The sequence below is a fragment of the Phyllostomus hastatus genome, unplaced genomic scaffold (genome assembly GCF_019186645.2).
Source record: "Phyllostomus hastatus isolate PE091 unplaced genomic scaffold, TTU_PhHast_1.1 phas_scaffold_39, whole genome shotgun sequence".
In the NCBI taxonomy this organism is placed as follows: Eukaryota; Metazoa; Chordata; class Mammalia; order Chiroptera; family Phyllostomidae; genus Phyllostomus; species Phyllostomus hastatus.
The window spans coordinates 30,038,917-31,155,178 of NW_025334028.1; the positions used below are offsets into that span (position 1 = coordinate 30,038,917).

The following is a 1,116,262-nucleotide window of genomic DNA, read 5'->3' on the forward strand; positions in this document are numbered from 1 at the left end:
TGAAAAGGTGGTGAGTTAGGGAGGACAATACTCCTTCAAAATTAATGAATCCTTAGCTCCAAGAACAGACAAGGTACCTTTACTGTGGTAGCATTCTTAGAGTGGCACCAGCTTCTTAGATGAATTAAAGAAGAGACGTGAGAGCTGATAGGGCAGTAAGTTGTACAGAGTAAATTATGGACAGTAAGTTTAAAACAGAAAATAGAGTAAAATATGTGACTAAAATAATTTCAGAATACATTATCTTGTCAAACACCTTTACACAATTTTTCCAATATCACTCGCTTTTATTTATGGTTGTTTTGATTTTCTGAAGATAGAATAGCCTAGGAAACCCCACAGTTATTCAATATCTAAATGGCAAGACATTTGATATTTTGTTCATTTATCAAACATGTTAGCCATAGGTGAAGTCAACATCTATTTTTCTAAAGTCTTACCATTTCAGTATTCCTAGCTTCTTGCTCAGTGACTTGATATATTGATTCAACATAAACATGGCTCACCTCTTTCCTTGTTCTCGTATTCCAGCCACCCCTTTAATTTGCAAGTCAACTCCTAATTTTGTAAGAAAAGTTTATTTCTAGTTGGCTGCCTGTTATGCACTGTGCTGAAAAACATTTCCCAAATGGGACTTTATTACTCATTACTCTTGGATCTTGTCATTGCCTTTGAATGATGGATTTGGGTCAGTACTAAAGTCAGGCTCCAATTCAAACTAAGAGGAGAACGTTTGGTGGAGACATGAGAGGGGATGAGGGGAGTAATGGAGACGGAAGGGGGGAGTGGGAAGGAGTGCCACACAGGGAGGTGTTACCAGTGAAGACAGCTCTGAATAGTCACTACTTGGAATGGCTCCTAAAAGAAGAATGTCAACTGAGCAAGAAACACACTGACTGCCGCATGCCTGAGCATGGGAGCTAAAGGCAGAGTGTGTAAGAGGGTGGCAGTGGGCAGCTGCAGCTGTGCTGCTGGTGAGAGTGAGGGAGATGAGGACTGAGAAGTGTGTGCTTTCAGTAAGGACTTGTAAATAACTGGTGACTTGACTGGAGGCATTTGACCTTCATTACTCAATATATTTAAGTGATTACTTTCTAATTGAACAATAATAACTGATTTGATGTGGTGGAAATAAAAGTTAATGGAGTGTAAGGAGGTTTAATTTGTCCAGATGGAGAATTCTGGCAGAAAGGTGAGTTTGGAGGGGAAGTTCAGTCTGGAGGCATTACTGTTTGATAAACAGAGAGTGCAAGTACAAATTTTTTAAAACAAAATCATCATGGCTAGGTATGTGCATTAAGTTGAATGGGGGTATTGCAGTATTGTAGAAGTGTAAAATAAAATTATTTATGGGCTGTGTTTAAATCAGAGAAAACAGGCCAAGGTATTCATGAATATCAATAAAGCTTTATAACAATACAATTCATAACCATTGTTTGGATTAATGTTGTAATAATTACACACTTTTTACATTATGAAAATAAGTCATAAATAGTGTAAAAATAATTCTGAAGATCAACTTCTCACAAACTAAGAACCCTGTAAACAAGTTATAAAAGCAAATAAAGACAAATTAGAAACTGAACACAATGCAATTATCTTCAAACTGCAAATTGAAAATCACATGCATTGGTTGATTCAGCAATGTCAGCTGGAGAAATTAAAATAAAATTGAAACAAGAAATCAAACAGGGAGAATTCATCTCTCAATTATTTACACTACAGAGAAAAACAGGTTTGTGCCATATTTACACTGATAAGACACAACACATCTTAGAATAATCAATTGTATGAGACTGGCCCACAAAATATTAAGAAAAATATGCAGTGTATTGTGTGCCAAAATATTTTGTTTGCATTTTCCTCTTATTTTGCATTTATGTGATTTTTTGGCAATATAAAAATAGCTGCATGTAGAGATGAACTTTAAAATGTAAAAAATACAAATAAAAATATAATATTTTCTAAAGAAAAATCAGATACATACATCTTTTAAAAATGTAATTCAGTTGCATGAAACATTTACAACAGTATAAAGAATGTTCACATAAATGTCAATAATATGTAAGACACTTTTTGTGAATCCAATTAATATTTCTGGGATATGTGAAAATATCAACTGCATTGTAAGAGATGATAATACTTTATTAAGTTTTCAATAAATCATAACAGGTCAGGTTTAAAAAGTCTCCCTATTCCCAAAAGGACCGTTCTGTCAATAAACAGCACAGGGAATCTTATGCATCTAAGCACATTAAAAAAATCAGACATGCCATTAAAATGTTTCAGCATTGGATTAACAAATACTAAATCCATAAAAAATTTAAATTGGAAGGGTATCTTTGCTATGGCATATAGTAAATCTAGCCAATATGAAGATATTTCAATGTAAGTGGAAAAGGTAGGGACTGAAGGTCAGCAAATCGTAATTGGTCAATCATGTTAATTCCACTAGGAGAGAATAATTTTAAGAGCCAGAATCAAATGTATGATATTGTTCTGAATTGTTATTTATGAGAATATAAGAATATGTTGCTATGGTCTTGACTTTCTAGAGATAGCAGGGATTTTGTTTTTTTGTTTTGGTATGAGCTGAAACAGTTCATGTTTTTGGTAATGTTAACCATTAATATAACTTGATTATCAGGAAACAGAGGAAATACCAATATTGGCATATTCTTATAATTACTTATTAGAAGGTATGAAAACACCACTCACCAAGCAAAGCATAACTGACTCCTGAGCAAGATAATAGATAGAGGCAAAAAAAAAAAAGGGATGAAAAGTGGTGTTAACATTTTATGCTATGATAGTAACAGCCAAAAAAAAAAAACAAAACAAATAAAGATCTTGGAAAATTAAGCACATTTCTTAAGTAATGAAAATATAAGATACCAACAATTTTTCCACTGATACTGACATGCTGACCTGACTGTTTCCCAAACTAGCAAAGGACATGTGGAATGAACTGCTAGTGGTGTAAGTTCTTCCTGTGCCTTTAGAACACCACACAGGGGAAATAAATTCAAGAAGACTTTTTTGGAGATAGAAATTCAAGACAGTCTCATGTTTTCTATAAAATCAAATAAAACGGAAAAATTCTTGAAGACTGCTTTTCATAATGGAAATAAAAACTACAGGAAAAATTTAGGCCTACTTGTGTATCAGGCATGCTATGAATGTAGGCAGGTTTGTCTAATTCTGGTTTTGTCACACAATCCATTCTGTAAGCTAAAAGATGAGAATGAAAGTTGATAAAGGCATACATAGAACGTGAGAAGAACATGTGATATGAGGATCATGATCCAGGTAAGGACACATCATCTATGGGTTCATTGTTCCGTTTGTTTTATGTTAACAAAGACTGGTCATTGATTGAACTGTGATTACAGCAAATTCATGAACTTTAAAAATAAAATCACACACTAACAGTTTAGGAATGCTATTAAACAGAGAAAGAAATTATCCATAGTAGAGTTGCACTGTCCATAAAGAAAAATAAAAGAAATAACATCAGCACCAACACGAATGAAAGACAATTTTAAAGCTAAAACACCAACCAATTTGGTATCCTTAAAAGATGCTTATCAGCAATAGAACATGATCTTGATTTACTTCCAATGTGTCTTTCACGTAGTTTTCCTCAATCCTCTATCCGATTATATAAATTAAAAGAAAGAAATCTTTAAAATATATGTATCTGCCAACACATATGTCAGCAGACATAATTTATTAGTTCACTTGGCAGTTACTTAAGGATTCTCTATATTGATGACAAAATGGATGGTTGAAAATATTTTAGTAACCAAAAGTTTATGATTATCCATAGTGGTTAAGACCCAGTAATTCCACTGAACAAAGAGGAGTACTGTGATCCCTTTGTTTTTCCCAAGGAAGTACATGTAATACGAGTTAATAATTTTATTCCTTTAATCATGGAATAAAGGCCAATGTTACCAAGTGAAAGCAAAAACCCAATATACACATAGGACAGAACAATAATCTTAAAGGGCTGCCTTTTTAAAAATTTTGTACATAAAATGATTATCTTTTGAGGTATTATTCTCTTTAGAAGCTGTGCAAGTTTTAAATAGTGACCCATCTTAGTACCTGTTTCTACTAGAGGAGTAGAAAGAAAGATAGATAGGATGAACTATAACCACCAGATTTTTCTCAAGATACTGCTCTTTGTTTTCCTGAGGAGACTATAGTTTGACCTGCTTCAGTTTATTTTTCCAATCCATTTAAGACACATTTTTTCAGACATTGAACAACAATACTTTATCCTAACCATGTTGTACAAGAGATGGTTAGGAAAATGCCCTCTGTTGTTTTAAAGATGTCACATTGGCTTCAGAGTGTGGAATGTTACTAGAATTGCGACCAATCAGATTGATCCAATTGTTTGAACATCTTTCCAATATTGAAAACTTAATGGGAATAAAAAGAAGGCATTTTGTGTAATTGAGCATTTGGTTATAAAATATGAAAGAGCTCTTAAGGACCGTGTAGGATCCTCATCTTATGACCATACCTTGACTATTGTCAGCATAAGTCAATGATGAGCTAATTTTCCCTTTGGTGGTGAAAATCTATGCGTGAAACTCGAAATTTCCCCACCAAATGGCATCAAGTTGGGAGAAAAATTATATTGTCCCATGAGCTAAATGCGACAACTCCTCATTGATGAAGTTTTCCCTAATGGAACTCTCCCGTGTAGAACAAGCCATTTCGGAACACTGGACCAACACTTCACTGTGCAAAGAAATGCTCAGTCTAATCCAGTCAGGTAACTTCTGAGCAAAAAGGTGAAAAAATACTCTCTCTATGGCAACTATATTTCACAGCTTTCTGAGATCTCAGATTTGGTCTATGCATATGACAAACATTTAGAAATGTAAAAAAAAAAGATAAAGAAATCTAAATAGAAACAAATCTTAAATCTAAATAGAGCTACAAAAAATAGAAACGAGTTAATACTATCAAATGTGACCAAATCTTGACTTTATCTTTACTGATAATCACTATGTATGTTATATTAATCATATGAAAGAAGTAAAAAAGTACTGAAAAAATTGCTTAACTTTGATACTTTGCTATGACTGAAGTGGAAGTGGAGCTTCTTTCACATCCTCTTCCATTATTTAGAACCAGAGAGAAAGAAATTAGTAAAAGGCCATTTTGACTGTTGGTTCCAAGTTATTAGGATTTAAAGACTTTTTGTTAAAAAAATGTTCAAACGAATATGACAAAAGTATTTCAGCTTAGTGTTCCGTGCACTAAAAAAAAAGAAAAAAAAAGACTTTAAAAGAATTGGAAGTCCTCTGTTTCTAGAACCTTGTTGAAAATGTTTGCAGTGGGTTCCATCTTGGAGAGAAGAAAAGCTCGCACATCAGCTTCGGTAGAGACTGTGGAGTAAGCCCCCTTTAGGACGTGTGAATTTGTCAGCAACCTGAGCTTTGGTGGGATGTACACACCCTTCCTCCTCAGAAACAGAGGCTGCCATTCCAAGAATCTTCTACCCGAAAGAAGTCCTGTTATGTCGCTGTCATTTTCCCAAAGCACCCATCCTAACATCTGCTGAAATTCAGTTTATTAAAAAGAAGGTCTGCTGTTCTGGGTGCCTGCACTCGTAAACCTCTCTCCTACTTGGTCACACGGAGAGACAGCGCAGGAGGCTGAACCGGTCCTCTTTCCTGGTCTTCACTGCCGAGGGCAGCCCAAGGAAAACCGGCGGCACAAGCAGCTCAACCCCTCGATATTTCAACCAAGGTGTTCACTTGAGCCTGCAATACTGGAAGCTGTAGATCCGCAGCTGGGACCGCAGCTCCCTCAAAATACAAGACCATTTGTGTGTGTGCTCTCCACCACCTTATCTCTTTTTGGCAATAAGCCACGGTGTAACCCCCTTGAGATGACAAAAGAAATAAAAGCTCAGATGTGATCAGAGGACTCATGGAGAGGCATGCTAGTATCTGGAGTCGCACGGCAACGAGCGGGTTTGGCACAGTCATGCTTTTTTAGTCGGTTTCCGTGGGTGGGGTGAACTCAATGCTGAGAGTGAAGGTGAGTAGGGACGTGACGATAAACTCTAGTATCAGTCAGTATAGTACACTTTCATGGGCTTGAGTCCATATTTGGTCACAATTTTATGTAAACTATTTCATGGCACCTTTTGTCCATGCAATGAACAAACCCAAAGTAAGAAAATAGCAAGAACAATCATTCTCTATCACTGCTATGTCCATATAAATACATATCTTTACATAAGATAGAGATACTGATCTATATTTTTTTGCATGCTTCTCACTAGTTTCACAGGTTGCCCCGTTTTAGATGTAAGTGAAGAAAAGATGGACATGTGCACTACTGCAAACAGGAGGAAGCAGCTACACGTAAACATATCTCAGACTTGTGAAATCTGCAATTCGATTTTCAACTATAAATATAAAAAGTGGACCATTATGTACACAACTTCATGCTTGGGAGGTTAGATTCATCACTGCAGAAAAACAAATAACAAAAAAAGGCAAATATACAGAATTAGTGGTCTAGGATAAAAATTCCAAATTAACATTTATTTTAAGAACAGTGGTAGAACCCTGAATAGAGTTGTATTTTTTTAAAAAAATCAATGACCCAATCAATATATGTCGTACACATTACTTTTCTGAAACTCCACTGTCATCAAAATTTCCACCCTTGGTTCCACACACATTTTCCTTTTACTGTGAAGGAGCTTCTAGTAATTGTTTTTTTCAGTAACTATTCTGAGAAAGCAGAAAATTAGAATTTTTAGCATATACATGCCATAATTAAAATATATATATATCCTATTTATAACTTACAAACCTTCCCCAAACATTAAAACACTCTGTGTAAAAGGCTGAGGATTCTGAACTCAATGGCACTACATACCTCAGAGACACCTGACTACAATACTCTACTTCTTGTATCCTCTTTCCTTTCGCTAGCCCTGCCCTGCTGGGGCAGATGTGCTAGGTAAACCTGCCCGCTGTGAGGCCTTTAAGCTGTATCACCGGCTCCACTGTGATCTAAGATCCCATCAATCTCTGGCTCCTCATTTTGAACAGCCATACTTATTAAGGTTTTCCTAGAACTAACGTTAAGTCTGAGGGAACTGAGAGACACTTGTCTCTGAAGTAAAAACTTACAGAGCAGACCTTGCAGATGTTGACTTTCACTCAAAAATAAAAAGCAGTGAGCCCTGGCTGGCATAGCTCAGTGGACTGAGTGTGGGCTGTGAACCAAAGCATCGCAGGTTCAATTCCCAGTCAGGGCACATGCCTGGGTTGCAGGCCACGGCCCCCAGCAACCGCACATTGATGTTTCTCTCTCTCTCTCTTTCTCCCTCCCTTCCCTCTCTAAAAATAAATAAATAAAATCTTAAAAAAAAAGAATAAAAAGCAATGAGAAAAGTGAACTGTCCAATTCATTAATTAGAAACATTTGTTATCTCTCTCCAAGATATGTAAACACTACATTCGATGTGTTTAGGAGGCTGGGAACTGTGTAATCTTTTAGAGATGTGGTTCACTCCTTGTTTATGTGTGTTGTGTCCATGCCAGAGAATGTGTCTACAGGAAGTATTTCTCCAAACTCTCACTTATCTCAAATTTCAAACAGATGCATGTTTTTGAGTACCAGTGCTTTGTAAATAATCTATAGAATTTAAAAAATTTCCTCCTACCCTCTAGATTTTAAATCTTAGTTAAAAAATATGTCACCTTGTTTTAGGTAGGTTCTGCTAAAAACCTGTCAGCTTTTCCTGGAAAAATAAGGTTTAGTGAAACATTAAAAAATACAAAGGCTCAAGGTATTTTTCCTATTAAGTAGTTTTAAGCTCTAGATGAGGATGGATGACAACTTTAGTAGCCTGTAAGCATTTTCTTAACCATAACTTCCACCATTTACTCGCCATGTGAATTACACTGGGAACTGATACATCATTATTATTCAAAATGTAGACAACTGAACTGTATCTAAAAAGAAAAGAAATTTAAACAAAGACCAAATCATTTTCCATGAAAAAGTTATTATTGAAAGTAGCCTGACCAAGGGGACTTGCTTGCCAATCACGATTGACACAGCCACTGCAATCTGAATTTTCCATCATATATTTACCACCATGTTCCAGAGGTTAATAAATAATAATGTTCAAAAGGGGATCCACATAACACAGGATAAACTACAAGGAATCTACTGGTATTCTTTTAAAAATATTTTTAAAAATAATTTGATTTAGCCCTGGCTGGCGTAGCTCAGTGGATTGAGCGCGGGCTGGGAACCAAAGTGTCCCAGGTTAGATTCCCAGCCAGGGTACATGCCTGGGTTGCAGGCCATAACCCCCAGCAACCGCACATTGATATTTCTCTCTCTCTCTCTCTCTATCTCCCTCCTTTCCCTCTCTAAAAATAAGTAAATAAAATATTTAAAAAAAAAGAAAAATAAATAAGTGGTATGAATTAAAAAAATAATTTGATTTAACTAACAGTGTATATGAGGTAGCTATATTGAGCATATAAGAGATTTTAGAACATGCCATTTTTCTAGTTGTTTCTTTCTTCTGGGGGAAGGCGGTTTTGGGAGAGGCTGATCACAATAATCTGCATATGTGTATATTGGGAGTGTGGTACACAATACTGAGGTTTTATCACTGAGTTATTATTCCTTATGTAAGAAGATGCTAGATTTAAGAAATCCTTGATCTTATGTAGACTTTGGTATCTATTCTTTGAAAAATGAGTACTTACCAGGGACATTTCTGATTTTCTGATGCTACTTATATTACTACTAGGTTTGGCCTATTCATGAACCCAAAGGATGACGAGGGCTTTGCTTATTGTCATTTTTATGCCCTCACAAAAGGGAAGTGATTTAGAAGTCAATGAAAATGAGGTGAACCCAAGTTCTGAGTGGTGTTAGAAGGCCACTAAAGGCAGCCTTTTGTACATCTCCCTCTGTGTAAGGTGTGCTAGTGGTTGTATTAAAAATCATTATAGTGTTAGATTACAGGTCAAGGGTTAAGGAGTAAGTGGTAATTCCAGTTCAGAATGGTATTAAAAATTCTGAGAACAGGCATTTCTCAGGTGAAGAAGAATCCGATGATAGGGCCATCTTCCTGAGAACCACTTGACTTCAGATGTGATTGAGATAATTATCTGACAGGCTGAAAGTGGAGTTTGGGAAGCTACTAAATAAATGACGCTGCTGAGAAAGAAGGAAGGTGTTTCTTTCCCTGGTCAAGCAGGGTAAGCGTGGTTTAAGCAAGAGAGTGAGTCACATAGGATCTCACCAATGTAGTTGATGAGCTAAGATGAAACCAGGAGAGTCAAGTTTCCCTTCATCTTTCTGCAGTCCTACATAGTTTTGAATAATTTTGCTGATGAAACATGTCTGTAAAGAGTTACTGAATAAGCCACAAGGTTTTAGAGAATAAATTTCAAAATGATCAAAGGAGCATGCACACTTCCCCTAGCTCAGTTTTACACCAGTGGAGTTCCTTTGCTCTTTAGTAGCATGCCCGCACAGCCCTGCACAGGTCCACAGCGTGGTTGTGTAGGGGTTCGGAACCCCCTCAGCACAGCACAGACCCAGCTCTTCCCTGCTGCAAATTCTGTCGTTGCTTTCCCCCGTCCAGTGCTAGCTCTGTTGCTTATTAGCTCTGGGCCTTGGGCATTTTTTAACTGCTCTGAATTTCAGCTTCTTCATCAGAATCATGGAGGATGACACTCCATGGAGTTATTGTGAGGATTAACTAAAATGACACCCCATATATGAAAGGGCTATGTGATCACATAGAAGTTTCTCTGTTAAGGAAAAGTTCCCTTCCTACACAGTGGCCATGGGTAGCCATATAAAGAGGCTAGAATATCAGGATATTGTTGAAGAAAAATATCATGCTTACATTTTCTGCTTTCTCAGCTTTGTGACTAATATGACAGGGTTCTACCATGTATTTGCATGTTTGCCTAAGTAATTGAGTATAAACAGAAAAAATCATAATTAAGAATAGTTTTCACTAGTAGGAGGATAAGGAGCTCATTGAGAGACAAGTAAACCATTATGAACATGCACTGCCTGCCCCTTTCCATCCAAAGAAAAGATTAGACAGGGAAGGTTCCAAATCACAATGCTTACTAAGAACTGTTTTCACTGATCAGTTTAGGAAGAAATCAGTAGTAAACATAATAATCAAAAGTATTCTGGAGATGGAATCTTTTGCTTTTTAATATCCAACAAACTTTTAGCAATGTCAAATTCAAAAGCTCTGCTCTAAATGGAAAAGGCTAGGCCAGGTGAAGAGAAAGAGAGCGTGCTTCTTTTAGAAAAATTCCATAAAGCCTACCTTCTGCCAACAGCCAGGCATGGGTAATCCATCTGGCCCCTGTTTTAAAGAGAAGGATAACAATTCCTCAGGCTCCACAAAAGTGATCATACTTCATAATTCACATGCTCAGAAGCTTAAAAATGGATTTCTACTCATTAGGTAGCTTTAGTCATAGGAATCTTTTTCTAATTATAACATCTTCCAATAGAATACCCAACATGAGTAAAACTGAAGAAATTCATGTTTTTCTGGAGAGTATACATTTCGAAAACCCATAAAGCATAGAAAAAAATAAGCCTAATTTGGAAAAAGTAATTTACAAAGCATGGTGGTCTACTCAGTTCTATCTTTAGATAAACATTCTGTATTATTTCTCTTAATTATTAAAACACATTTCACAATTCTTTTTATTAAATAAACAGAAATAACTTCACTTCCTGGTCACTATGGTCTATGGTTGAATGCACGATAATGATGAATAATCAATGATGAACCATTTCTATCTGAAGTTTATAGCTTTTCACACATTATTTTTCACTTTTCTATATTGAAAATAGATGTAGTAGAATATATTTAATCAATTGAATTAAAACATAGGCAGCCTATCTATATCTTTACAGTAAAATGTTATCCATGGCATTCAATTTTTCTATTAAAAATTCTCAGAAGCCAGTTAACAAATTCTGAATAAACAAGGGATTCCTAAATGTTGCAAATTTTGTCGCAAATTTATTTTTATTTAAAGCATAAATACTCTTCAGATACAAATGATACGAAAAAGGAGGAAGAGTTGGTATATGATGAGGCATGCTTATAGTTTCTTCCCACAAAGTGATTGTAAAATATTATTACCAAGCAAACAAAATAAAAGACTGTGCACTTCATATTGATATTTTCTAATTGCAATTATGAGCTGAAATTTTTTTTCTATAAATATAATCTCTTACAGGACATGAGATACATAAAGTTATCTTTATAGAATCATGCTTAGCACTAAAAAATAATATAAGAACATGCAGACCAAGTATAACCATCAACACAACCATAAAATGTTTTCTGTTATACCTCAGAATATATTAACATACTTTTTAAAAAATATAAAAAAGCTCACTTTGAAATAGCTTTATAAGACACTTGGGAAAAATTCGGTAATGCCAGATTGGTACAAGGAGAAGGATCACCCAGTAGAATTTTAGATTTTAGTATAAGGAGGATTTTGAGTTCATGCCGATGGAGATAAGGGAGTTCTGTCTATTTTTAGGAAAGTGAGTTTCAAAAGGAGAGACCATTAAATCGAGGAGGTTATGTGACAAAGAAGAGGGTTTGGGCTGTAGACTACTGTCATCTTTAGAAGCTCAAAGAAGCTTGGCTTACTTCCCCATGGTCTCCTAACGGCACCCTAGAAATGGCTAAGTCTCGACCGCAGAAGCTTAACTCTGTAGGCTTGGCCTTATTTTCAACCTGACAGAAATTTAGTGGAAGAGGCAAAAATGCCTTTACTTCCTTTATAGGAAAAGAAAAAAAAGTTCAATGTAGGAGTAACACCCATAGTTATGGTTTAGCTGTGCCTTTACACAGAAGCTTTTCATATACTTTAATGTAACCTTTAAATATTTATTGAGTAAATTAATATCCCCAGAAGGCAGACATGGTAGTCACGCCAGTTGTGAGAACAAGGTTAGGAGATTAATTTGCAGCCACTGATAGAAATGCATGCTTGCTCTCTTCACTCGGCAGAGTTGCTGAAGGAGCTGTTCATGCACATGCATGTAGTGTGTTTATCATGTAAAGCTTGGTCCAGAAGCACCACTTTACACCAATAGAGATGAATATGTAATAAGCAAAGGAACTGCATGCAGGGAGGTAGGAAAGAGAAATACTGTACCAATTGGCAAGGGGCATCCAGCCCATCCAGGCCAGGCTGGCCTGGCTCCCCTTTTTCCCCCTTAATGCCACGGAATCCCTGTTTGTAAAGATTAACTCATAATGTTACTAACAAGAAATCATTTACATACAAATTCTGCTAAAGAAATAAACACAATAAGAAAAGGCTGGGAGAGGAGCAACTCTGAAGAGAAAGGTCACATGCAGTGAGGTTGGCCAGAGCTTCACCAACGAGGAGGGCTTGTCTGGGAGCCACGCCCTGTTTCTGAGAAGCACGGAATCAGGTCAGTTCCTCTTCAGATCATAGACATTCACACTGGATCAATACTTGAGTGTTAAGAAACCAGGCAGAGCTGGTGGCCAGAGACAAGGTGTGGACCCTATCAGGATAACCCAGATGGACACTCCTGGTACTTTGAAATGTATGTGAAATGACCCCATCCAGAACCCCTGCTGTTACAGGTCCCTCCAGCTTGCTCCTCTCCCAGCTTATCCCTCCACACAAGACATCTGGAGACAGAGTTCCATGAGTCAGACATACCAACGGGCAAGGTGCATCTAATCCAGGAGCACCCTGTTCTCCTTTCTCCCCTTTAGGCCCCTTTTTGCCTTTCTTTCCCTTTTCCCCCTGTGGATACAAGGGTTTAAATAAAAGACAGGCTTTATTGGGGGAGCGGATAATGGTGATTCAAAACATGATTTAGCCAATAAAATCTGGAAGGGCATTTACCACCGGTTTAGGTAAGGCATGATATTATAAAAATGACAGAGTGACCGGATTCTGGGCAGCAACACGTGGCATTGTATTTACGATTCTCAGGGAGATGACAGGAGACCTAAGAGGCCAACCCATAGGAAAGGAGCATCAGTGCTAACACAGAACCCAGTGCAGCCGTCCTTTTGCGAGAGGTGTTTCTGCCATGGATCTGGGGAGTGTGGGGTGTGTGACAGATGCCAGCTGTGCTGAAGCCAGCCAGCGGCAGGTGAAGTTCAGAGGACTAATGGATACTTTGCCCAATTTTCAATACCTGTCAACTTGTTTCTTTTCCTAATCCTATAATGGATGAAAACTTCATGGAGCCAGAGGAAAAGAACATTAACAGCTTCGACCTTTTTGAAATATAGTGACTATTTTTTTTGTAACTCTCATTAAAAATTATTCAATGTATTTAAATACGCTTTTATTTCTTTTAACATTTTTTTCAGGGAACTGAAGAGCAAATATTTTCCTTATTAAGTCAGGTAAATAAATTTTAAAAGTGCTAATACTTCTCAGTAATACCAATTGGAGAAACAGACTTATTTGTAAACCCAGGGATCTTCTTTAATTCACTCTTATCGATCTCATGCCAGGTGTTCACAATGGTAAATGGGTTTCCAGCTTACTTACAAATACTAAAAAAAAAAAATTGTGGTCAGGAGAGAAAAAGCAGTTTGGACTCAGTTGAGCTAACACTAAAAATGAGGTAGGCGGGATAATTACATAGTGGGAATGTAGCCATGGAAATTAGTATTAGGAATCAAGGTAAAGGTTGTGGAAATCTGCATGGATCAGAGGGATGGAGGAATTTAGGAAAGGAGGCAAAAGGAGAAGGAAGGAATGCACCTCAGCTGTTTTACATTAACATAAATATCTGCATATTTATAGACAAGAAGTTGGTGAGTACAGAATACAAAATACAATACATATTTAAATCAGCATAGTCATTTTGCAATCAGGATGGCAGTTACGATAAAACTGAATAATTTCAGAAGCAAAACAACATGAATAGTCAAAGTGAAAAGACATACACATAACAGAAGTATATGAGATGTGCATTCAAATGAATGTATTCATTCTGACTGTGTGAGCAAAAACTCCTCATTTATCTCCTGTGTGCCAAAAAGATTGCATCAGAAGGCTCAGAATCAGAAACACTTGGGCTTCTTTCATACTGGGAAAAGAGAAATTCTGTGTTTTGTTGATCACGATTAAAGACAAAGACCTGAGAAGCCAGGTCTTTGCGGAATGGCGGCAAGTGCGGTGGGAGGGGAGATGGGAGACACATTCAGAAGCAAATTGCTCACTCATGCAAGATGAATAAACATCCTTCTTCAGCAAATAAGTTCAGGGCCATGACATAAAACTGATTTAACCTTGTTTGTTTGAGCTCTTTTCTCTCAGGACGAAGTGGACTCTTCTTCATGTGGGCGTGACTGACACCAGGTGTGTTAGATGTTATTAATTTAGAATTCACTTCATTGGTAAATCAACTCATTAATAATTCAGCAAAAGAGTGTTGTCATACGAATGTTGAGCGAACAGGCTATAGGAATAATTTTTCAGTAATATAATTTGGTAAACTTTACGGAAAACAGTATTATATACAAGGAATAATATATCAGTGTTATTGCTAATCAGCATAGTTTTGTAACAGGGATGCCCTACATAACACAAAACCATCTGTCCTTGTGGGAGTGAGCGCATGAGGGCTCCTCTGTATTTATCTCCCGTGACAGAGTGATGTACAAACTCAAAGTGTTCACATCTAGAATGTAATTTTCCTGAACACAAAACTTCTACATATGGAATCTGAAACATGGAAATGTTTTGTATGGGTGACTAACATTACTCTGAGGGTTAAATTTGCAGCTTAATGTTTTTATAAGTTACAATCCTGGTAATTTCTTCTGTGTTTAAAAGAGCATTAAAAATTAATATCCTCATAATAGTGACATATTTTTGAGTAAGGTTTTAGACTCACATAACCCATTAGGTAAATATAAAGTCTATAATCTTTACAGCACAATTGCCTTGAGCTAAACTACATGATTTCCCTCTAAATATTTATATTTTATAGTAAGAATTTATTATTCAGAATAAAAAAAGATTTTTGCCTCAGTTTCCTTGTCTGTGAAATGGGCACAAAATAGCACCAACCTTAGGGGGTTGTTATCAGGATTAAAAGATTCATCCTATGTAAAGCTTTTGGGAAAACACTAAGTACTCAATAAATGTAATGATATTGATGACGGTGGTGGTGGTGGTGCTCTTACGTAAGCGTGGACAGGAGCTCTCTTACCAGTGGAAGGTAAGTGAGGTTGAAGGCCGTGGAGCACACGGCCCTTTCTTTGACAACTCTCATTCAGCCTTGGTTTTCAACAGCTGTGAACTTCACTGTTAGTGAAAATTTACAACGAAGTTCTGAAAATTGCACTGTTGAAGAAAACAATGTGCTGTCAAGTAGATCAGGATGCGACTGAATCTGAGAACTATAATTGGTGTAAATTTGAACTGTGAAAGTATCATTTCAGCCATTTTATGATTTTCGCTATTCCATTGAGGTGCTCAGTTTTTGTTTGCTTCTTTTGCAGTGTAAAAAAAATGATTCTTCAAAGATCTAAGCAAAGGGGAGAGGAAAGAAAATAGTGATTTAAAAAATCCATAATCTAACTTTTGCTTTCAGACATGAAACCATTTTGCTTGATTTTGGCTCCTGTGTGCCCTGGAGCTGACGGTCCTGAGACAGAACCTAAACATGACCTCATAAAATACACCAGCACCTTCATCAGAAACATCTGCAGCAGCTGACAGCGGCAAGCCCTGGACCCTGCCTCGCGGGCTCGCTGGGGTTTATCAGTCACACTGCTTCTATTTTCCAATAAAAAAAATCCAGATACAGAGCCTATCTTCTGTTTCTTCACTGGAAACATTGTGAGGGTAATTGAGGTGTGGGCTTTACCGTGTTAGGTGAACTCTGCCAGAAAACCACTACAGATTTGTGCTATTTCAGTTCCTGTTAATGTGTAATAAATGCTTTTTTTTTTCATTTTCAAGAGTCCCTGAACATTACATCTTTCAACACATTGGTGTCAGGTAGTTGAAAAATTGTAGCCTGGCTATCTGGGGATTATAATGTTTTTCTTCTATACTCTTATGTTCAGTGCTCTTATCAGTGCTCTCATGTTCAGTGGTACAGCCTTCTTCATTCTGCTGTGAAGACCTGATGTCTTAGATCAAGCATTGGTGTGTTTTTGGAGCACAGGATGGAGAGAGATTTAATGTAGGAAAGGATCACACGGGTTGAACAGCAAAGCAGACAGCATGAGAAAAACCAAGCAGGCACGTGCTGGGACGGAGGGGTCACCTTTTCTCCCTTTTCTCCTAGGTCACCCTTCTCGCCACGTGAACCAGGGAAGCCCTGTAGGGTAAAAAGCAAACCAAGGAAATCTGCTGATGTAACTGTGGCAACACCGAATTCAAAAAAAATAAATGTAAAATTTCACGTTTTTCAATGTAGATATAAAGAAAAATGGCAAGCCCAACAATCTCAAAACTTAGGTAAAGCAGAACTTAGAAATAATAGTTTACTAACATGTCAATTATCTACATACTATAGGATTCTTTCCAGGAAATGTCCAGTGGAGAGAATATCAGGGTCCTAGTTTGGATCCTGGCAAGTTCACCGCTCTGTGTGGCCTTGTGCAAATCACTTACCTCAGCATGTTAGTTCCATGTCCGCAAAATGGGATTGATGATATTTACTGCACAACTGTTGGTGTGAGTATTGAATGCAATGATATAAAGTACTAGAATTATGTCTGCACATACCAGGTGCTCAATAAACAGTAACTACTATTATTTTTGCTATTGCTATTATTCACACAATACGGGACAAGCAGTGCTCATTTCAAGAGGCATTTACTTTTGAGATTCTCTGTATTTATAAGATATAGAGGGGCTTTATGCTAAAGGAAAAAATATTGCATTAGAGCTTTGACAATAGATATAATACACCATTACCTAAGGGTGGTGTGTGAAAGGTACTTCAATTTTATGCATATTTTAAAGTAAGTGGTTCAACTGCAAATGTTGAGAGTGTCCCTAGTTTGGGAAAGTATTTTGAACTGGCAGTATCAACTATCTGTTATTAATTTTGTACTAGACAATTGTTATTTTTCTTTTATGTTTAATTTATGCAAATACTTCCAGTGTATTTTATGTTGCTGTTTATATGCACAGCAATGGATATTTTATACATAACTATGTGCACAGAAATAATAAGAAGTATTCTTGTTGTTATCGATGATGGAGACCATCAGAATCTACTATAATAGGAAGATGTTCATTGCATGTATTACTTACATCAAGACCAGGCTCTCCATCTTTCCCCTGCCAAAGAACCACAGTAGCTACATTAGTGTTCCTAGGTTTCATGAACAGGTTATTGTTCTATTGAAGGCTGCCTGGACATGCAACACTAGTGTTAGAGCTACTTCAAAAAGGTGAAAAAGATTCTCTACTGATTAGTAATATACATTTCTTTCACTAAATCAAGTGAAGTGACCGTTAATGTTGCTGTTACGAGTCATGACAAGTTTTTCTTATATATCGGGTTAAATAATTTGTTATTTTGCTGAAGTTGAATGCTTGGTATCTAAGTCATCAATCCAGGAGAAAGATGAAAATAGTTTAGTTGATTTAAAAACACACCAGCACTTATAAAGTATGCAAGTCATTGCTGCTTTAATTTGATAACTTAGTAGTTAGCTTGTAAATGAGTTAAAAAGGTGGCAACTTTACTGTTAAAGTTTGAATTTGGCTAGATGTGTACCTTGTCTGCAAATATTGAGGGTGTAAGGATCACAACTCAGACACTGTTTTTAAGCAAGCTTTGCGAACACACGATCCCCAGATGTGAAAGGAGTCATAGACTGTTGTTGCAGGGCGGCACATGCGTTCCCAGGGCATGGATCGCTGGGCGGTGACCCCGTCACGTCAACACCGGGTTCACCCAAAGTTACCGAGAGGGTGCTTTAATTTTGTCAGCTGAACTCTATTTCAAAATCAGCCTTCACTTGAAATCTATTTTAAAATCAGCCTCTCTTTTAGCACTGAAGTAATTATGGTTTATTCTATCACTTCACAAAAACTGAAAATACAAGGTATGTGGAAGGTACACAGCATAAACCTTAATACAGTTCTTCATATGGTTCTACTGTAGTCCTTCCCTACCCTATGGAGTCATTTATGAGTATAAGAAAGATAATGTTCTGAAGCAGACCTGAGGCCTCAATTAGAAGTCTGTGTAATTGAGAATTTTTAGAAGACAGAACATTCTCCACATTTTATGTTCCGAAGATCTATTGTCATCACAGTGACTTAAAGGGACCAGAGATATCAAAGGCATCATAAGCATCAATTTGAGAAATAACTTTTCTTATAAGAGTAGTCTTAGTGAGTATCCTATGAGAACAGGCCAAGTCTGCAGGAAATTTCTTAATTAAAGCTTCTACAAGCCACTTTTGGTAGAGTGACCTCCCAAAGAAGTGCCAGTTAGGGGCGAGCACTCAGATGGCCCAGGGACGTGTCATCAGACAGTGGGCCTCCTGCCTTTGGGTCAGAACTGTTGGTCTCGTGGACAAGCTCCGATCTTCTCAGTCTTGTGAAGGGCAGGGGTGTGCGTCTGCACATGAGTGGGAGAATGCGATATGAATATGACCCATCTCTGGGGGCAGGGTGACATTGGGGTTGTAGAGAATTAGGGGACTTCTCGTTGCCCCTGTAAGGTGATTAGTTGGCTCTGTGAGGGGAGGAGGGTTAACCGTGCCAGTGACAGGCCATCTGTGCAGTAAAGGGGAAGCGCACAAAGACGGAGAACTCACAGGCAGACCATAGGGTCCTCTGGGTCCCGGCTCCCCTACAGCTCCTTTTTCACCCTAAAATGAAAGGCAGAAAGTTCACATCATACCCAAACACCAATATTCACACATGCGCCCTAAAGGCCTGTGTACAAAGCCTCTATCTGAAGAGTCAGTCTATCAAAATTCCAAAGATTCAGGCTCTTTCAGAGTCACTGCCAATGAAACAGTAAAAATCATCTACATTAGACTACTTTACTAAATCACTTTGGCAAGAGGGGCTGGCTGTGCAAAGGGACCAGCATATCTAGCATGCTGTACTTGGGTTATTTTGGCACTAGTGTGAAACATTTATTTGTTATTAATTACTTTTAGCTACTACTTTTTTAAAACTATAAGAATAAAATGTCCTTTTTTTTTCTTTCTGTCAAACGTCTCTTCCTCAGCAAGGCCTCCCCTGACCACCCAGGCCTTCTTGAGCTCACATGGCACATGCAGGGAGACATATGCAGGTTATAACCTGAGTATTCTTCACCGAGCTCATCACTGGGATATTCACACTCGGGGGCCAGGGCCTCTGGCTTGTTCCCTGAGGCGCCCCCATGGCCTACAGATATCAGTAAATATCTGTTAATTAATAAATCAAATCACATTAATATAACCATGTATCTATTCAGCTTCTTTTCTGAAAAAGAGGGTTTAAAAACTTTTATGTCTTCTACTAAGTACCTGGTAACCTTCATGGCTGTCTCTCCATGTGCCTAGTTAAGTAGGATAGCATGCCTTGGCTTAAATGTCAATCTTGAATGCTTCTAAAGAATAAATGCAACTGGAGGTGGTCCCATGAATATGAAATATAGCTGTGATGACAGAGAAAGAGGTGTTCTGCATTTCGAGCAGAGTTCCCCTCTGCCACCATCTCCAGCATTAATGTGTTTGTCAGGACTTAGCGTGAACACCTCAGGACCCACGTGCTGTTTACATGAGTGGCCAGACAGAAAATGTTACCTTCTTTTATCACACCCCTGAAGAAGTTTAAAGGCTAGCAATTTTTTTTCATGGGTAAAATGCCAAGTTCAGTTAATAACTGTGCGTGAAGGTCCAAGTACGTTGTTGTGTTTCCCTGTGCTCCAGATTCCCTTCGGACCTCATTTCAAGTCTCCACTACCATTCTTTACTCAAACTTTAGGGATTGGTGGATCTAGCTGGCACTGCCACCTAGAAGCATATAAGGAATAGGGAGCCTACTGAAAATAAACATGATAAATGCTTTTAAACTTTATGTTTATTACTGAAGGAGCAGCAATTGTCTTCAGGAAAGTCCAGGCTTTGGGGACAATGCTTAAATCTGATTTACAGCTCTGCCACTCACTGGCTGCATGACCTTAGGTAACTTTCTTAACTTTTCTGTGCCTGAATTTCAATGGCTGTAAAAAGAATTTTTTGGAAGACAAATGTGATGATAAAATATGAAATTTATCGTTGCCAAGTAATATGTCCCATACATAGTAGCTATCATCATCATTATTATACAATTTAGAGGTCTTATGTTTGATTAAAATGGGCTTGGCAACTCAAAGGTCACTTAATTCAAAATAAATTCATTTTGCCTTGAACTGGCAGTGTTCTTTATGGTCTTTACAAGGTGGTCGTGGATGTGTGTGTGGGAGTGGTGGGAGGTGGGGGTTTTGAAGGAGGGTTCTGATAACCTGGAGGAGATCTGATTTAAAAAACTTGACAGATTAGACTAGATTTAATTTGAAAAAATCTCCACATATTATATTTGTATACCTATTCCCTGCTTTGATTGAGTACACTGGCTTTATTTTGTTTTAAAAATGAACATACCATGGCTTATTTGAATTAAGTGACAAATGTCACTAAAATATTTGTCTGTGGAACTTCTCTGATAGAAACGCCCACCCCAAACAATGACTTTCATCTAACAATGACCATCCCATTTCCTTCGCCAGTGGGGACTTCAGAAGCGGATACAAGGTGTGGGAGGCGTCGGCTGGGGAGCCATGGGGAGGGCTCCTCGCTCCAGGCCAGGAGGAGGAGGGCTCTGGGTGCTCTCTGCACTGCCCTCCGGGAGTGGGAGCGGGGGTTTACAGCCACCGCCACCAACCCACCAGCGGTCCGAAGACAAAGGCAGCATGCGGAAAGAGCACAGAAGCAAAGCTGAGAGTCCCTCCTTTGAACATTTTGTTACACGTAACAATAAATGTCTTTATCGTTTAAGGCATTTTTGCTGCGGTTCTGTCACTTAGAGCTAAAGGCATCCTAATGGCCCCAGCTTGAAAACTTTCAGGGGTGAAATATTGACACGGGGATTGGAATGTGCAACTTCTTTTCCTGGATTAAATAATTCCAAAGCTTTTTGAACCTCAAATTTAACATCCTCTACACAGTTCCTAGGCAGTTAGTTACAAGGCTAGATGAGGAAACCAACTGGAGGCAAGAACCACCAGGTGCTTGAAGACTGAACACTAAAGGTGTCCATCATGTGTTTGACCATTTCTGGATAAAATGGCCTATCAAGTGCCTGGTTTCCTTTAGCTGGTCTAATTATATTCAGGCTCTTTAATTTGCATGTCTACACCAAGGGATTGTTCTAGAATGGCCCCCTTTCCTGATTCCTCCCGCTTTAAAATGGGAAACTTTTCAAGAAAGTCCGGGTGGTGCCTCAATCAATTACCACTGAGAATCACACTGGGTCCAGCACTTGGGGTGAGGGGCACTTAGAGAGCACTGATACATGATCCAGCTGAGATAGTTAACGTGCTGAGTAAATACAAGTGTAACACTTCACACTGCACACCATTTGACTTAAACTATGCCATCAAAAATTCTTAGAGATTTCATTTGCTCTCCTGGTTAATTCTGCCCCAGGGCCGAGACCTGATACTCTTGTGACACTGCAGAGCTATCGGAAGTAGCAGCTGATTTACCAAATGGTAAACTCTCCTGAGCCTCAGGGCATTCTGCCAAAAGATTACTTGAGATTTGCTGCTCCATTTTTAGTACATGTACTGAATTTCTTGATACAGTGCTTGAATGGTTCAGCACTGGAGACTCTTCGCTTTTAAATATTTTTAATTACAACGATCTTCATAAGTCATTGGCTCGATCTTAGAAATAAGATCAAATAAGGATCAGATTATATATTCCTTTAAGACTCACCTCCTTCTAGAGGCACTCTCAGACGAAGCCAGCCTTCCTCATTGCTGTGTGGTCTACCTGTACCTATTTGTGTTCACTTTGGCCTCATTATCTGTTTTGTTTTGTTTTTTTGCATAATTTTTTTCCTGTGCAGTTAGGTTGTAAACTCTTCTAGATCAGGGCAAACAGCTGTTTCCTTTATAGCATTGAATAAATATATATAGTGTAGTAGTAAACGATTATAGGATGAAGAATTAACTATAATGCTATTCAATTCACTGGAGCAAAATAGACTTTACATAAAAGGGAGGAGAGTGTTTCTCTTTCCCACTAGAAGTTTTGTACATTGTAACATGTGATAAATATTTACCAAATGAGTGAATTCAATTTATAGAACATGGACTTCGGGTGTATGCCAAAGAAATCACTAGGTAAGCCCTCTATTTTAAAGCAAATTATCACACATCGATGAAACTCCATCTAGCTTTGAAAGACCAGAAACTTGAACAATGAATTATTCCAACATTTTGAAGCCCTCACTATTAGGATACTTTCTTTACATCCCATCATGGGATGGTGAGGAAACTGGTAACACAGTTCTACTCAGACACACAAATACTTCTAAGTCTTGCAATGTGAGGAAAAGAAAAAGTGGGAGAAGACAAAGAAAGAGGGAGAGAAGTTCCAGACAGACAACCAGCTGCTGAGGCGGCAGCACATTTTTTTGTATTGGATATTTATCTTCTGCTCTGTCTTTTTTTTTTTCCCAAGGATATGGAAACATGGCCTAGCAATAGAGAGGTTAGTGAAAGGTTTTTGTTTTATAATGCACTGAAATTATTTCCGTATGGCTAAAGAAAGACAGGCTATTCTTTCTTTCTTTCTTCTTCTCCCCCCCCTTTTTTTTTCTGCAAACAGGAGCATGTGTAACTGTGTGGAGGAGAATACTTAGGTTTTGTCATTTTCTTTAAAAAATTTCTTTAAAAATTTTTCTTTAAAAAATGTTATGCCTTACTCTCAATGAATACAGTAGTTTTATATAAAAGATTATCAACCAGAATATGTAGTCCTGGACATTTTAGCCCCATTGACTTCTATTTACTGGATTAAGGCCAAATAAAAATATCTTCCTTATGGGTTTAGAAGGAATGGTCTGAGCTATTTATTTAGCTATGTAAATGTATGCATTGTTTTCTATAAGGCCGCCATATTCCACATTGATACTCTGCTGTTCTCTCAGTGTGATGGCTCTGAATAGAACTTAAGATGATATCTATTTTCACTGAATATTAGATGGCTCTTTGTTTCTCCTGGGAAATGAACAGTTCAGTTCAAGTAAAATGAAAAGGCGACACATAGGTCACAGCTTAGAAACTTCAGGAGCAACTTACTCTCTCTCCTTTGGGACCTGCAGGGCCATGGGGTCCCATAGGGCCATCTGTACCCTAAAAGAAAGATAAAAATAAGATAATATGAGACATATCCCAAGGGCTATCAGAAAGGCAGCTGTCATTTATCCTGGACCTTTCCTGAGTGAATGGCGCCTGAGAATGTCAGAAAGACAACTCATCTTGCCAAGAGCTTTGTACTCGATTCTTTCAGCCAGTAGTTTTCAGGAAACTCATGCAAAAAGGGATGAATTATATAACTGTAGATGTCAATGAAGGGCACACACAAAAAGCTGTATATCATACTTCATTATATATTTCCTCCCTGACTAATGGAACCTCTTCGCTTTGCCCCCATAATCTTAAAAAAAATAGTTTTTCCTTCCTATCACCTCTAGTTTCTCATTCATTCTCCACCCCAACGTCACCCCCACTTCTTTGGCCACCGATGCTCTGAAGCCTTGTATTTGGCCATTTAAGAGGCTTGAACAGTTACACAAGTGGAAAAGAATTAAACAAATGAGAACAGTGTTCAAACCAAACTTTCTTCAGCTCTGTTGGGAGCAGCGGGGGGCTTAGAGGGAAGGAATTATTCTCACAGGTTCTTTTGTGGTGGCCAAAGTCACCAGGCTTACGAGGCATAAACCAGGCAGCTGATGCTTTAACAGCATAATTGCCTTCTGGCCTCCTGTTTAGGATTAGGATTTCTGCGGCAGATGAGAGGACATCTGAGCGAACACAGGAACACCGAGGTCCAGGAAAAACAATGACTGCCTGAAGCTGAAAGCCTGAAGAAGGGTTTTAGAATGGAAGAGCTGAAGTCTCTCTTTGATTCTTAAAACTGTAGCAAGGACTTCAATATATTTGCTCATGTTCTGGAAGACTGTACTTAGATTGGCAAAGAATTTATTACAGAATTTGAAAATGAAACTATTCAGAACAAGTTTTGTAGTGTTCTTTATTTCTCTTCTGTTCTTGTTTATTCTGATAGAGCCTTGTGATCTGGAATAATTCAGGGTTTTATATTCAGTCTAATGTAGGTGAATTCTCATCATCTTAAACTGATCTTTTACTATCTGAACTCAGTGTTCACCTTCAGAAGACTTGCAAATACTGAGTATCTGTGCCTGAAATTTAAGAGATGGAGCTGTTAAGAGCCAAAGAAAAGAGACAAAATGACAAGACAGACAAGTCATTTTGATGAACAAAGATCTGAAAGTTAGTTCCAATGAAGAGGTTACGTTTCTAAATAAACATAAACATAAAAGGAAAAGCAAGTTAAAATTAATTCACATGATTTGAATCCCTTCAGAGGGCCTCTGTCATGGAATTACAGGAAATGTCCATTGGTTATGGAAAAATCTGTCAGGATCTAAGACAGTGATGGCAGTTAGAGTGGACGTTCTTGTCCCCCAGCAAGCAGTCCAAACCTGAATTCCGTGCTCTGTAGGCAAGGCTGTGCGACTAACAGAGCTGCAGCCCAGGCCCTGTTCACCTTCCCTTTCCTGCCTCTATCCTTGTCCACCTTCGAGTTTCACCCCAGTCCTAGGCACCCTGCACCCTCATCTTTTAATGAGAGCACGTGAGTGAAAAGGGTCTGTCCTGAAGCACAGAATTCATAGCCACGAACGCGCTGGAGCAAGACGAGGCACTGACTCACCCGGGCTCCTGGCTTTCCGTCTAAGCCAGATGCTCCCTGTGTGATTTGGTTGGTAGCAGGGTTGGTGGGTGTAACACGAATGACAAGAACAGAGATTAGTATGAGGTACCAATGAACAAGTGTAAAACTTCAAACAACATAATACCCAGTCACAGGGCTCTGGGATGAATATCACATTGCTACAAATTGTTAGTTAAAAAAAAAACAAAACACAGGACAATAAACACCCCCACAGACAATGGCATTTTAATGACAATTCCATTTGACAAATTCTTATTTAGAAATCAAGTTAATGAGATTTATAGAGTGGACTTTAAAGTAGGTAATCAGTAACTGTCACAGGCTGCTGACATACATATGAAATTCATTTTCTAAAGACTGTACTATTCACAATATTTTTTTTAAGTTCTGAAGGAAAAATAATGGCCAATCTCCTAAGAAAGGGATCATTATAATAATCAATCAAGGTTATCATTTCAGAGGAGAGGAAAAGAGCTCTAGTTTTGCTTGTTAAAATAGCATTTATGAATAACAAATGCAGAACTTGAACCTGCCAAATGAGCCTGGATTTTACATGAACAATGGTCAATGTTTTCTGGTTTGTCCTTAACTGTGTTCACATTAGCCACCACTAGAGGGACTTCCAGGAACAAGAAAAAAGCCAGAAATAGTTCATGAGTCCAAATAAAAAATAACTACTTCAAACAAAACTGTTCCTCAGTTCACTTCAAATAAACATTGCATCGAAGTGTGAAGGGAAGCGCTTTAAACACCAATGCTGTGCTCAGTAATGCACGCTTCTCCGCGCCCCGGGCTGGAGGCTGTGCCCAGGGCGTGATTGAAAGGTGACATTGTCCATGCTTATTTCAAGAATAAGCACAATTACTCCTTGTACCTCAAATATTAAGTTACACTGAAACTCAATGTAACAATGAGTTGCATATTGAAACTCAAATATTTACTTATAGTCATTTAAAAATATCGATTATCTAGTAATCAAGGAGTATTTAGGAAAGATAATGCACTTGCCCTATAAATTCTCTTGGCAAGGTTGCAGAACTATTTTCCCACTTTGTGCTTGAGATGTACTCAATAATACAAAATGAAGGGAAAGCATCTATTCCAGCTGGAAACTCTACCAATGATGCTGCACCACATATATTTTGAGTAATTTTCGATCCCATTTTATAATTCCTTCTTTATAACTCTGAGTCAGACTATAACTGCAAAATACATCTTTAGTTAGCAATGATTAAAATTTTTTTAACAGTGTGTTGCTGTTTGTTTAATGCTAGCACATGTAGAGTTCTCTGCTAAATGTTGTATGAAACTTATTACATCCCTAAATTTGAAATTAGGGCAAACTTTTAAAAAATCAGATTAAGGGCTTAAATGAAAAAGGCCAAATTTTCTTTTGCCTTTTGGTACTTTTTTTTTAGAGTCATCACTATTACAACATTTAAAAACCAGTAAGGAGATGGCAAAATTTTTGTACCGATAATATATTTACCTGGAATGTGATTTAATAACTTACATATGTTATAGAGCTTTGATGCCTGATGTCCATTGATCTAATTGGTGTGATTGGACCTGTGCTCTAACACAAGGCTTATATCACTTATTCCATAAATGAATATCTATTGAGCATCTTTCACATGCCTGGTTTATATAAGGCACTGGTTATCAACTAGAATGCTCAAGATACAGTATCTTAATAAAATAAGCGGCCATCAATTTTTTATATGTAAAATGTGTGTAAACTATTTCCTGCTACCAATTTTATGTCATATTTTAATAATGTGATCTATAATGTTTTTATTGGCTTTTACCAGCATTTACTGAATAAACATCGTAGTAAAAGCTTGAAACAAAAACCTCGTATTCGATACACATTTTTAAAAAAATCTCTTTTTAGTTGTCGTGGAAAGAAGACCGGCACTTTTGTCCTCCCCACGAGTGCTGCAATAATCTCATAGGAGAGCATGTCCAAAACAAACAACACACAACATTCAGACCACAAGCGTGACTGATTAATGTGAGGAGCTGCAGCACCGACCTCAGGCCATCGACAAGGGCCAACTGCGTACCTGCCACCAACAAAGGACTACATTTTGCATATTGAAGGAGAAAAAGAGAATTGAAGAATAATTTAAAACGCACTAAATTATGAAAATGTTTGGGGAAATTATCAGCACAATGTATTTTTAAAGAGGAGACTGATGCGAGAAGAACTGCCAGCTTTCCCAGAGGAAGGCTGGCATGTGTGCAACTGAAGGACAGAACACTTACGGCTTTGTGTGCTATGGGGTCTTCCTCTGACAGGGAGCAGGCGTCAGAAGGCAAACCTGGGCTGAGCTCTGCACTAGCTCAAGGCGTTCTCCAGTTACAGAAATCTCAACTATAAGGTAGTTGCTGAGTAAACCAGAGTTGTTACTTAAGGTAGGAAGGAAAGTCTGAGATGTGCACTGAAATGGAAAATTGTCTTTACTTACTGGAAGACCAAGGGGTCCTCTGTCACCCTTTTGACCTGGTTCACCCTTCAATCCTTTAACACCATTTAACCCTGGTTCACCCTAAATGCAAAAGCAAATGCCAATTTTGGTTGCTATCACGGGCGTTTCAACTGTGAGAGAAGAGAGCCAGTCTCTGAAATGGTTGCAGATTCCAGTTTTAGGAAACAGCTGAGTCAGGCTAGATTTGTCTTGTATCAGTTCAGTGTTAATTTTTAAAACACTAAAAAGTTAACAAGCTGAAATTGACAAATAATATTCTAGGAAACCAAACTGCCTAGTAAGTGTGCTTTTTACTATCAAAATATATATGCGTATAACTGAGGTCCTGAATTTTTCAGTTGTGTACTAAGGAAATGGGGGCTACGACAGATTGTTCTGACCAAGCAAATCAAAGACAATCACAGGGGAGGATGCTGAAGGGGATTCAGCAATAAAAAACCTACTCTGCTGCAATGGAAAACTGGAATATGCAGGACAGTGTTATATACAGACATTTTAAGCCTTTAAGCATTTTGCCCAGGGGAATGAGCTAAAAATATAGCTGCTGATGTTTGAAGTAATGCCATTAGTGAGTCCTCATTCACCGACATTGCCAAGTCAGGTCCCTACATGGATTAATCAATAGAGGAGACAGCAAATAGCCAATCCCAGAAGAGAATAGGAAGATCACAGAACTTACATGTAGTGATTTCGTCTGCCCAATGTTAGAATAAAGAAGGTTTGCATTCAGCTTAGGGTGACAGGACGAAAGCCAGGGGAAGTGATAAATTTTGTTGACTCTTTTCTTTAAAAAAAATCTAAAAATACAGTGCACCTATTTTCTATCAGCAGCAGCATGTGAGAACTAGAGTTCTGATTGCTTCACATTTCAACTTTTAAGCACAGACATTAAATTTATCAAGAAAATGTTGAGAGACTTGAAAGAAAGATGACTTAGGTCTCAAAGCCCTATAGAGTCTTTCTGGGTCAGGTGGGAGTGGGGAGAGATTGGGTCTACCTGGCCGGAGGCTGGTATTTCCCCATCTGTCTGATGATGGAATCTGTGGGGTGCTGGGTAAACATGGAGTCCAAGGCCCTACCTGGACCCTAGTAGCACAGGAAATGTGGATTTACAATAAGCTTCCTGGTGATTCTTCTGATCAGGAAATTCTGGGAAACAGCTGGTCCTTAGAACCATGGTATACATTTGAACTTCTAGAGGGGTCACAAAGTAATGGGCACATGTGGGCACAACCTAGTTGAATTTTGGGTTCTAAAGATAGGATGGTCACAGTGCTTGCCGCTGTGGGAAATCCAAAAGTGCTCGGGTTGGTAAAGCTCGATCCTGGGGATGTCACAGAGCTAGAGTTAATGCGAGGTCAAGGCCAAGGCTCAATAGTCAACTTCAGTTAACTGGTCTAAACTTGAGATGCATGGCTTTTGTACGTGTGTGGTCTCTCAGCAAGTGGTCGTGAGATGATGGATAGGCAGGAAAGCCTTGGAAGGCTGTGAAATTCTTTGGTGAGGAATCACGCATTGATAGGAATAGTCATTAATTGAGAAGCTGAATGTATAAACAATCTAATTCAGTGGCAAAAAGACCAAATTTCAATGTGGGACCTAAATTCCTGTCCTATATCTGTCATTTAATTAGCAGTGTAATTTAGGATAAATAACCTAAATTTCCTGGGCCTATAGTTCATCATCTGTACAATCAAGGAACCAGCATAGATAGCCTATGGGGTCTTTGAAACTTTATAAAAATTCTCTGATGTCTATGATTTAAGTACAATTAAAGTTAAGTGCAGGCAAAAAAAAATCATTGCATTTTAGATATCAAAAAAATCTTGGGAATTTATTAATTTAATGTTAATGGGATACTGAATCACTCATGGAATTAAAAACATGGTCTTGATGGCTTTAGCCTGAGTTTTTATGACTGGGCTGCTCTTTGGGGTGCCTTAACATCCAAGGAGAAGCCAAGAGTGGGAAAAGAGGCCCAGAGGGGTTAGATGGCTACTGAGACCACAAAGCCGACAGGTAGATAGGCTCTCTCTTCTGGTCCACAGAAAAATGCTCTTACCCCAAAGTGTAACCCATGATTCTGAGACACTGTTACTCACTGGCCTTACCAGAGGGTGAGGTATTCTACAAAGAATAAAGAGGCATGGACTCCTCCCACACTTGGGTGAGTCACCTGTCTGACCAAGGGAAAACTTGGATTTCTGGAGTCAGACCCATAACTCTGCGTCCCTAGAGCTGAGTGAGCCCGAGGGAGCCTCCAGAGGAGAGGGTGGGCTGCCCTTCTGATACCTAGGACCAACACTGCATGTATGTACTCTCTCACCCCTCACCATTGAAATGTACCAACTCACTACTGAGGAGCTTTCAAGAGAACTTGAACCTTCTCTCAAACAACCTTGTGGACTAGCTAAATTTTTCTGTTCGGAACAAAGCATCAAATCACAAGAAAACAAAACAACTGACATTTATCGGGTGCTTATCAACAACTGCACCAGATATTTTGCTGCTAAATTATCACAACCCTATGTGGTAAGTTACCTAGTTGAGTAAAAAGGATCAGACAGGGTACTTAACCTGCCCAAGGTGACACAGCCTGTCAGGGACAAAACTGAGATGAGGTATCATCACACATGTTCCCTGGAAGAAGGAGACTGTCTTCCAGGGCTCACTTTAATCCTCCAAGATGTCCTCCTGGTTCACATGAAGACAGAGAACAGGTGAGACCACCTTCACAATACAAGCTGTGCTAATGCTAAAGAGGAGGGGCTACTCTCCATTGCTCTCTTGTTAATCCAGAGTGTATGTGTATGTCTCAAAGCATGAGATGTGATCTCCTCAGTATAGCGCACCTGATTCTCCTTGCTCCCTTCTAGGCCAGTAACCTCCAGGAAGGTACAGAATTAGGGTGCTGGACAGTCAAAGCATTTTGATGAGGTACTGCTACTATATGATAAGCAAGAAGTATCAGTAACATCTAAATGTGTAATGGATAAGAAAGCATCCAGACTGGTCTGAGAATCTCATCAGATTTACTTCTAAATGGTTAGTTTTGAGTGTATTATGATTAGTGATTTAAGAAATTCACGCAGTGACAAGGAAAAAAAGGCAAAATGAGGAATAATTCCTCTCCAGGTGATATCGCTTAAATTTGTTCTAAGTCATTCTGTGTTGTGAGAGCTAAACATCTGGATACTTAAAGGCTTAAAGATCATCAACATTCTTGACAAGTAAATAAGACAGGACAGACATGCTTCCGTCATGCTGCTCCATGATTAACAAGGAAACAGAAATCCAGCAACCAAGGGATTTGTTGGATTACCTTTGGTCCAGGAAGTCCGTGGGGTCCCTGAAAATGAAAAACACAGCTTTTAATTAAGAACTGATTCACTGTTTTCCAGCAGAAGTGATTACACAAAGTAACAAAAGAGCTGTAAAATCAGAGTCCTTTTGTTTGAGCTGTAGTTAGAGGCAGGCCAGTGGATGTTAACACCTAGTAGAAGTTCTTTCCAGTTTCTGGATTGCTCTGTCATAGGGAGTTTATTAACAGCAATGCTTTCTGATAAATATCTGTGAGAGGGAGGGAGGAGTCTGAAGGGGCTATATGAAAGGAAAAAAATAGAAAAAAAAAGTATTGTACTTAAATCCACACTGCTCCTATTTCTCAAATCCCCATTAAAAAATCTAGGTGGAAAATGTGAGATACGTTATGAATTTATATGGAATACAGATAGGACTTACAAGACAGAAATTTGCCAAAGAAAAGCCCCAGACTTTAAACACCAGTGAAGAGGGGAACTTTTCCATTACTGACTGTTCTAGACCCAGACGCTGAGGACGCGGAGGTAGAACAAAATGCAGAGATGGTAGTCAAGCCCGGAACCCCACCTCCTCACTCATTTCGCACTGAGAAGAGGATTCTAATGCAGTAGTGGTAAGCATTAGTATTTAGAGCGTATTTATTTTTACGAAGATGAGTTCTTCAAGGTTGTTGTAGCAAATGTTTACCAGTGGAAGGAAGTCATGATGCATGCATGAATCAGAGCTTTCCCCCCTGAATTTTATGGAAAATCTAAATGTAGAGACTGATTAGCCAACCTAAATTAACTAAAATTTACTGTGAATTGCTTTAAACTTTTCAAGTAATTTAAATAAATATTGGAGAGAGGAGTATTTAAATACCCATCAGTGAAATCATACAAGAGTAAGAAAATTTTTTAACTAGCAAATATCTAGAAATTTGTTACATATGTCTACATTGGAATAATATTTTCTTTTTAGATAAGCTGTAGATAAAAATTTTTAGGAAATGTCTGATATTTATTAAGTATTTTTATCTCATTTCAGTCATAATTTAAAATTCTTTTAAGTGAATTAACTTTATGATATGAACAGGATACAGTGTTTTTAAATTGAATCTTTTCACTTAAAATGGAGGGAGTATAAAAAATCCAAAACTATGCCATTTGTTTAATTCTTAATAAATTCTTTAGCTGTTAAGAAAATAAGGTTAACTATAATTGATCCGTGGGTGAAATAGTAACAACAGTAAGAAACTGATGGCAGGGTCTGGGGCTCTACTCTGGGGCTTGGAGCATTCCGATGATGGTCTTCCTTAGAGCACAGCAGGGGAAGGTGAGGCCCACTGCTCATTTAATCGGTAGGATTGAAGACATGGTTTACTGAGGCACTGTAGACAAGAATGGGACCTCAGAGGCTGCTGGACTTGTTTCCATCCTGCCCCAGTCAAAAGCACTGGAAGCTCTCTGCCTCCCACTTCTATTCTTTACACAATGGTCATTAGACATTTGGAGAATTACACTGGTTTAATGGCTGCCTCCCTCACTGGACATAAGTTCTACGAGGACACGGTCATTGTCTACATTGGTGGCCGAGGGACACCTGTAGTACATACCGTGTCTATCAAGGTACCACAAAAGTACAAAGGAAAAGACCCAGCAACGTATGGGGAGCTTCATGGAAGTGAGCTTCAATTTTTATCATATTATTTTATAAGTGTTCTTACTGGACATTTCATTAAAGGATGTTAGTCTTCAAAGTTGGTTGGAAGCATTCATTAATGGCTACAATTATTAATTTTGTTTTGCTGCTAATGGCCTAGAGCAGTGTTTAGAATGATTTTCTGATGTTCACGCTGTCAGGTCAGGGTAGAGCTTGCCAGATCTGTCTGTCTCCAACTTCCCTATCACAAAAGCTGCTCTATCTCTCCCCAACAGACATGTTTGGGGGAGTGAAAGACAACACCGTAAAGTCAGTATATCTCAGAGCACCTCGTATTTCCCATCCACTCCACAGAGAGTAGTACGAAATACAAACAGGCTGTTCTGAGGAATGCACTCATGTTTTCTCTGGTAGCATGCTCATAAATAAGTGATTGCGTTCTGGAGAGAAGGGAGACTTACCATGGGGCCGGGTGGGCCGTGGGGACCTGGAGGGCCTGGTGGGCCTATGATCTGTGTGTTCAAACAATAAACATGGGTTTGGTTACTTCATTTAGATAAGGCAGTTTGGCTTGAATCTTTTGCTGGGTTTCTGTTAAGACCATTAATAGCTAGCTGCAGAGCAAGAAGGATACTGGGAAGAAATGATGTGTTTGATTCTCTAGGCAGAGAAATTCCTTTATGGGAACAACAAAAACTTTAAAAAAATACAGTTGTTTTACAAAAGCCAGAATAAATCAAAAGTACATTAAAAGAAAAGGAAGCAACTGATTACCAAGAAATGCTGTAATGCCACAATCACTATTAAATTCTCCAATATTTCACTAAGCAACAACAGGGCTCTGGAGAAAAAGAAAAGAACGCATGTTCTGTATTCACAAAGCTCTACCCACAAGTGTCGTGGGAAAACCATTGATTTTTCTTCCCCAGGATTAGGCAGTGCTCTGAAAAATTGCTTCTAACTGAGACCTCTGAAACATTTTGTCTCTTATTGTATACAAGGCTGACAGGTATTTATTCCACCGTTTGACAAACCAAGAGGTTCATGGTCTTTCCACTGTTGATAAGCCATCTGGCATAGAGTGAACTAAATGAATAATAGGCCCATTGCAGAGTTTTACAGGAGCCATGGAAGTCTGGCCCCACAGACTTACGGAAGGGCCCTGAGGACCTGGCAATCCGGAGTCTCCTTTCTCTCCTTTCATTCCATTGGCACCCTACAAATAATCAGTAAGAGAGTTGAGCTGGTCAAGTTATTTCCAAAGTGTAAGGAACAGCTGAATTTTCTCCCAAAATCCATCATCCTCTTGAAATTTTTACACTGTACACATGATATGTAAAAGAAGGATTTATTCCCCTGCATTTAGCCTGAAACAGCAAGCTTCCCCAAACCCCTAGACTGTGGGTGATATGTGAAATAAAATAGAAAGTAAATGCAATATAAACTAAGTTAGGCTCAATGGGTTAAACTTATACATTGCTGAATATATCATATTAAATGTTATATTTTTTATGGTGGTGCTCACTTTGAAAGGGAAAGGTCAGTCTTTTAACTCTGTTATCATTAATGTTTATTTATACACTTCCCTGTTTTAAAAATTGAGGGCAGTAAAGTTTTCTGCATTTTCCCCTACATTTTCCTACCATTTCCCCTCCCATTTCTCTGTAAAAATCATAGGGAAAACCATAAAAACACCATCCCATAGTATCATACACATAAAGAGAACAATTTCCAGAGTAATTTGTTTTTTTAATTGTTTTACATTTTTGATTAGTTTACTTTTAAATTATGGCTTATTTAAAAATGAAGTTATCATTGTCTTATGTATATTAAATTAAAGTGATGAACTTCATTTATTTTACCATCTTCTAGTGAAAATAATTCAGGAAACATAAAGATTTATTGTATATTTCATTTATTTAGATGCTTTAAAATTTGTTGTAGAGCCCCAGTTGCAGGAATTAAACAACAGTACCTCAAATATTTAAAAATAATAACATTATATGAACTATTAAAGGAGACCAGGACTAATAATGCAATTCTTTCCTGATTATATTTACCTTGACATGAACACAAACATACCGGTAGTCCAGGAAGTCCGATTCCTCCTTTTTCACCTGGTGCACCCGAGTCGCCCACGTCGCCCTTCGAGCCCTTGAGTCCCTACAAATGATACAGTTTGCACGTAAGAATCATACTGACCCTTAATAGTTATCTCCTAGAAAAAACAGAATTCCAATCGGTTTTGTCACTAGGTGGGTCCTTATGTGGGGGTGATTCTGATTTTCATTTTTAGGCAGAGGTATTTCTAGCAGCGGCCTTCTGCATTCAATCAACATGGGTTCCCTGCGTAATAAAAGGGATTATAGTCTATCGTTCAGGCCATGTAAGTATGAAAAACATGGACTTAGGTGTTGACATCATTTCCCCTGGTTCCATATCTTCACCTGGAAGCTAATTCTGTATCACCAGTCCTGAAAACAATTGCATAGATTTAATTCTCAACAGTGTAATACACATTTGAACCAGAAGCTAGTGTTTTAACAACAAAGGTCCAAATAAATTTCTCCCATCTCCCACTAGATGCCCGGTGGCCCCTTTAAATGCAGGGAGAAGTTCCAACCACCATCCTTTTCCAATGGCCCAGTCATTCACTGCACACTGATGCTCAATAATGTTCAGAAATACTTCAACTTTTCCACAGTGTTCCTATTTTGTTCTCATCACATCTCTGTGAGGTGATCCAGGATGTTGTTTTTATTATACTTTTATTACAAGAAAATTGATAGATGGATATTCTGAATGCTAACAACTATGAATTAGTGATACTAATACTGAAATTAATTTATGTTAAGCATTTTCATTGAGGAAAAATGTATAATTTCCTCATTCCTCAAAACTGCATTCCTCAGTGCAATATGACCAGATGGCCCATCCTTCAGCAGAGATAATCATAACCATTACAGTAAGGGGCTCTGAAGGCTGCACAACCTACTCATCTTTTCTATACCAAGACCAGAAATGGACAGAAATGTTTCTTTCCTTGTTACTTATACCTATTTTATAGCACCTGCTTCAGAATTACCCATTAGGTGAGTGGGTAGGTGCCTGAATGACTAAGTAAATGTTACTGGCTAATCAGATCCTGGTTGTTTTTAGGATTCTAGTGATATTAGCAGAATAGCTAGCCCTCTGGACAGAGTAGCAGAAGAAAACCTTATAAAGCCTATAGGAAAAACTCCAGCTATTTTACATGTAGAGATCATGAAGTATGTTTTTATGTATGTCAAGTTATTTGTAATGAGCAACAGTGGCAAAGGAAATACATATAGCCAGATTTTAAAATTCTCTCATGATCTCTCACTGATATAGCAAATCATCTAAAGTCTCTTTTTAACTACCACACTTATTTACTGTGACATCAAGTACTTTCAACATGTAACTCTGATAATATAACAAGTCTTCTCTTAAACTTAATTTATGTATTTAATATTATCACCTGAGGAGTGTATTCACTGTCCCCAAATCCCCTTGACTTCTTCTGATCTACTTGATTTTAGCCATTTCTTTGGTAAATTATGGAAGCTGAGAAAAGTGCAAAAAGCCTGAAACTAACCCTATGATATAAGTCTGAAATTTGAATACTCTCTACAATCTCCTGGCCAGGTTCTTTTTGGCTTATGGGCCAAATCCAGCCCAGTGCTTGTTTTTGTACAGGCTGAATGTTTTAAAAAATTTTAAAGGGTGTTAAAAAAAAAAGGATATGCAACAGAAACTGTATGTGGCCTGCAAAGCCTGAAACATTTACTCCCCAGTCCTTTATAGAGAAACTTTGCCAACCTCTGTGTTGGCGGAAACCCTCAGAGAAACTGCCATCCCTGCAAAGCTACAGCAACCCTACTTGTTTCTGTCTTTTCCAACGGTCTAGAAAATTAAGTGCAATCATTACTTGGGAAAAGAAAATACATATATCTAATTTTGTGGAAACTATGTCACTGATTTTCATCTTGAATCGTTTATATTCACTGGCACAAAGTAGGCTATTTTTACTAAATACACAATAAATTGTATAAGTCTATTAAAAATTCACAAAAGTATCACCAGTAGATTGATAAAAAGTTTAAAGACAAAACTAAAGCATAATATAGCTTGTATGTTTCTGTGAAGAAAACTGTCTAATTTAAAACCAATTGCTTTTTAGAGTTAATATAGTCTCCAGAAAAGATGGTTAAAAAAAAAGGCTATCGTATATCAACACACATGCCTTTCTTGGCTTCAAACATATAATAGAAGTAGTAACCAATAACAATGCTTTAAATGACAGTATGTATCTTTAAAATTACCTGCTCTCCATCAACTCCTGGGATTCCTGGAGATCCTGGCTCTCCCTGTTAAGATAAAAATTGATGACTTCCTTCCGTTTATCATTGGTGGCATATTAAACTATACAAAAATGTTTCTAGTTGGAAACAGTACAATTTGGCTTTCAGCAAATGTATCATAACCCAGGAATACACTATTATATCATAACACATATCTAAACTAAGTGAAAGAGCATTTTCTTGAGTATTATGTATAACAATACTTATATGTCATTAAGATCTAATTCTTTACATTTTTTTTCCTCAGGTGAGATGCAAGCTGAAAAAATGGTGAAAGGCAACTGAATGAAAAAATCCTTGGATGGCTGACCATGTGCTCCAGTAACCTGTATGCCTCCGTTAATTTTTTCTCCTTAAAAAATCTGTATGATTTCTCTTATTTTTCAACTTGAGAAAAAAAGCTAAAATATGACAGTTATCTTAAGAAAGAATAAAATGCAAAGTCCCTTAAATTCACAATATTTTAGCTGGCACTGTTTGAGCTATAGACACAAACTTATGACTGTGAATGGTACTTTCAGAGTAGCTCCACTGAGGGCTACAATAAATCAAATAATATCTTAATCCACACAAAATTACTTTTGGATCGATTCAATTTCTTATACTATGCTAAGAATGCACCAAATTTCCTATTTATATTGTGATTTATTAAAACTCTTGACAAACTCAAAATATATAGATTTATTTTTTGTTAACTGAAGATGTTCCATTAAAAACAAATTTAAACAATGTGCTAGAGATTTTTTTCAAACAACAAGTGTCAGTCATCTTTCAGCTGGAAAGATATGAAACAACTTCTTTGAAAGGCAAGATATTGTTTTATATCAGTGAATCATGTATTTGGACACCATTATCAGTATCCTTTGTTTCCACAGTGTAGACACTTTGTAAAAACAGCTCCTTCGAGGGCTGAGTGGCCCACCTCACAGACAGAATTCCAAGGGAGCTGACTCAAGGCTGTATTTTTCTAGAAAGGTTTGTTTGGTGATGTTATAAACCACAACCTTGAAATGGCTAGAGCTCTTTTTCCTGGTAAAAACTCTAACAGCTATTGGCTGCAGCATGAAATTTGAGCTTTCCAATGTTTTAGAAGGCATGACAAAGAAATGAAAAAAAAAGAAACAAAAGAAAGGGCTTTTCTTTTCCAGATTTCCTGCTCTTTGTGGTAGCAGCTAAGTTTATTTTGCCACAAATAAGTCCGCTGAGGTTGGATGCAACTGGCTAAGCCCTAGTTTCATTCTGTCTGAATACCTGTCAGTGCTCGGGGCCCAATAATGACTGCTTTGCTAAACTTTTACCTTCAAAATGTGATCCACGACTGTTTCAAAGAAAAACCTAATTTGTGAGTTATTCACTTATCCTTCATCCATCAAATGTAACTTGTGAAGAGTTATTTCATGTATAAGAATTCACGCAATCCTTATTTGATTAAGGAAGGAGCAATGCTAATTGGAAAGGTCCCTGTTCAGTCTGAGGCTGTGAGTCCTGAGTTGGAATGGGGTTTACATTTGGCTCAGGCTGCGTCGTGGAGTCGTGGTCACAGGCACATCTCACCCCAGTTATCCCAGCCTCCTCCAGGAGAGCTCATGGAACACATAAAGGCCCCCATCCACTGACCCAAGTTTTCAATGATCAGGGCCGTGTGAGGTATGAGGGGTGGGGCAGAGGGACCGCACACTGGGAAGGATGGCTGGGTAAGAGAGTATGACTTGGTGCCGCCCCCCATCCCACTTGTCTAGACATTCGTTTGGCCAATTTCCCTGTCTTTCAGTTTCAGCTCAAAGTCATCCTTGATTCCCAAGGCTGCGACAACCTTCTTCATTCACATCTTGATCAGAGCACTTACACTTATTTATAAATAATTGTGTCTTTGCTTATCTATCTCCCTCCTCAGGCTGTAATTCCCTGGATGAAACCCCTCACTATACCATAGTATCATTACTAGATGTTAGTGCTTATCACAGAATAGAGGCTCAAAAATTACTTATTGGATAATTGAATTAATAAATGAACAGCAATTGGATTATAAAACAGAGGTGTGTAGGTTTTAATGATACAGCCTTCTTGACCAGGTGGCCCTTTTTGTCCCTGTGGGTCAAGGGATGGGTACCTTTCTGGTTTCTGTAGGTGTTTGGGCTATATAGAGAAGTCCTAGAGGTTGTGGAGCTCATAGGAAATGAGGTGCATATTTAGCACTGGGGACAATTTTTTTCTGGAGACTCAGGCAAGTGAGGAGGTGAAACAAGGAACTCAGACCTGGCTGACTCTACATAGAGGAAAAATAACCTGCAGGTTTCCCTCTAGGTTGTCTAGTCAGCTCACCAAGATATTAAAGAATGAGAATCCAGGCTGACTTGTTCACCAGGAACAGAGATTACGTGTGACCAGAATGTGGTAGAGAAATAGAAAATTAAAAGTCCTAAACCTTATCTTACACTGTTATACAGGAAGTCTGTTTGAAGTTAAGGTCTATGTTCAAATATGATTTCACATAGCCAACAACCTCAGTAATGTTTTACTTTATATTTCTTTTTATAATAGAAAAATAACTGTCTCTATGTTCTAGCTCTCTGTTCTTAAGTATCTTGAAAGCGATGAGTACAAAAGCTGATGCATGTGTGTCTGTACGTGTATAATAGACTTAGCAAATAAACTACCTTGAGAAGCACAAATGAAAGACGGATTTCTAAACTATCTGAATAACCCACAAAAATCCAATGATGAAAGTCATATTTCAACACACATAGCTTAGTTCTGAAAAGCCAGAGTAACTGGCCATGTGTTAACTGATTACATGACTCAGCTTTAGTGTGGAGGGATAAAGTTAACGCCAGCAACAAATTTAGATATAATCAAGTAATTTTAAGTTTCTACTGTTCATAGTTGTTCATATGCTTCATTAGATAAGATTTAAATGACAGAATGTCTGAATACATGTAATAATAGTATGTGTTATACAAAATGACTCAAAAGTGATTCCTTAAAATTGTCATTGTACATGCAACATACTAAAGTTCTCCTTATTCTTTTTATCACAAAAGGATTGGAAGGAAGGATCTTTTTTAGTGTCTGCATAAATTTTCCTTCAACCCTCCCCTATTTAAATATTTTCCTCCCTTCAGATACCACATTTAGTGTTTATTTGTGTTTATAATTTCTGTAAGTTGCTTTCCTCTTGTTTAATATTCTCTGTCTTTCTCCATTTCCTCCTCCTAAATTTAAACTGCCTTTCCTATTTCTCTTCATTCCTTCCTAGGTTTCCTTTTTTCCTGATTCCTCTTTCTTTAGCCCAAACCTCAATTTCTATTCTTACCTCCTTGAGCAATACTGCTGATCTCAGCTTCTCCAGCATTTTGTAAGATTGATTTTCAAAGATAGAAATACTTAATATAGAATTCTCTGTACCATATGTAGTCAATGGAAACTAGTAAAATAAAAAATAACCTTTGGCCCTTGTAGTCCTTGAGGTCCAGGTGGTCCAGGGGGACCCTAAATCCAGAAAAGACAAAGTTATAAAAAGTAGCCAAGTCTATGTCTTAAATTTTATGCTTTAAATAATAACTACACTATACACATTCCTAATTTCTATCACAATCAAATATCCCCCAATATTGATTGCAATGAGGAAAAATGTCACTGGTTATAGGATCTGAAAAACTCCCTGAACTATCTATATATGCATACATGTCAACAAATATTTAGGCCACAATAATAACTGAAGATGCTTTTGGGTTGATCTGTAAGACAATGTAAAATTGCTGCCATGTTTCACAGTCAGTGTCTTGGGTTGAGTTAGTTTATTAATATTCCCTGCGATTCTACACACATTTCTCCTCTCCCCTCTAGAGGCTTTGATTTCCTGAACACAAGAAAAAAGCTACATAATTAAGATAAGGCCAAAGACTTTTAAGAAAAACAACTTTTTTGACCTTTTTTTTACTAAGCAGACAAAGTGATTCCACTGGGGCAAAAGTGTAAAAGGTTATTAATTTAAGAAAAACAAAAATCTCAGATGAAAACAATGGCTACATTAGTACCATTAGGAACAGCATGCTTCAGCATCAAGTACGAAGCCCCAAACCACAGAAACCATGCAATGGGAGTTACCGTGACGGTCAAGGTGGTGATCCTCTGTTGAGAAAGTGAATCAACAAAGACAAAGTTACCTATTTCGTGTGCCAAAGTGCAGTAATACATTCTGAAATAATCAACTTTTTGAATATGTTTTGGCGAGACTGATATCTCATAAGGGATTGGCGAGAGTCTGAGAGCATATTATCTATCTTCCAATAAATACAATATATTATAAAGATTCTTTTAAACATTACTTTTAGGACTTTATTTTTTAAGGAAATCTATGGATTAAAAAAGAAGATGTGAAAATTTTAATTCACCTGATTAAAAAAAATTATGTATGAAATATTATACACTAGAGGTTTGTCAGTGTAACTGTGGCCTGAGAAACTCCATCATTCATAAGAGCTCTAGTCTAGACTCCTTTGATTAGAGAAAACCAAGCTATCTAATTGTAAGTGGCATGTTTTCTTCCGTTAGTCTGTACCTCATGGCGTGTACGTGCATGCCACATCTAAAGAGAGAAGCTGACATGGGATTTATCTAGTTTCTTAATGTAAAGTGCTAGAGTACTATAACAAAATATATTCTCGGAAAATATAAATCTCCCAAACACTTGATCCATGAATCATTTCTGTATCAATATTTTCTTTTCTTTTTTTTTAAGATTTTATTTATTTTTTTAGAGAGGGAAGGGAGGGAGATAGAGAGAAAGAGAGAGAAACATCAATGTGCGGTTGCTGGGGGTTATGGCCTGCAACCCAGGCATGTGCCCTGACTGGGAATCGAACCTGCAACACTTTGGTTCGCAGCCTGAGCTCAATCCACTGAGCTACACCAGCCAGGAATATTTTCTAGTTTAAGCCTTGTGCTAAATGTTCTAAAGGACCTATAACCAATTTATGCAATCGTAGAGGGGAAAACGATCTCCATCAGGGACTTCAGGCCCAACAGAGAAGTGCTGACCAACTGCACGTAAACTTGTGAACATCGCTTTAACGCAATCCCTTCGTTTTCCACGACTCTGTTCAATTTCTGATTCAGGTTGTTGTTGCAGGTTTGTTTTTTTATTGTTGTGGTCAAAAATAATCTTAACATTATCTATTGTACTTCATACACTTGAGTTTCCAGTGACATGGTGTCATTATTTCTTAGAAAACAATACATTTATGCATGTGCATAAATGGTTAGAGTTTGTGCTCTATGATAAAATCAATTCTGGTCATTACAGCTACAGAGAAATCATAGTAGGAGAAAATCAAGCAGTACTTCTAAGATCAAGGCAAAATTACCACAAACTTGGGCAGGTTTATGAAACAAACCAAGGCCCAGATTTTCATGCCATCATACCTGTATAAATTAAGATACCACTTACTTTATGCTTATGGGATCCACCTAAAGCTAGAGTCAAATTTATGGTTATAAGAAAGCTATATCTTCACTGCTATAGGTAGATGAGTCATTAAAAAAAAGTTGTTAGAAAATTATAGAGTAGAAATAATTTCTTTATCATTGTCTTCCAATTACATATTGCAATCTTCACTAGAAAGTAGAATCATAAGACCTTAGAAAGGGAAAAGGGAGTTTAAAATTTGAACTCTCAGAGGTTTTCCAACATGTGCCATGCATAATTAATTTATTTTTCACCTAAACACAAAACTAGTTTGTCTTTTTTTTTTTAATTTAAGGACAATAGTCTGTTTTATAATGAGGTGCTTAGTAAAAAATAGTATTAATGGTAAGTGAATTATCTGACAGATTGAGTTTAAGTGATTTTGTTAAATTACTGTATTTATGAGATCTAAAAGTTATACAGGGCAGGTTCTGTCCAGTTAACAGAAGAACAACTGACAGTAAACTAAGCTAATTTCTCAAAACCAAGTCTTTACTGCCATCCTGAAGCACCAGCGCGCAGACCACAGAGACATCGGAAAGATGTCTGCTCACGTTGGACTTCTTGTATTTGGCTATTTATTTATTTATTTTTAACTTTTTTTCTTTTATTGATTGTAGAAAGAGGGAAAAGGAGGGATGGAAGGAAAGAAATATCAATGTGAGAGAGATACCTCAACTGGTTGACTCTTGCATGCACCCTGACTGGGGACAGAACATGCAACCCAGGCTGGGAATTGAATCTGAGACCTCTTGGTCTACAGGACGACACCCAGACATGAGGCACACCTGCCAGGGCTCTGGTTCTTCTAATTAAAGTTACATAAACTCAGCAGGATTCTCTCTTGAAGTTCAGGAATGATTTGAAAACCAGGATGTTGGCTGTGATGAAGAAAGACACGCCATTCTCTAGTGAGGCATGGTGCGAGATGGGAGGCTGGCATGACTGTAAACTGGTGGGAGGCTGGCAGGGTCTTTGTAATTTATTCCCTGAGATGCTTAGGTGAATTGCTTTAGAATTAAAGGTTATTATGTTTCATTTCTGACAAAGATGCAAGCTTAAAATCACCAATGATTTATACTACAGAACAGGTTGAGTTTTAATGGTGTTGAGGAATTTTAAAAGCTTGAGTAGGAAATGGAGAGATTTTATTGCTAATTGTGGAAATGTAATCACCTTAAATAAAAATAAAAATAAATGGTTTATGGCAAATGTTCATGTAAATAATAACTTTCAATAGAGACAACAGTAAAATTTTATATTTGTAATGTGATATTTTTATAACTGCAATATATTCCTATTTATCTAATTATCCTAGGTTTTTTTGCAGATTTTTATTTTAGAGAATGCAATAGAGAAGTGAAATTTGGCAAAACTGTGAAAATTCATCACTGGTTAGAGAATTAGAAGAATGCATGTCTACAGCTTCCTCTCAATCTAATCATTAGTTTAGTTCACTTTATTAGGGACTCTTAATCCACTACAGTACATAATGAGAAAAGCAAATAAATAGTTCTGAAGTGAAAAAGAAACTATAAACTATTTACAAGCACAACATATTGTTGCCCTAACAAGTCCCCAAGAATAATACATCTTCTCAGGTTGAGATGTAAGTGTGAACTAGTTGACGATGAATTGTGACTTGTGTATGGCCGTACAGAACTCCGGGTCAGAGGAAGAACCTGAGTGCAACATCCCCTTCATGTCAAGATGCAGGCGTCGCAATTTTAATAAAGTGCAATGTGCTTAGGCACACCAGCAAAAAGTGTTCAGGAGCTCTTGAAAATAATCCTAAGCATAATGCTAGATTTTACAGACTTTTAGAATATAACTTATTCTCCCAAATCCTCGTTTTACAGATACAATCAATGAAGTATAGATACACTGATTTCTTCTAAATGACTTAGCTAGTTAGCAATGGAGGGGAGACTGAAGCAGAGATTTCGGTTTTAGGCCCAGTGGTTCCCTTTCTTAACTAACTAGTGTCTGTTAATGATACCATAAGTCATTGAATTTCTTGAAATAGAAATGGCTCCATGCCAAGCCCTGTTCATGCACAGAATGCTTTAAAAGTACTCTGTCACAAGGTTTCAGAAAATGGCCAATAATACTGGAGCATTTCTTGGAAGGCAAGAGAATCTTAAAGATGGTAGTAAGAATTATGGCACCACTGGAAGCAGCTTAAGGGAAATTTACAACACTGTTAATAAATTAAGTTTAAAAAGTGTCCCTATACTTTATAAGTAAGAACTTTGAAAACATAGCAGATATGCCTAAGCTTCTTGTTCTGTTTCTCTCTTTCTTCACACATGCCAATGAAAAGAACAGAAAAGCAGGCTGAGCTGAACACAGATTCTGTAAAAGCTATTTAATGCTTTACTAGCTAAAAATGGTAGTTGTAGCAAAGGACCCACAGAAATGTATGCCTACCAAAATTAAAGAATGGTAGTGAATCAAAAGCATAGGAAAAAAAACCCAAACAAGTACAAAATAGCAAATATTTAAAACAACTGATTTGCCTTTCAAGCAGAAAAAAAATGTACTGTACGTATGAGCTAAGTATACCCACTCATTCAACCAATAAGTTTATTTACTAATTATGCCAGACCAGGGTCAGGCACTTTGCGGGATACAGAGTAAGCACAAGACATGTTTCCTGTCACTGAGCAACTCCCAGTGAGGTAAGCAGCAATGCTGAAACAATCTACATGATTTAAGAATAATTAAATGTTGAAGTACTGGGCCCTGACTGCTGACGTTTAAAGGACTAAGAGGAGGAACCCATCTGGGTGGTGGCAGGGGATTTTTGGAAATGATTTAGATGGATGTAAAAAGGAAAGAAGAATGGCATAGACCAGGCAAAAAGAGGGGGACTTTTATGGATGTGATCAATATGACTGATTTGGGGGGAAATGTGTTGTAGAGAAATAGAAAATTCTGTACAGGAAAGGCAGGATTACAGAGGCTTAGAAGCCCAATGGAGAAGTTTGAGCCTCATAGAGAAGGTGAGAGGGTCCATTTAGGTTTCTGAGCACACTGAAGCCATTAAAATAGTAAAAATCAGGAAAGTGAGCCTTGGAGTGGTAACAGGATGGATCAGAAGAGCAAGAGTCATTAGGGCAGAGGAACTGGCTGAGGGCTTGTTGTGGTGTTAGACCTGAAGTGGAGTGTGGACCCAGTTTGGAATGGATAGAATGGGGCAGCCTCATCAGATACTTTGAAAAAGGAAGCAGCAGCATCTGGTGATATATAATGGGTGAAGGGCTAAGAATAGTTTAAAAATAACTGTAAGGTTTCTATCTCAAGAAATTAAAAGACTTATTGTCTAATTGAAAGAAACTGGTTAGCTAAAAAAGGGAATCACTTGGTAGGTGGAAAAGGTAACCAGTTTAATTATGTGTCTTGGTGGAAGTTTTTCCTAGACAGAGGAGATTTTCCTAGACAGCTGGAAGTACATGCCAGGTCTGACCTAGCAATGAAAGATTTGGAAGCAGCCACACTACAGAAGAACAGGAAGTGATTGCACCAAGAAAGGACCAGAGATGATGCCAAAAATTAGGGAATGGACAGAGAACCTGGAGTTACAAAAAGTGAGTGGATCCATAAAAAAAGAAAACTGGAAGAAATGAGAGTAGAGATCAGAGAAACCAGAAAGAAAAGTTTCAAAAGGAAGTTGGTTTAGTGTAAATGTCAAAAGAAGTCAAGGATATTAAGTACAATGTGCTTGACCTAGAGGTTATTAGTGACCTTTATAGGAGAAGGTCCAACAGAATGATGATACAGGCTAGAGTGCAGGAGTCTAAACATGGAAAGGATGACTAGGGTGCAAAGTGATGGAGACGTGCCACACAATCTATAGTTTTTACTTAGCAGAAGACAAAGAATTGAATGGTAGCAGTAATAAGAAACACCCACAGAGGACTTTGTGCCAGGTACTCAGCCCCTTAACTCCCATTCAGCACACAACAACCCGATGAGGTAGATACTATGACTGTCCTCATTTTAGAGAAAACTGAGGCATGGAGAAGTAAATTAGCTTGATGCATTTAGTAAGCAAAAGAGCTGAGATTTGAACCCAGGCAACTTTAACTGCAGAACCACAGGGCTCTTCATTGCTTTGTTAGGTTTGCTTTTCAATCAAGGAGGCAAAAATTGGCAAAACTAACACAATATCTAAAACAGGTAGGACTTAAGCATATCTGAAGGTAGAAGGGAAAAGAAAGATTGAAAAGCGTTAGGAAATAAAGAGAATAAACTGGGGCAGAAAGAAGGGGATGGGTCAGGACAGGGAGAGGGGGCACTTTGAGAAGTGGACCTCTGGGATCCCTGGGGTGTGGAAACTGATGTTCACACTCATTACACAGTGTACCTCAGCATCACTGTCTGGGTCAGGGCGGGGAGCAGTCACTTGCCTGCAAGGCTTCGTGGAGGTTGCCATTATAGTCGATGATCTCGGTGGCTCCTTGATCCCCCTTTTGGCCAGGTGGACCCTATAAAAAAACCAACCAACAGAAAACCATGTGGTTAGGCTAGGGATATAGAGAGGACTATGGTGAAAACAGAAGTAGCAACTTACAGCTTTCTTAGGCCATTAATTCCCTGTGAAGGCACAAATGCATACATAAATCATGTTTGAATTTTGTCTTTATTTCAAAGGAGGCAAACTATTTCTAACTTCCTTGTCTGTGGTATGTTAAAGATATGAAATCTGAATAAAAACAATGTGATTCAATATCTGAACTGTTTTCTGAAAATTACAAAAGGTAGGCTAATCTGATTTGATTTGCAAATATTTATTGGCTTTATTCATATTTATTAAAGCAACTCAAACCTTTCTAGTCACCTACAACTCAAAGATTGCTTTCTCATTCTTTAAGAAGATAGAACACTGTTCTTAGGAAATTCCTGGTTTTCCCAACAGGAATAGAATTCTATTAAAATAAAACCAAACAGGGACCACAAAAGAGAATACATATATTTTTAAGACTTCTATCCTGCTCATTATCTCTGCCACTGAATTTCCATTAGTCATGTCCTCATTTCTTGCCTGTGTTTAAAAGACTTTGAAAATACATGTTATTGCTTTCTATATAATTGGGCTAATTAAAAAAATAGAAAACTCTACTAGCTGGACAACCATGGGTTTGCTATCATTTGTTTGTCAGAAGGAGATTGAGAGGGTTCTTTAGATCTTCTTCTTTTGAACTTGTTTTATGAGTTACAATCTATATACTCATTGCCACCAGTGACTGAAATAAAAAAATAATAAGAAAGGGGGTGATCAGGAATAACTACAGTAGTCTACCTCCAGTGCTATTATTGTATGCTATTAGTTCAAGTGCCTTGTGAAAGGATTCACAGACACATACTTTAAATCTGAGCTTATAATGGTGGAGAGGAGGGGCAAAAATTTAGATGAGAGACACACCCACCCTTGGTCCTAATGTTCCAGAGTCTCCTTTGTCACCACGGTCACCCTTCACCAGTGAAAAGAGAAAAAAACTAATTAGTAGTTAGGCCAACAGTCTAAAAATATCTCAGCTATAAGGATGTATTTAATACCATACAGTGGTAGCCTTAATACAGACTTCTGGAGTTGAAAATCACAACTAGAAGAACCATAACCACCAACATGGCAAATGCTTCTTTAAGATAAGAGAGACTCCTGGAACAACAATACATATGTTGCTCTCTTGCTCGGGATCCTCAAAAGCGAAGCAAGTGGTTTCCATGATACCCAAAGTACACTGTTACCTCTCAGACTGAACCATGTTCTTGCCTTTATATGAAAAGGTCTGGGGCAGAGGAAATAAGAGCCAACCACTTTGACTTTCCTCTGAGAAGTAATGTGTAAATGATTGAGACAGGGAAGGAGTGGAGAGCTCATTTTAGGGTGAATCAGAAGGGATAGGTCACCAGTAGGCCTTCCTCTGATGATGGGTATTGAAGGAAATTTTCCTGTAGGTACAGGCATTTCAATACTTGGAAGGTGCTGCCGTGGACCATGGATAGCTGGGATTGGTGGGCAGGGCTGAAAGTCAAGGAAAGGTTAAAGCCAGCTCTCCCTCTTTTTAAATGCAACATGAAAAGTCTCTGAAGTTCCATTTATGGTGTTACCACCCACCCCAGGAAGTCACCAGGAAGAGTCGAAATCTCAAACTACACCCTGAGAACACTCAACATTCTCACAGGTCTAAACAGAAGTGTCAGAGAACAGATTTGAACCTGAATATTTGGAGTTTCTTTTAAACGGCATTAAACTTATTCAGATCTTTTTCCACATAGAATCAAAAGCATTTTGACATGCCTTTCTATATATTACTATAAAGTGGGTAAGGACCAATGAAGACAAGCAGGAAAAGCAGGAAAAGTTTTTATCCATCCATACCAATCCATAATAATTAAATTTTCTATGGATGGAGAATAATTCCTGCTGTTTTCTTCATGTTTCCACTAATTTTTCCATGTTATATATTAGCTAACAGCATCTTAAATAACATGATTCTGCTAACGGTGCATAGATAATTGCAAACATTATAAAGAACATGGTAAAGGAAAGAATTTAATGGGTGGTTAAATTTTAATGCAATGAAGGGAGCCAACTAACTTAAAAGCAAAGTATAATTTGAACATTTATCACAAAGATTGCCAGAAAATGAAAATAAGATTATTCCATACATAAGTTAAATAAAGTACAGAACTTATTTTTTTTGCAAAGAAACTATTCCGATGAAACAGAAAATACAACTTTCCTTAAAGAATAATCTGAAGCATAGGAACATGCAAAAACAAACAAGATGAAAGAAACCAATTGTTCTGGGATATCATCATAGGGATAAATTATTACAATCCCATGGAGGAGTTTAATTGAAAACATGATTCTCTGTGGAAGAGTCAAAAAAAAAGCACAGCTCTTGAAGGCCTCATGTTACATTAACATGATTGCCTGGTTACTGACCTTTGACCCCTTTGGGCCTCTAGCTCCTGATTCACCTTGTTTCCCCTATGATAGGAGAATATGAAGATGAAAAAGAGAAAAAAAGACAGAGGAGATAAGAACAGGAAAAAGAAATTATCGGTGACTCATAAAGATGGAAACACTTTATTTTAACTACCATTATATATGGCTTTATGTAATGGTGGCTATTAAAACACCAAACACAAGTATCCTCATGGTTTCATTGGTTCCTTTGCTGGTCTGCCCATCAACCTTCATCCCACAGTAATTGCTAACTGCCCTCCCACCCATGGACAGCAGGAGCACTGTGATTCATTCTCTTTAGTCTCAACAGTATCTGCATAAATTTCCTTCTCATCATTTTCTGTGTCTCTAAGATGGGTTATTAAAATAAAGTGTCACCATATTAGTTTTCAGAAAGTTTAGAGAAATAAAGATTGAACAATCAAGTAAATCCTTAGTGCTAATATTTTCCAGGTGTTACCATCAAGTTACCATCAAAACTAACACAGCACATATCAACATGTCCTCAGCAAGTTTTAATACCCAGTGAGTGATAATGTCAGCAACAGCCCCTCCCCCTTTACATTCAGATGTGTCATTAAATTTGTTAATTGAAAAGAAGAGAGAAAACTAGGAAAAGTTGAATTGTAACATTCTTTTGGAAAAGAACCAATTGGTGTGCCTTTCAATAAATTATTCTTACATTTTAATAAACTATTAATGCCTGTTGAGAACTTTCTGATTTTAGTTTTATATTTTCCAAACCGAAGAATGTCATTTTCCAACATAAGAATAACTGACCTTTGGTCCAGGGGTTCCAGGCTCTCCTCGTTCGCCTCTTCCAGGAGGCCCCGCCTCCCCTCGTTCGCCCTGTCAAATATCACAAAACCAGAAAATGGCAACCTCCCTCTCCATCCCCCACCCCCAGCTGGTCCCTGTAGATTAATAAATAAGTTGAATAAGATTAAAGGAAGCAGAGAGTTGCCACTTATTTATCATGTACCCAGCACTATATTAATCTCAGCATGATTTTTCTCCTTTAATAAAATGATGGTTCAATCAACTGTATTATCATTTCCATTTGATAGGTAAGGAAGTAGATTGGTAAATGCCTGTCACAAACCTATGCTGGTACATGCAAGGCCTTTAAAAGGACTTGATAAGGGCCATGATGATACCTCAGAACAGAGACAGACATAGTTTTCCTTCTGCAGCCCCTTTCTAAGCCCTGCTGGGATGAAGCGTGGCAAAGTGGTCAAGGCCTTGTGATGGTTATAACTTGTCACTCTACAATGGCCAGGCTACTTGTAATCCCACATCCTGGGTCTTAACCCCAGCTCTGTTATTTATCAGTTCTGTGTTTTGGGGCAAAGTAGTTAAGTTCCCAAAGCCTCAATTTCCTCTGTAAAATATAAAAAATTATAGTACTGATCTCATAACTTATAAATGTAAAGTGCTCAGCATGGTACAAGACACAGAGGTGTTACAGCTTTTAATCACAGCTCTGTGAAGTATGAACAAGGTCACTGGCCCCAAGGAGCTAGTGATCTGGTTAGACAGACGAGATCTACATAACAAAACAGTTAAGAATTGAGGAGTAACATAAGGACACAGGTGAGAAGGGGAAGCCCAAGGGGTCTTCAGTCATCCAGCCTGGCTCCTGAAGGTGAGGCTCCAGCCACATTCTGAAGGATGAGCAGGTTGCATTTTATCATTACGCTGTTTATGACTGTGTTATTAGTGAGTACAGGAACTTCACAAAACACTTTACACACATTACTCTAATTCTCAGGGTAGATGAGAAAAGTGTTAGTATTTACAGTCTACAAATGAGGTGACTGAAGTTCAGAGAAGCTAAGTAACTTTCTCAAAGTCACAAAGCTTTTAAAAGAAAAAGCTGTAATTTAGAACTGTTTGTGCTTCATCTTCAACTTCTGTATAAATATTTTTGTATGGAACCCTTTGGACATTTCTGGTCATTTGCTTTGGGTAAATTTGTAGTTGAGGAATTGCTGTGTCAAAAAGTATGAACATTTTAGACATTGGCCAAATCACCCTCTGGCAAGACAGACAGCAGACTGTCTAGCTTCCTGCATGGTGGGCAGAATTTTAATAATCAAACAGGTTTTCAGTTCAGTTTGGTGTTGGCATGTTCACAGAAGGAATGGATTCATCTTGGAAAAGAGAAGAAAATGGATTGGATCTGTATGGATGATGTAGGGCTTTCAATTTTGAGATGTTTATGTGTGTCATTCCTACTCTGGGAAGCCTTTATGGTTCTGCAGGGGAGGTGGGACAGAGCAGGGCAAGGATGAAAGAAGTCTCAGCAGGTTTCTCAGCACGAACCCAGGAGAGTGGGAAAATGAAGAAGGAGAGTGGGAAAATGAAGAAGGAGAGTGGGAAAATGAAGAAGGAGAGTGGGAAAATGAAGGAGAGTGGGAAAATGAAGCAAGTGGGAGAAAAGCAAGGATCTGACTGGGTGCAGGGGTGAAAAAGACGCTCCAGAGGGCTTTTCCAGGGATTCAAGATGCAACGGATGCACGTTGGGTGATATATGACATTTTTACTTAAAAAAATACCATACTTAGTGTTTTTCTTAATATTTTATAGAAGAATTCTAAAATAATAACTAGAAGGTAATATTTTAGGGAAGAACAAAAACCTTAGAAAATCATTTATACGTATAAGCCATAGGAGTAGAATCAATATATATTTACCTAGAATCACTTTTTAAAAAAAATCATAGTGCCCTTAATTAGTTGCTTATCACTTTCTGGATCACATTGTTTCTTTACTTCCCTCCTGTCCTGCCCTCCCTCACACATACTGGAATGCAAGCGGCAGAAGAGTAGAGAATGTTTTTGCTCCATTTACTCTTTGTTCTCAAACACTAGAAAAAATATTGAATTAATGAATAAACAGTAGTACTCAAAATATTCTAAGTTATTGGGAACAACACCCCATCTCTTTAGGCTGTTGTGTCTCTGTCCCAGGACTAAGGTAGACACTGAGGATATAACAATGCATAAATACATTTTTAAATGGCATTATCTATACTCTGGTTTCTCTTCAGATCCTATAAATCTCTTGCCTTTTTAAATGGCATTATCCATCTTCCATCATTATGATTTCTCTTCACTGTGTTGGGGGTAAAATGCAGGGCTAATTTATTTTTTTCAACCTGAATTGAGTGGTACAAATCTAGACTATCTACAAAATTGGGGAAAAAACTAGTGTTTGGCTGCAAGAGACTTTTACATAATCATGACTTTTCTGTTACAGTACCAAATTCATGAAAGAGACAATTTAGCTGAAAAATAGGCTTCATGATATTGTTAATAAAATGAATTTCCTATCTACATCCCTTCTTGTGGAAACAGATACCTCACATTCTGTACTTTCATTGGGAGTTCAGAGTAGTATCTGTTATAAAAGTATCTGGTCTGTAAAATCAGGCTGGGTCCTTCATGAACAGTAATTAATGTTGACTTGAGGGCTCTACACCTGGATTTTTTTAAACTGTGGAATAGTTTAAAATCAATAAACTAAAGAAGAGATATTTGGGATAAACTCCACTCTGTACTGTCCCCAGACATTTGGAGATTAGTGAGCACATGCTTGCTTCTCTGCAGCACTGACCGGGTTTCCCCTGTTTGTGCCCGAACCGAGACTGCCCTCCTTCCTGGAGGCTGCAAGCCCAGTGAGTACAGTTCTCACACGGACACAGAATGCTCATTATTCTCTCGCTCTCCCTTTATTCCAGAAAGTGTGTTTCTTGTGTGAATCTGTTCAGGCTAAAACAGGCATTTCTCGTATTTTGTTAATAAGTTTGACAGCTCATTATGTGAAAAAGAAATTGCTTGGAAAAAAAGCAATTTTGCATAAATTCGACCAAGTTTCAGCCTCCCTTGGGCCACACACAGTTTCCATTTACTAGGATTAGAGTTATTTTCTCCCGACCAGAGGGAATGAGGACCCTTCTGTCAGAACAGACCATGAACACATTTCTCCAGCTCCTGGAAGTCGTCCTGGTTTATTTCTGACGGATGCAATACATACTGAGGCAAAGACTGCTATAGTTAAAAAAAAAAGTTTGATCTAATTTTGCCCCTCCTTTGATTCATGAGTCTGTCACGAGGAAGGTTCCATCCTCAGACCTGTACCTTTTTATGTCTTACTGGGTAGATAAAAAGAAAACCATAGACCTTACTGTATCCATAGCAACATAATTTTTTATTTGCCGGCATATAGATTGTGCTTTTAGGGCCCTCTCTAGGGTTGCCAAGTGGAAGATTATGAGATGGTTTTCATTACAGAATCTTTCTGCAAATGTTTTTCAGGATGGATCTTGCTGGGATGAGGCACTTAGGAATCTATATGACATCAGTATTCCTTGAAATCTAGGGAGTGATGTGGGAATAATAATAATGTTGATTTACAAGTATGTCCTAAAATCAGTGATAGGGGGCAGGAGTTAATGAGTTCTATTTCTCCTCCTCAGAATTCCTCCACTTTTCCATATGGCCAGGAAGCTAATAGCATCACAGCAATTTAGGAGCAATTTCGGGGACAACTGGAACAACTAATACATAACTAATACATTCTATTTTCCTGTTGTCCTACCTAAGGCTAAAATTAACTTCCTGTTACTCCATTTAAGATGGTATCCCCATTAGAAGTGTTAGAATGGGTGATAGGCTGCTTTAGTTCTCTATTAGGCTAATATATATGTTCACCTAAATAATAAAGTTACCCCACATATCTTTCAACCTAACGAACTAAAAATATATGACAGAAAAATTCAGAAAGAAAGGAAAGAAAAAAAAGACTCCACTCACCTTTGTTCCTGGTAACCCTGGTAAGCCTGGCTCTCCTTGAGGACCAATGAAACCTGGTTCACCCTTTAAAAAGATGGGCACATGAGGTCGTTAACACTTGACAGCAAGTACATAAAGTTAAACTATTTCCTTCTACTGGGATTTTACTCCTTTGATTGCATACAACCTTCTTGCTGAGATCTAGCTGGTGACTATAAAATTAATCGGAAGAGGTTTTGGTCAATGAGAATACTTTGAAAAAAGCTTTGGAGAAGCTTTAGAAATGTCTTTATAATTTCCTTTCTCACCTGTTGTCCAGTGGTTCTTACCATTTACCAAATCCAATTATGTTTGGGCGACTACGGTAGGAAGCCTCTAGGGTAGGTATAAATGATCCCACCTTCTGGTATCATGTCTTTGTGTAATACCCTCTGCTTGAGTACAGATAGTACTTAATGACTTATATCTAATGAACAGAATTTGGCAGAAATAATGGGGTATCATTCCTGAGACTGTTATTAAAAGACTGTGGCTTCCACTTTGGGGGCCCTGTTTTGTTCTCTGTCACTTGGATCACTTGCCCTGGGGAAAGCAAGCTGCCATCCTGTGAACAGCCCTATGGAGAGGTCCACATGCTGAAGTCCGAGATAGGCCAGCAACCATTCGTGAGCTTGGGACTGGATGCTCCACTCAGGTGAGACCACATCCCTGCCTGACAGCTTGACTGCATCCTCATAGGAGACACTGATCAGAGGCGCCCAGCTGAGCTGTGCACAAATTCCTGTTTCTCCAAAATTGTGCAATAATTATTTTTTGTTTTAAGTCACTCTAGTTTAAGGGGCTAAAAATGATATGCAGCCATAGATACCTGAACAGCAAATGTGGCTAGGGAAAAGATTCAGGAATGTTTGGCATGAAAGAAAAAATCTCTCTCCTTGCGCCACATGCATAACCTCTTCTCCACTACCTGGAGGAAACCCAGTTGTGGTATAATAAAAAATATATTTGGTCTTGTTTCTGGTTCCTTGCACAGAGCTCCTTAAACCCTCTGAATTTCCTGAGTCATAAGAGTAATAAGAGCACCTTTTTTTATTCTTAACAAGCCTCTTTCAAACCTACCTGAGTTTGTAAGGTGACTCTTGCTGAGCCCCTAGATAGCTTCAGGATGGGGGCTGGGACAAGAAGGTGGACACTTTCAGCCCTTCCCCTCCTCTCACCATCTCCAGAGAGGGAAGAAAGGCTGGAGGCTGAGTTCAGTCACCAATGGTTGATAATTTAACCCATCATGCCTACTGGGGACCCTCCATCAACACCCCTAAACAAAGGGGATTGGAGAACTTCCAAGCTGGTGAGCACACCCATGTGCTGGTGGGATCATGCACCCCGACTCCATGGGGACAGAGGCTCCTGACCTCATCCTGTGTACCTCTTTATTTGGCTGTTCATTTTCATCTTTTATAAAAATCCATAATATTAAGTATGGTCTTTTCTTAAGTTTTTTGAGTAGTTCTAGCAAATTATCAAACTTGAGTTGGGTTAGGAGTGGTGGTTATGAGTACCCTCAAATTTGTAGTTAAGTCAGAAGTGCAGGTGGTAACCAGGGGACCCAGGGCCTGTGACTCATGTCTGAAAGAAGGTCAGTCTTGAGAGGCTGAGCACTTAAACCTATGGAGTCTGATGCTAACTCTGAATGGTTAGTGTCACAATAGGATTGAATTGTAAGACACACAGTTGGTGTCAGAGAATCAGAGATGGATAATCAGTGTTGGAAAAGGCACCACATATTTGGTGTCAGGAAACCTGAGACCGGTGTTCATATTTTCTTGAATACCCATAAAGTTTTGGTTTCTTTTTAAACACTTGAGCTCAAATGTAAGAGGGTCCAATTTCTTAAAACCTATAATAAAGTTTTTAAGCAAAAAAAAAACCCCGGAATATATTTCCTTTTCCTTCTTTCTCCTTTCTCTCTCTCTCCCTCCCTCCCTCCCTCCCTTCCTTTCTCTTTCCTTTTTTCTTCTCTCTCTCTTTCCTCATTAGATTATTTCTATAATAGCTGCTAATGTTGATAGAGTTGATTTCTCATAGTGACATTTCTTTTTTTAATTTTTTTAAATGATAATTTTCATTATCTTTTTTTAAGATTTATTTATTATTTTTTTTAGAGAGGGAAGGGAGGGAGAAATAGAGAGAGAGAGAGAGAGAGAGAAACATCAATGTGTGGTTGCTGGGGGTCATGGCCTGCAACCCAGGTATGTACCCTGATTGGGAATCGAACCTGTGACACTTTGGTTCGCAGCCCACGCTCAATCCACTGAGCTATGCCAGCCAGGGCCAGGTAGTGACATTTCAACATTAGTTTTTGATACTGGGAGTTAAGTTTAAAAAAAAAAACTATATAAAATTTGGGTATTGGGTGAGCAACAAACTGATATCACCACCACAAAATGCATCACATTGATAAAGAACTCAAATGGATTTATCTCTGGCACTGATGTTCATGGATTCTGGTTTAAGAAAGAAACAAGGAGGAGAAGAACTAGTATTTTAGGTTTATTTTTTGTGAAATTTCTGTATCTCTATTCTACCTGTCCCTGTACCCTTACACATATTGGAAAGGAGCATCTGCACAAGTAATTTTGGGTGGGTCTCTTAGTGCTCTAAAATGAAAACCAACTATATTCTGAGAAATCATGATGACTATTTTACTTCTTGTAAAACAGTTTAACTTGTTATTTTAAACAAAAAAGTCATAAGGAATAGATTTATTTATAAGTAAGATATTTCTCTCAATAAAATTATATATATAAACATATAAATATTCCCTCTCCACCCTCAAGAAAACAAGCTGTATTAAGTCAATGTGTACCATTAATAATGACTTACTGTCATGGAAATACAAGGCAAGTTAATCAGTTGAAAGTTTACATGTAGATAAGACTCTTGCACATCTTCAAGTAAGAACAAAATGATCTCACTCTTTAGCAAAGCAAGTAGAAGCACTATTAAAGCACACTAATAAAAGACAAGAAAAAAAGCAAATGTTGCAAAAATGTATTTCTTATTCATGTTAGTGCTTAGTTTATAAAAAGATGAAGCATGCAGTTTCATAGTTCACAAATAAATAAAGCTTTGTGATCTCAGTGGCTAGAGAGAAGTGTTTTTTTTTTCCTTCATTTTTAGAAAAGAGAACATATATTAAATTCTTCTGAGTAAATGTATAAAAAGTTACTTTAAACAGAGTGGTCACAGGAAAAAATTTAAGGAAGCATCTACCATATCCACACACTTATTTATATCAATTTATTCAAAGGCAAAATAGCATACTTAACTTTAGGATCACAGACTTTTGTTTATTTAATTCCAGAGCTCTCAGTGACTTTAGAGACATTAGCTCCACCCACTCTATGGGGAGGAAATAATCATTGGTCTCTTCTTTGTCTCAAGCTTGAAAGACTGTTATTGAAGAAAATGAGGCATAAATATGCCTACTCATGGTCCTGACTGAGCTGGTTGGGCTGTTTCTCACCATCCTAAGGTTACAGCTTATTAGTGTACAGAGTAGGAAAAGTTCATTGTTGTGGTTTCAGATTCCACATGTCACCCAACCCTTAAAAAATCGAGCACTTGTGGAGTTTGGGTAGTATCAAAAAAGAATACTCCTAATTTTATGAAAAGGCTTTATTAAAATAATCTTCCCTTGTCCAATTACATATCTGTATGACTGGCTTTCCTTTATATATACATATATTTTATTGATTATGCTATTATAGTTGTCCCATTTTCCCCCCTTTATTCTCCTCTGTCCTATACACCCCCTCCCACCTGCATTTTCCCCCTGGGTCATATATATGTTCTTTGGCTTCTACATTTCCTATACTGTTCTAAACCGCCCCCTGTCTATCTTCTACCTACTACTTATGCTACTTATTCTCTGTACCTTTTCCCCCTCTCTCCCAACCCACTCCCCTGCTGATAACCCTCCAAGTGATCTCCATTTCTGTGATCTGTTTCTGTTCTACTTGTTTGCTTAGTTTGTTTTTGTTTAAGATCCAGTTGTTAATAACTGTGAGTTTGTTGTCATTTTACTGTTCATATTTTTTATCTTCTTTTTCTTAGATAAGTCCCTTTAACATTTCATGTAATGAGGGCTGGGTGATGATGAACTCCTTTAACTTGACCTTATCTGAGAAGCACTTTATCTGCCCTTCCATTCTAAATGATAGCTTTGCTGGATTGAGTAATCTTGGATGTAGGTCCTTGCTATTTATGACTTGGAATACTTCTTTCCAGCCCCTTCTTGCCTGCAAGCTTTCTTTTGAGAAATCAGCTGACAGTCTTATGGGCATTCCTTTGTAGGTAACTGTCTCCTTTTCTCTTGCTGCTTTTAAGATTCTCTCCTTATCTTTAATCTTGGGTAATGTAATTATGATGTGCCTTGGTGTGTTCCTCCTTGGGTCCAACTTCTTTGGGACTCTCTGAGCTTCCTGGACTTCCTGAAAGTCTATTTCCTTTGCCAGATTGGGGAAGTTCTCCTTCATTATTTGTTCAATTAAGTTTTCAATTTCTTGTTCTTCCTCTTCTCCTTCTGGCACCCCTATGATTTGGATGTTGGAACATTTAAAGATGTCCTGGAGGTTCCTAACCCTCTCCTCATTTTTTTTTCTTGAGTTTTTGTTTCTTCATTCTGTTCTAAATGAATGTTTCTTTCTTCCTTCTGTTCCAAATAGTTGATTTGAGTCCCAGTTCCCTTCCTGTCACTGTTGATTCCCTGTACACTTTCCTTTATTTCACTTAGCATAGCCTTCATTTTTTCATCTAATTTGCAACTATATTCAACCATTTCTTTGATCTTTTCTTTCATTTGGGCCATTTTTTTTTGTCTTGGCTCACCTGTTGGATAGTAAGGGGTGGAGCCTTAGGTGTTCACAAGGGTGGGCAAGCCATGTCACTGAGTTGTGATGCTGTTTGGGGGGGAGGGGTCCAAGAGGGAATGATGTCAGTTGCTCAGCTCTCTGCCAGTTTTCAGTCACTTCCCCTGATTCCCATAAGCAAATTAGGCCCTTCTAGTGCTGATTCCTGGGTGGGTGGGCTTGTGTACATTCTAGGACCCTGTGGGTCTCTCCAAGGAACTCTCCTGTGAGGCTGGGAGTTTCTTCCATTGCCACCTCAACTTGCACAGGTGTTTTCAATCAGAGGTTTGAGGCTTTATTTCCCCCATCCTGGAGCCCTGGGTTGCGTGGTCTGTCTTGCTCCTGGTTTATCTGCACACGAATGTGGGACTGCCCAGTCCACAATCTGCTGCCTAGCCAGGTCCACCAGCCACAGCCTTGCCTGCCCCAGCCCTCCAGCTGCCGCCTTTCCAAAAGTCCTCTCTCCCTGGCTGCCCATCTCCACCCCTCCTGCTGGTGTGGATGAACCTTTCTTCTTTAACTCCTTGGTTGCTGGACTTCCATACAGTTCAATTTTCTGTCAGTTCTGGTTGTTTTTTGTTTTTAAATTTGTTGTCCTTCTTTTGGTTGTGCAAGGAGGCACAGTGTGTCTACCTATACCTCCATCTTGGCCAGAAGTCTCCCTTTATATATTTTAACCAAAACAACAAATCACAACAGATAGAATGCAGAAACAGATATGAAAATCCAGCTATTTTCTATTAAATCAGACATTACAGAGATTTGCATAGAATAAAAAATAACAATGGCTCTTTTCTTGCTTTTTTGAAGATTGTTATAGTTCATAAAACATGTTATTAACACATAACCTGTTTTTTAATTTCTGAGTTTTAATTTCTAATATAGAAATATAAATAGATATAGCCTACATAAACAAAATTTCAATCCTAATTTGTAAGTGTGTAAAGGGGTTTTGAGACCAAAATGGGAACTGTTGGTACAAAGTTACAGAAGTGAGTTAAAGCCTGACTTTGTAGGTTGGAATCTTGACCTGCCAAATAACAGAAGATTCTGGCATCATTAGGGGTGGCTTAGTTAAGACTTATCATAAGATAATGCAAGCAAAACACTTAGCACTGTCTCTAGAATAAAGTAAGTGAACAATAAATGTTTGTTATTATTGTTGCCCTTATCTAATGGCTCAAAAATTTTAGCTATCATTATTACTACTAGTAATAGTAATAGAGGTATTATATCTCCCCAACTCACTGGTGATATACAAGGTGAATGCTTGTTTCTTTACACCATGGATGGGGCTATACTCACTGCCTCTTCAACTTCTTTCAAGAAGCAACTCTCAATTTTCTCATGTGACCTTATCATTTTATGATACAATATCCATCTGCCAGAGCATGTAGGATTGCAAAACCAAAAGTGTGTAAGGTAAAGAAGTGACAGGTTTACTATGAATGAGTTTTCATCCTATAAGGAGGAGAAAGAAGAAAATGGTCATACCTATTGAATCTCCCTATATAAAATGTAATCCTATAAAAAATTGCCTTTTTGACAAGAGCTAATGTAGGGTTTAAAGGTTCTAGATTTTTCCTAAAATGTCTAGCAGAAAGACTAAAACAACCTAAGTTCTATAAATACTTTAATATGATAAAAATGAAAAGCAAGTGGTTATTCTACTGTAGTCACAATTCCAGTTAACCAGGATAGAGGAAGGACACCAGTAGGGGAAGGCAGTGGAAAGCAGCTGAAATATGATTCAAACACAAAACATTTTGATGAAATTATCTTTGGAATAAAGTAGACTATACAAAAATGACATTATGTCATTTTTTTCAGAGCAATATACAGGAGAAGTAACTATTTATATTGGACTATAAAATGATGCTCAGACCTTTTTTTTTACATATCTAATCTCATTTTGTCAATGGGAAATAAGAGATCGCTAAACTGAAAATCACTCACATGTATTTGTCGAAGCAGACAGAGTGAGATGTGACAGAGGAAATTGGCACTACAAGAAATGAAGCTCTTACACTACTTTTAATGAAGAAACAACTAAATCTAGAGGCTTTTTTCTTTTGCTTTTTTCCAGGCAATTACCTGAATTAGAAAATTCAAATTATAATGTCAATGAGTCATTATAGGAACAAGATGGGAGACATAAGGCAGAGGCACTTTGACAAGAGCAGGTGGCGGCCCCTGTGATCAGGGAAACACGGCTTTACACAGGTAAACAGGAAGCAAAATAGCTTTACAATTAGAGTGAAAACAATTAAATATGGCATTTTCTGAAAAAATATTAATCGTTTCAGTTTACAATATATTAGAGCTTCTTTTTGAATGACAACAATAAAATGTCTAAGAAAAGTGGGGGGAAGGCAAAGCCTTTAAACATTGGTTTGTCATAACACCAGGGTGCCAACGAATAGCCTAAGTTAAGGAGAATACTAATTATTTCAGAGTTGCTTTAGTCTGATTTTCTCTCAAGTTTCACATATACTTTTTCTCTTGTTTCATATATTCTAATTTTTCCTCCATCTCTGTATTTATTCACTATCTCAAGTGAGGTAGCATTTTAGGTTTTTACTTTTTTGTTGCAGAGAACAAAGTCAATTGGGATTCTATTCATATGGGTGCTGCTGATTGTGTGTGGAAAGGAATTAAAAGAGTGAAGGCAACCAACTGACAGATCTTAAAATGTAATTGCATGCAAAGTACCTCATGGGGGGAGAGAAAAGTAATAAGAAGGAAGAAAGGAAGTGAAGAGGAAGAAGAAAGGAAGGAGTGGAAGGAGGGAGCAGAAGTAAGAGGGAGGAAGGCAAAGGGGTGAGGAAGAATGGGGAGGAACAAGCATCTCAAAATTTTTATTCCCCTCCCATGGCTAGAATAAACTGAATCCAGGTTTAATCTGCTGTGTTCCCCACCCCCACCCCACTAGAAACTAGGTCTACCCTTGGTGTCAAACAGAAAAAAAACCATATATTTAACTCTTAAAATAAATACAAGGTATGATTTAACCAAAGCCTGGAGATAAAATATATATACTATTTATCAAAACCCTTAATAACAATCTAAAATGTTAATCACTAAAACACAATTAATATCTGGCACCATATTTTGCTACCCAAGCCACATGCTAATCAATGGTTAAATGGTTGCCAGAGAAATAGAAATCTCAGCTTTGCTAGTGGTATTATAACATGGCATTAATGCAACATCAAATTCTAAAATAAAAACTTTGGTCTTATCCTGGATATTGCATCTGATTTCTTCATGAGTTGTTTCATGATTTTTGTCCTTTGTTCACCCTTAACATTAATTAGCTCAGAGTTAATAACCCAGGTTTCAATACCAAGACTGTAATAAGACTGTAAAGACTGTGTTGAGCTGGTAGGAAAGATGTGGTTTTGGCAACTAAACTGGGATTCAGGTTGGCAGCAGATATGCTATGAATTCAGAATGAAGCACAATATAGTCAGCCTAGCAGTGAACTGCTGGAAGTGGCAGCAGCAGCAAGCAGACTCCTCTGAAAAATCTCACACATATTGCTAATCTGATGAAAGCTCTAAATAGGGCACAAAAAGGTGCAGAAAGAACTCTGGATTGCAGCAATAGCTGAAATCAAGGGTGGATCTTTACCTGACCAATTTTGGCGGACCTAATCATTTCACATTGATCTTTCCAATGATAGCTAACCATTTCGGTAGCCACAACTTTGATCTTGTACTATGAAGCTCAATGAAAATAAGCCACAGTAACTAATATGTACTATATTTGAACAATTATCCTGTTTTTTCACCAAAAACAGGTGGTAATTCTGGCTGGTAAAAAAACAACCCCAAAACAAAATAAAAACCTCAGAACCATGCAAACCCTTACCATCTTTACAAATCCAGAGGGCAACAAAACCTGGCCTTCTATATTACAAAAAAGGCCAGTGGAGGCCAGGAGATGCTTTAAGAATTTGACCTTTATGAACTCTAACAATGACCATCAAAGGTCTCATTAAATCTTAGAATTCCATAATAAAATCTGGACCAATTTTTCTTCAAACCCATATTTATTAATAGCAAGAAAGTATTTCAGATGACCTTACTTTATCTTTTAAATGGCTTCTTGGGGACAGTTCACCTAACACTCTTTTTGTCAAACACATAAAGGATGTCCTTCATATAGATGAGAAGAGTCAACAAATATGGAAATGGGATTATTAGTCAAGGTAAAAAAAGGAGACAGCTTCACTCATACAGAAATGGCTCACCAGGTGTTTCCCTATAAACTTCCAGAATTTAACATCTGTTAAATAGAAGATCGGCCAGAAAGTCCTAACTGATTAGCTCTTGCCCACAGAAAAATCTCTGGTTTTTCATTTATTACCATTTGTTTTATTTTTATAAGTCATTATCAATTAAAGAAGTAAAAGATATCATTTTTAACCTGTCTTAAAAAAACCCTTTAATATACCAGCTTAAACTAAGTTATGTTTTTCCATGATATTTATTACCCACGAGCAGATTGAATTTTAATTGCTCGCCCCCCCCCCAAAGCAGTACCACAGGACTCAAAAAATATGTGCTGGTTTGCCTGGGTGCAAAAAGAATCACCAATAATTTTGATTAATGTGACTTGACACTGAATGCATTAGCCACACAATATTCTTCTTGCTTAAAGGCTAATTAGAATTCAAGTCAGCATGATGCCTACTTTTGAGGATTACAGCAAGAACATTTGTTGTAATAAGAAACTCCAGGCAGCCAATTTTGGTAATGATTGATTTGTAAAATTATTGAGGGGAAGAAAATGAAAAAGTAGAGCCTATCCTCAAAACACTTAATTTTCCTTAAGGATCAAATTTGAGTATAAATTAAAACATCTTGGTGGCTATGATGAAAATGAACTACCATAGCCGGTTTATTTAAAACCCAGAAAACATACCTTTCTGACTTTTCTTCTTAATAAGATTACATCATGAAAGTACATTTGGTATATTTATTGGAGGTTTTATTCTGGCTTCTAAAAATCTCTGATTTCTGGTTGTACGAGTTTCCTAATTGGGCTTTTAAATTATTCAACAACTCACACACTTTGTGTGAGCAGCAAATAATTATAAGAAACAATAATACAATGTTATCCTTTTAACCAGTATTTCTTCCTGTTTTTTTCTTTTAGGAATTCATTTCATATCCTATGTTACTTCCCAAAACTTTCCTCTGCTATTTTTAAAATGTGATTTGATGTTTCTGAAGAAGGAACCTCGTCTCCAGCAGATTTAGAAACATTTAGTTTCTGTTAGATTACTGAGCACTACATTTAATCCTAAGGATGCCAAAGTAAATGTTCCCACCACCTGTAAAAGTTAGACTTTATATGATTTAGTGTCAAAGATGATTTCATGTAATGTGTAATAAAGAGTTAGTTACTGTCTCATAATATCTCAGTCCTCAAGTTCTTGATCTAAAGGTAAAATTTTCATTAATGGGGAAGCCAGAGCAAAAATATCAAGCTTTGAGGGAAAACACTACAAAAACTTCTTTGTCATTTAAGTAATTTGATGTAATTTTTACTGCAGTATGTATATGTACTGTATTAATTTTACTGTATTATATAATTTTTTCAACTTATCTTCTGAAAATGAGATAAACTGGTAGTCTATGTTAAAAGGAGAAAAACAAGCATTAAAAATTAAAATTTGTAAAAAATGTCTTGGGCTAGACAATACCATGACCAAGGCCTAGAGAATTTCTTCACTGAATTGTCAAGTTTTCATTTTGCTTTTCATGTGAACAGCATTGGGAAGAACTTAGTGCCATGTCTTACGCCCAGAACATTATGTCCCCATCTTTTGTTTCTAGAACAGATTTCAGTGACAGGAAAAGGGGAATAGTGTGAGGTCATGTTCTGAGAGAACTTCGTTATCTGACTGCTCTTATAGATAACATTCACCTATTGCTGAACAGGAGTTTGCAGAATTTACATCCATTAACTTGGCTTTATGTTCTTTAGGCTAAAATTACTCACATGAGGAAAGACAAGATGTAGAATAGGTATGTAACCAATGTTTCTAATATTCTGAGCTGGTCTAAAAGGAAGAAATAACAATAGCTAAAATGTATACAGCATTTAATATATGGCAATATTTTAGGAGCTACACACATATTAATTCATTTTTCCCTCACAACAACCCTCTGAGTTCTGTCTAATGATGATTCTCATTTCATAAGAAAACATGGTGACACAGATTCACGAACTGGTGGGGAGGGGGGTGGCAGGACCAGGATCTGCAGACTGGTGACCTGGCTCTGCAGTCGGGGCTCTGGTTGCCTGCCCTGTACTCCTTCATTACCAGGGACACACAATCATAATAACAGGGCTAAGTAATGTATTTACATTTTCCAAAATAACTGTGGAGAGAAAAAAATTTTTTAAAACTGGAACTTTGAATCTTACCCTTTTATGTGATACCAGAAAAGCTAGCTATAAGTTTTGCCCTTGAAAAATATATTTGCAGTCTTGTTTATAAAAATAATTTTCTGAGCTCAAATCTTATTCCAGAAGATCAATGTCTGCATGGTACATTGTGCATAATTTAATTTTCCCAGTTGAACATCTCCACACTCAATGAACCATGAATGCATGAAACGGGAATTCCAAATGTCTTCCACATGGTGAGAGGACTTTCCAGTATTTGTGCAGGAAGCTTAAGAGTAATTTGAAATTAAGTTATGCCTGTTCTTAGTGACTTTTATTATGTATGCCTAAGGTATTAGCACTTTTCTCTGAGTGGGACTCTGAGGTGATAGATGAGTCTGCTGTCTGTATTTAGGCACTTTGCTCATTTCCTGAGAGCTGCATGGAAGGCATCTGGGTGCTCATTAAGTTTCCAACCATTCCCCGAGTACAACAGGTGGCAAATCAAAGCTTCCCTGGCATGTCACGGCTGATTTCCTCAACGTCTTGGAAATAACGGATGGCATTTGCATGCCCTCTCTTGTACCAGCAGATAAGAAAGAGATGAATAGCAACAGAAGTATTTCCAAAGCATAAACAAATGCATGAGTTCAGGGGGGCTCTTTCTATCATACTTGGTTTCACCTTTTAAATATTGGTATTCTTTCAAACTATGAAATCATGATTAAGTCTCCTATGGTTAGCTACCTAATAAAAACAGGTATATTAAAGAAATAAAAACATCCCAACTTAATGAAGCTATATCATAAAATGACAAACTTTCAACTCTACATTTATAAATATTAAGTGAGTACTAATGACTATGATGTGTTCTTAAATTGTCTCTTTTACAAATTTGCTTACGTATACTGAAAACCTGTTATATTATAAGAAAAGCTTTATCATTTACATCCTGAGCAGAGAAAACAAAGCTTATTTGTCCAAAAATAGAATCTGTAATTTAAATAAAATATTAGATAGTTACCCAGCAGTACTTGGTAATTATATAGAAAAGGTTTTTGTCATTATCATCTTGTCATTGTAATCAATATCAAGGTTAGAAAAATGAAGATATCAGTTCTATGATCTCAATGACATTTGTCTGGCAATTGCTTCTGACCTTAGGGATAAAAGCATTTGCTGGAGGGGACAAATCACCAACCTCTTTCCCAATCTGAAAAAGTTTGAGACATTCAGATTAATCCACAGATGAAACTATTTTCATGGTGGAGGACGTGAACTAACTAAAGGGTAATGATAACAAAATAGTGGTAATTGAAATTGTTTGCTTGTTTTAGAAAGAAAAACTCTCAATACCTTCACCCTATATACCCTCTCTCAACAAGAAAGCGCCCTGCTCTCTGGAGAAGGGGCAACTATATTGCCACACAGCACTGACTGTGGTTCCTGCTGTGAACTCCTGCTCGTGGGCAGCCCAGCCCTGCCCACCTGCAGTCACATGCTACAGCAAAGCCAGCTCGGATCCTCCCCAAACGCCCCTCCCTTTAAATGCCTTCCTCTATTCATAATGCTACAAGGTCCTTTATAATTAATGGTGAATATGACTTTTTTAATTCATTGTAAAATTCTACGATCTTCCCATCATTTTTTAAAAGCTTCTTTTTAAAAATGTGTGGGAATTAATAAGAAACTTCCACACAGTACTCTATAATATGAAATCACATATTAACTTATGAAGTCATTTTCTGCTAATTAACAAATGATAAGGAAATAACTTTGGCTTTTTTAGTAAACTATTGTCATAGACTGTATTCTTTCACTGAGGAAGCCAAGGTCTAATCATATTGTAAAAACACGCATCCGTACTTCTGCCAACCAATCTGAAACCATCAAACAAAAAGCAGGACCAAAATTTCTGAGTGCAACCTGGAAGACATAGCTTTCATGTCTGTTAATTACATTAATTGTATAAAACACGCTCATAAAATATTATATATATATGATACCATATGTCTGGGAACTCAATAATTTGACCCTAGATTTTAGAATAATTTATTCTAAAGTCAAATCATTTTCTGTAATGCACTTTAAATACAACCTTCCTAAAACAGCGTACACGGCCCTCACACTGACATGAGGAATACTGACTGTAGGACCATCTAATGTATACTGGAGATAAATTCAAACCTCTATGAGGTGAGAACGATGTAAGGAAAAATCTACTTGCCTTATATTACCCTATCAAACAGTTCTGGAATTTAGAACAGAACTATAAAACAAGAAGCTGATTTTAAAGGAGTAACTATAGCTAAGGCAGTAGAACTTCTAAGTCTTCTCAGTTGACATGTGAAAAATTTTACACAATTAAAAAATATTTCTTAACATTTTTAGATGGTTTAAATATATGTAAAACAACGTTCGAAACTAAGCCTTAAGCAATTGTTTCAAAAGATACATAAAAAGTTTATAGGAATAGTATATGGCTCAAAACAGTTTTGTAAAATGATTTACACTTTCCAGTGAGAATTATTGACAGAAAGTAGAAGCGCAAAACATTTTAGGGGGATTATTGTAAGGGGTGAATCATAAAAACAGCTGCCTAAATGTTATATTTATGGGGATGTGAAGACTCTGATTCTAGTAAAAATCTGATAAGATCTTAAGACTAAAACTAAATGTTAAGGTAGACATTCCAGACTTTAAAGAATTCCTATAACTTCAAATGAAGTAGTTTTTATATTTACTTAATTAAGGGGCATATTAGGTTACATAGCATAATATATAGTCCAGATAGTAATGGAAAGCTTTGAAAAATACCTGTGGTATTTAATCCAAAAATTTAATTGGTTGAGATGGCTGGTGAGTATTTAAGGAAGAGAGCTATATTTTTAGTTTTCATTTTCCCCCTTGTCTTCCTGTGGTTTTTGTGACTCTCACAATTATAGTTCTGTGAAGCCAAGACTGTCAGTGCAGTATTTACCTTTATCCCCGGAAGTCCAGGAAGCCCAGGAAGCCCTGGTTCACCCTACACAGGAAAATCACACAACATTATAGAATAATATTCACTCAGGCACAGTCTCTGGAGAAAGCATGGCAAATGCTCCTAGCTGAAAAGTTGCCATCTATATATATACTGTCTTGTTTTAAGAAGTTTGGTGAGATGATGCAGTTCAGTCAACTCTTGATTCAGAAATTGGTTGACCATTTTGCAGATTTTTGAGGACTTTCCCCTTTCCTGCCAGTTCACTGCTCATTGGCATTTCTACCAGAAGGCAAGAAAGAGAAGTAAAAGGAGAATGAATCCCCATATTTTATTACTTCTTGGTAAATGATTTGCTAGGGAGGCTGAAGCTCTTTGTTAAAATGAGGATTATGTGTGAATCTCAGTAATGCCTCCTAATCCAGTGGTCTCTTACCTTAGATAATCAAGAGTTGGCTGTATGAACAGATGGTTACATCAAAACAATATACATTAAAAGTCGTGCTCACTTAAAAGTATGGTAAGATTTCTTTTCCATTCCTGAATGATGAGAAGATAAATGCATGGTTAATATTATACTTAACTCCAGCCCATATTTCTGACAATCGTTGAATCTGGGTAAACCTGCCTAGCAATTTAGGGCTAATGGTCCCATGCAGCTGTTCCTGAATCCAGGTTTGAGATTAAGTGGGACATTCTGGGTGAGCACACTGGAGTCATGATAAACCTTCTCATTTTCACAGAACAGTCTACATTATTTTAAGTACAAAGTATAGTGACAAGAGGTTATATTACTTAGAAAATCTCCTGAATTCCACTAAAGAAGCATAATGGAATCGCTGGAGAAAATGAAAGTCCATCCTGTGTCGGACTGAGGTGACTATTTGCGGAAGTAACATTGGAAGGTAAAAGGGTTACACATTCTCTCGACGGTCAGTCAGCAGGATGACAGCTCTACTGGACGAGATAGGAGCATCAAACTAACCACAAAAGTGGTGGATGGCAGCATCTCTTCTCATCTAAATGCTCTAATAACCTTCATTTCAAAGAAAATCAACTGCAGACAACCAGACATTTCATTATTTAACATTATTTCTTCTAAATTATAAAGAGTCATATCTTGCTCTAGTATTAATTATCCCTAAGTGGCTTCATATGCTGTTCACTAAGCCATATGGTTAGACACAGAAAGGACAATGACTTTCCTGATGGTTTGGGTCAAAGGTGCTTCAGGAATGCAAAAGAAAAGTGATCCTGTCTGGAACTATCAGTGAAAGCTGGCACTGTGAACAGTAACGCTGAGATGAGATTAAACCAGAGAAGAAAGGATGATCACTAAGAATTTGATATTTCTTTGAAATACTATTTGTCCCAGTAAACTAAACTTCATACAGATACAACATTATACCTTTGATTTTCTTTTTTTCTTCCCACTTTTCCCTTCAATCAATCAATTTAGGGAGATCTAGTCAAAAGGGTTTGCATTTATATTTTACTGAGGACTCTCTTTTACTTTCAAAAAAGTATGAGGCTCTGGAAAATACTAAATTGTAGTAGATATACAACCATAAAAGAGTAAATGTAGAGGTGTCAAATCTATAGTTTTGTGTTGTTTTTAAAAAGTCCCCTAACACTCAGAACACCCTACCTGAAACATAAGCCGTAACCCTTCCCCAACAGGAGTTCTCACCACACCCTCCCATCTGACCAAATTAGAAAGATCACATGACTGATTGAAGCAAGACAGGCACAAGCATACACAGACACACACCCAGGTTTTCCAACAGTGAGAAAGATGTATGAGATGGAACCCTTTGTGAAGTAAAGTGAATACTTAGAGACTTTGATCATTTATAATAGTTGTTCCCTGTGCTATACTATGCATGTGTGTACATATGTATGTATAGAGGTTACAATAAGTATACTTATTAATGAACAAGTGTTTCAGGAATTAATATTTCAGACTCATATTTTTATAAATTTGACATTTCCAAATTTATGTTTACTTGAAAGGTGATATAATAAAACCTTACAAAATATTTCATGTTATCCTTTGTGGAACATCTATCTCTTGAGATTTTTAAGAAGATATTTCTTCCCATGTAAAATTTCTATCTTTATACCATGAAGGCTTATCTTCCAATTAATCGTAAGTCAGTTAATTCCTCCATTCTTGCCTACTCCTTGGTTGAGGAGCTTCTCTGAGTTGAGTTTTCGGTCATACAGAGTCCATGGTCAGATCTGGGTCATAATTAAGTACTTTGCTATTCTATTTGAAGGAGACTTATCCAAGTGCATTAAACTTCACACAGATACATGATACTTCCACTTTCCTTTCCCTTTCACTCTCTACCCTCCATGAGGGGACACTTTGCTGCCAAAGCTGGAACTCTGCTGTCCTTCTATGTCCCTGTGATGGTGCACTGTCCTTCTAGGTGTAGTTCAACTGTGAGGGCCCCTTGCAATGGGGACCGAGTGGTTTATTTATTTAATTAAATAAATTAAATTATTTAATTTAAAATTTAAAATTAAAATTTAAATTAAATTATTTAAATTTTAATTTAAAAAAATTAAAATTTTTTTAATTATAAAAAATTTATAATTAAATTTTTTTAAAAAATTTAAACTATTTTAAAAGATGATGGAGAAGTTAGGAAGGGAAGAATTTTGTGGTGAAAAACAGTATCTTTTATACATCTACAAACTTTACAAACATATACACACACTCTAACTCATGTATTAGTCATACACTCTACTGTTCAGTTTGTAGAAGCAAAAAACCTATAATGAAATCAAGTCTACATTACGAATGGTACTCTAAAGAACAAACCTTCATACTACAGAGTACCAGGCAGTGGAAACTGAGCAATAGGGTTTTCATCCTCTACTTTTCTGGGAATGTCCCTAACGCAAGAGCTTAAGTGCCAGTGAATCCACAACACAGTTTTGCAATGGTGAGAAAACAGCCATGAAAGATCTGTTGAGTTGACTTTGCAGTCACTTCCGTTTGTCATTTTCTAATCTGAGTGAGCAAGCAAGCCTGGACATGCTCTACATTTAAATCAACGTTGGGTAAGTATTGCCAAACCCAGATATCAGACAAAGGAAGTCATAAATATTGTGGGAAAGTGAGACTGCTTCAGAGGGTAGAATCTGCCCTAAATATTCATGGAAAAGATGCCGCTCATTTCAGGGTGCATGTTTATTCAGATTGATTGTAAGTCTTTCTCAGTATAATTTAAAACAGGTGTTTAATGAAATATGAAAGAAATTCAAGGTTTCCATGTGTAAACCCACAAACTTTCAGAAATGAATCTAAAGTATATTTCTAAATAATCATGATAAGGCAAAGTTTTATTAAGCAATTGAAAACCAATTTAGACCCTCCACTTTAAAAACAGTGGAGCTGTGTGAGATCAGAGCAGATCTGTTTTGTTTTGTTTTTAAAGACACAACAGTGTTGCAGACATTTCTTTTAGAGTATTCCAGAATTAAACACTCAGCTTAAATTCAGCCTTTAAGTTTTACTAAGGGACCTGAAATTAGATCATCTGAGATTAGTTGTTTTTTCAAACCAAAGCACACCATGGATTTCTGGTAGGATGATATCACTAATTTCAAGTTTTCAAGTAAAGAATCAGTAGGAAATCTTAGGAATTAAACAGCAAAATTTCCACCATTCTGCTGTACTCATTGGAAAAGTCTTGACTTTGCCTGAAACTGGTCCTGATGAATTGTTATTCTTATATTCTTAGTTTCAAGTAGAAAATCTATTTTTAAACTAGAGAAATATTTAAAGAATGTGAAAGACCTCAAAATTACTTTAGTCCTAAGTGTTCAAAACAAAGCAATGATCTTTGCAGTGACTTCGAGAATGTGGGAACTATATTTTGTCATGTTTTATGGTTCCAAACTATGACAAAGGAATAGATTCTCTCTTTCCCTGTACACTAGTGAGGTAAAGTCTATGTTTCTATTCATTTTCCCCCCTAAAACATCAGCTACTGCTGGACGAAGGCAGGGTCATGATCTTCAGAGATTTAACCTAGTGTGGAATTCACATGGATCTGTTAGCTACAATACATCTGTTATTTCAAATCCGACTGCACTGGGCATTGATATCCAGATGCTCCAGTGAGAACAGTTGTCTCCTGCCTCAGACTCAAAGAACACAAATCCAAACATATGCACTGCATGTCCTCCAATTTATCATTGAAGTGAAATACAAATGGTAAAAATAAGTTTATATATGTACCTATAGATCAGTTAAAGTGGTTTGGTTAGTATCTATAATTAAATTTCACTTTGCGAACAAACCCCTTTGTATGACTAAACATTCATTGCACATATAGATATTATTTGCAGAAAAATTATCAGCAGGGAAGTATTTTAAGTGAAAGAAAAAGGAATATAATTGTAAAAGAACTGCCCATCCTTCCTACTGAGACCATTTAGTGAGTATTCATTTCTTCTCATGAAAGACAGAAGCATGCAGAGTATCTTTAAACATGCAAGATAAGTTATTGCATTCCAAGCCAACTGGGCTTTGTTAGTCTCAAACAGCTTGGTATATGCAGATTTTAGTTCGTAGCATCCTTTTATGTGCACAGAGTGTGTTTTCACTTTTGTTATGGTCAGCATCATCCCTTTTAAAACACAAAACAATCAACAACACTCAGCATGCAAAGCAGGAAAACGACATCATTTTCCAATAATTGCTTTCATATGACACAGGTGATATGAGACAGTGCAAAGACACACTAAAATAAAGATGTTACCTTTTGCCCTGGACGACCAGATTCTCCAGGTTCTCCCTGGCCAAAGAAACCAAAGATGAAAAGGATAGTCTTACAAGAATTTTCCAAAACCCTTAGGCCTCTGCACACTCGCACAGAGATGGCCCAGCCTCCTCGATTGCATATATTTTATTTACTTTATTCTGTTACTCTACATCGCATTAGACACAGCAAAACAAATTTTTGTGGTGGATATACCTAAAGCTCACATAATCATTCACATTTCCATAAAAACCAATCAGAAAGGGAAGAGTAGGCAAGACCTTATTTAAGCCTCTATCAGATTTCCAACCGCTCCTTCCTATTGTGTTTGGAAGCTGATTATTGCAAGAGAACAGGAACAGAGTCATAACCCTCCAAGTTGGTAAAAGGGAAGAGAAAGCAGAGGCTTATGAAAAACAAAACTGTATCTTCTGTGGTACAAACTCTTTCAAGGCCAGAGTTACCTTAATTCCAGCAGCAGATGATCCAGGGTCCCCCTAAAATGAAACCCATGAGAGATTATTCCACAAATTATGGAAATAGGAAACACACAATCACACAGACAGTCATTATTGACAGGGGCACTCAAGGGAACCCCATGACTAATGGGCTTAACTAGGCTCCCTAAGACTGTGTATCAATCTGTCAGCTGTTAAGATACAAACAATTTCCAAGATAAACAATGTACTTTCTAAAAACATGGGTTTACTTTGAGTGCAAAATATGTAAGGACTATTATAGTCTCTGAAATAAATACAAATATATAAATACAGACCTTTCCCTTCACACACTGCTAAAATTGTGTTCTAAAGCAGTAAGCTATAATTTGGGGATCTGGAATTGTGGTTTTCTCTATTTCTGGAATTTATTAAAGTCAGTGGCTATCATTTAGTGGGAGTTCCCTGACCCTTCATTCTTCAGAAAGTCAGGGTTCAACAGATGAAGTCAAGGGTTAATGACGCTGAGCTGGAAAAAGCCACGCAGCGGGCCAGCTTGTCTTCCTCGTGAAGTGCTGTCCCAGCCAGGGCTGGCGCGTTGTCTCGAGCTTCACACTTATTTCATTGTAAGACAGTCACCGGAAAGTTACAGGATGATGAATGACTTGCGGGTGATGGAGATACAAGTGAGGTCTGAGAGAAAATCTCGAGATAGAATCTGGTTTTCTAAGAGGCACTGTATTCCATCTGCATTTCATAGAGGCCGGCTACATTTCGAGAGCAAATGTGTTCTATGTGAGTAGAGAGGGCCAAGTGGAAAAGAGTGTGGGATAGTTGAGAATGCTGCTTTTTTTCCCTAAAATCAGTCCAGCAAAAGGCCAGCATTTGCAAGCTCCTTACAGGTCTCCATCCCATGAACATAAAGGGAGAACACTGAGTTTTCTGAGACTGTCAAGAAAACAGAAATAGCCACAAGGAGCAAGCATCTCCTATTGGGATCTCCTTGGCTGTCACATCTGTGCAAGTGCTCCAGCAGCTCCTGGGGTCTGTTTCCTTGTTCCGGATTTAGGAAGCTGCTCATCAGTCTCATTTAGAGAGAGATAAGGCCTCAGGCTTCCATACATGGAGTCCCTGTCCCTGTACTAGTCCCTTGAGTCTTTCCCCCTGTCACCTCTTCTTATGGCTGGCACCTCCTCTTTCTTCAGATCTTGGCTGAGTGGCTTTGCCTCAAATAACCCTCCACCAACCAACCAACCTAGACACATGACCCTCACACTCACATTGCACTGCGTAGCATAGCTTACTATGTAATTATGCGTTTATTTATGTTTTCTTCCTATTCTTTGTATGCCCATATTTTTTTGTTTATGGATGGTGAGCACTGAATTGTTTTATTAAAGACTTTATTTATTTATTTTTAGAGAGAAGGGAAAGGATGAAGAAAGAGAGGAAGAGAAACATCAATGTGCAAGATACATTGATCAGTTGCCTCTCGCATACCCCCAACTGGGCACCTGGCTTGCTACCCAGGCATATGCCCTGACTGGGAATCAAACCAGTGATGTTGCAGTTCACAGGCTGGCACTCAGTCCACTGAACCACACCAGCCAGGGCTCAGTGTCTATTTTTATTCAGTGACTGGCCCATAGTATATACTTGATACATACATATATGGTGAATGAACAAATCTCAAAAAGAATGTTTTAAGCAAGTTAGAAGTCAAGGATCAAAATTTAAAAACAAAACTTTACTAAGAAAATAAAAAGCTTAGGAAAGATAAGGAAATAGTAAATTAGCTTATGAAGAAACTGACATATATGTGAGGTTCTTTGACATCTGTAATTATTATTATCCAAGGGAAAATTAAAACATGATGAGACATAAAGAGGAGGACCCAAAATATGGTAGAATGACACTTATCTCTCTTCCCACGCATTCACAATCTAGTTCCACATGAGAAGTAAAATAAATATGACTAACAAGATAGTACTTCTGTTTCTACTGAATCAAGTCTGAAAGCCACAGACACCAATGAATCAAGTTTGCAAGATTCTGCACAACAAGACCTTTATATTCATAGAAGCAATTTCAACTCGGCCAAGTCCCTTCTTTCATCTCATTTATACCTCACAAACCTCCCAGGACTTAGGGCAGATATTACTGTTTTCATCTAATAGATGAGGGAATCGAAGCAACTAGAGGTTAAGTGAATTCTGGACTCCCTAGACTCTTTCATCATAAGAAAAGAATTATTGGTTTATTTCATTTTGACAACAGGACATAAAGATTGTAGTAAAATTATAAATAGAGGCAGTTGCTTGTATGAACTGTGGTTTAAAAATGTTTTTTTCAGTGATTTAACAGACAGTGGCTAGATAACCCACTAATGAGAATGAAGACTAGATTCAGTTCTCATAGAAAGTGGGTGGGAAAAAAAGACAATTTCCTGAAAGGCTGATTTGTGCAAATTGAAGCCATTTGATGGACAACTATGAGTGATATTTTAATTCTCTTTTTAAAAAATTAGAACTGTGAAATCTCAAAGAATTTTTATAACTTTTAAGTGGAAAAGCAACTGCTGGAAGGCATTCATAAGTTAAACATATTAAAGGATAATGCTGCAAGAAGTGGAAATAAAAGTCAGTGTTTATAATTCCCATTCCACAAACAGTGAAAATGAATACAGGATTAAAGTAGGAAAAAAAGCCACAGTGTCTTAAGTATACTCTTGGCTGCATAAATCAGCTGGTTTGGAAATAAAAGTTTTTACAGGGTAAATTATAAATGGGAAAAAATACTTTGAGAAGATACTTGAAGTAAATGAATTTGACATTACTATTTATCATTCAAGCACGGAAAGTTCCCTTTTTAGCTGTGATCATTTTCAAACACAAAACTTGGAATATAATTATATTGTGAGGTCTGTCCGAAAAAAGTCTAGCCATTGTTAACATAATGAGAATGGTTTGCATGCCATCAGTATAACCTGGTAGCCCAGGAGAGTGGACTGGAATGTACATGTGTGAACAATGATGACTTCACTGTACTAGTCAGTGGGAGGGGTAGACGCTGTTGAATAAGCATGTGTACTATGTGGCCATGGCACTCAAAATGACTGAGTGAGTAGAGCAATGAATCTGCATCAAATTTTGTGTGAAGCTTTAAAATACATTTCTCTGTGGAAACTATTCAGATGATTCAGAAGGCCATACCTATGGGCAACTGGTGATTGGCAGCTTTACCACAACAATGTGCCCGCACATGTATCCCTTCTCCTACAGAGTTTTTGGTGAAACATCAAATTACCTAGGTGACTCAGAACTCCTACAGCCTAGATCTGGCTCCCTGAAACTTCTGGCTTTTCCCAAAACTAAATCACCATTAAAAGGGAAAAGATTTCAGACCATTGACGAGATTCAGGAAACACGATGGGGCAGCTGATGGCAATTAGGAGAATTGTGTGAGGCCCCAAGGTGCCTACTTTGCAGGAGACTAGGGCACCATTGTCCTGTGTACAGTGTTTCTTGTATCTTCTTCAATAAATGTCTCTATTTTTCATATTACATAGCCAGATATTTTCTGGACAGTCCTCGTATGTATGTGTTAATGAAGTCTATGTGGCTATATAAAGTGAATATGGCCATATTTCTATCATTCACTAATTTGTTCAATAAGTATTTACTGAGTACCAGCCAGATTCTGAATGCAGGGGTGCTAGGGGTTGGAAGACAACCGTCAACAATGTAGCTGTAATCCCCGCCCTTGTCCTGTGAGTATGATAATCATTTACTTATACAAGTATACAAAAGTATCACTGACTGAAAGCATGAAAGATACTTTCTTTTCATTAAGAAAAACCTGGGACAGGAAGAGGTTCTCATGTTTTGAAAATTCTGTGTCATTGTATATACACAGAAGACACGCTCAGCACGTGCATGGTAAATGAAGAAGTTAAACTGTTCGGTGAAAATAAGAAACAGTTGAAAGTAGAAAGAAAAAAAATGTAATGATTTTTCATTTAATAAATATTTGTTGTCTTCCAGGAACTTGGACTGGTGTTAGAAATAGGGTAGTTTGATATCATACAGTGTTTTGTTTTTTTCTTTTTCGGTGAACTGGATGTCCAATTAAACAAAGAATTACAATAAATCGTAATACAGGTTATGAAAGGGCTCATGAGGAGGGCTGTGGGAAAATATAGCAGGTAACGTAACCAACTCTGCAGACTGAAAGGCTGTTCCAGGGAAATGTCATAAAATCAGGTTTCAGTTCACTACAGAACAGGGTTAGAAGGTGGAGGTGGGTGGAGCAAGAGTGTTCTAAGCTAAAGGAATCATATGTGTAAGTTAGAGAGGACTCTGCACTGACTGGGGTGAAAGCACCCACTGAGAGCCCTTCTCATGTGATTTTAAGAGGATAATTTGCTTGGTGGTCCCATGTATGGGTGTGGCTTCTGCAGAGGCTCAGAGGATGTAAATCAAAGATGATCTATAGCCATAAACTAAGGATGCAGTGTATTCTTAGGAATGAAGATGGGGGAACAAGGGAAATGAAGGCACAGACAAGTAATACCAAGACAGTGAGAGTGAAGCTTCTGAATCAACAGATAAAATTATAAACAAAAAAGTGGCCTGTCCAAACCACCAAGTGCCCTGCACAAACATCTACTTTCAAGTGCAAGAAACAGGTAAGAAACCCATTTCTATACTCGCGGGTGGGACCAATAGTCCGAAGAGCAGAACTAACCCTTCCACAGTGACTCCATACATGACTGAAAGCAGTTTCTGGAAGGTCATTCTGAACCCTCGAGTGCGCTGTTCTCACTGGCCAGTGGTTTTTACGGTTGCACAGCATTTCCAGATGACCAGTCTGGAAAGGCTTAGATTGCTTTACCATTCAAAGGCACCGAGTTGCATCAAAAGGAAAAAAAACGCTATTAAATTGGATCAGTCAATGATGTAATTTTTACTACATCAATGACAGAGAAGAAGCATTTTTTGATTTTACATCTCCAACTTGGTAAATGATGAATTAGTTTCACATACTAAACCCAAAGGCCATGAAAAGAGCATTTCCAACATGCTGGAAACAAATTATGTGACAGAAGCAGGAAATGTTTTAAAAAACACATCAAAAATTATATTCCAATTATAGCATTCCCGGGGATGAATGCTGTGGGTCAGATTACATATTATACGCTGCAGATTCCTATTTACAATTCCCTGCTTAGGCCCATTGAAAGTTTATAGAAATGATTTCCGTTTTAACTGAAGCATTTCTTGTACTTAATTTCAGTTGACTAATAAAACTTTTTGATAAAAAAGGAAAACAAAGAATCCAGTTGATTTCAATTTCCATGTGGTAAGAAAGCTAACATTTATTGAGGGTTTACTATGTGTGAGTCAGTATGGTAAATGATTTGCATTAATATAAAAAATAAGAGCAGTATCCCTCTGAGATGAACTTGGTCTTGTAAAAGAAAAAAATTGCTTTACTTTTGGAAAATTAAATTTTTAAAATGTGTGATTAAAGAAACAATTATTGGCTTACATTCCAAAAATGAAGCTTTAAAAATACAGCTTCTGAAGCATAAAATTCTCTACATAAGTTCACAGAGGCATAATTCAGACTTCATATATATATATATACACACATATATACATATACATACGTGTGTACGTGTGTGTGTGTGTGTGTATAACTTAAAGAAACTGCTCTCAGTGTAGAAGAGTTCCTTTCTTTAAGCAGAGGTTGGCAACTATGGCCCACTGGCTGAATCAGCTACATGCAGTTTCTGTGTCACCCGTGAATGGGCAGCACAAAATCTAAGAATGGCTTTTATATTTTACATGGTTAAAAAAGATCAACAGTAATATTTCGTGACACATGAACATTACACAAAATTAACATTTCAGCACCCGAGATAAAGTTTTGCAGCACACAGCCACACTCGTTTGTGTGTGTATCATTTATGGGCGCTGTCACGCTGCAACGACAGAGTTGCATAGTTGTGACAGAGGCTGTATGGTCCACACAGCCTAAAATACTTATTTTCTGGTCCTTTACAAGGAAAGTTTGTTAACTTCTGCTTCTAAGAAAAATAGAAAAGTTAAATATCCAGGTTTATATATCTGGGGTCTGACATTTTGACTTTGACAGTGATCGAGGTATATTGTTCTCATTAGTATTAAACACATTCATGCCATATTTGAATTCACCATGGTACTTAAATTTGGTAGGTAAATAGAATGGGTCTACAGCAGCGGTTCTCAACTGGGGGTGATTTTGTTACTCAGGGGACATTTGACAATATCTTGAGAAAGGTTTGGTTGTCACAACTCAAGGGTGCCACTGGCATGCAGAGGGCAGAGGCCAGGAGCGATGCTCAATGACCACCAGCCCCCACAGCGGTGACCCAGTCCTACACATCAGCGGTGCTGCGCTGGGACCCTGGTCCGCAGGAGACTGACAGCCCACCTGAACTGCCCACTGCTCCTGGGATACAAACACCACTGCTACTTGGCAACATTAATTCGTTCCTACCATCATGCCATATTTATATTAATATTTATAAGAATGAGAAAGATAAAATTTCTCTTTATTTTATGTCTATGTTTTTTATGACTAGCCATTATCCATCTGTACTGTAATAACTTTCAAAGTAGAAGATCCTTATTTGAACTATAAGCCTACATCGAAAAAATTCCATTTTTTTTACTACTCAATTACTTAGGTTGACTTAAATTATGACTGACTATTCTATTCTCAGTTTCTTAAAAGACCTTTTAAGGATAGATCTGGGGAAAGAGAGGAGGCGGGAAGATGAGCCACAAGACCACTGGCATATAAATAACGGGTTAAAAGATCAAACATAATGACAGAACAAGGGCTGACAAAACATTTGGACTTAGTAGACTTCAAATAGAGGCACATCTTCTAGAGTGTATCTGATAATCCAATCAAGTGACATTTACTTTTAAACTTTTAAATCCCACCCCAATCCTCTGATGTGTTCTCTCCTGACAGTGGGACACATAGAATCACTTTAGAAATTCCATTTATGTGTCTCTGCATATAAAGGGAGTGGGTCATTTATACAGAAATGTTTTTACTCCTTGGAAGGCATATTACTAGAAACCTACTTACACATTTTCTAAAATTTGTAACATGCCATTTTGTGTTTAAAATAATTAAATTTGTCACTAGGAGCTTGTGGGATAATCACCTTTTATAAATTAAATATTTAAATGTTTTCTCAACTTGCAGAATTATCTTTTCTAGTCAAACAAAGCTACTACCATTCATTCACCTCTCTCAAAATCTCCCATTTTCATATACACAGAACACTATTTCTTGCTCATACACATACCCTTTCATACTTTATACCACTGTACCTTTTCGCCTGCATCACCTTTGGGGCCACTCTCGCCAGTATCACCCTAAGAGAGGAAAAAAGACATATGTATAAACCATATTGTGTTGGGAACTGCCCTGCCTGGTTTCAGGAGCTGTAACCCCCCATGGCTAAGGCTGAGTGAGTGACCTTTGAACCCTAAGCCACTAAGGAGACAAAGCTTATTTCCCTGGCAGAGGTGTTGCCTCTCCTCCTTTTACTTCACCCTGCCTGGCCCCCAATGCTTGATCAGTTGGCTAATGATGGGTAAGATTCCTTAAGGGAGGGACGATCTAAGACAGGCATGATCATGGGGGCCCCCAAAGAAGGACTTGAGGGCTACAGAAAAGGGGTAATGGACCCTTGCCCCTTAGCTTTGACACAGCCTGAGTTCTCATTCTGTCTGCAAGAAGTCTCCTAATTTCTTCCCCTGCCTGACTTAAGCCTGAAACAATGCTGGTGGTAGGTGCTGCCCTGTGCTGGAAAGGGCAGGTTCCCTAGGGAGATCAGACCTAAGAAAGAATATGTAAAATCCCGTGAAACCTGCTTTGTTTAGGACGCTCTCAATTAAATGATAAGGGTCCAAACAGGAAGTGAGTTTGTTCCCCAAAGTTTTGACCATTTATCTGACCCTGACTCAAAATAGGCCCTCAGAGTTCTCTGTATGTTATCTATTGTTTGATCCTTACTGCCTGATAATGATTAATGAGCTTTATGTATACACCCTGTATTCCTATGCAAACTGAATCCAATAAAAGCCTCTCAAGGCAACGACCAGGGCGCTCTCCTCTTGAGAGGGTGGCCAAGGCACTCTGAGGCTTGCTCTCCCCTTGAGAGAAAAGTCTCACCATCTCTTTTCCTCCACAGGACTCGGTAGTCCACGTGAATTTATTTCATCTCATCTATAATGCTGTGGTCACTGTGGGCCAGTGTCTCTGTCAATATTGTGCAAAGAGTTTTAAGTTTTCTTTCATAAGCACTATATGTCAAAATCTGTTGCAAATGTTGTACAAAGCTAATGTTCTCTTACTTGACCAGCTGCCTGATATCACAGGTCCAAATACATTTTATTACAATGAACATGGCTGAACAGGTTTAAACTACTCCATGATATTAACGGAAAGCAGCAGTTTCTCTGATACCTAATAGCTTATCCTGGCATCTACAGCCTCCTTAACCCTATATCTCTTTTCTCCTCTGCTCAGAACTCCACGATAATGAAAACTTTCTCCTGACCATTCCCTCAATATGCCACATACCTTGACACCTCTGGATCCATTTCTGCCACCTGGACCCCTGCTTTCTCCTTTCCCTTTGATCTGTATAAACCCTACTTGGGTCTTCAGGCCCATCTCAAATCTCCAGGGCCTCAGAGTACATGATCCAGCCCTCCAAGCCTGTGCCCTGAGTATTTATCTGTACCTGCACGTTTTGCATTTGTGAAATGAATGTTTTATATTTTATTAGAAAACTGCTTTTTAAAAATCATACATTGGGGAATTTATGTTTCCTTGGTTATTTTCAATATTTCCTATGCTTATTCCCTTAATAACATCTCCTTTCTCTCACAAAGCAATGCATTAGAAAAATTACCCATGTTTATTACCCATGTTTTGCTTCCTTAAATTCTGAATTCTTTAAGGCTCATAGCATGTTATGGTGGAAACATCACTGATTTGGAGCCAGAGAAACCAAGCCTAGCTCCAGCACCTACTGGGCAAATGAAATTTTCTTTGCATCCTATTTTTCATGTGTAAAATAAGGGCAAGAATGCTTTATGGGATCGTAAGAAGTAAACAATATATTGAGTAGAAAGCAACAGAGACAGTAATGTCTGTCACGTTCACTGGAAATGAGAGCTGTTAGCAACAACAGCGCATTATTGTTCTTCTATTCCCTGAGCTGCAACGCCTTTCTGTCTCCTTCATAAGAGGTCACTTCTCACTCACTTAACAATTTCCTTAAGATAAGAGGAGGAACTATTGATAACTGTTTCCCTGAAAGAAGGAGGGTGAGGGAGGAAGACATTCTCTTCTTTCTCTCTATTTCCTTCTCTTGTTTCATAAGCATGAAGCCACCCTGAGGCCGCTGTCTCTGTGAGGGACGCCCAGCAGCAGCCCAGGAGCCCGAGCCACTTTGCCGAGCAGTCCTGACGGGGCTGGCACTGCCCCTTTTTCCTCCTTAGTGTCCACACTAAAGAGTCATCTGGTGACTAATTAATTTCAAGTTAATTACCATGAGCTGGTTGGGTGCCAAGTAAAAGCACAGATAATCTGTTATGAGGGACCTTTGATAGGAACTTGGCAGCACACTTTTTTCTTAATTGCTTATAAATTCATTTATTAAAAAACAAAGTACTAACTTTCTGGTATTCTACTTTATGCCAGTTGTCTACAGTGATTATATAGTGGATCAGGAATAATATTTTTCTGTGGAGAGCTATCAGGTTATTAATAAGCAACTACTTGCTGATGAATAAAACATAATAATAAAGCTTAAAAAAAAAACAAAGGAAACAAACTTTCTCATTAGGAAAACTGCTCAGAGCAGTCAGGAAACAAAGGGTCTGACCGCCCCTCTGGTTTGCTCTCCTTCCATGTAAGTAACGGCCTTTTTCCTTTTTGTTTCACAATGCCCCAAATTACAGTTACATTCAATATGTTTGCGAGATATTTAGACATACTTCTCTTGGGATTAGAGGTGATAATACTGTTTTGTCAGAAAGATCAGATCACTTAAGAAGAGCACTATGTGGTATCTTGGAAGTTGCCTATGCAGACAGCACATTTCTTAGACACTATTAAGTAGCATGAGAACCAGGAAAGTTAGCACTAAAGAATGCACTGGAAGTCTAAAAGTAATCAGGACATGCCCAAAGGTAGTAAGGAAGGCTGGCTAAGAGAAATTTAACATATGGCTCTCTTCTTTTTTTTGATTCTCTTTTTGGTTTTTATGTGAATTCTTTGTGGGCAACTCTCAGTATATTCACTGCAGTAAACATCTGTATCCCTTTAACTCAGTGACCTAAGAAGCAGCAGCGGAGAGACGTGGATGCTTAGAAAAGCGCTGGAGTGGCATTAGCAGGCAGGGAGAGCAGAAATTCTGCAGGCCTGGCGAGTTCTGAAAGCCATTTAAAATCCAGACACAGAATGTTTAAACTTGCTCCTTTTCTCTCCATTTCTTTAAACTTTTAAAAGAACTTCTATCCATACAGAAGAATCACACTATTTTCTCCTTCCACTAATTAAGTTGAAAAGAAAAACAACAGTGGTCATTATATCTATATTTAATATATATCTATACCTAAATCCATCTATCCATACTTATATATAGATCTTTGGGGGAAAAGAGACAAATGTAGGCAGAATAATCTCACCTTTTCTCCTCGTTCTCCAGGTTCTCCCTGGTCAAAAGAACCAAGATTGGGTGACATATTAAATTATAATGCACCTAATTAAGCAATGCCAAACAAAATTAGATGTGAAACATAGTAGATAAATCATATGACCTTTTTTGGGGGGGCAATATACAGTTGCTATATAAAAACAAATGGTGAGTTTCCTGTAGAATTGGATATGGATATCAATATCAAATATAATCATAATTCTTTGCTTTAAGAAGACTAGAGAAAGATATTTGAAACTATCATCCTGAAACTGGCTTTTGGACTCTAAGGAGAACAATGTGGTAGCAATTCAATGTGTAGTCTTGGACAGTTTCTTAGTCTAGGACTTTGTATTTTGCCCGAATTCAGAATCGTTAAGATGGGCCAGCACATCCTCCCATGAGATCTTTATTCCAAGCAGCCCCTGGTACATGGGTTGTTTCAGGGGTTCAGAGTCTCCATGTTGTTCCCCAATCTGTCTTCCCCTAACATGACCATAGACACAGTCCTGAACTTGGTGCCCTTCACAATGCCATGGACTCTCTTTAACCTACTGGTAACCAGCATGCTCCAAATTAGGTGTATTTTGGGAGGCACTGGTACCTTCAGCAAAAACACTAGAATGGCAGAATCAGAGTAAGTTTAGGAGAATGTCTTTACTCAAAATGATGACCCAGTCTGCATAAAGACTAAAATGAAACATTGTGCTCAGAAGTGAATCTCACTTTCACTTCACCCAGGAATGGAAAGGGATAGAGTGGGAGGGTTCTAAAGCAAATTATACATATTATGATAATATTCCCTTTCTAAAAAGCACAAATAAGTGTTGTCACGAGGTAAACTGCCTAAAAAATGTTATAAGGCGATCATTGTGTTTAAAAATTATAACCCACTCTAGAAGTCAGTTCAGAGGCAAGACTCCTCATTCACTGGAAGGCAGCCTGACCCTGGGCTTTCTGAATTTCTGGCTACCTTTCAGTGCTCAACATCCATCCTGAGGGTCGCTAGGCAACAGAAGAATAGCACTGAGAACAGGCATTAAGCATGAACTCCTATCAGCTGGCCTTTCAGCACAGAGCAGGAGAGGGAAAAGACAGGAGAATGGCTGTAGTAGCAGAAGCAGTATTTTCTTTCTTCTCCTACAGGACAAAGGGCAGGTCTACAAATTTTAGGTCCATCCTAGGCGCCTGTCAATAGCAGTGTGATCTGGAAAATCAGCTGACAGGCATCTGTGGGTATGGATAAATGCCAGCACAGCTGACAGGATTAGACGTTAGTTTTGTACTTCAAGGGATGTTCACTCATCAAAGGATTTGGGATTTGTCTGCCTGTTTGGTTTAAACTAAACTGTCACCAATCTTTTTATATTTAACAGATTCATTTGTCCTTCAAGAAACAAAGAAAACTTGGAATCCAAAAAAAATAATCTTCATTACATATTTTTCTGTTCAGTAATTGACTACATCCATTTTTACACGTTAAACATGCCAAATCTTTATTCCGCTCTCTCTCTCTGATTAACTGGTTGTGCTGTGTAAGTGCTAGAGGCAGCGGCCGCATCTTGAGGAAAAGCTGTAGTGAGTGGCACTGTGAACATCATCTTTAGTAGGCTATGTGGATATTATGCAAATTTTAGACCACATGGACATGGCCTATGTTTTAATATGCTCATATTAAGTGGCAAGTGACAACAGTCACATTTGAAATATGGGCTTTCTCATGTTGTTTAAATATCCCAGAATGTAGGTTTTAGATGGTCATATCCTGCATTTGTGATGCTAACAAGAAACACAAACATAATTTATTCATTTGTCACAAAGTTCTGTACTGAAGCATATTATACTATTATAAGAAATTCTATGCAGGTAAAATCAGTGGGATGTTTAAAAAAACATGTAATAGCTACAATTCCATGAAAACTCCTATATCAAATGCTGCTGCCTGGTTTCATTTGTACTGACCTTTGGCCCTGGTATTCCATGCTGCCCCACTGCTCCAGGTACCCCGGGCTCACCCTCAAAATTAAAAATAGATATGGCTGAGTAAAATAGACAAAATCAGTACATTCCATAGATCATTAGAAGATATGGCCATCAATAAGGCTCTAAAAGTAGATGAAAAGTAAGTGTCTACCACTGTAAATACAAGTTAGCGTGTTTGGTTCAAATTTCCATGTGCTAGGCACCAAGGATAAAGCAGGGCTAGTCCCTTTGTTCTGTTTTTTTCTCCATTAAGAAAGCCGAAGCAACTTATCAATATGAAATGAACACTTACTATGGTACATGGTAGGCAACAAATATTTGTTGCATGAGTAAAAGGCATCTGAAAACATAAGACTCTCTTGGCAGAGACCTTTTAAGAGGTTTATCTATTTAGGAAAATATAGACTAAATCATTATATTATTAAACTTAATCAAATGAGCATTTCCAAATCTGAATCTTGACGAACACACACATCTACTTAATTCATTTGACACTAAAGTAAAAATGGCTTTGTTTCCTCTTTCCAATTTCACTGTAAAAATCATTAGAATAAACCATTCAGACTTGTGGCTCTTGGTATCATATTGAGTGATAGGCATGTGGGAGAAAGCTGATGGCTCTTCAGTTAGAAAGTGTTCCATTTCTGTAAGAATATAAAGCATACTCGTCTTTCTGGACTCTGAACCAGCACTTGTTTCCCATGGAGGGGAAGTACTCTGAAGGGCCCGGAAGTGAAGGAGAAATACTCTGGCTTTCAGTGCTTCAGCTTACAGCACCTAGAATTTCATGTTCATCTAAAAATGTTCTCAGAGTCCTTTACTATGTGCTCCAGCTATTGGACAACTTTCTTCTTCCACCAATGGTAGTAAAGTTGCTTCTTAGTTGATTTGAGAAAACAGATTTTATTATTAGATTAGTTTTAGATTCATAGCAAACTTAGTTGATATTTAAGTATGGGTTGTAAGTCACTTGGAAGGCAGGGATTGTGCCATTTTAATATTTGTGCTCTTGGCAAAAATATACATAAACATGTACATGTATAAAAATGCGCATTAATAATAATAACATTTTAAGTGCCAGGAACTTCACACTCATTAACTCAATTATCACAAATTTCTATGAGGTAAGTGCTACCTTTAGCTCTACTTAACAGATGAAGCAATTAAGGCACAGAAAGGCTAAATAATTTTTTTCAGATTTCCACAACTTTAGCCAAGATGTGAACTCTCATGATGTGGCATAAGAGGCTGTGTTCTTAACAATATAATGCATTGCTGAATGAACAGATGCGTTAATACCTACAAATTGGGAGAGAGTAGGTGATAAGTATTTCTATCTTCATTAGCAATTGGTTCATACTCCTCACTTACAAAGAATGTACAGAAACTTGAATTAAATGTTACTTATCAAGATGATTTATGTACACCCATCAGATAAACAAAGCAATGTGAAGCTCATGGTGTCTTACTGCAATGGAAGAGAAAAACTATCTTACTGTATACTGGATTATTATAATTGTGAACAGCTTAACTTTCTGGAAGAAATTCTGCTTCTTATATCAACTTCCACTATAATCGTAACTCTTGCACCTTGCTTAGTAAAATGGCAAAACTGTTGACTTAGAATAATGATGGCCATCATAGGAAAATTTTGATAGGCCATCTATAATCACAAAGAGTAGAAACTTGGAAATAAAGTCCACCCCAAAAGAGGACCACCATTTTACTGTCCAGTCTGCTGTCTCCTAAGATGCTATGACAGGATGCACCGATGTCATAACTCATGGCAGAACTCGAACAAGAGATGCTGCCATGGAACAATACAAATTCTGTTTAGATTTTCAAAGAATAACCATGGTAGCCAGAATAACAATAATAAAAATGGTTAGGCCTCTGGAACCAGACAAAACACATGCCAAGATTTTTGAAGCAAGGAAGAGAAACATTGCTTAGGCATCTGCATAAAATCTTCCTTAATATATGAACATTGAGGGACTAAAACTTGATCTCTTTTCTTTGATTTTATGCACTGTTAAAATAATCTTTTAACATAAAAGGAAACAAAAAATATTGCACCCATAATCCCATCACCCTATCACAACTGTTTCCATTTTTTCTGTTTCCTTCTAGTTTTTTAAATGTATGCTCGTATGTTTTTAGGCAATTGTAAGCTGATTACAAAGTTTGACACTCTGATTTTTTATTTTATATCACACATTTGTTTTCACACAGTATTCATGATTGTCTTATGAATAGTTTACCTAATTATCACCTACCAAAGTCAGGTTTGATCATTTGTTTAATCTGTTCCAAACTGTTGAATACTTAGATCATTTCTAATCTTTGCTATTTAACTAAAACTAACACCACTGAAATACTTCTTATTTGCTTTCCAAAAAGGTTCTGAGTTTTATCTGCTTGTATAGGTGCCCTCTCATCAGCACTAAAGATCACAATCTTAATCATTTTCGTGGCTATTTTAATACGCCCAAAAGAAAGCTTCATGTTGCTCAATTTTACATTTATCACTTGTAGGTTAAATATTTTTCATGTGTTTGTAATTTAAATGTGTGTCTCACATAATGTTAAAGCTAAAAAGCAAATGAACTGTTTCCTGAATGAATCGACGGAGGATAGAAGCAAGAAGGAAAAATGACTCAGAATTTTACCTTTCTATTAAAATATATCATGAAAAATATATTTAAACTTAGTTTAGAAGGTTATGGAGCATTCTGTTATTATTCAAGGTTAGTTCCCCAGGTTGTGAGAAAGAAATGTTGAAGCTAAAATGTCATGTAACTCTGAGCACCAAGGTGGGGTCCTGGTGGCATGAGTTCATTCAACTAACACTGAATTGAGTGAAAATCTACTGTACATTCTACTCTGGACTATTTCATGGGATAGAAGCATGAAATAGGCATGACAGATGTCTGTGCCTAAACAGCTTATTTTTCTTATTTTTGAGGGAGAAAAAAGATATACCCAAAAAGAACTTGAGGGCATCTAACTGAAGTTATAAAACTATTTTTTAAACAAAGTTTTCTTATACCTCATGAAAAGGCATAGTGAACAGAAATCAAAGGCATGTCTTAATGAGGAATGAACCATATGTCATATATAATATTCATATTTTCTGATATATAAGGACAAAATGTAATTATCATGAGGTTTCTCCAAATAAAGTCATAATATTATATTGCTACATAATGTAAAAACATACATATGTAGAAAATATATCAAAAAAGAACAGACAAAAAATGGGAGTTAGGTTTTGTGTGTGTGGAGAGCTAGTTTTGTTTGTTGGGTCATCTATCCATTTATTTCTGCATGCATTTCACATTCGCAAGTTCTGAAGGACAATCCAAAGACAGAATAAAGAGAAACAGCAGCTAACATCTTAACTGCAGGTAGGTTGATGGGGTTTCCTCTTCTGTACCTAAAATTCTATGACTACTCCTGGTGTATTATCCCCAAGTGATGATTTGTATATTCAAGCTAAAATTACATTGGGCTGGCTTTCAAGAAGGATGGCTTGCTGCTTTCTTTCTTTCTTTTTTTTCCTTTTCTTTCTTCCTCCCTTCACTCCTTCCATACACTCTTTAGAATTCTAATGTAAAACATCACTCACGGCTTTTACAATGATTTCAGGTACTGCTATGCAGGAGCAACCTGAAAGAGTTCTTAAATGTAGAAAGGAATACAGCTTTCTTATGCAACTGAGTGCTGATGGGAGTAGGTCATGTTGCAGTAACACAGCTGGCCAACGCCCGATCACAACTGTTTTTCATTCTGCCAATGAAAATGAGTCGCAGCTTAAATTTTTTAGCGTAATGTAATTTTACATTCACTTGTCAAAAAACAGCAGTGGATGGAGTGCGATATTGGGCTTAAGGTGCCATCATTCTTACGATGGTTCTCCCATCCCCGGAGTTGGTGAGGTTGGTGCACATGCGCAATGAAGACTAAAAAATGCGCAGTGAGGTCACTGATACCTCTCTAAAACAGTGGGTGCTCAGAGCTGTTCTTCCTGATAGTGACTGACAATGAAGGGCTTCAGTGGCTGGAGTGGTGAGCAGGACTGAGTGTAGTCATTCCTTTCCTGCAGACAGTCATGGTGGAGAGTCGCTGTCCCTCCACGGGGCCTCAGGGCCTCACGGGCTTTGGCAGCAATTGGCTAAACAACACTTGGTAGAGGAAGATTCTCTGGAAGTGAGGCAGCCAACAGGGACTTCAGATGTTGCTTTCTGGGGAAGACTTAGGAAAATGGGGTTTCTACTTTCCCCCTAATTTTCATTGCAGTTTTTCATTCTAGTCTCCTAATGGCAAGTGAGCATGAACATGAAATTGGGGGAAGGTGAAAGGTACAAAATAACCAACATTCTTTACCTGAAAATTTATAGAAATGTAGCATTTCATTACAATAATATAAAATAAGAGTTCTCGGCCAAACCTTCAAGTGTAATCAATGTTCTAGAAGAATCCTCGGTCCTTTTGTACTTCTGCACACATCTCTGAACTCTCAGGGGTGCTCACTCCCAGCTTAGGGAGTTAGACTTAAGGGAGATCTCGTGGGCACCAATTACAGGTCAGCTCCGATATCTTTTTAACAAGTTTGTGTGGGTTGGCCTGCTGAACTGTTTATTCTTATAAACAGTTTCTTATATATATGTTATCTATACATGTTTTAAATCTAAAATACAGCCCACATGTACATCGGAGGTCTACAAATGTCCCCTTAGTACATTCCCGGGGTCGTGGTGGCCCCGGAATCACCACCACGACCTGCATTCCCTGCACCTACTGCCTTACTTTAGTTTTTTAGTGCACCAATTAGCAAATAGGCCATTTTTTGTTTATTTTTTGTTTCCCTCACTATGACTGCCAGATTTGGGACATAAAAATACAAAACACTCAGTTCAATTTGAATTTCAGGTAAACAACAAATAATTTTTTATTTAAGTACCATATATCCCAAACACTAAATGGGACATAGTCATATTAAAAATTATGGGTTGTTTATCAGAAATTCAAATTTAATTGGACATTATATATTTTATTTGGCAACTCTTTCCCATCCCCATCCCCTCACCAGCACTAGAACAGAACTTTGCCTATTTTGCTCACTTTCTTTCCACAGTGCTTAAAAACTATTCCTGACACATAATAATTGTTCAGGACACGTATGTTGGAGGGAAGGGTAAATACAGGAGATGCCAATGCATTAAACCCACATGGGGACATGAAACACTCATAACTGTTTCAATGCTGGGAAACTAGAAAAGACTTATAGTCATGCTGGCAAGAGATGGCTCTTTGTCTCAGCTGTAGCAGGACTCAGGGGAAAAATGGTACAACTGCTAACCCAGTGGTGACACCTCCAATCACGCAGGCCCATCCGCAATATTAGGACTGAAAAACAGAGGAAGAGCACGCAGTAAGAGTGAAGGGTGGGAGGAGTCCCAGTAAGGACAGGCTGCTAGCGAGAGCTTCCCAGCAAAGCCCCTGAGGCCCTCCGGATTCTGGCAGGGCAAGCGTGGCTGCCCAGAGGGACGAAAGGCTCCAACAATTCTGCCTGTGGGTACAGGGACTGGCCACTATAACATGTCCATATGTTTGGTTATCTCCCTCCTTCCCTCACCCATGTGCCTCTGGTGAAGGGTGAGCTCTAGCCGGGGCAGTGTTGATTATATAAATTATCTTGTTATGTAAAGTTCCCAAAAGACCCTTTTAGAATTTATCCAAGAGTCATCACCTTCTGGGCTCATGCTAACATCTCCTTTTCCCTAAGCAGAAGCACTTGCAAAATAGTGAACTATTTTAGTTGAACAAAGCCAGTCATTTGCAGCAGGTGAAGAAACATTCAGGGAGGGGAAGTAACTTCTCCAGAGGCAAACAGGTGCAAAGAGGAAAATGTGAGGCTAGAACCTAGGTCTTCCAATTCCCATCTTATGTTTCTTCTATTTGAGCAACTTATATATATAAAAAAACTCATCAGTTTTACATTTCTCTTCTCTTTCATTTTAGCATAAAATAGGAAAGTGGCTTCAGGAAGCCTCCTGTCTAGTCCCATGTTTTTCACTTCTGGTCCTGGGACACAGCCAACGCCTTGAGCTTTTGTGGAGCTCAGCTTTTCTTCTATGCAGTGTGTGTATGTGTGTGGGGGGGCAGTGTAAATTAAGTGTTTTCTTTCTTCCAGCTTTAAATGATTAAGATTTAGTTTTATTATTATTATTATTATTATTTGTTCTTGTTGGGCTAAAGATGTCACCAGTGGCTTCTTATTTTCCAGACATCCGATTAAACCTGGCTCAAGTCCCAGTTTCACAGGGACCCGCTTTCCAGGCCCCCTCGCCTCGAGTCCTGCATCCGTACATGCCACATCTGCTTTGCCCAGACCAATTTAGATGCATCAGTCAGTCAGTTGCCTTGAGAACCCCGCTCTCCCTGGGCCTTTGGTGAGCTCAGGATGGAGCCCCTGGTGTTCTCGGGAAGGTGTCACATCACAGAGCATGCAGTATCCCTTCATCTTGCTGCCTTCCTTCATCTTGCTGTCTTCTCCTTTCTCCCCCTCCCACCTCAACTTTTTCCCTCTTCCTACCTTCCTAGACCATCGTGGGAATTCAGCTTCACTCTCTCTTATGTGAAGCAATTCAGTAGTTGTGGGAAAGCTTCTACTTGCTAATTCTTTTCCTCTGCTTCCAGGAAAGAATCCCTAATTGTTTTTTCTATTTCTTTCCCAGAGGCAGAGGAGGCTTTGTAACATGGCGGAAGGAAAACCAGAGCACCCTTGGCCTGGGCGTTGGGTTTGGTTCTGTGCAGAGCTCTGCCATCCCTTTAGAGGACTTTGTTTTGTTTCTCTAATCAGCAAACTCCAGCCCTAAAATTAGAATCTCTTTGTCCGCATTGGTAATAGGAATACTAATGAGTATAAAAGTAGGCAGGTCTATCAGTGAGAATTTAATAAAAATATTCTATTTCAGATAATATACTGAAATAGATCTTCAACTGATTCAAGTGATAACTGAACTAAATCTCATAATCAAGCCTTCATTATGCTTTTTAAAAAGATGTACAAATGTCTAAAAATAGGAAAATGTGATAGCTATATCAATGATATTACAGTATGGACTATTTCAAAAATAAGTCTGCTGGTTGGCTCTTTTTATTTTAGTTTTCTGTACTGTTCCTGAAGTTGGAAATGTACAGGATATAATTTGAACAAAGTTGAAATGCAAAGAGACGGTAAGTATTTAGGGGCACAGAAAGTAGCTAAGTTGAGTTTATTTGGGCAAAATTTATACAAGTGAGAAGAATGATCTGCCTTGAGCACATCCTTAAAATTTAAAGGCCTGGACAGGAGTATGAAGATGATGCCCTTCCCACCCCACAATGCTAATGTCCTCCCTTCTCCTCCCAGCCCCAGCTCTCTAGTTCCCCAGGAAGAGCCCTGGGGCTTGTGTGTGAACACCACAGCCTGAGAGCTCTGCCAGCAGATTCCTACTGGTAGCTGCTCCAAGGCCACCCACAGGCGTAGGAGTGCACGCCCAGCTGTGCGGTTCATCCTTGGGAACACAGGCCTGGCCATGAGGCCAGTATAGGTCCTGGAAGCAGACTCAGGACAGTTGCAGGAGTAATTCCTGCATCCGGAGTACCTGGAATATGACCTAGAAGTAGGGAGGCTGGGCTGTGAGTAGGCATATTTCCTTGGCCTTAGGGACTCATTCCATGGGAAGGGTCCCACAACCAAAGTGACAGTAGAGGCTGGACAAGGAGCCCCACATGCCAGGGTCTAAGGGAAACACTAGTAGCTCCTTTTTAAGTAACTTAAGAAGGGTGCAAAATTGGGCAAAAACCAGCCAGAGAGGATGATGCCACAGAGGGCACTCTTTTCTGTACACACAAAAACGTTGTTCTCTGTGTATACGCTTATGGAAAATGAAAGGTGAAGACTAAAGACATGTTTTAGAAAGACAAAATGTCAAAGGGATGAAGGTGGATAGGTGAAGTGGGAGAGTTTGCTAGGCGTGGGCTAAACCACACACAACACTGGTTTAGCCCTTTGTGCTCCATGGATCTCTTTTAAATCAGACAGTTTGTGTTTATTGCAACTTTGCATGGGACTGGGGCTGCTAGAAAAGAAATTGCAGCGGCAGTAGCTAATCACTGACCTTCCTCTAGCAAGGGCTGAGGGAGAGGCCATGGTCTGTGTGTATCCAGTTACAAAGGGACTCAAACGTTTTGTTGGCTCCCTGGGGAAAAGATACTCATCCACTCTCTGGAGGCTGATGGGAAAGAATGGAGCCCCAGAGTGAATGGCAGCCACCCAGCAAGCACGAGAGAAGGAACTGGGCTGAAGGCAGCTACGTGGAGACAGGGTGAGGAGCACAAGCACCTGTGTTCTTTGTGATGCGGGTTGGTTGCCCGAGCAAAGTGAAGCTGCCGCCTGCACTGGTGCTGAACTTTCAAGTTAGATACCCAGGAAACACTTCTGTTTGAAAAATTCGTTTTTTTAAGTATTCTATGTGCCCTTTACAACATGTCCATTTTTAAGTTTAAAAACTCAGCGTATTTTTTTCTCTTTTAAGGTATAGTTCTTAATTATAAATCTATGTCTATTTTGCATGATCAACTATTCTTTTTTTCCTGAGAAGGAAGTGTGCCTAATTATTAATGGAACTGTTAAATGTTATGTCCAACTGGAAAAATTCTAGAGATCAGTGAAGTAGAAAGAGATAACAGTTCTTACTAACATTCACTTACACACCCAGGAGGTTTCTGAATTCATGGTTATTAATTTCTCCAGTTCACAGAGAAAAATAGCTTGTTCTTATGTAATAATATATCTGAATAAAGTTATTACTTCCTTCATTTTTTCTGATTAGACTTTGTGGTAAATGTTACATTCCTTATTTGACAAATAGAGAAACTAAGGCTCAGAGAAAGTGAGTAACTTGCCCAAGGTTATATAAATACTGATGAGTAGAGATGAGATATTCTGAATTTAAAATCCTCACTATAAGTCTGGGGGCAGATTTCCAGGCTTTGAAGCTCAGTTCTACCACAAACACCTGGGTAGCCCTGGGCAAAGTGTTTGTTCTTCCTGTGCCTCAGTTTCCTCAATATAAAATAGAGATAATACCATACTTACCTTATGGGACTGCTGTGAAGGGTAAGTGAACTAATGTGCATGCAACATTTAGGACAGTGCCTGAATAAATGTTAGTAATTATTACACACGGCACTCTTTTATTTTCCGCACTGGGCAGAGAAGACAGAGAAAAGAATCCTGAAAGAAATTCAATTCCTCATAAATTCAGCCCACAATTGGGTAATGGTCACTGTCCCCTTGGCAAGGTGGCCTGGTAGCAAATGGATGGAACTGGGTAGATGTTAACCCATGAAGTGTCAGAAGTTACTTCATCACAGCCTGCTTTTTAATACAAATTTCACAGTCAAGAGGATCATTTAGAGGTCAGATCTAATGACATAAAAACAGACTTTGTGGCTTATATTGATTTAATATTTTAAGGGTCAGAAAGTTGGATAAAAGGTAGTCTATGATGAACATAAAAATCCTATACGGGTTACTAATTCAGTGTTTTAGAAACAGAATTCTAAGACCAAGCTTGTCTGTAATTAATTTGTAAATACTGCAACAGAGTGGTAGTTTCTCTTCCCCTTACCAAATGCTGTCCACCTTGTAAGTTTTCCCTAAAATCACCTCTTCAGGGAAGCAATCCTTGACCCTTTGCTCCAGGCCAGGCTGCCCTGTGCTTCTGCACCATGGGACTTAACAGCACAGTAATCTAACAGATTTTACTATGAATGTTCATCTAACGTCCATATCCCCAGTTAGGGTGGAAATTCCATGAGGGCAGAGACAGCTTTAACGTCAGTGCCTGTACTTAGTAATTAGGGCTGATGAGATGATTAGAGGCATCAGTAAGTGCGTCAATGGACACATTTAAGGGAACTTAAAAAAAAAGTTTGAAAATTATGTATTCAATTTAATCAGATCTACTAAATCAGTATTTGTGTGATCCCTTCTTTAATATATAGTGTCTTTTCAATTAAAGTGGAAAAACAAATGGACTTGATAATGTCACAATACATTCAGACACACTTGCTTTGCTGTTTCCTTGTTTTGCAACAGCCTGTGAGCAGCCTCCCTTCCTCTCATGCCCCTCACCCCGCCTGTTCCATTCCCTCCAGTCTCTCTTCTCCCCTCCCTGTATGTCCGCTTAGTAGAATGATAAGTGGTATCAAATTTTATAGAGACATGCCTAAATAAAGTCAGGGAAGAGTGCCTTTTTTAAAAAAAACCTTCCTCTCATTGTCTTATTTCAAGCCAGCACGAAATTACCTCTTTCAACTAACTTTTTATTCCTTCTCTAGAGGAACTAAGTTAATTATGTAAAGAATGAGTAAAATTGAGTAAAAAGTCTCTTTAAGAGTAATTTGCATTATAAAAATGCCTCAGAATGAGTGAATCACAGTCAGGGATGAAGTGATTTGACAATACGAAATGTCCTGTAATAGATCAAAATGATGTTTCTTAAGAATAAAGAATGCACATCAACAAAATGAACAAGCAAGCAAGATATAACCAGAGACATTGAAATTGAGAACAGGCTGACAGTGACCAGAGGGGAGCGGGGAGGGGATAATGGGGGGAAAGGGTGGAGGGTTTGCAGGAACAAGTGTAAGGAACACATAACAAGGACAATAACAAGGGGGGGGGGGTGGAAACAGGGGAAGGAGTAGGGGAGGGATGGGGTGGTGGGAGGGGTGGGGGAAAGGCAGATAACTATACTTGAACAGCAGTAAAAAATAAATTAAAAAATAATAAAAAATAAAAGAATAAATAAATAAATGAGAAGAAAATGCATTCTACTATTATGTATAGTTAGCAGAGGGAAAAAAACATGTATACTTAGACTTCTAATGTATACAACTGCCAATTTTAAAAGATAGGAAAATTAATAAAAATAATTTAATTCTCAACTTCAAACTACAAAAGAACTAAGTTGCTGTAAGATACTTTCCCTGAACTATTTAATTAATCTAGAATCAGAAATCCATCACTTTATTTAACTATAAATATTTTTACTTAGAGTCTAAAACTGGAAAGTCATAAATAGATTGGGTGGTAGATCACTGGGTAAAGTATGTTACAGGAACATTTTAAGCTAACCAGAACACAAACCAAACTATGACATATTCAGATCCTTCAGGAATTTAATTTGGAGTGTTTAATGATAGAGTCAAGGTAGCCAAGGAAAAGAGTGTATTTAGTGGTTACAGTAAGTAATTCAAGAATAAAAAATATTGAGTTCACTGCATAGCCCACTGTACAGACATGAATAAACAACTTGACCTTTGGAAGTCTGAGAGCTTCAATTTATCTGCTTGCTAAATATACTTACAATAAAAATGCCATTAGAAGTGTGCTGTGAAGATGAATGTCAGTGAAGAACTGTGAGACCCATGGATAAGAGATGAAAAGGAACTGTAAATACCATAAACTAATGAAAATTTAATGTGACTAAAAATCTCATTGCTATCTGGGATAAATTCATAGGTGATACATGAATAGCAATATTTAACATATTTTATTTTGAAGTCTTAAAAATAACAAATTCTAGGAAACACTTGAAAAATACATGAAACAAGTTCACCTGATATTTCTCTTTGCTTTGGAAACAATCCCTGTAATTCAGAGAACTCAAAAAAATTCTAGCTTGCTTAGACAAAAATAATTTGTTTTTAATTTTGAAAATGTTTAATATTTTCATTGCAACAAAGAAACGATGGTGTAAACTAACAGATGTGGAAATCAGACTTGTACAGAACCCTCCCTCCTCCCTAGACCTCCTCTCTATGACATCTGCACAGCCCTGGGCACTGATTGCTATTCAGATAAATTGTCATTATGATGATTTATTCTTATGGGTGCCAATTAATGTGAAAATGTGGAAAGAGTAGAAAAATATAGGGTTCTAATTACACCTATTAAGGGGTGAAATGTTAGAAGTTCTGACATGTATTACCAATTTTTTTTTGTCAAAGGACGCTTCAGTTTTAAAAAGGCCTACCATAAAATCATTTTTAAAAGCCCGCATACTTCCCCAGTGTATCTGAGAAGTAGGGTTTAATTGACACATATTCAGATGTCTGTGTGTGAGAGAGAGACAGAGAGAGAGTGAAGGAATCATGGAGTACAAATAAAATGTCAATTATACCTGTGCCAACAAGATCTATTCATGAGAATTACAAAAATTTTTGTGTCCAATATAATACAGAAGAAGAGGACAACACTTCAAATTTTTAGGTAAGACAGCATTAAATCTTCTCTAATTGCTTCAGCTGTTTGTTAGAAACAAATCGAAATTACGGAAACAACTTTCAAAACTGGGAATGGAGATGCTAGAAGCTGGTTGAATTGGGAATGAGACATGTGTGACCTTTTGTAGATACACAGTATCACTTAGGCCCATAGAGATAAATTAGTACAGCCCCCACCTCTCCTTTACAAATGAAGCCACTTGACCCAGAGAGGAAAAGGGCCTTTCACAGGCTGCCTGTGAAGTGAAAGACCACAGAGTAAGTATCCTGACTCCAGGACTGTGCTCCTGCATTGCTGCCCCATGCTGGTGCCTGAGCTCGCAGGTAATAGGAGATGTGTCCTTCTCTTTCCCGTATTAGTACCTACATCCTAACTACCTAGTATGGGGCATGTGTGTATGGCAGGGATAGGGGGAAGCCAGACAGAGAAACATTTAATATTTATATTTAGATATCATATATTTATATATTAAACTTATGTATACTTTTATATTTTCATTTTCTCCTCATCATGAAGTCAACTGGTTTCTGCTCCCTACTTGAGAGGGCTCGTTTGCTGAAACTCTTGAAGTATGATACTGTTACAGATATTTGATCACATTTATTGAGCACCTATTATATTATGTTCACTTTAGAGATGTCATCTAGTTAATACTGCACAGTCTGTATTTGTATTTTACACACAAGCCTTAGTTAGAAACATTCGCTGCCTTGCCTGGTGGGGGACAGGGACTTGCAGCTTTCTGTCCCCCTGCCTGCAGAGTCCAGGCCCCTGCCTCCGCCCCACAGGGCCTCCCACTGCTCACAGGGTGGGCCGAGGGGCCGTTTGGAGACGGTGATACCAGAAAGAGCTAGAGTGGAATTCACTGCCATATTACTCCTCATGTAAGTCTTCTTCCCTAATGCAATCTGAAGAATGGGGGAGACCATTACAAAAATAAGCAATGCTCAGCTTAGCAATCAGGATGACCAAAATTTAAAGGAAAGTAGTAAAAAAGAAATGTGAAGTAAAAAAAAAATGTCACCACCAAACTGATTAGTCAAAGCCAATCACCGATTCTGTTCATCTGAATGAATGGAAAATGTTCTAGTAGAAAACATACAAAACATTTTCTTAAAGTAGTTTACTTTTCTTTTTTTATATAGGAGAAAAATTGTTTATTTTCTACATATCTGCCATACTTCTTTTTTATGCTGAAGATTTCTTTACTTTTTATTACTTTATTTTTGTTAAAAAATTTTTAATATATAATCTTTATTATATATTTTCCTCATTATCATTTAGTCCCCTTATAGCCCCTCCCCTAGCAATCACCACACTGATGGCTTAGAAATTATATCCTTCCTTAACCACTGTCTAAACACTATTTTCTAAGCATTAAAAGTATATAGTTGGAAAAAGTAAAATTGTAATGTGGAAAAGATGTTTTCTCAAGACAGTTTAAAGACATTGAGGTGCATTTTTAAAAAATTTATGTTATTGTAAGCTGTGTTTTAGAGAAGCAAATTCTAGAGATCCAAGACATATTTCATATGCTTTAAGTATAGAACTATTACTCAATTTCCAACTTTGTTTTTACTATCTAAATGACCTGCTGTTTCAGTGAAGGAGACTCATTTCGTGCACTTTATTTTCCTAAAGATGACATACCGAATATTACAAACATTAGATAATGACTGGGATCAACAGAAACCCCACACCCAAAGTTTTAAGTTCCACAGACTAGGAAAAACAATTTTAAATTACATTTCACTGATACCTTCATGTAAGTGTGAAATCATTTAGCTTCCCCAGGTTTTACAAAACACTTTAAAATGCCACAAAGATGTATAACAAGACAGGAAACCACAAATATTAACTATGTCCTTGAAATATAATTTAAACTTGGTGACTAGGACAAGGACATGTCACATTCCTTTCTCTTGCTAAGGAAATTGCGTATTTCCTTTGCAAAAACTAAAGAATATGCAGTCTTCCTAAGCATATATGTGACAGTTTTAAAGTTGTTTTGTTTCAGGTGAAAGGTTTCTATAAATTTTCATGATTGTCTCAAAGTTGAAAAAGAAACAAAGAAGGAGAACACTAACCTTAAGTATAAGTTTTGCTTTTCACCAATGTTAGAAACAATGTTTATTCTATATCCATGTTTTGTCCTTTTAAAATATTATTCTGAGTTATGTAATTTTCAAATCCATCTTCAAATGAACACACTTCTGAATTTTTGCTTATGTTTCCCTTCTTGATCTGCAGTGTTCTAAATGGAAAGTCAATCTTCTCTCTTTACCAGGACTTGCAAAACAAATGGACATGCCTTTTACTCAACAGAAAGCAGAGCTGTGGCGTGGGGAGGCAGTCCACCACTGCTGAGGGTGCAGCGTTTGGTTGGTGGACTACGAGATACCATAAGTCCTGGTGGAGAACATTGATTTCACTTGGTAACTGCGTAATTCTGGAAATAGCCTCTTTTCAACCACAGGTCAATTCAATTTCCAGAATTTCACTCAAATGCAATGAAGGAGAAGTTTAATAGTTGGATTACTGCCATAAGGGCTTTGTCTGTTCACTCATTTAGTCCTCACTCTGATCCTATTAAGTAGGTTTTGCTATTCTCTTTTATTTTTTGCAGATGAGGAAACTGAGGCCAGAGAATTCAAAGACTTGGCCAAAATTCACATGGTCTCTTTAGTAGATTTTATTATTTATTTATTTTATTTTTTAAAAGATTTTATTTATTTCTAGAGAGAGAGGAAGGGAAGGAGAAGGAGAGGGAGAGAAACATCGATGCGTGGTTGCCTCTCGTGTGCCCCCTACTGGGGACCTAGCCCGCAACCCAGGAATGTGCCTTGACTGGGTATTGAACCAGCAACCCTTTGGTTAGAAGGCTGGCTCTCAATCCACTGAGCTACACCAGCCAGGGCTCATTAGTAGATTTTAAATTGTGATTGTTTACATATTATTAGAGAAGAAAAGATGAGTTAAAGAAGGTCATGAAGAGATTTATTCTGTCTGTAAGTGTTGGGTTCCTTACAATTTCAGAATTTAATCCAGAGTGCATGGATTTACAATCTTCTGGGAAGACAAGCTGATGGATCACAGGACTTCACAGAGCCAGTCCAAAACCTCTAAGGGAGACAGGAATGTCCCCAGCTCAGCTCCCTAGCTCCCAGCACACTGGCTCAGCTAGTGGCTTTAATAGCTGCAGCCACGGCTTCCCTGGTCTCTGTAGAGGTTCCAGATTGAAGAGCCAGTCAGGACTGCTGGGGGACACAGGATACCAGACCTGGCTGTAGGGTAAAGCTAGGTGTTTTTCCTGCTAGTAAGTACATTGTAGGGATAAAAGCATATGTGTACACAGATATGTCTATGGAGAGTTGTGCGTGTGTGTGTTTCAGTTTATTCCCCCTCATTATTAACAGTACAATAAAAGTGTATGACCAGAGCTTGACAAGTCTATTTAACTCCCAATTTTGCTTACCAGTAAAAAGAGCTTGTTTCTGACTTCAGATTTCAATAGATTTCTAGTAAGAATAACTTGTTAATGAAAAATAATGCATGTTGCTTTTGTAATGACAAGAATAACTAGAGTGCATTTTATTCATCACAATTTATGTTAAACATAGCATTTTCCCTATATCATATGTATTTATGAAAAAGATACAGTTATATATTTTATATAAATTATCAAAATAAAATGAAAAATTTTCTAAGTTTCTATTTAATACATCTTTAAAAATTAACTAATTCAACCATTGTTATGATAATTTTCTTGTTTCCAAAGTATTTATAGAGTGTTTATGAGCACTCTATAAATAAAACTTAGTAATTAGTAAAACTTACTTATTAGTAATAAAACTTATTACTAATTACAGTCTAGAATAATTTTGTGATTTTAGTCATCTCAAAATGATCAAAAATACTGTGATCTATAGTACTCACCTTTTGCCCATTCATCCCTGGAATTCCATGTGCTCCAACAGAACCCTAAGGAGACACATAATTAGATTAAACTGCTATCACAATTACAAAATATTTCTATTCTAAATTTGTATTGTATTAGTTATGTCAACCATAACTTTACCTTGCTAAAACATATCTGGGAGGCTATGTTTTTCAGTCCTTATCCACTGTGTTCAAACATATGATAATGTTCGCAGAAACTATGGAGTTAAATTTAACCATATATCTAAATATCCCTGTAACTGTAGTAAGATTTTCAAGAAAGTGACATTGTATTATCGAGATCTATGGTTATCACAAGGTCACATGGTTCTAAATTTGGGTGCTTTTAGGAAATAATAGGCTTAGTTCTATCTGGAAAAAGCTTAGCAGTAGCAGCAACTCTTGAATTTCATGAGTTTAAATACCATGAAACAAAAGGTAATTAAAATAACTACCACTTGTTTCACAATTAGTCAAATAAGTGACCCATGCTGTAAACTCAAATTTGTTGTTATCGGCATCACTTCCCCCCAGACCTTCAGGGAGTACATGTAAGCCACGCTAGTATGAATACGTCTTGCAAAGCAGACTAGAAAAGATGTTACAAATGTTAAACACTGATGAGGAACAACACAACTTCTTTACATAAAAGTATTAAGTGTGAGTTCATGTGCACACGTGCTCGGACCTGTGTGCACACGTACACTGCAGTGAGTACCAGTGGCCAGACACATGTGGAGTGAACTGGGAATAAGCGAGCTAACTATTACCTGAGGAAAATCTCTGACAGTGAGCTGGATATAGTGACATTAACAAATGTTTTCAAACAGTGATGTCATTTCCCTTCATACACTTCCTGTGTAGGCTCTGGAGAGCCCATTTTGAGAGAAAATGTGCTTATTCTTTCCCCACCACTAGAAAACAGGTTTTTCTTAGTAGATATATGATACTAAATTTCTTAATAATAGTGGAAAAATTTAAAATATAGTAATTATAAACTGGCTGCCCTAAAAATAAGTTGATTAAAAATATAGTCATTATATGCAAAACAAATTGAGATGGCAAGTTCCTTAGTGCTTTCAGGGTGAGTGAGATTGAGTGGGCCATTAAAGCACTTCCCAGAGCCCAAGGCAGTAATTTTATCCTGGTTGCATGTGGATCAGGGGGCTTTACAATTTCACACCGAGCTTAATAGAGACATTATTGCGAAGGACAAAGTGTTCCTCCTATACACAAGCCATGTCACAACTCACTGGCTTTTACTTGGTTTGGATTAAGTTTCAACAGATGCCACATGCCCAGTGCTTAGGGATAAAAAGTCTCTATCTTTGATGGATTCCAAAGATAAAGATAATCACTTTTCCACCTGTTGTAATACAATTGTTTTCTTTCGTTTTCTGCAGGTTAAATATCCTCTTTTCCCCCTTGTGGGGTGGGGAGTGTAATGGGGAATGGGGACTTAGTGATACTTTGTTGGCAAAGGGCCACCTACTTGCTATTGATATAGTTATTACCGAAGTATTGATGTAATTTTAGAAATAGTAGTTCCCCTCCATCAGAATATAATGCCCAATTCTGATGACTACATATAACATATATCATAACAATGATAATCAGGAAGTTATTTTCCAGGTTACCTCAGCAAAGGAAGACACTCTTGGGCTGCCTGAATACAGTCACCAAGCAACAAGTGTGTCCTTGGTTCTGGTCAGTTCTATGGTCATATGAGTCAGATATTTGAGCAATGCCACGTGTTTAATTTGCAGTGTTGTACGAACCTTCACATTCTAAGTTTTGTCACACTTTATCAGTATTTAAATTAAAAAATTCAATAACTTACAAGTTTGGCAGACAGCCTAAAAAGAGTCTGGATTTATTGGATTTTCTATAATGAAACTGATTAGAAATCTAATGGCTCACATAATATGACTTGTATTTTTATAAAGCAGACTGCATACACCAGGCCACTTTGTCATGGCTCACAGTAGCTGATCCCATTCACCCCTCATGCTTTGTCATTTGGCAACGGGAGCATAATTATTGATACTTTCGCAGCACGGTTTATACTCTACCTTTTGTCCTGGAGGCCCCATAGGACCCTAAAAAGAAAAATCAATTCAATTAACATAAGCATTTAAAACTTAAATGACCAATTAAAACTGTGCTATTCTATAAGGTTCTTCTTGCTGTGTTGAAATATTCTTATGTTTTGTACATCAAGAAAAATGAAAATTTTCAGTTGGAAGTACGTAAGAGATCTTTTCTGCTCTCTTATTCTCATTTGAAGAACATTAAGCACATGCAGTAAGATTCTGATTTTTTTCCTTAAAAAAGAATCTTTGTTATCCCAGCACCTCTGTTCCTTCAAATACCTTCATATCTATCACATCAGTCTCATTTAGGAAGCTCAAGGGGTTGCTGTCAGAAGCATTTAAACTGCAGTGAGAGTCCTTTTTCCTTTTTCTTTTTCTTTTTGGCTTAATCCCTCCACTCCCACCCCTCCCTTGGACATGGACAACAGTGTGGTGATTGCTGGGAGGATGGGGATATAAGGGGACTAAATGGTAATGGAAAAAAAATACAGTAAAGATTAAATAAGGAAAAAAAATACAACATAATTCCCCAGTAACTGGTCACATTAAATGATTTCTGCATCTTCAAAACCTCAGTAAGCAGATTTGCAAAGAAAATAATTGAACAGTATTATAAATAAGCATGTTATTCTAGTCTTCTTCTTATGAAATGTGGGCAATTGACCTGTACAACCACTTGTTTACAAACTAGGGGACGGCAAGGTCCACTGTGGCACCTAGAGTGTTTCATAAAAGGAACAAAATGCCATCAGCTGCTGCATGGACTGTGACACTATGGAGAAAGGCAGGGGAGGGATGAAGAAATACAATGTTTAGGAAGATGAATGGCAATATTTACACACAAAATGGAAATGCAGCCCTTCTGAGACATAGCGGTTTTTCAACCACAAAGTCAGGTTGGGATCCTGGTGGCTTTATTTAGAACCGTGGAAATGAGCGCAAAGAGGTACAGCTATAACCTGACCATTGGTGTCTATTTTAACATTAAAATATTCAGCATTTTTCTTCCATTTGTTCAAAAAAATACCTTCAATTGTAGTATATTATAATGAAGTTATACTCTATAATTTCATACAAAAAGCTCTTTGTTGAACTACATATAACTAATACTAGCTTATTTTCAATACGTTACTTTTCAGTTAATCGGCATCTTACATTCATGTCAGAGACATTAAATGAGTGGTAGAGTGGTCATTAGAGGAAGAACTGGTCATACACAATTTCTTTAATTAAAAATATACAATGTTTAGGGACACTGAAAAAATCTGTTCTCATAAATTATTTCATAATCCTCACAGGAAGACTAACAATTTCCTCATACAACCAGCTTTAGGTAATTGAACGCACATGCACGACATCACCTTTATATATTCCTTTTAGATTTATTCAACCAACCAACTTCTTAATGAGCCGGTTGTCTGATGTATCTGTGTGGTCAGACAACCTCCCCCCAACTCACTCCTTCTATTTAAAACTCTCCCTGGCTAGATGTTATGGAGAAAACAGAGGCTATCAGGTATAAATTCCTGAACATCATGTCTCTCACCAACTCAAACCCATTGGAGCACTTGCTCTGTCAGAGGAAGACGAGACCCTCCTCCTGTGCAGGGCGAATGCATCTGTCCGTGCTGCATCTTCGCCTCTCTGCCCGTGGGGATTTGAGCAAATCAATTATCCCTGCATCCATATCGGAGCCGCCTGCTCTCCACTGCTTCCTTCCCCTTAGCACATAAACATATTTGATCATTTCCTCACTCGGGTAAATTGTTCGGGAAATGAATGTTAATGCTGAGTAAAGTCAGAGTCTGAAAGTTGTAGTTACAGATCTGAGAGTAAAAGAAAGATTTGGATTTTATCACTGTCTATGATTCCATTTTCCCAAGTGTCCCCAGAGTATTTTACTTCTTAAAATGTTGATGTTAGAAAGAAAATCATATAACAAAAAGCACATTAATTCAATGTTTAGACTGAGAATGTATATGTTCCATTCAAAAAGGTTTGTTTCCCATTATAAACCTAACTTTGCCACTTGAAAAAATATTGTTCACCAAAATTGAATATTTCATTACATTGATGTATAACCCTGGAAGGGATACTTCATATAAAAATAAGAGCAATTTTTAAATCAAGTATTTTATCTAGAAACTAGCATATCTGATATTTTCTAATTTGGTCTCTGTTGCATGATCACATTAGATCAGACATTTAGAAAGATTCCTCATAACTCTGAAATCCATAAAATTACATTAATTGTATATTTTAGCACAATGTTTAATGAAAGTCAAAGGATTGCTATTAAGAAAGTAAATATGTTATTCTTCACTCTTAGGAAACTACTCTATTTTTGTTAAACTCTAAAAATGCAAGCAGTTTTTAACTATATCATTAATTTTGAATTGTGAGTACATGTCTTGTGAATTATTCATAACTATGTTGCCAAGGATATATTCTCAACTACCAAAAATGTGCATATTCTCCTTTCATTTCGTTGGCAGGAAAAATGGTAGCAAGCCAAGGGCAGTGTCAGCCCTTCCTGAAAGGAGACTGGGTGTAGAGCAGAGTTGAATATAGGACACCTACATCAAAGTATAAACACACACACACACACACACACACGCCAGTAATGATTTTACCGATTAAGATGTTGCTTTTATGTATATGCTTTGAGTATCCTTAGATTAACAATCCCATTATATATCTGTGATATTGTTGTCATGAAATTTAAGCTTATAAATGAAGGCTTCACTGCTCAAAAATTGATTTTGAAGTTACAGTATGTTGCTACCAGCTAATTAAGATGTCTACATTTGATTATTTTGTGGTTTCTAGTACAAACATAAATATATAAAATAATGGGCAAATGTCATAGAACCACTCACTAACTTATCTAATCTTTCTTCCTATTTATATTTTCATCTTGCTTCATTATGAATAATGACTTGGAGGAAAATGTCTTAAGTTCATTATTTACTGGTCAAACTAATGCTTCTTATTATTCCTAAAATTAAAGTCAATTTTCTAGTGTTCTAAGATTTCTAAAATAATTACATTACTGTTATCCCCATGACAATAAGTTTGGATCAAATAGTTTTTCAAGCCAAAGAGTCAGTCTTTTTAGTCTATTTTTATTAATCAATGAATTGTTTCTTTCTTAGACATTTTTTTGGTGGCCACCTTTATGCTTGGATATACTTTGTATCCAACTGATGAAAATGAGAATAATCTGGCCTCTTTTATTTTTCAAAAGAATTTATTTGCATATGTCTCAATATTAAAAACTGTGTAACATTCAGAATCTCAATGTATTAAGCTATATTTCTTTAACTCCAGAAGTGTTGAAATACAATTTGAACCTGAAAATATACTCATTTCAATATAGGTTCTAGATGTTGTAAAATGTATAAACTTTTTTTCATTTAAAGATACTCCATAATGAACATATCTTTATTCAAAAGATAAAAACAAATGAGCCACTGAAAAATTCACTTGTCTGCAGACAGACTTTTACACAAAGGTTTTCATGATCTTTCAGAAAAGACCATGGAGAGTACGCAAAGTTAAGTTAAAACTCAAACAAGTAATAAATTTACATACTACCCTTGATTTTCTTTCCTGTTTACCTGCACCCCTGCTAGATTCCATTTCTAAAGATTATGTAAAATATTAGGTAGAATATGGTGAGCAAGTAAGTTAAAGAAATATGTTCGTCCCCATTTAGGGATTATCTTTACCAAATGTGTGTTATTCAGGCATGAAGGCAATCCTTTCCTCCTTGTGCTCCAAGTGGAGAATGCATCTTCAGGGGCACTGCTATGTTCTTGTTCAAACCCTCTGCTCTGTCACCCAGCTAGTGTGGCATCCACCCGAAGGCCACTCTGCTTTTAGTCTCTTTCAATGCTTTCTGCACAGTGCTGCCTGAGTGAGCTTTTTAAAAGGTTAATGGGTTCATACCTTTCCTCTGCTGAAAAAAATCCTTCAGTTTGTCCATCCATAGCTTTTGAGAAAGTCCAAGCTTTTGTAAGAGTTGCAGTTCACCACATAAGCCATGCTTTCCTATCTCTGCACCTCTGGCTGGTGGTTTCTACAATGGCCTTTTTGTGTCTCTGGTCTTCTCTCTTCCACCCATTCAGTAATTCAGAGCTCAGTGTCTCCACCCTTGGGGTGAGGCTCCCTCCTTTTTGTCTTCACAGTACCCCATGCCAGTACTTCTTTTATAGAATTTACCAACAGTATTGGGTTTGGGTGGTTACTTCTTTCTTTACTTTAAATGTCTTTTATTATGCACAGTAGCCAGGATATAGTAATTGCTCAGTGAATCCTTTTGAGTTCATTCATTAAATTATCTACATAATAGTTTTTGAATGCCCACTGAGTATCAGGCAATGTTGTAAGCATGGGAAATACAGCAGTGAACAAGCTAAACAAAAATGCATGGCCTCCTGGACTTCATATTCTAGTAAATACAGTCAACAATAAAAAACTGAAATGCAAAGTTGTGTGGGGCAGTAAGTGCTGAAGCAATAGGAGACTCAGAACCGGGAGAGTGAGAGGTAGAAGGATTTGAGCTGGGGAGTCAGGGAAGGCCCCGGTGTTAACATGACTCCTGGGTGGAGCACTGAAAGAGGTCCAGCAGAAAGCCATCCATATAGAAGGTGGAGAATCTCCCACCTTCAAAGGCCAAGAGATGGGCACCCGCTAAGTGTGTTCAAAAAACACCAAGGAGGCTACAGGTGGAAGGAGAACATGGGGGAAGGGATAGAGAAGGGAGATCATATTTGCATGGCCTTGTAGGTGCTTATAAGCACAATGATATTTCCTTTGAATGTCATAAAACTTATAAAGTGAATACATAAAGTAAACCAAGTTTTTTTCCTTATACCTTAGACAATAGTGTCTCAAGATAGGAATGACAAGATTTCTCACCCTTGTGTTCCCCAGAGTCATTCTAACATGCTGGGCCACCCTAATGGCCTCTAGATTACCTCTAAGTGCAAGAGTGAGTGGAGGAGTTCAGTTCACGGCCTCTATACTAAAACAGCAAGGAAAAATCATCCTAGTTACATGACCATGTCAACACTCAGAGTGCTGTGGACGGGGATGTAAGTCTAAGGTCTCCCATGCACTTCAGAAAGCCATCATGCAAACAGTAAGTAGAATTATCAACCCAAGTTCATCTTCAAAGCTGGCAGTTAAGAAATGCATGTTTCTGTAACCATTACAATTTTGCTGCACTTTCTGGTTCACAAAAATGGGGAAAAATTAATTTAAAAAACCTTTTGCTTGATAGATCATGAAATGGGAAAAATTAATGAATTTTTCTGACAAAAGCAAAGTTAGCACAAATTTGATTGAGGTATTAATTACTTAAACAGGATGTGGAGTTTCTAAATGATGTGCTTTAGGATGCCTCTCGGGAGGTGTTTGAAGGCAAGTTTGGGTTGCTTGCTATTAGGAAATGATGTTCCATGTGAGCAGGGGGCAGACACAGTTCCTGTTCTGTCCCTGATGGCTAACAGTAAAACCTGAAGCTCTGAAAGCTGCTGGTCATTTCTAGATACAAGAATATACAACCAGCTTCTGTAATAAAAAACGCAGAGAACAAAAAGACATGCATCTGTCTGAGAAGGGGAGGATAAAAGCCCCAAACTTTAAGCCATTTAAAATTATTTCTTTTTTGAGTTAGGAATTTTTCCATGATTTAATAAAATGAAGAAAAATCTTTTAAAAGTCTGATTCCATAGGGAAGAATGATAACACACATAATTTAGCTTACGGAGTCATAAAATACTAGCATCAGACTTTCTCAAGGGTTTGGTGCAACACACTTCAATTATAACTTTTTGCAAGATATTAACCAGGTCAAATGCATCACAAGATCAGAGAATCTATAAACTTAGTTTATAAAGAGTAGGAGGACATTTGAAATAAATAATGGAAATTTGTCTTAAGAAGGATTCACTTAAGATGTACTTATGTAAAATTCCACATTCTACTTGAATGATTGATGAGGGAAGGTCGAGAAACATAAACTCTAGCCACTTTTATATGTATGTCTGGAGTACAATTCAAGCAATGTTTTACAAGATTCAGATTTCATAGCTTAAGTGTGTGGAAGTGCCAAATCAGAAACTACTGGGAAATGTTTAGAATATGAGAGAGTGTGCTGAAATGTTTTCGGTTGTGAAAGTCAGTGATTTAGTTGAACTGGGTAGGAAGAAACCTAGCATAAACAATAAAGAGCAGGACAGTGCTGGGATGGGAGAGCCTCATCTCTTGTTTTGAGTCTTTCATGGACTGTCTTCCGTCACACTTAATCATTTGTATTTTCTCAAGCAGTCGCCTATTAGTCTTCACGTGGAGTTTTTAATCATTCTAGGCTCAGCAGTTGTAACTCACTTCCTTTGTGAGCCTTCCCCAATGCCCGCAGACAGAGCTTGTCTTTGTCCTGGGTTTCTGTAGCACATTTTTACTGGCGGAATTTTAATGTATTTGCATATTTATAAAATGTACTTGACTAGCTAGCAAATTCTTCAGGCCATATATTTTATATCCTCAGCACCTAGGTCAGTTCCTAGCAAATAAATAATTATTAACTAAACTGAAACCATGAATTAATGAATAGAAAAATTATTAAATTTCACTTACCAGATTGCCTCCATATTTTACTGCTCAAACTATCATGCTTATATCACTGGAAAGAGTTCCAGTTTTGAGGCAGTTGTTTCTGTTTTAGTACCTGGGAGTTTTGTTGGGAGGATATCACTCTATAATTCCTATTACTTGAAGAAATTCCTCTAACACAGGTCTCAAGTACATCCCATCAGTAAGACGGCAAGTCATCACTCTAATTCACAAATATTTGATGACAAAAGTTTTAAATGGAGTAATTATTTTTTAAAATAAATGATTTCCGACTTCTCTAGTGCTGACTTTTGGGGGGAAATATTAAAGTGGGATAACTCATTTATTGGTGTTTTTCAAAATCATGAAGCTCTGACCTCTGTAAGAGAGGTCTCTTAAAGCTCAGGAAATTAAAGAAATAACACACTTTTCTCAACACTCGACAAAACCAGGACCCAAGACTAAATACTTAGCAGCAGATTAACTACCACCAGCAGATTGAAGACAGATCTAGGTATTTAAAAATCTATGTTCTACATAACACTGAGGAAAGAAATCAAGGAAGACACAAACAAATGGAAACATATACCATGTTCATGGATTGGAAGAATTAATATCATCAAAATGTCCATACTACCAAAAGCAATTTACACATTCAATGCAATACCTATTAAAGTACCAATGGCTTACTTCACAGACATAGAACAAACACTTCAAAAATTTATATGGAACCATAAACGACTCCGAATAGCTGCTGCAATTTTGAGAAAGAAGAGTAAAGTAGGAGAGATCACAATACCTGACACTAAACTATACTACAAGGCCACTGTAATCAAAACAGCCTGGTACTGGCATAAAAACAGGCACATGGACCAATGGAACAGAACAGAGAGCCCAGAAATAAACCCAAGACTCTACGGTCAATTAATATTTGACAAAGGAAGCAGCAACATAAAATGGAATAAAAATAGCCTCCTCAACAAATGGTATTGGGAGAACTGGACAGCTACGTGCAAAAAAAGGAAACTCGAGCACCAACTTACACCTTATACAAAAATAAATTCAAGGTGGATAAAAGACTTAAATAGAAACCGTGACACCATTAAAGTCCTAGAAGAGAACATAGGTAGGAAAATCTCAGATATTTCACGCAGAAACTTTTTTACTGACATGTCTCCTAGAGCAAGGGACATAAAGGAAGGAATAAACAAATGGGACCTCATCAAAATAAAAAGCTTTTGCACAGCTAAAGAAAACAGTATCAAAATAAAAAGAGAACCAACTGTATGGGAAAACATATTGCCAATGATACCTCAGACGAGGGTTTAATCTCCAAAATATATAAAGAACTTACACGACTCCACTCTAAGAAGACAAGTACCCAATTACAAAATGGGCAAAGGACTTGAACAGGCACTTCTCCAAGGAGGACATACAGAAGATCCGAAGACACGTGAAACAATGTTCAATATCGCTAGCTATCAGAGAGATGCAAATGATAACCACAACGAGATACCACTTCACACCAGTCAGAATGGCCATCATAAACAAAGCAACAAACAACAAGTGTTGGAGAGGTTGTGGAGAAAAGGGGACCCTAGTGCACTGTTGGTGGGACTGCAGACTGGTACAACCACTATGGAAAGCAGTATGGAACTTCCTCAGAAAACTAAAAATGGATCTGCCTTTTGACCCTGCAATTCCACTGCTGGGACTCTATCCTAAGAACACTAAAACACCAATACAAAAGAACCTTTGCACCCCGATGTTCATAGCAGCACAATTTACAATAGCTAGGTGCTGGAAGCAACCTAGATGCCCATCAGTAAATGAATGGATCAAAAAACTATGGCACATTTACACAATGGAATTCTATGCAGCAGAAAGAAAGAAGGAGCTCCTACCCTTTGCAACAGGATGGATGGAGCTGGAAAGCATTATGCTAAGTGAAACAAGCCAGGCAGTGAAAGACAAATACTATATGATCTCACCTTTAACAGGAACCTAAACAACAAAACAAAGAAACAAGCAAAATATAAACAAAGACACTGAAATAGGGGACAGACTGACAGTGACCACAGGGGAGAGAAGAGGGAATTTCAGGGGAGAATGGGAAGGGTTTATAGGAACAAATTTAAAGGACACATGGTCAAAAGGTAGTGGGAGGGTGGTAATGGGAGGGAAGTGGGGAGGGTTGGGTGGGTGGGCTGGATTGGGAGTAAAAGGGAGAAAACTGTACTTGAACAATGATTAAAATAAAATAAAAAATCTATGTTCTAATTAGGTCCCAGAACAGAGACTATATCACCTCTCACTGGATGTTCTGGGCTGAAAATAGCTTACTCCATCCTTTCTAAATATTCAATAAATTGTTTCTTGTTGCTAAACCCAAAATGGAAATGACCCAGAAAGAGAGAAAAATTAGCAGGCTTCCTCTGCCCTCTGTGACTAAGCGTGCTTCCCTAGTGCACCATAAAGGACACGAATTTATGGTTCACACAGGCCTATCACCCTGCAATACACTCAGTAAAAAATGTTTCTATTCAGTTATATGGAAGTGCTTTCCTATTTTAAGTCAACAATACTGAGAAACATGAGCTACTAAAATTTAAATATCCCATGATCAGCAGAAGAAGAATTTAAAGTCAACAGTATAATATACACACAGGCCTGTTTTCTACCTAGACCAGCACTGTATAGCAGAACTTTCTGGAATCATGAAAATGGTCTATCTTGCTCTATCCAAATGGTAACCACTAACCACATGTGACTACTGAACATTTGAAATGCGGCTAGTGCAATTGTTAGGAAGTGGATTTTAAATTTTATTTAATTTGAATCAATTTAAATACAATTTAGCTACATGTGGCTAGTGGCTACTGTGTTGGAAAGTGTAGACCTAGCAGATCTGGAGTGTAAAACACACAAGTCTGCAGCCGGGTGGCCTGGATTCTGCCTCATCCTGCCACTGACTGCGTTGTGACCTTGGTCAAGACATGTATTCACTGTGATGCTGTTTCTTCACCTGTAAAGTGATAAACTAGATCATTCCTAAGATTTCTTCTATGTCTTTCACATTCTACTTTAAAAATAGCTACACTGTGTGACTGGAAATTGACTCAAATATCACTGTCGTCATGCCAATCTGTCTTTTTGTTACACTGTGCATACTCGTGAACATACATGCACCCCAAATAACCTGTAACACGTGAGTGAATAAGATGATGCAGAGAAATAGCAGTTTTGTAGTAATTCTGTTGGATTTATCCTGTTTAATATTACTCTTGATGTGCAATGACATTGGTTGTAAGAAAAATATAAATTTGATTCCTTTGTATCAGTACCTGATTTATCAATTCATGGATTCATATCATTCAGTCATTCAGTTTACTGAATACGCAAAGTACCAAGCACAATTATATGATGTGATAAATGCTGTGGAGGAGAAGAGAAGACAACTTCTAACTTAGTTTGGGGATCGTGACTGTGTGTGAGTAAGTGAGTGTTTCTGAAGTTTTCTCAAAGGAGGTAACTAAAGCAGAAGGCTATTTTTTTTTTTACTCCATTCAGACACATAGTCTCTGTACTTTCCTTAGCCCTGGGCAAAAGGACTCTTGCTTTGGGGCCCATACTTTAGAGATCTCTTTTCTGGCTTACTCCTCCTCATGTGGTAGCTGACCTCCTGACCTTAGACTATGCTTTGGGTGCTAAGAACCCTGGAGTTCTCCACCCCAGAGCTGGGAGTTCACTTTAGAGACTGTGAGTTGCCTCTTTCTTAGGTCTGTTTTTCTGGAGGTGAATCACACTGCTGGTGTGCACAATAATAAACTGGAGGAAGGGGCAAAGAGGGTGTGGCTGGAGTTTGCTCCTGTGTGCACCTCAGAATGTCCACATATGAGAGCTTGAGTCTCATCAAGTTAAGGGATCGAGGGAGGTGTGGGAGAGAAAGGCAGCAGGCAGGGCAGGAGCTGGGGCTGAGTTCTAGCTCTCCTTGTTCAGAAACCCGTCCCATCCTGGCTTGGATCTCCAAGGAGGTCAACAACTCTGCATTCTAACCTCCTGAGTCATTTTGAGGATGTATTGTGAAGGTCAGAGGATAGAACATATTTAATAGTTTATTGGTTTGGTTTATATCTGTTTGATATTTACATATACCGTAGAAAAGTTTCTATTTACATGCTTACCCGAAAATTTGTACATTTGCCTTTAATCTACAGATGTAAGGCACAGGCCTTACATGAACCACTCTTTATTTTGAAGTTTCTTCTTAATCTAATGATAAGATATGAAAATTTGGTAAAACAGATTAGTCATAATTTTATTAACACACTCATACAAGTGTGACATATTTTGCATCAGTTTAGCTAAGTAGGTTGAATTCTAAAGTTAAAATAAATGATAACTGAAGAAGTTGATTATAGATTTGAAGGAGACAATTTTTAAGGCTTTCTTCCACTAAAATTTAATACATGAGTGTTGTTCACTGCGTCCAGGCATTTCAGAGTCCTGGAGGTGAGCACATACAACACGGGTGAATGGCTATGCAATGGCTATGTGCCTGTGCCTGTGTTCTAACGAGAAAACATAGTAGGAGGGCAGGACTTTGGAGCTGGAAGTGGATTCAGATACAATTTAGTCTCACCACTTTTAGATGGTGAGGAATCTAAGGCCTAGATATCTTAGTTATCTTAAACTACCACTAAAAATATTCCCCCCAAGGTTGACAATTGTTTCTAGGAGACCAAACCATCTTTAAAGCCAAGTCAGACGTTCCCATCTCGTACCATGCTAAGGTGACCTTTGGACACCTTTCCAGCAGACCAGGCACACAGAAACCCACACGGAGTGAGTCCCCTTAAGCTGGGCAACTGGATGGGGCAGTGGGATAGAACCAGAAAGAGAAGACATTATTTGTCTATCGTTTCTCCGCCCGTTTGGAAAACGGAGCATTACAGGCTTCGACAAAGGCACCAGGGAGGTGGGAAGGGGTCTGTTGGTGTGGCATTTGCATGTACCTCATGGACGAGCAGATGAAGTGAGGACAATAAAGCATTAGAACAGTTGCTAAGTCATCCCAGCAGGCAGTGCGCACAACCGAAGCACACACAGTTTTACCAAACGAGATTTCATTGTGAACATGTAGTCTAATTATGAATATGCTGAGAGGATTTTGGTCACTTTTGCAATTTGTGATTTGAAAGTTTGAGGTTTTGCTTCCTTTGCCAGATTAACAGGAAGAGAAGCCTGCAGCTGCCTCGAGGCCTGCCATCCTGCTGATAAAGGCAGCTGGCAGAGCAAACACAACAAAGTGAGATGACACGTCTTATCAGATCTATGGGACAGCAAAGCATTATAACGGAATATATTTAGAATAAATCTTCACATATTGGTTATTTCAATTTATTTTCAATGAAGTAGAAGCAATTATTTATGCTTATATTATTAACTAACTAAAAAGCATTATTTATATTCACTTGACCCAAATGTATTAAATGTGATTGCAGGAAAAATTGAAATAAACTGAAAATATGTGTAAACTCCTTGACACAGTCCAAATTTCACTTTAAGGAATAATAACAGCAAAATTTTTCTGGGTTTTGAATTCTCAGATACCATCAGGGCCCAACGAATCACATTTCAAGTACTCTAATAATTCAGAAAGAGATGAATGGATATACTATGGAATTTGTATATATTTGGGGTAAGAGAGAAAAATGAAGAAAGAGCTTCAGAGAAAATAAAGTAGCTTGATCAGTGAAACTTTGGATATAGACACACTGGATCAAAAAATAATTTCCAGGAAAATGGGACTGGTTGGTGTGTGTGTGTGTGTACACCATCTACCTTTTATGCTTTTGAGAACCTCCACTACAATTTGTAAAAAAAAGTGAAAATATCAAAAAGAAGATACCTTCAAAAATACTATTTTAACAAGCATTTAAATTTCTAAAGACCTAAGAATAAAGCTCGCTCATGCCAGGGTCCAGAACTTTAGCATCTCCAGTTGTGGTCAGTCCTGGCTTTGAGGCTGGAGCCATTCCCTCTTTATTTAGATGGAGTCCAATTTATTTGGCAGCTCAAGGGTCTGTCTTTTAAAATCTCATCCTGAACTCCCTGGAAAACCTGAAGGTCATGTTTACAGAATAGATGCACAGCAGGATTAAACACACATGGAGCTGCCTGAGCAGCAGGTCTCCTTTATCGTATCAGAGAAGCTGTTAACCTTCAGATGATTATTTTTGTAATATAAAATATATATCCTGGATTAGGAAAACAAACTCCACACCTGACACACTCATAAACGGTTTTGTAAGATCTAATTTTAGATTGTTCCTAGCTTTTTCATTTCATCATCAGGGACGTTTTAAATTTTTAAGAATTCTCCAGTGCTTCTCAAGACTCGCATTTAAGCAAATGCTCCTGCACAACACAAACCAAGAGATGTCGTGGCTCTTGTGGAAAACATGAGAACAGTGGTACTTATTACCTTCTCTTAGTTTAGCAAATGGATGAACAGGGGAGCATCATGAGAAGCTGATGATGTAAAATGATGACACGTAGGAGAAGGCCAGACATATGGTGACAACACACCAGGACAAAAGGAGTAAGCTGCTCCGTCATCGCAGGATCTGTGACTTCAGCGATGTCTATAACCACCCTGTTCCCACCCTCGCGTTTCTTAGAGCTGGTCTGTATGCTGAGCTGTACCACTGGACTTCTGTTTCAACCTCCAATACTTCTCCTTTATGGAACTCTTTGTAGTTCATAAAGTGTTTCCTATTGTTATTATTTTACTTCCTTCTCACCATAACCCAGTGAGATGAGTAAATTTGAGATGGGAATTTGTCCACGTGTTACATGTTATAGGCCAGTAAAAAGGATCTCAGATTCTAGTCATATACTCCTAAGTACTTTTGAGGCCAGAACTATGAGTGCAATGTACTTTTCTGCCTACCAGACTTTGAGTCAATACACACACACACACACACATACACAGCTGATTTAAAAGAAAAGCTTTCTAAGGAAATTTTTCTCCTTATGAAAACTGCTATTATATTTCTAGTATCCCTCTTCTCTCTTTGCAATTGGTTAATATATACAGATGCTATTTAACTTAACAAACATAAATAGTGGTTTTTAAAAAATGATACAATTTTTTATATCATAGAAATATTTCAACTTAAGCAACTTTAAGATAAAAAAATTTCAGCTTGCTTGGAAGAATTAAGATTATATTGCTTTACAAGACTCTGAATAGGATTGCTTTAAATAGCAAAATTCCTCAGCACATTTAAGATATGTTGGTTTATGAAAACATGACTCACACAGAACTTTGCAAGAATGCATCTGTTATATAGATCCATGCTCACCTGTAGTTTACTCTAGAGGAAACAACTGAGTGATAATAATAGTAACATACTCATGTACTTCTTCATTACATTTTAAAGTGCTTTCTCCTAATTTATTACATTTGTCCTGGGCAACCTTAAAAGGGAGGTGGAGACCATATTATTATCCTTTCTTCACGGATGAGAAATTGAGAGGTTAAGTGACTTGCCCAAGGTCAGACAGACAGACCATTTATTCATTTACTGCTCTTTGAGTGATGTAGCTTTAACAGGGTATTCAAGGAAGTAAGGTTCTTCCTCCTATTTTTCTTGACCAGCTGTGAAGGCTATTAAAACAGAAGTGGATGATCTCACAAATACAATGTTGAACGAAAGAAGCCAGGCACAAAAGTGTACTGTTGATTCTATTAATGTAAAATTCCAATGCAGGTGAAATTAATCTATGGTGATAGAAGTTAGAATAGTAGTGAACTTGGGTGGAAAGAGGGTGGTGACTGGAGGGTAAAGGGGGGTTTTCTGGGTATGGTAATATTCTATTCTTCAACTCAAAAAAATTTCCTGAGATATAGACTTAAGATTTGTCTACTTTCCCTTATACATAATATAGAAGTTTTCTTATAAAAAGTATTTTACATCTTGAATATCAGTACAGTGTACTTTGGAAGAGCATTACATTGCATATAGCCTTTGAACATTTGTGATTTAATTAAGTTTCTTAGCTGCATTTTTAAAAATGAGAATATAAACTAAATCTTAAAAGCTTAAAGTCAAGGAAAAGTTTTTAGAAAATACACAGGATTATCTTCATCTCAAAAGCTGCTGTAAGAAATGGGAAAGTGGAGCACACTAAAATAATAACAGCTGAGGTCAGGTACATTTATGTTTAATGATAGTGAGCTAGGAATTGTAGGGAAATGGGGTTAAATTGCTATTCACATAGTACATTCTAGAGAGAATATATGAATTTAAGGAAGATAAGGTTGTAATTTAAAAATCCACTTTTAGTTCAGAACTTTGTGTATGAGGACACTGAACAGCATGGTGGGGTCGAAAGCCACGACAATCTCGGTAGGACGTGCACACCTGGGAACAAACGAGGGCTCCAAAGAGTCCCAGCAGCCGTCAGTGTAAGAATGCCTGGGAGGGATTCTGACCATTAGCCAGGATAGAAATCACAGGTGCATTCAGTTGCCTAAAGCACTTTCAAAATTTATATTGTAGTTTTCCAAGAATCCTTCACCTCTCGTGATCCTATAGCCCTGACAGCTAATGCTGCTCTTGCCTGCAAAGTTACCATGGACGGCAAATATTTTGTTTCATTGTTATATGTGGTCTTTTCTTGTTGTTTCATTTTGATCTTTTTAGAAAGAATCCAACATAACATCTCCCCCTCCCACCAAATTATCTGCATCAAGTACCTATCTTGGTATTATAAGCGAGGAACCGAGAATTTCCAGGCAAAAGGTCAGATTCGGCCCCAGCATGCTCCCCTTTCCCCAGTGATGTTTCAAAGTCAGCTACGCTACAGCTCTGCCTACTGTTTGCTGAGTTCTTCCCAGGAGGGCTATTGCAGGTGTCCTTTGCAGGGATAAGACTTTGACCTTTAAGCCAATTACACATTTATTTTCAGTATCGACCAACCATCCCATTTCTGTGCATCAGTTTCATTAGAACTTAGCTAATTATTTTTTTCAAATAAATTTTATACCCTGAACATACACCTGCAGGCTGCGTGTCACACATTCTGTAGAACAGGCCTGGTAAAGCTTATTGTGATCACTGCCTCCAGGACAACGAGGTGAGACACTGCCATCCCGTGGTAGTTGGGCTATTAGATGGTCACCCGCTGTTCCCCAATACTGTTTATATCATAAAATATGTCAGAAAAAAGGCTCCAGTGGCCACAAGAGAGACAGGGAGAGGTGGGTTGAAGGGCTTCCACTCTTCAGGGATCAGCAAGCTGTCCCAACTCCTCTCACCGGCCAAGATCAACAGTTGTGAGGAACTGAGTGTGCGTGTCTGAGGGTGAGTCCATGCGGAACCTTCTCATGATCTTTTTTAATGACGGAGATCAAGAAGGCACAACTGCTTCTCTCTGGGTGAAGCCCTTCAACCGAAAACTCCTTGAATTACTATGGAAGGTTTACTATACTAATTCACAGTTAGTTACATCAATCTTTTCAAAACTCATTTTATTTATGCTATTAAGTGTGCCCCTGAATCTCTCCTTTGCCCTTCCTGTGTCTCTGTCACTCCTCCCACCCAGAATCTCCCTCTCTTTTTCTCCTGTCGGTCCCACAGATGTGTCTTGTGACCTTCACCATATAACAGGCCATATTACCTTTAAACTTTTACTAATTTTCACTCTTTTTGCCATGGGTCACATGACAGATATATTTGTTACACAGAATCTTGACAACAGTGTTAAGTAACTTAGACTTCCATTATTTATCATATCAATTTTATGACAATTTATAGAATTCAAAGTAAAGGGTAAATTGAGATACTTGCCATTGAGCCTTGCTTTCCTGGGTTCCCTGGCTCACCCTTAAAAAAGAATAGTGATCATTTTATTAATGCTATAAACATTAAAAAACAATTTCAATATTGTTTTTCTTGTTCACAATACTCATTGGGGTGCGTAAACATCAAATACACTTTTCAAGCTAAATAGAGAAATGCAAACACAGTGCAATAAAAAAAGGCCAATATCCTTTCTTCAAATGCATTTTATAAACATTTTAGGATTTAATAAAATGAGCCTCGATTATAGTAGAGATTTAAGATTATACCAAGTAATATATTCTAAATAAAATTATATTATGTCATGAAATGGTCCTATAAAAATATTTAATTGTAATTACAGTAATATCTCACTTAATATTATGTCTTGTTCATGAAGACAAAAGATAATGACACAGACCTCTTTCTGTGAATTCAGGACTCCTATATATATATATATATATGTATATGGGTATATACATATACATATGTATATACAAGAGATAGGCAATTACTCTTAGTGCAGGAACTAAATAAGAAAAGGAGCGAAGATTGATTTTGAATTTTAATTATCCTGGATTAACAATGGCTGAAGTAACATGATTAATTAAAATGGACAGCATATATTAAGATAAAATTTTCTGTCATATTATACCACGATCATAACTTTCAAATACTCAGATTCATACAGAATTCCTTATCATGTTTTAGTATATTATTATAACAGCAGTCATTGGTTACAGTTATTTTTTTAAACATGCTTATAATGCCTAGATATAGATATGGATATAGTTGGACTTTAAAAATAAATACTTCTCAGTTTATAAAAGATTTTTATAAAATCTTTTTTTCAGTGGTTATGATAGTATATAAAATTAACTCTGAGACTTTAAATCTAGTTCAAATTATATCTGAACTAGGATGGCCTAGTGTTCGGATGATTTACAATTTGCTGTGCTCTCGGTTTATCTTGTTTTTTGAAAGTAACTTACACTTCAAATTCCCTGTAGAGTAGCAACACCCAAAGCCCTGACTGACTCTGCACCATCCACATGGCTTTAACTGCCCCTCTTCCCAGAGAGACACTCACTGCACCTTTGTTAGAGAACAGCAATCAGTCGGAGAGCTTTAAATATCCCTAAAACCGCAGCTTCTCCTATCTTTTGAGATACCCACCCAAGAAAAAAGGGGAACATTTGACAATTTTGGATGAAACCACTCTCTCTGATGATTCAGTTAAAGCAGTCCTGTATCATATGTTGCAAATTAATTCCTCATTTCATATGACAAATTAACAACAGCTTTCAGAAAGGGAAATGGGACTTATAGAAGTTTGTCTATGAGAAGTTTTAAAGCACCTTATATTCTTGCGAACAGAATCATTCTTTGAAAAAATACATAATAGATAAAATATACCAAAACAATGACTATGCTGATTTTTATTTTTTGTTTTTGGTTGTCTTTATTTAAAATTTTCTTACATTGTGGATAAATAGTCTCTATAGTAGTTTGATGTTTTAACCATTAATTTTACTGCTTTATCAGCAATCCTTTTTGGTCAAGTTATTAACAAGGGATAAAATATTTGAAAGATTTAAATTCTTTACCCTTCATAAATTGTATGGGACTTTATCATCTCTGCTATTGATCTTTTAGAAAATGTGATTAATCCTCCACCTGGGTTTTCATGCTGGTCTTCCATTTAAACTGCAGGCACTGATGAACTCTATGTTATCAGGACTCAAATGACATCAGCCTTGTCCAATCAGACTTCTGGAGGCTTACCTGAAAACCAGCTTAGTTGCAGTCCCCAGGTCTTGTGGTTCCCTTGGGGTCCCCGTGGACTGAGTGGTAAAGCAGAATCCTGCTGGCAGGGTCCTCTCTGCTTGGGGACTTTCCTACCATCCTTCTTCCGTCAACCCACTCCACGTTCTAGACCCCCTTAACGGCCCCTCCCAACCCCACTCCCTCCCAATTCTCAGCCCTCCAGACAAAACCAAACCTGTCAGAACAAGTGATCTGAAAAGCAACTCACGGGATCTCCTGGCATTCCACGGGGGCCATCTTTGCCTGTGTCCCCAGGAGGCCCTCTTGGGCCTGGAGGGCCTGGCGGGCCTGGGGGCCCAGCTTGTCCTTGGTCACCCTACAATGGAGATGGGGACAGACCAACCATGAGCACAGAAGATAAAGACTCAGGTCTTCTTTTCCACACTTTAAATTTGCATTATCTAATTCACATTTACACTTTGAAAGAACCAGAGCAACCAGAAACATGAAGCATGTAGGCAATTTGCTTGCCAGCAGGGATCAAATAAATATTCATGCTGGGTGAGCTAAGTGCAGCTATTAAAATCACAGCAGCTCAGGAACCAGCACTGCTCTCAGCTCTTGGGAACGGTGTGTCTGTTTCCACTCTATTCCACGCTGGTATAAAACCTTTGCATAACTTTATCCATGACAGTGCTGCATCAGTGATATCACTTTGTTTAACAAAAGGGCTGCATTTGAAGTTGGGCAATGTGTTTTCTTTTTCATAGCCTATAAAATTAAGCATACAAGGCTATTGTCATGCTATATCATAATTTATATATTACCCAAGCTAGAGACCTTAGAAACTGAGTCTACTACTGGTTATAACTTAAGCTGTCTTTTACTTAATTAAGAAAAAAATAGGCACTGTATGCCTTTTATTTTGGTACTTTCACATACATTTCAAACAAATGCAGCTCACTAAACATAAGTTTGTTTTAAGATATTTCTAAATAAATATCCCCCCACTCCACACCAACCCATGAGAGGTGAATGGCAAAGCAACAGTATATAGAGTAACAACTGAATGCAAAGGAGAAATTAGACTTGAGCAAGAATAAGCACTACCTTAATCAGGCGGCGTTTAATGAGCTGCTGATCAGCAGAGAGAAACCCATGATTGATTTTAGGAAACACCATCTGATCAGTCAGGTGAGGTCAAAGGTTGAAGTTCAGAGGTGAGAGAGTTGAAGAATAGACATCAGAAGGCCCCAAGAAAGAAATAAAGATATACACATTAGACTTATAATGACCAGCAAATAAAGCAGAACTGGCACTTGTGTCTTATAACAGACCCTATGGCTTTTTGTGAAAGAAATATAACCCTGAAACAGGATGGTGAGACCAGATTTTTAGTTAGAAATGGATTTTTTGTTTGTATCCCATCATTATGCCCAGGTGTTGGGTCTTTCTCACGTAGGGTTCTACAGGGTCAGGTAAGCTGGAGTCACCTGCACTTTGCACTCCAAGCAGAAAGCCCACAGACAAAGTGCCAGTTCAGTTTCCGTCAGACTTGCCAACCAGCATAATGTGGCATGAACGTGACGGCCATTTTATCGATGCCAAAGTCCAGAGTACTTAGGATTGTTTACTTGACTGAAAAATATCATGGGGCCTTGCCATGCATGCACACTCAAGCATCGAGGTGCAGCCCAGTTCTAGAGAGTTGTGCCTGCCTCTCCTCACTGTCCTTGCTCGATTCCAACATCCTACTGACCTAAATACTCAAGATTCCCCTTTTCCGTATCTGCTTGACCTCACCGATGTAGGTGAGGCCCCAGGAGCCCAATGCCTGCTATGTCAGATGAAAGGGAGCACGGCAGGACTCGGCTGGCCAATTTAGCAGTTCTTGCTCACTCTTATGCTGATTGCAGGCTCTGACGGAGTGCATGGGTGCCAACCACAAACCTTGACGGTGAGGATCTGATTGCTGTGCAGGGCAGCAACTGTGGGGAAGCCTGGCAGACCCTACGGACAGGGCACAGCACCAAAACACGACACAAAACGTCACACAGACATTTCACTGGTGGACAAACAAAACAAGCATGTACCTAACAGCACCCCATCCCAGCTCCAATTCTTGCCTCATTTGACAAACCATAAACAAAATCAGACACACGGGGCTCCCAGGTGACACATTCCTTAAAGGGCCAGAATGGGAACTCCTTGTAACTGCTCCTTGCAGCAGGTACAATAGATCTGAGTATACACTCTTTCCATGTCTGGAATCTTATGTACAAAATGTTAGTATGAAATGCAGATAACTACAGACACTGTTATAAGAACAACACTTGAATTTCCTTCTATCGATATTCTGTTCACTCTACCATTCAGAACATACAATGCGTGTATTAATTCCATTTTGGATGATTGTGAACAGAATTTTGCACTCCAATCACCAGTATTCCTCAGAATAAATGTAGTATGCCTCACAAAATATAGCCTTACCCCCCACATATAAAAATTTCTCCCTCCAATCATCTGGTGATTCTCAGGTCTCTCCAGTTGAAGGAATTCCTGCAGAGGTGGTGGATGGAAATCTGTCTCTTATAACATGCGTACTTCATGTCAGGGGGCGTTATGGTCACACTCTGTAGTGATTACTTCTGTCACATAACTTTTGCAAAAGAACTTGACAGTTCACACAACCCCTTGAAGCCAAGAAGTGGTTTTGAATTCCTTAAACAGGGAGCACGGGGAGAGGCGATGTAGAGCCCTGTGCTTCACTCACTGCACTAACTCGTCCCTGCAGGCGTTGTCAACTGGGTAGGTCTGAAACAGAAATTTTGCCTTTGTTCTATTTTTTTTTTCTCAATGACATGCAATTTTGGAGCCTTTCATTCGATTTTTTCACACGGACCGCGTTCAGCATACAAATAAGATAAACAACCACCAGGGCAATACACGCTGCCTTCCTGCGTGTCGCCCCTTCACTGTCCTCCTCCTCTTCCCACCCAAATCTATTTTGACAATACTTTTAGGAAAGGCCAGAAAATTTTTAGTTTCTAAATTTTACTAGTTTGGGTACATTTTCTCTTTTATTTTCTTCTCACTAGAAATAGAGTTTTCTTTTCAACAAAACCACTGAAACGATGTTTGTAGTATGAGACTTTCTCTTCAGCTTTAATGCCTTTGATTCCCATTCTTTGGAGCTGGGGCTTCTCAGGAAGCCAAGCAGAAGATATCGCATCCCTTTGGCCAGTCCTTTCTGATCAGGCTAAACCGTGGCTGGGTAGCTGCAGGGTGACCCGCTCTCTCCCCTTTTTCTTCTCCTTAAGTAAAATGTCCTTTAAGCACAGACTCCACACAAATTCAGAAATGCTACAAGTTGGAAAACAGATGTGTACAATTTGCTTTTGTTTTACTATGGAATATGAGTTTAAAATGTTATTAGATGGTAATGTGCCAGCGCCCTTCCATCTGTGACTCATTAGCCCTATATTACACAGTCAGAATTTTATATATAAACCTCATATTTATGTAACAAAGAACAAAAACAGATACAAACAAGAAGTCTATGAGGAATCAGAATCTTGATTAGTGGCAATAAATCATAATGTCACTCTAAGCGGGATTATCTAACAAAAATTAAAAATCTTTTAACAGCACACATGGTAGGCCTTAGAAATGTTTTGAAGTCTGAATGTATAAATAAGTCACTTCTTGTACAGATACCTGAGCATGACCAGCTTGCTGTTTGATCATATTTTCTAAATGCTCAAAAAAAAGCGTTAAGTTTTAGCACTTCTTAGTTCGCTTTCCAGTGTTAACCAGATTTAAAAAGGAAGTGGGTAGGTAATTCTCACTTTGGACAGACCCTTCTCCTCAAACAAAATGTCTGTGTCAGGAAGCTGATTTTATGTCCCTCTGTCATCCTAAATGTGCACATGCTACCAATTAGGTGCTTAGAGCTGCATTCTAACAATTTCACTAGAACTAAGCAGAAGGACTTCAAGAGTTTACATGTACTGAATAGCAAAGTAGAAAGGGGACATGTGGAAGAATTCTCTTAAATTCTAAGAAAAATCCCATGGCCTGGGCTGCAATATCCTGGGATCTTGTGCTTCTCAAAGTGTGGACATGCTTGAAGGGTGCATGCCAGTGTCTGGGGAGTTCAAAGGCAGTAATAAACACAGTGCATCTTCCTTAAGAGCCCATTTAATTAACGGTAAATAATTCTATTTTAAATTTTTATTTACTTATTTTTATGGAATTTATTGGGGTGATATTGGCAAATAAAATTATGAGGGGGACAAATTTATTTATAAAAAATTTTGTGTTTATCCTTACCCATTTAAAGTTCAGTCACCTTCAAAGTACTCTCCACCTGATGCAGTACATCTGCCAAGACACTTTTTACCATCGCTCAAAGTGGTTTGGAACTCATCGATTCTGATGGCTTTTAGTGCTTCCACCATTTTTTTGTTTTACCTGTCTCACATCAGCAAAATATTTCCCTTTGAGGACTTTTTTCATCCAGGAAAACAAAAGAAAAGTCATTTGGGGTGAGATCAGGTGAATTGGGAGGGTAGGGAATGGGGTCATGCCATTTTTGGTCAAAAACTGCTCAACACTCAGTGTGGTGTGGGCAGGTGTGGTTGTAAGTCACCAGTCATGAAACGGGCAAACACACTGAAAGGGTCTTCAAGAAAAATTCGCTGATACTGAACGCAGCCTCTCAAAACAACACCAGCTGTTGCACTGAGACAGATGGGTTCCTAGGACACTCACCTAGCGGGGGGAAGTTTTATTATAAGGGGCCCACCCTCCAGAAGATAATTCTGGGTTTTTTTTTGGTCCTCCCTCAAAAATACATTTTAAATGTACAATTCTACAATACATCATCTGTATATTGTATTGTGTGTTCACCACCCCAAGTTAAACATCCTTCCACCACCATTTATCTTCCCTTTACCCTCTTCTACCTCCCTTCACTGTCCCTTCCCCTCTGGTAATCACCATGCTGTTGTCTCTGTATAGGAGGTTGTTTGTTTGTTTGTTTGTTTGTTTTACTTAATCCCTTGGCCTTTTTCACCCAGCCCTCTACTCTCCTCCCATCTGTCAACTGTCAGTCTGTTCTCTGTATCCATAAGTTTGTTTCTATTTTTTTAGTTTATTTTGTAAATTCCACAAATAAGTAAAATCATATGGTATTTGTCTTTTTCTGACTGGCTTAGTTCACTTAGCATAATACTCTACAGGTCTATCGGTGCCGTGGCAAAAGGTAAGATTTCCTGCTTTTTCACAGTCAAAGTAGTATTCCACTGTGTAAATGCACCACTGCCTTTTCATCCACTCATGTACTGATGGACCCTTGAGCTGCTTCCAAATCTTTGCTATTGTAAATAATGCTGCAGTGAACATAGGGTGGATATATTATTTCAAATCAATGTTTTGGGTTTCTTTGGATATATTTCCAGAAGTGGAATTGCTGGATCATAAGGCAGTTCCATTTTTAATTTGTTGGGGTATCTCCATACTGCTTTCCACAGTGGCTGCACCAGTCTGCATTCCCACCAACAGTGCATGAGGACTCCATTTTTCCACATCCTCTCCAACACTCATTTGCTGATTTATTGATGATAGCTGTTCTGACAGGTGTGAGGTGAAATTTCATTGTGGTTTTAATTTGCATTTATCTGATGATTAGTGAGACTGAACATTTTTTCATATGTCTATGGGCCATCTGTATGTTTTCTTTGGAGAAGTTTCTATGCAGGTCCTTTGTTCATTTTTCAATTGTATTGTCTGTTTTTTTGGTGCTGTAGTTCTTCTTTATAAATTTTGGATATTAAGTAGAATTTTAAACTTTTTTTTGTAAAGCAAACATTGACCTAATTTGGGGCAGAATGTAAAATTTGCACACATTTAAAAAACGTTTTAGGATGATGAAGAATCTCCTCTCGTTGGGGGCCACCTCCAGATTCACGCACAGATGCTGATCTGACTGTGCTTCCCGCAGGCGCACTGGCGCTGAATGCTTCTCTGTGGATCATGGCTTCGCGTGGTGCCGTGAGGCTTTCCTAGCTGTTCACACAGCAAGCATACTTTTTCATTAACTATGCCAAATTTTTTCATAGTATTATTAGTCATAGATCTTTCTAAATAAATGAAATGGACATACTTTACTTGGTTTTACATCTTGGAAAACTTGCCTGGTACACAGATGGTTCAAGTGGGTGTGGGGGGTGGGGGGAATGTGTCTCCAGAAAAACATGGAGAATGAGTCCAGGAATGAGCTCAAATCCTGAAATAATTTGTGCAAATTTTGTTCCCAAATATTTAGAATTCTTCAGAAACTAGATAAGGTGTAAAACTATATTATAGAAGCTATTTTCCCCTGAGAGCATAAAGACTCAGACTACGTCATGAACCTTCCCCACATGCTATGAAGCAGGCAACCACCTCGGGACCAGGGTTTTGATACCACTATAGGAGGAGCTCTCTCTCCCTCCACTACCTTCGAAGAGGAAAGATGCAAGCCTATCCCAAAGGGATGTTGAACAAATAAATAATTCATAAGAAACACTTCTAGCTACTTAGGGGCCATAAATTCAAGATGCCATAGTCAGTTTTATGGGATGCTCGATAACGATGAGTGCTATATGAGTGCGCTGCAGAGAGAAAACATTGTGTGTTGTCAGAAGTATTCAGTGAGACAAAGACAGAGCCAGAAACTCAATCCAGGACTTATAATTCCAGACTTTGTCATCATGCTATTTATGTGTTGATAATTTCTTTCTACTTTATTTATAGTTTAAATGTAAGAAAACTTGACTAACATTGCACAACACTTAAGTATTTATTGAGTGCCTTCTGTGCAGCATTCACTGTGGCAGACCTTGGGGACTGAATGGTGCGCAAGACCCCAAGCTCACAGGGGTGAACATCTGGTGGGGAAATGGGGAAAAGTAAGCAGGCAATAATCACACAGAGTGACAACTGTTTTGATGGAGAAGTAGAAGGACTACAAAGGAACTAACACATGTGCCTAACGTCAGGTGTGAGGAGCCGCAGAAGACTTCCATAGCCAGGTGAATGAGGGCATGGCCGTTGGCACAGAAAGAGGGAAACCAAACACAGACAGACTGCTTAGAAAACTGTTACAATGGTCTAGTTGAGGGACTGTGCCCTAGAACCAGGGAGAGACATATTGATAGTTTTGAGTGATAATAAAGAGGTAGAATTTGCAGGACTTGTAGACTGGCTGAGAACACAGGGAAAAAGAGCAGAGTGGTCCTTGGTCTACAGCTTAAGGAGTAGGGGATGTTAGAGGGAACACTAGAAGAGACTGGATTTTCTCTTCTAGTAGGGAGGTAGGTGGTTACAGATGATGAATTCAGCTAGGGACCTGCTGAATTTGAGGTTTCTATAGACAGCCAAGGAGCAAAGGTTGGACATGCACATGAAATGGGAGACAAGTGGGAATTATGAGTCACAGGGCTGTGTCAAGTCACATAGAGAGGCTGTAGACAGAACAGGCTAGGAAAGAACACTTGGAGAGACTTCAGTTTAAGGGATGAGCAGCGAAAGAGGCAACTGCAAAAAGGATGAATAAAAGTGGCTGTAGAAGCAGGAGGAATGGCAACTCCCTCCTATACCGGCAAATTGCTCAAAATTACAGATACACATACTTGACTTCACTGTTTATTGCAACATTAATTGTGTTCTACAAATATACAGAAATGACCCATAGTAAGAACAAGCTAACAATGTCCAACGTCACTGACAGTTAGTAGTGTTTACTGATAAGCACAGAGAGTATATATACCTGAGGTTGTAGAGGTATGGAGGAAAAACAAACAATTATTTTCATTGTAAAGGTCAGTAAGGGCTCCAATACAAATCATATTGGAAGAAAAATGTGTGTTGTGCTGAGAAATGAGAATCCCTAAGTTTTCCTATAATGTAAATAGGACCATGATTCTGTTTGCCCAAAATATGTCATGCATTACAACACAAACACTACAGAGGGTATGTGTGCAGCATAAATGAAGATAAATATTCCTAGAAGTTGATAAAATGATTTCTAGCTAAGAGAGACCAGATGGGGCAATACTATAATAGAATGCAAAAGTATTTAGGTAAAAAAAACTTTAACAGCAAGAAATGTTAGAAGGCTAAATAAGGAAAGAAATTAAGAGAAAGAAGCCTGCTGCTAAATCATTCGACATTGTGGTGGATGGTATAATCTGTCTGAATAGAAAAATCAACTATATGAAGCTCGAAATAGCTAAAGGAATCCTTTGAAAAATCATAATATAAGCATTTGGGCCTATGAAAATCAGAATTCATAACTGACTGAGCAAGCCTGTCTGTGGAAGTACTAATTATGAAAACAACTACAGTAGCCTCCTATAGATGAATATAACATTGGCTCCCAAAGTTAATCTTTCATTAACTTTCATTCTCTTTTCCAAAGAGATTGCATAGACACTCAAAGTTCCACTTTGTTGTGTTCTATTATAAATATTAACCCTAGTCACTCCAGGAATTACCTTTTTATATGTAAATGACAAGTGTGAGTCTACAATTTTTTTAGAGGAGAGAGAACAATGCAATCTCTACACTAACAAATGTCATTAAATATTGTAACTACTTAAATGCTATGCAAAGACAACTGCAAAGGATCTGTGAACATGCAGAAAGATGGCAGATAAACTGCAATACTGGCAAGTGTAAAGTATAAGAAAATCTGCCTAAACCACAGATGCTGAGAAAGGCTCTGGCTGTTACCTACAATCTAATTAGGGATCCCAGGAGGAGAGGGGCTCACTGCAGTGCTTCCTAATGACAAAGGGCTAAGAAAGGCCAACAGAAGATGAGAAGAAGTCAGATTCCTGGAGCAGCACGGTCCTGCCAGAACCAGAGTGCACACAACACAGGACAGAAATATAGAGCAGTCTGGCAGTCCGGGAGATCATGAAAAAATAAAATCCTATCAATTTGACTTATATAAGCTTTGCTATAATTGGATCAGAGCTGTTCTCTCTGCTAGAACATGAAGAGAACAGTCCTGTCTGAGGATTTCTTAGTAATAATAAAGATAATAAATAATGAGGGCACTGGTAATAATGGTGATCAACATTCATATGATACAACTATGTGCCAGGCATTAGTCTAAGGGTATTATAAACATTAACTTTTTAAATTCTCACAACAACTGTCCTGGCTGGTATGGCTCAGTGGACTGAGCGCAGGCCTGTGAACCAAAGGGTCTCAAGTTCAATTCCCAGTCAGGGCATATGCCTGGGTTGTGGGCCAGGTCCCCAGTGGGGGGCATGTGGGAGACAATGACACATTGATGTTTCTCTCCCTCTCTTCCCCTCTCTAAAAATAAATAAAGAGAATCAAAAAAATTCTTACAATGACCATCTGACAGATGAGGAATTTGAGGCATGCAGAGGTTAAGGATTTGGCCCACCTAACTGAGAACAGGAAACCCAAGGTTCACACCCTGGCCATCTTCTCTCAAGTCTACCCTCTCAGCCACTATACTTTCCACAGATCTAGTCTCTGACGTTCATTCCCATTTATTCATTCATTAATTCAAGAAGAATCTAACAGGATCCTATCACAAACAGCACAATACTTGGACTTTGAAATTAGAAAGCTTTATGCCAGGCTTCATGGAGTTCAGAATCTAACCAAGAAAGGAAGGTATTAAACAAGCAATTACAATGTGGCTGAGATTTCTTTTAATATATTTATCTATGCTTTTTCTCTTATATTTTTCCATTTCCTTTGCCCTTCATCAACCTTTCAGTTGGCCATCTGATATTGCCTTAGAAGATGTATGAGAAGGCAGGGTAGGAAACAAAACCTGTCCACCAGCAGTTCTAGAAACAAGGATATCTAGGAAGAGACTCCCTCAAACTGGAAGACAGGAAGGAGATCTGTGGCCCCCAGAAGCACAGGGGGCCTTAGCCCAGCTTCCCAGCAGCAGTTCCAGGAATGCAGCAATACCTTTCTGGAAGAAAGTGCTGAGTGATATGTCCAGAGGCACAAGAACATAGGAAGTCTTGCGAAAGATCCCCGTCTGAAGTGTGGCACAGACGTAGCAGAAAGTTTCCTATGCCCCAAGATGCAGCAATGACACTGCATCCAAAGGGCCATGCAGGTCATCAAGTCATGCAGCCTTCTCAGCAGCAAATTGTGAGGTTGACAGCTGAAGGCCAGGTGCCTCTATTCTTACCCCAAGATCTTCTGATACTGTAGGGCCCCCAGGAGTATGAAGCAGGCCTAGAGGTGGAGGAAAGTGTAGACATCCCAAGAAGACTGATGTTTATTTTATTTTTCTGTTAGCGCAGAAGAATGGAGGCTGAGATTCAGAAATAAAATTTTTATAGCAAATTAAGTCCTATTTCTTACTAACCTGAGTTTTTGGATTGAGACTCATACCCCAAAAGTGAGTATGATGACTATTAACAACACAAAAGCTATGAGAGTGCACAGAATGGAGACCTACACCATGCCCGTGGGCCAGGGGGGACTTACCCCAGGAGGCTTTCTTTAGGTTGAGACCTGCAGAACGAAGGAGCCCTGCAGACCCTCAGCGCCTGGCTGCTCTCAAAGGGGGGGGGGGGGCGGTGACACCTTGGCTTCTTGGTAGTATCATCAGGATGAATACTAGAACCAAAGATGAAATATAGTTTCCTTTTCCAAAGCAACACTAAATCTACACTTGGAATGCAGAGATTGTTGTGTTCTGGGTGCTTCCTGGAGATCTCCATCCAGTTCTCCCTTTGGAGACCTTTAGGGTAAGGGCAACAGTGAGGACCACAGGGTATAAGTTCCTTGTGGGTGATCAGATTGATTAGATTAAGAGAGACATTAACTAATGCATTCATTCCTTCATGTAACCAACATCTTGTAATTACATGCTTATATTACACCAAGTACAGTGGAAAAAGCTGTATGGGTTTAAATCTAGTTGGGTGGGGAAATTAGCACATGACTATCAATTCAAATGGAAACTACACTAAATCAGTGCTGTAATTAGAGGGCAGGCAGTATTCAATGTAAGCACATTCCGACTAGGGAATGGGTAAGGCTCCTATGAAGGTGGAATTGGAGACAGGAGAAGAACGAATAGGATGATAGAATGTGACATGACTTGTGGACTTGGGCAAGGTACTTTGCTTTGAAGTGCAGTGGGCAAAGATGTGGAAGGTACCTTCTGGGGATGCTGGTAAATTGAGTTTGGTTGGGGTGAAGCACATACCTTTTAGAGAGGAGCCTGGAAAAGTGAATAGGATATAACTTTTGAAAGGTCTTTAAAGGAGCTTTAAAGGGGCACGTAGTGGGAAGCCAAAAAGATCTTTACACGATGAAGGCGCCATGACAGAAGTGGGTCTGAGGAAGACTGCCCTGGCAAAATTATGAAGAATAGATTCAAAGTAAACATATAATCCTTGATTCCTTTTCTGTAATTCCAAAATCTAAAGTCCCCCAAATAGGCTGTTTTCATAAGTTTAAACTAAAGGTTGTCTAAGTTTGTGGCGAACTCACTTGGTTTCAGAGACTGATTCGAACAGACGTGAGGCCACTCACAGTCACTAACAGTCCCTCTCAGTGTGAACGTGCACACGTCTCACCGCAGAAACTGCTGGTCTGAGCCTTCGGTTCCCTGAGGGTGCCAGACGAGAAGCTGTGTGTGAACTGTGTTCACTTTCTTATGCCTAAAATCTTTAAATTCTGAAACACAGTTGACTCTGAAGTTTTCAAGAAAGGATTGTGAGCTCGTTTCAAAGTTGAAATCAAAGATCCTTGAACAAAACCAAAGATTATAGAAAGAGTACTAAGTTCTGAAGTTAAGGCATTTAATTTATTTTCAATCAATAAAACTTGTTAATATAGGCCAGTCTAGCAAATGCCCTGTCTAGATGGCAATCTGAATTTACATTATAATTTATATCAGTTTATGGTAATGAAAAATAAATTTACATTTATAATTTCAATTTAATTTTAATCAGAACTATCCCGATGAATTATCTAGTATATATCTATATACTAGATATAGATATATAGATATATATATCTTTTCATTAACTGCTTTAATGAATAAATAAGCACATTATAATTAGCATAGATATTTTGCAAGTAAATGCAAAAACAGAAATGTGAAAATGTTGTTCTTTTATAAATTAAAAAAAGAACCTTCACAAGTCTTGTTTAGAAGTCCAATTTGATTACCAAATACTGCATAATAATTTGCTTCACAACCCCTTTTTTAAAAAAAATAATGCAAAAGCAAACTTTAATTCTATTCCATTTAAATTTTATGCAATTTGCATTTGCAATACAAATTATGAGTTATGGTGTCAAACTAATAGTCTTTTAATTCTCAAGGACTCTTCCTTCTGAGGTGGGACAGTGCCGTGGCAGCGCACACTCCGGTGACACTGTGCATCTACTGTTCCACACAACCGAGGCTGCTGTTTAGTGGAGCCTGCCAGGTCAAGGGCTCGCCTCACCTTCAATATACCCTATCCATTCTCTGAAAGGAAAGAGTTTCCCTCTGGGAGAGGAGACACAGCGGGATTAGGAAAGGACAGTGCCAAGAAAACAGGGGATTTGTTAGCTGACAGGGCATTTTATATTGAAGGGAAAACAGGCATTTGTCCAGTAGCCTGTGAGAAAAATTCTACTTTTTTTGCATTCCTCATTCTGGGGGAGAAAGCAAAGGCATCCTGTTGTTCCCAGAAACTCTATTCTGTGTCTGGCTTCATGGGTATTTGGTAAACTTCCTTTGTGTGATGTTAGATTGGTTGACTCTAAAATTCCTCGGGCACGCTCCTGGCTGGCAGCCTCTTTTCTTCTTCCAACAGAAGAGGTAAATGGCCGGAAGCCAGTCGGTAAAAGAGCTGGTGAGAGTCCCACAGGGCTCAGATGGGGCTCAGATGGGGCTCAGATGGGGCTCAGCTGTAACGGGTGCAGTTATCCTTGTATTTCCTCTGCCGCCTCCCAAGTTCTCCCTCCTCCATACATCAATGTGAGACCACAGCCAATGCCTGATAGCCCTCTGAAATAGTGGAGCTCTTCAAAAATGACCTTAGCAATGCAGAGAAAATGGAGTACTTGTGAGGATTCACTGGAGAGTAATGTTACTTGGAGTAGAACTACTCTAGATACCGTCCTCCACTACCTCACTGATCTCATTCACTAACACTGCATTCCCCTTTGGTCTATACCCTACTTTTTTCTCAGGGTCAATTCAATCACACAAAACTAAAATAGTCTGTGGCTTGAAGATGTCCCTGAAATGTGCATGTTTCCACAGGGGACTGAAATTTTGATTGCAATTTAGGGCTGTTGGAATGCTCTCTAATTATTTTTATATTTGATGTCACTTGTGCATGTGGGGTAAATTTAAAGGACCAGGCAGATGGTCAATATATGGAAGCAACCTAGGTGCCCATCAATAGAGAAATGGTTGTAGATATGGTATACATAAACAATGGAATATTACTCAGCAATAAAAAAGAACAAAATATTTCCATTTGTGACAACATGAATGGACCTAGAGGGTATTATGCTAAGTAAAATAAGTCAGACAGGAAAAAGACAAATGCTGTATGACTTTACTTATATGTGGAATCTTAAAAAATCAAAACAAATGCACAAACAAAATTAAAAAAAACTCACAAGAAGAACAAACTGATGGTTGCCAGAGTCTGAGAGGGGTGGAGGGATGGGTGAAAAAGAGACATAGACTTTTGGCTGTAAATAAGTAAGTCAGGAGGATGGAATGTACAGCACAGTGGGTGTGGTCAATGACATTGTAATAAGTGTGGATGGTGACAGATGGCCAATAGACTGACCACAGTGGTGACACCGTAAGGTATATAAACATAGGATCACTATGTTGTCCACCTGAAACTAATATGACATTGCATGGCAACTATGCTTTTATTTAAAAGCACAATGAGGGAGAAGGCTTAACACAGAAATGCATGGGGAGATAGGGCTGAACGGGAGCCAAGCCAAGGCTGACAGAAATGAGGATACACCTGGTTTGGCTGCAGGGCTGCCTGCAGCAGGGCTGCCTCCAAGCTGGGCTGGAGCTGCCACAGCTTCACGCACTTCACAGGAAGCCAGAAATCCAAGGGTTTCCTTTTAATAAATGCTTCAGATTTTAGATGTTTGCTACCAATTCAAATTTACTTTAAAACATTTGATAGTCCAAACAAAAATACATTTGATAGGAGGATATGGCCCACAGACCACCGGCACCATCTCTGACCTAGTGCTTTTGCATGTTGATTAGAAACAAGACAAGTGTGGAAGGCTCTGCTTCAGAAGGGAAATGATTAACCATCGAAGGAGCTTTATTCTGTTGTACTGGCTTTTGAAGAAAGGGTTACAAGTTCTCCTTGCATCGATCGCAGGCTTTAACACAGTGTTCTGTAACACTGGTGTTTAAATCATAAAAACGTCCAGATACGATTGTTATACAGGACCTCTAGGAGGAAGAACAGAACAGGGCGTGTCCTCTTAGAAAAGGCAGCACTGCATCCTGTACTGATGGGCCTGTTCGGGCGGAGTCCCCTGACTGGAGCCCCTAATGAAAAGCCTGTTCCCTATGTGAGAGTCATGGTTTCCTTAGGAATCTCAGGACAGAATTTCCTGACTTCTGTGAAATTAAGTCTAAACCTCTTAATGATATGGATACCATAGATTGTAATATAAACTTTCTAACTTGGAGTTCTAATTTTGTGGCTGTGGTTGATTATGATATTATTTAATGAAATGCAGTACATCTTTAATATTAAATTTAACATATCACGTTTATTATATTTATTTAAGTGGTATTTATTTGCACATATAATTTACTTGTAATAACTACATTGATAATATTCAAATTCTTTTTTACCTCCAATTTCCTTTTATATCTCTTAATTTCAAATAATTAGATGATAATAAGCCATTCAAAAATGTGAAGAGTAAAGATTAACTAGTCTGGGAAAGTTACTGAAAATAAGGGCTCAAAATAAGCCAAAGCTGCAATTTATGATAAGTCAATTCCCTATTTAAATGTACTTAATATTCTATTTATCAAAGGAACTTGCCACATATATCAGGAGCAATATTTTTCCCTACGATTACAAGAATTAATTTAAAATGTAACATGGTCTTTTAATTTAGTAAACATTAAATAAAATGCTTGCCTTATGTACCAGTAAAGAGAAAAGAAACCACAAAGTAACTGTTTTTTGCATTTGAGCACATGAAACAATGTATGTGAGGCCTGTCTGGGAGGTATCCAGCCATGTAACATGAAAAATAGAGACATTTATTGAAGAAGACATTGCACACAGGGCAATGACACCTCAGTCCCCTTCAAAGTAGGCACCTTGGGACTTCATGCAGTTCTCTCAGCTGCCATTAGCTACCCCATCGAATTTTGCTGAATCTCATCAATGGTCTGAAATCTTTTCCCTTTCTTAGGTGATTTTATTTAGGGAAAAGCCAGAAGTCGAAGAGTGCTAAATCTCGGTTCTACAGGGGCTAAGTCGCCTGAGTGATTTTTTTGTTTCTCCAAAAACTTTGCACAAGACGTGATGCAGGAGCGGGCATGTTGTCATGATGAAGTTGTTAATCACCAGTTTCCCACAGCTATGGCTTTCTGAATCATCCAAATAGTTTCTATGGAGGAATGTTCAAGCTTAATGCAAAATCTGATGCACATTCATTGCTCTACTTGCTCACTCATTTTGAATGAGAAGCACACATGCTCATCCAACAGCCTCTACCACCCCCACTGACTAGTACAATGAAGTCATCATTGTGCATTCCAGTTCACTCTCCTTGGCTGCCAGATTATATCAATATCGTGTAAACTGTTCTCATTATGTTAACAATGGCTGGACTTTTCCTGGACAGGCCCCATACATATATGTATAAAGACCAAGAAAAAATATTTCTCTGATGTCTTAAAAGGGTTAAAAGTAATAGCTCAGTTTCAAAAATACAAATGTACTTCATAGGTCTTATCTTTTTTCTCCAGTGGGTCTTCAATTTCATCACCCATAAAGAACAAAGTTTATGTTTTAAAAACCAGGTGGCATCTGGTATACTCAGATAAATAACCATTTTTACCACCTCATCAACTACAACTTTTATGATTCCCACATGTGACTAAAAAGTTACAAGATGTACACCTATCATGTCATCATTGAAACTGCATTACTGACACACAAGGCAATCTTTCTCCTCGTGTGACATGGGACATGAGCAATTATGGAACTCAAAAGTGAGGGAGAATACCTGGTCATTTTCTAGCACTGGGATGAACTTCATAACATCACACAGAGTTGAGATGAAGCTTCACAAATGTGGATAGAACAATTATCCATGTTTCTTGGCTTGTGAAATGTTTGGGGGAAATTATTAAATGTTGGGAAAATGGCATGAAGCAAATATGACTGAAAAAATTATTTTTAAAGGAACTGCCAGGATCCGCTTTTGTATAAGTCAAAACATTATCCAGTTTGTGAATTTTTAGGCCCTTAATTTCCCTTCCCCTCTTTCATCATTTGTAGAACGTCCTTTGCTATGGCTGCCATAAGTAGATGTAGGGAAGGCAAAGAAAAGGAAGCAAAGTCACGCTAAGGCTCACTACGCTAAGATGGCATGGGGAGGTGAGATCCGCATCAGGAGCACCAGGGCCCCTGGGCTTGGGGAAAATGCTACAGGAAACAGCAGCATTTTCAATTAGAAGGATAGAAGAACAGGCCTGAGGTCAACTGAGAGTTAAATGTTAATTGATAGAAGAAATCAATAGTAGCCAGGTCCTATTTAGCTTCTAATTCTGTCAAACAGAAAAATATAAATATTTGATTTAAATATTGGTAAAAATATTGGTAGTATAAAATGCCAAGAAAAATAAAGAAACTATAAGTAAAAATTTTGAGAATCTAAACTAGTCTTAAGAAATAACTTTCAAAATACTGAACATGTGCAAAAAAATTATCAAATCATTCAGATCACTTTCCAGACACTGTAGAAAGTAAAAGAAGTAGTAGAAGAAAACATAAGGAACAAGATAAATCCTACTAAATATAGACAGATTAGTAAGATTTTATTGACAGAAGTCAAGATGAGAATTATTTAAAAGATTATTGGTGAACATTTGAAAAAAGTGAAGTTTAAAATACAATTTTTATTTCCTTTGTAAAAGGGTTATGAGAAGGTGGATGTATCTATATAACTGGATTACAACAAGAGGTAAGTTAAGTTTTCTTATATTATCCTTAGATACAAAATTAAAGAACCTGAATTGAAAACCAATAAAAATAATGGATTTATAACTGGTTGAACAGTTTAACTAGGTAATACTGCTTAACTGGTCACACAGTTCATGTTCTTAGTCTTACTCCATTCAACATTTGTATCCTGAATTAGATTAGTCTTCTCAGACTCTGGGTCTGGGAATGATTTCTGTATCTATAGCTCAGATGTCCAGAATATGAGACAGAGGGGATGCCATATTTGTTGGATGGCAGAATTACACTCCAGAGAGGACAGAGTATACTAATTATATGGGAATAAAAGTAAGAAACATTGTTTGGGTCCAATAAACAAGCTATATGAATACATGGTTGGGGAGCTAAGGGTTAGTAATAGTAAAAAAAAACTTTAGAATTTAAGTTGACATTACTCTTATACATCAATATATGATATGACTACCAATGTTGTTTAAGGGTAAGCTAATTTCAGTCTATATTAATAAACAGAACCATAAGCAGGAAATACTTGTCACCATATTTCACTTGGGCCAGGCTGAACCTGAATTAATGTGTTTAATCTCTAGGTATTACCCTTTAAAGAGGACATAGGCATAACCTGGAGAGTAAGAAGACACAAAACTGTCACTTGCGGAATGGATGAAGGAGCTGGGGTTGGAGCAGAGAAGATGAGATGGGATAGAAAAGCAATTTTAAATAAGCCCAGAATTGCACCTGGAGCATCTCCACCACCTTCCAGGGTGTGTTCAGCTCAGGCTGGGCTGGTACTAGCTGAGGGGTGTAGTGAATGAGGGCTTGGACTGGAAGGGCTATAGGTGTTCATTCGAATCTTGAGCTTCATTTAATGTTTCCTGAAAATCACTTAAGGGTTGTCATGTATGAGAGGAACTAGTTCAGAAGGCAGGACTAAAAGTAAACACGTAGGAAGTAGAGAATAGCAGACACTGATTCAAAAGAAGAAACAATAAACATTTGTTGAATGGATGATGAAATGCTTTGTAACATACAGCACTGTCTATAATTAGAATAGTCTGCTTTGGAAGAGAGTGGCCCCCTTGCCGCCAGAGGCGTCTGAACACAAGTTCAGAACCGTGAGCTTGGGCTGCCCTGTGTAAGTTTTGGGCAATTGGCTGGCTGTGAAGTGAGTTTACTTTGCAGTTTTAAGAGGAAATCAGAATTTCACAGGAAAAGTGAGTTTGCCTCATCCATATTATCTTCCCTTCACCATCTTTTAAAAATAGGCCCATGAAGATTACCTAGAAACCTTTTCTGGCATTGCCATAAAGATTAATAATTCTAATTTTAAAAGGCAATTTTTAGTTCCTATATTACAGAAGAGTTAAAAACACTGTAATAAAAAATGTTTTAAAAGCATACATCTCTTTTCCAGAAAAGGTAATACAATCTACCTAGTAGAATCCTTTTTTTCATGCCATCTTTTTTTAATCCTTTGGACCTCACCCTCAAATTCTGCATTTATTTTACTTAGGCAAATCGGGTTTCAATGTATTTTTATCAAGGAGGACACAGAAAAAAAAGGATCAAATAATACTAAACCTGAATTACTTCTTTTTCTTAAGATCTGTCAGCATCTTCCAATATTCCAAGAAAAATGAAAAGATAAGATTTTATCTGAAATTGCCAGTATGAAAATGTTAGCAACTAGTTTGTGAAAGCCAAACAAAATGTACTTACTATCTGGTTGTGGTCCACTGGCTACCACTTTGTAGCCTCTAATCGGGCTCACGGGAATGATTAATTCAGAACACAGAGGGAAGATGGCATAAAACAGTGTACACATTTCAAAAATAAGGAAAAATGAAGACAATGAATTTCCTTCTCCTGCTTCAACCAAGGCTGTTGCTCTCCACACTGAAAAGAAATCCCATATCAGATGCAACAATTTCTCATACTACAACCCTGTTGGCACATGCCATTTCATTTGACACATTCTAAAAACTTGAGTTATTATAACAGTTACTATATAAAATTGTGGGTAGATATCATGATTCAAACTCTGCATTCTTCTCTGACACATTTTATTACAACTACATGGCTTCGAAGTGGAAGTAATACCACAGACCAGTATAGAGTTACAGCTTTCACATTCAACATTGTACTGGTGACATAGAAAGCTTTCTCCATTTCGATTTTGTTTGACTTTTCTGCCTAAAATGAAGGGTGAAGTCGTAAAGCTCTACATTAATTTTATGAACAAATCCAAAATGTCTAATAGATCTCCAGATATTCTCTCCTTCCTGAAACTCCTCAAAATTCATTTCCTTTCACACTATTAGCAAGTAATTGCTCATGGCTGCCAAACAAAAGGGTGTAAGACTGAAAGGTGATTTTGTACTGAGCGAAAAAGGCAACAAAAACAGAATGGCTTTGTAATGCTGTATTCTAGAATATCTTAACACAGAAGGTCCTATAGGAACTTTAATTTATCAAAGCAGAAATATTATATATTATTTTATGTCAGAAAATGAAAGTGATGTGTGTAGAGGTGAAGTTCTTAATTTAAACATAGTAGTTAACTATTTGGCAGAGAAAGGATAACATATTAATAAAAGATAAAATATTCCTTATTATTTTCATTATCAAAATCATATTGATTGTCATATAGCTTATAAATTTTTTTAAACATCAGATACATAAAATCAAAGAAATGTAAAAAAAATCAGTGGAAATGGTTAAATTTTAGCTAGCAGCTTTTGCCATGTGGTGGATATCAACTATTCTAATGAAGACAGAATAATTTCCAATTTCCAAAACATGTGATAAAACTCTGCTAATGATTCACAGTCTCTCCAAAGTTAACCTTCTCAAAGAACTGTTCCATAGGATAGAAGTAAATTGAGAGAAAAGAGGAATCGGGACTGAAAAAACAAGGTGCTGCCATAACTTATGTTAATGTTAACAATTCAGGAACTATGTTCGAGTCCATTCCACATCAAAAAGTTTGTATTCCTAAAAGAAAATTCTGGTGCTGACATTCTAGGAACTTCTGACTTCCTTGAGCGCTAAGAAATATAAAGGAATAAGATGGTTAAGAAATAGCAACTGAATTCTGGACTAAGTCTTAAACTTTTCTCTGATATTCCAATCAAGGCAAGTATTTGTGCCTTAAGGATTATTGCAAAAAAAGCCCAGTCAGTGGACCCTCCTGGAAGGCCAGAGCCCGTGTTCAGTGCAATAGTCAGGAACTGTCACTGAGATCGTTTCCATCAAACTTTGCAAAAGAATGTAAAAATGATGTTCTTTGCATACTAAGCATGAAAGAATGAAAATTAAGCCTTAAATTATTAAAAGTTCATTTATGTTCTCTAAGCAATTCTGAAAAGCCATATTGAATAGAATTTGAAAAAATAGTTAAGGAAAATATATCAGTTTAATCCCCCAAAACTTTCTAGGTTGCTTTGAATATTTGCCTATCTTTTCTCAGTAGGAATTGGAGTATAATAAAAATAGGCTAACATTTGTATGTGTTTAGGTCTTGTGTACATGAATACTAATCTATATTCATGGAGAATTCTGTTTCATGAAGATAGTATAGGCAACTGCAATTTTTCATAAATATCCATGCACATGTATATATGTATATAAAATATCTCTCTATATAGAATAATACCTGTTAATCACTGGTATATACACAAACATACCAACTATATATATATATATATATATAATTGATATATGTATAGATGTACCAACTATAGTATGTTCAAATTTTGTCCATTTCACATACAGATCATGATATATTTATCTGAAGGCTTACTTTCTCTTCCTTATATAATACTGAAAGTCATCTACCCAAAATCTATCTTTCCCTCCACATTTTATTATATGCTTGATTTGCAGGCATTAATACAGAATAATATACAGTATAATAGTTTAAATGTTTGGTTGTGAGAAAAGGCAAGAGTTTCATAATTCCTAATAGGAAAAACAACTTGTAAACCTTGGAAAAACAAAACACGACAGCAACTTAGCGCTGGGTATGTTTTAGCAGATTTTCTTGTGTGTCCTGGGTTTGGGCATTGCTCCCTCAGTCACGTCCTTCATTCCATACTTCCTACTTTGCCAGCGGAAGGATTTCCCTTTTCCAGTCTCAGGAATCTCACACATAACGACCTCCTCTAAGTCATAATGGAGTCAAGACTTGGGGGAGATATTTCAAGGGTGGGCCAAAATTTTAATAGTTTAGATAAACAGATTAACTCAGCTTCTAAAAATAAGCCTCACAAAAAGGCCAAGGTGTGTGTGAAGATAGATAGATAGTTTTAAAAAACAGCTAAATGTTTTCTTAATTAAAACTTTGATGGCAACTGAATAGCATAATCAATAAAATATATGAACACATTTTTTTGATAGTGTCTCCTTTATCTTTTTCTCACCTGCCAGTAAACTCAGAATGTTCAGGCTGATGTGCTCTTTTGTAGACAAGGTAAATGAGGCAGCAATTGCCACCCATTGTTCCCTTGAACTTCCTACAGTTATAGTCGGTTCCCGCTATTTCACATCGCATCACTCAGGCTTCAAGCCACAGCAACACTGACACTGCCAGGCCAACTTCTCTCTCCTTTTGCTTACTCACTATCATTTTTCTATTTAATTCTAATGAATTCCTTCAGTCTTGTAGCTAACTGAAGTTCCTGGCCTGGAAAGAATGTCCTGTGTTACTAGTTCCTTGATGTTCTGAATGCCACACTTGGGTTTTGTTATCATCTTTTCCAGCACTAGGGCTCCTTGATCATCAGACTCATGTTAGACTCACAAGTTAATAGCATGATAAGCATGCTCAGAAGTTTTCTTGACATGTGGAACTCTGAAAACAATAATGGTACATCATCATCATCATCATTATTATCACTATAACTATTAACTTGTGTGTGTGTTAAATGATTCAAAAGTTTATTTGTGCAAATAAAAAATTGGGGTAAGTGAGGGTTTCTCTTAACACCAACATTTTTCAAATAAAATTTAAGTGACTTCTAAGAGATGAGAATCAAGGCTTCCTGACTTGCTCCACAGTCGCTATAGAATTGCATTTGAAGTGAGATCTCACCACTGACATCCTTTTCCTACAAAGCCAGTCCTGTTTGCCACTTGTGATTTACAGGCTGTGTCTGCTATGAGGAGCTGCTGGACACATTAGTGTGGGTATGCTATGAAAGGACACTGCTGTCTGGCACTAAATGACTTTCCAGAGACCATCTCATTCAGAACTCCAGGAACTGTTCTTCCTAAACATGATCTGTCAATGCATAAGCTACTATTTCACCCATTCTGAAGGGAAGAATCAAAAATATAGTCTTGCATTCTAGTCCCTTCTACAAATCCTGATGCACCGTTAAAAATCCGCTGTTCCATATATTCTTGATTTCTATTTGGTTAATTCGTTTCATGAACATTTTTGTTGCAATGATAATTCTGCTTTTGAGAGTGATGGAAAAAGAATGATGGTAATTATGTTGGATTTTGTTAGTGTGAATTACTTATAAATTGCTCTATTTTCTATTTGAAATATGCTCATTATTCATAGAAATTACCAGCTATAGTATGTTCAAATTTTTTCCATTTCATATACAGATTTTGATATTTTTACCTGAAGGCCTACTTTCTCTTCCTTATATAATATTGAAAGTCATCTACCCAAAATCTATCTTTCCCTCCACATTTTATTATATGCTTCATTTGCAGGCATTAATGCAAAACATAGCTCCACATTGTATGGGTTAACAAATATAAGAATCATGTTTTAATTCAAGAGAGAATTAACTTGCTTAAATATGACATAAAAAGAATGAAATCTTTTTTATAGTTTTGTGCTTGAGGGGTTATTAATAAATCAAACTATTCTTTAAGTTATTTAGAAGATATTTTACAGAGTGCAGCATTTGTAAAAATTCAAACAAAAGAAATACAAATGAATGTTAAATATATATACATTTATTCTCTTTCATGTAAAATCTTTCCCTCCACTCATTTTTCAAGAAAAATGTGAAATGGCACACATGAGCCTGAAAAGATTGTAAGGTGTATGTGTGTATATATATGTGTATATGTGTGTATATGTATATATGTGTATATGCATATGCACATACACACACATAAATACATATATGTGTGTATATGCATGTACACATATACATATATAAATGTAAAAAAGTAAAAAGGAGAATATTGCAGTTGATATAAGCAAAAGTGTGGATGAATAAAATCTCTCTTTTACTTTCTAAAATGGAATGAATAGTTATTTTATTATAAAGAACACTGCATTAAAAACACTGAGAGAAAATTCAATGGCTGTTTTAACTGGTTGGTGTCATTCTCCAGAATTCCTTCCCAAAGGATGTGCTTAGGATCAGATTTTGGTTTTGCTTTAATGCATCTGCAGTCATTAACAGAATTTTCTGTTAAGGGCTCAAATGTCAGGCTTTCCACTATTTTATTGTGGAAAGGCTTACAAGTTGTTGTTTTAAGAAAAATATTCACTTTTACTTCCAAATATTTCATATAAAAGTTTACCACACTGTATTAATATAGGTTTACTCACATAATCCTTTACATTAAACAAAAATGTACAAGCTTTAAAACCACGTAAAATAGGTAAAATTATTCTTCCTGAACCTTTCCAAAATTCTCCTTTTCTTTTTCTTACTTGATGAACTAAGGTATACAACTAACGACTGGGATATAATTTACAACACTGAATTCCAAGGGAAATATTGTCTACACATCAACAATTATTTGCAAAGGTAATTTATTTTTTTAAACTGACCCACATTAGGACAGATTTATAAATGTTCCTGGGCCCAGTTCAATATACCAGCTCTTAGTGGTTTGAAGTATGACAGAGAACACTCAGAAGAGAACTCTGATTATAAAATATAACAAGAACGTTTGCAAATTTTAACAAGCTTGCTGTTTCCATGCCAACTTCTGAATCTGGAAAGCATTAAAATAATTTTCTCACAATTTATTTCTTTTTATTGTGTTATATCAATTCCCTTTTCACAGGCAATACATTCAGTACCAAATGAGTAGGGTATTCATTAGGGCTAGAGAGAGGCAAGGGTTAAGTAAATAAGAACATCAAATTAATATCCAGGCCTAAATGCTTTAGCAGAGCCAAAGAATCTGTTTAATCATTCAAGTCAACAAAGGTTAAGATAATAAAATAAACTTCTGAATGCTTTCCTTTTTGGAACTTAATCCGTCTTGCTGAAGATGTTTTTAAGATGCTATCAGTTTTGCGTAGTCCCAGCTGTTATGAAAATTTACTTGAATACACTGGGAAGAGAAAAGAATTTTATGAAAATAGTTAAGCCGAGCTCCTGGGTGGCTTATTGAAACTGTGAGATCCCAGGACTCATTTAAAAACAGCTGTTGGATGATGATGTTGAGACCAATAACTAATAAATCTTTTCTTTATCGGGCCTGTGTGTTATTTGGCAAGGTGATGGGAGCCAACTGATTAGAAGCTTAATATATGATCAAAAGATAATTTTGTGATGTTTGTTCATTTTATTGCCTAAGTTTGATTAATAAATTTGGTACAATTTCAGAACATAATAGCTTAATTTAAAAAGACAGTGTCAAACATTAAGAGAGCTTTGCTTATTGTTAAGCCTATGTTGTGTTGTTTAAAATACAGAAAAGAAATATTAGCCATTAATATCAAAGCCCTGGGTACCATTGTGCCTCCCGGGGCTGTGGCTCATGATGAGGGCAGAGGTCCTTATGAACTGAACAAGCCACGAGTCCTCTTTAATAATGAAGGGAAATGTGGTAGTGGCAGGGGATGCAGACAGTGGGGAAATCCTTAAAAGTCTTGAATCACTTACACTTGATGTTCAAGGTGCTGTTACTGATCAAGAGATGTAATTCAACCTTTCAAAAAGAGAGGCTCAACTAAAAGAATCAACAAAATACGTGGCAAAACATGTAAACACAGCACTATGAATGGCTGAAAACAGACTTCATTCATCTGGTGATCTTAAAGAATAATATCGCTAATAGCAAATATAACAGAATCTTGATTTGTATCATTTTCAACTTGGTGCCCTCGAGCTGAGAAGCACAATTGTAGTATAACAAGGCAAATGCATATTCTGACCTCCCTCAGCATTGCCCTTCCAGCCTAGGCTCCATTTGGACAAGTTCTAGAGTATGACTTTGTAGCAACTATTCATTCGGTTTTTTTGGAGGGTTGACAGTGGATGCGTTGTAAAGACTGAGATTATCATGATTGAACAACAGTCCCCCCCCACCCCCCTGCCAAAAAAGCTGTACCTATTTGCATTTGTGTTCCTCAGCTTTTCGATCTGATTCACAGAGGCACAGAATCTTAAAGTTGAAAAGATTCTAGCTGTCTATGGAGGCAGCTTGGCATTGTGGAGAGAGCAGATCTTGAAATCCGGGTTTGAGTTTCAGCATTGTCTTTCAGTAGATGTGTGTGAAAGAGAGCAGAAAAGTCACTTAACTTGTTTGAGTGCAATCCTCATCATGAAAGAAAAAAGGTCATGTTAACATGTGTGCTACTAACTCAGAGTTACTTTTGAAGGTAAATGAGAGACTATATAAAAATATAATCTGTGCCATTGACTGGCACTGTTATCTTGAAAAACTGTTCAAACTTTGTAAATCTTGGTTTCCTCATCTATTAAATGAAAATAATAAAATTTTAAGTATTTCATAGCACTATTGAAATAAGCCTTCATAGAGCATTTGGCATATTTTAAGAACTTGGTAAAGTTATTTATCATTTTTACTGTTATTATTGGATCCATAGATATTTCTGTGCTGTTTCACACGGAGGCAGATGACTTTAAGGACTACCTTTCTCATAGGAAAGCAGCCTGATCTGCTGGGCACAGCACAAGGTCAAGGCTGAGAGAGCTGAGCTTGAACCCCACTTCTACCACTTACAAATTATGTGAACTTGGGCGAGTTACTTTATCCGAGATTTCTCCTGTGAAATATGGGGAGAACAATCAGCTACGGCCCGCTGGGAACTTACTACAGATTTTTTCACATGTTATTTTATTTAATCTTTGTCATAACCATACTGATAGACAGTGACAGAGTTAGAATTTGAACCCTGTCCAACCTGACCCAGGCCCCTGTGGATATAGTCATTTCACTGTACACTGTACTGTTTTCACTTTCCCATTTTTTCTTCCCTGATAACCTACCTTGCTGAAGTGAATAAGGCTTAGAGATAATGTGGACAACTTATCTAGAAAGGTGTTCAGCAAGTTGTAAGGCTCTAAGTAATTAGCAGTTATAATTAATATGTGAGGCATTATTCCCTAGTCCAACATTCATTCACTCTAGGGATGCCCCTGTAACTCCCTCTCTGCTTGCACACAGAGTAAAGTCACAGCCTGGAAACTGTAATACAAAACTTAGGAGGGTGACATTTTAAAAAACGAGCATGGGCATGGTGACTGACAGCACAGAAAAAGCTCCAACTGACCAGATAGTCCAAAGGCATAACTGCTGAGGCACAATGTTTGACTGCAAAAATGAACTAAAGAGTAATGGCAAATCCATAATGACATCTCACCAAGAAGCAACGAGGGAAGTACAGTTCTAATGTCAGGAAGCATTCATGTGTAGAAATCTAACATTCGGTGTCTTGTAGAATAAAACAAAATGATATCTGTGGTTGTTATTCATACATAAAATTGTGAGCTCAAAATTGGTTCAGTGAATACTGACAGAAAGCTTATGTCAAAAAAAGTCAGCCCACCGATTTCTGCATTAAATCACATGCCATCAACAATATTCAGATAGTCAACTTCCTACCATTTACTTTTAACTTCTTACAATATCTTGCTTTCACTACTTAACAAAATGCACTCCCTTAACATCCCCATCACTCCAGAATACCAAATCCAAAAGCTTTTTATAGATCTCATCCCCATGGATTTCTTTCTATTAGGAGAATTTCCCCCATCCCCCTTTTCTGTAGTTCTTCCTTCAGGGCTCCAACATGGCAGAGTCCCAGTTTCTCCCTGAATGCTCACCTTCTTTTGCTGACATCCTTCCTCGTCCCACCTCCTAAACATATGCATATTTCTAAAGTGGTTCTTGCTTTACTCTTTTACCCATTTTTTACTCCTACGGTTTCAGTGCTCACTGTGTGACAGTTCAGCTATGTAACCTTTACGTTCAGCTATGACACCACCTTAGATTTCTAATCTCCTGTTTCCAACTGTTTGCTACATTAGTCAAGTAAAATAATCTAGAAAGCTTACAGGTTCAACATAACTATAATTCAACTTATTTATCCTCTTGACTTTCTTCTGACCAAGTTTATCATGCTGAGCCAGAAACTTTAGACCTGTATTTTATTGTGTTTTTCAACTTCAGCCCTAAATCTAATTAGCTCCAAGACATGTACTGAATTTTCACCTCAGTATCCTGAAGTTTTTCTTCCAGACTTCTTTTCCTTAAAAAAAGAACAACAACAACAACAACAACAACAACAACGACAAACCTTAAACTGGCCAAAATTCCACCCAGGGCCACAGATATTGGATATAAACACTGATCAAATCGATCTTCCACCTTCTGCTTAAAGACTCTCTTTTACCAGTTTCTCCTGTCCTGGTGCCATCTTTGATTTTACCCCTCTTTGTCTGTCCAGGTTATTGTTTGGTAGTTATGATAACCCCTATTGTCATAAGTTTTCTTTTTTTCAAGTATATTTTATTGATTATGCTGTTACAGTTGTCCCTATTTTTTCCCTTTGCCCCCCTCTGCCCTATACACCCCTTCCTTCCAGCAATCCCCTCCCCTTAGTTCATGTCCATGGGTCATGCAAGTAAGTTCTTTAGCTTCTTCTTTTCCTACACTATTCTTAACCTCCCCCTGTCTATTTTGTACCTACCAATTATGCTTCTTGATTCCTCCACCATTTCCCCCATCCTTCTCCTTCCCCTCCCAGCTGATAACCCTCCAAATGATCCCCATACCTATGATTCTGTTCCTGTTTTGATTGTTTGATTAGTTTGTTTTTGCTTTTATTTTTTAGGTTCAGTTGTTGATAGTTGTGAGCTTGTTGTCATTTTAATGTTTATAGTTTTGGTGTTCTTCTTTTTCTTAAATAAGTCCCTTCAACATTTCATGTAATACTTGCTTGGTGATGATGAACTCCTTCAGCTTCTCCTTGTCTGAGAAGCTCTTTATCTGCCCTCCCATTCTAAATGATAGCTTTGCTGGATAGAGTAATCTTGGTACTAGGTCCATGTTTTTCATTACTTTGAATACTTCTTGCCAGCTACCTCTTGCCTGCAAAGTTTCTTTTGAGAAATAAACAGTCTTATGGGAACTCCTTGGTAGGTAACTTGCTGCTTATAAGGTTAACCCTTGGCATTTTAATTGTGATGTGCCTTGGTGTGGTCCTCTTCGGGTCCAATTTGATTGGGACTCTCTGTGCTTCCTGGACTTGCATGTCTATTTCCTTCACCAAATTAGGAAAGTTTTCTTTCATTATTTTTTCAAATAGATTTCTAATTTCTTGCTTGCATAGTTGCATAGTTGTCTTTCTCTTCACCTTTTGGCACCCCTATGATGCGAATGTTGGACTTCCTAAAGTTGTTCCAGAAGTTTCTTATGCTATCCTCAATTTATTGGATTCTTTTTCTTCTTCTTGTTCTAATTGGTTGTTTTTTGCTTCCTTACATTCCAAATTGTTCATTTGATTATTGGTTTTATCCACTGTACTGTTGTTTCCCTGTAAATTACTCTTTATTTCAATTAGTGTATTCTTCATTTCTGACTGGATTTTTTTTTTTAATGCTGCTGAGGTCCTTACTAAATTCTTTGAGTATCCTTATAATCAGTGTTATGAACTTTGCATCTGAGAGATTGCTTATCTCCATTTTGTTAAGCTCTTTTTCTAGAGTTTTGATCTGTTCTTTCATTTGGGCCAGGTTTCTTTGTTTCCTTGTTTTCACAGTCTTCCTGGGTTTGTTTCTATGTATTAGGTAGAACAGCTTTGACTCCATGTCTTGGTAGTGTGCCCTAATGTAGTAGGTTCTTGTGGGATCCAATGGTAGAGCCTCCCCTATCACCCAAGCTGTGTACTCAAGGTGTGCCCTTCATGTGTGCTGAGTACCCTCCTCTTGTAGTTGAACTTTGGTTGTTGTTGGCAGATCAATGGTAGGAATTTACCCAGGCCACTCAGCTGCAAGGATTGGCTGGAACCACTTACTGCCAACCTCTGCCCTCCATGGAGGATAAGCTGTGCAGGAACAGGATGGTGGTACTCCAAAGTAGTCTGTAGCTATCCCCTGGGTGCACTGTCCTTGGGATTTCCTGTGTGGTGCAGGCTAAGGGCAGCCCCTACCTGTGTTTTGCTTGGGGCTGCCCTTGATGAGCTTTAAAGTAATCTGAGAAGGCTCTACTTGGGCTGGGTTTAGAGATTCCCAGGTAAAGCCAAGCTGTGGAACTAATCTGACTGCTACTAGTGCCTGGCCTGGAGTTTATTGAGGCCAGCTGTTGCTTATTTGATAGGATTTAGAAAGTTGTGAAGCAGGAGCCAAGACCAGCCATTCAAATGGAAAAACAGCTTTGATGCACCTGTAAGTTGGGTTGGGCAGAGTCTCTGGGGATCTCCAAGGTAGGTCAAATAGAGTTAGCCAAGTTGATGGAATCTCAAATATGGCACTAGCCTGTCAGCTCCAAGGCTCTGTGAGAGGAGGGCTCAGAAAAGGGACAATGGCCTCTGCTCACCTTGATGCCTGACACTTCAGCCTCTTCCAGTATGCCACTGGTGCCCTTCAAGCTGACACCCTGGTACTGGAGCTCAGAGCAAGTGAGTCTGAGTAGGTGAGTCCATGTGTAGGTGAAGAGGAACAGCTTGGGGTTCCAGAAATTTCTTCCACCAACTCAATGCCTGCTGGTTTTTGCAGCCAGAAGTTGTGGGGACTTATCTTCTGGCACTGGAACCCTGGGCTGGGGTCCTGGTGGGGGGCTGGGTCCCCTTGCTCCCAAGATATCTCTCCCAAATTTTTATCCACCACACATGGCTGAGAGACCAGCCTGTTCCGCTTCTACACACCTCCTACCAGTCTAGATGGATGTGGTTTGTTTAATTCCATAGTTGTCAGATTTCCATTCAACTTAATTTCTGATGGTTCTGAGTGATGGTTGTTTTTTATTTTAGCTGTAATTTTGATGTGGTTGTGTGAAGAGGTGGACCATGTCTGTCTACACTGCCATCTTTACTGGAAACCTCAGAATTTTCCTTTTTAACCCTATTCTCTTTGGATCACTTCCAGCTTTGACCTAACTATATGACATGGTCTGGCCAATGAGACATGAGCAGAAGTGTACTATAAAACTCATGGAAAAAAATTTATTTTCTTGATATAGACTCTTTTCCCTTTCTCTTCCCTGATGAGATAGCTATAGATGTGATGGCTGGACTTAAAGTGGCCTTCTTGCAATCATGACTTAGAGGCCAACAGATTCAGAGAGACTTCATACAGTACCATCAGTACCACAGTACATAAATAACACCATCGACTGCCTTTTCTGAATCTCCCACTATGTGAGAAAAATAAAATCATCCTAATTTCCATAGAAAACATTGTGCTTTATGCAATATTTGAGTGATTCCTTTGGAATTTCTTCTTTGGCACCAGCTTAGCCCCCTCCCCACTGCAGAGTTTCTGACACTATACTTTCTGCTCAGCATAGCCCCTTACATCCAATGGCTCCTGATGTTCCAGACTGAGCCAGCCCCGCCCCCCCTTTTTTTTTTTTTTTTGCTCATTTCTCCACTGAGGACTGGACATTATCCTTATAGCTCAGATTCTTATGACCTTGTCCTGATGACTGACATAGTTTCCTGGTCTACTTGCTCTCCCTGCTTTCAGTCTATTCCAGTTCCTTTTTGTACTGGACGCTATCAACATGTGGGAAAAAAAAAGGATTCTATAATAAACCTGCCAAGTCCACTGACCAAAAGTAATTTCACAGGGTGATCTGATCATAAATTCCTAACTGGACAGGGCATGGTGGATAGTCACACCTCAGGCCTATAAAAGGTTTTTCTTTGCTTTAAGCAAGCACTGTCCGTTGTTCTTGTGTAGCTAGGTGAACAAACCTTTGAAATGCCAAAGTAATCTTCTTTTTTAGACCCCTTGGAGGTGTAGCCACACTCAAGGGAGCACATAAATCTTGTTAACTGTCCTGTAATCCAACCATACAGATTTCCCTGTCCTTGCTTTCTCCTGCCTCCATATAATCTTCCTAACGTTCCCTCCTTCATTCCAAATGAATGCATAAAAGCTGTTATTCTGTGGATCATTTGAGATCTTGCTTCTGGTCATGTCAGTTTGACTTAAATAAACTCTTACAAAAATTTTCTACAGGTTTGCGCATTCCTTATATTGACAAGCAAAAAGATTTTCATAAAGAACATTTGGTAATAACACCCAGTAGTCTGCTGGTAATATATATCAAATGACGTAATTAAAAAAATCTTCAGTGGCCCTCTACTGCCCACCACACTAGACAGTCAAAACGCTTCATAATATAACTTTAATAAAAAATTTAGCCTTATATAATTTTTAATATTTAACCTATTTCCTTGGCAAATGGAATATTATTGTTTCTTAAGTTAATCCTATCATTTCCTACATGATTAATATTGTTTTTCTTCCTCTGGGAATGTGCAATGTCTAGCTCTTAATCTTATCTTTTAAAGATTACCCACTTATGAAGTCCTAGCTCAAATGATAATTCTTCCACAGTCTCCAGTTATTTAAAATGGAAGATGCTCACTTTGTAGCATCTCTTGGCACAGCTATTTAAGGCATATACTATAAAACCACATAGTGTTCTTATTCAGGCGCCCATGAGATTATCAGATCTTGGGAGTAGTAATGATGTAATAATATTTCATTCTAACATTCAATAAATATTTATTAAGTCCTTACTGTTTTAGGTGATGGTGGTAGAACAAGACAGACCAGGTACTTGGAGTTTATGTTTCCAGGAAGAACATGTTTTACAGATAACAAGCAAATAGATAAATAAGCAAATAGGATAACCTCAGATTTAGATTGGATAGTTAGGGAAGTTCTCCCTGGGGAGGCATTTGAAATGAAATCTCAATGATAAGAAAAATCCTATCACAAGAAGGCCAGAAGAGAGCAAATGGAAACACATCATCAAGTTAGGAGTTAGTGTGGTGTGTTTGAAGAGCACATGGAGGACAGTGTGGCTGGAGCACAGTGTGTGGAGCAGAAGACTAGTAGTATAGGATGAGGTTACATAGGTAGGCAAAGACTAAACCTTGAAGGTCTGTGATTTTACAAGTGGTTTAGATTTCATTCTAAGGTTTAAAACAAGGAGTAGTATTATCTAATTTATAATGTAACGTGATATCTCTGGCTGCTGTATAGAAAATGGATTATACAGGCTTAAGATTGGAAGCAAGATTAATTGGACTCTTGCTTACCATAGCAATCAAGAACAGGAAAGTAGGGTGAATGTCGTGGTAGCAGGAGAGAGAGAAGTTGACATATTTATCGTGTCTGTAGTATTCACATGGTACCTTGAACTTAGTAGGTGTTCAATATACATTGCTAAGTATATGTCCAAGAATTCAAGATACTTTCACCTTCTTAATTTCTATGTTACCTTTTTCCTGCTTTTATTCACATGTTATACTTTAATATATTCCTGTGTGACACTTGGGGAGCCAAAGAGAAAGTGAATGAACTCCATATTCAAGGGAACAGTATAGGTCCCATAATGGAATGTCAGCCAGCAAAGAACTGAAATGATGGAGGACCATATTGTTAAGCTAATTACAGAAAGAAATAAATTACTTGAAACAAATGGTGAAAAGTAGAATTCAAATCTTTGATAGCATAAAAAGGGTCAGGGTATTCAAATACAAGAATTTACATTTTAGAAAGAGAGTCTGTCTGCATCAGCTGGAACAGTGTGCCTATAGAAGATGTGGGTAAAATTAATTTTAATTAAATTGAAGACTTTTCCAGTTCTAACTTACTTTCATTTATCTGGAAATATAAAACATTCATTTATTATCTTGATATGATAAATGTCCTAATAAGTAGCTAACACTACCTTACCAGAAAGGACTATTTATAAAATCTAAGCACTGAACGTGACCTGCCTGATCTCTAAGTTAAGAATCTGAGAAGAGAGAGGCAGTTCAGTAGGTTTTCATTCTCTCTCTCATATATGTTCCAGGACACTTAGATCTTTACCCATAAAGATTTATTCTGCATTGTTAGTTCAATCTAAATTCCTTTAATACAAAGAAAACTACAGGGGAAAATGGGATCATTTTTTTGCCACTTTGCACCTGAAATGTTGAATGGCCCCTGAATCGTGTGAAACTTGGCCTGAGTCAGTGTGAAAACTGGCTGAAATCTGTAGGAAAGGCAGTCTGGGTTCGTCAAAGTAGTTCATGAACTTTGGCCAAACTTCCAAGAAACCTGGTCCAAGTCTAAGTTTGTACTGCAACATGAAACCAGGTGAATTTCACATGGTTTCAGGTTTCATCCTGAAAATTTGGCCTAGCTTTATAATCAATCATCACTTTTTGGAACGATGAAAGCCAACACACCTTTTTGAAAATTAGGGCTGCATGCATACTGATGACAGCTAAGCTGTGGCCCACCCCTCCACTTCCTTCGCCAAAAGAAGATTTCTCAGAATGGAAACAGTCTCCCTCTTACCTGGAAAGGGCAAGTTGAGTGATTTTGATATTGCGTGTAGAAAGAAATGATACTCAATACATGGAGACATGCCATGTGAAATAATCACCACATACAGAGCAAGTGGCTATACGCTAATCATTTAAGGTTATGAGAATTTTATTCCATTCACATCCATGACATATATCATAATGTCTAATTTCCTTGACCATAAAGTGAGCTTTTACCTTGAAGCTAGTCATCAACTAGAATAACTGCCATGAGAAACAAAATGCTCCAAGGCATAATCATTTCTCTATGCAGAATGGCTGAAGAATAGCAAGGGAAGTAAATCATAGCATAACTTTTACCTAGTTTAATAAGCATGAGCAGGTAAGACTACAGACTTTTCAAATTTGCATTGACTACATCTTTTGCAATAAACCCTCTACTGTGGTATACATGAATTCAATAATTATGCACAATGATAAAAAAATCCTACATAATTGTGTTTTCAACCTGTAAGTTTTAAATGTACTTTTCCACTGTAAAAAATGACTCTCTTCAACCAAATGCTCGCTTTTGTGCTTAGTGACATGAGAAAATTGAGAGGTATGTCTGAACGGAGCCACTACATCATTGGAACAGTATGTCTGAACATTTGGGTAATAAGGCACAGATGTGGAGCAGAGGACTTGGCACTACCAAGGTAACAACAACGCATTCACCATTGTGTTTAATGGTTAAAAGAGCCACATTTGAGAAGAATAAAAAGATGACCCTCCTCCCTGGAATGCTAAATTATATTACACCTTTTATCTGCTTCAAAATCTATTAAAAATAAGATATTCAAATAAGCATTATTCAAACATGATGAAGAATAAAAATATCAAATGCATTAATATTTTCATCTATAACATATCCTATTTATGCAATAGCACATAAAGTTTAACTGCAGAAAAAAAGTCAAATTCAACAGGAATGCACATAGCTTTTATGTTGCTAAACACTGCATGCAATAATAAAGGACCCAACAGCCTCTGGAAAGGTGGTGGTGTTCACTTTTAGTAGCAATTCTGGCCCTTAATCAGTAAGACAAATTCCTGTAGAGTGTACTATTTATAGTTATCGAGTAAAGATGATGCAACAGTATATACACATTAGTTATTCTCAAGGCTATTTCACTTACAAGTGGTACAGTATTCGTGCTGGCCATCACTAAACTAAGTGATACAAAGGCAGTTACAAAGCCAGGGCTACTTTCATTCAGTAAGTTTGGAGCTGAAAACTAATTTTCTGCTCAGGACTGGAAGAGTACAACTTACCCGAGGTCCCTGATCACCTTGTTCTCCCTGTGGAGTAGAAAAATGAGATGATAGGTAGTTTAAGCACTAAGTCAGTATGTGATGCTCATTAAAAAGATCATAGTTTAGGTCATACCAATATAGATTTCCACTAACTTAATTTGTTTCTGCTATTCATTTCCTTACCTTATCACCTTTTGGACCAGGAGGACCCTGAAGAAAAGAAAGAGAAAAAGAAAGAGTTTAAAAATAAAATCTTAAAAATTATAGCTTGAAAGATGAGCTAAGGGTTAGTTACAAGATTTGTGTAATGTGAAGAAAGATAGAGCTGTCATTGAGGTTTTTCAATGAATGCTGGGCTCTAAACTATAATTATGGTTAAAATATGAACATTGTATATATGGTATGATGGTATATATATACACAGAAAAGCACATGTCATATGTGTATTATACACTAAATAAATTTTCACAAACTGAACATGCCTGTGCAAGTCGAATCAGCTAAAGAAACCCAGAGGCACCTATTGCGACACTTCCTTATTACTACTCTCCACCAACAGTAACTGCTAGTGCTGACATCAGACAGAATAGGTTAGTGTACGTACTTCATATAAGTGGAATCATACACTATGTGTTTGGCCTCTTTTGTTCAACATGTGTGAAATTCATTCATAACTTTGTTTGTGGTTGTAGATCATTTTTCTTCCTGTTTTACAATGTCCCATCATGTGAACAAACCATAATTTGTCTAGTCATCCTACAGTTGATGCCCATTAGTTTCCAGGAGTTTCTAGGTCCTGATTATTACAAATAGTGTTGTAATAAATATCACTGTATGTGTCTTTTGGTTAAAAATTGTATGCATTTTTTCATGTGTGTGTGTAGTAACTTTTTAGCAAGTGATATTCTTATGCATTTCTTTTGGGTATACGAAGGTCTGTCCAGAAAGTATCCAGCCATGTAATATGAAAAATAGAGACATTTATTGAAGAAGAAACAAAATACAAGAAACATTGTACACAGGATAATGATGACTCAGTCACTTTCAAAGTAGGCACCTTGTGACCTCTCACAGTTCTCCCAGTCACCATCAGTTGCCCTGTCATATTTTCCTAAATCTCATCAACAGTCTGAAATCTCTTCCCTTTCAAAGGTAATTTTAGTTTTGAGAAAAGCCAGAAGTTACAGGACACCAAATCTGGGCTCTAGGGGGCTGAGTCACCTGAGTGATTTGATGTTTCACCAGAAAAAATCTACAGGGGATGTGATGCATGATTGGGTACATTGTAGTGATGAAGCTGCCAATCACCAGTTGCCCATAGCTGTGGCTGTTTTCATCGTATTGCCTCTCTCAACCAATGAAGAACATTAAGATAGTACTCCTTATTAATTATTTGTCCTTGAGGGACTAAACGCCTTGATGAACAACACTTTCCCAATCAAGAAACACAGTTGGCAGTCTTGATCTTGTTGCAACTTTGCCCAGTGCCTTCTTTAGACATGGAGAACCAGTCGACTTCCACTGGGATGAGCAGGCTTTCATTTCTCGATCATAGCAGTTGACTCACCATTCATCTCTGGTTATGACCTTCCTGAGGAAATGTGGTTCATTGTTAGCAACCTGAATCAAGTCTTTAACAACTGCAGCATGATGTTCTTTCTGCTATGGTAGCAGAAGCTGTAGAACAAATTTTTCCTCACATTTTATGCCAAGATCCTGCAAAATCTTGGACACCGTAGTTTTATTTTATTTTTTAAACATTTTTTATTGTTGTTCAAGTACAGTTTTCTGCCTTTTCCCCCTACCCCTCCCCACCACTTCAGCTCACCCCATCTCCCTGCCCTGTTTCCACCCACCCTTGTAGTCGTCCATGTGTCCTTTATCATTGTTCCTGCAAATCCTTCACCCTTTTCCCCTATAACCCCCTCCCCTCTGTCACTGTCAGCCTGTTCTCAATTTCAGTGTCTTGGGTTATATTTTGCTTGCTTGTTTGTTTTTTTGATTAGGTTCCTGTTAAAGGTGAGATCATATGGTATTTGTCTTTTACCACCTGGCTTATTTCGCTTAGCATAATGCTTTCCAGCTCCATCCATGCTGTTGCAAAGGGTAGGAGCTCCTTCTTTCTTTCTGCTGCATAGAATTCCATTGTGTAAATAAACCATAGTTTTTTGATCCATTCATTTACTGATGGGCACTTAGGTTGCTTCCAGCACTTGGCTATTGTAAATTGTGCTGCTATGAACATTGGGATGCATAGGTTCTTTTGGATTGGTGATTCACGGTTCTTAGGATATAATCCTAGCAGTGGAATTGCCGAGTCAAAAGGCAATTCCATTTTTAGTTTTTTGAGGAAATTCCATAGTGTTTTCCATAGTGGTTGCACCAGTCTGCGATCCCACCAACAGTGCACTAGGGTTCTCTTTTCTCCACAGTCTCTCCAAAACTTGTTGTTTATTGCTTTGTTTATGATGACCATTCTCAATGGTGTGAGGCAGTATCTCACTGTGCTTTTAATTTGTATCTCTCTGATAACTAGTGATATTGAGCATCTCTTCATGTGTCTCTGGATGCTCTGTATGTCCTCCTTGGAGAAGTGTCTGTTCAAGTCCTTTGCCCATTTTTTAATTGGGTTGCTTGTCTTAGAGTGGAGTCGTGTGAGTTCTTTATATATTTTGGAGATCAAACCCTTGTCTGAGGTGTCATTGGCACATATGTTTTCCAATACAGTTGGTTCCCTGTTCATTTTAATGGCATTTTCTTTAGCTGTGCTGAAGCTTTTTATTGTGATGAGATCCCATTTGTTTATTCTTTCCTCTATGTCCCTTGTTCTAGGGGACACATCAGTGAAAATATTGCTGCGTGAAATATCTGAGATTTTCCTGCCTATCTTCTCCTCTAGTACTTTAGTGGTGTCACGACTTATATTTAAATCTTTTATCCACCTTGAATTTATTTTTGGGTATGGTATATGTTGGTGCTTGAATTTCATATTTTTGCATGTAGCTGTTGGACACAGTAGTTTTGGGAAGCCCCCAATCAGCTTCTAGTTCTTGCATAGTCTTTGTTGATTTCAGCCCATAGACATTCAATATTCTCAGGTGTTCTGCTTGTTGCAGAACAGAATGTGGATCACTTTCAACAGATTCTTGACCATTTTTGAAGTGTTTGTGCCATACCTTTATTCATGCTGCACTCATTGCATTGTCCCTGAAAACCTTCTGTATCGTCCAAATAGTTTCCATGGAGGAATATTTAAGCTTAATGAAAAATTTTACACAGATTCGTTGTTCTATTCAGTCAGTCATTTTGAATGTGATGGACACACAGTACACATGCTCACTTAACAGTGTCTACAGACCCTACTGACTAGTTCAGTGAAGTCGCCATTGCTCACACATGTGCATTCTAATCCACTCTCCTTGACTGCCAGGTCACATGGATGACAACATTGATGGTGGATAAAAGATTTAAATATAAGTTGTAACACCATTAAAGTACTAGAGGAGAAGATAGGCAGGAAAATCTCAGATATTCCACACAGCAATATTTCCACTGATGTCCTCTTGCTCTAGGGGACATAAAGGAAATAATAAATAAATGGGATCTCATCAAAATAAAAATTGTGATGGCAAATTGTTCTCATTATAGCAACAATGGCTGGACTTTTTCCAGGAAGACCTTGTATATCTAGGAATGGAACTGTTAGGTTATAGAAAATACATATGTTTGGTTTTAGTAGATAATGCCAAATAGTTTTCCAATGTGGTTCTAACATTTTACACTTCCATCAGCAATGTATGAGAACTTCAGTTCCCCTATATTAGCAGCCATACTTGGTACTTTACACCTGTTTCACTTTAGACATTCTGGTGGAAGGTATAGTAGTTTTCCACTGCATTTTAATCTGTTTCTCCAGTGATTAATGAAGTTGAACTTCTCTTAATGTCAGTATTGACCATTTTACATTCTGTTTCAGAAAGTGTTCACATCTTTTGCCTTTTTTTCAATTGTTTGCCTATTTGTTAGAGTTCTTTATATATTATACTACATACTCTATATTATATATATATATATAGAGATGGGGCAAGGTAGAGAGCAAGAACACAAATATATTCTCCCATTCTGTACACTGTGTTTCTATTCACTTATAGGTGTTTTTTTTTTATGAACAGAAGTTCTTAATATTAATAAAACTCAATTTAATACTTTTTATATTTATAGTTATCTCTTTTTGTGTTCCATGTAAGAAATTGTTGCCTACTCCAAGATCATGAGGAGGTTATTCTATGTTTATACTAAAAGTTAAAAGTTGTATTATTTTATATTTCATATTTTGATCTGAATTCACAGAGAATTGATTTTTTGCATGATGTGAGGTTAAAGTCAAGATGTTTTCTTTTCCCATGTGAATATCAGATTAACCCAACACCACTGATTGAAAATGCATCTTTTCCCCATTGTAGTGCAATGTTACTTTTGGCATAAATTAGATGACCACATATATGTGGACCTTTCAGGAATTTCTCCTTTGTTGGACAGCTGTCTATTCTTGATACACACTGAGGTTTTCTCTACCTTTGAACAAAATTACTAGCAGGAAATACTCATTCTAGATGCACCAATACTTCCCCCCACTCTAGCTCTTAAAAATAAAGTCACATTTCAGGGCTCAGCTTACTGAGGAACTGGAGCATTTCAGAGTTATCCTCACCTTCACCTTCAGTAGGGCTGGGAGATAAGAAATCTAGATGGAAAGAAGAGCCAAGGTCCTAGCAAAGTACCCTCCTTAGGTTCCAGTGGAGATTACTGTCATTTCAGGTGGGCAGGTGGGAATGCTCAGCCTACTAAAACATTTCCTGCTAAGCATTAGTGACAGAGGAACTGTACCACATTCTCATTCTCAGTTGTGACACTTCTGGTGATAGTTGTAAGGTTATCATGAAATTAATAGTAACAATAACATCATGTCTTATATTTTGGGTATTTAACCATCAACAGAGAAACTGCTTCAGCATTTAAACTTCTCCCAATCCAAAGAGGAAACTATTATATTGATACTTTTATAGATGCCTAAAATTTAAAAAAATATCCAATGTAGGTCTCTTGTAAGTGAGTTTAAGCTAGTCTGTGGGACTTCACATGCATTGCTTTGGGACACTAAGTGTCAGGATATAACTCTAGCATTAAGTTCTCAGAAAGAATGATGATCATGTGCCTGCCTTCAACAGGTGCTTTCTGAAATGCCTCTCACTGCATTTCCCACAGAGTCAGGGACACTGACCCCAAGATCTCAAGTTCAAAATGAGAGAAAGAGGAATTATAGAGTATTAGGGAGGGGAAAAAGACAAAATCCTCTTATCTCTTTCCCAGAAAATAATTTTGCCATCAAAAAAGGGAGTCTAGAAAAATTATTTTTTAATGTTTTCAGTGAATTTTTAATGTTTTAATTAATGTTTTCATTGAATCAAGCAATGACTAATTAATACAGTCTTATGTGCTTACCTCTGTAAAATTAAGTTTAAGGAATTTACTTGGTCACATTAAACACACACAAAATGTTCACTCATACTCCACAAATAGAATTTTATTTTTGGTCGGCCCAAAGAAAAGAATGAGAGGCTATCTGACATCAAGTTTAAGAACTACAATGGAGATTCTAGTCTTGATTTAAGTAGAATGTTATTTAACTTTATGTTGATCTTCATATACAGTTGTTAAATACCTTTAGAGAGTTTGGCAGTGTTCTAAGTAGTGATGGAGAAAATGGTGGGAGCAACCAATTAAAAAAGCTAAATAGTTTGCTCTGGAAGACCTAAACAGTCCAGTGTTAGCATTAGATATTAACATTAAGAAAAACCACCCCTAAAAGTCCAGCTACTGCAAGGTCACTTACAATTACTGTGCATCCCTCCCCAGCTTTCACCATTTCCTTTCCAAAAGCTTCTCCTCTTGAAAGTTCCATTTGCTTTTACTGGTGAAATTTCAGAGGCCAAGCTTCTCACTGTACTAGTCCTCTAAAATCACTTTGTTAAGTTATAGGGAGGTTTGAGGTCAAAGCTTTTCTGAAATAATTTGACAGTGGGAAATGGAGATGAGTCTTTCTCTCAAAATGTAATTACTAATTACTGATTACCAAAGTGACATGTATCAACTAGAGCCCTTTACACAGCTTCAAAATTTGCACTCATGATTTGCATTCACGTGCTGCAAAAGGGGTGTTTCTGAGCAGACAGAATGGCGTCCGGGCACCTGCCAGCTCAAGACAGAACCAAAGCAGAGGTCAACCTCCATTCACAGCTGTGCTGGCTGCTTCGGACACTCCAGACCCCACTTGTGCTCTTGGGATTAATGGCAGGTGTTTTTCTTCTGCTCTGGCAGAAATCCCACTCTTCTTTCTGAATTGGACCTTCTTCACTGCAAATATGGGTTGAATTTTAAGAAAAAATGTGGGCTACTTTAGTAAACGCAAATAGTATTTCAAAATTTGGGAGCCACAGCTCTTCTCTAAGTCAAAACATTACAAATAAAAGAACACTTTATTTGATTATTAACTTTTAAAATTAAAGCTGGGTCATTGTTTAAGTTATTTTTGTCTTTAAAATACCATACGATTTCATCTTTAACTGGAACCTAAACAACAAAATGAACAAACAAGTAAAATATAACCAAAGACATTGAAATTGAGAACAGGCTGACAGTGACCAGAGGGAGAGAGGAGGGGATAATGGGGAAAAGGGTGAAGGATTTACAGGAACAATTATAAAGGACATATGAAAATAGGGGAAGGAGGTGGGGAGGGCTGGAGTGTTAGGGAGGGGTGGGGGGAAAAGGCTGAAAACTGTACTTGAACAACAATTTTAAAAAAAGCATTGTATTGTAGGCTACTTGGAAACTTTAGGTTTAATAATAGCCCTACCATTAAATACAAAAGCATTATTTTCAAATGTATTAAAACTGCACCTTTCAAAATTGCAAAAAAAAGTTATTTTTGTCTTTAGAGTAAAAGGAAAAATCACGGTATTAACTAAAAGACTGGAAGCAATACAAATCAATGAATTATTTGAATTATCGAGTACTTTTCAATGGCATTTTGTTGCTTCCAATATAGTTGTTGTTCAGAAACAGAATCAGTGATGGTTAGTAAATATTTTAAGATAAAACTTTGTTGGTAAAACATGGTTGAGTTCAATAGAAAGTAAATACAGTAAAATTACTGATCATGAAAGAGTAAATAGTGAGTCACAGTTTTACATATGACTTCTTTTGGGATTCCTGTTTCCATCTTGTCTGGTCTAGCATGTTCGACCAGATCTTTATAATGTCCACTTAAATAAATAAAAATATTTGAAATAATCTTTTTAGTTAGTTTGATGTAATTAGCTCTATTCAATAAATTTTAAAGGTGTTAACATAGTTTTTATTATTAGTGTAGTTACTCAGTAGTTGGAACATGTCTTTCAGAGTGCTGTTACAGTATTATTATTTTACTACCAAAGAATTTAAAAATTTCAGTGGCAAACTTCAAATTAGCCCTTGTTCAAATGATTTTATGGTAATAACTTTTTTATTTGTACTGAGCCTTTAATTTGTCTCCCAAAATTTATTTCTATCCAAATAACTAAGTTTTCCATGCTCTGTTATCTATTTCAATTAAGTGATAAAACCAAACTAAAAGTACAGTGAGTAAGAGGCAGAACAAATGAGATTTGGGAATATGTTGCATTTCAATCTACATAAAAGTAGTTGAAATATAGCTGGAAAAGACAGATATATTCATCGGGGTTGGATGTCCCAATAAAAGCCTTTCATTCACTGCAACTGTAAATTTTGCCTACTTTGAACAGGCAAAAGCTGAAGAGGGAATACTTTTTAAAAGATGGCAATAATAAAAACAAAATTAAATTCTGCTGAAGGTAGAAAAAAAAATAGAAAAAGAGCAAACCCTGGGAATTCTTGGCAGCCAGAGCTGCTGGAATAAGAATGGGGTTATGATTTCTATCCCATAAATTGTAGGCCATTTTTACTTTTGAAAAATAACAACCCATTTCTGATTAATCTTTTCACTATGATAGAATTATGAGAACAAGCAAGTTTCATCTTCTAAGCATTTATGGCCAAACGTTAGCAGGCAGTATGGCCTGAGTCTGGAGGAGTGACACGTAAGTACAGTTGGTTCCATGGTTGAATGAGCACTGTGTTGCGGGAACACAGGGAGGAAAGAAGATAGGTGTTCTGCAGTTAAAAAGACGATATTGGAATTGCCTCTTGAAAGTTGGCCAGAGATAAAGGGGACCGGGAGGAGGTGAAGCAGTTTGGGCAGAGGAGAAGAACATGCTTAAATGTGAAAGGACATCATATTACCAGAGAAAGGTGAGGAGTTCAGAGTGGTAAGAACATAAGTGGTGTGGTAGTACAGATGGGGGAATACTAAGAAAGAGAGACTTGGAAAGGCTAGTTAACAATACCCAGGTCCCTGGGTCAGATACTGTTACCAATTTAACAAGAGAGCAACAAGATCACGTGTGATGGAGTGCTATTCTTAGGAAGCTGTTACCTTGGTACAGGAGAGAGATGGCGAACATCTGAATTAAGATCATGACAATGGGAACACAGGAATGGTTGTAGATCCAGAAATATATCTCAAGTAGAACCAACGAGACCAGTTAACTGATTGCTCATGGGAGCCATGGGCAGATCATCAACATAGTTTAAGTCCTACTCATTTGAAATTTCACAATTTAGTGCCATTGCAGAAAAGCATTGCCCCAAGCAGTTCAATACAGCAGCTCCAGAGCCAAGAGAACCATACAGAGTTTTAAATCTGCTTTTGGGGGTGTATGTCAAATCCAAACAGATTGTTGGCAGCTTTGGCTGACCTAATCAGGAATAGCTGTGAGAGAGGAGAGAGAGAAGAGAGACAAACAGAGAGAAAGGAAGAAATCCTCATCATTCCTTTTGGGAAAAAGGAGCATGGATGATAATGATACATGGCAGCCACACTGTGCGGCCATCAGGCAGAGGCCATCCTTCTTCGGTGCTAACTTAAGAATAAAGTAAAGCTTTATTACATTTCCCTTCCTTTACTCTTTAGATTGCAAACTGAGAAGGGCTTACTATATTTTAAAAGCCATCATTGCCCTAGTCTTTTAATAATCAAGAAGACAGAGTCTGCCACTTGGCCATTCCCTAGAGCGGAGCACAACCGCCGTGGTCACTGTTTGGTGTGTGTGCTCCACCCCCACAAACATTACTCTATTGACGTTCAGTCTCCCAGGAAGAAAGGAAATGGGGAATATCCAGTCTTCCCTTGTTCAAGTAGAATAGAAGCTTCAGTTCCACTGATTGTGAGATATCTGCCTGCTCCCTGTGTCTTCGACTTGATCATTGCACCAGTAAGATAGACACTCTCATACCACACATTCATGAAGAAACTGAATTTGGTACCACGGTGTTTATCTGAAACTGCACAAAACCATACTGCAAACAGTAGTAACAATGGAAGCATCGAGTGTTGACTTGAAAAATAGAGACCTTAGTTATTTAATGTGAATTCATCTACCTCACTTTTGCATACAGTGTTTTATGCAGTTAGCATAGCTTTTCCTCCAACTGAAATGTGAACATGTGTTCCTCCAAGTATATACTTCAACCTTGAATTCATATATACAGTTTTCTGCTTTACTAGCATATAATTTTTAGGGTCATTTCTTTCTCAAAGCACCATTTCTGTTTGTTTGTTTGTTTGTTTGTTTCCCAGACTTTCAACTTCACAAATAACTTCCGTGATTAGCATGTAAATTCTAAACTTTTTATGAAAAACCTGATGTGAAAATGTAGAAGTTCCTGCATATAAGTATAGATCAATGTGTGCATGCACACGTGTGTATGGTTGTATACGATTTTTTTAAAATGCCTTGAAAAAAGTAAAAAATAGAAAGTAAAAGTATAATTTGGGGAGACTTGTAAGTCAAGTATACGTAAAATAAAGTATCTTGGTGGTTAAGCACTCAAGCTTCGGAGTCACACAGATCCAGACTGAAATCCCGGCTGTGACAGCCTCTGTGAGCCCGTTTCTTCGTCCGTGGAAGGGGAAGACAGCGCCTGTCATTGGCTGCAGTGAAACACTGTCACGGAGCGATCTGCAGAATGCCTGCTCTCCCAGTGACAGTACTCTATTAAGTACACACTCAATATTTTTAATAATGTTAATATTTTAAGCACAGTAAACATAAAATTTCTTTTTCAGATACTTGATCTGAGGGTGAAGAAAATAAATATATTGGTTTCTTAAAATCAAAAGGCAATGTGGTATGAAATGTGTTAGGTGGGTGGTTGAAAATGTTGGAGAATATGCACATTTAATAGAATTTACCTCTGTGTTCAGGGACTTTTACCAAACAACACAATATGAAACAAAAACATTTTATTGTAGTTCTAACCACATTACTTCAATGACTAAACAAGACTGAACTTTAGGCCCTATAACTACCTAGTAACTCCTAGAATATAGTACGTCCTCAATCAATTTTTGCCAGATTAAAACACCAAAATTAAAAGAATGCAATAAACTCTCAGTGCTCAAAACAGCAACACATTAAGAATTATACAAGAGCCAGATCCAATGTTGCTGCAAAAGAACCACATTTATTAAAGTCTCAAATTTTGCTAAGGCAGGGAAGGGAATTGCAGCTATGAACAGATTTATGGCTTTAGATTTTACACCTTTCACTCTGCACTGACGATTAAAAGAGACCAAGAAGGAAAAGAGGTAGGTACAAACAGAAATTTAAAATACCCCAAACAGCTCCACTTACTGCAAAACAAGTTTTTACAGCTATTATTTTCTAGGTATTTTGTGTGGTGAGATTGTAAGTGCAGGTTCTTTCGTGGTGTCAGTTTGAGTCCTAAACAAGGACTATAAGTGCCCATGACCAGTCTCAATCCGTAAGCAGCTGCCGCAAGGAAACAATTAGTGGGGTCTAACACTAAAAGAATATTTCAAAAGCCAAACATTGGAAAAGGACTCTCAAAAGTAAGACTGATGTAGCTCAATGGAGTTAAGGGCTTATAAAACAGCAGGAATCGGGGAGGCTCACTCTGGCTTTCTTTTCTAACACAATACAAATTAAATACAGCCCAATTGCCACTCCTGCCAATCAAAACAAAGGGGGCCCTTCTCCCCAGCATCACTCCTTGTCTCTGATGTTTTTAGGGGTTGCTAAAACTTTTTTGTTTAACTTTGCATTTTTAACTTATTTCCAAGAGGTCAAATAAAATGAACTCCATGGTGAAAGATATGGAATCCTAAACATTCCTGTTGTCGAAAGAAAGTATCAACTTGCTCTATAAATGCCCACAGTAGCCCCTGTGATTTCACAGTGAATGGTGTAAACTATCCTACAATACTCCCAGTGTCCTCAATATAATTAAAATGTATTCAGAGGTGCATGTGTCTTTAAACTTGGGTTTAATTTATAATCATCTATTTCAGGCATATTCCTAAATACAGTCCCCACATCATTTTGCCCACTTTGGCCCTATAACCACCTAAGAAAGCCTGATTGGAAGGTCAGTTTGATTCTTTGCTTCATTTGCCATTTCTTATGGAGCAATACTGGTTTTGAGAACTGAGCTCAACACAGGGTGAAGGCCGATGTCCAGGAGTCTAAGAAGCCATGCAGAAGGAATGAAAAAACAGTCAGATGAAGCTAGGAGGGCCTGAATCCCAGGGTCTATCTATGACTCTCAAGCTTCCAGTGGAAATCAGAAGCCCAGTCTCCCTCATTGTCCTCTGATGGCTGAAAAAATCAGAAGTTTTTAATGTAAGCTTCCACAACTATTAGGCTCTCTGACTCCAGATTTTTGTGTGTCTTCACCTTCCTCTCTTCACGGAGCGAAGACCATACTATACCTGTCTGTCTCTTGCCTCCTCTCCTGCTGTTCACCGTTTCTCTCACTCATCTCTTCCACCATTACGGGCCCCTCAGATTCCTCCCTTGGTCTCTACCCATGGTCATTCACCCTCTCCTAATGTCAGGGGTAAGAAATGTTGCCTTTGCTCTCTACTCCCTCCTTGTAATAAGTCCTAACCTTAGTCTTACTATTTTCACAAAACTCCCCTAAATTATAGATTGGTCACAGAAAGACAGGAAACTGGATTTGAGAAAAGAGGAGGTAGCTGAGTAGATGTCCTATTTTTTAAAGTCTGGTTTTGGCAAAAATAAAGTAACACAGCTGAAATACACAGTGGTGTTGGGGTGTTTCTGTCCTTTAGGAAGAAGAAAGCTAAGCTATGGGAAAAGAAAGTGCAGAGCCGGCCCTTGGGGTGGGAAAGTAGTTGCCCTGTGCTACACTAAAACTGAGCAAACGAGAGCTTTGGGGAGGTGGGGTTGACAAAGTTCATAAATGTCAAGATTGCCCAAATTTGTGTCTAAACCTTTTGTCTTTTTACTTTACTTCCTTCATCAGCTCTCAAAGACACCCTCAAGGCTTTAACTATTACCTGACTTATGTCCTAAATTCCTTTCCAGGCTGCAGTCCTGCATTCCCAACTGCTCACCAGATGTCTCGGCCAGATATGCCATCATCAGCTCAACTCAACATTCTCAAACCACGCTTCTCGATTTCTGCTTCAAGCCGGTCATGACTCCTGACTTCCCTGTTTTTGTTAGACGCACCACTACACCTCCAAGCCTAAATGCTCGGTGTTATATATGAGGCAGTAATGGACTCTGCTGTCAAGTCCTATAGATTTAATAATCCACAAAATCCCTTGAATCTACTTTTTCATGTTTGTTGCTGGCACCTTGTTCCTGGAAAACAGGATTGGTCTAAAAGCCTCTCCTGGGCTTCCCTTACTCTACTCGGTCCTACACACTTTTGTCAAATTATGTTTTCCAAAGCACATTTCTGAACATATTCCCCAGCTCAGAAAAAGCCCACAGCTCATTTTCAACACACAATGAAAAAGCTGTTAAAGGAAATGATCCTCCATGGATGCAAAAGCTGTGAGGTGACAGATTGTAGGGAACCCGGCCTATTTCACTTGACCTGCTGATCGATCAAAAACACTATGTACCTCTTGATGTAGTGAACTAGGAAGTATAACACACCTTTACGAGTCTTCCTAAAAGCTGAACTAGAGTCTAATCAAACTTTTACATGAACTCTTGGTTTACAAGAAATACTGAAGAAAGGGGAACAAGTTAAGCATCACCACGAGGAAGTAATTAGACCAGAATGTGGGGCATTTGATTTACAGGACAAATGTCCTGGAAAAATTGATAACATGAACTAAATAAAAAGATGACAAGTATGGAGTAAAAGAGATCAAAGAGCTATAGCAATTAAATGCCAATTGTGAGCTTTGTGTTTTGATTCAAGTGGGGCATCTATAAAGAGACATATTTGAGATAATTAGGAAAATTTGAATATGACTGAGTATAAAGATAATGAAGAATTATTGTTAGTTTTATCAAGGTTGATATAAAATAAAATAATGGTTTTGTTTTAGAAAGGCCCTACCAGTAAGAGATTCATCCTTCACTACTTACAGATGAAATGACATGATATCTAGGTTTCATTTTTAAATATGATAGCAAAACAAAACAAAATAAAGAAAGGAAAGTGAGTCACAAAATAAGATTAGACATTGATAATTCTTGAAGTTGCGTGATGGGTCTAGGACACTTTCTGATAATATTTTCTCTACTTTTTGAGAACATTTAAAAATTCTCCAAAGAAGTAGTGATGTCACTTAAAATTTTATTTTAGATGACCCTTTGGATTCCTACCAAATAATGCGTTAACTTCTGTCTACATGCAAAGTCCACTCAATCTGCTCCTAACTTTCTTTTGTTTGCCACATGCCCCCTCCTACGGCTGCCCCAGATCCCCATAAGGATCCTCTCCTCCAGTAAGCCGTGAACACCAGGTGTCTCAGGATGCCTCTCATTCTTGTCACTCTCTGTATCTTTGCTTATCCCATTCTTTCTGCTGAATAAACATCAATTATCATTTTGCTTGGAATAATTTATAGCACACCTCTCTTGAAACCTCTTACCTAGAAACATGAGCTCTGGAGCTACTTGGGGAAAAACATGAACGGAGTAGAAATTTGAGTTTCTGAAAGGAATGTCAGTCCTTGCATTTAAAAATCCCATCTCTTGACCTCTCTTCTCAACCTCATCTGACTCCCTATTGAATCATTTTCCTTATTTTTTAAAATATTTTATTTATTTATTTTTAGACAGAGGGCAAGGGAAGGTGAAAGAAAGGGAGAGAAAATTCAACATGTGGTTGCCTCTCACATACTCCTAACTAGGGCCCTGGCCCACAACCCAGGCATGTGCCCTGACTGGGAATTGAACCAGTGACCCTTTGGTTCACAGGCCAGTACTCAATCCACTAAGCCACACAAGCCAGGGCCCCTATTTTTTTAACTCCTCAGCACCTGTGACTTTTTTGTAAAACTTAGCTCACTCAGCTGGGTATGAGATTTATGCTTCATACTAAACTATCAAGGGCAGAAAGAGAAGTATATGGGAAAATGTAACAAACATGACTTTGGAGCTTTTAATATGTACTAGCACATGACCTTGGGAAGATGAGTTAATCTCTCTGAGCCTCAGTTTCTACATCTGTAAGATGGAACATACAATAATCATCTCATATGGGATTTATAGGAAGTAATTAAAAGAACTTATGGTCTTCCATAAATATTATTTCCCTCCCTCTCTTTTCTAATTCAAGTGTCTAGCCTTGTACCTTATATATGGTGACTATCCAATAAATATGTTAACAGATTTTATGTAACAGAGGTCTCTAACAAGACATCAGAGCCAAAATTAGTATTCCCTGAATAGCTTGTTGACAATCAAGAATTCACAGACATCTATCTGTACATCCAACCTGCTTCCAGTTAATGCTTATGAGGACATATTTGATTTCAGCTAGAAACTGTGCCTTAGAAGTCACTGCGATTTCTCATTGTTAACTCATACTCTAGTTCACAAGAGTTAAGACTAACAGCAAAAGGAATAAAACAGCCTCACACAGTCTCTTAAAGATAAAGTGAGCTCTATCCAACAAAAGATTTTCTTTCTCACATCTCAAACATGGACAGATATTTTTGACTCCTATCTCCCTTCTGCCTGTGACTGCCAATTTTTAAAAAGAGTATCATTCTATTTCGCTCTCCACACATTTTCAATACCGAGTTACTCCTAGAACCATGGCAGTACTGCTTTGAAAACCAGCAGCCTACTAAAGTTGTTGAAGTTACTGACTGCAAACCCATTGACAACAGTTCATGTGGCTGGCCACCCTCCTTAAGCTACTCTGGCAGTGCCTTTTTCTGGGACTTTTACTATCTGATGGGCTTTTTCCCCCTCTTCCTCTTCTGTACTTCATAATGAACCCTTTCTCCACCCATGACTTCTCTTTTCTTCTACATAATCCACACACTTCCCTGGGCATCTCACTCATTGCTATAGTTTCAGCTACTATTTACCTATGTCATATCCATTTCTCCAGGATGGTGCTTCCGCCCACTCTACATTTCATCCTGGATGTCTTGTTCCATCCTAGATCATGATACCCAGCACTTAGATCCTGGTTAGTTTTCTTTGTAGTAAATTGTATGCATTCAGGGTCCTGATGGCCCAAATTGAGACTGTGTGAATTAGAAGAGTATGTTTTCCTCTAGACAGAGGTAGCCCTGTGCCAGGGCTCAGAGTTTGGCAAGTGAAGCAGTAGCGGGATCTCAGGCTTTGCCTCCCATTCGGCTGAGCAGCCTTGTGCAGTATACAGCCTGCAGTAATGTAAATATGACCCTGAATTTACTGCAAGGAGCAACATTTCTTTCAGAAACTCAAAGTTCTGCTATGTTTATTTTTTTTCCAAATAACTCTATAGCTCACATTGCCAGGCAAGAGGTTGTAAGGAAGGAGTGCCACAACTATTCTAAGCAAAATAATAATTGATGATACTTATTCAACTATATCAACTGAAGATGCATCACCTTTGGCTTGTCTTCAGCTGCATGCATTTTTATAAAGAACAGACATTTAATTTATTTATTCATTTGTTCATTTATTCATTCTACCCATCCACTCACTCCCTTCCCCTTTGGCACCCATCAAGTTGTTCTTTGTATCTGTGACTGTTTCTGCTGGGGTTTGTTTGTTTTGTTTTGTTTTTTAGACTACACATATAAGTGAAATCAAATGGTATTTGTCTTTATCTATATGACTTACTTAACTTAGCATAATTCCCTCTAGGTCCATCCATGCTGTCTCAAATGGAAAGATTTAATTCTTTTTTATTGCTGAGTCACATTCCATGGTGTATGTATGTGTGTGTGTGTGTGTGTGTATATATATATACATATATATATATGTATATATATATCACATCTTCTTTATTCATTCATCTATTGATGGATACCTAGGTTGATTCTATATCTTGGCTATTGCAAATAATGCTGCAATGGACACAGGATTGTAAATCATTTTGAATTAGTGTTTTGGATTTGTTTAGATAAATAAATATCCAGAAGTAGTATTGCTGGGTTGTATAGAAGCTCTCTTTTTAATTTTTTGAGGCATCTCCATTCTGTTTTCCACAGTGGCTGCACACATTTGCAATCCCACCAAGATTGTGCAAGGGTTCTCTTTTCTCCACATCCTCACCAACACTTCTTATTTATTGATTTTTTTTATGATAGCCACTTTGACAGGTATGAGGGTATACACAGATTATATATCTATTAAGGGGTTAATATCAAACTACATAAGGAATTCATACAAATCAACACCAAAAAGACCCCTCATAATCCAATTTTTAAAAAATGGGCTGGGCACCTGAATAAACATTTCTCCAAAGAGGACATGCAGATGGTCAACAGATATATGAAAAGATGGTTAACAGACATATGAAAAGATGCTCAACATCACTAATCATTAGGAAAATGCAAATCAACTCTATGTATTTTTTATAAAGAGAATATTTACCAAATGTGAATTACTGTGATAGATTCTGCCTGATCTAAGATCTTAAAAATAATCAACACTTGATATACTGAATATTTGAAAAAATAAATCTGAAGTATAAAGGCTCACTTCAGGTTTCTTAGCTTAGGGATGTAAAAGAGTCTCCTACAGTCATTTAGTTTTTAATATGGCCTATCCAAAAGAAAGAAGATAGAACAAGATGTTTCTGGAGCTATCGTTTTACCTTATAGCATTTACCTTATTTTATCTTATAGCATTCCTCCATTTTAATCTCTATACAATCCAAGAAATGTTTTCTATATTAAAAATGTGGTATCAATTGAATATGACTAGAGATATTTCATGAGAAAGTAAATTGAGCCTATTAAGAATTTTGGTTATAATATCAAAATTTTTAAACATATGTGTGAAATTATGTATATACTATATACTTGAGAAAATTTATAAATAAAAATATAAAGTTTAAAATATTTCAAACTAAACTTACTTCACTGAAAAATATTTCTAACTATAACTCTTTGCTATCTTTAGAAAGAATTGGACATATTTAGAAATGTGCACTTAATATCTTTTAATAGAGAATTCTATACAATAGCCATATTTAACAGTAATAATCACTTTTCATGAATTTCTTGATTTTAAGATAGAACTACCTATCCTAAACCTCTATATGTAACCAAACCATGGGTTAACTAACCCAGAGATGAAGTACCCCTGTAAAGGTAACACGTCTTTATGGCTCTGTCCCAGTGTGAGGGCTTATGTGCAAAGCTATGCACATAAGAAGGCCTCTAATAACACTCGTGTGTGACATACACTGTTCTAAGTGCTTCATTAAGTCACGTGTTACACTGAACCAATCATCCTTATTTTACAACTAAACACCAAAGGAGAAAAAAGATAATTTGCCTATAGTTATACAGTTTGTAAGTGGTGGACCAGGATTTAGATCCCTATCCACCCATGGAGCCACCCCTTAACCTTAGTCAATGTATTCCATTTGCTACTTTTAAAAATAGCCTGCCAAAAGCTGATATTTTCAATTGCTCCAGTCATTTCAATATTGAACGAATATAAAATCTTTAAATTTGAATTAAATATATGCAATTAGTCAACAAAAATTTAATGTGCATTTTCTATATATCAACACTATATAAAGCAACTGAGATGGAAAAATGAACAAGTTTAGGAAATAATAACAACTTCAACATATACAAATCAAAATTGGATTAACTTAATTATTCATGGAAAGCTATGTGTTATCCACTTTTATTCAGGCAGAATTAAAAGGAATACATATGGTAGAAAACAAGGCATAAAATTGGCAATAAATGTTTGGTTAATGTCAGTGGAAAATAATTAAAAGCTTTGAGAATGATATTATACCATTTCAATATACAAATGACCAATGTAAAAATAAAGAAATATGGATTCTAATAAAATAAATGAGCTATTATGCCACATATATCCTTAGAGATATAAGCTGTTTGTAGTACAATGGAGTCTTTCATATCATATTAACCACTTAATAAAATATCTTTAAAAATCTAAGATGCTAAGACTTTAATAACCATTCTCTTTGTCATCTAACCACTACACAAAATATAGATAAAGGGAAATGATAATACATTATCAAAGCTAGCATGACTGATTAATGATTACTAGTTTAATATGATAGCTCTATCTATATGATAATGAGCAAAATAAAGACCTTACACACACACACACACACACACACACACACACGAGCACATGGGCTCATGCTTTCAAACTGGATAGTGTAGATGTCTTCTCCCTGCCCCATGGCAGGCTATATGGGCCAGAAGGAAGGCAAAAATGAAATATGGGAACTGCTAGTGTTAGGTCAGAAGGAGCTTAGTATATAATTAAAAACATATGAATAGAAAATTAAATACTGCCCCAAAATAGCACTACTGATTCCTTACAGGGCACACAGCTTGATTTTTGTAAATTTTAGTAAAATGTTGTAAAATGGTAATGACAATGTCAGAACAAGGAAAAGCAAAAAGGGATTTGGGGGAAAAAAGCACAATGACTGACATCTTCCACATCTTTTCAAGGACATCTAAAAAAACACAAATGAAAGCCACAGGCCTCTGTGTGCAGTTGTCTGATGCTTGCTTGTGGTTTTTCTCTTACATTTTTTTCTCACTGAGTAATACAGAATTACAACATGCATGCCACTTTAGTACTTCGGATTCCTAACGGAATTGAATCTCCTTTATGTTCCCATGCAACTCCAAAGGGGAGTTATGAGGAGGGCTTTTAAAGTCTAAACATTTTATGCCAAAGAAATGTCTTGGTAGTGAAGAGGTAACTTTCGTTTAATAAAATGCTTCCACTATTTCACTATCCTCTATTGAATATACTGATGGAGTAATTTTGTCTGAAAAAAATGTTGGAGTATTTTTCTGAAGTGTATGAGATGACATCCTAAGGTTTAAAAAAAAAACTTGTTTCTATAATTTGTGTTAAATTATTTATTAGTGAGAGAATATTATTGTTTAAGCAATGTGGCATTATGCACAAACACTATGAACTGCCTTCTTTTGTTGTCTTGATTATTAAAAATCAAAGCCAAGCCTTGAATCTTACAAATAAATTGTTCCAAAATAAAACAATGCATCATAAGTATGATCCTGGCTTAATGCTATCTGTGTATTTTCACCAAAATTAAATACCAATACAAATAAACTGTGACGTGAAAGGAAACAAAGGTACCCACACTCTCCAAACCTTGTGGAAGCAAGATATTAAAATTAATAAAAATTCAGTAAAATCTCAGAGCTTAGAAACCATAGAGACCTGCTTTAAAGGGTACTACTCACTGGGGTGTTTAGAACCATGAAAAGCTTCTCTCTTTCTTGGCTTTCTTTTCTTCAAGGTCTTGGATCTACCACTCACAACTCAATAGCATTTGTTGGAATTCTATGTAAAAGGAACTATGTCAAGTCTTGCAGAGGATACTAATGATGAAAGAAAACATAGATTCCACTCTTGAAGATCATACAAGCTAGTAGTAGAGAAAAGATGTTTATAAATAACTGTGATACAACAGAAAGAGGAAAGGGGAAGAAGGGAATTATTACTTACTGAGAGCATGTCTTGTAGTAGGCACCAAGTTAGAAGTTATACATCTATTATCTTAGTTTAACCCTCAAACTATCTGTTGAGATATTAATATCTCTGCTTTGCAGAGAGGAAAATGAGACTCAGTGACTGAGTGACCTGCCCAAGATCACAGAGCTTATCAGTGGAAGAGCTAGGATTTGAATTATGATCTGTCTGCCTTTGCTGTCTATGACCTCCTAGTTTTAAGGGTAAAGTAATATAAAAAGCTGTGCAGATAAGGTGCTGTGGTGTTCAGCAAAAGGGAGAAACTACATTCAGCCAGGGGAGCATGAAGACATCGTGATGGAAGAAGTAAACATGAAAGGCGACTGTATTTGGATGTGTGGAAACTGAGTGTATCTGGGGGCTAAGAAAGAAGCAGTTCTAGAGAAAAGACTATATTCTAAGAAAAGGAAAATGAATAAAAACAGATTTAAAGGAAAAAAGTAAATGGTTTGATTTGGCTTCGATGAAGCACCATGTCCAGGGAGAGTATTAATGAAAAATTAGCAGGAGATTGGGCTGAAAACACAGGCCAAAACATAAGATTTGAATGACAGGCAAGAAACTAGACTTTATTTCACTCTAAATGGTAATTACAGTGAGACTTAAAGTTTTGGGGTAAGAAGAATGATATAATCAGAACCACAATAGAAAACCTCTATCTGGCAGTCATATATAGGGTGACATTGGTTGATGCTACACTTAACTTAATCCCAGTTCTCATTCTCATCATAGAGACAGGAAAATGTTAAATTTCATGACTCATTTTCCTTGCATCAATGACTGGCAAAAAAGGCATGTCTTCACAGTGTGCAGAATGGCAATAGGGAAGTCATGGTAAAAAAAATGGAAACATAAAATCTTGTTATGTGGGCAGTAAACTAGAGGGATGTAATTGCTCCGTCGGCCATTAGCAGGGTTGCATAGAGCATTAGCACCAAGGCTCTTAACACCTGGGAGCAGAGAAAAGGAAAAGGAGGACGTGAGATGAAGAGAGTAACACAGAAAGGGCATGCAGGAGTGGGGAGCTAAGAAAGGATTCAGTTACCGGAACAGGGGTGCCCGGATACTGACAGAAACCATGATGAGAAATAAAGCATGGCACCAGGACCACACTTAGTGCACAACATTGATCCTCAGACACCTGCATGTTGGAAAAAGGCTCTTTTAGTGCCTCATGTTTAGTGTCCGGATTGAACCTGGGGACTTCCCAGATGTGGAGATGCAGGGCAGGAGCTAGGGGTGCAGCTAAAGGCACCCTCAGATGGTGGGTCTATGAGAATTGACAGGACTTCATACTCTGACTATTCATGTTAAAAGAACTATCAAAAGAACAGAGCTGAGTCTGTCTTGGGCACCATGATTTCACAGCATTGTCATTGTGCCTGGTACACAGGAGGAGCTATATAAATACTTGAGTAATTGAATTAAATTATAATAACATGAATTAGTGAAGAAATGCCAGTGTGACTGTTACTGATTTTGCCCCACCTCCAAATAATTATTACCTCTAGTTTGAAATATAAATGCTTGTCTGTCTTTGTTCTAAATTCTCTTCCTTCTTTCTTCCCTTACATTCAGTTGTCAATTTTTCTGTTAACCCAACCATTTTTTCAAATCTCATTTTTTCAAATCTGTGATATTATTTACTCTGTCCCATCCCTTTTTCTAAGAATTTGATTTCCTTTGTTTCAGTGGATTCACAACAACATCCTCTCCACTCATGTCCCTGCCTCTTTTCCCATCTCAACCACAGCTACTACAATTGCCTTTTTCTTTCTAACACCCTTTCACCATCTCCTTTCTCTTGTCAAGAACCATTTTCTCATGCATTTAGGTAAATGAAAAGACTCACTTCCCTTCCCCAAGGCCTTTTTTTGTATTCAATTTCATTCTATCATTGCAACAGGGTTCACTGCCATTTAGTTCTGCAGTCTCCACAATTGTTGAAAAATCTAATTCAAATTGATCTAAGCTGTCTTTAACTTTAGGAAAATGAGAACTCCCTTCTTTTGATGTAATAGACATTTTTCCTTTTTACTATTGGTCTACAAAATAAAACCTTATTAATCCAGAAGTCCTTACTAAAGAAATGAAAAGAAGTGAAATGAATGAAAAGAACTGAAAAGAAATGAAAGAAGGAAAGTTGAGTGTTACACTCTCTAAGGAAGAGTTTTGCACTGTATAAGAAATAATACTGTGAATAAATGATGTGGGAATATTCACCCTATCCAAGAAAACTCTCACAGACATAAACAAGTTGCCAACTATAATTCTGCCCAAATTTTTTATAAACTTGAAAGGATATACAATTTCTCTACTCAAGCATTTACAAGATTTTTGTAAGTTGGTTGTTTGAAAATCTGATTGTATCTCCTCAGAGGAATCATAACATAGATGTAGTTTATTTTCCCAGCCCATTCCACAAAAGCCTATTCCTAATATACCTTTAAAAATTCTTATTATATAATAGACACCATATTGGTACTACTCTTGATGGCAAAATCCACTGAGTTGGAATTTGAGATATTAGAATTGTATCTCTCACAATAGTAACAAGTCATAGGCAGTGTGGATTTTCAGTGAAGCATGTAGTATAGCTAAGGGTCATCCCTTGGTGACATGGTTGTGACTGGGGGACGGGGGTTTGAGGACTAGTTAAGTGAACTTATTTGGAGAAAGCTTGTTTAGAGGGCAAAAGGAGAGAGGATAAGAAGTTAAAGAGAAAGTTTTGCAGTGTTTGTGCCCTCCCTTTCCCCACAGTGAACAATGTGTGCTAAGAAGACGCAGTGATGAGAAAGGAACAGGATCAGCAGGGAAGAAATGTAGGTAGATTTGTTATATTGACTCATATATACACACATAACAGAAAATAAATTGTGAAGAGTTTTAGCTCAGAAGTCTCATAAAGTCAGGGAAACTGAAAAAGTTGACATTTTAAGAAACAAGTAGATATCTTTTTAAGTCACCAAAAAGATGTTGAAAAAAAAGAAGACATACCTCAAATTATAAGTTTCTTTTGTTATATACACAGTATGTGAACAAAATCACTTTTAGTGATCCAAATAACAAAACATGGACACTTTAAGAGAAATTTGATCAAATAAAAGAAAACTTTGAATCATTTAAGAACCCATTATAATTGCCTAATTTACATTTTAAATGTATATTGATTGCTTTTTCACTATATGTAACTTATAAACCTATATAAAACAAACTTAATGTATAGTTTATATAAATTTACTCAAGGAAAAAGTGGATTTATGGTAAGGTGTTATTATAAAATATATCTGTATGGAATACTATAATTCTGATGTATATATTGATAATCATATCTACTACATAGGTCATTTCTAAGTATTTATATTTTTAGTTAGATGAAAATTTTTCTTGGAGTTAAAAACCTATTTAAGGTCCATATTTTGTTTTAAAAAATGCCAAGAGTAGATTAGGGGCTGGGGAAATAATATATTATTATAGGTAAACAGGAAAAATAAAAATATAGTTGGAAAGGACCCATATATATAAATTGATGGATAATTTATAAAAAGCTCAGAGCAAAGTTAATAATCAAGTACTAAATGAATAACTTCATCAATAATTCTTTAATTTAAATCCAAAAATGGAAGTTTCTTTTGAAAACTATGATAATGATGTAGACATAGAAGTAGGTCAGAGAGACATAGCAACAAAACTCTATTTTCATGCCTTAGACAATACGAGGATAATTCTCAGCTTTGCATTTCCCCTCTTCCCTCTCCTTCCCAATTCCACTGCTCTCTGCTGGCTATAACGTGAGGAAGGCATTCTGAACTGAAGGATCGTGTGATTTGAGTGCCCACTGAGGCAGACTGGTGGCCAAAATGAAGGAAAACCAGAGAAGGTCACCATTTAAAAATGCCATTACTAATCCACTCAAAAGTTTCCAAATTTCTCAAGTATAAGCCATTATGTAGACTTTATTTTTCTGAAGAGCCACAGTAACTATAAGATGTGATGTAAAAGTATTCTGAAATGTCATGATATACTTTTAAATCTCAGCTACACTGATCCAGAATGTTCCCAGTTCTGTCCATCTTTGGCTTTCTGTGCTGGTTCACCATCTTTCTTCTGCTCATTAACTGTAGCTGTACACTCAAGATTTATTATGACCTTGTTCTTTGTATAGTAATTCTTTTTAACATCTCATTAACTAGTAGGCTTTTAATGGTATATTTTTATCCCATCTCCAAATGTTTACATGCATACCTGAACTTCCCACTCTTTGGTTTGCTGCTGGGACACTTGTCCTTAGATGTTGTGGCGGGTGTAGGTGTCAACCCACACCACTGATGCCTTCAAGACAGTGCGAGAATACAGCTCCCATCTGTCCCTACAGCTTTCGGCATTCCTCCAGCAGCTGGGTCGTGCTGGACCTTCTGGGGACAGGTCACAAGTCCCAGGGAGTTAACACCCTGGCACAACTCTCAACAGTGAAGGAAGGTAAATTAGTAGATAAATACATCAATTTCCCTGCTCTTCAGTGGGGCGACCCTAAGGCAAGCTCTACACAGTCTCTCATATGTTCTTCAGCAGAACTGAACCCCTATTGTCCACAGCAATAACCTGTTCATTAATGCATCTGTTTTCTGGTTTTCTTGCTCTCCTTGTTATTTTCCCATGTCCTCACAATGCTTCCTAGGATCATCTCCCAGATAAATTATTTATGCTCAAATCCTTACCTTAAGAACTGCTTTAGGGTAGGGGGAGGTGATACAGGCAGGCTAAGACACAAGTCCCTTTAAAACTTAATATGTTAAAGAGTATAATCCTGTCTCAAAACTAACACTCTAACTTTTTTTTATCATCTGTTATCTCATCTCTTTTCTGGAGGGATACAGGGGTATGAGGGGTTTAGAGACAAACTTGACCTCTGCTCCCAGTTTTATGGTGTCACCCCAGGTGAATCATTTATCTCTTCTAATTTTATATATACAATATTTTCCAGACCAGACCATTCATTTCCAGTATGTGTGAAATGAAATGAAATGAAATGAAATGAAATGAAACAAAACACAAAGAGCACCTTTTCCTTTGTCTTCATCCCAGTATAATGTGGCAGTTTCAAAAACAGGAAAGAAGCTACAACTTTCTTTGATGAGTTTTTTTCCCTCTAATAATTACCTTCAACCAACTAAAAATATAAGAGTAAAAATCACAAATATTGAGAGATTCTTTGATATGAATATAAATTAATCATGTCAAAGTTTTTCTCATGAGTGTAGTATGAAAGGAACTTCTCATTAAAGTACATAGAGTTTTTGTTTGTTAGACATCCTTAATATACAGAGCTCATAAAAACCATAAATAATATTATTTTGATCTAATATGAAATTAGTACATAAAAGACAATTTATGATACTAACAAAGGTATCATGAAAATTATTTATTGATCAAACAATCTAGGATAGAAATAGCATTTTGTATGTTGAAAGAGAAGTAAGGGAAACTTAAGAAATAGTTGTGTTAGTTACAGGTATTATGGTGTTAAGGGTGAAACATTAATAATGTTATTTCCTTTTCTATAGCTTCTTACAGACTATAATAAGTATTAATATTAAATTTCTTGTTTTTTTCCTGACTCTTTAATTCTGACAACTCCCTTTTTGTACTTTCATCTTTATACACATTCCTCCCCTTCCTAAAATTTCCTCATTTTCTTCAATATGATTTAGGACTAAAAGATTTTCTGTTGACTGCATTCCCATTTAATTATAAATCATGTCTTCAGCAGTTGGTTTATATTGAAAATGAAGAACGAGTTCAATATCTGTCTATAATGAATCAAAAGTAGCTGGTAGGATCACAGTCTGCATAATCAGAGTGTGTGTGGATTTACAACAACATTATTAGTACATGATTAATCAGTACCTAATGTGAACCAGCTCATACCCGACATCTACTAAGTCATTGTGTCTTACATTAAAGTCCTGTGGCTCTGTTTCAGATCAGTTGGGAGTTTTGCTTTATATGACAGTACATTGTTAAACTTGCCATCTGGTCCAACAGCTGACACGGCTCACACGGCCCTGAAGAGGCCCCGAAGCTTTACTCCTGGGACATATTTGGTCTACTGTGTGGGGTCATGATTGCTGGCTCACGGCTTTTTTATATCCTTTAAACAGAATTACAAAAACCTCCACACTTGAAAAATCTCAAATTGGAATTGATTTGTTAGAAAAGAGTTCACTTACCTGAGGACCAGGCTGACCCTGAAATTGAAAAAAAAAGAAAAAGAGAAACAGTTACAAATATTTTTCCATAAATATTTTCACTACTAAAACCTAAACTAGCTCTGAAAATCATTTCAAAATATTTCTGAAGATAACAATACCCAACTACTGATAAACTTTACTTTGTGTTTTAAAATCGTATTGTATTTAATATTTTTACTCTATGCTATATTGCCTAAAATCTTGCTGTTATGGTTTATCACAACTCCGAAATGACTCAGGGGTTTCAGTATCTCTAGAATTCAGTTGCAGAGAGACGGCAAAGGAGAAGTACACCTCATGTGGTCATAGTGCATGGGTTGGCTAAAGGGAGCATCTGCTAACACAGGCTGTTTCTATGAGCTCCCATCATGGCTCAAAGATGGCATAGGGTTAAGAAAAAAAGAAGCAGACATCTTAGTTTTATAACTCACCATGTCTTTGAACTTCTCATTGTTTCAATAACATTTTAAGTCAATTAAAAAAATAAACATCTACTTCATATTCTGCATAATCTAACCCAAGTGCATTTTGAAAGGACAGAAGAGGTTTGGGCTCAATTATGTACAACATAACTTCTCACACAGTCAATACATTATGTAACCTCTGGCCAACCTAATTCATTTAAAATGTTGCTTTCTTGTGGTTTAAGCTGATAAAAATGTCCAAGCAGCATAAGAGTAAATAAAGGATTCTCACTAAGAGAAAATCAACTGTAAATGAAACTCTTTATTACATATCACCTCCATAAAATCTCCAGTTGGGTTTTGTGTAAGATGAGATGAAAGAAAAAGTTCACCCTGAGTTAATGAATCTTAAAAAATAAATTAATAATGTACAATCTCATTGCATCAGATATACATCACTGGGTATTATTCAGGAAAGCATGGAGCTAATATAGTTCCCACAGAAGTCTATCTCTTTTAGTCTCTCCCTAAGCTTAGAATTATTTTAGGTACTTGTTGTCTGACTGGGGATAGAACAGATGATTTTCAAAAGCTTTGTCTGAAAGTGTGGTTGGCCAGGTTTTGTCTATTCAAACCAAGCTGTCATGGAGGTAACTCACTCCATTCCTAAACTCTTTAGTGGTAGAGTGGGAGAAAGGGAATTATATTTATTAATTCCTTACTGAGTACCAGGCACTTGGGATTCGTTACTCCATTTATCACGTATAACTGCTCTGCATTTTACAAATGAAGAAACTGAGGTTCCCAGAAATAAGTGGAAAATCACACAGTTTTAGGTGGAGATCTAAAATTTAAACCAAATCTGATTCTGAAGTTCATGCATTTTCTACCAGGTCATTCTGTCTTTCAGTCTGAAATTTTAAGAAAAAAGACATGGAGTTGCTCAGATCAACAATGATACCCCAGCACTCCTCAGGTGAGTGGTCACAACACCTCCGACCAGTCCCCACTACAGTGTGAGCCTCCGCTTCCAGATGTCAACCTCAGACGAACAGGTGCCAGACTCTTAACCAATACTTGTACAGAAGCCAGGTCAGCAAAGATTCTTGCAGGGAACAGAAAGGTTCTTGAGAGAAACGAACGGCTCTAGTGTGAGCTCTAAACATGGAAAACCTACAAAAGCAGGCTCCCCACTTACACATAAATATGGATCTTCCCAGATCCATGTAATAGGTGAAATTGCAACACATGCTTACTCTTGCCTGCACTTTAGATGTTTTAAGCTTCTAGATGTTTTAAGCTTCTGATCTTTCTGAAATTTATAACCACTGCAAACTCAGAAATGTGAACATTTATAGAACCTTGGAACATATTACATTTCTTATACGTTTGTGTGTGAGCTCAAATGTAGGATTCTCTAAATTCAGAGAGAATTTCTTCAAAAGAACACATTGCAGCATTGTTCCTGAGATTGTTTTGATTCCTGTGGTTGTCCTACAAATGAGACTTTTCCTGTTTATTTTAAATGTGGCGCTTGTGTCATCACCCTGATCAAATGATTTTAGCATGATGTGTGGATATATTCATGTTATATACAAATACACATTGTGTAGATTTTATGTTAGTGCTAGTGTAAAAGAATAGCAAATGATGGTAAAACAAAAAAGTTGACTTTTTAAATCATTTTGAATTAATGTTAGAATACAACTGTCTCCATTTTCCTACCTGAGCATTGGGAAGTATACAGCACCAGGAAACTCAGATTACCCTAACATGTGATATGAGTTTCAGGTGTGTATGATGTGCACGTGTGTGTGCACACATGTGTTTGTGTGTTTGTGTAGGGTGAGGAATATGAAAAAGAGGGATGGGAGTGGGGTGGAAGAGAGGCTTCAAAGAATGATACATACAACATGACAAATTTGGTAACTGTCCCTAAAACATGGGTTTCAGAATGCAAGCTGTATAAATCTTACCCAAAATCCTATGACTGTCTACACTCAATGTGATACAACAAACTCTGCATTAACAGATACCTAGAATGGTGTCAGAAAACAGTCTAGCAGCTGGAATCTTGTAGTCATCCAAAAAGAGCCCTCTAAACAAAGGAGGGAACTGATCAGAGGGGCGGTGTCTGTGGGCGGGGCAGTGAGAGCTTCCCCAAGGGGTGGGGGTATGTGCAGAGCGTGCTGGAGAGTCACTAGAGCCCAAAGAGAAGAGCATCTCAGAAACTCCCTGGGAGTGAAGGCCCTGGATGATAAAGCCTTCTCCACAAATAACCAGAAGAAATGTCTCAGAATTTTTCAAGTTGCTTCTGAGTAATTCATTGAGAAATACAGGTATTTTCATTCATTAGTGGATATTTTTTCTAGTCTACAGTAATTTATAGGTAGTGAACATTACTAATAATCAACTGTGAAAGTTACTTTCTTTCAGTCTAAAATACTCTTCAAATGGGTAGTTATAAATTATGATGAAGGCTCACAAAATACAATTTAGTTGAATTTTTTAAAATGAAATTTGTAAAAAGGATTTTTTTCCCAAACAAATCACCAAACTGTTACTATAAATAAAAAACCTGAATATAGTATAATCAAGAGCCATGCCAAGGGAAATAGTTAAATCACAGAAATGCTGACATTTGGAACAAACATAGATGTAAAGATGGAGAATGCCAAGTGGCTGATTTACTGAATGTCAGCAGCTCCATGCAATGCCCTCAAGGCAGCTAAGGCACCAGCATGAAGTAAAAGAAACAGCAGGAGGAGTTGGTTTTAAAAAGTGGTAATCAGAACAGTATGGCAAGCAAACAATCAGCCAGTAGCTGAGCCTGACAGAAAAGGGTTCAAAGCAAGTTGAAAGATTTGTGAGGCAAGTAAACCACAATGCAACATGAGAAATGAGATGACATGTTACTGGAGTATGTATTGTTATGTTAGGTAATTAAAGAGCAATATTAACCATTCTTTGTTAGGCTGTTATCACAATTATTGTTATAGAAAGTGCTGCCAGAAAGTGCTAACACTTTTCTGTAAATCTACAAAGTCATTTAGATTTTGACTGAAGCAGTGAGTTTCACTACATGATACTTTCTTATGGATGGCAAACCTGTGTCATTCCTTTTCAGATGGGACAAATTGTTTTTTCATTAACACATGTACAGATAGGCACACAATATTTGTACTTTTAAAAGTACAATCTTATTTTAAAATACTGACTAGGATAACAGATCCATATAAATTCATTGTGATAAATTGTCAATAAAAACACTTTCATTTACAAAAACTTGAGGGAATATTAGTACTGTTCATGCAATTCTAAAGGTGCTACCTCTGCTTCAAGGTCATTCAAAAGAAATTATTTTAATAACCTAGCAACTCTTCATTAGGAAACCCAAGTTTGACAACTATTTTTAGTAGCCTCAATTCAGATTTATTTCATTCTCTTGAACTGTAAAAAAATAGTTAAAAACAATTATTTCTATATTTTGCATTTTGGAACCCATACTGCCTAAAAAGATCATTTGAAGGTGATCACTATAACTTCATTACCTCTTGAAAATTCTCAAATCCACACATTTGGATATCAAGCCTATTTTTCCCTCAGGTGAAAACAGCATCTGAACTAGGTGTTCAGGTAAAGCTTTAGAATGATGTCATAGGAACTCTAAGTGGTACAGGATTGTCCTGGTGTCAGGAGATTATGGGGACCTATAGGACTCCTATCATAGGATCCTGTCAGTGAGACTCCTTAACCTTACAAACATCTCAGTCTAATGTTGAGTCCATGCAAGTGGAGCAGACGCACTCTGCATGCACAGCACCCGGAAGCAGGAATCCTGCCTGGCCTCACGGAACTGGGAATTTGTTCACATTTAACTCTAATATCTTAGGGCCCAAGTTATAGGTGCTTCTGCAAAAATTGTTGAATTGCTGAAAGGTGAAAATATTTTGACTGGCCCAAAGATAGTTTACAGTATTTTTATAGAACCATTAGAAAGTTTATTATTCTTACAGTACAGGGTTATATTTTTGAAATCTAGTTTCCTAATCCCATATTCCAGAAAGGGTTCTCTTGGCTTCTGTTCACTGCAGAATAAAAACATCCATGTCAGCGTCTCCTCAGTCAGTGGGATCTTGTTCAGATAACAGAGCGGGGACTGAGGCAGGCAGAGACTGCAGCGGCTTCACAGGACGGTTCAGGTCCTCCACACATGACACAGGACAAAGATCAAGAGAGGTCTGTCCTGAAGAAAAACCTCTTCCTTCTTTGATTAAGCTTCGATATCTAATTAATGTGAGGTTGTTACATCATATTACTCTGGTATTTATTAAATGCCATAAGATTTAGCATGGCAATCTAAAGTACATTATATATCCAATACCAACAATTAGTTCAACTAACACAGATTTAGATAAAAAGTCTGTCAGTTTAAAAACAAATTAATATGCAACTGGTATACTATAGAGAAAAGCAATTGCAGAAGTAAAGCACTAAGGATTATGTGCATTAATCTTAAAATGCTTTGCAAAGACTGCATAATCTCACAATGTCTCTAAGCTGCTCAGGCTTCCCAGGACTCTTACGAGCTTGACTAAAATAAATATTATTCATAATTTATATTGCCTAATGTGTTATCCTAGAGGATAGATATTAATAATTCTGACTTTAGCCATAGTCACATAATATTACTTAGATAAGAGCATTTCAATTTAAGAATTAAAAAAAACATTAATCCTCAATGGTTTCAGTTCTGGGAAGAAGAAATCATATTCTATACTAGAGGAAAATAAAGAGCTATAGTCTCAAGCATGGTAAATATTTCTTTTCTAAAATTTGAGAGAAAAAGAGAGCAAGAGCAAACATGGATGTGTTTTTGTTTGGTTCATGAAAACAAAAATTGCTTCAAAACTTAGAAGTTTTCTTCCATATTTGCTTTTCATAAATAAATAACTATATTTAAAGATTTAGTCTTATATTTAAACTGGTTAACAAGTTCTTCCCACAATAATTAAAAAACTATTATATTTCCTAATACAATACCATGTTTATTTTTCTTTTTCAGTCATAAATGTCATACATGTATCATACGATATATCATATATCATATATATCATATTTAAGTCATGTATATATCACAGGTTCTAAAAATTAAATTTATTGCAGTCACATCATTTAATCAAATTATATAGGTTTCAAGTGTACAATTCTGTAATACATTATCTGTATGTTGCATTATATGTTTATCACCCAAAGTCAAATTTTTTTCTGTCACCATATATTTGACCCCCTTTACTCTTATTATTCTACTCACTCCCTTTTCCCTCTGGTAACTAACATACTGTTGTCTGTGTCTATGAGTTTTTATTTGTTTGTCTTGTTTGTTCATTTGTTGCTTTTAATTGTATATCCCACATATGAGTGAAATCACATGGTTCTTGACATTTTCTGTCTGGCTTATTTCACTTAGCATGATATTCCCAAGATCCATCCATGTTGTCCCAAATGGCAATATTTCATCTTTTCTTATAGCTGAATAGTATTGCATTGCATACATGCACCACATCTTCTTTATCCTATCAAAGGACACTTTGGTTGCTCCCATGTCACCTGAATAATGCTGCAATGCACATGGGAGTGCATCTGTCTTTGCAAATAAACATTTATAGTTTTTTGTTAGATATCTAGAAGTGGGATTGCTGAGTCATATGGTAACTCTATTCTTAATTTTTTGAGAAACCTCCATACTATTTTCCACAGTGGCTGTGCCAGTTTACATTCCTGCCCACACTACACTGCTATTTGTCACCATATATAAAAATTATATATATCAAAATGGATCAAAGACCTAAATATAAGGCCTAAAAGAATAAATTACACAGAAAAGAACTCAGGTACTAAACTTACAGGCCTTGGTCTTAGAGAAGATTTTATGAATTTGACCTCAAAGTCTAGGAAAGTAAAAGCAAAAGTAAATGAATGGGACTATATCAAACTAGAAAGCTTCTGCAGAGCAAAAGAAACCACCAACAAAACAAAAAGGCAACCAACCAAATAGAAGATATTTACAAACAACACTTCCAACATGGCCTAATTTCCAAAGTATATTATCTAAAGAACTTGTATTACTGAATAACAAAAACCAAAAAAATCCAATTTAAAACATGGGCAGAGGACCTGAATAGAAATTTCCATCAAGGAAACATGTAAAAGGTTAACAGATGTGTGAAAACATGGTCAACTTCATTAGCTAATAGGAAAATGCAACTCAAAACCACAATGAGATACTATCTCACACCTATCAGAATGGCTATCATCAAGACAAGTGACAAGTATTGGAGAGGCTGAGAAAAAGGAATCCTTTTCTTTCATGTAATTAAATGTTCATAATGGAAACAAGTAAAGAATTTTATATGTGCATTTTTGTCATAAAAAATTACACATACAGAACATAAGAAAAAGACTCTTATTTATGCATTAATTTACAACATTAAAATTTTTTGAATATAACTTTCCACTGAGGTTGTCTCAGATTTGCTATTATAAATAATACTTATATATTTCTTTATAAATATTTGACTATATCCTTGATTATTTCTTTATGATATAAAACTGAAAATGCAGTGTTATAAAAATTTTGAAATTTATGTATTTATTTCTTTATATTTTAGTATATAAAATACAGATTATATATTGTCTAGGATATAATTTACATGTAAATACACATGTATTTATTGTGACACATTTGTAAGTCTTTCTATATGAAGAGAAGAAAAGAAGAGGAAAGAAGGGGGAAAAGAGAGAAGAAGGAGGGAGGTGAAGGGGAGAAAGGGAGGAAAAGTATACAAACTAGTGGTTATTTCTGGGTGTTGGAATTATGGGTAATTATTACTATATTTAGATTTTTTTACACTTCTCAAAATTTTACTAGTTCCAAGTCTTGATTATAAAAATATTTATCACATGATATCTAATTCGCTGCAGAAAACTTTTAAACAAACCTAAACTAAGTTGTTAATGTTTTCCATACTGGGATCATTCACTCAAAGATCTAGGTCAGTAATTTTAAATTCCATTGTCCAATTTTTTCCCAGTTCAGGGTGTTTTAAATTACTTGGGATTTTGTTGCAAAGTTCATAAAACCATTCTTCAAAATTCAGTAAGTGAGGTTTTAAATTCACTTTCTGTGTGTGCCACACACCACTTTTAGGAGGAGATTAGAAGAAGGGGACAGAAGATTCCAGAATCAAGCATCGATGATAGGAAGACACGACTCCACTCAGACTGTAAATCCCTGCTAGGCAGTTTGTTGGAAACTTGGCTGTTTTGCAAACTAAAATATTTGGGTTTTAAGATTTATCTATATTATTTCATGGAGTCATTTAAAGAACATAATGGTTTTGGCTATAAATGTGTATCAGACTCCTAAAACATAACAGAGTAGTCCCCTTTGAGTCACAGAGGAAACCTTTGGAGACCCTCCTGAAACCACAGAAAGTGAAGAACCCTATATACACTGTGGTATTTCCTATACCTACATATCCAGGTTTATTTTATAAATAGGCACAGAAAGAGATTAACAACAACTCACAATAAAAGAGAACAATTATAACACTATACTACAATAAAAATTATGCGAATGTGGTCTCTTTCTTTCTCTCAAAATATCTTACTCTACTGTCCTCAACCTTCCTCCTGTGAGATGCCATCTGATGAGATGAAGTGAGGTGGAGATGCTGAAGAAGGGGATGATTTTTGCTGCAGGCAGGAGGGAGTGGGATGGAGTGAGATTTTAACATGCTCCTTAGAATGGTGGGCAATTTAAAACTTAGAAATTGTTTATTTCTGGAATGTTCTATTTAGTATTTTTGGACCAAAATTGACCAGTGGTAACTGGATCTGTGGAAAGCAAAACCACAGATAAAGGGAGGTTATTGTACATATCCAACTGTTTTCACCAATGGGCATGGAACCAGGGAAGACTACTAAGGTATAAATAAACAACCAATTTTTTTAACATGTTTAATATGATAAAAGGAACATATGGAATAAATGTGAGAAGCACCTGCTCAGCTTCCATGGTTTAAAAAACACATGCCTTTTAAAGAATGCGAAGGAAATTTTTACTGCCCTGCCAATTTTTATTACACAATAAATAATACATAATTTGGTTTCTGCCATGTTTATTAACATCTTTTTTAAATGTGCTATTTTTATTACTCCAAATACTGGAAGCCGATTTTAAACATCTATTGTTAAGTTTATAATAAGAACCCGATTTCAATCCTATTTTCTAAATACTGTGCAAAAAAAGATCTGACTTCTCTCTGCAGCTGTCTGTCCTACATATTTTGCATTAATAAATGTGAGCTCTAGCAAAGTAAATAAATTATAATGCATGAGTCACAAAATGCTTATTGCTGTAGTGACACAGAACCCCCAAAATGAAAACCTATATTGACATTGGGGAGGAGTGGTTCTTCAAGATGACAAGCTGCTGTGCTATAGTGAACAAGATGCTGGGGGCTGCACTGGGTGGTAGGCAGGCAATGCAATGCACAGATGATGTATCACAGAACTGTACTTTTGAAACCTATATAATTCTATTAACCAATGTCACCCCAATAAATTTAATTAAAAATAACAAAAAAGAAAAATAAATAATAATAGAAACTACCACTTACTGACTACAACAAGTCACCAAGAGCTTTACAAATGGCATCTCTATCACTCTAAATCTGTAAATTAGGGGTCATTTCCACTATTTTTCAGTTGAATGAACCAAGTTTCAAAGAGGTAAGGTAATATTCTCAGAGATAGACAAATTCTAAAGGGAAAGCCAGAATATTAACATAGATTTGTCTGACTTGAACCCTCTTGTGCTCTCATTTGCATCATGCTGGTGGCTGGAGCCTTGGGCCTAGGAGAAATTGCCCAGGGAAAGCAAGTCAGAGTGATTCCTAACACTCTTTTCCATTAAATAGAGGCTAGAACTGCTCTACTTAGAAACATCCACACATGAATCACTTAAAATTTTGTGTGCACACACACACACCCCATGAAGTCTGTCCATAGATTCTCTAGCAAATCATTCACTTCAGGTTAAGATCTCCTGGGTAGAGAAATATAAATAAGAGAGGAAGAGTGTCCCAAAAAGGTAATTGAGGCAAGAAAGCATTAAAAACAACAACGACAAGCTTGAGTTAAAGAAGCCAAGATTTGAGAGAATTTCAAAAAGAGAAATTCAAATGAGGACTGCAAAGAGTCATAAGAGGAAAGTTTATAGCTACATAAGCCTACTTGAAAGAATCAAGAAATACCCCTAGTAATTTAACTCCACAACTAAAGAAAATAAAAAAAGAATAAACAAAGCCCAAAGTAAACAGAAGGAAGTAAATAGTTAAGATCAGAGAAGTAAACAAAAACAGAAATTTAAAAATAGAAAAGAAAAATAAAAATTCAAAATGGATTAAAGACTTAAATATTAGACCCCAAACCATAAAAATCCTAGAAGAAAATATAGGCAGTAAATTCTTGGACATTACTCATAGTAATATTTTATCTGATATATCTCCCCAGGCAAGGGAAACAAACAAAATATAAACAAATGGGACTATATCAAACTAAAAAGTTCTTGCACAGCAAAGGAAACCATCAGCAAAATAAAAAGACAGTTCATAAAATGGGAGAACATATTCACAACACATCTGATAAGAGGTTAAGATCCAAAATTTATAAAGAACTTACAAAATGCAACACCAAAAAAACAAACAATCCAATCATAAAATGAGTAAAAGATCTGAATAGACACTTCTCCAAGGAGACATATAGATGGTCCAATAGACATATGAAAAGATGCTCAACAACACTAATTATCAGAGAAATGCAAATTGAAACCACAATGAGCTATCACCTTACACCTGTCAGATTGGCTATCATCAATAAATCAACAAGAAGTGCTGGAGAGGATGTGGAGAAAAAAGAACCCTTTTGCACTGTTGGTGGAAATGCAGATTGGTACAATCACTGTAGAAAGCAGTATGGAGATACCTCAAAAAATTAAAAATGGATCTGTCTTTTGACCCACTGATCCCACTTCTGGGAATATATCCACAGGAACCCAAAACACTAATTTGAAAGAACATAAGCACCACTATGTTCACTGCAGCATTATTTACAATCACCAAGAAATGAAAGCAGCCCAAGTGTCCATCAGTAGATGAGTGGATAAAACAACTACGGGACACTTACACAATGGAATGCTACTCAGCCATAAAAAAGTAGAAAATTTTACCCTTTATGACAGCATGGATGGACCTGGAGAACATTATGCTAAGTGAAATAAACCAGTCAGAGGAAGACAAATACCATATGACTTCACTCATATGTGAAATCTAATGAACAAACTGAACTAATGAGCAAAATAGAGACAGACTTGTAGATAGAGAGTAGGATGACAATTGTAGAGGGGTGGTTGGGGTGGAGGGATCCAGCAAAAATAGAAAAGGACTTGTGGACGTGGACAACAGTGTGGTGATTGCAGGGGGAAGGAGTGTTAAGTGGTAATGGGAAAAAATGAAAAATTTTAAAAAAAGAAAAGATCAATAAAACTAAGAGCTGGTTCTTTGAAAAGATAAATAAAATACACAAACCTTTAGCCAAACTCATTAAGGAAAAAAAAAGAGATCCCAAGGAAATAGTTATAAATGAAAGAGAAGTTACAACCAACACCACAGAAATACAAAAAATCATTAAAGAATACTATGAACAATTACATGCCAACAAGTTTGACAATCTGAAAGGAGATAAATTTCTAGAAGTATAAAACCTTCCAAAACAGAACCAGAGAGAAATAAAAAAATCTAAACAGATCAATTACCAGGAATGAAATTGAAGCAGTAATAAAAAAACTTCCAACAAATGAAAGTCCAGGACCATTTGGTTTCACAGGTGAATTTTACCAACCATTCAAGGAAGAATTAATACCTATCTTTCTTAAACTATTTCAAAAAAAATTGTAGAGGAAGGAATGTTTCCAAATTCATTTTATGAAGCTAGCATTACCTTGATACAAAAATCAAAAAATCAGATAAGGACATTACAAAAAAATTACAGGCCAATATCCTTTATGAACATAGATGCAAAAATACTCAATAGTAGCAAACTGATTCAACAATACATTAAAAAAATTATACACTGTCACCAAGTGGGGTTTATCCCAAGGATGCAAGAATGGTTCAACATCTGTAAATCAATCAATGTTATACACCACATTAACAAAATAAAGGATGAAACCATGTCATCATCTCAATAAATGCAGAAAAAGCATTCAACAAAATTTGATATCCTTATACAATAAAAACTCTCAACAAGGTGGGAAAAGAAGAAACATATCCCAAAATAATAAAAACCAATGTGACAAACCCACAGCTAATATAATCAATGGTGAAAAGTTAAAAGCCTTTGCTCTAAGATTAGGAACAAGCAAGGTTGCCCATTCTCACCACTACTATTCAACATAGTATTGAAAGAAATAAAAGGCATAGAAATTGGAAAGCCAGAAGTAAAACTTTTACTTGCAGATGACATGATAGTGTGTGTGTGTGTGCATGTATATATATATGTGTATATATAATCTCCTAAATATATATACATATATACCCTAAAGAATCCACAAAAAACTATTAGAACTAATAAATGACTTCCATAAAGTTGCAGAATACAGTCTCAATATACAAAAAAAAATCTGTTGTGTTTCTAATTAACAATCAGAAAAATAAATTAAGAAAACAATCCCATTTACAATTTCATCAAAAAGTACAAACTACCTTGGAATAAATTTAACCAAAGAGGTGAAAGACTTGTACTCTGAAAACTATAAAACAATGAAGAAAGACATTGAACAAGATAAAAATAAATGGAAGAATATACTTTGCTCATAGATTACAAGGATTAATATTGTTAAAATGACCTTACTACCTAAAGTTTTATACAGACTTAACACAATGCCTATCAAAATATTAATGGCATTCTTTCAAAGAATTAGAACTAATCCTAAAATTTGCATGGAACCACAAAAGACCCTGACTAGCCAAAGAACTTTTGAGAAGAAACAAAGTGGGAGGTATCATGTTCCTCAATATCAAATAACATGACAAAGCTACAATAATCAAAACAGTATAGGACCAGTATAAAATATATCTATAGATCAATGGAATAGAGTAGAGAGCCCAGAAATAAATTCTAGCATATACAGTCAAATAATCTATGATAAAGGAGGCAAGGATACACAACAGGGTAAAGACAGTGTCTTCAGTAAATGGTGTTGGGAAATTGAACAGATACATGCAAAAAATAAAATTGAACCACTTCTTTTTACCATATACAAAAGTCAACTAAAAGTGGACTAAGGACTTAAATATTAGACCCAAAACCATAAAATTCCTAGAAGAAAAAATTGGCAGTAAACTCTTTGACATTGCTTTTAGTAATATCTTTTTGGACATATCTTCTTCAGCAAGGGAAACAAAAAAATAAACAAATGGGAATACACCAAAGTAAAAAGTTTCTACACAGTGGACAAAACCATCAACAAAACAAAAAGACAACATACTGGATGGGAGAAAATATTTGTAAATGATACATCTGATAAAGGATTAATATCCAAAATACATAAAGAACTCACATAACTAAACACCTCCCCCCCAAACAATCCAATTAGAAAATAGGCACATGGCCTGAATAGATATTTCTCCCAAAAGGGCATACAGATGGCCAACAGAAACTCAGCATCACTAATCATCAGGGAAATACAAATTAAAATCACAATGAGATATCACCCCACACCTGTCAGAATGGCTATCATTAGTAAGTCAACAAATAACAAGTGCTAGAGAAGATGTGAGTAAATGGAAACCCTAGTGCACTGTTGGTGGGACTATATATAAATTAGCTTAGCCATGATGGAAAGCAATATGGGGATTTCTCAGTCAATTAAAAATAGACTTGCTATATGATTCAGCAATTCCATTACTGGGTATTTACCCAAATAAAACAAAAACACTAATTTGAAAAGATATACCCACTCTTATGTTCACTGGAGCATTATTAGTAATTGCCAAAATATGGAAATAACTTAGATTTCCAACAATAGATGTATTAATAAAGATGAACCTAGAGGGTATTATGCTGAGTGAACTAAATCAGAAAAAGACAAATATCATATGATCTCATTTTTATGTGAAATCTAAAAAATAATAAATGAATGAATAAACAAAACAGAAACAGACCTATACAAACATACAGATATACAAAACAAGCTAATGGCTGCCAAAGGGGAAGGGGAGGAGTGATGGGAGCTTTAAAAAAGCATTCTCGAATACCGTAACATACCAACCCAGCATTAAAAAAATTTCCCTCAAGTTGAATAAGCCAAGATTTCAGAGAACTTCAAAAAAATTAAATTTAAGTAAGGACTACAAAGAATCTCCTGCATTTGATTAATAGGGAGTCAAATCTTTATTGTAACTGATTGAGCAATGAAGTAAGTTAAGTCAAAAATAAGCACTATTTAAAAAAATAAGCACCACAGACAGCAAGCAGGTGTCATCTGAAGTGCCAACTGATTTATTGGTGATGGCTGCCTGGAATAATATGTTAAAAGAAGATTCTGAGGCTGGGTTATAGACTTTGGGAAAGGACACTGGGTTTAATCAGAAATGTCTACTAAAGGCAAACAGTGGAAAATATGTGTACCAATTTGCCACTTTCAATAGACAATTCTGTGAGGAAAAGAAAAGAAATAGGATAGTAACTAAAAGGGATATTAGGTTTGAAGAAAAGGTTTTTGTTTGTTTTTTCGGTAAGGTAAGAAGGCTTTGAAAATGTTTACAAGCTGACAGAAAACTGTTAGCTGACAGAGAAGAAATGGCTTGCAGAGCAAAATCAATGTGTAAGAAAACACAAAAGGAAGGAGTGTAAGAGAATAGCATTAGGACACGGGGCACCATTTTGTCTGAGGAGAGGAGAAAAGGAGGATTCAGACATATCTGGATGTACAGAGGCAGAAAACAGACGTATTCCATGCCCTAAATCTCTGGGGACTCTGAGGTAGAGGTTTGCTGAGTGTGGGAACAGTAAAGTTTATTATTCATATGCTAATGTTTGTTAAGCAGCTCCAGGGTAATAGGCTATCTTCCGAAACTAAGAATATGGTAAATAAGACATAGTTCTTGCTATCACTCTTGTTAAAGGAGACAGACTTTAAGAGATTATTTATGAATAAAGTGGCAGATGATTATAACAAATAAGATGAAATATATACAGGGATAAGGAGGCTGGAGAACCATTCAGTGGGAGGGTGTTCATGGAAGAACATTTTACAGGATGGTCATGGAAGAACTCTCTGAACATAGGAAAAAGGAACAGCAGGTAGAATGCCCTATCATGCAGAGATAGGGTGTTCAAATGACAGATAGCATGTCCAGATTGGAGAGAGAAATGGGAAAGGGGTAAGGAGGGAAGCCACAGAGGTGGAGGGGCAGATCATGCAGAACTTCATAAGTCATAATAAGAACCTGGCCTTTAATGGGGGAGAGATACAGAGCCACAGGGAGGAGGTTTTGTAAAGAGAAGTGACACAATCTGAATTACATTTTTTAAAAATTATGTTCATTGAATAAAAAAGACTGTAGGAGGGCAAGGGTGTGGGCATAGAGAGAAGTTAGGAGGCTTTTGTCACAATCCAAGTAAAAGATAAATGATGGGATGGACCAGGATTGTAGTGGGGAAGGTAAAAAGTGGTTAGATGCTCCGTTTTGCTTGTAAGTTCAGTTTGTTCATTAGATTCCACATATGAGTGAAATCACGTGGTGTTTGTCTCTCACTGACTGGCTTACAGATAGAGAGCAGGGTGACCTCTGTGGGGGCATTAGAGGGAGGAGGGATAGAGCAAAAAGGAAAAAGCACTCATGGAATGGACAAGGACCACAGGGTGGTGATTATGGGAAGAAGCGGGCATGAGAGGGCTAAATGATAATGGATAAATCTAATAAAAAATTTTAAAAATAATAAAGGGGTTAGATTCTACATATATGGTGAACAAAGAGGTGCCAGATTTGCAGATTGAATGAGGGATGTTAGAAAAAAGAGGAATCAGAATGCATCCAAGGTTTGCCTGGGCCAACTACAGGCACAAATATGTCACTTACTGATGCACAGAAAACTGAGATTGAACGAGGACCTGCTTGGAGAGCAGACATGTAAGAGTTTGGTTCCAGACATGCTGAGTTTGAGAGACCTCTGAAATGGCCATGTGGAGATGTTGAGTAGATAGGTACATCACACAAGTCTAGAGTTCATAGCCAGGTCCTGGCCTGAAATACAGATCTGGAGCCTTTGACATAGACATAATATTTAAAACCACGAGATTATATGAGATCACTTTGCAAGTGAATGTAAATAAGGACGACAAAAGGTCGTCCGAGGATTGAGCCCAAGCACTCCAACATTTAGAGACCATGAAGAAGAAAAGGAACAAGCCAGGCTGAGAAGGAGGGGCCAGTGCGGTAGAGGAGTGCCACGACATCAAGCAAGGAGATAAGCAAGAAGTGTTTCAAGAAGAAGAGAGCAATAAACTGTGTTGAAAATAGTCCAGTCAAATTTGAACTGAACCCCGATCACTAAATTTGTCATGGTGAGGGTAACCAGGGACCGGACAAGAATGTTTCCAGCAGCCTGACAGAGATTCAAGAGAGAATGAAAAAACAGTGTTTGGTGATTGTGGACAATTCTTTCTAGGAGTTTTGCTGTGAAGGGCAGTGGGAATGAACAAATGCAACATTGTCTGGGGAAAAGATGGGATCAACAAAGTTCTGTTTTTATTTTTTAGGAAGGAAGATATTATGGCTTCATTTTATGCTAATAGAATTATCCAATAGAGAAAAACTGGTGATTGCAAGATCAACGACCTTGAGCAAGGCAGAGGGGACTGGCTCAAATGCAAGTGAAAGAACAGTTCATCCCTTTAACAGAAGGGAAGGAGGGTACAGATCTGAGTAAATGATCAGATTTGGTGGTGGGACTGCATAGAAGTTATACTGTGATTGCTTCGATTTTCTCAGGAGAGTAAAAAACAAAGTTATTAACAAAGTTAAGTGGGGAGAAGATGCTGGAGGATTCAGGAGCAAGGAAGGGTTTGAAATAGCTAAGAAACCATGAACATGGATTAGGGGCATGGGCAGCTCTACAGATATGAAGAGGTTCAGAACACTGGCTGTGAATTTAAATCAAAACCAGCTGAAAGGGTTGTTTTTCTTCACCCATATTGAGCGATGTGGGTGCAGGTACAGTGTAGAGACTGACTTGTATTTAACGAGGCTTGGTGTTTCCCAGGCCAGGACCAAGGGAGAGAGTGAGGCAGGTGTATGCAAGAGCATGACTACAATGGTGGACCACGGCATCTAATCTGTGAAGGGGAGAAGTGACGCTATGGGAGGTGTGTGGTGGAACAGTGTTTTCCATTTCTTTGTCAGATATATTTGTTATTTGCTTCACATTATTTTTGTAATATACCCATCCAGGTTTATTAAAAAAGTTCAATTCTATCAATGCTTGTATCATTAGGAAAATGTCTGATGTATTGTTTTTACCATTACTATTTTAACAAGTTTTAAAAACATGCTTTTAATTTATTTTCACTATTTTATGTTTCTATTTCTTTAGGCTTAATTGAATAAATGTAGTCTCAATAACTGAGTATGACAATAATAAATATAATGTTATCTATGTTTATTCAATAAAGACTCAAAAATCACTGGAAGTAGGGACTAATTTTTAAAAATATGTTGCCCAAAATTACTCTGAATTTTCCTACAAATCTTACTGTCTTAAGACATCATACATGATGAGCCACCACAGATTTTACATGAAGCACCCATTCCTACATTTTCTGTAACAAGGCCGTATGCACTTCACTAACCAATTCTCTCTCTCTCTCTCTCTCTCTCTCTCTCTCTCATACACACACACACACACACACACAGTTACAGTGGCCATGTAACAAAGAGCTGCTAAAATGTCAGAGGAGGAAATAGGGCCTTCAGCTCCGGCAGGATGGACAGACCAATGAGAAAGTTCACTTTTACTCTATCAAATGTAATAGCACCTCATTTTAACCAGGTCAAGGCTCAGTTACATTTGGCAGTCAAAACCCCTGGCGCAGTCTCTGGAGAGACCCTTAGCCCTTTTGACTTCCCTCCAATTGCTTCAGGCTCCTGACTCCTAGCATATGCTTGTCCCTGCTAAGGTGCATATTTCACCTGTCAAAAATCCCTTCCAAGATCTAGGACTTTTCACTTCTTCCACAAAGATTTGCCCGTTTTCCTACAGCAGATGGGAACTTGATTTTTTCTGAATATCCAGCAATTGTTTTAATTCCTTTATGACATTCCATTCTGCCTAAAATTATACCTTTTAATATCATATCTTTCCCACTAAACGGTATGTTCCTTGAACAGCTAACATGCTGTTACAATATGCCAGGCCCTGTGCTACTTGTTTTGTGGACATTATAGGTACCTTTATTAGCCTGTTTACAGTTGCAGAAACTGAGACAGAGGTGACTTGCCCGAGATCATACAACTGGTAAGTAGAAATGCGAAGATATAAATGCATGTCTGTCAGGTTCCAGAACCTGCACTTTTAAGCTAGAGGGTCCAGCAGAAGTAACACCTGCTTAAGAGTGGGTGATAGGGTATGTGTATGTCTCATACAAGATGAACAGCAACTTGAACATTTTTTCTAAAATGTCATATGGTGTGCTTGAGTGTGGTATTGTTATGTTACAGAATTGCAAGCTTATAATTTTGTAATAAATAAGGGCATTATTTGTGCTGGACCCTATATTTTGCTATACTGCACCTTGAATGGTAGAAGACATACAATAAATATTAGATTTTTAAAAATTCAACCTTATACGAATTTTATTTCAAGTAACCTACTAAATTCCATGCACTGTGGTGGTGGTGGAGGCACAAGGAAAAATAAGGCATGGACCTTTCAACAGTGGAACTTGTGGTCACAAGCAACACTGAGAAGTTATTACATTCTCTGGTTCCCACACTGGATGGGGCTTGTTCTTCCCAAGCAACGGGAACACGTCTGACTAAGGCCCAAACTGTGAAAGCTAGTTATAGCTCTCTCTTCTCATTGCAATACAATCGATTGTATTGAAATACTAAAATGTCAAATAAACTACCTTTATTTTAAGAGATAACATTATCCAGTTAATAATCTGGGACTACATTAGATACTGTAATGCAGTCTTCAAGAGGGTACTGAATACATTTCACTTCTTCTATAATATGTGTTTTCACTTGAGACGGGAGAGATAACAGCATTTTAGAGATACTGACTAAATTACCTCTATTGATGAGGTTCAGCAGGTTCTTTCAGAATGATTTGAAATAATTGCTGAGGGATAAAAGATAGTGTTCTATGGGCTGTAGCCACAGCAAGCTCGGAGCCTACTGGGGAGAGAATAAAGCACAAGCTCCCATTCATGAATGGTTCTATGTCCTGCCTGGAGCATGGTTGACTGACCATCCCTGAAATTGTATAAAAGAAAGGAAGTAGGCCAAGGTACACGTTTGTATTAGTAATTGGTGTGCATGAAGTGAATTAGACTATCCCACCAGGTCCTTCCTAAAGGGGTGGAAAGGCAATACAAACATCCAGGAATAAAGTCTGCTAAAGCCATCTTTTCAAAGCTTTTGACAAACTGCAAACCTCAGTCATTTATTTTTTTTCTCATTGAAAGGGGAGTTCAGGGAGAAGTTTCAGTTCAGTTCACACACATGCACACTCACACATGCACACCGAATGTATAGGTGTATGAAGCATGAACTAGGGCATGAGAGTTACATAGTACTGTCCTTATTCACAAAGGAAGTCAAGGGACCTGGTTCTGCCATTAAGCAGAGGCAGGATTTTTCACTGATGTCAAAGGGCAGGTGTAGTACAGTTCCAGGTTCCTTTAGCTCCTGTGTATATTCCCACAAGAACAATCTGTATGTAGTACCGTGGAAGCTGGTCCCCCTATTTGGACAGCCGTGTTGCGATTGTTGGCAAGAACTGCAGAAGGCAGTCCCAATCAGAAGAGAGGTCAATTCAACCAAACCATGAATCAGATTTTAAAGTTTTGAAGAAAACAAAATGGAAACCTCTTTGCTTTGTGATCCTAGAGAATAGAATTTAACTTCCTTTTTTTTTCCTGCTGTAGAAATTTCCCAGGTTTCTAAATTCTTTTTTTAATGTTTCCCTTTCATAAAGAGCCCACAGTAGGCTAAGAATGAGAATTATTCAACCCATTTAACAATACTATAGAATCAGTTTTATTCTAGCCTTTATATAAAAAAACATAATTTGTTTTTGCAGCAGTACCCTTTTCAATAAACACGGATATTACTCAATCATATATAATTTCCAAAAGAGCATTAAAATCAAAGTTTATAAATAATGCTAAATTATTTAAATATTTTAATTCAATTCAAAAGTAAATAAGCCTGCAAAGTCATTCTTAACTCTACTTACACTTAAAGTAAAAATAAGCAATTAAAGATTAACAAAGTTTTGAGGTTTAACTCAAGTAATTAAAGGATAACAGTACTTAAAAATAGGAAATGGATTTCCTTTATGGTGCTATTCTATTTCTTAATCACAGAAGTATTTAAAAAACAAAAATGTAAAACTTTATGGCAGATTGAAATGTGAGAGACATCTTTACCTAAAAGTTCTCATTTCTCTTAAGAAACAAACTCCATGTGCAGAAACAGAACGCACATGGCCAAGGCATCTCGAGCATCACTCAAGAAATACACTTGATGTGGTTTCTGCCATGATGATGAGAACACAATAAACTGTGAAAAATGTCATTTCTGAAAAATTTGTTGGCTATAGTTCAGCAAGAGACAAATCTTTATAACAGATGTGACATGTCGACTTTGATGAATTGAACATTTCAAAATATGAAGCATTTACAAAATATTCCCTTAGAAATAAATTAATTTAGATAAAACATACCCCATACCATTATTCATATGTCCATTTTCATCATTATAGAATAGTTCTATGTCAGTGTGACAATGTCTTCTTCAAATTCCTGTTTGGGCTTCACTTCTGGTTCATTAATTTAAAAAACAAAAAGAAAACCTGGACTCAATCTCTGATGTTCCCAAGCAACTATAATTCTATACTTTTTGAATTTCATGTACTTTGAAGCTTTCTATGATCTGAAGATAAAATCTCAGGAAAAGATCCAAAAAATAATTTTGTTTTCTACCTAGAAGAAAAGTTTGAGCTACAAGACATTCTGACTGGAGAGTCAATATCTTGGTCAACTGCTGCAGATGCATCAGTTCTAAATTTGTGAGAAATTACAAGCCTTCAAATGCCAATATTAAAACTTAGTGCACAACTATGGGGCTTTTAGTACCACATAACATACATAAGGTCTGTCCAGAAAAAGTGTAGCCATTGTTGATATAATGAGAATGGTTCATCCAACATCAAGGTAACCTGCCAACCAAGGAGCGGGGACTGGAATGTGCAGGCATGAACAGTGACGGCTTCACTATATTAGTTGCTGGGGATGGTAGGTGCCACTGAGTGAGCATGTGTACTGTGTGGCCACCTCATTCAAAATGGTGAGTAAGTACAGCAATTAATCTGCATCAGATTTTGCATTAAGTTTGAACATTCTTCCATGGAAACTATTCAGATGATTCAGAAGGCCGCAGCTATGGACAACTGGTGATTGGCAGGTTCATCATGACAACACACCCACTCATGCATCACATCTCGTACAGAGTTTTTTGTCAAAATATCAAATCACCCATGCAACTCAGCCCCCCTGCAGCCCAGATTTGGCACCCTGCAACTTCTGGCTTTTCCTAAAATTAAAATCACCTTTGAAAGGGAAGAGATTTCAGACCATTGATGAGATTCTGGAAAATATAACAGGGCAGCTGATGACAATTGGGAGAACTGTGTGAGGTCCCAAGGTGCCTACTTTGAAGGGGACTGAGGCATCATTATCCTAGGTACAATGTTTCTTGTATCTTGTATCTTCTTCAATAAATGTCTCTTTTTCGTAATACATGGTTGGATACTTTCTGGAAAGATCTGGTATATTTGGGTGTTAGACAAGGTGCTAGTTTTATATAAGTACATATATTTATGTTACTGGGCTTCATATGATGCCTTTAATGGATAAGACCAAATAATGTTTACCTAAATTTGGTTATAGTTTAAAAGTAAGAATTTTGAAGATTATAATTTAAGAACACTATTTAGATACCATTCTTCTTATGCTAATGTATTTAAAAGGCTAGCCCACACAGAATGAGACAAAGTAAGAAAAATATGTAACAAGAGATGTCTATTTGTAAGAGATACATCATATTGATTTTAATAGTAACCCACCTGCTGAGCTACTGTCACGGAGCAAAAGTAAGATATAGCAAGGAAACATTTCACACCTGAAGTGAGGCTGATTTCCAGTCCCCAGACTAAAAATATTCTAATATAAACCATCCCTTTCTATCAAAACTCTCCCAAAAGGAATGTTTATTGTCTATGGAGTCTCCTTTACTGACATTATTATAAGGATTTTATAAATCACCAAAAGAAGTTTACATCTTTGTAATCACTGTATTTTAAGGCAAGAGATTTAGTTCCTACTACCACAGAGAGAGAAGACAGATTGATTTTCAGTAATAATTTCATGAGTGAAAACTTGCTATTTAATTTATTTTTAATAGAACACAAGCCTAGAAAATGATTGAGGTGCTTTAGTTATTAGAGTTACTGGAAAGTTCCAGGAATGAATAGGAACAAAAGAAACTGCCTACTCTTCAATGATACTTTTAATGACAAAATAAAAGCTTCCCTTGCTAACTATAAGGTCTAAGAGGAGGTTTCCCAACCCAGACTCATTTGCCTTGTGGTTTTGATTATTTATATGCACATTATACATATGCACATAGGAAACTTCCTATTATATGGAATATACAATTTCTATAGTGAGTTTCATACAAATTATGGTATTTGATACAAGGTCAAGCAACTTTTCATTTTCAAAATGTTCCAACAATCTGAAATTGCCATCAATTTGTTTATGCTCTACAGTCTCTCCTCCTAAACTCTGCTAACATCACCAAACTAAAGATAAAATAGGAAATTTTTTGTCCCTCTAAACAGGGTAATTAATGCCTATGGGAAAATAACACTCTTAACAACTATAACCCAGGGGATCTAGTCAGGCAAAGGAGTAAATCCTCATCTTTGAAACTGGCAAACAATACAAGAATTCAAAAATAGTTTCTTTTCAACTCATGCCATATAACGTACAAAATAAGTTTGTATGTAATTGCAATGCCGGATCAACTTCCCAGATGGACACGAAGAATCAGTGATTAGAGGCTTAACTTTAATATGCAAAGTAGAGAGTTGGGTGGACATGGAGAGGGGCACTGGCATAAATAACCCCTACAAGTGGAAGTGGAATTTCAGGTCATTTCCTGTCTGGGGATATTTTGGGCATATTGGATAATGGTCCGAGTACCTGAAAGGAAACCACAGGCTGATTAGTTCCACTCCACGGGATGGATTTTAAAAACCTGTTCTTATTCTTCACCATTGATTAGAAATCTAAATGGAAGGCTACATATGGTGAAAGATATATACATTCAGCCATTATAACTGAAGGGCGATAAATTATCCAGGGTGCCTGCAGAGAGCTCTCTAATCCACTCTTTCAGCTTTCACTCTCACCTGTGAAGCAGCCTGAAACTGTATGCCAATTGGTTGTTAATGATGTGCTTGGGAAGGGAACAAGTTGAAATTGTTCCCCAAACTGCAAATCAAGAGACAAAGTATGTGTGTCTACTACTGTTGAATGAAATTATATATCAGAACAAAAGCCTGTGTCTGTAGCACAGAATGAAGTGTGCCTTCACATGTCCTGCACAGTCTATGGCTGTGCACAGCACAGCACTTGTGAGCGCTTGTATTTTTATTCCCAGAAGAATTTCCTAACATAGACGTAGGGAAGGCAAGCCTCTGAAAGGAAGTTTGTGATATAAAATGCAAAATAATTGTTTTTAAATTTGTAGTTTCCAGATTGGGTTTCTACTGTGCCTGCCAAACATTCTCCTTCTTTTTCTGTGGTTTAGCTACACAAATATGGATTTCATTTTTTTATTAACAGAAGGAAGTGGTGATTCAGCCACTTTGTATAGATGCCCTAGTTTTCCTATTGCTACTCTCCCTCCACAAAACACTGTAAGATGTGACAGTTCAAAACTAGGAGCACAGGAGAGTGTGGGAGGTCTGTGATTAGGAAGAGCAAGCCCCTCGCCCCTCTGGTTCTGTCTGCAGCCCAGCCCTTGGGCCTCCCAACTCCAGCTCACCTCGGTCCTGGCCAGCCCCTGCTGCTCCATTTTTGCCCTTTCCCTAAATGTGGATGTGGAACTCTGGGCAGCAGAAATGCTGTTACTAAATGCTTTCTTTTACATAGGTTCCAAATTTTCCCTCAAGTGTGTTTCATCTCAACTGTGGCAAGTAAGAGAGACTCTCTTGCAGCCTTTCTCTAAAAAGTCTGCAGGTCTGTGTTTATTTGCTATGGAAAGATCAAATGTAAGCATTCCAGAACTCAGCGATGCCCACATGCACTTAGGAGACATGCACGCCTCATGTGTTACTCCCCTTCTCTGGGCCCCATTCACAGCCAGTGAATAAAATAGAGCCCTACCATCAGCCCTACATACTTCACAGGGTTGCAGCATCAAATGATCTGGATAAAAGGGCTTTGATCTCTAACTTCCAATTAAATGTACTGCATAATTAATAGCAAATAATGCTATTTATTCAAGTGAAAAATGTATATTTACACATCACAGCCAATGTCATATCACTAAGCACATGGAATATGGAAGCTCAATCAAGAAACAGGTTGAAGAAGGAAGGAGGGAAGATTTCCAGAGGAAGGAAAAGACAGCAACAAAGGATAAGCATTGAGCATGCACCTGTGCCTGGTCAACAGGGATCTAGGAAAGTACAGCTCAGACAGGTGCTCGTTTGAAAATATCATCATGATGGTCTTGTGCCAATGTGGATAATCTATGATTCCCGGTTGTTTGGTCAAACATAGGCCTAGGTGTTTCTGTGAAGATATTTTATAAATGTGATTGATATTTACAATCAGTTGACTTTAAGTAAAGTGACTCTAAGAGTTTAGTAATTTTTTCACAAAAGTATTAGTAAAAATTAAGCTTTCACTTGAAACCATTTGGGCATATGAAACAGGACAGATAACCAGAATTATTTCAGGTTGAAAGGTCACCCAGAACCCAATACAGGGTAATGGAATCATTCAGTGGCAAGAAAGAAAATGAGAAGTAAGACAAGGCCATTGCAGTGTCTGATGATGCTTTAGATTATGGAAGTGCTTAAAGACAAATGCCTTCATTATTAATGAGGTTAAGTGACCAGGGGGCCTAAGGCTCCTAGCCTGGCATTAATACCCAATTCTTCTTACAAACCACCGCCAAATTTTATGCTGCTTTTTAAAAAAGAAATCTCTTCCTTTTTATTTCTTTTTCTGTTCGAAGTTTCTAATGATAATAACTTTGACAAAGTTGTTCTTCTCTAAATGTTACAATAAGACAGAAGTCACATTATTACCCAAGTGACATACCTATGTACATCTCTCTGGGGATTTCTGGGCCTATTTCTTCAGGAATTATTTCCAGACAGGGCAGCAGATTTTGGCTGGGGTCCAACTTTTTTTACTTTTCTTCTGAGCTACATTTCTTTACTTTCTTTCCATGCTATTAGGTGTGAAAATGTGACTTGACTGTTGCCATAGAAATGTGGTCAGAAGTGATATAAACCATAAAATTTTGTACTTCTTCTGATCCTGCATTCTCTTTCCTTATTTATGCTATCTGGTGGCTGTATGTCTGCGCCCAGAGTAACCTTATAACACACATGTGAAAGATGGCAAAGACTCTATGAGTCTGAATCCCTGCAAGAAGCATTGCCCCTCACCATAGGTCAGAAATAAATTCCTATCATGGCAAGCCAACATGTCAGAGGATGTCTGTTGGAGCAGCAAACATTATTCTAAAACAGAAGGTATCTAGAAATAGACCACAAGAAAAAAATGTTGCAAAGAAAAATGTTATCAATATTTTTATGCATCTTCCTTTTTTTTTTTAACTTAACACTCCTATTTCATTTGTAGGGTCTTCACCCATTCTCTTTGCCCCTTGAAGAATTCTAAAGTTCTGCTCAATCTGGCCTTGAATCTACATCAACAACATCAGAGGAAGCATTGAAACAAATTGCCATGGAACACAGTTCCTTCTTCAAACATGGTAGCTTAAACCACTCAAAACAGAAGACATGAAAAGACACTAGAAAATCTATTCTGTGTAAGAATTATAGTTATATTCTCTTTTCCTACCATTTGTTCCAGGAGACAAACTGGTGTGCAAGGTCCCAAAATGAATTACCCATCCAACAGCCTAAGGTCATTCTACTATAACTCTGTCTCCAAACAGCCTTTATAACAAATTAATTCTCCAGATTTGTTTTGTTTATTTCTTTTGTTTGCTATGTTGACTATGTCTGACTTTTTGTAGCTACACTGGTATTTTATAGCAATACTGCCTACTACAAGATAAACAACACCACCTTATTGTTATAGAAAAAATAATTTAAGGGGAGAAAAAATTGGGACAACTTTAATAGCATAATGAATAAAATATACTTCAAAAGTACATGCTTTGAGTACAAATAAAAACATTTTAATAATTAAGCAGGAATATAATAATTAAAGCAATTAAAGAAAATTTGCTGAAAAACATGATAATTTTATATTCTGTTTTCTTTTTAAAAAAAGATTTCATTTATTTATTTTTAGAGAAGAGGAACAGAGGGAGAGAAACATCAATGTGTGGTTGCTTTTTGCATGCCCCCTACTGGGGAGCTGGCCCACAACCCAGTCATGTGCCCTTACTGGGAATTGAACCAGTGACCCTTTGGTTTGCAGGTCAGTACTCAATCCACTGAGCCATACCAGTCAGGGCTATATTCTATTTTCTTGATTCAAGAGCCAAAGATTATACCTCCACACAATTTACTTCTGGTAGATGAGAATTGGATGATTAAAAGTTTGTCTTGAATAACTGGCAGCGTGAAAAAGCACTTATAAAATGCAAGTTCTATAGACAACTAAGAAAAGGTTAAAATGAACCATAGATAGTAGATGGTAGAATAAAATGCAATAAAAAAGATAGCTATAAAGAGAACAGTAACACAATTAAAGTTTATGTACCTGAAAAAAATCTTGTTTAAATCTAGGGGCAAATGAGCTTTGAAGAGAGATAGGCCTGGGTTCAAACTCTGGTTCTGCCTCCTACTAAATGTGAATCCATAGAAAACTACTTAACTTACCTTGAGACTTCCGGCCAAGATGGAGGCATAGGTGGACGCACCATGCCTCCTCGCACAACCAAGATAGAGACAACAACAATTTAGAAATAGAATAACAGCCAGAACTGACAGAAAATTGATCTGAATTGAAGTCAGACAAGCAAGAAGTTGAAATAGACGCATTCATCCAGCCCAGTAGGAGGGGCGGAGTTGGGCAGCCAGGCGCCGGTCGTAGCACAGAGAGCAGAGAGCATTGGGACCAGGCACGTAAGGCATCCGGGGCATGCAGGACCACAGCGGGTGGACACTGAGTGCTCAAGCAGCAGCTGGTAGACCCCGGCAGAGGGGTGGCAACTGGCAGACCCAGTGAGGCAGCAATTGTAAAGCAAGGCAGTGCGAACAACCCAGGATCCCAGTGCTGGGAAATAGAGCCTCAGGACACTGATTGAGGACACCTGTGGGAGTTGGGACACACGGGGAGACACCCAGCCTCACAAGAGAGGTCCTTGGAGGGCCCCACAATGTGCACAAGCCCACCCACATGGGAATTGGCAGCAGAGGGGCCCAGTTTGCTCAGGGGAAGTGCAGAAGGGACTGAGGTCCCAGGAGGATGGAGCAAGTGCCATTGTTCCCTCTCGACCCCAACCCCACATACAACGTCACAACCCAGTGACTGGGGTGCCACACCCTGGTGAACACCTAAGACTCTTCCCCTCACCATAACAAGTGCAACTAGACCAAAAAAAATAAAAAGAGATGGCTCAAACAGAAGACCAAAAGAAAGCCCCAGAACCCATCCTTTTAAGCGACCGAGAGATAGCCAACCTATCAGATGCACAGTTCAAAACACTGGTGATCAGGAAGCTCACAGAATTGCTTGATTTTGGTAGCAAATTAGATGAAAAAATGAAGGCTACAATAAGTGAAATGAAAAAAAAAACCATAGGGACCAATAGTGATGGAAAGGAAGCTGGGTCTCATATCAATGGAGTGGGCCAGAAGGAAAAAAGAAACAACCACACAGAAAAGAATGAACAAATAAGAATTCAAAAAAATGAGGAGAGGCTTAGGAACCTCCGGGACATCTTTAAACATTCCAACATCTGAATTATAGGGATACCAGATGGGGAAGAGGAAAAGCATCAAGTGAAAAAGTTATTTGAACAAATAATAAAGGAGAACTTCCCTATTCTAGCAAAGGAAATAGACTTTCAGGAAGTCCAGGAAGCTCAGAGAGTCCCAAACAAGTTGGACCCAAGAAGGAATACACCAAGGCACATCATAATTACATTAGCCAAGGTAAAAATGAAAGAGAGAATCCTAGAAGCAGCAAGAGATAAGGGGACAGTAACCTACAAAGGAGTTCCCATCAGACTGTCAGCTGATTTCTCAAAAGAGACCTTTCAGGCAAGAAGGGTCTGGAAAGTATTCCAAGTCATGAAAGGCAAGGACCTACATCCCAGATTGCTCTATCCAGCAAAGCTTTTATTCAGAATGGAAGGGCAGATAAAGTGCTTCTTAGATAAGGTCAAGTTAAAGGAGTTCATCCTCACCAAGCCCTTATTGTATGAAATGTTAAAGGGACTTATCTAAGAAAAAGAACATTAAAAAAAAACATATATAGTAAAATGACAGCAAACTCACAATTATTAACAACCACACCTAAAACAAAACCAAAAGAAACGAAGCAAACAACTAGAACAGGAAGAGAACCACAGAAATGAAGATCACATGGAGGGTTAGCAACAGGAGGGTGGGAGGAGGAGAGAGGGGGAAAAGGTGCAGAGAATAAGTAGCATAGATGGTAGGTAGAAAATAGAGGGGGGGGGAATAGTATGGGAAATGTAGATGACACATGGACATGAACTAAAGGGGGGAATGTGGGTGGGAGAGGGTGTGCAGGGTGGAGGGAGTGAAGAGGGAAAATGGAACAACTGTAATAGCATAATCAATAAAATAATTTTAAAAAAGAAAAAGATAAAAAGAAAACTACTTAACTTACCTCAGTTTCCTTCTGTGTAAAATAGGTACAACGAATCTCTAGTTCCCAGAGCTGGTGGGAGAACTAGTATGTAAAGTGATGTGGTAGGTAGTTACTATAAATTGTAGTTATTAGGATATCTGGAAAAGATTTCTCATTGACTTAAAAGTCACATTGTTTTTTTCAATATGAAGTAAAGATAACAGAGTTTCTCATTTAAGAGTTCTGCAAAGATTCCTTTTCCTAATTCATCTACCACATTGGCAGCAGTAGCATTGTAGGTTTAACTTGGCTAAGTCTGCTTCACTCATCCATCTATAAGATTCTGGGCTTCATATCCAGCTGACAATTGTTGAAGCTGGATGAAACAGAGCAGGCTGCACCACAGCATCGCATTCACACCACTAAGGGTTTATGCTACCAACAGTAATATACCTCTGTCAGTCAAGCACAATTATAAGGCTTGATAGACTGATATGAATAAAAAAGCCATTTAAAATCAGTCTTCTGACTCTTTTCTGGCTACAGTTATAGGACTTGTTTGATTCTGTTACCTGTGAATATTGGAACAGCTCTTTATTTTTGGACAAAAGGATGGAAACACAACATCCCCCACTGACCCTAAAAGGGGTCAAAGTTCATGCAAAATTTGCTATATTTGAAAACCCTGCTGTCATTTTGTAAATTTGATCATGTTTTTTGCTTCTTATTGAAACATGACGCCCTGGCTGGTATAGCTCAGTGGACTGAGCACTGGCCTGCAAACCAAAGGGTCACCAGTTTAATTCCAGTAAGGCACCTCCCTGGGTTGTGGGTCAGGCCCCCGGTGGGGAGGCACGCAAGAGGCAGCCACACATTGATGTTTCTCTCCCTCTCTTTCTCTATACCTTCCCCTCTGTCTAAAAATAAATAAATGAAATCTTAAAAAAAACCATGAATCTATTTTATACAAAATAAAAGGTACCATTTCATGCCATTTGGAGTCAGATAGCATAATGGTCGGACAAATCATTTCAGCAAATGCATTTTTGCTATCCAAGCTGGCTGCTCAAAGCACTTGAACAGACTCCTTTAGCACATTGATTTTCAACCTTTGTCATCTCATGGCACACAAAAACTGACTAGTAAAATTCTGCAGCACACCAAAAAATATATTTTTTTCCAAGTTGACAAAAGAAATAGGTGTAATTTTGATTCATTCACACTGGACAGCTACTATTGTATTAGCTATTGTCATTTTTCTAATTTGGCAGTCTAGAGAAAAGAGGTCAAGTAGCCTGACTAAATAAATGATCAGGCACTGCATGTTTTAAACATTCTTGGGGCACACCAGAGTGCTACTGCATGCTGGTTGAAAATCACTCTTTTAAATCAATGTTTTAATACATGTTACCTTTATGAGTAAAAAATAGAAAAAAGCACCTGATATTAACATAAAATAAATTACATACATTATCATAAAAGTGCTCCTTTGCAACTTTTTATAGCAGAGAAACTTGTGGTAGTACTCTTTTTGTCAAAATGGTAAGGCTAAATAATAAGATGAACAGCTTTCTAAAGAGCAAATTGATTTACAGGATCTACATGAAGTTTTATTTCAACTTTTAAATTATAAATGATACCAATATGCAAGACATACAAACTGACAAAAGAAATGCTTTAGCTATACATAATTCTAGTTATACCAAATTTCAACAATTTGAAACAATTTCAAACAATTTGTTCCAAATTATACCATTGAAGATGTAAAAGTAAGGTCCCTAAATTATATTTTATCATTAAGTTTTTTTTTAATCTTACTTGAAAGTATTACTTCAAGAGGGCAATGAAAAATTGTGACTCTCAAACACAAAGAAATCTGTCACTGTCCCTCAGGCCAACCAATGTACCATTTGTTTGTTTGTTTATCAGCCAACATCAGAGTGCCCTGATGCCATCTCTTGCACTATTGAGCACTATTGAGAACGAATGACAAGAAAATAGTCATCAGGACCACCAAGTTGTACTTCAGTACAAGTCATAGGACCACAGAAGCTCAGGCTAGAAGGAAATTGGGGGAGTTTACTTGATAGAGGTTCTGTGCCAACAATTGCTCATCAGAAGCAAGACAAGCAAGACTAATTAATTTCTCAAAGTACCTTCATGCTTTACGTTTAAGCCATTAAAATGGTAGCATAAGCCTTGATATTCTATCCAATTTTATTTGTAGGGATAAAATAAATAATTTTTTTAAAAACAAAACTAGGAAAATAAAATTTTCTAAAAATCAAAGTTCAGTTTATGAAAAAGAAGCAGAAAGAAAAATACACATAAAATTAAATGATGCTAAAAATAGGAAGCTGCAAGTTACAGTTGTCAATAATTGGATAGTGCATCTAAATAAACAAAATTGATCAGTCTATTTAATCATAATAAATGGCACTGTTTATTAATTTTTGTTCAGATGCAAGAAACATACTGGACACATTTTATAAAGCCACTTAGTCTAAAGCAAAATTTGATGAAAAGCAAGTAGTTCTTGAAAATCATATATGGGGGGGGCGGTTAGGAATTGGAAGCTAAAGAGGATTTCATTACAAAGTATTTTGCCCACAAAGGCCCCCGTGATATGGGGACCCAAATACTATATGTACCCGGACGGGGAATCGAACCTGTGACACTTTGGCTCGCAGCCCGCGCTCAATCCATTGAGCTACGCCAGCCAGGGCTAGTTTTATACATTTCTTGGTCATGCTTTTATTCATATAATTATTTATATCAAGGAAATCATTTGACCCATGGCCTGCCAAACCTGTGTACCAACCAATGATTCATGTTAAAACACATTTATAATTCATAAGGAGTTGGGATAATGTGGTAAACAGAAAACATTTCAAATCAGACATATCTGAGTGAATTTCAGTTTTGCAAACCCTTTCTGGCTGTGCAATTTTGAGTCTCAGTTTCCTCCCTAAACAATGAGATTGGTAACATCAGAGGGTGGCTGTGAGACAAACTGAAAGCATTAAGTGGCCTGAAGTAGAACATGGCCTGCCTATTTGAAGCTAGAGACTTCAAACGTGTTAGTCCTCTTTATATATATATATATAATAACAGAAGGAAGAAAAATTGAGATATTTAGATAAAGAACCTGGATCAATAGATATCCCCAAGAAAGCGAGAGTGATATGGTTGCTAAATTTGTGAAGGGCCAAAGAGGAAATACTAGAATCCCGAAAGTCTCCCTAAGGCAGAAATGAGATTTAACTACCTCTTGGCCTGCCTAATACTAACATCCCCAAAAGAAGCCTTGAACACTCTATTCTGGCTGTAATCTCCACAGTTTCCTCTGTGTAGTAGTGGTTTGTTTCTAGTTTTAAAGACGGAGGCTTAAGTAAGAAGCCAAAGCATCAGGCTCCAAGGGCTGGAGTATGCCATCTGCCTAGCATTAAGCAAGAACTGGAAGTCAGTTACAGAAGCACAATCACTTCCAACATGATTTATGCTCCATCCTTGAATGTGGCAGGAAGACTGCAAAAGATATTTGGAAGCCAATGCTTCCTCTGAATGAAGTAAATGAGTATAAGCTAAGCCCCTCTCCCTGGACCATGCTTGCCCGTCAGATAAGTTGCCAATGTGGAGTCTGTGAAACCTGGAGCAAAGTGGCTACTGGAGATGAGAAAATAGCTCAAGGCCAATGATCATCGCTACCATAAACATACAGCACACAGTACAAACACTGAGGTCAGACAGCAGATATCCAGGATATTACTCAAAAACACATCTAACTCAAAGCTGACAAGATAATCTGTTCCTGTGGGTGCAAAGCAGACTGGAATGCTGCTGCTATGACCTACTCGAGGAAAGAAAAAAGAAAGTGCAACTCCCCAAGGGCTCCGTCTAGTGCTCTCCATGCAGGCAAAACTCCAGCAGACATCAAAGGGAGTGACGCCTAAGGGGGAGTGCCGGACCAAGCCCACGGGGGGTATCATTTCCATGATCATGTTGCCATCTACCTTTGGTGGACTGGCAAATGCAAATACTTCAGATACAAGTTTAAACAGATGAAGAAAGAGGTGCGAAAGAGCTTGGAGATTTGCTTGCAAAAAAACCCCCTCAGAATTCCAGGAAAAGCATTTAATATTAGGAACTTTATAAGTTATTTCAACAGTCCCAAGAGAGTAATTGGTTTGTGATGACATTAATAAAAGCTTTTTTTAGTTGACACATATTACACTCCAACATATCACATGACCACAAAAGTATGTACTTTAAAAATAATTTCCCAAAGTGAAGTACTCTTGAAAGGTCAGTAACATTTTTCTAATTGAAATATAGACTGAGGTTTTAATCAAGTTTCAACATACATGATCCTGATTAATGCAGAAGAGCGAAAATGGAGCAAAGATACTTACAGGAGGACCTAGATGGTGAGGGGTGGGTGGAGGAGGTAAGAAAAAGGGAGAGACGAATTAGTGAATATGCAGAACATTAAATTAAATAAAATATTAAATCATCATCACAATCATCAGCATAATACAAGGGACATAGAAGTCAGTGATTCTTAATCTTTTTTTTTTAGAACATGAACACTTTGACACCATATCAGAAAAATACATTTACGTCTATGTGCATACAAAACTTATTAAATTTTAGGGAATGTTCAGATTCCCTGAGGCCTGTTTATGAATTACTGAGATGTTCATATATTTTAAGCAAAGACTCTAATTTTTATACCTAAAATTTAGATAAAATATGAATCAGGAGGATCTTTGGTCATTAATGATAAACTAATTATAGAGAACTGATTTGTAAACTTTCTAAATTGGAAATAAGCTCATTATTCATTCTAAGAATGTTTTTCATTCAATCTTATGAGCAATACATAGAAGAATAAGCCCTGATGTTTACATAAATGTCTTTAAAACTATGTATTCTCATCAAAACACCAGCAAATTCTAAGAAAATTTCAACAGTTCACACACCATATGTTCAATTAAAACATTAGTTCTATGTAGCCAGAAAGTTGGGAATTAATTTTTATACTTTCTATAAAACACTGTATAAGCACAGAATTTTCACTTTTTTCCTCTTCAATTCTCTTTCTTTTAACACAAAGATCGATTCAGTGGTTGGTTACTTGATTCCATCAATGTTTTGTCATTTCTTTCTCCTTAAAACAAATTTCTAAAGCATCCTCCTTCATGAAACTGCATTTTGTGAAGGGAATACCTACACGAGTTTCCAATTATTTAGATTCAGTGAGGTTTAAGGATAACTTTTGAGAATACTCTTAAAGTAATTAAGCAGGCACACTACCCAAATTCTTGAATTTTCATAAACCCTTTCTACATCTTTTTTGACATCTTTTTTTCAAAAGGAAGAGAAAATGAGACAAAATAAAATCAATCTGCTCTTTGCTCTTTTTGGTAGATAAGTATTTCTACTATTTCAACCCTTAGTAATTGATTGTTTTTAATACTGAGAAATACTTATTGAAAATAACATTTATCACATACCAGAATCAAATCTTAAATTATCTTTCTCTTACTTGCAAGTAAGAAACAATGGCCTCACATAGTCATTTACAGTTTTGGAATCTTAGACTTTTATAAACAAGTAAAACACTGAAAGTCAATGAACTCACTGACTTGCATATCTTGGTTTCAAAACAATAGTTTGTATCTGGCTCCACTGTTTCACTTTGCATATAGGGATTTGGCCTGAAAGCAAAAACTCACTGAGATGGGCGTTAGGACGAGGGTGTGTTTTAGGTCCTTGTCACAAAAACCGCCTGGCCTGGCCGAATCACCTGACTGACCTCGCCTCCATGTCCTTCCATACAAAATGAAAATGCTGGATTGATTTCTAAGGCTCCTGTCATCACTAGACTTCTATTGTTATACAAGAGGAATAAAAACTCTCAAACGGTGAAATGAATGAGAGTAAAGCATGACAAAATTGTACCAGTTGGATAAAATAATGATAAAGCTTTCCTAGACGTGTGCCCTGGTGTCCTAAGGCAGATGTTTTCACAGAGAAGCTGCATTTGTGGACTGACCACCTATGAAGATGGAGGCATGGGTGATGTCACCCCACTGTGTGCAACTAAGAAACCCTCACTATACACTGAAAGGATGGACTTGACGCAATAAAGTAGCCAAAAATGAATTACTAATAATATTTTCCTAGCTTCTCCTTTGATGAAAATAAGAAAATAGAAAAATATGCTGGGTCTAGCAGAGACTTAAACACATACACACAGGCAGGCTTACACACGTATGCACAACCTCCACCAGGACAACACGATCATTAATTAGGAGGAGCAGATGCAGTAACCTAAGCACAACATGAATGACACAGAGCAGCTGAGAGGGAGACTTACCTGATTCTCCTCTTCGGCCTCTCTTACCTCGTTTCCCTGGAGGGCCTGAAATACAAAGATTGATTTTTTAAAAAATTTTGGTTCCAAAATGGCTACTAAATAATTTCTACATATTTTATTATTGTTTCTAGCTAAGAACACTCCCCACCCAAGAGGAACGAGATGTGTGTAAAGGGCAGCACTATCTTTGGTATGTCAACATGACTCTTCTGCTTCCTTTCGCTGTAAAAGTTGTGCTAGATTGCTCACCACCCTGTGTGACATAGGGACACTAAAGACTCAGAATTTGTGTTCATCCTGCCCGAATACCATCAATAAAGAACGACTTTGCTCAGCAAGCTGGTAGGGTTGAGTTTCATGATTCTTAGGAAAATTTCTGTTCTGAAGGTTTTGGTATAATTAATGATTAAAAGTAGTAAGTACAAATGATTGGTTTCTCTTCAGTAAATTCCATCATGACTCCCCTGAAAATATTTTGTTGGTAGTTAGTTAAATGTATATGTTAGTAATGAAAATAACCTGACAAATATTTCTATTTTATTACATGTGAATTTTGATATATTAGAATTTCTCTAATTGAGAACCAGCTGAGTTAAAATCACAACCCTTTAATTAGAAAGTGTCTAGGTAGTAACTATAGGTCTCATTTTACTAACCGGCTAGCTCATAATTCTATTCAATAAATATTTAGTCTTTATAATGATTCCATTTTAAAAGTAGGAAAAACCTTTTTTTCCCCGTGAGCTGCCCATGAAGACCACCAAGCTAGTATGTAGCAGACTTAGCACAAGAGTCTAGACATTCATGGTTCTCAAGCCATTTTTCTCAATTATATAATTTCTCCTCTCATTTCCTTGTGCAGGACCAGTTCCCATTGAATTACGGTTCCAGCAAATAGAAGGGGATAATTAGCCCACAACAAGAACTGAGGTCTTGTAATATTTGCTGGAAGAAAGAGGCCAAGGAAAATACAGGACTCCCTGGTTTTAAAGAACGAGCTGCTAAGTTGGACTGATGACTTCTAAGTCCTATAAAGTTCAAGACACATGCAGCACAGGCCTTAGCACCCAGCAGACCCTGAATGGGATCCCAAACTATGAACTTCCACATGGAAACACTATCATGAGAAATGAAAACATCAGCAGGCCAGTTAGTTTCCTCTCAAGCCTGTACACAGAATAAGTCCGGCCAACCGTATTTTGTAAGAGGTTAAAAACAATCAAGCAATAAAATCAATCGAAAATATTAGGAGATGCAGCTTTGTAGGAGAGTCCGAAATTGTCTGTATTCTGAAATACAAAAAGGTTTTAATCCTATTTGGGACATTCCTGGCCAGATTGGAAGCAGAAGGACTATCATGTAAACAAGTAAATAAACCTAATGGGATCCTAATGAGTATGAAAAATATACACCTATACACACACTCAAACACACATACACACAGATATATATGGGGGGCAAAAGGAGGGTTATAGTTGTTCATACAGAAAAAGACATGCAGGTTATGATTTATTACAATAGCTTCATTAACTGTGTTTTGTGTCCTCACAACTGTAAACTTACATTTGCAAACCCCTTTATTGACATATTCTGATATGTAAAATGTCTGTAAGATTAAAGATCAGATTTTTTCTATTACAAAATCAAATAAACTACGAAATTTTTAGCAACTACGATATACTGATGATGTCTGTGATCTGCAAAGTAGGAGTTACAGGTGAGGAGTAAGATGTATATCTGCCCTGTAGAAGCAAACGAGTTGAAAAGATTAAAATATATACATGAAAAATTCATTAGCAGCATGTTGTGAAGATGGTGCAATGAATTTATGCTCTGATTTATTCCTTCTACTCTAAACACAAGGTCAATTATAAAAAGAAAAAAAAAACATTTTAAAAAGTACTTGTATATAAGAAATAGACCAGAAATACAAAATTGAGAACAGAGATAAAACCATGGGCCTGCTGGGTTCTAGAAGTAGGCATAGTGGCCATGACTTCTCCTGAAGAATAAATGCTCCAAAATTCTCTAACCAGAGCCAGACTCTGTCTGTCTGTCTGTCTATCTACCTACCTATCTATCTATTTATCTATTATTTTTAATCCTCACTGGAGGCACGTTCATCGAGTTTTAGAAAGAAAGGAAGGAAGGGGGAAGGAGGGAGGGAGGGAGAGAGAGAGAGAGAAATATCAGTGTGAGAGAGAGACATCACTTGGCCGCCTGCCATACACGCTCTGACCGGGGATTAAACCCGTAGCCTTTTGGTGCACGGAATGACACTCAACTAACTGAGCCACCTCCCCATGGCCAGACTCACCTCCTAAAGCCAGCACCATGGAAATGCTAAAGAGATGGTGCAAAAAAATTTATGTGTATGGCTTAAAGGTTGAGGAATAAAGACATTATCTCTCAACCAAAAAATGAAGTAAGCATCTGCTGATTTGATGCCTAATTCTATGATATCCCCAACATAAATCTGGTACAAGAGCCCTAAAATGTCATTTTACATTAAGTCTGGTCTAGAAGGCTGGGCAATCAGGTAAAGACAAATATAAAATGGTTAAATAAGAAAGGGTGAACACAGAGGAAAGACAGGCAGACACACAGAGAAAACTATACCAAAATAAAAACCTCTCTTCTATTCATAATTAATATATAAACCAAAATTCCAAAAACAAAGAAGACATGACTTGGAGTAGTGAACACATAATACAATATATAGATGATATATTATAGAATTATATACCTATATCATTTTATTAACTAGTGTCACCCTAATAAATTTAATAAAAAGTAAAAACTTCAAAAACATATAATGAAATCTAATTCTAAGAAAGACAGTACTCAATAATATCATAAATTCTTTCCAAGTAAAATTAATTAATTTTAAGAAAGCATCAGATAAAGGCTAATATGTTAATTAAGCTTTAAGAGCTAAGTGAAGAATTAGCATCCTTTAAAGGGCAGGATTTTAAATGAAAACCAGGAGAGAAAAAGAACAAGTGGATTTGAAAGAGAACCCTTTAGAAATCTGAAAATGAAAAATATAGTCATCAAAATTTTTTAAAAAGATAAACCAGTTAAGTGCTAGCCTGGATATGGCTGAAAAAAGAATTCATGTGGAAGATGCAGAATGCAGCTCAGAGAGATGGAGCCAATATATCTATCTATGTATCTATCATCTATCTATATATCATCATCTATCTACTATAGTCTGAATATTTGTGTGTCCACAAAGTTCACATGTTAAAATTCTAACCCCCAGAGATGATGGTATTAGGAGGTGGAGTTTTCAGAGGTGCTTAAGTCATGAGGTTAGAGCTCTCATGAATAGAATTTGTGTCTTGGTTTTTTAAAATATATTTTATTGATTATGCTATTACAGTTGTCTCAATTCTTCTGCTCTGCTCCCTCCACCCATTACCCCATTCCCTCTAGCAATCCCTCCCTTAGTTCATGTTCATGGGTCGTGCATATAAGTTCTCTGCTTACTCCATTACCTATACGGTCCTTAACATCCCCTATTTTGTACCTACAAATTTGTACTTCTTAATTCCTGCACTTTTCCCCCTATTTTCCTCCTTCCCCTCCCAACCGATAACCCTCCAAATGATCTCTATGTCTATGATTCTGTTTCTGTTCTGGCTGTGTGCTTAGTTTGTTATTTGGATTCAATTGTTGTTAATTGGGAATTTGTTGTCATTTTACCATTCATCATGTTGATCATCTTTTCTTCTACAATTCCCTTTAGCATTTAATATAATAATGGCTTGGTGGTGATGAACTCCTTTTACCTTTACCTTGTCTGAGAATCACTTTATCTGCCCTCCCATTCTAAATGAGAGCTTTGCTGGACGGAGTAATCTTGGATGAGTCCTTGCTTTTCATCACTTTGAATACTTCTTGTCAGTCCCTTCTAGCCTACAAAATTTCTTTTGAGAAACCCATCAGCTGACAGTCTTATGGGAACTCCTTTGTATGTAATTTATTTTGACTTGCCAGCTAAAGCATAAATTCAATCTCAGGAATCCTACATTCAATTCTGGAAAATTCTGATCTATTATATCTTTAAAAAGTTTTTCTGCCATTTCTTTTGGATTCTTTTATTGATACAAGTAAAATTTCATTCCTTTCTTTTAAAATTTTTTATTGTTGTTCAGTTATAGTTGTGCTCATTTTTCTCCCATTGCTGTGGAATGGATAGATACATGGATAGTATCTCAGTTCGTTTGGGCTGCTGTAACAAAATACTGGCTAGTTATGAACCAGAAAGAGGGTCCCCAGCAGAAGGCAACCATCATGGCTCCTTGATCTCAGACTTCCCAGCCTCCAGACAGAAAGAAACAAATTTCTGTTGTTTATAAGCCACCCAGTATTTTGTTATAGCAGCCCAAACAGAATAAGATATTACTCATGTATCTATGCATTTTAAGAAACAAAATTTTACTTATATCAATAAAAGAATCCAAAATAAATGATGGGAGAGCCTTTTCAAAGATATAATCATTGAGAATTTTCCAGAATTGAATATAGGATTCCTGAAATTGAATTTATACTTTAAGTGGTGAATCAAAATAACTCATATTTAAGTGCATGGAAGGAGAAACTTAGGAATATTGAAGGATAAAGATAAAATGTTGCAAACTACCAGAGGCAAACTTACCATGGGAAGTACTTTTTATGCTCACCCATAACAAGGTGCCAAGGAGCCCTTGATTTTTATGACAAGTCTTAGAGCCTATAATTATATTTGTTTATTAGAATTAGTTCATCACATTCCCCTAAAGAACATTCCTTTTTTTTTAAACTATTTTTAAAGATTTATTTATTTATTTATTTATTTATTTATTTATAGAGAGAGAAGGGAGGGAGAGAGAGAAACATCAATGTGTGGTTGCTGGGGGTTATGGCCTGCAACTCAGGAATGTACCCTGGCTGGGAATCGAACTTGCGACACTTCAGTTCGCAGCCCACGCTCAATCCACTGAGCTACGCCAGCCAGGGCCCAAGAACATTCCTTTTTAATGGTAAAATGTATTAGGTAAAAATACTAAACTGCATTAATACCTTAAAGATAGTTTGAAATAAACTTTTAGAAATGATATTTAAAGGAAATCAGTGTACAAAAAGGATCAATAAAACAATGATTTTTTTTAAAAAATCAGGAAACAAAGATAAAACATGTCTGCCTAAATATTGAATTAGAAAACTTAGAGAAATGAATCAAATGCTGTGGGAAATATGCTTATTATATTTAAAATTGAGAAAAATAGAATCTAAGGAAAGTAAAAAGATATTTGGCAAGACAGATATTTATTAAATATGACAAGGTTTTACTAATAATATTTGAGAGAAAATGAAGCTAGGCTAAAGAGAACATGGGAATCTAAACTCTACTTGATTTATGAAGAAAATACTAGATTTCGGAAGAAAGTGTTATAATTACTATAAGAAAGAGAGGACTGGAGTGAGCATTATACTGAGCTTAGGGAACTAATAGATTATATAAAATACTCAGTAAGGCATAAATAAAGATCTTGCTTGTAAAAAGAATAAATAGAAGTTAGGAAGAAGTCTACTGTGCAAATGACACAATTTTATAATTGCTTCTGAATTTAAGGGTAAGAATAATTAAATGCTATGGATGGAATAAATTTGACAATGGATAACTAGCAGATTACCAGAGTGAGAAGATGAAAAATCAGGAAAGACAAATGACTGCCATTTCCCGGACAAAACTGCTGTTAGCAATAGTTGAAAAAGACAGTGGCCATTTCCATTCCAAGCTGAGTGATGAAGTATGAGCCAGGCATGAGCTGTAAGAACAAATATGGAAGCTGGAACTTGACTCTTATTTACTGAATTTGGCCAGATCCTTGGCAGCAGAAATCATCAGTGAATTCTATCCACAGAAAGACATGACTCTGCGAAAGAAATTGGTTCAAGAACATGAACAGAGAGAGAAAAAGCAGGAGCTATCAGCAACAGAGGAAGTAAAGACTCACAAGCAGAGATTTCATGAAGTGAAGAATGAATTATAGAATGTAGAGGAAGGCTATAAAACCAGAGTGCTCTTCATGATAAGAAATTTCATGATAACCGATACTGTTCATGCTTCAGAGTTTTTACTTGAAAGATGATGCAAACTGTCAGCCTGAGATAAAAATTAGTAAAAATTAGTGTAATGGTAATTCTTTAAAGATGTGTCCAAAAACCCACTGCAGACAGATCAAGGTCATTAAATCACATCACAGCAAGGTATCTTAAGCCAAATCAGTTCCTTCAGCCAACAACAAATATTGCTGGAGCACTCCACTCCTCCCTACTGAGTACTTTATCTACCCTTAATAAGGCTCTTCTCTAAGGTTAGATAAGTGCCTAGCAGTAAACATACATCTACATAGGGGCCTTTCCATGGTCTTAGAGTGTGGGTAGTTATTGAAGGTATCTGGAATACCCTTATCTGGTATATCATATAAATTACTTGTCAATTCTAGTCCTATTACTTGGATCTGTTCACTCTTCTCCAATCCTATTAGTATTTCAAGTTGAGCTTAGACATAACCTTTCTGGGTACTATGAGAAGAGTTTTTTTTTTTTAATTGGGATGTTATTTGTATTTGAAAATATTTTTACATCTTATAAACATTTACAATTGAATGCACAGGAAGTGTTTGAGAAAAGTTTCAGAATTCATAATTGGCAGGGGTTTTTTTTTATCTCTTGCTTTCTATTTCAACACACATTTCAGGCTGTGTCTGCTGCTTTTTGGAGAGAAGAAATAATGTGGACAGAAACAAGGGGAAGATATCACCTTAAAATGTTTTAAAGACTTAAACATAAGAACTGAAACTATAAAACTCCTTGAGAAAAATATAGGAACAAAGTTCCTTGACATTGGCCTTAGCAATGATTTTTTAGATATGACACCAAAAACACAGACAACAAAAGCACAATGAACAAGTGGGATCACAGCAAACTTCTATACATCAAAGGAAACTATCAATAAAATAAAAACTCAACCTGCAGAACATGAGAATATATTTGCAAATAATACATCCTCTAAGGTGTTAATATCCAAAATACATAAGGAGCTCCTACAAATCAACAGCAAAAAAATAATAAAAAAATAAACCCAGCTTAAAAATGGGCTGAGAACCTGGATAGACACTTCTCCAAAGAAGACATACAAACACCCAACAGGTATGTGAAAAGGTGCTCAACATCAATAATCATCACACAAATGAAAGTCAAAACCACAATGAGCTATCACCTCACAACTGTCAGGATGGTTATTATTTGAAAGAAAAAAAAGGAATAGATGCTAGAGAGGTTGTGGAGAAAAAAAGAATCCTGTTGGTGGGAATATAAATTGGTACAGCCACTATAGGAAATAGTATGAAATTACTATTTTAGAAACAGAACTATTATATGACCCAGCAATTGCATCTTTTAGCCAAAGGAACTAAAATAATGACCTCAAAGAGATACTTGCACTCCCAGGCTTACTGGAGCATTTCCCACATAGGTAAGATATAGAAACACAGTCTATTGAGAGATGAATGATTAAGAAAAATGTTAGGTATGTATACATACAGTGGAATATTATTCAGCCTTTGAAAAGAAAGAGATTCTCTCATTTGCAACCACATGGATGGAAGTGGAGGACATTGTGCTAAGTGAAATAAGCCAGATACAGAAAGAGGAACACTGTAATGATCTCATCAACATGTGGAATCAAAAACAGCCAAACTCATAGAAGCGTAGAGTAGAATGGTCATGCCAGGAGCTGAGGGCGGAGGGAGGAGAAAGGAAGAGGCGATGATCAAAGAGTACAAAGTTTCAGTTATATAAGATAGTAAGTTCTGGAGATCAACCATATAGTGTAGTACCTATAGTTAATGATACTGTACTATACACTTAAAATTTTTGAGGAGGGTAGATATTATGTTAAGCATTCTTACCACAAAATAATAATAATAATAATAATAATAATAATGACATTAATAACATTATTATTATTAATTAACAACATTAATGTTATTAATGTCATTAATATTATTATTATAAGAACAGGAAGAACATTTGAGGGATGGTGGATATGTCTGTGGCCTTGATGGTGGCGATAGTTTCACAGATGTATACTTATCCCAAACTCATCTAGTTGAAAACATTAAACATATGCAGCTTTTTACAATTCAACCGTATCTCAGTAAAGTGGTTTTAAATAAAAGAAACAAAGGAAAGGCTCCAACCTGGGTGATTGTGCTTAGGTATGTTGTCATAAAAACCTGAGAACAGGGAGGAATGTAGCCATTCACTACACCATGGCCTCCTGGCCACTGCTGACACACACCATTAGGGAGTTAACTCCTGACCAAGTCTCTGTTAAAGGAGGCAATGAACACACACAAGAGTGCAGACTAGGAGTGCAATAAATATCAGCCCCTTTTTTGCTTTATTTGTATCTTTTGTATGTAGTCATTAAGTGATCATAACATATTTCAATGTTCAGGAAGAAATGCTGCATATGTATGTGAATAAAAGTGTGACAGATTAACATTACCATTAATTGTAATATTTGAAGAGGCAATTTAGTATAATGGAAAGAACATGGCAGAAAGAGGTAAAAGGTTTTTGCTAATGTGGAAATTGAGCTAACTTCCAATTAGCCTCTTTGATTTTAGTATGCTAAAATAAATCTGGTAAATAGCACTAACTCTACCACATTTATATGATTATTGTGAAGATGAAAACTGTAAAATGCCATACACATATGTTAGTAGAATGTTTCCTTTATTTTTATTAACTACTGTGAAGCTGATTCACTATATCCATGCTGTATTACTTTGTCAATAAAATAGTAAGACTTCTGAACAATTTGACACATCCTAATGAAAAAACTAAAACTTCTTACAAGTTTCATCTCCAGAGAAACAGAGATTCCTTAAGGACATCAGAGAAAATGTCACAAAATACTTCAAACACAGTATATACTCCAAAAAGCAAGTATTCTTATCTAGAGTTCTGAAGGCAAAGGACCAAGCAGGAGGCTGGGCTTGTGGTCAGGGAGAGGAAGAGTGAGTGAGAAGCGGCAAGCAGAGAAGCCCCAAGCAAGGGCAGACACAGGCTGAGGCAGGGAGGCCTGCAGGAGAAATTCATGCACATCCAGCATGATCTCTCTACCCCAGTGGATCCCAGGAATAGGTCTCCAACAGCTGCAGAAGGCTCTAGGGAGGGAGGGACCTGTCTGGGCACATAGGAGACAGGGATCATCCTTTCTGAACCATACTCCCCATCCTCCAGCTACTTTCAGAAGACTAAACCAGATTTACCTTCAGATCTTTTGGATTAACCTTACAAATAGGCACAGATTAATTTCAGAGCCTTCCCCAAAGTCCCCGCACCTGCTTGCTTGCTGAATGCCTGAAATTCTTTCAATATACACCAGAGCCTTTCACTCCACAATTAGAAGCAAAAGCTATATAGCCAATAACTGGTAGAAGTAAAATATTAGCCAAAATTTATTTTCTCTGTACTCACGAAATGTCTGTACTACAACGTACCCGGGAGGTGATAACAGGCCAAAGTTTTTCACACTGTGCTTCACACTGAACCATCCGAGCAGCTCCAATTTGTCATACTGAATTACAACCACTTGCAGCAAAAGTTCACAGCTAACAAGTTTATAAATCAATGATTCATATTTCTGCAAATGTAAAATTGAAGTGAAAACAACCCGCTGAAGGTCCCACACAGCAAAGGCTAGCTACCTGATTCCACGCTCAGTGCTCTGACTTCCCACACTGCATCTGCTTTCTGCGCTCGCACTCCGTGGACTGAGACTGGACCCAATCGGCACACACTTTCTGAGCAGCTTCATTTTATCCAGAGCCTGCCTCGTATTTGTCTGGCACACCTGCTTAGGCAGATGTATTATTATTGACTGTTATTGCCTCCCACTAGACTGGGAGCCTTTGAGGGTAGGAATTCTCTTGTTCATCCCTGTAGCTCTAGCGAGTGGCAGAGGGTTTATCACTTGATGAACATTTAAAGCACAGGTGGCAAACACAAGGCCCTCCACCTTGTCTTATCTTGCCTGACACTTTGTTTCTACCTGTGGCAGCACCAAGCTCCTTGCCCCTAGTTAAGGAGTAGTTACATTTACACAGTCCTAAAATTACATTCGGCCCTTTGATGGCAACTGCAAGGCTGATGTGGCCCCCGGTGAAAATGAGTTTGACACCCCTGCACACTGTCTCTGGGCTGTTTGAAGCCTACCAACATCATTACATACCATGTAAATTTTTTAAAGAAATAACTTTTTTTTAACTCAAGAGATTTATTTCACAAGATATTTTAAATCAACATGTAGTTCACCATATATAACATAACACAGGCTCACTTTTTAAAAATATCTTTTATGTGTATGTTTTTGTTTTAAATCTCTTTGTTTCTAATCTCCATAGAATGTCAATTTATAAAGGAAATTTTATCATAATATATGTTAGGCATTAATTTTACAATAGCCATGCTCCAAAACTCTCACTACAGAGTATTATCAGATATATGGTATTTATTTAAAGGCAATGAGTTCAATTGAAAAGTTGTGAAAATATTTTTCCCTTTTTTTAACAAGAGGCATACTAATGTTTCAGGTATTCCATTGTTACATGTTATTTGGATAACAAAAAATACATAAATAGTTTGTTAGAAAAATAATTCATTACTATTTCAGTTATAAACAACAAAAATGAAGTTGCTGAATTTTTTTTTCATGCTCTAACTAGGCCATAATCATAACCTTAATAAGGTTATAAATATATGGTACTGACTCCCTAATATTAGTAATTAGAGTTGTGTCAAATTTCTAAAAAGGATTAAAGTAAAACATATCTTTAAATTAATTTTATGAACTTATTTTCATAAATATACTTATTTTCTAGCTTTTATACCAGAACTTTTTGACAATTTTGAATAAAACTTATGAAACATAAAGTATATGCAGAAATTGTGCTCAATAAATGGGAACAAAACACTGTGACTCCTGGAAGGTATTTTTAAAACCTCCCTCCAGTAGCTAATAAATGAGTGTGTTAACGGTGTGCACACTAGGCCACCTGAGCCAGTGGGAAGCACGTGAGTGTGCACTGGTTTCAATGCAAATGCAGTGCCTCCTCGGGGTAGTAGCCAAAACGGTTTGAAAGTCACTGGTTTAGAAGGAACTGGACCAGTCATTTCAAAACACACTTCTCGTTAGGAGAGTACTAAGGTGGCAAGGCATGACCCTCTGGAAAAGTATGTTTCCATCTGTCCTATAAAATACACTATTCTCATAAAATACTGTTTCATCCACTTATATACTTTTCCAGTTTTAACAATTTCTATGAAATTTTTAAAATAAATAGGCACAAGTTAACTTATACCAGAATTGTGGTTAATTCATTCCTCATTATTTGGTCATTAGAGTTATTTTTAACTGGATCAGTTTCTAGTCCTTGTAGCAAAGACCAAAGGGCAAACACTGCCTTGTGACCCTTCTTCCCAGTTCTCTCAGGGCAAGGTCAGTTCCAGCTGGTGCTCAGTTTAAAGGAGGCATTTCAAGTTTACCCAAGTGTTAACTGATATTTGTACACTTTTATAACTAGGGGAAAATGACCATATTTACAAGACAATTGGACGCTCTCACAAGAACATACTGGAAAACTACTGCACTTCAACAATAAAAGAAAGGGGTTTCCAAACCAAGTGCAAAGAAACATTTCCAGTCTTTACGCAGATGGTCTGTTTCCAAAAATGGAATTCCAGCAAATGAGGAATTGTCTTTGTTGCTGTTTTCAATATTTAGATAATAAATATAGCAGAATATTCAACAGCAACTGTTTACGCTACACAGAGCTCAGTGTTGCAGCATGCTGGCTTTAACAAGACCTGATGTGGCACGGGTGTTATTCCTGCCGTTCTTCTCCCACATGTGAAGTGTTTCATTACTACAGCACCACAGTGCTTTACCCATGATCCTACAGGAGATTTGTCATGACAGCTTTTTTTATTTGTTTGCAGGGGAGGGGGCTGCAAAATGTCAGAGAGCAGGGTTGAGAAATAGGAAAGATGTGGTTTTTTGTGAGTTTATATGCTGTAACAACAGTGCTTATTATACATACAATGAAATACATTAACCTCTGAAAAATATTTAGTTCCCAAGCCTGCAGAAAAATTTTAATGAGTGCTCTAGATTCCACATTTCCAATAGAATGTAGAGTGGTAAAAAGATCTTCTAAGGATGAACAGGATTTTTAGGGAAAAAAACAGAAATAACAATAACAGGAAAAACAGATAATGGTTGAATATAGTTTGTTGTATGCTCAATATATTAAATAATATTAATTCTTAACTTATCACAGATTGAAATGATCTCTCTTATGGGAAATCAACAAAAGTAGGCTAGTGGAAACTGGGATTTGTTTTCATTAACAGCTTTGCAATGTCGTGAGCTTTTGCCAAACTGCTCATGGATAAATTGTTCACAGTAGCAGCACATGTACCATTTACACACATGTAAATGACCCACATATCTTTAAGCTAGTGTTAAATGAATTTCTGAAAATGTCTATTGCCTAAAGTAGTCACCAATAGGAAAAACAATCACAACAGAAGTGGTTTAACACTGGAAATCGGTGATGGAGAATGAGTCAACAAAGCATCTAAATGAACACCAGAATAGGAGTAGAAATGCTTAAGAGGGAAAGGACAACAGGGATGTCCAAACGTGATGAACAAGTGTGAGATGGCATGAGTGTACTAATGCAATCAGAGCAGCAATGGTCAAATAATGCTCTCTGTGGAGGCCAGTGAACCTGATGACCACGTAGTGTCAGGGGCAAAAAAAAAATTCTTGGATATAACAAAAGGGATAATGATGAGAGTTAATATTTATGGGTGTTCACCACCCCTCTGGCATTTGATAAGTACAGTCCATGCATTGTTTCACTATTTATACCAGTTGTGGGATCCCAAAATAATTTTGGAAGGTGATGACACAGAGAGGTGAAGGGACTTGCTCACCATCACACATCTAGAAAGTAATGAGGTGCGGACTTACACCAGCAGCCCGACTCCTGAATTATAAACTATACAGCTAAAGACTTGCTATCTACTGAGCACACTGTGGATCACTGTATTTTCTGATGCAAACAGACAGTGCTGCCGTTAAGGAAAATAGGAGTTTTAAATAAACTTAGAAATAGGTTCTTGAGCATTTGTGAAGGCCTCTGTTTACAATGTAGTTCATAGGCTTATTTTTAGCTTTTCATTTTAAATGTAAAATAATCATGAGAAATTGCTGACCAGAAGTTAATAAACTTATTTTACAAAGCTAAAAATGAACTAATCTCTCTCCACCCACTGAAAACACTCAGGGTTAACCCAGGGGGATGTGATTCACACATATTTATGTACCTGCTTAGTTAATGTACTCTTATGCCATGAGGCCTGCTTTTAAATTTAAGTGTTAGTAAGGGCATTTGACATGAGATCTGTTCTCTCAACAAAATTTTAGGTGTGCAATACAGTAATATTAACTACAGCATGCACACACACCAGTTTTAACAAGTCTGTTTCATATGTTTAGAATGAGACAAATAAAAATATTCATCTTTTAGAAATAAAGAATAGTGTCTGTCTTATTTACTATTCTGTTCTCAGTGCCTGACATGTAATTACATGTTAGTTAAACGAATGACCTTTTTTAAACAGCTGAAACAATAACACTTGTAGTATTTCTTCTGATTAGAAAATAAAAAGACAGCAGAGTACAACTTTTGAAATTAGCCATAAGTACATATGCTCGAACTCGATTCTTCAGTATACTAGCTGTGGGGCTTTGGGCAGCTTAGTCTTGTAGAACCTGTTTCTACATCTACAAAATGTAGATAATATCTACCCCGCATAGTTTAGGTATTTTCTCTTCAGCTCTAAATTCTTACTGCTCTCTCTCAAATTCACCTGCATACAACTGCTAGGGTAATCATCTTAATATATTTTCATCGTGCAATTCCCATGATCAATAAGCCTCCATTAAATATGGGAAGAAGTACTTACAAGACAAGGTTTTCCCACTAGGAAATCCTGGCCCCAGTATTTCCCAACTCCAGGTCTCCATGCCAGGTAAGTCTCTTACCTAATTCCTGGCTTTTCATCATTCTTGTCCTCTCCCTACTTAAATTTAATTTTTAAAAGATACAATATAGAAATGATAATCCTTTCTCCCTCACCATGTATTTGGTCCATTTTTCTCCTCCGAACTTTTTTCCAATATATCCATGAATTGACATAGATTCTGCATTCTTGCAACATCACTACCAGTTTAATAAACATTTTAATAGAGTTGTTAAAGTAAAAACACACATTTTTTACTAGTATTCTTTGCTTTCCGAATAGCAGTATCATTTAGTACTTCAAACTACTGTTTAAGGAGGAACTGCTGTTTGCCCATATACAGAACTAATTTGTTCAGTGCTATGATGTATTTGAAATGTCCATGTACATAAAAAGTGCACTACAAAATGTCAAATTATCTTGTTAAACTAACTAGAACAAACTACAGTTCAGGTCAGGGTAACTGTTGGCCTCCCATAGAAATGCTAACATGGGTGATCTTTACCAGAAAATCAAGTCCCATTTGGCCATTTAAAGAGATACTTGAAATCTCCTAACCACCCCACTGAGTTTCAGTGCCTCCTTCAAAATACACATGGTTGTTTCCTTATGGTTAAATCTCAGATTCATCCTGACAGGAAAATTCCCTAGGATACAAAACATTTTGAGTAGATTTCTATGAATAAAATGCTTCCCCATATGATTTCATAATAACTCTGGCACTTCACTGCTGCTATACACATCACACAACAAGCAAACATTTTCCAATCAAACTGCAGAAGGAGCAATCCAAGACACACAATTTTAATTTGGGGGTTGAATTAATTTTAACTATTAGTTCCTTTGTTGTATAGGAACTAATGAAATGTAAAAAAAAAAAAAGAAAATAAATAGAAAGGCTTTTATTTTGGTAGACATACATTCTTAGGGCCTTAAATAATAAAGGAAACATAAACCAAAACCTTGGCTCTCTATCAGGCATCCTTTGTTCTAACCAAGATGGGAACCTCACAGCATGCCAAGGTCCGGATGTGTGTCAGGGGGCAACAAGTAATACATCTAAGGCCTAATGATAAATGCCAATCATCCTGAAAGGCCTTAGGAAAGACCCCTGATAAAGCAGATCAGGAACTCTGGAACTAATGATCAGGGGTGAAAGTTCAAGAGTTATACAACTTTAGGTTTTGATGCAGAGAGGGTAATTTCAAAGTAAGATTTGAATTCTTTCGTTTTGCAACTTGTTCTCATAAGAGTTTTTTTAAAATAGAAGAGTTTAAAATATGGCATTTTATTATGATGCCAGGTAATATTAGAAGGAAAATATAAACTGTAGTAAATATAGAAGGAACTTTGATGCTCAGAAATGGAGGTGGTTCTATGGAATCTCTTTTATATTGCTCACTTAATAAAATGACTCACATTTCTAATGTGCCCATAAATGTTCTCATCGGGTGTCTTTTGAAACTCAGAAGAAGGTATCTTGAATAAGACAATTTTACAATATAAGTAAACTATATTTCTTACTCAAAGAGTGTTGTATAAAATGTTCAATAGAATAAATTTTCATTTATAGTGAATCTCCATATCTGTATATGACTGTGAACAAAAACAAGGAAATCAGGATCTTAGTTCATTTTGATGCTACTTATTCCATCATATTGATGTACCTATATGACTTATTTGGGTCATGCAGTATTCACCATCCTCCAAAATTAGCCTCCTCATTCCATACACATTAAGAAATTTTCAAATTGTACTGGTAGCTTTGAAGTTAGTCATTAATACTCAGTTTAAAAAATCATTTCTATAAAGAAAATAAATTCCCTAGATACTTGATTGAACTTGATCATTCTCTGAATACCTGAATATATTGAGATAAAGATGGGCATATCTGAATGAGCTGTTGAATTTGAAAATACTTTAATTTAAGGAATAAACAAGAATGCCTTGTTATCAACATTGTGTATGTATGGTTTCTTCCTGGAAAGATCTCACAATCTTGTCAGAGATAACAAGCCCTAAAACAAAAACAATTAAAGAACAATGTTAGCCAGTATATAATACAGTGTTATACTGTATTATATGGTATACAGTGTTATACAGTTTTTGTTATACCACAGAAGCTCAGAGAAGAGAATTGGGAGAAGCTTCAGAGAGGTGAAACTGTAGGTTGACTTTAAGGAGTAGATATAAAGAGGATAAGGCAAGCTGTGGAGTGGGTCAGGAAGAGCACAGCTAGCCAGGTGCACTGCAGCTAACCACGACACACCTTCACTGGAATTTGAACTTCTGTTTGAAAAGGCTGGATGAGTAAAGTGGGTCTAGATTATAGAAGGCCTTAAAATAGGAGAAGTCAGGAAATTCTCCAGTAAGTATTAGGAAGCTATCGCAGGTTGAGTAATAATATGACATGAAGAAGTGGTATCTGGGGAGGACAAACCTGGCAGGAGTTACCAAAGTTGGTATGAGACTCTTACCAAAGCTGAGGTATAAAGTGATAAAAAGTATAGTGACAATGAGGACAAAAATTAGATAGTAAAAGTAATTTTGATTTAAAAAGAACCAAGCTGGGATATTTAACTAGATGTAGGGAAGGAATAGGAGAGGTTTAAAGCCAAAGGTGGCTCCAAGGAGTAGAGCCTTATAGAATAAAAGATTGGTGGTACTATTTCTGCATGTTGAGGAGATAAAACAAAATGTCCCTCTATCATTAGCACAATAGTCAGATGTCAACCTTGGGCCTTGAAAACAGCATCAGAATATTTTCATATTATTGTGAATTAAATTCATCACAGAGTCTTTATTTTATTTTACAAAATCTGATCCATAGCCCTTTACACTTGAAGGTGTAAGCCCCAAAACTTGGAAAACATTGGTCTTGTACTTGAACATCTATAGCATCAGGGCAGTTTCACAGACATTATTATAATGACTTGCCCAGGTGAAATGGATAATAATGTGATGATAATATTACACAGTCTCTGACAACAAAACACAAAACTGAGGCTAAACCTATTAGGGTTATTTGTATCTTTCTACTGATTCCCTTTAAAGCCTGTGAAATTCTTTCCAATATTTCCACTCACATATAATGAGTTAATTCTGGATTTTCATCAATGGAATATTGATGTGAATTATCCCTGAAATAAGGAGACAGCATGACTGATTAATGGGTTAAGAACCAGAAACCCCCTACGCCTCATTGTCATTGTTTTTGCAGAATCTTAGACTTATCTGTAACATGAAAAGACTGTACTAGAGCTCCTTCCAACAAAATGCTTTAATGAGAAACAAAAGAAAATAATTCATTTCCTAACTAATGGCCACACTGATCTACCTATAAAAGTAGCACACTAGGTCCCCCAAAGTAAATGCAAGAATGCCAATTTAGTCCAAGGATTTCACATCAAACATGCAGATATAGCATTACGTGGGTATAATGATAGTAGTCACTACTGTATTTTTTAGTAGTATCAAGTGTGGAGGTCCTGCCTTGAGAAGGTAGAAGGTAGAGGCAGAGGGAAGCTGTATCAAATGCAGTGGTAGGAGAGTCAGCCAGAGCCAAGAATTCATTGACTTTTCAGAACTGTGGCAAGAACTAGGCAGCAGTAATGAATGAGAGCAATGTGGTCTGCTTCTTTCAGGCACATCTAACCCCTAGGACTGATGGCTGCAGCTGAGAAATTCCATGGGGATTGAGGAGGGGAAGTGCCCAGGGCATGATGCAGGCAAACAAATCCCTCTGGAGTCCTAACCACTCTGCCTGAGTACACACAACCATGAAGCACAGTTGTTTGATCTTGCTACACACCCTGCCTCCCTCGTGAAGAAATGTTCGGAAGTAGGATCACTTCCATTCAATTGCATCACAAGCTATAATAAATCAGCAGCCAGTCTTTGTTCACCTTTGTCAAAAATAATCTAACCAGATAAAGCTCTACATTCCAGAAGAATGTAAAAAGCTGTGTTCTTTAGGTGCCTGACAGAAACATTTTGTTGAATTTTTGTACTATAAAATATTGATGCAGTAACCCAAATAACGCCAAAGGTTTAAAAATACTTTTTTGTTTGTGCTTAATGGATATATGTATGTGTGTGTTTCAAGAATAAGTTTGTTCTCAGTTTTATTGCTTAACTTCTATTCTGTTGGATGAAATAAACAAAAATATTCAATATTAATTTAGAGGAAATAATATAATGATAACTACTAAATAACTTCTATTTTTATTTTTCTCCAATTTGGTCATTAAGTCTAGATTTTCTAAGCTAAGTTTGGCAAGGCCTTCTTTATGGTGATAGATTAAAGTATTCACTATATGGCAAGGTTTTTCATTTCACTGCAGCAACCAATGATGAAATGCAATATGCTCAGATTAAAGGTAGTACATAACTACCCTTTTGTAACAGTAATATCTTTGGTGAACCCACACATGCTACCAGTCATTTAAATCCAAAACCCCAAGCTCAGCAGAGTCCCATCAAAGTCTTCACATGTCCCACCTGCCCGAGGGTGATACATATATCATTTGAAGCAAAGCTTAGTGACAGCTGCAGAAATATACTCAATGAATTTAAAACAGGCAGCAATCTAGAATAATAGCAGAGGAAATATCTGAGCATTTTTAAATAAATGGTAACACTCCAAGTGCAGAGCTGATTTGCAGCTGGTATACATCAGTACTACCACATCGGTTGTTAGTAGCCAGTATTGTAGTCTCCCCCATCAACCACCACCAAGTACTTCTCTTAATACCCTGACCATCCAGGCTCCTACCTTGAATCCTCCTGAATCCTCATGCTAAAGAGGAAAGACCGGGCCCAGCAGGTGATATTTCAGACTCTATTCCAGCATGAAGGCTGGTATCTCTTCTGATTTTTTTGGAGCCTGTACCGTACTGCTTGATCAATATTTTTAATACCACCTTACCCACCTCCATCATCATTATAGCACTTAATATCCTGTACTGTAATTTTTCTATACAAGTCAACTTCCATTTACTATTCTTAAGCACCTGAGAACAGAGGATAAGTCTGATTTATCTTTGAGCCCTAGTGTCTTGGAGAATGATATAATGTTAATAGGTGTTTGGTGAATCTATGAATGAATGAGCTATAAAAGTCAAACTTCATTATGTCACTTTGAGAATATAACATACAAAGGTAAAAATATAATTATTCTCATTCTCATATAGCATTTGTGATAACTTACAAGGATTTTCCTGTAGACACATGTAACCTTTAAATTTTCTTTGGCTTTCATATAGGTAGTAATGATGAACCAAAAATCCCAAGAGATAACTCTTTTGAGTTACTTGTGCTTTATATCCTACTCCTGCAACTTTCCAAGAAGTGTAATTGGGTTTATGAGACCATCCTATGAGTATAGAAGTATAATACATTTTAAATCCTCTTTCATCTGACTTAGCATAGAAATCATCTTTAGAACTTGTGTTCTTCAAGTATCTGTACTTTCCGAATGTGTACAATTCCTGAGAGACCCCACAGAAACCCAGACCCACCTCCCCCACTTTAATGGGCAGCCTCATCATGTAAACACACTGCAACTCTTTGACTCTTAGGAAAATAAACACTGAAAATGTTTTTTAATCTTTATAGCATTTTAAATGCTTTGGTGCCAAATGGTAACCTAAATTTTGTTTCATAACACTGGGGACCATTTCGGATATCAGGAAGCGCAGTGGAAAAATCTCCTTGCAGAAGAATATATTCTTCATCTCCTGGTGAATAATTTTTGTTTTCTTTTCCAAAGAGTAGTTTATGTACTATGTTTAGGCCACGCATGAAAGTAATATTTCCCTCATGAGACAGCCTTTGGCTTATGCTGATTTTTTGAGGCCAAGATTATGGTAATGATTTAAGGAGGGAAAGAAGCAAAATGGAATAAAGGGAAAAGTTGGAAGAAAAGGGATTAGAGAGGTGAAATTTTTCCCAATCTAATTTAATTCAAAGTATAATAGAGAGGAGAGTCAGATCTCAAATAAAACCAAAGACACTGGGATAGTGTCTTCATCAGGTAAACAATGTTTTACCCGATGCACCAAAAGAATGTTAAAGGGTCCAACAGTAATCTGAAACTGAAAACTTGTCTTCTAAGTTAGGTCCTATTCTACGAGATACCCAGAAGTCTACTGGGGCACGTGCTGCTGCTCTGAGCAGCTCCTCGAGGCCAGCTGTGCATATCTTCAGTAGCTTGGAAGCTGGCCAGTGTAGTAAGCCCCATGCTGGACTTGGAAAACTAATCCTCTCTATTATTGCTTTTTCACAGGTGGGACACCTGCCCTTTTCTTTTATCAAGGTCTTCTTAATGACATGTTACAGGGCCCCCAAACGCAACACAATGTTTAGATCATTCTATTTGAATGAAAAAAATAAAAGCAATGAAGAAACACTAGTAATGGGTAAGTCAGATATTTAGTCTAAGGGCCTGGTGCACATGCAACAGATTTATCATTTTTGACAGAGTAAAAGGGAAGGGGGAGAAGAGAGGAAGAAATGGAGGGAGGGGGGATGGACAATGGCACTTTGTGTAAAACAAAAGAGTCACACTCTCTGGGCTCATTGTAAATGAAATACTCACATCTACCTATGGCTCTGTTTTCTTGGGGGGAAAAAAGAGAACTGAGATTGCCTAGAAGACATGGAAGCTGCTGACTTTTAAACATTTGAAAACTCATTTTACTTATTTATTGTAAACTAGTCATACTGCTACTTACTGTAGATTGCTAAGTTTTAAAAGATACAACTTTAAGAAATAGAAGCAGGGTAACTATAAACATGAAATTTACAAAATTAAGAAAAGCATTTTCTTCTTCTGGTCAAGATGGCAGCATAGGTAAACATGGGTCACCTCCTTGCACAACCACATCAAAATTACAACTAAATTACAGAACAATCATCACTCAGAACAATCAGAAATCAAGTTGAATGGAAGTCTGACAACTATAGAATATAGAATAAAAGAAACCACATCCATCCAGACTGGTAGCAGGGGCAGGACACAGAATGAGCTGGTACCACATCCATGTGTGGTTGATAAAAATTCAGAAGGGGTATCTTAGGAGTGAGGAGTCACAGCCCCAAACCAGGCCCATACCAGGCCCCCCAGCCCAGGCTTCCAGTGCCAGGAAGATAAGTCCCCAAAATTTCTGGCTGCCAAAATCAATACGGATTGAATAGGTGGAAGAAACTTCTGGAGCCCCAAGAAGTTATTCTTAGAGAATCCACACACAGACTTACTCAGACTCACACCCTCTGAGCTCCAGCACCAGGGTAGCAGCTTGAAAGGCACCAGTGGCATAGAGGTAGAAACTGAAGTGTCTGGCATCAAGGCATGAGCTGGGGGATAGTTTTCTACCAAACAGAAGGGTGGGCAGAGGCCATTGTCCCTTTTCTAAACCCTTCTTCACAGACCCACAGAGCTAGCAGGCTGGTTCCATATCTGAGCATTCATCGACCTGGCTAACACTGTTTGCCCCTCTCTGGAGATCCCTTGAGACTCTATCCCACTGAACTTATGGCTCACCAAAGCTGTTAACCGTGGCTTTTCCATATGAATGGCTGGTGTTGGCTCATGTTTCACAACTTCCCTAATCCTCTCAAGCAAGCAACAGAGGCCCAGTGAGCCCTCAACCTTCATACCTCTTGCCTAAGTACCCAGCACTAGCAGTAACCAGCCTAGATTCACAGTATGGCCTCATATGGGAATCTCCAAGCCCAGCACAAGTAGCAGCCATCTCAGATTACCTTATAGCTCAGGCAGAATGGCCCTGGATAAAACATAGGTGGGGGCTAACCTCAGCTTGTACCACCTAGGACAACCCAGCATACCCAGTGGAAAGCTACACACCAGATCAGAGAACCACCAACCTGTCCCTGCACAGCTGATCCTCCACAGAGGTCAGAGATTGGTGGTCAGTGGTCACAGCAAGTCCTGCTAGGACTTGCTGCTAGGCTGGTTCTAGCAGCTAGGCTGACTGGGTTCTAGGTCAGCTGCTAGGCTGACTGACTTAGATACATCCCTCCCATTGACCTACCAACAGCAATCAAGCCTCAACTACAAGGGGAAGGTGTACTCAGCTCACACAAAGGGCGCACCTCAAGTACCAACTTGGGTGATAGGAGAGGCTGTGTCACTGAACACTATTAGGCCACACTACAGAGACAGGAAGTCATAGCAGCTCTACCTAATACATAGAAACAAACACAGGAAGGCTGTCAAAATGAGAAGACAAAGAAATATAGTTCAAAGAAAAGAACAGATCAAACTTCAGAAAAAAGATTAAAGAAAATGGAGATAAATAATCTATCAGATGCAGAGTTCCAAACACTCATTGTAAGGATGCTCAAGTAGCTTAGTGAGGACCTCAGCAGCATAAAAACGATTCAGTCACAAATGAAGGATACACTAATTGAAATAAAGAACAATTTACAGGGAAACAGCAGTAGAGTGGATGGAGCTGAGAATCAAATCAATGACTTGGAACATGAAGCAAAAAACAACCAATCAGAATAACAAGAAGAAAAAAGAATTAAAAAAAAAAAAGCTGAGGCTAGCCGAAGTAGCCTATGGGACAACTTCAAGCATTCCAACATTTGCATCATGGGGTACCCGAAGGAGAACACAAAGAGCAAGAAATTGGAAATCTATTTGAAAAAAATTATTAAAGATTTCTTCCCTTGGTGAAGGAAATAGACATGCAAGTCCAGGAACCACACAGTCCCAACCAAGATGGATGCAAAGGGACCCACTCTAAGACACATCATAATTAAAATGCCGAAGGTTAAAGACAGAGACTCTTAAAAGCAGCAAGAGAAAAGAAGTTCTGATCTACAGGGGTGTTCCCATAAAACTTTCAGATGACTCCTCAGAAGAAATTTTGCAAGCTGGAAAAGACTGGTAAGAAATATTCAAAGTCATGAAGAACAGGGACCTACAGCTAAGATTGCTCTACTCAGAAAAGCTATCATTTAGAATTCAAGGGTAGATAAAGAGCTTCCCAGACAAGAAAAAAACTAAAGGAGTTCATCACCACCAAACCATTATTATATGAAATAGTAAAGAGACTTATTTAAGAAAAAGAACATCAGTACTATGAACAATAAAATAAACACATATGTATCAATAATTGAATCTAAAAAAACAAACTAAGCAAGCCAGAAGAACAGAGACAGAATCATGGATATGGCAAGTGTTATAATGGTTACCAAATGGGTGAGGGTATGGGGGAATGGGTGCAGAGGTGAGGGGATTAAGAAGTACACATAGGTAGTTACAGAGTAGCCATGGGGATGTAAAGTACAGTATAGAAAATGGAGTAGCCAAAGAACTTATTTAGAGGACCCACGGGCATGAACAATGGTGGGGGGATTGCCTGAGGGAGTTGGGGGTGCTGGATGGAGGGGGGGAAAAATTGAAACAATTGTAATAGCATAATCAATAAAATATAATTTAACAAGAGAAGAAAAGCAATAAAAAAATCCTCACTTCTTTAACACTGCTACTGTTTCACTTTGGTATATTTGATATGATTATTTTATGCATACAATATTTTTAAATCTTTTTTTCTTAATATTATATCATAAACATTTTCCATATGCATTGCTCTTCATAATCATTATCTTTAATCATATTTAGTTATGAAGAGTTTCATTTTAAAGTAAATGGAATAATCCTTGATGCTATTGATCATTCTGGTTTTCCACACATTTTGACTACTATTTGCTCTATTGCGATGAGCATCTTTGTGCATATGGGTTGCCATGGTCCGAATGTTTGTATCTCTCCCTAAAATGCACATGTTGAAATCCTCACTGGCCAGGTGATCATATTAGGTGGAGATTTTTGGAGGCGATTAGTCATGAGGTAGGAGTCTTCATAAATGAGATCACTACCCTCCTAAAGGAGACTCCACAGAGATCTCTTGCCCCTTCTACCACATAAGGCCACCGGGAGTGAGAAGTCAGCAGCCTGTGAACTGGACGAGGGCCTTCATCAGAACCAGCCCATGTCAGTGCCATGATTTCGGACTTCCTGTCTCCAGAACTGTGAACAATAAACTCCTGTTGTATGTAAGCTACCCTATCTATGGTATGTTGTTATAGTGTCCTGAATAGACAAAAACAGATGTTTTTGCTTTTGTTTCCTTAATAGGGATTATTTCCTTGTAATGGAGTTTCAGAAATAAGACTCTTGAGCTAAGGGAAGCAAAGATCTTTTGTGGAAATTGACTAGAAATATATGATAGTTCCAGTCTCCATTTCTAGGCCAGTACTGCATAAGCTCATTAATTTTGAAATTTCTAAGTTAATAAATGAAAGATATCACCTCAACTTAACTCACATTTCTTTCTTGACTAATTAGGGTGACCATTTTGTATTTACTAGTTACATTTCTTCTTTTATAAGCTCAGTTTATATCTTTTGTAAGAATGAGTTTTGAGAATGAAATAATGAGAGTTCATTTTGTTATTTTAAAAATTGTTATTCAGCCCTGGCTGGTGTAGCTCAGTGGATTGAGCTCGGGCTGTGAACCAAAGTGTCGCAGGTTCGATTCCCAGTCAGAGTACATACCTCGGTTACAGGCCATGACCCCCAGCAACCGCACATTGATGTTTCTCTCTCTCTCTATCTCCCTCCCTTCCCTTTCTAAAAAATAAATAAATAAATTTTTTTTAAAATTGTTATTCTAGGTTATTAGGACTGAAGTCCTATTAACCAGTTTAAGGCATACCCCAGTCACATTACAAGGGCCCTGGATTTTGGAACTTTGCTCCTCCTACAATTACAGGATCAATAAGGGTCTCTGAAATCTGGAGTTTCATAGTGATTTCACAATTTCTGTCATAATATAGACCCACCCACATTCTCAGCTTGCAAAACCCTCTGCAAGTTTTCTGCCTTCTCTCTGAAACCTTTTGATTACTCTGAAATGACAGGCACCATGACCACTGCAGATCTCCAACCTCACCAAGACGTCTTATTTCTCAATAACAAATGTTGCAATCAGCACTGTAGCTGCCAAACTATTCCTTGCCCAGATGTGCTAAATCAGTTACATAACTCTATAGGGGGCCCACATAAAACTTTATACTGCTCAGCACCACCCCATTCCAACCACCAACACGAGCTGTCCTGACTCTGCAGCCTAGTGTAGGATTTAATGGCTTCTTCCATTCCTCCTCTGTGTCCTGGGCTGGTATCTGCAATTCAGTTTAATGGGGATGAAACTTTTCTCTGAGGACAGATTTACCATTATTCACTACATGTTCAGATGGTATCACTGCATTGCTACACACAACCTGGACCCTCGCAGAGAAGGAGTATGTGTGTTGTAGGAAGGAGAGAAAGTAAGACCTGAGCCTCCTACCTCAGAACAAACAAAACACCTTAACCATCTCTGAACTCCTGAACTTCATTTCTGCTGCTAGTCTTCTATTAAAGTCCCTTCAGGGTTTGGAACTGACTCTAGAGAAGACCTCGCTATGTGCATCGTGAGAATACTGAGAGCTAATGGACCAGAGATCCCAAAAAGACAACACTCATTTTCACCCTTCGAGCTGCTTTTCTGGCCATGTGTATTTATTCAGAAAGAATAACACAGTTACAGCAGATCTGCTTTTATAAGTGTCCCCTGGAATTCTGGTTTCGTAATACAGCATTTCACTGTTGATTGCTAGATATCTAAGGTTTAGCTGTGAACCACAACACAATGTATCCTTTGGCATATTACAGCTTTATCTGCTTTTGTGGTCCGCTGATAATCAGTGTTTTTCTACTCATTCTATTGTAATGGTAACTTACACATTTTAATATACTATCATATCTTTCCCTGTTGCTTTCCACCAAGGCTAGAAACACTCATTTCTTTAATATCCTCTCATAGATCATATCTTCAAGCCTCTACCACTTTGCTATTCACTCTTGGATTCTAATTTTTCAGTGTCATTTCCATGACACAGTAGCCACAACCAAAAATAGAAGTTTAACATATAAAAAATAAGGAAAAAAAACACAAAAATGTCATGTTGCCCAGACCCTAATCGTTCAATGCACAAAAAATTAACATGTAGATATCTAGTCAGGGTCAACAGTCAATACTTAGGTGGCTGTTTGAAGTAGTTGAAAAAGGAGTCAAAGTGGCTTCATAGGATGTGGCCAGTTCTGGCCCCTCGCCCAATACACCCACGGTGTCACTGACTCTTTGCTTTGAAGACAAGATAAGCAACTCTTCTTAAAAATTCCTACTGCTGCCATAGAAAACAAAGCATACCACACAAATGTGTCAAATGATACAAAATACTAAACAGTTTAACTAATGTAAAAATTCAGTGTTCTCCCAAGCTAAACTGAATCCAAATTTAATTTATAGACAGATGAATTCCTGATGATGTGACTTAGTTTCAGCAATGAAATTAACATTAGGTCCAAAGGGAGTTCTGTGGATTGTTCTCATTAATTATGAGAATATGATTAAACGATTTACACTACAATAGTGCCATCGCTTAGGCATTCAATTAAACCTTATAGTCAAGGAAATCACAGATGTTTCATTTAAGAACACTAAGCTTGTTTCAGCCTATTTTTACAAAGTTACTTATCATGCCATTGATACTAACTCAGGCCCTAGAAAATAAAGCACAGAGATGCTTTCCTAACAAGGCTGAAAGGACTGTGCACATGCTTTAAAGCTTTGGTGAACCCCTACTTACCCATTCCTATCCAAAATAGTTTCCCTAAAACAAAATGCTAAAGTAGGAGACCTTTTTCTTATCAACAGTCCTAAGAAAAATGCAAATAGATAAAGAGATGTAATTTCACCGAAACGGGTGATTGAGTCCCTCAGTAACGGGCATAGATAGGCCCACTGAAGGCTGGAAACATTCCCCAGATGGAACTTCACCTCATGTTTTTATTGTGGGAACAGGACAGTCAAACGTCAATTCAAAACCCAGAAAATACCAACATTTCCTGAGTTGCTAGTATCTATGATGGCAGTTTCAATAACCAGACGGAATATCATTATTAGTTTCAGTATTTCTTTCCAGTTTAATTTTCAAGTGATTTATAGGCACTTTCTACCTTATTGTAATAAATACTTAACTGCTAGATTAGTTGTCTACATGTACTTTAAAAGAGGTAAATACTCATAAATAAAGAAGAGATTTTAAGTGATTCTATAAATTTGGGACTAAAGTCAAGACATGACCAGAATCGCATTTGAAAGGGATTGAAACGAATTGGATACAAGAATTGGTATTATGTGTTTTGAAAAAGATAGAATGAGGAAATAGACAAAAGGGAAAAGCACATAACCTGGTTGGACAGCTCGGTTAGAGCGGCATCCCCATGTGCCAAGGCTGCCGGTTCTGTCTGCCACCCCCCCCCACCCCGCACTACTCGTGAGAGCACATAATCAATCAACCAATGAATAAATAAGTGAAACAACAGAAATGATCTTTCTCTCCCCCTTCTTCCTATCTAAAATCAATAAAAAAATTTTAAAGATGGAAGTATATTAAAACTTAATTTTTCATGCATTAGATCTTCTCATAAAATTGTAGAACACACATTTTTATTATATTTTCCCTTAGACCTCCATTAACATTGAAAAAATATAACCGCAAAGGTAAAATAGTTAATTAGGAATTAACTATTAGGAATTTTAAGGTGTGTTTTGTTTTCTGTGTATATTTTTTGCTCCACATAACCCATTCAGACTTAGTCAAATCAACAATCTTCATAATCTTACATGTTCACTTTGAAAGCCCATATAAATACCAAAACATCACATCTTTCCTGGGAGTTCTGACTGACAATGAAAATTTAAATGCTTAAATGGTCACAATAAATATATATTCTAAGCATTTAGCAGAATTCCCTATGTGGAAGGGACATGTAGGTATGCTTTTCAGGTGTTTTAAACCAGGTAAGTAATAACTGCTTTATAATTTGCAGTAAAATTATAACAAGTAAAACTTGCTCCCTTGCCTCCCTGTCAACTTTTACTAACCCCAGTAACTTATTCATTTACTAAGCAAGTTAGCATTACTTGAGTGTGTATTACATGCCTCACCTTGGTGTTCTGTGGAATCCTAACTGAGAAAATGACAAAATTCTGCAAGTCATTCCTAATAAGAATACTGGTTATGATAACAAGCAGCACAGAGGGTCCTGCCCTGGTCACTATTACTATGTTTAAAGCACTTCAGCAGGTAAACTCATTGGTACACTTCTGCACACTAAGTGAACAGTTTGATAAGTGAAATGGAAAACCAAATGAGGTAGCATTAAATAAAGTTATATAAAGAAAAAGTTTTTAAACAATACTTTTTAGAACATAAAGCTGGTAGAGAATAAGAGACTGTGCAATTGATTCGGCAACACTGAAGCCTAAGGCCAAGTCGTTCCAGGGAACACGGGGTAAATTTGTGGAATTGATTTCCAGACCTGGATTTCCGTAATTCCATTATAAACAAAACTTGCTTCCGACCTCTTGCCTCTTCCCCTACCTCCCACCAAGGAGCAAAAGTGGCAGCAGTATCTTTAAACAGTTGAAGCTGACCACAGACAGCCACTATTGTGTCTAGCAGGCTAGGCAGCCTGAGGATTTTCAATAGCCATAGGCTCACATTGGGCCACAGAGCACCAGCCTCAAGCACTTAGGCCCCAGAACAATGGGCAGCCATTGACACATGATGTCAACTGTCTGCAGGGTAAGAATGAAACCATTTAAAAACGGAAACAGACAAAAGGCAAACTCCCTCAAGCATTTTCAAACTATATCATAATCAATGGTGTTGAAAGCTCTACAAAGATCAAGTGCTGAAGGATAAGAGTAGAGGAGAAAGCAAAATCTGCAATGTAAGGAAGTCATTTATAACGCTGACAAGGTCGTCTACCCACTCACTGTGTTTTGGGTGACTGAAATTTTCACATACATCTCACTATGCATTTAACTCTCTGGCCATCGCCCACAGAGGATGGTTCTGGGAGGCAGAGAGGATGGATGAGGTCTCCTCTTAGCATAATGCTGGTGGGATGGTGTCTTGTTTTTTCTTCTTGGCTGATCCCGGAGGATCACCACACAGGGTCTATCATGAGAGCCTCTTAATTTGCCTGTCTCTTAAGAAGCTTTTTGCAATGTTTGAGTTTCTCTATTAAACTAATTTTCTACAAATTTTCATATAACTTCCAAAACAGAAAAAAAATCAGAATAATATCACCCATAACTCATTTCCTAGAATGATATGGAAGTTTTTGTTTTACTTGGCTTTTTAAACAAGAATTAGGGATCTTGGTACCATTTATAAGTAGCCTCTGATGTTTACGACGCTCCTTTAGAGCATTTATCTCAGTACAATTCAATCCATCAGGCTGGTTTGGGGAATTTTAGCATTCATTTATTTATCACATATAGCCAGACACTCTAAAATCTGCATTTTTTAACTGAACAAAAAATACGGAATAGCTATTTGCATTATCAGAACTGTCAAGCAAGTTCCCCCCCCCCCCGCCAAAATAAAGCACATTTTTAAAAAGTATTTATTGTAAAGCTTTCTAGCATCAGATTAAACATTCACACTTATTGAACAGGGTGGATGAAGATTCAAGTGGATTGCTGGTAGAAAGACCATTTGCCACAAACCCATTCAAATGTGTAAGGAGGGCTAATATCACATAGGACAGTTATTTCTAGGTGGTGTTCAGACCCTTGGGGGCCAACACTTGAAGAGTCACAAGGCAGGAGTGTGGTGTGGACTATGTCGTGATGGAAGTGGTAACAGTGCTGAGGGCCCACAACACTGTTGGGTACTGCACCTCAGCCCCTCCCCCGCAACCCCCACCCCCAGTCATGCTGTGCCAGAGCCCTGAGCTGAAATCCTGGGGGATTCTTCCAGCCTGCCCTTGTCATAAATCCTAGTGGCTTCCTTGGCATGGTCAGCAGCTGCGGCACACCGGCTCCTTGGGACAGAATGTTGGGGGAAGAGCAGCCAACAGAGCTTTTGGACTGATTTGTTTCCGCTGACTACATGGCACCTCAGACACAAAGGCAAGAAGAACAACATGCATGTTTTCATTGGCAAGCTTACAGGGCCTCGTGGTCAGAGGAATCTTACCATTTCTGCTGACACTCCAGGAAACAGGCTGATGATCTAGGTTACTGTGAGCTTTTTTTTGTTTGTTTTTATTGCTTTTTTTTTTCAGGAGGTGAATGAAAGAATGGTATTAAATAAGACATATCATTCTGAAATATAGTTTCATAATAATTCAAAATTCAGATTGAACTAAAGCAAAGCCTCACAATCGTTTAGGTAGAATTTCTTCTACCTAAGATTTTCATGTGTTTTCATTTGTTCTTAGTGTCCAGACAGTTTCCCCTGCTAGTTGAATGCTATCCATATTATATTGAACAATATTCGCCATTATTATTTAGAATTAACCTACTTTAGCTGGGTAAGATAGTTTATTGCAACCGGAAACTTTATAATTATTTGGACAATCTTTTTGGACTAATTCATACATTCATTCATTCAATAACAAAAAAATGCTGGCACAGTGCTTTGCTAAGCACTGGGGATAAAAAGCAGAAAAATAACGCATTGCCCTTATCGGCAGGAGGATTCCAGAATGCAGAGGGAGGCATACAAACAACTAAGATGACAATGATAACAGCCATAAGAAGGTCAGAGAGCTAAAAAGTGTGTACAGTAAAAGGAGTTAATTCTGTCTTACAAGCAGTGTCTGGGAAAAGTGTATGTCTTTTCATTGCGAAAAGAAGACAAATTTTTTATTTATTTAGAACAGAGTTTTCTGTATTTTGGAGTTGACACATTAATTTTTGTATCCCATACTTTCAATCTTCCTGGAAAAAAAAGTTTTATTTTATATTTTGAAGAGTTGAAGTGAGTTAAAGCTGGCAGTTTTGAGAACTTGATCACATTCATCAAAATGACGAGGAACAACAGAGCAGTGTAGAACAGGAACCAATGATACGGAATTCAAAGTCAGATCACAAGCAGTCCTTGATAAAAACAGGAAGGGAGTCAAATGGCTTTCTTTCCAGGCAGTAGAGAGCTGTTTTCGCTCAGTGTCGGTGACTGCCTGCTTTATTCAAAAGCAGTGGACTGTGCCAGCTTCTGTTAGCATGTCATCACCACCAAACGGTGTTATTGCTATCACCGCCTCACCCCCACGTTAGCCACAACTCACATGGGTGGCGCAGCAAAGCCACTGTGCTAGGCACTCACTGTTCTATTACAAACATTAGCTCGTTTTATGCTCACCTCAACTGGATGGGTTAGGCACTACAGTTATCCCCATTTTACTAGTAAGAAAAGTGAGGCACAGGGGAGTTGGGTAACTTCTTAACTACTTAGCAAGGAGTAGAGCTGGGGATGAAGCCAGGCAGTCCCGCCCCAGAGTCTTAGGCCTTAACCACTACACTAAACTGTTTCTCTACAGATTTTTAAAATGCAATAAAGATTAATACAGTAATATAATACTTACTTAAGAGACTTCATCCTAATAGAAAAGCTAATGTGAAGTTTATACACAGGAATTAAGGGATGAATCACCTCTAGGACTCCATAACTCTGTGATAGCCTTATACAAGTATGTCCCACTGCAAACAGTTGGCTGGTTGTTTTTCAAAAACTCTTCTATTTTTCTCACCTAAATAAACCCAACTTCTACAACTTTTACATATACACTCCATTAAGCTTGTCCTAAGGTTTGTAAAGAACAGCTATACTTTTCATGCAACCAGTATCCAATCAGTAACATGAGGGATTCCCACATGTTTTATGTTCTTCAGGCATCTCAGATTCAAACTGCTTCCTATTTATTTCTATTCTTTCACACATGTATACCTATTAGATTTTATCTCTTAAACTTTATGAATATTTCCTAAATATGTACCTTCCTTCCCATCTTCAATGAAAATGTTCTACTTTCAGCTGTCACCTCTCACTTGAATTATTGCAATCAACTCCCTTAAATTACTGAGCTCCTACCATATGTCATGCATTGTGCTAGAGGCATGATACGTTTCTCTCAGTTCATCCTTGTAAATGTTGTGAGCAGAGTGGTAGTATCCACATTGAACAAGCATGGAAAACTTTTAGAGGTTATGTAATTTGCCCAAGGTCACACTGCCGGAGAACTTAAAGCCACGTCACGAATGTTCCATATCCTTCCTAACATACCATCTTAATTTCCTGCATATCTTCCTTGTATCTCATGTATGAATTCATTAATGCATGTTTGGTGTTGAAGAGTAAAAATGAAAAAGTCTTTCCAATGGAAACTAAACCTATGGCTTAGTTTTGAATAATCTATTACCCACCAGAATTTTATTGCATCATATCAAGTAAATATGTTCTGGATCATCTATTCAGTAAAAAAGGAGGGAAATATATAAAAATTGGAGTAAACGACTTTGGGTATAAAAGGCTGATAGAAAATAAATTCCATTTGTTTTCATTTCTTCCTGTGAGAATATTCTGTAAGCATTAGTAATGAATTCAAACTGACCTAATTGTACCCTGTTTCAGGATTAATATTTTCAACAAAATAATGTTTTTTCTTAAAGAAAAAAAATTCCTCATGGAACATTATTGGGCAAGAAATACAATACAATTGATGAAAGAGGAAAATTTATGAAAACTGCAGTAAATCAAACAAGTCTAATACAGCCATTTCTAAAATAAAACTTTCTAAAGGAAACAAACGGCTTTAAAACTCTGGTGTTGTCATGAAAATTTAATAGGACTTCTAAACAAAGAAGCATTCATCTATTTCAGGATCTTTTGAGAAAAAAAATCAAGTATTTGCCTAAGGAGTCTAGTCTAAGAATTTTTCATATTGCTAACTCTGTAATAGTCACATATTTGATTTACTGATATAAATTAGCTCCTTTAGTTACAGTTTCTAAAAGTCAAAAAAATGTTATTATGTCAAGCCAAAAAAGAAAGTCTAAAATTTGAAAACAACTTCTAAAAAATATAACAATTTATATTATTCTATACATCTAGACTGGTTCATTTCTTCTTTATATATTTAGTATAACCAAAATACAGCAACACCAATAATTCTCTTACTAAAATAAAGCATTTCCATTGGGAGTAGGCAGATTTCTGTGATAATCTTCCACAGGGAAAAAAAAACATAAAACATGGGGACAAAAAATATTAGCTCTCATCTCCCCAGTTATTCATGTATGTTTCTCTTCTATGTTTTTCTCTTCTCTCTGTTGTCTATTATGTTCAGTTCAGCAATGGAAAAACTATTTAAAATAAAGGGAAAAAATACATGCAAGTATTTTAAAGAGAGAATAATCCACCAATCCATATTTTCAGACTGATCTTAAGTGTCGCCAGCTTTCCAAGCTTCTTCCTGATGACCCTGCCCTCAAGTAGAACGTAGAGTTCCCTTGTTTATGTCCTCTGGAAATCCTGTACACTTGTCTTCGAGGTTGTGACAAATGACTGCATTCATTTGTTTTAGCCATCTCCACTATGGGTCTGGAAGTTCAAGGGCAAGGGGTATGTCTTACTCACCTTTGATTCCTCAGAGCCTGGTACAGAGTTTGGAATAGACTTCATTAACTAATGTTTGTTGAAAAAAAGAAATGAAATTAAAAATGAATGAAATGTGTGTATGCCTTTCCTTGATTAAGGCCACATATTAACATTATTCTTGCAAAGCTGAAATTTAAAAACCAAAACTGTAATAAAGGCAACTGCTTATAAACTACTTCTCAAAAAGAAAAAAAAATATGAAGTAGCAAAAACACAATATTTCCACTGCAAATATATGATATTTCCAAGATATGATCATTCCTGGTGACCCAGATGGTTGAAGCATGTTTATTTTCACATCACACACTTAATCTCCCTAATGCTACAGGGGAGCCTAGACCACTTCTTATGTTAAACTGAATTCTTTGAGAATTTGTTCTGGAATGTTATTATACAAGCAATGCTGTACCAGGAACCACATACCAGGTTTTTATGCCCAATATCCAAGCCCACGTTCCACTATGTTCTATGGGCCCATCGTGATTCGCTTATAAAGCAATACCAATCTCTCATTTGGTATAAATCAATAGTTTACACATCTGAGTGCTACTTGGTTGGTTTTCACATTGCTTTATTTCATCTGACTTTGTTATTTCCTTTCTGGGACATGCTGTTTGGTGCTCCTCTGTTTTCTCAAATAGCTATCACAAGAATATTTTTATATATGCCTATTCTTTCCTGAGTTTTTATTTTTATCCCTACAATTCTAAAAGAGCTCTTTCAAAATTCACTAACAACATTCCAAATTCAAATTTTCTGTTTTCAGTCCCTAACCTTGGACTTCACAGCAGCATGTGGTATTTCTCCCCCTTTTTGCTTCTGTGACTCCATATTGTCCTGCTTTTCATTCCACTCCCCTCTGGCCACTGCTTCTCAGTCCTCTTTGATATCAGTGTGCCTTGTCCACGTCTTTGTCCTTGTCACATTGTCACCTCTGTCTACCCTCTTATCTGCTTGACCTAGCCCTGCAGTGACGTGCCAGTCCCAGGTCCCATGCAAGATACAAGCCTGCCTTTCTAGTCATCCTGTGTGTCCAATTTGATAACCTGTGAACTCCTCAAATGCAAATTTTTGAAACAAAACTTATCTTCCCCTCAGATGTATGCCTTGTACCTAATTTATTTAAAAAAAACTTTCTCTGTTCACTTTTATTTTTTATTGTATTTTTTCCATTACCATTTAGTCTCCTTATACCTCCCTCCCCCGACAATCACCACACTGTTGTCAACGTCAATGAGTCAGACCCCATTTTTGTTGGTAGCTGTACTATACTACTGTCCCTCAGGTTCCAGTCTTCTCAACTGACCACTCTTTCTCCCTGTCTATTCTGCAATATCCTGCACCTATTCGTTCTTCTCATTTGACTTACTCCACCTCAATTTAGGTCTTCAATTTCGTTCACCTGGAAAACTAAGATTCCAAGTGGATGCTTAGCTTCCAGTCTTTTCCCTCTCCAAAAAAACCCAAACATATTGCTCTTAAAATAACCTTCCTTAAGGGCATCTCTGAATATATATTTCCACTGAGCAAATAGCTATCAAGGGATTGAATGCAAAAACTAGTCTAGTATTCACAGTCCTCTGCCACATCTACCACTTTCCAACCTTATCTCTCGGCTCCCTTTCGGTATCCGGCCCTTCAGCAAAACGGACTTACAAAGTCTTCTTTGAGAATATGTTCATCTGTGCACTACTGGCACTAAGAACATTGCCTACCATGTGAAAGTGTCCCATAAATATCTGTGAACAAAATCAATGATAGCACATAAGAGCCCTTTAGCCTGAAAACATATCCAGTATATTTTGCAAGGATAAGGTAGAAGACACTGTAAACTTTACTAAATGCAGAGTAAGCCAAGGAGTAATGAGAGTCGAAGCTACTAAGGAAGCCCCAGGAGGACCCTCTCCCTAAAAATATGATTAGCTCTGCTGGAAAGCACATGAGCTTTCTAGACATAAGTAAAAGGGCACGTGGTAACTTGCCAAAGAATCTCCCAGCACTTACACAATTTTTAGAGGAAATTCACTTCCTGCTGTTCCTTGTTTACTTACAAATGGGTGTGACCTATCAGAGTCATTTGTCAAGGACTGAACAGTTGCAGCATAACAAATTTAAACCTTTCCCTATGAAAAATGCATAATTAACACACTAGTCCAAGGATACTGAGTGTTCAACTCAAAAACATTCTGGTACCAAAAGAAAAAAGGAATCTTACTTCACAAAACAAAACATATGTTGCATGTTTGGCTTCAACACCCATAAAACTGAAGAAATAGATGCCAGTTTGTCTAATAATAATGATAAAGTGGGAAGAAGAGTGGGAAAAACAAGCCCTGAAATGACTCTATTACAGATAATCTCACTCTCATCTTTGCTTTGAGATATGTTTTATGGTGAGATCTTTATGGCAGAATTTGAACCATGAAACATTTAAATGCACAGACCTTAATTTTTCTCACATACATCAGGCAGACAGCATTTCGACCTCCCCTGTCATGTCCATCTAAACTTCAGGGATGTGGATAACAAGCTAGTGTAATAAAAATGAAAAAAAAAATTAAAAATACATAGAGAAGCTGTGTGGGCTGTTCCCTAACTGGTTCTCAAGGCTTCTAAATTAGGAATCAATGTATACCTACCTTATGCTTGATTCTTAACAAGTATTCACCACTGTGCCTGGCTGTTCAAATAGGACTCTTTTTAACTCTTCTTGGAAGAGCCCCTCCGTGCTCTTAGGAGCTGAGGAGAGCCCCTTCTTTCAGTGCATTTGGCTCCCTTTACACTTCATTATAGGAGTTAGTTGACTGTCTCTTGAAAGTACCCAGAGCATTATCAAAATATAAAAAATATGGAGAATCCAGACAAGCAACACTTCACTCAGGTGACTAAGGTCCACCTCAACAGTCATGTCATCTAGATACTAAGTTCCTTTGATATCCATAACCCCAGTCTAACTCTGAAAAAAACATCAGAGAATTCCCAATTAAAGCACATTCTACAAAATATTGGGCTGGTAGGTAATCCTCAAAACAGTGAAATGATCAAAAACAAGGAAATTCTAAGAAGCTGTCACAGCAAAAGGAGACTAAAGAGGCCTGATGACTGACTATAATGTAGCGCCATGGGCGGGGTCCTAGAACAGGAAAAGGGCACTAGATTAGAAACAAGGAAATGTGAGTGAATTTACTTTAGTTAATACTATAGTATAAATATTATTTCATTAATTATAACAAGCATACAATACTATTAATAAAAGATGTTACAATAGGAAAACATGGAGAGTGTGGGTGAAGTTAATGGAAATTCTCTATACTATATATAGTTCAATTGTTCTGAAAATGTAACACTGTTCTAAACAATAAAGCACATTAATTAAATTAAAATATCATGAATAAGTTCCCTGATAGGACCTCTGACACAGGGTGCTGTATTATTCGGTTTAGCAGAATGGGGTGGGGGAGGTGGAGGGGGATAAGAAAACGGTCTAACGGTGAGTAACGAGACACCTGCTATCACCTGGTCTGGGTGGAATCCCACCCAGCGAGTAGTATTAGGGCTGAATATGACCTGCCTATCGACCACCTAGTGTGTGGGCAAAATGTTGCAAGAATCTAGTGGAGAAACAACATTCAGGTCATTCAAGTGCCATGGCTGAATGCCAGTTCTCAGTATTGCTACTGTCATATTCATGCTGTAGCATTATTTTCATTTTAGTAAAAATAGACAGGAAACAAAAAAAAACCTCAAAAACTATCATTGAGCGAAACAGCATATATATGATGGTATACATCAGCATCAGGTCAACAGCAGCAGTAACAAATCATGTGGATAGTAAATACCTTAGAATCCTTAGGATTACTTAAAGCTTTTGGACTGGACAGAACACAAAGGTATTCTGCATCTGTAACACAGAAACATGACCACACTACAGATCCCCACCCCCTCCCTCCTGACTGCCCCCACCAGCACCCTGAACAGCACCAGGAATAGAAACGCCACCACCTAACCCATGCCTTGAAGTCTAATGGGCTTCTCTGACGTGATCCATGTGCCACCCTTACCAGGAAGATAGACGTGGCCTCTAACTTATGCGCACACCTTGAGGAAATAGACTCATCACCCATCTATAATGTGCAAGATCCTTGTTTCACATTCTGTGGCCCTCTGCTCCTTTTGACCACTTCAGGTTTATTAAGACCCTTTTATAAATTACTAATGGAGCTGCCTACTATAACCCTAAGGGACATATTACTTTTATTTTGCCTTCTTTATTTTAATAAGCTCTGTTATTAAATACAGACATTCAAGTATATACATTAGGATATGTACTACTTACAAATGTATTGCTCTCTGCATACTACGTCTCACCTGTACTTTTTTTTTGAATAATTCAAATTCCCATAATAGTTAAATATTGAGTCAAGTGGCTGCAGTGGGCTGAGATGCACACTGTTCTCTGATTATTGTTTAAGCCTTATTCTATATACTATTCATATCATTATATTTTAAAAACAACACACAACTCAACTAGAATCCAGAAAGTAAGTACAGGAGTTATTTAATACTCTGGCTTCTTGGGGTAATGAATAGACTCTAAGTTTCTTTTTTTAATTGAAAATAGATTTTTACAAAAAGCTTATTTTAAAACTTAAAAAAATATTTTAAAAATAATTGACACATAAGAAAAGGCATATTTTATGCTGCTCATCTTATGTATTGGATAAGTGCTTCATAAGTTTTATTAATCTTATCTGACACTTGAGAATGTTAATTAACATGGTTGAGGGGCTGTCTCAGTTGAGTTTAATTTCTAAAAAGCATCTTACATGTACAGTAACTGCCCAGGTGTTCACCAAAACACTGTTCTGCAGATACAAAGAAAAGAGGATTTATAAACTAGAAAATGTACCTTTAAAATGAAACCTTTTGTCTTAGATACTAACTCATTAAAACACCTATTATAATGTATTTGAGGCAATGATATACATCACTGAATTTGGCAGGAGTGTCAGCAATATTTTATGTAATCCATAATTATCAAAGTTAGTGGTAGTATCTGTGAGGTTTTTTTTTCATAGATTTTAAAACTTCATCATTCTAAAAGTTTCAAAAATAGGCAATAGACATGCATTGTTAATTTTTTCCCCTAATCTGCCTAGGTATAAATTCAATCTGAAGGTCTCAAATGAGAATTAAATGTAAACAATAGTAAACTAAAAACATCTTTTATTTTCTCAACTTCATAAATCTTCCTTTCTACTATCATTAGATATCAAAAATAATTCTGAATTCATTAAAAATTGAATAGCTTCCAAGGAGAGTCAGCCATGGGGGAAAAAGTTTAGGTTCTGGTTGTGAGCTCTTAACCACATACAACTTTCAAGACAAGGTCAAAATTGAAAAATCCATATGAAACCACAAATTCTAAAAACTTTCTAGTAGAAAGAAGGCTGGATTGTTTTCAATACACATATTTAAGACAATTCCCAGCCTGCTAATAAAGATTTCACCTTGACTACATTCATAATGAATATATGGTACTATAATTCCTAACAGTCCCGTACTTTAAACGCAGAAATCATTAAACAAGACCAAATTTTACTTTTCCAATCTTAATGACCCAAAAATATAGCCTTCAATCTGCATAAGTGAGAAAACTTTACATTGTCAGATTCTATGGGGAGGATCAAAATGAAAGGCTTACATGATTAAGAATTTGGCCATTTCATGAAAACACTACTACTTTCAGTATGTTTCATAATAGCTCATACTTATTGTTTACAATGTTCCAGGCAGTGTGCTAAGTTTCATATTCATTATCTACAGAAGTCACAAAATCTGTGCCAATTCATTTTCCCCTACCCTCTAAAAACAAAAACGATAGTGAATCTAATGATAAGGAAGCACTAAGGTACATTTTAAGGGTACGGCATTTTTTAAATACTTCATTTTAACTTTGACATAATCTCACATATTAAGACAGACCAAGTAACTTATCCCCATGCTAAATATGAATAAATGCTTCCAGATATATTAATTTATCACTTTAGAAATTGGGGGAATATCCAGGACTAGAATCTAGTTTGTTTCCTCTCTCTCTCTCTCTCTCTCTCTCTCTCTCTCTCTCTATCTCTATCTCTATCTCTATCTCTCTCTCTACCTCTATCTATCTCTCTATCTCTATCTCTATCTCTATCTATCTATATCTATCTCTCAGTTTAAAACAATATACATGCCCTGGCCAGGATGCTCAGTTGGTTAGAGTATCCTCCCGATATGCCAATGTTAAGGTTCAATCCCCAGTCAGGGCAAATACAAAAATCAACTAATGAATGCATAAATACATAGACCAATAAATCTCTCTCTCTCACTCTCTCCCTCTTCCCCCATCCCACCCTCCCTTTCTCTCTCTCTCAAGTCAATTTTTAGAAACCACATTTATTATTTCATGGTCAGGAGTTCAAAACAGCTTCACTGGGTCCTCTGCACAGGGTCTGGGAATCTGACAAAGTGCCCACTAGGAATATGGTCCCATCTGAGGTTCTCTTCAAAGCTCATTTGGATGTTGGCAGAATTTACTTCCTTGAATTTACAGAGCTTCTCATGACTTGCACACCTGCAGGAGAGAGAAAGGCTCTAGCTTCTTCCATCTCTGTTCTCTAGATCCTTGGTCATAGGGCTCACAGGTTAGATAAGAGCCAGACAGCAAAACTGCCTTCTGATACACTTAGAGTCAACTGATTAGAGATCTTAATTGTGTCTGAGAAATTTCTTCACATTTGTCATATAATGTAATATCATCAAAGGAGTGATATTCTATCAGCTTTGCTATATCTTATTGGTAAAAAAAAAGTTGAAAGTTTTGCCCACAGTAAAAGATTATACAAGACATGGGTAATTAGAGGCAATCTTAAATTGTGCCTACCACAGGAAGCAATAAATAATAATTATTTATATTTGCATAGTGCATTGAAAATGTCAACAGACCCATTGATGCAGCTACACACATTATATCACTGAACAAATTGGCACGGAATGATCAACATGGGTATTCCCAAAGCACTCAACACTCCCCTCTATCATGACCTTACGAATATGATCATTGTTTGCAATAGTTCTCAGCGTCTTCGAGTATTTACATTTGTCTTTAATTAATTATTATTTCCTGCCTAATAATATTCCTGGTTTATAATAAGGTTTTAATAATAAATTAATAGGTATATAATACTCAAAATATGTAAAATATTAGACTGTTCTCTTTTAGCTAAATTGCACTGAAAATGTGAACATAAAGTCTACTATAAAAACAATAGTGATTATCAATAGGTCTTTTAAAAAAACTTCTCTGGATATTCAAGAAATAGACTTGAGGTGTTTGTTCTTTCAGTAAACTCAATGGATACTTCTACTACCACAAGAATTATACTGTTCTAAAATGGTTGATTTATCTCTCTGCCTTCCCCATAAATCTGTAAACTTCTGGAAAGCAGGGATCTTGTCCCATTCAACTTGGCCTTGTGAAACTTAACAACTCATTATTAATAAAATACTCCAAGGAGGACTGAAAAGGAAGGACTGTGCGTGGCTGGCACCTGAAGAAGAGGGCTAGACAAACACAGTGGGGAACTTGGAAGTAGTAGTTCAAGGAAATCTTTAAAAAACTATCTCAATTGAAAAGGTCATTACTTCCCAGAAAAAACTGATACAGAACAATCAAATTAGAGCCTTAACCTTAAAAAGTTACAGAAAAAGAATCATTTAACCATCCTAGCAGGAAAATTAGGTCATTTCTAAGAGAATAAAATATCAAGTGATCTCCCCATTCTCCATGGCAAAATTCAATAGTAAAAGTTAACATAAATCATGCTTATAAAAAAAACAGGAAAGAAAGGTTCCAATGCAATGACTTCAGTCCATTTTGGGCAGGTCAGTTCTGTTTCTGACCTTGGATTTCTTCATTAGAACGCCTATCACACAGGTGTGGGGAAGTTTCACGGCGCCAGCTCTTTTTAATAAACATTAGTTGCTCTTCCTTTCTACAAAGTGGAGAATTCAAAAAGTGCTTGGAAATGTTTTATACACATTTGTACAGATTTTATTTACTCTGTTCTTTCACTGAAAAATACAAAAGTAAATTACATTTTAGTTCTTTTTTGAATGATTATTTATAATGAGGTCAGATCTACTTGAGACAATTACATCCCCCATGTGACTTACTTGAATATACTTTAGAACTGTAACTGCTGAATAACCAAATTTTTTTCAGACATTCAAGTTAAGTGACATAACATTGAAATACTATATTCTGCACAAAATTCAAGCTTACAAATTTATTATATATAAATGTAAAGAATTTCTATTTCATATACAGTATATATAAAAATTAAATGTATCTATTTCAGAATAAATTAGTTATTTTTAAAGCAAATTGCTTTGTCTTTAAGGTTTAAGTTCAAATTAGTACATTTGAACTATAAAAAGCATACAGAGCTGATAATTTTACATAATTCCTTTATAACAAACCTTTGATAATTTTTATCCATGAAAGTTTAATCTGAGTCTTCATCTTCTATTATTTCCTTGTTAACAGGTTTTCTTTATTTTGTTCCACATTCTATCTTCACATAGTAATTTTCTCTTTTGGTAAATGACTTTGCATCTCAATTAAACATGGAGGAAGTTATCTGTCACCAATCATTTCATCACCTTTATCAAAAATTCAAGAGCTGTTAGAAAACTCTTAAAGTCTTCAGAAATTAAATTTAAAATATACAGTTACAGAACTTACAGCAACCAGAACAAAACAAATTGCTTGCAAGTGCTGAAATGCAGTTTCACTATGTCTAAATGTCTTATTAGAGATAAAATTCTTATAAGTAAGTTCTATTTAAAAAAAAACAGACAAGCCTTCTTTACTCTTTAGGTTTCATACACTTACTCTTGGTCAGATTGCCAAGTAGAATACATCAGTTTTAAATTCCACTTGAAAGTTTATTTTCTGAATTAACATCATTGAGAACTATAGTGAGTCCATACAATATGTAACAACGAAGCCAACTGTCTTTTGGACCCAACTTAGTGACTGACATCTTCACAGGATGAATGCACATCATCAAAGTTTAAACCAAGGTTGTTAATATTTGTGGTCTGGATCAAACAAAGAGACCTTTTTTTAAAAAAATTAAACAGTCTCAGAAAGGTCCTCTCTTCAGCAAAGCTTATATATTATATGTACAGAAATAGAATCTAAATCTTCTGGGTTCCTTCTTTTTTCCCTCCACATTGTGAAGGACAAAATACAAATTTGGCAACACCCACTGGAAGACAAAGAATCACAGAAATATTTGAATAGGAAGTTGGTGGAAACATTTTTTGAAATGTTTTAGGATAAAGTTTAATCCTTAGCCTGGCATCGAAGGGCTTCTATCAGATAGCCTTAATTTCTACTTTGTTTGCTTTAATTCGCTCTCCTGTAATCCCTTAACTAACGTTAGACACATTTTCCTTTCACATTTTCCCCTCCATGCTTTTGTTCATGAATACCTCTCTTTCTTTGTCCCTCCAAATCCCATCGCTCTGTAAGATGCCACTCAAACTCACTTCACTAAGGAAGTCTTCCTCAGTGCCAAGTACTCCCTGTCCTCAAAACCCTAAAGCAATTGTCTGTGCAGTTTAATTCCCAGTCATCACACATTTCTTTGTGAGATGTCCCGTACTGTTGCTGAAAAAGTTATTTTAATCCAGGTTGTTTTTGCATGGGTATGTGTGTCTATCCTATGCTTTCATACATATCCATAACACTTAACACAGAATTCGCAATAGAGTGCTCAAGAGCATCTATCATTTCCTGAAAGCTTTTTTTAGAAGTCAGCCAAAGTATTTCCAGGGCAATTCTTCCCTTTCCTGCATAGTGGCTCATATGTTTGACTAATAACTCTTTAGGTGAAAAGAGCCCTGTGCAATACTGTTGTCCTTAACACTAGACTCAGAGGGAATCCATTTTAATCTGAAATAGACCAGAACATATCACCACTTATTTTGAAGAGTCTGGCTGCTCTGCCTGCACACACAAGTGCAGAAGCAAGTTTTCCAAGATTCATTGAGATGTGAGCCCATGCTGTGTACCTCAGATTAGAACCAAGCCCAGAGCTAAAAGATCTGCAGACTCTTAAAACATTTATGACATGTTGGTCAGGGGCAATGGATAACAGCCCAAGGAAACAGTAATGTGATACTGAGCTTTTCACCTTGAGGTGACTAGTTAAAACTCAGCTTGGGATCACGAAAAATTTATAGTCCTCTAATGCAATACAGAAAGCTATTTGTGACCCAGGGAAAGGGACCATAAGACAAGGGCCACCACCAATGGCCCACAGTAAGATCTGAGACAAAAGTTAAGACACACACACGTACACATGCATGTACATGCATACCACACCACCACACATATACACACATACACATTGGAATAAATATTGCTTTCAGAAAAGAATAGAGAGCAGGCTGACTGATCTGGAGGTGCTGGGGGTGGAGGGATTGACCAAAAGAGAAAAAGGAGAAAGAATCCATGGATACGGACAACAGTATGGTGATTGCCGTGGGAAGGGGGTGGGTGGAAGTGGAAGAGGGTATGGGGATATAAATGGTGTTGGAAAAAATTCTATTAACTTAAAAGAAATCACAATTCCTGGGAAATAAATAAATAAATAAATAAATAAATAAATAAATAAATAAATCAGAATAGACTTCCTTTGGGGCAATCCTCAAGATTGCCCTTACCCTCTTACTCTTTCAGAAGCTGCCTTAAATTTTAAGATACTTGTACTAAATGATGGATGAAACAAAGCTGCTAAAACCTGTTTCTCTTACTGTTAATCAAAAGCAAAGGTGTGAATAACTGCATAGGTAAACAATAACATTCATAAGATGACTCTAGTGCCTTCCATATGCATAGCACTTTTTATTTATGCCCAAGATTTCTTGGAGTGCCTACACTGTAGTTAAAACGAGCATACACAACTTGGCAGGAGACACTCTAGCCTGAGTCTCAGCCCAGCTGAGGTGGCATGGCCTTGAGCAGCTCCCTCAATCTGCATGAGCTCTAGATTCTGGTCTGTAGAATAGAGATGATAGTAAGTTATGTTCACTGGAGGTTCAGAGGGTTGGAGGTTAAATAAAGCATTGTTAAAAAAATTTTAACTCTGACAACCACTTTACAAATCAATAAAATTACAGTCAATTTTGTATCCTCACTGGGGAAAGTTACAATGAACACTGGTAAAATTTCCTACTCTGGACCTGAGCAAAACAACTCTAAGAAAGCTTAGAGTTATGTGATCTTTCAAATACATGTAGAGCTTGAATGATAAGATAAAAAGAAACCATGAGACATGACTTAAATAATACTGCAAAAAAGACAAACTAAAATTAAAAATCACATCCCAATGCCCCCATTAGTCTAAAATGTGGTATCCAACCTTTTTGTGGGTTACAACCAAAAATCCTTTGACATCTCAACTACTTTAATACTTTTTCTTAAAAAATATCCTTGGCCAAAAGGTAGGTTTAAAAATAAAATGCTAAGTTCTAAGGACTGTATTCTAAGAAAAAATTGCAGAACTAACGACAATCCTATAAAATAATCTGAGGCAAAGCATACTGGGACCAAAAATTTTAATAGCATGCTTTTGCATTGTTAACATAATCTAAATGATAACATTTGGGTTACTTCAAAATTTTCATCAAGACTTTAGCTTTTTCTAAACCCATAGCAACTCCTACTGATTTCTTTCTTAAGTAGTTAAAAACAGTTTTTAATAAAACTGCTTAGGAAATTTTGGTTGTAAAATACCCACAACAAATCAAAGAAGCTATAAATTTAAAGGCCCTATATTTTATAGTATGCATCCAGGTAAATACAGAACAGTGTCTGGAAGTGCTTGAATAAATGAAACAATTAATAAAAGATATAATGACTGAGTGAATGAATAATGACTAAAGCTTGTCTTCAGGGTTCTGTAACCCTTTCCATATCTGTAAAGTATCCTTCCAGTGGGGGACAGTGAGATCTTCCTTTCTCCATTCACAGTTGCATAAAAATACAAAGGAAATCCATCCAAACCACAGGCACATGTTGGATGAGAGATAATATTTAGGGCTGACTAGTCGAACAAGTACTCATTCAGATTCTGCCAAAAGCACTGAGGTTTCACAAGGCAAACTCTTGAATTTAATTCTCCTCATTTCCATTACATTTCCTTGGCACAGACACGAAACTCCTTCAGAAGAGAACTATTAAATACATCACCGTAAGCCTCCTAAACATTAAGTTCACTTTGTAACAAATTATTTTTCTTTCCTTCCTTTTTAAAAAGTTTTAAGAATTATTCCTCAGAAATAATGTGTGTCTTTACATTAACTAACTTAGGAATCTTCTACTCCTTTACTCATCACGACTTTCTTTTAGATTTAGATGATGGATATTCATACCTAGTATTTAACATTGGGTTCTTATGTTTGGTAGCTAACTGCCAACTCCATCAAATCATTTACATCACACGGCATTAAGATAATACATTTTGGCAATACACTTCATGCCACATGTCTGAAAACTAGGATTTCAGACATTTATCAGTGGAAATGTGTATTGTTGATTAGTTTCCAAACCCTCCCTTGAAAGTCAAAGTAAGCCTTCTTAAAGTCATCTGATGAGTTACAAACACTAGCTCTGAAAACTGGCTTTTCAAAAACTACAGAAGGTAAAATGACCTTTCTGAAAATTAGACCAGAATAAATGGGTTTAAATATATACTAGTCATGCATTTGAGTAATCAGCTCACTTTTAAAAAATATTTTATTTAATCTTTATTGTATTTTTCCATTACCCTTTAGACCCCTTCTAACTCCCACCCCCAGCGATCGCCACACTGTTATCCATGTCCATGAGTCCTCTTTCCTTTTTAATCAATCCCTCCACCCCCTAACCTGCCCCACCAAGCTTTCACCTATAAATCTATCCCCATTTTCTCTGTAAGTTCAGTTTGTTCATTAGATTCCACATATAAGTGAAATCATATGGTATTTATCTTTCTCTGATTGGCTTATTGCACTTAGCATTATATTCTCCAGGTCCATTAATACTGCCACAAAGGGTAAATTTTCTTCTTTCTTATGGCCGAGTACTATTGCATTCTATGCATGTTCCATAGCTGTTTTATTCACTCATCTACTGATGGATAGTTGGGTGGCTTCCATATCTTGGAGACTGTAAATAACACTGCAGTGAACATAGAGGTGCTTATGTTTTTTTGAATTAGTGTTTTGGGTTCCTTCAGATATATTCCCAAAAGTGGCATCATTGGTAAAGGCCGATCCATTTTTAATTTTTTTGAGGTATCTCCATACTGCTTTCCACAGTGGTTATACCAATCTGCATCCCCACCATCAGTGCAAAGGATTCCTGTTCTCCACATCCTCACCAGCACTTGTTTGTTGATTTATTGATGATAGCTATTCTGACAGGTGTGAGATGGTATCTCATTGTGGTTTTAATTTGCATTCCTCTGATGATTAGTGATGGACATCTTTCCATATGTCTATTGGCCATCTGTATGTCCTCTCTGGAGAAGTGTCTACTCAGGTCCTTTGCCCATTTTTAATTGGGTTGTTTGCGGGGGGGTTTGGTGTTCAGTTTTGTAAGTACTTTGTAAATTTTGGCTATTGACCCCTTATCAGATGTATCAGCAAATATGTTCTCCTGTCCTGTGGGTTGTCTTTTTATTTTGTTGATTTCCTTTGCTGTGCAAAAAGTTTTTGGTTTGATGTAGTCCCATTTGTTTTTTATTTTGTCTCTCTTATCTAGGAAGATATATCTGATAAAAAATGTTAAAAGCAATGTCTGAGATTTTGCTATGTTTTCTTCAAGAATGTTTATGGTTCAGGCCTAACATTTAAATCTGATCCATTTTGAATTTATTCTTGTGCATCGTGTAAGAACATGCTCTAGTTTCATTTTCTGCACATAATTGTCCAATTTTCCCAACACCATTTATTCAATAAGCTATCTTTAGCCCATCTTATGTGCTTGCTTCCTCTGTTGAATATTATTTGACTATAAAGGTGTGGGCTTATTTCTGGGCTCTCTATTCTGTTCCACTGAACCATGTGTCTGTTTTTATGTCAATACCATATTGTTTTAATTACTATGACCTTATAGTATAGTTTTATATTAGGTAGCATGATTCCTCCAACTTTGTTTTTCTTTCTCAGGATTGCTGTTATTATATGGGGCCTTTTGTGGTTCCATACAAATTATTAAAAAAATTTTTCTAGTTCTGTGACATGTGTCATTAGAATCTTGTATTGAATCTAAAGTTTGCTTTGGGTAGTATGACCATATTAATGATGTTTATTCTTCCTTTCCATGAACATGGTATGTGCTTTCACTTACTTCTGTCTTCTTCATTTTCTTTCTTTAGCGTCTTATAATTTTCTGAGTACAGGTCTTTACATCCTTGATTAGGTTTATTCCTAGGTATTTTATTGTTTTTTTGAAACAATTGTGAATGGGACTGTTTTGTTAATATCCCTTTATGTTAGTTCATTATTTACATATAAAATGCAAATGATTCCTGGATATTAATTTTGTATCCTGCTACTTTGCTGAATTCATTTATCCATTCTAGTAGTTTCTTGGTGGAATCTTTGGGGTTCTCTATGTAGAGTGTCATGTCACCTGCAAATAAAAGCAGTTTTACTACTTGCTTTCCAATTCAGATCCTTTTATTTCTTCTTCTTGTCTGAGTACTGTGGCTAGGAATTCCAGTACTTTGTTGAATAAGAGAGGTGAAAATGGACATCGTAGTCTTCTTTCTGAACTTAAGGGGAATTCTTGTACTTATTGCTTGTTGAGTATATGCTGGCAGTAGGTTTGTCATATATGGCCTTTATTATATTTAGTTATGTTCCCTCTAGTCCCACTTTGCTGAGAGTTTTTATCACAAATGAGTGCTGGATTTTATCAAATGCTTTTTCTGTATCTATTGATATGATCATGTGGTTTTTATCCTTCATTTGTTTGATGAATCACATTTATTGATTTGTGAATGTTGTACCAACCTTGTATTCTCAGAATAAATCCCACTTGTTCATGGTATATGAGCCTTTTGATGCACTGCTGTATTCAGTTTGCTGAGGATTTTAGCATCTATGTTCATCAGGGATACTGTATAACTTTCTTTGTAGTGTCTTTGTCTGGTTTTGGAATAAGGATAATGCTGGCCTTGTAAAAAGAGTTTGGGAGTCTTCCATCTTCTTGAATTTTATGAAATACTTTGAGAAGGAGAGGGGTTAAATCTTAGTATGTTTGGTAAAATTCACCTGTGATGCCATCTGGTCCAGGCTTCTCTTTTTGGGGAGTTTTTTTTTATTTCCACTTCAATTTCACTATGTGTAATCTGTCTATTCAGATTCTCTGATTCTTCCTGATTTAGTTTTGGAAGATTGGGTGTTTTTAGAAATTTATCCATTTTGTACTTGGAAGATTGGGTGTTTCTATAAATTTATCCATTTTGTCCAAGCTGTCCAGTTTGTTGGCATATAGTTGGTCATAATATTTTCTTATAATCCTTTGTATTTCTTGGTGTCAGTTGTTATTTCTACTCTTTCATTTCTGATTTTATTTATTTGTTCCCTCTCTTTTTTTCTTGATGAGTCTAGTTAAAGGTTTGTCAATCTTGTTTATTTTCTCAAAGAACCAGCTCTTGGATTCATTGATCTTTTATGCTTTTTTTATTCTATTTTACTTATTTCTGCTGTGATCTTTATTATTTATTTCTTTCTACTCACTTTGGGCTTTGTTTGTTGTTCTTTTCAAGTTCATTTATTTTGAGTTTTTTCTTATTTTTTGAGATAGGCCTGTAATGCTATGAGTTTCCCTCTTAGGATTGTTTTTCCAATGTTCCACAGATTTTAAATTGTTGTGTCCTCATTTTCACTTGTTTCAAGGTATCTTTTGATTTCTTCCTTGATCTCATTGTTGACCCATTCTTTGTTTAATAACATGTTATTTAGTTTCCATATCTTTGATGTTTTTCAGTGATCTTGTGATTGATTTCTAATTTCATAGCATTGTGGTCAGAGAAGATGCTTGATATTTCAATCTTAAATTTATTGAGACATCTTTCGTGTCCTAACATGTGGTCTATCCTAGAAAATGTTCCAGGTGCACTTGAAAAGTATGTACATTCTCCTACTTTGGGGTGAAATGTTTTGAAGATATCAATTAAATCTATTTGATCTAGTGTATCATTTAAGGCAATTGTCTCATTGTTGATTTTCTGCCTGGAATATCTATTTACTGAAGTCAATGAGGTGTTAAAATCCCTGACTACAACTGTATTTCTTTCACTCTCTCCTGTTATGTCCATCATGATTTGTTTTATATGTTTTGGTGCTCCTATGTTGGGCACATAAATGTTTACTAGGGTTATAGCCTCTTATTGGATTGTTCCCTTTATCATTATGTAGTATCTTTCTTTGTTTCTTACTATTGCATTGGTTTTAAAATGTATGTTGTCAGATATAAGTACTGTTACCCCAGCTTTTTTTTCTTTTCCATTTGCATGAAATACCTTTTTCCATTCCTTTACTTTTTATCTGTGTATATCTTTTGACCTGAGATGTGTGTCTTGGAGGCAGCATATATATGGGTCTTGTTTTCTTATCCATTCAGCTGCCCTGTGTCTCTTGCTTGGAGCATTTAAGCCATTGACATTCAAGGTGATTATAGATAGGTACATTATGTAGTGCCATTTTATTGTTAGACTATTTTCCTCTGTTGTTTCTCCTCCTCCTCTTTCCTCCTCCCCTCCCCTCCCCCTCCCCCCTCTTCCTCCTCCTCCTCTTCTTCTTCCCCTTCTCCTTCTTCTCCTTCTTCTTTTCCTCCTCCTCCTCCTCCTTCTTCTTCCCCTTCTTCTTCTTCCCCTTCTTCTTCTTCCCCTCCTCCTCCTCCTCCTCCTCCTCCTCCTCCTCCTCCTCCTCCTCCTCCTCCTTCTTCATCCCCTTCTTCTTCTTCTTCATGTAAGCTCTTTAATTATTTGTTGCAGTACTGGTTTGGTGTTAACAAACTCCTTCAGCATTTTCTTTTCTGGCAAGCTCCTTATTTCCCCTTTGATTTTAAATGATAACCTTGCTGGGTAAAGCAGCCTTCATTGTAGGTCCTTGGTTTTCATCACTTTGAATATTTTATACCACTCCCTCTGGCCTGAAATGTTTCTGTTGAGTGATCAGATGACAGTCTAATTCATGATCCCTTCTATGTAACTACCTGCTTTTTTCTTGCAGCTTTTAGGATTGTCTACTTGTCTTTAATTATAATGTGTCTAGGTTTGGCCTCTTTGGGTCCAACTTACTTGGCACCATCTGAGCTTCCTGGAAGCTTAAACTTTTGTGTGTCTTTTTCCTTCATCAGATTAGGAATTTTTCAGTCATTATTTCTTCAAATAGGCTCTCAATCCCTTGCTTACTCTCTTATCCTTATGCTATTCCCACAATGTGGATATTGTTAAGCTTCATGTTGTCCACAATGTTTCTTAAGCTCTCCTCATTTTTTGAAATTGTTTTTTCTTTTTGCTTCTCTGCCTTGGTGTTTTTTTCCTACCTTTTCTTCCAAATCACTGATGCAGTCCTCAGCTTCATCTAACCTACAGCTTATTCCTTCCCTTGTATTATTTACTTCATCTATTGCATTCTTTATTTCTGACTGGTTCTTTTTTATGTTTTCTATGCTTTTTTTCATCCTTTTGAGTATCCTTATAATAATTACTCTAAACTCTCTGTCTGATAAATTGCTTGTCTCCATTTCATCTAGTTCTTCTGGAGAATTCTCTCATTCTTTCATTTGGAGTCTGTTTCTTTGTCTCACATTTTGGCTGTTTCTTTGTATTTCCCCCCTTAGCTGTTAAACTAATCAGCCATTAAACTGTCTGGTATTAAACTAATCAAGTTGTAATTAGCAGCCTGGCTTAAGCACCACATAGTGGGGCAGAGTAATTCCTGTGGGCAGGGCTCTTGCTTCCCTTCAGGCTGATGCCACTTGGAAAAGAGTGCTCTGCCAGAGAAAGATGACTTCTGCAGTAAGGGGAGTAACCTAGCACAGGGGTCTTAGTGGCTGTTCCTTCACTTCTCTCCCCAGTACCATCAACCTCAGACTCTCCTGAAGTATCTCTAGTCTACTCTGCCCTCCCTCTGCTGGAGCCTAGGGTAGGTGGCTACAAACAAAACTTTATGCTTTGGGCCTTTAAGAGATTCTCTGCATCTCCAGTCATCTCTCCCTGGCAGATAGAAACCCTGCTGCTTTACACAGCTAAATGTTATCTGAGTTCCTATCAGGCTCTAGTGCTATAGGCTGGGTAGCCCAGCTTGTGGTTTAGACCCCACATTTATCAAGGGAGACCCCCAGCTGCTGAAATATCTGTCCAGATCTTCAGCCGCCCACCAAGGGAGCCCAGCGAGACCCCTCACACCTACTCTGCACTCCCTACCAGTCTCATTGTGGTGAAGTGGTTTCTTCTGTCTGACTGTGGTTATAAGGCTTCTCTGCAGCTAGTGTTCAGTTGGTTATTCAAGATGATTTCTCTACAATTTATTGTAATTCCAGATTGGTTCTAGGAGGAGGTTAGTGTAGCTTCCACTTACTCTTTTGCCTTCTTGGATCTCTCACCATTTTTCCTTGTTTATTTTTTTCAGGTTTTCAAAAGACTACCATTCACTTTATTCTACTTTGATATAATCAACCACCATTTATAGTTAATATGGCAAAACATTATCTCAAATAAGACTTTTTAGCTTGAATATTGTTGCGATACACTAGCAATTTCAAGCACATGTAACAAAATAAGTTACTCAAATATTCAGTGATAAATTAAAATTTCCAGTATTCCTCAAATCTTAATTTTTAAATGACAGTGAAAAGACATGTTATCATTATATTGATACTAACTAATAAAGGATTATAATTCTAGTATGCACAGAGAATCCATTCAATTTTACATCTGTCAGAACACCAAAGAGACATAGGACTCAGCTTCCCTTAGAACAAAGTAATAATATATTTATTTCTTTTCTAAAAATATGCTGCTGGTTTTTTTAACCTAGGAATAATGCAGATATAGTGCTCAGACATGCTCTGGAGAACAAAGGAAACTCCCTTATTATCCTTCATTGGAAGAGGGCATAAAGATGCAAAACCAAAGTGGTAGAAAAAGGATAGAGACTAGGGGTGCTTTCTGACTTACCTTCTCCGGTGCACATTACTGCATGTGGCACATGTGAGGCCAATATGCCTGGGCTCCAAGGCTTCACACCACAAGACCATACAGAGACAATGCATGAGCAGCTCATGCTTCTCTTGGAAAAGCTTGGAAGATCCTAAACCAAACCTTTCCAGACTAAAAATCAGCTGTTTTCTGAGAAGCCTCTGAAAGTGTTATTCTGGATAATACAACAGTAAAATGAATGATGATGAGGTGGAAGACCAGGATATGTGCAAAACAAGGCCTAGCTAGACTTCCTAAAGTGACCTTCTTACTTACTACAGGATATTGTCAAGAAAATAAGAGATCGAACTGTCTCATTACCCTTTGTAACCTTTGATGGGCATGCCCACATTCACAGAATAAATCATATAAAGGTAGCAACAGAAATTGTTTACCAAAAGTAGAAATTTGGTCTTTACAAATACAAAGACTAAGATTTATGTAGAGTTTGAAGATGAATTCATGAACTAAATGGAGGTTTAAGAAAGTGAAATGGAGTAAAAGTGTTTGGAATTAGATTCATGGATAGTTAGCGATAGAAAACAATGGGTCAATGACATTTAATGAGTATTTTCTTCATGCGTAGCAAAATAGTATGTTGCCTGTTAATGAACTTTGCTCTATCATCATCAATTTCTCAGCAAAGAATAAAACTTATTCTTCTACAATTTTCTACTAAGAGTCTTGCTTTATTATAATTTATTGTTGTGTTGTTATTGTTAAAAGTTCTACAGATGTAAAATTCCACGTGGCAACTAGTTAACCAAATAGAAACTTTTTACAAGTTCACCCTCTTGGCACTTAGCTGTAAAACTCCTAACAAACAGCAATTTCTCCTGCCATGTGATGGGAGAGTTGCTGACAGGTGAACCATGGTAATTGAAATTATGTTCTCTTAGGTAAACAACAAATTTCACTTTTTAAGATATAAACAATCATTTGAAGTAATGGGGACATTGACTGGGGACAGATGATATGTCATTTTGCGAAGGCTGCTGTTTCAGTAAACTATTTCTATCACTATATAAATACATGTATATATATATATATATATGAAGGCCTCTAGACAACACTTTTGTGATCCTTCATCAGTATACTTCCTAAATTTTTTTTTTATTTTTAGCGTGCTATTTTTCCTTAAGCAGACACAGAAGTGTTAAATTGTGTAAGCTGGCACCCAGTTTCAACACCCACGCTATGTTGCACTTAAGCATCTGTGAGCCAGAGGAGCCCTGGCTAACCTGATGCAGGATATGGTGTTTAAGCAGAGATGCTCCAAAATACAGGGAGGCCAGGGACTGAGAATCCACACCTCTGGACAAGCAGATGCTTGTACTGGTGATACCAGCACTTGCTGTAAGTAAGCAGCCCCCATAATCCATACAGATCTAAGGTTTTGGATAAGATAATAAAGGTACTTGTCCTATTAAGTATTAATTAATAGTTCCGTGTGGCAGATGCAATTCATTTTAAGTATAATTGAAATATCTTTGATATTGTGGATCATTTTCATTCTCTAAGTGATAATTAAACGTTTTTATTCTCAGGAAAAAACACCAAAACTTCCATCTTACATCATTAAAGTCTCACCAGTCTTCTTTATTTAGACTAGTTTTCTTTACTAATTTAAACAACTTTACTGTCCAGCTCAGATAATTCCACCCAATAGTAAGAAATATAACGTATCAAGAAGATAAAGAACATGACCTTGGCCTCTCAACCTATCTCAGGCACAGATTTATATTATCACTAGTAACTGCAAAAATTGAGACATTAGAAAATCAAGTGAAATAATGTAGAGGACATATTAAGTAGTGATTAAAAGTATAAATTTTGAAATCTGACTGTCTTCATTCAAAGTCATTCTCCTTCCTTATCTGTAAATGCTTACAACATAAACTACTTTAAAGGAGGCAGTGATGCAAAAGTGAAGGAAGGAGGAAATTTTATTAAATGAAACTAAGGCCAATTACAAAACTACATTTAATATGGGCCAATTTTTGAAAGAAAAGAAAACCTGGATACACAGGCTCACAAGTTAATATCTGCCCTTTTTGGGCAACTGAAGTAAAGGAAATAGTTATTTCTTATTTGTCAACTTTGTTCATATTATCAAATTTTTTGCCATAAAAAGAAAGTGTAAATATACATATTCTCCCATGGCATCTCTAAACCTAAAGAATAAAAATAGTTGTAAAAAAAATCTAACATCTTTAATACCAAACTTATCTTCTCAAAGAATGTTACCCTCTAATAGTTATTACTAAATATTTCCAAATAACCCTGGAAAGATGTTTTTTTTTAATAGGGGCAGAGTTTGGGACAGAATCCTGGAGAAGAATATCATATTCCATGCAGTCCCAGAAACGGGGAGTAACTTCCGATTCCAATGGCCTCATATTCAGACTTCAGAACTGAGGGTACAAGACCACATCGTGACAACTCTGAGAACGTTATGTCATGCTCAGGTTGAGATCACACATAATGTCGCAACACTGCCCCCAGATCACTTGAAAACATTTCAAAATAAGATTGGAAGGGAGAGTTAGGAAAAACCATAGATATTCAGCATCATTTGTCAAACACTATGTGATTTAGCCATGATTGTGATTGGAAAGGTAGAGGCTGAGGAGGAATGAACAGGTAAAGCTGCACTCTGAGTGATTAGAGGTGAGAGAAAGGTTAGGTTAGTGAGTAAGAGTTGCAGTCAGTAGCAGGGAGTTGTCTAAATACAGTAAACTGCAGTAAATCGTCCTTGATGCACCAAGTCCAAATGTATATGGCCTCGTGTAAAATAAAGTTGAAAAGAAATTGTTTGTAAAGGAACAGTGTGATTTGGGGAGGATATTTCTTAGAATAGAAGTTTAAAAATATGTAAAATGTAATAGTAAATTAAAATAGTAAAAATGTAACAAGTGTACAAAAGAAAAATACCCATACAGGCTACGACAAACCTCCTGTTTTCCATAGTAGTCATCCATTACCTTTCTCCAGAAACAAGTCGAGGTGTCTCATCTGTTCTCTCCTCTGATTGCCTTTCCTGGTAATTTATTCCATATGTTTATTATCCTTTTCAAGACATTCCCTACTCAGCATGGAGAGCAGGAAAAGGTTACCTTTCCGGCTGACATCCGGCTGTCTCTTTCACAAAGCTGAGACCTTTTCAGTGCTTCTCTGAGGTTTCCCCTATATACACCCTGATCTGATTGAGCTACTGCTGAAATGTTCTTCCTCATCCCCCTAAGAAAACTCACAACCAAGAAGACTTCAGTGAACTTCATTCTATAAATAAATTACCCATTATCCAGGCCATTATCTTTGCAAAAAGCTTAAAAAGTAACATGAAATGCATTATATTTTTGTAATATTGTATTCCCATTGGGAACTAAATTCCACAGTAGGAGCAGTTCCCATCACACTCAGCCACAGCATCATTATGTTGTTTGCCCTATAGAAGTGAGTCAGTTACATTCAACTATTCTAATTCATTTCAAATAAACTCAAACATGTATGAAACTCTCAACTTTAAATGCATGTATATGTATATTTATTTGTAAAATATGTTATATAAAATTATAACTGTGTACTCATTGATAGATTATAATCTATACAGTGTACACATTGAATTCTTTAATTAAAATTGTAGAATGTATACAATTTTCCCCTTATAGTTCAATCAATTTTTGCTTCATATACTTAGAAGTTGTTACTAGTTGCACAGACTTTCAGGATTGTTACATTCATTTGATGAATTGACCCCTCGTCATTATGAAATATCCCTCTGTATCCCTAGTAATCTTCCTTATTTGAAAATCTACTTTGCCTAATATTAATATAGCCACTTCAGCTTTCTTTATACTTATAGTGAATGTCTAAACATACATATGGTTGAATCTCACTCTTTATCCAGTGTGATAATATCTGCCTTTTAAAAAGGGTTGTTTAGACTATGAACATTTAATATAATTATTATGTTTGGGTTTAAATCTATTAATTTTGCTATGTATTTAAGTAAACACTCATAAATCATGTAAATACTGAACTCATCTCATTGATTTGGTAACAGAACTACCATTCACAACTCCTCAAAACAATGAACTTTAATTAAGGGCCATAGAAATACACTGAGCACATAGAAATACATAGAAACACCCCAGAGGGTGCTACAAAGAGATCTAATCCCAAGAACTTCAGTTGAATTCATACTTTACTATGAAAAACAAATAAGAGACCATGATTAAATATTTGTTTTCATAGAAAGTTCATTCTTTTTCTTAGCATACAATTATACTTTTTAAATTATGGTTTCACGAAGGGCTCAGGAGCCACTTTGGATGTAAGACAAGGCAGTTTAAGCAGTGATATGGGTAATACTATAAAGTATTATCCACACTATAAAGTGTCAACACATTAAATTTATGTGAAAAAGGAATGCTAAAATTTAAAAATTCACTTTTTTGCAACACCTCATGAGTTAATGGTTCCAGTCAATGTTCATCAACTCAGATAATAAGAGAAATACAAAGCAAAAGTCAGACATTATTTATCTAACCAGAAGCCCAAAATTCCATTATGATATAGTCTTGCCATACATGAACTTAATTCTGATCAAGCCTCTAGCTCTAACTACTAATTTGAAGAAAATATAGGCAGCAGAGGGACACATTAAAAGACACCTTTGGAAATGCAGTAGCAAAATCCAAACTGGGAAAGTACAGGACAGATTATCTAATTTCTTCGACAGGAACAACAACAAAGAGATGGGGAAGCAACCTATAAATTAAAAGAAAATCTAAGGGACACATCAACCAATTGTAACAAGTTTGAACCTTTATTCAAACAAAAGAAATGCTAAAAATTTGTAATACTGTGTGGATATTTGGTATTATTAATAAATTATTGCTACTTATTGGGTATGATACTTGTATTATGATTATGGTAGAAGAAAGAGTCCTAGACTTTTAGAGATAAATACTGAAATATCTGCATATGAAATAATATTTTATATTAAATTTTCTTCAAAATAATCTTGGCATTGGGGGGCACTGGGGGAAATGGGTAGGAATAGAGGCCATAGGTTATTCACTATTCAGGTTGGTTAAAGATAAATTAATTTCATTAAGCTATTCTAAATATATTTGCTTTTGTTTGTAATTTTATATGATAAAAATTCTTTTAAAAATTCTATTCTTCACTTTAGTTAAACTAAATGGTAAAAAAATGGAAGAACCTCATTATACAATTTTATTTGTAATAACTTTATAACATGCAACAAAGAGAAAAATGGAGAGCTATGGAAAGGTAAAATGAGGAGCTCTGAAAATGTCTCCACTACTTGGAAAGATGCCATTTTCCTCATTTTGAAGAGTGTAAAATTACCCTAGAAAGAGCTCCTGTCCTCAAGGCTGGTTCTCTCAAGGAAACAGAAGGTAAAGATATTAAATAAAGCCCCAAATCTTCTTCAGCAAGCTGAAATGTACGAAGCATCAGCCTTTTATTTTAAATACACTTCAGCTTCCTCCATAAAACCTAACAATTTCATTTCCACTTATAAATGTGCTTACTTCTAGAAGCTGTAAAATTTTCTGTCAAACTATTTTCCTCTATAACAATCCTAATTACCAATTTTACACAAATATATTATTACTAAGGATGTCAGACATGATCTGCTATTACACTTAATGAACGAACTACTTACACCCGTATTTTTAGTATGAGGGGTTTCACTCATACAATTGGGATGAGAACATAGAAGAAGGAACATTCTTAATCTCCATATAAAAACAGATTTTTTAAAGTAGCAATGAAATATACAATATTATCTTTCATCTCTGTCTCCCCAGTCCACCCCAGAATTTCTTATTAAGATTATTGTAACAGTGATATATGACATATATTTTTGAAATTGAGAAAGATGAGCAGTGATATTCTACTTCAATTTCTCTTCATTCCTCAATTTTGCACAAACCACACCTCCACAAAATGAACAAATTGACAGTTACATTAACTTTGAGAGTGCAAAGAGTGTTTACCTGAAAGTTTGTCCCAATAAATAAAAAGAAATCTAGGAAATTCTTAAACTGTATATTTTATGAGAGACTAACTGTAAAGGCTAATTTGCTTTTCCCTCACAGTTACTTTACAGTATTGAGCATGACATGAACACCTTGAAGTGGTATTCATCTATATCAGAAGTCACAGAGAATCAATAGATAAGAAATTCTATATTGGAAAAGTATGGCTAAAAGCACTTGTCCCTATTCATTAACAGTACAGAGAATATATTAGATATAAAAGTAGGAATGAAAAGTTCTCATCAAAATGAAGACAATTACTTTGGGATTACATGCATGTATAATTCCCAATATCCATTTAAAATTTGATAAGTGTTCCCTTCAACAAAAGTTTTTTTTTAACTTATTTTAGTACCCACCATAATTTCTAGTGAAATTTATTTTATGTCATAATTCCCAATGAAAAAATGTTAGACAGAAAGTGATATTAAAGTAAATAAAGCAATTATTAGGGAGAGGAAGCTAACAGGGAAAGAAGGGGATAGGTCAAGTCAAGGAACATGTATAGAGGACCCATGGACAAAGGCAATGAGGGAGGAGATTGAATGTGGGAGGTGGGGGTGGGGAGGGGTCAGGAGGGTAGGGCAGAGTAATGAGGGAAAATGCAGACAACTGTAATTGAACAACAATAAAAAAAACTTCTCCCATGCCTCCATGAAATTCCCAAGAGAAATATTTTTTCTAGATTTCTAAATGTACCTCAGAAGGTACATTTTCAAGACTTATTTTCCACAAAGTCTGTATTTACAGATTTCCCCATTTCATCCTCAAAGATGGCTAGATATTAAAGTTTAGACCTCAATGTAACACTTCAGAAGTAATATGTGTTATAGTTACCTTCAACAAATATAAAATTTGTCACCTACTTATAATGAGAAAACTAATAATTTGTCATTTAGTGAACCAATAAAAGTAATTTTTATTCACTGTTGGCAAGTGAAAAATGAAAATGTGTGTGCAGAAAAGATCAGAGGAAAACAAGAGATGAGAGTCATGTGTTCCTCCTCTTGCATCACTTGACTTCACCTAAAGTGAACGGAGATGACGGAGGGATACCAGCCCCACTTAGGGAATAATACTGATGACTCCGAAGTCATACCAACAAATAACAGAAACTGACAGATTTCACACAAAAGAGAAACATCAACATGACTACTAATTACATTTTTTAAAGACACACTTAAAAATAAATCTAAGCTCTTTATTTTTCTCACTGTGAGTGTCTCATGGATACACAGGTTGATTGAGTAGAGGACAGGATCAAGATAGAACATACTTTCTTAAAGTCCATTTAATTTTCAATTCATGTGATCAACTCTTCCTATTCTTTTGTTTTTATAATAAAATCTGAACTGTATCAGCATAAATATTCTACATACCTTAAAAACCTATTTATATAAGTGGCCAGCTTTCTTAAAATCTATATCTTACATGAAAATAGATCATTATTTATAGCATATGGTGAGAAGCCCCTTTTAAATTAATTAATTAAAGCCTGTGGACAGAGAAATAAGATACTGTGTTTAGGTCATATTTATTGCTATGCACAATCTAATCCACAAAACATACATATACATAAATTATAGAAACACAAATATATACATATAAGTATTAAATATTTCAAATAATTATTTCTGATATAGACACACCTTGAATTGTATAAGAAGATATAGAGACATTGAGTGTGTGCTATAGATTCAGAGGACACATAACTGCTGGGAAGAACTTTTAAAGTTTTACATGTATCTATCATCATTTGGGTGGAAGACAATAGCAGTGGTCGACCATCACAAGTGTCAGAGATCAGCATTATATCCCTCTCTTCTGTATTTCCTGTCCTTCCAGCCACACTACATGGCTTCCTTTGAGGTACAAATAAGAGGAAATCCTTTGCTCTACCATTCCGTGATGAGCACGTGCTATTGAGCGTGTTCAGTACCCCCATCACAAAGGACAGGGCACTGCAGGCCATGCTACAGGAGCACACAAACTGATGGTCACAGAGTAGTCACAGGGATGTAAAGTACAGCACCAGAAATACAGCCAGTGATATCATAATACCTATGTATGGTGCCAGGTGGATACATGGAACATTGGGAGCAACACTTTGTAAAGTATGTGATTGTCTAACCACTATTGCTGTATACCTGAAACTAATACAAAGTAATATTGACTGTGAACTGTAATTGAAATTCTTAAAATAACAACAGTAAAATTTTTAAAAGGGAGAGAGATTCGAGGGTATCCAGGGCATATTTCCCCTTCTCTGTTCTTGTCAACCTATGGTAGCTATTTGACCAAGAACTGTTAGCACCATTCAACTTTGGACATTTCTGTTACATCTCTCCTTTCCTCCTCATTAAGATAGTTTTTAAGATGGTTAAGAAATATTAAAATAGAACTTGTTGTTTTCTCTTCATATTAAATAGTGCCCGTGCTTTCTAACACTCTTGAATCACAAGGCTAGAGATAACCAGGTATCCCTGAAAAGGCACTGAAGTCATCATCGTGGCCTCTCCCCCAGGGTTGATATTCAGCTAGCGCTCACCCAGTAAACCTCATTTACTCTCTGTCGTGCTCACCTTTTGTGGTCTCATTGAAATGTCTCTACTCTTGGTGTCTATAATCTTGTTCTATTATCTACAGACTCCACTTTTTCTCAAAGTTCACATTCTTTACACTCTTCTCTGATAACTGTTTTTCTTGCAGACCTTTACCTGCCTCTGTGACTCAACCTAAATATCCACACTTCCCAAATCTGTAGCTTTAATTCACATTCCATTCCTGATGTCCAGGTCAGGATTACCAATTTCACACAGGCAAATTCTCCAAATGTCTCAAACGCAATCTGCATGAAACTGAGTTTTTCAGATTATTCCTTCACTCCTCCCAATTCCCTGACTCTAACTCATACTCCCTCAATGTATTCTGCTCCTATTCATCCTCTCATGTTAATCAAGAGTAGTGGCACCACTGTCTACTGATAACTTCGAGATTTATCCCTGACCTTCTGTGTCACCTCATCCATCTAATAGGTCTCCCAAACCTTTAGAGTCTAGACAATATATATTTCCCTTCTCCCTTTCCATGTTACTACTACTGTCTTCGTTCAGTCCTTTATCTGCTAATATCCACGCTATTGCAGTAGCATCCTACCTTGTCTCATGACTCCAATCTCCTCGCCCTGAAATTTACCTCTAACCCAGCTCCAGAGTGAGCTTTCCAAAATTCAAAGCTGACAACATTTATCCTCCAAGGACTCCTCATTTAAAGAATCAGGTAAAAATTCCATGTGGCATGCTAAAAACCCTTCAAAATCTTTCCCTGACCACTGTTCCATAATTGTTTCTGACTTTTCCTTGTTGCACCTACATGCAGTCTTTCTTCGGTCATAAATTGTGTTTCCTCAATGTACTATGCTCTTCTTTTTGCAACTACTGTTCATTCTGTGTGGACTGTCTCCCCTTCCACTCCCCTGCATCCAGCAGGAATTGACGGCTTTATGACAAGTGGGAGAGTCAGAATGCAGTCCAGGAAAATGTTTCCTAGACTGACTCTGTTCCACAGTCACTCTTTAGTTGCTCTTAGCCTGCCCTAAACTTGAAGTGCCCACACACCCTCCTAGCTTCCTTTTTATATTTAGTCCCCTACCCCAGGTTGGTTCTATGCTTTACAAATTCCTCAGCACACACCCACCACCTTCTCCTCCTATGTGCCAGCATGTTCATGTTATTCTTGGCCGAGTGCAAATAAACCAGTAATGTGCCCTCTCTGTCTTGACTTTAGAACCCTTCCTCTGGAACTCTCCAGCCCAGATTTGGTCCCAGTCAGTTGGGTAATGTCCACGTCTACTGGAAAAATTATTCCCATCCTTTAAGTTTCAACTCAAATATTACACTCCTTAGTGAAGCTTCCCCTGAACTTTGTGTCATTAACTTTTAGGCTTTTAATAAATTTCATTGTACAGCTTTTATATTGTTATAATTAAGTGTTCATTTTCTCCCCATTAGGCAATACGCTCTTTAAAGAAAGAATGCATCATTTATTTTATATCAACAATACCAGATAATGTCAAGAATAGAGTAGATGCTTAATGCTTAATCACATAACAATTGAAAAAATCTCTTTCAGTGTCATTCTTCTATGGTGGATATTCCCTTAAGACTGAAGAAATTCGTGTTACAGTACTTTGGAAGAATTTCATATTTAATCTTTGAGACTAAGACTCTGGTTCCCCCAGGTTCTGGTTATTCTCTCCAGTTTCTGTTTACCTGTTTTCCTCTCAGTCCCTGTTGCTTTATCTTCTTGTTTTTATTCACACTAAATAAATATTTATTGAGTGAATTAAAGAAACAGTAAATGAATGACTAAATTGATTTAGTAGTACTACTTAAATTATCTCATGTATTTCCATTTTCTTATGAATAAATGGCTAATAAACCCACTGGTTATGGAAAACCTCAGGATGTTTACATGAGGCCTGAGCTCCTCCCCATGCCCCCACCCCACTCTGTAGTGATTTACTCCTTCGCAAGAGAAGTATATGGGATTCAAGATGATGATTGTGGCCTATTTTTCTTAACATACATCAAGGCACATGTGTCCTTTCCAAGCTACAGCTTATATGTTTATGATAAATATGGTGAATTACAGAGTGAAATATTTTTTATCCCAAATTCCTCTTTGTTTGAAAATTATGTTGTTTGCTTTTTGGAATATATAATTTTATAAAAGATTAAAGAAAACCGCATTAGAACCTAACATCAAACTTCATGGCAAAGTGGCTAAGAGCATGAGCTAAGAAGAAACAGACTTCCCTGGGTTTGAATTTTAGGCCACAACTCATTAGCTGTACGTGGCAGACAGAACTCACTACCTCCCAACAGGCATACCCTCCTACCCCATTTTATTCATTTAAAAAATCATATTTTGTTCACTTTCCTCTGAGGGTCTATTTCTAGGAGAGGCTATGCTTGTCTCCTACTGGGAGTGAATCTTCATCAGATTCAGCGGATCTGGTGGTGGTTTTCTCTTTTTGGTGATTGATTTGCCTGAGCATATGATGCAATTTGGCCAATAAGACATCAGTAGAAAACTGTCTGCAGAGTTTCTGGAAGGATTCCTCTTTCTTGAAATAGAGCTGAGAAAAGCATTTTCCCTTTTTTTCCCTCTGTATAGAGATAAAGTTTTCCACCTATGATACCAGAATATATGGAAACATTCTTAGAGAATAGCTGGTCTAGAAGGACAAAACAATTTGTGAAAAACAGCAAAGTAAAAAGATGGGAAAAAATATGTCTTTGATGATATGAAATTAATCAACCCTAGAGTAACTCTACATCTAGATTTCTCATATTAGGTAAGACAGCAATTATCCTTATTGTTTTATTTTACTTGTTATCAAAAGCATAGTAAGTGAAATTCTATGTGACCTTAGGAAAGTTTCTTAACTTGTCTGTGTTTTGTTTCCTTCCTTTGTAAAAGGTAAATAATAAATTAATCAACCTTCATAAGATTCTTGTGATTATTAAATAAACTAATATATGTAAAATGCTAAAAACAGTTCCTTTTATAAATATTAAATGCTCAATAATATTAATTATTTTGTCAGTTATCATTACTGAATTTAAGTATGAAACTTTAAGAATTATTTTCCTCCATAATGCTTTCAAAACACAGTAGATATGTTTTGAAGTAAATAGATGAGAAATAGATGAGTAAATAATAAAAGCCATTATTTCTATTTTCTATGTTGCTTATAAAAAGTGATTTTTATTTTTTATCCCTTGAGTGTCCCCTCACTGTGTACATTAAAATTTTAAAGTAAAACTAATACATAAGTATTTCTACATTAAGAAAAATTGTCCACAATAAAAGGAAAGAAAAATGAGAGTCATCCCAAGAAAAATAAATTTTATGTTTAATATGATCTGAAAAATTCATATCATTACAGAGCAGGGGAAAAATGAGTAGGTACTACTTCATCACATTTCCACAAAGGTTTTTCTCTTCTTGAGGTAGTGTTCTTTCTATTCTTATCCCAGATCTTTTAGAGCTGGAATCTTGCCAAGAATGTAGAGTCTGTTGAACTCTGTAGCAGTTTTACAAAGTTGGCAAATGTCCACAAAGACTTGAAGAAGGACCACCAAATTCATCTGAGCTTTGAACTAAAGACCGTCAAGTTAAAATCTGATCAATGTGGGAAATCAAAGAACGGACTCAGCGGTGGTGGCAGTACAGAGGAGCAGTTCTTCAGCGCTTTTGACAAGAGAATCAGAAAGGCTTCTACACCAGTGAGAGAAAAAACAAACAACTGTTTTAGTAGCACTGGGGCGAATGTGAATAATCTCCTCTTCTGATGTATTTCCCTGATCTCTTAGGGGGGATAAAAAAACCTCCTCTCTCAACAGCACAGGAAGAAACTGCTTCTTTAACCCCCTGATGACAGAAACAAATTGTTTTGCAGCTCTAGGAAGAGATTTGTCACAAATGTGCAAACCAGACCCTGTATCCTGGACACTGTGCAGAGCTCCAACATCCCATTCTTAGGGAATTCCAAAGTGATCCTTGAATAACACAAGATTATTTTTAACACAAAACTGTGCCTTGATGGTTTAGATGTATGAATTGTGTATGTGTGTGATATGAAATGTAATTTTGTTTTTAGTTTAAGCATTATTATTAATTAGCTGTAATTCTCAAAGTAACCAGGAAACTTTATTTGTATACAGTATAGTTTTTGTTTATGATATATAATACATTGTTGTCATTTAACTGATATGTTTAAAGCCAAACATATTTAAAAATAAATAGCTATTCATGGTAAACTGGGCAATAAAGAAGAGTAGGTAACTGAGTTGTAATGCTATTTCCATAAAAAAAGTTCCTACAATAACCTTTCATAAGCACTTATTGTGCACCTAAACAAACTTAATATATGCAACACAAACATATGAGCTGTATATAGTAGATAGACCTAGAATTCAAATGCTGGCTCTGCCACCTTAGCAAGCATGAAGTTGAGCAAATTACTTAACATCTCTTAGTGTCTAGTTCCTTCATTATATAATGAAGATAATAAAAACTAATCTTAAAGGATCATCATAAGCATTAAATGAGAAGACATACCAAGAAACTAGCAGAAGGTTTGGCATATGATCGGTGATCAATAATCATCAATGTCCAACCCTCACACACACACAAAAATACTAAAAACAATGACAAGAGTTCTGGAATAAGATGAAAATGTATTAAGAAGTAAAAAAGCCCTTTCTAGAAGATTCATGAGTAACTCAGTATAACAGTGAGCTCTGCATTGAGGCCCAACAGAAAAACCAGAATGAATGCTCAAATAAGAATCTACAAGCAAGGCTGCCGTCAGTTCATTAGACATTGTTGGACATCCACTACATACTGTTGATATAGCGATAAATGGCTCAGTTCCTATGATCAACAGGCTCATAATTTAGGACAAAGATTTATAAAACTGTATACTTACAGAGGCAACAATTACATGTAAGTATGAATGTAGGATAGACGGTCGATCCAGACTTGAAGGAGAGGGCAGAATCAAAAAAGGCGTCCCAAAGGATATGACATCTGAGCTGAGTGTTAAAAGATAAGGAGTTATGCAGGTGTAGAAGGTGATGGAAAGTAGGGTAGAGAGGTGCAATGTGATACCTAGGCTAAGGGAGCAGTGTGTGAAAGTCATGAAGACATAAGAAAGCAGTCCGTACCCTGGGAATTCAAAATACTTCAGTGAGTATCGGACTCAAACACATTTACCAGGAATGTCAGTATGACACAGGGAATTCACTTTTGGCAGGCATTAAAGTATGAGGTTGCCAGTGCTAGATAATAGGGTCTTTTCTTTATGCAAGGCATGTGCAATACTGGTAAAAAATAAAAGTGGCACACTGGATGCTAAAATTACCCTTGAATTTAAATTATGGTAGTACTACATCATCAGGACCACCCAATTTTTTGGTCTTCTGAAAGAGTGGCTATAGATTTTAAGGCATAGGAAAACTGACAGCACAGCAAAGAATAGCTGCAATACAGTATTTGTTCAGGCAAAATCAAGCTGCAGGCAAATTAAACAGCTAGACCACTAATTGCTAGAACAGTAGGAAGCAGGATATTATTAAAAATTTGGTATAGGCATCCAATAAAATATTTGTAAGATAGAAATAAAATGCATTGAAATGCTTTTGGTACAAAATCGAATTCACCTGTTTAAATAAGAGTCAAAATAGGTTATAACATTCTTGTAATTACTTAGAATCATAAAATTATTCACATCAGAAATAATTCTTATAAATCATCTCATCCAGTAGATTTTTAAACAGCAACTGAAAAAATACTCCTGCTCCACTTCTAGGATATTTGCTTGAATAAAAAGAAAACAGATCTCCTTATTATTCTTCTTTCCATTCCCAGAGATTATTGTACATGACACCTTAACTCAGACTCTGAGGTGGCATAAACTTCAGAAAAGTATAATTTTCAAGCCCATGCCAAGAGAGCCAGAGAGCAGCCATGAAGTGGCAGTTAATCATAAGCCTATTATTTTTAACAGAACATGCTAATGGACCCATTCCTTATGCAACATTGGCCTCTGAGCATGAAATGGATGTAAGAGGATTGTGGGCATGAAAATCTACAAGTTCAGTCATAGACCTACAGGTTCATTTGTTTACTGTGGATCTTTACTGCTCTTCAATTAAAATCAGCTTTATATTTGGGGAGGGCATCTGTGTGTGTGAATATGTATGGGTGCACGCGTGCAAGTGATCCAACAGTTGTCCACTTGACTGTCATGAAGAACAGAGGAGCAGAGAAACACCCCACACCAGGAGGAAGGCCTGAAAAAGATCCAGAATTGAGGTAGAAACCCACTCAGACACCTGCTGGAGGTTCGCCACTATGTTCCCTCTCCCATGTTAATCTGAACTACTTCAGATTGTGGAAACTGCTACAAGATTCAGGCATTTCAAAGACTTCCTGTGTAGAAAGGAGGATTAATTCTAAAAGGAACAAACTCTATTGGGCAGGACAGGGTGGAGGCAGCTAGAGAGTCAAAATGTAGGCTTTTGAAGAGTTCTGTCAAAAGTCAGAGGGCCAAAAATCAAAGCTAGGAAATGAAGTAGGTAGGGCTTAAATTTTTTAGCTCTTTTCATTTGAACTAGAGAGACAGTCACAACATTTATTTCTACCTATTTTCTTCTATGTTCTAACTTCCATCAATCACCCCCATTCCTTGGATAAAGTTATTGAAAACTATAGAACTTGTGTGGAGATGGGGGTGGAGTGGGTCCAGCAGCAAGAAGGTTAAGGAATTAGACAAGTTCTTTAAAATGTGGCTTTTGTTACACAATCATTCACCAAAGCCAGGGTATGGATAATTGCATCAAGGAGTTAATAGTTTGAGAACTCTAGCTTCTATATCAGTGTGAAAAGCAACTCCAGCAGCACTTAGATCTGCAAAAGGAGCATGAGATAACGGGGAAGCAAAAATGACACCTCAACAGTGTAGATGAAATACCCCCTCTATTTACCAGGCATCTTAAAGAAAGTGACCTTTGGGTTACATATAAAACAGATAAGGGATAATTGACCTGATTAAAGTTGGGACAAATTCCAGTCACATAATTCAATTGTAGATTCAGTGTCCATACCTGCAACAATGGAGGTGTCACACTTTAAGATAGATGAAGAAAAAAATGGAATTTCAACAGTACAAAGGGATCATAGAAAACTTTATGAAGGTGTATACACATATTCAGTTATTCATTAAAAAGCATTTATTGAGAATCAAGTATGTGGGAATCATTGTGATGGTTAATATGGTTTATAAAAAGATGGATTTGACTATAACCTGTGCTTTCAAGAAACATAAATAACTTCCAGTTTCCAGTCCAGCAGATAAGGAGCTTACCACTCTGTCCTAACAACAGGTAAGAAATTGAACCAGTTGAAAAATCAACAACTCTTTTAAATATTTCAGAGAAGTGAGATCACAGGGCAAATGACTGCTCCAATATGGGAGAAATAGGCAGGTGAACATGGAGAATCACAGCTTTCACAATCTATTGGAGCAGAAACTACCATCAGAATTAGTGGTGGGCTAGGGAAGTCTAAACTACAATTGATGAATCGCTGAAGGCTCGGTGTGAGCAAGTCCTGCAGTAGCAGATTGGACAGGTGGAGGGACTGAGCAAAAAAAAAAAAGAGAAAGAACTCACAGACATGAACAACAGTGTGGTGATCTTGAGGGGGTGGAGAAAGGGTGGAGGCCACGAGGGATGGGGGATAACTGGTAATGGGAAAAAATACAATGAAAAAATGGACTGTTAAAAATAAACAAACAAACAAATAAAATAGTTAAGATGCCAAAAAAACAAACCCTACAGGACAACTCAGTCACACGGGGGCCCCACACTTCTCTGAGTATTACCTCCAGGTAGTCACAGTGAATACTTCGAGCAGGAGAAGAGAGGAAGGAACCATACTGAAATATTCCAGAATTTTCTGTTCTTCTTAACAAGGCCTTCCCTTAGAAGAAACAATTTTACCAAAGTAAAACCTGCTGGGGTTATATCAGAGCCTAACTGACCTGGGGGAAGGGAAATACTCAGCTTCAGGCCCCACAAACTATCCTGTCCCATCTACAAGGGGGAAAGAACTGGGAAGCACTGTTCCAGGGCATTTGCTCACAGAAAGACTGGGACCTAATAATACAACTATAGAATGCTTCCCCTTTCCCCACACCTTACTACTACATTATTAAAGGCCTATTTCTCACACTTCCTTTTCCCCAGTACATCACGTCCATCTTTAAACAAAATTTACAAAGCACAGACTGAGGTAGCATCAGAGCCACAGTCAAACATGGCAGAAATGTTAGAATTATGCTTAATATGCTAAGGACATTAATTTAAAAAATGTATAATGATGCAAAAGCAGATAGCTAATGTAAGCAGAGATAGAGAAATTCTTTAAAAAATTAAATAAAAAGAAATGGTAGAGATCAAAAACACTGTACCAGAAATGAAGAATTTTTTCATGGGCTCATTAGAGTGGACATGACTGAGGGAAAAAAACTCTGACCTTGAGAATATGATAACAGAAATTTCCAAAACTGAAAAAGCTAAGCTAAAAAAATTTTTTAAAAAGAACCAGAACAGAATATCTAAGAACTATGAGAAATTACAAAAGGTGTAACATGTGTCTAATGGGAATACTAGGAGAAGAGGAAAAGGAAAAGAGGCAATATTTAAAGTAATAAACTAATGGAGAAAGTTGAGAATTTCCTCAAATTAATGTCAGACACCAAACCACAGATCCTGGAAGCTCAAAGACCACCGAACAGATAAATGAAAAAAAAATAAACAAACAAACCCACAACAACAACAATAAAACTATGCTGAGGCATATCATATTCAAACTTAAAAATAATTAAATATAAAGAAAGACCTTGAAAAAGAGAAGGGAGTGGTGAGAGTGAGGGAAGCACCTTACTTACAGAGGAGCAAAGATAAGGATTACATCCAACGTCTCCTCAGAAACCATGCAAGTAAGAAGGAAGTGGAGTAAAATATTTAAACTATTGAGAAATCTGTATGCTGAAATTACCCTTCAAAACTAAATTCAACAAAAAAGAATTTTATACCCTATAGTGACAGATAAATAAAGACTCTCTCAGACAAGCAAAAATTGAGAGCATTTATTGCCAGTAGACCTGCCTCTCAAAAAAATGGTAAAAGTTTTTACAGAGAACATGAAAATTAAATAGTTCAGAAACTTGGATCTACATAAAGAAAGGAAGAACATGAAAGAAAGAATAAGGGAAGGTGAATTTACTACTTTTATTTTTCTTAATCTTAACTGATCTAACAGCAATTTCTTCAAAGTAATAACAATGTATTCAATTATCTATGATTATGTATAAGTGAAATGAATGACAGTAAAGATATAAGGGATGGGGAAAGGAATTAAAATTATTTTACTGCTATTATTCACAAGTACTCTTGCAGTATAGTGTTATTGAAAGGGCACTTATGTTAGTTAAGAATGTATTGTGAACTCTAGAAGAACAACTAAAAAAAGGTTTTAAAAAATAAAATTGATATAAGAAAGGAGAGAAAATGGAATGATAAAATGCTCAAAAAAGCAGAAAAAGTATGAAGGAAAAATAAGAACAAAAAACAAGAGGAACAAATATTGTAGATATTAATCCAACTATAGCAATGGCCACTTTAAATTCAAGGGTACAAACACACCAATGAAAAGACAGATTGGATTGAAGACAGAGTGGATTATAAAACAAGACTCAGCCATAAGTTGTCTATAAGAAATCATTTTTAATAAAAAGGCACAGATTAAAAGTAAATGGGTGGAATAAGATATGCCTTGCTACCACTAATCAAAAGAATAAATATTAATTTTAGCCAGAGTACACTTCAAAGCAAGAATTATCATCAGGAACAAAGAGGGGCATTACACAATGGTTAAGGGGGTAAATGGTCCTGTTATAATGGTTCATCAGTTATAACAACTGTACCACTCTGGCAGGGACATTGATAATGGGAGAGACTGTGCATGGGTGGCAACAGGGGGTATATGGAAAACACTGTACCTTCCCCTCAATGTTGTGGAACTCAAAACTTCTCTAAAAAAGTCCTAACTTTTAAAAAATGCTTCTTAATAACACATTGGTCAAAGATAAAATTGCAAGAAAAATTAAGAAATAGCTGAAATAAATAAAAATAAAAATATAACATTAAAATCTGTAGGATAGAGCAAAAGCAGTGCTTAGAGGGAAATTTATAGCATTAAATGTATATGATAAAAAAGAAGAAAGATTTAAAATAAAAAATCTAAGCTTCCACCTTAAAAAACTAAAAAAAGAGGAGCAAATTTCATCCAAAGTAATCTGAAGAAAAAAATTAGAATAGAAATCAATAAAACTGGAAATAAGAAGTCAATAGAGAAAAATCAATGAAACCAAAAGTTGGCACTTTAAAAAGATCAATAAAATTGATAAGCCTCTAACCAGGCTAAGAAAAAAAAGAAGACACAAATTAATATGAGAAATGAGATGGGGGGTCATTACAGATCCCATGGACATTAAAAGTTTAATAAAGAAGCCCTGGCTGGGTAGTTCAGGTGGTTAGAGCATTGTCTCAATATGCCAAGGTTGCAGGTTCAATCCCTGGTCAGGGCATGTAATAAGCAATTATAACAAAGTTGGAGACAAAAGGTTAATATATATAAAAGTCAATCACTTTATTATGTTAATAAATGAACAAATTATTGTATATGAACTTATACACAGGATGAGCTAAGCATAGGTTTACAGTTGTTCATATGGAAAATAATATAATAGTTAACAAATAATAATACAATAATAAACTATTTTGCATATTCACAACTGTAAACCTGTTTTTTTATACTCTGTATAAGCAACGAACAAATGGATTTTGAAATTAAAAACACATTACTATTTAGATTTGCACCTAAAAAATTGAAATACTTAGGCATAAATTTAACAAAATATATACAAGCCTATGTAAGGAAAACTACAAAAACTGATGAAAGATATCAAAGAAGAACTAAGTAAATGGAGAGATAACCCATATTCATGCATAAATAGACTTACTATTGTTAAGATATCAGTTTCTCTCAACTTGATCTACACATTCAAAACAATCCCAGTCAAGACCCCAACAATATTTCGTGGACATCAAAAAACTGCTTCTAATGTTTCTGTGGAGAGTCAAAAGACCCAGAATAACCAATTCAGTATTAAAGAACAGGAGATTTCCTAAGTTATAGCAAGTATTAAAGTTGACACTAACTAACTTGAATACTTACTATAAAGCTACAGTAGTCAAGATAGTATTGGTGAAAGAATAGACGAATAGATCAAAGGAACCGAATTGAGAGCCCAGAAACAGACCCACATAGTTATAGTCAACTGATCTTTGACAAAGGGTCAAAGGCAATACAATGGAGCAAAGACAGTCTTTTCAACAAATGGTGCTAGAAGACTGGACATCTACACACACACACAAAAAGCCTTACACTCTTCACAAAAATTAAATACATCAAAATAGATCATACATTTAAATGTAAAGTGCAAAACTAGAGAAGCTTTTGCACTTCACACCCCTAGATGATAACACAGGAGAAAACCTATATGACCTTGGATATGGTGATGACTTTTTGGATGCAATACCAAAGGCACAAGCCATGAAAGAAATAACTGATAAGCAGGACTTCATTAAAATAAAAAACTCCTGTGCTGCAAAAGGCAAAGCCAAGAAAATGAGAAAACAAGCCACAGATTGGGAGAACATATCTGTAAAAGACAAATCTGATAAAGGACTATTATCCAAAATATAAAAAGATCTCTTAAAATCAACCTTAAGAAAATAAAAAAATCCAATTAAAAAATAAGCCAAAGACCTGAATGTATTATCACCAAAAATGCACAAATGGAAAATAAGCATATGAAATCATATGTCAATAGGCAGCTGCAAATTAAAACTACAACGAGAGACTACTAAACTACCTAGTAGAATGGCCAAATCTAAAACATTAACAACACTAATGCTAGGGAGGAGGTAGACAGGAACTCTCAATCCCTGCCGATGGGAATGCAAATGGTACAACCACTTTGGAAGGAAGTTTGGAAGTTTCTTATAAAACTAAACTTATTCTTGCTATATGATCCAGCAGTCATGCTCCTTGGCATTTACCCAGATGAATTGAATGTGTCTTTGTAGCCACACAAAAACCTGTGCACAGATGTTGATAGTCACTTTATTCGAAACTGTCAAAATTTAAAATATCCAAGATGTTCTTCACTAGGTAAGTGGATGAAGTGTAGTACAACCAAGTGGAATTTTATTCAGGGCCAAAAAGAAATGTTATTGAGTCATGAATACACACAGAGAAAACTTAAATGCATACTACTAAGTATAAGAAGCCAATCTGAAAAGACCACATGTTGTGTGGTTCCCACCACATGACATTTGGGATAAGGCAAAACTATCGACAAAGTGAAAAGATTAGTGGTTGCTATGGATTAAGAGGGAGGGGAGAATGAATAGGAAGAGCACAGAGGGTTTTTAGGGCAATGAAAGTATCCTGTATGATATTACAATGGTGAATATATGTCATGATACATGTGTCAAAACCCATAGAATCACAACTATGGACTTTGGGTGAGGATGTGTCAACTTAGGCTCATCAGTTGCAACAAATGTACCACTCTGGTGCAGGATGTCCAGAGTGGGGGGAGTGTGTGCATTGCGGGTTAAGGGGTAGAAAGGAGGTATATGGGAAACCTCTGAATTCCCCACTCAATTTTGCTGTGAACCTAAAACTTCTCTAGATTGGCAGGGGTAGTTTTGAGGGTAGAGGAGTTGAGCAAAAAGGAGAAAGGACTCATAGACATGGACACCAGCGTGGTATTTGCTGGGGGGAGGGGTCCTTAAGGGAACTAAGTGGTAATGCAAAAAATACAATAACTTAAAAATTAAAAAAATAAAGAGAAATAAACCAGAAACAAAAGTACACAGAATATGAAATGTGCTCAAGTGCCCACAAAGAAAATGTTATGGGAATTAGGAAAGGAAGACATTATTTAATATAACTTATAGTACAACTTACAGTAACTTTGATTATGGGTCTGTGAAGTGAAGAAAGAACTGCCAATGAAATTTCGAAGAAAAATTATTCATAATTCTAATTGAGAGCTATTTTGTGCTATGAGAGCATCAAGGAAAAGAAAATACATATGTATGATTTTTACATATACCAAAAAGTATACTTGATACTAAATCTACTGAGCAATGACTTTCCTGGAAAAATATGTAAGCCATGAACAAGGAGAAATATACTTGAGTTATTCACATACTTTGACAGTCCTCAAAAACAAGACAATTCCCAGGAAAGAGGGCAGAGTAGAAAAGCGTAAAACCAGCAAAGGCTTCTGAAAGATTTCACAGGTCTGTTCATCATGACTCAGGCACATCGCACTCAGGTGATGTAGTCAGTTATCTGCAATGGCTTATTTAATAAAAGAAACTCAAATTTAACCATTGCAGACCCTTTAAGGCTATGCAAGAGGAATCAGGATTCTTATAATTAAACCCCCTATTTAAGGGCTGTGAAACTTGTTCCCACAGATCCCAATGATATATACAGCATTGGACAAAAGGAGGTCTACAGTTGTTCATATGAAAAGTAATACAGCAATCAATAAATTACAATACAAGCACAAACTGTGTTTCACATACTCACAACTATAAACCTACTTTTGCTTCAACCCGTATTTGCTATCTTCTAAGTGTAGAACAGAGTATAATGACTGATGTATAGGGTATTTAAACAACTGTGCTCTGTTAATGAAAACATTAATAAGGATGTCTTACATCATAAAAAATAAAAAACAAGAGCAGCTGAAAAGATAAGAACCCAATGTTAGTGATTCCTTATTTACTGCCCCAAATCACAGACTTTTTCTTTTAACTCTACAGATCTTTGCTTAATAGAGCAAAATCATATCATTCTATTAGCTATGTGCTTCTAAATGAAAACTTATTCTTCATTACTTTCACAGTGTGATCTATATTAAATCAAGAAATAAGTTCCTAGCCCATATTAACAATGTTTGTTAAATGGATAAATAAATGGTTGAGTTGCTATGACTCAAGGCAAAAATAGGGCTTAGGTACATCAGTAAGTATATGGAAACACAAACAAAGTATATGGAATTTCTCCCTCACAAAATATATGTAGTGATATATTTAATTTTGGGCAAAGATTAAGAAATGACATTTCACAATAACAAAGAAAAATATTCTATTGATATTGGAATTAAAAAAATGAAACTACTTCCACACTTGTGTAAAGAACCATGATATGTTTATAATTATTGCAGGTTATTTGACAAGGCCAGCCACTGTCTGGCCCTGAAGCCACGTGACTTACTGCCATTGCCGTTGCTCTAGGGTTCCTCCCCCATCTGGAAACGCCCATATCTCCTCACCTTTGCTCACTGCCTCGGGCACACAATGCAAGGGAACAGCAAGGTGAGTTTACACAAGTTGAGGTACAGACATATAAAACCTACATGCCACTTCAACCCATTCTCCCAGGTCCAGATTTTACACTGATGACTTTACATTAAAAGTTCCAAGTACGTTAGATTCATGAAGAAAAAGAAACTCACAAAAGGCAAAAACTAGAAGTGCAAGAGAGAAAACACTGCTTTCTGTGGTTGTTTTTGTAGAGCTGTTTCAGGCACTGACATTGAGTATAAAACATATCAAACCAGCATTTTATTTTGTGCAGGATCGTATTTTTTGACAATCTCTGTTCTCTGTGTAATCAATGTTTAATTCTACAAAGCAAGATAGTTATTCAGCTTTCACCCCTCCTCCATGTATTTCTCAGCATTTTATACTGACTTATATTGAAGGTTTTAATTAATGTTCTAAAATGTAAGCTAAATTATACCATGCAATTATGTGGGCAAAGCACTCAGTGGAAGCTAGACATTATTAGCTATATAATCATCCTCTAAAATAAAAATCTAAATTATATGATTTTGTGAAGTTTTCCATTCTAGCTACAACTGTCCTTAATGATATACACATTTTTTATTTTTTCTGTTCTAAAAAAAAATTCTAAAGAGAATATCAGTAGAAAACATGAACTCACAAAGCAAGATGAAAAATTTGAAATGTTTCTTTTATTTTCCTTCCACATTCTAATCTCCTATTGCTGTAGAGGATGAGTAATTACCATACCCTATAAAAACAAGGTATGTTAATTGTTGAAAAGTAATAAAGTTTCCCTTCCACAGCAGATGCTGAACAATAAATGCAAAATGATTCATCACAACTTGAATTGTCCTATTCCTACAGAGATTTCTACCTTAAATTGAAGAATCAAAACACAGACTTATATAGCCAAATAATTCAGTTCTACTAATTTGTTACCTTCTTTGGATAGAAAAACACAGCAAATGATAAAAAAATACAATTTTTATTCCCTGTTCTACTATATCACTGGGAATTTATCAATAAATACATTTAACTGTGCTTGATACTTGGGTGAGTGTCCTGAAAGCTTGAAGTAGCCTATTTATTATCATGTTTGCTTAATACTTAGAGAATTTTTAAAGACAAAGAAAACCTCAACTTTTCCCCTAGAATAATAACAACAACAACAAATTCAGCAGAAGTATTCTGAGGTGTAACTCCACCTAACAAAACACTACTTTCCAACAGAATCTGTGCCCACAGATGGGAAACTGCCTTCCTAAGTGCTGTCAAAGGGATGTATAAAGTTACCTTCATTCCTGCAACGCATGTGTGGAGGGAAGGCAGAGAGAAGACTGCTACCCTTTTAGGGAGCAAACCATGCTGATATTACATCACTATTGATGACAGAGATTTTTTTTAAAGTTAGTTCTATAATCTAGGTAGTGTATTCAATATACAGATTTATCTCCAGTGAAAGGGAAAATAGCTTTCTCAGGAAGCAATACCTCTAAATTACAGAAAGTTTGTGCTAAGTACAGCTGGCAGGGTGCTGAACACAATTTCTTTTAACGGATGTATTTTCATGTTCAGTCTAAAACTCCCCTAAATGAATCCTCAAAAGCTGAGAATAAAATACACAATTTCAATACAGTTTCTTAAATAAAGTATTTCTGGAGTATATAACTTCATTTCTCTATGAAATTATTAATCTAAAGGTTTTTGTGCCAATGATCATTGGCTGAGAAGGCTAGAGTTGTTGGAAAAGGTGTTTTGACAGCATTATTACTGAAACCAGCATCTATTTTCTGTACTTGGAATCAGTTATCTACCTCCATTAAAGAGGGAGCTGGAGACAGAATAACTCTGGTAGGAAGTACATGGCAGTTGTGCCACTTTTGAAACCCCAGAGGGCTGGTAAGGTGAAAACTGCAATTGATAGTAGATATAAACACAGAAAGAATGAGTAACTGAACACAATTTCTGCATCAAACTAAAAACAATGATGCCATTTTTCTGGTAAGATTAAGTAAGAAATACTTTGTGACTTTAAAAATACTACCTATTAATAGGTCCTCCTTTGAAGGAAACAAAAAGGATACACATAAAAACTTCATATTCCAACACAAATTTTGTTCTCATTCACCAAGCTCTCTAATTATTTCCTGTGTGCTTCATTGTGCTGTAGTACTTATTCTCTTTTAGGAAGAAAATATGTGGGAAAATTTCATTGTTTTGCTAATTGAAATGAAAAGAGATTTTTAAAAATACAAAATTTTTTCACAAGTCTGTGATAAACAAAAAAAACACAAATGAGGACATATTTTCTTAATAAATGTTGACATTTTTTCTAAAACAAGAAAAATTGAGTCATTAAAAGCCAATTTCTTCATTTTATAGATACTTCTTATAAGTCAAGAAGTTCAAGGAATCAGAATACATTTGCAAACAATGAGCTCCATATTTTAAATTCATCTCTGGAAACAAGAAGGTAAAACAAAGCTTCCTAACCTGGTCTGCTTTCATTTGAGGAAAAAAAATTCCAAAAGATTTCATTACCATATCACCAAGTCCTCTACTAACAGTTAAAAACAAAACAGAATACCTGGCTAGTGTAGCTCAGTGGATTGAGTGCTGGCCTGCAAACCAAAGGGTCATGAATTTGTTTCCCAGTCAGGGCACATGCCTGGGTTGTAGGCCAGGTTCCCAGTAGTGGGTGCTCAAGAGGCAACCATACATTGATGTTTCTCTCTCTCTCTCATTTTCTTTCCCTTCCCCTCTCTCTAAAAATAAATAAATAAAATCTTTTAAAAAAGAAAAAACAGAATAATGAGGTCAGAACAATACAAACTCAAACCAGTGCACTATTTTAAAACATTCCAAAGTACAGCGTATCTTCATGTTTTAAGGACAAAAATTAAATTGTACCACATATCTTCTAAAGTCTAACACAATGTCTACTACACTTACCCCAAATATAAAGGATGACCTGAAAACTTTCCTCTTAAAATGTATGGGATGCTACCTCATAGCATACTTCTCTTTTCACTTCCTTTTACATCCTCATTTCCCAATTCACTTTTTCATTCATTAAAGAATTAGATGAAAGCAAAAACAGAAATGAAGAAAAAAAAGAGCTCAAAATACTAAATAAGAATTACTCATGATCAGGCAGAATATTATACTGGCACTGCATAGTATTTCCTAGCCATAACATATTCTAAAGTGCTTCGATACATTTGAGTTAGAATGACCCCTTCATTCCTTATGTATGTGCTGTTCAAATTAAGCATTTATAAGGCATAATGAAACTTCATTTCTTGGTCATAATTTGGTCCATTATCCTTTCCAATATTCAAAGAAAGCACTAGTTACTGATGCATAAGTAAATTATAGTTGAAACAGTATGCTAAACTAGAAAAATCACTGATTTTGGATTCAGACCTGTGGCACATAAACACAGCTCCACCATTTATTTGTGGGGTGACCTCAGATAAGTTACTTTTTGAACCTTAGATTCTACATTGGTAAAAGGAAAAAAAAAGACTTGGAAAAGGAAAAAAATCAGCCTTGGTAGGGGGGTAGCCAGTAGGAAGGCTAAGTAGTCTAAAAATCACTTAGAACTTAAAGAACTGTAAATATTAGTTCCATTTATTTGCAATAGTGTACCTTTATGGTAAGAATCTATGTACAATGCAGGTCTAACTAGTAAAGAAATATTACTGGATGTGATGGTGGTGTGGTAGCCATCAGCAGAATTTGAGCAAGGAACAGCATACAATGTTGATCCCATGCACACCACAAACTTAAACACAACTTCTAGACCTCTGTGTAAGCAAAAGGGTAGCTATGGCAATGCTCAGGCTTCAAGTGTTAATCAGTTTGAGTAATTTTAAATCTTGCATTAAAGAAACAAACGGAATTGAAATTGTTAAAAAATGATGAAAAATGACAAAATTATTCCCTGATGTGTGTTCTCTGTTATCCAAAGATAGACTATATTCTATTACACCAACTGAGTCCCCACCTCTGGAGGGAATATCTCTGCTGTAAGTCATGGTGGGGACCTACCTTGTGGTCAGCTCTCTCCTAAATGGTGTTTGGCTTCTCTGTACCCCAAAGTACTTGAATACTATAGTTCAGTACTTAGCCATGGCTGAGGAACATCCACCCTAGCTCGAGGTACAGTCCTAGGAGCTGACCCTGACTAGGCTGTCGCCTTGCTGTGCATCCTGAAGTAGGTTGTGTAAAACTAGAACAAGTGCCCATGGTAAACTGGAAGAAACCTTCCTTACGATGGTGATTTCACGGGATTGTCTGCTATCTAATCGCTAAAATTTCCTTTGGAGAGGAGAGAATCAGAGAAGCTAGCATCCAAGGTCCCTTTGGGCTTGTCTGCTCTGCCCCAGACCAGGATGACTTTCAGAACAGGTAAGCCTTGTTAAGAAGCATGTTGGCTCTAAAAGTGCGTGGAACTGGGAGCAGGGAGAGCAGGGGGTTTCCAAACTGGAGAGATTCTAGAAACAGATTCCAATCAGACTAGAGAGTCTGATTCAATAGTTTGAGGGGAACCTGGGAATATTCATTTTATAAAAGTTCTTTGGGTGATTCTGCATAAAACCAAGTTTGGGAATTAGTAAAATAAAGTCTATTTTATAATTAGCTATATCTTATTTTGTCAAATAATTTCTAAAATTTTTCACTCAAATCCTAATTGCTGTGCTCAAATCTAACATAAAATAATTTCTCATTCTCTTGTTCAAACTAAATAAAAATTACATGTTATAAAAAGATATCACAGAAATGTTCAGAGAGGACAATTTATGATTAACATAAGCAAAATATGAGCTAACTGGTGACTCCATGAGGAGATTACACAAAGCCAGACTTTGATTTGTGCTATGTCCCATTCCCCTGGCAGATGTCAAATATTATGTTTTCAGATATATAATGCAGCAGCATTTCTGCAAATAAACCACAGCATATTTTGTACTAAAATTACAGGTTATGGGAGATTATACAGAGTTGGACAAGTTTATTAAGCCATTCAAGCAAAGTCCCTAAGCTGTGCCCCTCTCTTGCAAAGCTAAAGTCATTTAAGAAGAAAAGATTTTTGGAATTCTGAGATGAAGTAACAGAAAATTCCTTGGCTTCACAAAGCAATTATTTATTAAACCTTTCTACAGAATGTACACAAATTAATCAATAAACTCCCTCAAAAAAAGAGAGACTAAGATAGAACATATTGGTGAGGATGATAAAAGTATTAAAAACAAAAACAACAAAAAAGGAGTGTTTAAATCTTAACTCTGTTTAATCTAGGACTTATTTACATAATATTATGTTGCTATATACACTGTAATAAATACTAAAAGGTCATACAAAGACATACAAATTCTTGCTTTTAAAATGCTTAAAGTTGAGTTGAAAAAACAGATTATACACTTAAAAAAGACAAATAATAAAGGTAGTCTATAAATAGATGTCAAAATAAATGACAGAAAAAATAATATAAGAATTCAGACTACAAAGATAAAAATATAAGGTGGAGTAATCATTCAGAGATGATTTCCAAGAGTTGAAAATTGTACTGAATCCTGAAAGATATTTTTATAACTGAAAAGATGGACAGAAGCAAACAAGAAAATAAGCTTGAGCAAAATCACACATATAACAAGTGAATTTGTTGGGTTCAAACAAACAAGTTAAGGAGAAGCTTGTTTTTGTTGTTGACCTTCAGTTAGAGGATCCTTGGGGTAAGGCATTGATAGCTCCAATGGGGTCTATATGTGGGCAAGGAAGAAGGACTTTAAAAACTAACCCTGAAATATTTGGACTTTATCCTGGTAGCCAGTGGTCATCAAACATTTTTGTTCATGTACCCCTTTCAATTTGGAACCTATACTCATAATATATTTACTTATAAATTATATGTTATTGAACCATTAGTTTATAATTTACACACATATAACTAGAGATTTTAAAATGATGACATAAAAAATAAAAAGTAATTTAAAATACCTTTCTAATCATAATGATCTTGCACCATAATTCACATGTCAAGGTACAGTATCTATCAGATATGAGTTTCAGCATAATTGTAGTGAATGAAAGTTTATATTTCTAACAATCTTTTGGCTCATTTGAGATTATATCACAATAAAATCCACTTATACAATAATGTGCAACTTTATGAGAAAATAAAGAAGGGGTGGCTCTGCCATTTTTGAGGACTTAGTAAGTAATGCTCTTGTCAATTATTGAAAAGAATATTTTGGATACATTGGATTAAATAAAATATATTTTAAAAGTAATTTCAGCCAGTCAGAGAAAGACAAATACTATATGATCTCACTTATATATGAAATATAATGAACAAAATAAACTGATGAACAAAATAGAAACAGAGGCATGGGTACAGGATAGACTGGTGGCTGTCAGAGGGGAGAAGTGAGGGGATTGGTGAAAGGAAGGGAAGGGAGTAGCCAGCGAACATACATGCACAACCCACAGACAACAGTGCGGTGATGGCTAGAGGGAAGGGGGTGGAGGCTGGGTAGAGGAGGGCAAAGAGGGGAGAAATGAAGACATCTGTAATAATGTCAATTAAAAAAAGAAAAGAAAAAAGAATATCTTCATGACTTCAAAAAATTAATTTCATCTGTTCCTATTTACTTTCCTAAGTGTAGCTATTAGAAACTTAAATTGCATATGTGGTTTGCATTGTATTTCCATTGGCCAGTGCTGCTGTAGATACAGAAAAAGGCTGAAATGTAAAATATGATTGAGAGCAAGATTATTTCAAAGAAAGTTTTGAGCATAATGCTGTATTGCTGTCTGACTTAATCAGATTATCTTTGGTAGGGTATAAATTTTGTTATTTTAAGAGCACATATTTTACAGATATTTAATGGGAATATACAAAGGAAAAAAAAGGAGTGTGGGTCATGAGCATGGTACAGGGAGATGAAAGATACATAATCACGACATTGTTAACCAGAGCAGTGAGCCTCTCTTACACACCATTCTCCAGGGCAAACACGAAGGGCACCATCCTTTGATAGAGATACAGGTAGCTGGTGAAGTTCATCACAACTGGATTTGGAGACTTTTAATGCTGAAAAGTGCCACTAAGCTTTTAAAAGCTTAAAAATCTTATATTTGAATGAGGGTAGAGGATGGCTAGTCACAAATTCATCAACAAATAGTGTCACACAAAGGAAGAGGGGTTGGTGCTCATTAAGCACCAATATCTCAGGGAGGGAAAGTCATTAGACTTTAAATAATCTTGCTTTTGAATTCTCAAGAAAGTTTCCAAAGAGTCTAATTCCAGCATCCTTTGTAGAACTTACTTTTCTTGAAAACCTATAATGTCAGATCCACTATGATTGGTAGATATAAGGGTCTTATATCAGATTCACCTTTTCCCACTTTTATTCTTGCCAATATATAAGAGAATTTTAATTTTAAAAAATCTCACAATGTTATCTAGTAATTTAATCTAATAACCACATTTAAATAAATTAGATCACATTAATTTAATAGAATCTTTCAAACTATTAGTAAAATTTCCATTAGCTATTAATAAAATCTATTGAACTAAGAGAGGGCTTTTGATATACTAGAATGCACTTTCTGATGTTATGCATTATTCTCTGGAGACAAGGAATTAAAGATACAGATTGTTTCATTTTTCAGAAAGATGAAAATGCAAGGATAACTTCCAAAGCCTCTTCTAATAATATAATTCTTCAAACCTTCCAGGGTCAGACTTTACTTTGTAGAAATATTGTGTTCTGATTTTTCCACTGCACATAATGAATAATAGTAGTTTGAACTGTGGGGATTAACTTATGGTGATATATCATGGCACAAAAATAGTATTAGTTTTACATATCTACATTTTTCTTGTTTAATATCTGATTTGTGGACCTGGTTTTTCCCCCTGAAAATACAATATTCATTATTATTTAGAAATACAACTTTTAATATAGACTCCATTTATACATTCATTAGAACAGCATTTACTACTGTTAGACCAGAGCTATGGACCTATCAGCAGATCTATACTACACTCCTACTTTCAAAAATAAGACATAATTTCTCCCTTTCTTGACATATTTAGTGTGAAATACCTGTAAGGAAACTAATTGTATAATTTTGATCTGTACAAGTGTTGGAGAAATAATATATTTTGTAGTTACATGATACTAAAGGAAAGTACTATTGTGACTCAAGTAATTGAAAGAAAAATTTTAACTGAAACAGTAGATCCTATTTTAATATTACTTTTTAATATTGTCCAGTACTGTATAGTACTTACTATTATGAGTTATTGTTTTTTATAACTCTACCTAATAAGTACCTGCCCATGAGAAAATGTTGAAGAAAAAAATACCCATAGCACAAATTTTAAAAATCATTAGCAGAGTCTTGGCTGGTGTGGCTCAGTGGATTGAGTGCCAGCCTATGAACCAAAGAGACTCCAGTTTGATTCCCAGTCAGGGCACATGCCTGTGTTGCATGCCAGGTCCTCAGTAGGGGATGCTCAAGAGGCAACCACACATTGATGTTTCTCTCCCTCTCTTTCTACTTACCTTCCCCCCTCTAAAAATAAATAAATATAACCTTTTAAAAAAAGTCACCTTAAAAAATAATAATTAGCAGAGATTCAGTTATTCACCAAGAAAGGGCACAAATTGTTCAATGTTTATCAGGAAAGTCTCTTCTCCCTATCAAAATATACATGTAAATTCCAATGGTTATTACACAAATACGTATTAGCAAAGTGATGTAAGACCAATGGGGACAGAAATCTATTACCTTTTATAAAAACTACTATAGCACTTGTGTGCAAAACAATGGTTAGCATAAAGTAGATAAACAATAGTATTTTTAAGTGAAAAAATGGATACACAGTTTAAATCTATTAATTCACATTTTCCTTCAACAAACATTTATAAACATAGAGAGATAGTATATAGACACTTGAGATAAAGATGAATAAGACATGATCCTTACCTCAAAAAGCTCTTGGTCAATGGACAGAAAGTAAAAAACAGATAATAATAGTGAACTATGGCAAGTGCAATGACTTACATTTTCACAGAATTTCATGTGTACAAAGGGAACATATCTTGAAAGGATTGTGGAGGGAAGGATGAGAGTCAGGAAATGTTTCCTGAAAGTAATGAGTATTAAATGATAAACAACTCTCAGCCAAACAAAAAACAAAGTAAAGAACATGTCAAACAGGAAAGTGCGAAGATGAGAAAAAGGACAGGGTGCTCAAAATGTCAAGTTCCATGTGGTTGTGGATCCAATGAAAGGCTGGAAATGGAGACAGAGGCCAGATCATAGAATTCATTTATGTTTTCTTATGCATAATGGGAGTCCTTTAAAGGTCTTAAGTAGGAAAGGATAGGCTTTTTATTAGACAATTGCTCTGTCAACTGTGTAAAAGATAGGTGATAGTAAAGGTGCGATGGTGTTCCAATCATCGAGTAGAGAATCCATAAAGGCTTGAACTAACATGGTTGCATCTGCAAGGAAGAGAGTGCCTGATCCCCCAGTGCTTCCAACAGTGATTCTCAGTCTCTGGAGTCTATTAGAACTATGTAGAAGCCTGCCTCAAACAACCTCTACTTCCTCTAAGGATTTCCCCTAAGGGCTGCACCCCAGCCTCCAATGAGACTCACGGACATTGTGACCGAATGTTAATGATGCCTATGAATGTATCATAGCCCTCAGATGTTTGGAAGAGAAAAAGGTTGAGAACATAAAAATTACTTGGATTTGGTAATTAGATAATCACATAGAGGACTGGGTGATGGAAAAGAAGGAATCTAGAAACAATGTGTGAACTAGATGGATGGTAGTGCGATCAGAAAAGATGGGGAAGAAGGTGCAGAGAAGCAAGTTCAGAGTCTGAGGTGCTTGCAGAACACCTAGGTAGAAAGTCAGCAGAGAATGGAAATAAAAGTCTGAGACCTGGAAAAGCTAAACTGGAGATATGACATCATCAGAATACAGATGACAGATAACACACAAGGAACAAAATTCCTTATAAACAAAAAAAAATGGAGGGTCAAAATAGAACCTGTGGACAGACATCCTTAGGGAACAGGAAAAGAGGAGCTCAAAAAGACAGCTGAAAAGAAAACAAAAAAAATGGTGAAGGAGGAGCAAAGAGGAGGGAAATCACCACCAGGAGAGTGGTACCCTGAAACCCCCAACTGAAAGAGTTCAAAAAGAGGTGATGCTCAGAAGTGAAGTACAGGACAAAAATTCAATTAGCTATGCACCTGGAGGCCCTGCTTTTGGCAGTGAGCTGGTACAGGCAAGCTTTGCTAGAAGAAATTCCATGAAGACATGGAGATAAGTTATATCCGAGAAGTGAGCAGGAATCGATTAAATGACTAAACTGAAAAGAGACTACTCTTTGAAGAAGTCAAAATATATAAATTCTTTCTTGCTGTGCTGCTTCATTATTGTTTATTCACTAAAACGCATTTGTTATTCTCGTTTTTAATAAAAATATACATAACACATAAAGTTGCCCCAATTGTGAAGCCAGGAAATACAAACTATCTACATTTTCAATGTAAAAATTTTAATGCCACCAAGGACTCCATCTAGATTGAAAGCAAATATACCATACTCAAACTAAGTTCTTTTTGTTCTTCTTAATGTAATCACTGCCAACTTTCAAAGCAAGTAAGGACAGTTTACATCAAAACTAGCCTTGGCTTCTACAAAAAAAAAATTAAGCTTTTCTTAAACGGTGCATTTTTTCTTAATCTTATTCTCTAAACTCCAAATTCAAACTGCAAGACAGGTCTACATAAAATGAGAGAAGATATAAAATGAGAGAAGTTATAAAATGAGAGAAGAAAATATTTCAAAGCAACAGGCTTGAGACCTCATTCAATAAAATGTATTCAGAGGAAGTACATGCGGTGGCTCTCTGACAGGTCCATCCATACATAGGAGAACATAAACTTATTGATCACTTTGAACATATCTTATGCATCTTACTATTCATTTAGCCATCATTCAACAAATGATAATAGGTATCTGGTATTGTGCCATCCAGAAGCCCTAGGGTTAGAGTACAGCTTATACTGGGTAGGAAAGGCACACAATATAAAAAGCAATAATCTTAAAGTCTGATACAACCTAAAACTGAAGAAGCAACAAGAGTTCTTGTTCTAACTAAGGAATTGAGAGAGAATAGTCAGAAAATGGTTTCCCAAAGAAATGATATTTAGCTGAAATCTATAGGGCACATGTGAGTTAGCCAAGTGAAGAGATGTTCTTGAGGCAAGAGTGCATTGGGGCATTTCAAGAACTGAAATAAGTTTGATTTGTCTGGAATTTAGTGTGAATGGAAACCTAGCAAGGCATGAAACTGGAGATCCAGATGATGTAAGCTATATGTGGTGGGCAACCTCTGAGAGAAACACAGAGACCCCCAACTGGTATAGCCTACAGCCTTCGAGTGGGGGCTGGATTATTGCTTCACTTCTGACAAATAGTAAACACCAAAATGACAGGCTGTAACATCCAAGATTCATTATAGAACAACTATGGCTTCTGTTTTGGGTGCTCCTTCTCCCTGTGGACTACTCATCGATCTCTCACTCTGGGGGAAGCTGTGTGCCATAACATGAGGCCATCTTTCCGAGAGGTCCACATGTCTTTTGCAGCTCACATGCATGAGCTCAAAAGCAGATCCTCCCCAAGTTGCACCGTAACATGACACAGCCCTAGTTGACACGTTTTGCAGCTCTTTAAGAGACTGAATCAGCCTCCCCCACACCTGGACACCTGACCCACAGAATCTGTGAGATGATAAAGTAGTGTTGTTTCCAGCCACTAAATTTGGGGGTAATTTGCTAACACAGCAAGAAATAGTTAATATACAATATTAAGGAACTAGATTTAGTATTAACCTAAATGAATAAGAATTAATTACAGGATTTTTAAGCAGGAAAGAACATTAATTATGTCCCCATTTGCAATTATAGACATTCAGTAAAATTGTCACAGTAAGTTTAAAAGAATAATCTGGAACTATTGATGAAAATAAACATTGAAGCAAATAATTTCTACTACACTATCCTACATAAAACATCCACCTTGCTCCTCAAATTAATCAGTCAGCAACCAACCTGATTAATTTCTTAAAAACTGTAGAATCTCCCCCCGTTCCTGTTCAGACTCATTGGCTCAGTGCCTTAATTTAGGTCTCAATCATCCCTAGCCTAGGCCATTGGCAACATCCTCCTAATCATTTCCTCACCTAGAGTCTGGTGTCCTTGCAATTCATTCCCAAACTACCACCAAAAAACAAAAGGTGGCATGGAGGGCGGAGGCAGGCTAAAGGGATCATAAAAGAGAAGGTTACTCACATTATGTCTCACCATGTCATAGGAAACAATTCAAGCTGCTATGCAAGTCATACATACACTTCAGTGATGACTCTTGCCTCTTCTCCATCATCTCCCAAATCCCAACTTGGTACAACACTCCAAATTTGCTAGGCACTCAAAAAAATCTGGGAGTGCTTAGTATAATTTTTCAATAATTTCAAAGAGCTGAACTCATCATTCAGTGAGTACGTGCATTGTCCCACATGCAGCACAGAAAGGAGCCACAATGCTGAAGCACTTTTGATGGTTATCACTATCAAAAACACACTCTGATTTAGACAAGTGAAAATGCTAAGGGGAAAAGAAGGAATTTCATTCTTTTTGGTCAGTGAGGCCAAACACATTTTGGAAAAAACTGTAGACTTACATCTCATCAGAAAACTATTCCATTTGCCAGCTGGACACCTCTGTGTAGCACTTCACAACACAGATTAAGTCCATGGTCGTTCAGGGGAGACACCATTTTGTAAGTGTTCAGAAACAAGACAAGATTAGTACCTCAGGAGCCATTAGCATTTCCAAAGGCATTATATGAATTATTCCTTTGTGAGACATTTAAATGTAAAAAGGAAACTGGTAATTAATTCACAGTCATTTCAACTGCACTATTGTTTCAAGTAATGTAGGTGTCATAAAACCCGTTAGCCAAGGAACAAACCGTTAAATGAATATGGAAAGTTCCAATACTCAAGAAAGGAAAAAGCTCTTCCCTCTAAAATCCAACACCCTATCTATGCAGAAGTTTTCAGCTAAAAATCTTTGCTTTTATTTATCTAAATGATGTAGCCATATTCTGTGAAGTTTAAAAATTACCAATGATCACTTCCCTTATTAATTGCCTTTCATTGAGAAAAATTCTAGTTCTCTACTTCATTCCTGTCATAACTCTGACAAGGTCAATACTGAGTTCAATGGTGACATCAACATAGAAAGTAAAAAAGTATTTCCTTTTTAAGTATTTCCTATGATATCTCTCCAAATGATACAGTAATATTAATTACTCTGGAAGGTAATTCTGCAAGTTGAAACCCATTTTTTTCCAATTTAAATGTGTAAATCAAAATTAATGTCAAAAACATCTTCTCCAACTTACTAAGTTTAAACAATCAAATAAATTCTTCATTAACATTATGAAATTTCAGGAAAAGGAAATGTTCACCTTGATGTAAATTCAGTTTAGAATGACTTTTTAAAAAAATCTTTTGAGTTTTTTTAGTTGTGATTATGATAACCATGATGAAGAAGGTAAGACAACTGTTAAGTAAACATACTTTTTTAAATTTTAAGAAACTCATTAAATAATAATACCCCTATAAATACTACTTAGCAAGAAAAATCCATTTATGTCTTATTTGCAATTTACACTTCACTTAGACAGTTCAGAATCATAAAAGCATCCACCGAGAGAGATTTAAAAATCATTATTCAACAATATTTGTATAATAGAAAGTGATGGCTTAAATGTTACAATATGTTTCTTGAATAGCTTCACATTAAATAGTAATTGAACAAAAAAGCCCCCTGGTTCTGCTCAAGGGCAAGTCCCACAAAGCTCCTCATTATTGGAATTTCCAACTTGGAAGCCAAACTAAATAACAAGGAGTAATTTGCCAATTAGAACTTCCTGCTCTTTTTTCTTTATTCCTTAAACACCATTCAGGGGCTGAACTGGTCAAACACTTTTAGCTTCAAAACAGCAACTGAAAGGATTTAATTTGTGTCTCTCCAAGGTGAACCTGTCAAGAGGCAGCAGTGATGTAGTCCATGTCCGCTGAGCAATTTCCCTTAAAGACGGTGAAGTGGATTTCCACTCTTGCAGAATATGAGGTTTCCTTTTCTCATTTCCCATTATTTCACTTCAATTAATGACCTCCAAATTTTATATTGCATAACTACTGGGCTTAAGAATGTTGAGTCAATGTGTCTCTGGAATCTGCCAATGTCTTCAGACCAAACCTGTATACGTAATGGAAGGAAATCAATACCTCACAGGGGCCTGACACACAGGTTGGAACAAGAACCACACAAACTGTGTAAAATGCTAAACTGTGACGACCTAAGGAGAATCTCAGTGTGTTATTAGCACCAGCCACTGCAAAAAAAGAGGTCAAATGAGCCTTGATGACAGTGGCATTTCTCACCTGCATTTCCCTCCTTATAGTCTGAGCTTGCATCTCAGTTTGTTTTTCAATTTAAAAGGCCCAGTGATGCACAGAATTTAGATGCAGACTTCTGAATTGCAAACATATTCACAGATTAACACTAAATAGGTGAAATCCCATATCATTTCCAACCTAAGGAGACTTGACATGAGGTTTTGGGCTTCCCCAATGAAGACCCACGAGCATGAGAAAGAGAGACTTCACTTTGCTCATTGTGAGCCTGGGCGTGACCCCAAGGGAACTGCTCACTCCTCTGAACCCTGGAGCAGGAAAATTGGTTAAGGAGAAACTACTTCTCAAATGTTTACTGGCAGGAAATATTTGTAATCAGGATTCTTAGAAAATTATTTTGGGGTCTGATTGAAAATACAGTGCAGTATACATATCTACTTATATATTTAAATACCAACCTTTAAAGAAGAATGTGTTACCTCTCTCAATGGATTACTTGGAAGGTTACCCGATTGAAAGAAGAAATTGTTTACCATAGTAGACAGACAGTAGTGGGTCAGGATCTCTGCGCTAAGAGGTGAGAAAGATTCTCTCTATGACCTAACCTTAGACAGGCTCTTCAGAGCTCTTTTTCAACCTGGCCTCTGCTTTTGGGCTTCTGTGTTCATCTCTGCATTGTCCAATTTCAGCAAGATTCCTGCCAAGTTGGTTTAGTGACAAGTGCCCATCCTCAGTACCTGATCACCCTCAATATCTGATCAGATTCTTCATGTCCCAGATGATAGCTGAGCACTCTGGTCTGCCTTCTGCAAGAATCCTTTTAGGTCAGTTTGGCCAGAATGTCCCTTACACCTGAGGTTTCCTCTAAGTAACATACCATCCACTGACCACCCCCCTGCTCTTGGCTATAAGTCCCTACTTTTCCTTACTGTATTTGCAGAGTGAAAAATACAATAGAGAGGGCAATCTCTCTCCCACACTGCAAAACCCTATTACACTGCTCCCTACACCCCTAGAGAGAATCTCCCTGAATAAAGTTTGCCTTATTGTTCTTTAATAGTGTCATGAATAATTTCTTTAATAGAGGTCAGGAGTGACTAATCCTTCCAAAACTCATTGTCAGGACAAGCTTCCTCACTTCCTCAGGGGTTTTAAAAGGACCCAGGGAGTATATAACAAACTAAAAATAAATACTCTATGTGCAAAATACCAGTAAGCATAAAGAGCTTAAACATTATTACTAGTGTCTTACTATTACTGTTCTACTTTGGAAATGTTTGACTTCAAACAAACCAAATCAACAAAAATTTGTTGTAACAGAATTTAGAACTTCAGTAAACCTTAATGATGATTTTTTTTAATTTTTCAATCATACTTTACACTCAATATTATTTTGTATTAGTTTTAGGTGTACAGCATAGTGACTAGACAATCATACTTTAAAAAGTTTTCCCCCTGATATTTCCAGGATCCACCTGGTATCATACATAGTTGTTACAATATTACTAATTATATTCCCTATGCCAAGGGTGTCAAACTCATTTTTACTGGGGGCCACATCAGCTTCATGGTTGCCTTCAAAGGCCCGAATGTAATTTCAACTCCTTAACAGTTAAGGAGTAGTTACATGTATACAGTCCTAAAATTATTTCAGCCCTTTAAAGGCAATCACGAGGCTGATGTGGTCCCCAGTGAAAATGAGCTTGACACCCCTGCCCTACGCTATAATTTATGGCACATCCCCATGACTACTCCATAACTACCAATTTGTACTTCTTAATCCCTTTACCTATTTCACCCAGTCCCCCACACCCCTCCCCTCTGGCAGCCATCAGCCTCTTCTCTGTCTATGAGTCTGTTTTAATTTTGTTCATTAATTTTTGTACTCTAGATTCCACATATAGGTGAAATCATATGGTTTTCACCTTTCTATGACTTATTTCACTTTGCATGAGACCCTCTAAGTCTGTCCCATGCTGTCACAAACGGTAAGGCTTCATTCTTTTTTATGGCCAAGTAATATTCCATTGTATATATGTACCGCAACTTTTTTATCCATCATCTTTTTTGTTTAATTCTTAACCCAAGCCACACAATTTTCCAGATAACAAATTGAACTTACATAAATGAGATTTAATAACAATATTTTGAAACCATAATAGAAGTCGATGTTCTTATACATATTTTGCATTAATTCCAAATATTACTTAACGTGAAAAGAATTGCTTGTTCTGACCTTTTCAAAAGAATTTCAGAATCAATTTACCCAAAACAAATATCCATTCTACCATTGCACCACATGCCCAAATTAGGAAAAAGTGAAACTCTCTTGGATGCCTGTTCATCCGTGACCATTCACAGAATATCTCAAGTGAGTCACCGGTTCTCCATTACACAGCCTGGGCTTTTTCCTGAGATCCTCACCTGCCTCCCCGCCACTAGTCTTGCACAGTTCCAATACATTCTCCACACTGCTGCAATAATTATTTCTCATGACAGTTTTGATACTGTCACTCCCTTGCTTTCCAAGTTCTGGTGGCTTCTTCTCATCACCCTTCAGCATTATATTCAATGACTTTTCACACTCCGGATTTAACCTCTAACCAGTTTCCTCTGCTGCTCCTCCTCCATCCACACTTTAGAGTGTAGCTGCACCAGCCTTCTCACCATTTCACAAATGTTCATGCCTCCATGTCTTGGCTTGTGTTTCTCACTCTTTTTGGAATCAACTGATGGCTCCTCCAACATGGTTTATTATCACAGCACATTTTATCTGTATGGTCATATCTGCCTCTCTCAAATATCATCAACCTCAACTTCCACATAAGCCCCCAATTTTTGAGCTGCTTGTTTATTTTTGTAGCCCTACTTTATAACAAAGAGCTTATATTCAGTAAATATTCTCTAAATGTTTATACAGTAGAATCACTTTGGCAATGAATCAATGAATTGCCAATAGATAATGATAAAGAGCCATATAAGAAATGATTTCCTATTGGATCATTTACTGTCATTAAAGAAAAGTTGAACAATACTGAATACAATTTAATATATATTAAATTTCAGCAATGAAATATTAAAATATATGAAAACTACACTATTCTTAAATGTTCCTCCATGAATATCGATTGAGCCTACTAAAGTGCATGACACTGCTGTTCACTGAGGTGATTTTTTACATAACATTAATAATATATAACCTCTCCTGTGTGAATTTATAATCTAAAAATTATGACATTGGTGATATACACAGTTATGATTGAAAGTCATAAGGACAATATATGTTTCATTGAGGTTAGGAATTGGTAAATATAAATGAGTCTGAAAAAAACAGAAATCAGACAACTATACAGATATTGAATTGAGATTATTGTGAAACAATTAGTTCAGTGTTCCCTGCATTTTATTTTATTTGCAGCTTCTTCCCTAAATAATTAGGATTTTCTAAGTACATGTGTATATGTATGAGATGTAAAGCATGTAACAGCTGGCTGTTCTGTAGGATTAGATGGATACTTATAAATGGTCAAGAGGCCATTTCTGATTTTCACACTTAATGAAAATGTCTGGATTAATACTCTGCTAGAAATAATTTTATATGAATGTAGATGAACATAATATGAACACACACATACAGAGTCTCTAAGTTATATAAGCTACTGCAAACAAATTGGTTGCTATTATTTTGAGATACAGAAAGTAAAGCCACACATAGGACATTTCAATACTGTGAATGACCACATTCTGATCTGCTTCTCTGTGATTTTTCTAAAAGCTGTCTAGCCTCATTGTGATCCTTAGAAAGAGAACCTACAAGGCTTATTAAGTTTCTAAGGTCTTTGGCAATTCTCTCTTGTCTAGTTAATCAAGTAATACCTCCTGCAGTACTTATAAGATGAGTAGAAACTGTGGTCGTAATTTCTATATTGTTGAGAAATGGAATTTATACTTTGGATAAGCCCCAGGGATATTACACAGAAGGAAGTTCTATTTTAGTCTGAGAAGATAAAGGAGAAATATAGAAATGTGGTGAAAAGTTTCTTGCAGCTATCTAATATATTTTAACTGCATGTTTCAAAAGTAATTATTAGTATATCAACAGTTATGTAAGAGGAAAACTGCAACTAGACTTAAAGAGGGAAAAACAACTGTTTTGTGAGAATTAAACTTGACACTGGAACTTATGTCTCATGACAAATTTGAATACTAAAATATATTTTACATGCAATTACATTTGTTACCATTCTGCCACCCGAATGACCAAAGTTAGATCTCAAGATTATCTACACACCAAATTGTCATTGGATTTCCTATGAAAGAAACTATTTACTCTTGAGATTATATTCATTGGTTGAAGCTTTAAAAGGTTTATTTTGTGCTCTATTAATTTAATATTTCCAATCACATTAGCTCTGCAAATGCAAAGGGAAACGATTTGTAGATATCAATCTCTGTTTTCCTGACTTCTATTTTGGTTGGCTGCAAATTAATTAGATATGACCTGTAAAAAAAGAGAAATTTGAAATCTTTTTGAAAGGTCTTTTGTTTGGCAAAAGTAGTTTCTAAGAATGCCATAGACATTAATATTATTTAGCACCTAGTAAAAAAATAAGGTATAATTTTCATTATATGGTGAATGTATAAAATGCCACTAAGCTATATGGTTTAAAATAGTTGTGTTGATCTCATGTGAATCTCACCTTAATTTAAAAATGTATAAATGTTACTAGAGGTCATTTCTATCCTGCTCAAATTTACCTACATATTATCAAATGTCCCAATGGATAATTTCTTATCTATAAAATCCTTCTAGAATTGATGATCATTTAAAGATTTTATTTTTATTTATTTTTAGACAGAGGGGAAGGGAGGGAGAAAGAGAGAAACATTGATGTGTGAGAGTGACATCTATCAGTTGCCTCTGGCATGCACCCTAACCAGGGACCAGACCCGCAACCCAGGCATGTGCCCTGGAATCAAATCAGCAACCTTTTGCTTCTTGGTACAGTGCCCAACGCCACATGGGTCAGGATGAGAACTGATGACCATTTAGTGTCTCTTCTAAAACATACTAGACTTGGCTGGTATTCTCTTCATCAATTCTCCCATGATAATATAATGAACATTAACTAAAGAATAATCACAGTGCTTTATGTCTACTAGAGTTTCAGCATTATGGTTTTATTAAAATTCTTTGGTGTAGAAATAATTTATGTAAGATATTTATTTATTTATTTATTTCCAGTCATCTAATTTTTTTAAATTTTTTATTTTCCTAAAAAGCAAAATATGGCCCATCATCAACCCCAAAAATTCTTTAGTTACTACTACCTGGCTCCACAGAGCCCCCCAGGCTATCCCTAAGAATCCTAGAAATATTTGAAATAAAATCTCATGTTATTGGATTACACAAACCACCATTTTCTGACTTTCTTTGAATTACTCCAAAGCTATGTAATCTCTCAATGATTCTTTAAAATGAAATCTTTATGTTTTTAAAGATGCTCTGGATATATGACTAAGCTTATCTGATCTCATTATATCAGGCAATATTAATGAATACTAAAGAAATGGTTACTAGCCAGTGACTAAAGCTAACCCAGCCTTCTTTATAAAAAGGCATTCATTGCAATAAATTGTCAGTGCTAAAAATCCTAAGAATTCTAGGCTATTTGCTAAACTGCTACTTAATCGATGCTTGACTAGATCTATTCTAGTATCCTTCATGATGTTCCTAGATGATATATAGATTAGAAGAGCTGCAATTTCATGTCTATCAGTTCTCTACATGGACAGACAATTTTTAAGAGAAAGCATGACTTCTTGATCAAAAGGAACTGGAATTTGCCCCACACTAAAAAAAGAGAGAAAGAACTCTTAATTCCAAGTATATTGATATAAAACATAAAACTTTTCAATAATAAATCCAAGAGAAGATTAATAATCCTTAATATTTATTCCAATAAAATTCCAAGGTACCAAATTTTATCTTGGTAAAACAAATTAGTAGAATTAAAAAATATACTTGCATTCTGATGGGCTTGCATTACACAGACCCATCAGCATATATTTAATTACAGCTGGTCAGGGGAACTTCAGTTACAGCAACTATGAACAACAAACTACCCTGCACTTCAGAGTATTTAGGATTACTCAGCATATTCTTCATCAAATTTTTTTCTCCCCTATTAACATTTAGTGTAAAAGTGCCAGTGCTTCCATGACACTGGTATTATACATTTAATGGTCATATTGTGAAGTAAAAATGGTGCCTAATCATGCAATTAAAAAGCAAAATGAATACCAGCATTATTTAAAATAGCCAAAAATAGAAACAATCTAAGTGTCCAATGGATGAATGAATGAACAAAGTGTGGTATATCTATTCAACGGAATATTATTCAGCCTCAAAAAGGCAGGAAAGTCTAATACATACTACAACATGGATTAACCTTGAAGCCATGCTAGGTGTAATAAGCCAGGTGCAAAAGGACAAACACTATATGATTCCACTTATATGAAATACCTAGAGTAGTAAAATTCCTAGAGACAGAAAGTAGAATGGTGGTTGTTGGGGGCCAGAGTACCAGTTGTGGAAGGTGAGAAAGTTCTGGAAGTGGATGATGGGGTGCTGGTTGAACAACAAAGTGAATAAACATAATGCTATAGAACTATACACCAAAAATGAATAAATGATAAATTTTATGTTATGTACATTTTGCTACAATAAAAATACTCTATACAAGTTTTTTTTTTAGACAAAAAAGGGAAGAAGAAAAAAAATAAGAGTAAAAGCACTTGGGTAGCTGGGTTCTGAGCCAAAGGGAAACATTTCACAAACAATAGTTAGCTCTGCTCCTTTTTTACTACAGAATGCTATGCCTCCAAAAAATAACCACATATTTTACTACTCGTCTTAACAAAACTTAGTAGTCACCAACAACATACTCCTTGTGTGATTTTTACAAAGACATAAGATATTTGAAAGTACTAGAAAAAGGAGTTCAGTATTAGTTCAGTAGAATTTGTACATATTTATGTTTTATCACCAATAATTATTCAGTATTTCCATTGACTTTTATATCCTCATCAAGGTTGTAGGCTCTATATAACTTATAAAAAAGTTAAGAGCAAGCAATAGTTAATTCTTTATTAAGTGCCCTATGGTGGGCCAAATACCATGCCTTAATGTTTACTACCACTCTGTGAGGTCAGTGTTGGTATGCCTCTTTTTGATGACGAAGCTGAAACCCAGGAAGTCAGCATTTTGCTGAGAAGTACATACAGTGTTTGAGGGAGGCCTGGCTGAACCCACACTGGCAACACATGGCCCTGTCCGTAGGCAAGTAGAAACTAATGGGCTTGAACAGTGAAAATTTGGAGCAGTTTAAGAAAATGTTTTAAATAATCTATTTACAAACTAGGAATATTGCAGGGATTTTGCCAATCATCATGATAGTCAAACCTAGGTTAAATATATTTAATGTGTGGGTGGCAATGAAAGGCTGTCAGAGAGATGGCGAAATTTCTACATATAGGAATCTTTAAGAATACAGCACAGGCAGAAACAACCATCTGTCTTACACAGTTTATGTACAGTATTATCTAAGATCAGTTCTTGAGGTCCTTCACCACTCAAGAATTGTCTCTAAATTTCTGTTAACCATGTATGCACTTTCAGTGCAATCACAGCCCTAACCAAACTGCTGTGGTTTATCCCATTTGTTTCTTAAAATCTCAATCTCTCCTTCTCTCTCCTTCTCTCCCCTTCTCTCTCTGCCCTCTCACTCCCTCTCTGTCTTTATGTCTCTGACTCCAATTACCGCATCCCCCCCCCACACACACACATGCACAAATACATGATCTAGTTCCTCCCAAAGCCCAGGAAGAGAAGGTACTGCTGAAGACAGTGGGTCTAAACAGGTGAAGGACTACAGAGGTGTAACAGTGGGGTCATTACTGCAGAGCACGAGTGGACCTCATGGAAACGTTGGCAGGACCGCTGTTCATTTCTATACCTGAGGTGGTTCCTTCATCAGCAACACTTGTGAACATAAGTGGGAAAGAAAACATTCAGGATCATCATCAATAAGCAGATGCAAATAAGCAATGGGAAATTGGAATCACCAGCAGGAAATAAAAACCATCTTCCCTGAGGCATTAAACACCCAAGGTGTCTCTACTGAAGCAAAGTATATAGAAAGTTTCTCTTCTTTTAATTTAGCTGTCCTACTCTTGAGATTTCAAACAGGAGAAATCCTTTCTAACATATAAATACCCTGTCTTCTTTCTTTAATGGACAATGGGAAGGGCCTGGCAAATGTATCTTTAGCAATAGGGGGAAAGATTATCCTGTTATACTCTCTCTTACTCTCTGTTTTTCCCCCATATGCTAGATCTTTCAGAGCACAAAGTCAGCTCTGCTATCACTCACAGTATTTCAAAGCAAGGAAGGGTTTTATGGTATTAAGTATATTCATAATGTTAAATTTTCCCTTTTTAAGCAACTCTGGTCAAGGGAGCATAATGCTAATCAAACTTTACGGTACTTAATGATAAGTCACTCGGCACTCGCTTCCACTGTTCAGAAACAATCCTGCTCCTTCTGCAAGAACACTACGGAGCCCAAGAAAGAGAAGCAGACTTATGTTGTCTGACCACTCCTGTTATCCCTCAGGCTGTTGGGAAAAAGAAACACATCCTTTGGTCTCTAATTTATCACTCTTATTTTCACAGTCATAAATTACTTTTCAGGCTTGAAAACAATTGGATTCTAAAAGGACACTGTAAGGTACTTAAATTTCAGTAACTGATCTCAGATGTATGAGGCAATTTAAACTCTTTGTAAAATCTTCCCACTTCAAAGTTATCCAGAGGAATTCTAAAAAAAAAAATCTGTGTTCCAAAATGCTATAGAAACAGGGTTGAAATTAAACCATTAAACATATATTCTTTAAAAGTCTTGGTACATGATAGATAATTAATGAATTGAGAAATCTTTTGAAGGAGTCTTTAGCTCCCATCCTATGACTGTTAACTAATTTTGGTTGTGGTAAGTAATATTCTGTATAACTTATCACCACCTAATCTCCCACATATTATCTTCATTAACAGACCGATAGAACGATGCAGGTGTCCGAAATTCAATTTTGTTCACTCAAGCAGGAGAGAATTTCCTAAGAGGTTAATAAAAGTTAAGCCAAGCACCATTATGTAAGCGTGCTACATATGATGATACATGAACATGAAAGTCAGCAAATGCTTTTGCACAAGCTGAATCATGGCAACAAAAGGCAAAGCAAAGAGAACAAAGCAGAAATAAGAGGGAAAACCATGGTTTTGGCACTGCTCCAGAAGAAAAACAAAAAATGTCTATTAGGTGCACAGTCAGAGTGGGACCATTTGTCAAAAGTCTGTAGGAACAAACTCTAAGTGGCCGTCTTACATGTCTCAAGAGGCAGAACTGAGCTGGTGCTGTCAACTACCAAGGCTGTAGCTCCAATCGCAGGAGCTCTAATTTGACCCTCCTGAGAAAGAATCCCAATTAGAAACCCATAAAGGAAGCCAGTTAGACATGGTGCTTTGGGACAAGTCTGACCTGTGTGTCAATGTCAACTGAAACAAAAAACTAAAGGAACTTTCTCAAGCACGTTGTCTGTTCTAGATAAAAGCCAAGGACCTTTGAGACCCAGTTTTTGAAGTAGGCCTCTCCGAACTAGAATGAGGACAACTAAAATATTGAAAGCTCGCTTGTTTTTTTACATGCCTGCTGGTGTGCTTTGTGAAAACCGAGGAGTACCATAGAAAGCTATATGTCATATTCTAGCAAAGTGAGCTAGTTAAAAATGTTTAATTCATAGTGGTCAAACAGCAAGCAATGAAGAGTATTCATCTGTAAGTAATTTTAAATCTGGCTTCCTATCTAAATTTGTCATCACTGACAATTCCTTTTGGAATTTCCCCAAATATATACTATGTTGGTATTACATCAACTACAAAGCAAAGTGATCTGTTGAGATACAAAAACTAGAGCCTGGTTGGGGATTTAAGAGGGTAAGGGTATGGGGAAAAAAGACAATGTAGGATTTCAACTGTAAACCACAGAAAAACAAGAAAATAGAATGAAACAAAACAAAAATTCACTCACTTCATCCAGTTCTTGTTGCCAGTGAACTACAGATCAAAGGTCCTTCCTTGCACTCCAGTGGGTCTTTTAGCCTTCTAAAATTACACGTAAAAAGTTTTGCCTATGGCCCTGGCTGGTGTGGCTCAGTGGACTGAGTGCCAGCCTGCAAACCGGCTCTGTGATTAAGGTCACTGGTTTGATTCCCAATCAGGACACATGCCTGGGTTGCAGGCCAGGCCCCCAGTTGGGCAGTATGCGAGAGGCAACTGATTGATGTATCTCTTGCACATCGATGTTTCTCTCCCTCTCTTTCTTCCTCTCTTCCCATCTCTCTAAAAATAAATAAATAAAATCTTTTTTTGAAGTTTTGCACATGTACTTTGTTCTGTGTAGAGACATCATAGCTTTCACTAGATTCTCAAAAGAGTCCATGACTTAACAAAAGTTAAGTCATTGCTCTAATTTTATGTGAATTTGCATGTGAATTCGAGCTACCTGTGATAACACCTGGAGCCCCTCTTTCATTTTCAACTTAAGTTTGACAAAAACATAAGCACACACATCATAGCAAACAATTTCACAAGACCTAGGGCAAGATCAAGCACCTTGGTTTCAGCTGATAGTCAAGTGCTTTACACAGAGCTTCTGAATCTGAATAACTTAAAAGGCATTCCCAGGAAGCACTGAGTGACCAGAACAGTGGAGCTGTGTGACAAAAATGCACAAAATGCATAAAATTTGTTCCTTCAGTTTGTTCAATGATTCTGACTCAACAAAAATTACTGGGATTTTTTTAAAAATCTCGTATCTTCAAAATGCAGTCTCAATTTAGAAACATGAGTTAAGACAACTAAAATCCAAAGAGATACTCCAGTAAAACCAGAACAATTTTCAATTAACTCAGCATAGGAAACCATCCTTGGCAGATGACCTCCAGAGTACAGTGGAGAGAGTCAAGCTGTTCCATAATTTAGTCGACAAAGTAAGTTCTGCTGCTTCCTGTGGGGGTTCCCCAGTACATTCACCTGAGCTATTTCACAACCTCTCAGGGGAACCTTGAAGACAATATGTACAATGTGTTTTAACTTCCCTAAAGAAAGATGGCAATAAATTCAAAAGCATTTTAATACTCTTGCCACTTGTGATGTATATTCTTACTTATAATCAGCTGAAGCAAAATAAAACCACTACTGTAATTTGATTTCATATTTATTTTTAAATCACAAATCCTGTCTTATAGGAATTTTGAAGTCTATTGGTAACAAAACAGTCATCTAGTATATTAAAAAATGCATCTTTCACAAGTGCAGCTGCCTGTGCTTGCACAGGAGGAGCAGTGGCCCACAGGGGACACCGGCCTGTTGGCACTCAGCACACGGCCCCGCCGCACTGCTGCCGAGCTCAGTGTGCAGAGCCGTGCCCGACACCCAAACACACACAATCAAAGACATGCACATAGCTGGCATGCCATCATCTGCCGCACTGAAGTCTCTGAATACTTCTATATAAAATTACATGGATGTTGACAAACCACCTGTTAGACTCGAGAAAAAAAATAAATTAAACAGTGCACCACTTTTCCCTGTTTGCTCCTATAAAATTTGTTCCTTCAGTTTGTTCAATGCATATATTCTCTTTTAAATGCTTTGCAGTATCCAGCCTATGGACAGTCAAAACTATTTAAATTAAGCAAAAAAAAAAACAACAAGAAAAATAGCTTGACGTTTTAGCTTATGGTTGAAATGCTTTAAAGTTGGTTTCAGGGGAGGGAGAAGAAAGGCAGAGGGAACTATCCCTGTTACTCACCAATCTGTGTGTTTTCCTGAAAGGCGAGGTCTTAAAGCTAATTAAAAAAAACACATAAAGCATTTTCTCAATGGCACCTCCAATTCAACCCACTAAGAGTTTCTGGGAAATACTATCAAAAAGTTGCACTCTGCTCTGGTGTATAGTCTTTTATTCAGAATATACTGACTATACAGCATGACGATAACAAGGCCAGGTAGAAATAACCATAAAAGACTAACCAAGAAATAACCAAACAAGAAGTTCATTCACTCATTAAACAAATAGCTACTTAAATATTTACAGTATTCTAGAAGTAAATCTGAGTTCCAGAGATAAAATGTAGAATGAGTAACAAACCTTCCTTCAAAACTCCCTATAAAGGAGACAGAGAGGTAGGCAATCATTGGAATTAGCTGTAATCACTGGATGAATAGAGGTGCGTGCATGGTGTTGTGCTTCAGTGATGCATGCAAGGCTTTATAGGGAGTCGGTTTCAGAACTCTGAAGAGACTACTCTTAAGTTCTGAAGTTTTAACACTATTTTTTAATAGGTAATATAGTCACCTGGTTTAAAATTTAAAAGAAATAAATGTCCATATGCTGAAAACTTTCCTTGTCATACGAGTCCCTAGTGAGGTGGTCACTTTCCCTATAAACATCCAATATTAATTAACACAGGAGTTTCTTATAACACCCAAATATTGCTTATCATTGATTAACAAAATTTCACCTATCAGTGACACTTGCATGAGTCTACTATATTTTTTATTATGTGATTAAAAGCAACTCTTAGTTGGTTATATTAATGAACTAAATAGGAAAAATTCTTTCACAATGTATACATATATCAAATCATCATGGTGTACACTTTAAATACCTTACAATTGTATTTGTCAGTTATTACTCAATAAAGCTGAAAGAAAAAAGGCAGCTCTGTGGTAAGTGGAACAATCCATAAAAACAGGCTTCCAATGTTAGTAAATATCAAGTAAAAATATCTCTCAATTAGTTCATGATAAAATGTCTCATTGTAGTCCAAAACACAGAAGATCACGAGTAGGAACAAAATAAAAGGAAATATTGGGTTAGCCAAAAAAGACACATTTCTTTTATTTTCACCAATAACTTTATTGGTTAGGATATCTTGAGTATATTGGCTATCTACTACATGGTATAACATTGATTGTTCTCAGTTAATGTCTCAATTTGATCTCCATCCCCTTCAACTGGTCTACCCGACTGTGGAGCATCGTCTACTGAGAATTCTCCAGCACAAAACTTCTCAGATCACTTTTGACACATCCGATCAGTTGCAGCACCTTCTCCATACACTGCACAAATCTTTTTTTGTGTTTTGGTTGCATTTTTACCTTTCTTGAAATAATAAAGCACCACATGCCAAGAACATTGTTTATTTTTTTCCATCTTTAATATTAAAATGGCTACACAAGAATTCACCAATTTTGATGTTTTTTACTACATGCTGATATGACAGATGTCACAATACAATCTAACAAAATTGGTTTGAATGAAGTTGAAGACGACTAAACACTACTAGAGCCATCTTACAGAAAAAAACAACTGAAGGTTTGGGCCAACCCGATATAAGATACATCATGGATGAAAAAAGGCAATGGCAAAAATGTCATAAAAAGTATTCTCCAGTGCATAAGGCTTTTTTTTAAGATTTTATTTATTTATTTTTAGAGAGAGGGAAGGGAGGGAGGAAGTGAGGGAGAGAAACATCAATGTGTGGTTGCCTCTTGCATGCCCCCCACTGGGGACCAGGCCCGCAACTCAGGCATGTACCCTGACTGGGAATCCAACCTGCAACCCTTTGGTTTAAAGGCCAGTGCTCAATCCACTGAGCCACACCAACCAAGGCCATAAAGTTTTAATTAAATCTAAAGTTACTTCACAGGTTCAGTTGAATATTTTACGTAAGTGGCTCTCACTTCCATCTAACCAAATGTTCCCAGTGCTAACAGTGGTGATTCTTGTGACATTTTTTAAGGAAATAAAAAGTACATTATACGAGTCAGTTCTCACTCTTTGTAACAGATGCCCGCAGGAGGACACAAGATGGACAGACTCCTCTTGCCCTCAGCAGCATCCTAACCTCCTTTGCTAGGTCTGTGCCTCCACTGCACTGGTGCTTCCTCTCAGGCTTTCTCCCAAATAACTACATTAGCTAGCAGATAAGTAACTGGATAGTATGAAGCAGGACATGCAGTACAGAATAGATTCAAAGAGAAAAAACTATGGAAAGCACTAATTGTGAAGACAACAATCAGCAAAAGGCCCCACTCTTAAGTATTCTAACCTCACAAGACAAGCTTCTGGACTTGGGATGAGAACAACAGGAGGTTTGGTATATGATCAACACTGCATATGGTTCCTACCACTTTGGAAATGGAGGAGTGGAATGGAGGAGTTTTCTCAGGCACAGAAGAAATACTCGTGATCTAATTAAAAGGGTCAAAAACATGTAAGTGATGCCCTGGCCAGTGTGGCTCCGTTGGTTGCAGGTTGCAGGTTCGATTCCTGGGCAGAGCACATATCTAGGTTGCAGGTTCGATCCCTAGTCTGACTGCCAGTCCCCTGTCTAGACACATAAGAGAGGCATCCAATCGATGCTTCTCTCTCACATCAATATTTCTCTCTCCCTTCCTCTCTCCCTTGCTCTCTCTCTATAAGCAATGAAAGAAATGTCCTCAGCTAAGGTTTTATACATATACATATATATGTATATATATGCAAGTAAAAAGGCTTATAGGCATCTGAAACAAACAGAATAATCTCATAGAATAACAAGGCAATCAGAACAAAGAGACTGATAGCAAGGTAGGAAATAAAATTGATTACCAAAATATAAACCAAAAAAAAGTGTAAAATTATGCATTTTCAAAGAGGTTAAAGTATAAAGTAAGAAAAATTCAACTTAATTACCAAATATTGTTACTTTATATATTTCAAGAGAAACTGGTTATAAAAATGTAACCAATTTCTCTTAGAATCTGTAAATAGAAAAAATATAAAAGGCATCATGCTTAACTAGGAATAAAATCATGACTACGGTTTAAACACAAGTATCAAAATTCATGTTGCTTTTTTTTAACTTATGTTCTATTATATAAATTGATATTTCTTTGGCTTTACTTATAGTCAAGTATCCATTAATAGTAAAAGTCTAAGAAAAATATAATGCCACTGCTCATATCAGAGCTCCTGAAAAATTGAGCATATATTAAAGTTGAAGAGAAGAAAAATCTCTTTGGTTCAATTTTAGTAATGTTTGAATTAGTAAAATGAAGTCAAACAAAAATTTTAAGATATGTTTATATACAGAGAAAACTGTTAAGAAAAGTAAAATTGTCTTCAAAATTGGCCATAATTAACCCAAAATAATAAATATTATGACAACTTTATGTCATTCAGTTTTAAGATATAGAGACCAAACTCTCTTCAAATTGAAGATAAAGAAAAGCAGAGGAGACTTTTCATAATATTTTTACATCTAAGGTTGCCCTTATCACAGATAAGCCACTACCACCTAAAAGCTCTCTTGTGACCTGCTTCCATCCATCTGCACAATTTAGCACATTTGCTCTAATTACTAGAAGAGTGGTTTATTGTTGGTCCAACAGAGAATCATTGAGCTGGAGGTCAGCAGGAAGAGCTGTGTGACCCAACTACTGACCCCAACGGACAACCAGTGACTTGTTGACCTGAACTGTAAGTGAAGGAAGAACTAAAAATTCTCCTTAAGATTCACTCACTGTCTTTCAAACTCAAAAAATAAAGTGTTAAATAAGCATACCCCCCAAATCCCTCCACCATCTTACATATTCTATAATTGCCATTTACCTTTCATTAAAATATCTTTTCCTCTTATAAATTTAAATATTGCTAGATTCTGGAAATTTTATACAACAAGAAATATCTATAATATTTTACATATTTCAACTTCTTTACATAAACTTCAACTTGATCATGTTCTAGTTCAGTGGTTCTCAACCAGGGGCAATCTTGACGCCATGTACATTTGAAAATCTCTAGAAATAGTGATTCTCATGACTAGAGAGTTCTACTGGCATCTGGTGGGTGAAGGCCAAGGACTCTGCTAAACATCCTGCCATCACAGGACAGCCCTCCAAAACAAAGAATTCCCGACAGTGCCAATATTGTTCTAGTTGACAGAGCAAATTAGTTCTTGTAATTGATTTGCCTTATAATATAGTAAACCAATTATTTTTTACCCCTAAATATCTACATCAAGTAGTATTATATTATACCTATTATAGAATTACTGGCATTGATTGTTTAAATAATAGCTTACTGAACTCTTGACACTAAATCTCAATTTTGAGGCAAGAGATGAGGGATTTACATTTCTATCCAGGCATAATACTTTTCCTACACTCTAAATTTGGAAAACCAAAAATTTTCTTTATTTATATAATAAAGTATTTCTTTTCCACACTTAAATTTTAGAAGTTATGGTTTATTTCTTTAAACAACTCTGAAAAACAAAATCAAATACAATATTTTAGTTACTATTAATACATTAATATTTTAGTATACTGAATCTGGAAAAGATTTGGAGTTCATTTATAGAACTCTCATTTACATTTTTGTATTTGTTTGTTAGTTTACTTGTTCCTTAGATTCCACATATGAGTAAAATCATGTGGTATTTGTCTTTCTCTGACTGGCTTATTTTACTTAGCATAATACTCTCCAGGTCCGTCTATGCTATCACAAAAGGTTAAGATTTCACCTTCTTTACAGATAAGTAGTATTCCATTGTGTATATGTATCTTTTTTTAATCCATTCAACTACTGATGGGCATTTGTGCTTCTTCCAAATCTTGGCTATTGCAAAATAACACTGCAATGAACGTAGGGGTGCACATATTCTTTCAAATTAGTGTTTCAAGTTTCTTCTGATATATTCTCAGAAGTGGAATCACTGAGTCATAAGGCAGAGGAGCATTTATAATTTTTAAAAATTCTTGCTTATTGATTTTAGATGGAGAGAGAAGAAGGGAGGAAGAAAGAGAAAGGAAGGGAGGAAGGGGGAAGGGAGGGAGGGGAGAGAGAGACACTTTGACTTGTTGTTCCACTTATTGATACATTCATTCATTGGTTGATACTTGTATGTGCCCTAACCAGGGATCTAACCTGCAACCTTGGCATATCAGAACAATTCTCTGACCAACTGAGCTACCAAGCCAGGGAACATTTTTTTTATTTTTTTAGGTAACACCATACCACTTTCCACAGTGATTGTACCAATCTGCATTCCCATCAAGAGTACAAGAGGGTTCCCTTTTCTCCATATCCCCATCAATACCTGTTTGTTGATTTATTCATGATGACCATTCTGACAGGTGTGAGATGGTATCTCATTGTGGTTTTAATTTGCATTTCTCTGTTGATTAGTAATGATGAGCATCTTCTCATATGTCTATAGGCCATCTGTATGTCCTCTTTGGAGAAGTGTCTATTCAGGTTCTTAGCCCATTTTTTAATTAAAATTTTTTTGGTGTTGCGTTTTATAAGTTCTTTACAAATTTTAGATTTCAACCCCTTATAAGATGTATTATTAGTGAACACAAGGGGAACCAAAAATGGAATTTACTAAAAATGTGTATTTATTCTTACATCTTTAAACTTCAATCACCTTCAAAGTACTCTCCATTTGATGTAATACACATATCAAGATGTTTTTTCCACTACTCAAAACAGTTTTTGAACTTGTCAATTTTGAAAACTTTTAGTGCTTCTGCCATTTTTTGTTTTGTTTTGTTTCCCTTCTTCCACATTGACAAAATATTACCCTTTGAAGACTTTTTCATCCAGGGAAACAAAAAAAGTCGTTCAGTGCAATATCAGGTAAATGGAAGAGTGGGGTACACGGGTCATGCTGTTTTTTATCAAAAACTGCTGAACACTCAGCACAGAGTAGGCAGGTGCACTTGAAAATCACACATGATGAAATGGGCAAACGTATTGAAAGAGTCTTCAAAAACAAATTTACTGAAGCCTAACACAGCCTCTCACAACAATGCCAGCTGGTACACTGATACAGATTGGTTCCTAGAACACTCACCTAGTGGGGAAAGCCTGTACTACAAGGCGTCCACCCTCCAGAAGATAATTCCAGTTTTCTTTGGGTCCCCTTCATATGTTCTCCCATTCAGGGCATTGTCTTGTCATTTTGTTGATGGTTCTCTTTCGCTGTGCAAAAGCTTTTTAGTTTGATGTCATTTCATTTGTTCATTTTTTCTTTTGTTTCCCTTGCCAAAGGAGATATATTAGAAAACCTATTGCCATGAGAAATGTCTGAGATTTAACTGCATATGCTTTATTCTAAATTTTTATGGTTTCAAGTCTAACATTTAAGTCTTTAATCCATTTTGAGTCTCTTCTTTGTATGGTTTAAGAAGGTCATCTAGTTTCTCTCTTTTTTTTGTATATATCTGTCCAATTTACCCAAAACCATGTTTTTGGCTCTTTGTCAAATATTAATTGAACACAAAGGCATGAGTTTATTTCTGGGCACTCTGTTCTATTTCATTGATCTATACCAGTAATTTTCAACCTTTTTCATCTAATACCGAACATAAATTAATTACTAAAATTCTGTGGCACACAAAAAATATATTATTTGCTGATCTGACAAAAAATGGTTATCATTTTGATTGACTCACACTGGACAGCTATTGCTATAGTGGTTGTTGTCATTTTTTTTAAATTTGACAATCTAAGAGAAAAGAGGTCAGTGCACGTGAATAAATGGTCAGGTATAGATTGCATGTTTTAAAAATTCTGTGGCATACCAGTTGAAAATCACTGAACTACATGTCTCTTATTTGGCCAGCTGTTTTGATTACTATGGCCTTGTAGTGTAGTTTGATATCAGGTAGTGTGATTCCTCTGACATTGTTCTTCTTTCTAAAGATGGCTGTGGCTATTTGGGATCTTTTGTGGTTCCATATAAATTTTTGGAATATTCGTTCTAGTTCTGTAAAATATGCCATTTGTATCTTGATAAGAATTGTGTTGAATGTATAGATTGCTTTGGGTGATGTTAATTCTTTCAATCCATGAACACAGTATATGTTTCCACTTATTTGTATCTTCTTCCATTGCTTCCTTCAGTGTTTTATAATTATGTGAGTACAGGTTTTTTACATCCTTGGTTAAATTTATACCTAGGTATTTTATTCTTTTTGAAGCAATTGTGAATAGCACTGTTTTCTTAGTTTCCCTTCTGATTGTTCATTATTAGTATATAGAAATGCAGCTGATTTCTGGATATTTATTTTGTATCCTGCTAACTTCTGAATTCATTCACCAGTTGTAGCAGTGTTTGGTGGAATCTTTAGGATTCTCTATACACGGTATCATGTCATCTGCAAATAATGACAGTTTTACTTCTTCCTTTCCAATTTGGATGCCTTTTATTTCTTCTTGTCTGAATCTGTGGCTAGGACTTCCAGTGCTATGTCAAATAAGAGAGGTGAAAGAGGTAACCCTGTCTTATTCCCAATCTTAAGGGAAACACATAGTTTTTTCCCATTAAGTGCCAAGCTGTATGGATTCTTGGAACATCTGCAATTACTATACATTTCTCTGGTTTGTTTCCAACATGGAACTATTGTTCCCTGAAATTATCATTATTTGTTTGCTTGACTTTTGTTTGTCTCTCTAAACAAAATGTAAATACTTAGATGCACTAAGTATTTGGACTACAGTGAGGAATGACTCCAGACATGTCATTCATTACTGCAGTCCAAATTGAAGGAGACCACTTTAAAATGAGTTGGACTAGTATAGAAATCAGAATGGGTATGGCTAAAAGGAATTAGAGGGAAAGAATCAAAGTCACTGGACTCAGTTTATGTGCCCTTCCTCCACCCCTATTCAAACATCGCTTTCTGGCAGAGCAGCCTCAGCAGCAGCAGTTCCTGAGGTCTTGGAGCCAGACCACTACTATGGCAGCCAATGCCCTACGAGGAGACTGTCTGAGACACTGGCTGGACTAGACTGTGGGGAGCTGGAAGCCTGGCAGCTGCTTGGAGATGCAGGTGACACAAACTGTAAGGGCAAAGGAGTTAATTCCCTCCTCTCTGGAGTAAGAGGGAGGTGAATTTTGACTCACAGGAATTTTAACTAATTTTAACAGGAGTGAGACAGTCGGTAAATTCTTCTCTTTTCCCCTCCCTGAGAGACTATTCTGACATGAAGTAGTTCATATGCCATCTCTGATGATGTCCTATGAAACTGAGCAACCTTTGGGGACCGTGTTAGAAATCTGTATCCATGTTGGAAGTGGACCACCTGGTATTTATACCAGGTGGTCCACTTCCTATCTCATACCTATTTTCCATTCTCCCTGCCTTGCTCCTTTTTAAAAAATACATTTTATTGATTTTACTATTACAGTTTTGTCCCATTTCCCCCATTTTATTCCCCTCCCACCCACATTCCCTCCCTTTAGTTCATGTCCATGGGTCATATATATAAGTTCTTTGGCTTCTACATTTCCTATACTACTCTTACCCTCCCCCTGTCTATTTTCTACCTACCATTTATGCTACTTATTCTCTGTACCTTTTCCCCCCTATCTACCCCACCCACTCATTGACTGATAACCCTCCATGTGATCCCCATTTCTGTGATTCTGTTCCTGTTCTAGTTGTTTGCTGTTTTTGTTTTTGTTTTAGGTTTGGTTGTTAATAGCTGTGAGTTTGTTGTCATTTTACTGTTCATATTTTTTATCTTCTTTTTCTTAGATACGTCCCTTTAACATTTCATATAATAAGGGCTGGGTGATGATGAACTCCTTTAACTTGACCTTATCTGAGAAGCACTTTATCTGCCCTTCCATTCTAAATGAAAGCTTGGCTGGATAGAGTAATCTTGGATGTAGGTCCTTGCCTTTCATGACTTAGAATACTTCTTTCCAGCCCCTTCTTGCCTGTAAGATTTCTTTTGAGAAATCAGCTAATAGTATAGTGGGAACTCCTTTGTAGGCAACTCTCTCCTTTTCTCTTCTGTTTTTAAGATTCTTTCCTGATCTTTCATCTTGGGTAATGTAATTATGATGTGCCTTGGTGTGTGCTTTCCTGGGTCCAACTTGTTTGGGACTCTCTGAGCTTCCTGGACTTCCTGAAAGTCTATTTCCTTTGCCAGACTGGGGAAGTTGCCCTTCGTTATGTTTTCAGATAAGTTTTCAATTTCTTGCTCTTCCTCTTCTCCTTCTGGCACTCCTATGATTTGGATGCTGGAACTTCCTAAATCTCTCCTCATTTTTTGAATTCTTGTTTCTTCATTCTGTTCTAATTGAATGATTCTTTCTTCCTTCTGCTCCAAACCATTGATTTGAGTCCTGGTTTCCTTCCCATTACTGTTGGTTCCCTAGTAGATTTTTCTTTATTTCACATAATTTGACCTTCATTGCTGCCTGGGTCTTTTTTATGCTGTTGAAGTATCCAGTGAGGTCCTGGAGCATCCTGGTTACCAGTGTTTTGAACTGTGCATCAGATAGGTTGGCTATCTCTTTGTCACTTAGTTGTATTTTTTCTGGAGTTTTGAACTGTTCTTTCATTTGGGCTATTTTTTTTTGTCTCTGTGAGCCTATTTGGTAGTAAGGGGGAGAGCCTTAGGTGTGTACCAGGGCAGGGCAACTCACTTAGCTACATTGTGATGCTGTATGTGGGGGAGGGGTCCAAGAGGGAACAATGGCACTTGCTCCACTCTCTGCCGGTTTTCAGTCACTTCTCCCACTACGCACAATCAAATGGGGCCCTTCTGGTGCTGATTCCCAGGTGGGTGGGCTTGTGTACATTCTAGGACCCTGTGGGTCTCTCCAACAAACTCCCTTGTGAGGCTGGGAGTTTCTCCTGCCACCTCAATCCCCACAGGTGTTTTCAGTCAGAGGTTTGAAGTTTTATCCTCCCTCCCCCCACCATCCCAGGAACCTGGGCTGCTGGGTCTGTCTCATTCCCCAGGTGTTCCTCTCAGTTTATCTGCATGTGGATGTGCGACCACCTGGTCCCCAAGCCGCCTTGCCAGGTCCACCAGCCGCTGCCTTGCTGCAAGTGCTCTATGCCTGGCTGCTCATCTCTGCCCCTCCTACTGGCCTGGGTGAATATGTCTTCTTTAACTCCTTGGTTGTCAGACTTCCACACAGTTGATTTTCTGGCAGTTCTGGTTGTTTTTTGTTTTTAAATTTATTGTTCTTGCTTTGGTTGTGTGAGGAGGTACAGTATATCCACCTACACCTCCATCTTGGCCAGAAGTTCTCTTCTTTTCCCCTCACTCTTGCTTCTCAAGGTTTGTGCTTCCCAGTAAAATGCTGGCATGTTTCTCACCCAGGCTCTGTTTCCTGGGCATCCCAGGCCAAGGCAAAAGCTATCCTACTTAGTATATGAAATGCAGCCCAGTACTTAGCTGTATCTGGATTTGTGAGTAGGTTTAGAAATGTGTACAATGTTATTGAGTTGGTGGCAGACTTTAAGTGGCCAGTTCATCAGCCTAAAATTGTTTCCACTAGGGACTGTGGCTTTTGCTGCTGCCATGTAGCAATCAATTCTCTTGAGTTTTTGTTTTATATGATGAGAGGATATGCAAGATGGGGTATGAGGGAACTGAGGGAGAAAGAGAGGTGGGCTAGCAACACACAGAAAAGAAGCAATGGGAAAATTAAAGCAGACTAATTGCAGAAGATCAACCATTTCCCCTCAGCAGGAAATTCTGCTACAAGTGTTGCACAGGAGCCTTTGGAAGCCTGAACAGCATAAATAGCTAAAGGTGTTTTCTGATGAATGAGGCTTTATTTCTTTGGCAGGTAACTAAGTCTGACTTTGGGAACAAGAACACCTGGACGCCTGCTCAGCTCTTAAACTGTTCCAAATTCCTCATATCGGGTTCATTACGAGAAGCCACCTGTGCCTCTGCTCATCAAATCCTGCCAGTTTCTGGTTCTGATCTATTGCAATACACCAGAGTCATTTCTAATTATAGAAGTAAAATAAATAATTCATGGGGATTTCCTGACCCTTCAGTTTAGAGCCCATGTGAAACTGGTCTATGTTGATGATCATAGAATTGCAAATTGCTTCAACACTTCTGCTAAGTAATTACCTAATCCAAGTAGTAAAACCTAAGTAATATAGATTACAAGTGGCATGGCTCAGTTTTAATGAGTGAAAATTATGAAATACAAAATGTTTTCTCAGGAAATGTTTCTGGAAGGGAATGCTATGTATTCGCTAAACTGTTTCCTTTTTTCTTGGGCACACAATGGAATGTGGGCAGAAGTAACCTGGGTGGTTTTCAGCCCTCTATGCAAACCCTCTGTGATTTTTCTCCTTCCCTATCCATTGTTGCTAAGAAAGGAAGACAAGTTCCTGAGGGAGGTTAGACCAGAAACGCAACAAAAGGACTCTGGATCCATGAATGAATTAGCTGAGCAGAGAGAACCCCTTAACCCACCCCTCCATCTCCACACTGGGTGTGACCGCAACAAGAAATACACATTTTTTTTATGGTAAGAGACTGGATTGGGGGGAATTGCTGGTTAAAACAGTGAGCCTATCCTGACAAGAGCAATACAATTTCAAATTCATAATTCAAACTAGATTGACAACATTCGTTTAATCATTTACATGACAGGATTATTCACCTCATTTCTTTACTATTCAACAGGTCTTTAGGGTTTATCTTTTAATGAATGGACAATACTAAATAAAATTATGCAAATCAGTTTCTCTGAATGGTTCTAAGTTGAAGGAGGATACTTTTATAAAACTTAAAATATTTTAAGCATTTCCACAATTTGATCTATGATATTAATTCACAATATGAGACTTTCAGCCCAGTCTTTATCTGATTAATCATAATTACAGGTAGTCTGACATACCTTCATCTTCCTGTTTGCTAATAATTTGCTTATTACTAAGTCTGGTTGGATAGCTCAGAGAAATATGATCTTTGAACAATCTAGCTCCACTTCATTCTGGGGTTTCAGACACCACACCTGAACTCAGAGAGCCATCTTTCAAATGTTTGCTATGAAAGACGTTACCCCCAAACGGAAAAACAGCATGTGATGGTATGTTGATACAATGACAACCACATAACACCATCTGCTCAGAGAATAAGATTGTGATTCTCTGAGGTAACAAAAAAAGAATTCAAGCATATACATTATTTTAAGTTTAGGCTTTAACTTCAATAGTTAATAAACAAGAAGAGGCAATTTTTCAATTTTTGAAATGAAGCTTCCTAATGTTCAAGCAGAATACGTGAAGCGGTCTACAAAGTCCATTAGACAGAAGAAGAAAACTCTTCTCAACTGCATCTCACTCACAGCAGTGAAGATCTCAAGTCAGTTATTGGGGTCATCTCTAATATTTTCCAACCATCAACATGAAAAAAAACCCAAAAGATTGGAGAAAAATTATAGATAGTGTATATATGTAAATTGTAAAGATCTTTAAAGGGAATTGTAGAAAATCACTAAGATTAGTAGTCACAATGTGAGAAAAATTACAATTCACATTAAGCTTATGCTATTTACAGGACATTCAGAACTTTATAAGTAAATTCAGTGTAATATACACAGTGTGTTAATGTAGAGTTTGTTTATAGAAGAGAACTGGCACAGATGTAGACTGGCGTTCAACGTAACACTTCATGAGCTGAAGCATCTTCAGTATCAGAAAGCACCTGGAACTTCCACATTAAAATTTCTGGTTTATTGAGCCCTTGCTTTACAAAGTAGACATTTTTTTAAGTTAGATTTCCATTTTTACTTTTTTGAAAACTTGCACAAAGAATGAAATTAGTTCATGTGTTCTATTCAAGAAGCACCTGAATGTCCAATCAGTGCAACATGGGTGTTATCTGTGCATGTGTGGAGTGTGTATTTTCAGTTACAATTTATAAGATGAGCTCAAGGTATTCAGTAGCATATTCCAGATTCCCTGCCGAACAACAAACGTATTTCATTTGGTGTGTCTGTTAGATCAATTATTCCAATCCCCTTCCTTCCATTACTGCTTATGCTTAAAAAAATCTTTAAAGCTGTCTTTTAAATACAGCTGGGACTCATTAGCTCCTCTCTGCCAATCTAACTATTATTCTGTCACTTTTCCTCTTTCCCTTCATGTCCTCAACCTAATAAGTGTCATTTTCCTGCTTTCTTTTTGGCTGGGAATTCAAATGAATCAGCTTTCCAACAAATCTGGTGTGTAGAATTTTAAGCTTCCCAATTACTTTTGGTTCATAAATAAAAACAATTAAGCCATCTTCTAGTAGTGCAGTGGCTGCTGTTTATTTGGGTTCTACATGCAGAGTTGGAACAGGTGCTATTTCTTCCTCAGGCCTAACCACCAAAATATTTGTGAATTGGGCTTTGCGCTTTACTGAGCAATGTCAATTCATAGTTACAGGGGACATATTTCCAACAAAAAGAGTTTCTAGCACTGTGAGAGCACAAGTCTTATTAACATTCTAAATGTTGCACTTTGCTATTGCTTTTTTCTCTAGAAAGTAATGCCAAATGATGCACTCACTGAATGCAAACTGAATATGTAAATTATAGCTTGTAACTAATGGCTTTTTAAACAAGTCTGAATTTCTTTTTTTTAAAATCCTAAGTGATATGAGAAATTCTACTGAATCTGCTATATCTGACAGTCTTCTTCTACTTTGTGACTGCAAAACCTACTATAAGAAGGTTATTTGTGATAGAAAAATATCATGTAAATAATGCACCTGAAATTAGAAAATTAATCAATCAAATTTTTAGAAGGTAGATATACTCAATGTAGTCTCTGTTCATAATTCTTTAACACATACTTTCCTCTTAAATTTCATAAAATGGAAGGAAAATGAGAACTCTGCCTTGTTAGACAAGTTTGTAAGGGGGAGAAAAACCCTATAGGAATTTGTATAAATCTTAAGTAGGTTTAAATAATCCTTGAAATTGAACCAGAAGTACATTTTATAAAACTCACCTCTCCCTCTCAGGAGTCCCATTCAGGGTAACATGTGTGTGAATCCAAGGCAATATATGGCTGTAAAGCGAGGCAAGGGACACATCAAGAACTGAGCCAAGTTCTTTCTGCCTGTAACTCCTCTATATTTTCAATCACTGATTTTACCTACAAAATAAAACCTTTCTGTCTATGGCTTACTGAATGGATGAAAAGCAAGTTTGAGAATATTCAAGAAAAATAAATATTTATTGTGACAGCCATTGTTCTTAAAATGTTTCAATAGCATGTTTTTTGCATTTTAAGAATAGTGTATTACAGTTGCCACCTTAATTGAATTGATGAGATTTTACCCCATTCTGTATTCTCAAAGCCTAGCTTCCCTTCTTTTCTCTCTCTCTCCCAACTCCCCACTCCCTTTCTTTTGAGACATATTTAATGTGCATTATGTTGGGGCTGGTCACTGTGTTAATCTCTGGATATACCCATCAACACTATGGATTCAGTCTCTGACTGTCTAGTAGAAGTGACCACCATTGAACAAGTAAAAGTAAAAGAAAAGAAGTTACAGGTGTTACAGAACAAATAACAGAAAGAGATCATCTATAGAGACATAGCAACTTAGCAATGATGAGGGTGGAAGGTTGATGAATGATTTCTGAAATTAGAGAAACAATTTAGACAAAGTTGTTCACCTTGTACTCCATTCATACTGTATCCTTAATTCATTAATGCAGTAAGTTTGGGCAGAGAGAGAGAATGGGTAACAGTAACTAGTTTAGCTTTTAGGGTACCATTTCAGAGGATCCTAAGAAAGAATAATGGACTTAGAATTGAGAATACAACTCTCCCATAATAGCTCATTGTTTCTTCTGAAGGAGGCTCTACATCTTGATGAAAAATTAAATGAGTTAGAACAGTCCCTTGGCTAGGGCTGTTTTCAAGATATGTGAAGTTTCAGTGATTTCCCTATGAACTCTCCCTCTACAAACTTACTTTCTATTCTGCTGAAGATTTTAAGTCAATTTACTACAGCAACCTCATCATCACGGACTGAAGAAATACTACCAAATAAATTTTAAAGATCAAAAGCAAGTACCAGCAACAGAGTGGGAGTTTTTGCTAGTTCACTTTGGAAATGCACCATATTTCTTTTGTCTTATAGCTTCTCCCTAAGTTATGTTTTTTCCTTTTACTTACATACAGGAAAAGATAATGATTATATCATGCCAATGCACATCACTGCATGTATTTTACATGCCAACATACACATAAACAATGCTAAGTCATAAAATATTCACAAATTTATATTACTATTTATGGTATATCTCTACTAAGGTCCTGTTGACATGTATGACTCCCCAGAGCCATCATATATCATGTTAGAGTCTCCTGGCAGGGATGCTTACAGTGCTGCGCCAAAAGTTTAATCTGGAGCCAGACAAAGCTACACCAAATTGTGGCTCAGACCACTGACACAACAAAATTTGACTTAGAAAGTATCACAAATTTATAAAACAAACAAAATATTAACCACCCTGGAGAGAATCAAATATTTTTAACTGAATTTCTTTAAAATCTCCTTGTAATCCCTCGATGAGAATTCACTAGAATGCCCAAATTTTCCCTCCTTTGCCTGTCCCCACATTCAATGTCCCGGCCTCCCTCTCGGCATCTCTCACCTGCACCATCACATGTGTCTCCAGTCTACGCTCCTACCTTCTCCCTCCTCCCCACCGTTCTGAAAATTACCTCACTAAAAATCTGATCAGTGTCATCCTCCTGTTTAAAAACCTCCACATACTCCCCACTCTCTACATGTTAGTTCTTTAACTTGGCAATGATGTCCTTATACAAATTTATCCCCGAGCTACCACTCCAGCCTCAGCTATGACACACTCCATCCACTCAGTGTGTCCAGCCACATGCAACACCTCGCCTTTCCCCCATGTGCTCCTCAGTGAATCCTGTCCTGTACACACCGTTTACTTTGCTTACAATTTTCTTTCCTTTCATTTCCTGCCTGAGAGCCTTTATAACCCAGCCTTCTCCAAATGTGGCCAGGAGTGGCTGGCAACTCTGTCACAGCAATTCATTCACCGCTGTTAGGACGCTCATGTCGATCTGTGTTCCCACCTCCATCGCTGACTGCAGCCCTCATACTCTTTGGGGGCAAAGACCACGTCTTCGTTATCTTCATGTGCATACATATATATCTGTATGTGCATCTATAGCTATCTATCTGCCACCTATGTCATGAAAGTGCTCCATGACAGCTGAATGAATGAGTTTTCTAAATGCATATTTAGACTGAATTGAACCATTTTGGCTAAGTTCATCAAATTCCATCATAGCTCTAGAGATTTTAATTAAGACTAATTAGTCCAAATTAATCTATATAATAACTTATCTCCATCATAATATAATGAAGTATACCTTTCCTTCAAGTAATTTATTTGGATTAATATATTAAAATTTACCTGAAGTCATACAAATATTTGTTTTTATTCCCAAAAGGAAAAGGAACAAACAAGACAAATCAAAACATTTTATATTTTCTTTTTTCTCTCATTTTTTAAATTTTATTTTAATTGTTGTTGCAGTACAACTTTCTATCTTTTACTCCCATCCCAACCCACCTGCCCAGCCCTCCCCTCCTCCCTCTCATTTCCACCCACCCCTAGTTTTTATCCATGTGTCCTTTATACTTGTTCCTGTAAACCCCTCCCCTTTTTCCCTGAAATTCCCTCCCCTCTCCACTCTGAACACTGTTAGCCTGTTCTCTATTCTAGTGTCTTTGGTTATATTTTGCTTGTTTCTTTGTTTTGTTGTTTAGGTTCCTATTAAAGGTGAGATCATATGGTATTTGTCTTTCACTGCCTGGTTCATTTTGCTTAGCATAATGCTTTTCAGTTGCATCCATGCTGTTGCAAAGGGTAGGAGCTCCTTTCTTTCTGCTGCATAGAATTCCATTGTGTAAATGTACCATAGTTTTTTGAGCCATTCATTTACTGATGGGCATCTAGGTTGCTTCCAATACTTGGCTATTATAAATTGTGCTGCTATGAATATTGGGGTGCATAGGTTCTTTTGGATTGGTGTTTCAGGGTTCTTAAGATATAATCCTAGCAGTGGAATTGCTGGGTCAAAAGGCAGATCCATTTTTAGTTTTCTGAGAAAATTCCATACTGTTTTCCATAGTGGTTGTACCAGTCTGCAATCCCACCAACAATGCACTAAGGTCCCCTTTTCTCCACAACATTGGTTGTTTGTTGCTTTGTTTATGATGGCCATTCTGACCAGTGTGAAGTGGTAACTCATTGTGGTTTTAATTTGCATCTCTCTGATAGGTAGCGACATTGAGCATCCTTTCATGTGTCTCTGGATCCTCTGTATGTCCTCCTTGGAGAAGTGTCTGTTCAAGTCCTTTGCCCACTTTGTAATTGGGTTGCTTGTCTTCTTATATTTTCTTATTACACATCATATCTCTTTGTGACCTATCATTATTTTTGTATTATCTAATGAACCACAAGAGTTATATATCATATTTTTTGGACTACAAGATGCATTTCCCTCCCCTCAATTTGGGAGGAATAATGGTTGTTAATGCTGCTGTTTACATTTATATTGGTGAAACATTATGTTATTTATGTTATTAAATATTTTACTACACTTTTTGCTTCAAAATTTTTTTCCTATTTTCCTCCTCTAAAACCTAGGTATGTCTTATGTTCTGAAAAATATGGTAATTCAATATTTAAAATTCTAACTTATTCAATTTATTTGAAAACTATGTTATTTCATGTATTCATTTATACAATTAATTTATATAACAGATGAATTAACCCCTATATTAATTATACAAATCAATAAATATTAAAATCAATGATTTGAAATTTCTAGCTACAAACTTTAGTTCAAAGGGAAATAAATATGAATTAATACTTTACTTTCCATAAGGAAAATTTAAGTAAGAAAATAATTTAAAAGTATCATATATATTTTTCCAGATATTTTATTTATTAGGGACAAGAGACAATTCCCTAATAGGAAAGATGAAGATTACAGATAAAATCTTGTTTATATGCTAAAAAGAGTAGTTCTTGAAATAGGAAATCCATAGCATTTCCTTCTAAAGAGATTCTATAATAAACAGCTTTCACATGCGCTTCTGTTTAGTTCAAGTAGAGAGATGACATGACTACAGTTCAGTGTAGGCTATGCAATTCACTCATAACAAGTGAGAGCTCGTGCTGTTTCCAGGGGCTTCAAGGAAGAGGAAATGGGACAATAGTGGTCAAAGTGTACAAAGTTTAAGTCATGCAAGATGAGTAATTTCTGGAGATCTAATGTACAGCATGGTGATGATAGTTAGTGACACTGTGTTGCATACTTGTAATGTGCTAAGAGGTTAAATAACAAAAAGGAGATTATGTAGAGATAATGAAAATAAAATAGTTTCCCCTCAAGGGATTAGGGCCTGACATAATAACTCCAGACATTTTAAAGGCTAATATGGCCTTCACCTGAACCACCAGCTCTGCAAGCCTGAGACTCTATAGGAGCCATTTGCTTACTGACCTCACTGACAACATTCTCTGGTACTTAAGCCTCCCTTTGCTTCTCCCTCCATCCGCTGTTCAGCAAACATTTATGTGTGAGGCACTGTCATACGGAATGAAGATAAAACAGTAAACTATACAATTACGGTCTTTGCCCTCGTAAAAGACCATTGAGCAAGAAAAACATTGTTGGGAACCGCCCTGACTGGTATCAGAAGCTGAAACCCCCGCCTAGGCTAAGGCTAAGGGAATGCCCTTGGAACCGTAAGCCAGCAAGGAGACAAAAGCTTATCTCCCTGGCAGGAATGCTGCTTCTGCTGCTTTATTCATAACTGAACCCCAAAAAGCTTGGTCGGTTAGCCAAAGATGGGTAAGATTCCCCAAGAGGGGAACGACCTAAGACAGGCACAATCACTTTGGGAGGCCCCCCAAAAGAAGGACTTGGGGGGCTGCAGTAAAAGGGGGTGATGGACCCTCGCTCCTTGGCTTTGACATAGCCTGAGTTCTCATCGTCTGGGAGAAAAATCTCCTTATCTCTTGGTTGCCTTAGTTCCCTTGCTCCACCTAAGCCTGAAACAATGACAGGGGGGTGCAGCTCTGTGCTGAAAAAGGCGGATTCCCAGGGTGATCAGGCCTAAGAAAGAATATGTAAATTACTGTGAAACCTTCTTTGTTTAGAATGCTCTCAGTTGAATGAGAGGGGTCCAAGGAGGAAGTTAGTTTGTTCCTCAAAGTCTTACAGCTCTTTGACCCCGACTCAAAATAGACCGGCAGAGTTCCTTGTTTTCTAAGATTCCTTACTTCCCCCTAATGAGTACTGTACTTTACCTGAATTATTATGCAAAATGAGCTCAATAAAAGCAGGTATGGACTGTAAATCGGTGCGCTCCCCACTAGAGGGGGTGGCCATTCCGTCCCTACTTCTCCACAGAAACTAGTCTGTCTCTGTGCATGTTTTTTCTCACGTGTTTTCGACAAGCCATCCACAGCGTTCCGTGATCACTGCTGGCCGGTGACCCACGCATCAAAACATATTTAAGCAAGCACGTGGAATAAAATGTGAGAGAACAGAGGAAGAATACCGCACTGGGGGTGGGAGTAGAGGCAGAACAGGCATCCCAGAGGCAGTGATATCTAAGTTCAGAGTTGAAGGTGAATTTAATTGATTTAAACCTTTCTGTAAATCCACGTCCTGACCACAATCTGATCCTTCTTGCCTCCTGCCTGCAGGACCATAATCCATCTTGATTATAATCCATCTTGATTATACCACTTTGCCACAAACTGCTCAACTAATGACTGGACTCATTTTTGTTCTATTAGGACACTAAAATCCCTTTCTGAAGCCAACATTCTAAAATTTCTTTAATGCAATTTAGTTGAGTAAACAGCACCCTAGGATCTTCTGAGGCTGAGAGCGGCAATACAATGTTTTGGAGACCTCCACCAGCTGCACCTCCTCCAGTCAAGCACTCACGGTATCTCAGTTGAACAGAAAAATAAATCAAGTCTGCACCACAAAAAGATTGCTATGGGATGGTAAACAGCAAACATGATTGACTGATCAGCAATCTACAGATACAAAATATTATGCAAATACCTAAAATGTTATGCTTACACATTTAAAATATCTTAGGGTAGGTGAACATTCCACCTAGTAGGTTTCAATGTGGAAAAGCTAGATCCTGAAGAAGGTGCTGCTTGAAGTTGCTGGAGTTCTTGAAATCTAACACAGTAAAAACCATCCAGTGAGATGTAAGAGATAGATAGATAGATAGATAGATAGATAGATAGATAAAATGTCTTCCAGTTAGAGTTCTATCTAATACATTATGGGAAACATTATTTTAAATGTATCCATAAATTGCCTTGAGGAAGTATATAATTTTACTGCATATGAGAGCATGTAGGTATATTCTTTTTGAATAAAAAATACAAAGCGAGTCCCTGGCTGGTGTGGCTCAGTTAACTGAGTGCAGGCCGGTGAACCAAATGGCCTCAGGTTCCCAACCAGGGCACACACTTGGGTTGCTGGCCAGGTCCCCAGTAGGGGACATGCAAGAGGCAACCACACATTGATGTTTCTCTCCCTCTCTTTCTCCATCCCTTCTGCTCTCTCTAAAAATAAATTTTAAAAATCCTAAAACAAAAACAAAAACAAAAAAAGCAAGAGCTTCTCCATTAGTTTCCCTACCAGCATGTCTTTTCTCTGAACCACCAAAAGGCAAGCTCCAGCTGCCAAAATACCAATGTAAAGACATTTAATTACAGAAATTCTCACTTCTGGCAAGATAGAGGCATAGGTGGATGCACCGTACCTCCACGCACAACCAAGATTAGAACAACAACAATTTAGAGGCAGAATAACACCCAGAACTGATAGAGAATTTATCTGAATGGAAGTCAGACAGCCAAGAAGTTGAAGTAGACCCATTCATCCAGATCGGTAGGAGGGACAGAGACGAGCGCGGGTCACTGTGCACGTGGAGAGTGGGGAGAGCTGGGCGCCTAAGGCAACCGGGAGTGCGTAAGCCATCCAGGGTGCACAGTGGGTGGACCCTGAGTACGCAAGCGGCAACTGGTGGACCCAGTGAGGCTGCGATTGTGGACCAGGGCGGAGCTTGCAGCCCAGGATCCCAGGGAAGAGACTGAGATCCCAGGAGAGTGGGGCTGTCGCCATTGTTCCATCCCACCCCCACCCCTGCCCCCACATACAACGTCACAATCTAGCGACTGGGGTGCCCAGCCAAGGTGAACACCTAAGACTCCACCCCTCACTGTAACAAGAGCACCAGACTGGAAAAAAAAAGAGAGCAATGGCTCAAATGGAAGAACAAATCAGTGCCCTAGAACTCATCCTTTTGAGCAACCAAGAAATAGCTAACCTATCAGATGCACAGTTCAAAACACTGGTGATCAGGAAGCTCACAGAATTGGTTGATTTTGGGCGCAAATTAGATGAAAAAATGCAGGTTACCATAAAAGAGATGAAGGAAGATGCACGGAGAACCAAAAGTGATAGGAAGGAAACTGGGACTCAAAACAATAGAGTGGACCAGAGGGAAGAAAAAAAACAAACAAACAGGAAATAATGAAGAAATAAGAATTCAAAAAATGAGGAGAAGCTTAGGAGCCTCCAGGACATCTTTAAACGTTCCAACATCCGAATTATAGGCGTACCAGAAGGAGAAGAGGAAGAGCAACAAGTGGAAAAGTTATTTGAACAAATAATAAAGGAGAACTTCCCCAATCTGGCAAAGGAAATAGACTTCCAGGAAATCCAGAAAGCTCAGAGAGCCCCAAAGAAGTTGGACCCAAGAAGAAACACACCAAGGCACATCATAATTACATTAGCCAAGGTAAAAATGAAGAAGAGAATCCTAGAAGCAGCAAGAGATAAGGGGACAGTAACCTACAAAGGAGTTCCCATCAGACTGTCAGCTGATTTCTCAAAAGAGACTTTACAGGCAAGAAGGGGCTGGAAAGAAATATTCCAAGTCATGAAAGACAAGGACCTACATCCAAGATTACTCTATTCAGCAAAGCTTTCATTTAGAATGGAAGGGCAGGTAAAGTGCTTCTCAGATAAGGTCAAGTTAAAGGAGTTCATTATCACCAAGCCCCCATTTTACAAAATGTTAAAGGGACTTATCTAAGAAAAGAAGATAAAGAAAAAAACATGTACAGTAAAATGACAGCAAACTCACAATGATTAACAACCACACCTAAAGCAAAACCAAAAGAAACTAAGCAAACAACTAGAACAGGAACAGAACCACAGAAATGGAGATCACATGGAGGGTTAGCAACAGGGGAGTGGGAGGAGGAGAGAGGGGGAAAAGGTACAGAGAATAAGTAGATAGATTGTAGGTTGAAAATGGATAGGGGGAGGGTAAGGATGGTATGGGAAATGTAGAAGCTAAAGAACTTATAAGTATGACACATGGACATGAACTAAAGGGGGGAATGTGGGTGGGAGAGGGTGTACAGGGTGGAGGGGAGTGAAGGGGGAAATGGGACAACTGTAATAGCATAATCAATAAAATATATTAAAAAAGAAATTCTCACAAAGCAAAAACTCAGTTGTGTTATAAAATGTGTCATAAGTATAGTAAGTTTAAAATACATTATCCATAAACTCAAAAATATAATTATTGTCAGATATAACTCTTGTATCCTCAGTATTGCTATATTTTCTGCTTTTATAAGGATTAAAAGCTAAATGCTGAAAGAAGTAGTAGGATATGCAAAATACAACCTTTAAGCCACTTTCTAAATTCTGTCTATAGACTACAGGTAAAAATTCACCACCTTCTAAGTCTCTGATGTTTCTGTGAAATGAAAACATTTCTATACCCCAAAACATTAAAAGCTGTGAACCAGAAGTAACAAGTGTGGTACAAGGGCAAAAATTAAGGCCAAATATTATGTGTTGCCTTACACTTGGTGAAACCAGGAGGGACTGGCATAGCCTAATTACAGGTTCCCCTCTCCACTCTATTCCCACAGGTAAAGTCCCTTTCCAACCCGACGTTTTTATCAAGGGCAACAGGCACAGTTCCTGCTTATCCCTGAGCAGTGGTTTCAGTTCCCTGTCAACTCACAGAATTTCATCCTCCTATGGGATGCAGGGGTGTTCTACCTTGTTAATACTATGAAGCCTACCTTTGTGGCCCTGCATGACATGTGGTGTCCTTCTCATCCAGCTATGAGAATATGTGACACATAAGCTGCCATCGATCTCATCTGTCCAGTGTCGGGTGTAATGCGTTCAGCCATGCCTACAACTCTAGGGCAGGAATCCTTCCTTCACCGATGGGCAAAAAGGAGGCAATTAAAACAGCAAGCTTATTGTTCTAGTGCAAATCCACAGACTTACAGTTCATTCACACACACCATCATCATTTTAGTGTTAAGCATTATTGTCAGAAAAGGACGTGTAAGATCCAGGGGCTTCAACTCATGGTCAAAGTCATCAAAAATGATACCAAGTTTCTAGCATCACAAAGCAAATAGTTTGTACCAAATACAAACCTGGGTTTTTATGTAGCTAATATATTTTAATTTGAAAATTGGGTGCTGAGAATGAATCTTCACCATTCAATGAATATTCCCTGAAGTAATCATTATTAACCCACTTCAACTACTTTATATTAGTGTAAGTTTGGGAGAATCTTGTCTAACTGAACCATACAATTGGTGAACTATGCAGCATTCCAATAAGAGTTATCTATACAACCCACATAGTTGTGATTATATCTTAAAAACCTGTGACTTTTTCTCTTATATTTTTTTATGACTAAATAGTTCCCTACTGGTACATAAGTCAATCAACCCACATATTCACAAAACAGGAGGCCTTATTTATTTATTTATCCCAAGATATTAAATTTTTACAAGTAATTAGTCTCAATTTTTCTAAGAATTAAATACTTTAGTACCTATTGAACTTGTAGCCATTCAATAAATACAGCTAAGACCACATAGAATGCCATGATAAAGCTGAAAATACAGGTCAAATCCTATCCAATGAAGCCCTACAGATGTCCAGTTGCATTTAATAAGTTTTTTCCTATATCCTTTAGGGGGCCCATGGTATCAGTATTTTGTAACTCATTGTAAATTATGTTTATGCCAAATATCTTTCCCAGTAAGAGTCAATCCCTATATTGAAGATGTTGCTTAATGTAACTGCATTAGAGAATAGTATAGGATCACAAATGTTTGAAAGGTTCTACTAATTGTCACAGAATCATTCATTTATTCAACAAACACTTATCAGACACCTACCAGGGCCACCCAGGGAAGCTGCAAAGATAAAATAGACAGTCCCTAATCTCAAGGAATTAACATAGAATCTAGACACGGGACTTGAACTTATCAGAATAGAGGCTCCAGGGAAAGTGCTGTTAATTAACGTTCCTCACAGAGACTAGAAAGGGGCAATAAACATAGATTAAAATGGAAAAAATAAAATGAGAACGTTCCTATAAAGAGAGTAAAGTGCCATGTAAATTAAGATAGCCTAAGAATGGCACAGTGGGTTAAACTATAGTCCCCCAAAAGGCACATCCAAGCCCCAAAGCCAGTACCTGTGAATAAGACTGTTTAGAAAAAAGGTATTTGCAGATACGACTAATGAAGGATCTCAAGATGAGATCATCCTGGATTAACCAGGTGGGCCCTAAATCCAATGGCAAGTGTCCCTCTAGTAAGAGAAGGAGGCACAGACAGAAGAGGAGAAATAAAGGGGAGATGGTCACGTAAAGATGAAGAAAGAGGTAGGAGTTACGCTCTCCAGAGTCAAAAAACACCCAGAGCTACTGAGAGCTAGAAGAGGCAAGGAAGGATTTTCCCCTAGGGTTCAGAGGGAACCAGATGACACCTTCATTTTCAACTGCTAGCCTCCAGAACAATGAAAGAATGAATTTTTGTTTTAAGTTACCAAGTTTGTGATCATTGATTACAACAGCCCTAGGAAACTACTACAGGTGGAGTATCTGTATATGAATTTCCTGGTCTGAGGACAAATAGCAGAAACAAATATGGAGACAAACAAAATCAAGTTTCTAAATTGAAAAATAACATTCTCCTCTGTGATGACAAGAGATGGAACATAGGAAAGTCTATAGTGGCCGAGATCAGACACTCCATGTGTCACCACCTGGCTGTGTCACTTGAACACATTCCTCTCAGAGCCTCAGCTTCGTCGTCTGTAGAGCAAATGAGACTGAGGAAGAAAATGAGGGTATGAAAGGGAGTGTAAACAAAACCTGGACAGCAAGCAGCCTACAGAGCCACCCACCCGTCACTGCACTGGGGGATTGTTGGTAAAAATCTATACTCAAAAACATTAAGTGGAGGATCTTGTCTTATCCCAGGACCAAAGCAGGCTATAAAACTTTTATTCCCACAGGTTTCCTCCAGAACTCACCCCCATCCCCAGACCCTATTCCTCCATTTTGATGCCGAACCTTTAGGCCAAATGCAGTGGGCGCCATCTGCTCAGTATGGTGCTCTTGCCAGCCAGGATGAGTCCCAGGCCCAGTTTATCTTGTGACTTAACAGGAGGTGACAAGCCTGGCAGGACACATGTTCTCCCTGCATGATTGACTCAGCCCAGCTGACCAGCCCCATGCTGATGAGGATAGACCAGAGCCTGCAACAAAAACATTGCTGAACAACTTAAAACTTTAGAATATGATTTGTCATACAATGTGATTCAGTGTGGGTACCTTGACAGCATATACCAGCTGCCAAAAAACTGCCTGTTATCAAGATTAACTATGTAAACTGCATATAACCATATAAACTGCCTGTTATCAAAGTTAACTATATGTGAACGAACAGAGACAGTGAAGAGATAAAGCTGGCCTAAACTGTCAGGAGCTGCTGCATTATAAGAATTGAGTAGTATAGCAAATGTAGTAATTTAAAATGTATAAGTGAATTAATCAGAAGTAATATTCTCATCCATTCTAGTAGGCTTTGGTACAGATTGCTACTTATAATTTCTGGGGAACTGACTTTAATTGCTTCCCTTATTTCAGCTATTTATCTAAATAAGTTTCTTTTTACCATTCTGGCAGTTTAGGTTGCCTCCTATATACATCCTCATGTCAATGACTCAAAAGAAGTTTAATAAATTCAAATATCTGAAACATTCCTTAAAAGAGAGAATTGTCAAATATCTGTCTTCTAAGGAATCATAGCTCAAAAACGTTCTCAACAGTGTTGGCTAAGAGTTTATCAACTTGTTGGCCAGTAAGTTCGGGGTTTTTTCTTTTTAATAATAGGATCCTTTTACCTGAATATTGAGGAGTTAAGAGAAAAATAACAATGACCAGAGCTTACCATCTAGACAGAACCTAGTAGACTAGAAAGAGCACTGAGCTAAATGAGGAGCCAAATGATCAGATTTACATTTGACCTTGCACTTGTTGGCTAGGATGACGCCAAGGACAAACAAAAATCTGTTTCAGTTTCTTCATCTGAAAAATAGATTTTATAATACCTACCCAACTTTGAGCTTCAAGTCAAGTGGAATATTGTATCATAGTGTTTTACTGTGACAACAGGCCTTAATGGGATGGTAGGATATTAAGCATTCAAGCGGGTAACAATACGCTCATTTAAGCAATACTAGACTTCCATTTAAAACAGGGGTGAGAGTATAAGTTGTCCTAAAATGTTTTCCCAAGTTTCATCCACCACCAAGTGCAAGAACTCAGGAGCCTTGTTCTCACTTCCTAGTCTGAAGTTATAGCAAATCATTAGCTACTAATGAGAGGAGGCCCTTCAAGGTGACATTTGCCACATGTGCCCCACTGTGTTAAATCAACACCTCTGAGATTCCTCCAAACTGGCAGGAGTAGCACATCCTCTATTGAGTCACAGACAGCCTCACAGCAACCTGCCTTAACTGTCCTTACCTCCCCCCCACCACTGCACCTGACACAACAGCTGTCTGGGCACCTCCCCTAAGAGCTGCTGATTTCAAAGCCCTGCGCTGCTCGGCTATGCAGGCATGTGAGACTTCCGATATGCATTCATGATCCTCAACATTTGCTACACACTTTGTTTTTTTTTGAATTTCAGAAACCAAATTCCAATGGAAACCTTGCATAACAGGGTAAAGAAACATAGCTTCCATGTGAATATATAATAATTTATCTCAATTTGTTTTATGAATCTCATTGTTTAAAATCACCAGTCACAAAAGTGCTTAACGAACACCTGCTTATTGGTTAAAATCACCTAAATATTTTTTCAGCTCTTCTGCTGAACCAGATTTGAAGTTTTTGAAGTTGTGTTTTTATTAACACAGTGTTCTATAGAGTTTGAGCACTTGGGAATTTGCTAGAAGAGTTTATCTAAATGTTGCTTTATTTTTAAATAGAGGTTTAGAAAGTTCTGTGTATGTTTCTTATTATTTAATCAACGATTAAAATTTAATGATGAAATGATTCACATCTGAAGTCAACAGGGATTTTCCATAAGCAATAACTGTAAAATCAGCCTATTATGAAGAGATTTGCATATTTTAATTAGTGTGGCTTTCATCAGATAGATGCTGCAATGCATTAAGTATGATGCAGTTTTGGTATAATGTTAACTCAGTATGTAGTTAGATGTATAAATACGTTAAGATAGGAATATGCCTTGTTAGAGTAAGGCCTTCATTTACTTTAGTGAGAATGTTTAATATCTTGCTCTCAGAAGTTATTTAAAGAATGGGAAATTAAGAAAGATTAAAATGTATATAAATTGCTTGTAGATCTCAAGTTAAAACACACAAACCACCATAACATAACACCTTTGGCAACACTGCCAAAGTGGCCTCAAAATACAAAGCTAATTTCTAAAATAATCTTGACTTTGAAACCAGATTCGGAGTCAAATGCGTAAGTATTCAAACTTTTAATACTCCAGCTCTGATGACTAGATATAAAGGAAAACCAAGATAGTGAAATTTAACAATTCATTTATTCACTCATTTAAATCTTAAAGAGGGGGCACAGAACACAGACAAGTTATTTAACCTCCCTTTGCTTTATAGTTTTCTGATCTGTAAAATGGGGCTAATAGCACTTTCTACTGGGTTTCTGACAATAATTAATTGAGTCGATACGTGAAGAAGAGTCCTAGAGCCTGGCAGGCACAGACGGAGACAGGGATGACTACACAAGGGTACAGGGCTTTCAGGATTCAAAGATTTGAAAAACACTTATATTAAGAAGGTTTCCACTAAGAAGTTTCTAAAATAAGCTTTAACTCTGTGTTTCTGAAATATAAAGATTACTTTGAAATAATGTCATAAAGGATTGCAATTTCAGAAAATAAAAGTGTTTGCAAATTACTTAAATTTTCAGTGAAAAATAAAATATTGGTTGTCTAATTTCTAAATATTTGTAAAACATGCAGTAAAATAATATGTTTGTAGCATTTCTAGAAATATCTTTTTCAGAAGAAAAGAGAATTGAACATAAAATGGCCTAACTCCTAACACCAACATCAGCTATGCAGTGCAAGTTTCTGCGAAGGCTTTTCCGGAGGTCTGTGTTGAGGAAGTGAGCTCTGACATGGGAAGCACTTCCTCACTGAGCTCCAGGTCATTAAATCACAGTAATCTTGGAAATAAATCCTCAATTATTTCATCAGCCCATCAAGTTTTTGCTAATCCCTTCTACTTTATATTAATCCACTTGAATTTTATATGTGTTTGGGGGTGAGAGCCTTCTCCCCAGAAAATTCACATATGCATATCATTTCATATCCAGTCTCAGGGGCTTCACAGACCAGAGGTCCACCCAGAGAATACCCCACTCTACATGGTAACTACTGGATTTCAACCTGAAATTTAATATTTCAGTAAAACATAACTTATCCATATGAAATATAGATGAGCTTAATTAACATGGACTTAATTTTTATGCAAAAAATACTAGATTATATTATTTATATTAAAGATTTTGCTATCTATCTGTTGAAAGTAGAGACCAATTGCTAAATGTCCAAACAGGATATACTGTACTACTTTCAAAGCTGTTCATTATTATTTTTGTTCTTTTTAACTTTTAAAAATTTGTTTATTTATTTCCATCACCATTTATCCCCCCCCCCCACGTTTGTATCATTGTAAGTTGTAGAAAGCACACAGCAAGAAGTATGGGCAAGGTTTTTAAACACTGAATAAAGGATAAATTATAGTATGATTATATTGATTCTAACAACCATGTATAATAGTGTCTGAATAAGAGAGTCTTCATTTTCAAAGTCAGTCTGTTTAACAGTAAAATATTTGATAAGCATGGTAAAAGATTTTTATGGACAATTTTTGTAGTGAAGAGATTCCTGGCAATGCCCAACAGTCCTATCGGAGTACTAAAACACTAAAATGCCAACATAACAGCTGAAAACAGAAGTCATTTAGCCAGCACTACATAAAATTTATAAAACTTTTCCTATTTAACAGAACTGGAATTACAGACATTTAGAGCTCCCTCACTGTAAGAGCAGTGAATGAGGTCACACCACACCACAAGGCCATCAGACTCAGAGGCCACCTCACAGCCCTGGTGCCTACCCCAGCAGGTGTTAGGATAAATGGCAAACTTGCAGCCTCAGAAATTTTTATATTATAATGTAGAAAAGGTTTCCTATTAGCCTTTCAAGCTTCAGGCTGCTTTTCTGAGAACAGTTGAAGTCACAGTTAAAAAATACCCACAGCCTGGTTTGAACAAAATCTTTTTTGTCCCCATTTCACTGCTTATTATACTGCAACCTTTTTACCTGGTGTCAGGAATACTTAAAACAAGATTGACCTACTTATTTTCAACGTATGCAATTATTGCATACATCATCATGTGTTAATCTTTGAGGATCATTAACCTAAACAATACAGAGACAGAGAGAGAAGCCCCTCACCACTCCAGGCCTACAAACATAATGGAGGAGGCTGTAAAATAAATTAACATAACCAGGCTGTTCTCCATTTCCACCAGCATCCTGATCAAACAGTGTCAAGGATTCTGAGCTTTTGCTCCCATATCCACCTGCCACAAGTCTTAAACGAAAAAAAGAAAAGAGAATGAAAGGCAAGAGTGAGGGAGAGAAATTGATGATGAAAAGTTCATACCCATATTAAATGCTGAACAAAAACTCAAGTTCATAGGTTTCCATTCAACCGCATCTCAAGCCCCAGACACTGAGAACAAGCATATGTTTTGTAATTAGTGAGAGAAATGCAAGAACTTGTATTTTATTTTACGAGCCTCACTTTTCTGTGCTTTTCTTTCTTTTCCCCTACCCCAAATGATTTCAAATATAAAAAGTCATTTTGAAGATGATTTGACGATAGGACAAGCAGTTTTCTATCTTTATATTGATCAAAACCTATAATGAAAAATTTCAGATTCTCTAGGGGTCTTGAAAACATTTGAAACACTAATACAAAATAAAAAAGGCTATGTACTTTAAAGCATGTTTTGTCGTTAGAACTAAATGCAAAACCTAAAAGCAAAATTTTCAAGGAGGGCATAACACATATGCCAGTATGTACATTTCCCTTACTGGATTTTAATTAGGTGGCTAGAATATTCAAAACAGCATTATGATTTACAGTGTCCAAATTGAAAGGGTAAAGAATAAATTGATTTTTAAACATAAAGTATTTATGAAGCCCATATTACTAAAACCTTATACACAGCAGCTTTAAAAAATGATTGAGCTCCGGAAATGCTTTCAAAAGTTCTTTCACTAGACTTCTTTGAAGCCTGCTTCATGAAGAAAATGCTGCTGTCTAAAATTCTTCAGCTTGGAGAACACAATGTTATTATTGTCTTGCACTTCAGAGCTAGGAAACTCACATATTAATTTTCTTGGCTTTAAGTTCCCATGGCTGAGGAAGCATATGGCTTTGTTCCAGGTAGAAGTTTTCAAGGAATTTTGCTTACAAGGAAGTGCTAACCCAGGTATTTTAATTAACATTCATATTTACTTTGTCGCTAAACGAAGCTAAGGATTCTATTGGCATGAATTAGCCCTCACTCCCATTAATCCAAAACTCTCTAGAGGATTCCACTCTGGGAAGAGAGTGAGACACATTAACACTCCATTAATATCTTCCTTGGAAAACATTCTTTTTAACATTTATCTCTTCATCATTTCCTGAATCTGTAATGAAATGCTTGTGCTGGCATCTAACAAAAGGATCGTGTCCAGCGCCTAATGAAGTGTTAGACACCAAGGTAAGAAGCAAGTCTGCTGCCCTGGTTCCTACAGTCGGATACACAATAGTACTCTCTAGACTATATTTAGCTCCCAAGTCATGGTGAGCAGCCCTAAGAACTAAGGCACAATCTGAAAGAACTTCAAGTTCCAGGGCTGCCTGAACAGGCCAATCAGAGTTCTATTTTCTAAGTTATAAGCCAGACACTGAGGTAATTTCCACTTGTGCACCCTTTTCTAAAAGGAGAGACTTCCTGAAAGTGACATTCTGTAATCACAGAATTTCAGGGTGGAAGAGATCTCAGAGGTCACATGTAGCAGCTTCCTGCTTTTTGTCTCTTGAAACCCTACCACAATATTCCTGCCAAGCAGTCCCACAACAGAGATGAGGAACTCTCGGCCTCATGAGAAAACTCATTCCTTATTCATACAGCTCAAACTCTTCCACTGTTCTTTCTTTAGTTGAGATTAAACCTTCTTCCTGGGAAATCCCATCTCTTGGTTCTGATTCTGCCCTTTGGGGCCCCCAGAACTAGATGAGTCAGTGGAAAATCTTCACTGATATAAAGTGGTTTGATATTTTGAAATTCAAACATTTGTGGAGAAAAAGAAAGTGTTAGCAGTCAAAAATCTTGTTAAGGTTAAAGAAAGTCATTTTGAAAGCCATTTACTAAAAAAAAAAAAAGGTATACATAGCTTTGCCTCTTCCCCAATCATACATTTCATAATAATAGCTTAGTTTCTTCTAAGATTATTCATATCATAAGACAGCCAAAGACTTAGAAATATTTGCTTGTGACAGATTTACTTGCACCAGGCAAATGAAGTCCTTGGGCTGTACTGAATCCATGGATTAATAATAATAATGACCACTTTCATTTACTGAGCACTTAGCCAGATGAACAGTGTTGTGCTAAGTGCTTTACAACAGTCCTGCAGCATTATCATCCCCATTTTACAAATGAGAAAACTAAGGCTCAGAAAGATAATATAACTTTTCAACACTCACATAGGTGCTAAGTAGAGGAGCCACAGGTTCAAATTCAAATCTCTCTCATTCTAAACCTAAGTTTCTTCTGCTTATACAAACCTCTCTTGCCCTTTTTTTTTTTTGATAAAGACTTTCTATAGTGTTTCCTATTCTCTTTATAATTAGAAGATGCCACAGGTCTGTTATGTACTGAATATTTGTATCCTCCAAAAAATTCATATGTTAAACCCCTAACCCCTAGTGTAGCTGTATTTGGAAATGTGGCCTCTAAGGAAATATTGACTAATTAAGGGCAAATAATGTCATAGGGTGAGGCCCTAATCTAATAGGGTTAGCGTCCTTATAAGAAGAGACAGCAGAGAGCTTACTCTCTCTCTTTACCATGTGAGGACAAAACAAGAAGGTGGACGTCTACAAACAAGAACGACACTGTTCACCAGAAACCAGCCCTGCCAGACCTTGGTATGGAAGTTCTGAGCTTCAGAAATGTGAGAAAATCAGTTTATTTGTTGAAGCCACCCTGTCTCTGGTATCTTGCTATGGCAGCCCTAGCAGACATATGCTAGGCCATTCTGGCATTTGGCACAATGTGCCTTATATATGAAAGAATAACAATAAGGCATCTCTCTCACAAGTACCTTGTGTTATTGTCCCGATCTTCACATAACTCTGATCTGGTGGAACAAGAGGGAGAACCACACTGAGGTCTCCCCTCCCCGGCCCACTTGCTGACTGAATCACCTTAAAGCAGAAGTGTCAAACTCATTTTCACCGGGGGCCACATCAGCCTCAAGGTTGCCTTCAAAGGGCCAAAATATTTTTAGGACTGTATAAATGTAACTACTCCTTAACTGTTATGGAGATGAAATTACATTCAGCCCTTTGAAGGCAACCACGAGGCTGATGTGGCCCCCGGTGAAAATGAGTTTGACACCCTTGCCTTAGAGAAATCGCTTCAATCCTTTATGATTGTCTTCTCAGATGAAGACAGAACTTCTAATCTATATTCATTTGCTGATGATTTTTGCATATTTTTCCATGTTCCTCTTTTCTCAGAGATTTGTTACTTCTTTGAATTTTCAAAGTAAAAAATTTGAAGAAACATGATATAAATGGCAGAAATTTTGAGAAAAAAAACTTCTAGCTTCAAAGTTAATTTTGTTTGTGACTGCATCCTAGACCACATCTTTTATTTTATTGTATGATGCCTTTAAAAATGTCCCCACACATTTTTTCAGAAAAGTATTTCCCAAGAATGTTGTAGTAGATTCAGGGATTCTCAAAAATGCAAACAGGCTCAACAAAGACACTGGAAGCCCATCTGTGACAGTCCTTTCAAGTTGTCCTCTCCAGAAGGGCAACTCATTCCACGGTCTGGCAAATGAGACGTGGTTGTTACACTCAGCAGACAACAATATGTAGACTTAACCACCTGGGGATAATTCTGAGTCCCTATAAAGAGATGTTGGAAGAAGAAACATTATATAATGCCTGCTTTCCAGACATAAATAATCTGTTTCCAGAAGCTGATTTGATTAGAGAATGTTTCTGAGAAGATCTGAAGCCATGAATTCAACATCAGTGTATAATTTGCTCTCCTGTGGACAAAAAAACTAGACTCAAAAGTGTGTTCATCTCACAAATTCAAACTATAGATGATCTATGGAAAGTGGTATAAAAAACAAATAATGAGCTAATGTGCAATTTTATCATTGCCACAGGGAAAAAATTCTTAATGATATGGTATTGGAAAACCATTGGTGTTATTTCTTTTTATTTTATTTTTTTAAGATTTTATTTATTTGTTTTTAGAGAAAGGGTAAGAAAGGGAAAAAGAAAAGGAGGGAAACATTGATATGAGAGAGAAGCATCGATTGGCTGCCTCTCACACACCCCAACTGGGAGCCCAGCCACAACCCAGGCATGTGCCTTGACCAGGAATTGAATTGTGACCTTTCACTTTGTGGGACGATGCCCAACGAAATGAGCCACAGCAGGCAGGGCAGTGTTATTTCTCTATACCACAGAAGGTAGTATTATTATAATTACTTTCAAAATACTTGGGGACAAAAGAGAGAAACTATGGAAATAATTACGGGATACTACTATTTTTATTTTATTTTTAAATTAAATTTATTGGGGTGACATTGGTTCATAAAACCATACAGATTTCAGGTGTACAAGTCAATGAATCATCATCTGCACAATGTATTGTGACCCATTGCCCCAAGCAAAGTTACCTTCTGTCCCCGCTTATCCCCCTTTGCCCACTTCCACTGCCCTCCACCCCCCTTTCCCTCTGGCGATCACCACACTGTTGTCTGTGTCTATGTGATATATGTTCTTTTGGCTAATCCCTTTACCTTCTTTCATTTAGTCCCCTGACCTCCCTCCCCTCTGACAGCTGTCAGTCTGTTCCATGGATAGTACCATTTTAAATAATAACATATAGAGCTGTGTGTTTCTATGTGTGTGTATTCTCTCTGTGGTCATTTTGCTAAAATGTTTCTGTAGATTGGCATATATGTAGATGTATAGAAATAGATATTTAACAATCATTTCCATCTTTTGCTCTTCTCAGTGTAATATTTCTACACTTACATTTCACTTATAGTTCACTTATTTTTCACTTATATTTTAATTAATGACATTCAAAAATACCTGAATTTGAGATTTTAGGATAAAGAGTTCAGTCATTTGGCTTCTGGGTATCTAACATGATGATTAAAAGCACAGAATATGGCCCTGGCTGGGTGGCTCAGTTGGAGCATGGTCCCGTGTGCCAGAATATTGAAGGTCTGATCCCATCAGGGCACATACCTAGGTTGCAGGTTCCCACCCTCATCAGGGCACGTACAGGGGACAACTAATCAATGTTTCTATTTCACATGGATGCTTCTCTCTCTTCCTTCCTTCCTCTCTCTCTAAAATCCATAAACATATCCTCAGGTGAGGCTTTTAAATAAATAAATAAATAAATAAAATCCTTTTTCCTTCTTCCCACTTAAAATTGTATTTTGTTAAGTGGCCCCTAAAGCAACCTTTTCCAGTGTCATGATAGAGCAGTGATGGAGACACACTCTCAGAAGGAGAGAGGTCACATAACAAAAGAGAAGAGTAATGAGAAACCTAAGACAAGAATCTGCAATAATTACAAAGCCAATGAAACTAATCATGTATCACAATCCATAGATCATACCAGCATTCTCAATTCTAATGTAGGACTATAGAGCCCATGTTCCTCCCTACCATCTCTTCTTTGGTTTACAAACACAAGGGCTACAACCAGCTACCCTTTATACTGGATGCTTCTCAAGCTAGCTAGAATACTGCCCCACTCTTTTCTCTCCTCAATAACTCTCCTCCCATAGTGACTGAACTAGAAATAAATGAGCAACAACATTGGGAACAAGAAGCCAGGAACAAGTGGTAGTACACTGTGTCCTATAAGCGAGATGGGCACAGGAAGCTCTCTAAGAGCAAGGTGCTTAATACTGTAGATTTTCATGACTCCATTGGTTCACAGTGTCAGAGAAATATGGAGTGAGGGAATGCACAAGAGAAGAAAAGAAAATGTCAGACCAGCTGAGCTATATACTAGATAAAAGCCAATTAGACATGAAAAATTGAGCAAGAAGATATATCCAACTTCCAGGGAGTTGTAGATTTGAGAATGAAATCACACCCAAGTAGTGAGAGGATGGAGCCAAAGGCAACTTACTGGGAATCATCAATCATAGGCTGATCTCTCATCTCAAGACTGAGTAAAGAAAAATCAAATGTGTAACCTAAGGAAAAAGATACTGCAAAACAAAGTAAGGAGATCATCAATCTAAAGAAGAGTAAGAAGACACCTGAACATTATTTATTGAAAAAAATCCTCCATAGGTTGTAAGACACCATGTCTACCACAAAAGAGAAATTCAGAAGAGAACAGACTGAGTAAAAGATCATGGGGTGAATTAACTAGTAATAATGGCAAATACATAGAATTTGTGTGTGGAGAGAGGAGGTTTAGTTAATGAAGATCATACACAATTTTCATTCACTTTTTTTCAGTTAACATTAAAATGAATATTTTCCCCACATCATTAAATTCTCTTTTAAAACAAAATTCTTTTAAAAGATGCATAATAGTGCATCATGTATGTGTTCTATCATGTATGATTTTCTTACTGTTAGATATTTAGGTTTTTATATTTTCCAATTTTAAATCAGAAGGGGCATCCTTATATTTGTAATTTTCATAATGTCTTTGATTATTTCTTTAAGATAAATTCTCACAAGATTGCTGAGTCAATAAATATTCTCATTTTTAAGATTTTTGATACTTCTCAACAAATTAGTTTCAAGAAGTTCATTAAAGCTCTCTCTCCTATCAGCATGATCTGCTATTATCCATTTCATCAAATCTACTTCAACACTGTATCTACTTTTTAATCTTGAAACTTCATATTTAATAATATTTTGTTGGCTAAAAATTTTTACTAATTGGGCTGAGCACTTGTCTGTATTTGTCTATTTGTCATCCTCCATAAATAGTTCTCAATTACTTCACTGGTTTTTCTCTTATGACATTGTAAAATAAAGAAAAAGATATATATTGGTCCCTGCCCCCAATTCATGACACAGACTCCTGAAACCTTTGTAATTTCCTCAGTGATAAGAGCTCTAGCAGCATCTCTTGTCCTAATATTTGGTCTATGACCCAAGATCCTGACACAGAGCTACTAAAACCCTTGTGAATTCCTGAGTAATGTGTCTCTTGTTCCAATGAGGCAACTCTGGGTTGGCTCTTGGATGGGGGTGGTCACCAGAAAGACCAAGCCATGGTTAGACACCTAGAATTTTCAGCTCTGTCCACACATCCTCCAGAGAAAGGAGAGGGAATGGAAATAGATTGATCATGCCTATCTGAGGAAGCCTCCATAAAAATCCCAATAGTATGAAGTTCCAAAAGTTCCCAGGCTGGTGGATATAACCATGCCAGGAGGGTGAACCACTCCAGCTCCACAGGGATAAAAGCTCCTGCTCGGTGGACCCTCCCAGACTACACCCCATATGTCTCTTCATCTGACTGTTCATCTGTATCCTTTACCCTTCAACTAACTAGTAAGCCTGTTTCCCTAAGTTCTGTGAGCACCTCTGATAAATTAATTGAACCAGAGGAGAAGGTGGTGGGAACCTAGATTTATAGCTGATGGATCAGAAGCGCGGGAAGAAACCTGGATTGGTGATTGGCATCTGAAGGAGGGTGCAGTCCTGTGGGACTGAACCCTTCACCTGTAAGATCTGACGCTACCTCCAAGTAGTGTCACAACTGAGTTAAATTGTGGGAAACCCAACTAGTGTTGTAGAGCATTACTTGGTAGGGAAATCCCCCTGCCACACAAATTTGGTGGCCAGAACTATCAGAAGTGAAGTGTTCTGTGCAGGAGAATAGTACAGGAGACTCACAGGAGGGAGGCCTGGGTTTTTCCCTGTACAGTATTGATATTCTTTTCAGTTGAAAGAGTTTTTTGAACATTAAGTTTATAAACCTTTAATATTAGTGGGATTTTCACCCACCAAATACTTGTTTTATGCTTTTCATTTTATTTGTGGTATTTATTTTTTTTAAAGATTGCATTTATTTATTTTTAGAGAGGGAAGGGAGGGAGATAGAGAGAGAGAAACATCAATGTGCAGTTGCTGGGGGTTATGGCCTGCAACCCAGGCATGTACCCTGGCTGGGAATAGAACCTGAGACACTTTGGTTCCCAGCCTGCGCTCAATCCACTGAGCTACGCCAGCCAGGGCTTTGTGGTATTTACTAAAATAAACTGTATTTTAAATGTTCACGTTAATAAAAAACTAACAAAATAGGGATAAATATATCAAGCATAAAGGCAATAAAAAGAAAAATTCATGCTTTATAAAATATAATGAGTGATATGAAAGAAAAACATGAGATGTTCTCTATTAATGCAAAAGAGAACAAGCAGACAAAAAATAAGAGAGATAAACATATTCACAGACAAAGAATTGAGAGACAGCCAATTATTATGGTATTTTACCACAGCAATTGGAGTGGAAACAATAAAAGATTTAACCAAAGAAAAACTTTCTTAGACTAAACCAAATCACAGATACTCAAATGAAGTGGACTCATCATATTTTAGGCAAAATCTAAGGAAAGAGACTAATGTCAAGAAATATATTGAGATTTTTTAAAATCACAACATTAAGGAATATTCACTAAGCATTCAACTAGAGAGGAAAGGGGAGTACAGAGGGAGGGAGACAATGAGGAAGGAAGGAAGGAAGGAAGGAAGGAAGGGAGGGAGGGAGGGAACTAAAGAAGACAGATATATGCATACAGCACAAATACATATCCATACTTTTTTGATTTAAACAATCCCATGGCATAGGAAAACGTATTCACCAATAATATACCTGATAAGGGGTTAATACCCAAAATTTATAAGGAACTTACACAACTCAATACCAAACAACAAGCAATCCAATTAAAGAATGGGCAAAGCAGCCCTGGCTGGTGTGGCTCAGTGGATTGAGCTCCAGCCTGCAAACCAAAGGGTCACTGCTTCTGTTCCCATTCACAGCACATGCCTGGGTTGCGGGCTTGTTCCCCAGAAGGGGGTGTGTGAGAGGCAGCCACACATGGATGTTTCATTCCCTTTCTTTCTTCTTCCCTTCCCATCTCTCTAAAAGTAAATAAATGAAATCTTTAAAAAAAAAAAAAGAGTGGGCGTAAGTTCATTTCAGCATTATTTACAATCATCAAGATTTGGAAGTAGCCCAAGTGTCCATCAATGGATGAGTGGGTAAAACAACTATGAGACAATTACACAATAGAATTATACTTGGTCATAAAAAAAGAAGAAAATTTTACCATTAGCAACAGTATGGATGAACCTGGAAAGCATTATGCTAAATGAAATAAGATAGTCAAAAAAGACAAGTACCATATGATGTCACTTATATGTGGAATCTAATAAACAAAATAAACTAACAAACAAAATAGAAACAAACTCATAGACACAGAGAACAGACTGATAGCTGTCAGAGGGAAGAGAGGTTGTAGGGCTAGGTGGAAAAAGGTAAAGAGATTAAGAAAAAGAAAAAAAAAACAGAAAATTATCATAGACATAGATAACAGTATGGTGATTACCAGAGAGAAAGAAGGGTGGGGGAAGTAGAAAAGGGTAAAGGGAGATAAAAGGTGATGGAAGGAGACTTCACTTGGGTTGATAAATGCACAATACAATATGCAGATGATATATTATAGAATTATACACCTGAAACCTATATGATTTTATTAACCAATGTCACCCCAATAATTTCAACAAAAAATAAAATTAAAATAAATAGATTTAATAAGAAATTAAAATAAATAAAACAATTCCAGTGTGGGGATCAACTGATTTTCTCTGGAACATAAACAATGTAGCTTTTTCAGGAGCAAGTGAGAGACCGAAGCTGTAAGTAGAGTAGCAGATTGGTCCGTGTCTAAAAGAAAGTCATGGGTGAGATTATCTAACTTGATATGAGTAGGCAGGATGAAAATGTTTTAAGTAATTAAGTTGTACAGGCCTGAAATCACCTGATCAGCTTATTCAATTTCTTCTTGAAGAAACTATGCAATAGATAAACATAGTAAGGATTGACTAGTTATTTAGGAAAACCTAAGTATCCTAAACCTTATGATTTCATTTCTGTTTTATAATACACATCTCCTTTCCTTTCCATTAGCCTGTAGCTTTTAAAGCTAAGTGATGAGACTGGGTACACACATCATGTCCCACCTGCCATTCAGAGCTGCAGAGAGGCATCTTGCATCTGCTATTTCGAATAAAGGAGGAAATGACAATAAAATATAAGACTTTGAGAATGGCTTTAATTTATGAGCTCTGAAATTATTTTATGTCTGCTTTATGAAGCATATCATCCTCCTAGGCTATGGTAGTGTTACTCTAAAGGGAAGACGGCAAATTGCTTCAGCATTTTCCTGCAAGGTAGCTAATACACAGACCACTATCCCAAAGCAGACAGCTCCCTGGAACTGTACGCAGACAACAGTGTTTTAAATAAGCCACAAACCATGCTTCTTGGTTTTGTTTACATTGGTTGCACACATTAGGAAAACAATTGGTTTCACAGTAAATTCAGTGATGAAATAAATTAGGCATTTGCCCATCACGTTGGGGAAAATACATTCTTGTGGGAAATCAAGGACAATGCAGAGGGGAGGGGAGAATTTGTGCTATTTGACCAGGGTGACAAATTCCAACAGCTGAGGCCATGAACCCCAAACTCTCATTTTCATTCCCTTGCGTGCCTTAGAGGTTTGGTACTTGTCGCCCACAAGAAAGAGACACACAAAACACAGAGTTCAGCAGCTGCTCAAAAAGACTGAGGGCTTAGTAGTCCTCCCGCATTCAGCCACGTTTCTGAAAGCCTCTCACTAGGTCCAACCACCTTGGGCTTTGAGGACTCCTCTGTTTTCCATAAGCCACACATGCAGCCTTAAGCGTCTCTGCACATTTAGGTTTCGCAGATCCAATATTTATTGTTCAAAAGTGGATATTGTAGTTTAAATCATTTACTGACTGTTGATAGTAGTGAGAACTACTTTTGCACTTACATACATGTGCAAAAATACTCTGCTTTTTAAAATATCATACCACACATTATTGAATCTCTAAATAAGATATTATAGGAAAAGCAGCTAAGTGAGTTTATATTCTACCAACTCTATGAAATTACTGTGAGAAACAAGATCTAATCTCTATGCTAAGGGAATTTATACACTGGTACCACAGATAAGAGTCACATGAACTACTATAATCAAAGGAGACTGTGAGAACTTCTCTAAGAGAAATAAGATTAAGTATAACAGGAGTAGTGGTCAGAGAGGAATTCATCCCAACCAAGAGTGTCAAGGAGAGCTAGGTAAATTAAGGAGCCATTTCAGCTGAGCCTTTAAGGGCAAATAGGATTAGAAATAGAGAGGGACAGCAAAGGGGAATGCAGAATTTGCTTGAGACACGGGTAGCAATTTAGTGAGTTAGGCTAGAGCAGAGGTTGTGTTCAGGAGCAGTGGCAGCCAAACCTGGAAAGGCATATGTGGCCCCACAGTGGATGCCCATCAATGTCAAGTGAAGAGTGATCAAGGTGTTGCCGAAAAAAAAAAAAACTTCTCCTTAGATGAATCCCATGATTGCGTGTAGTAACGTGGTGAAAAAAATAAAGACAGGAAATCTGGGGTTGGAGTGGGATAGTAGGATAGACTTTGCAATAGCCAAGACAAGAAATGATAAGTTGACTAAAGGTGACCGGGGAAAAAGGCAGTGTTTTGGGCTCAGTTGCATCCAACCAATATTCATATGGTGAAGTCCTCACCCCCAATACTTCACAATGTCATTCTATTTAAAAATAGAATCTTTAAAGAGGTAACTAAGATAAAATGACATTATTAGGATGAGTCCTAATCCAATATGACTAGTATCCTTACAAAAGGAAGAAATCTAGAAGACATACACAGAGAGGGATGACCACATGGGGACACAGGGAGAAGACAACCATCCACAAGCTGAGGATAGAGGCCTCAAGAGAAAGCAGTCCTCACAATATCTGACCTTGGACTTCTGGCCTCCAGAATTGTGAAAAAAAAAATATTTCTATTATGTAAACCATCAAATCTATGGTGCTTTATTATGACAGTCTTAGAAAACTAACATAGGAAAGAATAGACAGATATGAAAAATTGGGGGGAGAAATTATTCAGAAAAGTGGGAAACAGCTAGAAAGAGGAAGGGGAGAGGAGTGAAAGGTCATAAGATGTGGGTTCAGGCAGCCAGGAAATAAGAAACAGTAAAAATATAGAAAACTGGAAGAAGCTGGTTTAAGTAAAAATGATAACTCAGTCTGAAAAATGTTCAGTTTGAATTCTGACAAGCATCCTTACAAAGGTAGAAATTAAGTAATGTAAATACAGCAAAGGAGCTCAGGAAAGAGCTAAATTTGGGAGTCATCCAGATGAAAGTGGACATTGAGGCTGTAAGAACAGAAAGGTTGCTCAGGAAGATTATAAAAAATACAGAAACTGAAGACAGCCTGGAAGAGAACCTAAATCTTATAGGCAAAATGAAGAGACAGAGTCTGAGAGAAAGCGGTCACAGAAGTCATCTGGTTTTATGGCAGCAAAACATAGAAGTGACTAAATCACCACTTCTACTTTGTGTTCCTGACATACAAGCTTCTGTCAGAGACCTATAACATTTCTGTGCCTTTGCTCACCTGTCACCGAACAACGGGATGCTGAGCGGGAGCTCCCTGTTGCTGCTGATCCAACTCGCAGTGAAGGCCAAAGAGGCAGCAAGCATGCCACACTGCACAGTCAGCACAACAGGCTAGATGTCTCCCCCTAGATCTTATTCAGAGCTGTAGAACCAGCCCTGCTATACCCCCAGAAGACCCCTCCAACACACACCAGCTATTTGTAAAAACTGAAAACTGGAACTGAAGGGGAGAGGGGCCTGGGAAGAGCTGAGTCACCCACCTTATTAGGGAGTACAGAGTTTGTGGTGAGAGGAAAAAGGGCACATTCCTGCCCACCGCCATTAGTGTATTGTAGGATGAGGTTGGGGGGTCATAAAGAGAAGGAGACTGGTGTATGTTGTCTAATTAGATATTCACTTAGGCAGTGGACCTGACAATCTCCCTCACCTGTGCCTGTCCAAACAGGACTGGAGAGACCTCGATTGAGATGACTGGGCAGAGAGGGGCAGCCAGTGAGTGAGGCAGCTGGACCTCTCACCATGTGGGGTAGAAAGAAAGTGAGTTATGTATGGTCCAGTGGACACTAAAAAAGATGGCAGGGCTTGAACCACCTGGCTTGTTCCCACCTGAGAGGCCTACCTACCGGAGGAGGGGACTCACCCCTTATACCCTTTTTTATTCTGCATATAAATTTATTAACCGCTTATTATATCCTTAACACTATGCAAGCTTCCTGGGACATAGCTAACAGATGTACGGAACACAGTGCTTGGCACACAAGGCTTTGCAGGGAAAAAAAAACAGTTTGTTTGACAGTCACAACTTCATGGGAACACCAACATGAAACATGGGCACCTAACATCAAGGAGTGTGAGAGTGAGAACTACAAAGAAAGCAAGAGGTTGACTTATCTGGATCCCTCATCTCAAGATGGGGTGGTGAGATAAATTCAGAGCTGTCCCCAGATGACAACCAACATCTGAACCCTTGCCACATGGGCAGCATCCAACCTCAGTCAGTACTGGTCAGATAAATGGTAACACCAACAAAGTGACGATGAGAGCTGTGCCTGCCCCTGAGGAGAGGGAGGTGTGGAGCTGGTGAGATCCAGGCCATACACATCCACCACCACCCCAAGGTGAAATAGTGGGATAAGCAGTAAAATGCAGATAGCAGCCCCCCTTCCCCTTCACATCCTGGGAGTGACACATCAAGTCAGTTACGGGCACAGGAGAGAGGATGAGATTTAAATCAACTTTGAAATCTAAGCTAGATTGGATGTTCAATAAAAAATGTAACCAGAAAATTATAATATCTCTTCAAGTTATAATATCTCTTCAAATATCTCTTCGAGAAAGATAAAAGGCAATTCAACAGAAGGTAGTGACTGGAAAATATGATTAAGTACTGAGTAAGTACCAGTTTCATGCTGGTACTCCATGAAGCTGTGGCACTCCATTAAACTAATCGTATGTGCAAATCCTTGTATGTCAAGCACTGTGTTCTGCACATCTGTTTATTCCTGAGAGCTTGCATAGTGTTGAGGACATAAGTAGTTAATGAATGTACATGCAGAATGAAAAAAGATCTAAGAGATGGTAATTTTTGGCCACCACTACAAAGAGGCAGGGAATGACACACCTTAAGAAAAGGCTTTGGATTAGGAACTTGATCTTCAGTGAGAAGTGGCAGAAGTGAGGTCAGAACCTGTAAGATAAAGGTAAAAGAGGAGGTGGAAGCTAAGGAATTAGAAACATCCTGTAAGTATAAATCACACCTTCAAGAAATCTGGCAATGGAAAGAAGAGAGATGAGATGGCCCTAGGAAGTCAGAAGATCAAAGGCTTAGGATATAATCAACTTGAGTTTTTCAGATCTAAAGAAAGAAACCACTGAAACAGAAAGAGGAAAATTTTGAGGAACGGTATTAATTAATGATACCACTTTGATACCACTTCATGCCATTTTCTTTCTTTAAAATTAGACCATTTGTGTTAAACAAGTTGTTTTAAGCACTAACTGTTAACATATTTTAGCTGTATCTTATTACTTATCAGAATCCTTAATGATAAGATCTTAAATTTAAGGGCAAGAGGGAATGATTTTTATCAGCAATAAAACCACAATTCCTCAACATGATGGATATTTCCATAAACTGTAAAGAGGCTTATGGTGGCAAAAAAAAAGCAAAAAGTGAATATTTGAACATGCATCTTACCTTCTCTTTCTGAGGCCAGAGTTATGTCTTTTACAGAGTCATATTTTACACGGTGCTAATCATAGTGCATTATGTATTATAAGTGCTTGATAAAAGTAAGCACTCGACAAAAGTGTCAAACTAATTAATTTGGAAACTATAAACAATCCCACTTAAAACTGCATCAAAAGAATAAAATACCTAACAATAAATTTAACCAAGGAAGTGGAAAATCTGTACAATGAAACTATCAGACATTGATAAAAGAAATTGGAAAAGACACAAATAAATGTAAAGATATTCTGTGCCCATGGATTTCAAGAATTAATATTTTTAAAATATCCATACTATCCAAACCAATCTATAGATTCAATACAATCCCTATCAAAGTTCCAACTGCATTTTTCACAAAACTGGAAAAAAAGTCTTAAAATTTACACAAAAAAACAAATGTCCCTGAATAGCCAAAGCAATCTTGAGAAAGGAAAACAAAGCTGAAGGCATCACACTTCCTGTTTTCATACTATATTACAAGGCTATAGTAATCAAAACAGTATGATATTTGCTTTAAAACCAACACATAGATCAATGGAACAGATAGAGGGCCTAGAAATAAACCCACACATACATGTCAAATAATTTGCAACAAAAATGCCAAGAATATAAAATGAGAAAAGAAGACTCTAAAATAAATGTTGTTGGAAAAAACTGGACAGCCATATGCAAAAGAGAGAAATAGACCCATATCATACACCATACACAAAAAACAACCCAACCCAAACTGAAGCCAGAAACTCCTAGAAGAAAACATTGCCTTGGCATTGGGCTTGGCAATATTTTTTTTGTATTTGACACCAAAAGATAGGCAACAAAAGCAAAAATAATCAAGTGGGACTATATAAAACTAAAAAGCTTCTGAACAGCAAAGGAAACCATCAACAAATGAAAAGGCAACCCACCAAATGGAAGAAAATATTTGTAAATCATATATCTGATAAGGACTTAATACCCGAGATATATAAAGAACTCATATAACTCAATTGAAAAAAAAAAAACAAAAACAAAAACAAAAAACCTGAACAATTAAAAAATGAGCACAGGATCTAAATAGACATTTTTCCAAAGATCACATACAGATGGCCAACAGACATATGAAAAGATGCTCAACATCACTAATCACCAGAGAAATAGAAATGAAAATCACAATGAGCTGTCATCTCACACATGTTAGAATGACTCTTATCAAAAAGACAAGAAATAACAAGTATTAGTGAGGATTAGAGAAAAAGGGAATACTTGTGCACTGTTGATAGGAAGGTAAAGGGTACAGCCATTTTGGTAAATAGTGGGCACTGATCCGAAGGAAATAAAATCATATCTCAAAAAGATATCTGCAGTCCCACATTCACTGCAGCATTATTTGCAATAGCCAAGATGAATAAACGGAAAAAGAAAATGTAACATACCTACTCAGTGGAACATTATTCAGCCATAAAAATAGAGAAAGATATCCTGCCAAGGATATCAAGTCCAACACGGTTGGACTTGAGGTCATTATGCTAACTGAAATAAGTCAGACAAACAGAGACAAATACTTTGTGATCTCACTTTTATGTGGAATCTAAAACAATATGTATATATGAACTTGGAGAACAAATTGGTAGGTACCAGAAACAGGGAGTGGGTGAAATGGGTGAAAGTCATCAGAGTACAAACTTCCAGTTGTAAGACACAGTCATACTAGGTACTTGTCGACTTCAGAACTCATCAAACACTGTGCTCATCATATTTTGACGAGAAAAAAATGTTTCAGCACTTGGCATTTGCCATTGCACTTGGTAGAACTTGTAGGAGTCACTACACCACCCCTCAAGAGAATGCTTCACCATTAGATACTCATTGCTTTCAGCATTCCTCAAGAGTTCTGGAATGAATGAAGATGAGTACCAAGGTACCATGGTAAATAAATCCTGGGGATGTAAGATACAGCATGATGACTATAGTTAACAACATTGTATTGTATATTTGAAAGTTGCTAAGAGTAGATCTTAAAAGTTCTCATTACAAGAAGAAGTATTTGTAATCATGTGTAATAACAGATGTTAACTTATTGTGATAATCATTTTGCAATATATACAGATATTAAATCATCATGATATATACTTAAAACTGATACAATGTTAAATGTCAACTATGTCTCAGTTAAAAATCAATTAATCTGTTATCTTAACTGACTTTGGGAAAAATCTGCCTTTACATAAAGTTCACTAATTCATTACAATAATATGCTGAGTTTTTATAACAAGAACTATTCTAGAAATAACATAATGCATAAAGAAAAGGTCATTCTTACTTATGGAGTATATAGGGGAAGCAAGAGGAGAAGGAAGATATGTAATCAAACAATTATATATCCAATCAAGTAATCAGTTGAGATGAACTGCTTACTTGATTCCATCAAGAGTATGAAAATAAGTAATAACATTTATGGTAGATTCTGTTAATTGCACAATTCCTCTACTTTGCAATTCCTTCAGTAAAGGCAATGAGGATATTTCTCTTCTCCTTGACTTTGACTTTATCCATGTGGTGTGCTTTGAACAACAGAGCACTAGTAGGTGTATATGACACTACCCCCCATTATTTAGAACACTGATGTGCACATGGATGATGGAGCTTGCCCTCTTAGACTTCCACCATTGACACAGGAACATGCAAACCCTAATGCAGTGTTCCAGGAGGAGAAAGACAGACATGTGAAGCAGAGCGGAGGGAGTCCTAGTTCCCCCAGACAAGCCCAGCCTGGATCTGCTGGCCTCCATTTGACCCACAAACATATGAATTTAGTAAATGCTGTTGGTTTTAGTTCACAGAGACAAATGTGGCTGCTCATTATACAACATTATTGTAGCAATAACTAATACAACTTTATATATATTCATCTTAATAGTTCCTAATGTTCTGTTCATCTCACTGAATAGAATAAACACTTCACATGGAGTAAAAAAAAAAATGTAGTAGGACGTGCCTAGACCTATAATTACGTATTCCAATCTCAACAGTAAGAAACTAAAGCCTGAAAATATAAATTGCATAAATGGAAGAACCAAGTGGAGTATCAGTCCAGTTCTCATTACTGGACTTATTCTGACCAAAGTGAAGTTCATGACTTAGCCCTAAGACCTTGCTAAAATTTACTATTTCCCAGACTGTCATATTGAACAGATCATGACACACAGAAGCCAAGGAAAATAAATGAAATTCGTGTTTTACTGGGTCCCACATGCTGTGGTGTTTTCAAACCCACATGCATTCACCAAGAAACACTTAGAATGTTTTATTCTGAAAACAAATCATAACAAGAATAGAGCACAGAACAAAAATCAACTCAACAAGTCACCCCATATGTTTTTCATTTTCATGTATTCTGTAAAGGAAGTGAATGTGGCATAGTATACTCGGCTCCCAGAATAGAGACTTCCAGCTATTCTTTTTAATTTCATATTTACAGAGAGCCCTGTGTTACTATTACCCTCTGTACTGCCTCAGAAATAGCAACAGAAGTAAAGGAAATAATCCACCAAGGAATAAATGTTATATCTTTCCTAGTGTAATGGGTTTGGACTCATGCTCCAGGCCTAATACAAAGATGTTCTCTGTGTATTGTACACAGGTTGCTGGGGTCTGCTGGAGAGAAGATAATATACCTCCATTACAGGGAGATGAGACCTCTTGCAAACCACTACTGAAATGCTGAAAGAAAACTCATTCAGACAGCCTTCTTTATTCTTTAAGTTAGAAGTAACGTTTAAAGGTATGTATACAGTATGGGATGCCTATTTAAAGTTAGCTATCTAAATGACAAAAAAGGGTAACTTTCTCTCAAAGTTTGGAGTATATAAAAATATAAAAACATCATATGTATTCTAATATGTGCATATATGAATATGTGTAAGTGTGTGTGTGTGTATATATATATAAGTTTTATCATAAATGTGTTTACCCTAATATGGCTGGCTGTACACACAAACACAAAGCATGTATTCTCGATTGCACCTCTACCAGGATTCTACACGGTGAATGTGATGGTACTTTCCACTTCGAACCTTTTGGAAGAAAGTTGTCATTTTTTTTAATTGTTCACAGAAATATGGAGCTTATCATTTATAAAAACTTAGTCACTCCATGGATAAAGTGAGCCATTTCAAAGCATTCTTATGTGCATGTAGAAGGACATAAAAATATGATCCATCTTACATACATTACACATCAAATCTACTACCTCTGTAGTGAACCTAACAAGAAAGGTATGGTTTTCCTGAGCAACATGGAAAATCAGTCCATTGTTGAGACATTTTGATTATCCATGTGTAAATATTAAGAGGTGTCAGAGCTATTTTAGAGAGGTTAGTCTTTGACATAATTATCATGTACTGTTAAAATTCAAAGACTTTTAGATAAATAGTATTGCTGTTTCTTGTTACTCATGGTCCTTTTAAAACCTATTAACCAGATATATACAATTTCCACAAACATATAAAGTATGTACCTGAATATTAAATATTGAAAGTCATACAACATTTTAAAATTCCATATTAAAATTTGAAAGCATCCATTGGAAAACATCTAAAATCAAAGCCTATATCCTATTTTCATAAAACTAATAATATATGGGCTGTTTCTATTTATTCCATTTAAAATACCAGGTTAACACCTTAATCCAAAATATCTGAAGCCAACTAATTTCTAAGACTTCATACTCCTGACCACATGCTGAGCACTAGTGCAGTTCCAGGTGACTGATTCAGCAGATAAATAAGCTATTCATCTGTGAAAATATTTTATATGCCATGAAATGAAATAGTTGTCAAGCATCAGTGGAATGACACTCTAATATAAACAAAGATTATTCATAACACATATGAAACTTTAACATGTCCCCAGTGGTACATCCATCCAATACATTTTCTCATTAATTAAAAAAACTATTTTAAACAAGCTCTGATCCTTGATAACAAGACATTTTATGTTTCTTGGATTATTAGATCTTAAAATTAATTATTTCTTTTAGTTTTATACCAACTGTTTGCTTTTGCTTTGACAGCACAACATTTTCTATTTTATTTTACCCCAGTTTTTTCAGAGATGAGTGTGGAGCTCTGGCCAAGACTTTCTTCTTTTGCAGACTCTTTTACCAAATGCAATATGGCCAGTCAGGTCCTCTTCAGAATAACTCATCTCGTCTCAGCTCTCTGAACAGTAAAGTCAACCTATCAACTACATCAACTTCATTCACACACATAAAAAAACACACATGTAGCTATTAATACTATGCACTTTATGAAGAGAAAACCAATATTTAAGACTCATTACATTTTCTCTCTCTGGCAAGCTTGTTGACGTCTGATTTCACTCTTTTTAAATGTTCCAAAGGAAGTTTATTAGTACTGAAGACAGAGATTCCTTTGACCCCTTAAGTTCACAGATAACTAGGTAAAACTCACTAAACAATCAAGTCCTCTAACGAGACTCTTGAAAAGTTGCAGAGCACATCAAGGAACTGGATGTCACCAAATGGAAACCTGATTGCATTCTCCACTAGCACTGAAGCCTCACTTCTTAATAGACACAGAAAAGTATTACAGATAAATCTATTTCAGCTGTGCCAAAAAAAATGTTTCAAAATTCATGAAATTACTATTCATACCATGCCCACATTTAAAATGCTTTATAATTTAAATCTTTAATATTGCCACAAATCTCTAGGATGCTTCCCTAAAGACTTCTAATATGTACATTTGTGAAGAGTCTGTCAGATTCATGAGATTATGTTGGTACTTGAGACCAGGATAATAAAGTAGAGCTCTTGCTTTGAACACTAAACACTTCCCTGTACAGAATTTATAAAGTGCAGCTGGGGACTGAATCCATGCTAAACCAAATGTACGTGGTCACTTGTACAAAGAAAGAAAATGTATCCTGCTGGGAACACGGGGAATGTTTTAAACTGTGACTGTATGGTTAGAGAGAACTGAACTGTAGCCTGAGAATTTGATCAGTGCAGCCAAGTTTAGATTTTTCTTTCATCTGTTGTTGTCTTGCCTTATAGCACTTGACATTGTTTAAAAGAATTACCAAGAATTTTTGAAGAATAAAAAGGGTCTTTAGTCAACTAGTGCTAAAAAAAAGTTTCTTAATTTTATTTAACAAATTTCATTATTTCTAGCTTTAAAGTGATCATTGGTAAAATCCATATTCCATTTATATTTCTACCACCATGGTACATAGTTGGAATTACATTACCAAAAGTGGCACTATAAATGTACATGAGCTGTCATTCAGTGGTATTTTCCCCTTTGAAGCAAATATTACTTTCCTGAAGAAAAACCTATGCCCAACTTCTTATAGAAATGAGCATAAATGTTAGATTTTTGATAAATATAATTCAGTACAGTAATACAAGTAAGTATACTCCTTATAGTAGCCATTTGGGATGTTTACAAATATTGTCTGGTTAGCTCTCCTTCCTGAATGTATTAAGATTGTACTGCCCTACCCCTGGGAATGCTTAATTTAGCTAATGAAATGTGAATAAAAGTGACTGAAAATCACTTGCACTTGGGAGCTTTAAAAGCTAGTGTACCTGGCCAAGATGGAGGCATAGGTAGATACACTGTGTTTCCTTGCACAACCAAAAGAAAGACAACAGATCTAAAAACAAACAAACAAAAAAAAACAACCAGAACTGACAGAAAATCATACTGTATGGAAGTCTGACAACCAAGAAGTTAAACAAGAAATATTCATCAGACCAGCACACAGAGACAAAAAAAAAATGGCCCAAATGAAAGAACAGATTAAAGATCCCCCAAAAATACAACCAAGCGACAAAGAGATAGCCAACCTATCAGATACACAGTTCAAACACTGGTAATCAGGATGCTCACAGAACTGGTTGAATATGCTAACAAAATAGAGGAAAAAGTGAAGGCTATGCAAAGTGAAATAAAGGAAAATGTACAGGGAACCAACAGTGATGGGAAGGAAACTGGGACTCAAATCAATGATTTGGAGAAGAAGAAAGAATAAACATTCGACCAGAACAGAATGAAGAAACAAGAATTCAAAAAAATGAGGAGAGGCTCAGGAACCTCCAGGACAACTTTAAATGTTCCAACATCTGAATCATAGGGGTGCCAGAAGGAGAATAGGAAAAGCAAGAAATTGAAAACTTATTTGAAAACATAATGAAGGACAACTTCCCCAATCTGGCAAAGGAAATAGACTTTCAGGAAGTCCAGGAAGTTCAGAGAGTCCCAAACAACTTGAACCCAAGGAAGTACATAACAAGGCACATCATAATTGCAATATTCAACATGAAAGATAAGGAGAGAGTCTTAAAAGCAACAAGAGAAAAGGAGACAGTTCCTACAAAGGAGTTCCCCAAAAACTATCAGCTGATTTCTCAAAAGAAATCTTACAGGCAAGAAGGGGCTGGAAAGAATTATTCAAAGTCATGAAAGGTAAAGACCTACATTCAAAATCACTCTATCCAGCTAAGCTATCATTTAGAACGAAAGGGCAGATAAAGTGCTTCCCAGATAAGGTCAAGTTAAAGGAGTTCATTATCACCAAGCCCTTACTATAAAAAATGTTAAAGGGACTTATCTAAGAAAAAGAAGAACATCAAAACTATGAACAGTAAAATGACAATAAACTCACCACTATCAACCAGTGAACCTAAAAAAAAATGAAAACAAAAACTAGGCAAACAACTAGAACAGGAACAGAATCACAGAAATAGAGATCACATGGATGGTTATCAGTGAGGAAGGGGAGAGGAGAATGGGGGGTAATAGTACAGGGAATAAGTAGCATAAATGGTAGGAAGAAAACAGACAAGGGAAGGTTAAGAAGAGTATAGGAAATGTAGAAGCCAAAAAACTTGTAAGTATGGGCCATGAACATGAACTAAGGTGGGGGGCAGTGGAATGTGGGTAAGAGAGGGTATGCAGGGCAGAGGGAATAAAAGGAGGAAAATGGGACAACTGTAATAGCATAATCAATAAAGTATATGTTTAAAAAATTTTTTTAAAAGCCAATGCATAATTGCCATATCTTTTTTCCTCTGCCAGTGTGACCGACAGTACTCAGAAAGAGGGCTACCCCATTAGTGTGGATCCTAGAGTAAGAAGGAACTTTGGCAACCCCCCACACTGACCCATTATGTAATATATAAATGGAGTATCAGCAAGAAACATACCTTAGTTGTTTTAATCTACTGAGATTTGGGGATTATGGATTATTATAGAACAATCTAGCCTAAACTAACAGATATGCACCTTTATACAAGGGGGATGCCAAAAACCTGGAATTATCTTCTGGCAGGCAGGCCTCTTGTAACACAGGCTTCCCCCACTAGGTGAGTGTTTAGGAACCTATTTGCATCAGTGTGCCAGCTGGCATTGTTGTGAGAGGCTATGTTTGGCTTCAGTGAATTTGTTTTGAAGACTGTCGAAGTATTTGCCCATTTCATGATGGGTGATTCACTAGCACACCAGCCCATACTGGCTGAGTGTTTAACAGTTTTTGTCTAAAAACAGCATGACCCCCATGCCCTACCCTCCCTATTCACTGGACCTCACCTAAGTGACTCTTTTTTTTTTTGTTTCCCAGATAAGAATAGTCCTCAAAGGGAAACAGTTTGCCAATATGTATATGTATATGATCTATATAAATGTATATATGATATATATAAATATACATGATCTATATAAATTTACACATAAATGTGTGTGTTTATATACACATACACAGAGTATAGTGCAAATAATGCCCCTTGTTTATTATAAAATCTTTTATTACGAAATCATAAGCACGTAATTCTATAACATAACAATTATTACACCCATATTATTACTCTACCAACCACACTCAAGTAGGCCTTACTTCTGCCAGACCTTGTCCATGTATGTACATATATAGGAGAGAGATAGATGGAGGAAGATGAGGGAAAATAAAAATAAATAGCGGCAGTAGAAAGGCAAGGGAAAGCAAAAAAATAATACTCCCTCGCCCCAAAATTCCAGAACAAAAGGAAATGATAAATTGAAAAGTGCCTCCCCAAAGTACCCACCTTAGTGACTGAATGTTACCCACACAAAAACATATCATATTGAAATCTCACAAAACCGTAGGTAAGGGAAGCTTCATAAAATTACAGATAGAAAAACAGGACATATATGGAGGTTAGAGAATGAGGAAGGCAATAAAGTTTTCAGGTATATTAATAAAAACTAGAGACAAAATGTAGCAATGTCTTCAACATTTTGAGCTAAAATGATTTTTAACTTAAATTCTTTGGTAACTAAACTAATAATCAAATATAGCAACTGAGGACAAACATCTTCAGACATGAAAGATCTCAAAAAGTTACATATCCTGTCTCAGGAATTAAGAGTGATGTAACCCACCACACTCAGAGACTCACCTGAGGAAGAGGATATGAGGTCCACGGAGGAGGGAGGAGAAGCATGCACAATGCATAGGATGATGCTGAGGAGAAGCTTCCAGACAAGCTTTCCAGGCCTAGAGAACACCAGTCCCAAACGGGAGAGAACTGAAAGCCCTGAGAAGTATGCCAACAAGAAAACAAACCAAAAGAATCCTATAGGAAGGCTGTTTGAGTTTTGATTTGTTGTTTTGTTTTGTTTTTTACCACAGTGAAATGAACATAATAGCTTTGGCAAAGGGTCTTATAATAAAGTGAATAGTAAGAAGAACATAAAAAAATAAACACAAATAAAGCAATATTTTCTTCCAAGGGGAAAATGTAATCATAGAATACTACATGGTTCAGCTGTGTCAAATTTCTATATAGTCATAATAAAATAATTATTGAGTAGTGATTGAATCACAAATAAAAAAAGAGTGATGCTGGAAGGGCGGGGCAAAGATACATGCATGTTGTGGGGAAACATTTGCAAGCATAGTAGAGTATATGAAAACAGCATGGAGTTTCCTCAGAAAATTAAAAACAGATATGCCTTATGACCCAGTGATTCCATTCCAGGGGATTTATCTGTAGAAACCCAAAACACTAATTCAGAAGAATATATGTATCCCTATGTTCAGTGAAGCATTCTTTACAATAGCCAAACTATGAAGACAACACAAGTGCCCATTTATGGATGAGTGAATAAATAATTTATGGTACATATATGCATACACAATGGAACATTACTCGGCCATATAAAAGAATGGAATATTGCCACTTGTGACAGAATGGATGGACCTAGACAGCATTATGCTCAGTAAAATAAGCCAGTCAGAGAAAGACAAGTACCATATGATTTCACTGCTATGTGGAATCTATAGAAAATAAATAAATAAACAAACAAAATTAAAACAGGTCCATAGAGAGAGAGAGAGAAGTAGTAGGTGCCAGAGGGGAAAGGGGAATGGGGCACTGGGTGAAAGAGGTGCAGGGACTAAGAAGCACAACTTGGTAGTTATAAACAGTGATGGGGAAGCAAGTAAAGCATGGGAAGTACAGTCAATGATAAGGCAATAACTGCATATGATGCCAGTTGGGATCCTGGAAATATCAAGGGGAACACTATGTAAAGTACATGATTATCTAACCACTAAGCTGTGCACCTGAAACCATCAAAAAATAAAATTAAGAAAATAAAAATAAACATGTTAATTGCAAAAATCCAGATATTAATAGAAAATGTGTGCAGACTTTTTAAAATAAAAAAAAAAAGAAGCCCTGCAAGCATATTACTCAGACACTGTGAGGTCAATAACAACAGTGAAACAGGTTCGGGTGGTTGTTTCTATGAACTAGAAATTAAGGGTGGAAAGTGTGGGACAAAGAAAAAATATTTTATTATAAGCATTATGATTTTTAAAATATATACTATAATAGCATGCTCTAAAATTTTGAGGAAAATATTTGATCCTAAAAGATCCCATAGCAAATCACAAACCTCAGGTGGAATTTGACAAAGGTTATCAATTTTGCATTATAACTTGAATAATAATTCTGAAAAATTCTCTACCAGGCAATGAGGGAAATATCCAAACAACCAGGAAGCTCTTTTCCCTCATACTTTAGGAATAATTTGGGGAAACGGCCTACTGAACACACTGTTTTACCAGGCCCAGGAAAGCAAAACACAGTAATGATGACAAAACAAAACCACCACTACCAGCAATGGAGTATTTAGATCATTTAAATCTGAAGGTTATATGGTCAATTATGATACTTAAAGAAACTGAAACCATAGGTAACTTTTGTTTTACAGGAAGAAGAGCTGCTTATAGACAAAGCATGACTACTTTGACAACATCAAACAGAAGTGATTTGATATCTTCATAAGTTTTATCCTGTGAATGAAGACATTTGGTAAGGTATGTTGAAAGAAACTTATTTGTAAAAGGTGTTGCAATACCTACAAAAAAGAGAGAAAAGGAAAATACATTCCTCCACCCCTAAACACCACCACCTGGTACTCTCTCCCAAAAAGAACTCGTTCATTGCCTCATCTTGCAGCTAAATGGTACTTCTGAAACTACCATGGCTGGTAAACTTGATTTTGTAATGTAGAGTAGATAGAGTAGATAAGTAAGTAAATTCTTAATACTTCCTCTAAATTTAACTACCTTAGTATGAGGAGGGGTGTTGAATGGGGTACGCTTACAAAATTTCTTTATCAGAATATGATTACTCCAATGCAAAGTATTAAGGAGCATGGCAAAAAGTGAACTTTCATTTGCTCTTTTAATATAGGAAATACATAATTCATTATCCTAATGATTTAGCTATATCATCAGTCTTAATTGATTTAAGGAACATGCCTCAAAAACATGTATTCATCAGCAATAGTGTCTATATTGTCTAGAAAGTAAACATGTATTTTTCAGCAATTATGTCTAGAAAGTACATTGGATAGCATTTAGTGCTAAAATAATCTTCAAGTTGGTAGATTTTAAAACAGATTAAAAATTTGCCACACTATGTTTCTATGTCAGAGACTGCTGGTTTCCCCTCAATATCCATTCTCCCTGTCTTGCTTTAGTAACTAGCCCCTCGCATTGCAGCTGGGCATATGGCTAAAGACCATACCAGGACATGCTACATGTTCTAGCCTCTCCTGAAGCCAGATGTGTCCATGAGACCCAGTCTTGGCCAATGAATTGTGATCAAACATGGCTATGCAAAACATGTGGTGTATGTACCCAAAAGTTAGCAGCAGGTTTTCTGCTGCACCCCTCACCCTCCCAACTTATTAGAATATTCACATGATAAAGGAAAATTAGAACAGTCATCTTAGATCATAAAATGAAAGGCTTGTGTTGAATATAGAAGACAGAGGGTTCTGGGTTCCTGCTGCTGTCAAGCTGCCAGACCTCCCTGACCACTTGCCCAGACTTACAAGGGAAGATGAATACTTCTAGTTCTATGGTCACTGTATTTTTAGATTCTCTGTTACCTTAGAAAAACCTATAATTTATCTAATAAAGTTCCACCTAACACTTTCCTCAAATACAATTCAGGGGGTCTTGACAACATATTTAATTTACTGAACACCTTTTTCTCAAGTGTCCAATTCACTTTCCACTATTTTTCATCCTGTTCTTCATAGCATCTCTGATGTAATGTAGTAACGATGCTTTAAATTTGACTCAAACCCCGGTCCCATGACCAAGGTGCTTGTGTCAGGCTGCTTTCTGCCCCGGAAAATAACATCTGGTTCTGCTTCACTACTGCTGGGCAGGCTAAATTTCCAGTGTTCAAGAACCAAGAACAGGATTATTTTAATCCATTTTTCAGACAGATTTGTTTTCACTCAAAAGTCCTTTCAATTCACCAGAAACAGACTGAATATATAGGAAAAGTGGTTTAATAGATAGCAACTTACGTTTTTCCCTAAAGTTAACTTATGGTACAAAATGGTTAACATCCTTTTATTATACACAATTCATCCATAATAAATGCTTCCTCATGGAATAACAATAGGTGTAGATATTTATAGAGCATTTTCACCTCTTTGGAAAGAAAAATACTACAAAACGTAAACATTCCGTGGCTCTCTAGTTTCCCTTGGCTTCCCAATTCTTCCTATATAAAAGGGGATAATTGTACCTGCCACAAACTATTTCATGCTGATGGTATGAAGATAAATGAGATAACCTATATATGAAAGCGTTTTCTGCTCTTAGGAAGAATAAATGCACCTAAATCCAAGATGGTATAATTCTTTATAATGTTTTCCAGGGACTTTCTGAACAGCCTCAGAGAGGTCATTACCCACAATAAACTTTTGGCACCAAAGGACCACCGTTCTAAAAAAGTTTCATCCCCTGCACCTGACAACACTTTTCCATTAATTGGGGGTAAGTCCAGATGCTGTTCTGTTTGGTCATCTCAGTGCTCTAAAAGGATCCAGATTTCTCACTTCAATTTCTTGCACCAATGAAATATGAACAAAAAGCCCTCTAAATCACAGGGGTTTTGGTTGACAGGTTAACAGTGAGACGCATTTCAATCAACTTCAAATGCAAAGCAGATTTGGCAAGAACCAGGGAGGGGATAAGTGGGAAAAGGAAAGCCCCAGTGGCAGTCTGACAACTCCCTCCTGTCTACTGTCTGCTGCAATATATCAACGACCCCCAAGGACACAGCCAATCAGCTGAACTTGGCCTCAAACTCAACCAAATGGGGTTCTTTTAATTGACATTCCTTAGTTGTGTACAGAAATTGGTCAGATCCCTAATTTCTGCAGAGAATTTGGAAATAAAAAGGACTACAACCGAGAAAGCCACAATTATATCAGTCCAACCCATAAATTACACCCCTTAACCTGATATCCAACACATCCTGTTTACCCTCCTGCTGGCATTAACTAACAGGCTTCTTTACTTTTCAGTGAAGTGGCAAGTGTTTGTGCGTGCCCCATGCTGTTTTAGGAAGTTGCCAAACAAAGAAATCAGCAATGACTATGCCAGCTGCCTTTGGACCTCACTGTGTGTGTATGCGCTACAGCTGAGTCAAGGCATCCCGTATCAGTTCATCAATTAGCTCTGGGGGTAGAGGGGGGAACTTGAACATCTTGGCAGTCTTCCTGGAGCACAGTTACAGTGATGTAAGGTAATATCAGAGTTTGAGTGAATTGTGAAAGGATCATTCCAGGCTCTCAGAATAGTGCTATTCTCACTCCTGATGGGTTGTCCCTGAAGCTTCCATGACTGACAAAGCAAGTAGGATATAGCTCAGGGGCTGAATGTCACTTTTCATTGAAATTTCTCAAATGCTAATTTTCTATTGCATAGTTTTTCCTTAAACAGATGTCAGTGAGAAAACAGCAGCTTATTGGTTTAGATAATGTAGGAGAAAACAAATAACAAGCTAACCATTGTTTTGAAATAAGCACTAAACATTGCCTCATAATTCAAGATTTGTCCTAATTCACAATGAGTCAGTGATTACTAGCCATACTCACTATTGTTCATTAAAGAATATTCAGGATATTTAAAAAGTGAGACACAAGAAAGTGAATATTTAATTCACAATTTATCCAAGTGTAGAGTTATGTTTTACAGATCAGCGCCAACCAATGATACAGTGCTACCAATAACAACAGTAGAGCACACTCTAGTAAAGAATTGTCTTCAGTGTGACATCAGTTGCTAAGACATCCTAAAACTCCTTCCAAAATCACTGAAAATCCTTGCCTATTTCTAAAGCAAGCCCACTGTAACCACCAAGGCTTCCAGTGAACATAAACTAGATGTCTTGCACCTTAAAAGATCCCATTGCACACCCTTTCTATGTGCTCTCAGCTAATCACAGTATAGCATGCAATCATATGAAAACCATTCTACTGATGTAGCTAAAATATAACAACTCTGAACTGAACCTTTGTTTTATCAACAATGCCTCAGTCTGGGGGTAAAACTGCTTTGACTGGAGAACTGGGCTCCTCTAGCTCTTATTAGTTACCTCTTACGCTTCTGAACACTGGCAACCCACTATGTCAAAAACAATGAAATCACTTAGCATACTCTTTCTTTGGTCTACATGCATTCATTCAAAAAACATATAGTAAGGCATTTCTTTTTAGCAGTCTTCATCTCACTCCACCCAGCAGAACTTGCAGGCAAATTTTTTTTCCAAGAAAGAAAATATTAGTCAATAAGAAAAACTTATATTTTTAGTTCTCATTCATGCTGTTTGTGATTTATTTATTTATTTACCTATTTATTTATTTGAGGGGGCTGGGAAGGGAGAAAGGGAGAGAAACATCAATGTAAGAGAGAAACATTGATCAGCTGCCTCTCACACATGTCCTGACCAAAAGCTGAACCTACAACCCAGGCATGTGCCCTGACCAGGAATTGAACCAGTGTCCTTTCGCTTTGCACGATGATTCCCAACCAATTAAGCCACATCAGCCAGGACACATTCATGTAATTTCAAAACAGGATTTTTTATTAGAAGGTAATTAACATAGTGATTTTAGGATTTAAAATATTCCAATATTCTGTTTTATAAAAAGACTATCAATTTTAGTGAAGACACTGAGAATTATGAGGGAAAGTAATAATTCAAATATTTCAGTTTCCATTTTTAAAGAGAAGGAGGCACGCATATACATGAGTCTGCACAGCTTTCCTTCATTGTACGATGTTGGATTTCCTTCATACTGAGCTACAGTCACGACAGAACCATCCCACTTGGACCACAATGTGCCCCAAGCAGGGTCATTTCCCTCTCTGTCTTATCTAGTCTCTTCGACGTGCACAAACCAGACTATTTCTTATACTCATCTACCTCCTTTCTAAACAGTGATCTGAGAAAATAGGTGATATAAAATAAACAGTAGTTAACTGAATGAAATATTTTATTATTGTACTCAATCAATATATTCAGTCAATATATCTTCCATTTTTACGATAAAGAATGTTAAATAGAGGCATCTTTTCTGAAGATTCTCTTCCACTAGATTATCTGTTGTTAAAGCAAAATGACTTTGTATTAATATTTTCAAGAAATTTCACTGCCTAAAAGTTCTGTGCAACAAGAAAGAAAATGGCCTGAAAACGATAGGTGTGTGCTGGTTCATTCTGGTACACTCAGAATAAACTAGTATCTAGTTCTGTTTCCAAAAGCAGGTGAAGCTAATCCCATAACAATAGTGAATGGTAAAGACTTTATTTTTATTATACCAAACAGCTGATAGATTATACCAAGGAAAAAAAGAAAGGTCCTGATATGTTCATATTTGTCTGGATAACACAGTAAACTCTTTCAGAGATAAAAATCTCATCCAAGTTGACAAGAGTATTTTACTTAATAAAAATAAAGGCAACATTCAAATGTAAAATAAAATAGAAAAGATTAGCTGATAAGCTCTAATTCTTTCCAAATATGTGGCAGTAAATTTCAATGTCTTCAGAAAAAATATTTCATTTACAAATCCGTAAAACAGATAACAAATGTTATCAGTAATAACATTAGTAAATTTGCTTTCTTTCAACAATCTTTGGAAAATAAAACTCAATTGTTATCTTTTCAGTATAAACTAAGAGCATTTTTATTTAATGTATCTGTCTCTCTCAAAAGATTATATGATGTTCCCGCTCTTTACTACAATGTCACTTTAAGAGCTAAAGTTTCCTAATAGTATACTCATAAAAAAAAAACCCTGCAAGTCACATAATATGGTTGTTAGAAACTCCATTTCATAGTAAACAGCTATATTTTATACTGAAATTTTCACAATTTTAATAAAAAGATGTACAGTCTTGCTCTGACCAATGTGGCTCAGTTGGTTGGGCGTCATTCCACAAAGCAAAAGGTCAAAGGTTCAATTCCTAGTCAGAGTACATTAGCCCTGGTTGAAGTTCAGTCCCTGGTGGGGATGAATATGAGAGGCAACTGATAGATATTTCTCTCTCATACCAAAGTTTCTCTTCCTCTCTTCCTCCCTCCCTTCCCCTCTCCCTAAAAATAAGTAAAATCTTTAAAAAATCTAAAAGTGGTATACATTCTCACTGAGTATCTCTGTTCTTTCTGCTAAGGTGCCTTCGTTTGTTTAAAATTTTTAAATTCACTCAATTCCAAAAGAGATCATAGTCTAACCATGTTCAAAACAGTAGCTCTCTCTTTTAGGTTTCTGTTCAGCCTACAAAGCTCTGCACAATGTACCTAGCTACACCATACCTTAGATGACAGGCAAGCTGAACCAACATAATTCAACAGGTAAAAGCTGCGATATGACTTTATTTTGTCTTCCACTGTCTGTTTAGAGCTTACACAGTGGGACAAGTTCTTTTCTGCCATGAAATGGAAACAGAGACAATCATGACCTGTTTAATGACTCTTAAGTAATTAAAATGCCTATATTTTCTCCAAGCTGAAAATAACTCAATATGATACCTAGTAAGTCCATCCCACATTTTAAGTAAGGCTGCCAACATCACTCCGTATTCCAGCTATTTCACCTAATCCTAGATAAAGCTACCACCTGGGAATGGGATAAGTGGGACTTCTCTCTCTAATAGGAGATCACCTCCTATCCTACTTTCTAGCAGCTCATTCTGACCCCTCCAGGATGGGGTCTGAGTTGGAGATTGATGACCAAAACTGTGGAGAAAGAAAAGGTATGGGGAGAATTGTATTTAATTGGCATTGTCATAAGCTGGCTCTGTGACCCACTCTATAAACCTGGAAGATGTCATAGAGCTCTTTCTTTTGCAGGGTGCTTATGGGGATTTTTTGAGACACTCCCATTGCTGGGGGTGAGGGGGATCCTTGACCCTGGCAAATATATTTCTAACCTGACTGTTTTACCTCCTGCCAAGCCCTATGGAACTCAAGGCTCCAACCAGAGTATCTACCTCCTCTGGTCTGTTTAATACCCCAGGCAACCATAATACCTAATGTTATTTCACAACGGCATGCAATCGGACCTGAAGAATGCTATAGTAAAAAGAATATGGGCTTTCACGGCCAAAAGATCTGCATTATCAATTCCAGGTCCTTTATATCCTGATTGTTTGACCTTAAAGGGACTAATTAACCTCTATGAGGATGTTTCCTTATCTATAAAGTAACTACACAAATTTTAATGTTTTAATGGAAATTCTGTAGTTATGATTCATAGTAAGGCATTAATAATTGGGAGACCTATTTAGAGAATAAGAATGATATTCTGGTTATCTACTGCCTCATAACAAACTACCTGTAAACTTAGAGACTTAAAATAATAACCTATTATTTTCTATCATCATCTTGAGGCCCAGATGGGTGGTTCTCTTGTACAGTTACAAAGGATGGTTTAGACTACAGTCATTTGAAGGCTTGGCTGGGCTGGACATCTAAGACGGTTTACTCACCTGGCAGGTAGCTAATGCCGTCTATCAGCTGAGTGTTCAGCTGAGCTGACAACTGGCACACCCACACACAGACTTGGCTTGGCATTCCCACAACATGAAGGCTGAGTCCCAGAATGGAGTATTCTAAGAGCCAATATTCTAAAAGTCCTAAGGAAGGCTGCAACCTTCGTAGAATCTAGCCTCAGAAGTCCCACAACATCACTTGTGCCACATTCTGTTGATCAAGGCCAGCCCAGATTAAAGGAGGGAAGAGGGTGAATAGACTCCACTTCCTGAAATGAAGAGCAGAGTGTTCATACCAGGAAGAAGGGATTGTTTGTAACTGTCTACCAGGTGAATAGAGAGGAAAGTGGAGAACCAAAGAAGGAGGAAAAACTAGCACTCTGGACTTCCCTACAACAAGATGCACAGACCAGGCATTTGAGGAAAAAATATTATAACTCCTTACATTTTTATCTTTTACTTTTTAAATTTCTTTTCTTTAATCCTCACCCAAAGATATGTCTTTATTGATTTTAGAAAGAGAAAAAAAGGGGAGAGAGAGAGAGAGAGAGAGATCAATGTGAGAGAGAAACATTGACCAGTTGCCTCCTGCACATGCCCCCACTGGGGATCAAACACCCAACCTAGGTAAGTGCCCTAACCAGGAATCGAGCCCTCAGCCTTTTGATGTAGAAGACAATGCTCCAACAAACTGACTTACCCAGCCAGGGTTTTAATTTCTACTGATAAAGTAAATAAAACATTTGTATTCTGGTGCATGAATGGTGCATGCTCAAAAAATTTCATTAGCAGACATACAGGCAAGTAATTATCTGCCCACTGCTGCAGGAACCATGCAGTATGAGAATTATTGATTTATCTCTACTTAACATTCTTCACCATATAAATAAAAATATTTGCTTTTTACAAGTAATAATAGAAATGCATAATCAAAAACCTTTTGGGACCCCTAACAAAGTGTGGCAGTTTCTACCTAGAAGTGGTGATAACTTCAAGTTTACTAAGAGGATATATGTGCTGGTATGTACCTAGAAACAAAAAGATACTAGAAAAGCTAGATTGGATTTCTAGAATGCTAACTATAAATTCATGGTATCTGTTAACTTCATTCTATTGTTCTGGGGCATGATTGACAAATTCTAAGATTGTGGAAGTGCCCAAGTGCCTATATTTTTACTGAGACAATGACAGTCTTCTCTACTCACTATAAAAAAGGTTTGTAGCAGATTATTGACAGCTGCAAATTATTTGACATATTTCTCATCGAGGGGTGAGACCTATGTCCCCTCCCTTTAAATCTGAGTGGGCTCTATGACTAATTGACCAACCAATATGGCACAAGGTATTGAGCCAATTTCCCAACCCATGCCTGGAGTTGCTAGTTCTTGTCTTCTGGAATACTTGCTCTTGGAATCTGGCTGCCATGCTCTTGAGAAAGCCCAAAAAGCCCAATGGAGAGGCCCATGTGAAAAGAAACTGAGAACACTCATCACAGCCCAGTTTAATTCCCAGCTAACCAACAATCAGCACCAACCTGCCAGCCGTGTGAGTGAGTCATCTTAGAAACAGATCCTGAAGCCCCAGCTGAGCTATCCCAGCTGACTCCATATGGAACAAACACAAGCTCAGTCCAAAACACAGATCTGTGAGCAAATTAAATGATCATTACCAGTTGGAGGGGGTGACTTAATATACAAAAACAAATCACCATAATATCCTAGGTGTCCAAATTTTAAACTTACATTAATACTGCCTTTGCTCCCCAATAAATTAAAGATAATGAGTTTTATCTAATATGAGAACCCATCTTATTTTATGACAAGTAAGGCAACAGAATTCTGCTATGACATTCTATACATAAATAAGAAAATTAGTGTCCTCTACACAATAACCTTCATCCGTGAAAGTGACTCTACTGTCACACATCAGAAGCTGGTGTCCCACAGTCATGATGGATTGGACTCAAGCCATCCCCACCCTTCTACCTGGATTATTTCTCTGCAATCAATGGCATGTTGGTGAGATTACTGATCTGTGATTAAAGGGACAGTGTGCGGCCATGGAAGACCATGGAAGAGAGTGAAACTTCAGACTGATAATGACCAAATCTGTTTTGTGGGCTTCACAAATAGTCCATTTTAATCAAACTAACCCCAAGCAAAAAAAAAAAAAAAGTAGCAGCAAAATATATTGAATATTTCATCAAATTAGTTTTGGCTAGTTCATCCAATAGCATTAAAATGAAATTCTATTGTAGTAAACCAAAAAATTCCTAGAGGAAATACAGATAGTATTATTCCCTGTGTTTATAATTAATATTTCATACACATATTCTACAGAAAACAAGGAGTGGCCACAAAATCAATCAACACTGTTTGTGTATAAGACAAATAAGACTAAGAAAAGTTCCAGATTACCAACTTTGTTTTAAAAACTAATAAACAGTAGTTTTACAATTATTAAAATATGTATTTTTACTTCTAAACACGACTTTGACAGCCTCAGCTTGAATATAAAAAAAAAATCTATAAAACAGGTTACATGTTGGAAAACGTCCAAGTAGAGAAAAAAAGTAGCAACATGAGGTAAAACACACCACAAAAGGGAAGCAAGGATGCATCTATCCTGGGCTTCAGTAAACCCGGGGAGCATCAGAAGTGGGCATAGTCTGTCTTTCCAAAGTGCCAGTGGAAACCTTACTAAGTGCTTAGTGAGTGCTAAGGCTTCTCTTCCTTCTCAGCATGACTGTCACAGCCCTGCTGAAAATGATCGTGTCAGGTTCCACTCTGGTTTATTCTGTTTTTTGAACTAGTAACAGATGCATTCCATAATTTTTGTTTTAACATGATATACAAGGAAATCTAAATGTACAATCTGCCTGTATGTCTGGAGATTTTTTTCCTTAGCTTGATGCATTACCTTTTGATGAACATGTAGCTCAGCAAATTTTATTTCTGTACACTAAGGAATTTTATAGTTCTAAAGGAGCTTCTAAATCCTTTGGCAGAGATTCATTCATCTTAGTAAAACAATAGCTGGCAGATATACACAGTCTACAGGAAATCATGGTAACAGCTTGGGTCAATTTTTAGGTAAGCTATTCAGCAAACTTTGATTTGTCTTCTACAAATTAAAGATTTGTTTTCTTAAATAAAAGTGCATGATTTCTTCTTATTCTATGTTCTAAAAGTCAATAAACAAATCATCATATAAAATATGGTTCATAACAGCTTTCATAATTCACATCTGGACTGTGTAGCTCATAATATTTCTCACTATATTTCTGTAAAAATAATCCTACAACATATTACACCAAGGAAAACAGTATACAGCCAACAACACTCACACTAAAAATTTTCTTAGCTCCCTATAATTCTGACACATCATCTTTATAGTCAACTAGCTATGAGTATTTAGAAAATGTCTTTTAAACAACTAATGAAATTATATTTAATTCATTTGCCAAGATATCAGTAGGAAATATATACATAAAGTCAAGTTTCAATCAACTCTTCCCCACATGCCAATGAGTTACTGGTTATTCAAGAATGGTTTCCACATTACATCAAAGTTTTGAGAGAAAACCCTATAATGTATAATTCCATGAAGGCAGAAGCTAACTTTTCCTTACCTACCACTTTGCATCCCTTGCACCTAGCAAAGTTCTTGGCACACAAAATATACTTATAGCAGTTGAATGACTGTATCAAGAGATATTCCTCAAAGTCATCTTTTCTACCTTCTAAAATCAAATCTATATTTGTACTACTCCTCTGGCTTAAGAAATTATTTTTAGAAAGATCTTTTTAATATTACATGAGTGAGTCAGCACATTGGGTCACTGATAAACAGCAACAGGTTTAGACGCATTCGTTTAGCAGCACAGGTATCTAGCACCAACCATCTTGCCTGAAATGCAGCTCCCACACACATGCCACACCTGCCTACCCCTCAATCCCTTGGTTCTCTTTCTATGCCTTATTTAACTTTGTAACAGTTACCATCAAAGATGTTTTATAAAGCTAATGTCTTGATTGCCTATCAGCTCCTAATGGAATATAAGTGCATGAGGCACAGGTTTTACTTCATTCTACCCTCTGCTCCCAGTGTCTACCACAGTGCCTGGCACATAGCAGATTTCAATGGATGGATGGATGGAAGGAAGGAAGGAACAACAGGATCCAAAGATAACAAAATAAGAAGCTCAAAATAAGAAGGTCACCATGAACAGCTTAGGAAATTAAAGATAATAATGGGTGTTATGAGCTGAATTATGTGCCCCAAAAAGAAATATTCAAGTCCTAATAACTAGCACCTGTGAAGGTGACTTTATTTGGAAATAGGGTGCTTGAACTATAATCATGCTAAGATGAGATCATAGAGGATTAGAGTGTGCCCTAATCCAACGACTGTTGTCTTCATAAAGAGAACAGAAGAGACACAGACACACAGAGGGGGAAAGTAGCCATAGGAAGAGGGAGGCAGAAACCGAAGTTATATTTCCACAAGCCAAGCAACACCCGCTTCTTCAAATCCATTGAGGGTATTTGGCTAAATGAATTTAATTAGTTAAATAAAATCCAATATAATCTAATAGTTCCAAGATATTGCTAAGGGAGCAGGTGGGGGAATGCAAATCTCGTTTTATTTAGATTTTTCACTGATGTCTCTAATAAAAAGAAAGTTAACTTACCTTCACATTTAATTTTGATTTACTTCAAATCCACCAAAAATCTGAATACCTGATGGAAACTTTGCCAATAGCATTAGCATGCCATAGCACCAGAGTGTTATGAGTTAAAGGTTGAGTTAAAGGTTGCAATTGACGCTATGATCTAGGTAAGCCCAAAAGACAGAGGGGTGGAAAGCTCAGAGACTGCAAAGGTGACATTAACATTTTGGCAAGTGAGTCAATCAAACAGATGTGTCTTGTTTTTATAGCCTATGCTGAACCCAGATAAGACAATGTCTCATAAAAATGAAATTCTGCTGAATAATAGTAAATAAGTAATTCAAGTGTATGGGGGTTTACAGAAAGGGCAATGCAGGAATTTATGTAAGTTTTACTTCTCTTTTGGAAATTATACTTGATTTTTAAGTGAATTGCCCTCTGAAATTATGAAAGTTCTCCCAATGTCTCTCAAAAGTTTTTAATATATTTTGTTGATTATGCTGTTACAGATGTCCCATTTTTTCTCCCCTTTATTGCCCTCTGCCCTGTTCCCCTCTCCCCCAGCATTCCCCCACCTTAGTTCACGTCCATGGGTTGTACATATAACTTCTTTGGCTTCTCCATTTCCTATACTATTCTTAACCTCCCCCTGTCTATTTTGTACCTACCATTTATGCTACTTATTCCCTGTACCTTTCCCCCCATTCTTCCCCATCCCCTCCCTGCTGACAACCCTCCATGTGATCTCCATTTCTGTGATTCTGTACCTGATCTAGTTGTTTGCTTAGTTTGTTTTTGTTTTTAGGTTCAGTTGTTGATAGTTGTGATTGTCTTTTTCTTAGATAAATCCATTTAACATTTCACATAATAAGGGCCTGGTGATGAGGAACTCCTTTAACTTGACCTTATCTGGGAAGCACTTTATCTGCCCTTCCATTATAAATTATGGCTTTTCTGGATAGAGCAATCTCAGATGTAGGTCCTTGGCTCTCATGACTTTGAATACTTCTTTCCAGCCCTTTCTTGCCTATAAGGTTTCTTTTGAGAAATCAGCTCATAGTCTTATGGGAACTCCTTTGTAGGTAACTGTCTCCTTTTCTCTTGCTGCTCTTAAGATTCTCCCCTTATCTTTCATCTTGAGTATTGTAATTAAGATGTGCCTTGTGTACTTCCTTGGGTGCCAGTTGTTTGGGACTCTATAAGCTTCCTAGACTTCCTGGAAGTCTATTTCCTTTGCCAGAATGGGGAAGTTGTCCTGCATCATGTTTTCAAATAAGTTTTCAATTTCTTCCTCTTCCTCTTCTCCTCCTGGCACCCCTATGATTTGAATGTTGGAATGTTTAAAGTTGTCCTGGAGGTTCCTAAGCCTCTTCTCATTTTTTTTTGAATTCTTGTTTCTTTATTCTGCTCTGGTCGAATGTTTATTTCTTCCTTCTGCTCCAAATTGTTGATTTCAGTCCTGGTTTCCTTTCCATCACTGTTGGTACCCTGTACACTTTCCTTTATTTCACTTTGCATAGCCTTCACTTTTTCCTCTATTTTGTGACCATACTCAACCATTTCTATGAGAATCCTAATTACCACTGTTTTGAACTGTGCATCTGATAGGTTGGCTGTCTCTTCATTGCTTAGTTCTATTTTTGGAGCTTTGATCTGTTCTTTCATTTGGGCCATATTTTCTTGTCTCCAAACACTAGTTATGTGGTAAGGGGAAGAGCCTTAGGTATTCATCAGGGCAGGGGAACCCACTTGGCACTGTTGGGAAGGGGTCCAAGAAGGAACAATGCCGGTTGTTCAGCACTTGGCTGGCTTTCACTCAGTTCCCCCATTACCCACAAGCAAACTGAGCCCTTCTGGTGCTGATTCCTGTGTGGGTGGGTTTGTGTATGTTCTAGGATCCTATGGGTCTCTCCAATGAACTCTCCTGTGAGGCTGGGAGTTTCTGCCACCACCACAACCCCCACAAATTTTTTAACATTAGAATTATTCCATGTCTCTTTAGTTATACAATATTTACCTTTTTGGCTACTAAAAATATCTGTTGGTTTTTATCTTTGGTAGTATATTTTAGTTTATTGTTCATTGAACGGGATTGTTTATTTTTTGTTTGTTTTACAAAATCCAACAATTCAATTATCTAATGCTATATAAGCAAATATTTTACCCTTTCATGTTAATTCAATTAAAAAATCTTGGGACTTTTAGAGTAGGGTTAGGATATACAATCTATGTAACTGAGACATTAGTCAAAAAGCAAGAGTACTCTAGATGAAAAGGGTATAGGTAAAGAAAAAAGAATTCAAGAATTCAAAGAAACCAAAAGTATATTACTTGAAGTGAATATGATAGTTGTAGAAATTTTAAGTTAGCTCGCCACACATGAATTAAAGAACTAGATATATTAAAAATTTGTAATTCAAATCCTTTTTTTTGCTAGCCACAAACAACTTTCATTCAGATTAATATTCTTCCTCTGAATGTACTATAAGAAGTAACATTTAAATAGAAGGTTAATTTAGCAATGTACTACAAAAAGGACCAAGGTTATTTGACTTAAGGAAAAAAATTAGTTTCAGCTAAGACATAAACTTGATATAGTAATAACAAAGAAACTGCCAATTATAATGATTTATCAACTGAATAAAAGATTTATTATACAATGTCTTTAAGAAAAATCACACTCAGTTTTCCATTCAACTGAAACCTATTCATTGAATTCTAGATTTCTGAAAGATATTTTGAAAAAGATATGCCAAAACTGTTCAATGGCAAAAAGACAGTTATTTTAATAAATGGTGATAAGACAATTGGATATCCACAGGCAAAAACAGCTTACAGAACTAAATGTTAAAGCTAAAACTATAAAATTCTTGGAAGGCAAAATACAGAGGAAATCTTCATGACCTCAAAGCAGGCAATGTGTTTTAAAATATAACACCAAATTTCAGGGGAAAAAGGAAAGGGTTTACAGGAACAAGTATAAAGGACACATGGACAAAAACTAGGGGCAGATGGAAATGGGAGGGAGGTGGGGAGTGCTGGGCAGGTGGGCTGGATGGGAGTAAAAGATAGAAAATTATACTTGAACAATAATTAAAATAAAATTATTTTAAAAATATAGTGCCGAAAGCACACAAGACAAAAGAAAAATAGACAAATTCATTAATATCAAAATTCACAAATCATGCATCTGTTAAGGGAGTTGTATCTAAAATAAAAAATTTTAAATTTGGCAATAAAAATATAGTCCAATTTTCAAATAGGCAAAGGATTTGAATAGCTATTTCTCCAAAGACTATATATATATATATATATATATATATATATATATATACATACATAGATTTATGTATATGTATATATGTGTGTGTATGTATATGTATATGTATATGCAGCCAGTAAGTACAGGAAAAGATGTCCACTACCAAAAGAACTCTGTTTTCTTTCAAGCAATGTAACTACAATAGATGTGGCATTCTTCCTTATGCTTGGAAGCCACATTCCATGCTGTACTTTGCCACTATGCTTTTTAAAAAAGTAATACTTAGTATGGCTTGTATATAAAATGATTGTAACAATTAATCCTCTTTACATTTCTTTCAAATGAGGTTTCAATTTTCTCTAGCCATATTTTAAGACTACTTTTGTTTCTTCTTTTGACTATCCATTAATATATTTATTTGAAATATACAATAAATATAATGTAATAGCCATTATTTTTAAGTAATTACTATATGTTACATACATTTGTGAGCTCTTTTTTGTGGGTTAGTTTAAGCCTCTAAACAATTCTAAGAGGAAGAGAACTCTTACTATCCTAATTTAGCAGACAGAAACACTGAAGTTTTGAAATGTGTAATGCAATAGGTCTCAAAAATGTCAACTTGGTTATACGTGGAATCTGATAAGCCACAAATTTTGTCTTGCAAAAGTCACATGTATCTGTCTGCATCCCCATGACTAGTAAATGGTGGAGTCAGCTTTGTACTCAGGTGTCCTGGCTCCAGAGCCCATGACATTTACACTATTATTCTCTATCCGTGTCTTCCTTTTTTCGAGGTTTGTGTTTTTCTCCATATGGGACTACTCATATAAATAACTGACAGTAGTACCATAAATTAACAAAAAGTTGGATGGTAAAATTATTTCTCAATTTTCAATAATGATGATGACACTCACCTTTAGGATAAATCCTGTAATATGGGTTGTTCTATTTGACAAAATGTGACTTGAGACCCCACATCCCTGTGTAGATTAGGAGACACGATTTATTATTGTACTATGGTAGAAAGTGTTACTAAATACTAAAGTTCTGCAGAATTGATTGCTATTTTTTGTGGGGTGCTGAACTAAACTTAGTCTTCACAGCAGCTAAACAAGGGAAACCCCATGAAGGGTGTAAACTGCATCCAAACTCAGGAGAACCCAGCCTCTGTCTAGATTGTGCCTCCACCCATTTCAGATTTTGATAAAACTTGTCACTCTGCTATGTCCTTGTTCAAATTATGCAGCCTATTCTCCTTACTTTAGGAAAATGTTGGGCACATAGTCTTACCCAATGAACTGCTTTTGAACTTTGTTGGTTTGAACCTTATATATGCATCACTAATTGGCATGTAATTCACTTCAAGAAAAAAATTCCCTCCATTAAACATACATTCCTGAATGTGGAAGCCCTGTCTGGACTCATCTCACAAGAGTGACCAAACAGTTAACCACCATATTCATAGGATTTTTGATCTAATGAGATTATACTGACCTCTAAAATGTATACCAAATATGGATTTGGGTTTAAGACCTAAGTTATCATTCTTCTTCCTTTATAATATCTGCTACCAAAGTAAGAACACAGTTAGAATACCTCTACAAGACTCTAGATGCCCCACAGGACTTCTGTAACCTCATGGTCTCCCTCAGATTGTAAACCTTGTTAAGGGGGAAATCTGACTAGCCAGCTATAAATTCCAGAAATCAGTCAGGAACGAACAAACTTACACTTACATTAATTAGTTAATATCAACATTTCTTGGGCAAATTATCTATGACTATCAGCTATATCCTGCAAGAAGAAAAGCAAGTATGGCAGCCCAGAAGACTTTATGTAGAGAATTATCAAATTGTAAAAGGCAGAATTAGGAGGAACTGTATTGATAATCTGTAAATTCATTGATTTACAGATGATAAAACTGAGGCCACAGAAGACTTTGATTTAGACATCGTTAGATTTCTGAATTCTTTTATTTCAAGTGTATTACCCATTAAATCATACTGTTTCTCACTACTCAGAAGACTGCACAGTTGACCCTTGAACCACACAGGTTTGAACTGTGTAGGACCACATAAATACAGATTTTTTTCAATAAATATGTAAGTGTATTTTCTCTTCCTTATGATTTTCTTTATAATATTTTCTTTTTTTCTAGCTTACTTTATTGTAAGAATATAGGATGTAACACATATAACATACAAAATATGTTAATCGACTATTTATGTTATTGTTAAGGCTTTGAGTCAACAGTAGGCTACTAAGACACAAAGAACTGAGAACAAATCATTTAGCCTTTAAATTACCAATTTTTAACCTCAACCTCCATTCCATGTCATCTGCCTCTTCCTCTCATTCTCCTCCCTGCCCACGCCCCAGCCCCTTGCACCAGTGCTCTCTATGTCATCCCCCCAAATCCTGGCGTGAGTTTTAAACCTCGGTGTAAGTTTTAATTACTTTTACCTCTCCTGTGCCATGCCTTCACTTTCATTAATAGCTGCCTATCATTCTCAGTGAGCTTAAGAAAAAATTACATTCAATACATTGTAGTAAAAGTCTTCTGTGACTTTGCAGTTATTTTTAGTCTGGAGGTAAAGGCTAATATGTCCTTGATGACAAAACTATAGCTATAATCTTAGTTTCTTTTTGAGATTACCATCTATATGACATAAAATTACAAAATGTCAATTTAGCGTCTAGTAAATCAACTTCTTGTGGTAACCTTATACTAAACAAAAACGTATGTTAGAAACAATAGAATCGTTTCTATTCTATTATGATCTCCTGAAATGCATGTCATGTTTATTTGTATCTCTGTTCAAAAATGTGATGGGAAATCTATATGTATTATTTGCTTTCTAATTTGAAAGTAGGCTAGATGGTACCATATGTAATTTATACCCTTACTTTTAATCTAATAAAAGCAATAGATCTATATCATAGTCACCAGTTGTTTTAAGTTCTTAATTGAGTCTTTGGATAGTCTATAAGAAAAAAAATCATCAAAATCATACTATGAGAAAATCTCAGTTTTCTGGAAGGCATATATTATGATGTCAGCCACTTGAACTGCAGTTCTTTTACTGGTTCATTACATTTTATTTTAAAGATTAACTGATTTTGCTCTCCAGTGAACCCATATTTCTGAACCTGAAGATTCCCTGAGATTAAGCAGACATCCAGTTCACTTCAGGTACGTGTGGTTTATCTCAACTGAGGAGATATTCAGAAATAACTCTACATAATAGACTTTTATGAACAAAGGCAACTTAAACTAAACACATACTATATAAAAGGTTTTTCATCTGTCAACCTGTGGTTCCCTCAGTGGAATGCAGAGATTTCTGTTATTTTTTCATGAAGATTTGAAGACTAAATAAATTGCACCATGTACCAAGTATGGGAATAATATTTTTAATATCATATATTAAAAATGTTATTTTAAGTAGGATTTTTATCAGTATATAGAAATGTGTTTTGCTATAAAAACAAATCAAACCTCACTAAAATAGTGTCACTAACATCATAATAATAGAAAAAGTTCAGAAGTACTTTATTTAAATTTAAATTATAGAAACTAAATTCAAATTCCCTTAGAGAACATAGAAACAATTTTCTTTCTTTCTAGCAACCAATATGATATGATTTATTTCCTATAATATTGTTATTTCACTGTTTTCAGTATTATGTTGTTTATGAGGTTTTTCATTTGTAATTCTTCTCAAAAGAATATAAAATAGACAAATATCTTACTGATGGTAAGAAAATTTTATCAGTGAAATGTAGAACCAAAACTGAATAATGTGTGAACTGAATGTGAGGCAGACCTTTAGAGCCAAAACTCCCTAGGAAGCAAGAGTTTTCCAAACTAGTACAATGACTTATCCATATCAAGTACTAAATAATTTGGTGTCATTGATAAAACTCTTCAGGGGAAAAAAAACCTGTATTACCCTTTCTGTGAATTAATTTTCACTGAAAACTGAGGGAGTTTCAAAATTTTAAATTTTGCTAATCTACATTAAATTAGAATGAAAATCCATGCAAATTTCTCTAAATTCTAAAAGTGTCAACTAGGCTGTTAAAATCTATACCTGTAGGGATCACAGCAAATGACTAACCTCATTTGAAATAGTAATGGATGAAATCACCAGTATTGTCTGCAAGAGTGTGGAAAAATTATCAGAACCCAGCAGGATTCCTTAAAACACATTATGTAAGTGTTTCATTTTTAATACTTAAAAACATATTCATACCTGTTACAAAAAGAAAGTGGAGTCAGAAGGAAAATACAAAATACCCCTTTCAACATGTCTATTATTTTAAGCAAGATTGTATTTGAGTATCCAGTTGAGGGCACTGCCATGTTGTTAACAGTAGGAGATCCAAATCAAAGCTCCTGTGAAAAGGGGTGCAAGCCAATATTACTGAACACCTAGCTGCCTTGGCCTTCCATTCACTGGTTAGCCCACTGAATGTGAGAGCTCATGATCATTACTGAAATGTTAAGACTTTGTTATTCAATAATTACATGTTAATATTTATATCAATCTTCAGTGTTATAAATGTTAAGGACTTTGTATGCCAATTTTTTTTAAATATCCTCAGAAGGACACTGTTAATTACCAATGATGCTGCTATTATAACCCCTTTAGAAAAAGGGGAAATAATGTGGAATCTCAGCAAATCTCAGCATAATAGATATTTGTGTAATTATATTTATTATCATGCTTTATAATTCAAGCATAGTGTTCCAAATAACTCCTTATTCTTTAAACTCAATTCTAATAATTCTCAATGTTTAAAACAAATATAATTTTTGTTATATTTACTTTTATTTTTTATTTTTAATAGTTTTTTCAATTACAGTTGACATATAATATTATATTAGTTCCAGATGTACATCATAGTGATTAGAAATTTATATAACTTATGAAGTGATCCCCAATAAATATGTATCTACTTGATATCATACATAGTTATTCTAATTAATCTGTACTCACTTGGTACCATATATACTTACTACAGTACTATTGACTGTATCCCCTATACCATACTTTACATGTCCATGAATATTTTATAACTACCAATTTGTACTTCTTAATCTCTTCCTCTTTTTCACCCATAACCACAAACCCCCCCATCTGATGACCATCAAAATATTCTCTGTATCTGTGAGCTTATTTCTGTTCTCTTTGTTTATTTATTTATTTATTTTAGATTCTACATATAAATGAAAACATCTGACATTTGTCTTTCTCTGCCTGACTTATTCCACTTAGCATAATACCCTGTAGGTCCATCCATGTTACTACAGATGGCACGATTTCATTCTTTTTTTTATGGCTGAGTCATATTCCATTGTGTACAATGTGCACCATTTCTTCTTTACCCACTCATCTATTGATAAACACTTAGGTGGTTTCCATACCTTAGCTATTGTAAATAATGCTACAGTGAATATATAGGTGCCTGTGTCTTTTAGAATTAGTGTTTGGGATTTCTTCAGAAAAATACCCAGAAGTAGAGTTGTTGGATTCTTCTTTGTCTGTTGCTACCGATGCTATAGACTTTGCATTAAAGTCTATTTTGTCTGGTATAAGTATTACTACATTTTTTTTGTTCCATTTTCATGATCTACCTTTTTCTATCCCTTTAGTTTCACTGTGTGTGTATCTTTCCATCTGAAGTGAGTTTTGTGTAGGCAGCACATGTAAAGGTCTTGTTTTCTTTATCCACACTATGTCTTTTGATTGGAGTATTTAACCCATTTTCATTTAAAGTAATTGTTGATATATATGGTATTATTGTCATTTTATTTTTCATACTTTTGATTTTTCTTTAATTTTTTTAATTTATTGATTTTTAGAGAGAGAGGGAGACAGAAAGTGAAACATCTATTTGTTGTTCCATTTGTTTATGCATTCATTTTTTCTTCTTGTATGCCCAGACTGGGTCATGATTTCTTCAAATAGGTTTTCAATTCCTTGCTCTATCCTTTCTCCTTCTGATACCCCCATGATGCAAGTTTTGGGACACCTGATGTTGCCCTAAAGACTCCTTAAGTTATTCTCATTTCTTTGGCTTCTCTTTTTCTTTTTGCTATTCTGATTGGGTATTTTCTGCTTCCTTATCTTCCAAATCTCTAATTTGATCCTCTGCTTCACCTACTTCACTGTTGATTCTCTGTAATGTATTCTTCATTTCTGACTGGTTCTTTTTTTATGTTTTCCATCTCCATTTTTATGTTTCCTATCTCTTTACTGAGATCAGTAACCATCTACATTACCAGTGTATTGAACTCTGCATCTGATAGATTACTTATCTCTATTCTGTTTAGTCCTTTTCCTGGAATTGTGTTGTTATTTCACATGGGATATGTTTCTTTGTCTCCTCACCTTGGCTGCCTCCCTGTGTTTGTTTCTACAACAGGTGGTTTCAATATATTCAGTAGAGCTGCCATGTCTCCCAGTCTTGGTAGAGTGGCCTAATGTAGTAGGTGTCCTGTGGGGCCCAGTGTTCATACTCCATAGTCACCCAAGTTGTGTGTTCTAGGTGTGTTCCTTGCATGGGTTGTGTATGCCCTCCTGTTGTAGTTGAGTACCAATTACTGTTGGCATGTTAAAGGGATGAATTGACCCTCAGGCTGATTGTTTATGAGGACTTGCCATGGTTGGGTGGTGGTCTGGTGTGATCTGCAGTTGGCCACCTACTATATTGGTTCTGTGACTTCTTGGAAGAGAGTGTGGCACAGACCAAGGTCTACTATGGCCTATTCCCTGCCCAGGACCACTTGGTATAAACCACAAAGTGATCTGCAGATGGTTGCTACTTATGCTTGGTTTGGACATGACTGGAAGAGGGTAAGTTGCACACTGAGACCAACTATCGCTAGTGTTGGAGGTGGGGCTGCTTAGCAAGAGGTTCAGGGCATGCCAAGGTGAGGTGCTGATTGTCCAGGATTTGTGAACCTTTGAGAGATTTTAGAAAAGTCCGCAGCCTAAGCCAAGACAGGTGGTTTGTATGAAAAAGCCACTGGATACTGCTTGGGTGGACTCACAAATTCAGTGGGGCAGGGTCTCAGGCAATCACTAGGGCAGGGTGAGTAGTATTAGCCAGGTTGAGGGAGATTCAGATAAGGTGTTCATCCATGCCTGCTGCGGGGGTGGGCTCAACAAAGGAAAAATGGCTTCTGCTAGCACTTCAGCCTGGGAGAAAGTTACCTCTCCAGGCCTCACCTTAAAGCCACACAATTCAGGTCCTCTCCATATGTCCCTGGTGCCTTTCCATCTGCTGCCCCAGTACTGGTGCTCAGAGCAGAGTGAATCCATCTGTAAGTCTGTATTCAGGACTCCACAGCCAGAAGTTATATGGACTTCTCTTCCCAGCACTGGAACACTGGACTGGGAAACCCAGGGTGGTATTAGTTTCCTCAAGGGGGCCCCCCACAGCCAAGATATCCCTCCCAATTTTTAACTGCCACACTTGGGTGTGGATCCAGACCATTCAGCATCTCTACCCCTCCTACCAGCCTCCACATGGCTTATTCAGTATCTTCTTTGTTATAGAACTTCTGTTCAGCTAGACTTCAAGTGGTTCTGTGTGACTGCTCTTCAGCAGTTTAGTCATAATTTTGATGTGGTTGTGGGAGAAAGCGAGCACAGCATTTACCTACTTTGCCATCTTGACCCAGCAATTGTATTTTTTAAACTTCATCTTTATAAGCTCTATCCTCTACTAAGTATTTTAAAGAATTCATGTTCTCAATAATTAACATTAAGCTATTTAATAATTAGTTACTACAGAAATATTTTAATGTTAACTTGTAAATTCCATTTCTCTTTACATTAATATTAAATATTGAACTTTGAATCCTTACTTCACACACCTAGTCAACTATTTCCTCAGTGACCCCAGAAACTTTTAAAAGGTCATTTTTTCTTTGCAGCTATAAACCAGATAGATACATTCCCAAAGGAGGCTGTCAGTCCTGGGCTCAAGATAAAGTAAACCTATATTGCTGAATTGAAAGGCTGCATTGTTGTTTTTGGTTTTTGTTTTGCATTGTTTTAAATAACTCCTTGTCTAAACAGATTCTCTATAAACCTACTTGTATACATTTGGAAAGATATGTGATTAGTTTCATTAATAAAAATCATTACATAAAAATGATTAGAATGCATAAATTTTAAAATAAGTGCTGTGAGTATATGTGTAGTATATCTGGAGAGCTAAACAGGACCATAGAAGTTGATCCTCTTGCCTTCAGTTGATAGTATACATAAACCCATTCAAATATACCAAGAATTAATTCTTGAGGAGTGATATTTCACTATCATTTCTTAGGATGCTTTAAGTTCAAACACTATCAGGAAATGCTTCTTTATTCCCAGTCATTTTCTCATGCTATAATTTTTAATTTTCTGTCACCTATAGAAATAAACTTTAAATATTAGCTTGTGGTAGATATTTACATCTTTCCAATCCATATCAGCCTATTAATCAGGCCACCATTGTGAACCTTACCCAAAAATAAATATCACTATTCTAATATATCAATTGTAACCAGGTAGGCCTCAATCATACTCTTATATTTTCCCTTAGAAATTTGAGGTGCATTTTAACATGAGAATATTAGATATTATCAGTATATTCCAAGTTCACTAAGAAAACTACAATAATGATGATTCTGTGTTTCAAATACTGACTTTAGAATCCACAAAGTTTAAGAGTGTGGAGAATCAGTTGATGGGAACTTGTAGCAGCTGGTGGCACCTAAAACCAACTTAGGGAAGAGTTCTGAGGGAAAGGAAATGGACCACATCTCTCTCACCCCCACTTTGATCTTTTTTTTTTTTAAGATTTCATTCATTTATTTTTAAAGAGAGAAGATGGAGAGAGAAAGACATGGAGAGAAATATCAATAGGAGAGAGAAACATCAATCAGTTGCCTCTTGTACATGCCCCAACTTCAACCAAACCCACAACCCAGGCATATATCCCAACCAGGAATCAAACCAGGAATCAAACCAGGAAGGTCTTAGCTTTGTGAAAGAGTGCCCAACCAACTTAGCCACCCCAGTTACAGCAAACTCCACCTTGATCTTAATAGGAAAATTAAGCTGTATCTCTATCAGGGTAAAGATGTTGATTCCCTTCATATAACAGTATAAGCTCCTTAGTCAACTCAAAACTCTATGGAACACAGAAGACTGTGTCATAGCTACTGTACTTACTTGTTAAGACATTAACCAGTCTATTGCTTAACAAAATGTCTTATATCTCACATCAGTAAATGTATTAATAAGAGAGCATTCCATGTTTATGACTAAATGTCTTTTACAGCCAGGCATTGCACACAAACTAGTGTGTGACTGCTGCTGATTAAAAAATGTTGATATTAATAAAAATATATGAAATGTAGATCTAGTATCTAGGAAGTACACCTATATCTACTGTTTTGAAATATATATCTCAGAATTTATGTCGCCCTCTGAGTAAACACCTTAAAGTGCTATTTTGGTATTTATTTCATTGTTCTAAACATATTCTGAACTCCCATTTTAGAACTTTAAATATTTTTAATATCCTCAGTGTTCTTTCATCCTTAAAGAGTGCATATGACTTTTAGAAACAGTCACAATGATTCTGAGCCAAGACTGGTAATAACAGTGATGAACCTGATAGATAATACCATTTATGTTTAAAAACAGAGAAGAGGAAGGAAGAGAAGGAAAAAAGTAATCAGAATCATTTGAGGGTACTATCAGTCAGGTTCTGAAAAACTCTGAAAAAAATATCAAAAGAAGTTATTGGAATTGCCCACTCAAGTATATGTGGAACCTCATAAGGATGTATGGTAAAACCACACATAAAGGTCCCTGGAGTGATTGCATTAGGAGATACAAGACTATATTTGTAAGTTTGGTATATATTTTTAAATGTTAGGAACCTTATTTTAAAATCCCACTTTGTGTGAGTACACAATGGAATATTACTCAGCCATAAAAAGAAGGAAATCTTACCATTTGTGAAAACGTGAATGAATCTAGAAGGTATTATGCTAAGTGAAATAAGTCAGACAGAAAAAGACAAATAACATATGATTTACTTATATGTGGAATCTTAAAAAAATAATAAATGAACAAGCAAAACAGAAACAAACTCATAAATACAGAGAACAAACCAATGGCTGCCAGATGAGAGGGATACTGGGTGGCTGGGTGAAAAAGATGAAGGGATTAAGAAGTACAAACTGACAATTACAAAATGGTCACAGGGATGTAAATTACAGCATAGGGGTATTGTCACTGATATTGTAATAACTAGGTATGGTGCCAGGTGGATACTAGACTTATTGGGGGATCACTTCATAAGTTATACAAATGTCTATTCACTATGCTATACACATGAAACTAATATAATATTAAATATCAAGTGTAATTGAAATTTTTTTAATTTTAAATAAATAAGGTAAATAAAAATATTCCACCTTAAAGTTGATTAGTATTTTCATATTAGATTTACTTATTTTGAGATGGATACACACACATATATATAGAGTGTGTGTGTAGTGTGTGTGTGTGTGTGTGTGTGTGTGTGTGTGTGTGTATTCCTTAGACATTAAAAAGATAAAACTTATTTGAGCCAAAGAATATAAATTACTTGACTAAGTTATGATAGAAATTCTGGTTTCCCACCAACTTAGTAGAAAAGAATGATTCCATCAAACTAGCGTGTACCTGGGTGTTTGTTTAAAAAACGACAGCCTCCAGGGTCATGCTCCCAGAAACTGATTTAAACAGTCTGAAGTGAGTCATTAGGGAATCTGCAAGCTTCATAATCCTCTAGTTTCAAATGTAAGTGCTTTTGAACCCCCACACTGATGAACACAGCGATCAGCTCTCATGAAGGTGAGACTCCAATTTTATGACCATACGCATTGGTGTCTGACAATAGGTTCTAAAAATAACCCACAAAAAACTTTTAAAAGATAAACTGAGGCATATTAAAAATTTTAAGAGTTTATTTGAGCAAAACTCTATTCTAATCAAGCCAAACTGGAAGTAGTTAGCAGTGTTCCAGGAACAGGAGCTCAGGGAGAGACCTTTATAGAGAAGAGGCAGAAGCAAAGCAAGGAAATTATTGGCTGGCTGTACCTTAAAGCCCACTTGGCTGTTTGTGATTAGTTGACCTTATGTTTCAATTGCATAACCTTGAGGAATTTACAGGCTTAGATTAGGGTTTGCTTACATAGGCTGCCACAGCATTAGAAATACCTTGTTTAATGAATTTAACAGAACTGTCTTCAGTAAAATAAATATTTAATATTAATTTTCCCATGGAAGTACTATGAAAAGCACTACTCAATCCCTACATATTAAGCTAATATACTCCATACTAATCAAGCCTTTTCACTTATCAATCCCAAGCAAAAATCTTTCTTAGACCATTAGAGCATGCACAAGTGAATTCTACCAGAGCTTTTACTATAACATGAAAACTTGCTATCATGCTAAAGATCCATTTTTTAACCAGAGACTCAATATGGTAGGACCATCACCCCTCTACACAGAGAGTCCACTGAAGGTTTTGACATTGGTATTCCTGATAGTTCAGTGGCTCAAGCATAGAAAAGATATTTTTGTCTCTTTGTTTATGAATAGTCTATCTTAGGTTACTTGCATCATTCTTTAAACAAAATCTTTTTTTAATGGCCCAATTGTATAACTAACTCAAATATCACTTTTATAAAAATGTAGATAAATAAGTAGTAAAATTTGAAAGGGAGAATGAATAAAATTGCACAAAAGTAATAGTAATATCTTAAGGAAAATCCTAAGAGAGGCATGTAGCAAAAATAAACAAAATAGCTTGAAGTTGTAGGGTTGCCCTCTTTCCCTAAGAAAAACTGATTACTAAATAGCTATCTTTGAAGTCTTTGTAATTATTTTGGAGGTGTTTTCTTGTGACTCTAACTATGGTATATTCTTTTTCTTTGCAGTAGTTAAGTTCTATAAAGTCACCACAAACACTAAATCAGTGAATATTGAACCATTACTCTTAAGGGAACTGTAGGGTTAGGTTCCTGTGAGCCTCTAATCACATCACTTTCATCAACCATTCAATACATAACCTTGTTTTATATGTTTCTGTTTAAAGATATCTCATAAAGATTTAATAGATACTCTGATTCATTAACATTGAACACATGGGCAACAGCACCATTATTATTCATGACGGAACAAGGTTGTCTAAAACATAGTTTCTCCATAAGGCACATCATAGCATTGGGAACACTAGACAGCCCTTCAAACCCATTTCTTGGACTGTATTAAATAAGGAAAGAGCCAACAAAAAATATAAAAATACATAAAACTGTAAACCAAGAAAGCTGAACATCATCTTCTTGGACCTTGTTGAAAATGTGAGTATTGGGCAACTCAAAATTTTCATCATTCTGTGCATGTCCACAAATAACTGAAAGTGCCACAGGTATTAGTTGGGGATTACAAATACAATTTTCGCAAGTAGGTGAATTGCAAACATGGAATCTATGAATAATAAGGATCTACTGTACTTTCACTGTCTAGTTAAAAATCCTAATCTTAGGTTTGATACACACAGCAGCAGCATTTTAAGGTCTTTTTTCAATGATATAATACTGCAATAAAATATATTATTGTACCATAAATAGTGTTACTTTAACATTTTTAGTAATTTATCTTTCCTGCCTTAGGACAATTAACAGCTGCTGCATTTCATTAAAAATTTCTAATGTAGTCTAATGACACATGTGTTTTAACACCCTAAGTGTCTAAGTGTCCAGAGTATACTCCAAAATTTACCAATGATATGTTAATAGCCACACACAGACTGCTTAAATTGTCAAAACGGGGAGCATCTTTGCCAATGTTGATAAGCAATGTCTACTTCAAAACACTTAATAAAACTTGAAAAATAAAAAGAAAACTCAGTGGCACAGAAAAGAAATGGGGGATAGGGAACATTGAAATATATTTCTATTACCAAAAATACAAAGTCAAAATGCTGATTGAAAATTAAAAGTTGTTTATTCAGCAAACCAAAATGTTCCCTCAGCATAGTGTAGGTGTTATGCTTTTTGTTGATAATGGACTGTTATTCATCTATTAATGTTTGGAAAATAAACCTGGAGTCTTAAGAAATGCAAGAAATTAAAAGTTAATGAGTGAAATTATTTATGGCCATGAGAGTTTTCAACATACTAGTATTACATACTGATTACATTTCCATATTCAAAAACCACTGAATACTTATAGTCAACTCTCATATTATGTGAAAAACTAATCTATACACCTTGGAATTTTACAGTTTAGAGTTTCCAAGATTTAGCTATTATTTAGTTCAACTTCCTCTTTTTACATATGAAATGTTAGTAATGACCAGCTCAGCTTAAGCCAATTTCAAGCTGTACCACATTCTCATTTGTGGTATATGATATTATATATCAAAGAGGGCAAAAATTCACAGAGAAATCCAGGAAAGACAACTGCAGGGAGACAGTGGCTCTTTTTACATGACATGAGGTGTGTGGTCAGAGATGCAATAAAAAGTCTATTTGGATGTAGCACTGCTTACTTTATTTTTTTTAACCTACTGAATATGTCCTGACCACCAAATCAAAGGGGATTTTTTAAAAAGGTTTATTAGTATTTAGTGAGAGAGATGTTTCTTTATTGCTGAGAACAACAAAACAGAATGGAAAAGCATGGCTTGCAATTCAGACAGACCTGGTTTAAACCTCAGCTCTCCCACTAAATGTGCAACCTTAGGCAAGTTAGAAACTTGCTAAGCTTTTTTCCTCCCATGCAAAATCAGGAAATTAAATCCTTACACCAAAAGGTTGTATTTTGAAAACTAAGGTTAAAGTATAAACAGCATCTAACATAGAATTTAGTTATATATAATTGTTTTGGCACAAGATAATGTCAAATAATTCTGAAGGTATCACCTCAATTTCTTAGGTTAATTCAGATATTACTAAAATTCCAAACATGATTGTTGTTGATTTCAGAACTCACTCATTCTATATAGAATTAACTTGTAGAGTAAATGGATAAAAAGAGAAAAATGTACCTTCAACTCATAACTGCAAATATCAATACTTTGTCAATAAACCACACCAGGAGCAGGAGAACATATAATTCCTGTTGACAATTTTCCCTCTGGGCCTTCAGTACATATACTCAGAAATCATCATGCCAATTGATTTTTCTCATATGACACACAGAAAAAGAAAGAACGAGTTAAGTACTACTGTTTCAGTCAATAAAAATTTCAAGTTGACTTCAGATATTGAATCAAAAGTACAAATGCTAAGCAACAGTCCTATAATTTTGGCAGAAATTTTGATTCACTTTTTGAACATACAGAGTCAATAAAACTTTGTCTTTAACAGAAAGACTTTCAGACTGAATTATCCTAATAGTTGCCATCATTTCAATGCACTTGTATTAACTGTCAAGAAAAAATATCAAGTCCCTAAGCCCATAATAATTCCCTAATGTAAGACTGCATTCTTCTTTACCACAAAAAAAGTCCATTCAATTGTTCTGCAGTTACATTTATAGAATTTTTTTTCTGAGAGATATTCATAGGTAACCTCTGTGACAAATCACGTAATTTGGTCTAGACCAAGGAACAATACATTATAAATCAGTGTCTCATTTTGGTATAATTGCCTTCTTAAAATAGCTGCAGCGGATCAATGTCTCAGATTCTGTTTTATTATACACGCATTCTTAAAAGCATCAATGACAAAATGCTAACTGACTAAGGCAGAAGAGCAGCTGGTTCCAAGGCTCCACAAAAGGAATGTTCTGAAAACAGTTCAAGAATGTTTGATGCATTTCACAAGGATTCTGTTCTAAAATTTCAAAGCCATGTTAAAAAGTGATAATTGCTATCTGCAGTACAAAAGAGGAAGTCCAAAATGGAAGTCCTTGGAATTGGATCAAATGTTAGCAACAACCATCTTTTGTGTACATAGTGAATTTTTCCTTCTTTCTTTCTACCATATACGGCTTTACCCTATATATTATAAATTGAAGAACTTGAGGTTGTTTTTTATTTCTTTAAAAGAAATACAACTTTTTAAAACTAACCCACTATCTAGCATTCCACTTCACTTAACAAGACAGAGAAATGTGCTACCTAATGAAAATGTAATCACTCTCATAACTAAATACTTAATAAATGTATTACTTATAATTTTATTTTGAGACTGCTAAATCCAGGTTGTGTTGCTCTTGTCCTTTCTTTATCCCTACACATTAATTAGAGTTGGGTTTCTTTCTATAGAACCCTGACTTCCATATTCATTCTGGTTCCACTAGTCCAAGATTATCTCACCTATAAATATAAGGAAACGGAATATTAAAAGACAGCATTAGGATTTTTCTATTTTCCTGATTGGTGCTAGAAATCGTATGTAAGTCCATTTGCTGAAGGAAGCTCACTGTATGGACCTTGAACAAACAGTGGAAGAACTGATTCAAAACTTACTAATATAAGCTATGTGTCTGATCTTTTGTAATGTGATTCATGTTTTTGAGCTTTAAGTTATTCATCATGTGGGAGACAGGTAATGATTATAAAAACAGTGATCTGCTTCACAAAGATATTGTTAAGAATGACTAAGAAATGAGACATCTGACAATACTATACAGACCAAGAAGCTCCATTACTGCAATGTTCTGCAGTAGGTAATTGCAAGCTTCTAGGAGCCAAAGAACATAATGTACCATGCTTAATACCACTGATAGTTACAACTCTATCACCCTTTGCCAGCTACTGAATAATTGCATACTCTGCAGATCATGCTATTGCTTCCAAACATAACAAGCACCCTTAATAAGTCTCCAACTTGAGTAACAGCAATGCAGTAAAACACTTCTCATCTTCCAATATATTCTGACCTCCTACCTACTTATTCCTTACAACCTTTTCCCCAATGGTCCATCCATTGTCCCAACCATAAAAGTCTTACTGTATGACAAAAAGAAAAAGTGGATAGAAGCCGATATAGACAAATTTTTAAATTATCTCATGGTATGATCAAAGTAAATATTCTTCCCATATCAAAATGTATTTTTACATAAACAAAGATGAAGGCAAGAACCAAAGCGAAAGCTTGGGCAAGAACTCTAGTCTCCCCTTTCTAAGATGTTTTTCTCCTTCAATAATGTGCCTTCCATTTATTTAAAATTACTCTTCAGAAATAACCCTACTGGCAGTATAGTTGACTCTCCAACACCACATCCAAATGTTTAAATCAAGCCAACTATGATCAAGTCCTCCCCCTTGCCAGCAACCAGCATTAATTTCAGGGAAAAGTTGGTCTGGGTCAATTTGATTTGCTCAAAGAAGCTAGTGCTTCTCCCTCCCCCTCCCTCTCCCCTTCCTCTCTCCCTCCCTCTGTCCTTCTACCCTAAATGTTCCTTTATGAAACTGTGGAAATATGTTGTCCTAGCTGCTGGGCAACATATTAGACAACAAGAGAAACTTGTCTCAAAATAAAGGAAGACTTATTGGTTCAGGACTTTTAAGGAAACCTCTGCCCAATCATTAAGTGACCACTCACTTGAACAGAGATTTTGGCGGTAATATATGACAGAGTACAGACCTTACATGATTCATTCAGTAAGATCATGAGACAAACAATAAGGTACAGGTAAGCCCTGGCTGGTGTGGCTCAGCTGGCTGGCACAATATCCTGTAAACCAAAAAGTCATGGGTTCAATTCCCAGTCAGGGCACATGCCTGGGCTGCAAGTTTGGTCCTCATTTGGGGCCTGTAGAAAAGAAAATCAATCAATGATTCTCTCTCAGATAGGTGCTTCTCTCCTTTTCTCTCTTCCTCCCTTCTTCTCTCCCTAGAATTGACAAACATGTCCTCTGATGAGGATTAAAAATAAAAATAAAGAGTAAGGTACAGGTGGAACTCAATTGGTACACAGATTATGCAAGTAGGTCTCAGTGTGACTTCTGTGTGGCAGAGATTTTGCACTTGGATTCGGGTGGGTGTAATACTGTATAGCGAAGCTATCTACTATTTACAGCAAAGTATTTCTAAGTATACCCTCCTACTTGGCACAGACTGGGCACTTAGCTCTAGGTATAACCTCTGTGGCACAACCTGTGCACCCTACAGTGATTGGTACAGAACTGAACACATTGGTTTTGCTTATAATGAAACACTGATTTCTTATATATTGCTTATATATATTGTTGTTATTACATTTGTATTCTTCATAAAATTGCTTGAAGATAAAAAAAGTTATATCCCATTGTAAAATAATAACTGCTCAAAAAAATCACCAAAGCACAAAATAGGGATTTATATATTTATATAACTTTGGATAAATGATTCCTTTTGTCAAAGATTTCTTCACTTTTGTAATATTGCTTAAATTAGAAGTTCCAATATGTATTTAAAATATCTAATTTATAAAATATTACACAAAATTTTTCAAGAGTCTTTGTAATAAAGCATGATACATTTAATAAGAAACTAAGACAGATTTTCTCTAAATATTGATAGGAGCTATTTTGAATTTTCTGGGTTGTCAAGCATCAGAAGCAATAGAACCTGGCAAAGAATATTATTCCTGAATTGGATGAAACCCAAAGCCATTCCCTAAACACCTGTAATTTCTCCAGTTCATTCTTAAAAGCTCTCATAAAACTTGTGGGTACAACCATAAATGGCCACTTCCCCCGCTCAATATTTCAGGAAATGAATAAATCATGTTCAGTCTATGAGCCTGACACAAAATATAGTTCATTACTAAATATTGTTTATATTGAAAAAGCTATCCTAATCCAAAAAAAGGCATTCTAACTCTGGTTCTCCTCCAAATAACTAATTTCTAGAAATGCCTTGCTATTCATTGTGTCCTACAATACTTTATATAAGCTTATTATGTTTTTGCAGCAAGCTATTAAGAAGCAGCATGCACCCAGAGTACCAAGAGAGGCAAAGCTTACACTATACTAAAGAAAACTGAGGCTTAGATAATTCATATGCTCAAACCAACACAAAGAAGTACCAGAGAGAGAATATAAACATGGATCAATATAATTCTAAAGTTTGTAGATTTTCTTTACTATATCTGGCTTTACTGCTCCAGGTTACAATGTTGACCTAGGCATCTATGCACCCATGCACCTACACACCCATACACCTATGGGCTCAGCTACCAACCACAGATAGCTTTGTATATCCTACCAGGTGGCCCTGGGGCCAGCCCTAGGCAGCAGATGACTTCAACCTGCACTGGAATCCCTCCCTAGAGGTCCAGTAGCAACACACCTGATGGCCAGCCTCAGACCACAATGGAGTACCACTCAGTTAGCTCCACAAATGGCACACCCAAATGGTGTTCTGGGTAACAAAGAGCCCAACCAGGGCAAATCCCACTACATGGAGTTAGCACCCCCTGTGGTTATGGCCGGTCCTCACAGCAGTCAGCATGAAAGTCTATCCCACCCACTGATGAGTAATCAGTAATTAAAGCTTAACTACAGCAGGGGGGTACATACATTCCACACAAGGGACACTCCTGCAGCACCCAGCCCTGGGAAACTATGCTCCTGGGCCCCATAGAACTCTTATTACATAAGGCTACCTTGCCAAGACTGGGGGGCATAGCAGATCTACCTAATATATAAAAACAATAAAAGAGAGGAAGCCAAAACAAGTAGATGAAATATATCACAAATGAAAGAACAGAACAGAACAGAATAGACACTCTCAGAATTCCGGCCAAGATGGAGGCATAGGTAGACACACTGTGCCTCCTCACACGACCAAGATAGGGACGACAACAATTTAGAAACAGAATAACAACCAGAACTGACAGAAAATTGAACTGTATGGAAGTCAGACAACCAAGAAGTTAAAATAGACCCTTTCATCCAGACCAGTAGGAGGGGCAGAGTCGGGCAGCCAGTCATGGGTCATGGTGCTGAGAGCAGAGAGTGTTGGGACTGGGAGTGTAAGGCATCCAGGGCGCACAAGACTGCAATGGGTGGACCCTGAGAGCACAGGCAGCAGCTGGCAGACCCCGGCTGAGGGGTGGCAAATGGCAGACCTAGCAAGGCAGGAATTGTGAAGCAAGGTACTGTGAGCAGCCCAGGATCACAGTGCTGGGAAATAGAGCCTTGGGACACTGATTGAAAACACCTGTGGGGGTTGAGTCACCGGGAGACTCCCAGCCTCACAGGAGAGGCCCTTGGAAAGTCCTTGGGGGGTGCACAAGCCCACCCACACAGGAATTGGCACCAGAGGAGCCCAGTGTACTCGGGGGAAGCGGTGGAAGGGGCTGAGGTCCAACGGAGAGCAGAGGAAATGCTATTGTTCCCTCTTGGACCCTGCCCCCACATACAACATCACAACCCAGCAACTGGGGGGCCCCGCCCTGGTGAACACCTAAGGCTCCACCCCTCATATGTAACAGGCGTGACCAGACCAAAGAAGAAAAAAGATGGCTCAAACAGAATTGAAAGCCCCAGAGCCAGTACTTTTAAGTGCCTGAGAGATAGCCAACCTATCAGATGCACAGTTCAAAGCACTGGTGATCAAGATGCTCACAGAATTGGTTGATTTTGGTCGCAAATTAGATGAAAAAATGCAGGCTATGATAAGAGAAATGAAGGAAAATGCACAGGGAACCAATAGTGATGGGGAGGAAACTGGGGCTCAAAACAATAGAGTGGACCAGAAACAACCAAACAGAAAAGAATGGAAAAATAAGAATTCAAAAAAATGAGGAGAAGCTTAGGAACCTCCAGGACATCTTTAAACACTCCAACATCTGAATTATAGGGGTACCAGAAGGAGAAGAAAAAGAGAAACAAGTGGAAAACTTATTTTAACAAATAATAAAGGAGAACTTCCCCATTCTGGCAAAGGAAATACACTTCCAGGAAGTCCAGGAAGCTCAGAGAGTCCCACAGAAGTTGGACCCAAGGAGGAACACAACAAGGCACATCATAATTACATTAGCCAAGGTAAAAATGAAGGAGAGAATCCTAGAAGCAGCAAGAGGTAAGGAGACAGTAACCTACAAAGGAGTTCCCATTAGACTGTCAGCTGATTTCTCAAAAGAAACCTTACAGGCAAGAAGAAGCTGGAAAGAAGTATTCCAAGTCATGAAAGGCAAGGACCTACATCCAAGATTGCTCTATCCAGCAAAGCTTTCATTTAGAATGGAAAGGCAGATAAAGTGCTTCTCAGATAAGGTCAAGTTCAAGGAGTTCATTATCACCAAGTCCTTATTTTATGAAATGTTAAAGAGACTTATCTAAGGAAAAGAAGATAAAAATCATGTATAGAAAAATGACAGCAAACTCACAGTTATTAACAACCATACCTAAAACAAAAACAAAAAGAAACTAATCAAACAACTAGAACAGGAACAGACCCACAGAAATGGAGAACACATGGAGGGTTAGCAACAGAGGAGTGGGAGGAGAAGGGGGGGGGGAAGGTACAGAGAATAAGTAGCATAGATGGTAGGTACAAAATAGACAGGGGGAGGGCAAAAATAGTATGGGAAATGTAGAAGCCAAAGAACTTATGATACATGAACATGAACTAAAGGGGGGGAATGTGGGTAGGAGAGGGTGTGCAGGCTGGAGGGGAATGAAGGGGGGGTAATGGGACAACTGTAATAGCACAATCAATAAAATATATTTAAAAAAACATAACAAAACTAAAAAACAAAAGAACTAAACAAAATGAAGGCAAGCATTCTACCAGATACAGAGTTTGAAACACTGGTTGTGAGAATGTTCAACAAACAGAAGAACTGATCAATCCTGAGACTTTCAGCAAAGAGCTTATGGGGCAGAGGATCAAATAAGCAGTTTGAAGGACACAGTAGCAGAAAATACCCAATCAGAGCAGAAAAAAATCAAAGGAAATCAAAATAGTTTAAGGGACCTCTAGGATAACATCAAACATACCAACATTCATATCATAAGGCTACCAGAAGAAAAAGAAAGAGCACAGAATTGAAAACCTATTTAATAGAACAATAACTGAAAAGTTTCCTAACCAGGCAAATGAAATAGATACAAAAGTCCTAGAAACAAAGATAGTCTCAAACAAGATGAATGTAAAGAGGCCCACAGAGAAAATTCATAATTAAAATGCCAAAGGTTAAGGGCAAAGAGAGAATCTTAAAAGTTGATAGAAAAAAGTAGTTAACTATAAGAAAATTCCAATAAGACTAGCAGCTGATTTCTCAACAGTAACTTTGCAAGCCAGAAGGCATTATCACAAAATATTCAAGGTGATGAAAAGCAATGACCTACAACCAAGATAATGCTGCCAAGCTACTCTATCATTTCAAATCAAAAGAGAGATAATAAGCTTCCAATACAAGAAAAAGCTAAAGGAACTCATCACCGCCAAACCAGTATTATAAGAAATGTTAGTGAGATCTGGGGTTTTATTATTTTATTTTTATTGAATTTATTGAGGTCACATTGGTTAATTAAATTAACATAAATATGAATAATAAAATGACAATAACTATAAATAATCACTTTAAATGTAAATGGGTTAAAATGCCCCAAACAAAACACATGGAGTAGCTGAATGGATAAGAAAACAACACCCACATATATGTTGTCTATAAGAGACCCATTTCAGAACAAAACACACACAGACTAAAAGTAAAGGGATGGAAAGAGGTATTTCATGTAAATGGAGATGACAAAAAAATCTGTGGCAGCAATACTTATATCAGACAAAATAGACTTTAAAACAAAGGCTATAACAAGAGACACAGAAGGACACTACATAATGATAAGCTGATCATTTATGTACCCCACATAGAAGCATCTAAGTTCATATTGCAAATATTAATGGACACGAAGGGAGAGATTGACAGTAATACAGTAATGGTTGGGGACTTCAGTACCCCATAACATCAATGAATAAAACACACAGACAGAAAATCAACAAGAAAACAGTGGCTCTACATGACAAAGCAAAATAGGTGAATTTAATTGACATTTTTAGAGCATTTCACTTCAAAGCAGCAGAATATACATTCTTTTCAAGCATACATGGAACATTTTCCAGGATGGACCACATGTTAGGCCACAAAACAAGTCTCAAAAATTTAACATGATTGAAATCATATACAGCATCATCTTCTCTAACAATATGGTATGAAATCAGAAATAAATTATAAGAAGAAAACTGAAAAATACACAAATTTATGGAGGAGAAATAATATGCCACTAAACAACAAATGGGTAAACAACAAGATCAAGGAGAAAAATTAAAAGATACTTTGAGACAAATGAAAATAAAAACACAATGACCCAAAACCTATGGGACCCAGCAAAAGCAGCTTTAAGAGGGAAATTCATAGCAATATAGGCCTACATCAGAAACAAGAAAAGTCCCATAGACGTAATCTAATTTTTCACCTAAAGGAACTAGAAAAAAAACAGCAAACAAAGCCCAAAGTGAGTAGAAGAAAGGAAATAACAAAAATTAGAGCAGATATTAATGAAATGGAGTATAACAAAATAAAAATAAAATCAATGAAACCAAGATATGGTTCTTTGAGAATATGAAAAAATTCATATACCTTTAATCAGACTCATCAAGCAAAAAAAAAGGAGAGGATCCATATAAATAAAATCGGAAATAAAAGAGTAGATATCACAACTGACACCAAAAAATACAAAAAAATAATAAAATACTACAAAGAAATATATGCCAACAAATTGGAAAATATGGAATAAATAGATAAATGCCTTCAAACATAAAAACTGCCAGAATACATCAAAAGAAACAAAAAATCTGAACAGACCAAAAACTACTAACAAAATCAAAGCAGTAATCAAAAAACTCCCAACAAGTCAAAGTTCTGGACCAGATGGCTTCACAGTTCCATTTTACCAAATATTTAAAGAGGAATTAATACCTATTATTCTCAAACTTCCAAAAATTCAAGAGAAGGGAAGACTCCCAAGCTCATTTTACAAGGCAAGCATTATCCTGATTCTAAAACCAAAAACGATACTCCAGAAGACAAAATTATAGGCCAATATCCCCGGTGAACATAGATGCTAAAATCATCAACCAAATATTAGCAAACCCAAATAAGCAAAACATTTAAAAGATCATTCACCATAATGAGGTGGGATTTATTACTGGGATGAAAGGTTGGCACAATATCTGCAAATCAATTAACATGATACACCGCATAAAAAATGAAGGATAAAAATCATACAATCATATCGATAAATGCAGAAAATACATTTGACAAAATCCAGCAGTCATTTGTGGTAAAATTCTCTGCAAAGTGGGAAGGGGGAACATACCTCAATATAACAAAAGGTCAAAATGACAAACACACAGTAGTATCATACTTTATAAAAAGTTAAATGTATTTTCCTTAAGATCAAGAACAAGACAAAGATGTCTGTTTTCACCATTCAGTGTAGTATTGGAAGTCTTAGACATAGAAATCAGAAAAGAAAAATAATAAACTGAAGAGAAGTAAAAGTATCATTAATAGCTGATGACATTATACCATATATAAAGAACTCTAAAGACTCAAAAATATATGTGCTAGTACTGATAAATGAATCCAGGAAAGTAACAGGATACAAAATTAATGTTTGGAAATTGGCTGCATTTTTATACACCAATAATAAACTATCTGAAATAGAAATTAAGAAGACAACCACATTTATAATTGCATCAAAAAATACCTAGGGATAAATTTAACCAAGGTGGTAAAGAACCTATATTCTGAAAATTGTAAGACAATAAGGAAAGAAAGTGAAGATTATGCAAATAAATAGAAGCATATTATCATGATATTGGATAGAAAAAAATTAACCTCATTAAAATGTCCATACTACCTAAAGCAATCTACAGGTTCAATGCAATCCCTATCAAAATACCAATGGTATTTTTCACAGAGTAAGAGCAAAAAATTCTAAAATGTATAAAGAACCACAAATGACCACCAATAGTCAAAGCAATCTTGAGAAAGACAAAGTTGAATGTATTATGCTACCTGACAGCAAACCATATACTATAAGGCTACAGTAATCAAAATGGCATGGTACTGGCATAAAAAAAGATATATAGATCAATAAAACAGGGCCCAGAATAAACCCATGCCTATATAGTCAGTTAATCTATGACTATAGATTAGTCATAGATTAATGACTAATTAATCTATGTCAGATTAGTCATAGATCTGTCTATGACCTGTCATGATAATCTATGACACAGGAAGCAAGAATATACAATAGGGTAAAATAATCTATTTAATAAATGGTATTGGGAAAACTGGACAGACACAATGCAAAAATAATAATAAAACTAGACCACCTTCTTATACCACACACAAGAATAAACTCAAAATGGAGTTTTTGAGTCTAAAAACTTAAATGTAAGATTCAAAACCATAAAACTCCTAGAATAAAGCATAAGTAGTAAGCTTTCAGGCATTGCTCTTAGTAATATTTTTTCTAATGTAACTCCTCAAGCAAGGGAAACAAAAGAAAAAAAAACAATGGGACTACATCAAACTAAAAATTTCTCGCACAGCAAAGGTAACCATTAACAACAAAAACAACAACAAAACCTACCAATTGGAAGAAAATTTGCCAATGATACATCCAATAAGGGGTTAATAACCAAAACTTAAAAAGAACTCACACAACTCAATAACAAAAAAAAAAAATCCAATTTAAAAATGGGCACACAACCTTAATAGACATTTCAACAAAGAGGACATACAGATGGCCAATAAACTTATGAAAAGATATTCAACATCACTAATCATCAGAGAAATGCAAAGTAAAACCATGTGAGACATCACCTCACACCTGTCAGAATGGCTATCATCAATAAATCAACAGTAAGTGTTGGTGAGGATGTGGGAGCAAGGAAAATGTTCTGCTTGTTAGTGGGATTGCAAATTAGTGCAGCCGCTGTGGAAAACATTATGGAGTTTCCTCAAAAAATTTTAAAAAGAGCTACTTTATATGACCCAGCATTTCCACTTCCAGGTATTTATCCAAAGATATCCAAAACACTAATTCAAAGGAATATGTGCACCCCTCTCTTAACTGAAGCATTACTTACAATAGCCAAGATCTGGAAGCAACTTAAGTGCACATCAGCAGGCAAGTGGATAGAGAGGTGGTACATATATGCAATGGAATATTACTAGGCCATAAAAATGAAATCCTACCATTTGCAACAATATGGATGAACCTGGAAGGTATTACACTAAGAAAAATAAGTTAGTCAGAGAAAGACAAATACCATATAATTTCACTTGTATGCGGAATCTAAGGAAAAATATAAAGGAACAAACAGAAAAGAAACAGTCTCATAAATACAGATAACAAACTGATGGTTGCCAGATGGGAAGGGGGTTGGAGAGCTGGGTGAAAAGGTGAAGAAAGTAGGAAGTACAAATGGTGGTTACAAAATAGTCATGGGGATGTTACATACAGCATAAAGAATATAGTCAATAATATTGTAATGACTATGTATGGTGCCAGGTGAGTACCAGACTTATTCAGGGGATCACTTGGTAAATTACATAAATGTCTAACCACTATACTATATGCCTGGAACTAATACAAAGTAATATTGAATGTCAACTGTAGTTGAAAAAAATTTTTAATGCAAATTACTAAAAAAAAAAAAAAGTATATTGTTTGTTTTTAGGACATTCTTTGATTTAATATTTTCTCTAATCATATTTACATTTTCTAAATATCAATTTAAAAACCTGTTAAAAGCTATGAATATTAAATATTAGATATTAATCCTTTCATAGTATTTGGTTCTCAGCAGAAATTGATATGGAAGATAACCACACTGCAGTGGGCTCCTTTTGTTTATCTAAAAAAAAATTTAAGTGTAAAAGGAAAAACTTCTAGAAACATTGTCATATAGTTATTTTTAATTATATTTTCCTTTTTTTTTTAAATCTTCACCTGAGGATACGTTTAGTGATTTAGATAGAGAGGACGAGAGAGAGGAAGAAACATGGATGAGAGAGAGAAACATCCATCAGTTGCCTTCTTTAAGTGCCTTAACTGCAGATCGAAACCACAACCTAGTTATGTGCCCTGACTGGGAATCAAATCTACATTTTGGTGTACAGGACAAGCTCCAACCAGCTGAACCACCCAGCCAGGGCTAATTTTATTTTTCAATTAGTTTACATTCAATATTATTTCATATTAGTTTCAGGTGTACAGCATAGTGGTTAGACAATCATATACTTTACAAAGTGTCTCTCCTGGTATTTCCAGTACCCAAATGGCACCATACATAGTTATTACAATATCATTGACCATATATCCTATGCTGTACTTAATACCCCATGATTAAATCATGTAGAATGATTACTGAAAGTGAATGAAAGACTTCAGAGTGTTTTAGAAACATGTCAAGTTAAAATCTGATAAAGAAATTATTTAAACTACTAGTTGGTCCACTGAAAATGCTACATGCCCTATTTCATAAAAATGCTAGATATTATCACAGCATCCCAGGAACAGCTCTTTGCTCTCCTTCATAGATACCAGAATGGAAATACAAAATCATGTTAATATGATCTGCACATTAAAAACGTAAGTGCTGAGACATGCTTGCTCAAATAAATGGCACAACTAGAGAAATAAAACACAAGGGTAACTTATCTGTCAGTGGAGATAAAGCATCTCATGCCTAAGCCATTATGAAAAATTCTCTTTCAGAACTCAGCATATTTGTGGAGCGGTGGAATTAGGGTTAGCCCTGATGGAACCTTTCAAGTGCAAAATTTATGAGTATAAACCTTCATTGGGACAGGAAAAAAGAAATAAAAAATTATACAAATAAACAAGGGAATTATCCTAAGGATTATTTAAAGCCAAGATTGGCAAATTTTTATTTCCACTAATGCACAGAATGCACATGGGTAAAGAAATGGTTAAATGGCCAGCTTTAAAGCAGTTATTCTGGAAGCCATTCCAACATTGCTAAAAGAAATTATGGCATCTTTAAACTTTCAGGAACATGTTTCTCATTACTGTTTGTCTAAAGTCCACCAACTATCAAAGGCCACAACCAGGGCTACTACCTCCAGCAGACCTACCTCCAACCCTGACTGACATCCACCTTGCCCCAAGTGATTTTCTCCAACTTTGAATTCCACATATAAGCCACATACCTCTTTCTTACAGTACATTAGTAGTCTGCCTTGTATACTCAGAGGCACAGTGATGTCACAGTCATGAACAGACTCTGCAGACAGGCAGACCTCACTCCACACCTTCCCACTGTCACTTGGGCTAGTGATTTAATCTCTGTGCTTCAGTTTCCTAAGCTATAAAACAGGGAGAATAGCAATAATAGTACTTTATAAGGTCATGGCGAGAATTAGATGACGTAATACATTCGTCTGTTCCATGATTTGGCAGTGCTGCTACTGTACTGTGACTGTTTATACATGTTTTTATCCCATATTAAATTATAAAACCTTTCTGAAACAGTACAGACTACAAATAATTCCTTAAGAGTACTTATTTACTTTTCCTAAAATATATTTGTTATTTGTTCATTCACATGAAGATCAATTCTTCCAAAACACTACACAATCCATATTTATTTGTTGAATTTCTGTTCACAACCTTAGTACTCATCATACCAGTCTTCAGAAAAAGAATACAAAGACAAATGAAAGACCTTTCTGTGACTCAGGGGTTAGGGGGTGGTGTTTTTAATAAATAAATTTGAAAGATTGAGCTATACAATCTCCAAGATGTATTTCAATTCTAACATTCTAAAACCCTGTAATACAATTAGAGCTGAGTCTTTCTTGCTCTATGCTGAAGCTACTCCTTTTTAGTTTTGCCAGCATTCCTTGTTTTCTCACTTAAGGCACTCTTTCTTTCAAAATGTCATGTATATGGATTGTATTTTCTGGAGTGCCACGTTTCTGTACTTTCACCTTTGTCCAATCCCTAAAATAACAGATGCCTTATTTTAATCATCAAGATCTATCGCTAAAAATTATATTAAGTCATATATACACCAGGGAGGGCAGCCTTGTTTTCTGGATGGCTTTTGAATACAACATTATTAAATCACCTGATAGCCACTTTTGAGGAAGCAGGTCATGTGCTAATTCAAATCTATGAAATATTTGTCCAGCAAAAAAATATTTGGCCTGAGGAATAAATGACTCAGATGAACACCACCAGTGTTCACCTTGGCACTCCTTTAGGCAAGTCATTGTACACTTACAGATGGTTTTAATTAAAACAAGTAGTTTCTAATTTACAACACAGGAAACACTTAGAATTTGTTGTTGAAGTAGAGTTAGTGGAACCTAGTAACCCCAATCTCACCCCCAGATAACTACCTCCATGACTTTAATTCATTTCTACAGATTCCTGATGTGTTCATATGTCTTTTTTATTACAAGTATAATACAGTTCTATTGCACTTAAAGTAAAAAAAAAAAAAAGTTGACAGACAGCACATCAAGTCTAGACTTTTTTCATAAAAAAAGTTCATCCTTAAATTGTGTCAAGTTTGCAGTGGATGCTGAATACAAAGACCGAGAGGCCAGGTCTGGAATATTAATGGTCGATGAGCTTTACCTTTCATATCAGCCACATTCCCTAACTGTGACATCAGTGCCCTGAGCCTTTGTAATGTGGAATACTGCTTGCTCTGCACATGCTTGCACTCTTGTCATCCAGTTTTTCCTACAAACACTCCAATACCTGCTGTGTTTCACAGCCACGTTCCCTCAGCTTTGTATCATTTGTATAACAAGAAGCCATTTCAACCAACAATTTTTCTAACAGTCGATTCCACTTGAAAGTCTTTGGCCTCATTTTTTAAAAGGCAAAACCTAACCCTGGAATAATGAATGTCTTTAACCCATAGGCATTCCATTTCACTCTCTACGATAATCACACATACCAACACACAATTTATCAAAGTTTTTCAAGAGGTAAAGGGGTGGAGTTGAAGGTCAAATTAAGAATGGTAGTTTTATGGTCAGAGAGAGTAGCCAATATTAGAGTTCATAAGATGGACCTTGAACTGGACAAGACTTATGGTATAATCCAAGTAGACCAGAAGTGACACTTTTTAAAATTATTCTTCCCTGTTAGTTAAAACTTATATTCTATATAAAAGGTACCTTGATAATGACATTATTTGCATTAACCAATTCACACTCTGAAACAATGAAAGTGATTGGATTCTTCTTTAAATTACATTTTATTGATTATGCTATTACAGTTTTCCCTATTTTTTTCCCTTTGCCCAGTTCCACCTAGCACCCACCATTCCCTCAGGCCATCCCCCCACCATTGTTCATGTCCATGGGTCATGTATATCAGTTCTCCAACTACTCTGTTTCCTATACTGCACTTCACATTTCCATGGTTATTCTGTAACTACCTGTTTGTACTTTTTAATCCCCTCACCTCTTTACCCATTAGCCCACATACTAATCCCATCTGGCAACCATCAAAAGGCTCTCCGTGTTTATGATTCTGTCTCTGTTCTTATTTGCTTATTTTTTTCTTTGGATTCAATTGTTGATAGATAATGTATTGACTGCCATTTTATTGTTCTTAGTTTTGATCTTCCTTTTCTTAAATAAGTCCCTTTAACATTTCATATAATACTGGTTTGTTAATGATAAACTCCTTTAGCTTTTTCTTGTCTGGGAAGCTCTTTATCTGCCCTTCAATTATAAATATATTTGCTGGGTAGAGAAATCTTGGTTATAGGTCCCTGCTTTTCATGACTTTGAATATTTCTGACCAATCCCTTCTAGCCTGTAAAGTTTCTTTTGAGAAATCAGCTGACAGACTGATGGGAACTCCCCTGGAGGTAAGTAACTTCTTTTCTCTTACAGCTTTTAAGATTCTCTCTTATCTTTAAGTTTGGCATTTTAATTATGATGTGTCTTGGAGTGGGTCTCTTTGCCCCCATCTTGTCTGGGATTCTCTGTGGTTCCTGGACTTGCATGTCTATTTCCTTAACCAAGTTAGAGAAGAAATCTTTCATTATTTTTTCAAATAGATTTCCAATTTCTTGCTTTCTCTTCTCCCTCTGGCATCCCTATGATGCGAATGTTGGAACTCTTAAAGTTATCCCAGAGGCTGCTACAGAATCCTCATTTTTTTTGTATTATTTTTCTTCTTGTTCCGGTTTTTTGTTTTTTGCTTCTTTATGTTCCAAATCAGTGATTTGATTATTGGCTTCATCCACTCTACTATTGTTTCCCTATAAATTGTTCTTCATTTCAATTACTATATCCTTCATTTCTGACTGGATCTTTTTTATGCTGTTAAGGTCCTTAACTAAGTTCCATGAGTGTCCTTATAACCAGTGTTTTGAACTCTGCATCTGATAGATTGCTTATCTCCATTTTGTTTAATACTTTTTCCAGAGTTTTGATCTGTCCTTTCATTTGAACCATGTTTATTTGTCTCCTCATTTTGGCAGCCTCCCTGTGTTTGTTTCTATGTATTAGGTAGAGCTGCTATAACTCCCTGTCTTAGTAGTGTAACCTAACGTAGTAGGTGTCCTGTAGGGTCCAGTGGCACAGCCTCCCCTATCACCCAAGCTGAGTACTCAAGAAGCACCCTTCATGTGGGCTGAATACACTTGTGGTTGAGCTTTGATTGCTGTTAAGTCAATGGGAGGGTTTTACCCAGTCCAATCAGCTGTAAGGACTGGTTGTAACCATTGACCATTGAACTCTACCCTCTGTAGAAGATCAGTTGTGCAAGAGCAGGGTGATGGTGCTTTGATGTGGTCTGTAGCTGTCCACTGGATATGCAGGTTCTGGTGTTTCCCAGGTATTGCAGGCCAAGTTCAGCTGTGACCTATGTTCTGTCTGAGGCCACCCTGCATGAGTTATAAAGCAATCTGAGATGGATGCTGCTTGTGCTAGGCTTGGAGATTCCCAGGCAAAGCCAAGCTGTGAATCTAGGCTGCCTGCTGATAGTGCTGGGCCTGAAGCCACTTAGCAAGAGGTATGGAGGCTGGGGGCTCTTGAGGCTAGCTGCTGCTTGTTTCATAGTATTTAAGAAGTGAAGCATGAGCCAAGACCAGCCATTCATATGGAAAAGTCATGGCTAACAGCTTGTGTGGGTCTACAAGTTGGGTGGGATGAAGTCTCAGGGGATCTCTAGGGAGGGGGAAACTGTCAGGCTGATGTAGTCTCAGATACGGCACCAGATGGCTGGCTCTGTGGGCGGGGAGGGGTCAGCAAAGGGACAATAGCTTTTCCCCCTTTCTATCTGAGAGAAAGCTGTCCCCTAGCTCTCTCTTTGACACCAGATACTCAGTTTCTCCCTGTATGCCACTAGTGCCTTTCAAACTGCCATTCCAGTGCTGGAGCTTGGAGGGAGGAAGTCAGAGTAAGTCTGTGTGTAGATTCTTTAAGAGGAACTGCTTGGGACTCTAGGAGGTTCTACCACTGACTCAGTCCCCACTGGTTTTTGCAGCCAGAAGTTTTGGGGACTTATCTTCCTGGCATTGGAATGCTGGGTTTGGGGACCTGGTGCGGAGCTGGGACTTCTCTCTCCCAATATATCTCTCCCAAATTTTTATCTATCACATGTGAATGTGGGACCAGCCCATTCCATTGTCTCTGTCCCTCCTACCAGTTTGGATGGATGTGGTTTCTTTAATTCCATAGTTGTTAGACTTCCATTCAGCTCAATTTCTGATGTTTCTGAGTGATGGTTTTTTTAATATTTAAGCTGTAATGTTGATGTGGTTGTGCGAGGAGGTGAGCTGTGTTGACCTATGCCACCATCTTGACTGGAAGTCAGTGTTTTCATTTTATCAAAACTTTCTTAACTCTTATTTCTCGAGCTTGAGAAGTTTTTTTACACAATGTAATTAATTATTCACTTCTTCAATTTCTCAATATTAACTATCTTGCTTAAAATATCCCTTCAACTAATAGATATATTCATAAACTAAATAAAATTTTTCCATTTTTAGTAGTAGGGGAGAAAATAGAAGCTTAGAAGGAGTATCACCTTAAAATTAAGACTTCATTTCTTTTTGACCACATGAGTTGTGAGGTCATCAACACATGTGGAAGAAATTGCTCCATGAACATGGATGGAAAAGGTCTAGGAACCAAGTCTGCTTCAGGAATGAAAGGGGCCCCTGGGTGCAGCTGTAACTCTGCCAAATATTTGTAGGACCAGATAGTTACTCTCTATTCTAAAAGAAACAGTTTTTTAAAAACCTGTACCCAATTTGCAGGGTTCAAATTTAACTCTACAAAAGTGGAGAAGAGCCACAAAATGATTAAAGGGTTGGAAACTAATATCTAGGGGGAAAGATTAAAGGAACTGAGATTATTGTGCCTGGTGAAGGGAAGGCTGATGGATGATTTAATAACATTCTTAAGGTATTTGATCAGTTATTCCAGTGACCAGCTGTTCTCTATCTACAATGAGGACAGAACCAAAGGAAATAGACTTAAATTCCAATATGAAGGACTTGGGCTAGATCTAAGAAAGATTTCTCAGGGAGGGGGTTATTTAACATTGGAATGGCCTATCCTCTCTGAAAGTCTTCAAGTCGGACCTAGATGACCATCTTCTGGGGTTGAAGTTGTGGTACTTAACAGAAGGTAGAGGGATAAGTCTTCTCCTGTCCCTTCTACGCCTATGAAATCTACGATTTGAGTCAGGCTCTCTTACTTCTATTTTAATACACAATTACTTATAAAGGGTACTGGAGGCAGTGAAGTTAGAAGTCAGTGTCAAAATAGGTCCAGGAGATAGAGGCTCTTTCCTATATAAAGGATTCTCAGACCTTACATGAAGCAGCCCTAGTCTACAGTAGAGGCACCTTTGTTGATCTTACACTCATGCAAAAACACTCTCCTCTTTCCCTAGCCTGGAATAGGCAGAAGGATATAAAAAGAAGAGAAACAGAAGCAGATTTATTTTTACTCATCATGAAATATAGCCCAAACATAGACCTTTAATTCCCTAAGTCAAGGTCAGTTAGGCATGTGCAATGGAAACACAGTGTCTATACTGTGGGTTATGTTTTTCCTTTTCTCAATATCTTGGAGCCCAACAAAATATTAGGAATAGCAAAATGATAATATCTCTAAAGTTCACAGAATTTATGAGAAAAAGTACTGTGTCACTTTGTAGGCCTTACTATGATTATGTTTCATTTAAATGTACTCACAAGATCCCGCTCTTCCTTTTCTATTACAGTAATTTGCAAAAATTTTAGGGGACTTCACAAAGTGAATAAAAATGGAGTCGAAGCATCTGCAATTCAAGGCATTTAAGCCTTAACTCACAGACAGCAGCCCAGAGAGTAATTACCAAGGCCTAGTCATTTTCTGCTACACTGCACATGAAAGGCCTGCTATCATTTTTTTAATACCCTGAGATGCTATATTTTTAGAATTGTTATAATCCCTCACTTGAGTGATTCAATAACTGTAGCACTTGCTGTATGGTCCCCAAAAGAGCTTGCATAACTAAGCACATACAATATAGGCATTCAAAATTAAGTGTCTTAGGCAGTGTATTGCTGTACAGAATATTTGATGAAGGGCCTGAAACAAATATTTTTAAATGGACTTCCCAGGAATTCTTAAACCTATGATAATATAATACATGATAAATGTGTGAGCCTTGAGAAATATATTTTGTATCATGATTTGTCCATTTTTTATTTTTATATTTTATAATCTCTATTCAAATAGCCATAAACTCAAAATCACTTAAACTATATACCTTATATGATCTGATTTTAAAAACTAAACCTCAGATTTTCTCAATATGGCACTAAAATCAACACAGATACAATGAAATTTAAAGTTCAGTACATCATATCTTAGGAAGAGGTTAGGTAATCAATCATATTATATGATATAATTTATTATCCCAACTGAGGTATTTTTGAAAATGAAGGGGTTCTACTAATGAAAAACCAGAACAGCAGGTGAAAATCAGTACTTTCCTAGACAAATGTGAAAATATGGATATCTCTATCATGGAACAACATAATCTATTTTGTTATGGACAAACATAGAAGCTTGCATGGTGTCCAGGGACTTGGCCATCTGGGTTGAGACTGGTATGCAGGAGATAATTAACTGGTATAAAGGAGTGGAAAGTTTATTTTGAAGGTCAAAGCATCTCTCAAAAGGGCACTTGGGCAATGATGGAAGCCCAACCTGAAATAACAGAGGTGTCCTACCATCTGTGTGGAGCATAGTGGTGGGTAAAGAAAAGGCAGGAAAAACTCAGACAAGCAGGGAATACAAACAGCAAGCATCAGGTTTAACTGAAATTCAAGAGCTAGATCCATTCATCCAATTACTGTAAAAATATAAAATGCATACCTACTATGTTAACATTGGCTACAGGGACCAAGGAACTAGAGCACAGTGGTAGTTACCAGCACAATGTATCAAGTAAAAACAGTGTAGATGATAATTGACCAAAACTATAGCACAAAGTAAGATCAAATCTAAAAAAGAGAAAGAAGTCTATGTTAAGAATTATGGCCACAGGAAGGGGTGGTATGCAGAAGCTGTTCCTGAAAGCTACATTTTTAAAAAACATCTTGATGGTTTATTCATTTTCCAGTTTAGTAAATGAGAATTTCTTAGATTTTGAGAAAGCCTTTATTTTTGTTTTTTGGGGTTTTTTATTTTTTGTTGTACTATTTCTTCCATTACCATTTATCCCCCTATACCCTCTTCCATCTCCACATCCCTCCCACCCCCAACATCTGACAAACAGATGACTGTCTGCAAGGAATGAGAGGAGAAACAGCCAGCAGTTGGCAAGTGAACGGTGCTCTAGTTTGGCATTATTGCATTGCATGGGTGGAGAATAATAGATGCTAGTTTTCAAGCCAGTTATGAAGACAGGGAGATGCAGATCACTTTTGTGTGGGAGAGCTCTGAAATGCTGTGTTCACAAAGGGAGCAGAGCATGAGCCTAACGATGATGCTGGAAGTGGTAGTTCTCAAGCTTTACCATGTGTTTACTATATGATTTATCATTTGCATTTACTATCTGCTTAATTTTATAATTAGAGATGAGTGTTTGCATGTGCTATCTTAAGGAAAATCTGAATATTTGATTATAAACATCACTGTTTAAGATGTTGCTTCTGAGCAGATTTACGGAATTTGAAATACCTACTTCTGAAAGTGTCTATCTTCCTTAAAAATCATTTCCTGCTACTTTGGATGCCCTTGTTGCTGTATTTTAATTTTGTATTTACGTACACTTTTTCAGTAAGATATTTGTTATTTACTAAAACACAACTAGAGTGTATTCTATTTTTTTAAAAAAAGGCACTACACCAAACCAGAGCACCAGTCACTTCCCAAAAGCTGGCTATTCCTCCTCTCATTGTAGACAATCATCTGTTTGTCAGATGTCAATCTAGCTCACTGGTGAACAGCTGATTAGTGAGGGGGTGTGTGAAATAGCCACCAAGCAGCTGCACCATGTTTCATGGACAAAGCACGATGGTTAATGCTCATGAGAAGATGAACGTAGGGAAACTAAGCAGTTAAAGCCCCCGATAAATGCAGAGGCACTGCTCCAGGCAGCAGTTGGGCAAAAATTTTCCAATTACTTCTCTCATACCCACCCTTCATATAAGGAAAACAGTTGGCTAGTGGCATGCAATTAACTGTTAAGTTTACGCACTTATTCGGCATACATTTACCAAACTACTGGGTGCCAGACACTATAGTAAGAACTAGATTTTCTAATTACTCACATTAACTAATGCATATCCACAGTAGAAACTGTTCAGAAGTATCCTTTTTTTTTTTTTTTTTTTTGCTCAAATCCAGACTGGACTTTAAGAGCCCAGCTCAAATGCCAGCTACCTTAGGAAGGTTTCCTTGGATCTCCTAGCAAAAGTAACTAGTCTTCTCTCTAAATTCTCACAGCACTCCATTTAGACCTCTTTTACAGAACATGGTATCCCCCACTGTAATTATTTGTATGTGCAATCTCCTAACAGACTATAAGTAGCTTGAAGCCAAGAATCATGTCATTTTAATATTCCCTTCATCTTCACATTCCTCAGGGCATAATGAATATATTAATGAGCTACCAGCTATCCACTTTGGCTCAACACAGATTAGACGTTTGGGAAGAAAACACTGTCTTATTGCCTATAGCATGAAGAAAAATCTTAAAATCTAGATGAAGAGACACAATAAACAAAATAGTTATATATATTATGTGTGCAATATATATATATGCATGCAATATACTAATAATCATAATTCCACTGCCAGTAATACTGAATCTATTATACTTTGATCAAAACAAATCTTAACTTCACTTTTGCACTATAAAAGAAAGGATTTATTTAAAAGGAAAAAAAATAGTAAATAGGCATGACCTGCTTAAGCTTTCTAGGTGAGCTGGTTTTAAGTATTTTAGAACATTAATTACACTTGAGTGTTACATATTCATTAAAGCAGGCCCAATAAGATTTCTACTTTCCTCTATCAACAAAACATTTGTCAGCAAGAAAACTAGGTTACTGCATATACTTTAAATTATTTTTAAATTTATGCTTACTCAAAAATAACCTATAATTCAAATAGTTTACTAATTTATGCATGCTTCTTTCAAAAGTTCTTAGTGAGAAAAGACCAATGCTTGGAGACATACTAAAGCACAAATTACACTAAGTAAATAGAAGGTAGGAGTTAAAACCCACTTTCTTTCTTAAAGAGCTGGGCATCCAGGAGCTACGGGGTATGGTATTGTGGAAAGAATAATGTGTTAGAAGTTTGGAGACCTGGGTTCTACAGTGTGCTATGTTTTATACATGTGTGTATATGTTTATACGCATATATGTGAATGTGTGTGTATATATTGTACTGAATATATGCTCCCTCATATTCACCAACCTTGGATTATAAACTCTTTTAACGCAGGAACAATGCACTCTTCTTTCTATCCTCCATAACGTCCATATTAGTGCCTTGTGTGTGGTAGATAAATAAAATTTGATTAAATTGAGCTCAATTAAATGAAATTCCTTTAAAAAGCTTGCCTGTTACTACATTTTGATCAGTATGCTTGAAAATGAGATACATTGCCCAGCAGAAAGATTTTTCTAATTTTTTGACAATGTTTCAAAACCAATAAATACAGGGGTGGGCAAATGTAGGTTAACAGCTGTGAGTATGCAAAACAGTTTATTCATGTTTTATTTATTAATTTTTGTATCATTGTCCATAAGAACAACTATAAACCTACTTTGCCCACCCCTGCATATTAATTCCTTGAAATAATTTCAGTACATCTCTTGATATCTTTTAAGAAGGGAGAAAAGGGAGAAAAAGTTAGCATTTCTTGAGCTTCTACCATGCACCAGGTATTGTGCCAGGTGTTTTCACAGAATTCTCTTAGTTTCAAAAAGCACTAATGCAAACATAAGGCTTGCAAAACCTCATCCATCAGGGATGAGTTGGAGTCACTGGGCAAAGAAAAAGCTATCTTCTTCTATAAGATAAAAATCTAGTGGTTGAACTCTTTAAAAAAATAAGTATCCTGTTTGATTGTAAAAATGCCTCTTTTCAATGAAATTTTTACTTGCAGGGATAGTTCTTTCATGTGGAACAATAAGACTATGACTGCTATAAATTTTCAAGAATTCTGAGCTTAGCCATAATGAAAAATTATTTCACTCATAAATGGTATCCTTAGAAGATTCAAATTCATATATTTCAAAAGTAATTTCATCTTATACTTCAATTTAATTTAAAAATAAAACTTAAATCATCAAACCAAAAATGTGCCACATTGCTAAAATAAACCCAGACTCCACTGAAGCTGAAAATTTGGTGCACAGCTCACAGACCTCATGTTTGGGTGCTTTCCAAATATATTTTAACTCATTGCTCCAAAGCCATGGTTCTCCTCCAGGATGGAGAATCTCAGAATGGGAAATGGGGTGAATATTTGTGGTGGGGAAGGCTACCTGGATGATTCTTATGTGCAGCCCTGTCTCTCCTCTCAACTGTATCCCCTCCCAAAGAACCACCACTGCCAAAAAACCATCACTCATTCATTCAAATAATCTTTATTATTATGTGCTACACTGTTTTAAAACCCTTTTTATCTTCTTTCTGGTTTTCCCCTAAACCAGGAAAGTAGAAATAAGAAGCTGATAAAACATCAAAATAGCAACAGCAAATAAATTCCTCTCATTAAAACACTTACTAACTTCCAAATATGGATACTTTCTGACAGTCTCATGTATGAAATCTGTCTGGAAAAAGTCCGGCCATCGTGAATATAATGAGAACAGTTTCTGTGACATGGATGTAACCTGGCAGCCAAGGAGACAGGACATGAACATGCATGAACAATGATGACCTCACTGTACTAGTCAGTGGGGGCGATAGACGCCATTGAGTGAGAATGTGCACTGTGTGGTCATCACATTCAAAACGACTGAGCAAGTACAGCAATAGATCTGCATTAAATTTTGTATTCAGCTTGAACATTCCTCCACAGATACTATCCACATGATTCAGAAGGCCACAGCTATGGGCAACTGGTGATTGGCAGCTTCATTGCAACACACCCGCTCCTGCATCATGTCTCGTGCAGAGTTTTTTGGTGAAACATCAAATCACCCAGGTGACTCAACCCCTCTACAGCCTAGATTTGGTGCCCTGTAACTTCTGGCTTTTCCCAAAATTAAAATCACCTTTGAAAGGGAAGAGATTTCAGATAGTCAATGAGATTCAGGAAGATACAACAGGACAGCTGATGGTGATTGGGAGAACTGTGTGGGGTTCCGAGATGTCTATTTTGTCAGGGACTGAGACATGATTGTCGTATGTACAATGTTTCTTGTATCTCCTTCAATAAATGTCTCTATTTTTCATAGTACATGGTTGGATACCTTCTGGGCAGACCTGGTATATTTACCACATAACTACCGCATCTGTTATACATTGTTACAAAACTTGCTTTGAATTTTGGACACATCAAAGTTTCTATTCCATTTTGCTCTTATATCATTACTTTGTTAAGTAAAAGGAGCATTTGACAGATTTCAAGTGACAGTCCAAAAGTCACAACTGGCCTTTAGAACACACCATACCCATTTCCCACATTGTCTGTTCAGCAGTGCTAATCTCATCTCTCACATGAACCTGAAGCCTTTTGAAAAGGAGCCACATAGAGAAACTACAAACAGATACAAACATTTTAAGCACTATTTTGTGTATATGTGTGTTAGTGCAGACTTAACCTAGACAGAAAAGCAAGAGTTCACCATATGGTATTAAGTGGCTGCTTTCTGGTTTTCTATTTACAATAATTTTCAAAGTGAAATAAAATTTGATCAACAGTTAAGTAGTAAGTTTTTTTTCATTCAGAAAGTGTACGGACAGTTAATTTTCTTCAGATCAAACTCACCTTGGGTGAACCTGAACTAGCTTGGCCATAAGCACCCATCGAGGCATCTTCTCAAACTGGAGTCCAGGTCCCCCAGCGGAACGTCAGCTCACAGGGCACCAACATGACACACACCCTGACACACTCATTTTGTGTGAGTATTTGAAAGACAACTGAACGTTTTGATCTTATAAATTTTTTAATTTATTTTCAAAAAATATGGAAAAGAAAAATTGATCAGAAATAATGATTAAAGAAGTTTTAGTCCCAAGCCTTATTTATTTATTTATTTGTTTGTTTGTTTGTTTATTTTTTTTTTTACAATTTAACAGAAACCTCATTTCTAGGCCAGGGTTTGGTTGAAATAATGTTTAAATGCTCATGAGGTTTTGTGACAAAGTGGTAAGAACCCAGGACACTGAGACTGAACTTCAACCTCGGACTCGCCACTATCATCATGGGGAGTCTTGGGCAAATCTCTTTCAACCTTTAGGCCTCAGTTTCTTTCTCTCTAAAAAAAAATGGTTGTACTAGGTCACACCTGAACCCACTTCTGCATTCTAAAATTATTTTTAATATTTTATAGTTTTAATATATTACACCTGAGATTTTGAAGTCCACAAAATTTAACTGAATAAAGAAAAATTCCCCTATGGGTCATTTCCAAAGCCACAACTAGAACTTAGCTAACTTGACCACTTGAACTAGTTATGCTTAGCAAATATTATCTCAGCTCATCTGTCTACAAAACAAGGTGCTTCCTGGCATTCTGTGTGAGTTAGTATTTTGCTGAGATGCATTCTCTTCACAATAGCATCTGTTCAATCGAATGAAATTCCTATTCTAATTGCTACATACAAGATCAATCATTGTATCATTCATAGCATCTGTACAAATAAAATTTCTAGATATGTAAACGGTTTTAATTTTTTATATTTCATATATTGTGGTCCCACAGCTTGTCTTCACATTGCACTTAAGAATCCAATTTGAAGATAAATTTTCACACCCAGTCTAAAATGTAATTTCACATAAACCAGTTTATTATTACATCTCTTTGTAGTTCACCTCAGGTTTTTAGAGTATTAACTCATTCCATGTTTAAAGCTGAAAGACAATCACTGTTCTATTTATCCACAAAGATTATAATGTACAGTTTAACATCTGGCAAGCAAAAGAAAGTCATAACCATTTCTCTCAATGGAGGAAGGGCCTCCATCAGGGAAGCAACTGAAACCAAAGGGAAATATCTGAAAAGGAAAGAAGGTAATGAAAGGAGCAGATACAACTTGGTAAGGGACTACTGTGCTTCCAGACTTTTCCCTAAACTCATTTAGTGCTCATAATAATTCCATAAGGTAGGTATCATTCCCATCTATAGGTGAGCAAACTGAAAACAAAGACATAGTTACTCCACAGGTAATAATGTGTAGCTGGGATTGAGGCTCAGCTTTCTCCCTCCATGAGGTTACCTGCCTCCAGATTAAAGGAAACTGAACAACATTCTCTCTCTATAAGGCCAAGTGGGCCTGTAAAAGAAAAACAAATGAGCTCCACATTCAGACATTGAAGGCTGTGCACTACAGGAAAGAACTCTGAATGAGGAATTGGGTAAGAGGAAAACCAAGATTTAAAAATAGTCTCCAACATAAAGAAGGAAAGAAAACTTCAAAAGGTTAGTCAAAATGTTAAACATTCAGAGGTTGGCTAAATATGAGGACAGACTGACTACCTGTTAATGTCACCATTAACCTAAGTAAAACACCTGTAAATCATCACTGACACCTTCTCCCCACCCCACCCACCAGTTAGTAACAGACCCCAAGTGAATGTTCCTTTCTGGCCCTTCCTTTCGAATCTGCCTGCCCCCACCCAACTTCAGACCCATATAATCTCACAGAGGGAAACTGCAGCAGCTTGGTCTCACAGCTTCCATTCTGTGTTCTTCACACCTTCTAGCTTCATCTCCCCAAACAATGTCTGACCGTATTACTCTTCTACGCTGAAATCGAATTGGCTTTCTGCTAACTATAACATATTCCCCCTCACAGTCTTTTCTATTACCCATATGCATTCTTATACTTAACTGCTCTGCATTATCTCACATTATGTGTATTATCTCCACATTATGCTGTACACTTGAAATTTACATGTCAATCATATCTCAACAGCACTGGGAAACAATGTTTTAAGTTGAAAAAATAATAAACGAATGAGTGAACTGCTCCTAAAACAGCCCTAGTTAAACTTATTAGCTCTGTGAATATTTTACTAGTTGTCTGATCTCGGGCAACTTAGGCTATCTATGCCTCAGTTTATCACATTAAGAATGAGAATAAATAATAGTACTCACCTCGTATAATTATTTTGAGAATAAATTAATACATGTAAAATACTGCTCAAAAAGAGCTCAATCAATACTAACAACCATTAATATCATTTTTATTGTACTATTAATAATAAACTTGTGAAAAAAATATTGGCTTTATTACCTTTTCAGATAAATATTATACCACACACCAACATAAATGTTACTGACAATAATGAAAATAATAGCAGTAGTGACACCAAAATTTGAATGCATGTAATCTGGCTCTAGAGTTAAGCTTTAATCAACACACTATAATGCCAAGAAGAACTGACCAGATTACTACCTCTAAACTGTTAACTTCAAGCACATCTTCTTGTTATTTCTTCTATCTGAAAGATCTTCCTATTCTCAAATTATCGACTTCTTCAATATGGTCATTAAAAATCTAGTCTAATTATGACCCTTTTAAGACATCTTCTCTGAGCTTTCCATTCAAATTGGTTATGGCCTACCAACTTTGAATTTCATTTCTAGTTAATTTTTTTGTGACACATCAACTATATATTACTAAATTTTTAGTTATACCTATAAGCAATAATATTTTCATATTAAAGTTTACAAATCACTTTGAAATGCTTCAGTTCCTTGTGTTTTATTTCCATGGCTCAGGCCCTTGAGGCCAGGACTAGGACTTACACTTCTGAGTAACCTGAGCACACCCTAGTACAGTGCCTTACAAAGAGAAGATTGCACAGATACCTGTGTGCAGGTCAGTGTTTATGAATGTGCAAGTAGATTCAACAGACTGATTGAAGAAGAAACTGAAGTAATTTTCATAATGAGAAAAATTAATCAAGGTGTTTAGATATAAATTCTGTTTAACAAATAACTTTCCAATTTCAAAAAAAATTTTCATTTAAAATGTCTCTTTCAGTGACATGAAATGACATACTAGATCAGATGGATTTAACTGATATCTTCAGAGCATTTCACCCCAAAGCAGCAGAATATACAAGCACACATGTAACATTTTGTAAGATAGACCACATGCTAGGACACAAAATAAGTCTCAATAAATTTAAGAATATTGGAATCATATCAAGCATCTTCTCTGACCATAATGCCATGAAATTAGAAATCAATCACAAGGAGAACACTGAAAAATACACAAAGACATGGAAGTTAAATAACATGTCATTAAACAAGGAATGGTTTAACATGAGATCAATGAAGAAATCAAAAGATACCTGGAAACAAATGAAAATGAAAACATAACAACCAAACATCTGTGAGACACAAGGAAAGCAGTCCTAAGAGGGAAATTCATAGCGCTATAGACCTACCTCAAAAAACAAGAAAGAGCTCAAATAAACAATCTAACTCTACTCTTAACAGAATTTAACAAAGAACAAAAAAATCCCAGAGTGAGTAGAAGGAAGGAAATAATAAAGATTAGAGCAGAAATAAACAAAATAACATCTAAATATATGATACAAAAGATCAATGAATCCAAGAGCTAGTTCTTTGAGAAGATAAGCAACATTGATAATGTTTAACCAGACTCATCATGAAAAAAAGAGAGAGGACCCAAATAAATAAAATGAGAAATGAAAGAAGAGAAATAACAACTAACACCAAAGAAATACAAAGGATTGTAAGAAAATATAAACAACTATATGCCAACAAATTGGACAACCTGGACAAAATGGGTAAATTCCAAGAAACACACAATCTTCCAAAACTAAATCAGGAAGAACTGGAGAATATGAATAGACAGATTACACCTAGTAAAACTTAAGCAGTAATGAAAAAGCTCCCAAAAAACAAAAGACCTGGACTGAATAGCTTCACAAATAAATTTTAGCAAACATTCTGGGAAGAATTAACACATCACTTCTCAAACTTTTTCAAAACAGTGCAAGAGGAGGGAAGATTCCCAAGGTCATTTTATGAGGCCAGCATTATCATAATTCCAAAAACAGATAAAGACACAACAAAGAAAGAAAATTAAAAGCCAATATCCCTGATGAACATAGATGCTAAAATCCTCAGTAAAATATTAGCAAATTGAATATAACAGTGCATCAAAAAGATCATATACTATGACCAAGTGGGATTTATTCCAGGAATGCCAGGTTGGTACATTTGCAAATCAATAAAAGTGATACACCACATATATAAAATGAGGGATAAAACCCCCACAATCATATCAACAGATGCAGAAAAAGCTTTGGATAAAATCCAGCACCCATTTATGATAAAAACTCTCAGCAAAGTGAGAATAGAGGGAATATACCTAAATATAATAAAGGCCATATATGAAGAATCCACTGCCAACATTATACTTAATAGGCAAAACCTACAAGCATTCCCTTTAAGATCAGGAACAAGACAAGGATGTCTGCTTTTACCTCTCTTATTCAACACAGTACTGGCAGTCCTGGCCACAGCAATCAGAAAAGAAGAAATAAAAGGCATCCAAACTGAAAAGGAAGAAGTAAAACTGTCTTTATTTGCAGATGAACTGATTCTGTACATAGAGAACCCTAAAGATTCCACCAAGAAACTACTAGAACTGATAAATGAATTCAGCAAAGTAGCAGGATACAAAATTAATACCCAGAAATCAGTTGCATTTTTATATGCCAATAATGAACTATCAGAAAGAGAAATTAAGAAAACAATCCCATTCATGATTGCTTCAAAAGGAATAAAATACCTAGAAATAAATCTAACCAAGGATTAAAAAAAAACTGTACTTGGAAAACTATAAGACACTGATGAAAGAAACTGAAGAAGACACAAATAAGTGAAAGCATATACCATGTTCACAGATAGGAAGAATTAACATCATTAAAATGTCCATACTATACAAAGAAATCTATACATTCAACGCAATTCTTATCAAGATTCCAGTAATGCATTTCACAGAAATAGAACAAATATTTCAAATATTTATATGAAACCACAAAAGGCCCCACATAGCAATGGTGATCCTGAGAAAAAAGAACAAAGCTGGAAGAAACACATTCCCTAATAACAAACTATACTATAAGATCATAATAGCCAAAACAGCGTGATACTGTCATAAAAAGAGACACATAGATCTATGGAACAGAATAGAGAGCTCAGAAAAGAGCCCATGCCTTTATAGTCAATTAATATTTGACACAGGAAGCAAGCACATACTATGGGCTAAGATAGCTTATTCAATAAATGGTATTGGGAAAATTGGACAGATACACACAGAAAAATTAAACTAGACCACCTTCATATGCCACACACAAGAATAAATTCAAAATGTCTTAAAGACTTAAATGTTAGACCCAAAACCATAAAAATCCTAGAAGAAATCTTAGGCAGTAATGTCTCAGACATTGCTCATATTAATACTTCATCTGATACATCTCCTCAGGCAAGGGAGACAAACAAAAACATAAGCACACGGGACTGCATCAAACTAAAAAGTTTTTGCACAGCAAAGGAAGCCATCGGCAAAATAAAAAGACAACCTATAAAATGGGAGAACATATTTACCAATACATCTGATTGGGGACTAATATCTAAAATTTATAAAGAACTATTAAAACTCAACACCAAAAAAACAAACAATCCAATTAAAAAATGAGCAAAGGACCTGAATAGACACTTCTTCAAAGAGGACATACAGATGGCCAATAGACATATGAAAAGTGCTCAACATCACTAATCATCAGAGAAATGCAAATTAAATGAGATATCATCTCACAACTTTTAGAATGGCTATCATCAGTAAATCACCAAACAAGTGCTGGTGAGGATGTGGAGAAAGGGGAACCCTTCTGCACTATTGATGGGAATTCAGATTGATGCAGTCACTGTGGAAAGCAGTATGAAGATAACTCAAAAAATTAAAAATGGATCTGCCTTTTGACCCAGCAATCCCACTTCTAGGAACATATCCGAAGGAACCCAAAACAATAATTCAAAAGAACATAGCACCCCTATGTTCATTGCAGCATTATTTACAATAGCCAAGATAAGGAAGCAGCCCAAATGTCCATCAATAGATGAATGCATAAAACCATTATCAGACATTTACACAATGGAATACTACCTGGCCGTAAAGCAAGAAGAAAATTTTACCATTTGTACAGCATGGATGAACCTGGAGAACATTATACTAAGTGAAATATGTCAGCCAGAGAAAGTCAAATACCATATGATTTCACTCATATGTGGAATCTAATGAACAAACTGAAGTAACAAGGAAAATGGGAACAGACTCATAGATAGAGAGCAGGATGACAGGTAGTGGAGGGGGATAAGGGGATAGACGGAGTGAGCAAAAAGGAAAAAGGACCCATGGACATGGACAACAGAGTGGCGCTTACGGGGGATAGGGAATATCAAGGGGTTAAATAGTAATGGAAAAAATACAATAAATAAATAAAAGAAAAATTATAGGAAGTGCCAGTTGGGCCAAGGATAGTTCTCAACTGTCTAGTTTGGACAGGGACCACAATACACTGAGAGAAGAGCAGAGGGATGAGCAAATCAAGTGAAGAAAGTGGAATAACAGATCCAGTCTGAGTGATTTTTAGTTTGAGATGCCCAGCTAGAACTCAGGCCTGCTGATCAAATGCCTCTAAGGAGATTTCAAAGGAAACCCAGCAAACGTGGTAATATTGGCAACACCGGGCTGACAAACATTTGCAGCAAACCCACTCAGGCACACTAATGAGTTCTGACTTCTGTTACTTTGGACTATGTAGTTTTTCTGCCACTGACACTGGGTAATTATATAATTTTTTATTATATTTTAGAGAGATCCACATCACCTTTGTTGAAAGAAGTAAATGTTTTCTAACTCAGAAACAGTCTTTCTAAAAGACAGGGTTATACACCATAATTTCTGGTTAATCTATTTATAATGTCTTTTTTTAATAAAGAAATTTGAAAGCAAGTTCAAGTTCAAGTCCATGAATCATGCTCTTGTTCAGACATTTTTGACGTTTCCAATTTTAACCATGTCACTAAAATGGAAAAATTTGTGATTTAGTAAGCTGAGCAAAGCTGACTGATCATCCAGTATTTAATTAGAAAATCCTCAAGTTTTCAGTGCAAACCATAAACTATACTGGTTCAACTCTTCTACTCTAATCTATTAACCTATCTATTAAAGTTTGAGAGCTGAGACACTACAAAGTGTTCAGTACAGGCTAAAACTTTGGACTAATAATCATATCTGCAATAAATACTCTGAGCTGAATGCCAAGGAACAATTTAAACAGCGCTGCTTTCTTTGAACAAACCGACTGTGCTTTCCCTTTAGTATTTGCTTTCAATTAATAGTGAAATTTTCCTTATACTTTTTTCATTAAAATGAACTTATAATGAAGGCAATAGTTACCTATTCTTGTACATTTTTTCTTGATGTAGTAATATTGTATACTAAAGGCAGAAAGATGTGTTTGTGTTTTAATGCCATTTAAAACACATAAAGAATGAAAGATATAACAACTTAAGAATACCAATGTTAGGATTCTTCTACAGAATCGCCACTGCTATGGCCCTATGCTAAATACTTCTAGACCTTCCTAAATTTTACTTTCTGCTTTTTCTGATCATCTACCTGCTATTAAAAACAAGCAATATTAGGAGGATAAGCACTCAGAAAGTCAACCTAAAAAAAAGGAAAGAAAAGAAAAAAATTAAATGATTCAACAAATTGCACTGATATACCTGTTTAAAACAACAGAAACTATAATCAAGTCACATCAGGGAATACAGCCCTTTCTCTGGGTTCCTCTCATGATGAAGGAATGCTTTTCCACAGTCCTTCTGGTCTCCTGGGTAGTTTTCTGCTCCCTACACATCCTTCCTGCTAATACTGACTCCAATATTTCCTTTCCTAAAAAAAATTTAATAGAATCTTTTCCTCAGAAAAATAGGCTTAATAATCACAAGCTAAGAGCTTGAACTCTGGAATAAGACAGAACTATCATCCACATTAAAAGTTACATGATCTGTGAAAGTTATTTAACCTCTTTGGGGCTCATTTATCCTACCTATAAAGTGTGTGAATAGAGTATTACAAGGATTAACTGAGATAATACATGAAAAATACTTAAAACAATGCTTGGTACTCAGCAACATGAGTGTCAGCTATTGTTTTTCTTTTTTGCTTGGAAGGCTATGGATGAACAGCTGAGGAAGTGCACCAGCTACAATTATTCTCTGAAAAATAATGAGGTAAAGATGAATGACCTTCAGAAATCTGCACTTGACAATGGAGTGGTTTGAAGAAAGAATGGCAAGATCAAGCTTACGCCTTAAGCAGTGTAACTTTCAGTATCCTAAAAAGGCCCCACTGACCACCAAAATATCTTTTATATATTGTTTATGTTGTTGGCATTAAACTTAACAGGATATGGAGACCAAGGGAAATATACTAATAATCTAGGGCTGGCTTTTGTAAATAAATGGTTGCCTCCTGCCCAGTCAGCATGACCTTCTCAGCTTATAATGTTTACACACACTACTACCATCTAAAAAAGTATTCATTGTAGGAAGAGAGGGTAAAGATTATTCCCAACCTTGAGAAAAAATGACATAAAAAATGTGGATACAAGTCTTTTTCTATACCATTGAATTACATGTTTCTTTCAAATGAAAACCAAGTAGCAATTATAGTTTTAAGGTCAGCCCATGACTTCTGTACTGTCAGCCTTTTGGGAGTCCTTGGAGAGTCTTCCCTATTGCACTCCAAGCTTATTCTGCACTATGTCCTAATTAGATTAACTGCATCACTTGAATCTGAGATCATCATAAATCACATGGTTAGAGAAGCTAATGAACCCAAATGCTGAGATACAGCCCTTAAAATCAGATGGGAAAAGTCTGCAGAGCTTTTGAGGGGAGGGGAGCGGTTAAAAATGATCAATTTAGTTTGAGGATCCTTTCCAAATATTCTGTTGGAAACCCCTATTCATTTAGTACAGCTGTTGACAAATTCTCATTTCTATAACTGGCAAAATATAAGAAGGCAAAATCCCATTATTTACCTGTTATTTGAATAAAAGTTTTCCAAACTCAGAGTAAACAAAAATATTTTCACATTCAAAATACTAAATGTTCTTTTCCTATTCAGCTGTTCTTTCCCATTCAGGGATCTAAGAAAGAAAAAATAAATAAAAGAAACTAGAAAATAACCGAATTAAAAGAAAATGTTTAATGTCCCTGGTCAAACTAAACAAAATTACATTGTAACTTTTGTGCAGAATAATCAAACAAAAAAATTTAACTCCACTTTTTTTTCTTTAGTCAGTATGACTTTGTATATCTCCCTTATGGATAACACAGTATAGAGCCTAAAACACCTTGAATCAGATCTGATTTTACCTGAGGTTTGGATTTAGCCCATATTGTCTTTTCTTACTTATGATTCCATTCATTAGATTATTTCACTAGTGTGAAAAAAATGTGCACTATGGGAGAGATTATTTGGGCAGGGGGGAATCTAAAACTTTAAAATGCTAAACTTAATTTACCATAAAAATCTGGATGCAAGTAATGTATCAAACTGATTGAAACTTACTTCTGACCATTTTTTAAAAGAAAGGTGTGAATATCTGCAATATACTACAAAGAGAACATTGCTTTGACAAAACACAATCATTCTCACAATAGCATATGTGTTAAGAGAATTGGGGAATTAAATGGTATCTGCAAATATTGGAGCATTTTCCTTTTATCTTTGTCTTATTTTCTTTTCAAGAGACTATTATAATTATAAAAATATTTATGCTGTAAATTACCATAATCATGAGGTCCGGAAGTGGTGACCATTGCCCAAGTTCATAAAGCATGTGAAACATACATAGTCACATGCACAGACCTCCTCTGGAAAGAACGTTACTGTGATTTCTTCTGACTAGTTGAGCAGTTTAGCTTAGGGATGGGGTGGAAAAATACTTCTTTCATCTTTTCTATTCTTGTGCAATGAACCTGTGTAACCTATTCAAAAATAACAAAATATTCTAAAAATGAAACATTTAGAGCCAAAGATGTGCATAATCTTTTTGATTATGAAACAGAAAGATTACAAGACAATCAGGACAACCTAATATGTATGAACTATAAAGGATGTTTGCTAAATTAGACTATGTTGACTGCTCAGGAAGACAAATCCAGATGCCCTGAGGCTCAGCAAAATGCTGACTCTATGGTGTAAGTTAGCGGCTCAACAGAAGGAAACACTGCTCAGCCTCTGAGATCTGAAGGCTCCTTCTCTCTAAGGAGACCATTTCCTCAACCAGCAGGTTTCCATTGGTCCCTTCCTTCACAGCTATCTCACAGCTGCTGCCCCTCCACCCATCCTACAAATATGTAAAGCCTTGAGGGGCAGGTCCCTCTCCTGGAGCCACCCCTGCAACATGTAATCCAGCACTGCTAAATGACAGTTCAGGGATTTTAGGCCACTTCTCCACTCTCCAGCTTTTACTCAACTACCCCTATTTCATATGAGGTCTGTCAGGAAAAAGTCCAGCCATTGTTAATATAATGAAAATAGTTTGCATGACATTGATGTAAACTGGAAGACAAGAAGAGTGAACTGGAAGGCACATGTATGAACAATGATGACTTTGCTGTACTAGTCAGTGGGGGCAGTAGACGCCATTGAGTGAGCATGTGTACTGTGTGGCTGTTGCACTCAAAATGACTGAGCCAGTACAGCAATGAATCTGCATCAAATTTTGCATTCAGCTTGAACATTCTTCCACAGAAAACTATCCAGATGATTCAGAAGGCCACAGCTAATGGGCAACTGTGACTGGCAGCTTTACCACGACAACATGCCCACTCCTGCATCATGTCTCATGCAGAGTTTTTTGGTGAAACACCAAATCACCTAGGCAATTCAACCCCCTCTACAGCCTAGATTTGGTGCCCTGTAACTTCTGGCTTTTACCAAAACTAAAATCACCTTTAAGAGGGAATAGATTTCAGACCATCGATAAGATTCAGGAAACTATGATGGGGAAGCTGATGGTGATTGGGAGAACTGTCTGAGGTCCCAAGGTGCCCCCTACTTTGAAGGGGACTGAGGCATCATTGTCCTATGTACAATGTGTCTTGTATCTTGTATCTTCTTCAATAAATGTCTCTATTTTTCATAGTACATGGCTCAATACCTTCTGGACAGGCCTCATATTTACTGTGTGTGACACTAACGGTATATGTGACCAAGTCCTTTTGTACAAAATCACACTAGTTTATTTACTCAGTATGTATTTATGGAGACTCTGCCATGTGTCAGGTCCTGTGTTAGGCACCAAAAAATCTATGGCATATAATTCTTTCTATGAATTTAAAAACCATAAATTCTAAGACTAAGCTAGAGCAATCAATCATTACATTCCATTTATTGAACAGCCTCCTATGTGCCAGGATCATGTTAGATGCCTACTATACATCATTTCTAATTCTTAATGGACATTAATAGATCTGTTTTATAAATGAGGAAACTCAGGATGGACGGATTTAAGAAATTTACCCAACACCAAACAGTTGGTAACAGCTCAGCCAGAATTACAGCTAATTCTATCTGGTTCCAAAGCCTGAGCGCCTCCTGATGGCTGGACCACTGCTGCCCGAGTGGGAAATAACCAACATACTATTTTGTATTGATTTAAAATAAGTGCTATTTTTCTTTTGTATTATTATTTTTACTCAAAAACACTTTGATGCAAAATTCCTAAGAACACAGGAAAGCAAAGATAAAATCTAAATTTAATGAAGGCAAATAATATAATGTTGACTCTTCAAGCAAGTTGGTAGAGAAAATGCAAAATTTTACAGTGCACTAAATTTGATTTTACCTAGTTGAAAATATCATTTTTTCTGACCTCTTTTTGGCTTCAAATAAGTGGCATTAAGGAGAATAGTATTTCCCTTGCTAAAATAAATTAGGTGAATATAGCTCTTTCATTTATGTGATGAAGTACCCCCAGGAGACCAACTATGTCAACTTCTACCTTGTCTTCATAGTAATGTGAAAATCCCATCTACCATCTTAGATATGGTCTTCAGAGGCCTAAATTTTCAAAGCCTCCGTAATTCATTATATTAAATATTATTGAGTGCCAGTTACAAGTCATGAACTATACAGAAGAGAAATCCGACCAGCACCTTTCAGGGGAGTTCTTTATATAAAAAACTTCAACCCTGGACACCATAGTTATTTTTCATACTAATGAGTTACTTTTTACTTAAAATTTTAAGATGGGGTTAAGAACCTGGGGAGAAAGTATACACCTTTTACAACATCCATACTAAACTTTCTTAAAGAATTAGCAGGGGGCAAAAATCCCAAATCCTCTCAAAATTCTATGAGTGTTTTCATTGTAAATGCTTTTTTCAGGAAATTCTCAACTTGGCATGCAGTACATTTTTGTAAATTCTTGAAAAGTTAAATATCAAGGAGTCTCTTTCAGCTACATCACAATAAAATTATGGAGGGGATGAAGGTTGTCATTAATGTGTGCAACAGTGAGCAAAAAGTGAAAAGATTAAGAAGTACAAATTGGCAGTTATGAAAATAGTCACAGGGATATAAAGTACAGCATAGGGAATATAGTCGATAATATTTCATTAACTATGCATGGGTTCAAATGGGTACTAGACTTATCGGGATGATCACTTTGCAAGTTACATAAATGTCTGACCACTATGCTATACACATAAAACCAATATAATATTGTATGTCAACTGCAATTGAAAAATATTTTTTTAAAAAAATAGGGGCAGATATTGGATTCAGATGGGAACAAAGATCTGTTGTCCGCAATAACGAAAAGAGAGGAGAAAAGAATAGATAGAACTGCAGATGCATTGGTAAGTTGAGGGAAGGGGCCTGTCTACTGGCCTCTATTTCCTCAGTGAAGCACGAGACAAGGTTATCTGCTGACACTGGAGGGAGGTGGAGTTGTGACGATCATGCATTTGTCAAAACTCAGCAAACACACTGAAGACTTGTACATGTCATTATATGTAAATTTTACATCAAAAGGAAAAAAATATAAATACTGGAATCTAGTTTTAACACATGAATGTACCGATCTAACCCAAATCTCTATCAAGACATAGAATGTTGGGGGTCATAAAGATGGTAGCTTTACTCCAGGCAGTGTGATTCTCGGCTTCTGTGAAGAGGAGGGAAACTCGTGGATCGGTGGAGGAATAGAGCAAGTGGCCTAGGTTACCGAAACATTTTTGAAAACAGGACATCAAAAATTATAGTGATCATTGAAAAACCAGACCGTAAGGAGACTGCTTCAGGACAAAAGGGACCCAGGGATCAGCGCGGGAACCAGGGGCATTGCAGTCCCCAGGCCCCGTGCTCCCAGGTCTGCCTCAGGGCACCCGGGAGAGCGGAGTCACTGCTCCCTCCCCAGACTACGAGGTTGAGCAACACCAAGGTTGACCTTGTGGCTTGAAGGCACAGAGAGGACAGTTGGACTGGGAGAAAATCACCCAGGGTCTGTGAGCACCCACCCATAGCCCTGGGAGAAGTGAGTGCCTCCAGCTGGCACAACCAGGGGTGGCCTGGAAGTACGCCCGCACCACCAGCCCGGTGGGAGTGTGGATCGGTGGAAAACCTAGACTTCGCAAGCCCCATCCAGGAAAGGGTGCCGGCGATCTCAGGTTTCTGGAGCCTGCAGTGCTGAACTGTGGAAGCGCTCGCCCCATTGGGAATCCTCACTCTCACGCTGTAAACCCGGAAGGGATGAGGTGCTTAGTGGATTCCTAGAGCCCGAAACTTAAAAATTTGGTGGATGGGTGCACCCTTTTATGATCCCCAGAGATGGCACTGTGAATCCAAAAAAGTCATGGGTGCTTCCTGAGATCTTAGAGCTCGCCACGGTGGAATTTGGGGGAAGAGCACATCTCCTTGCAATCCTGGGAGCTTGCATCCTGAAACCGAAAAGACGCAGGAGCCCTGCGGGGCCATGGAGCCCGGGGGACCGTGGTTCCAGAGAGCTCCGGAGAGCGTGCTCAGGAGCACCCAGGGTCCTGTAGGGGAAAGTCAGATTGGCCCTGGGGAGAGCGCCCTGCTGGCCCTGGGGATAGTACCTGAGAGACTTACTGAGATTTGGCTGGGAAGAGTGATAAGCATTTCAAATGCCCCTCAGCCTGCTGAAGCCAGCAAGATCTGAAAAACTGGTCTGGACAGTTAGAAACCAACAAGAGGTATTTTTTGTTTTGTTTTGTTTTGTTTTGTTTTTTGGCTGTTGTTGGTTGATTGATTTTATCTTGTGTTTTAAGTGACTTTTTATTTTCCAATTCTTATTATTTTTATACCTCTCAATCCCTTATGTTTCTCTTCCATTCATCCTAGTATTATTCCTTCCACTCCTAATTTATCTCTCCTGCACTCCATCTTCTGTTTTTTTCCCCTTTTTTTATCTTGCAAATTACTGCAAATTTGTATTATCTCTTTCTCACTTTCCGACATTTTTTATTTTAATATTATTTTGGTATTCTTTTTCTTTCTGTATAATCTTCTTTGCTTGGCTGGTTATACTGTCATTTGATAGGTTCCCCCTGTTATCTCAGTCAGTGTGTTGATAATTTACTATCCTTCATCTATGTTCCATTAACACACCTCTCAAGGTTCTATACTCCTTATTCTTGTTATCTAGATCTCATTGATTCTGCCACAAGTTGCTTTAATATTACTGTAAATAAGACCTAGTTCATACACTTGCAAATACTACTCAACACCCCTACCTGATCTCAGCCCACTTTACAATTTCCTGAACTATACTATTGTGGGGGTTGTCTCTATTCTTTTACACACTACTCCTATTTACTAATCTTTATTCCAACCCTACCTTAGATTCTGACCTCCCACAGCCTCACAGCTTTCTAAATCCAACTAACAATCCTTTCATCCCCAATAAGAATCTTACCTTCTTTCCATCCTTTCTAAAACGTGGATATTGTGGTGGAGGATCACAGTTACCACTATAAGGATCCAAAGGATAACCCATCTCTTCTCTACTGACTGCTAATGTAAATATCATAGTATACTGTTTTGCTGTCTTAAACCATTTTGCCTTACTCCTCCAACTGATCACAAAAAAGAGTAGGGGGAAGTTGTGAACACCAGGATACATGAAGAAGACTGCACCACTGAATCTCACAGGTATCCTACCACAGAAGTTCACACCATAATCACAGGGAACCAGAACAGATCAATTTAAGAAACAGAGGCTAACAAGAAGAAACCCACGAACAATGAGAAAACAAAGAAACAATCCCCAATTGAAGGGAAAGAAGGAAGCCTCAGGAAAAAATGCCTCAGAAAAAATGAAAGAGAGGCAACTCAACTATCAGATATTGAATTCAAAACAATGATTATCAGGAAATTCAATGAACTCACAATGAGCTATCAGAAACTAGAGGGAAGCAACAATGATCTCACTGCAAACTATATAAACATTAAAAAGGAAATAGAAACTCTCAACAAGGGCCAAGAGGAAATGAAGAATGCCATTTCTGAATTGAGGAACACAGTAGAAGGAATGAAAAGCAGGATTGATGAAGCAGAAGATTGGATTAGCGAGCTAGAGGACAAAGTAGAAAACAACACCCAGAAAGAGCAAGAAAAGGAAAAGAGGCTCAGAAAGAATGAAGAGGGATTAAGAGAAATGCAAGACAATATGAAACGTAATAATATCCGTATAATAGGGATACCAGAAGGAGAAGAAGAAGAGCAAGGGATTGAAAACCTAGTTGAAAAAGTAATGAAGGAAAACTTCCCTAATTTGATGAGAGAAAAAGTCACACAAATCCAGGAAACACAGAGAGTCCCAATCAAGAGGAACCCAAAGAGGCCCACCCCAAGGCACATCATAATTAAAATGGCAAAATTTCAAGACAAAGAGAGAATCTTAAAGGCAGCAAGGGAGAAACAGGAAGTAACATACAAGGGAGCCCCAATTAGGCTAACAGCTGACTTCTTAATGGAAACACTTCAAGCCAGAAGGGAATGGCAAGAAATACTCCAAGTAATGAGAACCAGAGGTCTCCAACCAAGGCTACTTTAACCAGCAAGGCTCTCAATCAAGATAGAAGGCCAAATAAGAAGCTTCCCAGACAAAAAGAAGTCTAAAAGAATACACTTCCACCAAACCAGCTCTGCAAGAGATTCTAAAGGGACTGCTTTAAGGAAGGGAAGGAAAAGAGAGAGAGAGGAACACATGAACATAAAAGACAATGAATAAGTACCTATCAATAATAATCTTAAAAGTAAATGGATTAAATGCTCCAATCAAAAGACATAGAATAGCTGAACGGATACGAAAAAATGACCCACACATATACTGCCTAGAAGACACCCACATCAGGATAAAAGACCTGCACAGGCTGAAAGTGAAGGACTGGAAACAAATCTTCCAAGCAAATGGACAAGGAAAAAAATCCGGGGTAACAATACTCATATCAGACAAAATAGATTTCCAAAAAAAGTCCATAAAGAGAGACCCAGAAGGTCACTTCATAATACTCAAGGGAAGAATCCATCAAGAAGACATAAATATTGTAAATATATATGCACCCAAATACATAATGAAAATCTTTGAGGACTTCAAGAAAGATATGGACAGCAACAAAATTATTATGGGGGATTTTAACACACCACCATCAAAAATGGAAAGATCTTCCAAACAAAATATCAACAAAGATATTGTGGCATTGAACAATACCCTTGATGAAATGGGCTTTACTGATATATACAGAACCCTCCATCCCAAAGAAGCTAAATACACATTCTTTTCAAATGTACACGGAACACTTTCAAAGATTGACCACATGATAGGACACAAAACAAGCCTCAAGAATTTCAAGAAAATTGAAATCATACCAAGCAATTTCTTGGACCACAAGGGACTGAAGCTAGAAACCAACACAAAGGAAAAAAACCCAAAACACTCAAAATCATGGAGATTAAATAGCATGCTATTAAACAATGAATGGGTCAAGAATGGTATTAGGGAAGAAATCAAAAGGTTTCTGGAAATGAATGAAAATAAACTCACAACAACCCAAAACTTATGGGACACAGCCAAGGCAGTCCTGAGAGGGAAGTTCATAGTGATACAGGCCCACCTAAAAAGTTAGAAACATTCCAAACAAACAACCTAACCCTATGTCTATAAGAACTCGAGGAACAACAACAAAGGCAGCCCAGAGGAAGCAGAAGGAAGGAAATAATCAAGATCAGAGCAGAATTAAATGACATAAAGACTAAAAGCACAATTCTAAGGATCAATGAATCCAAGAGCTGGTTCTTTGAAAAGATAAACAAAATCGGCAAGCCTTTAAGCAGACTCAAAGAAAAAAAGAGAGAAGACCCCAATAAACACAATCAGAAATGAAAGAGGAGAAATTACAACAGATACCATAGAAATGCAAAGGATTGTAAGAAATTACTACAAAGAACTGTATGCCAAGAAATTTGAAAACCTAGGTGAAGTGGACAAATTTCTAGAAAAATATAATCGTACAAAACTCAATGAAAAAGAAGCAGAAAGCCTGAATAGACCAATAACAGCAAAAGAAATTGAAGAAGTAATCAAAAAACTCCCAACACACAAAAGCCCTGGACAAGATGGTTTCACAGGAGAATTCTACAAAGCATTTAAGGAAGAGCTAACCCCTATCCTTCACAGACTATTCCAAAAAATCCAAAAAGATAGGAGTCTCCCAAACTCTTTTTATGAGGCCAACATCATCCTAATTCCAAAACCAGATAAAGACACAACGAAGAAAGAAAACTTCAGGCCAATATCGCCGATGAACATTGACGCTAAAATCCTCAACAAAATACTGGCAAACCGCATCCAACAGTACATTAAAAAGATCATACACCATGACCAAGGTGGATTCATTCCAGGGATGCAAGGATGGTTCAATATTCACAAATCATTAAATGTAATACATCACATAAACAAAAGCAAAGACAAAAACCACATGATCATATCAATAGATGCTGAAAAAGCATTTGATAAGGTACAGCACCCATTTATGATAAAAACGCTTGGCAAAGTGGGAATAGAGGGAGCATTCCTCAACATAATAAAAGCCATATATGAGAGACCTACAGCCAACATCATACTCAATGGCCAAAAATTAAAATCTTTTCCACTAAGATCAGGAACAAGACAAAGCTGTCCACTTTCACCACTTCTATTCAATATAGTACTGGAAGTTTTAGCCACAGCGATCAGACAGGAAAAAGAAATAAAAGGCATTCAAATCAGAAAGAAGGAAACAAAACTGTCACTGTTTGCAGATGACATGATAGTGTACATAGAAAATCCTATGGACTCCACCAAAAAAACTGCTTGACCTAATAAATGAATTTGGCAAAACAGCGGGATACAAAGTCAATATCCAGAAATCAAAGGCATTTCTGTACATCAACAATGAAACAGCAGAAGCAGAAATCAAGGAAAAAAATCCCATTTGAAATAGCAAAAAGAAAAATAAAATATCCAGGAATAAACCTAACCAAAGAGGTAAAAGACCTGTATTTAGAAAACTACATAACACTCAGGAAAGAAATCAAGGAAGACACAAACAAATGGAAACATACTGTGTTCATGGATTGGAAGAATTAATATCATCAAAATGTCCATACTACCCAAAGCAATTTACACATTCAATGCAATTCCTATTAAAGCACCAATGGCATATTTCACAGACATAGAACAAACACTTCAAAAATTTATATGGAATCATAAATGACCCTGAACAGCTGCTGCAATTTTGAGAAAGAAGAGTAAAGTAGGAGGGATCACAATACCCGACACTAAACTATACTACAAGGCCACTGTAATCAAAACAGCCTGGTACTGGCATAAAGACAGGCACATGGACCAATGGAACAGAACAGAGAGCCCAGAAATAAACCCAAGTCTCTACGGTCAATTAATATTTGACAAAGGAGGCAGCAACATTAAATGGAGTAAAAATAGCCTCTTCAACAAATGGTGTTGGGAGGACTGAACAGCCACGTGCAAAAAAATGAAACTCGAGCACCAACTTACATCTTATACAAAAATAAATTCAAGGTGGATAAAAGACTTAAATATAAAACGTGACACCATTAAAGTCCTAGAGGAGAACGTAGGTAGGAAAATCTCAGATATTTCACGAAGAAACTTTTTTACTGACATATCCCCTAGAGCAAGGGACATAAAGGAAAGAATAAACAAATGGGACCTCATCAAAATTAAAAGCTTCTGCACAGCTAAAGAAAACAGTATCAAAATTAAAAGAGAACCAACTGTATGGGAAAACATATTTGCCAACGATACCTTAGACAAGGGTTTAATCTCCAAAATATATAAAGAACTTACATGACTGCACTCTAAGAAGACAAGGAATCCAATTAAAAAATGGGCAAAGGACTTGAACAGACACTTCTCCAAGGAGTACAAACAGAAGATCCAAAGACACATGAAATGATGTTCAATATCGCTAGCTATCAGAGAGATGCAAATTAAAACCACAATGAGATACCATTTCATACCAGTCAGAATGGCCATCATAAACAAAGCAACAAACAAGTGTTGGAGAGGTTGTGGAGAAAAGGGGGTCCCTAGTGCACTGTTGGTGGGACTGCAGACTGGTACAACCACTATGGAAAGCAGTATGGAACTTCCTCAGAAAACTAAAAATGGATCTGCCTTTTGACCCAGCAATTCCACTGCTGGGACTTTATCCTAAGAACACTAAAACACCAATCCAAAAGAACCTATGCATCCCAATGTTCATAGCAGTACAATTTACAATAGCTAGATGCTGGAAGCAACCTAGATGCCCATCAGTAAATGAATGGATCAAAAAACTATGGTACATTTATACAATGGAATTCTATGCAGCAGAAAGAAAGAAGGAGCTCCTACCCTTTGCAACAGCTTGGATGGAGCTGGAAAGCATTATGCTAAGCGAAACAAGCCAGGCAGTGAAAGACAAATACTATATGATCTCATCTTTAACAGGAACCTAAACAACAAAACAAAGAAACAAGCAAAATATAACCAAAGACACTGAAATACAGGACAAGCTGACAGTGACCACAGGGGAGAGAAGAGGGAATTTCAGGGGACAATGGGAAGGGTTTACGGGAACAAATTTAAAGGACACATGGACAAAAACTAGGGGGAGGGTGGTAATGGGATGGAAGAGGGGAGGGTTGAGTGGGTGGGTTGGATTGGGAGTAAAAGGGAGAAAACTGTACTTGAAAATGATTAAAATAAAATGGGGAAAAAAAGACATAGAATGTTACCATTACCCCAGTGGCTTTTAAAACTGCACTACTTATGTCAACTGTTTTCTTTTCTAAGATTTTTCTTTATTTTTAGAGAGAAGGGAAGGGAGAGATAAAGAAAGAGCAACATTGATCGGTTTCTTCTTGTACACACCCCAACGGGGAACTGAACCTGTAACCCAGGCATGTGTCCTGACTGGGAATTAAACTGGCAACTTTTTGGTTTGCAGGTCAATACTCACCCAAATGAGCCACATCAGTTCGGGCTCATATGTTTATCTTATTCACTGTTGTATCCTCACTACCTATACCAATGCCTGGTACACAGCAGGTGAGTAAATTAACATGTGATATGATTTGCATTTTAGAAATATCCCAATATATGCCTGACTGTGGGAGTGGAGGCAGGAGAGGAGAAAGTAGATATCTGAACTACGAAAAAGAGGATGAAGAGAAACCAGATGCCACATGTAGGATTACTTCCTCTGTAACCCCCACCCCAGAACCTATCAGCCCACTAAAATACCTCATGCTTACCAGATTCTCAACTTATACAAAAACCAAGATCATAGCAATTGTCTGATTTACTAAGCAAAAGTCTTCCAATTGAAGGTAATGAGATTTTTAAATTCAAAATGAACTCATTATATAAGAAATAAATGCCATTTTTTATTAAACTAGATGCTAATTAAAGTTTTATTTAGCTCAAATTAGCTAGGCACCACCCAGAGCCTTAGCTACGTAGTCCTCCTAAAGGGCCAAACTGTCACCCGACTACATCAGTAAGTCAGGTCACTGAACAATCGCTAATATACAGAAAATTAATGTGAGCTTTGCATTTATTGCTTGCCAAAGGACAGTAAAATGCCAAGTTTTCAAAAATATGTTTTCATATGATTGTTACTTCTGAATAGATATAATTTGTTGATTAAAAGCAATTGTTTGACCCAATGGTTTCCAGAATTATCAAAAGTTCTAAAGCCCATCTTTCTCAGTGTATCAGCAATTCTATTTTAAGGAAATAATCACTCTGTGCATCAGCCAAAGACCCACCCAAATAATTAGGAAAATAAAGGGCCACACCTCCATCTTGGGTGAGTGTTATGGCCTCTGGGTCGCAGGGTTTTCTATATGCAAATTGTGATGACAAAGCTTGTCATACCTTCTGTCCAGGTTGCTATAGAAAGCAGATGACATAATTAATGTAAGATCAATTATAAACTGTAAAAAAGTAAAACTAAAGTATTTTTAAAGGGCATTTCTTCTTTATGTGGCAAAAGGCAGATGACCTGACGCAAGCACGCATACCCTCCCCTCTGGACCCAGAGCGCGTGCAGCCAGACACGACCTGCTGTGAACGTCCACACATATCCTGTCCTGGGTCTTCACACGCATTGCACAACCCCAAATTTTTCAAAGCATCTTTTACTTTCCTGTCAGTCAAGTGTTCTAATTATTCTTTATTTTAAAAATCTTGATAATCAAAACCCAATTCAAAAATCTACTTTTCTGATTCATTATTTTAAAAAAATACCCTAACTTGTTCTGCACAGATTACTTTCATCTCAAATTTCCAATTTTGGATATAACGAAAAGAGATAAAAAGAAATTTAGTAAGATTCTAACCATTCAATAAGATTCTAATAAATTAACAGCTATTCTTTTTACCTTTAGACTGTTTAGACTAAAGAGGGAAAAATTATTCCACAGATTAGTTGACAACAATGAAAAGCATATTATTGTCTTCAATATAATAAATACATAATAAAGATCCTTTTACTTAATATTTCATTTGACATGGTTGAATGTGTGGCAAATATGCCAAAATATCCTAGAGGAAAGAGGCAATTACTTAAAATGCTAAAAAATTGTTTCACCATTTAATTTTGGTTAAAACAAATAGTTTAAGAATTCAGAGAAATAAAACTCTTTACATGTTAATTTTTATTTAAAATTTAAAAGCAAGTACTTAAGACTTGAAAATATTAATGGAAAAATCGTATTCTATATATAATTGGAAAATAATTCCTAAATTCAGCAAGTAAAACTGGTATAACAGATACTTAAGTAGCTTAGTGCAGAACAAATAAGTTGTGTGGGAACATTATACTGTGTACTTATATAATACACAGATGATTCATTTTGTCTCTGAAAATTTTCAGTATGTTAGCACAGTAAAAACCACTGATTATATGTTACCACAAATAATTGAGACCCAGAATTATTACTTGTTGAACTTCTTTGTGTTTAAAATACAAAATTAGTTTTTACACAGAAGATACATGTATACACAATGGCCCTCTTTATGGAGCCAGTGTTTTACTAAGTCCCCTTTTTGTCACTCTACAAAAGGGCAGTCCTAGCTTACCAAGGAAACAGCTGAAAAGAACAGTATCCACAGTAAATGTGCCCCCCCCCAGGTGTATAAAAAGTGTATGTTCCCATATGAAGAAGGTGTGCCTGTAGCACAGTAGGGAAGCAAGTCCTGAATCTGTTGTGAGTTGTGCATGATCTCAAGTGGAGAAAACCATCTGTCCTTTTGCCCTGAAAAAGGACCCCCTGGGAGCCTCTTCTCATAGCCCATTATAGTTCCCTTCAACTCTGACACTGCATATAGGCTTTGAACTGATGACCGTCTGTCACAAAAAGTTCGTCTCAAGCCACTTTTCCCCAGCAATTTCAGAGGGGTTACTTGGAGGTGACCAACCATGGCCTAACTCATCTTTTTGATAAGTGTGTCTAGGGCACAAAGCAAGACAGAGATGTGTCTCTCTTTGTAGCATCTTGCCACACACTGAGTGTAGTCAACTATAGAATGTGCTCTAGAGGTGCCTGAGGGAGAAGAAAGGACTGGAGAGGAATTCTGTCTTCACTTGGAAACAAGTGCTCTTTAATGCCAACAGCCATTTTCCCAAAGAATATTCATGATTCCATTTCTTTGACTGTTTACACAAGAAATATTAATAGAAATGGCAATTTCAATTTAACCCCAGGCAAAATTAAGAATAGAGTACAATGTCAGGTTTCTCTCGGTAAAGATTTTCAGAAGACAATCACTAGCTGAAACTGTAGAATTATAATAGGCCTACAGGGTTATATAACCACCACCCTAATGCAAAGTGGCAAAAGCCTTTCCAAAAGTCATTGACCGGAAGCCATGCAAGTGGTTTTCCTTCCTCTCCACCTGCCTCCACTGGTCAAACGCCTACACATTGTTCAGTGTTAAAGACAATCTTACCCTGGCTAGTGTGGCTCAGTGGATTGAGTGCTGGCCTGCAAACCAAAGGGTCACCAGCTCCATTCCTGGGTTGTGGGCCAGGTCCCAGTAGGGAGCATGCGAAATGCAACCACACACTGATGTTTCTCTCCCTCTTTTTCTCCCTCCTTTCCCCTCTCTAAAAATAAATAAATAAAATATTTTTTAAAATTTAAATGTAAGAAATTTTTTAAAAATATAATCTCTTCTATAAAGTCTTCCCCAGCTCACTCTTCTCCACATATATCACTCTCATAGAACTGATAACATTTAAATACACTTATTACACATGTGTCTCCTCTTACTGGATGATAAGCCCTCAAGGATAAAGATTTGTACACCTAACACAGTGCTTGACATAGAGCAGGCACTTAACTATTTGTCCTGTAAATGCTTGAGTTCTTCCACGGATGGAGAGCTACCACATGAAAACAGAGACTCCTAAATAGTCTTGTCTGGATCCAAGTTCCACCTTGTAGTGCTAAGTAGAAGTGGTCTGCCGCGCACCTGAAGACCACCATCCACTCTCCTTTCACATCACCACCACAATCTCTAGCTCTTGTCTTTTTCGAGCTAAATATCCCCATTTTCTGTTGCTATTAGCACTCCAAGATAAATTTTAGATGCTCTTCTCTTCATCCTTATTGCTGTCCTCTAGAACTTCTTTAGTTTGCCAATATTTCTTTTATGACTAAAAAAAAAAATACTGCATGCATGGTTCAGCCTGTGCATCACACAGCAGAACCACCACCTAACTCTGTTACAAGGCAAAATAGTATCGTTAGTATAGCACTACATGTCTCCCGTTAGCCTTCTCCTTGGTATCCCTCCATCCATGCTTCTGAAAGAGATGATAGAGAACTTCAGTGGGATTAGGACTTCTGTTTTCTCCATGACTGATGTATTTAATCAAACAGACAGGAAACCCCTCTGTCATTATCCACACACTCATACTAATATAGAGCTTTTCTGAAAAGCCCAAGGCTATAGGCAGTTGCTTCAAGTAATTAGCCTGACTGAAAGACAGCCAGGAGTGAGGTGGGGCAAGGGGTGGGTGACAATCTTGCAGATTTCTTCAGTTTTGAAACTGAATTTTTTTAAATATCTCCTCTAAAAGAATCTAACAACTAATATGGATTTTTTTCTGCATATAACTGTCAGAACATTATCCCAATGAAAACATGTGTTTTCATTCACTTGAAACAACAAATAAGAGTCTCTGTTAAAAATACTAACACATAGTCCCAATAGGTGTGGCTCAGTTGATTGGACATTGTACTGCAAAGTGAAAGGTCGCCAGCTCAATTCCCGGTCAGGACCCATGTTCGGGCTGCAGGTTCAGTCCCTGGTTGGGGCACATAGAAGAGGCAACCAACCAATGTTTCTCTCCCTCTTTTTCCCCCTCCCCTCTCATCTATCTAAAAGTAAATAAATCTTTTTTAAAAGATAAGAAAATATTAACACATAGATCACAGAAAAATTTCACTCAGTAGAAAGTACCTTGGGAGTCTTTCAGATAACTTAGATTATACATCATTTCTATGTATCTAGTTCTGTTCTACAGTCCAACATTTACAGTTTTCTGGCTCAATTAACACATTTTAATATTATCATTATGTTACAACATGTCTTGTATGTTAATATTACTTCTCATTTCTGGAACTGCCGTATGTGTTATTATTTTAATGAACTTGAGTTGAATTAGCACATCAGTTCAGGCTACCTCTCTGCAGCACAGTAATAGAACCTGATCTGTGTAATTTCAAACCTTGCATAATATACTACTCAGACAGAATGAAACAATAAATGTACAAGGATTACACCCTCTATCCAGGATTCATTTTTTCTCATATGTTATGATAGTATATTAAAACAAGAAATGTTTAGCAGTTTCATCAAAGAAAAAGGCTGCATGCCTTACCCTATTAATTTTTATTGAATTTAGTTCTATAATTCCATTTACCAGTTCTTACAGTACTCTGAGAACTAAATATATTGCCAAATATATAAGAAATGCATTTCTTAGAAAAATGTATAATGTGCCGCACTGAGGACTTAAGTTTGGCTAGTTGTAGAAATTGTCTTCTATTAATGATATAGTTAAAATGAGAACAACTTCCCCATGGAACAACTTCCAGCTTCGATTCTATCCAAGAAGAATTTGGTGACTTGGACCTGATATTCATTTCCACTGAAGAATTTCCACTTGACAAGTAATTTTTTTAAGAAAGTAAACTAATCCTCCAATTTGTTATAATTGGTTTAATAATCAATTTCAAATTCTACCTTAATTATAACTATAAGATTTTCACCATCAAGGACCAAGAAATGCAACCAACTTAGTGTTTAGGCATAAAGAAGGTAACTTCATGGATTTTTTAAAAATATACCTCTCCCATGATCAAAAGTAAACAGTGAGTTCTTGAAAAGTGAAATGTGGATAAAAGTAAATAACCTAATATTAAAGATACTTTACAACACATGTTTTCTGCAGACCAGACCAATTCTTAAAATCCTAAAATTAAGAGTACAAACATGAAATTCCAATCTCTATGGGTAGTAAAGGATAGTGCAGGGTCTAGGATCTAGCAAAGAGTTTATAATACATCATCTTATGAGAAAACTATGGTCCTAGAGCTCTTCCCCAAGTTGATCTGCACCCCTAGTTTCAGAATAAGCATATTTTCACAATAGCCTTCAGATTAGAGCCAATGCAAAAACACTTCATTATACGGCAATATAATCCTCTAAACACTAAAATTTAAGTATTTGCCTTGGCCTTAAACTGGTGTCTTTCATACAATGAATGCAAACTCTCTGTGTATCCTATAGGACAAAAGAAAACAAAAATATTAAGCACTTTAACAGGATTTAATAGGACTGAACAAGGAAGATGAAAATATAAGCAAATTTTGACTACTGCCTTCTCTTCACTAGAAGACATTACTATATGTTTAAAAGAGGTTTAAAGGCAAGAAACTCCCCAAACATCCATCCTTTGAGAGTATTTTCTAAATTAGAAATCCAATCTGTTAAAGCCACAAAAGATGAGTCACTGTCACCTATAAAATATTCTTGCCTTGTAACCTGAATCTTATCAATTTTACAGGAAACACACCCTTTGGCTCTCTGAAGAGCACCATGGCTATCAGCAAAAGCAAGCACTTTACAAAAGGGAGCATGAAAGGAGCCAAGATGAAAGTGGTTGGACCATTTTTTCTTGAGAGCTTGTTTGGTGGTTCTAGCAGGGAGCACAGCTACCTGTGTACCCTTGACCAAAGATCGGTCCTCCCCTCTGGTTGGGAAGGTTATCCTCTTTGACTGAGCACACAGCCTCAGGAGGGACGCACAAGGATTGGTGAGGGAGGAAGGGGACACCCGCTGAGCCAGCCAGATCAGCCAAATCAACCCTGGTAATCAGTGAGGTGACAGGTGTTGCAGCCACTTTGCCCTCACATCCAGTTGATCCATTTTCTAAGAAAGATTGATGTGATATGCAAGTACCAGCTAAGTTCAATATAAGAAATACTGGGAAAACACAGTATTTCCAGTCATGGAAATACTACTAGTACTTCCATGACTGGAAATACTACTAGTCATGAGAACTCAAGGAACCAAAATAGTATCTGATGGCATCCAGAGTTCTGTTTTTGAAGTGAACTTTGCTAATCTGAAGAATGGTGAAGCTGCATTTAGAAAATCCAAACCAATTACTAAGGATGTTCAGGGGAAAAACAAACACCCTAACTTCCATAGTATGGAACTTACCCATGATAAAATGTGCTCCATTGTCATCAGTGACAGACTATAGTTGAAGGTCATGTTCGTGTCAAGACTATCTACTGATAGTTATTTACTTTGTCTGTTCTGTGTTGGTTTTACCAAAAAAAAAATGCAACAATCAGATTCAGAAGACTTCTAATATGCAGCACCAATAGGTCTGCCAAAATCAGAAGAAGACAGAAATCATGCTGAAAGAGGTACAGAAAAGATACTTGAAAGAAGTAATCAATGGACTGATTCCAGATAACACTGGAAAAAAAACATGGAAAAGTCTTGTCAGTCTGCTTATCTGCTTCATCATGTCATTGTTAGAAAGGTAGAAGTGCTGGAGAAGCCCAAGTTGGAAATGGGAAAACTCATGGGCCTTTATGTTGAAGGTAGAAGTTCTGGAAAAGCTACTGGGGAGACAGGTGCTAAAGTTGAACAAGCTGGTGAAGATGAACCACCAGTCCAAGATTCTGTTTAGAATTCAGACTTGTAATGATGTAAAAGTCTTATGTGTGTGGGTGGGGGTGTGGGGTAAGGTTCACAGGAAACACAAGAAATAGAGGAACAAGTGAAATAACACCATGCACAAACAAATAAGTAAATTTGGAATATGGAACATTCTACAAGACAACTGGCCTGGTATCTTCAAAAAGGTAGCCATTAAAAACAAAACAAAACAAAACAAAACAAAACAAACAGGAAATCCCCTGACCAATGTAGCTCAGTTGGTTGGGTGTCATCCTGCAAAGCGAAAGGTTGCCAGTTCGATTCCTTGACAGGGCATATGCTGGGGATGCAGGTTCAGTCCCCCATCAGGGTGTGTACAAGAGGCAATGGATTGATGTTTCTGTTTCTCTCACACATTGATGTTTCTCCCCCTCTCTATTTCTCCTCCCCTTCCCCTTTCTCTAAAAATAAATAAATAAAATCTTTTTTTAAAAATCAGGAAAGAAAATCTTCTACCATAAAAGGAACTGAAGAAACATAGCAACTAAACTCAGTGCATAAATCTTGAATTGACTTTGGTTAGAGGAAAAAGCATTAGTTAGAAAAGACATTCTCATTGTGGGACAAGTTTTATCATAGTAATATTTATAAGGAAAAAATTGGAATTGATCTAAACATACAATAATAAGAAAATATTTAAAAGACTTGTAGTACTTTCATAACATCAACTATTTATTATTATTAATAATCACAACTAACTCTTAAAACCTAGAATAATAGAAAAGGATGGGTATAATTTTATATATAAAATCCAAGCTAATATACAATATAAGAATCTATCTCTGGATTATGTGTTGTGTTTTTCTTTATATTTTTCACCATGTCTGAAGATTTTTGTTTAATGGAAAGAAAATACTTTTATAATTTTTTTTAAAAATGAGTTGATTTTTTTTTGAACAAGAAAGTTTGGCCCCTACAAAAGACTCTTCTCAAAAAAAGTAGAGATTCAAATATAATACATGGATATTAGATGACATTAGAAAATTATCAATTTTTAGGTATGACAAAAGTATTATTTATTCTTAGAAAAATCTATGCTAAAATATTTAGTGATGAAGTATCATTTCTACATCTTACATTCAATGGTTCAACAAAACACATACATACAACTATAGAGGTATATACATGTAAATACATAAAGAAAGCACATGTGTGAAAATATTAGATTTAGATATTAAATAGAAAACAAGTGAGACAGTAGAAAAAACATTTTACAATATTTATGTGTAAAAAAATAAGTTCCACTTTTTTAAAGTCTCTTTAAATAAACATAGTTGACTAAATTATTACATACTAGTCAACATTCACTATTTTTCAAATAACATTAAAATGAAAACTAAAAGTATTAATTAACTTGATTGTGATAATTACTTCACAATATATACGTCATAATGTTATTCACCTATAAAAATCACTTTGTGTAATCTACATATACAGAGTCCAACACAAATAAAGCCCCTTTTTATTACAAAATCATAAGCATGTAATTCTATAACATAACAATATCACACTCAAGCACACTATATGATATTTTAGGTGGAATGTTCAAATTAAAACTATAAATTATTACACCCATATTATTACCCTACTAACCACACTCAAGCAGGCCTTACCTCTGCTGAACCCTGAATATAATTTTTTTATCAATAAAGCTAAAAACTGAAACTTTGCAGAACATGACTTATTTTCCTTGGTTATTAAGAATGCAGTCAAGCAACTATAGAGTATAGGAGGTTGCTATCAGTTGACTTTGTGTCATGCTATAAAAATTTCTATCCTGAACAAATCCCCGACATCAGCTTGTTATATTTTTAAAATTCCTCTCCTATTCCAAAAAAGGCTTTAAAAACCCTGAGATTCCAAATAAATATTTTAGAAAATAGTAGGTATAGGAAGGGCATTTATTTTGACATTTTAGCTTTCTTTTTTATCAAACAGTAGAAATTTTAATTTAATAAAGGACTAGCACTCCACCTCTCAAACTGATTTTATGCACCTGGATATGAGCTAGTTGTGACCTAAGGAGACAACTTAATAGTTTTTAACTACTAATAACTTACAAAAAGCCATATTTTACATTCAGGAAGTGCAATGGCATTGAAGAACAGGAAAAGCCACCTCCAAGTTCTTAAATGGTCATTTTAAAAAAAATGGTTTAAAAGATCATATCCAGCTAGTCAATAAGGGCAACACTAAAGCAAAGGAACTACAGAGGATATTTTCTCCTAAGGACCATAGCTTTATTTTACAGCAATATAAGCAATTTTGCTAGTTATCCTACTATAACTTTCTTCCTTGAAAACACTTCGCTTACTTGCAAACCCCTAGAACAGTGACTACTCTTTCCAAGTTAGAGGAATACACACTGTCATTAATATAATCATCAATTCTGCCAGCTGAGCCTATGGGGTATGCCAATACGCCACCCTGCAGACAGCAGAAAACCAACTTAACAAGGAAACTGATGACTCACACAGTTAAATTATAGTTTTGCTTCAAGTATGTTTTTAAAACTAGCTCCTCTCTCAATGAAATCATGTTTTTATATGAACACTAAAGTTCATACTAAGCAATTCTTCAGCTACTCCAAAAATACAGTAGAATGTTGATGGATTTCTGGCTGGGTTTTACATCCAGCTCCCCAAGAATAAAAGCAACAGAAACAGTTTCTACAAAGCCTTCTAGGCAAAACTTCACAAATAGCAAAAGTACTTCAAGAACAATTATTATAATTAGAAGAATCCTTTGTACTTAGAAAGTACAATATTTTTTCCCTTTATAGCACAAAAACTGAACCAGAAGCCAGAAGTGGAAAGAAATAAAGTCGTTACATTAAATAAGAAGGAAATACATATGTATATAGTATAAAGACTGTGCCTACCAAAAATTATTGATTTGAGCTAAATGGTGAAAAAATCTATCCAAATCTGTTTTGGAAGAAATTCTGAGAAAACTTCACTTAACTATTTATAGAATCAAGAACAGTTAAAATATTCTTAATATCATCTGTTAATTTCTTACATTAGTTTGATCACCCCCTTTAAGAGTTCCTTACAATGTCAGTGAGAATACCAGCAGATATCACTTTCATTCACTTTCTTTTTTTTTAAAAGACTTTATTTATTTATTTTTAGAGAGAGGGAAAGGAGGGAGAAAGAAAGGGAGAGACACATTGATGTTTCTATCTCACATCAACCTGCAGGTTCCCAACCAGGGACCTGGCCCGCAACCCAGGTGTGTTCCCTGATCAGGAATCAAATGAGTGGCCTTTCAGTTTTCAGGCCAGTGCTCAATCCACACAACCCAGGGCAATTCATTGTTTTATATGCAACTTAACCATATGCATTATGAGCTGTACAAATGTTCGTAAGTTTGAATCACCAATTCCACTTATAGGTAATTATTAGAAAGGAGTGGACAAACAAACATATATCACATTATTCATTGAAAAGTTATTTATAAAAGCACTGAAAATAATCTAGAGCTATAAAAAGAGAATTGTCAAATAATGGACAATCCATATGAATATCATACAGAGATTTAGCTTGATTTTACAATGAGTATATACTGCCATTACAAGAAAGTATTATTTCTACTTTTACAAGAAAAAATTGTTTAAGTTTGCTGTGTTCTAGATATACCTTTGAAGTCTTAAGAACAATCATTTGAGCTATATATTATTAGGTTACTTAATTCAGACCCTGCATAACAGGCTTTGATATAACTTAAATACTTATTGAACCTAACTATGTCTGGTTACTATATAAGTTCTATTAGTTTTGCTCAACTCATGGTGGAGCATCAAATAAACAAAAGATGATAATTGTACTTTTAAGGAAAGCAAACTTTTACATTTTAATCAACATAAGAATAGTCTGAAAGCCTGAAATGCTCACACACACACACACACACACACACACACACACACACACAAAGCTGAACAGCATTAACTAGGGAGGACTATGGCACTATGGAGGAACAAGTTGACTTCTGGCCAAGATGGAGGCATAGATAGATATTTTGCCTCCTCCTACAACCAAAAGAAAGACAACAGCCACAGCATTGGTGGTATACTGATTAGCATAGCTGCCTTCCAAGAAGAACAATAAATTTAGAAACAAAAAAATAACCAGAACTGCCACAAAATTGAACTGTATGGAAGTCTGACAAACAGGGAGTTAAAAAAAACATTCATTCAGACTGGTAGGAGGGGCAGAGATGGACAGCAGGGGCAGAGAGGACCCAAGGCAAGGTGGCAGCTGGCAGACCAGAGGTCCAACATTTCCATGCGGATAACCCATGGGAACAACTGGGGAATGAGACAGACTGTGCAACCCAGGGTTCCAGAATGGGGAAATAAAGCCTCAAACCTCCTGCTTTGAAAACTTATGGGGGTTGTGGTGTCAGAAGAAACACTCAGCCTCACAGGACAGTTTGTTGGAGAGACCCATAGGGTCCTAGAACATACACAAACCCATCCACCTGGAATCAGCACCAGAAGGACCCAATTTGCATATGGGTAGTGGGGGAAGTGACTGAAAGCTGGCCTAGATCCAAGCAAGTGGCATTGTTCCCTCTCAGACCCCTCTCCCACATACAGCAGCACAATGCAGCCAAGTGGGTTGCCCCATCCTGGGGAATACCTAAGGCTCTGACCCTTACTACATAACAGCTGCTTGGAGGCAAAAATATGGCCCTAATGAAAAAACAGATCAAAGCTCCAAAACTAGAACTAAGCAATGAAGAGACAACCAACTTCTCAGATGCACAGTTCAAAACACTGGTAATCAGGATGCTCACAGAAATGGTTGAATATGGTCACAAAATAGAGGAAAAAGTGAAGGCTATGCAAAGTGAAATGAAGAGAAATGTACAAAGAGCCAACAGTGATAAGAAAGAAACTGGGACTCAAATCAACAGTATGGACCAGAAGGGAAAACAAACATTCGACCAGAATAGAATGAAGAAATGAGAATTCAACAAAAAAAAAAAAATGAGGAGATGGTTAGGAACCTCTGGGACAATTTTAAACGTTCCAACATTCAAATCACAGGGGTGCCAGAAAGAGAAGAGAAAGAGCAAGAAATTGAAAACCTTTTTGAAAACATAATGCAGGACAACTTCCCCAATCTGGCAAAGGAAATAGACTTCCAGAAGTCCAGGAAACCCAGAGTACCAAGGAAGTTGGACCAAAGGAAGCACATACCAAGGCACATCATAATTACATTACCCAAGATTAAAAATAAGGAGAGAATCTTAAGAGCAGCAAGAGAAAAGGAGACAGTTACCTATAAAAGAGTTCCCATAAGATTATCAGCTGATTTCTCACAGGCAGGAAGAGGCTGGAAAAAAGTATTCCAAGTCATGAAAGGCAAGGACCTACATGCAAGATTACTCTATCCAGCAAAGCTATCATTTAGAATGGAAGGGCAGATAAAGTGCTTCCCAGATAAAGTCAAGTTAAAGGAGTTCATCATCACCAAGTCCTTATTATATGAAATGTTAAAGGGACTTATCTAAGAAAAAGAAGAACATCAAAACTATGAACAGTAAAATGACAATAAACTCACAACTATCAACAACTGAACCTAAAAAAAATGAAAACAAAACTAAGCAAACAGCTAGAACAGGAACAGAATTACAGAAATGGAGATCACATGGAGGGTTGTCAGTGTGGAGGGAGAAGGGAGAGAATGGGGGAAAGAGAACAGGGAATAAGAAGCATAAATGGTAGGTACAAAATAGACAGGGGGAAATTAAGAATAGTATAGGAAATGGAGAAGCCAAAGCACTTATATGTATAGCCCACGGACATGAACTAAGGAGGGCGGTAATGCAGATGGGAGGGAGGGAGCAGGGCAGAGGGAAATAAAGGAGGTGGGGGAAATGGGATAACTGTAATAGCATAATCAATAAAATGTATTCTAAAGAAAACAAAAAAGGAAGAAATTTATATCAAATATAAGTTACTCGATTTTTTTCCAAAAATGAAAGGAGTTCTTCTGTATGTAGGTGAGTTAGGTAGCTGCTATCATGAAGTTCAGCCTTTAAACCAGACAAAATAACACCCAAAGATTTGCTTTATTTGGCAGAATACTTTAAAAAGTTATTTGAATGCTTTTAAGTGGATTTTACACTCCAATCTGATGACAAGATACCCTAGTCTAACAAACATGATGTGTTCCTTGCCTGGTATTTGAGTTTACCTTCTGCCTTTACACTTAAGTCCTACCTGAAAAACCCCCACTTACTCTATTTTGTGTTTTCTTTCTTCTCCTCCTTGTTGTCTTTTCTACAAGCTCATCAAGTTTTAATACTACAAGTTGGGAACCATTGTCTTAATTAACCTTGGACAATCTCAGCAAAGTTCAGAAAAACTCCAAACTATTTCTCTATATTTTGCCCTGATGAAAAACTTTATCAACCACAAAACAATTTTCTGCTACCCATATTATGTTATCTAAAAAGGAAAGAGTGCTCCATGACCAAAAATGTTTAGAAAATATGATACCTGTATTCCCCATTCCAGAGATTCACAATACATAAATCTTATGCTCAGCATCACTAGCCATCAAAGAAATGCAAATGAAAACCACAGTGAGATACCACTTCACACAGGTCAGAATGGCCATCATAAACAAATCAACAAAGAAGTGCTGGAGAGGATATGGAGAGAGGGGAACTCTGCTGCACTGTTGGTGGGAATGCAGACTGGTGCAGCCACTGTGAAAGTCAGTATGGAATTTCCTCAAAAAACTAAAAATGGAACTGCCTTTTGACCCAGCAATTCCACTGCTGGGAATATACCCTAAGGATCCTGAAATACCAATTCAAAAGAACCTATGCACCCCAATGTTCATAGCAGCACAATTTACAATAGCCAAGTGTCCATCAGTAAATGAGTGGATCAAAAAACTGTGGTATATTTATACAGTGGAATACTATGCAGCAGAAATAAAGAAGTAACTCCTACCCTTTGCAACAGCATGGGTGGAACTGGAGAGCATTATACTAAGTGAAATAAGCCAGGCGATAAAAGACAAATACCGTATGATCTCACCTATAAGTGGAACCTAATCAATAAGACAAACAAGCCAGCAAAAAATAACCAGAGACATTGAAATAAAGAACAAACTAACAATAACCAGAGGGGTTGGGGGAGGGGGATAATGGGGAAAGAAGGGAAAGGGTCATCAAGGAAAATGTGTAAAGGACCCGTGGACAAAACAAAGAGGACTAGGATTGAAGGTGGGAGGCAGGGGTGGGTGGGGCAACAGAAAGCAGAGGCAGGAAAATGGAGACAACTGTACTTGAACAATTTTTTTAAAATACATAAATCCTACAGTAAACAAATCTGTTTAAACAAGTATGCCTCTAATTTGTCTGGAAAACTTTCTTCCTCAGAACATTCAACATGAAAAAGAAGTGGTACTCTGAGGAACACAGCTGGATGCACTGTAATGTATGAAATACAACAGAGTGGATGGAAGTGGTAGTAAGACAATTCTAAATGTCTCATAAATAGATTAACAGCAACCAAAAGGGAAAGACCACTAGAAAGCCACGATGCTCTGTCCTGATCTCTTATGCTCACACATTTCATCACAGAACCAGAAGAAAACACAGTTGGTCTGTTCATCAAATTTCTAAATCATATAAAGACAAGAAGAGTAAGAAATTTATTAAAAGAATCATGATCCCAACAAATCCTAACAAGGATGGAGTTGAGGTCTATATAGATAGATGAAATTTTATTAAAAATCAATATAAAGTCTTGATTTATCTTCCCATTCCAAAAAAACTCACACATACACAATACCATACAACCAAGAATAAGGTGACAGGACTTACACAGTAGCATATACAAAAACACCTGGCAGCTTTCATCAACACTGAACTCAGTGTCAGTCAGTAGAATTATGGGACCAACAAGACAATTATTGTAATTTTAGGTTGCATTAGTTAGCAGTATAGTATTTGGAATTAGGGAAGTTTTCTTTTCTCCCTCTCATACATGCCTATCAGGCACCCTCTGCAGCTGTACTCAAATCAATGTGCAACACTTTAAGAAAGACAGAGGCCAACTGGAACACCCAAATGAGCTAAGGACATTTATTCCAAAAATAAAAATATCAACAGGAAATATAATAGGTGACTTCAAACATTTGAAGAGCTGTCATACTACAGAAGTATTCAATTCATTTTTTATAATGTAGGGGGAATAGAGTATAAAATATTTGTCATCAGCACACCACATCAGGAATGTATTTAGGCAAAAAGTATTTATTAAGCCCCCATACATACACTTGAGGTGTGTGGAATAAAAGTAGGAATCAAAGGACAACCAGCAATAGAAAGCAGTATCAGAATTTCAAAGCAATCTGCCTTCTTATTGCATATACTGTGGTACATTTATACAATAGAATACAGCCTTTAAAAAAGGATGATGTGAATTAGTATTGGGAAGACACACAATAAACTTATAACATTAGACTCCTCTACACAGAGAAATGAGATATTAAGTACCATTTATAACTCAAATGTTTGCATTTTTGGCACATGCATGTATTATTTTAATAATAACAAAAATGCTGTAATCAAACACAAAGAAAGGGATCATCCTTGAGCAATACCTTTATCAAAAGGCAACAAATAGAAGCATCTACAAGGCAGAGAAGAGAGGAAATAGCCTTGACAAAGGCAGAATCTTAATCTTCCCATTGAGGGGAAGACAGTCATCCCCCAATCCTCAGTCCTCAGGGAATATGTTCTAAGACCCTCTGCCTGCCAGTGGCTGACTGAAAACATAAATAGTACCAAACCTGATATTACTGTGTAGCTGTGTAGGCATATATATATATATAATGTGCCTACTTTATAAATTGCCCTTTATCTCATTCATATATATATATGTAAGTATATATATATATATATATATAAAAGTATATATATATATGAATGAAATATATATCTCACACACAGTAAGAGATGAATAATAATAAAATAGGTGTGTGTGTATATACTGTAATAAAAGTTATATGAATGGCTTTGGACCATTTTAAGTAAAATAAGTAACTTGAACACAAGTACGGCAACACAGAGAGAGTCTATCTGATAACCAAGACAGCTTCTAAGTGACTAAGTAAAGCGTCTGCAGTGTGGAGATGCTGGACAAAGGGGTGGTTCACATCCAGGTGGGAAAGTACAAGATTTCGTCATGCTACTCAAAATGGCATGCAATTTAAAACTTATGAACTGTTTATTTCTGAAATTTTCCATTTATTATTTTCAGACTGTGTTTGAGCGTAGGTAACAAACTGTGGGAAGTGAAACCATGGATAAGAGAGGAGAGATACTCTACATCCTGATTGTTCTGATAGCTCTCCACTTCCTGCTCTTCTAGGGCAGCCTTCATGCAGTTTATATTCCTGCCTTCCTTAGTCACTGGGTATTCTTAAAAAAAAAAAAAAAGCTCTCAACCTGGACAATTTTAACCCCTATGAGACATTTAGCTATTCTGGAGACATTTTTAGCTGTAGAAATTGAGAATACAACTTGCCGCTAGTTAGTGGAGGCCAAGGATGCTGCTAAACATCCTACAATGCACAGGATGGGCTCCCACAAATGATGAATTATCCAGCCCAAAATGTCCATAGTCACAAAGTTGAGAATTCCCTGCACCACTGTTACTTAAGGCCACCAGAGTAGATCTCTGTTCTTCATAACCCAAGACAGTCTAGCCAGTGTCTTCACTAGAAAATATGGCCAAGAATTTGAACTGATGTTTAAGAGAGCCTGCAAGGCTCCTTAAAAGCCACTGCCACAGAAGGTAGCCTGGGGAGAGGTTAAAAATCTTACACTTGACCTAACAACTGACAGAGATCATTTTTCTTCAGAAAAGCCATCCAAATGGTGTGTCACCAGCATTTCTGCAAAGTATCATCATACTCATTAGAAAGCTTTTCCATTTTCTTAGAAAAAAGTTAAAAAATTCAAACACCAACTTCTCTAAGTATACATTACTATTTTTGAAATCATAGAAGGTAAATGAACTGTATATATGAGTTCAAATATCAATTATCATTATAGTTTTAAATCATAAGAATTGGATACAGTTGGCTACAACTATACTGTTATAGCTTTTATTTCTTTTGCAGTCTTCAGTCTGCATATCTGATGCCACTATTCCTTCATAAGGGCTTAGCAGCCTACTTATTTCTTTAAATAGTAATGCATATGGGAAACAGTCTCATCCACAGTAAATCACAATAAATGTGTTATTAGTTAATTGAATGAAAAGATTTTTTTAAAGACTATGATACACATGACTGACTTTTGCCAGAGTTGAGTTATGTAATACCAGAGGTCAGTTACCACCCACAGTATATAATTTTTAGATACAAATATCCAAAAGTTTTTTAATATTAATAATGAACTCTCTCCTTTACCTAGTAATATGAAGCTATCAGAACATAAGCTGCTTTGAATGGAGGTAAATATTTCTCTACAAAAACCACTTATTAGTGTGTAGTTTCCATGTATCTTCACCCACCCTCAGCCCCATTCTGACACATTGTCCTCCTAGGTCATATAGGCAGGTCCATTATCTAGCTTCAGCCATTCATTTACCAAAACCCCAGTGGGCTCAGACAAAAGGTGGCAACACTGAAAACAGGAAGGAGCAGAGAAGAGCATCCATATACCTGGGCAGTGGAAGGCTGTGCTGATTGAGGTGCTAGTAAAGTGAACATTGTGCATAGCTAACATTAGAGGTAGAGATCAAACAAGGCAGGGGCCTCAGGGAGAGATAACTGGCCAAGAAAAGAGAAATAAACCTTAGAAGTACTGACTAAGATCAAGTAGTAGGAAGTATGAATGAAAATATTGGGAATTGGTTGAAAGTGTCCAAGGAAAAGCCAAAGTAGTAGATAAGAAATATGAAGTCAAAGCCAACATCACCAAAATAGCAGAACAAAATCCCAAAGGCAAACACACATTCACACCAAGCAAATGTGCCCTATTTAAATAATATAATTGCCTAGACAGAGTATCAAAAAACATAAGGGCACCCTGACTGGTGTGGCTCAGTTAGTTGGGCATCATTCCACAAAGCTAAAGGTCACCGGTTCAATTGCCAGTCAGGGCACATGCCTGGGTTGCTGTTTGCTCCCTAGTCAGGGCACATATGGAAGGCAACCATCAATATTTCACTCTCACATCGATGTTTCTCTCCTTCTCTTTCTCCCTCTCTTTCTCCCTCCCATCACTCCTCTCAATAAATAAATAAATAAATAAATAAATAAATAATTTTTAAAAACACACACAAGGACAAGGTCAGCAACTCTTTAATATTTGTGGAACTACTCATTGATATCAAAACACAAGAAGCTGAATCTTTCAAAGTGACCTCTAAACAAAATTTTAGTATTAGAATTTTAAAGGCCACTTATGTAAGTCATGCCAGTAATACACAGGCATACCAATCAGCACTACCCCCATAGAACATCAAAAAAAATAGAATAATAACCATTGCTATGCTGAAGAGTAAAAACATTTTTTTTTTACCTAAAACATACTCTCCTGTGTAATTGCTTCAGGAATACAGAGGGAAATGTGTCCCTAAACTATGCATCATCTGGAACACATCTTTCAGGCTTACCTGATTCTGATTCTTTGGGAGCCATTTTAAAGCTCTGTAGGTATCTGTTAACATGCAAATTTTTTCTGACTGAGTGAAAGTGACTTCCCCCCTTACTGTGGATAAGTTCCGTTTTGCCTCCACTGTTACACTGATGTCAATATTAAATGTGTCTGTCTTTAAATTCTCAATTAACATCTTACCAGTTACTTCTTGAATAATTTAGTAGAATCTTTAATATGTGTTTACTTTATATCTGCATGAAAGTCATAATTTTACTTTTTTGAAAATAATCTTTGAGCAGTAATTTTCAAGAAAACAATTAGTCACTTTTTCAAATTTGGGAGAAGTATTGATATTTACCATGATGTTTTCTTAGTTATGCTGCTGGATTTAATTATAAGTATAGCTATTGCCCTGGATAGGCCTAGAGTCTGGGAGAAATCAGAGGCAAACAGTAAATCAGGTAGAGTGTCATCACTACGATGAAGGCAAGATAGAGTTTCTATTTATACTAGAGAGGGGGCGGAGGGATAGAAAGAAGAATGGCCTGACTAGAATGAAAGTTCTTCCTCAGTAGCGTGGAAGATCTTCTGTTTTTGCAGGTTTATAAATCCATGACTGCATCCGAAAACAATCCTGTCCACTCTGTTCACCAGTAATAGATTGCAATAGGACAATGCCTGTTAATTGACATCCTGACAGAGCATCATTTATCTGCCTATGGATGTGCTTGCTTGTGTTCACTCTTGGTTTTCAAGAGTTCAATAAACATTAATATCATCACATCTATAACCATGTCATGTCAATATTCAAAATGCTAGTGGCAGACTTCTAGGCAAGATAGTAGTGTATGTAAATGGAGGTACTTGCCTCCTCACACAAACTCATCAAAATTACAACAGAACTACAGAACAAGGATGATTCAGAAACACCTGAATTCTAACTGAATGGAAGTCTTATAACTAGGGATTTAAAGAAGAAGCAACCTGGAGGCTGGTAGGAGAGGCAGAGATGTGGAACAGGCTGGTCCCAACCCATGTGTGGCAGATAAAAATTGGGAAGGATATCTCAGCTGCATAGGTCCCTGCTGGGGAGCAAGGGATCCATGCCCTATACCATCCCAGGGTTCCAGTGCCAGGAAGAGAAGTCCTCATAACTCCTGGTTGTAAAAACCATCAGGAGAAATGAGGCTGAGGGAGATGGGAATGGCTGAAGTCCCAGGCATTCCTCTTAAAGGGTCCACACACGGACTTACTCAGACTCACTCTCTCTGAGTTCCAGCACTGGGGCAGCAACTCAAAAGGTACCACAGACATAAAGAGAGGAAATAAATTACTGAGCTTCAGGGAGAGAGCTGGAGGGGCAGCTTTCTCCCAAACAGAAGTGCTGGTAGAGGCCATTGTTCTTTCGATGAGCCCTCCTCCCACAGAGCTGGCAGATGGGTACCATATCTAAGAATCCACCAATTTGGCTCACACTTTTTTGCCCTGCCCCAGTGATTACCAGAGCTCTACCTCACCCAACTTTCAGGACCACCCAACCTGTGTTTAATGGCTTTTCCATGCAATGGTCCACCTGTCTTGGCTCATGCTTCAGATTTTCCTAATCTCTCCAACAAGCAGTACCTGCCTTCAGCATGCCTCATGGCCCTAGCCCTGGTACTAGTAGAAACTGGCATTGGTGTTGCAGTTTGGCCTCACCTGGGTACCCACAAGCCCAGCACAAGTAGCAACCATCTGCAGATCACTTTATAGCTCATTTCAGATTGCCCCAGGCCAAACACAAACAGTGGCTGACCTTGGTGTGCACCTTCCAGGAGGCCCCAGAGCCAGGACATCAAGTGGACAGCTTCAGACCACATAAAAGCATCACCACCCAATCACCTCCACAGGTGACACACTCAAGGGGAAGACTCACCAGAGTCTTAGTGTGGCTAAGTGTGACTCTTGGTGTGCACCAGAGCCACACTAAAGTAAGTCCTGCTATGTGGGGTGGTCCCCTGCACAGCTAGACATCCATGATGGTCAGAGGTCAGTGGTCACAGCCAGTACTTGCAACTGATCAGCCAGAAAATAAATTGTTCCCATTGATGTTCCAACAGCAATCAAGGTTCAGCTACAACAGGAGGATGTGTATGACCCACACAAGGGGTACATCTTGCGTGCTCAGTTGAGTGATTGAGAAGACTGTGCCACTGGGCTCTACAGAACACTGACTACATTAGACCATTCTACCAAACCTGTGAGATGTAACAGCTCTATTTAATACATAGAAACAAACACAGGAAGTCTGTCAAAATGAGGAGATAAAGAAACATGGTCCAAACGAAAGAATAGAACAAAACTCCAGAAAAAAAAACAAGCAAAATGGAGACAAGCAATCTATTAGATGCAGAGTTCAAAACACTGCTTATAAGGATGCTCAAGGAACTTAGTGTGAACCTCAATAGCATATAAAAGACCAATCAGAAATGAATACACTAACTGAAACAAGAATAATTTACAGGGAATCAATGGTAGAGTAGATGAAGCATATAATCAAATCAGTGATTTGGAATGAAAGGAAGCAAAAAACACTCAATCAGAACAACTAGAAGAAAAAAGAATCCAAGAAAATGAGAATAGTGTAAGAAGCCTTCAAGTATACCAACACTTGCATCATGGGGTGTCATAAGGAGAAGAGAGAGAGCAAGAAATTGAAAACCTACTTGGAAAAATAATAACAGGAAGCTTCCCTAACTTGGTGAAGTAAATAAACATACAAGTTTAATAAACACAGAGAGTCCCAAACAAGTTGAATCCAAAAGGCTCATACCAAGACACAACATAATTAAAATGCAAAAGGTTACAAACAAAGACAGAATCTTAAAAGCAGCAAGAGAAAGGCAGTTAGTCACCTACAATGGAGCTCCCATAAGATGGACAACCAGTTTCTCAACAGAAACTTTGCATGTCAGAAGGGATTGGCAAGAAATACTCAAAGTGATGAAAAGCAAGGACCTACAACCAAGATTACTCTACCCAGCAAAGCTATCATTTAGAACTGAAGGATAGATAAAGAGTTTCCCAGACAAGAAAATAACTAAAAGAGTTTATCATCACCAAACCAATAATTGTTTTCTCTCAAAAGGCAAAAGGTATTATATGAAATGTTAAAGGGTCTTCTTTAAGAAAAAGAAGAGGAAAACAGATTTAAAAATAGGAACAAGAAAATGGCAATAAATACACATCTATTGAACTTACACACAAAAGCAGAATAGAACCAGACTCATAGATACATTGATGATTGCCAGATGAGAAGGGTATGGGGGATGGGTGAAAAAGGTGAAGGGATTAAGAAGTATAAATTGGTTGTTACAGAATAGTCATGGGGTGTAAGTACAGCATATGAAGTATAGTCAATAATATTTTAATAACTATGTATGGTGGCAGATAGGTGCAAGATTTATCAAGATGATAATCACTTAGTAAGTTATGAAGTGTGTAATCACTAGAGTGTATACCTGAAACTAATACAATAATTTATATCAATGTAATTAAAAATAAAAATAATTTAGAAATGAAAAAATAAATGTTAGTGGTAGATGACTACAATTAAACAGATTTATAAAAGATTGAAAATAAAGAAAAAATGATGTATGAGATATATATACATAGGGGATAAATGTGACTGATTATTACATTTTTCTACCTAGACTTGCTTCTTGAAGATTTTCTTTTTGCTGCTGGAAGCAAGAGTTTTATGTCAAGCAGATAAAGGCATAAAAGAATACAACACATTCTGAGTTTCATGTGTCCTGGGCTCACACACAGAGAACAGAAAGTATACTTCAGACCTCTCAATTCAAGGATACTTTTTGCCATAAAATATATTAAATGTTTTAATAATCCAAAAATGATAACATACATTTTACCATCAATACATAGCACTCCTCATACAAAACTTGATTGTGAACAAACCAATATTCAGGAAGGTATCCTCAGAAGTAGCTAAAATATAGAGCATTAAATAACTTTGCACAGAAGGAAACTATATACAAGAACATAAAAGCCCTGGTTTCTTTACAGATGTAATGTCTCAATGTTAGAGCTTTTCTTTTATTAAAAACTTCCAGATGCATAACATGTATAGCAGTACTAAGCCATACAGTCAGGCTTGCTGCTTAAACTCCTAGGAAGTTGTCAGCATGTCTGGAGGGTTTTGGAAGAAAATTCAGGGGATACAGTTTGCTTGGTTAAACCTGGTTTGCAGCTTACAATAGCTTTGGCTGGCATGTATGACCTTTCCAGCCTTCAGTACTTGGTCAGACTTCCTGTCTTTGCTGCTTTACTAATAATTGTTTTCTCTCAAAAGGCCAAGTAACTAAAATAGTTTTTTAAAAAGTAATTTTTCTCTTCCAGACTTCCTGGAAGCCCATAGATTGAGACTGTGCATTAAGGAGAAAATAAATTGCTCAACAAAGCTCAGTAACTTTTACGGATGCTGTGTCATCCTATTATCTGTCCAATAAGACGACTGAGGAAGGTGTTGCACTTGGCGAAACTACTGTCCACAAGCTACTCGAACAGTAAATAACATTGCTGACGACAGAGGACATTTGTTTCAGTGGGAGGTAGAGTATTGTTTTCCAAATTTCCATTTGCAGTACCTGTCACAGTATGACTGTACCCAAATTTACACTTTCTCTTGATATATATATATTTTAATAGGGGGTAAAATGTTAATTCCGAAAGATTTTTCCTATCATTATTTAAACACAGATGCACAATTCATATATTCTCATTGTACAGTCAATTTTAATTTCAATAAATAAACATCATCAGCTTAACACAATTAAGAATCAAATCAGGTAAGAAAGTCTCAAAGATCTTAGAAACATCTTTAATAACAACTTTCTCACAATATAAATTACCTCTAAATAACAGAATTTGGGGGATAGATGTTTTTCATAAACTACTTTCCAATCTAAATATTAACAGTCTAAAAACCAATAGTTTTAAATAAATATATTTTAAAGGCAATGGATTTCTGTAACTTGGTGATAAAGCCCCACAGTAATATCTAGAATTAAAGAATAAAAGAAAAAAGAAAAAAAATTAAAAACACAGAAACTGTCATAAAAAAAAAACAAGATCTATATTGTGACTTGAAGCCTTAAAAAATAAGTGACTAAGAAAAAGGCTGAAGCTGATTTCCTGATTTCCTGAACAGTGCCATGCTCAGTCACATGGTGCATTTGCCCAGCTTTCCGGTGTGACTGCTGTTTTTATATCTCCTTTGCCAGACTACTATAACCCATAATAAAACAATATTATATTAGAGTAATTTCAGGATTATACTCATTTTAATAAATAATTTTGCTTTCATTATGCCTAGTAATGTTTCCAGTTACAGACTTTTGGAGATGTGTTCAGTGTTGACAAGGGTACGGTATCTCTAAACACAAGAGCTGGGATCACGCTGGGAACTGAACTTCAAGTTATTTTCTAACAGTATCTTGATTTTCTAACAGAGTCCTATGAATCTCTGGAGATACCTCATGGGCCATCATGGGGAAGGAGGTTGAGCAGCAGAAAGAAATAGCTTAAAGGGTTTTGGCCTCTGTCTCCTCTGACCTTCAAGGTCAATCAGTGTGTAGTTAACATTGCATCCAATTTCATATACTTGGTTTTCTCATAAGATTTCATTTTTAAAAAAGCTCAGCCTCTTTAAGAAATGTTGAAAGAACCCTGAACTACTTGAACTCCAAGATTTATATTAGCTTTAATAGGTTTTGGCTCACAAAGTCCTCAGAGAAAAAGTTTAAAAAGGGGGATGGGGGCTTGTGGATAGGAATATTGGTGTGTATAAAGAGATAAACCACATTAAAAGTCCTCAACCAAGTCAAGCTGACAGATCCTCATTATGATCATTAGGAACTTTCTAGATAATCTTCTATAGAGTACTCAGAGTCACCAAATTCTTGACCCACTTAACTCACTGGACCCTCAACCAGGCTGATAACCATCCTTAGAAAGGCAGTTATTTTAGCAGCTTGTTTCCGTTCAAACTTTATCAGCTCTGACCTTGGGAACCCCAATTCTTTCCATTAAAAAAAAAAGAATTTATAGCATTCCAAAGTTCCCTGGCAAGGCCCTAGAATTTGCCAGCATTTCTAATGTGACTTTCAAGTCAAAAGGTTGTTTTTTATGTGATTTGTGGAAATGTTTTATCTTCTGATCATACCGTGTATATCTAAAAAATCCCAGCTGGATTCTGGAGCCTCTGAGATATAAATTGGAGTTTCATAATTCCTAGAAGAGTAATACAAACATCTTACCTTTCACAATTGCCAGAACCAACTTAAGATACAAGAACGTTGGAAAAGGACTGTGTCAATTTTCCCGGCATACTTAATTCTAGTATCTTAAAAATCAAAAAGAAGAACACCATTCTTGTCCTGTAAATAGACTTGAAGGAGAAGCTCTTATAAGAGTTTTCTCCCCCATCAGCTGCTACAAGAGCCAAAGAGGCTGTAGGAGACAGAGCGATAGTGAAGAATCCCTCTGACTCTCAAACCATTGCCTCCACTTTCAAACCATTGCCCAGAGTTACGCTATGGCAGGAATGCTAAAACAACAGCCTTGCCAAATAAGATGGTGAGGAGATTTGGTTCCCAGAGATTAGGGAATATTGTAGTTTCTTCCTTCTGCTTTTGCTCTCCTTGCATGTGAACTCTTAGTAAAGAAAGGAAAAATAGGCTCTGCCCCTAGCAGGACCAGACTACTTCTAGTTAGACATGTTCTTCATCTCAATACTACCATAATGCGCAAACTAGAACTGGCTACAATTCATATAATTTACTCAGCCACTTAGCCTAAATGTGAAAATTATATTGAAATGTGTGCTGACTATAAACTTTGTGTATATAATCCAGAAGTCTAGAGCTCCTAAAATATAAATTGTTCATATCCAAATGTACAAGTTTTTGGCATTCCTGGCTAATCAAACTAAGCAATCAGACTAAGAAACACAATGTGAAAAACAAGGAACATATTTCAACTATCATTATGTGGTAACTGAAGTTGAAATGGGGACTCCAGATGAAATCATGTCAAAGGCACGATAGTGACTACAAATGATTGTTGATTCTGAGAAATTATAAAACATAAGCACAAAATCTCCAATTGGTAAATTCAATTAAATTTAGTTCTTTAATTCTAGCTATTAGACTACTACCTTCAAGTTCATATCTGTGAACTAAATAACTAAAATTTTTGACTAATACAAATGTGAAATTTACTAGATCATTTTAAATATCTTAAAGCTTGTAGGTAGGACATTATAATCTTCAAATATAGATGGAAGAAATTACTTTCTTCCTCTATAAATCTTTTCCATTGCAAGCAGAAGTCAAGAGATAGAAGGTAACTAGGAATTTAATTGATAAGGAGCTGGTGGAACAGTTCCTCTTCCTTGTGGTCACAAAGGGAAGGTGCCTGCCATCTGGTGGCATTTCTTCGGGGAATCCTATTATTTAAATGTCTTACAGAATAGTCATTTGAAGGAATGGATGATGCCAATGAAAGGAGCTCAATTTTAACTTGCAAGTGATTTCCACTTCTGCTTCCCACTCTTGTGCATTTCCTTCTTTTTAAAAGTCAATTTAAAAATATTTTTTAATTGCAAGATTGCTGAACACATCTCAATGAAACAGTAATTATGCATGTCTAAGAATTCAGTATGTGGGTATGCCACAGACATTTCTAACACAGATGGAAAAAAAGTGTTAAATATCATGGTGCATTAACCCACTGCATGGAACTTCACCCCTTTTGGCAAACCGGGGAGTGTGCGACAGCTTCTGCGTTTCGCAGTTCCGCAGTGGGCTACCGCCTGCAACTCAGGCTGACTCATACATTGTTTTCAATTCTCAGCTTCCAACAAACCACGGAGTGGTGTTTATCAAGTGGAAAAATGGAAGAATAACACTTTTTCATAATACGTTTTGGATGGTTTCCACTCGAGATAACAAAAAGTGATGTTATTTTGATGAGTGTCTTGTAAGTTTCCCCTACAACAGGAAATGCCCCCTGGACTGTAAAACAGCCCTAATTCTGGAATGTTTTCCCCATAAGCCCTCCATTTACCTGATCTTGTTGATGAAAGGATGCCCCCCTTCTCCATCCCTAGACCTGATTCTTCACCTCACATAACTGAAAATCCAGCATTATGCCCTGACTGGATATACTCTTTCCATTCAGTGTGAGGCTGATTAGAAAAAATGCACAACACAGTGAAAAACCATGTTAATAGGGAATACAAGTTTTATGGGCATAATTTGTGTTAGCAAGGTAAGTTAAAGGTCTTCTCATATGATGGGAAAGGGTGCACAACCTATTTCCACCCCAAATTGATAAGATGCCACAAAGCCCACCACCAGAGCCTATATCACTCACATTTATAAATCACAGGGGCTTTAATTACCCATATTTATTCTTATTTTGTATACAATCATTTTCATAGGCTTGGAGGGTATGTAGGGACCTTAGAAATTATGTGGTATATCTCTTTTATCTCTAGCTAAACTCTGAGCAGATGACTAGCTGTGCTACATTCACTGATGTGAATGCCGAAGGTCCAGGTCCTGTTCAGTACCACCAGGCAGAAAGTTTTGACTCTTATTCAACACAAATCTCACTGTTTCCAGGAGAAAATGAAATAATAAATTACCATCCTATCTACTACTAATCTTTACAAGTGAAAGCCACTTTTTTGGTTCAGTGGGTATCAGTGTAGGTAAAGTAGGTGTCTGAGCACCTTCACCTGACCATAAATTCTTGGAAATCCAAAAGCTGGGTAAGGTTATGTCAATCTTCTTTTTATCCATTGCTGCAGCTTTATAATTAGAAGCCAGGTTTTCTCATATTATGATTTTATCCTACTGTGATTTTCTGGGTTTTCCCCAGAGAAAAATTTAAGATTTATCCTTGGTATTTACAACATAGAAGAGATTTTGGTCACATGCCCCAAAGCACACTGTTCTTTTCCCTGGTTGCACTTGTTGCACCTGCAAATTCATGCCAATTTTTAATAAATGTCTGTCCTCCCTATTGCAATGTAAGCTCCATGAGGGCAGATTCCAAGTTTGCCGGATCATCAGCTTATTCAAACTATCTAGCATGATATTTGACACACAGAGGCTCTTTATACCTGGAGACCTGGAGAATTGACAGATGCCCTTCAACAAAATCATTCTAGTCCAACACTGCTTTGGGAGGATATAAAAACTGAGTAAAAGTCATTCTTAAAAACGACTTGATGCCCTGGCTGGCATAGCTCAGTGGATTGAGCGCGGGCTGTGAACCAAAGTGTCGCAGGTTCGATTCCCAGTCAGGGTACATGCCTGGGTTGCAGGCCATGACCCCCAGCAACCACACGTTGATGTTTCTGTCTCTCTCTCTTTCTCCCTCCCTTCCCTCTCTAAAAATAAATAAATAAAATCTTTAAAACAAAACAAAAAAAAAAAAAACAAAAAAAAACGACTTGCCCCAGATTGTATAACATGCTCATGACAAAGCCAGGATTAGAATTCTGGATCCTTGATTGCCCATTCACATTCTTGGTCCATTACACCATAAGGTTCTTATACCTCATACCCTGGGCAAGCAACACTGCTGATGAGTAAGGCACAGAAACCTTTGTGCTCTAAACATCATTTGGTTGGCTGCCTGGCTCCCAGTGTTCTTTTTTTTTAAGTTGGAACATAGAAATCCTCCCATACATATGCCTGGTTTATACATACTTTTCTGTTGGACTCCAAGAACAAAACCCTAACTAGAATTCTATAGCCAGAGTGAAAAGCTGATTTATTCACAACTATGAGAGTCAAGTATTACAGAGGCCAAGCCACAGATGCCAGCTGAATTTCCATGGTTCAGCTACTGCAGAATCAAATGTTCTGCTATCCAGAGCTCCATTTAAATGTTATTTTATTTTATTTTATTTTATTTTGGGGTTTCTTTAATGCAAATATTCTAAAATAGAGCTTCTGAGCACATGAAAAAAGTAAACATGAATTTTCAGAGGTGACAAAGGTGATCTAAAATTGGACTATGGTGATGATTGCCTAACTCCATAAATGTGTTATTTTAATCTTTAAATTATACACTTAAAGTGGGTAATTATTATAAATTATACTTCAATAAACCTGTTAAAATAAGTGTGAAAATGAGTCAGAAAGTTAAAGTATTTCTTTTTGTAAACATCTGATATAAAAACTGTAAAGAAATTTTTCAGTATCCCCATACTCTTTTAAGCCCAATTTTTATCTACTTCAACCATGGTTTACCTACATATTCAACAGTTTTTCCTGCAATTTGGGTAAAAATAATTTAGTACACTAGTATAAACATCTTGTGTACACTGAGATACTGAGTTGTTTGATTATCTGCAAGAATGATCAATACATATTTTTGTTTAGTGAGGCATAGTGTTCTAGTCCAAAACCTGTCATCAGCCATTAGACTTTCAGCAAGTTACACATCTCCAGACCTCGGTTTCCCCACCTCTATCATGTGTCCTTATGGGCAAGATTAGAATTAAATAGCCTATAATACAGTAAAAAGAATGATAACTGCTATTATCTAATGAATAGCCACCAATATGCCAGACTGTTTAAATTATCATCCTATGAGGAAGGTATTATTATTAGCTACTTTTCTGCAGATGAGGAGACTGTAATATAGAATTCAATAGTTTGACAAAGTTCATACCTTGTCAAACAAAGTTATTTAGTAGGAGACCCAGGATTTCAATCTAGAGCTGTCCAGCTCCAAAACCTGTACTCATTCTCTATTCCTCACTAAACCTTGGATGTTTTTGATTCTACCAGATGTGGGCATGAATCCTGACCTTGCCTTTACTATGTTAAATTTATCACCTTCTGAGTCCTGTTTCCTAATCTATAAAATGAGATCACTAATATTTAATTCTCGGGGTTGTTGCAAAGATTAAATGAGAAAGGACTTCCCATATAATTAGAAATTATTCAATCGTATTCTTTCTCATCCCTCTCCCATAAAAGCTCCTTCCTGTGTTTAAAAAACTCTATTTAAAAAATCTATAAATTTTATGATTTCCTTGTAGCCTACCTGGATAAACCTCACTGGCACTGAGTTCTATCAAAAGCACTTAAAGGGAACACAAACAACATGGCATTAATCCTTTGCTATCAGTCCTTGGCTCTGTGACGGAGACTGTCAACAAGAGTGTCAACTTCAAGGGGTGGGCATCTGTCCACAGGAACTGAGCAAGCTGAGGTCACAGACTTGTCTCACTCTGCCCTACAAACAGATGTCTGTGTGACAACATTTAGTCACTGCAAACCAGGGTTACAGCCAAAGCCTGGCTCTCACAGACCAGGTGGGAAGTGCTGTATCTCCTTTCTAATCCTCTTAGCTAGCCCGTCCGTTCCCTAAAACAATAACTCACTGACCATAACTCGAAATAACTAGTTTTCCCCCCGGACTCTACTTTGAACATAATGCCTTATTTTGATGATATCTAATTATTCCACAAGCAGCGATTTGTCACCAAGAAACCTGTCTGATTCTGTGCATTGAAATGTGCACCTTCAAATATTTACCTCTCAAGTAACCTGGTGAAAACTGATGTAATGTGGAGCTCTAGTGGTGGCAAGAAAGTAAAGCAGCCATGAGTGAGGGCCAACAAAACAGCCAAGGAGTTTACCCTTTATTATTTATTTGTTTGTTATTGTGAAATCACCACTTATTATTCAATTAACATGTTAAAAAGAAAAACGATCATCCAAGCAAATGTAAGGTAAACTGTAAATATATCTTTCTTCCAGATTACACTTGAGACCTCAACAACTAGTTTATGTCAAACATGATGAAGGAGTTAAATTCAAAACAAAAACAAAAACAGCACAGTTATGTGGTTGTCACTTTTCTACTTTTTTACCCAGTTCACTAAGAATCCTTTTAATTAAACACTGGTTATTTTTCACACAGCTCACAAGTACTGAATAGAAAATGCTGGACTCTAAGTGGTATGACCAGTGAAGTCTTATACCAACTGTTTTGGGAATTTAAATAATCCTTCCAAGCTGATGAGGCTTTTACGAGTTAATCCCTACACTAGAAAAGTGCTTTCCTTGAATTTCTGACTTCTGAGGTCTTTTCCAACTTAAAACAACCAAGAATGAAACCCACAATGTCAAAACAAACATTAACTTATTTCCCTATTACCTAATGTATATGTCTTCTCAATGGAAAGGACTTCATTTACAAAAAATACAGCTCCATTATGGTCAACAATGTAGCAGAACATAAATAGTAAAACTTTTATGATGTACAACTGAGAGTTCACATTTAAAATTTCTAAACATTTAGCTGATTTAGCTGTGTTATCATGAGAAAAAAAACTCAGAATATGAAAAAATACAGGAAGTAGCCTTTCCGTACATAAGTATCTAAGCATCATATTACTGAATGGTACAGAAAATGTAACAGACTCACTCTTCTATAAGTGATGGTAAAAGAAACGGAATGTTCATAAACACATTAACTATTTATCTGAAATAAATATCTTGACTTCTGAGAGTGTTCCATGGCTTTTATCACTTGAATCCACTAGATGTTTTCCAACAGACATATTCCCAGGGCTTCTAAAATTGTTAGGTCTACAGATCCCTAGCCTCAAAGCTAATAAAGGAAAATTTGATGATTACCTAGATGTTTCTTTCTTTGATATCTCTTTTTCACCCTTATACTAATGTGCTGTCATTAATATAATCCCCTAAAACTGCACACCAAAAAAAATGGTAAAAATATAAGAGCTTTTCTTGAGAGGTCATTGAGAATGCAGTAGTTTGCAATGGAAAGCTCAAGATAAAGAGCTACTAATTTCCCTGTGCTATAGGATAGGAGAACCTTTTTGATAGACAAGAATAAAAGCAGGAGAGGAAGTTAAGGTTGTTTACTAACATATGTCAAAAGTAGCAAATGTAAACCTGTACTAATCCAACATTCACCACCAGGAAATTCAGAATGTAACATGTTCTACAGTCCTTTTCACCACAGACAGTAAAATTGAATACAATTGGACAATATTTTCTATCTATGACTCTATGAATTTCACCTTTGTACATCATCTTGCCATATTTTCCTTGGTGATTATCTCTCTTCTTTGCCCTCCATAACAGACTTTGGTTTGCTGCTTAAATATTTGGGGCTTTATTTGCCATTCTTTTGACTGGACTGAGACATGTTGACTTCATTAAAGTAAGTTAGGTCTGCATTCTTTCTTTACTATTATTACAGGTAGACTTGACAGACACAGGACTTTTCTTTTAAAATGCTCTGCTATGGAGCCAACCTTATTAAATAAGTTCCATTTTACCTGCTGGGCAGTTGCATTCTGAAGGTGCTTCTCTTGCGATTCTTATTTTAGCCATATGTTCATAGGATTTCTGCAGGGCAAAAAAGAGATATTAAAAGTCATCAGTAGTATCATAGAGAAATGGGCTCCTTAGGGATTCTCTAGCCATATGCTTGGTTCACCAGCATTTGATAGCCTGCATACTAAAGTTTACATATGTACTTGGACTTTAGTCAAAAGGTAACAGTACCCAAGCCCTAAAAAAAGAAAATGATTATTGACATGATATCAAGACTGCTGGACCTGCATAACATCTTCTGTTGTTCAACTACCACCACCTTCTCCCTCAGCTCAAATATGTGCAATCAATGCAAAAACCTGGTACTAACATGTTGCAGTTCTAGGTTAAGTTATGTATTTTAAAGCATCCCATATTTTATACATGAAGATCAAGTGCCTATCATATTGTGCTGCAACTGCTGCCAAATAGGCTCTTGTGTTGGAAGAGCAAGTTCCAGAAAAATCTCCTAATTCTCATTTAAAGCAGCCCCTGATTTTGATATATAATATAGATTATTTTGAACTCTCAAGTCAAATGGCACTTTTACAAAAAAAAAATTCAGCTACTATATTTTATTTTTAAACATTTAATATGAGAACATTCAATGTATGAAATGACTGGTCCGAAATCACATGGACGGTTATTTTACTTCCAAGAGTGACTACCATATGTTAACCCTATGGTCCTAACCTTCTTAGAACATATGAAGAACATAATGTTATCTCTGCAAGGAATATTCTCCACAAAATTGGGAAAGATTCAGATCAGACTCTGGAAAACTAAAAGAAGATTAAATGCCACCCTTCCCTCATTTAGAGCTCCATATATGTTTAACGTGCAAGCATTCAGAAGAGTAAGGGAAGATGATACACACAGAGAGGATCATATCAAAGGAGGTGCACATACAAATATATTCTACACTGAGATGGTCGCCTAGCATATGCACACACAGCCACACCAAGTATGCGGACAGTAAGGGTAGAGGTTGATCATATACACAGAATCACGCGTGTGCCAGATGTTATCCACGAGCAAAATACCCCAGCCTTTCACACCTGAGCCAGAAGTCGCTCCACTTTCTCTTGCACCATTGCATTCAGCTGATCCACGCAATCAGGAAGCAGACGGATGGAAGGATCCCCTTTGGCGGATTCGAGAGCGGCGATCCTCGCCTGGAGGTCGTTGGTTTTCACCCCCAGGTACAGACAAGACAACACGGCCACCACTGATAGGAGGGCCGCCAGGACCGCGCACGAGGGTACGGTCCTGGCACAACGCTGCCCAGCGGGGCTTGGGTCCTCCGATCCCGACTCCCGGGCCCCTCCTTTCGCTGCAGGCTTCTTCAGCAGCATCGTGGCGGGGTCGGCTGCCTCCCACCCTGTACCACTTCCAATAATCTTAAAAGGAAAGAAAAAGGACGTTTCCTTCAAAGTTAAATCAGCGTGGCTGTACAACTAGTTGGTGTAGTGGGAGCAGGGGCGCGAGGAGGTGGACCCCCACTCTCCTCAGCGCCGAGACCAGCAGTTGCGGACCGTCAGTCCTTTGCCTTCTTCTCCCTTCCCAGCCGGGGGAGAAGAGCACTCTCAGTCTAGGGACTGGTGGCAACGAGGTGAAAACCGGAATGAAACCCACCAGGGTGGCCCTGCTGGCCCCTAAAGGACAGACACCTAGTCCGAGGTCAGGGAACAGTGGGCGAGGGCTGCGGTGTCTGCCGCTCCCCTCGCCCCGCAACGGGGACCTGTTGCGTTTCTGTTAGTTCCCCTGATTTCTATCTAGTCCGTGTTTCTCCGCACGCCAACTGTTTCCCACCTGGACTCAGTTCCAGGCAAAAAGGCTGAGAGCAGTGGTGGGAGACCCGCGGCAGGAGCGCAGGGCAAAAAGCGTAGCGGAGGGTCAAAGAACAGAGGAAACGAAATGGCCCAGGAGGGGCAAAAGCGAACGGCAAAGCCCAACTCGCGGCAGCCCCAAGGATCTCCGCAGCCTTGCGCGTGCGAGCCTTAAATACACTTCGAGATGCTTGTGTGTGAGTGTGTGTGAGAGTGCGCGCGCGCCCGGAGCCGACGTCCCACCCCCGCCCCCGCCCACTCTCGGTGTGGGCTGGGTCTGCGCCCCCCGGCAGCGCGCCCCCTCCCTTGCCAGGCCCAGGCCTGCCTCATTATCCTAAGATATTCACCTTCGCCTAGCCCGCTAGGCCTCCAAGGGGGCGGGGAAGCTAAGCCGGGAGGTTCATTAGCATAAGATATGCAACTCCTGGAGCGGCCACAGTGATTGGAGATGAGCTTGATGACCCCTCCCCCTCCTCCAAGTTACTTTAGCGTCCCGAGGGCCACTTCTCCCGCCTAGGCCAGGGGCTGAACCAGGGGCTGAACCATGGTCTGCCCGAAGGCCAGGCTGCGACAGTGGCTTAGACTGTCTTTACCCAGTGCTCCCTTTTTATTACGGTTAAATCTAGAGAAATGGCCTCCAGGCGGGAAGAAGTGGAGCAGAAGGCTCCAGCTCTCCAGATCTTCACTCAAAAGCAGCAGCGGAAGCTCTTGGGGTCTCGCTCTGGGCAGCCTTTTTCCCTCCTCCCTCACTTTTCCCACATGCCCAGAGGCAAAGTGTCTGGCTGACGCCCGAGGTACATTTCCCCACTTCCCTTCTCTTCCCATGGCCCTGCAGATTCTCCACCTAAAGAAGTTTTTTTTCCCCCTCCCCCAGTTTCCTTAGGTCTTGACGGGCCGAGTCGCCTCCCTGCTTTGTGTTCCTAGTCTGTGCTAGGGTGCTAATGCGTTTTCCTGATTCCCTGGTTTGTGGGATTGAAAAAGGCAGCGTTGAGGTGCACATTTCTCAGCATTTAGAAAAGGACTGAAGAATGAGGTCAATTTTTCCTCTTACCTGACTCTACTCATGCTGCTCCCTCTGGATCAAATTACAAGTTCTTTAATGGGATTTTTGAAAGTAGGTAACAAATAGAATTCTACATCTAACTGACTTTGAAAAAAATAAATCCCACCTCTTACTCCAAAGAGTTTCTTATCACCTCCTCCCCAGGAAAAAAAAAAATACCAAAAATTTTTCCTATTCTTAATCAAGCTATGTAAACAATCAACACAATACTGCAATAGGCTGATCTTTCAAATACATAAATGAATATTACTAGGTACCAAGAGAACAAGGATGTTTCAGAAACATCTGTTGATGGAAAGTATAGGAATGAAAAAAAGATTAGAGGATGAAATAGCCACAACATTGGAGGAAACAGTGAATTTTGCTGTAAAATCAAAAGCATAATGTCTTACATTTGTTTTACACAGTAGTTCTCTAAGGGTGGTCCCAAGACCAGCAATATCAGCATCAGAGTCTCTGTGCAAAATTCAAATTCAGTAGAATCTAAAATTACTGCTATTATTAAATCAGAAACATGGCAATCTGTGTGTTTGCCAAGTCTTCTTAATGATTTTGATACGTATTCATGTACCACTGGTGTATAACACTTTACAAAATATTTTCAAATACATTTTTTTTTACTTCAGCCCCGTAACCCTGTGATGCAAATAAGAAATTATTGGTCCCATTTTACATATAAGGTAACAATTTTCAAGTCACATTTAATTGTGATTAAACATGTTTCCAATAATAGCACCCAAGGAATGGGTACAAATTTTTAGAATATGTCAACTCTTTCTGAATTATGAATTACCTCTCTAACCATTCCTTAGTCTCCTTTGCAGGCTTTTCCTCTCCCTGTCCTCTAAATGTTGGTGTTCCTCAGTTCTCTATCTTATGCCATCTTCTCTTTTCCAGTAGTGTTCTCAATTACCATCCTTACACTGATGAGTCATAAATCCAAACTACAAGCCCAAATCTCTCCTCAGCCTAAGACCCATATAGCCAATTGCATGTCAGCCACTTCCAGTTGGATGACCCATAAGCAATTCCAACTTAACCTATATCTTACCTACAAACCCTGCTCTTCTTTTTTTGTTTCCCTCCACAGTAAATGGAGCTTACCCACATCCAGTGTCCCCAAGCCAAAATACCCAGTGATAACCCTGGACTTCTTCCTAGCCCTCCTCATCTACCCAAAGTCCTTGGATATGTCCTGTTATCCTTAGTGCAGAATTGTATATATCCTGCAAGTTACCACATGATGTCTGTCATCTTTCTCATTGTTCATCTTTTTCCTCACCCTCTCCATGCCAGTTTCTCTAATCAAAGTATGGAGACAAAAAGAATGAAGAACTTTTGGGATGAGGCAAGATCTTTCTCTTAAAATTTCTGTAGAAAGGCCTTTTTCTGTGCTGGCTGATGCTGACAGTAAGTCACACATTTAATTTGATGATGCAATGTTTTTATATTATTCTTTGGGGAAATTGGCATGAGCAGGCACATTAACAACTCTTACAAGCTCTCAGAACTGTCAGATCTTAGTGGAGAGACAGAATTGGAATTTTGTATATTCAACATCTTCAGCCAGAAGACTGATTTTGATTTATATGATTAGTAGGCACAATAGCCAAGAGATTTCAAAACCCAGGGGATTCCCTGCATCAAGTACAGAGAATGCATGAACCAGGAAGGCTCTGGGCATTTGAACTCATGCTGATCTGTAGATTCATTAAACTACAGTTGTTCATTCTTGCAAGGAGGATTCAAAAAAGTTAAAATAGCAGTAAAAATGGTGCAGTCCAGCCAACTTCAGTTTACCTAAGACTGATATCAATAGTAGTAAAAGCAAGCAGCTGGTTGTAGAAAAGTTATGTGATTAGAAGAATGGCCCCCCCAAAGATGTTCACAGTCAAATCCCCAAAATCTATAAGGGGGGGCCTTAATTGACAGATGTAATAAGTGAAGGATTTTGAGATGGGGAGATTTTCTTCAATTATGTAGGTGGGTCCTATGTAACCATGGGGCCCTTGTAAGAGTCTCATAGTCTTAAAGAGCTGTAATGACATCTCTCTGAAGTCAGAATGATGTTAATATTCGCTTTAAAAATGGAAGCCAAGGAATAGGGGCAGAGTAGAAGCTAACAAAGTCGAGGAACAAGTTCTCCCCTAGAGCCTCCAGAAGGAATACAGCCTTACCAACTCTTTGATTTTACAGCTTCTGACCATCAGAACTGTAATTAATAAGTTTGTGTTGTTTAAGTCATTGAGTTTTTGGTAATTTCTTATAACAGCAATGGGAAACTAATAAAATCACAGTCACAAGAAATCGGTTTTCATCTGCTACAGCATTGTAAGTTGTATTTTAACCACCATAACAACCTGTAACTCCAGCAGGCCCTGCCATAACAATCCCTGTCTCTCACGTGTTTTCGCATTCCTATTTTACTGACATGCCCAGTGGGAAAGAATTGGAAAGATATGCCTTCCCCCTTGTCATGTAAAATTAGGATGCCCTCTACTGAGGCATATTAAACTGAATAAAATATGTTCTATTTCTCTGATGTCTCCCATTGGTGCAACTCAAAAACAATAAACCAGTCAAACTGTGCAGCCTCTCTCCCCTCTCCTCCCTGCTCACGCTGGCCCGGCCGGGATCCTGACCTGCAGGGACTGCAGGCACTACTGTGACCAGTCTCCAAGACCCAGGAAAAAGGAGATAAACAAAGACATCTGACAGAGAGACATGGCAAGAAGTTAAAGTGAGAAAGGAGGTGACTGTGAGAAAAGCAAGACAGAGAAAGAAATGAAGGTCAAAGAAGAGCTTTTTAAGTAAGTAGAAGTGATCATTTTTTTAAAAGACACAGTTCACACCTGTATCTAAGAGGCTGAGCCATAGAAGAAATATAGCATAGAGGTAAACTAACACACACTTAACATTTTGATGTCATATGTGTATTTTAAAAGATTTTCTGACCCCAGTAAGTAACTGGGATAATCATATTATACTGTGTTTAGATATTAAGTACATGACAGAAAAAATATTTCAGTTTGGTTAGAAAATATCATTTTGCACTAACAATTTTTGAGGCTGATTCATTTCCTTAAACCACACTTTTAACCAGCATTCACCACCAAAGTTATCAAACAGAAACAAATGTCTAAGGGGATTTGTAGCTATCTTTATACACACAACCAGCTGCTGTGTCCAGTAAGTACCTTAATAAAGGAAACAATGGCCCTGGCCTGGTAGCTCCACTGGTCGGAGCATTGTCCCCCGCACCAAAGGGTTGAGGGGTTGATTCCCAGTTAGGACACATGCCTAGATTGAGGGTTCAATCCCAGTCCAGCCCCATACACAAAGCATTTCTCTCTCTTCGTCTCTCTCTCTCTCTCTCTCTCTCTCTCTCTGTCTCTCTCTCTCTTTCTCTCTCTCTCTCTCTCTCTCTTCCTCTTTCTCTAAAACCAATAAACATACCCTTGGGGGAGGATTTAAAAATAAAAATAAGAATATAAAATAAAACAAATTTTTTTCAAAAGGAAAATAATAGAATGAATTCTGTGCTGTATTGAGCATGCTATTTCATAAGCTTCAGATGGAAATATGCTCTCAGAGAAACAGCTTTTAAGAAGATAAAGCTTCCCAAATAGAATGAAGTAGGCAGTGAAGTGAACTTAAAAGATGCAGTTCTCCCACAGGCAGGCAAATTTCAATAAATCACAAAAATATATAAATATCTTTAGAAGCAGGAGAGAAGGATTTGGCTCTTAGTGACAGGCTGAAAAATTCTCTTTCAGACAGATCAAGGACCTGATCCCATTTACACAAGCCTGGTTAAGCAAGAGGCTTAAAGCTCTATGAATCCAATAATCTGGATAATACAAGCTCTCCAAATCCCATTCCTCTCTGCAGAGTCAGTTTTATGTTTGTTGGTTGTTTTGTTTCTGTTTTGTTTTCTTTTATTTGGAGGGAAGAGGTGAATTTTTCTCAAATCTTAAAGAACAAGATAATAACCACACTTAGATTTTTCCCCAAATTTCCCAATTATATTGCTAAGGCTAACAAGTGACAACTTTTCATTAATTTTACCAAATTAACCTTTCGTTGCAGTGCGATGAAGACAGAACATGTCTGCAGCATTGATTCAGATCGTGGTTACAAGCACAGACTCCAAAGCCAGACTGCAGCTCTGCCATCTAATAGCTGTGTGACTTTGTGTAAGTGAGCTAACTTCTCTGTGCCTCAGTTTTTTCATCTGTAAAACAAATACTTACCCATTAAGTCTTTCGTGGTGAATAAATGAAATGATAGATGTAAAGCACTGCAATGCCCAGTAGATATTAAGTGCAGTGTAAGTTGTAGCTTTTACATGTGCTTTTACTACTGTCACTATAAAACTGTCAATTTACTAATCCATGAGTGCTGAAGGGCAAGAAAATGTGTATTCTTGTACTATGAGGCACCTGTATATACTAACCATGATTTTAGTTCTATCCCAGTTTAAAAGAACAGAATAGTGCCAGGGCCACCTTTCAACTATTAGATGATTTGAAGAACTCCCTACTTCAGTCAATCATTGATGGGTTTTATGTCATTTTAGTTTAGTTTTGCCTATTCTAGAACTTCATATAAATAGAAGCATAGGGCATGTATTCTTATGCATCTGACTTCCCTTGCTCAACATAATATTTTAGAAACTTATCCATATTGTTGTATAGAACACTATTTTTTTCTTCAAGCATGTCACATTTCTTTCTTTTTTTATTTTATTTTAATCTTTGTTCAAGTACAGTTTTCTCCCTTTTACTCCCAATCCAGCCCACCCTCCCAACCCTCCCCACTTCCCTCCCATTACCACCCTCCCCCTAGTTTTTATCCATGTGTCCTTTAAATTTAGAACACTATTTTTTAATTGGAGAATAATATTCCATTGGATATCACAACTTCTTCATGTATTCACTTATGGGTGGACATTTGAATTGTTTCCAGTTTTTTGGTATGCAAATAAAGCTTCTATGAATATTTATATATAAGGCTTTTATTTTGCATATTAAAAAACATAAAAATATTTCTTTTCATATAGAGATGGCTAAGATATTTTCTATGAAGAAATACAAAAAGAAGACTTGATTCTATCAGATACCAAAATATATTAAAAAGGTGTAGTAATCAACACAGTTTGGGATTTCTGCAGGGACAGAAATTATATCAAAGAAGTAGAATAAAGAGGCTAGAAACAAACCCACACACAGACATTAAAATGGGAAAGAAGTGATACTGAGGAGCAGTGAGAAAAAGATGAACCTTGAATCAATTATGCTGGGACAGTTGTACATTCACACAGAAAAAAATGGAAACTGAGTCCTTTCTTCATAGAATAAACAAAAATTAAAGGGAGATGATTTATAAACATAAATGTAAGAGATAATAACATAAAGCATTAAGAAGGTAGTGTAGGAGAATATCTTCATGACCTGAGACTAAGGCAGGGTATTTAAGATAAGACATGTAAAGCACTAGCCATAGAGGAAATAACTTGGTAAATGGAATACATTAAACTAAGAGCTTCCATTTATTAAAAATGAACAAACATCTTACAATGAGTGAAAAGATTAGCCAGAGAATGGGAAAAGATATTTGAAGTCTATAGGACTGAAAAATACATTATCTAGAATATATAAGAATGCCCTCAAATCAATGAGAAAAATCTCCAACCCAATAGAAAAGTGAGCAAATGCTTGAATAAGCCTTTTGACAAAAGGAAAACTAAAAATAGCCAATAAATGCTTTTAAATGTTATTCAACCCATAAATCATAAGAAAAATGTGCATTGAAACCACCATATTTACCACTCACTATCCACCTACAAGAGTAGCAAAATGAAAAAGACAGACAATAACAAATGTATTAAATGTGGAGCAACATTGCAATACATATTTAATACATATATTATACAGAATATATGAATATTATATATACATAATATATACATACACATAATATATATTACAATGTCTGCCAATATATAGTGGCAGCCATTGCAACACTGTTGCCGGTGCTAGCATGGAAAGTAGAAAACTGAACTTAATGATCTGTGTGACTTAGCCAAGAATTTTCCATTCAAAATATTGACAGTGCCAACAGGTTCTTTTCTTTTCTTTTCTTATTGTGTAGTTACGTGTAAAAGGAGATGGATAAGCTAAAGGAATGACTTTTAAACCAAAAGAGGCCAGGAGTTGTTGGGATTAAAAATCCCCATCCTCGCCAGATGACAATTGATACTTATATTAAGAAATGCCTTTGGGACAAGATCAAATCCAGAGACTTTCAGAAAAACAGAAAAGCTGAAAGTTTGACTATAAAATATCTGAAATGATACCTCACACAACTCTTTAATAAGACAACAGAGCATATAAGAAGCTTAAGGATGCTGTCCCTCAGCAGTCTCCACAGAAAAACAAAGTGAAGGATGGCTTATCTCTTTGGAATGCACCCCAGTAATAATTATAAGAGACTAAATGGGATTTCTGGACCCCAGTGTCCACGGAGGCAGGGGAGAGAGTCTGCCATACCAACAAACAATTCTCAGACACCGGCAGGGTGTCCAAGAATTCAACTCAGTTCTGACAGTACCTGGAGATAACATCAGATCCTATAGGTCAAGGGTTCAGTCCCATTAGACTTCCCCCACACAGCCACACACATGCATTTCAAACACCCGCCACAAGTCCAGGCATCTACAGCCAGTTGTAGATTAAAAGTTCTAACAACCCCCCTCCCACTCAGAAGGTTTAAGTGGGGCAGGTGGATTCATTATATCCACATGCTTGGCAATTTGGTGCTGGTTATTGACAGGAAGCTTCAGTTCCTCTCCCAAAGCCTCCATATTCTCATCATATAACAGCATCAGCTTTAAGTCAAGGCCTTCATCACCTAAGTCAGGTCCAGGTGTGAATGAGGCTTTTCAGGTGTGGCTCCTTGATTAGGAACCTCAAGTTCTTCTAAAAAATAGTATCTCTGTATATAACAACCAGTGAACTAGAGGGTCAAGTTGACTGCCCACATCCACCCAACATACAATGGGGGGACAGGCATAGGATAACTGCTGCAGTCACTCCTGTTTAAATAAAAGTGGGGGGGCAGGGGAAATATCATCAGAAGTCACTAGTCCATAGAGCTTCTGAAATTTAGCTAGAAAAAATTTAGAAGTCCTTTGATTAGAACTAAGGATGATTTCTTCCTGAGAATGATTCTTCATGACCCTCGGCTCTATCTCCTGGCCCTTTGGTTCTGTGCTCTAAGTTATTTTTTCTTTGCCACGAAAAATATCCTGCATGTATGCAGCTCCTGAGTGTATGCACACACATTGCCATGTGTGTAAAGCTTTCTCACCCTGCTTCCTGACTGCACAGACCTGAGAATCCAAAGGCCTCTCTTCCTTCTGTGCTGTCTCTCTTCTTTCAGTTCAAGATGATGTTTGCGCCAGCATAATTTTCTTTTGTTTTTAATTGAAATTTACATTTCATATTATCCTATATTTACATTTCATATTATCCAGGTATATAGAATAGTAGATAGATAATCGCATACTTTATAAATTGTATTACCCCCAATATTTTGCCCACGTGGTCTCATACATACCACAATATTGTTGACTATATTCCCTGTGCTGGTCTTTACCTCCCTGTGACAATTCTGTAACTACCAATTTATACTTCTTAATCCATTTACCTTTTTCACACAGCCCCTAAGACTCCCTCCTCTCTGGCACCATCAGTCTCACCACCAACAGAGCTGTGAGTCTGTTTCTGTTTTGTTTGTTTGCTTATTTTGTTCTTTAGGTTCCATGCATAAATGAAATCATATGGTTCTTGTCTTCCTCTGACTTATTTCACTCAGCACAATACCCTTTATGTCCATCCATGCTGTCATAAAAGGTAAGGTTTCATTCTTTTTAAGTAATATTGCATATGTACCTCATCTTCTTTATCCACTCATCTTTTGAAGGGCACTTGAATTGCTTCTATGTTTTGGCTGTTGTAAATAATTCTGCAATGAACATGGGGGTGCATATATTCTTTTGAATTAGTGTTTTGGGTTTTTTGGACATATACTTAAAAGTGGAACCACTGGGTCATAAGGCAATTCCATTTTTAATTTTTTGAGGAACTTCCATACTGTTTTCCATAGTGGTTGCATCAATCTGCATTCCCACAAACAGTGCACTAGGGTTCCTTTTTCTCCACATCCTTGTGAACACTTGTTTGCTGATTTATTGATGATATCCATTTGGACAGGTATAAGGTGATAACTCATGGTGTTTTGGATTTTTATTTTCCTGAGATGACTAGTGATGTGGAGCAACTTTTTATGTCTATTTGGCCATTTATATGTCCTCTTTAGAGAAGTATCTAATCAGGTCTTCTGCCCACTTTTTAATTAGATTGTTTGTTGTTCTGGTGTTGAATTGTCTGAGTTCTTTATGAGTTTTGAATATTAACCTCTTATGGAATGTGTCATTGACAAATACCTCCTTCCATTTAATAGGATGTCTTTTTGTCTGTTGATGGTTTCCCATGCTGTGCAAAATCTTTTTTGATCTAGACCCATTTGTTTATTTTTCTTGTTTCCTTTGCCTGAGGAGATATGTCAGAAAAAAATATTGTTAAGAAAAATGCCTCAGATTTTACTGCCTATGTTCTTTTCTAGGAGTTTTATGGTTTGGGGTATTGCATTTATGTCTTTAATCCATTTTGAGTTTGTTCTTGTATATGGTATAAGAAGGTCATCTAGTTTAATTTTTTTGTACATATCTGTCCATTTTCCTAACACCATTTATTGAACAGGCTTTCTTTGTCATAGATTAATTTACCATGTAGAACATGAATTTATTTCTGAGCTCTCTATTCGGTTCCATTAACCCATGTGTCTATGTTTATGCCAGTGCCAGACTGTTTTGATTACTATTAGCCTTATAGTATAGTGTAATATCAGATAAAGTGTTACCTTCCACTTTGTTCTTTTTCAAGGTTGCTGTCACTATTCAAGGTCTTCTGTGGTTCCATGTAAAATTTTGGATTATTGTTCTAGTTCTGTGAAATATACCATTGGTATTTTGATAAGATTCTGGCACTGTTCAAGCCTGCCCCAACCTCTTCAAGAGCTCCTCAGCAAGGGCTGCACTGCTGGTGTCCATCAGAAACCTCTCCACTGGGAGCTTTCCCTGAAGGGTGGGGCCTCTGGGAGTCAACAGGGAGGGGCTACTGCCACTCTCTAGGCTGATGTTGTATGGCACGGGATGCTCCACTCAGGAAAGATGGCATCTGTGGGGATGTGGGAGAGGGACCCAGCACAGGGACGTCTGCTGCTGTGACTCCAGCCTTCTCCCCATAGCTATGCCATCAATTTCTCCCGTTATGACTCCAGTCCACTCCACTTCCAGCTGCCAACCCTCTGCTAGAGCCCAGGGTGAGTGCTGTGACTGAGATTCTGTGCACTGGCCCTTCAAGAGAGCCATCCCCCTTCTCACCTGGGTGGGTGCAATTCCCACTGATTTTCACCTCCAGATATCATGTGGACTCCTCTTCCCAGGTCTAATGCTCTGGACTAGGGAGAGTGGATTGGGGCTAAGGCCCCTTGTTCTTAGGGAGGGCCACGGGTGGGGGAGTGCTGCAGAACCTCCTCAGCTTCCATATCACTCCTTCCTACTGGTCTCGACAGGAGATCCTCTGGAAATCCTTAGTTATAAGATGTTTAGCTAGTCTTTAGTTGGTTTTTCAGGTTGATTGTTCCGTACTTTAGCCACTATTCTGGTATGGCCCTGGGGTTAGGTGAGTGTAACTTCCACCTACTCTGCTGCCATCTTGAACCTCCTCACATCTGTCGCCAATAATTTTCTTTTTTTTCTTTAAGATTTTATTTATTTTATTCTTAGAGGGGAGGGGAGGAAGAAAGACAGGGAGAAAAACATCAGTGTATGGTTGCCTCTTATGCACCCCCTACTAGGGACCTGGCCTGCAACCCAGGCATGTGCCCTGACTGGAAATCGAACTGGCGACCCTTTTGTTCGCAGGCCAGTGCTCAATCCACTGAGCCAACCAGCCAGGGCACTGATATAATTTTCTTTAAAACTGTGTAGTTCTCTAAGATTTATAACTTATTTGGTTTTCATCCACAGTTCCTGGCTCAGTTTCCCATACCCTTGGAATTTCCCAAATGGTTAATGTCTTTTTTTATGTTAATGAGGTGACTTTTGAACCCGACCCAAGTGGGAGCTGGTCACTTGAAAAACTACCTATGGGATTAGAGGGTTGGAACTTTCAGTCCTATACCCAGCCTCTGAGGTGGAAAGAGGAGCTGGAGGTTGAATCAGTCACCAATGGTCTTGAGTTCATCGATCATGCCTATGCCATGAAGCCTCCATAAAAACCCAAGAAGATGGTGTTCAGAGCCTTCTAGTTTGGTGAACACATGGAGCTGCAGGGAAAGTAGTGAGCCCAGAAAGGGCATGGAAACTTCTAAGATCATTTCCACATACCTTACCTTATGCATCTCTTCCACCTAGCTGTTCCTAGTTACATCCTTTTACAATAACAAACACATGATGTAGTACATAATATGTTGCTCTAAATTCTATGATCTTCTATGAACCATTCTAGCTGTTAGCTGAAAAATAATATCAACTAGGTGTTTAGTCACCAAAAAGGATTTGTTTGGGAAAAGGAAAGGGCTTCAGTCCAGCACCTGCTGACAGGACAAGCCAAGTGCACGCTGTGGCATGCGTGCTGAGACAGAGAGGCACTCGTAGAAGGGAAAAGTAGGAAAAAGGAAGAAGTGAGAGCCATAGCGTGTTATTGTAAGCATAGAGTTCTTCTTGTAAGGATCTCAAGTTCAGGGTTCTTGTGATTATGTAGAGTTCGAGAGCTGTCATCAATTGTCGCTTCTCCCATAGACTCTTCCAACTGATTATGTTTGCTTAAAGTAGCAGTTAGCTTTTATCATAGCAAATTAATCAAACCTTATAAGAGGGGGTTGTGGGAATTTCTGAGTTATAGCCAGTTGGTCAGAAGTACAGGGAACCTGGAATTGGGATTGGTGTTCCGAGGAAAAGAATTGTAGAAAGTGGGAGCAGGCTAAGACCCTGCAGGTGTGTGTACTGAGTGTGCTTGAGGAGGCCCATGTAGCAGGACAGAGAAGTAGGGATGATATAGGAGGTGTGGACAAAAAATGGGCCACGTACTAAACCTGACAAGCTCAGGGAGGCCTGCGTCACCTGGGACTTACAAACTCAGCAACCAAAAGTAACCACCTAGGAACAAAATAAACTGATGAACAAAATAGAAACAGAGACATGGAAGAGACTGCCAGCTGTCAGAGGGAAAGGGGGACAGCTGGTGAAAGAAGGTGAAGGGATTAGCCAAAGAACATGTATGTATAGCCCACAGACACAGACAACAGTGTGGTTAAGGCAGAGGGAAGGGTTGCAGAGTCCGGGAGGAGCAGGTGGGCAAAGGGAGGAAATAGGGACATCTGTAATAGTGTCAACAATAAAAATAAAGAAAAAAATAACCAAATAGCGTATTCTGAACATAAAAATTCCTAACCGGAAGAGGGTCATGGCAAGTAGTTAAGTCCTAGGTAGCTTTCTTGACAAAGGTCAATCTTTACCTTCAGTGAGACTGTCTGTTTTGTTGCATCTAAGACAACATTCCTCTGAAGTTTCAGAGTCATCTTGTCCAGACTCCTCCAGGTGCACCCACACACCAGGGCAGAGACTACAGAACCCCGTGTTGTTATCTAGTTCCCTGAGGACCATCTCTGTGTGCTGTAAACGTTAATTGTTAACTATCCTGTACCCCCCAATGTAAAAGCTGTTTCTCTATTTTGCCTTTTTATCCAGTCCCAGAGATTTCCCACCATTATCTGAGTCCCTTGGTTCTACCACATGTTCCCTCAGGGCCTCTACCTCTCCACTTCATCTCTTCGTGTGGTCTTTCCACATGGTCTCTCTAGCAGGACAGCTGGGCTTCATAAAAGAAGTGATAGGTATCACGGCAAAGCTCCCCAGCTAATTCTAATTAAGCACTAATTCTAACTGAGGACCTTGGAGGCAAATGACTGAGATAAGCTGCACATGATCATTAGATTAAATTTAAAAATGAGACCCCAGGGTGTCGGGTTAATCATCCACATGGGCACTGAAATCATGAAAACGAATTTTTGAAGGGAGTAGTGATAAAGAGTGGTGAGCCCAGGGAAAAAGTATCCAAGGAAAGAGGATGAGTAACGCCAGGTTTCTCATTTGGGGAAGAGTGATAGTACACTTGCAGAAAGAGAAAAGATGGCAGAAAAACTTGTTTGTAGGGGAAAAGATCTATTTTTAGAAAATATAATATGAACATAAAATATGACCTAGACAACTGGATATCCATATGCAGAAAAACAAAACTGGATTCTACTTCACACCACAGTACAAAAATTGACCTAAAATAATTAAAGACTGAAATCTATAAAATCCTTCAAAGAAACAGGGATCAATTTTTATGACCTTGGTTTGGGCTACAACATAACAGCACAGCAACAAAAGAAAAATAGGTAAATTGGGTTTCATCAAATTGAAACTTTTGTGTTTCAAAAATCAAGAATATGAAAAGACAATTTACAAAGTAGGAAAACTATTTGCAAATGGCATATCTGATAAGGGGCTTGCACTTACAAAATACGAAGACCTCTGACACTCCAATAATAAAAAGACAAATAATACAATTAAAAAATAGGCAAAGGCAGAGTAGTGATTGTAGGGGAGAGGGAAGTATAAGGGGGCTAAATGGTAATGGAAAAAATACAATAAAAATATATTTTTTAAAATAGGCAAATGTCCCTGCCTGGTTTGCCTCTGTGGATTGACTACTGACCTATAAACCAAAAAGGTCACCAGTTTGATTCCTGGTCAGGGCATATGCCTGGATTGCTAGCCATGTCCCCAATTGGAGGAGTGCAAGAGGCGACTGATAAATGTTTCTCTCATACATAGATGTTTCTCTCCCTCTCTCCGTCCCCTGCCATTTCCCCCAAAATAAAAAATAAAATCTAAAAAAAAAGGCAAAGGATCTGAATAGACATTTTTAAAGAAGATACACAAATGCCCAAAAAGTACATGGAAAGATGCACATCATTAGCCATCAATGAAACATAAATCAAAACTGCAACAAGGTACCACTTCACGCTCACTAGGGTGACTATAATAAAAAAGATAATATATGTTATTGAGAATGTGGAAAAATTGGAACCTTAACACACTGATGATGGGAATGCAAACTATTACAGCCACTTTGAAAGAGTATGAAAGTTCTTTAAAAAGTTAAATACAAAATTACCATATGAACCAGCAATTTTACTCCTAGGTAGATTACCAAGAGAATTGAAAACCTAGGTCTACACAAAACCTTGTACACATGTGTTTACAGCGGCATTGTTCATAATAGCCAATGAGTAGAAACAACCCAGATGCTGCTGATGGGTGAGTAAATAAAATATGGTACATCCATACAATGAAATATTATTCAGCCATTAAAGAAATAAAGACTTGATACATGCTGCTACATGAATGAACCTTGAAATCATTATGCTAAGTAAAAGGCACCAGTCACAAAAGACCACATAATGTATGACTCCATTTACATGAAATATACAGGACAGGCAAATCGCACACCAAATCTACCAGACCTACCAAACCTACCAAAGAAGATTAGTGATTGTCTAGGCTTAGGAGTAACGGAGGGCGGGGTGGTTAATTGCAAGAGTACAAAGTTTCTTTTGAGGGTAATAAGTGTTTTAAAATTGTGGTGATGGTTTTCCAATGCTGTGAATATACTAAAAACCATTGAATAGTAACACTTTACATAGGTGAACTTTATGGTTCATGAATTATATCTCAACAAAGCTGTTAAATGATACACTATGTTGTTTAAAATTCAAAGTTACCATAATCAAAGTATCCAAAACTTGATTGTATTTTGGCAGTTCCTCAAAAAGCTAAACATAAAATTACTATATAACACAGCAATTTCACTCTTAGGTATATACCCAAGAAAATGAAAACACATCCACACAGATACTTGTATATGAATGTTTATTGCACATTCATAAGGAGCCAAGGAGGAGAAACAATCCAAATGCCTGACAACCAATGAATGAACAAACTGTGATATATGCATACAATGGAATATTACTCCACCATAAAAAGGAACAGATCACTGATAAATGCTACAACTTGGATGAAGCTCAAAGGCACTATGCTAAGTGAAAGGAGTCAGACATGAGGTCACATGTTAGATGGCCCCTTTTATGTGAGAAGTCCAGACAGGCAAGTCCAGAGGCCAAAAGCAGGTTAGTAGTTACCAGAAGGTGCCAGGAGGTGCCAGGAAGGGAAATGCAAGTTATTATTTAATGGGTAAACAGGTCTTTTTCCTGGGTGATGAAGAACTTGTAAAAACAGAGAGAGCTGTGGTTGCACAACATTGTTGATGCACTGAATGACACTGAATTGTACGCTTGAAGATGGTTTCTATGTTTTGAAATTTTACCTCAATTTAAAAAACTTAGATATGAAAGCTCTTTTCATTAAACAAGTATTCAACAGAGTGAGAACATTAAAAAAAATCAAGATTTAGCATCTCATTCATACAACATATCTATCACAGATACGTATCAAAACTGAAGTACAAGAGAATAGAGTTTGCAATTTTTAGGAGAAAAAAAATTTTAAGAAATTTTATTCAGGGTGGGAGGGGGGACTGGATTGGGAGTAAAAAGGAGAAAACTGTATTTGAACAATGATAAAAAAAAAGAAATTTTATTCAGTTCCCCCTCCGTGATGTATTCAGCATGTTATTCCAGCATTCCTAAATAATTATTAAGACAAAAAGGCTTGTTTGGAAAAAGCATATAATTTTTCTGAAGCATGTTAACATCACAAGGACTATTTGAGGTCTCGCTTTTTGAGATGCCATTTACTATAATTTAACTCATCACTAACATGTTGCATGTGTTCTTACCCACTACCAGTATGTCTGCATCTAAGGTGTGACCCCACATATTCCAAGAGAGTATTAGACAGAAGTTTCTGCAAGTGAGTACAGAGTGGCATCAGGAGGGGCTTGTCTGGCTGTGGGGTCTGTCAGTGGGCTGTGAGCAAAGATCCAAGCAGGCCATATATTTTAATCATCTCATTTAAGTTTTCCAGGCCACCCTTATATAGGCACCTATGACACATCCCACACTTGAACAAAAACTTGCTCTGATTTGGAAACCCAAGTCTTACAACAAGGCTGATGTTAAGCGCAATTCGGTCAACATGAGTTGGCTACTCTCGAGTTATCCCAACAGTAAGTCCAGTCCAGGGAGTCTTGTGCCTCAGCTTCCCCAGGTTCCTAGAATGACTGTTTATTTCAGTAACCCATAATCAAGCACCATGTGAGATGTTGTGGGTACCCAACCCCTCCACACAGACACAACTACTATAACCAAGCAGCATGGGGTTCAGCTGCTGTCGCCCTAATACATGACCTGAAGATTTGTGTTGAGGGGAACAGGTTTTCACTAACAGGGTTCTAATTCTGGGAGGGCAGAGAGTACTTCTGCTCTGAGCTCTTCCCCCCTACGATACCCAGGACTTCTCCTGTTCCACAGAAGATTACAAGCAAAAACCACTCCCCCAAATTCCTTATTTGTCCTTTTTGGAGTTCAAGCCAGTCACACAACCAGATCTCTGTCCTCTCTGGAACGTGCACTCATGGGTTTCAGAGTCGTCATCCTCTTGCACCAGCTCTCTCCTTCAGAATCTGGGGTGTGCTGCTCTCAGTCTCCCCGTAGCAGTACCGGACCCATGTGCATGCTGCACTGGATCACAGTGTCCCAGAGGCTGGAGCCCAGAGGTGAGGAACACATCATGTGGGACCTGCCTCTAGGAGTGAGCTTCCAACCATGCGGGGCCTAAGCCCCTGGTGGGCCCGGCATCGACAGGTCCCAGGAGCGCTCTGTCATTGTAGGGAGTGAGGGCCAGACACCCAGAGCATCCAAGCGCACCAGTGACCAGAAGTCTGGAGCCAAAGCTACGAGGGAAAACCTTACACTCAGCATCAAAAGCCCCAGAGCTTCTTCCCGCCTCCTGTTTAAAAAGTCCTCTCTTCCAGAATCCCATGCACTCTTAAAGCCAGTAGGAGTGTCCAGCTTTATACCCAATGGCCAAGTTTGTCTTTGCCCCTTTTCTGGACAAGGGCAGAACTCTCCAGCCACCCTGGGTGGGTCATCCAGCCCCCACAACTCAACCGAGTGGAGGACTGGGTAATGGGCTTCGGCACCTTGTGGCAAGGAATCCTACTGTTCAGTACCCTGAGTTCAGTCGGGGATGGGGACAGAGAAAGACCCAGCACTGGATAGGCACAGGCCTTTGGCCCAGAGGACCCTTCACTTAGTGGGGCAGCAACTAGCTGCCCGAGGATCCAAACAGGGGCACTGAACAGGTGAGGTTTGTTAGGTAGCTGAGATGGCTAAGAAAGGACCTGGAGCCAAAAAGATCCAGCTGAGGGCTTTTCCTTGAGGCTGGCTGAGTCCGAGCAGGCCCTGCAGCAAGGGAAGGGGCAGAAGGGCTTTTAAGCACGTGTAGCAGAGCCCCAGGGAGGGTGGGTCACCCTGCTGATCTGCCCCAGGTATCCTGGGTATAGGTGTTTGCAAAACAATGTCCTCTGATCAGGCATGGCTGATTCAGCGACAAAAAGTTGGGGAGATTTATGGTCCTTGTTTCTGGAAAAATCTCAAAGGAGAGGGAAGGGACAGTGAGGATTCACCCTGTTTCCAGCAGGAGGCTCAGGTGCTTCCATAATGGGGAATCTCCCAGCCAGGTGTTCAGCCAGTGACACATGCCGTCTCTGTTTCAGCACAGGTGGAGGCTTAGGTTCTCCCTGTCCCAGTACGTTCTAACAAGGCCCAGAAAGTAAGAGTGGTACCACCTCAGGCTAATGTTCAGCACACTCAGTGAAGCTTTAACAGTTCCACTGACCACAGATTCAAAAATCATGTGATTTAGGTTTAGCCTTATCAGATTGAGTTACAAGGACCAGAAGCTGAATGGGGAAAGTCAAGTCACCAACCTGTCCCAGGACAAAAGTTATGTTACATGAGGTTTCTGACCTCCAATGTTTCTGAGCGTTTGCTCCTGTCCCTTGAAAGCCCAAAGCCTTTTTCCCAGGAAGGTCACATATTGAATATTGGGCGTAGGGAAGGCGAGGGCATGGGCAAAGTCCCAGCCAAGAAGCAATAGGAGGCTCCAAGGCACTCATCTTGTTCTCCGGTCCCAGCCCACCTGTGATCCCTGGCCCCTCCTCTCCATCACCTCCTAGGTGCAACAGACGCCTCAGGATGAAAGACATACCAGTTCACCAGTGTGTGCTCTTACACTCTGCCTTTTCTCTCCACCCAGTTCCTCCCCACCTTGTTAGGTCTTTGATGCTATTAAGAAGATATTTTCTATATTTTGTCCAGATATTTTAGTTTAATTGGCAAGAAGTTAGGCTGAATTATAGTCAACTATTACTAGAAGTAGAAATCCCAAATGGCTTTCAGATATTTATTTTTTGGCAAATTGTGTTTCAGTGAATGGACCACAAGTAGAACTTCAAGTTTCCTGTGACTAGCTTTGAAAAGGACTTATTCAACAAATACTTATTTTATTGGCAACTTACTGATTGTTTCACTATTTAAAACACTAGAGTAAACCATGGAGTAGATACAAAATTGAAAAAAGATGCAGTTGTACCATCAGAAGAAGGTATAACTTTCCATGGCCCTCAGACATACACTGCAAAGGAGGAAGGCGAAATGCAGAAAATGAACCGAGGCTGAAGCAACACTCCAAGATTACAAATTGGAACAGAAATGTCATGTTTTGTGAGGACTATAAATCAAAGTTCTCACAATGGTAGGTCACACACAGAATTCAGCCCACAAACATGTTTGGTTTGGCCCACACAGTGTTTTAAAAATAGGAGATTTCCCATTTTTAAAAAATCCGGATTTCCATCTTCTGAAAACTCAGAAGATCTGGCAACTGTCTTCATTGCCAACTGGCAACCATCAGTGGGAGCTAAGTTGAAGTTGCCTCCGTAGGGAGAGCTTAATTTCTGCACCTCACCGCATTTCCCATCAGCCTTCCATCGTCATCCTTCACACCGCGCACGCTTCCCCTTCTCAGTCCAGTGAAAGGGCTGTGTAAATGTGGCTCCCAGCCCTTCTCCTTGGAGTCAGACAACTTTTAGGCCCTCAAATCATCACCCCCTACACAAGCATGCACACACACACATTTTAACCCTACTTTTCCTTATAGAAAGTCTGTACAATAAGGTGTCACCACCACCATTTTCAGTCATTGAACTGTCCTTCTGTAGATGTTTGAATTTATGATCTCTCTGTGTTTATCCTGTTCCCACAGAGATGAAGATAAGTAGATGAAGTCTCACCACTCCTTGTTTTCCCCACAAAAAAAAAATTTTAAAAACATCTATTTTTCATAGACTGTTAGTGAGAGAAGAGTTTACAGCTTGCCTTGAGGGGTGAGAACTGGGAAACTGAACACTGCAGGTAGGAGTGGGGAGGTGAAGGTCTGTGGCACGGAGAGGGTGCACTCCAGTGCACAGGTGCTGTACTGTGTCGATAGCTTTGCCTACTGACCATCTAGTTTCCACCAGAAAACTCTCCCACAGCCTCCATTACCTTCAGAATACTTCCTGGGGATATGCTCCAGCTTTCATAATTGATAAAAAAGGCTCTAGCAGGGTGTGAGATGGCCGTCTCTTTTGGGTAAGGACAGAACTAAGGGAGACTTACAGGTACATTTGCTGAGATTTCAAAGCATTTTTAGGTATGGTGGTTAATATGGCAGACACGATAAAACAGCATAGTGTGAAGTCAGACTAACCTGGCCTTGAACCCTAATTCTGCCCCTCATCACCATGTACATTTCCCCCTAAGTTTCAGGTTAGTAGTGAGGATTAAATAAGACAGTATATGTAAAGCGCTGAAGAGAGTACCTAGTATGCAGCAAGTACTCACTAATTGTTTTTGTTACTGATCCACTTTATTACTGATTCATTTTAAATAGGATCCATAAATCAGTATTTTATTTTGGGTTTTTGCCAGTCTTAATTCTACCGCTGCATTGATCAGAGACTGGGAGTCAAATGAATAGATGAAAACTGCTGCACTTGTTACATGTAGAAGTCAGAGCATAGTTTGAAAAACGGGAAAATTCACAAGTATAGGGCATGACCAGATGAGGAACTGATTTATAAATAAAATGGCTAACCATGTTATTTTGTTCTCTAGCCTTCTGTGTAAATCATACCATGTTGCCAAGACCTCAGGGAAGAGAACTTGAAACCCAAGCAGGGTTTGGCGAGTTGTTCCAAGCTATTGTATGACACATTGTTCATACCTCAATAGTTATGCTTCCTGGACTCGCATTCCAGCCTGCCCCTGCCTCTGGCCCATGATTGTGTCTATTCTGACTCAAGTTAGGATTTCCTCAGATATTGGAATATTAATGGTCAGGCTATATTCTTATTTATCATGACGTAAGGTTTTACCAAAATTCTAATTCTGTTCTCCTAAGTGATTACAGACTGGATGCAGTGACCTTACCACCTTCCCGCCTTTTCTTCTTGTTTGAAGCTCTACATCACCCCTTCTTCCTAAAGTTCTTCCCTGACAGAAGCTGAGTTCCCAAGCTCTCATGAAACGTATACTTATTTGAGGAGGAAGGCAAACTTTTTATTGAAGGTTAACATGCATGTAAAAATAGAAACTGCACAAGTTTTATGTGTACAGGTCCACACATTTCCACAAAATGAACATGCCTGTATAATCCGTCCCCCAGTGAAGAAATAGTCACAACTCCTTCTGCCATTCTCCACTAGAAAACTACAATCTAAACATAGTTCAGATTCACCTGCTTCTTTTTAACTTTCTAGAAATGGAATCAAACAATACAAACTTGTCTTCCCCTGACTTCTTTGCTTCATGCCATGTTTGTGAGAGTCACTCATACTGTTGCACATGGTGTTCATATTTATTCCTATTACCATACATATTTCCTTGCTTGAATATAACACAATTTATGTACCTATTTTACTATTGATGGATTTGGGGGATGGATCCAATTTTTGACTATTATACATATTGTTGGTATAACATACTTACTCAAATCTCTTGGTGAATGTCCACACATTTCTTCTGTATATATACTTAGGAGATGACTGGTTCATATGATTTGCAAATGTTCAGGTTTAATAGATACTGCCACAGAGTTTTCTAAATAGTCACAACATTTTAAACTACTATTAATCGTGAATGAAGGTTCCAGTTGCTCTAGATCCTCCCAACACTTGGTAGTGCAGCTCCCTTGTCATTCCCTTTCGCTTCTGCCACACCGCTCACCTGTCTCCACTGTACTGAGACCTTTGCATGCTCCCGTTCCACCCTCTAATCCTGCACTCCTGACAGCCCCATCTTAGCAGCACTGCTGTACTAATTACTATTTACATTAAAACTAAATTCACCTTTCTGGTTCAGGTACTACCTTATATTCACCACCAGTAAAGAAATGACACTGCATGTTATATAGTCTTCCTAGACTTCCCAGATTTAACTTTTCCCAACTTAGAGAAAGTTGATATTAAGTCAGGCACATAATACACCTGGTGCTAGTCTTGTGAAAATGCAAATTCTACAAACCTTCTATTTCAAAAATACTGCTGTATTAGATCCTTAAATATAAAGAACTCTTTAAAAATTATTAGAAATAAATTGAACAGGGAGGAGATAGCAATATTAGAGATAATACTTTACAGCACGAAGTATGACTTCAGTGCCATAATATTGGAGCCATCATAGAGTGAAGGATTAAAGTTTAATGCGAGTATATAATATCAAGTCCTTTTAACATCCTTCTAAGATCTGCTTCTTATTAAACTCAGCCAAAGGAGAATTCACTTACATTCTTCTTCCTAAATGTAGTTCCTTTTACTAGAATAGAGATCACATACATTCTTATGTATTTAATTTCCTTCTAAAGCATGTCTCAGTGCTAAATTCAACTTTTTCCAAAAGCAGAGGATAAATGACACACTTCAGAAAAAAAACACTTTAGGTAAGGCATGGTTTTTTTTAATCCATCTTCATGTTCATGTATTCTTTTTACTTAAATGTTTGGATACCTGTTTAATACACATAGAATTATGAGGAGTAGAGGATTACAACATGCCTGGTTTGTAATAACTTATGGCTTACAAGACATAAGTAATAAATACTCATGAAGAAAACCTTTATTGTAATCTCCAACTTTTTTCAATAGAGAAATACATCCTTAGGTTTCTGTCTCTTCTGGATAAAAGAACTTCACTGTTCACTTGAACTCAAACAAAGTAATCTCAAATTAATCTTCCAGAGACAATCTTCTCCCTTAATAAAAAGATTTCCATCTACCAGTTGGTATACAATTAGGCATTTAAAAAACAAATCTGGTTTGATTATACTCCCTGATGTAAGTAACCAAAGGTGCACCTTCTCTCCCTCCTCTTCTTTCTGACTGTGAAGGCGAGGAAAAATGGGCAGTGGATTTGAATTCCTTATATAACCCAACATTCCAATTTGAATGCAAATTATAAATCTTCCACAAGGGTCAGTTTTACCATCTGGAGTGCATGACTATATCCCTTAACTTTAAGCAATGATTTTGAGAGCTAAATTTGGGCTTACTTTCCTTTGCCATTTTCATAACTTTTGTCTTCAGCAAAAGAAAAATGCACTATTGTACTGATTGAAATTAAATGCCTCTCTTACAGATATCTCTAAGTTGATTAGACTTCTAAACTACCATTTGTGGTTTTTAATTGACTTTTCTTAGACTTCATTTAACCACATACACACAAGTCGTCACTCTATTCTCCCCTCGAGCCATGCATTTAGGTCCTATTAACACTAATGGAATTTATATGCATGCACGCTGAGGGAGAATAAGCTCCTTAAACACCTTTTTAATGGAACGGTTTTGTTTCTTTCCATTCCTCTTCACACGCCTCTGTTTGGACTTTCTCTTAGCAGTGTGTGCTTCCAAATCATGTAGTTCTGATTTCTTTTTCAGCTTTTATATTTTATTCTTTATTGAACTCCAGTGCTCAAAGTAGGCCTTGACTTCCCCTTTTTTATTGATCATTCCTGGAAAAAGCAGCATGACTTAATCATTACTACTGCACGAGATTTTCTGGTTTCAGAGTGCAATTCAGATGTTGCTTTCGTTCCAGCCCTGTAGTTTCCAGCAAATACATTTAACCCACAGACTATTTTTTATCCTCCTGAAGACTTGACTAACCAGAAGTCAGTTAATATAATGAATATTTACCCAGGAGGCTAAAGGTTTTTCCACCTTAACACGAAAATAAATAGGCATGTTTTCAGACTCTCCCACTTCATAATGTTTTTATTTGTTTACACTTTAGGGAGGTCTTTTTCCCCCCTCATTTTTTGAGTACCTATGACATAAGACTTCAGCGACATGTCCAAGTTTAGAACAGGAAAATAAACTGCACCGTAGGAACCATAAATCCACAGGAAATAAAACTATACCTCCAATGCATATACTAACAGTCATGTTTTTGTTTAGCTCTTAGAAATGTATCATTCTTTATTGTTCATATAATAGCTTTATCAGTGTACTTTAAAAGCCAGCTTTGTTTTTCTTTCTCAGTTGTAGAGTGAGGGGTTGGGTAAGACTGCTATGAGTCAGGGCCTGGTGGAGTGCCAGGCATATAGCGTTAATTTGAATCACATGAAATTGCCATTTTGGAAGATCAAAAAACAGTTGAAAATAGTTGGAAAATATCTGTTGAAACTTCTGTTAAAAAAAAAATGAACGAATGACATTTCTTTCAAGTCCAGATTTTAATTTTTATTCTTTTTTCAAAAATTAAAAATATAGACTAATTAGTCTAAGGTAGTAAAAATATACTCTAAGCATGGGTTTTTTTCAATCATTTAATGGAATAAAACTCTTAAACTGACTAGTCTCTGTTGATTACTCCTTCATTTTTTTGGTACAACACCAGAGTATGGCAAACCTGGTGTTAATTAATTTGCCTCTCTGAAGCTAAGCCTAAACTTTATGTTATAAAGAGATGATATTCTGATATATTTGAGCATTTGGGAAATCAAATTTATATATGGTACATCTGATGGCTCATGTGGAAGGATTTGAGGATAAACATCTGAAAAACTAAAAGTTCATTTAAAAATTATGCAAGGAAGGAACCAAAATCATACTGTTCATTATTCAGTAAATAATATTCAGATACCACAAGAATATAATACTGTTGATTTATCCTAAAACATTGCCTAAACATGTAAATGTCAATACCAGCAGGAACAGCTTAAAATGTTGGAGGAGGTTATGTCTGGGAATTGGAACTAGGGGTATGGGAGGTCAAGGAGGGAACTGCTGCTTTTACTTACAAGTTATGGAGCTACAGAGAAGCCCCTTGTTGACACACCCCCCATTCACAGGAATTCCAAAGTAATTGAATGGACTGCTGATTGGTGCCTACATTCTGTACTAGACTCACCCTAATCATTTATTAATTTCACAATACTGCAACACCATATTATGTCCAATTGAAATTTTTGGACTTAGTGTAAAGCATTACCTGGGATTTTATATCATTTGCATTTTAACTAAATATATATGTTAAACTGATAAAAATAAAAAATAATTTAGAAAAACTTGAATTTCATATTAACCTACCCAAGTTTTATGCTCTTAAGAACACAACTCCAAGGTGAAAGGTGAGAGGTTACAGTAAGAAAAGAGAACCCAGGCTCCTCCTAGGTGACTTTAATATGACTTTCTCATCCTACCTTTCTTTGTCCAATTCCTCACTATTTCCAACCACCTTCTTCTCTCAGCTGTCAATCAGGATGGATTGGGGCACTTTAAGTGGTATGGACAGAATGAATGAAGGAAAAAAAACAGTTAAGTTCTCTTTAGTTTTCATTCTGTAAGCTTCAATACAACCTCATTATTTTGACATTAAATATTGAACCATCCCATTTCCCAGCCCTCCCCCCTCACAGAGCCACAGGGCTGTGATATGGGTTGCCCTGCCCTGGTGATTACCTAAGACTCCACCCAATACAACTTACAAGTGAGCTTTTCCACAATTGGCCACACTACCAAGACAGGGAGTCAAAGCAGTTCTACCTAATACACAGAAACAAACACAGGGAGGCTGCCAAAATGAGGAAACAAAGAAATATGGCCCAAATGGAAGAACAGAACAAAAGTCCAGAGGAAAAACTAAATGAAATGGAAATAACACAACCTATCAGATGCAGAGTTCAAAACATTGGTTATCAGGATGCTCAAGAAACTCATTGGGTACTTCAACAGCATAAAAAAGACTCAGGCAGAAATGAGGGGTACACTAAGTGAAGTAAAGAAAAAGCTACAGGGAACCAACAGTGGACGGGATGAACGCAATAATCAAATCAACAATTTGGAAGATAGGAAGAAATAAACATTCAACCAAAACAGCAGAAAGAAGAAAAAAAGAATTAAAAAAAAATAAGGATAGGCTAAGGAAGTTCTGGGACACCTTTAAACATACCAACATCCAAATCATAGGGGTGCCAGAAGGAGAAAAGGAAGAGCAAGAAACTGAAAACTTGTATGAAAAAATAATGAAAGAAAACTTCCCTAATATGGTGAAGGAAATAGACATACAAGGCCAGGAAGTACAGAGCATCCCAAACTAGTTGGACCCAAAGAGGGCCACAACAAGACACATCATACTTAAAATGCCAAAGGTTAAATATAAAGAGAGAATCTTAAAAGCAGCAAGAGAAAAGCGGATAGTTAACTACAAAGGAGTTCCCATAAGACTACCAGCTGATTTCCCAAAAGAAACTTTGCAGGCTAGAAGGGACTGGCAAGAAGTATTCAAAGTGATGAAAAGCAAGGACCTATATCCAAGATTACCCTATCCATCAAAGCTACCATTTAGAATGGAAGGGCAGATAAAGCACTTCCCAGAGAAGTCAAGTTAAAGGAGTTCATCATCACCAAGCCATTATTATATGAAATATTAAAGGAACTTATTTAAGAAAAAGAAGACCAAACTATGAAAATTAAAATGACAATTAATTCACAACTATCAACAATTGAATATAAAAAACAAACAAAGCAAAGAAGCAGAACAGAATTATAAATATGGAGATAATTTGGAGGATTATCAGATGGAAGGGGAAGGGGGAGAATTCGGAGGAAAGGTGTAGGGATTAAGAAGTACAAATTGGTAGGTACAAAATAGACAGGGGGATGTTAAGAACAGTATAGGAAATGGAGTGGCCAAAAAACTTCTGTGCATAACCCATGGACATGAACTAAGGGGAGGGAACTGCTGGAGGGAATGGGGAGTGTCAGGTGGAGGGGGTCAAGAAGGGAAACATTGGGACAACTGTAATAGCATAATCGATAAAATGTATTTAAAATAAAATAAAATTAAAATCTAATAGTAAGAAAGCATCAAAATTTCCAACTTTTATCTAACAGAGATTTTCCTCTGCCCCAGCTTGAAACTCTTGAGGCCTGGAAGGCTTTGCGTATTAGACAGAGTGGGAGGGAACGTAAGGCGAGCTCCTGCTCTCCACCCAAACTTTACCTCCTTCCCTCCTTCCTCTTGTGGAAGTACTGGTTACTAATACTACAAGTCCTCTGAAAGAATTCTTTCCTCCCAGCCTCTCTGATATCCATCCTGCAGCACATCCTGACAGGGTGATCTTGCACCTTCCTTGGTGCAAAAGGTGACTGGGCATGTGTTTGCTGTTTTAGTCTCAGGTTTTGGAAACTCAGCCAAAGCTGTAATTGGAAATGTCCTATCTCACACTGTGTCACACTTGTTTCTATAACCTCAAGCCACTCTCCACATCCCCTGAAGTGCTGGATCAGTCTTCTGCATCTTAATGCCTCGTCCAGTAGAGGGATTTATTGGGTTGGCCAAAAAGTATGTTTAGTTTTTTCCATAAAATAAAAGACATATTTTTCATTTCACCAATAATTTTATTGATTTGAATACTTTGAGTATTCCCACTTGGTAGAACATTGGTTGCTTTCAGTTAATGTCTTGATTTGGTTGCCATCAACTTCAACTGGTCTACCCAGCCATGAAGCATCATCCGGTGAAAAATCTCCAGCAGGAAACTTTGCAAACCACTTACGATATGTTTGACCAGTCAAGTCACAGCACCTTGTCCATACACTGCACAAATCTTTTTTTGAGTTTCAGTTGCATTTTTACCTTTCTTAAAATAATAAAGTATAACATGGCAAAATGTTGCATATTTTCTTCCATTCAATATTAAAACAACTACACAAAAATTCACCAATTTTGATAAGGTTTTTAATGCACACTGATATGACAGCTGTCACAATACAATCTAACAAAACTGTTTTGAATGAAGTTAAAGACAAATAAGCACTACTAGAGCCATCTTAAGAAAAAAAACAAATGAAGTTTTTGGCCAACTCCAACATTTGTAAATTTATTTACACTCATACATGCCCATAGAGCAAAGGATGGGAGTAGTGAAAAGATAAATAACAATTTAAATAATGCTTGTAGTTCTGTGGCCATTTCTCTCAATGAATTTATAACCCCATGAAAGGTCAAACTGGAGAGAGATCTACTACTTCCTAAGACATATTCTTTTCCTGACACTTTCTCATACTACGAGCACCTCATCATCTTGACCATGAGTCTATTATTTAAAGATACATGTTTTTCATACAAAGGCCCCTAAAGGCAAGTCAGCTATTGAGTGTGATTCTTAATGATGAAAAACTGATGTGTTCTAAAGATGGAGAGAAAACTGAAAATTCACTTGTGTAAAATATATAGAGAGAACCGGAGTAGGATGAACAACTCATCCTGGTTTGCTTAGGACTAAGTTGGTGTTGTCACTAAAATGTTCTTGTCCTGGGAAACTCCACAGCCCCAGGCAAACTGGAACCAGTGATCATCCCGCCAGTACAGCTGAGGCATTAGGCAGAACAGAGGTTCTTGGGAGAGTGTGAGACTGTGTCCAAGCCCACTCCAGCCCAGGCTCCAACCCTCCTCTTCAACATCACTCCTCCCACGTCTCCTCCTGACTTTCTTGTTGCCTTTCTCAAGGATGAGTGATAGAAAGAACAGTAAGTCTTAGCTATGTCTTAACTTCAGCCAAAGGACTAGAGAGCTGGGTTACTAATATATGTTACGCAGGTTTTTTAGAACTTTTCACTGTGTATTTCTCAGGCTCTTTTACTGCACAAGGAGGAAAAGGAAATGAACCACAGATAGCAAAGTGGTCTGCCTCAGCCACACAATAGTTATGGGGAATTTCTACAGTTTCCTCTTTGTGGCCTCGCCTACTCAGCCATTTTGTCTTGGTAAGTTACTGAACCCAATTTGGATGTTAGTTTTATTTTGTTCATTTTACAATTTTTCACTTATTTAAAAAGATATCATCTATCCCCTGGCTAACCCACTGAGTGATGGGGAGGATCATACAAGAAGAACAGGATAACTCATGCAAAAAATCCCTACTCAGACCTCTTGTCTCCAACTCTCCAGGCCACTCACGCTACCGGCTCACTATGGCCTAGTGTTGTGCTTATTTTCTATATCCCAAACATTAAAACTTGCTTGTCCAAGATCCCTTAGCATTCGTTTCATTCTGCATGTCAAAAGAAAAGGAAAGTGAACCCTTGGCTAATGGGAAATGGTAAATAGGTCTCACTCTCCTTCTAGTTTATATCATGAGCTTCCTTCTGCATTTTATCTGGTCCAAAAGAGTGGTATCTATTCATGGTAATATCACAATGAGTAGGAAGTGGTGGCAAAAATAGATGGAAGAACTACTGGGGGACAGAGAATTATGGAGAATATTCTGAAATGGCACTTTTATCCACCACTGATTACACCAACTCCTGGTTAACATCCTGAAGTGATGGAAGGAGGCCTCAGGGCTAGAAACCCAATGGATTGATCTAATAGTCAAGTTGAGCAGATCAGGTGAGGTTTGTTCTACATCTAACAAATATACACACTAGCATGAGTGTTTCTAAAACCATGGTCATTTCCAGGGACAAGTATAACCAAAAATCTGACAAAAGTAGATAATGAATTCTGAAATTAGAAATAATGTATCTGAAATTTTCACTTGAAATGCTAATCTGCAGCCAGGTTGGGAAAATTAATGTCGACAAGCATTAATTAGTAAAAATGACTGAGATGTGGGTCTATTTAAAAATCTTTATACATTGTGCTGGTTATTCTTCATTTACCTTGCAGACCTGTTCTGTAATGGGAAGGACTGCCAGGAAATCAGAGAGAACTGGAGGAGGGAAACATTGGGGATACCTTCCTCTTCCCTTCCAACCCAACTCCCTGTTCTCTGCCAGGCTCTAGTTCAGCTTCTTTACTCTGTGCAAGGCCACAGCACCTGTGGAGTGGTCCTTGTGCCATGGCTGCAGCTCTCACCAGCTTCCAGGAGAACAACTTCTTCCACTTGCCCCTCAGGCCTCAGGGTTGTGACAGCTAGTCCTGGGGTAGTTACCATTTCTGCAAGTTCTTGTGACTATACAGTATTAGTCTGCTAGTGCTGCCATAACAAAATTCCACAGGCTGAGTGGTTTAAACAACAACAATTTATTTTCTCACAATTCTGGAGACTGGAAATCCAAGACCAAGATCCAGTAGGGTTTGGTTTCTGGTAAAAGCTCTCCCCTTGAGCTGCCCAAGGCTACCATCTTGCTGTGTGCTCACATGACCTCTTCTTTTTGCTTGGATGGGGGGCAAGGGGAATGAAAGAGCTCTCCGTGTCTCTAATAGGGACACTAATCCTGTAGGATCAGGGCTCCACCCTTATGATATCATTTAACCTTTATTACCTATTTATAGGCCTTATCTACAAATACTGGAGGTAGGAACTTCAACTTATGGACTGAGGGTTGGGGGCAGCACAAACATCTCATCCATAATGCATGCCCATGCCTCTGTAAATAGTCTCTCCATTAAACTTTCTTTAATTCACACCTTTGAGTGTGTAATCTACTTCTTGCCAGGACATTGATTGATATCTATACAAATCATAAAATGTCAACCCCTGGAGTGACGCAACCCCTGGATTACACAGGTTTTAAAAAAGAAAAAGAACGCTTTATCTGAAAATTTTATATAATTAAAGTGCCTGGATTCCAATTTCTTTTCAGTGTAAACAGTACAAAAATCAATTCCTTTCAAAAAAGCTGATTTATTTTTTCCAGCTTTTTTTAATACAGGCTCTTAAAAATTTCTTAATTATAATATTGTATTACATTTTAACTACCCTCCAACAGATTATTTTCATCTCTGCAGGGCATTATAAAAGATTTCATTTAGTATAATGCCAAAACAGAACATTACATTAAAAAAAATTTTTTAGGTGGCCACAGCCACTGACACTTTCCAATGCCAGCGCCTCCTCCAGCTCGCTGAGCTCCAGAGGAAGAAGTGGGGAAAGTAAAGAGGTCTCTATATCAAGGTTCCTGCAAAGCAGACTGCTGCAAATCAACCAGTGGTGAAGTACCAAGGAAGCAACTGGCTACCAAAGCTGCTCACAGAGTGTGCCCTCTACTGGAGAGGTGAAGAAACATCAATGTTACAGGCCTGGTACTATGGCACTCCGTGAAATTGGACGTTATCAGAAGTTCTCTAAACTTCTGATTCACAAACTTCCCTTCCAGCATCTGGTGCGAGAAATTGCTCAGGACTTCAATATAGATCTGCCCTTCGAGAGTGCAGCTATTGGTGCTTCCAGGAGGCAAGTGAAGCCTATCTGGTTGGCCTTGTGGAAGTCACCAACCTGTGTGCTATCCATGCCAAATGTGTAACAATTATGCCAAAAGACATCCAGCTAGCATGCCGCATATGTGGAGAACGTGCTTAAGAATCCACTATGACGGGAAACATTTCATTCTTAAAAAATATTCTCTTCTTCCTGTTACTGGTGTTCTGAACTTTAGATCTTTTTTCCATGGGGTCAAAAGATACCTAAGTATATGACTGCAGGTGGAAAATAAGGGACAGAAATCAAGTATTGACAATTTTTCCATTTTCATTTGTGTGTGAATTTTTTAAATATAAATGCAGGGACATAAAGTATTAATGCAAATCAAAATGTTTCAGTGAACAAGTTTTAAGTTTAACTTTATAACAAGATAAATAAACCTTTTAAATTTTGCTGGACAATGTCAGCATTTGGATTTTTTTAAGCAAGTAAATTTCTTATTGATGGCAACTAAATGATGTTTGTAGCTTTTTTATCATACAGTAGATTCTATTCACTCACCATACTTTTCTAACTGAGTTGTCCTATATGCAGGTATGTTTTTAATGTCTGTCTGCTCTGCTGTCCCTGTAAGTTTGTGATTAAAATATATTAAACTATTAACAAAATATTTTAGCTAAAATGTATATGAAGTCGCCCTCACCAGTGTAGCTCGGTTGGTTGGGTGTCCTTCCACAAAGCGAAAGGTTGCTGGTTCAACTCCCAGTCAGGTTACATGCCTGGGTTGCAGATTCAGTCCTCAGTCGGGGTGTGTATGAGAGTCAACCAATTCATGTTTCTCCCTCACATTGATGTTTCTCTTCCTCCTTTTTTCCCTCCCTTCCCCTCTCTATAAACTTAAATAAATAATCTTAAAATAAAATAAAATATATGAAGTTATATGAAGTTATCTGGCTCTCCCAGTTTCCAAAACACATCAAAGAAGATGAACCTAAATTCAAGGATAGTGGAGTTGCTAAAGAAACCAAATAAAAACCCTAGACTCTTAAAAAAAACACACCACAATAGACATGAAGACCATCAGACAATAGATTTAACATCAAGAAGTAGGTATAATCCAGTTATATGTGATAACATGTTTTTATTTTTATAAAGCTGTTTGAGGGTAGAAAACCTTTTTAACAAAAACCCTAGCCTTGGCTGGTATAACTCAGTGGATAGAGTATCGACCTGCAAACCAAAGGGTCACCGGTTCGATACCCAGTCAGGGCACATGTCTTGATTTTGGGCCAGGTCCCCAGTAGGGGGTGTGCAAGAGGCAACCACACATTAATGCTTCTTTCCTTCTCTTTCACCCTCCCGCATCCTCTCTCTAAAAATAAATAAATAAAAATCTGGAAAAAAACAAATTCTAGAAAAAAAGTTGTTAACATCAAACTTGTTGTTACCAGAGGCAGAGGGTAACATCAAACTTGTTGTTACCAGAGGCAGAGGGTAAAGGGGAGGTAGAATTAGAAGAAGGCAGTCAAAAAGTACAAACTTCCAGTTATAAGATAAATAAGAACTATGGATGTATGTAGAACATAATGACTATAGTTAACACTGCTGCAGGGTATATAGGAAAGTTAAAAGAGTAAATCCTAAGAGTTCTCATCATAAGGGGAAAATTTTTCTTTTCTGTTTTTCTTTTTCCCTTTCTTTTTATTATATATATTTATTTATATGAAGATGAATGTTAGCTGTGCCTAGTGTGGCAATCATTTCACAACATGTATATGTAAATCAAACCATCATGCTGCATGCTATAAACTTATATGGTGACGTATGTCCATTATTTTTCAGTAAAACTGGGTGTAAAAAAAGAAAATGTTTTTTATGTATGTGGAAGCTTGCTAATCGCTTCCCAAGTATATTTCTCCTCTTTTACCTTGGAAATAGAACCAGAAATCTGGGCTTTAGCTGAGCATGTAGCCACTAAGCCAACAACAGACTTCATTTCCCAGCCTCCTTTGCAGTTAGGTATAAACACGTAACTTAGTTTTGGTAAATAAATCGTGAGATAACTGTGGAACTATAGAAAGTCTCTTTAAGATGAGGCAGATGTGCCCTTCCTCCCTCTCCCTCCTTTCCATTAGCTGGAATGAAGGCAGGACTCTTGGAACCTGGGCCAGCTGCCTTGGACCATGAGCAGCATGGTAGGCTGACAGAGCCGCCCTATAGAAGAAGCCTGGGTCACTGATGACTGTGGAGTTGTCCTACTAGCACAGGGTCACCTTCCTCCAGGCTCTGTTCATGTGAGGGAGAAATAAATTTCTACCCATTATTTCTATCTGTTAATTGTATTTTTTAAGTTATATGAAGCTGATCATAATCCTAAACTAATTATCTAATTGTAAGTTAATTATAAATTATATGAGGACAGACCATGTCTTTCTTCTCTGCTGTATTCTCATGGGACCTGGCACACACAGGCACAAGAAAACATTTTTCTAATTGAATGAATGAATGAATGAATGAATGAGCCATGATTTAAAAAAGGCTTGTAGAAAGTAATATAAATGGAGCCACTTTAAAATGGAGCCAGAGCTACCATCCCAGGCCTTGCATATCTTATGCCTCAAACCTTTGGAATATTAATACGGGCAAAATAACCTTTGGACTGACTTCAAGCAACTTTGTGTCTCAAAGGACTCTTTGCAAAGATAATTAAAAAGTCATATTATATGACTACTAGACTAATGGATAATGAACTGAAAATTTAAAACACTTTTAAGTGTTTTAGTGTTTAGAATTAGTGTCACTATGTTAGCTTATCTGCACCAATGGAAATGCTGTCCTTCTATGGATGTCATTGTTCCCCTCTCATTCTCACAAACGCCCTGGGCTTTCCTCTCCTAATCAGGACATTGTTTGGGCTTTTGACTTGATCAGTGCTTCTCAAATAGCTGTTTTTTTAAAATAATCTCAAATAAATTCTTTTGCCTCTCACTTTGAAAGGCCTTTCACTTTTAGACTAACAAGCCTCTTAAAAAAATAGATTATTGATTGCTTGATGTTTCCCAAGAGGAAGAAGCACAGCACTGTGGATAAATGTGCGGGCTCTGGAGCCACTACGCCCAGGTCCAGCCCCTGCTCTGATGCTTACCAGCTGTGGACCAGAAAGCTCACTTCTCTCTGTAGTATGTAAAATGGAGAAAATATTAATACTTGCATTATAGAGCTTTTATGAGAATTAAATAAGTTAATACATTTTATTATTTATTGATATTTTTAAAGAGAGAGACAAACATCAATTTGTTGTTCCACTTATTTATTCACTTATTAGTTTATTCTTGTATGTGCCCTGACCAGGAATCCAACCGGTAATGTTGGCATTTTAGGACAATGCTCCAGTCAACTGAGTTACCCGGCCAGGCCCTAACTTAATACACTTTAAAAACCTAAAATAGTTACTGTCATTAGCAAGCACTCAACAAATAATAAATAATAATAAATATGTATTTAGTTGATCTTCATTATTCCTGGATTCCATATTTTCAAATTCACCTGCTCATTAAAATTCATTTGTTACCCCCAAGTCCATATTTGCAGGCTTCTACCATTATTCCAGACGAGCAGACTGGAGGAAATTTTGAGTCTCCTGACACACACATTCCCTGCTGAGTCAAATAAAGTGACACTCTGACTTAATGTTTTTGGCTCTAAAGCCATAAATAAGTGTCCCTCTCTCAGTCTACTTAGTTTTTCACATCTTTCTGCTTTTTCTTGGAAAGTTTGCTGCTTCAAATGACCCCAAAGCACAATAACTAAGTGTTGTCTAGTGTTCCCAAGTGCAAGCAGGAGGTTATGTGCCTTACAGAGAAAATCATGTATTACATAAGCTTTATTGAGGCATGAATTATAGTGATGTCAGCTGTGAGTCAATGTCAGAGAGCCAATTATATATTAAAGTGTCTTTAAACAGAAAAACATATAATACAACATTATGTTTTGATTCGCTGATGAAGATGTTGTGACCAGAGGCTCACAGGAACCTACCCCTGCATTTTCCAGGTTCAGTACTCACTAATTCAGTGTCTGTGGTGACTTTGTAAAACATAACTACCACAATAATGGGAACTGACTCTGAGTGTGTATATGTGTGTGTGTGTGTGTGTGTGTGTGTGTGTGTGTGTGTGTACATGTATATATAACCATAAGTTTTTTCCCTAGGACCAACGTGTGACTGCCTTCAGTTGACATACTTTGTACCATGAGTTTTAAAAAGATGGGGCAATCCTTTCTGTGGCAAGGACCGAGGGCTGACACACAGAGGATGAAGCTGCAAAATCCAAATGGATTTTTAGTGAAAATAAAGATCAATAGGTAACTGATACAGAGGAATAGCTGGTGGACTGAGATGACGGCCAGAATCTGAAAGAAAGTAAGGTTTTTGTGTGTGTGCTCTTTTAAACTTCTGTCAAGTTACTCAACTGACATGAAACTCCTTGTGAAGTACATTAACTCTGCACTGTCCTTATCCAGCACTCGGGGAAACAGTAATCAAGTCCCAGAATTGGCAGTGTGGGTGGGAGGCAGGGTGAATGGAGCCGATCTCTGGAAAGAGAAGGCAGAGCAGGACTGTGAACTCAGACTCGCTGTCATAATTATAAGTCTAGTAAACTTTTAATAAATTCAGGGCCCTGGCCAGGTATCTCTGTTTGTGAGAATGTTGTCCTGATACGTCAAGGTTGCAGGTTCAATCCCGGGTCAGGGCACATACAAAAATCAACAAATAATGCATAAATAAGTGGAACAAATAGATGTCTCTCTCTCCCTCTTTTTCTTCCCCTCTTCCTCTCTCTCTAAAGCCAATAAGTAAAATTTTTTAATAAATAAATTTAGTAGGCTGTTCCTCAAAATAAAAGAATGGATGTTGTTGCTTACCAGCATAAGCTTTGGAATCAGCAGACTCAGCTTTGAAACCCCAGCTCCACAATTTCTTAACTCAGGAGTCCCAGGCAAGCTGCTCAATCTCAGTTTCCTTATCAGTAAATTCAGGAACTAATACCTACCTCAAAATATAGTGTACGTATTTAAAAGGGTATAATCTGTGTGGAGCAAATAACACACTGCTAGGCCCGTGGTAAGTTCTCAGTAAGTGGCAGCCATGACATACACTCCTTAGCTTTGTCTTTCTCTTTAATAAAGAGAAATTCAGTGAACATGTAAACCAAGATACAGTTATTTCAGCAAATATTTTAATACACTTTGAAAATAACAAGCATTTGGTGAATTTCATTTCAATTATAAGAATCATATTAGTATTCAATCCCTGGGCCTGAATATTCAAATCAAAGGAATGTGGTAAGGAAAACAAAAATAACTTATTTTAAAAGTTTCTAATTATAGGCATTTGGAAACCAACTCAGAACACCTTCTCCTAGAGAACTCTGAGGAAAGCATAATAATTTCATCATTAAGGCTAATGGTCATATTTAGAGGTTAAAAATCTAAAACAAAATGGACTGATGTATTCATTTATTCATTCATCCCTTCAGCTCTCACTCACTGAGCATTTACTGTGAGCCAAATCTTGTCCTTGCACTGGGGAACCACACAGACCTGAACCCTGCCTGTAGTCTTGTGGGGAGGGAAAGAATAAGAAAGCATAAAACAATTACACAAACAGCTGAATAATTATTTACGTGATTCACCCCAAAACGTGTCATTCCCACACAGACACATGTGATCCACTCTCAGCATTGTTGCAAAAAAAGGAGTCCAGGAACCAACATATAATTCCATCATAACAACAGGAAGAAAATACTCATCTTCATCAACACTTCCACAAACTCTGTCCCCTCTGTCACTGGCCTCACTCCTTGGAGCCACAAACCAGCCCATCCCCTAGCCTGACGCCACATCAGTCACTTTATTTCTACTTGTTCTCCATTCCCCACTCCTGGGTTCTTCCCCGCACCCACCTTCTGCCCACAGTATCCCAAAATTCTCCTTGAAGGTAGGAGAATGGAATGTAGCACACTCTTTGGCAGTTGAGAAGGAAGAGACCAGGATCATTTTATGATACAAATTTTTATTTCTTCACATAAGGAAAATTTTAATAGAAGTGTTCAATAAGAAGACTTAACCAGTCTAGTAAAAAAGAGAAAAGTTCCTGGGAAAATAACAGTTAGGTGGAGACTGGGAAGAGAAGGGGTTAGCTGAGAGAGAGAAGAAAGTCAAACACCTTGAACGAGAGAGAAAGGAGTGCTGTTCTGGGGGAACAGAGCTTTGCAAGATGAGGCTGGATAGACAGGGAGCAGCCAGATTATACAGGGTTTTTACCCCCCAAACAACAGGAGGCCATTCAAGAGTATTTATTTTATATTTATGAATGTAAATATGTTTATTTCTCAGATCAAATTCTATTAGTATTTTTGGTAATATCATTTTTTTAAAAGTCAAGTTCTCAGATTTTGTACTCTGAACCTCTCTTTTCCACTGTCCTAACATTCGCCAAAGTTTTTTTATTTCGGAGTGAGAATGATCTGTACCCATTCATTTTTAAAATTCATTTTTCTTTAAAAAAGTCACATGGGAAAAAATAAATATATCATACATCTATGTACAAACTTATCCCAGTTTGAATTGCTATAGAGTGTGCACTGAAACAGCCAACTAAGAGTGTTCCCAAAAATAAAGCATAATTCTAGCTCAAAATGTAGCCCTCCATGACTACACCATGAAACTCAAAATGGACTGCGACACAGGTTAGTTTTTAAACATTTACATACACACATTTTTATCTTCCTCTATGCTTGTAGCAAAGTTTCTTGTAATTCTCATAAAAAATCTCGTAACAAAGATTCTTTTTCTCTGTGTTCACAGTGAATGGCTGTGTTCAGCAGGAAAGAAACCAGTCTCTCATACCATTCTTTTCCTAAACACCTGGTTGTTCAGTTTTAATAAGGTGACTGGTTTCCACCATAACTCAGCTATTTTTCCACTTGGCTGGGTCCCCCTGGACCTTAAAGTAAAAATCTATGTAACATTAGCTTTCCTACTAACACTACGTGGGGTTTTCCACCTACACCGTGCCATTAATTTATGAGTAATTCTGTGAATAATGCAAATGGGGATTCCTTCCTCTGCTCTTTCTTTTGCATTTCTGAAAGATATACCAAGAGGCAATGTTATTCAGATCTTTTTGGTTCTGTATTCTATCTCAACTCATATTTCTCTGATTTCTAAGCACAGGTAGGACTTTTGCATTTGCTACTAGTTCCTTCCCTAGTTTATTGTATATTTGAAGTAGGCATGAGATGAATGGCTTTTCCAAGTTCCTTTATATACAGGATTAGAATAATGGTTGCCATTCACCTTTCAGACCAGAGTCCTGTCAAATATAACTAACTACAAGGACATCGTCCCACATTTGCAGTCACCCCTCCAAAGGCTACAGAAATGCAGGGGAAGAATGATCTCCATGCTGAACCATTGGGTTTCATATTTTATGTGCAGCAGTAAAGAGTTTACCTTGTCCTCAATGAAATCAGTCCTAGTTTGAGAGCAGATGGGTCATAAACACCAGGTAAGTAAGTACTGGCTTTAACCATTCTTAATTAAATGGAGAACTTAAAAGTTAACCACAAAGTCTTCTCCCTCTCTGGCCATAGTGGGAACAGTACTATATACTGTGAGGTTTGAAAGAAAAGCATTGTCCTTAGACCCAGGTGAAAGAACCCTTGTCCTGAGCCCTGTGCTGCTCGGCCCCCTCCAGCCCTCCTCTTCCCCATGTCGCAAGCCGAGGGGATGTGCCCCCTTGCAGCCTGAGCTTTTCCTTCTGGACCACGTTCTGATTCTAGGACCACAGAATTCCTTGCCCCAATAATCCTCAACCTGCTCCCCAAGGGTGGCCAGGGGACAGTTGTCTGCAAAGGGGTGTGGATGGAGCCTGGCTATGTGAGTTGGGGTGTCCACACATACGTGCAGAAAGCCCCTGGCAGTGTGGGACAGAGCCAGTGAAGGGAGAGAATGTGCTCCCTTCACGTCTCCAAGCTCTGGTGGGAAACTCCAGGTTAGGAGACAGAACATGTCCTCCTTAACAGTTTGTTCATTTGACTTATAACATAGAAATGTGTAGATATGTGATATAGGGGCTTCTATTTATAGCCTTGCCCCAAATCTCACAAATGTGAGGGGTGGGCCTTAGAAGAACGCATTGAGTTCAGAGAAATCACTGACTAGCGATAAATTGGGACACTTTATCTTCTTTTCTAAACATAAATCACTAGGCTTATAATACAAAAGATGTGAGGGAGGCAAGGGGGAGTAAAGCTCCACCAGTTAGATCAAACAGTAGCTTCAATCTCTTAAGTTGTGCTCTTTGTTCATAAAGCACGGGGAGCCAGATAGAACATTCTTCTCTCTGCCACAAGAATTCCATCTGTACAACAGTGGCTCCCAAGCCGCCAGCTGCTCTTCACTCCCCTGTTGTAAGAATGCAGCTGAGGTTGAAAACTTGTCACCAAGTTGGAACCAATATCCACCTGTCCCTCTTGTCAGTCTCTTTCTATAAAGACTCTCTGGGATTTAAAATCTAAAGCCATAAAAATGGGATTTGCCCTGACTCTTTCTAGAACAGCTACCCACCACTCATGCATCATATGTCCCAAGACAAAGGTGTCCCTTTAAAATTGTGATATTTAAATAAAATAACAGCTGTGCAGTACTATGAACAGCCATTACACACATTCTTAGGAATTGTTTCCTTACTCAGTTCATTGGGTGTGGATTTTACTTTCCAAATAATCACCCCCCCCAAAAAGATGATACAAGGAGTGAGATGTTCCCAGGTAATTTATACAAACAGCATACCAGTAAATTAAATCTATTTCTCATAAGTAAAGTGAATATTTATCATTATATATGTCATGAGTATAGGCTTTTTCTTTTATTGGAGGAAAGGAAATGTTTTGTATAATATACTTATTAACATACCATTACTTTAATACCAAATATATTTTGAAAATATATAAATCCTTAGTGGAATTTGTTTCAATTTTTTATTTATATTTAAAAACATGCCTCTCTTTTCCTCAGATCATTAATAGAAAGAAATTATTATGACATATACAAAAAATAAATGTTAAACTCTTTGGGAGATAAGTAATGCATAAAGATACTTTACACAATCTCAAACCTTGTGTCTAAAAATCAAAGGGTGGCCCTGGCCAGATAGCTCAATTGAATAGAGTATCATCCTGATATGTCAAGGTTGAGGTTTCAATCCCCAGTCAGGGCACATACAAGAGTCAACCAATGGGTTCATGGATGGGTGGAACAACAAGTCTCTGTCTCTGTCTCTCTCTTTCTCTTTCAAAATGAATATGAAGTGAAATAAAATGCAAAGAGTGGGTGTACCTGAATTTGTAAGGTAAACAAACTTCCTTTGAGCTCTAAAGAGTGCCAGTGGGAAGTGAAGAATCAGCCTAGTTCCAGCTGTGGATCAGCATGCAATGCCACTGTGCAGAGCTGGAACAGGCAATCTAAGTTTCATTTGAGTCATTCACACATTTTGAAGTACTTTACTTGTTCAATAGCTGTCCCTCTTTCTAATAAATGCTGCTGCTGCGGCTGCTGCTGCTGCTGCTGCTGCTGCTGCTGCTGTTTAAAATAGGTTTGTAAAAACAGTCATGTGTTCAAATCCTTTCAATGGAGAATTCAAGATGAAAAAAATGAGTTCTATACTTCCCAGTACCATATGGCTCTTATTTAGAAACTGAAAGTGATCATCAAATTAAGGATTGTGGATGGTGGCTTTATTAACTTTGAGATCACACAAAAATGGATTCCCAAAAGGATGTCCATTTCATGTTTCTTAACAATATTCAAGCCCAAGCTACAAATCATAAGGATTATATACCATACCATTGGAATAATTAAAATACAAAACAACGATAAGAGCCAATAGAGACACTAATGCAAGATACAGCGCACATACCGACACAGAACTAGCAGAACACGAAGTTGTCAGGAACAGATACTTAGCAGAGCATGGTTTGATCTCCTTCAGAGTAAACCTTTAAAGATGGTGTGCAACTGACAGATTTTGATTGAGCTCTACAAATTACTAAATAATTATACTTATCCAATTTGGGTATACACTCTTTGAAGATCTTTCTAATTTTTAAGAAAGGAAACATATTTCTATATTTGAGAGGTTACAAATTGGCACGCCTTGGAGAAAACATACTGCAGACTCACAGAGCCTCTTGAGCATATAGTTTCTGTTCTGCTGACACTGAGACCAGGAAGTAATAAAGGAAAGCAGTTACATGCATTGATTCTACGTAGCTTAGTTCTTCCTGCAACAGCTTGTCAATGAGAAACTGGATAGGAAAAGTCGCTTTCACTTTTCAACACTTCAATCAGAAAGTAATGCAAATGTCACAGGCTGCGATTTTTCCAACTCACTAATTGGTTTTCCCTTATGCATACCACTGTTTCCTTTGGAGAGGAAGTAGCAGCTGGAAGCCAGCAGCTGAAGGTTAGGCCCTTTCAGTTCTTCCCCTCACTTCACACTCCTCATCTCTCACTTTCCAGTCTTATCTGTCACCTCTCACTTCACCACTGCCTTCACCTTGAATGCCATGAACTTCTCACATATGCCTGGGAGTCAGGAAGAACTTCGTGGTAGACCTTAGGTTTAGCAAAACCTAAGCCTGTTATATCCCTTCCTGAATCAGAACATGTAATTCCACCTGCCAAGGAACCACATTAATGTTTAAATTACACACTGTACCCAGGCACAATTGAGCACTCAGTGCCACACATGCATGTTAAATAGTAATAGCTGAAGCATTTGCTCACCATAACCTCTGAGTATGTTCAAATATACGGGCTACTACAATTTCACTGCGCATGGACTTTCCTACGACCTCTATAGCATAGAAAGCTCATTCAAATTTAAGTCTTAGGAACATTGGAATGTGTTTATTTATAAGATTATTTTCCAGTTTGGATGGTGAGCCAAATTATACACTTTCAATAATTTCAATAAATAGACTGTATCCTTCCTGTCACAGTCTTCATTGTAAATACATTTTTATACACAGCAAGACTGTTTTATAAATGCTGCCCATGAAACATCTGTGTCTGTGTGTGTGTGTGTGTAAATTGATATGGATATAGATGTAGATGCAGATGGCTACAATTCATTAAATGCTTAATATATGCCAGGCAATGTGCTAATCACTTTACTCATTCATTTAACAAATATTTGTTGAATACCTCTGATGTGCCAGGTGCTAGGTTAGGTACTAGGTAGGCAGAAGCTAAAGAAACAAACATGGCCCTAGTCCTTATGAAGTTCATATTCTAGTGGAGAAGACAAACATTTAATACAAACAAGGCATCTAACCAGAGGATCTGACTCACTGACAAAGCAGCATTTAAGCTGAGACCTGAAGAACAGTTAAACAGGTGAAAAGTAGGGGCAGAATGATCCTTCAGAAACAAACACCTGAGAATGCAAAATGACTTTGAGAAGGTGAAAAGAACTCAAGAGGAAGCAGGACAGTGGTTAGTGGTGATGCTGGAGGAATGGACAGTGGCCAGGTGGGACTTTTTAAAGCAAATCAAGGAATTCGAACTTCAGCCTGAAGACATTGGGAAGGCAGGCAAGGAATTTAAGCAGGCTACTGTCACAATCATAATTTCATTGTATATAATTACCCTTGCCTCAGTACGGAGCAAGGATTAAATACAGAAAGACCAATTAGAAGCCATTTGCAAGAACCCAGCCTGGAGATAACAATGAGCTGAACTAGAAGATATTGATTGGTAGAACTCCCCAGTATAGAGTTCAAATCCTTGTCTTGTGTAACAGGGGACAGATACATACTGGGAACACCCAGGGAATGCTCTTTCTTATTCTACAAATAATTCCCCCAGATAGTGCAATGCTGGTTCATCAATTATTTATTGAGTGAAAACAAGGAAGACCTTGGGGATAGAATGAACTGTGGGGGTGGAGAGTAGGGAAGATATGTAGAAGAGAGAGGACTGAGAGTCTCAACAATTGCCTCATAGGTATAATTGTGAAGAGAGCTGAAACAGATCATCCACTCAGAGCATATGTTGTGTCTCAATTACCTTAGTTCTCTCTTTGGATGACAGATACTCCTATGAAACCTACAATGAGGAAGACACAATGCCTTTCCAGTTCATGGGCATGCACTCTCTTCATTTCACACATGTGAAAAACATACTTTATAAGAAAGGATTATCTGTATGTTTTTCCTTGGCCTCATCTGAACCCTTTGTGAGGGCATGAATCAAAATTAAGACTCATCCCCCAAATGAGTATGTTTTCCTAACATTTTTCTTCATCATTAAAATTGTCTTGTTTTGCTTCACAGGCACTCTGGGTTCTGATGTTAATTTGAATAATTACCAGGAACTGGAGAAATACGCAATTTTGAAAGTCCAACAAGCAGACTCTAAAAACTATTTCGTGGCTCAGTGATCATGCTCATAGCACCATAAAAGCTATAGATGCTGAGAAGCCAGCAGAGTCTATTTCAAAATCCAGCACAGATCTATCTCAATAACTTCTTGTCAGCTTCTGAAACTTGAAAATTAGCCCTGAAAGGCCAGTAAGGGATTGATGTGAAAGGAAAGATTGGAAGTGCCTGCACAAAGCACACTTATTACTAGGATAAAGTGTCATTTCATCTAAGCATAGCTAGAAGTCCTGTAGATTAGATGTGGGAGAAGAAAAAATAAAGTAAAAGGGTGACATCTGGCACACTGACAATGCCATTTTCTCTAAAAACATACAGAAAATCATTGTCATAATGGCTTGATGACGTCTGTTCATTCTAGTGATGTCATTTTAAGAATAAACATATTTGTGAGAACTCCCCACTATAGAGTTCAAGTCCCTCATGTGACAGGGGAAAGATACATATGTACACAGTGGGAACACTCAGGGAATGCTTTTCCTTATTCTACAAATAATTCCCAAATAGTAATAAGTAGTGCAATGCTGGTTCATCAATTATTTATTGACTGAAAACAAGGAAGAATTAAAATTTAGGACGTCATCCAAATGGCACACACAGGAAAAACAAACAAGACAAGAAATTAAAGTGTTGTACCAAGAGGACAATATATTAAAAACACTGTCTAAGAAACTGATGAAATGGGCAAAGACAGATATTGTTTATGTAGAAGAATATGGAATTATGAGGTGCAATAGTTTGCAGAAAAATAACAAATACAAATGGCTATGTGCTCTGACAGTTATGAAATTCAACAGAATTAACTTGTTCCTGTCTTACTTTTTAACAAAAATGTTTAACTATTTGTACTTATGTTATTCTTTTATAAATGTGGAAATATATGAATTATTCTGGGAACCAATTCAAAAAAATCGTCCCTGGTGGATTTTATGTGTGTGGAGAAGAGCAGGTGTCAGAAGAACAGAGATTGCAGTCCCCACAAATGGGGATGAGAGACAGTAACAAGTCTGCCCCCTGGGGGAGACCACAAGACCTCTTTCTGTTCCCTGATAAACTGATGTAGAGATCTTTTCTAGGACACGTACATTAAGCCACAACCTACTACAAGCCGAGATTCCAAAATATTATTAACATTGATGAGTAAATTCACCACGGGCTCAGTCAATATAACTTTAGTGCTGGCAGAAAAGGTCATAATGTCAATACTTCAACACGAGAAAGGTGGATGGAGAGAGGGAAAGAGAGGAAGAGAGCAAAGGAGGGAAAGGGGTGGAAGAGAGGAAGGAGGAGAGAGGGAGGAAGGGAGGGAGGAGGAAAGAAGGGAAGGAAGGAAGGAAGGAAGGAAGGAAGGAAGGAAGGAAGGAAGGAAGGAAGGAAGGAAGGAAGGGAAGGAGGGAGGGAGGGAGGGAGGGAGGGAGGAAGGGAGGGAGGGAAGAAGGGAGGGAGGGAGGAAGGGAGACAGGCTATATTTCCTATCTGTTTTTGCTTCCAGGAGTCCATGTTACCATTCAAGCCAATGTGACAAAAGCAGTTTTGAATTTCTGGTATTTAAATACAGAAAATGCATTTCTTTTCATCATTTCCTTCTCCTGGCATGAAATGGGTATGATGCTGGAGGCCATGAGACAGCAAATAGGAGGATGAAAGCTACGTGTCAAGGATGGCAATGAGGAGCGGCAGAGGAGCCTGGTATGTCATGATGTGGAATGCTGCTCCAGCCCTGAACCACCTGCCTTGAGACTTCATATCATGTGAAGACTCCAAACCTGCTTTGGGCTGCACCACTAATGCAGAATTCCTGTTCTGTGCAGCAGAATTTAAACATACATACATGGATAGGATCTGGAAAGCTGCCAGTCACCAGAACAGCCCCAGAAACTGGCTGTTCTCTTCATCTCGGAGTCCTCTCCCAACTGCTATGTGGTCCATTTCCCACAGTGCATTCTTTTCCTGAATATTTACTTTTCTTTCTCTAACTATTTTCTTATCTGATCACTATATCTGTTCTGTAGGCCAAAACTTCTACTTACTAGTAATTTTTGCTATCTCATAACTTTAGTTTACCCACAATCCACCATAACCTTTCCAACACATCCTTATATCATAACTTTTAACTTTCACTTTCCATGAAAATGGTCTGGAAAGAAGGAATATGATTGTCCTGTTTTGTTTGGGCCATGGGCCAACCTATTGATTGGCCACACCTGGGTCTGCCTCTACATCTAACCCAAGTAGTTATGGTCTGGGGGTTGGATGGGTTTATAAATATGTAGGAAAGCTGGTCCTCCACGGCACTTCTTGACAGGGACAATGGGAAGTCAGGGTTGGCAGAAGGGATATATATAGCAAGCATCAAGGAGAACCTTAGGTCTGATACATTGTGCCAACAGAAATTATAGCCACCTTTGAGGGCCAAAGCCAATCAAAGTCTCATTTTAAATTACTCACATTTCAGAAAATATAACCTTTTAAACTGTTCAGGCTGGGAAATTCCAGGACTCAAGTCTTAATCCCAGTTTTTCTATTAACACACTATGTGAAAGTTTGAAGATCTCATTGTGCCTTATTTTCTTCATCTGTAAAAATAAGGAACTCATATCTATTACCTCTTGAGGCTGCAGAGAGGAACAATAAAATTGATTTGCAAAGTGTTTTATTGTCATAAAGTGCTATGTTGAAAAAGTCCTGTATTTAAATAGCCTGATTTGTTGTAGTATACAATAAAGAGAGCTATTTAAAGAATATATTTTTAAAAGAATGTATTTGAAATAAATACATCTTCAATTTTTCTTTCTGTTGTTACTTTTGTGAGAGTCATTAAAATCAAGGAGGAATATATGAGATGCTAATTAAGGTCTTCAATCACTCTAAATTTGTTCATACCTGAAAGATGATATTCTAGCCCTATATCCTCAGTTTACCCTCTCATGAGTCTGTCAGCAAACATGAAGTCCTAGACTTTATGCTTAAATGTGTAGAATCAAAATTGCTGGGTTAAGCAAGTCAACTATGCTCATCTCTTCTCATCTCCACTTTCAGTGATGTCATGTTGGTACCTTGAAACTGGCCATGAGGGGAATATTTACAGCATAGAAATAAGCAAATCCTGTATATGAAGACTTTATTTTTTAAATATTTTCCCAGGTTGCTGGTTGCAAAACATTTACCAGCACACAGCTGGAAGTGATGTACCTAGAACTGAAACACACACACAAACACACACACACATCATCATCATCAAGAACAAAAGCTAAATGGGCCTAATAAGCATCAAACTGAGATTAATTTTTAACAGGATATACTGTCTTCTTTTTAAAAATGTTTCCATGGAAATCTACAGGAACATTTTGAATATTTGATGTAAATGGAGGCAGACGTTTTCTTAGCCTAAAGCAGTAATTTCAAACCTAGCATGCTACCAGAATCATTCAGAGGGTGTACCAGAACCAATTGCTGAACTCCAACTCTTGAGCTGCTGACTCAGTAGGTTTGGGGTGAGTCCCTAATTTGCATTTTTAACAACTTACCAGGTGATGCTATCACTATTGGCTTAAAGATATGTGGAACAGGGCCCTGGCCAGGTAGCTCAGTCGTTAGAGCATCATCCCCATATGCCAAGGTTGCAGGTTTGATCTCTGGTCAGGGCACATACAAGCATCAGCCAATGAATGCATAAATAAGAAACACTGAATGCACAAATCAGCGTTTCTCTCTCTGTCTCTCTTCTCTCTCTTTCAAATCAATAAAAATATTTTTAAAAGATATGTTGAATAGTATAAAACAAAATAATAAATAATAAGGTATTAAGAGAATGACATAATAAATATGGGTTGGACTAGCACAAATTTAGTGAAACATACAGACTTTAAATAAGTATATGTTTGAAACTCTGTAGAAAACCAGTTTAGGATGCTAGCCACCCAAAAGGCTTCTTTGCAGGCCTCCTCACAGCAACTGAGGTTACTAGCGATTGCTTTTGATAGATCTTGAAATGCTGTGAATCTGGAGGCAGGGTGTTCTCCTCACTAAAAACTCACTTTGCTTCACCAGGTCTCAAGTTCTTTGTATCTTTAAAGTGAGAATTTAATTTCTCTTTCATATCACTGTGTTAATCAGCTTTAAAATGGAAAAAATTCATCACATTTCCTTAATTAATGAAGGTTTGTTTTAAAATAATAATAAAAATAATACCCCAGGAAATAAAAAGAAAATAAAATCTTAGACCCCAAATACATACACAAACAGGACTTAGAGCAGAGCCAGCTTTCAGAGGCAAATGAAGTTTGGGAACTAGGTGGTCCTTAAGAATCCAATGCAGCTTCTACAACCCAGTTACTTTGCCACTATGTCATCAGCAGGCTTCTGGGATGCCACTTCTAGAGTCCTAACATTGCTATGACTTTGCCAATCGCTGTTTCTGCTTCTGTCTTAACTTCTCCCACTGAAAATAAGCATAAATCTCTTTTTCCTGTGGCTTCTACATTCCTGGGACCTATCCATTGTGCATCTCCCAGCTTTTGCTGCCATTTCCTGCTTGCCATCTCTATAAATGTTGCATTCGAAGCCAAATAGAGGGTAAATTTAGATCTGCCTTGTTCATGGCTACATCCACAATGTCTAGCATAGTGGTTGACACATTGTAGAATAATAAATATTCTTGAATGAATAAGTGAATGAATGAATGCTTCATTTATGCCAACCCATAGATTAGTCCATTCTAGATCTATCTATATGTGTAGCCAAGAATGAAAGGTTACATGGTATAAAACGTGACTGATTATGTGTAAAAAAGTTTGAAAATCTGCTGTGCTTAGCAGGGGTCTGTGGGATGGTCCTCAGAAATGAGTATTTATCTGTGGACATTTGCCTGTTGAAATTTCTAACATTGTTTGGGTCCAGCAGAAGAAATCAAAATTGGATTGAGTAAGCAGCGTTAGGGGACACAAAGGGGTTCATACAATTACCCTGTCAACTATCTAAGATCACCTGAAAGCTTCCACCACTTAACCACCCTGTAGAACTCTGTGAGTCAAGTCTCAGAGTGATATCACTGGAAGAGCAGAGGAAAACCTTCAGGCCATCAGACTTCCGCCATAGGGTCTACTATAAAGGTAAGATGAAGAGGAACTGGGCCAGGCACTGACAGTGGTTGTTATAGACTCTCTTCGATCTTATGACCATGCCTGAGAATTTCACTCACTCAGAATATCAGAATTCCATAAGTAAGTGCATAATTCTGTTTTGTTTCTAATTTCTCTGACCTTCAATACCAATACCCAGCAACACCTCCATTGGTCATGAGCCCCCCTCCCCAGCCTCCATAAATTTTAGTAGCTACACAGCTACTGGGTGCCTGCACCCAAAATCCAAATATAGAAAATTAAAAATCATTATAGCAATTGCCATATGCTAATGCAATTTTATGCTTACTTGCTCTCCACCCAAACTTCCCCCCTTCCCCCATACCTGCCCCCGCACTGTGAGCTCAATGAGAGAAAGATGTCTTTGTTACTCATGCTTAAATCTCCAACATCTAGAAGAGTATTGGGAACTCAAATGTTTCTTGAATGAATTAATGAAATTGACAAGCCTAGCTTGGATCCATGGATTCACGAAGTCTAGCCTCAGAATCCCACACATGCTATTCTGGCCATTTAGTTCCCAAACAGAGCGTGTTCACTGCATGACAGGGATACTGCTTTGCCAGATTCAAACCTCAGTTCTGATACCTGAAAATATTGCTGCTTTCTGTCAAAGCCATGTTGCATGCTTTATAAATTAGGAACTATGGAACCATGGTGCTACATTTACCACTTTTAGGGAAAGAGAGAAAAAGCACTAAGAAGACTTTGTTTCCTGAACACCTAATAGTATGTGTTACTAGTGCCCTTGGCACAGGAGTAACAACACCTCAGTTCCTAAGGACACCAAGTACACTAGCTGAGTTTTGTTTCATCTGCTATATTTACAGGCATCTGTGTTTTCTCCGGTTCTCTCCTTAAGTCATGAACTCCCCAAGAATTTACAATTTAAACTGTGTCTTCTGTGTCTTTTGTAATTCTCTTTTTTCAGTTTTTTTTTCTTTTATAATTCTCCAAAGTACCTGGTGAAGTGCTGCCCATAAAGGACCATTAGTAAACCATGGCTGATGAATAGAATTGTACACATAGGTGGAACAACCCGAGGCAAGCCTTAATCATTAGAATTTCTTGAGTCTTAAAAGTAGTCAGTGTCTAAAACCCAGAAACCAGGCTACTCTGGCCACATCAGTATTCAGAAATAACTAAACATTCCATTTCTGCAGTGCTGAGTTTTTTTAAAGTCATCTTCAAAAGCAAGTGAACACACAGTGACTTTAATCTTTCATCATAATAATAAACTGTAATCACCATAAGGTAGGCTCAATGCTTAATAATAGATGGCATAAAGTAATTTATTCTAACAGTAGGGGCTGAGAGACTAAAGCTGTGGAAAATGTAACTGAATTCTAATTTCATAAGAGTAACTCCTGCACTGTGATTTGATAGGATCAGGAGCTAGAAGGAAGGATTCAATTCTCAGCAGCCCTGCTCTGTCCCCGCAGCCTGCCATGTGTTCCCTTGATCTGCAGCCATCCCTGGGTTCTGTGTGACAGACAGCTGTTCCCTCCCGGCGCTCTGCCACCATTCCTTCACCTCTCACACCGACCCCGTGCAAAATGAGGCACTTGCGGAAACTGCAGCCCCACCTCAGCAGTAGTGTTTGTCTGGAATGCCCTGTACGGCACCACAACTGATCACCAGAGGGTCTCCCAAGGGACAGATAACAAATCAGGCAGAAAATTCCCTGCTACATAAGACTACCAAGAAATAAGCTTACCTACTTGTACTTTTTGTCATATTTGGCTCTAGTTTCAGCTGTTAGAGTTTTCCCTTCACCTGCTGGGCTCTTTTTGAAACAAGAGACCCCAGGAGAGGGATCTCAGTGCAGGTCATGATTGAGAGCTCCCTGCAAGAGCACGCAAGTCACACCTGGGGCCCGGGGCGCTGTTGTGTCTAGCACATGACTGCTGTGTATAAATGTGCATTCCTCGCTATCAGGCTCTACAGTCTCAACACCACATTTTTGTGTAATATCTTAAACATTCTTTACAAAAGTAATTTGAGGTATCTTGAAATAAAGTATAAGAATGAGTGTGTGTGATTCTTCATTGACACATGTGCCTACATGTGTGTATTCTTTATTGGAACACATGTGTATGCCTTTAGAACAAAGAGTAAAAATTAACACAATAGAAAGAAAAGCAAACGCCAATGTTTTCTTTCCATTGTATAAATATAAGAGATATTTTTCAACATAGTATTCTAGTTTGCTTGCGTTTTATGTGTTCTGTTTCTGGAAGACAATGATTAAAATGAAGTTGGAAGGATTTTGAAGCCCCAAATACAGAAATTCATCTTTTTCCTTAGAATGACTTATTTTCTCACTTTGAATGATAAACATCTACTAGAGGGACTGTGAAGGGAATGCCTGCTGCACCTGGGGGGTGGGACCTCTGGCTCCCCTGTTCCTCCCAAATTAGCAATGCTATGATCATGCACTGGGCAAATTGCTCTTAAAATGTTTTTCCAAGAAAATTGTCAAACTCAAAAGCAGCTGATTCATACTGATAATTGCTATTACTGTTAGTATCTTTTGTGTTCAGACAGGAAGAGAAGAGTTGGGAGGAGCAATTCCATGTGTCTTGAAAGCAGAGAAATTCATTCAGGCGGCGACTGAGTCTGTATCAGCTTCACACTTGCAGTACTGTTGTTCCACAGTTGAGTTGCACTATCCATTACAGGTCCCACGTTCAGACCTTTGTATTCATGCCTAAATTGACACCATGAACTTCAACCAGGAAGAAATATTTCCGTGAAAGGCCATAAAATTTATTTTGCCATTTGCTTTAGAGATGAGAAGACTAATAGATAAACTAAGAGCAGAGAGGTGATTTAAAATTTCAAGAAAGCTCTTGTCCTGGCTGGGTAGTTCCATTGGTTAGAGCATCATCCCTCTATGCCAAGGTTGTGGGTCTGATCCCCAGTCAGGGCACATATGAGAATCAACCAGTGAGTGCATAAATAAATGGAACAACATATCAATGTTTCTCTCTCTCCCCCCTTTCCTCTTTCTCTCTAAAATAAATAAATAAATAAAATCTCTTTATTATGTGTACTTTCATTAACATACCATGGACACTTGGGTCATATTTTCAATTAACAAAGGAACACATAAAAACAGCAATAAACACCCAAAGGGAGTGCAAGACGAGTTCTACTATAAGGACCCCCATCCTAAAACATTTTTATGCCAGTAAAACCAGATGAGAATAAAAATTTGGGCAGCTTTAAAGAATGAAAGAAATTTTATTTCTTTTAATGCAACTAACTCACCAACAAAGTGGATGAAGGAGGGTAAGGCTGTTGCTAACTGCTAGTCCCAACCCTGGGGCAAAGCAAGTCTAAAGGTAACTGTATGGACTGTTTATGATTGTCTCAGATTATTTTTAGCACCAGCTGGTAGAATCAGCTTCCTCACCCTATAACGATACTCCATAGTATCTATCATAACACAAGACCTGGTTGAAAATAATCATGATTAAGTACTTCTACCATATCAGACACTTTAAAATATACTTTCTGGCACCCTGAAGAGTAAGTCTTACATACCAGAGAGTCAAATAATTGATTTTTTTCTCCTATTACACAAATGAAGAATCTGAAGCTCAGAAAGATTACTCAACTTGCCCAAGCTGTGCTGCTACTATTGGCTGCTATAAAAGTTGAAACTCCATTTGGCTGATTAAAGTTCATGCTCTTTCCACTACACCAGACTGCCTTTTAACCATTTCTCCCCATTGAAGTGAGAGCTCTGTGTAAAATTTTTGTCACTAATAAAAAGTCTGGGTCTGCATTCTATTGGAGTGCATTGTTCTTAAATCAAAACAATTAGTGGAGACTATTTTCTATTTTAAAGCAATAACTCTAATATAAAAATCTAAACATCAGAAATTAACATATTAAAATAGTTGTTCACTTAACTATGGAAGCATTTCTATGGACAGAATGGAGGTTTCGAGATACAAAATAACTGCTAATTTTAGTAATGATATTAAGCAGCATTGCTTAAAGTGAGAACTTTCCTGGTAAAGCTCAATTTGTTTTGTTTAACAAACAAATGAATCAAATACATTGAAAATTGGATTACCACCTCTCAACTGATGGTCCCTGGTGTCAATTTAACACCAATAGGATTCCCTAATTTGAGGTACAAAACAGCTAAATTACAATACAGCATGGCTGTGAAATCAGCTGTGAGACAGCCCTGGGGCAGGGCAGGGCTCCTCTCTGGCTGGAGAGCTCTACTCTGCACCAGTTTGTTTTGTGCTGCACAGTCTGCTTTGTTCTACTGTGCGCTGCTCTGCTCAGTTCTGTCTATTCCGTGAGGGAAACAGTCTTCAGTCTTGGAAGGAAAAGCACGCTACCCAGGTGAAAGGGTACCCAGAAGTCCCTGACTCTGGTCCCTGATTGGTCTGTACTCATGCAAATGAGGACTCCAAATCCTCACAGTTTAATGGTTCAAAAGGCACTGTCCTGACTGATTGGAATAGAGCCACTCTGGTCAGCTAGAACTGTGCAGCTCCCATTGGAAGAGAAAGCCTCTGTCCTATTCGCTGAAATAAGATTCCAGGCTGGCCCAGATGGCAGAAACAGAGTGCAGGCTGGCAGTTCAGTGCAGAAACAGGTAGTTCAGTGCAGGCTTCTCCCTGAAGTACAGTTTGTGTAAAAGACCTCTGTGCAAAAATGACTACTAAGCTCTGTTTTTAAAAATATAAGCCCAGTAAGCAACCAGGAGCCTTTTTTAGTAGGTATCTTCTTTCTCAGATTTCACACACACAATCACAAATGGGATTCATGAACACAACTACAGTGAGTAGCAAGTTTCAATAACTTGGTGCAAAACAAAAGAGAGCACTGGGCAAGGAATCAGGATGATGGGGGGTCTAATCTTGCCTTTCCACTGACTATCATAGTCAAATTCCTTAAGCTCAGTAAATCTAAACTTCTTGTTCTGGAAAATGAACTAAATATCTAGCTCTACTTAACTATAAATTTCTATGATATATTCAACACATCCACTCACTGTGTAGAAGTTTTGGTTAGAGACCACCTTTGAACAGTATTATTTTTTTAAAAAGAATAATTTCAAGAATTCATCACTGACACTTTGATTGTATCCACATGTTCAAGTAATACTGCATTGTCTAGCTTAAATCAATGAACATTATCTCTCAGGTTTAATAAAAGGTAGAATGAAAACTACTTAAAAGTTAACAAACTGCTGTCAAGGCTATCTGTGGAGCCCCTGCTCACTGCTACCCCTCTCTCCATTTCCCACATACACACCAGTTAAAAATATATTAGTTTCATAATTGAAGGATATACTATAAAATACCTGGCTTGCATGCTTCAAAAATGCCAAGATCAAAGAAAGTTTGATGAAACTGTTGCAGATTAAAGGAGAATAAAAACAGTTGATAATTAAATATAATGCATCCTTCTAGATTAAATCCTCGACTATGGAGAAAGTAGCTATACAGGATAATTCATAAAATTTGAATATGGTGCCCTGGCTGACGTAGTTCAGTGGATTGAGTGCAGGCTGCAAACCAACGTGTCGCAGGTTCGATTCCCAGTCAGGGTACATGCCTGGGTTGCAGGCCATGACCCCCAGCAACTACACATTGATGTTTCTCTCTCTCTCTTTCTCCCTCCCTTCCCTCTCTAAAAATAAATAAATAAAATCTTTAAAAAAAGAAAACTTAAAAAAAAAGAAATTAATTTTTAAAAAATTTGAATATGGTTCAGGAAAAATATATGAGAAAGATATATATACATATATAGAGAGCATGCATCTATATGTATAAAGACATATATGAGTGTGTGTCATTTGATCCTTGAACAACATGGGAGTTAGAAGCACTGGCAACCCTCCCACACCCCCCCCCCCCCACCAATCAATAGAAAGTCCAGGTATAACTTTTGACTCCCTAAAAGCTTAACCACAGTTGGCCCTGGACACCAATGGGTTCAATCAGCTGCTGATCAAGAAGAGCATTTTCTACTTAAAGTTGGAAATCCGTGCCTGGGAATCTGCAGTCAGGAATGGAAAAATACTGTTTTCTATCTGCAGTTGGTTGAATATGCAGATGTGAACCCTCAGATACAAAAGGCAACTGTATTTATTGAAAAATATTCAAGTATAAGTGGATCAGTGCAGAGGGAGATGTTTAGAGATCAAATAGAGATGATAGGGATAGAGAGATGTGTATGGGTATATACACATATACACAGAGAGAGAGAATATTAAGAAAACAAATGGGACATATACAAATATCAAATCATTATGTTGTATATCTGTAACTAATATAATGTTGTATGTTGATTATACCTCAATTTAAAAAAAGAAAGAAAGTGAAAAATTAAAATAAAAAAATTTGAATGGGACAAAATTTAAAGCTTTGGTAAATTGGGGCAATAGGTATATGATAGCTCCTCATACTATTTTTGTAGCTTTTCTGTAAATTTGGAATTATTTTAAAACAAAGGTACAAAAATGGCTCTGTATAAACATGTCATAACATATGCTATTAGCTATCTCATGGGTAAAGTCCTACTGTTTTATATACCCAATAATGCATCATCTCAATGTATATCTTCCCTTTTGTAAATAATATCCTCCTATATCTTAGACCTGCTCCTTTCCTCCACTCCCTTTAGCCCCGACTCTCTACTTCATCCCTTATTCCAGCCGTGTGATGGCTACCATGTCCCTGCCACACAGCTAACAACTGATTGGCCCATGTGTAAACACTTGATCCAAGACAAACCATTCTAAAAATTTCTTCATGATTTTTGCTGGGTCACAAAGGAAACCTAAATCAGTTACTCTTTGGTGGTCATCTTAGTTTGGATTTCACCCCCTCTGCTCCCCCAAAATTCTGAAACAAGGATTTAGGTTCAAGTCGTTTATTTGGCAGATGATCCCTGGGAGTATGGTAAGAGTTTTGGAAGGAAAACAGGGAAAAGGAGGCCGTAATGATGAAAGGTGTTGAGTCCTGCTGGAGACCCCCTATGAGACCTATAAAATAAAACTCAGGATTATTCCCTCAAAGAATGTGGAAGTAAGGTATTTATGCACCAGTTCCCATCCTTTTTTGGCTGAAGGTTACTCCTGGGCATATTAACCACTGGGTACCTTTGGCCTGGCCCTACCTGCTATCGCAGCCCACTCCCCTAGCCACTGTCCTCAGGCAGAAAGATACAGGTCCTTGAGGCAGGAAGCCTGGGACAGATAGAACAATTCCCCAACTGTTAGAGACATCGTACATGGGCCAAGGAGATCCATATCAAATGGGCCAGGGCAGCAACAGCATCTGGTACAGAGGCAAATGACAGAAATTTTAGGGAATTGTCAGTGGACTGTGCTTCCTGCCACGTGGAGGAGTCTGGTCTACAGCTTAAGAGAAGGAAGCCTACTTGCAGTTAAAGAGATAATATAGTGGCAGCTGGAAGCCCTGGTTCCAGCTGTTTTTAAGGCCCAGGCCCCAGCCGTTGTCTGTTCAACCTTGTTGAAGATTCAGTGAGCAATTAAGTTCACCTTTGTATCTCAACAAATTTGAGTTGGATTTCTATCATGTAGCCAAAAAAAACCCTGACAATTAAACACACTATGATCTTATCATCTACATTCCTATAATGAGATATCAATAATTTCACTCTAAAATCCCATTGTATAAAAGTGTTCAAAGTAGAGTGACAATTATGAAAACTTTAACACTGATCTCCATAGTAGAGTAGTGCTTTACTTATCTTTAAATTGAGGCCATGTTTTAAATTTTCTCAAATATTTTCTTCATTTATCCACTGCTATTATATACATATTTGTACAACCAAATATATTAGACTCAGTAAAATAGTCTCCACCTATCTTGAGGATTATTTTGTGAAAAAATAGTATTCAATGACTTCTATCTCTAGAAAGGTCTTTATATTTTCCCAACTGTATTTGCTAGGTATGAATTTTACAGTAACTGAAAAAATACTGGTGGCAAAAAAATCTAAAAGGAAGTGAAATACAACTCAGCTTAAAACATTGTGGGGGGCAGGAAACAAAAGCATATGCATATTTATTTCCTGATTCTGAGAATCCAGCAGTGGTTTGAGACCTACGGAAGATGATTTTAATGTGCAGTTAAGTTTTAAAAAAATGAAACAAAAAATATCAAGATATATGCAATACACAGGGATGCACACACTTTATAGACAACCCATTAAAAACATTCCCCAGAGCACATTTTGCATTTCTCATGTTGTTTTTCTTTTGCAATTTACACTGAAAAAGCACGTATGGGATATAAGCAAGCTAAGACATAGTCAAATCAAGGCGCAGCAATGCAGATCACAGGATGATGGCCGGCGTTAGTGATCTCACACTGCACACCAGCTGTGAAGAATCTATTCTCAAGGCTCATTTTTCCTTCCTAGAGTAATATTTTAAATCATTATATAAAATATTTCAGTATATAGACATACCTTCAAAGTAATACTTGCAGATACTAGCAGTTTAAACAAGGAGCTCTATTTCATAACTTTTCATAGACCAACCATCCTTTTTCCTTTGTAATTTTCATCTTATCTATCTCATTGTTCTTGTGTTTATATAAACATAAAATTGAGAATTTTCTTGATTTTGGAAATAGGTAACAACCTTACTAGATATCAAAGCAATTCTCTATTTTTTTGAAAGGCAACTCAAAAGCAAAATGTTTTCCTGAATTATATAGATAGCTCTCAACCTTATAATTCATTGTGTTGGAATAGAAATTACCTGAATATAATTTTTATTGTATTGCTTCTTGAATGGTGAATGATAAAAATTAATGCCTACCTCTTGCTTTCTAGACAACCAATGTGAACATGATTTTCATTTCTCTTATTTTCCATTACCTAGAAGTCTCCTTTGGAAAACAGTATAGTAAGCTATCAAACATGAGAGTTCTAGAATTATAATTAATTAGTTACTTAAGCTCTATGTACCTCAGTTTCCACATCTGTAAAAGTGGGATATTAGAGTACCTGATTCATAAAGTTGTAGTAAACATCAAATGAGATAAATCCAGTAGAATGCTTAGAGAGTAATGGAAAGCCTGTGTCTTAAAGAGGTAACTGCACAGTTCATGGCAGCACCGTTCACAGCCGCTGAAAGACAGAAGCAGCTCTCATGCCCAACGATGCAGAAGCAGGTAAACAACATCTGGTTGATACACACAGTGGTGCATCTTTCAGTCTTAAAAAAAAAAGGAAATTCTGATGCATGCTAAAGCACAGATGAACCTCGAGGACATTCTGCTAAATGACATAAGCCAGTCATAAAAAGACAAATACTATCTGGTTTCACTTACATGAGGTATCAAGAGAAGTCACACTCATAGAAACAAAGTTGAATGGTGGTGGCCAGGGTCTGAGAGGAGGGGCAGTGAGGAGTTGCTGTTCAGTGGCTGTGGAGTTTCAGTTTCGCATAACAAAAATGTCCTGGGGATCAATCATACAACAATGTGCATGTGCTTCACACTACTGAACTGTACACAAAATGTTTCAGGTGGGAAATTTTACATGTATTTTACTATAGTTTTTTAAAAAAATGAATAAATGGAAAAGAAATTTTAAAAAATAAAAGACTGTATTTTTACCTTAAAAAAAAAAAACCCGCTTAGAAAGTGCATGGCATAGAGAGCTTTCATAGAAAGAGGCTATTGTCTTTGATTTTTCTCACATTCTGTGGCCTCACATAGGTATTTAATTAATATAGGAACAATTCTCTGGGTTCAAATGGAAACAAGCAATCAGTTTTCTCTGGAGTTGTTCAGGGGGCCCTGGGTGGGGACAAGCCCTGTGAGGGAGGAAGTGCCTGGGATCAGATATCCAAGCAAGGATCAGAAGCACAAGTGCTGAGCTCTCCGTGGGGCGACACTAAAAAGCTGGCAGCCAACCAGTTAGCTGTTGGTGTGAATGAAGAAGAGCTATTACAGATTCTCATCCTTGGTCCAGCAGTGGGTCACTGAAACTCTCTACAGGCCATAAAAGGAGATTGAGAGGTGGCCAACTCGAGCACAAGAAGAATAAATAATATCCATCAGACCTACGGCATTCAGAGCTCCCATCAACCACCCTGACAGCAGGGGAACTGACTGCAGGGAGCTGAGGGAGGCTGAGTGATAGAATATAACACAAAGTTGAAAGAGCGCAATAAACTAATCTAATCATTGGGGAGAGGGCCATAAATTCCAAATACCGTGGAGTACACTTAACAAGAAATCTGAAGTCCCAACCGATGTGAAGAAAAATACAAAATTTTACTGAGGAACATAAAAGTGCTCCTAAATAAATGGAATAAAATATCTTGTTCTCAGATGAGAAGAATTAATATAAAATTTCAAATCTCCTACATTTCACTATAAATTTAATACAATTCCATTTAAAGTTTCAATTCCAAATTATACAACAAAAAAATAAAGAATGGAATTAAAACTCTTTTTTTAAGATTTTATTTATTTATCTTTAGAGAGAAGGCAAGGGAGGGAGAGAGAAAGGAAGAGAAACATCGGTGTGAAAAATATTGATCAGTTGCCTTGCACCCCTACCAGGGACTGAACCTGCAACCCAGGCTAGTGCCCTGAGGGGAAATCGAGCTGGTGACCTTTCATTTTGCAGGACGACACCCAACCGAGTCACACACGTTAGGGTGGAATTAAAACTCTTAAGCAAAATAACTAAATGTAATTCTGGCCTAATGCTAAATAGATAAGTCAATAAAACAGATTGTAAGATCTTTGCTACATCCATGAATACTTAAGAATTTGGAATTAGTGAAGCACTTTTAGAATCAATACAAAAAGATGATTTTTAATAAATGGGTCTTTGTTAATGTTGGAAAAATCCAGTTAGAATCCTAACACTTTATATTAGCATATATTTGTATATTTCAATATGTTTTGAATCATGTATCATAAAATGCAATCACTGTATTATTTATATAATTGAAAAAAACAAAAAAAATTAAAAAGGAGCTCAAATGACCAAGGTAACTTCCAGAAAGTGTTCCAAAACATTACAGTTTAGAATGTACAAATAAAATAATGAAGCCTATCAAGTTGGAATTTAAAAAATGACACCACAAGTGCCAATGAGAGTTCAAGATGAGGGGCACTTCCATAAGCGGCAGGTGAAAATGTAAATTAGTTAATCTTTCAAGGAGCAGTTTGGCGATCTGCTTCCAAAGTGTTAAAAAACACTGTGACCTTTTCACCAAACTTCACCCTCCAGAGAGATGTTAAGAAATACTGAGAATTTCACTATCTAAAAATATTATGATCTATGTAACCTGAAAATATGAAATATTTTTCTGTTGCAAAACACCATATGTTGAATTTAAAATAAATTTCCTTTTTAAATTCTAGGGGAACAGATGAGGAGAGGGAAGGCAAAGTGGGGGGAGAACTGTGAAACAAAACAAATTTACTTGTGAGCTAAGATTCCAGCAGCCCCAGAGGGGTTCATTGGTATCAGTAATCAAGGGTTTTCCTGGGGAGGGGGGAGTTCAGCTTTTGTTGTTCGAATTTGACAGTTTCAAATATTTGTGGTGGTGGGACCATCATCATACAAAATGCCACCTAGCAAAGTTTTAGGTGGCCAATGACCTTGTCAATTAGGTCTGCTGGTCCTGATTCCTAGGACAGTTTGAGAGTTTGGTGCAATCTGAGTATGTTGAGCATCCTGGATTGAATTTATAGCCATTCTCAGCATTTTCTCATGGGTCGGTACCTCAATCAGATTTTCTTCATTAGGGGCTGGGACCACCACTCCTGGCTGGCCACAGTAGTCCCACTGTTTGAGCAAGTCAGGGTTTCTCCTTTCAGTTTGCTTGTAGGCAGAAACAGGAGCATGAGGAGGCAGGGCAGCCAATTTTCCTTTTCCCACCTTTAAAGTCATTTAGAACCACAAGAATTAGTGTGTACTCCCCACTCTCTCTTAACTTGCTTCACTTCTGGTCTCCGTGTCTGCCTCATTCACTGAGTCTTGGGGATCGTCCCAAAGCGGACACAGAGGCCCCACCCAGGCATGTGCTACGAACTACTCTTGTCTGGCAGCCGAGATGAATGCACCAGGATGAGCCAAACATTCCCTAACAAGGACTTGGAGACCATCTAGAGCACCTCGTCTCTGCCTCACTCAGGTCTAGGTTCTTCACTTCTGAATAGCAAACACACTTTTCAAAAGGCTTTTTTTCCCCCCCAAAGAATATAAGAATCATTGTCTGCTTCTTGTATGTGTCCTGATTGGGGAACACTCAGCCTTGGTGGATTGGGACCACACACTCACCAACTGAGCTGCCCAGCCAGAGCATCAAGAGCTTTTTTTGAATTATCTTCTGGAGGGCAGGCCCCTTGTAATACAGTCTTCCCCCAACTAGATGAGTGTTCTAGGAGTCCATCTCTATCAGTGCCCCAGCTGGCGTGTAGTAAGAGGCTGTGTTCAGCTTCAGTGAATTTTTTTTTTGAAGACTCTCAACACCTATTTCATGATGGGTGATATAGAGCAAACCTGCCCACACCGTGCTGAGTGTTCAGCGGTTTTTGACCAAAATAGCATGACTCCTGTGCCCCACCCTCCCTATTCACCCCATCTCACCCTGAGCAACACTTTGTTTGTTTGTTTGTTTGTTTGTTTCTTTAGATGAAGAAAATCCTCAAAGGAAAATGTTTTGCTGATGTGCAAGAAGTGAAACAAAAAACTAAAAGGCGTCAAAATCGATGAGTTCAAAAACTGTTTTGAGCAGTGGGAAAAAAGTCTCAATAGGTGTACTGTATCAAATGGAAAGTGCTTTGAAGGTGACTGGAGTTTAACATACAAGAATAAATATACACAATACTTTATAAATAAATTCCTTTTTGGAGGGTCTCCCCTTGTATGATGGACTTTCTCATTCTGTTTTACCAATTTCACCAATCTCCTATGGCCAAGCATTTAGACTGTGACTGATCTTAAACTATTACAAATAAAACTTTAATGAATAATATTGAACATAGGTCATTTTTCCACTTACACAAGTATGTCTGTAGAAAAAAATTCTAAGAGGTCGAATAGCTATGTAGCAGGATACAGCTTCAGATACATGTGGTCAAGGGATCCTTCCCACCTATTCATCAGTCCATCCACTGACCATCTATGGGGAAACTGCCTGCTTCCCCAAACTCAGGCCAATACGTGTTTTATGAAACATGTGGACATTTGCCCATTAAAGAGTGGAAAAATAGTATCAGTGATGCTTTAATTTGAATAGTTGTTTTAATGAGTGGCATTGAGTATCTTTCTTTAGGTTTAAGAGGAGATCATAGTTCCCTTTTCATGAATTGCTCATATCCTTTATTCACTTTTCAGCTATGTTTTTGTTTTTTGCTTACTGGTGTTTTTGAAGATTTCATATTAAAAAAGCCCCTTGCTTATGGTTTAAAAGTATTTTTTCAGTTTTCTTTCATCTCTGATGTTTTAACAGCTTCAGATGTAATTGATTTATAAGAAACTACTTATAAAGTGTACAACTTGAAAAGTTTTAAACAGTTTTATTGGAGTACAATTGACATACAATAGACTGTATTATATTTAAAATATGCAGTTTGGTAAATTTTTACTAGTGTTTACCCTCATGAAATAATCACCACAATCAAAATAGTGAACACATTTACCCCCCTAAAAAAGTTCTGTGCTCCTCTCAGGCTCCCATCCCATCCCCCAGGTGACGGATCTGCTTTCTGTCACTACTGATTGGTTTGCCTTTTCCATAGTTTTATGTAAACGGAAACATTCAGTATTTACTTTTTTTGTCTGGCTTCTTTCACTCTGCATAATTATTATGAGATTCATCTAATGTTGTGTGTATCCATAGTTTTTTTATTGTTGAGTAGTACTCCACAATTATCTCAAATGATTTCAAATGGATTCAGGAAAGGTATATGCAAACATATACATACTGTGTATATATGTATGTACCTTCACAGAGAGAGACCACTTAGCTGAGCACAGCAACAGACCTCCTGGAACCCTTTCTGCTTCTGCGCAAACACTGGTTCTCCCACACAGGCTGGCACCGGTGGGAAGAAGGGGGTCCTGTGGCCCAGACATATGCAACCCTCCAGTTCATCCTCAAAGACCTGGTGTCCTGTCACCAGAAATATGTGGATGAAGATTCAAGAAAGAGATAAAAGACATTTGCATCCAGTATGGCTATACCCTGCTGGTGGCTGACCCCTGTCACTGCAAATCCAAGAAGTTTGGAGGTCCCGGTGTGTGCCCGGCTGCTGATAAGCCCACCACCAAGGAACAAGGTTTACCTTTATATTATGCAATGACTATGGGATTTTAAGGTTAATAATTGGGGGGTGGAGGATTCTTCCAGTTTAAGATGATGTGAACACACACATCTATTTTTCTTCCTCCCAAAACCCCACAAAAGTATAATAAATAAGTTTTGTGGAATATGTAAATCCACAGGTGTGGGCAAAACAGTAGAGGAAACAACAGCAACAAAAATTTGGAAACTTGAACCCCAAAAAACCCAATTCCCAAGCTGGCAGCAAAGGAAAGTTCAAAATCAACATCATTTGTACCACAGCTTCAAAAGGATCAGAAATTGCAACATCAGAAAAATCTGAAACAGGTTGTGAAAGAGAGTTCCCAAATAAGGAGGTAAACTTTGTTTGAGTAACAGTGTGACCCCAGGTCCTTACTCCAGCCCAGATCAAAGAGGAGAGGTGCGTGAGATCTCACGGCTCCCTAATCACTGATGCAGACACCTTTCTTCCCCAACATGACGCCCAATGTGCTGGCCAGGTATTTATCCTCCAGAAAATAAACAGGAAAACTTTCCCACAAAATCTGACCTGCCTCAAAGTGAAACCTGAAGACACCGACTTGAGACATTCCCTATAAAACGTTCCCCCAAATTCCACTTTCATGAAGCTCAAGGTTAAAAAGTCCTTCCCACAGGCTTAGTGTGATTCCGTTTTTAGTGTCTTGATCATGAGCAGAGAGCCAAAGATTAAAAGCCCAATGAAGAAAACATCTACCACAGAAGATGAAACCAAAATAAGCAAACAGAAAAAAGAAAAGGAAAAAAAACTTGGGAGGAGAGAGAAACTTCAAAAATGTATCATTCTGTTACTTTTTTAAAAAAAGAAAGAATATACAAGTATTGCATCTGTGAAAGAAAAACAAGACACCGAAAAAAGCAGAGAACATAGGAAAGAGCTCAAAGACATTAAATGCACAATAGCAGAAATTAAAACTTTGATGTGTAGATAGGAAGGTAAAGTTGAAAAAGCCTCTCAGAAAGTAGAACAAAAAGTCAGAGATGAAAAACAGAAAGAAAAGTTAGAGCACCATTCGAGGAGGTCCAGTAACTGAGTTATGAGGCAAGAAGTCATCAATGAAACAATTCAAGAATAGTTCTTGAAATTGGAAAACATGTGACTGCAGATAGAAAGGGCCCACAGGACCAGGACCAGTGAGCATTTCATCATCAAGTTTCAAAACTCTAGGAAGAAAAGTAATTTCCTACAAACTTTCAGAGAGAATCAAATAAATTACATATAAAGGACGAGATACATGAACCTTTACCTCTTTTAGAGATGAATACTGAATATTCACAAATGAAACAGTATTATGTCTGGATTTTGATTCAAAATAATTGGAAGTTGGGTAGGAAGTGGGGGTAGGGCTACAGACGCAGTGTGATTGGCTGTGAACTGACCACTGTGGAAGCAGAGGGAGAGTTATAGGGAATTTATCATATTATTCTACCTTCATAGATAGATATTTAATTTTTTCTAAAATGCAGACATCTTTAAAATGAATAAGAATGGTTTGGATTTCTCAGCAGCACTGAAAACAAAAAGGCAATGGAGTAATGCCTTCAAAATTCTAAATGAAAATTGTTTCCAAACTAGAATTCTATCCTTGAACTATAGATCAAGTACAAGGGAAGTGCCCCAGTAAACAGAATGGCCTTGGATGAATCACAGACAGTCTATTCATTGTACGAGGAAGTAAGTCAGAGAATTTGGGTGTAGATAACGGTAGGCTGGTTCTTTTGATAATGCAAATAAGAGCCAGTTCTCTTCAGTTTGCCTCTGACTGCTTTCCTTTGAGAAGCTCTGAGTCTAGTGGAGGATAGGGATAGTAAGAAGATAGTGTTTATGTGTAATAATATAAAATAAGTTCTGTAACAGAGTTATGCATGATATCTTAGGGGACCCCAGGCTTGTGGCTCAGGAAAGGCTCTGTGGGGTAGGTGAGGCCTGACGTGAGTCTTAAAGAACAAGTAATGGTTACACCAATAAAGAAGGAAGGGAGAAATTTTCAGAAAGAAAGACTGACATTAACAAAGGCACAAAAGAATAAAACACTATAATATATAGAACATATCACAGAACCAAGCACAAGAAAGCATTCAGGACTTACTGGCCTTAATTAAGTCACCGGTGTTTTCAAGGACTTGACATATCCATTGTGACTGGAGAACAGAGATGAAACCCGAAAGTACTGTGCAGCTGTCTGTCATCCAAGAGTTAGGTCAATCACTATGAAACAGCAGAGCTGAGAAACAAGGTACCAAAAACTCTTCTGGAAGAGGTATTAAGCATCTGTAAAATTTAGGAAACAACCAAGGTGATAAGTTCCTTAGCATCTTAAATACTTCTCCTATTGATGGACTATGGCACTTAGTTTTAGGAATATTCTGGTTGATTCACGGTTTACAAATTATTTTTGAACTAAGATTGAATTTATCCTTACCTGATATTTCATTTGTTTAATTCAACAACGTTTATCTTTATTTATTCATTTGTTAGCACATACTACAAAAAAGTTCTAAGTATCTATTAGACAAATAGATACAAATAGATACTAAATGCTGCTTATATGAAACAGTTCTAAGGATGTTTGTAGATGAGTAGGAGAGACGGATGTTAAAGATATATGCACAAGCCCTGACCAGTGTGGCTCAGTTGGTTGGGTGTTGTCCTGCACGGCAAAGGGTCCAGTTCAATTCCCAGTCAGGGCACATGACTGGATTTTGAGTTCAGTCCCCGCTCGGGGCGCACATGAGGGGCAACAAATAGATGTTTCTCTTCCTCTCTTTCTACGTCCCTTCTCCTCTCTCTAAAAACAAACAAACAAATAAATAAATAAAATCATTTTAAAAAGAAATTATGTACAATTAAAAATATAAATGGTTATTTTTATATGTACAAGGTCTCTGCCATATGACACACCAGAAGGACCAAATATTTTCATACCAATAAGGTTAGCTTCAACCTTACAAATACTTTCAAAGCATAATAGTAATTTTCAGTGCATATTATAAACAAGGTCCAGGAAACAATTTAATTTGGATTTTATGCTTGTTAATTTCTAATGAAAATACTAAACACTATTTACATACTCATGAGAAGTTCTCAATTTTTACTCAAGATGAGTCCAGACCTATTGGATAGACTTTGAGAATTAATAAACGGACAGAACATATTACAGAGAAAGCATAACGACATAGAGATTTATTTCTTTTAAGTTTGAAAAAAAGGAGTCTTTAACTCAAATGGAGCTTCTGTTTGTCACATACATCACCATAACCAAATAATTGTAAGTTACAATTTAACTAAAAACCAGAAGGATAAAAATAGAAAAGACTAAACATATAATATCCTTCTTTCTTCATCCTTGCTTCTGGAAGGTGTGTCTTTCCTGAACTATGAATCACCGCCACAGACCTTGCAAATTTGTTCCATGAGAGGGAAGTGCCAGAGCAGCAGTAATGGTCTCATTGTGAGCTTCGCTGCCCAGGAAGGAAAGGCACACAGCCTGCAGTTTGCAGAACTCTCTTTCCCCATAAATTGCAAAAATCAAACACCGATGTTAAATTTTTTCCTTTATTGATGTGCAAGAGAAAGAGAGACAGACAGACAGACATTGACATTCCACTTATTTATGCATTCACTGGTTGACTCTTGTATGTGCCCTAATCATCAAACCCACAACCTTGGTGTATCGACACAATGCTCTGAGCAACTGAGCTACCCTGCCAGTGCTGGGAACTAATGTTAAAAGAGAAATAATCCACATTGTTTCATCTTAACCTTTCTATAACCACTGTGGTGACTATATTAATATAAGGCAAGATCTTACTGTCTCCAAGCCTTCTTGGACTAGCCCCGGGGGTTGTCAGAGCCAACACCACTACTGAACTTTCGACATGTCGACCCTGAAAGGTAAATGAAAGCATGGTTCATAAAACTTTCAGCTTCCACTTGGTATTTTGGCAAATAGCACCTTTCTATAAGCTTGCAAATAAAAATGAATAAGGCTTAAATTTTGAACCAGAATCAAAATTAAGTTTTTTACTTTCTTGCAAGACTTAGCTTGATTGTCACAGAATTTTACCAAATTTCCAGATTAATAATTATTATATAAAACAGAAGTTTTTTAATATTGTTAAAAGCATAGCATTGTCAAATGTCTATGTGAGTACTTCATCTCTGATATTTTTCCATTCCTTAAATATTCTATTTTTATATATTCCTTTTGGTTGTTTTATTTAAAAATAAAAATTAGTGTTGATTTTTTAGCTTTTCTCCTAAAACATTTTTCTTTCTATATATGAAACAAAAGTTGCAAATGATGTTGTCTTCAAAACTATATAACAATAAGTTATGTACTGCTTATTTCCTTATTTGCCTTTCCAATAAAAATTGCTCAAGCAATTATGATCACCAATTTGTGGGTGGAATTTAGTGTTACTTTCTAGGCTCTTTTGGCTAATTCAGTGTACAGCAGCAACACCTAGTGGACATTTTGCTCTTCTCAGGGAAGAATCATTTCACTGCCTTTCAAAATATGAAGTTTTCTTATGTATAGGAATGGAAATTGTATGGATATTGCTGGTGATTATATATCTTAATATTACTCTGGTGAGTAAAAGTGTGCATTTACAGAGTCCTCCTAACATAAATAATAATAATCAGCCTCAATTATTGAGTATTTAAAGCGGAGAGTATTTAAAATAAGTGTAAATATATAGCTTGTGCTTCCAATTCAGTATGCCATATTAATTATTTTGTAAAATAGACATTTTAAGGGGAGCAGAACCAATGCCTGAATTGTCAATAATAAACTTGCTCAGAGTTAAACCACTCATTCTCGCTTTCATTGTTGTGTACCGATGGAAAGCTACCTAACAGAGGTCATTGATGCTCTTGTGATGCTGTCCCAGGAGTTGATATGTAAAAGCAGTGAGCAAGGGAAAAGCTATGCTAATACCACCATTTTCACTTTCTTTTGCTACACTAAGGTCAGATCTGTCAGGCATGTCGTTAAAACCAGTGTGGGAGAGAGAATCTTACACATTCGTGGAAAATTAGAAATAGCTCCCTTCTAAATGCAATAGTGTTTAATATTGCTCTAACACTCTCACCACTCTCTTCCCTGGAAAGATCTAACCTCACTGACTGTGCACAGCTCCCTTGCTGGACTGGATTAGGGACGATCTGCCAGCCCAGACAGGCACAGCTGTGTGAAGGGGCAACTCACCGCTGACTCTCTGCTTCAGGGCTTCATCCAGCGGGTTGTAGGATCAGACACCCTGGAAGTAGCCTGGACTTTGAGTGGTGCAGGAGGGAAGGGTGCAAACTGGAGTCATTTGTGAAAGGTAAAAAAGAGCAGAGGCACTCAAGAGAAATTAATCATGTAATCGCTCATTAATTAATCACACAACTTCTCAGTTAACTTCTATGACCCATGGAGTACTGATTTGGGCACTGCGAACTGCAGAGTAGGGATCTGCAAACTGCAGTCAGTCTGTGGTCTGTTTTTGCATGGCCTGCAAGCTAGGGATGAATCTGAACATTTTCAGAGGTTATAAAAAAGAGAAAAGAAAAGCAAAACAAAAGAAATAGAAAAAATATCAGTATTTGAAAAAACTCTGTTCTTTCCCTCTGAGTCCCCTTTATATTCACATTGTTACCACACTCACAACACTTCTGACACAGAGTGTGTGGGGATTTCTCCACGCCAAACAATTCCCTGCAGAGAACTGGATGGGCGTCCTATAGTTTAACTCAATTCTGGCCCTCTTGACCCAGAGGTAGTGTCGGATCCCACAGGTTAAGGGCTCAGTTAGTGAGACTACCAATCACATTGGATGCCAATCACAAGCAATACCCACCTGGGTTACCCACAATATTTATCTGGTTTGGCTACAAATCGAAAATGTCCACAATCCCTCCTTGTGTTTGATTAATTTGTTAGAGCAACTCACAGAACTCAGGAAAACGCTTACTTACATTACTAGTTTATTAAAGTATCTGATAAAGGATACAGATGAACAGCCTGCTGAAGAGAAACACAGGGCGAGATCTGGGAGGGTCCTGAGCACAGGAGCATCTCTCCCTGTGGAGCTGGGCTGTGTCACCCTTCTGGTGCAGATGTGGTCACCAGTCCGGAAGCTCTCTGAAGCCTGTGGTCTTGGGATTTTATGACAACTTCTTCATGTAGATATAATCAGTTATTAACTCAATTTCCATTCCCTCTCCTGTCCCTGGAGGGTGCGGGGGCAGAGTAAATTCCAAACTTCTAATCTGGTGACCAGCCCCCATTCAGAAGCCCACCCAGAGTTGCCTCATTAGAACAAGAGACAATTATATCCCCCAGGAATTTACAAGGGTTTTAGTAGCTTTGTGTCAGGAGTTGGAGTCAAAAAAACAAATATTGAAATAAGGATGTTCCTAGAGCTCTTACCTATTGAGAAACTACAGCAGTATTTGTAGCCCTGTGCCAGGAACCAGGGAGAAGAAAGGAGGCAGAGACCAATATATATTTTTGTCCTGTTATTTCACAATATGTGACTGAAATATATGTTGCCTGCAAAACCTAAAATACTGACTGTCTGGCCTTTTACAGAAAAGGTTTGCTGGTGCTTGCTATATAAAGAATTAACCCTCAAATAAGTTAGGGTCTAGAAAGGAAATTAAAACAATAAAAATAATAAGCACACTACCATCCTTTTACCATTTCCTGTGTAATAAGCACAGAATTAAGTGTATTACATTTATTGTCTCATTTAATCTTCCTCAGAAAAACCTATGAGGAAGTTACAGTTATTGTCAACTTACCAAAGAAGATTCCAAGACTTGAAAAGATTAATCACCAAGACCACATTAATGATCAGACCTGAGATTAAAATCCATGCTGGCTGACCCAGAGCATTAAAGCATTCATTTCGGGTATACAGGTAAGAAAGACAAAAGATAGAAAGTGGTAGGTATCTTGGGGAACACAAAACACCACATGCCGTAGAAAGCACAGAGGCAGCAGATAACACTTCCAGAGGGATGTTCTGGGAAGAGTCCACTGACAAGGCAGCTTTTCAAGTGGGTCTTGAAAGATGGGCACGATGTAGACGTGTGACCTGGTTGTGTAGGACAACAGCTAAGGGACAGGATGGAGGCAGAAGCATTTGACAGGTGTTGGGGAGCAAGGATTCCCATTTGACAGGAAGAGAGTGTGCAGGAAGGGATGTCAGAGGGAAACCTAGATTAGGGGGAGATCCTAGGTAGTGCTAAATGCTGAAGGGAAAAGAGGGAATTTTAATAAATGAGACTGAACATTTGCAACTAAACAAATGGCACAATCAGTGTGATGTTCCAGGGAGATTACTCTGACAGGAATGTGTTAGGTGAATTAGAGGAAGGAGAAACAGAGGTAGAAAAGTAAATTAGAAGACTATGAACAGTAATCCAGATCCAAGACTAGTAGGGGAATAACATAATGTAAGAGAGAGATGGAAGGAGTGTTGTTAAGGTCTCTACCCACATTTTGTACAAAATCAATACTTAATGCACACAAAAGGGAAGTGTGAATGGCCTATCAATGGCCTGGCAATGACCCCCTTTCAAGCTAACTAGTGCTTTTTCATGGCATTATCATTCTAATTCTCCAGCCTTGTGTCAACACATGCACGTACACATCAGTTGTACTAACTAAAGGTTCCGGTGTCGGTTCTTTTGATAAAGTCATTACTTGATTTTTGTTTTCATGGAATTTTACTGGAGTAAATTTTTACTCCAGTCAGTGGTCTGGGGTTAGGTGGGGAGGTGCAGAGAGTAACGCCCATGTAGTTTGATTTACCAAGTCTGCAACCCACAGGGATGGTCTTCTGAAGGGCGGTGATGTCTGTAACAGATCAACAGCTCACACTACCTGATTTGGAAGTCAAAACTCGAGTCTTGACGCATATTTTGAAGCTCATATGCCAGACCCCCTTTGCTATTGTGGACTCAGATTGCCTGATCGCCAACAGCAAGCTTGGGCTCCTTTCCGCCCTATTGTCCCTTTGGATCCCAAGTCCCACTGCCCTCAGTACGTGAATCACAATGAGGAAAGATTTGAGTAGAGGAAGCAAGCAGGATTGTTAGAGGAGCTATTCTGGGCCTTCTTGTTATTCACTGGGCACTGCTTATTTCACTTCGTGATTTACAATGCAGCAGCTGTGTTTCAGTTTCTCCTGTAAGGCGAGCTGCAGAGAACTCTCACTAATTAAAATGGACAAAAGAGACCACAAATTACTTTACCAGTTACCACCAGGTTGACAGTCTATAGATTACAACTAAATCTTGGTCAACTGCATCATGCCGTAGCTCTTCAGTGTCTGTTTGAGGACCTAAAGCAGGTGATGTTTTCGGCTCAGATCCAGAGTTTAAACCTTGTGTAATATAATGTAAGCCTACCTACAGTTTTATGAGAATTTCTGTTAAGTTTTGGGGGGTTTGGCCAGAATGCTGTCATATTTCATTTTCAAAGAATACATTCTGGGGGAATGGTGTTTCCTATATATACTCCCCATCATCAGCAACATCCATCCCAAGTTATTTACAAACTGCAGCCAAAACTCTCAAAACTTTTGGACTTAACAGCATACTGAAGTTGATTCTTTCTCCTCTCTTTCAGTTTCATGGTGGGTGGAGAAACAGATAATCACAAAGCTTCGAGAGGCCCTTGGTATGTTTGTGTGGTGGGAGAGAGCTTGTGGGAAGAAAGGAGAAACTGGAGAGTTGAGAAATAAAAACAGTTCCTGGCAAAACGGCTGAGCACGGGAGTCACTCCACTGTGTGGTAATTCTGTGCAGGCCTGTAGGGAGAGAGGGCTGGCAGCGTGCCCCACCACAGGGCTGGACACTGGGAAACAGTGATGGTTCCCCAGGACTAGCGCAGGACTGCACCCTGCCTCTTCAGTATGCTGTCGGGAGACTTATTTGCCAGTGAAGGCATCCTTGGGCCACTGAAGAAGAAGTGAATCCACATGTATGACTTCAGGTAAGAGGCACCGAAAAAAGGTTCCCTTTTCCCTGTATATTGGAGACCTGGGCTCTAGCTTTGCTCTTAACTAGCAACTAGATGTGTGGCCCAGGATAAAATCACTTAGCATCTATGAGTTCCAGTTATGTTTTATGAATAAAGAGGGGATCTGAGGAAGAAATTCCCCCAGGCCTTAACATTCCTGGGCCTATAATCTACCAGCGTATCTGGTAGCAGCGATAGATGTGGAAGTCGGGTGCAGTGGTTCTTCTAAAGTTTCTCTGTCTAGTCATGTCTATAATCAGGCCAAGTCTTATAGTTTGTGGTATTAACACAAGGCACAAAATAACTGTGTGTCATCAGAAACAGTTTGGAAAAGACATTTCCCCTAACTAAATTAAATTTCACTGCTCAAATATAATAAAATGCTATAGAAAGAAAATATCAACGCTGCCACAAATCAGCATTGGAGGAACAGCTCTAGAAAACATCTGGAAAATAGCCTTAAGTTAACAAACCACTAGATAAAATGTTTGATTTCCCAGTCACTGATGCTACTAACTGCAAAAGCAGTTAAAAGGTTTTATGAGGAATGATATCTTGGCGCTGGATGAACAGCAAGAAAGCCAGCTGTTTGCACTTGCTGAGGACCAAGTGCCAATGTACATACTATAATCCACACTGTCAGCAGAGGAGGTACGGGCAAAGCGGACAACATGGGGGAAAGCCCTGATTGGGCAGGAGTGATCAGACCGCTGGGACTAAATAGCAGGCAAGTGCCTCTTTTTACAATAATAGCTCACTTCCAGGGCAACTTCCTTGTGAAATGTTGTTCCTTGCTATATATGCATTCAATTGCTTTTACTAGAAATTTATATCACTACCTGGAAAGAACTTCTATTTCCAGGCAAGAGTCCCTCTAAACTATAACAGATGTTGGAAACCCTCCGAGACCAGTCTAAAGAGAAAAGAAGGAGAGGGTATCAACAAGGACCGTATTAGTGACAGACAGAAAAGGGACCCAGAGATGAGTAATGTGAAGACAGATAAGCTGGTAAATGCACTAAAGCAAGATAATATGAAGCCTTCAAACTTCTCACTTTAAAGAACTGGAGGATTATATCCATCCTGCAACACATATTTTGAAAGAGACTAAGGTAAACTTGCAAACAAAGGGGAAAAAAAGGAGTGTTCAGACACCAGGACAGCATGTCATTTGCAATGCTACTTGGGCACTCATTGAAATCAGCACTTCTGTGGCATTTAAAAGGAAAAGTCTGATCAAGTTTGCCATCATTCATTCAATGATTACTTGTTGAGCTCCTTAGTATGTATTAGGAAAGCTTTTTCTCTCTTTTTTTTAATTTTAAGATTGTATTCCTTTATTTTTAGAGAGAGGGGAAGGGAGGGAGAAAGAGAGGGAGAGAATGTGCAAGAGAAACATGGATCAGTTGCCTTTCACACTCCGCCAAGCAGGGTCATGGCCTGCCACCCAGGCATGTGTCCTGACAGGGAATTGAACCAGCAACCTTTCTTTTCACAGGCCAACACTCAATCCACAGAGCCACATCAGCCAGGGTGTACCAGGAAAGTTTTTAAATCTGGTGGAGGGAATAATGATAAACAACCAGACATGGTCTATGTGGAGGACACATTATTCAGGTAATCTCATGAACAAATGATTAATCACCACCTACAAAAAGTATTATGAAAACAAAAAAAATGTGGAGAAGTGGTTTCTTATTTTTTATTTGTATACTAGCAAAGATAAGTAGAAATCAAATAATCACAAAAAAAATAAAAATTGCTATTCTTTTTAGTGCTACAAAGAAAGGTAAATGGTTCTATGAAAGAATAATTAGATTTGAACTCGTCAGAGGTAAGAGATGGCTTCCCTGAGGAAGGGGTATTTGAACTCTAATCAGAAGGACGAATGGAGTTTAACTGGGCGAAGGAGGAGCTGGGAGGGAGTTGGGGAAGGGTTCTCTAGGAAAAGGTCAGAAGGAAGGGAGTAACTGAAGAGCGGCAAGGCTGGTGTGCAGGACTGGAGAGTGCTCACATAGAGCATGCTGCACACCGAAACTAGAAAAAAATGCAAGCAAAATTTGTGAAAATCTAGAGGTCATATGAAGGAGTTTATCTTTATTCTCAAAGCATTAAAGTGTTTTTATTCGGAGAAAACATAATCAGATTTGGTGTCGGTTCACTCTGGCTGCACTCTGGTGTCGGTTCACTCTGGCTGCAGTGACTGGAATGGATTACAGGGACAGGAATGGCTGCAAACAGACTGGTCAGCAGATGATTCCAGTAGTCCAAGTGATGGAAGATGGCGGCTTGTCCTTGAGTGGGGGTGATGTGGGGATGGAGTTGCAGCTAGACTCAAAACCTGTACAAGGTAAGCATTTTATGTTTTGATTGGGTAGAGAGAGGGGCTGGCAGGTCCAAGAAGCTGCACTTTTCGTTCAAGCAAGAATTTGGTTTGAATGCTGAATGTAGAAAGAAGGCAATGGCACTCTAAGGAACAGTCAAGGAGCCGTAGCATGTCCTTTCTTGTTCATGCAGCTTCCTGGTATTAGGCAGTCACTTACGCTGAAAATACCATAATGACATAGAAGGAGGGGGAAATATAAGGGGGTCCAGAGTTCCTTTTCATTTTGGTCCATCCTTATTCATCAGGAAACTAAAAGTAGAGTATTGATAGGATTGCATATATAAATAAGTGAAAAACAAAGTTGAAAAACAGTTGAGTTGGTTTTGTGGAGCATTTTCACTCTTCTATTAAGAAAAAAATATATATGTATGAGCTAAAAAGTACAAATTGTGTAATTTTGGTGTTCCCACAAGTTAAATGCTCTTTATATTTCATTTAAACCAGTATTGTACAATATAAAGATAAATGGTAAATTTTATGATAATTAAAATTTTTAATTTTTCTTTATTTAGAATGATGTTAAACTTTAAAAAAGACACCACAGCAAGTTAAAAAGAGACCATGGAAGAAAAGGGAAACATTTTAGTACCTTTGATAACAATTTTTCCTTGCACTTTTGAACCAGGCATTGTGCATCTTTATTTTGCACTGAGTCCCCAAAATTATGTAGCAGACCGTACATAATGCATTCCTTAATAGTTTGTAATTGGCTATTTACCTGCTAAATTCCTACTAGATTGTCGCACTGCTGAACACATGGTAGGTGGGAAGGAAATAAAAAACAGATCTGGACGTAGGTAAGGAGGGACTTTACTTAAAAGGAATATTGTGACAGGAGGAGAATGACCATTGCAATAGAGAGAATGGTTTGACCCTACAATGCACAGGTGTCTCCGTGGTCTTTATGAAAAGAAGATTTTGGACACAGACAGGTGTGCCCAGTGGAAAGATGACATGAAGACACAGAAGGGAGGTGCCATCTGCAAGTCAATGAAAGAGGCCTTAAAAGAAACCAAATCTGCCAATGTTTTGACCTTGGACTTCTAGTCCTCACAACTGTGAGAAAATTAATTTCTGTTGTTCAAACCTCCAATTATGTAGCATTTGTTATGGAAACCCTAGCAGACTCAGAAAATCTTGTTTTTGAGATACTTTACATATTTTGTATACAGGTCCTTTGTCGGGTATATATATTGCAAATATTTTCTACTCAATTGACTTGTCTTTTCATTTTCTTTCTTTTTTATTTAAATACCCTTTTTAAAAAGATTTTATTTATTTATTTTTAGAGAGAGGGGAAGGGAGGGAGAAAGAGAGGGGGAGAAACATCAACTGGTTGCCTCTCATACAGGGGACTGAACCCACAACCCAGGCATGTGCCCTGACCAGGAATTAAACCAGTGACCTTTCACTTTACAGGACGATGCCCAACCGAGTCACACTGGTCAGGAGCCCTTTCATTTTCTTCATGGTGACTTTCAAAGACCAGAAGTCTTTAATTTTCACAAAGTCAAATCATTTAATTCTTCTATGTTATTACTTGTGCTTTTTTGTAATCATCCCAATGCCTCCCTCTGCCTCATTATATCAGCCAAGATCCAACCAGGAAAAAAACCACGTCAGTTTATTTAAACAGAAAAGGGTAATAGAAACTATTTTAAGTAGTAAATGTGGTGAACCAGGAAAAGAGATAAAAGAGGATTCTAAGGGGTATACATAGCCACTACTACCTCTAAAGCCAATAGAGAATGAACAAGGAAGGACGATCTAAAATTTAATGGAGGCACCTCTCTACCAAGGCTGATTTTTCAGACCTCAAAAGAGAGAGGTGTGGCTGCCACAGGAACCTTCAGCCTGCTGGTGAAAGTGGGACTGCTGGGGGACACCAGCTACAGCAGCCCACAGCTGGGGTACAGAGACATGTGGCAGAGGGCACTGACCTCAGCTCAAGTCTCAAGATATGTGCTTGTTAGTTAAAACACTCTTAGCTAAGGATGTCCTGACTAGTGTAGTCAGTGGGCTTGGCATCACCCCACAAAACAAAAGGTCACCCATCTGATTCTCTGTCAAGGGTACATGTCTGGGTTGCAGGTTTGGTCCAGTTGGGAGCATGTGAGAGGCAACTGATAGATGTTTCTCTGGAACATAGATGTTTCTCTCCCTCTCTTTTTCCCTCCATTCCCCTCTCTCTAAAATTAAATACATAAAGTCTTTTTTTTAATATAGAAAAGAGAACACTCCTATCAAGGGAATGAGGAAAGAGAAGGGAAAGGAATTCAGGACCAAGTAGACAAGACAGAAAGAGCCAAACAGGTAAGAAGAAAAACAGAAAAGTAGAGTAACAGAATCTGAGTGCTAATGGCAATGGTACTAAGAGAACTGCCTTGATCCTAGATTTTTACAATATATTTGCAGTTTCCTCTATGAGATTTTTTTCTTCTAGCCCATCTTCAACTAATCCCATTTAAGCTTTATACTTCTTTTTTAACTAATTTTAGTTTGGGGGTATTTTTTCTTTTTTATTGTTATTCAATTACAGTTGCCCTAATTTTCTCCCATTGCTCTCCCCTGCCCTGCCCCCTCCCTCAGTCAGCCTCCATCCTGTTGTCCATTCCCATGGGTCCTTTATACATGTTCCTTGACTAGACCCTTCCCCTTCTTTTCCCGTTATCCCCCGTCCCCATGCCCTCTGGTCACTGTCCGTTTCTTCTTTATTTCCATGTCTCTGGTTCTGTTTTGCTCACTTGCTTGTTTTGTTGATTAGGTTCCATTTATAGGTGAAATCCTATGGCATTTGTCTTTCGCTGCCTGGCTTATTTCACTTAGCATAATATTCTGCAGTTCCATCCATGACATTGTGAAGGGTAGGAGCTCCTTCTTTCTTCTGCTACATAGCATTCCATTGTGTAAATGTACCACAGCTTTTTGATCCATTCATTAACTGATGCACACTTAGGCTGTCTCCAGCACTTGGCTATTGTAAATAACACTGCTATGAACATTGGGGTGCATAGGTTCTTTTGAATTAGTGTTTCAGGATTCTTATGGTATAATCCCAGCAGTGGGGTTGCTGGATTGAAAGGCGGTTCCTAGTTTTCTGAGGAAATTTCATACTGTTTTCCATAGTGGTTGTACCAGTCTGCATTCCCACCAACAGTGTACTAGGTAGGGTTTTCTGTTCTCCACAACCTCGCCAGCACTTGTTGTTTGTTGACTTGGTTATGATGGCCATTCTGACCAGTGTGAAGTGGTATCTCATCATGGCTGTAACTTGCATCTCTCTGATCGCTAGTGATGCTGCACATCCTTTCATATGTCTCTGGGCCCTCTGTATGTCCTCCTTAGAGGAGTGTCTGTTCAGGTCCTTTACCCATTTTTTAATTGGATTGTTTGTCTTCCTGAAGCGGAGTCATGTGAGTTCTTTATATATTTTGAAGATCAGACCTTTGTCTGAGTTGTCATTGATAATTATATTTTCCCATATAGTTGGTTTTCTTTTCACTTTGCTGATGTTTTCTTTAGTGGTGCAGAAGCTTTTAAATTTGATATAGTCCCATTTACTTATTCTTTCCTTTATAGCCTTTGCCCTAGGAGACATATTGGCAAAGATATTGCTGCATGGGATATCTGATATTTTCCTGCCTATGTTCTTCTCTAGGACTTTTACGGTGTCACAACTTATATTTAAGTCTTTTATCTATCTTGAGTTTATTTTATTTTTGTGTATAGTGTGAGTTGGTGGTCTGGTTTCATTTTTTTGCATATAACTGTCCAGATCTCCCAGCACCATTTATTGAAGAGGCTATTTTTACTCAATTTTATGCTCCTGCCCCCTTTGTTGAATATTAATTGACCATAGAGACATGGGTTTATTTCTGGTCTCTCTGTTCTGTTCCATTGGTCTATGTATCTGTTCTTTTGCCAGTACCAGGCTGTTTTGATTACAGTGGCCTTGTAATACAGTTTGATATCATGTATTGTGATCCTTCCAACTTTGTTCTTCTTTTTCAAAATTGCTGCAACTATTCAGAGTTGTTTATGGTTCCATATAAATTTTTGAACTATTTGTTCTATATCTGTGAAATATATCACTGGTATACTGATAGGGATTGCATTGAATCTACAGACTGCTTTGAGTAGTATGAATATTTTAATATTAATTTTTCCAATCTTTGAACATGGTACATGCTCGCATTTCTTAGCATCTTCCTTAAGATGCTAAGAATTTCTTTCTTCAGTGTTGTGTAGTTTTCTGAGTACATATCTTTTACCTTTTTGGTTAAGTGTATTCCTAGGTACTTTAGTTTTCATGCTACTATAGTAAATGGGATTTTTTCCTAGCTTCTGTGTCTGATATTTCATTGTTGGTGTACAAAAATGGCTTCAATTTCCTAATAATGACTTTGTATCCCACTTTTTTGCCAAATTCATTTATTAGGTCCAGTGGTTTCTGGTGGAGCCTATGGGGTTTTCGTTGTACACATCATTTCATCTGAAAACAATGACAGTTGTGCACTTTTCAGTATCAATTTAGCTATTTCCTCTTCTGGATGCCTTCTCACATCTGCCACCTTCCACTCCTGTCTGCAATACATAGTTAGGGGTTTGACTGCTAAATGTACTTGCACTTACCCTTGTGATCAAACCTGAGCTCCTTAAAGAGATTATGTTTTATTCTGCACTGTATCTCAGGATCATAACACATTTCTCAGAATGCTGTTAGCATTTCAGCATTTGATAAAGTTTTTTTTAATCTAAGTCCATTGCTCTCTTTTCTGTATTCCAACCCACTTTACTCATAGTTCTGCCATGTAATTTATTACTTATTCTCATTTTGTATGTTGTTTCCTCTCCCAAAGAAACTATTAGCTCTTACCGATCTTTGCACTCCTATGCTTGACAAGTGCTGTGCATTGCACAGAGTAAGAACATTCTGAATATTTGCTATATTAAAGGCCACCAAACTCATAAAAGGTGGTGATAATACAGTAAAACTCAATTTGGCTTATGAACTGGTTCTAAAGACATTTCCTTTTATAACTTTGTCAGAAGGCATGCAGGAACCTTGGGGATATTGTTTAAAATTCATTTGGCTGCAAGAAACAAATTAGCTTAAATAGAAAACAGAAGTGTTTCTTACTATAAGGAGTAGGATTGCTGTTAAAACTCTGGAATGGGATAGACTCAGGCACTCAGTCTCTTGCAGGAACAGCGTGTGTCACTCCTCTCCACTGCCTCTGTGCTTCAGTCCTCCCACTCACCATGATCTTCCATTCTTTCTTTCATCCTTTTGCTTCTTTTCTTCACTCATAATGATGGTATTACAAGGTATAGGAGGGAAATGCTGTGGACAGGCATTCCCTAAGGTTGAAGATGGCTTCCTACAGCTCCAAAATTTGCAGCTCCTCCATTCAAGAGAGATTCCACACTGAGACTGGATTGTGTTATTCAATCCCAAATTGAAAGTGAAGGGACTCTGATTTATCCAGTTTGTGTTGAGTGCCTAGTCCTTGTTCAATCAACTGGAGGGTCATGCAGCAAAAGCATAACTAAGAGTCATCCCTGTAAATATGGGGTGGGCAGTAGGGACCAGAGGTTAGGAAGGAAAGGAAACTAAATTGAACTAGACAGAAGGAGGCTAATACATTATCTACTACACCAAGCCACCCAGGAGGAAACCAGGTCAGTGGCAGGGGGCAGGGAATTAGGTGAGGGGAAGAATCCCATACAATGGTAGGACTGGCCCTAAATTTAATAGTCAGCAATACCATGTAGGTAGGGTGGTGTGAGGTTTGATGCAACTTGGAAGACATGAAAGGGCTAGAACTCATCCCTAATTGCATCAGATATGACCATTTATGGGTCTGGGCTCCTTTGGCAGCTCCAATCTTGCTCAGTGGTAGCTTGTCAAAGAGTGAAATTTGGCCAGCAGGGGAAGGTATTGGGGCTGGGGACAAATGGAGGCTCATGATTTCTTGTGCGTTTTGTGTACCAGCTGAATATCATCACCCAAACTGACTGCTTTAAAAGGCAGCACTTATTTATGTAGTTAAATGTGTTTTGGTATAAAAAAATGAATTTCAGTATATTCCATCACATCTCATACCACTTGTCATGTATTTATTATAGGAGAAGATGACATTGAGCAAGCTGTATATTTAATGTCTCATTTGCTTTACTAATGGAAAAATGACAAAGGAAATCAACAACAACAAAAAAAACCCCTAAATATTCTGATCTACCCTGCTGCCTATTGTCAATAGTTAACTACCTTTCTAGAGTCATGGACTTTTATAATCTGAACTTACAACTCATTGACCAAGAGGGGTCCCACGGCCGATCGAACCATGTGCTGAAAGGCAGTGTCAGGACTACTTAGTGACCAGCACTATGGACTGCTTGTCTTCTGTCACACCTGCCCCCCAACCAGATCTCTGCCTCAACACTAATGATGTGTTATACCCACAAGGTATTCTGACATTAAAGCACATAGGATAATCTTACCAGAAAAAGTAAACACTTAATATTGAAATTTTAGGTGTAGGACAAGTGTGATTATAGAAATAAAAATGGATGTAGATACAGAACTTCCTGTCCTTTCAAATGAGAATGCTAGATAAACATCTTTATTTAAGTTGACACATTGTACTGGAATTGTTTTTGAAGTGTTAGGTACTACAGAATGTGGGTAAGGAAAGGGGTTCTACGGAAAGTAACAGCACAGGGTGATGGGATCATGAATTTCTAACTGGGCAGGTCCTGGTGGGTAGGCACGCCCCAGGCATAAAAGTTTTTTGTTTTTTTCATTTTATTTTTTACTAAAAGTCTTATCTTTGCCTTAAGCTCACTCTGCCCACTGTTTCTGGGTATCTAGGTTAACAATGCACCCTTTCAGACCCCTGAATAGAGCACATAATCTTAACTATCCTGCAATCTCATCCCCATGTTGCTTCCTCCTAATTTCAGGTAATCTTTCTTACATTCCCTCCATCCATAATCTAAAATGCATAAAAGCAGCTGCACAACTGTTATTTTCCAGAGTGTCTGGGATCTTGCTTCCTAGCATATGTAGTCAGTTTAGCTCAAATAAACTCTTACAAAAATTCTCTAGGGGTCTCGACAATTCTTACATCAACAGGGATGTAACATTGAAGGACTGTAGCAGAATGAGTTAAGAAATATTTTCATTACCTTGGTTCTATATCTAACACCTAAAATTTTTTCCTTTCTAATTATCAAGAAATAAACTATTCTTTATCCATTTAGTTTTTAAATTCTCATGCATTCCTCTCAGATTAATTGCATGACTATTAAACTCTTCCTAAATGCACTCCTCTCCAAGCCCGGTAGTCTTCTCAAGTCAGAACATAGCCAGTGTCCACGAGATGGCAGTGAAAGCCCACTGACACTTCCTACCAGCGTGGAGGAGAAAAATTAGTCAAGAGAGATGGGGGAGGTAGGCTTTCTAATCTGGGGCTGTTATATTTTAGAATCTCAGAAATTGGGCTTTTTAAAAAGCCCAATTAAAAAAATTTTTGAAAGATATGTTAATGACAAAGTGCTTTTAGTAATCTAACTAGATTAGATTTTCCGGTGATCCCTCCCCACCCCCCACCAAATTATAAGAGAAAGTTTATTTAGAACAGAAGTAGTACAATAGATATGAGCCAGCTGGGCTGTGTATGCTCAGGAAACAAGTTACAAGCAAAAGAAGGGCCCTTGGAGCTCAGGAGAGAGAGGAAGGCAAAGCTAACGATGCACCTGGGGAACAGGAGGGGGAAGGTAAAGCCACAGGGCGTGCTCCAGACAGGGATAGTGCACTCTGGCAATTCTTTTAATGAAACAAAATGGCTCTGAACACCACTGCCTGGGTAAAGCTTACTAAGATATTTTTTAAAGTTCTCAGCCCCCTGGCTGGTGTGACTCAGTGGATTAAGTGCCCGCCTATGAACCAAAATGTTGCTGGATCCATTCCCAGTCAGGGCACATGCGTGGGTTGTGGGTCAGGTCCCCAGCAGGGAGCCGGCGAGAGGCAACCACACACTGATGTTTCTCTCCCTCTCTTTGTCCCTCCTTTCCCCTCTCTCTAAAAATAAATAAATAAAATTAAAAAAAAAAATAAAGTAAAAGAAGTTCTCAGTAATCTGTTTAGTGAAGTTTCTTGCCTGGGAAGGAAATAGAAAGTGAAATTCCTCAATATGCTTGAAAACCCATACTGTTTCATGCCCAGCGAAGGTGAGCAATAGAAAGTCCTCTCAATGGACATGATCAGCTGCTGGCAACTGGATTGGCTTTCTACCTTTGCACCTGGATACTGGACTCCTACAGGCAACCCTCTCCTCCTCTATGACTGCCTCCACTTCTCAGCCCACTCCCTGAATTATTGAGATAATTGTGATCTTAATCTTTTGGAGTTTCTGATTTCTCATGCATACATTTAAAAAATGTCTATTATTTTATGGGAATAATGTATTAACTTACTCAAAACAATGCCTGCCATGTAATAGGTGTTCAAAATGTCAACAGTTGTTTTTACCTCCAGCTTTTACTTTATTTTGAAAGTGAATATGTGATTGAATTGTAGTGATTTGTGTACTGTTCCCATCATTTGTGCCAAATCATCATGGAACAAAATTATGTCTATGACTATTGTTTATATACATGCAGAAACTATCAAAATTTCTATATTATGTGTCTATAAAAACTCATGTAATTGCAGCCATTACAATTTTTGTTGGTTTAGCCTTGTTGGCTGGTTACAACATAATACACACATACAATACATATTCACACAAAAAACAAATGTTACTTAGCCCACAGAGTGTCTGAATGCACATTTTTTTCCAAACTTTGGTTGAGGGGCAAATGAAGATACCAGACGTGCTTTCTTTGCCTTTTGTTGTGGAGAAAATACATGGATTATATACCTGGTTTTAGCTATACATCTTATAACTCCAGTGGAGTTCCATGGAAGACAAACTAAGATCTCTTTTTGTCTTGGAAAGTAGACAAGAAATCCCTACTTCACTCATATATCATAAATCTAGACCTAGGAAATAAGAGGAGCTAAGACTAGAAATGCCTTCTGAATTAAGTTTGTACAAACAACCACTGGGTACCATGTGATTCAGTGTCTGTGGGAGTCTCATTCAAAGATAATGAGACTACAAATAAAATCAGAAATGAAAGAGCAGGAGTTACAATGGACACCACAGAAATACAAAGGATTGTACAAGAACAATATGAAAGGTTGTTGAGATCCACTCTGCCTGGTATCAGAAGCTGTAACCCCCACCAAGGCTAAGGCTGAGGGAACAACCTTGGAACTGTAAACCACCAAGGAGACAAGCTTGTCTCCCTGGCAGGAGCACTGCTTCTGCTACTTCATGCATAACTGGCCCCCAATGCTTGGTCGGTTAGCCAATGACGGGTAAGATTCCCCAAGGGGGGAACGACCTAAGACAGGCATGATCACGTGGGAGGCACCCAAGGAAGGACTTTGGGGGCTACAGCAAAAGGGGGTGATGGACCCTTGCCCCTCAGCTTTGACAAAACCTGAGTCCTCATTGTCTGTGAGAAAATCTCCTAATCTCTTGGCTGCCTTACTTCCCTTGCTCCACCTAAGCCTGAAACAATGACAGAGGGTGGTGCAGCCCTGTGCTGGAAAGGGCAGGTTCCCCAGGTGATCAGGCCTAAGGAAGAACATGTAAAATCCTGTGAAACCTGCTTTGTTCTGCAATGCTCTCAATTGAATGATAAGGGTCCAAGGAAGAAGTAAGTTTGTTCCTTAAAGTTTTTTACAGGTCTTTAGCTATCTGACCCTGACTCAAAATAGGCCCTTCGAGTTCCTTGTTATTTGACCCTTGCTTCCCAGCAATGAGTAATGAGCTTTACCTAAATTCCTGTGTAAATGAACCCAATAAAAGCCGTTGAGGAAAAGGCTCTTGGTCCTTCTCCTGTGAGAGATCGGCCACCTTTCCTCCCCAAGCAGATCATGTCTTGGTAGACTTATTCTCATCCGTGGCAGCCAGGGGGCAAAGGGGTCCCTGCGGGTGGAGCCCCCTGCCTCCCACAAAAGGCTATATGACATCAAATGGGATAATCTGGGAGCAATAGACAAATTCTTAAAAATATGCCATTTTTCTAGACTGAATCGTGAAGAAATTGGAAAACATAAGTAGACCAATCAATAGTAGGAACTTGAAACAGCAATCAAAAACCTTCCAAAAACCAAAAGGCCAGGATCAGATGACTTTACTCGTGAATTCTACCAAACATTCAAAGAAGACAATATCATAAACTCTTCAAAATCAGTAGAAACTTGTTCGAATTTAATTCGTTCTGAAGGCTGTTCAAGAAGCGATTTGTTCAAAAACCAAATCATGCCTGAGAGACATGGGACTGATTGTACAGGTAACAGCATGAAAGGGTGGTCATGATGAGAACTGAAGTTTTGTTTGAGGACCAGGTCATTTTTTCCATGAACAGCTTGGCTGAGAATCAAGTTGTTTGATAAGGGAGACATTCCAAAACCAAGCCTTGACTGTAAAATGAAGAAGAGGAAATACTTCCTAACTCATTTCACAGGGCCAACATTATCCTGGTACCAAAACCATGCATGAACAAGACAAAAAAATTAAAATTACAGGCCAATATATCTGATGAACATGGAATCAGAAATCCTCAACAAAATATTAGCAAATCAAGTACACAGCAACTGTGGGCAGGAATCTGTTTGATATATCTCTTGCGCGTGGGTCACCGGCCAGCAGTGACCACGGAATGCTGTGGATGGCTCGACGATAAACATGCGAGAAAAAACACCACATGCACAGAGACAAGCTAGTTTCTGTGGAGAAGTAGGGACGAAATGGCCACCCCTTCTAGTGAGGAGCGCCCCGATCCATCGTCCATACCTGCTTTTATTAGGCTCATCCTGCATAATAATTCAGGTAAAGTACAGCACTCACCAGGGGAAGTAAGGAACTATAGAAAACAAAGAACTCTGCCCGTCTATTGAGTTGGGGGTTCAAAGAGCTGTAAGGCTGAGGAACAAACTAGCTTCCTCCTAAGACCCTTCTCATTCAACTGAGAGCATTCCAAACAAAGAAGGTTTCACAGTAATTTACATGTTCTTTCTTAGGCCTGATCACCCCCGGGAAATCCGCACTTCCCAGTACCGAGCTGTACTACCCTGTCATTGTTTCAGGCTTAGGTGGAGCACAGGAACTAAGGCCACCGAGAGATAAGGAGATTTTCTTCCGGACGCTGAGAACTCAGACTTTGTCAAAGCCGAGGAGTGAGGGTCCATCACCCCCTTTTGCTGCAGCCCCCCAAGTCCTTCTTTTGGGGGGCCTCCCAAAGTGATCGTGCCTGGCTTGGGTCGTTCCCCCGTGGGGAATCTTACCCGTCTTTGGCTAACCGACCAAGCTTTTTGGGGTTCAGCAGCAGAAGCAGCATTCCTGCCAGGAAGATAAGCTTTTATCTCCTTGCCGGCTCACGGTTCCAAGGGCGTTCCCTTAGCCTTAGCTAGGCGGGGGTTTCAGCTTCTGATACCAGTCAGGGCGGTTCCCAACATATATCTACTTTTCACTAGTGCAGAAATTTTTACAAGAGAAAATATTTTTGAAATAGATTATAAAGCAAAAAAAATCTACTTCAATCCTTGTATAAAATATAGAGGAAAGTAAGGATCCCACAGGAAGGGCAATTTATTAGTTTGCTAGGGCTACATAACCAAATACTACAAACTGGGTGACATAAACAATAGAAATTTATTTTCTCAGTTATGGAGGCTAGAAGTCCAAGATCAAGGTTTCATCAGGGTTGCTTGCTTCTGGGGCCTCCCTCTTGGCTTGCAGATGACTGCCCCTGACTGTGTCCTCACATGGCTTTCCCTATGTGTACATGTCTGTGTCTTAATATTCTCTTCTTATGAGGACAGCAGGCATATTGGATTAGGGGTCCACTCATCTGACCTCATTTTACCTTAATTACCTCTTCAAAGGCCTTATCTCCAAACATAGTCACATTATGAAGTATTAGGGGGTAGAGTTTTCACATATGAATTATAAGAGGACACAATTCAGCCCATAACAGAGACATTTATATTAGGATTATAGCTGGGTATACCTTTGAGGACTTTAAGGATAGTAATAGAGGTTTTTGTAATTACTGAAAATGCTGAGCTAAATGAAATCCCAATGGCAAACAGAATGACAGGTTTGGGATCTTGGTTTGGGAGAAAGCTTAGAGTGCAGGAAGTTGAGCTTCCTTCTCAATGTGGAGATACCTTTTCCAGGATTCCCAGCTCCTTCTGTTTGAACATAACTCATGTATCAAAGTCCAATCACTTGTCCTTGTTCTGTAATCCGAGGCAACATACTTACCACTCTTCAGAGACCATCATTCAAATATTTTAGGAAGTTTGTCGTTTTTCCATGATCTTATCTTCTGCAATCCAGCTTCCCCCAACAACGCCTTGATATTTTTTATAAAACAAGATATTTAAACATCTTGCCATGACAATGGTTTTTAAAAGCATATCTTCTCTAACTGAATTCATACGTTCAGTATTTTTTTGATTTGGCATTTTTGAAAAGAGAATTGTGTTTCACACTATTGATTTTTTCCATGTACTTAAAGGTTATCCTTATTTAAAGTTAAAAAAAAATATATATATATAACTAAATTCTCTATAGTACAGAAACACCCCATTCTTAGGACATTTTAACTTACACAGTTTCATAAATAAATAAAAATAAATGCCATTGGATCAGCAGTGTGTAAACTTCGCCTGCCTCCAACAGATGGCACTGAAGATTGTACACAGAAACATTAGTGTAAATTAGTGCTTTCCAGCTCTTTGTGCCATTTCTGGAACAGCTCGAAAGTGAGAGTATTTTTGTGGGGTGAGTAAACAAGGCTGCAGTGGCTGAAGAAGACTAGCCTGGGGTCACCCGAAGGGCACCCCTGGCTGTCCCCAGGTCTGAGGAGGGTTGATATTTTGATATATGTTTTCATGCACTTCAGCCCACAGAGTGCCCTGGTATCTTAGTTGGGAAATTTTGATCTAGGTCATTTTTAAAATTAATTGGGAACCTATAGTAGGTTTACATTTTTAAAGTGTATTTTTATTAGTTTTTAAAAATATTTTATTTAGCTATTTATACAGAGAGGGGAACAGAAGGAGAAAGAGAGAAACATCTCTTGGCTGTCTCTCACACACCCAGGGACGTAGCCCAAAACCCAGGCATGTGCTCTGAATGGGGACTGAACTGGTAACCATTCGGTTCCCAGGCCAGTGCTCAATCCAATGAGCCACACAAGTCAGGGCTTTAAAATGTATTTATAATTATTAATCTGAATATTTATATTAGTGCAAGAACACTAAGAATTCTGAAGATATTTTGAGTATGAAGGATTTGAAGATGATGATAAAAGCAGTGATTTAAAATGGAAACTCATAAATATACAGTGAAATGGGAAAAACCACTTGAAAGTAGAAACAATTTTAAAGTGCAAAAAATAAATCATGCCATTGAGAAAATGCCATTTACAAGGACTGTGATGTATTACCCCCAAATTTCGTATGAAGCCCTGATCCCCCATCTGACTGTATTGGACATGAGGCCTTTAAGAAGCTAATTGAGGTTAAATGAGGTTATACGAGTGGAGCCTTGGTCTGACAGATCTTATAAGAAGAGACACCAGAGAGAAATACATCACTCCCTACCATGTGATGACATAGTGAGAAGGCAGTCATCTGCAAGCCAGGGAGACAGCTCTCTCCAGAACCTGACCAATGCTGGCATCCTGATTTTGAACTTCCAGTATCCAGAACTTTGAGAAATAAATGTTGTTTAAGCCACCCTGTCTGTGGTATTTTGTTTTGGCCACCCAAGCTAATACACCATTTTCCTACAACAAACAATAATCAGTAAAAGTAATTCACGAACAGAAACACTGCTGAATGTGTCAAGATGTCCAGTGTCAATATCCACCTCCCATTAACCCATTAGGTGGTTGAGTATCTTAAAGCCCTAAGAAACTACTACTACTGTAGGAAGCCAGGGCAATGCCAGGCCCCTTTTAATCTGCACCACATCAACACGAGCAGTGGTGCATTTTGGGAATACAGTGCAGCAGGTAAGAGGCTCCCTTACTATCATCAAGAAGGGGAATTTCTTTCTCAATAGACTTTCATATCTTCTTTAATGAAGTGCATTAAAACATATCTCAACCTGTCATAGCTTTCACATAAATAAAAATATGCCTTCGGGACCCTTGCTACTCAGAGTTTGGTCCATGGACCAGAAGCAGCAGCATTACCTGGAAGCTTGTTAGAAATGCAGGATCCCAGGCCTTTCCAAACCTAAGAAATCATAATCTGTATTTTAATAAGATATTCAAGTGATTCATGTGCACATTAAAGTTTAAGAGGCACCCCTTTACAACTTATATCAGCAAAAAAAAAAAAGTAAGCTTGGTTTTAAAACTGCAGAGAACTGGTTCACCTTTCTGTTTGGTGGAAATGGAGATGTGGCCTAGGAAGGTAACTTTGACTTACTCTAGACTCATGAATGTTGGGACTTGTAAACAACGGAGCTTTTGGAACCTAAACTATTCATATGTAAAAGTGTCTAAGTTTCAAAAAATAGGTTGTACAGCTCTGCTATCTTCTGGAAACAGAGTGAAGAGTATAATTTAGTTTCTCTTTGTAATTAAGTGCCAAAGCTATACACACCTGTATATTGTTTGTATGGAAAAGAATACAATAATTAATAAATAATAGAGCAAGAATAAACTCTGTTTTGCTTGCAACTACACATCTATTTTTGCCACCCATAATTATTGGTGCTCAGTAATATGCATTCCCTCCACTCAATTCCCTTCAAGTACCAGGTTAGAAATTCTCAAAGGGCAGGGACTTTTGGCCTGTTTATCATATTTCCACATAGGGTTCTTTAGCTTGATTGCTTCAGACTACTGTGCATTTTCAGTTATTCCATTTTTTCAATTTTCTCTTCTTTCTTGTACTTATTCTGCTAATAGTGACTGTGGCTCAAAGTGCTTACATCAACAGCATTTTCTTCCTCTGTGTTGTGATTTATTTACTTCTAACTCACTATGAGTTGTGTAAGTGGATGACTAAGAAAATTACAGTATATTTAAAATAACAGCAAATATTGTGAGAACTTTAGATAATGTCCTGTAAGTGCATGCATTATTGTGCAAAGGTTGGCTATGTGGTAACTCTTTGCCTAATAATCCCATTCTTTCTTTTTTTCTTTTAGGATCCTACTTGTGTCATAGACAGTTGAGACTTAACAGTTAAAAGACATCAACATAAGTGATCAAATCATTTCTGCCCATCATAATGCAAATGGTGAAACTCAACTTAGAATGCCTCATTGAAAAATCAAAGATTCACAAGAAGCAGAAAAAAAAATAGCAAGTTTGTAGAAATAAAAATCAAGAAAAACAAATATAAGAAAGATGCAGAAATGTATCCTCACAGGATCTTTGGGGATGGATACCTTATTGTTGTAATCCTAACACCTGGCCTACTAAAAATGCAATGTATAAATAGATCGGATAAAGGAGATGAAAGAAGAAAATTATTCCTACTCATTGGGAAAGGGACAGCTAGTAGGGAATGCCACTAAAAGGTATGAGGTGCAACAAAGGTTGAATGTGCAGGCACAGCTCTGCCCCCTCACCAGCAGTCTGTGCGGGTGGGCTTGCCCAAGACACACATGCCCTGAGCATCTCCATGCTACCTGGCCGGCAGATGCCTGAAGAGGACCACCCACCACTATCTCTCAATGTGTGGCCTCCTGAGAAAGTGTTCGTCTAGCCAATACAAGTGTTGACACAAAAAATTACCCACTGGGTGTACACATTGCACAGGAACAAGAATGTTTCCCTTGGAGTGGAATGCTGAAGGTCTGCTCAGGTTAGAGCAGACATGCAAGGCGCTGGGTGAAGCAGGCACTGCTATGGCTACCGCAGAGTTCACTCTGAGCCACAGGTCTTTTCAGGTAGGAGGTCCTTGGTGACTGGGCATCCACTCACTCCACGTGCACCCGCTACCTACGCTGGGCCCTGCAGTTTAGCGTTTCTCTGCTTCTGAGCCCTCTGCTGCAGTCATCCTTCACCAGATCTTCAGTCAGGCCAAGAAGTATCCAAGCATGACCCTCCTCTTTGTATTTATTGGAGCTGGAGATACTAGGGTAGTGCTCTATCCGTATGCCTCGCATTGTTCAATACAGATGTCTGTTGGAACAGAGAATAAACCAGAACCCTGGAACAAACTGGGTCCCAATGTCAATATAAGTTCTACTCAATGAATGTAGATTATAACAAACTGAAAAAAGACGGTCCAAACCTTTAAATGCCATGGTTTCACCATCAAGCTACTTGGAATTGTGTCTTCCAGAAGCCATTTGCACAATTTTCCACTTTACTAGGATATATTTCTCCTCCAAATGTAGGAAATTATGTTCATTATTATGTTAGGGTTTATATCAATTAATAACTATGTTACACTTGAAAAATAAAAGGTCAAATGTGACTTAAAAACTAGATAATTTAAAAACTGGCTGAGAAAGATGTGAAGCAAGGTTACAACAAAATAAGAACTGGACTATCATTTTTCGAGATAGAAATGGGTGTTTAGTTGTCTAAGTCTTCCACAACTTATGTTATAGAGACTATGTGTCCTAAGTTGTGGTGACATAGTGGCATGCTGTCACAATGTGACACAGAAAAATGTCCCTCTTGCACCTGTGGCAGGAATTAATTTCAAAGATTGCACTCTTTCCCACTGAACATAGACTTGGCCTTGGCATTTGCCTCAACACTGCCTGCCAATCAGAATTAACACAGGAACGATCACATTTGACATTGCTGGTACTTTAATCACACATCCACAAACTATCACTTTCAATGACTGGCAAAAGATTGGAGAGATATCCTGAAGAAAAGGACCATCATGTTCCAATATTTTTTAAAAAAAAAGAAAAGGAAAAAGATGAGCTTAATTTTGTTATTCAAAAGCAGTGGTTCTCAAATTTTTCTGTGGATCAGAATCCTCTGGAGAGCTGCTGGGTCCCACCTCCAATGTTAATAGGTCTGGGGTGGCACCTGAGAATTTGCATTTCAGAGACTCTCAGATCCACCATTCTAAAGAATACTGGATCATAGTCTTTGTAAAACTGAAAATCCTTTGATGCAAAATAGTACATCATGTAAATTAACCCACTATAGTTTGTAATGAATAGAGCAACGGTTTGGGAGATAAACAGAGCTTGGTTTGATCTCTGGTTCTGCTATTACAGGTTCATGATTTTTACTAAGATTATTTGAACTCTATAAGCCTTAGTTTCCTCACTGGTAAAATGGAGATAAAAAAAAAAACCCAAAGTTATTGTGAGGACTAAATGGGAAAAAAAAATTATCTAAAGAGACTAGTACAGTGCCTGGTATGTGGTAAGCATTCAATCCTTCATCCGTTTCCTTTTTTTTTTCACTGATGATAGTCATGGAATGTAAAGCAATAGAGTGAAATAACATTTTCATAAAAGTTGTGGGATCTGTCATGTAAAAGGTTTTTATAAATATGCTAGAACAATACTAGGGCCAATTAGTGGACTAGTTGGAAGCAGTTAAGGTGATAAAGATTGTGGGGCAGATCTGTTAATACTGTCTCAGTCCTTCTCTTCAGGAGTCTCTCCAAAGGAGATAGGAGGTCCACCTTCCCTCCACACACATCTAATTAAAATGGGTTTCTTACACTCAGGAGGATACATTCTAGGGGCAGAAAAGCAATTGTCTAGGCACTCCCTTATGCACATAATGGTAGCCTTTAATCCAGAGCTTTTTTTCTGAACCATTTTTTCAAAGGACTACTGAAAAGTGTTGGAATTTGTAATTGTGTCATCTTGATGAAACAGTGTGATCTTTGGTTCATTCGGGCTTAGGTTTCTGTGAATTTGGAAAGCCTGTAGGAAAGGGCTTGCCCTTTTTGTACATATGGAGCATGATGTAGTGTTGAAATCGTAAAACTCAAAAAGTTTTCCAACCACTGAAATCCTTTTGTAATTCAACCAAAAGGAAGCTCTGCATTATTCTAAGATGATCAACACACTTTGTTTTGCATAATCATTTATTTTGACTTATTGTTCCAGAAGTATCATTTTGCTAGATCCCATTCTGAATACGATGTTTCTGATCAATCTCATTTCTAATACAGAGTAATGATGGCACTCTCCAAGATTCCAAGACTGCAAAAGAACTTGGGTAATTGTAGTCCAGAGGTTGCTTGCTAGTTTCACAAGTGTAGACAAAGCAAACCGAGTTCTGGCTTTAAATTTTACATCTTCTGACACCAAACCAATGAGCCAAACCTTGACAAAAATCATGAGGAAGATTAAGTTTGTGTTCTAGTTTCCCTTACTCCATTTTCCCCTTTCCTTTCCATAGAGTTAAGTCAGTGGGGAAAGTTTTGAATAATTCTGTTCTGATTGAGATTTGTGTTTATCAAACCCAGGGCAGCTCTATGGAGTAAAGGTGGGTGGGGTCAGTCTGGTCTGGGCTCCGGATGTCACCCCGCTGCCGGCCTCCGCCCCCGGATATAGCCAGCCCCGAGTCCCCTGGTCCTACCCAGCTCCATCCCTCCAGTCCCGGGCTGGTTGTGAGGCCAGGGCCCGCCCCGCCTTCGGTCATGGGCTCGCGGCTCCGGCCTGTAGGGGGCGTGGCGGCGACGGGGCTCTAGCAGAGCCCACGGGGAGTCGCCGGGTGTGGGAGTCCCGTGGCTTGGGGCTCGGGCCGGGAGAGGTGGGCCAGCTTCCCCGCGCCCGCGGTAGCTAGCTGATCTTGGCGGCAGAGTAGGACCCCTAGCCACGGTCCTGGGTGACTCCCACGGTGACGCCGGCACGTTCCTTCCTCTTCCTCTGCCTCTCCGGCCCCGCCTTCCCTTCTCTCCGCCCACCTCCTCGCAGCGGAGCCACCGTCGCCGCAGCCGCCAGCAGCGCCGTCATGTCGGGCCCCGCCGGGTCCCCTCATCCCGCCGCCAGCGCCCGCATCCAGCCCAAGCTTGGGGGAGCCGCCGCCTCAGGAGCCGCTGCGGGCCCCGGTGCGGGCCTGGCGCCGTACCAGCAGAACGGTGAGGCAGGTGGTCCTACGGAGAGCCGGGCCTAGGCGGGCTGAGCGGCCTGCGCCGCCACATCCATCGCCCGGGGCGGGGCGGGGCGGGCCGGGGCGTCCCGGTCGGGGCACTCTGTGGCACGGGGCGGGGACCAGCGTTTAGAGGGGCACCCTGCATGAGGAAAGGGTCGCCCTGGAAAGCCGGGGCCGGGACTGTTTACGTAACGTAAGCCTAGGCCCGAAACCGCTGGGGGCCTGGAGTTGCCTAGTGCGGGCCACCATTTCTTGAGTCCCGTCCGGGCACAGCGAGTTGCCTAGAGCGACCCCCGCCCGGTGAGGGTGAGACCGTGTCTGGAGCGGAGGCCGCCGAGTGCGCGGTCTGGGGAATTCTGGGGTGGCCACCGAGCTGGGAGGACTGTCACCTTTCCCGACTCAGGAAAACTCTGATTTCTGCGGCCCGGCGGGCACAACGCCTTGAAAGGAGCTGCAGTCGAGTTTGTGGACAAAAGTGTGTAAATATGCAGCCTAAGTGTAACTGTAACCCTGACCCACTTTGGCCTCCAGATCAGTCGTTGCTGCTGCGGCTGCTGCTCCAGAGGTTGGAGTTCGCTCGTCATCGTGTTTGAAAGCGAGCAGGTGTCAAACGGGTTTAAACGAATGCGTTTAGATTGGGTGGGCACCCCCACCTCCACCCCCAGTTTCACGTTCGGAAATACATAAAACGTGCCGGAGTTGGCCCTGCTTTGAGGCCAGGCCTTCTTACAGGCGGCAGCCAAAGCAACGTGAAAGCCGCTTTCACACTGAGGTCGTAGGCGGTGAGTGTGCAGTAGTTTCAAGTGAAGAATGGTCATGTCTAGGATATTTATTTCCTAGTTTTGAGATGTGGAATGTTCACGGATGGGGCAGGAAAAGGCGGGACTCTATAGACTTCGTAATATTTCAGAAGAGAACCCTCCAAAATTGACCGAATTGACCGAAAACTTTAGAAAGATATCTGTCCTGTGTTTGTAAGAGAACAAAGATACCCTGGTACTCTTCAAAGAATTGTAGGACCAACCTATTTTATCTGAGTTGTTAGTGAAAATTTGCTGGGCTTTGTAAATAAGTTCAACCAACATTCTAATTTTTTATAACAGATGCTTTTCAAGCGTGATGTGTATCGATTATCCAGGGAATTAGAGATTGAATTTTTTTTTCCATAAGTCAAAAATGATGGCTTAACCTTAGTATCTTTTGGGTCAGCCATACTTACCAATATTGCATGCTTTACCTCCTCAGTTGCTGTTTAATGGGTTTGAATGTGAACAGTGTTGTAGGTTTTGTACTGCTGCCTGCAACATGCATAAAGATATTTGTGAGGATTTTTTTCTTGTAAACTTGATGTAAATTCTTGTTTTTGTTTTAAAAGTAGCTTTGTGTATGAAGGAACTGAAACATGATAATTTAAGACGAGATCCCAAGTCTTTTAGAATATTGTAAACTCATGTGATCTAAGGATTGTGTCTTTTCTTGATTTTCTGAATATGCATTATTGTCTTAATGAAAATTTTTTTTTAATTTTATTGAATTTATTGAGGTGACATTGGCTAATAATTAATGAACAATTTTTAAGTGGCAAATATTTGTCTTAGACTTACAAATTTTACGAATGCTCAGGGATGCCAGGATATTAATGGTATTGGAATGTTAAATCGGTAAGGACAAATCAGTTCATATATTTGGAAGTCAGATATATATTATGCTTGATTTCTACTGTTGATATAATCATTCCATTTCAACATTTTTGCCTGTTTACCAGTTGGGAACTCAAGATTAGCCTAGTAGGTAGGACAGAAGCTCTGCCTTTCTCCTAAATTGACCTGTATTTCGGTGGCAGTTGAGGTGGTTACGATCTTGAGGGATTTGATGGCTAGGGGTAGGAGGGCAAGTGTTATCTCCACAGAGAGGTTACAGCATGAACAAAAGTCTGGAAATATGAAAGTGCAAGGCTTGTATAGAAACCTAGCATTCAAGAAGCAAAAATGGTGTGGTGCTGGGTGGTGGGGAAAACCCAAGGCATTTGAGTTTAAAGGAATACTTTAAAAGGACCAGATTCAAGAAAGACCTTAAATGTTATTCAACAGAATTTGAAATTAAAATAAAGAACTAATGTCAACTTTTTGTTTTCTTTCTAGTGGAAGAAAGTGGTTTAACTAGAGAAATAACAAGATCAAGTCTGTTTTTGTTTTGTTTGCTAGTCTTAGAAAAAAATAGTTTTTGCTACCAGGTATTGGCATCTGTAGACAATGGTTAAGCAGTTGTGATTTCTTTGCCCTACATAAACTAGTTTGGCTTTTCATGTATATCTTTGTGGAATTCCAGACTCAGTGAAAAACAAATAGGTCAGAAGTATAAGCATGAAACATCATAGAAAACAGAACTGTAAAACTGGAAAGTACCTAGAGAGCACTTAACTGGTTATCAAACCTTTTAAAACATTTGTTTTCCCAAAAGAAATTGGGTGTGGAGCCCTGACTGCGAAAGCAATAAAAAGCAGAACTATTTTGGTTAAAAAAGAAGTGGAAGTCCAGGTGTTTTGGAATGTAATCTGAAAAACATCTAGTCTACTTCCCTGATTTTACAGATTAAAATCACTACCCTGAGCCCTGGCTGGTGTGGCTCAGTGAATTGAGTGCCAGCCTGCAAACCAAAAGGTCACCGGTTTGATTCCAGGTCAGGGCACAGGCCTGGGCTGCGGGCCAGGTCCCCAGTTGCACACATGTGAGTGGCAACCAACTGATGTATCTCTCACATCAATGTTTTTCTACCTCTTTTTCTCCCTTCCCTTCACTCTAAAAGTAAATAAAATCTTTTTTAAAAAATCATCACCCAGAAAGATTAGTGATGTTTTCCTTGTGTAAGCTGTGTGAGAGTAGCAGTTTTTTTGTCTTATCTCTTGTTCACTGCTGTATATTCAGGGCCTTGAACAAATTCTAGGTGTTCATTAAACATTCGTTTTATGAAGTCTAATTTTCACCCTAATTCCAAGTCCAGATCTCTTTCGCTCCTTACAGTTTCTTTTTAGAACTTTGACATTGGAAATATAGGGAATAGAGAGGCAGAAAACTGAGACTTCATTATAACTTTTACTTGTTTTCCAGGTTTAACTGTTAAACATGCTTTTCCCACTTATTTGAAGATAAAAGTTGGCTTCTTTGAATCTATGAAATGTTTCTCTTAAACTTTGTTCCTTGGAGTTGTATTTCTACACTTTAGTTTTTCATTTAGCAGAATACAAGCTTTTAGAATTATTTGTGTTTCCAGATGAAGTATCAGGTGGCTATTTTTTTCAACCTTTACTCTTATTCTCACTTTTGAGAATCCTTCCAAATCCAAATCCTCAAACAAGGGAAGATGGTGAAATAATACACTGGTAATGATGATGTAACTCAAAATTTCTTCCAATTGACTTGAATTAAAAGGGGCTTTTAAAATTTGGTGGGGTGGTAGCAGGTGGGCCAGCTAAATTTAACAATAAACCATCATTGTTGAATTTTACTTTTAAGAAGTAAATGGTGCTTATTTCTTCCTTCCATATACCTTTTCTAAGAACGACACTGGCAGTTATCTTTTTTGAAATTTTCTCTTTATTTACTTTTAGAAGGTGAGAGGGAGAGAAACATTAATGTGTGATACATACATTGATCCTTTGCTTCTCACACACCCCCAACTGGGGACCTGCCCCACAACCCAGACATGTGCCCTGACTGGGAATCGAACCTTCAACCCTTCAGTTCACAGGCAGCCACTCAGTCTACTGAACTACACCAACCAGGGCAGTGGCAGTTATCCTTTTAATTGTCAGTAATGAAAGAAAGATAAGATAGTAATGGGAATTATTTGAATTCATTAAGGAAGATGTAAATAAACATCCCATTCACTCAGCAACACTATCTGGTCAGTTAATAGGAAACCCTTCAACTTTGAGAGCACATGTAAAATTTAAAATGATATAAACCTCCCTAGTGTGTCTGAGGTAAGTGCCTTTTGATCGGAGAGACATTTGTCTAGGTTTCCAGCCTTCCTTTATAGCTAACAAGAGCATTGGGTCCCCTCTTGAAGATACTGCCTTGGTATTATGTAACTATTTAGATACACAATTTCCTTTTAGGTTGGTTAATAGATATCTCAAGGGACTTAAAAAATGTTCACTCCCTAAATAAACAAGTGTCTTTTGTCTAAGTTTAATCTTTTTGTCTGTTGCTATACATATTTGCAGTCTTTTCATTCCCACCTCACCTCTTCTCCCATAGATTTCTGAGATTATATGTGTAATAGTTTTTGTAACCACATTGATTGCCACTGATCCCAGTATTTCAGCTAGCTTCATCTTTCTAATTTCATTTACAAACCCTGAAGTGTTAGATTCTAAATATAGTGAAATAGAGCAGATTTTGAGCCAATCTTCAGTGGACTTCCCTGGAAATGAGAGCCATCTTCAGTCAGTACTGTATGTTAGCACAAATCATGTTATATTCAGCTCTGGAGAAGCCAGTGTTTCCCATAGGCTGGGTGTACTCAGAATTGTCAGAGTGTGTGGGCTAGTGAAAAGGTTGTAGGGTTTGATTCAGCCTGGAGAAAATTATATAACATCTTTGAGCTTTCTTGTTGGATTGAGGGGATTACAATAATTGAAATACTATTTTGAAAGTACCTGGTGTTTAGCAAATGAGAGTCCCTTCATTCAGTTTCCTTCAAATTGTTCAAATGGCAGAGACCTTGTGAGTTTTCCTCATCATATTCCCAATAGAAGCATGCAGTAGGAAATCAAGTGAGCAAGTGAACTTGGCTTCGTATTTGTTACTGCTTTTGAAAACTGGCCATTGAAAGGATGTGTGTATGGTTACCTCTCCCTACCCTTTTCTTTTGTATTTAAGGCTCAATCACTATTTTAGTCTTTCTGTTATTTTCTTACACTGTCCAGCCCTCCCTCCCTCCTACTAATCCACTCTTGGGAGGTTTCCTGTAAATAGGCCATCTACCTCAGCTAGCTGGCTTGCTGGAAGTTTTCTAGTTGTGCACTAAATACTGCTCATATTAGAACTGAGCAAAATAAGAATGAAGTAAGGAGGGGAGAGGGTGTAGTAAGATGCTTTGCCTAGCCAGTGGCCAAGTCTGAACTTGCTTGTTTTTTCTAGTATTTCTGAGAAACAGGTATTGTGAAATGAGTTTTGGAACCTGCAGTGCTTGGGTTCTTCACTACTTACCAGCTTTATGAATTTGTATGAATTAGTGAGCTTTCTTGCCCCTGTTTATTTGTCTCTAAAATGACAGTAGTGATACTTCACAGGATTGTTGTGAGAATCATATAGAGTGATATATAGAAGAGCAAATAGTATTGTCCCTGGCATGTAAGTATTGCAGGAAAAACTATACTTAATGCAGTGAGATTTCATCCAAATAATTGCATAGGCTGCATCTGTAGACTCTGTCTGCCAGCAGGGATTGCGACAGTTACCTTCGTAACCATTCATCTTCCTTCAGAAAGAATGATCCGAGGTATCCAGATGTGATTGGGACTCCCCATTTTTTAAATCACTAAGGTTTCAATTGCGGATCTTTTTCAGTGGTGTGTAGATACATGTGTGTACATATATATATTTCTTATGCTTATAAATAAGTCTGTCCTTTAGCAATATTATTGCTACTTTATTAGCAGGGATAATATACTTCAAAATATTCAATAATCAGTACTACATGTACTGACAGGACTCTGTAAGCCTGTAATATGCCAGGCATTCATTCATCCTGTGGTTGCTGGATCATGAGAAGGTCTTGAGGCAAGGCGCCAGCGTGGTAAGGCTTAACAAAGAAGCAGGGTCAGTCAGGGCTGACTACTGACTGGCTCAGAAGTATTTTAATATTTTATCAGGAATGGTTGTTAAAATGTATACTGAGTAAATATTGACCTACTTCTTGATAGTTCAGTGATGAATGAATTATTGGGTTGGTCAAAAAGTCTGCTTAGTTGTTTCCATAAAATAAAAGACACATTTTTCATTTCCACCAATAACTTTATTGATTTGGATATTTTGAGTATGTCAGCTACCTACCTCCTCCTATTGGCTTCTAGTGGGTAGAGGCCAGGGCTGCTGCTAACCATCTTCCAGTGCATACGACAGCCCCACAGCAAACAATTATTTGGTCAAAATGTCGTTAATACCAGGATACTTAACAAACCACTTTTGACACATTCAACAGTCACAGCACCTTCTCTATATCCTGCACAAATCTTTTTTTGCATTTTGGTTGTGTTTTTACCTTTCTTGAAACAATAAAGCATAATATGCCAAGAAAAGTCTATTTTCCTCCATTTTCAATATTAAAATAGCTGCACAAAAATTCACATTTTGATAAGCTTTTTAATGCACACTGATATAACAGCTGTCACAATGCAATCTAACAAAATTGTTTCAAATGAAGTTACAGACAAATGAGGTCTATGAACTTTTTGGCCAACCTAATACATTCCTAGATCTGATACTGCCTCTCCAAATACAGGATAGAGGAGCTTGTACTTTGCTGACTTTGATATTCTTTTACAGATAATGAAAACCCTTAATCTCACCTTTAAAAAAAGTACTGAAATTTGATTCAGGGAAAAGGTAATGAAACAAACATTCTTGATATTTAGAATGTTGCATCTCTGTTAAGTGGTGGTGGTAGTAAGGAAACTCATTAATTTAAAGAAAGCTTATGACTTATTTTTTGTACAATGCCTCAGTGTTCCATAAAATATGTGCTTTGTAAATTTTGATATTTATGTCAAGTTTGCTTAAAGTGGGAATAGAATCAGTTTTCCTTTGATACAAATCTAGTCTCCGGAAGGAGATGATGCCAGTGAGGCACACATAACTTGGAGTAAATCTTGTGAATTTAGTCTCGTCAAGCAGCCCCATTGAAAAGGTATATAGATGATTTATTTAAAAAGATTTTGTTTACTTCTGAAGTCAGATTGGTACCAGTGAGGAGATGCATTAGAATAATCTATTTCCCTCTTTTATATAGACATACCTCACTGGAAAGCTAAGAATTAAAATTCTTTCAGAGAACATAAATAACATGATATTCTGTTTTTTTTGTGAGGCACTGTTAGGCTGTTTTGGATGCAATGATTAAATTACTTCAATGATTCTGAGACTTTTTTCCCTCACATTTTTACCTCTGAAATTGTGGTGCATCTTAGAATTGATGTATTTATAAAGTTGGTTTCACTGAAGTGCAAGTCATAATACAGTTCTGTGAAAGCCTGCCATTGGCATGTGGTGTGGGAGGCTGAATAATGCCCCCTCCCTCATATGGCCCCATTTTAATCTCTGAAACCTTTGCAGCTGTGATTTTGAGCTGGGAGATTATCCCGGATCTCAGTGGGCCTGATAAAATCACAGCAGTCCTTATTAGAGGGAAACCAGAGGATCTCCCAGCCAACAGAGAAGAAAGTAATTTGACTACAGGAGCAGAGGCTGGAGTGAATTGCTCTGAATATAGGACTATGAGCTCAGGAATGCAGGTGTCCGCTAAAGCTAAAAAAGGGCAAGGGAATAGATTCTCTCCTTAGAGCCTTAAAAGGAGCCAGCTCTGCTCATGACACCTTGACATTAGCCCATTGAAACTGATTTTGAATTTCCGGTCTCCAGAACTGTAAAAGAATAAATTTACATTGTTTTAAGCCACTAAGTTTGTGGTAATTTGTCACAGTAGCAGTAGGTAACTATTGTAATACACCTGGTAAGATTTAGAAAAAGAAAAAAAATGGCAGTGTCAAAACACCTTAGAGTAATGAAATAGGTTTTTCTTTCCTTTTGTTTCAGACTTTTTTATACTTGGACTTCTACAGAGTAAAATGTGTAAAATACCAAGTAAAAATACTAGGGTATAAATTACATAGTGAAAATAGTTTAAGTTTTGTGTTCTTTCTGTTTTAGGGGTATTCAACCTGCAGCCCAACACAAAATCATAAATTTACTTAAAACAGTATGAGATTTTTTTGTGTTTGTGTGATTACATGTCACAATGCATTTAATGTGTGGCCCGAGACAACTCTTCTTCACTGTGGCCCAGAGATGCCAAAGGTTGGACACCTCTGGATCATACAGTTCTTGTTGATACATTGTGATAAGGTAAATGCCTAGTGTACAAGTATTTGATGATTTTTTTACCAGGCTTTTTAAAAAATGTATTAATGGTTTCCATGAGCCAAGCACTATGCTAAGCCTTAGGGATGTTATAGAGCTGAGAGCAAACTAGACCCAGGTTTTTCACTTCCAGAGTTTACAATTAGGCAATTACAGTTCATGTGAAAAATTATCCGTAGTGGCTCAAGATACTGCAGATCAGGGTCCCTGACCTCCTCCTTCCTGGCTGTCCGCTCATTACCACCTGAGCTCTGCTTTCTGTCTTTCCCCCACCCCCACCAACCCTGGTCCATGGACAAATTGTCTTCCACGAAACCAGCCCCTGGTGTCGACCCAAAAAGGTTGGGACTGCTGCTATAGATGCAACATTAAGCAAGCATTCATTACAGGGTTAGAGGAGGCTTTTTAAAGGAAGAGCTGAGCTGGTGTCTGAAGAACAGGTAGAAGTTGGTCAGATGAAGGGAGAAGAGGGAATTTTTGAAGGTTCCATGGAAGAGCCTGTGTGCAGGATCAGAGGTGAACAAGCATGCCTTGAGAAAAAGGTTAATGTGGTAAGAATGTGTGCACCAGTGATACTGTGGCCTTTTCATACTCATGGCTCCTGTAGTGCTAACATTTTTGGTGCCATTCTTGAAGGAATTAAACTTTGAACACCTGTGTTTTAAAAAAGCAAGTTTTAGAAAAGTATCACAGCCCTGGCTGGAGTAGCTCAGTGGATTGAGCATGGGCTGCGAACCAAAGTGTCACAGGTTCGATTCCCAGTCAGGGCCCATGCCTGGGTTGCAGGCCATGACCCCCAGCAACCGCACATTGATGTTTCTCTCTCTCTCTCTATCTCCCTCCCTTCCCTCTCTAAAAATAAATAAATAAAATCTTTAAAAAAAAAAGAAAAGTATCACATATTTACATGGCAACTTAACTGACTTCTGCCCTAACCAACCTCTTAGATGGCCTCTTGAGGCAGAGCTCTAGCATACACTCTTACCTAACATTGTGCTGTGGTTTCTGTGTGTGTGTGTGTGTGTGTGTGTGTGTGTGTGTGTGTAGCAGTTATACCTCTTCTTATGAGGTCAACATTCTGTCACTTTACCGTAACAATAGACATCCTAAATTGTAGCAAAATTACATTTTATTTATTGATAAAACTTTAGTAGACTCATGTGAAGGATTTGTAGTACCTAGTGTATTGAGGCATACATGTTGAAAATCTTTGTGGGAAGGAGTGGTGAGGATGAAGCAGAAGAGGTAAAGAAGGGGTCAGGTCATGAAGGACCTTTTTGCAGTTGTTTTCTCTTTTCATCTGTAACAAATTACAACAAATTGGTGGCTTAAACCTACATGAATTCATCCTCTGTGGGTTAGAAGTCTGACTGGGCTAAATAAAGTCAAGGCATCAGTAGGGCTGTGTTCCCTTCTGGAAGCTCTAGGACAGACCCATTTGGTTGCTTTTTCCAGCTTTTAGAGGCTGCCCATGTTCCTCCACTCATCCCGCTCTTTCCATCTTCAAAGCCAGCAACATTGCATCTCTGAGTTGTCTTCTGTCTCATTTCGGTCTTCCACTTGTAAGGGCTCTTGTGATTACGTTGAGCTCACCTGGATAATTGAAGATACTCTCCCTATTTTAAGGTTAGCTGATTAACAACCCTAATACGGTCTGCAACCTTAACTCCCCTGTGCCATCTAACCTAACATATTCACGGGTTCCAAGGATTAGGACGCATGGGATGGAGGAGAGGTTATTGTGTCTTCCACTGTCTTACAGGCCATGCTGAACAATTTGAATGTTTTTCCTGATGGCAAGAGCAACCATTAGAAAACTTTAAACAAGGAAATAAAAATCCTGTTTGATTTTTAGGAAAAACACTCTGCTATGTTTGGTGTAGCCATTTTTCTAAAAAACTCTCAGTCGATATAGTAGTTAATTTTTAGCTCTTTTCTGATGTTTTAAAAGCTTATGTTGCAATAATTTTAGATTTGTAGAAGTGATGCAAAAATAGTACAGAAAATGCAATATCCTCACTCACCTTCCTCTAAAGTCTTGTATCTTCCTCTCCTGTCTTTCTCCTTAATCTGCTCTGGTCTGTGACAGGTTCTTCGTGTTTTTTGTTTGTTTGTTTGTTTGTTTTAGGACCTGACAGTACTCGTTAGTTATTTTGTAGATATTCCCTCACTTTGGGCTTGCTAATGCTTTGTGATGATTAGATTGGGTTTATGAATTTTAAGGAAGAATACCACAGAGGTAAAGTGCCCTTCTTATTACCTGATATCAAGGGGTTACATGACATCAACTTGTTTTATTATTAGTCATGTTAACCATGGGCACTTGACCGAGGGAATTCCTAGTCAACTTGGGCTGCCATGACAACATACCATAGATTTGGTGGCCTATGCCATAAGACATTTGTGGAAACTGGAGTCCAAGGTCAGGATGCCGGCATGGTTGGGTTCTGGTGAAGACCCTTTCCTGGCTTGCAGATGACTGTCTTTTCTCTGTGCTCAAATGGCTTTTCCTCAGTTCATGCATGCGGGGAAGGGATCTTTCTCTGTTATAAGGACACTAAGTCCCTCATGAGGATCCTACCCTAATGACCTAGTTAAAACCCTAACCCCCAGTTTGATAATATTGTATTAAGGGGTGGGGCTTTGGTGGGGGTAATAAGGTTTTGACAAAAGAAATTGAGGTGGCACATTCAGTCCACCTGCCAGCTGGCTTCCCCCACTGTAAAGTTACCATTTTTTTCTTTTTCCTATTGTGTTTGTTAGGAATAATTCACTTAACTGCAATCTACATTTAACAGAAGAGGAATTCAGCTCTCCTAGAGTAGAGTGTATCAAATAATTTGTGGGCATATGTTAAAATCACCATAGTATTAATAAATATTCGTGGAGAAAAGCTTTGAAGTCACTATTCCTGTTTCTCCTTAAATTTTTACTCAAAATTTTATCATTTTTAGTGACTCTTGCCTGCAGTAATTATTAGTGTGGAATTCTAATGGTGACTTCTCTTTTTCCCTCATTCCTTCTACATTTATTATTTGGAATTTTTCTGTAAGGAAGATTTGTTCTTTTTCTCCCATTTTAAAATTTATTCAGTCATTCATTTATATTATTATGGACTCATGGATGTTTATTTTATTCTTTGGATTATAATCCAGTGCTATCATTTATATATGTTGCTCAAATTATTTACAGCTCTGACCATGGGAGCTTTTTCAGGTTGACTTGGGTTTTTGAGCAGTTTTTTATTTTCTGGCACAAAAATTCTCCATCTTCTAATTGCCCTACATTAACACTAGAATCAGCTCTTTGTCCAAGTGATCCTACTTCCTTTTGCTGGGGCGTGGTATTTAGAAACCAAGAACTGTGCCCTGGATATGCTCACTGCTGCTTCTAGGCTCTCTAGGCAGACAGCCAGGAGATACATGTATGTCTATATATGTATCTCATGTCTCATATGTATCTCATATGTAAACATGTCTTTACTTATATTTCTGCCATCCATCTGTATGCATTTTACCTCAGTATCTTTCAGATAGGTTGTCATACTGATTTGTCAGAGTCTGCAGTCCATTCTAGATTTTCTTGAAATCCTGGTTGATTTTTTAATCAAAATTTGAATATAATAAATTCGCATTTATTCTTTGTAGTGTACAGGCCTGTGGGTTTTGGCAAATGCATGCAGTCAAGTATCCAGTACTATAGTTTTATCATCATAAAAAAGTCCTCATGTGGTCCCCTTATAGCACAGGTAGCAAACACAAGGCCTGCGGGCCTAATCCAGCCCTCCACCTTCTTTTATCCAGCCTGACACCTTGTTTCTACTTGGTGGCAGCATCAAGCTCCTTGCCCCTAATTAAGGAGTAGTTACATTTATACAGCCCTAAAATTACATTCAGCCCTTTGAAGGCAACCTCAAGGCTGATGGGGCTCCCGGTGAAAATGAGTTTGACACCCCTGCCTTATAGTCATCCACTCTTCCCCACCAGCCCCAGCAACTGTTGCTCTTTTTTCCAGCCCTGTCATTCCACCTTTCCCAGAATGTCATATAAATGGGACCGTAAAATACATAGTCTTTTTAAATATGTAATTGTATTTTACTTATTTGTATTTTTATTTATTGGTTTTTTTAAAGAGAGATGAAGGGTGAAAGACAAAGAAACATAAATATAAATATATGTTGTTCCACTTATTCATGAATTCATTGGTTGATTCTTTTATGTGCCTTGACCGGGGATTGAACCCCCAACCTTGGTGTATCAGGATGATGCTCTAACCAACTGAGCTACCCAACCAGGGCCAATATGTAGTCTTTTGCATCTTTTTTTTTTTTTTTTCACTTAGCTACATTTATCCATGCATGAATCAATGTCTGCTCCCTTTTATTGCTATGTAGGATTGTTTTGCTATGCAGTATTTTTTTTTAAAGATTTTATTTATTTACTTTTTTTTACACAGGGGAAGGGAGGAAGAAAGAGAGGGAGAGAAATATCAATATGTGCCCCGCCCCTCCCACCACTGGGGACCTGCCCTACAATCCAGGCATGTGCCCTAGATTGGGAATCGAACCAGCGACCCCTTGTTTTGCAGGCCAGTGCTCATGCACTGAGTCACACCATCCAGGTCTCTCCCTTTTTTTGAATTGGATCATTTCATTGATCAGTCTTCAAGCTCATTGATTCTTGCTGTACTGTTGAGGCCCTCTAATATATTTATTTTAATTTCACTGTAAATATTTCATTTTTAAAATAATTTTCATTTCTCTGTTGATATCTATTCATTCACTGATGATATTTTTTTCAATTCTTTGAACATGTATTTTTCCTTTTTTTGAACATATTATAATTGCTAATTTGAAGCCTTTGAATGTTAAATTCAACTTCTGGGCCCCCTCTGATCCTTGTCTCTCCCTGGCTGTTTTTATGCTGAGCATCTGGTGACTCTCCTATGTTTGCACAGCTAAAGTGCCAACTATAGGGACCTGACCCAACAATTGTAACTGATAGATTACCTTTAGAAAAGGAAAGTATCAATACATATGATAAATCCATGTAATAGAATAATACTACTCAGACATTTAAAATGATGATGGTAAGATATTTAGGTAATGCTAAATAAAAAAAATCATATAAAAGTACAGTGTAAGCCCACTTAACTAAATTGGGCAGTTTTATACAAAAATAAAATATTGGGTATAAAAACATCAAAATAGTAATCAGTTGATTTTTATTTGATCATTTTCTATACTTGTTTTTGAGTGACTCACTTTTGTAATAAGAAAATACTTGGGACTTCCGGCAAGATGGAGGAATAGGTGGACGCACCGTACCTCCTCGCACAACCAAGATTAGAACAACAATAAAATACAGTCAGCATAACACCCAGAACCGACAGGGGATTCATCTGAATGGAAGTTGGACAGCCAAGAAGTTGAAGTAGACCCGTACATCCAGACTGGTAGGAGACAACGAGCCGAGCGGGCGCGGGGCTGGCGCGGGTCGGCAGCGCACGGAGGTCGGGGGAAAATTTGGCGCGGAATCGGCGCGACAGCCATCGGGGCGTAGGAACGCAGCGGTGGACCCTGAGTACACAAGCTGCGGCTGCCGGACCCAGTGGGGCAGCAATTGTGGACCAGGGCAGAGCTCGCAGCCCAGGAGCCTGGGGAAAGGTCTGGGCCCAGGAGAATTGAACTGCCGCCATTGATTCGCCCCCGCCCCCGCCCCCACATATAAAGTCACAATCTAGCGACTGGGGCACCCAGCCCCGGTGAACACCTAAGGCTCCGCCCCCCACCTTAACAAGAGCGACCAGACCGAAAAAGAAGGAGAGACAGGGAAAGACATAAGACATGTGTGCAACAGAGCAGATCAGTCCCCCAGGACTCATCCTTTTGAGCGACCAAGAAATAGCCAATCTATCAGATGCACAGTTCAAAACGCTGGTGATTAGAAAGCTCACGGAATTGGTTGATTTTGGGCGCAATTTAGATGAAAGGATGCAGGTTACCATAAAAGAGATGCAGGAAGATACGCGGAGGAGAGCCAATAGAGAAAGGAAGGAATCTGAGTCTCAAAACAATACAGTGGACCAGAAGGAAGATAGAATCAACCAAGCAGGAAAGCATGATGAAATAAGAATTTAAAAAATCGAGGAGAGCCTTGGGAACATCCAGGACACCTTTAAACGTTCCAACATTCGAATTATAGGGGTACCAGAAGGGGAGGAGCAACAAGTGGAAAAGTTATTTGAACAAATAATAAAGGAGAACTTCCCCAATCTGGCAAAGGAAACAGTCTTCCAAGAAATCCAAGAAGCTCAGAGAGCCCCAAAGAAGTTGGACCCAAGAAGAAACACACCAAGGCACATCATCATTACATTAGCCAAGGTAAAAACGAAGGAGAGAATCCTAGAAGCAGCAAGAGATAAGGGGACAGTAACCTACAAAGGAGTTCCCATCAGACTGTCAGCTGATTTCTCCAAAGAGACCTTACAGGCAAGAAGGGGCTGGAAAGAAATATTCCAAGTCATGAAAGACAAGGACCTACATCCCAGATTGCTCTATCCAGCAAAGCTGTCATTTAGAATGGAAGGGAAGATAAAGTGCTTTTCAGATAAGGTCAAATTAAAGGAGTTCATCATCACCAAGCCCTTATTTTATGAAATGCTAAAGGGACTTATCTAAGAAAAGAAGATAAAGAAAAGACATGTATAGTAAAAGGACAGCAAACTCACAATTATTAACAACTACACCTAAAGCAAAACCAAAAGAAACTAAGTAAACAACTAGAACAGGAACAGAACCACAGAAATGGAGGGCACATGGAGGGCTAGCAACAGGGGGGGGTTGGAGGAGGGGGAGGGGGGGAAAGGTATAGAGAATAAGTAGCATAGAATGTAGGTTGAAAATAGATAGGGGGAGGGCAAGAATAGTACGGGAAAGGTAGAAGCTAAAGAACTCATAAGAATTGCACATGGAAGTGAACTAAAGGGGGTGGGAGAGGGGGTACAGGGTGGAGGGGAGGGAAGGGGGGAAAAGGGACAAATGTAATAGCATAATCAATAAATTAAAAAAAAATAATAAAAAAAATACTTGAGTTGTTTTTCAAAAATTTAACTATCCACCTATGTAACTAATTTATTCTCTCCTATACAACCCTTGTTGCTGTCCATTTTAGGATATTAAAATACCAGCTGCCTTTCCATATAGGCTGCAAAATCATTTAGAATCCAAAGAAATATCTAAATTATCCCAGAAAGCCAGTTATTTTCCCCTTTTCCTTAGAAATTAATAGCATTAATGAAATTTGGAAATATCTCAAAATACTTTTTAATTAGTGTTTATACTAATGTCTAATTTAAATATTTAGGTCTAGGTGGAAAACTGGTATTAATTCCCTTTTTCACTTGATATTTTTCTGTCTTTTAGCAGCATTCTGTAGTAACTTAATGCAAGCTGCATGTATAATTTAAATTGTCTGAAAGTTTCATTAAAAGAAATAAGTATTATCAGTTTGAATTTACCCAATTATCCCACTGTGCAGAAAGTGTTATCATCTTAACATTTATTCAATATTTAAAATCACTGTGGTCCTTTACCCTTTTACATACTATTTTTTCAAAATCTATTGTGTATTTTATACTTATAGCACTTCTCAGTTCCAATTAACCTGACTTCAAGTGCTCAGCAGGCACAGGTGGCTAGTGTAGGTCTCTAGCACATCTGTGATTGCACTTGCTGTTGTCTGTCATCATAGACCTAGTTTTGAGCCTTAAGTTGTTTATTTCTTTTTTTAGTATATGTACTTCATCTCTTCCCATATTTTACTTAACGCTCTCTGCTCTCAAATATTATATTCTAGGAAAGAACTACCATATTTTGCCATGTATAGTGAGCAGCCACGTTTTTGTTTGCATTATGCACTGGATTATTATACTCATTATTATAACCATGGTGTGCAGTCATTACACCCATGTGTATTGCACGCTTTTATTTTTCCGGCAAAAACTTGGGCAAAAAAGTGCGCATTATACATGGCAAAATACAGTATTTTCCTAATAGAACAAGTTAGTGCATTCCGTGTGTGTATGTATGTACACACACACACATTATATTTAACATCTTATTTGAAGATATAATTTTTTTACAATAATTATTGGAACTGTGATGTGTAGATTTTTAAGAATATAATGCATTTTTATGCTCGGTAAAGATGACTGTATTTTAATTTTAGAATCTGAATTCAGATATTTAAAAAAAAATTGTAATTGCTGTTTTGGGTACTATTGCCACATAACAAATTACTCCAAAACTTGATGCTTTAAAACAGCAATTTTATTATGCCCACAAATTCTATTAATCAAGAATTTGGACGGGGCACAGCAGAGATGGCTTTTCTCTGCTTTAAGGCATCTAGAGCCCGAAGTGGGAAGAGTCAGAGGTGATGCAGCGGCTGGAGATTGGAATGATTTGGACGGCACCTGGGCTAGAATCAAAAACTCTGGATTTCAGACCAGAACACTACCCAAGACCTCTCCATGTGGTTTGGCTTCTTCCGACTGTGGCAGCTGTGGAGTAAATGGTCTTCTTACATCGCTGCTGAGGGATCCACATGCAGATGTTCCATCACCCAGTGTAGGAGCTGAGTGTCCTATGCCTGAGCCTGGGAAGAACCACAGCTTTGCCTCTGCCATTCTTTATCAGTGGAAACTGTGATAGTCTGCTGATATTCAAAATGAGTAGACATAGACCCCACCTTTAATCAGCAGAGTATCAAAGAACTGGGGAATTATGTTTTAAAGCTGCCACAGTTGCTGAGGGAATTATAGGAAATATAGGCAAATGAAAATGTTAATATTATAAAAATTTCCATAATTTACTCTACAGACTGCATTTTTAAAAATCCTCGCTTGAGGATATGTTTATTGATTTTAGAGAGAGGAAGAGGGACAGAGAGGAAGATGGAAACATCTATCAGTTGCCTCTTGTATGTGCCATAACTGGAATCGAATCCATAACCTAGGGTATGTGCTCTTATCAGGAATCCAACCCGCAACATTTTGGTATAGGAGACATTGCTCCAACTAACTGAGCCACCTGGCCAGGGCCCCTGTAGACTGTTCTTTAAAAAGCATATAGGTCTATGTAAACTATTATAATATTTGTCAGGCTCAGTTTTTAGTACAGGCAGAAGAAATAAAACTTGAATATTAGTTTGGTCTATTCCCTGAGAGAAAATTAGGAGAGTTACCTAATTTTATTTTATTTTTTATTATTTTTAAAAGTAGTTTTTTTTTTTTTTAAAGATTTTATTTCTTTACTTTTAGAGAGAGGGGAAGGGAAGGAGAAAGAGAGGGAGAGAAACATCGTGTGTGGTTGCCTCTCGCACACCCTCTACTGGTGTGGTTTCCTCTCGCACACCTTCTACTGGGGGCCTGGCCTGGAACCCAGGCATGTGTCCTGACTGGGAATTGTACCAGCAACTGTTTGGTTCACTGGCCAGCGCTGAATCGACTGAGGTATGCCAGCCAAGGCTTCTAATATATTTTAAAGTAGAAGAAAAGAAAACATATTTCTTATTGAGTCACAGTAAGATAAAACTTTTAAAGACACTGTATTTTACTTGTTATAGATACTATTTATTTTCCATTCAGACTGATTTTTTATTTTTAGTGCAGGCTTTTAAAAATTGACTTAAAATATTTCAAAGGAAACATTTCACTTTCAAAATAGTCTTGATTCATTTATCATTTTTGATGAAATTATTTCCGTACCCTTCATGCTGTTGGAACATTTAGATGTGTAAGCACTGACATACAATGAACTCTTTCCCCTTCTCCCCTTATCCTCCAGGCAAGGTACTTTTCTTTGATGGACTGAAAGTACGCCTCCTCTGATGGATAATTCACTTCTGATGAATTTCAGCAAATACAACATTTCTGTTATTTTTAGAAGAATGACATTTGAGTAGCTTGGACATGATGATTGTTTTCCTGTTTTCAGACATGTAGCATGGATGAGCCAACTAAATTATTAAGTGATTAAGTGGGAAGATATCAGAACAGATTCATCCAGCTCTGACTTGGATCTTCTTTTGATTGATAAACTTATAATGTTACAATTTTCTAAGATTGTAGTGAATAGTAGCAAATCTATTTTTTAATATATTTAAGTAAAGGGGAGGGAAAACATTTCACTTTTTTTGACATGTTAATGAAAGATTCCTATTGCACTTTTTTCCTTTTAAGTAAATAAATTCTTCCAGGTAAACCATGGCCATGTAAAATATACTGCAAGAAAAGTCAACTGGACACCTATTACAACAGTTTTATCTTAATTTTGGTTTTCTATATACTTCTTAGAATTACAGAAGTACAGGTATTTTTCCTTACAACTTGATTGTGTAAGTTACCTTTGTGTCGGCCATAAAATATGTATTTATATAATCAGAGATCAAGGTTCTACTACATTATTTAGTAGATGTTAAAAACAGAATGAGGAAATGTTGAGCTTTATTCATATATCTTTTATAAGCAAATATTTTTTATATTTTTGTACACTGTAGCAAGGAATACAGTGGCTTGTGTATAATTGTTTTTGCTATCTTTTCATTTGAGATATGGTACAGATACCTATTTTCTTTCACAAGATTTGAACATTTGATTTTAGGGTAAAGTTTGCCCTTGCTGGAAGCAAGATTTCACTGTTTGGGACAATTGACAGATATTTACTGGGCTAAAGAATGCCAGCAAATTTTCTTGTAGTGAGGGGCTGCAGATGATTGTTTAAAAGTATGGACTTGAGCTACATTACTTGATTCGAATCCCAGCCTAGTTACTTTCTATAATTGTGACTATTAAATAACTTAATTTCTGTACCTCGTTTACCAAGTTTATAAAGTAGGTGTAATGGCACTATTTACTTCTAGAGGCTGTGAGGAAAATTAAGGAAATTAATGTATGTATAGCATTTAGAACAGTGAGTGTCACATGGTATGAAATGTTTAATATTAGACTAATAAAATTAATGTTTAATGTTAATTTTTTAAAAGATTTTATTTATTTATTTGTAGAGAGAGGGGAAGGGAGTAAGAAAGAGAAGGAGAGAAACATCAATGTGTGGTTGCCCCTCACATGGCCCCCACTGGGGACCTGGCCCTAACCCAGGAATGTGCCCTGACGGAGAATCAAACTGGTGACCCTTTGGTTCCGTAGCCCACACTCAACCCACTGAGCTACACCATCCAGGGTGATTAATGTTCATTTTAATAATGATAAAGTAACTATCTTCTATGGTGATCAAAGATATAAAAATATGAATGAGAAAATATTAAAAGCATCAGAGGAAAACATGAGTATATAGTTTTATAATACTGGAATGTGAAGGTTCTACTAAGAATGATTTTATCAAGCATGAAAGATATTACTACATAATCAAGATACTGTAGCAAAAGATACCATGGATAAAGTCAAAAGACAAACAATAACCTAAGGGAAAAATATATGTAGCAAATAAAAATAACAGGTTAAATTTTGTAATAAACAAGAACACTTATAAAACACAGCCCTATAAGTTGGTCCAAAGGTTGTGGTTTGTTGTTAAGCTCATTAAAACACAACCCTGTAGAAAAGGGCAAATGACAGAGGAAGACACAGAATGACTCAGAAATATTTGAAAAGATTTTAAGCATCACTCAAAGTTAGGTACTGCACACTAAAATGTTTTTCGCTTATCAGAATGGCAAAGATTAAAATGCCACTCAAGCCCTGGCTGGTGTGGCTTAGTGGATTGAGCATTGGCCTGTGGATCAAAGTTGCTGGTTTGATTCCCAGTCAGGGCACATGCCTGGGTTGCAAGCCAGGTCCAATGTAGGGGGCGCATGAGAGGCAACCACACATTGATGTTTCTCTCCATCTCTTTCTCCCTCCCTTCCCCCTCTCTAAAAATAAAAAATAAATCTTTAAAAACTCTTTTAAAAAAATAAAATAAAATGCCACTCAATCTTGGGAAGATGAGACATTCTTAAGCACTATTGATGGGAGGTACATATTGATAGATATTTTGGAGAGAGATTTTGTCAATGGTCAATTTTAAAAGCACAAACTTTGAACCTCCAATGACCTCATAGATATATATGTATTAGTTCACTCCCTGAAATAAGTATCCATCAATGGGGATTTAGTAAATAATGTTATATATCTGCAGTGAAATGCTACATAGATTTTTTAGGAGAATAATGAAAATTTATTCTAACACAGAATGATATCTAGGATAAGTTAAAAACAGGTTACAGAATTATATGAAACATATACGTTTAAAAACATGTATGCTTATATATACATTACATATTAAATATACATAAGTAGGCCTATAAAGGATGCACAAGAAACCATTAGCTGTAGCTGCTCCTGGGAAGTAGCATATCAGATACCAGGGAGAGAAGGGGCCTTGAACTTTTCACTTTATAGTAGTCATCATTTGAAGTTTTTTTTTACACTGGGTATATTGTTACTTTTAATAGTGTTTTTATAAAGCTAATACGAAAGGTTTGAACTTTTTCCATGCTAACTATGTTAGTTATCAATTGCTGCATAACAGTATACCCAAAACTTAGCAACTTAAAACTGCAAATATTTACTCATAGTTTCTGAGGGCTGTGAGCTTGGAAACAGCCTAGCTGGGTGGCTTTGGCTTAGGGTCTCATGAGACTGTAGTCAAGCTGTCACCTGGGACTGTAGTTATCTCTAGACTGCTAGGTAGGAAGGATCTGCTTCCAAGCTCATTCATGTGGTTGTTGGCAGGCCTCAGTGTCTCTTTGGCTATTGGTCAGAGAGTTTAGTTCCTCACTGCATGGACTTCTCCATAGGGCTCTTCACAATTTGGCAGGTTTGTTCTACCACGCTGAGTGATCTAAGAAAGAGAAAGCCAACACCCAAGGCTGGGCAAACCTTGGAAGTGTTGCACTACTACCTTTGCTATATACCTGTGGTCCACAGTCCTGGGCCATGGAACGGTACCTGTCGTGCCGTTAGGAAATGGGCCACATAGCAGGTAGTGAGCTGTGGGGGGAGCCAGCGAAGCTCTGTTCCCTTTACCACCTGAGCTCCTCCTCCTGTGTCATCTCCCCAAACCCCCCACACCCCTGCTTCCGTGGTGCCACGAAAGCTGGGGACCTCTGCTATGCTCTTGGTCACACAGAGCAATTCTGGTACAGTGTGGAAGGGTGTGAATACCAGGACATATGGATCATTGGAGGCTATCTTGGAGACTAGCTACCACATTGGGTCCAAAACAGTATATATCTTTTCTAATAATTTGTGATTATAGGGAAGTAAATTAATTAGACATCATTTAGGTGGGAACTGTGCTTTAAAATGATCTCCTTAACAATCTTTATTTGCTTTTCTTTTTCAGGTCCAGCACAGAATCAAATGCAGGTTCCATCTGGGTATGGATTGTATCCTCAAAACTATAGTGCTCCCTCAGGACATTACTCTCAAGGACCTGAGAAAATGACCTCTTTGCCATTGGATGGCCAGTGTGGCGACTACTACTCTGGTCTCTATACAGTACCATCGCAAAATGTGGTGACTTCTAAAACAACAAACCAACAACCAGGAGCACAGCAGATGTATAGCAGGGGTCCTCCTGCCCCTCACATTGTGGGGACCACTCCAGAATATTTCCAAGGTGCCACATCATCAGCATCTCATTTGCATACGAGTGCCTCCCAGCCATACTCCTCTTTTGTGAATCACTACAATAGTCCAGTCATGTACTCTGCCAACTCTCCTGCTGTTTCTCAGGGATTTCCCTCTACTTGCGGTCACTATGCTGTGTCAACTGTATCTAATGCTGCGTATCCTAGTGTTTCATATCCCTCTCTGCCTGCTGATGATCCATATGGGCGACAAATGTTTACCTCACAGAATGCTTCAACTATCAGACCTGATAGAGATAATTCATTTTCTGGTCAGAATACCACTCTCAGCCGTCCATCACCACTTCCGCCTCCACCATCACAACAGTACCAGCAGCAGCAGAGTCTTTCAGGATACAATACTGTCTCATGGTCAGCTTCAGGCCTTCCATCAGCTCAAGACAATCTCATCCAAAACCACACTGGCTCCCTGGCTACAGCCAACAACAACCCAGCAGATACTGGTAAGTTAAATGGAAAGTTCACCAAAGCATGGCTGAAAATCAGTGCATTTCTGTTCAGGTTTTTATTTGTATAAAAATTACAGATGATATAGCTTAATAGAAAAATTGGAAATTAGCTCACCTCTGTAATTAATTTCCTTTATTTCTTGTGGTATTTTATAGCATCTCCTTGTGCCCTTCCCCTTTACCTAGTCACATTTAGCCACCCAACCATCTCTGTCACGCAGCCTGATTCCTTGCCGTGATTGGGATTTCATCAGTATCTATTGATTTTTTTCACGCCTCTGCAGTAGTTATCTTTAATATGAAGTATAGGGCAAATGGAATGGTCCATTTGGGGGTATGCTTTGTTAGCCACTACTTATTTATTTTGTATTTTTTAACACTGGTTCAACTTTGGGACAGTTACTATCCCAGGCAGAGTTTAATTTACTGTAGAAAAGTTAATGGGGGAGAGATGCATAAAGAATAACCTTGTAGTTAGTCTTTCTGTCCTTCCTAAACCAAGATCTGGTTAAACTTATTAGTTTAAAAATTATAAATGTAAATATGTAGTCTTTTTAGTTGGGGTTTCCATAGGATATACTCATTTTAATTCACCTTGTGAATTTTAACCTAATAATGTGCTCTTGAACTGAGTGAAAATGTATGGAAAGAATGGGACTTGGTAAAGCTGTGGTAGTCTTCTGAATGATGTCTGCAGATGTACTTCAAAGTCTGGATAGCCATATGGCAGGGCTGTTGTTGTGGAAGAGTATTCTTTCCTGGGCAATTAGTTTATTTAAAGTCAGTGCATTAGAATATTAGATCTGAACTATACATTTGAGATCATCTGGTCATTCATTGCTGTACCATTTACAAACACTTTTCAGCTTCAAGCAACTAGAAGTGATTTAAACGAAGGAGGAGGTGGTGTTTTTCTCACATAACAAGCAATCTAGGGGAATCCAATAGATCCAGATCTCCTCAGTGTGTCTCTTCTGTCTTTCCATTCCATCATTTTTGGCATGTTTGTTCGTAAAAGAACAAGATTGTTTCTGTACCTGTGGATATCAATCAGTCAAAAGCATTGACTGAGCCTTGCATAAGTCAATGTAAAGCATCGTCCTAGTTCCCAGACCTGGCTGCACACCAGAATCATTTGCACAGATTGTGATCTTCAACCCCAGCCTGCTACTGAGCTAGACCAGAATCTCCAGGGTAGTCTGGGAAATCTGTATCTCTGACTCGATCTCGAGGGATGCCTAGTATCAGATCCAAACTCTACAGTAGTTCTTTCCTTTTGTTTTACAAATGAGGAAAGCTATCCAAGTTGGTTTGCTTGTGGTTATTAACATTAGAAACAGCTTGTCCTGGAGCTTGGTTTCAGTCTGCCCTTCTCAGAACCAGGGTTGTCTGTCCCCTAGAAATTATGTTTTCTTTCTCTTTTTTTAGCAGTCCTTTTACAGATCAGCTTATCCAAAGGTCCCTCTGACCTAAGGATTTTGTAAGTTTTGTGACAAATGAAGAAATACAGGCAATTCTGTCTTATTTCTGAGATGGAAATGGGACCCTGGATAGAACCAATTTATACTAACATGTAGGATCAGGAAAATATGGGGCCACTTGGCTAATGAACAGAATACCTAATTGGAAAGAGCTTATTGAAAAAATATTGAAGAGTAGGAATAATTACAAAGTTACCTCCTGTTTGAATAACTGTAGTAATTGGTTCTTTAGGCAGAGAGATGAGATACATTTTCACTCTTAATCCCAGTACTGTACTGTGAAAGCCATAATATTAAGTGTTTTTATTTTTTACCTTTAGATTGTTAAGTTACTTTTATATAGAGAGGTTGAGAAATACATCTCAGGTTAATGTGACACTTGCACTATTACCATTTTGAAAGAAATAAAGAAGTTACTTAAAATCTACTTTACAGTTAAATATTATAGAAATTCCCAAATTTTGTCCGCTGATGTATCTCAATATTTTTTTAATAGTACCCCAAGCAACTTAGTAGTGATAGTTCATAAGGTATTTGACAGATGGCACTGTGTTTCTATTGAAAATTTAAAAATTCCCTTCAAACTCTGAATTTGTTGCAGGTGCAACTTCAGTGCCCTAGTGCAAAGTTTGGGAACCATAGGAGTGTTGATTTTTATTTTCTAGAAAGATAGGCAACTCAGTTGCTTTGGAACTCTTAAATTACATCGTCATTAACATTAGAATTTTAGATATTAAACATAGTTTTGTGTGAATTTTAACTTTTGAGTAATTGACAAAATAATTGCACTTTTTAATTACTTGATTATACTCATTTTATTTTCAAGTACAGTAAGAGTTCTTAAGCCTTGGCCAGGTAGTTCAATTAGAGTATTGTCCTGATACACTAAGGTTGCAGGTTCAATCCTGTTCAGGGCACATACAAGAATCAACCAGTGAATGCATAAGTGGAACAACAAATTGATGTTTTTCTCTCTCTTCTCTCTCTCTCTTTAAATCAATAAAAATAAAAAAAAACTTAAGCAGTTTGCAAAGGGTTGAGATCCAAAAGCGTACACCTGAGTTAAGTGATTATCAAAAACAAGCCATTATTGTTTAGTCAGTTGGTGAATTCATGTGTAGAAACATGGAATAAAAAGATCTTTAAATGTTATCTCATTTAAAAAGAACTTCAAATGTTATTTTCCTCTGTATTTTATTTTTTAAAGATTGTATTTATGTATTTATTTTTAGAGAGAGGGTAAGGAAGGGAGGAAGAGAGGGAGAGAAACATCAGTGTGTGGTTGCCTCTCATGTGCTCCCCACTGGGGACCTGGTCCAAAACCCAGGCATGTACCCTAGTTTGGGAATTGAACCAGTGACCCTTTGATTTGCAGGCCAGCACTCATTCACTGAGCCACACCAGCCAGGGCAAAAGAACAAAAAAGCACCTAGTTTGTTTGGTTTTTTTTTTGCTTTTTTTTAATTATTTTCAATTTTAGTTGGCCTTCAATATTATTTTATATTACTTTTAGTTGTACTGCCTAGTGGTTAGACATTTATAAATTTACTAAATGATTCCCCCAATAAGTCTAGTATTTACCTGGCACCATTCATTTTTATTACAGTATTATCATCTACAGTCCTTGTGCTGTACTTTACATACTCGTGACTATTTTGTAGTTTATCAATTTATACTTCTTAATCCCTTTAAATTTTACAACTAGTCCTGAAAACCCCCTCACATCTGACAACCATCAGTTTGTCCACTGTATCTGAGTCTGTTTCTATTTTTTATTTTGTTCTTTGTATTCCATATGGTATTTGTTTTTTTCTGTCTGACTTATTTCACTTAACATAATACTTTTAAGTCAACCCATATTGTTGCAAATGATAAGATTTCATTTTTTTAAAAATGGCTATGTAGTATTCCATTTGTGTTTGTTATGTACCACATTATCTAATCATCTATTGATGGACACTTAGGTTGGCTACTTTGGTAAACAGTGCTGCAGTGAACATAGGAGTGCATATATCTTTTCAAATTATTGCCTTGGATTTCTTTGGATAAATGCCCCAAAGTGTAATTGGTGTGTTATAAGGTGGTTCTGGTTTTAATTTTTTTGAGGAATCTCTATACTGTTTTCCACAGTGGCTGCACCAATTTGCAGTCCCACCAACAATGCACAAGGGTTCCCTTTGTTCCACACCTTTGCCATACTATTTTTTGACTTATTTATCATAGCCATTCTGAAAGGTGTGAGGTGATATCTGATGGTGGTTTTTAATTTGCATTTCTGATGGTTAGTGATATTGAGCATTTTTTCATATGCCTATTGACCATCTGTATGTCCTCTTTGGAGAAATGTCTTTTCAGGTCTTCTGCCCATTTTTAAATTGGATTTTCATTTTTTGGTGGTAAGTTATATGAGTTCCTTTTAAATTTTGGATATTAACCCTGTATTGGTTGTTTCATTGGTGAATATCTTCTCTCACCTGGTAGGCATTTATTTCGTTGATGGTTTCCTTTGCTGTGCAAATACTCTTGAGCTTGATGTCGTTCCATTTGTTTATTTTTTTCTTTTGTTTCCCCTGCTGAAGGAGATATATCAGAAAAAATATATTACTAAGTAATGTCACAGAACTTACTGCCTGTGTTTTCTTCTGGGAGTTCTATGGTTTGAGGCCTTACATTTGAGTCTTTAATTGGTTTTTTACTTTATTCTTGTATAAGGTATAAGAAAGTAGTCTAGGTTCTTTTTCTTTCTTTCCTTTCTCTGTCTCTCTTTTTCTCTTTCTTTCTTTTTTTCTTACATCTTTCCAGTTTTCCCAACACCATTTATTGAATAGATTGTCCCATTGTATATTCTGGCCTCCTTTGTCATAGGCTAATTGACCATATAAACTTGGATTCATTTCTAGGCTCTCTATTCTGTTCCATTGCCATTTTGATTACCGTAGCCTTATATAGTATAGTTTGATATCCAGTAGCATGATACCTCCAACTTTGTTCTTTCTCAAGATTTCTGTGGCTATTAGGAGATCTTTTGTGGTTGCATATAAATTTTAGAATTATTTGTTTTATTTCTGTGAAAAATATGTTTGTATTTTGATAGGGATTGCATTAAATCTATAGATTGCTTTGAGTAGAATGGACATTTTAATGATGTTAACTCTTCCTGTCCCTGAGTGTGTTATATGAAAAGCACATAATTTTAAAAATTAGGAAGATGAATCTTGTTGCTGAGAAATAGAATTTTTCCAGAAAGAAATACTTTTACTAAAATTATTTTTACTAATTCTTGCTTAATAAGGATCACATTGATAGCATATCACAAAATAGTACTGTGATTAATGTACAATTTAATTTTTTAATTTTTTAAATTTATGTATTTTTTAAGAGAGAGGGGATAGGAGGGAGAAAGAGAGAGAGAAACATTGATGTGAGAGAGAAACATCAATCAGTTGCCTCTCATACACTCCCCAACCGGACCACAACCGGCAGCCATTTGCTGTGTAGGACAAGGCCCAATCAATTGAATCATACCAGTCAGGGCTAACAATTTTGTAAAACAATAAGCAGTTAAAAAGCCACTCATATAATAATCACTGTATGTATCACTGTATAAAATCTATACTTGAAACTAGCATATAATCACTAATAAGTTAATATTTATATCTGTTTTCTCAAGGTGGTGATGTGCCTGAGGAAAAGCAGAATAAATACCCTGTAGGATATGATTTCTGGACAAAGAAATCCAAGTTAGAAATAAATTAGAAAACTACTTTGCAGGTTTAATATACAGTAAAGAGAATATTTTCAGCTTTGAACACTTGTGAGGTTGCAGAGTTGTAACATGCAGGTAACAGTTTTGCTCCTTTGGAAAACACTCCTCAGTTTTTCCAAAGCTACCCTTAAGCCTTACCATCTTTTCTTAACTTTGTATCTACCACTTGTAAAGTTTTTCTACTTTCACTCCTTCTCTAAGCTCAGAAGGTGAAATGATTATCTTCAGAAACACTTTCTTCAGACTTTGGGTTTTTTGGTTATCTCTTTTCCTCTGTGTCGGTTCCCTGGGTTCTAGTGGGCTGTGCCATTACAAAGGTGAGAGGAGTTGATGACGAAAAACATAAGCTTGGTTTTGTATGGTCTAGGAACCATCAACAGTTTTAAGCAAGGTGGTGACACTATCATATTTATGTTTCAGAAGCTTCTATGCACGGTGTGGTAGGTAGACTGGAAGACGAAGAACTTGGAGATAGACAAGTGAGGAAGGAATTACTAAAATTATCTAGATGAAGGATGATTTGTGCCGGTATTCATTTAGACATAAGACAGATGGCAGAGGATGATTTTAAGGACTTATTAATGTAGTTTATGAAGAAAATGGAAGAATAAAAGATGCCTTTTAAATTTTCCAGGTTGAATAACTTTAATGGTCAGTGGTGTATTAGCTGAGAATTATTTAATCTCCTTAGTGTTGAAAGAATTTTATCCACAATTACTAAAGGGATACAGGAGCTAACTAGGGAACTACCTTAATAGCCCGCCTCCAGAAAAAGATATATTCTTGAATCATGAGTTGTCTCTAACCATCCCTTACACTAGCCAGTAGTATCGCAGTTCATTTTTCATAGTGCCAGTTACATGTTATTTTCCTACCAAATTCTGTTGTGCAAGGGATACTTTCTGTTTTGGCTGGCATGCTTCTATGGTCCTTAATGTCTATAGAATTTTTCTCCATTCATTTGGCAAATATTTGAAAGCCAACTATCTGACAGGTATTGTTTTAATGCTAGCTGGGAGATAAAACAGTGAGTAAAAAGGCTTGATTCTTACCCTTATGATTTTTGCACATCTGTGTGAGGAAGCAAACATTATCCAAATAAACAGAAATGAGTGTAAAATTGCTGTTATTATTTAAATACCATGAAACAGAGATATATGGTGCTTAGCAAGGATACATTGTTACATCTGGCCTATTAGTTATGAAGCTTAGGAAAGTTTTCCCTCATATTTGACATTTGAGCTACAGTCTGAAGGATGAATTCTCCACATGTAAAAGAAATATGTGAAATGCAAAAAGGCAACACTTTAAAATATAGGAAGCTGCCGCCTGAACTTAAAAAACAAACACAATGCTAGCTATAAAGAATAAGCATGATAAGCTTGAGTAATTCCTAAGTAAGAACTTCTCATCATTGAAAGACAATATAAAGCAAACAAAAAGGCAAACCATTAGCTGGAAGGGAAAAAAATACGGTATTTATCAAGAATACACAAATAACATACGTAAATTAATAAGGAAATGACCAACAACCCCAGAATAAAAATACATGAACAAGTATTTCACAGAAAATTAAATATATTCAATCTCATTAATAGAGAAAAGCAAATTAAAACCAGAAAGGGATATCTTTATCTAACATCAAAATGATAAAAATTTAAAAGTCTAACCATACTAAGGGATGACAAAGATGTGTTATAACAGAAACTCTTAGACACTGTTTGGAGAAGGGTTTATTGGTTTGGTATTTTAGGAGAATTCGGCATGTGAAGTGAAGTAACCACACCCTAAAATGCAGCTATTCCATTTCTGTATGCTCTGACTTTGTGCATCAGTCACCTGGGATCTTGTTAAAATGCAGGTTCTGATTCACCAGGTCCAGTACAGCCTAGCCTAAGATACTTTGATCAAGTTTCTGTATAGGTGTTGCTGGCTGGTAGACTACACTTGACTAGAAAGGCCCAGGAGCACCCCTTCTTGTTTTAGATACGTAACACTTACAGCAAATGATGACATTTGTTTGGGACACGGAGCTAAAGGGACTAGTCTACTCTCTAGGCCAAGTCATTTCCCACAGGCTGCTACAGGATTGCTCAAGCCTTCACTCACACCTACACCCATTTGAGCCATGTGTGCCACAACTTTAAGAAGCTCTTCCCAAGAGAAACTTGCACATTTGCACTAGGGACATGTTCGTGAATATTCATAGCAGTACTGTTGGTGAACACAAAAAATTGGAAATCCACAATTCCATTTATAGTAGAATGGATAAAGTATGTCCTTCCAATGGACTCCTGAACAGCAGTGAAAATAATGAGAGAAAACTCTGGAAATGTGACATAAGAAGTCATGGAAGAATACATACAGTGTATTTTTATAAAATTTAAAAAAAAACAAGCAAAAATAATGTTTAGGATACCTGTATATGTGGTAAATGTTATAAACAAAAGTGAGGGAATACTATTATTTAGGAGAGGGGCAGGGGAACATCAAGAGCTTTAACAGTATTGGAAATATTGGGTGTTGAGTTCGTGAGTATTTTATTTATTATGCTTTCGTTATATGTATATATACATATGTTCATACATGTATGTATCACATATCCTTTTATTTGTATTGTTTATTTGGTTCAAGAAAACAGTTTGTAATAGCAAAGGGAGAGTTTTTAAAATTACATTCTCCTTTAATAGGAAGGAGCATGGGCTAGTTCAAGGGATTGAAAAAAGACTGGTGAACCTAGAGGAGAATCACAGCAGAATGAAGCTAGGGTTTTAGGATGATTCAGGCAGGACCTTGTCAATCATGTTTAGAAGTTTTATCTTTATCTTCAAGCACTAGCAGAATATTGCAGGATTATAAGATAGATAATGCCATGTGTCAGGTTGGAGACTGGTTGTAATGTGCCACAACAGAGAAAGGGCCCTTTTCAGAGCTAATCTTATCTTTGACTTTGTGCTTGAAATTGTTTTTGGAAAAATTATTTGTGGGAATAATTTGAGGCCTGGGATGATGGAATTGTTCTCCAGAAAGGTTTTGTGATTCCTCTGTCGCTTGCCTTCAGGTGCTACTAGATGTGATCATGTTAATCCAGGTTCAAAACTCTACATTTACTGGACTGCGTAGGTTTTCTGAATCAAAGCTGCTGGCATTTGTAAGGATTATTTTCCTAGTTTATACTTCTGACATTAATAACCCTTCACAGTACTATTGTAAAAGTGGACAGATAGGGTATCTTGCCAGGTACCCTGTCTTTGGTGTGTCTAACAATGTGTCTTCTGTTGGCCATGCCCTGCAAGGCCATGGCAAACAGTGGGTCAGGTTTGCAGCTGACGTCCACAAGGCGAAAGCTGCTTTGAGTGTGGGACTTTTTTCTCTGAGTTTTTAATTTCTTATAGATTTTGGCCCCAATATTTGTTCATATCACACTTGGTTTTTGATGATTTTAAGAAGGTATTTTTAAACATAGTTTTTAAAGTTCTCTTTAGTAGAAGGTTTGGTCCTACTTACTAGCCATTATTACCAGAGGCAGAAATATTCTCTGTGTTTTCACATAGTGCCTTTTAATTTGTGTTGTAAGCAAGGGTAAAATTAGTATATATTTATTTTCCACCCTCTCACTTTTCTTCCACCCAATTTTAAATGATTATATCTTTCTTAGTTTTTACTTTGTACTGTTAAATATACTTATCACTCTGTTACTTGAGCAGTTTTAATGATTATATCAGTTAGCTAATGCTGATTTAAAACAAAAGTAATGTGTTATTTTTCATGGTTCTGTGAATGTGTTGGGCAGTACCTCTGTCCTTTTTTCCTGGACACTCAGTGTGACTCATTTAGCTGGGAAGATGGCCGAGTGGGAAGATCATAGGGCTTCACCCACATGTCTAGCAGTTGATGCAGACTGTTCACTGGGTACCTCAGTTGACTCTCCACTTGACTAAACGTCCTTCTGTGATGGTCTCGGGGCCACATTAGAAGAGTAGAAAGACATAAGATTGCAAGAATATTGAGACTTATGGTTCAAAACTTGCACACCATTATTTCTGCCACATCCTGTTGATTAAAGCCGGTCAAGGTCAGCCCTGATTTAGGGGGTGGGGAGATAGACTCTTCTTCTTGTTTTTTTAATCCTCACTACAGGACATTTTTTTTTTCATTGCTTTTAAATAGAGAGAAACGTCTGTGTAAGAGAGAAACATTGATTGTCAGCCTTATTGTATGCACCCCAACGGGGTATTGAACCCTCAATCTGGGTATGTGCCTTGGTAGAGAATCAAACCTATGACCTTTCCATCTATGGGACCAACTAAGCCACACCAGCCAGGATAGACTCCACTTCTTAATGAGAAGAACAGCAAAATAATGTGACAGTGTTTTTAGTCTCCCACAGTGTTTGTTCCTCCTAAAAATGGTGAGGCAGTCAGCATATGTAAGCTACCTTCAACCTTCTTTCCCCATTCTCCATATTTATACCATTTGTACAGTATTGGGACACGTTTTATTCTGCCACCATAGTCCTACATTTGTTTTAGTCTTAGACCTAAGTTATTCACATAAATATGTATCATGCATGTATACACATACATATATACATGTGTTCGTATATGAATGTATATGCACATACAAGTTTGTGCAAAAGTAGGTTTACACTTGTGAGTGTGTGAAATGGAGTTTATTCTTATTTATTATATTATTTTACATATGAACAACTATAAACCTACTTTTACCTCACCCTGTATATGTAAGTGTTCAGTATATATTAATGTTTGCTAGTCTTTCACCCTAGGTTTTTTACTCAGATTTATTGAGATATAATTAACATACAAGTTCGAGATATACAGCATGGTAATTTGATACACATATATATTATAAAATGATACCACAGTAGAATTAATTGATACATTTGTCACCTCATATAATTACCCTTTCTGTGTGTATAGTGAGAATATTTAAGATCTATTCTTTTAGCACCTTTCAACTGTATACTGCAGTATTGTTAACTATAGTCAACCATGCTATACATTAGATCCTGAGAACTTATTCATCTTATAACTGGAAGTTTGTATCCTTTGACTGAAATCTCCCCATTTCCCCCACTCCCCAGTCCCTGGCAACCACCATTCTACTCTCTGTTTCTATGAGTCCAGATTTTTAAAATTCTACATATAAGTTAGATCATACACTGTGGTCTTTCTTTGTCTGACTTGATTTACTTTGCATAATGCCCTCAAGATCCATCTATGTTGTTGCCAAGTGGCAGGATTTCCTTCTTTTGTCATGACTGAATAATGTTCTCTGTGTGTATGCATGCACCAAATTTTTTAATCTGTTTATCTATTACATGCATACGCATACACACTGTGTGTGTGTGTATCTATCTTGTGTTTTCTTTAATCATCCATTGGTAGACACTTACATTGCTATCTCTTGGTTAACTGAAGATTGTCTTCTGGGCCAGGCAGTTTGAGTTATCATAAAGGCCTACTGTGAATCACATGTACTTTTTTTAGAAATCCAATCAAGTGTTACCATCAGACTCTAACTTAGTTATAAGTGAAATAAGGCATCTGATTAGAAATAGCAAATAAGAAATGTTTACACTACACTGATGCAGTTTGTACTACAAAATGAGATCTGAGCTGGGTACTAGGAACAATTGTAGAGTTCATGAACCACATTACTGCAGAAGCAAATACCAGTACTCCTATTCATCTTCCTGTCTGAGGTACCATTGCACAGTACAGTAATTAATAATAGTGATCATTAATTAATTAAGAAACATCATTTTGGTTTTCCTTTGTTGAAGAAGATAAGGAAGCTTGTGAAATGTTTTAGGAAATTTTCCATAAAGATTATTAAAATATTTGATGAGTCTTCATTTTTTTTTTTTGAAAATTTCTTTGGACCACCTTATTTTCTACATATAGATATACAAGATAAATATGATGCTACTGAAGTTTTAAGAACTCCAAATGAACTGTATTCTTTTATTATTTTAATATACTTTTATAAATTAAATATATTTATATTAAACTTTTATATTTAATATAAGCATATTGCTGTGGATGAAACAGACTTTTTTCTACCCTCTACTTTTTATTTTATTTTATTTTTTAATTATATTTTATTGATTATGCTATTACAGTTATCCCAGTATTCCCCCTTGCCCCCCTCCACCCAGCACCTGCCAGTCACTTGGGCAGTCCCCACACCGTTGTTCATGGGTTGTCTGTGTAAGTTCTTTGGCTACTCCATTTCCTATTCTGTATTTTATCCCCATGGCTATTCTGTAACTACCTATTTGTACTTTTTAATCTACTCACCTCTTCACAGATTTCCCCCAAACTCCCCCTTCCACCTGGCAACCATCAAAATGCTCTCTGTATCCATGACTGTTGCTGTTATTCTCATTTGCTTAGGGTTTTTTTTAGATTCAGTTGTTGACAGATAATTATTTATTGCCATTTTATTGTTTATAGTTTTGATCTTCTTTTTCTTAAATAAATCCCTTTAACATTTCATGTAACAATAGTTTGGTAATGATGAACTCTTTTAGTTTTTTTCTTCTCTGGGAGCTCTTTACCTGTCCTTTGATTCTAAATGATGTCTTTGCTGGGTAGAGCAGTCTTGTCTGTAAGTCCCTGCTTTTCATGACTTTGAATATTTCTTGCCAGTCCCTTCTAGCCTGCAAAGTTTCTTTTGAGAAATCAGTGGACAGTCTTATGGGAGCTCACCTGTAGGTAACTAACTGCTTTTCTCTTGCTGCTTTTAAGATTCTCTGTCTTTAACCTTTGGCATTTTTAATTATATGTCTTGGAGTGATCATCTCTGCAACCATCTTGTATGGGATTCTGTGCTTCCTGGACTTGTATGTCTATTTCCTTCACCAAATTAGGGAAGTTTTCTTTCATTATATTTTCAAATATAAATATAGATTTCCAATTTCTTGCTCTTTCTCTTCTCCTTCTGTCACCCCTATGATGGGAATGTTTGAATGCTTGAAGTTGTCCCAGAAGCTGCTTACACTATCCTCATTTTTTTTTATTATTACTCTTTTTTCTTCTTGTTCTGATGGGTTGTTTTTTAGTTATGTTCCAAATCATTGATTTGATTCTCAGCCTTATCTGCTCTACTGTTGTTTCCCTGTAAATTGTTCTTTATTTCAATTACAGAGTTCTTAATTTCTGACTGGACCTTTTTTATGTTCTTGAGATCTTCACTAAGTTCCTTTAGCATCCTTATAACCAGTGTTTTGAACTCTGCATTTGATAGATTGCTTATCCCTGTTTTATTTAGCTCTTTTTCTGGAGTTTTGCTCTTTTCTCTTATTTGGGTCATGTTTCTTTTTACCTCATTTTAGCAGTCTCTCTGTGTTGGGTAGAGCTGCTCTGACTCCCAGACTTGGTAGTATGGCCTAAGGTAGTGGGTGTCCTGTAGGATCCAGTGGCACAGCCTCCCCTATCACTCAAGCTGGGTACTCAAGGTGCGCCCTTTGTGTGTGCTGAGTACACCCTCCTCTTGTAGTTGAGCCTTGACTACTATTGGCAGGTCAGTGGGAGGGATTTACCCAGGCCAGTCAGCTGCAAGGACTGGCTCTGACCACTGACCACCAACCTTCAACCTCCAGGGAGGATCAGCTGTGCACGGGCAGGGTAGGGTGGTGGTGCTCTGATGTAGTCTGTAGCTGTCCACTGGGTGCGCAGGCTCTGGGGTTTCCAGGGTGATGCAGGCCAAGGTCAGCCCCCACCTGTGTTTGTCCCAGGCCACTCTGACTTGTCTGTAAAGCAATATGAGGCAGTTGCTACTTGTGCAGGGCTTTGAGATTCCCAGGAAAAGCCAAACTGTGAATCTGAATCTAGGCTGGCTGCTGCTAGTGCCATGCCTGGCGCCACTTAGCAAGACGTATGGGGCCTGGTGGCTCATTGAGGCCGGCTGTTGCTTGTTTGAGAGAATTTAGGAAGTTGTGAAGCATGAGCCAGCACCAGCCATTCTTATGGAAAAGTCTCTGTTAACAGCATGGTTAGGCCTGTAAGTTGGATGGGACAGAGACTCAGGGGGTATCCAGGAAAGGGCAAACAGCATTAGCCAGGTTGATAGAGCCTAAGATATGGCACCAGCCTGCTGGCTCTGTGGCTCTGTGGCTTTGTGGGCCTCCGCCCATCTTTGTGTAAGAGAAAGCTGTTCCCCAGCTCTTGCCTTGATGCCAGACACTTCACTTCCTCCCTGTATGCCACTGGTGCCTTTCAAGCTGCAACCCCAGTGCTGGAGCTCAGAGGGAGTGAGTCTGAGTAGGTGATCCATGTGCTAGTTTTTTAAGAGGAACTGCTTGGGACTCTAGGAGGTTCTTCCACTGAGTCTCCACCAGTTTTTGTAGCCAGAAGTTATGGTGACTTACTTTCTTGTCAATGGGACCCTGGGCTCAGGGGCCTGGTGTGGGGCTGGCACCCCTCACTTCCGAGATATCCCTCCTGCATTTTTATCTACCACATGTGAATGTGGGACCAGCCCATTCTGTATCTCTGCCCCTCCTACCAGTCTGAATGGATATGGTTTGTTTAATTCTGTAGTGGTAGGACTTCCATTCAACTTGATTTCTGACTGTTCTGAGTTATGGTGGTTCTATAATTTAGTTATAATTTGGATGTAGTTGTGCGAGGAGGTGAGCCATGTTTGCCTATGCCACCATCTTGACTGGAAGTCTAAAATAGCTCCTTATCTTCAGTTGCAGATTCTTTATCCTGTCCTGTTATGCAAAATGTTCAGCCTCCAAAGTCCAGCCCAGTGATACCCACTGTTGTGTCAGGAGCCTCATCAGTGAGAACTCCTCCTGCTGCAGACCACTTCTCGGAACCTGTGGCCTCAGTCACACGGCCGCCAGAGATGCCACAACAGAAAGGTATTGGAGAAACTCACTATGTGTGCAGAACACATATCCACACAACTCAAATAGGTGATTTTTAAAAGTCAAACCGTATAACCACAATTTTTAGGACATATGAAAATAGTAATATATAATCTCAGTTCAAATACAACTGTTTCGTTTTCCATATGTTAACTTTCAGTCTCTATGAATACATTTTACATTATTGCAATCATAGTTTAAATATTATTTTGTATTTTGCTTTTACATTTACTAAATTATTCACACTTCTTCATCTATCTACATAGTCTTTGTAGTCATTTTTCCGGCTAATAATTCATTGAGTCAATGAATTATAATTTATTAGTCCATCCCTCTATCATGGAACATTTATTGCCTATTTTTAAAAGTTGTTATAGTTTCTTTTATAATAAATACCCAAGATTTCCTTACTTCATGTATTTCCATATCCTATTTGATGATCTCTATGCTTTGTCATTATTATTAGTGGAAAAAGCAGCTTTTGACCCAGTTTGGTGAATGAGAGGGGCAGAAATGAAATTGTATCTTACTTCGGAGCATTGACAAATGATAGTTTGTTCGTGTGCTTGTGATAAGTGACAGGCAACTAAAATGTGTTGTTTTTATCCTGTCTTCCCACATTTTCTTTCCTTTTGGAAGTATTCATGATTATTTTCTGTCTGGTTAAAATTCCAAATCTATTGGTATTTCAGGTTAATATATTGTAGTTTTCATTTGATGAGAGATGACCGAACTGTTTTAAGAAATCTACAATTTGTATTTCCAGAGCAACAAGTAGTAATGTTTTTAGGGACTGCACGTACTGTGTAATGAAAACTTCTGACTTTGCATAGGAAGAGCTCTCATGTTCTGAAACTCAGAAAAACATCATAAATCCTTAGGCTGATTTCACTGCCTATGTCTGCTGAGTATTTGTGTAGTCTCCAGTGCCTTTCTATCATTTGATCAGATTATACATTACAAATTTTCTATTTGGTTTTATAGGAAAACCAACTCCAGCACCAGGGAGTGTCCATTGATTTCCAACTATCCAGTGGGTATATTAGGAACAGAATCTAGTTTTTTTTTAAGCGTTTGCCTTCAAAGTAAAGGGCTGGTAGGCAAGTTTTGCTTGTCATGAATGAGTAAGAGTAGGTTGAACCCCTAACTGAATGAATGCTGTCTTTTGTGGTTTTCCTTTGCATTGATGACTCATTCTTTTTCGTAACTATTTTGCTTGTTTTGACCACTTAAATTACCTCTGCTAATTTTTTTCCTATCATTTTCTTTTTGGTCGTTTTACTTTAAATGCCATGTTGTTATCTTACTGTCATTTTGTAAACCATTTTCCTACTAAACAATCATGTTTCCTTTTTTCCTTACTAAGTAGATTTGGAAAGAGAAGGAGCTACCATTTATTGAGCACTTACAGTGTGCCAGTTACTTTATATTTATTAATTCATTTAATCCCCATATCCTATGATGTAGATATTACTTGTTTTACAAGTGAGAAAAGTGAGATTCATAAAAATTTGTAACCTGCCCAAGTTATAAATTTAAGCAGTGTAATGAAAGATTTCTAAATCAGACCTTTCTATCATTATGCTCTTTCTATAAAATGAGGCTGAATTTTTTTGTTGTTGGCTGTTAAACTCTTGATTTTCCTAAAAAAGCTCCTGACTTGAATAAGTAACAGAAAAGATAATACTGGAGACATTTGAATTGTAGCTTTTCATATTCCTTTTTCTTAAGTAGGAAGTTGGAGTCTTAGTGGCCTCTGCCTTTGGCCAGTCTGGGGTACACAGCTGATTGTTGGTGTGCGTTAGGGCTACTCTTTATGTTGTGCAAGTTGTAGTTTGCGCAAATGGTGCCTCCTGCAGTTGTGCAGTGTATGGCCTGCATAGGACCTGGTGTGGGTCTGATATGGCTACTAAAATAGTACTGCCTAAAGGAGGTGAGCCTTTTCCTCCCAGCTTCAGAGATACCCTTGCTTAGTTATTCTCTCTAGGACTCAGCAATTTTTACTGGTTTTTAGAGGAGAGGCTTCATATTTTTGCTCCTAATAGTTTTTTTTTTTAAAAACCTCTATAACTACTTAAGCATTTTTCAGATTGCCATCTAAAATTTTTCACCAAAATTTTAAAGTTACAGCTACGTAATTTTCAAATATTGCATATGTTGACTTTTAAAACAAAGATGTGACATTATTCTTTGTATCCACTGGAATGTACTTACCTTTTTCCCTTAAAAAATACCCAGATGAGCCCTTTTTTAACATTTGAAAAGTTTATATTTTTTTCCTTTTTCTCCTTTATGTCATACCCTCTCCTCTGAATGTAATGATATAGTATATTCTTAAGCTAGAAACTCTTTTACCCACTTATATCATACTTCTCTGCCACAATGATACCATCTATATAAATTGAAATTTTAAAATTTTTTTTTATTGTCTATGACCAAAATTCTAAGCATTCACATTTTTTCTTCTGATTAAATAAGCAATACAATATTATTAGTATATAGTTGGTCAGAACAACATAAACATCAAGACTTTTGGTATTTTTTAATGCAATGTACATTTTTATTGAAAATATATATTTCAATGAGCTGAATCCCTCTGCCTTCTCCCTGCTTAACTTTGTGTATCTGAGTTGTATATGATTCATTGTTAGACTAAGATAAACTTTAGCTAGACTTTATTCTTTGTTATTTTTATACATATAATAGAAACTTTGTTAATGTAATATAGATAAGAATGATATTTGAAGGGCTTTATTAAAGCAATATTTATTCTTTTGGGTTTTTAACCTTCTGAGTTACATGTCAGAAATTTTTATTGTTGTTTGTTAGATTTTATTTTCCAGAGAGTCACTGACATTATTATTACTTTAATGTAGCATTTTACAGTTTGAAAATACCTTTCATCTGTCTGTCACTGGATCATCATGTGAAGCGGGCATATCATATTTCATTTTCCATTTATAGATGAGGAAATTTTGGTTTAGAGAGGTAGATCTCTTACACAAAGATACACAGACTACCAAGGAGGGGGCAAGACCTACTGCCAATCTTCTGCCACGAAACCCAGCGCTCATTTTACTGATTCAGTAATTCAAAATATTGTGAATTTCATTATGCCATTGCCAGTATCTTATCCTTTCAGTGTATTTTTATCAAAACTTCAAGCTGTGATATAGGTCATTTATTTTATGGATGGTATCTCTATATAATGTAATTGGTAAAGGCAATCCTTATTTTTAAAACAGTGAGACAAATTTTATTCATTGTGAGAAAGTCTGACTTAATTTTCTATTCCAAGGAAATGTTTTCATATAACTGCAATGGGTATCATAAACTCCACTGAGAAATAAATGGCAGCATATATCATTTAAGCCACGTTACTGTATAGAATCAAATTTAAATATGGAAGCTCTAATATGGTTTTTTTATGGTAGGTTATAAAACCTACACAATGAGTAAATATACTTTTTCTCATTACCAAATTTGAAATAAAGCAATGCAATGTGTACTGAATATTAAGCAATTTATGAAGAAAGGATTATCTTGAAAAGCATTGTATTCCTGTGGTAAATATATGTGTATCAGACTCTGGTTATTTGACTTTTTACAAATATTTACATTAGGGATCAAGTATAAATATCAGAAGTAACTTAATTTTAATCAGTTATTGTGATAAAAAAAAAGGGTGTTCCTATGTATATAATAAAAAGAAAGATGTACATTGCTAGGTAGTAATAAGTTTATCTGCTAGTAAACTTTTTTTTGTTAAAAGGTAGAAAGAATGAAATACTGTATAACATGAGGTAGGAAGTGATAATCATAAATATGTTATGATAAAATAGGTTGAAAAGTACTTTATTGAACATCTCATATTGACTTTAAAAGAAATCACATAGAATTTATATCCATGAATTTTATTCAGTGTATCTTGAAAAAGTCAGTAGTCCTAGAAAACATTCTACTTGTTTTTAAAAGAATAAGCATTACTAAGGATACCACTCAGGTTGGTGAAGTTTCTTTTTTCTAACTAATGACTTGCCTGAGAAATAAGTATTAACAATAGATGAAGATAACTTTTAAATTAAATATACACAAAACATGTTTTTAGATAATAGTTAATATTTATATATTTAGTGTATTTCAGGCACCATTCTAAGCTTTGTACTATGGATATTGATTCATTTAGTCCTCAAAACACTATTTGAAGTAGTTATTACCTCGCTCACAGATGATGTGTTGAAGAACAGAAAGATTAGTAACTTGCTCAGGGACACACAACCAATAAGGGGTACACCTAGAGTTGAACCCACAGTCCCCATCTTTATCCCCAGTGTCATGCTGCTTGTCAGTCAGTATTTCTTAGTGTTTTTGCTTTGGTCTCAATGGGACTCCTTCCAAAGCAGTGAGTTGTTTAACAGTAGTGATTGGAGACCACATACATGCAGAATTATTAAGTAAATGTCTCACCCTACTTCTCAATATTTCTGAGTTAATTAATATTCTAGTGAGAACCAACCCTATTTCTAACATGTGTCATCTTTAACTGTAACATGTATGGCAGGGTAAAAGAAAGTCTGTAGATTTACAATGCCTTAATTATTTAAGGAAGGAGGACACTTTCCCTTTAGCCTGAGATTTTTGTACCTCAGAGCAATGTGTTAGAGTAAGATTTAGGTTAAGTTAAGAATACGTGTTTCTCCTAATTCTGGCAAGATGGAGGCATAGGTGGACGCACGGTACCTCCACGCACAACCAAGATTAGAACAACAACAATTTAGAGGCAGAATAACACCCAGAACTGATAGAGAATTTATCTGAATGGAAGTCGGACAGCCAAGAAGTTGAAGTAGACCCGTACATCCAGACCGGTAGGAGGGGCGGAGAGGAGCGGCCGGGCGCGGGTCGGGGGGCGCAGAGAATGTGGAGAACTGGGCGCATAAGGCAACCGGGAGCACGTAAGGCATCTTGGGGGGCGCAAGATCGCAGCGGGTGGACCCTGAGTATGCAAGTGGCAGCTGGTGGACCCAGTGAGGCAGCGATTGTGGACCAGGGCAGAGTGTGCAACCCAGGATCCCAGGGAAGGGACTGAGGTCCCAGGAGAACGGAGCTACCGCCATTGTTCCCACCAGCCCCCGCTTCCGCCCCCACATACAACCTCACAATCTAGCGACTGGGGTGCCCAGCCCCAGTGAACACCTAAGGCTCCGCCCCTCACCGTAACAGGGGCGACCAGTCCAAAAAAAAAGAGAGAGACATGTCTCAAACAGAAGAACAGATCAATGCCCCAGGACTCATCCTTTTAAATGACCGAAAGATAGCCAATCTATCAGATGCACAGTTCAAAACACGTGATCAGGAAGCTCACAGAATTGGTTGATTTTGGGTGCAAATTAGATGAAAAAATTCAGGTTACCATAAAAGAGATGAAGGAAGATGCACAGAGAACCAATAGTGATGGAAAGGAAACTGGGACTCCAAACAATGGAGTGCACCAGAAGAAAGAAAAAAAACAACCAAACAGGAAAGAATGGAGAAATAAGAATTCAAAAAAACAAGGAGAAGCTTAGGAACCTCCAGGACATCTTTAAATGTTCCAACATCCGAATTATAGGGGTACCAGAAGGGGAAAAGGAAAAGCAACAGATTGAGCACGTATTTGAACAAATAATAAAGGAGAACATCTGGCAAAGGAATTAGACTTCCCATTCTGGCAAAGGAAATAGACTTCCAGGAAATTCAGGAAGCTCAGAGAGCCCCAAAGAAGTTGGACCCAAGAAGAAACACACCAAGGCACATCATCATTACATTAGCCAAGGTAAAAATGAAGGAGAGAATCCTAGAAGCAGCAAGAGATAATGGGACAGTAACCTACAAAGGAGTTCCCATCAGACTGTCAGCTGATTTCTCAAAAGGCACCTTACAGGCAAGAATGGGCTGGAAAGAAATATTCCAAGTCATGAAAGGCAAGGACCTATATCCCAGATTACTCTATCCAGCAAAGCTCTCATTTAGAATGGAAGGGCAGATAAAGTGCTTCTCAGATAAGGTCAAGTTAAAGGAGTTCATCATCACCAAGCCCTTATTTTATGAAATGCTAAAGGGACTTATCTAAGAAAAGAAGATAAAGAAAAAGCATTTATAGTAAAAGGACAGCAAACTCACAATTATTAACAACCACACCTAAAGCAAAACCAAAAGAAACTAAGCAAACAACTAGAACAGGAACAGAACCACAGAAATGGAGATCACATGGAGGGTTAGCAACAGGGAAGTGGGAGGAGGAGAGAGGGGGGAAAGGCACAGAGAATAAGTAGCATAGATTGTAGGTTGAAAATAGATAGGGGGAGGGTAAGGATAGTATGAGAAATGTAGAAGCTAAAGAACTTACAAGTATGACACATGGACATGGGAGAGGGTGTACAGGTTGGAGGGGAGTGAAGGGGGGAAATGGGACAACTGTAATAGCATAATCAATACATTTTAAAAAAATACGTGTTTCTTTTGTGAAGTGAGAGAATTACCGTTGTTAACAACGGCACTTTCCTAAGTAGATAAGTTTTAGGAAAGAGAGTAGTATGGAAATTGATTCCCTTAAAACCCTCCTTTTTTGAGAACCCTTGGAAATCTTTCCAGTATGCGTATCTAGTTTGAAGACCAACTTAGGCAAGATAACATTTGCTCATAAATCTCAACGCTTGAATTTTAAAAAGCGAACCTCCACAAAGGATTTGTTGTCTTAAGACTAGTTTTATTTATTTCCACCATAGCTGTATCTAGGGGGCAGTGAAGAAACCTTTTATTAAGTAGCCCCAAGGATATAATCTCTTGGAGAGTTTTGCCTGTAGGTACTTTACACCAAATGCCCTTTGAAAATTATTGGAGCCCTGTTAGTTGTAAAAGTCCTAATAATGTCAAATTCTATCTATTATGGTTTCTTGCCTCTTCATTTAATATAGTCATACCTTGGAAGTTCGGATTAAGACAGAATAAGTTAGGATATAGCATTTCCTCCCCATTTGGTGGTGTTGGTTGTGATTAGGGTGGAAGGTACTCATGTACAATTTTGCAGTGGGTTTTGGGTTGAGCTCTGGAAGACACGACGTGTTCTTACAAATGCAGTCTGTGTTGTACATAGGTTCTGGCTGTGGAAGGGGGTCTCAGTAAAGGCACTTGGGAAACTCTCATAACCATTCACATGTAGCAGAGCAGTAACTTGGCTGAAAGTTCCTTTCTAACTGTAATTCTGCATTTGTTGCCTTTTGTATGTACTGGACCCAATCTAGAACAGGGCACTTAAATTTGGATTGATTGTTATTCTGGAGCTCTTACTATTCCTCTGTGAATTTACTAAAATGTCATATCCTTGTGCCATTAGTATTAACCAAACTTTTAACTGAGTTTACTTGAACAAGCAAACGAAGGCTAAAATCTGAGCATATTGTTGCATTTGAGGAAGGGCTTAAATCTTGATACTTTCATATCCAGCACTTCTTTAAAAGAATTGCATCTTTTTTCAGGAAATTAAGTTTTGAGTATTTTGAGTGACATTCTGGTAATATAGTAAATTGACAAGTATAGTGTAATCTGAAATATAATAAATAGTAATTGTTTTATGCTCTTATTTATAAATATCTTCCAGTGCATTGAGTAGTTCTATAAATCTTTTTATCATTGTATAGGCATCTCATATGCTTCTAATTAAGCACTGGATATTTTCCCAGTAAGTGAAATAAATCCATTTTGATTCATTAAATATGGAGAAAAGGAAAATATTTATCTTATAATACATATGGTGTTCCTTTGATTATAGAGTCAGCAACCTGCATATTCATTCAGTCATGAAAGAATGAACTCTCTTCTGATTTTTCCCCTCATTATTGGCCTCTCTAAGCTCAGCACAGTAAATGGAATTTCTTCCTGTTTCTTCCTTCTCTTGTTTCTTTGTATCATATATATACATACACATATAGGGTAGGGAGGGCAAAATTAGGTTTACAGTTGTGACCACGTGAAACATGGAGTTTATTTTTGTATTTATTTTTATCATTTGTTTTCCAATTACAGTTGACATACAACATTATATTAGTTTCAGGTGTACACCCTAGGGATTAGACATATAATATACTAAGTGATCATCCGATAAATCTGTACCAATCTATCACCACAGATAGTTATTAAAATATTATTGACTATATTCTCTATGCTGTGTTTTACACCCTCTGTAACTATTCTGTAACAACCAATTTGTGCTTCTGTTCCCTTCACCTATTTTGCCCATCCCCCCAAATCCCCTCCCATTTGGCAACCATAAAAACGTTCTCTGTATCTATGAGTCTGTTTGTTCTGCTTTTTCATTGATTTTGTTTTTTAGATTCAATTGTTGACAGATGTGTATTTATTTCCATTTTATTGTTTATATTTTTTATCTTCTTTAAGAAGACCCTTTAACATTTCATGTAATACTAGTTTGGTGGTGATGAAGTCTGTTAGCTTTTTCTTGTCTGGGAAACTCTTTATCTGTCCTTTGATTCTGAATGATACCAGTTGCTGGGTAGAGTAATTTTGAATGTAGGTCCTTGGATTTCATCACTCTGAGTATTTCTTGCCAGTCCCTTCTAGCCTGCAAAGTTGTTTTTTGTTTTTTCTTTTTTGGAAATCAGCTGACAGTCTCATGGGGGCACTCTAGTAGGTAACTAACTGCTTTTCTCTTGCTGCTTTTAAGATTCTTTGTCTTTAACTTTTTGCATTTTAATTATGATATGTTTGGTGTGGGCTTCTTTGGGTTCATCTTGTTTGGGACTCTGTGCTTCCTGGACTTGTATGTCTGTTTTCTTCACCAGGTTAGGGACATTTTCTATCATCATTTTTTCAAATAGGTTTTCAGTTTCTTGCTCTGTCTCTTTTCTTTCTGGTACCCCATGATGTGACTGTTGGTATGCTTGAAGTTGTCCCAGAGGCTCCTTAAACTGTTGGGCATTTTTTGTTTTTTGTTTTTTTTTCTTCTTGCTGTTCTGCTTGGGGGTTTTTTGTTTTCACATAGTTCAAATTGCTAATATGATTCTTAGTTTCATCTACTGTACTGTTGATTCCCTATAAATTATTCTTTATTTCAGTTAGTTTGTCCTTCATTTCTTACTGGTTCTTTTTTTTATGTTTTCTATGTCCTTTTCATGCTTCTGAAGTTCTCACTAAGTTCCTTGAGCATTTTTGTAACTATTGTTTTGAACTCCATATCCAGTAACTTACATGCCTCCATTTCATTTTTTTTTTTTTTTTTTTTTTTGGAGATTTCTCCTGTTCCTTCATTTGGGACCTGTTTCTTTGTCTTCACATTGTGCCTGCTTCCCTATGTTTCTTTCTGTGTATTAGATTAGCGCTGCTGTGTCTCCTGCACTTGGTAGAGAGACCTTGTGTAGTAGGTGTCCTGTAGGGCCCAGTGGTGCAGCCTCCCCAGTCACCTGAGTTGGGTGCTCCAGGTGTACCCCTCTGTAGGCTATGTGCACTGTCCTGTTGTAGTTGAGCCTTGATTGCTGTTGGCGTCACTGGGTGGGATTAATCCTGGGGCCAAGCTGCTAACCAAGACTGGCTGCCACTAGTTTCAGGCCTGAGGCCACTTAGCAAGAGGTACAGGTTACGCAGAGGCCATATGCCATATGTTTGAGAGATTTGGGAAAAGTCTGAAGCATGAGGGAAGACAGGCCATTTGTATGGAAAAGCCACTGGAAACAACTTGTGTGGGCCTACAAGGTTGGTAAGGAAGAATCACCAGCTCAGGGCAAAGAGTGCTAGCCAGGTTGATTCAGATATCATACCCACCTGCCATCTCTGTGAGGGGAGAGCTCATCAAAGGAACAGTGGCTTCTGCCAGTGTTTTTTTTTTGTCTGGGAGAAAGTTGCCCATCACCCCACCTCTCACTGATGCCCAACAGTTGTTCTTCCCTATATGCCCTTGGTGCCTTCAAGCAGCTGCCCCAGCACTGGAGCTCAGAAGGAGTGAGTCCAAGTAAGTCTGTGCCCTTTAAGAGGAACTGCCAAGGACCCCAGAAGTACTCCGTCTAACTCAGCCTCAATTCCTGCTGGTTTTTTACAGCCAGAAGTTATGGGGACTTCCCTTCCTGGAACCGGAATCCTGGGCTTAGGGGCCTGGTGTGAGGCTGGGACCTCCGATTCCTCAGGGGGGACCTCCGCAGCTGAGATATTTCTCTCAATATTTATGCAACACTCATAGGTGTGGAACCAGCCCATTCTGTTTCTCCACCCCTCTTACCAGTCTTTATGTGGCTTCTTTAATTCTCTAGTTGTAGGACTTCATTCAGCCAGATGTCAGTGGTTCTGAATGTTCAGTAGTTCTGAGGTTCAGTTGTAGTTTTGATGTGGTTGCAGGAGGATATGAATACTGCATTTACCTAGGCTTCCATCTTAACCTGAAGTTATTATTTATTGTTATTGTATTATTTTCCATATGAACAAATGTAAACCTGCTTTTGCCCCATTCTGTACTTTTTAAAGTACAATGCTAATTGCATTTTAAGAAAGTACTTCATTTTTAAGGAAGTCCTTAAATTGAAACATTTAACTAGATTTTCATTAGAGGAACATGGCCCTGAGAATTTGGTCTTTCAAGGTATCAAGTTTATTTCTTATATTTTCTGGAATTATTTAAATTGATTTTTATTTTCTCAAATGAATTTGTAATAACTGCCACTTTATCTATATTTAGATGGTGTTTCAGTGAAGCCAGCAGATTTTTTCATGACTCTTTTAGTCAGAGTGTGGAGATTGCAGCTTTACTCCTGTGCAATTTAAACTTTCTTCCCTTCTAAGCTCAAATTTTACTCTTTAATAGTTTTTTCTTATAGACATGATTACGTTTATCCGTGCTAGTTTAAAAGATCACCTAAAAAGTGCATCAAGGGACTACCGTGTGAGGTCGGGCTTCATTGTGCCTCCAATATTGTGAAATGTTTGTGAAAATTCACTCTGTGTTCCTGGGTTTTTCTTTTTTAAAGCTGATCTATAAGATTTTCCTTACAGGTGGTTTATTCTTATTTATAAAGTGTTTTCATTAAGATTATTTTATTTTCCCCCTTAAAATTTCTGTGGATGTTAATTTTTTAAGTATTGATTTTACCACATTAATTAAATAATGAAAAGTCCCAATCAGATTTATACAGGGAAGTATTAAACAGTTACCAGCTGCTGTGCCTTTTCTACAGAATCTGCCTTCTCATGGTATATCTCACCGAGGACCACTTCTTCACCACCTACATCAGACTCACAAGCAGGCAGTAGACTGAAGCTGGGATGATTGGCCATCTCAGAAAATACACTTTTCTGTAATTGCCACACTTGCAGGGTCATAATTAATAACCTCCCTCCCCTTTCTTTGAACATCTGCTGTGAACAGAGAACTATGCTGTATACAGTTCTTTTCTTTAACTGTCATTCTTTTTCCGTTATGAGAAGTGAGTTACCATCAAGGTGGCATTAGCAGAAGGAAGGTATCAAATATCTATCTACCTGTGTTGTATGCTGAATACATTCATATCAGTATAATGATCACTGCTCACCAAGAATGCACAGTCCCAAAGGAAGTATACCACAATGGCCCTAAGGTTAAAGAAGGTAAACATTTATAGAGCTCAGAAGGATTCTCAGACATTATCATTGCAGTTTCCTGTTAATTATCAGTGTAATTACATGGTACTTTTTTCACACTTAAGTCAGCCAGTTCATATTAAAGCTGCTTTTACTAAACTGCTTTCAGAGATTTTCTAACAGTTTTGGTTTTGATAATAAATTTGCTAATATTAATATGCATGCTGGGGTGCTCTTTGGAATGTCAGAGTTCTTTCTCACTTTTAATGCAATGTCAAATTTTATTTCTCATCTTTCCTGTTGGTTTGACTCTTGTGTTTGTGCTTTCCACTTTACAGGCATGCAGTATGGTGAATATGTTAATAATCAAGCTAGCTCCGCACCAACTCCCTTGTCATCAACTTCCGATGATGAGGAAGAGGAGGAGGAGGATGAGGAAGCAGGTCTGCTTTAGCTTTACACCAGTTCTTAATCTTTTCCTACTCAAGGTTTTCTTTTTCCTTTTTTTTTTTTTTATGTCCACAGTCTTACTAGCCTCTTTAAAAAGTATCTTTGTAGATTTAGCTCAATGAACATGCGTGGTTTAGGTTATATAGAAGGTTGGGATCACTTGAAATGAGGTGCTTTGCTTGTTTGCTTTGTTTTTCGTCCTTTAGACATTTTGCCATGTTTGTTAAATAACAATGCATCTTTCATGGTGGTAGAGTGCTCTCTTCTTGTAGAAATGCATTTCCTCTTACATCATGCGAAAGAATGAGTATTGATTGAAGCTTTTGACTGTTGATTGCTCTAACACCCTTTTAGGAGTAGCATTTTATTTTCTCCTTTGCATGCTACTATAGTCTAATCAAAATGAACCATTTAGATTTTATAACAGTGATAGAGAAATAGGACATTATTTTTTTTTAGGTCCCTTTGGCACATATTATATATTTAAAAAGCCCCAAATTTACAGTTATTTTCCTACTTCATGTAATAGTTCACATCTTGTTACTTGAGGAAATTATATATATGATTATGTGTTGCAGCCTGTTTAATTTTTTTCTGCCTTTAACAGAACAGTGCTGAATGTTAAGCAGTTCAGTCTCTCCATTAATTCTAATAGTTTAAGACTGAACCAGTAAATGATGACCTTTTCAAGTTACTGTATGTATGACCATGATTCTCCTTCTGTTACCTTTATTATTGAATGGAAGGATTTGCTTTGTATGCAGTCCATTAACTAAGTTTCAATTTCTCATGCATTGAGAGTTCCAGATGAGGAGTAATTTTTCCTTCTCTAAATGTGTAACTGCCCTTCTATCTGAATTTTATGTAATTTTTATCTTATATAACTTCAATCTTATAGAAAAGTTGGAAAACGAGCAAAAGAAACTCCCATATACATTTTCCCTAGATAGATATTTTTTGACCCATTTATTTTATAATATTTTATCTATACAGTTTTTTCTACATCAATTGAAAGTAAGTTGGGGATACCATGAATCTTTGCCCCTAAAATCTTCAGTATGTATTTCCTAATTGTAATTTTTTTAATTGTTGTACTTTTTTATGAAATAAAACATTTATTTGAGCAATAAGAACTGCAGTCCAGGAGGGAGAGATCAGGTAGCAACCTAAATTCTGCTCCAAAGGAGAGGCCACTTCTTATAGATAATTTGCCTGCCCATGGTTCCCACTTTAATGCATTTCATGTAAGTGAGGTTCCCAAATTGTGAGTTCTGACTTGTTTAAATCCTGCAGTTCTGATTGGTCAGTATAAATGCAAATGAGGATATAATTTGCATAGTTAAGATTGGACAGGGCATGTCTCAATCCATCGATCAAAAGATGAAACCAGGGCTTCCCTGCAATAGTTGACAACAAGCTGGGCATAGTGTGGGAAGCAGAAAGGTCAATCTGAGGTCCCTTCCAGTACACCAAGCAGACAGGGATCCCATCAGCAAATGGCCAGTGGACTTTTATTATTCAATAATTTGGACCTTCGGTTGACCATAGGGAGTCCCCTGTAGATTACTTCACAGGGTGAGATAATGTTTTATATAACATAAACACAATACAGTTATCAGGAAATTGAACACTGATACGGTAATATCTGCTACACAGTACATAGTCAAATTTTAACAGTTGTCTCAATAAGATCTTTTATATCTAATTTCAAGGCCAAAGGATTCAATCCAAAGTCATGCATTGAATTTAGTATTCATTTCTGTTTAGATTGTAAAGAAATAGTCCTCAACCTTTCTTTCTCTTTTCCTCACTTTAATATTTTTGAAGAATATAGGGAAGGTATTCTGTACAGTGTCCCTCAGTGCAGATTTATCTGATGGGTCCTTGTGATTAGGTTCAAATCATGTGTTTTTGGCAGGATTTTCACTGAAGTAATGTCCTATGAGTGCATTCTGTTGGAGGCACATGGTATCAATTTGTTCCCATGTTAATGATGTTAATTTTGATCTGTTGATTAAGATGGTATCTGTGTAGGTTCTTTAATTTGTCCTACTTTTCACTCTTGAAATTAATAAGTAATTTGATGCTATATAAATATTCTGTTCTTTATTAGGCCGTCATTAGTTTTAGCATTCATTAATGATTTTCTAATTCCAGTATTCTTTATTTATTAGTGAAGATTTCATTATGGAAGAACTTTTCCTTCTCCCTTGATTTCTTTGAGTTCATACTGACTTGTGGATTCTTATTTTACACAGTAGGTTATAATTCATTACTATCATTAGTTATTTTGATAGCTACTTATCCTAGACTTGGCCAGTGGCAGCTCCTTGACACTGTCTTTTTAAATGTTCCCATGAATTTTTAAGCACTTACTTAAATACCTTAGGCCTCAGTAAGGTGTTCCCAAATAGTCTGGTACTTACACTGCTGCATCCCTGGAGAATGAGACATTTGTCCAAGCAGTCCTGGTTCCTTTAATAGAGAACGGTATTTTAGAAACCAAGATTTGATTGTAATGTATTATCATTACTACTATTGGCCCTGAGATGAGATCATGTTCTAATCTCAGTTTATTCTTCTGTATAATTTTACAAGGCAGAGATAATTGGCTCCATTTTATAGATGAGTTGATTGTGGTCTGAACAAGTTAGGTAACATTTGTCTGGTGGTACAATACTAAGTAGCACAGTGGTGATGCGCACTGAGTTCTCTGTCTCCAGAAAGGTATGAAGAGAAAGGCTTCTCCATCTCCTACTGAGAACACAGCACTGGAGTAGGAAGGAACTAAAGGACATGTGGCAGTATGTGGTCACATAGTGTTTCACATGTTACCGTCTTCCTCTGCCTTTTTTATTTTGCAGCAAAATAATAAGACTGTACTTTGGACATTTTTGCTAGAATCCTGGTGTTCTCTATTCATGATTTCTTAAAAAATCATCTGTTGATTGAAAAATGAGCAGATGTTGTCAGTGAGGAGAATGAAAAGTGGAAAGAAAATCTAGCTTTAAAATGAAATTTGGTTTTATTTTTTAAAACCATACTCAGTTACAATAATTTTTTATATGAAAAGAGATAAAATAAAGTGGCTTGTATTGGTTTGGGGATTACATAAGTATTTTTTAATCTTTTTATAGGTTTTTAAATTTTTAGTTACAGTTGACATATAATATTAGTTTCAGGTGTACAACATAGTGATCATACTTTTATATATGCCAAATTGGTTACATGTAAGTATTTCTATAAAGTAGAGATTTGGAGTGCTCTAATTTTTAAACATTTCCGTGTTGATTAATTTTCTGTATTCATGAGATTTTTGTGTGTTTAGGTTATGTGGAATTTTTCTCCAATTTTGAAAACATTTATTGAGCAGTAATGAAATATCTACTAGCAGGTTTGGAAATCAGTAGCACTACTCCAGAGTTAAAGTTACTATGTACTTATTGTAGCTTTTCACTTGTGCAGGCGTGTAGTTTCCTTGACAGCAGGTCTGTCCAGCAGCCAAGTACAGGAATATTTTAAATTTTCAGTTTTAAAAGAAAACTTTTTTTTTCAGATCTAATTTTATATTAAAACCATCTAATTATATTTTTAAATTACATACTATAACTAGGCTTTCTTTTTAAACTTTCCTCATCAAATTCATATTTGGAAGCTAAAATAGGATTTTGTACTAGGGACAGACGTATTTTATTAGAAATGTCTAAAAATTCAGAATTGTTGGAAAATAAATTTAAAATTAAAGAAAATGGTTTTTATTTTAAATTCTTCTCTCCTTTTTGAACTTATTCAGCCCACAACTATTTGCTCCTTCAGTTAGTGCCAGCGTAAAACTTCCATTAGTTTTAGGTACAATAATGCAGACAAATACTGTCATACTGGTAATGGTAAGGAATACTGACTTGAAAGTGGGAATGAAAGGGAATAAACAGTGAAAGAAAAATTGAGAAGTGAAATAAAGTAAAAGGGAAAGAGGGGAAAAAACAAAGTCTAAGTCAGACTCCAGGCTGTGACAGCTCTCGTCCCTAGATCAGCTAGTGTTCTGTTACATGCTGCGCAGTGCTCCCAGTCGCCTGCCCTGTGGGGAATATTCAGGTTGGGAAGAGGTCAAACAACAGGAAGCTCTCTCCTGTGGTTCTGGGAATGCTACATGTTGTAAGTAATGTTGGGGAAAAAAAAACATTTTTTATTTTCCATAATGAGTTTTTAAGATGCTAGTCAGTTTTTGTTTGACTTTCACGCAAGGTAAGAGTAATGATTCAGCGCCAAGCACTACGTCAGAGATAATGTTTATGGTTTGCTCAGTTATGTTAAAGGCAATGTAATTTGATACAGAACAAGTTAATTTGAATTCTATAGATAATCAGACAATATTGTCCTACTTAGCTCTAAATTCCAAAGAGAATTTTTTTAAGTAAGTAATACAGTATTATTAACTATAATCACCATGCTGTAAATTAGATTCTCCCATGCTTACTCATCTTTTTTTTAATACTTCATTTAACTTTTTTTTATTGATGTTTTTTTTAGAGAGAGAAACATCAATTTGTTGTTCCACTTATTTATGCATTCACTGGGTGATTTTCTTGTATGTTCCCTGACCAGGGATCAAAGCCACAACTTTGGCATACCTGGACAACACTCTAACCAACTGAGCTGCTTGGCCAGGTCCCAGACTTACTCATCTTATGACTGGGAGAATGTGCTTTTTGACCAACATCTCCCCTTGCCTCCCCACCAAGAGAATTTTTAAAAGTGTTCAATCCTATCTTTCCCTTTAATGGATGTACTATTTTATTATTTAAACAAACAAAGATGCATTAAATTCAATGCATATTTAATATATATATATTTTAATATTCCATTTCTTTTTTTTTAAGATTTTATTTATTTATTTTTTAGAGAGGGAAGGGAGGGAGAAAGAGAGAGAGAGAGAGAAACATTAATGTATGGTTGCTGGGGGCCGTGGCCTGCAACCCAGGTATGTGCCCTTACTGGGAATTGAACCTGCGACACTTTGGTTCTCAGCCCGAGCTCAACCCACTGAGCTACTCCAGCCAGGGCTATTTTTTTTTAAATTTTATAAATGTAAGCCAGTTCCTGAGTCTGTAAAGGATATAAAAGGATATTCATGCTATCAAGAAAAGTATTAGTTTGGGGGGTTTTGGTATTCATCTACATTCAACAGAAAATGTGGCAATGTATTTGCAGGTAGTACCTGTTCCATGAACATGCACTTTGCAAACATCCTGTGTATATGATTGCTGTAGGTAGCCGGAAACTCCATCTTTCTGTACAGTGAGAGCGGGCAGACTATTAGGGCTAAAATGGCAGGGGATTTGGTACCTCTGTCTAGAGTAGAATTCAAAAGGTATTTTCAAATAGAAATTGCATTCAAATGGTGATTGGATGTCTAGGCTAGCTTGTAAATCTAGTTAACTGCAATACTAAACATTTTCAAATGCTGTATTGTTGCCAGCCTGCTACAGATGTATAGTACTTAATCAGTATATGGATTATGTCTTTATAAAAGACATAAAACAAAATTACAGTGAGTCCTATGTTAATGATAGTGTTTTATAGAAATATATAGGAAAATCTGGAACCAGATGTAGGGTAGGATGACTTGGAAGATTTCTTGGGGATGTTAGTAGGGGATATCTGAGCTGAATCTAAAAAGAGAAGTTGTAACTAGGCAGATCAGGGATCTGGGGAGAGACAGGGATACTTCTTAAAGCAAGAAGATTGAGAGAAGATGGCCCATTTGGGGAACTTTAGTGAATTTGGGACGTATGGTCTGCAAAGGACAGTGACCAGAAGAATTGTATGAGTCCAGGCAGGATGGCTGGGGAGATCTTTGAGAACCTTGTACAGCAAATCCTTGCATAATATCATTTTATTATAAAGTTAATGAGATACCAAAGGAGCTTAACTCTTGTTTATATCCATTAGCCTGTGGTCAAATTGATGTCATTATACGTTGTTTCACTTAAAGTCACAGAAAATAATGTTAAGTTAGGATTAACCGTCCTTATTACTGTCCTCAGATTAAGGTGTTTGGATTTTATCTTGAAGGTAATAGGAAGTCACTGAAGGCGTTTACTGGGAAAATAACAGCCAAATTTGTGTTTTAGAAACACCTCTTACAAAAGAATTCATTGGGTCATATTGAAACTCGAGGCTCTCAGATTAATCTGGTGAGAAAAATGAGTTCTTAGGCTAAGGTAGCAGGAAGGTTGAAGAGGGAGAGTGAAATCATTTTGACAAATCCAGAGTAATTCAGTTAGCAGTGATAAGTGTTAAGGGATGTTTGGTTGGAGCCTGAGAAAAAACAATTGGCTTTATCAGTCAGGGGGCTCCTGTCTTGTTTTTTGTTTTTCCTGCATTTGTAGTGCTGTTTGAGGGGGGAGGTGGAGGGAAGAGAGAAAATGAAGACCATTTCCTGAGTCTGGCTAACATCTGTTTAATATTTATAGTAGCCCTGTGGAGTGGGTGCTAGTTTAAAATCTGTTGTTACAAGTAAGTGTCTCAGGTGTTAGGTGTCTTGTCCATTACCTTTCAAACGATAAGTGGGGAAGATAGCATTTGACTTAGACTTTTTCCATGTTTTATGCAAGTTGTGAGGAAATAAAATGTCAAATTATCTGGCTAAATTAAAGTTGAGTAACACTAGTCACTACATTGGACACCTTTGAGCCATGTGGCTTGTGTTTTACAGAGAAAACAGCTTAAGTCTTTTTTATTTTTTATTTTATTTTCAATTTACTGATTTGAGAGGGAGAGAGAGAGAAATGTCCATTTTTTTTTTTTGTTCCACTTACTTATGCAGTCATTGGTTGCTTCTTGTATGATCCCTGACTGGGGATGGAACCTGCAACCTTGGCGTATCAAACAAACTCAGCACCCTGGCCAGGGCCTAAGTGATTTTTAAAAGATTTGAATGCATCCTGACACTACCCCCCCACCCCCTTCAAGCATTCTGAGCTATTTTTACGATCTGTTCTCCTCCTTACTTCCTCAGATTTCAGCTCTTCCTGTCTTCCTCCTCCTCCTTTTCTTCTTTCAGTGTGGGACAGGGAGCCAGTAAAAAAACAGGGAAAGTTCTTCCCAAGTACTACGTTCACACTCCCATTTGTTCTCAGAGTATTTATCATCATTAGTTGTAGTGTGAAGTGACTGAGGTGAATTGGGCCAATGTGAGGTTTAAGAGTGAGGACAAGTGCCAAAGCCTGTGTTCCACTGGACCCAGCTGGTACGGAGAAAGCAGTATTTTGCTTGGTATAATTGTTCCAAAGATTATTACTCCTCTGTTCTAAGAGTTTTATAGTTTTAGTTACTTACATTTGGGTCTGTGATCCTCTTTAAGTTAATTTTAGTGTAAAGTGGAAGGAAGGGCACCTTTCCTTTATTCTTTATTCTTTATTCTTTATTCTTGTACATGTGGATATCTGGTTTTTCCAGCACCATTTGTGGAAAAGAATATTCTTTCCCCATTAAAATATCATGGTGCATTGTTTTGTTTTTAGGTGAAATTCACATAATAATAAAATTAACCATTTTAAAGTGTACAATTCTGTGCTATTCCATACATTCACAGTGTGTGCAGCCACCAGTCAGCTCTAGCTGATTGTATCATTTTGGTTTTTGTGCAGTTCTGTGTAGTTCTAACTTTATGAATGTACTAACTAAACATTTCATTATCCCACAAGAAAACTGGAACCATTGAGTAGCAACTTCCCATTTCCCCTCCTGTCAGCTTCTGGAAACCACCAGTTTACTTTCTATCTCTAAATTTACCTATTCTGGATATTTCATATAAATGAAATCATGTAATGTGTGACCTTTCGTGTCTTAACTTGTTTCATTTAGCATGTTTCAAGGGTTATTCATATTATAGCATGTATTTGTACTTCATTCTTTTTTATAGATAAGTATCATCCCTTTGTATAGATATACCATATTTTGTTCATCCATTCATCTGTTAATGAAGATGAATATTTAGGTTTAGGTATGTTGTTTTTGAATGCTATTACTTTCAGATTTGGGGCTTATTCTTTAGTTAAAAATTCATTAATATAAGGAACAAAAAGGAAGAGCCATTACTTCCCATTCTTAAGAGTGATGACATATGTACACCATTTTTCTAGTTATCACAAAGAAAGCACTTTGTGTCACCCACTTACTACTTTGTAGTCCTCATAATTTGACTAGGTTACTTCATATCTAGTGTCTCATCTAAGCCTTAGAAGAACATTTAAAAAGGAACAGAGGGCATTTTTTAAATTGTTCTCATTTTACAGAAGATAGTGTTGATGATTGTCACTTACCCAAAGTTATATAGCAAGTAAAAGACAGAGTCTAATGTAATTGCAGTCTTTTGCTCCAAATCTGTTCTTTGCTGGTAGTAAAATCCTACACAAAAAGCTTTAGCTATTATGCCATGAGTCAACATACTTAATTCACATGGTTTTCCCACGTTATTTAATAAGATAATTATGCATACATATGCTTTTTATATCACAGTTGAAAATAACCTTAAACTGGAGTTTACACCCCATTTATAATATTGTTGTTAAGAGGTAAGAATCAGCTCTGGCTGGTGTCTCAGTGTATTGAGTACTGGGTTGCAGGCCAGGTGCTGATTGATGCAAGAGGCACCAATCAATGTACCTCTCACACATTAATGTCACCATCTTTTTCTCCCTCCTTTCCCCACTCTCTAAAATAAATAAAAAATAAATAAAAATGAAGAGCTAAGGATCATCTCATTACCGCAGAATTTTGTTTTACGGTGAAAAGACCAATATCTCTGACAAAAGAGACAAACCATGTGCATTTTTTCTTTTATTCTTCACTATATACACTAGCATATTTACCTACAATAACTGTAGGCTGTCAATAAATTCTTTGTTGAGTGAGTGAAAGAAATATATTGTACTATTATCTGTATGACCCATAACTAAATCTCATCATAAATTGTCACTGAACATTTCTCTTTATCTTGCAGATTACAGATTGACTGAACACACATAATAATTCTTATAGTCTGATACATTGAGTAGAGTGCCTTTCATATATATTACCATCTTATATATGGCAGGCACTATGTAATCTCCATTCTGCAGATGAATAAATTGAGGCATGAAAGTTTAGTACCAGGCTAGGTAGCAACCCAAGTCATAGACTTCTCTTTTATGAGGGTTTTATATGCTGTGCTATTAGAAAAGTCATTAAAATGTAATAATCTCAAAATATCCTAATACAGATAAAATATATTTAATAGCTTGCAGTTTAGTAGATGCAGTTTTTGAGATGTAACTGTATTAACATGTCTATCAATCTAATATTTGTATTCGTCTGAGTAGTTTGATATCTGTTCTCTACCATGTTACCACATGTGTTTGATACAGTTTTATTCTACTCATCAGCTCTGTATTCTCCCTACTCATTCCATATCCTTATAGCAGAAATTTATGTCTGTTTTAAAATGTCTTTAAACATCAGTCATCATACATTTTCACTAGAGTCAGCAAAGCTGCTGCTTTAAAAGTGCCAGAGGCTGCTCTAAGAGACATTGTCACTGGAAACTTAATGACATTTGCTTTTGCTTCTAGGTGTTGACAGCTCTTCCACTACAAGCAGTGCTTCTCCACTGCCCAACAGTTACGATGCTTTGGAAGGAGGCAGCTACCCAGGTAACTGGCTCTGTGCTTATTTAATGTTTATTTGGAAAGTTACCATCAACTGCTTTCAAACATGAACATATATTATACATAATTACAAGGTAATTTTTTTACAGGACAAAGAGACATTTTTCTGTTATTTCTCAACCTTAATAGAGTTAATTGTTATATAACTATGAATGTTGTTTCTGGAAAGCCTAAGGAAATTTATTATTTTATTTTTGTTACCATGCCCTTATCTTTTTCCTCTTTCTGAAAGTCATTCATAGCGAATAATTTTTCTCTTCTTTTCCCTTTTTTTAAATGCTAATAATTCCTTAAATAAATTTTATATTTCTGTTCTTACGCTTAGGTCCTTGAATTCCTTCACACTAGCCTCTGAATATAGTAGTCTGTGACTCTTTACTCCCACTATGGCTCCTGGCCACCTCTAGCAGGATTAACCAACTTGGATGTAGTTTTTGGAGGCATTACTTTAACCATATCTGGAAATAACTTTGGTCATTATATAGAAATAAGAATGGTGGGTAGTATTGAAAGAAAAAATAAAAACTTAACTTTTATAATTAAAGTCATTTTTACTGTAATATTTTGTACGGTTATTTTCCTGATAGGCCTGTCTCCTGTCACCTGACCACCACACCTGCCCTTCCTCTTTTTCTTTCACTCTTTCTCATGAGTCTGAATATTAGGATGAACAGAACAAGTGATTTTGCCCTTCTTTTTATTTCTTACCACTCTGGTAATAATTTAGTATTAAAATTGGAGTATGCTGTACTTAACACACTATCTTCCTGTCATTATCCTGTGATTCAGTAGAAAACTTGAATCTTTTCATCTCAGTACAGAATCATCCTTTAATAGTTCAAGAATAATTTAATAAGCAACTTAGTCTTTCACAGTTAACAGATTTTCCCCCCTAGGAACCACTGTTTGTGCATATGTTTGTAAGAAGTCGACCATTCCAAAAGCAGTTGCTATCATCAAAATATTCTAAAAGAGTTACTTCATTCACTTAAAAGATAAATACTCTAACTGTACAGTATTTCATGAGCTTCAAAGTAACCTAAGTGAAATGTGCAGTGTGGTGTAGTTAAAAGATCATGCATGGCCTTGGAGTTAGACCTTGGTTGGTTTGTACTCATTCATCAACAGATCTTAATCTTATTATGAACTGTGCTTTGACAATGAGTGACCTATAGCAAGTTTTCTAGCTATTTAAATTGCACCAAAATTAAGGAAAATATGCATGTTGTAGCAATAAGATTAAGTGAATTGAAAGTTTACTATATGTCAGGCACTAGGATAGATCTTAGAACTGTAGAAATGTATAAAATATTGTACAGTTCTTAAAAAGGAGGAAGTTTTTGACCTCCATGTTTATGACTCTAGTTATTTATTTCTGACATTGATGTCATGTTAAGAGACCTTGCTGCTTACATTCCCATCACCATGAGGAGAAATGAGCAGCACATTTAAGGATGATACTGTATTGACCTTCATGTCCTTTTAAGTGATCTGGGAGGTTACTACAAAGCCACTGAGCCAAACCTTGCCAATTTGCATGTGATGATAAATGGCAGAACATTTAGGAATGGGTCTTTAAAATTAGAGCCAACAGAGTCAGTAGAAAGATGTGATTCCTCAAGAAACTTTTAAAAAATAAGTTTTATTAAATCAGATGTTTTTGAGAACATATTATTGGCAGAGTCTTATCACTGGTAAAGAATGTAATTTGTATATGAAAGACAGATTTAAATATATCTGTATTATAGATTTGACTTGAAAAAAGAATAATAGGCCCTGGCCACATAGCTCTGCTGATCAGGGCGTTTTGTCCTGAGACACCAAGGTTGCAGGCTCGATCTGCAGTCAGGGCACATTCAAGAACCAAATTTTTGTTTTAAATTTAAATAAAGGCACAATTTCAATTAATTAATTCATTAAATTTTGCTGGCCATCTATTGCACACCATTGTTTTAGGAGCTGGACACTATTCTTGATCCTGTCTTTCATACTTTCAGTTTTACCTCTACAAATAATGCATGCAGATTTTTAGAGATTATAGAAATACGCTACTCTTTTCATGGACTTTTTTTTTTTTTTTTGTTATAAATAGCAGGGTCAAATAAATAGGCAAGTTAGTAAAAAGTTGTTGACATCATTTTTATTGCTTTGCTTTGTTTTCTGTTTTTTAGCCTGATTCCTGCTGAGAGAATAAAAAGAAAAACAATTGTATTTTATATGTATAATGAAACATAAAGGCATTATTTATTAGAAATAACAGCTGAAGTATTTGTGATAAAATGATACAAAATGAGGTTTACTTATAAATAACTTCTGTAAGAAATAAAAGATGGGGTGGGAACATATAAAACAAGATTAGCAAAATATTGATGATTACTAAGGCTGAGTGATGAGTATGTGGGGTTTATTATTCTAGTCTTTCTACTTTTGTATATGTTCAAAATTTCTCATACTAAAAAGTTAAAGGGAAATGCTAAGGATAACAGGTCTCCTTGGAGTCAGGTCTTTATGTAGTCATGTTTTCAGGTGTTAACACCATGTTTTTCCCTTTGCTAGATATGCTTTCCTCATCAGCAAGCAGTCCTGCTCCTGATCCTGCTCCGGAACCTGACCCTATTCCAGCTCAAGTGCCCGCTGCCTCTCAGCCTTCAAAAATGGCTAAACCATTTGGATACGGCTATCCTATCCTTCAGCCTGGTTATCAGAATGCTGCCACACCACTGAGTTCTGGAGGACAGCCCAATAGCCCAGCATATTCTGGGTTCCAGCAGTATGCTCAAGTATGTATTAGTCATAGAAAGACATCGCCTTTCTGAAAACTGTGAAGCTATTATCAATTCTAACAAATCCCTGGCGATGCAAATGGATCATAGATACAATACAGATATGCCTGGATCAAACAGGTAGAATTTGATTCCAATTTTTATGTGTGTGCATAAATAGAAAAAGATAAAAGGAAATATAAATATTAACTTGTTAAAGAGGTTAAATTTGGATCAACATATTAGCTGTGATTTTTCTTCATTGAACTTTTTTCAGAGTCTCTCAGTAATGTTGCATTATATTAATTTTATAATCAGGAAATTAAACATTAAATTTTTTTTAGAAAATCTGCACCACTAAACTGGTTCCCTCCTCAAAAAGAATGATACAATGTAAATATGGTTTAGGATTTTGGTTACACCTATTAGTTTAACATATAACTGATGAAAGCCACCCCATACATAAGTGCTTCGTTAACTACTGCTGTGACCCATTCTGACATGACCTTGTTTAGATTCATCTCTTAAGTACCATCTCAATTTAATACAGAACAGTAAGTATTTTACACTTATATTTATTGAGAAAAAAAATAAAATACAAGGAAATGATTGAAATGGCAAAAGTATTTTACTTACAATTTTTAAGAAACTGCAAACTGCTCTTAGTAGATTAACCTTATAGAAATACCATCTTAAGTGAACTAAGACTAAATCAGAAAATCAGCCCTGGCTGGTATGGCTCGGTGGAGTGAGTGCTGGCCTGGGAACCAAAGGGTCTCCGGTTTGATTCCCAGTCAGAGCATATGCCTGGGTTGCAGGCCAGGTCCCCAGTGGGGGCCACATGAGAGGCAAGCACATATTGATGTTTCTCTCCTTCTCTCCCTCCTTTTCTCTCTAAAAATAAATAAATAAGATCTTTAAATAAAAAAGAAAGAGGTAGTAAAATCATTTGTTTCTGGAGTTGAACCATAGAGTTAAGGCTCAGAAGGAAGAAGAAAACTGGGAGAGGCACTGGAGAAATATAATTAGTACGAACTCCTCTGACTACCATTTTCTTAGATTTTCTTTATGGCTTTATTGGTCCAGATGAAGCATTTTTTTTAGCCATTCTCATCTGACTTGTGCACTTTAGGCAAATTGCTGCTTGAGGTCATAATATATCATTTATTTGTACATTTTAATGAGAAGAAGACTAAGTACAAAAAAGAATTTGGCTCTTGAAGGAAGTGTTGGGCAAGGGAAAAAATACTGAAATAGAAAGTGGTCTTTCATAATGACATAGGAAAAAGTTCTTTAGCCAAATCTGGCCTGCTGCCTACTTTGGTAAATAATTTTTTTTTTTTTATGTATTACCTATGACAGCTTTTGTACTGCAGTGCTCGAGTTGTGTAGTTGCCAAAGAGACCATGTGGCTCTTAAATTTTAAAATATTTATTATCTAAGCCTCAACAGAAAAAGTTTGCCAACCTTTGACATAGGAGAATGGGAAATATCATTCATGTCCCATTGTTTTTGGGCAGTTATTTTGGAAAAGTTAAGAGATTGTCTTTAGAATAAAAGTAAAAATTAATACTTAATATACTAGATTTTAAAATATAGCCTCATTGTACTCTGTAATCAGAAACGCTTTCATACTCTAACTTTATATCAGGAGTTTAGATAAAGGGAACAAAGACAAGCTGAAAAATAACTTGAGTTATTAATCATAGTTGAAATGAGCATGCTAAAAAGCCAAAGCTTTAGAAATAGAAAGTTAGAGATCATCCTACTCCCAGTTTTTTTATTTTTTAAACTTTTTACTGAAATGTAATCCCCATTATGTAAAAGTACATAAGTTGACAGCATACAGCTGGATACATTTCTACAAGTTGTACACTCCTGTAACCGACAGCCAGAGGTTCCTCGTGCCTTTTCTAGTTACTGACCCTCCAAACGAGAATTGACATTTGTCTTGACTTCTAATAACCAGGTTAGTTTTACTTGCTTTTAAATTTTGTGTAAGTGGAATCATACTGTATATACTCTTAGCTACACTTTTTTGTTCAACAATATGCTTGTTGTACACTTTAAGTTTATTCATTTCATCATTGTATAGTACTCCATTATGTAAATATATCACAACTTTTTTGTAGTTGAGGGGAATTAGGGTAAATTTACAGTTGAAGGCTACTGTTAGTAATACTATTGTAAATATTTCTTTTCGTATCTTTACAGCAAATGTGTATATCTAGAAGTGGGGTTTCTGTATGTTCAAACTCAGTGGTTACTACCCAGTGGTTTTCCAAAGTGGGGGTTCCGATTTATGCCTTCATTAGCAGCGTGTGAGTTCCAGTTACTTCACATCATTGGCAGCGCTTGGAATTTTGGTGTTTTTTATTAGACAGTTACCTTCTTTCAGTCATTTAAGTGAAGAAAAGGAAAGTCAGATAAGTGAAATCATTTGTCCAAGACCAGGTTTAGTATACTAAACCTGAATATACTAAAGTCCTTGCAATTCAGAATTAAACACTTTTTTTCCCCTCTTTTAGTACCACCAGCCCTCCCCACCCCAACACCCCCAGCTCCTCCTTCCACACCTTTTCTTGTGGAGGATTTAAAAGCTAATTCTGGGGAAGGGGTTGCGGGGGAGGTGGGAAAAAAACGTTTCTTGTATAACCACACTATCATATTCAACAAAATTAACAATAGTTTCTACATGTCATTTAAAATTCAGTTCACTTTGAGATTTGTTTCAGAATTGATTTTTTTCATTGGTTTGTTCAAATTAAGATCCAAACAAGATTTACCAATTGTATTTGTTTATGTCTCTTAATTTTTTAAAATTTTAAAACCTCTACCTCATTTTTTTATGCCTTTGATCCTTTAAAAAATGTGGGTCTGTTTTCCCGCTTTTTAGAATAGAATGTCCCTACGGTCTGAATCTGGCTGATTACCTCAAGTGGTGTCATTTAACCTCTTCCTCTGTTCCTTTTTCTATAGACTGGATACTTGATCTACTGGCTTGATTACATTTGGGTTTATTACTTCATTTATCTATTTACCTAAGCCAAAATATGATATATTTTGGTTCTGCTTACCTCATAGTACTATCTGGTTGTCTCACTTTCAGTGATGCTAGGATTAATTAGTGGATTCATACTGTGACAGCCTGATCCCTTCATTATGTAGTCCCTCATTAAGCTTTTACCTAGTGGCTTTACCATCTGTTGCTGTCTGTTTATCATCCAGTCCCCATTACCTGAATTGTTTATTTCAGTATGAGTTCTAAAATGCTGATTTTTCTGAATTTATTATTCTGCATTTAGCTGGAATTCTGTGGTACATTCTATAATGGAGTGCTTGGTAACCATAAAAAAAAGGATATGGAGGATTTCTGTATACAAACATAGAGAGTTATTGCCCCAGTTTTTTTTTTTTTAAGATAAAAATGGGGTCATATTTAGAACAGTATATGTGTTAGTTTATATTTGTAAATAGAAACAATGGAAGGATGAAACCAAAAATAATAAAAATAGTTAACTATAGAAGGAGGGATCAGGGTGAAACAAGATATTTTGGGATGTACCTTATTGTAAAGTTTTGACATTAGAATTACAGAAATGTTATATTTACTCAAAAACCCTTAAGTCAAAAAGACAAAATGCAATCTTTATAATTAAAAGCAAACAAAAACAACTGACCTTGCTTATCAAGTTGATACAGTCTGATACTGATAAAAGCATTGTTTTAGTTAATCTTAAAACCCTGTATGTTATATGTTCTCAGTGAGATATAATGTAAGGAAGAAAGAACTACAAAGAAATCTTCATCTAATTTAACAACTTAACATTTATAATAATATAGTTATTTTGAGGCTATTTTAGTATATTATAGGATAAAACAAGTAATGATGTTGTTACCATGAAGAAAGATTTTCAGCAAAAGAAGAGAGATACAAGGTATAAAATGAGTTTATTTTATTTATTTTTTTTCTTTTTCTTTGAAAGAATTTAAATTAAAATGTCAGCATCTTAAATTTGAATAGGAAATTTCAGTGTAAACTTATTATTTTCACCCCTATTTTAAAATGTATGTTTTGTATCTCTACCTATTGTAAAAATTGGAAGGAATAAACCCTGGCTGGCATAGCTCAGTGGATTGAGCGCGGGCTGCGAACCAAAGCATCACAGGTTCGATTCCCAGTCAGGGCACATGCCTGGGTTGCAGGCCACAGCCCCCAGCAACCGCACATTGATGTTTCTCTCTCTCTTTTTCCCTCCCTTCCCTCTCTAAAAATAAAAATAAATTTTAAATATCTTTAAAAAAAATGGAATCTCTTGATTCCCTCACCAAAGCTTTAAATAAATAAACAAACAAATAAATAAATAAAGTCAACACTAAAATCTATTTTAAAAAATTGGAAGGAATAAACAGCATACTAGCATTGAACATTATTACCTAGATTACTTTCTCCAGATGCCATCTCTATTTAAAAAGAACCAAGACTCTTTTCTGTATAAACAATTAATTTGAAGTCTGAAGGAGGAATAGTAGAAACTGTTATGCAGGGAAGCAAGGAAGATTAATTGGTCTATATCAAAAGGACACTGGGGCCAGCTCTCACTTGCCAAAGTTGGATAGTTTGAGCATCAAAATGAATAGCTGAAATTCATTAAATCACTTTGACTTAATAAAAAGGTATGAATTCATAATAGTACTAAAAATACAACACCAAGCCCTTATTATATGAAATGTTAAAGGGACTTAGCTAAGAAATTGAAGATCAAAAACTATGAACAGTAAAATGTCAACAAACTCACAACTACCAACAACTGAACCTAAAAAAAAAATGGAAACAAATATTAACCAAACAACTAGAACAGGAACAGAATCAGAGAAATGGACATGGAGGGTTTTCGATGGGGAGGGAGAGGGGAAGAAGGTAGGGGGAGGATAGATACAGGGAATAAGAAGCATAATTGGTAGGTACAAAAAAGATGAGGAGAGGTTAAGAATAGTATAGGAAATAGAAAAGTCAAAGAACTTAATGTACAACCCATGAACATGAACTAAGGGGGATCTTGGAGGGTTGGGGGGTGCAGGGCAGAAGGGCGATAAAGGGAGAAAATTGGGAAAACTGTAATAGTGTAATCAACAAAATATACTTAAAAATATGACAAAAGTAATACAGAAAAATAAGCAAAGCAAATCTCATTAAACATCACTATACATTTCTATGACAATTATCCTCATTATCCTGAAAAACTATAATGGAAAAAGGTTGAAAATATACGCATGATGCTGCCTTCCCAGTAGGAACTGTATTCAGAGAAACCAAATTCTTGATGTTGAAAACCATTGTTGCTGAAATTTTGTTTTGTGATGTTTAGCCATGCTAATTAGATTTTAATTTATTTAGTATTTGTACTTTGAGGCTTTTTTTCAAGAATGCTTTAAATTGAACTGCCCTATTAAGTCATTCTATTACCGAGACAAGTTTAAATTTTTTTTCCTTTCTATTAAAATCCTTTCTGTAGTATAATGCATTTTACTCATGTTTGTTGTATTGCTCCTGTGTTTTGTTTTGAACTGATCTCTCAGCAGTACCCTGGTATGAACCAGCTGTCCGCCAGTCTGGGAGGGCTGAGTCTGCAGAGTTCTGTACAACCAGAGAGCCTAAGACCTGTGAACCTCACTCAAGAGAGGAATATTTTGCCCGTGACTCCTGTTTGGGCTCCTGTACCTAACTTGAATTTAGACCTCAAAAAATTAAACTGTAGCCCAGAGTAAGTATTTATTTCATAATCTTTAGTAAGTAATATACTTTGTCAAAAAAGACTGTATGTCTCTTAAAAATAACAAAAATAATGCGATATTAATTCCTTGATTGGATGTTTTGTTAATGTGAACACTTCTTTTTTAGTTTGAATAGACATTCTGGATGTAAAATTGAGTTTAGGTTGTCTGTTCCTGTTCCATATCTGTCTCCATCCAATTCCATTTCCATCACCTAATGCCTGGGAATTTTTTTTTTTTTATTTTTGAGTGAAGAGTATCAGAAACCCAAGTCTAACTATGTTCTTGTTTTCTTAAAATTTTTTCCTCACTTTTCACCAGTAATAATTTCTAATGTCTTTTAAATAAGGTGGAATCTTTACACTTTTATGACCTTTAATCTTTACTTGAAAAGGACACAAAAGTTATGTAATCCTAAAAACAGGTTTAGATAAATGGTTTATCTCTGAATTTTCTTTTCCCACTTAGTGTAGAACAGAAGATTGGTACCCCTAGGCTTACTTATCTAGCCTGAGTTTAGATTTGGATTTCCTTTTATGGAGTATTTCCCCACCTCGTGGGGATGTTCGGCTTTGCTTCTTGTGGCTAAGCTCTGGTGTAGCCTCTGAGTGTGTGAGCTGTTTACTTACCTCACAGTGCCTCCAAGACAGACAGTTCTCTGTTATTGTCTGCTTTCAGTACTTTTGTGTTTTGTAGGATATTTATTTCTCTACACCCAAAAGATGTCCTCCTGCTTCCAGAGTCTCTCCTCAAAAAGTAAACTCTTGATTCACAGAACATTACCTTCTTCTTGTATTAAGAGAGCTAGTATTCTTCCTTAGAGCCAGTATTTTCCCTTTTTAAGGCAATAGGTTTCTCTCTCTTAAAAGAAAAAAAAACTATAATGAGCTTACCTTTTTTCAACCAAAATCTTACATAGTTTCCAGTACAGAAAACAGAAAATGGATCTGCTCTCAGTGTTCCCCCTCTTCTGTCACAGTCGACTACCAACCCTCCATCAGTGCCTAAGGCAGTGCCAAGGCCATCTTTATAAAAATGTTCAGTTGTTGATTCTAGGTTGAAAATAGCTGCCCATCCTTCTGAGTGTAAGCTGCTGTGGAGTCTGTAAATATGTGGATTGTGGCCTTGTATTATGAATGGTTAGGCATTCCCTAAGTAGGTGAATGTAGTATGTGTATATGTATGTATGTATATATACATGTATATGTATAAAAGCGTCCATAGGTAAGGAATGCTATGTATGTTTCTACTTAGTTATATGTTTTCTGTGAAAATACCTCTCATCAAAATAGCAAAGCAGAGTAATCGGACATACCTAGGTTCTTACCAGGCTCCACAGATAAGTAGCTGTGAGACTTTATGCCAGTTACATAACCTCTCAAATTCTTGGTATTATGAACTATAAAACAAGAATAATAATTGTGCCTACATATTAAGATAAATCATTCATCCAATAAATACATACTGAATGCCTTCTAAGTTAAGTGCCAGGCACTAGTTCTGGTGCTGGGAATGAACCAGTAAACAGAACAGTTCCCAATCTCATGCAACCTGTATCCTATTAAGGAAGACACACTTTGAACCATCAAACTAATAAGTATGTAGTGAAAATGTCAGAGTATTACTGTGAAGAAGGGGATACTAAAAGTGGAGGGTGACAATTTTTAATTGAGGAGTCGGGACAGGTTTTTTCAAAGACTTGACAGTAGAGTGGAGATCTAAATGAAGTTAGAGAGCAAGCCGTGTCACTCTCTGGGAAGGGTGTGCCACGCTGCCTGACCAGCAGTACAGAGGGCCCAGAGCGGGAACCAGCTTGATGTGTTCAAGCAACACCACCAGCCTGGACCAGGACGTATCTGGCTGTCTCTACATACTATCAACCACTCTAATTAAAATTTCTTTCCTGGTTTTCTGTGTGTCTGCTTTTTACCTCATTGGTTCTGTGTCTGCTGACCTTAACTTACAACTTAATAAGTTGTAAGCACTTACTATATGAGACAAATGGTGCTACGATGACACAAGACACAATGATCTCTGATCTCAGGTAGAAAAGACAGACAAGGTACACAACCAGCTAGGCAGATCAGACTAATTGATACCATAGAACACAGGTGGCAAACACAGGGCCAGTGGGCCCAATCCAGCCCTCCACCTTGTTTTATCCGGCCTGGTGCCTTGTTTGTACCTAGTGGCAGCACTGAGCTCTTAATTGACTGTTAAGGAGTAGTTACATTTATACAGTCCTAAAATTACATCCAGCCCTTTGAAGGTAGCCGTGAGGTTGATAAGGCCCCCAGTGAAAAAGAGTCTTAGACACCTGCCAGGTATCAGCGCACAGAGAGAGAAGTCATTCCTTCCAACTGGTGATCAAGGGTGAGGGTGGTTTCAAAAGAAGCAATAACTTGATCAGTCTCAGAGTAGGAATTCAACAGGTAAAAAATGGGGAGTAAAAAAGGAACAACATTATTAAAGTTGCAGAGGTATGCCTTTTCACTCAAGTTTCCTGCTCCCTCCTATTCATGCCATACATTCTAGTCATAATGGAGTAAGAAGCTACCTACTTCACGATGGGGTTTTTTTTTCTGATAACTAATGTAATCCTTGTTGTTTATATTTTTTGCAGTTCATTTCGGTGCACTTTGACAAATATTCCACAGACACAGGTTTTACTGAATAAAGCTAAGCTTCCTTTAGGATTGTTGTTACATCCCTTCAGAGACCTAACGGTAAAGTAACATGTTTCAGAATATATGTGGCTACTGGCATGGGTTTTTATGTGTGAAGTATTTAGATTGTATATTTTCTTATACTTTTTTCATCTTTTATTTGAAGTTACAAGTAATCTTCTGTTAAATTCAATTCAGCGAACATTTTCTGAGCACCTGCTGTGTGACAGGCCCTAAACTAAGCAGTGGTAAATACAGAGGTGATGAAGGCATTGGCCTCATCCCTAAGAAATTCTTCTCTAACAGGGAACAAAAATGTAAGAGCAAATAATTACATCCAAGATAAGTAATGCAAATTGTGTAAGGTATTTAGGTAGTGAGTACAGTACGGGAAGTAACTTCCTCTGGATACAGTAGCAGAAGTTTTCTATGAATGATGAGGTCTGAGCTGGATTTTGAAAGATTAGTTTTGGAAAAGGAAAGGCCATAGAGGATAAACTTCATGAGTCCTTTACTAAACATAAAGGAAGCACCAGCAATAATATGCAGTTAGGGAGGAAAACTGTGTGATTGTTTCTAACTGTATTAAACAAATAACCTTCGTACAAATAAAGTCCAAACACTTTTAGTCTATTGAATTAAAGCACTGCTTGTTTAAGTTTCCACAATCTTCGTGGTTTAATACCTAGCTTACTGGATTTTACTTCTGGTATTTCATGCAAATATGTTGTATTTAAACTAAAATTTCTAAACTTCAGAACTAAAATCTATCCAGATACATTTTATTTATACTTTACAGCCTGCATTTCTCCCTCACACTTTTTTACTCCTGTGGCTTTCTTACTGCTACTGAGTTTCTTTTGCTCTTACACATCCATACAATATGGATTTGCCTACCATTCATGCTATGTGCTGAGGATACAAAGGTCAGTAAGCTTCTTCACAGAGCTTACTTTATACTAAGATGTACAGAAAGGAGCAAAGTGAATAGAAAATAAAATAATTATGCTATGTAAAAAAGGATCTTGAATTCGTTCAGAAAATACTATTTGGTAACCTGTAATATTGTTACAGCTTTTATCTCTGAGCCAATATAGTTAATTTCCCATATACACAGGTGAGAATTTTTATCTAAATACAGAGTTTATATGTAACACTTTCTGGAACTATATACACTAAATCGGCAATAGTGGCTTCCTTTGGGATATAGAATCCTGAGTAGTTTTTAGTTTTCTAATTTTTGTTAACTATATTTCCTAATTTATTCACAAGTGACATATAGTTATTTACATAATAAAACTTGTATATGTGAAAAAATTAATACAAAGATACAAATATATATAGATAAAAACAAAGAAATACACTAAGATGTTATCTGGGATTAATTCAAGGAGACAGAATAATATATGATTTTTTAAAAATCTTTTCATATTTTCTAAATTTCTTAAATTGAATATAAAATTCTTTTCTCAAACTAAGCATGAAGAGGTGTATATTTTAAAAGGTACATTGTGTTTGTTTTCTTGTGGACTTGGTTCCCATCAGCAATTTTGTGGCTGTCTAATTAATGAGCATTGCCTGATAGCACCAGATGCAAAGACAAAGGTGTTTTTATACGGCATATGTTTCATTCTCACTGTTATTTCTTGAATCTAGCTGATGAGCTTTGAGCTATATTATTTTTTGACCAAACAGGCTTTTTTTGTCACCCAGTAACTTTTAGTGCATTTTGTTTGACTTTATTTTGGTGTTATTTTACAGAAGTTTATGACACAAGAGGGAAAAAACTTGATAGTTGCTTGTGTTAATCAGCACATCACTGGATTTTATTAAAATGATTCCATTTGAAAACACAGTTACAGTTTTGTTCTGAATGCGAGCACAGCAGCATGTGTTCCATTTTTTCTGGGGTGTTTTTCTGCTGCAACATCTTTAATTTTACTTCCTAGCAATTACCAGTGATAACATCAAATACCATTGTGAGGTGCAGATCTTGTCGGACATATATCAACCCTTTTGTGTCCTTCATCGATCAGCGTCGATGGAAATGCAATTTGTGCTATAGAGTCAATGATGGTGAGTTTCAGATTATTTTTTTAGTTTATGGATTTTTAGAGTCAGAAAGAAAAACATCAATTTGTTGTTCCACTACTTATATATTCATTGATTTTGTATGTGCCTTACTGGGGATCTATCAGCCTTAATGAATCAGGACAATGTTCTAACCAACTGACCTACCCAGCCAGGGCAAGATACTTAAAATAAGTATGTTTAATATTATTTTTGACATTTTGGCATTTTTGTCATTATCTGGTCTCCTCCTCACTGCTTTCAAAACTTTCGTACCGCTTTTAATGGAGAGAATATAGGCTAGCAACACTTCATTTTGGCTAGCCAAGGAGATCATTGCTAATGAGGAGAAGTCCTCATTTAGTTTGACAGCAAGGTCAAACTAAAAAGTATTCATAAAACAAGCAGTGAAGGGTGTGCAGATAAGGTCACACCAACTAATTGTGCTTGACCCTGACCAGTTAAAATTGTATTCTGTTGATACATTATGTTCATTCAACTCAGTGCATGTGTGTGTGTTTTCCCCTTTAGTCATTTCTTAGGCCATCTTAGTATGATAGCTTTCAAATTTGTGTTTCTGTGTGATTTTTTTTTTCATGTCATGAGATGTAATAAATAGAGCCCAAATCTAAAAAGCAAGGTCACCTGTGTTCCAGTTTCTAACCTAATTTCAGAAAAAAAGTTTTTTAATCCTTCTGATATATATATATATATGTATTTTTAAAGAGAGGTAAGGAATTAGTTTTCATCATTAGATGCTCACAGAACTATTTGTTAACCTTATATAAATACCAGTGATAGAAATAAACACTTTCCTAGGAGTTTATATGTGTGTTTAGTTACAAATTATGTTACTAAATTTTTACTGGATTCCTAATTCTTATCTAGTTCCTGAAGAATTTATGTATAACCCCCTTACCCGATCTTACGGAGAGCCTCATAAACGACCAGAAGTTCTGAATTCAACTGTGGAGTTCATTGCCTCTTCCGATTACATGGTAAACTATTCAGTGTTAAAGCTAGTCACAGGATATGTAATTTGCTATTCATTGAATTCTTGACCTAACTTTGAAATTTTAAAAATGCATTTTTAAAAATAATGCAGAAAGTTTATACTTAACAAATAGAAAACTCTTTGTAAAGGTTACAATTATATCATTAAGACATGTTAGTAATGTTTTATGATGAGCACTAACATCTACAATTTGTTGCCATTCTAATTATATTACTTACATGGAATGAATATAAATATTCTTTTATCATTTAATATGTAAGACCTTCCAACAGAAAAACTCATGTTTTTGTCAAAAAACTGCAGTTTTCAAGCTCTTGAAGATATAATTGTGCTGCTTTACCTACTATAGATATCAAGATAAATGAATACTGACTTCACTATAATCTTTGTTTCCAGTTCATCTTAAACTTTTACCTGCTCTTTAATTATACTGACTCCAATCTCTCATTCTAATTTTCTACTTACAAAAACAAATTCTTGACCTAAATTCTGCTCATCTTAATTATCAAATCTACTCATTCTAAATAAGTTTATAATAACTTGTTTCTTCCATACCCTTATTTCCTTATTTTTATCTTTGTTGAGTACAATAATACAAAGTGAAGAGGAACAGCTAATGTGTATTCTATTCCTAATGCTTGACCCATTTCTTTATTTTTATAATTTTTATGGTTCTTTTTGTCCAACGTAGCATCTGCCTACTTAACTACTATTTTCTTGTCTGTTTCTAACTGTAGTAAACCTGGTTACTATTACTCTCAACTTCTTACCTCCTTTACAAATTATTTTGTTCCCAACTCTTCCCTGGCACTTTAGGAACTTTAGTCTAAATGAGTGGTACAGCAAAAAGTAATCTTTAATTTTTGCCATATGACCCATGTGATCCCTGGTTGATTTTTTTGTTGTTATTTTTTATTTTTAAGATTTTATTTATTTTTAAAGAGAGGGGAAGGGAAGGAGAAAAAGAGGGAGACAAACACTGGTGTGAGAGAGAGAGAGAGAAACATCAGTCAGTTGCCTCTTGTACGTGCCCCAACCGGGAATCAAACCCATAACCCAGACATGTGCCCTGGGAATCAAACTGACATCCAACCAACTGAGCCAACACTGGTCAGGGCCCTGCTTGATCCTTTTTTTTAAAAAAAGGATTTTATATATCCTTTTTTTTAAAAAAAGGATTTTATATATCCTTTTATTTTAACTTCCTACAGCAGTAGTTTTCAAGCATACTTTAAAGAAGAAAAAATAGTATAATGAGCCATCATTTACCCATCATAGAGCTTCAATAATTATTAACACTGTGCTGTATATATTTCATCTATCCCCAGTCTACTCCAGTCCCTTCTCCCCTCACCCACTCTGGAGTTTATTAAATGCTAATCCTACATTTATTTTATTCTATTTAATCCTTTCTCGAGGACATGGGTTTTTGGGTTTTTTTTATTGATTTTAGAGAAAGAGGAAGGGAGAGAGAAAGAAACATTGATGTGAAAGAGAAACATCAGTTGATCAGTTGCTCCCCATACACACCCCTATTGGGGACCAAACTCACAGCCCGGGTATGTGCCCTGACCTGGAATCAAACCTACAACTTTTTGGTGTACAGGACAATGCTCCGACCAACTGAGCCACCTGGTAGGGCACTAAACCTACATTTAACCCATTAATACTTCAGTATGCAGTATATCTCTAGCAGAGCAGGATTAAACATACTTGGAATGCCATCACAAGGACTTTATACTTCACACCTAACCCTTGGGGTGTGACCACCACCAGGTGACCCAATAGCTAATACTAATAATGGTTATTGAGGTAAAGAAAATAAATTTTAAAAATGTTTTTAGGGGTAAGAAAGGGATATAGAGGTTGATATTAAATAAGTTTAATTTTCACTTGAAAGATATCTCATCCACGACTCTGTCAGGAAAATATTTAGCCCATCTATTTAACCATTACTGTGTAGTGGCTGCCTTAAGCTTAATTCACAACCAACTTTCAAATAAGGAAAAAAGTTAAAGGAATGTCTCATTTTTTTTTTCTAACCTTACCCGAGTACATTTATGTTACTGCTTTTAGAAAGAGGAAAAGAGAAATAAAGAGAGAGAGAAATATTGATGGGTTGCCTTCTCATATGCACCCTGAGTAGGGATCGAACTCACAACCTTAGATATATGCTCTGACCAGGGTATCAGACCCATGACCTTTCAGTCTATAGAACGACACTCCAACCAACTGAGCCACACCAGTTTGGGCTGAGGAATGTCATTTTCATGAGCTCATAAGATCTTACAGAACATCCTCTATGTGTATTTTTTTGTATAATATACTCCATAAGTATCCAGTAGTTATGGTGATGTAAAAAGATTACATACCTACTAAATAAATAAATTATATCATTTTTATTTCTTTCAGCTTCGTCCTCCTCAACCTGCAGTTTACTTGTTTGTTTTAGATGTGTCTCATAATGCAGTGGAAGCTGGGTATTTGACAGTTTTGTGCCAGTCACTGTTAGAAAATCTAGACAAGTAAGAATTATTTTTATTCATAATATGTGTGTATATGTATAGAAATGTGAAAGATTTACTAGCGGCTCATAGTGTTGGTTTTTAATAAATTTGATTTTATTTATCTACCACTAAGAGTACTTCCTGTCCACCTTAGAATATGGATCCTGCTACTTGGATTGTTATAACTTATGAATTGTCTGAATCATAAAATCATAAAAGTTGTAATGATGTGGACCCCGACTCATGGGGTCTACCACATTATGCATGAGATACAAGACAAATTTACACAGACTACCGAGTCCTATGGAAGAAAAGGGACAGCATGGCTTTTTCTCTCAAGGGGAGCAAAAGCAGTGGCCTCCACCATGACAGGCCTTTATTTCTTTTCTGGGCACATTACATGATGGTCCTCATTTACTATGCACAGGTTTGCTTTAGGTGATTACCTTTTACAGAAAACAAAGGAGATTCTGCTGCTAATCACATCACAGAAGAAGGATATTTGCAAATGAAAAGGGAAAAGTGATTGAACTGGTTACATTCATCCTTGGAAGATTTAGCATGGATTTTAGGAAGTTACAGTAAGCACTAGCTGTCTCAATTCAGGGTGAAGGAGTTTTAGCAAAAGCAAGTCTCAAAGCGGCCTAAGTACAATGCAGGTCTAGGACAAAGGAGACGATTCCCCACAGGAGAACCTATCCATGGGCGTGGGTCCTGTGCATTGGACCTTGCTTTCCACTGGGAGCTGGGCCTACGCCACTCAGAGTGGTCTTCTACATTTTAATACTTAGAAAGGAATTTAGATCTCATCTAACTATCTCTGTGACTTAGCAGATCTGACCAGAGAACTCAACTTCGTCAGGGTGTAAAGAATCTGGGTGAGGCAAATGTAGCTATAGAAATGGAGTTTTTCATAAGGTAGTTTTTATTTATTGATTGATTTTAGAGAGGAAGGGAGAGTGAGAAACATTGATTTGTTGTTCCACTTATTTATGCGTTCCTTGGTTGCTTCTTACATGTGCCCTGACTGGGGATCAAACCCACAACTTTGGTGTATTGGGACAACCCTCTAACCAACTGAGCTACCCATCCAGAGATTCATAAGATGGTTTTAAATATGCTAATAAAAGGATGAGCCAAATAAAGGGGGAAAGGGAATTGATTTTCTGCTGAATATTTTGCAGGAAGTCAGGAACAGAGCTCTTCATTTTGGCACATTAGTAATAAACCGTATTGTCAAAGTGGAACCAGTATTGGATAGATTGCTTTTACCTGGCTTTAATTCCTTTCTGTGTGTCTGCAGATAGTAGTCATGAAGGAGACCCTCAATTAGCTTTAACAGTGAACCTTCCAAGTCCCATGAAAACAAAGTTGTTTGTACATTTCTTTTTCTACTACAACACACATGAGAGAGAAGACGTAGGATTGTTAGTAAGGGTGGTTCACACAGCATTGGTTTTTCGTATGTGCAAAAGTGTAGGTGGTTATGTATAAATACTTTGTCAGAAGTACTCTTGGTGATTCTAAGAGGTTCTCCCCCATCTTCTATTGAATTTGAGAGTCCTTGCTCTGATGAGTGCTAGCTCTGGTAATCATAGTCTGCATATCACTAATCTTGGCCTGTGAATAAAACTGATAACATTGGCACCTGCAAAGACAAAAAAAAAAATCCAGAGATATTAAATTATTTGCTCTTAGTTTCATAGTAACTTAGAGCTTTCGTATTTTTCTCCTTGATTGAAGCATTTGCCCTATATTTAGTTGCAAGTGCTTACTTCATATACAGCTTTAGCAGTGAGTGGCAGTGGAAGACCCTCTGCACAGAAATTGTTTTTAAGACTGAAGAGTGAATGTACTGGAAAAGATTGAGGATATAGCCCTAGGAATAGGAACAAGTGCAACGTGCAAAACCAAAAGAATAAAATTGGGAATGGAAAATAGTTGTATTTATATAAAAATAAATTTAGTTTTATTTATAAATAGTTTTATTTATATACTATATATAATAGTTTTACTTATACATATATAAATAATTACAGGGGAAAATGGAAGCATTAGGAAAGTTAAAAAAGTAAAGGTAATAGAATAGCAACAGTATAGTAATATGTTTTTGGAAAGAGCTGTGGAAGTAACTTTGAGAAAGGGGAATTTGATGCTGGAGCAGTTCCAGATCAACTCTGTGTTTTTTGAGTTTGGGGCAGAGCAGGTAAAGTCTCCATTTTGATTGGTAGCAAACAACCCTAATATATTTAATGACTTTAGAAATCTCAGAGAGGTGAAGATTGGTCTGCAGAAACATGATAAATCTTGACCCGTATTGGTAATCCAAACACCCACATAACCTGTTGCATTCTGTTCTATGAAATACTTTTAGACATAGTTTGCAGACTATATCTTAGTGACCTGATCGATCATGCATAGTGGTGATAATTCTTTCTTTCATGCATACTGTTTTGACATTCTGTAATATTCAAAAATATTTTAAAAGCTTTACTAAAACAAATTACATAACAGTAGTTAACTTAGTTGGTGGTACTTAGGAATACACTTCTGTAAGATTCAGCATTTATTTTATTCATAAGAAAAGCTTGAGCAATGGAGAGTTAATTTATTCTTTTATGTTGTGGCATTGACTTGAATATACTGAGTTCTGGGAGAAAAATTTTAAAAGATGGATGATAAAATATCTCAATCTTCTTAAATGTGGTTTTTATTTAAAACTTTATGCATTAAAATCTGATATGCATTGCATTCAGTCTTTTCTAGGAAAGTACTTGTCATTCTGCCCTTAAAATGTTTAAACAAGATACACTTTTTGTAATATTGGAATGGAAAATATGAGTAATTTTTTACTTGAAAAGAATGTGTTTCAAAGCAAAGCTAGCAAGAAGTCTTTGTTGTTTTTTTTTAATAACATAAATTCTTTTTTTTTTTTTTAATTTTATTTATTTACTTTTAGAGAGAGGGAAAGGAGGGAGAAAGAGAGGGATAGAAACATCAGTGTGTGGTTGCCTCTCATACACCCCCTACTGGGCACCATGCTTGCAGCCTGGGCATGTGCCCTAGATTGGGAATGGAACCAGCAACTCTTCAGTTCTCAGGCCAGTACACAATCCACTGAGTCACATGAGCCAGGGCTTTTTTTTTTTTTAAATCATGTCATTCTTAGGTTTGGTTTATTATTTGAATATAGTTCAGTTTCCTGACTTACGAATTCGAAGTGTCGAAATGTGTCAGTGTTTCATCTGAAGATGGAGTGTTTCATCTTTGCTCTTCTTTGATTATTTAGATAGGGATGGCTTTTCTGTCCTCCATGAAAAAGCCTAAGTAATTATTCTTAGACTTAGTTTATTATTTCATTATTCATTTAAATATGTTACCAAACACTTTAACTTTAAAATTGTCATTTTTATCTTTAGGCTTCCTGGAGATTCACGAACAAGAATAGGATTTGTGACTTTTGATAGCACTATTCATTTCTACAATTTGCAAGAAGGTTTATCTCAGCCTCAGATGTTGATTGTGTCTGATATCGATGGTAAGCAGTGAATAAAATAAAAATCGTTTTAACTACAGAATTTGGAGTTGATACTACTTTATTTGACAATGCATTGTATCATAATGCTGTAAGGATAATTTGGTGCACTTAGATATTTGTTTAAAAATAATTGTTTCCTATAAAATAACTTGATTCTAAGTTTTTTACACCCATGTATGTATATTTTTGCATGTATACACGTGTATAACAGATACAGAGAATATATATTTAATAAAGCAGTATTATAGTACTCATTACATGGATGGCCTGATGAAAACTAAGATTTTTTTATATTGTAATCTTTAGACTTGATTTATCTGTTGATTAAAATATGTTTTCCCTATAGATGTTTTTCTGCCTACTCCGGATAGCTTACTTGTGAACCTACATGAAAGTAAAGAGGTGAGATTGATTTTTCTTTTTAAAGTATTAAAATATTTCTGTTATTTCAACTGTTTACTGAAATGTTTAACATTTACTTGGTGTATTAACACTTCAAAGACATGAAATAGACAGCATGGTAACATGTCCATTCACTCCTCAGCTTATAGTCTCCCAGAATGTAGTGGTACATACTACACTCTGCGATGTTTTGAAGAAGAATATTGCCTTGCCCTCTCAGTAATTTAACTTTAATCTTTGTTTTCCCAGCTTATAAAAGACTTATTGAATGCATTGCCAAATATGTTCACCAACACAAGAGAAACACACAGTGCCCTTGGTCCTGCGCTTCAGGCTGCCTTTAAATTAATGTCTCCAACAGGTGGCCGTGTGTCTGTATTTCAGACACAGTTACCCTCCTTGGGTGCAGGACTTCTGCAGTCCAGAGAAGATCCTAATCAGAGATCGAGCACAAAGGTATTTTATATTTTGTTTCTCTGTCGTATTCAAGATGCTGTTTTTTGCCTTTAGAGACTGTGTAATTTTTTATTTATCTTACTTCATTAATAGTAATGGTGAAATGGGACTTGATATTCTGACTCCAGTGCTCTTTTCTATTACACAAGTGATATGCTTACCAAATCTGATATGTTATAATGTAACATGCTCATACTAGTAAACTTTTAATATGAAGGTAACACAAATCATGATATAAAACTTGGAAAGTAGAAACAAATGTAAGCCAATAATCTCATTATCAAGATATACAAACACATACAAATAAACATAAATGAATACCATACATATGTACTATATTTTTTAACTGACCTTTTAATCAAAGAGTATATTGGGAGCATTTTCTGAGATGCCTAAAAGTTATCTTAAGAAATCTTTTTTAGTAAGTGTGAAAGTACTCAATTTAATTCACTGCCTCCTAGCTATTGAAAAGTTGTCTGCAGTATATGTAACTAAATACATATATATCAGGCTGAACATTACATGAATATTTTAATCCATATTTTAAGTAATAAAATAACTGTAATAGTCATTTTTGTTCTGTACATAAGTCTTTTCTGGCTTCAACTTATATATGAGAAAATGCCATTACAACTAATTCTGGATATGAACCAAACACTTTTAATAGTGTCATAAATATTTAGTGTTATGTTCAGTTTTTCCTTGGGATAAATTTTAAAAAGTAAAATTGTTTGGTCAAAGCATATAACTTTGTTTAAATTATTATTGTATTTTAGTGATTGGGCTTTTTATTTAGTTCAAAGATTTTGTTTGTTTGTTTGTTTGTTTTTAGAGAGAGAGGGAGGGAGGGAGACAGGGAAAGAAACATTGATGTAAGAGAGAACATCAAACCCTTGCCTCTTGTATGCACCCCGACTAGAGGGCCAAATCCACAGCCTAAACATGTGCTGCTCTGGCTGGGAATCAAATTGTCAGCCGTTCACTTTGCAAAATGATGCCCAACCAACTGAGCCATGCTGGTTGGGCCTACTTACTGGGCTTTTTATTAACCTGTACTCTTCATGACTCTTATCATCTAGCCACTATTAAATATTGTTGCTTCTCTAGTTTTCACCAGTTTGCTAGAGAAAAATAGCACCATATTTTACTCTTCTTTAAAATTGATTTTAGAGGTAGAGAGACAGACAGAAAAATATACATCAGTTTGTTGTTCGTCTTATTTATGCATTGATTGGTTGCTTCTTGTATGTGCCCTGACTGGGAATCGAACCTGCAACCTTGGCATATCCAGATGATGCTCTAACCAAATGAGCTGCCTGGCCAAGGCCCATATTTTACTTTTTAAAGAAATTGTGTTTTTTAATTGCTTTTGTGAAAGAAGCTAATTTTAAAATAAATTGAAGCAAAGAGATTTTTTTAAGCTCACCAACGGGTGCAGCTAACATTGAGTTCATTGTTCCATTGCAGCCTATTATAGAATACTGAGGTGTTTTGAACATAGGAAGGTGTTTTGTATTTACTGAATTATTTGGTACAGTTTTGTTTTTTCTCATTTAATTTTCAGAAATATTCTCTACTTTTTCAAGACTCAAAAACTTCATAATTTTTTTTAAAGAGAGGGGAAGGGAGAGCAAAAGAAGGAGAGAAACATCAATCAGTTACCTCTCGCATGGCCCCCAGCCAGACACCTATCCCACAGCCCAGTCTTGTGCCCTGTCTGGGAATCAAACTGGCGACCTTTCAGTTCCCACACTGAACCACACCAGCTCTGCAAAGCTTTAAATGTCTGTTCTGGTTTACATATTCCTTCACATTTGAGTGTAATAACCATATACTACATAATGTGACTGAGAGGATTGAAGCATTTGGTTAAGCAGTATAGCATAATAATTAAGAACTTGGAGCCTGGCTCTGGCACTTTTAAGTCTTTCTCCAGTGCCATCTCAGCTCGAATCCTCCTACTATTAGGAGAACCGTTCCTTAATCTAACGGCTGTCTCATTGTGATTTACCACTGTAAAATAGCAGCACTCAATCTGCAGCCCAAACTTCTTGGGTTTATATTCCAGCATCTGCTACTCAATAACTATGTAACTGGTCAAGTTACTTAATTTTTTTGTTTCAGTTTTTCATCTCTAAAATGTAGATAACCCATGAAATATATGTTATTACAAGAGTTAAATAATTTGTATAAACCATCTTGAGCAGTGCTGGCATATAAATGCTTTATAAATGTTAGCAATTATTAGTCTCACAGGAAATCTGTGCTAACTGCCTAGACATTTGTTAAAAACTCTTTAGTTTGCTGGGGATTTGGGGAAAGGATATCTTCGGCTTTACTGTAAGAAAGACATAGAAATATGTGCATAATTTAAGGTTTCCAGCACTTACTTTATGACATGTTGACTTAGGTTGTACAGCATCTTGGCCCTGCAACTGATTTTTATAAGAAACTCGCTTTAGATTGCTCAGGGCAGCAGACTGCAGTGGATCTGTTCCTTTTAAGTTCACAGTATTCTGATCTGTCTTCTCTAGGTAAGGAGCTATCATTGTGTTTATCTGTTTACATAAACAGTTTTAACATATAAATTAATACAAAGTCTTCGGTAAGGTTCTCAGTATTTTGGAGAGAGAGACATGTGGATTAGATAGACGATATCTATGAATATTACCAGTAAACTTTAAAGCACTATACAAATATCAAATGCTGTTAGTATTTTGTTCTTAAAATATGATTTCTTTATCATTCTGCTCAACAATAAAACATATGTTACATTTTACAAATGTTTGTGTTTTCTCAGATTTGTATATTATCCTTATTTTGACAGCTTTGATATTCTCATCATGACTTAGATTTCTTGATAATATAGAATCTATACTATTATTGGACAATTAAAATGTTATTGTTTCTGTAGTTAATACTTTTTCTATTTCTCTTTAAAGCTTGCATGTCCAAGTATTCAGCAGGGTGCATCTATTATTATCCATCTTTCCATTGTACTCACAATCCTTCACAAGCAGAAAAGTTACAAAAAGAACTAAAACGTTATCTCACAAGAAAAATTGGATTTGAAGCTGTTATGAGAATAAGGTGTACTAAAGGTATGAAGTTATAAAAACTATGCTTTATTATTAAGTTAATAAGCATTTACCTATTGACTAGTTATGACTGCTTATAATGGTTGTTCATCATAAAAGACTTCATGTTTGATCCAGCTAGTTGTACCATGCTTTTTATATATAGTTATTGAATAATCATTGCCCAATTTTTTAAATTATTTGAGTAAGTCGGTAAAAGTAATGTTTTGCTTTATTAGGAAGAACTTAAGAGAAAGTGTGTATTGGGGTAATTTTAGAAGGAGAACTAGAGAAACGGAGGATCTTAAATGAAAGTGGTCAAATTCATGGTCTTTCCCTTCATGATCATTCACACAGTCTTCAGCTTGCATTGCCTTGGTTTTCTGTGAATGTTTGCAGGAGGGATTCTGATCCCTTATTTTAATTCCTAAATGAGTTTTATAGTGACCCTCACTTTTAAAATTTTGTGCGTTAAATCTTTTGTATAACCTACATTGATTCTTTGGTGTTTTCGAACTCTACCAATACTTCAATGCTACCCCCTAGTTATCCTTTTGATTCAAAATCAGAGACTTTTTTTTACTTTACAAGGTAGGTTTAGCCTGAGATAAAGATACTACCATTGCTTCATCTTTTATAACAAGTTTTTCTTCTCTAGGTCTTTCAATGCACACTTTTCATGGAAACTTCTTTGTTCGTTCCACTGATTTGTTATCGCTTGCCAACATCAATCCTGATGCTGGATTTGCAGTGCAGCTGTCAATTGAAGAAAGTTTGACAGATACTTCCTTGGTGTGCTTTCAGACAGCCCTGTTATATACATCAAGCAAAGGTAGTATTAAGAGAAATGAAATAGAACTTGCAGCAGTAATTCTTCCCCCCTTTCACATGCTTGGGAGAGTGGGGAGAAAGGATGAACATACAGTGGGAAGTAATGGGATTTCCATCAGTTAATCAGATATATGTTCTGTTCTTTTTTTAATCTTTAAATGATATCTTATTTGACTTGTAGAAGACTTGTATTCCCAGGATCATGTGTGTCTGGTAAACAGTCCATGCTAAATTCAGTCATGCCATTTTTAGTAGTATTTCTTGTCCCATAAAATAAAAAATTCATCCCAGCACTTATGGCTACATTTGTTAATTGGTGGTCTTAATGAGTTTTCTGACATTTTACTATGCTGGATATAATTTAGAATATATATATATTAAAATAAAAACTAAAATTTAATACTCAACTATATTCAAATATAGTATGTGTTCATAGTACAAGTATATCTTCAGATTTAGAGAATGTTTAATGTTCTTTAAAACATATTCACTGCAGAACTTTGTTTTTACATGACAATGTCCTGTTGGTGATTTAATCCAGTCAGAACAATAGCTTAGTTAATATTTGGACATGTTTTCTTTGTTTCCTGGTCTAATGTGTTTTGCAATGTCCATCACTTTGTTCAGGCGAGCGGAGAATTCGAGTGCACACACTCTGTTTGCCTGTGGTGAGTTCGCTGGCAGATGTGTATGCGGGAGTGGACGTGCAGGCTGCCATCTGCCTTCTGGCAAACATGGGTGAGTGAAAAAGTGAGGGAGATGCACTTTTCCATCCTAAAAACTGAAGCTTGGGCATTTTTTTAACCCTAGAAATCCCTTATTTATAAAGTGTATGTTTTACATTTTCATTTACATCAGTGTGAACTGGACTGTTCTTATATTTCTCATTATTTCTTTGGGTTAAAAATCTTCTGGGGGATTCATAATCACTAAGAGTTGGTAACAACCCAGATTCCATTTAGCTGGTGAATGTATGCACAAATTGTGATACATTCATGCAATGGACTGCAACTCCGCAAAAACAGAGGATTGTTGGTACATGAACAGATGTGGATGACTCTCATGGGCATTATGCTGAGTGAAGGAAGCAAAACACTACCTACATAGGATTCCATTGACAGGACATCCTAGCAAAGAAATAATCACAGGGATGAAGAGTAGATCAGTGATTATCAGGGTTGGGGTAAAAAAGCATTTTACTACAAAGGGGCAACCCAAAGAGACGCTGTGGGGGTGGTGGCACTGTTGTGTGTCTTCCTTATGGTGATCACATGGCTTTGCACTCGACATAAAACCACCACCATGGAATTGTACTTGAGAATGTAAGTTTTATTGTATGTCAGTTTAAAAAAGTCCTTTAGGGAATTAGTATAACACTGAGTGTTTTGTTTTTAATGAATGTATCTTTTAGCTGGATTTAAACATGAAATGAACCTGGTTATTGCCCATGAATAGAACAGTATTTTTAATACCTAGGCATATGTGTAGGTTATTTGTATCTTAATAAAATATGTACTTGGAGTTTCACACTAATACCTGGCTTTTCAGTATCTGCATGAGGACTTATGTCCAGTGGTCTTTCTTTGTTGAACTGGGGATGCTTTGACAGGCCTGTTAGAGGATCACAGGGGTCACTGAAACTGCAGAACTTACATTGTTTATTCTTTACAGTTTTGTTGGGTTTTTTTTTTTTGGAAATTTAACATTGTTTGGCCAGGAAAACAAAATATACATGTGACTTTATTTGAGTAATGGAAATATCCCCAGAACTTTCTTAAAAGTTGATGGGTGGTGCATGTTTTCTAATACCTTTAGTAGTTAAGTATTTTTATAAAAGAGATTAAAACAAAAAGTCCAAAACAACCTAAATTTGTTCTTACTGTCAGATTTAGGACAGAAAAAGTGTGTAATAACCAGATATTTTAAAAATGAGGATGCAGGTGAAATGTATTTTTTATCCTAGAAACAAAATTGATGGTTTCTTAAATAATGAATGTAAATCTTATTTCTGACAACATTCATTGGAATCTAATGGTTAAGTACCTTTTTCTTTTGGTTGCTCTCTAGCTGTGGATCGATCCATTTCATCAAGTCTGTCAGATGCAAGAGATGCTTTAGTGAACGCTGTGGTGGATTCACTGTCTGCTTATGGCTCCACGGTCTCAAATTTACAGCACTCTGGGCTCATTGCACCCGGTTCCCTCAAATTGTTTCCTCTCTATGTTCTGGCCCTTCTCAAACAGGTATCTCTCTGTACACTGTGACATATAATAAAGTTTTAAAATCCTCGGTACATACCCAGTGCGGATATCCCCAAGTAGGCATTCTCCCTGGGCCCTGTCCAGGCGCCACAGGGGAGCACGGGGCTCTGACTGTGATACACAGCCCCTTTCTACAATGTTGGAGAGCATGCCAGGCCTTGAGTCTGACTGCATATTCCTGTAGCTTCTCAGAGTCCTGGACAATGATTGAGGAGACAAACCATAAAGGGAACATCTAAAAAATAATAAAATTTTGATACATAGGTAAAGAAATGAAATCTAGCTTTTCTAGATTTAAAAAATAATATATTTAACTAGAGGATTATGCCATTTAGCATTGGAAAAGTTTTGAAGAACAGGCAAAGATGAGTGGAAGGCGTAGGTATACAAACACAGGATGACTGTTGTGAAACCCTATGCCCTCACTCTCTAAGATGTGGGAGCCGCTTGCATAATGGGGTAGTTATAGCATACTGTGGATGTGCTTCTGGGAAGAGACTAAGGAACGGATTAATATTCACTGAACATCTTTCCATGCCTCCGGCACCATCATGTTCCATGAACATACATCACCTTAATTAACTCTTACAGCAGCTAGAGAGCTGGGTATTGTTTTCCCTGTTTGTTGGGGTTGTTTTTTAATGGTGACAGTATAGCTTTGAGAAGCTAACTCACTCACTCACATACTTATCTATTAAATGTCAGATCTAGGTAGGTCTGATTTGAAGGCCGTGCTTTCTCCATGATAATGTTGTCTATTTGTTTTAATGATTGTCCACTGTATTTATGTTTTATGTGAAATTTTTTTGTCTTTTTTTAATGTAGAAAGCATTCAGAACTGGCACAAGCACACGCCTGGATGACCGTGTGTATGCCATGTGTCAGATAAAGTGTCAGCCACTTGTTCATCTGATGAAGATGGTTCACCCCAACCTATACAGGATAGACAGATTGATAGACGAGGTACAGTTTCTTTTAGTGCATTTGAAATTTTTAAATTTGATTGTATTTGAGTGTCTTGATTCTGTAGGTAAGGTAGTAGTGTATTAACTAACAATTTTTAACCCACTTTTCCCTATTAATATATTAAATATGGACACTAGGACTATCAAGTGTCCTATCTGTGGTTACGAACTATCTGTGGTTACAGAGTTTGAAAAAAAAAGTTTCATATGGGGATTAATTGCCTTATGGGTTTGCTTATAATATTTATTACAAAGCCAAGTGGTAGAGTGGACGTTTCTATCTTTATTTTATAGATACTGGTGGCTTCTGATGTGGTCACAGTGCAGTTGTGATTACATTGTAAACTGGATCTGGTGTTCGTCAGTGCTTTTTAAGATTTTATTTATTTATTTTTAGAGAGGGAAGGGAGGGAGAAAGAGAGAGAGAGAAACGTCAATGTGAGGTTGCTGGGGGCTGTAGCCTGCAACCCAGGCATGTGCCCTGACTGGGAATCGAACCTGCGACACTTTGGTTCGCAGCCCGTGCTCAATCCACTGAGCTACGCCAGCCAGGGCTCGTCAGTGCTTTTAATATGCACATATGTAGTGTGCGTTTTCCTCCTCACATTAAAACTTTACTTTTTTGGAATCTGCTCAGTGTAATGTTCATAGAGAAATATAAAAAATTATCTTGCTTTACAGCAGATTTATTAGTCATACTTTTAATATACCCAGATTCCAAAAGGAAGTAATGGACAGATTGTTTTACATATTTGTGTTTTTATCTTTTCAATTTGAATACATCTGAGTGTCTTGATTGAACAGCAAAGTCATAGTGTATTATCAATAATTATTTGCATCCTACAAAATCCTCAGGTGTTATTTTTCAGTATTTCATAAAGGGCTAGTGGCCAGTAGCTTTCAAACTATGATGATAGCAGTGTACGTGCGTTCACATTGCTTCTGTTTCTGTTTCAGGGTGCAATACATGTTAATGACAGGGTCGTACCTCAGCCACTTCTTCAAAAACTGTCTGCAGAGAAGCTGACAAGAGAAGGTGCTTTCCTTATGGACTGTGGCTCTGTAAGCACCCTCTACTGACAAAGCCTAATGCTGATCCAACAAAAGGAGAAACACTTACAGGGTCCAGCTCTGTTCTCACAGATCAGTCAGTGAAAGGTGGATTAGGAGCTGAGAGGCAGCACATTGGTAACTGGCACAAGGGGTTAATTCATTTTAGACTTTTCTAGTTGGATATTACTTTATTATCACAGATTAATAAATTTTGTTAATGTGGTTTATTTACTGTCCTAGATTATGTATACTTGATAAAGAGAAAAGTTCCTGTCTTGAAAGATTTTATCATCTAGACAGGGGTGTCAAACTCATTTTCAGTAGGGGCCACATCAGCCTCGAGGTTGCCTTCACAGGGCCAAATGTAATTTTAGGGCTGTATAAATGTAACTGCCCCTTAACTAGGGGCAAGGAGCTCTACATTTGGCCCTGTGAAGGCAACCGCGAGACTGATAGGGCCCCTAGTAAAAATGAGTTTGACACCCCTGATCTAGAATCATAAAATTCGAGTGGACCTCGAGTTTTTCTAGTTCAGGTTATATCCATTGTCAGAAATGCTGTTAATGATTAGAAGTTCAGAGGAAGTCACTGGGCAAGGTGGTGAGGAGGGGTGTCAGAATGGTCGCAGTGGCTTCAAAAGTGATGCCTTATCAGCTGGAAAAGGATTCCAGTAGTCACAGGGGGAGTACATCAGTGAAAAATAATGGACACAGTCATTGAAATAGTGGATAGGAGATACTGTGAGTCAGTTATCCTGGTTAAAACAATTACATTCCTGTTGTGGGGGGAAGAAGAAGGTAAAACACATTCTATGGGAAGTCTTGAAATTTAAGCAAAGAAGATAAGAAGCATTGTAGATTCATGGATGTAGAATGTAAACGTGCCAATTACATTTCCTTTTTACATTTATGTTCCTACTTTATTTGAAATAGTATATTTCACCTCTCTATGCTTCATAATTTTGAAAAAATGAGCCATAGTGGGCTTCTAATTAAGGAGGTATTTTAATGTATATATTTTTGTTTGTTTGTTTTTAGGATTTTTATATTTGGGTTGGGAAAAACTGTGACAACAGCTTCATAGAGGAAGTGCTTGGGTATCCTAATTTTGCATCAATTCCACAGAAAATGGTGAGTGGGTTTTTATACAGTTTTACTTTCTGTGTGCTTATTTGTTTTAAATTTTTGTTTATTGAAATAAACTACACATAAGATTCACAGTTTCACAAAATTCACATAAGATTCATTAGTTTTTAGGGTATTCATAATGTTGTACAACCATCACCAGCATCTAATTCAGAGCCCCAAAAAGAAACCCATGTCTCCCAGGTTTCCCCTCCTTTCCCCAGAAAGCACTGACCTCCATTCCATAGCTGGGGGGTTGCCAGTTTTGGACTTTGTATAAATAGAACCACACAGTATGTGGCCTTTTGTGTCTGACGTCTTTCACTTCTCACAGTGTTTCAAGGTTCACTTATGCTGTAGCATGCATCAGTATTTCATTCTTTTTATGACTAAATAATACGCCATTGTTTGGATATACCATACTTTGTGTATCCAATCATTCGTTCATGGACATTGGGTTGTTTCCACTTTGGGGCTGTTGTAAGTAGTGCTACCATGAATAGTACATGTGTTTGTGTGAACATGTTTTGGTTCTCTTGGGTGTATAACCTGGGCTTGGAATTGCTGGATCATATGGTACACTCTATGTTTAACTTCTTGAGGAACTGCCACACTGTTTTCCAAGAACTTTACCTTCTAATTTAAATTACTGTGCTGATGCACTGGCCAGGTAGTTCAGTTGGTTTGAGTGTCATCTTGATACACCAAGGTTGCGGGTTCAATCCCCAGTTGGGGCACATACAAGAAGCAACCGATGAATGCATGAATAAGTAGAACAACAAATTGAGTTTTTGTCTCCCTCCTTTCTTCTCTCTAAAATCAATCAATAAACAAGAACTTTCAGTATTATTTTGATGATAGTAAATATAAATTTTTCAGTTGGCCTTTACTGTATGTGTGTTAACCAGTAGCAAAGAAATATTCCAAAAGCAGTTCTCTACATTTAATTGTAAAAGGTCTACCTTATTTTTGGATATCATAATTATGTCATTCTCCTGAAATTAATGTAATGTCAGTGTAATTTTTATCATGCTCTGCTGTTGTTGTTTGACTCCACAAATGAGGATAATTAGGGAAAGTTTTAAAAAATAATAACAGTGAAGGGAAAAGCATATGGAAAATAAATTCTCCTAAATAAATAGTAAGCTTCATTTTAAAGCTGTAGTTTATTAGGCAGTATGATACTTGCATAATAAACATATCAGTGTAACAGAACAAAATTCAGAAATGGTTCTAATTCCTGAAAAACAATGTGGTAAAGGTTACATTTCAAATCACTATAGACAAAAATGGAATATTAGAAAAAGAATCTTTATTACATTAAAATGGGCAAGGCCTTTGTAAGTCAGTGATGAGAAAAGATTAATAAATCTGAAGCATAAAAATAAAACATCTCTATCTGACAAAATAAATAATTAAAGCCAAAAGACAAACAACAAAATTGGAAAATTATCTGTACCTCAAATGACTGAAAAAGGAATGATTTCTCTAGTATATAAAATTCTCTTACAATCCTTTAAGAAAAAAACCATCTCCTAAAAGCAAAAGAAAAATTTAAAAATGGGCAAAGGATTTGAAGAGCCAATTCATAGAAATGTTTTTTGATCTTTTACTTTTTAAATGTTGGCATAAATTACAAATATAACCCAAACATTTCCATTTAAATTTTTTACAAACTATATACTTTGAATTTCTTAGTTGACTATTAAATTGACCTTGGCAGGAAAAAAAACTCATTCTGTGTGTGTGTATCTATATAAAAAAAATAGATTTTTGGAATCTTAGCATACACATAAAATGTCAGTGATGTACTTACCATTAAATATGTTTTGTTGACTTCCAGAAAAATACAAACAGACTTCTCAGGAATTTACATTTTATTTGTTTAGTGGCTGCTATTGGGGCTGGGAATAGAGGACTGGCAGTTGGTGATAGTGGAAATTATGATTTGATTCAAAATAGTACTAAAGTCTATGAGAAAGAAAATAACTTCCTAATTATATTTCTTTTACCAGACACATCTTCCAGAGCTAGATACACTTTCATCAGAAAGAACCAGATCCTTTATAACTTGGCTTAGAGACAGCCGACCGTTGAGCCCAGTTCTTCATGTGGTAAAGTATGTACTTCTATAACTTAACTATAAAATTTCCTCATCCTGTGCAGTCTGTAAAATTGCTTGTCCTCAAGGCAAATTTAAAATAATATTATCAAAATATATTCTAGTGGTAGAGTGTTGCTATTTGAATAATATCCCCTATGTGCCATTTTCCTAAAGTCCCCGTGTATCATATATTTTGAAAATGTATAATCATTCTTGTTAATAATGTGAATTTTTAGGTAAATACTTTTTTCTCTTTTTCAGAGATGAGAGTCCTGCCAAAACGGAATTTTTTCAACATTTGATTGAAGACCGGACAGAAGCTGCATTCTCTTACTATGAATTTTTGCTTCACATTCAGCAGCAGATTTGTAAGTGAAGGGGAATAAAGTTGAATCTAAGAAAAAGACCTAGATAAAGCATGATCTGTCCGAGAAGCACATTGGACATTTGAAATGAAGGCATTTGTCATCACAAGACATTGATGCATAGCATTGCCCCTGTCTGAGGCAGAAGGGAAACAAGAAAAAGAACCCAACAGATTTTCTTCAGCCTAAATTGGTGGTGGTGACGATTCTGTTTCACCGAGTATATTTTGAATTGGTTTCGACACATTTCCAGTAGTGCAGCAGTACAGTGCAAGCCAGCAAATTTATGTAGCTAATGTGGAATGATGTGTAATGTAAAATTAGATAAATTTTTTTTTCTTATAGTTGACATGACATTTCTGGGCTGGAGCTTTGACAAGAGATGCCAAAAGGCAGTGGGTACCATGTTATTTATATGAATTACTTTTTAACAAGGAGTGATTCGTATTCATTAAATGAATTCAATATTTTCCCTGTAAAAACAATAGAATTTCAGTACATGAACTATAGAAAAAATATATATAATGTACATAAAAGTTACATTTGTAAAGAAAATGTAAAAATGTAACTACAGACTATGAATTGCTTAAACTGTGTTGCATTGTTGGATGACAACTCTTTTTGTCACGGTTAGAGAGTAAGGTTGACTAATGTGTATTATGAATTGAGTCCACAGAAGAAACACAAAACTCTTTGTAATTCTGTTAAATCTTTTATGTGGATTTATTTATGATCAGCCTACTAATTAAAAATATTTTGCTTGACAGCATGGTTTGGTGTTTTTTTGTGTGGGGGGGATGGGAATTGATGGGTTTTTGGGCGGGGGGTTGGTTTGTTTGTTGTTGTTTTCACATAGAATGTCCTGAATTCACTACTTGGGTGAAATGCAATGATATTGAATCCATAAGTTATTAGTTGTGGACTTTACCAAGTACTTACCTCATTGATATTATGAAAAGGAATGCTACTCTCAAAATACATATTATTTATCGACTAAGTCTAATCTTAATTCATCTTTCTCAATTAGGCATTTTCTGCATATTCATATCAAAAAATTTTCATAACATATGTGACTACCCAATTTAATTGACTTTAAGACTACCATCTTGAATTTTGAGAGATTTTATTCTGATGAAAAAATCTCTAATTTACTAATAGTTTATTTACTTTAAGAACTGTTAAGGACCCATTAGATTGTGGGATGGAATTTTATACACTGTGAATGTCCCATTGATGAACTTCAGGAGGAAAATTGCTGTTGGTGTGTGTGACTTTTACAGGTTTTGTGTAGTACATCTCTTTTCTTTGGATAAACATAGAAGTACTCTCTTACATGCCCTGATAGAATCGAGAAGTTAAATGACTCACCCCAAATGACATTGCTAATTAGTGGCAGAGCTAAGAGTAAAAGCCAAATGTTCTACCCACTCACTGCCTATGGCGCCCACCCCCAGGACTGTACTTGTTCCTATACTGAGCTGCCTCTAGCAAGAGGAATCTTACTGAACACTAGGAAGAACTGTAGCACTCTAAGGGCAACTACATACTGTGACTTTATAATGAAAAGGATCATGTTTCTACTTTAAGAAAGACAAAAGTCCTTTGTCTCTCTATATTTCACTTTTCATTCAATAAATATTTATAAGCACGTAACACCTGTCTATTGTTCTAGGCATAAACAGATCAAACCCTGCTTCCACAGTGCTAGCAGTTGAGAGTGAGAGTGGGAGGGCCGGGGGAAAGATGGTACGTTTGTGTGTGTCAGCTCTGGTGAACGCTGTGAAGCAGCAACTGGGTAAGGGAATTAAGAATGCTCTGTTGGGATAGTAACCAGAGAAGGCCTTCTGAGAAGGTGACCGTTGAGCAGAGAGTAAAGCCACGTGGACATCTCGAGGAGGCATCCGAGTAGAGGAACTTTGTGGTAGTTACCTTCTGACTGCCACTGTTTCCCTGTGAAAGAAGCCGAACTATCCACTGAGAAAGGGCGAAGAGCATGAGAGGTTTCGTGAAGTGGTCCCCTAGGAGGGGGAGACATTGAACTAACTGGTGGCATATATTAGGATTGTCAAGCAGCACTGAGGGCCCATCTTAGGATGCGGCTCATGAACTTAAAAGTGAAACCAGTTAACATAACTGCCTCTTTCCTCCAGCCACATCTGGCAGCTGGGTGGAAAGTTGGATTTCAACAGCATTGGTACAAAGAACGGAGGAGCATGGGACTTAAGGTCATATACAAGGGAGTGACTCATTTAGTGAAAGGAACACAAAATGAATGATGGATAGAGAAAAGATAGTAGTGGTCCTGTTGAGGTCAAAGAGCTCAGGAAGTGGAGGTCAGGATATGGAATGCTCAAAATTGAGATTTGGGGGAAATTTAGATACTGGTGATGACGAGATCTAGGGTCTAGGGTCCCTGGGAGTGGGTAGTTGAGGTGGTGTTAAGACATGATTGGAGGCGAGGAGGTCAGAAATTAGAACCAGGGTGGATCATTTCTTTGACCATTAAAATTGCCAAGAAAAATGACTGGAGTTGTAATGGAGAAATGGGGACTGTATGTAAGGAAAAGCTAGGGATATGTTGTGATCCCGTGGTATGAATTCAAAGGACCTGGGGTAGGGAAGGATAAAATAGTCTAGGTGTCTACAAATGAGGAACAGAGGGATTCCTGCCTCGGTTCTAAGATCGAAAACGGCCACCCTTCAAAGGTTTACAAGGGAGGTAGCGTTCGTTGAAGAAAGCTAAGTTGAAGAGTATGTGGAGACTGACATCAACAAGAATGTGGGCATGATGAGATTAACCCTGATGGGTGATGGATAATCACCCATTACCTCCTTCTGGTGACAAGTCTTCAGTCATTTGCTTTGTGGCACAGAGTGACCCGAGGAAGGGGCATGCTTCCCAGGAGTCCTATGAGTCAGCTTTCAACTAATTGAAATTGTCATTAAAGTCGCAGGTTCCTTTTTTCTTTTTTTAATTATATTTTATCATGCTAATACTATTGTCCCAATTTTTCCCCCACGGTCCCCCTCCACTCAATTCCCCCCCACGCTCCCTCAGGCGGTCCCCACACCATTGTCCTTGTCCATAGGTCATGCATATGTGTTCTTTGGCTACTCTGCTTCCTGTACCGTGCTTTACATCCCCATGACTCTCCAGTTTGCACTTCTTAATCCCTTCACCTTTTTTCTCCTATCCCTCCAACCCCCCTCCCATCTGGCAACCATCAAAATGTTCTCTGTATCTATGATTCTTTTTCTGTTCTGCTTGTTTATTTTGTTTTTTAGAGTTAGTTGTTGATAGGTATGTACTTACTGCCATTTTATTCATATTTTTTTATCTTTATATTAAACTAGTCCCTTTAACATTTTTTATAGTAATGGTTTGGTGATGATGAACTCCTTCAGTTTTTTTTATCTAAAGGGAAGCTCTTATCTGGCCTGTGATTCTAAATGATAGCTTTGCTGTAGAGAGCAATCTTGGTTGTAAGTCCTTGTTTTCAATCGCTTTGAATATTTCTTGCCAATCCCTTCTAGCCTGCAGTTTCTTTTGAGAAATCTGCTAACAGTCTTATGGGAACTTCCCTATAGGTAACTCTTTGCTTTTCCCTTGCTGCTTTTAAGATTCTCTCTTTATCTTTAACCTTTGGCATTTTAATTATGATGTGTCTTGGTGTGGGCCTCTTCGCATCCATCTTATTTGGGACTGTCTGTGCTTCCTGGACTTGTATGTCTATTTCCTTCCTCAAGTTAGGGAAGTTTTCTGTAATTATTTTTTCAAATAAGTTTCCAATTTCTTGTTGTCTCTCTTCTCCTCCCAGCACCCCCATGATTTAAATGTTAGAAAGCTTGAAGTTGTCTCAGAGGCTCCTGACACTATTTTGGTTTTTTTAGATTATTTTTCTTCTCGTCCTAATTGGTTGGCTTTTGATTACTTGTATTCCAAACTGCTGATTTGATTCTTGGCTTCATCTACTCTACTGTTGATTCCCTGTAAATTGTTCTTTATTTTAATTAGTGTGTCCTTCATTTCTGACTGGATCTTTTTTTTTTCTTTGCTGTTGAGGTTCTCACTAAGTTTCTTGAGCATCCTTATAAGCAGTGTTTTGAACTCTGCATCTAGTAGAATGCTTGTCTCCATTTTGTTTAGCTCTTCTTCTGGAGTGTTCTATTCTTTCATTTGGATCATGTTTCTTTGTCTCATTTTGGCAGGCTCCCTGCATTTGTTTCTATGTATTAGGTTGAGCTGCTACATCTCCCAGGCTTGATCGAGTGGCCTAATATAGTAGGTATCCTGTAGGGTTGTGGCATAGCCTCCCCTATCAACCAAGCTGGGTACTCGAGGTGCACCCTTCTCTTGTAGTTGAGTCTTGATTGCTGTTGGCACATCCAGGGTCAGCCACCACTTGTGTTCTTTCTGGGATCACACAGCATTAATTACTGAATGACCTACAGATGGCTGCTACTTGTGCTGGGCTTGGAGGTGCCCAGGTGAGGCCAAGCAGTGAACCAAAGCTGTCTGCTGCTAGTGATGGTCCTGGGGCAATTTCTTGAAAAGTATGGGGCTCACTGAAGCCAGATGCTGCTTGTTTGAGAGAATTTAGGAAAATCTGAAGCATGGTCCAGGACAAGTCATTCATGTGAAAAAGCCACTGGAAACAGCTTGAGTGGGCCCGAAAGTTGGGTGAGTCAGAGTCTTAGGAAATCACAGGGTGGGGCAAACAGTGTGAGCTAGGTTGATGGAGTCTCAGGTATGGTGCCCACCTGCCAGCTCTGTGGCTCTGCTGGGGGAAGGCTCAGAAAAGGAAGAGTGGCCTCTGCCAGCACATCTGTCTGGAAGAAAGCTGTCTCCACTCACCCCCCTGCCAGAAAATTCAGTTTCTCCCTACATGTCTCTGGTGCCTTTCAAGCTGCTGCCCCAACACGAGCACAGGAGTGAGTCTCAGTAAATCTGTGTGTGGGCCCTTTAAGAGAACTGTCAGGGAGTCCAGCAGTCTCTATCTTCCAGAGCATCAATTCCCGCTGATTTTTACAGCCAGAAGTTATGGTGACTTCCCTTCCTGGCACTGGAGCCCTGGGCTCGGGGGGCCTGGTGTGAGTCTGGGTCCCTTCGCTCCTGAGATACCCTTCTGATTTTGTGTCAGCCACTTGGGTGTGGGTCCAGATCACTCCAGTGTCTGCCCCTTTACCAATTTGGATGTAGTTTCTTTAATTCTGTAGTTGTGGACATCATTCAGCTCGATTTCTGATGGTTCTGAATGATGGTTGTTCTATAGTTTAGTTGTAATGTTGATGTGGTTGTTCGAGGAGGCGAGCTGGGTTTACCTACGCTGCCATCTTGACCATAGATCCTTCGTCAGTGGATCTCAGTGTTCATTGTGGGGATGGGCGGACATTTCCTGGGAGAGCTTCCTGAGGCACAGCTGTTTCTCCTCAAATCTGACAGTCACCCCCTGGGGATGAGGCCGACCAGAGACAAGTGTTTTGAAAGAGTATGCCTGGTGATCTAAAAACCTCCTAATACACATACTAGCAAAGTGTTAAGAAAGCCATGAGTCCTATTCAAAGTAACTTTTGAAGACATTAAAAATAGTTTTAAAGGCAAAAAACCCCCACTAAAAACACTGTAGGCATTGTTTAGGTGAAAGCACTAACAACTGAAAGAAGACAGACTTAAAAAAAAAAAACAAGGTTTGGCATATGAAACGGAGACCTGAAAAATAAAAATGGTGGTAGATATTTTATGCTTTACTTATTTTTTATCTCTGAATTTAGAGACAATCCATATCAGCCAGAAAATTGGGAATCTTCCTCCTCTCTTCCCTACCTACAATACCTGTGAGAACTGGCACTTCACATGAAACAAGTGAGTGGGATGCATGTGTCTCTTTGGCTGGAGGGGAAGGCAGTCAAGGCCAGGGCTCACGAGAGGGCCTTAATGTATTGCCTTCTGCTGTGTCATAAGCTGATCAAAAAATGAAGGCCCTTTCTTTCATTACAGAAAAGGGAAAAACAGTTTGGTCTACTCGTGTTTTTTCCTTTACTCTCACATTACTACCACACAACACTTAAGACACCAGATTCAAAGGGGAAACTCCCAAATACCTGGAATTTATTTATTAAAAATTGTGTATTTATCCTTACATGATTAAATTTCAGTCACCTTCAAAGTACCCTCCATTTGATGCAATACACCTATTGAGATGTTTTTCCACTGCTCAAAACAGTTTTTGGACTCATCAATTTTGATGCCTTTTAGTGCTTCTGCCATTCTTTGTTTCACCTCTTCCACTTTAGCAAAACGTTTCCCTTTGAGGACTTTTTTATCTGGGGAAACAAAAAAGGTTGCTTGGGGTAACAGCAGATGAATAGGGAGGGTAGGGCACAGGGGTCATGACATTTTGGGTCAAAACTGCTGAACACTCAGCATGGTAGGGTAGGTGCACTCATAAATCACCCATCATGAAATGGGCAGTCTTCAAAAAGTTCACTGGAGTCTGACCCAGCCTCTCATAACAATGCCAGCTGGTACACTGACACAGATGGGTTCCAAGCACACTTACCTAGTGGGAGAAGCCTGCACTACAAGGGACCCACCCCCAGGAAGATAATTCCAGGTTTTGGGGATCCTCCCTCATATGTGGGGGTTTTCCCCACACTAAGCAATTCTCTGTGACACCAGGTGGGTGTCTTACAGTTCAATTCCGACACCACCTGAACAACATCAGATCCCACAGGCCAAGGGCTCAATCTCACAAGACTGCCCCTCACTTCAGGTGCCAGTTGCAAGAGCAGGTTGTTGGTTAGCCATGCTTCTGGCCCACCATTATAGATCAGAGGTTTCAGGGCCCCCCACCTCAGGCTGGATTAATTTACTAGAATATTAATTAAAGGACATGATAAAGGATACAGATGAACAGCCAGGTGAAGAGACACACAAGGTGAGGTCTGGGAGGGTCCTGAGCTCAGGAGCTTCTGCCCCTGTGGAGCTGGACTGTGTCACCCTCCTGGTGTGGATATGGTTACCAGCCTGGGAGCTCTCTGAACCCTGTGCTTTTGGGTTTTTACAGAGGCTTCCCCTCACATAGGTACAATCAATTATTAACTCAGTTTTCTCCCCCTTTCCCCTCTCTGGAGAATGGGGGCAGGTAGGACGGAAAATTCCAGGCTTCTAACCATGGCTTGGCCTTTCTGGGGACCACCCCCACCCTGGAGCCCACCCAGAGTTGTCTCATTGGAACAAGAGATGCTGCTAGAGCTCTTATCACTTTGGCAATTACAAGGTTTTAGGGGCTCTGTGCAGGAACCAGAAGCAGAGCTATTATATATATATTTTTTCTGTTATCTTACAGTTACCATTAGTAAATAATGCACAGTTCTGTCAATTATCATTTTGGGGGCTAAAAGGTATTACTTACTAATAACCCACTAAATGAGTTGTTAAGAATTACAAAAATTTGCATCCGTAAATGAAAATCAGTGCTTTATTAGAGTTTATTTGGGATTGTCCATCTATTCTCCTAAGAGACCTGGTTCCTCTGCAAGGTTTACAATTTTGCAAAAGCTCCCCAAAATGCCTATACAAATGTACGTTCTGTCTCATAGACATTTGTTAGACAAATACCAGTACTCAACCATGCTCTTACGAGTGTATCATCACCGCTCAGAGATGTTCATGGGCTGTGCTGCTGTGTTTGCTTTTCAGGTACTTATTATTTTAGCTCAATAATCATTTAGATTGTAGGTAACTTGATTAGTGGTAGTGATAGATATATATATTTATATTTACGCTTAAATTGTCTAATTTTTATAATTAGATTTTTTAATATATTTGGGTAGAAATAAAATGATTATTCTTTCATTGCTGAAACAAACCTCTGTAGCCAGGGTTTTGGAGCATAGCCCTACCCTTCTGCAAAATCTCTCTTTTTTTTTTAGAACAGCTCCTAGATTGCTCCGAAGTGCCCGCAACAAGCTTTCCAGTGCCCTAGTGACAGTGTGAACCGGGCAGTAAAGTTGAGCGTGCCCAGCAGCCGTCTATCACTAAACGAAAAGAGTAAGTATCAGGCGCAGCTAATCCTCAGGTGAGTAGCATGAGCGGGCAGCTCAGACTCAGGGCGCCTGCCCCTACTGCGTTGCCACCTTTCCCTCAGTCCACGTCTGTGGCCTCATGAGGCATTTCCCTGGGATCAGTCAGCTAAGCAAGAAAAGCAGTACCTACTTCTAAGACAAAATGCTGGCACCACCTAGACTGCTTACACGGTCTAGTGGCACAGGGCAGTCCTCGTGCATCAAGCCAGACATTTGTCTGGACTATACAGATCTATACAGCTTCATTTTATCTCCAACCGAGAATAATTTAAAATTGATTCAACAAACGTTTAGAGAGTGCTTACCATGTGCGAGGCATGGTGGGGACACTGCCACACAGAACAGCTGGCCTGGCAGAGAGTTGGGAAGTTCTAGTGGAGACAGGCATGGTGACTGTGGGCATGCATCCTCCAGGGCAAAGTCTGTGCTTGGAGTCCGTGCCCAGTGTGTGTCTGCCCCAGAGCACGCGGGCCTGAGAACGGAGTGGAAGTGGGAATGTTCCTTCTCAACCTCTTCACTGAATTTCAGGGTCTTGGTTCCCAAAGGGGAGGTGCTTCCACCAGGGGACACAGTGATGTTCCTGCTGACTTGGAAGTTGTGACTACCTCCTGGCCCCTTGGGGCTCCTTACACCAACAGCCAGAAGGGGATTGATTTTGATCGTAAAGAGGCATTAATTTGCTGCTATCTATTGTAACAGCAGGGAGGAAGGGCGGACTACATCTGGGATTTACAGGATTTTCCGGAGTGCCTCTTAATACTTCTATATTCCATTCTAAAAGTTAATGGAATATTATAGCAACCCAGTAAAAGAAGAGATCACTGATGTCTCAAACTCTTTAAAAATTAAGATTTTTGTCTCCCCCTCTAGGTAAAGAATGACAACCAGCATATACTGGGCTGAACAGAAATTGGAAGATGACCCGAAAGGTACAGTGTGAGGAAATTCAATCATGGAGGAAAAAAAAAGTTCTAGCCCTGGATCTGGCTGGCACATTTTATTAGACCAACTCTAATACAAAAAATACGGGTTTCAGAGCCAAACAGAACAGAATTTGAATTCCGGTTCCTCTGCTAGCTGTGTGGCCTGGGACAGGGCCCTGAACTCTTCTGAGCCTTAGCATCCCCCCTGCAACAGTGATTACATGGTGAGAGTTTTGTGAGAATTAAATGGAACAAAAGTGTGAAGTTTCAGTGCAGCCTCTGGCACGTGGTAAGTGCCCAGCAACAGCAGGCAGTGTCACGGTGTTACGCGGCACAGCGGCAATAGTCGCAGTGAGCCTCCCATAGTGCCCTGCCCTTTGCCCTGCAGTCACTAGTTTTCATTTGCCTCTGAGCTGCCAGATTCTACCTTCACTGAAATTCTTCCCTGCTTGAGAGCAAGAACTAAAGGTTTTAATGCTGGCTACTGCCACCTTAACTCCCTTTTTCTCTGATTGATTTATTAACCACACTTATATTTTTAAAAATATGTTTATTGATTTTTAAAGAAAGAGAAGGGAGTGAGAGAAACATCAATTAGTTGCCTCCCATGCGCACCCTGATTGGGGATTGAACACACAACCTAGATGTTTGCCCTGACTGGGAACGGAACCCATGACCTTTCAGTTTACCAGATGATGCTCCAACCAACTGAGCCACCTGGCCAGTGCTAACCACACTTACATTTGCATCAGACCATCCGGCACTGCTGGATATACAGAAGCAAGCAGTCCTAGTCCATGATATCCACACACCATCTATCAGGCTTCAAGACTTGATGCCCACCAGCGGGCTACAATTGTTTTGCTAACTTTTTATTCATACCAAGTTTTAACTTTCCACCTGATAATCTATTAGTAGAGAGTTATGAACTCTTATACCTCTGGACCTTTGAACATGCTGTTCTCTGTGCTACAAGCACGTCTTCACCAGTTCACTTGGCTTGCTCCCTGTCTTTAGTCTGTTAAATGTGGGTATTGATGGCAGCTTGCCTCTTATCTGCAACCCTGGGGGGGTCTCCCTGCTATATTGCCCATAAGCCCTGGTACCTTTCCTATTATAACATTTATTCCACTTGATTTAATTACTTGTTCTGTCTAACTTCCTCACTGTGTTCTGGACAGGCAAGAAACTCATCCTTTTAAACCATCACCCTGTCCTTAGAGCCCTGAACAAGATCTGGCACACCCCCTTCCACACGTGTGTTTGTGTTATTTTTAAAGGTGGTTGCAGTTCTAAAATTAGAAGTTCTGTTTTATTTTTCATCCTTTAATTCATTCATTCAACTAATATTCAAGATCCTACTATGTGACAGGCACTGTTAGGTGATGGTTTCAGAGCAGTGAATAAACCAGACAAGGTTCCTTGCAGCTTGCAGAGAAAAATGAAACAGCATGGGGACTCCAGGCAGGGAGCAGGAATTAATGTGGCCGAACTCCACTTTTAGGACCTTTGCAGGCTACGGTGAGGCCTGTGGGTTTCACTCCAAAAGTGGCACAGAGCCTTTGAGGGACTTTGAAAGGAGCAGGGAAGTGATCTGGCTCTAACAGGAGTCCGGCCAGCCTTCCATAGGCAGCTGAAAAGGGTGGGGTGGAGACAGTGTACAGTTAATGAAGAAATCAGCTCCTGGGCATAGTTTAGATGGGACATGCTTGGATTAAGAGAATGTGAAATTCGGGAATTGGCCCTGGCAGTGTGGAATAATTCTACTTGATCATTCTGCTATACTGCTGAGTTCCGTTTGTCAATATTTTATTTAGGATCTGTTTTACTAACTTTTATAGGACAGGTCTGTCATTTGCTTTTATAAGTGTTTACTTAATTTTGATATCAGCATTATGCTAGTTCTATAAAATGAGTTGGGTAGCTTCCAGTCTGTTTTGATACTTTGGAACAACTGATAGAATCTAGCTAAAATTTTTGTATAAAAAATAGGTATTATCTATTTTGAAGTTTTGGTTGAAATGGCCCATTAAGCCTCAGGGCTTGAGATGTTTTTCCAGGTACATCACTAACCGCTGTTTCAGTCTCTGACTATTGATCTATTCAGGTTCCCTTTGTTGGGCCAAATTTGGCCTTTACTGTTTTAAAGACTAATGTAAGCAATTATTATCAAGGGCTAACTTTTTCTATCCTTTCTGTTATGCTTATGGATTCCTTTTCTTGATCATTCTTGTTTCAGGTTTGCCTGTCTTTATGCTTAAAAAAAAAAAACAACCTCTGGTTTCATTGATTCACTCTGTTTGGGGAGGTACAAGGGTGTCTCAAAAATTTTTTGAGATTTTTTTTGTGATTACTTGTCACAATGTATTTACTGTGTGGCGCGAGACAACTCTTCCTCTCCCAGCGTGGCCCAGAGCGACGCCAAGGGTGGACGCCCCCGCTAGAAGACGTGTCGAGGAAGCACGGCTCTTTCTCTGCCTTTACCTTCCCACTGTTGCCTTTGGGTTGATTTTTGCTGCTGTTTTTCTAGCTTCTTGGATTATAAACTTAGTTTATTTTCAAACTTTCCTGTTTTCTAATAAATGCTTTCTCTTGAGTAATGAAGTTTTTAGCAGTAAGTGCTTTCATTGCTATTGAGTTTAAGATAGTCCTCCATTTCTACTTATTTGCTCTTAAATCCATGAGTATTTGTAAGTGTGGTTTAAATTCCCTTGGCTTTTATCCTTTTGTTAATTTCTAATTTTATGAATATAGTTTATATGTTCTTAGTAAGTTTAAAAAAAATTGAGATTTCTTTAGAGGCCTAATATATATATGGTCATTATGTTGTGAATCTTACATATATGTATTTGAAAATAATATGTATTCTCATTTGGGTACAAACTACTTTATGACTCTGTTAAAAATGAAGGCCCAGGACCTGGAGGCAGAACAGGGGAAAGGAATACCCTTCTCTGATTGCCAGTAAAATTCGGAGTGGGGCCTCCAAATAAGATACCTGAGGGGAGCCCTCAGGCGTCTGCCTGTGCCCCTTAGACCCCAGTGCTGCTGGCCTCTGCAGAGGGTGTATGAGAGGTTGCTCAGCTCAGATGAATTTACGAGTAATGCCAGGTGACATAACTATACTCTGTAAATTAACTGTCCTTCTGCCCTAGCCCAGGCGAGGCCCTTTGCCAGTGGCAGGCCAGAAGTACCAATGTGACATAAGTGAATAACATCTTTGAAGTCAATAGGTGAAATCTGGAGACAGCCTTTATTAGAAGTCTAAGCTCAAATGTGACTGCTGGCGTCCTAATTAAGGATGTGACACAGGGCCAGAATACCATGAGGCGAGTGTGTCCTTGGCACAAAATTTAAAGGGGCCCCCAAAACTCAGTCATTAAGATAAATACTATATTTTAATGGAATACTTTTAAAAATCAAATTTTTAATGCAAAACATCTACAATAAATGTAATATCAAAATTTTGAATAAAGAAAAAGCTTGACCCTACCCTGCACATCAAGGACTCACCTCACTTCTCCTTTACCCTAAACCCTAGCTGGGCTATGGGAAGGGCAAGTTGTTAGCTGATGACAGAAGACTTAGGCCAGGTCCTGCCACCGGGCTCCATGACCTCACTCCTGCGCCCTATTTGGTCGCCCGGAGGCGGGTTGCAGTAGGGGCAGGGAGAGGAGAACAGGGGAGGTGTGCTGGGCAGAAGGCGGAAGGGGACCTAAATAAGGCCTTGAGGGCACAGAAGGGCTGCTCTCTAGCGTCACCTGTCCCTTGGCCGGGAACCTAAGAGGTGGCGTCCTGCCCTCAGGCAATGGGACTCAGCTGGTGGCTGGGCAGCGCTCTTCCTCTGGACGCTGCTGATAATAGCGCTGCTGAAGGCCCTGTGGACTGTGAAGACTCCTCTGATTCTTCAAACAGAAAGCCTTCCTCGCTTCTTGGAACCACTGTTAAACCAACTGAGAATACCCCACCTGTGCCTTTCAGCCATACAAATGGATCTTTCCAAAGCACCATGAAGCATATACAATTCGGTTTCCTTAGTGACAATCATCACAACAAAACCATCAACAACTCCAGCTTCCTCACAACCAAAAATGTGACAGTCACTACTGTGAAACCCAAAGCAACATCTAAAATGACAACGCCAGGGGTCTCAATAAATATGATTTCCACCACCTTAAAGTCTATACCCAAAATAACAAGTATTTCACAAAACACAGCCCAGATGTCAACATCCACAATGACCACAACCCACAGTAGTATGGTGACATCTGTTTCTTCAGCAGTAACAATCACATCAACTGTAAATCCTAAAGAAAATAAAGGACGAAAATATGATATTGGCAGTTTCGCTGGTGGTATTGCATTAACACTTAGAATTTTATCTATATTTTTCTTTTCTTTCTTTCTTCCTTTCTTTTTCTTTCTTTTTTTTTTTAAGAGAGGGTAAGGGAGAAGGAGAGAGAGGGAGAGAAACATCAGTGTGAGGTTGCCTCTCATACGCCCCCTACTGCGGACCTGGCGGGCAACCCAGGCATGTGCCTGACTGGGAATTGAATTGGTGACCCTTTGGTTGGAAGGCTGGCATTCAATCCACTGAGCTACACCAGCCAGGGCTTTATCTATATTCTTAATATTGGATGAAAAATGTATTTAGGAAGAGGCATTTGATATAGAACCATGGAAGACCATGATGCTATCATATAAGGAAATCCAGGGACCAGTGAAAAGAAGATTGGTGCAACTCTCTCATTTAGTTTAGGACAGAAATCTCCTTTTCAGGTTAGTGTGCATATAATGCACACTTACAAAATTATGTAAAAACTCCTCCTTACTAAAAGTGAAAAGGGGTTGGCATGGGCTTTTAATGAAATTTGGAACATACAGTTAATGCAATAATTATATTTACTTTTAGAAAATAAGTAGAAAAACACATCCCATTTTCTTGTGGCACTGGCCACAAGGGCCAGTCACTAAAAGACTTCATTGCTGAAGGGCACAGTGTCGTCCGGGCAAACAAACAAGGGGCTGGCCACAGAGCTCAGGGGGTGATTGTTTTTGCTGCTCACACAGAGAACTTCAGTGCTGTTCAGAGCTGCATATATCCTACTTACTAATGCCTCACAGCAGAACTTTTATAAGTAAACTAGTTCTTTTTTTTCTTTTGAGATTTTGGAGTTTATCTGAGCCAAACTGATGACATATGCAGGGAAGCAGATCTCAAAAGCTCAAAGCCAGGTCTTAAGCACAATTTTAGTATAAGTGTCTCTTCAGAACACATCAATATTTTACCATTTAAAGCTTAGTACTTGGTGTAGAAGCAAAATGCACACACCTGCCATCCAAAAAACAATACAACTAAAACCAGAAACAATATATGGGCTTATCCCTGTTAGAGAGCCACTGAAGAGCATGGTTTTTATTAAAAATGTCTTCCTAGCTTTCAGTGGCAGTTGATATAATTATCTTTTTTCTTGGTGATTTTATTAAATTGTAGTGTTTATCATGACAATTTTTAAATTTAGTTGTTAGTAATTAATAAGCTATATTATTTGCTAGATTATTTGCTCTATGAGAATATGGTCACCACTGGAAATTGGTTTATTTCATATGAAGCTATTATTTATATAATATTAGTGAGTTTTTAAAGAGATGTAGAACTGCTTTTAATATCTACAAATGTTCAGTGTAGTGAAAATGTACCTAATTTGAAAAAAAAACACCTTATAAGATTTCCAAAACAATATTAAGAATTCTATGTAGGGAGACTTCAGGTCAATATGGAGGCATAGATAAACATGACTTGCCTCCTCAAAGAACCACATTAAATTAAAATATAGAACAACTAAAATATAGAACAACCATTACTCAGAACCATTGGAAATTGAGCTGAATGGATGCCTGACAACTATGGAATTAAAGGAACCACATCCATCCATACTGGTAGGAGGGGCAGAGATGTAGAATGGGCTGGTCACACATTCACATGTGGTAGATAAAAGTTTAGGAGGGATGTCTCAGGAGTGAGAAGTCCCAGCCCCACACCAGGCCCCGCAACCCAGAGTTCCAGTGCCAGGAAGATAACTCCCCATAACTTCTGGCTGCAAAAAAACTGGGCTTTGAGTCAGTGGAAGAAACTGTTGGAGTCCCAAGCAGTTCCTCTTAAAGAACCTACTCACAGACTTACTCAGACTAACTCCTTCTGAGCTCCAGCACCAGGGTAGCAACTTGAAAGGCACCAGTGGCATACAGGGAGGAAGTGAAGTGGCTAGCATCAAGGCAAGAGCTGAGGGTCAGAAAGGCAGGCAGAGGCCATTGTCCCTTTTCTGAATCCTCCCCCGACAGAACTACAGAGCTGGCAGGCTGGTGCCATATCTGAGACTCCATCAACCTGGCTAACACTTTTTGCCCCTTGCTGGAGATCCCCAGAGACTCTGTCCCACCCAACTTATGGGCCCACCCAACCTGCTTTTCCATATGATGGCTGGTCTTGGCTCATTTTTCACAACTACCTAAATTTTCTCAAACAAGCAACAGCTGGCCTCAATGAGTGCCCAGCCCCTGTACCTCTTGCTAAGTGGCCCCAGACATGGCACTAGCAGCAGCCAGCCTAGATTCACAGTTTGGTTTGCCTGGGAAACCCCAAGCCCAGCACAGCAGTAGCCATCTCAGATTGCTTTATAGCTCAGGCAGGGTGGCTCTGGACAAAACACAGGTGGGAGCAGACCTTAGCCTGCACCACCCAGGAAACCCATGAGTCTGCGCACCCAGTGGACAGCTACACACCATGTCAGAGTACCAACACCCTGCCCCCACACTACTGATCCTGCATGGAAGGTGGTGCTTGGTGGTCAGTGGTCGAGGCCAATCCTTGCAGCTGACTAGCCTGGGTAAATCCCTTCCATTGACCTGCTAAAAGCAACTAAGGTTCAACTACAAGAGGAGTGTGTACTCGGCCCACCTGAAGGGTATACCTCAAGTACCCAGCTTGGGTGATAGGAGAGGCTGTGCCACTGTACCATACAGGACACCTACTACATCAGGCCACAATACCAAGACAGGGAGTCACAGTAGCTCTACCTAATACAAAGAAACAAACACAGGGAGGCTGCCAAAACAAGCAAAGAAACATGGCCCAAATGAAAGAATAGATAGAAACTCAGAAAAAGAACTAAACAGAATGGAGATAAGCAATCTATCAGATGCAGAGTTCAAAACATTGGTTATAAGGATGCTCAAGGAACTTAGTGAGGACCTCAACAGCATATAAAAGATCCAGTCAGAAATGAAGGATACAGTAACTGAAATAAAGAACAATTTACAGGGAAACAACAAAGTGGATGAAGCCTAGAATCAAATCAATGATTTAAACATAAGGAAATAAAAAAGTAGCCAATCAGAACAACAAGAATAAAAAAGAATCCTAAAAAACAAAGATAGTGTAAGTAGCCTATGAGACAACTTCAAACTTTCTAATATTCACACTGTAGGGCACCAGAGAGAGGAGAAAGAGTAAGAAATTGGAAAACTATTTGAAAAAATAATGAAAGAAAATTCCTCTAATTTGGTGAAGAAAATACACATGTAAGTCCAGGAACCACAGAGTCCCAAACAAGGTAGATGCAAAGAAGCCTACTCCAAGACACCTCATAATTAAAATGCCAAAGGTTAAAGATAAAGAATCTTAAAGTCAGCAAGAAAAAAGCAATTAGTTACCTACAGGGGAATTCCCATAAGACTGTTAGCTAATTTCTCAAAAGAAACTTTGCAGGCTGGAAGGGACTGGCAAGAAGTACTCAAAGTCATGAAAAGCAGGGGCCTATAGCCAAGATTGCTCTAAGCAGCAAGGCTGTCATTTAGAATCAAAGGGCAGATAAAGTGCTTCCCAGACAAGAAAAAACTAAAGGAGTTCATCATCACCAAACCATTACTATATGAAAAGTTAAAGGGACTAATTTAAGAAAAAGAAGATCAAAGTTATGAATAAAATGGCAATAAATACTCATCTATCAACAATTGAATAAAAAAACAGTCTAAAGAAACAAGAGGAACAGAAACAGAATCATGGATATGGAAAGTGTTTTGATGGTTGCCAGATGTGAGGGGCTGGTGAAGAGGTGAGGGGACTAAGAAGTACAAATAGGTAGTTGCAGAATAGCCATGGGGATGTAAAGTACAGTGTAGGAAATGGAGTAGCCAAAGAACCTACATTTAACCTATGGAAATGAACAATGGTGTGGTGATTGCTTGTGGGAGTGGGGTTGCTGGGTAGAGATGGACAAAGGGGAATAAACTGGGATAACTGTAATATTATAATGAATAAAATATAGTTAAAATTAAGAAAAGAACTCTATCTAGTCAGAACCAGAGACTAATGTTACGTTTATCAAGCCAAGGATTTTGAGGCTCCCCTCAAGCTACTAAACCTACAAGAGGGAAATGCTGCATTTTTCTGCACTGTTGATTTTATTTAAAAACTGGGGAAACAGCATTTTTTTTCACTAAAATACTACTGTATTTTGGAATAAAATCTTATGAAGTTTTAAAACAAGAATCGTTAAGAACAGGAAACTTGCTGCTTCCTTATTTGGGTAATCTTCAGACTACTCCTCTTCCTCCTCTGCTGAAGGGGAAGCACTTTTGATATATTACGTTATTGGACAGAAAATGCACAGTATTGTAGGTACAAAAATATTAACCAACGTATTTGGGAGTGTTTTCAGTTTTACAGTTTGTATTCCAGCACTCAAAACTCAGGGTCAAGTTTTTCTTCATTTATTTTATTTATTTAGACCGTATTTATCTTTGGAGAGACAGGAAGGGAGGGAGAAAAGGAGGGAGGAAAACATCAGTGTGCAAAAGATACATGGATCTGCTGCCTCTCACACGCCTCCACCCAGGGACCTGGCCTGCAACCCAGGCATGTGCCTTGACTGGGAAACAAACCAGCAACCCTTTGGTTTTCAGACTGGCACTCAATCCACTGAGCCACACCAGCAAGGGCTCAGGGTTATGTTTTGACAAAGAGGTATTTAGGCATGCTAAATACGAAGACACTAATTCTATCTTAGATTGGTCAAAGTAAATCACACCAATTTCTAATAGTCTAAAAATGGGCCAAGATGTCCTAATAAACATGCACCTACATTTAATAGGAATTAAATTACCTTTTCTGATTGTGATCAGCATTTGATTTTACAGAGAATATCATACATCAGGAATTTTTATATAAAATGAACATTTCTAGTCACTGTGCATTATGGTCTATTGATACGATGAATATGGATAGTAAGTTATCTAAAATGTGGACATGACAGGATGTATGTGACACATGCAGTATGGAGAAAATTTATAAAACACATGTATTTACATTAGTGTGCAAAAAGATGTGGGATGATAGTTAAGTTGTAGGCTACTAACTCAGCCCTACCTGGTCTTTCAACTACTCCCACATCTCTGTGAAATACACTTAGAGATATATTTTATAGTAATGGGGGCCTTTCACATTTACGTTGTTTGGTCCTCTGAATTCTTGGTATTTCATTACTTCAACTCAGTCAGAACTTTGTAAATAGGCCTGAAATTTTCCTGAGTACTTGTTTCTGTAGTACTTTGAAGATATAACACCACTTTTTAAGTACAAAATGTCACTATATACCTTTAAAGTTTCCTGTACTTTGGGTTTGAAATAATTTAGTTATGTCTTTTCTGTGTATATATGTTCATAATTTGTACTTTTGTATACCAATACATTGATATGCTCAGTTTTTTGTTTTGTGGGGTTGTTTTATTTGTTTTGGTTAGGTGCAGAAAACTGAAGGACAGGGATGTAAACCAGCATTTTGCTTTGGAGCACATTTCCTAAGCATAAATATATCTTCCTAATTATGTTTACTTCAGCAAATGTTCAACTGTTTACATTCCTGGAGAATATATTTACTTGAATATAAAAGCAATCCAGATGTATGTTTATATTAGGTAGAATCCAATCAATGATTTAAAATTTTCCTTGGATAATCCACAAAATGAATAATTTAAATACAGATAAATGAAAGTTAACAGTATATTACAGTGATAATTTTGTATTTTTCAGAAAAAAATTAAAGCAAATTTCTCTTTTTCCTTTTTATTATAATGACCAACTTCTGGTACTTCATTGTTGCCAAGATCTATTTTCAGAATAAAATATTGTTGTCCGAGACAAAAAGAAAGAGGAGATAGGCAATGTAAGGTCAAGGCTAAAACCTTGGGGTCATAGTTATATAATTCCAGGCTTGAATTCTGACTATGTGAATAACTTAGATAAGTTACTTAACCTACTAACATACAGCTTTTTCATCTTTAATAGAGAAATAATATTATACGGTTTTTGTGTTGATTAACAAGGTAACACAAAGTGCTTATGCCTGACTCCCAGAGGCAGGCCCAGGTTTTTTGGACCCTGAAGTTTATATCACTTGGGCAACCCTTTTAAAGGAAAAAAATTAAAAATTAAGAATACAAAATTGGCATGGCAATGATATTTAGAATGAGAAAATAAGTCATAAATAACAAATTTTATAAAGGCACAAACCCATAAAAATAAAATATTTTAAAGGATTGGTTGCCCCTTCACATCATTGTGATCATTTTTTTCTGACAATTTTTAAAACCAGTTTATTTTTATTGTATTTTCCCATTACCACTCATTCCCCTAATACTTCCTTCCACCTCCACCCACCCACTTTGCCCCCACCATCACCACACTGTTGTCCGTGTCCATGAGTCCTTTTTCTTTTTTGCCATATCCCGCTACCCCTCAATCCCTCAGCTAGAGCTGTCAGCCTGATCTCTGTCTGTGAGTCTGTCTCTATTTTCCTTGTTAGTTCAATTTGTTCATTAGATTCCACATGAGTGAAATCATATGGTATTTGTCTTTCTCTGATTGGCTTATTTCACTTAGCATAATATTCTCCAGGTCCATTCAGGCTTTCAAAAGGTAAAATTTTCTTTTTTGTATGGCTGATTAATAGTATTATCTACGATAGGATTCTTATAATAATTAAATGAATTAATACATGAACAGTACTTAAAACTACCTGACATAGCAGGCAACAGTGATGATTATATGAGGTCTGTCCGGATAAAGTCCAACCGTTGTTAATATAACAACAATGGTTTGTGTGACACTGATGTAACCTGGCAGCCAAGGAGAGTGGACTGGAATGCACATGGGTGAAAAATGAAAACTTCACTGTACCAGTCATTGGGGGCAGTATGTGTCATTGAGTTAGCATGTATACTGTGTGGCCATCACATTCAAAATGACTGAGTGTGTAGAGCAATGAACCTGCATCAAATTTTGCATGAAGCTTGAACATTCCTCTGTGGAAACTATTCAGATGATTCAGAAGTCTGCAGTTCTGGGCACTAGTGATTGGCAGGTTTGAGACAACAATATCCTGCTTGTGCATCATGTCTCGTGCAAAGTTTTTTGGCGAAACATCAAATCACCCAAGTGACTCAGTCCCACTACAGCCCAGATCTGGTGCCCTGTGACTTCTGACTTTTCCCAAAACTAAAATCACCTTTGAAAGGGAAGAGATTTCAGACTGTCAGTGAGATACAGGAAAAAATGACAGACCAGCTGATGGCAATTGAGAGAACTGTGTGAGTTCCCAAGGTGCCTGCTTTGAAGGGGACTGAGGTATCATTGTCCTGTGTACAATGTTTCTTGTATCTTGTATCTTCTTGAGTAAATGTCTCTATTTCTCGTATTACATGGCTGGACACTTTCTGGACAGACCTCTTTCAAACTAAACTTTGGTTTTCTTCAGATAAATTCTCAGAAGTTATATTCCTGGGTCAAAAGACAGATCGTTTTTAATTTATTGAGGAAACTCTATACTGTTTTCCACAGTGGCTGCACCAGTCTGCATTCCCACCAACAGTACAAAAGGATTCTTTTTTCTCCACATCCTCACCAGCACTTGTTGATTTATTGATGATAGCCATTCTGACTGGTGAGAGATGATAACTCATTGTGGTTTTAATTTTCATTTCTATGATGATTAGTGATGTTGAGCATCTTTTCATATGTACTTTGGCTATCTGTGTGTCCTCTTTGGGGAAGTGTCAACTCAGTTCCTTTGTGCTTTTATTAATTGGATTATTTGGGGGGTTTTTTGGGGTCGAGTGTCATAAGTTCTTTATGAATTTTGGATTTTACCCTTATCATATGTTTTGGTGAGTATGTTCTCCCATTTAGTGAGTTGTCTTTTTATTTTGCTGATGGTTTTCTTTGCTGTGCAAAAACTTTTTAGTTCAATGTAGTCCAACTTATTTTTTCTCTTGTTTCCCTTGTCTGGGAGATATACCTGAAAAAAATACTTCTATGAACACTGTCTAAAACTTTATTACCTATGTTTTCTTCTAGGGTTCTTATGGTTTAAAGTCCAACATTTAAGTCTTTGATCAATTTTGAATTTATTCTTCTGTGTGGTGTAAGAAGGTAGTTCAGTTTCATTTTTTGGCATGTATCTGTCCAATTTTCCCAACATCATTTATTGAAGAGACTACCTTTAGCCCATTGTATGTGCTTACTTCCTCTGACAAATATTCATTGACCATAAAGGTGTGGGTTTATTTCTGGGCTCTCTAATCTGTTCCACTGATCTAAGTGTCTGTTTTAATGTCAGTGCCATGCTGTTTTGTTTACTATGACCTTATAGTACAGTTTGATATTAATGTTATTCCTCCAAATTTGTTCCTCCTTCTCAACATCACTGTTGCTATTCTGTGTCTTTCATGATTCCATATAAATTTTTGGAATAAGTGTTCTTGTTCCATGAAATATGTCATTGGTATATTGATAAGAATTTCATTTAATCTTCAGATTGCTTCAGGTAGTATGCACATTTTAGTGATGTTAATTTTACCTACCATGAACATGGTATATGCTTCCACTTATTTGTATCTTCTTCAGTTTCTTTCTTCTGTGTCTCCTAATTTTCTGGGTACATGTCTTTTACATTCTTGTTTAAACATATTCCTAGGTATTTTATTCTTTTTGAAGCAATTGTGAATGAGTTGTTCTCTTAATTTCCCCTTCTGATAGTTTATTGTTGGCATATAAAAATACAACTGATTTCTGGACATTTATTTCGTATCCTGCCACTTTGCTAAATTAACTTACCAGTTCTAGTATTTTGGGTGAATTCTTTACTGTTCTCTATGTACAGTATCATGCCATCTGCAAATACTGATAGTTTTACTTCTTCCTTCCCAGGATGCTTTTTATTTCTTCCTCTTGTCTAATTGCGGTTGCAAGTACTTCCAGTACTATGTTCAATAAGAGAGCCTAAACTAGACATCCCTGTATTGTTCCCAGTCTCAAGGGGAACAGTTCTGGGGTTTGCCCATTGCTGGCATGATGCCGGCAGTGGGTTTTTCATACAGGGCTTTTATTATATTTAGCTCTGTTCTGTCTATTCCCACTTTGCTGAGCATTTTTATAATAAATGGGTGCTGGATTTTATTAAATGCCTTTTCTGAATCTCTTGATAGGATCGTGGGGGGTTTATCCTTCATTCTGTTTATGCGGTGTACCACATTTATTGATTTTCAAGTATTATACCAGTGCTGCATCCCTGGAATAAATCCTACTTGATCATGTTGTATGATCTTTTTGCTGTATTGCTGTATTTGGTTTGCTAATATTTTGTGGAGGATTTTAGTATCTATGTTCATCAAGGATATTGGCTTATAATTTTCTTTCTTTGCTGTGTCTTTATCTGGTTTTAGAATTAGAATAATGCTGGCCTCGTAAAACAAGCTTGGGGGCCTTCCCTCCTCTTGTTTTTGGTCTTTGTTTTTTTTTGAATAGTTTGATATGAAAAGGTGTTCCGAGATGTTTGTTCTCAGAATGAAGCCATTTCGTCCAGGGCATTTTTGGTGCAAGTATTTGATTACTGCTTCAATTTCACTAGCTGTGATCTGCCTATTCAGATTCTCTGATTCTTCTTGCTAACTTAGATTCAGAAGATTGTATGTTTCTAGGAATTTATCCATTTCATCCAAGTTGTCCAGTTTGTTGGTGTATAGTTGTTCATAATATTTTATTACAGTCCTTTGTATTCCTTCAGTGTCAGTTTTTATTTCTCTTCTTTTATTTCTGATTTTATTTATTTTGGCCCTCTCTCACTTTTTCTTGATGAGTCTGGTTAAAAGTTTATCAACTTATTTATCTTTTCAAAGAGCCATATTGTGGATTCATTGATCTTTTATATATTTTTTTTACTCTATTTGGTTTATTTCTACTCTGATCATTAATATTTTCTTCCTTCTACTCACTTTGGGCTTTGTTGCTTTTTTTCAAGTTTCTTTAAGTGTAAAGTTAGATTGTTTATCTCAGTTTTTTGTCTGTTTGTTTTTTGAGATGGGCTGGTAATGCCATGAATTTCCCTCTTACGATTGCTTTCTCAGTGTCCCACAGATTTTGGATTGCTGTGTTCTCATTTTCATTTGTTTCAAGGTATAGTTTGATTTCTTTGATCTCATTGTTGACCCATTAATTGTTTAATAATGAGTCATTTAGCCTCCATGTCTTCGTGTAGTTTTTTTTTTTTTTTCAGTTTTCTTCTTGTGATTGATTTCTAGAATCATGACATTGTGGTCAGAAAAGCTGCTTGATATGATTTAGATCTTCCTAAATTTTTTGAGACTTGCTTTGTGTCCTAACATGCAGTCTATCCTAGAAAATGTTCCATCTGCACTTGAAAAGAATGTATAATCTGCTACTTTGGAATAAAATGCTCTGAAGATATCAGTTAAATCTATTTGATCTAGTGTGTAGCTTAAGGCTGCTGTCTCCTTGTTGATTTTCTGTCTAGAAGATCTATCCACTGAAGTCAAAGGGGTGTTAAAAGTCCTGACTATGACTGTATTTCTGTCAGTCTCTCCCTTTATTTCCATCAAGATTTGCTTTATATATTTAGATGTTCCTATGGTAAGTGCATAAATGTTTACAAGCATTATATGCTCTTATTGAATTATTCCTTTTATCATTATGTAGTGTCTCTTACTTTAGCCTTAGTTTTAAAGTCCATTTTTTCAGATATAAGTATTGCTACCCCAGCTTTTTTCTCCTTTCCATTTCCACGAAATACTTTTTTCCATTTGTTTACTTTTAGTCAGTGTGAATCTTTGGTTTTGAGGTGGGTCTCTTGGAGGTAGTGTATATGTGGGTCTTGTTTTCTTACACATTCTGTTACCCTATCTCTTTTGATTGGAGCATTTAAGCCATTTACATTTAAAGTGACTATTGATAGACACATGTTTATTTCCATTTTATTTTTAACTATATTCCTCTTTATATTCTTTTAAAATAATCTCTGTAACATTTGTTGTGATACTGGTTTTGTGGTAACAAACTCTTTACCTTTTTTTTTTTTTTGTCTAGGAAGCTCTTTATTTCTCCTTCACTTTTAAATGATGGACTTGTTGGGTAAAGTTGTCTTGGTTGTAGGTCCTGACTTTTCATCACCTTGAGTATTTTGTATCAATTCCTTATGGCCTGTAATGTTTCTGGTGAGAAATAAGATGACAGTCTTATGGGAGCTTCCTTTTAGGTAACTAACTGCAGTTCTCTTGTAGCTTCTAAGATTCTCTCCTTTTCTTTAAGCTTACCATTTTAAAGTATGATTCGTTTTGGTGCAGGCCTCTTTGGGTCCATCTTGTTGGGACTCTCTGAACTTCACAGACTTGTGTGTCTTTTTCTTCACCAGGTTAGGGAAGGTTTTTGGTAATTATTTCTTCAAATATGTTATTGATCCCTTGCTCTCTCTTGTCCTCTTCTGGTGTGAATGTTGTTATGCTTCTATGCATTTATAATCTAGCTGGAGAGCCAGACATAAGTGCAAATAAACAAAATGTGATATATGCTATGAAATAGGCCGGTACTAAGTGTTACGGAACAGTTTGGAGTAATAATAATAGCATTTATTGAGGAATTATGTGTCAGCAAAGTGATTTAGCTTAAGCTTCAGGGCTTTTCACTTGCTCAAGCCTCTTCCAAGGCACTTGGAGGGGGTGTTCCCAGGATTGTATTCACTTGGTGATATTTTAAAAATATTTCTAAAAGTAAAATATTTTAATTGAAATCAATTAAGACCCCAGTCTCTTTCTTGTGCAACCACTCCTCTGCCAAACCCACCCCATGTATCAGGTGGCTGAGTGGCCATGGCCATTTTCAAGATCCAGCAGAGAAAGTTGAGTTGGAGATACATTTAGTTTGGGTTTAGTGGCATATTTTATGAGGCTTACTGTCATTTTCATGTATTATTAAATTTTTGGTAGCCATGCTCCTGTAGGAATAGCTTCCAAGAATAATCCTATCACCTATTGGACAAACTTACCAAGTGCTGTCACCCAAAAGTGCAGGGCCAGATATTGTACTGCAATATGAATGTGACATACAATGCCAAGTTACCCGAAGTAAGTGGCTAGTGAAAATGTGATGCCATTCGCCCTGGCCAGTGTGGCTCACTTGGTTGGGCATTGTCCTGCAAACTGAAAGGTTTCCAGCTTGATTCCCAGTCAGGGCACATGCTTGGGTTGTGGGTTTGGTCCCTGGCTGGGGTGAGTACTGAAGGCAACCAATCGATGTTTCTCGCTCGCACAGATGTGTGTCTCTCTCCTTTCCTCCCTCCCTCCCTCTTCTCTAAAATAAAAAATAAAATAAATTCTTTTAAAAGAAATGACATTTGAATTAAAGGACCCTGAAACTAGTTTGTGGAATATTCTTTCAAATATTACTGTTCAGCTATGAAAAACACTTGATGGAAGTTTCCCCAAATTTAAGAACAGTCATCAGAATGACACAACATTACCAATAATGAGTGATAAAGCTTAGAAACACTTTTCTAAACTATCAATGACATAAAACAAATAAACATGCTGCAGAAAAGACAGTTATCTTTTCTATTTCCTCTATAGAAAGTATTAGAAAATTGTTATCCTATGAAAAGGCAATTAAAGGGAATGTAGCCCCCCCAAAAAAAATCACAGTGATGTGTAGGGGCAGATTCTGTATTCCAAAATGGACATTTTCTCCTCCTCTTCATTTCCTTTCTAATAAAATGCTTTTCTTTCTGTACCCCCAGCTCTATTGAAGTATATTTGACAAATAAAAAGTGTATATATTTTAAGTGTACAATGTGATACCTTGATATGATAAATAGATAGCTAGTGAATAATTACCACAACTAAGTTAATTAACACTTCTATCACCTCACATATATTTCTTGGGGGGTGTAGTAAGTACAGTTTATATATACTCTGTTAGCACATTTTAAATATATTTTACAGTATTATTAACTTAGTCACAGTGCTGTACATCAGATCGCCAGAATTTATTCATCTTATAACTGAAAATTTGTATCTCTTGATCAAACTTTCCCCACTTTCCTCATCTCCTAGCCTCTGGTAACCACTGCTCTATTCTCTGGTTCTATGAGTTTAACTTATTTAGATTCTACATAAAAGTGAGATCATAGTATTTGCCTTTCTCTGTTTGATTTATTTCACTTAGCATACTGACTTCCAGATTCACACATGTTATCTATCACAAATGGCAGGATTTCCCTGTTTTTATTTTTAAAGATTTTATTTATTTCTTTTTAGGGAGAGCAAGGAAGGGAGGGAGAAAGAGAGGGAGAGAAACATCAATGTGTAGTTGCCTCTCACACATACCTACTAGAGACCTGGCCGGAAACTGAGGCATGTGCTCTGACTGGGAATAGAACATGCAACCCTTTAGTTCAAAGGCTGGCACTCAATCCACAGAGCCACACCAGCCAGGGCAAGATTTCCTTCTTTTTATGGCTGAATAATATTCCATGGTATATATGTATGGTATGTAAAAGCATATACTATGATAATAGAGAATATATAACATATAGTGGATATATGGTTATATATCACATTTTCTTTTTTTTTTTATCTTTGCGGAGGTAGAGGAAGTGAGCCAGTTGGGCTGCGTGAACTCAGAAAACAAGTTATAGAAGTAGGAGAAGGGCCCTTGGAGCTTAGGAGAGAGGAAGAAAAGGTATGTGCCTGAGGTAGGGAAGGGGGGAAGAAAGGAGGGAAGAAGGCGTGGTGTAGGCATGGGGTGAGAGAGGGTAAGAGAGAATGAGAAAGAGAGTATGAGCGAGCTATCTCACATCTTTATCCATTTTTCTTGATGGACACGTAGGTTGTTTCCATATCTTAGCTATTAGAGAAAAGGGAACCCTATACACTGTTGGTGGGAATGTAAATTGCAGCAACTACATAAAAAAACACTATGTCAGTTCTTCAAAAAATTAAAAATAGATCTACCATAGATCCAGCAATCTCACTGGGTATATATCCAAAGGAAATGAAATCAGTATCTCACAAATTTATCTGTGCTCCCACTGTTCATTTCAGAATTATTCACGATAGTCAACATGCAACTCATTTCTTTCATTTGGAGCACTAGCTAAAATAGAAGGGAAGTACTCAGGTAAACTACCTTCCCATGTGGACTTAATGTTTACTGTGTCACTATCTGCCCAGGGCAATTGTATTTTGAAATGCAAATGCTAGTTAACACAAGTGACTCTGTCTTTGAGTTGAAAGTTTTTGCTGTCACAGAAACCACCATCTTTTTTCTATAAAGAAAAGAGATCATCATCAGGAGAGATTTGCTACTTGTTGCAGTGTTTGTCAGCTTTGAATTACAGATAAACAACAAATAATTTAGTATAAGTATATCCCAAATATTTCATATTTTGTTTCAAAAAGAGTAAGTGTGACCCATTCAATATTTGGGATATACGTACACTAAAAAAAAGTTATTAGCTGTTGATCTGAAATTCAAATATAACTGGGCCTCGTGTGTTTTATGTAACAATTTACTGTAAGTAAACTATGTGATGGCTTAGATTAGGTTGCTCTTAAATGGTTGATGTTTATTTGTTTTTATAAACAAAAAGTCTCCAAGAGTCCTGACCAAGTGGTTCCATTGGTTGGAGCTTCCTTCCGTATCCCAAAAGGTCCTGGGTTCCATTTCAGTCAGGGCACATACCTGGGTTTCAGTTTCCATGCATCACCGAGGTTACTCTCTCACGTGGATGTTCCTCTCTTCCTCTCTCTCTCTCTTCCCTCTTCCTCTCTCTCTAAAATCAATAGAAACATCTCCTCAGGTGAGAATCTTAAAAAAAAAAAGTCTCTAAAACAGAGAATTATACTCCCCAGGTGTTGGGAAGACTAAGTTCCAGTTCTTTAACAATTAAAAGCATGGTTTAAAAGAGAAGCCAGTTAGGTTGTGGGACGGTCCCAAAGAGCTAGGGGTGGGCCACCATGTGGCGAGTAGGACTCCTCAGGCCAGGCAGAGATGGACCTCCTAGAGATGGGCCTCCTAGAGATGGGCCTCGGGCTTACTGTCCGATCGCCCCCCGGCGGTCACTTGTAGCAGAGGTCAGCCAGGGACCCGGGGGCCCAACCCCCAGACAGCCCTCTGACGTGCCCCGCCCCTTTATCGCTCTTAAAATTTCTTTTTTTCCCCCCAGTAGTTATTGATTTGAGAGAGAGACAGAGACAGCCAGAGACAGAGGCAGAGAGAAACCTCGATTTGTTGTTCCGCCCATTCAGGGGTTCCCTGGTTGACTCCCGCATATGCCCTGACCGGGGATCAACACGCAACCTCGGCGTATCCCGACGGAGGACGCTCTAACCAACTGAGATAAGTGGCCAGAGCAGAAGGGCCGCTCTCAGAGCACAAAGTTACCAGCGGGCTCCGACCTCGAGCTCTCCCGCTCGCCAGGGGCAGGCGGCGGGCTGTCACTGCCTCCGCGGGGGCTTCCGCGGGAGGAGGGGAAGCTGCCCCGCGGCGCGCCGCCCTCGAAACCTAACCTGCTGTGCGTCAGGCGCTCAGTCCTCGCGCTCTTCCTCTTCCCCCTCCCCACTTTGGTCGGAGGAGAGAAAACAGTCTCGCGCTGGGGCGTGTGCACAGAGGAGAAGTGGAAGAGCGGCACACCCTCCTCCCGCCCGCCCAGCCAGCTCGGGGCGGGGAAGGGGGAGGCGGGCGACTCGGGACGAGGCGGGGCGCCCGAGGCGAGCTCGCTGCAGCCCCCACGCCGAAAAGGCCCGCGGACCTGGAGGGAGGATGATGCTCCTGAGGGGCTCCTGGTCCTGGCGCCCGCGGCGGCCGCCGACTCTCAGCACCTCGGGCGGATCGGGGCCGCGGCCGCTGATGCCCCAGGTAAGACAGCCGGCCCCGATGCCGGGGTCTCGGGGGCAGGGGCGGCGGCTGGAAAAGTTTGGGGGGCCACTTCTGTGGAATGGAAGCCGAGTGGCCGGGAAGTTCACTTGGTTTTCGCGCGCTGGGGGACCCGACAGTGGGGCAGCGATGAAGGCCGGGGTCGCGCCCGGGGCCGAAGTCATGAAAGGCCAGGGGTCAGGAGGCGCGTGGGTCATCACCTCGGCCTGGTTGGGGTGCGGGGACCCTGGGGCGTCCGGCCTTGGAAAAGCAAAATACCCCGGGAGGGGTTTCTCCGTGTCCGGACCCTGATCCGGAGTTAAGTTTCAGAGCCCGCTGTGCCGTGGCTGGGTGGTCAATGCCCGAGGGGGCTAACGATGAAGCCTAGAGGACTGACTGCTCGAGTGTGGACTGTGGTCGGAGTGACGTTTCCATCCTGAGAACCGCAAGGCCCTCCCCTCCCTGGAAGAGGGAAGAATAACTAGCGTTTTTTGCTCCGGGAGCCGAGTGGGGTGAATCATGAGCGTGTGCTGTGAGTAACAGTTGGCCTGACACAATGGCCCCGTGGACTGCGTGGACCATTGCTTGGAGGAGGGAGGAGAGTGAATGCGCACTGAAAAAGACACAGGAAGCAGGGGACAGTGCTGCGTGTCACTGGGGCTGTGAGAAGGAGCTTGACCTCAGCCCACTACGTAAAGATAGCCTTTCAAAAAGAGCCTTCCACGTGTGTGGTTCTGAAGAGCGTAGTTTTTGAGTTGTAGTTTATAACTCCCATCCCCACCCGCTAATTAGTTTCAGTTGTCAAAGAGAAAAATATTTTTTATCTCTTAGCTTGCAATTTGAAAGAAAAGCAGAAAGCAATGCCATAGTCTTTTCACTTTCACTTCCTGTTTATGTTTTCTCTGCAACTATCCCAGGGCTTCAGAGACTGGATTGATGCAAGGAAATATTTCATTGCATTTTAAAAATGCCTTCCTATGTTTGAAAGAGAATGAGGAAGAGAAGAGTATTATGTAACTAATACCTAGGAAAACGGGTGCAGCTTCTTAAAATGTAAAATGGTAGATTTAATAGGGTAATTGGAGAGATATGCTTTTCCACTTTGCAAATTGTACTTTTATAAGTGTAGTACTCTACAGTCAAAGACATACCAAACAGTAAAACAACAATACAAGGAATACCCTTCACCATACACTATTTAAACATAAATGAACGATTTGGTTTTTTATTACACCTAAGATTTTGAGTAGAATATTTATGGAACCCAAAACTGCCCTCTCTCAAATGACCAGTCTAAGCCCTTCCCCCTCACCCCATTTCCCTCCTGATGCAGCATCTAGGGTAGTGCCATAGCACACTCAACAGTGGGGAAAAGACCAGTGATGTTTGCAACCTGACAGCTTGCAATGAGTTGTCATTAATAGTATCTCAAGTCAGTATTCCCGATTATATTTGGCCTTTTCTGAAATTATGAGTGTGCCTTATAGGAATTTAGTAACTTTGAAAAATATAGTTTTCACCCTTCGTATGGTAGGTACACCAGTGTTTTTGTGGGGGGAAGAGTTTGAAATTGATTTGTTAGTGTAGCAAAATTGCATTTTAAAGAGCACATTGCATCTGGAGCACAAGAGAGCAGGAACATGTTGTGTTACATTTGACCAAGGCTGGCCTAGTGTCCATGGTCACGATTTGGTGACAGCACCTGTGCCTGTCAGCACGGTTGTCAAGGTAATCTGTGGCTTCTGCTGGTCTTCCCATCCTCCAGGGCTCAGCTCTAAGTGGTTATGACCCCTGTGAATGCTCTCCCAAAGAAAGCCCTGTCCTGACTGCACCTTTCTTAATTTTAGTTTTTTTGCTGTTTAGTTTGAGAAACTCCCTGATGTAATTTCAAGCACCCCATATAGCATTTGAGTCCCTACATAAGCTATATTAAAAACTTAAAACAATCAGCCCTGGCTGGCGTAGCTCAATGGATTGAGCAGAGGCTGGGAACCAAAGTGTCCCAGGTTCGATTCCCAGCCAGGGTACATTCCTGGGTTGCAGGCCATAACCCCCAGCAACCCCACATTGATGTTTCTCTCTCTCTCTCTCCCACTCCCTCCCTCCCTAAAAATAAATAAATAAAATCTTAAAAAAAAAACTTAAAACAATCAAGTGTACTTTGCAGAGAAGTTTAAGTATTAAGTATACCTTTTTAAACTTCTAGAAACAAAACATGTTTTGCTTTAGGTCCCACCACCAAATGTTAATTCACAAATTGTTTTCATCTTTTGAATTGCATAGACACGTCACTCTTGTGTGATACTTCCCTACCATTCTGTCTAGTGCTTGTAACTGGCATATTGTATTCTCTCTCCTGAGGGGAGTGATTAGTCATATATTGGTGATTGTATTTACACTATAGAAAAGGCATTTGATGCTGTGGTCTCAAAGTAATTCTAGACAGGCTTGTCTATTAAATATTAAACATTACCGTCCTCTTAACACTTAGGTATGAGTACTAGGTTTTTTTGTTTTGTTTTAGTTTTTACCGTTTATTGAAGTTTAACAGTATCAGTGCTATTGTGCGGCAAACTAAGCTAGGAAACCATTTGGTATCTTGGTAGATAAGTATTTGTTGAATGAAGTACCTATGAGACTTAAGGTAGAAAACCTGAAGCTAACATTAGTTGATTTAATAGCTATATGAACTAAATATGTTTACATCACAGAAGAGAAATGAGCATCTCAGTTAGTGGGCGTTATGTAATTGGGACACCGAGTTTCAGACTGGCCCTGCCACCGCTTAGCTCTGTGAACATAGCCAAGTCATTCAGTCTGTTTGGGCCTGATTTGCAAACAAAGTGACCTGCTCAAAATTACGACTAAACTACAGATCAACTGTCATTCAGAACTCCCCAAAATCTAGCTGAACAGAGGCCTATAACTCTAAGGGTATAAAGGAGAAGCCACATTAAGACTGGCAAGAGGAGCAGAGATGCAGAATGGCTGGTCCCACACCCATGCGTGGTAAATAAAAATTGGGAGGGAGAGCTCGGCTCTGGAGGCCCCCCTTGGGAAAGGAGGGGTTCCAGCCTCACAACAGGCTCCCAGCCCAGGGTTCCAGTGCCGGGAAGAGAAGTCCCCATAACTTCAGGCCATAAAAATCAGCAGGGATTGTGGCTGAGTGAGATGGCGGGCTAGAGTCCCAGGCAGCTTATCTTAAAGGGCCCATGCACAGACTTACTCAGAGTCCCTCTCTCTGAGCATCAGTACTAGGGTAAAAGCTCAAAAAAGCATGGGACACACGGGGAAGAAATAAAGTGTCTGTCATCAGGGTGAGAGTCTGGAGGGGCAGCTTTCCCCCAGACAGGAGTGCTGGCAGAGGCCATTGTTCTTGTCTGAGACCTTGCCCCACAGAGCTGGCAGGTGGGCACCATGTCTGAGTCTCCACCAACCTGGCTATGACTGTTTGCTCTGAGCTGGTGATTCCCTGACACCCCACTCCACCAAGTTATAAGTCTACCCAAGATGTTTCAAGTATTTTTTCCATACAAATGGCTTGTCTTGGCTCATGCTTAGTACTTCCCTTAAACAGGGGTGTCAAACTCATTCTTACCAGGGGCCCCATCAGCCTCCCGGTTGCCTTCAAAGGGCTGAATGTAATTTTAGAATTGTAGAAATGTGACTACTCCTTAACTAGGAGCAAGGAGCTCGGCGCTGCCGCTGGGTAGAAACAAGGTATGGAGTGGGTAAAACAAGGTGGAGGGCCGGATTTGGCCCACAGGCCTTGTGTTTGCCACCTGTTCCCTAAAATTTCTCAAACAAGCAGCATCTGGCATCCGCATGCCCATACTTCTCCTTAAGTGGCTCTAGGCCTGATACTAGCAGCAGCTGGCATTGGTTCTCAGCTTGGCCTCACTTGGGCACTGCCAAGCCCTGCATGAAATATTCAATGAGATGAAAAGCAAGGACCTACAACCAAGATTACTCTATACAGCAAAGCTGTCATTTAGACTTAGAGCTTCCCAGACAAGAAAAAGTTAAAGGAGTTCATCACCACCAAACCAGTGTTATGCGAAATGTTAAAGGGTCTTCTTTAAGAAGAAGAAAAGGAAAAAAGATCTAAAATATGGACAATAAAAATGGCAATAAATATATATCTATCAACAGTTGAATCTAAAAACAAAATGAATGAACAAACAGAACAGAAATAGACTCATAGATACAGAGAAAATTTTGATGGTTGCCAGATGGGAAGGGTTTGGGGGGGTGGGTGAAGAGGAGAAGGGATTAAGAAGTACAAATTGGTAGTTACAGAATAGTCATGGGGTATAAACTACAGCACAGGGAATGTAGTGAGTAATATTCTAATAACTATGTATGGTGTCAGATGGGCTCCAGATTTATTGGGATGACCACTTCATATGTAATGTAATGTCTAATGTCTAATGAACTGATACAATATTGTTTAAGTCAACTGTAATCAAACAGTAAAAAATGATTTAAAAAAAGAAAAGAAAGGCACTTGTCTAATTGGTCTCAAAAGCCTTTTCTATGTATAAAATTGCTGTTTTGTTATTTTACCAGGGGATATAAGTATGCTGTCGAATACAGTATTGTCCATGTCAGGTTGGTTCTCTTAATGGCTGAAAAATCCTGTTATGATCTTAGATGGTCAGTAGAGTGGCAGTTTTACCTAGTGGTTGTAATAACTTTTTCCTTTTAAAAGAAATCAGAATTTATTTGATTGGGTGAGCAGGTCATAATATAGTAGATTAAGTTTCTCTCTAATACTCCTGCTGTTATTATCAGTGTTTCCGTCGGTGAAATGTTGCTGACCTGAGAGTGTCTAGCATCAGAACCCTAAAACCATGACATAACGGGCACTTTGAGCTAACCTACAGGTTGCATACCAATGTAGAGTAAAACAGCATTTATACAAGACATATTCTAGAACTGTCTTCTTTCTTGACCCTGTTTAATTTACCATAGTATTAATTTTCCTGGGCTTCCAAACATGCCAGCTCTCTGTTCTCTGAGCCATGTCTTTCGACTGTGTAGTATTGGACCCCACCCAAATGTTTTCACTGAATTTTCCACATCATCATCCCTTCTAAGAAACATCCCTGTGAAACGGGACAGTTAAAAGGTGCCCTTTAAAAAAGGACTTGTGGGACAAATTGCTGTCTAGTATCAGAATTGCTGAGTTTCTCCTGAGCGGACGTGGGCTTTCTTGTCCAGACAGTGAAGGCAGTGGTGTTCTCTCTCTGCACGTGCTGCCAGGAAGTCAGGGGTCAAATCTTAGACGCACCTTCTAAAAATTGTGAGAGACCTTATGATATGCATTTAATGTGTTTGCCGTACTCCTGGTTTCACCTACTCTGCCCTCATTTTTCCCTCCATTTGTGTCATCGTCCATTTTTCTGTAATTGCGTTTTAATGGGAAAAAGTGATACATGAAGAAGATTTTAAGACATTTTAAAAATCAGTTCTTTGGTGTTTGAGCAAACATATTCTAAGTAGTTGCGGGTCAAAGTGTGGAAAGCCAGTCTCTTTCTTGCTCAAGTAGTTTCCTTGGTGTTTTGCCCATAGAAAGTGCCGAGTATTGATGGCACTGGATCGACTTGCTGTAAGAATTTAATTTTGATGCTGGCTCTCTGAAGGAAATGTGATGGTGCCGAAGTTGTTCACTCCCCTCTCACCCTCCTTTTCCCCTTCTTACTACCCTCACCTGCCCTAAGTCTTCCTGTTTCTACGTCCCCACCTGAGTTAAAATACAGTTTGGGACAACTGCCAAGGCCTATAAATCTCTTTATTCTGAGAGTTTCCAGAGTATTTTGTTAACTCAAAAATGGTGTTATTTGATTTTAAATAATTTTTTACCTTAGTTACAGGTCTAAGCTTTTGTTTGACAGCTCTTTTGGGGATAGATAATTAGATTTTTGTCTGGGATTTAGAATATTGCTGAGAGATGATGTATGAAATCTGCACTATAAATCCATCCACTGAAGAGAATTTCTCTGAATAGGTTTGAGGGCAAGAAATAGGGAACAGTGAAAAGAAAGGCAAGAGATGGAACCACAGTTGAAATATCTGTAGCCTGTGAGCAGAAACAAAGAGTGAGGTGAAACATTAAATCTCATATCAAGAAACTGACAGGTGTGCAAAGCATATTGTGTCAAATTTTAGGAAGAGAAGTCTTCAACATTGACAAGGATCAGCCCACAGTATGAGTTTTAAGATATTAAGATTGAGTAGATGATTTGGTTTGTACAACTGCCATAGACAGAGGTGGTGATCCTATTATATTCAACTCCACTGAGAATTCTCAGCTATTGTTGAAAGATGTGGTAGGAATATTTTTATAATGAATGCATTACTCACGTCACAGTTCTGGGACCTAAAAATGAATTAGCTTATTTTCAACCTCGTAGGCGCAACAGTGAATAATGAATGCCGTGAATGTGTCTGGAGGAAGGAAGAAGGTATCGTTCTGTTTGACAAATCCCTGTTGTTCTCCTGATTCTTTGTGTGTGTATGTTTGTGTGTTCATGTTCACGTTTGGCTGTCTTTTTTGCTAAACATTTTGTTTGTCTTTGGTATAGCATTTTCCTCTTAGTCTGTGTAGGATACACAGAGGGGATTTTGAAAGGTGTTGATAAATAACTGCTTTTTTCTGCCGGTAATGCAGCTAGAATCGAAGCATGCATTTTTATTAGAGAGACTGACAGTAATGTGACCATAAACCTGGAAAAAAATTACTTTTAGAAAACGTTTCACAAACAGATCAACATGGCATTGGCTGACTTAAGCCTTGCTGGAAGATATACTTGTAACATTTTATAGTCTGATAACTTCTTTCTGTAAGTCTGCTTTCACAGTGTTTCAGATAATGTATAATAAAGCAATTTTTGCTTTTCAGGAGAAGGCATGGCTTCTTATGACCTTGCGCAACCCCGTTACAGCTTTGCTATTAGTGAAGCCAAGCTGAACGCGCTGCAATCCATTCAGAAATCCTGTCCTGGCCTCAGCCCTCCAGGCGCACCCTCTGTCCCATGCCTTCTGTATCCCAAACAGTCAGCCCTGCTGGACTGGTACCTCCTCCCGCAGCTGGTCATGTATTTTCACCCCTTCCGCTTAGTGTTTATGGTGTTCCCAGGCGGCGTTGTCTCCCTTGGGTCACCCTCTTGAATTCTATTCTTGCTCCGAGGCTGAGTTCCAGTGCCCACTCAGCCTCACCCCGCCCTACCCCAGTTTTGATGCGGTCTCTGTAGGTTGAGGCCAGCAGGAGTTGCACGTTCTTTTTCACTCCCACAGCACTTCAGTGCTCACCTCATTTTACCATGCATCATAGTTAGCTGTGCCACTGTGATCCCCCACCCCCGAGTCTCCCAGCCCTATTTCTCCCCTTCTCTGATGGCCTGTGCCCTGCCACAGCCCCTGCACAAGAAAAGCTTGTTGGGTAGAGGGATGAATGAATGGATCATGAAGACTCCAATATTATATGGACTTCCTCAGTGGTGTGTTCTCTTCAGGTCTTACCTTCTCAGTTTCCTCTTTTCCACTTAATCTAGCCAGGGGATCACCTAAAGCCTTTTAATCTACTTTTTATGATATAAGCCTTGAATAATTGGAGATTTTTAAAAAGTTAACCAAAATCACCTGTATGCATACTGTATTTTTCATGAAAAGAAAGCAGTAATCTTAAATCATATTTTGGTTAATTGCTGTATTTCTACCTCAGGATTTTTGGAAGCACAATTAACATAATGTAATGAAACAGATTCTGTAAGGACAGGATGTTGGATGGGCACCTTCTGGCCTGTTCTGAAATGCGGTGTTGATTCAGGATGATTGCATGGGAAGGCGGGTGACACTTCTCTCCACAGACAAGGGCTCTCTAAATGGGGCTCTCAGAGCATTAGATCAGACTGGTTCTACATTCGTGCAGTGTTGTTTTGTGATTGCCAAAAATTATCTGTTAGTACTAAAAGCTTAATCATTAAAACTTAAATAATTCAGAACATTTTCAAAATCAATTATAAAAATACTTATTTGTAAGATGCAATTTCTGGGCAAAATATAAAGTTAACCTTTTGTAAAATACTGCCCCACCCCACCCCGCCCCAAAATGATTATAAATTTTGATTAGGAAACAGCAGGTCTTTTCCTGTAATAATGCCTCCATTACTATCCAGAAGCAGAGCGTACTCTCCTTTGGAGGATGGAGTGGCCGTCAGTGAAATGATCACCTGTTGGGGCCCCAGTGCTTGGGAATGGGTCAAGGGCAGCCCTTAAGGAGGGTGTACAACAAAATTTGTTGAATATGGTTGAATGTTCAGATACTGGATAGGTAATCCCATATAGAGTTTGCCATTTATTTGTTTTACAGCCTAAAATCTGAGGCTTTTGAATGTGAATAGGGACTTCTTAAAAATCTGTAAGGCTCATCAGTGCCTGTGGCCATTGTGCCAATATTTCAGGTTTTGGGGGCAAAATGGATAAGCAGGATGGTAATGGAGGGTCCAGCTGTCACCTGAGCCTTTGCCATTATGTGTCCTGCTGCCACCCTCACCAACTCCAGGAGCTGGTTCTGGCTTGATTCCTAAACATGGTTTGATGGGAAGTTTGGCTTCTCTTTCCCCATCCTGATTAGGGTACTCTGCTTTCCCATGTGGATGCCACGTTTCATGCTTCGGGTTCTTCATAGCTAAGTCCTAGCCTGTGACATTTTAATTGCCAACAGTTTTCTTTCCCCAAGGGTGGGTTTTGCCTTTTTTTTTTTTAATAAGAGGAAGTCTATTTAGAAAGTCACAGAGAAGTGAGTCAGTCATAGAAGAAACAGGCTTAGGAAACAAGTTAAAGAGGCAAAAGAAGGGCTCTTGGAGTTTAGGAAAGGGAGAGGTGAGGAAAATGTACCTGGGGGAGGGGAGAAAATAGGGGCGTGCTCCGAAGAGAGCCTGACTGGGTCCTTCATTTTGAGGGTATTTATTTGGAGGTCTCAGGGGAGGATCCTAATAGAGTATTCATTAGCTTTCCAGTTGTGTCCTTTCTGGGTTGTGTTCTCTACTGATTGGTCGGTGCCGGGGCAGGGGGTCATTAGTCAGGGAAGCTGGTCCTGGTGCCAGCCATGGTATCTTTTGTCTGGTTTTGCTGCTTTTCTGGGCTTGGAGCTGGGGTTTTGCCTTTTATCTAAGCCTGAGATTCCAGTGGAGGAATTGTGGTGGCTCATGATAAGACTGAAAGCTTATTTCCAGCTGACTCATGAGGATCAAATAAATATCAGAGACAATAAACACTAAAATGATTCAGGGAAAGAACATTATTTTACACTGAAGAGTTGAGAAGAGGTGATATTTCAACCAAGCTCTGAAAGGCTAAGGGGTAAAGGTTTAGCAGACATATTTCAGTGGGAAGACTGGGCATAAGCACACCAAGTGGAGCCCAAATCAGATTTGGGGGTCTAGTAAGAACTCTGATCAGTCTGATCAGGCTGCAGGAAGTATTCCCTGTGAAGGGCACTCTTTGGCCTGACTTGGATTAGAATTTTTGAAACACAGTGTCTTAAAATCTTATAGGACTTATGTTTATTGAGTTAAATTCTGTCACAAACTATTATCCTGTAAAGAATTATTTCTAGATAAAACAAAATCTCTTGTTCTTATTAATTTGAATAATTCTGCACTAAGCCACACCAAATTAAATGCATTTCTTTACTACAGACTTCCAGGAACTCATGGGCATTGGCACAATCTAGGAGTAAGAAAGAGGCTGATCACAGACCTTTTTTATTCTAAAGCATTCCCAGTAACTTCACCCAGAAAAGTAGCCTCACAGTACAATTTGGGAGATACTACATTAACAAATTAGATTGGGGATGGATTATGTTGAAAGACACATGAAATCCTGTTAGGTCCAGCCTTACTTTCTGAGGCGTAACTAATATTCCAGCTCCGGTGTGTTGGACCAATCCTACGTGCTACATTCTTCAGCCTTCTTTGCAGCCAGCATGTGACCAAGTCCTGGATATCCTCCACAGTACGGAAGTGCAACTTTTAGTTTTCGTCCTTAATTAGGAACCTGATTTCTCCCTTGCACCCTTTTCTCCCACCCATGGGCTGGAATACATGTGTGGAAGAAGTGAGCAAGCTGGACCCTGCAGGGGCATACAGCCCTCTAGGTGAGGGGGGAACAACTAGATAGAAGGGCCCCAGATCCCTGGATGACCTTACTGTCGTCTTACTTGCCCTCAACTGCCTACCTATTAGAAAAGCAAACATATCTCTCATTTGAGTCCCATGTATTTTTAGGTCTCTTTTTTAAAGATTTTATTTATTTATTTTTAGAGAGAGGGGAAGGGAGAGAGAGAAGGGAAAAACATAGATGTGAGAGAGAAATGTTGATCTATTGCCTCTGGTACGTGCCCCAAGCAAGGACTGAACCCGCAACCCCGGCATGTGCTCTCACCAGGAATCATACTGGGGACTTTTGGCTTTGTGGAACGATGCCCCACAAAGTCACACTGGGAGTGTCACAGTGGGAGTCACACTGGTTAGGGCTTCAGGTCCCTTTTTAAAAGCAGGTTGGCTTGTGCCTTATCATGTCAAGTGGAGGACCAGCCCAACCAAAAGTCTCTGACTGGAGAGGTTAAAGCAGAAGAGCAGAGACATTATGACATGGATGCTTTGGGAGGCTCTCAGAAAACAATGCTACAGAAACCACGTGCATGAAACAGCACAACAGCCAAATACTTGGATGTAATGTGCTTTCCAGAGTGTAACAGTTTACCTCATACTGCCTCCACTTGTCACGCACCAATTCTATTTCCACTTAAAGTCTAGCTTTGAATTGACGACTTCCATAAATAAATGCTTTCCCGATTACTAGATAGAAATCAGATTTCCTCCCTACATCTGTGTGTATGCTTCACTCATTTCACTCTTCATTTGGCACTGGTATACTCTCCCTTGTATCAGGGCTTTTTGTGTTTCAAGCTCACCAGCATGCCAGCCTCCCCCATTTTTTCTCCTAACTTCTGAAGTGCGGGTGTCTTATATCTTTTATATTTTCAGGCATATTATGTGTTTGTGTTTCTTTTTTTAATTATATTTTATCAATTATGCTATTATGGTTGTTCCAAGTATTCCCCCTTTGTCATCCTCTACCCAGCATCACCTGCTTCCTCAGGCAATCCCCACACTATTGTTCAGGTCCACAGGTCATGGGAGTAAGTTCTTTGGCTACTCCATTTCCTAGACTGGACTTTACATTCCCATGGATATTTTGTAACTACCTATTTGTGTTTATTAATCCCCTCACCTCTTCACGCATTTCCCCACACCCCCACCCATCTGGCAACCATCAAAATGCTCTGCATATCCATGATTCTGTTTCTGTTCTTCTTGTTTGCTTAGTCTGTTTTTTAGATTTGATTGTTGATGGATATGTATTTTAAGTCATTTTGTTCATAGTTTTGATCTTCTTTTTCTTAAATAACTCCCTTTAACATTTTATTATTTTTTAAATGTTTATTTATTTTTAAAGATTTTATTTATTTTTAGAAAGGCAAGGGAGGGAGAGAGGTACAGAAATATCAATATGTGGTTGCCTCTCATGTGGCCCCCACTGGGGACCTGGCCTGCAACCCAGGCATGTACCCTGACTGGGAATCAAACCCACAATCCTTTGCTTTGCAGGCCAATGCTCAATCCACTGAGCTACACCAACCAGGGCTCCTTTAACATTTTATGTAATAATAATTTGGTGATGATGAACTCATTTAGTTTTTTCTTATCTGGGAAGCTTTTAATCTGACTTTTGATTCTAAATGATGTCTTTGCTGTGTAGAGCAATCTAGGCTGTAGGTCCCTACTTTTCATGACTTTGAATATTTCTTGCTGAACCTTTCTAGCCTGCAAAGTTTCTTTTGAGAAATCAGCTGACAGTTTTATGGGAACTCCCCTGTATGTAACTAACTGCTTTTTTCTTGCTGATTTTATGATTCTCTCCTTATCTCTAACCTTTGGCACTTTAATTATAAGGTGTCTTGGAGTGGGCCTCTTTGCATCCATCTCATTTGTGACTCTTTGTGCTTCCTCGACTTGCATATCTGTTTCCTTCACCAAATTAGGGGAGTTTTCTTTCATTATTTTTCACATGGATTTCCAATTCCTCTTTTTCTTTTCCATCTGGCACCCCTGTGATGTGAATGTTGGAAAGCTTGAAGTTGTCCCATAGGCTGCTTACACTATCCTTGCTCTTATGGATTCTTTTTTCTTATTGTTCTGATTGGTTGTTTTTTTTTTTTTGCTTCCTTATCTTCCAAATTGATTTGATTCTCTGCTTTATCTACTCTACTGTTGTTTCCCTGTAAATTGTTCTTTATTTCAATTAGTGTATCCTTCGTTTCTGACTGGATCTTTTTTATGCTGTTGAGGTCCTCACTAAGTTCATTGAGCATCCTTATAGCAGTGTTTGGAACTCTGCATCTGATAGATTGCTTATCTCCATTTTGTTTAGTTCTTTTTCTGGAGTTTTATTCTGTTTCATTTGGGCCATGTTTCCTTGTTTCCTCATTTTGACAGCCTCTCTGTGTTTGTTTCTGTGTATTAGGTAGAGCTGCTATGACTCTGTGTCTTGGAAGTGTGGCCTGATGTAGTAGGTGTCCTATAGGGTCCAGTAGCACTGCCTCCTCCCCTATCACCCAAGCTGGGTACTCAAGGTGCACCCTTCATATGGGCTGAGTACACCCTCCTCTTGTAGTTGAGCCTTGATTGCTGTTGGCAGGTCAATGGGAGGGATTTACCCAGTCCGGTCAGCTGCAAAGATTGGCTGTGACTGCTTATACCAATTTCCGCCTTCCAGGGAGGATCAGCTGTGCAGGGCCAGGGTGGTGGTGCTCTGATGTAATCTGTAGCTGTCTACTGGGTGCACGGTTTCCTGGGTGGTGCAGGCCAATGTCAGTCCCCACTGTGTTCTCCCTGAGACCACCCTGCATGAGCAATAAAGCAATTTGAGGTGGTTGCTACTTGTGTTGGGCTTTGAGATTCCCAGGACTGTGAAGCCAAATTGTGAATCTAGGCTGGCTGCTGCTAGTGCTGGCACTGGGCCCACTTAGCAAGAGGTATGGGAGCTGGTGGCTTGCTGGGGCCAGCTGTTGCTTGTTTGAGAGGATTTAGGAAGTTGTGAAGCATGAGCCAAGACCAGCCATTCATATGGAAAAGCCAACTTTCATAGCTTGAGTAGGCCCGTAAGTTGGGTGTGATACAGCCTCAGAGATCTCCAGGATGGGGCAAACAGTATTAGCCAGGTTGATGGGATCTCAGTTATGGTATCCACCTGCTGGCTCTGTGACTTCATGGAGGGAGGCTTTAGAAAATGGACAGTGGCCTCTGCCTGCCTTTCTGTCTGGGAGAAAGCTGTCCCCAGCTCTTGCCTTTATACCAGACACTTCAGTTTCTCCCTGTATGCCGCTTGTGCCTTTCAAGCTGTTACCCGGGTGCCAGAGCTCAGAGGGTGTGAGTCTGAGTAAGTCCATGTGTGGGTTCTTTAAGAGGAACTGCTTGGGACTCCAACAGTTTCTTCCACTGACTCAATCCCTGATGGTTTTTGCAGCCAGAAGTTTTGGGGACTTACCTTCCTGGCACTGGAACCATGGGTTGAGGGGCCTGGTGTGAGACTGGGACTCCTTGCCCTAGAGATATCCCCCCTGAATTTTTATCCACTACATGTAGATATGGGACCAGCCCATTCTGTGTCTCCGCCCCTTCTGCCAATATGGATGGATGTGGTTTCTTTAATTCTGTAGTTGTGAGACTTCCAGTTAACTTGATTTCTGATGGTTCTGAGTGATGGTTGTTCTATAGTTTAGTTGTAATTTTGATGTGGTTGTGCAAGGAGGCGAGCCATATTTACCTATGCCAACATCTTGACTGGAAATGTTCTTTGTGTTTCTTATTCTGCCCATATAGTTGCTTATAGTGGAACTAAATGATGAGGCCTAAGAAGGTAGCTGCCACCACCTTTATGAGTGATGATGTTGTTCTAGACCGGGTGCTGGTAAACATCTCCCATAAAGGTCCAGAAGCAATGATAGAGAATGGAAATGAATGGGCTTGTGTGTGTTCCAAGGAACTTGATATGCAAAAATGTGGGTAGGCCAGATTTGGCTCATAGGCCCTAGTTTGCCAACCCCTAGTCTGTAGACTTTGGACCAAGATTTTGGCGGTAGTAATGGATTCTGTTTTAAAAAATGAATCTGGAACTGACAATGCACGTAGAGGGGCATGAGAAGTGAGCACTTTAATGAGGACCAGTCACGAAGCCATGGTTACTGTGTGTGAAGCTGGAATAACAACAGCTGGTACAATGGAAACACAAGAGGAGGGTATAAAGATGTTTCAGGAGTACAGCAGATTAGGGCATAACCATGGGACCACAGTGCCTGGCAGGGATGAAGGAAGGAAGAGAATGGGAAGGCTGAGACTAAGGTAATGAGTTGCTGCCCAAAGTCAGAGGAGCAATCAGAACCCTGTGGTGAGTTCTAATCACTGTGGGACAAGTGACATGGTGGGGGTAATTGTGAGGACTCGGGAAGGGAATGTTCGAGAGGCAGTGCCCTGGCACAGGCATGTGTTTCAGCATGTTTATTTCTCTTTGGAATTATCATTAGACCCTCGTACAAGTTGTCTTTCATCTGAACCCAGCATCTTAGTGTATATATGTTTTTCCTCCCTTTTCCTTTCCCAAACCTTTTTTTTTAAAGTAATTTTCTGCTATTTCTGTTGGCTAGAGTAAGCTATTCCTTTGAAACAAAAGACTCAACAATAATTACGCTTCCAGATTCTTTTAAGCCAGTATTTTTTCTCTCGGGAAATGCTCTGAGGTGACCTTTTTAGATCAGCAACAACTCTACTCTACACAGTCATTGAGGGACCCAAGCTGACCAGTTCCTCTGTCATCTACAGCATATGCTTCCAAAGTCAAAAGAGCCGAGAATGTACATTTAGGCTTACAAGGTGTTACAAGCTAGGCCTGGAAGTCCTACAGCGTGTCACATTGCGTGCTAATGTTCCACTGCCTCTTTCACTGGATGTGCTGGATGGCCACATTTAGCTGCAAGGGGGCCGAGAGATGTTGTCCTAGCTGAGAGCCGCATTCCAGCTAAAACCCGATTACTGTGGAAGAGGAGAATGGATGCTAGTAGACTTCAGCTGTTTCGGCCTCTGTTCCTTTGGCCAGAAACAGGACAGTTTCACTCTTTTGTGGGCACTTAATTTCCAAGGCTCCACTGAGCTTTACTTATATGTGTTCCATACCAGTGGATATTGGGAAACAGGGAAACTTCATTTCCTTCTGGAAAATTTAAAAAGGAAATGGTGAAAATGTGGCATTTTTAATTTGGGCTGGAATAGGAACATTTGACACCTCGTTGGGCTCATTATGAGCTGCCCTCCGGGCTGTAACTTGATAGGAAGGGTGTAGTCTCACTTGTACACTCTCAGCAGTGGAAGAGAGAGAAATAAATTCTAAAGGTTCAATTAGAATTTGAAGCCAGAACTCAAGTTTATGAAATGACACCTGGTCAGGAGGAAAAGAAGTATTATTGAGAGAAGATGCTGACGATGTGGTTCTAGGAAAGGACTTCCTTTAGAGAAATTGTAGTGATTAATAGCTAAAGGAGCAAAGTAGAAGTTAAAAAAGTATCATGTGTATCTAGTGTATGAATTTAGTGGCATTTTGCAGGCTAGCCTGTTACAAATAAGGTCTTAAAAGGAAAAATTAATACTTAGGGTGCTTAAAAGATGCTAACTCGGCTTTAGGAAAAAAAAATGTGCCTTAAATCCCTATGGCTTATATACAGGCTTTTAAAATTTAATTTGTCAGGCTTGGATATCACTCTTGATCAATCTTAAATGCACAACTTTGATTGACTTTGAGATATTAGAATTTTTTTCCTCTCCAATGCTTTTCATGTGCTTCAGTATAATTATTGTTTTATATAATGGAATGATTAGATTGCCATAAATACATTCCTTGAACTTGGACACTACATGTAATTGTCTATGAAACATAAATAAGACTTTAATGAAAGAGTTGTCCAAAGGGCTATTTTATATATATAGTAATATATAAAATATATATACAGTTATACCTTGGTACTCATTGACTTCAGAAGTCGTCAAACCCTATACTTGGCATATTTTGATGAGAAAAAAATGTTTCAACACTTGGAGCTTACTGAGGACTTGTCACTCTTGCTAGAACTTGTATGAGTCATGACGCTATCCTGCAAAAGAAAATGCTCCATCTTTCGGTACTTGTCGGTTTCGACATTTGTCACAAGTTCTGGAAAAATTAACAATGAGTACCGAAGTACCACTGTAATAGGAAATATATATAATTGGAAATATATAATATTATCAGTAATATGAATGTAGTATGATATTATGAACTGTGTCTGTGCGTGTCCTGGCAAGGTGAAAACAAATAAGGTCATGCTAGGTCCTGTGGAATTGTCTTTTTCTGGAGGCTTATTATGCTCATTCCGATGTAGCCGATTAGCCTGGCCTTGGCAAGCATGTGTCACCATGGCTGTAGGAGCAGTAAGAGAAAACCAATTGAGCATTGCTACAGAAAGCAGAGTTTCTCTCTCCCTCCCTCCCTCCCTCTCGCCCCCTCTTTTTTTAAATACTCACCCGCGGATATATTTATTGATTTGAGAGAAAAAGAGAAACATTGATTGATTGCCTCCTGTATGTACCCCGACCTGGTATCACCCTGGAACCTAGGTATATGTCCTGACTGGGAATCAAACCCTCAACCTTTGGTGCATGGAACGACGCTCCAACCAACTTAGCCACTCAGCCAGGGCCAGAGTTTCCCTTAATGAAGAAAAAAAGTAGGATGAGTAAATTGTAGCTTGAAAGTTCGTCATGTGCAAAGAATCTAGCAGTTCCAGTTGATCCACAAGCCACTACCTATGAACGTTGGATTTCCAGAACACCAGTGTGGCTCCTGTCACACTGCTCTATTTAAGAAATCGTTTGAATATATTCTGGCCATTCACCAATGGGTAGACTACTTCTTAAAATGCAGGACTCTTAAGGTACTAGGAGAACTGAGGCAGAAGCTAGAGAAGCATTGGGGAAGGCTCTGTGCTACAGGAGCTTGCTCAGTGAACACACCGGAAGCAGAAAGCAAAACTGTTTCTTCCTTCAATACCTCCAGCGCCCTCTCTACTAACAGAACTTTAGTGCCAACCAGAAAAGGAAAAATATTCAAAGGGCCCAGACGCACGTGCACAGAAAAGTCAGGAGGGGTGAGTTTGGAGCTTACAGGCAGTAAATTGATAACCATCACAGGAAGGCTGAGGCAGCACCTGTGCAGCACTTGGAAGTGGCGGCTGCACTCATCAGCATGGCCAGCCTGGGGTGGCCACAGTAGGATGGGAGACAGAGGCCACACCACAGCAGGGCCACTGATGGAGGAGTGGTCATTTTGATACAGTGCTGTAGTCTAGACCAGAAATCAGGGAAACAGCACTTGAATGTTCCAGGAAGAGAGAATCCAATGCAAAGGGGAAGAACTAAGTCAGAGAGATCTGGAAAAAAAAATAGATCTGAGACTTACAGGAGGAAGTCAGAGTGAACAGAAAGGAAGATCGGGGTGGATTACTAAGAAGCCAAGAGGCAGGCTGAAGTAGGGTTGTGGCGACCTCGGTCAGGTCCAGATCAAAAATGGGAGTCAGCTAGGGTGACCTAAGGTCCCTTTCATCACTTAACGTTCTGTGAGGTGTCTTAGGTACACAATCTTGGATCTGCCACAGTCAGACACTGCTGAAGTCTGGAGACTGATAAACTCATACTGGCTAGCTAAAAGTTAGTCCACTGCTGTACATCCCTTTCTGCCCACTCCTGACTGTATGCCTCCCCCAGAGAAAAAACTTTGGGTTGTTTGCGGTGTCCGACCTGCAGCCTGTGGGCCACACGCGGCTCAGGGTGGCTATGAATGCGGCCCAACACAGAATCGTAAATTTACTTAGAACATTATGAGATTTTTTTTGTGATTGTGTGTTGCAATGTATTTAATGTGTGGCCCAAGACAACTATTCTTCCAGTGTGGCCCAGAGATGCCAAAAGGTTGTGTTGTAGCATTATTTATGTGATTTTATTCTTTCTGTAAAGGTTTGGGTTTAGAATGTTTGCCAGGAGGCTTCGCCTGGAAGTGGCACAGGTGTGCTCCTCATAACTGTTGTTCATTTGAGCTTAAACACAGGTGCTCCACATGTGGGATTCACACTGTAATGAATCCAGGCGGTCTCATTTGTTTATTCTGTTTAGCGAGATTGTGCCGCCATTTAATTAGTGAAGTCTGAGTTTGTGCCAGTGACTAAGCGCTGTGATCAACAGTTGTTATGCTTGCAGTTAATGTGGAAGTATCAAAGTATGACTTCTCTTGGACAGAAATTACATTACTTTAATGGACCTTTGGAATTGCTTCAGGATGAAATATCTTAATATTTATACTTATCCTGCTTATTTAAAGCTATTAGACAGTAGAAAAGGTCTTTCATAGGCACAAGAGTGGCCATTACAACTATTATTGTTGTATTTCAGCATAGTGATGTTCTTGGTTTTAAAACTTTAGAAAACACCTCTGTGGTCTCTGTTAGTCATCTTGCTTTTTTTGGTAACCTTACTCTTAAACACATGGTTACTGCAAAGTTGGCCATCTTAGTGGGACATGACTTTCATCAACTGTCCCTGACCTGGGAATTTGGAACTGGGTCTAGGGTTGCCATCTCTCTTGGTGGCTCTTTTGAAGAGTGGAGGTGTGTAGTTGGAGCTGATTGGTAGTTCTCGTTTTCTACCATATGGACCAGGAAGCAGGGCACATTGTTTCATAGTGATAAAGCAGAATGATACTAACATGTCAGGAAAGGAGAAATGAAATATGGATCAAGAGGACTTTGCAGCCTCAACATGACTTCATTCCCTAGCTCTAGTCCATTCCTGAGGCTTCATTGATTCTTCCGTTTAGGCTCCATGAGAGGCATTCCTGTCCTTCAAGTAAATCTCATTCTTGCTTAATTAAACTAAGTCAAGGAGAAGCTTGTTCCTTTCATCCATATAACAAATATATGTGAAGATCATTTAAACTTTCAAGAAAACCACTAAGATCTTGGTAGAAAAATGGGCAAAGAACATAAATGATTCTCAGAAAAGGAAACTAAAAATGCCTGATAAACACATGAAAAATAGTATCACTGACAGAGAAATGCAAAAACAATAGTGCAATAGATATCACTACCATTTTTTAACCTATCAAATTTGCAAGGAAAAACAGGTAATAAGTATTCAAAGCGTAAAGCATGGCATGATGTGAAAACTCTTCCAGACTGCTAGTGAGAGTTAAAGTGATTCTATAATTCAGAGTCCTAGCAGGACACAGGTGGGTCACTCAGATAAGGATAATTAGAGGAGATTTATATATAAAGGAGTGTTCACAGAGGCGGGGGTGCAGGGGAAGCACAGGGATGGTGCAGGGACACTGGGCTGAGTTGGGGAGAGGGTTGGGGGCTAATGGGCCAAAGGCCACCTGAGGGGAAGGCCTGGCCAGATAGTCACCCAGAAATCAGGTCCTATTGTTCCTTTAAACATTCACACTCATTAAAGCTAAAATTGCAGAATTCTCCATCTTACTGATTCAGGCTAAGACTTCAGGTACTTTATTAAATCATTTTTAATGAAGAGGCTAATTTTTTCAAAGTCAAATTTCTCAGTACTGTTTTCCTTTGTATACCAGCAGCTTTTGAAGTCAGCCCTCCTTTCATTTAATATACATAATGATAGCTAATACATAGCCTATGCTGGATGCTGAGTTAGTTACCTCACTCAGTCTCTGTAATAAGGAAGAACTCGGTTTTCCACCTTCCTCTGTAGGGAGATACCCAGTTTTCCCCTACTGTGTGCTTCTTCACTGTGAGTCTTCCTTACTACTACTCACACTCACTTCTGATCCTTCTGGTCACCAAATGTGTGGTGGTTTTCCTTACAACAACAGTTAAGTCTCCAACATCAGCTGGGCATCCTTTAATTCAGTTCTGACATACTCTACCTGGAGGCAGGGCCAGATCTCACAGAGATCTTAAGGGCTAACTCCCACAAGACTGCCACCCTCCATGTCACATACATTCAGATGCCAACTGCAAGCCCAGGTTATCACCTGTGCTTCTGACCAACTGGCTATAGATCAGAGATTTCAAGGACATCCACTACATGTCTGATTAATTTGCTAGAGCTGGTCATGAACTCAGGAAGACATCTACTTACATTTACCAGTTTATTTAAGTCTATGATAAAGGATACACATGAATAGCCAGTTGAAGAAAGGCACTGGGAAGGTCCCAAGCACAGGAGTTTCTGTCCCCGTGGAGTTGAGTGTGTCACCCTCCCGGTGTGGCTGTGTTCACCAGCCTGGAAGCTCTCTGAACTCTGTACTTTTGAAGCTTTACAGAGGCTTCCCCTCACATAGGTATGATCAATTATTAACTCAGCTTTCTTCCCCTTTTCCCTCTCTGGAGGCTGGGGGCAGGTAGGACTGAAAATTTCAGGCTTCTAACCATGGCTTGGTCTCTCCGGGGACCAGCTGCCATCCAGGAGCCCACCCAGAGTTGCCACACCAGAGCAAGAGATGGTGCTCGAGCTCTTATCACTTAGGAGATTACAAGGGTTTTAGGGGCTCTGTGTGGGAACCAGAAGCAGAGACGTTATGTAAACATATACATTTTTTCTATTATTTTACAGCCCCCTCAGTGAAGCCCTGGGAGGCAGGCGCCCGCGTTAGCCATTACTGAGCAGCTAATGAGGCAGCAAAGCCTCAGAGCAGGCACGCCACCTCTCAGGCCTGCGCTCCCAGCAGCTCTGCTATATTGCTGATGTGTCTTCTCTCTTTGAAAAGAAAATATAAAACAATATCTTTTCAGGCTTTGATTATGCTGATTCAGTTGAAAAAGACCTTTGAACACACTTGATTGTTTCATAATCATTGAAATGGATACTTGAATTCTGTTAAGAGGTATAAGATTAAATTTTAATGTACCACAAAGAGGACCTAGCATACTAGTTTCATGTGGAAACTTGTTTATGATGTTAGTGTAGTTTCCTAAAACCTTTAAAAAGTTTTTTCCAGATCAATAAATGGCTGAATAAAGGTCCAAATGAACTGCCTTATTTTTTTCCTTCAAAAGATGCAGTGGACTTTCAAAGAGGAAATTAAGTAAATTAGCATCGGTTAGTTAAAGGAAACTTTAATTCTTTGCGGAGTCAGTCAGCGATTTCAGATAATCCCAAGATATTGGTCAAGGAACTTCAAAAGACAATTTGGGTCAGCATGATATTTTAGAGGAAGGTTATAGCAAAATTATAGTTCAACTAGTATGTACATGGCTCCCCTCCCCCACCAAAGAAAATAGTCCAGTGTCTGAAATTTTAAGGCTATTCTTTTAAGTACTCATAAAATAACCTATTTTAATATAGTTCTTGAAATTTGAGAAGATAAGTGAGGAGCAGAGCAGAGCTGTCCAGCCCGAGACAGGCCTCGCCCCAGAGCCACCTCATAGCCACACTGTTCCTCAGCAGTGCTGCTTCGTAATTGAGCTGGGACACTATTGAGCTGTCCCACAACCATGCTGGTTGCACGGCCCCGCTATGTCACAGCTGGGCTGCTTGCCCTGAATCAAGTTTCCTTCTTCACCGCACCACACTGGCCATTACTGTTGGCGTTGAATTAAACCCAACAGCCATTGGTTGACAGTTCACTTAGACTCGACATTCTCGGAGGTCAGGGACCCTGTGTGACACTTTTGTACTTTGAAATGCATAGTTCTGGATTAGAAATATAAAATAAGTGGTTGATTGATTTCTACTTTTCCTCCATAAGCATATTTTAGTTGGGACTCTGGGGCTCTGGTTAAACCTTACATTTAAAGCAAAGCAGGATCACCATGTAGAGTCTTGTGAGCTTTGTGCTTATTAAAGGGTGCTATATCTAAGAGGGGGCATTTACTTTGGAGACATTATGGACAGGTACATGTATGACACATGTGTCTGAGGGCGGGGAGGTGCCTTTTCAATTCACTCAAAGGCAGTGATGGTCAGTGCAGAATTCTAGACCATGGCCTCAAAGAAGAGATTTATGTATTATATTCTATTTTAAATTTATTCAGAAATTAAAATAAAAATGATAATTGAACACTGACTGAAAATGGCAAATCAGAGAAGAAATAATGAATCAAGTCCCTTTAAAGACACATCAACTTTAAAAAAAATTACTTTTACAACAGCTTGAAACCAAAGTTTATAGGAAAAGAGAGTATTCTCTTAAAAGATATATTCTAGATTTTAATAAGAAACAGTGATTAAATGACTAATTTATAAAGCTGTGTTTTGAGTGTTATATAATTAGAGATCATACTCTTAAGTTTTTCTAAGAAATGAGTATATATAAAAATAGTAGGTTTAAGCCTGTGCTGGAAGCTTTGTAAATGAATTAAATTCTGAAGTGTTTCTTTTCTTAGATGTTATAAGTAGTAATTTTGGTTTTTAAAAGTTGTACTGAAAAAATTATCCCAGTAGAAATGAAAACTTGTTACCCATTTCAGTTTGTAGATTTGAAATAATTAGAAGAAAAATCCTAAGTGGTTAGTGGCTGTAAAATTATCTCAAGTATAAAAACTTGTAAAGAGTTGCAAAGAGTCCCCCTGAGGGGCAGATCTCAAAAATTCATTTGCTTGCCATTTAAGGAGTTGGTTTTTAAAAACTACTCAGTTTAGCAGTAACCTTCACCTTTACAGTTGTAGAAGCCTAATTACAATTTTGTGGTGGCCTCTTCACTTTGATATCTTACCTATAGGGCAGCGTGGAATTGTGGCTGAACAGGCAAGAATACATCTTTAAAAATGTATCATTTATTTCTCATCTTTAAATATATTCATGTTAAAGGATGATGCATCAAAGTGAGGGTGAAATTTTGCAGTTGATAGAAGTGTTTCTCATTTTTGCTGTGGTCATGCAAGTGGTCGGATAACTCATTCTGTTCACTTGGGCAGCCGCCAGTACATAGCTATGGACTGCAGTGAGAGTGAACTTGGTGTTTGAGTCACTGAGCTCAAATGGGTTTTACTCTTTCAGCTAAATGAACATTTCTCTGTTTTCTGTTGAGTTTTTCATATTTGCACTCTGATGCTAACATTATCAGCTTTTAGCAAAGTTTGATATTGGAAATGGCCAAGTGAAAGAAAATCTTTTTTTACCCCCACCTCCCCCAGTTGAAGATTCCATCTGCTATTTTTACCCCTTATGAAGGATTACATTTCTTATTTCAGTTCTAACAATTTTCTCTCCTGACAAAATGAAACCTTTCTTTCAGGTAATAAGTGCAAAGTAAGTCATCCTGACCTATTTTCCTGTTGTGCCTATTAGAGAAGACAAGGGCCCATTTTTATGCCTCGCCATGATAGCCTTCCAAAGCCCATGCCACCAATTCTTGGCTTTCATTTTTTTAAAGATGTTATTATTTTATTTTTAGAGAGGGTAAGGGAGGGGAAAAAAGAAGGAGAAAAACATCAGTGTGTGGTTTCCTCTTGCACATGCACTTCTGGGGACCTGGCCCACAACACAGACATGTGCCCTGGCTGGGAGTTGAACCAGGGACCCTTTGTTTCACAGGCCCGCACTTAGTCCACTGACCTACACCAGCCAGGGCCCACTTTTTAACACCTGTTTTAAATTGTGTCATTTTTGGTAACTCCATATTTCTGTGGGAACTGAATGGAATATAAAGAAAGCTCAATAAATAAATCTGTAATGTCAGTGCAATAACATATTTCATGGAACCTGATAAACTAATTTTAAAATTTATTTGGAGAAGGATAGAATAGTCAAAATTTGGAAAAGAACAAACAAAAGAGACTTACCCTAATTAAGACATTGTAGTATTGATTTAGGAATATATAAATAGATCAGGGAACAGAAGAATGAGTAGAGAAATAGACTATATATTGATAGGAATTTAATATATTATGAAAGACAGTAAGAAAAGGGTAGATTATTTGGTCAATGATTTTGGGATAATTGTTAACCATTTGGAAAAATAAAGAAACATAAGTTTGTACTTCTTACATTCACAAAAATTAATTTCATGTGATGTAAGGAACTCAATATGAAAAACTTTGGAAGTACTAGAAAAAAGAATATTGCTAATCTTTAGTAAGACATCACAAAAATATTGATGTTTTATACTGAACTAATTATACCAAAGTAGTCAAAGTTTTTGAAAGATTTGTACGGTTATTAGTATATTAGTAAAATTCTTAACAAACATAATTTATAATGGTTGTATAATATTCCATAAGGCAGCAGTACCATTGTACGTAACAATTTTCATTTACCTTTCAAATTCTCACATACAATTTCTTAAATCCTTGAGTGGACTTAACATTTTCTAAAAGATGACACTCTGAACTGGTTCAGATAATTAAGGAAAAACATTAAATTATACCCCTTTGATTCAGATAATTTTCTTTCTTAGAATTTCACATTTGATAATCTAATTATTTTAGGAAACACCCTTTTATATTTGTTCTTTTTTTAAAAATGACATTTTTAAAGTTACATTTTAACACTGCTCTTTTAAAGCTAATTTTCAGAATTATTATTACTAATGTATTTGCTCTCCAATTTTACTTGGTGACTCATGATAAACCATCAGGAATCTAACGAGATATAAACAACTGAGAATTAAGAGATTTTCAGATTTGCCCTGGCTGGTGTGGCTTACTGGATTGAGCACAGGCCTATGAACCAAGGGGTCACCAGTTTGATTCCCAGTTAGGGCACATGCCTGGGTTGTGGGCCAGGTCCCCAGTAGGGGGTGCATGAGAGGCAACTACACATTGATGTTTCTCTCCTTCTCTTTCTCCCTCCCTTCCCCTCTCTAATAATAAATAAATAAAATCTTTTAGAAAATAAAAAAAATTCCGATTTAAGTAGTAGAAGCTTGTTTTCAAGGGCTATGTTTGGATGAAACCCAAAATATAAAACAGATAGAATGGACGCCTGCGGGAAAGGCGTTGAGGTTCCAGACTGTCTAGTCTTCCCCTCTGGCTGTCCTCACCAGGTAAGTGTATGGGGCACCCCTACAGATTTCTTGGAAAAATCTTTGAAAAACATTTGTTAATAGTAGTAACAGTGCCTGAGTGAAAAAAGCGGAAAGGTGCAGTGTCTAGTGGGAATAGATGTAGTGAGGTTTCTAGACTTCAGGTGCTAGTCTTCTTTAAAGTGATATATTGTGTTTTTGAAGTTATTTTTGTATGCATAGCCTTTATGGTATTCTTTTAATAGTCCCCCAAATGGCAGCTACTGATGCCCTCATAGATTTCTCTGTTAGGTAGAGACTAAAGTATAAGGTCTTTTGCTACTTTTTTGCTTAAAGGTGAAGGCCATGCCTGCCCAGGAAGTTTCTCCTTGTGTGAATGAGTAGGGTGATGATGTTCCAGGAGAACCTGTCAGGAGGTGGGGCTGAGCTGGTTTAACTCCTTGTCTACCCACTGGCATTGGTCTTCCCTCTAGGAATAACTTTTCAAGGCGGTCCATCCACAGAAGTGCACTTGGTTCACTCTAACCTAAGAAGCGCCTGGAGCTTCAGTAAGTGCTTTCCCTCTGCTTGAGATACGAATGCTGAGCCGGATACCTCAGTTCCCCCTTCCTCCACCCCCTTCACCCCTCAACACACTTGCTTTAGTTTAAAGCAGTAGAGAAAGCCCTTAGGTTTACTCATCTTGGGCAGAGTCCTACAAATTCTTCATTTTAGTCTCCGTCTCCAAACTGGGATGTGGAAACCAAGACATAGACACTGACTCTCTTTTGATTGGATTGAGTCTCTTCCCTGGTGTTGCCCAGATTAATTCCTAGGTGAGTTTACTGAAATCCACAGACTTTCAGTGGAGTGTTCTTTCTTTTAGCTTTTTTGATAAATAAGGTTGATGAGGGTAGGGATTACACACCATTTGTATCCTCAGGGGCTGGCCTTGTGCCTGGCACATAGTAGATGCTCAATGTGTATTACAGCCTGACTGACTTCTGTCCATCTGTCTGATCATGTAGGAATCCCCATTTTTCTTTCTTAGATGTGGCTTGTATTCAGGCTGCCATATCATATCTTAGGTAAAAATGTTTGGAACATCTTGTGTTTCTTCCCTCTAGTTGATACAGATCCAAAAAAAATGATCAACCAGTTTATCTGGTGGTAGGCTCCCTCCATTGTTTCTTTGTTTAAGGAGGGACAGGTACCCCTCAGTTAAGATAGATTCATATCAGTGATCTGTTTTACTTCTGTTATGTCTCGAGGGGGGAATACTCTTAAACAATTTTCCACTTGAAGACTATTAGAATTACGCTACTAGTGATATCATGTCTCTTTTTTTCTCTCAATTCCAAGAGTAAATTAGTAACCTTCTGATCCTCAGCTTCTTTACCATTGGAGGTATAAAAATAAGGGTGCATTTGAAGTACTTTTTATTAAATTAACTGGGGTGACATTGGCTAATAAGGTTATACAGGTTTCAAGTGTACATTTCTATGACACATGACCTGTATATTGCTGCTATTTTCAACCTTTTTCACCTATGGCACACATAAACTAATTACTGAAATTCTGCGGCACACCAAAAAAAATATTTTTGCTGATCTGACAAAAAATTAGGTATAATTTTGATTCATTCACGCTAGACAACTATTGTGTTGGCTATTGTCATTTTTTAACTTGACAATCTAAGGGGAAAGAGGACAGTGCCCCTGCCTAAGTAGTCAGCTTTGCATGTTTTAAAAATTCGTGTGCACGCCCGTATGCCATGGCACACCAGTTGAAAATTGATGGTATATCACATTGTGTGCTCACCACCTAAAGCCAAATCATTTTCTGTCACCATTTATTTGTCCCACTTTGTCCTTTACTGCGCCCCCATCTGCCTTCCCTCTAGTAACCAGCACTGTGTCTATGAGTTTCAGCTTTATATCCTACATAAGTGTGAAATCATATGGTTCTTAGCTTTTTGTAACTGACTTATTTCACTTAGCATAATATTATCAAGGTCCATCCATGTTTTGCAAATGGCAGTATTCCATCTTTTCCTATGGCTGAGTAGTGTTCTATAGTATATATGTGCCACATCTTCTTTGTCCAGTCATCTGATGAAGGACACTTCGTTGTTTCCATGCCTTGGCCACCATGAATAATGCTACAGTGAACATAGGGGTGCATATATCTTTGTGAATAAATGTTTTCAAATTTTGGGGGTAGATACCCAGAAGAGGGATTGCTGGGTCATGGTAACTCTATTCTTAATTTTTTGAGGAACCACCATACTGTTGTCCGCAGCGGCTGTGCCACCTCACATTCCCACCAGCAGTGAATGAGGGTTCCTTTTCTCCACATCCTCTCCAACACTTGTTACTTGTCTTGTTCGTAATAGCCATTTGAATATGTGTGAGGTGGTATCTCATTATAGTTCTGATTTGTATTTCTCTAATAGCAAACGAAATTGAGCATCTTTTTATATACCTGTTGGCCATTTGTGTGTCCTCTTGGGGAAATTATCTGTTTAGGTTCTCTGCCCATTTTTTAATTGCATTGTTTGTTTATTTGGTGTTGAGTTGTATGAATTCTCTATATATTTTGAATATTAAACCCTTGTCAAAGCTGTTGTTTGCAAATATCTTCTCCCATTCATTTGGTTGCCTTTTTGTTTTGTTGGTGGTTTCTTTTACTCTGCAGAAGCTTTTTAGTTTGATATAGTCACATTTATTTTTGCCTTTATTTCCTTTGTCTTTGGGGTCAAGTTCATAAAATCTTCTCTATAACCGAGGTCTATAAATTTAGTACCTATGTTTTCTTCTATATAATTTATTGTTTCAGATCTTATATTTAGGTCTTTGATCCATTTGGAATTAATTTTTGTACTTGGGACAAACCATAGTCTAGTTTCATTCTTTTGCATGTGGCTTTCTAGTTTCCCCAGCAGCATTTACTGAAAAGGCTTTCTTTTTCTCATTGTATGTTTTTGCCTCCTTTGTCAAAAATTATTTGCCCATGTACATGTGGTTTTATTTCTGGGCTCTTGGTTCTGTTCCATTAGTTAAAATGTCTGCATTACCAAGAGCATTATACAAATTTAATGGAATATCCATCAAAATTCCAATGACATTATTTAAAGAAATAGAACAATAAATCATCAGAGTTGTATGGAGCCACAAAAGACCCCAAAAAGCCAAAGCAATCCTGAGAAAAAAGAACAAAGCTGGAGGCATCCCACTACCTGACTTCAAACTATATACTACAGAGCAATGATAATCAAAACAGCATGGTATTGGCAGAAAAATAGACACAGATCAATGGAAGTATTGTATGACCAGTAAAGTGCTTACAGTTTTGTTGTTCTATAATTGGCTTCATTTTGCTTTTGTTTGCTTATAGTTTAAGTCCTGTCTAATCCTGTTTTAAAATAGTTTGATAAGAACTGAGGAAACTACACTTAATGTAGTTTCCTGTGTTGAGGGGGAGGCGCCATCCTACAGAACTCCCCCTGCCACCGAGGATGAGAATAAGTCTATTAAGACACGATCTGCTTGGGGAGGAAAGGCTGACCAGTCTCTCAGAGGAGAAACGTCTTGAGCCTCTCTCTCAGTGGGCTTTTTATTGAGTTTAACTTGCATAGGGATGCATATCAAAGAAAAGAGGCATGATTTACAGATAACATTTCTGGGATCACGGGGGTCCTTTTGAATCAGGGTCTGGTAGACAGGGTGACACCAATGGACTGTAAAACCTTGGGAAACAAACTTATTTTGTGCTTAGACCCTTGACATTTAAATTGAAGGCATTCTTAGCAAATCAGGTTTCACAGGACTTTATGCATTCTTTCTTAGGCCTGATCACCCCCTGCCTGGAACCGCTGGTTCTGGCACAGGGCTGCACCCCTCTTTGGCATTGTTTCAGGCCTGAATCAGGTGGGGGAAGCAGGCAGCCAAGGGATTGGGAGACTTTTTTACAGATAGAATGAGGACTCAGGCTATGGTAAAGCGAAGGGGTGAAAGTCTTTTGTCCCCCTCCACAATCCCCTAAGTCCTTCCCTGATGGCCCTTTTGTGACTGTGCCTGTCTTAGGTTCCTTCCTTGAAGAATCTTATCTGTTGTTGACTATCCAGCCATCCTCCAGGGGCCAAGCAGGGTGAAGTAAAGGGGGCAGAGGCTGTGCTCCTGTCAGGAGCATAACTTTTGTCCCCTTAGTGGCTTATGGTCCCAGGGTCCCCTAGCTGTGGGGCCTTTTCACCTGTCAACAGGGTTACAGCTTCCGAAACCAGGCAGGACGGTTCCCAACAATTTCCATCTTATCTAGGTGTTTTATTGGATTTAAAAATTGAGCTTCCTTCCTTAATAGGAAAAGCCAAATAAAAAGAGTAAAGAAAAAAAATTTAGTTTTTAAAATTTAGTTTTTATTTGTATTGGATTAGTATGTGCATACATTATTAATCAATAGTTGTACAAATTGCTATGAAAAGCAGGCTTCAGTCACTTCCTCAAAGCAAGCACTACTCTTTTAGCTGATAGGTTGTATTTACCTTCATGGCTCTGAATGATATGCTTATATTGCTATCACTTGGTATTTCAGTTTTTGGCATTTTGTGTTGACCTCTGTGAAAGATGAGGAGTTAGATTTCTTCACTCCTGCCCCATTCTTGTCTCCTCCCTATTCTCTCTATAAAGTTACAATCTTAGCTCAGTACACAGGGTTTACCTTTTTGTAACTACATGAATGCTAGAATGCCATGGTTACTTCTCCTTTTCTAAGATTTATCTTGCCTAAAGTTAAACATTGTTGGTCTGTATGCATAAGCTTGCACTTAATTTTCTTTGTATCACTGAGTAATTCATTCTTCCTTCAGTTATATAAATTTTTTAAAGATTTTATTTATTTTTATAGATAGAGGGGAAGGGGTAAGAAAGAGAGGGAGAAAAACATCAATGTGTAGTTGCCTCTCACATGCCCACTACTGGGGGCCTGGCCCAGAACCCAGGCATGTGCCCTGACTGGGAATCTAACCAGTGACCCTTTGGTTTGCAGGCCCATGCTCAATCCACTGAGCTACACCAGCCAGGGCCCAGTTGTATAAATCTCTTAGTGCATTGAAATTCATTACAAATCCTTTTAGTTGCATCATCCTGAGGAATTCTTTCCTGGGGCCTCTTCCTGCTCTGTTGGCTGTACAGCTGGTGCCTTGTGATCTCTCTGCTGTTGGATCCTGGTACCTGGAGAGTTTTCTTGCTTTGTTCACTCATTTTGGTAGAGCACCTGTTCCAGTAGATTGAGGGGAAGGGTACTACATATATGAGTGATATATGTTTTGAATGTGTGGCATCGAGTAGTTTGGTTACATTGGCTGCAGGTTAGACTCTAGATAGGAGAGTATTTTCCTTGCAATTTCAGAGACATTTCTCATAATTTTAGCTTCCATAGTTAAGTCCAATGCCATTTTGATTCTTGATCCTCGGTATGAAATCTGTTTTTAATTTTTAATTTTTGGAAGTTTGTTGGACCTTTTCTTTGCCCTCCAAAGAAATTTTGTGTTCAAAATTTTCATAAAGATGTCTTCATCATGGTGTTGGCTACTTGATACAGTAGCTTTTAGCTCTGGGCTTATTTTTCTTTAACTGATTTTCTCCATTCTTTTTTCTGTGATTGAGCTTTTTAGAACTATTTATTTAGGTAGTGGACCTCAAGAAATGATCCTTTATTTTGCTGTTCTAGTCTTTTCTTTCTCAATTAAAAAAATATTTATTGATTTTGAGAGAGGAATGGGGAGGGAAAGATAGAGATAGATAGATAGATAGATAGATAGATGCTGATTTGTTGCTTCACTCATTTATGCATCCACTGGTTGCTTCTTATATGTACCCTGACCAGGATCAAACCTGCATGCAACCTAGTCATGTCAGGACGATGATCTAACCAAATGAGCTACCTTGCCAGGGCTATTTTCTCTCTTAATGTTTATTTCTTGGTCTTTTGTTTTTACTTACTGGACGATTTTCTTGATCTTTTAACTGTTCATTTGAAGTTTTCCTTTTCTCCTATTGAATTTTTTTTTTATTTTCTGAGAGCTCTCTTTTATTTGCTGAATTTCCTCCCTTAAGAAGTATAGCTTCCTGTTCTTGCTTTGTTGATGTCATGTCTTCTCTTATCTCTGAAGATATTAATGGGAGGTTTTGTTATTTTCTTTCTGACTTACCCTTCTTTACCTCAGATTGCTTTTGTTGTTCTTGTTGCTTCCTCTTTCATAATAGATGTGTGGTACTAACATGGCTGATCGGAAACCCTTTGTGATTAGATGGAGTTTATCTAATATGGTTTACTTTCTTTTTCTGTATAGGTGCACAATCCCTTATCTGCAATTCCAAAATTGTAAAAAATTGTGAGTGCAATATCAGTGGGAAGTCATAGATTCTTTTTTTTTTTAATCCTCACTGGAAGATATGTTCACAGATTTAGGGGAGGGAGGGAGGAAGGGAGAGAGAGAGAAAGAAAGAGAAATATTTATATGAGAGAGAAACATCCACAGCCATCTCCAGTACAAACCCTGACTGAACTTGGAACCTGTAACCCAGGTGCATGCCCTGGCTAGGAATCAAACCCACAACCTTTTTGGTGTATGGGATGATGCTCCAACCAAATGAAGCATCCGGCCAGGGCCCACTGATTCTTATTTATTAAATGGGTTATAATCTCTTACTATCATTATTTATTGCAATGATAATTTTGTCCTAGATCTGGCCAGTGGGAGCCCCTTCGGTGTGACTTTTAACTTGTTTTGGTGCCTTCTCTATCATTCTTTGAGCACTTCCTTATTTTATGTACAAGATATTCCAGGCTCATTCTGTATTTTTCCTGCCCTAACGTTTGAATTTGCTTTTTCTTCAAAGAGCCCAGATTTCCTTTAGTAGATAATAGTATTTAGAAACCAAGATCTAGTGGCTAGGTGTGCTTCTTACTACCAATTGTAGCATTCTCAGAAGACCAACCTAGTAAGAAGAAAAAAATGTATATATATACAGGGTGGGGTAAAATCAGGTTTACAGTTGTTTGTATGGAAAATAATACAATAATTAATAAATAATAATACAAGAATAAACACTGCCCTGTACTGACAACTGTAAACCTACTTTGGTCCACCTTGTATATATGTTACTATTTTGATATGTTTTATCACACATTGTATATATTTTATATACAAACATATGCCAGAAGTTCATATTTGATACCAACTATATTTTAATCCAACACTAAAGGTTACATTTCTAATAATGAGGAAACTGTCTGCATTATTTCAATATCTTTAATCAATTGCTCAAGCCTAGAATACACAGAAATAGTTTTACAGTGGGGTCCAGCTTGCATGGGTTCCTCAGGAATGTCACAGCAGTCTACCTGGTGTTGGATTTGTGTGAGATTCCTAAGCTTTCCAGAGAACTGTGGGAGGCACTGTGGGGCACACAGTCAGGTTGCTAACCGCTGGCAGCAAAGGAGAGGGAAAGGCAGCCCTCTAACTAGTCCCTGAAGAGGGTGCCTCCTGAAGACAGCAGCTCAGCCTGAAGTGAGGGTGGAAGGGAACCCCAAGGCCAGGTGTCCCAGTTTGGGACAAAGGACCAGGGTGGCGGAGGAGGACTGCTACTGAAGTACCTATGAGAGTCTTCTGGAGTGAGTTTAATTCTTAGGAAAGTTGGGTGAATTCTCTTAATTGTGATCTAGGGCTTTGATTTTCCATGTTGTCAGTAAGGCCTAATTAAACAGGAGATTTGTTTGAGAACTTCAAACCAACACTTCTCTCATTGAATTCCTTTTACTTTTACAATACATATATGCAGTTTTCTTTTCATAGCCAAATGGTTAATTTTATTTGTTCTCTGAATTGGCATTGAAAGAAATAATTGTCACAGTATTTCAGTAGACAAATATGTATCCAGTTGTTCAGCATATAGTCAGGTAGCTCTTCTTTGTCAGCCTGTTTTGTCAGAATAAACAGGCTGGGCATTTCTCATCTCTGAAGAATGATTAATTTTTATTTTTGGATGAAAAACCACTGAATGTCCTTGATTTTTAATATGTTTTCCAAAAAATCACAAAAAAAGAAAAAAGAAAAAAGAACCAGCTATCACTTCATTTGGGGGGAAAAAAGGAAAGTAGAAGAAAGTAGAAAGTACTCTTAGTGATGGATATCTAATCATTTTCTGTGGCCCAAGAACAGAATTGGAATTTGAAGCTTTACTTAAGTGCTGAGCTTTGCTTGGGATTGAATATCAAATCAGCTGAAACTTGTTTTATGTAGTTTCATTCAAAACCCTACCATCCCTCCCAGCTTTGCTCTATCGTCTTTGACCTCTGTGGCTCGGTCTTGTGATAGGAAAGTCTTGGGAGTTATGGAAAACACCTATAGAAAACAGCTTTGTAGACTTTACTCTTTTTCTTTGAAGTATTTTTAGCCCTGAAATATGTGTTTTTAGAATATCTAAGGTCTTATAGTATAGTTGTATTGAGGGAATGCTGTCTAGAATGGCAGTATAGGTGGCTGTACCTCAGTATGTTCTTCTCTGGTGAATCCTGAGAGTGGTCTCAAGGATTAAAGATCTTAACTTTGTCAGCTCACTGGGCTGGGCTGGCCCTAGGGAGACCTGAGCTGTTCTGGCCAAACTTAGACTTCCTATTAAAACCATGTTAACATTAATTTGCAGTTGGGAATGTATGTTGTACCCAGAGCAGTGTTTTCCTGGCATGAAGGTGTCTTGTAGATGCACATGGGGCCAGGGCTTAGGGGTGGGTTATTGAGGCTGCGATGAACAACCCATCTCCACTGCAGAAAATGCAGATTTTTGGTGATTAAATAGCAATGTTATTGTATTGCGATTTAAGAGATCTGGATTCTAGATGTAGTTCTGCCACTTGCTGGTGTCACCTTAGTAGTTCTTTCACCTTTTGGGGCCCTGGAGCCCTCACCTGGAAAAGTAAGGATGCAATTAGGTGACTCGGAGTCTGAGCCTTTGTACCTCCTGCAGGCGTTTCCTTTTCTCACTAGTGCACGGTGCCTGTGATATGTCCCAGCCCTCACCCAGATGCCACGTAGCCCCCTTTTCTCACTTTCTACATTTCTGTGCTATTGCAGTAAAATGGTACATTCATAGATTAAAAGCTATTTGAGAAATCAATCTAGCACAGTCATCTATCTGATGCTTGGGGGAGCCCAACTGAATTAAAAGTGATCAGCAATTTGGGGCTGAAATATTGTGTTAAGTCCTTGGACATCCCTGGGTCCCTATCACCTAGTTGTAGGAACAGGTCTGAGAGGGCCCGAGACACACTCCGATTCCTGATCTTAGCTTTGAGAACAAGATCTAGTCAGGATGGGCTGGAATTGAGGCTCCCTGGTCCTTCCACAGGGGAACTTGGGGAGTTTTGAGACCTGTTTTCAGTTGTATCTTTTAATCTCATGATCCCATATGCATCCCCTCACCTCTGAGGAGATTTTTTCCTGTGAGACTAAATATATTGAGGTCTTGTTTGCTCCCTCGTGGATGTTCTCTTTCTGACTTGCCTGTTTGCTCTATGTCTGCAGTTCTCTGCTGTTTGTCAAGAACTGTGAGGCATCTGAGATGTTCACCTGCACGTACAGTTATGTGCCTACAGGCATATGTTGGCAGTAGTGTGGGTTTGATTCTGCAGTAAAATGAGCTGTGATCTTTTTGCTGGTGGAGGGACTTGCCTACAATTTGTGGGGGGGGAAACCCCCAAAACTCAACATCTGTGAAGCAGGGTAAAGTGAAGCACGGTAAAATGAGATATGCCTGTGTGTGTAGATGAACATTGTAGAAAGAGGCGGCATCTGGGTAAGGGAAAAGAGTGCTTTGTTGATGACAAGCAGACCAGCAGCTAGAGTGCCACTGCAGCTTTGGTCCCCATAACGGGACCCACAGGCAGTGTGAAGAGAGCTCATGGAGTTCTTTGTGCAGGTGTCAGGTTTTACTCCATGGACAAGAGACAGAGAACAATGTATTTTTTCCTTTTTATACAGAACAGTCCATTGCTCCCTTCTCCTCCTTTGGGAAGGAGGAGAAGGGAGCAATGGATTCATTAGGCCTTGCTCTTTCTTTTGAGATAGGATGGAAAGGATCCTGGGCTCTAACCCAACCTATTGGAATGCAAATGTATCTTTCTGAGGCCAGATAAACATCCTTGTCTTCAGGTTTTTATGCCTAGGAAATATCTCCAAGCTCTGGACTTCTGTGACTTCCTCGGGAGGTAGCCATAGGGATGTGGAGATGGCTCTTCAGCCTCCCTGGCTCTTTATGAAGTTAGTACAGGGGCCCAAGAGAAGTTTTATCATCCTTTCCCAATCAGACCAATATGCTAGACAAATGGCTGTAGGTGTAATCCTCAGGGTATGTGAAGAGGAAAAGACATCTAAGTGAATTGAAAGCAAACTTTATATCTGTGTTATTTATTTCCATGTCTCAGGAGGCAAGGGATGTTTACAGGAAGACTGAGATATTCAAGACAGTCTTAGCTCCCCATCCAGATGCTGACATAATTCTGATGTTATATCTCACGTTTTTTAAAGTAATGACTTAATAGAGAAGCAAAAGGGGTAATTTAGTTGCTTATATATCCTATGAGTGAGAATTTCTTAAAATTAGGGCTAAACCTCACTGTGACTCAAATAAACTCTCAGTCTAGGCATTTATTAATTTTTTTCTCTGTTAACAAAGGGCTGATGCTTTGAAGGCTACTTCTTTTTACTGGTATTGCTCATGCTGGTGAAAATGAAGCAGATGGCAAACTGGGGCATTTTAAATTCCACTGCTAGCTAAAGCTATAGAAAAAAAGTCCTCCGATTATGCTGCATTGATCAAGTGATTAAAATGAAAAGGGTGCATTTTGCAGCCGACTTTCTCTTGATCTCTTTGACTAGACACATGACATGAAATTTTTAGAACAGAATTACTGTCCTTTAAAATAGACTGCTCGTTAATCTTTTTTCTCATTAATTTGTTGGCCTTCTGCTATGTTAGTCTTTTCTGGTTGCTAAAACAAAATACCATATACTGAGTGGCTTAAACAACAGACATTTATTTCTTACAGTTCTGTAAGCTGGGAAGTCCAAGATCAAGGAGCTGCAGATTTGATTCCTGCTGTGAGCCTGCTTCCTGGCTTTCAGTCAGCTGCCTTCTCTCCATATCCTCACGGGGCAGGGAGAGAGGAAGCTCTGGTGTCTCTTCCTCTTCTTATTAGGGCATGAATCCCATTTTGGGGGCTCCATCATCATGACCTCCCTAAGGCCCTGCCTCCTAATAGCATCACACTGGGGGTTAAGACTTCAGTGTATGGACTGGAGGTGGAGCACAAACATTCAGTTTCTTATAGATTTGAGGCTGACTTCCAGTAAAAGATAGTAGGTTTAAGAAATACATATGGTTTTCCTCCTGAACTCTTAACAAATTAAGAATAAGGGAGTAAAAAGAGAGATAAGCCCATAAGAATAAAGAAATCAGCCTGGGCTGGTGTGGCTCAGTGGTTTGAGTGCCAGCCTGTGAACGAAAGGGTCACTGGTTCAATTCCCCGTCAGGGCACATGCCTGGGTTGCAGGCCAGGTCCCCAGTAGGGGCCATGTAAGAGGCAACCACACATTGATGTTTCTGTCCCTTTCTTTCTCCCTCTCTTCCCCTCTTTCTACAAATAACTAAATAAAATCTTTAAAAGAAAAGAATAAAGAAATCAGGAAAAGAGACACCGGCAACAAAATACTAGATCTAGAAAAGAGGGACAAATAGCCTGTATTGTTGCATAACAAAATTCTCCAACACTTTACTGGCTTAAAACCACACAGTTTCCATGGGTCAGGAATCCAGGCATGCTTCAGAGTTTTTCCAGGCTGCAGGCATGGTTGTTGGCTGGAGCTATCATTGTGTCTCAAGGCTTCCAAGCTCACTTAGTGGTGGATTTTTTAAAAAAAAGGATTCAGTTTCTCGCAGGGGAATAGGCTTTGGACTTCATCTCTCCCTGGCTAATGCCCAGAGAATACCCTTCATCTTTTGCCATGTGGGTTTCTTTTAACACAGCAACTTGCTTCATCAGTGCATGCTAGCTGAGAGGCTGCCAGAGCCAACCCAGCAGACAGAAGTTAGAGTCTTCTGAAACCTAATCATGGCAGTGATATCCCATCACTTCTACCATATTTTATTTATTAGAAGCAAGTCACTGGGTCCTGTTCACAGCTTCCACAGGGGTAGAAATGCCAGGAACAGGATCACAAAGGGCCATCTTTTTCTTTTTTATTAAAATATTGAAATAATTGCAGGGTCACAGGTAGTTTATAAGAAATAATACAGAGATAGCTGATGTACACATTACCTATTTCCCCCCTGAAGGTAATATTTTGTAAAACTGGTGTAATAGTACAACTAGGATGTTGATTTTAACATTGATACAATCCATCAGCCTAACTCATATTTCTCATTTCTATTTGTACTCATTTGTGTGTATGTAGGTATGTGTTTAGTTCTATACAAGTTTGTACAGTTTCATCACATGTAGGTTTGTGTATTCACCATCACAATCAAGGACTCCTCGTGTTAGAGGACTGAATTTAAAATCACATACAACAGTCCACCTAATGATTTATGTCCCTCCAACGTTCAAAAATACATTTACCCCCACCCAAGGCCTGAAAAGTCTCATCCCATTACAGCATCAGCTCAAAGTCCAGAAGCATGTGCTCTGAATCACGTCCAAGTGTTTGAGTACAGTGCCTCATCCGTAGGCCCATAAAAGTGAACAGACTGATTATCTGCCCCCAACACACTTCATTGCTGATATGATGACACCTCGTTGGCATGCAGCAGCAGCTGGGCCTGCGACTGCTCCATCTTCCCCTGGATCTTTCTTAGCTTCTCTGACTCCTGGGCCAGATGTGTATGTTTAGCTCTGTGAGGAAGGGCTCCAGCTTCTGCAGCGTCCCCATGTCATCAAGATCCGAGGCAGCAGAAAGTGACCCAGATTTCAGCCTATCCTCATGGGCTCCAGGCTGTGCTTGTGGTTTTTAGCCTATTTTTTTCTCTGCCCCACTTTGTATCTGTCTTCCTGCCCTGCCTGCATGCCCTGTGGACTTCAGCTCCAGCATCAGATGTGAAGACGACAGCCTTAAAGAAACCAATCAGCCAGTTACCACAGCTGCAGAAAGCTGAATCTGTGTAACATCTCTGCGTAGTGATGCACACACTTGTAGTGGTTTGCTTCTTTGGTTGAACTCCAGCTAATACACAGTTCAGAAAGCTGATAGTTAGACAGTCAAGGGGAAAGCAAGAAACAGCTAATTTATACCATTAACCTTAGGATTTGATGGAACAAGTTTCTCTGTAAATATGGGGTGAATGGTGGGCTGCAAACGTGAGCATTGGTTGAAGATCTGTTTAAGCTATTAGACCCCAAACTCCCCTACCCTGCACACCTGGGCAGGTCCCCTCTCCCCCACCTGGAAGGAATCCTAGAGATGTATTTATTGGGGCTTGGGGGCATCGGGCGCAGTGGAGAGCTGGCATATTCGATGGAAGACAACAGTAGGATTGAGTGAAAGTTAACTAACTGAAATTGAGACTCTGGCATCTTTATCCACATTGTAACCCTGTCAGCTCCCAAGCTTACCGTCTTCAAGCTCATTAGAAGAAGCTCTTATAGGGAATTTGACCAACTGAAAAGAGACTTGAAGATGTGGCATTGTATAAAATCCTGAACAATATGATTGTCACAGATATAATTTATTTGCTAAGTCTCAAAAAATTAAAACAAAGATGTACTTTAAAGAAGGTGGTTTTAGGACAAGTATATACCTCAAAGAAGAATAATCTCCCTTTATTTGTGAAAGGCTGTCTTTGTCTTCTGGGGACACATCTGAGAAGGGTCACTCTCGATATATAGTGCTGAGGGAGAGGACTAGGGACACTTCTCAGTCACATTAGTTTTGCTGATCAGGGAGTCACAGTTGTCACCGCCTCTGTACCCTCATGTCCACAGGGAGGGCATAGACCAAAAATTTAAGTTCACAGAGGATACATATAAAACAAGTGATAGATCCTATGCCTTGTAGCTCTCACTCAGCAAGCATTTGTGGAATTAAATAAGTGGATATTTTGATACCTGTTTTTCCACTTTAGTGCATATTTCTAAATTACCTTTCTAATTAACTTATTTCCTGGGAAAGTAGTCAGCTTTGCTAAGTTGTAACTATCTCAGGCTAGAAAATTTAACCTGTAATTTTTACTGTTTTAATTAGTAGTGGAGCAGTGCATGTTTTGCACTTGTTTCTTGTGTGTGTGTGTGTGTGTGTGTGTGTGTGTGTAGGTGTACATATTTTAATTTGGTGTTTGTTTATTTTGGCTACACTGAATATAGGATTTGATGTTATTATTTTAAAATAAAATTTGTATTCTTAAAAAAGTAGGAGTGGAACAGACTTTTAGCCTTTTATTATGTATGCTAAACTAATCCTAACTAATGTACCTTTTGTTTCTATGCATCTCAAAAGTCTTGCACTTAAGTTTTTCCTAATACCTTACCTCTAGTACAGTACACAAAGGGGCCAGTTCACTGCTCAGCCATTTATTACCCAAAAGAATAGCCCACTGTGAGGAAATAACACAGCTCTAAATGTTATTGTCCTTCCTTTCATCAAGCCTAGCTTTATTTTGCTTTCATTTGAACCTGACACTTACCTTAAATATGTCTGACTTAGCCTATTGCTGACGTTCAGATTTTCTTGAGGGAGGTGCAGACTTATCTGTCATTTAAGCCACCAAAATTTCAGTAAAGGAGAAAATGAAAACCTCTGATAATTCCACCACTAAAAAATAACCATTGTAATATTTTAATATTTTTCTTCCAGTCTTTTCTCTGTGCAAAATCATCTTTGCACATAATAGTTCTTAAAAACACTTAGCAAAGTAAAAAATACAAATGTGTGCAGTATACTTATGGAGATTCGTTCTCTTTTAAGAAGTAAGAACATGTTATAAACTTGCAAATTATACTTTATTTTTAGATATAATTTGTGATTATGCTTTTCTAGTATTTGGAATATGGTCCTTAATTTTGTTCTTTTGATTCATAGCTGAATATATACTATTCAGTTGGTAAATATATATTCAATTGTATAAATAGTTTCATATTAAAATTTCACCCTTCTTTGCATTTGTGTTGATTTCCTTCTTTCTCCCAACCATATTATTGCAGTCTTTCTGCTTTGTAACACTAGTGATTAACATTAAGATGTACCCATCTCAATTAAATTTTATAAAATAGTGACATATGCAAATTAGTATACCAAATCAACCTCAAATTTCTGGCACAGATGCTTCAAAACTGAGCTGTTGTCTGGCATTAGATCATTCTAAGTGTTTGTTCCTTAGCTTGTAATTTTTGCTCTTGGCATCTTGGTGAGGCAAATTTTGTTGCTGTGTTTTGTGCATTGCAGCATGGTTAGCATCTCTGGCCTTGCCCACCATGTGTTATAGCTCCCACAAGTTAATACAACAACCAGAAAAGGCTTTCCCACGTTTCCACACGGATGCAGAAGGTGGTAAAGCAAATCACAGTGGGTTAACTGTGTTCTGGAGTCCAAATTTGGTATAAAGATAGTTTAGAAATGAAAATGTATAATTATGAAAGTGCTGGTTTTGAAATGTAATAAATTTGAAGACTACTTATGTATACTTTTACTGAAATGTAGTAACACTATGTAGTTTTAGATCTAACTTTCAAAGTATCATTATCACAAGTCTTTCTTTGTATCATTAATACTTTCTTGAAAACAATCTTAAGAAATGCATAATAATCATATTTTACAGATTTGTAATTTATTTAACCCTTCCATTATTACTGTGTAGTTGGGTTGTTTCCTGTCTTTTGCTGGTGTAATGTTGCATTAATCTCTTTGTAGAGACAGAATATAATTAGATACTATTGAGCCCATAGTAAGGTATATGCAAAGATTTTATTTTACTTTTGATCTATTTTATACCTGCATTAGGTAAAGATGCCCTCAAAACTATTTAGGGAAGGCCAGGATAAGGGTAACTTCACTTTATTCCCTGGAGAAGCCTGGGATGACTTGTTTGCACATGTAACTTCTTGGTATTGTATATGTAGCAGATGCCTCTGGTCCTTGCACACCCACTTTGCCCACCTCTAATTTCAGCTGTAGCTGTGATGGATAGTTTCTTGCAAATTCAGACTCACATTCCACCAATGGTGCTCTCTCTCAAACTCACTTATGCCCAGTCTTTCTGTGTTCTGCTCCAATATGTTCTCAGCAGCACAGGAGCTAGGGAGTTTGCTGAGCCTGTGCACCAGGTGCAGCCTGGCAAGAAGGGCAGTGAAGACAGTGTACCTCCCCTGACCCCCAAGGTTAACTCCCAGCCAGGCTGAATAAATGCTGTAGCCTCCTGTCTATCGGGTGAAAATTTCTGGGCGATATTCTGAATGCTTCTCATAAGTACTATTGTCTATAGCAGTGAACTCAGTAATGCTCTCAGATTAGCTTTTCTTCCTTCCCATCTCATGCCTCCCATTCTCTCACTCCATAGAATCACCTCCAAAATAAGTGACTGCACCCAGATCATTTTCCTTGGCTGTACTTTCTAAGAAACCCACACCAAAACTCATGTAATAACTGATTTTTTTGGTTACTGTATTTCTTATTAAATTCATACTCACTGTTACCTAAATAAATAGCAAGTGAGAAAATAGCCTGGTAACAAATTATGATTAGCACATATATAAATCCACTGGGCCAAAGTTAAGTAGGAACTATAGCAGAAATAACATGTTACATGACCTGCCAGAGGGCGTAATTTTTCTAGTAAACACTATTAGTCTTTAAATAATTGCATTGTTTTAATGTATACTTAAAATAATGATATTTTACTGTACACTCTTTCTTGCTGATGGCTTAAATGCAGCAAAGAAACTTGCCAACTTAATAATAAGCTTCTTACAAGACCCACTTATTACCCTCCTCAAACTGACTTCAGATACACCAGCAATCCCAATTGTTTTCAAATCCGTTATTGAAAATTGGATCTCTTTCTGTGTTGTGGTGTTCTTCCTGAAATTATCAAAGCTTTTAGGTTATCACTGGAGTTAGTCTCTGATTGTGTTTTGGGGTCATGTTGCTTCTGCCTGAGAAATTACAACAATCATAATGATAGAGTGATAGTGATGATGTTGCACTTGCTGAGTGCTAAGGTACTTACATGCCAAATCATCTTTAATGCTTATGTCAGCCTGTGAGTTGGGTATTCTCCTGTGAGTTTATCTCCAGGGTTCAGATGAGGACACTGGAGGTTGTGAGAAGTTAATATACCTAGATCACATAGGTATTAAGTGAAGTTTAGATGCCCATTTCTGCCTGCCTAAGTTAGCTCTGCCTTTAAATACTTCATATTTTATTTCTCATCAGATAGTTTCTGAGTCCTTTAGGAATGACATGATGTCTCTGAGGTCAGTGTTAGAGGCACTGCTGGGTAAATTCATGGTCAACTACCAAGCATTCTGTTCCTTTTTAGAATTATTATTGATTTTAGAGAGAGAGGAAGGGGGAGAGAGAAGTATCAATTTGTTGTTCCACTTATTTATGCATTCACTGGTTGATTGATTTGGCCAGGGATTGAACCCACAGCCTTAGCATACTGGGACAATGCTCTAACCAACTGAGCTACCTGGCCTGGGCCCCAAACATTCTGTTCCTTTACTTTTTTAAATTTAATCCTTACCCAAGGACATTTTTTTATTGCTTTTAGAGAGAGAGAAAGGGAGAAAGGAAGGGAGAGAGAGAGAGAAACATCAACTGATTGCCTCTAGTATATGCCCAAACCAGGGGGTACATGCCCAGACCAGGAAACAGACCCACAACCAAGGTATGTGCCCTGACCAGGATATGAACCCATAACCCGTTGGTTATGGGAGAATGCTCCTACAAACTGAGCCACACCAGCCAGGGCTGTTACTTTACTTTTGTGTATAGGTCCTTCAAGTGCCAGACAGATGCCTTGATTACCTCTAACACCAATATAAATTTAAATTCTAGAACCCCATAGCAGAAGTTTACAGAGTGAGTCCTTCTGGTTCATCAACCCCAGTACCAGGTCAAGAATAAGGCCTGCCTAAGCCAATATACCTGATTAGTAGATGCCAACATTTATCAACAAAATATTAGCAAACCAAATTCAGCAATACTTTTAAAAGATCATACACTATGATCAAGTGGAATTTATTCCTGAGATGCAAGGCTGGTTGAATATCTGCAAATCAATTAACATGATATACCACATAAATAAAGTGAAAGATGAAAATCATATGATCATGTCAGTAGGTGAAGAAAGAGCATTTTTTAAAATCCAGCATCTATTTATGTTAAAAACTAGCAGCAAAGTGGGCATAGAGGGAACACACCTCAATATAATAAAGTCCATTTATGACAAACACACAGCTAACATTATACTCAATTATAAAATGCTAAAAGCATTTTCTTTAAGATTAGAAACAAGACAAGGATGTCCACCATCACCACTTTTATCCAAAATAGTATTGGAGTCCTAGCCACAGCAATCAGACAAGAAAATGAAATAAAACACATTCAAATTGGAAAGATGTAAAACTGTCATTGTTTGAAGATGCCATGATACTATATAGATTCCACCAAAAACTGTTATAACTTGTAAATGAATTCAGTTAAGTCAGCAGGATATGAAACAAATTTTCAGGACTTGGTTGCATTTTTTATCCTCATCTGAGGACATTTTTTCATTGCTTTTACAGAAAGAGGAAGGGTGAAGGGAGAAAGAGATACAGAGACCAGGGATTGAACCCACAACTTTTTCGGAGTACAGGACAACACTCTAATCAACTGAGCACACCAGCCAGGGCTGGATGCAGTTTTATAAACCAATAATTAACTATTAGAGAGAAAAACTACAAAACCAGTGTCATTTACAATTGTATCCAAAAATAAATAAAAGAGAAATAAATTTAACTGAGAAGGTCAAAGACCTGTACTTGGCAAAATATAAAACACTAAAGAAAGTAATTAAAGATATAAATAAATGAAAAGATACATTGTACTCATGGACAGGAAGAATGAAAATCCTTAAAATGTCCATGCTACAAAAACAGCCTATAGATTCCATGCAATTTCTATCAAAACACCAGTGGCATCTTTCTGCACACAAATAGGCCAAGCAGAGGAAGTGACAAGCTGTGGGTTGCTGGTAACTCCAAACAGGTTGACCAGGGCCAGTCACAAGCAGTGTCTGACACAGGCCTACACCAGAGTCTTTGCAGATCTGCCTAATACATAGAAACAAACACAAAGAAGCAGCCAAGATGGGAAGACAAAGAAACACACCACAAATGAAAGAACAAGATAATTCTCCAGAAGAAGAGCTAGATGAAATGGAGGCAAGCAATTTATCAGACAGAAAGTTTAGAGTACTGATTATAAGGATCCTAAATAACATGAAGAAAGACTCAGAAACCATAAAAAAAGGACCAGTCAGAAGTAAAGAATGCACAATATGAGGTAAAGAATACAAGGGAAGGAATAAAGAGTAGGTCAGATGAAGCAGAGGATTACATCAGTGATTTGGAAGACAAGGTAAAAGAAAACAGGCAGGCAGAGCAGCAAAAAGAAGAACGAATTTTAAAAAATGAAGAGAGCTTAAGAAACATTTTGGACAACATGAAGCATAACAATATCCACATTATGGGAATACCAGAAGGAGAAGAGAGCAAACAAGAAATTGATAACATATTTGAACAAATAATGACTGAAAAACTTCCCTAATCTGGTGAAAGAAAAAAACACACAAGTCCAGGAAGTTCAGAGAGTCCCAAACCAGTTGGACCCAAAGAGGCCTACACCGAGACACATCATAATTAAAATGACATCATGATTAAAGACAAAGAATCCTAAAAGCTGCAAGAGAAAAGCAGGTAGTTACACTACAAGGGAGCACCAATTACATTGTCATCTGATTTCTCAACAGAAGCATTTCAGAAGGGAGTGGAGTGAAATATTCAAGGTGATGAAAAGCAAGGACCTACCAACTAAGGCTACTTTATCCAGCAAGGGATCATTGAAAAATCAAAGAAGAAATAAGGAGCTTCCAGACAAGAAAAAGCTAAAGGGGTTTGTTAACACCGAACCAGTACTGCAACAACTGTTAAAGGGCTTACTTGAAGAAGAAAAAGGGAAAGAAAATAACAGGGGAAAACTCTTGGCTTTCAAAGGACTTTTCATAAGTCTGAGTATTCAGAATTATAATTATTTATCTGTATTGCAATTGATATATCCCATGTAATACAGCCATGATTTCTGAATCTTAAGTTTACTAAATCTCTTCTTTGAAGCCTTTGTGCTCTTTTTAAAACTGATAGCTTATTACTGGAGAAGAAAATTGTGATGAGAATTTTTCTCCTGTATATTTTCTCTAAGAAATTCCTAGAAGGAATTTGCAATGAGTGTGAGCTGTAAGTTAGTCAAGAAGATTGGTGTAGGATATAATCCCATGCTAAGTGTAAACAGTGTGACAAGTCAGTATTGGCATGGTCTCAAACATCTAAATTTCATTTAGGGTGTTGCTTCAAAAGGTAAGACACTGTCCAATAGGAACTCTAATTTAGGACATTCATTTGTAACTGAAACCATAGAAAAAGGTTAAAAACTCAGTCCCTTCTGAGCTTCTGAGAACCAAAGCATTCTCAAAAATTCATGAAGGAAAAGGCTAGAGCAGAACCTAAATGAAGATTTTTTTTCTATTACCCAATGGAAAAATCACAGTCCATTCAGAATGAAGGCACTATCTCACTGTGTCCTCTCTCAGTTTCTTCCAAAAGCATTTACTGAGAGTTTATTACATTTGCTATATAATGCATCAGGCCCTGGAAATATATTGGTAAACAAGATACCACAACCCAACTCTGTGAGACAGGTGAATAAACAGTTGCAGTAGTGGGTAATAAGGTCTGTGCAGAATTAAGTTTAGGGTGCTGCAAGTCTATCCACAGAGACATAAACAGGACTTAAGCTAGAAGTGATTGAAGCACATTTTAACAAAGTAACTGGTTTTTAAAATGCCTCAGAGAATTCTCAATTTTAAATCATACTGACATGTCTATTAAGAATGAAACATCCTTGCCCTGTCAGGTGTGTCTCGGTTGGGCATTGTCCCGCAAATGAGAAGTCACTGGTTCAATTCCTAGTCAGGGCACATGCCAGGGTTGTGGGCCAGGTCCCCAGTAGGGGGCGTGTGAAAGGCAACCACACATTAATGTTTCTCTCCCTCTCTTTCCCCCTCTTTTCCCCTCTCTCTAAAAAGAAATAAGTAATTTTTTAAAAAAAGAAACATTCATGAAGTCACAAATTGCTTTTCAAAATCCTGAAGTTCCTCTAAGATCTTTACTCCCAGTAGATTTTCCTTAACTTTTTAGTTTCATCCATTCACTTTTTGCCAATAAACAATTTGGCTGTCTTACACATTTCATTCCAAATTTCAAAAATATTAGCTTGTATATTTCTTATTACTTTTTTTGTATTATTATATGTTACCATTGGTTGTGGGAAAGGAGGGAAAACATGGAGAATGGATTTTTTTCCTCCAATTCTTTAATTTGTTTACAATAAGCACATATTCCTTTTGTATTGAGAAATATGTATTTATTAATAATGTCATATAATCCACACTTTTTATGTTCATGTTTTCTATGAATCAACTACAGAGGTACAATACAAGTACACTAATGTCATGTCATTGTGATTTAACTCTGGTAGGGACATTAATTTGTGACTAGGCATAAAACAGAAACGAGAATAAAATGATAATGCTCTGTTTATGTACCCTGCCCCTTATTTTATTACTTACTTTAAAATCTGGAGGAATAAACTTTGCTTCATTTCTTCTGTGTACAGCTACTATAGAACATTATGTTCCTTTCTCTTATGGTATTATAATTCAATACTGCCAATTTAAATTCATGTACTTTTGTTCTTAAGAAATTCAAAGCGCTATAAAGCCTTCATTCCACCTACCTTGCAGCATTTCTGCACGATATATTAGCCTTGTAAGTAGTTTGATATCAGGTAGCATGATACCTCCAACTTTGTTCTTCTTTTTCAATATTTCTGACTATTCGGGGTCTTTTGTGGTTCCATATAAATTTTAGGACTGTTTTAGTTGTGTGAAAAATGCCATTGGTATTTTTTATCATATTTTTTCCCATTACTATTTAGTCCCCTTTTACTTCCCACGTCCCAGCAGTCACCACACTTTTGTCCGTGAGTCCTTTTTCCTTTTTGCTCAATCCCTCTACCCCCTAACCTCCCCTCCCCAGAGCTGTCATCCTGCTCTCCATCTGTGAGTGTGTCCCCATTTTCCTTGTTAGTTCATTTTGTTCATTGCATTCCACATGTAAGTGAAATCATATGGTATTTGTCTTTCCTTGGCTGGTTTATTTCACTTAACATAATGTTCTCCAGGTCTGTCCACACCATCATGAAGGGTCAAGTTTTCTTCTTCTTCTTTTTTTTTTTTTTAAGCCAAGTAGTATTCTATTGTGTAAATGTCCCATAGTTGTTTTATCCATTCATCTACTGATGGACTCTTGGGCTGCTTTCATATCTTCACAATTCCAAGTGTCACTGCAATGAATGTAGGGGTGCGTATGTTCTTTGGAATTAGTGTCTTGCGTTCCTACGAATATATTCCCAGAAGAAGGATCACTGGTTTGAAAGGCAGATCCATTTTTAATTTTTTTGGTATCTCCATACTGCCTTGCACAATGGCTGCACCAGTCTGCATTCCCACCAACAATGCAAAAGGGTTCTCTTTTTTCAGATAATTTCCAGGATTTATTCTTTGTTTATTTATCAATGATAGCCATTCTGACAGGTGGGAGATGATACCTCATTGTGGTTTTAATTTGCAATTCTCTGATAATTAGTGACTTTGAGCATCTTTTCATATGTCTATTGGCCATCAGTATGCCCTTTTTGGAGAAGTGTCTATTCAGGTCCTTTGCCCATTTTTTAATTGGGTTGTTTGTTTTTTTGTATTGAGTTTTGTACCTTTTTTTTTTTTTTAGAAATTCAACTCCTGCAAATGTGTCTTTTTTTTTTTAGATTTTTAAATTTTTATTTTATTTATTTATTTATTTTTAGAGAGGGAAGGGAGGGAGAAAGAGAGAGAAAAATATCAATGTGTGGTTGCTGGGGGCCGTGGCCTGCAACCCAGGCATGTGCCCTGACTGGGAATCAAATCTGCGATGCTTTGGGTCGCAGCCCGCGCTCAATCCACTGAGCTACGCCAGCCAGGGTCTTTTTTTTTTTGAGTTTTGTACTTTCTTTATAAATTTTGGATATTAATCCCTTATCAGATGTATCAGCAAATATGTTCTCCAATTCTGTGGATTGTCTGTTATTTTGTTGATGATTTCCATTGCTGTGCAACAACTTTTTGGTGTGATATAGTCCCATTTGTTTATTTTTTCTTTTGTTTCCCTTGCCTGTGGAGATATAGCCTATAAAATATTGCTGTGAGCAATGTCCAAGATTTTGCTGCCTAAGTTTCCTTCTAGGGATTTTATCATTTGGGGCCAAATGTTTAAGTCTTTAATCTATTTTGAATTTACTCTTGTGTGTGGTATAAGTAGGTGGTCTAGTTTTTCTGCATGTATCTGTCCAATTTTCCCAACACCATTTATTGAACAAACTATCTTTAGCCTACTGTATGTACTTTCTTCCTCTGACAAATATTAATTGACTATAAAGATGTGGGTTTATTTCTGGGCTCTCTATTCTGTCCCATGGATCTGTTTGTCTGTTTTTATGACAGTACCATGCTGTTTTGATTACTATGGCCTTATAATATAGTTTAATAAGAGGTAGTATGATTCCCTTTGTTCTTCTCTCTCAGGATCACTGTTGCTATGCAGGGCTTTTTGTGGTTCCATATAAATTTTTGATATATTTGTTCTAGTTCTGTAAAATACATCATTGGGATCTTGATAGGAATTGTGTTGAGTCTATAGATTGCTTTGGGTAGCATGGACATTTTAATGTCAATTCTTCCTATTCATGAACACAGTATGTGCTTCCACTTATTTGTATATTCTTCAATTTCTTTCTTCAGTGTTTTATGATTTTCTGATTATAGATCTTTTACATCCTTGGTTAGATTTATTCCTAGGTATTTTATTCTTTTGGTAGCAATTGTGAATGCAGCTGTTTTGTTAGTGTCCCTTTCTGTTAGTTCATTATTAGTATGTAAAAACACATCTGATTTCTGGATATTAATTTTGTATCCTGCTACTTTGCTGAATTCATTTGTCAGTTCTATAGTTTCTTGGTGGAATCTTTGCGGTTCTCTATATACAGTATCATGTCACCTGCACATAATGACAGTTTCACTTCTTCCTTTCCAGTTTGGGTGCCTTTTATTTTTTCTTCTTGTCTGATTGCTGTGGCTAGGACCTCCAGTACTATGTTAAATAAGAGAGGTGAAGGTGGCTATCCCTGTCTTATTCCAAGTCTTAAGGGGAGCGCTTGTAGTTTTTTGCACATTGAGTGTGATGCTGGCAATGGGCTTGTCACACATGACCTTTATTATGTTTATGTATGTTCCCTCAAATCCCACTTTGCTGAGAGTTTTCATCATAAACGAGTGCTAGAGTTTATCAAATACTTTTTCTACATCTATTGGTATGATCATGGGGGTTTTTTTGGTTTTGTTTTTTTTTTAAGATTTTATTTATTTATTTTTAGAGAGGGAAGGGAGGGAGGGAGAGAGAGAGAGAGAGAGAAACATCAATGTGTGGTTGCTGGGGGCCATGGCCTGCAACCCAGGCATGTGCCCTGACTGGGAATCGAACCTGTAACACTTTGGTTTGCAGCCCATGCTCAGTCCACTGAGCTACACCAGCCAGGGCGATGATGGGGTTTTTATCCTTCATTTTGTTTATGTGGTGAATCACATTTATTCATTTGCAGATGTTGTACCAACCTGGCATCCCCAGAATAAATCCCACTTGATCATAGTGTATGATGTTTTTGATGCATTGCTGTATTCGGTTTGCTAATATTTTGTTGAGGATTTTAGCATCTATGTTCATCAGGGGTATTGGCTTATAATTTTCTTTCTTTGTAGTGTCTTTATCTGGTTTTTGAATTAGGATAATGCTGGCCTCATTAAAATGAGTTTGGGGGCCTTCCCTCCTCTTGAATTTTATGGAATAGTTTGAGAAGCAGAGGTGTTAGTTCTTGGAATCATTGGTAAACTTTACCAGTGAAGCCATCTGGTCCAGGGCTTTTATTTGTTGGGAGTTTTTTGATTACTGTTTCCATTTCACTAGGTGTAATCTGTCTGTTCAGATTCTCTGATTCTTCCTGATTTAGTTTTGGAAGATTGTATGTTTGTGGGAGTTTATCTGTTTCATCCAGGTTCTCCAGTTTGTTGGCATATAGTTGTTTATAATATTTTCTTACAGTCCTTTGTATTTCTTTGGTGTTAGTTGTTATTTCTCATTTCTGATTTTTTTTATTTGGGCCCTATCTCTCTTTCTCATGATAATTCTGGTTAAAGGTTTGTCTATCTTGTTTGTTTTCAAAGAATAAACTATTAGAGTCATTAATCTTTTGTTTCTGTTTTTAGATTTTATTTTGTTTATTTCTGGTCTGATCTTTATTATTTCCTTCCTTCTACTCATTTTGGGCTTTGTTGTTCTTTTGCAAGTTCCTTTAAGTGTGAAGTTAGATTGTTTACTTGTGCTTTTTCTTGGGGTTTATTGTTGTTGTTGTTGTTTTTGAGATAGTCCTATAGTGCTATGAATTTCCCTCTTAGGATTGCTTTCCCAGTGTCCAACAAATTTTAGATTGTTGTGCCCTCATTTTTATTTGTGTCAAGGTATCTTTTGATTTTCTTCTTTGATCTTATTGTTGACTCATTCATTGCTTTATTTAAAATATTTATTTTAATTTTTTAAGTATATTTTATTGATTATGGTATTACAGTTGCTTCAATTTTCCCCCTTTTGCTCCTCTCTCTGCCTGGTCCCCCCCTTCCCTGCAGCAGTTGCACCACCTTAGTTCATGTCCGTGGGTTATGCATGTAAGTTTTTTGGCTTCTCCATGGCCTATACTGTTCTTGGCATGCTCCTGTCTATTCTGTACCTGCCCAATTGTGCTTCTAAATCCCTGTACCTTTCCCCTCATTCTCCCTCTCCCCATCCCAGCTGATAACCTCCAAATGATCTCCATATCTATGATTCTATTCCTGTTCTAGTTGTTTGCTTAGTTTGTTTTTATTTTTTAGATTCTGTTGTTGATAGTTATGAGTTTGTTGTCATCTTACTGTTCATAGTTTTTATCTTCTATTTCTTTTTTTATAACGTTAATTATTTTGTTATTTTTTAAGATTTTATTTGTTTATTTTTAGAGGGGAAGGGAGGGAGATAGACAGAGAGAGAGAGAAACATCAATGTGCGGTTGCTGGGGGTTATGGCCTGCAACCCAGGCATGTACCCTGGCTGGGAATCGAACCTGGGACACTTTGGTTCCCAGCCCGCGCTCAATCCACTGAGCTACGCCAGCCAGGTATCTTCTATTTCTTAATTAAGTCCCTTTAACATTGCATATAATAAGGGCTTGGTGATGATGAATTCCTTTAAGTTGACCTTATCTGGGAAGCTCTTCCCCATTAAGAGCTTTATCTGCCCTTCTAAATGATAGCTTTGCTGGATAGAGTAATCTTGGTTGTAGGTCCTGGCCTTTCATTAATTCCAATATTTCTTTCCAGCCCCTTCTTGCCTGCAAGATTTCTTTTGAGAAAGTCAGCTGATCATCTTATTTCCTGGACTTCCTGGAAGTCTATTTCCTTTGCCAGCTTGGGGAAGTTTTCCTTCATTACTTTTTCAAATAAGTTTTCAATTTCTTGCTCTTCCTCTTCTCCTTCTGCCACTCTTACGCTTTGGATGTTGGAATTGACCCCAATAAAGAAAATACCTGCGAAAAAGGACTCTTTGTGGTTAATCAGGCCCAAATTCATAAGTGGAATCTAGCAGCCATTGTTTGCAGAAACCTCTCATGCACATTGTCTATCAGGGGAAAGACACAGCTGAGCTGTCAGCCTGTGCACTATGCACCTGCTCTCTGAGCCAATCCAACCAATGGAACTGAGACTTTCTTCATCCAGTTGGAATTGTGCAGCTATATTCTCATTAGCATCTGCACCTATCAATCAGAGTAGCTCCTCCTGACCAATTAGGACACTGCTTTTTAGATCAATCAAACTGAGGATTTGGAATCTCTATTTGCATGAGCATGGACCAACCAGGGACTGGGGGTGGGCACTTTTCTGTATATAAGCCAGCTTTACTTCTGCCTCACCAGAGTGCACTTTCCCTTTTTATGGAGGCTGCATTGCCACAGCTAGAGCTGTAACACTAAAGCTGTCTTTCTGGAGCAGACAGAGCTGCCTCACCCATGTTTGCTTTGACTGGGCTGTTCTACAGCGAACCTGTCTCACAGTTGTTCTGTTTACACCGAATAAAGTCTTTTTCTGTTCATTGCACCCCAGATTGGGAGCTTCTGCTGGCATTCAGTTGGCTTTTACAGCCTTTAGTTGACAGGTTTAGACACACTATCCCCAAGATATGGCACCTTACCATATTAAATATGTTAAAATGAAGGAATTGTTTTTTAATGGCAGAAGCAGGAAGGTAATGCTTACTTCCTCCCTTCCTCCTTTTTCTCTGAAATGGGTCATAAAACTCCCACATGAAAGGTACCTTCCCTGTACAGCATAGACTGGGAATTTGGAGGCAAGAAATCTATACTAACAAAACCTTCTAAACTAATCCTTATCTTCCTAGTTTCTTCTTCACCCCCAGCCCAAACCCCTTTGTCTTGTCAATTCTTCCTAGATTTTTTGTTTCTTTGTCTAAAAAATATAAAAGTTTCCCACTCTGATCACTTCTTTGGGTCTTCATTCTCTGCAAAGGCTCCTAAGCACATGTAAAAATTAAATAAAATTTGTATGCTTTTCTCTTCTTAATCTTTGTCAGTTTAATATTCAGACTCATCCAGGGGCCACCCCTAAGTGAATTAAGGAAAGCCTTTTCCTTCCCAGTGCTTTCCTCCTATGTTCCCATAGCATTTCTTCATAACTTGGTGAGAACAGCTGTCACATTGTATGGTACTTGTTCATAAATTCAACAGATATTTTTAAGAGTGCCGGCCATGTACCAGGCATGGTCGCTGGTGCTGGAGATAAAGTGGTGAATGCAAGAGAACATAGTCAAGACCCCTCCCCACTTGACACTTTAGTGGTGAGAGGCCAGTAAAGAAGTGAATACCTGGCACGCTCTCCCTCCCGGGAGTGTGCCCACACCTTTTCCTTTCCTCCTCCCTCTCCACAGGTACCTTCCCTGTGCCTTTCTCTCTCCTGAGCTCCAAGGACCCTTCTTTTCCTTCTGTAACTTGTTTCTGGAGCTGGTTCACTTCTACCACTTATGTAGCATTCCAAATAAACTTTCTCATAAAAAAGTGAATACACAAATAACTGATTTAATTGCAGATTAAGATAACTAGGAAGAAGTCAAAACTCAGGAATATGGGACAGTCGTGTGGCAGGAACAGTGTTGGCTACAGTGATGGGAAGACCTGCTTGAGGAGGCAACATGTGATGGTGAGCCAGCAGTGCAGAGTCCACGGAAGGGGCTGTGGCATGTGCAGAGTCCCTGGACAGGAATGAGATTGGTGCACTATTTCAGGAACAGAGAGGAGACCCATGTGCCTGTGGAGGACAGAGTGAAGGGAAGAAAAATAGAGAATGAAGTCAGAGAGGTCCGAAGAGGCCAGACAGGAAAGGAATTTAAATTTATTCTAAGTGCAGCGATAGGCTGCAAAGTTTTAGCAAAGGGGTAACGAGATCTGTGTTATGCTTTTAGGAGATCACTTTGCTATTATGGAGAATAGGTTGTAAAGGCAGGAGTGGAAGCCTGGAAAAAGTTTAGGAGGTACTAAGAGCAGCCAGGGAGAGATGCTGATGGCTTGGAGAAGGGTAGTGACAGTGGAAAGAGTTTGGCCAGTTTGGAAGTAAAGCTGATAGCACTTGCTGAGGGAGTGTATGTACAGCGGTGGGCAGAAGTAGGTTTACAGTTGTCAGTACATGAAACTCACAACTTGTATAATTCTTGTATTATTGTTTATTAATTATTGTATTATTTTCCATTAAACAACTGTAAATCTTTTTGCTCACCCCTGCATGAGAAGCAGGAGGAATGAAGAGGGACTCCTTGGTTTTGACTTGAGCAGCTGAGTGGATGGCAGGACCATTTACTGAGATGGGGAGGTGTGAGGAGAGGCTGATATGGAAGGGAAATGATCTCTGCTCTTCTGCCACATTGTTTTCTTTCACTGGGGCTAAGAACCTACGTGAGGGTCCTGCAGATAGAAGCGGGACTCAAACTCAGGCAGTCTGGCTCCAACTGCTGCACCCTTGATGTGCACCCTTGTGTCTAGAATTTTAATGGGGTAAAGTCTAGGAAGAGGGCATTGGAGGCGAAGCAAACAGAGGGCAAAGGCATAGACCCAGCAAAGTGTGAAACACTTGGAGCAAGAGTCTGAGCCTTGTTGCTGGAGGATTATTTGTGGGTCCTGTTTGGGAGAGTCTCAGAGAAACTGAGATCCAGTTTTTTTTTCTTGACCCCCCTAAATTAAAATTCACCCTCTTGAGAACTTTTTTTTTAATCCCAACCCAGGGATATTTTTTTATAATAGATTTTAGAGAGAGAGGAAAGGGGAGGAGGGAGAGAGAGAAACATCAATCAGTTGCCTCCCATACATGATCAGACTGGGCATTGAACCTGCAACCGAGGTGTGCACCCTGACCATGAATCAAACCAAAATGTTTTTGGTGTACGGGACGACGCTGCACCAATTCAGCATCCAGTCAGGGCTCGAGAACTTTTAAGAGCTTCAGTTAGAGCTTTTCTACAGCCTAGATTGTTTACTAGAAATTTGATTTGGGCAACATAGCTTTTTTTTTTCCATTAAGAAATTTAAAAAGAATCTTCTAAAAACTTTCTCCTTAAAGGCTATTTTCAGTTAGAAGATATAATTTTCAGCTGCCAGCGTTGTTCCCTCTTTCTCTGCACGACATGAACTGCCTCCCCTGGGCTCTTTTGTTAAATGAACTAGCTTGTTTTTTGAAGAATTACTAAGCTTCACCATTTCGCAGATTTTAGAGCACATAGAATTTCTTTTAATTCTTTTTGTAATAGTTTGTTCTCTTCCTTATCCTTTCTGCTTGAATATTCAGTCTCTGGGGAGAGGTTGGTGGCCTCACAGATGGCACCAAGCTGGTGTAATTTACCATAGAGGATATTCTTTCAGAGGAAGCATGCTGTATATGTAATTTCTGCTGAGTAAGCAACCGAAGGCACACACAGTTAGGCATGTGACTTGTGGCTTTTGATGACGAATAACACATTTCTGGTTTGTATTGCCTACCCAATCTCTTATGCTTTTGGACTTAGGAATTTGTTCTTCATCTATCACACTTCCTTTTTATTGCTTTTCCAACATTGGATAACTAGATAGGAATGTGAAACTCCAACTCACTATAGGTCCCCTTTTACTCAGAAAATGTTACAGAATAGAATGAAATGAGTGCCTATGGCATGCTTATTAAGTATATAGTGGTAAATGTTGAATATCACCATATACTTTGGACACAAAACATGCTTACATGTTTTTCCTTTTAAAAATGCAGGACGAAATGGATGAGAAAGAGAGAGGAAGTGTAGTGTCAATTATAAATTTATTATATCTAGCTCCAACTGTACCCCTCTTTGCTCTGTGATATTGGAATTGGACCCTGTAAACATTTCCCTTTTGCCAGCTGGTGTGCTGTTCGTTGTTGTGGTAGATGAACTGGAGAGATGCTGCCAGGTGATGGCAGCAGGAAGTACTTCCTTTCCCACTTCTGGTTCTCCTTTCTCCAGTGCAAGAACCCTGTGGTCCTCACACACCAACTTAACACTCTCAGGCCTTCCTCTCTGCACCTGCTGACTCCTGAAAGGGCTTCAGCTGTGGCCTCGACTGCATTCTTCACTGAGAGCTGTTCTCCAGATTGCTCCAGCCATGACAAACAGTAGGCCCTTTCTGTAGCCCAGCTCTGGCTGGGGCTCCCTTGCCAGTTCCTGTGCCACCAGCAGCTGCATGTTTTTTGTGTAACCAATAGCTGCAACCTCCACAAAGGTGCCTCAATCTCATTCTTTGGAGAAAGAAGCCTTTCCTAAGTCCTCCACTCTTCCTCAGCCTAGATAAGTCTTGTCTTAGGCTGAGACAAACTTGAAACCGCACCTCCCTCCACTATTGGAGTTTGTTTAAAGCTAATGTTAGCACACCTTTAACAACCTTTTAAAAATGTGAAAGAAAAGCATTCTTAGCTCATGGGTCGTAGTTTGCTGACCCCTAGATTTAGAGTAGGAATAAAGTAAATTCTTGAAGTCTAATCTAAAACCGCAAGAAGTCTAAATTCTTGCATAACGGATCACCAGGAAACTTAGTGGCTTAAACCAACAATAAAAATTCATTAGCACTCACTGTTTCAGTGGGGTGGAAATGGGGAGAGCTCAGAAAACATCTGAGACAGAAACACTGATGCATTGCCTCTTATGCACAGCCTGACCAGCCCTGACCTAGAGTCACACTGGAGAACTTCCACTGTGCGGGACACGCCCAAACAACTGAGCCACCTGGGTCAGGGCCACGAGTGCCCTTTCAGAATGAATCCTTAGCATGAAGAGATTTTATGAGCTCTAAGAAGAAAACAAAATTAAATCTGTACCTGACTCTAGTGAAAACTGTAGAACCCCAGAAACAAAAAGATGGGAGAAAATCTTTAAATTTACAGAAGATGTATTAATAGAGGCCAAAAGACATAGAAATGTCTTCAAGGTTCTGAGTAGAAATAACAATCAATCTGGAACTGTATATCCAGTAAACTATCATTTCAACAAAATGAAGCCTGAGAGAGAGTCTTATTGAGAGTTCTTCTCTAGAAGAATAAAATTGAACATATAAGAAAGTAGGATGTAAGAAGAAATGGAAATCCTATAGATGAATCTAAGAAACAATAACTATATAAAATGGTAGTCATGAAGGTAATTTGGGGTGTTCTAAAAAATAAGGTAGAAATAATTCCTTCTTAATTGTGATTGATGCAGTCTAAGATCCTTATCATTGTTCAGTAGTGGGGTAGAGAAATTAGCTTTACACTCTGAGCCAAGTAAGAATGGTTCAGAATGTACAAGGCAAACACTGAAAGGATAGAGAAACACACATGCACTTCCAAATTAATAGAGTAGGTAAAAGGATATAAAAAACAATTAGTTAAATTATCAGAAGACAAAAAAAGAAGAAAGAAGCAAAGGAGAATCATAATAATAGACAACACAAAACAAAATGCAGATATCAAAATTTATCTGAAATAATAAATGTAAATAGATTAAACTCAACTGTGAAAAGGACAGAAATTGTTGAATTTATTAACGTAGATTGAGGGCTTACTACCCATACATAGGCTGTCATTGAAAGCACTATTCAAAGCCACAGTGAGCAAAATGTAACACAGAAGGAAGGAATGAGAATGCAGAAGAAATGTTGAAGAAGGAAACGGGTAAAATATAAGTCTAAAAATGAATAAAACCTTAATCATTTTATACCATATTTTATGTACCACCTAATGTAGATTTCTTCCATGGAATGTGTGAACCAAGCAAGTAAACCCCATGGTTAGATCATTGTTTTGCTTTGAAGCTTGTTCTTGGGTTCATTAGTCTTCCACCCTGTGGTGTGTTGTGACCTTTTGTGGAACCTCACACTGAGCTTTAAGCTTTTATCATTTATTTTGCTTCTCTGTTAAAAAAAAAAAACCACAAAATCCAAACTGCTCTGTAGTAGCTCTCTTTGATGAACTCTTCTGACTTCCCGTTTGTTAATTATAAATAAGGTATTTTAAGCCAATACACTCTAATATTCAATTTTTATAACAAGCAAATTAGTCCAATATCATCTCTCTGGATTGTGACCCTTCATTATTTGCTCTTGAAAGCATTTCTTTGTTGAAATGAAAAAAGGAGAGGAGGGAAAGCAGAATGAAAGAAATATTACAAGAATATGATTTCAGAGGTCCTGCTGAGCTTGGTCTCCAGAGAGTGAGGAAATGACTGGCTTAAATGCGGAGTTAGAAGAGGTAAATGTGGCCTGGCTGAGACATGGCACTCATTGTGGAGGTTAGTGTCAGTTACTGGCTGGATGCTGTATGCATTACTTCTTCTTCTGTTCTGTTTTAATCATGTTGTGGATGAACTACTCTTCTTGAACTGCCTAGATCAGGGGTGTCCAACCCTCGGCCTGCAGGCCACATGTGGCCCAGGATGGCTGTAAATGTGGCCCAGTGCAAAATCCTAAATTTACTTAAATCATTGAGATTTTTTTGTGATTATGTACCACAATGTATTTACTCTATAGCCCAAGACACCTCTTTTTCTTCCAGTGTGTCCCAGAGATGCCAAAAGATTGGACACTTCTGGCCTTACATGATCTCAAAAATATTTATTTTATTTTACTTTTTTTATTGTTGCTCACTTACAATTGTCCCGCCTTTCCCCTCCATTGCTCTCTCCTGCCCCGCCACCCACACCTCCCCTGCTCCCATAGTCAGTCCCCACCCCATTGTCTATAACCATAAGTCCTGTATTCATGTTCCTTGACTTATCCCTTCCCCTTCTTTCCCGTTACCCCCTTCTCCTCTCCCCTCTGGTCACTGTCAGTTTGTTCTCTATTTCAGTGTCTTTGGTTCTATTTTGCATGTTTGTTTGTTTTGTTTATTAGGTTCCACCTATAGATGAGATCATATGGTATTTGTCTTTTACCACCTGGCTTATTTCACTTAGCATTATGCTCTCCAGTTCCATCCATGTTGCCAGGAAAGGTAGGAGTTCCTTCTTTCCTTCTGCTGGATACTATTCTGTTGTGTAAATGTACCACAGTTTTTTGATCTACTCATTTACTGATTGGCACTTAGGCTGCTCCAGCACTTTGCTATTGTAAATAATGCTGCTATGAACATTGGGGTGCATAGGTTCTTTTGAATTGGTCTTTCAGGATTCTTAGGGTATAGTCCCAGCAACGGGATCACTGGATCAAAAGGTAATCCCATCTTTAGTTTTCAAAAAAATTTATCTTAACAGTGATGATTCATGTAGCACCTGAGAGAGACTGAAGTATTAAGAAAACCACCTAGTGTATGCTACAAAATGCAATTCTGTTGGACAGATTTAAAATGTAAATCTAGAAGTCAGAAGAGTTTATCAAAAGGGAATTAGCACATAGAGTTTTATGGGTTTTATGGTGGGAAGATGAGTGTTACGAGAAAGTGTTTCCCACACAACATACGTACAGTGGGCAGGCTTTTGCAGGCAAGGTGGGAATCACTACAAAGCCGAGGAAGTATGCAACAATGCGCCATTTTCAAGAAACTGCAGTATGTTTCACACCTCCGGAACGAATACAGGATTGGCAGGTAGGCGGTGCTAGGGGTAGGGTGAGGCTGGAGAAGTAGACAGAGTCGACTCATAAAAAGTTTTATTTGGAATTGGTTCTCTTTGCAAGAAGGAGCAAGTAGAGGTCTTCGGACCTAGAGATAGTTTGCTTTATGTGATTTTAGAAGATTGGAATAGATGTTCATCTGGAATTGATAGGTAGAGAAGCCAGTGAGGAAGCTGTTACAGTGATTCAGGTGAGGTGGTAAGGGTCTGAGCTAGGGCAGTAGAGGTGGAGCTTGAGGAGAGAAGTTGGATTGGAGAGCTCTGTGTGGAATATTAGAATCAGCAGGCCTCAGGGACAGTTCAGTTGTGTCTACTGGTCTACCAGTTCATCAAAGTTAGGAGCAAAGGAGAGGCTCAAGTCTACGCAGAAACAAGGAATCTCAGCTCAAGAGGTATTCGGCTGATAGACCTGTGGCCTATCTGAGGGTGAGCCTCCAGCAGGAAGCCTGCTGCTCCAGCAGTGCCCAGATGTGTCTTATCATTTGATTCTGAACCTTATGAAGATCTGTTTGTTTGGGTTCAGACTAGTACCAGTCTGGGGTTGTATTGAGTAAAGCAACATGAAGCAAAGGAAATATTCCCCAAAGAAGTTTGAAAATAGATTTTCTGGATCCTAAAATTATTATTACTTTATGATCCAATCATTCTGCAGTCTACTCTAAAGGAAAAAATGCAAACAAAGATTTGTGTGCAAAGATGTTCAGAATCAGTTTAACTGTGATAGTAAAAAGTTGAGTACAGTACATAAGATATAAAGTGGAAGGAGGCCCTCACCAGGTAGCCTAGGTGGTTAGGATGTTGTCCCAATAAATGAAGGTTCTGTGTTTGATCCGTGGTCAGGGCACATCCAAGAAACAACCAATGAATGCATAAATTGGTGGAGCAGCAAATCAATGTTTCTCTCTCTCTCTAAAATCAATAAATAAAAATTTAGCCCTGACTGATGTGACTGATTTGGTTGAGCATCATCCCACAAAGCGAAAGGTTGCTGCTTTGATTCCTGGTCGGGACACGTGCCTGGGTTGTGGGCTTGTCTCCACTGGGGCGCACGTGAGAAGCAACTAATCGGTGTTTCTCTCACATGTCAAAGTTTCTTGCCCTCTCTTTCCCTCTCCCTTCCCCTATATCTAAAAATAAATAAATAAAAATTATTTAAAACATTTTAAAAAGAAAGTAAACTGGATGGTATACATCACTGATAGCTGTAATAATTTTAAATGATGGCATTATTGGTGACTTTTATTTTTTATTTTGAGTGTATGTGATATATGGGTTTTCTAAAATGATAGTGCATTTCTTTCTGACCAGGAAAAAAATGTAGAAGTAGTATACAAAATGGAAATGTCCAACAATAGGTAGTTAATTCTGGTATACCCATAGGATATGTGGTTATAGAGCTATTTAAATAAAATAACTTAAAATAATGAGGTTCTTAACCAGGTAGGTAAATCTTATAGAACATTAATGATCATCTCTCAATGGATTTATGATTATATGAATATATAATAAAGGCTGGCATGAAAGAGTTCAGGTTGGTGGGATTGTGGATGTTTATTTTCTCTGTTCTCCAAATTTCCACAAGGACTCTTACTACATTTCTTTTCTATACTTTTTCGTTTCTGTGGAGCTTTTTGCTTCTTTTTTCTACTTTCCATGAAATGGTTTGTCTTACTCTTTCTTCTTTTCTACCACTTTAGAAACTGCAGACTGTGTGGTTTCCTTTAAGTGTTTAACATAAACATGTATTTAATTACAGCTTTTCTAACACAGTCTCAAGGTTGTCATCATCTTTTGCCTCCCTCTGAACATGATTTTACATGTTGTAGGAATTCACCGAATATAACGTACCAAATATTGTTTGGCATTTTTCTACTCATTTTTAACACATAAACTGGTTTAAAGTTTCTTAACAATAACTAGCTTATTTACCCACATATTTTACAGCTTTGGTGTTTGTGTTCATTTCCTAGTGCTTCCATTAACAAAGTGCCTCAGACTGGGTGGCTGAAACAGATTTGATTTTCTCAAAATTCTGAGAAAGAAGTGCCCCCTGTTTGGTGTGGCTCAGTGGATTGAATGCCGACCTGTGAACCAAAGGGTCACTGGTTCGATTCCCAGTCAGGGCACATGCCTAGGTTATGGGCCAGGTCCCCAGGGAGGAGTGCAGGAGAGGCAACAACACATTGATGTATCTCTCCCTGTCTTTCTCCCTCTCTTCTCCTCTCTCTAAAAATAAATAAGTAAAATCTTTTTACAAAGAGAGAAAGGAAAGAAGGAAGGAAGCAAAGAAGGAAGTCTGTCTGAGGTGAAGTTGTCGGCGGTGTTGGTTTCTTCTAAGGCCTCTCTCCTGGGCTTGCAGACAGTCATTTTCTCATTGCGTTCTCAGGTGTTTTTTGCTCTGTGTGTGCACCTGTCTGTGTCCAGATCTCCTCTTCTCATAAGGTTACCAGCCATTTGGACTAGGGTCCACTTATATGCTCTGATTTAACTTAATTACCTCTTTAAAATACAGTCAAGTTCTGAGATACTAGGAGTTAGGACTTCAACATATAAATTTGGAGGAGGGGCACAATTCAGCCCATAACAGTATTCTCTTGCATTCTGCTTCCATTTGAGTGGAGTTCCTTTTTTCCTAAAAAAGTTCCTTAACAAAGATATGTATGCAGGAAAGAAGCTATGACCTCTGTATATCTGAAAATCTCTTTATTTCCTTCAACCGAAAGTAATTTTCGGGAATGTAGTATTCTAGGTTGGTGTTTTTTCTTAGCCCCTTGAAGATATTCCTATGTTCATTTAACACCCATGACATTCTGAGCCCCTGTATTATGTGCCAGGTACTATTCCAGGTGCTGCAGAGGACAGCAGCAGGGAACAAACCCAAGCCCCCGCCTCCCAGGCAGTGTGTCTCCTGTGGGAGGAATAAAATAACATTTGTACAGGTCGTGTGAGTGTGTTTTCAGTTCTCTAGGGCTGCAATTTTCAACTGGTGTACTGCAAGAATTTTTAAAACAAAGAAAAAATGACAACAGCCAACACAAAATAGTTACGGGTATGAATGCCCTATCTTCGACCATAAATTTATAGGTCATGTAATAGAGCTGCATCTTGTTGCTCACACTGCATAATAAGGTTGCAACTGATTGGTTAATTCTTGATACCAGAAATTTTTTTAAAATAAACTTGTGTTTTCTCTCTGTTTAGTTTTTTAAATTAATTTTATTTATTTATTTCTAGAGAGAGGGGAAGGGAAGGAGAGAAACATCAATGTGTGGTTGCCCAACTGGGGACCTGGCCTACAACCCAGGCATGTGCCCTGACTGGGAATCAAACCGGTGACCCTTTGGTTTGTAGGCTGGTGCTCAACCCACTCAGCCACACCATCCAGGACTGATACCAGAAATTCTTATGTACAAGTATAGGCACCTGATTTTTTAAAAAGTCACTTTGGAGCAAAAAGGGCATGTAATTACTATTATTATCATTTTTTTGTAAATCAATCAAAATTATACCTATATTTGCCAGGGAAAAATGTAATTTTTGGTATGTTTCAGAATTTTAGGAATTAATTTGTGTGTGCCATTAGATGAAAAAGGTTAAAAATCACTGCCCTAGGGTAAGCCCCCAGGAGGAGGATTACTGGGTCATATGCTGGTGTTTGTTTAACTCTATGTGAAACTGCCGAACATTCTCCTGATGGTTGTATCCTTTTACATCCTTGCCAGAAATGTATGAGAAGTGATTGTTTTTCTGGATTCTGAAGGTTTCTGTATCTTTCTCTGCTGTCCCTGGGTGAAATATTGTCTAGTTAAATTCATTTTCTGTTTACTTCACCCAGTCAGGAATTTATCTAAGCGGGGTTTTTATGTGTATGTAGATCTTTTTTCAATTCTAGGATTGCTAATTAGCTGATCATAGTAACTAATTTTTGTTTCATTTCTATTAATTTTAATATCATCATATCTTGTTTACATTTCCGAGAAGCATATTCTCCCATTTGTCTCTTTGAAGACCCTAAATATAATCTATGTTTGATTCAGTTTTGGATGGCACTTATTTTTATCTTCCCTAAGTGGAATTAATCTTCAAAATGAATGTGTTGGTTTCTTCTTAGCACTTAATTCCTCATATATTAGAATTTTAATGCAGACTGTAAGTACCCCATTTCATTCTATGTGTACTCCTTTAGCTAGTAAGTTTATATTGTTTCCAACTGGGCTCCTGTGGCCTAAAGCCCAGAATTGGTTCTTAAATTGACACCTTAAGGTCCTGTCCTGGAATGTTGCAGCAGACAGTACCTGGCCCTGAATAGGTTGCCTAGTGTGAGTTCTTGATTTCATGGAGGAAAAATCACAAAATGGGTCCAGGTGACTATGACGGTATGTTTCTATTGAAACTGGGGACAGTAAACAAGGAAGGGCCTAGAGTAGAAGAGGCAACAGGAGAGCCCAGGCTGGGCTGCCTTAGTTCACTGAGAAGTCAGAGAAAAGGGGTTCTTGGGGACAGGTTTGGGGGATTAGCCTGGGATGATCTATGACTGCCCATTGCTCCCTCTGTTGCCAAGTCTCCTGGGGCCCCAGGAGAGTCTCTTAAACTCTAAAGTTTAACAGATGCGTGCCTGTAGGGGAAAAAGTGGGGAAAGGGAATGGCACAGGCTGCTCCCCAGAGGGAGAGTCCTCTCTGGGTCCTTTATCTTGAAGTTTTTACCTCTCTTACAGGTGGCAGTCTTAGGGGAGGTCTCAGGGGAGGGTTTCAGCAGAATATTCATCAGTTTTCCAGGTGGACCTGTTCAGAGTCCAGGTCTCCACTGATTGGTCAGTGACAGGGCAGGGGGTCATTAGTCACTGCAGCTGGTGCTGGCATCACCCACCTGGTTTTGCTGCTTTTCTGAGCCTGGAGCTGAAATGCAGATGAGGCCTAGATGTTCTCTCTAGGTGACCTTCTGTATCTGGCTATAAATTGCTCAGCCAGTTTGTTCAGCTCTCTCAGTTTCCCTAGTCCACTTGTCCTGGCTTACTGGCCTATCTCACAGTGATATTGGAGAGATCCCAAATACGTCATCAAATCACTGGAAGGGTTGGCTTGATCCTGTCCTGGGCAGCTTCTAGTCTCTCCTACCCCAAAAGAGTCAAACTATCATTTACTTCTTCTGTTCTGGACTATTAAAAAATAATTTTCAGAAAAAGGTAAAATCATGACTCCCATGCAGTTATTATAATGAACATGTATTAAATATTTTATTAGGTTGGCCAAAAAGTTTGTGTGTTTTTTTCTATAAAATAAAAGATACATTTTTCATTTTCACCAGTAACTTTACTGATTTGGATATTTTGAGTCTGTCAGCTGTCTCCCACATGGTATAATATTGATGGTTCTCAATTAACGTCTTGGTTTGATCACTATCAACTTCAACTGATCTGTACAACCATGGAGCAATGTCCTTTGAGAAATCTCCAGCACAAAACTTTGCAAACCACTTTTGACATGTTTGATCAGTCACAGCGCTTTCCGCATACATCGCACAAATCTTTTGTTTGTTTCAGTTGCCTGTTTACCTTTCTTGAAGTACTAAAGCATAATATGCCAAAAATGTCACTTATTTTCTTCTATCTTCAATATTAACATGGGTACACAAAAATTCACCAATTTTGATGTTTTTTTAAATGCACACTGATGTGACGGCTGTCACAATACAATCTAACAAAATTGTATCAAATGAAGTTAAACACAACTAAGTGCTACTAGAGCCATCTTATGGAAAAAACAAATGAACTTTTTGGCCAACCCAATATTTTAGAATTTCAAATGTACTTTTAGCCTTGTTGAGGTAAGAATGTTCAAACCTGTAGAAAATATTAATAAGAGTTTATTTGAGCCAAACAGAGGACCTGCCAGGAAGGAAAATCTCAACAGACTGAGAATGCTTCCCAGAGTGAGTTTGCAGCTTCTTTTATGCATTTGGAATTAAGGAAGGAAGGTAAGGAAGATGACAGGAGTGTGAGAATGAAAAGCTGGAAAATCTCTGTGATTGGATTACAGGAGAGTTAACAGGATTGTGCTCTCTTTGGAAGGTGGTCTAGAAAAGAGGCATTTCAAGGTATATTAAAGTAGATGCACATGAACAATGGACAGGGCTTGATTACAGCAAAGATAACTATCTTTTACTGGGGAAGTTATATGTCTGGGGTGGGACTACCCACCATGACCTGCTCAGGTAGGAATTTACGATCAGATCACCCTTTCAGGTTACTTTTTGTTAGATTTTTTTTTTTACAGAAATTTTTTTTTCATCCACATTTGATAGGAAGGAACCAAGCACATGTTATATCCAGTTAAAAGGAAAAATATACATGTACAGATTTATATGGAGAAAAGAATGTTAAGATGAAATGCAAAGAGATGAAACTGGTATTGCACAGTGGGAAGTCACTAAGTGGGGAAGTCACTTAGATTACTACCTGGTTGGATAGAATTTACATACGTATGAGTTACCTACAGTTTACAAATAGTTGCAAATGCCTTGAAACCAATGAACAAGATAAAATGGTGATCACTTGGAAAAAAATGTGCCATGGACTATACATAAGTTTCCACTGAAACATGTTTTTTTCTGCAGGACCCAGAACCCCCTTGACTGTCCACTGAACCCATTTATCACACTGTGCTCTCTTTTGTTTTTGGCACATGGAAATACATTTATTGTTTTGGAGCATGGAGCACAGGGGTCCCTTCATCTTGACTGGAAAATAATAATAAAGGTATTTAATCTAAATTATAATATAGCTTTAGAAAAAGCCTGATCTTGTTAATTGGCCCCAGTATATGATCATTATATGATGTCTGTTCAGAAGGTATCCAGCCATATAATATGAAAAATAGAGACATTTATTGAAAAAAATACAAGATACAAGAAATATTGTACTTAGGACAATGAAACCTCAGTCCCCTTCAAAGTAGGCACCTTGGAACCTCCCAGTTCTCCTAATTGCCATCAGCTGCCCTGTTGTATTATCCTGAGTCTCATCAATGGTCTGAAATCTCTTCCCTTTCAAAGGTGATTTTAGTTTTGGGAAAAGCCAGAAGTTGTAGGGTGCCAAATCTGGGCTGTAGGGAGGTTGAGTCACCTGGGTGATTTCACGTTTCACCAAAAGACTCTGCACAAGATGTGATGCATGAGCAGGCACATTGTCATGATGAGGCTGCCAATCAGCAGTTGCCCATAGCTGTGGCCTTCTCAATCATCAGAATGGTTTCCATAGAAGAAGGTTCAAGCTTCACGCAAAATTTGATGCAGATTTGTTGTTCTGCTTGCTCAGTCATTTTGAATGCGACGGCCACACAGCACACATGCTCACTCAATGGCGTCTATCACCTCCGCTGACTAGTACAATGAAGTTGTCACTGTTCACACATGTGCATTCTAGTCCACTCTCCTTGGCTGCCAGGTTACATTATGTCATGTAAACCATTCTCATTATATTAACAATGGCTGTACTGTTTCCAGACAGACCTCATACATCTCCTTTTTACTAATGGCTACCTTCGTCTACGGCCATACCACCCTGAACGCGCCCGATCTTGTCTGATCTCGGAAGCTAAGCAGGGTCAGGCCTAGTTAGTACTTGGATGGGAGACTAATGGCTGCCTTCATTTTACTTTGATGCTCGAACAGATCTCTTCCCTGTTGATATTTTCCCTCCTGTAGTCTTCTAACTGTTGCCCTGGCTCCCTGCCCCTTGCCTCCAGCCCCACCAAACATGTTCCCTTCTTTTTCTCACAACCCATTTCTTCTGAACTTTCTGGCTGGCAAAGATCTCAGTGTCTGGTGTAGCTTGAAGCCGGAATTCCAACTAGATTCTGACTGCAAAGCCTGTGTTCTTTCCACTAGACCATCATGATCCTCAAGAAGAGGAAATGGCATTCAAGCTGAACCTCAAGGGTATGACAGAATTTGTTAGGCAGAAATAAGTAAATAAAGCACTTTAATGACACAAAGCTCCTTTGCCTAGGGCCCAAGTTCCTACTGCTGGGAACAGAAAGTGATAATGCTACAGAGCTGAGTTAGCCCATAGGCTTGTGTTGTGCCTCACACTTGCTTAATGCTTTGTTTTAATCTTGGCATCAGCTCTACAAGATAGGTGTTGTTATCCCCACCTAACCCTTGAGAAAACTGAAGTGGTCCCTCCTAGGACTTATTTGGGGTCTCTCGGCTGTTAATTGGCTAAATTAAATTTAGAATTCCCTTTTTTCAACTCTAGGGTCTTTGTTCCTTCTACTTCATAAGGGGTTTTAAGCAGGCATGTGAAGCGATTAGAATTTATTTAGGAAAGACAATGATAGAAGAATAGCCTAAGTCATCTTTTTGACCGGTACTGAGTATCACTTGAAGGCTGTAACCCTTAATCTAGCACTAAAATTTGGAATTAAAAATGTTTAAGTGCCTTAAAAGCTGTCATGGGTCAGCTACTTATAATGTGGTCCTCACACCTGCAACTTCAGTATAACCCTGAGGTTTACTAAAAATGCAAATTCTCACACCCCTACCTCACACTCACTAGAACAAAAATCTCTGAGGTGGAGCCCAGGAGTCTGTGTTTAGGTAAGCCCTCCAGGTGACTGTTGGACACACAAATATTTGAGAAAGCCCTGATAATTTTCTCTGGCCACTGAGTCTTCTTTCAGCATTTCCTGCTTGTCAAGAGGGTGCATCTTAAAATGATTTCCTTGATAGTAGACCAGAACTTCATCTGTGCATTAAATGACAAGTACTTTATGGTGAGGAGTTATCATTATTGATATCTAGGAACCTGGCTCATTAACTGTCTTTAGCATTATACAGACTCTGGCATAGAATTTAACTCATTTATAAAGGTGGTAGTAGATAGAAAAAAGTCTGGGAGGATATACATCAAGCCGTTGTTAAAGAAAAAGTTATTTAGCCATGGCCAGGCAGCTCAGTTGGTTAGAGCATCATCCTGATACGCCAAAGTTGCCGGTTCAATCCCGGGTCAGGGCACATCCAAGAAGCAACCAATGAATGCATAAACAAGTGCAACAACAAATCAATGTTTCTCTCTAAAATCAATAGATAAAACTTAAAGGAAAAAGTTATTCACGACAAATGAATAGGGGGTGTAGACTTTATTCAGGGGGACCACATCATTGGAGTTTTGCAAGGGTAGAGAGAGATTGGACTCAACTCCAAATACAACAAGGAATGGTGAGGTTCATATTGTTGGAGCAGAGTGGGGGGGTGGTGGATAGAAAATTACTAAGGGGATAGGGTAATTCTGTGCTAAACTGACCTCACAGGATTCTTGTTGAAGGCAGACTAAGGTGATCAGATAATACTTGGCAGATGGTGAAGGATGATGAATTTGATCAGTTATCAAGGGTGGGGGATTCTGGCTAAACCAGCTTGACACAGGATTCTTGCTAAAACTGGGCTCCTGTAGAACATACCCGAGAGTGGGGATTAGTGAAGCTTACAGGACCCTAACTAAAGTTTGGTCAAGAAGAGAGTCCCTGTCACAACAAACAGCGTTTACTCTGGGGACACGGGACTGTGGAGAAATAAAGGGAGGGGCTTTAACTCTTACCTCCACATTTTTATTTTTGCCCTGTATACATGGAGAATCATTTATATCATTCATTTTAAAAGGTGTATTTTGGTAGAGAATTCTGATATGTTTCTAAATGGATACATTTTTTCTCAGTTTCATGTAGTTTTACTAAAAGTAATAAATAATATTGTAATATTCATTATTAAACTTCGAGAACTTCTACATAAATTTATTTACTGAGACTTGCAGCTATTTTAAGTACCATATTTTTCAGACCATAAGACGCACCTTGGTTTTAGAGGAGGAAAATAGGGAAAAAATTTTGAAGCAAAAAATGTGGTAAAATATTTAATAACATAAATAACATAATACTTCACTAATGTAAATGTAAAGCTACATTTGGACTGTAAGACGCACCCCCATTTTCCTCCCAAATTTGGGGGGTGCATCTTATTAGACTGAAAAATACAGTAATCAGCTTTTTTCTTCTCATCTAGTAGTGAGTTGTATTTTTAGAAATAAAATTCAAATGAATAGCCTTAATGTAACAGGTGATGTTTTGTTGAAACTAATTGCCTAGGTATGTTTAATACTAGAAGTATGTATGTGGATGTTTTGTTTTACTTATTGATGGGATTGTTTTGATTTTGAGTGCAATGGAACGTCATTTGGGTCGGCATCTATTTCATTTTTATAGCAGTGAACACAGCCACCATGTTGTGACGGAAACCAGAAAGGCCGGCGTTCACGCTGCCTGTCACCAATGAGCAGAGACAAAGATGGAGTCTTTGTGGGCGTTTTATTTAGATGGCTGTGCTCTGAGAAGACGGTGGGTTATGTACCCTCAAAAACTGTCTTAACATCTCATTTCAAGCCAACCTTTTCATAAGGAGAAGAAAAGGAGTGTCAGGGGTTTGGGGAAAAGGTTAATTAAATAAGAGTTGCAGTCCAACAGTGATATTTTCCTTTTTTATCTGTTGATCAACAATTCCTTATCTGCATTCCCTGCGTTCCCTCCCTGAAACACGATGGCTCCATGGCTTCCAGACCCCTCGGGGCACCAAGACTGAGTTGCTGTCAGCCTCCTGGAATCCCATGGCCAGTGCCTTGCAGTTCCTGGAACGACAGCTCTCCATTTCCTGAGCCACTTAAGCCCATCAAATATAGCAAAGGCTAAAATCTGTAACTTTTGAGTTCCCCCTATCTGATCATGGAGCTAATTCCTTTGACTCTGCATTTCTAATCAGCGCCTAGGGCTCTCTTAGGCTGCCAGCCCAAGGACCACACTTTGAGAAGCAAGCATCTAGAATATACTTGTATCCATTTATTTTAGGTAATCTCCTAAAAGGAAGAAGCACATTTTAAAATCCTCATAGAACTCTAGGATTTTCAGGTGTTCTCACACCCTGTTGTGCAGCCAGGAAGGTTTAGTGAGCTTCTGTAGGGGCTTACCCAGGGACCTTCGGGGAGCTGGGGTTTTCATTGTACTTCCATGTAAGGTTAAAAGGAATCTTCTGGTAAAGACACCTATTTCAATCTCTCCCACTTTTTCTAAAAGAAAAAAATAATCTTCCTTACAGGTTTTGTGTGTGAAGCTGTGTGGAAATCTGAAATGCCATCAATCACATCTTTACAGCACAGTGGTGCCACCAGATGGTAAGCTTTCTTAGCACTTCCTTGATTCCTATGCTAATTTATTTCAGTTCTTACAAATAAAGTGAGAAGTGTGAGTTTTGAGCAAAACAGACTTTTCTTGCCTTCCCCTACCCCATGCCACCCCATTCAGTTCCTTCCTTTTCTGTTCCCCTAATATCTCTGATGTGTTCTGGCCAACACCCACTCCAGCAATCAGAGCAAGCACAGATGAATGAGAAGCAGTTTCCGCCCTCAGAAATGTACTCTTTACCCAGGAAGACTCTAAGGTGATTGTAACGATAGTGCGATATAAGCCATGACAAAATTCATAGCGTGGGAGGGAATCTGTAAACTGTGGTTCGATGGCACCATAGGAGCCATGCAAATGACCATAGGAACTCAGGGACTTATGAATTACATGTTTATGCATTCCTTTTAGAATTTATGTATTTTAAAGTTATATTTATAAAAAGTTAATTTTAGTTCTGTGTTGTCTTTTTTTTTTCTTAACAGAAATAACAGTTAATTACAGACACGGCCTTCCCTTGATAACCCTCACTTTGCCGTCCAGAAAAGAGCGCTGTCAATTCGTGGTCAAACCAATGCTAACAACAGTTGGTTCGTTTCTTCAAGACATACAAAATGAAGATAAAGGTGTCAAAAACACAGCCATCTTCACAGCGGGTATATATGTATCTTTTCAACTTTGTCTTTTTCTTTTTTCCTGAACCTCTGTTTTGCTTCTTTAATTTTTAGGAAAGAAGTTGGTTTTTTAAATTCTTTATATAATAAATGGTTAGTCTTCACTGAGACCTTAATTTTTTATACTCAGTGATATTAAAAACATTAACTCCATTGAAAACAAATTAATGGAGTAAAATAAGTGAAAGTTTCAGTTGCTTATCTCATAAACTTAGCCCTGAGGAAAAAGAATTTTAAAAAATATTTCTTTTTAGAAAAAGGGAAGGGAGGGAGAGAAACATCAATGTGAGAGAGAAACATCAATTGGTTGCCTCTCGCACATGCCCCAACAAGGGACTGAACCCGCACGGGCATGTGCCCTGTCCCTTTTGCTTTGTGGGATGATGTTCAACCAACTGAGCCGTGCTGGCCAGGGCCCTGAGAAAATTTTAATGACACAGTCATCAGCATGTAATTTTCAGCACTATTTAAATGATTGAAAAACAAAATGTGTTCCAATGATTAAAATATCCAGTGAACAATTAAAATATACAAGTAGTTCATTTATCTTTGTTAAAAAGCAATTTCAGTAGAGTATGTTTTATGACAGAATTGTTTCTCAGGAAGAATATACATATTTTTAAATACTAGCAGAGGTGGTTAATCATTTAGAAATTTTTAATTTAAAATACAGCTTTTATGTTCTTGTGGTCTGACATGGCCTTAGACCTACTGCCCCTAAAATAGACAAAGAAGCATTTATCCCAGCCCAGTGTACAGAGGTTACACATGTAAATAAATGAATAAATTTGTTTTGTTATTTCATAGTAGTATCACTCAATTAGAATAAGCTTATTAAAAGTTGAATAATGTTGCAGTTTTGAAAAGGAAATAAACCTTCTTTCCTATCCAAGTTCAGAACTAATGAAGGATAGATATAGAGATTGGGAAAAAATGGAGGTTGAAGAATTTATTTACTCAACCAATATTTATTGCATACCTAACACATGCCAGGCACTGTTCTACATGCTAGAGGTAGAGCAAAGAAAAGCTCCTGCTCTTATAGAGCTTACATTTTAAATGGGAAAAAAATAAGATAAAGGAATAAAATATATAAATTATTAGATAATAAGTTCTTTGGAGGAAAAATAGAGCAGAGTGGGGTGGGGGGAGCCTGTGTGTTGGTGGCGGGGAGGTGCTTGGCAGAGGGGAGAGAGCTGTGTAGATGGGAAGAGGGCTCCCCAGGCAGAGGCCCTGAGGTGGGAGCCGGCTCCTCTGTGGCTGCAAAGGAGGGAGCTGGATGGAAGTAGGAGGGGAGGGACAGAGTGGGGAAAGCCTCGCTGTAGGTTATTGCCTGGACTTTGGATTTAACTTGAAGGGGAGCTTTTTTCCTGGTAAAACCAGAACCAGAGAATAGGGTTTTAGTCCGATGACCACAATGGCCTAATACTCCATCCCTGGACTAGACAGACGTCCTCCCAACCCCCAGCCACAGGAGCACCAAACACCCATCGGCCTTCCCGCCAGGGCCAGGGCCAGGGCCTGCCTTCCTAAGCTTCTGAGAACAGGCAGATGCAAACCTTGAGCACAGTGCTTGCCTGGTAGGTAGTGTGTACTCAATAAGGGCTTATTAAATGAATGAAATAAGAGAAGTTAAAGCATTGATGGATGTGTACCCTGCTTTTTTCTAAAAATAATTTGAGTAGCTTTGAAACATAAAGCACACAGAAAAAGACTAGAAATCTTAGAGAAAGGGGGCTTTTGGATTGACTAAAACACTTCATTGGTGTTTAAATCTATATTTGCTCAAGAATCGGTGAAAAATTTCAACACTTTAATCATTAGCTCCTTCAAAATGTTCCACGTCAGCCTTTTGCTGTTCCTGCGTAGTATAAAGGACGATGTAGTACTTCAGCTGAGAAATCATACACAGTTGAATTCCTTTTCATAGCAATATTTTAAGGAGTTGGTTTGAAGTCATGTAAGTGTAAATTTTAAATGACACTTGCAAAGCCAGATAAAATGATTAGTGTGTTGTTGATCTTTTTAAAAGAGGCTCTGTGGGTGGAATTTGCCTGCATTTTAATTCGGGCATGAAAAGAGTGTTCTAAGCTTGTCACTGTTTTGCCTGTGGTGTGGGTTGAATTATTTGGCAGTTCCTTAGAAGATGATCTCACCCCAGCTGATGAACAGGAACCCAAACAGCCAAATTCTAGGAACAGACCCAGGTGCAGACTCGACAAAAGAATTACAGAGACCCAGACAGGAGGCAGGCAACTGGGATCTGCCTGATCTCGCCGGCAGTGTTACTGCCGTCTCAGCCAGTCATGGAGCTGAGAGAGCTCCAGTTGGGTGTGACCAAGCAAATGGCCAGGAGAAAATACTCAACCTGCACTTTATATCACGTAATTATAAGTGTACCCTTCTGAAGGAGTAATGATAGAAAGAGAAACCCCTACACAGTGCCAACCTTTCGTTTACTGATCAATGAGTTTGCTTTCTTCACACCTGGGTTACATTAAAGTTTAGTTCAAAAATATAATAACATAAACTAGGCCATATGAGAAGTTGTGCAGAGCACACTGAGGTTAAAATTTTCCGAGAGATTTTCTTCCTGAAATGTTCCTAGGATATTTGTAATTACTGTCAGAATCTCCTACCCCTCTCCACCTCCATAAAATAAACTACAGAAATGCAGATTTATCCCTTAGCTTTAATTATGTTTATTACTACCCCTGCCATGCCCGCCTTTCATCTTTCTCAGCTCCGTCTCCATTCATCTTTGCCAAGTCAGAAAAGGAGAGAGCCCTGCGTGTGGTGGTTGGTGGTACTGTTTGCCCACCAAGTTTTAACCAACACAAATCAGTCACCTGTAGTAATTAAAAGTAAGAGAAAGGCAGGCTTTTTTAAACTCTAGAGGGAGGAAGTGAGGGAGAGAGATAAACATCCATTTGTTGTTCCATTTATTTATGCATTCATTATTTGCTTTTTGTACGGGCCCTGACTGGAGATCCAACCTGCGACCTTGGTTAATCAGGACGATGCTTCAACCAACTGAGCAACAGGCCAGGGCACAAAGGCAGGCTTTATAAAATGGTACTACCTGGCCCTGGCCTGCATGGCTCAGGTCCCCCGTTAGGGCTCCTGCAGGAGGCAACTGACCTACACATACCATTTGGGCCTGGCTGTAAGCAGCACAAATGGACTCTGGTGAGGAGTGCATCAGCAGACTCTGAGATTGGGGTTGCTAGAAAGCCAGGCTCAGAATAGGGCAGGAACTGAGGGAGGACACAGCAGAGACCAGGTTAGCCCAGGACCAGCCTGATGAGCTCTGCTGTCACATCCCCATCCCAAAACGGCCATCTCAACTGCTCTGGCCTTGCTGTGAAGAGTTCCCACCTCCCCTGAATCTTTGCAAGACTGTCTACAGATACAGCCTTGCCAGGGACATCAGTCTGGACCCCAGCCCAGCTCGGACAGTGTGTGAGAGGAAGCACCGCCTGCTTTGCTTGGTCCAGTGGAATGGACGATAGAGCAATAAGCGAGGATCCCTCCCAATGCAAACAGTGTTGGGTTAGGGAGCCCCCCAAAAGGCAGGTGTCCACTACTGTACTATAAAGACCTGGGTTTTTATCTATAATGTAAGAGTATTTGTCTATATGGAAAGAGATTCCTACTGTTCTAAAACAAGGACTTATTTTTGCATTATATTTTCTCTTTCAGATGGCAGTAAGATTGCAGCTTCAACCTTGATGGAAACTTTGCTAATGAATGATTTTAAACTTGTCATTAATACAATAACCTATGATGTACAGTGCCCCAAGAAAGGTAAGAAACACAGCTGTGCAACTGCCTTCACATCTCCCTTTAGCTCACTTGTACAGGGAGCAGGCATGCCTTACGAATCTTTTAAAATAACCAAATGACCATATTTAAGATTTTTTTTAGCAGTGGTATAAGTGATCAGTAGAAGGTACATAGCAGGACTTTTAGTCTCGTATACTCTTTTTAGACTTTTAAAACTTCACTGTAGGAACTATAACCTGACTTATTAGGCTAAGAAGTAGACCTGAAAATCATAAACTCGGGTGTGTATTGTTATACAGCTCCTAACTCTTTCTTTAAAAATAGATTTTATTTTTCAGAGCAGTTTTAGGTTCGTAGCAAGATTGAGCAGATAGCAGAGAGTTCCCGTTTACACTTTGCTCCCCTGCCCCGCAGCCTTCGCTGCTATCAAGCACCGCAGTGGTTCATTCGTTCCAGTCCATGCTTTGGCACATCTTCGTCACTCTCCATATTTGACATTATGGCTCAATTATTTTTCCTCACCCGAGGACATGCCTATTGATCTTAGAGACATGCCTATTAATCTTAGAGAGGGGACAAGGGAAGGAGAGAGAGAGAGAGAGAGAGAAACATTGATTGGTTGTCTCTTGAATGCACCCTGACTAGGGACCAAACCTGCAACCTAGGCTTGTACCCCAACTGGGAACTGAACCCACGACCTCTCCGTTTACAGGGCAATGCTCTAACCAATTGAGCTACACAGACCAGGGCTAGGGCTCACTTTTGATGTGCATTTATTGGGCTTTGAAAAATGTAGAATGACATATATCCACTATTGTAGTATCATACAGAATAGTTTCACTGTCCAAAACATCTTCCGTGCTCTGCCTGTTATCGCTGCCCTAACCCCCAACCGGTGGCAACCATTGATCTTTTTACTGTCTCCATAGTTTTGCCTTTTCCAGAATGTTAACATGGTTGGAATCTTACAATATGTAGCCTTTTCAGATTGGCCTTCCTAAATTGGTACCATACATATAAGTTTTCTCAATGTGTTTTCATGGCTTGATAGCCTATTTTTTTTTATTTGGTGCTGAGTAATATTCCATTGTCTGTATCACAGTTTATTTATCCACTGTCCTACCAAAAGTCATCTTGGATGTTCCAAAATTTTGACAATTATGGTGACTGTAAACATCTGTGCACAGGTTTCTGTGTAGACATAAATTTTCAGTTCATTTGGGTAAATACCAAGGAGCATGAGTGCTGGATCGTATGGTAAGAGTATGTTTAGTTTTGTGAGAAACTGACAAACTTTCTTCTGAAGTGACAGTACCATTTTGCATTCCTATAAACAGCAAGCAAGAGTTACTGTTGCTGCAAATTCTCATCAGCATTTAGTGTTGTCAGTGTTTTGGGTGTCAGCCATTCTAATAGGTAGTACAGTCATATTTCGTTGTTGTTTAATTAGCAGTTGCTTATTAACATATAATTTCAAATGCTTGTTTGCCATTTGTATATCTTCTTTAGTGGGGTGTCCAAGTCTTTGGCCCATTTTTTAAGCTGGTTGTCTATTATCTTATTGTTGATTTAAGACTTCTTTGTATATTTTGGATTACAGTTCTCTATCATATCTCTCTTTTTATTTTCTCCCAATGTGTGGCTTGTCTTCTCATCCTCTTAGCATTGTCTCTGAGAGCACAGGTTTTTAATTTTAATGAAGCCCATCTTCTCAATTATTTCTTTTGTGGATTGTGCCTTTGGCGTTGTATGTAAAAGTCATCTAGGTTTTCTCTTGCATTATTTCTAGGAGTCATATAGTTTTGTATTTTATTGGGTTGGCCAAAAAGTCTGTATCATTTTTCCCATAAAATAAAAGATACATTTTTTATTTTTACAAATGATTTTATTGATTTGGATATTTTGAGCATGTCGGCTATGTCCCACATGGTATAATGTTGATGGTTCTCAGTTAATGTCTGGATTTGATTGCTATCAACTTCAGCTGACCTACCCAACCATGAAGCATCTCATTTCCAGTGAGAAATCTGCAGTGTGAAACTTCACAAACCACTTTTGACATGTTTGATCAGTCACAACACCTCCATACACTGCACAAATCTTTTTTTGCCTTTCAATTGCATTTTTACCTTCTTGAAATAATAAAGCATAATATGCTGAAAGTGTATATTTCTTTCCATCTTCAATATTAAAAGGGTTACACAAAAATTCATCAATTTTGACGTTATTTTAAAAATGCAAGCCCTGGCTGGTGTAGCTCAGTGGATTGAGTGTGGGCTGCGAACCAAAGTGTAGAAGGTTCGATTCCCAGTCAGGGTACATGCCTGGGTTGCAGGCCATGACCCTCAGCAACCGCACATTGATATTTCTCTCTCTCTCTTTCTCCCTCCCTTCCCTCTCTAAAAATAAAAAAATAAAAAAAATGCACACCAATATGACAGCTGTCACAATACAACTGGACAAAATTGTTTCTAAGTGAAGTTAAAGACAACTAAGTGCTACTAGAACCATCTTACAGGAAAAAAAGCAAATAAACATTTGGCCAACGCGATGCATTTAAGTCTGTGATTTATTTTAAATTTTTGTGAAGTGTAAGATCTGCATCTAGATTCATATTTTTGCATGTGGAGGCACAGTTCTTCCAGCATCATTTGTTGAAAGATTGTCTTTGTTCTTTATTGTTCTTGCCCTTTTTCCTAAGATCAGTCGACTGTATTTATGAGGGTCTGTTTCTGGGTTCTCTCTCCTGTTCCACTGATCTGTTTTTGTTTCTCACCAATACCACTCACTCTCAACTATGGCAGCTTTACAGGGAGCCTTCAAACTGGGCAACGTCAATCGTCTGACTTGATTCTTCTTCAGTACTAAGCTGGCTGTGCGGGGTCTTTTGACTATTCGTGTAAACTTTGGAATAAGTTTATTGATGTCCAGAAAATAACTTGCTAGGATATTGATTGGAGTTGTGTTGAATTATAGATAAATTTGTGAAGAACTGATTTCTTGACAATATTAAGTCTGTGCATGAACATGAAATAGCTCTTTATTTAGTTCTTTGATATCTTTTGTCAGACTTTCATCATAGAGATCTGGTACATATTTTGTTAGATTTATACCTGACCATTTTCAATTTTTAGGTGAAAATATGAATGGTAATGTGTTTTTAATTTCAAATTTCACTTGTTTGTTGCTGGATATAATAAATGATTGATTTTTATTTATTAAGCTTGTACTCTATAGTCTTGTAATATTGCTTAATAGTTCCTGCAGGGTTTCTTATTATTGATTCTTTCAGATTTTCTACATAAGCAATAATCTGCCAAGATAATTTTATTTTTCCCTTTTTTTGTAAACATATGTATATATTTACTTCCAAATACAGTTGGCATTCAATATTACATTAGTTTTTCATGTACAACAGAGTGTTTAGACATTTATATAACTTAACTGATCAGCCTGATAAGTCTAATATCCATCTGACACCATAGGTAGTTAACACAATATTGTTGAATGTATTCCCTATGCTGTACTTTACATCCCTGTGACTTTTTATAACTGGAAATTTGTACTTCTTCATCCCTTTCCATTACCCATCTCTCAAAACCCCTGGCACCTGGCAACCATCAAAATATTCCTTGTATCTATGAGTTTGTTTCTGTTTTGTTTGCTTTAGTGAATTAATCAATCAGTTCAAATAGGTTTTTTTGGTGGAGTCCTTAGGGTTCTGTGTATATAGTATCATGTCATCTGCACATAATATCAGTTTTATTACTTCTTTTCTAATTTGGATGGCTTTTATTTCTTCTTCTTGTCTGATTGCTGTGGCTAAGACTTCCAATACTATGTTGAATAAAATTGGTGACAGTGGATATCCTTGTCTTTTGCCTAATCTTAAGGAGAATGATTTTAGCATTTCACCATTGACTATGATGTTAGTTGTAGGTTTGTGATATATGGCCTTTATTATGTTAAGGAATGTTCTCTCCATTCCCACTTTGCTGAAAGGATTTTTTTTTAATCATAAATAGGTGCTGGATTTTGTCAGATGCTTTTTCTGCATTTGTTAATATGATCATATGATTGTTATCCTCGTTTGTTTATGTTGTGTATCATGTTAATTATTTTGCCAATCTTGCATCCCAGGAATAAATTCCAATTTATCATAGTGTATGAGCTTTTTAATGTATTACTGAATCCAGTCTGCTAATATGCTGTTGAGGATATTTTTCATTTATTTTCATCAGAGATATTGGCCTATGATGTTCTTTGTCTGGTTTTAGAATCAGTAATGCTGGGCTCTCTCACAAAATGAGCATGAGAGTCTTCCCTTCTCTTAAATTTGTTGGAACAGTGTGAGTTTTTCTTTGAATGTTTGGTAGAATTTACCTGTGAAGCCATCTGGTACAGAATTTTTGGTTTCAGGAGTGTTTTGATTACTGATTTGATTTTGTTAGTATAGTTATTGGTCTTTTCAGAAGACTGTATGTTTCTAGGAACAGGTTGTCCAGTTTGTTGGCATATTATTGTTCATAGTATTTTCTTATATTCCTTCATATTTCTGCAGTGTCAGTTGTTACTTCTCATTTATTTCTGATTTGATTTATTTGTATCCTCTCTTCTCTTTTTCTAAGGATATTTATTATTTTTAAATGTTTCTAGAGCAGAGTAGTTCAGAGAAATCCCCCGCCCTTCGAGCCTTTGTGCAGTTTCTCTAAAAGAAAGATGAGCTCTTGACAATGAAACAGCTTGCACAGCACGAGGACAGTAAGTTCTAGAGGCTTCTGTCACAGCACTAGTAGAAACGCAGCTTTGCCTGCTCTGTGCAGGTGTCAAAAATGGCTGTGGGCACTGATTCAACGCCAACAGGAGTCCCCAGTTTGGGGCGAGTGAAGAAGGAAACTGTATTCTATGAAAAACAGTTCAATTGTGGTACCATACAACTATAAAAACAGCATGAAAGGGAGGTGGCCCTGGGACGAGGTCCCTCTCTCTCTTTTTGATGAGTTTGGTTACAGGTTTAAGGTTTGTCAGTTTTGTTTATCTTTTCAAAGAACCAACTCTTGGTTTCATTGACCTTTTAAGACTCTATTTCATTTATTTCTGCTCTGGTCTTTATTATTATGTCTTTCCTTCTCAGTTTCTACTCAGTTTGGATTTTGTTTGTTGTTCTTTTCTAGTTCCTTTGGTTATAAAGTTAGTTTATTTATTTGAGCTTTTTTTGGTTCTTGGGATAGACTTATATAGCTATGAAATTCCCTCTTGGGACTGTTTTTGCTATCTTCCTTCAATTTTGGTTCATTGTGTTTTCATTGTCATTTGTTTCCAGGTATCTTTTGAATTCTCTCTTGATCTCCTTGTTAACCCATTCATTGTTTAGTAGCATGCTATTTAGCCTCTATGTGTTTGTATGTTTTTCAGTAATTTTCTTGTAATGGATTTCTAATTTTATACCACTGTGGTTGGAAAAGATGTTTGATATGATTTCAGTCTTCTTAAGTTCACTGAGACTTGTCTGTGGCCTAAACTTGGTTTACCCTGGAAAGTGTTGTATGTGCACTTGAAAAGAAAGTATATTCTGCTTTTACTTTGGGCTGAAATTTCTAAATTATCAATTAAATGCAGCTGATCTAGTGTGTCATTTAAGGCTGCTGTTTCCTTGGTGATTTTCTGTCTAGATGGTCCTCCATTGATATTAATGGCATGCTAAATTCCCCTACTATGTTGATCTCTCCCTTCATATCTGTTAATATTTGCTTTATATATTAAGGTGCTCCTATGTCAGATGTATAACTCTATGCAAGGGTTATATTCTCTTGTTGAATCAATCCCTTTATAATTATGAAATGTCCTTCTTATAGCCTTTATTTTAATGTCTATTTTGGCTGATATAAGTATTGCTAACCCAGAGTTTTTTATTCTATTTGCATGAAATATCTCTTTCAATCCCTTTGATTTCAGTCTGTGTGTGTCTTTTGATATGACATGGGTCTTTTTTAAGCAGCATGTGTATGAGTCTTATTTTTAGTCCGTTCTGCCACCTTTGTTTTTTTTTTCACCCTTGTGTTTTGATTGGAGCATTTAATACCTTTCCATTAAGTAATTATTGACAGGTATATGGTCATTGCCATTTTATTATTCACATATATTTTTCTTCTTCTTAAAGAAGCCCCTTTAACATTTCTTGTGATATTGATTTGGTGGTGATGAACTCCTTTAGCTTTTTCTTGCCCAGGAAACTCTTTATATCTCTGATTCTAAATGATAGCTTTGCTGGGTAGATTAATCCTATTTATAGGTCCTGGCTTTTCATCACTTAGAATATTTGGTGTCAATCCCTTCTTCCCTGCAGAGTTTCTTTTAAGAAATCAGCTGACAGTCTTATGGGAGCTTTTTTGTAGGTAACTAACAGCTTTTCTTGTGCTGCTTTTAAGATTCTCTCTTTGTCTTTAACCTTTGGCATTTTAATTATGATATATCTTGGTGGCTATCTTGGGTTTATCTTCTTTGGGACTCTACACTTCCTGGACTTGTATGTTTATTTCCTTTACCAGCTTAGAGAAGTTTTCGACCATTATCTCATCAAATAAGTTTTCAGTCCCTTGCTCTCTCCCTTCTTCTTCTGGTACCCCTTGATGCAAATGTTGTTATACTTGACTGATGTTGTCCCAGAGATCCCTGGAGTATCCTCATGTTTTCAAAATTCTTTTTTTTTTTTTTGCTCTTCCATATGTTGTCTCTCAAATTGCCGATCCAGTCCTTTACTTCATTTAATCTGCTATTGATTTTATCTAATGTATTCTTCATTTCAATTTTTGTATTCTTCATTTCTGATTTTTTTATGGTTTCTGCATCTTTGTAAAAGTTTTTACTGAATTCATCTACTCTCCCCATAATTTCATGGGACAACTTATACCCAGTGTTTTGAATTCTATTTCTTGTAGATTGCTTGCCTTCAGTCTGTTTAGTTTTGTTTGTTTTTTTCTGAAGTTTTGTCCTATTCTTTCATTTGGTACATGTTTTTTTGTCTCCCTCTTTTAGCTGCCTCCTTGTTTGTTTCCGTATATTAGGTAGAGCTGCTACATTTACCAGTCTTGGCAGGGTGGCCCTATGTAGTAGATATCATGTGGAACCCAGTGGTGTAATCTCTCTGTTCACCTGAGCTAGGTGCGCCACGGGTGTCTCTTGTGTGGGTTGTGTGTGTCCCCCTGTTTTAGTTAAGCCTTGATTGTTGTCAGCTTGTCAGTGGGTGCATTTCACCCTCAGGCTGACTGGCTGTGAGGACTGGCATGACTACAATGGATGAGCTGTTTTATGGTGGCTGGCCCCACAGAATGGGATTCACATTAGCTGGGCCCTACTGCATGCCAGTCCATCCTTTTGGTGTGTTATTTGTGGAGCCAGTTGGGTGGTACTCTGGTGTGGTCTGAAGCTAGCATGGGGTGTGTTGGTTCTGGGACCTCTTGGGAGAGGCTTCAGGGCAGGCCCAGCTGCCAGGTTAGTAGCTGTTTGTGCCTGGCCTGGGGCCATCTGATAGGAGCTACAAAGCTATCTGTGGTTGGTAGCTGCCTGCTCTGGCTTTAGAGGCACTTGGAAGAGGCTCTGCTATTAACTGTGGCTGACTGCCACTAGAGCTCAGCTTGGTGCCACTTAGCAAGTGGTGAACAGCCTTCCAAAGACAGCTGCTGCTGGCCGCTTGTAAGGAATAGCAGCTGAGAGAGGCTGTGGCTGTTGTACAAGTTGAGTGTGATGGGACCTCAGGGTGGGGCAAGTGGTGTTAACCAGATTGATGGAGACTCAGATTCAGTGCCCTCCTGTGCCTGCAGGCTGGGTCTGGGGAGAACTCAACAAGGTAAATGTTTCACTTAAGTCCTGAAAAGAGCTGGCCCTCCAGCCCTCGCCCTAAACTAGTCAATACAGTTCCTTCTGGTAAGTCCCTGGCTGGGGCAGCAAAGGGACAGCAAAGGAGCTTAGGGTAAGTGTGAGTGAGTCTGTGCTCTGGCCCTTTGAGATGATATTGGTCTACAGCAGCTCTCTGTCTCACCTGGATAGGATCCCTGCTAATTTTCACGGCCAGATTTTGTGGTTGCTGGGGAGCCCATTGTGGGACTGGGCCCCTTCATTCCTCCAGGGGGACCTCTGCAGCCAAGAGAACCATCCTGATTCTTAACTGCCACACATGTATGTGGGACCAGCCCATTTTGTGTCTCCATCCCTCCTACCAGTCTCAACGTGGCTTCTTTCGATCCTTCCAGTTCTGTTCAGCTAGTCATCAGGTGGTTTTCAAGGTTGTCCTACAATTCAGTTTTAATGCTGACGTGGTCATGGCACGAGGTGAGCACAGCCTTTCCCTGCTCTACCACCCTGACCCGAGGTCTCGGGTGCTGTCAGCCTCTGCTGTACTGGTTCACCTGCCTGTTTCCCCTCAATCTGTGTGTCTTTCATTTCCCTTCCTTACTGTGATTTTGAAAAGAATGGTGAGAGAAGACACTGTGCTCTTTTCCTGGTTTTAGTAGGAAACCTTCGAGTTTCTCACCATTAAATATTATGTTAGATGTTTTTTTATTAAGTTGAGGAAGATCCCCTCTATTCCTAGTTTGCTGATTTTTTCAATTTCTGCATCTGTTGATAGGATCATGTGATTTTTCTTCTTTATCTTGTTGATGTGATGGATTACATTAGTTGATTTTCGAATGTTGAGTCAGTCTTTCATACCTGCAATGCATCCCACTGGGTCATGGTGTATAATTCTTTCTATACATTGTTGGATTCAATATGCTAATATTATTGAGGATTACTGTTTCCTATTTGTTGCCATTATTCTTTGTTTCTAATTTTGTCTTTCAAGTGGTCTCTGTTTTTTATGTCCTTTTTTTAAAGGTATTTATTTATTGATTTATTGATTGATTTATTTACTTTTTTAGAGACAAGAGAAGGGAGGGAGCAAGAGGGAGAGAAACATCCATGTTTGAGAGAAACATCAATTGGTTGCCTCTCACATGCCCCGCACTGGGGACCTGGCCCACAACCCAGGCATGTGCTCTGACTAGGAATTGAACCGCCAACCCTTTGGTTCTCAGTCCAGCACTCAGTCCACTGAGTCACAGCAAACCAGGGCTGCTTTTTGTGATTTTATTTATTTATTTGAATTTTATTTTAATTGTTGTTGCAGTACAATTTTCTATCTTTTACTCCCAGCCCACCCACCCAGCCCTCCTCTCCTCCCTCCCATTTCCACCCACCCCTAGTTTTTTATCCCTGTGTCTTTTTGTGATTTTAATTGAATATTCTGTATGATTCCATTTTATTTTCTTTCTTAGCATATCAGTAATACTTCTTTTAAAAATATTTTTAGTGGTTGCCCCAGGTTTTGTAATATACATTTACAAGTAATCCAAGCCTACTTTCAAATAACATTATATATACTATTTCACAAGCACTGCAAGCACCTTATAATAACCATATATTCCTGATCTTTCTCTCCCATTTCTTGTCATTCATTTCCCTTATATATAAACTATAATTGTTGAATACATTTTTACTATCATTCTTTTGAAAAACTGTTCTTTCAATTAAGAATAAGGAAAAGGAAAAAAAAGTTTTGATTTTGTCTTCCTTCATTCTTTCTTTAATGTAGAATTTCTTTATGTAGATTTCTTTCTTTATGTAGATTCTTTATGTAGATTTTTTCTTTCTTTCTATATCATTTTCCTTCCCTTAAGATCTTTTAACATTCCTTGCAAAGCAGATGTACTAGCAATGAATTCCCTCTATTTCTTTTCATTTGAGGGTCTTCATTTCCCTTTCACTTTTGAAGGATACAGAATACTATGTTGGTGAGTTTTTTCTCTAAACACTGTAAATATATCACTCTATTCCCTTCTTCCTTCTATAATTTCTTGGGAGAAGTCAGATGTAAGTTTTATCTTTGCTCTTCTATAGGTAAGATTTTTTTTTCCTGTCTTCTTTCAAGATTTTTTGTTTGATGTTTTTCAGTTTATATGATATGCCTGGGTTAGGGAAGTTGGGGGCATTTATCCTCTTGATATTCTCCAAACTTCCTGGAACTGTTTATGGTTTGTTGTCTGGCATTACTATGGGAAATTTTTAGTCATTATTGCTCCAAATATGTTCCCTCCCTCCCTTCCTTCCTCCCTTCCTTCCTCCCTTCCTTCCTTCCTTCCTTCCTTCCTTCCTTCCTTCCTTTTCCTCCTTTCTTTTCCTCCTTTCTTTTCTTTCTTCTGGTAGTCCTTTTACATGTATATCACACTTTTTGTAGTACACCAGAATTATTTGATATCCTGCTGTTTTGTTCAGTGTCCTCTCTCTCTCTCTCTCTTTCAGTTTGGGAAATCTCTATTCACATCCTCAAGCTTAGAAATTCTTTTCTTAGCTGTGTCCCATCTACTTAATAAGCCTGTCAAGGGCACTCTTCATTTCTGATAGTGTTTTTGATCTTTAAGAGTTCATATTGATTCTTTCTTACAATTTATATTTCTCTGCTTTTATTACTCATCTGTTCTTGCATGCTACCTACTTTTTTAGTAGAGTCCTTATCATGTTAATTGTAGTCATTTTAAATTGCCGGTCTCCTGTTCCTTTCTCTGTTCTCCATCTGGTACTGCCATGTTGCATGTTATAATTACCTTTTGTAATTGTACCACAGCTCTTGGATATTCTGTCCCTTTTTTCCCATTCTCCTTTTCCATTGTCCTTCAGTTTGGGAAGTGTCGTAGGCATATCCGCAAGCCCACTGACTCTTCCCTCCCCTTTGTCCAGTTCACTGTTGGGACCATCAAAGGCATTCTCCATTTCTATTATATGTTTTTGGTTTCTGGCAATTGTTTTTGATTTGTCAAAAAGTCCTCACACGAGGATATGTTTATTGATTTTAGAGAGAGAAGAAGGTGGCAGGGGTGGGTGGGAGGAGCGACATAGAGGAACATCAGTGAGAGAGAAACATTGACCCACTGCCTTCCCTAGGCACTTTGACTGGGGACCCAGCCCACAACCTTTTGACGTACAGGACAATGCTCCAACTGAGCCATCAGCCAGGATTGATTTTGACTTTTTATTAGAATTTCCATCTTTCTGTTTATGTTACTCATCTGTTCTTACACGTTGTCCACTTTTTTCATCACAGCTCTTACCACATTAATCATATTTATCTTAATGTCATGGTCTGACAATTCCAAAATCTCTGCCATATCAGATTCTAGCTCTGATTCTTGTTTTCTTTCTTCACACTGTGTTTTTTCTTGCCTTTTACCTTGCTTTGTAGTCTTGTTGTGGAAATCTGTACATGATGTATTGGGCAAAAGGAGCCAAGCAGGTACGTGTTTAGTGGATGGGAATGAGGCCTGCCCTGCAGACAGGCGGCCCCTGAGCGCAGCCACACTGCCCTGGGGGTGCCTCACTGAACCCTGACTCAGACTTGCCCAGCCCGGGGATGTAAATCAGATTAGCAGGGCACAGTGGGCCCTGTTGGAGGGAAAATGACAGGAATCCTACTAGGTGAATGGAAAGTGAAGTTTATAAAATGATAAATTTGCAGTTTTAAAAAATGTGCTTAATTCCATTTCTTTCCTAAAGCATTGTGAAATCTGGATTTGAAAATTCAGGATATGAAAATAAAATCCACATGAAAGGCACATGTAAAAGGAATAAACAGCTTCTAAAGAAAAAGAAAATAATTCTTCCCCATTTTGGCTTTTGTTAGGAGATACCAGAGACAAATGTTTCAATTGGTAATATGACCTAGGAATTCTGCAGTGCCCACATTTCTGAGAGAGTATTGCCAAAGTTTCTGTCACTGAACTTAGGCGAACATTTTGTGTCACTTAACAAAGACCGCGTCCTTGACCAGACTTCAGTCAGGCTTGTCTGAGCCCGCTTCCTAATGAGGCCTCACCTCGGCCGGCAAAAACTGTGGACTCTCAGCACAATCGATTCTGTTTACGCCACACGCCAACCACCCACACTACAGGACTTAAATAAACACCAGCAGAGTTTCTAACAGCTCAAGGCTATGTCCCTAGGATGCTGACTCCTGGCCCCTTAAAATGCTTGCCTGAGAAAGCTCAGCACTGGCAGGGGAATTTACCGGCTGTTCCAGTGAAAACCTGGCAATAGGCAGATAGGCCTGAGCCCCTTCTCAGAGCAGTCACTTTAGAAAGCTTGTGATTGTAAATCCTTTCTTTACTCCTTTGGAGTGTCAGCCTCCGACACCCAGAGCTGGCTCCTCTCTGCAATGTGGACATCCACGGGGGTCACTCTTGCCCTCACTCCCAGCCTGGCGGGCCCCTTGTTCTGACTTGCACCATTGCAGTTCTGGTTGTTACCTTTCTGGGTTAGGTCAGCTCACATATCGAAATGGTCTAGTCTCAGTAACCCAAACCTATTTTCAGTTTTTGTAAATTTCCACTTCCCTGACTTTGCCTACCCCTGATGTTCCCCCCGCCCCTTAAAATGCCCAGCCACCTGTGGACAAATTAAAATTGAGTTCAGCTCCTGCTGGATCCTCTTCCCTGTTGCAATACTTACTGAATAAAATCTGTCTTTACCATTTTGACTGATGTCTGGCTTTGTTTATCTTTGATACATTCCACAGTTTTTGACAAAATTGTGCCCCATCTATATACCTTTCTTCTGTATGGAGACCTTTTAAATGTCAATACATATTCCATCCAAACCTCTGACTGTTTTGCAAATCTCAAAAGCTGAGAAGGGAACTTCCAGTTTTTACCTCTTTGAGGCAGCTTTAACTTAGAATGTGGAAAGGATTAAAGACCACAATAAAGTCTTGAAGAAGTGGGTGGAAGTGGAAGAGAAATAACTTCAGAACTGCTGGCAAAACCTGGAGGATCACTGGGCTAATACTGACTCCAGGATCATAAATCTCTGTCTGCATTGTTCGCTGCTGCTTGGCGGGAAGGTCCATCTTCCCTTCCTCTCACCTGTCCCCTTCCCTCAAGTTCTGTTCCATGGGTGGGGACCAGGTATGACCCCCAGGAAGGTATCATGACAGCCTAATATCATGTGAATTCATAGATCCACAGGGGAAAGGATGAGAGAAATCCATAATCAAAAGAATTCTATTTGAAAGACTCAGAAGTGGTGTTCCCCTTTCTTGTTGATCTGAACCTCCTTTCAGATCTGTTCCTTGTAAAGACCTTCCATTTCAATTGCTTTTCAAATGTATACTATACTTTTGTTTACATATTTGTACACCAGCTTCCCTCCCCTGTGGATCCTTAAATAATTTTTGGATAAACAGTTGGAGAGTGGGGAAAGGGAACTCAGGTATAAAAGTGAGACCATAAACTGTGTTACAAACTAAGATGAGATATTTATTCAGTTGGGTTCTGGTAAATGGATATTCTCCTTACTCTTTCTGTATGAAAAATTTTAAAGAGCAAAAGTCATATAAAGAAAAAAGACAGAAACGTAATTTTAAACCTACTGTCTGATCATTTATCATTCCAGATTGTCTTTATATGAGAGGGACTCGGAGAATCACCTGAGGCGGGAAGAAATGCCCTTACCAAATGTGACCCAAGAAGCAGGGAGGGCTAACCAGCCACAGGGAATCAGATTTGGTTCCCTGGGCTTACAGACCCCGGAGGAAAACATGTGATGACTGCCTTATGTTTCCCTTTTGTCTTTTCTCAGAAAAACTGAGTAGTGAGCACACTACTGAAGTGGAAAACATGAAATCCTTGGTTCACAGACTGTTTACAGCCTTGCATTTAGACGAGATCCATAAAAAGAGAGAGCACCGTTTACTCGAGAAGATTGACCACCTGAAGGGACAGCTGCAGCCCCTCGAACAGGTTAGGAAGCCTCACAGCTGAGTCTGAAAATAATACCCAGGTTTTGTGGAGCACTGTCCATGTGAGCATTTTCTGAATGTTTTACCCTTACTCATTTTCTCCTTTCACCCTCACAGTGAGCCACGAGTATGCTACCGTTATCTCCCTCATTCTGTAGATGGGGAAACTAAGACACCAGAGGCACAAAGCTAATATGTGGTAGAGCCAGAACTCGAATTCCGGTGGTCTGACTCAAGCTGTCGTCTTATACTCTGTGCCCTGCTTCCTCTCCGCCGCAGGGCAGAAGCACCTTGTAAACGAGGGCTGTGTATGCGGGGATGCCCTGGCTGCGCTGGGCCGCTCTTTCCCTTTCAGAGAACAGGCCGTGGCCCCAGCTCTGCTGAACAGAATCGGAGCTGGAAAGTTAGTGACGGCTTCCTAATGTGTGGAGTTAATCAGTGACAGAGAAAAAAATAACTTACAGGAGAAGGTGGTGGAGTCATTTTTAATTTAAGGAAAAAAACAGCATTTTTTAAACCTGTGATTCCACTTGTGATTTTTAAATATAGGTGGGTACCTATAACTTTGTATATGAGTGGAAAGTTTCTGGAGAGAAGAAACTTTTTTTTTTTTTAAGATTTTACTTATTTTTAGAGAGGGAAGGGAGGGAGAAAGAGAGAGAAACATCAATGTGCGGTTGCTGGGGGTCATGGCCTGCAACCCAGGCATGTACCCTGACTGGGAATCGAACCTGCGACACTTTGGTTCGCAACCCGTGCTCAATCCACTGAGCTACGCCAGCCAGGGCGAGAGAAGAAACTTTTAATAGTGATTAACTCGTAGGATATTTAGGGGATGGCTGAGAGAGGGACTTTTTTATATTATTTGTTGGATTATATACCTACATTTTAATTTTTTCTTTACTTTTTAAAAATTTGGTGCTATATCTATTTATATTAAGAATAAAAAAATTAAAAAGTGGCCCATGGAAAGTTTTTCTCCCACTGCCCTCCCAGTACCATAGCCCTAAACTGTGAACCATGTCAGATTTTATGTATAAATACAAATACTATTTCCTCCCTTTTTCAGAAGAGGGCATGGGCTGTTACACACAGTTCTCACCTTTTCTCACTAGCAGTGCACAGGCCCACTTCACTTTATTTCTGTCCACTTTTTGTGCTTTATAGATATTGCGCTTTTTTCCAAATTGAAGATCCTCTACCAGCAAAAAAAAATAACAATTCACTGAAGGCTTAGATGATGGTTAGCATTTTGAGTGGTATTTTTTAAATTTTATTTATTTTTAAGATTTTATTTATTTTTAGAGAGATGGGAAGGGAGGGAGAAAGAGAGGAAGAGAAGGATCGATGTGCAAGAGATACATAGATTTGTTGTCCCTCACAAGGTCCCCAACTGGGGACCCGGCCCGCAACCCAGGCACGTGCCCTGACTGGGAATTGAACTAGCAACCCTTTGGTTTGCAGGCTGGCACTCAGTCCACTGAGCCACACCAGCCAGGGCATGAGCAGTATTTTTAAATTAAGGTATGTATGTTGCTTTTTAGACATCATGCTATTACACACTTAATAAATTACAGTATAGTGTAAACATAACTCTTACATGTACTGGGACCCCAAAAATTTGTGTGACTCACTTGATTGCAGTATGCGCTTCACTGGGGTGGTCTGCGTCCGACCTGCAGTATGCCGAGGCGTGCCTGTGTCCTGGAAAGATCACCGAATGGGCACATAGAGAGCTTTTTCATTACAGCTGCACAGTAGCTTCATGGATATATGGACAATTTTTGGTGTTTTGCTCTTAAAACTGAATCTATCGTGAATCACATGTGAGCAAGAACACCTGCAGTATGGATTCCCAGAAGTGAAATTGCTGTTTTGAAGAAAATCAGCCTGTGACTTTAAGTAGGTCTCAGAGCTTCTGAGTTTTTTATTGTGTACCCATCTATTCTACTTAAATTTTTTTTTATGAGAAGGCATTGCCTTTATAATATAAAAAATGATTTATTAACTGATTTGGAAATAGGTGATCGATCACTCATTAATTGATGTTTTTAAATTGTTTCTTCATAAATCAACCTCTTTAAAGTAACGCAGATGTCCATTATTGTTGTTTCTTTTCTTCTTATAAACTGAACTAATACCCTTTGTTTTTCCCCTCAGATGAAAGCTAGAATTGAAGCTCGCTCCGAAGCCAGAACCAGAAGACTCCTGTGGGCTGGATTAGCACTGCTGTCCGTCCAGGGCGGGGCACTGGCCTGGCTCACCTGGTGGGTGTACTCCTGGGATATCATGGAACCAGTCACATACTTCATCACATTTGCAAATTCCATGGTCTTTTTTGCATACTTTATAGTCACTCGACAGGTGAGTAGTTTGTTAGGAAAATAGTAAGTCAGAACATCTGCAAATATTTCCTTATCCGGGTCAACTAATAAGCAATAAAGCCTTTTTAGTTACTGAATTACTGCTCTCTGGTTTCTATAAGCCAGTAAGTTTCATTGTTGTTTTCATGAGGATGGAGATTTATATACAGCCCAGAGAAATAATATGTAACTTCTATAGAGAAATAAATATTACAACTCAGATTCCTCCACTGAGATCAACACATCAAATTTACATTCTTTTGTTCCCTCATTTATAAATAAAACTGAATTTGTATTGAAAAACACCCAGTAACTTTTGCTTTATCTTGTGATTATTTTGCCAAACATCTCCATTTCCCCCTTTCTTCCTTCTGTCCCGGTTTGTGATTGCTCTTCCTGGCTCGTTTGCTTTTGAAAGGAGCAGCTGATCTCTGCCGAGACTAAGAAACTAAACGTTGTACTTGTGTTGCCTTATGCCGGCTCTGGTAGCCACTGCAAGTATTTCACTCATCCGCCTTTGCTTTGGTGTTGCTAAGGCAAGTATCTTTCTTGTGGAGGCGTTAGGTTCACTTAAAACATGTTCTCTTTTTCTTTTTTTAGGATTATACTTACTCAGCTATTAAGAGTAGGCAATTTCTTCACTTCTTTTATAAGAAATCAAAGCAACAGCATTTTGATGTGGTGCAATACAACAAGTTAAAAGAAGATCTTGCTAAGGTACTTTATTGTAAACACAGCATCTTATAGCTGGTTTTCTTTGGGAGCCAAAACTTAGTGTCAAGGAAATATAATAGGTGGCTTATCCTCACAGGTTAAATTTTCCATGTACTGTGGTTTGTTCAGTAAAATAGTTGACTAGTCTGATACTAATTCCATATCCTACTGTTTTATTGTCTTCTGTGTTTGAAGTGGCAATAGCTTTAAATGTGTATGTGAAAAAGTGTTAAATGACTTTGAGATAGTAAAGTAATAGTTTTCAGTAGCAATCTATTTCCAGGCAAGTGTTTGTTTTTCAGGAAAACAATCCAGTATCAAGCTCATTTGCAGATTTGTAACCTATCAAAAACAAAGAATTTTAGGATAGTAGACACTGATCATTTTAAGCTTTCTAAAGGCATTTGCAAGTTTTTTCTCTTTAAAAATAGAAAAATCAATATGGTATTCCTCCTTTAATCTTTTGTCTGTCACATAAGAAGCTAAAGGTGCTTCATGTCACTTGGCTGGTTATACACGGTTGGAAAGTGGGGAAACCAGGGTCTGACACCGAGAGTTTGTCTCCGGGGCCTGTTTCTCAGGCAGCTTTTATCTCGGGTCTCCCCACAGACTCATTAGCTTGTTCATATGGTGACTTCTCAGCATGTAACTAGAGTTTTGATTTTTCATAGTAATTTTATAAGAAAAAATGTTCTGGTAAAAATATCTTCCATTGCTCAATGTATACTCATTTACTAGCCAGTAATCATCGTATCTTTTGATATCTGTACCTTCTCAACTACCCATTCCTCAATTTAAAAAAAAATAACTAAAATTAAATTTGTAACCCAAAAATTGGAGTTAAAGAGATTTAAAAGATTTTTAAAAAAAATTTTATATATTCAGTATTTAGGAGAAATACAATGATGCATTTTTTAAAAAATTTCGGGGATACTCTTCTATTGCATGATCCAACCCAGGAAGGCTAAGGAATGTTTCCAACTAGTTTATAGCACTGGGCATTTAAGACTTAAAAAAGCAATCTGTGAAGTATTATTTTTTTAAGGTAATAAAGTTGAGAAAGGAGAAGCTGACAGGTCACAGAGTGGGTTTTTGTTTTTGTTTTTTTAATTTGAACCAGAAAAAACATTATAAAGGGGGAAACTAACGTAGCAAGAACTATAAGGATGTATTAGAAACCTTACACTTGCCTTTTATATTAAGAAAGGATCCATGAAATCGAGACATCGGGCATTTGTCCACTGGTAGTTGAGGGTATGGACTGACCTAAGGAGACGTGTCCGCTCCAGCAGGCATGCTGGTGTGTTTCCTTTGCTCTCTGATCAGGGACTTTTTCTTTTTCTCGTTGACAGGCTAAAGAATCCCTGAACCGGCTACGTCGCTCTCTATATTTGCCAACACAAGTAGAGGAACTCAATGAAAAGAATTAATCTTACATTTTTAAATGTCAGTGAATTTTTCCATTATGTGTTGATTTTGTGACTTAGAAACTGGAACTTTTTGAGTCTAATAGTTCATTTGAATTTGACTGTTTCAGTATCTTTTGTTAATTAAAAAAAAATGCTTGCCAAACACATATTCTTGGGAGTTCTCATTTGAAATGTTTGGTTTGTGGCTTTTCACTGCTTCTTGAGGTTTAATGCTAGAAGGAGCTTTGCTGCATCCACCAAAATCAAAGCGGCCACAGGTGCAGTTTGGCGCTCAGGCTAAGAATCCTTGTTGGCCTGGCCAGTGCTGATTGCCTGTGAGGCAGGGAAATGGTCGGCATGCTTGGCATCCTTCATTCCTAGCCTTCATTTCAAGTCATCTTGTCATTAATTTCATTAAGAATTTGTTTTTAAGCCCTGGCTGGCGTAGCTCAGTGGATTGAGTGCGGGCTTTGAACCAGGCATCACAGGTTTGATTCCCAGTCAGGGCACATGCCTAGGTTGCAGTCCATGGCCCCCAGCAACCGCACATTGATGTTTCTCTCTCTCTCTTTCTCTCTCCCTTCCCTCTCTAAAAATAAATAAATAAAATCTTTAAAAAATTGTTTTTATTTTAGTTACAACATAATATTACACTAGTTTCAGGTGTACAGCATAATAGTTCAATGTTTACCTTATGAACTGATCACAATAAGTCTAATAACCATCTGTCACTGTACATTTATTTTTTAAATACATAGTAGTTGGAAGACTTTTATCATTAAATATAGCTAAAATTGTTATAAAATGTCTCATCTTAGCTAATATTTCATCTTAGCTAATATTTCTGGAAATAGATACTATTTATCATATGTTGTCAAATACTGGACTAGGTGCTTTACATATTTATTACCTATGATCCTGTGAGGTAGCTATTTTTAAAGAGAAGGGAAGGGAGGGAGACAGGGAAGGAGAGAAACATCAATGTGAGAGAAAAACATGGATCAGCTGCCTCTCATACACACCCAACCAGGGACCAAACCCACAACCCAGGAACTGAACCCAAGACCTTTTGCCTTGTGGAACGGCACCCAGCCAACTGAGCCACACCGGTCGGGCTGAGGTCACTATTTTGGGGGGTAGCTTTCCAATTTAATAATAAGGAAACTGAGGCTTACAGAGGTTAACTTGCCCAAGTGCACATAGTTGGAACATTTAACCATCAACTCATTATAGGTCACAGATCTTTATAAATTTTCAACTAATGGTATTTGATCTATTACCTAAGATTTCACCAGTTCAGCATTTGACAAGGGTAAGGATGGCATCCTAATATCAGAGATGTGCTTAAAACAAACAGAAGGCCCCCAGTGTTTTCGGAATATATCTTTTAGTCAAGTCAGATTCAGACTTCCTTATACCTTAACTACAACACAGCGATCGCTTGCTGTTTGTATCAGTATCTCTATAACACGGAGATTCTGAATTAGCAATATATTAGTGTTTTATTGCTAAGCTAAGAGTGTGCACTAATACACTTTTGTAATGAATATTATCAGGGTAAGTATTACAAGAAATGAAAAGAGTTCCCAGACCTTAATTTCAGTGCATATGCACATGCTTCCTCACACAACAATTCTCGAACAAAAGCAGGGTTTCTGAGAATTAACTCAATTCTGACACTATCTGCCCGGAGATGGAATGCAACTCCATGAGTTAAGGAGGGCGGAGTCCCACAAGACTGGCCTCTGCTTCACATGCCGGTTGCAAGCCCAGATGATCACCTGTGCTTCTGACCAAGTAGCTATAAATCAGAAGTTCCGGCAAACCCCTCCTCTGGTTAGACTAATTTGCTAGAGCAGCTCACACAACTCAGGAAAACCCAACTATTCACTAAATTACCAATTTATTAAAAAGGATATTAAAGGTTACACATCAACAGCCAGATGAATAGATATATGGGTTGAAGTCCACACCAAGGAGCTCTGTCCTCACGGAGTTTGGGGCCCAGCATGGTGAAGAGACAGGTTAGTAAGCCAAGACAAGTGGAATAGGGAAATGGAGACAATTAAACAGCCAAGCAGTTGACAGCCACATGGTAAATAGGAAAACCCTATCTTCCCTAAACAAAGACGCTTGCGAAATGGTTTCTACTTCTTCCCGCCCAGAGAGTAAATAGCTTAAATCACCCCACTTAGGGAGATAGATAGCAGAAATCCAGTTAGTGCCATTTGTGCCAATCACACCCAAGGGTGGTTGAAATCTGGAGAATAGATCTGATAAATATTCTACTGAGATCATCCTCTAAACTTCCCACCTTTAAAAAACAGATGAGAACCCTCAAGCACTTCGATCTTGGGAGCCTGCCCGTGACTTGCTCCCCTCTCAGGCATGCATCTTTTCTCTCCTGGATGTTAAAGGACCCCACTTACAACTGGGGGAGCAATGGGCAGCGGCAGCTGGTCCTGGGCCTACCCCTTTTCTCTGACTTTTCCACAAGCTAACAGCAGCAGCCCCGCCCTGGCTCACTCCTGTCCTGTAACATTCCTGCAGAGCCGAAGCCTCCGTTGCTTCTCCCTAAGCCCTCCCTTGCTTCACTGTCCCCAGCTTTAATAAATACTCTCAAAATCGCCTCGGACTGTGTTGTGAAATCTTCCCTGCACAAAGTCAAGACCCACACCCTACCAGTGGGCCTGAGGCAGACCCACCCAGGCCTTGTTCGCTTTCCGGTGAGAGTGGCACCTAGAAGCTTTCTGGTTCTCCAGTGTGAAAGCCCTCCCCCAAAAGGCCAAATAAGTTGTCCTCTGGGTTTTTATCGAGGCTCTTCCAGCAACCAACCCCCACCCTTGGGGTGGGTCCAAAAGTCATTCCTTTACATAACAAAACACCTTTATCACTTTCTACACTTAGGAAATCCAAAGGTTCTGGGAGCTGTGAGAATGAAGACAAATGTAATCACAATGTTGCAACAAGCCCATAAGTCAGGTTCTGCCTTTAAGGAACTCTGTCCCAGGAAGAGACAATACCATCATACAGTGCAAGTGAAGAGAAACCAGTTAGAAAAGGTGGGCCTTGCCTCTTGGGTGGAATTGGGAACGAAGAAAGGCTTCTCAGGCAAAATAAAACAAGTGGTGGCAGGAGGCCAGAAGCGGCTCTTTGCTGCATTTTGGTGGGATATTTTTCTAAGCTGAACTGAGCACGTAATGAAGATTTCTTGAAGGCTGAACTGGGGGCTTGGTGTCAGAAAATGGAGGTGGGATTCTGGATTTAGCATAGGAGACTTCAAAGTAAATCAAGTGTGGGATAGAAAGTGTGTGGAGTTTGGGATCAGGCAGGTTCTCAAATTTACTAGCTGAAGATACTAGGCAGTTAACCTCATCAAAGTAATTATAATACAATTGACTTTCACGAGAATAAAGTGGTGCGCCTGTTACAATGCCAAGAATAATACCTGGCTCATACTAGGTATCCAAGAAAGATGGGGAAAAGGCCTATGGCACTTCCAGGTACAGAGCTGGGGATAGTCTAGTCATGGGAAGCATGGCTACTGGATTCTTGCACACAGTCTAAAGCACAGGTGGCAAACACAAGGCCCGAGGGCTGAATCTGGCCCTCTACCTTGTTTTATCCAGCCTGGCACTTTGTTCCTACCTGGCGGCCTTGCCGAGCTCCTTGCCCCTAGTTAAGGAATAGTTCCATTTATACAGCCCTAAAATTACACTCGGCCCTTTGAAGGCAACCTCGAAGCTGATGTGGCCCCCGTTGAAAATGAGTTTGACACCCCTGGTCTAAAGGAAAATCTGGGGATTTCTGGTCAAGATGGCATTGTAGGCAGACATGGCTCACCCCTTCACACAACCACATCAAAATTACAAGAAAAATATAGAACAACTATCACTCAGAACTGTCAGAAATCGAGTTGAGTGGAAGTCTGACAACTATGGAATTAAAGAAACCGCATTCATCGAGACCAGTAGGAGGGGTGCAGATGCAAAACAGGCTGGTCCCACACCCATGTGTGGTGGATAAAGATTTGGGAGAGATCTTGGGAACAAGGAATCCCAGCCCATGATTCCAGTCTCAAGAAGGTAAGTCCCCACAACATCTGGCTGCAAAAACGACCGGGGATTGAGTCAGTGGAATAAACTGCTGCAAGCAGTTCCTCCTAAAGAATCTACACACAGACTTACCTCCTCACACTCACTCCATCTGAGCTCCAGCACTGAGGTGGCAGCTTGAAGGGCACCAGTGGTACACAGGGAGAAACTGAAGTGTCTGACATCAAGGTGAGTAGAGGCCCTTGTCCCTTTTCTAAACTCTCCTCTCCACCAGAGCCTGCAAGCTAGTGCCATCAACCTGGCTAAAAGTGTTTGACCCACCTTGGAGATCGCCAGAGACTTGGCCCCACACAACTTACAGGCCCACAGAAGATGTTTTTCCATGTGAATGGCTGGTCTTGGCTCATGCTTCACAACTTCCTAAATCCTCTCAAATAAGCAGCAGCTGACCTCAGTGAACCCCACGCCTGGCACTAGCAGCAGCCAGCCTAGGTTCATAGCTTGGCTTCAGTGGGGAAGCTCCAAGCCCAGCACAGTAGCAGCCATCTCAGATTGCTTTATAGCTCAGGCAGGGTGGCTTCCAGCAAAACACAGGTGAGGGCTGAACTTGCCCTGCACTGCCTGGGAAATTCCAGAGCCTGCATACCCAGTGGACAGCTACAGACCACATCAGAGCACCACCACCCTGCCCCTTCACAGCTGATCCTCCATGAAAGGGCAGAGGTCAGTGGTAAGTGGTCACAGCCAGTCCTTGCAGCTGACTGGCCTGGGTAACTCCCTCACATTGATTTGCCAACAGCAATTCAAGTTCAACTACAAGAGAAAGGTGTATTCAGTCCACATGAAAGGTGCACCTCGAGCACCCAGCTTCAGTGATAGGGGAGGCTGGGCCAGTGGACCCTACAGGACACCTACTACATTAGGCCACACTACCATGACATGGAATCAAAGCTGCTCTTCCTAATACACAGAAACAAACACAGGAGGCTGCCAAAATGAGGAGACAAAGAAACATGGCCCAAATGAAAGAACAGATCAAAACTCCAGGAAAAAAAGCTAAATGAAATGGAGATAAGCAATGTATCAGATGCAAAGCTCAAAACACTGATTACAAGGATGCTCAAGGAACTTAGTGAGGACTTCAACAGCATAAAACAGACCCAGTCAGAAATGAAGGATACACCAATTGAAATAAAGAACAATTTACAGGGAAACAACAACCAGGTAGAATGGATGAAACCAAGAATCAAATCAGAAATTTGGAACGTAACCAAAAAAAAAAAAGACAAGCATTCAGAACAAGAGAATCCCCCTCAAATGAGGATAGTATAAGCAGCCTCTGGGACAAGTTTAAGTATCCAACATTTGCATCATAGGGGTACCAAGAGAAGAGAAAGAAGAAATTTGAAATCTATTCGAAAAAATAATGACAGAAAACTTCCCTAATTTGGTGAAACAGACATGCAAGTCCAGAAATCACAGAGTGTCCCTAAGACGGACGCAAACAGGCCCACTCCAAGACACCTCATAATTAAAACGCCAAAGGCTAAAGATAAAGAGAGAATCTTAAAAGTAGCAAGAGAAAGGCAGTTAATTACCTACAGGGGAGTTCCTGTAAGACTGTCAGCTGATTTCTCAAAAGAAACTTTTCAGGCTAGAAGGGACTGGCAAGAAGTATTCAAAGTCATAAAAAGCAGGGACCTACAGCCAAGATTGCTCTATCCAGTGAAGTTATAATTAGGATCAAAGGGCAGATAAAGAGCTTCCCAGACAAGAAAAAAACTAAAGGAATTCATCATCACCAAACCATTGTTATATGAAATGTTAAAGGGACTTATTTAAGAAAAAGATCAAAACTATGAACAATAAAATGGTAATGAATACATATCTATCAACAATTGAATCTAAAAAACAAGCTTAGCAAACAAGGACAGAATCATGGATATGGAGAGCATTTTGACAGTTACCAGATGGGAGGGGCTGGTGAAGAGGTGAGGGAATTAAGAAGTACAAATAGGTAGTTACAGAATAGCCAAGGGGATGTAAAGTACAGTATAAGAAACTGAGTAGGCAAAGAACTTATATGCATGACCCATGGACATGAACAATTGTGGGGGAACTGCCTGAGGGAGTGGGGATGCTGGGTGGCAGGGGGCTAAGAGAGAAAAACCAGGACAACTGTAATAGCATAAACAATAAAATATAATTTAAAAAAAATAAAGGAAAACTACAGCAACAGAGCTGACTGGTTGTAATAGAGACAGTGTAGCCCGCCAAGCCTAACATATTTACTCTCTGGCTCTGCAGAATAATTTTGATGACCCCTGAACTAGACAAGTATCAAAGAGTACACCTATGTTTTTAGGGCTTCAGAAAATTAGTCATGTGAAATGCGAATTCTCAGTAAAGATAGCTTCCTTTGATTTGTATCTTCCTACTTTACAAAGTAAAAAAAAAAAGTTTAATTCTTATTCTTCAGAGAAGGAGCTGTGTGTCACACTGTATTTTATGACAAACTGATTTCTGAGTACTGAGGGGACAACGACTCAGTGATAACAGGTAGGACACTCTGACCTTCTTAAGATTTAAAATGTAGTTTCTTCTAATGGCACATGTCATTTACATTGAAACTTCAGAGATCAGTTATTTAAAAATGAACAGCATATGATTTTCTATTCATGTTCTAAACTGTAAGTTCAAATGGATTGAAAACAAAATTAAAGGAATCCAAACACATTCCACATTAATTTCATTACAAAAGGATTGTATTATTCTGAGACACCTGTTTTATGCAGGATTTGACTGTGTCCCCATTGCTTCCACAGTCTCAGATATGATGTCATTTTGGTGCCCAGATTCGTAGATAGCAAGGTCACTACATCTGAACAAGAGGATTTTATTCAAATATACCCTTTGACTAACCACATTCAAGGAAAAAAAAACTTTGCTTAGAGCTTTTTAACAACATCAGCTAATTTCTCTTAGCTCACCAGAACTGTATAACCTCTACCTACAAGTCCAGGCCAATGTTCCGAAGTTGAATGGGAGAGTTTTTGTCGTCATTAGTTCTTAAAGGTAGAGGCACGGCAACAGTGACATCTGTGGAAAGCTAAAGGAAGGTGAAGTGTTCCACCGGCAGCGGAGCCCCTGCCACGGCCTTACAAGGAGCACCTACCTTTCCATGAGCAGGACAGCCTGAGAGTGGGCGTGATGGCCGCTGGATGCCAAGCAGCGACCTAACGTGTAAGATACTGGCAGAATGAAATGTCGCCAGTGTTCAGCCTATCGGACGAAGAATTTACTGTTCTATTTCTTCCTTGGAATGCCATGTAATAGTTCTTAAAGGCTGATTATTTTAAGTCAGAGTTAAACCCATATGAAAATGACAATTCATATGTAGATGAATTTATGACAAAAACAAGTCTGTAAATCACATAATGAATAAAGATGTGAATTAGAAAAATTTGATAAAATATTAATTATAAAAGGAAAACTAATTCTTGGGTTTAAAAAAACTTTTATTAAAAATTTTACAAAAGACAAGTTAAATCAGCCAGATATTTACTGTAATCTCACAACTTAGAAAAATCAAGTATTAAAATGCTTACAGATTTTTTAATAGTAATTCCCTGAGGATTTTGTTTCTATATCTATCAAACCCTTTCACCATGTCCAATGTGAACTTTTTTTAAAAAAAGTTTTCAATAAACCTTAAAACATTTTAAATTGCTATACCATAAGCTTTAATCTAGTGATATTTATATTGTTTAAAAAAAGGGGAAATCTATTTTGAATAGAAATACATCTAACAAAATAGCCTTATGATGATTTTGGAAAGAAATGCAGCTTTTTAGTCAGCATGGAGGCAAAGCAGGGGACCTGCTTCTTTCCAATTGCACTTAAGTCTTTGCAGAAGTCCACTCGGCGCTGAGAAACTTTCCTATTCACTAGCGTGAGGAGTTCTGTGAATTCTAAGGAGGAGCCGAATTTTCTCAGCATCTCACACAAATCTTGAATGTACCAAGAGCCATTCACAGTTTCCCGGTGAGAATAATAACCTAAAAAAGACAGGAGGAAAAAGAAGAGTGAAGTTTTCTGGCTTTCAGTCACTGAGACTGGAAACACCTGTACAATTCACTGTTACAGAAGTATACATTCTCGTAAAGCCTCGGAGAAGACTAAGGGCTATGCAAGATACAGTTTTCACATCTTCCTCTGCTGACTGCTGTCACGGGAAAGAGGATTCATTCTATAGAGTTCAATAAAAATGGGGTTAATTTTATTTAGTTTTCTCCACTACCTAAAAGTTTCTAAGAAAATTGTAGCCAAGTAATGATTTTGAGAAGAGAATAGAAAGAATGAAAACAAAATTACTTACTGCAAAAAAAACAAAGAACAATCATCATCAAATCTTTTTCAACAAAGCTTCCCACGAGTATGACAATGATGACACTATCACCATCAGTAATTCCTAGTAGGCTGCTAATATTCAGTACAGTCAGACTTGTAGTTTTAAACTTTTAGTTCTCAAGGGTGATTTTTCTATAAGGTATTTTCACATCTTCACGTTTCTCTCTGTGCTGTCTGGTCCAAGGGATCTATTCTAAGCACGTGAGCTTCCGGAACAAATCACCATGTCCTAATAGAAAGACCGGCTCCACCCGGAGCCCAGGTGAAACCTACAGGAATTTGGCTGGGAAAGCCCATTCCATGTGTGTACTGGACACCCACACACCTTCTGCAACAGAGTAACACATGAGGAAGTCTGCTCCAGCAGGCAGTGTGTAAACTGAGGCTGCATCCACCTCGGTGACGTTGGCCTCCGGCTTGGTGCAATGATCCACGACATCCAACGGAATGACTGGCACGTCATGCTGGCTCCCCCGACAAGCCTACAAGACAGGGAGAAAAGCCACTCCTTTATGCACCTACTCTTCTTCTTGATGCCTACTGCTTACAGCGGATGTGTAATTCAGTACACCTCTGTGTTAACATCCACAGAAGCCAGTTTATAGGCACTTCAAAAACGAAGCATTCAGGTTAAGACTAAAGCTGACAGTTTTTTCCTACTTACATTTTTCAATGTTTTAAAAATATTGGCATCCTCAACTGTACACTAAATTCTGTTGTTTGAAAGGTACACCATACAGGACAAAGCTTTTGTGGTTTAAAAACTCCTTATAGATAAATGATATCATAGCACCAAGAGTCACCCTTTCTTTTAAAAAGCTATGGTATTTGCCTAAATGTTTCTATTTAATCAGAGAGGTTCCCAGATTGGGTTTTCCTTGCCTACCTGCTGCCATACACTGATCAGAATGACGACACTTGACATGAGAAGACAAACATCAATGCGCCTTCTTCCTTTTGCTCCTACTTGGAAGTAAGGTCTCATTCTTATCTGCTAATTCTGACTCACACAAAGGCTAATGTCGACTTTGTCCCTCCCTTTCCAAAATGTATACGATGAAGTCCTAACGCCCAGTACCTCAAATGTAACTGTATTCAGAGATTTGGTGTTTAAAGACATAATTAAGGTAAAATGAGGGCATCAGGGTGGCCCCTAATCCACTATGACCAGTGTCCTTATAAGAAGGGATTAGGACAGACACACACATAGGAAAGACCAGGAGGAGGCAGAAGGATAAGACAGTTAACTAGAGCCAAGGGGAGAAGCCACAGTAGAAACCAACCCTGTTAACACCATAATCTCAGACTTCTCCAAAACTTGTAAGAAAATAAATTTCTGTTGTTCAAGCACCCAGTCTGCACACATTGTTCTGTGAGCCGTAGTAAACTGAACACAGTGACCTCACAGACTGCTCAGTATTATAAGTACATCCATCAGTTATGAAATGATGAAAGAATTACAAGCTCTAAAAGGAACAAAGAAGTCCTGAATGATTTCAGTTATCAGATAAACACTAGGCCACTACTATCCTATTTTTTACAGGGGTATTTTAATCTCAATTAAAATGCTCAGACTTCTTGTCCAGTGGAGGTGCAGGCAGACCCGCTTCTCCTCCTCAGGAAACCACAGAGAGAATTACAACTAAACCTCAAAACAAACAACACCCAGGACTGTCAGAAAATCAAACTGTATGGAAGTCTGACAACAAGGACTTAAAGAAGCCACATTCACCCAGACAGGTAGGAGGGGTGCAGACTTGGAGATGCGTGGTCCCAAATTCCTGTGTGGTGAATAAAAATCGGGAGGGATACCTTGGGAGAGGACAATCCCAGATCCAGGCCAGATCACATAGCCAGGGTTCCAGCACTGGGAAGATAAATCCCTAAAACTTCTGGCTGTACAAAACCAGTGGGGGTTAGGGTGGTGGAAGAAACTGCCTGATTTTCAGGAGATTCTACTTAAGGGCTCACATGGTCTTAGAGTGTACAGAAACCTACCCCCTCTGGGATTCAGCACCACAGCAACAGCTGGAGGGGCACCAGTCAGCATATAGGGAGTGGGTGAAGTGACTGGAAATCGGGCAAGTGCCAGGCAAACCTCCAGAAGCCAGGCAGTAGCACTGTCCCCTCTCCCAGCCCTCCCCTCATACAGAGCCACAAAGTGGTGAGGCAGGTTGCCCCACCATGGCATTTACCTAAGGCTCCAAACCACACAATTTATGGTTGTTTTCTACAGTACGCTATGCTACTAATACAAAGAATCAAAGCAGCTCTACCTAAAACACAGAAGCAAACACAGGGTGGCTGCCAAATTGAGGAAACAAAGAAATAAGTCACAAATGAAAGAACATAACAAAATCCCAGAAAAAGAACTAAACAAAATGGAGATAACCAACCTATCAGATGCAGAGTTCAAAGCACTGGTGATCAGTATGCTCAGAGAACTCTTTGAGTATGGCAACAACATAAAGGAAAAAATGAAGGTTACACTAAGTGAAATTAAGAAAAATCTACAGGTAACCAACAGTGACGAGGAGGAAGCCAGGATTCAAATCAATGATTTTGAACATAAGGAAGAAATAAACATTCAACCAGAACAGCAAGAAGAAACAAAAATTTTAAAAAATGAGGATAGGATAAGAAGCCTCTGGACCATCTCCAAATGTACTAACATCTAAATCACAGGGGTGCCAGAACGAGAAGAGGCTGAGCAAGAAATTGAAAAGTTATTTGAAAAAATAATGAAAGAGCCCTGGCTTATGTGGCTCAGTGGATTGAGTGCCAGCCTGCAAACCAAGGGTCATGGGTTCGAGTCCCAGTCTAGGACACATACTGGGGTTGTGGGCCAGGTTTCCAGTAGTGGGTGGGTGAGAGGCAACCACACATTTGTGCTTCTCTCCCTCTCTTTCTCCTTCCTTTTCCCTCTCTAAAGATAAATAAATAAATAAAACCTTTAAAGAAAAAGAAAGAATAATAAAAGAAAACTTCCCTAATTTGGCAAAGGAAATAAACATACAAGTCCAGGAAGCACAGAGAGTCTTAAACAAGTTGGACCCAAAGAGGCCCACACCAAGACACATCATAATTAAAATGCCAAAGGTTAAAGATAAAGAAAGAATCTTAAAAGCAGCAAGAGAAAAGCAGAGTTACCTACAAAGGCGTTCCCATAAGACCATTAGCTGATTTCTCAAAAGAAACTTTGCAGGCTACAAGGGACTGGCAAGAAGTATTCAAAGTGATGAAAAGCAATGACCTACAACCTAGATTACTCTATCCAACAAAGCTATCATTTAGAATGGAAGGGCAGATAAAGTGCTTCCCAGACAAGGTAAAGCTAAAGAAGCTAATGGTTCATCATCACCAAGCCATTATTACATGAAATGTTAAAGAGACTCATCTAAGAAAAAGAAGATCAAAAACTATGAACAGTAAAATGACAATAAACTCAGAGCTATCAACAACTTATTCTCAAAAAACAAACTAAGCAAACAACTATAACAGGAACAGAATCATAGATATGAAGATCACTTGCAGAGTTATCAGCTGGGATGGGGAAAGGAGAGAATGGGGGGAAAAGGTATAGGGAGTAAGAAGCATAACTGGTAGGTACAAAATAGACAAGGGACGTTAAGAATAGTATAGGAAACGGAGACACCAAAGAACTTACATGCACAAGCCATGGGGGGGGACATGCATGAAGGGGGCAGGACTGCTGGAAGGAAAGTGGTTACCAGGCAGAGGGGAGCAAAGGGGAAAAATTGGGACAACTGTAATAGCATAATCAATAAAATATATTTTGTAAAAAAAGAACTATCAGGCTTATTTTCAGACTTTACTTTCTACTGTCTTCCTAAATATAATGTATAAATCATGGAACCTAAGCCGTCATTTACCAAATTGCAATAAGAGTAAGACCCAGCCCCTGAGAGCTTGCCATGTGCTAAGCACTGTTCTCAGTGTTTTTCATTTGTAGGCCGGCTCATTTATCCTCAGAACCACTCCATGGGGTGGTGCTATCTTATCCCCATCTCAAAGACGAAGAGTCTGAGGCAGAGAAATAACTTAGCAAAACATCTCCCTCCCTTGTGGCTGTCCTCCAGAGGGGCTCATTAGTAATTTCCAATCCTCTGTCTTGGACAGTGTTGGCCCCTCCCCTTTTCATGACACAATCATGTCATTTTTCTACTTCTCTGGGCCACGCTCCTCAGCAACTGTCCTCTGCTCGTTCCTCACCGGCGTCCCTCAGTTCTGTTTTACACTCACTGTTCAGGCTCCACTTGCCATGGGAAAACCCATTTGCTCCCATGGCTCCGTCACCACCCCTCTCCTCACTACTCTCAAATTTACTTCTCCAACCCAGGCTGCCCCTCTTAGGTCCCAGGCCTGTCCCTCCACAGCATGTCCCATGGACAGCCCAGTGCAGTTATCCAAACAAGAAACCACGGAATTATCCGTAACTTTTCTTGTAGACCCCCTACTCCCTTCCCCTTAATGTTCTACAGCAGGAAGTGGAATGTGGTCGTGGTGCTCTATGCCATTCATGGAAATATCGAACTCCAACATCAGAACTTCAAGAATTTTCTTTTTTGTTCGAAAGTCTTATGATGTACTAGGTGATGTTATTTAGATGTAAAGATGTTTTTATCCCAATACCAGTTTGGCAGGGGGAAAGAGCATCTTCGTTTAAGGGAGGATGTGAAAGGATGAAGCGAGCTAGGACTAGCCCTCTCCATGCCTGCATCCTTCCCACCGGCTTACACGCCCTGCAGCTCCCAGAGAACCTTCCCCGGTCTGGGCCGGCAGCCCTGCACTGTACTCTCCACTCAGCAGGTACCTTCTCTGGTGGCTCCACCTTGACACCATGCTGGGCCAGGCAGTAGCACACTGGTATAGTAATTTGGAGTCATTTCAAATGTCAACTCTGGCAATAAAGACACCAAGAATCTTTATTTATTCTCTATGTTAAGAAAGAATTACTACTAATAATTCAAATTGCTAGAAATCAAGGCCTTTCTAGTACTAGAGAAAGTTACTTTTGAAATTAGATTTAGTTGTTAATGATCACATGTACAGACCCTGGGCTTTATAATTAAGATTACAACATCAAGCGTCACAAGTTCGATTCCTGGTCAGGGTACATGCCTGGGTTGCAGGCCATGACCCCCAGCAACCACACATTGATGTTTCTCTCTCTCTCTCTATCTCCCTCCCTTCCCTCTCTAAAGGTAAATAAATAAAATCTTTAAAAAAATAAAAAAGATTACAACATCATCAGTCTTACCTGAATGATAAATATCTTGGGTTTTCCAACCAGGCTCTGACATTTGTCTCCTTTGAACAAGCCAGTCAGTGTCTGAATTTCAATTTTGGCATCATATGCGTAAATGTGATTGCCTTCGCCATGACTCAGGAAAACACACAAAAAGCAATCGGCATCTAGATGGCTAGATGTTGATGCTATAAAGGCCCCCAAAATTCATACAGAAATTAAAATAAGATGCTTATTATCTGCATATTAAAATTCTATTGACTAATAGTAAAGTAATACATATTATTGAGGGAGGGAGAAAATTGGTTATTCTTATAGTAAATGTAAAATGTCTGAAATGAAACAACTTATTTTAGTCAAATAATTTATACAATACTGTATATGATGTTTTTTAAATCAAAACTATTCAAGTTCAAAGCAAGAGAGTTTGAACAGATTTCATTAGTTTTTCTAAAACACAGAAAAATGACATGTAAAACATTAAGGGATATTATGGGGAACCCCCTTCAACATCCAAGTCATTTTGGCAATAAAAGTTGTCTGAAACTAGCAGAGAGCTTCTCAGAGCAGCCTGGAGAGACCCAGAAACTGCTACTTAACAATTCCCTATGTGTCGCTGCACCTGCAATGAATGCAGCGCCTTTAATATGTGTATACGGCAGCTGGAGCTTCCAAAAGAGTATTAAGACATGAGGCTGATGTCCTCAAAAGCTTATGAGCAAGCAAGATAAAAACCTTGGTAAGCAACCAGTTAAAATTAAAATCATAAACAGATTAAAAAAGAATGCTGGTGTGGAGCATCCCCAAAAATTAAAAATGGAAGTACCATGTGATCTAGCAATTCCATGTTTGGGTATTTATCCAGAGAGAATGAAAACACAAACTTGAAAAGACATATACGCACCTCTGTGTTCATGCAGCATTACTTATAACAACTTACACATGTAAACAATGTAAGTGGCCATCGATGATTGGACAGATAAAGAAATTGTGGTGTATATATATGTGCAATGGAATGTTATTCAATCATAAAAAAAGAATAAAATCTTGCCATTGCAACAATATGTATGGAGCTACAGAGTGAAATGAAATAAATATGCTCAGTGAAATAAATCAGAGAAAGACAGATACCACATGAGTTCACTTACATTTGAAATTTCAAAAACCCAACCAACCAACTAAACAGAAATCCAAGCTCACAGACATGAAGCAGACTGCAGTTGCCAGAGGAAACAGGAGGGTGGAAGTGGGCAAGACGGGGGAGGGGGTCAGAAGGCACAAACTTCCAGATATAAAATGTCATGGGGGTGTCATGTACAGCATGGGAGTGACAGTTCGTAATACCGTGTTGCATACTTGAAAACTGCTGAGAGAGTAAGTCCTCTTTCCGGATCAAATTTTTCAAAAAAAAGTCTTCATCACAAGAAAACAAATGCAGTAACTATGTATGGAAAAGGGTGGTAACCAGACTTATGGGGAACTAGACATTTCGTAATTATGTTGTATACCTGAAACTAATATGTTATATAGCAATTATACCTAAAAAAAGAGTTCTAAAGAAAGTTTAAATTATATAAATACTATAATAGTCCATCAGCAAAAGACTTGAAAATCTATGGCATGCAGTGATTATTATGATAAACATAAATTGTTAAAATACCGACTGCATGGTGATGTAGAAATCAGGAGATAATGTATGTAAATCAACAGTATTTTGAAGTCAGTAAAAATCTTGAGTGTGGAAGGAGTCAATTAAAAAATCACTGCCCAGCATAGGTAGTGTTTGCATTTTAGACTTTTAACTGACAAATGAAAAGGTCATTTCATTCATTTCTAGAATAATAGGCTACAACTCATGGTATGCTAAATATACACTTTGGAGGCATAATACTTTGCAAGGGTCTCTAAATCTGGTGGGTGACATATAAGCAGATAGGCACAACCAAAAACCTCTAACCCACACCAAATTAATTGGTAAGACTTTTCACAGCACAGTTAACTATTTCAACCTGTCTTTTCAGATAGGATAATTAAAATACTCAATCCCATCAGAGGTCAATGAACAGGAATACTACTTACCCTCATGAATTGTGAGCAACAGTTCTTCTGCTTTAAGATCATTAAAGCATTTCACTTCAAATCCCAGATCTGACAACCTGGTGATAGATTAAATTGTGTATTAGCTTATGAGTTACTGAAAGCTGTCACATACCCTACTTGAGGAATTTATATGCATTTTATAACACAGAAGCTGTCTTTTCTTTAGGGAGAAAGAAAAATCAAATATGACAATGACGGTTTTACTGGATCACCCATGATAAGAAAGGAGTGACTAGTAATGACAACTGACTCAAGTTAGAATATTGGGTCTACTATGCAAATCAAGTGACCCTTGAACAAAAAGGGTTTGAACCGCAAGGGTACAGGTTACACAGATTTTTTTCAATAACTACCTGTACTGTTTTTGATCTGTGGTTGAGAGTCTGCGGATGCAGAGGGCTCACTATGAGTTGATCTACATTCTGTACCATTTTATATAAGGGACTTGAGCATCTGCACATTTTGGTGTCCAAAGGGGTCCTGGAACTGATCCCCTGTGGATACTGAGGGACAACCTAGGTTTGGAGGAGTCAAAAGTTAGACGTGGATTTTTGCCTATGTGGGCGGTCGGCACTCCTAACCCCTGAGTTTTCAAGTCAACTGTGTATCTGTAACAATACAGAGCTTGTCAACACTGAATAGAACAGGGTCAGGAAAAAAACTCAGGCAAGTTCTTAGGGGTGGAGGCTGTGCCCAACTGAGGCTCAACCTCAAATACTCTTGCTCTGTTATTTCTCCAGCATAGACAAGCTTCCATAAGCAGTTATCACTTAAATATCTCATCACCTTGACCTGCAGATAAAACTACTACCTGCGCAGGAGATTGTCCCTGTCCGCGTTGGTGCCCCGCCTCTCCGGAAGCGTTAAGTGCCAGAAGAACCTCTCATGATTGAAGATTAACGCAAGTCCTCTCCTCTTGTGGTCCATTTTGTACTTTTCCGCTGGATCAAACATTTCACTGTTAATGAAAAACTTAAAAAACAATCAGTGTAAGTCATATTAAACGATGAGCTCCTCACAGCTCAGGGAGGCCTGCTGCTGCCTCCTCCTCTGCCAGGCTGCCACGGCGCTGGTGTGCACCACGGAAGCCTCTCGCCACGCCAGCAGGGACAGCCCTGAATATTCCCGCGCCAGCTGGTAAACAGCAGCCATCGTGAGCACCCACCACAGTCCACCTACAGGGGAATCTCTCCCCCAGGTCTCCCTGATCCAGCCACCAAGGACAACAGCCTGCCAGGGGCCCACCTCTAGCGCTAGGGCCCATGCCACACCAACCCTTAAATATTTTGAATATCACTCTGGGTCCTTTCACAACCAGGGCAGGAAATAATCTGTATTATCTTCAAATTAACTCTCCAAATGCTAGAGCCTGACATATTCAGTTCCACCTTCCAGTTCCTGGCCCCTTTCTTGCTTTGATTTTTACAATCTGATGATGACCTCCATAGGAAGAGACTTTTATTAGAAAAGAGCATATTTTTACCTTTTATAGAAGGCATCTGTTTCTGTTATATTTTGTTCCTCACCTATTAAAAAAAAGTTTATTTGTGTTAATTAATTTACTTTTTGACTTATGGTCATGAAACACAACAAAGACTCCCATCTGGATGCCTAAGACTCTCTGTTCTGGCATATAAAAAGTAGAGTAAGGGAAAAGGAAGGGAAACTGCTTAATAATAAACAAATGAACTAAAAAGTAATGGCCTAATTCCTTCTCACCTCCAACTCTTACCTGTAAAAATAGCAAAGAACATTAAACAGAAATGGAGAATATATGCAAATGCAGTCTTTGCAAAATAAGCCTAGAGTAATAGATTTTGGTTATGGAACTCAAATCAAAGTGTTTTTGTAAATGCTCTCTGAATCAGAAGAAATTAAGTCATTCAGGAGAACTGAAACACACTGCATGGTTATTACTGGAAGAGGCTGAAGTTTGGGTGGAGGAAGGGAAGGGGCGGGGCAAAGGCCTAGACTTTCGATCTCCTGAATGACACATTTGCACTTATAACCCTATAATGGAGACCCTCTGCTCCCAACTTGTGACCAGACTTCCTCACCCTCTGGACAACCTTTCAATGAATCCATCTCCACTCCCTAGAATGGTGCTGTGCAATAGGACTTTCTGTGATGGTGGAATTGTTCTATAACTGCTCTGTCCCATATGGTAGCCACTGGCCACATAAGGCTCTTGAGCACCTGAAATGTGGCTATTGCAACTGAGAAACTCAATTTTTAAAAAAGATTTTATTTATTTTTTAGAGAGAGGGGAAGGGAGGGAGAAAGAGAGGGAGAGAAACATCAATGTGTGGTTGCCTCTCATGTGGCCCCAGTGGGGACCTGGCCTGCAACCCAAGCATGTGGCCTGATTGGGAATCAAACTGGCAACCCTTTGGTTCACAGCCTGTGCTCAATCCACTGAGCTACACCAGCCAGGGCCTCAATTTTAATTTTATTTCATTTCAGTTAATTGAAATTTAAATAACCACGCATGGCTGATGGGCAGCACAGCAAGTCTAGCATCTTCGACAATAAGGTTCCATATACCCATAATTTGTTTTCACTTGATAAACTCAACAGTTTGGAGGGGAGAGAGAAAGTAAAGAATAAACAAAAGTACAGCAGGATGCACCTCAGTTGAGGTCTTTCAGGAAGAAGGATGGGACCTACAATATAGGCTTCTACCATTACCTCCTAGCCAAGAGTGTTCCTCCTGCTCCATACCCCCTCCCTGACACTTGACTATTTTAACCTCTTATTTCCTCACCGACAAAATCCACCCTGGGAATGAGGGTGAGGTGTGGAATCCAACACAAGTGCCTCTCACCAGTCATGCTCAGCCCATTCCTCCTGGAATTCACCCAGCATTCAGAGCCAAGCAAGACCCCATTAAGGCATCCTCCCGTCCAATAGCCCCTAAATCAGTTTTTCTCCACCTCTGCATTAATTCCTGGCCTGGGTGATAAATGAGATCCCTGGATCCTAACCCAGACTTAGAGAAAGGGAGTCCTGGGAGAGGTGACAATCTACATTTCTGACAAGGCAATTTTTACTCACACCACCGAGTGGAAGTTGACAGCAATCCCTCTAATGTATGGTCTCCATTTCCCAAGGTTTCCACACACTGTTCTGCACACATTGTTCTACTGAAACACTTCCTACCCTCCGCCCTGCTCTACCGGGATACTTCCTACTCCACACACATCACTCTATGGGAGGTATTTCCTACTCTGTACTTGGCTCTACTGGAATACTTTCTACTCCACACACTACTCTTTTGGGAGACTTCATATTAAGACAATGCTCTACCTGGAGACATTTCCATACAGCACATACTCTTCTATAGAGATGATTAATATCAGTCAGTGCTCTACCCAAGGATACTTCTCAACTGCACACACTACTCTGCACAAATTCTTCCCACTAGACAGTGCTCTACTCAGAGATATCTTCCTTTCACACACAGTGCTATACCAAGGATACTTCCCACTATCCCCGCTGCTCTATCTTCTTCTGTCCACAGCATACCCAGCATTCTTCCCAACTCCCACATGACTCACCTCATACAGTCTACCATCCCACTGTCCTACGCCATCCACAAACCGCCCCTACGCCACATAATGCTCTACTGAGCATGCTTCCTGCTCCACAAACTGCCCTACCGGGACACTTTCCAATCCACAATCTGCTCTATGGCAGATACTTCCTACTCCACACAGTGTTCCACTGGGATGCTTCCTACTTCACACACAGCTCTACTCTACCAACTGCTCTACCCAGAATACTTTCCACTTCACACACTGGTCTACCTGGACACATCCCTCTCCTCACTGCTCTTACCATGATACTCCATGTTCTATACAGTGTTTACCAGGGACACTTCCTCCTCCACACGCTGCTCTATGAGTAATACTTCCTACTACACACTCTGCACTTCATGGATACTGCCACTCCACACATACTCTACTATAGATATCCTACTCCCCACTGCTCTGCTACGGATATGTCCTGTAGCACAGACTGGTCTAATGGGACACTTCTGCTTCACTTGCCGCTCTATCAGGAACACATCCTACTCAAATGCTGCTCTACATATATACTTCCTATCTACCAGGACACTTCCCATGCCATACACTGATCCAACAGGGTACTTCTTTCTCCACATATTGCACTACAGGTTACTTCCTATGCCACATACTGCTGTATCCAGGACACCTCTTTAATCCATCAACTCTCCTGCCTGGAATACTTCCTACTCCACACACTGTGCTGTGGGGTTACTTCCTACTCCCCATACTGTTCTGCTGAGGCAGCAGAGCGATTTTCTCTCTTTCTGTTTTCAAAAGTATTCCACAATCTAACTCCTTTTAATAACCTCATTGCCTTAACTTTAAAGTAATTATATTAAAAAGAAACAGAATAACCTAAACACATGAAATCCTTGTCTGCGAGCCAATCACTACTTTCGCCCCTCAAAAGCCTACACAATTTGGAGAGCACTGAGTCTCTTCTGTGCTGCACAAAGATGTAGTAGCAGACCGGGAGCTTACCTCTTCTAGCTTTTGCACCAAACTGGCTAGTAAGCCTAAGGCAGCTTGAAGTGAGCCTATCAGAAGCTATGACAAATGGCCATTCACCAAACTAAATCAAGCCTTTGAAAATGAAAGTATTGGTGGAGATATACACTCAATTAGGTCTTTAAAGTTTGTTTTTTATGGTCCCAGGAAGGAGCTTCACAGTTCCTCCTAGCCAGGTATAATTCCAGAGTGCATTTGGGTTGTCACCAAATACTACCCTTTGCATAATCAAGTCCTGTCAATTTAGGAATGATAGCTAGTTTTCAGGAGTTTTAAGTAGCTCAAGATAATCTGTTTAAAATGACATTCATTTTCAAAGTTAACGGATCAGGCATTCTCAGTGAGGAATTTTTGAAAAGCGTTTTGCTGTTATCGTTATTTTGGAGTCTAAAAACTTTAGTTCTGATCCTAGCCACCTCCAACCTTCCCTCTAATATAAACATACACCCTGAATCCTGCAATACTACTTAATGACCAGTTCCAGCTGCCAGTCTAATCTAGCAATCTTTTGAATCAGAACAGAAAGCCATGGAGACAGAACCTAAGTTCCAATACTTTACTGGAGTTGATAAACCTTATCCAGGTTTCAGATATAATACATCATGACACTGTCGGTCACTCTGAGCTGTATGTACCAAGAGGACAAGCTCTCAGGAAGGTTGCACTTTAAGAAGTACCATTATACTGCACGAACACAAATAAATTAGTCAAGAGTAAATGGCTTTGTTGACATGGAGAAAATAATTTTTTTATTTAAAAATTTATTTATTTTTAGAAAGGGGAAAAGAGGGAGAAAAACATCAATGTGTGGCTGCCTCTTGAGTGCCCCCTAGTGGGGACCTAGCTAGAAACCCAGGCATGTGCCCTGATAAGGAATCAGACTGGTGACCCTTTGGTTAAAAGGCTGGCATTCAACCCACTGAGCACCACCAGCCAGGGTGAGAAAATAAATTTTAATAAAGGAGATAACCTATATTTATAGCTTCCTATTCATTTGCATCCTGTTTAAACCTGACTCTTCACCTCTTCACATTTCTTTGCTCCTTAATTTAAATTTTACAAAACAAGTCACTCCTTCTTTCTCTTCTTTATTTGATATCTTTCCACATAATCCTACTAGCTTCCACCTGTTGATGGCCTGGCCTTTCGATGCCTTCTCTCCTTGGGCTCCACAGCCCCCTGAAGCCTGAGAACATGCAGTGGAGTTGGCATTGAAAGCCAGGTCGCCTGTGGATTCCAGTCTCTGCACTCTGTCACCACACTAAACCCTCTGCCACCGGAGACAGACCATCTCTACCTTTCTAAACTAAGCGTTCATTTCTCCAAACTTCATCATCTATTGTCACTGCTTTTATTTACTGGGATACTTAGGAAATTTTACCCATACTCCCTATGAACAAATAATCCTATAATGGGTAACCCCCATCAGCCTAGAACAAACTGGAAAAGGATGGGGTGAACAAAAAAAAGGCGGGGGTAGGGAGGAGGTTGAAGAAGGAATGTGATCAGAAGAACGGATGAGGAGGTGCTCTGCCTAATAGTTGGGCATCGGGGATCCCTGCCCTGGTTTTCCACCCTCCACCACAGGTTCCAAAACGGAAATGGCCACTGGACCCTGCACTGCCTGCCTAGGGCAAAGCCACTCCTTGAGTGACCTTATTATGACTTTCCACAACTTGCCTTTGGGGCAAGGCTTGTTCTGTGCAGCAAAGAATAAAAAGCTATGAAATAAAGGCACTCTGAATGAACTGGTAGCCCCACAAACTTAAAATAAAAATAAACCTTATCAGTAATTTAATTAATAAGCGACTGGGAAGAACCTTCTAAAGTACACGTTCAGCAGTTGATTATTTTGTAGAGACAAGCAGCTGTGGTTTTAACTCAGACCCACAGTTGCAGGTTTTCTGGATGCAGGAGAGGGTTCCGATTCTGGGTTCAGGGTTCAGTACCCGTCAAGGCCTGGCTTTGTCTCCAGGTTAGCCCAGCCACAACAGGGGCCGGCCTGTGGGGCGGGCTTCCACTACTACTGCACGCAACCTCTTCTTTAACTATTCCTTAGAAGTGAGAAAACAAAACCAGATCCAATCTCCAAAAGTTAACTTTTCATGGCCAGGCGCGGGGAAGCCAGGACCCAGGGATCGGCCCGTTACCGCTTACGTGGCTCCGGGCCCCGAAAGCGCTCCTCCGTGTGGGGCAAAAAGAGACGGGGCCCGCCCAGCGAGGAGGCGGCAGCACGGTGCCCGCGCTGTTTTCCTCAACAAAAAGCTCCTCGGTCCCGACGGGACCTGAGCGCTTCCCTGCCAGGACCCGCAACTTCCTCCGGCTGCCCAGCGAAGCCGGGAAACCCCGCGCCCCAGGGAACCCCTACCTGCCAGGCCAGCCTCTCGGAGCCCAGGTACCAAGCTCATCGCGGCCCGAACGCAGCGTCCACACCCGCCAGGGCTCCGCTTCCTACAGCCGGACCGCAGCACCGCCCCTTCCTCCACCCTCTCCGCCCCCGCCGGTGCCTCCGCAGGGTTACTGCCCTTCCCTCCCTCCGGAGCCCGCAGGGCCCAGAGCGCCGCGGGGCGGGGCCGGGTTGCGCAGTCCGGGCTGCCTGGGGCCAGAGAGACTACGGACTGGCTTTCGGGCAAGTCCAGCCACCACCCGGAGGACCTAGGGCGGCCCAAGCAGAAAGCCCCAGGCGCCGTCAGCTCACCTGCGAGGAGCTGAGGCTCCCTCAAGCCCACCCCAAACGTTTGCTCTTCCTGACTCACGTAAGGGTGAAGGATGTTGTGTGCCTTCGTGTTTCAGATTGTGAACCCTTAGGACGAAAAAGGGCTCCTGGTGGTTAACTGGGCCCAAACAACAGAGCCCAGCTGCCATTTCTACCGAAGCCTTCCAGGGGTGTCCAACATTTTTGCGTCTCTGGGCCACACTGGAAGAGTTGTCTAGGGCCACACATTAAATACACACTAACGAAAACTGATGAGCAAAAAAAAGGTTTTAAATAAATTTATGATTTTGTGTTGGGCCACATTCATAGCCCCCTTGAGTTGCGTGCGTGGGCCCCGCAATGCCGCAGGTCGTGCACCCCTGCTAAGTAACCTTCCTGCCTGTGACAATGAGCAGCGAGAGCCAGCAGGAGTCCTGTTTAAACCGACAGGACTGAGGCTTTGCTCAGCCAATTGGAGCGCACAGGGTTGACCAATCAGTCCCCAGTCAGGCGGGGGCTTCTGTCTATATAAGCCATCGCCCAGCAGCTGGTTCAGGTGTTTGGCATTACACCAAAGACCTGAGGCTGAGTTACCTTGGCTGAAACAGAAGGCAGTGATGGAGTAGGGTGGTACAGACCTCAGACTCCTCGCAGCCCTTCTGTTTTCACAGAGGTGCTCTTGCACTATTGAGCTGTTTCACAGCAGTGACATGTTGTATAACTGTTGTGCTGTTTGCACTAAAGATTCCTTCTTCACCACACTGATCTTGTTGGTGTTTGAACTGGCACTGACTGTGTGCTGACAACGTGTAGGTCTTTCACCAGCAAGTTATTTTATAGGATTTATAATAATTTATGTTAAACGCTGCTTGCATAGGGGATGTGGGCCAAAGTAAACTAGAGGCCACTGCAGGATTTTCACATCTGGCTCTTGTAGGTAAAGCTAGTGAAAAGCTGCCAAACATAAGTGCAGTCATTTTAAAATAGAACGGAGCAACCATTCCAGAGGAGCTGTTTGCATGTCTTGCTCCTACAACCTTTGCAAAGTTTGAACTGGGCAAAATAATATTGTCTTATAAACAACTGTAAAGCTACCAGGAAAGCAGGTATCCTGACCATGAAGACTGATGGTTACAGACATTCCTTAAAATCCATAACCAGAGAAATGGTGAGTTGTAATCTTTTCGCTAGTGGAGTGTCTTGCCTTGATGTTGATGGAAACAGTATCTGCGAAGCACAGTAACACAAAGTACAATAAAATGAAGACCGCCTATGTAGCTAACAAGTAATACAGCTTGGTAACACCAATAGAAAAGTCCTTCTTTCTATTCATATAATTATTTTTCTTCCTTTTTCTCATAAAAACACCATTGCCTTTGTCCTGAAATTGGAACACAATTTGGGTTTCCGACTGAATCTATGCTCCTGATTGCAATTCTATGATCTCAAATAAATGCTTGTTGCCTCTCACTTTGAGTTATTATTTTTAAGTGAACAAGCTGTTGACTCTCCTGTCACCAAAAGATTTTATTTGGGAAAAATAAAGAAATTCAGTCTGAGGCATACAGACATGGTGAGCCACAGGCACACTCTGGACTGGACCAAGACGGAGAAGGAACTTAGAGAAGAGAAAGTTAGGGAGAGGGGCTGTTACATCCATAGAGCTCTTTACAAACAGAGTTCTTCCTGTAGGGTTATGAGATGACAGAGGACACAACTTCTCCTGTTAGCCCTGGCTCCTCACACAAACCCTTGTGATTGACTGCCTGGTTAAGTCTCTGTCATCATTTTTGAAAAAGCTAATTTGGGGAAGGGATCATGCAGAAACTGGGAGCCAGGACTTTGGGGTTCTATAGATTATGGATTGCCTTGAGTCAAAGCATGTTGTCCTCACACATAAAATGCTGCTCAGTGTGCAAATCGGTGTGATGAAGAACTCAATGTTGCCTTCAATCGAGCACCTCCTTGGGTGACTGGTTATTGTGTAAATTTGTTTCAATTAAAACTCCTTAAGACCAAATGAAAAAGTGGTCTTTTGTTAAGTCTTTTGGGCCTTATCATTTAAAAAGTAACCAACTTTACACTGGGAAAAAATGTGTTAAGGCACGATTTCTAATATGTTAAAATAACTATAAGGGATATTTAAGAAATAAGTAAGGGGTCAGTCTGTCCTCTATGTTACCACATTATTAGGGAGAAAAAAATCTAACTTGATAATCACATGTGCTTGTGGTTCAAAAATCATGCTTGCTCATTACATGGACTATGAAATCAAAGGAGAAGGATTTTACTCACTCCATGCTATTTACTGTTCATTTCATTAAAAGCATAAAATATGTCCAAAAATTGCCCAGGCTGGGTGGTTAAGTGGGTTGGAGTATTGTCCTGTACACCAAAAAAAGGTTGCAGGTTACATCCCTGGTCAGGGCACATACCTAGGTTGGGGGTTTGATCCCTGGTCTGGGCACATATGGGCAGTAACTGATCAATGTTTCCTACATCAATGTTTCTCTCTCTCCCCCTCTTCCTCTCTCTATAAAATCAATAAACATGTCCTCATGTGAGGGTTTAAACTTTTTCCCCAGAAATCATTATCTTAGCTACTAATTCTTCAGTTAAGGCATAGAGGATCAATATCTCCCTTATATGGTGGTTTTGACAATTGAGTTAAACGACTGTACTCAGAACAGTGCCTGGCTTGTGGAGAGCTCCATAAATTATTTTTATTACTACCTTACTATAATTGAAAGCAGGATTTGCCTTCTTTTGGTTTCCCTATTACCAAGCAGCACATTTCAACAAGCCCTCCAGTGATTCTGCTAAATGCTCATGTTTGCAAACCACTGAAATAATTAGAATCCTACCAAGTTCTCTTCCTTCTCAAAGAAGACCCCCCTCCAAAATCCGTAGTATTAAAAGATATACTAAAGACTGAAAGTGTCAACCAATGGTTGTTTTGCCAATTCAATGACAACAAAAATGCCCAATTTGGGGTGCAGTGAAGAAGGAAACTTTATTCAGTGCAAAATAGCTCAACTGTAATATACCAGAGCTATGAAAACAGCATGGATGTGAGGCAGCCCTGAGGCAAGGCCCCTCTCCGGCTAGACACCTCCGCTTTTCCAAGGTGCGCCCGGCTCTGCCCTGTGCAGGCCTGCTTTCTCGCAGTGCTGGCTGTTCCACTCTGCTCTGGCAAGACATCCTCTGTATTTTATCTCAGCCAGGGAGACACCAGTCTTCAGTTCCTGCCGGGAAAGGGAAAGTGCCTCTCATTGCCAAAGGGGAGCTTAATGGACATCCCTGCCCCTGGTCCCTGATTTGTCTGTCCTCAAGCAAATGAGACTCCAAATCCTCACACAGTGTGACTGATCCAAAAGGCACTGTTCTGATTCGTTACAATGGAGCTACTTTTATTGCAGCTCCATTGTAACAAATGTTACAGTGAAGAAGCTTAAAAGGAGAGGGGGTGCAGATATAGCAACAACTCTAATTGGATGGGGAAAGCCTCAATACTATTGGGTGAAATAGGACTCCAGGAACTCCTTTATAAGGACTGGCTTTGAGGGCAGAAACTGCAGGACGGCAGTTTAGGGCAGGTTTCTCCCTGAAGTGTAGTGTGCCTGAAAGACCCCTGTGTAGAAAGGCCACTAGACTGTTTTTTTGCTTGTTTTTTAAAAAATTTGAACCCAGTTAAATGCCAGGAGCCATTCCTAGTAGGTATCCTCTTTCTCAGGGTTCACAAATGTTAACTGGATGGTTTGATTCTTCCTATAATACGAGCAATCAATTTTATGGACGGCAATGAACCTGAAGGCCAACTGTCACCTATCCTAGGAATGAAATCTATGGACCAAAATTAAATTCAGAGGTAATTTTAAAACGTTAAATTTTGGTCTTTTTTTCAATGTTACCTCACTAAACCTTCAGCTTTTTCCTATATAAATTATAGAAATATTAAATTTCTATGATTCTGATTCTTACACTTAAAACTTGAGAGCCAACAAAGAAATGTTTGAAAAGTTGCCAGCAAGGCTTTAAAAAATTGGGGGGAAACCTAATAAGGCTGTGGCAAACAAACAAACAAACAAACAAACTTAACTGTGGCTTGTCTGCAAAGATGATACTATTGATCCAGGTTTCGTTATTTTTTATTAAAAATTATTTTTCATGTGCTTATAGCACTGGTTCATTCTCACACTTTTACTTACGATTTGAGCAGGTGGCCGTTTTTGTAAGGTTAAGCAGAGAGAAAAAAATCGCAAATTGAAGGGACTACTTCAAGTACAGCCAGTCATTACACAAGCTTGAATAAATATACAGCAGGTAATATCTGCAAATTTTAGAACAGTGCTATATAGTGCGTGTGGGTGGCTCTTACCTGATCCATCTCATTCTACTCCACAGAGTTCCTTCAGTCAGTCTGCTAAACAGATTTTTACACAAAGACTCCACTGTCTTCATTTTATTAAATGTTATTCTTGTTTTGTACCAGGATAAAATAATGACCCTGTAATCTTGTACTTCTATAAATACTGACAGAAATAGCACTTTGTACTTAATTAGGAAGAATTAGTTATAAGTTACAAAAACTTCTTAATTAGTATTACCAGTCTAGTTAGGGCTTCTGTGAAGGAAAGACTGCTCCCTAAAATGTGCTTAATTTGCTTTTGACCTCATAATGAAATGAATACAGCCATATCTGTTCCTGGAAGAAGTGTGTCAAAAGATTCTTAAGAGGCATACATTATTTGAAAGCAATGTAGTTTTATTATTTTAAAATATCAGTATCACATTTCTTACAAAGATTTGCTAAAACTAGTTTTGGGGGTTGGCTTTAAAAACTTTTTGGCTTTTTGTCCTGGCTCGTGTGGCTCAGTGGATTAAGCACTGGCCTCTGAAACAAAAGGTCACCAGTTTGATTCCTGGTCAGGACACAGGCCTGAGTTATGGGCCAGGTTACTGGTTGGGGCCATGCCAGAGGCAATGACTGATGTTTCTCTCACACATCAGTGTTTCTCTCTCTCCCTTCCCCTCTTTCTGAAAAGAAGTAATTAAAATCTTAAAAAAAATTTTTTTTTTGCTTTCTTTAAATGAATTTATTCTGTGGATAGGGAAAATACCATTCTTAAAATCTAAATATATGCCCCATGGCACAGGATTCAAGTGAAAACATCAATATAAACTCAAATATATGTATATTTATGAATACACAGGTAATTTTAGGTGTGTACATGTTGACATACATACAGGGAGGGGCAAAAGTAGGTTTACAGTTCTAAGTACGTGAAAAACAGAGTTTACTCTTGTATTATTATTTATTACTATATTATTTTCCATGTGAACTGTAAACTTACTTTTGTCCCACCCTGTATATATTGCACAGCTCTGTTTGCTGGGAGTGTCTAGAAGCGGTGATACTCGGTAGCCACAGGCACATCCAGTGTCCAGATCTTGGTTTCTAAGTTCCATTCGAAATCAATCTCCAGTAAAAAGAACCGAAGAGGTTGACGTTATGGCTGGGAATATACAGGATGAGCCTGGAGCAACTTTCCTACTTTCTTGCCAAAAACTATGGAAAGATCCAAAGGATGGGCATATCAGAGACCCAGGGGCCAGCCTGACTTAACTCCCAATAGCCAAGCTAGAATGATTTGAGCAACAAAATAAACATTATCCAGAGTATAAAAGTATACATGAGTCCATACTGATATAAATAATTAAATAAATAAATGGGGGTGAGGGCACAAATCTTTGCTACAGAAGAATTCCAAGCACTACACATAGATAGGCCCCCTTCCAGGGGGTAGAAGGTAATCTTGCCCACCCTCCACTTCCCATAGACTGGACTTGATGACTGGCTTCCAAAGAACGAAAGTATGGAAAGGGAAAATAATAACTTTACAGTGGAGATAGCTAACAGACACTATCTTAACCAAGTATCTAAAGTTATCACAACATCAACTTGATAGTATTCAACTCCTCATATGATTTGATGAGAACCCTTTACCTCTGTGATTTTCCTCCTAAAAATCCGTAACCACAGTCCAATCATGAGGAAAAGAGCAGACAAACCCAAATTGAGGGGCATTCTACAGAACATCTGACCAGTACTTTTTAAAACTATCAAGTTTATGAAAAACAAGGAAAGCAAGGAAAAAGAGGAACCATCACAGACCAGAGGTTGAAGAGACATGACTAAATGCAGTGTGGTATCCTAGACTGGATCCTGAAAAAGAAAAGTGACATTAGTGGAACAATTAGTGCAATCCAAGTAGAGTTGAGTTTAATTAATACTAATTACCAATGTTGGTTTCTTAACAACTGTTTCATGGTTATATTAAAATGTTAACATTAGGGGTAGGAAATATAGAGGAAGGCTTCATATTATTTTTTGCAACTTTTTTTGTAAATCTAAAATATTCCAAGATAAGTTTTTAAAAACCTGAACATATAAAAACAGCTTCTACTGATTTTTGTATATATGACAATGAATTAAATATTTAAAAAGACATTCTGAGTTTGTCTTGAGAAAGCCAATGCTGCCAAGAAAGTCAATGAATTTATTACAAGTTTCAAGTTACTTGGTCAAGTATTTCAACAATAAATATTGATAAAGATTAAATATTGATAATGGCTAATAAAACTACCTTTAAAAAAGTCTGAAAAGTATCAATTAAGAGTTCCAAACATTAAATTCCCAGTCTATTCACTTAGCCCTGAGGAGGGAGACACACTTGCCTCGTCCGCTGGAGGACACATCTCTGAGCAGAACAGCTACCGCCACCTCAGCTGGGGTAGCCGTTGGGTTCTCAACAAGGACATATACAGTAAGTACGACTTTACACTGTCGATAGGTTGTGTGACTTTACGTGCAACTTCGTATAACAAAGCCAGTTTTACCATAGGCTAACTGGTAAAAACAAGAGTTAAGTTGCTGTATCATCTCATCAATGATGTTGAGGGCCTGCTGTATTTAGTTAGGAATGCGGCCTTTTTTCCGGAACATATTTTTCTTTCTTCCAAATTCTGCCTGTAATGACTTAAAAAGAACCACTTCTCCTGGTGGTGTATTTCTCTGACTTTCCAAGTAGTTTGTCTTAATAACTTTGATCACAGGTTACTCAAAAGATACATAAGGCTTGGGATTCTGGGGTAAGGAAAGTTGACAGCCAGCGGTGAGCAAGCAGTAGTCAAGGACCACAGCTGAACTTTCTAAGGGGCTGAAAAGCTCTCCACACCCATATTTTCAGAGGCAGTTGAGGTTGTGGGATTTGCTCTTAAACATCTGTTAGTAATTTTTCATGTAAGTGAGAGATTTATAAAAGACAGTTCTTTGTATCTTGCTTTGCTATCCCTTTTGACCCCACAGTTAAGGCTTAAACCACCCAACAATATCATGAACAATTCTTATTAAGTTCACTTAATAAAAATATCCCAGAATCTACTATGAGGAGCAAGTTAGAAAATAAACACCAAAGCATAACAGAATATAATGCTATGATGTGTATTTTAAACAACTTTTCATTTGTCTCATTAAATCTTTCTCCAATTTAGGCAAAGATTATAGCAAAATATGACATTTGTCAGAGGAGTGGTTCATAAAATGAGAGGCTGTGCTTCTGAATTTTATTCACATCACTTCCTAGGCATATTATGTAATACCTGCTGATCTTCATTTGCTCCGTAAGAGGTCACCAGCGAATGGTCCAATTTTATAGGACAAGTAGACATGGAGACCTTGTCCTTGTAATTAGTCCTGTCATTAATAGAAATGTGACTTCCTCATATGCTCAATGGGCTACAGAAAAATAGCACATTTTGTATTAATTAAAATATAAAAAAAATAAAGTCAGGTTCTTCCAGGCATAAATGTATATTTAAATTTTTTGCGTAGACAAATAACACTTCTGAGTGATGGTCTCACCATATTTCCAAATAAGATAATGTTGAACATACATTATAATGAATTTGACATTTGACTTCATTTTTTTGTTTTGTAAATATGGTAACACACACCTCTTCCCAACACTGGTCAAGACTACCTGGCACACTAAGGCAGCAATGTATCCAGGAACATAACCTCCCCGACTTTTTCTTTAGTTTGAAGTTTTGTGGATTTTTTAAAAAGATTTTACTTATTTATTTTTAGAGAGAAGGGAAAGGAGGGAGAAAGAGAGAGAAACATCAACATGTGGTTGCCTCTCACATGTCCCTCACCAGGGACCTGGCCCACAACACAGGCATGTGCCCTGACTGGGAATCGAACCTGTGACCCTTTGGTTTGCAGGTCAGGACTTAATCCACTGAGCCACACCAGTCAGGGCTATTTTAGGGTTTTTTTTGTTTTTAGTTTGAAGTTTTAATGTCAAAATAAGGTCTTACAATAAGAATAAGGCAGTTTTATGCTGTAAAACCCATTAGTTCTTTGCCAAAGGTCAGATGTTCTTTCATCCTCATCTGCTGTCACCACCTGGCAGCATCTTCTTTAAAGATCAGTTTTTTCTTCGTAGCGACACCAGCAGGCGGCTCGTTGGCTGTCCAGGTACGGTTTACAGCCTAAATGTATAACGCTGTCAAATAAGAGCTCCACTGCTGTTTCACATGCTGCAAAGTAAGAAAAGTGCCATTACTGTGGGGAAACATCAAAGCAATGTGCTCTCTTCACGCATGTTACATGTTCCACCAGTGCAGCGTCCAGCACCTCCACCGTGGGCACTTAGGTGCATGCACTTAGGTGCATGCTGGTGAAAGTCTTCACATACCAGAAACATATATCCACATATACAAAGACTTCGTTTCAGCCTCTTGACCGTGTGTCTACTTTTTCTTTGCATGCAACTGTTTGACCCAATTTTCTGTACTAGACAAATGAGTCTCTCTCGAGAGCACTGATCAACCAGCTCATCACTGTTAATTTTCATCTCATCTGAAAAATATCATTGTTAGAGATGCCTGATAACACATTTGCATTTCAAGGGGAGATTTTTTGGTGCAGAAAAAATAAAGGTCAAAAACAGAGAAACATCAAAACATTTAATTCTGGCCAATGGCTTCTAAGAACTGACCACACATCATTTAAGATGCTCGAAGTAAATGGATCCAAGTCTGTTTCTTTGACCAATATCCACATTTAGCTTGGGATGGGAGGTAAGAATCAAAGTGGTTTTCATCTGGTAGGGTTTAACAGTTTTTTTTAAGCCTATAAAAAAGAAAATGGATTTACTCTGGACCACCTAGGTGAGATTATCTCAATACACTATACTTGTAGCGAGACAGCACAGAGTGGCTTCCAGTTGTCCAAATACATCTAGTTTCAAATACTCAGGCTAAGAAAATTTTCATTATAAAATCATTACATTATCAAAGTTCCCCAAAAGACTGTGCCACTAAGGAACACAACCGATCACAGAAGTGTAGAGGCTGTGATTATTAAATGAAAGATTGGAAGGAATTTGGTTTCATCACTGAGCGGCATTAGTATGACCTCAGATCAGAGAACAGGACACACATGCCCCGGTGCTTCAGCTGTGCACGTTTACCTTGGCCGAAAGCACACAAGGGGATTCAAAGGTGGTGCGTTCAAGTTCCACCTAGGGTAGGGATTCCTTCTTTGACAGTTATTAATAGGGTTTCAGAGCCAGATCGATGAGACTGTTTGCAGAATACTGTAGTAGACAGAACACACGTTTTAGAGTCAGAAGTATGTCAGTTGGAGCAAGTTACTTCTTTCCAAACCTCAGTTTCCTTCCTAGAAAAATGGGTATAATAGCACCTACTTCTTTGGACTTTTGTAAACCTCAATAAAAATATATCTAAAGTATACTCTGTTATGCAAAGTACTTAAAAATGTTAGTTTCCTATTGTGCCTCTTCTAATTGCCTTTCCTGTTTTCAGTGTGTGGTACATTTTTTGGCTTGATAGTAAAGAAATCTCGTAACTGACAGCAACTGTGCAGTGATGTGTAAATCCACAAATATCTCGGTTTCCTCAATAACTCTGAGATAGGGGTCATCATCCTCACTTACATATGAGACAGTGAAGCACCTTTTCCCTTAGCTGATTTTTGCCTTGCGTCCCTTCACTGTGATAATCATTACTGTGACCACGACTATACACTAAGTCCTGAATCTGCCTAGCCAACCACTGAACCTGAGGGTGGTTTGGGGGACCCTCCTGACACATACATGTGAAGAGACAGAGCTAAGACTCCAGTCTTCTAGAACTTCCTACTCTAAATCCAATGTGCTCTACTCTTAACTCACTGGACCAGGGTTTCCAAGAACTTGCATGAATTCTTCTCTGCCTCACAGAACCTTCTCTCACAGTTTCCTAACACCTTTTGTTTCTATGACTGTAACTCATTTCAGGGTACAAAGTCATTGAGTCCTCATCTCAGAAAATTGAAGCGGCTGTGTTGCAAGAGATAATGTAAGACAGAGTGCAAGATTTCTCTCGGTAAGTCCTGCACTAAAACACAAAGCATTCAATGAAACTTGACGGCCGTACTCATCCCATCCCACTGATCACCCTCACCCTGAACGTGCTGAGTGAGTCCTAGTGTTTTCTGCACTTCCCGGCAGATCTTGGAGAGGCAGTACTGGAACTCTTCATCACAGTCGTTCTTGCTCTTGCCGCAGGTCTCATAGCATCTGTCGTGGTGGTTGCAGCACTTTGTCAGGGAAGGGATGCCGATATTAAGCTGAAAGAGGCATTGGATGGATTACTGTTGATGAGATTCAAAGCTCCATTGCTGAAGTTCTGCACTGAAATATCAATGAGAAATCGATGACAATGACTGCTGTATAATCTCTAAAACCCATTTCTGCCTACGCATGTTTTCCATCTTACATTTCTCTCCCTGATTGCCATCACACACACCCACGTTCCTCTGTGACCTCCCTCTCAGTCACTCCTTAGAGATCCCTCGTTGGCAGTGGTAGAATATTTACAGTTACCTGCTGCTAACGAACACAACTTCCAATTGCTCAAAGCACAAAACATCCTTTTAAAAATAGAAAGGTAAGTCTGAGAGCATTTAAAGAGTTCTCCAGGAGCTGGGAGAGGGGGATTTTTGGATATTCCAAAGTATTTTGTACCTCATCCCCCAAATAAAATGTACTTCATATGAAATGTCACTGAAAATTTTTAAGCTCCTACAACTCAAATTTTGTTTGTTGTTTTGAGGTTTAATCTTTAAATGTTCCTCCAATCCCTAAAGATACTGTTCCTTTGAATCTATAGTTCATATCTTTAACTAATTTAAATTACTTTATATGTAAAACCCTTGTGTCTAAGAATCACTCTCAGAAACATTTTTCCCCATAATACTTGGCTCAGATCCAGCTTACCCTACCACAAACACACAGCTATCCTACTTAGCCTAATTTTAATATAGAAAATACTATGCCTTATCTATACATTTCATCCTAAGTAATATTTCTTATATAATAAATCATATTCGTGGCATGAGGGAATATCACTTAAATGGTATTAACATCTACAAGATTAAAAAATAAAGCATGACTTTTACTATATTTAGTTTTGTCAGGACTTGTTTTTTAGCTATAAAAGAATATAATAAACCTGATCACTATTACAACAAGTAAAATTATTTGTGAGCCTAAGAACACATTGATAGTTTTGTATTATCAATAGTATTACATAACCTAACAACTGTAAAATTCATCGAATAAAAAATAATATTTACATGAACACCAAATAGTGGAGAGCCACATCCATTCGGCGGGGAGGGTTTAAAACCATAACGTGGGAAAGGCTTAGATCCTATAAAATATAAATGGTATCATAATTAATTTTCAAATAGGATAGAAAATACACATGCAAAAAGGTCTACAATGTGCTAGACTAGCCTTGGAAATACTTAATATTTGGATGCTGACATAAGTGAGTATGTCTTTACTCTGATGAGCATTCAGAAGGCTAATTTGTCTACCTTATTATTTTTATTTCTCTTTTAGTGAAATAAGTATAAATATACGTATACACATTTGTGATGGCTCATAAGATGTATGGCAGTGGTTCATAAAATGTAATTGTATTTGTAAACCTACACCATGTAAAACATACAAAAGCTTTTTCTGGACTTCTGGAGATTTCAGAGGTCACATGCTAGATTGGGTCCACACGTATGAAAGAAATCCGCCCTATTTTCCTGTACATTCTAACACTTACATTTTTTAAATTAAAACCTCTAAGACGAGAACTGTATCTTCCTATCCTTTAGCCAATGCTCCATCTCACACAAATCTCAATAATAATTAACTAACCAGTTACTAAGCTGGAGCCTAAAGCTAAAGAAGACATAGCCACTTAATGATCATTTAATTACAGTAGTCCTTATCCTATGGATGCCTGAAACTAGATAATACTGAATCCTGTATGTGCTACGTTTTTTCCTTATGCATACATACCTATGATAAAGTTTAATTTATAAATCATATACAGTAAGAGGTTAACAATAACTAGTAAAGTAGGACAATTATCACAATATGCTGTAATAAAAATCATGTAAACATGGTCTCTCAAAATGCCATACTGTGCTGTACTCATCCTTCTGTGATGATGGAAGATGGTACAGTGCCCAAGTGATGAGATGAAGTGAGGTGTTCAAAGGGGCGTGCAATTTAAAACTTGTGAATTGTTTATTTCTGGAATTTTCCATTAACATTTTCACACACAGGCTGACTGAGGGTAACTGAAATGGCGGAAAGCAAAGCTGCCGATAAGGGGTTCTTCTCTCCTTTCACGTGAAAGCTTTACACTACTGTAAGACCTTATAGGACTACATGTTCTAGCCCAGACTCCAGCTGATCATTTCACAAATATATCCCTTTGCCAGCCAAGGGGAAAAGTCAGGAATAAACCTGGTGAACTTCGTTACTCCAGTTGCACTCTCCCTGATAGCACCAACGGCTCAGTAACAATGTGAAAGATGACATTATCATCATCCTTAAATGTTGAAAAGTACTTTAGAAATATTTCTCCTCATGCAAAATAGAAATCACTGACATACCACCTCCACTGCTACCATCCTGCTGCAAGCCACCCTGGATTATCGCCATCACCTCCGCACTAGGCTCCCTCTTTCGGTTTCCCCACCCGGCCCCACCTCCAGCTATAGTCCAATATCAACACTGAACCTGAGTGACTCTGTTCAAACATGTCAGATGGAATTTTTCCTCTGCCAAAACCCCACCAATGGCTTCTCATCATATTCAGGATGAAAGCCAAAGTCCTTTCAGTGTCTATAAGCCCTATGTGAACCTGCCCTGTACACCTTCACTTCTCTATCCTCATCTCCTTACTATTCTCTCTCTTCTTTTCCTCACTCCGTTGCGTCACATCTGTCCTCTGCTGCCACACAGACACTCTGGGTGTCACAGTGCCACAAAACCTGCTGTTCCTCTCCACGGATGCTCTTCCTCCTGATACCTAGTTACTCCTTCGCCTTCTCAGCAAGGCCTTGTCTCACACCATCTGCAGCACATTATGACCTCCTAACATACTGTACCACTAACCTACTTACTTTGTTTATTATCTGTCCCCAGTACTAAAATACAAACTCCTTGAGGGCAGAAATTTCTGTTCTGTGACCCTGATGTCTAGAACAGTGCCTGGCACATGGTTAGATTCTCAATAAATATTTGTTGATGAATGAATGAGCAGAAGACTTGGAAGGCTACTCCTCATGGCAATTATTATCCTCATTATAAACAGATACACTGGTATTACTGTTCCTCCTTCAGTCTCTTGAGTTTGGTGAGCTCATCATCCTCCAAAGACCAAACACTTCTAGTTTGTCCCATCTTTAAAATGACAAACTGAACTGCATTAAGTATGGACCTATTTGGAGCTGGATAAAGTACCTGTATTAATACAGCCTGGGACAGTTAGCATGTTTCAGCTGTAAGCTAAGTCAGGAAATAATAAAAACCAACCATGCCCACTATAGGAGAATAAAGAGAAACAAAGATAGTTCAGAGAAGATTAGCTGGCAAAAACGAGAATGAAGAGCCAAGGATGGAGAAGGTGGTTGTCTCAAACAGGGCTAGAGTTTAAAGCTGCCCCAAGGAGGGAAGTTGATAAAATGGACTAATAAAGAATCAAGTTCTAGAATACGTGAAACACTAGATAATAACACTAATGAGATAAATGCTGGTAAACTGGCTCCCCAGAAGTAGCAACAAGTGTGTGTTTGTTTTTGTTTCTTTTGAAGAAAACTGCTAATGTCACTTCCTCAGAGAGTCTTTCCCTGTTTGCTCCTTCTAAAATAGCACCCCTTCCCTTCCATATCCATTCCATACATCTTGGCTGGTTTTATTCTTCTTCCTAACGTTTATCGACCTTAAAATTAACATAATGAGTTTCTGTGAGGACAGAAACTTTGTCTTGCTCATTTAGAAGATGCACATAGTGAGCACCCAAGAAACTACTGGATGAAAAAAATGGGAAACATTTCTTGCTGAAATTAAAATATTCTTTACCCATAGCAAAAGCAAATAAACAGTAACAACAACAGCTCTCTTTCACAGAAAACTGGAAAGTAATTAGTTTCCTGAAATATTTTAAAATGTTCTGATGTTCTAAATTCACCTGTAAATTAAAATAATTGTTTCTGCCCTGGCTGGTGTGGCTCAGTGGACTGAGTGCTGGCCTGTGAACCAAAGAGTCGCTGGTTCAATTCCCAGTCAGGGCACATGCCTGGGTTGTGGCCGGGTTCCCATTGGGGGCCAAGTGAGAGGCAACCACACATTGATGTTTCTTTCCCTCTCTTTCTGCCTTCCCTTGTGTATGAAAGTAAATAAATAAAATCTTTAAAATAAGTAAATAAATAAATGTTTCTGAACCAAACAAATTGTATAGAAAGTTGGTTATTAAAGATTAGTACAGATACCAAAAGTACAAATGTATTAGTATCATTTAAAATGTTTTATAAATGGTGTTATAAGCTGCTGAACATCTAAAAGAAATGAATGTTTCTACTGGTGGCAGTTTTTACAAAGTGCTATGTGAACTACATTGTATACAACCTCCCCCCCCCCCGCCCCAAATCCTTTGTTGAATCCATAACCCCCCAATGTACCCAGAGAAGGGGCTTCTGAGAGGTGATTAGGTTAAGATGAGGCCCTCATGATGGGATTAGTACCTTCATAAGAAGAGGCCCCAGAGATCTTGCTCCCCACTTGCTCACACCCCACCAACCCCCACAAGCAAGAAGGCAGCCGTCTGCAAGTCAGGAACATAGAACAGTGTTAGACAAGCCTCAGTCTTAGATTTTCCAGCCTCCAGAACTATAGGAACTAAATGCCCGTTGTTTAAGTCACCCAGTCTATGGTATTTTGTTGTGGTGGCCTGAGCAAACTAATATAAAAAACAAGCAGAAACTCACTAATAGAAGAAACTACATCTGAGTCAAATCAAAGCCACAATGTATTAGGGCCACCGTCCCCCAAAACTCATAAGCAGATACAGAAAGCTGAGGAAAAAGAATGTTAGATGAGAAGAATTATTTAAAAAATAAAAACAAATCCACTGTGTACAACTACATGAAAATACTATTCACTGATTTTGCTTTCTGAGATAAGTAACTGCTCCTCTCTTGATGCTTTATGTCTTATCAGCTGTGTGGACTGCTGAAACCTAAAGACTTGCAGGGATGGAGACAATAGTTCTTTTCTCCAGATTTTTCTAAATTTGATGTAAATACTTCCAAACAGACCAATTTCTTTGACCTGAAAGATACTGAAGTGGATGAGAAGCATACAGAGAAGGCAGCTGGGTCACACAAAGACCTTACCACTGTGTTTTGTAGGAAGCATCCCAACCTGCTTTCCCGAACACTGGAGACTTGAACTTCATGATCAGCATCTCCACAGGGCTCTTATGCTACTTCACTTTTCTAGTCCATTCACTTCCCATTTTCCTCAAATGTCCAACACTTTCCATTCCCATTTCCCTCCCTCTCATTTTTGACTCTACTCACCACCTCCTTCCAAGCCATCAGCAAATCCTTTAGGCTCCTTCTTCAAAATACACCCCAAATTCAACCACTTCTCACCACCTTTATTGCTACCAACCTGGCCAAAACCACCACCATCTTTTTGTCTGAATTCCTATGGCTGTCATGCTGCCACCTCCCTTCTTGCTCCCCTGCCTCCTTGACCCCTTCTTATTTCCAACACAACAGCCGAAAGGATCCTGTTGAAACATAAATCACTGAATAAATGAATGACTTATTCATAGTTCAAAAACATGCTCCTTTAGCTTTGGGATTTGTCTGCCTCTCTTTGGTTCCGATTTGTTCACTTGCATTCCGAATATAGAAAGGTTGAAACAGTGTTCCAGGGAGACTTCTTCAAGTAACAGCAATTAGAGAACAATTTTCATTATGTCTAAATTATCAACATGGTGACTTAGAACCACAGTCCTATGCAGACAGTACTTAATGAGACACAAAAGGATTTCCACCGAAGCACCCTAAATGATCACATTCATTTGTGTTTTCATGCTGGAGACCTTGCTCCACACTCCAAATGGTAAATTTAGTTCGACTTGTGGGAAGATAAAAAAGGATTAAGCAAAAAGGAAAATTAAAATAATATTTTTAAATAGGAATTGTATCCATTCAACTTCAGAGATATTTTAAATATATCAATACATAAACTCTAGAACCTCTGACTCACACATAATAAATTTATGAAGAACTATTCCTTCCCAGTGTTCCAATATCTGTAAATGGCAACTACACCCTTCCTCTGGCTCAGGTCAAAACCTTCAGAGTCATCTTGACTAGCCATTTTCCTCAGGTCCTTTATACTTGCCGCTCCTTTGCCTGAAGTGTTCTTTCCCCAGATCATCACCGTCTCCATTTTCCAACTTCTCAAATGTTACTTTATCAGTGAGGATTTCCTTGAACAGCCAATACAAAAGAGTAAACTCCCTTCCAACACTGCTATTGGTGTTTTCTCTGCTTTATCCTTCTTCAAGTACTTTATATCTACGTACACTGCGCATCTGGCTTATTTTACTTCTTCATTAGTTTATTGACTGTCTCTCCCCACTAGAATGTAGGCTACATAGACAGAAATTTTGGCCTGTTTTGTTCAATGCTGAATCTCCAACTAGTAGAACACCTAACACAACAGGCACTCAAATATTTGTATAATTAATGAGGATAACGAAGTAAAACTGTGACAATTGCCTGAGGAAAAGCAAGCATTTAATCTTCAAACTACTTATTCCTCTACAAGGTCCTCTACAAGCTCTACAAAAACAAAAGCACCTTTCCAGATTGCATACTGGCAACATTTGGTCATAAATTTAGGGAAGGAATGAAAAGTTTACAACATCATATTACATAAGCTCTAGCTCATTCTTTAACTCCATTAACATAAAACTAGAAATTATGTTGAGAATTACAGGCAGCAGGTGGCATCAGAGTTTTACATGATATATAGTAGGTTTCTTTTAAATTCTCCTACACACGATCTGGTTTCACCACCAGTCACTGAGCTCCCTATTCTTTTGAGGTGCCAAGCATTAACAGGCCCAGAAGTTGTCTACTCTTGCTGGAAACATGATCTCCCAAGTATTATTTTAGCATTTTGAATATCCAAAGAGAAGCCCAAGTACTTTATCTGAACTACTACAAGAAAGATCTCTACCCAAAATACCAAACAAGTTCTCAGACTCAAACACAAAGTTTAAAAAAATGAAAGCATAAAACAATTATATTAATATCAACTATATTAACCAACAACGAAGAGCAGGCATCAATGATATCCAAGGAAAGAAAATTACTGTCAAGTTTTGATAGATTAATTTTATAGAAGGGATATCAGAACTCTTTCTCAACAATAGAGTACACCAAAAGTCTGTACAAAGGTCGCAATGTATTTCTGTAGCTTTGCAGAAAAAAAAAAAGTTAAATCCAATTCTTGAGAAAGTTAAACCACCATGACTTTAAAATTCTCAGTATGCTTTGCAGGTCCAGGCTGACTTATTTAAGGAGCTAAAATATAGGGCTAAAATCACTGTTTTCCACTCCATTCCCTTGATGCGCACGTCACCAAGTTCTTAGGCAACTTCGTGCAACAGCAAACAAAAAAAGAAAACTCAGAAGCAATGAAAACATAACGGAGAGTGCACTCTCAGGCGATGTCTCACATTCTAACAATAGAGGTGCGACTTGTAACTAGGTGGCTGAATGACAAGAATGGCAAGATTCTAGCAGTGGTTAGGTGCTCCCACGGCCAGAGGACAGAGTCAAGGTCTGCCTCGCATCTCACACTCCACGCCCTCCGTCCCCCCCAGCAGCCCCTGGAAGCTCGGGCCTCGCAGTGCGGAGTTCCCTCTCACCGTCACTGCACTTATACTGGCAGAGACCGTCTTCGCCTCCCAGGAGGTCCAAGGCGGCGTTCAGATACGTGTCGATCTTGTGAACGCCGTTGCGGATGGTCTTCAGGGTGGCCCTCCAGTCGGCGGGCTGAGCCTCTTCCTGGCACTTGAGCACCGCGGGGAGGACGAGGAGGAGGAGAGCGAGCGCGGGACACCGAAGGAGGGCCATCCGCGCAACGCCCAGCCGCGTCCGAGTTCGGACCACCAGTCCCAGGAGCCGCGCGCCCCTACAAGGCCTCGGGGGGCGCCCTATGCAGCGGCAGGCGCCCCCAGCTCCACAGCCGAGGCTAGACTCCAGCCCACGCCTCCTTCCCGGCTGGGAGGCGGGCCCTTGATGCAGTCTCTACACTCCGCAGGGACGCGGAGCCCCTGAGCGCCTGCGCCGAAGTGAAGGGCAGCGGAGAGGCGGGGCGGGGTGCGTGGGCCGGACGGCAGTAGTGCACACCCACGTAGTCTTGGCGTCAAACCCGGAGGCGTTGCGCCGTGCTGTTACTACTACTTAAGGGGGTCGCACTGACTAAATACTCATTCGGGACCTTTCCCCACCGCCTGAGGGCCGATTGAGGGAGTCCCAGGAGCCAGTGGGCCTCGGTACTTTTTAAAAGCTCCCTGAGTGACTGTAGAGTACCTCCCGCTGGACAACCCCGGTGAACCAAACTGACCTGCCGAGCCACCCCGAGGGACAAGCGTATCTGGGTGTGGACAACGTCGGAGAACTGAGCCCCCGTGACCCCTTGTAGAGGTCGCTGCGAAGGGTCCAGCCGGATTTCGGATTTAAAAACGTGATTCTGCCGGGGACATGGGCAGAGGCCGGAGTCTCGCGGGTCTTTGATTCTCCTGCCCGATTGGCCGTGGTCAGGGGAGCGGAGAGCCTAACACGTCTCCAAGGCCGAGGCGGTACTGACTCACGAGGGTGATAGTGAGCTAGATAATGGTCTAGAAATTCTGGAAGAAAATGGTTTGGCAATTAAAACCACACGTTTTCTTCCTCGGTTAAGGGAGAAGCAGTTTTAACACTTCAGTGCAGTTTTTAAAACTCTTATGGAAACTACTTTTTTCCTACTAAAGATATTTTTGAAACTTGATAGCACCAGTGACGTTTCTCTGTGTTTTTATCCCGTACTGCGCAGTATCCTTAAATAACAATTGCAGTAATTTTTACCAGAGCTATAAATACACGGTTATGTTAGTATCCTGACAGTTTCCAAGAATTTTACAGTAAGATCCAGAGCAGTATTGCAAGCGTTGGGAATAGATGCGGCCTTTTCATAAGAATTACGGATAAACTCTAAGTTGGCGTTTTGTGCCGGTAAGAAGCTTCTTGAGTTTGTAGTAATTGTGCAGTGCAGAGTTCTTCAGAATTATATCCTTCTGTATTGAGTGCCTGCCCTGTGCCATGCACTTCTGATCTCTCACATTTAGAGCACTGCTTTATCGGAATGCAGCATTTTGGGCAGTTAGAAAAAGGCACCCCTCTCTTCATATGGATGTAGCCCAATCCCAGGACCCAGCTGGACTCAGACCTTCAGCAGGGTGCCCTGGGACTGTGATTAGCTGGCACCATTGTGGAAGAAGAAGAGAAATGCGACTGGATGGTATTCTCTTTCACTGGAGGAACGGAGGTGCAGAGAAGTCACTTGAGAATATCACGTCAAACCAAGGCCTCTTTCTACTGTCACAACTGCCAAAGATTAATTTTCTTTAACTTTGGACAGCAGCACATTTCAACAATTCGGAAATGGAAACATTTGTAGAATTACCTTCTTTAGCTTTCTGAAGTGTTGGTTTTCTCATATCTGAAATGTGGATATTGGACTGGAGGTCCCTTCTAGGACCACTATCAAAACCCTTAAACTAGGCTTGGTTCTTCCTAGTTTTTCAGAAAAACTGCCTGGTAATGAATAAGTCTCTCAATAGGAAAGAAAGAATGTGGTAAGGTAACCTCATTCCAGCTCTTAGTTACAGAAGGCCTCTTTTTTTTTCTTTTCTCTATGTATTTGCTCCTTGATGATCTAATCTAATTTCTAGTATCTTAACTTCAGCCTCTTTTCTGAGGACTTGGGCATAGTCCTCTCTGTCTCGCGTCTTTCTGTAGGGATTAAATTCTCAAACTCTTGTTCCTCAGGCTCATTGAGCTGTTCCCTTTTTATCTCAAACAAATCTTTTCCACTGTGTTTTGCATGGGAATCACCACAATCTATCCAGAAAACAAGATTCAAAGTTTTATTTTCACATTTTTTAAGCTTCATTTTTTATTTTTTAAAGATTTTATTTATTTTTAGAGAGAGGGGAAGGGAGGGAGAAAGAGAGGGAGAGAAACATCAATGTGTCAGAAATACATTGTTAGGTGACCTCTAGCACACCCTCAACTGGGGACCTGGCCCTCAACCCAGGCATGTGCCCTGCCTGGGAATTGAACCAGTGACATTTTTGGTTTGCAGGCCAGTACTCAATCAGAGCCACATCATCGGGAGCCACATTTTTTATTTTTTTCATATTCAGTCATTAGATATTTGTTGTTCTCCTGCACTAATTCCAAGATTTGCTTTTTCCTCTCATTTCCTTTCATCAGATACCATTCAGCACTGACCACACAACCAGCTACATAATTTGCAGGACTCTATAAAATAAAAATGGTGAGGCCCTTGTTCAAAATTATGAATGTAGCCCTGGCTGGCGAAGCTCAGTGGATTGAGCACAAGCTGTGAACCAAAGTGTCACAGGTTCAATTCCCAGTCAGGGTACATGCCTGGGTTGCATGCCATGACCCCCAGCAACCACACATTGATGTTTCTCTCTCTCTCTGTCTATTTCCCTCCCTTCCCTCTCTAAAAATAAATAAAATCTTTTAAAAAATAATGAATGTGAAGGTGATGACAGGAGAGCATTAGAGTAAGTGTGGAAGGTTTCTGAGCTCGGGGCCTTGTGCATCTCTACATGAAGCCAGCCCTGATTGATCAAGTCATATGCCTTCTTCTAGGTGATCCACCTCCATCTTTTCTTCCTCAATTGTTAGTATAAAATGCTCAAAAAGAGCCTCCTTTACAGGCACACTTTCATCCAATCAGCAAAGTCTGTTATTATTATGACAGACTATTGGTTGCTGTCTTCCAATAGTCTGTTAGCACACTATCAACAGGATAGTTGGCACATGGCTAGTGTGTCTATAAATGCTTTGACTGTGGATGGCAGGAGCTGCCCAGCAAGCCAGTTAGGACATAGTCAACTAGGAAGGACATTCTTGTGGTTTGGCCCAGGGAGGGAGCAGTGGAACTGTGAAAGGTGGTCACATTCTAGATTTGACTTGATGGTAGAGCCAACAGGATTTGCTAATGGATTCGTTATGGTACCTGAGGGAAAGAGGAATCAAGGAGGACTGTGGGGTTTTGGCCCCGAGTGGTTAGAACGATAGCATGTTCTCACTAACTGAAATGAGGATTCCAGAGGAACAGATTACAGGGGAAATTTACGAAATTAATTTCAGACATGTTTGAGAAGCTTATTTTAAGTCAGAAATGGGATAAGGGCCAGAAATAAATTTGGAAGTTACCAGCATAGAAATGACTTGTAAAGCCATGGGCCTAGATGCAATCCTCTAAAGAGCAAGTGTGTAAAGAGAAGCAGAACAAGGTCCAACTTGCTGGAAGGAGCTAAGAGTCGGTGAAGGACACTGAGCAGGAGCAGCAGTGCAGCAGGACAGGGCTGTGTCCCAGATGTCTAAGAAAGACAGAGCCATCGGTGCAGCAGATATGGAGGAAGTGGAGGACTGGATATTGATCACTAGCTTTAGTAATGTGGAGGTTATTTGGTGAACTTCACAACCCAAGTTTCAATGAGTGCTGGGGACAAAACACAGTTGTAGTCATGGGAATGGGGAGATGCAATTGCAGTCAATATTACCAAAACAAAATTATGAACATATAAAACATGCTGTGTGCTCATTTTTGTCTGAATGGGTGCCTTGGAATGTGATGATCTGGGTGGCTGAGACCAGGCTCTGTTTTCTATATAGTGCAATTATAAGGAGAATCAGTCAGATACCCCTCTAGAAGTCCCTAGTGGTTCCTTCCCTGTACATGGATCATCATGGAACATGGTTGTATTAATGAGGTGAGAATGCAAAATTTATTGGGTTTAATGTAAAACATTAACTCAGAATACTTGGAAACTAGAATATTATGTAATCTTTTGTGTTATTTGAAACCACACAAAATCAACAAAATGCAAATTATCAAGGCAGTTTCTGTTTTTTAGTATTTTCCAACATCTCACTGAATGATCTCAGCAGTGTTGTTGTGATGAAAATAAATGTCATGTGGTGAAATAATTCCAGTCATAACAATCAAGCTTTGCCCAGTGTGAAGACTGGTAGGTTAGTTTTTTAAAAGGGATTCTAATTAAGGAGAAATAAATGCTGGGTTCCAGCTACTGCCTACAAAACTCAATGGCATGAATAACTTTCAAGCTGTGGTTGAAGGGAAGGACAAGAGATGGCTGTACCACATCTGTGAGCAACGGTTGGTCTCATGATATCTTGAAGATAATGGCTCTCCGCTTGGGAATGTCTACCATCAGGCAAATTAGATCAGTATCTTTGTGCATTTGGGATTCTCTGACAAAATACACAGACTGGGTGGCTTATAAACAGCAGAAGTTTATTTCTCACAGTTCCAGAGGCTGGAAATTCAAGATCAAGATGCCAGCATGGTTAGTTTCTGGGAGGGCCTTCTTCCTGGTTGGAAACTACTGACATCTTGCTGGGTCCCCACATGGTGGAAAAGGTGTGGGACCTCTGCCATCTCTTTTACAAAGACACTATTCCCATTCATGAGGGATTCACCCTTAAGACCTAAGACCCCACTTCCTCATACCATCACATTGGGCATTAGGATTTCAATACTCCCATGAGTTTAGGAGGGACACAAACACTCGGACCATAGCAACTAGGAGGAGAGGTTTGCAAATGATCCTTGTGTGTAGAAAGTGAGATTACTTTACACAGAGGGGAAGCACTGGAGAAGATGGAAAGGAACCCATTGAGTGAGACTACAGGGTTTTAGACCATCAGGATAAATTCAGGAGTGTGGTTATTCTAGACAGAGTTTCCAGCTACTTCCAAACCTCTGGTTGATTTTCAGCTTCATATTTTCTACCGTACATGATGACACATCTTCTCTGGGCTTCCAGAGTCAGCCTAGCTTCAAAATACCCCTAACTAACTAAACCTACTTTTATTCCTCTCTTACTTTTATTTCTGCATGGTGATGCCAATAACATGATTATCCAAGAGAAAACCTGGGGGTTATCCTAGACTCACTTCTTCCTCCCTAGTGCCTTGTCATCTCTTCTGGTCCCAGTGCCACTTATTTCCCCTCCTTAACATATCTAGAATCAGTGCCATTCTCTTTAAAAGTACTCTGCTTTGAGAGGCATTGTCCCTCTTCTAAACCCTGCCCCACCCCCCAAGAGCCACAGACCCTCAGATATGGTAGGGGCCATATCTGAGATGCCATCAACCTGTCCAACACTTTGCCCCACCCTGGAGATCCCCTGAGGCCCTGTCCCACCCAACTTACTGGTCCACCCAAGCTGTTAACAGTGGCTTTTCCATTTGAATGGCTGGTCTTGGCTCAGGCTTCACAACTTCCTAAATCCTCTCAAACAAGCAACAGCCAACCTCAGTGAGCCCCCAATCCCTAACCACTTGCTAAGTGGCCCCAGGCCTGGCACTATCAGCAGCCAATGTATGTTTACAACTGGCTTTGCCTGGGAACTTCCATACACAGCACAGGTAGCAGCCATCTCAGATTGCTTTATAGCCCATGCAGGGACACCTTGGGCAGAACAGAGGTAGGGGTGGACCTTGACCTGCACCACCCAGGAAACCCCAGAGCCTGCACACTCAGTGGACAGCTACAGACAATGTTGGAGCACCACCATCCTGCCCCTGCACGCAGATCCTCCATGGAAAGCAGAGGTTGGTGGTCAGAGGTCACAACCAGTCCTTGTAGCTGAGCTACCTGGGAAAATCCCTCCCATTGACCTGCCAATAGCAATCAAAACTCAACTACAAGAGGAGGGTGTACTCAACCCACACAGTGGGTGCACCTTGAGTACCCAGCTTGAGTGAAAGGGGAAGCGGCTGTGCCACTGGACCCTGCAGGACAGCTATTACATTAGGCCATGCTACCAAGACAGGAAGCCATAATAGCTCTAACTAATACATAGAAACAAACACAGGGAGGCTGCCATAATGAAGAGACAAGGAAACATGGCCCAAGTGAAAGAACAGATCCAAACTCCAGAAAAAGAACTAAAAATGGTGATAAGCAATCTATCAGATACAGAGTTCAAAACACTGGTTATAAGGATATTCAATAAATTTAGTGAGGACCTCAATAGCATAAAAAAGATCCAGTCAGAAATGAAATATACACTAATTGCAATAAATAACTATTTACAGGGAAACAACAGTAGAGTGCATGAAGCCAAGAATCAAATCAATGATTTGGAACATAAGTAAGGAAAGAAAAAACAACCAATCAGAACAACAAGAAAAAAAAAGAATCCAAACCCTTCCCCCCTCAAAAAATGAGGATGGTGGAAGCCACCTCTGGAACAACTTCAAATGTTCCAACATTCACCTGATAAGGTGCCAGGAGAAGAGAAAGAGCAAGGAATCAGAAATTCATTTGAAAAAATAATGAGAGAAAACTTCCCTAATTTGGTGAAGGAAACAGACATGCAAGTCCAGAAAGCACAGAGAGCCCCAAACAAGATAAATGCAAAGAGGTCCACTCCAAGGTACATCATAATTAAAATGCCAAGGGTTAACAATAAAGAGAGAATCGTCAAAGCAGCAAGAGAAAAGCAATTAGTCCCCTACAGGAGAGTTTCCATAAGACTGTCAGCTGATTTCTTAAAAGAAAATTTGCAGGCTCTGGAAAGGATTGGCAAGAAATATTTAGTCATGAAAAGCAGGGACATACAGCCAAGATTGTGCTACCCAGCAAAGCAATCATTCAGAATCAAAGGGCAGATAAAGAGCTTCCCAGATAAGAAAACTAAAGGAGTTCATCATCACCAAACCATTATTATATGAAATGTTAACAGGACTTATTTAAGAAAATGATTGCCAGATGGGAGTGAGTGTAGGAGAATGGGTGAAGAGGTAAGGTGATTAAGAAATACAAATTGATAGTTACACAATAGCCATAGGATGTAAAGTACAGTATAGGAGATGGAGTAGAAAAAGAACTTATGTGTATGACCCATGGACATGAACAATGGTGTGGGGATGGCCTGAGGGAATGGGGGGTGCTGTGTGGAGGGGGCAAAAGGGAGAAAAATTGGAACAAATATAATAGCATAATCAATAAAATGTCATTTTTTAAAAATAAATAAATAAAAGTACCCTGCTTCAGTTTGTACCTTCATCATTTTCCATTGGATTAGTCCAATAGTCTCTTGACTCTTTTCCGTACCCCGTCTCACTCTCCTCCTGTCCATCTTCCTCAGTGCCTCCAGCATGAGCTTTCCAAAGGCCTTCAGGGGTGCCAGCTCTTGGGCAGGATACTCTCCCCGATCATGATTTTTCTCCCTCATCAGGGCCTCAGCTACACCGTGGGCTCTGGTCTCACCAAACAGCTCTCCATTTTCTTGTGCTGTTGGCTCCTTCATCCACAAGACCTTTGCAATTGCATCTACCTGGAAAGTTCTTCCATAAGTCAGATTAAACCCACCTATGGGGAAACCTTTGATACTTCAGGCTGATTTGTAAGTTTCCTTCGAGTTTTTCTCACCATCACACTTGGCAAAGTACAGGTGTATAATCTCTTTTTACGTCTCCCTCATAAGATGGTAATTTCTGAGGCCAGTGTTAAAAGTATAAGATGATGGCAGATCTCCACATTTAGTGAGCTCTGTTCGTTGACCACCATTGCCGAGGACCATGCTAACTCACAGAAGCAGCCGTGGCTGAAGGGCAAGCAGCAGTGTCCAGTGCCCAGCCTCTGCAGTACAATTTTAACCTGGTACCTGGGACCTGAGGTAGTGGCAGCTCTGATAAGCATTCCTATAGCAGTGTTTGAGCATTATTCCCAGATGAACTGCCTCTAATTCTTTGGCTTTCCTGAAGATTCTGTGAGTTGCATAATATCTTTAAATAAACCAAGTTTTCATGAAACCAAAGAGATTGGCTTCTGTTTGTCTGCAACTAGGAGCCCTCACACAGACCTCTAAACTGGAAGAGCCCTGGAGCCAGGTCATCCACTCCTGCTGCTCTGAGTCTCTCCCACATGGAACCACTACACAGAAGCTAGCTCTTTGCTTCAGGCCTCCACCCAGACCTAGTCCACCCTGCTGCTGAGACTCCGGGGCCCAGGCCACTGTGCAGACTGGCTTGGTCCTTCAAGGTGCCACATTGACTCTTCTTCCTAGATCAGCTGAGAGTGCCCCATATGCTGAGTTTCCCAGCTTGCAGCTCTTAGTATTTCTGTCTTTTTGTCTTACACAGATATCTTCTAAGGTGCCACATGTTCCAGGTTTGCTGGATCTGGACAAAGTGGTGGTTTTAAAATATGCTACAAATTCTTTGATACCCCTCCTTTCAAGAGATGAATTAGATCTCCTCCCCCTGAACCTGGTCAGATCTTGGTGATGGAAGGCTAAATGACTTCCAAGGCTAGGTTTAGAAAGGCTGTGCAGGATCTGTAGGTTCTCCTGAGACACTTGTCAGGTGCTATGTAAGAAATCGGGTGTCTCCAAGTAACCATGTTGAGAGCCCTTGTGGAGAGACCACATAGGGAAAGGTCTGAAAAGCCCCAGCTGAGTCCTCCCAACCCAGGCAACCAGATCCATGAGTGAAGAAGCCTTAGAGATGACCCTTGCCCCAGCCCTGTCTGACAGCGACTGCATGAGAGGATGGAAGAGCTGCCCAGCTCTGCCCCATTCACCCCAAGATACAGGAGCAAACTAATAAGCCACTGTTATTTAAATGACTATTTTAGAGTTCTTTCTTACATGGCCATAGATAACCACTCTCTTGCATTCAATGACTAAAGGAATTAAAAATCTGGGCAGCATGGAAGGGGAGGAGTTATGGTTTATGGGCACAGAGTTTCATTTTTGGAAGACAAAAAATTTCTGGAGATGGAGAAGGGTACACAACAATGCGGATGTACTTAATGCCACTGACTATATACTTCAAAATGGTTAAAATGGTAAAAATTTTATGTGTATTTTACTAAAATTTTTAAAAAGAAAAAATAATTGCACAGTAACCAATTTTGGCATATATGTAGATATAGGCACTTCTATTATCAAAACAGCTGGGCTCTATCCAGGACTAGACCCTGGGAGTTGGAGGTAATATTTATATAAAAAATATACCTCTGCCTTCAAGGTGATGATAGCTTTAAAAAAAATAATAGTAGGCCCTGGCCACATAGCTCAGTTGGTTAGAGAGTCATCCCCATACTCCAAGGTTGTGGGTTCGATTCCCAGTCAGGGTATATACAAAAATCAACCAATGAATGCATAAATAAGTAGAACAACAAATTGATGTTTCTCTCTCTCTTTCTGTCTCTTTCCCTTTCTCTCCCTCTCTAAAAATCAATAAGTAAAAATAAATAAATAAAAGCAGCTAATGTTTATTCACCAAGTACCTTCTATGAATCAAATGATAGGGATGCAGACAGAAGGAACACAGAGAACACAGCCTCTCTTCTCACATGTCTTACAGTAGAATGGGAAGAGGTAGAAAAAGAGAGAAAAACAGAAATTCGTCATCACTTGTGTGATGACAAGTGCTATGGTGAGATTAAAGCAGGGTCCTGTGACACAGAGAGCCTGGGTGCCTACTGTACATTGGCTCCACAGGGGAGCCCTGCGTCGATGTTGGTGCCATTTACTGAGGAGGGAGGAACAGGTTTAAGAAGGCACAGAGATTTGGGGTGGCCATGTTTCTTTCGAAATGCTATGAAATTGGTGATGTTAAGTCCAGAGTTCTAGGAAAGGTCATGGTTGGAGATAATGGATTTGAGAGTCATTGGACTGTGGGTGGGATTTGAAACTGAGTCTAGATGATGTCACCAGTCAAAAAGAAGTGCAAAAAGAGAGAAGTGACTGGAAGCAAGGGGCTGGAGAGGGGGCTGAGACCAGCATCCAGGGAGGCAGCAGGCCAGGTGCCCTGAGGGGTTGTCTGTGAGCTTTGACACCGAGGAGGTTGAAGGTCGGTGGTTGTATTGTGTCATCTATGGAGACAGTTAAAGAAAGGGTCAAGGAGAACTTGTGAAATGAGGAACTAGAGACAAATTTTTTGAGAACTTTTCATTCTTAAAGAGGAGAAATGAGACGAAGACTGTGAGGTCAGATATTTCACTGTGACAGGTACTATACAGAACATTTTATTTCAATATGTAGTTTTATTTTCTCAAAATTCCAGTTTTCATTTTAAAGATGGAAAATGAGACACAGAGTAGATAATATATTGCTCACATGCAAGTAATTAGTAGGTGGTAGAATTAGGGTTGGAAAGTAGGCTTACGTGACTCCTGTGTCACTCAACTAGCTATACCTTTAGTATTCTCAATATATCACTCTACTATGAAGAGATAACCTAATCACATTTATAATACACAGAACACGTGTGGTTGACTAAAACATTTATCTGAGGATTATACAGCAAAATTCCAATATGGCATAGACTTTACAGAGACCTTTAAAAATGTCCAGTAAAATTTGTTTTATTATTTTCTGAAGAAGTACAAATTGTGCAGTGTCATTTCAATTAAAATGGAGGTGCTGAGAGAAAAAAAGTAGGAAAAAGAGAGTTTTATATATTGTACTGAGAAATAAGAGACCTTCCCACGTGATAGCTAATCCAGTCAAAATAATTGGCCACTTTGGTGTAAACGCCTGGGAACTCTGGTTGTCCACAGTTCTCACCCCAGCTCACAACACCCCAAACATAAGTCACGTTGTTGGCATCATTACAGACTAAGGGGCCTCCAGAGTCCCCTTTACAGGCATCAATGGAACCATCATCTGTACCTGAGAAAGACAAGGGAAAAAGAGAACCACACATTTACTTGCATTTGTCAAGGCCACCATGCTACCTGCCTGCCTGCCTTCTCCAAAATGAGTGTAACGACTTTGCTTCTCACACTTCCCTAACAGGAAGGAATGCCTGCTCTCCCTTGCAGGCCCCTGCTGGGCCCATGGAGTTGTAGCGTGCAGGTTAGAAAATACTTTGTCTTCTATTCATTCTCTAAATTGAGCAAGTACTCTCTCTGCTTTCTCTACTTTATGTAGGTATATACCACGATGAGATTGCATTCTGAGAGTAGCATCAAATGCTGAGTGGGAAAGCCATAGGAATACCTAGTGCTTATTGAGTGCTTAAATGTATTACACATTCATGCTTTAATCCTCACCACAACCCTATGAGGTAGGTATCATTATTACCCTTATTTTAAAATGAGACAAATAAAGCATAGAGAGGTTATAAATATTAACCTCTTGCCCAAGACCATACAGATACTAAGTAGCAGAGCCTGGACTTAGGCAGCCATACCTCACAGCTTGTCCTCTTAACTGTGATATTGCCTCCTGGTAGATTTTGTGCTATTCTTCCCTTTGTCTCTGTAATCCTGAACTCCATTTTAAGATGGGAGGGCACAGGAAATGGGTCTATTTACTTTCTTCTCACTCTTACGATTTTCTAAGATTTTTAAATCACAGTATCCAAGCATTTACAGGATGTCAATAACTCTTTCTATAATACACTCCTTATAGGTGGTTTCAATAAAGCGTCGTTAATGTACTACCTGACTGGTAGGCTGCCTTTGGGTCCCCACCCAAAGTAGTAACTGCTGTGTTGTGTTAGGTAGGGGCACTGGCATCACTATGATAACTAAGGGGACAGTGGCAGGTATTGTAAGAAGTGCAACGGGACTTCCCAGGAGAGAGAACTTAATTCCAATTGTATACATTTGAAATGAGATCATTTGGGGTTTTATTTGGAAGAAGTTTGGGTTTTCAGCCCAGACATACCATTTGTCTGCAAGACTTTGGGCAAATTAGGTAACTCTCTGCACCTCAGTTTCCACATCTATTAAGATCCCCAGTTTTGCAGATAAGGAACCTTGCTCAAGGTCATATGAGTATTAGTGGGTAAAAACAAGGCTAAAAACCCAGGCAGTCTGATTCCAGGGTCCGTGGTTGTAGTCACCTTGCTATACTGCTGTAAAATAGCCCAGGGAAGATTTTTCCTCTTAGTATGAGAATGAGGAAACTTGAACTAAAGGGAAGGGACTGAAGGAGTTGGATAATGCAACAGCCAGAAGGCCAAATGAAAGGGTTCTTTCACCCACCAAAGCTTAGCACCCAGAGCAAGGGTGCTAATTTGGTGGGGTGGAGGAGACACGTTTGTTAGGGAGTATGTATGAAAATGTATCAGAGAAACCATGTAGTACTTACCTGCACATTCCATTTCTTTTTCAAAGTAGCGACCTGGGTAAAACTTAGAGCAGTTAGGCATTAGGCGAACTTCACCCCAACGAAGTGAATAGACTTTTGCGTTATCTAAACAAAGTGAGAAAACAAATAGATATTTAGAAGTCGCAAATGAGAAATCTAAATAAATACTTAGTCTCATAGTTTAGCAAACCATTGGGAAGATATAAGAACATAGATATTCTTAAATACTTTTGAGGATAATTCATTAACATGTTTAACCATACATTGTTCATATCCCCACTTTCTGTATTCGTCTTACTAAAAATGGTCAGGAGGTGCTCTGAAGTCACACTCATTTAGTCCGGAGCTGAGATGAGTGAGGTCAACTCCCACCCTCTGATTGCCTAGTCTGTGGGGGAGTTGGGGAGGAATCAGGGATCAGGGTCTTCTCATGGAAATAGCTCCTATTTTCTTAAAGTTCCTTATTTCCTTGAAAGTGCTTGTTCAATTGAAAACAGCATTTTAATGTAAAAAGTTAAAATAAAATACAAAGCTATGGGCATGTATGCATTTTTTTGTGTCTGTGAGGAACTCCATCTTCTAAGTGATCTGAAAGTGACTGAAGAGGATTTAGGATTTCCTTTACATTTAAGTTAGAGATTTGGGACTTGGACATTTGCAACCCAGGAAAGAGGAGGATCAGGTACTGCTGCAGATCCACAGTCTGGGGAAGATGAGAAAAAAACCAAGAATACAGGGTGAGATGTCTCAGGGAGAACAGTGACTCTTTGCCCAGCTCCCCTACTCCTTTTTCCCAGCTTTCAGCAGCTCTAGTGCTCTAGGAGGGCTGGTGCAAGGCCTGGCTTGTTCCTTGCTGCACGGCCCCCAGCCTCACACTAACGCACAGTAGTTGCTTAATAAAAAATGATACAATTAATCCATGCACTCGGTAATTCAATCATACACTAAACATCTTATGCCAAATGACTTACCTTCTCAATTAACCTAAAAACTACCTGGAGCCAGAGATCTCTCTGGCTTATCCTGAGAGAACAACCCCACAGAGCCTAACGCTGTAATGAGCACACCTTATTGTGTAGGCCAAAGAGACCAAATCGTTTTCTCCATAAAACAAGACATTTTTCCTTTTCACCAAGAACTATTGATTTGGATATTTTGAGTATGCTGGCTATCTCCAGCATGGTATAATGTTGATTGTTTTCAGTTAATGTGTCAATTTGATCGTTATCAACTTCAACTGGTCTATCTGACCACGGAGCATCGTCTGGTAAGAAATCTCCAGCATAAAACTTTGCAAACCACTTTTGACACGTCCGATTAGTCACAGCACCTGCTCCATATGCTGCACAAGTCTTTTTTTGCATTTCAGTTGCATTTTTACCTTTCTTAAAATAATAAAGCATAATAGCATTATACACCAAAAGTGTTGCTTATTTTCTTCCATCTTCAATATTAAAATGGCCAAACAAAAATTCACTAATTTTGATATTATTTTTTTAAATGTACACTGATATGATAACTGTCACAATACCATCTAACAAAATTGTTTCAAATGAAGTTAAAGACAACTAAGCACTATAAGCCATCATATGGAAAAAACCAAATGAACTTTTTTTGCCACCCCAAGGTTCTAATATTCTCTAGAACTAATATTCTCTTCTGGGATGCAGACGGAGACAAAAATCCACCAAAGTATATGGCAATTCTGGCATTTCTTTTTTTCTCCTTCAAGTCCTACTTCAACTTAGTCTCAAGGTGGCTGGCTACCTTCCTAAGAGCTTTTTAAAAATTAACAATTTATTGTTTCCCCTAGTTCAGGAGGAGCCCTTTAAAATGGAAAGTTCTTGTACCAAATGAGAAATTTTTAATGACTTGGGAGATTGCTCCCTCCCCTGAACTCTTGTTTTGTATAGCTCTTCAGGCACTTGTCACATTCTGCTGTGTGATGGTAGCATCCATGCCCGATGGTTCCCAAAGAGGGGGGGAGGAATCCATTGAGAGCTGTAAGTCCCTTAAGAGATGCCCTTTGTCTCTCAACCTTGTTGCTTCTTCATCCCATTTTTTGACTGGGTCCAAAGTTTTAGTCAGTAAAATCCTAGCATGTTAGCATTCTTGACATATAATAAGGACTCAATAAAAGTGTTAAACCATATTTGATTAATAAACAAACCAATGCATAAGAACATAGCTACCATTTATAGAAAATACATGGAATAGGAGAACCTGTTCAATGCCACAATCAGCCAAATGCAAGGTGTGGAAATTTTAAAATAAAAATGACCCATTTTCTTTAATGAATATATTTAAATAGAAGAAAAGAATAACTATCCTAGTTTAAAAGAGATTTAAGAAAAATAGCCACCAAGTGCAACATGTGGACTTTGTTTAGATCCCAATGGAAATGATCTGATTTTAAAACTACGTTGTAAATAATTGAGGAATATTAAGCAAGTGCGGGTTATTAGATGACATTGCCAAACCACTTTCATTGTTTTGGGTATGAAAAGTAGTAAATTTTTTAAGACCTTACCTGGTAAAGATATTTACTAGAGTATTCGTAGGTGAAATTATATGATATTGGGGATTAGTTTTACTATATTTCAAGAAAAAGAATAAGTGTGTGTTGGGAATATGCTGAATAGCTCCTGATTGTCCTGCAGAACCATTCTCCACTCTTTAATGTCCTGCTCCTTGCCCTAAGGGCCTAACTTGGAAGTAGGAGATACTTTAGTAGGAATCCCTTAGTCTCTGGTTTCCAGCAGGTTTCCGATGGAAGACTCCAACAGAAGGGAAGGTGGGAAGGGGAGAAGCTAGTGAGCTTTGCTCTAGCTATAACCTTCAACTTAAGGTTACTACTTCTCTCAAAGCAGCCTGCTCTACTTAAGGCTCTTTCTCCTTCTAGTAGCTTCTCTTTCTCTTTACACATCAAATCTAGCAGAGGGCTCAGTTCTGGCACTATTTATCCTGGGTTTCTGCATAGCTCTTGTGGTTCCCTACCCCACACCCACATCTTTGTAATTAATCCCTTTATAAATAAACCTTTCTAATTATCCCATTGAAATAGTTATTGATTCAGAGAGCTAAAACTAGAATGGTAGAATGTTGATAACTGGAACTGGGTGATGAATAAATGGGTTTATTATACTTTTACCTCTACTTTTGGGTATATTTGTAAATGTACATAAAAGTGTGTGTGTGTGTGTATGTGTGTGTGTGTGTTTTACTATAAGTACATAGTGCTTTCTGGATGAATTAATTACTAATAAAATTTAATATTTTGTAAGTCTTGGGTATTCAAACATACTGCAAATCCAGGTGAATTCATACATATATTTTATACTTTTCAGTGTGGCAATTATAAAGGATGCATTGGATATGAGTCTATTAGATCAATAGAATGGAGTTATTTACAAAGAGAGTTTAAGAGGTCAGAAGGGAGCTAAATTTCAAGGCTAACTCTTCAAGATGAAAGAAAAGTATTGCTAATTTAATTCTAATCTAACCTCTCATTTAGCAGGTTTTTCTAACAATTTGTGCCTAAGTGTCCACGTCTTTTATTCTTATGAATGTTCATCTCAAATCGTAGAGGCTCAGAGAATGAATTCTTTACGTTGTCTTTTTCTTTATGGGACATGGGGGTGCAGGGCACAGAGAGTGGGGGAGGGAGAGGAGCGAGCAAAAGTGTAGTGGGAGCGCCGACTCAGCGGGTGCTGTGACCATCCCTTCAAAAGTCTGTTTCTCTTCCATCTAGATCTCTCCCACAAATCCCAGAGCCATGCTTTATGTCCCTGTCACTATACTTTTCCTTGGTGAACGGTTACCCCTCAACGTATGCTTCAGGATCACAGAGTGTAGGTATCCTTTTGAAAATCCGGGTCAGGATTGGCTACATAATTTGCAAAGGCCAATGAAAAATGAAAATGTGAGGTGGGTTTCCTGCCGAAATTATTGAGAATTTCATGATGGTGACCGCAGAGCAGTAAACCAGGCACAGGCCCCTCAGGGCCCAGCATGCTGGGCAGCTGCACAGGTCCCACACCCAGGGAGCCAGCCTGCTGGGCATTCACTTTTCTAGATTTGATGCTATGTTCTCTCTGAGCATTAGGAGATTAACCCCTATGCATTGATATTCTGTTTATTTTCAGCCCCTAGGTTATGATTAACAAATTGTAAAACAAATACCTTTTTCTCGACCCCAGCCAGAGATGATGCATTTATCATTAGGTTGGAATAAATATGGAGACCAGGGGACACAGGCAGGGATGTACGGCAGCACACAGTCACGTTGATTTGCGCGTTTTTTCATCTCAATCAAAGCTATGTCGTTTTGGTAGGTGGCTCCATTGTAGTTTTCGTGGATAATAATTTTACTGACCGTCTGAACAACTACCTCAGCATTAGGTTTTATCCAGTCTAACAATGACATCCATATTCGGTAACGGTGAATTTTACTGGCTCTATTTAAAAAAAAGGGAAAAGGGAAATAAAATATGTTGAGAGAAAAAAACAACTACAAATATGAACTTCTGATTCCTTATCTTTTTTTAGTACTTTTTTTTTGTTGTTGTTATTCTATTACAGTTGTCCCAATATTTACTCCTTTGCCCTCCTTGGCCCTACCCATACCCCACTCCCAAAACTTGATAGTCTCCCTTCTAAAGAACATTTTTAACTTTCCCAGATTTTCTTTTATTCTCACTGTCATAAAGCAATATGATTAAGTTTACTTAAGACGGTGTTAAAGTCAGTGTGTAAGTGAAGAGAGGAATAATTCATGTAACCACTCAATATCAGGGACATAAAGAATTCTCTAACAACCAGAGACGCACACAGGTGGAATGAGTTGGCTGCCTGTGGAGTGAGAGCACCATTACTGAAGGTGTTTGCAGAGACCAGGCAGAATCTAGCCAGAAATGGGGAATCAGGGTGTACACTCTCATTAATCTGCTAACCCCACGGTTTCTGAGTGAAGGCTACAGCAGTTGTCATCCTGACCTTTAAATTTCATCCTAACTTTGCATTATATTTATTTGCTCACAAGCCTTGGAGGCAAAAATGAGGTCTTATTAATCTGTGATAGCTGTCTATGCCTAATATTGTACTAGGCATGGAATGTAGGCACGTTCTGGCATGTACTAGTTCCACAGGCATGGAACTAGGCATGTACTAGTATATGGAACATAGTAGCTGTTTTAAAATCTGGTTGAAATGGTGAATGACTTCTGGTCAAGATGTCAGCATAGGTAAATATGGCTCACCTCCTCACACAATCACATCATAACTACAACTGAACTATAAAACAACCATCATTCAGAACGGTTCGAAACTGAGATGAATAGAAGTCAGACAACTACAGAATTAAAGAAGAAACTACATCCAGACTTGTAGGAGGAGTAGAGAAGTAGAACAGGCTGGACCCATACCCAAGTGTGGGGATAAAAATCAGGAGGGATAGCTCAGGAGAGAAGAGTCCTAGCCTCATATCTAGCCACCCAGCCCAGGTTTCCAGTGCTGAAGAGAAGTCGCCATAACTTCTGGCTATAAAAACCAGTGAGGATTGAGGCCGTGGAAGACAGAAATTGCTGGACTCTCAGGCAGTTCTTATTAAGGACCCCCACACAGACCTACTCAGACTCACTCCCACTGAGCTCTAGTGTGGGGGCAGAAGATTGAAAGGCATCAGAGACATAAAGAGAGGAACTGATTGGCATCAGGGTGAGAGATGGGAGGCATCTTTCTCCCAGACAGAAGTACTGGTAGAGGCCATTATTCCTTTTCTGAGCTCTCTCTCTGCAGAGCCACAGAGCTGGCAGGCAGGTGCCATAGCTGAGATTCCATCATCCTAGCTCACACTGTTTGCCCCTCCTCTGATGAGTCTATGAGACCCCGCCCCACCCAATTTTCAGGCCCACCGAAGCTATTTCCAGTAGATTTTGCATATGAACGGCTTGTTGTGGCTCATGCTTCAGATCTTCCTGAATTCCCCACCGCCCCCCGCCCAAAAAAAAATCTGGCTTCAGTGGGCCCTGTACCTCTCATTAAGTTGCTCCATGCCTGTCACTAGCAACAGTCAGCCTTCATTCATAGTTTGGCCTCCCTTGGGTACCTCCAAGTCCAGCATAAGTAGGAGCCATCTGAAGATCACTTTATACCTTATGCTGTGTGACCCCAAACAGAACACAGGTGGTGGTTGAACTTGGATGTGCCAATTACAATAAAGATTCAGATATGACAGGAAGGTGTATATAGCCCACTCAGTTTGGTACACCCTGAGTATCCAGTTTGAGTAATAAGGGAGGCTGTGTCACTGGATCCTACAGGACACCTACACCTACATTAGGCCACTCAACCAAGCCTGGGAGATGTAGCAGCTCTACGTAATACCCAAAAACAAACACAGAGAGGCTGCCACAATGAGGAGACAAAGAAACATGGCCCAAATGAAAGAACAGAATAAAACTCCAGAAAAAGACTAAACAAAATGGGGAGAAACAATCTACTAGATGCAGAGTTCAAAACACTGCTTATAAGGATGTTCAAGGAACTTAGTGAGAACCTCAAGAGCATAAATAAGATCCATCCAGAAATGGAGGATACACTAATTTAAAAAAAGAACAATTTACAAGGAATTGACTGTACAGTGGATGAGCCAAGAATCAAAGCAGTGATTTGGAATATAAAGAGCAAAAAACAACCAATCAGAATAGCAAGAAAACAGAATTAAAAAAATGAGAATAGTGTAAGGAGCCTCTGGGAAAACTTTAGGCATACCAATATTCGCATCATGGGGGTGGCAGGAGGAGAAGAGAAAGGGCAAGAAATTGGAAATCTATTTGAAAAAATAAAGAAAACTTCCCTAGCTTGGTGAAGGAAATAGACATACAATTCCAGGAAGTGCAGAGAGTCACAAACAAGATAAATCCAAGAGGCCCACACCAAGACACATCTTAATTATAATGCCAAAGGTTAAAGACAAAGAGAGAATCTTAAAAGCAGCAAGAGAAAAGCAGTTAGTTGCTTACATGGGAGCCTCCATAAGACTGCCAGCTGATTTCTGAAAAGAAACTGCAGGGTAAAAGGGATTGGCAAGAAATATTCAAAGTGATTAAAAGCAAGGACTTACAACCTAGATTACTCTATACAGCAAAGCTATCATTTAGAATCAAAGGACAGCTAAAGAGCTTCCCAAACAAAACAAAGCTAAAGGAATTCATCACCACAAAACCAGTATCATATGAAATGTTAAAGAATGTTCTTTGGGTAGAAGAAAATAAAAAAAAATATGAATAATAAAATGGCAATAAATACTATCTACCAACAATTGAATCTAAAAAACAAAGTAAACAAGCAAACAGAACAGAAGCAGAATAACAGATACAGAGAATGTATTGACAGTTGTCAGATTGGGTGGGGAGTAGAGAATGGGTGAAAAATGTGAATGGATTAAGAAGTACGTATTAGTAGTTAAAGAATAGTCATAGAGATGTAAAGTATAGCATAGGAAATAGAGTAGCCAAAGAACATATATGTATAACCCATGGACATGGACAATGGAATGGGGATTGCCTGAGGGAGTGGGGGTTGCTGGGTGAAGGGGGACAAAGGAGGAAAAACTGGATTAACTACAATAGCATGATCAATAAAATATAATTTAAAATAAAATAAAACAAAAAAGTAAATCCAAATATAGAGAAAGCAAGCAAGCAAGCAAGCAATGGTGAATGAGCCAAATGGTGAATGAGCCTGTTCTTATGCCTCACTCCATTTTGCACCAATTTTCAGCTCATGGTTTCTAGGAAATTGGGCATCTACCATCATTTTTCTCAGGTAATCACCTTAACCAGTGATGTCCTACAAGCTAATGAGGTGTTCAGGATGCCTTTATTTAATACTTAGTGTTCCAAGAATGCTGTTCTTCATATTAATTTTTATTGCTTTTTTAGGATCAGAGGTTCTGAATATTGTTGAAAGGTTAACCCTGTTTATGCATTCAGTTTACTAAAGAAATACTCAGTGTGCACCTACTGCATACCAAGTACTGTTGTAGCCATTGGAGTAGAGAAATGAGCAAAATCAGAAAAAGTTTCTGCCTTCATGGAGCTCAGCATTTAGGGAAAAATGTAGCATTAAATAGATAATCACACTAATGAAGGTATGTATTCTACTGTGAAAAGTGAGAGGAATGAAAGCACATGGGTTCTAGAACATACCAAGAGGACTTCTCTGATGTATGGGAGCCAGGGAAGGGTCTCTGAGGAAGGTGGGGCAGAGAGCAGGAGGTGAAGCCTGGGGAAAGGTGAGATTGACCAAGGTAAACAGAGCTCAGGCCGTATGGGGCCTACTGGGTCATGCTGTGTTTTTGTTTAGTTTTCTTTTTTCATCCTATGAGGAATGCAAAGCCATTGAATTTTAAGCAATAAGTGATCAAAACCAGGTATGAAAATATTGCTCTTGCTGCATAGTAGAGAATGGATAGATGGGGGAGGAGGTGGGCAGAGTGAATATAGGTAGCTATTTAGGAGGCAGTTGGTATAATTCAGATGAGAGGCGAAAGCAGGGTAACCACAGAGATGGAAAGTTTTGAGATTAAGTAATTAGAAAGTAAAATTGCCACCTGGAGTTGGTGATATATTTATTGCCTGGACTGTGTAGGGTTGAGGATGTGAAGTGTGATGATGCTTAGATTTCTGTCTGGTTCAACTAGATGAATGGTGTTGCCATTTTCTGAGATGGGGAACACTGGGAAAGAACCATATCTGGGGCAAGAGGCATATCATGAGCTCACTCTTAGAGATTTTGAATTCGATGTACTTTTGATATAACCAAGAAGTGTTGCTGGACTGTAGACAGTGATTGGAGGAGAGGTCCAGGCTGGAGATATCATTGTGTCAGCTTATGGCATTGTTTAGCATAAAGCACAGTTAACTTTAAAGAGAGAAGTAAGAAGGGAAGGGGAAACCAGGCTAAATATTGAAGAACTCCAGAATTTCACTTGAGCAATAATGCTCAGTCACATGAAGGGGAAGCTGCAAAAAAGGCAGGGAAGGTGTGGCCTCTACAGAGGATGGTGGAAAACCAGGAGAGTGTGTCTCATAGAAGTCAAGAGAAAAGGGTCATTAAGAAGGAGGAAATTAGATTTGACATGTTGCTCCAACCCCTGAGGATCATTATGGGCATCACCTGACATAATCAATCATTCAACATGTTTCCCATCCCTCTCAACTTTGGATCATCTGCAGACTTGTTTAGTAGGCCTTCATCTAAGTTACTGTCAGATATGTTGAACCCGATTTTATTTTTTTTATTTTTTTAAATGTATTTTATTGATTATGCTATTACAGTTGTCCCATTTCCCCCTTCTCTCCCCTCCACCCTGTACCCCCTCTCCCACCCACGTTCCCCCCCTTTAGTTCATGTCCATGTGTCATTCTTATGAGTTCTTTAGCTTCTACATTTCCCGTACTATTCTTGCCCTCCCCCTGTCTATTTTCAACCTACATTCTATGCTACTTATTCTCTATACCTTTTTCCCCCCCTCTCCTCCTCCCACCCCCCCCCCTGCTGCTAACCCTCCATGTGCCCTCCATTTCTGTGGTTCTGTTCCTGTTCTAGTTGTTTACTTAGTTTCTTTTGGTTTTGCTTTAGGTGTGGTTGTTAATAATTGTGAGTTTGCTGTCCTTTTACTATGCATGTCTTTTCCTTATCTCCTTTTCTTTAGCATTTCATAAAATAAGGGCTTGGCGATGATGAACTCCTTTAACTTGACCTTATCTGAAAAGCACTTTATCTGCCCTTCCATTCTAAATTAAAGCTTTGCTGGATAGAGCAATCTGGGATGTAGGTCCTTGTCTTTCATGACTTGGAATATTTCTTTCCAGCCCATTCTTGCCTGTAAGGTCTCTTTGGAGAAATCAGCTGACAGTCTGATGGGAACTCCTTTGTAGGTTACTGTCCCCTTATCTCTTGCTGCTTCTAGGATTCTCTCCTTCGTTTTTTACCTTGGCTAATGTAATTATGATGTGCCTTGGTGTGTTTCTTCTTGGGTCCAACTTCTTTGGGGCTCTCTGAGCTTCTTGGATTTCTTGGAAGACTGTTCCCTTTGCCAGATTGGGGAAGTTCTCCTTTATTATTTGTTCAAATACGTGCTCCATCTGTTGCTTTTCTCCTTCCCGTTCTGGTACCCCTATAATTCGGATGTTGGAACATTTAAAGGTGTCCTGGATGCTCTTAAGCTTTTCCTCGATTTTTTGAATTCTTATTTCATCATGCTTTCCTGCTTGGTTGATTCTATCTTCCTTCTGGTCCACGGTATTGTTTTGAGACTCAGATTCCTTCCTTTTCACTATTGGCTCTCCTCCACGTATCTTCCTGCATCTCTTTTATGGTAACCTGCATCCTTTCATCTAAATTGTGCCCCAAATCAACCAATTCCGTGAGCTGATCACCAGTGTTTTGAACTGTGCATCTGATAGATTGGCTATTTCTTAGTCGCTCAAAAGGATGAGTCCTGGGGGACTGATCTGTTCTGTTGGAAACATGTCTTATGTCTTTCCCTGTCTCTGATCGCTCTTGTTATGGTGGGGGGTGGAGCCTTAGGTGTTCACTGGGGCTGGGCACCCCGTCGCTAGATTGTGACGTTATATGTGTGGGCGGGGGCGGGAACGGGAGGGAACAATGGTGGTAGTTCCGTTCTCCTGGGCTCAGGCCCTTCCTTGGGATCCTGGGCTGCGAACTCTGCCCTGGTCCACAATCGCTGCCCCACTGGGTCCGCCAGCCACAGCTTGTGTACTCAGGGATCACCGCTGCATTCTTGCGCCCCGGATGGCTGTCGCGCCGATTTCGAGCCAAATTTTCCCCGACCTCCGCGTGCCGCCGACACGCGCCAGCCTGGCTCGTTGTCTCCTACCGGTCTGGATGTACGGGTCTACTTCAACTTCTTGGCTGTTCGACTTCCATTCAGATAAATCCTCTATCAGTTCTGAGTGATATTCTATCTGTAAATTATTGTTGTTCTAATCTTGGTTGTGCGAGGAGGCACGGTGCATCCACCTATTCCTCCATCTTGCCGGAAGTCCTGAACCCAATTTTATTATGGCTCTGACTGGTGGTGTAGCTTCAGCCAAGTCATGTAAATTTTCAGTCTCAGTTTTCTTGTCTATATAATGGGAAGAGTAGTGTTTACCTCTCAGAACTGTGAGAATATTAAAACAAAATAGCATGTGTGCAAGTGCTGGGCGTGGTATTTGGTCTGCAAGAGGTGCCCAATAAATGATTTTCATTCATTCTAATGATCAGAACTGAGGCCAGAATCCCAAACTCTGTCCTCCTCTGAGATGATTTTTATTCATTCTCAACACCTTTTAGCTATTTCCCTGAAGTCACTGTTATGGACTCAATTGTGTTCCCCTAAAGTTGACATGTTGAAGTCCTAATCCCAAATGTGAGTAGATGTGTTTGCAGATAGACCTTTCAAAGAGGTTTAACTAAGGTTAAATGAGGTCATAGGAGTGGAGCCCAATCCAATACAACTGGTCTCCTTATAAAACCAGAAAGAGACATCGGGAATGCAAGCATGCAGAGAAAATGCCGTGTGAGGACACAGCAAAAAAGCAGCTGTCTGCGAGCCAAAGAGAAACCACTCTTACCAATATCTTGATGTTGAATTTCCAGCCTCTGAGAAAATAAATTTCTGTTGTTTAAGCCCTGCCCTCTCCTACCTTCGTATTTGCTTATGGCAGCCCTCACCAATGAATAAAGACATTTACTAATGCCTTACTGGCCCTGAATGAAAATTATGTTCCCCATCTGTAAGTAATAAGGAGACATCTTTTGTCATGTGCTAATGTTGAATCCAGACACACTATGCCTACTCCATTTCTTTAACTTGAGAATCTCAAAACCCTGACAAAGGAGGAGATACATGTAGTTATCATCAACTTACTTTTTCACTATGCAAATGAGCCAAGTGAAGTAAGTTGGTACCAACAAGTTTGGTCTGCCCTTGCCAGCTGAGATCAGCACTCTGGTCTGGGGGAACACAGTAGGTTCTAGGGGATTGGCCTCTGAAGTCCCTATTGTGAATATCAGTGGGTATTTAGCAGTAGTAGGATGGGACTTGTCAATGACATCTCTCACACGGTTTTGTTTATCATCTGTCACAATCTCTATTACTCATATTTAATATTTCAGGAAATCTAAAATCTACTGGAGACATTTTTTACCTGACACAGTGTGCAGCGGTCAGGATCCAGCAGCCACCAATATAAATGCCTCCACAGTTGATTTTGTCATCTTCCTTAATTGCTATCTGCCATGGGAAGTCTCCCTGTAAAGACATTTGGGTGGTCACTGCCATTCTACAAACAGGTGGCTCTAAGATATTTCTATTGCAAGGCCCCTAGTCTCTTAGAATTACATATGCCCCCTCCCCTGTATCCTCCCAGACTCAGGCTGCTCCTGGGAAGTAAGAGGGAATTTTTCCTGTGGGTTTACCACTCTTGCTGGTTTTCCTCCAACGACTCGTTTCCTTCGAGTAGGCACGCTGTTTTTAACTCCACAGGATAGTTTAGGGAACAATGATTTTATCCGTTTTCTTTCTTCAAGAAAAGAGATTATATTATGATTTTTAAAAAAGATTTTATGTATTTATTTTTAGAGAGAAGGAAATGGAGGGAGGAAGAGATGGAGAGAAACATCAACATGCACATTGATCAGTTGCCTCCCTCACGCCCCCAACTGGGGACCTGGCCCGCTACCCAGGCATGTGCCCTGACCAGGTATCCATCCAGTGACCTTTCGGTTTACAGGCCAAAGCTCAATCCACTGAGCCACACCATCCAGGTGTCATGATTGTGAACCCATTACCTTGTGGGCAGACGCTTCTCAATTGATGTATGCCACACAAAAAGCAGAGTCACAGCTAATATGAAAGAGGCCAGATTCATCAGTGAATTATTTTGGATGCTAAACTGTACTTTTCATCTTGTTGAAAAATTAACATTAGAATTGTCTTGGTTATCTCAAATTTTTCCTAAAGGTGGACTAGTGGCAGAAGGAGGTTGGCTGAAGGGTGAAACATTTATCCACCTCTGGCCAATGAGAAATAGCACAACCCCAGGCATTACTGCTGGGTCATCAGCTCAGAGTGGCAGCCTTGGGGTGGAAAACTCTTATCTTCTCCTTTTCCTAGCTTTGACTTTTTAGAGGCTTTTATATGGAAGTCTTTTGAATAATATTAATATTAACATCATTAACAATGATGTGCTAGGCCCCATGCTAAGTGCTTTGTCTATGGTTATCTCATTTAATCATCACATTAACCTGAAGAGATAATGTGCCAGGAACCCCTGGACAATCCCTGGTCAGTTGGCCAGAAGAGTGGGTACGTGTTTAGTCACTTGACATGCGATGATGTTTCCTTCCTCTGTGAGCGTTCGGATGTGGTACATGTGTTACAGGGGAGAAAACACGGTAGAGCTGGGCTTAAGACAAGGATCTGCAGGAGAATTCACCACAAAGAAAGAAAGCAACTGTATAAGATGCTCTCCTTATTCTCCCTGTATATTTTATCACGTCATGAAAATGTTTACAGACTCAAATGAGAAAGGAAAATTAATATCACTATCAATTGCTTTCAGTATAGAAGGAGGTAGATCCTCAAGGGAGAGAAGTTGTGAACAAATGTGGATGAATTATTTTGGGGGGGCTCACACCCCTCCTAAGGTTGGAGGAAGAGTGTGATGGCAAGTTTTAAATTTCTGCCTGGGCCTTTGAAAGAAGAGAGATTGTATTCATTGAGGCCTGTGAAACCAGCTTGGGTAGTACCTAAAAATTAATGTTATCTTGGGTAGAAAACAAAGGGCCTTTGTTTTCTACCCAAAATCCCTCCTGAGTATTTGTGGCTTTGAGACCTAATTTTTTAACTCATTGCCTGATTTTTAAAAAATGTTCATTGATTTTGGGGCCTGGCAATTAGAAGAGAGTTTTGCATGTACTTCAGTTTAAAATACCCCTAAAAGAGGGAGCTATTTTATTCCCAATTGTAGTTGAGGTTCAATTACTCACCTAAGGTTATGTGGCAAATAAATAACTGAGTTGGGGTTTAATGCAAGTCAGTTCGACCTCAAAGCTCTTATCAATTACTGTCTTCCCAGAAACTTAATACTAACATTCAATTTAGCTTCACAGCTGGACAGAGTACAGATTTTCACAGTCCTTCTATTATCATGGTTTAAAACATTGCGAAAGAACAGGTTAATTCAATTAAGTCCATTATTTTTCTATTTCAAAATGCATGTTCTGGGTCATGCTTGAAATTTTGTTGTCTTTTTCAAAACTGACCTGACAAAGCTCATCACAAATAGAAAAACTTTATGAAGGACTAGAGTATTGTTTTTCACTTAAAATTAGTCAAATGCATTAATCCATTTTAAAGCAGTTCTCAAGAAGCATTTATGCTTGTTTTTTAAAAGTGATAAGGAAAAGAAAAATGTAATGTTTTTTCTATTTAAATTGATAGAAAAGCTAATTGTTGCTTGAATCAAATTCATACATGTACACACAGAGAGAATAAGAAAGAATAATGTTAACATACCTGTATCCATGTTAGCCGTCAAAATTTCTGTTTCTTCTATAATAAAACAAATTTCCAAAGTTTAAAGTTGTGTTAATAGTAAAAATTAAATCACTAAAATCAGTTAAACTTTGATGATAATTTCTTGTCTTAAAACTTGTCCTTCCTTTAAAAAGGACAATACAAACCCCCTAAAGCACATCATCTGATTCCTTTGTTTTCCACTAGGCCATTGTGAAGGCTCCAAAGGAACCAGGTAGAATTTTGCAGGCATAAACTGGAGGTGTCTGTCGGTACAACGGAATGGTGATGTTCACGGTGCTACGGTTTTCTGCATTTGGAACAGCCAAAACGCCAGGTCGAAGAAGAAACACTTCTCTTCCAACTCTGCACTCACAAGGTCCTTACACAGGGTAGGGAGCAGTCCCTGACCCTGGACCAAAGAGTTCTGAGCTGACATTACAAAGGCTCCTCTCCTTTTGTATGTAACAGGGCACTTCTGTTGGGGCTCATCCAAACAAGGATATTGCATTAGTTTCAGTGTCAGTCATGGTTAGTATTAGACAGTTGGGATGACAGAGTCAAAAGCAAAAAATAAAACAAACAAAAAAGACTCTCCTTTCTCTCTTCCTTAGATTTTGCTTGAAGATATATAGAAGGATGTTCATCTTCACTCTGCTCCCCTAGAACATTTCAGTTATGCCCAGGATCCTGATTTCTTTGAACTGGGGATTCGAAGGCAGATTCCCTCCAACCCGTGGCTCTGTTTTGGATGAGGTTGCTGCATAGAGGGCAAGGCTACCTTGTGCAGCCATCCTGAGGCTTAGCCTGGACTTTCCACATCCTTTTTTAGAAGAGACATGCATGTATCTGTTACGCCACACATGTAGGGCATTTTCTGGGCTGAGACAGGCTCTGCTCAGAGCTTTCACCAAAGCACCCTCATGACTCAAAGAAAAATCTCAAAATTCATACTAAATGCTCAAAAAAAGGAACATGGGGAAAACCCAGTGTAGCTAAGGTACACTAGATATTGAAAGAGCAGCACAGAGCTCTGACAGCACTGACCATAAGGAAAACAATCAATGACTTTGATTATATAAAGATTAAAGATTTATATTCAACAAAGCTCACTATAGATAAAGTTAATAGATGACAGAATGGAAGAAAGTATAGGCAATGCTTAAACTGAAAACAGATTAATGTCTAGGATGTAAACCAGCAGGGAAGAAGACTGCAATCCCAATGTGGAATGAGGCGGAAGGTGGCAAGTGGTGGCAGCAAAGATGAAAGAAAAAGAAGAAAAAAATGCAAAAGGCTAGCATGCACATAAAGAGATTCCAAGTCATTGGTTATAACAAAAATTCAAATTATTAAACAATGCCATGTCATTGGACAGTATGAGGCCAGGAAAATGAGAAAGCTGGATAATACTAAATGTTGGTGTAGTTGAAGAGAACCCTGAGGTGTGGTTGGTGAGGTAAGGACTGGATGGCTCTGCCAAAGAACACACAGGCACTGCTTAGTCAAACTAAGTAGATGCGTACCCCAAAAGCCAGCAACTCCCGGCCAGCTAGATGTCTCAGAGAAGTCTCCTACACTGCCCTAAGGAGAGGACATTCATTACAGTGTGATTGGGGGCTGAAAGCGCATTACTGAGAAAGCAGAGAGTAAGTTGTGAATAAGAACACCACGAAATATTTTACACAGCAGTTAGAAGCAACAGATTAAATGGCCACATAACAGCATGAACAGATCTTTAAAACATAATTCTTTGTGAAAAGAAAAAAGGAAATATGAGATCTGTAACAAAATACTGTGTGAATTAAAAATGTGTGATTGTAAAATAACAATACACATTGGATGAGAATGCATGCAAACAAAGAGACATACATGTTAAATCACATGAAAAGGGCCACTGTGGGGAATGGGAGTAAGGAATGGGGATAATGGAGAATAAATAACACAGGAGCGGGGCCTCGTCTGGACCAGGGATGATGATATTCAATGAGCTGAAGTGTATCATTAACTCATCTCTGTGCCCCTGAGGTCTGACACAGGAAGGAAGGAAGGAAGGGGGGAAAGAAGGAAAAGAGGGAAGGAAGAGGAAAAGAAATAATGAAGGCTACTGCTGGTGGTGGAAACAACAGCAACCTTGGAGGGCAAGATGACAAGAGGGGTGAATACACAGAAATAATTGAGATTAGGCCCTTAGGGGTGATCTTGAGCATATAAAAGTCTCCCAGAAATCATAAGAAACCCTGAGGGGGGACTTTGACCTTCTGATAGTCATTTAAAATGAATGACAGAGAGAAAGGTGATTCTAAAGAGCCGGATTTGGGAACTTCCAACTTACGAAGTGTAAGAAGATACCTATCATGCAAAGATATATCTTTCATCTGGTAGCAGTTTGGACAGGAACTGCCTTGGTTTTGAAGGAAAAGTGAAGGAAAAGGAGAAGGGTACTTGGCAAATGTGGAATGTGCAGGAGATACCCCACTTTGGGTGGTTTCAGTTCGCAGACTGTGTACGGGGACTGAGAATGAGAGTGAAGGTTGATCACACTGTGAACAAAGGCCTCTGTGCCTAAACTCATGTGAGAGCTGAGTGCATGGCAACACATGGCCATATCCGCAGTTAAGAGTTACATTGAAAATATAAGATAGCAATATCTTTGTTTTGTTTCAATGTTGTAATAGCCCAAGAAAATAATAATTTTTTTTACCTTGAGCCACATGTGACAAGCCTGAAAAAATAAAAAACAAAAAATTTACCACAGTGAAGGACAATTTTTATTTGAGAAAAATGCACACTATATCAATACATGTATTGTAAAAGTTATAACACTTTATTATTGTTTTTTATTATGTAGTATAAATTTTCTGTTATAAAAATACATTTACCTTTCAATTTAGGATTTCCAGCTCCTAAAAATAAAACAAAAAGCTCACTGTAGCAAAGAGATCATTTTCACTTCCATAAAATATACACAAATCATTATTATTTCAGATATAATATAACAACTTAAAGTAATATTTATAAGAACATAAAAGGGAACCATATTACGCCATCTTCCTTTGATATATATTTTCTTTTATTGATTCTAGAGAGAGGGGAAGGGAGGAAGAGAAACATTGATTGGTGGCCTCTTGCATGTGTTCCAAATGGGGGCTGAACCTAAAATTCAGGTATGTGCCCTGACTGGGAATTGAACACAAGACCTTTTGGTTTGTAGGATGACACACAACCAGCTGAGCCACACCAACCAGGGCTCTTCCTTTGATTTTTAACACTGCATAACAAATGTCTCCTCTTTCATGTAAACACACCAATTTCACACAGCAAGGAAATAATTTTTACTTGAGATTTAAAAACAGATTTGTATTTTAGATATATTTGAACCCATGCCCAACAGCAAATTTACTATACAGTTATTCAAAATTTATAACTGTTTAAGTTATATTAATAAAAGGTAGGCTTATGAAAGATAAATGAAATCAAGATATACCCCAAACCTCCCTTGGCTTAGTGATTCTAATCTGTCCACTGAAAAGAGAGACCAATGAATATACTAACATGCATATATTTTACATATCTACTCTCACTTGCTTTTTCTTCAGGGGGGAAATTAGACCCATTGCAGAAATAGAAGGGTAAGCTGAAGTAACAGAGACAGTTGACTACACATATTTTTTACATCGATTAGAGAAATTGATAAGAAAACTAAACTGTGTGTTGTAGTTACTCCTTTGCAGTAGAATATTTTTTTCTGATGAAATAACAAATTGGGTTCTTTGACCGTAAACTTAAAACTTTTGAATTAGGAAGAGAAGGAGGAAAGAGAGGGAGTGGGAAAAAAAGAGGAAGAGAAGAAACCCAAAATATTATACCAAAGAAGTGAAATCAAACTGTCTATAGCTCCTGAGAAAGACAAATACTGTATGATCTCACTTATACCTCAAATATAAAAAAAACAAACTCGCAGACACAGAAATCCAGTTGGTGGTTACCAGAGTCAGGCCACAGGGACGGGGAATTGGGAGAAGGTGGTCAAAGGTACCAGATAGTTGTATCTATTTGTAACCAGTGATAGGATAAGGAAGTGCTGGGGATGAAACACTGCTGAATGGCATGTTTGAAAGTTGTAAGAGAGTAAATCCTAAACTTTCTCATCACAGGGGAAAAAACTTTTTTGTAACTGTGTGAGGTAACAGATGTTAATTTAGCTTATTCTAATCATTTCACAATTGTTGTGTGTCAAGTCATTATGCTGTACACCTTGAACTTATGCAGTGCTGGGTATCAATTATATCTCAGTCAAACCAGGGGGGAAACTGTTAAGCTTTACTGGCAAGAGCCATGGTTTACTGTCCTTCTCTCTAAAAAAATATAGGAATTTCTTTCTCCTCTCTCTTTACAAAGAATGTAACTAAATTTAATGAATATAAAAGTATTTTGCTGAACTGCTTATATACCCTTCAAGAGAAATGATATAATTTGAAACCCTAAAAAGTATGTTTCTTTTTCATTTAAGAAGTGATATGAATGGAAAATTAAACAAAATTTCAGTGAAGTCAAACACTTGGCACACACAGTGATGACAAAGTAGACTTAGTATTGGTTCACTTATCCCTATGTATCTTCAACATTTACTTATTTAATACTTATATGTAAGGTTCTTCACCTAGGACATTTGGAATATAAAAATAATGAGGCAGAGTCTGTTTTCAAGGTATTTACAGTTGAGAAGGGAAGGTAAGACAAGCACAGACACAACAATAAGCAGTTTCCAGTCGTTCAGTAGCATCCTGACAGGGACTCGAGCACTATACGAGGGGCTGTTGGGTTACTTCCTGGCTTGTGTTCTGTGACATCGTGTCAATGGCTTCAAATGACCCATTGTGGGAGCATTTACACTGCAGGAATTGGCAGAGGCTACAAATCAGGGCTTCCCTCTCCTTCTCAAAGCCAATTGTTAAACACTCTCACACCACTGGGTAAGTCCCATCTGTAAGGTGGGTGTAAGTACAGCCACTTCTCTTGAAGCCTTTCCCACCTTTGTTGAAAGTAGCCCCATCCTTTCAATCCTCAGGCCCAAACCCCTGGTCTTATCCTTGACTGTCAAAAGCTGACCAATAGCTGATCCTTGACACAGTCGGAATGGATGAGACGCATCTGCACAGCAGAGGTGACTATGGCCGGATCTCCTGTCTATCTTTTCCTGTATGCCTGTCCCTGCTAGCAATAGGTGGTGGGATTTTTAGATACCTGTGTGTTATAACAAAAAATATGCATGATGCCTCTGATTCTGCATGAAATGATTTGCTGACCACAGAATAGAGACTCCTAGCAACCCTAATGCTGCCTGCTCCTCCCACCTGGGAAGTTAAAAACAAAATTAAACTATGGGCAGACCAGCTGCCAGAATGCTGAAGGAAACTCTTGCTAGGAATGTTTCTTAAGGAGTCACCACTCAAAAGCTTAAGATTTATTAGAGCCAGTACCCCTCCCATGCCCTGGACAGGAGTGTAGAGAAGCAGGGAGTTCTAGTTGAAAATAATAATCTCAATACATGGAAATAAATACAAAACATGCCCCACCACAAGATGTATAAATCAAAAAACTTAGGCAAAAAACCAGTTACCTAACCGAGACAAATCTAACCTCAACAGACAATAGCTAATTTCTATATAATCTATATACCACCCTTTGCACCCTTTTAATTTAGACCAATCCCTAGAATCTTAATAGACACCTAGTTACTAATTGGCACCTGAAAGTTTGTGCCTGTATAGCTTCATTGGCTATCTGATTAATGACCATCTTGGTCAAAATAACCTTTGTTTAATATGGTTGATCTGTGGGACCTCCTGTACTTTTCGGTTATTTCTTTGTTTAACATGATTGATCTGTAAAACCTTCTGTATTTTTTGAAATTATTTCTGTGGTAGCCATTTCTGTTTTAATAATCACACTGTGCATTGAATGTTGTATAACCTCCCCTATAAAAATAAAGATTGATTTTTCTCCATGAGTCAGTCGGGCCCAAAAAGCCTGACTGTCCTCCGGCATCGCACCGGGTGTCTCACTTCAGTTGCTTGGCCTTAGCCGTGCATCCTTCCAGGACCCTGAGACCCCGCCCGAGGCTGGACCCCGGCACTTGACTGCTGATTTGTTCCCACACCCCCATCCAATCTTTCAGCAAACGTTTTTGGCTCTAGCATCAAAATATATGCAACATCTGACTGCTTCTCATTTCCCTTCCTATCCGCTCATCTCAGCCACTATCATCTCTTCCCTGGATTGGTGCAGTGGCTTCCTGCCCGTACTCCCTGCATCTCCCCTCACCCTTGAACAGACTATTTCCCACCCAGTCACCAGGCTGATCGGCATTTAAAATGAGAGTCAGATCATGTTGCTCCTCTGCTTAAAGTCCCCATCTCACTCACTAAGAGGCCCTGGTCTCTTCCGCCCAAACCACCTCTTCAGCCTCTCCCACGTCTGTCTTTTAATCTCTCACTACCACCACCTGCAACACCTGCCCCACTGGCCTCCTGGCTGCTTGTTCCTCCAGCAAACTGATGTGTTCCTGTCTGAGGAACAGTGCCCTGGTTGTTGCCTCTGCCTAGAACACTCTTCCACAGATATCTGCATGGCTGGGTTTTTTTTCAAATTTTATTTTAAAATTACAGTTTTAGCCAATAATTAATAATTCAAAAATAATTAAAATATTATTTTGTGTTAATTCCAGGTGTTTAGCGTAGTGGTTAGACAATTGTATACTTTACAAACTGTTCCCCTCAATATTTCCAGGACTCACCAGGCACCATATATAGTTATTACATCCATCATTTTTTCCAATTCTTTACCTAAAAGTTACCTCAGAGAGTGAGACTTCCCAGGCTACCTTATCTAAAATTTTAAAACTTACCCCTGGCATTTTATATCCTTCTTCCTTGCTTTATTTTTCATCTTAGAACTCATTTTTTACAAGATATTTTATTTATTTCTCTTTTCTATTGTCTTCCTCACCCACATGAATATAAGATCTATGAAGGGCCCTGGCTGGTGTGTCTCAGCTCCGGCCTGCAAACCAAAGGGTCGCCCATTTGATTCCCAGTCAGGGCACATGCCTGGCTTGTGGGCCAGGTCCCCCCCTAGTAGGGAGTGCATGAGAAGCAACCACACATTGATGTTTCTCTCCTTCTCTTTCTCCGTCCCTTCCCCTCTCTGTAAAAGTGAATAAATAAAAACTTTAAAAAAACAAAAAAGATTTTAATTTGTCTTAAAAAATTTAGAAACCCTGAATCAAATAATGAAAAAAAGTAACCACAAAATTTAAATTACCTGTACAGCCAACTTCATCGTCTCCTGTGATGCAGTCCACTTCACCATTGCACACATACTGGTTTGGAATGCAAACACCCGATTTACAATGAAAACTTTTGCCATGGCACCCTATGCAAAACAAACATAAATAGAAGAATTTGGGTGTTTTTTTTTTAATTCTTAAAATTGAATGAAATGGATTCTTAAATTCTATGATAAATTTGTTTCTGCTTTTTGAGTCCGATGGATGCATTTGGGGGATTTAAAGGCGAGATTTATCGCTACCTTTACAGCACAGCTCATCACTCTGGTCCCCGCAGTCATTGACCCCATCACAGGCCTTCCTCGGCGGAATGTGCTTCCCGTTGACACACTGAAAGGAGTCATTTGTTGGAGAAACTGTAAAGTAGGAATTATCTTTGTGAATTTTATTTGTGGAGTTGTGGGTAACATCTCAATCACATTTGGGGGAGGATGCAGATATTCAAATAAAGCCGGGCATCAAATAAAAATTGATTTAAAATGTATATGTAGCATGAACATAGTACGTATTGTTCATAAAGAAAATACATGCCAACACTGGCAGATGAAGGCCCTGTCATTATCTCAGAAAACCAGTGTTTGCCTTGCAGCCCTGTGCGTGCTGAGCCTGGGGAACGCTCCAGGAGTCAGCAGCACTTGCAGGCCCTGGCAAACGCTGGTGGGCTCGCCCGTTCTTTCCATGCTTCTTTATTCATCCCCACCCTCATCCCTAGACTTGCTTGGACAGTGCCAATTACATTTTGATGGTAGATTTATTTTTAGCACCATGAAGGGCTTTGGCCTTTAACACCATACACATGGCTAAAATATTCCAATATCAGGATGAAGGAGAAAAAGTGGCCTGGAAACTGAAACCCAGTTGTGGTCACTTCAATATATTAAAGGACCATGTACAGGCTAGACATCTCAAAGGAGATGCTGGGTTTTCTTCTGATGTTTGACTGACTTGTGTTTGTTATGCTAACTTTAATCCAGATGTTCAAGGAAGCAAAAGGGAATCAAGCAACTTTGCTTCCCAACAGGACACTAGACAGAATTAATATTTGAGTGGCAAAAGCTACAATAGGGGAAGAACACCAGTTTAGGCTGTAAAACCCAAAACATGATTTTGCCTCTATGACTGGCAACTGGGTATTTGCCATTTGTTTATTTATTATAGATTTGGTTTGAAGTAAACAACCATGAAGGAAGGGAAAATATCAGGCAAACACTCTGCCAACCTGCATTCTGTGTGTAACACACCACACTGGCTAAACCCTGGGAACTCTCAGTTTTTCTCTTGGTAAAAGTACATTCAGCCAAATGGGACTCGAATCCTTGACACCGCACATGCAGACATTCAGTGGAATTTATATGGAGATCTTCAGGAAAATGAAAACTTCCTTGAGTATCATGAGCACCTCTGCAAATAGCAAAAATGAAATATTAGGGCAGAATAATGAGTCCTTTGTATTTATAACCTTGCTGGAGAAGAAAGTAATAGTTAATTTCCTCTCGTTTTCTACTTATGAGTGACAGATTGGGGAAGATGCTTAAAATCTCTGAGCCTCAGTACCTTCACCTGAAACGGGAGTATAACTATCTCACCAAGTTTTATAAAGATAAACTATAACGACCAATTTAAACTGATGAGCCAGAGTTCTAAATGTGGCAAGCACTCAGCAATTATTGGTTTCCCTTCCTTGTGTTTCTTGTTAAGGAGGGTTGCTTCTTCTTCCTCACTCTTGACATTCCTTCCAACTTGAGATGTGCCATCCTTGGCCTTTCTCCCCAGAGAAGGGAATGGATTACTTAATCAGGGAATTTTGGAAGTATAAATGAAGCACAGTCAGCCCAGCTTTTCCGTTTGTGGTAGAGGATGGAGGTGCCCCTTTGCCTGCTCCACACTGTCAGGCTTACCTCGTTGTTCCCATTGCTGCCTCAGATTTGGGAGGTCAAGTCAGTTTAATTTTAACAGGTCCATTTTGCTTTTAAACTAAGCTATATGTTCAATTCATCTTTAACAGTATTAAGGTGATATTTTGACATCTATATTATCATTGCTTGGACTTCTCAATTTGCTTAAAATATGTGTGAGAGGCTACCTCAATGACCCAATAGTCGAGAGGTTATGAATTACAGTGAACTACTCTTCCAGGAGGTTCAGTAGCTCTCTGCTTCTCTTTAGAAGCAAATGAGAAAAATGGGTTAAAAAATAAAAAGTTGGGCAAAGATACATCAGGCAAATATAAACAAAAATAAAGGGGTAATGACAATATGAATATCAGGTAAATTAGAATTAGAATGCAAGGCAAAACAAATAAAGGGAGCAAGGAGGGTATTTTTATTATTTCAGGCCCATAGTGAAGATATAGCAGTCACGAAACTGTCAAACAGCATCAAGATATGAGCATAAATGAGAGCCACTTGGGGTAATCTGACAGGTGAATAATATGAAAAAGCTCTCAGCCTAAAACTATAAAAAATACTAGATAAAGTATAACAAATGCTCACAATTAACTCTTATGGAAGTAAGGGAAGTACCTACTGGCTCAATTCAGAGAAGTCTGTTTATGAGCTTGCGCAAAATATGATAAGAACAAGATACTGAGAGAGTTTACCATTAGGTTGAATCATAGATTGTAGGTCACAAACTGCCAAAAAATCATAAATACCCTGTGGCTCAACTTAATGGTTAGAGACTCTCACTAATGAACGACTGACTGAAAGATATGGTTTAGGAGGAAGAAAATTGAATCCAGAATTGAATCGAGAAGCTGGTAAACATCAAGTAAATCTGAGTAAGTATGGACTGAGCAGCAGTAATAATAATTGCTTATTAAATAGTGGTAGCAATTAACTTCAAGGACAAGTTTAATAAGGTGGAACTAAATACCAGAAACTTGATAGGGTAATGGCATTGTTTGTATTATTCCGGAAGAGGGGGAGGACTCACTAAGTCAAGGACTCATGGTGTTAATGTACAGATGACACTAAAAAAATGGAAATACAACAGAATTTCCAAACCACATAGAAGAAAAAAAGGGGAAAGATTAAAGCAACAACAACAACTTTATTAACCTAATAGAAGTTAGAAAAGGAAGAAACAAGAGCACAGAAAAAGCAGGGTAAATCATAAGCCCCAAATAAGATAGGAAAAATAAATTTAACAATGTAAATAGTCACAAGAGTATAAACAGTCCACACACTTCGTACAGTCATTGTCATATTGGACTTTTAAAAATCTAGGTATGTGATGTTTATAAGGGACACAAAAGATAAAGACACAAAAACATGGAAGTAAATAAGTGGGAAAAGATTTGAACAATGCAGTTAACAAGCTTGCTTATTCTAGTAAATAACATATTGATTATATAGGACCCTGCACATGAAGTATTTAAAATGTACTCAGCACCAAGCAAGTCTCAACAAATATTTAAACAATTGTCATTGTATAGAGATATTCTCTGACTACAACACAATTAAATTGAAAATCAATAACAAAGCTTAATTAAAAGCAAGCTAATATTCATTGGGAAAGAACTTTCTAAATTACATATGTTGCAGAGAATAAATCATATTGAAAATGACAAAATATTTTGAACTCAGCAATAAAGAAAACCACTTATGGAGGCTAATGGCAAGCAGATGAAGCATTAGGTAAGGGGAGTTTGTACATTGAACACTTATCTTAGAAAAAAAGGTGTCGGGGAGAGGTGGGGGGAAAAGGAAGAAAACTGTACTTGAACAACAATAAAAAAAGAAAAAAGAAAAATTGATGAGTTAAGTATTTAACTCAAGGAATTAGAAAAATTACAATACAGAAAAGAAGAGAGAGACAAACATAACAGCAAAACTTAATGAAGTTGAAAAAGAAATGAGACAATTTACAAACCCAAAAATCAAAAACACTGATCAAATAGACAAAGCTATGCGAGGTTGATCAAGAAAAAAATAAACAAGGCTTAAGTAAATAATATTAGTATGAAAAAGCTGACATAATTATACATGAGTAGAAACAGACTAATGAATGTATACTTTAACAAACTTTCCATTGCTTTGTGTTCAGCAGTGTTCTAAGTGCTAATCAATCATGAACACATTTAATCCTAACAATGCTGAATTGAGGCAGGCAGTTACTATTCTCAGGTTACATATGAGGAAATTGAGCCACAGAAAGGTTAGGCAATGAAAAAGCAAATAGTTGATACAAGAAAATCAACCCTGAGAAAATACCCTGATCCAGGCACTCACTGTTCAAATCCCAGGTCAAAGCAGGCCACGTTGGCCTGTGTTATGCTCCAGCTGTCATTGCATATGAACATTTTCTTATCTTGGTTTGCAAGTTTTACTTCAACAAGTCCCTCGGAATAGTTATTGCCATACTTCAAAGTAACATTAAATTGTCCTAAAATAAAATGAACAGAATGGGCAACATTTAGGCATTCACTCTACTCTTGATTAATAGTCTTTAAAATAATTAAATATACAATATCACATTAACCACCATGAAGGTTTTAACAAGTAATGAAAGCCACTATTTTATGAGGGCTTACTATGTGTCAGTGGCTCTGCTACCCAGTTATATAGAATACCACAAAATCCTCATGTCAACCCTAAGAGGATTAGGCAGATAGATGTTCGTCTCTATTTTTACACCCAAGGGGCCTAAGTTCCTCCATTTTTATGTAAGAAGTTGTTACTTGCTCAAGTGGTGAAGCCAGGAATCTGAATCTACTAATATCGATCTCACTCCAGCGTCTGTGCTATGGAGAGCACGCCAAACAAATGATGAAAATGTAAGTAAGTTTTGTGTATTCTCATGTATTTAAGGCATTTAATGTCTCAAGAGAACAAAACTGACACTGACAAAACAATCTCTGTGGTGGCCTTCCTCCTCTCCCACAAGTAACAGAGATGGGCTCCAATAGGGGGCTTGCTTTCTCCTTTTCCACAGTCCCTCAACCTCTTAACTCAGCACCACAAAAATATGTAGGCTACTGTGAGCTGGTGTATACATATCACGATGCTTTTAAAAAGAATGTTTAAAGCATTCCTCTGCAGAGTCATTGAGTGCCTGTGATAACTGATATCACAAGACAATAAGCCGGAGGTTTGCTGTCATTGTTGAAATTTTATGAGCATTCTCTGAGTGCCAACACTGTGTGAAGAGCTGTACATACATCATTTTATTTAATTTCCACAAGAGTCTTACAAGGTAGGAATTACTATTATTCATACCCTGCAGTTGTGGAAACAGGAAATGTAGCTTGTCAGCAACCACATTGGGGTTTGGCGGAGCCTGCAATTAAATCGGACTGATATTGAGATCCTTAATCTTAACCACTCCATTAACCCACGTGATAGCTTCCCAGCCTTCTTACTATATTAGGTACCTGAATGGAGGGCAGGCAAGTTCTCTGATCTGATGTGCTGAGTTTGCTAGGTTGGAGTGTGTCCTAGGTCAGCAGTGGCCTAGGCTCCCCTTGGCTAGGGAGAGGGGTTGGGGCCGGAGGGGTGAATATTGAAAGAAATTATTGGAGCTGGAGGTCCAGAGGGGGCTCCTTATCAGTACCAATCTCATGTAAAGACTTTGTCACTGGGTTCTGAACCAAGTCAGTGAGCTTTTAGCTCAGTAGAAGTGAGGGTGGTCACAGTTCTGAAGGGCTGGGTGGCAAAGCACAGCACAGGCACTCGGGGAGGAGCAGCCTCAGGCCCTTGGGCTCAGGCCCCACGGGCTGGCTCCTTCAGTTATCACCCCAATTACTGCTGAGACTGGAGAGAATTTTGAATTGTCACTATAACATTTCAAAGGAGAACTACTTTCTAATGGAAAATATAATAGGCAATTTCCTTCTTATATTATAGAACAAACTAGGCTTTTCCTACCATTAGCTGTACATGTTCCATTATGTAAAAACTTTGCCTCTGGTTGAAGACATTCTAAACTCTTTTGCTGGCAGTAAGTTGGGTAGGTTTTCCCGTTGACTAAGCACACAGGGGCACCGTTCTTTGGACACTGATAAGGAAGTTTACAAGTACATGTCCCATCGATGCATTTCTGCCATGGTTGGCAGAAGACTTTACGGCAGGAGAAATGTGTGAATTTTTCCGTCAAGCACTTTTTATCCACCAGGTCCTCTTGAGATATGCCTGATGTTGAAGTTACCTACAAAACACAAATAGAACTTAGGTTATCAACAAGCCAAAATCCTCTTTTTGAAGATGAATAAGTGAAGGAGAGGAAAAAAACAGACTCACCTACCCCACAAGACAGATGAGGGGGATTTGATCTGGTTGTTTTTAGAATTAAATAAACCTGGCTTCTAGTCCCAGCTCGGGCACTTACAGTTAGTTGTGTATGATCTTGGGCAAGTTACCCTCGTGGATGGGAGTTTCCTCATCTGTGAAATGGGGATGAGCTTTTCTATTTCTCAAGGTTATTATTGCAAAGGTCAAAAATAATATGCATGTGATGCTTGACAGGTAGTAGGTATGAAATCAGTGGCAGCTATTATTATCCTAAAGCGAGCATAACATTCTGCCTTTGAAGAAATCAATGAGTCTCATCAGTCATGTTAAGGAGTAAACAAATTTGATGTTAATACAATCATATGGAATGAACTGGTGAATGAAATTGATTAGCTCTACTAATAAATGCAAAACTAATTGTTAAACCCCTACTGTGTGCAAAATTTTTCTAAGGTGAACATATCATGGGCTCTGTCTCCTAAGAAGATAATGTAGAAACACACATAATAACTGGGGTACCAGGCACACTGTGGTAAGTGATACAGCAGTGGTACAAATATGCACCACTGCAGTGTACCCCACACAGTGTTCCTGGGGTGGAAGAGAGTAAGTCTTTCAAGGGGGATTTTAAAAGGCCTCATGGACGTGGCAAGGGGAGGAAGGACAGGTGCTAGCAGAGGGCTGGTGCTAGCAGAGCCCAGGAGGGGTGGTGCAGACTGAATCTAGGGAACTGCAAGCAGTCCCAACCGACAGGCATGCGGGGTGCGCTTCCAATGGGGTGGGCATTGCTCAGGAAACTGGGGAGGAAGAGACAGCAGGAGTGAGCATGAGGAAGGTTTGGGAAGACACTTGAGAAGCAAAAGCAATGGCATTGGACAGTTTATTCCATATAGGAATCATTATTCCGTATAGAGGTTGAGGGCAGGTCCTAGGTTTTGAAGTTGAGTGATAGTAAGGATATACAATGGCACGAATCAAAATAGATATTAAGTTAAATCAGAGCATTATGAATTTGGTTTGAGACTGAGGTGCCTGATGGACATGTATCACGAGATATGTAGGAAGGAGAATGTGTGTCTGAAGTTTGGAAGACAGGTCACTAGCTCATTTATTAATGCATTCGATAAATGAGTTAGTAAGCAGCGCTTTGTGCCTCTGGCCAGAGAAGTAAAAGCTCCTGTCCTAACGGGCACATTAGCCTGAAGGGAGGAGACAGGCAAGCCTGACCGACGAATCTCTGATTCACGTGGGTCAGGCTGCCGTTGGGTCAGTGTTCTGGGCCCCTGGCGGACTAGGAGACTTGGGAGCAGCTTTTGGAATTGCTGATGTCTAGGCTGAGTTCTGAGTGTGCTGAGGAGGAGGCTGCGGGCAGAGGGGTGGTGGGTAGGCACTCCAGGTAGGACTGTGAGAAAGAACAGTGTGCTCTAGGCTGGAGAATAGAGTGAGAGGTGGGGGTGGAGGGGTAAAGGAGCACGTCCTGAGGGAGTGACTGAGGGACTTTAAACTGGGAAGAAAGTTTGCATTTCAGGGAGATCTTTCTTGAGATGGACCAGATGGTAGCGGGGGAAAGCCATTAGACCTGCAGGAATCCAAAGTAATAAGATGAGAGCTGGCAACAGGCCAGTCGGGCCAAAAGCCAGTTGGGGAAAGTCAGCGTCTTCTCTGTGTGCACCAGGTGTCCCCTTCTTGGGCACTCTGCCCTCCAGGCCCCCCAGCCCCCTGCCTGAGAGCCCCTCTGTTCTCTCCCTTCCACTGTGGTAACAGCCAGCTGGGGCAGAAACAAAGTAGACAATCTTTGGATGCTCTTATGAAGACAAATTTTTTAAAAAGCAGTCATTTAAACCCATGTGAAAATTTGCAAAAGCTGTGAAAGTCATCTTATCCAATGTACATTTCAACAAACTTCTATTAAATAGCCATTGAAACAATTGGACAAATTGGTCATCCACTACACTGGCTTCTGACACACTGATCTAGAATGAAACCTACCAGTCACATACCTATCATGGTTCCACGCACCACTTACTGAAGTTGAAATTCCTGTAATTCCTTACCCCTCTGTAAGTGCCCTGCCAGCAGCGACTGTCACTCCTTCCAGTATCACCCTTCTATTGAAAGAGTGCTATTTTAATTGGGTGCAAAGGGAAAACTATTTGATTCCACCTTTAATCCCTTTAAATCTTTCTGAGAGCTAATTTTTCCTATTTTGGATAGAAACTTGGGCAAGTGTCAGAACTTTTTAGTCACCTTTAGGTTAGAGCAGAAACAAAACGTTAGAAGACTTTTAGTGCCAGGAACCATAATTCAACAAGGATCATGCTGCCCAGCCTGTGTAATCATTGAGACTTGAAACATCATTTCAATTGAAAGCTTCTCTTTTCTCCTACTTGAGACTCGCTTCAGGGGCACGGTGGGCCTATTGTTCATGGAGGGAATGGAGAAACATAAAAACAAAGCACAGACAAAACATGGAGGAAAATTTAAGGAGCTGAAGATGTGGAGAGAGCCACAGACTCTTCACTTCCCTTGCTCGGTATGTCTAATGTTGCAGAGAGCTTCAGAAGATGAAGACTGAATAAAAAGACAACTGAGAATGATGAGCAAAGGTCATGGGGATCCTTCAAGGAAATGGCTTTAGCTGACTGGTAAAGGCAGAAACCAGACCTCAGTGAGCTGAGGCCAGAACGCAAAGTGAAGAAATGGAAGCAGACAGAGTACAGGCTAACCCTTTTCATTGGCCCTGTGCCAATGAGAATCTCTGCAAGTACCAACAAAATGAGAGTAAAGATTAAAAAGCAACAACAACACAGAGCCAAGAGAGCCAAAGAGAATGGAGAGGGGTCTACAGACTTCAGACGTCCTTGAAATGTTGGAGACTGGAAAGCACACAGGCTAGTGGTTAGGGATTTGGCAGACCAAAGGGAACCGAAACCCAAGCACAATGATGGAAGGCCAAAAATAAAGCAGACGCACCCCAGAAAAGCTGTGGAATTGGGGTAGCTAGTACCTCTGAAGAAGATGGAGCGGCTAAAAAAACCAAAAGATTGGTTAAAAGAAATAGGTGTATGGACATTTTTTAAAGGAATCTGATGTAAATACTAAAAGAAGCAGCAGAGAGTTGAAAGTGGTTGTAACTGGGCAGAGAGAAGCAGGAGTGAGCCTGGGTGGAGCGGGGGTATTCTGTGCTCCAAGCTGGGCTAAACGGTAGGTGGTCTTATCTGACTGGTCAGTATCTATGCCAACTGATTGTTAAACATTTTCAACGTCACCATTTTTTTAAGCTTTTATGGTATTATTTGCCTTTATAAACTATATACATGAACTAATTTGATAAAAATAATTAACTGAAAAAGAATGTTATGCTTTCAGTAGAGAAAAGATTAAGTGTTAGGCTTTGAAGGAGAAAAAATGGGATGGTATACAGAGTAAAAAGAGATTTTTGTTGTTAGAAGAGATTTCATCATGATTGTAGGCTAAAGTTGGGAATCTGACAGATTGGGAAGATTGAAGCTTTCAGAAGAGGGTGCAAAATTGTTGAAATAAGGTTGAGGAGGGGATATGAAAAGATGTATTCAGAGCATTTACGAGAGGATTGCCTTAGAAATTAATGAATTTGCTGTTCCTACAATTTCTTTCTTTTTTATTCAAATTAATTCAAAATTAACATGTCATGTTTTACTGATTTGGTACTACAAACATATTCTCCTGCTTGTCTCAAGCAAATTAATTTTGTTTAATTAACTTTGAATTTTCTTAAATACTAGAAGTTGGTTTAATTATGCATACATTCAATAACCTATTCTGTAGATTAATTGGCCAAAGTATACTGTGTTCTGAGTGTGGAATATACTTAATTCCACACTTCCAAAAAATACCAGAGAGGCCAGCTGGTCTGCATTTCATGGATAGTGTTTTGTTTTGTGTTCCTACAATTTCTTACTATAGGTTGGAATCAATTTTATAATAATATTATAATTTTAAATTTTAGTTTGATGGTAATGACTAACACCAACATAGTGGCTGTTGACAATAATCAGAAGAGAAATAGAAATTACTGTGAGGCAATTGCTGGGAACAGTAAGAGTAAGGTCTGTTTATGTACAGTGTAAGACATGATGATGGCAGGCTTTAACCCCACAGGGATTGGGTCAGTCACATGTGTCTACGGGTCCTCAATGTCTAGAGCAGCAGGCTGGTGACATCCCAGCATGTTATTAAACAGATTTGCAAACGTATTTGTACACTTTACCTGAAGACAGAAATCAACTGTGCCTCATAAATTTATGTATACTTATCTTTCCAGTGTATGTAGATGCTATTAAAATTAATAAGAAATAAACTTATTTAAATTGTCACTGATTTAACTGTCACTTCCTTCCCCCAATAACAGACACTAAAATAATAATTTCTATCATGTGTATAACATGAGATAGTAGATCTAAGTGTTTTTTAATGTTTCTATTTGCTGTAAACATTAATACTATTTACTAAAATCTTATTTTACTTTACTTCCAGAAAAATGGGAAGATTGCATTTTCTTCATGAGGTTGGATATGGTGGTGACTTGCTTTGGCCAATAAAATGTAAGTTGAAGTAACATATGTTGGTTTCAGGTAGAAGTGTTTAATTGCCAGTGTCCAAGGACCCAACTTTCTCCGGCCCCATGGTGGTGACAGTGGAGACATGTGTGGCAGAGACACCATAGAATCAAAGCAGCCTTAGAATGGGGGGCCTGCACATGGGGAACACTTTCCCTGGAGAGTCACCAAGACTCACAGTAGACTTTGCATGAGCAAAAATTAACTTTTGTAGTTAAGCCACTGAGATTTTGTTGTTAAACCATGCATATATGCTTTTTACTGCCACATACCCTAGCCAGTACTGACTGATAGAGACTAGATGTCCAGATACAGTGTCCATAGTCCAAAACCTGGAGAGCGACTTGTCTAGGAAGCAAGGAACCTAAATCAGTCTGTGTGAGAGTAGTGTTTGAGCTGATTGAGGCATGCTGTAAAAGTTTTTCCCATTTTTCTTGAGTTTTGTAATTCCAGACTGGAAAATACTACCAAATACATGGATCAAGTATTTCCAACTGTGTCCCTAGACCTTCTGCATGATAATTTGCATTGTCTTACAAATGCAGATTCTTGGACACAAACAATAGGCCTCTGACTCAGACTATCTGGGAGAGACTCTGGAATCTGTATTTCAAACAAACTCCGTAAGTAAGGGTTCTTATGCTTCCCAAAGACTTAAAACCATTCCTGTTGACCAATACTTTTTAAAGTAGATTATATATACCTTGGCAGGGTAACGATAATCCAGTGGGTAAAATAACAGAACTTATATTAATTTATATGTTTTATTGAAAAAGTAGGAAGAAAATAATCTTTATGAATATTTAAAAATGGATCGGCACATGTGTCTGTATTCATAACATAGTCATTCAAAAGGGAAGGAGGTGGGTTTGGCTGGGGTGGGGGGAAGTGGTGGGGAGAAAATGCAGATAACTGCAACTGAACAACAATAAAGTAATTAAAAAAAAGCAAAAACATAGTCATTCAGTATTTGTTGACAGCCCACCCCATGCAAGGCACTGTTCTAGCTCCTGCGGCTACAACTGTGAACAGCACAAAGTCAAAGAGCTTCTGTGTCTAGTAGGAGAAGCAGAGAAAAAAGAATAAAGAATAAATACATAGGGCGACATAACAATGACAAATGCTATGCAGGGTGAGAGAGACAGAGATAGAAGAAGAGAGAGACAGGAGAATTGCTATGTTTTATAGGATTGTCAGGAAAGACTTTGGGGAGAAGTTTACCTTAGAGCAGAAATCTGAAGGTGAGTCAGCAGGCCATGCAGATTCTAGAGGTGGCGTGTGGTGGTCAGAGGAAACAGCTAGGGAAAAGCTGTGGGGTAGAAGCATGTTTGCTGTGGGGTATGCGCTTGGTTGGGGGTGGGGGGGACCAGTGTAGCCACATTGGTGGTGGAGGGGATCAAGTGGCTGGAGGGAGAACAGGAAGCTAGCAGGTCAGAGTATTGGAGGGGCAGGCAATTGATCATGTAGAATTTTGTAGGCTACTGTAAAGGTTTTGGCTTATCCTGTGAATGAAATATAAAGTCATTGGAGGGTGTGAGCCCTCCAACAATTAGGAGTTAGACATGTTGACGACTTAGTAGAGGAGATAAGAAGATGTGGCCAGTGAAGTGACAGACAAATAAATGGAAAATGATGGCACAGAGGCAAAGAGAAGGAAGGAGAGTGATCAGCAGCTGTGTCTGATGCATCTCCAGTGAGGTGATGACCTTGACCAATGTAATTTGGGTAGGATGGTGCAAACTCAGACCTGACTGGGTTCAGGAAAGAACGAGAAAAGAGAAATTGAGCACAGCATGCTTTTGAGAGTTTAGATGTAAAGGGACATGGAGGAAGGGGGTCATATTTGGAGGGGGTGATGGAGTTAAGAGAAGGTTTATATTTTAAGACAGAGGATCATATGGATGTGCTTGATAAAGTAACATTATGGATTATATAAGATTATATAATTTAGTTTTAGCTAATATAATCATTTACATAATCTTCACAAATGGACATGTGGCTCAGACATTCTTATAGTAAAATGAATGCTGGATCAAAAGTAATGCCAAAATACAACAACAGCGAATAAGAAAATGACAGAGTCTATACTTCTAACCCCATTAAAAGCTGTTCATCAGCCATGTCATTGGGTTAAAAACAATGAAAATCTGATCAGATATGACAGAAAACCAGGCTCGCCCCATAATCAGACTACTTGAAATACAGATTTACATCTAACATTATTAATGATGAACTTCTCCCTATGTGTTGGTGTATGTTGCTCCTTGTGAGCTATCTTTTCAAGCTAATACAATGTTTAAGTCCAATGAAAAATTTCAAAACTAATGAAGTATATTTAATGACATTATTCCATTAAAGATTAGTGGTGAAAAGTTATTAAAATATTATTTATGTGTTTGAAATTTTGTTTGTTTTTAAGGTGCATTTATTTGTACAGCAGTGTATTTATTACTTAAAAGTAAATATATTCATATGCACTGGGAACACATATTCAGTGATTTTTAGCAATTACTACTATAGCCCAGTCATCTATAAAACATGATTTAACTTCTTAGCTAAGGCTGCTTTTTTCTGTACATAGATTTTTTTTTGTCCTTTCCTTGGTATTTGTAATGATGTAGCAATTATTTTGATGTGAACTTTATCTTTTCATTCTAGGCAGGACTATAGTGAAATCATTTCAGATAAATTGCCAGTCATTAGAAAATGAAGAAACAATCTCTTATTCAACCCCAGTATGCTTTACCTCTGCATTCTTCCGCCCCTGCCATTTTCTTGTGTTTTGGCCTTTAACCTATAAACAAAAGAAAAAAAGCTCAACTATGACCGACGTGAGAAAAAGCCCACCAGTTTCCCATTCTACTGCTTTTTGTATAAAAGTAGAAAGTCTCCTTCTATTGCTAAATAACTGTAAGTGACTTTACCTTTCTGATTCTGTTTCCTCTTCTATAAAATGTGAAAAATAAAAATAATATCCTCACAGAGTTGTTGTGAGATCAAATGAAAAATACATGGGAAAGCACAGATGAACATTTAAGATCCTATACAAAGGCGAATATGAAGGTGATTGGAGTAGATTGCATATGGCTCCCATTCTTCTACCCTCCCTTCATCCCAGTCCTCAGCTGTCCTCTCATTGGGGCCAGGGTGCATTTTCCTACCTCCAGACTCTGGGCCTGGCTATGTGACTTGCTTTGGTCAATAGCATGTCAGAAAATATGACACGAGTGATGCTTAGAAAGTACTTGTGTAACTGGGTTTGTCCCTTTGCTTTTCTGCTGTATCTCTGAGAAGAACATGGCCAGGCTAGCAAAGAAGAACCATTCCAGCAGAGCCCGGATCCCCAGCCAACCTGAAGACTTGTGTGGTAGGAAATAAGTTTGTATGCCCCTGATATTTTACGGTGATTATATTATTATAGCATTAACCAACTGATATAATCATGATTTCCCTGGAAAACTTTAGCAAAAAAATAGAAAAGTTTCAAAAAGAGTAAACAATATAAAATTTTGTCTTTCTTCTGGAAACGAATCAAAACTCATATCCTGAAAGTTAACCATATCAGAAGCCCTTCCACTGAAAGAGTTTTAGGCCCCTGTGGCCTCAGTTCCTTCTCATCATGGTCTTCCCTAGCAGTTATTTTCTCTTATTTTCCCAAAATTGTTTTGGGTTCATTTCCATTATTTTTGCCTTAGAGATGGAAAAATCACTGGTCTTGTTTTTTTTTAAGATATATGTATAATGAGTGTAAGATGACTGAAATTTTGTTATTTTCATTTTTAATTGATTTTTTAAAAAATAAGAAACACATAGACATGTAACAAATGGGTTTAAAAAGGTGCCTTTAAAAATTCTATTTCCTTCATTTCCTGATCCATTCAAACCACTCCCTTGGCCCTCACCTCAGATAAGCCAGTTTATCGTTCTTTGTAAGCCTTCCCAGAGATTGTCGCTCTGTGTGAGAGGCCTTATTTTACTCCCCAACTCTGCCCTCAACGCCAGTTCAATTTGCATCCCCTGGTCCTATAACTTGTCTCCCAAAGGGCATTTAGATGGTTTCCAATGTTTGCAAGCTTTCATTATTACAAATAATGTTGTAGTTAACCTTTTTATGTATCACACATCATTTCCCAGTACTTATTGGAACATGAAATTGCTGAATCAAAGGAATGAGTATCCATTTTACTTTTTTTTTAAAGATTTTATTTATTTTTAGAGAGGAAAAGGGAGGGAGTTAGAGAGGGAGGGAAACATCAATGTTTCAGAGAAATATTGATCACATCGATCAGTTACCTCTGACACACCGCCAGCCAGGGACCTGGCCTCCAACCCAGGCATGTGCCTGACCAGAATTGAACTGGTGACCTTTCTGTTTGCTAGATGATACCCAACTCACTGAGCCACACCAGCTAGGGCAGTAGTTTCAATTTTGAAAGACACTGCCCAATTTCTCTCTATCGAGGTTGTCTTCATTTGCATTCCAATCATCAACATATGACAGTGCCTATTGTCCATACCTAATCACAGACTGTATACCTTATTAAACTATATTATTTTTGCAAATTTGATGTATAAAAGTGTTATCAGAGTGTAGGTTTATTTCCATTTTCCCCAATAAATGAAGTTAAACATCTTTTAAAATGCTTAAACTTAAGAGAGATTTTTATTTCTTTCTCCACTTTCTAAACATATCTTTGGCTGATATATAATGGATTTTTTTCTTGTGGTTTTCTTTTTTGGTAGGAACTCTATTTGTTAAAAAAACAGTACTTTTTATGGAATATGAGTTGCAAGATATTGTCTATTGACAAATGACAAGCCTAGTATATTTGTCATACAGACCAGATACTTTTTAAACACTCCTGTATACAGCAAAATTATTTTCAATAAAGGCCTTGAAGAGATGAATAAATTATACAGAAAATGTAAACAACAACTACTTTCTTTTACTGGAATTCATACACAGCCAACCTCCCACATCCACAGATTCACTTTCTATGGTTACAGTCATGTGTGGTCAACCGAGGTTCCATGGAAAATCCCAGAAATACATGATTCATTAGTTTTATTTTATTATTTTTTAAAGGTTTAATTTATTCATAGAGGGGAAGGGAGGGAGAGAAACATTAACGTATGAAACATGTATCAATTGCGTCTCCTGCACCCCAACTGGGGACCTGGCCCACAACCCAGGCATGTGCCCTGACCAGGAATCATCAAACCAGACCTTTTGGTTTGCAGGGTGGCACTCAATCCACTGAGCCACACCAGCCAGGAACACAATTCATTAGTTTTAAATAGCATGCCATTCCGTGCTGTGTGATGAAATGTCATGCTGTCTCACTCAGTTCTACTTGGCATATGGATCAACTTTTGTCCAGGGAATCCATACTGTCTAGGCTACCCACCCATTAGTCATTGGGTTATCAGATCAACTCAATGGTATGCCAGTGTTTAAGTAACTTAATCATGTTAACATTGCTCTAGTAATTTAATAATGGTCAAAGCCATTCATATAACTTCGGTTATAACATACTTTAATTGTTCTATTTTATTATTCATTACTGTTATTAATCTCTTACTATGCTTAATTTATAACTTAAAATAAAGTCTATCGTAGTAATGTATGTTTAGGAAAAAAAAACATAGTATATACAGGGTTCAGTACCATCTGCAGTTTCAAGCATCCACTGGGGTTCTTAGAACGTATTCCCCATGGATAAGGGGGAAACACTACATATATATATATGAAATCATGCCTGCAACAAATAAAATTATAAAAAGTTAAATTCATAGTACAGCACACATAAGGATAAAAGTAATAGGTAAATCAACTATTTTTTAAAAGATTTTATTTATTTAGTTTTTAGAGAGGGAAGGGAGGGAGAGAGAGAGAGAGAGAGAGAGAGAGAGAGAGAGAGAGAGAAACATCAATGTGCGGTTGCTGGGGGCTGTGGCCTGCAACCCAGGCATGTGCCCTGACTGGGAATCAAACCTGTGACATTTTGGTTCGCAGCCCACGCTCAATCCACTGAGCTATGCCAGCCAGGAAATAAACTATTTTTAAACTACATTAATGTAGTTAATGAAAGAGTAAAAAAATTATACCTGTATACAGGTCTCTTGAAATACTAAATAATAATATTACAGTTTAACAATGATTTAGTACATTAAGAAAAAAAATAATAAACTTTATTTTAAAGATATTATTCTCCTAGCTTTGGATTTAGTTTGTTCTTCTCTTTCTAGTTCTTTAAGGTGAAAAGGTAGATTATTGATTTGAGATCTTTTTTTTTGTTTTTATTGCAGGCATCTACTGCTAAGAATTGCCACATCCCATATGTATTGGTATATTATACTTTTGTTTTCATTCATCTCTAAGTTTTCTTAACTTCCCTGGCCATTGGTTGTTTAAGAATATGTTGTTTAACTTCCACACATTTGTGAACTTTTTAGTTTTCCTATTACTGATTTCTAGCTTTATTCCATTGTCTTGAGAGAAACTACTTCATATGATTTCAATATTTTTAAATTTATTGAGACATGTTTTGTGGCCTAAGATATGGTGTATCCTGGAAAATGTTTCATGTAAACTTGAGAAAAGTATGTATTCTGCTGTTGTTGTGCGGAGTGCTCTATAAATGTCTAGTTGTTAGGTACGTTTGGCTTAGAGCGTTCTTAGAGCCTCCTATTTTCTTATTGATCTTCTGTCTAGATTTTCTGCCTGTTATAGAAAATGAGATACTGAAGTCTGCAACTGTCCCTGTAGAATCATCTCTTCCTTCCTTTAATGTCAATATTCAAATCATACATCTTGGGTTCTCTTGTTTTTGTGTGTGCATGATTATTATTATTTTGTTTTAATAAACTGACTCTTTTATCAGATCTAATGCTCTATTGTGTCTCTTGTAACAAGATACAAAGTCAGTTTTGTCTTATATTAACATGAACACTCCAGCTCTTTTTTGGTTACTATTTGCATGGAATACCATTTTCCAGTCATTTACTTTCAAACTATTTATGTCTTTGGATCTGAAGTGGGTCTCTTGTAGATAGCATATAGTTGGATCATGGTTTGTTGTTTTTTAAAATAAATTCTGCCAATAGAGATTATTATTGGAGAATTATTATTATTATCCTATTATTTGGATAATTTAATGTACTTGCATTTAAGTTAATTACTGATGAGGAAGGCCTTACTTCTGCCTTTGGCGGTTTTCCCTATGCCTTGTGCGCTTTTGTCCTTTAGTTCCTCCATTACTGCCTTGTTCTGTGTTGATGTTTTGGGTGTGAACTGCCTTGATCCTCTTCTCATTTCCTTTTTTGGTATGTTTTTAAAGATACTTTCTTTGTGGTTATCATGGGGATTATACTTAAAATCTTAAATTTAGAGCAATTTTGTTTGCATTAATACCAATCTAGCTTCAAGAGCCTATAAAAACTCTGCTCCTTTAGAATTCCAAACTCTTTTCTGTTGTTATCATCACACATTACATCTTTATACATTGTGTGACTATTAACATAGATTTGTGATTATTTTATACACTTGTGTTTTAAATCATTTAGGAAATAAAAAGAAGAGATACAAACTAAAAATAAAATAATGTTGGCTTTTGTATTTACCTACATAAATACAAAAAAATTTACCTTTGCAGGGGTTTTTATTTCTTTGTATGCCTTCAAGTTACTGTACAGTGTCCCTTTGCTCAGCCTGAAGCACTCCCTTTCTTGTGGCTCATTTCTTGTAGAGTAGGTCTGATAGGGGACTCAAAACTTGGAAAATTTTAGCTTAAGGTAAATAGCCATAAATCTAGCAAGTAATGTGTATGCTAAGCTTTTTGTTTCAGAAACAACAGACAAGGCCCATCTGGTGCCTGAGAAAAAAAAACGGCTGACCTTCTGGGGTGCTGGCTGGAGATACCCCATGGAGACAGCTGTACCAGGCGACTACCCCTCCCCTTGGAATTTCAAAGACTTTCACCAACTCCTGTTTGCCCTCCCCCAACGCCCTTATAAAAGATCTGGCCAGCAAAGAAAGAGGAGGATGGTTTGTTAGGGTTTGAACCTGCCATCTTCTAGGATCACCGGCCATCTGAATAAAGCGCCTATAAAAGATTCAATCACTGTCATTGCTTATTGGATTTGGTAGTGACAGGCAGCTGGAACGCCGGTATCTTTTCCGGTTACAGGTCTACTAACAACTAATGCCACCATCTGAGAATGTCTTAATTTCTCCATTTTTTAAAAAATACTTCATATGGTAAAAATACAACAAAAATATATTTTGTTAAAAAAATACACTGCTATGATTGCAGTTCTAAGGATGATTTAAGTAGTCTCTGGCTCCTCAGCTGTGCCCTGCAGTGTAGGCCAACTTCATCCATGGCTTCTCCAGCTTCCTTCAGGAAGGAAGGGAAGGAGAAAGGAAGGAGGGAAAGAAGGAAGGAAGGAAACTGCTGAAATCAACAACAAGGCTTAGCCAGACCATTTACTATTCTGATTTAGCCTTCACTTCAAGCTTGCACTGAGCCTGGAGATTATTTAGAGGTGTAAATTTAGCATCTGATTAGGTCTTTTCTGAGTATGCATCTTGCCCTGGGCATGTGTGTTGCTTTCTAAATTCCTGAGTATACACAGGGGCTGTTGAATGCCCTAATTTCCCATGGATACTCTTTGCCTAACTTTCCCTCCCAAGATTTAGCGCTCTATTATCTGTCTCAACTGTAATCTTTTGTCCCAGATGACTGCAGCTTGTTTGTTTGTCTTACAGTGCTTTTGAGGAATGCCTGCTGTCTTTGCACTCTGAGTGAGTTCTGAATTAGGTAAAATAAAGACGAGTATGTTGTGTCGGGCATTCAAGCACCCCCAAAGCAGGTTAGAACTGACACACTGTTATTGTTAAATAAAGTCTGCTGTGCTCCCTCTAGAGCTGAGGACTAGAGTTCCACACTGGGAATGCGGAATGCCACCTCCAGGACTGCCACTGAGCTGGGAACAGGGTGGGGCCAGGGCAAGCAGGCAGGCCACAAGCTTTTCTGCCCCTTTAAAGTTGCCTTGTCTTTCATTCAGAGTTCACTTGGATGCTGGCGGCCTTTGACTGATAAGCAGAGTTCTGACTAAGTTTGTTCTGACAGCCTGCCTGTCTTTTCTGTCGTTTTGTGGAACGACAGGTGTCGGCATCTGCGTCCCCTGCCATCATCTGCTGCCCTTGCTCTCTGCACTGCGCACAGCCTCCTGTGCATATTCTCTTTGTTACTCTGAACACCACCTTAGTTCTTTCTTTCTGAAACACTACCCACATAAACCTAGGTTTACGATAAACTTTTAGAGTAAAATAAAAAGTTAAGGTTTCAGGGAGGGATTATGTCACAGCACAGTATCATCGCAGTAGACAACCGTATTGACTGAAATACTCGGCTTCCCTGGTCTTCCAGATTCCTTGGTTAGTCACACAGCGGCCGAGGAACTGAGAATATGGCTAAAGTGTCTTTTTTTTCAAAAAAACATTTTTTCTTATCATAAATCAACACACATTTATTTGGTATTTAAAAAAGAAAAATGAAGAATGAATGAAATAGAATTTCCAAATTCTGAAAATTCATAAATGTATAAAACAGAAAACAAGGCACCAGTAATCCCATCACTCAGAGATACCAACGGTCCTGTTTGATACATACTCTCCAGGAACTTCTAAATCACCATTGCATAGGCAGCTGCGTGTGTGAATGTATGGGTGCGTACGCAGACACATCCATGTGTATGTATATTTTTTATTGAACAAAATCAAGATTTTAGTAAGGTCTTTTGAAAGTAAATATAGAATGCATTATTTTAATGGGCACATGATAATTTATTTATGGATGTACAATGATTTAATCAGTTTCTTATCAATGAACACTCAGTTTATTCCCATTTGTTCTCTGCATATATATTTTAGAACTTACAGGAAACTTAAAGTATGTAATTCTGATTTCTCAGGTAGTTTTATTTAAATTTTTGCTTCTATAAACCAGCATTAAGACAAAAACAGTTTTTGGAATCCTGTTTCAAAAAGCTTTGATCACAAAAGTAGGCAATGCTCAATAAACATTTAAAAGGTTTCAACATCTCTAACCTTAATAGACGACTTTCCAAACTGGCTACAATCTGTCATTTTAGTTTTAACTACCTGGATTACTCACAAAGTCTCCACTTTGGTCACAAGGATTTATTCACCTAGAGGAGCCTTTGCTATCCTTCTGCCATAGCACTCACTGCTTCTCCAGGCTGGAAACGCTGGAAATCACTTTCTCTTTCTCTTCGCCTATCAAATCTAATCCAGAATTACAGGTCTAGCTCAAATCCTACTTGATCCATAAACTCTTCCTGACCTCCTAGCAGGAAGGAATTTTTCCTTCTATAAAGTCCCTTGGCACATGATATTTGCACCCTTTTTTGGGCAGTTAAATATATACTGTCTTGTAACAATTCCTTCTCTTGTGTTTTCAAATGTTATTTGAATCTTGCTTGTTATTTCCTCACTGGCATATTCATATGACCTTGCTACCGCTGCACCGAAGGACTGCTGGCCAGGTCAGTCTCGTCATTCGCTCAGCGCTGTAGTTTGCACATAGACGGAGCTTCGTAAGTATTTATTTATTTCATATGAACACTGGAAGTTACAGATCTATATTACTAAAATTCTTATTCAGTTTAATTTCTAGGCACAGATAAAAGTATACCGAAAAGCAATTTCTTAAAGCTCTTTCATCAAGATAGTAAAAAAGTCTTTGCTACTGACTAATACACTGCTGTAGTTGGTGACTGGACTATGTAATCTCTAAATCAAAATAGTAGCTCAAGATTTTAATGTTTTTATAATATTTAACATATTTTCTTAAAGTAGTTTGCATAAATACTGAATCACTTACCTTGCAAAAACTTAAGTAGAAGCACAAAAGTAGCAGAGTAACATGAGCACACTTCATGTTGGAGACATTCAGGGTCGGTGTCTCTACTGGGGATGCTTCTCTACCCCAGATAGGTTTTTCAAATTTAATATTTAACCTCTGAAAAAATATTTAAAAAGAGCAAACCTCCTCCAGAGCTTTGGACTTTTGAACTTGTAGAGAGTTTGGCTACAGTCCCAAGAGTTTACCGTAACTGAAACAAAGCAAAACAAAACAAAAGTCCTTCCCAGTAAGTAGCTGAGGGAGGCAACCAACAGGGACTGCGTTTTCTCCAGAGGCAACTGATTCCCCCTCTTGGTATTGAGTAAAACCTCTGTTCTGTTTTCTAAGGAAGACAAAAACTACACTGGAAGACAATTTCTTATGCTTTTGTTAAAATATTTAAAATGATAACATTTTCCCTCAGAGTTGAAGACTGGGTGATGGCAAAAAGGAATAATAGTAAATCAGATTGAAGGTATGCTGAATACTTTGAAAATCCTCAACGAAACAGCCCCTTTACCATGCACTGGCTGTGCTCTGATCAAGCCTTACGCTCTGAGTGAAAAAACACCTTTTTAAAATGAGCATTCTTTCCCTGGCACCAACTATAGTGCTGGATTCATTTATATTTGTAAAATAAATTTGTGGTAGCAGAAATGCTGTCACAGTTTGGGTTCTCCTGAAGCAGACATGAGACGGAATTGGGGAGGTGGGTGCAAAATATTTGGTAGCTATGAACTTCAGTGAAAGGAAGTGGGTAGGAGCAGGAACCAGCAGAGGGAGCAGTCGGACTACAATGCAGGTTTGTCACAGCCTCGCCAGCCTATGGGGAGCTCTGGAGTGACTGTGGCCTGTCACGTGTCCCTGGGTCAGGCAGAAGTGATTGGTGTAAGGAGTAGGGAAAAACTTAGGCCATGAGAAAATAGGAACCTAGCTAGCTAGAGCCAGGAGATTACTAGGTTAATGAACAAACATCCTGCCTTCCCGCCTTATGCAAGAATGCTTGGTTTGAAATTCCCACGCACAGTCTTTGTGAGCGAATTGCTAACTGCCTCGTCTGCTTCTGTGTAACGCTTGCTTGCCCGCCCCTATATAAGGACTTAGGTGTAAGTGCTCGGGGCGTCTTGTTTGCAGCTCCTTGTGGGCACTGTGTCGCTGGACACTTTGAGAGTTCACCCCTGTGCAGGTTAAACTTGGCCAATAAAGTAACATCTTTGATACCCTGAAAGTCTCCGATATTTGTTCTCGAGTTTGCTGGATGCTACAACTGGACCATTAAACCCTGCCTTGCTCTCAGTCACCTGGTGTAGGTTGCCCAGGAAATGCACAGCCTTAGGTGAGGCAGACCCTGAAGGAACAGACAATTCGATTCAGTCAGAAGTAGGTGTCTGCTGACCACACTCTTCATAGCTAGGCAGTAGAACCTTCCTTGAAGGAGAAACATGGGAAAATCATTTCCACCATTTATGCCTTTTACACTATTTTCATCTTTTAGATCTACTTACCATATGTGCTCCAAGAGTGGCTCCTTGAAAATTGCAGTGGGCCTCTCTGAGGGAAAATTTAGAATAGGCAGGTGACGGGAAAAACTATAGCCCCTGCCCTTGTCACTGATCTTGGGGCTGCAACTGGTACTCATCTTACCCAATCTAGATTCCCTTCACCCTGACCCTCCACCTCTGCCAGCTCCAGCGGGTTACCTGAGGGTGGGGCCCACAACCCCTCCCAGCAGTAGTTACCATTTCATTCTAGTTGCTGCTTCTACCCCTTTCCTGTCACAAGAGACAGCAAAGTAGCTATACGGTCCCATACATATCATACAGCAGCAGTCCTTCTGCCTCTGAATGATCAGAGCCAGTTACCCTATGATGGGGGTGACTCCTCTTCTCCCCCACTGGTCTCCAGACACCAGGAACCCAATGTGCAGCAGGCAGAAGGCTTAGCTTATAATTCAGTGTGATTCTTGCTGTGCCCTTGGCAGAAGTGTACTTCCTCTGGGGAACAAGACCCCTAATCTGCAGGGTCCAGAGTTCTGGGGCCAGGAAGTAAGAAGTCCCCAGTTGGCCATTGGGAAGAGATAGAATTGGGAAGTTGCCATTGTACAGATGGTATATGATATAGTCTAGGAAGAAAGGGAAAGTGCTTTGGGACACTTCCCCAATTTACATATCTGTTAGTGGAGACTGAGAAGTAATAGCTAAGAAAGGAAACGGCAAGACAGGAGACTTTCATAAAAGTGATGGTTAAGTGTGGTCATTCCTGATTCTATTCCTTGGGCTCCTGCACCCCTGTCTTCCCTCTCTGGGGGATACAATGTTGTATGTAGGTCTTCAACTCAATGCATTTGCTGTTTCCAGGAGGATAGCACCCTGTCTTCACAGAGAATTGCCTGGAGCAGGCCGTTCCAGTGGTCCCTGACATTGGATCTGAATGGTGTTGCATGTGGTGCCCAGTGAAGCATGGTCATAGGCCCACACTCACATCTTATTTGCTGTAAAGTGAGTACTCTTGACTGACAGGGTGTCATATGGGACCCCTGTTGAAAGATTAAATACTTTGTAATCCTTTGGATCATGATCCTAGCTGAGGCCCTGCAGACAGGAATGGGACCTGCTAATCTGTGATTAAGTCAATGCTTGTAAGAATGTACCACTGGCTCTTTGAAGATAGAAAGGACAGAATGTGGCAATTTACCACCAGGTGGCTAATTGGCGCAGTCTTGGGGGTCTGCACTGTGGCTGTCAGATTGAACATTTGTTGATGGCTGCAGCTAAATAAACCTTGGGAGCCCATGCTAATGGCCTCGTGGGTAGCCTCCATCTCTGCTACCATGGCCACTTCATTCCTGTGCCCCTGGCGTTAGCATTGGGGTGGCTGATGACTGAAACCGCTGATATGAATTGGCTGAGTTGTTCTGATGGTTATTAGTGCCTTTTTCTCTGGTGAATGTTAATATATGATACAAAGATTGTTACACTTCATCCCCACTCCTATATGCACATCCACAGGTTCCTACCTGAGACTTTCTTGGTTTAAATCTCTTAATATTTTTCGTTCTAGCCCCCTAGAGATGGTCAGGCAATCACTATTGCCTGTGATTCCACATATAATCTAACCTCAGGCCACTTCTTTTTCCACAGAGGGAAAAGTGGATGGCCAGGTGTGCTACAGAAGCTCTGCCCGTTGGGAGAATTTTCCTCACCACTGTCTTTTAAAACCACTTTTAAGTGTGACTGAAATGAGCTGGCCCATCTGTACCCCAAACACAAGCTTTTCTCTCCTTCCTTAGCTGGTCATTCCAGGTTCTCCATAGAGCCACAGGGGTGAGCTGAGAGGGGGCACAGGTGCAGCAATTTGGATTTGGGGTAGGGGAACCCTGGCTACCTGCTCATGCACTTTGCTTGTGCCCTTGGGTCCTTTTTGTGTTTGTTTCTGGATATAACACTTCCATATTACCTTTTTGCTAGGCCCGCTCAACCTTATGCTCCATGGGTCTGTTAAGACCCAGCTCATAATGGGCATTTCTGGCCACGTGGTGATGTAGTGTACCGTCTTCAGTTATTCCACATTCACCAGGACCCAGTGGTCAGAGGTTGTTTCTCAAAAAGAGCACACTTTTTACTGCAGATGGCATGGCCTTGTTCTTGAATCCTAGGGCCCTGTATTGAGGGAGAACCCACTGGATCTTCCTCAAATACTATGTGATTTTTTTTTCTCACTACTGACACCCCCAACACCATGGGGTCCTCTGGATTGTTTCAGAACCCTTTCCTGTTCTGGCAGCCAGAGCACTACTCCTTAGGGTGAAATATCCTGAGAAAGCAATTATTCCCAAAAGGGAATATTCCCCCAAACGCTCACTAAGTTTTGTGCTTCCTTCTTTATAAAAGGAAGTGCAAGATGAAACAATTTATCTTTTATTTCAGAGAATATGTCCTGGCAAGTTGCTGAGCATTGGTTTTCTGAAAATTTTACTGATATGCCAGGTTTTGTCTCCTGCCTCTGGAGCGTATGTGTCTCATGAAGGCATTCAGCATTCGAGGCCTTGGAGAAAGGGCTTGGGGAGGAAATGTGTAAATCAAGCAGGCAAAAACATCTTGTGTCAGAAAACGAGAAAGCTATCAGAAGCCAGTGAATGGTATAAAAAGACATAAGACTCACTTTGAAGGGGCTCTCATATACCAAAGATGAAACAACTTAAGCATTAAAAAGAACAATAATAATAAAGGATTGAAATAAAAATTTAAAATAATGAGGTTCTTTATTTCATCTAATAACTGCTGAAGAAATGATAAAATGAGCATATTACTGTTTTGTAGCCCCTCATGAATCAATGGATCTAGGAGATGATCACCAATAACTGCTAAAACCAGAAAAGCTGGAAGGAAACTTTATTTTTATTTATTTATGTTAAAGATCTTATTTATTTATTTTTAGAGGGGGAGAAGGGTAGATGAAAGAGAGTGGAGAAACATGGATATGTGAAAGAAACATGTATGTGTTGCCTCTTGAACGCACCCTGCAACACAGGCATGTGCCCTGACCAGGAATCAAACTGGTGATTTGCTTTGTGGGATGATGCCCAATCAACTAGCCATTCTGGTCAGGGCACTTTATTTTTTTCACAGTAAAAAAAATTTTTACATTTACAATTAGCCAGCTGGACTCAGTTTAGGTGACCTCAATTTTGTTGGTAACATCCAAAGCATCATAGTCTGGAGCCAGTGGAACATAGACCTTCCCCTCTCCCATCAGGCCTCATCAGGGTGCTGACCTTGGCTGTGTCAATGTCATAGAGCTTCTTCACAGCCTGTCTGATGTGGTGCTCATTGGCCCTGACATCCACAGTGAGCACAAGGGTATGGTTGTCTTCTGTCTCCTTCAGGGCTGACTAGGTAGCTGGGGGGAGCTTGATGGTGGCGTAGTGGTCAAACTTGTTTCTCCAGGGGGTGTGCTTCCCAGCATGTTTGGGCTGCCTTTGGAGCCACATGGTCCTGGGCTGTAGGAAGGTGGGTGACAAGTGATGGTTCCTGTTGTTGTTGTTGTTGTTGTTGTTCTGCTCTTCTGTTTCTTCATTGCTTCTGGCTGTGAATGCCTTTCAGCACTGCTTTCTTTGCCTTCAAAGCCTTGCTTTGACTTTGGCTTTAGGAGGGGCAGAAGCTTCCTTCTTCACCTTCAGTGCCATCTTGATGAAAAAAAAAGTGGACACGTTCTAATAGACGAACCAGGCTGGTATGAATCCTACTTATCAATCTTAACATTGCTAAAAGAGAGACAACCATACAGCATGAGCCTCCTCAGGTGATGCTATAGGAAGATTTTTGCAGAAAAAAAAAAGTTGAACCTCAACCGAATCAATTCTCCAGATCTCACTGAGAGAATAGGGAAACATGCTTTATACCAACAAGAGGATGGGAAATCTACCAGATAAAAGACACTTTCAACAAATAAATGCCATGAACAAAATAAAAATAGGGAGAGGAAAGTGATAAAAAAATAAAAGACATTTAAGAGATATATCAATCAAATGTAATTCATGGGCATAGTTTGGATTTTCACTTGATCAAACCAACTATTAAAACATTTTGAAATAATTTGGGGAAAACTTACATGGACTGTTACTAGCTGATACTAAAGAATTACTATTTTTGTTAGATGTGATAATGGTATGGTGCTTATATTTAAAAAGGTCTCTGCTAGACGTTTATGAATTACATGGTATGGGGGTTACTACAAAATACACTATCGAGAAATATATATACTTTAAAAATCTAGGGGTCTGTAGATGAAGTAAGATCTGCAAAGAGCTGGTAATTATTGAAGGTGGATTATGGGTACATAGGGGCTCATTATAATGTTCTCAACTTTTGGCCATGTTTGAAATTTTAATAAAAATTTTAAAAAGAAAGTCATGAGTTCATATTAATATTTCCAATTTAATGGCAACTTGGCTAATTCCTTTTAAAACTTTGTCCCAATATAAAGTTTTAAGCCCTTTTTCTTTTCTGTCATTTACAATATCTCTTAACCAAGTATTTTAATTAGATTTCCTAACTTCAGTAACACAGTGGATGTATGCTTTCTTAGATCTTGGGTCCCATAATTCGAATGTACTTACATCCTTTCTGCTCCACCCATCCCTTTTATAATCTCTTTGTTGATCATTCTATAATAATTTATCAACAAACAGAATCTTAATGGATGGACAGAAATTCAAAGTATAGAGAAGAGTTCAGTTAAATTCAATGAATACTTACTGGGCATCAGTTTTTTATTTTTATTTTTTACAGTCACTATTCTAAGTACTTAGGATACCAAAACATGTAAGATGTAGTTCCCACTCTTCAGGAGCTTATAGTCTAGTACAGATTTCTCAGTTGAGGTCTGCAGATATCATTAGGCGTTCTGTGAGAGGTTACTAGGGGTTCCAGAAAAGACCAGAAAATTTTTTTTTATCTTCCCCTGAGGATACATTTTCACTGATGAGAGAGCAAGAGGGGGGGGGAGAGAGAGAGAGAGAGAGAGAGAGAGAGAGAGAGAGAGAGAGAGAGAGAGAGAGAGAGAGAGAGAGAAGTGTTGATTGGCTGCCTCCCGTATGCACCCCAACCAGGGCCTGAATCCTCAACCTAGGTGTGTACCCTGACCAGGGATCAAACTTTCATTCCAGTTTTTCCAGGGCTGGAAAAATTCTTTTGAGTTTCCTTCTCCATGCAATTGCAATGCCAGCACTTGCAGTGATGAATAGATCAAGCAGCCTGTTAATAATTTTGCTAGAAGTTGTCCACCTATATGGCAGTGCTCTGCATGACTCTGTTCTTTTGGTTGTCTGTTCTCAGTTTTTGATGTAAGATAAGGAAGGAAGGCTGTTGCTAACTGGTGAGTGCTGAATTGTACTGAGGGAGGGGTAATGGGTTCATGGCATCAGCCTGTCCCCCTTGAACTCTATCTCCGATCCTCCCCAGACTCCCTTGCCCCTAGCCAACTGAGAGCAAACAAGGTTTCCTGATATACCACATCAAAGGGTGCATTTTAATTCTAAGGATTTGTAAACACTATGACTCAGATAGCTTTCTGTTGCTGTCATGTTGTAAATATTGCAAAATGTGGAGCTTGTAGGTTGAAAGTGAATTGTATTTTTAAGGATTTCATTTTTCTTTTGTAATTCCTGTTTTGTTTGCTTGTTTTTCACTTTATTAGCACCTGTTTTGCAAACACGACTTAAGGTCCAATGTGGTGATATTGTTAAAAGGATTGTATTTACTTATTTTTAGAGAGAGGGGAAGTGGGGGGAAACATCAATGTGAGTGAGAAACATCAATCCATACGGGCCCCAACTGGGACTAAACTTGCAACCCAGGCATGTGCCCTGACCAAGAACTGAACTTCACCTTGCAGAATGACACCCAATTATCTGAGCCACAATGTGGTGATTTTTGAGGATGAAGTGGGAGATGGAAGAGAATTCTAGGTATAAGTAATTCTGATAATGAAGAACTTAAAGATGCAGCAATGGCTCCAGGAAAATTGAGAAGACAACCATAAATCATATTTAAGAAACAAATAATTTTAAATGGCCTTTGAAATCCTAGAGTAAAATTTGTTTAAAAAGTCTGTCACCTTCAGTAAGAAAGTCCAAAAAGCAAGTTATTAAGTAGTAGAAATTTTTTATTAAAAAAGGATAAAGCCCCCCAGTTGATAAGAAACGCACAATTCTATTATGTAAATTTAGAGTAAAATGCTAGAATAATACATAATGTAAGAAACTAAAAAAGTGTCTCTGTTGAAGTTTGATAAATTGATGACATGTCACATGATGCTGAAGAGATTTTGTGTAATAAAACAAAAAACTTTTTATCCACACTGATGGATCAACAGATTTCAATAACAAATGTCATGTGGTAGCATTTACAAAATATGTAAATTGTGGTAACATTCAAGAAAATTTTTCCATAATAAAATGCTGCCCAAAACAAAGGCCAAGATACATTTACTGTTTTGTCTTCAGACTGGAAACAAAAGGTACATTTAGGAGGAAGTCTGTTGGCATCTGCATTGATGGTACCCCATCAACAATTTCAGCATCACTTCCTGAGAAAAAGAAAACCCTGATGTATTCACAACATACTGTTTTCCTCCCAGAGAAGTACTGGTGTCAGACATTTTTGGAGCTGAAATGAAAAAATTTCTGAGTGATGCTACGAAAATGGTGAAAGTTACCAAAGGCCAGTTCACTCAGGAATGTTTAAAAAACTGTGCTCACTTCAGCAGCACATATACTAAAATTGGAATGATACAGAGAAGATTAGCATGGCCCCTACACAAGGATGACACGCAAATTCATGAAGCGTTCCATATTTTTAACTCTTTTTCTTGGCACCTCTGCCTACCACTCTGAAGTGTATACGTTACTTCATGCATTCCAGTTTTTATTAAATGCATTCCTTTCAATCAAAAAACAACAACAAAAAAACTATGTGGAAGCATGGACAAAGACCACGTAAATTTACTGCCACATACATAAAATCTTTTGGCTTAGGAGATCATTCCTTCTTGGGAATGCCAGCTGCCATGTTACAAGAATGCTTAAGTGCTCTGTAAACAGGCCCATGTGGCAAGAATTAAATCCTTTTGGCAAGATGACATAAGCTTGCTAGGCACCTGAGTGAGCCACCTCAGAAACTGACCCTTCTCCAGTCTTGATTCAGATGACTGTAGCCTCAGTCAACATTTTGATTGCAACCGCACAAGAGACCCTAAAGCTAAACCACCAAGCTAAACTGCTCCTGAATTTCTGATCTACAGAGATTACACAAGAAAACGTTTATTGTTTTAAGCCACTAAGTGTTGGGATAATTTGTTACACACTAAGAGAAACATACAGATTTTGGTTCTTAACAGGATGTTTGAGCTGAAAAGTGAATTGTGGGAATACTTTCAAGAAAATAGTAGGCTAGATTTTGCCAAATGCTCTGAAGATCAAGAATAGCTACAGAAACTTAGCCTACTTAGTAGATATTTTTTATCACATGAACTAGTTGAATGAGTATATTCAAGGGCCTGGAGACATATTTTGATTTCAAGTGACAAGATTCTTGGTTTTAAATAGACATTGAATCTTTGGAAAAATCATGGCAAAAAGAAATCTTGAAATATTTCCACTGCTGCTTGCACTTGAGAGTGAGAAAGTCTCAAGTGTCAAGTTGAAACCCAGTCATCTGGGAAAACTGCAGAACAAACTGAACAGTATTTTCCCTCCCTTTCAACACAAAGGTATGTCTGAAAGAGGGCTCTTTTCTCTAAATCTCCTTTTCAGTTTGAGCACCTACTTTGGGAAAAGAGGAACTCTGTGAGTTGATGATTACAAACATAACATGAAATGTATTGATTTGCACTTCTACAAGTTCTGGATTTCTGTGAAAGAAGAGCATTCTGCCATTTATAGGGAAGTGATAAACATTTTACTGTACTTTTCAACATCTTGTGCAAACAAGCTTTTTCTTATCTAATGAGCATTAAGAACAAATACAGAAATCATCTCATTTTGGTTGCAAATGAAATCTGTGTAAGACAGTCTTAAGATCAACTCAGAACTGAGAATACACAGGGCAAAAGACAGCAAAGATTTCTTACTAAATAGGTAAATTTCATTATTTTTAGTTTAAAAAATAACACTTTTATGTATACATAGGCCTATAAATAGAGATGAACACTCACTAAAATCATTTTGCAACCTTTATTAAATCAAAGGAAAAACTGAAGTTTCCTCTCCCACTTAATTTGCATCAGAATTTATATCTTTGTGTGTGTGTGGGGGTAAACTACAGAGTAGGCTAATAAATACATTTTCTACAGAATTTATTGGGGTAACACTGGTTAATAAAATTATACAGATTTCAGGTACAGAATTCTACAGTCTTTGCTGAAAAAAGCACTGAGTTGCACAACAATGTGAACCACTGAACTATACACTTAAAAATGACTAATACAGTAAAGTTTATGTTACATGTATTTTATCAGTTTAAGAAAAGCATTGATAATTATCATTGAGTCATTGTCTACAATTTGCTCATCATAAATAATATTTTTGGCACAGATTTGAGACACGAAAATTATTTCAAGGATGCCTCCAGGATAAAAAGACAGAAAAAGGCTGGTTTAGTGAATGGGAGAAGGAGGTCTTGTGAGCAGGAATTGTTCAACAACTGCAGAGAAAGAGAAGCAAGGCAATAATGTTGGCCTGAGGTGGGCAGAGGTCAGGTGTACAGCGCAAGAAGAAAATAAAATTAATTCTAACAAAGGGCTAATCAAGAGGGGGATTTTAATTTAGATTTGTTGCTAAAGGAAATGGGGAGATATTTGGGGTCCTGAGGATGGCTATGGTATGGTATGTTTTAGTAAGGTCACTATGTCATCACATGTAGTACATAGAGAAGAAAAGTTAAGCCTGGAAGTATTTATTTTGAGGCAACAAAGATGTTCAGAATGGGAGACTGTTGTAGTTCACTGCTATTATTTCTGTACTTTTGAATTCTTGTAGATCATATTGGGTGATTTTGGGTAAGAATTAACACAAGAAAGTGTGGTAGTGACAACAGTAGGCCTGTAATGACAGTACAAGAACCACCTTATAAGGCAGAGGTCTCCAATCTCCCAGACGGGTACCAGTCTGGGCCTGTTAGGAACTGGACTGCACAGCAGGAAGAGAGCTTGAATGTAATGCGCTGGAATCATCTATAAACTATCCCCTCCTCCCTAGTCTGTAAAAAAATTGTCTTCCACGAAACACCCCTGGTGCAAAAAGGGTTGGGGGTCACTGTTATAAGGAATTAATAGAAATTGGTAGCTTTGGATAGAAGAGACAGCAACCAAGTCTGGGGCAGCAATGTTGATGATAGAGGAGAGTGCTGAAAAGCCTAAGCCCAAGAGCATGAGGACAGGCAGAGAACTGGAATGATGGACAATTTGGGAAGTGGAAGAGCAGGGAGCCAGAAAAGGACTGAGGACTGTGAGGATCCAAAGTTGTAGGTTGTCCTTCTAATTAGTTACGGGCCTTTATTTCTCTTGAAGGTCCCATAAAAGTTCAATGGTTTCATCACACTGAGTTTAAGATAACACGTGGAACACCAAATAGAGAAACACTGAATACAAATAAATATTAAACTACACAAAGCAAAATAGAGCAGGTAACTTATGAATAATTCTACCTCTGATGTATAGAATTTAAACTAAGTTTAACAAATTCCTTTTATATGTGGGACTATTAGGTGCTTTCACAAATCATGATTCCTAATATTTCCATGGTGAAGTTTACAAAGTTCTTTCAAAATCAAAATAACTCTGAAATAGGTACCAACCCCCATCCTCGTTCAGCGGCCAATTGTGTCAAATACCAAGGTAACGCCTCAGAAGATTCGGGTGTAAGAGAGACAAACCAAAGTTACTAAGTCATCAGCTTTCTTTGGGTAAGAAGCGTTAGCGGAAGCTGCAACCAGGTATCAGTGACGGGCTTAAAAAGGGGAGAGGGGCTCGTAGTATACACGGTGTACTGCCTGGCAGTGCTCAAAGCGTACTTGACAAAGGAATAAACTATCCGGTACAAAAGATAAAAATATGGTTTGGTTTTCTCTATCAAATAACACAGTTTCTTTAAAAATACACTGGCACCTTTTTCTTCTAGTGAAACTACAGAACAAAAGTACCGCCACAATTCAGCCACAACCGTGCGTACTTCAAGTCAAGGAAGGAAAAAAGGACGGGAGAAAACGCAGACAAGCCTTCGGGTACCAACGCTGCGGGTCAGAGCTGCTCAGAAGTGTGGGTGACAGCTGGCAACGAACTGAGGAGCGAGAGGATCACCTCGCAGCCTGAAAAGCAAGGACCCAGCAAGGAAGCTGGCATCCGCTGGGGACGTGCCAGGCCGGTAGGAGACAAACCGAGCCTCTAACCCCAGCCGTCTCCCAGGGCACCACCGGGGCACACTTCGTGCGACGTCAGGAAGCGACGGACGCCGCCATTGTGCGTCACTTCCTTGGCTCGTCGGTAGGCACGTCTAACTGTCGTAAACCAGTGGTTGAAGTAAGACATGCTACTCTTTCAAGCGCTGAAGGCTGTTATGGAAAGTTGACGGTGTCGTTAGTCCTGCCGGTGAGTTTTGTTTGTTTGTTTTTCGTAAACCAGTTATTAGAGTTTGGGGACTCGCCCATCCACTTTGTGCCGGTACGGTGGCCGAGGAGGCTTGTGTGCGGCGGAAGTACCGGCGGGTGGGTGTGCGCACCCGGGCTAGACGCGCACGTGGATCCGGTGAGTGGTTGCAGGGAGCCGAAGGAACAGGGAATGCTGCGGCCGGGAGGCAGGCGGGAGGGAAGGGACAGCAGCATGAACATCTTTCTTCCTGCGGGGGGAGGAGGTACTAACCGAGGGCGACGAAGCTGGTGACAGTGGGTCGGAGTTCACAGGGCCTGGAGGAGGCGACACTCCTCACCCTTCGGTTTTGTCACTGGCGGCTTGGGCGTTGGTTTTGGTAGCAGAGTTGCTGTTTTACTGTCCCCTTTTATGGCCTTTTGGCCGAGACTCAAAAGGGTGAAGTGGTGTACCCAGAGGTCACAGTGACCAAAAGGCACGCACTGTTTTTCTCACCAGGTGGAAGCGAGCATGTCTTTTCGAGGCGGAGGTCGTGGAGGCTTTAATCGAGGCGGTGGAGGTGGCGGCTTCGGTCGTGGCGGCGGCAGCAGTAACCACTTCCGAGGTGGAGGTGGCGGCAATTTCAGAGGCGGCGGCGGCGGCAATTTCAGAGGCGGCGGTGGCGGCAGAGGAGGATTTGGACGTGGGGGTGGCCGCGGAGGCTTTAATAAAGGCCAAGACCAAGGACCTCCAGAACATGTAGTTTGTACGTGGGTTTCTAAGTTTAGCCTACTTGGGGATGGGGACGGTCCTAGGAAGTTGTGGGTTTGTATCATTAGTAAGTGTGACTGGGGGTCAGGTACTGTAAGATAGGTCCAGCAACTCACACATGGAGGTCGCTGCTTGGTTGGGGAGTGAAATCTGTGGAGATGCTGTCAACGGCCTTATAATCATGCTCTAGTGTGTAAGGGGGAGATTAGGAAGGCTGAAGGACACTTAGAATGCATCATGGAGGTGGGACTTGAGCTTGGTCTGAAAGATAATTAAGTAGGTAATATTTTATGCTTATCTCTATTGTTCTCATTTTACAGGTAAGAAAACTGTGACTCATAGTTAAGTTTCTTTGACAGGGTCGTGGTTAGGAATAAATGATCAATCAGTAAGTGATGTATTTGAGATACAAAGCAAGTTTTCTGATACCAAGGCCCAGACTTTATCTTACTTATAAGAGAACTGAGAGAAAACTTTTTGCTTGGAAGAGAAACTGCAGAAGGAGGCCAAGAAAAAGACCTAATTTCTAGAGCAGTTTTGGAGTGATTATCAGTGAGGTGGGATTGAGATGGAAGTCAGGGAAAGTGACAGAGATTTGACAGTGGAAGCGTGTATCAAAGAGGAGAAAAGATGAACACAGTCCAACATAAAGAATGGGTTTGGTCAGTATGCAAGATGGTTTGCAGAGGGTAGTGGTTGGTCAGAGGTCCTAGCCCAGGGCCATTTCAACAGTCCTTGTGTGAGAGAAACAGTGAGAGCATGGTGGAAGTGAGAAGAAAAAGGAAGGGTTAGATGGGAGAGAGATTTCAATGGAAACAAATTCGGTAGAACTTGACTAATACTGTCCTGGGAAATGTTAAAGTGTTCCAGATTTTGAGCCTGAATGATAGGGATGGACAGTTGGTTTTGCAGCAGTGTGATGAATAATTTAGTTTGGGTTGACAGTCAGTTAGAAATGGAGGTAGTTATTTTGAGATTCCACACTTTTCTGGAAAAGATTGAAGAGTCCTTGGTGAAGAGATGGTAGTGGGAGGGTATAAAAGGGGAAGAAAAAAAGATAGGGGAACAGGGGTAAAATCAAGACTGATTTTACCATTAGGGATTGGGGAGAAGGAAGAATAGACATTGAAATGCAATATGGTGTTTAAGCAAATAATAATACTAGTTATTGATGTAATAAAACCACTGTTACAGGTTGAGTGGTCTCAGTGTGCCAGGCACTTTTCTAAGCACTTGACATTTAATATTGCACTTAATACTCAGAATACTATATGTTGGGTATTAAAGATGAGGACACTCAAGTTGAGAAAGTGAGGCTCTAACCCTGTGTCACATTGCTGGCTTTGGGGAATTGGAATATCAACACAAAGGCTTTGTACCTCAGGAGAACAGGTACGGTGAAATCCCAGGTAGTCAAGAAGAAAGCTTCCAGGAAAGGTTGGTCAATATCGTTTGAAATTGCTTTATACTTTAATGTTTTCTTATCCTGTTTCAGTATTAGGAGAGTTCCTACATCCCTGTGAAGATGACATAGTTTGTAAATGTACGACAGATGAAAATAAGGTGCCTTATTTCAATGCTCCAGTTTATTTAGAAAACAAAGAACAAATTGGAAAAGTGGATGAAATATTTGGACAACTTAGAGATTTTGTATCCTTTTTAATTAAAAGATATAGTAATCTCATTGAAAGGTTACTATTTGCTTTTTCTGGAGCTAGGCATTAGCTAAATTGAATCTGTTGCTTCATGACACTGTTGCTAAGATTGGAACATAAAAGAGAATCAAGAGAGGAGAATGTATTTCCATATATACAGGGGTGGCCAAAGATGGGTTTACAGTTTGTATGGTAAACATAATAATAAATAGCTATAAGAATAAACTTTTGCATACAACTGTAAACCAACTTTTGTCCAACCCTGTATTATAAAGGTAGGTCCTTTGGAAGGTTTTAGAAATGATTTCCATTAGGATAAGTGCTGCAGGATAGAGGTACTTTGCTTTGGATATGATGGGGCCCCTGGAATAGTATGGTGGAACTGGAAGTTTTAAAACAAAATATTAATTTCTCCTGGAAAACTCATTTCTCGCTATTTCTAAACATTTCCATATATCCTAACCTTGTTTTTAAAATTACATATGAATTCAGATGGTTACCTTTTTTTATCTTAATTGATTTTTCCTTAATATAACTAATAGTATTTTTCAGTTAAACTATCAGAAAACATGAAGGCATCATCCTTTAAAAAACTACAGAAGGTGAGTCAAGCTCATGGTATGCAGGATCCTTGGATTTATAAGTGAATGACCTACCCCAGGGCAGTCCTGTGTAGGGCACTTTGAGACTCCCTCAGTATATCACCAGCGAAGCTCTTAAATTGACATATTCTGTACTTCACACATTGAACTTATCATCTTGAAGAGTAATTTATTTAATACAGGCTTTCAGAAAGTATTCCTTGTTCATATTAGCAAATGCTGTGGTTGCTAGATTATGTTTTTTAGTTTATGTAAAACTATCTTATTGAAAAGCCTTGCATGACCAAATATTCTAAGTAAAATATTAAATTATAAAACTCATCTGAGAGAAGTCAGATATTAAATGATTTCACAGATATTTCGATAATTTCAGGTATGTGTGGTGCAAGAGAAATACAGGTAGCTATGAAAATGTTAGTAGTGGAACCAAATTTAGTGTCTTGGTGTTCTGAGGAAGTGAGCTTGAAGCTGAGACCGGAAAGTTGATTAGCAGTTATTGCCAAACCCACTTGTCAGAATTATCAGGGGGTGCTTTTAAGAAGATGTATTTCTGGGTTGCACTCCTAGAAATTTGGCCCAGAATGTCTTAGGTAGGGACCAGGACTCAGTTGTAGAAAGGAAAGCTCCTAGAAAACTGGGATGTAGTTAGGCTGCACCAGGCAAAGAGGAAAAGGAAATGCATTCATTACAAGTAGAGAAAACAGTATGTGCAAGTCTGAGACAGTAAGCCACTTGAAGGATCCGGAAAAGGCAGAGGTGTAGCTTGGACATAGAATATTTAGGAATGAGAAAATTGTGGATTAAGACTAGAGGTGGGCAGGGGCTAGATTAGTTAAGGCCTTGAAGTCATGGGAAAGAGTTGAGACTTCAGTGTTAGTTTAAATATTAGGACAAGTGTGGTTAAATTTATGCTTAAGAGCTCAGGAAAAATAAAAGAAACCTAGGAAGGGGTCAGTACTCTGTGTGAAGGGGCCAGGTGGAGGCTGCTGCATTAGTCCTGGAAGAGATATTTTGGACTGGAAATGGAGAAAAATGGATGGATTTATGAGAGAGATAGGAAGTAGAATTGGTAGGTTTTGGTAATTGTTGAGCTGTTGAAATTGAAGTAAAAATTGCTACCATCTTTCAGATGTCTGATTTCAGCACTTTATGGATGGTGTCACTGGTTGCTGAAATGGCAACCCTGGAGAAGAAGGGAATGGGGGAAGAGAATGAGTTCAGTTTTGGGTGATAATGAGTTTGAAGCATTTGTGAGATATTCACACAGGTGCTCAAAGGAAGAGTGGACTAGGGGCAGAATTGGGAAGTTGTCATTGAACAGGCAGTGTATGATAGAGTCTAGGAAGAAGCTTTGAGGCACCTCCTGAATTTATCTATCTGTAAGTCGAGACTCAGAAGTAACTGCCAAAAAAAGAGAAGGCAAACCAAAAGAGTTTCATAAAAGTGGTACCCAAAGGTCAAGAGAACAATATGTTCCCAAGAGGAAGGGCCACTCAGCCAAGGCAACGTTCTCATGGGAAAGAGCAACATGGAGGGCAGCAAGTCGTGGAGCCAATGGAGTGGGGGCCCAGAAGCTGGCGTGGGATAGGAGATGCGATGGGGACAATGCCTTCTTGCTGGCATCTGGCATCTGGCTGTGGAAACCCTGGCAAGTATGCACTGGGAAATTGTACTGCTTTCGGTGGGCCTAAGAGCCAGGCTTCTCATTTGAAGAAAAGAATTTGCCTGTAATAGCCATTTAAATTTGATCTGGATACCTTCCTTTTCTCACAGCATTATTTATTTGAGGATTTATTTAGTTGTTTTGTGTTTGTTCTTTAAATCACAGATACTGAATTAGTACATTGTACCTCTCCCCATTTCTAGATTCAGTGTTGAGGTTCAAGCCTTCCTCACCTAGCCTGTATTGTTGTAATGGTCTCTAGACTCATGCTGTCCAGTCAGATTTTCGGTGAAGATGGAAATTCTTACAGTACAGTAGCCATTAGCTATTTGTAGTTTTTGAGCACCTGAAATGTGGCGTGTGACTTGGGAGCTGAATTTTCAATTGTTAATTAATTTCAGTCTAGCCACATGTGGCTAGTGGTTGCCACATTGGACATTGCAGACCTAGATAATGTTCTTGAAGGGGTGGTCTCTGCAGGGAAGGAAGGTGATAAGGTGACATCTGCAGAGGGACTCAGACATTTTGTTATACTAATAAGTTTGAAGGCTTCATGTGTGTTTTGTGTACAACTGTGAAATGTACCCATTATATTTCATTATTATGAAAAAAGTATTTTTTAACCCTAAACGTACAGTGAATTTAGTTTCTACAGACCTTCCATTACTTAATATTTTCAGTAAAATATTATTGATCCTTTATTAAAGTCTTGAAATAACTAGTAGACATACTGGACATATGCTTTATTTTGGACTTTAATACTAAATTTTTAATGGTTTCATTTTTCTTACTGAATTCTGTTGAGTTAAAATGTTAATTTTTGCAAGGCATTATCTATTAGGAAGAATTAGATTGCATTGGTCTTTGGTCTTTCTGTTTATATATATGTTGTACTTATTATGTACCAAAGTTTAGGTGTTTTATGTACTTTATTCTTTTGATTTTCACAAGGATCACGTGAGGTAGGTACTGGGTTGGCCAAAAAGTTTGTTTGGTTTGTTTGTTAAATAGAATATACGGTTTTCATTTTCACTAATAATTTTACTGATTTGGATATGTCATCTGTCTCCTGTGTGGTATCACATTGACTGTTCTCCATTAATGTCTCAATTTGATTGTTGTCAACTTCAGTTGGTCTACCTGACCCTGGAGCATGGTCCAGTGAAAATTTCCAGCATGAAATTGTAAACCGCCTTTGACACGTTCAATTAGTCACAGCAACTTCTCCATACACTGCACAAATCTTGTTTTGTGTTTCAGTTGTATTTTTACCTTTCTTGAAATCATAAAGCATAGTATGCCAAAAATGTCTCTTCTTTCCTCCCATTGTCAGTATAAAAATGTTTACACAAAAATTCACCATTTATGATGAGCTTTTTTTAATAATGCACGCGGATACAATACAATCTAACAAAATTGTTTTGAATGAAGTTAGATGACCTAGTGCTACTAGAGCCATCATATGGAAAACACCAAATGAGCTGTTTGGCCGACCCAATACTTTATTATCGTGATTTTACAGATCAGAAAACTAAGACACAAAGAAACTTAAGTCCTTGTCCAGGGCTATACTGTAGTATATACTAGAGCTGAGATTTGAACCCAGGCATTTTGGAGTATAGGTGTAGGTTCTTAATGATTATACTATACTGCCTCCAAGTCATTACTCTAACTGTTTCTATTATACTTCCAGTTCTATATAGACCCATATAAGCTGTTGCCACTGCAGAGGTTTTTACCTCGACCTCCGGGTGAGAAGGGACCTCCAAGAGGTGGTGGCAGGGGTGGTCGTGGAGGAGGAAGAGGAGGAGGAGGAGGCATAGGTGGTAGAGGCGGTAAGTTACTTGTGGGATAAAATTTGTAATGAGATTTCCAACTTGCAGTCAATTTGTGTAGTACAATTATATTTTGTACATAGGCAAACCTCCCTAATGTTTGTTTACTTTTCTAAAGCTATGTTTAAATCTTGGCAAATTGTCATAGCAATAATGTTAGTTTCAATAACTTATGTTAAAAAGTCTAATAAAGTATAATTTTGAGGAATTTCATCTCTGAGTTTTTCATGTTTTGGGAATTTTATAAAATATAAGATCATAACTGAATTTTAATGTCATTGAGTGTTGATTGTATGCTGGGAGCTGGTCACATAGTTTCTTTAATAGCTAAGTATATTTTAATATTCAGAAAACCTTGCAAGGTAGGTGATATCCTTATTTTTTGGATGAGGACATGGAGGCTTACAAAAGTTAATTTGTCTTAATCAAACAATAGGCAGCCTAGAAATAAAATCTTTGTCTTCTGATGTCATGTCAAAGACCATTATCAATAAATTAATTGCTTTGAGGTCAGTATTTTGACACGTATTTCCTCAAGGCTTTGATACATTCATTATCATGGGCAACTAGCAGGCTTGGGGAAGAAATGGGATGGAGCACTGGGCGTGCTTGTGCCTGTGAGTGTTGTGGTGGGTGGACGCCTGGCAGGTGGGCAGAGCCAGTGGGGAAAGGAAGAGGAGCTGAAAACGGGGTTGGAAAGCTTCTGTTACTGGGTCATAAAAGAGACAACTCACTTTTCATATTGTGTCTCTTGACTTAATTATTATTTCACTCTATAAATGTACTTTGTGGGTGTAGATAGCTAGGAGATAATTTCTTAAGAGAGCAAACACATTTCTTTTTAAAATATTTTTGGGAGTGCCTCTTCGGGTATTTGATGGAGAGAGATCCCCTCATTCCTATTCTATATTTGATCTCATACACAATGTTAAAAAAGTTCACAACTCTAGTTTTTAAAAACCTTTGTATTTTTATACCAGTATTTAGAAATATGTATTTGTTTTTTTCTCTTAATGCTTTCTCTGTTATTTTTTATTGTTTTAAATATTTATTTATTTTTAAAGAGAGGGAAAGGGAGGGAGATTTGCATTGTGTATTTTTACCTCCTTTGTCATAGATTAATTGACCATATAGATGTAGGTTTATCGCTTGGCTCTCTAGTCTGTATTCTCCATTGATTATTGTGTCTGTTTTTATGCCAGTACCATACTGTTTTGATCACTAGTGCCTTGTAGTATAATTTGATATAATGTAGTACGATATCTCCAACTTTATTCTTCTCAAGATGCCTGTGAGTATATGAGGTCTTTTGTGGTTCCATATAAATTCTCGGATCATTTGTTCTACTCCTGTGAAAAATGCTGTTGGTATTTTGACAGGGATTGCATTGCATTTACAGATTGATTTGAGTAGTATGGACAGTTAACAATGTTAATTCTTTCTATCCATGAGCATGTTATATGCTTCCATTTATTTGTGTCTTTCTCAGTTTCTTTCTTCACTGTCTTGTAATTTTTTGAGTACAAGCCTTTTTACCTCCTTGGTTAAATTTATTCCTAAGTATTTTTTTGATGCAATTGTAAATGAGATTGTTTTCTTAATGTTTTCTTAATTTCTCTTCCTTATAGCTTATTACTGGTAAATACAAATGCAACTGATTTCTGGACATTAATTTTGTATCCTGTTACTTTACTGAATTCATTTAACAGTTTTAATAGTTTTGTTTGTTTGTTTGTTTGTTGACTCTCTAGGCTTATTTCTATATAATGTCATCTGCAAATGACAGTTTTACTTCTTCCTTTCCCTTTTGGATGCCTTTTTTTTTTCTTGTCTGATTGTTTTGGCTAGGACTTACTGTAATTTTTTTAAATTCATCATTTCGTACAAAATAAGCCTCCCCGCCCCCAAATAAGTAAAAAGGAAGACTGAACTAGGAAGCCAGTATGTGTTGGGTAATAGAAAATTGCTGTACAAATTTAAAATTTCAAGGCTCATCTACATGTATCAATGATGGTCCATATGCAGCTCAGTTAACCTTAAAGGGTGTGTTTATTGTCGAATGCATAGATGAAAACCACTCATTATCTGCTTTCCTTTGTTCTTATGGTAAAAAGCCATTGTTCAATCAAAAAAGTATTTATGTAACCAAAAGGTTAAGATGCTCATACAGTTAACAATAGGGCTAAATGCAGCTTTATAGTAACAAACTTTCCTAATTCACTAAAACGAAATACTTGTCACAGAAGTGAGGAGAACCAGGTTTGTTAAAGTAACTACGGTGATAGAAATGTATTAGCCTCAGAAGCTACTGAGGGTGGTCCATTCTAGCCTAGTACAGTGTAAAAAAACAAACCAACCCCAAACAAAAACAGAATATTAGTTTAAAAATTGTAATCTAGGGTTTTAGTCTGCTTCTCAATTGGGAAACTTCTATGTTTTTTCCATCTTTATCTTTTAAAAAATTCTATAAGATACATTTATGAATCTGTATTTTTCTTTATGATTGAAGGGATTGTATTGATATTTCTAGGCTTGTCAGAATATGAATGGCTGCAGTTATTTAATAAATGTGTCTTTTATTTTTAGGTGGCTTTAGGGGTGGAAGAGGAGGAGGTAGAGGTGGAGGCTTCAGAGGAGGAAGAGGAGGGAGTGGTGGTTTCAGAGGTAAATGAAAAATCTTTAAATGATTGAATTTCTAGAATTTGTACTGCCTACCATTTTAAATTATTTATTTATTTTTATTTCTATTTATCAGCAAGTCTGTAGACTACCCTGGAGTTCTTTGCTTTATCCTAATTATAACTTCAGTTTATATCACTCTTACTTTTTCCCTTTGAATTTTTTTACCTTCAAGTTTATTTTGATGTATTTTTAATTTGAAAAATTAAAAACGTGTGTTATGAATGACAGTTAAATTTGGTAAATATGTTTGCTAAACATTACAAGGACTAATGTTGATTTTAAACTTTAGATTTGGGTGATAGTACTATTAAAAATTCATTTCTATACCTTTAATACTTTTGTTTTCTTTTAATCAGGGAGAGGACATTAGGTGTAAAAGTTGACAGAGGAACTTTACCAGTTGATTTCTGCATTAACCTGCACGACCTACTTCTGGGGATCAGTGATTTGTTTTTTGAACAAGTCTTGAAGTCCTGGGGATTATATGACTGTGGCATTCAGATGTCAGCATCATTCAAACATGAGTGTGGCAGAACAGGAGGCATTTATGCTCTAAAGGGGTCTGAACAAGTGTTCTTGTGTTTTGTATTCTGCCTGGAATTGTGATTGCTTAATAAATGGACAGTTTTCCTATGAAGCATATTTGAATTTTTATAATAAAAGTGTCTTTTATCAACCTTTAAGTTATTTAGAGTTGTGTTAATTAAACCAGAGCTATTTTTGAAATTAAAATGAACAACTAAAACCTAAACCCAGTGTTTTTCATGTAGGGAAAATGATTTATGTATGGATATAACTGATCCTTAAAAATTAGGCTAGCGAAGCAGTGCTTTACTATTTGTAAACTAACACCCTTTCAAAGTTTTTGCCTTTTATATACAAGAACACCAACACCCTTTATTGTATTTTCTTTTTTTATGTTAGTAAGCAGTGTCTCTAATTGTAATGATTAATTGGTCAGAAAATTTTAGCATGGATTACAACTCTATTAAAGTTGGAACAGCTTTGTTCAAAGTAAGAACTAAAGTTCAAGAAATTTCTGAAGACAAGTTTAATTTTTCTCATTTAATATAGTTCAAATGTTGAAAGTTTTACTGATTGTTCTTATTTTACTTTTTTAAAGGTGATTCTAAAAGTTTAAGATGTCATTCACGTAAGCAGATACTTGATTTCTTTCCTGCTACACGTCCAGAATCCTGGGTGGAGACACGACTAGTGGGATTGGTTTTGGTCCCTGTTGGTGCTGTGTCAGAAGTAGTCATGAAAGCAAGTTAGAATACTGTGATACAGGACCATTTCCCCTGTCACTGGTTTCCCTCCAACTTGTGTTTTTTCTCAGAAGAATGATGTTGGAATATCTTTTCCTAAATTTTTCTAACCTAATACTCCTGGGAGTAGCATATAGTATGGTCTACGTCAGTATTGTGGGTTTTACTTATCTTTTTGGATTAATGGAATTGTGGCAACATTAGTAGTTATGTAGGCTGTGAATATATATAACAAACAAATGTGTTGAAAATTACTGTTTCACGGGAGAAATAGTTGTGCTTTCACAACATGAAACAGAAGGCTCTTTGATTTAGAATCGTCAGGTTGACAATTTTAGAGTTAAGGCCAGGGTTTCTAGGCTTAGTTTATAAAAGACATGGTGAGCACCAAAGGGGCTGTGACATCTTCCCAAGGACAAATAGTAACATTCCCACACTTTTTTTTTACCATTTAAAAAAATGTCTTAAAATGTCTATGATAGAAGTAGTGTATATGTCGGTAGACAAACCACTTAGAGATTTCACCTTGTTCTTAGGTGTATCTTGTGGTCATTGGTGACCTTTAATCTTTTATTTTCACATCTTATATTTTCTTCCCTATGTAGTTCTTTGTGGGTTTCCTTTGGGGCATTTAGTTTTGAATCAAGTTCACATATTCAGGGAGCTTAACATCAGTGAATATGGTACTGTGGTATCACTAAGTTCCATTGTAAAAGATATTTTGATTATTCACATTAAATCTTTTGAGTTAACTGAATTAACATGCTGATTGTTTGCATCATGTTAAAATGCATTTGTTGCCATCACAAACAGTTTAATGGAATATAAGCCATATTTCCCCATATTCCTGAAAATTTGAGAAGAGCTATGAAAGGAAGATTGACTAGGCAATTGAAGTTTACAACATTGAAGAATTGTGAGCTATGTAAACATTTTTATATGAAATAGGTCTATTTCTTAGTATTCTAAGCCTCATCCCAATACACCTTTTCTGTTTCACTCATGAAGGAAGCATGAAAAAGTACTTTGAATATACCTATCTACAGCAAATAGATGGCCATCTTTGGAATTACTCAGTTTTTATAAATAGAAGTAATTATTTCTGGGAAATTTAAATGGATGTAACAGCTAGGTACAGTCCATCACAGAAAAGGAAAGGACTAGACTAAAACAGTTGAAAATGTTTTGTTTCCTGCATATTGAATATGAAAAAGATTAAAAACCCAACAAGGATTTTAAAAGGGACAGTTCCACTTAAATATGTCTATTATTTCAGTGTTAGTTGAAAATATTTTGTTACTGGACTACTGTTCAAATTTACTACTATTGATACTGTCAAGTATTTACATTTATTAAAAATTTGACTTCCGGTAGATCTTAAGATCTGGGACAGGTCACCCAATCTAGGTCAACTGCTTCAGTTTATAAATAGCTAAGAGAATTGAGGCAAAAATCTCTTGGGCCCCTTCCTGCTGTGCCATTCTAAGGCATACAAGATTAAATTGAGTGGGGAAATGTAGCCCTCTAGTGGTCATCATGCTTACACTGGTGTGTCTAGCATATTTATAAAATTTAATCTTTCCCATTTCTATTTAGTCCCCTTATAACCACCTCCCCTCAGCAATCACCACACTGTTGTCCATGAGTCCTTTTTCCTTTTTAATCCACCCTTCTACCCACTAACCTACCCCACACCTTAGCTGTCATCCTGCTCTCCATGTATGAGTCTGTCTCTATTTTGCTTGTTAGTTCAGTTCATTAGATTCCACATGTGAGTGAAATCATATGGTATTTGTCTTTCTTTGGCTTATTTCACTCAGCATAATGTTCTCCAAGTCCATCCATCCTGTTGCAATGGGTAAGATTTTCTTTTTTATGGCCGAGTAGTAGTCCATTGTATAAGTGCCCCATAGTTTTATCCACTCATCTACTGATGGACACTTGGGCTGCTCCCAATATCTTGGTGATTGTAAATGCTGCAAGCATCTAGCATTTTTCTAAAGTTACTGATTTTAAGAAATTGTTGAATCAGACTTTAGTAATATATGGCATAAAAATGGGGAAAATGGTGTTGGGGATATCACTCTCTAATAAATGTTAGTGTTAGATTGTAACCCACTTATGTAACCTACTTTTTGAGTTATAACAACATAGTCCAGAGTAATAGAATTGCCCTGTACTTTACAAGATGAATGATTGAACCCAGGCACTTGGCTGATGTATGTTGTGATTATTATCAGATAATTGTGCATATTAAGTATAGGATAAATAAGGTGGATGGTGAAGTAGATCATGCTATATCCATATTATGAACCACATAGCTATTAATAAGTTAGACTTAGATTTGTAGACCTGGAGTTTATGATACGGCCTTCGAGGAAAATGTTATAGAATAATTTTATGTATTCATATATCCATTTTTGCTCAAAAGGAAGTGGAAGAAACCTCAAACCATTGTATAAACATGTCTGTATAAGCAAAGATAATCAATCAGAAAGGGTATAAACCAAATAATATTATTACCTTTAGGGGCATGAGATTTGGAAAGATGTGGGCAGATTAGTTTTTTATTTGTCTCTCTTAAATTGTTAAGGGAAACCTTTAAAACCAAAACTATTAATAGTTTTAGAGGACTAGGTCTGGCTCTTAGTTTCAGAACTGATGACCAGCAGAAAACAGTTAAATCAGCTCCTGCACTGATTTTCCGAGTTTGTCCATTGTTTCAATGGATGTTCACACTTGATAATCTCCCTAGGTATGTAAGACTGATGCCCAAGTTGGTTAGAATGTGTGGTTTGGTATTTCTCTTTACTTTGCTGGTAAGCTTTTCCCTTGCTCTGGGAATTAGTTCCTTTCCTTTTTAGCCCGGTCACATTTGTTAAGGGAGGGCCCTAATGAAAAGGCTATTCTCTGAGGTCTTGAGGTGGAAATGATTGGTTCTGAAAATTCTGCAGTGGCATTTTCAACAATTTATAATTATTGAAAGCTTATTATGAAGGCTGTCTCAGTATCTTCATCCAAAATGCTCCAGGATAATTTAGGCAACAGTTCAGGCTCTCAAAATGAAGATGGCTCTGTCTTTTCACAGGCTGAACACAATATTGTTGCAACTTACTTGATTATGGCAGGTATGGATGTTTATTACTCTGTTAACGGTCTTTTTGCTTTCGAGTGGGCATAGAAAAGCAGGGGTTTTCAGCATAAGGCAGTAGAAAAAGCATGGGTTCAGAGGTAATGTTTCAGGCTCCACATTGATGGCAAACCTGAAGTCACTTATCCTTTCTGCGTTGGGGTGCTCAAGTGATTAAGGCTGATGATACCCACTCTGTTTTCTGGCTGTGAAGATCAAATAAGAGAATGCAGGTGAGGCAATAAATGAAAACACTGTTAATGGTGGTTAATGCCACGCATCACTTTGAATCTTGACGCACAATGTAATAGCAGTGAAGTGGGGCTGAGAAAAGTTTATAAAATTAGTAATTCTTTTATAATCCATATAATTGGTTAATACATTGTTAATTTTTTATTGGGGAAGACTGTACCATGACAAAATGCATTTTTATGTCATTTACATACTTTTTGTAGTTTTACATACTTTTTGTAGTTTTGTCCTTGGTGGTGGAGTCTAGTTAAGATTGAAAAGTCCTGGAAAGAAAATTGGTATCATAAAAAGAGAGAGCAGCGTGTATTGGCAGTCACTGAGGATGGAGTTGGAAAATTCAGCCCCTTCCAGAGTGCTGTATTGAAAAGGGCTCGAGCTTTGGAGTTCATCTTTTAGTATCTCTGCAACAGTGAACGACTTCTTTCACCTCCTTGTCCTTTTATTTTCGTATCTTTTCAATGGGGGTAAGAGTAAGCTACTTGTTATGATTCTTGTGGAGTGACATTTACTGACATAAATACACAAATGACACATATAGTAGGTGCTGGACAAATATTTGTCCTCCCCCCATAACATACATTCACTGATGCGTATATTGGATTAAGATGAACGAATGGGGGAAATGACAATAGCTCTCTGCTTATCTTTATTCACAGGTTGAATTGTGGTATAAATTTTATGTTGGCCAGTCACCATATTTCCAACTATGCTCAGTAATGCATTTCAGCCATAACTGTTATTTTTGGATTGATTTAAACACATTTTCAAATATGTTCACAAGCAGAGTGAAAAGTAAAACAAATCATACTGTATCTAGTTTATTTCTTACAATTTTTAGTTTCCCTGTAATTCACGATTAGAATGTTATTTCTGTGCTATACTGTATTTTCTGAGTTAATTTTTGTAAATTTTAACGACATGCTAACTCATTCATTTGAATACTTCTGTATGATAATTACTGGACAAGTTCTTTTGATTTTTTTTTCTGTATGAGAAAACAGTACGCCACGTAAAGAGAAAATCATATTACAATTACATAGAAATACTTTGTATATAAAACTTTTGGTTTAGTTTTTCTTTTTGTAGATGACCAAGAAAAGCTATCATTTTTGATGTAGTTACAGAAATAGTGTGCAAAGAAAATTTCCTGTTAAAGTGTTCTACACAGTTCTTACCTCTGTGGCATTCATAGTGGTAATGTTACTGCTGTGAGTCCGATGACTGCGGCTGCCACTGCCACCACCTCTCTACTGCCGCGGGTACTAATGCCACCATTTGAATAGTTGGTGTATACTAAGCACTGTTCTAAATACACGTACAGCATAGCTCATCCTTACACTAATTCAGTAAGTGAGTCCGTTTTACTTCCCCCTTTATAGAGATGGAGAGTTTAGGTAACTTGCCCAACACACATGTCTGCTAAGTAGTTAGATCAGGGTTCGCACTTAGGCATTTTGGTTCTTGAGCCCTCACATAAATCACAGCAGTGTTATCAAGGGGTATCATGAATATTTGGGTTTTTAGTAGATGAGCTGAAGGGAGCATATCTAACCTCTTTATGCTTTTGTTCAAACATTTATTATTTTTAAGTTCCCCTAATTTTCACCTTCAACAAAACATGTGAACTTCCCAAATACAAAATTATGAGGAAAAATGTTCAAACATTTATTTCATTTGTTACTTTTACTAAGAGCCTATTTAGATTTTTTAATTTAATTTTTAATTTACCATTTCTCTTAGATTTTAGCTATTACAAACTTTTACCAACTTCAGCAATATCTCTTTCTACAGCCGAGGGCATGAGGTCATGGTGAATGGAGGATCTGAAATTCAGTATGAATTCAGACAATTCTAGGACACCAATGACACTTGAGTTTCTTCACCTGCAAGGCAATGAGTCAGATCTAAGACAGAAAACTTGACTAGAGTGATATAACCTGTGAGGCTTCTCAATTACTTGAAAGCCAGCCCCACTTCCTCTCTGGATAGCCACACCTTGCTCTGTGTGGGTGCTGGAGGAAGAACTCAGATTTGGACATGTTGAGGTTTGAGTAACATTGGAATAGTCCTATGATCTAACACACATAGATACCTCAAAAATATTTAGTGACACTTAAAAGAAAAGGGATATGGAACTGGAGCTTGGCTTGGGGCTGGAAAGTAACAGAAGAGCTTGTAGGATGATAGTGTATAAAGTCTGTCCAAAAAGTATCCAATATGAAAAATAGAGACATTTCTTGAAGATACAAGAAACATTGTACACAGGACAAGGACGCCTCAGGCCCCTTGAAAGGAGGCACCTTGGGACCTCACACAGTTCTCCCAACTGCCACCAGCTGCCCTGTTGTATTTTCCTGAATCTCATAACAGTCTCAAATCTCCACCCTATCAAAGGTGATTTTAATTTTGAGAAAAGCCAGAAGTCACAGGGCACCAAATCTGGGCTGTAGCAGGACTGAGTCACCTGGGTGATTTGATGTTTCACCAAAAAACTGCATGAGATGTGATGCATGAGCAGGCATGTTGTCATGATGAAGCTGCCAGTCACCAGCTGCCCCTAGCTGTGGACTTCTGAAGCATCCAAATAGTTTCCATAGAGGAATGTTCAACTTTAATGCAAAATTTGATGCAGTTTCATTGCTATACTCGCTCAGGGATTTTGAATGTGACAGCCACATAGGACACATGCTCACTGGCATCTACCTCCCCCAATGATGAGTACAGTGAAGTCATTATTGTTCTCATATGCACATTCTAGTCCACTCTCCTTGCCTGCCAGGTTACATCAATGTCACACAAACTGTTCTTGTTATATTAACAATCATTGAACTTTTTCCAGACAGATCTCGTATGACAGTTGAGGCTTGAGAAGGATACTATAAAGAAAGACTCTCAGGCATTTGAAAGGAGGAGGAGGATGAAGTTAAGCTCCAAAAGTAATGAAACAGTCCTACATATATCCTAACTATCAGCAGGGCTGGTATGAAAGGCAAGTGAAGAATTTAAAGGGCTGTGATTAACAGTGATGACATTACAACCAGTCTTGCCCTGGCCAGGTGACTCGGTTGGAGCATCGTCCCATACACCAAAATTTGCAGATTCAATCCCTGATCAGGGAGCATACCTAGATTTCGGGTTTGATCCCTGGGGCATGTATGAAAGGCATCCGATCTATGTTTATCTCTGTCTCTCAACTCAATAAACATATCCTTGGGTGAGGATTAAAAAGAAGGACACAGGGACAAAGCCAAAGAAGGTGGGTTTGAGGGTGGGAGGTGGGAATTGGTGGAGCGCGGGATGAGCGTGGTGGGGTGAAAATGGAGATGACTGTACTTGAACAACAATAAAAAAAAGCCAGTCTTTGGTACTGATTTATGCAATTGGCAGATTTTCTAATGTTTTAATTTTCTTACTTCTGTATTACAGAAGGGCTGTGAAGATATGAAACTAGTTTTAGGAACAGCTAGAGCTCTTCAAATCGATGAATTAAAATGGATTTACTATGTTTAAAATTTTTAAATTTTATTTAATTTTTTAATAGCTAACATTTTGATTTACTTATTTCCATTCTTTACTGTGCAGAAAAATTTAATATAGTTAAAACCATATGGTATACACATCATATATGCTTCTTTTTACATTTAATTTTATATCATAAGCATTTCCCTGTTAGACAATGCTATGTGAAAATACTTTTAACCAGTATAAGAGTCCCTCACATGGCTATTCCACAATTTATTTAACCTCTCCAATCTTGAGCATTTAATCTATTTCTTTAATATAAATAGGGCTGTGATGAATGTCTTTGTGAAGGAAAAACTATTTTTAGGGTTACTAATATATGTATATTTATTGTAAATTATTCAAACATTACAGAAATGTATGATTTAGCACAGTATTTTAAAATAGTGGGTTGAGCAATATACTTGGAATATATTTGGAAGCAAATGACATTTTGATGTTTTGCTTTTTATCACACACAAAAATACCAAACATAAAGAAAAGTAGGGGAAATAGTATCATGAATTACCACATACTCATCACCTGGGTATATACTTTTTGCTTTTTCTTCACTTTTAAGATTTACATGGACTAAAGTTCACCCCTTTTTGTGTGTCCTGTGACTAGACAAATGCATAGTCATGTTACCACCACCACGATCAGGTGACATTCTGTCACCCCCTCCCCCCAAATTTCCTCATTCTTCTGCTCTGTTGTGAACCCTTTTGCCACCCCAATCCCTGGCAAGCATTCATCTGCTTCCTATTATTTTTTTCTTTTTGCCTTCTCCAGAGTGTCATGTAGATGGAATCAGCAGGCCCACGACTAGCGTGAGGCATGTGATGTGCCTACAGCGCAAAACGCAAGGAGGTAGCACTCTCAGGTCTGAACCTGCGGAGCACTGCTCTGCCCACCCGCCTTGCCCCAGCCTGCTCCTCCGCCCTAGGAATCAGACCGTGTGCAACATTCGGGTGTGGCTTCTTCAACGCAACATAATGCATTAGGGAGTAACACGTGCTGTTAGATTTAATAATGGTTTATTCCTTTTTATTGCTGAGTATTATTCTTTGTACCCCCCTTTTCAAATGCACTCGTCAATTAACAGACATGTACGTTATTTCAACTTGCTGGCCATCATGAATAAAGCTTCTGTGAACATCCATGTGCACTATCAAATTTTTGTGTGGATGTATGTTCTCATTTATCTTTTTTTTTGTACTGCTTGGTTATGTTTTTAATTGTATTTTTCCTTTACTTTTTAACCCCCTTATATCCTTTTCTCCCTTGCAGTCACCACACTGCTGTCCATGTTCACGAGTCCTTTTTCCTCTTTGCTCCACCTCTTAACCTTCTCCCCAATAGCTGTTATCCTGCTCTCTATGTCTGTCTCTGTTTTGCCTATTTGTTCAGTTTGTTCATTAGATTCCACATATAAGTGAAGTCATGTGATCTTTGTCTTTTTTTTTTACAGCCGAGTAGTATTCCATTGTGTACATGTCCTACAGTTGTTTCATCTACTCATCTACTGATGAACACTTGGGCTGCTTCCATATCTTGATGACTGTAAAAAAGCATAAAGCACCTAGTATTCCCAGATGGTCTCCCATCCAAGTACTAACCAAGGCTGACCCTGGTTAGCTTCCAGGATCAGACAAGGTCTGGTGCATTCAGGATGGCAAGGCATTACACTCATTTGAGTATATACCTAGGAGTGGGATTGTTGTGTCAAATGGTAATGGTATGCTTAACTTTATGGGAAACTGCCAAAGTGTTTTCCCGAGTGCCTGTACCAGCTGGTATTCCTACCAGCTATATATGACAGCTTGAATTACTCTGCATCCTCAGGGGCTCTTGGTATTGCCAACTTTAAAAAAAAACACACATAGCAGGTGTGTCCATCACTTAGATTTAACAATCCACTTGAAGTTTTAATATTTTAAAGTAAATTATCATGTCATCCTACCTTTAAAAATTTCAGTATGTATGTCTAAAATATAAAGATATTTCCCTACATAAGCACAATATCATTATTATGCCTAACAAGTACAACAATAATTTCTTAATATCATCTAAAACCCAGTCATATTCAAGTTCCCCCAGTTGTCATTAAATGTCTTAATGTGCTCAGCCTGAAAACACGAACTAGGGTATAACATGTCAGAGTGTACTTCATGTGGAAAGGGTAGGCACTGTTTCTTAGAAAGTTGTTTACATGGGACTTTTTTTAAACATAATTTTTTATTTTTCAATTTCAGTTAACATACAATATTATATTAGTTTCAGTGTACAATATAGTGATTAGACTTTTATATAGCCCAGAAAGTGATCGCCCCAATCAATCTAGTACCCATCTGACACCATACCCCTATGCTATACTGTACATCCCCATGACTATTTTCTAACTACCAATTTGTATTTCTTAATCCTTCCCCCCTTTTTACTCATTCCCCAAACCCTGTTCCATATGGCAACCATCCAATGTTCTCTGTATCCATGAGTTTGTTTTGTTTGTTGATTTTTTAAAGATTCTTCATAATAAGTGAAATCGTGTGGTATTTGTCTTTCTCTGTCTGACTTATTTCACTCAGTTTAATACCCTGTAGGTCCATTGATGTTGCAAATGGTAAGATTTCATTCTTTTACGGGTGATTCATATTCACATTCCATTGTATATATGTATCACTTCTTATTTATTTAATCACCTTCTGATGGACACTTAGGTTGTTTCCATATCTTGGCTGTTGTAAATAATGCTGTAATGAATATATATGTATATATATGCATAAAAGGGGCTTAAATGTTTAATTTTGACACTACTTTTAAGCATTTTTAAACATAAAATAAAGTATATAATATTTTTGTGTATGTTCTCAGGTACGATAAGTATTCTCAGCAACATCATAGTTCTGAGCACCTTCATCAAGTTCAAAGAGCTTCGGACACCCACAGGTGCAGTTATCATTAACCTGGCTGTCACAGATATAGGGGTCAGTAGCATTGGCTATCCCATGTCTGCTGCTTCCGATCTGCATGGAAGTTGGAAATTTGGATATGCGGGGTGTCAGGTATTGGAGATCTTTGGAATGAAATCTTAAAAAAGTAGATTAAAGCGTTAGGCATTTAAATGTCTAAAAAAATTCCATGGTTTTAATAAAATAAGATCATACAAGATACTAGTTATGGTGCTCTTATTAAAAACAGTTTCAGGAGTGGTTGAGAAATATATTCTTTAATATGAGAAATGAAATTACTGGCCATATTTATATATTTTTAAAATTTCCCCAACCCAAAGGAAAAAAAACAAATAAAAAATTAACATTCAACTAAAGAACAAAAGCAAATACTTGCATATTCAAGTGAAAACTAGCACATTGCAAATTGGAAAACAAATACCATGCTTTTATTTGAAACAATAAATATTAATGACATATCATAATATCTAAATAAGATAGTTAAGCTGTCTACCACATTATTGATTTTTTTGGTATGGGAAGTCCTCCATGAGAATTGCTGTTAAATATATCTACTATTATTTTTACTGACAACAAAATAAATTAATATTAATTTTCATTAAGATAGTAGGCAAATAAGACTCTTGGTCTGATTTTTTAAAAGTTTACTATATTAACTATAAAATTGTAAAGAGTAAAATGAGACTAACAGAGAAAATGAATACCCATCTATGCACCAGCCAGTTTTATCAAATCTTAATGCTTTTCAACATGTGCTTCAGGTTGTTTTTCTCTTCAAAGATAAAAAACTTTACAGATGCTGTTGAAGGTCAGTGCAGACCATTCTGATCTTACTCCTTTTTCTCCCATGAATGTTTTTCTATCTTACTACATAAGATAGAAGATGTTTATGTACATTTCTGTGTACATAAACTAAATACTGGTTGAATGTTTTAAATTTTGTGTAAATCATATATTGTCTGCATTATACAATTTTCATTAGTCAATAGTTTTGAGGTTGAGCCATGTTGATGCATATAGCTATAAGTCATTAATTTCATGAACATACCCCAACATGCTTACTCATTTTTCTGTTATTGAGCATTTCTTCCCAATGCTTTTCTCTCATTAAAAAAAAAGGCTTCACTGAATGTTCTTATACATGCCTCGTACAATATGTGAGGGTTTCTTTAGACACATCGCTTAGGGGAGGGTAGTTGGGTTGTAGAAAATATTCATTTTCAAACTTATCAGATGTGGCCAAATTGCTCTCCAAAATGGTGATGCCATTTATAAGAGCTTCTATTACTTCACATTCTCCCCAGGGCTTTGGATTGTCAGACTTTAAATTTTATAATCATTTTGATAGGTGTATTATGGTGTCTATAATGTTCACTTCTTTGAATATGTAATGTGGTACATATATTTTTATGTCATAAACATTCAGATTTCCTCTTGTATAAATAGCCTCTTTTTCTGGTTGTCTTTTCCCGTTATTAAGTTGTCTACCTTCTGAACACTAATCTTTTGTTGGTTACGTGCACTGTACCTAACTTATGGTTTGAATTTGCACTCTAGAGTATATTGTATAGAAATTTTATTTTGTCTTTAAATGTTAAAAAAGTTTATTTTAATTAATGAAGTCTCAAAACACTTTTCATAAATACCTTTTTTAAACCAGTTACAATTTGACAATGGAAGATGTGTTTTAAAATTAGTACAAAAGAGCAGAGGGGGGCAATAATGATGGAAAGAAGGGGAAGGGGCCAGATGAAGCACATGTATGAATGGCCCACAGACACGGACAACAGTGTGGGAATTGACAGTGGGATGGGGATGGGTGGGACAGGTGGAGGAGGGCAAAGGGGAAAAGCTGGGACAATTACAATAGAAAAACAATAAAAAATGATTTAATAAAATCAGCATAATAAAATACATTTAATGTATTTAAAATATATTCTCACAATGGGATAAAAATGTAAATGTCTCTTGGAAGGTGTGTAGAGTGGTGGATTCTGTACAATTTTGATTTTCAGATTTATGCTGGCTTGAATATCTTTTTTGGAATGGCAAGTATTGGCTTACTCATGGTCGTGGCCTTGGATCGATACCTGACCATTTGCCGACCTGATGCAGGTGCAGTGCTTTTCTCAGCTTTCTCAATGAATCCTTTTCTTGCCTAAGTGCCCCTTGACACAAAGCCACTTTCAAGTGTGAATATAATGGCTGCAATTGCAGTCAGCTCCATTTCTCCGACGATCTTTGTTCAAAAGTTTAATGACTTCCTATTATACTTAGAATAAAATTCAAATTTCCTAAGAGTTTCAGAGCCCAGCTGCTTTTCTAGCTTTGACTAGCATTCCCTCACTTTGGGGTCTTGGCCAACCCTTCTCCCAATTTTGGGACTTTGTAGATGCTGTTTCCTTAGGTCTAGAAAGTGCTTCTCTCAGCTTATCCTCTGGCTGATCTGGTAATCCTTGTGTATAGGCTTTTTTTATTTGAAGATTTTATTTATTTATTTTTAGAGAGGGGAAGGGAGGGAGAAAAAGAGGGAGAGAAACATTAATGTGTGCTTGCCTCTTGTGCACCCCCTACTTGGGACCTGGCGCACAACCCAGGCATGTGCCCTGACTGGAAATTGAACCTGCGACACTTTGGTTCGCAGGCTGGCACTCAATCCACTGAGCCACACCAGCCAGGGCTGTGCATAGGCTTTGAGTGAGCTAAGGTGCTCTATAAACAATCTACTTGATAACAATTTTTAAATAATCAGTTAAAATAAAATGAGGATATGAATTGCATTACTGGCAAATGATGCGACTATTTCATATGTTTGTTAACAGGAAGAAGAGCGGCCACACGCACTTACCTCAGCATGATCCTGGGGGCCTGGGTCAATGGCCTCTTCTGGGCTTTGATGCCTATCATAGGGTGGGCTAGTTATGCCCCCGATCCTACAGGTGCTACCTGTACCATAAACTGGCGGAAAAATGATGTGTAAGGGACACTTTTACACTTGATAATCAATGCTTCTGATGTAGACATGTTCTTACCATTTCAAATTTAAGCTCACATCAAATGTTTTCCGTACAGAGTGTTGAAGAGCTTCCTTGGTAGGGGTGATGTGATTCCAGCATTGAATTATGCTTGTTTGCAAGTAAAGGCCGTCCAGCACCCCTTGCCATGATTAGCCTATCCCTTCATCTCTCTCCTCTGGCAGCAAAGGAGATACAGGGCACCCTTTGGCATCTGCACCTCAGAGGCAGAATCTGCGAGGCATAAGGGGTGTTGGTATTGCTAGACAGCACGCAGCTCGGGCAAAAGCCAGGGTTGGCTCCTTCCCGTCTTTTCAAAATGATCCAGTGATAAAGCACCTTCTGAGAATTATGCAGCAAAAGCACCATCCCTGCAAGGATTTTCTTGCTAGTTAGTGATGCTTTTCTATATTTACCAAGGAAGAGGATAATTTAGTTTGTTAAAGAAAATGAAACAAAGTTTCTAACTCTAAAACTAAATCTAAAACCTTTTGTGTAAAAGGTGGACAAGTACACATTTTAAGTTTTACAGGCAAGACTATGCCTATTACAACATTCCACTGCCTGTGCAAGCAGCCATGGACAGGATGTAAAGGGGTGTCCAGCCTGTGGCATGGGCTGCTTGCGGCCCAGCACAAAATCATAAATTTACTTAAAACTTTTTTTTGCTCATCAGATTTCATTAGTGTTTGTGTATTTAATGTGTGGCCTAAAACAACTCTTCTTCTTCCAGTGTGGCCTCGAGATGCCAAGAGTTTGGACACCTCTGTCAGAATGTGGGCCCAACAAAACTTTATTTACAAACATAGATGACAGGCTGGCTTTGGCCCGGAGGCCATAGTTGGCCAACCCCTAGACCAAATGGACTGAGAGTCAAATACACGTCCTAAGCCGTCAAATAATATAATGGCTGCTGGACAGTGCCAGTATTGTTTCCAATAATAATCCTGCTCCCTCTCCTCGATTTAGTACATTAAGCAAGCAGTCCTGTAATGACTCCCTTTTCTTACTTTCAGATCTTTTGTGTCCTTCACCATGACAGTCATCGTGATAAATTTTCTTGTGCCCTTGACAGTGATGTCCTACTGCTATTACCATGTTGCTCGATCCATTGCATGTCGCACTGCTGGAAACTGCACTGACTTCCTCAGCAGAGACTGGCCAGACCAGGTAGCCGTAACAAAGGTAAGGCGCTAACATCCTTGAAATGCATAGTAATCAGGCTTTTACATGTCCGTGGTCCCCTGGCCCCTGCCATCACTTCTCCCCACCCCCTTGATTCTTACTGTCTGGTTCTTTTGTTTCTTGTTTGCCTCCATATTCCTAAACAATGCAAATCTGCTGTTTTCAATATTTTTGTTTGCTCTTCTTGACTTCTCACTGTGGACAATGAGGATTTGTTTCTCTTATGCAACCAAACTTTTCTATTCTTCCTCACCAACCTTTCTCTTTCCTCATCTTGTTTGGTTAGATGGAGAGTCAAGTTTACATTGTTGTGATTACCTAAATTTTACTTATTGCAGATTTCTGTTGGGGTCAATGATTTGTATTTCATTTTAAATGATTTTTAAAATTTTTCAATCACAATTGATGTACAATATGATATTAGTTTCAGGTGTACAACCCAGTGATTAGACATTCATATAATTTACTGAGTGATCACCCTGATTCATTTTTTATAAAACTTTTTGCCCATGGAGTTAATGATTTGTTTATTTTTTTATTTCTTGCTCTTTCTCCCTTCTTCTCTCTCCCTTTGTTCGTTTGCTTACTCCCCTGTGCACCTGTCACTAATTCATCTCTAATCTCTCCGCCAGCAGCATCAGTTTCCTCTCAGTACTTTCAAAGGCATCGGAGACTCTCTCCTTTTCTTGGAATGTTGCTTCCTGGCACTCCCGGGCCTCTTGTCCTGCTCTACACCAGCTGTTTTCTAAAACCACAGTCCAGAAAGCTGGCATCCTCTCTCTTGGGTCAGACCTCCTGGTTTCTGGTTTTCATGTCTTCCTTTTTCTTGGTTATTTCCTCTCATTTGGTGGAGCACATTCGCAAGCAGATTCCTGAGAAAGCTATCAGGAAGTAAAGTTTTAAAGATTTTGCATGCCTGAAAATGTTCTAAAATTCTACTATCACAATGGACTGATTGTTTGCCTGGTATAAAATTCTAAGTAGACAAATGATCTTCCAAGAACTTTGAAGGCATGCCCTATAATCTTCTAGCTTCTGGTGTTGCTCTTGAGAAGGTTCACAGCATGCTGGTGACTGACTCTTTGTTGCAATCTGTGTTATCTCTGGAAGCTGGTAAGATCTGGTTTTCTGGATGTTCATGCTGGTGTGCCTTGGTGTGGCTCTTCGTTTACCATGTGCTGGGCTGTGGTAAGTGCCTGCACTAGGGAGACCCGGGCCCCCCTTTGGGAGAGTTCTTACGTTATTTCTCTGGTGATCTCCCACCCTGCTTTGTTTTCTCCGTTCTCTTTTCCTGGAACTTTTTTTATTTGGATATTTAATCTCCTGGATTTATCTTCTAATTTTAAAAAATTTGTCTCTTTTATGTTGTCCCTGTTTGGGGTTTGTTTTTATTTCTACTTTCTGACAGATTTCCTCAGCCTTGTCCAGGTCTGGGATCGGGTAGGGAGAGTGACACTTAAGCCATGGGTGCAAAATTTAAGTAGGCACCAAAAAATTCAGTGATTAAAAAAGCAGTTAATGCAATATTGTTAAAAATAAAAATTAATGCAAAAGCCCATACTGAATACAATATAACTTTAAATAAAGACGGGATCTGACCCTGCACTTGCATAACTCACCTAATTTACCTTATCCTTCCTATTGCATTTAAAAATCCTGCTTTCCTATATAGGATAAAACCATTGTTACAGATAAAAGAATTATTTTACACTCTACGCTCCTTTTTAATAGCATCCTCTTCTTGTTTTATATCTTCTGTATATGTTTTCCTTGTATTCATCACATATTGTTTCTCTTGAGTTCCAGAGCCATTTTGGTCTCTGCCTGTCAGTTTTCGTGTTTCCTCAGTGTCCGGTGGTCAGTGGCTGTCCTGAGTACTGAGTGATGCACTAAAATGCTGACCAAAAGCTTCAAATGGGCTCTTTGGTTGGGATGTTTCTTTGGGGGGCTTTCCGACGATCCACTTGTCCGGGTCTTTTCTTCTGGGCTGGTCAGTTTCCAAGGACAGGAGTCTTTCTAGTGCCCGCGAGAGAGGTACAAGTCTGCCCGCCTGTATGCTATGAGTCAGAGTGGGGCGGGGGGACAGCATGCAGCACCCCTCTGTCCAGTACAGTGCTCTAGCTCTCAATTGAGCCCAGTGTCCCCCAGTCCTGAGTTTCCCTGCTTTCTCCCTTTTACACTGACCTTCTGGGTGCTTCTGGGGAGAAGAGGGGGCAGCTGCCTGGCTGCATGCAGAGGGAATTCAGAATTCTAACTGCTTTTTGAAGATTTCAGTGAGTTCTCTTTTAAGTTCCATAGGCAGCCCCACATTCAGAGCCAGCTGTCACCTCTAGTTCCTGAGACTTTCTGAGCTGTGCGCAAAGGATTAGTCTGTGTATGCCAAGAGTTCATACCACAATTACTAGAAACGAGTTAGGAGTGGGTACATATCTGCTTTTCATCAAGGCCAGCATTTGCACTCTTCCCTAGCACACCAAAAGAGAGGAGGCTCTCTCTACATTTGCGTCACATTGCATCTGTTCCACAAACTCTTGCTATCACAGATGACTTCTTTTTTTGCACATCAGCAAAGAACAATGAGGGGTAAAATTCAGTTTTTCCGTCAACAACATAAACTTATTCAAATTCCAATCTAGATCGTTTTTATGCTGTTTTAGATATGTTAGCTATTTAGATATTGGGTTTAGCAAACATTGATTTATTTTACAGATGTCTGTGATAATGATATTCACATTTCTGGTGGCATGGTCCCCTTATTCAGTCGTGTGCTTATGGGCTTCTTTTGGTGACCCAAAGAGGATCCCTCCCTCAATGGCCATCATTGCTCCACTGTTTGCAAAATCTTCTACATTCTACAATCCCTGTATTTATGTGGTTGCCAATAAAAAGTAAGTAATGTCTAAAATGCTTCTGAACAAAATAATGGGTACAGAAAAAAGTGTTTAAAAAACCACAGATAATGTTCTAAGACTTCTGGGGAGATAAATGACAGAAACTCACTTTAGCTCGTAAGTTATTTGACTCATGCAACCGGAGAACCTTACATGCCTAGAGCTCTAGTTCTGTGACAGGCTCTTCCCACATGGGTGGCAAGATGATCTCAGGCAACCCCGAACCCAAGTCCTACCAGCTCAGCGGCCCTGAATTCAAGTTTCATCTCAGATGACTCTGGCAGAGAAGCTGCTGGAAGGTTTTTGGGAGGCTCAGCTTAGTTCTTTTGGTTATCCCACCCCAAAATATGTGGAACTGGTATTTCAAAGAAAAGAGTAATTCTATTACCAGATAATGGACAAGGCAAGGCAATGTTTGGCTCCCTAAGTGGGGAGCATAGTTGTGTATTTACCAGAAAGAAGACACGCTGTTCAAATGCAAGAGAAAAATCCCAGGCTTCAGGCAGGATAGTCACTTAGGACGATGGAGAAAGAAACCCACCCCTTTTGTTAGGACCCTTGGTAAGGATTTCTTTTCTGCCTCCCCAGTGAAGCTCGGATTCTTTCATTTTCTTTTGATTTGGAAAGATGGCATAAACCAATCTGCTGAGCTTAAATCTTAGTACAGGTCAAGTAATTTGATCCTGGAATGTCAATGCTGCTTCTATTAAGCTTATGCAAGTATGCACATATTTGGGAAAGCAGCTTTAGTTATAGCCATGTGAAGAAATACAAAAACTTTTAAGGCCAAACAGATCACAGAAGAAGAGTAAAAAATACATTTTAAATTCAGAGTCTGCTGATAGCTCTTTTGGAAAGATTAATCATTCTCAAGCTCCCCTTAATTTCAACTGGCCTTTGCTCAGAAGAACAGATGCATGAAACACGTATCCCTTGTTCAAATAAATAAATAAATGATTGCAGCCAACATCAGAAGTGTCATTTAAACACATAATTATTGATTTTTATTAAATGTCTCCAATGTTTATAATTAATGACACAAAATTGGTCCTCAGCTGTACCACATACTTTTCTTCATTATAAAGGTTCTCAACAGGAGAGAAAGTTGTAGGCAAAAACTAATCTGGAAATGTCAACTGGCAGTAGTGGCCTCTTAGCCACATGTGAAAATGTTTTAAAATTCCGAGTCATTATAGGATAGTGCCAGATTTTCCCTTCTTGTTGTAGGTTTCGGAGGGCGATCTTTGCCATGTTCAAATGTCAAACCCATCAAGCTGTGACAACTTTGGATATGCCTGTGACAACTTTTTTGCCAATGGATGTACCTCAAAACCCATTGACTTCTAGAAGAATCTGAAAAAAGAGGAAAACACAAGTTATCAAAACATTTTATTTACTTTTTGCAATGTTTTAATTTTATTTAAAATATGAGTACCTTTAGAGCAAATGCAGACATAGATTATTATCCTAATAGACTGAATCCCTCAAGTGTAGTTTATAGGTCTTCTGTTTGTGCATTGGCTACCGTAGGGAATGCTTCTTTATTTCCTTATATGTAAACTTACTGTTCATCTCCTTTGATGAATCCAGACGCATGAGATGAAGGTCTCTTCTCTTTCTCTCTGTCATGGCATGCATTTCACTGTATTGATGACCTGGCATCTTGCCTGAGCAGGACATAACTATAATAATGATATAGTTAACACTCTTTAATAAATAACTACTGAAGTGAGTTGTTGGATGCTCCTAGCTAGGGACTTTGTCTAGTTTGTTTTTGGAGAATGGCAATATGTGGTAATATTGGTAACTCTACTCTAAATCAATTTTATATCATGTGCTTCTATTCTTAAAGCTAAATTTTGTAAAACTGATTGTTATGCATATTGGTAAAAAACAAATGCACAAAATAAAATTTATAATATTATAATGTCAATAGTCTGCAGTTGTTTTCTAGTATCTGCTAAGAATTGGATTATTTTTAACATTAAGTGTAGCTTCAAAGTGTAGTAACAATTACATCCATAGGAAAAGAATTTAACAGGCATTTCCTTGCAAATCTAGATATGGGCAACTATTGAAATTTTCTTGACATGTGTTTGATTTTCATTTTCCCTAGAATGTGTTACTTTGCAGAAACCATATTCAAAGGCTAGGAAGATTGATCCCCTGCAAGATACACTTGAAGGTTAAGTAACTACAGATCTCAGCTAATCCTGAGTAATCTGCGCTTACTAAATGGCTGTTTGCATTCCAGGCACACTAGTTTCTAAATGCTTAGGATTTGTTTTTACCTTTTGCTCAAATAACCTCTAAAAGGAGCCATGCGTCTCTTAGCATGTCTGGGCATGGTGCTTAGCTTTTTGGAAGAAGTGAGCTGTTCGTGTCCTTCACAGTGCACCTGCAGCTATCACAGCAGCTCCGATGGCGTCGGATCAAGGTATGCTCCTCTCCTTGCTACTAAGTGCTCTAATGATTCTGAGAAAAAGGACTCCGCCAGCAGCTTTATTTTGAAAGCAAACTGTCAATCAGAAATCAGAGAAGAGAAGGTTTAATTGACATAAAATTTAACTTAATTATATTAATACTGGGTGTCAGCTCCATTGTTTTCATCTTGGGCAGTGCAGCTCTTAAAAGCCCCTCAAATCATTTGACACTCTCAAACACATGTATTCACAAAATGTTCCTTTCAGGAGGTCAAGGTGAAATGTGTGTGTCCAGCTCAGCCTGATTATAGAAAGCAGGGCTGATCAGCAGGAGCTAGACATGCCCAGATCCTTTGCTTCCTGGGTTTTCCATTTCATTTGAGGCTTATTCATGGCAACTGGATGGACTTCAGAAAGTAGGAAGGAAGATCACAAGAGTGAAATTACAGATGTTCATAATTAGAATTTTTCTTAAGATACTGGAATTTACAAACAAAAGAGGTTTGAGAGATATGGATCAGCAGACACTATAGGCCCTCACAGAGGTTATCCAACCTCTTGGCTGCTTTAACATCCACCTGTGAAATGAGAATAATTGCATATGTATACATGAGTCCTTCAATATAGAAATTACATGCAAAGCAGAACTCTTGTTAGCTAAACATGATAGATCATGATATTTTGGAGAGAATATTTAATGACAAAATCAGATTTTTTTATGACTCAGTTGTTGGTTTTGTGACTTTAGAGGTTATTTGAACATTGAGCTTCTTAAAAAATAATTTATTGAAAAGAGTCACTCAATTTATGTTCTATAACTTTAAACAAATTAATGAAAATTAAAACATGTTATTGAGTAGTTTGTCTTGCTATTCTATAAACTTTACTTAACCAACTCTTGGTATCTTTTTGAGAGATTCACTAGGTGGTTTAGGACAATGAGAAAAATTAAAAAACTTAAATACCTATTTGGCAAAAGACATGTAGCAGTTAATGAGTCTGGCCAGGGTACTTTTGAGAAACAATCATAGAGATGTTTCTTTCTCCTTTATGGCAGCACTATTCATGAATTTTATGAAAATCACAGTATATTACTCTTGGCAAGAGCTCTAGAAATAATCTAGTTCTACTGCTGTTGTTTTACAAATGAAGAAATGAAACCATGCAGAGGCTAAATGGCTTGTCCAAGGTCATAGCATGAGTTGATACAGTGACTGGCTGATAAAGACACTGGGTCTTTCAGCTTCCAATCCAAACTTTTTTCCATTACCCTGGAATGCTAACTTAAGGCACAGAAACTGGATCATTCTGGTCTAAAGAAGCACTGAAATTTGTGATAGGGAATAGAGATGAAAAGCAGGAGGTGTCCTGAGAAATGTGGTGCTTCTGTACCGTCTGTCCCTAAAGTTACAGACAGGAGATGCTAGCAATACATCTGCTTCACGCTGTTTTATCTCTCTTTATGGTGCAGGCTGGCTTTCAAAGTTTACTGATTTAATGTGATGTGTTTCACCAAATGGCTGTTGTTGTTACTGTTCACTGCATGTGTAAATGTATTGTCATTTGGATCATGCTTTGTGAACGTTTCGTTGTTCATTTTCAGCAATCCAGTGGGAATGAGCACGCAACGTGAGATAAACTGATCTTTCCCCAAGTTATAAGGCATCTAAATTCTCTGATTCTTCATACTTCACCATTACATATTGGACAGGCTTGTTTTCCAATGCATGATTTGCATGTGCCACTAAGCAAGATCACAATGTGACTTGCTCAAGGTCACTTAAGTTAGTGAGTAGTAAAAGGAATAAACTTGCTGTTACTGGTTTATTCCTTGGCTAGAAGTCACATTGTTAAAATAGAGCTCACCTTTGAACATCTAGTAAGAACACTTGCTCCTTCCTTCCTTAAAAAGTATCTATAACTTCAACAGGGGATTCTTTTAAAATGGACCATTTTGCAAAGAGGTTAAGTGTGCCCTTTGGAGTTGGACAGATGTGGGTTTGGAGGGTGGCTGTGTAACCCACTAGCTATGTGACCTTGGGAAAGTTATCTAATGTTGGCAGGCCTCAGTTATTTTAGTGTAAAAATAAGATTGATGACAAAATTAGCGTGAACCCATTGAGTGTCCATTACGTGTCAGGAAGATGTAAAACTTTGCATCTGTTTCAATGAACCATCCTGCCAGCGCTGTGGGGGAAGATGAACTCGAGCAATTGGTGAGGGTTGGCTGTGCCACAAAGGAGGTGGCAGAGATTAAATCTGAGCTGACATCAGCCTGACTCCAGAGCTGGTGGCTTTACCTGTTTACCCAATATCAGCTTCCTACGGCTGCTGTGACAGTTGAATAAGGTAATGGATGTGAGGTGTATTGCTCAGGCCTGACACGTGAAGAACCCATCACATGAAACTGCTTATATTTGATCATTTTTAACCTGCAAAAATGGCCATTTCATATGGCCAACCTAGAAGATGATGATGACAGATTATTGATGAATAGGTCAGCCAGGCTGAGTTGATACTTTGTGAAAACCAGTAAGGAATGTTTCTATGAGTACTGTTTTTTGCAGATTCATCTCACAAAGATTTCCTTTCACTGTTCTTGTTGTAACACTAGGTCAGTGCTATGTAATGACCTGGATATGACCGAGGTCCCTACAAATGTCCCCGTGGACACTGTGAAGCTTCGCATAGAGAAGACCGTCGTCCGCGGCATCCCCGCTGAGGCCTTCTACTACCTGGTGGAGCTCCAGTACCTCTGGGTGACCTACAATTCCATTGCCAGCCTTGAGGCCAGCAGCTTTTACAACCTCAGGCATCTGCATGAGCTACGCCTGGATGGGAATGCTCTGGATGTCTTCCCTTGGGCGTCTCTGCTGGACATGCCCCGTCTAAGGACCCTGGATTTGCACAACAACAGAATAACCAGTGTGCCAAATGAGGCAGTGAGGTACCTGAAGAACCTCGCCTACTTGGATTTATCAAGCAATGGACTAACCACACTGCCACCAGAATTCCTGGAGAGCTGGCCCCACGTGCTTACAACATCACCCAGAAGCCTGGACCTTTCCAGACCAAGAAGAATTATTCTAGGTGAGCTCGCAAGCCTCTGTGCTTCTCAGGTCCAGATAATTTGCTCAGCATACTTTCAGTCTTTTCATATTCATTGAATTTGGTTTCTTACCCTATACTTGCACTTTTGATGGAATAGCACATCATCAGTTGACTTAGGTCAATCTACCCATCTACCTGGTATAAGATATAATGGTTCTGGGTGTGTGTGTGTGTGTGTGTGTGTGTGTTGTGAGGGGGGAGGGGAGTTTGCCTCCAAAACTGAGAGACTAGTGCTGCCATTAGAGAGCCTGAAGATGAGTGACAAAACCACCAACCTACCCTGGTTCCTCTGAGCATGCTAAATATGCTCCATACTCTGCTGCACTCAATCTGCTGTTCGGGTCCCTTTTCAGCCCTTCATCGGGCTCTTCAGGAGCGGGAGAGGGGCACTGACATTTTTATGAGGTTGCAGTGGTTTAATTAGTTAGGGATGATACCTGCCAACTTTTCTTAATCAAATCAGAAATGATAAAGACACCAGTTATTTTATGGGCCCCAAATAGGTCTCCTAATGGATTTGGTCTCAGTTTAGCTGTGATTAGTTTTGGATATTTCAATTTTGACTCTGTTTACATTCTATATATATTTGTCTTGTGTTCTTAAAATGTAAACTCCCTCCAGTAAAGTCTCTCTCTTCTTGTTTTGTGTCTTCTCACAGTGCTTTGCATGGTGCTTTGCATATGGTGAATGCCCAGGAAATGTGGTTGCCTGATTGAAATCAGTGAACTAGGCCCTTTTCGGGGGTATCCGTGGGCAGGGAGGCCTTTCATATTTATGTATGAGACAGAAGCCTGAGGCTTTGATCAATGAGATTGAGTTCCTAAAATGTTGCTTGCCCATTAAAGCTGTGCTGTCAGCTCATAAGTGCATCCATCAGGGCTGTAGAAGGGGTTCTACTTGTCAGAAGGGTGAAAGAACTAATGAGTGTCTGGCCAGTGAAATGAATTATAAGCCTTTTGGAGTGAGAAGCAAGTAGATGCTACCTACAGCGGCTGTGACAGAGGTGGCAATGTCTTATAAAGAAAGACTTTTCTACTTTGGCTTTTTTGTTATTACATTTAAGTCTTTAAAGTTCACCACCAAAATACACTGATGAGAACCAGTTCTAGATTTTCTAGAGCTCAGTGTTTAACTGTAGCAATTAATCTTCCCAGGTGGCCTGGAGAATTTACTCATGTACTGTTATACTGGGACGCCTTCTGCTTTTATTTAATTTTTATTGCCCTGTGTTTAGTATTGTTGGCAGATAGAGCTTCTATTTATAATAATAATTATAACGGCTAGTATTGATGGAGTGCTTACTCAAGGCCAAGCCCAGCTCTTAGACTTTACGGGTGTATCTTCTTCCAGTGTCATACTAACACTGTGGTAAGGACCATTTCATCCCCGTTTTGTAGACGAGGAAATGAGGCATGAGGTCGGCCGCGCGGGCCCAGCCATGGTGGTGCTGGGATGAGCACGGGCTGTGTGGCAGTAGAACCCGTGCCCTCCTTCACTGCTCTGTGGTTCGAGGTTGGTCTGTAATAATACCAGGCTTACTTTCCCCCCACATGCGTTTCTTTACTGAGTTCCTTATATCATTATTTATTTAAAAGAAATTTAGGGAGGAGCTTTTCCATTACTCCTTCTCTCTTCTACATGAATAAAAATACCAACTTAATGAAATTGTACTTTAATGTACCCATAAAACATAAAGCATTGTCCAGCAAGTAAACATTTAAATTAACTATGAAACTACATTAGATTTTTGACGTTCAATACAGGTGTTTCCATGTCCTCTTTCTCAAGAACAAGCAAATATTTACACAGGCAGACTCCGTAAAGCCTAACACTGTTTATATTGGAGAAAAAAGACTGCAGTACAGGAGGTCATAAAATATCTTTCGGGTGCTTTTTCCTGGTACCCAAATTGTTCAATTGTAAACACGCATTCTTCTATTCAGAATGGAGTTCGCCTGAGGGGCTGCAGTGGCCCCGAGTACTTCCAAAGAATTTCCAAAAATACCATTAATTTAATTCGACAAACACTACTCAGGCCCTGTGGGTATGCCTGTCCTTTGCTAGGCATGGAGGAGACGAGTTCCACAGAGTTTAGGCTCACTCGAGCCAGGTGTCCTTCTGGGGCTGCTGGTGGCATCTCAGCCTTCTGGGGACCCCACGAGCTGTGTCCGTAATCCTCACCTCCCTCTCTCACAGCCGAGACAGGCAGAGTCAAGCTTCCGATTTACAGCCCATCTTCAGAGATATCACTGTTTTATTCTTTTTTAAAAAAAAATTATTGATTTGAGAAAGAAAGAGAGAAAGATCTATTTGTTATTCCACTTATTTATTCATTCACTTGTTGTTTCTTTTATGTGCCCTGACCAGGGCTCATTGAGATGACACTCGAACCAAGAGCCTCAGCCAGGGCCTCATTTTTTTATTCTTTAAACCTTTATTTATTTAACTTTGTATTGAATTTATTGGGGTGACATTGGCTAATAAAATTATATAGGTTTCAGATGCAAATTCTATAATACATCATCTATATGAGGTCTGTCCAAAAAGTATCCATCCAAGTCATATGAAAAATGGGGACGTTTATTGAAGAAGATTCAAGATACAAGAAACACTGTACACAGGACAATGACGCCTCAGTCCTCTGCCATGTAGGCACCTTGGGACCTCACACAGTTCTCCCAATCACCATCAGCTGCCCCATTATATTCTCCTGAATCTCATTGATGGTCTGAAATCTTTTCCCTTTCAAAGGTGATTTTAGTTTTGGGAAAAGCCAAAAGTCACAGAGCACCAAATCTGGCCTGAAGCGGGACTGAGTCACCTGAGTGACTTGATGTTTCACAAAAAAAAACTCTGCATGAGACGTGATGCAGGGAGTAGGCACGTTGTCATAGTGAAGCTGCCCTTCACCAGTTGCCCATAGCTGCAGCCTTCTGAATCATCCAAATAGTTTCTGTGGAGGAATGTTCAAGCTTAACACAAAATTTGATGCAGATTTGCTGTTCTACTTTCTCATTTTGAATGTGATGGCCACACAGTACACATGCTCACTCAGTACACATGGCGTCTACCGCCCCCACTGACTAGTACAGTGAAGTTGTCATTGTTCACGCATGAGTATTCCAATCCAATCTCCTTGGCTGCCAGGTTACATCCGTGCTGTGCAAACTGTTCTCGTTATATTAACAATGGCTGGGCTTTTTCACCACCCCAAGTCAAGTCTCTTTCCATCACCATCTATCCCCTGTAGCCTCTTCTACCTCCCCCATTGCTCTTTTCCTCTGATACTCATCATACTCTTGCCTGTGTCAATGAATTTTTTGGCTTTTTTGCTTAATTTCTCCACCTTTTTCACCAAGCCCTCCAAACCTCCTCCCCACTGTCAGCTGTCAGTCTGTTCCCTGTATCTATGAGTCTGTTTCTATTTTGTTAGTTTATTTTATTCATTAGATTTCACATATAATTGTGAAATTATATGTGAATAAATTCACATGGCAATTGTCTTTCTCTGACTGACTTACTTCACTTAGCAAAATTATTTCCAGGTCCATCATGCAGTTGTAAAGGGTAAGACTTCCTCCTTTTTTACAGTCAAGTAGTAAATTTTTCTTTTTTAATTTTGAGGAATTGAGGTATAATTTGCATACAGTGAATCTTAAGTGTATAATTTGGTAAATGATGGTAAATGTATACTCCTCCCGCACCAAGATGCACAATAACCCAGCACCCAGGAAGTTCCCCCACGCCCCTTCACAGTAAATCTCCCACCCAGGCAACACTGTTTTTGTTTTGATCCCCCCAGCTTACTTTGTCTGCCCTAGAATTTCATATAAATGGAATCATATAAGAGGCACTCTTGTGCCTGGCTTCTTTCCCTCAGCTTTATATTTTTGAGACCCATCGGTGTATTGGGAGGTCCTCACTGCAGAGTCCCATTCTGTTTTATGAAGGTACCAATTGTTCATTCTTTCTCTTGTTGTGGGACACAGGGCTGTTTCTAGTTTTCAGCTCTTGTGAATTAAGCTGCTATTTACATTCTTGTGCAAAGCTTTTGTAGCATTTATTTTCATTTCTCGGACAAATTCTTAGGATTGAAATTCCAAGTCATAGAATAACTATATATAACTTTTAAAGAAATTGCTCATTAAAAAAAGAGAAACTGCTAGTTTTTAAAGAGGCTGCACTGTTTTACACTCTCGCCAGCACTGCAGAACAGTCTGCTTGCGCATATCCTCACCAGTACAAGCGTCTTTTCTCTTTCAGCCTTTTTGGGGTGGGGTGGGTGGGGGAGCAGCATCACACTGTGATGTAATTTGCATTGCTCTGATGACCACAGCCTGTGCCAGACTTAGGATGGTCTGATGTACAGTGATTCAGCTTATGGGTTTTCAACTTTGCTGTGGTGCAAAAGTGATATAAATTGAGTAGAAACTGTACTTCAAATTTTGAATTTCGATCATTTCCAAAGCTAGTGACATGTGTAATGATACTCCCTCGGGATGCCGTACAGTGACAGCAGCCTCAGCTCCCAGTCGGCCACGGATCACGAGGGTCGACAACTTTAGAGCAGGAGTCCCCAGCCTCTGGGTCCAGGACTGGTAGGGGTCCCGGGCCTGTTAGGCACTGGCTGCACAGCAGGAGGTGAGCTTGAATGTAATGTGCTTGAATCATCCTGAAACCATCTCCCCCACCCCAGGCCATGGAAAAACTGTCTTCCACGAAACCAGTCCTTGGTGCCAAAAAGGTGGGGAACTGCCATCTAGAGTGTACTGTGGTGCCAGTGTTTTTTGGATATTTTATTTTATGGTTTTGCATCCTATCATGTCTACAAAAAGCCCCTTTGTGTCTCCTGCTTCTGGTGATAAGCAGAGGAAGGCAACTACTTTTGGGGATGAAACAATATAATTAATTGCAGGCTAACGTAAGTGCTCTGAGCACATTTCAGGTGGGCTAGGTTTGGTTGTGATGTTTGGGAGGTTAGGTGGGTAAATGCATTTTTGACTTTTGGCCTGTCATGTGTCTAACAGGGTCTCACCGCCCTCGACGCTGAGGAACATCTGTAATGATGCTGACCGTGTTTCATTGGCTACTTGGCCATGGTATATTCCTTTATAACTTTTCAAGATTGTTCATCTTTTTATTATTGAAAACAAGTCTATTGTCTGTTATCCGCATTATGAATATTTTCCTCAAGTCTGTGGCTTGTCTGTTCTTTTTCTTCACGCTGTCTTTGGTAAGAAGGTTTCAAATTTTGATGACATCTGACTTATCAGTTGTTTTCTTTTCTAGTTAGTGCTTTCTGTGTCCCATGAAAGAAGTATTTGCCCACCTACAGGTCACAGAGGTTTTCTACTCTCTTTATAGTTTTAACCTTTAAACTTTATTCTTAGTTTTTGTGCTTATGGCTATGATCCAATTCAAAATAGTTTTGAGTATAGTGTGAAGTAGGGGTTGAGGTTTCTTTTCTTTGAAGCAAATGTGCAGTGTTCCAGCACCATTTGCAGAAAGACTTTCTTTTCCTCCTTGAATTGTTAAACACCACTGCCTCTGCAAAGCTGACTAAGGCATGGTCTTTGTCTCTGAGAGCTTTAGTTTGCAGAATAACTGTTGTACAGGAATTTATTGCTGACTTCCCCCCAAAATTAGCCCTCTAAATCTTACTGCTGTTATGCATGGAAAACATTAGCCTTTTAGAAAAGGGATAAGGCAAAGTTCATCTGGCCCTCAGTAAGAATAGTCATACAAAATAATTAATGCAAATTACTGAGCCTGCGGTTGGTATGTTGCTTTGAAGGAATGCAGCAGAAGTAACACTTTAACTTTGGGGAGTTCTTGTACCTTTGTCCCCAGAAGAAAAAAACACTAGATGAATGTGTTCAGCACTTAGGTTACTGTTATCCAGGTTTTAAAAGTTGTACCTTTGACCTTAGGTGGTTCAAAGCTGGAATAAATGCATGGTTTAGTTTTGAGGGATTTAAAAATATTTTCCTGGTTTACATGACTTTTAGATATAAAAGTTAAATTAGTTTTTAAAAGAATTTTGCTTCATTGTTAACACAGTCTGATAACAGTCTCAAAGCGTGAATGAAACTGTTCCGGTTGTATTGCGGCCCGCGGCCTTTTCCCTGTAAAGACTTGCTGCTCCAGACATAGTTGCTTCGACTTCTGTTCTTTGTCCACAGTAGCCCTTCTCACTGCCACCCGTGGCTGTGGATACACGTTTAGGTGATGAAGGGATGAGTAGGTAGGAGTATTAGATTAGGAGGCTACAACACACGGGATTTAGGACTACTTACGAAGTTGAGACAGTAATCTCTTTGTGTGTTTTAATGTCCTTTGGTGTAGAGTTGGAAAAGTCACACGAGCTCCCTGAGGTCAGTGATGATGGAAGATCACATACATGATGGAAGAGAATAAGAGCTTTAAGAGCAAGATAGTGAAGTTCAAATCTTGACGGCATCCTCTAGTGTCCTCTAGGGACCTTGGGCAGATCCCTTACCTTCTTGAGCCTTGGTTTTCTCCTTTTTAAAGTGAGGATGATACTAATATTATCCACCTCATGCTATTGCCGGGATTGAGGAAGACAACCCTTTGGTATAATTAGTGCTCTTGGGAGACAATTTTCCACGATCTGTCACATCTCTGCACGTCTTCTGAGCAGAGGCAGGCTCTGACTGCTTTTTGTTCTGAACTATCTTTTCAAGGATGTTTGTGTCTACAGCCGCTTTGGGAGGCAGAGGTATGTCTCCCATTAGAGCAAAGGGTAGGCATGCTTACTGCCCAGTGTAGTAAAGACAATGTCTCTCTCCAGAGCTGTGAGTAATAAAGTCTCCTACCTCTCTGACCAGGAGTCTTGTGTCTTCTGCCAACGTCTATAAAATCAGCAAACTGGGATGAGCTGGTTACCTAGAGTAGGGTAAGACTCAGACCTTTCACAATTCTTGACAAGTACAGTCTTTGCAACATAGAAGGCAATAAATGATAAATGGCAACTTGTATTGTTACTACCTGACAAGGAAAAAGTCTGTAATAACAAATGCTTTGAAAGCATGAAGTATTCTACACATATTAATTATTACAGAATGAATTTGATGTTTGTTGGCAGGTTGGATAGGATTCAAACCAATATTAGGGAACTGGTCATGGATTTCATGTAAGAGGAAGAAGTCTATGGCAATTCACCATGAAAGTAAAGGAATTTCTAAGATAGAAGATTTTTTTAAAGCAGTAAATGTTTACCAACACTGGCAGAAAAGATATGAACCAGCCAAGTGCTATTATAATAAAAATAGGCCTAAATAGAAATGTAGAATTTAAGAAGTACAGTTAAATTTTCTTAGAATTTTTTAAACTACAATTCTGTCTTTTCTCCTTGGGAATCACTGTATAATCCACTCCATTAGTATAAAGCCATGACCACAGATTTTACTGAGGTAAATCCTTTCAACCTTGGCATTTATGGGAAGCTGCTCCGGGACATCGCCCCAAATTCCTTACAGAGACTTGTCTGACTAATGGTTCAGAAGCACTGTCTTAGAGTCTTCTGCCATCTTAGTAAATGTTTTCATATCCCCACCCACCCTGGATTTGAGTTTCACTCTGAAGCTCTTTCTTAATTCAGGAACTTTAGAAAGGCTTGGAGTAAAAAAACTTTTATTCCTTTTTTATTTTTCAATTATAGTTTACACTTAATATTATTTTGTATTAGTTTCAAGTGTACAGCATGGTGATTAGACAATCATATACTTTACAAAGTGTTCCCCCGATGTTTCCAGTCCCCACCTGGCACTGTATGTAGTTATTAGGATGTTATTGACTGTATTCTCTATGCTGTGCTCTACATCCCCATGACTATTCTGTGACTATCAATTTGTACTTCCTAATCCCTTCTCCTTTTTCACCCAGCCTCTAACCACCCTCGCCTCTGGCAACCATCAGTCTGATCTCTATATCTATGAGTCTGTTTCTATTTTGTTTGTTAGTTTATTTTGCTCTTTAGATTCCACATATAAATGAAATCATATGGCATTTATCTTTCTCTGTCTCACTTATTTCACTTAGCACAATGCCCTCCAGGTCCATCCATGCTTTTGTAAATGGTAAGATTTCATTCTTTTTTTATGGCCCAGTAATATTCCATCACACACACACACACACACAAGCGCATGCCCCTCACGGTATTTTTCTTTTTTAATCCTCACCCGAGGATATTTTTTATTATTGATTTTAGAGAAAGGGGAAGGGGGAGAGAACATGAAAGAGAAACATCTATGTGAGAGAGAAACATCAATCAGTTGCCTCCTGTACAAGTCCTGCTGGGGATCAAACCTGCAACCTTCTTGGTGTACAGGACAATGCTCCAACAAACTGAGCTGACCCGCCAGGGCTGTCCCACAGCTTCCGCATCCACTGGTCTATTGGTGGGCACGTGAGCTGCTTCTGTATCTTGGCTGTTGTAAATAATTCTGCAGTGAGCACAGAGCTGCATATATTGTTTTGCATTAGTGTTTCAGGTTTCTTCAGAGATGTACCAACGAGTGGAATCTCTGGGTCATAGGCAGTTCCATTTTTAATTTTTTGAGGAGCCTCCAAACTGAAACAGTTTTGTTATTGAACCCAGCAGGTTTGGGCTCTTTTATATTTATATTAGCTCTTTTATATATAAAATATCTTATATTTTATATTTATATTTTCATATCTTTCTTGAGCTATTGTCTGTTCTTTACAATTCAGGGGTCCCCAGCCTCCAGGCCGTGGGCTGGTACCAGTCTGGGCCTGTTAGGAACCGGGCTGCTGAGCAGGAGGTGAGCTTGAAGATGATGCACTTGAATCATCCTGAAGCCGCCCCCTCTCATACCGCCCCCCTCCCCACCATCAGTGGAAAAATTGTCTTTCATGAAACCAGTCCCTGGTGCCAAAAAGCTGGGGACCTCTGCTTATATAGAACATTTATCTTATTGAATATGTTTTCTGTTTCCATATTGACCACAGTGTTGCTAAACTTTCTGCTGTTCCATAACATGGGTCCCCTTTCCTCTAGTTTTCAGTAGCATTTTCCTCACTTTCCTTTAAGCTCACACAAGGTCAAGACATTTCAGCTAAGAACTCTGAAAGCTGAGGCAGACCCTGAAGGCACTTGCAACTAGAGGCTGTCAGCCAACTATGCTCCTGGCTGCTGATTCACGCTGGAGGAGAGAGTTGAACATGCACCTCCGTGGCTACCACGTATGACATTCATGCCAAGCTATGTTCTAACCTCAGCCAATCTTTCTAATCTCATCTCCTCACATTGCCTGCATCTCACTCAATACACAGAACTTATACTGCTTCAATGTCTTCAGATCACACAAAATCATGACACAGTGCAGGCTGCGTTAGGTTCTCTGGGCACCCTACAGTACCTATAATAATATAAGTACTTCCATAGCACCCGAGAAATATCTCTGTCACTGTATTGCATTCTGAGGTACTTGGATTCAAATGTTGGCTCTAATGCTAATTAGCTATGTGACCTTGGTCAAATTATTTGGTTTCTCTGTGCCTTAACTTCCTTACCTTTTAAATGGAAGTAGCCCTGCCCAGGTGGCTCAGTTGGTTGGAATGTTGTCCCCTACACCAAATGGTTGTGGGTTCAATTCCCAGGCAGGGCACATGTCTAGGTTGTGGGTTTGATCCCCTGTCTGGGTGCAAATGAGAGGCAACCAATTGATGATTCTCTTTCACATCGATGTTTCTCTCTCTCTCCCTTCTTCTTTCTCTAAAATAAATTAGAATATCTTTGGCTGAGGATTAAAAAAAAGTACAAGAATAATAATACTCTCCTCCTCAAGGTTGTTGGGATTAAATGAGATAATACAGGTAAGTGCTTAGAACAAAGCACAAAATAAGTGCTCAGTGACCATTAGCTGTGATCATTAACAATAGGAACTGACATGATTTGTTCATTCTGGTGGCTGAATTGCAGGGCAAAACTGATAGAGAGGTGACTCCATTTCATCCCTGAGAGTACTTCTGTTTTTCAGGAGATAGTGTGGACACCTGCTTCTTCAAGACGCTGTGATGTAAGTGGAAGCCATCAGAATAAATTCATCAGCCTTTTCCTCCCTCTGGTTTAGGTCTGCAAGACAACCCTTGGTTCTGTGACTGTCACATTTCCAAACTGATCGAAATGTCCAAAGTGGCTGACCCTTCCATAGTACTCCTTGACCCACTGATGGTCTGCAGTGAGCCTGAGAGCCTGGCAGGGGTTTTATTTCAGCGGGCCGTGTTGGATCGGTGCCTGAAGCCATCAGTGATGGCCTCGGCCACCCAAATCACGTCTGCTCTGGGCAGCAACGTCCTGCTGCGGTGTGATGCCACAGGCTACCCCACCCCACAGCTCACGTGGACCAGACCTGACAGCGCGCCAGTTAATCACACAGGTATTTTCTTAATTCAGGCCTATGTTAAAACAAGGAGATTTCAAAGATCTGTGTTTAACTTTATGGATTGGGGAGATTTTCAATTGGCTGATTACTTCTATTAAAATATGCTAAGACTGTTAGGTGACAGGGATTTGAAAAGTCATTTTGTTGGTTGATATTTTCCCGTTCATCTGACTGACTACACAGATGAAATTAGAGAATCTGATTTTTTTCTTAGAAAACAACGTGACCCAGTGCATGAGTGATTGCCCATGAGACCCTTGTCTTGCTGTGTCTTCTTGGATCCACCCACTTTAGGTCCTACAACCATTACAATTTCTGCAGAGGGGATTTTCATACCAGTTTCTCATTTTTAAATGATTCTTTAAATAATTACATGCAAATATTATTGTGAAACAAAAAGTACAATTTTAGAAATGTTGGTGTCATAGACTTTTCAGATCCTACTGTGACCAAGGTAGTGCTTTGATGTTAGTTTCAATAGTGATATTCTGATGACTAAAGCAATATATACTTAAAACTCTTTAAAATTAAATTAAATCAAAGCTCAAATAATGAAATCTGATGTAATAAAAAAATCAAGGCCTAATATTCCTACAAATAGATCATAAATGGTTTTTACTTTGTGGTTAAATTTGGGGTAACTAAAATACTGCTTTGTGTATTATTCTTCAGAAAACTTCAGAAATCAAGACAGGATGGACATATGTTACATTTTAGTGTTTAGGAAGGTAAAATTCCAACTTTTCCAAGACCATATATTATTCTGCAAATAAAAGAATCCATGGTTTATTAATTCATATAAAGTAAATATAAAATGAAAATTTGAAAATACAAATTATGACCTCTCCAGGCCAGAAAATGACCTGCTGTGCCCTCTGTCGATAGGTAGCATTTTATTACAATGAAGAAATATTTGGGGAGATATTTAATCAAGGTCTTTTGACAAACATTTTATAGGACCACAGTGTATTAAAATTAGAAGGGATCTTTGGGACCACTTTTGTCTTATCCCCTGATTTTAAAAGTACAGAAACAGAGACCTAAAGACACTAATTGACTTACCTGAGTTACGTACAACTTAGTGGACAAAAGTTCACTGAAATCAAGTCTCCCTATCACAGCTTCATGTCCTTTCAAAATACCGTTCCCCATACAGTCCTCACGGCACCTGACAGAGCCACCATCTGCCATCAGGGTTTGGTGGTGTGCCATTTCCCTCTTGGTTTATGGTAAAGGGATTCTTGTAGAACCAAATAGTTGCTTATTTTTCAGCTGGCATGTTGGTTTTTCCTTCCCCCACCTCACAGAGTTATATATTTTTTTTCTTCCAGTAATTCAGGAGTCTCCAGGGGAAGGAGTCAGATGGTCCATAATAAGCTTGACAGGCATTTCTTACAAGGATGCGGGGGATTACAAGTGCAAAGCCAAAAATTTGGCTGGGATGTCAGAAGCTGTGGTTACTGTGACAGTGGTTGGTGTCATCACAACCACTGCAGCACCAGACACTGCTGAAAGAAGAACTGGGGGTCACCCTCAGCGAGAAGTCCAGCTGGGATCTAGAAGGTCCATGTCCATACCTGGTTCTCCACCATCTCCCTGGCTCTCTTCCTCCTCTTCTTTCTCCCCATCTCCTTCGACTTTTTTTTCGACTTCTACTTCATCTCCTTCTTCTGCTGCTTCCTTCCCCTTATCTCCTTTCTTTTCCTCCACTCTTTCTTCAACTACAACTCTAAGTACTAGAATTTCAACAAGCACCACTGTGGTCAGTCGACAGTCATTCCAGCTCCATTCAGATGGGAAAAGAAATTTAAAGGTGGGGGTGGGTGGAAATAAGCTTCCCCCAGCTAGTGTAAGTAAAAAAGAAGAGCTGGCATTACTGAATCGAGCAATGCCTATGGAGACAAATGCCACAGTCAAAAATCTCAGAGCAGTCAGTGGGACCAAAGAGAGTGTGACCTTGACATGGAACACTGTTAACATCACGCATAACCCTGAGGTGACCGTGTTGTATTCCAAGCATGGTGAAGAGGACCTGCTGCTGCTGAATGCAGACTCCAGCAGCAACCAAATAACCATCGAAGGCTTGGAACCGGGTGGGCAATACATAGCATGTGTCTCTCCAAAAGGAGTGCCTCCCCAGAAAGACCAGTGTATCACTTTTTCTACTGACAGAGTTGAAGAAAGTCACTCTCCCGGGCCTGTCCTTATTGCAGTGAGCGGTACTGCCTGTGTTGTTGTCTTGCCATTGATTTTTTTCCTGTTGTACAAAGTTTGCAAGCTGCAGTGTAAATCAGATTCCTTCTGGGACGAGGATTTGGCAAAAGAGACTTATATCCAATTTGAAACCCTGTCCCCGAGGTCTCAAAGTATAGGGGAGCTTTGGACACGAAGGCACAGAGATGATTCAGAAAAATTGCTGCTTTGTTCTGGGTCAAATGTGGAATCCCAGATGACTTTTAAAAGTGAGGGTACCAGACCAGAGTATTATTCCTAAGGTTTTATAGCTCAGGCACACAAGAACCCATAAAATTTCTTCCAAAAAATGGAGACTCTGAGGGTACATTTGACTCTTTGTTTAGATAACTTTTAGACAGACTTTTACATCCTCCATAACAATCACAAATGGAGTGATTTTCATTGTGTTTAAAAAAACTACAATCAGACCTCTGAACTGAAGGGACAAATGATCTTGATTTTTGTTTTGTGGAAGATGTGCAGAGAAATAGTTTTTACAGCAGTGCTTAACAAGTTAGAAATATATTTTAGGATAATGTTTTAGTTCTTAAAAATAAATTCATGTGAAAATAGTTGTAAAAGACTGAAGTCTAAATTTTTAAAAGATGGATTTGGAGCAAAGATTAGTAAGACCAGCTAAGCCTTGATGTTTGTTCATGTTCGAAGTGCCTTATGGCATCTGCTGTGGCCATTGCCTAGCGGACGAGAAGGAGCAGTACAGAATTCTGCGTACCACTATGCATGACTACATTATATAGTTGTATCCAGTATTTCCCTTGAGGACATGATACATAGTATGGCTATTTCAAAAAAAAATAGTAACTTGTACTCTAATACATTTGCTAACACTTTGTCCGGGTCTTTTAAGTGCTCATTTTAAAATTATTTCTTTACTATTTTGATATTTACTCTTATTTTCTCACTTCCTCTCTTTTTTTCTCCCCAGTCCTTTCTTCTTTTCACCCCTTCTGCTTTGTCTGAAGACATTCAGGTAGTCAAAGACCACATCTAAGCTGTTTATATTTTGCCACGTTATATTTTGACTTCCTGGATATGGAAAAAACTTTGAAAGTCTTTTTTAGATCTGATAAGGATGTGTTAACATTTAGAAAGAGCAGCTTCAGTGGATTCATCATATGACTAGAGAGGACAGGGGCTTTAAAAGACAAATACCATGTGATCTCACGTGTATGTGGAATCAATGAACACAATAACCTGGTGAGCAGAATAGAAACAGAGGCCTGGGCATGTGCAACAGGCTGACAGCTGTCAGGGGGAGGGGGTTGGGGCCTGGATGAAAGAGGGTGAAAGGAGTAGCCAACACACACACACACACACACACACACACACACACACACACACCAGTGTGGTGATGACCAGAGGGAAAGGTGGGTGGGGGTAGGTGGAGGTGGACAAAGGGGTGGAAAATGGGGACAGAAAGAGAATTTGCTTTTGGCAATGGGAGCATGGTGCGGTGTGCAGATGATGTTTTATTGAGTTGTACACTTGAAACCTGTATGGTTTTATGAACCAATGTCTCCTCAATAAATTCTATTAAAAAATAAAAATACAATTTAGTTTTTTTTAAGTTTTCATCACCTTTACTAAAAATTATATTCCCTTTACATTGAAGGTTTTAGAATATATAATACATTTATGAAGGTGTGCCAGGATCCTTAAATATTCTGAGAAGCAAGTTCTAAGCAAATTTATATTTTGGTTAAGAAATAGGTTGGCTTTAATATAACACATTGTGGAAATTATAATACAAGCAGCTGGACAAAGAAAAAAGTGTTCATTTCAAATGGCTCTTCATTTAAAAGAAAAAAGAATTCTAGTTTGCCCATAATCTGCATATTAGAAGAAGACCAGCATGAATGGATGGCTTGCTTGGGACTCCCAAATTTCCCCATTCTGTAGAATTTCCTTTCCTTTCTAGCCTGTTTGTCCTTGGCACTTCCATCACTGAGTGCATTGTATAATGATCTAACAGTTTTTAATTTTTTAATTTTTTTAAAGATTTTATTTATTTATTTGTAGAGAGATGAGAAAGGAGGGAGAAAGAGAGGGAGAGAAACATCAGTGTGTGGTTGCCTCTCACATGCCCACCACTAGGGACCTGTCCTGCAACCTAGGCATGTACCCTGACTGAGAATAGAACTGGTGACCCTTTGGTTCACAGGCCAGCATTCAGTCCACTGAGCCACACCAGCCAGGGAGATCTAAGTCTTTAATTCAGTATTCATTGTTAGAACTTTTTTTAGAAAAACACCTTTTGCAGGCAGTTTTTTATTTAGCTTCAAGTTATGCTCAACTTATTTTAAATTAAGGACCGCAAAAACTTGCATTTCTGTATTCTAAAGTCATCGTGAAATTTCACTGCCATATTTAAAAAGCTTATATAGAGACTGCCAAAATATTAGCACATTTTAAATAATATATGTGACTGTGGGAGAATGTCATAGATGACTGAGCCAAATGGCACCCAAATCCTACAAGGCTGGTTGTTTTTGTTAGGAAAGACGACTTGGACCATCCCAATGAAATGAATTACTGACTGCCCTCATAATTCAAACCAAGTAAGGTTTGGCTTAGTTTTGACCAATAAGGAAAAGCCAGTTGGTGGTGTGGAGGGGAGAAAGCACCTTTATCGTCTTTAACTTCTCTTGGCACATGAAGTGAGTTGCAAGCAATTTGTTACTCACAGTGAAAGATGTAAAGTTGTAAATCATCTACTTCCTAAAAACACGTACATTTGCGTGTAGTCAAGATTAGCTGGATGATATCATTGCTCTTACGTTCTTACAAGAAGTGACATGGAATTCTACATAATCAGTGGCTTGTCTGTCAGTAACACCATGTCATTGTGAGAGTCAATATAAGCCACAATTAAATGTGATTCCAATGTTTTACTTTCAGACAAAATAGTCCTGAGGTTTGTGAAACTTGGGTTACACATGAGGGTGTGTCACATGGGAGACTCATTGGTGGTGTGCTATGATGTACAAAATTAGTAGGAACTCCAAGCTAAGGGTTTATGATGGCCAGAAGGGTGAACCTGGGCTCCAGGGTCAGACAAGTATGCTGGACTTTGAGAAACTTTCATAAAAAATTCAAAGGAATAAAAGTTCTTGACCCATGTACTTGAGTCTCAAAAAAGGGATTATGGCTAACAAAAGGAGATTAAACAACAACAGCAACAAAACTTCTAGTTGAATAATTGCAAAATAATTCAAATGAAATGGGAGACAGCTCAGGTAAGTTGAATGGCTCCTAGTAATCTACAATTTTTTAAAATTTATTTTTATTTTTTTTATGTTTTATCTTAATCATTGTTCAAGTACAGTTTTCTCCCATTTACTCCCGTTCCAGCCCACCCACCCAACCCTCCCCACTTCCCTCCCATTACCACCCTCCCCCTAGCTTTTGTCCATGTGTCCTTTAAATTTGTTCCTGTAAACCCTTCCCCTTCTCCCCTGAAATTCCCTCTTTTCTCCCCTCTGGTCACTGTCAGACTGTCCCCTTTTTCAGTGACTTTGGTTATATTTTGCTTGTTTCTTTGTTTTGTTGCTTAGGTTCCTGTTAAAGGTGAGATCATATGGTATTTGTCTTTCACTGCCTGGCTTGTTTCAATGTTCATAGCAGCACAATCTACAATAGCTAGGTGCTGGAAGCAACCTAGATGCCCATCAGTAAATGAATGGATCAAAAAACTATGGTGTATTTACACAAAGGAATTCTATGCAGCAGAAAGAAAGAAGGAGCTCCTACCCTTTGCAACAGCATGGATGGAGCTGGAAAGCATTATGCTAAGCGAAACAAGCCAGGCAGTAATCTACAATTTCAAACATATGTATAAAAGATATAAAGAAGGGAGAGTAACTAAGGATGAATGTAAAAATGTAGCAAATCTATTTATAAAAGTGTCTTAAATTAAGGCTCCCAATAAATTAAGGATAAAAAAATGATAAAGTTGACGAAGGAGCTATAAGGCGTGTTTTTTCTAAGTTAAAAAGAACAAGGAAATAATAAGTCTACTGCTTAGAGATGATAACAGAAAGCAAATTAGGGAAGTAGCAGAATCATTCGACTGGGTTTTTTTCCCTTCTCTTTTCTAGATGTGTTTTTAAACTGAGTATAGAGAAGAAACTATGAAAAGTGAGAATTTTCAGCCCAAAATAGATGAGCGATTAGTAAACTAACACCAAGATGTTTAAACTGAGGCCAGAGGAATTAGGCATCAGGAGGTCACAGAGTTTTCAGCCATAAGTAAGCATGCAAAAATGAATGTTATGATCATTAGCAGCCAACAAATGACAACTAAGGAGTAGCTTTGAAAAACTAATATGTTTTTTAAATGAGGTTATGAGGCAGACAGATTAAAAAACTGCTTGAAAGTCAAATAGCAGCCAGCAATTGTTGTTTGTCTTGACTTGGACTAAAATGGGTTGCCTCCTCCTAGTATGTCTTGTAATGGCTTTAAATGACATAAGAAAGTGTGCAGTAAGGTGTCTACACCCTGTTTTATTTAGCATTTTTGTAAATGAATGAATGAATACATACTTTCTAACTCTGTAGATGACATGAGAACAGACAAGGTCTCAGAGAATATTCCGAGTGGAAGGGAAAGTAAACGTGTCACCCGGAGAAACCAGGGCAGTTGTCCTGAGTGACTGCCAGAAGAGAGACATCTCCCTGAATTATTGTGTCTTAACTGTAAACCATGTGAATTTCCATGTTATGCCATGATTTTTTAAAATATAAAATAACCCTCTCTCTAACCAATCGCATTTTTTAGGGTAAAACTGGCATTTCTGTGCCTTTGACGATCTTGGCACATATTCCCCAGAAGTGTTCTGCCTATCTTCACCCAAGCCAGTTATGAAACCTCAGATAGAATAAAGGACGGAGACCAGTGGCTCCATCCTCCAGTCTCATCAGGGACTGTCTCGTGCCGTAGAAAGTCAACAATGGACACGTGGACATGCTAGGTGAGGAAACCAAATTTTGAAAATTACCTTGGTGAGATGGCATATTAACAAAATTAAATCTAACAGGGATAACTATACATTTTGTCTTTTGGTTTACTAGAAATATGGGTGTTTGGAAAAAATCTGTGACTTTAGTTGATTAGGATCACCCTATGAACTAAGAGAGTTATATAATTTGCTAAAAATGCTAGCATTAAGTCACTTTAACATAAGTAGTAGTTATATCAAAGAAGGTATGAGTCCCTCTATGCTCTGCATTACTAAGCCATTTCTATAGGGGCGGGTTTAATTGGGGGTGTCAAATTTACACAGGTTCCTTAGGAAGGCACCTAAGATCAGCTAGCATCTAGAAAATTAATTATACAAGAAAAGGTTAAGAATATGCAGCACAGACTCCAGGGAGACCAGATTAGCTTTGTGCAGCACATAACACTATCTGTTGCACTCAAACACTGTGCTTAGGAGCATCTGCTTGGGTTGTTAAAGGGGAGACTTCTGGGTTCTACAATCTGAAATTTGGGTTCAGCATCCTGGGGTCTTCCAAAGTGCATTTTGATGCTCCACCCAGGGAGATGATGCAGGTGATGGAAAGACTTTGAGAAACACTGTTCTATGTGATGTATGTAAAAGCAGTATTGAAACTACAAAAATGCAGAATGAATCCACATTTTAAAAAACCAACAATATTTTTTTGTAACAACCGGAGTTAGAAAATAGTAGAGTAAACCATGTTGTAGTAACATGACTCTGTATCTATGAGTTTGTTTCTGTTAATTTTGTTTGTTTGTTTCAGGTTTTGGATTCCACATATAAGTGAAACCATGTGGAACCACATGGCACTGGTTTTTCTCTGACTGGCCTATTTCACTTTTTGCCAGCACCTACACTGACCTTTGCAGCCCCTGACTTTTTTCATTTTGTGCCTATATTCCTTTCACTGTTTTCTTGAGGTCTTCTTCCTTTTTTTTAAACCCTCACCAGAAGACATGCCCACTGACTTTAGAGAGAGGGGACAGGTGGGAGAGAGGGAGAGAAACATTGATGTGAGAGAGAAACACTGATTGGCATGTACCCCAGAGGGGACCAAACCCATAACCTAGTCATGTGCCCTGACCACGAATCAAACTCATGACCTCTCAGTTTATGGGATGATGCTCCAACCAACTGAAGCACACTGACCAGGGTGAGGTCTTCTTCTTCTCATACAGGTCATGTCCTGCAAGTCTATGTTTTGGTTCACTTCTTCTTTGCACAATCCAAGGAATCATAAATCACACCATAGCCAGTTGTCCTGCCACCATGTGTGGGTTTTGAATCCAAATACAAAGATGACATCTGGTCTGGTCTTACACATTTTGGCTAGTTTTTTTCCCCTGAATTTCTATCTTATGTATGTTTGTTTTCCCAGGATGAAAGACATCAATGACCATTTTTTTTCCCCCACTAAAGTAGTCTGTTACTGGTTTAAAACATTCCTTTTTGTGATTACTTGTTGGGGGAGAATCTGCAAAGGGCTCAACTGGATTGTTCATTTCTGTTCCTATGTTATCAGCTGGGAGGATACACTTCCAGGTGATTTCTCTAGTCACATATCTATCTGGTGCTTTGGTGGGGACAGTGGAAGTCTGGGGTTAGTTGGGTCCCTCCCCTTCTCTGTCTCATTTCAGGGCCCTTGCACACGGTTTTCCTAGCTGAGCTGTCAGACTCCTGCATGGTGGCTCGGGGATTCAAGAGAACAAAGCAGAAACTGACAGTCATCTTAAAAGATACAACTAGAAGAACATATTCTATTGATCTAAGTAGTTATAGGCCAGTCCAGAATTAAGTGGAAAGGTAAATAAACCTCACCTGTCAATGGAGGTGTGTAAAAAATGTATGGAAATCTTTAACCCACCAGGTAGAAAGTCCCACCTAGAAATTAAAAAAAATTTTTTTTGCCATTGACCAACTTTTGGATGAAAGCTAAAATATAAGCAGAAATTTCAGAATTTTTGAAAAACAGTGATAATTCAAAATTCTATATAAAAGAACTAATGAGACCCTGAAACTAAAATAAATAATAATGATGGCCCTGGCCAGTATGGCTCAGTGGTTGAGCATTGTCCTGCAAACTGAAAGGTCTCTGGTTCAGTTCCCGGTTGGGGCACATGTCTGGGTTGTGGGTTTAGTCCTCAGTCAGGGTGTGTGCAAGAGGACACCAACCACTATTTCTCTCCCTCTCTTTCTCCTGCCCTTTTTCTCTCTGTAGAATCAATAAAAGAAAAAAGTTAAATAATAAATAAAACAATATTGAATGTCAACTGTAATTGACAAGTAAAAATTAAAATTAAATTTAAAAAATTAGTGAGATAGTTTTAAAACAATGATCAGCAAAAAATCCATAGTTGCAAAAACATGTCAATAAAATAAAAATGAATAAAAATAAAAATTACTGAATTAAATTAAAAAAACCCAAACCTAGAAAAAGAAAATAGACAAAAAGAAGCTCAAGTAAGTAACAATGAAGTAGCAGTAGACACAAATGAGGCAGAAAATAAAAAATATATAAAATAAATCAAAATTCTGTGTTTTAAAAAGTCAGCAAGAGAGATGAACCACTAACAAATTTAATTTTAAAAAGGGAAAAATATACAACATAAAATGATGAGAGAAATAACTGTTAATATATAAAAACATTAAAAATCAAAGAAGACTACTTTGCATATCTTTATGTAAATAAATGAGAAAATCTAGATGAAATGCATCATTTCATAGGAAGACACGATTCACCAAAATGTGCACAAGTGTTGCTAGAAAGCACAACCCTCCATGTGGTCTCCATTTCTGTGATTCTGTTCCTGTTTTAGTTGTTTGCTTAGTTCATTTTTGTTTTTGTTTTTGGTTCAGTTGTTAATAACTGTGAGTTATAACAGAATTAGAGGAAGTTAGCAAGGAACTCGCTCATAGAAGGCACTTGGTCCAAATGATGTCACAGGGGACTTCTACAAAGAGACAGATAGTCTTAGAGCTACTTAAATTACTTCAGAGAGAATGAAGGACAATTTCCAAATTCTTTTAATGAAGCAAGTATAGCACTAATATCTAAAGACCACGATAACACTAATATGCTAAAAAGACAGCTAAAAAGGAAAATATTTCACCTGAATATCATTTATGAATATTGATGCAAAAAGTCCAATATAAAATTTAAGTGAACAGACTTCATTAAGAAAACTTCATGACCAAGAAGGCTTATAAAAAAATTCAGGGGACTTCCAGCAAGATGGAGGAATAGGTGGAAGCACCGTGCCTCCTCACACAACCAAGATTAGAACAACAATAATTTACAGATAGAATATCACTCAGAACTGATAGGACTTATCTGAATGGAAGTCGTACAGCCAAGAAGTTGAAGTAGACCCGTACATCCAGACTGGTAGGGGACGATGTGCCGGGCGGGCGCAGGGCTGGCGCGGGTCGGCAGCACGCGGAGGTCGGGGAAAATTTGGCTCGAAATCGGCGCAACAGTCATCCGGGGCACAAGAATGCAGCGGTGGTCCCTGAGTACGCAAGCTGCGGCTGGGGGAACCAGTGAGGCAGCGATTGTGGACCAGGGCAGAGCTCGCAGCCCAGGATCCCAAGGAAGGGCCTGAGCCCTGGAGAAAGAAACTATCGCCATTGTCCCCTCCCACTCCAGCCCCCGCCCACACATATAACGTCACAATCTAGCAACCAGGGTGCCCAGCCCCAGTGAACACCTAAGGCTCCGCCCCCCACCGTAACAAGAGCGACCAGAGACAGGGAAAGACATAAGACATGTTTCCAACAGAACAGATCAGTCCCCCAGGACTCATCCTTTTGAGCGACCAAAAAATAGCCACTCTATCAGATGCACCGTTCAAAACACTGGTGATCAGAAAGCTCACGGAATTGGTTGATTTGGGGCGCAATTTAGATGAAAGGATGCAGGTTACCATAAAAGAGATGCAGGAAGATACGCGGAGGAGAGCCAATAGTGAAAGGAAGGAATCTGAGTCTCAAAACAATACCGTGGACCAGAAGGAAGATAGAATCAACCAAGCAGGAAAGCATGATGAAATAAGAATTCAAAAAATCAAGGAAAAGCTTAAGAGCATCCAGGACACCTTTAAACGTTCCAACATCTGAATTATAGGGGTACCAGAACAGGAAGGAGAAAAGCAACAGATGGAGCAGTATTTGAACAAATAATAAAGGAGAACTTCCCCAATCTGGCAAAGGGAACAGTCTTCCAAGAAATCCAAGAAGCTCAGAGAGCCCCAAAGAAGTTGGACCCAAGAAGAAACACACCAAGGCACATCATAATTACATTAGCCAAGGTAAAAACGAAGGAGAGAATCCTAGAAGCAGCAAGAGATAAGGGGACAGTAACCTACAAAGGAGTTCCCATCAGACTGTCAGCTGATTTCTCCAAAGAGACCTTACAGGCAAGAATAGGCTGGAAAGAAATATTCCAAGTCATGAAAGACAAGGACCTACATCCCAGATTGCTCTATCCAGCAAAGCTCTCATTTAGAATGGAAGGGCAGATAAAGTGCTTTTCAGATAAGGTCAAGTTAAAGGAGTTCATCATCACCAAGCCCTTATTTTATGAAATGCTAAAGGGACTTATCTAAGAAAAGAAGATAAAGAAAAGACATGTATAGTAAAAGGACAGCAAACTCACAATTATTAACAACCACACCTAAAGCAAAACCAAAAGAAACTAAGTAAACAACTAGAACAGGAACAGAACCACAGAAATGGAGGGCACATGGAGGGCTAGCAGCAGGAGGGTGGGAGGAGGAGAGAGGGGGAAAAGGTATAGAGAATAAGTAGCATAGAATGTAGGTTGAAAATAGACAGGGGGAGGGCAAGAATAGTATGGGAAATGTAGAAGCTAAAGAACTCATAAGTATGACACATGGACATGAACTAAAGGGGGGGAACGTGGGTGGGAGAGGGGGTATAGGGTGGAGGGGAGAGAAGGGGGGAAATGGGACAACTGTAATAGCATAATCAATAAAATACATTTTAAAAAATTCAAGATAGTTCAGTATTAGGAAATGTATTAAAATAAACCACTACAGTTGACTCTGAACAACACAGGTTAGGGGTGCTAAACCCCTGCAAGGTCAAACTTCCATGTAAAATTTCTGAGTACCCCAAAATTTTACTAGTAAACTACTGTTGACTGAAAGCTTTGCCAATGACCTAAACAGTCAAGTACAACATATTTTGTATATTGTATGTATTATATACTGTATTCTTACAACAAAGCAGAGAAAAGAAAATGTTATTAAGAAAATCATAAGAGAAAGTACATTTGCAGTGCTGTCCCGTATTTGCTGATGCTATGTCTATTTTAGGCTTAGTGGCTATCTGCAAGTTTTTTTAAATTGTCAATTGAAAAACTGCATGTAGCCCTGGCTGGCATAGCTCAGTGGGTTGAACGTGGGCTGCAAACCAAGCATCGCAGGTTCGATTCTCAGTCAGGGCACATGCCTAGGTTGCAGGCCATGGCCCCCAGCAACTGCACATTGATGTTTCTCTCTCTCTCTCTCCCCCCTCTTTCTTCTCTAAAAATAAAAGTAAAAAATAAATAAATAAAATCTTAAAAAAAAAAGAACTGCATGTAAGTGAGCCTGCATACTTCAAATCCACTTTGTTTAAGGGTCAGCTGTATATTAATATATTAATAGTTCTGAAAAAGGCTTTAAAAAATTCAATACTAATTGCTGATAAAAACTTTCAAGAAAATAAAAATGGATGAATACTTCCTTTATGTATGACACTTACATATCATAAATCATTGATTATGATATTTATATAGCATAAATTATTTATGATTATGGTTGATGCATATCCACACATGTATTGATTTGAATATGTATCTGCAAAAAGAAAAGCCAGGGAACTCAATCACTATCATGTTGTCTTTTGGGTCTTGAGGTCCCTGACTGTCTTCTCTCCACCTTTCAGACTCTCCTTGTGTTTGTTTTACACAGCAAGTCCAAGGTTTTCTGTTGTACTGAACAGAAGGAATGAATAAAAGTATGTCTATTCCATCTTAGTAAAAGTGGAAGTTTCTCCCAAATAACTTTGGAATACAGTCCTTTTACAATTCTATATGTCTCACTCAAAGGGAGAAAAGGAACCACAGGCAAATCTCAAACTCTTTTTTTTGGTAGATTTGTTTTCTGGATTATTACAGGTGTAACGATTCTAAAACTATTCTCTCTGTATTGTAGGAATAAGTAAATGAACAAATGGATTGGTAATCTCAGAAACCAGGATATTTACTGTGAAGAAAGATACAAACACAAGATAGGAAAGGGCAAGGGAAAATTCCTTGGGGGTGATTGGATTTTGGAACTGAAGGTGTAAACTGATTATTTCTTGTCTCTTTCTCTGCCTCTGTCTCTGTCTGTCTGTCTCTCATCTATCCACGTATCATCTATCTATCATCTGTCACCCACCTGTCTACATATGCTTCTGTTACACTCTAATAGTACTGAGCACAACTAGCACCCAAATCTTGCTTTCTAAATAGCATTTGCACTAAAATGAGCCAGGACTCCTTTGAAGAAATAGCTGATTTCAAGACTGTGTTAGGGACTGTATGAGTTGAATCTGAAACATTGTGAAAGAATACTAAGGAAGTGCTCAAAAAAGTGATTGGATAATGTCAAAAGCCCCCATGAAACCAGTTTGGAGGTTCTCCTCCTGGCTAAATCTGACAATTTGAGCATAAAAATAAGTAAAGACAGTAGTGATTTATAACCCACTGAATAAAATAGAAATCATGAGTTATTACTGATAATACATAGTGGAGAGATAGCTTAGGAAGGTAGGTAGGTAAGTAGGAGGACAGATAAACAGGTAGATAAGAAGTAAGAACTTTTTCTTATAACAGAAAGCTTCTCGATGTATCAGCAGGGAGAAGAAGAATTGAAAAATCACCAGTAACCATCATAGTAAAGATTGGTTTGGGCAAGTGTCACTAACGGACGACAAATCTAGGGGGAAAAGTTTGAGGAGGATCAAAATATTTGCATGGTTTCCAAATGTTTCCCCACAGATTGCTCATTGTATTATAGCAATAGGGAAAAGCAGTGACTGTGCAGTAGATAAGCAGAAAAACCTTTTGGCTGGGGAAACAAAATTAACATCACTGATAAGGGGACAAAAGACATCATAATGGGTCTCTATATGGGATGTCCTGAGAAAGCCATAATATCACTTACATATAATATTCTAGCTGTGGATGCAATAATGTGAATCTAGTCATGAGAAAACAACAAATAAACCCAAACTGAGAAACATTTATGTCATGAGAGATCCAAGATGGTGGCAGAGCAGGTTCACCCCCTCACAGGACCAAACTGGAATTACAACTAAAATATAGAGCAATCAACTCGAATAACCAGCTGAAGACAAATGGAACAGAAGGCTTATAACCAAGGATTTACAGAAGACTAATAGGAAGGATGGAGACATGAAAAGGGCTGGCCCCGCTCCCATGGGTGGCAGCTGAGATTCCAGAGGCCTATCTCACCTGCAAAGGCTCTTCCTGGGGAGTGTGGGATCTGAACCCCATTCTGGCCTTTCCAGCTTAGAATACCAGAGCTGGGACAGGCACTTACATAACACCTAGCTGTGATATTCAGCAGGGATTGTCTGCCAGGGAGAGACAGCTGTCTGTCTGCTGGAGACACATGTTCCCTCTTAAGGAGTCAATGCACAGAATCTTGCTCATGGCCACTCATCCTGGGCTCTGGCAGATGGAGGGCAGAGCAGACTAGAGTTGTGTGAAGAGAGACTGGGGTTTGTGCCTTTGGGGAGAGAGCTGAAGGGACAGCCAACAGGACCCTCGTGCTGAGTCTCTCTCTCACACCACAGAGCACCCCACACCACCAAGAAGGATGGGTACAGTGTGTGCCTCCTTACCACATCAACTTGGAGGAATGCAATAGCCCAACCCTCTGGACTCCCTGTCACCCCACCCTGTGGAGCTCATGCCCTATTGAAGAGTCAGCTGCCTGGACTTCGGTGTAAAGTTCTGGGCAGACTCAGGGAGTGTCAGTGACTATGGTGTGGCTTTGGAGTGGGGGCCATTTCCCCCACTTTCCCATGAACCTGACTGGTGCCTCCCCACCAAGGGAGATTTGCTAGTCCCACTTCCTGGGCTCCTGGTGGCCCATCCCCCCAACCCTGGTCCCGCTGAGGTCTGGGCAGAATACAGGAGAAGAAGAAGGAGGAGAAGAAGAGGAAGAAGAAGAACAAGAAGAAGAAGAAGAAGGAGGAGGAGAAGGAGAAGGAGGAGGAGAGGAAGAAGGAGAGGAAGGAGGAGGAGGAGGAGGAGAAGGAGAAGAAGGAGAAGAAAAAGAAGAAGAAGGAGGAGGAGAAGAAGAAGGAGGAGGGGGAGGAGGAGGGGGAGAAGAAGAAGAAGGAGAAGAAAAAGAAGGAGGAGGAGAAGGAGAGGAAGAGGAAGGAAAAGGAGAAGGAGAGGAAGAAGGAGAATGAGGAGGAGGTGGAGGAGGAGGAGGAGGAGGAGAAGAAGAAGAAGAAGAAGAAGAGACATAGTTAAAAGAAGAAAATGGCAATAAATATGTATCTATCAATAATCACCTTAAATCTAAATGGCATAAATGCCCTAATCAAAAGACAAAGGGTAGCAGAATGGATAAGTAAACAAGACCTATAAGTATGCTGTCTACAGAGATCCACATCATAATGAAAGACACACACAGACTAAAATGAAAAGGAATGCACAAAGATATTTCATGCAAATGGAAAAAGGAAAAGCAAGAGGTAGCAATGCTTATACCTGACAAAATAGATTTTAAAACCAAGGCTATAGTAAGAGACAAAGAAGGACACTACTTAATGATAAAGGGAACAATCCAACATATAACCCTAGTAAACAGTTATGTACCCCACTTAGGAGCACCTAGATATATAAAGCAAATATTGATAGACATAAAGGGAGAGAATGACAGTGATACAGTAATAATAGGGGATTTTTACATCCCATTGACATCAATGGATAGATCTTCGAGAAGGAAAATGAACAAGGAGACAGCTGCCTCAAATGACACACTCTATCAAATGGATTTAATTGATACCTTCAAAGCATTTCACCCCATAGTAGCAGAATATACATTCTTTTTAAGTACACATAGAATATTTTTAGGAGAGACCATATGTTAGGACACAAAACAAATCTCAATAAATTTAATAAGATTGAAATCATATCATGCCTCTTTCCTGACCATAATGGTGTAAAACTAGAACCAATCACAAGGAAAAAACTGAAAAATGTGCAAAGACATGGAGGCTAAATAACATGTTACTATCATTTGTTCCAAGATATCTTTTGGTTTCTTCCTTAAATCTCATTGTTGACCCATTCATTGTTTAGTGACATGCTATTACTACCTCAGGACATCCTGCCACCCTTGTTCACATCCACAGATCATGCTCTCATAAGTTCTTTGGCTACTCTCTTTCCTATATAGTACTTTACATCCCCATGGCTATTCTGTAACTACCTATTTGTACTGCTTAATCCCCTCATCTCCCATCTGTTTTCCCACAGCCTCCCTCCCATCTCTTTATCTTTAACCTCTGGCATTTTAATTAAAATGTGTCTTGGAGTGGGCCTCTTTGCATCCATCTTGTTTGGGACTCTCTTTGCTTCCGGGACTTGTATGTCTATTTTCTTTACCAAATTAGGGAACTTTTCTTTCATTATCTTTTCAAATAAACTTCCAATTTCTTTATCTTTCTCTTCTCCTTCTAGCACCCCTATGATGTGAATATTGAAATGCTTGAAGTTGTCCCACTTCACTATCAGGCTGCTAACACTATCCTCATTTTTTTTTTTTAATTCTCTTTTCTTCTTATAGTTCTGATTGGTTGTTTTTTTCTCTTCCTTATGTTCCAAATCATTTATTTGATTCTTGGCTTCATGCACTCTACTGTTGTTTCCCTGTAAATTGGTCTTTATTTCAATTAGTGTATCCTTCATTTCTAACTGACCTTTTTTATGCTGTTGAAGTCCACACTAAGTTCCTTGAGCATCCTTATGACCAGTGTTTTGAACTCTGCATCCAATAGATTGCTTACCTCCATCTTGTTTAACTCTTTTTCTGGAGTTTTGGTCTGTTCTTTCATTTGGGCCATGTTTCCTTGTCACCTCATTTTGGCAGTCTCCCTGTCCTTGTTTTTATATATTAGGCAGAGTCACTATGGCTCCTTTTCTTGGTAGTGTGGCCTAATGTTGTAGGTGTCCTGTAGGGTCCAATGGCACATACTCCCCTATAACCCAAGCTGGGTACTCGATGTGCATGCTTTGTATGGGCTGAGTACACCCTCCTCTTGTAGTTGATCCTTGATTGCTGTTGGCATGTCAATAGGAGGTATTTATCCAGGTCATTCAGCTGCAAGGATTGGCTATGACCACTGACCAGCAACCTCCACCCTCCGTGGAGGATCAATTTGTGCAGGGGCAGGGTGGTGGTGCTCTGATGTGGTCAGTAGCTGTCCACTGGGTGTACTGGCCCTGGGGTTTCATGGGTGGTGCAGGCCAAGGCCAGTCCTCACCTGTGTTTTGCCTGGGGCCACCCTTCCTGAACTATAAAGCAATCTGAAATGGCTGCTAGTTGTGCTGGGCTGGGAGATTTCCAAGAGAAGCCAAATTGTGAATCTAGGCTGGCTGCTGCTAGTGCTGGGCCTGGGGCTCACTGAAGCCAGCTGCTGCTTATACGAGAGGATTTAGGAAGTTGTGAAGTATAAGCCAAGACAAGCCATTCATATGGAAAAGCAGCTCAGGTGGGCCTGTAAATTGAGTGGGGTGGAGTCTCTGGGGATCTCCAAAGTGGGTCAAACAGTCTCAGCCACACTGATGGAATCTTAGATATGGCACCTGCCTGCTGGCTCTGTGGACAGAGGGCCCAGAAAACAGACAATGTCCTGTGCTCACCTTGATGCCAGACACTACAGCCTCCCTCTGCACACCACTGGTGCCCCTCAAGCCACCTCCCTGGTGCCAGAGCCCAGAGGGAGTGAGTCTGAGTAGGGGAGTCTGTGTGTGCATTTTTTAAGAGGAACTGCTTGGGGCTGCAGAAGTTTCTTCTGCGAATTCAATCTCTGCTGGTTTTTGCAGCCAGAAGTTGTGGGGACTTATCTTCATGGCACTGGAACCCTGGGCTGAGGGGGCCTGTTGTCGGGCTGGAACTCCCTGATCCTGAGATATCCCTCCTGAATTTTTATCCACCACACATGAGTGTGGGACCAGCCCATTCCAGGTCTGTGCCCCTGCTACCAGTCTGGATGGATGTGGTTTCTTTAATTGCACAGTTGTCAGACTTCGGTTCAGCTCAATTTTTGTCAGTTCTGAGCAAAGGTTGTTCTATATTTTAGTTTTAATTTTGATGTGGTTGTGCAAAGGGGTGAGCCATATCTACCTATGCCACCATCTTGACTGGAAGTCCCAATATTTGTGTTCTTAAGAGAAGCATATATAATACTGAGGAGTGAAAGGATGTGATGTATTACGATGTATGTACACAACCTATACTTCAATATATATTTGGAAAGAGCAAGAAACTGATCATGCAAAACTGGCAAAAGGTTAACGATTGGTGTTCTGAATAAAAGATATTTTCGAGTCCTCTTGCAATTTTTTTGTAAGTTCAAATTGTTTCCAAGTAAAAAAAAGCAAATATATATATATGCATATATATGATAATAGGCCAAAAATAAGTGAAGGCAGGACATGGAAACCCTGTGAAACCCCATCTCTGAATTATAGCTAGAAATTTATATTGAAACTATTTTTGTTCAGATTGGCAGACCTTATGATTATAATCATTTGTTACGTGTTCAACATGCACTGAAAGGAATGTTAATAGGGTGCAGCCAAGAGGGGGGACCCCAAATAGGCATTTGAAATGGGGTCCAGAACTCAAGGTGTCCAGGAGATTTTAAGGTGTCTTCACCCCTTCCCCCACAGGTGTGAGTTGGGGGAAGGGACACACAGAGCAAGAACATGCAGGGCAGCTTTGCAGCTAATCCATGGCATGGTCATTTAACATACCTATAGCCTTTGGCTGGTCACTTAGATATGCTAAATAGCTATGGCCATGCTCAAGGCCAGGGAATGGAAAGAGACCTCCCCCCAAGATGTGACTGGGGGGCAGGTCCCCCGAGTTACAGCGCCTGTGTGGGAGCTTGGAGAAGATTGGCTCCAGGACATGGGGTCACACCTGCCCAGACCCACGATGGCGACCAGAAAAGCTGGAGAAGACAGCAGATTGAGGGCAAGTGTGCCTGAGTGTAGGAGGAGTTGGAAATGGGCCTGCAGAGGAAGATTGGCGCGGGGATTTAAACCCAGACACTGCAGCCATTGAGGAGAACCATGCGGCCTTGACAGAGTGGAGACTCCCGCAGCCCTGAGAGAGAGAACCACGTGGCTTTGGCAGAGTGGGGACTCCCATGGCCCTGGGAGAGAGGACCACGTGCCTTTGCCAAAGTGGGGACCCCCGCAGCTTTAAAAGGGGGAACCACCACCTGGTTTTAGCAGAGATCCCGGCGACTCAGCTGAGGGTGCCGGGAACCCAGGGAGGTCTCCCAGTCAAGATGGAGTACTAACTGGGAATAACCAGAGGACTGCCTGAGCCATGGACTTCTATTTCCTTTCCTGAGATACGGTACCTGGACTGGGCAAAGGGGGAAGGAAGGAAGGACTGTGTCTGTTTGTGGGTCTTTTAAGGGACTTTAGGATTTTTGATAAAGACATTAGGTCACTACTTTAAGTTTGTATAGCATTAAATAAACATTTCCTTTCCTTTTCACGAATCTCTGGCATTGAGAGACATCTTTCCTCCGGCAGTGGACATGACAGACCTGGGGGCTTTTTTTCAATAATGGTATATCGTCACAGGCCCCCCTTGTTTGTTCTGTAACAGGAACACCAGAACGTCAATGAACATAAATCATTAGATCAGCTTCCTCAGCTTGTGAAAAATTAAAAAATTAGGAAATAGTGACAATTTAAAAATTTGAAATTGACTTTGATATTAATGCAATTAAGGTGTATCTTTAGTCTAAATTCAATGGTACTTATGTATTATTAGACTATGACTGCTCAAGGCAGGTATTTTTGGTATTTATTTAAACATGATCTGTGCCATATGTGCAAACACACCATATATATAGCCAATGTCCAAACACAGCAGCTGATTCTCTTTCTTCTGGATAAATGGAGTTTCCTTAGCCCAGGGAAATACTTACAAACTCAACATTCGTTGCATTCTCTATTTTTAGGACTCCTTCCTCACCCCCCCACCCCATCCCTGCCACATTCCCATATACTTTAGCTGATTCTATTATCCTTCTACCCTTAACAGAATCTTATTTCACTTTAGCAGCTTGCATATTTGTAAAATTGGATACCTAGGGTTTTAATTTTCAAAGAATTTAGCATTACTTAAGGGGTGTGTCCTAGCTTCTTCAAATATGCATGTGCATCTGTGTGTGTGTATTTATGGGCATGCAGTCTGCTCCATGATAAACTGATCCTCTAGTACACTCTTGGAATTCAAATACAGATTTTTATGTATGGCTACACGTTTATTGGCTGTGGTGATGTTTTAGAGGCCAAATTCTCAGATGGAAGGGGCCATGTCTGTCAATTTGCTGGATATTACACATGGTTATTTAATAAGTTTTATCATAATGACCAAGGAAATTCTTTTACTGATTAGTTTTGTGGCTCTGATACTCACTAACATAATTAAAAAGCTGAGCTAAATTATTAACTTTTTACCTGATGGCAGAAAAAAATTCTTATATAGGATAATTAAAAGATTAAAATGGAGATACACATATAATATTGAGGAGTAAACATACATGATGTATTATGATGTATGCAACTTGTTCTTCAATATCTGTTTGATGTTACAAATGTGACAAAATATTGACAACTAATGAGTCTCGCAAAGGATATTTTGGAGTTATTTCTCCACCAAAAGAATCAAGTCATTTTTATTGTCTCACAAGTGGCCAAACAATTCTTTATTATTTCAATTGTTTTCTTGCTGAGATTGAACCTCTACCTTTATATATTTTGGTTGTTTATACTTGTTTGTGAATAGCTTAGTTTTGGACTTTTCACATTTTTCTATTGCATTGGTGGTCTTCGCCTTTTTAATTTGTAAGAATATTTAAATATTAAGTATATTAACCATATATCTATATACAAGGTCCAGCATAAATAACACCCTGTTTTTATTACAAAGTCATAGGCATGTAATTCTGTAACATAACAATATCACACTCAAGAACACAATATGACATTTTAGGTGAAATGTTCAAATTAAAACTATAAATTATTATACCCATATTATTACCCTACCGACCACACTCAAGCAGGCATTACTTCTGCTGGACACTGTATATTGCAAATATTGCTTCTTTGCTTTTCATATGCCTTTTAGCTTTACTTATTGTGTTGTGCATAGAAAAGCTTTACCATTTAACCACACTGTTGTATAGTTAAATCAGCTCATATTCACACTTCTTGTTTCTGACCTTATTACTGTACTTAAAAAAAGGGTTATACCAAAATTGCTTATGTATTCTCCAAATGTTCTGCACCTTTAAAAAATTTTATTCATTTATGTTTTAGAGAAAGGAGAAGGGAGAAAAAGAGGGAGAGAAACATTGATGGATCACTTCTCGTATGCACCCCAACCAGGGACCAAACCTGCAACCTATGCATGTGCCCTGACTGAGAATTGAACTAACGACATTTTGCTTTGCAGAATGATGCCCAAACAACTGAGCCACACCAGTCAGAGCTGTTCTGCAGTTTTTTATAGCTGTCTTTTACTTTGAAGTTTTTAATTTACATGCAATTTAATTTATATATGATGTGAAGTAGAGAACAGATAAACAGAAGGGTCTGTCCAGAAAGTATCCAGCCATGTGCTATAAAAAATAGAGTCATTTATTGAAGAAGATACAAGAAACATTGCACATAGGACAATGATGCCTCAGTCCTCTTCAAAGTAGGCACCTAGAGACCTCACACAGTTCTCCCAGCTGCAGCACGATATTCCTTCTGCTCTGGTAGCAGAAGCCATGGAACAAATTTTGTCACAACACATTTTATGCCAAGATCCTGTGTCAAAATCTCAGACACAGTAGTTTTTGGAATCCTCAGATCAGCTTCTAGTTCTCACGCTGTTAGTTGCAGATCTCTGTTGATTGCAGCCTGTACACATTCAACATTCTCAGGTGTTCTGCTTGTTGCAGGCCTTCCAGAATGTGGATTACTTTCAACAGATTCTCGACCATCTTTGAAGCTTTTTGGTCACCTTTTATTTGTACTGCACTCATTGCATTGTCCCCAAAAGCCTTCTGAATCATCTGAATAGTTTCCAAGGAAGAATGTTCAAGCTTAATGCAAAATTTGATGCAGATTTGTACACATGCTCACTCAACAACATATACCACCCCCACTGACTAGTACAGTGAAGTTATCATTGTGCACACATGTGCATTCTAGTCCACTCTCCTTGGCTGCCAGGGTACACTGATGTTGTGTAAAGCGTTATCATTATATTAGCAATGGCTGGACTTTTTCTGGACAGACCGCATAGTACATACTTTGGTGAATTAAAATTGACTTAGTTTTGTGCATTTAAAAATATTTCTTACCAGTTTACAATGGAAGACTCAGATTAAGTATGTTTGGAAAATAATACATTTATAATAAAATTAGGAAAACATAATATAATTGGAAATCAAAAAACACTGCTTGTCTATGGTTATCTCTAATCTACGCTGAAGCACAAGTGTATGACATGTTTTGGCCCTCAAGGTGAAGGGCATTCTGTACATTCTAGGCATTACTGGGGTTGGGGGTGCAATATTTTTTCCCTAGAGCAGGGTTCTCAACTTGAATGTACATTGGAATCACCTGCTTTAAAAATGTCGAAGCTCCCCAGATGATTAATAATACATAGAGGAGGCTGAGACCACTGCCTTAGAGCTTCTTAATAATACCTGACATTATTTGCTAAAAGCTTAGCTATGACCCAAGTAAAGGTATGCTTCTAAATTTTAGTTTTAAAGCCCTCCCATCTCTGGGCTATAAGCAATTAAGATTATAATCAATTAAGGTGATAATCCAGACAACCCACTAAGACCTTGTCATTGGATTGGCTATAATCTTCACCTCCTTCTAGGTGCGTTGCATAGACAATGGATTTAAGAGATTTAAAGAAGTCATGTTGTCTAAAAAGTTTTCAGAATAATTTCTCAAAGGAGAGTAAATTTACCTTAGAAGTATAATTTTATACTATAATTTCTTTGCAGATTCAAAATCAGGGACTTTTGTAAGAGCTTTATAAAGCAAAACTTTTCATCTCTTTATACAGTAATGGAATAATATACTAATTGTGGATTTTAGAGTGATTTTTATTTCTGTATTTGTGAAGGTTTTTTTTTACAATGACTACATATAGCTTTTATCAGAAAATATACATGCTATTTTTTAAATTAAAATTTATACCTATATAACTACAACCCTAAAAAATATTCAGAAAAATACATTTGTTAATAGTTGTTGCTGCCAGATGGTTGGGAATATGGGCAATTAATTCTTTTCCTCTTGCTGTGTTTTTACATTTTCCAAGTTTTCTGGCATAATCATGTATTACTTCTATAAAGGAAAAATACTATTTAAACTAAAAATTTATAATAGGCTGATATGAATCATCCAAATATTCTCAATAACGTTCATTTTATAAAACCAAGAAAACAATATAAGTAGTATTCTGTCTATAATAATCTTATTTTATATTTTTATTTGATTTAAATTTTTTACAATTTAAATAATTGCTTAATTCTGAAGGTGGAGGATAATCTGTTTTTCTATCTTGATATTTTTATGCAAGGAAGTATTATGGTGAGTTCTCTTGGTGTTTTAATTTTCTTTCTATTTGTTTCCCCTCTCCCTTGCTTCAAGGCTTGTCTTCAAAGGAAGAGGAACTGCTAAGTGACTGGGGAAAGTCAGGTATTAAGTGGATCTGGGTCCTGGGCAGCAGCCTCACAAACCTGAACTCTTCCCCCCTACCCTGACCCCCACTGCTGCCTCCTGGATTGGTTGACAGCAGATGTCTTCTGTGGTGTCTGGAGTTATGTGATGCACAAGCAAACGGGGACAGGGACAAGCCCACTTGTCTGCTCTGTGGTCACCTGGGTGGCTGCCTAAGCAGCTTGAGGTCTTTTGTATGCTTTGTCTCTTTATTGACCCGTTTTTGTCCCAGTGGTTCTGAAGGCTTAAGCCTCATTTTGGCCTGATTTCAATCCATATTTGCTAGTGCACCTTCACTAGGGTGTCCTGTATGCTGAGATCTACTGCTCCTCCAGTAATAAGGCTGTCCCGGTGATATCTGTATAGGTATCAGTGGTTTTGCTTATGGGCTGTTGGAGCAAAATCGGGAAGGGGAATAGAACACGGAGCAGAGGAAGGGTCAGTTGTTGGTTTACCCCAACCTCATACATTCAGCGACATCCTGTAAGCATTTATTAGGTGTCTACCATGTATAAAGCACTTTGGAGTGGACAAAGTCCTCAAAGAGTTCACAGTCTAAAGTGTGGGTAAGTGCCTGTGGGGGTGAACCTATGTGCTTGCCTGTGCCTGTGTGTTGTTTAAACCTGCACCCAACTAAATACAAAGCAATGTGGTGAGCTCTAGAAAGTATATTAGCAAAGAGCAAGGAGAACTGAGGTAAGGGAGCCTTTGACTCTCCCACTCCTTAGGTGATGTCAGACCTCCATTTTCAGTAGGAAATTTGACAACTGTGCTTGGGAGCATGTTTTGGATAAGTATGTGACAACACATGAAGAGATTTGGATATCAGCCTGTTTGCCACTAACTAACTGGGACACCTTTTTTTTTCTATAGGTCCTATTTCCCTTCATTTTTTTTTTTTTTTTTTGTAACAGAAGGTGTTGGAATCAGTTCCCCATAGTTCCATTAAAAATGCTGTGATTTCTTCCCTCCAGTAGATGGACAATGAACTGTAACTGGCAGTTTCTTGTGTTACCATTTACAGTACATACTGTCTTTGAGTCAAAAGACACCTCAGAAGTCATCTGGAACAACTCTTTTAATTTACAGAGAAGGAAACCATCATCCAGAAGGTTAAATGTTTTATCCAAGGTCAGGGCCATTACTGGCACCTAGGTTTCCACATTTTTGTGCAGGTGAATTACCCGAAGGCAGGTGTTGGACCAGGAGGATAGAATTTGGTTAAGAGGTGCTGGATTAAATGCCCAATAGAATTTGACTCAGCATAATCAGCATAAAACAAATGCAGGCAGTCCAAGGGGATCTCAGGTGAGATGATTCCCTTCAGCAATAAACTGGACATTCTTGGCACCAGGTTGGAAATGTGATTGGGGAAATAGCTGTGCCCCCTTCTTTCGGTGCCCCAGAAATGTCACCTTTCTCAGGAATGCAATTAAGTGGGTGTTCAGAAACATTAAAAAGGGTGTGAAATAGACTACTAGGTGCTGAAAATTTTCCTTCATTTGCTTCAGAATAAATAGCATGTTCACAGTTCTTTATTATTATTATTATTATTATTTGAACTTGGTGTTCTCTAACTCTTGGCTTGTTTCTTGACTTTGTCAGTAACTTCTAGGTGAAAGTCAAGGACAGGGGCAATGAATGCGAATTGCTCCAAGCCATGTGGCATGCTGGAAAAATATACGAACGGAGCCATCAAATGAAGTTCTGGTTTAAAATGGATTAATTCTAGCAAAGAACAATCTGTTCAAATATTTAATGAGTCCAGGCACCAAATTCACTCTTGTGCCCTCCGACTTTGTTCTCAGCTGGCCTCCTCCTTGTCCCCCCATCCAAGAACAGCAGGGACAGCTGTGGTAGTAAACAGGGTGTGACTTTGGCTATGGGGCTCAGATGCCACGCACTAGATTCTCTCTCTCACGGTGGCATTTGAGGCTGAGATTCACACGTTGGCATTGCTCCTGGGCAGCTGGGAGGTTGTGTAGGGTCACAGGGCTTCTCACATGGTGCCTTGCTTTCCCTTGCCAGTGGTCTCATTTCCTTTTAGGGTAGAAGGGATGCATCTCCCTTCTCCCTGGGGGTGTCTCAAAATTTTCCACATGACCAGATGGGGTTTTCCCTTGGATTGATGTGGCATTTGGGGGGGTGATTTCTATGGGAGGAAATCCACCATCAGCTTCATGGAAGATTTTCCTAGTATTAGGTAGATTTTCTGAGTCTCTATATTTGTGTGGTTTAGGGGTGTATGTGCACGTGTACATACACACAATGCAAGAGGTCTTCTGCTGCTTGTTTTTACTTTTAACTTGTTAGGCATTTATTTCTTCACTTGACAAAGATATACCCAGTGCCTGCTCTGTGCCAGGCACTAACTCTGTATTGACAAGATATGTGGTTGGTTACGTGACTTAGGAATCTGGCGGCAGCACTTTGGAGTAGCTCCCTCTGAGATAATTAACTTTAAATAAAAATAAGCCAGTAATCAAGTAGTCATAATTTTAAAGAGTCATGAAAAGAAATGAGAAATTTATAATATCCAGGTACTATTGCCAGCACAAGCTTCCTTAGTTATGTGATCATGCGTTAATTAATGCAGCTGATTTTTCCCTCAGAGGAGAGGAACTCTTTGGCTTGTGAAGAAGGACCTGATTCGTGTGGTGCTACAAGAACAACACCGAGTACATCAATCCTTTCAGATAAATATCAGGCATGTTGTAAACATGTTTTAAATCCAGCAGATCCTATAACTTTCATACCTGAATTATCATCGATAGATTAAAAAATAATTTGCTTCTATGTTCAGGTACTCCTCTCAGCAAATGTGAGAGATAAAAAATTAGTTTTTCCTATAGATGCAAAAATCTTCAATTTGCAGCCTGTCCAAAGCCCTGACTTTGTCAGTTAAGAAAGATTATATATCCCTCTGCCAATAGGATCCAGATTTGATTACTCGCCTGGGGGCAATGTTTGCTCCTCTAGGCACTTATTTTTTCCTCGAAGAACGGTGAATCGAGAGACCAGCTGTTCTCGATGAAGACTCAGATGTGGACCAAGATTACTATATATCTCATCCTTGCTACATATGAGACATTTCACACAGAAATTTCACAAAAAGTGTCTCACTTTTTGTGTGAGACAATTCACACAAAAAGTCATAATCATATTACATTATTACTTAACACTTACTTGAAGAAAAGAGAAACATGTAATAGTGTCTCACAGACAAGTTGGATGGGAAGTGCCATCTTGAAGAGACACAGTAGTGGGCCAAATCCAAACATTGTCAAAGAGAATTTTGAAGAAAATGTTTTAGTAAATCTGTACATACACATCAAAAAATAGACTGAGGGGAAACTAGTTAAGTAAGGTATAAATATAAAATTATCATGTTTTATATATTATATATGTTATATATAATATATATTTTATATATAATATATTTTACTGTTTTATATATTATACTGTTTTATATAAGGTATAAAACAGCACTGATTAAGCACATTTTCACCTTTACATGCTTAGTTTTAATAATTAAATCAAGTAAACATCTATTTTCTTAGTAATTGTCAGAAAAAAAAAACCTGTCTTGTTGAGGTTTGTGCTTCTCTTCCTATGCTGGAAATAGGTAATATGTTGGATGGAAATCAATTTGCTAGCAGTGGGCTAGATAGAGATTTGAAATTTTAAATCAGTTGCCTCCTGAGAATCATTTTGTCTCAATTTTTAAACAGCGTGTGTTTGGGACTCCCAGTGTTCTTGACGTGAACCACCGAGACTAGGATGTAGAATCCTTACGGACGAGGCCTTGGGAGCCATTCCAAAGGAATTACATTCTGAGAGTAATTTTCCTTTTAACAAGGAGGCAAGCAGAAGGACAGCACTCTCAGAGGCTGCAGGGTGGAGGGCAGGGTTTTTAGATTACCAGAGAACCGAACATAATGCTCTTCACCTGAAGGTCAGTGGATATCTTACTAAATCTTCTATAGAATTACAACTTTAAGCAACAAATCTTAAACTAAAAAGGAAGTAAAATGCATATTTTCACTGCCTATTCAAATAAACTAGTTTCAGTTTTCTGGGTTTATTTGTTATACAAAATAATAAATGTAATCATAAGAGTTTGTATTTTTTCTATTAATTCTGTGCTAAACACTTCCTTTTTAATGATTATATTCTCATAATTTCTTAACTATTTCTGTTACTGGCAATAAAAACTGTTTCTAATTTTTGCTGCCATGAATAACATTACAATACCTATTTGTATGATTATAACTTCTTTTTTTAGTGGAGAGATTATTCCTCTAGGAAGAAATTGCCAGGAGTGAGATTACATGGTCAACGCCTATGAATATTTTTATGTCTCTGAAATGTGTTGCCAAATTGCTTGCTAAAAGAGTTGTACCAAATGCAAGTTGGCTCTTAATTAAAGGTCAGATTTATTTTGATACAAGATTAACATATGTGTTACATTAAACTGAACCACTTATCAACTGGTGAGAAACAACACCTATCATTTCTTAACATAAAATAAGAACATAATGCAGGAATCATGCCTGTCTCTCATACTATGAGTGGGCCAGGCAATCACAAATCTTATTTCTGCTCCTTTCGGTCATAACTGCAAAGTAGATCCCTTCTTCCAGAAGTTATATTTTGAACAATCTGAGGCCTAAGACCCACATATGAAATTTCAATTCTTCTTTTTGCCTCAGTACAGATGGGAGAATTGAGGCCATATATATATTTTTACATATACTCATGGTGAGCTTGATTTTACTTGGTAATCTCCTTCATTTGAGGGAATTAAGAATGAAGATTATAGCTGGTTTCCAAACTCCAGGCAGTCAGATTCTTGTGTATAGTTTAAAAATGCTGCACACAAAGGGTTTCTTCTGCAAAATGCCAGAGTTGCATAATTTTGTTATTCTTGGTTTGGCAGATACGTTTCATGAAAGGACTAAAGTGAATACATAAAAGCACCCAGGGAAGCTGGAGCCACAGGTGACCTATGAGAGAATGGGTCCTTTTCAAGACATGGATTTAATTCAGCTGAGCTATCACAGGATCTGAGATTTAGTGTTTTAAAACTTGCCCCAGGATGTCTTGGTCTCAGCAAAGGTGACTAAATCTCTTCCTTCTCCAACATTTTACATTCATTCTAGGGATTGTTGTCTCATACATGACTTCCCTGTGCTGAGTACTGATTTAGACTTCCTTGAAGATCAGGACATCTATTTTTCTAATGTAATGGCCACCTCTTCTTCTTCTTTTTTTTTTTTTTAATAATCTCCAGACACATCTTTATGGATCACTAAATAAGATAAGATGACTTCATTTCTCAAATGACACACATTGTGGCATTATCAGCAGCCAGAGGAACCTTACCAGGTGGACTTTTAAATGTTGGGGAGATACCAAAGAAGCTGGCAAAAGAGAACAGGAGGGTGGATTTGATAATCCTTATTTTTCTGTTGGTGTTCTGGTCTCGGGGGCCAGTGTGGGGGATGGGCACTCACCTTAGCATTATTAGTGAATAAAGGGGCTCTGGTGAGCAGGGGTTCCGGCATGTGCTCTAGAGTCAGAAAGATGTGGAGTTTGGGTCCATCTCCATCACTTCATAACTGAGACTTTGGGCAAGATCTTTAACTTCTCTAACCTTGGATTTGCATAATACATAAAATGGAGTTAATGCCTACTTTCATAGGAATTAGATGAAAACTTTTCTTTCAGATCTTCCTCCTGATGGTGGCTCCTGATTGCTGGCAGGCAAAGATAGCTGAGGTTTGAGAAGAACATGACTTTGTATTTCCTCTAATTTTACATTGTGGACTCAAGGAAAAAACTTCTTGTATATATAAAATATTTAGCACATTTGCTGGATACGAAGTTAAATGTAAAATTCAATTTTATTTCTATAAAAGAGCAATAAACAGCTAAAAATAAAAATGAAGAACTATTTATGTATAAGAGCATTTTAAAAACATTTAAATATACAAATAAATATATACAAATATATAAATATATACAAATCAGAGCATTCAAATATACAAGTAAATATAAGGAAAGATATGTAAAGTTCTACACTGAAAAGTTAAAAACATTGATGAGATAAAGAAGACCTTCATGAATGTTCATAGATTGGGAGATTTATTATTGTTAAGATGTCAGTTTGTCCCAAATTGAACTATATATTTAGTGAAGATATGTATGGAGAAAAGTGAGCTTCAACTCTAGTCTCATATTATATACAAACATTAATAAGATGAATCAAAACTCCTAATATAAAAGCTAAAATTCTAAAAGTTCCTAAAAATTTTGGAGAATAAATTGAGAGATTGGAGTTGGCAACAATTTGTTAGAAAAAATGCATACACAAAATGTAACCATAAAGATAAAAATTAATAAGTTGGATTTCATCAAAATGATTTGCTCATCAAAAGACACTCTTAAGAAATGAATAGACAAGCCATGGACCGAGAGAAGATATTTGTAATACATAAGTCTGACATACATATTTACATACTTGTAATACAGAGATCTGGATTTGTACCCAGACAATATAAAAAGAACTTTTACAAATCAATAAAAAAAAAAGAAACCCAATATATAGATATGGGTAAAAGATTTGAATAGACATCTCACAAAAGAAGATACATGAGTGATCAACTGACACATGAAAAGATGGTCAAACACCATTCATCAGGGAAAGGCAAATTAAAATGGCAATGTGATATTAAGACACACCTACTAAAATTTTTAAAATTAAAAAGATTGTCAATGCCAAATGGGGGTGAGGATGTGAAGCAATTGGAACTCACATGCATTACTAGTGAGTATAAAATGGAGCAGACACTTTGGGAAAAAGTTTTGCAGCTTTTTATGAAGTTAAACACATACATACCCAATGAACCAGCAATTAGGCATTAACTGAAGAGAAATGAAAACATTCATTGATCTTAACCTGAAACAATCCAAATATCCAACAATAGAAAAATGGATAACCAGATTATGATATATTCATACAAAAGGATATTTTCTAACAATAAAAAAATGAAGCACTGATCTAGACAATAACATGAATGACTATCAAAAACCATCATGTTGAACAAAAGTCAGACACCAAAGTGAACCTACTCTATGATTGCATCTACATAAAGTTTAAGAACAGACCAAACTAATCTGTGATCATAGAAATCAAAACAATGGTTGCCTGTGGATGTGGGTGAGAATAGGGGGAGCACAAGGGAAATTTTGGTGGTAATTTATACTTAAGATCTGTTCACTGAATATAAAGTTTACTTTAGTAAACACAATGAATGCATCTGAGTCCAGTCAGGCTGGGAAAACCAAATGAAAGCAGCTTAATTTATTTTGTTTCTCTGATATTTGAAATAAAAAACTGTATCATTGACTCAAATATTTTCTCTTCACCATCTGTTTGGTACATCTTTGCAGTTTCAAGTGGTAGACCATGATTATTTTTACTCAAATAATTTCAGTCCTTGAAATTTAGAAAAGGGAAAGAAGATACTATTTCACAGTTCTATAAATATAGTAAGAGTAAAGGAAGAGCAGCCAACTATGGTTTAAGTTTTCACTAATTTCCAGAAAGCAGCTTTAATTACATGAAATTTATAGCACCTCCAGTATTCTTGTCATGCCTTCAAATGCTATGTACTTAACGAAACTATGCTTCTTCTAGACTCAGCAGGATCGAAGTTCAGGGAAAAGGCATGACAAGAGTATTGTGATTGATAGAAAAGCAAGAGTTCTTTCCCTAAACGTTGACATTTTTAGAAGTGAAAATGCCTGAGTGAATGACAAATGAGGCATTTTTGGAGGACCACCCATTGACCTGTGAGCTGGACCCCTGCAATGAGAGGTTTTTTACCCCTGCCCCCATCCTTGAATTATACAGTTCACCCACCATTTCCCACGAAGAGCTGTTGCAAAGACACGGCCTTGACAGAGTGCTGTGTTGTTGAGACCATCTGGACAGTAAAATGACTGAATCTGGTTAAGGTGCATTCTCTATACAGGCTTTTAAGATTCTGACAGGTGGGTGTAGAGCCCAACTCTACTTGCAATGCTCAAGCCTTGTCTATAAGTTCCCTTGATTATTAAACCTGGCAACTACCTAGCTAGTACTAAAATGTGTGTAGAAAGCAGGTATTTGTGATAAGTTTGTTGTGCAGTGCCTGTGTTGTGTGGAAATTGGAGGAGAATGTTGGGAACCACTCTGCCTGGTTTCAGAAGCTGTAACCCCCCATGGCTAAGGCTGAGTAAAAAGACCTTGGGACCGAAAGCCACTAAGGAGACAAAATTTATCTTCCTTGTAGGGGTGCAGCCTCTGCTCCCTTTACTTTACCTTGCTTGGCCCCGGGCGGATGACTGGTTAGCCAATGATGGGTAAGATTCCTCAAGGGAGGGATGACCTAAGACAGGCATTGTCGAGAAGGGACCATCAGGGAAGGACTTGGGGGGCTATAGAAAAAGAAGGTGATGGATCCCCACCCCTCAGCTTTAACATAGCCTGAGTCCTCATTCTGTCTGTGAGAAGTCTCCTAATCTCTTGGCTGCCTTACTTCCCCCTGCCCGACTTAAGTCTGGAACAATGCTGGAGGGTGGTGCAGCCCTGGGCAGGAACGAGCAGTTCCCTGGGGCGATCAGGCCTAAGAAAGAATGCATAAAATCCTGTGAAAACTGCTTTGCTAAGAATGTCCTCAATTTTCTCATAAGGGTCCAAGGATAAAATGAGTTTTTTCCCAAAGTTTTGTGGCCCTTTAGCTATCTGACCCTGACTCAGAATAAGCCCTCATAGTTCTTTGAATGTTATCTATTGTTTGATCATTACTGCCTGACGATGATTGATGAACTTTACCTGTATTCCTGTGCAAATTGAACCCAATAAAAGCCCATAGAGGAACTGGCTCAAGGCCCTTCTCCTTTGAGAGATTGGCCATTTTACCTTCCCAAACAGATCATGTCTTGGAAGACTTATTCACACCTGAGAAGGCTGGTGGGACTCTGTGGGACAAATGTCCCCCACAGGAGAACCCATATTCAGTGACTAACATTGCCAAAAAATGCAAGTAACTAGCACTGTTCAAATAAGAGTGGCGTTTTTTCTCTTTTGTGGTATTTTAGACTTTTGTTGGCCTAAAATTTCATTTTACTGGGAACCCATTTTCTACCTGGTCTTTCCTGACAAGGTTTTTTTCCCAACTTTAAACAGTTTCTAAATAAAATTCTGCATTTCAAGAGTGAACAATAAAAAGCAAAAACAAAACTTGCTACCTATTAATCTGGGCTGGTCTGCCTATTTCTTTGTTCTTTCCCTGCCCCCTGGGGGATGGAGGTTAAAGGGTAGGGGCAATTTCAGGTTTCATCTGGTGAGAACTTCCAAGGTTGCACACCAACACGCATGCTGAGATTATGTAAATAAATGCAATGTAGTCTTAAATGAGCTTTTCTTTTTTTTAAAGGACTTAGTTTTCTTCTTTTTTACACACTCATCTACTGAGGGACACTTGGGCTGCTTCCATATCTTGGCAGTTGTAAATAATGCTGCCATGAACATAGAGGTGCCTATGTTTTTTTGAATTGTTTCTTTGGGTTCCTTTGGATATATTCCCAGAAGTGGGATAGCTGGGTCAAAAGGTAGATTCATTTTTTAATTTTTTGAGGTTTCTCCATACTGCTTTCCACAGTGGTTGTACCAGTCTGCATTCTCACCAATAGTGCAAAAGGGTTCCCCTTTACCCTTCATGACAGTATGGATGGACCTGGAGAACATTATGCTAACTGAAATAAGCCAGTCAGAGAAAGACAAATACCATATGACTTCACTCATATGTGGAATCTAATGAACAAAACTGAACTATCAGAGAAGACAGGGACAGACTCATAGAGAGCAGGATGACAGCTGAGGGGGTGGATATGTTAGGGGTGGAGGGATTGAGCAAAAAGGAAAAGGACTCATGGACATGGACAACAGTGTGGTGATTTCTGGGAAGAGGGAAATATAGAGGGACTAAATGGTAATGGAAAAAATACAACAAAAATAAAAATAAAAAGGATTAGGCTCTGTTATTGCCTCATAGAAGTATAAATTATATATTATAAATTATGTCTTCTTTTTATATATTCAGTTTCTGAAGTCTTGTTTTTCCTCTTGCTCAGAGGCAACTTTCTAGGTGCTGGGGGGTAGGCTGAGCTGAAAAATGGAACACGGGTGGGATTCCTCTTCTATGTCTTATTTACCAGGTGTTTTTAAAAATCTGATTGCCTTTGATAGAAGTGTGGTATTACTTAATCTGTGCATTACTTAATCAGACAGTGGCTCTCCTTTTAAATAAATTAATGGATTATTTTTTGTAAAAGCACTATTAAGTTTACAGAAAAATTGTGCAAAATGTACAGAGTCTCCAAATTGGCCTCTCCTTCCCCTCCTCCCCACTTCCCCTATTATAGATACCTTGCATTAGTGTAGTACATTTGTTACAATTGATGAGCTGATATTGATGCATTATTAATTAAAGTCTGTATTTACATTAGGATTTACTCACTGTATGTTCTGTGGGTTTTGATCAATTTTGAATGACATGTATCTACTTGTACATATCACACAGGATAGTTTCACTGCCCTAAAAGTCTTCTGTGCTCTGCCTGTTCATCTCTCCCTGACTCCAACTATCCCCATAGTCTTATCTTTTCCAGAATGTTGATAGTTTGAGTCACAGAGTATGTAGCCTTTCAAACTGGCTTCTTTCACTTAGCAATATGCATTTATGATTCTCTCATGCCTTTAATGTATTGATGGCTCATTTAATTTTGTTTCTCAATGATATGTCATTGTATGGATATACCACAATTTGCTTATCCATTCTTCTGGACATCTCGGTCCAGAGATGACATCTCTGTCGCTTCTGGTTTTTGCAATTATGAAAAAAGCTGCTGTAAATATTCATTAGTAGGTTTTTTGTGAACATAGTTTTCAACTCACATGGACAAATACCAAGGGGAAAATCTGTCCTTTTTTTTTCAATAAAGCTTTTACATCTGGTATTAATATCTTGATACATAATAATTTGCCCTTTTTTTAATAAGACTTCTTTTTAAGATTTTATTTATTTATTTTTAGAGAGGGAAGGGAGGGAGATAGACAGAGAGAGAGAGAAACATCAATGTGCGGTTGCTGGGGGTTATGGCCTGCAACCCAGGCATGTACCCTGGCTGGGAATCAAACCTGGGACACTTTGGTTCCCAGCCCACGCTCAATCCACTGAGCTACGCCAGCCAGGGATAATTTGCCCTTAATAGCTCGCTCCCATGCCCTCTCAATTACTTTCCCTTAGTACCACTGCAGTTTCTGCCACACATGAGTAATGGGAATGCCAGATATATGTCAACAATGTTGTCTCCAATAAACATGAAAGTGTTTGAAAATCTTATAAGGACTGTCTTGTACACTTGATATTCATGATAGATGTGGCCTAGGAAATAGCCTGTGTATTGTTTCCACAAGTGGATGTTAATGCACCTGATAGTTATTCCTACCAAAATGTGCTGCCTTTTCACTTCTGGTTCCTATAGTCATAGCCATATGTAGAGAATAATGACTTCAGAGGTCATATGCTCTGAAAATATGTTTGATATTGGGAAAATTTCTTAGCCTTCCAGATCCTCAGAATCCTGAGAAATGGACAATAACATCCACCTTGCAAGGCAGTGTTGAGGGTTGGAAGGGATGTGAATAAAGCCTGGCACATTGAGGGCAACCTGTTAATACTGTGATGCGGTGATGTTTGTACAGCAAACATACAACCAAGGAGAAAAGGGTGCTTTGTGCTTCAACAGGGAACTTTTATCTGAACAGTAAGAACGGTGACCAGGTCACATAAGCATGTCTCCCAATAGTCTCCTTTCTGTTAATGTCCACTCACACCTGAGAGCGTTCAGAGCTGTCTCCTTGCCATTGCTGACTCTCTTACTGACCTGCCAGCAGGGTTTCCTCCCATCCAGCGGTGTCCCCTTAGGATCTAAGTGTTTAATAAATGAGCATTTTATTTCTTTGTCCATTCTTGTTTCATATCTATGGCCTCCCTTCTTCTCCATGACGATGTGAGGCTTCCTAATTATCACACGAAGCTTTGGTACATGTTCCAGTCCACCAAATTTGTTGCAATTCCTTCTTTTAGGACACCCCCAGAATATTTGGTGACTGGCCATTCGTTAACTGGTACTCATAAACTATTTTTTTGCTGTTGTTAGTCAACTTGAACTTAGGGAACCATGAATTCTACTTCTTGAACTCCACCCAGTGTCCTGTCACATATAGCTGTTCAATGAATGAATTCATTAATTTAATTCAACCCTAGAAACTAAAAGGTGTTTTTCAGCTCAAACCCATAAAGTTTTAACAGATTTCTGAACAACTTTAAAAATAGGAAGAATGCTTATTTGCCCAAGACAGTTTCAGCTTTATCTGGAAATAAGAATGTAGGCTTATTAGATATCTCTGAAAGTCCTTTCAAAGGGGGCGGCTCTGTCCATTGATTTGCTATGTGGGTAATCCTGATTTGTCTGTGAATTAGCTGGGTTTTATCTTTCATAACAGTCACCAGTCTCAGCTTCCACCACAGCCATGTTGAGTCTGTCATCTCTTAAGGGGCATGCATGACAATGTTAGCTCAGGTGATATGTAACTAGGAAAGTGTGCCTTTCTACAACCCCAAATAATATCAGAGATTCCAGATCCAAACAGAATATAGTGGTGCATTATTTCATATTTGTGTTCCTGTTATTCTCCTCTTTACAGCTAGATATTTGACTGTCCTCTAAGCCAGAGGTCCTCAACCTTGGGGCCATGGACTGGTACCAGTCCCAGCCTGTTAGGAAACTGGATGCACAGGAGGAGGTGAGCTTGAATGTAATGCATGCTTGAATCATCCCGAAACCATCCCCTCTGCCCCCAATCCATGCAAAAATTGTCTTCCACAAAACTGGTCCCTGGGGGCCACTGCTCTAAGCCACTTCTATTGCTGTCACCTGTAAAACTGGCAGTGAATGTTGCTTAAGGGGAAGGTTATTAGCAAGGGTAATAATGTAGGACAGTTTATTTGTAGGACACTCATTCTGAGTCTTGAGTCTGAGTGAGGTCCAGAAAGCAATGGAATAAATATTCCATGTGCCCCCCCCCCCCGCCCCCACAGGACTTCTGCTGCCCCCAGGGTCTGTTTCTCCTGTGAGGGTTGGAAGCTGCCTGGCAGAGGCCAGCTGAAATCAGAGAAATCCTGACTTTAGCTGTTTCAGAAAAGTGACCCCAGTATTTGAGGAATGATGAGGACCGAATTAAATATGAATAGAAGTCTTGGACTAGTTCCCGTTTTCCTCCATGACGGGTGTTCACTGGTACAACTGTTATTTCTGTGATTATCGCTCTATACATTTTGACCAACACTTGGAATGCTACCTCTGGGCAACTTAAATGACAGGCTGTTTTCCAGGATGAAGTAAACTGGTAGAAACTTCCATTGTTCATCAGATCTGGTGTAAACAGTCTGCCTGAGCTGGATGTTTTGGGGTCCTGGGTGTACTTCTGAAGAAATAAGTGCTATTGCTGCTCCGAGTAGAGAGAGGTCAAGGAGACAGCGAATCAATACTTCAGACTTTTATTTTCTGTCACTGTGTGAGAAGATAGCCTACACCGTTCAGGAAGGAACAGCAGTCAGCTCTGCTGGATTCCCACTGCTTCCCAGATTTTGCACTATTAGCTTATTTTTTCCAACACGGTTCTATAATAACAACCCACTCCTTTCCCTGCTCTCCTGGCCCCTCATGATATTTTTTTAGGCACGTGCTGAAAGAAAAGGTGTCTGTGCACACTGTTCCTCTTCATTTGGCTCCAGGGATTTCCCTTTGATTTGGAAAGAATAATCTTTCAAATTCCGCTATAAAATACACAGGCGAGAGAAAAAAGATTACGCTCCAGGAATGAGCACCAGTGTTGACATTTAGTTCAAAGAATGAACTGAAGGTAAATTTTCTGTCATATTGCTCAGGTGAAGGATCAATTACTGTAAGACTGAATTATCAGCAGTGTTGCTCACCACGGATTGTACACCGTGGTTTAACTTTGTCTCCATCCTTCAAGATACTAAAACACAGCTAACATTCAGCAGGTACCTGCAGAACACGAGGAGCAACTCCACGGCGCCCTAATTGCTCTCTCCCTGGTTCTGCCCAGAATATTTATGGTGAGTAGCCAGTTATCTCTTCTTTGGCAGCCGGCCCTGCTTTCCTGTGGGGTGGAATTGCCTGCATTCGCATTTGCAAACAGAGGCTCACTCAAGTGTCACTAAAGGAAGAGGAGGTGGAGCCAAAAGGGCTTTAAAAAGGAAAGGGGAGTCATTCCACTTTTCAAAAAGAGAAACTGTGTTTGGGGAGGAATCGGATCTTCATATTTCTTCTTTCAGCTACATCAAGGGTCGTGGTTGGAACTTTCCACCAATTCTTTCCTTTTTTTTTTTCTCTCCCTCGAGCCTTTACCGCTACTCTCTCCGTCTGTCACAGTGAAGTCAGCCTCCAGAGTATGCAGGTTAAATTTCGAAATGTATCATAAGGATGTCAGGTATTTCTTACTAGTTTCCCAAAAACTTAGATAAAGAAATCTTTCCTAGAGTGTCCTTTTCAGGTTGCATTTGGACACTGTCTTGAGTTGAAGCAGAAGGAGGTGGAGGGCGACAGCAAAGGGCCCAGAAAAAAATGCCCCAGGGCCACAGGCCAAGCCCGGTGAGCGTGCCTGGGGTCGGACACACACACCTTGCTATGCTCCACCAAAGTCAAGTTATTTTCTATTGAAAGTGCAAGCCCGTCAAGATCATGCTGTTCTTCCTTGTCATTCTGTTGCCAGTAGCTTTGAAATTCAGTTTTGTTAGTCTCTCAGCACTGCAGCCCCGGAACTGCCCCTCGGGAGATGGGGATTCTCCTTGTGCGGGTAAGTAATTCCACTAAAGTGAATTCACGTCTTGCTGGAACTGCCCTTAGCTACCTGTTCATTTTGTCTTGTAAAGTTGGGTATTTTTTTCTGATTTGTCTTTGGGAGTGTATATTTGCTTAATTTTTGTTTTCTAATGTTTGTGTAGTTTCTTACTGGCTGTTAGAGCTACTCTGCTACCAGCTATAAAAATTCTTGGTTCTCAGACTGTGTGGGGGTAAATGTGTTTCATTTTAAACTAGATGAACATTTCTTTTCATGTCTTTATTATGACATAAGTAGTAACTAAACACTTAGTTGATCAGCTTTTTATTGGAAGCTGGGGAAACAGATGGTGCTTTTTTAAAAACTGTCTCTCCTTAAGGCATAAAGAAAAACACTCTCTAATAACTGTGTATGAGGACTGAAAAGTTGCTAAAAAAATCAGTGAAAAAAATGGATGAGAATTGGGAACAAACGTGATTCTATTCTGAAAGCCAAACCACGTTTCACCTTACACCTCCTGCCCTGCCCTCCCCTTCTTCCCCTTCTGAAGCTCTGACCCTGCTCCAGGTTTTCAGTAACAGGTGCATTGTAACTTGGACAACTGCTAAGAAATGACAATATGCCACATGCCCCTCCCACATTAAGTGGGCTTTTAATTCAGGAGAAGGAATAATAAGCATTCAGGAGAATGCAAAATAAAAATTCGCTTGAGAGCATTGCCTGAATAAACTTTTCTCTCTCTCACTTTTGATCCATTTTTATGGCAGCCATTTCTATCCGGTTACAGAGTGTGAACTGTCCTGACAGTCCTTTCTTGTCATTTTGCCCTTTTGAGAAGGGATCTGGCTCTCCACAAGAGGTAAACTGAGGAAATCACAGTCAAGTGTCCAGGAGAAAAATCTCTGGAGGACAGCACCGAGCAGTGGGAGTGAAGACTCTGAGCCAGGGTGTTCTGAGTGTTCTGAGCCAGACTGCTGGCACTGGGCTCCTGCCCTGGCTCCGCATGAAGGAAGTCACCAGGGAGGAAGTCAGGTGTCCTTGCTCTGAATCTCAGGACTCTGTCTCCAGGCCATGCCCTAGAGCTTGTCTAGTGCCTTACTGGCTGTTAGAACGGACCGGGTGGGCAGAACCCGAGGGTATCGGAAGAAAGGGCTAAATTCTCACAATCTCTATGGCCACAGCACCGGAAACATTTCCACGTTTGTGTTAGGTACTCAGCAAAGTCTTGCTGAATGAATGAGGAGGCTTTCCTTGACCTGCTCTTCACAGAGTTTTAGAGAATAGCAACAAAAGGGAGTGACTAGAGACAAAAATGACCTTCTGAGCCCGTTGCTCAGCTTTTGGAAGCAGAAGTAAAAACTTTTGGACACAGATGTGTCAAACGGACTGGACCCTCCCTGGGCTGGGTGAACTGTCCCGAGAGTAGGTGGCCAATGACTGCCATTTGCATGGGACATGAGGGGAGATGGTGGGAGCCACCCAAGGAACAGAACTTGAGAGGGAAAAAAACTCCATAGAAATGAACTTTTACACATAGCTTTAGAGTCTCTGGGAACAACCCAATTCCCGCTCGAAAGTGAGCTTGTGCTCCCCACCACGCCTGCTGGTGGCTCAGAAGTGCCCTTATGGGGCTGTATGCCCCAGATAAACTTGAAGGCCAGGGCAGAGACAGGGAGTTAAGGGGATTGTGTCAGAGTGGTAGAAACACAGGTTTTAGAAGCAAATACATCTCATTTCAAATCCGTGCTACCCACTTAATACTTGAGTTATACTGGAATACTGTGGGGAATAATAACACCTCCTCTTTCGGGACTGTTGCAGGGATCACATGAGATACCACGTGAAATGCCCCTAGCACAGAGGCTAACAGGCTGTGCTCAGTAAATGTCCTCTTGGCTCCACGTCTTGGCTAAAGTTCTTTGATCCCGTCACACCCTCAGATGCTTCATTTGAACAGTGCAATGACATGGCAGAGACCTCACGTGGTGTGGAATGTCTGGATGCCACTTTGTGACTCTGCCTCTTTGCTCCCTTGATCCTTGCGTGTCACTGGTTTAAACCACCTACTTTACACTCCGAGTCTCATGTTAGCTGATAACTGCCTGGGTCATACCCTGTGCCCCTTGCATTTCAGAGGATATTATTTCTCCTTTTTAAATAGATATGGTGCCATCATCACCCCCTCCACCAGTAAGTTCTGCTTGCCTTATTTCTTGCCCTTGGCATTGAGACAGACCGCCTCTGGCCTGCCTGACCCAGCAGAAAGAATGCTTTGTGGTCTGACAAGATTCAGGTAACTTTATGCAAGGTTGTCACTCATGTGACTGCTAGCCGAATAAACCAAGCGATAACACAGAATTGGGTTTTCTTTTCATTACCCCCCTCCCTGGTCCTCCTGCTTTTATAAAAAATAATCATCTGAGTATTCTGTCAGCTTCTGTTTGAGCTACAGTAGGCAAGAAGAGCAATAAAGAAAACTGCTGGCAAGTAGCTTCGGAACTAAGTCTATTTGCCCTGGAGGAGAAATAACAGGTGAAAAAAGGAACTGTTCCTGTTTGCTGTCTCTACCTGCATTATTTGTATGAACTTTCTTGGTAAAATAAAGGGTGAAGGAGAAGTACAGGCCACGCCTCAGAGAGCTGGCTGCAGGAGGGATTGTGGGGCACTAGGTTAGCCAGCTGACAGGCCTTGTGGTCCAGCACCTTCCCTGAGCCCCCCAACAATCCAGTACCCGAGAGAGGAAGGCAGGAGTGTTAATCCCCTTGGTGGAGGAGTGCCCTGATTGATCCCCTGGGGTGTGAAGCTGTAGCTTCCTGGTGGATCAAACAGGCTTATGCTCCCCAGTATTAAGCTCAGTGTTTCAGTCCCTTTGTTCCCGTTTCCTATTAATAATTAGTTAAATACTGACTGTAACACGTCTGGGTCAGAGTCTCTTCCAGGGGTGGAATCCAAGCATCATTTTCTTTGTTATTTTCCCTTGGTGATTCTGACAGGTATAATGGGCAGCCTCGGTTTCAGACCACTAAGTTAGCACGTGTAGAGTGCATAAAACAGAGCCTGGAATCTAATAGGCACTCGGGAAGCCTTAGCTACCATTAGCATTTTTATCATTGTTAAAATAATTTTTACTGGTGGTAATTGTACAAGTATTTTCCACATGTGGCTTGGTTTCCTCTATAATAATTGAACTATTTTTATACTTGGAAAATACCACATTGACAATTCTGAGATAGTTTTGCAATATTAAAAATTGTAGTCAAGATAATTTTAACATTCATAGCTTGTATTTTTATAGCTAGAAGTAATGTTTATTAAAAATACAAACACTTATCAAACCGACTTGAGTAAGTATCCTTGTGGGACTGCAGCCCCATTGTTTGCCTTTCTGGGACATCAACTGATAAAAAATTCCACTGACTGCAAACTAAATATGCTTGTAGCTTTCTTACTAGTAATAATTTTATTTGACAACAACAGCGAAAACAAGACACTTGAAAGTGATCATTTATATTTCATATATATTTTGCTTTATATTTGGAACCTATTTCTCTAAAATTTTTAGAAGATGTTGAGGGCCTATAAAACAATTCTTTAAATGAATTTCTATTTTGGAGCTACTTGGGAGTTTTCAAATATACGACATTCAATTTAGGAGTCAGACGGTGAGAATTCTTTGTGTTCAAAGTAGAGCAAATAATTGATCGTTTCCCCTTAAAATAATGAATGAGTACTTTGGTTTAAAACTTGCCTTTATGAATATCCATTTGAAATAATTTCTTGTTTAGTATTAATGTTTTTTATTTTTATATTAGTAGTCTCCAAACTCCATTCCATCTATAAAAAGTTAAAATATGGACACATATGCTCTCAATGTATGTTTATTTATCAGTTACATGTTATGTATACTACTATTATGAATATTACACTACACATAATATTTCTAATATTTTCCTTCCATTCAATAGTGAACCTTCTTGCAGTCAGTGAGTGGTACACATTCTACTTGGGAGAGACTGTTCTAGAGAAATAATAAAATGATGGAATAAATGCTTTATCTTTCTCAGCTGTTAGCTCCTTTCACTTAGGCCAGAAGAGATAAGCAAAAAGATTGACTTTTCTTTCTTCTTTTTCCTAAGTAAAGGGGAGTTCTTCATAGGGAATGACTTTTCTCAGAGTGTATAATGGAAGAAATAAAATGGAAGAAATAAAATGGGAGAAAGACTCTCTGAGAGTCTTTCACAAGGACTAGAAGGAGAGACCACACTCCTAAAGATGGGCTGCAGTTTCAGAAATTCCAGGCTCCTTGGTGCTGGAGTCACCGTATCTTAGGATTTTAAAAGAAAAATGGCCTGTGCCTTCATGCTGTGTCCTGAGGAAACCCTGTGTCTCTCCTAAGACGAAGGATTTTTGGATGTGGGAATGCTGACATAAAAGGGGAAGCTCTTGTGTTCCTGCTGGTTCTTCCACTGAATTGCTGATCTTTTATGTGCCTTGCTTCCGCCCTGTGCCATCCCTTCCCACACTTCCCAACCTCATGCTGACACCACCCTGGTTCACTTCTCTAAAGAGCCAGTGCTATGAATCGTGAGGGGTCAGATTTTAACTGAAAGTTTGGGGCCAAAAAAAAAAAAATCCTGGCCACACCCTGATCCAGCACATCAAACAACTAAAACTATTTTTCATTCTTGTTCTTAATTCATTTTTGTTCTTAAATTTTAAGTGATTGTTCTCTGTGGGAAGACTTACCAGCCATCTCTCTCGGGTGCCAGCCTTCTGCCTTCTTGGCTGACCTTGGTGAGGTTGACCTACACCGAGCCCTCTTTCTGGACCCCCTTGATCTGTTTCAGATGACCTACACACATACAGAACATTTTAGATTCTTTCCTCCTCCTCCAATTCTGTTTTCCTGATTAGATTCTGGGCCTCTTTTCTAAATAAAAAAAGAAAACCTAAAAATTACAAAATAGCATACTGAAGTGTTTTAATAAACAAAACCATTGTTTCTTGGAAGAAAATTCTGTCCACCTGGTTTTAAACCAATTTTTTCTTTTTCTCTCCATAATGGGAGAATGTTAATTTTAAGACAGAAGCAAAGCTTTTCAAAGGTAGGTGCCAGGTGGTGGGGAATTATCCAGATTCCCCACCACCTGGGGAATTTTCCTGTATGCTCAGGCTATGAAGGAATGCTGCGGGTAGGGAGGCTTTCTTTGGCCTCCTGCACACAGGTCAGAAGTGAGGTAAGGCACTGACATCAAAATAGACTGTCATAGATCTGGTGTTGCCCAGAGATTGTAAGGTATTCTCTGTATTGTTCATTCCTTAAAGAGGGTCTTGTTGAAAATTAGAGATTGATCCTGTACTGAGGAAAATGAGGAGGCCAGACCCATGTTTTAGGTGAAATGGTACAAAGAATGGCAGGTGAGAGGGACCGTCTTCCAGAAGCACTGTGGCCTCACGGTGGTGTGGCCAGAGGTGGAGGAGGTCAGATGAGAACCACTAATGGGAGACGATGAGAGAGGCAGAGTATTCTTCAGTCAGTGGTTGACTACTAGGGGTATTGAATTGTTTGGACTGCGAATTGCTCACTATATGCCCTCTCTTATTTTTTTCATTGACTCGGTAGATTTCTCTACCAGTTTATTTAGATTAATTTATACGTTTTCCCTAAACCCAGATAGTTAAAAAACCAAACATTAGCCTTCAGACAAAAGGCAACAAAAATTTCTTACTTGGAAAATAAGCATTCTTAAGTCTGTTCAACGTCCTTAACCTTTTAGTCACTTTGATTATAGTGGAGAAAGGTAGGAGAAGAAACTAGTAACTTTCCAATATGTGTAAATTACCTGATCTAAGGAGTTTCAGCAATTATTTTAATGAGGTAGTTTTTGTAAACTTGTTGTGAACAAAAAAATTTAAAGACTCAATAACCAACCTCACCAGTTGGAAACTATTGCACTGGAGAAGTTTTTCAGAATGTCCAGGTTAGTTTTAAAGAAGGTACTTTCTTTCAAAGAATTTCTAAATATTTTTCAAGAAATTCTCAAATTCTACAAAGCAGCGTAATGTTGACTTTAGTTTCATTATTACTCCAAATTTGAGAAATCCTAGAGCTAGGGAACAAAATGTTTGTTTAATTATGTTATAGTTTCTAATGTTAGAATTAGAATTAATTTTAAGAAGGAACCAGGAAAAATAGCAACAAAACAAAAACAGCAACAAAATGACGAAAACCTTGACCATGGAAAAGTAATTGTCCCCATTGTCAATTTCTTCCTTGCCCTCGCATCAATGCTTTATCCAGAAAGATAACAGTGTTCACCATGAAGGAAATATTACCGGGTTTTACGTGAACCAAGAATGCAGATTCATTTTGCATAGATTCTCTATGAACAGGAATGTTACTAGTGGCTTTGCAGCAGACCATTCCAGTCCTGGCCCCAGCTGTCACACTTGCTGGGGCCCACAACAAGGTATGACCAAGATCCGGGCCTCAAAGAATTAGCAATGTTTTTGTCAGCAATAGAAAAAGAAAAAAGTTACATCAAACAGAAGAGACATTTACACTTCTTAAAAGATCTCACTATATTTGAAAAGACATTTCTATTTTATCTTATATGGACAATGTTACTATCCTTTGACGGCAATTTTGGAATAATGCATGTGAATGTCTTTCTTTCGGAGTTTTTTCCTTTATGTTGTCATTTAAAGCTTGCCTTTGATGCTGCAAATTAGTAGTGTATAGAAAGTTCAGTCGTTCAGCTAAATATAAGGTAGACTCTTCTGCTCTCATCACCTTTGACCTTCTTTCTAAACCTGGAGTTTGAATTGGTGTGTGAGTCTGTTCTCGCTTATGACCTTGATTTTCTGATTCTCCTAAACTTGGTCAACCATACTAATGTCTCTGTGTCCAGGGTTTCTGAGTATTTCCAAGGATACTCAGTGCACTGGAATTTGTGTGACTGTGAAGGCATTTGAGACCCAGCAGACTTCTGTGACAGTGATCCATGGTGTGCACTGATTTGCAAACCTGCCTCTCTGTGGCAGGAGAGAAAAAGCCTTTCAGAGGAAAGACCTACCACCTTCTTCCACTCAGAACAGCCTGTCACGGTGCTACAGACTAGCTTTGTGTGTAGGAAGTGGATGTCATCATGAGGTGGTTCTTTTCACGAGTCAATGGTCGCTAGGACACGGATAGCCCTAACAACACCATGGCAGCTGCCTTGTCCTTCAGCACATGGTCTGTCAGTGGAGAAACAGTGTTTTATCTCATATACTTCAACACTCTTCTGGTTAAAATTTCTAATGCTTAGAGAATGATCTTCCATAGACTCCATTCTTATATAAACAGATCAGAGACAAAAGATCAGTGAAACTCAACACTGTCATAATATATGGCTGCTGACACCAATCCTGTGTATTTGGAGCGCTTCCCTTATGAAATTAAAAAACATACTCAGAGACAGAAGCTATCAGGGATCTTCTGGTGTTTTCTGCCTTCCTCTGAAGCACAGGATTATTCTGTTTATTATAAATTTTCAGTACAAAGGAATTTAAACTCTCCTTGTTGTGCAGGGAAGTTGTAATGGTTACTGTTATTAATGTTAATTGACCTAGTATGTGGAAATATATATCTTTCAGATTTAAGGACCATCATTGAGAATTTTAAAAACTCCAAGTGGATCAAAGGCTTAGGTTTGAAAACAGATCTGAAAAATTGACTGAAACTTATATTTCTTGGTTGACAATATTCAAGAGAGAATGATAGATAGGTGACTGTCTTTCAATATTGATATACAGAGGTGGGAAGAAGGAGGTTAATAAATAATACAAGAAAAGAAGGAAGGAAGGAAGGAAGGAAGGAGGGAAGGAAGGAAACAAGGATAAACTGTGTTTCATGTACTTACATGTAAACTTCCATTTGCCTACCCCTGTTTTATCTTCTGGAACAGAAAGCTTTTAAACAGAAGCACATTGTGAATGGATGTCTTTCTGTAACATAAGCTATGTTGATGTACATGAAATGACCAGGTTTTACCTCCAGCAGACAGGATGAAATGCCATTTTTTGAAACAAAGGATAAATTTTAAACAGTAAATTGTGGTTGGTGCTATACATAAGTGGATTGATATTGTCACAGGAAAAAAGTGGGGCAGTTTTGGACAAGTGGTTCTAATGTCACACTTGCTTGTCACCTTTGCATGAAAGCGTCCTCTCACCCTCAGTCAATGCACTGCGCCTAGCAGGTGGTGCGAGGCCTCAGCATTTGAAATTAATAAGGTCCAGTTATATAGCTGATGTGAGCTGCTGGTACTTACTTTGTAAGAATGTTATGAAGACTAAATAAATTAATTCATATGAAGTACTTAGAATCTTTCCTGACACAGCAAGTTCCCAGTAAATATTAGCTGTTATTCTCCACCAAACTCTATAAACTGAGACATTAAAAACACCTTTGCTTTTTGTAAGTTTTCTAACCCTACTTTGCAAATTTTCAATGATGCTTAGAGAAATGTAAAGTTGGTTTCTTGGGATAAGGCAAGTCCTAACAATCATCTTACCCAGGGTGTTCTCTGTCACTTGTTATTATCTTTATTTATTTATTTATTCATTTATCTATTTATTTATTTACCATTGGGGTGACATTGGCTAGTAGAATTATACAGTTTTCAGACACGCTGTTATTATCCTTGATGATAAACTGTGGCACAAAAATCTTCACTTAATTATTTTTTCTAAGTAATTATTCTTACTATTTGTCACATTTGTTCTCAACATTTCAAGAAAATTAGATGGCATAGTTTTTCTTGATACTTATATAGCTAAACACACAGCTGGAACACAGAATTCAGCACTGGTCAAGGTAGAAGTAATGAGAACAATGGAATTGAATTCAGGAAACATCTAAACTCCAACAATGCTTAATTTGTTGGGTTTTTGTTGTTGTTGTTTATTTGTGTAGGAACACTCAGAATGTGGTATTCATAGGCAAATACTTGTTTAACCTTTTAGTTTGAGCAACATTATTGTAAAGTTAGTAAAAGGAGAAGATAATATGTCAATTACAAATGAAACTCTCACCCAATTTTGAACCTCTAAGAAATTTTTTACAGATTTAATAAATTTATTAATTTTTTTAGGCTTCCTTCAGAGAGTTGAGCTTTTAGTGTCTCTTCAAGGGGGTGGTTTGCTTTGCATTATAGGTTTTTTTTTTCTTTAGCAGAGCTCATATTGACCCTACTGACTTGGTATTTGAAGTTTAGAGAAGCAGAGAGAAGGAAATATTTCACAGAAAGTAGGAGTTAGGGTGAATAGCGTCTATTTATGAATTTACCATTAGCTTAGGCTTTACAAAATGCCACAAAGAAACTATCGAATTTAGTGAGACAGGCAGGTTAGGAATTGACTTAAGTGTTAGTTCATGAAGGACTTTCAAGATCATCTAACCCATCTGCCTCATGTTACAGATGATGCGTTGAGATCCAGAGAGATGAAGCAAACCATCAGGATCCTATAAGATCTAGAACTCAGGACCCTGGGCTCTTATTTTATAAAATTTATCACACACATGTCACCTCCTATGGTAGATTGATGAAAGCCCACCCATGTAATGATTAGCCCTTTCTACTGAAAAGTATTAATAATATTAAGTTAGGAAAGTCTTGATTGCTGGGGGGATGGGTGTATAAGGGACTAAATAGTAATGGAAAATATACAATCAAGATGAAATAAAATACAAATAAAAGAAAGTATCTTACTATATCTAGTTCTTTTTTAAAAGATTTTATTTGTTTATTTCTAGAGAGGGAAGGGAGGGAGAAAGAGAGAGAGAAACATCAATGTGCAGTTGCTGGGGGCCGTGGCCTGCAACCCAGGCATGTGCCCTGACTGGGAATCAAACCTGCAATGCTTTGGTCCGCAGCCCGCGTTCAATCCACTGAGCTACGCCAGCCAGGTATATCTAGTTCTTTATGTTGAAAACATCTTGTAAGTAGTACTGAGAAATCCATATGCAAAAATTATATCAATATATTAATTCAAATCAATTATATAAATTTTATTCAACGTCAATTAAGTGTTTGGATGGACAGTGCTAACATCACTGAACCAGATGCCCACGGTATCCTGAGGGGACAGGAAGGTTCCTGGCTCAGAGGTGTGGGCTGTGCTGCAGTTTACCTGATGAATTACAACCATGCACCAGTTGGATTTAGCAAAACTAACTCTTACAAAATCCAAAAAGTGGCTTAAAACCCTTCTTGCAAAGGAACTAAAGATTGCAGCCAACAATGCGAGTCCAAGAGAACAAACAGTAAGGGGAGGACAACACTGACACTTCTCTTATTCTTAGAATAAGCTCTTTGTTGACTAATTGCGTAAGAGGCAAAAACAATGTAAATCTCTCTAGAGTTGACAAAAAAGAAAAATTAATAGAAAGACAGCTTTAAAAATGGACTTATGTTGATTATTAGTAGTAAGGAACCTCACAAGAAGTTTAAAATTTGCCTCAAACTGTTAGTTAATGGTAATCGGAAGCCACCAGGACAAGCAAGCTGTTGAAAAGTACGTATTCAGAATGTGAAAACAACTTTTATGATTTTTACAGCTGTGTTCAAAGTTATGACATTTAAGACTACATTTACTATGATAAAAAGTGAGAAGGCTCTCTTGAGGCTTCTGACATTATAACAAAAATGGAAAAGCCTTGTACTGTTAGCAAAACATGTGTTCCTTTCGCTTCCTGCTATGGCCAAACATCACTAAAAGAATATGTGGGAAACCACATGACAACAGATTCAAATGTGTTCTTTTGTCAGCAAATACTATTGAAAACTTCACAAAAAGCATTACTAAAATTTTCGAGAAATAGGCATTAGAAAAATTGTACAGCTGAGTGAAAATAAAGGTGTTCACTAACATATCTTTTTATAGTATTTTCTAAAACCTAAGTTAACATTGATGTGAAAATATTCTAAGCACTTGGCATGAGTTAATTTATTTAGTCTTCATAGTAATCCTATGAGATGAGTACTACATCAGCTTTGTGTTAAGGTGAAGGAACTGATGCTCAGAGAGGTGAAATAATGAGCTGAATCTATAGGGAAAGGGGGAAAAATGCCTCTTCCTTCTTCTGGTTCTTTTAGCTGGCTGAAAAATCAAATTGACATGAGACAGATCTACAAGAGAAAATAAAATGTAATTGCACGTGCACGGGAACCCGCATACATGACAGGTTTAGAGCCAGAAAGTTACAATGGGATCTGTGTGACATCCTGAGCTGGGATGAGGTAAGTCACCTTGGGTTTCAGAGGGTAATTGCAGGAAAATAAGAAGAGCAGATGTTCTGTAATTAGTAGCTTGCCCTGCCGTATAGATAGGTCAGAAAAGGTCATTTATGATCATTTCTTATTATGGGCAAGGCCCCTAATTCAAATTCTTCTAGGTAGTTAAGAAGAGGCAGAGTTTCCTTTGAGCCTGCAGGGTTTCAGTTGCCTTTAGCTCAAAAATAATCTACATACCACAGAGACACATCTTCGGGTGACTTGCCTGAACCCCTCCAGTCACTCAGCTAGTAAGCAGTAAAGCCAGTAAAGAGTCAACATGGGCACAGTTTGTGCCCAGTGCTGGCTGGTGATCTTAGCCACTCTCCTATTTGCCTGTGACACTTTTTCATCAGCCAGTTTTAAAAAATGCATCAGAGAAGAAATTTTCTCCACAGTCAATGACTTCTTTACATACTAACAAATGTATTATGAATGCAGTGGTGATGGGCCACTGCACTCACTGAAACATCAACAGAAGGGCTCTCAGGGGAGCTCATAATGGGCCCTAGAATGCAGTTGGCTGCAGTCTTGCAGGGAAGCAGTGCAGGAAGGAAGTTGAAAATGGAATTGCATGAAGTGCAATGGGAGCTATTGCTGTCATCACTCCTATAAAAACAAGAATAGACCGGATTCTTTACAATGCTTTATATCAGATGGGACAACCATGGAAATATTTGTCCCACATGCTTCCCACAGGGTATCTAGAATCAAAGCACTCAAGAGAACAATCAAATATTACAGGGTTTTCTTTTTTAAAAAGCAGAAGTGTTTCAATATTTTGGGCCTTTTTTTGTGATAACAAATAGGTATCACTAGTATGCTTTTCAAAAAATAGAGCAGCAGAACTCTCTCCAAGTTGAAGGTGATATTCTAACAGTGAATGAGAAAGTGACTGTGGATTGTGAGAAATTTGTGTGCGAAGAGAACAGTTGGAAACAGATGTTGGAAATGTTTCCATTGTTATGAGATTAGGTTGTTTAACAAAGTTGACATATCATCTTTTAAAAACTCTCAGGTGTACAGTATTTTTTTAAAACCCTGTAAATAGAATTTTCCAAACTATTTTTAAAACTTCCAGGTAGAGAATTTTTGTCTCTTTTAATCTATTTAAAAAAACATATGAAACACATAACACTTGCTGCACACTCTGCATCAACTTTTCCAAGCTCATCAGCCTCAACTCTCAAGTGCAACAAGGATGAGAACAGGCTACACCAAGCCTCCGGTGACAGCTATCTCTTGCTGGACCAGACCATGGCCTCCACCTTCAGTGCACCTGGTGTAATGTCAGCCTCTCCCTGTGCAGGAGCTGGTTTCCTTCCCTCCTCTGCCATTCTTCAAGCTGCACACCTTTCTGTTCCCAATGTGCAAGGGGCCTGGGCCCCTCTGGCCATCCTGTTGGTGGCAGCAGCGGATCGCCATCCCTGGCCTGGTAGGGGCTGGAAATTCTGTCCCGCTGGTCAGCAGCCTCAACCCTGTGATGGTTACATCCCAAAGCCTGTTTATTCTTCTCAGTGTGCATGTTAATGTGCAGCAGGTGAAGACTGTGTTCAATAAAAAGGAAAATGCCCTGGTGCAGATGGCCAATGGGAGCCAGGCCCAGGTGGACACGAGCCACCTCAACAAGCACAATCTGCATGGGAAGCCGGTGGGCTTAACACTCTCTAGGCACCAGAACACGCAGCTATAGGAACTCACCCCGGCACTGCTTCAGGAAGCCAAGCTCCAAGAACTTCCAGAACATTTTCCCACCCTCAGCCACCCTGTACCTCTGCAATATCCCGCCCTCCAAATCTGAGGATGACGAGAAGACCTTCTTCTATAGCTACAGCAGAGCTGTCAAAGGGTTCAGGTTCTTCCATAGGGTCTGGTGGATGGCGCTGATCCAGATGGATTCAGTGGAGGAGGCCATCCAGGAGTTTATCGACCAGTCTGGGTGAGAACCACCACCTACGGGTGTCCTTCCCCCAGTCCACCATCTAGGCCCCACCACCAAGGACCCGCCTGCCGGAAGGTCCTGGTGACAGCTCCCATCATTCCATAAAATAGCCTCTTTAAAAGCAGCTTAAGTAACCTTAAAAGATCAGAGATTTAATTTTTTTTAAAGAGAAATCAGTTTACCTGTTTTTTCAAAAAATTAAATCTAATTCACCTTGCTCACGTGGGGAGTTAGGGTGCCAGTTCCAGGTTCTTTGTGACCCGTGGACAGTATTCCTGCTCCTCCCTGGCCCTTGGCCTGTGTCTTCTGCAGCCTGCGGGGTAGGTGGTCCCAAACCTCCATCAGCTTTCTGGTGCCTTAAAACCGACTGCTCTGGCAGTGCCTTCTTGCAGTAGCAAATGCTCATGGGTTTGGGGACTGAGCAGACAGCCTCCTGTAGGGGTCATGTGCCTGGCACGGCAGGAATAGAGTCTGCGGACATCCCGACCCTCTCTTTAATCAACTGTGTGATTCTCCCCACCCCTGGCTTGAGGTGCGCCTCCTGGGCCAAGATCCCTGAGGGTGCATCCTGGTGCTTCTTCAGCTTGAAGCTTTGTTTCATCGTAAATCTCTATATTGTGCTTTGATGCAGTTGCAGACGTCTGTGCCTAGCAAGACTTCGAATCTTCATTTACACGCAAAGGAAATAGTTTAAGTAACTTTTTACTCAACAAGATGATAAAAATTGTATGAGTGTAATCTAAATTTCTTCCTTACATAATCTTGTATACTGTACTTTTAATTTTATTCCTTGTACTTAAGTTCCAGGTCAGGACCTAGTCTCCAGGGCAGACACGGGGGTGGGGGGCACTGAGGAGCTGGGCGCTTCCTAGAGAGCCCCAGGCCTGAGGCCCCCAGATGCCTTATACCTAGCCTGTCCTCTCTCCGGGAGGACAAGGGCTCTTAAATTTTCAGGGTTTCTTTTTTCCTGAAAATTTTGGATCAGAGTTTCTTGTCTTTTGGGTGCCTATAAAGCTGGGGCCCCTTAAGGTGCAACAACAGGCCGTGAGTTTTTAGCTGTCTCCTTCACCTCGTGTAGTCCTGCACTCCCAGGTCCCAGGGGCTTCCCTGTGCACAGACATCGTGTGGGCCGGCCCTGCTGTCCAGGGCGCGGACCCCTGAGTGTTCGTGTTGGGGAAGGACAAGGGTGTAGATATTTATTATTTAAATAATATTATGATTTAATATATTACTAAGTATTTAAATATTATTTAAATAAATTTAATATATTGTTAAATATTTAATATATTATTAAATAATATATTATGTGTGTTATATAGTATTAAATAATATATTGTTAAATAATATTAATTTCATATTAAAATCAATATTTTTATACCTGATGTAAGACATGAAGGGCAGCAGACACAGTTTTTTATGGTGGCACAGATGTATATCTTGATACCAGCAATTATAGGCTCAGTGTTATAATGTAAAGCCTGGCACATTCCACTGCCTGGCCAACAGCTTGTAATGTGAGAGAGATGAATTAAAGTGATTTTTAAAATAAATAAATAAATAAAAATAAAAATATAAAATACAATACCTCCTGGTTAGTTTGCATTTACCAATTAAAATGTAGGAAGATAGAAATTTGCTAGTCTAATTCAACAAAATTTGTGAATAATTGATGGATTTAATTAAAGAGTATATTTTGTGATTTTTATACATACAGCCAGTGAAGCATTTTTTCATTTGATGCAGATATAATTGTGAAATATCTTTTTTGTCTATGACATCTATCAATGACTAAAAATATCAAAACATATGGAATTTTGATCAAATCGTTAAATTCCTATGTCACATTCAATCTTTTCAATAAATGAAAACTAACAAAAAGGTAGTTTCCATCTCAATTTCTGACATGCAGAGGGACTTTGGGGGCTGGGGGCCTGTCCAACTAGACACGTCCAGCAGAGAGTAGGGAATGTAGTGGCAAAACTCAGAAGACGGATTTCAGAGTCTTGTTGTGTGTGTGTGTGTGTGTGTGTGTGTGTGTGTGTGTGTACCATCTGGGAAACTAATACTTTAAGGCTGGCAAGAGTATTTTAGTCTGGTAGCAGTAGTCTTTAAGTAAAATTGAGCATAATTTATTCTGACAAGGTAAGGAATATTCAAACATGTTTACTTAAGATGAAAAATTCCCTATAGCACAGGAACCTTAACACATGGCTCACTGTTGTTCCAAACTGCATTAATATGAGTTTTTTAAAAAGTTATGTGAACTGTGGCATTAGCCAAGAGAAAAACACATAAATTAATGAGTTGGACTAGAATGTCCAGAAGTGAACTTATGCAAATACGGTCACTTGGTCTTTGATGAAAGTGCAAAAGCAATTCAGTGGGAAAGGACAGTCTTTTCAGTTAATGGTGTTGGGTCAGTTAAGAATCCATGAGCAAAATGATGAACCTCAACCTGAACTGTGCACCTTGTACAAAGATTGACTCAAGGTGCATCATGGATCTAAATTGAAGATGTAAAACTCTAAAACTTTTAGAAGAAAACATAAGAGGAATCTTTGTTTCCTGGGGTTAAGTAAAGAGTTCTTAGGAATGACACCAAAAGCATGATATAAACAAAAAATTGATACATGTACCTCATCAGAATGAAAACGTTTGCTCTGCCAAAGGCAATGTCAGAGGATGAAAAGACAGCTGCATGTTGGGAGAAAACATGTGCCAATTACACATCTGACAAAGGGCTTGTAGCCAAAATATAGTTTTAAAAAATCTTCTCAATTGCAACAGCAAGAAAATAAATAATCTACTTAAAAGTGGGCAAAGGATTTAAGCACATACTTCACGAAAGAGGATGTACAGATGGTAAATAAGTCCATGAAGAGGTGCTGAACGTCTTTAGCTGTGGTAGGTTGAGTGTGGGCCCTGAATATGTCTGCGTCTTAGTTTCTGGAGCCTGTCAATATTACCTTACATGGTAAAAGGGACTTCCCAAATGCCATCTGAAATGGGATGATTCTCCTGGATTGCCTAGGTGGATCCTAAATGTCTTTGTAAGAGGAAGGAAAAAACATCAAAGGAGGAAGAAGGCAAAGGAAGCCGGGAGAGATTTGAAGAGGATACGCTGCTAGTTTTGAAGACGGAGAAAGGGGCCATTAGTCAGGGAACACATTGAATTGGGATGCACTATATTACAGAATCAGATATAAAATTATCCAGGTGATGAAATTATAGGAATCCACTTAAGGAGACCCACTTTCTAATCAGTTCCCGGAACACAGGTACAGAGAATCTGGCCTGATGGCGAACATTGCGAGAACAGGGTTTCCTGAACGGGGTTCCTTGACAGAGTTGAACTACGAGTCGCTGAACAGTAAGAACTTCGGGCGAATTCAGTTTGTGACAAGTAGCATGGTGTCGAAAAGCTAGAATCTGTAATCAGAAAGACAGGGCTTCAAACCTCCACTTTGTTATTATTGGTGCGTATTGGTATTATTATGTGACTATGGCAATTAATTGTTCTAAATTTGTTTCTTCTTCTGTAAAATGAAGATGCTGAGAGCCCCTACCTCCTGTAGTTTACCCAATGAACTGAAATAATGCTTTCCATGTGTGACCCTGGAGATAACATGCAAATGTTGGCTATTACTCTTCCGATGCTATTCACCACCCACCTTCTTGGAGAATCAAAATGTGTAACAGCACATTAAATCCTCTGAGAAGTCCTGTCAAAAAAAACCAATTGTGTAGAACCTGCTAGTCTCAGTTACTATCCTGAGAACTTGGGAGCAGGCCTCTTTTTGGCTTGATAATGAGAATGCAGTTGATATGAAGGCCAGGTAGGGGCTATTTCTGCTTTGGATGACACATTTCTGCCACTCAGGTTCTAGGGTGGCCATCTTCATTCACAATTTTCAGGAAGCAAAATTGAGCCCCAGAGTGTGCTTTACAGAATTAAGATTTAAATTTACATTTCCTAGCTCCTGTTTCTGAACGTATTATTTCTGAACCACCTGGCATTTTTCTGCCTCACCTGCCCTGAATCTTGACACTCATGAATAAGCTGAGAAGAAGGGTACGATGGCTCAAGAAGTACGTGTGTGCCCTTTTAAGTATCATAATTGAGAAAAAGAAATGAGGGCAGTCTTTTTGAGTGAAATAAAACTTTCTGCGCTTCATAAGACCCACAATATCATTTATGCCGGCCCCTTGAGCGGCAGTAGCATGTGAGTCCCCTCAGGGCCTCCGGTAGGGGCGGTGTGCGGAGGCATCAGGCTTTCTGCCATCAGGCCCATCAGTTTAAGTCAGTGTTCTTTTCTCATGGGGTCACTGAATCCTGAAGATCCAGAGCTCCCTTTTCTTTCTTTTTAATTTTTTAAAATCCTCACTGAGAATATGTTTATTGATTTTAGAGAGAGAGGTGAAAGAGAAACATCCTCAGTTGCCTCCCTTACATGCCCCGACAAGAGACACAACCCACAACCTAGGCATGTGGCCTGACCAGGAATCAAACCCACAACCCTTTGGTGTCCAGGATGACGCTCTGACCAACTGGGCCACCCGGCTTGGGTCAGAGCTCCCTTTTCACTCTTTGTTCTGTGAGCCTTCAGTCTGTCTGCAGATTTAGAGCAGGAACCTGTGCTGGTGAGGGTAGGTGGCAGAGTGGGCCCGGGAGAAGACTAAGGTTTCTCGTTAATCAGGTTGTCAGCATCAGTTATGTATTAGCTAGTTCCCATAGCCTTTGCCCCAAGGCCTGCAGAAGACAGTCCTTTTCTTTTCCCACTGACTTGTGTGGAGCCACTCCCACAGACTCAAGAGCAGATGACAAAGGGCTCATTGTGAAATAGCCTCTGTCTGCCACCCACTTCAGTCAAAGCCTGCTTTTTTGTAACTGAACTTTGAGCCATGGAGGTCCTGGTTCTTGGTAGTCACTAATAAAAATCCTTACTAGGCTTTGAACATTCTGGGCTCCTGTGTAACTGCTGAAGATCCCCTCCTAATCCCCAGGTTGAGAAGTTGGAGGTTCCAGTTGGTTTCTTGTGACCTGTTAGCTGTCTTTGGGGTTGTAGTCCTTAGAAATGATGTTTTTTTTATGCACTTTCCTCTCGCTGAATTGCACTAAAAATAAATGCCACAAGTTTTGATGTGGGAAAGTTTAGCTGTTCAAACATTCACACCCTGCTGACATTCAGATCCCCACACTTACCACATGCCGTTGTTTATAGTCTTCGACAGGTTTGATAAAATGCTAACTTATTTATCGTTTCCAGTGGTGGTACAGAATAGTGGTTATGTCACCAAGCTTAATTCACAGTCTCTCATTTTCTGTTAGGTCATATTACATTTCATGTCTACAAATAGTGATGCTCAGCCCAGGCCCTGGTTTACATAAAAAGATGCAGAGAGTGTAGGAAAAATGAACAGTGTTTTGAGGGAAGTGGAATTAAAATCAGTTACATAAATATAATGAAGATGGTAACATCTTGACATAGGACAAGTCAGACCTAAGCAGGAAAGAGTACTGGATTGAAGCCTGGTACCTGGGTTCCAACTGTGGAGGATACCGGCCAGCAGTATCCATCTTGGCTGCGGACGTTCGTCGAAACATGTGAGAAAAACATACACAGAGGCAACCAGGTCCTGTGGGGGAGTAGGAGCAGAATGGCCACTCTCTCTGGTGGGGAGAGCGCCTTGTTCCCCCTCAAGAGAGGCTTTTTATTGGTTTCGTTTGAATAAGAATTCAGGTAAAAGCTCATTACTTATTGCTAGGAAGTAAGGATCAAACAATAGATAGCAAGGAAGTCTGAGGGCCCGTTTTGAGTCAGGGTCAAAGAGCTATAAAACTTTAAAAAACAAACTTACTTCTTCCTTGGACCTTTATCATTCACCTGAGAGCATTCTAAACAAAGCAGGTTTCACAGGAATTTACATATTCTTTATTAGGCCTGATCACCCAGGGAATCCGCCCTTTTCAGCACAGAGCTGCACCACCCTGCCATTGTTTCAGGCTTAAGTGGAGCAAGGAAATTAAGGCAGCCAAGGGATAAGGAGATTTTCTCCCAGACACAGAGGACTCAGGCTATATCACAGCCAAGGAGCAAGGGTCCATCACCCCCTTTTGCTGTAGCCCCCAAAGTCCTTTCTTGGGGGCCTCCCATGTGATCGTGCCTGTCTTAGATTGTTCCCCCCTTGGGGAATCTTACCTGTCTTTGGCTAACCGACCAAGCATTGGGGTTCAGTTATGAATGAAGCAGCAGAAGCAGCGTTCCTGCCAGGGAGATAAGCTTTTGTCTCCCTGCTGGTTTACGGTCCAAGGCCACTCCCTCAGCCTTAGCCTAGGCGGGGGTTACAGCTTCTGATACCAAGCAGGGTGGTTCCCAACATCCAATTTCAACTGTACCACTAACTAGCAGTGGGACTTTGGGAAACATTATTAAATTTTCTCATCCAAACTAGGTCAATGATGATTTCCAAATTCACCAACGTGTGAGAATCGCCTGGTGTGTCTATTCATAAGAATAGATTCTTAGCCCTCAGCCCAGACACACTGAAGTGGACTCTCAGGGGAAGGGACCAGGGAAAGACACACTCCCGGTGCCCTGTGGGGCTCCTCTGAGGAGACAGTCTGGGGAAAGACTGAACCAGGTGATACCAGGGCCATCCTAAGAGGCTATGATAAAGCCTGGAGGCTGTGATTCACAGTGAATAGGAAAAATCTGAGGATAAAACTTGTTAATTCGTATTTGTTAATGTTTTATAAATGTTCATTTGTTTTTTTGAGAAGTTACTGAAGTTAATGCTATGGTTTGTGTTTTATGGCTCTAAGTATTCTTCATATTTCTCTTCTCTGTTTTACTTACTGGCGGTCAAATCTGGCCTTTTCAGCTCCTGGGGTTATAGTGGAGATAAGTGAGGCCAGTAGATGAAACTCTGTCGTTGTTGTTGGTGGTGGTGGTAAAATAACTACCATAGGATAAACTCTGAACTTTTATGAATTTGCTAGATCTGCTGGTGTTTTTGGCTTTGTTCCTATTGGTAAAAGCCCAGGCAAATAGACAAATTACAATTATTTCTTCATTAGTTAATATGTTTATTTAAAAAATTTGAGTGCCTATTATATACAAAGCATTACACTATGTTCTGACTAAATGTTCAGATGTTTCCTCTCTCTTTTTAAAATTTTATTTTATTTTTTATTTTCTAAAAGATCTTATTTATTTTTAGAGAGAGAGGATAGGAAAGAGAAAGAGAGGGAGAGAAATATTAATGTGTGGTTGCCTCTCATGTGTCCCCCACTTGGGGGGACCTGGTTTGCAACCCAGGCATGAACCCTGACTGGGAGTGGAACTGGTGACCCTTTGATTCACAGCCGGCACTCAATCCACTGAGCTACACCAGCCAGGGCCCTTTCTCTTTTTTCTTTTTAACCCAGAAATTTCTCATTTATAGTTTTAAATGCATGAAATATTTTCTTGCTCTCAACAATGTACCAACGTATTAGGAAATTATTAATATATGTTGGGAACATTTATTTAGTTTACAGAGAATGCCTGAAACACATTTCAGAGAGAGGACTCCACAGCAATCTGTGGCCTACAAATTAGGTCTTGGTCAAGGGTGCCTTTCTTGCTGCCTTTCCTTTCTCCATGACACATTGCTATGGGAGAGAGGAGCTATGCTGACATTCTAGTCCATGGGTTCAAACCTCAACCATGGCACAAACCTAAGTAGTGAGAACTTGGCTGTGGGAATAAGCAATAACGAATCACATTTGCATAGTGCTCCACAATTAATGATACATTTTCACACCTGTAATTTTATTTGTTTCCCCAGTAATCCCATGATGTAGGCAGGGGGTCTTGTGAGATGCCCAGAGGAGCTAATGGGGCCAGGGCTGGAAACCAGCCTGCTGGCTCTCAGTGCAATGCCTTCCATTTCCTCTGTGATTCCTCTGATTCCACAACTGGGGTGGCAGTGTGGAACAGGCTCTCCCACACATCCGTGCAGGGTGTTTGTGTTAGGGGAAAGATACGTCAAGAGTGATTTGAGCTAATTCTCTTAGACATTTATGCCAGCACCTATTTCAAACTCTAATAATTTTCCATTTCTTTCTTCTTCTTGTGTCTCTATTCTGACATGTCCTCTAAAATGGAGTTAATATTTTCTTACTGTAGGACACAATCCCTTAGTAAAATGTTGTTAATCCATCATCTTGTTTAATACTTAGAATAGTAAATACATGTATTATGTTATATAAATTTACTAAAGTCTAATGTGAAAACAGAATGGAGTATGCCTGGCAGGGAAGCAAGAATATGTTAGAATTGTCCCCAGTCCCCCGCTCATCCTAGTGATTCCATAACTGTCTGAAGGCAGAGTGGCAGGAATCTCCTCACCCTCAGACAGAAGAGACCAAGGAAACTAACCTGGCTATAGGGGGTAGGACAGTTCCCTGGCAGCCTCCTGGAGTAGCAAAGGCAAGCTTTCTGTGGAGTCAGCCAGTAATTTATGCTGAAGTTTCCAAAGAGAGGTGTCAGGTTCTCATACAGGTGTTAAGTACTTGGGAGTCAGAGTGGGCACGTGGCTACCACCTGAAATAGGACAGGACCCCAGGCATCAGGTTAGGGAGCATGACAAGGCCCTGCAGGAATCAAGGATCAAATGAGGTGCTCCACTCAGATCTAGCAAATAAAAATACAGGGCACTTAGTTAAATTTGAATTTCAGGTAAAGTGAATAGTTTTTTAGTATAAATATGTCCCATGCAATGTATACACAATGCAAATTTAACTGAGCACCCTGTGTTTTATGGCAGTGCTAACAGGGACACAATAGCTCAGAGCTTTCCCAGGGCAGCACTTCAGTCTTTCCGCTCCCACTGAAGACCGCTAGTTTTCACCGTCCTCTTCCCCGTCATTGTCCTGAAGGCTCTGTTCCCGAGTGATAGTCAAGGGGGGAGCGCATTTCAAAAACGATAATATCTGTGATATTTCTAACCTAAGTAATGAAAACGTACATTCATATAGACCATTTCCACAGTAGAATACTGTAGGTTTCTTTTTAAACATAAAACACCATTTTATAGACAAGAGAAGAAAGTGTTTTTCTCTTCATATAGTTCTTTTTTCATAATTTGGCAATGTTCATTTTTTTACAATCAATTTGTGGAGAAGATAATTTACAAAGTTAATTGTGAACATGTATAGAAACTCTTTATTCTCCGTATGGTAGTCTTTATTTAAAATATAAAACCAAGAATTAAAAATTAATAATACTTGTGTTAGTTGTCATGGGGAAGTATTTTGTCTGAATCAAATAAAATATCATTAAAAATACACAGTTTAGTTTCTTTCTTCCCACTCAGGTCCTGCACCCTTCTTAATTTTTTCTCATGGAAATAGTATCTTCAGAATTGACCTGGAAGGAACCAATCATGACAAATTGGTGACAGATGCTGGCGTTTCAGTGATCATGGATTTTCATTACAACAAAGAAAGACTCTATTGGGTAGATCTAGAAAAACAACTTTTGCAAAGAGTTTTTCTGAATGGGACAAGGCAAGAGGTAAAGTACCAATTCCCACAGTATTTGAAGGACTTTTGTATAAACCGACAAACATGGTATAGTTAATGACATATAGATAAATAAAAATTACATTATAATTTGAATGTGTGTATAGCATTTGTAGGTATTTATTTAATCTGCATCTGTAACTTGTTATTAAGCCCATGAATATGCTAATGTTATTCAGAAGTTACCAAAACTAGAAAGTGGGGATGTCAATGTAATTTTGGAAATATGTCAGTTTATTAAGTCGGATCACCATTTTATGGTTAAAGCAGATTAATTACATGACTATTTTTTATTCCCATGGTTATCGGTTGGGAAACATTTTGCCCCTTGGGGGCTATTTGGCAATGTCTGGCAACATGTCTGGCTGTCACAGCTGGACGGGGGGGAGGGAGATGTGCTACGGCATCTAGTGGGCAGAGGCCAGGGATGATGCTGCATACCCCACCGTATGCAGGACAGTCCCCACGACAAAGAATTATCCAGCTCCCAGTGCCAACCATGCCGAGGCAGAGAAAGCCTGCTTTACCTATCTAGGGTGTCTGTTGGAGTTTGGGCGCCTGATATTTAGGAAGAAAACTTTTTTCTTTGTATTCTCAAGGTGTTTGCACTCTGGAAAAAATAAAGCAGATAGATATAAAGTATTTTGCTTCAAGTACATATAAAAGATCTTTAATCTTTCTTTTGAACTGGTAGAACACTTAAATAAGTCCCAGGAGGAATGTTCTTTCTATTCCTGGGGGATAGATTACAAAGAGCGTGTGATTTGAGAAACCTTAAGCATTTGTTCCCAGCACAAAGTGCCCACTGTTTTTGTGGGTTTTTTAAAAACTAAACCTTCTCTTTTCAATTATCCCTAAAAGCTTCAATTAGGTGCTAATCTGTTTTATCACATCTTTAATACTTGCTAATCTCACTTTCAACAAGCATGGCTGCTCATTATTTTCCAGCCATCTGTAGAATTGTTTCAAAATCTTAAGTCTAAGAATGTGGAGTGTTTCCTATCACAGAATAGGAAAAGAATTTAAATAGTTGTGAATTTATGTCAAGCCATTGGGAAGGGATTGGCCCAATGCCTAAAATCCACTGTGATATTCCCACCTTTGGGTTAAAACCTTGTTTATAAAGGACAACCATTAAAATGTAAACAATTTACTTAGGTGAACTATATATTAATATATTAGCAATTGGTTAAATGGACTGACCAGATTGCTCTGTTTGAGATGTAGGCATAGTATAGGCTCATAAGAATGTCAGATCTCTACCCAGACACATTCAGTGTGGTCAGGTCAGTAGCTGGAAATCAGCAGTGGTGGGAATATTTACATTGTGGACACCTGCAACTGATGAGGCTTTGCCCCACCTCCTACCCTCCTCCCCCAAAATAGACTGGTTTACCTGTATACCATGGAATTAGGAGATAACAGAGGTTTTTGTTGGATGGCTTTCAAATGAAAAAGCGAGAAAGACTGCCCAAGAGAAATAAAGAGAAACCTTGCTCTTTGGGTCATAGGGTCATGTGCAAGGGCACTAGGGATTGTAGAAAGGGAGGGGCCTGATGGAAAAAGAGGGGACAGAAGAAAAGTGGGGCCCTAATGAGAAATTCATCTACGTCAGAGCTCTGCACACAGGCTCCAAGGGAACCTTGCCAGAATTTGGTAAAGCTTGGAATTGGATTCGGGTGAGAATCTGGAAAATTCCATTAGCAAGTGGAACTGAATAAACAATCTTTAAGGTAGCATCGAAATTCCACTGTTACTATAGTTGAAATTATTAGTGCGTTATGATTGGTTTCCTAATTTTAGTAAGTACAGAATAATTTTCCATTTCAAAGCCACACTATTAGTTCCATGCCCAGAAGTCTTCACATGGGAGGGTCCACACTGCTGCATCCAAACAAATAATCACAGCACTGTGGCTGTGATTGTCTTACCATTAAATTAGTTTTGGGAATGTGCAAGAATGACAAGTGCTTAAAAGAATAGGCTTTTATAGAAATAATTTTGTTGTGAATGGGGAAATGTTAATAACAATTTTGAAATTTGATTTTTACAGAAAGTATGCAATATAGAGAAAAATGTTTCAGGAATGGCAATAAATTGGATAAATGAAGAACTTATTTGGTCAAATCAACAGGAAGGAATCATTACAGTAACAGATATGAAAGGAAACAATTCCCGTGTTCTTTTAAGCACCTTAAAATATCCTGCAAATGTAGCGGTTGATCCAGTAGAAAGGTAAATTCTGCTGTTTTCAGATGAAAATTCATAGAATCACAACATTTGACTTAAAGGGACCTTCTCATTGAGACCAAGGCCCTCATTTATAGTACAAAAACACCATTTACAATAGGTAATTGGAAATGGTGTTTGCCTGGATTTGAACCACGGCAGGCTCCCTCTACAAATAGCACCCCTGACTGCCATGGCTTCCTGCTGTAGAAGCAAAATTCTCCTCTCACTTGAAATCACATGGAAAATCTATAATAGGGCAATAAACATTTGTTGAATTGATTTTTCATTCAAACTAGTCAAACTTGTCCTGTGCAGACATCTGGGGACTGCTAAAACACAGAGAGTTGGCAATTCAAGTGACCTTACATTCAGTTGTGTGTCTAATTACTGGGTTCGCCCACAGGTTTATATTTTGGTCTTCAGAGGTGGCCGGCAGCCTTCACAGAGCAGATCTCAATGGTACTGAAGTGAAGATGCTGTTGGAGACGTCAGAGAAAATAACAGCCATGTCGCTGGACGTGCTTGATAAACGGCTCTTTTGGATTCAGCACAACAGAGAGGGAAGCAATTCTCGTATTTGTTCCTGTGATTATGATGGAGGTTCTGTCCATTTCAGCAAACATCTTACACAGTAAGTTTTGTTTTTGCTGTAAAATAAAACCATTGCCATTTGAAGTTTGTATGATAGGTTAATTGCACTTTTGCTAGTTAAACCAATATAGCCGTTTAGTACAGATTTTGGAGTCTAGAGTTCAAGCCCCAGACTTACCATTTATTACAAAAGTCACTTTGGGCAGGATACATGACTTCTCTTATCTGCAGTTTCCTTTAATATGGGCATAATAATAGTACCTATTTCTTGGGGTTATTGTGAAATTTAGTAAATAAACAAAAATAATTAACAGAGTATTTGGCATATACTAAGTTTTCACATGCTGGTTATAGTTAATCTTTCTGGAATTATGATGTCATGCATGTGTGAGGTCATACATGTTTGATTTGTTACCTTGCCAGTAACCAATTCTCCAGCTTTTGGCAAGAGGCAGAAATTAGTCCTGTGAAATGGACAAAACCACAAGTCTTGTTCTGTTCCTATTTTCTTCTCTATTTTATTTCTATCACACTTATGTGCTGAATAGCAAAAGAATGAGACAATGAATCTGGAGCTAGAAATAATATCCTATTACTTCAGATTTTGACTATATAAATAAAATGTTAAACTTAGTACTTGTTTCTAAACCTAAAAAATTGAAAACATAGGTAATTAAATTCAGCTAATAAACTGAAATGAAGTGAAACTCTAATAAGTCCAGGAAGAAATATTCTGCCATATTTTAGGGGTTTTTTTCCTCTTGTTTTTTAGGCACAATTTGTTTGCAATGTCCCTTTTTGGTGACCATATCTTCTATTCTACATGGAGAAAGAAGACAATTTGGATAGCTAACAAACACACAGGGAAGAATATGGTTCGAATCAACCTCAACTCATCATTTGCACCACCTGGTGACATTAAAGTAGTGCACCCATTCGTACAGCCCAAGGCAGAGCATGATGCTTGGGCGGCTGGTGAGTCATCTTTCATCTTGAACAGGATCTGGTACTTAGATGCCCCCTGTCCACTTGCTCAAGCCAGACACTGTGGGGTTATCCTTGATTCTCCCACTGCCTCATCCCCAGTGTCCCATCTACCTCCCAGTCCTTTCTACCACTTCTCTCCTCCTCCACTGCTACCATCGCAGTCCAGACAGCCAGCATTTCTGGCCTACTGTAGTAGCCACTCATAAGCTAATGTTTCTCTTTTCCTCTCTTGCCTTTAAATAGTTAATTGGATCCACTAGCTTTTCTGCTTAAAATCTTTCAACAGCTTTCCTTTGCATTTAGATTGAAATGTAATGTTTTGCCAGGCCTAACAATGTTTGAGCACCCTGATCTAGCACTGTCTCTCCCTCCTCCGCTGGCTGGACTCCAACAGGGGTCTTTCCAGAGCTCCTCGGAATGCCCGGCTCTTCTTGCCTTTACACTCCTGCAGCCACTCTTCTCTCTGCCTACACATCTCTTCAGCTCTGAGCTTGTCATGTCCTCAGATAGGCCTTCTCTGGACATCCAATCAAAGAGGGCCCCTCAACTTCCATTTTTCTTTCGCTATACCCTTCATTGAATTCCTTACAAGGTATAATTACGTATTATTTTGTTTTCTTTTTTATTTTCCTTCCACTCAATTATAAATGCCATGTAGAAAGGGACCATGTTTGTTATTTAATTTTTTAACACCCCTATGTTCAGTGGTTATGCATTTATTTGTAAATTATTGTAGATAATATAAGTAAAATGAATGGATTAACTGAATCTAGTCACAGTCCCAAATTTCTATTTTTAAATGTAGTCTTCTCCATTTGAATTCTTTAGCATATACTTTTTTTAAGGTAGGCTCCTCGATATGGCTTATATACCACAAAAATTATGTTACACTAAACTTTGCTTTGTGTAAAAGTTTTATTTTAAGGTTTTCAAATACATTCAATTTTATCCCCAAGTAGTCATGTGAGGTTTTGAAGCAGAGATGGAAATGTTTGCTTTCTGTTCTTCCTAACTGTTGGATGCCACTGCAGTTTGGTAATAATGTGGGAAATGGACTCTGAGTCCCTGACACAATTTGTACATAAATGTGTTCATACCTATCTCAGACATAGCTCCTGAGAGAGCTGTGGAGACTGAACAGGAAGACAGGCATGCAACTTCTGAAGGAAGGCTAGAATCTAGGGGAAACTGACATTATTACTTTTTATATACTCAGGAAGGTAACTAGCAGTGTGAATGTTTCTTATCTGATAATGACTATGCTTTTAATGCAAGTAATGAGGAAGTGTCATGAGTAAAATAAATTCCAAATGATAAAGCACTTATTCAAATAAGATATTTTTAAAAAATTGATTTACTTGAATTTAGAAAGCAAGAGTTGTGGGAAATAATTCAACTGTGGATCATAGCACAACACTAAATAGCAACAACCTAGTGGCAACACTATAAAATAGATGGTGACCTTATGCCAGATACCTTCCAGGGGAGATTTTGACTCAAGCTGTCTTCAAATGCATTGCCCAAGTGGTGATGACTCATAACAAAATGAGAACCAACAACTACTCTTACTGAATAAGTAACTATGAGTCTTATTCATGAGAGTTGTAGATGTGTCCAGCCTCATCCTCATCACCCTCTCTCACATTTACATGTAACCTCATAGTTTCCAACGTTTTTTTATGGCCATTATCGTGTTGGTTTGTCACAGTAACACTGTGAAACACAAAGGTCAGCAAGTATTGTACTCATTCCATAACTGAGAAATCTGAAGCCTGCAGAAATAGAGTGACTTTTCCAGGACTGTGCAGCTTGTTAATGTTGGAGCTGGGAAAAATTCCTGGTGATCAATCTGTCAGTTTAGTGTTCTTTCTCCTATCAACACTTTAGGTCCTCAAAGTCCTTCACTATTACTTGATAAGGAGTTCAAATAGGATAATTGAAAGCATGAATTTCAAAAGAAAATCTACAATGATTCATTACAGAACAGTTTCAAACAATGTGGTAAATAAAACAATAGAATTTGGCTGGGAAGCCCATGCCGGCTGCAGAGCTGCAGGCAAACCTGGACTCTAGAAGGCAGTTGGCCGTGGAGCTACTGTCTCCTGCTGTTGACCAACAGGTGTAATTCACACGGGCTCCAGACGCATGGGACTTTTGATTTCAAGAGCACTAGTGCTTTGGACATCATGAAACAGGTTTGAATTGTTTCCTGTGCCTTTCGAGCAGGAATTCATCACCTGAGATTTAGTGTCTGTGAATCTCTTGATTGTGTGTGGTAGATTAAAATAAGCAGTTGTGTCCCTAGGGATATGATATACAACTTTCATCAGGTCCTCAGAGTGCCTGCTGTCCTTCGCATTTACAAACATACTTCTCTAAAGGAGGCTGGTTCCTCCCAATAACAGGCTTACAACTGCAGCTCCTCTGCTGGGGAAGTCAGTAGTAGTAATTTGGTTTACAAGTCATTTAGTAGTGAGTAGTAGTGAGACAAGGAGTTAACAGAAATATCATTGATATTATTTTTGTTATAAAATGTAAGTATTTATACACATAAGAATATCAGTAAATTTTGTGCAACATGCCTACACTACCATTTATCAGAGCTTTCTACACAACACTAGCTCTGTGGGATTTAAAGTGATTATTTGGGGAAAAAACATTTCAGGGTCAAATGATTTAGACAGGCTGGGTTAAATAAAGTTAAACAAAATTTTTTTTCTTCAGTGATTTCTCAGAACCACTTAGATGGTTAGATACATTGTTAATCTGTAAGGGTAATACCACCTGGGGCATTTTCCTATTTTACTTCCTGTGCTGCAGCCCACTTGACTCCCAATATATTTCTAGCTCAGGCCTCTTTCTTAATATTTAGGCCATTTAAAAAAAAAGACTGAGGCATGGGGAAAGTTTAGCTGCAAAGATCCACTGCAGAGTCAAGCTGCAGAGAAAAGTGATTAAAAACATTGGGATTTGTTCAGAATATACAAAAGACAGCAGGCAGGCGAAGGCCATTGTCTAAGGCAAGGATAGGGCTTCCAAAGGTGAAATCACAGGCTTCACCAGGAAGTCTCATTTGTTGGTTTAAACAACCCCTGGGCTTGTCGATGCAGTTTGGCTGGTTAGCAAAGAGCTCCTTGCAATCTACTGCTCAGCCTGTCTCCATGGTGCGGCCACAGTTTCACCGTCAGGCTGGTCTCCTGAAGATTCCGACCAGGTTCCTGAGAGCACTCACTCTGGTCCCTCCTCTGGGCCATGTCTGTCTGCCTACTGTCCCCTCCAAGCTCAGGGCCCTGCAGTGGGCATGTCCTAAGTACACAGTCAGGCTCAGCAAATATCAAGGCCCAAATGTATACCTGCCTTCTAAGCATTTCTACTTGAATTTTTGGCAAGTGCTTCAGGCACAAAGGACATAACTGGCCAACTGGCTTTTGTGTCCCTTCTCTCCAGCTCTTCTCTGCCCAGTGCCCGTACCTCAATGAGCGGCATCTCACCTCCATCTCCCAAGGCAGAATCTAGGAGCTGCCCTTTCCCCACTCTTTCTCACTCTCACCCCATGAAAATCAATCTGCAAGTCTTAGGACTTCTATCACATACAGTCTAACCTCTGGTCCTATCCCAGCAGCAATCCCTTCCCAGTGCCCCCTTAATTTGTACCCTGCCTCCCTTCTCTATCCTGCAGGGAGCATAACCCTTCAAGTGTGAGAAAACAGTTATGGCATACCTCTGTTTAAACCAATGACTACCCTCAGGTGCCAATAGTGAAAGTCCAGCCTCTTTATTTCGGGTGCTCGCCAGGTTCTCTGCTCATTTCTCAACTTCCCCTCTCTTTTTCTGCCTTACAGTCTATGCTGCAGCCGCCTCCAAAGATTTTATGCCTCACCAGGGGCAGGCTTGCTCTTTCCTCCCAGCCTTTAGGCAGGCTTAGGAGCACTCCCGGAGAACACCGGATTTCCTCTGTCCCATGGTCCTTGATCATGCTTTACCATAATTGACTTCTTTCCTAAACTTCCTTGGTTCGATGAGGACAGGGAATACAACTCTCCAGGGTACTCCCAGTGCCCAGAGGACATTTATTAATAGTTGAAAAAACCCTAGTTCAAAACAAAATCACTGTTTGCCCTATCCCCTAAATGATATCAAAAGGAACAGGTTCTAAAGATATTTAATGCCTAAGTATGTGTCGTCTTCCTTATAGGTGGCAAGCCCCCACTTTTGCTTTGGTCAGACAGTGTTCACTGGGGCTGCTTCCGTTTGTATATTTTGAAGAAATCCCCAAAGTTTTGGATCCATCTCCTCTGCAGAAGCTTAACTCTGTAGCAGATTATTGCAGCTTCATTCTCACTATATCTCAGAGTCTTTTCCTTAAAAAAAAAAATGGTCTAGATCTCGAGAGGTCTGAGCTAGAAATGATAGATTTGGGAGATAGATTTTTTTATTTTCTAGACATGGACCGCATAGAAAATAAAATAGAAAAGTGCCACAGGTGATATCACCCTTGGAAACAATAGAAATAGCCATAATTACTGAGTATATACAGAATTATCCACTCTGGGCTTTACCTATATTGTCTCATATAATCTTCATGAAAACTCTATGAATTAGGTATGATTATTAGCTTGTTCAAGGTCTCACTGAGGTGGAATTGGGATTTGAACCCATGCAGAACAACACTATGCTGCCTCCCCAACTTACTAAAATACTTTCACTATTATCTGTCATTTTACATATTTTGTCTTATTTTTACTTGGGGAAAGCCTGTGATTCGACATATTGTCTGTGATGGCTTTTCAGTGGTTAAGTGTGTCAGTTCGCACAAGTGATGGGGCCAAATCTCATTTCTCTCTCTTTAAACATTTTTCCATTTCAGGAACTCAGAAAATCTCTGACTCTCTCTGACTCTCTCTGACTCTCTCTCTCTCTCTCTCTCTCTCTCACACACACACACACACACACACACACACACACACACAGAGTCACACTTCTCCCTGGCTGTCAGAAAGCAGGCACAGAACCAGTCTCCCACTTCGTTGGCACAGCACACTGATCAGGCAGCCAGGCCCCCCCGGGCTGCTGTGGCGCTCCAAATATTATACGAATTTCAGAGCCAGTATGAGAATGTTTTTGTTTACAATCTTAATGACATTATTTCAAGCTCAACTTTTGGTGATACTACAGCTAGTTTCACTGCACACAAACATTTTTTTTAAAGATGAAAATATTTTCAATATCTTCTGTATTCCTTTAAATGTAGATTCCAGTTTTAAGTTCATAAGAGAGTTTCAAAACACCTCCTTTGGAGAATGGAAGGTATCTATCATCAACATTGGCACAAACACTTCACATTCATTTTATGTGCAAAATATTGCTAAATTTCCTTTATTCTAAGAGTTCATGAAGGAGAAATTCCTTCACCTGGAAATGTACCTGCTTTTGGAAGTGATTAGTCTAGTAAAACTGCCAAGGTGAGACTCCAATTCTTTTTGGTTATGTTATTGCTGGAGTGTCTACTGTGAAGCCTTGGTTATTTGGAAAAGAATCTTCCTAGATATGTGAATATTTTTTGACACGATTTTTCCTATTTTTTTATTGTGGTAAAATACATATAACATAGAATTTGTCATCTTAGCCATTTTAAGTGTACAATTAGTGGCATGGTGTATACTCGCATCGCTATGCAACCATCACCACCATTGGTCTCCATTACTCTTCGTCCTGTGACACTGGAACTCCATATCCACTTAACAATAACGTCTCCCCGCCCCGGCAACCACCATTCCGCTTTCTGTCTCTATGATTTTGACCACTCTATGTACCTCATGGAATGGAATCACAGAATATTTGTCTTTTGTAACTGGCTTATTTCATTTAGCCTAATGTCCTCAAGGTTTAACCATGTTGTAGCACACATCAGAATTTTCTTCCTCTTCAAAGGATAATATCCTATTTTATGCATGTCCCACAGCTTACTAGTTCATCTATCCATTGGCAAACACGTGGGCTGCTTCCATGTTTAGCTAATGTGAATAAGGTTTCTATGAACGCGCACATGTAGTGGCTGGTTCTCGTTCCGTTTGTGATGTTCCAGATTCATCAGCACTTCGGGCCCTGCCAACTTGTCCATCCATCTAAGACCCTGCTCTCAATTCCTTTGAAGTTAATTTTGAGATCATATGACACTTCTGTTTTTAATTTTTTGAGAAATTTCCATACTGTTTCTTACAATGGTGGTGCTGTGTTACATTCTCACCAACAAACAGTCCACAGGATTTCAGTTTCTTCTTTTTTTATATAGTTAAAACTTATCAATTCAAACTCCCAAAGCTCTTATTTTTCATAGAAGTCTTAGCAAAATATGGATTGTTATATATTTCTAACATATTTGTAGATAGTTATTCACATTTTCTTAACGACAGCGTCACATTTCCACAGACACAGGTCCCCGGGGCAAGCATAGGGCTGGTTTGGGGCAGAGCTGGGTTTGTGATGCAGGTTTGCCCTGGCACTAAACGCCTGCCCCTTGAAATGCCTTTTCAATGGCTGGAATGGCTCTTTATCAGTTTTGTTTTCTTTCTTGCCATTGGCTCTCACTGCTTGCTGGTTCTCACATGCCTGGCTACAACCTCACTTTATCTTCTAATCCAGGGCTTTTCCTTGCCATTTGTTTATTGAGGAAACCAGATCCTTTGTTTTGTAGAATTGTTCACATTCTGGATTTTGCAGATTATATCACCATGGTGTCATTTCATGTGATTCTGTATTTCCTTAAACAGATAGGTTGGGCCTAGGAGCCTCATTAGATTCAGATATTTTTTGCAAGAACATTGAATAAGTGCTACCCCGGGCAGTACTGTATGCTTCCTACTGGCCATGCCAGGGGCACTGGTGGCTGGTTTTTGTTCTTTTGAGATGTTTAAGATTCCTCAGCAGTTCTGGTGTTGCCAACCTGGTCCATCCATTATAAAGTTTCCCATCAGCCGTTTGCACAATGGCTTTAGAAGTTATTGTTTAACATTGCCTACAGCCATTTTTTTGGTTACTGGTTCAAAGTGAGAGCATTTAAGCCTATCATCACTTATGTGTTTATTAGCTGAACAAATTATTTTTTAATTTTTATCGTACTTTTTTTCCATTAGTGTTTATCCCCCTTAAACACTCTTCCACCACTACCTATCTCCCCCAGCCCCTGCAATCACCACACTGTTGTCCATGTCTGTGAGTCCTTTTTCTTTTTTGCTTGGTCCCTCCATCCCCTAACCCACTCTTCCCATCCCCAGAGCTGTCAGCCTATTCTCTATCTGTCTGTCTCAGTTTCACTTGTTAGTTCAGTTTATTCACTAGATTCCACATATGAGTGAAATCACATGGTATTTGTTTTTCTCTGACTGGCTTATTTCACTCAGCATAATGTTCTTCAGGTCCATCAATGCTGTTGCAAAGCATAAAATTTTCTTCTTTCTCATGGCTGAGTAGCATTCCATTGTGTAAATGTCCCATAGTTGTTTTATCCACTCATGTACGGATGGACAGCTGGGCTGCTTCCAATCTTGGCTATTGTAAATAACACTGCAATGAACACAGGAGTGCTCATATTCTTTTGAATTAGTGTTTTGGGTTTCCTCAGATAAATTCCCAGAAGTGAAATCACTGAGTCATAAGGCTGTTCCAGTTTTAATTTTTTGAGGTAACTCTGTACAGTTTTCCCCAGTGGCTGTACCAGTCTGTATTCCCACCAACAGTACTAAAGGGTTTCCCTGTCTCCACATCCTCACCAGCACTTGTTTGTTGATTTATTGATGATAGCCATTCTGACAGATGTGAGGTGATATTTCATTACGGTTTTAATTTGCATTGCTCTGATAATTAGTAATACTGAGCATCTTTTCATATGTCAATAGGTCATCTGTATGTCCTCCTTGGAGAAGTATCTATTCATGTCTTTTGTCATTTTTTTAATTGGATTTTTTGGTTTTTTGGTGTTGAGTTTTATAAGTTTTGTATGTTTTATATATTAACCCCTTATCAGATGTGTCAGCAAATATGTTCTTCCATTGAAGAATTTTTTTCACATTAACTATACGAGAAGAATCTTTTATAAGAAAGGTAAATGCTTGATTTTACCCCATAATTTATCTGTTTTCAGAATAAGCATTAGTATAGCTTGCTGTGATGATCTTTCTCAAAGCATCTTTATAAACTCATGGATTTGAAACTATTTGACATGTTTTTATTCATTGCAGTTAATATCATTTGGACACTCAAATTGCACTATCTCTCTCTAGGAGGATCCCAAATTTGAGGCTTCCAGTCCTCATGGGAGAGATGGACAGTAGAGTCATCTCACTTGCACTCTCCCAGCAACTGCCCTGGGAGGTCTGGAAGCTGGGCTGAGGCTATGTCTGGGGTCATGAGAAGGACAGCTGGCATCATGCAGCCACTTCTGCTGTCAGGGAATGCAGTGGTTTTTGGGGTGGTGACAATGGGAGTGAACGATACACACCTTGCATTTTTCTTTTGTGCTATGGGCTGGTCAAACTGTCATGGGTGTAAATGGGTGTAAAACATAAATGACTGAGTGGGCCTGAGGGGCTCTTCTGAGAATCAAAAGCATTTCTTTAACTGCTTGGAGGCTGTTGATTTGTTTTCTCTCTGATTTTTAGAAAGGTTTAGATGATTAAGGATACCAAATAGATGAATGAATTTGGGCAGAGTGATTTTTTAAAACTATAATTAAGATAGATTTCCAGTAGCACCAAATGATCATACTTATATTTTTTTCCTTGTTATTTTCTAAAAGAAGAAACTTTTATATAATATAGTTTGGGAGGTTTCATGAGGAAGTCATTGATTTAGGAACTCACTAATGAGAAAGACAATAAATAAATAAAACAAAAATATAGCTCTGGGTCTTATAGAAAAATATATTATTTATATGTGTAATAATTTTATATGTATATATTATATATAACACATTGTATATAATTTATGAGGTCTTCCCAGAGGGTATCTAGCCATGTAATATAAAAAATAGAGACATTTATTGAAGATACAAGATACAGAAACATTGTACATAGGACAATGATGCCTCAGTCTCCAAAGTTCTCACACAGTTCTCTCAATCACCATCAGCTGCCCCATCGTATTTCTCTGAGTCTCATCAACAGTCTGAAATCTCTTCTCTTTCAGAGGTGACTTTAGCTTTAGGAGAATCCATAAGTAGCACTGCACTAAATCTGGGCTGCAGGGGAGTACGTCATCCAGGTGATTTGATGTTTTGCCAAAAACTTTGTACAAGATGTGATGAATGAGTGGTTGCACTGTCATTGTTGTGATGAAGCTGACAGTCACTAGTTGCCCATAGCTGAGGTCTTCTGCATCATCTGAATAGTTTCCATAGAGGAATGTTCAAGCTTAATGCAAAATTTGATGCAGATTCATTGCTCTACTTGCCCAGTCATTTTGACTGCAATGACCACACAGTATACGTGCTCACCCCCACTGACTAGTACGGTGAAGTTGTCATTGTTCACACATGTGCATTCCAGTCCACTTTCCTTGGCTGCCAGGTTACATCAATGTTGCACAAACCGTTACATTAAGACTCAACATAATCAAAATACCAAAGGTCAGAAATAAAGAGAGAATCTTAAAAGCAGCAAGAGAAATTCAATTAGTCACCTACAGGGGAGTTCTCATAAGGCTTCTAGCTGATTTCTCAAAAGAAACTTTTCTGGCTAGAAGGAATTGGCAAGAAATATTCAAATCATGAAAAGGTGGGACCTAAAGCCAAGATTGCTCTACCCAGCAAAGTTATCATTTAGAATCAAAGGGCAGATAAAGAGTTTTCCAGTCAAGAAAAAACTAAAAGTGTTCATCATCACCAAACCATTATTATATGAAATGTTAAAGGGGCTTATTTAAGAAAAAGAAGATCAAAACTATGAACAATAAAATGGCAATAAATACATATCTATCAACAATTGAATCTAAAAAACAAACTAAGCAAATGAGAAGAACAGAGACAGAATTATGGATATGGACAGCATTTTGATGGTTGCCAGTTGGGAGGGGTATGTGGGGGAAAGGGTGAAGAGGTGAGGAGATTAAGAACTACAAATATGTGGTTATAGAATAGCCATGTGGGTATAAAATACAGTATAGGAAATGAAGTAGCCAAGGAACTTACATGCATGACCCATGGACATGAACAATGGTGGAGGGATTGCCTGAGGGAGTTGGGTTGTGCTTGTGGAGGAAGGCAAAGGGGGAAAAAATGAGGACAACTGTAATAGCATAATCAACAGAATACAATTAAAAAAGAATTCTTCCTTTGCATTCTCAACCTGGCTAACTATTTGGCACAAGATGGCTAGCTTTCAGTCCATCTCAGCTTTTGACATACCTTCCACACTAAGCTTAATCATTTCTAGCTTTTGTTTTAAAGTGAGGCCATTGTAGGGATATTAACTAGCCTAATTTCAATATTGTTATGTCTCAGGGAACAGGGTGGCCCAAGGGGAGGGAGGGAGATGAAGAACAGCCAGTTCAGCCAGGCAGCCAGAACACAAACAACATTTATCAATTAAGTTCACTGTCTTACTGTAAACAATTAAAATAGTAACATCAAAGGTCACCGATCACAAATCATATAACAAGTATAATAATAATGAAAAAGCTTGAAATACTGTAAGAATTATCAAAATGTGCCAAAGAGACATGAAGTGAGCAATTGTTGAAAAAACAGCACTGACAGGCTTGCTCAACACATGGTTTCCACAAACCTTCAATTCATTAAAAGCCCCAATATCTGCAAAACACAATAAGGTGAGCACAGTAAACTGAGTTATGCATGGTAAAGAGATAGGGTCTGCAACTGGAAACCTTGAGCTTGAGTCCAATTCCTACCCCTTATTACCTGTACATGATCCTTAAGATTCTATTTTTTAATCAGTAAAATGGAGGTTAGTATTTGCTCTACATAGCTCAAGGGCTTGCTATGAAAATCAAATGTGATCATGTAAATGCTTTATAAATGTTCAAATTTTTTATTGCATATGCTATATATTGGGGGTGCTAAATATTTAGTTACAAGAATGATTAGAGCGAATGGGTTCAAATGAAAGAGACTAGGGAGGTTTTGTGGATGAGGCAAGCAGAAAGCAGGTGTGATCAGTGGAGGATAAGGGATCCCATGCGCACTGTTTCAGAACTGGGCCAGGGTAAAATCTATAGATTCATCCGGCTGTAGTAAAGCTCCTGAGAGCCTGTGTTAGTCAGACAGTTACTGAAGGAACAGTTGGTAGTGGACATTAAACTCCATGATTAGGAGCTTTAATTTGATCTCAAAGCTAATTAAGCCCCACTGTCGGGCTCTGAGAAGGGGTATTATCTGAGGTCAGCAAAAGCATTCTGAATGCCAGCCTCGGCCTAATTTGAAGCTAAAGAACAGCAGAAGATTAGGTGATTAAACAAAAATATAGCCCTCAATCCTCTGTGTTTTGCCACTTCCTAAAATGACCTTTTATAGTGTTTAGTGTCTGAATTCAGGTCACAACATCAGTACATTTAGACAAAAATAGTGATTACTTTCCTGCCTATGCTCATCTTTGAAGGGTGATGTTTGTTATTAATAAGATCATTAAAACCATCAGTGGCATGGTACAGTGGAGAGGGTACTGGGCTAGCATAGTCTGACCATCTGTTTGAGTTCTATCTCTAAGGCAGACTGGAAATTGAGAGAAACCAAATGAAGGAATTAGTTGCAGGTGGCATAGGCACAGGTTTTTGCACATGTGTTCCAGGTGTCTGCAGTACACCTGTGTTGTACAAGGCACCGTGCTCAGTGGGACTATAAATGTGAATGGAGTATATACGTATGCCTTATTCTCAGAGTTTCATTCATTAATGGAATAAAGGCAAGTATACATAATTGTGATGATGATGGTGACGATGGTGATGATGATGATAAAAACACACTTAAAGGCAAGTGAAAGGTGGTAAAACAGTATCACCCTCCCAAAAAATTGGATTTGGATGAAGAAAAGAGCATTTCCTATACCCTAGATACTAATTATTTTCTTCATTAGTCAGTTTGAATCTCAATTAACATATCATAAATAGTAATTAAAGTCTGAGAATCTTTACAGGTATAAATTTAGAGGGATATACTAACATCTGATTCTGTATAGAACCATTAAAAACATTTTTTAAGCTAGAGATCTCAGAGAATGTCTATTTCAACACTTTAATTTCATGGATTAGGAAACTGAGGTCAAAAAGAAAAGTGATTCAATGTAAAAGGCAGAGCCAAGGAAGAGCTTGGTTTTCCTGATTCTTAGTCCAGTGGTCATCTATCATGCTGGGTTTGGAAAGATTTTTATAAGGGATATTTACAGGGAGAATAAAAGTTCAATTTTTTGTTGCCTCAAGAAAGCAATTGTACTTTGGTGCCACTAAAAGTCCAAATCAGACTTTCTGGATTTTTGTTGTTGTTTACTTGAAAGCTTCCCTTGAGGTCACCCCTTGCCAGAGCACTGGCCTCCATTTCTACCTGCATCCTGGGATCTGCCATCAGATTCAAGCTTATATCAGTACTTTTCAGAGCATTTTCACAAAGGTCTTATCATTATTAAAAATGATGGAGTAAGGAGTGCAATTTGAACAGAGATATATGTGTTACTAGATTAGCCCTTGACTCTGGCTCTGATAATCAAATGCATCACATTGGCCATTTGTTGTTCATTGTATTTGGGTAATTCAACCCAAGAAGCTACCTCATTAAGCAGATTTTACCATGTACCCTGGGCTATTTTGTAAAACATGGAATGCTGGAAGCAATAAACTCAGACATTTGAGATAAGACTTATCACACTGGTATTTATTAATTCTGAAAGATGTTCTTGAAATAATGATCCTAAAAACAGCTAAATATGTAGATCTGACCCATAAATATTACAGTTAAGAAAAGATATTCTTTTACAATTAGAAAAATAAATGGGTTTTGGAATGCTGTCGCATCCATCTACAGCAGGCTGACCCTAGAGCGGTGGCCCCCTGATGCTGTCGCAGGGAGATTAGCCTTCTTAAGAACCATGGTGGAACTGTGTATTTTCCCCTGTCAAAACATACCTTTACTTCAAATAAACCTTCTTCTCTTTTAGATCAGAAACTCTGCAAGCTGAGGGAAGGTAACTGCAGAAGCAGCGTGTGTGGGCGCGACCCCAAGTCCCATCTGTGCACTTGTGCGGAGGGATATGCTTTAAGCCAGGACGGAAAGTACTGTGAAGGTAAAGTGTGGTGGCTCTCTGAAGGAATGACCGCGGCCGCCCGTTAGTGGGCCCTCCAGAACTTTAATTTGAAATCAGTTTTATACCTCACCTTCTTTATCCAGAAAACAATTTTATCTGTCCTCCCTCAGTGTTTTTAGGATGACCCCTATTGGGGTCCTGGCCTGCAACCCAGGCTTGTGTCCTAGGCTGGGAATGAACCAGCAGCCCTTTGGTTCACGGTTCACAGGCCAGCACTTAATCCACTGAGCCACACCAGCCAGCCCTGCCCCATTCCCCATGTTTTAAAAGCCTTTGTAATACTTTCAGGTCTTTTTTGTATCTTCAATTCTTGGATCAACTGCTTTCAGAGGCTACTCAGAGGTTAACATTAGACAGGGTTTCTCTAAAGTGGACTCCATGGACCTCCGTGGGTTTGACTGTGTGCAAAATGTCAGTATTTTCAAATATTTTAGGGAAGCAGTTCCATAGCTGTCAATATTCTCAAAGAGTATGTGACGCCACATCTTATCCCAAGGAGGTCTAGTGCGAATCTGGAGATATTGGGAAGCAGGCTGGCCATCTGGGCTCCTCCTATTTGAGACTCCAGGCCACAGTTAATGAACCCAGCACGAACACGGGTCCTTTCTCCAGTAAGCTACTGATGACAAGAATCCAGTGGAAGTAATTGGGGTGAGATATTAGGTAAATGTGACACCTACACATTAAGTATAGTCCCCTGCTTACCTGGGACTAGTCAGAGGGAGCCATCCCATAGGACAGTGACCTGAAAGGCTGGGTGTCAGCCAGAAGGAAGCTGCAGAGTGTGCCCACCTTCAGGTGAGGGCTCCTGTCATCTTTGAGAGGCTGAATGTTCTACTCCCTCTCTGTCAGCAGAGCAGGAATGTTCTATTCTTGTCAAGAACAGTCAACAGTTCTGCCTTAGCTGGCTTTAAGTTGCTATATCTTTTCAGGGGAAATTGTACTATTTTTTTCTCAAGGGTAATTCTATATTTGAAAGTTTAAACTATGACAGAATAAAAATGACTTTCATGGTAATTGAACTGACTTATTCTCACCCTTTGCTAGAGTAGCAAATAGAGCTTTTCCATGGTCAGGTACAGCAGATATAAGTGAGAACTATTTGGGGCTGACTTATTACGGATACTACAGTTTATTTTCAAAAGTAACCATCTGTGTTTTGCTGTTGTCATTGTGTAGATGTCAATGAATGTGCCTTTTGGAATCATGGCTGTACTCTTGGGTGTGAAAACATCGCTGGATCCTATTATTGCACATGCCCTGTAGGGTTTGTTCTGCTTTCTGATGGGAAACGGTGTCACCGTAAGTCACGACAAGTATTTATTGCGTTATTTCCTTCGTGTTCACTGACATTTCTGAGGTGGCTATGGGCTGGGTTGATGGTCCTGTATCAGCAGTCTGCATCAGAGTTGCCTTAGAGTTTATTTTGTGTTTGTTTCTTTTTAAACATGAATCACTGGACTGTACCCCACACCTAGTAAATCAAAAGCTCCAAGGTTGGGAAACAAGTTTCTTTATCCATTTTTATGATATTTTATTATACAGGGTAGAGCAAAAGTAGGTTTACATTTGTTTGTATGGAAAATAATACAGCCCTGACTGCTGTGCCTCAGTTGTTGCGAATAAATGTTTTCTAGTTTTTCAGGTAGATACCCAGAGGATGGATTGCTGGATCTTATTGTAACTCTTATTTTTAGTTTTTTGAGGAGTTGCCAGTATTCCATAGTGGTGTACTAGTTAACATTCCTTCTAGCAGTGAAAGACGGTTCTTTCTTCCCTACAACCTCTCCAGCACTTATTACTTGTCTTGTTGATAATGGCCATTCTAACAGGTAGTTTAACATTTCCCTAATAGTTAGTGAGGTTGAACATCTTCTCGTATATCTGATAGCCATTTCTATGTCTTCTTGGGAGAGGTGTCTGTTCAGGCCTCTGACCATTTTTCAGTTGGATTATCTGTTTGTTTGGTGTTGAATTGTATGAGCTTTCTATATATTTTGGATATTAACCCCTTGTCTGTGCTGTTGTTTGCAAATAACATCTATCACTCACTTGGTTGCTTTTTTTTGTTGTTGTCAGCTTCTTTGCTGTGCAGAAACTTTTTAGTTTGATATAGTCCCATTCATTTACTCTTGCCTTTACTTCCATTGCATTTGGGGTCAAATTCATAAAATGTCCACTACAACCAAGGTCCATAAGTTAGTAGCTATGTTTCTTCTATGTACTCTATTATTTCAGAGCTTATATTTAAGTCTTTGATCAATTTTGAATGAATTTTTGTACAGGGGGACAAGCTGTAATCTGGTTTCTTTTTTTTTTTTTGCATGTGGTTTTCCAATTTTCCCAGCACCATTTGTTAAAGAGACTTTCTTTTCGCCATTGTGTGTTTTTGGCTGTTCACTTTTTACAATGAATTGGAGGTGAGAGTTGACTCCAGTGACTTTTTGTCTTTTTTTCAGTCACCATCTTCCTGCCTTCCTTCTGTGCAGGACCTCCACCGACCAATGGCATGCTGAAGCTGCCAAGATGGCTGGGGGAAGGGCAAGAAAGAGCCCAGCTGTCTCTCAGGGATGGTTGCAGCAGCCATTACCAATCACTTCCTAGATTCATTATTTCTTTTTCTTTCTGAAGATTTTATTTATTTATTTTTAGAGAGAGGGGAAAGGATGGAGAGAGATAGGGAAACATCAGTCTGCTGCCTCTCATACACACCCCATCCAGGGATTGAACCCACAACCCAGGCATATGCCCTGACAGGGAATAGAACCAGCAACCCTTTGCTTTGAGGAACAATGCCCAGCCAAATGCACCACACTGGTCAGGGTTAGATTTATTATTTCATCAAGGATTTCAAATGGTGATAGCTAGTTCTAATATTAACTCTTATTTATTAATTGGAATACCTTTTTAAAGAAAAGTTTCATTAACTATTTGATTACTGCAAGGTACAATTCATACAGTTAAGATAGGATAAATATTGGATTTGCAACAATTTTGATGTGTCTCCACCCATTGTGGTTATTATCCTTACTGCTGAGCAAACCATTTCCTTTTGTCCAGTAGGAGCTTCTGAAAATGGGTTCCTGACCCCAGTAGTCTTTGACAGTTTCCTTTTTATCTGTAGCACATATTTTCCAGGCTTGTCTTGTATATTCTATGTCCTAGACATGAATTTAGCAATCTCTGAAGGTATACCGCTTCCTTTAGATAAGAAATTATATGTAGAGAACATAATCTACTACTATCATTATTTCTAAATCTTTTTGGAATCAGAGCTAGGAATGCACTGTTGTTTTTTAAGTGTGTTATGAGTTGATATGAATATTTTCAACTCCAATTTAGAATTGCGTACTCAGATACCTTCTTACAGAATTCTTATAGAGTCTACAAGTCTAGTAAGTAGAAAGGAAAAGCTAAGTAGAAATGTAAGATGATGTATATTGTCTAGATCTGCTTCAGAGATGATGGAGCATAGGCCAGTCTGGATCTCAATGTGCTTATGAAATCAGTCACATAAAAATGGATAAATGGTAATGAATTTCTTGGGAAATACCTATGACCTTTGTGCCTGTCTTTGGAACTTGCCCTCCTTCTAAAACCATGTAGTTTACCTGTTGGTCAATATACTCAAGTGCGTGATGTTAGAAGTTATGGAGTCCACTGTGTGCCAAGCACGACACATACAATCTCATTTGATTGTCCAACTTCTAGAACTTCTATAGTGTGTATTTTACTTCATAATATTTGATTTACTTGGAATTTATTTTGTTGTATACTATAGAATAGGAATTGAACTTTTGCCCCAAGTCATTACTCAGTTATTTCTTTATCCATTTTTATGGATCCATTTATTGGATCATCTTTCACATGCTCAATGATTTAAAATATTGGGTTGGCAAAAAATCAATCCAATATTTATTGTTTCTGTAAAATAAAAGACACATTTTTCATTTCATGAAGAATTTTATTGATTTGGATATTTTAAGTATATCAGCTATCTGCCACTATTGGCTTCTCGTGTGTAGAGGCCAGAGGTGCTGCTAAACGTCTCCCAGTGAATCAGATAGCCCCATAGCAAAAAATTATTTGGCCAAAATGTCAGTAGTATCAAGAAACTTCACAAACTACTTTTGACATGTTTGATCAGTCATAGCACCTTCTCCATACACTGCACAAATCTTTTTTTTTGTGTTTCAGTTGCATTTTACCTTTCTGAAAGTAATAAAGCATAATATGCTGAAATAGTTGCATATCTTCTTCCATCTTCAATATTAAAATGTCTGCATGAAAATCCACTGATTTTGATGTTTTTTTTTAAAGCACACTGATATGACAGGTGTCACAATACAATCTACCAAAGTTGTTAAGTTGTTTCAAATGAAGTTAAAGACAACTAAGCACTACTAAAGCCATTGTATGGAAAAAACATAATGAACTTTTTGGCCAACCCAATACTTTAATCACATGCTATATTCTTATGTGTACTTGAGTCTTTTCTAAAATAAGTTTTCTACTTGGTTTTAATATCCTTTCTGTCTCTTCCTATACTCATTACCCACTACTTTAATTATTGTTTCTTTATAATACATTTTGGTATTTGTTAAGAGTCTCCTATTATCTCCCTACACCTCACCACAGTTATATAATGTTCTTAGTTTTCCCTACACATAAAATTTGTTTTCCAGATGAACTTGAGAATCATTCACTCAAGTTCCATTTAAAATATTTTGGAATTTTGATGACTAATAACTTTAAAAATATTTGACATGAAAGAAACTTAGAGGAAACTAGAATCATTTTCCAAAATTAGGAATTTTTAAAAATGTTTCTTAGATTTGAAATTGTTTTCTTTCTTTTTATATCTTCATTATCACAGTAATTCATAAATGTTTAATTTTTACTTACTATTTTTAGGGTATATTTTAGTGGCAACTAAATTTACTCAGTTTCTACAATCTGATTGAACATTAATCATGACCTTATTCTTCATTAATTAGAATTAATTTCCTGTCCAAGCAATGCATCTGAATGCAGCCATGGCTGTGTTCTGACTTCAGATGGTCCCATGTGTTTCTGCCCAGAAGGCTCAGTGCTTGAGACAGATGGAAAAACATGTAGTGGTAAGTTTATTTACCATTTGTTTGTTTGAAAATATTTATTCCCTAAGTGATGGCTGAAATTTGCATATTACTGGCAAAGAAGAATAAATTTTCCAACATTACACATTGGAAGATATTTATGCAATGGATTAGCATAGATTTAAATTATATTTTTTTATTTGTTTGTTTTGTTTTTAAATAACACGGTGTGGAGGTTATGAGCCAGGACTTTGAAATCATACAGCCTTGAGGGAGCATTCCCAGTTACTGGCAGTAGTATTTTGGATTAGTCACTGCTCTCTCTTGGTCTCAGCTACTTCATCTGTAGAGGTTAATGATACCTGCCTCCTGGATTTGTAGCCAGGATTAAGCAGATGGTGGAAGCAAAGTACTTAGCCTGCTCCTCGCACCTTTAAATACCTCTTTTCTTTTATCTTCATAGACTAAGTGTATAGAGGGATAGATGTAACAGTAAATTAGCAGAAGACTTATGTGAGGCTTTTCAAAAATAAAAATAAAGAAAGCAAAAGAAGTCAAGAGGCCAAAAATGTGAGAAAGAAATAAAAATATTACTTACTAGGAAGAATTAGACCAATTGCTAAACTCATCAAAATGTATTTCGTATTCCAACCTGCTGCCAATGCACAGATTCTTGAACTCAGTGGTAGAACAAAAGGACAAGGGCCATTGGGGTGTGAAGGGTTAACTTCAAGGTGTTAGGTTACAGGGGAATGGGGTATACTGACATTTTGCTTCTAATCTCCGAAAAACAACTTGATTGCAGCAGTATGAATGACTGTGGAAGTGTTTTTAAAAATCAATATATACTTGGCTCATCTCAATATTCTGATAGATAATTGTTGTATTTTTTAATGATACAGCATCGTCACCTAGCATCATTACCTCATTGTTTTTTGTAGGCTGTTCATCACCTGATAATGGTGGATGTAGCCAGCTCTGCCTTGCTCTCAGCCCAGTATCCTGGGAATGTGGTTGCCTTCCTGGGTATGACCTGCAACTGGACAGAAAAAGCTGTGCAGCTTCAGGTTGGTGCTGTGGGTGTTTGCGTGTCTCTTTGCAAAAGTGTGTGAAGATAACAGTGCATTTAGAAAGATAGAGCATTAAATTGCTTTTTGCCTCTGGATAGAACATCTGATATTTTTATTTTTGGAAATGGGAACCAAATTACAAGTATTAATAGGATATATAATAAACTTATAAATAATAATCATGTTTTTGAGGAATATTCAGAAGTTAATTAGCATTCAGCAAAGACTTGCTATCAAGTGTGGTATTCCAGTATATGTGAAAGTCATGACCAGAATAGACTTCAACACTTTATAGTTAAGAGGAATTGAATAAATATTTGTTGATTGATTTGACTTTCAACTCTCCAGTGAATGTAATAATAATAATACTTCAACAAATTTTGTTTATTTTTCATGTCAAAATTTAATATAAAGTGGTATGCTTCAACTAGTTTTTCATCTGCTGATGTTACATCTCTTGTGTCCTCAACAGCCTTGGAAATCCTAGATTTATACCAAATTGATTTCATCTCTCCTGACATTTCATCATGCTTGTAATCTGGGATAGCACTAACATAATGATGAGCCTGCAGAGCTTGCTTTAGCCAGAGCTCAATACTCTGAACTTCCCAGGGCCTTGGTTAATATAGCATAATCTGAGCTCTGGAAATTAACAAGGGTCTTGTTATTAACTCAAATAATCATGCTTCCCTTTTAGAAGTGCTCAACCCAGAGAAGGGTATTTATTTGGACATGGATTAATGCAATCTGCTAATGTTAACATGCTTCAGTATGTGTGAATCAGGGAGATTACAGCACTAAAACACCTATCATTTAGTTCTGGTGTTAGTTATTTAATGCTGGCTCTTTCTCTAAGTTATTTGCATTTTAAAAGCAGGCCTCTAGACAGGGAGGAATCCAGTGATGAAATTCTGGCACTGTGTTACCTCACGGAAGAGAAACTCTTCCTGTCTGTCTTCCTCTGCCTGTCTTAACCAATACACACTGGTAGGAGAGTAGAAAACTACTGCAGAAATTAAGGAAGAGGGCACAATGAAAGGGAAAAGTCACAAGTGCCTCTTGGCTTTCAAGGCATATTTTAAATGGAACCGTATTTGAATTTGGTATTCAGGACCACAACCGTTTTTGCTGTTTGCCAATTCTCAAGATATTCGACACATGCATTTTGATGGAACAGACTATGTAACCCTGCTCACCCAACAGATGGGAGTGGTTTTTGCCCTCGATCATGACCCTGTGGAAAATAAGGTATGGTTTTGTCACTTGAACAGGTGTGGCCATGCTTTAAGAACAAAGTAGAGAATTTTTTCTTAACAGATGACCTGGGTTACTTGAAAATCCTCTGCTAAGCTCAAAACCCTTAGGCACAGAAAAATTTAAATATAGACATTGAAACATCATTTGAGAAATGTTAAGGATTTTCTGTTATCGTAACCCTGGTTCTTGATGTGATTCAGCCATTTTATTAGAGATGATTGAGCAGGATCTCAAGTTTAGTTTTGTTTCTGCACATGATGACAGTATCCTGGTCCAGCACCATACACGTGGTGAGAAGCCCATAAATAGGGAGGAATGGGAGGTTGGGGTGGGGCTTAGGAATTGTGAGTTAGTAATTTGCATTTGATATATGTCATTGAGGGAGGGAATTCAGTGGCCTCTTAACCATGAAAATCAGGAAACCTAAGTTTTATGGCTCATTTGAGAATAGTAGTCTAACTGATGAAATTATTTACATAATAATCACTTTTTTCATGAATTTTTTTTGTATAAAACTTAAAATTTTTACATTTTGAACACAATCAGCTGACCATGTGATCTTTGTTAGTTGTATTTGTGCTAAGTTAGAATGTGCTTAAATAATATGTTATAGCATATTTTGGGGATTTATCACCCATATGTATGAATTTACATAGTTATTAATTTCCCTCTATTCTTATTAGTTATTACTAGATTAATTCTTACAATTTTAAACCTTGTTCCTTTGTTTTTTCCTGATTTGAGGCAGTCTGGTAAATGGCCACAGATGAAGGAAGCAAACTGATTCTGTGTTTACTTGGTATAAGTAATGGCCAACTATAACTACTTTTGCAATAGAAGTTGAGTCATTAAACACTAGCGAACAATTCATCTTTCCTTTCCCTGAGCTGAATCTATATGACTCCATGGAAGAATTATATTAACAGAAAAAAAATTAATAGAAAAACTCAGTTCAAGATTCACTTATTACCAAACTGGTCTTTTTCCTTCACAGTATTTTTACAAGTAGGTGAAGAAGAAGTCTAGAATGAACTTTAAGTTGTATGGACGTTTTTAATTTTTCTGGTCAATGCTCTTATTTTCTTGGTTTTCAAACCGTGCTCCTAGGACCCGCGGTGTTCACACCACCTGGAGCTTGTTAGAACTGCAGACTCTCAGGTTCCACCCCGACCGCTGAAGCCGAGTCTTTGTCTTAACAAGATTCCCAGGGGATTTGTATGTCCATTCCAATTTGAGAAGCCATGCTGTAGTGGACTGCTTTTGAATATGAGAAGCACCCATTTTATATTATAAAATAGAGTCTCTTCTGTTTTATCTAGAAAGGTTTTAACCCATTATTTAATGAATTACCATTTTGTGAGTACTCTTATCGATTATAGGTTTATGTACATATGTGTACTCACAGTTAAAATCTCACATAAGCTGTTATTAAACTGTAAGCTTACCCATAGCGATTTTTAACATTCTCATGAAATACTTGTACCTATTTGATAGTCTGCATACTAGACTGAAAAAAACCTTTGTACCTGCAAGGTATGTTCTGTTCGATAATATCCAATATGGATTAATTAAAATGCAATTAGATAAAGTTAGAGATAAAAAAACTTTAGCAAATATTTAGCCTAACTTTATTATTTTTACAGTTGAAAAAATTGAGGCTCAGTGACCTGGCAAGGTAATCAAACAAGGAGGAGCCTGTGTCCCTTGACTTCAGTGAAGCGGAGTGCTGTGGGCTGTGCAGAGAGGACACAGCCCAGCATGCAGTTCCCATTAAACTGAAAGCCATTGCTCCCTTCCAGGCTGCAGGAGCCTAGTGTTCAAGTACAATGGCTTTGTTATTGACCAATGATCAAAGATGAATAAGTTCCCAGTCACAATAGAACTACGTGCCAGGCACAGGGCTAAGGAGGTTTTGTTGTTGTTGTTGCTGTTATTGTTTTGTTTGCTTGTTTGTTTTGATTGTAGACACTATTTCAGATGGTTCTCATTTCCCTCGTTCCCTTTTCCCTCTACACCAAGCCCCCAATCTCTACCCCAGTCTTCACCACATTGTTGTCTGTGTCCATACGTTATGCATATATGTTCTTTGGCTAATCTCTTCCAGTCTCCCCTAAGGAGTTTTATACATAAAACTAATGTACTTGGTATTATTATGCCCATTTTACCAATGAGGAGACTGAGACTCTGAGATATTTACTGACTTGCTTAAGTTTACAAGTATCTGGGAAGCAGCATAGTTGAAGTTCAATTGCATGTATATCTATGTCCAAAGCCAAGTTCTTAACAATTCCACTGTATGATACTCACCTCATTTGTATCACATATTCATTTTTTAAAACAAATCCTCCAGAAATGCCTGTGTTCTCTTTTGTAGATATACTTTGCCCATACGGCCCTGAAGTGGATAGAGAGAGCCAATATGGATGGTTCCCAACGAGAAAGGCTTATCGAGGAAGGAGTAGACGTTCCAGAAGGTCTTGCTGTGGACTGGATTGACCGTAAACTCTATTGGACAGACAGAGGGTATGTTCCTGTTAGCCATGTGGGATAGAAGTGATGAGATAGGTAATATTGCTGGCTTCATCCTCCACTTTGAACACAGGAAAATACCCCATATGTGCTGTGAGAGTCCACTCTCCTGCTTTGGAAAGAGAGGATGCTAACCTCAGAGTACCTCACAGGGCAGTGTTAGAGATGCTCTGGGCTGGAATGATATTTTTCCAGAGTCACTTAAAACCATAAAATGAAATGGTGGCTAATCTGAACATCTGGTACCCAATCAATCATGTTAAGTTAAAAGAAAGGAGAGTTAATTGTGGTTTCACATCTGTGAAATCAGCTGTGCCAACATGGAGGGAGAAGTCCCAGGAAACAGGTTTATATGCTTGCAGACAGGCTTTATATGTTCCAGAAATTCTCTTTTGGTCTGGATAACCCTTTGGAAATGGTGCATTTTTAAAAATGAGCCAGATGTATGATGTGATGTACAGTTATCAATAACATGGCATATCTATACCAGAGTGAGTATATTTTCACTCATTCTTTTGTTCTTTTAACCATACCTTCATTCTTTTATTCTTTGGGTGTTTATTTATTAACTGAAATGCTCCAGATACTGCATTAAGAACTTTATATCTATGATACCATCCAGGTCCCAAAAGATGTTTTTTCACCCCCAACTTAAAGATTGAAAAAATTGAGAATCAAAGAGGTAAAATAACTTTATCAAAGTCAAGCAGCCCACAGGTAGTGGATCTGGGATTTGAACTCAAGGACAACTTCCAAAACTTATGCTTTTAATAATCACTGACAGGTACTGCCTCCCCCTATCACAGTTGATTACAGTGTGCTCCACCCAGAGTCATATAACAAATGAAAGTCTGCTTCAGTTGTAATAATGCTCAAAATCATAATAATGGCCTCCTCTGTGTTGAACTGACTTAAAAGGACATTTAAAATGTCAGCTGTGCATAATAACAGAGCTTGTACACGGCTGTCCTCAGAAGCATAAATGCTGATCAGGACAGCAGATGTTAGTCGCTGTCAACCCCTCTAAGGGTGCCGGGTCTCCTCATATTTCCCACACTTGCTTGGCACCTCTAATTCTACCAGTGTTTGATTCACAGCACCGTGGGACCGACTGCCAAGGTGATGCCTTCAGGACATACACACAGGCAGCGCATCCCCAGAAGCAGTCCCTAGTTCACTGGCTTCAGTAATAACATGCCCTTCTTAAGTACTCTTTCCTCCAAAGGCAGCTGCTAAACGAAAACCTTTAATTTATCTGGAAATGAAAGGTTTATAGTTTGAAAACCTTGATATTAGCCAGAAATTGGATTTAAATAACTGAGATTCCAAGCTTGTGATACTAGATTATATGGTAACTCGTAACCAATAAAAGAACCAGAGTGGATGCTTCTAGTTTATATTGGCTTCAGAAAAGACAAGATTCAGATTAACACCTACCAACAGTAGGAAGGAGGCTAATTGATAATTTCACTGGCAATGCTATTATTTAGTACTAAGGAATCCTGATTCCTAAAGTCAATTGCCCAGTAAAAAAGAATCAAGAAGGGGAAAATATATATCTATTTGTTCATTCTTTTTGAGATAAAAACTACCATGAGGTAAAAGTCACTTTTCCAGTTTTCTGGATGGCCAACTCTCACCCTGGAAGGAGTGTAGGTCTTAGAGGGTCCCAGTGACATTGGGACCAGTCAGGGAGCGGACACAAAGAGAAAGGTGTTCCACTAGATTAAGGTTGTGCTTGAACTCCAGTGAGCCCAGTGTCTGCACTCCTCTTGGCTTTCTCATTGCCCACACTGCAGACTGAGATTTGCTTTCTGGCTGGATCACAGAGAAGTACAGTGTTGAGTGAACAGCTCCAGACTCAGGAGTTTATGTTGGTCTCAGTTCTCATCACCTGACCCCTGCCCAAAATAGTGAGAGTTGAGAGATGATGTCACAGTGAGCACAGAGCCAGTAGTCACAGGCAAGTTGCTTCAGAATGCCTTCGCTCCCAGCCAGGGAACAGGCACAGTGACAGTTGTGGCTGAGTGACTTCGACACATTGAGTTAAAAAATACCTTCTACCCAGCAGTACCCTTCCGACAACCACTTCATCTGGGAATAAAATTATCTTTTAAAAATGGCACTGGAATATAAGTGGTTTAAAAATTATCCACTGCCCTGAACTGAAAGCTTGTAAAGCACATTTGACCCAACACAGGTCCTGAGTCATCTTACCTTTACCTCCCTTCTGCATGTAGCCTGTGAGGAGGAATCTATAAAACCCCTTCCCCACCCAGTGGCTAGAAATAAGTGGCTCCAATAAGCCACCTGCAGAAGGTCTCCTTAGCATTTCATAGAATCAGACAGAAAGAATAGTCCTGCCTCATGCTTCTGGGCAAGGCTGCCTCATGCAGACATTACCTACAAGAACAAGGGGGTAAGCCCTTCCCAGATGTTTGCTGAATGACTTCAAGAAAGTTGTATTATCTAATTTGTAATAGGGAAACAGGGCCAGCAGGCAGCACACAAGAACAAGATAGGCCCTTTGCAGCTGTCTGTTGAATGGGTTAAAGATAGTTATACTCTCTAGTTTCAGTAGGGAAACAGGGAATGGGTAGCCCCTGGGGGGGAAGGGGTGCCACTCACACCCCTCTGCCTGTGGTCCTGTCTGCTCCAGAGACTGCTCAGAAGCCCAGGTTGCCCCACAGGCCCACGACAAGGTCAGTTTCACAGGATAAAAGTTCACATTTGATTCCACCTAGTTTTCTCCATCTTACTGCTACTGCCCTAGCTCAGTCACCATCATCTCTTGCCTGCCTTGTACCCTCCACACTAACGCCACAGTGGACTTTCTAACGTGAGATTATGACTATTCCACACTCATTTAGGTCTCCCAGACTTGGCAGCTGCTGAGACCTCTGCTTAGGGTGCTCTTTCCTTGTCTACTCACCTTCCTTCTCCCTCCCCACTCCCTCCCCGGATCTCCTGCTCAACTAGGAGGTCGATAAGGACAGAGACAGGCTATTGTGCCTCCAGTGCCTCAGCAGATCTCTGACATATACAGTAGTGCTTGCTCAGTAAATATTTGTCTGATAATAAAGGGTTGTTTCACAAATAAATGGAAGCATTAAGAAACAAGAATTTCCTCCTCTGCCTGATTCCAAAGAGTTATTTTTTTTTAATGTAAAGTTTAGCAAATAATAGCTTAGTACTCTTACTTTTCTAAGTATCCTGTGGGGAGAACGCTGAAGTCAACATAAATACCCTTTCCTGTCCTTATGCGGCTCTCTCTGTGGCCCTGGGAGACGTACTCTCTCTCCGCCCTGGGATCTGTGACCTCGAGGCTGGCTCCTTCTCCCCACTGGTGGCCCCTGGCTCCAGAGGAGATGACAGGTTGTGAGCAGAAAGGGGTGGTGGGATTTACACTACTGGCTTCATCCCTGCCAGGCCACTGACACAGTCCCCTCTTAACTTACCCTTCACTGTGCGTTTTCATCCCCTGGGGCCTATATTGACATTTGGTAAAGATGGGCATTTGGTCCTGATCTGGACGTGACTGTGTGTGTGCACACCACACAAGAAGGTAGTTCAGAATGCCTGTCTTTGCATGCAATAAGAAACAAGGAAACAGAGTATTTTTGTTTAAAAAATAAAGTTAATGTAACAAGCCCCTTTATATGACATACATTCTAGGAAATCTGTCATTGAAGGCAGTGATTTAAGTGGAAAACATCATGAAATAATCATTAAGGAGAACATCTCTCAGCCACGAGGAATCACTGTTCATCCAATGGCCAAGTAGGTACTTGTGAAATTCAGATGCCTTTCTGCAGCCGTCACATTTGAAATGTTAATGTCCAAAATCTGTACTAAGATGGCAGGTGGTCAGTGGAATCAGAAATGAAGAAAATCAACTAGATTTGTCCACATTTTCAGAAATGATGTGGCTACCATAATATCTTCATTATTAAATCTTTTCATTTTCTATTTTTATATGAAAATGTTGTCTAGATATCCTTTCATTTTATTCAAATTCAATTTCTTTCTGAAAAGAAAGGGGCTGTAATTTATTAATCAATTAGATATAAGCCCAATAAATTGCTTTCCTTAAAAGCTACATTATTGCATTCCTGAGTAGAAGAAAACATTTAGATTGTATGACTTATTAATTCTATTTAGAAAAATCATAAGATGAGTTTAAATGATCAGTCATTTTTAGATTTAGACAAGAAGAAATAAAAATCATGAAAGATTAGAAGATTCTATGTTGTTCAATATTAATTAGTGACAAATGTTGGTTTAGGTTCAGAGAATTAAGGAGAATCACCAGTTTCTTCCTACATTTTAAAAAACAAAGATAAAAATGAACTCTCTTTTATTACGATGGTCTATGAGAAATAATACATTGGTAATAATTGCTGTGCCTGGTGTGGCTCAGTGGATTGAGTGCTGGCCTGAAAATCAAAGGTCACTGGTTTGATTCCCAGTCAGGGCACGTGCCTCGGTTGTGGGCCAGGTCCCCAGTAGGGGGCACATGAGACACAACCACACATTGATGTTTCACTCTCTTTCTTTCTCCCTCCCTTCCTTTCTCTAAAATAAATAAATAAAATCTTAAAAAATAATAAAAATGTATATTGGTAATAATTGATCATTGATATGGAGCCAGCCACATGATTAAAAGAGTGAGAATATAACTATCTCTAAGCAGTCTAGAGAAAAGATACTGACCACACGAAATGTTTCCCAGCACTGTTATAGGATGTGATATGCAGAACTTAAAATTAACCAAGTTAATTGAGTACAGTATATGAAACTGGATAATAGATAAATATGCTCTTTCCCTTATGTTGCCATTTTACATATACAGTGAGTTTTAAATTTGCACAGCGGAGGGGCAAGCTAGCAAGATATTGCCTTTTGCAGCATGAAACACTAATTTAAGAGTATGCATTTGAATACATTTTCAGTTAGTTATATTCTGCAGTGTTTAAAATTAATAATTCCTTTTTTATCTAATGACCTGAGCCTTAGTTCATCAGTTCCTGTCCAACATGGTCTACCTATAAAATATAAGCTTTTGCTTTGGAAAAATTATTTGTTCAACATACAGTGCTATACTTCTTTCTTCTATATTGCTTAGTTTATCCTAAAGTGATTTAAATTGACATTCCCAATGATGAAAGAATGGGAGAATTTTGTGCAAATTTTATTTGTTGTATGCTTTCTTGATTAAAGGAGGTTATTCTGGACTGATATGGGGATTAATCCACGAATTGAAAGTTCTTCCCTTCGAGGCGCTGGCCGACTGATTATCGCTAGCTCTGGGCTGGTCTGGCCCAGTGGAATAACAATTGATTTCTTAACTGACAAGTTGTATTGGTGCGATGCCAAACAGTCTGTGATTGAGATGGCCAATCTGGATGGTTCAAAACGCCAAAGACTTGCCCAGAATGATGTAGGTGAGGCTTTTGGATGGGGGGGTTTCTTTATCTTACCTGAGAGTTGATGAGTGTTAAATATAAAACGTGTTTATATACACACGCACAGGGGCACACACACTCTTCACCACACAGTGAGACAGGAATGGGGACAAGCAAGCTGATAGACTTCTGCAAGGATTTATGAGCTCTGAGGGTTACCTGAACATTGAAATATTGGATAAAAAATCATGACCTATAATCACTTCTCTTTGCCAACTTTTCCAAAAGTCAGAAGGAAAATATTGAAATGTTTAAAACTTATTTAAGAATAAGAACTTGATTCAGCTGTTATCTTTAGGAAATGTCATTTTCACAACAGTGATAATATCACCCTCAGAGATTAGTGAATATCTGTTGATTGCAAAGATTAATATAGTTTTCCACTTTATATAATTTCAGATTTTACATGGGTTATCATGTGTGTATTTTCTTAAATATCTTTAAAACACTGTAGTTATTGTAACTGTTTAAAAAGAAGTACAAATGGCTCTGAGATTCACAGAAAGATTAATTTTTGACTCAGGGAATCTGCAAAAACATTTGAACTGGGCCATGCAGTAAATCAATGGTGATAAAACTGTGTCATTTGAAATGAGGCTGCAAAAATTGGCATCTGTATGTTAGTGTTGCCAAGATATGTGGATGAACTTAGTCCTGAATGTATTAGAGAGCCACCGCATATTCTCAAGCAGGAAGTATATATAAGGTTGATATTTCAGGATAACCACTTAGGTTTTCAATAGTATGAGAGTCGGATTGGAAATTTGGAGAGAAGGAAATTATTTACGAAACTACAAAGTTGTCCAGACGACAGCTAATGAAGGCGTGAGCTCGAATATTGCCATTGAACAGTAAAATGGAGAAGTAGAGTATTTTTAAAAAATCACTGTGAATAAAAAAATGAGAGCATTTACTAACAGATTGGAAATAGAAATGAGGGCCAAGGAGATGTTAAAGAGGCTTCAGAGCTTCATAAGCTGGTTGGTTGGGAAGATGAAACACATGGTTTCTTTTTCAAGGAAGAGGCTAACAATCTAATACTCTGTATAAGATATTTATTTTGTCCAGTCTCTGATTGTAGAGGTAATGAATTTCTAGATTTGTATTACACATTAAGAAAATGAAGATAAATACAACTGAAAATGTTACATACTTTTAAGTTTCTTTAAAAATTAGAGAGATGCTTCACAATAAGCCATAAGCTCATGTACAGTTCTAGACTTTACTCATCCATGCACATAACAGGTAATTATTGAGTCATTGTGGGAAGCAGATGTACAAGAAGAGTTACACAAATATTGTTCCTGTGAAGTCATTGGTCTATTTAAAAATTTCATCTGCCAGATAAATGTGAAATTATAGCTTTGATGTATGAGTGCCCTAAAGGATTTGAAATTTTCTAACCAGAATCTAAAGACATAATATTCTAAACCCAAACTCATGGCAGATATTTTTTTAAAAATAATTTGTATTATTACTCAAATCTGTGACAAATGTAACTTCTTATTAAAGGCCATTATCAAATAACTGAGAAGTTTTAAATATCTGAATAACTATTCCCATCACTACAGTGCCATCTATAGGTATGTAAATGGCAGTTTCTCAACTGCCAGTTCAAGACTTTTAATGTAAAGATTGAAGGAATTTATTCTTCATTTTAAATGCAATTGTGGCCCTTTCATAACCAAAAAAATAAGAAGTATTATGTCTAGTGTGGGTTTTTTATTGAAAAAGTATAACTAATTCTGACACAGGTTACAACATGGATGAACCCAGAAGACATTATGCTAAGTGAAGTAAGCCAGTTACAAAAGATAAATATTGTATGATTCCACTTATTGTGGTATCTAGAATAGTCTAATTCATAGAAACAGAAGGTAGAATGGTCTTCGTCAGGGACTGGGGAGAGGGAGAAATGAGAAGTTGTTGTTTAATGGGTGTAGAGTTTCAGTTTTACCAGGTAAAAAGTTTCTGGAATTTGGTTGCCCAACAACGTGAATGTACTTACCACTAGTGAACTATACACAGGCCAAGATGGTAAATATTGTGTCATTGGTTTTTTTTACCCAAATAAAAAACCAATAGCTATATAAAAGAATTCCTTTGCTGCATTTATGGCTTTAATTTGGGACAGTGAGCTGGAGATTACAATGAATCTTTTTAAAAAAATAATTTTATTTTAATTATTGTTCAAGTACAATTTTTTATCTTTTACTCCCATCCCAGCCCACCCACCCAGCCCTCCCCACCTCCCTCCCATTTCCACCTGCCCCTAGTTTTTGTCCATGTGTCCTTTATACTTGTTCCTGTAAACCCTTCCCCTTTTTCGCTGAAATTCCCCTGAAATTCTCTCCCCTCTCCCCTCTGAACACTGTCAGCCTGTTCTTTATTTCAGTGTCTTTGGTTATATTTTGCTTGTTTTCTTGTTTTGTTGATTAGGTTCCTGTTAAAGGTGAGATCATATGGTGTTTGTATTTCATCACTTGGCTTATTTCACTTAGCATAATGCTTTCCAGCTCCATCCATGCTGTCACAAAGGGTAGGAGCTCCTTCTTTCTTTCAGCTGCATAGAATTCCATTGTGTAAATGTACCATAGTTTTTTGATCCATTCATTTACTGATGGGCACCTAGGTTGCTTCCAGCACTTGGGTATTATAAATTGTGCTTGCTTAATGGCCCTGGTCAGTAATGTTGGGTGGAGACTCCCTGTCACCCAGAGAAGGCATTTGCATTTGCTGCCAGAAGAGGGAGACATTCATTCTAATCCACCAAATCCATCGTTCGTTTGCAAAGACTGGCCTGGGGAATGTGAGGGGATGTGATTAAAGCTTCTAAACTTGGGTGTCTTTAGCTTTAGTCTGTAATTACTTGACATGGTATATTACAACATTTCCTTGCTTACTAAATATTAGAAAATCTTATCTGAGCAATTTCAGCAGCAGGGAGAAGTGGGTTTAGTTGAGGTGGGGTCAGAAGGGCCAGCCTAGGGGTTGGTAGTGATGAAAATGGCAACAGCAGATAATAAATGAATTTCAAAGCACTTGGCTAAAAATGGAAGGAAAGAGACAAAAAGAAACCAGGAGGAGGAGTCAAGGAGATGAGGAAATTAAGATAGGAGAGACCTGAAGATATTTATTCATTAGTTGCAGGAAAGAAGCTAGTACAATGGAAAGAATGAAGATGTAAACGAAAGGGGTAATTGACTGAACAATGGCCTAGAGAAGCAGGACAGAGGACACCAGGAGCACAGGTCAATGGGTGAATACTAGAAAAGAGGTGAGATAGGAGAAGAGGTGGGCATCCAATGCAGGGAAATGTGTTGTTGGAGCTGGGAGTTTGAGGAAATTGTTATTCAGTTACCTTAAATTTTTAAGTATCCTTACAGCAACTGTGAATTAGTGTACTACCTATTCCTGCCATTCAAAAGCCAAGGAACTGAGAGCAAAGAGGGGTATGATTATTTGCTGAAGTTTAGTCTATAAATAGTGACAGAATCACTGAACACAAATGTTGGTCAGTGATTCTTATCTTGCTGCTGTTGCAGGGTGGGTCCAAAGTAGGTTTACAGTTCTTCGTAAAGAAAATAATACAACAATTAATAAGTGATAATACAAGAATAAACTGTAATTTTCGTACTCACAACTATAAATCTACTTTTGCCCCACCCTGTATTTCCATGAGGCCACGTTCCCCAGTTTTCTGAATGCTGGGTGACAATGGGCTTTTCGAGGGCTTCACACCACCAGGCTTCCATTCTGAGACGAGGTTGCCCTATCAGGTTGGTGGCTCATACCTTGCTTAGCAGTTACATTAAATAATTGATTTAGTCTAGGGATTGCATGAACATTTCAAGCCTGTCCTTTTAAACATATTCATGGCAAAGACAAGACGTATGTAATGGATTGGAACTGCTTCCAGGTCACCCATTTGCTGTGGCTGTGTTTGAGGATCACGTGTGGTTCTCTGACTGGACTGTGCCATCGGTAATAAGGGTGAACAAGAGGACTGGCAAAAACAGGGTACGTCTCCGAGGCAGCATGCTGAAGCCCTCATCACTGGTTGTAGTTCATCCATTGGCAAAACCAGGTACACTGGACATGTTACACAGTCTTTCTTTGACTGGAATCTACAACTATTTTAATTGTTTGATCACAAGGGAGGAGGGGAGATTTTGCAGTTCTCACTAATCTAGGTGGATGTTAAAGTTTCCTGAGATTTGTATGTTGTTTAAAGTAAAACTTTCTGGTAGTAAATTTGGGCTTTAGTCTTCCAGTCTCATTTTTCCCTTCCTGGACAGCTGTTACTTATGTGGTCCTTTTAAAAGACTCTTGTGTTAAAGGAACTAAGGGTGGGGGTGGGGATGGACAATTTAGACATCTGCAATGGAAGCTTCAATCTACACTGGGGCCTTTCTCCACTCCCTGACAGTGCCAGGGAGTGAGGAGGCATCTAGTCATTTATAGTAACTCTTCTTTCCTGGCTGCCCTTTGTCAATTTGACTAGATCATGAGCTGGGAAATAGGAATCTCATCTGCCTAAAGAGCTTCTTGGACAAATGTACTGATTATACTTAAATAACTCGTAAGGTAATAACATTCTGAGCTAATCTTAATGGCTCCTTATAGGAACTCTTCTGAAATAGCTCTTGATATGGGCTCCACTTATATACACCAAGTTTCTTTCCCCAAAGCTGTACACTGTGATTTGTATCCAGGGCACTCTTTTGATCTACAAGCCCTTCTGTGAACGCATCTCTTCCTCCACTAGGGGCAGATCCCTGCTTATATCAAAACGGAGGCTGTGAACACATTTGCAAAGAGGAGTTTGGAACTGCTCAGTGTTCATGTCGTGAAGGTTTTGTGAAAGCCCCAGATGGGAAAATGTGTCTGGCTCTAAATGTCCATCAGATATCAACAGGTAATATAATAAATTATGTGTCTTACCTTGGCTCAGGAATATAGTTTTATTCTACATTGAACCTTATGCACTTGCTGCTCTTTAATATTTTGTGTACTAAAAGCTCCTCTGATTTTAGGGATGCCAAGTGTTTATTTTTCCTCTGATGAGTATGGGCTTCTTTTTTAAAAAAAATTCACCACAATTTTTTAATTGTATTTTTTCCATTCTCCTACTTATACCTCCTCCCCTGCAATCACCACACTGTTGTCCATGTCCATGAGTCCTTTTTCCTTTTTGCTCCATCCCTCCACCACTTAGCCCCTTCATAACTGTCATACTGCTCTCTATTTATGAACTTGTCTCTATTTTGCTTGTTAGTTCAGTTTGTTCATTAGATTCCACATATGAGTGTAATCATATGGTATTTGTCTTTCTCTTACTGGCTTAAATAAGCCAGTCAGCATAATGTTTTCCAGGTCCTGCTTATATCCACGCTGCCACAAATGGTGAAATTTTCTTTTTTATGGCCAAGTAGAATTCCACTGTGTAAATGTCAAATAGTTGTTTTATCCACTCATCTACTGATGAGGACAAGGACACTTGGGCTGCTTCCATATCTTGGCTATTGTACATAACACTGCAGCGAACACAGGGGTGTTTATGTTCTTTTGAATTAATGTTTTAGGTTTCTTCACATATATTTCCAGAAATGGGATTGCTGGATCAGAAAGCAGATCCATTTTAAACTTTTTGTGGTATCTCCACATTGCTTTCCACAGTGGCTGCACCAGTCTGCATTTCCACTAACAGTGCACTAGGGTTTCCCTTTATTCACATCCTTGCCAACACTTGTTGTTCATTGATTTATTGATGGTAGCCAGACAGATGTGAGATGATATCTCATTATGGTTTTAATTTGCATATCTGTGATGATTAATGGCCTTGAGCATCTTTTGGGCCTTCTGTATGTCCTCTTTGGGGAATTGTCTATTCAGGTCATGGACTGGAATTGGATATTTTGGATTTTCAGAACTTTCTATTAATTGTTACCTTAGGACATCATTTCTTAATATTTTTGGCTTCAGGTATACTTTACACTCTTAAAAATGATTGAGAATCCCAGAGTTTTTGTTTTTATAAACTACATCTATCAATATTTATATTAGAAATTAAAACTAAAATATTCTAGAAATATCTATTAAAATTGTTCTAATATTCCATTATATATGAACATAAGATACTTTTATAGAAATAAGTTAAATGATTATATTTCCCCAAACAAAAAACTATGCAGTGAGAAGAATGGCATTGGTTTACCTTTATATCTAATGTCTGGCTTGATAGAGGGCAGGGGGATTCTCATGCCTGCGTGCAGGTTAAGTCTGTTGCTGGGTTGTTTTTATTGAAGCCTATGAAGAAAATTTGGCCTCACAGAGACATGGAGTTGGAAAAGGGAGGAAGGAATATTTAACAGCTTTTTCAGATGCCTTTTTTGCATTTTTTATTTGATACCATATCAGAAATATATATTTGATAGTTTCTTGGAGCTTAGTTGCAATGTGGAATCTGAAGCCACATCATTGAATTTTTTTGTCTTCTGACATATTAAAATTCAATGATATTTTGTACTTTGAGTGGATCTTTTATCTTGCATGATTTGGTAGTATCATATTTTATTCATTTGAAAATTTAGTTGAGTTATGCAGATCTTCCAATTGTTACATTCATGTAATAATTGTTACAAAAATCACATTTATTAAGTATCACCATCAAACTCATCAGAAAGGTTTACAGTATTGAAATTTTGTCAAGCTCATGGTAGTGGAGAAGATTTTCTAAAGTAGAATTCTATTTCTCACTTGAAAGCTCAAATTTTATTATGGCAACAAGTACTGTGAGTTGTTTTGCTTGAAGTGACAGGCTCACTTTATTCATTTTCTTCAAAAAAAAAAAGCTTGCCAAATCCCCAAGTGTTAATAACGTAGTTTATCAGTTATCCTTTCAAGTAAAAATCATGCTCAGTGAAAAAAGAAACTAGTTTTAACTTGCAACTCAAAGAGCATATAAGTGATTTTCCTTCAGACAACCATCATAATTCAGTATCTCCACAGATAACAGAGTGTTTTATGTGTATTTTCCACTTTATTATAAGAATGTTAGAGCTAAATATTCCATGGGCAAGATTTTAAAAAATTAATAATTCTCACTTTTTAAAAATCCTTACCCAAGGAAATTTTTTTCATTGATTTTTAGAGAGAGAGAGAAACATATATTGGTTGCCTTCTAGACTCCCCTGTCCACAACCTAGGTATGTCAAATCCACAACCTAGGTATGTGCCCTGACCGGGAATCAAACTCAAGACCTCTCAGTCTACGGGACAATGCTCCAACCAACTGAGCCACACTGGCCAGGGCATTTATTATTACTCTTCACCATGGATCCTCTTAAATGAAAGAAGTGTGTGTGTGTGTGTGTGTGTGTGTGTGTGTGTGAGAGAGAGAGAGAGAGAGAGAGAGAGAGAGAGAGAGAGAGATTATAGGTGGCAGTGAAGAACATGACAACTAGTAGAGTTTGGTGCCATGGCCTTGATTCAGGCTAAGGCATTGCAGTTCCACCAATCATTACTTTTGTCCATTAGTATCAATCCAGATACAGTGAGAAAGGCAAATCACATCAAAGTTATTTGCCTTTTATAAAAATAGTTTGACCTTATGAACTCCATGCAGTGGGACCCCAGGGATCCATGCACATACTTAGAGAGCACATTTGGTGTTTTAAGGGATCCATTTCTCCCATATCTAGGAAGTTGCATAGGTCCCATGCCTGTGTTAAACTATGGCTTGCTTATGCCCATCCACCTATCTAAATACAAGTAAAATCAGGCTAAAATAAGTGTTGGAAAACAGCCTAAAGGAGGAATATGTATGGAACACATCTCATCAATTTTCCCTTGTAATGGCATTCTGTGATTATAAGCTGATTATATTCATAAGGATTCTGGTATTTCATTTTTTCCCAGTACCTAAAAATGTCTTGCCTTTCTTCCCTGCTGGCCCCCTCCCTCAACTGTCAGGTTGCATGGAGTAAAGCTGGGATGGTGTGGTATAGCCAGTGAGGTTTTTGAAGTCACCAAGACCCTGGTAGTTTCCTTGAATGCTGTTACTGTAAGGATGGATCTGAACTGTCAACCAACAAAGAGCCATAAATATAAATTAAATAAAACTTTTCTTGAATCATGAAAGTTAAGTTAATTGTATCTGTTGACCTTCCATAGGTAGTGAAGCAGATCTAAGCAATCAAGAAATGTCATCAGATTTCTTATCCAGCAGTCAAGAGTTTGAAGATAACACTACACAATCCCAACATATGCTTGTGGCTGAAATCATGGTGTCAGGTATGAATAATGAGTCTCTAGTACAGCTTTGGTCCCAACAATTTTCATCCCACCAATCAGAAATTCTGAATCATCTCTTTAATTTAATGTTGGTTAAATCTACACAAAGTTCGTAAAGCTGAACTTTGGTCCTTCTCTGTCTGAGGAAGATGACTGCATTGAACTTGACTCATTGAGACTCTTTGGACTTAAACCTTCTTGGAAGAAATCTAACTTGGAGACAAAGGTGAAAAATAAGACAGAGCAGACTTGAGTGTATCCCTCGATACCTAGTATTCTTGGTATTTGGCCCATGTAGCTGTACTTCCATTAATGTAAAAGTAGATAATAATTGATAAGAAAATGTAGATTGTTTCCTTCAGTTGCTCCAGAAAAATCCACAAATAGAAAATATTAGAATTTTTCTTCTATATGGCACATTTATTTCCAACATGCTAAGTTATTTGTTCAGTATGTAACAACTTTAGGGAACCTAATTCTTTTATATTGTATATTCACTCATGAGGCCAGTGGTTTCCAAATTGGATTTAGCTCAGTCTGAGGTCTTCCGCAAACCCCACCCCTTCTTATTCTAGGTCTCTGACCTTCGGTCAGTGCAGCTGAGTAAGATTTTAACAAAATGTCTGTGACTAAAAATAAGTCTGGAAACTCCACAGTAGGACATTACATGCATTTAACCAAGTGCTCATCAAACTTCTGTGATCTACAGACTTTTTTGTCAATGTATGTGTCCCTGGGACACCCCTCCTCAAAAGAATTTTACAGTGTGATTTTTGATAAAAATACAAAGAGGTGGATATTTTTGTCATGATAATTTGTATGGAACTTTAGAGTTTACCGGATATTTTATCCTCTAATTTGATCCTTTTTCACAACACATTGTTTCTCAGATTTGAAAACTGAGACTAAGGTATATGAAGTTAGTGACTTGACCAAAGTTTTTTTAAAATTAGGACCAAATAATTAATTCATGTCAAAAAAAGAAGTACTGAAAACATTGTCATGTTAGGGATATTATTCATTTAACAGCTATTTCTTTGCCAAACTCAGCACCATGCTGAGTGCTGTGGATGCCATGATGAGATAAATATAGCCCCAGTCTCCAAGGTCAGAGTCTGATGTGGAGACAAATAATATGATGAAATAAAACAATATAAGTATTATCAGTATGGAGAAACTTTCAAAGCCACTAGGGATCCCTAGAGGTTCATAAAACATATTTTTTAAAAAACTGATGTTTGGGAGATTCAAAGACCAAGATCAATGACAGTAAATTAGGCACATAGGTGAGATGGGGGAGTGATGAAATGACCAAAGATTTGATATACATATACATAGGCTGTGTTTGGCTTCATACCTAGAGGCTATACTCTGCCTTGTGTGGAATAGATGGAATTGATTGTTTTGGTTAAAAACTACCTCATCTTTTCATACCTGGATTGTGTTCTTCTTTGTCTTTGGCTTCCAAGTTGTAGTTCTACCTGTGTTGGGCTAAGGGGTCTTATTTATGAGTGAGATTTCATTTCAACAAAGTTTCTATACTAAAAAAAATTGAAAACTCTATACTGGATTTTATGTCAATATATTCTTATTGCCCAAAGACACACAGACTGATATGTAGCAAGTAGACCTGTGTACAATACCACAAAGAGATTCAATCATAAAAAGTTTTGGAGGGCTAGAGCAGTGGCATCTAGGAAATAGTGGAGACCACTTCTCCTGCCTTGGGCAGACTTCCAGTCAAGATGGAGGCATAGGTAGACACACTTCACCTCCTCATGCAACCACAAGAAGAATTACAACAAAACCTCAAAATAAAAAAAACACCCAGAACTGTCAGAAAATCAATCTATATGGAAGTCTGACAACCAACGATGTAAAGAAGCCACCTTTATCCAGATGGGTAGGAGGGGCAGAGTTGCAGAGATGAGTGGAGAGGCGAGGAGATAATAGTGTGGCACAGAGAGATGGCAGTGGTAGTAGAATAGGTGGTCCCACATTCATGTGTGGTGGATAAAAATCAGGAGGGATACCTTGGGAGTAAGCGATCCCAACCCCAAGCCAGGCTATACAGTGACACAGACCCTGGCTCTGGGATCTGCGGCGTTGTGGCTCAGACAAGACAAGACAAATTCACATGGACTACCAAGTCCTGTGGAGGAAAAGGGATGGCTCGACCTCTCTCTCAAGGAGAGAGTGTCAGAGTGCCTTGGCCACTCTCTCAAGAGGGGAGCACCCTGACCCTCGCCTTGACAAACTTTTAGTGCTTTTCTGAGCACATTACATTGAGGACGGTCCTCATTTACTATGCACAGGTTCACTTTAGATGGTTACCTTTTACAGAAAACAAAGGAGAGGATGCCGCTTAACCACATCAGAGAAGAAGGACATTTGCAAATGCAAAGGGAAAAGTGGTTAAACTGGTTACATTCATCCTTGAAAGGTTTAGCATAGATTTTAGGAAGTTACTTTAAAGATATGCAGTAAATGTTTGCTGCCTCAATTCAGAGTGAGGGAGTTTTAGTAAAAGGCAAGTCTCAAAGCGGCCTAGGTACAATGCAGACCTGATTCCCCCTGGGAGAACCTATCCGTGGACATGGGTCCTGCACACTGGACCTCACTGTGCACTGGCCTTTCTGAGTGGGAGCTGGGTTCACACCACACAGAATGGTCTCCTAGAGTACAGCACAAGGTTCTGATACCAGAAAGATAAATCCCCATAATGTCTAGCTATAAAAACCAGTGGGGGTGGGGTAGTGGAAGAAATTGCCAGATTTTCAGGAGAGTGTATTTAAGGGGTCCACATGGACTTGGAACTTACACAGAGTCACCCACTCTTGGATTCACCACCAGGGCAACAAGTGGAAGGGTGCCAGGTGCATATGGGAAGTGGGTGAAGTGAAAGGAAATGGGGCAAGTGCTGGGCAAGCCTCCAGAAGCCAGGTAGCAGCATTGTCCCCACTCAGAACCCTCCCCCAACACAAAGTCACAAAGTGGGGAAGTGGGTTGCTCCACCCTAGTGAACACCTAAGGCTCTGCCCCATATAACTTAACAAGTACACTAAGACAAGGAATCAAAGCAGCTCTATGTAATACACAGAAACAAACACAGCAATGTTGCCAAATTGAGGATACAAAGAAATATGGCCCAAATGAAATAACAGAACAAAACCCCAGAAAAACAGCTAAACAAAATGGAGATAGCCAACCTATCAGAGGCAGAGTTCAAAACACTGGTGATCAGGATGCTCAAAGAACTCATTGAATACAGCAACAACATAAAGGAAGAAATGAAGGTTATACTAAGTGAAATTCAGAAAAATCCATAGGGAACCAACACTGTAGGAAAGGAAGCCAGGGTTCAAATCAATGATTTATAACATAAAGAAGAAATAGGCATTCAGCCAGAACAGAAAGAAGGAACAAGAATTTAAAAAAGCAAGGATAATATAAGCAACTTCTGTGACATCTCCAAACATGCCAACATCTGAATCATAGGGGTGCCAGAAGAAGAAGTAGAAGAAGAAATTGAAAACTTATTTGAAAAAATAATGAAAGAAAAGTTTCCTAATTTGTTGAAGGAAATAGACATGCAAGTCCAGAAAGCTCAGAGAGTCCCAAACAAGTTGAACCCAAAGAGGACCACACCAAGACATATCATAATTAAAATGTGAAAGGTTAAAGATAAAGAGAGAATCTTAAAAGCAGCAATAGAAAGGCAGAGAGTTACCTACAAAGGAGTTCCCATAAGACTGTCAGCTGACTTCTCAAAAGAAATTTTGCAGGCAAGAAGTGACTGGAGAAAAGTATTCAAAGTGATGAAAAGCAAGGACCTACAACCAAGATTACTCTATCTAGAAAAGCTATCATTAAGAATGGAAGGACAGATAAAGTATTTCCCAGACAAGGTCAAGCTAAAGTTCATCATCACCAAGCCATTATTACATGAAATGTTGGACTTATCTAAGAAAAATAAGAAGACCAAAACCATGAACATTAAAAAGGCAACAAATTCCCAACTATCAACAACTGAATCTGAAAAACAACAACAACAACAACAACAACTAAACAAACAACCAGAACAGGAACAGAATCGTAGATATTGAGATCATTTGGAGGGTTATCAGCTAGGAGGGGGAATAGGGAGTACAGGAGAAAAGGTGCATGGATTAAGAAACATAATTGATAGGTACAAAATAGACAGGGGAAGGTTAAGAATAAATAGTATGGGAAATGGAGAAGCCAAAGAACTTATATGCATGACCCATGGACATGAACTGAAAGGGGGATTATTGGAGGGAAGCAGGGTACTAAGTGGAGGGGGACAAAGAGGGAAAAATTAGGACAATTATAATAGCATAATCAATAAAATATACTTTAAAAAAGTTTTATTGTCAAATTTACTAAAATCATGAGTTATTCAAATTCATAAATAAAATTTAAACTTCTTAATGTGGCCTGTTGGACCCTAGATGGACTAGCCCTTACACACTTCACCAACCTAAACATGTGCCCTTCTGTCCTCAGCTTTCTGTGACCTGCTTCAGTTACCCTGACCTTACCTGTAACATGCAGGCGTTGTTGTGTGCTTGGCCCACAGTGCTCTTCCTAACCCTCCAAATCCTGCTAACCCTTCAGATTTCAACTTTATATATTCTTACTCAGAAGGACCTTTCTAGTGTCCTGTCCAGATGAGGTGAGAGCTACTTCACAAACTATAATAGGTATTGTTTCATAAATAGTGTTTATCATAGTTGTTCTTCAATACAAGAAAACAAAGCCCTGTCTGTATTCTCCACCACTGTATTTTTGGTCTGGCAGGTATTAGATACTTTTGAATAAAATCATTAATTTTATGAACAGGCCCCAAAATGTAGTTTTCTAGTCTGATAGGCTAATTCTGATTCAGGCTGTCACAGCATTCTTCTTTATCATCCTTATTTAGATAGGCATAATATTTTATAATCCTCAAAGGAATTTTTTAATCTCTTTTTTTTTTCAAGTTCTTTCAACAAGCATGTGAAGTAGACTGGGCAGAAATCATCACCTGTGTTTTAGAGAAGAGGCGTGTAGAGCCTGGGAATTCCTTCCTTCCAGAGCTAGTTTGTGGCAGAAAGGACTTTGGCTATAGTCCTTCCCTCCAACAACTGCACATCCATTGCTTTCCATTATGCAAAGCAGCCTTAGGGTTTGCAAGTTACCAAATAAATCCTGAATCATATTCTAATTTAAGATAATTGTGCAAGTGATTTAAAATGTCTTGTGTAATTGGACACTGTCCACCACACACTCTGAACAGCTTTGTGATTTGGAAGCTAGTCCTCCAAATAAAAGCCAAATCAAATGGGTAATTAATTTAGCCTGAAGTTATCCATCTTTAAGAGTCATGAGTGACACATTACCAAGGAAGCCTGAAAGGCATGTTTTCCCACAAGAGAAATCTTACTCAAATAGCTAAGCAAATCAAACACAATTACCCAATGTCTGCATTCACATGGCATCAAATCCTACTTTGATCACTTAACTTTCTTTAAATTTATGGGCAAGTTTGACCTCTTCTATGCTCAGATGAGCAACATTACTAGTGAGTAGACAGATGACAGATTATATCCTCCTGTGGTATGTCAAATCTCCCCAACTCTGAAAGGGAGGAGGCGTTTAGAGGATGATTATATGTATAAGTAGTTCAAGGGGAAAAAAAATCTCGCTCATATTTATGGCTCAGCATGCAACTCTGTCCCCTGAGGCATGTGCATTTCAATGGAGTATGAAATGAATTGATCCATTTACAGCATTTACTTTATATGGTTCATGACTTTGTAAAAGTGCCTTGAGGTTTGCAAGTCACTGCATAAATCTTGATAATAAACATACATTGTGACATACATATTCTATGATACATAAAACATAATTTTAGTAAATTGACAATAAATCTCTATGATTGAATCTCTTTGCCATGTTAGTACACAAAGCTACTTGCTGTGTATTACTCTGTGTGGCTTTGAGGACTAAGAACATACCGACCCTTTGGTATGTCATAATGGTTGGGAATGCTCAAATAAGCAATAAACCTTCTGAAATTTGAATCCATTTACTCCAAGCAATTTTATGAATCAAATTTTAGATGCTTTTAAAAATTGTACATTAAGTTCACACAGGGCTGTTTGAACACCAAATAGTTAAGACTAAAGATTTGTTGAGAGCATGTAAATGGAAACATATGGCTCACAGATCCTTTCATATGGACATAACTTCCAGGTCAACAGTGTTTCTGTTTGAGGGTTAACTTGTCGCAGAACTTGGAAAAGGACGTGCTGGAATGTTCTGTAGAACCCAGAACATTAAAGCCTATTTTTGCCTCTGAGGTCTGGAAATAACCTGATGGGGTTCTTGCTGTTGCAGATGAAGATGACTGCGGTCCCATGGGATGTGGTGCACACTCTCGATGTGTGTCAGAGGGAGAGGTCGCCACGTGTCAGTGTTTGAGAGGATTTGCTGGGGATGGAAGAGTATGTTCTGGTAAGGGCAAAGGCCAATGAGCATAACTGTAAAAAAGAGTGAATCAGAAACACTGAGATTGTATGGGTCTCAAATCTCCAGAAAGACTTATGTGATCAGCAGGATTGAATAAATTGTTTGGTATCAGCTAAAAAAATAATGGATAGCATGTGTAGAAAATATGAAACATATAATATGTTGTTACATTACACTGAGTTTGTGTTAAAGTTATGAGGTATATGCAGTTGATATTCAGGAGAAGAATTTACAATTCATTTCAGAAACATGAATTGAGTTCAAGCCAAATTTATGAATTTAACACTTCCAATAAAAACACAACCATTTTTTCTCCTCAAAACTTAGGTCATAAGTTTTAGTTTAATAAATAGATTGAGGTGGATAGCCTTCTATTTTATATCAATAGCCTCAAAAAAGTTAGCAATTACTGTAAAAATCTCAGGATTTAATGGTCTGAAGCTATGCACAAAGTGATTTACTTACACATACTTGGCTAAACAAATGTGAGAAATCTGTAAAAATTGATTAAGATATGAACTTTATGGATTTGCATCGGATTTGCAGTCTCTGTAAACAGCCAAATGAATGTGTGTAAGATTATACTTATTTTTTCCTAGTATGCTCATTTATTCCAGAGTTGCCAATATATTTCACTAGTTCCTCATTTCCCAACAGATATAGATGAATGTGAGATGGGTATACCAGCTTGCTCACACCCTTCCTCCAAGTGCATCAATACTGAAGGTGGCTATGTGTGCCAGTGCTCAGAAGGCTACCAGGGAAATGGGACTCACTGTCTTGGTAAGAGTGTGTGTGCTGAGGCAAGTGGGTGGAGGCAGGCCTTAGAGAATCACAAGATGCTCTGGGTGTGGTGGGCCAAGAAAAAACAGGATATAACTGGGGTGACATGCATGTTAAAGCTGAAAGAGGAATTGTGTGACCTGTTCAAACTGACATATTTCAGTTCCTGGTACATAGTCAAGTTTGTGCCCTTGTGTTCTCACACTAGTCAGCAGAAACACGCTGTAGAGCTAAGTTGCCCCTCTGCCTTTCTGGTTCTTTTCCCTAGGTTTGAATAACACCAGCACCTCATCAATACTCCATACTCTGAGCCATCATGAGGGGAATTGAAGATTTTTTTCATCACCAAATTTGGCAGTTGAACAGTGGTGAACTGTGTGTGTGTGTGTGTGTGTGTGTGAAAGAGAGGTGTGGTTCTGTGCAAAGGCTCCGCAGGGGCTCTCAATAAATTCAGCAGAGGAAAGACTCCAACTCCTGACACTTGCATACAAATAGAGAATGATTAAGACCTCTTTCATAACCACCATCCTCTGCCAAGGTCTGGGAGTGGCTCTTTGGGGGGAGTTCACTTAGTGAATGTCTTGTCCCAGTCCAGGTGTCAGCAGTGTGGCATCACCAAGCAAGCAAAGACCTGCCCAAAGCCGTCATAGCCCAGTGAAGTGGTTGTCTGAAGTTTTACGGGGCTTTAAATTGTCTCTTTGAGTATTTGCTTTTCTTCCTGAAAACAAAAATCTTTCACAGTGAAGGGCAGATACCCTGATAAGAAGCTATGGTACTGCTTTCTCCTATATGTTGAAGTTAAAGATGAAAATTCAGTCAGTTTTCTGGATCTGGTTGGTTTAAATCAGACCTTCAGGAGATGAGTGTTGTGCCGTCCACAGAAATCTGTAAACGCTATTTTAAGCACATATTTGGCTGTTAGTCAGGAAAACGTCACTGCTCTAATTAAGCAGGCTCATGGATAATTTAGACAAATAGGCTTTATATTTAATTTACTTTGAAGAGAAAGGAAGGAATACTTTCTTGGACTCTGGATTTTCACTCTGTTCCTTTCCAGTATCAAAAACACCGCAGGGTGTCACGGCCCAGCCGCGATAGCAGCAGTGAGCTCATTCCTGTCCTCTCCCCCTTCCTCTCCTCTTCCCCTTCTCTCCTTCCTTTCCTCTCCATTACTCACATATATGATACATAGAGATAGAGAGATACAGATACACTTCTGTATAGAAGTGTTGTTGTCATTCTTATTGTAAAAAGTACTTGTGTCTCTTTGCCAAGAGTGTATCTTTGTTTTTACTTTTTGCAAAAGTTCTGTCTCACTCCCAAGGTGATAGTTCACAGATATAATAACAGTAAATCAACCTTTTAAAAAAGATTCAGTTTGAGCCATTCGGGATGGCAATGCAATGGGATAGAGATTTGATTGGCTGCTGTTAGTACAAAGACACAGTACTAGGAACTGTGAGGAATATCAAGCTGATGAAGCCAGTCCTTACCTGCAAGGAGAGTGTGATCTTAAAGAAATACATATAGCTGTGATCATTGGTGAAGAAGGTTATGCATCATAAGAGAAGTGAAAACTACAGTGGAAGTTCAGAACTGGAAGAAATATCTGTTTGAGGTTTTGGGAAAGACTTCTTGGAGGAAGCATTATTTTGGGTGGACCTGGGGCATGAGGAGATTTTTATAAGGCAGAAATTTGAAGGGATAGAAAACTTAATTGAGCACTATACGACCCATATAGGTCGTATATGAGAGAAAGCAGAAACTGAGGCTGTTAAGGTGGTGTCCTTGTGCTATACAGACTGGGTGGCCTAAACAAGTCATTTATTTTCTCATAGTTCTGGAGGCTAGGTGTTCCACATCAAAGTGCTGCCTTATTCAGTTCTGGGTGAGGACTCTCTTTGGCTTACAAACAGCTGCCTTCTCGCTGCATACATACATTGTTTCTTCTTGGTGGCTGGGGGGGGGGGTTGGGCAAAGAAGAAGAAGGAGGAGGAGGAGAAAGAAAAAGAGGGGAGGGAATCTGATGTTTCTTCTTATAATGACCTATTGGGTCAGGATCCCATTCTTATGACCTAATTTAACCTTAATTACTTCGTTACAGGCCCTTTCTCCAAATATAGTCACATTGGGGGGTCAGGGATTCAACATATGAATTTGGTGGGATAAAATTCAGTCTATAGTAGGTGAGTTGGGCTACATTCATGGAAGACTAGAATCTGAGGGTTAGTCATTGGGGTTTTACTTTTTTAGACCAGCATTGCCAATAAAAATGTAATGTCAGTCATCACATATATAATTTAAAATGTTCTAGTAGCCACATTAGAAAAAGTAAAAAGACACAGGTGAAATTAATCTTAAATATATTTTATTTATTCTAATATATCAAAAACATTAACATTTTAAAATGTAATCAATATAAAATTATTGAGGTAAATTTACATTCTTATTTTGGTACTAAGTCTTCACCATTGAGCATGTGTTCTACACTTCCAGCACAGTGTGGACTAGCTGTGGTTCTGGTGCTCAATGCTCACCCATGGCCATTGGCTGCTGTGCTAGGCGGGGAAGCTCTTGGCAGCAGAGAGCACTAGCAGCATTTGAGTCAAGTGGTACAGTGATGAGAACCGCAGTTCGGGAAGACTAGTCTGGCACTGGTGTTCAGGAGTGGAGTGCAGGAGAGTGGGACACAGCGAATGAAGGAAGGCTGTTCTTATAGTAATGTAAGATCAGAAGAGAGGAGGGACCTAAATGTTAGAGTGGTGGTAACTGAGAAAGAAAAAGGTGTATAGTTTGGAAAGAAAGTGATGATTTAGTTTATATTTATGTTAAGTTTATATTTATGTTAAAAAGACAATAATGTTTTATTTGGTATGATCTGAACTTCTAAATATTTGCCTAGAGGTTGCTTACCAATCTCCATCTTTCCCATTGAGCTACTGGTATTGGGAGTTTCCTTTCCTTTCAAACAGTAGGAAGACCCCCAGCCTTATGTCAGGACTTTACATGAATGAGCACGCAGCCATGTAACACAGTTCATTACTCTCACCAACATTCATGATAAAATTTTTGAATCTAGAAATGTGTAGAGTTCTGAGAACATGCAGCATAACAGAAGTCAAAATGCTCCCCTTCTAGAATGTTGGGTGTTCCAATTGTATGACCTTCTTTTTCCTCTCCACCTCACTTTTTTCTTCCCTACTCCCTTTTTTTCTGGCAGACATTGATGAGTGCCAACTGGGCGTGCACACCTGTGGGGAAAATACCACCTGTACAAATACAGAGGGAAACTACACCTGCATGTGTGCCAGCAGCCTGTCTGAACCTGGATGGAATTGCCCTGGTAGGTTGGTGGGAGATCTAGATCCAAAATGAGGAACTCGATTCTGGAAAATTCTGTACCCAAGTGTATTTGCATTTGAGATTTTAGAAATCATTTGGTTTACACCCTGGCTAGTGTGGCTCAGTGGAGTAAGCACTGGCTTGTGAACCAAAGGGTTGCCGGTTCGATTCCCAGTCACAGCATATGCCTGGGTTTTGGGCCAGGTCCCCAGTAGGGGGTGCATGAGAGACAACGGCACACTGATGTTTCTCTCCCTCTCTTTCTCCTTCCCTTCCCGTTTGTAAAAAAAAAACAACTAGAACCCCCCCCCCCGCCCCCCCGCCAAAAGAAAGAAAAGCAAAGAAATCATTTGTTTTAATCAGGCTGGTGGGTTTGCTTTCCTGATTAGGTTGGTGCTGGATTTGAGAATGTGAAATGGTCTTTTTTTTTTTTTTAATTTGATAGCATCTGAAATAAATCTGTTTTTATTACCCACAGTTCAATAAAAGTGGCAACATGGGGGTTCTCTTTAACCATGTGGCTAACGTGCTGATTTGTGATGTCAGTTTCTCGGCTGCTGGAAAACTGCAGGGTCAGGCAGGTTGGGGAGGATGCCTGGACTTTCAGCATTTTAAATCACTTTCAGGAATTTAAAAATATTACTTTAAAAAGTCACTATTTTTTATCATCTGAATTAGGATTCCAGATCTTTTTTTCTTTCTTTTAAAAATATTTGCAGTGGTCTTCTCCTGCTTTCTGGACCCTCTCCCCAGAGCCCAGTCTCTTCTCACCACCCACAGCCCAGTGGGACTGGCTCCCCAGGCCTGGACACCAGGATCAGGGCCCTTTCCCCTGCCAGCTCTTTATCCCCCTCGGCTGTACAAGCAGAAAGTCTCCTAATAAAGGATCATTCTGTGCTTGCTTGGGCCTTTTTTCCCCAAGTAATTTGTTCTTCTTAAAGGTATTGGAAGACTGCTAATATTTACACAGTCAGCTACACATCCTAATGTTTTCCTTTCACGGTTTGGTGAACCATTCAGTGAAAGGGACTTTGCCACTTTGGCATTTCCTATGTATGGTAACATTTCCTGTCTCTCAACATGACCAGTCTTGTCTTTGAGGTTTCCCCTGAAACTTAAATAGTTTTTAGAAGAAATCCTTGTGTGGGAGAAATTTTTGAGACTCCCAGGATAGTGGGGTAAAGGGCTGTGTATTGGTGGGTGGTTTATAAGTCATAACAAGATACTGCAGCTCAGTGAGACCCTCTTAAAGCCAGCTGTCATTTCATACAGTGTGTGTTTGTGGATGACAGATGTGCTTTTATAATGAGATCAGTGACCCTGCATGCATTTGATGTCTTAGGATTGATCATTCTCTTCTTTGCCTCCTATATGCTTTATGTCAAAAAATACTGAACCTGCAGAAAGAATGGCTCTCTTCATGGTGAATGCCACAAAGTCTGGTTAGGAAAGTGAAACTGTGGTCGCTTTGATAGTTCTACTGTCATTGTCACCAGGAGACACGAGATCACAAAGTGTTCACAGCCACTAGTTCCTGATACTGACACAGGTTTCCCCTGCTATCTGAAAGCTGAAATGAAGTAAACTGAAAAATCAATTACTACCATTAATTTATATGGAAAAAATTTTTGAGCATTCCTAGACCCACCCAAATAACCTATCAATTCATACTCTTAGTCGTGTCCAGTTTTATACCAAGGGTTAATGCCCTCATGAGCTCTTAAGATGCCTTAGAACACATCTTGCTAACAGGTGCACAAAACGAATGGAGATGAAGCGCTGATGCTCACAGAGCCCAAAGCTATACCAGCTCCGTGCTGAGATGCTCAGTGTGGTTCCTGGGGAAGGAGCTGCTGGGGCAGCTGCTAGGGGCGCTGGGTTGCTAGGAGCTCATGCAAAGCAAATGCTGAACGCTGTTTTCACTTTTGCCTCTTTTTTATTAAAACAAAAATCCTCTTCGGATTTCTTTAGGTTAGCAAAACAGTGCACTAATGTATGTCTTTCATAATGTGAAGTGGAGTAAAGCAAACTTCTGAAAAGCTGGGGGATACCTGCACCTGGAAGACACTGATTGCTTCAGAAAATAAAAGTACCACCTTTGATTCTTCTAGACTCGACTCCACCGCCTCATCCCAGGGAGGACGGCCACTTTTCTGTGAGAAATACTTACTCAGAATGCCCCCCGTCGCATGTGGGGTACTGCCTCCACGGCGGTGTGTGTATGTACATTGAATCCGTGGACAGCTACGCATGCAAGTAAGTCCAGCTGTCTTCCCGAGGCACAGAGCTGTGATACTGCAACCCGCAACTTTCAGCTCATTTGCAAAATTTATGTTAAGGAATATTTTCTATAATTAGGTTTTTCCTTAGGGAAAAATATATAAACAAGCATGTGTAAATTGTATAAATTGTATAAATTGTGTGTGTGCTGCACTCTCCCTGCATATCACATCTCACCCTTCCTCTCCCCACCCCTCCACCCCACAGCTGCCAGTGCTAAATACACACTTAAGGAATTGGTGATTTTACCTTTGACTTAAATAGCTTGATGTTACTAATGATGCAGTCTGGTAATTAAATTTCTCATCCTGGTTAAAAGCTTAGGTTTGTGAGGGAATTCCTTAAAACTTTGATTTTCTGCCAAATACATGGACAGCATCCATGATATGTGTCTGAATTTACAAAAGTGTTGCATGTTTTCACACTGGACTTTTTGCCTTCTTTTCTCAAAACACATATATATATACCTTTTTTTAAAAAAAATTCCTAACAGTTGATGTTTAACCTTTGTTGTTTGGTGACAACTGCAGATGCAGCCACCACTGCTTTGTGCTCCCTTTTTGTCCCCACGGTGACTTCACAGTGTCATCGTGGGGCAGTGTTAAGCTGGAACCCCGAAACCATGAGGTGCTCCTGCCACACTCACTCAGAGAACCTTCTCCCGGAGCCTTTCACGGAGGGACACTCACAATGTCTAGCTCTGCATCAGTTTCACTTTTCATTGTTTTCACATTTCAAAGGCAATGTGAGGGAATTCATAGATATGCAACAATAAATAGGCCTCCTAATGCTAGACGCCCGACTCACTGATAATTTTCTCTGTGTCCAAGGAAAGAGTGATACGATGTTCTGTATTTCACAAATAAATGCTGTAAATTTAAAGGTTTTTCTTATTTATCAGCAGAAATGTAGTCTAAATTATTAGAATTAAGTTATGTTCTGTGACAAAGTATATGACCTCGTATTATGAATCATATCAGCCTGACAAAAGTAATGAAAAATGCTCATGGATATTAGCAAAAATGACTCAGTTCCAATAAAAATCTGCTTTCATATTCATATTTACATGCTATAATTTTCTCACCTAAGATAAATCAAGTATTCTTGATTTTGAGAATAAGAATCAACTTGTTTTTACCTATTCATAGTTTCTTATTCTCCCAAATAATGAAATAATGAAAACACATGTCCCAGTTTATTAGGTCATCTTTTGTTTTTATAAAAGACTTTCCGACAATATGAATGGCACTGCTGGGTTAGGTACTGCAATTACTATGATATTTCCATTTGGACCTGGTGGTGTCAATTAATTAAACGGTTTAGAAACTCTAGCACATTACTTTTCTTTCTGTCATTAAATCCTGATGAAAATATCATATTCCTCTGGTAATATTTTAAATATGAGTTGTTACAAAATGACTAACTGGAGATAACACTCAAATTGAAGGACCTTTAATCAAAAGCAATATTGAAAATATAACAAGTTCCCATTAATTTGGATCAGGACTTTGTTTTTGAAGTCTGAATTTAATATAACCGTGGTTTAGTCAAACATTCAACCCTTCCCTCTTCCTGCCGGATGACCTCACCTTGTATTTTTTTAATTCCATAAAAACGCATCTATAGGGAGCTTACCCGTCCGACTTCCATTAGAAACAGTTCACAGGGAGCACTCCACACAGTGCTCCTAATGCTTTGAACAGGCATAGAAAGGGAACTCTTCTTTCTTTGCCTGGAAAACAGGGGCCCCTGGCTGCCTAGGAATGCAGGAATGGGAAAACTGGGGTCTCCATGCCAATGGGCTACCTCAGAGGTTCCCCGGACTGGAGATTCTCAGAAGACTCCAAACCTCCTGAGCTCAGAGAGGTCCTCGCTGACTCTGGTCTGGCTTTGAACCAGCACGCACCCTTCCGGGCAGGTCTTCTTCAGACCAGGATCCCCTAGCATTGGCACTGTGAAATGTTTCATAAAATAACGTGTCATGTGATCAAATCATTTTGAAAAACACAGCATACTCTTGCCTTCAATTCTTGATCATGATGCACCACAATGTGTGAAAAAGTCCTGTTGACCTTTATTTAGTCTAGAATTTCTTGAAATCACTTGACCAAAGCAAATGAAACGTATTTGGCCAAGGAATCTTTTGTTTGGTTTACAAGAAGAACTCCATAACCCAAAGAAATGGTGGTGTGTGGCCCACACTTGTGAACTCGTGAGATGCTGACGGATGGTTCCGGGCTTCAGGCTCACAGAGGCTCAGGTGTTGCAGCCTGCTGTGGCCTCCATTCCTCGAAACCCTAAAATCTCTGAGAAAATTTGAGGCATGGCCTATTTAATATCAACCTTTTAAAAGTGTGTGTCAGCCATTGATTGTAAATGTCTATAACCAAAGATAACTTGAATTAAAATAGTATCTAGGAAAGCCAGGAATCGCTTGATAGTCCTTTATGCTTCCTGCAACTCACATCCTGCCATCTCTTGCCTGGTCAGTTCTAGAGGGATAGCTTTCAGAAGTACATGCTGCTTAAAACCCTTTTTGGAAGCAGGCCAGTGTAGTAGGAAAAACATAGTCTTTGAAATCAGAGAACCATTTGAATGGCACCTGCTATTCACTAGCTGAGCAACCTGGCACAAATTACATAAGCCCGTCATCCGAGCCTCACTTTCCTTATCTATAAAATGGGAGTGTGCCATCAAGAATAAAGTAGAAGTGCCCAGCACAGTGTCAAACACATGAGGTGCTTAACAGATGCTAGGTCCTTTCCCTACTCTCTGAAAGTGATTCTCCAAAGCTCCTATGACCAACTCAAGGTAGAACTAGGACAGACTCTAGATCCTCTGAGGCTTCGACTCATACTTTTTCCCTGTTGTCCCTTCCCAACACGGGGTCTGGTGTCAGTTCTCTATGTATTCATTCCTTCGTGTCCTTTTGGAAGACAGTGGCAGCACGAATAGATGGACAGTTGGTCCAGGGTCGGGGGATGAAATTCCTAACAACCGAGCATCACAAAATATTTAACAGAATATTTTTAAAATGTACGCTGTCATGGAGAATGAGAAACTACACTACCCGAGATCCCAATAGTTTCCGAAGCATACATTCCCAGTAGATGGCAGCATTGTTTCATTTACTTTCATCGGAAGGTTCACAACGTTTGTTGGCTGCTGTTGGTAACTCTAGTAACAATTTTACTACTGACATAGCAGGATGTTTGTTGGCGAATGCCTCTTTTACTCCTCCATTTAGTTCCCCCCACCCCCCCTCCCTTGAAGAAAGTAGGGACGTGCTTGGGTGTTGCCACTGAGAGCTTGTCTCTTAAGCCTGTGGTGATTTTTTTTTTTAAGTTTCCTCCATAGGCTAGGCAGTGCTTTCTCACTCACATTATTGTAGAGCCTGCCTTCAAGTAAGGGACTCTGCTTTCAAACTCTTCCTTTCCTTAGAATTTAGATTTCATTGCATTCTGGCCAAACATTTGTTCAAAAACTCTCTTGGCTCTTAGGGCAAAGTTGCTTTGTGTTGGTCTTAAAGGTAACTCCTCAGGATTTTATCCTAAGAGTAATTGATCTTTAATCAATGTTCTGCAATGCCTCGATGAGGCAGTGTGCAAACAGACTGTAGGCAAGGTCCATGCAGCATCAGCTAGTAAAGCAGGGTGCTTCCAGCTGAGCCCTGATGGATTTCCCACGTGCTTCCAAAAAGCTGGGTCTGGACATGTAGAGATTGAAAGACAGCTGAATATTTCATCTGAGAAATATAACCAGGCTGACAGCTGACCTCTGTTTGTGTGCCGCCACAGCTGCATTGTTGGCTACGTGGGGGAGCGATGTCAGCACCAAGACCTGAGGTGGTGGGAGCTGCGCCATGCTGACCAGGGGCGGCGGCAGCGGAACATCACCGTGGTGGCTGTCTGCGTGGTGGCGCTCGTCCTGCTGCTGCTCCTGATGCTGTGGGGTGCTCACTACTACAGGTGATGCTTCTTCCCATTGGCACCTCTAACAAGCCCCCCACCCCAGGAGAACTCCTACCTCCTAGAGAGCTATGCTTTACTATAGTACATTTCAACAGTGGAGTAACAATAACAGAAAACGAGTGCTGCAGGATTTCCCTGCTCTAAAGTAACAGTGGTTTTACTTTTCCTTGTCCATTCCAGTACTTGTCCACACACCTGTATAGTTCATTTAATGATGAATTTTTGTCTTCCACTTTTTTCTTGTACCTCCTTTCCTCCCCTCCACTGCACCCCACAGCCCGCATCACGGTCATTTTTTTCATAGCTACCTTTCATTGAGTGGATTTGCCACAAAGTATTAACTTTAGTTCAAGAAAACCAGTATTGCCCTGGCTGGTATGACTCACTGGGTTGAGCACCAGCCTGTGAACAAAAGGGTCTCCAGTTCCATTCCCAGTCAGGGCACATGCCTGGGTTATGGGCCAGGTCCTCAGTTGGGGGGTGCATGAGAGGCAACCACACATTGATGTTTCTCTTCCTCTTTTTCTCCCTCCCTTCCCCTCTCTAACAATAAATAAATAAAATCTTTAAAAAATAATAATTTCAACTTAAAAGTTAAAAACTGTGAAATAATATTTGTATATTTACTTTTTAAAAATTGCCACTAGTCCTGGTTGGGTTCCTCAGTGGATTGAAGCACCGTCCCTTATACCAAAAGGTTGTGGGTTCTATTCCTGGTCAGGGTGTGTACTAGAGGCAACCGATCAATGTTTCTTTCTCACATTGGTAATTCTCTCTCATTCTCTCTCCCTCTCTTTAAATCAGTAAAAAATATCCTCTGGTGAGGATTTTAAAAACTGATACTACATTAGGGTGAATGAATTAACATTATACTGCTGATTTTCCATTTTCTGAAAAAGTAGGACAGCATCCTCCACTGCCCTTAATACTGAGGAACATTTTATGTTCTGTTATAGTTTGTGCTGTACGAAATCAGTGAGTTGTAACGCTTTGTGGCAGAAGGAACTTTATTGAATTATCTGATTCAATCTCATCATTTTATGGTCCAAAAGCCTCAGACCCACTTAACTGAAATGGTCCTAGTTTTCTGGGGTGCACAGAACTCCCCCCCCCCACTATCTGCTGATACAAGTCCAACCACACTTGCTGGTGCCACATGAACACTCAGGTGTTGGCTGTCTTGCATTACGGAGAATTCAAAATAGCGTTTGAGACATGCTTGTCCGGGGTCCTGCTATGTCCCAGTATAATGGTTAAAAGCATGGGCTCTAGAATAGATCACACAGGTTCAATTCCTAGTTCATGTTTAAATACATGCCATCAAACCTTTGTCTTCAATAATTTCCTTTGCTATAACGTGGGAACAAAAATAGTACTTCAGAGTCATTGTGAAACAGAGTGAATCTAAGTGAAGAATTTAGTGTAGCTCTGGCATTTAGGACCTGTCTGTTATTATTATGATTTTCTATGAAATGTAACCTTCTCCCAAAGAGTCACATGTTCCAAACTGTTTTCAATCTTGAGACATAAGATTCTCAGGCACAACTTGAAATTTTAGTTCAGTGGTACATCAGTAACCATGGGACTTTGTAGGATAGTATTCGACCAGTATCTTAGATGTTTGTGGAAAGAACATTGACTAATCAGTGCCTCATCCCATTGGACAGAATGACAAAAGAAAAGTAGATGCTTGGCAAATAATAGTGTAGAAAAAATTGGAAGCGAGAAACTTAAGTTTATGTGTGCCATAATTATTAAATATTTTTTCTTACTCTGCTGTGGCATAGTGCACATATTTTATGTTCTGTCAATGTTCTTCAGAGCTCTGTATTGAGAGCCAATGGTAGATTGCTGGCTTTTCTTACTTAGAATTCAAAAAGCAGCTCAGCTGAAAGACGACCATAGACTTTACACAAATAAGAATGTCCTTAGCCTCTGATCCCTGTATACCTAGAATTAAAAGTGATAAGGACTAGTTTTTTAAAAAGAACACTCATCAGCTCTGGCTGGTGTGGCTCAGTTGGTTGGAGTGTCGTCCTATAGACCCAAGGGCTGAAGGTTCAATTTTGGTCAGGGCACATGCCCAGGTTGCAGGTTCAGTCCCCAGTCTGAGCATTTAGGAGAAAGCAACCAACCTCTCTCCCCCTCTCTCTCTCTCTCCCCCCAATGAAATAATGCCCTTGGGTGAGGATTTAAAAAAAAAGAAAACTCATCTGAACTCTTTCTCTCTTTTTTGACTGAAATGCATCCACAGTTGTGAAGTTTTTTCTGAACAAATCTATGGTTACTTACCAAGCCATATTACCTATGCCAAATTACCTATGGGTTTTTACCAAGCTTCTGGCCAGTGAGGCTACTTACCCCACCACAAATTTTCAGCTATGTTCTTGACTGCATTTGTACTGTAGCTGTATCGATACTGATAAAGTCAAAATTAAAACAAATACAGCTCTAACACTGAGTTTTTAAGTTAGGCAAGCTAAGTGACTTTCTTTAGAGTCAGTTATTCTTACTTTGTATCAGTCCTTGCCTGTCTCGTCTAGATGGCTTGACACTATTTGTCTCATGTAGCTCTCAAAAGATTGTGAAAAGAAATAATTTTTAAAGTATTGTCATATTATTGCTTCCTAAATCTAAATTTCTTGAAACAATAGGAAGTATTCTGTCACAAACTATAACATTGCAACTTTAAAACTGATTACATTAACCACTTGCTTCAATTTCCTGGAATTAGCCTCACCATTTCCTGGAAACATCCCTCACATCGAATTCACAGCTCCTGAGACAGGGTTTTCACAGCAGCTCCTACCTTTCGGTTGCCCTAGCTCAGGTGCGCAGACAGACCTACTGGCCCCGGGGATGCCCTCCTACAGGGAGTTAGGCTGCTGTGGACCCAAGACAGCAGTGCTGTGTGGGAATCTGGAGGCTGGCTGGCGGTTTCACCACCACATTTCCTTTCTTGCCTGCACTCTGCTGCTGCTCTGTGGGTTACACACACCTGTCTCTCTCCCTCTAGAGGCCACTGCTTTTGAGGACAGGGATATCACCTTAACACTAGAGCTCCCTCCCTCTCCCCCCTCTCCCCTAGAGCATGACACCATGCATTATATAGACTTAGTGCCTGATGTTTATCAACCAAATAAGTCTTTGTAAAACTGAATTTGGGGGCGGGAGATCTAGCCTATTTCTTGGCTTGGCAACTACGAGACACTGTGCTCTTGGGCCTTCCACTCTCTGTGTTCTTCCTGTAAGGCCTGTGAGCAGAGCGCAGCGAGCCAGGGGAAGGAGCCTGGGTGTCGTTCCATTGTGACCCAGCTCCTGGGCTGCCCCAGTGAGCTGTGAGCCTTGGTCGAGTCACTGCTACCTTCCAGCCCCACTGGCTTCACTGTAAAGTGGAGCTAATCCAGTGAGTTTCACACGGTTGCTGTGATACATAGACCACCCTCTTCCGCGCCACACTGTTAAGTTCATTAAGGTAGAGGGGTTTTTTGTTATTGTTTGGCTGGTACATCCCCAGTACACCCCAGTGCCTGGGGTGTGGCTGACACTCAGTAGATGTGTCCACGAATGAATAAACACAGAGCTCCCCGCGTCACCCCGACTCTGCTGTTCCACATGTCACAGAACGTTGAGAAACATGAAACATTATTTGGAGAGTTTTACAGAAAATAATGCCTTAAAAACCCAAAGTTGTGTTTCTACATAGTTTTCTTAATATTTATTCTCTCCCATGCATTTTAAGTACCTAAATTTTAGTGGCAAACAGTTGTCGTCTCTGCCCACCACTGAGCGGGCTACTCTTGCTTGGTTTTGAGATTGTCTCACATTTTGGTTTTGCTGCAGGACTCAGAAGCTGCTATCGAAAAATCCAAAAAACCCTTATGAAGAGTCGAACAGAGAAGCGAGCGTTAGCAGGCCTGCAGACAGAGAGGCTGGGGTGGCCTCTTGCCCCCAACCTTGGGTAATGTGACCAAAATACATAAAGAAATTGGCTTTATATTAATCCCAGTGCATTTTTTTCTTGTTCTTCTGAGTTCAGAGAGACTGGCAGCTGTCATAGCTTCCAGCGGGTGTTAATGTTGCTGGCACCACAGTGAGTGGGGCGGTCCTGGGTGGGTGCGGGGGTGGGGGTTGGGGTCTCTGCCCTAAACTGAAATAACCCAACAGGCGACAGTAGTGCCATAACTTACTGGCACAAGAAACTTACAGTCTTTTTCCCTATTATGTAGTTTCTTCCTATAACTTAGATTTTGATGTGTATGCGGAAAGTCTTTCCCAGTTTTTAGGGGATCCCCTTCGGATGGATGTCTTAAAAACCCAAGGTTGTTCTCCTAATTGTCTTCCTATTTCTTTTCTCACAAACATTTTAAATCCCTGAACTTCAGCAGCAAAATAGTTGCCAGATTTGGCAAATCAAAAATATAAGACACCTAGTTTGATTGATACTAATACCAGAAGTGTAGATTTAAATACAAATTTAACCAGGTGCCCTGTGTTTTATCTGGCATCCGTATGTGCTCAGGTTAAAATGCTTCAGATCACCCACTTCAGTAATTGAATTTAGAACACTAGAGGGCAAACTTGAGACAGGGTAAACACTTGGAATTTTTGTTTCCAGAAACCTGTCAGAGATAACTTGATTGGTTCACTGTGTGCTATTGGTATAATTTGCAGGATATGTCGTGGAAGAGGCTGAAATATATGGCAGGTCCAAAAGGGATTGAAACTTGTGGGAAAGCAGGGAAAGGGTCTTAAGGAGAGATTATGAAGGGGCAAAGGCACATTTTGGGGTCCTTCCCACATCATTTTGCCCACTTTCCAGCCTCCATGTGCATTCCCAGAGAATAGCTTTCCTGTAGCTGTACTTCTAACAAGTGATCATCTGTCCTGCCTGTAATAGGTATTCAGCTTATGCTTATTTTATGCTTGAATTTGAGTATGGAAATACAATAAGAAATACAAACTCTAGCCTTACTCTCCCACCAATTGGCTGTCTAATTTTCAGCAGGTCACTTAACCCCTGCTTCCTCTTTAGGACACCAAGGAATTTGAATTAGATGAGCTCTAAGGTTCCTTCTGTCTCTGGAGTTTCCATAAGTGTGTGATTCTGGGTGAACTTAGCTGTAGAATGTCCTCAGTTCTTTGAGGCCTTAAGGCGTAGTGGACTTCTAAATCATTTCTAGATTGAACTTCTCAGTCTACGTTGTATTTCATTCAGGTTTTGGGTAGCAAGTTTAATTCATCTGACTTAAATCATGGGAGAAGGAGGTACACAATCTGTGTATATCTTGTTTTTTAGGAAATCGAAAGCACTTGCCATTGTCCTGAGCAGCATGTTGGCTCAGAGCTGGTGGACTGGGGCTCCTGAGCTCATCCCTCCCCCCACCCCACCCCCACCACCACCTTAAGTGTTGCCGATGCTAACTGCTGCTGCAGGAATCAGTGAGAGCAGGAGAGAGCTGAGCACCCAGACTAGGAGGAGAAGCAGCAGAAACAAACCTGGTTCTATCAGCTGCCATCACATCTCAGCCCAGGACTCAGGAACCTATGTTCTTCTCACAAAGAGACATATGGTTGAAAATCTGCAGTTCAGGAGGCTAAGTTTGACTTGAGCCATAAATAATAGGCATGTGCCCATAGATAGTGAGCCGTGTATTGATTTTGCAAAACAGGATGGTGGTTAGTGTTGGGGAAAATAAGAAAATGAAAACACATGTTCAGGGAATCCACTCTTCCACGATCGACATATCCTCCCTAATCATCTCCACTCATCATTCCTTTCCGCGCTTGTCTCAAAGAGAAATATGGACAAGGTTTTTATCCATTCCCTTTTCTTCATTGTGTTTCTGAATCATGGGCCCCTTCCTGTGGGGGGCCCATTTCTGAGCCAATCAAGCTTCATCGGCTGAAACCTAACCTTGGGCAGCCCATCCTCTGAGTCACTGGTCGTCAGGGAAGGACTTCACCGAACTATAGCCTTTGTCCTGGGGCCTGGGGTCCCTTCTTTTCTTTTCTTTTATCATTGATCTCTTTTAATATCTAATTTATTTGGTGTGAATGTGAGCCAGTGAACTCCAGTCAGCCCCTATTGCAAGTACCACATCAATTGTGAATACTACAAATAATAATAAAAATAATCATTTTATTGACTAAAGGGAAATGTTTTCTGAGTCTGCCATTTAGAATTCTGGTTCCTGCGCTGTTCAAACATGAAAACAGCATTGGATGGATCCCTACAAATAGTAGTTGCACTGTTAGTTATCTCTCCCCATGCATGACCTCAGTTACTCAGAACTTGGCAGCATGTTCAAATGGATTTTATTAACTGAACACACACACACTGGAAAAGTTGGGGCACATACATATATGAGATGCTATTTTTCTGGCCTATTGGCCATGGTTAGAACACTTACAGATTCTTGGATTGCTTAAAAGAAAACAGCACCTGACCCAAAAGTTGGGATTCTAGAATTAGGATAGATTGCTCAGTAAAGGTATTGGTAGGGGCTGGTTGCTTTAAATTAAATTTCCCAATTGAAACTAAATTTTTCATTAGCCAGAGAAATAAATTTGACAGGGCCTTCCTTTCAGGTTTCAGCTTCCAGCTTCCATAGGATGAACACGAGAAAGCCATAAACTCTGATTTCACGTATGTTGAGATAATTTGTCAGTTATATAATGTTCTCTCTCTCCCTCACTTTTATCGTCTGTAGTTTGTGGTTGTAAAGGAACACCAGAGTCTCAGCAATGGGAATCACCCTGCGGCCCTCGCAGACGGCCAGGCAGCAGATGTTGGACAGTTTTCCTCCCAGGAGCCTGGTCGGTGGTTATCTTCACCTTCTTCCTGAATGCCTTCCTGAATGGTAAAGGTCTCATTTAAGTACAGAAACAATAGTTAGATTGGATAAGCTTTGTGAGCAGCAGGGCTGTATTGTTTTAAATGCCATTGAGTTTTAGAGAAAGATATTTGGACTGATTTCCTGTCTTATGTGAGGTTACTGTGTTCACTCAAAACTCTGAGCAAGCACACCATGAGTTGACTCCTTATTTTGAGTTAGGGTGGGTTTTGAAGTCATTGAGGTTTGGGTTTATATCAGTAGCTGTAAGAATAATTCCAGGGCAATTGTCAATGGCTCCTAGAAAATGTGTATCATGTCGGAGTAGGAAAGGTTCCTGTAAATTTAAGTTGATCAGGGGGTTGTCCTAGGGATCAGGAAGTATTCAGGTCTTATCAGGGGCTAACCCTCAGCTAAAGGGCTGGGCACCTGGGAAATCCAGCCACGCCCCTGGGAGAGGGGCCACAAAATCAACCCATATCCTCAGGCTGTTCTGGAACTCAATCTCCCTCAGGTAGAAATGGAGTTAGATATGCTTTGACACAATACCTTTGACACAACAAAAGTTGTGTTATGCTAAGCTTCTTGGGTTTTAAGTCTCAGATATCAAAGATCTGTTTCACAACTTAGAGAACAAGGTTGAATATGCTTTGTATCATAGCCTTGAGAAAGGTACAGAGAAACTTTGAGCCAACAAAAACAATTCCTCTGCTGGTGTTTAAGCTGCACTTATATTTTCTGGTATTTGCCCTTCACAAATATGCTTACTACCATTCTCTCATCAGATTTCCTTGTAGAGAGAACATAGGCTTCTTATTTTAAAAACGTACTCTAAATATACTGCTCATACATGTAGCGCCATGGAATCCAATTCAGTAGACCTCCACTTTCTAATTTGAGGAAGACCCTGGATATTAAAGTACACTTAAGAATTAACTCTTAAAATTACAGTAAATATTAGAGTATTATATACACTGTTACCAGTGTTGTTACCTAGGTAATGAAAACATTCAGCATTTTCAAAAGTTGCTTGGATTTTGTTGTTATTAGTAGCATTATTAGAAAGTAATGGAATATTTTATAGTAACATACTACTTTTTCTTGAAGAGCTAAAAAAACATAATTCTTTGTCATAAAGGTAATCTACTTTAGAAGCACATATAATTTTGCAAATTAACCAATGGTATAGTGATTTGACCAGAGTATGGTTAAATTCAGAAAATAGGGAAGGACTCAGCTGAGTACTAAGGAATAGATTGAACTATCTCTCTTTTTGCTCACTCCACTGCAAACAATCTGATCCATTCTCTGAGGGCCACTCATATAACTGTCTCCTAATATGAGTGATCACATGCCCTATTGTGTCCAGCTGTCTCATAAATGCCTGTGGTGAAAGTGCACATAGCAACTGGAGGTGGGAAGAGAGTAGAGAATGAGATAAAAGATCAAGATTGGCTCTTTGCCCATTCCTTCTCTGCTCCTGGAAAACCTATTAAAATGCAGGTTATATTAGTGGTTGGCCCATAGAACCATATTCATTGCTCTCAGCCACATCAGTTGGTGCAGGTTGAGTGCGGAGCACCACAAGAGGGGCAGAGCAGCATGCCAGGGGATAGGAATGCAAGTGCGATTAAAGCCCGAGCTCTGTTCTCAAGTCATGTGAGCCAGATGGGGAAAGGGGAGATACACAGGGAACACTAAAGAGCAATGTCAGGTAACGCACAGTCCTTTGAGTCGTCTCAACCAACCAAACTATTTCAAGTTTTAAAAAATTGAGTACAGAGTGGTCTGGGATTGGGTTCATTTTGTGTTGCCTATTTCAGGCCTATTCTTCAACCACTACTATTAAAGTCTCCCTTGTTAAAGATTGGGAATGATGTGAATTCTAAAATTTCTTTGTTTTTTTTCTAATACATAGGGTCAGTGCAACCAACACCATGAAAGAAGGAGCCCCAGATGCGTACAGGCACAGAGCACAGCTGCAGCATTCCACTATCCAGTGACAGTGTCTCTGGTCTCCAGAGAATGGAGTGCAGCTTTCCTCTCCCCTCCCATGGGGCGTGGCCCATTGCTGGGGGGGTTGAGTAGCCCCATGCTCTCTGGTCAGCTAACCCATTACAGCAACAAAAGGGCCCCGTATCCACCACACCAAATGAAACTGACTCAGTGAAAACTGCGAGTTGGAAAAGAGCTACCTGTATGTGTGGACAGTAATAATTTGTTTCAGAAAGTAGAGGAATATGCAAATTTGACTCCACAGTCTCTACAACTAATTACCTGCTGAGCATCCTGGAAACAAAAATAAATTGTGTTTTTGCTTCTTCCTTCAAGCAGTCCCATGACAGATTTTCAAATCAGAGGAACTGGAGCAACCACTAGGTAACTCATTAGAAACCAAATGGGGACACTTGTGCTTTATAAATTGTGTCATTTTCAATAATCAATAGATTTTTTTCTCCCTGCAGCTCCAGAAGCAATCTGGGATTAAAACAGGCAGTCATACTGGTTTAGTCAGTCATAATTTCTTTTATCTGGACAGAACATTTAGCTTAATCCAATCAAATAATTTGAATATTAAAATTACTGTTATGATGCATTGCAGGCATTTAATTTATCACTTATCATCCATGCTGATAATTTTGATGAATGTATTTTAAATTAATGAGAGATGTACTTATTTAGAAACTTATTTCTTCAGAATTAGATGACTTATTTTTTCTATTTTAAAATCTTTGAATGAATGAACACATTTTAAAAACATAACCTAAGAGACTTCAGTGTTTCTCAGTTAGTACTATCCTTTGCCCCTCAGTGTTTTTTTCTAGTGAAAATGGTAAACTTTCCCTTTATGTGTTGCACAGAATTTTTACTTATTTTCAAATGTGAGATTGTAAGCAAATTGCCAGATTTATTTTCATTATGAACAACAATTGATTTCTTTTAATTATTTAAATAAAATCACCATAAGTAATAAACATTTTGTTTATTAGTTTGGTAATTTATTAGTACACCTGGTTAAAGTTGAAGCAAAGGGATTCGCCAAGCTTGCTGTTGTTACTCCTTTTAAAAAAAATTGAAATTTCTTTAACTTTATAAACATTCACAAGGTGTTGTAAATAAATACCATTCCTGCAGCCCAGGCATTATTACCACAATTTACACAACCAACACAAGAACTGGGGATTGTTCAGGCTTTGGATTGTTTGATTCCTGCACTGGATGGGCCCTTTGTTCAACTTTTCTTTCATTTTTCTTCAATTCCTTGGACTTGGATTTTGGTTACAACAGAAGTCAGCATTAAAAATGAAGTGAAGCACTTCTCTTCAAGTGGATACCCCTTAGAAATTTTAGTAAAGATTTGGTTTTGGGGAGGATCACTTACATTAGTTAAATATTCAGTATGATGCTTTTCCCCGGGTAATTTAGATTTTTGCTCATTCAGTTTTGCTTTAATTGGTAGTCAATACACTAGTGGATCAGAAGACCCATCTATTATTTTTCTTAATTATAGTTTATTGATTATGCTATTACAGTTGTCACAATTTTTCCCTTTACCCCCCCTATCCAGCACCACCCACCCCCACAGGCAATCCCCACACCATTGTTCATGTCCACGGGTCATGTGTATAAGTTCTTTGGCTACTCCATTTCCTATACTGTACTTTACATCTCCATGGCTACTCTGTAATTACCCATTTGTACTTCTTAATCCCCTCACCTCTTCACCAATTCCCTTAAACCACCTTTCCATCTGGCAACTATCAAAACACTCTCCACATCCATGATTCTGTCTCTGTTCTTCTCATTTGCTTAGTTTGTTTCATAGATTCAATTTTTGATAGATATGTATTTATTACCATTTTATTCATAGTTTTGATCTTCTTCTTTTTCTTAAGTAGTCCCTTTAACATTTCATATAACAATGGTTTGGTGATGATTAACTCCTTTAGTTTTTCCTTGTCTGGAAGCTCTTTATCCGCTCTTTGATGCTAAATGATGGCTTTGCTGGATAGAACAATTTTGGCTGTAGGTTCTGGCTTTTCATGACTTTGAATATTTCTTGCTAATCCCTTCTAGCCTGCAAAGATTCTTTTGAGAAACCAGCTGACAGCCTTATGGGAACTCCCCTGTAGGTAACTAACTGCTTTTCTCTTGCTGCTTTTACATTCTCTCTTTATCTTTAACTTCTGGCATTTTTATTATGATGTGTCTTGGAGTGGATCTCTTTACATCCACCTTGTTTGGATGGTGCTATGCTTCCTGGACTTGCATGTCTATTTCCTTCACCAAATTAAGGAAGTTTTCTTTCACTATTTTTTCAAATAGATTTCCAATTTCTAACTCTTCCTCTTCACCTCTGGCACCCCTATGATGCAAATGTTGGAATGCTTGGTGTTGTGCCACAGGCTGCTTATACTATCTTCATTTTTTTGAATTTTTTTCTTCTTGCTATTCTGATTGGTTGTTTTTTGCTTCCTGATGTTCCATACCATTGATCTGATTCTTGGCTTCATCCACTCTGCTGTTGATTCTCTGTAAATTGTTCTTTATTTTAATTAGTGTGCCTTTCATTTCTGACTGGATTTATTTATTTATTTAATTAGTTTATTTTTTTTGCTGTTAAGGTCCTCACTGAGTTCATTGAGCATCTTTATAACCAGTGTTTTGAACTCTGCATCCAATAGATTGCTTACCTCCATTTTGTTTAACTCTTTTTCTGGAGTTTTGATCTATTCTTTCATTTGGGCCACGTTTCTTTGTCTCCTCATTTTGGCAGTCTCCCTGTCCTTGTTTTTATATATTAGGTAGAGTCACTATGGCTCCCTGTCTTGGTAGTGTGTCCTAATGTAGTAGGTGTTCTATAGGGTCCAATGGCACAGACTCCCCTATAACCCAGGCTGGGTACTCGATGTGCATGCTTTGTGTGGGCTGAGTATACCCTCCTCTTGTAATTGATCCTTGATTGTTTTTGACATCAATGGGAGGGATTTGAGGTTTCCCAGGTGGTGCAGCCCAAGGTCAGCCGCAACCTGTGTTCTGCCCAGGGCCAGGGCCTGCATGAGCTAGAAAGCAATCTGAGATGGCTGCTACTTGTGCTGGGCTTAGACACTCCCAGGTGAAGCTAGGCTGTGAAGCTAAGCTGACTGCTGCTAGTGCAGGACCTGGGGCCACTTAGAAGAGGTTCAGGGGGCAGGGAGCTCACTGAGGCCAGCTGTTGCTTATTTGAGATGATTTAAGAAGTTGCGAAACATGAGCCAAGACCAGCCATTTACAGACCCATCTATTATTTCCAAGCGAACTGACCTCAGAAGAGCAATAGTCATAATTTTCCCAATTATCACAATATTATATTCCTAAATGTGAATTTTTTTTCTTTCAAAAGTTAGCATTTTTGAAGCATTAAGGGTTTAGATTTTTATATTTTAGTACCACATTCTTCTACAATTTCAAAGATAACTAAGGAGATGACAGGAGACCCCAATGGCCCATAAGATAGCACTGTCTTTGAACCAGAAAATCCATTTCCTTTGAGCTTTTCAATGAATCCAATACCTCATAAACTGGGATCATGTCATGTCCTTGATCAGGCTCTAATACCAGCTCCCTCCTGGTCATAATAAAGAAAAAACTGCTGTGTATTCTTCTGTGAGCAAGTCACCATGAAGAGGTAGCTTCCCTTCCTGTGTGGCTCCATGTCTCTACTAGAAATACCCTCCTTTAAACATTTAGTTTTAGAAAGAGCATTTTCATCTAAGATAATTGATTTGCATTTTTTCCAGACTGAATATTCTTAGATCCTAACTCTCAAGTTCTCATTGCACATAATGCCCGATGACAATTTTGTTTGAGTAAATGTCACCTACTACATTTAACATGGGCATTCTGCCCACCTTTCTAGCACCTAAAGAAGGCTAGTACACGGCATTGTTTTAAAACCCTATAGTTTTAGTTCCATCTATTAGTCTTGATTTCCAACTGATATTGTTTTCCTGTAGATAAATGATTATTGTATGATAATTGAAAATGTATTAAGAGCACTAAATAATAAATTCTTTTTAAAATAACAAGTCAAACAAGAATATGAGAGAAAGGAAAAATAACTAGTCAATTTAAGTATGTGTTGCAAGTAAAACTGTATTTTTTTTTGTTTTACTTTTTCTTTGTTCTGTATTGAAGTCCTTAACTGAGAAAAACACTCCTCTGCATTGTTTCATCCTGGGCTCTTTAGCTCCAGACACGCTTGAAGCAGAGCACTTTTCTGTTTGGAGGCTGGCAATGGTTTTCTACAGCTACTAGTCATATAGTTGGGACAACATAGTTCAATAGGAAACTATGAAAATGATTAACATAAAATTAAATATCCATCATATATCCAAAACAGAGACTTTAGGAAAAATATTAATTTCTAACCAGGAAAATTTCCTAGTTGGTGGTCATTTCCTAGCTCCCCTACCTGTCTCCAGTGAATATTTGGCCTTTCTGACAGTTTGCTTTCCATCTCTGGTGGACCAGAAGTAAAGTTAAGATGTGCCTCACTCAATAATTGAGTCTTCAGGAGGTATTCTTAACTAAGAACTGTAAATTCCAGATTAATGTCTACATTATTTAGATTATTTTTCATTTATATCATTTACCTATCAAAATAATGAAAGTAGAGTAAAACTGTTATTCAGAATTTAGAGGATCACTTTAGACAGTGATTCATGTGGTTGCTCCTTGGTTCTTTAGCTTAAACCTTGGTGTGAAACAGCTTAAAGTCACAGCAAGCATCAGTACAAACTAAGGTGTTATTCCTACCACTGAGGTATTGAGACACTCAAGGCCTTACTTCCTCCAAATATTCTTTTATCAATTTGGGATCACTCTCTGTCTCTACCATTGTATAAAGCATGTTAAGCAGAATTATGTTTTCTTGATGACAAAAGAGCTTCATTACACATCGATCATAATAGCATTCTATTATTTTGTGATGATCAAAGCTCCTTCAATGTATATTAAAGGTCCTCACACCTTGATTCCAAACATTTTAATCTGTTATTTTTATTATTTTTCTTATGGAGGGTCAAGTTGTCAGTTCTCACACTGCTGTCAATGACCTTCCACAGAAGCTCATCATCACTTTTCTTGTTGCTTCTGTTTTGTGAAGTTGTTGTTCAGATAACCAAGAAAATTTGCATGGTCAGCAAGATGAGAGTAAACATATATTGAAGGAGAGCTTAAAAACATTTCCTGAGTAACCTACATAAGTTTTAGGCCTTAAATTTTTTGTCATGTTGCATTTTGTTCCCTTTAGCGTTCTGGAGAGATTCCAGCATAAGGTGGTGGTTAAGATAGTTCCTGAAGTCAACAGAGCTCGATTTGGACACCACTGTGTCACCTACTAGTTTTACTTTGTTCAAACTACTTAATTCCTGTAAGCGTCAGTTTCCTCGTCTGTAAAATGGGGAGAAGAACACTGCTGTTGTCATAGGACTGTTGTGATTTTTTCAATGAAGTAATGTACACAGAGTGCTTAGCATAATGCTTATCATAAAATCAAATGATATTACTGTGTTTTTTTAATCCTCCTTTGAGGACATTTTTTCATTGCTATTCAGAGAGAAAGAAAGTGAGAGAGAGAAACATCAATTGATTGCCTTCTCATTCATGCCCTAAACAGGGGGACAGAACCAACGAACTGAGCCACACCGACCAGGCCTAGAGATCACTGTTTCAATAGTATTAGTTTATTCCACGATGGGATCTCTTTGCACTGCTTCTAACCCAGGCCAGTGGCACATGAAGACAGGCAAAGAGCAGAGCCCCAAACCCTGGATCAGAATTTTAAGACAATATGCATAAATATCAAGAAAGATTCAACATTCAATTTGATTTTTACATTAAAATGTCCATAGACAAATGTTTGGAACATGTGGTCATTTATCAACTTTTGTATATTGGATCATGAAAAATAATGAGAACATTAATTAATGACTCTATTAGTATGAGATAGCATTGTACAGTTTATCCATGTCTACATGGAAATGGAAAAAGTATTTTTTGTTTTTATCTATTTTTGTGTAAGGCAGTGTGCTTACAAGCAGAAGGAGTCCTTGAGAAACAAACTTTCATAAGGCCTTTACTGAAAATCTCAGTTCATTTTCATAATTCAATTAGTAATTAAATATCTCATGTATTACTAGAATAATCCCTTTGTCTATATATTCTAATGAGATAGTTCTGAAATGTTTGTTGGTAGCTGTTAAGCCAAGTAGAAATACACTGTGGAATGTGGACATTAGTTTTAAATACTTACTAATTTGTTAGAGCTGGAGACAACAGCACAAGAGACACGTGCAGTGGCTTCTAATGATAGGTAAGAAAATACATAATTAGAGTTCAAGAAACACTTGATTTCTGTCAACAGCAACTTCCCAAATTTTTCACTATCATCACCTGCATTTATTAGTATTTCCACTGTTGCCTCAATGGTAAGGAAACACTATCTAAAACTAATGTAATGACCAGGCTGCAATTGAGCTCTTAAACCTTTATACCCAAATCTCATTAAAGTTTACTTCATTCTATAGATGTATGTATATGTGATAATTTGTTTCAGGGTCAAAAAGTCTTTGTATCTGTGGAATTAAAATATTTTTTCTCCAGAGTTCTATCTTACATTTGCATCTTGCCTTTTAGTTCACAGAGGATTTTATATTCATTATTTTATTTGTCCTCATTAATTCTAACATCCAAACAATGAGGTTAGTAAGGCAGATATTCTTCCCATTTTACTAACTCTGAAAGATTGTACCCAAGGCTGAATGAGAGTGAAGATAAATAATAAAACATATTACTAGAGATAAAAAATACTTCATAGTGATAAAATGTTCAATTTGGCAGAAATATATTATAATTTTAAAATCATATAAACTTAAAACCTAGCCTCAAATATATAAAGCAAAAAATTGACAACTTACAAGAAATATTGAAGAAAACACCATCATAATAGGAGAGTATACCATACTCTTGGTAATTAATAAACTTAGGAGACAAAAACTTAGTAAAGATATAGAAGACTTTAAACTAGAATTATCTGAATTGGATATATAGTACACATAGAGATTCATGAAAATTAATGTGCTATTCTATAAAGTAGCCTCAGTAAGTTTCACAAGACCACATAAATGTAATAGAGGCCATTTTCTTTGGCCACAATGAAATTGAGTTAGAGTTAAATAATAAAGCAGTAATTAGAATGCTTGGAAATTACAAAACACTACTAAATGGGTCAAAGAAGAAATCATAATAGAAATTAGAAAATACATAGAACTGAAGAGTTTTGCAAATTCTATATGCCACAACTAATGGTATATAACTAAAGTAGATTGAGAGGGAATTTTGTAGCTTTATATTCTTATAAAGAAAAAAACATGGAAAATTACTGAGTTAAGAATGACTCAGCTGAAGAAGTTAAAAAAAATAGCAGACTAAATCTAAAGGAAGTGTAAGAAAAGACATAAATATAACAGAAATTAATGAAATAGGGTCCTGGCCAGGTAGTTCAGTAGGTTAGAGCATCTTCCTGAGACACCAAGTTTGTGGGTTTGATCTTTGGTCAGGGCACATACAAGAAGCAACCAATGAATGCATCAGTAAGTGGAATAACAAATGTCTCTTCCCCTTCTTCTCTCTCTTTAAAGTCAGTCAAAGATAATTTTAAGAAGACATTAATAAAAGAGGAAAAAATAAGAGGATCACAGACATGGACAACAGTGAGGTGATTGCTGCGGGGAGGGAGGTATAAGAGGACTAAGTGTAATGCAAAAAATTATAATAAAGATTATATTTAAAGAGGCAAAAATTGTTTGAAAACTTTAATAAATATTTGGCAAGATTAACCAGGGAAAAAAGAATGAACACTATATAATGCTATGTATAAAAAGGGCATAAAATGACAGGTGTGCCAGCAATTTAAAAAATAAGAGAATAGTATAAATAATTTTTGACAGTGTAATGGACAATTGCCTAAAAAAACAAACCAAACAAAAAACATACAAAAACCTTGATTACCAAAACTGACAGAGAAATAGAAAACGGAAATAATCCTAAATCCATTAAACAAACCTAAAAATTAAAAAAATCTTTCTACAAGGAAAACACCAAGCTTCACATGTTAGATAGCTTTATGCTGTGTCAACTTGGTAAACCTTCCCCCAGAATTTATCCGTGTGTATATTTGTGATACAGTTGATCATCATGGTTAGAGACTGTGAAAGACAGATGCACAGATGCCAGTAGGTCCTCACTCTTTCCCACAGTGATTGCTGTCAGGTTGCAGATTATTCCTCTCCCTTACTTCATGTTCATCTCTTTTTCCTGTTGTTGGCTCTGGTGCACACAAGGCCCTCCAGGAGATGGGAATGCAAAAGTCTTCCACTGACCTCCCACAAGCTCTGCTTGGTGCTCAGGCTGGAGGAGGTGGGAGTGACTGACTTTGCAGGTTTCTCTGTAAATTTCAACTTCCCACTGCATTAGGAGTGCAGATCTGCTACTTTTCTCCCATCCTCCAAAGTCCTTGTCCAGACCTTACTCTCCCAGCTTCTCCTGCAATTATGTGATACCTAATTTTTATAATAAATTCTTTATTCCATAATACCCACTGGTTTCTTCCTTGATTAAACCCTGACTGACCGACACAACAGGTAAATTCAGACAAATAGTCAAGATACTGCTAATTCATATTACACAAATCCTTCCATAGAATTTTTAAAAAGGTAACAGGAAGATATACACATGACAAATAAGCATATGAAATGATGTTCCACATCATCTTTAACTTGTATTTGAAAATAACAATGAGATACTACCACACACCTATTAAAACATACAAAATCCAGAACATTAACAACACCAAATGCTGGTGAGGATGTGAAGCAACAGGAACTCTCATTCATTTTGGTTGGGAATGCAAAATAATATAGCCACTTAGAAAGACTTTGGTGTTTTTTTTTACAATTAAACATATTCTTACCATATAGCCCAGCAATCAGCTTCTTGGTATTTACCCAAAGGAGTTGAAAACTTATGTCCACACAAAAATCTGCACATAGACAATTATAGTAGTTTCGCTCATCATTTCCAAAAGTTGGAAGGAAGCAAGATGTACTTTAGTTGATGAAGAGATAAGTGGTCATACAGACAATGGAATATTATTTAGAGCTAAAAAGAAATGAGCTGTCAAGCTATGACAAGACACATAGAAAACTTAAATATACATTCCTAAGTGAAGAAGCCAGCCTGAAAAGGCTACATATTGTATGATTTTGGAGAACACAAAACTACAGAGACAATAAAAAGATCAGTAGTTCTCAGGTGCTAAGGGGGAAAGATAAGTAGGTGGAGGACAGGGGAAGTTTATCACAATGAAAATACTGTATGATACTATAATGATGGGTACATGGCATTGATTTGTCCAGACTCAGAGAATATGCAACACCAAGAGTGAACCTTAAGATGAACAATGAACTTTGAGTGATGATGATGTGTCAATATAAGTTCATCACTTGTAACAAATATATCACTATGGTGGATAATGTCCATAATGATGCTGGCTATGCATGTGTGAAGGCAAGAGCTATACAGGAAATCTCTCTACATTTTATCAAATTTGCTATGAACCTAAAACTGCTCTAAAAAAATAAAGTATTTGTTTTTAAAGGAAAATACAACCTACCTCATTTTATGGGGTTACTATAACCATTATTTCTAGAGTAGACAAGTATAGTGCAAGAAAGGAAGATTACAGACCTAACTCAATTATGAACAATGATGCAAAAATCTGAACAAAATGAATTCAGTAATATATTTAAATATATTTAAATATAATATATATTCAGTAATATATTTAAATAATACCTGATCATGACAGTGGCAATTATATAATAAATATGAAATTGACTAAATAATTATAATAAAGGGGGATGGGGATAAAAATATTAATTAATTAATTAATTAATTCTTTATTTTAGAGAGAGGAGGGGAGGGAGAAAGAGAGGGAGAGAAACATCAATGTATGGTTGCCTCTCATGTGCTCCTTGTTAGGGACCTGGCTGGCAACCTAGGCATGTGCCCTGAGTGGGAATCAAACTGGTGACCCTTTGGTTCACAGGCCGGTGCTCAGTCCCCTGAACCACACCAGCCAGGGTCAGGGATAAAAAATATTTAAAATCAATAACAAAAACACAACAAAGTAACAAATTGAAAGAGAAAAAATTTTAAAAGATGCAGAAAATACTTTCAATGAAATTCAACATCTATTCATGACAGAATCTTAGCAAACTCAGAAGAAATGAAAAATTTCTTAAGTTGATGAAGAAAAATCTACCAAAAAGCCTATAACAAACACTGTATTCAATGATGAAATGTTGAAGGCTGGGGTCAAGACAAGGATGCCCTATCATCATTTCCATTCAACATTGCATTAGATATTGTAGACAGTAATCTGTCAGCATGATAATATTCCCAAAACAATAAGGTAAAAATTATTAAAATATGTAAAGATGGGAAACAAGGAAATTAAATAATTATTTCTAGATGACAGAGTTGTTTATAGAAAACTCCAAAGAATCTACAATTAAATTACAAGAAGTAACAGAAAATCATTATATCTTAGTACACTAACTAGGAAATGTAGTTAAAATATGTATCAATTACAATAGTAGTATAGATAACAAAGTAACTGTGAGCAAATTGAACAAGGCCCAGGCCCATTACGGAAAAAGTTAAAAACTTAGAAGAAGAAAAATTAAGGAACAGAGCCGGCCAAGATGGAGGCGTAGGTAGACATGCTTTGCTTTTTTCCACAACTAAAAGGACAACAACAAATTTAAAAACAAAAAAAAAAAAAAAACAAGAACTGCCAGAAAATTGAACTGCATAAAAGTCCGACAACCATGGAGTTAAAGAAGAAACATTCATCCAGACTGGTAAGAGGGGCAGAGATGAGCAGCCGGGGCAGAGTTCACTCCTGGCAAGGCAATAGAACGGGCAGGTGAATTGGTGGCTGGCAGACTGGGCAATTCCACATATGCGTGTGAATAAACTGGGAGGAACAACTGGGGAGTGAGCCAGACCTGGAACCCAGGGTTCCAGCACGGGGAAACTGAAGCTTTAAAATCTCTGGCTACAAAAATTTGTGGGGATTCTGGTAGTCGGAGAAACTCCCAGCCTCACAGGAGAGTTCACTGAAGAGACCCTTTGGGGGTCCTAGGATGACACAAACCCACACACCTGGAAATCAGTACCAGAAGGGCCCAATTTGCTTGTGGGTAGCAGGGGAAGTGACTGAAAGTGGGACAAGAGTCAAGCAAGCAGCATTATTCCTTTTAGCACCTCTCCCCCATATACAGCACCACAACGCAGCCATGTGGGTTGCCCCACCCTAGTGAATACCTAAGACTTCACCCCTTACCACATAACAGGTGCACTGAGACAAAGAAATATGGCCCTAATGAAAGAACAGATGAAAGCTCCAGAAAAAGAACTAAGAAATGAGGAGATAGACAACCTTCCTGATGCAGAGTTCAAAACATCAGTAATCAGGATGCTCACAGAAATGGTTGAGTACTGACACATAATAAAGGAAGAAGTGAAGGCTATGCAAAGTGAAATAAAGAAAGATATACAGGAAACCAACAGTGAACGAAATGAAACTGGAACTCAGATCAACAATTTGGAACAAAAGGATGAGGAAACATCCAACTGGAACAGAATGAAGAAACAAGAATTCAAAAAATCAAGAGAGGCTGAAGAACCTCTGGGACAACTTTAAACATTCCAACATCTGAATCATAGTGGTGCCAGAAAGAGAAGAGAAAGAGCAAGAAATTAAAAACTTATTTGAACAAATAATGAAGGAAAACTTCTCCTGGCAAAGGAGATAAACTTCCAGGAAGTCCAGGAAGCTCAGAGAATCCCAAAGAAGTTGGACCCAAGGAAGCTCACACCACTGTGTGTCATAATGACATTACCTAAGATTAAAGATAAGGAGAGAATCTGAAAAGCAGCAAGAGAAAAGGAGATAGTTACCTAGAAAGGAGTGCCCATCAGACTGGCAGCTGATTTCTCAAAAGAAAGCTTGCAGGCAAGAAGGAGTTGGAAAGAAGTATTCCAAGTCATGAAAGGCAAGGATCTACACCCAAGATTACTCTATCCAGCAAAGCTATCATTTAGAATGAAAGGGCAGATAAAGTGCTTCCTAGATAAGGTAAAGTTAAAGGATTTCATCATCATGAAACTCATATTATATGAAATGTTAGAGGCTTATCTAAGAAAAAGAATAAAAAACTATGAACAGTAAAATGACAACAAAATCACAACTATCGACAACTGAACCTAAAAAACGAAAACAAAAACTAAGCAGACAACTAGGAACAGAATCAAAGAAATGGAGATCACATGGAAGGTTACCAGTGGGGAGGAGGAGGGGGAAAATGGGGGGAAAGTTACAGGGAAGAAGAAGCATAATTGGTAGACACAAAGTAGACAGGGGGAGGTTAAGAATAGTATAGGAAATGGAGAAGCCAAAGAACTTATATGTACGACCCATGGACATAAACTAAGGTGGGGGGGTGCTGTTGGTGGGAGGGGGGTGCAGGGCAGAGGAGGATAAAGGGGAGAAAACAATAGGACAACTGTAATAGCATAATCAATAAAATATACTTAAAAATTGTTTATCTTTACAAAAAATAGTGAAACAGATCCTTACCTTACACTACACATAAAAATCAATCCAAGATCGAATACAGCTTAAATGTAGAAGGCAAAACTCTTCACCTTTTGTAAACATTTATAGAAGCACATTTTAATAACCTTGGGTTGAAGAAGAATTTCTTAGTAACCTCAAAAGAAAAATATCAACAAATTATTATTAAAATTAAGAATTCCTGTTCCTCAAAATACACAACAGGAGAATAAAAATACAAGATAAAAGTTTGAAAACAATTTGCAGCAGATTTAATGGACAAGGGATTATATAAACCTAGAATGTTTAGATATGTCCTAAGGCAATAAGAAAGAGATGAACAAAGCAATAAAAAGATAGGTGGAAGAGGGAAAAAATGTGTCGCCAAAACCACATGAAAAGATGATTAATCACATTAGTGGTTAGAGAAGTCAAACCACAATGAGGTAGGTACCGTTTCACACTTACTGATGATGGGCAAACATTTTATCAGACAAGCCCAAGTTTAGGCAGGAACGTGAGACAATGAGCACTGTCATACACAGCTGGTTACCTGGTGTAATCATCTTGGCATAACCGAGTAAAGCTGGATGTGTTCATATTCTACAACCTAGCAATTCTAGTCTGAGGCATATATTCTAGAGAACTTCTTGCTCCTGTGTGTCTCAGGGCACAGAGAAGAGAGTACATAATAACAGCAAAACCCTGGAGGCCACATAAATAATCATCAACAGTCACATGAGTAAGAAATTATTGTTGAGTTTTAGTACAGTTAAAATAAGTAAATTACGAGTTATAGCAGTTAAAATAAGTAAATTACAGCTAAACACATGATAATAGATTAATCTAAAAAATACTGTTTAATCTGAATTAATCTATAAAGAAAGAAAGATGAAAATCTTACATACTAAATAATTTTGTTATATAAAGTTTATAAGCAGGTGAAAATAAACAATATGTTATTTGTACATGCAGACTTAAGTGATAAAAGGACAAAGGGAGCTGCTGACAAATATTCTAAAAGGCAGTTGTCTTGGACACTAGGAGACAGGACGTCTTCAGTGATGGGTATCCAGGGCTTCTGAGACCCTAGTAACGTTCTATGTCGAAGTCTCTGTGAACTGCACATAAGTAAAAAAAAAAGCGGGGGGGAGTATACTTCACGCTTAAAAAAACCCAAAAGAACACAAAAGAAATTGTTCCCAAATTCTACCGAGTACTTCATGGATTCCAAAGCAGAATTTTTCGCATTCCTTGCATGGGTCTGGGCTGGGTCTGCTGAGTTCTGGGTCCCTGAAGCCACAGAGCATGCACTTGGGATTAACGTGTTTCTGAGCAGGGAAGTTTCCTCCACAGCTGGAAGCGCCTGAAGACAGGCACAGGAAATGCAATTTACTACACACTTTGAATGTTTTGGGCAAAAAGAGTGATGAGATAATGGAGGATATAAGAAAAAAGGCTGTGTACAACCTAGGAGGCGATAAAAAGAAACATTTTAAATTGGCCTTTGTAACCTCATAAGAAATGATCTGGTTTGGGGATGGTGAAAAATGATGTTTGCTATTATAGTGAGAAGGGGCATTCCAATTCTAGTGCCCAGATTTGCTTCAAACCTCTCTTCCATTAAAAAGTCCAAACTTTAGAGATCCATTGTTTAGGTTTTCCCCTTCACTTTCCATTTTAATGCTGCTTCTCAAATCCTTGTGCAATAGTCCATGTTCGCTAAATTATTCAGCAGATATGCAGCACCGCATGTGTTTGTTGAGTGGAAGTTATAACGAAACTGTATGTGCTTTCTGCATTCATGGACTAATGGATGGGGATAACTTTTTAAGCAATCAAAAGAAGAGGAAATCAAGATCATAAATGAAAGAAAGCAGAAGCTTCAAGGTGCTCTGTCTCTAACAGCTTTTTAACCATCAGCCACATTAGAACGTTGGTCCTTCCTCGTCACAAATTCATAGCTCTCCTTAAACTTTGTCACAGGCTCCTAACAGCTTTTTAGCCCTTCACAATTGTCAGTCTTCTTGTTCTGAAACTGTAGTAAATCTCAGCAGAGTCCCCAGAGAATAAGAAAGGGAGAAATCTGGACTTCCACGATCACTTAGATCCCCGAAGCACTCTATGTGCTCGTGATCAGAAGACATACACAGCCTTTATAACCCTGCCCCTGCCATCAGACCCTCTGAGAGACACACATAGGCTAAAGGGCGTCCAGATCCAGCTCAAAGTAGAATTTCCTCTTCCACGTCTCTGAAGAGGGTCCTTTGCCTTCAGCTTTTACCTAACACCTGTAGTCACAGGGAGCTTGGTACTTCACAAGACAGCTTTTACATGAAACTTCCCAAATTTTGTTAGTTTTGATAGAAACTGCATCACCCCAGAAGCTCATATAAAAGCAATCAGGTACCAGGAGCAGATTCCTACTGGAGACGCCTGCCCTAAAGACACGTTAAATCTAATGTGGTCACAGGTCATAGGGCATCCATCCAAGGTGTGGCAGGAAACTCTCTGGGTCCTAGGAATGGGCAGGAACATAAAGAGTTGAGATAGCTCCCTCAGCCCTTGGCCCCTGGGACTCTTGTCTTTGCTTCTGTCTGGGGGCCTGCTTTCCCTCTGCCATTGACAGTGTGGCCTTTCTGAGCTCCCGTGTGTCCTGGTGATTGGCCTACCTGCACTCCAGTGGACAGTGAAACCAACCTAGCCCAAATTTTACACATTTCCTATCAAGATCTCCCTTTCCCATCATCTAGCTTAGTGTCTCACAAACTTTAATGTCCACAGCATCACCTAGAGAGCTTGCCAAAATGCAAATAATGGTTTGGCAGGCCTAGGGTAGGGAGTGTACATTTTTAATACATTCCTAGCTGACACAGATGCCGCTGATCCACAGATCACACTGTGTGGCAAATGAATCATTACCCAGTCTCCCACTTCCCAATGCCCAGTTCCTAGGAGAAGGGATATGATCATCTTGGTCTAGTTTGTTGATTTGCTCACCCTGGGTCACACTGCTCCAATTAACCATTGGCAGGAGAATGATGGACAGAATGCAAATGTGGCCACCTCGGTTGGCCCTTTCAGTAGGAGCTGTGGGTGGACTGGGTAGTTCAGAGCCCTATAATACATCTACAGCAGGGGTCAACTAAGAACCCCAGATTATTTTTATGTAAATGGCTCACTAAAGCAGATTTTGCATATCTTGCACTTAGCAATTTTTCTGATGGGAAAGACTGTCATTTTCCCACATAATTGGCATGGTTCTCATTTCCTTTAAACCCTGTCTACACAGTTAAGTTAAACTTGCTTCTGATGTTTGTCTGAAGCTTATGTCTGTCAAATTAAAATATTCCAGAAAAGAAAAAATTATGAATTTTCTCTTTAAAGTAGGTTCTCACATTTTAAATTCTATTCTTCTGTCACATCAGTGAGATTTTGGAAGAAAGCAAAAACTTGCTTTTAGTCGGCATCATAAATAGGTGATGGCATTTTAAGTCTTTGTGACTGCCCTGCACTCAGTACAAATTTTCAGTTATAATTGTCAAATGTCCCTTTTCAATAACTTCTTTAGGTGGGCCTGTGTGGCCCTTTTCGAGGTGTGTGACTGATTTCCAATCTGTGTGAATGAAATTAAGAGGGAAACATTACAGTTCCAAACTAAAATTTATATCTTAATATCTTAACCCTGCCTCCCCACCGTTCAGGATGCTGAACTCCCCACTAGAGTAGTCCCACGTTATCCACAATTTCACTTTCTGTAGCTTTGGTTCCCCACAGTCAGCCATGTTCCAAAAGTATTCAATGGAAAATTCTGGAAAAAAATGTGTAGGTTTTAAATTGCACACCGTTTTGAGTAGCATGATGACATCTTTCACCGCCCCTCTCTGTCCCACCTTGGATGTAAGCATCCCTTTTCCAGCATCTCTGGGCTGTGCAGACACTCCTCACTGCAGGCTGTAGTCACTAGCGATTTCAGCCACCAGGTCGACAGTCCCGGCATCACAGTGCTCGGCGGCCCCCAAGCACAAGGGTGGTGGTGATGGCAATTCGGATATGCCAAAGTGAAGCTGTACGGTACTACTTTTAAGTGAAAAGGTGAGTACAGTATGATCATATATTTTGAGAGAGAGACCACATTCACATATCTTTATTACAGTATATTCTTATAATTGTTTTATTTTATTAGTAGTTATTGCTGTTAATCTTTCACTGAGCCTAGTTCATTAATTAAGCTTTACCATAGATGTATGTGTAGGAAAACAGCATATACAGGGTCCAGTACTGTCTGAGGTTTCAGGCATCACTGGGAGTTTTAGAATGTCTCCCTCATGGGTAAGGGTGAACTATTGTACAATAAGGACACTGGGGATGGTGTTGGCATTTTTTACTTCTTAATCTAGATGCTTCCTCTTTGGTAGTGACAACATAATGCTTTCCCATTCCAGTTGGCCCCAAAGCTTTTTTAGCTTCAAGTCCATAGGTAGTTTCTCGAGACTGAAGTCCTGGAAAGGGTGTGCAGTGGAGAGAGGATGACAGGAATGGATGAGAGAGGATCATGAAAAGTCCTCTCATGTGATACTGGGGAGGGTAAAGAAATCGTTCCAGCTTGGGGAGCTTAAGAAGAAATCCTATAGCAGTTCATTTCAGCCCTGGATTGTCAGAGCTGGTCCAACTGTTCATTCACTTTTTAAAGACTAGTCCTAGAAAAATCATATGATCCATTTGGGGTTTGCAAGAGGTCTTCCACAATTCAGAGAACTGACACATTAATTTAATCAGAAACTTGACTTATTTCCATCTCTTCATTTTGTCAATTTAGAGGCATAGCCACAATGGATAGATTTATTTTGGACACAAGAAAATCAAAGTACTCTCAGAGATTTGTTGGGCCAGGGAGACATTCACCTGGGACCACTTTAGAGATCGATTTTCAAAACCCCATGAAAAATAAATGGAAGCATCGTTGTGTGAGTCTGGTTAGCATCTGTACCACTGCATTATGCATGATCCCGGCCATGTGCACCGCGCATCTATCCATCACACCGTTTCAACAGGAGTTTTCCATTTTTACCAAATGGTAGATATCAAGACCAAACCCATGGTCTCCTCACCCTGGCTTTCTTGGCAGGAGCCTCTCTTGTCCTTTTTTTTTAGCTGTCTGTAACTTATGCTTAGTACAGACATGGAGGTTTGGTTTCTTCCCTTAGGGGACAGTTTAAGGTGTCTAAACATTTTCCTAGTCTTCATATTTGCTCGATAATTTTTTTGGCATCACTGTCATTTTTAAAATTCAAATGAACATTATCATTAGTCTGCCTAAAAGGAGGTCTCATCTAGGTAGTTAATAAATATGACTTTCATGTAGATATAAGAAAAAAATATGTTTGAGTTTTATCCTCTTTTAGCTTATACACATATACACAGATAAAGCAACCAGCATTGTGAAGTTTTTTCTAATAGCAATTAATTTATTCATTTTAATGCTAGAGTATATCAAATGAAAGATTGCATTTAGTTTACAATTCCAGTGCATCATGAGTCACGGTGATTGCCTAATTAGAATGACTTTTGCATTTCATAGGGATTGCGTTTTTGGATACCATAGCAAGGAGAAAGCCCATGTGCCATTTTTCCTTTCTTCTACAGGCTTAATTTATGCTAATAGCTGTTGAAACTCTTTCAGACTGCTGAATATTTGTCTTTAGAATTTTCTCCCTTTGATCAAGATAGTAATTGCCATTGCTAAAAAATAATTCATTTTGTTTATTCTGACTACACTCTAAATCTTTTGTACAGATTTGTTTTATGTAACTTGTTCTGCTGTTCTAGCATTCTCAATTTCTTTCTATTAAGGACCATTGTTGAAACCTTGTGAATGTCCTTAATTTGTCAGAAAAAATATATGAGTCCAAATCACCACTGAGGGGGGTTGTCCCTGGACTCACATATCGCATGACTGCATGCAGCAACTGAGCCTTTCCTGCTGAGCTTCAGCAGTGGCTCAGGCAACGGGGGAAGAGGTAGCACTTATGAAACTTAGCAGGTTTCATAATTGTCAGATTTAAATTTTTTCCATCACATCCTTAACTTAAAGAAATAGTTGCGTGGTGACCAAGACTTCCAGACGTCAAATACCCTTTTTTCCTAAAGAATGACTTTTCTGAAGGAGAATAGGGCTCATTTACAAATGTTAGTCAGTTGTTCCTTTGTTTCAGGAAAGTTTGGAATTGAGACAAATTGGAGGAAATGTGTATTTTTTGACATGAACAGTGGAAAGGTGGATGTGAACTCCAACCATAATTTTTTCACTCTGCTTTATAGGCTTAAACAGAGCTGGAATAATATTCCTGTGCGACTGTGGATGGCAAGCAAGGCAAGTTTCTGCCGCAGCAGTGCTTGCAGGCTGTGAACCAGCACAAGTGGAGAGGGGTGAAGTGCTTCCAAGTGGTACCTACGTCAACAGTTTCTTTTAATGGTTAGGTGTTTACTTTGCATGCAACAATTTACTATGGAAAATTTCAAAATACAGCCAAGTGGAAAGAATTCTACACTGAACACTCAAAAACCTCCCACCTAGGTTCTCTCATTAACATTTTACTACACTTGTTTTACCACTTATCTGACCGATCTGTCCCTTGATTCAGGCACTAATTCATTTATTGTTAATGCATTTCATGCATCTTATTTTTAATGCATTGTAGACATCAGTGCATTTCTTTTAAAACTCTTCAGCATGCAGGTCACTAATGAGAGTTCAATACTTGTTTATAGTTTATTTTTCTGCATCAGTAAAATTTACCAAGTTTGACAGAATGCTTATGTAACTGTGTAATTCAAATGCTTACAAAAACAGAAAACATTACTACCATTCCAGAAATCACCTTCCTGTCTGTTCCTCCCTAATCTCTGTCCTTGTCCTCTATCCCCAGGAACAGCTGTTCTGATAATTTTCAACATAGATAAGTTTCCCTGTGTTAGAACCTCAAACACATGGAACCACATGATATGCGCTCTTTTGTGTGAGGCTTCTTTTACTCAGCCTATTTTTTTCTCTGCTCCAATTGTCCTACACACCTAGAGTTCATTCCTTTTTATCACTGAATAACATTCTATTGTGTGAACATATTGCAGTTTTCTCTTGTCTGTTCCCAGTTTTTGGCCATTATGAATAAGGCTGCTATGAACATTCTTACAAAAATAATTTTGTATACAGAAATTTTTATTTCTCTTGGGTAAGACTGTTAGGTCACAGGATAGGTGTGTTTTGCAATTTATAAAAAACGTAGAGCACTTTATCTGACATGGTTGTACCATTTTATATTCTCACCAACAATGCATAAGTGATTCAGCTGTCCTAGAATCAGTCTTTTTCATTTTTCCATCTCTGGCAATGTGAGTGGCATTTCATTGTGATTTTAATTTGATCTCCCAGGTGTTTATTTTTAATATATTTTAGAAAAAAGATAATTAGAATATCAAGTCCATGATTTCAGGTATACCAGGCTTGTGTCAGGGCTAAAAAAAAAGAGAGTGAATTTAAGATCAAGTTAAATAAAAATACCAGGTAAGTAATAGCTGGGGTGGTAAATTGATATAACAAAATTTTGTAGTTTGTGAACACTTTTGAAAAATACTGTTATAGAGTTGGTCACTTTTCAGACTCTTTTTTTATTTCCATGGCTTTTTAAAATCAACATGTAATAATCTTTAAGAAATTCCAAAGACTGTCACCCATACAGAGTCATTGAGCTCTAGGATCAGAATTCTACATAAGCCTGGAGGGAATGATTTTAGGCATCACCCTTGCTGTTTTGAGTGAAAAAGGGGCCACATAGTAAACCTGACAACCTCAGAGGAGGCCTGTTTGGTGGCCTTACAAACTCAGAGACCAAAAAGCAAACATAAAAATTCCTACCCAAAAGTGAGTCACAGAGGGTAGTGACATCCTAGACCTTGTAGCTTTATTTAAGTGTAGCTACTTAAGTGAGTTTGTCTATTATCTTTTTGCATCTTAACATGACACACCTGTGGAACGTCAGAGTAATTCTCTTTTTCCAGACCCTCCAGGGTACAACCTCCCACGGGGGCCCAAGACTGTAGAACCCCTCATAGTTATCTTATTCTCCCCCATTGTTATCTTGTCCTCTGGCATACCATCTCTGTGTGCTGTAGGCGTTTTCTGCCCTGATTCCACCCATGCAAAAGAAGTACGTGTCTCTTCATTTTACTTTTTATCTAATCAGATATTTCTCCACCTTGCTTTCTGCTACCTCCCTGATCTACCACAAATGGACTTTATGTCTCCTCCTTTGATTCTCATGTATAAAACAAGCTGCAAAACTGCAATTCTTCAGAGCATTTTCTCAGTCCATTGAGATTTTCTTCCCAGCAACTGTGAGTTTGGTTCAAAGAATCTATTATAAGACTTTTTCTTAGACTGGATGTTTTTTCATTGACACTTTTGAGACTAGGCTTTAAATAGGCTAATTATATCAAATGGAAACAAAAGAATACTGCATTACAAAGGCGAAATAGCAAGATGGGTGTTAGTACCCGTTAGAGCCAGCCTGCTGGGTTTGCCCCGTAGTTCCTCCACTTGCTAGCTGTGTGACCTCAGCAAAGCACCCAACTTCTCTGTGCCTTAGTTTACTCATCTATACAATGTGGGTAACGATATCAACAACTTCCTATGGAGCTGTGAGGCAACATGAGCAAATACATGAGATGAGCACATAGTAAGTGCAGGGGTGAGCTACCATCTCCTACCTGTTGCAGGAGAGCCAGTCAGCCCAATGGGGGAAAGGTTCTATGGGACACCAAATCCCACTGCAGGACGAGGCAGGGGAATATATAGCTCCAGAGCAGAAACACCTGTGCTTCCTGCAATGGGCAGACCTTGTTGTCAGCCTGGCATTCATTTTCTCTTCTCTAGTACAGCAACTTGCTCTTCCTTGGGCCACAGCCTTTCCCAATTCTCGGTGTGGGTGGGGCTGACCTCATTTTTGGCTATGTGACCCAGGCCTGGCCAATCCGAATTTTTCATCCCTCGTTTTACATTAATTGATCCAGAGATGGACACTTGATTTCAATCAAAATAATAATACTTTTTTATGAGGTTTCTGCTAGTGTCATTGAGAAAGAGTAACTCCCTCTCTCTGTCAAGAGTTGTTAAGCTGATAAGACATAGTAATGGTGCTACTGGGCGTAATTTTGCCACTCCCTAGGAAGAGCCTGCCTGAGACTGAATGCCTCAGACAGAAATGCAGAACTGGAGACAAAGAGGGAGTGGGGGAGGGAGGGAGGGAGAGAAAGAGGGAGAGACAGAGACAAAGGGGGGGGGGTGGGAGACAGCAAAGACAGGGAGATAGGGAGCGAAATAGAGACTATTGACATGTTTTGAGCAGCTGGCTCCAACTGCATTGGTCTGACCTCACCAGTAATTATGGACTAACACAGTACCTGTTTTGCCTAAGCCAGTTTGAGCTTGATTTCTATCATTTACAATGTAATTTTTTTGAGTTACAGGGACTTCGCTGTGCTTATGTAAATGTTTTTCTCCATTGAAACTTCTGTAGGTTGTTTGTATTGATTACAAGGAGACATGGGCAGAGCCAGGCTTGGGAAATGCCGCAACAGATCAGGGGGCAGGTTTGGAGAGAAATGTTGCCAGCCAGTTTATTGTGTAGCAGCCATGGGAACCAGGAGGTGGCTCACTGGTTCTCAGGGTCATCTGATTCCATGGTCTGTGTGAGCTGGAATGGATGGGATGGGAGGGGGCAAGTCCACGCTCTGCAGGTATCTCCCTGGCTGCAAATGGGATGGGGGAGAGAAGAGAACTGCTCCTTCTCTCTCCTTTTCTTCTCAGTCTGCCTCTCTCCACTGCTACTATTGAGACTACCAGACCTCTGCCTCCATTTCTCAATCCTTTTTGGTAACGTCTCTGATAATAATCCTTCCTTATATTCTAGGACAAAGACTCACAAAACACAATGTAATTATCTGATTTCCTATGACACAGCCATCTGGCAAAAGTGCCATTCAATCATCTGGTTGCATTGGAAATAAGCCTGAGATTACCATGTCTATATTTAGTGACTTCCTAATCACAGTATCAATAAATATGGCTTCTCGTTGCAAACCCAGGTAATTGCATTTATCCTTGTTAACATCTCATGCCTCAAAGAATAATTACAGATAATGAGAAAGTTTAGGTTCAAAGGACTGTGCATATTATTGAATAATGAATGGAAGGTACTTGAAAGGTGTCATAGGGTTAATTACTGAGGACTAAAACTGCCTGCTCTGCCGGATGAAGGAGGAGCGGCAGGAGCTCGTTCATGGTATGCAGCCGTTGTGACTCCACACAGGCCTGCACTGCGGAATGGGAACCGCTCAGGAGTATGCACAGAAGTGGTGCTAAGGAGTAAGCGGTTTCAAGGGGTGTGGGGAACAGAAGCCAGTAAAATTAACTGTGATGATTAGCAAGAATTTTCTGGGTATGGCCGATTCCCTTTTCATTTGGTCATATCTTTTTATGCTCATTCACTAGAAAAAATATTGAGACTTGTTGCAGAGACTGTACAAAGGACTGGGTACAAAATGGGGCTGCCTTCATAGAGCGTATAGTCCATCTGGGGAGACAAATGTTACAGTGGGATGGTGGTGATTACTACAGAGCAACATTACAGTGTGAGAAGTTGGAATTTAACTTCGCCTGCAAGGTCAGGCCAGACTTCCCTGAGGACCTGACAATGAAGCCGAGACAAGGAGAAGGAAGAGTTAGATCATCAGGAAGCAGGCCATTAAGAGACCACTTCTGACCACAGGAACGAGAACGTGGAGGCCCTGAGAAGGGCGTCAGCTGGCTCCTTGGAAGAACTGAAAAAAAAAAAAAAAACCCTTGAGGATGGTTGGGGGAAGGTGAGCAAGGCAGATGTGGCTGCAGATGTGGGAGGGAGCTGGATCAGGTGAGACTTTCTTGGTCGTGTGTCAGAAGTTGGGCTTCATCCAAAGGCTGGCAGTGCCACAACCCTGACAGGTTCAACGAGAATTTGTGCATACTCTTATGATTGGCGCTTATCTCATTTTAGACACACATGGGATTCTTTTCATTTTATTTTGTAGTTTTCATCACTATAAATATGAGACAGAGAATTTGTAAGAGACAAAAGAATTAAACAGTAGGCAACAAGCAGAGAGAGTGCAAAGGAGGTGGGGTTTCCTTTGTTCCTTTATACCATTTTGGAATTATTTTTTTGTTCCTCTTCTATTTGCATATTTTGTAAAACAGCAAACAAAAGCTCTCAAAACATTTTATGAAATAGTTGTCTTTCCAAACTTCATTAAATTTTTAAGATTAAATTTTTAACTTCATTAAATTTTTTAAATTACATTTTAAGGCTATAACTGACTGTGAAATTTAAGAGTTTATTGTAGAATAATCATATATATATATACACATATGGAGTAGTAACTGGATTTTAGAACAACGTGTTAAGTAAGAACAAGCTCTGGATTTAGGTTAATGAAGTTTAAGTTCAGTTTTTCAATTATTAAATGTATAACATTGAATATATTGTTTAATCTCTTTCTCTTATTTCTCTTATCTGTAAAATGGAGACAGTAATATAACTACTTTATAGGGTTGTTGTGAGAATTATGAAATAATGCAAGGTGCCTGATAAATAAAATAGCATATGATCGATCAATCATTAATAATACAGAAAGTCTTAGTAGGAAATTATCTTTTTATACTAAAATAGACTGTGACAATTCCATGTTTATTGTTATATATAGTATTTTATAAGTGCATATGTGACAAATAACAAAAATAAGTTCACAAATACAAACAGTAGATTGCCTCAGTGGAAGGCAATCTGAAGAATTAGAAGTTTGGGTAACAATAAATAAGAGATTAATTGAAGTTAAACTATGATAGAATTTAAATACAAAAAGAAAAACAGACCAGTTTAAGTGAGTACATAACCAGGGATTGAGAGAAAAATCAAGAAGTCATTTCAGAGGATTCAAAAAGCAGTAAAAAGAATTTCAATTGATGTTTGAAAGCAGAAGAGCAGAGAGTAGCATGAGAAACCTAACAAGTACCTTCAAGGGCCAGAGAAGTAAAGGGACCACATGAAACCACAACATAATGGGGTGGGGGCATGTGTTCAGCATAAAAGCATTCAAATTTTAAAACTATACATAAAAATCATGCTGGCAAAACTGTTGGCAACCCCAGGAATAAAGTCATAAATCCCCCAGATTAACAGGAGATAGCAATGGAAACCCAGAAGCAATCCTTTCCACCATGCAAATCAGTCACATCCTGTGCCCGTCTCTTTCCTGCTCCGCTCGCCTGGCCTCTGCACCAGCTCCTGGTGATTCACGGTAGCCTGGCCCTGTGGCTGCTTGGGAAGACAACCCCTCTCTGTCCTCAGCACACCGTGCAGTTCCTCAGCTGGGTCATGCTGAGATTTGACCCTAATCATGGGTTTGATGGCCAGTAGGGGATGTGGGGGTGTAACTGAACAACAACAACAAAAGTGGAGGTGTGGCCACCTGCTGCCACAGAAGCCAGACTCATGAGGCAGATGCTGGTATAAAAGGAAAGAGGTTTTATTCAGTGCAGCATGCCTGGGAGCAGGCTGACTCCTGTCTCCTCTTTCTGCCATGAAAAATGTCCATCCATCCAGTAAGGCTAAGACAAAAGCCAGTGTCCAGAGTTCCTGCTCCATTTGAAAGTGCAGCTGCTAAGTGGTTTTAGTCCCCATCCAGGTAGCTTAGCTGGTTCCCAGATGCTGTCTATTTCAGGCTCCCTTCTGCCTGTGGAACCTACATGGCCATGAGCTATGCAGCTGCTGTAGCTACACTGTCGACTGCTCCCAAGAGAGAAAGCTTGTGAACACCTGGGCCAGTGCATCACCAGGTAGGCAAGACAGGCCGTGGGCCATGTGGTCACTAAGGCCATGTGGTCCATGAAGAGAACAGACGAATACCCAGTGCAAGTGCCGATAGTGAACAAAAGAGAGACAAGAGCCAGAGAGAGCGACAAGCCAGCCAGCCTTTTTCTTCTTCTGGGATTATATTAGCTTGGCTGGTACAGGACAGGTGCTTTCTTAAAATGAACAATCTACTTTCCAAACTTTCGTGAGCTTCAGGTAGGTCCATCTCCCAATCAATCCCTTCTTTCCCAGGTGAAACTGACAGGCCTTTTTGGTCCAGACTGCCCCCCATGCCATTTTCACTTCTATGGTGCATGTGCCTCCCTTCCCCTGGTTTCACCTCCAGTCTGGCACATGAGTGGGGGAAGGGCTTTTTCCTATCCAATTATCTTGCTAGCTTTTGGTGCACTCAGTTCCCTATTCATTCATCTTTCTAGTTTTCTGTGTACTCAATATAAAAATCTCCCCCTGCCACCACCTTGGCCAATGGGGGAGACCACCTGGAGCTCCAGACAGAAAGTCTATTGGTCACAGGGAAAGATAATAAGAAGGGCTCTTGAGTAAGGAGAACCCTCTTCAAGTAAGGCTGTGGGGTAGGGAAGGAGGCATGCAGACTCTGGGAGTTGAAGAGAATCAAGCGGACACAGGTGTCAAAGTTCTCAAGTGCATCTACCCAGATATCCCCATCCCAGTTCTCAGGGTCCCACTTCTTCCCCATCAAGGCCCTGACTTTGACCTTGCTGGAAATCCAACCTTTTCTCAAATTTTGCCATTGTTACAATGAAGACTTCCAGCTGAAGGAGATGGGCGTCACAGTAAAACATGCCAAGGAGTTCTCTTCTTTTTAACTCTCATAATTTGCTTTAAATTGTTGATTAAATTGTTGATATATTACATCCCATAATAAATATATTATGTCCCATTTCCCCCCTTTATTCCCCTCTGCCCTGTGCACTCCCTCCCACCTGCATTCCTCCTTTTAGTTCATGTCCATGGGTCATATATATAAGTTCTTTGGCTTCTACATTTCCTATACTGTCCTTAAACTCCCCCATCTATCTCCTACCTACCATTTATGCTACTTATTCTCTGTATCTTTTCCCCCTCTCTCCCCACCCACTCCCCCGCTGATAACCCTCCATGTGATATCCACTTCCGTGATTCTGTTCTTGTTCTAGTTGTCTTAGTTTGTTTTTGTTTTAGGTTCAGTTGTTAATAACTGTGAGTTTGTTGTCATTTTACTGTTCATATTTTTTTATCTTCTTTTTCTTAGATAAGTCCCTTTAACATTTGATAAAATAAGGGCTTGGTGATGATGAACTCCTTTAACTTGACCTTATCCGGGAAGCACTTGATCTGCCTTCCATTATAAATGATAGCTCCTCTGGATAGATTAATCTTGCATGTAGGTCCTTGCCTTTCATGACTTGGAATACTTCTTCCCAGCCCCTTTTTGCCTGAAAACTGTCTTTTGAGAAATCAGCTTATAGTCTTAATGGTAACTCCTTTGTAGGTAACTGTCTCCTTTTTTCTTGTTGCTTTTAAGATTTTTCTCCTTATCTTTAATGTTGGGTAAGTATGATGTGCCTTGGTGTTTGCTTTCCTGGGTTCAACTTGTTTGGGACCCTCTGAGCTTCCTGGAGTTTTTGGAAGTCTTTTTCCTTTGTGAGATTGGGGAAATTTCCCTCCATTATTTGTTCAAATAAATTTTCAATTTCTTGCTCTTTTTCTTCTCCTTCTGGCCCCCTATGATTCAGATACTGGAACATTTAAAGGCATCCTGGAGGTTCCTAAGCCTCTCCTCGATTTTTTTTTAATTCTTGTTTCTTTATTCTGATCTGGTTGAATCTTTCTTTTTTCCTTCTGGTCCACACCATTGATTTGAGTCCCGGTTTTCTTCCAGTCACTATTGGTTCCCTATACATTTTCCTTTATTTCATTTAGCCTAGTCTTCATTTATTCATCTAATTTGTGACCATATTCAACCAATTCTTTGAGCATCCTGATTACCAGTGTTTTGAACTGTGCATCTGATAGGTTGGCTATCTCTTTGTCACTTAGTTATATTTTTTTCTGGAGCTTTGATCTGTTCTTTCATTTGGGCCTTTTTTTTTTTTTGTCTCTTTACGTAGTAAGGGGCAGAGACTTAGGTGTTCACTAGGACAGGGCAACACACATGGCTGCATTGTGACACTATATATGGGGAAGGGATCGGAGAGGGAACAATGCCACTTGCTCCACTCTGCCAGATTTCAGTCACCCCACTTCCCACAAGCAAACTGAGCCCCTCTGGTGCTGATTCCTGTGTGGGTGAGTTTGTGTACATTCTAGGACCCTGTGGGTCTCTCCTATGAACTCTCCTGTGAGGCTGGGAGCTTCTCCCACTGCCACCTCAACCCCCACTGGTGTTTTCAGTCAGAGGTTATGAGGCTTTATTTCCCCCACGCTGAATCCCTGGGTTGTATGGTCTGTCTTGCTGCCTAGTTGTTCCTCCCAGTTTATCTGCACACGAATGTGGGGCCACCTGGTCCGCAATCCGCTGCATCACTGCGAGTCCTCTCCACCCGGCTGCCCAACTCCACCCCTCCTACCAGCCTGGATGAATGTTTCTTCTTTAACTCCTTGGTTGTCGGACTTCCATACAGTTTGATTTTCTGTCAGTTCTGGTTGTTTTTTGTTTTTAAATTTGTTGTTGCCCTTCTTTTGGTTGTACAAGGAGGCACAACCTGTCTACCTATGCCTCCATCTTGGCCGGAAGTCTTTGAGCTGGGAGAGATAAAGCTTATGTTTTTGGCTGCAGGTGGAGGCAACAACCTGACAGATTCTGAAGACCAATGGGACTTGATTCAGGATGAGCTGGATGACTGTCATGACTCGAATCTATAGCAGCTGTGTGCTGCATGTGGCCTGGCCTGCCTGGACTCAGAAGGGCTGTCCCCAGAGTGTCCGGGCAGGACCCGAACTCCCCTCCCAGTCAGGCCTAGGCACTGCAGGTGCTGTCAGAATAACTTTTACGCAGGGTCTGTCCTCTCAGTCCCTCACCTTTCCCCAAGGAGTATCTAATTTTCTTGATAAGGACAAGGTCAGTGTCTTGTTTTTGCCATCACTTCAAGAATCATTATCACACACGTATTTTCCTTAATGCCTGGAGCTCCTACTTTTCCTCCTACTTTTTTCTCCTACTTTTTCTTTTCTTCCTGGACTATTTTCTTTGCCAAGTATTCAATCATTCAGTAGTTCATAGCACTCTTGCCCAAATGCTGGGCACTGGGAACCCAGGAAAAATACAGCTCAGTCCCCAGCCTAGAGAAGCTCACCCCAAGCTTCTATAACTAGTAGGTTGTGGCACTAAGATTCAAACCTCTATCTGCTGTCCACTTCCAGGCTCCAGGAAAGACAGTGGGCCGGGTACAGAAGGTGAGCAGGGTGGAAAGTCCCAGGTGCCTAGCAACGGACAAAACTGCCATTTTTTTCTTTTTATTAAATCCCCCAGTCCTTACACTCACTACTTTCCACAGACATTGTAAAGTGCCCCTTTCATTGTATAAGTTAATGCACTTCTTTCTACCTGTTTCCTCTATCAGTTCTCCATAGGTAAAGATCTTAAGCAATCACCACCCCAGGAAATGGTAGCACTCCACCTCCCACCAACATGTGCTCTCCTTTCCAACCAGGAGGCTAGTAATGCTGAATCCCATCCTCAGCACCTCTTCCTGGCACCATATGCAATATCAGCTTTGGGGCTGGATTGCTGCAAGGAGGCTAATGTGGAGTTTCTCATTCAGGTTATTGACTGGGACAGCAGTCTCTGGAGAACAGTGAGAGAAGCAGGGATAGGGCAGAGGGAAAAAACCTAAAGAAGAGTGTGGTGTAAACTAGAGAATATCTTTCCATGGTGGAAGATCTGAGGCCAGGGTGTGCACCACAGAGTTGGTGCCACCTGGAGGGGGGCAGTATCAATGTCAGTAATTGATCACAGTCTGCATTATGCCCCTCCCCAACAAACACCCACATAAAGGGTGGACAATTCTCCATTGAGTTATCAGCTGTTGAAATAAACTTCTAGGCTCAAGATGGAGCCACTCCTGACCAGGGTGCCATGTCAGTGAACTGAAATTTAAGTAACTTGCACGTCCTTTAAATATTCCTCTTGACCAATCCCCAAACACCGAGCAAACTCTGGGCTCTATACTTACTTTCTGGTTCATTCTCAACCCAAACAAGGTAAATATGTGGCCCCAGCCTATGAGGTATTATCTATTTCTCTCTTTCTTGTTCTTTACTCTTTATCCTATGAAAGCCTCCTGCCCCATTTTGCAGTTCCCCAAATGGAGCTTGTCCACTTTATGGAGTGTTAAATAAAGCTTGTTTATACTGTCTTCTATCTGCCTAAACTGTCTCCTTTAATCATTGAACAGCCAACACACACAGCAGCTGCTGTGCCCCAAGGTTCAGAGATCAGGGCACCAACAACCTCCACTGCAGCCGTCATTGTCATCCACATGCTGCGTGACAGTGGAGCTGTTTGTGGTTTTGCAACTGGAAAGTTTCCCTTTAATGGTTGCTGGGAAACTGATGCTATTTGTTTCTTCTACAAAGGGGTTATATTTTTCTTGATGTTAAACTGTGTCTAAGTGGAAAAGCCTTTTAATTTGAAGGGAAAAGCAAGAGAATTTATTAAATGGAGTGCTAATAAAAAGGTTTATTATAATAATTTTCTCATTCTCCACAAGGCCTCCAAACACACTCCCGCACATGCTACTTCCCTGAGAAACTCTGTCTGTTGGCTTCTGAGGTAAAAACAACTTTTTTTTTCTTGGTCAACGGTGATCCAGGCAAAGTTTTCTAAGTTGGTGAATTAATCCACTGTCTCCTGCTTATAACACGGTAAGAAGGATACAATGTCACATTATGCATTTCCCAAAATACATACTTTAATAAATGAACCAGAATTAACATTTTATGTAAAAAAATCCATTTTGCCTCAATCATTTTACATACCCACCTGAGAAATTGTTTTTCTGAAAGCTGTTCGGAAACTTCCAGAGTGAGTTATTGAACCATAAATGTGAATCTATCTATAATTTAAAGCAAATAAGCATCAGGTATATTCTTTTAGTTTCAAGCTACTCTGGCTAGTCTTCACAGTAGAAAATTTTTTTGAAGAGTACTTTTCTGAAGGTAACTAATTTTCTTTCCACATTTGGCATACGTGAAGGAATTTGGGGAACTTTTGCATTTAGTGAAACCCACTTATAAATTTTTCTTATGAAAATATTATAACCGTTGCAGTAATCATGGAGACAGAAAGGGCCTGATCTTTGTTCAAGTCGCTGGTTATGAATAGTGGAAGTGAAAGCTGCTAAGGCCTGTGGTGTGGGAGCTGTGGGCTGAAGGATCTTGTTAAAAGAGAAAGACTTCTACTTTTCAGTATTCATATACATTTCTAAAACCACAAATAGATATGACCTTTCAGGGAAAAAACAGTACTGAAGAGGTGGACTGCTTCTCTTGCCAGGAGACAGAATTTCTCAGCAGCTCTCGGGAGAGCAGTAATGACCCGGCCTGGGCTGATTGATTTGCAGCCGGAGAGGTATGAGCTTGAAGAGAGTGTTCTGCAAATACATGGAAGTCATGGTTTCTCTGCTGGGCTGCTTGAAAATTTAACTGTCCCCACAGGTGCGTGTGATCTATAAAAAATATAGTGACTTGTGAGCTTTCAGAGGTGGGTGATGAAGGGTGATGGTGATTTGTTGAAAAATATAAAAATTTTCTTTTTTGCCAGGAATGGTGGCTTGGGTGGATGCATCCTCACTAACGTTTGTTGAGGACTAAGGATATACCAGGCACTATCTAAGAACTTTAGTGTATTTACTTATGAGAGAGGTACTTCTACTACCCACATTTTATAGATAAAGAAATCAAAGCAGAAAAGTCTCCCCCGTAGTTACACAGCTAGTTAGTGAAAGAGTAAGATTTAAACCTGGAGAGTTTGATTCTAGATAATGTGCTCCTTATATTTTGCTAAAGAACCTCCATCTTAGGTTTACCCATAACCAGGAAAAGAAATCTATGGGATTACATAATTCAAGTTACTTCGAAGTAAGGCAGTGTCTCTACATAAGTTAAAAGATCAAATTATTTTCTGATGAACTCAGTTAATTTTATTTGACAGCCTATTTCAGGGGTGTCAAACTCATTTTCACCGGGGACCACATCAGTCTCCCGGTTGCCTTCAAAGGGCCAGATGTAATTTTAGGACTGTATAAATGTAACTACTCCTTAACAGTTAAGCGAGAGCTGGGCACTGCTGCTGGGTAGAAACAAGGTGCCAGGCGGGATAAAACAAGGTGGAGGGTCAGATCCGGCTCGAGGCCACCTGTAGGCTATTTTGAACAAGTCAAATTGTTGATGGTGGTTTTTAAGTTCTCAGTTGCTGTTTTTTTTCTGTCAGTTTTCCTAGTGTCTCCACTTAATTTTATTGATTGAATTTGTACCAGCTGAAAAGAACCAAAACACAGTGATGCAAGTGAAGAAAGCATCCCAAATCTCACCTTGAGTGGTTCCCTTTGCCAATGTGGAAGGGTTTTGGAGAGACATACCTAACTTTAGTTGAGAAAAATGTTGGCCTGATTATGACCCTCAGAGATCATCTGCAGATGAGCAAACTGAGGGTCACTAAAGGTCAGTGACTTGTGCAAGATCACAGGCAATAGTTCAGAAGGCAGCTTGGAGGGTAGAATGTTCGCTTCCTAGAACAGGGCTCTTTCCACAATGGGGCCCTGTACATTGAAGAAGCAAGTTGTCAGGCAACACTTGAAAAGTAGCAGTGAAAGTAACAGCTCTGGTGACAAGGTGTTTGTTGATAAAGAGGCAAAATCCAATGGAAAAATCCCCCTATTGGAAGTCTCTCGGGCTGTTCGGCCGTAGAGAGTTCTCTGGGGAAGAACACGTAGGGCTCAGGTTTACTCTGTAGTACAAAAGATGACTGGCAGTGAGGTGGCTGGGGCTGGCCGGGTGGTGATAATGACAAGCTGGCAACAAAATGAGAATAAAACAGTTTTACAGCTTGAAAACCCAGGCCAAACCACAGTGAAAAAAACAAGGGACTATCGATTGCCAAGTACCTCAGGGGACTTGATATCTCAGGAAATTAGGCCAACTTCTTCATATGTCTAAGTTTTTTGAGTATATTATGATACTGTAATCCGATCTTTGACAGCTGTGGAATAGTTGAATCATGATTGAGAATCATAGAAAAAGTGCCGTGTTCTGGAAATTAATTTAAAACATCATAGCTATAAGAACTAAATGTGTCTCATATTTCTAGGCACATAAATACTTATTGACTGAAAAAATAAATAAATGAACCTTTTCCCTAGTCAGGGTATTGCATCCCTGGTAAATCCTTATCTGTTTTTATGTGGAATAAAACTTTTAAATAATGATTCAAACATTTATTTTAAATTACTTAACTAAAGTTTAATTAAACAATTGCCAGTTTATATCTTTGTGTGATATTTTTGGACTGTTTTGTACAAGTTCTTTAAAGCCTTGACTGGCTTTTTGATAATAGTGAGAAAACATGGCTGACACCTTCAGGTTTGCATGCATCTGATTTCTGTGCAGTTAAATTTCTGCTTTTCTGTTCAGCTCACCTTGTTGGATGAGAATAGAACTGTCTTGTACCAATGTAATGGGAATATTGCAGAATCGGTGAGAATATGCCCAATGTGCAAAGATAACCTTACTTGTGTGTGATTGGTAATTATAATTAAAATGTTTTTTGCGAGCAGCATGTAAGTGGGTTTTGTCTTTGAAATAAGTTGATTTTTAACCTGATAATGTAGTTAAATTCAGATTATTTTAGAAATATTAGCATTTGAAAGTAGAAAAAAATTGATAATTTCTCTCATAAAAGAAACTTTGACTTCTTGGATGGTTGATTCTTGGCTCGAGTCAGGAAAAGCAGGGGAGGAGCCCGGGGCGTCCTGCAGCACCACCAGGGAAGGAAGCTCCCGAAGATGCCCGAGGGCATGCCGAGGGGACGTAGCAGCCACGCTGAAGGGTCCCCACTGCCCAGAGGTGGGACAACGTGAACCACCAGAAAAGAATGACTGCAATTGGTTGAAACAGGTTGACCATATAAAAATTCAGGAGTTCATAAAGATAGTGAGAAAAAGAAGAGAGTAGAAGGGGGAAAATATCTCAAAACTCATTTGTCACCATTGGAGGTGGCCGGTATACCAAATTAATATTCTGAAAATTGCCAATTAAGAAAACAATGAAGTATTTAACCTGCCTTACCTATATAGTCTACATAAATTGCATTTTAGAATGCCTGAATTCTCTCAGTTGATGAAGAATGTGTTTTAATTAAGCAAAAGAATTTCAGTTAATAAATGTGGACAAAAGAACAGAATTATAAAAATCTCAATTTTTCATTCCCCAATGAAACAAATGATTCAGGCAACTAACGTATTATCAAAATGGATGCCAAAAGGGTTAGAGGAAAGGTTTATAGGGAGCTGGACATTTGAAAGATCTCAAAGTAGTAGCCTACAGTACAACAGGGGAAGTCGACACTATAATGATGGTGGGAGACAGAGGACCATTTGAGTCACCTGGTCAGTCCTAGTCTCCCTCAAAGAGGGACATCCAGGCATTGTGTACCTTTGAGAAGCAATATGAAATATACAATACTACCTAAAATGTTCCTGCCAAAAATCTTAAGCATGAATCTAATCAGACTTTATGAGCTGGCTCCTCATTTACAGGTAATACTAGAGACAGAGGAATAAATTAAATGATACCACAAGCTAACAGAAAAATCATGGGACATATCATAAGACCATCAATACTGTCTCTTCCATAAATCACTCAGCAAAGGGGGAAAAATGAGGAACTTCTGTAAAATGACATCTGGAGATAATCAGGGAAATTTACAAAATGACCAGGCAATAAAAAAATGACCATGGTAATAAAAAATTGTTGTTAAGCCCTGGCTGATAGCTCACCAATGAATGCATAAATAAGTACAACAACAAATTGATGGGTTTCCCTCTCTCTCTTCTCTCTCTCAAATCAATAAATAAAAAATTTTAGAAAATTATTGATTTTGGTAAATATCATAATACCAATATATAGTTATGTAAGAAAATGCCTTTCCCCCACTTAGCAATGCTTCTTGAAATATTTAAGAATAAAATATCCTGATGCCTGGGATTTGTTTTAAAACAAACATTTTAAATATAACAAACATTAATAAATACTAAAAAAAGCAGGTGCTGGGAATATGGGGGCTCACCACTATTCTCTGTACGTTTATGTGTGTTTAAAAGTTCTCCCAGGCCCTGGCCAGTGCGGTTCAGTTGGTTGAGTGTTGCCTAAAAAGTGAAAGGTCAGCAGCTAGATTTCCGGTGAGAGCACAGGCCTAACTTGTGGGCCAGTCCTCGTCAGGGTGTGCGCGAGAGGCAACCAGTCAATGTGTCTCTAGCACTCTGATGTTTCTCTCCCTCTCTTTCTTCTTCCCTTTCCTTCTCTCTAAAAATAAATAAATACAATTTTTTAAAAAGTTCTCATAATAAGAAGTTGAATCAGTGGTTAGGTGCAACAAAATCACTTACAAAAGTTTTAGGAGAAGTTCAAAATACAGAAAAAAAGCTTCAAATTGTTTTTTAAAACTACTCATATATATGTAAATGTGGGGCATTTAGAGAAGAACTAAAATAGCTTTTCAGATGCAATAAAAATTTTTCTCAATACACAACCTTTGTGTAATGAAAAGAAAAAGGACAGGCTAACAAGCTCTAACATTCCATTTGGGGGAGATACTGGCTTTGTTCTAGTCTCAGAGCCAGACGCTGGAAAAATCCATGACTAGAACTGCAATTTTGAAAGAAACATGCCATTATAATTAAAATGCAGTTACTATAACATATTTTGTAGATCAATATGGAGGTGTAAAGTGCAACAAAATTCTAGACAAACAGAACCTTTTTTAGTGGTATTTTACCTCAGTTAAACAAGGTTTATGTAATTCCCATAGTTAAAATCCATAGAATCCAAAATCCATAACCTACAACCACACGGAATGGCAAACCCCTTAACACATAACACATTCCCATAACACATTCCTTGGCCCCTAGGTGCATGTCTTGTTCTTGAGAAGAAGAGGGGCCAGTTTTTTCATACGCAGCATCTAACCAAGAGGAAAGGGACCTCTTGCCCACCACGGAGAAGGTGGGAGGGCTCTGCCTGTCTGAGGTGTGGCAACTGCCTCCTGAGAACTGCTGAACCCTGTGTGTAGAGATTTCAGGGCCCAATGGAGAGGTGACAGCAGCTGGACCTGGTGGAGATAGGTGGGAGGGAGGAAAATAAGGAGGTGAATTGGGGGTGACCACATAGCAGAAATGCCTGATGGAGGCTGCAACACTCCCCTTGGCAATTTTCCATTTTTAGGTGCAAAGAACTTGGCAGCAAGAAAGAGGTCTTGCATCATTGGGAGATGCACACCAACGAGAATTTGCCTCTGTCGGCCGTTGGGTTTGAGGAAAATTCGGGTTACGTGTAAATGAACAGACAAGTTGGTATGGCTGCCAAATAGAAGCTCAGTAGGTTTATTTATGCTGTATTGATTTGATTATTCTAAAACTAAGTTGAAATTAGAACTGCCTTGGCCGGGTAGCTCAGTTGTTAGAGAGTAGTTCCATACGCCAAGGTTGCATTTCGATCCCCAGTCAGGGCACACACAGGAATCAACCGGTGAATGTGTATGACAACACACTGATGTCTCTCTCTCTCTCAAATCAATACATTTAAAACAAAAATTTTACAAAGAATCAACAAATGAATTAATAAATAAGTGAATCAACAAGTTGATGTTTCTTCCCCTTCCTCTCTCCCTCTCTTCCCACCTTCATCTCTGTCTAAAATTAATAAATAAATTTTTTTAGAAAAGGAATTAGTACTGCTTCTAATTTAGAGACAAAGTACACATTTGTGAAAGTTCTCTGGCATTTTTTAGTAACTCACATATAACTATGCGTGATGGAAGATGCAGGAATAGCAAACACTGTTTGCCTTCTCTTTGTAGAGAGATACTGGCTGCCTTAAGAAACACCCATTCGAGTTTTCATAAATAAAACATAGAGAAATACCTAGCAGGGTGGGGGTAGGATTTCCCCTCTGGTATGAAAGGAATTAGTGTAGTGGCTAGTAAAGGAAGCTGTGTATACAACCTGCTGGAGTGTAGCACAGTGTTTTCACCTTGGGGGTCCGTCTGAAAATGCCAAAGATTGCCAATCCAGTGGTGAGATCGCAGGGGGTGTGCCTGGAGGGTGCTGTCACACATGTTTAACCCTTAGGCTGCACCGTGGTTTTCACAGTATGTGTAAGATCTTTTCCATATAGGTGCATATTCTGTAATGTGTACATAAGTAAGGAGAAATGTCAATGGTCACTTCCTTCGACTATTATATGTAAGTGAAGAACAATGAGAGGCAGAAGAAATTGTGCATGCTTGCGGTGTAAAATGAGATACTGAATTAGATTGAGTCTTTTTTCTTAATATCAGCAAGGTTCTATCTTTATTTTAAAAAATATTTTATTTATTTACTTTTAGAGAAAGGGGAAGGGAAGGAGAAAGAGAGGGAAACATCAATGTGTGGCTGCCTCTCCCGCGCCCCAACTAGGGCCTGGCCCACAACCCAGGCATGTGCCCTGACCAGGAATTGAACCACTGACCTTACCCTTTGTGGAGGACGCCCAACCAACTGAACCACACCGGTCAGGGCGGGATTCTATCTTTTTCTGATCCAGAGCTTCTCGTCTTGCCTGGGATCCTTTATTAGAAACAGGATATTGCAGGACATCATGGGGCAGATGCAGAGACAGCATGCATAGTCATGCACATGTGACAGTGTCCAGTTTTGTGAGTTGGAGGGGCACCGATGGAAATCCCTGTGATCTCCATTGCCTCTCAGGAAGGGTGTTTGGCAGTAACTGAGAACCTGCCCCCTGCCTACCAGGGCTGGAGATGAGCCAGTTACAGCCCCACCAGTGGGGAGCCCTTTCAGTTGTTTTAACTGTTCTGGCCATTGACTAAGGACACTCACTGTGGCTGTAATTACTTTATTTTTTTTTAAAGATTTTATTTATTTTTAGAGAGAGGGGAAGGGATGAAGAAAGAGAGGGAGAGAAACATCAATGTGTGGTTGCCTCTCATGTGCCCCCAACTGGGGATCTGGCCTGCAACCCAGGCATGTGCCCTGACTGGGAATTGAACTGGCAGCCCTTTGGTTCGCAGCCCATGCTCAATCCACTGAGCTACACCAGTCAGGGCATACTTACTTTTATTCATTTTGAAAAAGCAAAAAACAGCCAAGAGTGATCATGTTGCTAAAATATTGGTATTCTGATTCCATTGTTATCTTTTTACTCCTAGAAAGCTTGCTATATGTCTTTGGGCTTTAAGTTACATAAGTACAGCATTTTTGCT

The 1,116,262-nt window shown here is 38.3% G+C and overlaps 10 protein-coding genes, 2 non-coding genes and 4 pseudogenes across 26 annotated transcripts; 11 read left to right on the plus strand and 5 right to left on the minus strand.

The window, feature by feature from the left end:
- Positions 1–1,440: 1,440 nt before the first annotated feature.
- Positions 1,441–488,164, minus strand: COL25A1 (collagen type XXV alpha 1 chain). The gene is made up of 38 exons (XM_045820431.1): positions 487,617–488,164; positions 486,522–486,591; positions 219,994–220,038; positions 218,024–218,031; positions 184,728–184,745; positions 158,531–158,557; positions 158,366–158,392; positions 124,163–124,234; positions 123,321–123,428; positions 121,295–121,330; positions 104,793–104,819; positions 102,718–102,762; positions 86,415–86,468; positions 84,445–84,471; positions 81,070–81,114; positions 73,703–73,735; positions 73,239–73,274; positions 68,461–68,505; positions 54,190–54,252; positions 50,153–50,221; positions 49,349–49,393; positions 47,823–47,867; positions 46,803–46,880; positions 41,031–41,054; positions 40,368–40,412; positions 36,885–36,929; positions 34,624–34,704; positions 33,695–33,757; positions 33,003–33,053; positions 30,902–30,928; positions 25,067–25,102; positions 23,410–23,463; positions 18,881–18,934; positions 17,361–17,387; positions 16,363–16,416; positions 12,237–12,314; positions 10,370–10,408; positions 1,441–6,502 (listed from the first exon to the last, which is right to left on the minus strand). Exons 1-38 carry the CDS (start codon positions 487,911–487,913, stop codon positions 6,500–6,502), a joined length of 2,001 nt encoding a protein of 666 aa, XP_045676387.1. The 5' UTR covers positions 487,914–488,164; the 3' UTR covers positions 1,441–6,499.
- A 90,518-nt stretch (positions 488,165–578,682) lies between these two features.
- On the plus strand, positions 578,683–579,158 carry LOC123806753 (annotated as a pseudogene).
- A 2,286-nt stretch (positions 579,159–581,444) lies between these two features.
- SEC24B (SEC24 homolog B, COPII coat complex component) lies at positions 581,445–673,896 on the plus strand. Of its 6 annotated transcripts, none has more exons than XM_045820275.1 (24): positions 581,445–581,930; positions 603,494–604,243; positions 618,219–618,392; positions 630,335–630,439; positions 640,061–640,141; positions 642,713–642,936; positions 648,499–648,683; positions 651,317–651,419; positions 653,309–653,435; positions 654,318–654,427; positions 656,857–656,969; positions 660,371–660,489; positions 660,836–660,891; positions 661,141–661,347; positions 663,758–663,881; positions 664,290–664,448; positions 665,083–665,256; positions 665,883–665,993; positions 667,323–667,498; positions 668,342–668,479; positions 669,439–669,543; positions 670,572–670,664; positions 672,674–672,777; positions 673,024–673,896. In XM_045820275.1, exons 1-24 carry the CDS (start codon positions 581,804–581,806, stop codon positions 673,136–673,138), a joined length of 3,780 nt encoding a protein of 1,259 aa, XP_045676231.1. In that variant the 5' UTR covers positions 581,445–581,803; the 3' UTR covers positions 673,139–673,896. The 6 variants fall into 6 exon arrangements, with proteins under 6 accessions (XP_045676231.1, XP_045676233.1, XP_045676236.1 ...); XM_045820277.1 differs by having other exon boundaries at positions 648,502–648,683; XM_045820280.1 differs by lacking the exon at positions 618,219–618,392.
- Positions 667,554–667,753, plus strand: LOC123807013. The gene has a single exon (XR_006783582.1). It is a non-coding gene; the product is annotated as a small nucleolar RNA SNORA73 family (small nucleolar RNA).
- Positions 673,897–702,112: 28,216 nt separating the features above from the next.
- Positions 702,113–796,358, plus strand: MCUB (mitochondrial calcium uniporter dominant negative subunit beta). Of its 4 annotated transcripts, none has more exons than XM_045820263.1 (10): positions 702,113–702,398; positions 708,812–708,862; positions 768,811–768,952; positions 773,338–773,413; positions 773,906–774,076; positions 777,797–777,901; positions 791,546–791,706; positions 793,866–794,069; positions 794,669–794,785; positions 796,135–796,358. In XM_045820263.1, the coding sequence occupies exons 2-10, from the start codon at positions 708,840–708,842 to the stop codon at positions 796,210–796,212; spliced, it is 1,077 nt and encodes a 358-aa protein (XP_045676219.1). In that variant the 5' UTR covers positions 702,113–702,398; positions 708,812–708,839; the 3' UTR covers positions 796,213–796,358. The 4 variants fall into 4 exon arrangements, with proteins under 4 accessions (XP_045676219.1, XP_045676223.1, XP_045676222.1 ...); XM_045820267.1 differs by having other exon boundaries at positions 793,866–793,972; XM_045820266.1 differs by lacking the exon at positions 768,811–768,952.
- Positions 796,359–803,746: 7,388 nt separating this feature from the next.
- On the minus strand, positions 803,747–819,082 carry CASP6 (caspase 6). Of its 4 annotated transcripts, none has more exons than XM_045820188.1 (7): positions 818,968–819,082; positions 813,509–813,551; positions 812,837–812,966; positions 812,005–812,081; positions 809,938–810,113; positions 804,982–805,138; positions 803,747–804,304 (listed from the first exon to the last, which is right to left on the minus strand). In XM_045820188.1, exons 2-7 carry the CDS (start codon positions 813,522–813,524, stop codon positions 804,066–804,068), a joined length of 795 nt encoding a protein of 264 aa, XP_045676144.1. In that variant the 5' UTR covers positions 813,525–813,551; positions 818,968–819,082; the 3' UTR covers positions 803,747–804,065. The 4 variants fall into 4 exon arrangements, with proteins under 4 accessions (XP_045676144.1, XP_045676142.1, XP_045676145.1 ...); XM_045820186.1 differs by having other exon boundaries at positions 812,837–812,983; positions 818,968–819,076; XM_045820189.1 differs by having other exon boundaries at positions 812,837–812,997; positions 818,968–819,062.
- Positions 819,083–827,620: 8,538 nt separating this feature from the next.
- PLA2G12A (phospholipase A2 group XIIA) lies at positions 827,621–838,101 on the minus strand. Its single transcript, XM_045820282.1, has 4 exons — positions 837,673–838,101; positions 831,002–831,078; positions 829,828–829,993; positions 827,621–827,898 (listed from the first exon to the last, which is right to left on the minus strand). The coding sequence occupies exons 1-4, from the start codon at positions 837,878–837,880 to the stop codon at positions 827,780–827,782; spliced, it is 570 nt and encodes a 189-aa protein (XP_045676238.1). The 5' UTR covers positions 837,881–838,101; the 3' UTR covers positions 827,621–827,779.
- Positions 838,102–848,440: 10,339 nt separating this feature from the next.
- Positions 848,441–894,001, minus strand: CFI (complement factor I). The gene is made up of 15 exons (XM_045820221.1): positions 893,874–894,001; positions 885,710–885,757; positions 878,003–878,282; positions 876,368–876,521; positions 873,355–873,536; positions 872,378–872,491; positions 872,111–872,221; positions 867,667–867,690; positions 867,489–867,509; positions 864,785–864,820; positions 862,684–862,787; positions 862,413–862,516; positions 854,374–854,648; positions 850,192–850,296; positions 848,441–848,763 (listed from the first exon to the last, which is right to left on the minus strand). The coding sequence occupies exons 1-15, from the start codon at positions 893,928–893,930 to the stop codon at positions 848,546–848,548; spliced, it is 1,833 nt and encodes a 610-aa protein (XP_045676177.1). The 5' UTR covers positions 893,931–894,001; the 3' UTR covers positions 848,441–848,545.
- A 2,252-nt stretch (positions 894,002–896,253) lies between these two features.
- On the plus strand, positions 896,254–915,898 carry GAR1 (GAR1 ribonucleoprotein). Of its 3 annotated transcripts, XM_045820222.1 has the most exons (8): positions 896,254–896,392; positions 905,572–906,038; positions 906,534–906,780; positions 908,281–908,435; positions 908,983–909,042; positions 912,399–912,540; positions 915,127–915,204; positions 915,579–915,898. In XM_045820222.1, the coding sequence occupies exons 3-8, from the start codon at positions 906,546–906,548 to the stop codon at positions 915,590–915,592; spliced, it is 684 nt and encodes a 227-aa protein (XP_045676178.1). In that variant the 5' UTR covers positions 896,254–896,392; positions 905,572–906,038; positions 906,534–906,545; the 3' UTR covers positions 915,593–915,898. The 3 variants fall into 3 exon arrangements, with proteins under 3 accessions (XP_045676178.1, XP_045676181.1, XP_045676180.1); XM_045820225.1 differs by lacking the exons at positions 896,254–896,392; positions 905,572–906,038 and adding an exon at positions 906,112–906,194; XM_045820224.1 differs by lacking the exons at positions 896,254–896,392; positions 905,572–906,038 and adding an exon at positions 906,192–906,300.
- On the minus strand, positions 898,343–899,079 carry LOC123806837 (annotated as a pseudogene).
- LOC123806994 lies at positions 902,147–902,253 on the plus strand. The gene has a single exon (XR_006783566.1). It is a non-coding gene; the product is annotated as a U6 spliceosomal RNA (small nuclear RNA).
- On the plus strand, positions 914,741–914,880 carry LOC123807016 (annotated as a pseudogene).
- Positions 915,899–919,512: 3,614 nt separating the features above from the next.
- RRH (retinal pigment epithelium-derived rhodopsin homolog) lies at positions 919,513–935,225 on the plus strand. Its single transcript, XM_045820353.1, has 7 exons — positions 919,513–919,618; positions 926,248–926,438; positions 928,361–928,460; positions 929,168–929,321; positions 930,376–930,544; positions 933,254–933,432; positions 934,663–935,225. Exons 1-7 carry the CDS (start codon positions 919,513–919,515, stop codon positions 934,790–934,792), a joined length of 1,029 nt encoding a protein of 342 aa, XP_045676309.1. The 3' UTR covers positions 934,793–935,225.
- A 447-nt stretch (positions 935,226–935,672) lies between these two features.
- Positions 935,673–953,102, plus strand: LRIT3 (leucine rich repeat, Ig-like and transmembrane domains 3). The gene is made up of 4 exons (XM_045820271.1): positions 935,673–935,872; positions 938,473–938,948; positions 949,085–949,390; positions 950,728–953,102. The coding sequence occupies exons 1-4, from the start codon at positions 935,757–935,759 to the stop codon at positions 951,888–951,890; spliced, it is 2,061 nt and encodes a 686-aa protein (XP_045676227.1). The 5' UTR covers positions 935,673–935,756; the 3' UTR covers positions 951,891–953,102.
- A 35,056-nt stretch (positions 953,103–988,158) lies between these two features.
- On the plus strand, positions 988,159–1,078,181 carry EGF (epidermal growth factor). Of its 2 annotated transcripts, XM_045820289.1 has the most exons (24): positions 988,159–988,727; positions 1,011,333–1,011,532; positions 1,013,594–1,013,775; positions 1,014,176–1,014,403; positions 1,015,136–1,015,338; positions 1,028,508–1,028,633; positions 1,029,834–1,029,956; positions 1,033,652–1,033,774; positions 1,034,674–1,034,799; positions 1,035,914–1,036,050; positions 1,038,434–1,038,582; positions 1,042,264–1,042,368; positions 1,043,809–1,044,032; positions 1,047,973–1,048,140; positions 1,048,822–1,048,971; positions 1,052,229–1,052,348; positions 1,058,751–1,058,867; positions 1,059,540–1,059,665; positions 1,062,886–1,063,008; positions 1,065,119–1,065,263; positions 1,069,085–1,069,255; positions 1,073,102–1,073,219; positions 1,075,972–1,076,121; positions 1,078,013–1,078,181. In XM_045820289.1, the coding sequence occupies exons 1-23, from the start codon at positions 988,613–988,615 to the stop codon at positions 1,076,104–1,076,106; spliced, it is 3,414 nt and encodes a 1,137-aa protein (XP_045676245.1). In that variant the 5' UTR covers positions 988,159–988,612; the 3' UTR covers positions 1,076,107–1,076,121; positions 1,078,013–1,078,181. The 2 variants fall into 2 exon arrangements, with proteins under 2 accessions (XP_045676245.1, XP_045676246.1); XM_045820290.1 differs by lacking the exon at positions 1,042,264–1,042,368.
- On the plus strand, positions 998,905–1,002,117 carry LOC123806703 (annotated as a pseudogene).
- Positions 1,078,182–1,116,262: the final 38,081 nt, after the last annotated feature.

Excerpts from the sequence above, each read along its gene's own strand:
- LRIT3 (XM_045820271.1), top strand. The coding sequence starts at position 935,757 with ATGCGTCTCTTAGCATGTCTGGGCATGGTGCTTAGCTTTTTGGAAGAA. Across the intron at positions 938,949-949,084 it reads ACCAAGAAGAATTATTCTAG|GTCTGCAAGACAACCCTTGG; the intron begins GTGAGCTCGCAA and ends CCTCTGGTTTAG. Across the intron at positions 949,391-950,727 it reads CGCGCCAGTTAATCACACAG|TAATTCAGGAGTCTCCAGGG; the intron begins GTATTTTCTTAA and ends TTTTTCTTCCAG.
- CASP6 (XM_045820186.1), bottom strand. The coding sequence starts at position 819,007 with ATGAGCTTGGTACCTGGGCTCCGAGAGGCTGGCCTGGCAG. Across the intron at positions 810,114-812,004 it reads GTTGCTCACAATTCATGAGG|CATCAACATCTAGCCATCTA; the intron begins GTAAGTAGTATT and ends GGGCCTTTATAG. Across the intron at positions 805,139-809,937 it reads CCAAGATATTTATCATTCAG|GCTTGTCGGGGGAGCCAGCA; the intron begins GTAAGACTGATG and ends CCTGTCTTGTAG.
- RRH (XM_045820353.1), top strand. The coding sequence starts at position 919,513 with ATGCTCCAGGATAATTTAGGCAACAGTTCAGGCTCTCAAAATGAAGAT. Across the intron at positions 919,619-926,247 it reads AACTTACTTGATTATGGCAG|GTACGATAAGTATTCTCAGC; the intron begins GTATGGATGTTT and ends GTATGTTCTCAG. Across the intron at positions 926,439-928,360 it reads TTGGATATGCGGGGTGTCAG|ATTTATGCTGGCTTGAATAT; the intron begins GTATTGGAGATC and ends TTTGATTTTCAG.
- SEC24B (XM_045820275.1), top strand. The coding sequence starts at position 581,804 with ATGTCGGGCCCCGCCGGGTCCCCTCATCCCGCCGCCAGCGCCCGCATC. Across the intron at positions 618,393-630,334 it reads AGAGATGCCACAACAGAAAG|GCATGCAGTATGGTGAATAT; the intron begins GTATTGGAGAAA and ends TCCACTTTACAG. Across the intron at positions 656,970-660,370 it reads CTGTTAGAAAATCTAGACAA|GCTTCCTGGAGATTCACGAA; the intron begins GTAAGAATTATT and ends TTTTATCTTTAG.
- CFI (XM_045820221.1), bottom strand. The coding sequence starts at position 893,930 with ATGAAGTGTGCTCATGTTACTCTGCTACTTTTGTGCTTCTACTTAAGT. Across the intron at positions 885,758-893,873 it reads TCTACTTAAGTTTTTGCAAG|GTTAAAGGCCAAAACACAAG; the intron begins GTAAGTGATTCA and ends TTTTGTTTATAG. Across the intron at positions 864,821-867,488 it reads CTTGTCACATGTGGCTCAAG|AAGAAACAGAAATTTTGACG; the intron begins GTAAAAAAAATT and ends GTTTTATTATAG.
- GAR1 (XM_045820222.1), top strand. The coding sequence starts at position 906,546 with ATGTCTTTTCGAGGCGGAGGTCGTGGAGGCTTTAATCGAGGCGGTGGA. Across the intron at positions 908,436-908,982 it reads TTGGACAACTTAGAGATTTT|TATTTTTCAGTTAAACTATC; the intron begins GTATCCTTTTTA and ends TATAACTAATAG. Across the intron at positions 912,541-915,126 it reads AGGCATAGGTGGTAGAGGCG|GTGGCTTTAGGGGTGGAAGA; the intron begins GTAAGTTACTTG and ends TTTTATTTTTAG.
- PLA2G12A (XM_045820282.1), bottom strand. The coding sequence starts at position 837,880 with ATGGCCCTCCTTCGGTGTCCCGCGCTCGCTCTCCTCCTCCTCGTCCTC. Across the intron at positions 831,079-837,672 it reads CCAGTATAAGTGCAGTGACG|GATCTAAGCCTTTCCCACGT; the intron begins GTGAGAGGGAAC and ends TATATTTTATAG. Across the intron at positions 827,899-829,827 it reads ACTCACTCAGCACGTTCAGG|CATGTGAAACAGCAGTGGAG; the intron begins GTGAGGGTGATC and ends CTTACTTTGCAG.
- EGF (XM_045820289.1), top strand. The coding sequence starts at position 988,613 with ATGCTGTTCTTCCTTGTCATTCTGTTGCCAGTAGCTTTGAAATTCAGT. Across the intron at positions 1,011,533-1,013,593 it reads TGAATGGGACAAGGCAAGAG|AAAGTATGCAATATAGAGAA; the intron begins GTAAAGTACCAA and ends TGATTTTTACAG. Across the intron at positions 1,052,349-1,058,750 it reads GGCTGAAATCATGGTGTCAG|ATGAAGATGACTGCGGTCCC; the intron begins GTATGAATAATG and ends TTGCTGTTGCAG.
- MCUB (XM_045820263.1), top strand. The coding sequence starts at position 708,840 with ATGTGTCTGGAGGAAGGAAGAAG. Across the intron at positions 794,070-794,668 it reads ACTTTATAGTCACTCGACAG|GATTATACTTACTCAGCTAT; the intron begins GTGAGTAGTTTG and ends TTCTTTTTTTAG. Across the intron at positions 794,786-796,134 it reads TAAAAGAAGATCTTGCTAAG|GCTAAAGAATCCCTGAACCG; the intron begins GTACTTTATTGT and ends TCTCGTTGACAG.
- COL25A1 (XM_045820431.1), bottom strand. The coding sequence starts at position 487,913 with ATGCTGCTGAAGAAGCCTGCAGCGAAAGGAGGGGCCCGGGAGTCGGGA. Across the intron at positions 158,393-158,530 it reads CTGGTCCAAAAGGTGATAAG|GGAGAACAAGGTGATCAGGG; the intron begins GTAAGGAAATGA and ends TCTACTCCACAG. Across the intron at positions 86,469-102,717 it reads CAGGGATGAATGGGCAAAAG|GGTGAGCCCGGGGTACCTGG; the intron begins GTGAGTACTATA and ends TTTAATTTTGAG.